The sequence below is a fragment of the Schistocerca gregaria genome, chromosome 7 (assembly GCF_023897955.1).
Source record: "Schistocerca gregaria isolate iqSchGreg1 chromosome 7, iqSchGreg1.2, whole genome shotgun sequence".
Classification (NCBI taxonomy): domain Eukaryota; kingdom Metazoa; phylum Arthropoda; class Insecta; order Orthoptera; family Acrididae; genus Schistocerca; species Schistocerca gregaria.
In genome coordinates, this window is record NC_064926.1 from 148823912 (window position 1) to 149977344 (window position 1153433).

Below are 1153433 nucleotides of genomic sequence, written 5' to 3' on the forward strand. Positions count from 1 at the left end.
GTTGACCAGTACTTACCTACAGGGTGTAAAATTCCAAGTACTGCCAGATGACACATATATCTCTCACAGTACCTGGAATTTCACCTCTTGAAGGTAAGTGCCTGTCTCTTCGAATTTTATGATTGTCTGATGTGAATTTTTTTCTGTTGTTACACGTGGAACATTACAGAAAGCATATATCTCAATATCCTTGAGAACTTTCTTTTCCCACAGTTGGAGACTTATTCAAACACCTTCATTTATGAACAGGATGGGGGCTGCCACACTGGCATCTGGAAAAGTCATGTGTTTTTGACAGAGGAACTAATCACTTTGCATACCAAAACCAGTACCAGCTGAAATTATGATGTGTCTGTTGGTCATTAAATTGTTCTATAATATAGTTGATTTCCTTAAACAGTGTACAGCTTGTGATGAATAAAGTGTACACAATCCTTTGGTTATAGGTACATCGTTATAAATTTAGGTAAAATCTAGTGATAGTGGTACTTTTTTTTATAAATTAACAAATAACTGATTTATAAAACCAAAATTCCATAATATATTTATCCAGCATTTAGATTTTCAGTTTCATAAAAACACATAGAAGTGCTATCACAATATTCATCATTCTTAAACAATATTGCTGTGACCTTTGTGTGTTTAACAGTGAATACCAAGTAAGAAATCTTTTTACAAGAGGAGGAAAAGCAAAGGCAACCATTTAGTGACAACTCAGTAGGTTGTGAGATTGTTGGCAGTATGTCTCTCCATGTTTGAGGTTACAAAGGAGAAGTTATAGCTGAAAAAGGGCTCCTGACACAAGACAAAGTAAAAATAAAGTTGTTAACAAAAATTCATTTTCACGATTTTCCCCTTTTTAGTTTATTTTTTGGTTTTGATTTATTTCTCATACATTTCCCATACATACACTGCAATGGTATCAGAACAAGCATAGAGCAGACTCTGTGACTAGAAGCTTCACTTTAAGCAAACATGACAAAATATGTTGTTTTGATGAGGCAGGGGCCATATATATTTTTTAAATTTCAATTTTCATATAATAAAGATGAAAGCATAAAAGTTTAAAGGTGCAACATTAGAAACACAAATAACTTTTATATGGAAAATAAATAAATAAATAATTGTAAAATGATGTGTCAAATAAGGAAACATTCTTTACAATCACAAGGCCAGCCACAACTGAATCCAATACAAACTTCACTTCTCTGCTTACACTTTCACTCTCAACACACTCTTTTTGTGTGACCTATTAAGTGGTCCAACTGTAATTATTAACAGTAAAGTCACACAAAAAATGTGGAGGTTTGATTTGTATTTTTAACAAGGCATTTGCTAGCACCATTCATAGTTCTACCACAACTTCTCCATCTTACGATAGCAACAGTTCCATTTAACTATTAACAACTGTGTTTCATTTATTCAAGCTCGGTTTCTTGTTGCTGAGATACTGTAGACACTATACATATATAGTTCCATGGCAACAGTCATTTTGAAACGATCTCATAACAAACATACAAACTTTTGTATGTTAAACTACTTCAGAAAATTATTTTCAGTCAGAAAGTAATAAACGAGCACCTCATTCACACTGTCATATTCAAGTTTACCATCCATTAACAAAAGTACAAAACACGTGGACAAAACAAGAGTAATATTTTCAAAAATAATAAATTAGGCCTTATATAGAAACATTTCATAACAGGGAGCAATCTATAATAATGAAAGATACAGTTGAAGTAACTATTTAAAATCCTACAAAACTAGATTATTGACCAGCACACAAAATGAATGAAGTATAATACACATTTCTGGAAAGATACACAATATTGTACAAAAAATTAAATGTCCTAATTTTTTACTGTTATAAAATCACACATTCTCAGGTAAGTACAAAATGAGAGGAGGATAAAACGGATTCCTCCATTTGCTACAAATTCATCTATGCTTCAAGAGTTGTGTGTGTGACATGTATGTTGCTGTAAGTCAGATAAACTTCTATATTTCCACAAAATTGTCCATTTTTGTAGTGCTTCAGACATTATTTCATCATGTTTCATGCCTATGAAATATTTTACACTCAACAGTTTTCAATTTGATAGATACTATCTACAACAGTCCATACTCTTCCTTCATATTTCGGTGTTTTGTTCACTTGTTTTAACAATTCACATACACAAAAACAAACTTATAACAACGCAACATCTAGCTGCTCTCTTTTCTGAGCTGAAGGAAGTTCTATCCATGCCAACACTTTTGGATTTCTTTCTTGTTTCAAAAAAAGTCTGTCTTCTATACTTATACTGTCCCACCTGGGCAGATAAAAAAATTAAGCTAATGTTTAAATTGTGTACCACATCAAATATCATCTGAATCAAAGATAACATAAATGATAAATACTTTTCTGCCTAGCATTCAAGCTTTTACATAAAGTGTATTTTCGTGCACAATGGATGCATAAAATGCTACATAAATACAATGACAGCATTAAAAATAAGACTTATGTTGCTAAGTATAAATATAAAATATTTGCTATGTGTAGGAAGACTTAAATATAGATTAAAACTTTCAAAAACATATATTCTTAAAAACTGCATTGCAGGCAGGAATGAACAGGAGGGTGAGAGGAAGACTTAAATTAATGTGTTTGTAAGTACATGTCACTTTAGGTATGAGGGTGAGCACTTATTGAGTACATACACACAACCACTGCACAATCATGACTGTGAGTAAACACACAGTTTCTAAATTTACAGCTTACAATATTCATAAACAAAAAATGGAACATTTCTGAAGATATGGATAAATTATTAGTTACTGCAGACTCATTTTTCTCATGACACACAAAATATGATCTCAGGATGCACTTTAAACATTCAATGAAGCTTCTGTTACTTTCTAACAACTTTACATTAAGGTAACACTGTTTAGGGAATTAATTTTAATTTCATGATTTTAACATTATTAGTAAAACGTTACATAGATCAAAAACTAGGTCATCTTATTTGGTTTTTCAACACTGTTTAACGGTATCCCTCCAAACGTGAAAATGGATGATACAATGTCCACTTTAGGAACAATAATTAAATCATGTTGATGCTTATAATATAATAAGCAACATAAGACGAATGTGGCATCTTATAATAATGGGATTGTTTTAACTATATGGACATAGGAAATAATTTACTTATGTTCGACTTGTTTTATTATAAAATATTTCTTGTTTTTGTTTATCCTTTCTTGTATAATTTTTCATGTGTTATCACTCGAGGCCTATGGCACAAAAAACATGATTTTTTTTGTTTGTTTTGTTTTCTGTAAAGTACTTAATGGTTTGCTCAACTGGTAGTGATTGTATTTAATGTGTGAGACAGTTTCATTTCTACTATCAACAAATATACACTGAACCCAATGGGAAAGTTGTTCTCTCTTTTCACTTTCAATTTCACTTCTCAGGAAGCTTAGAAAAATAAATTTCTTGAATGTGTAAGAGAGATGGGTGTTTCTTAGACTCAATACTTCGAAAATGATTTTGCTCATTATATATACATATATTTATGGATGTAAGTACCACAGTTTTATGACAATTTGCTTTCAGTAAAAACTGTCTTTTATCCCAGGACTGAAATGTAAACACACACCACATTTGTGTCTTACTTTTTTTGTGTATAAATGAAACTGAAAAACAGCTAACATTTTTTGGACATATATCATAAATTTCATATTTATGTGACCACACATCTATTTGAATCTTGTGAACTGACAGTATAAATAGAACTGCTGACATTCTGAAGGAACAACCTAAAAATAAATGATACAACAAAACTGTTGCATTTTTTTCCGTTTCATCATCACCATTTATGTTGAAAGGTCCTCAACATCAGCACAGACTTCATCATACAAGAAAATTTCCTGAAAGACATTTTTAATTTCTCTGTAAGGACATCATAACTTCCTTTGTCTTAGACCACAAAAAGTATCAAGGATGGTAACAAGAAATACTTCAGCTAATGCTAAAAATGGCATCGTCCAAGCCAGTTCATACTATAGAGCAGTAATGGCTTTTATGGGCAGTGAGTTTATTTCTGTGACTGTTTATCAGTCAGCAACAATTAGAACTCCAACCGATATGCTGAACAGCTTGTTTCATGATCTTGCAGATTTATTGTGCAGCGACTTGCAGACGGAGAGAGGTCAATCTTGTATTTTGTAAGCAGATCTTCATTCTCGGCGACCCAGTAACCAAGAGTGTCGGTATCATATGTGGGAATGATAGTTACTTCTGAAATTTAGGAAGAACAACAAGAACATCAATATTTCATTTATCGTTCATTTGTGTTGTGTAAATTCTGATAAAACTTAAAGCAGTATGACCTCTTAAATGACTAAACTAAAAAACTTTAATTATAATGTCATAATAATATTAATATGTAATAAAGAAAACACTTTTCAGTCAACAACCTGAAATTTTTGTGAGGCACACATATCACTTGAGAGATGTAGTTGGAAACTACTGTACAAGTACCTTTTGACATACTTTATACATATAATGCTTTGGCATCACCAATTTAAGTCAGGAGCACAAATACAATCAAAATGGCGGGAAAAATGAGACATTAGAAATTAGTGAGGATGCTGAACTACTTCGTGATGAGTGAAATTGGACAGGAAGTTAATAACTTGAGGAGGTAAACAGAGGGTGCAGTTCATTTAAGACATATAAGGAGGTATTAAGAGTTGGCATGAGGGGGACATTCAGATGATAATGTAAGTGGTAATATGTTCACAGAACTATAAGTAACAAATTGTGAGTTGGAAGTTCCTGAAGCAGAGCAAATGTTTTAGGAGAAAGAAGGGGCTGTACATTAATGTAGAAAGTAAGAGTTGTTATAAGGAGGACAGGAATAGAATTCCAACAACTTGATAGAGAGGTAAAGCATTACTGATTTCCAAAGCAAGGATGAGTTTTGCACCAAAAATAGATAATTTGGAATATATTTAGCTATAGTATGGTACTACAATAATATCTTACTCTTCCAGGCAGCACAGGAACTTTTTTAGGATTAAACATGAGAGATTAGAGATAATTTTATGTCAGTGAAATTCAAAACATGAAACTGTATCATGTGAGAGTGAACATCAGTGAAATTAAAAACATGAAACTGTATCATGTGAGAGTGAACAGGGGTACATGCTGACTGCAGCAGGGTGGCAAACATGTGGTTGGAGAAAACAACAACCAAGAGGTCAAATTGCAGAACTTCAGAAGCATTCCATTAATTGAAAGCAAAACACAAACAGGAAACAGAAAACTGTGAGGGAACAATGAACTGGTGGAAGAGGGAGGGAAGGAAGGAAAGACAAAGGTCCACATAAGCAATCCGAAATAAATAAAGTTCCATCTCCTTTCCAGGAGATGGATCAGTGTTTCCTTTTCTGTTTCATTTTTACATTTTTGCATATACTTCCCCACTTACCTTCTAGTGGTCAAACTATTTTTGAAGCTACAGAATTTGTAAGTTAAACTAACTTTTTTTGTTTGCCTATCCTGCTCTGTTTCCTCCTGCTTCATCAACTGGTAAGCAGCAGTTGCTTAGCACACACGATACATGATATAGGTATTTTTGGTGTAAATAGGAAGGAAGATTAAGGCTCAACATTACAGCAGCAATGACAGGTCATCAGAGACAGAGCACAAGCTAAGATTGGGGAGAGGCAGGGATGGAAATCAATGGTGTAATTTTCAAAGAAACCATCCATGCATTTGCCTTAGGTAATGTAGAGAAAGCACAGTATACCTAAACTGGATGGTTGGGTGGTGATTTATCATTGCAATCCTGAATGTGTGTCCAGTGTTTTGCAACTGATGGTAAGCTATACTGCTTGATATTTTCAGTGTTAAAACACACACACACACACACACACACACACACACACACACACACACACACACACACACAATGATCAGAATAAACTGTGGTGAATGCACACATTTTGTCACATACACTGATGAGCCAAAAAATTACGACCACTCAACTACTGTCCACCGTCAGAGTGAATGCCTCCTGGGGTTGTGGTGGGCCTTAGTTAGAAGTGGTTAAGGGACTAAACAGAGATGTGAGATGATCAGTCCATCATTCAAGGGCTAGTCCATTTGGAGTCAGTGACATCAGTCAGATTACTGACTGAATTGTGACGTATGAGTGTTGAGTTGTCAAAAGCAATATTGATCCCATAGTTGATAAATAATTTAAAGAGAGATACAAGTATATTGGTCAAGCTTATCTGACACTCAGCAGACAACGGTTCCCATAGGGCTCATCAGTGGTGAGAGGCACATCTTCATGTCTGAATAGTGCCAAACCATTGCAAGAGTATGACAGAAACAGAATATATAAAAACCTTCCAGTCAGATGGAGAGCAGCTCCATAATAGTACAAATGAAAAGGCTAAAAACTGAAATAAGACTGATAATAGTAGAATTAGATGAGAGACTAATCAAATTTGTAGGTAGTTGCTGGGACGTGATGCAGTGTGGAAAGTATGTATGTGGGGCATAGAAACTGGAAATCACTCCAGTAGTGATAAAGGTTGCAAATGGGGAAATCCATTGAGATAAATAACTTTGACAATTGGCAAATTGTTATGCCATGATGCCTGGGAACTAATATCTTGGAAATGGGAAGGCTGGTCAGCTGTTCACTTGCCACTGTCATTAGCATTTATGGAAAGTGGTTTAAGGATGCTGAAACCACGAGTAGATGACGAGGTGTTGGACATCCGAGCCACAGCACAGAACATGGAGATCAGTGGATTGCCTGCTCTGCAAAGCAAGATAGGTATTGGTCTGCAGAAAATCTGTGACAGTACAATGCTGGTGCAGGTACAAGTGTTTCAGAGCACAGTGTACAGTGTACATTGTTGAATATGGGCCTCTTCAGCAAACGCCCCTACATGTTTCCAAGTTGACCCAACGACACAGTCAGTTAAGATTGCAATGGGCACAGGGTCACTGATATTGGACCAGGGATTAAATGGAACATGTCAACTGGTTGGACCACTCACATTTCTTGTTGCACCAGGTTTATGGTTGTGTCTAGATATGCTGCCATTCAGGTGAACAGTGCTCAAAATGTGGTATCATCGCCAGACACCACACTTGCTAGGTGGTAGCCTTTAAATCGGCCACAGTCTGGTAGTATACGTCGGGCCCGCTTGTCGCCACTATCAGTGATTGCAGACCGAGCGCCGCCACACGGCAGGTCTAGAGAAACTTCCTAGCACTCGCCCCAGTTGTACAGCCGACTTTGCTAGCGATGGTTCACTGACTTCTACGCTCTCATTTGCTGAGACGATAGTTAGCATAGCCTTCAGCTACGTTATTTGCTACGACCTAGCAAGGCGCTAGTATCTGTACTATTGATATTGTGAATCATGTACCATAAAGAGCGACATGCATCATCAATGGATTAAAGTTAAGTATTTCACCAGCTACATCCATTTTTCTAAATTCTAATTCCCTTGTCATGTTCCAGACCTCACGCCAGCCTGCGTGAGCTGAGACGCGTGCACTTCGGCCTCCTTTAGAAAAACACGGTTGGCTCTCCTGCCAACCACAACACAAAACATGCTTGGAGCCACAAACACATACCAGTGGGGCCTGCTTTGTGACATGTAGTACTTTCACTTGGGCTTCAGTGGCAACTATAGAAGTAGCTGAAGGCATGATGACAGCTGTGAGCTACACACACATTACTGGGAACCTCTCACACCCCTTAATGCTCTATGTCTTCCCCTTGGCAATGGAATCATTCAGTGTGACAGCTGTACATGTCACAAGGCCAAAAACATGCTGCAGTGGTTTGAGCAGTATCATACTGTACTCAAATTGCTGTCTTGGCCACAAATTGTTTTGATCTGAACATGATGAACCTCTTTGGGATGCCAACAGGTGCCAGTTTCTCACTCACAAACCACCAGTTTATAATTTATCAGAACTGCATGACCTGTGAGTAGACATCTGAAGTTACATACATCCAGAAACTTATCAGGGATTTTCAGAATCCATGCCGTGTAGAATTGCTGCTTTATTGCTTTAAAAATGTGAGACAAAACACTGTTAAGTAGGTGGTCATAATTATTTTGGCAAACAGCATACTGTTGGAAGTGATGTATCAGCAAAAATGAATCACTGCTTTCAACAACGGTTGTTATACAGCTACAGCACTCATTTTTTGATAACTAAGCCTGCTAGTGACTAGACACAAAGCACTACTGATTAGAAATCATCTGAGTTCTGTATTTTTGGTGATTTTTGTTCTGTGGGCATTAGGCCATGGTCCAAGGCATATTTCTGTGCTTAACATTTCATCTTAAAATGCTGGAGACGTCATCATAGGCTACAATGACTCAGAAAGCAGTTACAGCCTAAAGTAAGCTCAGCAAACCCAGCTGTTTATAATTACCCATCCAATGGTTGATTCATGACATCATCAGGCAGCCGCCTAAGATAATTGAATCAGACTGTTGTGTGTTATAGAGCTTGTAGTGGGGAATAATTGGTGATTTTTGGTTTATTTAGCATGAAGAACCACAACTTGGTCAATTCCAACAATCTCCCTTTTCTGATGAAGTTGTTTTTGTGCTTTTGAATTTTTATAACATCTGTACATCCTAGCACAGTAATTATTGGATCTAGATGAAACCACTGTATCAGAGAAATGAATATGGTGGTTCCCTTGTCCTAGTGTTTTATCTGCTACTGCTGATTTATCCATCCTGTCAGATGATAATTGCTCTTTTATTCATTAAATTGGATGTTAATGGTTCTTTTTGTAACTCCTATGTAAACTTGATGTGAGTGCAAGGAAATTTTATATACTACTGCTGTGACAAGCAGTAGTGTTCAAATATTCACACACCTTTCATGTTGATTTAATCAAAAATTACTGTGTCAGTATCTTGTCTTCTTAATGCTTCACAGAAGCAGTCTGTTTCTGTTTTTACAAGCTCAACACAAACTTTTAGTCGTTTTTTTTCACTAGAACCTCTATATCTTTTAGGGTGTAATGTTGTATTTATCTCTTTGTCAGAGTTGCTATTTCTTCTGATTTGGCTCATCCTCCAAGCACTGATTTCACAGATTCTTGTAGTGTGGTTCACCAATGTTTTGATTGCTTCTCTTTTTTGCTTGGGATGGCGATTGGAATTTCTGTGAAGGTATCTGTCTTTGTGAGTGGACTTCTGTAGAGTTCTCTCAGGTATTCTAAGCAACAGCACTAAACTTAATATTGGAATTTAAATACTTCAGAAAATATAGAAATTGCAATTGCTTTCTGAGTCATTATAGCCTCTGATGATATATCCAGCAACAGAAGACTACATGTTAGGCAAAGAAATATGCCTAGTTCTAAAGCCTAATGCTTGTAAAACCAAAATCAGTAAGTTCATAAATACCAGCTGTGAAAGTCTGTATCATGTAATTTCTACATGTTTGGAAATATGAAACCCAGAGGCAAAGATAAAGTGTATTCATAGCAGGAAAACATTTAAATTCATATCATATTTATTTGTTTAGTTTGTACACTCTATATGCTGTCTCTCTAGGGTGTGTCTCACAATGGTACCAACACATTTACTAATTAAAGTAAACAATTTACTCTGTTTTTAATAAGGTAAGTGTCTTCAACAGTTCCCTTAAGAGATAATGCATACATTGGAAATTCAAAAAGAAATGAAGGAAATTACTGAAACCAGACCTAAAAAAAAATTATAATGATCTACTTTCAAGCATTGATAATTGCTGATTGTTCATCACAAGTAGCAATAGTGACTGCAACAAGGCATTTGTTGTTAGAACTCTGTATAACTCATTTTCCATGATACATTACTTTATAGGCATTTAGTTAGCAGTTCAAGAGACTAAATCAGGTTGCAGCTCACTCCTGTGTCTGTGTTTGCTTACAAATAGAATTCTTTTTGGACAGCAGTGTTTTCTGGGTGTAACTTATCCAAAAGCAAATTTAGTTATTATTTAATACAGCCTAAGAAGTAGTAGCTTTCCTGATAACTGTACTGAATTAAATGTAGCCTGAGTTTGCAAAAATAGTATACTACAGCTCAGTGCTACCTAATTAATGTTTACAGTAACTGTCTCTCTTTTTAATGTATAATTTGACTCATTCCACATCCGTGAAAGTTCTCCATCATGGGATTTAAAGAACACATGGATGGATGGATGGATGAGGAATAATTGATCTAGGCCTTGGAATGTTCATCACCAGATATAGAAAAGTACTATATATAAAGGATAGTATGAGTAGTTTATCTGTCTTAATATAACTTGTAAAATAATCAAACAAGAATTTGTACTGCTTTTGTTACATACTAAAACTTGTAAGAACTTACCTAAATCCTTATCTTCCCATGTTTGTTTAGCTTCAAGTAGAGCATTGTAGACATCTCGACTTGGTTCTGTGCCACTGAATACATAGTACCTTGCTCTGACTTTCTTGAAAAATTCTACATTGGTGTAGTATGAATTTCCATGATGTGGGACATAGGTTAGGTCAATATATATATGGCCTCCAGGAACTTTCGTGTTTTTCCCAACATCTTTATTTGACACATTCTTCTGTTTTACTGGTGATTCTGAACGCCTAGATTTTGATTCTTTTGCTGACTGTGCATTTGCTGCTTTGTTGTTTTCATTCATTACTAAGTTCTTCTTCATTTGCATAGCTTTCTTTTCCTTTTTTGGGGTCCCGGGCTTAGTAGCTGTGTTGACTTCGCCATTAGTTGTGATTGTGTTAGCAGGTGGTGGTGCAGGTGCTGGGAGCCCAAGTGGTTTCCCCCAACTGCCAATTGGATCCTTCTGTTTGTCGTCCTTTGTATCTTTTTGTGCTGAGTGACCATGCTCAACAGGAAGGTGTGCACTGGTTACTACTGGAGGTATTTTTTGGCTTGTGGCACCCACTCCACTACTGGAAGGAATAATTTTTGTGGTAGCTCCTTTGCTGTCAATATCTTCATGCTTTTGGCCATTTATTCCTGATGACAGCTGTTCACCATGTAGCAGTCCCTCTTTGTAACCCATTGTTACAGTTTTATGCACAGGTGGGCTGTGGAAAGATGACTGGAGATCTTCACCTCTTGCTTCTCTGTGTTCATGAAGTGCCCTTTGGAAGTCCAGTTTCTCATCTGTAGATGTCAACTGCTCTTCTCCAGATGGCAAACTACCATAAAGTGAACTAGTCATCTGTGTGGAACTTACTTTTTGTGAAGGAATGACTTTGGGTGAGTAAAGCTCTACTGATGCTGTAGGACTAGCAGATGTTTCAAATCCAAAATGTGATGGTGGAGAATGTGCAAGTTGTGATGTAATGCTTAGTGGCGATGTAGGGTCATCTTCTTCATCACTGTCACACTGCTGTGAGTCGTGTTTTCTACCAGTCTTCCAGGCATCTGTGGTCATCTGAGAAGTCGTAACAGTAGTACTAACAGTGGAGTGTGCCGAATGCTCTCCTTTATCACTGCCAATGAAGCTAACTGGTCCTGCAATACTGTAACCATCAATTTCTTTATCTCTGGGGGTTATTGATGTGTGAACTACCATATCACCATGTTCATCTCTCTTTGTGGTAACTGTGACAGTACTTTGTTCTTTTCCATCTTCAGAAGTTACTTCCTCTGTAGTGGCTTCAGTTATTTCTTCTTCTCCATCCTTTGAAGAAATTCTTTTAGTAATTGTAGTCACTGTAGTGGTGGTTTTAGAAGTTGCCCCACTGGGTTCATGAGCTTTTCCTAAATCTTCCGAGAAGTCGTCACCATAGTCATCACCTTGTTTTGTTACAGTCGTGTAGGTTTTTGTCATTGTGGTGGTGGTCAGTGGTAAACTTGAGTCAGCTGACCCTGTTGAAATTTTTGTTGTAAAATGATGATCATCAGATCCAGTCTCCTGTTTTAAAATGGTTTTGTATTGTCTTGTTATCTTCCTGGTTACAACACTTCCGTCTTCACCTGTGAAAGTTTCTTCTATAATGGAATCTTTTCCATCCTCACCTTCAGTAAAATCAAGGGGAATGTCACTTTTGCCTTCCGCAGTAGTAAATGAACTGAAAGCAATGCTTTTCTCTTTTGCATCTGGATCAAATTTTAACTCTGTTGTAGATAATGTTTTATCCGTGATGTCACCAGCTTTTAACACTGTTGTTTTGTAATGCTTCACAATTTTCCTTCTTACAGTTCTTCCTTCTTCATCTGTAAATGTTTCTTCTGTGACTGAATCTTTACCGTCATCATCATCTGTCTCTTTCTTGCCATCACTACTAATGTCTCCAATAACATCTTCACCTTCTGTTGTCACTACTGTCTTATATCTTTTCACAATTTTTCTTGTGACAGTTCTTCCATGCTCATCTGTAAATGTCTCTTCAGTGACAGATTCTTTTCCATCTTGGTCATCCAGCTCATCAAGCTGCTCTGTTTCTAAACCATCTTCAGTACCTTCACCATCTTTAGTGACTGTAGTGTAAATTTTCCTCAAGATAGTAGTGGTTGGCAGTTCTGAACCAGTTCCCAGCACTTTTGTTAATTGACTGGTATCTTTTCCGTCAGGTAACTCACTTTCTTTTGTGACCACTGTCTTGTACCGCCTCACAATTTTTCTAGTCACTGTTCTGCCATCGTCATCAGTGAATGTCTCTTCAGAGACAGATTCCCTTTCATCTTGATCATCAAAGCCTGTAAGTTCATCTCTTTCTATGACACCTAGTGCTGTAGTATGTGTATCTGTAGTAAAAGCAGTTGACATCTGTTCCATATCTCTTACATCTTTCTTCTCTATTTCACTAGTGCCTTTATCCTCCAAAGACCCACTTTCTTTCATTACCACAGTCTTGTATCGCCTTACTATCTTCCTTGTTACAATTCTGCCATTTTCATCTGTGAAAGTTTCTTCAGTCACAGATTCTTTGCCATCTTGATCACTTATTTCAATACCATCATCTACACCAACACCTTCTTTTATATCTGTCGTGCAACTTTCGCTGGTAGTTGCAGTTGAGGTTAGGTCTGGGGCACTTATCTTTTCCATTTTTATTGTCATAGAACCTTTTGAATCTGTGGGTTCACCTTCTTGTCTAATGACTGTCTTGTAATGCCTTATAATTTTCCTTCTTACTGTTCTGCCACCCTCATCTGTGAAGGTTTCTTCACTCATAGATTCATTTTCATCCTGATCATCAAACTCCTCTAATTTATCTGTTTCTACACCATCATCTCTATCATCATCTGATTTAATTACTGTGGTGTATGTTTTCCGGGTGAGAACAGTTGGAGACAATTCCGAAGCAATTGTGTCTGTAGCTCTCATCTGGCTAGAGTCTTCTGCATCCACAGAAGAACTTTCTTTTGTTATCACTGTCTTGTACCGCCTGACAATTTTCCTTGTTACAATTCTGCCATTTTCATCAGTGAATGTTTCCTCAGTCACAGATTCTTTTTCATCTTGATCATCTAAGTCAGTCCGTTCTGTTTCTGTTTCATCCCCAATACTCTTTGCTACCTTAGGAGCTAATATAGTGGTATCTTTTGTACCAATGGAGTCACTTCCCTTTGTGACAACTGTCTTATACCGTCTTACAATTTTTCTGGTCACAGTTTTGCCACTTTCATCTGTGAATGTTTCTTCAGACACAGATTCTTTTTCATCCTGATCATCAAACTCATCTAATTTATCTGTTTCTACCCCATCATCTCTATCATCATCTGATTTAATTACTGTAGTGTATGTTTTCTGGGTGAGAATATCTGGAGACAATTCTGAAGCAGTTATATCTGTAGCTCTTATTTGCCTAGAGTCTTCTGCACCTACAGAGGAACTTTCTGTTGTCACCACTGTCTTATAACGTCTGACAATTTTCCTTGTTACAGTTCTGCCAGTTTCATCAGTGAATGTTTCCTCAGTCACAGATTCTTTTTCATCTTGATCATCTAAGTCAGTCCGTTCTGTTTCTGTTTCATCCCCAATACTCTTTGCTACCTTAGGAGCTAATATAGTGGTATCTTTTGTACCAATGGAGTCACTTCCCTTTGTGACAACTGTCTTATACCGTCTTACAATTTTTCTGGTCACAGTTTTGCCACTTTCATCTGTGAATGTTTCTTCGGACACAGATTCTTTTTCATCCTGATCATCTAACTCATCTAATTTATCTGTTTCTACCCCATCGTCCCTATCATCTGATTTAATTACTGTAGTGTACATTTTCTGGGTGAGAGCAGTTGGAGACAATTCTGAACGTTTTATGTCTGTAGCTCTTACTTGACTAGATTCTTCCGTGCCCACAGAGGAACTTTCTTTTGTCACTACTGTCTTATATCGTCTGACAACTTTTCTTGTTACAGTTCTGCCAGTTTCATCAGTGAATGTTTCCTCAGTCACAGATTCTTTTTCATCTTGATCATCTAAGTCAGCCTGTTCTGTTTGTATTTCATCTACAATACCCTTTGCTTCCTTAGGTGGTAATTTAATGGAATCTTTTGTATCGACAGATTCACTTCCCCTTGTGACAACTGTCTTGTACCGTCTTACAATTTTTCTGGTCACAGTTTTGCCACTTTCATCTGTGAATGTTTCTTCAGACACAGATTCTTTTTCATCCTGATCACTGAGCTCTGTGCATTCTTCCATTTCTACACCATCATCAATATCGTCACCTTCTTTTGTTTCAGTCTTCTTTGTTGCTGTAGTAGTTACCAGTTTTGTAGTAGGTTTCTCATCCACAACTTCCCTTTCTTTCGTTATCACTGTCTTATACCTCCTTATTACTCTTCTTGTTACTGTCCTACCTTCTTCGTCTGTAAATGTTTCTTCGGTTACTGATTCTTTTTCATCGTCGTCATCGAACTCCACGATTTCTTCTGTGCCTGCTTTATCTGTGGACACTGTAACACGTGTTTCGCTTTCATAAACATCTTGAGCTGGTTCAAGGGGAGTTCTGTCATCTGTCTTTATATGAGTAGGTTCCATTTCCCCTGTGGACTGAGTTATGTAAGTTCTGTAGTGTTGCACAATTCTTCTTGTCACAGTTTTGCCATCCTTGTCTGTGAATGTTTCTTCTGAAACAGCTGCTTTGTCATCTTGCTTGTCAGTGTCTAGTGGATATTCATGACCTTCAATTATTTTTGTTGTTGTTGTTTTTGAGGATGACGGTAGTACCATTGGTCCTGCTTCAGATGAAAATGGGGGCTGAAATTCTTTTATTTCACCCTTCTCATCAGATGACTCAGTTCTGCTAGTGACTACTGTCTTGTAACGCCTTACTACCTTTCTTGTTACAATTTTACCGTCTTCGTCTGTGAATGTTTCCTCTGAGACGGATTCTTTTGAGTCATCATCAATTTCTTCCAGATGTTCTTCATCTGATAGTCTGTCACCTTTAACTACAGTTGTATATGTTGTGATCTCACCTGATGAAACAGGTATAAATGAACCAGGTCCTGCTTCAGATGAAAATGAGGGCTGAATTTCTTTCATTATACCTTTCTCTTCAGCTGATTCAGTTCTGCTGGTAACTACAGTCTTGTAACGCCTTACTATCTTCCTTGTTACAGTTTTACCATCTTCATCTGTGAATGTTTCCTCTGAGACTGATTCTTTGGAATCATCATCAATTTCTTCCAGATGTTCTTCATCTGATAGTTTTTCATCTTTAACTCCAGTTGTATATGTTGTGATCTCACCCGTTGAAATAGGTATAACTGAACCAGCCATTAGACTTGAAACTGTCTTTTCATCAGGCTTACCTTCCCTGGTCACAATTGTTTTGTATTCAGTTTTTGTTCTTGTTGTTACAATACGACCATCTTTGTCTGTGATAACTTCTCCTGGTTGACCAGTTTTGTCACCAGTCTCATCCACATACATTCTACACTCCACCTCTTTTTCCTGGGGAAGGGCTGTAGTTGTTACCTTGGCAGGCTCTTTCTTGTCAGTTTCAGTATGTTCAGACTTAAGTTTTTCTTTTCCTTCCTTCTCTTCAGATCCAGGAAGATGCATTTTTGCAGAGTCATCCTGTGGCCTTAAGGGTAATGCTTTTGGTGATGCAGGTGTGGAGTCAGGAGTAACAGTTACATATTCTGGAAGTTCTGGTGCATCAAGTTTGGTATAGACTGGTTCTTCCTCCATTCCTGAATCAATGTAGTCTTCTCCTGGAGATGGAGGTGGTTCACCATCTTCATCATCCGATCTATGGTCAGCAGCTGAAGTTGGTAATTTGCTTGTAATCCCATCATCTTTTACTTCTTTTGAAACTTCTTTCACTTTTGAAACAGTAGTTTCTTCAGAAATTCCCAGCTGCTTCTCTTTTCCTATTTCTTGACCTGCGGAAATTTTTTCTGTGTCTTTGAGTTCATGAGAAATTAGTGTATCTGCAGCTCTTTTATCAGTGTCTTCCACTTTTGGTGATAGTCCAGTCTCTTTAATCTCCACTCTCTCTTGCAAAGGTGTTATTTCTGGTTCCACAGATGGTTGTACAGGCATTTTTCCAGGGGCTGGTACATCTAATGTAACAGAATCTGATGTTATGTGTGTAGTTTTCAGGATGTATTCTTTCATTACATTAGTGGTGATAGTTTCCGCTAAATCTTTCGAAATAATGCTGCCCTCCGTCTCTAAAAGTAACTTTTCTGTCTTTAGTTTCTTTTCCTCTTCATCTGTTAGTTGCTTCCCCTTTTCTGAAGACACTGATTTTGAAATATCATCTTTCTTGTCTTCTTGATATACCTCACTGAATGTTTCTGCTGGTCTGTCTGCCTCATATTTTGGTTGACTTTTCACCACTTCAATTGATTCTTCTATTATTTCTCTTTCTCCAGTTGGGTGCTTCTTTTGGTCAATACTTGTAGGAATTTCCTTGCTAGTTTCACTGTCAGGTAATGTCTTCTGTCTTTCTGTTATGACTGACATGACATCAGTGTCCTTGACAGTCTTTTCTATTTCTTGTTGTTTCTCCTTCACTTTTTTCTCATCAATTTGATCTTCTGTCTCAGTAACTTTCTTCTCTTTTGTGCTAACAACTTTCTTAAAGATCTCTTCCTGCTCTTCTCCCAATGATGGCTTTGTGTCCTTAACTACACAAGTTAACCATTCTATAGTTGCTGATGTTTTCTCAGTTTCTAATGAGTCAGCTTCTACTTTAGCCTTTTTATCTTCCTTTTCTACTCCTATCTCTGCCTTGTCTTTTTTACTTATGAGTTCTTGTTCTTGTAGGGATGGTTTTTCTTCTGACATTTGCTCCTCTTCTTTTCTGTGTGAGTCTTTTGTAATTTCTGGCTTTACACCTTCCTGTGGCAAATGTTTAATATCTGACATTTGACTAGATGTAACAGATATTTCTTCCAATTCTTCTGTCGTTTTTGATACTTCTTTGCGAAGAGATTTGTCAGCTTCACTAACTTTGAGCTCTTCTCTCTTTGGTGTCTCTTCATCTTCCTGTTTATCAACTTCTGAAGGTTCTTCTTTTTGCAGCTTGTCTATAATTTCAAGATACGTGGCAGATAAAGCACTTGGTGCTGTAATTGTTTCTTTTCCAGGTCCCATCTTCTGATCAACCTTATCTTCTGGCTCTCCCTTGATAGCTGTCTCTCCATGCATTTTCACTTGTGGTACTTTCTCTTCACTCTTTTCAAGTTCACCGTTAGTTTTGATCACTTCTCCAGGCTTAACTTCCTTTGCTATTGTAGCTGTAAGTTGTGAAGTTTCCTGGAGTGACAAATCAGTTTTAATGTCAAAAATAGTTTCAGTCTTGTCTGAAATTTTTTCGTATGTAGTGACAATCTTTCTTTTTTCAAGGTCATCTATTTTTTCTTCAGACACATCCTTTGAAATAACTAGGTCTTTTTCCTTTTCTTCAACTACATACTTTGGAGCAATTTTTGTTGCAGTTTCCTCCATTCCGACTTTTTCAATGAATTGTTTTGAAGTAATCTTCTCTGTCTCAAGTTGGCCTTCCTTTTCTTTACTAATATCTGTAATGGCTGTCTCTTTTTCTTTCTCTTCTGTCTTTTCTTCAAGCAGTTCCTGTGAAGCAGCTTTGTCTTTCTTAGGTTCCTCTTTCCCTATTACACTGGTAATATCCTCTACAGCTACTGGTTCTCCTTTTTTATCAAGTTCCACAGAGTCCTTCACAATAATACTTTCTTCACCTACTTCTTTCTTCTTTTCTTCAATAATTTTCTCTGTAATTGTCTTCTCTCTCTCATCTTTTTCCTTTTCTTTTTCTGTATGATCTATATGAATCGTGTCTACTTTTTCTCCTTCTTTAATAAGATCCTTTGGGACAACCTCTTTCTTCTCTTCACCTTTCTTTTTTTCTTCAAGCAGGTCTTCTGAAATATACCTCTCTTTTTCAACCATTGTCTCTGAAAGGGGCACATCTTTTACATCATCCATCTTTTCTGTGATTTCCGGTGTGGAACTTTTCTCTTCTACTTTTCTCCTTTCTTCGACAAACTCTTTGGAAGAGGGCATATCGCTCAGGGAAGGTTTTTTTTCTTCTTCAGCCTTTTTAGGTGAAACAATATATTGCTCATCTATATCCTTTGAAATGAGTTTTTCTTTTTCCAAATCTTTGCTTGTGTCTTCTTTAACTTTCTCTGTTGTGTCCTTCAAAACTGCTTTCCCCACTTCCTTAGATTTTTCTTCAACTATTTCATATGGAACAGGTTTCTCTTTTTCTTCTGGCTTTTTCGCTTCCGTAATATCTTCTGGTATAACCTTCTCTTCTTCCTTTTTCAATACTGTGTCCTCTGAAACTGGTTTCTCAGCTTCCTTTGCCTTTTCTTTGGGTATGTCACGTGGAACAGCTTCCTCTTTATCTTCTGGTTTCTTCACTTCTTCACTGATATTGTCTGTAATAATCTTCTCTTCTTCCTTTGTCACTGTTGTGTCCTTCAAAATTGGTTTCTCCACTTCCTTTGCCTTCTCTTTAAGTATTTCATGTGGAACAGTTTCCTCTTTTTCTTCTGGTTTCTTCACTTTTTCAGTGATATCTTCTGTAATAAACTCCTCCTTTTCCTTCATCAGTACTGTGTCCTTTGAAAGTGGTTTCTCAGCTCCCTTTGCCTTTTCTTCAGGTATTTCATGTAGAACAGTTTCTTCTGGTTTCTTCATTTCTTCAGTGACATTTTCTGTAATAACCTTCCCTTCTTCCTTTTTAACTACTGTGTCCTTTGACACTGGTTTTACATCTTCCTTTGTCTTTTCTTCAGGTATTTCAGATGGAACTGTTTTCTCTTTTTCTTCTGGTTTCTTCACTTTTTCAGTGATATCTTCTGTAATAACCTCCTCTTTTTCCTTCATCAGTACTGTGTCCTTTGAAACTGGTTTATCAGCTTCCTTTGTCTTTTCTTCAGGTATTTCATGTAGAACAGTTTCTTCTTTTTCTTCTGGTTTCTTCATTTCTTCAGTGACATCTACTGTAATAACCTTCCCTTCTTCCTTTTTGACTACTGTGTCCATTGACACCAGTTTTACATCTTCCTTTGTCTTTTCTTCAGGTATTTCAGAGGGAACTGTTTTCTCTTTTTCTTCTGGTTTTTTCGCTTCTTCAGTGATATCTTCTGTAACAACCTTATCATCTTCCTTTTTCAATACTGTGTCCTTTGAAACTGGTTTTGCAGCTTCCTTTGTCTTTTCTTCTGGTTTTTCATGTGGTACTGCTCCCTCTTGTGCTTCTGCTTTTTTCAGTTCTTCAGTTACATCTTCTGTAACAACTTTCTCATCTTCCTTTTTCACTACTGTGTCCTTTGATGCTGGTTTCTCAGCTTCCTTTGCGGTTTCATCATGTATTCCAGATGGAACTGTTTTCTCTTTTTCATCCGGTTTTTTCACTTCTTCAGTGACATCTTCTGTAACAACTTTCTCATCTTCCTTTTTCACTACTGTGTCCTTTGATGCTGGTTTCTCAGCTTCCTTTGCGGTTTCATCAAGTATTCCAGATGGAACTGTTTTCTCTTTTTCGTCCGGTTTTTTCACTTCTTCAGTGACATCTTCTGTAACAACTTTCTCATCTTCCTTTTTCACTACTGTGTCCTTTGACACTGGTTTCTCAGACTCTTTTGCCTTTTCATCAAGTATCTCAGATGGAAGTGTTTTCTCTTTTTCTTCTGGTTTTTTTACTTCTTCAGTGATATCTTCTCTAACAACTTTCTCTTCTTCCTTTTTCACTACCGTGTCCTTAGAATCTGGTTTCTCAGCTTCCTTTCCCTTTTCTTCAAGTATTTCTTGTGGAATTGTTTTCTCTTTTTCTCCTGGTTTTTTCACTTCTTCAGTGATATCTTCTGTAACAACTTTCTTTTCTTCCTTTTTCACTACCATGTCCTTTGAAACTAATTTCTCAGCTTCCTTTGTCTTTTCATCAAGTATCTCAGATGGAACTGCTTTCTCTTTTTCTTCTGGTTTTTTCACTTCTTCAGTGATGTCTTCTGTAATAACCTCCTCCTCTTCCTTTTTCACAACTGTCTCTTTCGAAACTGGTATCTCCACTTCCTTTGCCTTTTCTTCAGGTATTTCATGTGGAACAGTTTCCTCTTTTTCTTCGGGTTTCTTCACTTCTTCAGTGATATCTTCTGTAACAACTTTCTCTTCTTCCTTTTTCACTATCGTGTCCTTAGAATCTGGTTTCTCAGCTTCCTTTCCCTTTTCTTCAAGTATTTCTTGTGGACCTGTTTTCTCTTTTTCTCCTGTTTTTTTCACTTCTTCAGCGATATCTTCTGTAACAATTTTCTCTTCTTCCTTTATCTCTACTGTGTCCTTTGAATCTGGTTTCTCAGCTTCCTTTCCCTTTTCTTCAAGTATTTCAGATGGAACTGTTTTCTCTTTTTCTTCTGGCTTTTTCACTTCTTCAGTGATATCTTCTGTAATAACCTTCTCTTCTTCCTTCTTCACTACTGTGTCCTTTGAGACTGGTTTCTCAGCTTCCTTTATCTTTCCTTCGGGTATTTCATGTGGAATGATTTCCTCTTTTTCTTCTGGTTTCTTCACTTCTTTGGTGACATCTTCTGTAATAACCTTCCCTTCTTCCTTTTTGACTACTGTGTCCTTTGACACTGCTTTTACATCTTCCTTTGTCTTTTCTTCAGGTATTTTAGATGGAACTCTTTCCTCTTTTTCTTCTGGTTTTTTCACTTCTTCACTGATATCTTCTGTAATAACCTTCTCTTCTTCTTTTTTCAATACTGTGTCCTTTGAAACTGGTTTTGCAGCTTCCTTTGTCTTTTCTTCTGGTTTTTCGTGTGGTACTGCTCCCTCGTGTTCTTCTGGTTTTTTCATTTCTTCAGTTACATCTTCTGTAATAACTTTCTCTTCACCCTTTTTAACTATTGTGTCTTTTGAAACTGGCTTTGCATCTTCCTTTGTCTTGTCTCCAGGTATTTCAGATACAACTGTTTTCTCTTTTTCTTCTGATTTTTTCAATTCTTCAGTGATATCTTCTGTAATAATCTTCTCTTCTTCCTTTTTAACTACTGTGTCTTTCGTAACTGGTTTTGCATCTTCCTTTATCTTTTCTTCGGGTATTTCAGATGGAACTGTTTTCTCTTTTTCTTCTGGTTTTTTCATTTCTTCAACAATATCTTCTCTAATAACCTTCTCTTCTTCCTTTTTCACTACTGTGTCCTTTGAAACTGGTTTCTCAGCTTCCTTTGCCTTTTCTTCAAGTATTTCTTGTGGAATAATTTCCTCTTTTTCTTCTGGTTTCTTCACTTCTGCAGTGATATCTTCTGTAATAATCTTCTGTTCTTCCTTTTTCACTACTGCGTCCTTTGAAACTGGTTCCTCAGCTTCCTTTATCTTTCCTTCGGGCATTTCGTGTGGAGCAGTTTTATCTTTTTCTTCTGGTTTTTTCACTTCTTCAATGATATCTTCTGTAACAACTTTATCTTCTTCCTCTTTCACTACTGTGTCCTTTGAAACTGGTTTCTCAGCTTCCTTTGCCTTTTCTTCAAGTATTTCTTGTGGAATAATTTCCTCTTTTTCTTCTGGTTTCTTCACTTCTGCAGTGATATCTTCTGTAATAATCTTCTGTTCTTCCTTTTTCACTACTGTGTCCTTTGAAACTGGTTCCTCAGCTTCCTTTATCTTTCCTTCGGGCATTTCGTGTGGAGCAGTTTTATCTTTTTCTTCTGGTTTTTTCACTTCTTCAATGATATCTTCTGTAACAACTTTATCTTCTTCCTCTTTCACTACTGTGTCTTTTGAAACTGGTTTCTCAGCTTCCATTGCCTTTTCTTCAAGTATTTCTTCTGAAACTGTTTTCTCTTTTTCTTCTGGTTTTATCATTTCTTCAGTGATACCTTCTATAACAACTTTCTCTTCTTCCTCTTTCACTACTGTGTCCTTTGAAACTGGTTTATCAGCTTCCTTTCCCTTTTCTTCGGGTATTTCTTGTGGAATAATTTCCTCTTTTTCTTCTGGTTTCTTCACTTCTTCAGTGATATCTTCTGTAATAATCTTCTCTTCTTCCTTTTTCACTACTGTGTCCTTTGGAACTGGTTCCTCAGCTTCCTTTATCTTTCCTTCGGGCATTTCGTGTGGAGCAGTTTTATCTTTTTCTTCTGGTTTTTTCACTTCTTCAATGATATCTTCTGTAACAACTTTCTCTTCTTCCTTTTTCACTACTGTGTCCTTTGAAACTGGTTTCTCAGCTCCCTTAGCCTTTTCTTCAAGTATTTCTTGTGGAATAATTTCCTCTTTCTCCTCTTGTTTCTTCACTTCTTCAGTGATATCTTCTGTAATAATCTTCTCTTCTTCCTTTTTCACCACTGTGTCCTCTGAAACTGGTTCCTCAGCTTCCTTTATCTTTCCTTCGGGCATTTCGTGTGGAGCAGTTTTATCTTTTTCTTCTGGTTTTTTCACTTCTTCAGTGATATCTTCTGTAACAACTTTCTCTTCTTCCTTTTTCACTATTGTTTCTTTTGGAAGTAGTTTCTCAGGTTCCTTTATCTTGTCTTCAGGTATTTCACGTGGGACAATTTTATCTTTTTCTTCTGGTTTTTTCACTTGTTCAATGATATCTTCTGTAATAACTTTCTCTTCTTCCTGTTTCACTACTGTGTCAGCTTCCTTTGGCTTTTCTTCAGATATTTCCTGTGGCACAGTTTCCTCTTTCTCTTCTGGTTTTACCTCTGCTTCAGTGATATGTTCTGTAATAACCTTATCTTCTTCCTTTCTCACTATTGTTTCCTTCAAAAGTGGTTTCTCACCTTCTTTTGCCTTTTCTTCTGGTAAAGCGCGTGGAACAGTTTCCTCTTTCTTTTCTGTCTTTTTCAGTTCTTCTGTAATATCTTCTGTAATAACCTTGTGTTCTTCCATTTTCACTATTGCATCCATTTTCTCTGGTTCTTTTACCTTTTCTTTATCCATTTCCTTAGGGATAGTTATTTCTTTTTCCTCTGCTTCCTTCATTTCTAAAACAGTTGCTTCTGTTACAGCTTCACTTGTAACTTTCTTCTCTTCCTCTATCATCTCCTTTGAAACTATTTCCCATTCCTCCTGAATCATCTCTTCTATTTCTTCCTTTGGTAAACCTGTGTCTTTTGCTTCCTGTTTTTTAACATGTTCAGTGATTTCAGGAACAATTTTCTTTTTGTCTTCTATAATCATTTTTTGATCAATTTCCTTTGAAATTCTTTTCACTTCATCATCAGATTTTATTTTGCTTGTTTCTTTTGATAGTAGTTTCTCAGTCACATCCAGCTGTTTTATTTCTTTGGTGATTTCTTCTGGAACAACTTTCTCCGTCTCTTCTATCTTTTCTTCAGCCATCTTCAGTGAAATATCTTTTTCTTCCTTTGCTCCCTCTTCAACAATTCGTTTTCCAGTAACTTCAACTTTTGCTTTTTCTTCTTCCTTCTTTTCCTCATCCACTTTCTTTATAGTTATCTCTTCTGCCTTTATTTCAACCCTGTCATCAGAGGGAGTTTTTTCTTTTACTTCCAACTTAGTTATATCCTCTGTAATGACTCTGTCATCAGCCTTCTTCTCCACAACCTGCTCCTTTAGTACTACTGTCTCTTCTTTTGTCTTGAGTTCAGAAATTTCTGTAGGAGCAGGTTTCTCTTTTTCTTCTAGTGGCTTTATTTCTTCAGGTATATCTTCAGTAATAACTGCCTCTTTGTCTTCTCCCTTATCTTCCTCTGCTGCCTCCTTGGAAACTAGTTTCTCTTCTTTCATCTTCTCTTCAGCCTTTTCCTTTGGAGCAGGCTTCTCCTTTTCTTCTGCTTTTAACATTACCAATGCCACATCCTCTGTAATAGCTTTTATCTTTTCTTCAGACTCTTTTTCCTTCTCTTCAACTAATTCCTTTGATACAATTTTCTCCATTTCCTGTGGTTTCTTAATTTCTGTGGTGAGGTCAGCTTTGATAGTTTCCTCTCTCTGAATAGCCTCTGCTGAAACACTTACATCCTCTTTGACAGTAATCTCTTCAACTATCTCCCTTGGGGAAAGTTTCTCTTTATCTTCTTGTTTTTCAGTGATATCTTTAGTAATTACTTCTCTCTCATCTTTCTTCTTTTTGTGAATAATTTCCTCTGACTCTATTTTCCTATCTTCTTTTGCTTTATCTTCCACCATTTCCATTGCCTGAATTTTCTCTTTTTCTTTGAGTTTATCTGTTTCTTCAGTGGTGTCTTTAGCAACTATCAATTGCTCTTCCGTCTCCTTTTCTGGAATCTTCTCCTTTGAAATTTGGTTTTCTTTCACTTCTTTTGGTGAAAGTTTCTCTGTATCTTCTAGTTCTCTTAAAGATTTATCAATCTCTTCTTTCTGTTTGTCCTCCGGCTTTTCTTTAGCTACATCTTTGGACAAAAGCTCCTCCTGTTCTTTTAGATCTACAATGTCTTTCTTTATCTCTTCTGCAATTCTTTTTTCCTTTTCTTCTTCTTTCTTGTCCTTTGTCTTAATTTCATCAAGTTCCTCCAATGAAACTTTCTGTTTGTCTTCCAGTTTTGGTATAGCTGCTATGATATCTTCTGTAACAATTTCTCTTTTTTTTGTTATGTCTACCAACTCCTTCAAACCCATTTCCTCTCCTCCTTTTGTTTCATCTTTAGCTACATCCTTTTGAGTAGATTTCTCTTTGTCATCAACTTCCTTCAGAACATCTTTGTCTCTCTCTCCCACCTTTGGAATTTTAGCCATGATATCTTCTGTATCAACTTTCTCTTCCTTTTCCTCTACCTCAATCATCTCCTTTGAGATGGTTTCATCTTCTTCTTTAATTTTCTTTTCAAGAACTTCCTTTGGAGTAGACTTCTCTTTACCTTCTAATTGTTTGATTTCTTCAATAATGTCTTCTTTAACAACTCTTTCTTCTTTCATTTGCTCCTCACCCATTACTTTTGATACTTCCTTGTCTTTTATTGTCTCCTCAATATCTTCTTTTGGAACAACTTCCTCTTGTTTCAGTTTTTTAATTTCTTCACCTTCTGTGATGAGTTCATCTTTCTCTGCTACCTTCTTTGCCTTGACTAACTCATCTGAAATAATTTTCTCATCCTGCATAATTACCTCTTGAGTAATTTCCCTTGGAACAGGCTTTTCTTTGTCTTCCACTTCCTTAACTTCTGTTGTAACATCTTCCTTTACATCCTTTTCAATCTTTTTTTCTTGAATAACTTTATCCCCTTCCAGTTTTTCAATTCTTTCGGTGACATCTTCTGTAATAACTTTCTGTTTCTCTTCTCGCATCTTTTCCTGGGCAACATCCATTGGAAGTGGTTTCATTTCATCCTTTCGTTTCTCTTCATGCACCTCCTTTACATATGTTTGTTGCAGTGTTGAAATTTCTTCACTAGTAACTTTCTCCTTTAATTTTAGTTGATCTGAAATAGTTTCCAGTTGTTCTTCTATGTATTTCTTTTCAGAAGATATGTATTCTGCACCAATTTCTTCTCCTTCTGTTTTCTTTTCTTCTCTCATTTCCTGTAAGGCAACTCTGTCATGAGCAATGTCTTTTTCTAAAATTGCAGCATAATCTATTTCTTTCTCTACAGCTTTCTTGGATTCTTCAGAGAATTTTTCTTTTAATTCGTCTACTTTCTCTTTTGTAGCTTTTAGATCTGCATATGTCTGAAAGGTAGCTTCCAGAAGTTTTTCTTCTGATATCACCATAACAGGTTTTGACTCATCAGTAGCCTTTGCTATGTCTTCCTTTGGCACAGGTTCTTCAAGTTGTGCCACAGAGACTGGTTTCACTGATGGTTTTGCTACATCAGATATTTCTCTTTTTACATGTATAATGTCTTCAATTTCATCAACAAATCTTTCCTCAGGTGCTATTTTGACTTCTTCAACTTCTTTCTCATCTTCAAACTGTTTTAAAGATTCTTTCAGTGTGTCAGCCTTTCCTGTATCTATTTTCAGTCTTTCTTCTGGAGCACCTACCTCAGGTATGTAGTCCTTGATCTCTTCAGTATCTTGTTGTTTTTTCGAAAGTTGTACTTCATATTTTGTTCTATGAAAGTCTCTTACAAAATCATCAGCATCATACATACCAGGGTCAACTTCCTCATGGACTGGCAAGTCAGCAACTTCATCAGGTGTTTTAACGATGTCTCTTTGATGAATAATCCCATGAGCAATGTGAGTTTCAAAAATTGGCATTACAACTTGTGGCAGAGTAGTTGGCTGCTCTAGACGTGTTACTGCTTCTGCCACTGGTTTTTCTTTCTCCTTTGTCTCTTCTTTCACATATTTTTCTTCAACGATTTCCTTTATTTCATCTAGAGGTATGCGTTCATCTTCAGGAAGTGTTGGTGCTGTTGTAGCAGCAGATTCTATAGTTGTAGACACCTTTTCATCTGGCTGGCTTTCCTCTGCAATAAATTTCTGCTCTAGTATTTCTTTTGAGGGAATCTCTTTCATTTCATGACCTCCATCATCAAGCTTATGGTCAGTGTCTGTAGTTTCTCGGACTTTCTCTGAAGAAACATCTATTTTCTCTTCAGGACTAATTGATGATATTTCTTTGAGATCTTCACTTGTTTCAGGTTCTTTCTTGCTCTCAGACAGTTCCTCTTTCTGTATATCTTTATCTGATTCTTGAGACACTCCAGGCTTTCTTTCATCTTCAAATTTTCCTTTAGTTACTATTTCTTTTGCTGATGAAATAATTTCCTCCACTTTCTCCTCAATGTGATCTTTTGTAATTTCTTCCTTCAATGGCTTAGCAGCTTCTTCAGTAACACCTTCTGTTTCTTGCTCTTTTATTTCCTCAACATGTTCCTCCCTCATTTTTTCAGTTTCAGTTATTTCTTTTTCGGCTTTACTTTTAAGAATTATATCTACCTCTTTTTCCTTTATTACGTGTTCCTTTTGAGATTCTACTTCTCTGTGCATTTTTGTATCCATCTCTTCTTTTTCTATATCTTTCTTGGTCTTTTCTGTTTCAACTTCATCTAATAAGTGCTTCTGAAGCTCCCCTTCATCTTCTTCCTCAACATCAATATCTTTGTTGTCAAAATCATCTGGTAAATGTGATTCAATACTTTCTTGTTCTTGGTAGGATTCCACATCTTCTTTTTCAACAATTAAGTATTCATCCTCCTCATCTTCCTCTCCTTCTTGCTCCTCTTCTTGTTCTTCTTCTTCTTCTTCTTCTTCTTCTGTTCCTCTCCCTTCTTCTTCTTCTTCTTCTTCTCCTCCTCCTTCTATCTTTTCTCTCATCAGTTTCTTTACTTCTGTTTCAAGTTCAGCATGTAATGATTCCTTTATGTCAACAGGTCCTTCCTCATCCTCAATTTCTTCAGTTTGTTCCTCTTCTGTAGCCTCTATATCTTCCTTTTCATGCATAAGTTGCCTGGAATCATCTCCTTCTTCAACTTCAGATTCTTTTTCTTCAATTTCAGACTCCTTCTCTTCAAGTTCGGTTTCCTTCTCTTCTATCTCAGACTCTTTATCTTCAACTACCATCTCTTTTTCTTCAACTTCTACTTCTTTTTCTACTGTTTCTTCATCCATTTGTTTTTCCTTTCCTTCTATAGTAGGAATGTCCTTAATTTCTTTCTCTCTAACTGAAGTTTTGTCTTCTCTTTCTGTAACTTCTTGTTGGTCATCAGTTGGTGACTTTCTTATAGTTTCACTGTCAATTTTTTCAGTCTTTTTCTCAACATAAGTCTCTTCAAGGGGTTTGTCTAAAAGCTCCTTGGAGATATCTTCCTTTGTTATGATCATTTCTGATATGTGGCCATTTACAAGGGGAGTTTCCTGGACTTTTCCTGTTTCCTTTGCTTTCACAACAGTTTCTACTTCAGTAGTTGATGGGGTTGATACTGCAGATGAGTCAGCAGTAATTTTTCCAGTTTCAACCTTTCTTTTTCTGATTACAGCTTCTTTTTCTGATTTGACAGATGGAGTTGGTGTGCTTTTGGCAGAAGAAGACTTGGCTGGTGAACCCGGTGATTTTGCTGCTATCTTAGCAGGTGAGCTGGGAGTTGCCTTTGGTCGCCTGCTCACAGGCTTCCTCTCAGCTTTTGCTGCTGGTTCTTGCACTTCCTTCTTAGCAGCCTTTGATGTAGTCAATTTAGAGGCTTTTGAAATGTGATATTTTGATTCTACGACCTTCCGATTATTGGCTTCTTTTGCACTTTTTGCTGGAGTGGAGGTTGGGGACGGTCTAGTTCTACTCGATGGTCGAGCATGTTTTATTGGCTCTGGCTTTGGTGCAACTCCGTTAACTTTATGTTCAACAGATTTTTTAGGTGTAGTAGGAGAAGATTTTATGTCAGTCTTTTTCTCTGTTACACTAGAGGTTGTAATTGTTGTCCTCTGTGCTTTCCTTTCTATGGAACGGGTGGATTTGGTTTCAGTTCGTGTTTTCACTGTGGACGTTTTCATTTCTGTCTTTGATTTGTGTTCCCCCTTCATTCTCACTACTTCTGTCTTGGATGTCTTATCTACTTTTGCACTAACTTTTTCTGTGTCAGCAGTCTTAACTATATCAGTCTTAGTTTTGGGTGGTTCGGTTTTTGCGGGTAAGCGTTCGGGCTTGGCCCTTGACGGTGGCGGGACAGGCTTTGCTGCTGGAACCTGAGGAGGTGCAGCTGTGGGGGCAGCTGGGGGTGGTGTGGCACTTGGGGGAACAGTCTTGCTAGGCTGCACGGGTTTCTCCACACCCGTGACGGGGATTGTCGCACTTTTGGGAGCGGCTTTATCCACGGGCTTTGATGGCGGTGAGGCCTGCTGCTTGGCAACTTCTCCTGGCAGCAGCTTATCAATGACCGCAGGAGCAGCTGACCGTAACTGTGGACCAGAAAACTCTGTCTTAAAATATGCCATATATATATATATGTGCGGATGGATATATGTGTGTGTGTGCGAGTGTACACCTGTCCTTTTTTTCCCCTAAGGGAAGTCTTTCCGCTCCCGGGATTGGAATGACTCCTTACCCTCTCCCTTAAAACCCACATCCTTTCATTTTTCCCTCTCCTTCCCTCTTTCCTGACGAAGCAACTGCCAGTTGCGAAAGCTCGTAATTCTGTGTGTGTGTTTGTGTGTTTTGTTCATGTGCCTGTCTGCCGGCGCTTTCCCGCTTGGTAAGTCTTGGAATCTTTGTTTTTAATATATATATATATATATATATATATATATATATATATATATATATATATATATATAGAGAGAGAGAGAGAGAGAGAGAGAGAGAGAGAGAGAGAGAGAGGGAGGGAAACATTCCACATGGGAAAAATATATCTAAAAACAGAGATGATGTGACTTACCAAACAAGAGCGCTGGCAGGTCGATAGACACACAAACAAACTCAAACATACACGCAAACTTCAAGCTTTCGCAACCAACGGTTGCTTCTTCAGGAAAGAGGGAAGGAGAGGGAAAGACGAAAGGATGTGGGTTTTAAGGGAGAGGGTAAGGAGTCATTCCAATCCTGGGAGCAGAAAGACTTACCTTAGGGGGGGGGAAAAGGACAGGTATACACTCGCGCACACACACACACACATATCCATCCGCACATACAAAGACACAAGCAGACAAGTGTCCTACACTTCATTCAGTCAGTATCTCTCTCCTACTTTTTGATCTCTACAGAGGATCAATTTCTGTACTCCATCAAATATGCATCTCTGGTATAAAGTAAATTAGTATAGTCTATTTCCAAGCAGAATTAAAGTTTGTTGTACTTCTCCAGTTTAAGCAGTAAATTTTGTAAATTTTGTTGTTTTTTTGTGTCAGAAAGCTTCTGGAAATATTTCAATTGTCTACATTCTGAAATAAGATCGCTATTCTGCATCAGAGACATCATTTCAAGATTTATTACAATGGTATTCGACCACACTGAAGCAGTGGAACATGGCAGAAAACCATCTATCAATGCTACCAAGTGCTATAATATTAAGGTCCAAAAAATTTATTACAGATTTACACTACAATGATCAGTCTTTCATATTCTTCTGTATCACTCATTATCCACAACTAGTAAGTAATTTTGAGGCCAAATGAAAGCTTCTACCCAGATAAAGCAGAGAAGAGAGATATCTTCAATGGGGTTGAAAGACTGAAAGATTATTAGAGGAATGAATATTTTATGCATAATGCATGTCAAACACTGTCATCATAGCATTAAAATGAATGAAGCAAACTACCTCAAGTTCATTTTTTTATCATTTTACTCCCTCTGTCAGAAAAGTTCCATGACAGTTTAAAAAATTTTTATTTCTTAGTTTGCAACACTAGAAAGGATCAAAGTTGTTTTTATACTATCAGGTATGTATGTTGCTTTGAAACGATATTGGTCATGTGGCTGTGCTGTGCTTAGAAACACACTGTTTTGATTCTTGGTGCATAGTTATGTTGACACAATGGATGCTATGAGCAAATAGTGAACATTGAGTTCTGAGGTAAGCTCAGGAAAACCCCAATGAGACATGGACAATGATTAAGCAAGTACTTGCAGGCAAGACACTTTCAAGAAGTTGTGTTTTAAAGTGGCACAAAAGGTTTCCTGTAGGCAGAGATTCGGTGCAATATGATCCCAGACCTAGTTGCCTTTCTATAGCATGTACCAAGACAAACATGGAGCATGTAAGGCAGTTATTTCAGAGAAGACCATCATGTAACTGTGCATGTGATATCAGTAGAACTTAATTTGAATCGTGGTGTGTTCAATAAGATTTTGCACAAAGATTTAGGGGAATGGAAGCTTAATGCAAAACTCATCCCTCACACACTAGAATATGAACAGTAGGAGGAAACATGAAGAATTTCTGCTGAACTACAGGATACAGCCAGAGGTGATCCCCTCACACAAAGCATTGAAAGAGCTGAATGCCAGAGTCCTGGATCACCAGCCTCAAAAAAAGTCAAACAACATTTGGAAACAAAGACAATGTTGATCACATTCTTTGATAGTAAAAGATTAGTTCACCATGAGTATGTTTCTCCAGGTCAAACAGTGAACCAAACTCTTTACATCGAAGGCTTGAAACAATTGCAACAAGCTATTTGACATCACCACTTTGATTTGTGACACTCTCAAGACTGGTTCTTACTGCCTGGCAATGCAAGACCCTCTACTAATTTATTTGCTACCAAGTATCTGGCAAGACATTCTGTTATTGCCATCTCACATTTGCCATATCTGTCAGACCTCCCACCTTGCAATTTATTGCTTTTTGTTTCTGTGAATGAAAAGGCAACTGAAAGGAAAGCTTCATCAGGATATCGCAGGCATCCAATGGGCTGTGGCAAATGAGCTTACAAGCATCAATGTTGAAAATTGTCTTGCTTGCTTCCAAGACCTCCAGAAACTAAAATTTTATTCATGGCTGACAATCAATAATAAGTAATAATTTAATAAAAATTTGTGCAGCTGATGACTTATTATTTCTATTCTTAAAACATCCAAAAATGTTGGCAATTGTGTGTAGATAGCCAAAGGGACTACTTAGACAGCAGCTAGGATCATTATTTCATAAGTTCATTTTCTATTTTTAAAAGAGACCTACCATGGAACTTTTCTGACAAAGAGAGTATTTTGATGTTCAGTAACATGTATCTGTTTTGAGCTCTCTTGGCTCATTTTCAGTAGTGATGTATAAAGTATTTTCATGTTTACGGGTACTAAGGACAAGTTGTTGATAATCTAAAGGAGAGGTAGCTTGAATGAATTAAAAGGGTACAAAAGCAAACAACAGATAAGGAAGTGTAGAAAGGAATGTTGGAGAAATATGAATGGAAAGAGAAGAGCAGGGATGATATGACACACAAAGAGAAAGGTAATACCAGAAAGGGAAGTAGAGAGAGAACATGGAGGGGAAGGGGGAGAAACTAGCATGGATTAAGACTAAATGCAGCAAGAGCCATATGATGTAACTGGAGTACCAAGTTCATGATGTATTGTTCATGAATATGTGTCAATTGATCACTGTTGTAGATGCTTGTCCATTGGCATTCACTGTGACAGGTCTAGGTAGTTTTCCTTTTAATTTAATTTATTTTTCAATTCATTTTCCATTTTGGCGCTTAGTGAGTGTTCTCTTCATACCTCACATATTTTAATATTCTCTCTTTCCCCTCTCTCTTTCCATTATATGAAGTTGTGTTAATGGAAATGGTTTATGCCAACAATGCAAATTCCACAAGTTCTGGGTTTGTATGTTGACAGCAAATGAATAAGACACCATTAACTGTTGCTATAAATTAAAGAGCATGTTTAAGTTGCATCTTAGCTGGTAAGTGAAATTAAAATCAGTATTTTATGGATATTATGTACAAGCACCTCTTTGTTTTTCTTTTATCATCATCAGATGTGCTTTGCTGTTTTATAGCATATAATTGTCAGTTTTGTTGTATTGCAACATTTATATTAAAATTCGTTTCATTATTGTGTGATCTAGAGTAGACTGAAAGCTGATTTTGGAAAAATACTTTGCTTTTCATGTGCTAATCCAACAGAATAACATTATAGTGGTATTCCTGACACATACCCATGTCTGTCTTTGTTCTATATGGCCAGTGAATAGAGTGGTTGATTCTTTTATTCAACTTACTATTCCTATGGCACACATTCACCTTATCTGTTCATTTGTGCAGAGTGATGTAAAATGCTGTAAACTTAGTTGTTGAGCAATTTATTTTCTGGTGAATGTTTGTTTCTGTTCTGAGTAAAATCTTACCATGTCTGTATGTAAACATATAAAACAAAAGGCACACACTTGTATTAGGCATATTTTGATGTGTGTTTATGTGGGACTGGTTTTTTGAGCGGCAAGGAACTTCAGTCAACACTGATGATATGTTGGTAACAAAAAAGCAAAATATGTGTGGAGATGTTAAAACAAAAAGCACGGGCTTAGCTATAAACTGTTTTCTTAATACATGCAAAATGGCTTTGTGCAAACCAAGAAATGTTAACTGTTTAATAATAAAAGAAGTTAGGTAACAAAAGCAATTTCAAAATTCTGCTGTCAAACATCAACATGTAATAAGTTAAAATAACTAAGCAGAGTACCACCAACCATAATTTAAAAAAATGTTTCTTGCTCCTTCCATAATTAAAATGCAGATCTACAAAGTATTACGGAAAGAGGAATAGCACCTGCTGCTTGCGGCTGCTGATAGTAACTGCTGATGTGGACGGTGAGAGAGACTTTGCAGAGCAGACCGGGTAACGAAGGAACTGAAGGTGTCGGAGCTTCTCTATGCCCTCGAAGATCTTGTGCTGCGGTGCAGATCCAGGGAACAGAATACGTGTAATCGTATCGTTCGGGTTCGCCGGCTGCCACACGAGCAGCGCGCATATAGAAACTAGATTTTGCAGTGGGAAAGCGAACTCACTGCCAGAGCTTTTCCTGTGGATCATCATCTTCATATTAGTAACAACATAGTGAAAATCATAATACAGGCACATGAAGTACATTAAACAGCACCAAAAAGCAGGGCAAAGTGCAAATTGGAGCGCTTAATTACATCCTGACTATGAAAAAAATACCCATAACAAGTAATTACTGAGGTACTGAAATTGAAGATACACCAAGAATCTCTTTTGTTAAACACAAGGAAACAACTGATTGTGGATGGAATTACATGATCTGGCTGAATCATTCTACTGTTTGTCAATCCTGGTTCTGGATCCTTATGGTGGTGTTCATGCTGTGGATATCTTCATCTGTAAAAAACTCATCTGCCAGAGCAATGCTGTGCAGATGTGTGTTTATTCACATGATTGAGTAATCTGGACCAACTTCACGTTTGAATAGTCACACACATGGTCACAATATCTCATTTCTATACTCCAGGGCATTAATAGTGTTTCAATGATTATTGATATGTTATGCCTCAGGTGCATATTTGAGGTGTCTCCCCACACCAGGACACCACCACCACTACCTCCACCACCACCACCACCACCACAAGCACATTGGTCTTCTTCTAATATATTCTCAAGTCAGGTGTTGCATTGCACATTGACAGGACCAGAGCTGTTTCTCACTTGTGTCAAATACCACGGCCCTGATACTTTCTTTGAAAAGGACACAACTCATTTCATACATGTGGTACATAAAATGAGTCTGTTGAACTGCTAAAAATCCACCTCAATGATATTTATGATTGTTACAACATGACTCAACAGGCACGATTTATTTTGTGATTCAAGACTGTAATAAAGTGATGGCAAACGTCCTATTACTTTTGTTTGCATAAGCGAATGCAACAAATAAAAAAATACGAAATTTGACACTATAATAGGTCCTTGAATCAAAAAGTACTAACGTAGTCTTGGAAACTTAAGTTTTAGTTCGGAAAGGCACTAGAATATTGTGACTAAAGATTGCATATTCCAGCCCCTAGCCTTTTGTGCTATGTTCCACTGCCTATGGTGCCAACATTAATTCTGGCCGCTGCCCAGTTCCCACAGCTGCATGGATTCGTTGCGCTCAGTATACTTCGACAATTTTATACACACACTTTCTGTAAATTCTCTTGGGATGTACAGTCAGCACGGGCTCAAGACATCCATTAAGCCATGGACGTTACAGTAAGTTAGGGGACCAGAAAATAATAAGTGTTGCAGTGATAAAAAAAAATGGAAGTGTAGAACTTCTATAGTTCAATTCTTTTATCTTGCCATGTCTGCCCAGACGCGGGAGATTGCTGCGTTGCCAGTTGCACGCGCCAATGACCGCAGTGCTCGCCTGTGCAGACACACGGTGTTACGACTGCTTTGACACACTTTGTCATTCGATTTCATAAAAACTATTTGGCCCAAAAATTTGATTTTTACACATCATCTTGACTGATAGCTTCCCCCCATAAATGACTCAAGTTTGTTTGAATGTTCAACGCAGTTATTGTGCAGCATTAGATGTAGCAAACCATTGCACGAAATTTTGAAGAATTTGCAGAGGTAAAAGTCCATAGCGTATACTTTCCGTATGGTCGATTTTAATTGCAAGTAGAAATTTCAAAAAATTACATTCCAACGAATAAAATTCATGTAGTAAGACACTTTGATATTGTTTTTAAATAAAGAACATGTTAAGCACCAAACAAGGTCAGAACTCGGAACCTTTCATTTAGCTTTCAAACATTTTAACCATTACGCTAACGCAGCTCAGAGTACAATTTGTATCCCGGCGGACTCACGCAATCACGCAAAATACCGACAGACACTGTTGGTATAACTATGAATTACTTATGTTACTTCTACATCTACATTTATACTCCGCAAGCCACCAAACGGTGTGTGGCGGAGGGCACTTTACGTGCCACTGTCATTACCTCCCTTCCCTGTTCCAGTCGCGTATGGTTCGTGGGAAGAACAACTGTCTGAAAGCCTCCGTGCGCGCTCTAATCTCTCTCATTTTACATTTGTGATCTCCTTGGGAGGTATAAGTAGGGGGAAGCAATATATTCGATACCTCATCCAGAAACGCACCCTCTCGAAACCTGGCGAGCAAGCTACACCGCGATGCAGAGCGCCTCTCTTGCAGAGTTTGCCACTTGAGTTTGTTAAACATCTCCGTAATGCTATTACAGTTACCAAATAACCCTGTGACGCAACGCGCCGCTCTTCTTTGGACCTTCTCTTTCTCCTCCGTCAACCTGATCTGGTACGGATTCCACACTGATGAGCAATACTCAAGTATAGGTCGAACGAGTGTTTTGTAAGCCACCTCCATTGTTGATGGACTACATTTTCTAAGGACTCTCCCAATGAATCTCAACCTGGTACCCGCCTTATCAACAATTAATTTTATATGATCATTCCACTTCAAATCATTCCGTACGCATACTCCCAGATATTTTACAGAAGTTAACTGCTACCAGTCTTTGTTCCGCTATCATATAATCATACAATAAAGGATCCTTCTTTCTATGTATTCGCAATACATTACATTTGTCTATGCTAAGGGTCAGTTGCCACTCCCTGCACCAAGTGACTATCCGCTGCAGATCTTCCTGCATTTCGCTACAATTTTCTAATGCTGCAACTTCTCTGTATACTACAGCATCATCCGCGAAAAGCCGCATAGAACTTCCGACACTATCTACTAGGTCATTTATACATATTGTGAAAAGGAATGGTCCCATAACACTCCCCTGTGGCACGCCAGAGGTTACTTTAACATTCCAACGAATAAAATTCATGTAGTAAGACACTTTGATATTGTTTTTAAATAAAGAACATGTTAAGCACCAAACAAGGTCAGAACTCGGAACCTTTCATTTAGCTTTCAAACATTTTAACCATTACGCTAACGCAGCTCAGAGTACAATTTGTATCCCGGCGGACTCACGCAATCACGCAAAATACCGACAGACACTGTTGGTATAACTATGAATTACTTATGTTACTTCTACATCTACATTTATACTCCGCAAGCCACCAAACGGTGTGTGGCGGAGGGCACTTTACGTGCCACTGTCATTACCTCCCTTCCCTGTTCCAGTCGCGTATGGTTCGTGGGAAGAACAACTGTCTGAAAGCCTCCGTGCGCGCTCTAATCTCTCTCATTTTACATTTGTGATCTCCTTGGGAGGTATAAGTAGGGGGAAGCAATATATTCGATACCTCATCCAGAAACGCACCCTCTCGAAACCTGGCGAGCAAGCTACACCGCGATGCAGAGCGCCTCTCTTGCAGAGTTTGCCACTTGAGTTTGTTAAACATCTCCGTAATGCTATTACAGTTACCAAATAACCCTGTGACGCAACGCGCCGCTCTTCTTTGGACCTTCTCTTTCTCCTCCGTCAACCTGATCTGGTACGGATTCCACACTGATGAGCAATACTCAAGTATAGGTCGAACGAGTGTTTTGTAAGCCACCTCCATTGTTGATGGACTACATTTTCTAAGGACTCTCCCAATGAATCTCAACCTGGTACCCGCCTTATCAACAATTAATTTTATATGATCATTCCACTTCAAATCATTCCGTACGCATACTCCCAGATATTTTACAGAAGTTAACTGCTACCAGTCTTTGTTCCGCTATCATATAATCATACAATAAAGGATCCTTCTTTCTATGTATTCGCAATACATTACATTTGTCTATGCTAAGGGTCAGTTGCCACTCCCTGCACCAAGTGACTATCCGCTGCAGATCTTCCTGCATTTCGCTACAATTTTCTAATGCTGCAACTTCTCTGTATACTACAGCATCATCCGCGAAAAGCCGCATAGAACTTCCGACACTATCTACTAGGTCATTTATACATATTGTGAAAAGGAATGGTCCCATAACACTCCCCTGTGGCACGCCAGAGGTTACTTTAACGTCTGTAGACGTCTCTCCATTGATAACAACATGCTGTGTTCTGTTTGCTAAAAACTCTTCAATCCAACTACACAGCTGGTCTGATATTCCGTAGGCTCTTACTTTGTTTATCAGGCGAAAGTGCGGAACTGTATCGAACGCCTTCCGGATGTCAAGAAAAATAGCATCTACCTGGGAGCCTGTATCTAATATTTTCTGGGTCTCATGAACAAATAAAGCGAGTTGGGTCTCACACGATCCCTGTTTCCGGAATCCATGTTGATTCCTACAGAGTAGATTCTGGGTTTCCAAAAACGACATGATACTCGAGCAAAAGGTGTAGAAATGCAGCAGCATACAGCGATCTGCACCTCAATTGGTGTTGCTCAGGCAACGGAGGGCATTGAGGTGCTGCCAGTACTTACGCTGACGAAGATGAGGGAGCCAAGTCAATCGAGCGTCGAAAACCAGTCCTAGGAATTGATATATCTCCACTAAAGTGAGTGGATCATCATTAAGGTAAAGTGCGTGAACAGTATGATGCCGACAGAAGTGCATGACACACGACCTTGAGGCTGAAAACTGGAAGCCATGGACTAGAGCCCATGACTGCGCCTTGTGGATGACTCCCAGGAGGTGCTGTTCAGCAACAACAGTGCTGGTGCAGCAGTACGAAATGCATAAGTCGCCTGCATACAGAGAAGGTGAAATGGAGGACCCAACAGCTGCTGCTAGACCATTAATGGGCTACGAGAGAGAGAGAGAGAGAGAGAGAGAGAGAGAGAGACCTCTCAGCACTAGAGTAATCCAGTCTTCTGAACCAAGGTGGAAAATGACACCTTCTTTTGATTCTTTCAGTCTATATGCCTGCCCTTACACAACCACCCCGTCGAAGTACAATAGGAAATAAACAATTACTGCTGTTCTTTATTGAGAAAAAGCTGTTAGTGAGAATGATACAAACACCTTTACTTGCTATCGCCTGAATTAGGAGGCTTGTTTGGTTTAATTAATTAATAGAATATGAAGCAATTGGTATAAAGAATGCTTTTTCCAAACTTTCTATGAAAGGAAGTCTGCTATCAAGACATTGCTTTTGTTAAATTACTTTACTTATGACTGAACGTTACTGAAACCGGAGACCCTCGTCTGTGCTCTGCACTGCAGTCGATCTCTGGCAACGTCTGACTGTGTTTTGTGACGTCAGATGCGCAGAACGAGCCTAAACTCGGCCTCTGTCGTAAAAGGCGCGCACTTTAGCATTCCAAACTATAAAAGGAGTATTTATTTGGAAGTGTGCCAATTCGAATAACACGATAGAGGCATAAGGCCGAGTGCATTCAATACTATGACAAATTTGGGGATAATCGAATACTTTGTCGATCACATACCAGTACAACAACTGTGTGAACACGTCTGATTTGGCAGTCTTTTCAACTACCATTGTAATAAAACACAAACAAAGGCCAGTGTTCAGAGGATGGCTTGTCAATATTGTTTATGATGGCCAAGGAAAATTCCTCAGTTTAGTTTTCCAGGGGAACGAAGCCAAATGAAACAACGTTGGGGCAAGTGGGAGAGTAGAGGCGGCGAGTTCAGTGACGAAGGCAGGTATTGGTATTAAAAACTAATCGAAAACACTATTAACTCCTGAACTTAACGATTTTTTTTCAAATTCAAAACTAATAATTTTTATTAATGAAAAACGCCCTACAATGAATGATATTGCATGCACACATAAAGGCGACTTTCAAAGCTCAAATTAATGAGTTACAAAATTTTGAAAATGCTGAATAATAAAGTCCCGTGTATACTCGTACACTGGACTTCGACTAAAATATCCATAAACATTACATCCTTTTGTTTCTGTGTAGCTACGAAGTGTAACCATGTATTTCACAACGATTTCCTATGAACATAAATCTTGGAGGCGTTGACTGGAGCACAGTGGATGTAGTTATTGCGTGCCACTGGCAAGCACTTGTTGCTCAACTGGCGAACTGTTGTCACTTGCAGACTGTAATGAAGTTGTATCACATTCTTCTTCATTTCCTATTCTGCTAAATTCAGCATCAAACTCAGTACGGTTATAGCAATCCTTTTTTTTTAAAGCATTGCCTAAACGACAATAGACGAGACAGTCTGAAAGCGCGCATTTTGTCTCTCTCAGATTTCCTTGCCTTCTTATAACTCAAAATCTTCACCGTCACACAGCAGAGATGATATCAAGTGGCAACCACCTCAAACAAAACACGACAACCAGGCAATAAATGTAGAACCATATGCTCTCTAGTGACCGGACACACAACTATCAATGGTGAAACCGATGTAAGCAGGGTTCAATTTTTCCGAAGGTGACTTCTTAAGTTGCCTGAGTAAACTCAGGATTTTAGGTTTACATCAAAATAATAAAAATGAGATAACTCGGAATTTTGTGTTAAGAACTTAAAAAAGTTTGGTTATTTTTTAATAGACCTGAGGTGGTCTGACAACGTGTCAGCCTGACAGTGAATACGAGAATTTATTTTAGCAACATTATCTTCTTTAACACCCTTCATCCAGCGGTATTCCAATGCAAGTGTCACAAAGTACTCAGCTACAGGCACGACCGCTTGTTAACTGGATGAATAATGGTGACCAACTGTGAAGATTTTGAGTTATAAGAAGGCAAGGAAATCTGAGAAAGACAAAAATGTGGGTAATAGAGCAGATGTTCCAATATCCCATACTGCAGATCCCTCAGTTTTCCCACTGCCAAGAAATTTTTTTGGGTAGGTGCTTTGTCTTGTTGAAAGACGATTTCTATCTTCAACAAAACAAATACTATTCCTCAATTTTTTGCAGCCAGATCGGTCAGGTGATTACCTTAATATTCACCACCTATTGTTTCACCTTTGTGAAACTACCCCATTAACAAAACCACTTTCGTATTACAAAACATCGATGCCATGACCTTTTCCACTAATGACATCATCTTGGCCACATTTGAAGCTAGAGAACCGGCTTCTGCCCACTGTTTCGATCGTTATTTTGATTCTGGTGTGTACCGGTGAATCCGTTTCATCCAGTGCTATATACAGACACAGAATATGACCTTCGTTTCTGATTCTCCATGTGCGATTCTTCATGCAAAATGTAGAAGACACTTTATTTTAAAATTCTGGCAATTTCACGCACCTTTGTATGTCAATCTTCTACGATTATATCATGCATTTTTTCTACAGTTTCTAATGTGCTTGCACTCTTCGGATGTCCTCCACGTTGGTCATCTTTGACAGTCTCACGGCCTGATTTTAATTTGGACGCTCATTTGTTTGAGGCGGAAGTTGTAGAAGAAGAGTCACCACACTCGATTTCGAATCTCACATGAATCTAGGTCGATGTTAAACTTTCTTTAACAAAACACTTTCCACATCACGATTTTCTTCATTATGAAAATCCGTCAAGTGCACCTCATCCAGAAAATGTGTTATCTCCAGCTTTAGCATCGTTCTGTACCCAATTCTAGAATGAATAAAGCTATGCTCAAATGAAAGAAGCAATGTTTTTCCTTACGGATTTGTTCGGTACGTCATATGACCCGCCGTTTCCTTTTGAAAATTATGGATTGTATTCAAGACAGTGGCTTCTAAAATGGTCGTAATGCTAGTAACATAGCTTCCCAGTTCTCTCTGAATAAAGCTATGCTGCCGCGCGGAGTAGCCTCGCGGTCTGTTGCGTCATGCCACGGACTGCACGGCCTTTCCCGCCTGAGGTTCGAGTCCTCAAATGGTTCAAATGGCTCTGAGTACTATGGGACTTAACATCTGAGGTCATCAGTCCCCCTGAACTTAGAACTACTTAAACCTAACTAACCTAAGGACATCACACACATCCATGCCCGAGGCAGGATTCGAATCTGCGACCATAGCGGTCACGCAGTTCCAGACAGAGACGCCTAGAACCGCACGGCCACTCCGGCCGGCTATGGGCAAGAGTCGCTACATTAGTAGTGTGGGGATAAGCTCAAAATTTGGGTCTGACGGGAGGGTAGTCCGTGCAGTTGTGATGACCACTGTGTCTGAATGGCTTAGTCGTCAGAGCACCTGCCTAGTAAACCAGAGGCCCGGGTTCGAGTCCCAGTGCGGCACTAATATTCAACTTTGCCCATTGATTTAAATCGATGCCCAGTAGAAGTCAATGTCTGTAATTGCTTTGTGACTTAAACAGGATATTGGTTTTGGCAGCAGTTGAAAGCTGGCTCTTGCTTCGGCGTGTACTCACCTGCCTCCGCTGGAGAAGATCTTGGACGTGTCGGTGGCGTTCCACCGCGCGAGGAACTCTTTGAGGTCTCGGCTGTCGCGCGCCGGGCTCAGCACGTACATGTCGAGCTTGCCGTGGCCCACCTTGTGGTACAGGTTGATGGGGTCGGACGAGCTGTAGCAGGCGTGCGGCTTGAGCGCCAGGTGGTGGAGGTTGACCACCATCTCGTGCGCCTCCACCGTGAGGTCGATCAGCAGCGGGTCGCGGTCCTTATCGCCGTCCGGAGACGCTGCGTGTTTCCGCTCCTGCGCATCACAACATTTTTCATTTGTTCCGCTCTTCGAACAGTAGAAAAAAGTTAAACTAAAAATTAAAAAACACCTGAAACATAAAACTCTAAAAAGTAAAAGATGCCTTGCTGTTTTAAGTTTAATTTTAATAATAATACACTACTGGCCATTAAAATTGCTACACCAAGAAATGCAGATGATAAACGGGTATTCATTGGACAAATATATTATACTAGAACTGATGTTTGATTACATTTTCACGCAATTTGGGTGCATAGGTCCTGAGAAATCAGTACCCAGAACAACCACCTATGGCCGTAATAACGGCCTTGATACGCCTGGGCACTGACTCAAACAGAGCGTGGATGGCGTGTACAGGTGCAGCTGCCCATGCAGCTTTAACACGATACCACAGTTCATCAAGAGTAGCGACTGGCATATTGTGACGAACCAGTTGCTCGTCCACCATTGACCAGACGTTTTCAGTTGGTGAGAGATCTGGAGAATTTGCTGGCCATGGCAGCAATCTAACATTTTCTGTATCCAGAAAAGCCCGTACAGGACCTGCAACATGCGGTCGTGCATTATCCTGCTGAAATGTAGGGTTTCGCAGGGATCGAATGACGGGTAGAGCCACGGGTCTGAAATGTAACGTCCACTGTTCAAAGTGCCATCAATGCGAACAAGAGGTTGACCGAGACGTGTAACCAATGGTGCTCCGTACCATCACACCGGGTGATATGGCAGTATGGCGATGACGAATACACGCTTCCAATGTGCCTTCACCGCGATGTCGCCAAACACGGATGCGACCATCATGATGCTGTGAACAGAACCTGGATTCATCCGAAAAAATGATGTTTTGCCATTCGTGCACTCAGGTTCTTCGTTGAGTTCACCATCGCAGGCGCTCCTGTCTGTGATGCAGCGTCAAGGGTAACAGCAGCCATGGTATCCGAGCTGATAGTCCATGCTGCTGCAAACCTCATCGAATTGTTCGTGCAGATGGTTGTTGTCATGCAAACGTCCACATCGGTTGACACAGGGATCGAGACGTGGCTGCACGATCCGTTACAGCCGTGCAGATAAAATGCCCGTCATCTCGACTGCTAGCGATACGAGGCCGTTGGGATCCAGCACGGCCTTCCGTATTACCCTCCTGAACACACCGATTCCATGTTCTGCTAACAATCATTGGATCTCGACCAACGCGAGCAGCAATGTCGCGATACGATAAACCGCAATCGCGATAGGCTACAATCCGATCTTTATCATTTTCGGAAACGTGATGGAACGCATTTTTGCTCCTTACACGAGGCATCACAACAACTTTTCACCAGGCAACGCCGTTGAACTGCTGTTTGTGTATGAGAAATCGGTTGGAAACATTGCTTATGTCATCACGTTGTAGGTGTCGCCACCGGTGCCAACCATGTGTGAATGCTCTGAAAAGCTAATCATTTGCATATCACAGCATCTTCTTCCTGTCGGTTAAATTTCGCGTCTCTATCACGGCGCTGCTTCGGCTCTGCAAGGGAACATAAAACTATGAGAGCATCTCCATATAACACGTGGGAAGAATTTTTACGCTACAGCTCACAAATTCAGTTCTAGGACAGACTGGCTTAATTATCCCAAAACACGGGTGGGAAAGCGTGGTATACTCTACGCCCCTTGTGCCGCCATCTACGGACTCAACGGCTAAACTGAGACATTTCTCGAGGTTTAATAGAAGTGGGGGGTGGGGGGTTCGTGTTCGTGCATGAGGGAGTAGGAGGTCTCGACCTGTGAGGTGTTGTGACTGTGGCAGAAACAGGTATCAATGTCTCCAGGAAAGGTGGCGAAGGTGAAAGAGAAGGGCGTTGTGAGGAGAGCGAAAGGTCACAACATGACTTTCCTGCATCGTTACTTTTGGATGGTATCAATTTTTCGCCAGCCGAAAAGTTCAGTTATCATCGAAGTTTACAGCACGCCAGTAACACTACAGATAGATCGATAAACTGAACTTCTCCTCCAGGGGACATTTGGATGTTTTTTGCTTACACGATGTTGCACTTTGTTGATCCTCCTCCTGTTTTCAATTTTTAAAGGAAATAGAGCATTGTGCTCCACTATCGCCGCACTTCGAAACACACTTTTATGCTAGGCATTGAGCTGTTATGAAATCCAACCGATGTCAGAGGATGATAGTGTGGAACTACTGTATGACGTTGGGAGCAAGTCTTGCACGCTGCACGTACATGCTTACGTTCTAACAGGCCACTCCACAAAAAAATGGTTCAAATGGCTCTGAGCACTATGGGACTTACCATCTGTGGTCATCAGTCCCCTAGAACTGAGAACTACTTAAACCTAACTAACCTAAGGAAATCACACACATCCATGCCCGAGGCATGATTCGAACCTGCGATCGTAGCAGTCACGCGGTTGAGACTGAAGCGCCTAGAACCGCACGGCCACACCGGCCGGCCCCCTCCACACAGCAAGTAGTTATTCATTGTCTCTACAGTGTAATACCATTTGTTATGTCATGTCTTTGCTGCTAGTTCCTAACTATCGTCGCCGTTATTAAAATAGCATTCATCACTTTTCCCAATATTTTCAAAGCAACGGTAGTTTTACGAATAAATATTACTTGTTTTTTTTAAGTTTTATTTAAAAACTAAAAATTTTAGCATTGCTATTGGAAGCATATGATATGCTGCATTTGTACCCGGTTATTAAAAAACAAAAAACTTGTAACCGAGAGCAAACATATACTGAAAAATACCAGATTCTCAGAGGTAAAATACCCGTTCTGTTTTAACCTGTCCGTTTTTCCCATGCCTAGGACATACACATGCTGATTTTTAGGCCATCACATTTTGCCTCGCCTCAGTATTCTCCCTGACACAGCACCCAACAACTTCTTACTCTTTCCTCGGGTGAAGAAACCATTGCGGGGCAGGCATTTACAGAATGACAACGAGGTAATCTTTGAGCTTTTCCTGAAGTGCCGAAATGCACACTTCCACAACCTATGTCTCTGCCAAGTCAACTATAGATAGGAAAAATGTGACGCGTCGAAGGGAGGGTACCTAGAAACGGACTAATACCATCACCCACTGTCATGGTCGCAACTTCATTGTTTTATGATAATTAAATCTTTACGACTACCCTTCGCAGTGTTATATGTGGCTCACTTCTGTCATCTCGCAGGTTGGAGAGAGATTGAGATGAGATTAATACCTGTTACATAGATCATGAATACGACACTTCGTAATGATGTGGAACGTGTCAGGTTAATAACAGATGTCTGTACAAGATATTACATTACACAAAAATTACACAAAATTTTGCATGACACTAATGTTTAAGTTTTTATCCCTTAATTTATATCTAAAAATTCAGCCAATGAGTAGAAGGAGTTGTCATCTAGAAATTCTTTTAATTTATTTTTAAATGATAGTTGGTTATCTGTCAGGCTTTTGATGCTGTTTGGTAGGTGACCAAAGACTTTTGTGGCAGCATAATTTACCCCTTTCTGTGCCAAAGTCAGATTTAACCCTGCATAGTGAAGATCATCCTTTCTCCTGGTGTTATAGCTATGCACACTGCTATTACTTTTGAACTGGGTTGGATTATTAACAACAAATTTCATAAGTGAATATATACACTGTGAGGTTACTGTGAGGATCCCTAGATCCTTAAATAGATGTCTGCAAGATGACCGTGGGTGGGCTCCAGCAATTATTCTGATTACGCGTTTTTGAGCAATGAATACTTTTCTACTCAACGATGAATTACCCCAGAATATGATGCCATATGAAAGCGGTGAATGAAAGCAGGCATAGTAAGCTAATTTACTGAGATTCTTTTCACCAAAATTTGCAATAACCCTAATAGCATACGTAGCTCAACTCACACGTTTCAGCAGACCATCAATGTGTTGCTTCCAGTTACACCTCTCATCAAAGGAAACACCTAAAATTTTTGAAAACTGTACCTTCGCTACAGACTTCTGTTCAAGGTCTATATTTATTACTGGAGTTGTGCCATTTACTGTACGGAACTGTATACAGGGTGTTACAAAAAGGTACGGCCAAACTTTCAGTAAACATTCCTCACACACAAAGAAATAAAATATGTTATGTGGACATGTGTCCGGAAACGCTTAATTTCCATGTTAGAGCTCATTTTATTACTTCTCTTCAAATCACATTTATCATTGAATGGAAACACACAGCAACAGAACGTACCAGCGTGACTTCAAACGCTTTGTTACAGGAAATGTTCATAATGTCCTCCGTTAGCGAGGATACATGCATCCACCCTCCGTCGCATGGAATCCCTGATGCGCTGATGCAGCCCTGGAGAATGGCGTATTGTATCACAGCCGTCCACAATACGAGCACGAAGAATCTCTACATTTGGTACCAGGGTTGCGTAGACAAGAGATTTCAAATGCCCCCATAAATGAAAGTCAAGAGGGTTGAGGCCAGGGGAGCACGGGGGCCATGGAATTGGTCCGCCTATACCAGTCCATCGGTCACCGAATCTGTTGTTGAGAAGTGTACGAACACTTCGACTGAAATGTGCAGGAGCTCCATCGCGCATGAACCACATGTTGTGTCGTACTTGTAAAGCCACATGTTGTAGCAGCACAGGTACTGTATCCCGTCCGAAAACATGATAACGTGCTCCATTGAGCGTAGGTGGACGAAACTAAAATGAGCTCTAACGTGGAAATTAAGCGTTTCCGGACACATGTCCACATAACATTTTTTCTTTATTTGTGTGTGATGAATGTTGCCTGAAAGTTTGGCCGTGCCTTTTTGTAACACCCTGTATACTGTATTTTATCAAAAATTAAAGAGAGTCCGTTTGCTGAGAACCACTTAATATTTTTTGAAAAACATCATTTACAATTACATCACTTAGTTCTTGGTTTTTGGATGTTATTACTATACTTGTATCATCAGCAAAAAGAACTAACTTTGCATCTTCATCAATGTGGAATGGTAAGTCACTAATGTATATCAAGAACAGTAAAGGACCTAAGACCAAACCCTGTGGGACCCCGTACTTGATAGCGTGCAGCCCCCCCCCCCCCCACCCACCCCTCCAGTTTGAGGAATCACCTCTTGTTTAAACATTACACGAACCACTTACACTCCTGGAAATGGAAAAAAGAACACATTGACACCGGTTTGTCAGACCCACCACACTTGCTCCGGACACTGCGAGAGGGCTGTACAAGCAATGATCACACGCACGGCACAGCGGACACACCAGGAACCGCGGTGTTGGCCGTCGAATGGCGCTAGCTGCGCAGCATTTGTGCACCGCCGCCGTCAGTGTCAGCCAGTTTGCCGTGGCATACGGAGCTCCATCGCAGTCTTTAACACTGGTAGCATGCCGCGACAGCGTGGACGTGAACCGTATGTGCAGTTGACGGACTTTGAGCGAGGGCGTATAGTGGGCATGCGGGAGGCCGGGTGGACGTACCGCCGAATTGCTCAACACGTGGGGCGTGAGGTCTCCACAGTACATCGATGTTGTCGCCAGTGGTCGGCGGAAAGTGCACGTGCCCGTCGACCTGGGACCGGACCGCAGCGACGCACGGATGCACGCCAAGACCGTAGGATCCTACGCAGTGCCGTAGGGGACCGCACCGCCACTTCCCAGCAAATTAGGGACACGGTTGCTCCTGGGGTATCGGCGAGGACCATTCGCAACCGTCTCCATGAAGCTGGGCTAAGGTCCCGCACACCGTTAGTCCGTCTTCCGCTCACGCCCCAACATCGTGCAGCCCGCCTCCAGTGGTGTCGCGACAGGCGTGAATGGAGGGACGAATGGAGACGTGTCGTCTTCAGCGATGAGAGTCGCTTCTGCCTTGGTGCCAATGATGGTCGTATGCGTGTTTGGCGCCGTGCAGGTGAGCGCCACAATCAGGACTGCATACGACCGAGGCACACAGGGCCAACACCAGGCATCATGGTGTGGGGAGCGATCTCCTACACTGGCCGTACACCTCTGGTGATCGTCGAGGGGACACTGAATAGTGCACGGTACATCCAAACCGTCATCGAACCCATCATTCTACCATTCCTAGACCGGCAAGGGAACTTGCTGTTCCAACAGGACAATGCACGTCCGAATGTATCCCGTGCCACCCAACGTGCTCTAGAAGGTGTAAGTCAACTACCCTGGCCAGCAAGATCTCCGGATCTGTCCCCCATTGAGCATGTTTGGGACTGGATGAAGCGTCGTCTCACGCGGTCTGCACGTCCAGCACGAAAGCTGGTCCAACTGAGGCGCCAGGTGTAAATGGCATGGCAAGCTGTTCCAGCATCTCTACGATCGTCTCCATGGGAGAATAGCAGCCTGCATTGCTGCGAAAGGTGGATATACACTGTACTAGTGCCGACATTGTGCATGCTCTGTTGCCTGTGTCTATGTGCCTGTGGTTCTGTCAGTGTGATCATGTGATGTATCTGACCCCAGGAATGTGTCAATAAAGTTTCCCCTTCCTGGGACAATGAATTCACGGTGTTCTTATTTCAATTTCCAGGAGTGTATTTCAACTTTCTGCATTCTTCCAGTTAAGTTTGAATTAAACCATTTGTGCACTGCCCCACTCAAACCATAACGATTTAGCTTATCTAAAAGAATTCCGTGATTTACTGCGACGGGAGCTTTAACTAACAAGTGTAGGCAACAGATGTGCTGCCGACCAGTCAGTAGGGAGCAGACAGGGCTTCTGTGGCCGAGTGGCCTTAGCCCCTTAGTACCTGCAGGTTGCAGAAGAAGTGTCCGATCTGTGGGTAGACGTGGCCGCCCTGCTTACGCCGCAACACGGCCGACATCCCGTTTACGTTGCCGTTGTTGAGTCGCGTCACCAGCACTGCGTCCAAGCGGTCCAGGTGGCGCACGAAGTCCCAGAAGCACGCCTTGCGTGCGAACCCGCCATCCACCTGCAACAGCACAACAGGGCGTGACTCAGCATTCTCTCTCTCTCTCTCTCTCTCTCTCTCTCTCTCTCTCTCTCTCTCTCTCTCTCTCTCACACACACACACACACACACACACACAAGTCAGCGAACGCTCCAAATCTTTGCCAATTTGGCCAAATTCTCGACTGCCGCATCGTCCGTCCAAAACATTCCGGGGTACACCAGGTGTCTCGGCGTACCGGTCTCGAAGAGGACAATCCATAGCTTTGACCATTTCACATTGTCGAAAGCTTTCTTATAATCCACGAAGCACATATGGTGAGTCTCTCGGTCAATATAAACGTTGTGATTATTGTGCATGTACCGAAGTATGTGCTATGTTTCGCAGAACACCGCTTGTCGATACGTGCAATCGCCCCCGGAATAATGGAGGTATTACGTCTTACGCGACTCACCTCTTATATTTGTCGAATTATTGCTCGTATAGTCATAACCTGTTAACGTAAACATTAGTAGACTCGCTATTTGTAGCTTACAAGTTATCCAAAATATGCATTTGTGCGCATCACGTTCGTGCCGAACTTCTCTTCCGCTATCGCACACTGACCATTCACATCTGCTATCCCCTCCCCTTCCGCGTTTCCTGCGCAGGTGCTGGCCAAGTTACTTTGTGCGCGCGAGTCTAAGGCCGTTATTACACTATCAAATTTCTTTTTCAAAGATTTGATGAAAGATATTTGACAAAGATCTTTGACGTAGCGCTAGAAGGGGTATTACGCCGTCGTCATATTTTTCGTCAAGAGTTCTTGATGGCTGACAACAAGAACTTGTTATTAACCACAGCAGTTGCATGTACCACAATTGCACTGTGTGCAAATGCGGAAGAGAAGCGGGGGAAAGAAAGGAAACATACTTGGTTGAGGCCGTAGGTTTTACGACGACACGATAAAAGCATTCAACAAAACTTGTTACGTGAGTTTACAGTGGAAGACGTCAAATCGTACATCAATTACTCAAGAATGGATAAGCATACATTTATGTATGTGCTCAATGAAGTGTATCTTCATATGAGGAAGAACAATATTCACTTAAGAACTGTTACATCTGCAGAAGACAGGCTCACTGTACCACATTACAGGAGAGGGTTAGGTTAGGTTAGGTTAGGTTAGGTTAGGTTAGGTTAGGTTAGGTTAGGTCAGGTCAGGTCAGGTCTTCAATCTTCGTAATCTATTTTTGTATTTAGTGTGCCCCACGTTGTAAAGCGCCTCATCAGCTTCATACATCTCTATTAATTTTGTTGTTGTCGGCACACACGAGTTGTTTATAAAAACACTACAGACGACAGAACGCAGCGATGCTAGCGCTCCATGTGGTAATATGTCACATTGCAGTGAACAGAAGACAAGCGATTTCTTTGATCAGATCTACAGCGAGGTCCTAGATTTGATCAAATATTGGACGAAATTTGACAAAGTTCCCTATTACACCATCAAATATCTTGGACAAAGATATTTGACAAAGAAATTTGAGAGTGTAATAGCGGCCTAAGCAACAGATGTACTTTCGACCAGTCAGTAGCGAGCAGACAGTGTTCAGTAGAGGACGTGAAACCATAGTTTGTCAACGGCGTTGTGTCAAATGTAACAGTGGAGCAACATCTCTAAATCAAGTCTTCAAGATATTCTCCAGAATAAAGAGTGACCGAAACGTCCGTTAACTTTTGAAATTTCAGTATTTCAGGTAGACAGTTAAAAGTTGATGCACATGCTTGAAATGGCATAGTGTTTTATTGAAACCAAAAAGCGTTCACGAAATGACCAGCAGGTGGCGCTTCACCTGTAATCGACAGACGATGTTCTGAACAGCACTGTAAGTAAGTATGGTGAGAAATTGTCGTCTATGTTGCTATTTACCATTCCTTATTCCTTGGTCGTGTGACTAGGACCTCCAGTTGGGTAGACCATTCGACGGAGCAAGTCTTTCGATTTGACGACACTTCGGCGACTTGCGCGTCGATGGGGATGAAATGATGGTGATTAGGACAACACAACACCCAATCCCTGAGCGGAGAAAATCCCCGACCCAGCCGGAAATCGAGCCCAGGCCCTTAGGATTGACATTTGGTCGTGCTGACCACCCAGCTACCAGGGGCGGACACCATTCCTAGTGAGGGCTGACGATCGCGGTACACTTGCGACTTAGGTAACCTCGCACGCATGAGACCATTTATCCACGTTCAGGACATCATTAGGCCAGATCAGTTTGCGCTACAGCCTTCGCTTCAGCCGAACTTCAACTACTGCGAGTCACAGAGCACATCGCCTGTAATATGAATGTTTTGAATTATACCGCGACCATATTCTTAGACATAGAAAAAGATTACAACTGTGTGTGGACTCGTAAGCTCTTTATCAAACTGAAAACCTTTCCTGACTATTGTCTATGTAAAATTGGCACTTTTCTCCAACACTGGTAGATAATGGTTTATATCGATGGACCTAAAGGAAGGTCTCCCACAGGTCTCTGTCATATCCCCAACTCTTTTCATCGTTTGTGTTAACGACTTACCCATCCTCCACCAGGTCGTCCTGTCTCAGTTTGCATTACTCACTGGTAGCTGGTGGATTACTGCAGCAATGGGGAGACTACAACATCAGCTCACGCTGAGGGAACAGTGGGCATCAAATAATCACATTTCTCTAAACGCCGACAAAACTCTTCACTCGCAAACTCCTCGACTTGCAGAACAGGCTTACTCTTCACCATCAAGAACTTGCACGGATAAGCGAAGTGAAATACTTAGGGGTGACCCTTTTGCAGGCACTAAGGGCATTATGTTCGAGAGAATATACTGCACGTTTGGCAGTGGTGGGAGCGATGGTGACAGAAATGTGCATGTACATAGACAAAAGACTGAATGGGCTGGATGTAGGTGCCGGATGGTGCGTGCGATTGTGGTTGAGTAGAGGTGAGAGTAGAAATATTCGTTGGGTGCAATGGCTAAGGGAAGGATATTGTAGGTTAAACTAAGGGGGATAGTCGGTTTAAAATTAAGTGTGCCTGTTTGAGTGTATTTGAGGCGGTCACATTGAAATAAAAGACACATTCGTCAGCTAGGGAAATTTGTTTAGAGTGTGTGGAATTGTTGGAATGCATAGATGTTTTGCAGGAATCCTGTAATAAAGCAGACGTTATCTTTGGATATGAGAAGGAGGTGGAGAGCGCTGTTGAGGAGGATTGGATTGACCTGTCAGCTGGTCAGATGAGGACCCTGAGCTCGCTTTTTGTTGGGGGACGTTGTGCTTTGCACTTGTGGGGAATGTGTGAGACTGAGTCATTGAAAATGAGAGGAGGTTTCAGGTTGGGTGAGTATTCGAAGAGATCGTATCATTTCAGATGTATTGTTCAGACTGACTCCTACTGTAGGTGACCTTAAGAGGATCAGCTTACCAGCATGTTGAAACCGTTGATGCCGAAGAGTGCCGCGTCCCCCTGTCCGCCGGGGAACACGTAGAGTGTGGGGTGGCTGAACCGGATATTGCCCACCACGTCGCTGGGCTCCAGTAGCGCCTCTAGCGGCGCGGCGCGCACGAACGCCGACAGGTAGTTGATGAAGTTGCCGATGGCGGCGCCGCCGGCCGTCATTCGGTCGTCAGGATTGATTCGCACCTAGATTACATTACATTAGATATACACACAGAGGGAAGTCCTCAAGGATGCAGAACGTCATAAAACAAAAGTAAATATTCATATTTACAATAAAACAGAGCTGTTAATGTTCCTTCCATATAAGCTAAGTGAAATGGTGGTTGTGGATGTGGAATAAGACAAAAAAATCTTAAATATATTTTCATTTCTCACATAACATGTACATGTACAATACACATTGAAACTTATGATTGTTATTGCCTCTGAACATCAAACAGGAAATTAGTTTACAACATTTACAATACCGTACTGACATTGATTACACTGAAGGTGCCAATCCTGCGTCAGGCCATCCTGATTTAGGTTTTCCGTGATTTTCCTAAATCGCTTCAGGCAAATGGAGGGATGGTTCCTTTGAAAGGGCACGGCCGACTTCCTTCCCCGTCCTTCCCTAATCCGATGAGACCGATGACCTCGCTGTTTGGTCTCTTCCTCCAAAAACAACCCCAACCCAACTCTGAAGGTGCACTGAATGTGTGATGAAGTCAAATATAACGAAATGCTTAAGTTTTTTGACATTATTAATGATATATACATCGATTGGATTTCGCTAATAAATTCGGCAGTAGAGTAGAAAGACTAGCTGCCAATAAAGCCTTTAGGCTCGTCTTAAACTGTTATTACATAGTAGTTAAACTTCTTACAGTGGCTGGCAAGTTACTGAGAAAGTGTGTTCCTGAATAATGGACACATTTCTGGACCAAAATACGTGGCTTTAAATCTTTACAAATATTATTCTTATTTCTGCTATTGATTCGAAGAACTGAGGTGTAGACTGGAAAAAAAGGGATTTATTATTTATGACAGAGATGTAGACTGGAAAAAAGAGATTTATTATATATGACAAAGTTCTGTGATGAATGTGTATGTTGCGAAGCAATCTCTAGTATTCCCAGTGTCTTGATCAGGCTTCTGCAGGACATTCTTGAGTTCATACCACATATAATTCGTATTACATGCTGTTGGACTTGGAAAATTCTAGCTGTCCCAAAAAACGACGACAAACAGTTAAAATACTCAGTAGTCTATACTAAAAAACAGGACTTACGCACAATATCTCCAAATCCCGGTCTGATCCATCCTCCCACTTCGCAATGTCATCTCAACTTCCACATTTCCAAAATTCTTGCAAATGTTTGAATGCCTTGCCATGCCCACCCAGTTTCCTTCCCCAACGCGACGCCTATGCCAACTGAACCTCCCTGTCTCTGCATTCTGTATGTCCCCCAACCGCGCATTACCATTCCACTGTTCCTCAGCCATCGTCAAATCCTGGTAACCTGTCACATCTATAGATCACTTCTCTCCAACTGTTCATGTAAACTCTTCCCACATCTTCCAACGAAATGTCAGGCAGTTGCCATGACCTCGTCACTAAGGCCTCTTTAACATGTACGACTCTCTTACTTCAGTCGACTGCTCGTGACCTATGTACTGCGGAACCCTTCGCGTATTATTCCTGACAGACTCAGTTTCACGAGCAGTCGTTTGTCTGTATGCCTTGGCGCCAAAGTTGCGTTTTTTGTCATTGCTGTTTCCGCCGACATCTGTAGAGTTAAGGACAATTCGAATTTGACGTAAATTGAACGTCAAAGAATGGAAGGGAATGCCGGCATCGAATGGTAGTGTCTTCACATTAGATGAACCGTCAACATAACATTCCGTGGCTTAGTTCTGTACTGTAAGGTGAACATCAAGTTGTGAGGGGGCAAACGCGATAAAAAACAGGAGTGTGGTAAACGAAGTAAGGAACTACGAATGATAGTGGAGTTTATTAACGACCAAAGGTTGTATATTAGATTCTCCACACTGCTAAAAACTGAAAGAATGTGAAAAGAGTGCCAAACATTTCGAAACACCAACATTTATTTGCTGAAGATAATATGCACATATCAACACACAATATTTACAAGGCAGTAAAAGTTTTTGCTTTATGCTTTGTCTAATTTTATGTCTCAGTGTCAAATACTGTAACATCACAAACTAATTTCTTCCTAAAAAAGAACTGAATTATTCTCTACTGAAACAACATTAATGAAAAAACGTATTTGTATTCTCAATTATGTGCAAGGTAGGCTTCTTCTTTGTCGTTCTTTTTGTTCCGATTTTTAGTCTCACTTATGAAAGAACAGCAGCAAGAAAAATACCAAGTTTCATAAGTTCTTTACAACGTGTCATTAAAACAAAGCAAATAGTAAAGTATAGATTTATAAGGCACAAGAGCGCAAACTTCATTAATTATATGCATGCATGGTGTCTGTTCTGTGTCGGACATGTCCGAAAGAAGCGGACACCACGCATTCATATAATTGATTCCTCTAGATGGCCAGTGGATCTAATTTCTTCAGTACGGATGCACAAGTACGTCCGACCTCCAGTGGGGTCTCACAGTAGCAAGCATGGATGAGATGCAAGGGACTGCAGATAGGTGGCGCTCGGTGGTGTTGTGTGTCCCGGACGACACAGTCGTTAACGCATCTGCGTAGTAAGCTGGGGATACTAAGTTCGAATCCCAGCCCGGTACACATTTTCACTCGCCGCCGCTGATTCCCGATGCATAGCTGACATCAGTAATCCCTTCCCTTTCTTTTCCCTTCCTTTCCTCACTCCCCCCCTCCCCGTCCCACCTTCAATTTACATATAACTTCCTTTAAGTTACCACAACTGAATACAGTGAGAATTGGTAATGTTTTTTATTCGCAGAATCCAGGCTGGAACGCGGCGTGGTAGCTGATGAAATCGACTGTCAATGGGAAATGCCTTTACGGTCGCTACCATCAGCCACCGTGCTGATTGGCGGCTTGAATTTCGCGAATAGTAACTGCCGATGTTAACAGTCGAGTTACCACTTGCCATTTCTGCGCATGCAATCTAATCGTGCATGCACGAGATTTTGGAACTCTACATTCGGAATACTCAGCTGAGTTTGGCGTCGCTCACTCAGTCACGACGTGCTTGTCTGCTGATTTGCACACCGTCACCTGACACCACAATTACTGAAGCAAGCATGTCGCTCGTCTAAGTCAGGGTTATGTACATCTTCACTGCCACTCATCCCTCCGGATGGAACAGTCCTTTGCCGAGCGGGACTAGCCGAGCGGTCTGGGACGCTGCAGTCATGGACTGTGCGGCTGATCCCGGCGGAGGTTCGAGTCCTCCCTCGGGCATGGATGCGTGTGTTTGTCCTTAGGATAATTTAGGTTAAGTAGTGTGTAAGCTTAGGGACTGATGACCTTAGCAGTTAAGTCCCATAAGATTTCACACACGTTTTTGAACAGTCCTTTCTTTTCCTTTCCCACATCAGAATCACCTCCTAGCCTTTGACTGGGAGTCATACCTAAACTACTCAATTTGCTCTCCATCAGATCCGTCATGGCAGCAATGTATCAGCACCGGACACCCATTCTACGACTTCCCTACATGCTGCTCCCCGGATTATCTACTCTCCACCATACCAAAGTCCCCATACTGCTGTCACATGTCCCCCTTACGAAATTCACAATATTTAACTATCAACATCTTCATCTTTCAGTCTATCAATTTTCAAACTACAAATATATAAACATATAGTTCACTAATATTTTAAAAATTCTTGCATCTGGCTTTGGTCGGGTACAGAGCAGGTGTAATTCAAACACTAACAATCCACCCAACGTCGATGCTGTGCCTCGAGGGAGAAATAACTATAGGGTTCGAACTTAGATAGTGGCAATTATTTATTCACAATCGATACAGAAGAGTTAAAAGTTTGCAACTCTTACTGTCCTTCAAAGTAGTCAGCGTTGTGTAGAACCCTGTTTCCAGCGATGTGGAAGGCGTAGTATACCGTTAGCAGAGCCTGTTCTGTTGATGGTGTGTATGGAGCGGTCTAAAGTTATGGTGATTCCCGTGCGCGACTGTGATGGTGTTATCCTGACGCATTACGTTCCTCCACGGCAGACCGCCAATGCAAAGTATTACTGTTCATTTTTGGAGCATCACCTACGATCAGCTTTGCGAAAGAAGTGTCGACACTTTCTGCGCAACCCACCCATCATTTTGCTCGACAATGCGCGGGCGCATACAACGAAAGCTGCGGCTGCTTTGTTCGGTCAGTGGGACTGGGAAGTACTGCACCGTCCACCATACTCCCCGGAGTTAAGTTCTTGTGACTTTGATTTGGTCCGAAGATGAAGGAACCACTTCGTGGCATTCGCTTCAGAACTATTCCAGAGATTCGACAGGCAGCAGACCGCTCCATTCGCACCATCAACAGGATAGGCTGTAACTTCCTGGCAGATTAAAACTGTGTGCCCGACCGAGACTCGAACTCGGGACCTTTGCCTTTCACGGGCAACTGCTCTACCAACTGAGCTACCGAAGCACGACTCACGCCCGGTACCCACAGCTTTACTTCTGCCAGTACCTCGTCTCCTACCTTCCAAACTTTACAGAAGCTCTCCTGCGAACCATGCAGAACTAGCACTCCTGAAAGAAAGGATATTGCGGAGACATGGCTTAGCCACAGCCTGGGGGATGTTTCCAGAATGAGATTTTCACTCTGCAGCGGAGTGTGCGCTGATATGAAAGTTCCTGGCAGGAAGGCTGTGCTAACGGTATTCTACGCCTTCCACATCGATGGCAACGGGTTCTACACAACGCTGGTGACTACTCTGAAAGACAGTAACAGGTGCAAACATGTAACTCTTTTGTATCGGTTGAGAATAAATAGTTGCCACTGCTTAAGTTCCAACCATTATATATATATATATAGAGAGAGAGAGAGAGAAACAACAAAGGTAGGTTGTAAGACTACAGAAATATGTTCCCATTAAATAACGTAGGGGTTAAATTACATTCAGTTTCCATATGACGATGGCATATTAAGCTGAAAGCCAGTTCATAAGCAAATAAATAATATTTCCTTCTTAAAATGAACTCTAGGTTACTTACATCAAACATAAATTGTTATACGTTTTTCTAACATTATTACTGTAGGCTACTGTTGCATTGGTCTTTGTAATGATTAGCGGTTTCATTAAAATTTTGCACACCTTCAGAGCCATTACAGCTGCAGCGCAACCCACCAGTTTTATGTGCTATGCAAGGCCTCTGTGAGTTACTTTTTGTGCCTTACACTCCTCGACCGCATACAATACGTTATCGCATCATCCTGCCCAACCTCGATTCTCGTCTCCGTTTGCTCCGTTGCGCCACTGAAATGGCAGTCCAGGGGATAGGGGAGGTGGAAGAAGGAGAACTCGTCGAACGAATCGAGTTGCTTGACCTTTGTCGACATTTCCGGTAGCCACCCTCCTCCGTTCGATCAATTTTCCACGGGTCGCCGTTGAGCTTCCCCCGGGAACATCTTGCCTTTCTAGTCCAAGGGGGTGTAATTCGCTAGAATGTCTTTTAGAGCTGAGGGGCTTCTTAAGTTTTTGTCCTCAAGAACGCACCCTTCCTGCTTCATCATGTTAGAGAGAGGCAGAGGGAATCTGCGAGGTGTCGCATGTGGAGGGATCGCAACCTTGTCACTGAACCTTCTTACGGAGAAAGACACTCGTGGTACACTTACAAATCGCATTAAACGGCGGATGGCGACGAGTCAGGCACATTGCTCCACGTCAGGGCAGCTCCAAACACTCGTCTACATCAGCACCGTCTGCGCAGAAACGGGAAACCGTTAGGGGTATCGTAGCATTCTGAGCACGCGCTCAAATCGAGGAGATGTTTCCGATGCAATAACATATGGCTGGCGCTCTGCAGCTGACACGCATTGTGCGAATGGACACGGCCGGTTACCGGCTTTTGTTATTTATGGAGATGAATTATTTACTGACAATGCATTATGCGAGCCATCTCGCGTGACGGGACACGGCCAAATGGCGGCGTCAGTTGTGCGTAATGTGTGTGATCTCGAATTACACACCACTGACAGACTGTTGTGCTGCATGAAGATCGGCTTCGATAGCGAATCCGGCGGACCGTGCACAACGCCTAAATAGGATATAAAGGTCAAAAATCCGTCACTCATTGCACTGGGGCACACATTTTCGAAAGGATAAATGTTGCTGGTTCCAAAAAAAGGCATCAGTTTTTTCCTCATTGTGCTGTAGTTTTCGAGGCATAGAGCATATGGTGAATACCACTGTTCATTCCACATCTGCTGAAATAATCTACAAGCAAATGTAGAGTGTGTGGTGTCGGGTGCTTCGTACGAATGTAAGCGACGCAACTGACCGATGGAGAGGTGACTTCTCTGTATTCCCCTGTATGCATCCCGATCTGTTACCCTATTCTTATAATCGCTACGCAAGGTATATGTGGCGGCAGCACAATTTCGCACAGTCTTCTCCAGATATCTTCTCCAGATACACCTTCTTTACATTTACACTACTGCATCACCTCTTTCCTGTCAAAGATTTTAATTTACGTTTCCCGAGTATCTCTGTTAAACTTCCTGGGGGCTATATCGACCTGTAACGATCCTAACAGCACGGCTGCTGATATGCGCTCCCGATATTAACTCCAAAAGTTGGAGCATTAATCTAGATGTTTTCGAAGAACGTGTTGTATGAGATTTTCTTTACATGTACCATGGCCTTTTTCGGAATCGTGCCAAGAATTTTAAGTGATTCGCCACCTCTACTAATGGTTTTATGTGTACGCACCATTTCGTATCATTTCTTAGTATTATCCATAACAACACTGCCCGACAAAAAGTGAAGCGCCCAGAAGACATGGTCGGATGTCAATGCAACTTGGCACACGTACACATCATCGGCGGATACGTAAACGATTGGAGATGCAATTCTCTGTAACAGGTAGACAGGCCACTGGAGTGCATTAGTGCTATTTTGTGTTTAGTGTTATTACCAAGTCTGGTATACGCTGAAGAGCCAAAGAAACTGGTACACCTGCCTATTATCGTGCACTGCCCTCGCGAGCACGCCAAAGTACCGCAAGACGACATGGATGAACGCGACTAATGTCTGAAGTAGTGACGGAGGGAACTGACACCATGAATCCTGCAGGACTATCCATAAATCCGTAAGAGGGCGAAGCATCCCAGATATGCTCAATAATGTTCATGTCTGGGTAGTTTGGTAGCCGGCGGAAGTGTTTAAACTCACAAGAGTGTTCTTGGAGCCACTCTGTAGCAATTCTGGATGTGAGGCGTGTCGCATTGTTCTGCTGGAATTTCCCAAGTCTGTCGGAACGCGCAACGGACATGAATGGATGCTTACGTACATATCACCTGTCAGTCATATCTAGACGTGTTAGGGGTCCTTTATCACTCCAACTGTATGTGCTCCACACCATTACAGAGCCTCAACCAGCTTGAACAGTCCCCTGCTAACATGCATGGTCCACGGATTCTTGATAATGTCTCCATACCCGTACATCCGATCGAAACAATTTGAAACGAGAGCCGTCCGACCAGGCAACATGTTTACAATCACCAACAGTCCAATTTCGGTGTTGACGCGACCAGGTGAGGCTCAAAGCTTTGTGTCGTGCAGTCATCAAGGGTACACGAGTGGGCTTTTGGCTCCGAAAGGCGATGTCGATGATGTTTCGTTAAATGGTTCCCACGCTGACACTTGTTGACAGTCCAGCATTGAAATCTGCAACAATTTTCAGTAGGGTTGTACTTCAGTCACGCTGAATGATTCTCTTAGTCGTCGTTGGTCCCGTTCTTGCATGATCTTTTTCCGGCCGCAACGATGTCGGAGATTTGGTTTTACCGAATTGCTGAGATTGCCGGTACACTCGTGAAATGGTCGTACTGAAAAATACTCACTTCATCGTTGCCTCGGAGATACTGTGTCCCATCGCTCATGTGCCGACTATAACACCACGTTCAAACTCACTAAAATCTTGATAACCTGCCATTGTGGCAACAGTAACCGTTCTCATAACTGCACCAGACAATTGTTGTCTTACATAGGCCTTGCCGACCGCAGCGCCGTGTTCTGCTTGTTTACGTATCTCTGTATTTGAATACGCATGCCTATATGAGTTTCTTTGGCGCTTCAGTGTATAAGAAGCGTCAGATGTTGACTGATTGGTTCAAATGGCTCTGAGCACTATGCGACTTCTGAGGTCATCAGTCGCCTAGAACTTAGAACTAATTAAACCTAACTAACCTAAGGACATGACACACATCCATGCCCGAGGCAGGATTCGAATCTGAGACCGTCGCGGTCGCGCGGTTCCAGACTGTAGCGCCTAGAACCGCACGGCTACTACGGCAGGCTTGACTGATTGCTGGGGGGTAGACGGAGAAGCCGCATACTCCCGTAATCAACATGTGACAGAATTTGAAAGGGGGATTATTGTGGGTCCTCATTTGACCGGCTGTCGAATCGTGCAATATCCCGATTTATGCGGCATTCGGCCCGATGTTGGACAGCATGGAAACGAGAGTGGGACATACTCGTCGCCGGGGCTCCGGTCAACCACGTGTGACCACAAGAATGGAGGAGTTTCGTATTGAGCACCAAGTATATCTTAAGCCCACCACATTCGCGCCTGCCATCTGCGGACAAGGATTCAACCCTCTGTAACATTAACCCCATAGCATGGGTGGAGAGCAGCAGCAGACGGACTAGGATATCACCGTCCCATGCGTAGCTGCCGCAACCATCACGAGACAAATGGTGCCATTTGGAGAGCTGCTGTGACCGGAAAGCAATGACTGCTGATGAAAGATGTCGCAGTGTTCAGCGAAGATTGGCGTTTCAGCTCTACCCCGCACGACTATCTTCGGCGGGTGTGGTGGCTTCGGTGGACCCTCCCTTCCTGTGTTTTAGAGAGGCAAAGTGGTATTACTCCTGGAGGAGTGGAGTGGGCAGCCATTGGGTATGACTTTAGGTCCGGTTGTAGTGATAGACGGAACTCTGGCAGTACAACTGCACGTCACAGACATATGTGTTCTCATGTGTTACCTCTCATGCGACACTATCATGGTGCCATTTTTCAATAGGACAATGCTCTTCCACACATGGCACATGCCTCTATGAACTGTTTGCACGATGTTGAGGTACTCTCGTGGCCAACAAGATCCCTAGATCTGTTCCTGGTACAATATGTGGGGGATCAGTTCGGACGTCTAACTCCAAATCAGTGCCGGTGAAACTGATGACAAGGAGCAGTTACAACAGCCTAAGGATATAACGGCTTTGTCGGCCGGAGTGGCCGAGCGCTTCTAGGCGTTTCAGTCTGGAACCGCGCGACCATTACGGTCGCAGGCTCGAATCCTGCCTCGGGCATGGATGTGTGTGATGTCCCCTAGTTCTAAGTTCTAGGGGACTTATGACCTCAGATGTTAAGTCCCATAGTACTCAGAGCCATTTGAACCATTTGATACAACGGCTTTACGACACACTTCCTAAACGAAACAGTGCATGCATCCAGAGCAGAGGGGAAGAACCGCCATACTCGTAAGTGGGCTCATTCTGTCAAGTCCTTTGTAAATTTTACCGGGTCTTATAATCACTGAAATAACATCACATACACTCTCAACCCGTGAAGTTTCAAGTAGTGTCCTTCCCTTTTGGGTGCTTCCCTATTTTTGTTAGGCTGCGTGTTCATACGTGGGTTGGAACTTTAATAGTGGCAATTATTTATTTACAGCTCGTGCAAAACAGATACGTGTTTCAAAGTTTAACTAACTTTCAGAGTAGTCACCAGCGTTGTGTACAACCCGTTGCCAGTGACGTGTAAGTCGTAGGATACTCATAGTGCCAGCTGTGTTGACAGTTCGATCCGCGCGGTCTATTGCCCGACGACTTTGTAGCAGCGAATGCTATGAAGTGTTCCTTCAGTTTAGAAATAGAGTTGAACTTACGAGGGCTTAAGTCAGGGGAATGCAATAAGTGGTATAGCAATTAGCAGCGCCGTCACTCAAACAAATCAGTAACAGCTCTGTCTCTAAGCTGCTCGTAGGTTGTGTTCCAAAAAGAACAGCATAGAGACAGAAGTGATGACACTCTCTGCATGACCTTCTCATCATTTAACAGGACAATGCTCAAACACGTACAGTGTAAGCTACTACTGTTGAAGAGAAGTGGGGAGAGTCCATTTCCATGTCTCACTTCAGTTTTTATCTCGAAGCTTTCTGAGGTCTCACCTCTAAATTTGACCTTGGAATGGGTGTTGGTCAATGTTCCTAGAATGAGTCTGCGGGTTTTGTTGTCTAGTCCTACTTCCTGGAGTATTTTGTTAAGCATTTCTCTATCAACGGAATCGTAGGCCTTCCTTATCTTGGAGTATGCCAGTGCAGTTATAAGGTTGAGGATCTGTTCAACACGGGATCGGGTCTTCTTGAAGCCTCTCTGATATTCTCCCAGTTGACTATCCAGTTGATCTTCTGTCTTTGTTAGTAACGCCTTGGAGACAATCTTATATGTTAATGAGACAAGAGAAATTCCACGGCACTTGTTCAGATCATTAAAATTTCCCTTTTTGTGAAGCGAATGGATCAGAGCTGTGTTCCAATCAGGTGCTAATTTCTCTGTTTCCCAGATGTTCTGGATGATCTCGGTGAGCTTACCCACGGCGTTGCTGCCAGCACATTTTCAGAGTTCAGCAACGATAGAGTCCTCTCCAGTTGCCTTTTTATTCTTTAGAAATTGAATGATTTATCCAACTTCTTTCAATGAAGGAAGCTGTGAGACTGGGTTTGGTGTGGTTTGTTTGTAGTTGAAGTCTTCGCTGGGTGGATCACAGTTCAGTAGGTTTTTAAAGTACTGAGCTAAGAGGTGGCAGTTGTCCCTGTAACTAAAAACCAGTTTGCCCTGCGAGTCTCCGAAGTGGAGGCTTGAGGGACTGTATTTTCTGAGTGTCTGCTTGAAGGTTCTGTAGAAATCTCTCGAGTCATTCTTAGCGAAGCTCTCTTCGACCTGGTTAAGTTGATTTTGTGTGGAGGTCCGTTTGGTTCCTCGAATTATCTTAGCTGTAAGCCTTTTCTGTTCCAAAAAATTCTTCCAATTTTTCTAGGTTTCTTACAATTCCATCACCCTCAGAGTGCCTGCCTTTGGGCTATTGCATTGTCACATTCATTCCGCCACGGATGCTTCCTTCTTCTCGTGAGGGGGGCGAGTTCATTGGCAGTCTTCACAAGAGACACTTTCAGTTGGTCTTCCTATGTATGTATGTCATTGTTTATTAGGATTTCAAAGTTCCTGATCCGTGTGCTTAGTTTCATATCACGCAAATGACAAGTACATTTGTTTTGCATGAGTTTAGTCTACAAGATGAAGCTCTGTATTCGCCTGTTCATTAATGCAACAGTACTCCTGGCTTAAACTTTCTATATACATCGCGTTGCGCCTGTGAAAGCAGTACTATTATCACTAAAATTTCCGAGTCAGATATCGTCATCATGGAGTCATGCCTGAAAAGTGACTGAAAATCGGTTTAAAACTAGTTTCAACATTTTAATTGAACATTTGGCGTAATTTTTTTAAGACTGCGGTAGACTTTCAAGATGAAGGAGAACATAACTAATGCTTGCAGCTGGCCTTTTCCGATCATTGGTTACTCATTTAAAAATATCCATTTTGCGACGGTTTAGCGCCTGTATGATGTTCGGGACAGCTTTTGTAGCAAAGGTGGCCGTATGACTTTGGTTGCAGGGCGGCGCGCTGTACCTTGCAGTATCGGCTGAAGGGCTCTCGCGACATTCGTTCGGAAGTCCAGTCTCCTTCTGGAGCGCAGTGTACGTCGATCGTGATGCTGTGTTCGTAGGCGCGCAGAACTCGCTGCACTTCGGTCTCTTGGAAGGCGTCCGTGAAGTCCGCCAGCGAAAAAGTGCCATCCTGCAAGCACAAAGTCCAATTGTTACTCACTTAACAAATATATAACTCGTATTACAACTCACTGTCGAAAAAATGCATTAACTTGTAGGGAGGAAAATAAAACAATACTGGGGTTATTGGCGTTTAAATCACAAGCTAAAAATATATTCTGTAATAATAGCGACTGAGTTTTGATTTGAAGTGATGATAAAAGTAGTTGAAGTGATGATCAAATACGAGTGATAATCTTTGCTAAATTTTAGTCGCAACAACTACGCATGACATTTAAAAGGCCTCAAGGAATTACATTCAATGAAAATTTCACTACTTTCCACCCTATCTGTTAACTCTCATGTGTATTTGGACATTCGAAACTGTTGTATGACGGACACGATTCTTATAAGAACCTTCTACATGGGGAATGTGGTTTAGTACTTCGGACGATGGTTGCTAATTGATCGAAATTAAAAATTAAAAATTTTGTTGAAGATTTAACACAATAGGTTAAGTATTTAAGTTCGAAACCATGTACACTCGTATGTTTTGACGCAGCGTAACTCACGGCGCGGAAATCACCCACGCTATAATCATGTAGTCGTTCAGAATGATAGAACTTCACAACTTCCAACAGACTAAACGTAATATCAAACCGTTTATAAACAATTTTAGTTTTAACTTATTCTTAAGTGTATGGGTGAATAATCCGAAACAAATAAGACCAGCATAATTAGTGTTTGACGTCTATAACTATAAAGGTTTTATATCTTAACCTTTAAAATTTATCATATTAATTTATTTATAAAGTAATCAGGCGTTTGAAGCTGTGTAAGCGCGAGCGCGCGTGTTTGTTTGTTTGTTTGTGTGTGTGTGTGTGTGTGTGTGTGTGTGTGTGTGTGTGTGTAAGGGGTTTACTGGTTTTGTCCATTCCTTTAGTCGCAGATTACCTGCGAAAACTGGCATGTAACATTGGGGGTGCAGTAGTTGTTGCGTTTTGTGACATTTCTGTAGTGCTCTATGTCTGTAAAGCTCTTATACGTTAAGAAGTCTCAGTTGTAAGCTGCTACGGAGAAATTATGGTTCTAAAAATTCTGAGTTTAAGGTGATTTACCTGCAGGACCCAGGATCCTGTTCCGGCGAAAGTGTAGCCGGCATGTATAAGGTGTCGGTGCCTGGTGAAGCTCGATAGTAGGTTGCGAACGCACTGCAGCAGTGTGTTCACTTGTGGGTGGATCAGTACTTCAGTTACCAGGTTCTCCGTCGCGTACTGGATCAGTCTCTCTCCTGCAACAAGCCACAACACAACCGATTACTTCACACAACTCACGAAAAATAAGCAAGGTGCATACGTGATCAATGTTAACATGCAAAGGGGAAGTTAAAAAATTTTCTCCGTGTTCAAAAATGTGTGTGAAATCTTATGGGACTTAACTGCTAAGGTCATCAGTCCCTAAGCTTACACACTGCTTAAACTAAATTATCCTAAGGACGAACACACAAACCCTTGCCCGAGGGAGGCCTCTAACCTCCGTCGGAACCAGCCGCACAGTCCATGACTGCAGCGCCTTAGAACGCTCGGCTAATTATGCGCGGCTTTCTACGTGTTCTCTGCAGACAAAGTAAGATGTTACAAAGGCTTTGTAGCTCAATTTGAAACGGTGCTCATCCATAAAACAGACTTATCTGTTGATGGTTTGTTGCTGAAGTCATCAATCCGAAGACTGGTTTGATGCAGATTCCTTGCAAGACTATCTCGTTCAAGTCTTTTCATATCTGCATAACGAATGCACTCTGTATCCCTTTGAACCTGCTTACGGTATTCACCTCCGAACACTTCGTTCCATTACCAAATTATTCAGGATGTGTGCTGTCAACTTATCCATTCTTTAGTCACGTTGCACGATGATTTCTTTTCTCAAAGACTGAGGTCAGTACTAGTTCATTGGCTACTCGATCTCTGCATCTCCTTTTCAGCATTCTCTCTAAGCAGCGCATGTCACGAACTTCCGCCCTTCTGTACTGTTTATGGTCCTAAGTTTCACTTCCCTATAAGGCTGTACTCCAGAAAACAATTCTTAACACTTAAATTTATATTCGGAGTTAATTTAGTTCTCTGTCAGAAAAAGTATTCTTGCTATTGCCAGCCTACTTGTTACTTCCTCCTTATTTACGCCGTCAGTTCAAAAGTGGTTCAAATGGCTCTGAGCACTATGGGACTTAACATCTATGGTCATCAGTCCCCTAGAACTTAGAACTACTTAAACCTAACTATCCTAAGGACATCACACAACACCCAGCCATCACGAGGCAGAGAAAATCCCTGACCACGCCGGGAATCGAACCCGGGCGTGGGAAGCAAGAACGCTACCGCACGACCACGAGATGCGGGCCACGCCGTCAGTTATTTTGCTGCGTAGATAACAAAATAATTTAATACTGTCAATGATTCCTTCCCTAACCAGATTACCTCGACACAGCCTGATTTAATTCGAGTACACTTTTTTATCCTCGTTTTTTTCTTCTTTTAATCTCTTTTGAAGCCACTATCGATTCCATTCGTCTGATCTTGTAAGTCCTTTGACGTCCATAACAGAATGGCAATGTCACAATGTTTTATCGCTTAACGCTGTTCACAAAACTCACGCCCGCATATCGTGGTCGTGCGGTAGCGTTCTCGCTTCCCACGTCCGGGTTCCCGGGTTCGATTCCCGGCGTGGTCAGGGATTTTCTCTGCCTCGTGATAGCTGGGTGTTGTGTGATGTCCTTAGGTTAGTTAGGTTTAAGTAGTTCTAAGTTCTAGGGGACTGATGACCATAGATGTTAAGTCCCATTGTGCTCAGAGCCATTTGAACCATTTTTGAACAAAACTCACATTCAGACATGTTAAAGTTTTAGAGGCACCAAAAGAAGCACTGCCACTTCCATTTACTGTTGCAACTCAGCTGAGAGAGTGGGAAGATGACAATGGCGGTGTATCTTGAGTCTTGCATGTGGTTTTCTCAGAAGGCAATAGACGGCTTCTGTACTCATCCCCAGCGACTGTCTCGCATAAAGGAAGCTTAGTGTTCCAGAGGCCAATTTCACTTGGAATCTATGCAAGATCGCGTATCTCTTTTTTCTATAAATACGTACCGCGTATTTTTGTTTTATGAGATGCGCTATATCGTTTAGGATCTCCTCACTACATATCTATGGAACAAAAAGTACACCTAACCTAATTTTAACGTTCTATTGTTGAGAATGTCATTAGGGACGGAGCGCAAACTCTAAAAGGACAAGAGTGAGGAACAGTCACAGGATTCTTCTAAGGCGATTTAGTGGATTATATGATAACTCTGAGGAGGATCTGAATTTCGCTCCTCCAAAATGGCAGAACAGTATATAATATCCACGTACAGGTTCATCAACACTGCAACTTAGAGCAAAAAATCTAAATGCACTGTATTTTTAATCTCATCACTTTTCAGTTACTCCTGCACACCTTCTCGTTACCTATGGACTATAACAGATCTCACTGCCATATTTCAAGTAAAGGAAAGTATATTAGTCACAAGCTCCAGAGGACACTACTTCAAATGCAGTAGATTATGACAGTCTTTGGATTGAAAAAGAACTATGGATTTAAGAGCTCAGGAAAAAATCGCTAATATTTCCTTTTGCAGTCAGGTTACATCAAAGCGATCCGTGGCACATACTGTCACCACATCGGCATTTCTCCAACCGATTAATTTTGTTTATAAAATCATTATGTAGTCTTAATTTTGTCTATAGTGAAATAAAAAATCTGTGGCAGAAGATATTTCGTAAATACCGTATTAGACGGTGGGAAAGGACTATGCTGTCGTCTAAATCATTTGACTTTCCAGTAACAAACCCGTAGACGGCCAGGCGCCACAACCTGGAACCGCGCGACCGCTACGGTCGCAGGTTCGAATCCTGCCTCGGGCATGGATGTGTGTCATGTCCCTAGGTTAGTTAGGTTTAAGTAGTTCTAAGTTCTAGGGGACTGATGACCACACCAGTTATGTCCCATAATGCTCATAGCCATTTGAACCATTTTTGAACAAACCCGTAGAATTCGTTACATTCTGAATCTAGGCACAACACACCACCCATATTTTTCCAGCAAACGACACAAACGACTTGGCTGAGAAAATATAAACCGAAGTAATCACTGTGTCATTCGCATGTTAACAACTTCACGCAAGTATAGAAGGAGTGATACTGTCTCCCACACATACGAAATTAAACTACCTGTCAATTCGAAGAAATTCAAAGTGATGCCAAATAACATGTTACACGTTACGAATCTACCTGTGGAATAATGTTCTTATTGATACTTTCGGTATGAGCTAAGAACGTGTTGTGGTGTTTGCTTCTTTTTTCTTTTTCTTCTTGTTTGTGGTCTAGGTAGAAGATATCATGTACTTCCATTCGGCTTAGGAACATTTCTTTTATGTTGTAAAATATTTGGAGAAGTTATATCAGTTAGCACCCTAAAATAATCTTCTTAGACGAGTTTGTGCGATATATAAATGTTAAGACATTAAGTGTAAACGATGTCGAAAATTAACGCTAATGCGACTGTATTTCATTCTTAATGTCCTTGAAATCTGTATCCGTGGGGCGCGTGGCCATTAATTAGCGTTGATAACATCGAGATCAGAATTTTAAAGAGTTGAATTTGCTCACGCAGCTAAGGCCTTATAAAAATTACTTTCACTTCCAGGGTCTCCAGAAAGATGAAATTACACTCACCGAAAAAAACAACAACATCACAAGTCAATTACCCAAATGGCACGGAAATCTGAGGATGTTACGTACACGTACGGACAAACAAATGATTACAAATACAGCAACAGTGGATGATTTATTCAAGAGAAAGAGCTTCACAAATTGAGCAAGTCAATAACGTGTTGAAACTTCCTGGCAGATTAAAACTGTGTGTCGGACCGAGGCTCGAACTCGGGACATTTGCCTTTCGCGGGCAAGTGCTCTACCATCTGAGCTACCCAAGCACGACTCACGCCCCGTCCTCACAGCTTTACTTCTGCCAGTACCTCGTCTCCTACCTTCCAAACTTTACAGAAGCTCAGAACCTACGTTCGCAGGAGAGCTGTTACGCAGCGAAGGCCCATACCTTTGGCAATAGGATGAGGTGTCTGACTGTGAACCGCCGATCACCTCTAATGAGCGGCCATCTTGATTTAGGTTTTCCGTGATTTCCCTAAATCTCTCCAGGCAAATGCTGGGACGGTTCCTTTGAAAGGTCATTGCCGATTTACTTCCCCATTCTTCCCTAACCCGATGAGATCGATGACCTCGCTGTTAGATCTCTTCCCCCAGGCAACCCAACCCAACCTCGAATGAGAGTGTCCTCACGTTCTAACACTGCAGGAGTCACAGCTGTGTGCGGTCGGCAGGCATTCGGGAGATCAGACAGCTTTGCGCGACCTTGTTGCGATAAGACACCGCCTCGCCCAACGACTCACCGTGGTTTTGTTCACTGCCAGATCTCCTCAGACATTCTGGAAACGTCTATGAATATCCGCGATGCTCTCAATGACAGCTACTTGCTTGGAACGTTACAGACGCTATTGTGAAAGCTACCTAGAATGCCTATGCGAACTTCATGAAACTATAGCGGCTGAAGCGAAAATATTCCATGATGACCCACAACAAATTTCACACTTTTCAACAGAAATTTGTCGAGAAAAAAGTTGTGTTGCATTACTTACTGGCTCCACGTCCCATCCACATTGCCGATTGTGTCAGTTTACTTCAATTCAAAGTTTTATGTTAATTCTGTGTAGTTGTAATTATTGCGAGCTGTATGGTCAATGTTGCCTGAAGCGAAAATAAATAAAATAATAACAATAACAACAAAAATATTGCTATCCTAGCAGTGATTGATGTTCAGTGGAGAGTGAAGTGAAGTATATGAGATATTTAATTTCACGAACCTCCCATCAGGACGGGAGTTAAGGAACCCCTCGTTACACGGTACTTCATCGAACTACTTTGTGTGCTGTGCCTTCGAGCAGTAAGTCTCAGTAACGACTGCCGATGTTGGCTCGTAAGTGGATTCGTCGGGACACGACCTCGAGTCATCCGTCCCAGGATTCCGCGATAATGGAACGTCGGTAGGGGGAGGCAAGAAGACTGAAGGCGCATTGGGCCACGCCCATTCAGTGTCGGGCGCTGTAAAAAGAGGAGCCAGGGGGTTGACCTCATTCCGGCAGTTGCCGACAGCGCGGGCGGGGGTTGCAGCCTTTTTGCGCACACATTGAGCCGGCGTTCTTTGTGCGTGTCCCAATTGCCCCGAGCAGCCGCCATTAGCCGTTCGGCAGATGATGGAAGGCCGTTTAATTGGGAGCGCTGACGAGATTGAAACGACGCTGCGCCACGGCTGGGACATAGCGCGGGCTGGGACGGGGTGCTGCCTGCCTCAACAGCGCCGTCCGTGAACTGTGTCCGCCCGCCAGTCGCCTCCGGTTAACGAGGCACTGCACGGGTGAACAACCTTTTACGCACTAGTTATTACACTTTTCCAGGCGGAACTTACTTTATGCGAACTTAAATGAAATATCTTTAAATTTGTTCCGGAATGGGTCTCGCCAGAATTAGTCGTGATAAAATTGTACTGAGGAAAATACACTACTGGCCATTAAAATTGCTACGTCAAGAAGAAATGCAGATGATAAACGGGTATTCATTGGACAAATATATATTATACTAGAACTGACATGTGATTACATTTTCACGCACTTTGTGTGAATAGATCCTGAAAAATCAGTATCCAGAACAACCACCTCTGGCCGTAACAACGGCGTTGATACGCATGGGCAATGAGTCAAACAGAGCTTGGATGGCGTGTTCAGGTACATATGCCTATGCAGCTTCAAGACGATACCACAGTTCATCAAGAGTAGTGACCGGCGTATTGTGACGAGCCAGTTGCTCGGCCACCATTGACCAGACGTTTTCAGTTGGTGAGAGATCAGGAGAATGTGCTTCCCAGGGCAGCACTCAAACACTTTCTGTTTCCAGAAAGGCCCGTACAGGACCTGAAACATGCGGTCGTGCATCATCCTGCTGAAATGTAGGGTTTCGCAGGGATCAAATTAAGGGTAGAGCCACGGGTCGTATCTGATATGTAACGTCCACTGTTCAAAGAGCCGTCAGTGCGAACAAGAGGTGACCGAGAGGTGTAACCAATGGCAGCCCATACCATCACGCCAGGTGATACACCAGTATGGCGATGACGAATACACGCTTCCAATGTGCGTTCACCGCGATGTCGCCAAACACGGACGCGACCGTCATGATGCTGTAAACAGAACCTGGATTCATCCGAAAAAATGACGTTTTGCCATTCGTGCACCCAGGTTCGTCGTTGAGTACACCATCGCAGGCGCTCCTATCTGTGATGCAGCGTCAAAGATAAACGCAGCCATCGTCTCCGAGCTGATAGTCCATGCTGCTGCAAACGTCGTCGAACTGTTCGTGTAGATGGTTGTTGTCATGCAAACGTACCCATCTGTTGACTCAGGGATCGAGACGTGGCTGCACGATCCTTTAAAGCCATGCGAATAAGAAGCCTGTCATCTCGACTGCTAGTTATACGAGGCCGTTGGAATCCAGAACGGCGTTCCGTATTACCCTCCTGAACCCACCGATTCCATATTCTGCTAACAGTCATTGGATCTCGATCAACGCGAGCAGCAATGTCGCGATACGATAAACTGCAATCGCTATAGGCTACAATCCAATCTCTATCAAAGTCGGAAACGTGATGGTACGCATTTCTCCTCCTTACACGAGGCATTACAACAACGTTTTGCCAGGCAACGCCGGTCAGCTGCTGTTTGTGTATGAGAAATCGGTTGGAAACTTTCTTCATATCAGCACGTTGTAGGTGTCGCCACCGGCGCCAACCTTGTGTGAATGCTCTGAAGTGCTAATTATTTGCGTATCACAGCATCTTCTTCCTGTCGGTTTTATTTCGCGTGTGTAGCACGTCATCTTGGTGGTGTAGCAATTTTAATGGCCAGTAGTGTAAATAAGAAACGTTATATTTCTTACGACTGGTGCAGATTTATTTGGAATGTCGTTTTCGGACGAAGTTTAAACTATCATCTACTTGTATTTTACAAGTATTTCTTTCAATTGTTAAACATAAAGACACTGGATGTCAGTGAATACTAATTATTTAGATTTTCACTAAGTCGCCTATGTCTGCTACCACTTTCTGAGCACTACTAATTCGAAGATAAACTTTTAAGTTAAGATCTGTCTTAGAGCTCCTGATGGTAGGTTTCGTTCTCTTCACTGAGGAAAAAGTTCTCGCACAAGTGTGTACGTCCAAAAATGAACATAATCATAGCTACAAACTTGGAAAGTCGTGGAAATTTGTGTTAAGGAAATTTTTGTACAAGTCTAAGAGACTTATTTTGTTATGAAACTTATCACGCAAGTGCCTGTCACACTGTAGGTCTGTATGCTCTAACTGTAGCTAGGCAACGTGCACGGACGTCTTTGTTAATCGATATTGGTGTGACTGGCCTTTGGTTTGTAGTTCTTAGCCCGTCCGTCATGCTGCTTTTCATCGATGAGCTACTCTCCACTTTAAGCATTACGCCGTAAGTATGGGCGCTGGCATCTGAAGACACCCATAAGCGGCCAAACTTTTTCATCACATTCGCTCGAATTAGCCAAACAAGCCCATACATAAAGGGACAAAGTTTGTCGATTTAACCTCACTTTTGAAGCCCAGGCTGTTCGATGATGATGTAGATGGTAGTTGGTATATGGGACGCTCTGCTGCGGGGTCTTCAGCGCCCTTACAAATTCGCCATCCACTCACTGTCCAGTCTCGCTACATTCCTGAATCATAATGAAATGATGAGGACAACACAAACACCCAGTCCCCGGGCGTAGAAAGTCCCGTATCCGGACGAGAATCGAACCCAGCACCCCGTGATCCAGATGCAGCAAAACTAGCGACTAGACCACGAGCTGCGGACCCGAGGCTGTTCATTTTGCTTTATTTTGGCACTATCGGGGATGGCTAAAAGTACAGATGAAACATTTCTGTCGTTCACTCTGGCACTGTGCTTTTAAAAAAAGACGAAGAAAACATGGCTCAGACCCAGAGAACGGTTTTAAAAAGAAAACCCGTTGAAGGAAATGTTACAATTGGAACCTCATAATTACATCAACTTTCATCGAATGGCCAGTAAAACTTTTAGTAATTTGTTTAGTTACCTCACCCTCATACGGAAAAAGAACACACAAATTTATTCTTTTCTACTTGGGTCTCTGATGACAGTCCATTGAAATTCCATAACGTGGGAACACGTAGCCTACATCGTCCGTGGAAAAAGCTATGAATTTCGATTTTTTTGTTTATTCGATTACACTTCTGCTTTTATGTTGTGCGTAGAATACCGTCTTCATAGCCTCGTCCTACATAATATAAGACTGAGAAAGATGTGACACCTCTACCGTTTCTGTAACTGTCAGTGCTAGTTTGTTTTTATCGTTGATTGTAGTTTCCACATCAGTACAAACAACTTTGGCCGGCATTTGTGGCCGAGCGGTTCCAGGCGCTTCAGTCGCAGGTTCGAATCCTGTCTCAGGCATGGATGATGTCCTTAGATTATTTAGGTTTAAGTAGTTCTAAGTTCTAGGGGACTGATGACCTCAGATGTTAAGTCCCATAGTACTCAGCCATTTGAACTTCTTGAACAATCAACTTTCTCAATATTGTCAACTTTTCCGTCGGTCAAAATACCATAAAACACATTCTGTTTGTGTCAAACACATTCTGTTTGACACAAACGTCAAACAGCGACGTACACGGTCAAATATTTGGCTAACGCAATAAAATTTGACAAGTTGTTTGATCGTTTACGGGGGCTTTACGCTATGGTGGAGTTAGGGCACGGTCATTCCTCTGAAGTCCGCCCCTGGTAGCTGAGTGGTCATGGCGACGGAATGTCATACCTAACGCCCCTGGTTCGATTCCCGGCTGGGTCGGAGATTTTCTCCGCTCAGGGACTGGGTGTTGTACTGTCCTTATCACCATCATTTCATCCCCATCGACACGCAAGTCGCTGAAGTGGCGTCAGTTCGAAAGACTTGCACCAGACAAACGGTATACCCGACGGAAGGTCCTAGCCACATGGCATTTCCATTCCTCTGAAGACAGCGCACAGTTGGCTTACGCTGCATGATTCCGTGGGACATCCCACCGGCTCATCTTGCCGCGAGCGCTTCTTGTCATGCGGCCTTTCCGTCTCCTGAACAGGCCTGCTCTAGGGGATATAATCCTCAATGAGTGGTTTCATTTGGATTTGACATTCCTGAAGAAACTTGTGGACTCTCGTCCTCGCAGAACTGAGACCATTAACAAGGTTAAAGGCGGTGTTAAAATGGTATTGGCATGGTATCTAACTAGTATTTTGTCCTGCGTGTTTTCTGGGGCCACGTGGCAGTTGTACCACCTACGGACTCTACAGCTCAAACGCCGCCTTTCCATTTTCACTCCCTCTCCTCCTTCCAGCAAGCATCTATCGAAGTCGAGAGCCTCTCCAACCTGCAACTAATGAGGAAATCGGTAGAGTCTAGCACCCTTCAGTGAAACACTTTCACCAGCCAGCTTTCTGCCAGCGGACCGTTGTAGAGATGAGGTGCGTACGTTATAGGAGCGGGAGGAATAGCAGTGATTGTGGCGCGTGTTCAAGTGAGTTCGTTAGCGCGCCGACAGGGGGCAGGCGCTTCGCTTCTGCCTGCCGCAGGGCACAGTTCTGGGACCGCTCTCTTACACGTGCTGCAGCAAGCGAGAATTAGTGCGAGGGGGCGAGCGAGATGTACTGATTTCTCTGGCGAACATGATTCTTCGTTCACCTAACGTCACGCCGCACAGTCCCTGCGAAACACGTCAGAGGGGTCAGGCAGCTGGCGACTGACGTCAACTCACAATCCTGTTCTGTATCTACTGCATTTAAAAGTACTGAACTATGGAAATAGTAACGTGTTTAGAGAAACAAGTTGTAACATAAAGAACGTTCCCATTGGCTAGTTTTGGGCTTGCTGCACATTATAAGATTAGGCTTTATTTGCAAAATGATAATTGCATCACTGCAAGCAGTTTTCATCCACACTGCATTAAGATGTGAAATGACTGATCAACCAAAAAATTGTCATAACATCCGATGATACATTTCTGCTGCCTTTGCTTCAGTTTACTGGTTTTAGTGTGTTTTTCATAATATTTGAAAGAACTGTGTTTACAATTATTAGTGCAGTTTTCCAGCTACACTTGAAAATGACGACTCAGTGTGTCGAAACTACCAATGTAACCTTTTAAAAATTTCAGTGTTTTAGTGACTGTGGTTTGATGACCATTTGTGGTGTCAAATAAACATTTTCAATTTCATTCAGTCACACTTCTTTATGACAGTTCCGTTGAAATGCAAAACTTTTTCACCACTTTTGAATTTTTGAGTTTTGAATAAATCCTTATTTTTTTAAAACCATACTTGGAGTTGTTGGTTAACACGGAATGTATTCAGTGCAATTTCAGTTGCCTGTGACTGCAGTTGTGTGTGTGTGTGGGGGGGGGGGGGGGGGGGTGCATGTGTGCATGTGTGACTGCTGTTGTTGATCAAGGCCTTAATGGCCGAAAGCTATAATATAATTGTGAGAGTCTTTTTGTTGCGCCTATCTGCGGCTCAGCATCTCCGCTATATGGTGATTAGCAACTTTCCTTCTCATAATATTGTTAGGACATATATACACAAGCAATTGCAGATATATGTACAGTTTATGCACAAATAAAGACATATTCATATAAGATTAATGTATCAGTTAAATTTATGCACTTTACATATCTATTTAGTGATACATTGACACAATAAAAAATGGTACTTCTCCGCCAATTTTCAACATTTTTGGCTCAAACTTTTTTTGTGAATACATTACTTGATAACCAACAACTCTGTGTATGGGTTTGAAAAAATAATGTTTTTTCCAAACTCAGAAATTCAAAAGTGGAGAAAAAATTTCGTTTAGCAAATTGGATTGAACCACTAAATTCAGCATGCCAAGATATGTTATGAAACAAATTTTCATCATCCCGTTATTTTTATACAAATTGAAAATACTCCACTATACAAACAAAAGCTCAGTGAAGTTATTTTGTCTACTCTCATACGAGAACTGCACAGGTAATGCTAGTGAGGTATAGCCAGTCTGTAAGTTGAAAAGCGAGCAGTCCTCATGGTGCGGGAAGTTCCCTTCCATGTTACAGCTGTCTTATAGGATGATTAAGAATCTATTTTCCATGTAGAAATGGAAAACAATGTGCCGAAATTTGTAAAGTCCGTACATACATGTTTCTTGCATTAGTGTTTTTGGTAACTCATATCTGTGTCCTATGTAATGTTATTTCCATATTTTGTGGAAAATAAACACTCCCAGACACCTCTGCACGGTGCATTCACTAGTGATTCATAAAGTGAACTGCAGGATGCTTGGTATGTTTTGTGAAATACCATGTTGCTGCTTCTTGTGACACAGTGGTGCAGCGAGAGTGGAGAATGGTCTACTTGCTCTTGAGTTCGCCGACCTATGAAGGAGGGAAGTGCATGACCACAATCTGGTGACCTACCTGCCTTTACACATCTACCCTTAAGCCTCGTCCTCCACTCTAACAACTATCTTATATCCCCAGAACACAATTTATCCCTTAATATGACTCCACTGCACTTAGATGTGGTGCACACATTTAATATTTGCTCATAATCTACTTCATTTAAGATAAACACCAAATTTATACCATTTAAACATTATTTTTAATAATCTTCGAGTCTTCCATCCCCTGCAAAGTGTAAACTATTAGTACTAAAGGAAAAATGAACAGCGCCTTTTTTATATAAAGTTTAAAGCAATTATATTTTTTACTGGGAAATATTTTCGCTAGAAGCCACAGTTTTTGAGTTATTCAGGAAAATCATAAAAGAATTACCTTTAACTGCCTCCCCACCTCTATCTCACATCCCATGTCAGGACTTTTCGTATATTATTCACATAACTTCCTCCTACCATTGCACAAAACTTTGAGAGTACAAGATTTGTTTTACCAGTAACAACAATCGAGTCCAAATCCGAAAGTGAGGCCATGTATGAAGTACAACACTTAGCACTGGAAGCACATTTATTATGAATAGCAACGTACAGCAAAGTGGAACTGAACTTGTGAATGGTGAGCAATGCTATTTATACAAATATTGAATATTGAATTTCAGGTATCTTCCAGAAATGATAAAGTCACGTCGTGTGACATGCACTTCAAAGACCGCACAAGGCCGAAAACAGAGAACGAGTTTAGTAGGAATTAATAAGCAATCAATCGGTACCATGAAATGTATTCTCAAATTGCGAATACGGTACCACCACAGCTACACAGCAGACTGGAAATAATTGAAAATTTGTGCCAGATTGTGACTCGAAACCGGATTTCCCGTTTTATGCGAGTGGTCGCCACAAACGCTTCGGCTAGCGGATCACGTTTTGCGGACGGATCCAAAATTCCATGTCCCAGCGTCTGCTACCCAAATGTTCGCACAATTATGTGATTCCCGCACAGAGAAAAAATTATTTGCCTTTGGCTTGAAATACATTAGTTCAGTGTATACATGCATCGATAGTACTTTTCAGACTCAGCCAAATAGAGACACTGCACTACGTATTTCGTGCTAAAGCCGGTGCAATCCGACGAGAAAATCAAATAATGTGCACTGTCGGAATTTTAAATCTATACAGTCCCACATGCACAGTCCCTCTTTAGTAGCGACTGCCACTGGAGTTTGATGTACATCTCTGTGATACTCTTTCACTTGCTAGACGAACTCCCAATGAGACGCACGGCGTCCTGTCGAACTTCTTAATTTTTGCTTTTACCGCAATCTTATCACGTACAGGTCCATGACTGACAAGCAATACTTGGTAACAGATTCAATCAGGAAATTGCAACATATTTTTTCCATGGCCAGATTACATTCCCTTAGGATTATTGCTACAAATTACAGTCTAGTATTTGCTTTTTGTACAAATAGTTTTATTTGTTTGCCCCAATTTAAGTCGTTCTGAACACATATTCCTATATACGAGGGGGAGTTGGAAAATAGAAAATAAGTTTCCCCTGCCGATTGTGGGCAGAGTTGTGCGATATGGGCGAAAGACGATACGGCAGGTGAACGCGCACGCGCAAGAAACCGATACACCATTGGGTAGAGGTCGTCCGCGATGAAGCTGATGGCGCTGTCGCAGTGCCTGCGCAAAGCGGGGGACAGCCGCTCGGTATTTTCCCGGAGCTATGGAGAGAAGGTGCGATTTGGAGTCGTGGTCAAAGGCGGAAGTGAGAGCTGTTATCCGCTATGAATGGGCACGTGGAGTATCAGGCACAGAAACTCATAACCGCCTTGTTGAGGTGTATGGGTCAGGTGTGATGTAGAGGCAAATGGTGAGTAGATGGTGCCAGCAATTCAGTGATGGACGTCAGCAAGTGCAGGACATACCGAGACCTGGACGGACGCGCACGGCCACTACAGATGCAGGAAGGTGGACGACATGATTAAAGCTAACTGGCGTATCACCATCGATGGAGTAGTGGCACAACTTGGAATCGGGCATGAGCGAGCTCACAAGCTCGTCCACGACATTCTTCGATACAGGAAGGTGTCAGCACGATGGGTGCCCCGCCAACTGACCCCGACACACATGGAACAACGCATGGCGTTCAGCCTGGAACAGCTCGTGCGTTACCATGGATCTGGCAATGACCTTCTGTTTCGGATTGTGACGGGGGATGAAACGTGGGTCCACCATCGCACGCCCGAATCGAAGGCCGCATCCATGGAGTAGAAACATCCGTCGTCACCTATCTGAAAGAAGTTCAAGAGCACTCCGTCTGCAGGTAAAGTGCTACTCACCGTTTTCTGGAATACCAAAGGAGTTTTGCTGCTGGACTTTCTGGAGGATGCAACCGTCAATGGTGCGCGGTACTGTGCCACTCTGTCGAAACTGAAAGGGGCGATTCGGAAAAAGCGCCCTGGCCTTCCCAGATCTGGCGTTCTGCTGTTAGATGACAAAGCGAGACCACACACGGCGACGGCAACGCAAAACCATATTGCAACTCTTGGTTGGGAGCGCCTACACCATCCGCCTTACAGTCCGGATCTCGCACCAAGTGACTTCCATCTGTTTCCTGCTTTGAAGAAGACTCTCGGCGGAAGGCGCTTTGGCAGCGATGCTGACATCAAACAACCCGTTCAACGCTTCTTCCGTATGCAACGCCCTGATTTTTTCCTGGAAGGCCTTTTTGAAACTTATAAAGCGGTAAGACAAATGTCTCAATGTACTTGGAAATAATGTAGAAAAATAAAGATATGTCTCATTCTCTTTTTTTTCCCTTTCACACACAACTCTGACCACAGTCCACAGGGAAAACTTACATTCCAAATCCCCACGTATATTACAGGTGGTACTGTTTTCTGCGATTGATCGTTTGTCGTGTAATTGAACAGTAATTTGTCTCTCTGACAACTTACGCTCAATACGTTACATTTATTTATATTGGCAGTAAACCGACAATCCCAAGCGTTTATACTCTGCAGACCCTTCCCGTCTTTTCGATACAATTCTCTGGTGCCCTACATACACAGGGTAACATCTTTAAAAAAAAAAGTTCAAATGTGTGTGAAATCTTATGGGGCTTAACTGCTAAGGTCATCAGTCCCTAAGCTTACACACTACTTAACCTAAATTATCCTAAGGACAAACACACACGCCCGTGACCGAGGGAGGACCCGAACCAGCCGCACAGTCCATGAGTGCAGCGCGTCAGACCGCTCGGCTAATCCCGCGCGGCGGCATCATCATCCACGAAAAACTTTCCTAAATGCTGTGAGGAGTAAGATCTATGTTATGACACAGCGAAGTAAGGAGTTGGAAATTAGAAATGTTTATTAAAACTCATTAACACTGACAAAGGCAAAATCAGGTCGTGGCAGAGACAGAGGCGGATGACCGAGCGGTTCTAGGAGCTTCAGTCCGGAACCACGCTGCTGCTACGGTCGCATGTTCGAATCCTGCCTCGGGCATGGATGTGTGTGATGTCCTTAGGTTAGTTACGTTTAAGTAGTTCTAAGTCTAGGGCACTGATGACCTCAGATGTTAAGTCTCATAGTGCTCAGAGCCATTGGAACTATTTGTGATAGAGGCGAAAGCAATAAGCGAGCTGGTACGTTGCAAGACACATTACAAAACCATTTGCTGAATCAGAATATACATTGAGCAGGAAGAAGACTGAGACAGAAAACGAAAGGAAGTGAGACAAGCATATTAGTTAGCTCATTAAACACGGTACGAGAAACTCTATCTCTTACACAAGAACATATAGTGAAGAACTGGTAAAGCAAGTGACAGCCTGTTAAGTGAATATAGGAGAACGAGGAGGACACATGCGGCCATTACGAACCGAGCCTCACATCATAGCCTCAAGCTGGTTACCTACTTCAGCATTCCAGCTCTTGTCATGAGGTGACCACTGGGATCGATGCCATTCACAGTAATAGCACTCAAACTCATGATTACTATACTGTAGTGAATCTATATTCTAGGGTCTCCAGTACAGTCTATGGACTAGCCAAAGATTTACTCGAGATGATGGTCTTCACCTGCTTGCCACCTACCATATACTGATGGAAAAGTTGACTGCCTTCTGACAACACCACATCGCAAGGTCCTGCGAGCACTGAACTTAGATGCGGAAGCCAACAACAGGGTGTCTCGGGATTCAACATTCCTACTCAACATCCAGATGCTGAAACCTACCAGCCTGGTGTGGAGGACATCAACCGACCACGTGATTACTGACACTGAAGGGTCACCAAGGGTATTCGCGCTGAGCAATAGCCACCCCTGCTCGTCTGTAGCCCTCTGTGACGCCTACGTGGACAACGCCTCGCCTGGGCATGCAGAGACTGAGCTGACTTGGCAGACGCCAGCTAGGATCCAACACATTGCTGTATGAAGCATCAGCTGAGGCTGGTGCGAGAGAACCATGACTTGTAGACATTGTGAATAAATTATTGAACTCTGATAGCATTTTACTATCGTCAAAGACGCTTCACAAGTTGAAAGATGGCTACACTGAGTCACAGCGCCAGAGATTGCGCCAAAGATTATTATTCCGTCACCTCCACTGGGCAGTAGTAGTTCAGAGGATGGGGAGGGTAGTTGTTCTGTTGGGCGAGAGAGCAGACGCTGTTCGGTTGGTGTAATGTATAGATGGAAAAAGTTGCAATTGTCAGAATATATTTGAGAAAGGAGATGGGCTTTTGATTTATGACGCTGGTGTAATGGAATATTTTCGTCAATATATAATGAGGTAAAAAGGTATTACAGTTTTCTTTAATGACAATCCCTCTTGCTCAGATGTACAGTCAACAAAGCATCTGGCTGGTGTTCATTTATTAGACTTGTAATTCTGGTTTCTATGTGTAATTATAGTATTTTTGGTTTTTCAATTAGTTCATTGTATATGGTGTTTAAAATATTTTGTCGTATTGAGAAAGAACCGAGCCAGATACATGTACGTTGAGTCACACTGCCACACACAGAACAGTTACACATGTGCATTGTTGTTTCGTAGCTTTTATAGTTGCAGGGGACTTAATAAATAAATTGTGTTAATGGAAATTCCTTGTCATTCTTTATTTTTGTTTTATGCAGTCAAATTGCTTGCTAATACTAGTCAGGGCCAACCGGTTACGAGACTTCGTAACCGGTCACACAGCTACTAAAATTATTGCATTTATTCTTTAATATTAGTCCCTTTCCTTATTAATTAAGCCCCCATACAAAATCCAACAGCTATCCTGACTTTATGCAGAGGTGTCGGACTCTCTGTATCCCTTTGAGATGCACCAGAAGCCACATGTAATAATTTCACAACATAGTTGGTCCGATATGTTAAATAAAGCTTGTATCTTGTTCACTGTGCGGCAGTGCAGTACTGTATCGGGTGTCTCAAGGGATTCAAGGAACTCAACATCACGCTAGACACCGTTACTCCCCACCTCCTGAATCTGTTCTGAAGAACAAAATTCGACTCTTGCATTATATAAACATGATGGGTTAGAGGAACTGTCGATCTGGTAATACTTTCGATACGGGAAACTGGTTATAATATTTCCTGGGAATCAAAAACTAGTGAGCTGTATTGGATGTGGTCTTTTCTGTAAGTGGTCGTTGACAACTATAAGGTGTTTAAGGGATTTCATCGTATTAAAGACTTCAATACACAGTATTAATGTTCTAAAAGACTGTACGTACAGCAGCTGTAATTATTTTATTTATTACTCAACAACTGATACCCGACCGTATTGGAACACGTGAAGGCAATCTGTATTGCAATTTAAAAAAAAAAAGAAAAAAAGAAATACAGAAAGTGCATACACAGATGTACACTGACAGCCTGAGAATGGTTCAATGTACACTGAAACTGGTTGCTGAGCAGTATATAAAACACAAGTGCAGCTGTTACACGTACGATCAAATGCCTCCAACCCTTAGGGCTGTTTGGGACTACTGTAGTGCGGCGATAATATGAGCAGATTATAATGGTAAGGGGCACACTGTCAGAGAGCCTACAGCCCAAATCTCCTGATGAAGCGAAGTAAGGGGACGCTGTGAAGACTTAGCGCTCCGGGAAGGTATCCGTGCGTGTAGTGCGTATGTCTGTGACGGAGGGGAGGGGGGTTGCTTTACGGTAATGCCTCACCCGAGCTTTTTTTGCACCAAACACAGTCCCACATGCTGCTTCTTTGGGCTGTCAAATGCTGCTTCACTGCCTGTATTCTCGCGATACAGCATCCAGTGACTTCTTCTTTCCTGGGATGTTACGTTACCTTAACCGGGGACCTAGAAACGACGTAGAGGCCCCGTCCCCGCCGCAGCCGCAGTGGTCCACAATCCCACGACGACTACCGCAGTGCACTTCACTCCTCCGGCGCCCCACACCGAACCCAGGGTTATTGTGCGGTTCGGCCGCCTGTGGACCCCTCCAGGGAACGTCTCACACCAGCCGTGTGTATGTTACCCCTGTGTTTGCGTGGTAGGCTAATGGTAGTGTACGCGTACGTGGAGAACTTGTTTCCGCAGCAATCGTCGACATAGTGTAGCTGAGGCGGTATAAGGGGAACCAGCCCGAATTTGCCAAGGCAGATGGAAAACCGCCTAAAAACCATCCACAGACTGGCCGGCTCACCGGACCTAGACACAAATCCGCCGGGCGTATTCGTGCCGGGGACCGGCGCTCCTTCCCGCCCGGACAGCCGTGCGTTAGACCGCACGGCCAACCGGCCGGGCTTTCCCTGGGATAGTAATAGTAATAGTTGTCACACTAATAATAATAATAACTGCGTGTGTCTCAATTGCCGGGTGCAAGTCTTTCCTTTGGACGCTACTTCGGCGACTTGCTGTCCCTTATCCAATTACGGAATGGAAACGTACAGTTTAATGTGGAATACGAACCACATGTCGTTTCCATCGACAGGAACGATTCCTCGTGTTTTAAGAGGTGAAGATTAAAGGCAGACTAAAAATGTCTGTGGTCCGACGGAGATTCGATCCCGCGATCTCTCGGTTACCGGACACGGACTTTTCCGCTAGACCAACATGGCCGACTTCCCTGGAATAAAGAAACCATTGTGTGGTAGGCATTTCTAGAACGACTACGAAGTAATTTTCCAAGTGGAGCGTTACCTTGACAGCCACAATGCGAATTTCTACAACCAAGACCTCCACTGAGTCATCCAAGGTGCTCCACTGAAAAGTGAACATGTGGAGGAGGTATAACACGACCATCAGGTTTCATGGTTGTAGGTTAGTATTTTCAAGGTGATAATTAAAATTTTCATAGTACCTCAAATGTACAGTGACGCGCTGACGAATATCGCATGGTGCAGTATTTGTATTTAGCGACTGATTATTGTCATAGAAGGCTGTTTTGTAAATCAGGTTGAAAGTCTTGAAAAGTATGACAGCTGCGCAGTAGCTGATGTTAGCGCGCATGCCCGTCGCCTTTGGTGTCGGACTATGATACCGACACACAGACACGATGTTGACACTGAGCAGCGCCCAGTTTATCAGACAGCAATGCTCTGTGTGTATACTGCAGGGCGAGGCAGCAGATAACGCAACTGTTATCGCCTCCGATATGGAGATCAGCCGATGCAGTTCCAAGAAACGCAGGGCTGGGAGTCATGCTGGTCGATACACCGCCGGCTCCCTGGCCCAGCTCGCTAATGCAGTGGCAGAGACGAGCGGCCCACAGGTAAACACTTCCAGTCCCAGTTGCGCAACAAGTTTTCATCAGACTGTAGTCGTTTGCGGGAGAAGAGATCTAGCTATGCATTTTATCATCATCAGTAGATTGTGTTCTAGGGTCCCGGCTTGAATTTGGAACCTCTGCGCAGTACCGCATGAGGTATATGAGTGGAGGGGGCATAACACAATCACAGTCGTGAATATCTGTCACTCGGGAACGTGTAATCCACAGCCGTATAGACGTTTCTCAATAGGAGTAGGCTATGAAAGGACACTGTGTGTAAGCTCTTCCATTCCTTGTATTCTGTACCTATTGTCTCACAATTAATCGTTATCTTTCCCACGATGTATTTACTGATTCATTGCTTCTCTCATCTCTCCAGTTAGTCCTGGCTTGAAGAACTTCATCTACGTGGGACGAATCAACTACTACATTTAACAGTCACAATATTCCACTGCGGGGTGTTTCCGTAATGTTTACTAGAAACACCTAGAGCTTGCTTACTCACATTATTTGCAGCAGGAATGATATCAACATCACTCTTTTCGTTTTTTTGTGTACGGATTAATACGAAGACTGCTACCTTAAAAACCAACAGTCTGTTCTTTTTCTCACATTACACAGCTGGTGTTCTTATCTGCTACTTTATGCGAAGATTTATATGAATTTACTAATTTCAGACCGGCCGCTGTGGCCGAGCGGTTCTAGGCGCTTCAGTCCTGAGCCGCGCTGCTGCTACAGTCGCAGGTTCCAATCCAGCCTCGGACATGGATGTGTATGATGTCCTTAGGTTAGTTAGGTTTAAGTAGTTCTAAGTCTAGAGGACTGATGACCACACGTTAAGTCCCATAGTGCTCAAATCCATTTGAACCATTTGAACTAGTTTCACTAAACGCTGTCAGCTATCTAAGAGAGCATGCTGAAAAGTAATGCTTCCGAATATTTTTATGTGAAAACTCCTACAGATCTTTAAATAAAACAAACTTTGTTGACAACCTGCATCTTTATTCTTCATGTCCAGAGACTTACTCATCAGCACAGTCACCCTGGCGACGAACATACAGGGTGGGGCACGAAATGTGTTACCAGTTGTTTCTTTCACAATTTGCGACGCACATTAGATGTCCCTCTGGGATCTCTACAGCAGTACCAGCAGAGCTTGGAAAAACAAATGAGTTACGAAATGACATGTAATTCACGATACTGCCGCTAGGAAACTAGTAAGCAGCAATGGCTGAGAATGGAAGACTGACTACACAGCAATGATTGGTGTGTTACTTTTTCGTGAAACGAAAAGCCTTGTTGTGACTCAGAGGCGTTTTCGACAACAGTTTAACACACAATGGGTCCCTTGCAAGAAGACCATCCACAGGTTGTACGATAAATTTGAACAGGAAGGAACAGTGTTGGAAGCGAAGCGACATCGGCCTAAGCCTGTTTGTTCGCCGGAAAATATTGAAGCGGTACGAGTTGCTGCACAGAGAAGTCCCAGGAAATTTTCATTTAGACGGTGTGGTTTACAAACAAAATGTACGGTTTTGGGCCACTGAAACCCCACAAGTGCTTCATGAACGACAACATTATGCTCCGAGGATTACGTCGTGGGCAGCAATTTCCAGTCACGGACCTATTGGACCCTTTTTCTTTGAAGAAATTGTGAACAGCGAGCGTTATTTGAGCTTGCTTCGCAAATAGCTTCATTCCACAGTTTCTTGCTACTACAGTGCCCTTCAACACGCAGTGGTTCATGAAAGATGGAGCAAGGCCACATACTGCAAACACTGTGTTGGAGTTTTTACACGAGCATTTCGATATGCGGATCATTTCACTCAGGTTTCCAGGTCGCTTCAATGACGGACAAAATTGTCCCCCCAGTAGTCCAGACCTCAATCCATGTGACGTTTTTCTTTGGGGGTACCTAAAGGAAAAATTATCCCGAAACGTCCACATGATTTAATGGAGCTCAGAAGACTTATTCTTCAAGCTTGCAGTGAAATTACGGAAGACATGTGCCGTAGGGTAATCACTAACTTCAGTGTTCGTTTGAAGGAAGTTAGGAAACGAAATGGTGGACGTATTGAGCATGTGCTGAGTTAGAACAAATCTCCTTGGACGGCTCTTCATTGTAGTATATGTTCCTTTCAGATTGTATTGACAATAAAGTTTATATTCAAAAACAAAATGGTAACACATTTCGTGCGCCACTCTGTATATCATCCAATGAGAGACTAGTTTGTTCATACTGTCACTGTACAATTTTTTACTTTGCTGATGGAGCTGGAGCCCCATTTCTGCTTGCACCGGCTCATCACTATCAAAGTGAGGTCCTTGAAGACGTTCTTTAAGTTTTGGGAAGTGATGAAAATCGGATGGGGCCAAGTCTGGGCAGTGACAGAGAACCTAAGGCATTGTTACAGCGGTTGAAGCGCTCATGTGTGGTCTGGCGTTATCATGCTGAAGGGGAGAGAGCTCCATGTATGAACGAACTCTTCAAAACACGATTACACCACGCTTTTTCTCCCGCAAATAGTAAAGTTACACATCGTCATGTTACACGCTATACTTCGGAGCCCTCTAGCGACAGAGGGCTGCAAATAGGTAGACACGAAGAATACTGACGTAAAATGGTAATAACATTTGTTTCATTTATAAAGCTGTAACAGTTTCCACAAAAAAGTTTCGGAGGCATTACTTTTCAGCACACCCGTATATACTGGGAAAATGAAAAGCTGTGTAACATGAACTTCAGTTTAACTGGAGCTGCTAAGGTCATCAGTCCCTAAGCTTACACACTACTTAACCTAAATTATCCTAAGGACAAACACACACACAGACACACACACACACACACACACACACACACACACACACACACACACACACACACACACACACACATGCCCGAGGGAGGACTCCAACGTCCGCCGGGACCAGCCGCACAGTCCATGACTGCAGCGCCTCAGACCGCTCGGGTAATCCTGCGCGGCTCGATAATCAACTTTACATATTATCTCACTAATTTCTTCTGTTTAATGAAGGCTGTTCTTCTACATTGGCTGCATTATCCCACATGATTATCCCAGCGAAAGAAAGTACTGAATGATAGCATGTAATATTTGCCAGAAACCCTGTCTGCAGGTACATCTACATCTACATGACTACTCTGCAATTCACATTTAAGTGCTTGGCAGAGGGTTCATCGAACCACAATCATACTATCTCTCTACCATTCCACTCCCGAACAGCGAGCGGGAAAAACGAACACCTAAACCTTTCTGTTCGAGCTCTGATTTCTCTTATTTTATTTTGATGATCATTCCTACCTATGTAGGTTGGGCAAAGTTGGTTCACTTATCCATGTGCTAGTGCCACTTCAGTTTCTTAGCCATCTGGCTGCTCTGGAGTTCCACATATTCAGGTTCATGTGGCGTATGGCCACTGACTACTTCTGGTGTCTGTAAAGCAATCTTATTTATATGGAATTGATATTAGTCTTTGTAAGACAGAGATTTAAGCTGTTTGTTGGGAACTAGCTGTACAACCATGTATATTCATCTTTTCACAGATGGTTGCGGGCCATCGGCATTTCAGTACAGAATGACGATCAGACACCTTTCAGTCCTCTAAATTTCAAAATTTTGTTGGTCTACTAGTTTCGGCGATATATACTGCGCCATCTTCAGGGCCTTTGAACGATGTGTAGGAAGATACCCACTTTTGCCCCAGTGGAAATAGAGGCCAGCATTCAAAGACTGGTATCTGTAGGCTTTTCAGACAGCAATCACATCAAACATCACTTGCCGACAGTCGCAAGTCAGGGGGTCTGAAGATAGCGTTATATAGACCCGATACTCATACCCCAATAAAATAACAATTTCGAAATTTAGACTGCTGAAATGTGTTTGATTTGGCATTCAGTTGTACAACTGCTCCGTTACTCTCCTAAGTCATATGCACGTATGTGGGACCTTCATATGTAGGCGCAACTATAATTCACAATTACCACTATTTATTCTTACTTCTCTCAACGAGTCAGTGTAAATCTGCCTTTACCAGCATATCCTTCAAGAAAATCAATACGAAATTTAAACATTGTGCTTTATAGTTATGAAAAATTTACACCCGCGTTGATTTTAGTCACATGACATTTTGTAACTAACAGCTGCAAGTGCGAGTATCAGCGGTATTTTCAGAAGATGTTGCGAACCTTATGGATGTTGAAGTACTCCCTCTGTTGGAGCTTTAGGGAATTGAAGCAGAAAGGCTTTTCTCCAGATTCGAGCGGACACTGTCGTCCTAGTAAGCTTTCAGTACAGAGTGAATTCTTTGCTTGTCTTACAAGGCTACCCTTACCTCCAAACATTTTCCAGAGAGCTTTCCATGACGTCATAGAAACTCTGCTGAAAAGACAAATTTAAGTTACGGATGGCTCTACTAGGGGATCTGCACCGAGTAATGGGGTGTTACAAGTTGTAAAGAGGACAGATTGAACGAGTATGCCCAAGGACGGGAAACAAAACGTTCTGAAGCCACAGTGCTGACTGAGTAAAAGGACTCTAATGCTGAAAACATTTCTAGAGTTGTTCCGAAGATATAGAAAACTGGAAATCTACTGTAGACCCTTATGGTGAGTTGAGGCAGGCCCTGCGGCAATAGAACGAGAAGTGTTACTGTCACCGACGAGGCTTATTAGACGATCCTTGCTTTTCTTAGTATAGGTGAACACAAACGGTTAGTATTATTCGGTGGCAGAGTTAGCGACAACTCTAGCGTCGGTAGAAACCTGGAACAGCGGTTACTTAATGTCCCAGCTATGCGACAACATGAGAAAGTTGATCCTGTGCGGTTGGCCAGTTTCAGTGTATACACGCCTTAAGACCGCAGCAGTCTCAAATTTTTATTTCAGTTTTATTATACGTGTTAGGAAGTCGTTTCTGAAAGTATTTGTATGGAGTGTAGCCATGTATGGAAGTGAAACATGGACGATAAATAGTTTGGACAAGAAGAGAATAGAAGCTTTCGACATGTGGTGCTACATAAGAATGCTGAAGATGGGTAGATCACATAACTAATGAGCAGGTATTGAATAGAATTGGGGAGAAGAGCAGTCTGTGGCACAACTTGACAAGAAGAAGGAACCGGTTGGTAGGACATGTTCTGAGGCATCAAGGGATCACAAATGTAGCACTCGAGGGCAGCGTGGGGGGTAAAAATCATAGAGGGAGACCAAGAGATGAATACACTAAGCAGATTCAGAAGGATGTAGATTGCAGTAAGTTCTGGGAGATGAAGACGCTTGCACAGGATAGAGTAGCATGGAGAGCTGAATCAAACCGGTCTCAGGACTGAAGACCACAACAACAACAGCATAAGTAAAATTGCTAAATTTAGTGAAATAAAATCTTATTAGATGTTAACTTCACAAAACATAGCCTGAAATAATACATTATAAAAATGTAAGTCCTTGTTGCGTTATAGAGGGCCGCAGTTCATTGTTGCTATAGGCCAAGCGTTAAGAAGAGATGGGATTGGATTGTGGTAAGTTTCTATGGGACCAAACTGCTGAGGTCATCGGTCCCTAGGCTTACACACTACTTAATTCAACTTACACTGAGGACAACAAAGACACCCATGCCCGAGGGAGGACCTGAATCTGATGGGGCGGAGCCGCCCGAATCTTGGCAAGGCGCCCAAGACCACGCGGCTACACCGCGCGGCGTTAAGAAGAGAAAGGATTGCAAGAGTTTCTAGAAATGACAATTTAATCAGTAAATGTTCCTGATGTATAGCGCACTGTTATCGACAGCAAACAAGTGAATCAAGCTAATTATTCAATAATGTACAGGAAATGATTAGGCACAAAAAAGAAAAAAATGGCTCTGAACGCTATGGGACTTACTTAACTTCTGTGGTCATCAGTCCCCTAGAACTTAGAACTACTTAAACCTAACTAACCTAAGGACATCACACACATCCATGCCCGAGGCAGGATTCGAACCTGCGACCGTAGCGGTCGGGCGGTTCCAGACTCTATCGCCTAGAACCGCTTGGCCACTCCTGCCGGCCACACAAAGAAGATATCCATTGTAAGTAAACCACGTGATCTTTTGTCTCTCCTCCCGGCAAATGACTTTTTGTGTACATATAAGCAGACGCCACAAACGAGTGAATATTATAAAATCGCACAGTCTTCTGTTTACTATGAAACTGTTCAACTTTCGAGACGACGTGCACATTTTGTATACTGTAATACGTTGTAAAGATCACCATACGGCTGTTTGAGACTTTTTAGGTATTTGATTAACAAACTTCTCAAACGGAAAACAACCGTAGCTAAAAACTAATTCTACCATTACTATACTGAAGCACTTCGTATTTTTGTGGAATTATTGTATCAGGAACAGTTTTTGTCCATGTTTCAGTCTTTGCTGGTGAGAGTAGAACTGGCTGTCGTAGAAGTTTGTTCTTTTCAGTAAGATACCATGGCAGGTTGTATGCAGTTGTGGCACTTCCCTGATAACCAAGGAAAACCTCCCCATCCCAAGCAGTCCTTGCCCAGTTCGCGGACGACACCGCCCAATGACGAGCAGTAGACGAATTACCGCTGCCACAGGACGATTACAAGGTCAACTCACTTAAATGGAAGAATGGGCAGAAAAGAACCACATTAGACTCGGCGCTGAGAAAAACCAGAGCAATCATTCTCACTTGCCGACGTCCCGACCTGCGTGGACAGATTTATTTTCCGCAACCAAGAAATCGCATGGACCAACTTTGGACAGGAAATTACTTCTCGAACTTCGCTTCCAGTCAGAGAGGGTGCAGTATTACTACTCCTGCACCAACTATATCCATTTTTGGCCGGTCCTGAAATCAAGGCAAAGACAAAGCTTAGACTTCACAAGGCGACGGTCCTTCCTCCTTTACCCTATGGCTCCTCAAGGTGGGGAATCACTAGCACAACGAGTCTCAACCCGCTACAGGTGAAGCAGGCCAGGTGTTTAAGAGTCGCCCTTGGTGCCCTGAGAATCAACGACTTGCAGGGAGAACTCCACTTGCCATCGATCTGCGACGAAATTATGATTAAAACCCAAACTCCGCTGGACAAATCAACGCACCACGGCCTACCATCAGACACCTGGAGTACACAGGCTCAGTACCACAGGGCAAATGACACCAGGTAAAAGTGCTCGCGCAATTGTGGAGGTCCTCCAATAAAATTACAAACTAATCGTAAAAACGAACGCTATAGTAGGGCTTACGGGCCACGGGCCCAAACCCCTGCTCATGCTTAAATAAAGCCAAAATTGAATCAAACTTCCCCAGGAGGCCAGACTCAGTGGAAGGTAGCACTTTGGATCCACCACAAACTTTGTTCTCTCTCTCTCTCTCTCTCTCTCTCTCTCTCTCTCTCTCTCTCTCTCTCTCTCTCTCTCTCTGTGTGTGTGTGTGTGTGTGTGTGTGTGTGTGTGTGTGACGCGCACGGGCACGGAAACAGCAGTAATATTTTTTAAGCGTCACCCTACCTACTACCCGAAAAAGAGGAATATCACCTGCACACAATTTCAGTACTAAGTTGTTAGCTTGGCTAATGAGCTAATGAGCTAAATACAAATCCAACCCTCTGTGAAACAAACTGTACCTGTTTGCAACGGTAATATCCTCGCACCACGCGCTTTGCAAGTGTACGTCACCTCCCGCTCCCAGAGCCAACATCCGCCGGTCTAAGGGAGGCTCGACGTAAGTGGGAGGTCCCCCTGGATGCCGGCTTCATTATCGCCGGCAGGAAGGAAAATGCCGGCTGTTACATTTAATAAACATTCCGCGTCTGACGGAGACCTGGCATTACTGCAAATGTTTTCCGCGGCTCATTACCTCGGGAATTTCGTCGCAGCATGGGAAAATTAAAATCTCGGCACAGGAAATGTTTACTCTTGTCTTGATTTTCATTAGTCGTGTCTGGTGGGGTGAAACGGGGAACAGGTGAGTACGTGGTAACGTTGTGAAGTCTACATCCACGTCTCTGCTCCGAAAGTCTCCGAGCGCTGCGGAGGATACATATAACCTGTCAGGCCGCACTTTTCTTCATAACACCCCCATCCCCCCCAACCCCCCTCCCCGCACCCCCTTCACCTGCCTTCACACCGGATCGCCTCGTCTGCAAGGACTCTTTGTTCCCCTTTCCGTTTGGTTTGAATTTTTATAATTACGATGTCCTGGTCGTTAGGCGAGATGGATATTGAAAGAAGTAGTATGGGGTGGCATCCGAAAAGTTACTGACATACACTCCTGGAAATTGAAATAAGAACACCGTGAATTCATTGTCCTAGGAAGGGGAAACTTTACTGACACATTCCTGGGGTCAGATACATCACATGATCACACTGACAGAACCACAGGCACATAGACACAGGCAACAGAGCATGCACAATGTCGGCTCTAGTACAGTGTATATCCACATTTCACAGCAATGCAGGCTGCTATTCTCCCATGCAGACGATCGTAGAGACGCTGGATGTAGTCCTGTGGAACGGCTTGCCATGCCATTTCCACCTGGCGTCTCAGTTGGACCAGCGTTCGTGCTGGACGTGCAGACCGCGTGAGACGACGCTTCATCCAGTCCCAAACATGCTCAATGAGGGACAGATCCAGAGATCTTGCTGGCCAGGGTAGTTGACTTACACCTTCTAGAGCACGTTTGGTGGCACTGGATACATGCGGACGTGCATTGTCCTGTTGGAACAGCAAGTTCCCTTGCCGGTCTAGGAATGGTAGAACGATGGGTTCGATGACGGTTTGGATGTACCGTGCACTATTCATTGTCCCCTCGACGATCACTATAGGTGTACGGCCAGTGTAGGAGATCGCTCCCCACACCATGATGCCGGGTGTTGGCCCTGTGTGCCTCGGTCGTATGCAGTCCTGATTGTGGCGCTCACCTGCACGGCGCCAAACACGCATACGACCATCATTGGCACCAAGGCAGAAGCGACTCTCATCGCTGAAGACGACACGTCTCCATTCGTCCCTCCATTCACGCCTGTCGCGACACCACTGGAGGCGGGCTGCACGATGTTGGGGCGTGAGCGGAAGACGGCCTAACGGTGTGCGGGACCGTAGCCCAGCTTCATGGAGACGGTTGCGAATGGTCCTCGCCGATACCCCAGGAGCAACAGTGTCCCTAATTTGCTGGGAAGTGGCGGTGCGGTCCCCTACGGCACTGCGTAGGATCCTACGGTCTTGGCGTGCATCCGTGCGTCGCTGCGGTCCGGTCCCAGGTCGACGGGCACGTGCACCTTCCGCCGACCACTGGCGACAACATCGATGTACTGTGGAGACCTCACGCCCCACGTGTTGAGCAATTCGGCGGTACGTCCACCCGGCCTCCCGCATGCCCACTATACGCCCTCGCTCAAAGTCCGTCAACTGCACATACGGTTCACGTCCACGCTGTCGCGGCATGCTACCAGTGTTAAAGACTGCGATGGAGCTCCGTATGCCACGGCAAACTGGCTGACACTGACGGTGGCGGTGCACAAATGCTGTGCAGCTAGCGCCATTCGACGGCCAACACCGCGGTTCCTGGTGTGTCCGCTGTGCTGTGCGTGTGATCATTGCTTGTACAGCCCTCTCGCAATGTCCGGAGCAAGTATGGTGGGTCTGACACACCGGTGTCAATGTGTTCTTTTTTCCATTTCCAGGAGTGTATATTAATCAAAATTATTATGTCTTACGTCGATCTTATCCTGTACCACCATCTACAAAAATAGTCCCCTCGGGAATAAAAACACCGATCCCAACGTTTCAGCCACGTTTGAGAACATAAATCCTGGAACTTTCCTTTCTGGGGTTTTCAAATCGCTTTGCGATTCCGCTGGAATCTCCTCTGGTGTATCAATTCGCCGTCCCCGTCAACTTGATTGTCAGTTTGGGGAAGAATAAGACGTCACACCGGAGGTAAGCCTGGTGGGTACGGAGGACTGGGGACTAGTTTTAAACAGAAAATTTCTGTACAGTGTGGGCCATATGCGGTCGTGAAGTGTAATGATTGAGTACCTAGTCGTTCATATGCCACTTCAGTGGGGGTTTCTATCTCATTTGTGCCGGCCGCTGTGGCCGAGCGGTTCTAGGCGCTTCAGTCTGGAACCGCGTTACCGTTACTGTCGCAGGTTCGAATCTTGTCTCGGGCGTGGATGTGTGTGATGTCCTTAGGTTAGTTAGATTTAAATAGTTCTAAATTCTAGGGGACTGATATCATATGTTGAGTCCCATAGTGCTCAGAGCCATTTGATTTTCTACCTCATGTCCTCCACCAAACGTCTTAGAACATCAAGATAGAAACTATCTTGATAAAAAATGGCTCTGAGCACTATTGCTTCTGAGGTCATCAGTCGCCTACAACTTAGAACTAATTAAACCTAACTAACCTAAGGACATCACACACATCCATGCCCGAGGCAGGATTCGAACCTGCGACAGTAACAGTCGCGCGGTTCCGGACTGAAGTGGCTCGAACCGCTCGGCCACCGCGGCCGGCGTTTACATGTAGCCTGCCATAAATAATTCCCATGGTATTTTAGATGCCTTGGATGATCTCGCAGTGACCTTGCAGAATTAAATGCCTCAGTTTCTGAGCATTTTCTGGTACGATAACAGTTGACTGCCATCCAGAACGATCGTCATCATTAGTCGATGTTCGTCCGAGTTTTGAACGCTTAGTCCAGTGGTATGTCTGTTCAGGGACTTTTTCAGGAACTGTTTTAAGGACTTTTACACACCACCTCGTATTTTCCTTAGCCGATTTTGTGATGATGGTACTCAGAATTTAGTGAATACGGCTCTCAACGATGCAGATCGTCTCTCTTCTGTTGTTTGTTGCACATTTCCGTAGGACTCTGGTCCTGACTAATAAAAACTCGTGATGATTACGACAGCTCCTGTTAGAACCTTCTCTGTCCTTTCCGTTAAACGAACTTGGCAATTGCACAGCAACAGTGGCGCACTGTCAGAAGACACTACATATTCTGGATTTCCCGCAGAGACATTTCCGCTGGGATATGGATAAGAGGTGCATCACAGTGTGGGAGAAAAATTGTACGGCAACTGGAAACGCAGTTCAAAGATGAAATATACGGGACAGTATGGTCCTTGTGGGCAAAATGTCTAAATTGCACAGAGATTTGCCGTGAAATTCTGGCGGTATTTGGACCAAATGCAATGTCACTTCCAAGTGCAGTGAAATGGTGCGTTGGTGATGCTGCCCGGGAAGAAAGACCATGGACACCGTCCACAGACGAGAATGTCCAGACGGTTAATGAACTGATTCGCAGACTTTTCGACGACGAGGACGTCCACACAGCGCTTATCGAATGACCCCCTGATAAAAGACCGGGCTTCTGCCGTCGATGAATTACACCTGGTAACAGTGTTGAAGAATAGCGGCGTATATGTGCGTCTCATTGAAGTGTAGTGCAGTATTCAGTAAAGGTACCCTGACTGTCAAATGTGTAACTCGCTTTTTAAAATCCTCTCGATAACTACCTAGTGGATAACATTAGAAGTTCCATGAGAATTTCCGCGGGTGACACGATTGTACAGAGAGAAGCCGCAACGCTAGGAAATTATACCGAAATGCAGGCTTTCGAGCCTCAACATTAACAAATCTAAAGCAAAGGGCGTAAATACGGGGAAAGATCCATTACTCTGCTGTTACACGATTACAGAACAATCACAGGAAGCAGCCGCACCAATTAAATATCGAAACACGCGTGTGGAGCGATTTAAAGTGGAACAACCATACAAAACTAATCGCAGATAAGGCACATGCCAGACAGATTCATGGGAAGATTCTTCAGGAAGTGTAATCCAGCCACGAAAGGGAAGCTTGCTAAACCCTTGTTCCACTATGGGATCCATATCACAGAGAATTAATAGAGGAAACAGAGAAGACACAGAGAATACAAGCACATTTCCTCACAGGTCATTTGGTAAGCGCGGAAGACTCAAAACGCTACAAGAGAGGCTTTGTGCATCACGATTTGGTTTACAGTTAAAATTCCGAGGGCATACGTTCTTAGAAGAGTCACATGGTATATTGCTTTCTCTTGCATATACACTAATGGCCATTAAAGTTGCTACACCAAGAAGAAATGCAGATGATAAACGGGTAGTCATCGAACAAATAAATTATACTAGAACTGACATGTGATTACATTTTCACGCAATTTGGGTGCATAGACCCTGAGAAATCAGTACCCAGAACAACCACCTCTGGCCGTAACAACGGCGTTGATACGCCTGGGAATTGAGTCAAACAGAGCTTGGATGGCGTGTACAGGTACAGCTGTCCATGCAGCTTCAACACGATACCACAGTTCATCAACAGTAGTGACTGGCGTATTGTGACGAGCCAATTGCAAGGCCACAATTGACCAGATGTTCTCAATTGGTGACAGATCGGGAGAATGAGCTGGCCAGGGCAGCAGTCAAACATTTTCTGTATCCAGAAAGGCCCGTACAGGACCGGCAACATGCGGTCGTGCATTATCCTGCTGAAATGTAGGGTTTCGCAAGGATCGAATGAAAGGTAGAGCCACGGGTCGTAACAAATCTGAAATGTAACGTCCACTGTTCAAAAGTGCCGTCAATGCGAACAAGAGGTGACCGAGACGTGTAACCAATGGCACCCCGTACCATCACGCCGGGTGATACGCCAGTATGGCGATGACGAATACACGCTTCCAATGTGCGTTCACCGCCATGTCGCGAAACACGAATGCTACCATCATGATGCTGTAAACAGAATCTGGACTCATCCGAAAAAATGACGTGCACCCAGGTTCGTCGTTGAGTACACCATCGCAGGCGCTCCGGTCTGTGATGCAGCGTCAAGCTGATAGTCCATGCTGCTGCAAACGTCGTCGAACTGTTCGTGCAGATGGTTGTTGTCTCACAAACGTCCCCATCTGTTGACTCAGGGTTCTAGATCCGTTACAGTCATGCGGATAAGATGCCTGTCATCTCGACTGCTAGTGATACGAGGCCGTTGGGATCCAGCACGGCGTTCTGTATTACCCTCCTGAACCCACCGATTCCATATTCTGCTAACAGTCATTGGATCTCGACCAACGCGAGCAGCAATGTCGCGATACGATAAATCGCAATCGCGATAGGCTACAATCCGACCTTTATCAAAGTCGGAAACGTGATGGTAGGCATTTCTCCTCCTTAGACGAGGCATCACAACAACGTTTCACCAGGCAACGCCGGTCAACTGGTGTTTGTGTATGAGAAATCGGTTGGAAACTTTGCTCATGTTAGCACGTTGTAGGTGTCGCCACCGGCGCCAACCTTGTCTGAATGCTCTAGCAAGCTGTTGATTTGCATATCACAGCATCTTCTTCCTGTCGGTTAAATTTCGCGTGTGTTGCACGTCATCTTCGTGGTGTGGCAATTTTAATTGCCAGTAATGTATTTCTCGGCAGTTAAATTGTATAATCAGAGAGATCTATCTCATAAGAACCAGGAGCATTTCTTCGCGCGCGCCATTTGCGACTGGTGGGCTAAAGTTTGGGGGGGGGGGGGGGGGAAGGAGGAGGAGGAGGGGAGGCGTGACAGTGGTGCACAGAGTACCAAGTACCTTTCACTGCAGACCGCAAATTTACATCTACATCCGTACTCCGCAAGCCACCTGACGGTGTGTGGCGGAGGGTACCTTGAGTACCTCTATCGGTTCTCCCTTGGTTTCGGGGATTAGCTGTAGCTTTAGATATTGAGTTCTGTCTGCTACGAAGTGTTGAATACGGTTCGGATTTTCTGCTCGCACGTTTTTCCGATTACCCGTTGCTATGCAACGACGCTGTTACACCATCGGTCTTTCGGTTGCGTGCCATGAGCCCTCCTGCTATATCTGGTTTCGGCTGTAAGAGAAATGAGGATGACCTGGGGGAGAAGACGAGAGTGTCTCGAAGGGAAATATTTCAGCTGAGGGTGTCCCCCCCGCTGCTGGGAGTGGATCGAGAACACGGGCCTGCTGCCACAAAAGACGTGCCTCCCCAAGTCGGCCAGATATTGCAATTGGATTGGATCGACGGCGCCAGCGGCGATCGTCGAGAAGAAGGCGCAGTATTGGTCGGGGTGAAGGGGTGAGCGATAAATATATGGCCCTCCCAGATATCTGTTGGCGGTGCGGGGCCCACAACGGAGTGTAGCGGTGCTGGAAGCTCCCACGCCTGCAGCAGTTATTACTTAACGGTGTGTGTCCTCTGGTTACTGCTGCAGTCTTCTTCATTTTAAATGCATGAGTGTCGTTGTATTCTGTATTGGGCTTCCTGTTGTAACGCTTTCTGTCTCACTTGTTTTTTATTTATTACCTGGTATGATATGTCTTTGCAGAAAATCTTTTGTTTCCTTCTCTGTTTCTTTTTTTTCCTTTTCACTATCGTAACGCATAATCAGATAAGTAGTGTAGTCATTGTTGTGAATTGGAGAAATTTAGCATTTATGTATTTAGCAATGCAATTAGTTCAGCTGGCAATATTAAGACCATGTGTATATCTCTTAGTCTGCATCTGATCAGGTATCTTTAACGTATTGTGCTGATATGCAATACGACACTAGATACTAATTAACAGAAATAATAAAAGCCAGAATAAGACCATAACAGAGTCGCAATTCTAGATGTACTGATATTAAGAACGGGAATAATGATAATAACTGAAGAGTCAATAAAGCACAGTCAAGAGAACTGTTACCTCAAATTGCAGGAAGTAATCAAAACAGCGACATAAGGCACACATCACTATTTTTAACTAAACACACGAGATGCTACACAAAATTTACTAGAAACTGAATATGGCGCCCAAACAATCAGCAGTACAAACTTCCGCCAGTAGGTGCCTCTAGTCGTGTCTTTCAACTGCCGTCATTGTGAGTGTGAATGTTGCTCTCGAGTTGTTTACGCCGTGTTTTTCTACGTCTGCCAATATCGAAGTGGCTGACTTGAAGGAACAGAGTTTCTCCTTTAAGTTTTGTTTTGTGAACAAGCTTTGAGTGAAACAAGAACATTTGAGTGGTTGATTGGGAGTCTGTAGATGACGACAAAACACTCGAGCCGATTTGCGGAAGGAGATGAAAGTGCGTCAAGTGATCCAAACAGAGAGAAACCATGCAATGCATTGCGTCTGTGAAGTCGTTGGAGTTTCATACATGACATGAGACGAGTTACAGCGCCAAGTCTGTTGAGCGCCGACCAAGGAGACCATCGGCTTCAGGTTTGCCTAGAACTATGAACAGCAGTCTGAAATGATCCAGATTTTCTGTCCATGGCGACGAATTTTACGAGTACGGCTACGACCCTGAGTACAGTTATGACAGTGAATCAAAATAGCCACCTCCGCAGTGGAAATTACTACCCTCTCGGCGATCCAAAAAAGCGCGCCAAGTTTGCAGCAACATCGAGTCAGTGGATAGTGATTTTCTTCTTTTTTATGTTCATGAACTTGGCTCTAAGGAAATTCTTCCAAGTGGTCGGACCGTCACTGGGAAGCTCTAGTGCAGTGTTTTGAGGAGATTAAGGCAAGATCTTAGAAGTAGACTGCCGGAGAGATGGGACAACGAAGACTGGTTTCTGTATCATGACAATACACCTACACACCTCGCTCATTGTGAGAGCAATTCCTGGCAAAAAACAACATGAAAACTTTCTCACCTGATCAAGTCTCTTGTTTTTTCGTCCTCTTCCTGAAAATGAAGCTTAAGGTTTACTCCTTAGAAGAAACACAACGGGAATCGCAAGTCATTATAGTAAGACTGAGCCAGCAGGCATGCAACACCGCTTCCAACTGAGAAAATCGCTGGGAGCTAACGCGAGGGGGACTACTTTAAAGGCGACGATTGAAATAAAGATGTTAGGTGAGTTTCACGATTTTTATGGGGAAAGGGAAATGAAGATCTAAATCTGGACTGCCGGACGGCGACTTAAGTCGGTGTTCTCCCGAATAGAAGTGAAATTTCTTAATCAGAAAGAAAAAAAGTTAAGGGATCAGTTTCTTTATTGTACTTAATTTTATTACCTATGCAAGTGTAAGAAAGTAATGAGAGAAAAAAAGGGGAGTCTACGAGAAATAGTCATATTTGTCATTAACGTGACAAAGATATTGTGATTATACCAGCAAGTGATCCAAAACTGTCGTGAAAACATCATGTTGATCATATGCAACCTGAGACGTAGTTGGTTCTAGAGATGAAATCGTAGCAGTGTCAATGGGCTTCGAAAACGTTTCTGCTGGTCTAAAGGAGCACCCGTGAACTATACAGATCGAATCTTGGATTGCAGTTACAATGAGGTAATAGGACCTCGCCTTCTACAGTCGTAGGAAGAGAGGCCTAAGCAGACAGGCAGTTAAAATTACGTCACTGACATCGATCTGCAGAAACCATTATTGAACCATTGCTACAACAATAAAAGACATATTGCCTCTAACAGACGTGACGTGCATAAACAGCGATCCTATTTACGAGGTTGCATAGGGCCTTGCAGAAATCCATGATTTGGAGACTCACTCTCCTTTCGCATCCGAACCACCATTTCTCATTGTCGGAGGCTCTCATCCCCATTTTGTGCATATCAGCTTTTGTTCTCTGCTCTATTCTTTATGCCAGTAGTAAACATTCCATTAGAAACTTATTCACCATTTGCTATTCGGAGCATGACACTACAATGGGTGTGCCTTACGGATTTGAAAACTGAATCTAACATATGATCTTAATAAACCGAAGGGAAGTTCGTTTTACTGAAAATGTGATTAGTGGGTAATGAGAACTTTACATTGGTATGCCGAAGGTCAGTGGGACTACGCATGATGGATTTCTGCAGGGTCGGAAGGAACGACGGAAACAACATCGTATTGCCGTTAAGGATGTGAAACTGTAGCAATTAGCTAGCGACATACCTACAGAAAAATAATTTTTGTTAATTAATGTGACTAAGTGGTTTATGAGTGGCTAAAGATGCAAGGGGACAAAGTGACGTAAGCTGGACATGTAGTTGCGAAGGTTAGCTAGCAAAGTAACAAATAGGACAGCATAACGGAAAAAGGCTTCCAGACTCACGTCAACATTTGTAGAAAAGATACTGAAAAGCACAGATTCATGATAGAAATGATGTGTCTCTATAGAATTTAGTTGAAACTCCAATATTGTATGAATTACTTTTCAAATAATAGCCGGCCGGGGTGACCGAGCGGTTCTAGGCACTTCAGTCTGGAACCGCGGGACCGCTACGGTCGCAGGTTCGAATCCTGCCTCGGGCATGGATGTCCTTAGGTTCGTCATGGTCGTGTTTTTAAGAATACCGTAAAATGAATTTGCTAACACTGATTTTATTCGATCAACGGTACGAGATTATGGTCTACCGCAGGTTTATATCGAAAGGCATCCTATCGATGACTGCTGACTATGGCGCACAGCCTGTAACTTGAACTTACAATCGGTATAGTTCGTATACATCTTATATCTTCGGTTATGCCAAAGCTGTTCGTTTACGTATAATTATCAACGTTCCCTGGCATTGTAAAATCACTGAAAGATAGTATTTATTACCCACTGACTCCTCCTAATGTGTGAGCGGCAAAAGGCAACGCTCGTTACCAAATATTTATTAAAACTATTACTTGATTGCCGGTCGCTGTGGCAGAGCGGTGCTAGGCACTTCAGTCTGGAACCGCACGACCGCTACGGTCGCAGGTTCGAATCCTGCCTCGGCTATGGATGTGTGTGATGTCCTTACGTTAGTTAGGTTTAAGTAGTTCTACGTTCTAGGGATCTGTCGACCTCAGATGTTAAGTCCAATAGTGCGCAGATCCATTTTCGAATAATAGCCAGTAACACTAGAGAAATAAACAGTAGAAGACTCGCGATTGTAAAAACGAAAGAATTCTTTCATGGAAACTCCACTTACCTTGCAGATAGTCTGAGGTAATTAATGCAATGGTGTGGGAAGATACAGCAAAAAAAACTAAGTACTGGAATAAAGCAGCTGATACTAGTTTTAAAACTAGCCGCAGAAGAATAGAGTATTAAGAAATAAATTTTAGTTCTAAGTCTGTGATACTAAAGAAAAGGCGATTTGAAATAGGCTTAACGCTGGCGGATTTAAATATCATCTGGGAAATTGCAAGGCAAATCCAAGCAGAGATTAATTAATTGGGAGAGGAAAATGTAGGAAATTGAGACTCTTTGCTAGAGGGCTCGAAATAATTTAGAGCCACTGAGACTTGAAATAAGAAACAGAAATGTTCAATTAAGCTCGTATTAGGAAGTGTTAAATGTGGCCTCTAAACCGGTCAGTGGGCTCACTGTAAACTGCGTACCCATTGTCCAGTTTATGCGTCAGGTTCACGACCCAGCATCGGCGTAGTCGCTCATTCGCTCATTGCGCAATATCGGCTTTAGAGAGCAATAAATATGTACAGCAAGTGTAATAACTACTTCCGTCTGTTGCTGAGGGTGGTAGTTAATGGAGCAATGCAAGTTTCAATAAGAGAACCAACAGATTGTTATACCTGTAGATTTTTTTAGCAAATTTGGATAAATAACAGGCGACAATGAAGTTTATTCGGTAACTTGTATGTTTCAATGTGTTAGTAGTCCAGCGCCAGGTGTAAATATCTACAATATTGCATTTTATCAAGAAGTTCGTTTCTAACAGTAGCCACTTTGGAAAGTTTTTCAGAAACTGGATTGGAATGAAAGTAAATTTAGCCAAAGGCAGCCAGTTTTGCCTTTTGGGGCACTAAAAACCTAGGTGTCGTGCGACCAGACACAGTCATCATCATCATCATCATATATCAACCATATTCAAAATCAATTGAAGGGATGCGTGCTAGACAAAGCCACAAGCAGTATTTGGCAGTTTCTGCTGTTTTGTTGTTGTGAGATACAACCTTACGTTTTGTGCAGAGTTTGTAAACATTTTCACATCTACGTATTTTTGTGCTGCAGAGTAGGCCACATACATTAAAGCTATTTGAAAGACATTTTTAACTCCTCAGTAACAAAATTTTACGTTGAGCAAAATTCTGTATTTTTTAAAACTAGTTGTACAATATGTGGACGATTAAGCCATATTTCGCTGGTCTTGTACCAACTTCTAGCTTGCAACGAAAGAAGGTTTTCTACATTGGAACAAGTGTATTTGCAGACTGATTGATTTTCTTTAAGGTATTAACAATTTTAACTCTCTTCAAAATGGAAACTGATGTAAATTTACTAAAACTTGTATTTCGGAAGTATTTAATTCGTGTTTTGTTCTTGATAATACTATTCCTTAATTTGATTAAACTTATTGATTATTTGTGTGTAGGAGAGTGATAATGTAACAGAGACTATTAAACACAGTATTGACTGCATTTTTTAAATTACAACACCTTTAAATATGGGCAGAACATTTGTTCCTAGGTACATTACCTTGTTGTACCTTGGTACATTTTTTTCCACACTTGGAATAGTCTTACTTTTCCAGAGTAATTTTTGATCGTCCGGAAACGACTAAAACACACAAAAAGTCCTTGTCACCGTTTAAAAATGGAACAAGAAAATATACTGAACTTCTGTTACACGGTTGGTTAAAGACAAAGGCCTGAAATAGCTTCCAAGGTACAATGCTCTCCCCCGTACAGTTTCATCTATATTATAAATACGTGTATGGTGGTGGTGGTGGTAGTGGTGGTGGTGGGGTGAGGTGGGGGACGACTGCTCTGCAAACGAAAAAAAATTGTAATTTAATATAACATCGCTAACACTCTCTAGCTTAACACTCACGGGTCTTTGGAGATGTATGTGAGTACGGTAATGAAAACAGGAAGAAAGTATAAACCAAAACGGAAGTGGGTATCGGACGTAAGCGATTTCACAGATACTTTACAATACTCACGACACTACATGCTATTTTTTTTGGCTCTGCGCTGGATGACTAGTTCACAAGCTTGAGTTATTCAGCCTGGTGAGCATGTTAGAATTATGAATATACCGATTAAACATGAAGAAAACAAAACAATACAGTTTGCTGAAGGTTTATCGTGTGCTCCCGTTTCCGTTAAAAAAGCGCGCTAACATAACCATGCTGCCACTGGTCCGAATTCATACTGAAATTCAATAGATGAATGGATTGTTAGAACAGTGAGTGAGTTCACGTGGTCCATTATCTGTAACAGGCTTCCAGATCAATGTGCAACACAAATTCCTCTGTTCTCTCGGCGCACATCACGAGCATTGTTAGCGCTGCAGCTTTCGTAAAAAAGCTTTTGAAAATCACTACACCCGTCCTTTTCAGATTAGCGGCTCTGATTGTCCCTAGTGAAGCAGATTATAATGGAAACAACAGCTCTGCTAATGCAGTATTGTCAACTTTCATACATAAATTATGGCGGCAGGAAATGTACATTTGCACAGTGCTGGAAGCATCGATTTCACTTCAGTGAACACTAAATAGTTCGTACCCAAGAGAACAGAGAAATACGGCGTTGATAAATAAAGAAACCCAACTCACACTTCAAATAGGCACCTTGTGTTACACGACGAATAGCAGAGATGTAGCTCATTTCTTTCCACATAAAATTTTTGCTGGTCCCTAGCTAATGATTTCATTTCCAGAACAATTCGATGACGCAGGATTTTCCGGCAATATCGGACACGATTATTAGAACTGAAGTGTGTTGCCTGAGTAGGAAGTAAATCTAATAGTACTGAAAGTAAGAAAGTACCTAGTATCTTGGCAGCTCTATGTACCCCGTTACAGCACAATTTTCGCTGCGTAACAGTAAGAGCCTTCAGAAAAGTCGCAGAAGACATTACATTATGGCGGCTCTCTGTCTATATCGAGTAATCCGCGAGCCCTCTGACGTGTGCTGGAGGATACTTGAGGTACCACTAACTGATACCACCTATACTGTTCCGTTCGCGAATGGGGTCTGTGAAGAATAATAGTCAACACACCTATGGATTCCTGTGTTACCATTTAGGAGTTTCAGATCCTAAATGAAAGAATTACGGCAATTAATTATACTGGGAAGAGCAAACGCTGGTTCATAAGACATTATTTGTCGGAAGTAACGTGCTCTTCGTACGTTTTAGAAGTGCAGTTTTTATCGCGATACTATACTTGCAACTTGAACGGCTTCAAGTGAAGATGGGGCTTAGAACACTCTGTGCTGCCGTATGAAGAATGTAAGGTTCATTACTTGTCTGTGTTGTAAGTTTTCTTGGTTTCTGTTTGAACATGGCCATTGTATTCTCGACCCATTCATTCAGCGTGCATTTATGATTCTAACGCTATCATTTGCTTATGCAAGTACTACATCTGCAAATTTCTCTCTGACATGAAAGCTTTCAGTTGAATTGACGGTAGAATGTACTGACAATCTACTGACGTTTAGCATACTGCAGAAAGGAAAATGCTCGTTTTAGAGGGATCGTCGTCATTTTCCTACATAAAGGCAAGAACGCCACAGCCCATTCCATGGGGAGTAGCTCTTTGTGTGCACTAAAGAAATTCTGTTTCTATAAATTGTTAGAAATAAAAATCAGGAACATGCTCCAACTGAATACGGTGAAACACTAGAAACTGACGTACATCTACTTACTACATAGTTTAAAATCATGAATATGCAAACTGTGATTCTGGATTTGAAGATTTCATTCGATTTATTCTCCTTAAACAAGTTACGCTGTTAGAAAATTGAACACGAAAAATTACATGCATTTCAATACAAAATTGTATCTCGAGGAGATAGGGTAGAAAATGTAGACACTTCTTTTGTACTAGTACTTAAGTTTCTGAGCCACGTTTATTCCTTTTGTTGTTATTTATCGAATGTTCAAAAATGGTTCAAATGGCTCTAAGCACAATCGGACTTGGCATCTGAGGTCATCAGTTCTCTAGACTTAGCACTACTTTAAAGCTAACTAACCTAAGGACATCCATGACCGAGGTAGGATTCGAACCTGAGACCGTAGCGACCGCGCGGTTCCAGATTGAAGCGCCTAGAACCGCTCGGCCACAGCGGCCGGCTATCGAATTTTGAGTGTAGTTTTACACTGACGCAACAGGAAGCCAAACGCGCCAGAGTTATGAAAAATAAAAGAAATCCGAGAGTTGTTCTTCCTGCACGAGTTAGATTATCTGATCAAAAGTATCCAGACGTTATTAGTGGACGTGACATTAATATTCGGCGTCTCCAAACTTGGCCTTTATGGCGGCTTTGGGAACACTTTCAGTGAGGTGTCTGAAAGTTTGTAGGGGAATGGAAAACCATTTTTCCTCAAGAGCCGAAACCAGAGCAGGTAGAGATGTCGAACGCTCAAGTCTGGAGCGAAGTCCACGTTCTAACTCTTCCCAAGGGTGTTCCATTGGGTACAGGTCGCAACTCTGGGCAGGGCAGTCCATTTCAGGTTTTATGACAAGGTGACTGTCATGCTGATTCAAAAAATCATCGTCTCGTAACTGTTTTACAGTATGCGATACACAGTGGTGTAAAACTTGTTCATATGCACCCTAAACCAAGAAAAATACTCCCGTAACGTAAAATTACCCATTCCGTACTTCACTGCTGGCACTACACCTGGCGGCAGGATGCATTGTCCAGGCATTCGCCACAAACACAAACCCTTCCGTGGGACTGCCAAAGGGCATAACCTGGTTCATCACTCCAAATCACTCGTTTACAGTAGTCGACTGTTCAGCAGTGTAGCTCTTTACAACAAAATAGTCACTTAGCACTCGTTGCAGAAATGTGTAGTTGTTGAGGAGCTGCTCGATCGTTGTACCCTATTCTTTTCAGCTCCCTGCGCATGATCATTGTACTAACTGGAATGCGTGCAGCACATTTGGAACTCACCAACGTATCCTTTTGCTGATTTCATGCGATTTTTGGTAGCCACCGTCTAAAGTGCCCAACTGTTCCGGTCCGTCAGTACAGGTCTACATGGTTTTGGTTTAGCTGTTCTTATTTCCTTTGCGTTGAGAGTCACATCACAAACGGTCGACACGCGCAGCTTATGAAGGGCAGAAATGTCCGTGATGGATTTGTTATTCAGCTGACATCCAACGGCTGGACCACCTTCGAAACACAACACTCTACCTCCTGTTACACTGGTGGGTTCGCCACTCGTGAGATCTAGTGGGCAGTTCAGCGTTACGTAGAGCTGCCTGGATACTTTTGATCGGATAGTGTACCTCTGTACATTTTCGATGTCTTTTTTCTTGTTCTTCTGCGCCTCATTTATGCGTTGCTTCTGTGTGGGGTTGGAAGAGGTGTAAGACAAGGTTGTTGTTTATCACCAACACCGTTCAATGTATATCTGGAGGAAATTATTAGTGAAAGTTTTGATGGAAGGAGAGGAGTTTGTATAGGGGGTCGGAGAGTGGAGTGTATAAGATTTGCAGACTACATGGTTGTGATGACAGAGAGTGCAACAGAGATTGCAACAGAGATGGAACAAATGTTAGATGATCTAAACACAAAATTAGAAGAATATGGAATGCAGATTAACAAGAAGGAAACAAAAAGCATGGTAATTGAAGGAAAGGGGAGAAAATGACATATGAAAATAGGGGAGAGGAAATAGAGCAAGTGAATAACTTCAATTACTTGGGAAGTGTAATAATAGATGATATGTATTGCTCAGCAGAAATTAGGAAAAGAATTGCAATGGCAAAAGAAAGATTCAAGAGGAAACAGAAATTACTTTGTGGACCACTAAACAAAGATCTGAGGAAAAGACTTACCAGATGTTACATCTGGAGCGTTGTACTATATATGCTGCGGAGATCTGGACATTGAGGAAGGAAGATGAAAGAAGATTGGAGGCACTAGAAATGTGGATACGGAGAAGAACGGAAAAGGTGAAACGGGAAGACCGAGTAACGAATGAAGAAGTATTAAGAAGAGTTGCAGAAGAAAGAAGCATGCTGAAAGTCATCAGAAAGAGAAAACGGAACTGGATTGGACATTGTTTGAGGAGGGACTGTTTATGGAAGGAAGGAATAGAAGGAATGGTGGAGGGAAAAAGGGGGAAGAGGTAAAACAAGATATCAAATGCTGGACAATATCAAAGGAGGCAAATATTCAGAAATGAAAAGACTGGCTATAGACAGACAAAAGTTGAAGAGGCTGAACCCATGACAAGACCTGCCGTAAGGCAGAATACCATACTACTACTACTACTCCTGTGTGTGGGGAATGGAGAAACCTTAAATTACACTATAGCTGTCTTAAAGGATACTGAAACTGTATAGCACCCTTCACACATGGCAGATACTGTTTAGCTCGCTTTCGTTAGTAACGTTACCGTTTAACGCCCTACTTTTGTTTGTTACATGCCCCAAGAATGATTTACACTACATATCGTACTGATGTAAATATGTAATAATGGTGAAAAGTAGTTGGCACGAATGGTAAAGTTCATGTTTCGTCTAACATCGTGACAATGGACTTTATTATTCCTTTGCATGTTTTAGTATTCAGTGTGAGTCAGGAGGGAAAGTGTGTGTTTTGACAGGTGATAGCATTAGTGATTCTGAACAACTGAACAAAAAACTTGATGTGGACATACGCCCTATTCCGAATGGTTACCGAGATAGAACACTTTAAATGTACTCCGTCTTCAGGCCACGAGTGGCCTGCCGGGACCATCCGACTGCCGTGTCATCCTCAGAGGAGGACGCGGATAGCAGGGGCGTGGGGTCAGCACACCGCTCTCCTGGTCGTTACGATGGTATTCTTGACCGAAGCCGCTACTATTCTGTCGAGTAGCTCCTCAATTGGCATCACGAGGCTGACTGCACCCTGAAAAATGGCAACAGCGCATGGCGGCCTGGATGGTCACCCATACAAGTGCCGACCACGCCCGATCTCACGGGAACCGGTGTATCCACTGCGGCAAGGCCGTTGCCACTTTAAATGTACATTTTTATTTATTTTCTGTATTATTCACTGTCAAATTGTTTACAGCGTACCACAGTAATCTAGAGGAAGATGAGACGAACATTTTGATACGGGACGCATGTGGTCTATCAAGTCGGAAAACTACCTCAAACTGGCCTACAAAAAGTATCTAAGCTACTTCGCACGCGCGTCGGGCGAGATTTTCAATATTCTCGCCGTCTCTCAGCGCAAACTGGTAGTCCAAGAGAAAAAGTAAATAGCACCTTTTTTGTAGCAAATTTAATTTAGTTTAATTGTTTACTGAGACATGTTTTCGTAGGAGTATGCAGTTTTCGAGTTATTACAGAAAAACTTACGAAAGCGATATTAAACGTGTTCTATTTCGGAAACTATTCGCAATAGGACATATGCCTATATGAAGTTTTTTCTTCAGAATCACTAATACTGTCGCGTCCCAAAGCATGCACCTTTCCTCCTGACTGACCCTGTATATATATAAAACAGTCAACTACCACATATGCGTCCACAAAAGATGAACGAGAACAACATCTGTCATTATGAAATTTTAATTACCTCTTAGCACTATTTCGAACAATTTTGGCGAGTGCAATTAGCCACAGTATGTTGATATATGTATTACTTGTCCACAAGATATACAAACTTTGCCAAACCTAAATAGAGTGATGTAGCTTCTTATAAAATTATCATCTAAATGCAGAGTTAAGGACTTAGGAACGGTTTGCACACTCCCTCCCTGCTTCCTTCCCTCCGTCCAAGCCATTTCTTACTTTTCTGACCAGTGTTGCAGTCGCTATATCCTATCTTTTAAGGCAATCGAAAGATCATTTGTAGAATAAGGTACTCAGCAAACCTTTTCCGAACATCATTTACTATTTTCTCTGTTATCATGACCCTATTAGTATCGATTGCTACGGTCGCAGGTTCGAATCCTGCCTCGGGCATGGGTGTGTGTGATGTCCTTAGGTTAGTTAGATTTAAGTAGTTCTAAGTCTAGGGGACTGATGACCGCAGATGTTAAGTCCCATAGCGCTTAGAGCCATTAGAATCATTTTTATGACCGATCGGTTACCAATGAATATTGGTCATGTCTTCAGCCTGAAGTGTGGACTTTAGCATCGAACGTTTCCTGGCATCACTCTTCTGGAGCATATTTGCAGTTGTACGTACTGCATCACTTAATTTTCGTCTACAACCCGCACCGTTTCACGAAACACAGCTTCATAGGAGGTCTCCCGATGCCGAGAGAGTGTCACTTTCGCTCTGTCTGCTTTACAATGCATCAGCGAGATCGTGCAGTCAACATCCGTGCTACGTCGCAGCTTCCCACCCGGGGCTCACAGAAATACGAACCTCGCAACGAACTTGGTACGTCACACTAGTCGGCTTGTCCGCCATATTTCGCGGATCCTCGGCTCCGTGCACGGCCTACGGGAAATCAATATGTAACTGAAATTGTACTCACTAAAGGTCTTAACTCTGTCGTGTGCTATCGAGAGTTTGCATGCTTTTAAACGTGCAGTGAATAATTATTAAATTGTTCCGAAATAATTACTCGCTCCCCGCCGGAGACGGTTGCTAGCACTCAGACCTGCTGGGGATTAGCCGAGAGGTCTGGTGCGCTGCAGTCATGGACTATGCGGCTGGTCCCGGCGGAGGTTCGAGTCCTCCCTCGGGCATGGGTGTGTGTTTGTCCTTAGGATACTTTAGGTTAAGTAGTGTGTAGGCTTAGGGACTGATGACCTTAGCAGTTAAGTCCCATAAAATTTCACACACATTCGAACCTTTTTTTTTTTTTTTTGCAGTGGCACGTGCTGTGACGTACACGGCATCGCCTGTCTTGCCCTTGCGCCTCATTTACACTCTTGCACGCTCGAGCAACTTCGCCGAATACATTGGGAATGAAGGAATGAACGCAGTGTAACACTAACGCAACTGCGGCCCTTTGATTTCTAATCTATGCAACCGTCAACATTTACTACTACTCGCTCCGTTTCTTATCTCTACATCACCCATGACTGGGAGAAAATGTGTTATAGTGAAGAGTGAAAAGACCAACACTATTACCAAGTTTGGTAGTCGCAACTTGACTGTTTCGGCTTGATAAAAGTGACTAAGCCTCGTATGACCCTTCAGATCGCCTGACCCTATTTCTGTGGAGCACACCTCTAACAGTATCGAGCGAGATGGACGCAAGTCGACATCAGCTCCGACCAACTTCCGTTGGTTGGTGGCGTTGCTGCTGTCATGGATCTCGACTGCGCCCCTTCGCTCTCTGTGTCCCATGAGATTCGTGCCTCAACACACCACTGTCCTTGGTTCAAATGGCTCTGAGCACTATGGGACTCAACTGCTGTGGTCATTAGTCCCCTAGAACTTAGAACTACTTAAACCTAACCTAAGGACATCACACACATCCATGCCCGAGGCAGGATTCGAACCTGCGACCGTAGCAGTCGCACGGTTCCGGACTGCGCGCCTAGAACCGCGAGACCACCGCGGACGGCGACCACTGTCATTATCTGCGCGAAATGGGCGCTACGATACACCGTAGTCCGTTCGGGCAGAGATCTGGGGCAGAGAAGGTCTGTGAAGGTCTCTGTACGGCGGCTTAGTATGTCTGTCACGCCAGATCAGCTAACGCGATATTGTTTACGTTTCTATGGTAATGCCTCAGTGTTAGCGCAGTTCTGGTTTTCAGTCAGCATTGAAGACAGCCTTCTGCAGTCGCGAATGAATGCTGACAACAGCGCTGCCGGCTGTCAGGGATCTTTCTATCGCCTCGTGGATAACAGGTAAGTGCGTTTAATTCAGTTCGTTGCGGGGATATCCCGCATTATCCCACATTCATGTCAACAAGAATAATAACGGCATAATGATACAGTGCTAAATGGGATATACAGTCAACAACTACCCGGACGCCTCCGTGATGTAGCGGCTAGAGCTATTGGCCAGTTTCGATTCTCGAAAACCAACCACGACTTTTCTGTGGTGCGAAGGTCTCGGTGCACCCGCCCTCAGGACGCCAAATGCGAAGTTGCTGGATTAAATAAGCTGTGAAACCATTTATGTTCATTACTAGTCAACTAATAATAATAATAATAATAATAATAATAATAATAATCTCCTGGTCGTATTAAAATTTGCCTGTTGTGATCAGATACATAAATTAGTCTAAGTTGTATTGCTTCGTGTTTGTGTAGTATTTTTTGTGGTCTGTAGTCCTGCTAATGTGCTTTTTCCCTTTTCTTCAATATTTTATTTTTATTTTCCATTTAGAGATGTTAATCCTAATTCTGCTTTTATTTCTGTATTTCACCTTTATCTTGGTGCCTGCTACATGTCTGAAAAATCTCATTTGATATTCTGGATTCGTAGTCCGTCCTTTTTCGTTACCCACGTTTCGCTTTCAATTTTAAAATCTCAGAAGTGCCTCAGTTTCTACTTTCCTTTGCAGATTCCTCTCCTACTCTAATAGTGCCATTAATTAAGTTAAATTTTTCTGTGTGACGTTGAAAATAAATTTCGTCTGCCTGTAGGATATTGTATTCAAAGTACTTAAAACTTGTTTCTTGTTCTACTATTTTACCAGTTGTTACAATTTCGATGTCTATCTATAATGTGTAACCACTCTGTATCAAATAAGTTACGCAAAAAACAAAGCTGTCAGCAACCCGAAGGTTGATTTGAATATCACCGTGATACATTAGGCAAGGTCCCATTGGAGGTGGTATGACATCGCCTTCCTCCTAGCTTTTAACTGACTTCACCAGCCAGTTATAGGAGCACATACCGTTTAGCGTGGATTCCGAACGGCAGTACGACTCGGCATGTTCCATATGAATAAACACTGCTACGGCTGAAAGAAGTGATAAGTGACAGCTGAAAATCCTAGGAGTGATGGCGAAACGGACACATGACCTTCGGATATGTAGTCTGGCAATTTTCCACCGAGATAATGAGAAGTTTGATCATTCTACTTCCCTATCACAAACTATATTACATTTAGAGGGCGTTGGACGAATCGTGCTTTGAATGGAAAACCAACGCCTGCGACATACCGGGTGTTCGCAACCATGCGAGGCGAACTGTTCCTCTCTGACAAGTCTGGTGGGTGGAACTGTGATACTGATGCGTAGTGGGAAAGTACACACCAAACGTACAGCTCTCAACTGTCACACTGGACACCCTGTTCCTCTTCGCGACCGATTGGCTACATATCGTTCCAGACTACACTCGATCCCATTGAGTACTTTTCTTTCCTCGGAGGGATCTAGAATCGTCATACATGTGAAGTACAATAACGACACCAATGTCGAATCTTTTGGAAATATATAGGTGGTTAATTGTCAAGTAGCTTTGTAGGTTTTGTCCTCATATTTTCTCTTTTACAGGTCTCATCAGAGTCATAAGAGGTACACTACTGGCCATTAAAATTGCTCCACCAAGAAGAAATGCAGATGATAAACGGGTATTCATTGAACAAATTATACTAGAACTCACATGTGATTACATTTTCACGCAGTTTGGGTGCATAGATCCTGAGAAATCAGTACCCCGAACAACCACCTCTGGCCGTAATAACGGCCTTGAGACGCCTGGGCATTGAGTCAAACAGAGCTTGGATGGCGTGTACAGGTGCAGCTGCCCATGCAGCTTCCACACGATACCTCAGTTCATCAAGAGTAGTGACTGGCGTATTGTGGCGAGCCAGTTGCTCGGCCACCATTGACCAAACGTGTTCAATTGGTGAGAGATCTGGAGAATGTGCTGGCAGGGCAGCAGTCGAACATTTTGTGTATCGAGAAAGGCCCGTACAGGACCTGCAACATGCGGTCGTGGATTATCCTGATGTATGCAGGCCTTCGCAGGGATCAAATGAAGGGTAGAGCAACGGACCGTAACACATCTGAAATGTAACGTCCACTGTTAAAAGTGCCGTCAATGTGAACAAGAGGTGACCGAGACGTGTAACCAGTGGCACCACATACCATACGCCTGGTGATACGCCAGTATGGCGATGACGAATACACGCTTCCAATCTGCGTTCATTGCGATGTCACGAAAGACGGATGCGACCATCATGATGCTTTAAACAGAACCTGGGTTCATCCGAAAAAATGACGTTTTGCCATTCGTGCATCCAGGTACGTCACTGAGTACACCATCGCAGGCGCTCCTGTCTACGATGCAGCGTCAAGGGTAACAGCAGCCATGGTCTCCGAGCTGATAGTCCATGATATTTCAAACGTCGTCGAATTGTTCGTGCAGATGGTTGTTGTCTTGCAAACGTCCCCATATGTTGACTCACGGATCGAGACGTGGCTGCGCGACCCGTTACAGCCATTCGGATAAGAAGCCTGTCATCTCGACTGCTAGTGATACGAGGCCGTTGAGATCCAGCACGGGGTCCCGTATTACCCTCCTGAACCCACCGATTCCATATTCTGCTAACAGTCATTTGATCTCGACCAACGCGAGCAGCAATGTCGCGATACGATAAACCGCAATCGCGATAGGCTACAATCCGACCTTCATCAAAGTCGGAAACGTAATGGTACGCATTTCTCCTCCTTACACGAGGCATCACAACAACATTTCACCAGGCAACGATGGTCAACTGCTGTTTGTGTATGAGAAATCGGTTGGAAAGTTTCCTCATGTCATCACATTGTAGGTGTCGCCACCGGCGCCAACCTTATGTTGAGGATTTCTTTGAAAGGCTAATCATTTGCATATCACAGAATTTTCTTCCTGTCGGTTAAATTTCGCGTCTGTAGCACGTCAGCTTCGTGGTGTTGCAATTTTAATGGCCAGTAGTGTATATGACTGAATTCCAAGACGGAATTTGACCTCTGTCGCATAAACTTTAAACCCTTGCAGACTGAGAAGACAGGGTGTGTTTCACTACAGTTGTTTGATTGGAGACCAAAACCGGAGAACAGTTATTCAGAGATGAACTTCCTGTTTGCTAATCTGTGTGTGGGTAGTCAGCACTTACCGTTGCGTGCCTCTTCTCCTTCCGGAGCTTGGCTCGTCAGGGCTTGTAGTTCCTTTTCGAGGTCGACATGTGACGACTCGACGTCCCATGATAGGAATCCTGGAATGAGAGAGAAACAATGTTAAAACTCAGAAGACTTGTTTACACTCAGTGTTACTAGTCTACAGTTTTAATACAGAAGCAACACGTTGGAATGATTTAAATCGCGGTTTGTTGATGGTACGTAAGTTTTCCTACAGCGGCTCTATTAACCGCACTGACACAGACACATTGTCTCAAACAACTGCATCTGTTGCAGTAAAGGAAAAAAAGGAAGATTCCGGTTTAATGTCACCGATCAGGACATTGAAGATAGCATGGTATTCGCCTCAAGTCGAAACGTACGATTTTGACAATCCCTTTACAAACAGGGCTGCTCTACTTCCACCGATTGTCTGCACCCGCTCTGTAGCTACAAAAGTAATTACCACTGTGTATTTTGCATTCTTCAAAGAAACTGACAAACGTCGCGTTAAGGGCAACAAATATCGGAATTTGAAACTTGTTAAGTAAATTAATGGTTGAGTGTTAAGTAACCTTGCACATTTTCATATCTCCTCTTTCACGGTATTTATGACAGACTTAAGGGGGTCCACAAAGGTTGAAATGTTAAAGTTTTCAATCTTTTTTCGTCGACCTTAATCTACGGAATTTGCCCTGTGCAGTGATATATAATACATATATATCACTGCCTTGTTTCTGGTTTATTCATTCATTTAAACAAAACAACTTGCTGGTTTGACCATGTACATTTCACGGTTCTCAGATCAGAATTTGATTTTCTGAATCACCCGCCTCCGAGGGAAATTATTTAGGAGATGGGTATTCAAAAGCTCTCAAAGCACTTGAGATAGAGAAGCCATAGAGAGAAAATTTAATTGTCACTAAAATGGAGTTTACAGTTCGTGAACAAAAGCAAACGACTGAAAACTGCATACAATAGAAAGACATTGGAAGATTGCAAGAGATTAAATGGTAAGAACAGACTCATGCACTCCTTGATAGATAAAAGTCAAAATTGTTGAGGCATGACCATTAGGAATAATGTTAGCAGAGTAGAAGATATGAGAAAGGCAGCATGGGAGATTTCGTTTCACCTTTTTTTCAACAGACGATAAACCAGTTCATGGCCTATGCCGTCCAGGAAGTGCTTCATGGTGCAAATACAACAGAGCACAGCAAAATGGTCAGAAATTTACTCAGAATCCGGTAGTGGAGTTCTTGATTGAAAATTTCAAAGATTTCTCAGATGTAAGACTATTGAAGAACTGTCTCGATAGCCACACTCAGCATAATCTGGACCTGAATTCCCAACACCGTGTTTGTGTCAATTAGAAGACTGCCTTTTGATACCTTCGATGCAGTGGCAACGTTCAGTGAAGGAAATGTTACAAGGCACGAAGTCATGAAAAGACTGCTACAAACTGTTGGCTGTTTCACAGCGAAAGAAACGTTAAATTTAAAGAAAGATTTAGGCCATCAGAGAAAGCTGGAGAAGACCCTCAAACAAGGGCAAGACAGTGCAGATGAGCAGGAAATGGAAATTGCAAGCTGAGATGGAAGAGGCACAAAATAATCCTTCATACGGAGGAAGAATGCACTGACAACTTCAATGACAGTTTCCCGTAAGTTGTATTTTTTAAGAATAATCTGTACTTTTCTCAGCCCCTACCTTCTAAGATTTTTTATGAATTACAGGGTATACTCACAGGAGTATTGCGCATATTTTAACACGGGGGTTCTCCTATTTTGATATCTCAAAAATGTTAGCCGTATAGAAAGGTGTAGACAGTTCTTTATTTTTACGTCTATTTATTACAAAAATAATTACTGTCTTTAAACTAATCGATACATTTAGTAACTCCTCATTCAAAGCGGTTATCAATGTGTACCGTAGAAGCCATATATTTTTTTAAATTTTTATTCCCAATAGTTTCTGAGAAAAGTTATCTTTTATACGAATATTTTACATTGTTTGAGAGGGGGATTTTCCAGCCTGTCCGAGCCCCTTAAGTAGTTTCTCAGAACTGGAACCAATTTTGAATTTTTAAATGTCTTACGACAACATGAACGGAAATACAAGAGAGACTATCAACGAGGCTAAAGGGAAAATGGATTGTTTTTGGGTCCCTTCTTCACAGCTACTATTTTTCAAAGTCAAGTGAAAATAGAGGCAAACACGTTTTGTGCCGCTGTGGAGCGGCCAAAACAAACAAAGTAAACAGTGAAGCTTTTTCTCCTAAAGAGTTGCAGGGTTTCTTTTGTGATCTAGCGCAAAACAGCCGAGAGCATCCTGCACGGAGGGAGCTACGCCGCTCCGTTCTCGGGTCCGCATTGTCCGGTGCTCCTGCATCTGACACCTGACCGCCCCTGATACACAAAAACGTGCAAAGTGAAAGACAATGGCGCTTCCACAAGAGCCGTTTTGTTTGCCAGCAGCTGCACAAGTTTCGGGGCTGCCGGTCAGCTGCCAACACAGCGCATATTTCATTCCACCCTCCTCGCCCTCTTTCGCTGTTACCCTCAACCTATCTGAGCGCCAGTAAGGAACCAAAACTACGCGACAGGTTACGGAGAAGACCGGTTAAGCGTGAATCTTGTTAAAACCGCAAGTACGTTTTTTTTCTCTAAATCTGTGTATGGTAAACAGGGGTCGGTTTGATCTTCTTAAGGGGAGGTTTACTACTTTTTGGTTCAAAAATCGATTTTTTAAAATTGCATTTTGGGATCCATAAAAGTGTTTAGAATCCACCCCTGAAACGGTTTTTCCGAATATGTAACGGAAATGTTTGTTATTCGGCTGAAAAAAAAATCACCTGCCTGAAATCGGCCTTTTTCACGCACCAGTGTTTTTCTTTCGGAGGACAACTTATTGTACCGGTGCTTGGGAGGAAACGCACAAAATTCAAATGAAAGTTTGAACGCGTGTGTTTGGAAGTTAGCCCCCAAGCATTTGCATTCTGGTGCGAAGATTGCGACTTTCCTGGCAGTGAGAACCTTCAACGAAGGGTATTCAGCAATTCTGAAGACCATGACAACGATGGACGTCAACCTGGGACTCTATTCGATGCAGTTTGCCAAGCATTCGGACGACCACCAGATTCAAGCGGCAGAAAACCGCTTGTCACCGGCCTTACGACCGGCTCTGGAGCAGCGCAGGATGGCCCAGATCGAGCAGAACGCCTTCTATGAGGAAGAGGAAGGACTAGTTTATGGATCCAGAATAGGAGATTGAACGTAAGTTGCATAACATTGTATTTATATGTAGTCAAAACTTGAAACGCGTTTTTCTCGAAATGACTTTTTTTATCACGGGGTATGGTAACTTCAAATCTACTGAACCGACTGGCATGATTCTTTGTTTCCGACAAAGCTAACTGAATTGTCTAGGAGCTGTACCACTTTTATTCTGACCCATTAATTATAAATATTTTTACTTGGCCGACGAAGTCGAAAAATCGATGAAAAAACCATATTTTTTTATAGTGTTCCATTTTGTTTCCTACAGTCCAAATAACTTAAGCAAGGTACAACTCCTAAAGAATCTGACATACATCACTAAAGTCAACTCAATTTTAATTTCAGACGAGCCGGCTGACCTGTGACATACCGCGAAATTTGGCTTCGCTCCGACGGCACGTCCACCTTTGTTCATCGACATTTCCGGTCAAAAAAATTCCATTTTGTAGAGGAAATATCAGTAAACATTTCGACCAAATGTGACATTGATAGCTATAATACATCCCGAGAAAGAACTTCTCAAAGAACATGCTCTTTTCGGGCCAAAGATGGTAAACCTTTCCTTAAAGGTTTCTGAGAAATGTTCTGCAAGTGTGGAGGAAATGTGAGGAGCGTTCAATAAGCAATGCAACACACACACACATTTCTCAGTCAATTTCGGTTTAAAAAGTGCGGAATTTGTTGTGTGACATAGTGGAATATTCCTGCGTCAGCCGCTATAGGTTCACGAATTTCACATGGGCGACGGAGCCATCTTAAGCTTCAAAATGGCGTCTTTTACAGAGGTGCATCCTAAACAGAGAGCTGTCATTGAGTTTCTTTTGGTGGAAGATCAGAGCGGCTCGCAGTTCGTCCACCAAGGACTGGCAGTGAACAAAAGCACGGCGAGTCATTGGGCGCCGCGTCTGTCATCATCGCACACAAGACGCACAAATATGTCTGATCACCCACGTGCCGGCTGTGATCCGAGCGATGTTGGAACTTGCGGGCACTTTCATTCGAGGTGATAGATGGATCGCAATCAAACACCTCGCTGCACAACTGGACGTCTCTGTTGGTAGTGCTGACACACTCATCCACCAGTTGGGTTACTCAAAGGAGTGTGGCCGCCGGTTTCCTCGTTGCCTAACGCAAGACCATAAAGAGCAACGAAGGATCGTCTATGCGGAATTGCCAATGAAGGATGCACTCCGTGGGAAGCATTACGTGGTTGATGTGGAGGGTACTGATGCAACAAGACGTTGTCTCCTACGTCGACCACTACAATGGTACTATGCGGCCTTACAGAAGCTCCTAGTAATGTTTCGTAAGGCAGTTGCATTGAATGGAGATTATGTTGAAAAATAGGGCTTTGAAGCCAAAAGGATAGCGAATAATGTGGTGTATCGGAAACATGAATAAAAACAGCCTGCTTTCAAAATAAAAAGTGTTGTGTTACTTATTGATCGCCCGTCTTATTGAGAATGAATAGCTAATGAGATTCCTGCTACGAGATTCTAGAACCCGTCGAGGGCACTGAGTACACGATATTTTGAATAGGAATCCATCTCTGAAAATGTACAATTTCCGTTCTGCAAGCATTTCACATCACGTGGTTAACTCATGTGCTTCTGCTGAGGGAAAGAGCAACGCTTTAGACTTATCCGTCACGATATGCACCAGGGTAGTCAAGATGAAAGTTACCAAGTCAGACGACCACTAAAAGCCACATAGTGTTTTTACGGACAGGGCTTCGCTGTTGCATAGAAGTAAGGACTGTTATTGTTTATTCTGCATAAACCGAGATGGTCTAGCTGCCGCAGTCGCCGGATTTAAGTCCATTCGACTTTTTCGATGTGGGGTTGGATGAAGATTTTAATTTACGTGATTCCTGTGGAGACAGAGGAAGATATGCTGGCACGAATACTGGTTGCTGTGCAATAGAGGGGAGGAGAGAGCCTCGGAACGTTATTGATAGGTTGAGTGAGTGTATCGACATTGCAATTTTATTATGTCTCTCATCTGCTGACAGAGCCTGTTTCACCTATCAGGTTTTTGTGTTTTATACAATATTTAAAAATGGAAGGTATGTTGCTCCTTAGCTGCTCTCACATAATGAACATAAACGCCTATTGCAGTACTATTATGAACTACTGTAACGGTCTCTGCTAAATTTGCACATTCTTTTTATTTTCTAGACGTACCTGATGATCATTGCATAGATAGAAACCGGTAATAAAATAAACAAACAAATTTTGCCAACAAAGACTGTTTACTGTTCAACATGTACTGTTTTATTAGATTCTGAAAATTGTCCATAAGATTCTGCAGAACCCTATCCGTTCGTCACTAATATCGGTCGTTTTGGATTATTTTGAAATGTTAGCTCATCCCATATTATTTGTTAGAGATATCTTCTCTCAACAATATATTATTCCAAACAGGAATTCAAACGTGCAAATAGTTTGGCTGAAATAATTCCAGCTGTTCCAAATTCATGCTTATTTCTATTCCGCAACATCCACATCAAGGAGTACTAGGTGCGTCTCACAATGACAGCACTTTTTCCACAGACTCGAAGTCATACGTGTCCACATTTGATGGAAACAGCTCGAGGCTTTTCTTGAATTACGTTATTTTCCTGCGTGAGACGATTTCCCATTTCAAACAAGCACTGTTTCAATGATGACTAGCTAATCTAAACATTGTCAAGCAACAATAATTAACACTATGGGCAGTTAAAAGAGAGACGCTTGCTTCTGCCTTTCCATAATTATGCTGGAACTTATGCCCTACATTCAGAATGTCAAGGAAATCAAGTTTCGCTTCTAAGAGACTCAATATTTGTTGATGTGTATGGTGATCTGATTGCAGCAGATCTACACGAGATGTGGACTAGGTTTATCGTGTTAAGCACTGATAGTTAATGTTGAAACTTCGGAGTGGTAGCTCTCCACAGAGGCACGAATCCATAGAGTCTAAGATTTCTTACAGACGCCGACTTGCGACAAAGTAGCGAAGTGCCGTACGCGATCTGCAGCGAAACCTGACAAAATTTCGAAAGTCGTACAACGGGACATCTTCCCCACGTTTTTTGCCACAATAGACGCCAGACTGCCTCGGAGTGGCCGTTACCTCGCCGGGCTGCCGTCTGAAAAACTTTCGAGTGATCTGACGCCCAAGAAAGCAGCGACGGACCAATGCTTTCTGCAGCGTCACAGTTGTCGCTCAAGCTGTCAACATTACCGGGTCGTGTACAAGAAAACAGAGGATAGTGCAGATAGCATGAGCGCATTTTCTTGTGTTGCATTATGTGTAGATCGAAACTGTAAAAGGGGGTTGACATGGAATAAATCAGCTGTTATTAATGAATGTATATATTTGAATAAATGTTTTGCATGTTGCAGCTCTTCTTAGTTTCCGTGCCTGATAAGAGAAATGGAAGAGAAATGCCGCCTTAAATGCAAGACATGGTCAATATATTTGCACAAGCTTCCTGCTGTGTCTTCTGATAAATGAATTGCGCTTGTAACAAAAAACGCGGTGGTCTCGCGGTTCTAGGCGCGCAGTCCGGAACCGTGCGACTGCTACGGTCGCAGGTTCGAATCCTGCCTCGGGCATGGATGTGTGTGATGTCCTTAGGTTAGTTAGGTTTAAGTAGTTCTAAGTTCTAGGGGACTGATGACCACAGCTGTTGAGTCCCATAGTGTTCAGAGCCATTTGTAACACACAAAAAAAAAGTTTCAAATGGCTCTGAGCACTATGGGACTTAACATCTGTGGTCATCAGTCACCTAGAACTTAGAACTACTTAAACCTAGCTAACCTAAGGACATCACATACATCCATGCCCGAGGCAGGATTCGAACCTGCGACTGTAGTAGTCCCGCGGTTCCGGACTGAGCGACTGAACCGCTAGACCACCGCGGCCGGCCAAGCTTGTAACAGATAGAAACAGAAATACCAATCTGTTTAACACATCTACAACATGGGAAGCATGAATATAACATCAAAAATCAGTAACACGTTGAATAGCGTGACCTAATACAGTAATTTCAGTCTGAAATTAACGAAAAATTGAAAGACAGAAAAACATATTGTTTGCAGATGACAATCTGTAGAATACATAGTAGACAAAGATACCTAAATAAACAATTTATAGCCGCATGTGAGGTATGTTAACAACTGTGTAACTACTTATCTCGAAATTTGAATCCTACGCCAAATTTGCAGCGCAGCATATAACGCCTTAACTCTGTGACGTTTCCCTTATCTCTGTAAGTAAGCTGACGTAAAATTTAATACCTAATATTCGTTCCTTTATATATGTAAACATATTAGAACCGAAATTCACTTTAGCTCCACGTCATGTTACATGTCATAATAATTTACAGAAAGAATAATACATAAAATGACAAACATCTGTGATGCTCCTCAAAATACACAAAACAGATTCGTTTAAATACCGAGGAGAGTGGATTACATACAATTCAAAAGAAAAGACAGCTATAGAAACTAAAGTACACAAAATGGAAAGTGTGTTTCATATGACCAATAACGTTTATAACAAAAAATCCTTGTCCTGGAACACGAAATTAAGGCACTATCTAACAACGGCCAGACCTGAAGCTCTGTATGCGGCAGAAACACTTAATGTAACTAGAAATGGAGATCTTGAGAAACTAGAGAAGGTCGAAAGAAGAGTTTTAAGGAAAATACTGGGAGCTAAAAGAAACGATAATGCTGAATACAGGTTAAGACCAAACAGAGAACTATACATGAAAACAGAAAAACTAACTAGTTTAATGAGGATGAGAAGACTATAGTTTTTTGGGCATATATTCAGAATGGATAACAACAGACTAACCAAGCGGATATTCACATTACTCAATAGCTACAAAGCCAAGCCCGCATGGTTCATAGAGACTGAAAAGAACATGGAAAACGCTTGAATTACCATAGACACAATAGAAAACATAACACATTTCAGAAAGGCAGTTCAAAAGGCAGAATTTCAGAAGAGAAAGAAAACAACTAGACGAAAGTGTACTTAAGAAGAAAGGGAACAACACTCTAAAAGAATGAAGGAAATTTGGAAACTAAGGAAATCGAATAGAATGAAGAGTAGCCAAAGTTGATTCATCGTACCCTCCAAATGGGTTATTCGAAAGAGGAAGAAATAAAATCCAATGAAAATAGCACAGAAAGTGCTGAAACATATTTGGATAAAACAAAAATAAACTGTCGATGTTTTGCGAAATTTCTCTCCAAAATGTCCAGATCGAATCTTCGTACCGGGTAGGGGTCAAACCAGGACCTTCATATTCTGCGGTAAATGTCTTTTCCAGATGAGCTATCCGTTCACGTATTGCGACTCACAAGTGCTTTTCAGATTGTCAGTGTCACTGTTACACGAAATCCAGAACTTTAGCAGAATGTGTGCGTCAGCAGTGCTTTGGCACTGACTGTCGGATTTTGTTTCTGAAGTATTGAAAACGAAGAGGAAGTGCAGTGATTAATGATGTTTTTCAATGTAACTACATGGTGGTGTGTTCCACACATTTCCAGTTTCCTCATGTCGTCACTTTGATGTACAAAAAGATACAGGTCCTCTGATTTGCATACAAGAATGCGACCTGAAACATCACTGTTTATTTTGATCTTGAAATTCAACAGAAGTAAGTAAATTTCTTCTCACAATAAGCGTTCATTCTACAGAAGCCAGTCTGAATACATTGTGATCCAGGAGAAAACGTCAGTATACCAGCAGGAGACGGAATTTTTCCATTTGAAGCAGGAAACTTCAACTGGACGTACTGCAACCTACTTTATTTTGGTTACGTTTTGTTATTTATTTTTGTTTCTTCTTATTTTTCTCCTGCTCAGTCTTACGATTGGTGGGCAGCATGACAGTTTAATTGCGACAGTCCCAGGACTAGACATTTTATTTGCTAATATCCACGGCGTCTTCTGACTTCGTCTGTCATTTTATTTGCTAATATCTACGGCGTCTCCTGACTTCGTCTAAGTATTTTCCTGATCTTCTTCGCAGAGCAGTGCACAATGATAGGTAAGGTGATAAATGTCCGATCCATATAGTGGCTCTCCTTCCAATTATTGTTATTAAAGCTTTTCCTCTCCTTTGTATCTCTGTATCTTTTTATTCGCCCAGCTGCTCGTCTATGGCACATACAGCATTATAAGACAGCACCACAACTCGAATCCCTGCAGTCGCTTCCTATTCTCCTTCACCAACGGGTAGGTTTCTGATCCACATGTTTTGAAGCTCCAAATGAGAATATTCATGAACTGTTTCTTCCCACTTCATGATATATTAATAGACGTCAGCATATTACGGAAATACATCTTCCCGAATGACTGAACTCGTTTACTTATGCTTATTCTTTTGCTTTTCAATCAGGTGTCATCATTCTACATATTTTCAGTGGAAATGTCATTCGGTTTTGCCTCATTTACTGTCAAATAGCATTCTTTAGCTGATGGTTAATAATTCGAGACAGTTCACGATATATTTATATATTCTTGATGTAATATTTGATATAGGTTTTTTTTAATTGTGTAGAATAATGGAATAAGATTATTAAGTTAATGTAACCTTAATTTTCAGGTATTGGCTTGAAACATAAAAACAATACATAGTTTTCAGCAATGGAACCGAAAAAGTAGAATGGAAAGAATGTGGCAAAAGTTCATTTGGACTATTAGAATTCTATTAGCGTACACAGTAATAGTTAACGCATAAAACCCCAAAAAATATACTATTTATAAAATGACAATTTGTGACGGGTATAGCAGGCAGTAGGGACCATAAATGCATCTCAGTTCACTGTTACAGCAACAGAGCTAGAAAGACCAGAATTTCTGAATTTACCAATGAAAATGAATGGTGAGGAAGCGCTGTTGTGATAACGCATCTACGTACTGTGAAATTTCACGTTCTGGTGACGCCACCCGGTAGCATTTCAGCACAGTATTATGCGCGCCTGCGTCCTGAATATTTATGAGAAGCTCTTCGTTAATATTAAACTCGTTGTTTCCTCTTTTTACCTTTTAGTATGAGCTTTTTATTTCCCCTGTCCGTCTGCAGTGCCCGCGGTATATTTCTTTATTCATTGTGGAGAGCTATGCTGAATCCTCGATTTCCGAGATTTTATGTTTATTTATTTTCGTGGCTGAAACACTGTGAAAATGCAGTTTGGAAAAGTTTCCTTTCCTAGATTACATTTACAAGAAAAAGAAGCCATTACTATTGAGAATTTTCATGTTTGTCCGTATCTGTGCCGAAGTTTGAGGTGTTTTGTTTTTAGTACCATGTTGAAGACCGGACGAGAGTTACTCTACAAGACAGGAGAGTGAAGTAGAAAGATAATTCAAATCAGAAAAATCTGTGAAGCAAACTGCTCACAGGCTTCATTGGGGCCAGAATGAAATTTTTCGCTCTGCACCGCTGTGTGCGATTCATGGAAGATTAAAACTGTGTGCCGGACCGAGAATCGAACTCGGGACCTTTGTCGTTCGCGGGAAAGTGCTCTACCAAGAGATGCCGTACTGGCAGAAGTAAATCTGTGAGGACGGGTTGCAAGTCGTCCTTGGGTAGCTCAGTCGGTCGCCCGTGAAAGGCAAAGGTCCTGAGTTCGGTCTCGGACCAGCACACGGTTTTATTCTGCGAGGAAGTTTCAGACTTAATTTGTACGATAGTTCACCATAATACAGTCCTGCTGAGTGTTTAAGACAGAAGTCAGGCAAAGATGTACAGGCCAACAGACTGAGAAAGGGATGCTGTCGTCAGTTCCTATTGCAATTATGGTATCGCGTATCATTTTTCTCCAGTTACAAGGATGCCTGCCAGAAACTAGTATGTTCGCCATTAGGACAATTGACTGCGGTGCTCTACGGACACGGCGCGCTTTAAACTTTAAAAAGGACGTCTTGCGTAACATACAAGAGAACCGGACGTCTAATACTCTAAAACACTGCCCACGCTATAGACTCCTTTAAAGTAAACAGGCCAGAAGTCTCAGACGTATGTGTATCGTGAAGTGGGAGATTTCAAAGTGCTCCGCTCTTCAAACTTACTCTACATCCAAACGGTACAGTTTCGGACGTAGGTTGCTCACCAAAACTTTTGTGTTTTAAGTCTCCTCTGTAACCTCTAGAAGCCTGTAACAGGAGTTGTGAAATACCCTACACATTAATATCTGTACTGAGAAAGCAAAGCCGGCCGCGGTGGTCCGGAGCCGTGTGACTGCTACGGTCGCAGGTTCGAATCCTGCCTCGGGCATGGATGTATGTGATGTCCTTAGGTTAGTTAGGTTTAAATAGTTCTAAGTTCTAGGGGACTGATGACCGCAGCTGTTAAGTCCCATAGTGCTCAGAGCCATTTGAACCATTTTTGAGAAAGCCAACGTATCACTCAGGCACGCTAACGCACTTCAAATGACACGCCAAATCAGTCGATCTTAATACTACGAAAAATGATAGGAAATATTTGGAAGAGCGGGAGAAATACAGTCATCAATGTTTCCAGCAGTTTGGTACCTCTTCGAAATATAGTCTATAGGATCTGACCATTAATGTGTGGCTTTAGCTGGATGCAGAGTATCTGAAGAATGTTGTAGACATGCTTCCTGACCGAATCCAGGTCATTATCATGACTACCGTATGGAGTGTGGCGGAGGGTTCAACGTATGCGAGAACTGTACTGATGACGGCTATAGACGATATTGCAGAGAATTAGCATGATGTTTATTGATAGTGACTAATATAACGACGGTTGCTGGTGTTTTATGGTGTATAATAGTCGATAGTGGGAAGTCACAGGCAGCTCGTTGACAGTAGAAACTTTCATTAATCTTTCACATGGCTCTGAGCACTATGGGACTTCACTGCTGTGGTCATCAGTCCCCTAGAACTTAGAACTACTTAAACCTAACTAACCTAAAGATATCACACACCTCCATGCCCGAGGCAGGATTCGAACCTATGACCGTAGTGGTCGCGCGGTTCCAGACTGTGGCGCCTAGAACCGCTCGGCCACCTCGGCCGGCCCTTCATTCCTGTCCCAGCACTATATAGAGGTGGCTCGAGCCTACTTGAGGCAGATGGTGGGGCGCTGGTCGTTTCGCTCTTGGTCATCTGTGCACGAAGTTTAGTGGTGATGCAGCTCAGCTGTTGCTATATCAGCACAGCGGCGCAGGACCTTACGACGTAGGTGTACTCAGGCTGCCCTTGGTGCTCGATCAGCTATGGCAAGAGGTTGCACCACCAGGCTTGGTTGTCGTTGAACCAGGCTGGCTGCCAGCTTGTGGTGTTGTCGGGGACCCAGTCACTGGGAGGGCCTCAGTTCGATCCTAGCCTCATCAGTGCTGTGGCTCGACCCCCTGGCAGATGGTACCGTCAAGATGACGATGGAGCAGTAGCAATCTCATGGCACAAGCGCCAACATTACAGTGGACGTCGACGCGATGACTCGCCAATTCGATCACCAGCCTGGCCGAATAGTCAGTATTTATACACGACAAAGCAGGTTTTTTGTGGTTGCTGCCGCAAACGTCACATACGCTTCATACTGAAGTGTCCCTGGTTTCACAAACTAGATGGTCACTGACCAACAGATGGGCTGCAGTGCCTAAGGGGGTACCGTGGCGTAATCGATCGAAAAACTGCTCCGATGGGTTGCAGCGTTTAGAAGTACTGGATCTGTGATGAAAAAGTGACCACTTGGTCTTCCCCGTTCAGTTCGTACTCCGTAAAACGTAGACCGATGAGAACGGCAGCTGTTACCGGTCCGAAACGATCGGCTAGACGCCAGGCTGTAGCGCTGGGTACGTCCCGTCGTTCGCTTCGCCGCATCTCACATGATGATCTTAAGTTTCACCCGTACAAGATAATGACCGTCCAGCAGCTTACTGAAGGGGATTTTGTGCAGCGCAGAGAGTTTTGTCGTGTAATGGACGAAATTTCTATGGAAGATGCAGATGCTGCAGTCTTCTAGAGTCATGAAGCACATGTTCATGTAGACGGTTACGTCAATGTTCAAAATTGTCGGTATTGAGCGCCGGAGAACCCACATGAATTACACCAAAGACCTCTCCACAGTTTAAAAGTAACAGCGTAGTGCTGAATTTCAAAGATGGGGATTGTTGGACCCTTTTTTTTTTTTTTTTTTTTTTTGAAGAGGAAGGAACTACTAGTGTTACTGTGACATCAGCATGCTACGTTCAAATGTTGAACAACTTTCTTCGCCCAGAACTTGAAATGCGTCACGCGAACACGAGAGAAATATGGTGTCAGCAGGACGGCGCCACAGCTCACACGGCGAGAGCATCCGTGGAAGTGGTTCGACAAATGTTCGCAGGACCTGTTATTTCGAGACATGGTGATGTTTAGTGGCCGCCTCGCTCACTCGATTTGTCTATATGCGACTTCTTTTTCGGTGGATATTTAAAATCAGAAGTCTACGTGAACAAGCCTGGCACAATCGATGACCTGAAGAATTCCATTCGTCAGGAAATTGAAGCCGCGCCGAATGAAATGTTAGAGAGAGCTATGCGTAACTTTCGGGAGAGGATTCAAATTTGTATCCAGCAAGAAGGACGTCATCTCCAACACACTATTTTTCGAACCTAATTAAAGTATGTTTACTTCAAAACAGCATTAAAAATCTATCACCTATTGCTTGTTTTTATTATTTTTATCAAACCGTGCCCAGTCATTCAATAGTGAATAACATGCGTTTTATCTGTTTCACCCTGTATAATGACTCAGCCAGATGCCTTCTCCATTCCGAGCTTGTGCTTAGTCTCTAATGGCCTCATCATCAACTGGACGTTAACCCTTAACCTGCCTTCCTTTCTTGAACATTCTGCGCTCTGTGTTGATGGCGAGTTCCCGGTCTGCCGACATCGCGTGAGGTGCAGAATTAACCCACCCACCTTGGCACCATGAGATCTCTCTCTCTCTCTCTCTCTCTCTCTCTCTCTCTCTCTCTCTCTCTCTCTCTCTCTCTCTCTCTGTGTGTGTGTGTGTGTGTGTGTGTGTGTGAGAGAGAGAGAGAGAGAGAGAGAGAGAGAGAGAGAGAGAGAGAGGGGAAGAGAGGGAGGGAGAGAGAGAGAGAGAGAGAGAGAGAGAGAGAGAGAGAGAGAGAGAGAGAGACGAAGCAGTAACGCTTAAAACAGTTGGTTACTGAGGCTTTTTGCGGATGATGCTGTGGTATATCGAGAGGTTGTAACAATGGAAAATTGTACTGAAACGCAAGAGGATCTGCAGCGAATTGACGCATGGTGCAAGGAATGACAAATCTCAATGTAGACAAGTGTAACGTGCTGCGAATACATAGAAAGAAAGATCCCTTATCATTTAGCTACAATATAGCAGGTCAGCAACTGGAAGCAGTTAATTCCAAAAATTATGTTGGTGTACGCATTAGGAGTGATTTAAAATGGAATGATCATATAAAGTTGATCGGCGGTAAAGCAGATTCATTGGAAGAATCCTAAGGAAATGCAATCCGAAAACAAAGGAAGTAGGTTACAGTACGCTTGTTCACCCACTGCTTGAACACTGCTCAGCAGTGTGGGATCTGTACCAGATAGGGTTGATAGATGAGATAGAGAAGATCCAATGGAGAGCAGCGGGCTTCCTTATAGGATCATTTAGTAATCGAAAGCGTTACGGAGATGATAGATAAACTCCAGTGGAAGATTCTGCAGGAGAGACGCTCAGTAGCTCGGTATTGGCTTTTGTTGAAGTTTCGAGAACATACCTTCACCGAGGAGTCAAGCAGTATATTGCTTCCTCCTTCGTATATCTCGCGAAGAGACCATGAGGATAAAAGCAGAGAGATTAGAGCCCACACAGAGGCATACCGCCAATCCTTCTTTCCATGAACAATACGAGACTGGAATAGAAGGGAGAACCGATAGAGGTACTCAAGGTATCCTCCGTCACACACCGTCAGGTGGCTTGCGGAGTATGGATGTAGATGTAGATGTTGCGAGTGTTTCTGGATCAGTATAGAGGCCTACGCACATTGTTCTAGCATCGTATCTTTCCTAGAAGCTGTTACTTGGCACGGGGCGAGTACAGCGGGGCAGTAACACTCCCGTGCTCTCTCTCTCTCTCTCTCTCTCTCTCTCTCTCTCTCATCTCTCTCTCTCTCTATCTCTCTCTCACACACACACATTTGCAGCTAAGCACGTAACGGGTGGACGCGGCGCCCGCCCGGTGGCCGGTAATTGGCTCTCTTAATTGGCCAGGCGTGGGCGGCTGCCATCGTGTCGCCTTCCGTCCAATCTACTGCCGTGGCGCGCGGTCACGTTTATAACATCGCCACCGCCACACTTTTGCTCCTCGCTGGCCAACGCGTGTCCTATAGCTTCACTGTCCTCCTGTAGTGTCTCCATTTACATGCTACATCTCCGTATTTAACGAGTAGTAAATACTTATTTCTACAAATAAAACTTCGTCTTTAATATATACCAGGCTCGCATCAGAGAGCTACGAGTTCACATTTCCGTCGGATCATCAGAGCCGGCCGGAATGGCCGAGCGGTTCTAGGCGCTACAGTCTGGAACCGCGCGACCGCTACGGTCGCAGGTTCGAATCCTGCCTCGGGCATGGATGTATGTGATGTCCTTAGTTAGGTTTAAGTAGTTCTACGTTCTGGGGGACTGATGATCTCAGATGTTAAGTCCCATAGTGCTCAGAGCCATTTGAACCATTTGATCATCAGAAGATTCAGACATACGGTGTCTCACGAAAGACCTCCAGTGACTGCAGATATGGTTCCTTTAACAACTACTCTTGTATTCTCTAACTTTTCTCTTCGCCACGATTTTGATACTTCGTTAAACTCGTCTCTTATTTTCGTCCTCTGAAGCCAGGAAAACATTTGTCAGTCACAAAGTGTGTCCGATGGTCAGACACACTCTGATAAGCTCATCAGACGAAAACAGCGATATGAGAGGGCGATACTAACGCAAGAGAGCTCGTTGCCGGAGGCGGCCATTTGCTGTACACTGTGACAAAACGTCATTGTATACATGCTAATATCGTGTCGGACTACCTCCTGCCTGGCATAGTGCTGTAGCTCGGTCTGCCATGGACTCCACAAGTCGATGGAATTCCCTAACAGAAATAAAGGGCCATGCTGCTCCCATAGCCGTCCATAATCGCGAAGATCTTCCCGGTGCAGGATTCTGTACACGAACAGACCTCTCTGTTAGGTCCCATAAATGTCGGATGATCTGGGTGGCCATTTAATTCGCTGGAACTGTCCAGAATGTTCTTCAAACATACCACGAGCAATTCTGAACCAGTGAAAATACATCGTTGTTTGGAAACATGAAGTCCTTGAATGGCTGCAAATGGTCTCCAAGCAGCGAAACATAACCATTTCCAGTCAATGATCGGTTCTATTGGACCAGAAGACCCATTCCATTCCATGTAAACACAGGTCATACCATTATGGAGCAAACACCAGTTTCCACGGAACCATGTTGACAGCCTGGGTCCATGGCTTCGTGGGTTCTCCGCCTCACTCGAACACTACCATCAGTCCTTACCAACTGAAAGCGGGACCCGCGTAACCAGGCCACTGTTTTCCACTCGTCTAGGGTCTAACCAATATCGTGGTGATGCCAGGAGAGGCGCTGCGGGCGATGTTGTTCTGTTAGAAGAGGCACTCTTGTCGGTCATATGCTGCCACAGCCCATTAAACCTATATTTCACCACACTGTCCTAACGGATACGTTCGTCGTTAGTCCCACATTGATTTCTGCTTTTACTTCATGCAGTACTGCATGTCTGTTAACACTGACAATTCTACGCAATCGTCGCTGCTCTCGATCGTTAAATGAAAGTCATCGGCCAATACGTTGTCTGTGGTGAGAGGTAATGCCTGAAATTTTGTATTCGTAGCACATTCGTTACACTGGATATCGAAACATTGAATTACCCAATGATTTTTGAAATGGAATGTCACATGCGCCTAGCTCCAACTACCATTCCGCGCACGAAGTATGTTTATTTCCGCCGTGTGGCCATAACCACGTCGGAAACCTTTTCACGCGAATCACCTGATTACAAATGAGTTCCCCGTCGATGCACTGTCCTTTTATAGCTCATGTACGCGATACCACCGCCACCTGTGTCTGTGCGCATCGCTATCCCATGACTTTTGTCGCCTTAGTGTATAGTGTTAAAGTGAGGCTCAAGTTTTTATTTAAGCACTTCTAGCATCCATGTATGGAACCGTTATCCAGTATTTACTTGTTCTCACCATGATTGATTCTTTTCCTGTTTTTATTACTGACCGGACAACCATATGAAGCAGGGAATAACATCAGCGTTTCCTTCAGGTAATTCTCGTTTTGTTAGTGTGTTAGATCATGCGTGTATTATAGTTTGAATTATGCCTGAGGAAGGGGTATGAACGTACATGTAGACATACATGCTCCCGCGCGAGATTTTAAGTATCCCTTGCTAGACAAACATTAAAGTGTCTAGTAAGGTTACTTACGTCTTCACTCTCATCAAGCATCCAGTTCCTGCTCGGAAGTATTACTAATAATACTTGCTACCATTCATGCACTTCATGCTCCCAAACAATGATGATATTTTTAAGTATGACAATGTGCCACGTTACCGGCAACAAGCGAATGATTTGGCCACCCAGATCGCCTTACATGAATCTCATCGAAGATTTTTGTGACATAGACGAGAGGTCGGTTCGTGCACAAAACCCTGCAGTGCCACTACTTTTGCAATTATGGACGGCTGCTTAAGCAGCGTGGCTCAATATTTCTCCCATGATTTTTTTCACTTCAACATATATCAGAAGAAAAACTGGGAAACTGGTTCAGATAATAGCGGCTGTTTTGATACGTAACTGTAAACGCGTGAACCAACCACTGAGATACACTCCTGAAAATGGAAAAAAGAACACATTGACACCGGTGTGTCAGACCCACCATACTTGCTGCGGATACTGCGAGAGGGCTGTACAAGCAATGATCACACGCACGGCACAGCGGACACACCAGGAACCGCGGTGTTGGCCGTCGAATGGCGCTAGCTGCGCAGCATTTGTGCACCGCCGCTGTCAGTGTCAGTCAGTTTGCCGTGGCATACAGAGCTCCATCGCAGTCTTTAACACTGGTAGCATGCCGCGACGGCATGGACGTGAACCGTATGTGCAGTTGACGGACTTTGAGCGAGGGCGTATAGTGGGCGTGCGGGAGGCCGGGTGGACGTACCGCCGAATTGCTCAACACGTGGGGCGTGAGGTCTCCACAGTACATCGATGTTGTCGCCAGTGGTCGGCGGAAGGTGCACGTGCCCGTCGACCTGGGACCGGACCGCAGCGACGCACGGATGCACGCCAAGACCGTAGGATCCTACGCAGTGCCGTAGGGGACCGCACCGCCACTTCCCAGCAAATTAGGGACACTGTTGCTCCTGGGGTATCGGCGAGGACCATTCGCAACCGTCTCCATGAAGCTGGGCTACGGTCCCGCACACCGTTAGGCCGTCTTCCGCTCACGCCCCAACATCGTGCAGCCCGCCTCCAGTGGTGTCGCGACAGGCGTGAATGGAGGGACGAATGGAGACGTGTCGTCTTCAGCGATGAGAGTCGCTTCTGTCTTGGTGCCGATGATGGTCGTATGCGTGTTTGGCGCCGTGCAAGTGAGCGCCACAATCAGGACTGCATACGACCGAGGCACACAGGGCCAACACCCGGCATCATGGTGTGGGGAGCGATCTCCTACACTGGCCGTACACCTCTGGTGATCGTCGAGGGGACACTGAATAGTGCACGGTACATCCAAACCGTCATCGAACCCATCGTTCTACCATTCCTAGACCGGCAAGGGAACTTGCTGTTCCAACAGGACAATGCACGTCCGCATGTATCCCGTGCCACCCAACGTGCTCTAGAAGGTGTAAGTCAACTACCCTGGCCAGCAAGATCTCCGGATCTGTCCCCCATTGAGCATGTTTGGGACTGGATGAAGCGTCGTCTCACGCGGTCTGCACGTCCAGCACGAACGCTGGTCCAACTGAGGCGCCAGGTGTAAATGGCATGGCAAGCCGTTCCAGCATCTCTACGATCGTCTCCATGGGAGAATAGCAGCCTGCATTGCTGCGAAAGGTGGATATACACTGTACTAGTGCCGACATTGTGCATGCTCTGTTGCCTGTGTCTATGTGCCTGTGGTTCTGTCAGTGTGATGATGTGATGTATCTGACCCCAGGAATTTGTCAATAAAGTTTCCCCTTCCTGGGACAATGAATTCACGGTGTTCTTATTTCAATTTCCAGGAGTGTATATTAAAATCCGCGAGCCAATAATTTGGGCAGAAGTTCCGCTACACACAAAACCTTAAATCCTTTTACGCAGACAGTGTACAAATCGTTATCAAGAAAAAATGCCTTTTCTGTTACGGACGGAAGGGCAGCATGCTAAAGCCGTGCCGTACCGACGCTGCTACGGCACAACCGCCTTTGAAGGAAGTTTACTTTGAGCGAAGTCTTTTTGAGAATAACTCGAAATGAATGTTTTGCGTTACCGGCGTTAGGATGAAAGCGACGTAGTCTACTGGTTTATGAAGAGGAAAGGATGTTCCCAGACGCATTGTCGGCGCTTAATGGCAGCTGACAGCGACAAATGCGGCGTGAAGTGGAGCGCGAAAGACTGGCTTCAGGTTGCAGAGAGGTGGCGCTAACAAGGGGGTCCGGCTGAGAAATGGATCCGCTGATGAAGTCGCGAGGAAGACACGCAGGATTACGTTTCTTTGTGCCGCGGCTCACGACATCCCCCGAGGCGCAATTAGACTTGGGAGGTTTCCACAATGCTTAGGACTCCCCTACTGCCTTGACGCGTTCCGCTCCGTGCGGCGCACAGGGAAAAAAAAAATATGACAGCCAACTAACATCCCTAAGCCGTGTGGAGCAATAAACTGTAGCCATCATGCTCTCCAACGTATCAATAGCCAAAACAGCGGGTACCGATTCACACTTGTGTCGCAGCGGGTTAAGATGCTAAAGCGGGGTGCAAGTACTACGAATGGGAAAAACTGACCGGTTGAAAACGAAACCGGTATTTTAGTTCTGAATATCGGTTATTTTTCGATATTTGTTTGGCCTCTATTATAAGAGATATCTTTTACTAATCACGGTGTAAAAAACGAAATGTTGATTAGCCATTGCAGCAATGCAAAAATTTTTGATTGTTAAATAGATCTTTTTTTTCGCGCTATTCGTCCACGAGACTCAGAGGGCCACAGACACAGGTTCCCAGGTAGATGCCGTGTTCCTTGACTTCCGCAAGGCGTTCGATACAGTTCCCCCTCAGTCGTTTAATGAACAAAGTAAGAGCATATGGACTATCAGACAAATTGTGTGATTGGATTGAAGAGTTCCTAGATAACAGAACGCAGCATGCCATTCTCAATGGAGAGAAGTCTTCCGAAGTAAGAGTAATTTCAGGAGTGTCGTTCAAAAATGTTTCAAATGGCTCTGAGCACTATGGGACTTAACATCTTAGGTCATCAGTCCCCTAGAACTTAGAACTACTTAAACCTAACTAACCTAAGGACATCACACACATCCATGCCCGAGGCAGGATTCGAACCTGCGACCGTAGCAGTCGCGCGGTTCCAGACTGCGCGCCTAGAACCGCGAGACCACCGCGGCCAGCGGAGAGTGTCGTAGGACCGTTGCTATTCACAATATACATAAATGACATTGTGGATGACATCGGAAGTTCACTGGGGCTTTTTGCGGATGATGCTGTGGTATATCGAGAGATTGTAACAATGGAAAATTGTACTGAAATGCAGGAGGATCTGCAGCGAATTGACGCATGGTGCAGGGAATGGCAATTGAATCTCAATGTAGACAAGTGTAATGTGCTGCGAATACATAGAAAGAAAGATCCCGTATCACTTAGCTACAATATAGCAGGTCAGCAACTGGAAGCAGTTAATTCCATAAATTATCTGGGAGTACGCATTAGGAGTGATTTAAAATGGAATGATCATATAAACTTGATCGTCGGTAAAGCAGATGCCAGACAGATTCATTGGAAGAATCCTAAGGAAATGCAATACGAAAACAAAGGAAGTAGGTTACAATACGCTTGTTCGTCCACTGCTTGAATACTGCTCAGAGCAGTGTGGGATCCGTACCAGATAGGGTTGGCAGAAGAGAGAGAGAAGATCGAACGGAGAGCAGCGCGCTTCGTTACAGGATCATTTAGTAATTGCGAAAGCGTTACGGAGATGATAGATAAACTGCAGTGGAAGACTCTGTAGGAGAGACGCTCAGTAGCTTGGTACGGGCTTTTGTTGCAGTTTTGAGAACATACCTTCACCGAGGAGTCAAGCAGTATATTGCTCCCTCCTTCGTATATCTCGCGAAGAGACCATGAGGATAAAATCAGAGAGATTAGAGCCCACTCAGAGGCATACCGCCAATCCTTCTTTCCACGAACAATACGAGACTGGAATAGAAGGGAGAACCGATAGATTTGAAATATAATGTAATATAAAATGGGAAAGCGAGCAGTGCTATTGCAACAACAACAACAACAACAACAACAACAACAAATACGTGACATTAGAATTGGTACAGCGTTGCTGAGACAATAATGTACGTGTTACTCTGTGGCTTGGCTTATTAGATGGTACGCGTGCACATGCGTTGAGCAACACTTGCCTCATTTGGTCTCTACTGTAGTTTCTCACTTGTGTCATCGGACACATTCCTAGTATGGAAGTGTTTTACAAAGTGCAGTACCAATGAAGTGAAATGCTCCATTTCCTTTAGAAGAGTAAAAACGGAAGGAGCCACAGCAGATTTGTGACATCGTATGACGAGAAAACTTAATAGTTAACAGTTCAATCATATTCTACTATAAAAATGGGAAGTAGCTGATTTTCTTAATGTGTCTCCATAATATGCCTCTATCTGCTTGTAACCAGCGAAAACGGACAAATTAACACGAAAAATAGTTCTTTAACCTGAGTTTTCATCATTTGGCATGCACAAACAATGATATGATTCTCGGTTACAATATGATTTTTGAGAAGGGTTTTAAAAAAATAGAATGAATAGGAGAATACTGGTGAATTTTTATAGTAGTCAACCACTCGTCACTTTTCGAGATATGCAGCGAACTGTGGACGAGCCCAGTTTTCGTTTATTTGCCTACTTAATTTAATATTTTGATTCCTTATATCTTGAAACTGAGGGAATCAAGAGTTTTCAATTTTTTCTATATCTTCGTTTATTACAGGAAATAATATGATTAAAAAACCGAAAATCGGTTATTTCAGAAACCGGCTATTTTGAGAAGTTTTAAGTCAGTTTAAACTGACATTGAAAAACAATGTAATTGAAAACCGGTTGTTTTAGCGATAGCCACTAGCAGTACACTGCTGGCCATTAAAATTGTAGCACCATTACATCGGCTGCCAACAAGACGTGAAATGTACCGTAAGCGCGGCTATCCAAACGATTAGCACTTCAGGATATCCGCACGGAGTTAGGTAGGAGTAATGACGTCTACATTCTCTTATGAGGAAATCTCATTTGAATGTTGGTCGTTTATGAAAAAAATCTTGTTATGCCTACCCGAGCAGGGAAAACTTCTCCCAGCACGTGTTGGAATTCGAAAGCAGGAGGATCGTGATCTTTCGATTTGGGCTTTACCGTTCCGCTGTTGCAGCTGCTCTGCATCCCGCGAACTATATCATCATCTTCGCTTCCCACGTGTCGTATACGACATTCGGAACTGGTGAGCTTTATGTGCATGCTTAACACATGTAACGCCAAAGGTACGCCAATACTTTCCTCAGTTCCCCAGGGTGTCATTACCTAATGCAAAGGTCTGTGTCCTCAATTACATGTAGGGGAGTAATAGAATTATCAGATGGATAAATGTTTTTTCTACTAGTGGAGCTGCAGAGGATATTTAACGGCTCAAACAGGCACCCGTTTCCAGCTGCAGTTTGCCTATCTAGCGGCTTCCAAGGGCAACAAAAATTTGATTTTCACTGTTTTAAAAAGTTTTTGACCGAATAAAAAAAATTAAAATCCTTTCGCGACCTACTAATTAAGAGGTGCAATTTTACGTAAAACGTTTATTACAACAAGTCAAGTATTAAAGACGAAAACTGTATTTATATCTTGGGACAGCGTAACTCAAGGCGTGCATGTGGCCTAGACTCTATTCAACCAATATACAAGAATGAGAGCACTTTGAGACTTTCGACGAATTTCATACATAATTTCAAATCTCCGAGAAACTTTCCAAACACACACACAAAATATAATGAAGGAAAAGAAGTTTATCGCCTACTACATTTTCGCTGTTGGTACGGCGGTGTACGTTCAGGGTAAGGCATGACATTTTAATTGATTACTTCTTTTCTACTAACGCTATTAGCAATACGTTTTGCAGACTTTATTCAATATACCACTATACGAACCTGCAAAATTAATAACTTCACAGCACGTAGTTCACGAGGTATAATATCATAAACATAGAGTTACGTGAAAAACTAGCTCTTCTTTAGTTTGGTTTCGATTTGTTCATTAATCTGTGAGTGAGTAATCCAAAAGTAATAAAACAAAGCAACGACTAAATTTATAGCATTTAATCAGTCTGAAAACAAAACTCGAACATTTTAACGAAACAAGGAAGAAAATTTTGTTAGTAGTTAAATACCTAAAAATAAGTGAAACATGGAGAACTCAATTGTAATTGCGATAAAGATAAGAAACTATAGAACTGAGATCTATAGTGGATGTAGTACCAGAAGCTGTCGCTAAATATAGGGACGGCCTAAAGTTGCATCCGCTCCCGACATTTTCCGAGCTGTGACTTAAACAGCTCGAACAATGGTCAAAGACACCGAATGCGTGTTCCGTGCCTTACTTCTGATGGTTAAGAGGTGGTGGGGGGGGGGGGGGGGGAGGGGAACAGCTTAAGGGGTAATTGTTAACTTGACGCAGAAACCACGTAAAGCTTTCGTTCTGATGGCTGGACCAAGGTATGATATGGTACTCCTCCCTCGTTTATTAATAATCACACATACGCCGAATGTGATGTGACTTGGAGCTCATTCAATTTGCTGCGATCAAAGCCAGCGGTAAGCCAGTTATGCGCCCTCTATGCCGAACATCTGAGGGGACGCTGCTGTAGTTGGTGGTCCGCGCACGCCTCTTCTTCTCGTTGCCATGGCAACGAGCGTCACTCGTGTGGTATCGATTCACTGCGCCCCGGGAACGCCTTTGCAATTGCAGATTCGGACTGCTGGTTTCCGTGTCGCGTTCTCGGTCTGGAGTACAAATCCTCTCCATTATTTGACAAAATACAGGAGATTTGTCCGATTTCATGAGACTGCATCTTCTGCACGAAATACGATAGAGATTTGGGGTGAATTTTAGCTTACGCATGGAAACTCTGCGTCTGTTGTAAGTTGCTGTTTCATGCTGTTGCCGCCAGGGGCCTCCACTGTGTAGTTAGCTGGCTCGATAGCTAGTCCGCTCATTACTGGATGTCCATTCAGTCGAAACGGCGACAACACATCAACAAAAGGCGTTTTGTTTTCTCCATTTCAACAGACGCAACTGAGTTACTACACTGAGGAGTGATTTTTGTCGAATGTACGCCACTGAACCTCTTACAGCTTAAAGCAATCGACGGTGGCACAAGCTTTTTTAAAACGCTGGTTGTTTATTTAAGATCAAACCACAGTTCACAGCACAGCCAACAGTTTTGAACGTACACCATAACAAGTGCAAGCCGAGATTTAGCCGTGATTCAAGTATGTATCTGGACTGTTTTACGGCATTGTTTGTTTCAAACCATTGCAGATTCAGTTTCTGCAGATCTTTAATGGTGGTGATAAACAATAATTTGGTGGGTTTCGTGCATTCGTTCTGGCTCGCAGATTCAAGATATTAATTTCTTTCCGTGATTAATGTTCATATATGGGGCCACGTCCAGTTTAAGTGGAAAAGTGAACCTCTACAACGTATGAATTTGGGGAACACGACAGTCACAAACCCTAGTTAAGCGGAGATGGAATCTTCAATCTTCAGATGTTTTCGCTGCTGAGAATTCTTCCGGGTTGTATGGCCGTGGTCCATGGAACTCTTCTATCCCTGACGTTTCGTCCAACGCTACGTTGGACATCTTCAGAAGTGCTCCTGGTTGTGCTGAGACTCCGAAGGTGTCCAATATAGGCTTGAACGAAACGTCAGGGATAGAAGAGTTCCATGGCCCACAGCCATACAACCCGGAAGAATTCTCAGCAATTGAAACATCCGGTGGTGAAAGCCTTCATTGTATGCTCAGATGTTTTTCTGCCGTTTCCCGAGTAACGACCTACGGTCCATTCTTCCTTGCGGAACGCACGGTTTTAAGGACTCACGCGCTTGGATTATTTGGAGAACTTCCCGAAAACTTCACTGTTCAACAGGATCGAGCACCACCTGTAAGGACACAAAAAAGGGCAGCTCGTTTTTTGTTATCACGTAACAGGGGAGAGAGTGTGGCAGATATGATACTGGAGTTGGGATGGAAGTGATTAAAGCAAAGACGTTTTTCGTCGCGGCGAGATCTATTTACGAAATTTCAGTCACGAACTTTCTCTCCCGAATGCGAAAATATTTTGTTGAGCCCAACCTACATAGGTAGGAATGATCATCAAAATAAAATAAGAGAAATCAGAGCTCGAACAGAAAGGTTTAGGTGTTCGTTTATCCCGCGCGCTGTGCGGGAGTGGAATGGTAGAGAGGTAGTATGATTGTGGTTCGATGAACCCTCTGCCAAGCACTTAATTGTGAATTGCAGAGTAATCATGTAGATGTAGATGCAAGCGCATTTCCTAACACTGAGCTAACTCAAAGATGGATCGACCGCAAGGTGCGTACGAATCTCGCATTGCACCGTTGTCTTCCAGAGTTGCCTGCTCCCACGCTGTGTTGGGTTTGTGAAAGACCGTAAATGAGCCTCTGCAATGAATGCGGTAACTCCAGACATGCTTTCCAAAAGTGTGATACGAGTTTGACTACCGTATGAATCTTGTTCGACGTGCCTTCCACCCCACGTTCGACAATTTGTCGAACGTAAATTAACACTTTGATCATAAACGTAACTGGAAAGAGTACCCCGGAATGATATACACTCAAATGAAAGATATATACCATGGTTAACCACGAAGACTCTTTTCTGAAAATAAAACTCTTTAGTCCTGCGCGAAAGTTAAAATTTACCCCAAGTTTCTAACTCCATTCATATAGAAGATATAGTCTTATGAAATCGAATGAGGAGTGTTGCAGCCATTCAAGTAGCGGGATAGTATTTTTTTCTGTAATACTGTGAGGAAATTTTAAACGAAATGATCATGTAGGGTTCTCCGCTGCAGACAGTTAACGAATCTATGAGCATATGGGATGAGTTCTCAGATATGTGAGTGGCTCAAAAGCTTTTTAAGTAGTACAACCCAGTACGTTTCCAAGACGGCTAGTTTTTATAAGAGACAAGGGTATAGTCAGGAATGTCCCAGAGTAGTGTGATTCGTGCGCTCTTATTCTCAATGTACATAAATGATCTGACGAACGGGATGAACAGCAGTCTGCGGGTGTTTGCTGATGACTCTGTGTTTAACGGCAAGGCTCAAATGGTTCAAATGGATCTGAGCACTATGGGGCTCAACAGCGGAGGTCAGCAGTCCCCTAGAACTTAGAACTACTTAAACCTAACTAACCTAAGGACATCACACACATCCATGCCCGAGGCAGCATTCGAACCATCGATCATATCGGTCGCGCGGTTCCAGACTGAAGCGCCTAGAACCGCTCGGCCATACCGACCGGCTGTACGGCAAGGTGTTGTGGTTGAGTGACAATAGGAGGATACCAGATGACCTAGACAAATTTTCTAGTTGATGTGATGACTGGCAACTTTCTCTAAACGTAGAAAAATGTAAGTTAATGTAGCAGATTAGTAGGAAAAACAATCCCGTAATGTTCAAATACAGTATTAGTAATGTGCTGCTTGACATTGTCACATCGACCATATTTCTAGGCGTAACGTTGCAAAGTGATTTTAAATGGAACGAGCGCTTCAGGCTGGTAGTAGTGAAGGTGAATGGTCGACTTCGGTTTGCTGGGAGAATTTTAGGAGAGAGTTGTTCACATGTAGACGCGACCTCGTACGGAACAATAGTGCAACCCATTCTTGAATACTGCTCTAGTGAGTGGTGTTTCAACCAGGTCTGATTAAAGGAAGACATAGTAGCAAGTCAGAGGCGGGCTGCTAGATTTGTCACTAGTAGCTTCGATGAACACACGAGTATTACGGATATGCTTCGGGAAGTCAAATGGGAATCCTTGGAGGGAAGACGTTCTTTTCGCGAAACGATATTGAGAAAATTTAGAGAACTAACATTTCTAAGAGCTAATTGTAGAACGATGCTACTGCCGCAAACATATAATCCGCGTAAAGACCACGTAAATAAGAGAAGTCAGGACTATTACGCAGACATATAGACTGTCGTTTTTCCCTCGCAGAATTTGCAAATGGAATAGGAAAGGAAATGACAATTTGTGGTACGATGTACCCTCTGCCATGCACCGTCCGATGCACTACGTAGTATGGATGAAGATGTAGAATAGTTGTAGGCCACAGCAAATGAATGTTTTCCATTTTTTCGCTAGGATTCTGACAGCCTGTGAAATGATTACCAAAGAGCTTGCTTACAAAGTACTTGAACATACTTGAACAGCTTATACTAGGGTCCTGGTTAAGAAGGTGGCAAGCTTACCAGGTCTAAGGGGCGATATGAAAGCGTATCCAAAGGAAGATAACGCGAATGGTCAGAGTATTGTTCGTCAAGCGTACACTTATTACCGTAAAATAAGCTCTTTACAGTTCTCAGTGCGAACTGTGACTTGCATATTGGTGTTTTACTCCGGATCACATCTGGCTAGTGCGTGGATGTTGGTCGTGCCAGAACTGGTGTAGTAGATGACTAAAGTGGACAAGTACAGTTCTTGTGTACATTTTTTAACAGCGATTATTAAAGAGTTCCGATTTTTGTCGGCACTTCGCTATGCCATGTATTGTCACATCATGTAATCTGAGATGATGTCCGGATTATCGTCGACAGTGAGACTATAATACCTCCTAGGCAAGTTCTTGTTACGTTTTAAACAGTCTCTACGTAAGAAGCTGCTCAAGCTTTTACAAAACGCCCAGTCCATTATAACAGTGTACTGCTGAAAGAAATGAACAGAAGTTTTGAGTGCCGAAGTCCTGATTTTGTCTCGAAGTCGTTAAGATGAAAGACTGGGAAACCGATACAGAGATCGCTTCAAACGTCGTCAATGCTTTCAGTCGATAGCAATTTACTGTGGTAAAGTTTCAAGTTCTTAAATAATATGAAACAGTCTGCATCACTATGATGTTCTGAAACGGATAACCGTAGAAAATTTACCCTTGGTGTGGGATTAACTATTCCTGGAAAATAAGAGTAATTGCATTGTCTCTATATTCCACTTCAGCAGTTGTGGCACCGCATGTTTTCTATACATTTAACTGAAAATCTCACATCAAGCTTAGGCATTTTGTTAAAAAGATTAAATACCAAAGGTATAAGGTTCTTTGATTGTCACTATGTGTTACTAAGATCTGTGTTTTAGTCAGACACGGTGATATTTTTGTAGCTGCTCTGAATGGTTTTCTACAATCATACTTGTTTATATAAATCACTAGATCTCAACTGTATACGAATCGCTTATTTGAACCAATGTATTATACTCGAGAAAACGTTACCATCTATTTCAGATGTGTTTAGTCAATTAATATAACGTTAACGATGGTGTAGGCTTCAAACTAGAAACATAGCGAGAAAACTCCACACTTCAAAATGCAGTAGTCTACGACTGGAAGAACTTTTGAAAGCCGTTGTGAAATTAAAATTAAGCAGTAAATGTGTTGCATGCAAAACAAATGACTGCCGATGAAACCAAATAACGGTAATTGAAATCCTCGGCACATGTGTTGACAGAATAACGGATGATGAGATGTCAATTCAGCGTAATGAAAAACGAACTCTGTAATGGAGAGTCGGTCGTTGTAAATAATGAAGCGTAGTTAAGCGGAGGACATGACCTCAGCGAGTTATAAATAGCGGCAGGTGTCAGATTATCGCAGCGTGAAATCTGATCTCGCCGATGGCACAGGGGAGGTATGTTACAGGCGTGCAAACAGTGAAGCAACTCTTACTCCCCTGAAAAGCGACGAGGTCGATCGCTTACCTGCAGAGTAACACAATGGCAACAGAATGGCGCCTACATATAGCATAAGGGGCAGTCAAATGAAAACGAGACAGACAAAAAAAAGCGAGTAAACTTATTATTTCAAAAGTTTCGTTCATACCAGTTGATACATTTATCGCACTGTGAGACAATTCGGTCACTGCCTTCATGCAATCGTTTGCGGTTGCCTACAGAACCATGATCGTACACCGGCGTGCATCTCTTCATCCGAAGCAAATCGAAGACCATGAATGTGTTTCTTCAGGACTCCAAAAACATGAGATTTGCATTGTGAGAGATCGAAACTTAATGGAAGATGCATAAGGCCTTCACAGGGAATTTTCTGCGGCGTACGACTATTGATGCAGAAGTTCCGCTGGGAAGCCCTTACACGTCCTTGCCTCCCCATGCAATTAAGGCGGCCATTCGGAGAAAAAAACACCCTGAGTTAAGGGTAAACAGAGCAGTGGCAGTATCTGCAAAGGTCTGCGCCACCAACTATTTAAATTCATAAAGCCTTTTAATGGAATGGGATTTTTTTAAATTTTTTGTGGGGAATGGAAGGGCTGAAGTGCCTACGGAGTAAGAAGCGAGCGGCAGGTTCCCACGCTGGCTAGCAGAGCCGGTTGACCATCTATCGCTTCCAGAACCAGTAGAATTCGTGCCGATGCAGAAATTGTTCGTGAAGTCAACAAAGAGATACGTAGGGAAACATTTATTCTGGCGTGAATCAAGTAATTGGTTCAAAATGGCTGTGATCACTATGGGACTTAACTTCTAAGGTCATCAGTCCCCTAGAACTTAGAACTACTTAAACCTAACTAACCCAAGGACATCACACACATCCATAGCCGAGGCAGGATTCGAACCTGCGACCGTAGCGGTCGTGCGGTTCCAGACTGAAGTGCCTAGAACCGCTCTACCACAACGGCCGGCAATCAAATAATTGTTTTAATAAATATTTGGTAACGAACGTTGCCTTTTGCCGCTCAGACATTATGAGGAGTCAGTGGGTCATAAATACTATCTTTTAGTGATTTTACAATGCCAGGGAACGTTGATAATTATACGTAAACGAACAGCTTTGGCATAACCGAAGATATAAGATGTGTACGAACTATACCGATTGTAAGCTCAAGTTACAGGCTGTGCGCCATAGTCAGCAGTCATCGATAGGATGCCTTTCGATATAAACATGCGGTAGACCATAATCTCGTACCGTTGATCGAATATAATCAGTGTTCGCAAATTCATTTTACGGCGTTTCTTAAAAACACGCACCATGACGGCACCCCACGCAAAAGTTATTAACACAAATAAACTTCAACTTCATTACGTAAAACATAGAAAGTAGTATTGCTCTTTCAGAATCCGACGGCACTGCTACGGCTCTGCAAGGGAACATAAAACTACGAGAGCGTCTCCACATAACAGGTACGAAGAATTCCTACGTGGTGGCTCACTACGTCAGTTCAAGGACGGACTCGCTGAATTATCGCAGGACTCGGGTGGGAAAGCATGGGCAGTTATACTGTACGCCCGTTATACCACCTTCTACGGACTCACCGGCTAAACTGAGACATTTCTGGAGGTTTAGTACGAGCGAGGTGTTCATACAAATTTCATGACAGGGCACACTTCCTGGCGCGTCACGTGTGCATCAGATATAACTGTGTACGTTTCAATAATTTAAACATTTCATCATTCAGTCTCAAAGAGATTCCAAGACTTTGCACGACACGAGACGGATTTAGATTTGTCAGACTGTTCTCGCTTTTGGCTGCTGACGTATCTCCTCTCTGCCTCCAACTCGAGCTGCGTATGTAGATTGTGGCACACGGCTCAATGACCTGTTTCTCCAACCCAGAAATTTACAAGACCCTTATCAAATGTTATCCCGAGAGCAATATCCTCAACTGCACATACGATCCGCTGAAGTTACTTCCATGTTTTGTTCAGCGTACATATGTGTGCGAACTTTTTTTTCCTTATGAAATTGACGAAGTACCGCTAGCGTTTGGTTTTAACAAGTTCTGATCTGCGTTACTCCATGTATATGACACTACCACTAACCATAGTTCCAGATGTATTACAGATTCTATAATCGCAGTGTCTATAAATTTAGAAATAACACAACTTATTGTTAAATGCCGGTATGTAGAGGTTTTTGTAATTCTCATTTCTGTATTAACCATGTTTAATGTATTTATTGTATTAATAAGTAAAGTTAGTGCTTTGGTAGAAAAATAAAAAGGACAACATAAACACTGGTGATACAATCCTGCTCATAAAAGTATGCTGCAATATTCATCTCATAGAAATAGTCGCACTTTTTTGCAAACGCGTCTTCCTCAGTTTCGCGCTTGTACGGCCGTCGGCTTATAGCCGTCTCACTTGTACACCTATTTGGAACATGTCGTTGTGGAAGCCGGAGCGATGACAAATGAACAATAACAACTTACCATCACTGATTTGATTCATACTGGCCGTCCGTGGTGGCCGAGCGGTTCTAGACGTTACAGTCTGGAACCGCGCGACCGCTACGGTCGCTGGTTCAAATCCGGCCTCGGGCATGGATGTCTGTGATGTCCTTAGGTTAGTTAGGTTCAAGTAGCTCTTAAGTTCTAGGGGACTGATGACCTCAGAAGTTATGTCCCATAGTGCTCAGAGCCATTTGAACCATTTAATCCATACTGACGCACGGCTAGGAGTTCACCATATGTAAACAGGAAGATGCAACTCTCGACCGTTTTCGAGAACATCAAGTGTGAAAATTTTAAGCTCTTTATAGACTTTTTATGTTCGCAAATATTCAAATAGTCCGCAGCCGACCGAGGGTACGTGCGTAGTTTCAGAAGTGTGAGATCTGTGAATCTAATTTCGCTGTTGGTAATATTTTTTCATTCCCACGTAATTATAACAGCAGATATGTTATGACTGTGTAAATTACCAACATTTAACGATTCATTTACTATTTACATAGTATTTATGCTGAAAAATGGAGAAAAATCTTTTTTCGTTAAGGGGAGGAATACACGAGCACTTTCAGTCAAATCAGTGTAGTCATTTCATGTACATTACTGCATCTACACTTGTGACAAATGTTACGGGAACCTATGGAGCACTGCAAGAATCAGGATGATACTGATCACAGAGAGATGGAAAACAAGAATTATTGCGAAATACAGCACGTGTGATGAGCGTCGAATTTTTGCATGTGCATGATTTCTAAGTGTGTCTAAGGCAAAACGAACTTAGTTTACATTCACAAGCAGTTCTCGGTCATCACACACTTTAGCGGCACACCACGCATTTCGAAGCATATCACAGAATATTGGTACAGACGACTGATAGCGTTCGGTTTTTATCCAACTTCTCTAGAAGCTACCTCTCGGTTCTGTTCGATGATGTATGAGCAATTTTATAGTCTTTATGTAAGGTTTCTCCCTAGCATGTAAAAATAAGACTGCACCAGCGGAGTGATTACTTTAATACTGCACATTGCAAGAACATGGGAATGAAAAAGAAGTGCCGGTAGCCACATTCTATCGAAGGACCTCGCGCTTATCAAAACAAACACTTATTCGCTCAGGTGCGGACCATTCAAAGCATGTAATTTACAAACTACAGTTCCTGGAAACGAATACGGTTGAGAGTTGACTCCTACTGTTCACACATGCTTAAGCCCTAGTGGTGCCCTACGCGCCGTGTCAATACGAATCAAATCCGTGTGGGGAATTTGGTATGGTCCACTCGTGCACGGTCACGGCTACGCTAGCAGAACAAGATCGTGCTGTGGGAGTTGGCCAAGCCTGCTCTATGGCCCCTCTGTCTAGCCTTTCACATACTGAAAAGCCAAAGAAACTGATACACCAGCCTGATATTGTGTAGGGTACCCGCGAGCACGCAGAAGTGCAGCAACACGACCTGGCATGGACTCGACTAATGTCTGAAGCAGTGCTCGAGGGAACTGACACCATGAATCCTGCAGGGCTGTCTATAAATCCATAAGAGTACGAGGGGGTTGAGATCTCTTCCGAACAGCACGTTGCAAGGCATCCCAGATATGCTCAATAATATTCATGTCTCGGGAGTTTTGTGGTCAGCGGAAGTGTTTAAACTCAGAAGAGTTTCCTGGAGCCACTCTGTAACGATTCTGAACGTATGGTGTGTCGCATTGTCCTGCTAGAATTGCCCAAGTCCGTCGGAACGCACAATAGACATGAATGGATGCAAGTCATCAGACACGATGCTTACGTACGTGTCACCTGTCACAGTCGTATCTAGACGATCAGGGGTCCCATATCACTCCAGCTGCACACACCCCACACCTTTACAGAGCCTCAACAAGCTTGAACAGTCCCCTGCTGACATGCAGGGTACATGGATTTATGAGATTGTCTCCACACCCGTACACGTCCATCCGCTCGATACAATTTGAAACGAGACTCATCCGACCAAGCAACATATTTCCAGAGTACAAGCTCGTTGTTGACGAGCCCAGGCTAGGCAAAAAGCTTTGTGTTATGCAGTCATCAAGGGCACAAAAGTGTGCCTGCAGCTCCAGAAGCCCGTACCGTTGATGTTTCATTGAATGGTTTGCACGCTGACGCTTGTTGATGGCCCAGCAATGAAATCTGCAGCAATTTGCAGAAGTGTTGCACCTCTGACACACTGAACAATTATCTTCAGTCGTCGTTGGTTCCGTTCTTGCAGGATCTTTTTCTAGCCGCTGCGATGTCGGAGATTTGATGTTTTGGCAGATTCCTGATATTCACGGTATACTCTTTTAATGGTCGCACACGAAAATCCCCACTTCATCGCTACCTCGGAGATGCTGTGTCCCATCGCTCGTGCACCGACTATAGCACTACGTTCAAACTCACTTAAATCTTGATAACCTGCCGCTGTAGCAGCAGTAACCGATCTAACAATTGCCCGAGACACTTGTTGTCTTATGTATCCGTTGCCAACAGCAGCGCCGTATTTTACCAGTTTACATATATCTGTAATTGAATACGCATGTCAATACCGCTCTCTTTAACGCTTCAGTGTAGTACGAACTTGTGACTGCCAATATCTGAGTCTTATCCATTCGAACTTGGCGCTCTTCTGTCTGCAGTGCAGCTGATCTTTCCTTAAGCTTTTCTAGTCGTTTTTCAGCCCTTCGGACGTTAGAAAAAGCTACAACCCATCTCGAATATGTCCTCCGTATTTGTGGATGAAGCGTTGGTCTCCATACAGACCCGAACACGGCATAATATTCCGGAATATTTTAGTAAGTGTGAGGATGCAGTTTATTTCGAATTGTTAGCAGTGCGCAAAAGTCACGTCACTTACCTAGCCTAAGGTTTACGCGGTGCGAGGTATGGCACGCCCTAAGAATCGTAACCTCCGGCAAAAATACTCTTATGTGAAATCTGGTGGATCCGTTCCTGTGAATGAGGAAGTAGCAGCAAAAGCGAAGCGATGTATAGATAGCGTGGTGGTCGGCAAGAGGACTTATTGGGCTCCGTCCTCTCAGCAACCCCCTTGTGGCGCCAGCGAACAGAGCAGCGAGCCGTTAAATAACTGGCACCGAGGGAGAGAAATGACAAACGACTGCAGTTGGGGGGGGGGGGGAGGGGGGTTGGAAGGGAGGCTCGGGGGCGCAGGCAGCGGTGGCGGAGTATTCATTGCTGCTGTCGCGGCCGGCGCTATATCCCGGCGCACTGCCCGTGACGTTAATTGGTTTACGCAAGGAGGGCTTAGGAGCGGCCACGAATAGGGCGCTATAGCGCAACACGTGCGCAAGCGCTCGCATTTTGCCGCCAGGGCCCTAATTCAGCCGGGCGCTAGATTACGGCTACCGTGCGCTGCAATACACGCGTGATGCGCTGCAAATGTTACACCCGCAACTAGGCTAAATGCAAACCAAATTTACCATCTGTTGGACAGAAAGAGAGAGACATTTAGAGCAAACGCAGTTTAATCCTTTAGGGCCATCTAAAGTGTACGTGATAGTGCCACTCATTCCTCATTTTTTCTCTTCTTCCGACATGATTTCATCTTCGCACCAAGTCTTTTTCTTTTCTTTCATCAGACCACTTCACATCAGCGCTTTCACCTTGGTACCGTCCCATTTCTAACACATACATTTTAAAAAACAGCAGCCGACTCTCATTCTTATATGCTGTATATTCGTAGAAGTGTTTCTAGGTTCTCAGATCCAAATTCTTGATACTTTGTCTGCCGGCCTGTGGTGGCCGAGCGGTTCTAGGCGCTACAGTCTGGAACCGCGCGACCGCTACGGTCGAAGGTTCAAATCCGACCTCGGGCATGGATGTCTGTGATGTCCTTAGGTTAGATAGGTTTAAGTAGTTCTAAGTTCTAGGGGACTGATGACCTCAGCAGTTAAGTCCCATAGTGCTCAGAGCCATTTGAACCATTTGAACCATACTTTCTCTTCCTAGCCTCCTCTGATTTGTTCTAAATCAATCAGTGAACGATCCACCCCACCCAACACCGATTCATTAAAAAATGTAGCTTCCATGTCTAGAACACTGTCCCGAACTATGGGTCGTAGAATGACATAATTTTCCAGAGATATTCAGTGGTATATGTTGATACTGTGTGCAAAATGTGTTGAATTTTTTTCATTTCAGTATGTTGCGGGAAGTGCCAGGAAAAGTTTTGTAATTATGTGTAAAGTTTGTTGAAAGTCGCCAAGTTCTCTCGTTCTCAAATACTGGATGAATATAGTGTCAGTAAGATGCGCGCCGTGAGTTGCGATGCCTCAAAACATACAGGGTGATTCTGTGATGATGCTACAAGCTTCCATGAATCATGGAGAACGGTAAATGTATCAATTTGAGGCAAAGGCCGTAGATCCGGAAATGACAGATGCGAAATTTATGAGCGAAAATTTTTGTGATACCTCTGACAGTGCCATATATGCAACGGCACTATAGTTGCTAAGATGGTAGGGCTGTTCGTCAATGGATGTGATTCCGACATGGTGGAGCCACACCTCACTTTGGAGTTAAGTTTCGTGAACACCTGTAACAGGCATTCCCAGAAAAGTGGATGGGCAGAGGAGGTCCTGTTTCTTAGCCAACACGTTCACCTGATCTCACTTCGCCTGAATTCTTCTAGTGGGGTTGTGAGAAAAGTCTTATGCACGAGACCCCTTTCGAGACTGAAGAATATCTCCTGGCAAGAATTGTCGCTGTCTGCAACTCTGTTAAGACGAGATCGGGCACGTTGGAACGGGTATGACAGAACTCTGCGACGGTGCTATGTCTGCACTGACGATGGGGGACGCTATTTTGAACAACGGGTACAAACGTAGACGTTTCTGAAACTTTTCCAGGCAAATGGAAGGAACTGCTACTGTACCGCAGACTTAGGAGTTTAGGTAAGTCTGACATTAGGTTACGTGCGCCATTACCAGTCCATCAACAGGGCAAAATTTCTGAGTGTACTGGGGAATATTAGGCGGGAATTCTGTTCGTCATGATCAGAGTTCTGAAGATGGGGCGCTAAGTTTGAGCTCTGCGCGAAGGTAAGGCAGAACTTGAATAGATTTTTCGCTTATACCTTTCTACTCGGTCGTTTCCGGACTAGGGTCAATTACATCAAATTGATACATTTTTCTCCACCGTCCCTGGACCTTTATAACATCACGGAATCACACTGTATACACAGTTTTTGACTAACACTACACTTACGATCTTAAAAGTTTAACGTAAGATTTTACCTCTTGATGAATGGATAATGACAGCACTTTAAATTATTAAATTATGTCGATTATTATATGAAATCTTTGAAAATCAAATTTTTGTTGCTTCTTTAAGCCGTTAGACAGGCAAGCTGCGACTGACAATGCACCGTGCACCGGTTTAAGTCCCGCCTCTTCCCCTCCCCTTCCCTCCTCACAAATACACACACGAATATCAGACCGGGGCTCGAATCCAGAATCTTTCTTTTTACAGGCAATGCTTTTATGGGCTGGGCTCTCACGGTACGACATATCGCCCGCCCTCACATCTTTGATTCTGCCAGTACCTCTCTCTTACATTCCCAAGCTCTGTTGGATTCCTTGCAGAACTCGTGTGCCTTAAAGAGGGAATATCGCGTAGAAATGTCTTAGACGTAGACTACGGACTGTTTGTATCGCATCTGCTAAGGAAGCTACAGACCAGATGATGCAGCGAGCTAACTTAAAGTATTGTATCAGTACTTAAAGCTTTCCAAGGGTTCTGGATATCGAAGGACGCAAGTGGTTCAGATTTGTTCCATTAACAAATATTATTTTAGATATTTCAGTTTAAAGAGACGGAAAGGTGCTTTAGGAATGATAATAGTTTGCTGGGAAGCAACATATCCATGCTTGTGCTCTTTCACTTCTGAATTTTTCACCACCCTGACAAAGTTAAATGGAAGGTGTAGGACTGACAAACAGTATGGGGAAAATAAAACTGGTCCGGAACGTATTTCATGCACATGAAGACACGCAACCCAACTTACGTACTCTGCCCCAGTTTGGGATGAGCTGGGCTGCCTACGTTAAAGGTGCATGAGACATGTTCCAGGCTTGTTTTAGTTTGCACTCTCTCATATATATATATATATATATATATATATATATATATATATATATATATATATATATATATATTAACTGTACGATAAACAGCGCGTTGAATATATCCATATAACCATAGTTGATTGGAACGTTTCCGCTACTGCGATTGTCTGCGGCATTCATTTTAGAGAACGTCCATGTTCAAGTGATGCTAAACATGAATAAAAACAAGTTTTCCTCAGTGTACAAACCGTGGATTTTCAGGAGCTGAACCAACGGCTTTTCTTTTCTTTTTTAGGCTGTGCCGCCCCAGCGCTCTGCGGCCGGTAAGAGGATTACCCAGCTGTAGGGTCGCACCCCTCAACGGGCGGTGCGCTGGAGACCTCGTTAGAACAGCACTAGCTTCAGCAGCCGCTCTCTTTGTGGGGGTGACCGCCTGGGGAGCGCATTAAAAATTTAGATGTGCGCCCAGGGCGGTGTCCCTTCGGCTAGTCTGATTTAGCTAGCAATACTCTACCGCCCTCCAGTCACAATGGTAGCCGACTGCCCAGAATTAGTCTCCCTCCCTTCCTCCCTCCTCCACCCCCCCTCTCTCTCTCTCGCACCCTTTCTTTGTATGACAGACAGAGTTCAAAAAACTTCCAGCAACAGTTTGAGGACATTCCATCACCATCATAATACTCAACCATTTATCATCGACTCATCCACTTATGGACATGAAGCTCACCTGACACCCGCGTAAGAGAGCACATTTGTCGTTATACAGTACGACGGGGTATTCAAACATTATGAATCACCTCGAAGGGAACGATCTATTGATACGTAATCAGCATGATTTCAGAAAACATCGTTCTTGTGCAACGCAGCTAGCTCTGTATTCGCACGAAGTAATGGCCGCTATCGACAGGGGATCTCAAGTTGATTCCGTATTTCTAGATTTCCGGAAAGCTTTTGACACCGTTCCTCACAAGCGACTTCTAATCAAGCTGCGGGCCTATGGTGTATCGTCTCAGTTGTGCGACTGGATTCGTGATTTCCTGTCAGGAAGGTCGCAGTTCGTAGTAATAGACGGCAAATCATCGAGTAAAACTGAAGTGATATCAGGTGTTCCCCAGGGAAGCGTCCTGTGACCTCTACTGTTCCTGATCTATATAAATGACCTGGGTGACAATCTGAGCAATTCTCTTAGATTCTTCGCAGATGATGCTGTAATTTACCGTCTAGTAAGGTCATCCGAAGACCAGTATCAGTTGCAAAGCGATTTAGAAAAGATTGCTGTATGGTGTGGCCTGTGGCAGTTGACGCTAAATAACGAAAAGTGTGAGGTGATCCACATGAGCTCCAAAAGAAATCCGTTGGAATTCGATTACTCGATAAATAGTATAGTTCTCAAGGCTGTCAATTCAACTAAGTACGTGGGTGTTGAAATTACGAACAACTTCAGTTGGAAAGACCACATGATAATATTGTGGGGAAGGCGAGCCAAAGGTTGCGTCTCATTGGCAGGACACTTAGAAGATGCAACAAGTCCACTAAAGAGACAGCTTACACTACACTCGTTCTTCCTCTGTTAGAATATTGCCGCGCGGTGTGGGATCCTTACCAGGTGGGATTGACGGAGGACATCGAAAGGGAGCAAAAAAGGGCAGCTCGTTTTGTATTATCACGTAATAGGGAAGAGAGTGTGGCAGATATAATACGCGAGTTGGGATGAAAGTCATTAAAGCACAGACGATTTCGTCGCGGCGAGATCTATTTACGAAATTTCAGTCACCAACTTGCTCTTCCGAATGCGAAAATATTTCGTTGAGCCCAACCTACATAGGCAGGAATGATCATCAAAATAAAATAAGAGAAATCAGAGTTCGAACAGAAAGGTTTAGGTGTTCGTTTTTCCCGCGCGCTATTCGGGAGTGGAATGGTAGAGGGATAGTATGATTGTGGTTCGATGAACCTTCTGCCAAGCACTTAAATGTGAGATGCAGAGTAACGATGTAGATGTAAATCCTAAAGTTCTAATTACCGTCCTTAAAAATTTGATATTGTGTTTGTGTTGATCTGTTGTTAATTCTGCTCTACGAAGTCAACATCCAAATTTGTACATTTTTCGCAGCGTTTCTTGACCTTCCAAATGCCATGATTGCAGTCATCTGCAGATTTTGCCTTAAACCACTCTTGCACTTCATTAATGACGTCATCAGTGTTGACAAATCGGCGACCACACAACAGATTCCTCATTCCTGCGAACACTATGTCTCTAGGTGGATGATCGGGAGAAAAATGCGGCTGCTCCAAGATCACAATGCCGCATTCCTCGTTTTATAAATTGCAACATGAGATGAACGAACTGGTGCGGTGTCAGCCGGAAAACGAACACCTCTGGAGAGTGAGGCGTTTATTGATCAAAGCTTCTCTTTACCTGTCCAAAATCCTGTTGTAGTCTCTGCCTGTGATAGTTCGACCCTTGGCAAGGTCACCTGAGAGGATGATTCCGCGACAGTCCCAAAAAAACTGACAGCATGACCTTCCCAGTTGACTTTTGCACTTTTGCCTTTTCGGGAGGAGGGGAGAGGCGAATAGGCATGCTTTCATTCCATGCTCATTTTTTCTGTCTCTGGATCATAGTGGTAGATCTACGATTGATCCATGATTATCAGACTATCAAAATAATCATCATCCTGTTCCAGCAGTATGAACATGTGTCTTGAAACGTCACACTGCCGCATTTTCTTTTGGAAAGGGGTTTGCAAAAGTAGAACCCGCCGTGCGGACATCTTAGTTTGCAGTTCACCGTGAATCGTTTTCCATACACTACCATAATTGAGATAAGTTACTTTGTTGTTCATCTGGATGGTTACTCTCATCTTTTCTAGATTTAAACACAATAATTTCTTCACTGTGACCGCATCGTCTGTCACTGACGGTCTACCAGGTCTTGGCCCGTCTATCAGAGACATGTGACCACTCTGAAAATTTCTTTTCCACCTGATTATAGTGTCAGAAGTTGGCCAACAATTTCTTTAAACAGACGATATCTCACCATAGGTTTTCGTGATTTTTACCCTTCAAATGCGGGAACTTTATTGCGCTACTAGCCTCGATTTTCTCCATTTTATATTCCAGTTACGAGTGCTTCCGACAACGCACTGTAATATATGAAAAGGATACAATATAAACTTTAAACATCATGCGCTGAAGGACCATGACAAGATTGCATCTATGTAGCATAATAATTTAGGGGTGATAATTAGAACTTTACGATACCTCCTTGCAAACGGTGTAGGGGACCGTATGACTCTCCACCGCTGATTTAAGTCACAGCTGTGTAGTAGTGTGTGTGTGCCAGTCGGTAAGATGGGTCGACAAAATGACAGAAAAGAGGTTTCGTGTTTGGGTGTGCTCATAAAGTGGACCGATTCAGTTTTATTAGTGTATCAACGCGAACTGTCCAACGTGTACACAAGAAATAGTGTACCACTAGCACTCACGTGACACGGAGTACGTGAAGTGGTCGTAAAAAGATTCTATTGGACTGGACCTGCAGACGAGTGTCACGTCTTGTCAGTAACAATACGTTCTAAACCAGATAGGAATTAGTATTATCAGTGAATGCAGGTCCATCTAACTACTTTACGAGTTAACATTGCGATACAGTGGACGTCGGATTAAGCCATTTTTCGCTGCGGCCCAGGAAGCTGAACGTCTTCAATGGGCCAACAACACAGAAATTGGACAGACACTGATTGGAGGCATGTAGTGAATAAAAATCTCTCGGTGTACATGCCGCGTCAATTCAGGATAAAACTCCAAGTTTTCGACCATTACCTCCACGGTCGTCGTCAGGGCTCAAACTGACTTTCGTAAAGTACCGAGGCTCCCACTTCTATATGCAAGTCCCTAAGTCACATACGGTGTTTTCACAAATTAAGATCTAGAAAATTCACATGAAACATATACCTTTAAAAACAATTATGAAAGAATCATGATAAAATGAGGCATGCCTAACATGCCCGTAAAATAATCAGTTATTCACGTCTAATACGCAGGCATAAATCATTTTCCCCTCCAATCTTATGTGGACTGGCTGAGGAAACTCCCTGTGCGACATCCAGCAGGCGTCAGCTATCAAGCTGACACCCCATCAAGTCCTGGTACCTCGTTCTAGTTGTTTAATGTTTTAATAGAATCTTCGTCCCTGTTCCCCACACAAACCACCTAGACTATCTGGAAAATAGCTGACACGGGAGTCCACAAAGTGCAGCTAAAAGCTCAATGGGGTATTCAGTACTTTGAAGTTATCCAGCATATTTAAAATTCGCTTAATCAAGTCTTTACACCTGCTGAGAAACTTGTTGATAATTTGTTTGAAAGATACTCAAAATGATAGTCGAATTTAATTCATTTTATCTTCAAATGATTCGTTTTTCATTAGTTTCTGAACGTCAGGTTTGACGGAAACACCCTTCTTCCATATAATGTTCTGACAGCATACTGCATAATTGCAACTGCCTCTGTCTTTTGGGAGGGTTTTAACAAATTGCTTCATGATGCGAAGTCTTAAATGAAACGGAGGCAGAAATTTTTTGGTATACCTTTGGAATGAACAGTAAATTTTTCTCTCAAACTTACGGCGTTCTGATTGGTCAGATTTTTCAGACCAGTTGTTGTCATCTACAAGAGTTCCATCAGCATAGGAAGCAGGGATCCGGTCCCATAACTTGGAAACACTTGGTTTGAGGGCCATAACGTGTCCTGATCCTCAAGCCTGACTCCAAGGTACGCAAAATACGCTTCTTTGACAAAGTCTGTAGTTATCAACTGCCGCTTTTTCACTACAAGTTTTCCACAGATGTATCAGAATTGGTCAAGAGATTTAATATAAGTTCTTGAACCCATGAAATTCGCTAAAGCACACGTCTTTTTGTCACTTGTTGCTGCAGTTTGCGTGAAAAACGATGTACAAAACAAATATATAGGCCTCAACATTACAATATCACCGAAATATATAAATAGCTGTATATACGAGTAGTTTATAAAATGAAACATCGTTCTGTAACAGGTCACAGTGCAAACCTACACAAAATAATACAGGCGCTATTATAATAATTAATAGCTAGATTTTGTATACCTCAAAGAAATTTTGAATTTGTATCATAACGGCAGGTTACTGAACACTCTAAGTACGTTACCTGAAGTCAGTGCCTGTAAAAACGCCAGAAAAGCGCTTTATATTTTTAAAAAAATCTAATTGTCAACCAGTATTATCTAAAGCTATGATTATCAGGCTCTCTCTCATTAACTCTATCTGCCAGCTGATTTCAGTAGGTGCATGGAATTATTTCTAGCGTAAGAAGATCTCTTTCCACTTAGACACGTTTAGATCGACAGAAAATATAATTGCCGTTTTGCTGTATCACAATGTTTCTCGTGATGCTGGTAAGAACTGGCCAAAGAAAGAACACACTTTACGCTTTTGTGACGTAACATTGCTTGCATTTATTCGCCAATTTCCCCCCCTCCCCTTCCCTCGTTGTGACGTACATTCGTTTTAAAGCTGTCTGGAGAGTTAATGACGTAATTGATGAAAAATGATCTCATTAGGAAATACGCACAGCGTTAATTGCGAGTGGAAGCTCACTGCGCCCTCCATATTCCAATTAGTGTTTAAAGAATTTTCATAATGACTCATTTGTGCATTAAACTCAAGCGTCAGCATATACACGCTTCAGTACCGTTACTCATTGGATTACAGGGCAAAGAGAACTGAGCTGCTGTTTGAAATCCCGTATCCGAGTTCATGTTTACGAATATATCATTACACTTTCACAAAAGAGTGTAAGACTGCGTCAATACTGGGTAGTTAACGATGACAGAATGCTGCGGGGAATACGCCGTGCTAATATAGGTGGGAAATGTTGACTGAAACAGCAAACAGGGTTAATTAATCGAAAAGTTTAGTAAAAATCGCAGACATAAGTTTTTTAATTGTCACAAACAAAAAATTAAATTAAACTGAATTTTGTGAAGAGACGACAGCTCTTAAATAACGATTCATGCCTACTTTTATCAGCTTATATTACTTTAGTACTAGTAACCTCCTCCCCCCCCCCCCTCTGATTCTTTAAATAATCCAATTCCCACGTATACAACAGCTTCAAACCTTTTAGCATTTTTAATGCATGTCAACGGTTATGAAGTCATGTCTCCTGAACTGTGTGTCGTAAAATTACATAATTTTACAGGTACACTCTGTGTTATATGTGGAGGCTGTTTGTAAAATGTGTTGGGAATAGCGTTAGTAGTAGAATAGTAATAAATTCAGATGATATGGTGATGATGCAGTTTTACAGCATGAACAACAAAAATTTAGTACAAGAAAAATTTTATTCCTTTCATTATTTTCGGGGAAGGTGGCAGGGGTTCGCCAGCACGAAAAAGTTTCGAAAAGGTTGGGAGTCTTAAAGTGCTCTCATTCTCATACTGTGGGTGAATATAATACGATTATTATATAAATCGAAGGTGGGGGTGGGGGGGGGTGGAGGAAAGGAAAGAAAACTTAAGGAACTGATGATGTTAGCTGCATCAGGACTTTATGCGGAAGCGGCGGCGACGAGTGAAAATTTGTGCTGGACCTGAACTCGAATACTCGATCGCCTGCTTACTAAGGAATTGCGTCAACCACTGCGCCATCCGGACACAGTGTTTATCGCAAATGCATGGCCTATCTCGCCGTGCTCCGCAGCTGATTCGCACACCTACGCCTAGCACCACCTTACCGCAATCTCCGTTCATGTCCTGCATATCGCTAATTTTAGAATCCCACTGGAAGTCTAACTGTGCTGTGCTTCCGCACTGAAGGTTGCGCATCCATTGACCATCGAGGCGAGTCAGTTACACGAATGCGTGGTGTTTGTTCTTTTCGGGCATTTCGGAAAGAACAGACACCACACATTCATATAAATAATATATCAGTAATTTCTTCACCATTGGCTACGCTGCCTATGGTTATACAGTGTGGTCCATTGATCGTGACCGTGCCAAATATCTCACGAAATAAGCGTCAAACGAAAAAACTACAAAGAACGAAACATGTCTAGCTTTAAGGGGGAAACCAGATGGCGCTGCCATAGGTTAAACGGATATGTTCAAATGTGAGTGAAATCTTATGGGACTTTACTGCTAAGATCACACATTACTTAACCTAAATTAGCCTAAGGACATACACACACATACATACACACATACACACCTATGCCCGAGGGAGGACTCGAGCCTCCGCCGGGAACAGCCGCATAGTCCATGACTGCAGCACCTAGACCGCTCGGCTAATCCCGCGCGGCCAAACAGATATCAACTGTTTTTTTTTTTTTTTAATAGGAACCTCCATTTTTTATTACATATTCGTGAAGTACGTAAGGAAATATGAATGTTTTAGCTGGACCACTTTTTTCGCTTTGTGATAAATGGCGTTGTAATAGTCACAAACATATGGCTCACAATTTTAGACGAACAGTTGGTAACAGGTAGGTTTTTTGAGTTAAAATACAGAACGTAGGTACGTGTGAACATTTTATTTCGGTTGTTCCAATGTGATACATGTACCTTTGTGAACTTATCATTTCTGAGAACGCATGCTGTTACAGCGTGATTACCTGTAAATACCACATTAATGCAACAAATGCTCAAAATGATGTCCGCCAACCTCAATGCATTTGGCAATACATGTAACGACATTGCTCTCAACAGCGAGTAATGTTCGCACATGCATTGATAATGCGCTGACGCATGTTGTCAGGCATTGTCGGCGGATCACGATAGCAAATATCCTTCAACTTTCCCCACAGAAAGAAATCCGGGGACGTCAGATCCGGTGAACGTGCGGGCCACGGTATGGTGCTTCGAGGACCAATCCACCTGTCATGAAATATGCTATTCAATACCGCTTCAACCGCACGCGAGCTATGTGCCGGACATCCATTATGTCGGAAGTACATCGCCAATCTGTCATGCAGTGAAACATCTTGTAGTAACATTGGTAGATTATTATGTAGGAAATCAGCATACATTGCACCATTTAGACTGCCATCGATGAAACGGGGGCCAATTATCCTCCCTCCCCTAATCGTTGAAATGGCTCTCAGCACTATGGGACTTAACTGCTAAGGTCATCAGTCCCCTAGAATATAGAACTACTTAAACCTAACTGACCTAAGGCCATCACACACATCCGTGACCGCGGCAGGATTCGAATCTGCGACCGTAGCGGTCTCGCGGTTCCAGACTGTAGCGCCTAGAACCGCTCGGCTACTGCGGCCGGTCCTCCTGTGGTGTCACCGCCAGACACCACACTTGCTAGGTGGTAGCCTTTAAATCGGCCGCGGTCCGGTAGTATACGTCGGACCCGCGTGTCGCCACTATCAGTGATAGCAGACCGAGCGCCGCCACACGGCAGGTCAAGAGAGACTTCCTAGCACTCGCCCCAGTTGTACAGCCGACGTTGCTAGCTATGGTTCACTGCCTACTTACGTTCTCATTTGCTGAGAAGATAGTTTATCATAGCCTTCAGCTACGCCATTTGCTACGATCTAGCAATGCGCCATTATCAATTACTATTGATATTGTGAACTATGTACCGTCAAGAGCGACGTTCATCATTAATGGATTAAAGTTAAGTATTCCACCAGCTACGTCCGTTGTTTCTAAATTCTAATTTCCTTGTCCTGTTCCAGACTTCACGCCAGCCTGCGTGAGCTAAATCGCGTGCCTTTCGGCCTCCTCTAGTAATACGGTGTTGGCTCTCCTGCCAACCACAAAACCTCCCATAATGCCGCACCATACATTAACCCGCCATGGTCGCTGATGTTCCACTTGTCCGTTGCCCAATAGTGCATATTATGCCGATTTAAGTTACCGCTGTTGGTGAATGACGCTTTGTAGAACGCGTGCAAAAAATTTGTCATCGTCCCGTAATTTCTCTTGTGCCCAGTGGCAGAACTGTACAAGACGCTCAAAGTCGTCGCCATGCAATTCCTGGTGCATAGAAATATGGTACGGGTGCAATCGAAGTTGATGTAGCATTCTCAAGAATTTGAGATTCCCGATTCTCGTGCAATTTGTCTGCTACTGGTGTGTGGATTAGCCGCGACAGCAGCTAAAACACCTACTTGGGCATCATCATTTGTTGAAGGTCGTTGTTGACGTTTCCCATGTGGCTGAACACTTCCTGTTTCCTTAAATAACGTAACTATCCGGCGAACGGTCCGGACATTTGGATGATGTCGTGCAGGATACCAAGCAAAATACATAGCACACGCCCATTGGGCATTTTTATCACAATAGCCATACATCAACAAGATATCGACTTTTTCCGCAATTGGTAAACGGTCCATTTTAACACGGGTAATGTATCACGAGGCAAATACCGTCCGCACTGACGGAATGTTACGTGATACCTCGTACTTATACGTTTGTGACTATTACAGCGCCATCTATCACAAAGCGAAAAAAGTGGTCCAACTAAAACATTCATATTTCTTTAGGTACTACACGAACATGTAATAAAAATGAGGGTTCCTAGTTAACAAAACGCAGTTGATATCCGTTTGACCTATAGTAGCGCCATCTAGCGGGCCAACCATAGCACCACCTGGTTTCCCACTTCAAGCTATTTGTTTGTAGTTTTTTCGTTTGGTGCTTATTTCGTGAGATATTTGGCCCGGTCTCTATCAACGGACCACCCTGTATACATAGTTTCTAATTTCAATAATCGTCTTATTGTGTTAGGTCTTCAACGTGAGATCGTATCTCTTAATGAGCAGATCATGGTACATTTTTAAATTTTTAAATTCGTTAAATAATTAAATGAAATACTGACAACCAAATTTTTACTACCCTTGGAAGCCGTTAGTTGTTAATCTGCAATTAGGACCTGTGACCGTTTTAGCCATTTAGTCATATACAGTGGCTTCAGCAGTATGGACTGAAAGAGTTGGGGCTTTATTACCTGTCTAGCAGATAGAGCTGCTTGTGGCGCTTACGACTCCAGAGGTCGCAGCAAACACGTCACATGGAGTTGGTCAGGTACAGCAAACCGATCCGGCAGCTTGATCGGCAACAACTAAAATATCTTGGACTAACCCTCGACTGCAAAATAACGTGGCACACCATTTACTAACCAACTAACAAGCGGACGATAATAGACTAAAATTAATAAAACTATTAACAGTCCACATACTCTCTAGCCTCCTGAAATTCTCTACACCTGCAAAAGACAGAACTTTGCCAGCGGAGCCCCTAAAGCTTTACCACTTCTTACAAGTCCTAGGATGCTACGTACTCGCCCCGCCTTCCGTATACTTCCACACCTATCCTCTGCCGATGGATAAAGTATACCTAACCCTGCCCCCCCCCCCCCCTCTCTCTCTCTCTCTCTCTCTCTCTCTCTCTCTCTCTCTCTCTCTCTCTCTCTCTCACACACACACACACACACACACTTTAGATTCTCCCGGCCGTGGTGACCGAGCGGTTCTAGGCGCTTCAGCTTGGAAACGCGCGACTGCTACGGTCGCAGGTACCAATCCTGCACCGGACATGGATGTGTGTGATGTCCTTACGTTAGTTAGGTTTAAGTATTTCTAAGTGCTACGGGACTGATGACCTCAGATGTTAAGTCCCATAGTGCTCAGAGCCATTTTTTAGATTCCTCAGACATCTTCGCTAAACCTATATGCTGTATGTCTACTGCTTCAATAACACTTGTTTTATTAAAACCAATTACGTAATAATAAATCTAAGAAAATACAATCGACTATCGATAATTTGACACTTGACTAATATTTGATGTGAGCAATTCATACTCTGGTGGCACGTAGGAAGACGATTTCGTAGGTTTAAGAAACCCTCAATAATTTCAATTGGAAAGTACTTGAGAAATTTAAGAAACCAATATGTTTTGGTCCCCTCGTTTATCAGAAATCTTAGTGGACTGAAGAGTCGAAGACCAACTTTTCAGTTTTTGTACGATGGTAATATGTACGTCTCTAGGCTACTCATTGATTTGTATGCCGTCCTGTTCACTGATTGAGGGCACCTGTGAATGCCCTTTATAGAACTTACTATTCTGGAGTGTATTACATAATATAACGCCTGAGGTGTGTCCTTTGCCAAATAATGACATGAGAGACCTATTTACCTGAACTTCTCTAAGACCGAAACTGGCCCATGCTTAAGTTTACCAATAAATCAACTAATGGTCAAATACTGATTTCACGAATTGCTTGACGGCTATTAACAGTAACCTAGCAAAAATGTTTAAAAGGTAATGGGAAAGTTACTTGTGTCCATAAGTTACGCACACCAACGTATTTTTAGGCTGGAAGAGGCAAGGACAGAGGCTGTTTTCTTATTTCTAATTGAAATGGCTCTGAGCACTATGGGACTTAACATCTGTGGTCATCAGTCCCCTAGAACTTAGAACTACTTAAACCTAACTAACCTAAGGACATCACACAACACCCAGCCATCACGAGGCAGAGAAAATCCCTGACCCCGCCGGGAATCGAACCCGGGAACCCGGGCGTGGGAAGCGAGAACGCTACCGCACGACCACGAGATGCGGGCTCGAACACTAATACACAGCTGCAGTACGAGCTAAACTTTTTATTACTATTAGCACCAGCGGCCGATGGCATCGTGTATGTTGTGGCTGTGCAAAAGAATAGTCTCCGACAGCCGTGTGGCTTGCGTGAAAGAAGTGTCTCCAGAAGAGATTTGTCAGCGGCGGAAGTGACGCCCCGCGCACAGCTGTGGACAGAAGAGCGTCGCCCCGCCATCGATTTCTCCATTATCCGAGGCTCCCTTGTCGTCTTTCCCCGTCCCTTTCTTTCCGCTGTACAGGGTTTCCTCGTGGGTTCCGTGGCTGCCTTCTGCGTCATCTGCATATTCCTTCCTTCCTTCCTTCCTTCCTTCCTTCCTCCATAGCCTCTGCGGTTCCATTCCGCAGTGCCTGCGGCTGCGGTTGAAATCCCATCGCTGTTCCTAATAAGTTTTGCGAATACTTGATGGAAAATTGCAGTCTGGTGCAAACCGCGTTCACTTCCGCCAAGAGTCTCGGCCACATTGAGAGCGCCGCAAACAGTCCTCTCCCGTTCACTTACGCATTTCCGTTATAGCCTCTCAAAACGCAGCACGGCTATTCGTGCCGTACTATTTCCGCCACAATCGGTTCACTAGGCAGCTTATAGAAAGCTATTGACGATGTTGGTTGGATTAAAATCTTCGAAATTCTTAAGCGAGCACTGATAAAGTGTGGGGAGCAAAATGTTATTTAGAATGCAGTTCTAAGAGTTGAAGGACACGAAATGGAAGCAATGGTTGAGAAGAGAGTGAGATAGGGTTGTAGCATATCCCAGTGGACACATTGAACAAGAAGCAGAGGAAACAAAGGAGAAACCTGGAAAGCGAATTTAAGTTCAGGGAGAACAAATAGAAGTTTTGAGCTTTGCCAGTGACATTGTATTCTGTCAGAGACAGCAAAGGCTTTGGAGGTGCAACAGAACGGAATGGATAGAGCCTTGAAAAGGGGTTATAAGATGAACATGAACAAACGCAAAACTCGGGACCACGAACGTAGTCTAATTAAATCAGGGGTTGCTGAGAGAATTAGGCTAGAAAATGAGACAATAACAATTTTAGATGAGTTTTGCTACGTGGGCACCAAAATAATGGGCAAAGTAGAAAGGATGAATAGTGTAGATGTGCAACAGCAAAGAAAGCTTTTCTGGTTTAGACGAATACGCTGACAGTGGATGACATATTAGTCTCGTGAGAGTCAGCACCTGTACTGGTATTTAAGATAATTCTCGTTAATTGTTTCGTCTCAGTTGCACATTTTTAATTAGATTACATATTTCTATCGCCCAAGATCATCTTAGAATCTAAATAGTTGCATCAAGAATCCGTCTTGTCTACTCAGAACCACGTCTGAAGGTATTTTTTGGAGTGTATTCACATACGGAAGCGAACGGACAATAAGCAATTCACAGAAGAAGAACGTACACGCTTTTGAAATGAAGTGCAACGGAATAATGCTGAAAATACCGTGGATAGATCGAGTGAGACTTACGTACTATCCATTCCATTCTATTCAAAACATCCTCTAAGCCCTTTGCCTTCTTTGACACTTACTCTCCCATCGGCAAACCACAAAGCTTTTATTTGTCCCTGAAAATTAATTCCCTTTCGAAATTTCTTTACTGTTTGCTCATTGAACAGATTGAACAACACCGGGTATACTCTACAGGGCGCCGGCCGATGTGGACGAGCGGTTCTAGGCGCGTCAGTCTGGAATCGCGCGATCGATACATTCGCATGTTCGAATCCTGCCTCGGGCATGGATGTATGTGATGGCGTTAGGTTAGGTAGGTTTAAATGGTTTTGAGTTCTAGAGTACTGATGAACTCAGATGTGGCCATTTGAACTTTTGAACTCTACAGGGCAGTCTCACTTCCTTCCCAATGACTGCTTCCATGTAATATCATTGGCTCTAATAATTGTCTGTATATGGAGCAGTATCAAACAAACTTGTTGCGCACACCACGCTACTGAAAATACCATGCACTTATTAAAATAAAAAAAAGGGATAATAGAATATTCGGATAAATGAGATACCGGGTAGCGTTAGGTATCGGCTAGTACGGTGTTTAAAAATGGAATCGACAGCCTGACGCAGTGTGCAAAATAAAACAATTGATTTGTGTGTCGTTCATTATATCACTAGAAGTACTATGATTCCTGGTGACGTCGATGGATTGCTGAAATTAATACATTATATTAAGCGAGTATATCAAAAAGTAGCACGTAATACCGCAGTGATTGAACATAGGGAAACATTCCTTGTGTCAGTTAAGACGTGTAAGCTGCAGAAACTGCAACAGTATTTTAAGGCGTGATATGAAGTCGCGCAGGACGCCGGCGACCATGATACACTCCTGAAAATTGAAATAAGAACACCGTGAATTCATTGTCCCAGGAAGGGGAAACTTTATTGACACATTCCTGGGGTCAGATACATCACATGATCACACTGACAGAACCACAGGCACATAGACACAGGCAACAGAGCATGCACAATGTCGGCACTAGTACAGTGTATATCCACCTTTCGCAGAAATGCAGGCTGCTATTCTCCCATGGAGACGATCGTAGAGGTGCTGGATGTAGTCCTGTGGAACGGCTTGCCATGCCATTTCCACCTGGCGCCTCAGTTGGACCAGCGTTCGTGCTGGACGTGCAGACCGCGTGAGACGACGCTTCATCCAGTCCCAAACATGCTCAATGGGGGACAGATCCGGAGATCTTGCTGGCTAGGGTAGTTGACTTACACCTTCTAGAGCACGTTGGGTGGCACGGGATACATGCGGACGTGCATTGTCCTGTTGGAACAGCAAGTTCCCTTGCCGGTCTAGGAATGGTAGAACGATGGGTTAGATGATGGTTTGGATGTAACATGCACTATTCAGTGTCCCCTCGACGATCACCAGAGGTGTACGGCCAGTGTAGGAGATCGCTCCCCACACCATGATGCCGGGTGTTGGCCCTGTGTGCCTCGGTCGTATGCAGTCCTGATTGTGGCGCTCACCTGCACGGTGCCAAACACGCATACGACCATCATTGGCACCAAGGCAGAAGCGACTCTCATCGCTGAAGACGACACGTCTCCATTCGTCCCTCCATTCACGCCTGTCGCGACAGCACTGGAGGCGGGCTGCACGATGTTGGGGCGTGAGCGGAAGACGGCCTAACGGTGTGTGGGACCGTAGCCCAGCTTCATGGAGACGGTTGCGAATGGTCCTCGCCGATACCCCAGGAGCAACAGTGTCCCTAATTTGCTGGGAAGTGGCGGTGCGGTCCCCTACGGCACTGCGTAGAATCCTACGGTCTTGGCGTGAATCCATGCGTCGCTGCGGTCCGGTTCCAGGTCGACGGGCATGTGCACCTTCCGCCGACCACTGGCGACAACATCGATGTACTGTGGAGACCTCACGCCCCACGTGTTGAGCAATTCGGCGGTACGTCCACCCGGCCTCCCGCATGCCCACTATACGCCCTCGCTCAAAGTCCGTCAACTGCACATACGGTTCACGTCCACGCTGTCGCGGCAGGCTACCAGTGTTAAAGACTGCGATGGAGCTCCGTATGCCACGGCAAACTGGCTGACACTGACGGCGGCGGTGCACAAATGCTGCGCAGCTAGCGCCATTCGACGGCCAACACCGCGGTTCCTGGTGTGACCGCTGTGCCGTGCGTGAGATCATTGCTTGTACAGCCCTCTCGCAGTGTCCGGAGCAAGTATGGTGGGTCTGACACACCGGTATCAATGTGTTCTTTTTTCCATTTCCAGGAGTGTACAAACTTAAGGAGAGTTACGCCACAGCGTCAATAAATAAGAATTTTTAACAGCAAGTGGCCAGTTATTCTGGCGATCTGTACAGAAGTGGAATCTTCTAAAATGCAACAGTATTGTCCAGTAAAGTTGGTTGAGGGCAGGGAGTGCAAATCAATGCTCGGCTCGCTAAACCGCCTGGAGGCTTTGAGTGGACTAGAGGTGCTTTGGCGCCTGGAAGTCGCCACAAAGGGAGGGCTTGTGTGGCGAGTTGCCCGCCTGTCAGGGGCCTAAACATCGAGCTGTCGATAGCAGGCGCTACGGCTTGGCCGCCTTTGTGGACGGTCAGCCACACGCGCGAGCTACAAAGCCTGCAGAAAGTTTCCCATCGTCCGTCACACCTTTTAATAGTTCCCTGGCAACGATACACTGTTTCGGAAGTCAGTTGCTGCGTAGCTCATTGTACACTGCGGACAAATTTATCAAATTCCGCATTTAAAAACGTATTCACACGAAAGGACACTACTGTATTGATGTTTGGCTGTCATTCTATATCACAAATGATCTATACGAACATTAGCAACCCAGGTATTGAACAACAGTACTACTTAATGTGAAAAGGCACCAGGCGCTGATATAATTCCAGTTCGATTTTGCGTTGTAAAACACCACAGAAAAAGCTCCTTTCATAGAACATATTTATTGAGAATCTCTTGTGCAGCAAATAGTCCAACATCACTTGATAGGAGCGCATCTCATTCCTGTTTAAAAAAGCGCAAGAAGCTGAACGTTTAGAGTTACAGACCTATAATGTTGACGTCTGTCTATTGCAGGCATATTCTAGTCTGAAACGCTATGATATTCCTGCAGGAAACCATGTTTCAAAGAATTTCCGCCCCGATAGCTGAGTGCGACGGACTGTCATGCCAAGGGGCCCGGGTTCGATTCCCGGCTGGGTCGGATATTTTCTCCACCCAGGGACTGGTGTTGTGTTGCCATCATCATCATCATCATGATCTCATTACCATCGACGCGCAAGTCGCCGAAGTAGCGTTAACACAAAAGACTTGCACCAAGTGACCGGTCTACCCGACGGGGGGCCCTAGCCATAGTGCATTTCATTTCATTTCATTTCAAAGAATTAGAATGCATTCAGGAAAAACCACTCATGTGAAACAAAGAATGCTTCATCCACACACATCTTGCGAACAATAGTTGCAGGTGAACAGATAGATTCAGTCTTCCTTGATATCTGAAAAGCATTCTACAGTTTACCACATCTTTGACTACTTAGCAAGATAAAAACACGGCATCATCACAAATACGTATTTGGTCGATGAATGCCTGAATAACAGAACTGTGTAGTTATACTGGATAGTGAATGTTCCTCAGAAACGAAGCAAACATCGGGATGCATAAGTAAGAACAACAGAACCTGTAATGTTCTCAATATACAAAAACAGGAATAGTAGCAAAAGAAGTTGTGTACAGGAAAGTACCATTGCTTCACGATGGTAAGGAATAGCAGAAATATTGGACAAAATTTTCACCTTGTGTACCGAATGGCAGCTCCCTTTAAAATTATATATATATATATATATATATATATATATACTCCTGGAAATGGAAAAAAGAACACATTGAAACCTGTGTGTCAGACCCACCATACTTGCTCCGGACACTGCGAGAGGGCTGTACAAGCAATGATCACACGCACGGCACAGCGGACACACCAGGAACCGCGGTGTTTGCCGTCGAATGGCGCTAGCTGCGCAGCATTTGTGCACCGCCGCCGTCAGTGTCAGCCAGTTTGCCGTGGCATACGGAGCTCCATCGCAGTCTTTAACACTGGTAGCATGCCGCGACAGCGTTGACGTGAACCGTATGTGCAGATGACGGACTTTGAGCGAGGGCGTATAGTGGGCATGCGGGAGGCCGGGTGGACGTACCGCCGAATTGCTCAACACGTGGAGCGTGAGGTCTCTACAGTACATCGATGTTGTCATCAGTGGTCGGCGGAAGGTGCACGTGCCCGTCGACCTGGAACCGGACCGCAGCGACGCACGGATGCACGCCAAGACCGTAGGATCCTACGCAGTGCCGTAGGGGACCGCACCGCCACTTCCCAGAAAATTAGGGACACTGTTGCTCCTGGGGTATCGGCGAGGACTATTCGCAACCGTCTCCATGAAGCTGGGCTACGGTCCCGCACACCGTTAGGCCGTCTTCCGCTCACGCCCCAACATCGTGCAGCCCGCCTCCAGTGGTGTCGCTACAGGCGTGAATGGAGGGACGAATGGAGACGTGTCGTCTTCAGAGATGAGAGTCGCTTCTGCCTTGGTGCCAATGATGGTCGTATGCGTGTTTGGCGCCGTGCAGGTGAGCGCCACAATCAGGACTGCATACAACCGAGGCACACAGGGCCAACACCCGGCATCATGGTGTGGGGAGTGATCTCCTACACTGGCCGTACACCTCTGGTGATCGTCGAGGGGACACTGAATAGTGCACGGTACATCCAAACCATCATCTAACCCATCGTTCTACCATTCCTAGACCGGCAAGGGAACTTGCTGTTCCAACAGGACAATGCACGTCCGCATGTATCCCGTGCCACCCAACGTACTCTAGAAAGTGTAAGTCAACTACCCTGGCCAGCAAGATCTCCGGATCTGTCCCCCATTGAGCATGTTTGGGACTGGATGAAGCGTCGTCTCACGCAGTCTGCACGTCCAGCACGAACGCTGATCCAACTGCGGCGCCAGGTGGAAATGGCATGGCAAGCCGTCCCACAGGACTACATCCAGCATCTCTACGATCGTCTCCATGGGAGAATAGCAGCCAGCATTGCTGCGAAAGGTGGATATACACTGCACTAGTGCCGACATTGTGCATGCTCTGTTGCCTGTGTCTATGTGCCTGTGGTTCTGTCAGTGTGATCATGTGATGTATCTGACCCCAGGAATGTGTCAATAAAGTTTCCCCTTCCTGGGACAATGAATTCACGGTGTTCTTATTTCAATTTCCAGGAGTGTATATATAATGTAAAATATTGCCTATAACAAAGAGAAAGAACACGATGGTATCTTATAACACCATAAGTGGTGAACATCTTGAGCAGTCCTCTACATCTACATCCATACTCCGCAAGCCACCTGACGGTGTGTGGCGGAGGGTACCCTGAGTACCTCTATGGGTTCTCCCTTCTATTCCAGTCTCGTACTGTACGTGGAAAGAAGGATTGTCGGTATGCTTCTGTGTGGGCTCTAATGTCTCTGATTTTATCCTCATGGTCTCTTCGCGAGATATACGTAGGAGGGAGCAATATACTGCTTGACTCTTCGGTGAAGGTATGTTCTCGAAACTTTAACAAAAGCCCGTACCGAGCTACTGAGCGTCTCTCCTGCAGAGTCTTCCACTGGAGTTTATCTGTCAGCTCCGTAACGCTTTCGCGATTACTAAATGATCCTGTAACGAAGCGCGCTGCTCTCCGTTGGATCTTCTCTATCTCTTCTATCAACCCTATCTGGTGCGGATCCCACACTGCTGAGCAGTATTCAAGCAGTGGGCGAACAAGCGTACTGTAACCTACTTTCTTTGTTGTCGGATTGCATTTCGTTAGGATTCTTCCAATGAATCTCAGTCTGGCATCTGCTTTACCGACGATCAACTTTATATGATCATTCCATTCCTCTGATGCGACAGACTCTGGAACATTGTGCCAGTGTTTGATGATGACGTCCCATACACCTTGACAGAGCGTAGGAGGACGATGCGGGAGACCCGCACCGCCTTACTAGGTAAGGTACCAGTGGAGGTGATTTGCCATTGACTTCCTCCGACCGTAATGCGGACGACACAACGACACCGAGTCATCTCGATGCAGGTGAAAATCCCTGACCAGGCCGAGAATCGAACGTGGGACGCCGTGCTCGGGAAGCGAGAACGCTACCGCGAGACCACGAGCTGCGGACGCTCCAGTGTTTAGATTCCTGATCACACCATTAGTCGTGAACATCTTGAGCAGATCACACTGTACACGTCGCTAATGCGACCGTCTCTCGAGTATTGTCCCAGTGCTTAAATTCCATGTCAATTAAACATGACAATAGCAACAGAGCGAATTCAGAGACGCGCTGCTAGTATCGCAATAGGTCAGACCAACCCATACGAAAGCATCATAGAAATGCTCGAGAAACCTAAATGGGTTTCTTTGAAAGAAAGACGACATATTTCTTATGAAAACCTGCTGAGTAAATTTAGGGAGCCTGCATTCGAAGATGTCAATGCAACCACTATACTGCTAACAATGTACTGGGTGGTTATAGTTAGACTGACGGTGTTGTAAGTTCCGCAGTGCGGGCTGAGTACTTGGCAAGACGCTGATACATCGTAGGTATGCTTAATAATCGGCGCGTTTACAGAGAATTCTGAAAAAGTGGTAGTTCCACTCTCTGCTACCAGTTGCAAATACGGCGCTGTAAGCAGTCAGAAGTGAAATGTTCCTGTTTTGACATCAGTATGCTGTTTGTCTTTTGGCGATGCATGTTGATTTCTTTAGTGAAGTGGCTGTTTGTGTAAAGGGTTAAGAAGTTGAAGTTTTCTGTACGAAACGCAATGGCTGTTGAGAAGAAATACTGTGCATGCTGGAAAAGTTTTTTTGTCAGAACAACAGCAACAGCAGCGCTGCACTACAGGGATCTCGCTGACAGACACAACTGTGAAGATGCCCCATGTTAATAAATGGGGTTTAAGAATTTGATCAAGATATTTAAAGAAACAGATGAATTAGATGGTGCAGCAGGAAGAGGGAGGCGGCCGTTCCAATGCAGCTGGTTTTTGAAGCTGCTAATGTTATAACCGACCACGCAGCACAGCCTCAAATTCTACAGCCGCACGATCTAGGGCGCTTTGCCACAGTCCAGGGTGCCAAAGCAGGGTTGGAACCTCGCAACAAAATGACAAAAGAGTATACTCGCTGTGTGCCGCACCGACGAATGAATAACGTTGGCGTAGCAACGCCTGCTACAACTTCGCTATGCCACCGCAATCGATGGTCTCCTTACGGCTGAGCAGATGAACGTCCGCATTCAACGATAATGACGACAGCTTCGTGTTACATGGGCTACCAGTCTATTAAATGACTTAGGTAGATGTTGATGTGACTATTATGCCACTTATTCTTCAAATGAAGATTCTTGTATATCTGTCTGTATCAAGTGATACCTCAAAACTCAAACTGAGCTGTACTTACTCAGAACATTCCTGTGGATATGGATTAGACAAAGCTAAGTATTTCTACATTTCTATATTGTAATAAAGTGAACGAATATTTTAGTTGTTAAAATTCCGCTCAGTCTCCTCCTGTAGCAAAGCAATGAACCCAACAGTGTGTTGGCGAGTGTATTTTAATACACGCTAAACAATAGACACCCAAATCATCTACAAATTCAATCACGTGTTCTTCCTACTATACTGTATACGCATTTTATCATTTGCTATCCTTCCTAGCGTTGGTGAAACTTTAATCACCCATGGCGTATTATAAAACTTTTACATTCACATAGGTAAATGTTGAATGTAGTGTTCAGGAGGGTGCTTGGTGACTGGAATAGTTTACAGTGCATCACTAGCCATGATGCACTGATCAATTCTCGTTTTGGTGTCATCATTTTTGTTTCGACCAGACGATACTACTGTCATCTGGCCATAACTGTGGCTTCTTTGATTGCTCTGGCAGAGGGCTCATAAAAAAGTGAAATATTAGTTAACTCTATTGTATCAATGATAAAGAGATTTACTTAACTTGGTAATTTACAACTTCACTGACTGTGAAAGCATCACGTAATGCACTAATTAGCTATTGAAAAGCGATGTTCAACATTCACAAAATTGAATTTCCATCCTAGTCTTTAATAACTCTTGTCCTACTCGATAATGTTGACTGCTTCATCTGAGATCACGAACTGGGGGCAAGAAATTACAAGCTCGGCTCTATACTGATCTCTGTGCGGGGATGCTGCTGTGCTGAGAGAGGGGGTGTGACTTCTACAGTCTCTCCCGTTCGTCCCCGCGGAATGCAGCACTGATCTCTACGGTATCGATGTGCGTTGCCGACTTTGGTGAGCCACAACAATCTTTGGACGATACCATAATATTTATCATACAGGGTGTTTCAAAAATGACCGGTATATTTGAAACGGCAATACAAACCAAACGAGCAGCGCTAGAAATACACCTTTTGTTGCAATATGCTTGGGACAACAGTACATTTTCAGGTAGACAAACTTCCGAAATTACAGTAGTTACAATTGTCAACAACAGATGGCGCTGCGGTCTGGGAAACTCTATAGTACGATATTTTCCACATATCCACCATGCGTAGCAATAATATGGCGAAGTCTCTGAATGAAGTTACCCGAAACCTTTGACAACGTGTCTGGCGGAATGGCTTCACATACAGATGAGATGTACTGCTTCAGCTGTTCAATTGTTTCTGGATTCTGGAGGTACATCTGGTCTTTAAAGTGTCCCCACAGAAAGAAGTCACAGGGGTTCATGTCTGGCGAATAGGGAGGCCAATCCACGCCGCCTCCTGTATGTTTCGGATAGCCCAAAGCAATCACACGATCATCGAAATATTAATTCAGGAAATTAAAGACGTCGGCCGTGCGATGTGGCCGGGCACCATCTTGCATAAACCACAAGGTGTTCGCAGTGTCGTCTAAGGCAGTTTGTACCGCCACAAATTCACGAAGAATGTCCAGATAGCGTGATGCAGTAATCGTTTAGGATCTGAAAAATGGGCCAATGATTCCTTTGGAAGAAATGACGGCCCAGACCAGTACTTTTTGAGGATGCAGGGACGATGGGACTGCAACATGGTGCTTTTCGGTTCTCCAAATGCGCCAGTTCTGTTTATTGACGAAGCCGTCCAGGTAAAAATAAGCTTCGTCAGTAAACCAAATGCTGCCCACATGCATATCGCCGTCATCAATCCTGTGCACTATATCGTTAGCGAATGTCTCTCGTGCAGCAATGGTAGCGGCGCTGAGGGGTTGCCGCATTTGAATTTTGTATGGATAGAGGTGTAAACTTTGGCGCATGAGACGGTACGTCGAAGTTGGCGTCATTTGGACCGCAGCTGCAACACGGCGAACGGAAACCCGAGGCCGCTGTTGGATCACCTGCTGCACTAGCTGCGCGTTGCCCTCTGTGGTTGCCGTACGTGGTCGCCCTACCTTTCCAGCACATTCATCCGTCACGTTCCCAGTCCGTTGAAATTTTTCAAACAGATCCTTTTTGTATCGCTTTTCGGTCCTTTGGTTACATTAAACCTCCGTTGAAAACTTCGTCTTGTTGCAACAACACTGTGTTCTAGGCGGTGGAATTCCAACACCAGAAAAATCCGCTGTTCTAAGGAATAAACCATGTTGTCCACAGCACAGTTGCACGTTGTGAACAGCACACGCTTACAGCAGAAAGACGACGTACAGAATGGCGCACCCACAGACTGCGTTGTCTTCTATATTTTTCACATCACTTGCAGCGCCATGTGTTGTTGAAAATTGTAACTACTGTAATTTCGAAAGTTTGTCCGCCTGAAAATGTACTGTTGTCCCAAGCATATTGCAACAAACGGTGTATTTCTATCGGTGCTCGTTTAGTTTTTATTGCCGTTTCAAATATACCGGTCATTTTTGAAACACCCTGTACACTCCCTGTCTTCACACAAGTAGCACTATGCATCTACAGCCAGACGACATTTCTGGCGTAACAATGATTTTGTTACAGATCACTGCATACAGTCGTGATTAAAATCCAGAAAACAGAGTTAGACAACTGAATATTAACTCCAAATTCTTGTATAGCTTAAACGATTTCAGCATCGGACGTCAGGAAATTTCTCAGTAGGCACGACTTTATCGACAATCATCATCAGATTACAGCCAGTTTGACGAAATATTTATAAATTATGTACGAAAACCCTTCTCGTGAAATAAACTATATCAAAATTTCTGCAATAGTTCCTGAGATTATCGGTCTCATACGGACAGAAAAACGGCGAAGGTCAGTGTATTTAAATTACACTATTGGCCACTAAAATTGCTACATCACGAAGCTGACATGCTACAGACGCGAATCCTAACCGACAGGAAGAGGATGATGTGATATGCAAATGATTAGCTTTTCAGAGCATTCACACAAGGTTAGCGCCGGTGGCGACACATACAAAGTGCTGACATAAGGAAAGTTTCCAACCGATTTCTCATACACAAACAGAAGTTGACCGGCGTTGCCTAGTGAGACGTTGTTGTGATGCCTTGTGTAAGGAATACAAATGCGTACCATCACGTTTCCGACTTTCATAAAGGTATATCGTATCGCGACATTGCTGCTCGCGTTGGTCGAGATCCAATGACTGTTAGCAGAATATGGAATCGGTGGGTTCAGTAGGATAATACGGAACGCCGTGCTGGATCCCAACGGCCTTGTATCACTAGCAGTAGAGATGACAGGCATCTTATCCGTATGGCTGTAACGATCGTACAGCCACGTCTCATACACTGAGTCAACAGATGGGGACGTTTGCAAGACTACCACCATCTGCACGAACAGTTCGACGAAGTTTGCAACAGCATGGACTATCAGCTCGGAGACCGTGGCTGCAGTTACCGTTGACACTGCGTCACAGACAGGAGCACCTGCGATGGTGTACTCAACGACGAACCTGGGTGCACGAATGGCAAAACGTCGTTTTTTCGGATGAATCCAGGTTCTGTTTACAGCATCATGATGGTCGCATCCGTGTTTGGCAACATCGTAGTGAATGCACTTTGGAAGCGTGTATTCGTCATCACCATACTGGTGTATCACCCGGCGGGATGGTATGAGGTGCCATTGGTTACACGTCTAGGTCACCTTTGTTCGTATTGACGGCACTTTGAACAGTGGACGTTACATTTCAGACCCGTGGCTCTACCCTTCATTCGATCCCTGTGAAACCCTACATTTCAGCAGGATAATGCACGACCGAATGTCCTGTACGGGCCTTTGGGCCTTTCTGGATACAGCAAATGTTCGACTGCTGCCCTAGCCAGCACATTCTCCAGGTCTCTCACCAATTGAAAACGTCTGCTCACTGGCGGCCGAGCAACTGGCTCGTCAGAATACGTCAGTTACTACTCTTGATGAACTGTGGTATCGTGTTGAAAGTGCATCGCCAGCTGTACCTGTACACGCCACCCAAGCTCTGATTGACTCAATGCCCAGGCGTATCAAGGCTGTTATTACGGCCAGAGGTAGTTGTTCTGGGTAGTGATTTCTCAGGATCAGGATCAAATTGCGTGAAAATGTAATCTCATGTCAGTTCTAGTATAATATATTTGCCCAATGAATGCCCGGTTATCATCTGTATTTCTTCTTGGTGTAGCAATTTTAATGGCCAGTAGTGTAACAACGACACACAAGAATCAGTTTGGCGGAACTTATCATTACTATAGAGCTATAACGATTTGTACAGACTGATATCTACCTTGGTAATGTGCCAGAGAAAAGTGGTGCGGTTGTTACTGATCTACTTTATTGCGTTACAAATTAACTGTTCTCGCGCTGATATGGGGAGATGTCAAGTTACTCTTTGGAAGTGCTGACCTCTTAGTCCTTCTCCGAAGCACAATAAACGAACGCACAAATACACACCCCGACATGAGTGGCCGCCATTCCCCGCAAGGCGCCTAGAGGGGCAGCCCGGCTAGCCCTGTGCCCAGACTGCCGCCTGCCGCCTGCCGCCCCGGACACAATGCGCCGCCCTTATTGGATTCGGCTCCTACAATGGGACTCAGCGAAGCGCGCATTCAGGGCGCTCCGGCTCTCGATTGCGCGGGACCCATTCGGCCTCCTGATCAGGTTCCCCACTACTCCCCAGCCAGAGAGTCGGAATACGTAACCAGGGACAGGTAGGCGAAGTACGGCTCGGGGTGGAAATAGGATCGCCGCCGAGAAAGCCCTAATAGAGGCCCCTAAGTTTCTTAAGCTGTCCTCACACAGGACGAGAAAGGGTACTTGAACGTGGTGCTGGACGAGTTTTGTGACTTCACAGCGTCTAATGTCACGCTCCAGACCATTCCGTGGCGCCAAAGACTGAATAAGACCAGCCAAATTTTTATTTAGTGAAGAGCAATAGAGCAATGTGGCTAGTGAGTTGCTAGTTGGCGTTCTGTATCACAAGCAGACCTTTTCAGACGTCATACTGGATTTAGCCTTTTTCAGTTGAAGCCAGTATTTCGTGCTTTATATATAACAACTTGGAACCTATGAATAAATATTGTTTGAAAGTAACTGCACATTGAGGATTCTCCGAAATACGTCGATACTGGCACGATTTCTTCTCATAAAATGACGGGAGACGTCGTATTGATGGTTAAAAAGTTTTCGTAATAATTGTTTTCTTGATTAAAATCTGGGTGTTACGAAATTATGACGTTTCAAAACAAAGCAAATTGAAGATTTACCAAACACGCATTGTTCTTTGAACGATTTTATATAATTAAAGGTCACTGAATAACATATCGGCAATTAAGACTTTCAGGAGAATGTAATATAAAAGAACTGGTCATGCATTACACAAGTTCAGCATGGTATAATGGACTGACGTGCAGAGTTACTAAATGAAATGAAGCTCGCAAGCATGCCTCAAACCCTGAAACTTCGGGAGACGGAAAGAGCTTGCACTACAAGCAGTTCCAGGTTCTGCGCTGTCTTTTTTAACTCTAGTATTTCGAAATTTTTACAAATTCAGATAGTGAACAGATGTGGTGATCTAAGATTTTACAAATAATAAAATAATTTATAAATTATGTGGAAGACTATAGCTAATTTGTATAGCACTCTTTGTTCTTTCGTTAGCTTTAACCTCACCAAATGCGGGATCTGCCCAACTCAAGATTTGACAGATTTATTTTTACTAAATAAGCAGCAACCAGTCGCAAAATCATGTTTTATTTATTCACTTTTGCAAATCGATTTCGCCGGCACCGGTGGCCGGGCGGTTCTAGGCACTTCAGTCCAGAACCGCAGCGACTGCTACCGTCGCAGGGTCGAATCCTGCCCCGGGCATGGATGTGTGTGATGTCCTTAGGTTAGTTAGGTTTAAGTAATTCTAAGTTCTAGGGGACTAATGACCTCAGCTGTTGAGTCCCATAGCGCTCAAAGCCATTTGAACCATTTTTTGATTCAATGGTTAGAAGATGGGTCAGACTGTTCAACGAAGGACGTGATCAAGTGCACGGTGAAGAACCAAGTGAACGCCCGTCTGTTGTTACTGATGATCTGGTTTACATAGCTGAAGAGAAGATTAAACACAACTGTAAGTTTACACTTAGTGCCATTGCTGCGGAAGTTCCACAATTCTCACGATCACTAATTCATGAAATTGTTACTGAAAAACTGAAATTTCGAAAACTTTGCTCACGTTCTTGACACCTCGAAAAGTCATGTGCACCGTTTTTTTGGGACAGAAAAGGCATTTTGCTGACTGATTTCTTACCACGAGGCCAAGCAATCAATGCACATGGATACTGTGAGAACATTAAGAAATTGCGCCGCTAAATTCAGAACAAGCGCCAAGGATTACTATCAAAAGGTGTTGTTTTTTTCCACCTCGCACGGCAAATGTGACCAAACAACTCTTACGGTAATTTCACTGGGACGCGTTTGATCATCCTCCGTACAGCCCGGACCTCGCTCCTAGAGATTTTTATCTCTTATTACATCTAAAATCTGTCCTTGTTTGTCAACATTCCAACAATTATGACGAGCTGAAAGAACATGTTACCACATAGTTGAATAAACATGCGTTAACCTTCTAAGAAGAAGGCATATAAAAACTTGTGCCACGCTATGACAAGTGGCTATAAAATTTCGGAAGCTATGTAGAAAATTAGTTTTTATATAACCAAACGGAACGACCGAGCGGTTAGCCTCAGTACCGTAGCACGCAGCTATGAGTAACCGAAACAAAATAGCACACTTTTCCTCCACTTTATCAACGGGCTTCACCATTTTATTTTGGCTCATGTAGCGGTGCGCTAGAACTCTGAGGCGTGCGAGTTCACATGCACACATGTACTTCCAAGTAAATACAAAATAAATTACGCGATTTTAATTTTTCTAGCTGATAATTACTTGTAAATCTTTAATACTGCCCCTTGTAGTCTCTATGCAAGCGAGTAGTTTACAGTTGCGAGCTCGCAACGTCATACCTCTCGCTTTCTAGCAGTACGTGTGAAACAAAGGAGCCTCGCACACTTCATCAGTGAAAATGTGAACTGGTCGTGAGGCGCCATCGAGAGAACGGTACCGTCAACCACTGTTGCTTCACAAGGGATCATCCCGATCGATCCGAGGCAACAGTTTTGAGAGAACTGAGCTGTGCAAAAGTTTTCGCAGCCGTAGCAACAGACCAGCCTACCATGGATGTAACCGGTTTCGATGTCCAATTGTCTATTCAAGAGGTGAAAGAATAACCCGAAATATGGGACGTATCTCGCAAGCAGTACCACGGTAAGATTAAGAAGATAGGTGGGTGATAAAATTTTGTGAAGTTTTTTCTGTGAAACCGGATCAGGAGAGAAATTCCGTCGGCAAACAATAGTGTTAAGCTATTTGTGCTTGTGTTTTAGTCCTGGCTATTTTGCGCGAATGTGGCCGTGCAAAATATCAAATAGCCTTAACCAGCAAATTTGATTTAACAGAAATGCCTGTCTTAAAATTGTCTTGTCAGTAACAAATAAAATTTTTTTTATCACAGTTCTGACGTTCAGTTTTCATGGCACTTCTCGTGTTAATAGAAACTGTAAAAGGACGAAGGGTACTTCGGATGCTATGCCACTAGAGCAGAGGGAGTATTTCTAAACTTGCTCCTACCAAATACTTGTTCACTTCGGTACTACTATTGTGTGTGTGAAATTCTATGGGACTCAACTGCTAAGGTCATCAGTCCCTAATCTTACACACTACTTAACCTAAATTATCCTAAGGACGAACACACACACCCATCCCTGAGCGAGGACTCGAACCTCCGCCGGGACCAGCCGCACGGTCTATGACTGCTCCGCCTAGAGCGCTCGGCTAATCCCGCCCCGCGCGGTACTACTATTCCACGTTGCTACGTGTTTTTGATGGAGTATTGTTAGAGATGACAAACTTGCTTGTGATATAACTGTAGTCTGTCTTTCTTCCCTCTCTCTCCTCGGACCCCCCCTCAGTTCTCCCGTAGGCGGGCATTTTTCCGTACTAGAGCGTCGGTATGATTTTCAATATGATGATTAATTTCAACATTTACGATAAAATTTAGGTTTTATTCTGATCAGCGCTCGTGTCACGGAATAGTTATCCCTTTCTGTCCCCTCTAGCAGCGGTCTTCTTGCTCACGGACAAGATTTATCTGCTTCCTGTCTTCCATCGTATAAGGGAGACCACTCTACAGAGAAGTCAGAAACAGTCTGAAAAGCTAAGGGCGTTACAAGGTAGGATGTGCTATTTGCCTTTTGCCGTTACTTCATATTAACACTTGATTCCCTTCTGGCATAATCTAAATTTATTCGAAGCATTAAAGATAGGACACATTTTTCGTTTTTTAAGACTGGTCTAAAGTTATCCTGAATGACATTGTAACGCTGAGAAATAGTTGTCAAGAAAAAAAAGTTCGATTCGCTACGTCATTTCCGAGTTAATCAGCGTTGAAGTTATCCAATCAGAGCCCTTTCCTCTGAAGGTACAAATATTCGGTCAATAATAGTGGTTTAAAATGTATTCTGTTATTTTAGGCAGTTCAGTGTGATCACTGCTTTATTGCAGAACAGCCACGTCGCCTGCCTTCTTCTGCCTTCACCCACTCTCGTTGCCTTTCAAACTAGTACTGCAGCTTGATTACCACTGCGATGTTGTCACATACGTGTGCTGAAACGATTTCTGACGCTGAGAGTTAGCTGCAAGCATGAGTGACTGTTCTGGCTAGTGTGCATCGAGCAGTATAGTAACATATCTGTAACTTCCCCACACTAACTCTTAAATATACAACGTTGATGACGCTGTATCTCCTGAACTGGGTGTCATACACTCATATAGCTTGGCAAGTACGTTTAGTTGTATATGTGTATTCCGTCTATAAAGTGAGTTGGGAATAGAGTTGGTTGTAGAGAAGTAATAAATTAAAACGTCCTGCACATTGAAGCTACTCAACATGTAAGTTAAAAACATTTTTCCTCTCATTATTTTGTGAGGGCACCAGCAAGTAAAAGTTTCGAAAGGGTTTCATTTTATGTGTAAACTTGTCTGGAAGTAGCCAAGTGCTCTCAGTCTCAACTAATGGATGAATATTGTCTGGATAATTTGCGCGCAGTGAGTTACCGTGCCTAAACACATACGCACTGTCTCTAGCTTTACTACTTGTCTCACTGTGTGAAACCTGTAACCTATGATTACGCCTCTTAATGAGTGGATTATGATAGCATTCTAGGTTTTTCAGTTTGGTCAATAATTTTATGAAATACAGGGTGTCCTAAAAGTATTTCCCTGATTACATAAATCGATAACTCAGGGTAGAAGTAAGATACAAACATAAAACTTGTGTCTAATTGTTTACAACTATCAAAGTTTTTTTTCTGTTTTTGGTTCGCAGTACGTAAGTAGTGGATGAGGCATAGTGCCCAAGAAGTCATGTTAATGAATCAGAAGAAGGCACAGTGTGCCCTGTGACACCATGAGACACGATTACCAACCACAGTGCAGAGAGACATCCAGACAACATTTGGAAGGAATCCACCTGATCTCAAGAGCATTAAAGCCTGGTATGAGAAGTTCAAGAACACACGATCGGTTGCTGAACATCCGAGGTCTGGTCGACCAAGAACCTCAGCAGACAGGGTGGAAGCTGTAAGGCAGTCTTTTCTGCGAAGTCCGAAGAAATCGGTGCGCAGGGCCTCACATGAATTACAGAAGCCGAAAAGCTCTCTCCATGACATTTTACACAAACGTGTCTTGTTTCATGCATACAAAGTGCAAATCGTTCAGGCCTTGTTGCCAAGTGACAGTACACGTCGATATGACTTTGGGGTCGAAATGCTATCACGTATTGAGGACGATAATGGTTATCTCAGACGAATTGCCTTTTCCGACGAAACGACCTTTTTTGTCAGTGGAGTAGTGAATCGCCATAATGTGCGCATTTGGGGTTCACAGCCCCCTGGCGAGGTCATGGAGTGTACCAGAGGCAGTCCAAAGGTGAATGTTTGGTGCGCGCTATTGCACGATCGAATTATCGGGCCATTCTTCTTCGCTGAGGCTACTATCACATCTGCAGTGTATATGGACATGTTTTAATTGTATGCTGTTCCTCAGCTGCTTCAGTATCACTCCGATGTCTTGTTTCAGCAAGACGGTGTACCGCCTCATTGAGGTTTGGACGTCCGTGCCTACCTCGATATGACCTTATCTGGGCGATGGATTGGTCGTGATGGGCCAACGGTTTGGCCTCCACGCTCTCCTGATATAACCCCTTTAGACTTCTTTTTATGGGGTTATGTCAAGGACGAGGTCTGCCGAACACGTGTACCAGATATCGAAACCCTGGCAACGGAAAACCACAGTCGTTGAATCGATCTCTCCAGTGATGTAGGCTAATGTGTGGACAGAAATTGAATATCGCCTAGATGTGCTACCAAGGGTGCTCATGTGGAAGTTTACTGATGTTTAAAAAAAAACTTTGATACTTTGTAAGCAATTAGACACCAGTCTGATATTTGTATCTTACTTCTAGCCCGAGTTATCAATTTATGTAATCAGGGAAAGACTTTTCGGACACCCTGTATTCTTAATCAAAATTTTGTTGCCCCGTGGAAACTGTTAGATAGGCCATTTCCAAATGGGGTCAGATAACGGGGTAACCATTTTTGCCGCTTAGTAACATGCTCGCAGAAACTGCGTGAGTAGTGAGATATTCTTATTACAGGACGAGACACGGCACCTATTCACAGTAATTCTAACTCCGTGATGCATGCAGAGCCTACATATGCTGGACTGACACTCGTAAGTATAGGAGCCTGGTATGTAGGCCGCCCGGCGCACACGCTTCGCAGAGCCCGAGGCGAAGTTGCTCGCTGCTACAATGCGGAGGGCAGCCCCACAGATTTAATGGCACTCCGCTTCTGCTGCGAGTATCAGCGGCGCCCGCAGTAAGACAAAAAGAAGAGCGAAAGAAATGCGAGCGCAGAATAAATCTGCGACCAAGAGACTCGCCTCGAGTCCTCCACCCCCTCCCCCCTCCTCTCTTCCGTCTCTCCCCCCTTTTTCAGTCTCTCGACTCCTAGAGATGCACTCGAAAATTCCCAGCTGCAGGAGTTACTCCTCGGAAACCTCGTTCGGAAGGTCGGCATTTCTGCTCGAGAACCACTTTTAATTCCTCTCTCTCCCGTACTCTTTCTGCCCTCCGTCGTACGCAGCAGGATGAAAAAAGGAAAAAAAAACTGCGTTCATTTGTCGCTAATGGATTCTGTCGTCGTAAATGAATGAATAAATTCCGATCTGGGACATGCGCGGCGATGGAAATGTCTGTTTCAGCCGCTCCTCTTTTGTTAACACCTGACTGATTGTCGAATCAGCGCTCCACGACCTAAAAATTACGAGAGGAAGTTGAAGTCTGCTCTCCCCGAAATAACGATTCTGCAAGAGCGAGGCCTTTCACCAGTTCCGTGTTTCCAGGTAAGGTAACCTTTTATTCTTTACATCGTGCCTGCAAAACTGTTCCCCTCGCACATGGATAGTAAAATATTACTTAACTAATTTGCTGTTCCTTTCACTGTGATGCGAGTCAGTTATGACTATTAAACAGTTCTTCTTGTTTCATTTTTATCCCGTGTTTGTCTCATCCTGTTCGGCGATGATGATCAAATCGCCCCTCCAAAATATGGAAATCGCTTTAATTCCGCGTAGTTGTGAAAAGAGTAAACATAGTTCCGTATGTATTTGTGTTTTAACTATGTGCTACCTTAAAAATGAAGAATTCGTGGATACTGGTGTTTTGCATACGACAGAAAAAAACTACCTTTTTAAAATGGAATTTCTGATATAAGTTTATGGGCGATTCGCAATGATGTTACTGTCGAAAAGGATTCCGAAGGGAATCAGCCAACAAAGAGGTAAAGGAAGAGGCGAAAGGCAAAACAGAAGAAGAATGTAAATCAGAAAAATAAGAAGGGGGAGAGAATAGAGTAAAAGAAGAAAGGATTACCCTGAAAGTTGAAGATGGGGTGACTGTTGGAGGAATAAAAGAATAAGACAATAGAAAAACAGGACAAGGGGAGGAAACAACCGGAAAGAGGAAGGCAACAATATAGAGGAGAAAGAAGAAGAAGAAGAAGAAGAAGAAGAAGAGGAGAAACTATATGAAAAGAAGATCTGACAGAAAGAGTTAGAGAAAATGAAAAAAAGGAAATGATATAGAACGGCAAAAGAAGATAATCAAGGAAGAAATGGAGCAGATGCAAAAGGGCATGAATGACGTTGGAATAAGAAATATTTCGTCGATTACCTTTTTGTTTGCGCTGTGCGAGCGCTGAGTATAAGGTCTGAATAAGTTGTAGGCGGCCGACCGGTAGCATTAATGAGATGAAGGCCCTTCAGTAAGTGTGACACGTCAAAGTAACACGGTAATTACTGTTTCAGGTAGAATGTTCGATATTAGATCAATTAATTGTGTCAAGATTTTTGTCTGAGTTCAAGTTTCAGTGTGGAAGAGTTCCTTGAGGATCGGAACAACCAATCTTTTTCAGTCATTATAACAGAGCAAGATGGCGCAATGGTTAGCACACTGGACTCGCATTCGGTAGGACGACGGCTCAAACCTGCGTCCGGCGATCCTGATTTAGATTTCTCGTGATTTTCCTAAATCGCTTCAGGCAAATGCCAGGATGGTTCCTTTGTAAGGACACGGCCGATTTCTTCCTCAATCCTTTCCTGATCCGATTGAACCGATGACCTCGCTGTTTGGTCCCCAACCCAACCAACCAACCAGACATCATGTATTTTCCATGCCCTCCTCCGTAGCTGAGTGGCTAGTGCGCCTGACTGCTGCTCGGAGCACCAGCGTTCGATTCTCTCAACTGCCAAGGACTTTTCCTCTGTCGGAGGACTGGTACGGGGTGGAGACAGCCTCAGGAGCACAACTAGGAAACTACTCTGTCCATTATTAGCGGTTCAAGAAATAAGGCAACGACCGGGAGAGCGGTGTGCTGACCACATGTCTCTACTTCCAGCAATCAATGACGCCATTGGACGCGGCGGTCGGTCGGACCCGATTGGCCCGTCTAGGGCGAGAATTAGGAACTTTACCTTTACTGTCTTATGTTCAGATGGTTCTAAGCACTATGGGACTTAACATTTACGGTCATCAGTCCCCTAGAACTACTTAAACCTAACTAACCTAAGGACAACACACAGCACCCAGCCATCACGAGGCAGAGAAAATCCCTGACCCCGCCGGGAATCGAACTCGGGAACCCGGGCGCGGGAAGCGAGATCGCTACCGCACGACCACGAGATGCGGGCACTGTCTTATATATTAGGTATTATTGGTTTTAAGTGTGAGAAACAAGACAACAAACTGCGAGACTGTCTTTTAACTGACAGCATTCATTGTCCACACAGTTATCCGATCGTGACGAAAATTTTCCTTGTGCTACTGAAATTAATATGATCATACACAAAAAGACAGAGTGTTCTGTTCCACTGTTTGAGAAAGAATGAAATGCTTTTGAAGTAGGAGGATTAATGCCGTGTGGCTATGGTCTTCTGTCGGGCCGGCTGGTGTGGCCGAGCGGTTCTAGGCGCTTCAGTCTGGAACCGCGCGACCGCTACGGTCGTAGGTTCGAATCCTGCCTCGGGCATGGATGTGTGTGATGTCCTTCGGGTTACTTAGGTTTAAGTAGTTCTAAGCTCTAGGGGACATGACCTAGGATGTTCAATCCCATAGTGCTCAGAGCCATTTGAAACATTTGAGCTTCCCGTCTGGTAGACCATTGCCTGGTGCAAGTCTTTCGATTTGACCCCACTACGGCTGCTTGCGCGTCGATGGGGGTGAAATGATGATTGTAAGGACAACACAATATCCAGTCCCAGAGAGGAGAAAATTTCCTACCCAGCCGGGAGTCGAACCCTGGCCGTTAGCTATGACATTCCGTCGCGCTGACCACTCAACTACCAGGGGCGGACAGGAGGATTAATGTGACACTGAAAGAGAGTGTTCCAAAGACCTCCCCTCCTAATAACATTCGGTCGAACGATCATGTTTGCTGATTTTATCATTTTGCGATCTTTCCTATATTTATCCTCATTCTGTACGCTTTATTCTTATGCCCTCTACAACATCAATTTTAGTTCTCCCTCCGATTCAGCCAGCACTGCTTGACTATCTACATAATTAATTGTCTTTATCTTTTCGAGTACAAGCAGCACGGTTTACATGTTTTGCCCGCCGCAGAGGAGCTAACGAAGTAGAAAATGAAATTTTCTACTAGAGAGGGAGGGCGCGAGCGGGAGAGAAAGAGAAAGAGAGAGAGAGGGAGTCGTGGAATGTTTACAACAGCGGACGAGGCAAGCTGTCCCACCCCGCTCGTTAATTTCGTCGTGAAATTAACGCTCCCTGCCTGTTTTCTCTCTCTCTCTCTCTCTCTCTCTCTCTCTCTCTCTCTCTCCCTCCCCCCCTCCCTCTCTCCCTCCCCTTTGGCAGCGTCAGCTGCAGTGGAGGCGGCGGGAGCGCCAACACTGCCCCTTGCACCTGCAGATAAGGCAGAAAGGCAGACAGCTGATCGCAGCTGGGCACGTGCGCGCTGCCGGCACGTGGCCCTATCGACACTCCCGATGCAGCATCACGTGGACACAACACACCAGTAGTCTCTGGGCCGTTGCACATCATCCAGTTCATAGCGTATGCACAAAACAACTTGGTCTCTATCTGCGCAAACGGAGTCATAGGGGTGGGGTAGTGCAGTTCCACAGCTGCAGCCTACGCACAAACGTATATCTCCCATAACTTACCATCTACACCTATGGAATCTGCAAACAATCGTCAGTGTAGCCAAAAAAAAAAAAAAAAAAAAGGGACAAATATAAACGTTCAGTCAGTAGTTTGTCGCAATAGTACCGAAAATGGAATAGTTACGCAAAAAAGCCTCACCCAAAGATAAACAGCTCCGACTACACACCGCATAAATCAGACAACAAAATAGGTATAAAAACGTAATGTAGAATACAAGGTCGTATAAAAACGTAATGTAGAATACAAGGTCGATTATTGTTGTTGTTGTTGTTGTTGTTGTTGTCTTCAGTCCTGAGACTGGTTTGATGCAGCTCTCCATGCTACCCTATCCTGTGCAAGTTTCTTCATCACCCAGTACCTACTGCAACCTACATCCTTCTGAATCTGCTTAGTGTATTCATCTCTTGGTCTCCCTCTACGATTTTTACCCTCCACGCTGCCCTCGAATGCTAAATTTGTGATCCCTTGATGCCTCAGAACATGTCCTACCAACCGGTCCCTTCTTCTCGTCAAGTTGTGCCACAAACTCCTCTTCTCCCCAATTCTGTTCAGTACCTCCTCATTAGTTACGTGATCTGCGCATCTAATCTTCAGCATTCTTCTGTAGCACCTCATTTCGAAAGCTTCTATTCTCTTCCTGTCCAAACTATTTATCGTCCATGTTTCACTTCCATACATTGCTACACTCCACACGAATACTTTCAGAAACGACTTTATGACACTTAAATCTATAATCGATTCCAGGTCGATTATTAGGATACTGAAAAGTTAAAATAAAAAGAAACTGTTTTATGTAGAAGTTATGCGACTGCCGGAGTGGCCTAGCGGTTCTAGGCGCTACAGTCTGGAACCGCGCGACTGCTACGATCGCAGGTTCGAATCCTGCCTCGGGCATGCTTGTGTGTGATGTCCTTAGATTAGTTAGGTTTAAGTAGTTTTAAGGTCTAGGGGACTGATGACCTTAGAAGTTAAGTCCCATAGTGCTCAGGGCCATTCGAGCCATCTTTTTAGAAGTTATGCGTCAGTCCCCTGAGAATAATTTCGTTAATATTACCTGATTGCAAAATTTTTTTCTCCTCCTTTCACATCTTTCCTCATGTATTGTAGCGTTCAGCAGTTCTTGTAGCTATGTGGCGCGGTGGTGGTGCTCGACTCACAGGTAATCCAGTTCGAATCCTGGCGGCGGTCCAAGTTTTCAGTGCCATTATTTGGCCGGCAAGGGGAGGAGATATGGTGGCAAAAATTTCCTACTCACCAGTCTGTAATGGTACTTAAATTACGTAGCCATTACGGCACCTCACCTCAACCGCTCGATACGAGCAATATTCCACTATGTTTCTGTAAAATATTTAACAAATTTCTGTGACCACATTCAGATTTGATTTCATTAATTTAGAGGTACTTTGATACATCGATATGCTTATATTGCAATGATATTATTCTTATGTGTATTATTTCTTTTGACACCATGATCTTTGACATACTTGTAACTCTTGATTTTTGGGCGCGTAAGAGGTTATTAGAGAGTGAAGTCTTGGTCGTGATGTTGAAAAGACGCAAATTGTAGTCAGTTTATGAAATGTGAACTTTAACAGTGAGGAAGATATTTTCAAGTATGTTCTATATTGTGAAGTTATGTTGCATCAAAAGTAATAAAAAAGAAGTGTAACTTAAATTCGGAGTGCTGATTACTTTTTTACATCACCATTGTCCTAACTTGCAAAAGTTCAATCTTCAAGAATGGTTTATGAAACACATCTATAAAACTTTTGAATATCGCAGAATAACACCTAGGCCTCTTTGCATCCGAGCTTGGAATCATCACTACCTCGATTTTCGACGATTGAGCCATGAGTTCACAACGAGACCAGCGTGGGAAACACGAAAAGATGAGTGCCTAGTTTATCCATTATTTCATGAAATGACTTTATTAACTGTGTTATAATGACACCTGCCCCATAATATAACTTTTTTGTTGCCCGAAAATGCAATATTTAGCAGCGTGAGCAACACTACAATCATAATTAATGTTTCACCTTCGTTGTGGTAGGGTTGTTAGAAGTCTTAGCGCCAGTGTTTTGCATTAAATTCCAAATCTCTCCTCAGAGATTCATGAGGTAATCCGCCAGTTCGATGGGTACGTTAAGCTCGACTACCCATTTCGTCCTATACTGTTTCTACCCTCTCCCTTATCTCAACATGATCGCCACCACCACCACAAACGTAACACTACATCATACAGGCATTCTTACACTCACCTACACTCCAAGTACACGTACTACACAGTTCTCACATATCTGCAAGCAAAGGGATCAAAGTACGTCGAAGAAGAACACTCTTTCCGACAGGCAGCTGAACCCGCCTTGTCGGTATCCTAGGCAACAATGCCATACGACATTTTAGTTAGCGATTACTAGAACCTTCTCAAGTACACTATTTAATCAGATTTTTGCTTCCTGATTTTGGGTCTTATGACATAAATTTAATAGCATTGCCTGTAACAACACGTGCCTATGGTGCACAATGACTGCGGTACCACGCCGTGTAGTAATGAGAACGCTTAAAGTGCAATGATCGACAGGCAACAGTCAACCGAGTACGTTCAAAAAACTGAGGAATATACCTATAAAAAAGAGAAGGACAAAAGTATTATTATGATTTCGTTATCGGGCAAACACACAGCAGATTTATAGTGTGGATTCCCTTAAAGCTGCTACTTCGCTATTTAACGTTATTATTCAGTCTTTGAGAGAATACATGTGCCGCTTTTGTTTCAGTAGATAAGCCTACAGCCTACAGAAGCTAACTGGTGACCCTGCTGCCTGAACGTAGCTGGAACGGAACAGCAGTTGGCTGCGACCCTCAGGAAGCCCGTGGACTGTCCAGTAAGTTGCTGCCCATGTTGTGAAACCTTACACTACGCTCAACTCCTGGCCGCAGAATCCGCTACTTCATAAACAGCGCTGCTGCCCATTCTTGGAATGACTCCGTCGTCGGCCAGAATGTTGACGCCTCCGTGGCTTACCAGTAATGGTCTATTATAGACTACACTGGTGGTCAATAAGGTTTCAGCGTTATTAAGGTGGCAAGCTACAAACGTTAACTCACATGAAGTATGCTACATCCATGAATATACACTACTGGCCATTAAAATTGCTACACAACGAATATGGCGTGCTACAGACGCGAAATTTAACCGACAGGAAGAAGGTGCTGTGATATGCAAGTGATTAGCTTTTCAGAGCATTCACACAAGGTTGGCGCCGGTGGCGACACCTACAACGCGCTGACATGAGGAAAGTTTCCAACCGATTTCTCATACACAAACAGCAGTTGACCGGCGTTGCCTGGTGGAACGTTGTTGTCAAACCATCACGTTCCCGACTTTGATAAAGGTCGGATTGTAGCCTATCGCGATTGCTGTTAATCGTATCGCGATATTGCTACTCACGTTGGTCGAGATCCAATGACTATTAGCAGAATATGAAATCGGTGGGTTCAGGAGGGTACTACGGAACGCCGTGCAGGATCCCAACGGCCTCGTATCACTAGCAGTCGAGATGACAGGCATCTTATCCACATGGCTATAACGGATCGTACAATCACGTCTCAATTCCTGAATCAACAGATGGGGACGTTTGCAAGACAACAACCATCTGCACGAACAGTTCTACGACGTTTGCAGCAGCATGGACTATCAGCTCGGAGACCATGGCTGCGGTTACCCTTGACGCTGCATAACAGACAGGAGCGCCTGCGATGGTGTACTCAACGACGAACCTGAGTGCACGAATGGCAAAACGTCATTTTTTCGGATGAATGCATGTTCTGGTTACAGCATCGTGATGGTCGCATCCGTGTTTGGCGATATCACGGTGAACGCACATTGGAAGCGTGTATTCGTAATCGCCATACTGGCGTATCACCCGGCGTGATGGTATGGGGTGCCATTGGTTACACGTCTCGGTTACCTCTTGTTCGTATTGACGGCACTTTGAACAGTGGACGTTACGTTTCAAATGTGTTGGGACCAGTGGCTTTACCTATCATACGATCCCTGCGATACGCTACATTTCCACAGGATAATGCACGACCGCATGTTTCAGGTGCAGTAAGGGCCTTTCTGGATACAGAAAATGTTCGACTGCTGCCCTGGCCAGCACATTCTCCAGATCTCCAACAAATTGAAAACGTCTGGCCAATGGTGGCCGAGCAACTGTCTCGCCAAAATACGCCAGTCACTACTCTTGATGAACTGTGGTATTGTGTTGAACCTGCGTGGGCAGCTGTACCTGTACACGCCATCCAAGCTCTGTTTGACTCAATGCCCAGGCGTATCTAGGCCGTTATTACGGCCAGAGGTGGTTGTTCTGGGTACTGATTTCTCAGGATTTATGCAACCAAATTGCGTGAAAATGTAATCACATGTCAGTTCTAGTATAATATATTTGTCGAATGAATACCCATTTATCATCTGCATTTCTTCTTGGTGTAGCAATTTTAATGGCCAGTAGTGTATAACCGATAGCACGTCAGTGCAACCTCACAAACTACGTAGGAGTAACGCCATCTACATTCTGTATACAAGGAAAGATTACGCAGCGAGGCTCTCATTCAGAAATGTTGCGATTCAACCGCAGCGAGATGGCAGCAAATAAAAGGAGATTTATTCTTCCACGATGTTGCTATTCGCGTTGGTCGATATCTGATGATTCTCATATAAAGAGACATGGTTCAGACATATTAACGCGACCAGCACCTATGTGTTACATCAACGTGCAACAAAACACTCACTAATGCCATGCGGCAACACTAGCAGTGGGTGGTTATAAAGCACGTTTGGGGGGGGGGGGGGGGGCGGGGCGGAAAATGGTGCAGTCTTTGTCGTAATGCAGAAACGAAAAGATATATCTGTCGACCAAAAGGACATGATCATTGGATTTTGAGACAAGGGTGGATGCGTGTCCGAAATGGCTAAATTTGTACACTGTTTGCCGCCATGGTTGAAATATACGGTACACAGCAGAATGGCGCTATCAATCCTGATAACGAGGCAACTGGGGTGCATCACGGGCCGTAGATGACGGATGTGAAGATGTGTACGGGAGAACAGACCTGGGATTGTTGAGCAGCTGACCACCCAGATGAACTTTGGGCCTACCAACAGTGTCTCCTCAACGACCGTTCAGTGCAAGCTGCTGCGTATGGACTTCCGCAGCAGGCGTCTGGTTCATGCACCCATGCTGTCTACTGTTAATTAGTGACGAAGCTAGAACTTGCACGCCAATACCTCAACTGGACATCTACTGAGTGACAAGACATGGCCTTTTGAGATGAATCACGTTCTGTGCTCCATCGGAGAACTAGCCGTTACCGCGTACAGCGTGAAACGTCTGAAAGTAAAAGGAGGAGGAAGCGTTATGGTCTGGGAAATGTTTTCGTGGCATTTCCTGGGCGATCCCGTCGTTCTGGAAGACATAGTGAATCAACACAAGTACGCAACTAGCCTTAGGGATCATTTACACACCTACATGCAGTTTGTTTTCCCTTGGCACGATTACATCCACCATCGTGACAATGCAAATTGTTTCGGAGTTTGCAGTGCGTTGTTCCGAAGAGCACCAGTATGTGCTTACCGTACTCCCCAGGCCACCAAACACCATCAATTTAAACCCAATCGAGAATCCGTCGGACCACTTCGATCGAGAAACCTAGCGCAGCTGCTGGCGGCCCTGGAATCTGTATAGCTCCACATCCGTGACGTTACCTTCCAGAACCACAGTGATACACTTCCTGCATGCACCGCATGGGTCCGCACTGTGGTTATTCAGGTTTTTGAGTGGTGGCCACGTTAACGTTAATGGACAGGGCAGGATCCACGGGTTTGACAGGGCTAAACGTAGCGCCATGCAGGATCCTGTTCACCCCACGCAACTAGCACTGGAGAGGAAAGACATGGTGTTTGTTCAGCAGTATATCATTGTACAGCTACGTCGAGTACTTTCAGTCGGGAATGGAGCTTGGTTGCAGCGAGGTAATCATATACATAGACAATGCCGGACGTCTTGAGACCTTGGACTGTTGCGCATTCCCTTGATTTGGCATCAGATAGAGATGCGCCGACAGTGGTGCTCCCAAAGACAAAACGGGTCACAAGAGTGGCACCATGTTTTTACCTCAGACGAGGCCCCTTCTGAATACAGGCTCATGACTGATGTATCTGTGTGTGGAGACTACGAGGAGAACGAACGTAACCATACCGTATTACTGATAGTCATTCGGGACCATCACCTGGCGTCGTACTATGGGGTTCCACTGAGTACACAGCACGATCATCCTCGGTTCACATAGTTGTTGAGTTGGACAGCAACGTTGAAACTATAACAATGGGAGTACTAATTAATGAGCACCACCAGCTCTCGAGGTAAGCCAATGCTGCCGCTCAGGTAACCGCTAAAATCCCTCTAAAGTCTAAACCATGACTCGTCAATCCCCCGCTCCCCCTCTCTCGCCCGCATTTTTGCTTAACCTTTCTTGTTACTAGTTAGTTACTGTTACTCAGCTGCCCGAACAATGTCCGTGTTTATCCTACTGTTGATGTACGATTATCTTCTTGATCCTTGAGACCTTTTCACTGCTATACCTGCTATTAATTACTTGTTAATTCTTGTTTATTAAATTGCAAAAAACTAACGCCTGGTAAAGTGAAATTACAATGAAATGAATACCCCTAGCTGCATACAGGCATTGATATAAGTCACTGGGGATAGTTGAAAATGTGTGCCCCTACCGGGACTCGTATCCGGGATCTCCTGCTTACATGGCAGACGCTCTATCAATCTGAGCCACCGAGGGCACACAGGATAGTGCGACTGCAGGGACTTACTTCTAGCACGCCTCCTGTGGGACCCACTTTCGCAACTTATTGTCCCGCACTATATTCATAGTGCCCCAGCCCATTACACCCATTACTTGCGGCTTTATTGCGGATTCCCGTAAGAGTTCCCGCACTGTTTTGCATCCGCACAGAAGAAGATGGTCAAATGGCCGGTGAGCCTTAAGTGTATATAGAGTAAAGTGTTTTGGTAAAGTGTTTTGTAGTCTATTCTCGCAAAAGAAATAAAGCAAATACTCAGAAAAGTCTGAACTAGATTTGTTATAAGTAAATAAGAAAGAAGACTTCATGGTCCTACCATTCCTAAAAACACTGTATGTGTTGCCAGAAGAAGACTACTGTTGTAATGAGCTGTCAGCCTGTTCCTGTACTACAGCGCTTAATTGCCGATATTCCATGTCTCCCCTACACCAGGGGGCTGCTGTGACGAGCGCCCAGTTTAATGGGGCAGAGAGTCCGTCTGACGCTGCAGTCATTGCCAGTTATCGCGGGAGCATCGCTCTGCTGCACTACTACCATCGTTCCCCTCCCATACCTCCTCCCTACCATCCCCCACCTAGTGACTAATCCTCTTAAATGAAAATTAAACTTAAGCCGCTTCGATTCTGCTGCCGCCAGCAGCTAAACGCATTACGCCTTCCGTCCCATCGGCGAGTGGAAATGCTCGTCTCGCCTGGAGCGACCGATTCCTCGCAGCGATGAGTGATCGCGACTTTGCTGCTGATGACGCGATAATTAATGCGCCGGCTCAGATCGAGGAGACAGCGGGGAAGCATTACGTTTAATGGGTAAACTTCTGCCAGATTTACCGCTTGGAGCTGAGTCGTCGTCTTTAGGAGGGAATGTCTGAAAGGCGAAGGATGAACTACGGTACATCCTATCTTCCTTAGTCTGCAACAGATTCGCCGAAAAGTTACACACCGTTTAACTCTACATCGTGATTTAATAACATTCAAACACTTTACGTGTAAAGGCCATTTTTTACGATACTAGGAAGTTCACTTTTAAGGGCAGATACTGAATATACGATAAAGCGATGCACCACAAAAAAATTATGAAAACGCTAAGCACTTAATAAATTTTTAAGTCCTAAATTATCCACGTAGGTTGTTAGTTGGCTGCATGTGAAGGAGTACGTGACAAAAAAACCTTTGAAGATTGAAATTCCATCTTCGTTATGACACTTTGTAATAATTTTTTCAAATTAGAATTTTTAGTTATTACTAAATCTCCTACAATAATGTAGTGTCTCAAGCAGCAGATTATAAAGGTACTGAATCGTAGCTAGCGTCTCCAGATATCTAGAGCGGCACGTACGCTACGAAAAATGGTGCGCAAAGCAGGTCGATGGTGTAGGGAGCGGCTCGCTATGTAAGAAGCTGTTTTGCTGGCTGGGATATACCAGGAGAATGGGCGCTAAACGAGAATACATTAAAGAATAGATATTAATGACAACAATTCAGGTTTTATAGAGAAAATGTCAGAGGGTGTCGATCAGTCATTGGCCGTAATGGCGGCATTATTTCTACGCAGTTCATAGGCTCTATAGACATAGAAAAACCTTTCGACGGAGTAAAGTGGTGCAAGATGTTAGAGATTCTGAGAAAAATAGGAGAGGAAAACGGATAATACACAATACGTACAAGATCCAAGAAGGAAGTATAAGAATGGAAGACCAAGAACGAAGCTTAGGATTAAGACGGTTGTAAGACAAGAATGTAGTCTTTCGCCCCAAATGTTCAGTCTATACATCCAAGAAGCAACTGTCAATATAAAAGAAAGGTTCAAGAATATAATTAAAAAGGAATGAACATACGTACGTGCAAAATCTGGATTAAGTGAGTACCGAAGGAAGGCAAAAGTAACAAGTAGCGGCAGAAATGAGAACAATAAATTTAATATTCAGACCGGGGACCACGAAGCAGACGAAGTGAAGGAATTGTGCTGTCTTGAAAGCAGAATAAGACATGACGGGCGAAGCAAGGAGGACATTAAAAACAAATTAGTACAGGCAAAGAGGACACTCCTGGCCAAGAGAAGTCTGGTGTTATCAAACACTAGCCTTACCTACGGAAGAAATTTCTGAGAAAGTACGTTTGGCGCGCAGCATTGTACGGTAATGGATTGTGAACGGTGGGAAGACTGAAACAGAAGGAAATCGAAGCATTTGCGATGTGGCGCTGCAGAAGGATGTTGTAAATTAGGTGCACTGATAATACAAGAAATGAGGCGGCTCTCCGCAGAATGGCCGAGGAGAAAAGTATGTATAAAACACTGACAAGCAGAAGGGACAGGATGATAGGGGATGTGTTAAGTCACCAGAGAATACTTCCATGGTACTAGAGCAGTGATTTCCAATCTTTCTGTGTCCATTACACCCAAGTCCAATCACGTATGGACTGGTATACCCCCCCCCCCCCCCCCCCCCAAACCCCGCCCCCAAACCATCACGAACATTAGCTCCTAACTAAACTTTAGAATGACAAAGAAAGAGTCTATGGGATACTCGGTACCGCATATTACTAACTTTTTTTTTTTTTTTTTTTTTTTTTTACTGGTTGATGCAAGTTTCACTACATCGCGAATGCTATCTACAAACCTCCCGAGAAAAGAAACCTAACTGTCCACATTGAGGGTGGACACTCGTTACAAAACATGTTTCCTCTGACGCTCCTCTCCCTAGTGGTATGTGCTTCCCCCCGCCAAGTGCTCCCGTTTAAGGATATCTAAGTAAAACGTGAACATTAGACTTACTATTTCTAAATCTCTTGACAGCTGAGCACCTGAAGAGGCACAAATTGGAACACTTTAGTCTGGTAATACTTTTTTATGACCACTATCACTACAAATAATAATAATAATAATAATAATAATGACAGTACAGTGTAAGCCCCACAGCAATGGAGTAGCCATTATGTGGTATCTGTTGTGTTGTCAAATATTTCTTTTACCTGTTGCCATGTGAATAACGAAGCAGTTTCTGACACATTGCGGAAGCCACCTATAATTCAGGGAAGTCGTTTCCATGGAATATTTAAGCACATATGTTGTGTGTGTGTCTCAATTTTACTGCCAAAAATGGTTCAAATGACTCTGAGCACTATGCGACTTAACTTCTGAGGTCATCAGTCCCCTAGAACTTAGAACTACTTAAACCTAACTAACCTAAGGACGTCACACACATCCATGCCCGAGGCAGGATTCGAACCTGCGGTCGTAGCGGTCGCGCGGTTCCAGACTGTAGCGCCTAGAACCGCTTGGCCAACCCGACCGGCAATTTTACTGTCGTCGATGTATGGTACAAGGTACAAAGTATGTGAGGAAGGTGATGTTCATACATTTGTTACATAAGCTTGACCGCCACTGCATTGCGTCACGCGTAAACTCCAGTGCTAGAAAAAACTATTGGTAACTTATGTAATCAGTATTACAGTCTTATAAAACGTGATAATAGCAACGATCTTTCAAAAATAATTTAGTTTCGTGACGGAAGTACACTCGAACACTTTCGTTTTTACCTCACAGAAATTAAATTTACTCCTCAGCGCGGAATTACTCCCAGTTTGGGAAACTCTGCTCTAGAGGGAGCTAAAAAAAAACAAAACTCCGCCCGAACAGGCCATGAAGGCACAACGGTACCGACCGGCCGCCGTGTCACCCTCAGGCCACTGGATGCGGATGTGGAGGGGTATGTGGTCAGCACACCGCTCCCCCGACCGTATGACAGCTTACGAGGCCGGAGCCGCTACTTCTCAATCAAGTAGCTCCTCAGCGTGCTTAAAAAAATTGCTGAGTGCACCCTTCTTGCCAACAGCGCTCGGCAAACCGGAAGGTCACCCATCCAAAAGCTAGCCCAACCCGACAGACCTTAACTTCGGTTGTCTGACAAGAACCGATACTAGAGGAAACTGCAGATGGCAAAAAACTGTAGGGAGAAAAACAGACTGGAATACATGTAAAAAATAAGGTGCAAGTGGTACTCTATGACATGAAGAGGTCGACACAAGTGCGATATTTGTGGAGGGCTGCGTCGAATCAGTCAGAAGACTGACGTCTTGAAAGAAAGAACTAAGTAACCCTAATTTGCCTTTCTCAGTGACATGGTGTTTGCTTGGTATATCATGAGGGAAGCGTCTGCTTCTAAGTAACAATGTTAAGGGTAAAGCGTGAGAGGAATGTAGCATTGCTCACATTAAGGGGAGGTCTACTATCTTTCGCCAGAAAATAGCATGTTCCTTGAGAATTTTTTTCTCGGTATGTGTTATAGATATCAATGCCAAATTTGGACAAAATGTGTATTAATAGTCACTCTACAAACTGGAATGTTTTTCAGCTGGAAATGTCGAAGAGCAAAGGCGGAAGTGCCTTCGGAACGAAACAAAATTTCGATTTAGACCTCCACGCGCGGTATGTCACAGGTCAGCCGGCTCGTCTGAAATCAAAATTGAGTTGACGTTAGCGGTATATAAGATTCTTTAGAAGTTGCACCTCACTTAAGTTATTTGGACCATAGGAAACAAAATTGCGGGCATGAAAAAATAGGCTTTTTTCATCGATTTTTCGCCTTCGCCGGCCAAGTAAAAATATTTATAGTTGATGGATCGGAGTAAAAGTGGTATAACTCCTAGACAATTTAGTTAGCTTCGTCGGAAACATAGGATCATGCCAATCGGTTCAGTAGATTTGAAGTTACCATACCGCGCGATAAAAAAGAAATAAAGCGTCATTTCGTGAAAAACTCGTTTGAAGTTTTGACTACATATAAATGCAATATTATGCAACGTACGTTCAATCTGCTATTCCGGGTCCATAAACTAGTCCTACCTCTTCCTTATAGAGGGCGTTCAGCTCGATCTGGGCCATCTTGCGCTGCTCCAGAGCCGCTCGTACGGCCGGTGACAAGCGGTTTTCGGCCGCTTGAATCCGGTGGTCGTCCGAATGCTTGGCGATCTGTGTCGAATGGAGGCCCAGGGTGACGTCCATCGTTGTCATCGTCTTCAGCATTGCTGAATACCCTTCGTTGAAGCTGCTCACTGCTAGGGAAGTCGCAGTCTCCACAGTCTTTGCGCCAGAATGCAAATGCTTGGGAGCTAACTTCCAAACACACGCGTTCAAACTTACATTTGAATTTTATGTATTTCCTCCCACGCACCGGTACAATAACATGTCCTCCGAAAGAAAAAAAAAACTGGTGCGTGAAAAAGGCTGATTTCAAGCAGGTGGATTTTTTTGTTCAACCGCGAATAACAAACATTTCCGTTCCGTATTCGGAAACATCGTTTCAGGGGTGGATTCTAAACACTTATGGATTCAAAAATGCAATTTAAAAAAATTTTTTAGCCAAAAGATAGTAAGCCCCCCTTAAATTAAATTTTAAGCCGAGAAACATATACTAAATGCATCGTGAATACTGCGTACATTCTTAGGACTGCGTTCTCTGCCGATACGCTCATCTCTTCTACGCTCTCAACTTGTGTAGCCACTGAGACTGGTGCTTTTAATGGATTACCGTGTAATTTCATCGCCTTAGTTAACCAGTAATTCTCAATCTAGAGGCTGTGGTGAGCCCAAACTCCCCACTGAATCCGTTCCCTCCGGGGACGCATCGCCGGACAGCCCCTTTGGGTTTTGGAAGGGACTGGGAGACGCCAGAGGCAAGTGGAAGCGTCGAGTCCCCAGGAGGCCTGAGTCGGTGGCTCAGACAAAAGAAAGTCGCTCGCGTTGAGTCTCCTACCTAGGAACCCTTTTTGTAAGTCCTCATTCTGTGGACTGGTTTGAAGGTGCGCTCCATATTTTTCCATCTCGGACTAATCTTCTCTTTCGTACGTCATTACAGTACTCAGCATCCACTACTCAGCGTCCACTCCAATCTGTTTTAGATCTTCTAGGCCTTGTCTGTACAAACAGCTCTTCTCTTCTTATGCCAATTTCACGTTTCATAGTCGAATCAGTGTAAAAGTTGGGGAGTGACAAATCAGTAAGTTACGTATTTTGCGTATTGGTTCAAATGGCTCTGAGCACTATGGGACTTAACATCTGAGGTCATCAGTCCCCTAGAAATTAGAACTACTCAAACCTAACTAACCTAAGGACATCACACACATCCATGCCCGAAGCAGGATTCGAACCTGCGACCGCAGCAGTCGCACGGATCCAGACTGAAGCGCCTACAACCGCTCGGACACCGCGGCCGGCTATTGCGTATTGTAATTTCATAATAGCTGACGGAATAGTACTGTGGTGCTAGTCAGCTATAAGAAAGAACGTTTTCGTTGCTTAAAAAGTGTTTTAAAAATAATATGCGGTGCTCACCGACGATAGTTGTGTAGAAATCTATTCAATTTTTTAAAAATAAGTCATATTCCTAGAGGAGGTCATAAGGGTCAGAGTGAGAAGAAAAGTTCCAAAAATTACATGTCCGGAAACAAATACGCCGTTTTATTTGGAACTAGTAATGCAGAGTAGGCTTGCTCGGTGGCACAGATGAGGCAGGATTTAGAAGAAGTGTCATAGGGAATTATCACAAATGGTTAAAAAATGGTTCAAATGGCTCTGGGCACTATGGGACTTAACATCTGTGGTCATCATCAGTCCCCCAGACTTAGAACTACTTAAACCTAACTAACCTAAGGACACCACACACATCCATGCCCGAGGCAGGATTCGAACCTACGACCGTACCAGTCGCGCGGTTCCGGACTGAGCGCCTAGAACCGCTAGACCACCCCGGCCGGCAATGTAGCTGTGGTCTACATGTTTCGTGCTGCTGCTGCTGGTGGGCAGAAAGAGCATTTTTAATAACACAGCTAAAACTTTAAGATTTTGCGAGTATATTGCAATTAATCCCATGTTTGTAGTAGGTTTTTATCAATAAAGGTGGTCCAAATTAGATCATTCTTTTTGAAACACCCTGTACAATAGGGAAAGTCTACTTACTGTTCCTTGGGATCACGGATGGACAGGTATGCTGAAGTCTCTTTTGAAAGCGTTACTTGTACGATTCTAATAAATTACTTGTTGAAACTCTGTAATAAGAAATCACTCACTTCGGGCGCTGTTCCACAAAGCAGAAAGATAATTCTTCGTTTGAGTAGCGCCGCAGGATGTAAGGCTTCTTGTCGGAAATTCTTACCGAGACCTTTGCGGACCCCATCTTTTTCAGCGACACAGTGGTGGGGAGGGAAAATATTGGCGCTACTGAGGGCTGCTTAGAGAGAGAGGCTGCGCCTCAATTACCGGGAGTGCTCTACAAAGCTGCCGGTTGCCGCTCATTATACGACCGACCCGCGCAGACGTCGACGCTCCGGCGCTCCCAGAAAGGAATCAAAGCAGGCAGCGGCCGCAGCCGAGCTGCTTTCCGGCCGTTCACATCTCCCCGCATCTTCCCTCTGCAAGCCTACCTTAAGGCGGCGTAAAATCGTACTGCAATGCATAAGCTTTTCAAATCGCTATTCGGACGGACATAAGCTCACTGAGCAAAATGCACTATAAAAAAAAAAACAGAGAAAAAAAAGGCTTTGCAATTCTAGGCCATGAGATCAACGTCGAATGGGTGTCCTGTTTCACGAACGCCCTATGGAGAAGGGAACGGAATACTGCAGACCGACACAATCACAAAAACGATGAAGTACACTACTGTCCATTAAAATTGCTACACCACATAGATTACGTGCTACAACGCGAAATTTAACCGACAGAAAGAAGATGCTGTGATACGCAAATGATTAGCTTTTCAGAGCATTCACACAAGGTTGGCGCCGGTGGTGACACCTACAAAGTGCTGATATGAGGAAAGTTTCCAACCGATTTCTCATACACAAACACCAGTTGACCGGCGTTGCCTGGTGAAACGTTGTGATGATGCCTCGTGTAAGGAAGGAGAAATGTGTACCATCACGTTTCCGACTTTGATACAGGTCGGATTGTAGCCTACCGCGACTGCGGTTTATCGTATCGCGACATTGCTGCTCGCGTAGTCGAGATCCGATGACTGGTAGCAGAATATGGAATCGGTGGGTTCAGGAGGGTAATACGGAACGCTGTGCTGGATCCCAACAGCCTCGTATTACTAGCAGTCGAGATGACAGGCATCTTATCCGCATGGCTGTAACGGATCGTCCAGCCATGTCTCGATCCCTGAGTCAACAGATGGAGACGTTTGCAAGACAACATCCATCTGTACCCTTGACGCTGCATCACAGACAGGAGCGCCTGCCATGTTGTACTCAACGACGAACCTGGGTGCACGAATGGCAAAATGTCATTTTTTCGGATGTATCCAGGTTCTGGTTACAGCATCATGATGATCGTATCCGTGTTTGGTGACATCGCGGTGAACGCACATTGGAAGCTTGTATTCGTCATCGTCATACTGGCGTATCACCCGGCGTGATGGTATGGGGTGCCATTGGTTACACGTCTCGGGCACCTCTTGTCCGCATTTGCCGGCACTTTCAACAGTGGATATTACATTTCAGATGTGTTACGACCCGTGGCTGTACCCTTCATTCGATCCCCGTGAAACCCTACATTTCAGCAGAATAATGCACGACCGCATGTTGCAGGTCCTGTACGGGCCTTTCTGGATACAGAAAATGTTCGACTGCTGCCCTGGCCTGCACATTCTTCAGATCTCTCACCAATTGAAAACGTGTGGTCAATGGTGACCGAGCAACTGGCTCGTCACAATACGCCAGTCACTACTCTTGATGAACTGTGCTATCGTATTGAAGCTGCATGGGCAGCTGCACCTGTACACGCCATCCAAGCGTAGTTTGACTCAATGCCCAGGCGTATCAAGGCCGTTATTACGGGCAGAGGTGGTTGTTCTGGGTAATGATTTCTCAAGATCTATGCACCCAAATTGTGTAAAAATGTAATCACATGTCTGTCCTAGTATAATATATTTGTCCAATGACTACCCGTTTATCATCTGCATTTCTTCTCGGTGTAGGAATTTTAATGGCCAGTAGTGTATAATTTACAGTTGTTCTGTATTTCCAAAAAGTAATATTCTTGATACAGTGTGCACAAATGAGAAGTATCAATACTTAACTACTCATTACTGTTATTTGTTTGTAAGTCGAATTGAAATGAATGTTATTGAATATCTTTCACTTTCTGCCATATAGGAAAGTATAATTGTTTTTTTGTTTTTGTTTTTGGAAGATCTTTTAATTTAGTTTGATGTAAGACTATCTTACGAAGAAGATGGCAGTTACGAAGATTAAGCTCTTAGTTGCTATCATAACTGTCAAATGTCCGCCCTTAGGTAGCTGAGTGGTCAGCGCTACGGAATGTCCTACCTAATGGCCCGGGTTCGATTCCCGGCTGGGTCGGAGGTTCTCTGTGCTCAGGGACTGGGTGTTGTGTTGTCCTTATCATCATTTCATCCCTATCGGCACTCAAGTCGCCGAAGTGGCGTCAACTCTAATGAATTGCACCAGGCGAACGGTCTACCCGACGGGAGGCCCTAGCTAAAAATGGCTCTGAACACTATGGGACTTAATATCTGAGGTCATCAGTCCCCTAAAACTTAGAACTACTTAAACCTAACTAACCTAAGGACGTCACACATCAATGACCGTGGCAGGACTCTAACCTGCTACCGTAGCGGTCGCTCGGTTACCTACTGTAGCGCCTAGAACCACTCGGCCACCCCGGCCGGCCCTAATTTCTATACTAATCCACTATTTCAAATCAATGGAAATTTTACGAATAAAGGTCAGTCGTTTTTAAGAAAAGATTTACTAAACATCAAAAATTTTAGCACTGCTACTGTGGCAGATTGACATAACGGTTGTCTACCCGGTTATAGTAAGAAAATTTGAAGACCTTTTCTAACCGAGACCTGTTTTGTTATTAAGATTTGAAATACCGGCTCTAGGGTGTGATGGGTGCCGTTCTGTGCTGTTTTGGGGGTAATTTTGTTCCATGAAATGGGCCAACTCATCAGTTTACTGTGAACATTAACCAAGTACTTAATGACAACATTCTCGGTGGCCAGTTGTTGTCCTTTCTTTTGCATCTTCGTGCTGAGTATGCTGTGGACAGTCTCGTGTGCCAAGGTGACGACAGTCGTGTTCGCAACGTTGCACGTAAACGTTTTCGTATGCCCGGCACACATGAACCGTGTCGGACCTCGTCTGCCCGCTGAATCACCCGATCTTACGAGGGTACCGTGCCTAGTCGCCTTCACCGATTTCGTCTACATTTATGGTATACGCAGGGCTTGGCCAGAAATTAAAGAGGCAGATGGGGGAGCTCTAGATGGCCAAGCGCTTGGAAAAAAATTGCCCAAGTACGAGTAGAGCTCCCATTCTGAGAATTCCGAACAAAATTATGTGTATAAACTGTTCATTCATCCATACATCGAGAATACGGACTATCCCTTCCTGTTATCGATATTCATAATAGCTAGACATTGGTCCTAGGAATTCCCAGACTTTCGAGAATGTTTTAATTTTAAGTGTGAAGGTGGATAAAAAACTACAAAAGAATAATTTTTTTTCGTGTGATATAATTAAAAATTATAAGTTTTCTGATTTTTTTCTTTACTTATATTGTGAAACCTTGCTTTTTCTAAATTTCATGATCCTAGGTCAACGGGAATTACCCTAGGGTTTTAATGTGTGAGTTTATGTGTACAGTCAAAGTACGTGACATAAATGGCCGCAGCCGGCCGGAGTGGGCGAGCGGTTCGAGGCGCTACAGTTTGGAACAGTGCGGCCGCTACGGTCGCATGTTCGAATCCTGCCTCGGGCATGGATGTGGGTGATGTCCTTAGGTTAGTTAGGTTTAAGTAGTTCTAAGTTCTAGGGGACTGATGACCACAGCAGTTATGTCACATAATGCTCAGAGCCATTTGAACCATTTTAAATGGCCGTATCTTATGATTGCGCTGACTCGGAAGCTTAAGGTTTTTACACCGTCATTTATGTGACATAAATTTCAACCCAATATCTGAGTTAAAGGTGTCAGCGGGGAAGACAGACAGTCAGGTAACAAATGTCAAAAAAATTTCTTTCGTGAGAGATAATTACATATTACCAGTTTTCGGATTTTTTTCCCTGTACTTGTACTGTAAAACCTTGCTTCTTGCCAAATTTCACGATTCTTGGTCAACGGAAGGTTCCCTTTAGTGTTTGATTAGTGAGTTTGCAATTATCAAAATATGTGATATAAATGGACGTATCCTTTCATTGCACTGACTTAGAAACTTCACTGTTCTATGTTGCCAAGAGACTGAAAAACCTTAGTAAATTTTAACATGATGCGTTTAACCGTTCCTGGGAAAAAAGGGTTTTCAACAGTCGGACTGACAGACAGACAGACAGAGGGACAATAAGTCATCTCCTATAAGGGTTCCGTTTTTACCGACTGAGGTACGGAATACTAAATATAAGACTTTCGGGTCAGGTGACGCGTAAATCATTCACGTTTCCGTGGTTTCAGGTAGTGGCTGGAGCGGAGGAAAGGGCGCAGGCGGTACAGTTGACTTTATTTACTTTCGCAGCGCAGATGAATGTACTGTGAAAAGCGATGCGCCGCTATCGTGAAGCATAAATCTGAAAACTGTGGCTAGAATATGTGACGAACGTTACGACGTCAACTTACGTTACGACGTCAACTTACGTTACGCGTTAATGGAAAGAAGCGTGTTTTATGTTCGTTGTTGCATGCAGATACGCAGATTGGAATCAATTCTGCAAACATCAAGTCCCTACGCAGAATCATTCTCTTATTTTCAAGTTTTCCTTCAGTTACACTGAAAATAAACCGAACTAATGCTCAATGTAGTATGTTTATTAATATTTTCATAAAAGACGTGAAAAGAAAAGACAAAGGAAAATTTGCGACTGGAAATAGACTTCCGAGAAAGGAGTTGTACTTACAGCGTACAGGCTGCAAATAACTTTCCAAGAAGGGACTGTGATTAAAGCGTACTGGAATTCATATGCCAGAAGTTTCATTGTGACCTTTGAGTCGCTCTCGGCAGCTAATGCAACCCCACGATGTCTATTTTTATGGCGAGGTAAAGAATTTCACCAAAAACGCTTCGAAACTGTTCTTATCTCATAGAGAGAGGAAAAGAAATCATACCCCGAGAAGATTGCGTCAACATAGAATCCACTGTACATCGTCAGCTGTGCTCGCCAATAATTGGCGAATTGATAGGTTAGGCATGGTTTACTGCCAAACTGTGCTACGAGAGTGAACTTTCAACGAATGTAAACCGATATTTTTCTATAGAAACTTTAAAACCACCATGTTGTTGTTGTTGTTGTTGTGGTCTTCAGTCCTGAGACTGGTTTGACGCAGCTCTCCATGCTACTCTATCCTGTGCAAGCTTCTTCATCTCCCAGTACTTACTGCAACCTAAATCCTTCTGAATCTGCTTAATGTACTCATCTCTTGGTCTCCCTCTACGATTTTTACCCTCCACGCTGCCCTCGAATGCTAAATTTGTGATCCCTTGATGCCTCAAAACATGTCCTACCAACCGGTCCCTTCTTTTTGTCAAATTGTGCCACAAACTCCTCTTCTCCCCAATTCTATTCAATACCTCCTCATTAGTTATGTGATCTACCCATCTAATCTTCAGCATTCTTCTGTAGCACCACATTTCGAAAGCTTCTATTCTCTTCTTGTCCAAACTAGTTATCGTCCATGTTTCACTTCCATACAAGGCTACACTCCATACAAATACTTTCAGAAACGACTTCCTCACACTTAAATCTATACTCGATGTTAACAAATTTCTCTTCTTCAGAAACGATTTCCTTGCCATTGCCAGTCTACATTTTATATCCTCTCTACTTCGACCATCATCAGTTATTTTACTCCCTAAATAGCAAAACTCCTTTACTACTTTAAGTGTCTCATTTCCTAATCTAATTCCCTCGGCATCACCTGATTTAATTTAACTGCATTCCATTATCCACATAATCATAAAATTGTGGCTTTTATAATATAAGCAAGGTGCCGAGAAAATTACTGCTTCCCCCATATAATAAAAATATCTAGTTTTACATACGAAGTTCTCGTGTACGCCTTCAAAAACATGTCATATCCAGCTGATCCCAATCATTAATGGTAAGCTGCCACAGAGCTATTAAACTGCTGGGATGATGACAGTGACGGTTCACACGCTGATACAAATAGTCTCAGACATTTTTTATGGGATTAACAACGGTACGTCTAGAGCTTCTTTCTCGCCGAATTGTGACCATTGACAAGGCTGCAGGCGCTGTCATTTCAAGCATCTGTGTCAGTTTGTACCTCTGTACCTGCATTATTCCGTGATTTATTCAGTTTTAAAATTTATACTGACTTTTTGATCATCCGGTATATGTTTATTAGTTAAGGGAATATAGACTTGCCAAATCGCTAGATTCTTTTTGATACACCCTGTATATTATTCCACAATTTTGTAGGACAGTCGGAATCGTAAAAACGTTGGGAAGTTCTCACCAGGGAGGGAAGAAGTAAGCAGTCATCTCTGACTTCTGTAAGGTGCTCGTGGCTTGAATTGTGGCTGGCACTTCCAGAGGGAGAAGAGCAGCCCGGACGTCGCGGAGTATCGGAGGGCAGAGATGGCGCAGATAGCACCAGCCCGCTGACGCCGGGGGTGTGCCTTATCTCACGATCCGGGGTGGCGGCATCCCCTTTGTAGGCCGGCGACCTGGCCGAGTGGGGGAGGGTGGCCGACGACGGCGGTCTTACTCCATTACCACGAGTGGCGCAAAGCCTGTAATGACTGCTCGTTCAGTTGCTCACCTCACCTTTCACCTTCTCATTCGCGTTCCTAAGACAGAGGTGCAGAAGTGTTCATTCTCTCGGAGAACGCGCTGTAAATCTTCTAACACTTTAAGAGCAATATTTATGGGCTATTCTAAGTCACGTTGATATCACATAAAACTTTTTAAAGTTGCAGCAATATTTTCACACAGTGTAGTAAGACACAAGATGTTACTACTGAACAAAGATTGCTTGCGATTATTCTCAGTGTACTGACTAAAGAATTTATTTATCTAATAGAAATCTGCTTCAGATGTGAATAGTTTTCTTAATTTATTCCATGACCGGTATGGAATCTTAAAGCTTCATCTTCAGGTGCTACCAAATAATCATGAGAACACAAGGGTAAGGAAAAAAACTTAGTAAGGAAAAAAACTTAGTAAGGAAAAAAACTTAGTAAGGAAAAAAAACTTAGTAAGGAAAAAAAACTTAGTAAGGAAAAAAACTTAGTAAGGAAAAAAAGTTAGTAAGGAAAAAAAGTTAGTAAGGAAAAAAGTTAGTAAGGAAAAAAAGTTAGTAAGGAAAAAAAGTTAGTAAGGAAAAAAAGTTAGTAAGGAAAAAAAGTTAGTAAGGAAAAAAAGTTAGTAACGAAAAAAAGTTAGTAACGAAAAAAAGTTAGTAACGAAAAAAAGTTAGTAACGAAAAAAAGTTAGTAACGAAAAAAAGTTAGTAACGAAAAAAAGTTAGTAACGAAAAAAAGTTAGTAACGAAAAAAAGTTAGTAACGAAAAAAAAGTTAGTAACGAAAAAAAAGTTAGTAACGAAAAAAAAGTTAGTAACGAAAAAAAAGTTAGTAACGAAAAAAAAGTTAGTAACGAAAAAAAAGTTAGTAACGAAAAAAAAGTTAGTAACGAAAAAAAAGTTAGTAACGAAAAAAAAGTTAGTAAGGAAAAAAGTTAGTAAGGAAAAAAGTTAGTAAGGAAAAAAGTTAGTAAGGAAAAAAGTTAGTAAGGAAAAAAGTTAGTAAGGAAAAAAGTTAGTAAGGAAAAAAGTTAGTAAGGAAAAAAGTTAGTAAGAAACATTATAAAGACAGAACAAATAAACAACAACGAAGCCTTTCGGAAAAATGTATTGAAAATGGAACAATCCAAGGCAGGGCCGCTAAAAACACTTGTTCAAACAGTGTGAGACAATAAAAAGGAACAAAGTGAACAGATGAAAGCATACTGGAAGAAAAGGAACGAAAAAAAATAAAGATCTGAAATTGGAACGTGCTCCTCAGATGGCCTATTGTCAATAAAAAAATAAAAAATAACAATAATAATAATAATGTTTTCTCATGCACTATGATTAAACTTTAAGAAAATTATCATTTCGCAACTTCAGCGCACATACCACATTTGGTCATAAATGCGCGTTGTTTGAAGTGAATTGCAGCAGCGAGAGCTGAATTGCAGCGGAAGTGTTACCAGCTGTGAATCTAGCTGCTCTGACTTTAGGACCCTACTTCATTCAGTCTATAGACGAAATATTTAACGTGCAGGAGGGGCGAATTCTGTGGAGACGTTAATACGGCATGTGAATCAGTACAGAGATAAGCAGTACAAGGAAGAAACAACATTGACCATTGTCATTCCAAATACCGCAGCGCCACCTATTCTCGTATGTACTGTCCTTGTTTACACGTACGAGAAGCGGAACACGAGACAAAGTTCAGACCCAACCACTGCTCAGATTCCGGTGGACTGGATTCCCAGAGCCTAAGAGGCAGCAGAGAGATCTACAAGTAAAGTAAAGCTAGAAAGGAGCTGTCGGAGCTTAGCACAAGTAATACAGAAGAAAACGCAGTGGTAAGAGCATTTGTGAATAAAAGAGTGGACTAGCGCCAACTGGGCCAGCCGCCAGCGAACTTGTCACCCTATTTTGCATAAGGATAATCTATGCTAAGGCAGCCAATGGGAGGAGGTTTTGTTAAAGGAGGGGGCAATGTAGTGCACCGAGCGTATCTGGTCGTAAATGTGCGAAGTTGGAACTGAACTGCAGCAGCACCAGCCGCTGGCAAGCACTGGTGTTATGCTTTACAAAATATAACACAACCTACACAACGTTACGAGGCGACCCGACCTTGCAGCATGTGGAAACAATTGACAATATCCAAGTTGCAGATACCATAAGCCTTTTAACACTGGCGGCCAACGAAATGTTTACTAGACGTTCAATGAGCAAGCAAAGCCCCAACAAATGCAGATCGAAGGGGAATAAATACCTCGCCTTTTCACTAAAGTCACTTCTGTTATTATCACCGTGGGGGCCATGTCGCTTGGTCGCCATCTGGAATGCTGTTTGTGGAACATAGTTCGTCTCTAAACCTGGGCAGTCCGCCCTGAGACCGGGGGACCTGGAGCTACCGCCACAACGGGCCATGACCAGCCCTGGGAAGCAGCCACCGGCCATCTGCTTCGCGGCAGTGGCTCACTGCCATTGCGTTACTGGCCTGCCGCTTCTGGACAGTGTGGGCTGTGCTAGCCCCACCGCCACGATCGTGGTCGCAGCTAGCCGAAGCTGCTCTGAAATGGTTCAAATGGCTGTGAGCACTACGGGACTTAACTTCGGAGGTCATCAGTCCCCTGGAACTTAGAACTACTTGGACCTAACTAACCTAAGGACGTCACACACATCCATGCCCGAGGCAGGAATCGAACCTGCGACCGTAGCGGTCGCGCGGTTCCAGACTGTAGCGCCTAGAACCGCTCGGCCACACCAATCGGCTAGCTGCTCTGAGCTACAGACGCTGCTGATAGGAGCAGTTGCGCAGTGGGCCACTTTCAGGCTGGCGCTGTACTCTGCCAGCATTGCAGGGCGACAACACGCAGGACTGAATGCCACTACCAAACTGCCGCTTCCTTCACTCAGCTGCAGCGGGATGCCGCAATAAGGCACCTGCTGTCACTGGATGTTTAATTTGTGTCCCATGGCGTCCGCCCACCCCATCTCCACCAGCCACAGTGAGAAGTTTCTGGGGAGTCGTTCCATAAGGCTACTGCCTCCTCTGACCTTGTGTCACCTACTTTTGTGCACTGGAGATTTGCAGCTTAGGTCTTCAACTACCCTGGGAGGACTGAACTATAGGGAGTCAAACTCTATTCCTGGATGACATGAACTCTGTGCTGGCGTTAGCTGTCGCCAGCACACCAGTCGGCAAAGATGTTGCGCGAAGACCGATAGCAGGCGCTGCGCCAAGTGTGCCTATCACGAGATAGGCCAAGGACACACCCACAACAACACGCCGCCAACGCCCTCCCAACAACATGTATTCAGGCCGCCGCCACTGACGGGAGGGCCTCACTCACGGACTCACTCACCCTAGGTGGTGTCTGTCATTCACTCGCAGAGCGGGCTCAGTTCACATCACAGATTACAACAGTACATAGCGACTAAATTAGCGGGTGCTAACAATAAGGCAGCAAATGTACAGTTGAACACTATGCTCGCAAAGTCGTTTAATTTCGTCTGTATTATAGCTGCAGACCTTTTAACGTGACAGGCGGCCGTGAGTGTACAGAAATGAGAACTTTGTTCGCCCGATGCGAGAGTAGCAGTGCGGGGGAACAAGCCCAGCTTTCCTCTCACAGGGCTGCCAGCCATCATCTGTGACTTTTGCTTCTGTGTAAGCAGAACGAACATATGGCCTGAAGGATAGATGATCCATTTTCGTCTCGTGGGACCCATATACAAAATGCTTGACGGGCCTGAGTAGTAGTAGCAGTAATAGTACTAGTAGTAATAGTAATAGTAGTAGTAGTAGTAATAGTAATATAGGAATGAGTAACTCACAACAGAAAACAGAGTGAATCACGTTCTTGGTAATGGCTATGACGACACTGCTCTTGCGATTGGCAGTTCCGTGAACAAAACAGTATAGGCTTCACTTCTTAGGTAACTGTAGCTCAAAACGTCCTTACCTAAAACTGTCACACTGGAGGGTCCTCGCTATATTATTGCTTCAACATTTTTACATCGTTATGCCCAACTGAGGATCGCCATTGCACTTTTTAGCTCATGATTTTTCTTTTTCCTTGTTCCAGGAAATCTTCGCCTTTCGCTTGGCGTTTCCCATTCGTTCTCCTGACCGCTTTTTATTGGTTCCAGTTCTCTGCAAATTAATGATTCTCGATAGGTTTCCTGGATGCATCTCTGTCCTGCATCATGTCACATATGATGCCAATTTCCTTTCAGTTTCAAGCAGCTAACTGACCTTAACTCTCATTGACAGAGAACAGAGGATTTGTTTTATCAGCCTCTTTTCATCAGCCTTTCAGCGTTCACTCGATCTGATAACGTGACCGTGAATTATCGATCGTCTCTTCCTCGAAAGTGTGAAAGGTTTTCTTAGTTTGTAGTATAATTTTTGTAGTATAAATCCTGAGACATTCGTTTCATCAACATTCCATCTAAGGAGAAGGGGCCAAAAATCGTCTTCCAGCTTATTATGACACTCACCGCTAGAGGCTAAGACTCCTGTTACACAAGAGGTGCTCCCGACTGGCGTGGTCCTCAATTCCTGTGCAGTTCAGTCACTCCAGCTTAGCTTCCAGTCTAAGCTGTTGGCACAGAGCACTCTAAAAAGCCTCACACGACTAAAAGAGAGTTCTGTTTTTGTAAGCCAGGAAGTAACAGAATCATGAGATAACATGTACTACAAAGCTTCATCTCTAGTTTTAATGAATATTCGATATCCATTATCGCAGATCTGCTGTGTTAGAATACATCTACGCTAAAGGTGAATCAACTCCACCGTTTAGTGTGATGAAAAGTTATCGCAGTCCACTAACTGCCTTTACAAGCTGTTATTAATTTCATGCGTTAGCGAGTGTATCTTTGTGGCTCAAAAATTTTAATCAGTGTGTCCTCCACTACAATCAATCCGATTAAATTAAAATTTTGTGGGCGTTTAAAAAATAGATTATTTTTTCTTCATGTACGTATCAGGTTATTGCCTGCTACGCCTAGGCGTAAAGTCTTTACTCACCAAACATTCCATTTTGTCTTAGGTCTTGCTATTTCTTTATCTTTGTGGTGTATGATCTTACAATATCTTTTGTAATCTGTCAGATTTTATCTTGGTCATATATACCCCTTCCATTTATGTCGAAGCATATCTGTTTCTATATTTATTGCAGATTTTCCTAGATCTGTTCGTATTTCATCACCTTATATTGCTGTTACATATTTCTCGATGTTCCAGGAGACGGATTTCGGCACTTAAGAAACGTGCTAAGATTCATTTTGTAAGTATCTTTGTCCGCTATAGCTGGTGTCTATACTGTTTCTTAAACGGTATACAGGGGTTCTTGATAACTTTCTTTTGCAGAGTTCTTTGCATCGTACTATTCCACATGTTGAACCTTTCTATTTTATGTTGTATGTATAATTTAGAAAATCGACTAAACATTTTAACCCGCTCTACAGTTTTATCGTTTATTAAAAATTTAGATTGAACGGAGTGTCTGCCTTCAAAAGTCCTTACTTTTCTTTCTAGGACTGAAACTTTGAAGTTATGTTTTACTACAATACCCTGGAGTTAGATACTATAAACTGCTCGTCCTCCAAAAAGTACTGTCATGACATATTCTGTATACTTTATTGTTTAAATGAGGTTAATACTTAGGTAAAATATATACCTTTCGATTAGAGTTTCGTGTATTAAATTGCTGGAAAGACAGCAGCCCTTATTAGGAACCTTCTTTTTTACTGCCAGTCCTACTATTGGTATAAAGGAACTATGACACCTACATTTATTTATTCGCTTGTGTTAAATATTGTGTGACTCAGCTTTTTTTCAGCATCGTGAAAAGTTTTCCACTTTTCATACAGTGAAATGCTCCTGCGTAATCCATAGTAACAGTTCAGTCTATCATAGCATATAATCAATAGTACTGTTACGCTTAAGATAAAGCCGTCCTCAAGCAAAGGATGGTTTCAACACCGCAGTGCTTTACAAGGCCTGGTCCTATCCGAGATATTATATCTTTGCCTTCGTTCTACTTCTGAAATGACTTTGCCAATTACACAGGCGGCCTACAGTTTAACTTGGGTTCCGATGCATGATAGAACTCTGTATTTTTGAGACACGCAAAGATCAATGCTAGAGGTGAAATAAGAGACAAGTGACAGAAAAAACTCTACAATCAACTGGGATGTGATGTCCTTAGGTTAGTTAGGTTTAAGTAGGTCTAAGTCTAGAGGACTGATGACCTCAGATATTAAGTCCCACAGTGCTTAGAGCCATTTGAACCATTTTTAACGCGAAGATCACGCAAAACAAGCGCTAACATCCTGCCCCTTGTGGCCAATCCAACGGTCGGGTACAATTTCGTTTAACCAGTCGCGTACTGAGTTTGCTAGTCAGGCGGCGCATAATCTTGCTGCCAAATAAAGATCTGTGGTTCGCCTTCTTCCAATTCAGGAAGGAGCCATAGGTCTAGTGCCATCTCGTGGTGATTTGCTGACCCCCTAGATCCGCACGGTATGTGTGTTCACATTTCCCCTTAGGGGAAATTTCGATTCAGCGCTGAAGACGACACAATCCGGAAAATCTTCATCGTCATGCAGCAACGTTTCACTTGCAAAGTTGGCACGTAAACAGTAGTCTGTAGGCTGTAGCGCTTGTAATAAGTGCAAACGATAAGAACGTAGCTTTAAACGACTGCTTGAAAGTCTCCAGACAGACATCACTAGAACTGCTAATTCACGAATAGCTTCCCGAACTGCTTTCTTGGGCCTACACATCACCTCCTAAAATATTTACTGTTCCTCCCGAAACACACCGTGTAACGAGTGGAATTCGAAAAGAAGGTTACACATTACTATGGTGCGCCAAGTAACTTACTGAATGTTGCATTACACTTCAAAGTGGCACAGATAAATGACAGTGTATTTTGGCGTACTCAACGAGCCTGTGGAAACAACGGCCGGATAATTCTACGAATCATTCATTTCCTCGACGGTAGAAATTCGCTCGTTGATCACGGAGCTATTCGAGAATCGCTATGTGAACGTCCTCATCGCCGGAAAATTACTTTCACCTAGGATGTTCTTTCAGCTGGCCGGAAAGATTTCCTGGAGACTGTCGTCTGCGGTCTATGCCGACGGCCTTCCCTGACGAACTTCATCAGCCACGTCTGTGTGACGTTGGTTAAAATGTCGGGAATATTTCACTACGGCTGGACGTGACGTGATATCTGGTCCATATACCATCAGAATTTCGCAGTGACATCAACACTTAAACTACAGCAAGGAGAGAATTCTTATTAGGGCTGTTAGTGGCCACTGAGTAGGTAACGTTTCCATTGCTAATCGATCACCATAGACGTGATCACTTGCGGGATTCGTTTACGAGATTCGGACAGATAGCTGCTGAACGACGAGCCGCATTCGGATCCCGACATATTTCGTGCTGTTTTATAACTGCTTGTATAGTTTCAGCACTCCCTGGCGATTGCAAACTGACGCGAAGATGCTGCTATCGGCGTTTGGGGAAAACACAGAGTGTGCTAGCTTGGGGAGCAACTAACGATGCGAGAGGCTGTAGAGGCCACAGATTGGCGGATGGAATAATTAGTCCGGCCAAGTGGTGACAAGCGCAATCACGCGCCAACGAGCAGTTTCGTCTTTTACTGGCCGTAGCGCTGTCCCTACCTTCAGACTTCTGTGGCGCGACGGCCTGCAGAGCAGTGCCTCGATCATTAACGCCGCTAACTGGAGACGCACTCCGCACACCCGAATTACTGCTATAGGACCTTGTTAGGCTCCCTTTTCCCGACCTACAGGCTGCACTACGTCATTAAACCGGCGACCATGTCTTACAACTGCGTCAGCAAGGCCTCGCCCCGATTTCCGTACTTTTAGAGTTAAGATAATTTAACTTCTTTTTAGCGCCTTTTTCTCTCTTCTTTCTCTCTTTCCTAACATAAAAGATGGGCTTTTAGAGTTTAAATGGAAATGGGCGCAGGTCTCGCCAATGCACAAGAAAGGAAACAGAATTAATCCGCTGAATTATAGACCCATTATCATTAACAACTATTTGTCCTACGGCTTAGGAACAGATACTGCATTCTAAAATTCCGAAAAATCTCGAAGAAGACCGTCTATTGGCACATAACCACCAGGGATTCAAGAAATATAGCTACTGGGAAACACAATTGTTCTTTATTCACAGAAGAAATGAGTGATATCGACAGGGTTTAAAGGTGATTCTATATTTGTAGGTTTCCAGAAGGCTTTTGACACCTTGCCTCACCGAGCGAGATGGAGCAGTGCACTCGCTTTCGGGAGGACGACTGTTCAAACCCGCGTCGGGCCATCCTGATGCAGGTTTTCCGTGATTTCCCTAAACAGCTTCAGGTAAATGCCGGACTGGTTCCTGTCAAAGGGCATGGCCGACTTCCTTCCTCGTCCTTCCCTACTCCGATGCAATCCTTTCTTTCAGGAGTGCTAGTTCTGCATGGTTCGCAGAAGAGCTTCTGTAAAGTTTGGAAGGTAGGAGACAAGATACTGGCGGAAGTTGTGAGTACCGGGCGTGAGTCGTGCTTCGGTAGCTCAGATGGTAGAGCACTTGCCCGAGAAAGGCAAAGGTCCCGAGTTCGAATCTCGGTCGGGCACACAATTTTAATCTGCCAGGAAGTTTCAATGACCTCTCTGTTTGGTCCCCTTCCCTGAATCGACTAACCAACCAACACAAAAAGCGTCCCCTAATCGCATTGTGTGTTGTCTATTAAGTGGCACTGGGTTAATGGTTTCCTGTCAGAAAGACCACAATTCGTAGTTACTGACGGGAAGTCAGTGGAGTTATATCTCGCGTCGCCCGAGAAAGTGTCATAGACCCTCCGCTATTCTTAATGTATATAAACGATGTAAGTGACAATGTAAGGAGCTATTTCAGATATTCTGCAGAGGCTACAATCGTCTACCGTCTAGTGGAGACATCTGAATATCAAACTGAATTGCAAAACGATTTAGCCAAGGTATCTGCTTGGTGTGAAACATGGAAATTGACCCAAACAATAATACGTATGAGGTTCTCTACATGAATACACGATAAATTACAGAGTCCACCTGCAGTGGGAGGAATGGCTAACGTGATAAAATAAATCAGGGATTGCACGAAATGGTTTAGGTATTCATTCCACATACTATCTAAAGCGGAACGGTCGAGAAGTAGTCAAAGTGGTCCTACGAAAACTTCACTAAACGCTTAAGTACGAATTTTAGAGTAATCACGTAGATGTACGTAGATGCTGGTGGTAAGTGTTCGAAGGTTAAGTAATGAATTGATATGTGATCCAGTAGAGCAACTTTCTGCACTTCTGAAATTTCTTTTACTCTTTTCTTAAAGCTGGAAATACGGCATCTACATGCTGCCTTTCTCAGATGACAGATATCGGCACTGAGACTATATACAGGGTCGTTCATTGATAGTGATCATGACAGATAGATTGGTCGTCGAAACACCATACCATGTCCCGCACGTTCACCGGATCTGACGTCCCCGGATTTCTTTCTGTGGGGAAAGTTGAAGCATATCTGCTATCGTGATCTACCGACAACGCCTGATAACATGCGTCAGCGCATTGGAAATGCATGTGCGAACATTACGGAAGGCGAACTACCCGGTGTGGAGAGGAATGTCATTGCACGTATTGCCAAATGCATTGAGGTTGACGGACGTTATTTTGAGCAGTTATTGCATTAATGTGGTATTCACAGGTAATCACGCTGTAACAGCATGCATTCTCAGAAATTATAAGTTCATAAAGGTACATATACATATTGGAACAACCGAAAAAAAATGTTCAAACGTACCTACGTTCTGTATTTTAATTTAAAGAAACCTACCTGTTACCAACTGTTTGTCTAAAATTGTGAGACATATGATTGTGACTATTAACAGCGCCATGTATCACAAAGCGAAAAAAGTGGTCCAACTAAAACATTCATATTTCTTTTCGTACTACACGAATATGTAATAAAAAATTCGGGTTAAAGAAACGCAGTTGATATCCGTTTGACCTATGGCAGCACCATCTAGCGGGCCAACCATAGCGCCATCTGCTTTTCTCCTTCAAGCTAGACAAGTTTCGTTCTTTGTAGTTTTTTCTTTTTACGCTTATTTCGTGTGATATTTGGCCCGGTCATCGATAAAATGGGGGCCAATTATCCTTCCTCTCATAATGCCGCACCATACATCAATCCGCCAAGGTCGCTGATGTTCCACTTGTCGGAGCCATGGTGGATTTTCTGTTGCCCAATAGTGCAAATTATGCCGGGTTACGTTACCGCTGTTGGTGAAGGACTCTTCGTCGCTAAATAGAACGCGTGCAAAAAATCTGTCATCGTCCCGTAATTTCTCTTGTTCCCAGTGGCAGAACTGTACACGACGTTCAAAGTCGTCGCCATGCAATTCCTGGTGCATAGAAATATGGCACGGGTGCAATCGATGTTTATGTAGCATTCTCAATACCGACGTTTTTGAGATTCCCGATTCTTGTCTGCTACTGATGTGCGGATTAGCCGCGACAGCAGCTAAAATACCTACTTGGGCACCATCATTTGTTGCAGGTCGTGGTTGACAATTCACATGTGGCTGAACACTTCTTGTTTCCTTAAATAACGTAACTATCCTGCGAAAGGTCCGGACACTTGGATGATGTCGTGCAGTATACCGAGCAGCAACATACAACACGCCGGTTGGCCATTTTGATCACAATAGCCATACATCAACACGATATCGACCTTTTCCGCAATTGGTAAACGGTCCATTTTAACACGGGTAATGTATCACGAAGCAAATAGCGTCCGCACTGGCGGAATGTTACGTGATACCACGTACTTATACGTTGTGACTATTACAGCGCCATCTATCCTATTTAAATAAACGCAGTTGATATTTGTTTGATCTAGTGAGACAACCATAGCGCCATCTGGTTTCCCCATTCAGGCTAGTCGAGTTTCGTTCTGTGTAGTTTTTACGTTTGATGCCTATTTCGTGATATATTTGGCCCCGTCGCTATCAATGGACCACCCTTTATATATCGACCTGATTCTTGTTGGCATTCGTCTTTGGATTTTTGCCCGACTGTGATTTAGTAGCTTCCCTGATACTTCCTCCGCACTAATGGCTAGTTTTGACAAGCATTCACCCTCCATTTCTGGTGGCGGACTGGAGTCTAGCCCGCGACTGGAGGTTGCATGTAATCGCCACTCCAAAGAGTGAGGGCCTTTACCTGCTTACTACCACCTGAAACGGTCGTTGGCTGCAGCGGAGAATCGTGGATCGGTTTATATTAACTTTCTTGTTGAAGCTAATGTCATGCTCATGAATTTCTCAGGCATCCTTCAGCAAATGGGCGTGTGTCCCCTGAACCATCATGGTACACACTTTTTTCGTAGACACCACGACGGAAAGGTTATCAAGACTGGAAATTAAACAAAGCTGTAACAGTAAGGATTCTCACCGCACATTTTACGTGAATCGATGGAGGATGGATACCGCTATAATACGCAGCCCGTCCAAAAAGTTTCGAGAATGGTTTTATTCCTGGCATACAAGCGACGTCCGCGCATTAACTACAGGGGCAACTTGAACTAACAATTGCAAACAACAGAACTGCATTCCACCGGTCAATTGTAAGCAGGCAAGTGTTAAGCAGCGGATGTGCGGCCGTAATGTGTCGGTGTTGTTGTGGCATAAATCGTAATGGAGTAAAGAAATCAACATCTCTAAATCATACATTCAAGAAATTCTCCAAACGTTTTGAAGAAGAGAGAAGCGTGTGTAAAGTTTGCCCCGCACACCTTGACTACAGAACAAAATCAACGACTCATGGACACCTGCTGCGACTTGATCCGTTAAACACCGTGCGATGACTAGCGCAATGGAAATGGTGATAAATAATTCTGCGTGTAGCTGTAGGTTGGCGAACGATCATTTGGGTGACTGGTGTGACAGTTTGAATACTCGTCCATACTCTGTGTATTTTGTGACAGCTGATGAAGATGCAAAGCAACTAGAGCATCATAGGAGAAGACGTAAAAGCGATATCGGTGACAGGTTAACCTGATGCTGCAGAGGCCGCAGGGTGTGGACGGGTATAATCAGCTCCGAGAATTGGCGACGGGCCACTCATTCCGTCAACGAGCAATTTCGCCGTTCACGTTGTCGTAACGCTGGCGTCTGACATCTGTCCCTCTGGAAATACCGGGGCAAGGTCTGTGCATCCCCGCCTCACGAGTTCCTTAATAGCCAGAGCCAACGACTGCTCGACATTTACTGACGGAGTTTACGTTCTCCGTAACTACCAGTTACGTCGCAATTGATCATCTATGCCGAGAGCAGCCCCCTTTGTTTCGCAATTACAGTAAAGAAAGGAAATAGACGTACAACCAACCATCACACCTAACTCTTAAACCTTTTTATAAAAGATGCCTTACACTACTGGCCATTAAAATTGCTACACCAAGGAGAAATGCAGATGACAAATGAGTATTCATTGGACAAATATATTATACTAGAACTGACATGTGATTACACTTTCACGCAATTTGGGTGCATAGATCCTGAGAAATCAGTACCCAGAACGAACACCTCTGGCCGTAATAACAGCCTTGATACGCCTGGGCATTGAGTCAAACAGAGCTTGGATGGCGTGTAAAGGTACAGCTGCCCATGCAGCTTCACCGCGATACCACAGTTCATCAAAAGTAAGTGACAGGCGTATTGTGACGAGCCAGTTGCTCCGCCACCATTGACCAGACGTTTTCAATTGGTGATCTGGAGAACGTGCTGGCCAGGGCAGCAGTCGAACATTTTCTGCACCCAGAAACGCCCGTACAGGACCTGAAACATGCGGTAGTGCGTTATCCTGCTGAAATGTAGGGTTTCGCAGTGATCGAAAGAAGGGTTGACCCACGGGTCGTAACACATCTGAAGTGTAACGTCCACTGTTCAAAGTGCCTTCAATGCGAACAAGAGATGACCGAGACGTGTAACCAATGGCACTCCATACCATCACGCCGGGTGATACGCCAGTATGGCGATGACAAATACACGCTTCCAATGTGCGTTCACCGCGATGTCGACAAACACGGATGCGACCATGATGATGCTGTAAACAGAACCTGGATTCATCCGAAAAAAATCACGTTTTGCCATTCGTGCACCCAGGTTTGTCGTTGAGTGCACCATAGCAGGCTCTCCTGTCTGTGATGCAGCGTCAAGGGTAACCGCAGCCATGGTCTCCGAGCTGATAGTCCATGCTGCTGCAAACGTCGGCCAACTCTTCGTGCAGATGGTTGTCGTCTTGCAAACGTCCCCATCTGTTGACTCAGGAATCGAGACGTGGCTGCACGATCCATTACAGCCATGCGGATAAGATGCATGTCATCTCGACTGCGAGTGATATGGGGCCATTGGCGTCCAGCACGGCGTTCCGTATTACCCTCCTGAACCCACCGATTCAATATTCTGCTAACAGTCATTGGATCTCGACCAACGTGAGCAGCAATGTCGCGATACGACAAACCGCAATCGCGACTGGCTATAATCCGACCTTTATCAAAGTCGGAAAGGTGATGGTACGCATTTCTCCTCCTTACACGAGGCATCACAAGAACGTTTCACCAGGCGCCGCCGGTCAACTGCTGTTTATGAGAAATCGGTTGGAAACTTTCCTCATGTGAGCACGTTGTGGGTGTCGCCACGGCGCCAACCTTGGGTGACTGAAAAGCTAATCATTTGCATATCACGGCATCTTCTTCCTGTCGGTTAAATTTCGCGTCTGCAGCACGTCATCTTCGTGGTGTAGCAATTTTAATAGCCCGTAGTGTATTTTTCGTGCCAAGAAGACAATTTATATCTGAAACCGTTGGCAGGTAAATATTACAGTCAGCGCAGTGTCATGCAGTTCTTTATGCTCTATATAAAGATAGAATATTATGGTGGTTAAGCTACAATCATCCATCCCTTCTTTTGTAATACTGCCTCGAATTCGAGAGCTTTAAGTCAAAGAATTGCCGTCCTACCTAACTTCGGCATTTCAGATACTTTCAGAATTTCTTATACTCTTTATAAATTACTGATCCTCTATCTTTGAACAGAGTCAGTGTTCTTCAGCTGCGCTACTGTGGTCGATTCCGGAAGTGTGCATGTGTGTTTCACGGAAAAATCGCATGAGGAGCGTCGAGCTGGTAATGTGGTGGATAATGGCAGCCAGTTGATTTCAGGACATCGATTATCACACGCGGACAGGGCAGGAGCAGATACGCCGCGATGTGGTGTAGCCTGTCAGGGCTGGAGTTATTGTGGACGGGCGTGCACCCGTAGCGGGCGATATCGGAAGAGTGAAGGGGAGGGGGAGGGGAGCGGTAGGGTGAGAGGGAAGGGGCTGATCCCATCTGCCCAGCGGGCTGTGCCTGCGTCGGACGGCGATTGCCTCCAAGGGCTGGCTGGGGAAGAGGCGGGAAGGGAGAAATCCCTGCGGCTACCCGGCCCATTGGAAACCGCGCCCACGCTGCCTGCAGATGCGCCAAATCCCATTTCTGATCCTCCCTTCCCGAAGCGTTGCACGCTCAATTTCTCATCGCTAACGCTGATTTTTCATCAGACTCGACGAGACAGATCCGTGGTTACGAAGCTTTCGATTTGCAGCGCTGTACGAATGTAGCAGCGTGGACTCTTATTGCAACTTCTGTATTCGCCATTGTTTTATTCTAGCAATACTTGTACAAAATCATATTCGAAAGACATTTTTCATCATCATTTTTATACAGCGTCCGTATAGCCGTCGTACTTGCCGCGGGAGAATTCAGCAACTTTAGTGCTGTTTAAAATATAAACATACACAATATACACTCCTGGAAATGGAATGGCGCTAGCTGCGCAGCATTTGTGCACCGCCGCCGTCAGTGTCAGCCAGTTTGCCGTGGCATACGGAGCTCCATCGCAGTCTTTAACACTGGTAGCATGCCGCGACAGCGTGGACGTGAACCGTATGTGCAGTTGACGGACTTTGAGCGAGGGCGTATAGTGGGCATGCGGGAGGCAGGGTGGACGTACCGCCGAATTGCTCAACACGTGGGGTGTGAGGTCTCCACAGTACATCGATGTTGTCGCCAGTGGTCGGCGGAAGGTGCACGTGCCCGTCGACGTGGGACCGGACCGCAGCGACGCACGGATGCACGCCAAGACCGTAGGATCCTACGCAGTGCCGTAGGGGACCGCATCGCCACTTCCCAGCAAATTAGGGACACTGTTGCTCCTGGGGTATCGGCGAGGACCATTCGCAACCGTCTCCATGAAGCTGGGCTACGGTCCCGCACACCGTTAGGCTGTCTTCCGCTCACGCCCCAACATCGTGCAGCCCGCCTCCAGTGGTGTCGCGACAGGCGTGAATGGAGGGACGAATGGAGACGTGTCGTCTTCAGCGATGAGAGTCGCTTCTGCCTTGGTGCCAATGATGGTCGTATGCGTGTTTGGCGCCGTGCAGGAGAGCGCCACAATCAGGACTGCATACGACCGAGGCACACACGGCCAACACCCGGCATCATGGTGTGGGGAGCGATCTACTACACTGGCCGTACACCTCTGGTGATCGTCGAGGGGACACTGAATCGTGCACGGTACATCCAAACCGTCATCGAACCCATCGTTCTACCATTCCTAGACCGGCAAGGGAACTTGCTGTTCCAACAGGACAATGCACGTCCGCATGTATCCCGTGCCACCCAACGTGCTCTAGAAGGTGTAAGTCAACTACCCTGGCCAGCAAGATCTCCGGATCTGTCCCCCATTGAGCATGTTTGGGACTGGATGAAGGGTCGTCTCACGCGGTCTGCACGTCCAGCACGAACGCTGGTCCAACTGAGGCGCCAGGTGGAAATGGCATGGCAAGCCGTTCCACAGGACTACATCCAGCATCTCTACGATCGTCTCCATGGGAGAATAGCAGCCTGCATTGCTGCGAAAGGTGGATATACACTGTACTAGTGCCGACATTGTGCATGCTCTGTTGCCTGTGTCTATATGCCTGTGGTTCTGTCAGCGTGATCGTATGATGTATCTGACCCCAGGAATGTGTCAATAAAGTTTCCCCTTCCTGGGACAATGAATTCACGGTGTTCTTATTTCAATTTCCAGGAGTGTATATATTATTGTGCAGTCTCAGTTGCTTTTTTTTTACAGTATGACTAGTTTCGAACTTCTCGGACCATCTTCAGATCTTTGTGACAGCGCCCCGTTGTGTCTGTTGGAACTACGCATCCCAAATACGTTAAGATATGCGATAGTGTCTGGAAAATAAATTATGTATAAATATATGAAGATAGTAACTGCTCTCGAAAGAACAAATACCATTAATGACCGTGCAGCTTCTCTAGAATAAATGATAATTAATTAAAACCCGCAGCTGCCGACAGGTGGTGTTGATATACCTCGATGGGGACAGCTGAAAATGTGTGCCCTGATCGGGTTTCGAACCCGGGGTCTCGTCCCGGTCGGGGCCCACATTTTCAGCTGTCCTCATCGAGTTATATCAACACCACCTGTCGGCAGCTGAGGGTTTCAATTATTGATAATTTATTACGTATAAATGTCAGTGAACCAACACTTTTGAAGTGTCACACACAGATCATCACGCACTCTTTCTCACTACCAGACGAGATAAAGAGCAGGAACAAAAAAATGGTTCAAATGCCTCTGAGCACTATGGGACTTAACAACTGTGGTCATCAGTCCCCTAGAACTTAGAACTACTTAAACCTAACTAACCGAAGGACATCACATAACACCCAGTCAGATCAACAAAATCAATGGAAGAGTTCAATGTGTAGCTTGTTACATCATCCCCTGAAACTTAACTTTTCTAGCTCCGTTACTAAAACTGACAGATATTTTATTTTAATTGAATTTTACACAGTTGGTTTAAATATACTAGTTATGTGGTAGAAACAAGTAATATTCAGTTTTAAAAATTATGGTTTCTGCTTTAACTCTCTGGATAATAACTAACCAGAACCAATAACTTTTCTTTCAATTAAATAATTTTTTCCCTTACTGTTTGTAAATTACGGAAGAAACATCTTATTTGAAACACCTGATATTGTTACACCTAGTGATTCAGCTGCCTAAAGCAATGGGTTTTATGCAACTCCCAAAACTTCCAAACACGATGTGCGAGATTTTCATATTCTCTCGCTCACTAAGCGAAAACTTTTAGTCCTACATAAAAAATGAACAGGACCTTGTTCTAGCAAATTTAATGTAGTTAATTTTTTTCTGAGATACGTTTCAGTAGAGGCTTTCGAGTTATCGAAAAAAGTACATACGAAAGTAACTTTCAAACTCACTTCCACCCCGTTTTTGTTGAATAACTCAAAAACCGTGGCCTCCAACGAAAAACTGCATTAAATTGCCTACAAAAATTTCGTTTTCATTTTTCCTGTAAGACTAACAGCTTGCACGTAGCGAGCGTGACAATACGAAAATCGCGCGCATGGCTTCTGAAGGCACTGCCGGTTGCATATAACCCATTGGTAGGGGCAACTGATTCACCCTGTATACCGACACCAGGTATTTCAGATAAGAAGCTTTTCTCTGTAACAGACAAATGACAAGCGAAAAGAATATTCATTTAGATTGGTACACATAATAAATGTTGCTCTCTGTATAGTTATTTTCCTGGGAGTTAAATTAGAAAGTATAATTTTTGAAATTGAACATTTGTTTATATCATATTTTCATGTATTTAAAGCAACTACATTCAAATCAATATAAATAAAATTATTATAAATTTCAGTGAGAGGGCTGGAAACGATCGGACTTTCGGAGGACGATGCAACAAGCTTTACACTGAAACGTCTCCATGATTGTTGTTCCACTGGTTCTGTTGAGCTGACTTTAGTTTTCCGATATTTCTTAGCCCCTCTAATTGCGGAAAAAGATGAACGGTAGAACGCTTAATACGACAACCAGCGTGGCATTTCACTGTCCAGACCTCGTGATTTTTCACTTTACGTTTTATGTTTCCAGCACCTATATGTATATTAAGTGTTTATGTAATCCTATAATGATATTTATTGCGTATCCATGATATATTTCTGCGTTCCTTTTCCTAGTCCTTCTCTCGTCTGCTGTGTAATGCTTCAAAAAGCTTTGGTTCACGGATTGTTTGGCTAGCAGTGGCAGCTTAGCCATCTTTTGTGTAGGGTTTAAGCAGATTTATACTGGGTCAAAGAGACGTTAGTGGCCACTGGTCAGCAGGTATTGTGTAGGCTGGTAAGGTAGCTGGTTTTAGTAGGGATGGGCTATGATTGCGCTCGAAAAACGCGCGACGCGAAGGCAATTTCTCGAGAATGTCTCGGGTACGGTCGAGAAGTTGACAGTGCTGCGCTCTCTGAGAAATTGCGCAAACCTTCAGTACACGAAACACTGAGCCACAGCGGTCGTACGCGTTGTACGTACGTGCACGGAAAACTTTTAAATTCTATGATTGATGTCAACTGTATTACCGTTATTAATGTTTACTGAAGCATTAGTATATGTCTCGTAAGACAAAAATCATAAAATTGTTGTTTAAAACAAAGCACAGAATTCGCATGAAACAGAAGCTTCATTCTTACAAAATAAATTACCTTGTACATTCTGCATATATGCATGCATGATTAAACGTAAAAGAGAAGTGCTATAGCCTTTTATATACAGAAACTGCGTGCATGCGTTTACTTACTGAAGAAAGAAAGGAAACAAAAGTTGTTCAGCAGAATGCATTTTTACATCCCATTGCTGCACTGCCGTCGATTTCTGTTTAGCAATATGATTTTATTAACTAACTGGCCTTTTAGTCTGCTTTTTTGTTTGTTTATAAGTAGTTATTGCCACGGCAGCTAGACCTGGGTAACTGTTTTTATTTTTTTCCTGTAGTGTAAAGGATTATCCGTTGTAGGTACGGTTCTTCCAAATATCTTATCTCCAGGTCTATGCTATCACAACCGCTTTTCATCAGATTTTTATTGGAAACCTCTTCATCGAAAGAAGCCCATAGGGAACTACTGGCGTTTTGTACGAAATGGTCCTCGTGGCTAGTGTCGTTAGCAGCTGAATGAGTAGATCGTACGGTCCCTACCACGTTTGTGCACTCTGCTATTAGGCTTGCAAACGGAATGTTTTGAATGAATGGGATTCGTAAATGGTAACATTTTGAATCTTGGGTAGAGAACTGTGGCAACAGCATGTACTTTGTTTCTATTAATCCTAGCCGGGCTATAAGTGAGTTGTGCAGATGTTGCTGTAGCTCTTGCACTGTCGTGGTAGCCCACTTTCCATTATATACGGTTAGGATTAGCTGTCTGATTATTGGAATAGCTTTCGAAAGAGAGGTATAGTTTTCAGTTGAGATTTCACTTGTAACCACTTCAAATGGCTCCAGTACACATAAACATTCGCTCAAAATTTGCCACTATGAGGTTCTCTACACCTGAATACAAAGATGATAAACAGGCTGCAATGCATTCCTTTTGCTCCACTAGACGTTCTAGCATATAAAACGTACTGTTCCATCGGGTTTCGGTTTCCTGAATCAATTTATGAACAGGTTTTTTCATTAGATCCTGGATCTATGGAGTTTTTCAATAGCATTGCAACTTGTTTTAAAATAGCTAACAATTTTTCTGGCCTTTTCCCGCGTTATGCAGAGCTTACTGTTGCTGTTCAAAGAACTTTTCACAACTAAATTGATGGTGTGTGCTAAACACGGCACATGTTGCATATCTATGTTGCCACTGTGGATAAGTTGTACAGCTGCCGTCATGTTACTGGCGTTGTCAATTGTGATGCTTACAAGTTTGTTTTCAATGTTCCATTTTGAAATCACGTTATTTAACGCCTCACTAATATTTAGCGCTGTATGTTTTTCCGGGAAACGGAATGTCTCGAGAGCTAAAGCTTTCAGGCACCAACTAGTGTTAATGAAATGACCAGTTGCAGCAATATATGACTCACTATTGAGTGAGGTCTAAATATCGGTCGTTAAAGAAACACAAGTAGAGTCTTCCACAGCCAAGTTTACAGCCTCTTTCTGTCTATGGTAATCGTCCTCAATCATGAGGCGCAAGGTTTTTCGATTTGGTATCGAGTTTTGTGGGTCAAACAGTGAAACAAAACGTCGAAAACCAGTGTTCTCGACGATTGAAAGCGGTTGAAAATCGTCTGTTATCATGGCCACTAGTGTTGTTGCCGTTGACTTCCCTCTATGAAGAGAAACGTTAGATTTAGATCAGTGCTCCTCAAAGTGGATATGTTATGCTCGACAACTAGTCTAATGAAATTACGTAACGTATCGCGCAAAAGCTAGGATAGTATAGGTTTGATTTTGGGGTATGTTGTATGTTAACAGAGTACGATTAAAAAGTACATGTTTTTTTAAGCGTGGCGGACCGCTTCGGACACTATCCGAACTTTTGCACGGAATTCACCTTTCGTACCATACGTACCTGGATATTTTGTCTTCCTCGCACTATTGGAAGAATGGGCCTCTGTATCCACAGACGTCGCTGTTTTATTTCTCGATAAATTGTGCAGTTTAAGATGTCTAATCATACCCGTTGTATTTTTTGATACGTTACGGAGATTTTTATGAAACCTGAGACATACTACACTCCTGGAAATTGAAATAAGAACACCGTGAATTCATTGTCCCAGGAAGAGGAAACTTTATTCACACATTCCTGGGGTCAGATACATCACATGATCACACTGACAGAACCACAGGCACATAGACACAGGCAACAGAGCATGCACAATGTCGGCACTAGTACAGTGTATATCCACCTTTCGCAGCAATGCAGGCTGCTATTCTCCCATGGAAACGATCGTAGAGATGTTAGACGTAGTCCTGTGGAACGGCTTGCCATGCCATTTCCACCTGGCGCCTCAGTTGGACCAGCGTTCGTGCTGGACGTGCAGACCGCGTGAGACGACGCTTTATCCAATCCCAAACATGCTCAATGGGGGACAGATCCGGAGATCTTGCTGGCCAGGGTAGCTGACTTACACCTTCTAGAGCACATTGGGTGGCACGGGATACATGCGGACGTGCATTGTCCTGTTGGAACAGCAAGTTCCCTTGCCGGTCTAGGAATGGTAGAACGATGGGTTCGATGACGGTTTGGATGTACCGTGCACTATTCAGTGTCCCCTCGACGATCACCAGAGGTGTACGGCCAGTGTAGGAGATCGCTCCCCACACCATGATGCCGGGTGTTGGCCCTGTGTGCCTCGGTCGTATGCAGTCCTGATTGTGGCGCTCACCTGCACGGCGCCAAACACGCATACGACTATCATTGGCACCAAGGCAGAAGCGACTCTCATCGCTGAAGACTACACGTCTCCATTCGTCCCTCCATTCACGCCTGTCGCGACACCACTGGAGGCGGGCTGCACGATGTTGGGGCGTGAGCGGAAGACGGCCTAACGGTGTGCGGGACCGTAGCCCAGCTTCATGGAGATGGTTGCGAATGGTCCTCGCCGATACCCCAGGAGCCACAGTGTCCCTAATTTGCTGGGAAGTGGCGGTGCGGTCCCCTACGGCACTGCGTAGGATCCTACGGTCTTGGCGTGCATCCGTGCGGCGCTGCGGTCCGGTCCCAGGTCGACGGGCACGTGCACCTTCCGCCGACCACTGGCGACAACATCGATGTACTGTGGAGACCTCACGCCCCACGTGTTGAGCAATTCGGCGGTACGTCCACCCAGCCTCCCTCATGCCCACAATACGCCCTCGCTCAAAGTCCGTCAACTGCACATACGGTTCACTTCCACGCTGTCGCGGCATGCTACCAGTATTAAAGACTGCGATGGAGCTCCGTATGCCACGGCAAACTGGCTGACACTGACGGCGGCGGTGCACAAATGCTGCGCAGCTAGCGCCATTCGACGGCCAACACCGCGGTTCCTGGTGTGTCCGCTGTGCCGTGCGTGTGATCATTGTTTGTACAGCCCTCTCGCAGTGTCCGGAGCAAGTATGGTGGGTCTGACACACCGGTGTCAATGTGTTCTTTTTTCCGTTTCCAGGAGTGTAGTTACGAGCGCAGCGAGCGTGTTTGTCTAGCGGTGGCATTCAATTCATAAAACAACAGCGGCGCGGCGTATTTTGTCGCATCCAACTGGCGCGCAGCGGCACACGCCGCCGAGCCGTTTCTCGTGAGCTTCTCGACAATTGCTTGAGAACTAGGGGCTCGAGAAATTCTCGGTTGGCTCGAGTCGCCGCGCCTCGCCACCCCATCACTGGGTGATAGTGGTGTTGGAGGGGTGGATGGAGGGGGGTGTATTGTACTCTGGGGCTTCGGTAAATGAAGATGTCATTTCAGATCACATCTAGTAGCGTAAGTTAGGAAGTTGGAATGTGTGATCTTGTTAGTCTAGTCTGAGGTTCCAATAGTTTTTTTCAGGTGAGGCTATAGCAAATCATACCTTGTAATTCAGTGGAGTTAGCGAGTGATCGCACGTTTATTAACGATTCGTTTCTTTAGCTTGATACCTTGTCCTACTATAACTTAGCGATGGGGTGTGTTCTTACCATGGTATGTCTAAATGCAGTGTATGTCTCTTACGTGAGGTTGCACTGTGTGTTTTCTGTATGTTCCTGCTAGAATTAGTTTTGTATTGTTCGACTTAATTTAATTTCGTGAGTTTCGTGTTTCTTGTACGTGCGAGATAGAGTTATCGCACACACGTGTTTCTCATGTGGTGTACTGAACCTTCAACTTTGGTAATCCATCTTCTTTAGATGCGGCAGTCTTTTGTTTTATACTGATATTTTTCGGAAGTTCTGTCTTCTGTTTTTTTTTGTTTTTCCTTGTCAGAGTTAGACCAAGTGCGTTTTCGACACGTGGCGAGCTCTGAATCCAATATAATCATTTCTAGCTTGCTCTGAATATTAAATTCAGTTTTTTGGGAAATGTTTCTTTCTGGTGGTAAACAGCGAGAGATCAGTTGACTTTTACGCGTTTTCTGGAGTGGGATTTTGTTCATTGCTGAATCGTGTAGTTGCTGATGTATTCAAGTTCGTCGTTTGATCTAAATTCTATATCGTGTGTCAGATTATTTTGGTATCCGTACTTATCGTATTTCCGAAGTAAGGAATTTCTAAGTTAGCCACTGATCTCACCGTTTTCCCTGTTTTATGAGTTTCATGTTATATCGTTTATCTACTGGATAAATTTCAGCAGAAAATAAATGTTCAGTTATTCCTCAACTGCAATGATGAAGTTATTTCATCAAATCCAACCCCCATTGCAAGCCTGGGCCTCTTCAAAGCCATCAGTTACTCAGCCCTCTCAATAGGAAGTATTTAATAGTTCATCTCATTTGTTTAATCCAAAAACCTCTATTATGATTTTTATTGAATGTTACTCATAGAGGTAATTTTGCAACGGTTCATTTAATTTCCATTGAATAAAATAATTAACAACATCTAAACTATTTGACAGAGACTTTCTCAGAGTAAAGAAGCACCAAATTCTCTTTCATCTTGACTACTGACTATGTTGTGATAGATTGAAACTGAGTAGAAATCATTCAATGTAATTGGCTGTGTTGATATAGATGTTCTTGTGACTGAATGTTCATTCACTATAAGTGAGGTGTTTAAACGATTACCCATTTTCCTGAGGGCGCTACACAGATCTGCGGACGAGAAGTAAAGCAGCTGTTTCCACGGACCGACAAGCTTCGTCGATGCGCTGTTTGATGATTTGTTCGGTCAGACTGTACACTGTATCCTTACACTGCGGTATACAAGATGGTGTGAATGCACAAACAAACGATCTCGGCCTGCCACTGATGCTGACGTGGAATAAACATAGGATACACGTCTAGAGAGCATGTTGACGCGGTTAGGATGCAGTGGTCCTCAGGTCCGGCTCTCGCGGTCGCCCGATTTAACACCAGCAGTTTGCGGGGATATCTAAAGCAACGTGTTTATGGCGCTGCACCCACTATCCCAGATGACTTCAAACGGCACATCGAGGAAGCTTGTCGCTCCGTTTCACCAACAATTTTACATCTCCTCCGCGGATCGTTTAAAAGGCGCACTGAGCTATGTATGGAAAACTGACACTAGTTTTGAAGACCACACACAAATGAATATTGGGCCACAAGGCCGTCCATCAGGACACAGCCAATTATGTGCAGCACATTGCATCCATCACTAAAAGTTTGAACGTTTTTAGGTCTTTGAATCTAAATTATTTGAAGTTAAACCAATTTGTACCCAGTTTACATACTATCAGCTACATTCTAAAATGTTGTGCTAAAAAGAAGTTGTATCTCGTTACTGCAACTCGCTGTAAAATAACTAAATAAACTACGTGCGTAACTCTGCAGAAAAGTAACTTCTCTTACGTTTGCCTTTCTAAATAAATATTCCTTTCACTTATTGTTTTGTAAATTATACACTCCTGGAAATTGAAATAAGAACACCGTGAATTCATTGTCGCAGGAAGGGGAAACTTTATTGACACATTCCTGGGGTCAGATACATCACATGATCACACTGACAGAACCACAGGCACATAGACACAGGCAACAGAGCGTGCACAATGTCGGCACTAGTACAGTGTATATCCACCTTTCGCAGCAATGCACGCTGCTATTCTCCCATGGAGACGATCGTAGAGATGCTGGATGTAGTCCTGTGGAACGGCTTGCCATGCCATTTCCACCTGGCGCCTCAGTTGGACCAGCGTTCGTGCTGGACGTGCAGACCGCGTGAGACGACGGTTCATCCAGTCCCAAACATGCTCAATGGGGGACAGATCCGGAGATCTTGCTGGCCAGGGTAGTTGACTTACACCTTCTAGAGCACGTTGGGTGGCACGGGATACATGCGGACGTGCATTGTCCTGTTGGAACAGCAAGTTCCCTTGTCGGTCTAGGAATGGTAGAACGATGGGTTACATGACGGTTTGGATGTACCGTGCACTATTCAGTGTCCCCTCGACGATCACCAGAGGTGTACGGCCAGTGTCGGAGATCGCTCCCCACACCATGATACCGGGTGTTGGCCCTGTGTGCCTCGGTCGTATGCAGTCCTAATTGTGGCGCTCACCTGCACGGCGCCAAACACGCATACGACCATCATTGGCACCAAGGCAGAAGCGACTCTCATCGCTGAAGACGACACGTCTCCATTCGTCCCTCCATTCACGCCTGTCGCGACACCACTGGAGGCGGGCTGCACGATGTTGGGGCGTGAGCGGAAGACGGCCTAACGGTGTGCGGGACCGTAGCCCAGCTTCATGGAGACGGTTGCGAATGGTCCTCGCCGATACCCCAGGAGCAACAGTGTCCCTAATTTGCTGGGAAGTGTTGGTGCGGTCCCCTACGGCACTGCGTAGGATCCTACGGTCTTGGCGTGCATCCGTGCGTCGCTGCGGTCCGGTCCCAGGTCGACGGGCACGTGCACCTTCCGCCGACCACTGGCGACAACATCGATGTACTGTGGAGACCTCACGCCCCACGTGTTGAGCAATTCGGCAGTACGTCCACCCGGCCTCCCGCATGCCCACTATACGCCCTCGCTCAAAGTCCGTCAACTGCACATACGGTTCACGTCCACGCTGTCGCGGCATGCTACCAGTGTTAAAGACTGCGATGGAGCTCCGTATGCAACGGCAAACTGGCTGACACTGACGGCGGCGGTGCACAAATGCTGCGCAGCTAGCGCCATTCGACGGCCAACACCGCGGTTCCTGGTGTGTCCGCTGTGCCGTGCGTGTGATCATTGTTTGTACAGCCCTCTCGCAGTGTCCGGAGCAAGTATGGTGGGTCTGACACACCGGTGTCAATGTGTTCTTTTTTCCATTTCCAGGAGTGTAGATGAAAACACCTTATCTGAGACACTTTGCATGTACTCAACAAGTCATGGTGGTGGGTACTTCGTACCAGTACTATCTTTTTCGATTTCACTCCGGTATCATAATATTGTGTTTCTTCCCCTTTTCCAACATTCAGTCCGCAGTACCGATCTCCGCTACAGGAAAATGGAATCACAGTAGTTGCATACATTCCAGATGACATCGCTTGTGCGTAACGCATTACCACGGTCACATGACAGTAAAAGAGCAGTCGGTTCTACAGACTGTTCCGAAAAACTGGTCTCACTGAGTTCTGCTTCTTGCAATTGGCAAATGGAAATGGTTGATGGCATTTTCAGCTGGGAGACACCATATGGGTTTGGTCTGCCGCCTTTTGCAAGTGTTTCTATTTGACGTCACTCTGCGTCTTGCGCCTCTTTCTGGTCAAAGTGACATGAAATAATTACAGCAACACAAACACCCAGTCCCAGTGTACGGCAATCAGAACAGATTCCGCGATGTAGAGGCAGCTACCTAACCACCAGACAAGGAGCTGCGGTCATCTCTGTTCTCATAGTGTTCTTATGAATAATAAAATAAGTTAAATATTTCCCACAAATGCCTACTTCGAAGTTTAATCTACTGCCTTACCTAAATGTAATGCTGCAGGTGTTCGCAAATGGCATCAAAAGCACACTATGCGATCAAAAGCATCCGGACACGTAGCTGAAAATGACTTACAAGTTCGTGGCGTCCTCCATCGGTAACGCTGGTATTCAATATGGTGTTGGCCCACCCTTAGCCTTGATGACACCTACGTCTCTCGCAGACATACAGTCCATTAGGTTCTGCATGATTTCTTGGCAATGGAAGCACATTCTTCGCGGAGTGCTGCACTGAGGAGAGTGCTGCACTGAGGAGAGGTATCGATGCCGGTCGGTGAGGCCTGGCACGATGTCGGCGTTCCAAAACATTCCAAAGATGTTCTGTAGGATTGAGGTCAGGACTCTGTGCAGGGCAGTCCATTACGGAGATGTTATTCTCGTGTAACCACCCCGCCACAGGCCATGCATTATGGACAGATGCTCGATCGTGTTGAAAGATGCAATCGCCATCCCCGAATTTTTCTTCAACATTGGGAATCAAGAAGGTGCTGAGCTGTGGTAGTGCCACGCAAAACATGAATAGTTGTCAAATTTAGGACAACTAAAATGATATCTTAACAATGTTGCTGTCTTCTTTTTCTCATTATTATTATTATTATTATTATTATTATTATTATTTGCACTGCATGATGTCTCTCCACTGCAGAAGAACCAATATTCGCCCAATTAAATCTGCCCTCACTCATAAATTTCTAATTTTTGGAAATAACTCTGAAGACTTTGTAGGTATCAAATGGTTCAAATGGCTCTGAGTACTATGGGACTTAACAGCTGAGGTCATCAGTCCCCTAGAACTTAGAACTACTGAAACCTAACTAACCAAGGACATAACACACATCCATGCCCGAGGCAGGATTCGAACCTGCGACCGTAGCGGTCGCGGGGTTCCAGACTGAAGCGCCGAGAACCGCTCGGCCACCAACGGCCGGCCACGCAAAACAACAAGGGGTGCAGGCCTCCTTCAGGAAAAACACGACCGCATCATAACACCACCGCCTCTGAATTTTGCTGTTGGCACTAGACACGTTGGCAGATGACGCTTACAGGCCATTCGCCATCCCCACACCCTACCCACGGATCGCCATATAGTGTACCGTGATTCGTCACTCCACGGAACGTTTTTACACTGTTCAGTCGTGCAATGTTTACGCTCCTTACACCAAGCGAGGCGTCGTTTCGCATTTACCGGCGTGATGTGTGGCTTATGAGCAACCGCTCGACCAAGAAATCGAAGTTTCCTGTCATAGTACTTGCAGTGGATCCTGATGTAGTTTAGAATTCCTGTGTGATGGTCTAGATAGATGTCTGCCTATTACACATTACGACCCTCTTCAACTGTTGGCGGTTTCTGTCAGTCAACAGACAAGGTCGGCCTGTACGCTTTTGTGCTGTACGTGTCGCTTCAAGTTTCCACTTCACTATCACATCGGAAACAGTGGAGCTAGGAATGTTTAGGAGTGCGGAAATCTCGCACCCAGACGTATGACAGCTAATCACCTAATCACGTTGGAAGTCCGTGAGTTCCGCGGAGCGCCCCATTCTGCTCTCTCGCGACGTCTAATGACTACTGAGGTCGCTGATATAGAGTACCTATCAGTAGGCGGCAGCACAGTGCACCTAATATGAGAAACGGTTTTCTTTGGTGGTGTCCGGATACTTGTGTATCTCGATAAATTTCTTATAGTTGACTGGGACAGTCTGAAGAAATGTTATAAGAAGAAGATTTAACATGTCAATTGTGGTTTGCGTTTTACCGGAACAGCTGCTCCTAAGTCGCTGTTATAGCGTCAAGTAAACACGCATACTGCTGTAACTCGAGCTTCAAAGAGAACTATGTTTTCTGAGATCTTCAGCGTTCATTTACAGAATTCTAGGTTTTTTTTTGTTTGTAATCTCCATCTTAAATTTTGTGATCTTGCCTCGTCGCCAAGCCATATTTCGAATGCGAACAGATTACATCATTAACGAGAATCGGACTGATTCTTCCACTTGCCCTTTAGAATGTAATACCCTACTGTCCTCTAAAGTTGCTTGCTCGACAGGTGTACTAATTATGGCCCTACACGTGACTTTAGGGATTCAGGTGGAATTTGATCCAGAACACTGGCGAAAACTTTGTTGGTCATGAGACTTGACATCACCACCATTCCTCCCCTTGCTGACCAAATACTACAGCTAAGACGGCGAAAATTGATCGCCGATAATTGCAGTGGGCTGGGAGCGGCAGGTTCGCGGGTCAACCCCTGCCAATAACGTTCGCGATTTTGTAAACGTCTCCATGGTAGCCTTCAGTGTTGTCACAGCGCTGTAGACGGCTACTGTTTTAGTTGAAAATTTGCAACACCGCAGCGAGCTGTCAGGGACCTTCTTCGCCGTCTCGTCTATAGTTACAAAAATGACTTCCACCTCTAAGAATTGAACCGATTACCTACGACCAGTATGCCACTGTAGACGCGTGAGTTAGCGACCTCGGCTACGGATGAACGAAATTACGGCTCAAAGTCTCTTCGAATATATTATATAAGTACGCTGTGAAATGACATATTTACGCCGGCCAGAGTGGCCGAGCGGTTCTAGGCGCTACAGTCCGGAACCGCGCGACCGCTATGGTCGCAGGTTCGAATCGTGCCTTTGGCATGGACGTGTGTGATGTACTTAGGTTGGTTAGGTTTCAGTAGTTCTAAGTTCTAGGGGACTGATGATCTGAGAAGTTAAGTCCCATAGTGCTCAGAGCCATTTGAACCATTTTTGACTTATTTACTTGATTGGCTACTCTATGGACTGCTGCGTGCACAATGACTATATATGTTAAATTAAAAGGAAGGTCAGCGTTGGCCGTAATATTCATGTCTTATTGACAGCAGAATCGATTTTCGATAGCATAGTGATCGTCTTCGGTGCTGTACAGATTAAACTCAGACACTTGTATCAAGTTATCAATAACCAAAACTTAGTCATTGATAACTTGATACCAGTGTCTGAGTTTAATCTGTACAGCACCGAAGACGATCACTATGCGATCGAAAATCGATTCTGCTATCAATAAAACGTCAATATTACGGCCAATGTTGACCTTCCTTTTAATTTGACTTATTTCTTGTCATTACGGCTCATTTCGTACTAATAACCATCCAAAACATGGATTAACTCACGTACAATAAATCGGGGCTTTGACACACGTTATGTCTGTCTTTTTACATGTGGAAAGAAACAAAGGACAGTCACAAAGAGAAAATATTAAACACGTTTTCCAAACATTGTCAAAAAGTAATCAAAAAGCAATCAAAAATGGTTCAAATGGCACTGAGCACTATGGGGCTTAACATTGGAGGTAATCAGTCCCCTAGAACGTAGAACTATTTAAACCTAACCAACCTAAGCACATCACACACATCCATGCCCGAGACAGGATTCGAACCTGCGACCGTAGCAATTGCGCGGTTCCAGACAGAAGAGCCTAGAACCGCTCAGCCACACCGGCCGGCCAAAAAGTAATCCCATCATTTTATAAAGAAACAAAATACATCGTATCTGTTTCCGCGGTACTTTGAGACAGTCATTTCTTCATGGAAAAATGGTAATACGATATAGGGACAAAGTGAACTCAATGAATATCCCTAGAGTAGACATTCAGGAGCACAAGGAACAAATATAATATTAAATTTGGAACTCAACGGCAACAAATATTTAACATTATTCAGAAAGTGACATAGTGGATTTTAACAATTGACCAATTAATTTTCAAGTTACATATTACAGTATGGCAACTATATCTAAAGATAGCATGTGATATGTTAAGAATACTGTAAAGTATGGATATGATCCTTATTACACAATTACTAAAGCTCTAGTTCTTGAAAATTGCCACGTTTTGTTAGTTGTGTTGGACCGAATTCTTGCCAAATCCTTCCTATCTTTTTGTTGTGGCCATTTGGAGTAGGACTTCGTCTTTTGCGTTGTGTTCACAGTAGCGACGTCATCACACAAGTGAGTCCTATTTCCAGAATATTCTTCTTTGTCGTATAGAAATGTAGCATACTGCCCAACAACTGTGTTTCAACATTTTATTGTGCTGGACATCGCCTTGCCCACCAGAGAAAATTTCAGAATCATCATCAGATTTTAACACCACTTCATCTTCATGCAGTGGTTACTTTAGCCTAGAGTAAAGTAAGCTCATATTTTGCAAAACTATCCACCATCTTACAGAAGTGTAACGTGTACTGTCTAAATTGAATTGCACACAAATAAGAGTTTTTCCATCTTGTTACCTAATACTGACAGAATGCAAAATTACACTGACTGTATTTGTAGCTCGGCTGACGTGAATCGTACAGGCGGACGTTATGGGGGTGTAATAGCTGTTAATATATTTATGATGAACAATGAGTCCAACGCAGCCAACACAAAATTACTTCACGGAACTCAAAACCCTCTAGATAGTTAGTTATTCACGTATTGTACATGCATACTGCCTAATTTACTCCATGGTTATGATGTAATTTTATCGAGAAAAAAGATTAAAACTTTTTCCTACCAAGATTAAAATTTACCCGCAAAGGGCAAAAATGAACCCAACTTACGGTTTTAATAATAAAGGCTGTCATCTCAAACACTTTGAGGCAATAGAAAGCACTGATGAGAAGCGGTCGAGTTTCCAGCCGGGTGGCAGTATCATAAAACCGCGACATTTCGACTAGTGACAAGTGGGAAACTCAACGTCTTTTCATCAACTGTAAACGCCGAGAAAATCTACATTCAGATATTAGAAACCATGTTTTCCTTAACGGTTTGTTGTACACTCAATTTGTGTCACGGCACCATTGCTTCATGGTCGTTCCCAAAAATCCATAATGAGGTGTTATCTCGTCTTCACCGGAACGAGCCGGTCTCTTTCCCTCCGGCTCGTGGGCCGCGCAGTGGCGCCTCTGACGGCAGACAGCGGCAGCTGCACCGCACGCCCGCTCGTGGCGCTGACGTCACGCGACGCGTGCGTGCCACGTGCCACACGCACTTCCTGGCGGCCGCTCTCACGCACCAGTTCCACCCCGTTCCTTCCAGCTCCCCTACCCACAGCGCGACCCCAATCGCCTTTTAATTGGGGCGGAACGACTCAAGCACGCCGTATAAGGGATTAAAAACGAATAATTAAGTTGGCAAATCAAACAGCAGCTGTAGCGAACTGGATCGAAATCACTTCTGTCACGCACTAAAAGCGAGTAGACTGTCAGAATTGAGTTTAAAGCAAGTAGATACTTCTTTTGAAACAAAATGGCTGATGGTTCAACCTTTGTATCTTACGGACAGTTGCTGTGTCTCCGATTCAATCGGTTATTTTTCTTAGCTAACGAGACATTATAGGGAGTTGTTGATTTACAATTAGTTCAAATGGCTCTGAGCACTATGTGACTTAACTTCGGAGGTCATCAGTCGCCTAGAACTTAGAACTAATTAAACCTAACTAACCTAAGGACATCACACACATCCATGCCCGAGGCAGGATTCGAACCTGCGACCGTAGCAGTCGCACGGTTCCAGTCTGTAGCGCCTAGAACCGCTCGGCCACTCCGGCCGGCAACTGGCGAACAAATTAATCCCCAGTGTCGTAGTGCAGGGTTTTGTTGAAAGACCACCCATCAGTGAAGCTCTTCTAACTGAGGTGCACAGAACTGTCAAAGTAGAAGTGGAAGTGTATCCATAAAAACTTCTAGCCGAGCTACCATTTGCAAGAAAATTTCCTCGGAAATAAATATGTAATCAGAGACAGACTTTATGCTGACCTTTTGTTACATTCTCAGTCAATCCATCCTCTAAGTTCCAGTCTTATTTCTGATGTATTTTCTTTGACTAAACATCTGCAATCTGCTTTTTGGTACCATAACCGAAGAAATGTTCTAAATTTCTTCTCTGGGATCTTGTTCACATCTAACATGTTTTTGGTAAGCCATGTTAATTTTAATTTTGCAAGTTTCCAATATTCACAATATCTGTGCCACTGTATAAAAACATTTAAGTGCATTTTTCATTACTAAAACTTCATCTCTTGCTTTGGGTTCTGCCTTTGTGTTATTGCTTCTCTGTTTCTTCCGTTTTATCCCCTACTTACCCTCCCATGTAGTTGACAAAGCAAACGACGCTTCCTCCTACACAGTCCAAGACTGTGATGAAAAAGAGAACCGATCCACAATGATATTTGCTAACATAAAAACATCAGTGAACGGGAAATTGCACTGTATGAAGTAATATGAATATATGCTGTTTCTGAAGCTACTGTTAATTTTTCATTAATATCTTCAAACTGTTCAATAATATAACACATTATTTCGATCCTAACCTTAAACGTACGCAAAAAATGAAGCGTGTTTGTTATTGCAATGAGAGGCTGAAAGGCCAGAGCAGCTTCTAAAAGCACGCCTTGGAGCCGTTGTTTTCTTCTGAAAAGAAATGCAAAGTGGGCGGAATGAGATTTCGTCGGACGGATGGAAGTTGGGGCGCTGTTTGCCGCCGGCTCTGAAGTTGTCGCCTATTCAGCAACACCTGCCCACGGCCGTCCCTGAAGTTTAATTACTTGCACGGCGCCGACTTCTAGCCCGCTAACTTCTCCCCTAACCGCCTCACCTGTGAGAGACGCCCGAAGTCAAGTCTCGCTGGCGGGCCCACGCTTTGTTCCTAGAGTTCACTGCAGCTGGCTGAAACTCCTGGACCACAACACGAGAAAAAGCTAAGGAGTGCGCTGTGCAGCTTACGGGATTAGAGTGTCATCGGTTCTATCCGTTCAAATTACGTTGCGTAGGTATTGAAGACTACAAGCAGAAATAAATGAGCTTCCACATTATGGATGTCAGTATTTTATAGTTACGTTAATAGACGAACACGTTTCGGAACTTTATGTCTTGTCTACACTGAGTTTTTTTTTGGTTTATTTTTATGTGAAAAATTATCACATGTCAATATCTTGTGTAGTTTACGTTAATTTTTGACTAAAAGATATATACGACCGAACGATAATTAGCTGTCACTTATTTTATATTAGTTTATATACTATACAGTTAAAGACATGTCACCGAGTTGACCTTTTGTTTACTTACGCTATGGCGAAAGACTTAGGCCTAGGATACTAAATTTAAGTATAATATGGTTATATATTATTTCACTTCCCTTGCATGGTTCTATTAGTTCTGTACGCTGGTAGCTTTATATCTACCACACACTAAGCAACTTGTCATCTTCACACAACGAAACATTTCCTAATTTTCTGTTTTCCATCAATTTCAGGCGGACTGAGAATCGCTCCATATCGTGTTATTTATGGTGTTACTAACTTTTTCATGTTGTTACCTTGCTTCCACTTTTTTGTGATGTATTATAAAATTTGTTTTGCTGTTGTTGTTTCTTTCTGTTATCCATAACAAAAGAGATATGTGAGCATAGGATATATATACTGTATCCTTATTTGCTATCCTAGAACAATGTAATTCAACCTACCGCAAGTGTACAACAGATAATAACTCAGTGACATGGGTGTTTAACAGTATTTAGTGTGTAAACTAATGTAAAATATCTCACACCTGCCGTTCGTGGCGGCCGAGCGGTTCTAGGCGCTTCAGTCCAGAACCGCGTGACTGTTATGGTCACAGGTTCGAATCCTGCCTCGGGTATGGATGTGTGTGATGTCCTTAGGTTAGTTAGGTTTAAGTAGTTCTAAGTTCTAGGGGACTGATGACCTCAGATGTTAAGTCATATAGTGCTCAGAGCCATTTGAACCATCTCACACCTAATTAACGTTTCATGGTACATGTAAATACCTTTCAGCCAGAGGTTAACACGCAATAATAGTTTTCCAGAAAAAATAAACTTACAGAGATTAAACACCTTTCGGATGATTTCTCTCCAGTTTATCTGAGCAAGTACGGAAAATAAGAAGAGCTACAACATGCAAAAGACGAAGGCTATCAGAATTACTCATAACAGTATCGTGTGATGAAAAGAACCGCGAATATGGAAAGAACGCTAGATTTCTCTCACTTAACCCTTTATAAAATTATCACAGATTCATGAAATAAACTGCCCGGGGAAATAACTCAACCACACTCTTGACTTTTATTCGTGTCTTGATTATCGGAAACCCCTTTCTCAGTACTCTTTCAACCACAGGAAATAGCTATGTATAGTCACCTGTGTGACGGAGGCAACAGTAAACCTGCAATCTCCGTGGAGTTCAGCACTGTGTTCTATGTTGAAATGCTCAGTCAGCTGTGGACTGCTACATTTCATATTCCATTGCTATTATACCATTCAATCAAAAATGTGAATGACTGTTGCACCATTTGATAGATATCGGTGCTGATATCGTGGAGAATGTCATGATTGCAAGGATAGAGCTGCAACACGCATCTCAATTCCTTTTTTTTTTAATTATGTATATCAGCATGAGTACCAGCGACACCAAGGTATGTTCTTAGTCCATTTCCTTTTAGTGCATCTCCTCCTTCCCCCTCTCTCTGTCCATCTCCACTACGCCCTCTGTCTATCCTTCTCCAATCCCTCTCTTTCTCCATATCCTCCTCCTCCCTTTCCCTGTGTTTGTTAGAAGTCGCTAAGTGCTCTATCATCAAACACTGAGTGAATGTAGCAAGCAGGACCACCACACCAGTGTTATCAAACACTGGATGAGTTTAGTGAGAGTAATTTTCTCTCCCTCTTAAGAAAAGCTAGTTTTTCAAGCATCTTAATGTTTATACCGTCATATCTCCTGAAGTATGTGTCACACAGTGATATTACTTTGCTCTACATTCAGTATTATTCATGACGGAAAAATATCCCAACACCATAAAGGAGTTGTGCGACGCAAGTGAAAGTTGGTAGGCGTGTTTCAACATCTATTCAAATTTTGCGCCAGTCGTGTAAGACCAGCGCCACTATGAGGATGCTACCTCTGAGGCTGCACGTAGTGAGATGATGTAGTAGTCAAGAATGCATTTAAGGCGACAAAGAAGCCATTCAAGAACGAGATTTTCACTCTGCAGAGGAGTGTGCGCTGATATGAAACTTACTAGCAGATTTAAACTGTGTCCCGGACAGAGACTCTAACTCGGGACCTTTGCCTTTCGCGGGCAAGTGCTCTACCAACTGAGCTACCCAAGCACGACTCACGTGCCGTACTCACAGCTTTACTTTTGCCAGTACCGTCAGTTTTAATCTGCCAGCAAGTTTCATATAAGATACAATCCGCTGCAGAGTGAGAATCTCATTCTCGAAACATCCCCTAGGCTGTGGCTAAGCCGTGTCTCCGCAATACCCTTTCTGCAAGTTTCACATGAGAGCTTCTGTAACGTTTGGAAGGTAGGAGACGAGGTACTGGCAGAAGTAAAGCTGTGAGGACGGAGTGTGAGTCGTGCTTGGGTAGCTCAGTTGATAGAGCACTTGCCCTCGATAGGCAAAGGTCCCGACTTCGAGTCTCGGTCCGGCAGACAGTTATAATCTGCCAGGAAGTTTCAAAAAAGCCATTATCAACACCTCTCCGAGTTAAACGCTGTCGTGGAATGGGATTACGAAAAGGTGGATGTTCTTCGCCATTACTGCAGAAGGACTTGGGAGGAATGTAGACACTGTACATGATTGCTGGCCATCGGTGGTCAGGAGAATGCACGGTGACAAGAAGACCGGGCTCCAAATGGCCACGTGGTAGCCCCGAGAGGAAAGACTATCGTGTTCGACGTATGGCTCTGGCGCATCTTACTGCATCTGCATCCGCAACAGCAACCTGGGCAGCAGTTGCACCACTGAGGCACAATGAACTGTTAACAAATAGGTTGATTCAAGGACAGCTCCGCGCCAGACGCCCTGTAGCGTGTTACTTACTTCCTATGATTCCGCCGAGCCGTTTCCACTGACCGCAAACCACTGTCATTTGCGACTTCAGTGGTGTCAAGCGAGAGCTCGTTGGAGGCCACTGTGGAGGTCTGTTGTGTTTTCTGATGAAAGCTGGTTCCGCCTCGGTGCCAGTAATGGCCGTGTGTTGGAATAAGGAGGCTAGGTGAGGTCCTGCAACCAACCTGTCTGATGGGCCAGACAGACGCTAGGGCGCAATTTCGTATGCAGCAGGACCACTTACGTGGTTATCCCAAGCACCATGACCCTAAATTTGTACGTCAATCTGGTGATTCGACGTGTTATGCTGCCACTCGTGAACAGCAATACAGAGGGTGTTTTCCAACAGGGTAACGCTCCCCACACACCCTTGTCCTAACCCAACATGCTCCACAAAATGTCGATATGTTGCCTCGGCCTGCTCGATCACCAGATCTGTATCCAATCGAGCACACACGGGACATCATCTGACGACAACTCCAGCGTCATCCAAAAACTGCATTAAGCGTCCTTGTATTGACAGAACAAGTGCAACAGGCATGGAAGACTCTGCAGGAGAGACGCTCAGTAGCTCGGTACGGGCTTTTGTTGAAGTTTCGAGAACATACCTTCACCGAAGAGTCAAGCAGTATATTGCTCCCTCCTACGTATATCTCGCGAAGAGACCATGAGGATAAAATCAGAGAGATTAGAGCCCACACAGAAGCATACCGACAATCCTTCTTTCCACGTACAATACGAGACTGGAATAGAAGGGAGAACCGATAGAGGTACTCAGGGTACCCTCCGCCACACACCGTCAGGTGGCTTGCGGAGTACGGATGTAGATGTAGATGTAGATGTAGAACTCCATGCAACAAACTGACATCCGGCACCTGTACAGCACAATACATGCACGTTTGCATGCTAGAACTTAAAATTCTGTTAGTTTCATTTCACATTTCCAATGGCTTATCTCGCACTTATATTAATGGCTCTGAGCACTATGCGACTTAACTTCTGAGGTCAACAGTCGCCTAGAACTTAGAACTAATTAAACCTAACTAACCTAAGGACACCACACACATCCATGCCCGAGGCAGGATTCGAACCTGCGACCATAGCGGTCGCTTCGTTCCAGAGTGTAGCGCCTAGAACCGCTCGGCCACTCCGGCCGGCCTTATAGTAATCAGTGATCTTACAACGCTAATAAGTTAAATATCTTACGTACACAAATGTGCTCCCGAAATTTCATTATCCTACAATCATTATTTTTTGGTGTTGCATTTTTTCCGTCAACGTATATGGACGCTATCTGTAAAAAGTGTTATAAATAGAGTGTGTAGTAAATAAGTGTGTGTGTGTGTGTGTGGGTGGGGGGTGGGGAGCTGTCAGAGAGAAAAAGATTGAAATTACGTGTACTGTTAGTTGGAAATTACCAATTCCTATTATTGTCAAGTAATGGATGACTGCAATCTGTGTAATTTGCACGCCTCGTGCTATTCTGCCTCAAGACTTAATTATACATATTTACAGCTACAAACATACTCCACAAGCTACCGGACGTTGCGCGGCGGAGGGTATCCTATACAACTGCTTGTAATTTCCTTCCTTGTTCCACTCGCAAATTACTAACTTAAACACATGACGTATTGTACCCAAAATTTACATTTCTTCATGTTGGTATCCGTACACTGAGCTTTCAGGCGAATGATTCCTTGAATGAAGATACTATTGTTCCGCGTTTAGTTCTTCCCCTTGGAACGGGCTTTCATCACAAGAAGGTTTCATGATGACTGACTTCTCTGCATTATGAACTCTTTAGAAATATTTTCTGCAGCATTGAGTACAAACAAATCCACTGTTATGAAGGCTGCCAAAGAAGGACATCACACACATCCAGGCCCGAGGCAGGATTCGAACTTGCGACCGTAGCGGTCGCTCGGCTCCAGACTGTAGCGCCTAGAACCGCACAGCAACTCCTGCCCGCAAGAATAGATTCACCAGTTTTTTTATTGGGAACTCTGAATTTTCATCTCAGCGCCATACCCACAGATCTAATTTTATCTCCACTTACAATTTTTGACATTAAGTCCCGATCTGAATCAAAACGATCGTTCAACTCCGTGCAAACTGAAAAACGATTATCCTTCCGCTCTGTTCTGTCTGGGAAGAAATTTTGCACTCACTCATCTGAACTGTAAATTGTCGGTAAAAACACTTTGCACGGACCTGTACGAGACCCTATGTTCTTCGGTAAGCTCTCAAATAGTTATCGATAGTTTGAACGAAGAATTTTTGCAACTTATTGCACGTTCTCTTCTATTTTTGAGGTTAATGAACGTCCCGAACATTTCTCGTCTTCTATCGTCTCATTTCTGCTTTTAAATAGCTCATCTGAATGTAAACAGTCTTCATCGTTACAGCATTATTACTGTACACCAGTTTCATCACTTCATGTGTTTCTTTGGTACTTTTTTTGCAATTTAAAACGAACTTAATGTTCATGTGTTGTTCAAAATCAATGACGCGCGACATGCTCGGTAAATACACCCATACTTTATCGTCTCTGGATGCTGACTGACAAATCAGATTGTGTTCCAAATTGACGCATTTTTTAATCACATCTTGTATGGAGCACAGTTTATTAGCACAGAACACGGGCACGAAAAGAACGTTCCGATTTTACATGTAGTTTTTGTTCCCACGCTTTCGAGGTGAATTTGTCTGACACACGTGATTTTACTTAGACAAAAAAGAAATACCCGAAGTTGGCTTATTCACGTAAATATAAATAAAGAAACGTTAGAATTGCACGGTTGTTGCTCTTCGAAGTTTTTTTTATATTTTCTACACTATTACGCCTCAGATGAACGCTGTAGCGTCAGTACATTGCTCAAAAACGAAGAAAAGTGTGGAGCACAGGAAAGCTAGTCTTGCACTTGGGGCGGTTAACAGTGCTTATTGCCCTTGTCGACATTAAATACAGAAAAATGTTTGCTGTCCCTAGAAGCCGTTAGACAGGCAACCAGCAACTACAATTGGCTAACCTTTTTAGCCGGTTGAGTAATATAGATCGGGCATCACGAAGTTCCATTCTGATGAAGTGGTATGCCAGCGATGCAGAAATAGGTCGGAGACTTCCAAGTGAATTCCTTTGTACAAGAATATGGACACGTCATAAATGTTCGCGTATGTACATTGACGATAAGGCAGACAACGTCAAAACTGCATACAACTTTGTGCTGCGTGTGCACAGGAAATTATGCACATGTATACTTTCTCTAATAGTAGTAGTGACATTAATATCACCATATTATGAGAATTATCGTTGTTCCTCCTAACTACAACATAACTAACAAACAACAAGTTAGATACTGAATGAACAGCGCTGATGTACTGGTGCTTTCAAACCAGTGCTTCCTAGGTCGTAGCTTCTGATTTCCCTCCCACGTGACTGCGATGTCGCAGCAAACCATTGTGTTGTGTTGCACAAGTTGGAAGTTGAAGTGGAAGTAGCTCGTTCTGGCATGACTAATGAGGCCCTGGGAACGGACACGAAACATTCTCCAGAACAACTCCGAGCGTTCGTAACGTTAAGAGGGTCGCCGTTTCCCGTTGTGCACCGGCAGTGTCGGAAGTAGGCGTAATGTTTGGCTCGCTTGTACAGCAATCGACAGTAACGTGAAGTACGAATGTAATTCTGATACGTGATGTGTGACTTAAAAACAAGTAACCCTGCTCTCTTCTCCCACATTCCTTACAGAATCTAACTGCCGTGCATAAAACTGGATGAGTAAGAGTCTGGGTATTTGTCGTCCTTTGAAGGAAAAATCTGGTTTTTACGCATCTCAGTATCTACTACGTATCTCCAGAGCTATGCGTCGCAAAGTGATATAACCTTGAGGTAGCCTACATTCAGCGGTAAATGCGGATACTGTCTGCAAAATGTGTTGCAATGGAGTTCGTAGTGAAGTTGCTTGAGCTGAAACTTTACCGCGTGGACAAAAAATCATTTAGCAACCGACATAACTGATCGCGCGCTCGTGTGTGTGTGTGAGTGTGAGTGTGTGAGTGAGGGGGAGGGTGTCAGTGAAAAGGAGCTTCGAAGAAGTTTGAAATAATGTGTAAAGTTTATTGGAAATCGCTAACTGCTTTCATGCTGAAATTCTGGATGAGTACAATCTGGGTAATTATCGAGTCGCGAGTTATGGTGCCTTAAGACTTAAAAATAGCTTCTAATCTTAACACGCAACTTCTTATGTTAAACATTTTATGGAAGGTTGCACCTCCTATCGAGTAATTATGACAGTATTTCAAATTTTTAAATTCGACCAGTTATTATATGAAATACTGAAAATAAAATGTTTGTTGCCCCTAGCACATATTCTACAGGAAACCTACAACTTTATCTGTGACTGCTTCAGCTGGGTACCAGCACGGATTTAGGCAGTTACTATGGAAATGGAAATGAGCGTTTGGCGTCATTGGCCGGGAGGCCCCTTACATTCGACTCCATATTGGGCGACCTGCTCGTCGGATGGGGATGAAATGATGATGAGGACAACACAACACCCAGTCTCTGAGCGGAGAAAATCCCCGACCCAGCCGGGAATCGAACCCGGACCCGGAGGACGGCGATCCGTCACACTAACCACTCAGCTATCGAGACAGACAGGCCATTACCATGCGACCTGTGGAGTAGCAACCATTCAGTTTCCAAACCATCTCCATCACTACACCGCCCACTTGCTTCAGGTTCATTTTCAGACAGATTTCCGTCAGTGGGATCACATGCTGCGGCCTCTAATTTTGTTTGTTTTCATTCCTTACTGTTGCGGAAGTTTTTATTTTGTATGTTTTATAATGCCGAACAACGTCAGAATCTGTCTACAGTTATGAGTGAGAACGTTCGAAGTCGCTCTATTGGTCAGAGGGTTGTTGTACAAGCTCGGTAGAGAGAAATGCTTTGTGTATCACTTGTCTACTTTGAGAAGGTTTCATGATGACTGACTTCTCTCCATTTTGAAATTGTTAGAAATATTTTCTGCAGCACTGAGTACAAACAAAAACACTGTCATGAAGGCTGCCAAAGAAGACTTCGAGTGAGAAAAAACGTGGAAATTGATTGGAACTGAAAAATGACTCTGAGCACTATGGGACTTAACATCTGCGGTCATCAGTCCCCTAGAGCTTAGAACTACTTAAACCTAACTAACCTAAGGACATCACACACATCCATGCTCGAGGCAGGATACGAACCTGCCACCGTAGAGGTTTCGCGGTTCCAGCCTGAAGCGCCTAGAACCGCTCGGCTACACCGGCCGGCTGGTTGGAACTAAAGACTCTGGGAAAAAACACTGTGTGGATAAACGAATTTCCGGAACAGATACATTTACTGAGGATGGGATGCATAGTCACGTTTATGATATCATCATAGAATACACAGTCCGATAATGAGCAACTTATTGGTCACTATTAAGGAAACAGCTCTCTTTCAACGCAGTCACGCTTTATTATTCGCAATTCTGGACAGCCTTCGTTTTCACCATGGACGTTCCTGTGTCCATGAGAGTGTAGATGTAGGTAAATGGCTGATCAGAAAATGTAATAACAGGTTAATTATAAAACTAGTGATTTCTTTCCCATAATAAACCACATAAGCGAGTGCTTAGCTCTTGGCACGTGAGCGAAGCATTATGAGTCACGTATAACTCAACTTACCTCATGTTAGAGATCTCCTCCAGAGTTCTCGTTTGAAGGAGATGGAGCTGTGATTTGTACTTAAGATTTCGTTTGCATACTATGTGCACGTAACTTCAATAACAAAGACGTTTCCCGATTGTCGAAAATTCATTAACGTTCCCAGAAAATGAATTTCGTAAACTTCCCGAATATCATCTTATAAATTGTTGTCATGGTTAAAACAAAAATGAGCACATATAGCAGATTTTCCAGAACAGTGATGCAAGTTCCATTTTTGAACGTGGAATTGTTCGCCAGACCGAGTAAGTTGTATGAAATTGAAGGCTACGCGTGTGTTCCCTAGCGATATGAATCCCTGAATCAAATTTGTTACGATCTCTCCCTCTGCCCTCTGAAACATAACTTACCGTCATATCCATCTTTAACGTGCCACAGAAGCCCACAATTTTAATAATAATAATAGTAGTAGTAGTAGTAGTAGTAGTAGTAATTCGTTTACGTCATTGCTCAGTACATCAGTTTAGCATAACTTCCAGTAAACTGTAATCCAGAGAAATAAACATTCGAAAAGCATTGGCTGAAAAATTTGAGACTTACGTGTGTTACGCAGATGATTTAAGAAAAGTGATAGGAACAAACTCTTAGAACTTTATCACGAAACAAAATCAAACTCTGCATTCACCATTACGAATATTCTACTTTACACTGCGATTGTGAACACAGATCTGGCTATGCCAGCGTGTGAATGACGAAACACTGATTCACTCAATCGTTTCCGCCTACGTTCGGGGAAGTCGGACTTCTTATAATGTTTTTCTTAGTGGACGGTCTTTCCCTTTCTGTCTAGCTCTTTTTCAGACTCCCGTACTTTTGCCGGTCTTACCTGTGGGTCCCCGAACCGTGTCGGATTTGGTGTTGACGGTAGCTACGGTCACAGCCCGTGAACGTGCGCTTCTAGCTAGCTGCAATGTTCCCATCTACTCGGCTTAAGAAACCGGAATGTATTCCGTGCTGAACAAATAGAATATATACTTAGAATTCGTGGCAGTTTTAGAAATGGTTCTGAGCACTAAGGAACTTAACAGCTGAGGTCATCAGTCCCCTAGAACTTAGAACTACTTAAACCTAACTAACCTAAGGACATCACACATATCCATGCCCGAAGCAGGATTCGAACCTGCGACCGTAACGGTCGCGCTGTTCCAGACTGAAGCGCCTCGAACCTCTCGGTCACAGCGGCCGGCAATGTGTTGCTATTGCTGAAGTTGTGCTACAGGACATTATCAGATCCTGTACCCTACTTATATATCTGCACCTATTTAAAAACTATGTTGTAAATAAAAGTTAAAGACATTTAACGAATTTATTTTTAGGAGTTTTTGTGATAGGTGAAAATTCCTCCTCCCCCCCCCCCCCCCCCACCCCGCTTTCTGGTATTACGCGTTTTGGAAAATGCGCCTGTTGTGGTAGGGTTAATATCTAATTGATCTGCCAGGAAGTGACGGAAGAATCCATAAATATATAAGTGCTTTTAATAAAACGTCTTATTTCGAGAACGCTGCAAGGTGATGGACGTCACTACCCCACCACCGCTCCATCTTACCCCCTCCCCCTCTAGATTCGCTTCCGCTGCCAAGGTGTGAACCCCAGAGTAATTCTGGACTGAGTGTAAGCTGTCCCCACACCCCTGCTTTCCCTCCAGGTCGCCATCGGACAGCTGTGTCCGACTGCCGACTGCACCGGACAGGTCCCGCCTGCAACAGCCAGCACTTGGCTCCCGCTAATTGCCAGCGAGCAGTAATTGCGGCGGCCGCCAGGTTCAGGTTCAGGTTGGCGCAGCTAATCCCGGCAACAAAGCCCGCCCTCCGAGATAATTCCGCCCAATTCCACCTTCGGGCCCGCGAAACGATCCATTTAGTGCGCACCTCCCGGGTGAAAGGGGCCACTGCCCTCGGGGCGGTGGACAATTCCTCATCGACCTCTTCATTTCCTTAATGCACTGCGGCAACTTCTGCGAAATACGGCGCGCCGAATCCTGTCGAAGTCATTTTACAACTGTTACGAGGGCACATTACTGCTCACCAGAAAAGTAGACACACGAACGAATGACTTTTATATCTATACTTACAGAATGTACCGTAATCAATAGTAACAACTGACACAAGTGAAAGTAAAAAATAGAAATAAATTAAAGCGTTCCTGTACATATGGGTCTGCGAACGAACTATTTGCGAGATAACTGCGCGTGTATGAGGGCGTTCATTAATCAATACAACACTTGCTTTTCTCAACCAGTTTCGGTTAAAAATGCACGATTTGTTGTGGTACACTGTGGAATATTTCAGCCCTTATGCTATACGTAGTCTACAAACTGGCGTCTGCAACGAAGTGTGTTCCACACAAAAAATGTTCAGATGTGTGTGAAATCTTATGGGACTTAACTGCTAAGGTCATCAGCCCCTGAGCTTACACACTACTTAATGTAAACTATCCTAAGGACAAACGCACACACCCATGCCCGAGGGAGGACTCGAACCTCCGCCGGGACCAGCCGTACAGTCCATGACTGCAGCACCCTAGACCGCTCGGCTAATCCCGCGCGGCTGTGTTCCAAGCATTCCAAGCAGAGTGCTGTCAATGAAATTATTTTTGCGGAAAACCAGACCATCGCAGATATTAATAGGCGCTTAAGGAAGTCTACTGATACCTGGCAATGAGCAAAAGCACGGCGAGTCGTTGGGGAAGGATTCTGTGATCATGTCGCTCAATCGTGTCCAACCTCAATGCGCCGACCGGTCGCACACAGATCTGGCACCTGCGGTGCTGGAACGTGCAGATGCACAACTGAACGTTTCCGTTCGCAGTATTGACACTTGCCCACGAGCTGGGGTACTCAAAGGTGTGTGCCCGCTGGGTTCAAAATGGCTCAAATGGCTCTGAGCACTATGAGACTCAACATCTGAGGTCATCAGTCCCCTAGAACTTAGAACTACTTAAACCTAACTAACCTAAGGACATCACACACATCCATGCCCGAGGCAGGATTCGAACCTGCAATCGTAGCGGTCGCGAGGTTCCAGACTGTAGCACCTAGAACCGCTCGGCCACTCTGGCCGGCCCTAGAACATGTCCAATAACATCAAGAAAAGAGGGAGCTAATGGCTAAATCTTGTAAAGCAGACGCCCGATTACACCTGATAAATGATAAAGAAAAGAAAAATACGAAGATGACGAAGAAGAAGACGAAGAAGAAGAGACTGTAAACACATAATGGGAGGCAGCTCCACGGACGAAGTGGTCCGCTTGACCCTGTTGCAATAGGCATCGTCACCAGTCCCGTGCACGACATTGAATGTTATTTCGTACAGCTGCAAATGTTCAAACAACATCGGTCCCTCTCTGCAGGCGCTTACCGACTTTTATAGTTTCCAACCATTACTGTCTGCGCACTGCCGCACTACCCGCCTTTTTAAGCGTCCACCCGTAAGTCACGCCTCACCACGCGCAGATGTCGGCCTCCGCATCTGTAGTGGAGACGTGGCTCTTCCACTAACAGGGACGGCGCACTTGCGGGCAGACCCGCATCTCGGGGGAATGCTGGTGTCACTGCAGCTCAGGTATTTCCTGCCGATGAATATTTTAAGTACGAAACACCGGAGCACTCTGCCGTCGCCGCCGGGTTGGAATTCTGCGCAGCACTGGATATTGCTGCCGCAGCGCAGGCTCCCTGGAGAGGACAAGTTCACTTGTCTCTGCGGTCGCGCCTGCACTCTGCGCCCCAGGAGGCTTCAGTTCTCGGAACACTCCCCTTCCTGGGCACGGTGTCAGCAGGAAAAAAAGAGTACCTATTACTCATAAAAGCAATAGACGTGTTGCCTAGTCAGAGGGATCACTTCGTTTGATACACCATCTCGATGTCCGTGACTCCACAATGGCGAACGACAACTCGATACACGCACCGCGCCACATGCGCAGACCGATCAGCGCAGTATTACCCTACTGGCCATTAAAAATGCTAGACCTTGAAGACATTCAGATGATAAACTGGTATTCATTGGACAAATATATTATACTAGAACTGACATGTGATTGCATTTTCACGCAATTTGGGTGCATAGATCCTGAGAAATAAGTACCCAGAACAACGACCTCTGGCCGTAATAACGGCCTTGTTACGCCTGGGCATTGAGTCAAACAAGCTTGGATGGCGTGTACAGGTACAGCTGCCCATCAGCTTCAACACGATACCACAGTTCATCAAGAGTAGTGACTGGCATATTGCGGCGAGCCAGTTGCTCGGTCACCATTGACCAGACGTTTTCAGTTGGTGAGAGATCTGGAGAATGTGCTGACCAGGGCAGCAGTCGAACATTCTCTGTATCCACAAAGGCCCGTACAGGACCTGCAACATGTGATCGTGCATTATCCTGCTGAAATGTAGGGTTTCGCAGGAATCGAATGAAGGGTAGAGCCACGGGTCGTAACACATGTGAAATGTAACGTCCACAATTCAGAGTGCCGTCAATGCGACCTAGAGGTGACCGAGACGTGTAACCATAGCGCCCCATACCATCACGCCGGGTGATACGCCAGTATGGCGATGACGAATAGACGCTTCCAATGTCCGTTCACCGCGATATCGCCAAACACGAATGCGACCATCAAGATGATGTAAACAGAACCTGGATTCATCCGGAAAAATGACATTTTTGCCATTCGTGCACCCAGGTTCGTCGTTGAGTACACCATCGCAGGCGCTCCTGTCTGTGATGCAGCGTCAAGGGTAAAGGCAGCCTTGATCTCCGAGCTGATAGTCCATGCTGCTGCAAACATCGTCGAACTATTCGTGGAGATGGTTGTTGTTTTGCTAGTGATACGAGGCCGTTGGGATCCCGCACGGCGTTCCGTATTACGATGCTGAACCCACCGATTGCATATTCTGCTAACAGTCATTGTATCTCGACCAACGCGAGCAGCAATGTCGCGATACCATAAACTGCAATCGCGATAGGCTACAATCCGACCTTTATCGAAGTCGGAAACATGATGGTACGCATTTCTCCTCCTCACACGAGGCATCACAACGACGTTTCACCAGGCAACGCCGGCCAACTGCTGTTTCTGTATGAGAAATCTGTTGGAAACTTTCCTCGTGTTAGCACGTTGTAGGTGTCGCCACTAGCGTGAACCTTGTGTGAATGCTCTGAAAAGCTAATCATTTGCATATCACAGCATCTTCTTCCTGTCGGTTAAATTTCGCGTCTGTAGCACGTCATCATCGTGGTCTAGCAATGTTAATAGCCAGTAGTGTATATTAGGGACACTCATTCCGACTTGGTGGGAACTGTGACAGCAATCGAACTCACCATAAAAGTTGTGGGCTACGTGAAAATTATTGCGGACGATCTGCGTCTCTTGATGCTTGAGGTCTTTCCCGACAGCAATGGTATCTTTCAGGAGGATAAGTATCCGTGGCTCAAGGCCAGAAGCGCTACAATGAATTCACGTTGATTTCTTGCCACACCAAATTCCTCTGATACAGGGTGTTTCAAAAATGACCGGTATATTTGAAACGGCAATAAAAACTAAACGAGCAGCGATAGAAATACACCGTTTGTTGCAATATGCTTGGGACGACAGTACATTTTCAGGCGGACAAACTTTCGAAATTACAGTAGTTACAATTTTCAACAACAGATGACGCTGCAAGTGATGTGAAAGATATAGAGGACAACGCAGTCTGTGGGTGCGCCATTCTGTACGTCGTCTTTCTGCTATAAGCGTGTGCTGTTCACAACGTGCAAGTGTGCTGTGGACAACATGGTTTATTCCTTAGAACAGAGGATTTTTCTGGTGTTGGAATTCCACCGTCTAGAACACAGTGTTGTTGCAACAAGACGAAGTTTTCAACGGAGGTTTAATGTAACCAAAGGGCCGAAAAAGGGATACAATAAAGGATCTGTTTGAAAAATTTCAACGGATTGGGAATGTGACGGATGAACGTGCTGGAAAGGTAGGGCGACTGCGTACGACAACCACAGAGGGCAACGCACTGCTAGTGCAGCAGGTGATCCAACAGCGGCCTCGGGTTTCAGTTCGCCGTGTTGCAGCTGCGGTCCAAATGACGCCAACGTCCACGTATCGTCTCATGCGCCAGTTTACCCCTCTATCCATACAAAATTCAAACGCGGCAACCCCTCAGTGTCGCTACCATTGCTGAGCAAGAGACATTCGCTAACGATATAGTGCACAGGATTGATGACGGCGATATGCATGTGGGCAGCATTTGGTTTACTGACGAAGCTTATTTTTACCTGAACAGCTTCGTCAATAAACAGAACTGGCGCATATGGGGAACCGAAAAGCCCCATGTTGCAGTCCTATCGTCCCTGCATCCTCAAAAAGTACTGGTCTGGGCCGCCATTTCTTCCAAAGGAATCATTGGCCCATTTTTCAGATCCGAAACGATTACTGCATCACGCTATCTGGACATTCTTCGTGAATTTGTGGCGGTACAAACTGCCTTAGACGACACTGCGAACACCTTGTGGTTTATGCAAGATGGTGCCCGGCCACATCGCACGGCCGACGTCTTTCATTTCCTGAATGAATATTTCGATGATCGTGTGATTGCTTTGGGCTATGCGAAACATACAGGAGGCGGCGTGGATTAGCCTCCCTATTCGCCAGACATGAACCCCTGTGACTTCTTTCTGTGTGGACACTTGAAAGACTAGGTGTTCTGCAAAAATCCAGAAACAATTGAACAGCTGAAGCAGTACATCTCATCTGCATGTGAAGCCATTCCGCCAGACACGTTGTCAAAGGTTTCGGGTAATTTCATTCAGAGACTACGCCATATTATTGCAACGCATGGTGGATATGTGGAAAATATCGTACTATAGAGTTTCCCAGACTGCAGTGCCACCTGTTGTTGACAATTGTAACTACTGTAATTTCGGAAGTTTGTCTGCCTGAAAATGTACTGTTGACCCAAGCATATTGCAACAAACGGTGTAATTCTATCGCTGCTCGTTTGGTTTGTATTGCCGTTTCAAATATACCGGTCATTTTTGAAACACCCTGTATGAACTCGATGGAACACATCTGGAGACAGTCGGGTGGCAGATCTGCACTACAAACTATCATCCCACAATTGACGTGTATTGCTTGACTTGGCTGTAGTCGTGTAATGCCACACACATCCGGAAACCTACCAAGCTTGTCGGTATTACACCGGTGCTCATAATTTTTTGGGCCAATGGTGTATTACACAAGTAGCGGGTAAGGCGAACTCTAGATTGCGGTTTATTGGTAGAATCCTGAAGCAATGCAGTCCTTCAACAGGGAAATAGCTTACAATACGTTAGTTCGTCCAGTCTTGGAGTGTTGTTCGTCTGTATTGGACCCTTACCAGTTGGGTCTGATTCAAGAGATTGAGAAGGCCCAAAGAAGAGTGGCAAGATTCGTGACTGGTACATTTAGCCATCGCGAGAGCGCTACAAATCCAGAATGTTTGAAATGCGACACACTTGCAGATAGACGGCGCGCTAAACAGAAGGGTCTGTTCACTTAATTCCGAAATCCGATGTGCACCGAGGATGTAGAGCATCCGTTATTACCACCAACTTTCAAATCGCGCTATGAGTACGATTCAAAGATAAGGGAAATAAGAGCTCGTACTGTTGCGTTCAGACAGTCGTCCGCGAGTGGAACAGAGAGGGTAAAATATGACTTTGGCGCGAATTCTACCCTCCGCCACACACCGTTTGGTGGCTAGCGGAGTATATATGTAGATGTATATATACATGTAGATGTATATATACATGTAGATGTATTTAGTTCTCCCAATTGATCTTTCCGGATATTACAATTTTAAACGCATCTGATAGTAGTTCTGTTGCTTCACTAACTGTATGTACATGGGCCGGCCGCTGTGGCCGAGCGGTTCTAGGCGCTTCAGTCCGGAACCGCGCGCTTGCTACGGTCGCAGGTTCGAATCCTGCCTCGGGGCTGGATGTGTGTGATGTCCTTAGGATGGTTGGGTTTCAGTAGTTCTATGTCTAGAGGAATGATGACCTCAGATGTTAAGTCGCATAGTGCTTAGAGCCATTTGTGTGTACATGGGCTCGATTTTCCTGTTTCGTGATGCAATGGTGGAAGAGTGGTTGGGCGAAGGAGAGAGAGAGAGGCGGAGAGCGCGGAACTTAACCTGCATTGTGGTGGTCCTGCTGTGACGGAATTTCGGTCGCGATAACAGACACGCGGAGCCACCGTGCCGGTAACGGTGCTATGGCGCGGCACACACCTTACTGCAGCCGTGAGGCTCTTCGTGTCTACAGCGAATATAGGGCTACATTCTCGCTCCAAATTCGTCTCGTGAGAACCTAATTCATGGTAATCACGCAGAAGAGTCAGCTAACTTTACAAATTAGGGTCTGATTTCTTTGTCCACTTGTGTTTAGACAAAAAAAAAAGTTAGGCAGTCCCAGGAGTCTTCATACTGACACTGGCTTTGACAATGACCTCAATACCGTGAGTAATCGAGTCCACAAGTTCCTGTATGTATACCATATGAGACGTGTTGAGAAAGTACAGCGAATTTTGTAACTTTGAAGGTTGTATTAAACCGATTCGGGCAATTTTTCGTTGTTGTGTTGGTAAACATGTCTCAAACGTGTATTAGCTCCGGTGTCTATATTGAGTATTTAGTCTGTCGTCAGTTTTCAAGAAGTTTACATGTGTCGGCTTACGAGTGGCGATTACTGATTTGTTTTAATAATTTGAATTTAATTGTGGTATAAAATGGAATAAATCGTAACAAAGTTTTAGATATGTTGAATATTGCTTTTAATGAGTCTACCATGAGTAAAATATGGGTTTGCAAGTGGTATAAGCGTTTACAAAACGGCCGTGAAGAAGCTGAAGATGACGAACGTTCTGGGCTTCCCAACTTGTCAACAACCGATGAAAACGTGGAACAAAGTGGAAGAAATGATTATGAACGATCGATTAATCACAATCAGTGAAGCTGCTGATGATGATGGCATATCAATTGGCTCAGGACGTGAAATATTTTCGGATGTTATGAGTAAGAAACGTTTGACAATAAAATTTGTGCCAAAGGTGTTGAATTTTAAGCCAAAACAGCGGTGAATGGAAGGTGCTCAGAAGTCGCTAAATGAAGTCAACAAAGAAGCGTAACTACTGAATCGTGTCATAACAGGGGACGAAACGTGGGTGTACGGGTATGACATCGAAACTTAGGCTCAATCGCCTTAGTGGAGGAATTCTTGGTCGCCAGGACCGAAAAAAAGCTCGGCAAATGAGATGAAATGTGAAGGTTCTGCTCACTGTTTTCTTACATATTAACGGCATAAAGCATCAAGAGTTCTTTCGAAAAGGTCGTACGATCAATAGAGTACTAACTAAAAATTTAACGCCGCCTGCGGGAAGAAACCCAATAAAAAGAAAAACGCCTCGATTTGTGGCAAAACAGTCCATGGTTTTGCGCTACGATAATGCACCTGTTGACACTTCAGTGCTTGTTGGTGAATTTTTGGCGAAAGAGAACACTTTAATGATACACCAGCCTCCATATTCGCCAGATATAGCCCCGTGTGCTTCTTTTCAGTTCTAAAAAATAAAGAGAACTTAACTGCCCGTCGCTTTACAAGCTTAGATGAGATTAAAAGCACATCACTGAAAGAGCTAAGTGTTATCCCAAAGATCGAGTTCCAGCAATGTTTCTGGTGTTGCCAGAATCGCTGGCATAAGCGTATAATATCTAATGGGAACTACATTGAAGGGGATAACTTTAATATATACGAATAAATAAAATTATTCTCAAAAAATGAAAATTCCATATACTTTCTGAGCACACCTCGGACAGTGAATACACTCATTGATGGAGAGATTCTGTATAGTTCTAAATTGCAGGTTTGCTGATTGCTACGATTCATCTACCACTCTAAACAGCACAAGATATTATTTATGGGACTACGATCTGGTGATTTAGCGGGCCAGTTGAGGTGAGATAGGGTGCCTTTGTGTTCGTCAAACCTGGAACGTATGAGTGCAGTTCTGTGAACACGGTTGTTGTCGCCCTGCAAAACGGGAGTGTCATCAGCATGAAGATGGAGAAGGTCAACGAGATCGCCGAAGTACGTATCCTGGTTCATAGTCATGGTACGCATAACTTGTATGAGTGGGCGTTACAAAGGTGTGAAACACCCCCTCTTCCCCCAAAACAAACAAAAGCCGTCGCAGTAACACATGCGGCCTAAAGTACTGTACAAAAGTTCATATGGCTCCGAGCACTATGGGACCTAACTGCTGAGGTCATCAGTCCCCTAGAACTTAGAACTACTTAAACCTAACTAACCTATAGTCTTCACACACCGCCATGCCCGAGGCAGGCTTCGAACCTGCGACAGTAGTGGTCGCTCGGTTCCAGTCTGTAGCGCCTAGAACCACTCGGCCACTCCGGTCAGCGAAGTACTGTACACCCTCTACACACTGCGGGCAGTCGGTGCACTCGCCTCCTTGCATCATTCCAACACAAGCAAAATTGTGACTCGCCGAACCACACTACACGCCCCCTGTCACCTACTGGACAGCTTCTCTGTAGTGTGGTCAGTTCAAAACGTGCAGTTTCATGTGTAGCTGTGTGAAGTGGCTGTCTACCAGGTACCCTACGCGACGTGTGGATAGCGTACAGTTCGCTGCTTAATTTTCGCTTGCAACTCAGAGACGCACCTGTATTCGCTGATGGCCGCAGTTCTTGTCGGATTGAAACAAATTTTCATCGACGAGACGTGACACACTCTTCCGGCTGCTGTCCGATAGGATCTTTTTACGACCGGCATTCTTATGCCATTTTACACCCGCCACGTTAGCCGAGAGCGCTAATGCACTGCTTCGTGGACTCGGGTAGGGCGGCGGATCAACGACGGCGGTCGGTGTGCCGACCAGCCTGGATGTGGTTTTTAGGCGGTTTTCCACATCCCCTAGGTGAATACCGGGCTGGTCCCCACGTCCCACCTCAGTTACATGGATCGCAGACCTCTCAACACTTTCACATTATTCCATGGATTACACTAGTCGCAGACAGTTGGGGTACACTAATTCCGTTCTGGGGGTGTGCGGGGGGGCGGCAGGAAGGGAATCCAGCCACCCCTCAAACTAACATTGCCAAATCCGATTAACCATGCTGACTCTGCGTACCTGCAGGACAAAGCCACAAGCGAAAGAAAGAAAAAAGAAAGATCCTTATGCATTTTACACGGTTGCAAGAGGTACAACATCCCTGTAGACACGTTGGATGGTTTGCGTTGACAGACCAATGAATCGGGAAACATTATGATCACTGCTCGCCGCGACGTTGGATGCCGCCTGGTGGCGGTGGGGGCATGTGACGCGGTAGGAAAAGTATGTAAGCGGATCAGACAGTGACGGGGAATCACCCTATGGGAGATGTAGGCTGCAAATGGGGAAATCAATTTAGATAAGCGAATTTGACAAAGGGCACATTATTATTACACAAAGCCTGTGAACGAGTATCTCTAAAACGGCGAAGCTGGTCAAATGTTCACGGGCTATTGGCATGAGCATCTACGGAAAGAGGTAGGACAGTGGAACTACCAACAGGCACTAAATAGTTGGAAGTCCACGACTCTTCACAAATGGTTCAACTGGCTCTGAGAACTATGGGACTAAACATCTGAGGTCATCAGTTCCCTATAACTTAGAACTACTTAAACCTAACTTAAGACATCACACACATCCATGTCCGAGGCAGGGTTCGAATCTGCGACCATAGCGGTCGCGCGGTTCCAGACTGAAGCGCCTAGAACCGCTCGGCCACACCGACCGGCCTACTCTTCACAGAACGCGGGTTTGGGAAGCTTCTCTTCTGTAATGTAGGATAGTTGGCGACATGTGGCTTCTCTGCCGAAAAAGCAAACCTTTGGTGCAGGCAAAAGTGTTTCTGAGCACACCGTTCATCTTACATTGTTGAACATGGATCTCCGCAGCAGACCACACCTATGTGTTCAAGTGTTGACATTGAGCCGGGCGTAATGGCCGAGTGGTTCTAGTCGTCACAGACCGGAACCGCGGGACCACTACGGTCGCAGGTTCGAATCCTGCCTCGGGCATGAATGTGTGTGATGTCCTTAGGTTAGTTAGGTTTAAGTAGTTCTAAGTTCTAGGGGACTGATGACATCAGCAGTTTAATTCCCATAGTGCTCAGAGCTATTTGAACCATTTTGAACCAACGACATTGTCAATTAAAATTGCAGTGTGCACGGAATCATCGAAATTCAACGGCGATCAATGGAAACATCTCTTCGGATGAATCATATTTTTTCTAAGCTAGGTTGATGGCCGTCTCCAGAAACGGCATCATCGACGTGAACAGGGGCTCGAAACACACGCGGTGGGAGCAGTATTATTCTATGGCAGACATGGTCCTACGCTTGCATGGGATGCGTGGTTGTTCAAATGGCCATAAGCACTATGGGACTTAACATCTGAGGTCATCAGTCGCCGAGACTTAGAACTACTCAAACCTAAGGACATCACACACATCCATGCCCTAGCCAGGATTCGAACCTGCGGACCGTAGCAGCAGCGCGGTTCCAGACTGAAGCGCCTAGAACCGCTCGGTCACAACGGCTGGCTCGTGGTAGTAATAGAAGACATGCTGGCAGCTGCAAACTACATGGATCCCTTCCTGCTTGATGTCTTCTCTGACGGCCATGTCATCTTTCAGCAAAATAATTGTCGGTGTCTCTGAGGCAGAACCGTGCAGCAGTGGTTTGAGGAGCATTATATTGAACTCAAGTTGATGTCCCGGCGACCAAATTCGCCTGATTTACGTCCTAAGGAACCCATCTGGTTCGCTATCGACCCCATCACTGCGTAGGCAGACCAGTGCCGATTATTTGCGCGAATTGCATGACCTGTGCATAGGCATCTAATGCTACATACCTGCACAAACCTACCAACAACCCTCGGGCAATGCTATATACCTGCACAAACCTACCAACAACCCTCGGGCAATGCTACATACCTGCTCAAACCTACCAACAACCCTCGGGCAATGCTATATACCTGCACAAACCTACCAACAACCCTCGGGCAATGCTACATACCTGCTCAAACCTACCAACAACCCTCGGGCAATGCTACATACCTGCTCAAACCTACCAACAACCCTCGGGCAATGCTACATACCTGCACAAACCTACCAACAACCCTCGGGCAATGCTACATACCTGCACAAACCTACCAACAACCCTCGGGCAATGCTACATACCTGCTCAAACCTACCAACAACCCTCGGGCAATGCTACATACCTGCTCAAACCTACCAACAACCCTCGGGCAATGCTACATACCTGCACAAACCTACCAACAACCCTCGGGCAATGCTACATACCTGCTCAAACCTACCAACAACCCTCGGGCAATGCTATATACCTGCACAAACCTACCAACAACCCTCGGGCAATGCTACATACCTGCACAAACCTACCAACAACCCTCGGGCAATGCTACATATCTGCACAAACCTACCAACAACCCTCGGGCAATGCTACATACCTGCACAAACCTACCAACAACCCTCGGGCATGGTTGTGTGTGTTTGTCCTGGGGTTCAAATGGCTCTGAGCACTATGCGACTTTACTTCTGAGGTCATCAGTCGCCTAGAACTTAGATCTAATTAAACCTAACTAAGCTAAGGACATCATGCCCGAGGCAGGATTCGAAACTGGGACCGTAGCGGTCGCTCGGCTCCAGACTATCGCCTAGAACCGCACGGCCACTCCGGCCAGCTTGTCATTAGGATAATTTAGGTTAAGTAGTGTGTAAGCTTAGGGACTGATGACCTTAGCAGTTAAGTCCCATAAGATTTCACGCACATTTGAACTTCTGAACATTTTTGAAACCTACCAACAAACTGTCGGATCCCTGATGCGCAGAATCACTGATATACTTCGTTCCAAAGATGGACAAGCGAGCTATTAAGTCGATGGTCATAAAGTTTTGGCTCAACAGTGTCATGAGCACATCCAAACAGTACAGCTCTATTCTGACTTTTATGTGACGTCCCTAGGGCATTGTTCACGTCAGAGTTTCAGAGTCAAATCACTGCTTGATACCAGTTTTATACTATCTCCGGTTTCCAAAATGACCAGTGTCCTCTTTTATGGCGGCTAGTACTTTGAGGGGTGAGCTTCATAAGCAGATTACTTCCTTTCTCAGTTTCATGTTTCGCAAATCCTGAAATATCTTTATTTCTGTTTTGGTGTCGTTGATCTGATAGCTGGATCTAAAGCCAAAACCGGTGACGTGTTTAAATCGAAACGTGCTAGAGACAGTGAGATTCCTTAGTGGTGGACGGGTGTCGACAGCCCTTATTTTCGCCGCTGTTTATCTGCCCCCGGTCTGGCTGACAGGACTCGAGGCAGTTTAGCTGGTAATCCCGGCAGCGCGGGCCTGGTCGCCGCTCGGCGCCGGATTGGGGCTGTCAACGGCCGCAGACGCAGGGCGCTATCTAGCGTTGCACGCCCGCGCCTGTCAGACGGGGATATAGCCGCCCCGGGAAGCCGTTCTACGTCTGACAACCCCTGGCCATTCAGATACCAACTGCTCGCTGCGCATCTAAATTTTCTACTAATTCTTACATGGTTTTAATAACTTCACTTTCATTGTATGTGTGTGTGTGTGTGTGTGTGTGTGTGTGTGTGTGTGAGAGAGAGAGAGAGAGAGAGAGAGAGAGAGGGTGAGTGTAACGGCAACCGGCCGGGAGAAATACGAAAAAAAGAACTAAGGCTTATGTCTTTAACAAGTGATGCTATGCATATTGCAAATGCAGTATTGGAAATACGAGGGTAATCTCAAAAGTAAGGTCTCCTATTTTTTTATAAGTACATAGACCTATTTATTTCTACAATGGTTTACATCAGCTTACAGCTTGAACATTTAGCTATTTTTCGACATAATCACCATTTCTGTCGATGCATTTTTGTAGGCGCCGTGGCAGTTTTTGTATGCCTATGTCATACCACCTCGCCGCCATGCTGTTTAGAAAGTTAAGAACCTCTTCTTTCACCTCGTCGTCGGAGCTGAATCGCTGGGGCCACAATTAACGCTGACAGGTACTGTGAGACACTGAAAAAACTCGAACGGGCAATTCAGAACCTGAGAAGAGGAATGTTGAGCAAGGGCGTACACATTCTCTATGATAACGTTCGGTCACATATCGCTCGGCAAACCGTTGCTCTACTGCAACAGTTTCAGTGGAACATTATTACCCTTTCACCCTATAGTCCTGACTTGGCGCCCAGTGACTATCACCTGTTCCCTCGGTTAAAATAACATTTGGCCGAAAAATAGCAAAATGTTCAAGGTGTAAACTGATGTAAACCATTGGAGAAATAAACAGTTCTATGTACTTATAAAAAAAAGGAGAACTCACTGTTGGGATTACCCTAGTATATCAGAAACACACTATATCTGATGTATAAAAAGTGAAAGCAGTAGATAGAGGTGCCTGGGAAGTGATAGAAGGCATACACATACTTGTGGAAAGAAAAACGCTTGTGTTCTGCTACGCGTGTAGGCCACCGTTAATGAATCCGAAAGCGACCTAGCTGCCTGAGTTGATATTAACACTGGTATCGTCCAGCACATGCCTGACATCTTCGAACATACACAACAGCCAATGCTTCAATGCTGCATATTTTTTAGGAGGACGTTTGCAATTGCGAGAAACTCCAACATGTGCTATCATTTTAGATGATGTTCTGCCACGTACTTCAGTCTTTACCTCTGGAACTGGCTGTGACGTACCTCTCCTGATTGCTGAGGCGAGGAGAATTTATTTTAACTCGCTACCAGACAGAATACTGTCGTCTGAGTCATCACTTCCTCGTGCAGCAAGGGGAACTCTGGTGTGCAGTCCTCGTGACGTACATATTTCTTATTTCACGTTTTAGCAACATATATTTTATATCGTTACAAGAGAGTAACAACTGTTTTCCTGGCCGTTTTGCGTTCTGTTTTAGGTAAGGCTGAAATTAACTTTCTGAATTTGCTGAATTTTAACTTGCGCAGAATGACTGGCATACAATTATTTTGGTCGATTAATTATAACGCTAACGAGCGCGCTGCAATTATTTCACCACCGGAAATGTAGATAGAGTCCATAGGATACATCGTGTACCACTCTCATTTCCTCCCCCTCCCTCTCTTCCTTTTGCACTGTTAGACCACAAATTTTGCACGACCCAGCGCAACTGGTGCTATTGGCGTGGGAAGTGATCATCCAGTAGTTTGCTTTACTTTTACTTCTGGTATGTCAACGATAATATCAAGAACACTCCCCTATCTCCTCCCCAGTGTTACCAAACACACGATGAGTATAGTGTTGTAATTGGCGCTCCGTTTAAGGAAAAACGGATTTTGCACGCAGCACCATGTATAAGATGTCACATCTCTTGAAATATGTGCCGTAAAATGTTATAATTTTGAAGATACATTTAGTGATATAATTCAATGAGGAAGAATATTTCAGTGACCGTATGCTGCTATGCCAAAGAAATCAGTAACAAAAAAGTCGGTATTTTCGACTTGGCTAACAGTTCACCAGCTCGTGTGCGAATACTGTCTGCACAAGGATTTGCGAAAAGAGTTAGTAGTAGAGAAGTAATAAATTAACACGTCATGCCTGAGCTGAAGTTTTATTGAGTAAAGAGCTTAAACGTAGTAAGCGATAAACTTTTCTACTTTCATTGTTTTGTGGAGGATCTCAGCGAGACAACGTCTTAAATTACGCGCAATGTATGTTGTGAAGCCGTTATGTGCTCTCATTCTCAAATACAAGATGAACTTAGTGTGGGTAGTTTGGCGTCTTGAGTTATGCTGCTTCCAGACATATACACAGTTTATGCCTTTGATACTGTGTAAAAGATTTAACGTAAGACTATACCTCTTAATAAGTAGATTATGATAGCATTTTAAATTCGGTAGGTAATTGTATTAAATAAGGTAAACAAAATTTTTCTCTCTGACAGCCGTTAGATAGACAATCAGCAACTGGGGCTGGCGACTGGGCGACCGTTAATAATACAGAATTCGCCACGTACTCCCTTCTTTACCTCTAGAACAGGCTGTTACGTCATTTTTCTGAGAGCTGACTGAGTCGGCGAGAATTTATTTTAACTCGTCTCAAAGTAGATTTTCTTTGTCGACATAATTTCCTTCTGCACTGGAATTCCGTATTTCCATACCCCATATTTTAACAAAACATCTTTCTTGGTCGTTTGGGATATATTGTAGCTGTAACTGAAATCAATGAGGTATTTCCGTAGTGAATTTATCACCCCACGCCCGCATCTCGTGGTCGTGAGGTAGCGTTCTCGCTTCCCACGCCCGGGTTCCCGGGTTCGATTCCCGGTGGGGTCAGGGATTTTCTCTGCCTCGTGATGGCTGGGTGTTGTGTGATGTCCTTAGGTTAGTTAGGTTTAAGTAGTTCTAAGTTTTAGGGGACTGATGACCATAGATGTTAAGTCCCATAGTGCTCAGAGCCATTTTTAAACCCTTTATCACCCCACATCGGTGTGTGCGCTGTTATGACACTTCCCGGCATTTTAGAACTATGTGCCGGACTGGGACATCTTCCCGGGATCTTTGCCGTCCGTGTTCTACCGGCTCAGCTGCCCAAGTGCCACTCACGTTCGTGGTTCGGGTCGCGGTCCGGCACGCAGTTTTAATCTGCCAGGTAGTTTCAATATGGTATTTGCTTTGATTTTCTGAAGACTGGTTCATTCATTGGTGTTGTAAGCGACCAACGAACCTTCTTATCAGACTAATTATTTAATTGCAATTATTTAGAGGGCCCTTCTTTTTTTCGACCTGCAATTGTCGATAGTCAAAATACAAGCCTGCATCAAATTGTTTTATTACTAAAACTTACGTGCATTTCCTGATACATTTTGACATAATCACCGTAAAGATTGAGGCATTTGTTCTACGTGTAGACAAATTTTCCAGTACTGCTTCATGAAATGTTATCGCCAATAACTACATCTACATCTATATGCAAATCACATTCAAGTGATTAACAGAGAGTTCATCGAACCACCTTCACAATTCTCTATTATTCCAATCTCGTATAGCGCGCAGAAAGCATGAACACATATACATTTCCGTACGAGCTCTTATTTCCATTATGTTATCGTGGTGATCGTTCCTATGCACGTTGGTGTCAACACAATATTTTCGTATTCGGAGGAGAAAGTTGGTGATTGGAATTTAGTGACAGAAACGCCTTTCTTTCAATGATTTCCAGCCCAAATCCTGTATCATTTCTGCGACACACTCTCCCATACCTGGTTCGATTCCCGGCGGGGTCAGGGTTTTTCTCTGCCTTATGATGACTGGGTGTTGTGTGCTGTCCTTAGGTTAGTTAGGTTTAAGTAGTTCTAAGTTCTAGGGGACTGATGACCATAGATATTAAGTGCCATAGCGCTCAGAGCCATTTGAATCTCTCCCATATTTCGCGATAATACAAAACGTGCTGCCTTTCTTTGAACTTTTTCGATGTACTCCGTCAGTCCTATCTGGTAAGGATCCCACACCAAACGGCCGGAGTTGCCGAGCGGTTCTAGGCATTTGAACCATTTTGATCCCACACCGCGCAGCAGTATTCTAAAATAGGACGGAGAAGCGTAGTATAGGCAGTCTCCTTATTAGGTCTGTTACATTTTCTAAGCGTCCTGCCAATAAAACGCAGCCTTTTCTTAGCCTTCCCCACAATGCTAGAAATGTGTCTTGACGTTGAAACTCACTTTTAGTTTGGAATCGCTTCCCTCCTTGCCATGACCACACTGTTTGGAACCCCCTCTTCCCCCAAACCAAAAAAATCCTAGCCACTTATTCAGTTAATGGAGAACCTACGGTTTTATCTAACCACTTCAGGGAAACTCGTTGAACAATGTCCTCTTGTGTCCTTGATCCTTTTCATCATGAAAATCGGTTCCACCTTCTTAAAATTTTCGAAACCATTCACGCACAACACAGTAAATCATGAACTCTTCTCCAAACATTCTGCACATTCTTCGATAAATATCTGTTGCACCATTCCTTTCCACTTGCAAGAAACTAATAATGCTACGCAGTTTACACTTGGCGGCGAATCAGTTGAGGCGACCTTTATGTAACTGGAGCTCACCACAAGCTGACGTTTTGAACTCAGCAGTGGCAGAGCGCGTGGTGGGGCAGATTCACAGTTGCTCACTGGGCACGCCGTCCAGCTGCCGCTTGTTCCACACTGTGCCACTCTCGTATTTTAATCAGAGATTATGTTAATCCTCTGTCCTATACAGAGGGGTACTGATAGTTTTTCTTCCCGCTAGCATCCGCAAATATACTAGGAAGAGGACAGTAGTATGCTATGCACCCTGTGTACGTTTCCGAAGGTGAAATAATTTCAGCGCGCTCGTTGCACACACAATTTCTAAAATGAAACAGCAGAAGAGCATTAGCGGCCGCATTTTATAATTAGTCGTCCTAAATAATTGTGTGCCAATCAGACTGCGCAAATTGCGCTGTAGCGTTCGGCAGTAACCACCCGCCGACCGCTGCAGCTGATGGTATGCAAAGCGGGGGAGATTAATTTGCATGGAGCGATAATTGCCCGGCCAAATCCCGTCAGCTGCGGCTCCGTCCCGTGTCTCTGGCCCTCTGATAGGTCGGCCAATGTAAACCTGTCGCCGATACACAAGCTTTTCACTGCTGTTGACAGTGTTGCGCTGTAGCCTTTGCAGTCTGTTGCAAAACATAATTCGTTCGAGTACGCGAACTAGACGCCACCAACGTAAACAAATTTGGAATAGCGACACAAGGTCGCTGTAGTCAACATTTAATGCTCTTCGTTCTTGACATAAATTTTAAGAAATGTTTTCGTGTTAAGCGGATCAAAGATATCTACATCTATGTGTATCTACTCTGCAAGGCTCCGTGCGTTTTATGAAAAAAAGGGGGGGGGGGCGGCAAGAATTCATACCGTTCTAGTTTCATTAGTCCCCGTTCCTATTCCGTTCGCAAATGTTATGCCAGAAAAAATGACTGTAGGCACTCTTAGTATGGTCCCAATATTGTCCGAAGTTAGCGTCGTGATCATTTCGGAACTATGATAATGCTCGAAGTTGAAAACTTGTAACATATGCGGTACTTGTTAGAAGTCTGTTCTGTGACTAATATGAAATGCTCAGTGATACCAATTTACGTGTGAAACGGAAGGAATATGGTGGAAAGGTATTCAGCAACAAATCTGAAGCGCTCAATTATACAACTTTATGTGCGCAATGATGGGAATGTGACGAAAGCTACGAACGCCGTCTGCTGGATGAAAACTATGAAACCAAGTACTCCTAACCGGCATTTAACGACAACTAATCAGTAAAAGTGCACCACATGTTCTAATGAAAGCATAAAAGCCGTCTGACGATGAATTGTAATGACATGGAACCGGTAACGGTACCTTTTGAATAAAGGAACTTAAATTTGTGGCTGATTGCTGTCTCAGCGCCATCAGCATTTGTCTTAAAATAACAGCCATGGTCTCCAACCATGTCACCATATGACAAAATTGCAACAAGGCTGTTCGTGATGCCCCGCATCTTTCTAGTAGGGTGTATCACCGCGTCTTCTTGAACATTTCAGTAACACTTGTGATTACATCACCCCAATGTCTTCCACAGGACTCGCTCAAAGTCCGTCAACTGCACATACGGTTCAAGTCCACACTGTCGCGGCATGCTACCAGTGATAAAGACTGCGATGGAGCTCCGTATGCCACGGCAAACTGGCTGACACTGACGGCGGCGGTGCACAAATGCTGCGCAGCTAGCGCCATTCGACGGCCAACACCGCGGTTCCTGGTGTGTCCGCTGTGCCGTGCGTGTGATCATTGCTCGTACAGCCCTCTCGCAGTGTCCGGAGCAAGTATGGTGGGTCTGACACACCGGTGTCAATGTGTTCTTTTTTCCATTTCCAGGAGTGTATTAATAGGCAATTTCTTCGTTGTAGGTCTCTATGATTTGTTGTATATTAGGAATGGTAGAAGGATATCTTAACACTCATAAGAAAGAAATAAGGAGCAAGCAAAATAATGATATATTCTGAAATTAGAATTAAGCAAAATATTTATTTAGTGGAGGGCAGCCGGCCTGTGTGGCCGAGCGGTTCTAGGCGCTTCAGTCTGGAACCGCGTGACCGCCATGCTCACAGGTTCGAATCCGGTCTCTGGCATGGATGTGTGTGATGTCCTTAGGTTAGTTACGTTCAAGTAGTTGTAAGTCTAGGGGACTGATGACCTCAGATGTTAAGTCCCATAGTGCTCAGAGCCCTTTAGCGGAGGGCAGCCTTCAATGACTTCGTGCAATGATAAACGACGTGTACTGAAACAATAGCTAGGTACACAGAACTACGATCAAGCTAGAGACGGAGTGCTGAACCCGAGATAGTAGATATGGGTGGCAAAGGGGGGAGATTAAGGCAAATCTTACCACAACCCCACCGCTCTTGGATTTCGGTCACAGTTCGAGATTTTTTGCTCAACGAGCGGACGAAACGGCGTGCGTGCGTAAACACCATTGCTGTGTGCTGTTCAAGGTGATCAACAGCTAAGCTGCCACTGACGCCAGGACGGTAAATGCCTGTTGCAAGACGCGTCTGTGACGGTAACGAAACTGCCCCTGCTGGTCCGCCTTCAAACACAAAATGACGTGGTAGACGGCCACACCTTTTATAGCTTAGCTGGCGCCACATTCCTGTATTCTTCCGGCTTCAAAAAACAGAGCCAAAACCTGCCTGCTGCTTCGCAGGAACTGACATCTTTTTGCCGACAAAGGTTTCCTATTCTGGCTCAGTTCCAAACGTTGGAGAGGTGGATCTCACTGTATCCCTACGCTTCCTGAAGACAGAGAAACGATCGCTTTACACTTGAATAGTTTTTAACGGTTGCTTTCGTAGGAAGTACATTACCATTCCTTTCAGAATGACGGCTGCTGAAATCTTTTTCCAGGATATTGGCTACTTGGCAGCTTAGGAATAATTACCATCGCGTTTCTTTTCTCTTGCAAATTTCGTTAATGTTTTAAATCACGACTGAATTTTGAGGAAACACTAAATACGAGGGCGAGTCAAACGAAAAATTTAAATACTTTTTTAAATATTATTTATTGTGCACAAGTGGTACAAAGCTGTATCACTTTTCATCATGATCTCCATCACGCTCAATGCAAGTCCACCAGCGCTAACAAAGTGCATAAATTCCTTTAGAAAAAAATTCTTTTGGTAGTCCGCGCAACCACTCATGCACCACGTGACGTACCTGAACTTCTTTCCCCCCATTGCGTTTTCGAGTGGTTCAACCATATGGAAATCACTTGGGGCAAGATCTGGTGAGTATGGTAGATGAGGAAGACACTCAAAATGCAGGTCTGTTATGGTTGCAACATTTGTACGGGCAGAGTGGAGTCTTGCACAGTCATGTTGTAAAAGGACACCTGCTGACAGCAATCCACGCCGCTTTGATTTGATTGCACGCCGCAGATGATTTTTTTAGGAGATCTGTGTATGATGCACTGGTGACGGTGGTCCCCCAAGGCATCTAATGCTCCAAAATGACGCCTTTTTCGTCCCAAATGAAAGTAGCATAACCTTCCCTGTTGATGGTTCTGTTCGAAACTTCTTTGGTTTTGGTGATGAGGAAAGGCGCCATTCCTTGCTCGCTCTCTTTGTTCCCGGTTGGTGGAAGTGAAACTAGGTTTCGTCCCCAGTAGCGATTATTGCAAGGAAGTCATCACCTTCTCGTTAAAAGCGCCGCTGAATAAGTTCTTCACAAGCATCAACACGTCGTTCTCTCATCTCAGGAGTCAGCTGCCATGGCACCCACCTTGCAGACACTTTGTGAAACTGGAGCACATCATGCACAGTGTGGTGTGCTGACCCATGACTAATCTGTAAACATGCTGCAATGTCATTCAGTGCCACTCGGCGGTTTTCGTTCACTGTGGCTTCAACTGCTGCAATGTTCAGTGGAGTCACAACTCGTTGTGCTTGACCTGGACGAGGAGCATCTTCCACTGAAGTCACACCATTTGCGAACATCCTACTCCATTCGTAGACTTGGTGCTGTGACAAACATGCGTCACGGTACTGAACTTTCATTCTTTGATGAATTTCTTAGGTTTCACACCTTCACTACGCCGAAAGCGAATAACAGAAGGCTGTTCTTCCCTGGTGCAAGTCGCAAGTGGGCCGGCCGTCTTCATACTGATACTTCGACGGTCCGTGTGCATCTGCACTATGCTGTCACCTACATGTCATTCTGCACGCTGTTTGGGACACGCTTACCAACTTAAAGGATAACGGCATGAATTTTAGATTTGTTATTACAAATTTAAGGTTTTCATTTGACTCATCCTCGTACAATTTTTAATGAAATTACGGCTATACTGATGGGTTGCTTGTTATCAAGTCACCCTGAATCTGTCATCTTATGAACTGATCATTAATTCTTTCTCGACTATTTGTTTGTGACCTCGTGCAGCCGTCCTCGCACCCGTCTCGTCATTGGCAGTATTGGCGATATTCGTTGTGTAGCTCACACACACACACACACACACACACACACACACACACACACACACACACACATACTAAACACGTAAACAAGACACAGCTTGAATCGAACTTGGTAGAAACCCAAGAGTATTGAACAACACTGTAGGATTTTTTTTCGAAAATTTGTGGTAAGCTGCTATGGGATCCAACTGCTGCGGTCATCGGTCCCTAGGCTTACATACTACTTAATATAACTTAAACTAACTTACGCTAAGGACAACACACACACACACACACACACACACACACACACACACACGCACATACACACACATGCCCGAGGGAGGACTCTAACTTCCAACGGAGGGAGCCGCGCGAACCGTGACAAGGCGCCCGAGACAGCTGGGCTACCGCGTGCGGCACTGTAGGGAACATGCAAGTCCAAAGGAACTTTGTATCGTAGTCGGAATAACACATTCACTGCAACATCGTATTTATCCACAGACGCCGGGCAAGCGACTTTCAAGTAAAATGTCTCACCTGCACGGAAATATCCATAATAGATGTACGAGTACAGATTGTCGACACATGGTTGACGACATATGAAATTTTGTGTCTAACCGTGAGTCGGGCACGGATAGCCAAATGGTAAGGCCACCGCTCGCGATAAGCGGGAAATCCGGGTTCGAATCCCGGTCCAGAAGAAATTTTCACTGTTGTCATTCCATTACATAGCTGATGACTGTCCACATTCGCAATTGAAACTACATTTAATGTTAATACTTTAGGAAGCGACCAAGCGAGAGTCTTGTAAAAGACCCCTTTAGTGCCTGAATTACATTTCCTCTGCAAATATGTCTCACATCTGCCTTCCACATGGAAACATTTATGTGGACATTACATATTAAATTGTTCCGGACAGAAACTCATAGATACTTCACAGTTGTCATTGTCCTTACCAATGTAATCAAGGAACAATATTTTCCAAAAACCTACAGTTCCAACGTGGACGTAAACATGGCTCCGTAACTTCAGTTGCTTTAAAAGCTACGACGTGGTCGCGAATAAGACTGATCCAGAAAATAAAGAGTTTGTTTGCGAAAGACCAGTCGACAAAAAATATCGTCAGTGTTGTTCTTGCTCACTCGAATTCACGCTATCCTACAAGTTCAAATAAAGGGAATTAAGAATATTAACTTTATTTGCCATGTACTGTTAGGATTGCACAGGAACAAGAAAAAATACACTAGAATAATTAATCTTATAGCGCGGCTGGCTGATAACTGACCAATTAACTCAACGAATCACCGTAGGAAGGTATTAAAATTATTAGATAATTTCGACAGGAGGGCTGACCATTTAAAGAAAATTAAAACTTACCTACAATACAGGGGAAACTAGCCCATAATCTCTCTAAACAATATAAAATACAATGGTTAAAAAGCTGTTGTACAGTAATATCTAAACACCAAGCACTGTACACTGGAGTTTCTCTCTCTAAAGGAGGGATTAATGCATCAAAGGACAATTTCCTCTCTGGAGGTGGGTCAAACAAATTCCCCCATTTCGTTGTCTAGGAGGAGAAACATCTCACCAGATTGTTCCTTTGATGTCGCAGCTTCTTGGGGAGCCCAAGCAACCCGTCTTCCCATCCACAGACGATTCTGAAAGTGCGGGACGACACACAGTGTAGGCTTACTTAGAGGCGAAGGCTTCAGCTGCAACCTTATTTCCTCTGGATTTCTGCCCGCTTTGGCATTAAACAGTGAGTCGCCTCCTTCCCCTACTTTACGGGAGTATGTTAGCAAAGATCAGCACACATAGCTATAGTTGGGAGATTTACAGGAGTTGCTCGAATCTAGAAATTGAGTGTTATGCAATGAAACTCCATGAAAGCCTACTTTGCGTCAAGGCATCCAGTCTGTTATCTTGTGAGTGTTCTTTGGTGGTGATACAGTTCATTTCTGGAGGACATTTTAAAGAACATAGTTCTTACATAGGAAAACAGTGATCTGTAATTATTATAAATAAACTGGAAGCAGTCTTGATCGCATAAGTTTTTCAATGTGGTGACTGGTTTCTTTTTTCTTTTTTTATTAAATCGCCTTCAGACCATGAATGTGTGCCGGAAGCGATGGCGCATGGCAACCCTCTTGCTTGCGGCTGGTGGTGTACTGCAGACAATGGGGATATCAGTGCTGAGAGACATCTACGTTTTTACATTAACTCTTCACACGTCACCGTACGAAGCAGGCTAGAGCAGAAGCGACGTAGGCTGACATGTGAAGGTGACTTCCAAATTACATGCGTCAGGTAGATGGGCGTTCTCTTTCTTTTTGGATATGAGCTCCAGAATGTCTTGGGGGAAGGATACCACTGAACAAACCGTACAAAATTTCTAACAGAAACAGAGAAAACAAATCCATATTATTTTCACGGAAACCTCTTTTTGGCTGGACATCTATATAGGCTTTTTTAAGATGCTGTTTAGTTTATGTCGGTCACCGCGTCAGTTTCTCTACACAGTGCATCAAAGAATGTACTTGACGTTCATTTGATGCACAATCGTTTATAGCACCCTATGGTCTCATCGTCTGGTAGCAAACGTGCCTCAGGTACAGGGAGTCCTGAGTTCACGTTCGTTTGTCGAGAAGAACGTGATGCCATAAAGGCATGAACGAGAGTAGAATTTGCCGTGTCACACGCACCACACAACAGCATCTGCGCACATCTGTAAGAACTCGCTCATAGCACATATGATGAAATTTGATGATTGGACTATAAACTCACAAAACTCAAAAATGAACTGAACATCACAATAAATTTTGTGATCGAGTTCTCTAAAGAAATTAATATTATCACTGGGGTCAAGTTTCGTATTAAGAAGAGAGTTAGGCAGGTTTGCAGTTTACCACATCATCTTGTAATTACTCTGTGGCTCGAGGTCGCGACTGAAGGTAGTGAATGACTACTGCGAAGATCAAATAAAAGTGCAAAGCGAACAGATATCATTGTTAACATCTGCCGAGAAAATAGCTCTTCTAATTGCTAACATTAAAGAAATTGCTGAATAAAAAGAATAACTGATCAGCACAGAACTTGTGTAAAAGATTTGAAAAGCAAAGTTGAAAGTGGTAGAAGAACAGAAGAAAGAAAAGTAACGACGTGCAAAACGACAAATTTTACAATTAGGGTGAAAGACAAGGAATGTAGCAAAGACAGGGAAGCTGGGAGAAAGACCAAAGGATCAAACCAGGTTCAAGGACAAAACGTTTGATATAGTAACCAATTAAACTAGCAACATTTTCAAATGTGGTAGTATGGGGAAAGCAGACGGCACTAACAACCTCTTTAGTTTGTTATAACGGCTACATTCCGAGTAAACGTGTTTCTGAAATACGTTTGTGCATTGCTCTTGATGAAGTTGCGATCAAATACCGTTAGCTTCTACTAAAAGATCTGTAGATGGCCGTACAGAATCACACCGCTCGTCTTGCAACGGATGTTCACTGCTGTCACTACAAATAAATTGTGATTAATAGACGAAGGGTTGCTAATATCCCAGGGAATATGAGGGTTCCCATAAGGTAATGCATCGCATTTTTTGTTCAACAGTTCTTTATTGAACATAATGAGAATTACACACACGAAAGAATGGTGTATTGTTTACACACCCTATTTTTCCACGTAATCTCCATCCAGCTCTGCGGACTTCCTCCAGCGCGAAACAAGGACGTGCATGCCCTTTCGGCACCAATTCTTGTCCTGGTTCAAAAATGGTTCAAATGGCTCTGAGCACTATGGGACTTAACTTCTAAGGTCATCAGTCGCCTAGAACTTAGAACTAATTAAACGTAACTAACCTAAGGACATCACACACATGCATGCCCGAGGCAGGATTCGGACCTGCGCCCGTAGCGGTCGCGCGGTTCCAGACTGTGGTGCCTAGAACCGCTCGGCCACTTCGGCCGGCTTTTGTCCTGGTGGCGGAGCTAGTGCTTCACTATGTTAATCACCTCCACATCGTCCTGAAAATGTCTTTCATGAATGGCATCCTTTAATGGCCCAAACAAGTGAAAGTCCGAGGGGCTAGGTCAGGGATGTCAGGTGTGACAGCAATGGATGGTCTCCCCGACCGCTGCAAATGGTGGAGGTCCGCCGAACCGCCTTGTGATGACCTCACCATCCGTGCCCAGCGACTAACTGTACTTCTGTCCACAGCATATGCTCCACAGACTTTGCACAAGCGTTTGTGAATATTCCCCACAATTTCTCTCCAGTGAGAAACTCAATAAGGCACGTTGCTTGTAATCTACAGACGGCAGCTACGCTATCACTCGGACGTGACGGAAACTTTGCGCGCTCACTCAGGAGACTTCAAACAGTATATATGTAACGTTTCGCATTCGTTGCATTGTTTTCGGCTGAGAAAAAAAAATGCGGAGCATTACTTTCTGGACAACCCTCGTATGTGCTCGCTAATTAAATGTCCGTTGGTCGAGTTTCCTCCAGACAGTAGCGCCCCATCATAACACGCCTGTCGTAACATTCGTGCGTTGGTGGTAGAGGTGATGGTGAGGACGGACAGAGGGCGTTGTTGTTGTTGTTGTTGTGGTGGTGGTGGTGGTCTTCGATCCTGAGAATGATTTCATGCAGTTATCCATGCTACTCTATCCTGTACCTACTGCAACCTACATCCTTTTCAATCTGCTTAGTGTATTCATCTCTTGGTCTTGTTCTACGGTTTTTACCCTCCACGCTGCCCTCCAAAACTAAACTGGTGATCCATTGATGCCTCAGAATATGTCCTACCAACCGATCCCTTCTTTCAGTCAAGTTGTGCCACAAACTTATCTTCTCCCCAATCCTCTTCAATAGCTCCTCATTAGTTATGTGACCTACCCATCTAATCTTCAGCATTCTTCTGTAGCACCACATTTTGAAAGCTTCTATTCTCTTCTTGTCCAAACTATTTATCGTCCATTTTTGACTTCCATACATGTCTACACCCCATACAAATACTTTCAGAAATGACTTCCTGACTCTTATATCTGTACTCGATGTTAACAAATTTCTCTTCTTCAGAAACGCTTTCCTTGCCACTGCCATTCTACATTTTATATCCTCTCTGCTTCGATCATCAGCTATTTTGCTCCCGAAATAGCAAAACTCCTTTACTACTTTAAGTGTCTCATTTTCTAATCTAATTCGCTCAGTATCACCCGACTTAATTCGACTAAATTTCATCATCCTCGTTTTGCTTTTGTTCATGTTAATCTTATATCCTCCTTTCAAGACACTGTCCACTCCGTTCAACTTCTCTTCCAAGTCCTTTGTTGTCTCTGACAGAATTACTATGTCATCGGCGAACCTCAAAGTTTTTATTTCTTCTCCATGGATTTTAATACCTACTCCGAATTTTTCTTTTGTTTCCTTTACTGCTTGCTCAATATACAGATTGAATAACATCGGGGAGAGGCTACAACCCTGTCTTACTCCCTTCCCAACCGCTGCTTCCCTTTCATGCCCCTCGACTCTTATTACTGCCATCTGGTTCCTGTACAAATTGTAAACAGCCTTTCACTCCCTGTATTTTACCCCTGCCACCTTCAGAATTTGAAAAAGAGTATTCCAGTCAACGTTGTCAAAAGCTTTCTCTTAGTCTACAAATGCTAGAAACGTAGATTTGCCTTTCCTTAATCTAGCTTCTAAGATTAGGCGTAGGGTCAGTACTGCCTCACGTGTCCCATTTCTACGGAATCCAAACTGATCTTCCCCGAGGTCAGCTTCTACTAGTTTCTCCATTCGTCTGTAAAGAATTCGCGTTAGTATTTTGCAACTGTGGCTTATTAAACTGATAGTTCGGTGATTTTCACATCTGTCAACACGTGCGTATTAGTCAACAAAAGCTCGTTGCCTAAACAGGCTTAGTCACCACGAGTTGCGGCCTCGCTAGCCGCTTTCCTGCCGCCGAAAACAAAAGCTGGAAGCTGCCAGGGGCACGGCCGCTTGCAGAAGCCTGCCCAACGCGGCTCCTTTTTGCCTTGCTGTCGCGCGCTGCCATTGCGGCAGTGTTATCTCGCGGCTTACCGCAGCTTTCCCAACACGATGCGGTCACTGCCAGCGCCCGCAGTTTGGGTCTAGCGATCCTTTTAACCCTCGGGCGAGCGCGCCTGTTTTCGTAACATGAGCGAACGCTTGGCGGACCGTGCACACACGTAAGGAATGGCTGTCTTTATATTATGAAGGTAAAAATGTGTGAGCCAAATCACAGTTTAATCTTAGTTTGATTAAACAACGATAAAAATAAACTTGTATTATATGAGCTAAATCAACGTTTTATACAACAATAATAAAATAATCTTTCGTTGTACGTCTCTTTTTGCCGCGTACATGTGTTACCCTATAGTAGTAACGCCCTCGCAGGTCAGGGTGGCCGAGCGGTTCTAGGCGCTACAGTCTGGAACCGCGCGACCGCTACGGCCGTAGGTTCGTATCCTGCCTCGGGCATGGATGTGTGTGATGTCCTTAGGTTTAAGTAGTTCTAAGTTCTAGGGGCCTGATGACCTTAGAAGTTAAGTCCCATAGTGCTCAGAGCCATTTGAAGCCAATAACGCCGTCGAAGCATTAAACAGCGTAGTTGCATCAGGCCCCTGCTAAACGCTTATTCGATTACTCGTAGGCAGCTGCCTCATTCTGGGATTGTGCGCCTAGCTCGGAATTTGAGTCATTTTATTAGACAGATCGTAATTTTTTTCCTCGCCGAGGTCGCCGCTTATTTCATATTACTGCTGCGCAGTTGAAAGTATGACAACAGAACTTATCACTGTGTCAGTTGAAGTAATGCTGAAGGAGTAGGTATGGGCTCCCAACTGTAAAACAACACGGGACCCGTACAAGACAATTTTATTTGTGGTTGGCGCATAGTATGCCTAGTCTCTCTCGAGTGTTTTTACGAAAGTTACTGAGGCGAATGTGTGTGTGTGTGTGTGTGTGTGTGTGTGTGTGTGTGTGTGTGTGTGTGTGTGTGTGTGTGCGTGGGATTGGGGGGGGGATGGAGGGAGGGGAAGAGAAACAAAGAAAGAAAGAAAGAAAGAAAGAGAGAGAGATAGAGAGAGAGAGATATGAAGTTGTAGTGAGGAAGGTGCAAAAAAGGAAACAGAAAAAAGAAACTTAGCCAATTTGTTAGGGAGACCATTACATTGCAGTGGCGACCGCGTCCCATGTGGCACAGCCTTCATCAAGAGCGTCAGGAGAGAACTGAGTTTCCCAGAATTGGTAAACATTCGCTAATCTCTTACTTCCTGCTTCAACTACGTTTTAATATCTATATTTAGTTTTCACAACCTGTGACGTTAGAATTAGGCCATGATTAGTTACCCATCTATTTATTATACACTATTGTATTTATTATACATTATTGTACTTCGCAGATTGGTTTTTGGCAAGCCAGCGAAGTTGCGTCGTGACGTTTCGTTCGTTCTGTCCAGAAATTTTCTGTAAGAAAAACGTTTACTCTGTATTAAAACTCCTCCCGAACAGGCCATGAAGGCCCAAAGGTACCGAATGGCCGCCGTGCCATCCTCAGCCCACAGGCGTCACTGGATGTGGATGTGGAGGGGCATGTGGTCAGCAGACAGCTCTCCCAGCAGTATGTCAGTTTCCGAGACCGGAGCCGCTACTTCTCAAGCAAGTAGATCCTCAGTTTGCCTCACAAGGACTGAGTGCAACCCGCTTGCCAACAGCGCTCGGCAGTCCGGATGGTCACCCATCCGAGTGCTAGCCCAGCCCGACAGCGCTTAACTTCGGTGATCTGACGGGAACCGGTGTTACCACTGCGACAAGGCCGTTCGGCACTCTGTATTAAGATGTGGTACATTTTCTTGTTGTTTTTGTAAGAAAAATATTTACTGTCTATTAAACATTTATAGTGTTAGTTGCGTTAAAAGTATGTAAACAGTAACAACCAGCCCAATATAAACAATGTTATTTTTGTTAAGAATAAGCAATGTTTCTAATTTAACGTAGGGCTTTATGTACCAGAAATTTGGAAAGGTTTGTTCTCACCTGACACAACGTAAGTTTATTTCACTTAATACAATGCATATAGAAGCAGAATACGTTGGATTGTACAAATACATAGTAGTTACATGGTAAATGTCTGAGCAGAACCCACGAAACCGCGGCATCTACCATCACTTTCACACCAAACAACAACGAATAAATCGCACATATGACAAAAGTAATTAGAAAAACAATTAGCAGATGGGCATCCTATGATCGCAACATGCAGCGGACAAGTGTCGCGCCGAACTAAACAGTGCTATTAAACGTTAACTGAGCATCAAGTATTGTATGTTTTTTTGCAATTCCCAAGATTGTTGGAGACCTCAGCAACGTCTATGTAACACGAGTATATTTCGGTCATTTATACGCGTCTTCTTGGGCGAATTATCATGGCGTCATACAGCAGCCGCATGTATAATTCAGAAACTGATTGTGGGCATTTCGAATTGAGTCGGTCAATCAAGATGTGCCCACAACAGAAGGGCTAGCCGAAGGCCACTGAGTAGCTGCACGTCCGTCAGAGAAGCAGACACATTAATTCCATTTTGGGTGCTAGGAAGGTCTGTTTCCGGCCCATCATGGGCAGGTCGGACTTAACCTTCTGCAGTTAACTTACCTCGCCAATAAACTTTTTAAATATTCTTTTTATAACCTATCCCTGAAGGCAGAGAGGGTGTTCGAGTAATGACCTACTGAAGAGCGAGGGACTTCGCAGCCAAATACCAGCGGAGCCGGTACTGTGGAAAAGGGTGTCCGAATTAAGAATATATGGGAGGAGATTTCCAGTGCCGACATTTGCCTTGTGTCTACATAGATACTCCGTAAACTATCGTATGATCTTCCCTGTTCCACTCTCAAACAGAGGGAAGGAAAAGTGTTCGTCCATATGTTTCCGTGTCTCATCCTCGAGGTCCTTACGCGAAATGTGCGTTAGCGGGACTAGAATCGCTCTACAGGCAGCTTCAAATGCCCGTTCTCTAAACTTTCTCAATAGTGTTCCTCGAAAAGAATGTCGCCTTCCCTTCAGTGATTCTCATATGAGTTCCCGAAGCACATCCGTAGTACTTGTGTTTTGCTCGTATCTACCGGCAACAAATGTAGCTCCCCACCTCTGAACTGCTTCGGTGTCTTCTTTTAATCCGACCTGGTTCTCGAGCAGTACTCAACAAAGGGTTGCTTTAGTGTCCTACATGTGGTCTCCTTTACAGATGAACCATTCTCTCCTAAAATTCTCCCGACAAACCTAAGACGACCATTCGCCCACCATGCTACAGTCTTTCCATGATCATTCTATTTCCCATTGCTTTGTAGCGTTACACCAACATATTTAATCGATGTGACTGTGTCGAGCAGCATACTACCAATTCTGTATTCGAACATTATAGGTTTGTTTTTCCTACTCATCTGCATTAACTTACATTTTTCCGCAATTAGTGTAGCTGCCACTCACCATAGCAACTGGAAATTTGGTCTAAGTCATCTTGTCTCGTCTTAAGTCACTCATATTCAACACGTTTTCCTACACCACAGCTTCGTCATCAAACAGCCATATACCGCTGCTTATCCTGTCTGTCGTATCATTATGTACAGAGAAAATAACAGCGGTCCTAATATACGTCCCTGTGGCACTCCTGACGATGTCCTCGTCTCTGATGAACGCGCGCCGTCGAGGACAACACTCAGGGTTCTATTACTTAAGAAGTCTTCGAGCTACTCACATACCTGGGAACCAAGAGAAACCTTAGGAATTTTGATCTGAACAGATCAGGAGATTTTTTTATTTATTTCTGGAACAGTATGATCTATGTTTTAGGTCTTGGTTGTGGAGTGCCCTGTAAACGCGTCCAGGCTGCTCTGCTCCACCCGCCCCCCTCTCTCCCCCCTCTCTCTCCCCTTCTTCTTCTTCTTCTTCTTCTTCTTCTTCTTCTTCTTCTCTCTCTCTCTCTCTCTCTCTATCTTTCCCTCTCTTTCTCTTTCTTTCTCTCTCTTTCTCTCTCTCTCTCTGTCTCTGTCTGTCTGTCTGTCTCGGTCTGCTGGATCTCTGTCAGTACAGAGCGGCTATAAACTTGCGCATAAAACGAAAAGGTCCCCAAGCTGCGACGGAGCACTCCCGGAAGTGAGAGAACCACTGCCGCACTGCGTCCTGAAACTTCATCATCGCGCTATCTTCGGAGCTTTCTTCCGGAAAAAAGTTGCGCTGGGATCTTACGGACTATTTCCCGTGGCGCCAGTTGAGGTGGCGCCGAGTTCTGAGGTCACGCTTGACGCCCACGTCCCGCGGGAAGCGAGGGTGGACGGGTGGAGGCAGGCTGTGAGCACCACTCGACTCAATTTCCTGCCTGTAGCTTGTATCGCACTTTTCCTACACTCGCGCCGGAAATTACACCAGATAAAAAAAGCCAGCTGCTATAACAGCCCGTAATTATGAGTTCTCAACTTTCTCACTACTTCTGTTAAGGTATCCAAAAGTCATTTATGCCACAGCACAGGGAAATTGTTACGCAGCTATCTTATGATACACCTTGCAGTTTAGGGGCGCTCAACGAGAAGATTACAAGCTCATGATACTCCTACTCAGCATATATCCAACTGGTTCCGCTCTACTGTACTTGGTTCTAATAGACTAGCAGTCAAAGTTGAAGTCTTATTCTCAGAGACATTTCCAGTTAGGTTCCTCACTGCTTTCTTAGCGCGCATTCCGGTCACGTTTCTTTTGTTCGCTTGCAAAGTCGTACGGCTCCTAGTTATATGTGTTGCGCAGATGTAATATCCACAATGAAGTATGGCAATTATACACTCCTGTAAATTGAAATAAGAACACCGTGAATTCATTGTCCCAGGAAGGGGAAACTTTATTGACACATTCCTGGGGTCCGATACATCACATGATCACACTGACAGAACCACAAGCAACTAGACACAGGCAACAGAGCATGCACAATGTCGGCACTAGTACAGTGTATATCCACCTTTCGCAGCAATGCAGGCTGCTATTCTCCCATGGAGACGATCGTAGACATTCTGGATGTAGTCCTGTGGAACGGCTTGCCATGCCATTTCCACCTGGCGCCTCAGTTGGACCAGCGTTCGTGCTGGACGTGCAGACCGCGTGAGACGACGCTTCATCCAGTCCCAAACATGCTCAATGGGGGACAGATCCGGAGATCTTGCTGGCCAGGGTAGTTGACTTACACCTTCTAGAGCACGTTGGGTGGCACGGGATACATGCGGACGTGCATTGTCCTGTTGGAACAGCAAGTTCCCTTGCCGGTCTAGGAATGGTAGAACGATGGGTTCGATGACGGTTTGGATGTGCCGTGCACTATTCAGTGTCCCCTCAACGATCACCAGAGGTGTACGGCCAGTGTAGGAGATCGCTCCCCACACCATGATGCCGGGTGTTGGCCCTGTGTGCCTCGGTCGTATGCAGTCCTGATTGTGGCGCTCACCTGCACGGCGCCAAACACGCATACGACCATCATTGGCACCAAGGCAGAAGCGACTCTCATCACTGAAGACGACACGTCTCCATTCGTCCCTCCATTCACGCCTGTCGCGACACCACTGGAGGCGGGCTGCACGATGTTGGGGCGTGAGCGGAAGACGGCCTAACGGTGTGCGGGACCGTAGCCCAGCTTCATGGAGGCGGTTGCGAATGGTCCTCGCCGATACCCCAGGAGCAACAGTGTCCCTAATTTGCTGGGAAGTGGCGGTGCGGTCCCCTACAGCACTGCGTAGGATCCTACGGCCTTCGCGTGCATCCGTGCGTCGCTGCGGTTCGGTCCCAGGTCGACGGGCACGTGCACCTTCCGCCGACCACTGCCGACAACATCGATGTACTGTGGAGACCTCACGCCCCACGTGTTGAGCAATTCGGCGGTACGTCCACCCGGCCTCCCGCATGCCCACTATACGCCCTCGCTCAAAGTCCGTCAACTGCACATACGGTTCACGTCCACGCTGTCGCGGCATGCTACCAGTGTTAAAGACTGCGATGGAGCTCCGTATGCCACGGCAAACTGGCTGACACTGACGGCGGCGATGCACAAACGCTGCGCAGCTAGCGCCATTAGACGGCCAACACCGCGGTTCCTGGTGTGTTCTCTGTGCCGTGCGTGTGATCATTGCTTGTACAGCCCTCTCGCAGTGTCCGGAGCAAGTATGGTGGGTCTGACACACCGGTGTCAATGTGTTCTTTTTTCCATTTCCAGGAGTGTATGACTATAGAATTAATGGATTGTTAACATCGGCTGGAGATGGTTCAAATGGCTCTGAGCACTATGGGACTTAACTTCTGAGGTCATCAGTCCCCTAGACTTAGAACTACGTAAACCTAACTAACCTAAGGACATCGCACACATCGTTGCCCGAGGCAGGATTCGAACCTGCGACCGTAGCAGTAGCGCGGTTCCGGACTGAAGCGCCTAGAGCCACTCGGCCACAGCGGCCGGCTTCTTGCAGAGACTAAATCAGGAAAATTCCATTTTATACGGTTGTTTACAGTGATACTAGTAATACGTAATAGGCAGAAATAAGTCATCGAAATAGTTTTTTTTTTGGGTGCTGTCCGAAACAGGGCCGAATGTCAGAAATTTTCTATTCTCAGTAGTCAGTTTCATAAATAGTTTGTATAATTTTTACAGATCTGATGCGATCCCCACGTTTAATCACGACCACCAAGGCCAAACACCAAAGTGTCAAAAATAAGCTCAAAGTAACTAACACTTTTTGTGTTATCTTTCAACGTGTATTCTCCGCATTCGTAGCAAAACCGATCAGAATAATTTACCACAAGGTCTTCTACCTGAACTTCTTTTATTTCTATTCAACAACGGAAAACAATGAACAATACAGTACGTATTAGACTAACTTTAAAACAATTCTTTCTTGAACGTAAATGTCATGCAGCCAACTTCTCTCACCCTTTTACAGCGAGTACTCACAAACTAGCCTGATCTCTAGAATTGAGGGTCACTCAAGTTAACAAATGTTTACTCCATCTGGAGTTTCCTGGAAGCAACTGGACGGCAGACAGATAGTAGGGCAGGTAAACAAGAACCAATCCTTACGGCGAGTGTTCTTCAGAGACAAGGACATCGTCAGGAGTGCCCCCAGAGATGTGTATTGGGACCGCTGTTATTTTCTGTGTACATAGATGATATGACAGATAGGATAAGCAGCGGTCTGTGGCTGTTTCAAATGGCTCTGAGCACTATGGGACTTAACATCTGATGTCATCAGTCCCATAGACTTAGAACTACTTAAACCTAACTAACGTAAGGACATCACACACATCCATGATCGAGGCATGATTCGAACGTTCGACCGTAGCAGCAGCGCGGTTCCGAACTGAAGCGCCTAGAACCACTCGGTCACACCGGCCGGCGCACTACAGGTGTTGGCAGCAATGTCCTCCAGGCATTTACCAAACACAAACCTGTCTATCGGATTGCCGCAGAGTATAGCGTTACCCATTTCGAGTTATCGACTGCCCAGTGGAGCCTCCCTTTACAGTACTTCCAGCGTCACCTAGCCTTGACTACAGAATTGCGTGACCTATGAGGAGCTAGCTGCTCGATCATTGTATTCCGTTTTTCTTAACTCCCCCCACACTCCATTGTGTATCTGGACTGCTGACAGCAGATTGGAACTCACGAGCGATCTACTCCTACACTGGCAGGCCCCCTTTCGTGAGAACTAGTGGTCAATTTCGAGTTACACAGGGGTGTCCGAATACCTCTGGTGAGCTAGTGTGCCCTGTGCGCTGGGACATGGCTTGCTGTCCGCATCAGCTGTAGCAATGAATACGCGTTAGCTGGGCGGTGCACCTGACGCCACTAGGAAAGGAGGAGAGGAAGGCTGAAGCTTCACTCTGTGACCTACGCCCGGGGTCATGGCGCCTGACCTTTGGAGGAAGGGGAGACGGGCGGGCGGGAGGGGGGAATGCGAAGAGGGAGGGGGTCTGGTGACGCCAGAGTTGGCGGTATGGGCGGAGAAGGGGGAGGAAGCGCAGGGCCGTCACCATAGCAACAGCACGCCACGCCCACTGCCCGGCCACTCTGGTCTGTTTGTGCCAGTCGACGCGTCAGATTTGGATTACAATACCGGCTGCACGCGTACCTGGAATTATTATCAACAGCAGAAGCAACAAAAACAAGCGGACGTTCAATAGTCTCGGATACGGTTCTCTCCTAATTACCAGGATTTCTAACTTCGTGAAGATGGCCTGTCTGTATTTCACGTCGGCCGATGTGGCCGTGCGGTTCTAGGCGTTTCAGTCCGGAACAGCGTAACCGCTAGGTCGCAGGTTCGCATCCTGCCTCGGGCATCGATGTGTATGATGTCCTTAGGTTTAAGTAGTTGTAAGTTCTAGGGGACTGATGGCCACAGATGTTAAGTCCCATAGTGCTCAGAGCCATTTGAACCATTTTTTTGTATTTCGCGTCAGATGCTCGAACGACGAATGTTGCGTAATCTTTGGCCAGTCGGAACTGCAGAGGAGAAATCTTCGGGTTCCCACTTAAACTGCCGCGAACGCTTCTATGTTTCGTCACTATGGCAGTACTTAAAGTGTAAAATGTTAATAATTGTAACTTGTGAACGTACGCCCCTTTCTTCCATAAGTATGCATCTCTACTCAAGAGCTAATTTTTTTTTTTTTTTTACTTTTTGAAAACAATGAATCGTTGCTCGACAACTTATTTTTCGTCAGCATCGGCCTACGTCGTTGAGCACTTAGCCAGTCAAGAATTCAGAGGACTCGGGTTCGACACCCACCGTCGTCAAGTATTGTTCTTCGGTAAGTGGACTGTAATGTGATCCACTGAGAACCTCGAATGACTGAAGCGACTACTGTAAACTACGTTACGACGCCTAAAACTATTACGTAAATCATAGCATACTTCTCAATTGAAAGAAGGTAGTGTGCGCTCTTAGATGTTCTGCATATGAGAACATGCCCTGTGGGAGTGAACAGTATACCAATACGTAGACTAATGGAAAATGTGCCCATCAGTAGCTTACTAGTGTTCTCATACCACTGCACCACTGAAGCCACTTATATGCACTCACCAACATTTACAAGATATATTAAATGTATTCGCAGTTGCTAATACCAACAACCGACAGCTGTATAGACAGTGAAAATTTGTCCCGATTTACGCAAGGGGTCGCCTTAACCTCTTAGTCTGTCCGTGCGAAGTTTACAAGAGGTTTAACAACAGCTACTGTACTGTGAATGTTAGGGAGTTATCGTGACACTGTTCTGGTTGGTATTAAGGTGCCTGCATTAGTACTAAGACGAAGAAACACATTCATGGCAAGATTCTTCGTATTTTGTGTCCAATGCTCATTAATGGCATCTTGTCTCTGTCATAACCAATTTGCTAAAAGCAGCAGCCGCGCCGGGTAGACGAGTGGTCTAGGGCGCCTTGTCACGGCCCGCGCGGCTGTCTCACGCTCGTACATTATTCTACTAGGTTTTTGTCCTCCCTTGGGCATGGGTGTGGGTGTTGTCCTTAGCGTAAGTTAAAGTTAGATTAAGTAGTGCGTAAGCTTAGGGACCGATGACCTCAGAAGCTTGGTCCCATAAGACCTTACCACAAATTTCCAAATTTTTCGAGAAAAGCAAGAGCGAAAGAAAAACAGTATTCCCACAAATGTTCTGTATCTAATACTGACAATTGAAGACTAAGTTTCGGTATGAAAACGGAATGATGGAGCAGCAATACTAGCACAGACAATTCGACGGGTGACAGCGCTCACAAGTGAAGTTTATATAGTGAGCACACAAAAGAGAAATTGTAGATAAGAAAGAAAAGAATGAAGAAAATAAAGTGTTTCTACAGCAGTATTCCTGATATACCTACGACCTTGGCATTTTGACAAGGATGCACTGAAGTAATTGAACTGAAGCATCTGCTAGTCCTGCCTTTTGAATTTTGAATTAATTCATTTGATTGTGTTCTCAGGCGGTCACTGGTACGCAGTACTATCACTTCGTAGTTCACGTGGCAGAGCAATGACAGACACCTTTATCAGAAGAGGTGCTGTCGACGCTTTTTACCTGTTAGTGCCCTGTACGTCAGCAACACATCTTCCCACTCACCGTTACTGCCCCATCGTCTCCACGGACAGCTTACCTGTAACAAGAGAAAATGACGTCAAACACCAACCAAGCAGCACTAAACTATTACATAAAGTATACACTACTGGCTCTTAAAATTGATACACCAGGAAGATGACGTGCTACAGAAGCGAAATGTAACCGACAGGAAGAAGATGCTGTGATATGCAAATGATTAGCTTTTCAGAGCATTCACACAAGGTTGGCGCCGATGGAGACACCTACAACGAGCTGACATGAGGAAAGTTTCCAGTCGATTTCTCATACACAAACAGCAGTTGACCGGCTTTGGCTGGTGAAACGTTGTGATGCCTCGTGTGAGGAGGAGAAATGCGTATCATCAAGTTTCCGACTTTGATTAAGGTCGGATTGTAGCCCATCGCCATTGCGGTTCATCGTATAGCAACATTGCTCCTCGCGTTGGTCGAGATCCAATGACTGTTAGCAGAATATGGAATCGGAGGGTTCAGGAGGGTAATACGGAACGCCGTGCTGGATCCCAACGGCCTCGTATCACTAGCAGTCGAAATGACAGCCATCTTCGGCTATAACGGATCCTGCTGCCACGTCTCGATCTCTCAATCAACAGATGAGGACGTTTGCAATACAATGACCATCTGCACGAACAGTTCGACGACGTTTGCAGCAGCATGGACTATCAGTCCGGAGACCACGGCTGCAGTTACCCTTGACGCTGCACCACAGACATGAGCGCCTGCGATGGTGTACTCAACGACGAACCTGGGTGCACGAATGGCAAAACGTCATTTTTTTCGGATGAATCGAGGTTCTGTTTAAAGCATCATGATGGTCGCATCCGTGTTTGGCGACATCGCGGTGAACGCACATTGGAAGCGTGTATTTGTCATCGCCATACTGGCGTATCACCCGGCATGATGGTATGGGGTACCATTGCTTACACGTCTCTGTCACATCTTGTTCGCATTGGCGGCACTTTGAACAGTGGACGTTACATTTCAGATGTGTTTCGACCCGTGGCTCTACCCTTCATTCGATCACTGCGAAACCCTACATTTCAGCAGGATAATGCACGACCGCATGTTTCAGGTCGTGTACGGGCCTTTCTGGTTACAGAAAATGTTCGACTGCTGCCCTGGCCAGATCTATCACCAATTGAAAATGTCTGCTCAATGGTGGCCGAGCAACTGGCTCGTCACAATACGCTAAGAACGACTCCTGATGAACTGTGGCATCTTGTTGAAGCTGCATGGGCAGCTGTACCTGTACACGCCATCCAAGCTGTGTTTGACTCAATGCCCAGGCGTATAAAGGCCGTTATTACTGTCAGGGTGGTTGTTCTGGGTACTGATTTCCCAGGATGTGTGCATCCAAATTTTGTGAAACTGTAATCACATGTCAGTTCTAGTACAATATATTAGTCCAATGAATACCCGTTTGTCATTTGCATTTCTCCTTGGTGTAGCAATTTGAATGGCCAGTAGTGTATATTTCACAGGAAAACGCCTGATTTACTGCGATCGGTGATCAGTTTGTGTTTGACGCTATCCAGCTGAATGGAAACTTAAGCACCAAAATTTCTGACTTGCTGTTATCCTCTAGCAAATGAAGATCATCGGATCTCCCATAAGATCAACGACTTTTCATTAACGGAAGCAGTATTTGAAAGATGTCTGTAAATACTTCTAAACGGCCTCTAGCTCCACTGGAAGGGAACAGAGTGTAGTATGGTAGCTTATCGATACTGCCGGAGCCGGCGCCTCGATGGTTTTTGTGGGCGCCGTGCGCGGCGCTTTGAATACTGTCACCAGGATGACTTGACCAGTGAAGAACCTCCAGGCCGCCGACGAATGAAGTCCGCCAGAACGGTGTTAGAAGCGGCGGACACCTGGGCACCAGTCTTCTAGTCGAGATTACTTCCTTGTCGCTAGTTGGTTCAGAAAATTACACAGACTTGTTGATAGTTGGCTCTACTGGCAAACATTCAGTGTACGTAGGGCGCACGCCCGTATCGGGTCTCTGTTTAACTAGCCACGGCTGCCGTAAGTTGTCAACACTGCAGCAGTTCACTGCACTAGTTGAGTAAATTACATTTATTTTAAGTGCACTTAGATCAGTCAACTTCACTGTAGCGCCGACGGAACTGGTATGAGAATGCGTATTCAAATACACAGATATCTAAACAGGCAGAATACGGCGGTGCTGTCGGTAATGCCTGTATAAGACTACAAGTGTCTGGCGCAGTTGTAAGGCTTCTACAATGGCTGGTCATCATGATCTCAGTAAGTTTGAACGTAGTGTTACAGTCAGCGCACGAGTGATGGGACACAGCATTTCCAACGTGGCGATGAAGTGGGGATTTTGCCGTAGGACCATTTCACGAGTATACCGTCAATATCAGGAGTCCAGTAAAACAGCTAATCTCTGACATCGGTGCGGCCGGCAAAAGATCCTGCGAGAACGGGACCAACGACGACTGAAGAGAATCGTTCAACGTGGCAAAAGTGCAGCCCTTCCGCAAACTGCTGCAGATTTCAATGCTGAGCCATCAAGAAGCGAACCATTCAACGAAACATCATCGATGTCGACTTTCGGAGCAGAAGGCCTACTCGTGCTCCCTTGATGACAAAGCTTTACGCCTCGCCTTGCCCCGTGAACACCGGCATAGGACTGTTGACTGGTACCGTGCTGCCTGATCGGGAGAGTCAAATTGTATCGAGCGGATGGACGTGTACGTGTCTGGAGACAGCCTCGTGAATCTATGGACCCTGCATGTCAGCAGGTGACTGTTCAAGCCGGTGGAGGCTCTGTAATGGTGTGGGGCGTGTGCAGCTGGAGTGATATGGAACTCCTGATACGTGTAGATTCGACTCAGGCAGGTGACACATACGAAAGCATCCATTTATGTCCATTGTGCATTTCTGCTGACTTTGGCAATTCCAGCAGGACAATGCGACACCCCATACGTATAAAATTGCTGCAGTGTGGCTCCAGGAACACTTCCGAGTTTGAACACTTCCGCTGACCGCCAAACTCCCCATACATGGCCATTATTGAGCATATCTGGGATGCCTTGCAACGTGCTGCTCAGAAGACATCTTCACCTCCTCGTACTCTTACGGATTTATGCACAGCTCTGCAGTATTCATGGCGTCAGTTCTGTCCAGCATTACTTGTTGTATTAGTCAAGATCATTCCCCGTCGTGTTTCAGCACTTCTGCGTGATCGCGGAGACCCTACACGACATTAAGCAGATATACCAGTATCTTTGGCCCTTCAGTATACATACACTCCTGGAAATTGAAATAAGAACACCGTGAATTCATTGTCCCAGGAAGGGGAAACTTTATTGACACATTCCTGGGGTCAGATACATCACATGATCACACTGACAGAACCACAGGCACATAGACACAGGCAACAGAGCATGCACAATGTCGGCACTAGTACAGTGTGTATCCACCTTTCGCAGCAATGCAGCCTGCTTTTCTCCCATGGAGACGATCGTACAGATGCTGGATGTAGTCCTGTGGAACGGCTTGCCATGCCATTTCCACCTGGCGCCTCAGTTGGACCAGCGTTCGTGCTGGACGTGCAGACCGCGTGAGATGACGCTTCATCCAGTCCCAAACATGCTCAATGGGGGACAGATCCAGAGATCTTGCTGGCCAGGGTAGTTGACTTACACCTTCTAGAGCACGTTGGGTGGCACGGGATACATGCGGACGTGCATTGTCCTGTTGGAACAGCAAGTTCCATTGCCGATCTAGGAATGGTAGAATGATGGGTTCGATGACGGTTTGGATGTACCGTGCACTATTCAGTGTCCCCTCGACGATCACCAGAGGTGTACGGCCAGTGTAGGAGATCGCTCCCCACACCATGATACCGGGTGTTGGCCCTGTGTGCGAATGGTCCTCGCCGATACCCCAGGAGCAACAGTGTCCCTAATTTGCTGGGAAGTGGCGGTGCGGTCCCCTACGGCACTGCGTAGGATCCTACGGTCTTGGCGTGCATATGTGCGGCGCTGCGGTCCGGTCCCAGGTCGACGGGCACGTGCACCTTCCGCCGACCACTGGCGACAACATCGATGTACTGTGTAGACCTCACGCCCCACGTGTTGAGCAATTCGCCGGTACGTCCACCCGGCCTCCCGCATGCCCACTACACGCCCTCGCTCAAAGTCCGTCAACTGCACATACGGTTCACGTTCACGCTGTCGCGGCATGCTACCAGTGTTAAAGACTGCGATGGAGCTCCGTATGGCTGACACTGACGGCGGCGGTGCACAAATGCTGCGCAGCTAGCGCCATTCGACGGCCAACACCGCGGTTCCTGATGTGTCCGCTGTGCCGTGCGTGTGATCATTGCTTGTACAGCCCTCTCGCAGTGTCCGGAGCAAGTATGGTGGGTCTGACACACCTGTGTCAATGTGTTCTTTTTCCATTTCCAGGAGTGTAGAACGCACGCCCGTATCCGGACCTCGCTTAACTAGTGACGGCTGCCTCAAGTTATCAACAGTGTAGCAGTTCCTCGCACAAGTTAAGCAAATTACATTTATTTAAAGTGCACCTGAGCCAACTAATCTTTTGCTTGCCTGTTCAAATTCCTTGGGAAACATATGCTTTGCCCACCTTCCACCCATTTATCACTAGTAACCAGGTTGTAACATTTGGCTCCTCGGAACGTAAAGGTTTTCGACTCGCATCACACAGAGCAACAGTTATTTCCAAAGCCGACATTAATGGCTGGGAAGTAGTGTGGTGGCACCTAAGACACTGGATGAAGCGTCGTTCGGTATGGAGACCTATGCTGTCAAGGCATCACGGAGGCTATCGGATTGATATTTTACCGTAGTAACTGTCGCTGTATGAAATAAAACATCCCCTTATATTGTTTCAATTATTATACAGTTTCAAATGTCAGCATGGTCATGCTTTTATCATAGTTCGAGAACTTATAAAATTATACTTTTGGCATTGTAATTGTAATAGACTGCCTACACTATCAGACATCACAATCAAAGGCACACCAACTAGAAATATGTGGCATAATGGACCGCCATATTGTTTTTCATTCTTACTGCCACATTTGGGTTGGGGTTTTTGGGGAAAAAGACCAAACTGAGAGGACAGCGGTCTCATCGAATTAGGAAAGGACGGGAAAGGAAGTCGGCCGTGCCCTTTCAAGGGAACAATCCCGGCATTTGCCTGGAGAGATGTAGGGAAATCACGGAAAACCTAGATCAGGATGGCCGGACGCGGGATTGAACCGTCGTCCTCCCGAATGCGAGTCCAATGTGCTAGCCACTGCGCCACCTCGCTCGGTCTGCCACAATTGGTTTTATATCTACTTGAATCTCAATGAGTATATTATATTACGTACATGTCTTTCATTTATCAGACAATTTTTGAGATATTATGCGTGACGCTAAATTGAAATCTGTTTTACGGAACCTTGCACAATCTGCGAAAAAAAGGTTATGTTGGTAATATGAGCCCCCAGAAAAATCAAACAAAAACTGCAAGAAAGATACTTTTCTTAAATCGGATATAGTTATAAGTTTGTAGAATGTACAATTCTCCTTGAAGATCGTCCTAATGTTTCAATTTATTGTAGAAATCAAAATTTTTTGTTTTGGTATTCTGGAAAACTACCTGTTTGCAAAAATCACACATGTACGTGTCGGTCTTATAACTAGCACATCCATTGTGGGCCCACATTTCACACAGCATATGCTACAGCCACAGTTGGCCGCTACGGTTCTCTGCACACATCTCTTCCAAAAAAAAGGCAAGGAGTGTTGTCATTAACGAGCATGCTGACACCAAATGTAGTTTCAGGAAAGGATTCATCGGAATCTATGTTTGAATGAGGTGACACATCATGAGATTCTTTGGAACAGATAAGTAATTTTCTCTTGTGGGACATCTTGGGAACATCTAATTTCTTTTTTACTTCTTTTTCCACCCTTACGATGACTTGAGTAAAGCCATGGGATTCCTCCTAATATCGTGTCAGACCTCATATTGCTCGGTGTAGTGCAGTAACTCTACGTGGAATGGTCTCAGGGAATCGTTGAAAATCTCTGCAGAAGTACTGAGTCATATGGCCACTATAATTGCGAAAGTGGTGCCGGTACAGGATTTGGGCACGAACTTACCTCTCAATTACGCCCCATATACGTACAATGGGATTCATGTTATGTCATCTGGATGGCCAAAAAATTCTCTCGAATGGCCCAGAATGTTCTTCAAACGACGCGCGGGATTAGCCGAGCGGTCTCAGGCACTGCAGTCATGGAGTGTGGGTTGGTCCCGGCGGACGTTCGAGTCCTACCTCGGGCATGGGTGCGTGTGTGTGTCCTTAGGATAATTTAGGTTAAGTAGTGTGTAAGCTTAGGGACTGATGACCTAAGCAGTTAAGTCCCATACGATTTCACACACATTTCAGCATTTTTGAAATTTGTTCTTCAGACGGCTCGGCTCTGAGCACTATGGGACTTAATATCTGTGGTCATCAGTCCCCTAGACATAGAACTACTTAAACCTAACTAACCTAAGGACATCACACACATCCATGCCCGAGGCAGGATTCGAACCTGCGACCGTAGCAGTCGCGCGGTTCCGGACTGAGCGCCTAGAACCGCGAGACCACCGCGACCGACGTTCTTCAGACGATCACGAACAATTGTGGTCCGGTGTCACAGCGCTTTGCGGTGCTCAAGCCCGACGAGAAAGATAGGTCACCTCGCGTATGCCACAGCACCTGACACTGCAGGTCTTAAGAGTGGCAGGAGCCTTCTCCGTCGGTGGGGAGGGAGTAACTATTTCACAGCACACGACGAAGTTGAGATCTTTAGTGCATATCTTTTCATTGACACATTTATTTCCTGTGGTTCCTGCAAGAAGCGGAGCGTTCGGCTTATTCAGGGGTCAAGGCGGCTAGTGTAACGTCGCAAGTTTGTTGCAAGACCCGCATTTCTCGTCTGCGACGGAGCATGCGAATGCAGACTTTTACTTCAGTCAGTAGAGAGCCGGAGTATAATTACGAGCTTCGAAAAAGTTACAACCTCCTCTCCGTCCCTCCTTCGCCACGACCCCCCCCCCCCCCCCACCACCCTTGATCCCTCACCCCTAACCTACCCATCGAAGATGTCCTACGCACACGGGGACGAAACGTTGGATTTTAACAACAAATTCATGCGACACGACATAATAGTCCGTAATATTGTAATGAGTATGTATAGTTATAACAACACTTGCGACAGAACAGAAAAAAAGGGCAGGAATGACAGCAGTGCACAAAATATCAAGTACCCTCCACCACAGAAAGCAGTGGCTTGCAGAATACATGTGTAGTATTCAACTTGACCTATCAAATGGTTCAAATGGCACTGAGAACTATGGGACTAAACATCTGAGATCATCAGTCCCCTAGAACTTAGAACTACTTAAAAAGGACATCACACACATCCATGCCCTAGGCAGGATTCGAACCTGCGACTGTAGCAGTCGCGCGGTTCCGAACTGAAGCGCCTAGAACCGCTCGGTCACAGCGGTCGGCTTTGACCTATCAACTTAGCATTTGGGACCGTAGAGCAGTTTGGCATACCATTTTTCGCGTTTATATTTTAGGATCTTCAGTCACAGCCAGAGAGCTCAACAACCTAAAAATGGAGAAATCATTAAGGCAGCCTTCATTAACCACCGGGACTTATGAAGCAAGCATCCTTTTATTTTGTTCTTCGGTTTATTTTGTTCTTCGTTGTCTCTCATACCCTCCAAAACGCTTGGCCAGTAGTCATACCCGTCCTTGCAAATGGAGGCTTAAAATCGGGAATATTTGCCTCACATCTCCACTACGGCGTGGTCGGGGTTTATTTATAGAGGTAGGTGTTCCACATTCTGTGTGTACTGAGTCTGTGAGTCCGCTATGCGTATTCCTGCCGAGCATTTCGACTACAATCTTTTTTTGGGCGGCTTTCGTTCCGCACAGGGGAGTGAAACGGGGACGGCCACACAGCACAGCACAGAACAGTGGAGGCAGGCAGTTATCAGCTGTTAGGCGGCTAACGACGCACATCCTCCGTGGGTCGGCGACGGTGAGGCCCTTCCACATTTACTGTGCCCACCACCAAACTGCGCTGCTGTCCAGTACTTGATTAAGCATTCCGGACCAAAACTTACGTACTCCCTATGACGTGTAACAGCGCCTTGTTGAAGGCCTCATATTAGCGAGGAAGAGCGCCCACGAGTTTCTTCAGGTATTCCGTACCCAGCTAAAGCCACGCATTGAAGATTGTATCCCGTGAAGCTAACAAGTTGCGTATATATTGTGCTCTACGTTCCCTCCGTGTTCCGAGCAGTACCAGACTTTTTTTTTTGGGGGGGGGGGGGGGGATTATAACTGGGTGATTTAGAGGGCTGATAGAAGTACGATAATGTGTCTGTCCGTGAATCCAGTGAAGTAAGCGTGCAGCCCTGTGGACATGGCTACCGTCATATGGAAGACTGGAGTCTCACAGCGTTACTCATCATGAAGTAGGAGGGAAACACACGATCACCGAGAATACAGAAACAATCATTCTGGCCACAGTCATCTGAATGAGTGGGCCCAAGTGATACAGGAAAACACTTATAATCGTCATAGAACCATTTCCGGTCTGAAATTCATCCTCCTCACACTGAGGGTTGAACGTCGCATTGGGTCACCCATGCAGTCGACGCCTTGTGTCATTTTAAAAGAGGCACAATCGCGATTCGTCGGACCATATTAGCAGCCTCGACACAAATGCTTTCCAGTTTCTGAGTTATTTTATTCGTCTGAAGACACACAGCTTTCTGTGCTGCAGTGAGCGAAGACATTGCATGATTCGCTTTACAATGTTCCTTTAAAAACCATTTGAGATGGACAGGTATTGACTACCAGCAGTGATTATTGTCGGGTTTGAAATACTGTCAATGAAAACATGTGACACTCGTCTCAAGACTCTGTCGTTTAGGATCTTTCGTACTATCACTGTTCTTACACCGTGTGACTTGACTGCATGCAGTACACAATTCCTTGCAGGCACGTTGGACAGCCTCCACTAATACAAAAACAGACCGGACAACTTCATTCAAATTGTACTTATGGGCACGTACAAGTCTATCATCCAAAAATGGTTCATGTGGCTCTGAGAACTATGGGACTTAACATCTAAGGTCATTAGTCCCCTAGACCTTAGAACTACTTAAACCTAACTAACCTAAGGACATCACACACATCCATGCCCGAGGCAGGATTCGAACCTGCGACCGTAGCGGTCGCGCTGTTCCAGATTGAAGCACATAGAACCTCTCGGCCACACCTGCCGGTCAATCTATCATCCCATCACTTTGACACTTTCATTGCGCTAACTTCATACAACCAACTAGCATGTACACACTCCTTCACTGCCAAGACTTAAGTCAGTCGGCAACACTTTTATACCGTCTACAGCGCTCCAAAGCCGCCATGTGTTCATTTACGAGGGTTGTCTAAAATTATGTCCAGTGATACTATAAAAGGTGACCGAAGAAAGAGAAGAGCATGTAAGCAATTACTGTGAAGTGAACCATCGAAATTTTCCTCACAAACCGCGATTGTTTTATGAATACCACTTACTTCGAAGATAACAAAAAGCAGAATCTTAGAAGCGGTTCAGTCCTGTAAGGTATTTAAACCCTAACGATTGAGCAGACTTGGCTGTTGTTGCTAATGATTTGTTTATCTGGTTTGAATCGACGTCGCTAGTTAAACGTGCGTACGTGTGAATAGACAGTCTATTTTCCACAGACATTTCTCCATGCGGTCTCTAGAGCTACCAAGAGTGTCCCCATTTGTGTTGACTACCACCGTTAACTTTTTGTCCACAAGTCAAATAAAAAAAATATTGTACCACACAAATGTTCAGCTACCAGTGGATATTAACAACCATGGCCGCGTTTCTTACAGCTTCCTTCGTTACGGCTTTTGTAAATAGTACTCTATGACTTTTATTCGATAATACATTTCCTGTCATCAAAATCTGTTGAAAAACATATTATTGTGTATTATTCACGTAACCGTGAAGTTATTACATACGTAACACAACAGTGTATTTGAATCTTCTGTACTTCCATACAATGCAGTTTACCTGGGGAATTTAACTCGTCCACTTGCTGGAGCGAAAGGAAACGAATGAAAACATAAGGAAAATGCACACCGGACATTCAGTCAACCGTCTTCAGGTTTATGTGAGTACATCGTTAGGCAACGAAAACAACGTACAAATGCTACTCATATGTGATGAACGTAAGTTGGCCGAATGGTTATTGCGAAAGGTGTTTCTTATTTACAAGCACTAGTATCTCACTAATGTACTGTAGAACTTATGAACTATATGTTTGAAACAGTAGGGCCAGTACTCAATTACTCATACAAACCTTCAACTGAAGGCAACTGAAAGAATTGACGGTGTGCATTTTTCTTGTATCTCCATTTGTTTTCCAGTGGATAAGTTAAGTTACCCCGGGTAGCTGCAATTTGTGCCAGTACAAGAAAGTAAAATTCAGTTTTATGTTACTCATGTTTACAGGAATTGTCCACCATGGTACGCTTTTGGAAAGGTCTTGAGGAAGAGAGTTAAAGAAAAAAATGAAGGGTGCTGTTTAAGAAAGACATACCGTTATTCATATCTTTATAACGAACTAAGATGCAAGAAAGGCACTCGTGATCGTTATGTCTGCCTGCTAATTAATCATTTGGGTGAAAAACCTTTTATTTTACCTCAGGACAACATCTGCATCTTCATCACACCCCGCAAGCCACGTCATTGTGTGTGATATCCCCTACTCTGTTCCACTCGCGAATGGGAGTGGGAAGAATGTTTGTTGATAAGTCTCTGTTTCTCGAAACTTCGCTTCGTGGTCATTACGCGAGATGTATCTGAGTGGAAGTAATTTGTTGTCCGACTGTTCTCGGAACGTGTTTTCTAAAAATTTCAATAATAAACCTCTTCGCGACGCAGAACGCCTCACTTGTAACGTCTGCAAGTGAAGTTTGTGAGCCGGCCGGGGTGTCCGAGCGGTTCTAGACGCTACAGACATCACACACATCCATGCCCGAGGCAGGATTCGAACCTGCGACTGCAGCAGTAGCGCGGCTCCGGACTGAAGCGCCTAGAACCGCCGGCCGGCAATTAGTAGACATTAATATGGGGTTTATCCACACTTTGCCTGTATGACGACTTGAACTCTGCTGTGGACTCCCTTAATGAGGTGTCTGAATGTCTGCGGAGAAAGGCATAGCCCATTATTCCTAAAGAACGAGAGCCAGAAAAGGTAGTGATGAAGGACGCTCGGGTCTAGAGCGAAGTTGACGTTCTAACTCATCCCAAAAGTATTTCGCTGGGTTGAGGTCGAGGTCTGAGTAATCCAGTGTATTTCAGTGATGTCATTTCCCAAAAAAAAAAAGAAAAAAAAATGCCTCACAGATGCTGCTTTATGACAGGATGCATTCTGATGTTGCTATAAACAATCATCTTCTTCGAACTGTTTCTTTACTGTAGGCACTACACAAAGCTGTAAAACATGTATGCTTCCACATTTAGCGTATTCCTAAGCACAATAAGGTGACTACACCCTAACCACGAAAAACAGCCTCCTACCGTAACACCATCTCTTTTGTATTTCACTGCTGCCACTGTTTATGGCGGCAGATTACGTTCTCTAGGTATTCGCTACACCCAAACCCTTATGTAGGGTTTCCACAACGTATAGCATCATTCATCAATACACATCACTCGTTTCTAGCTATCCACTGTTCAGTATCATCGATCTTCACACCACCTCAAGCGTTGCTTGGTACTAACTACAGAAATGAGAGGCTTGGGAGGCGTTTTCCGACCACTGTACCCCATTATTTTTAACTCTCGACGCCCAGTCATTGTGGTAGCTGGACTGCTGGTACCGCTTTGGAACTTATGAGTGACTGTTATCCATTAATGCATGAGATTTTGCACAACCACCCTCCACAATAGTGGTCTCGCGGTTCTAGGCGCGCAGTCCGGAACCGTGCGACTGCTACGGTCGCAGGTTCGAATCCTGCCTCGGGCATGGATGTGTGTGATGTCCTTAGGTTAGTTAGGTTTAGGTAGTTCTAAGTTCTAGGGGACTAATGACCACAGCAGTTGAGTCTCATAGTGCTCAGAGCCATTTGAACCATTTGAACCTCCACAATACTCGATAGTTCCAGTCCGTCAGTCCGTCAGTACACGAGTTCTGTCTGGTCTTAGTTTATTGTGATTCTTACTTCTCCTTTCCACTTTACGGTCACATCACTAACAGTTTACTTGGACAACTTTAGCCCGATTGAAATGTTCATTATGTACTTGTTACCCACATGACATCCAGTGCTTATTCTCCTTCGATGTCACCGAACTCTCCCGACCAACCCATTTTGCTGTTACTGCTTCTGTACTGACAGAAAAGTTCAGTCTGACTCCTTTTATACTGGCGGATACGCCTCTCGTGAAATCTACTCGTCAACCCCGCATTACACCGGGATGTCCGGCTACTTTTGGTCAGATAGTGTATAAGATGACATCACAATAATGATCCTTCTTCCTCTTCGAAAACATATTCTATATATTTATTCTAAAGGATTTCGCAAGAAATACGTCGTATTTCTCCAACGATTCTCATTTACGTTTCCCTAGCACTTCTCATATTTAGACTCTGATCTAGTTTACACCAACCTTTTACGACCATCACAACAGGTTTCTAAAATAATTCCATGTCTATTGTCGTACCTAGTAGGTAAAGGCTCCAAACACTGGAACAAGAGTCCAGAATCGGTCGTGCTAGCGATAGATATACTGCTCGATATGATGATAAAGTGACCTCCTGATACGATGTAACGTTGAGCCCCGAGGAGTGAGGCCTCGTTTCGACGCGAGCGCTCTATTTCAGACATCCAATCTCCGTAGAGTACGGCTTCGTGTTGCGCAGATGTGCCACGGAAGCCCTGTGCCGCCCGCGCCGTTTATCAGATTACACCGGAAGCCCGTCGAACCCAGGACCATCGACCGGCCGCGCTGCAGCGCCGTCGCCGTCCATCTATAACACGGCCCCGCCTTGCACCAAGTCCCCTGGCGGTCATCATTCCTCGTTTTTGTCCGCAGCCAACCGACGGTCTTCTGGGAAAAACGATTTTCCTTGCGGAAGGCGGTACGTGATTTTCAATCCCACACGGCCTTGGCCGATTCCCAAAGGACGTCCTGGCGGACAAATGTTTTCCGCGTCAAGCTGGGCACTTTTTCTTGAGGATGCCGAACAGAAAAGCTTTGTGCCCTGGCCGTATCTGAGTTGCGGGGCTCAGTGGAAAAAGAGCCCTACACGCCAGAGATGCAATTTCGCAGAAGGAATATTTATCAAATGTTGTTACCAATGAGATGTCGTTGTTGTGGTTCTCAGCTCGAATACCGGTATGATGTAGTTCCCCACACTAGCGTAGTGTGGAAGTCTACTCTGAACGCTTCTATCCCCCCCTTCCCACCCCCACATACAAACACCCACGGACACACTCTCTCCAACTTTACTGAATCGTCGAAATTTTCTTGCTTCAGGATGCACGTTATCAATAGATCACCGTTTTTATTTAACTGGTGCTAAAAATTTTCTTTAGCTCCCATTCCGATTCAGCACCACCGCATCAGTTGTCCATCCCACCTACCTAATTTCAACATTTTACTGTAGCCCCGGATTTCAGAAGTTTTAATTCTTTTCTCGCCTGAACTGCTTTCATTTACATTTCACTTCCTTTCAAAACTACACTCCAAGCAAATACCTTCACAAACGACTTTCTCACACAAATTTGTATACAACAATTAAAAAATTTCTCTTCTTAAAAAAATACTACGTTGCTATTGCCATTTTGCACTTTATTTACTATCTGCTTTGCCGCCCGCATCTCGTGGTCGTGCGGTAGCGTTCTCGCTTCCCACGCCCGGGTTCGATTCCCGGCGGGGTCAGGGATTTTCTCTGCCTCGTGATGGCTGGGTGTTGTGTGATGTCCTTAGGTTAGTTAGGTTTAAGTAGTTCTAGGGGACTGATGACCATACCTGTTAAGTACCATAGTGCTCAGAACCATTTGAACCATCTGCTTTGCCCAACGTCACTTATTTTGGTCCCAAAGCAACAAAAATTAAACACTTTTCTTTCCATTTGTTTTCGTTGCCACACTGTTTCTCGTGTGGCACATGGTTGGAATATGCTTCTCAGGTTTGCTTCTCAGCGTTAATCTGAATGTTTATCGTCGCGACGCTCAACTTTGCTGCCATTATGATACATTTAAGAACAAAGGTTTTGAAATGTGATGCTACGGTACAATTCTTTAGACCAGACGGAAAGACGGGATAACGGATAAGGAGGAAATGAATTAAATTGGGGAGAAAAAAAGCTTATGGTATAATTTGATAAAAAGAAGAGGTCAGTTGATTAAACGCATTCTGAAGCATTAATGAATATTCACTTAGGCAATGGAGTGAAGTGTGTGTGTGTGTGTGTGTGTGTGTGTGTGTGTGCGCGCGCGCGCGCGCAGAGAGGAGGTGGGGGCTGGGGCAAAACTGTAGATTACTTATGCAGAGGAGAAAAGGTCTGCAGAGGATACATTGATGTGAAGACCTACACCATACAGCCATCGGACTGAAGATCTCGACGACGACGACGACGACGACGACGACGACGACCACCACCACCACCACCACCACCACCACCACCAACAACAACAACAAGAACAATAAAAGATATACACTGCGCAAAAATGTATCAAGTTTTCGAAACCCCTGATTGTGTCCCATTGCGACGCATAATTTTGAAATTTGGCTCAGGGGCGCCTACAACCGTGTAATGTTGCAAAAGCATGGTGCCGTGCGAAGGCACACACGGGCTTGACAGCGTTTCACACAACAAAGTGTCGACACACGAGAGAAAAAGGCCACAGCTCGGAAGTTCACGTGACGCGTAATGTAGATTAATGATGTCACACTGGCACCAAATTTCACCTCAGTTCTACCCAACGCCATGGAGGACGCTTCGCGCGGTGGGCAGATCGTCGCACCTACTCTTACTTACGTTTCACCCCTGCTTTTGACGCCTCTGTGATGGAAGACAAAACGCGACACCCGGAGTTAAAATAAACGAAAATCCCTCAGGAGGTGGCATAATGGACATAAATGAAACCACCCCTTCCCTTGATTCCCAAACAGTTCGCGGTCGAAAACGACAGTTTGAAATGCGTGCTATGAGCAACGGGACGACGTTCTTGATTGAAAGCGATAGACATTGCTGCCCACCCCCCCCCCCCCTTTACCCCTCCCCACGGCAGAATCATCCTACCCGAAGGATATTGTGGGACTGCAAACCATTAAACGCTATTTGACGTTTTACGAGTGTAGTCTGACCGCACTTTTTGCTCTGGTATAGAAGGTGGCACCACTAGCGACTGTTCGAAAGCTGATACGAAGCAGCTTAGGGGTTCATGCTTTTTCAGCCCTACTGTTTCACGTCCTCCTCCTATGGCGTTTTCATGTTCATGGATGGGTGCAACACTGACATGCGCGCGAATAAAAAGACGAGCCACTCTCCAAGATCTCCCAGTTCGACAACGTCCTGGCACCTTTGTGGAGTACGATGAAAATGTACATGTCAAAGACTTCGACCCCCATTCACCTAAATGGTACTTCACAGCTGCTTAGCGCCTGAGCGCAGGTAACCCCTTAGACACCCTTCATCTGTTTCAAAACAGAGTTCAGATAATTTTTCATGTTGAAACATAAAGCTTAGTGTGAATGAAGGCAGTAAGTATTACGAAAGAAACTGAATAACACAGCTCAAATATATAACCAACGTATGAATTGGTTCAACATAAGATTTAGAGATTGAAATGACCTCTGTGAATTAATATCCGACTATCCCCTTTATTTATACGATGGTGAGTCAAATGAAAACCTTAAATTTTTTTAAATATTATTTATTCTCCACAAGTGGTACAAAGCTGCATCACTTTTCAACATAATCTCCCCCACGCTCAATGCAAGTTCTCCAGCGCTTAGTAAGTGCATAAATTCCTTTAGAAAAAATTCTTTTGGTAGTCCTCACAACCACTCATGCAACGCTTGCCGTACCTCTTCATCAGAACGGAACTTCTTTCCTCCCATTGCGTCTTTGAGTGGTCCAAATATATGGAAATCACTTGGGGCAAGGTCGGGTGAGTATGATAGATGAGGAAGACACTCAAAATGCAGGTCTGTAATTCTTGCAACATTTGTACGGGCAGTGTGGGGTCTTGCACAGTCATGTTGCAAAAGGACACTTGCTGACAGCAATCCACGCCGCTTGGATTTGATTGCACGCCGCAGATGATTTTTTTTAGGAGATCTGTGTATAATGCACTGGTGACAGTGGTCCCTCTAGGCACATAATGCTCCAAAATGACGCCTTTTTCGTCCCAAAAGAGAGTAGCATAACCTTCCCTGTTGATGGTTCTGTTCGAAACTTGTTTGGTTTTGGTGATGAGGAATGGCGCCAATCCTTGCTCGCTCTCTTTGTTCCCGGTTGGTGGAAGTGAAACTAGGTTTCGTCCCCAGTAGCGATTCTTGCAAGGAATCCATCACCTTCTCGTTAAAAGCGCCGCTGAATAAGTTCTTCACAAGCATCAACACGTCGTTCTCTCATCTCAGGAGTCAGCTGCCATGGCACCCACCTTGCAGACACTTTGTGAAACTGGAGCACATCATGCACAGTGTGGTGTGCTGACCCATGACTAATCTGTAAACATGCTACAATGTCATCCATTGTCACTCTGCGGTTTTCCTTCACTATGGCTTCAACTGCTGCATTGTTATGTGGAGTCACAACTCGTTGGCCTGACGTGGACAAGGAGTATCTTACACTGAAGTCACACCATTTGCCAACTTCCTACTCCATTCGTAGACTTTCTGCGGTGACAAACATGGTTCAAATGGTTCAAATGGCTCTGAGCACTATGGGACTTAACAGCTAAGGTCATCAGTCCCCTAGGACTACTTAAACCTAACTAACCTAAGGACATCACACACATCCATGCCCGAGGGACAAACATGCATCACCATACTGAACCTTCATTCGTCGTTGCATTTCCATAGATTGTACACCTTCACTACACATAAACCGAATAACAGAACGCTGTTATCCCCTGGTGCAAGTCGCAAGTTTTTATACTGATACTGCGACGGTGAGAGTTTGACAGAGCATTGAAAGACCTCAGTCGAAACAAGGCCCCCGGAGTAGACAACATTCCATTGGAACTACTGACGGCCTTGGGAGAGCCAGTCCTGACAAAACTCAACCGTCTGGTGAGCAACGTGTATGAAACAGGCGAAATACCCTCAGACTTCAAGAAGAACATAATAATTCCAATCCCAAAGAAAGCAGGTGTTGACAGATGTGAAAATTACCGAACAATCAGTCTAATAAGCCACAGCTGCAAAATAGTAACACGAATTCTTTACAGACGAATGGATAAACTAGTAGAAGCCGACCTCGGGGATGATCAGTTTGGATTCCGTCGAAATGTTGGAACACGTGAGGCAGTACCGATCTTACGACTTATCTTAGAAGAAAGATTAAGGAAAGGCAAACCTACATTTCTAGCATTTGTAGACTTAGAGAAAGCTTTTGACAATGTTGACTGGAATACTCTCTTTCAAATTCTAAAGGTGGCAGGGATAAAATACAGGGAGCGAAAGGCTATTAACAATTTGTACAGAAACCAGATGGCAGTTATAAGAGTCGAGGGACATCAAAGGGAAGCAGTTGTTGGGAAGGGAATAAGACAGGGATGTAGCCTCTCCCCGATGTTATTCAATCTGTATATTGAGCAAGCAGTAAAGGAAACAAAAGAAAAATTCGGAGTAGGTATTAAAATCCAGGGGGAAGAAATAAAAACTTTGAGGTTGGCCGATGACATTGTAATTCTGTCAGAGACAGCAAAGGACTTGGAAGAGCAGTTGAACGGAATGGACAGTGTCTTGAAAGGACGGTATAAGATGAACATCAACAAAAGCAAAACGAGAATAATGGTATGTAGTCGAATTAAGTCAGGGAATTAGATTAGGAAATGAGACACTTAAAGTAGTAAAGGAGTTTTGCTATTTGGGGAGCAAAATAACTGATGATGGTCGAAGTAGAGAGGGTATAAAATGTAGACTGGCAATGGCAAGGAAAGCGTTTCTGAAGAAGAGAAATTTGTTAACATCGAGTATAAATTTAAGTGTCAGAAAGTCATTTCTGAAAGTATTTGTATGGAATGTAGCCATGTATGGAAGTGAAACATGGACAACCAGTAGTTTGGACAAGAAGAGAATAGAAGCTTTCGAAATGTGGCGCTACAGAAGAATGCTGAAGATTAGATGGGTAGATCACATAACTAATGAGGAGGTATTGAATAGGATTGGGGAGAAGAGAAGTTTGTGGCACAACTTGACGAGAAGAAGGGATCGGTTGGTAGGACATGTTCTGAGGTATCAAGCGATCACCAATTTAGTATTGGAGGGCAGTGTGAAGGGTAAAAATCGTTGTGGGAGACCAAGAGATGAATACACTAAGCAGATTCAGAAGGATGTAGGTTGCAGTAGGTACTGGGAGATGAAGAAGCTTGCACATGATAGAGTAGCATGGAGAGCTCCATCAAACCAGTCTCAGGACTGAAGACCACAACAACAACTGCGACGGTATGTGTGCATCTGCACTATGCTGCCACCTACAGACCATTCTACACGCTGTTTGTAGCTCGCTTAGCAACTTACTGGATAACGGCGCGAAATTTCGAACTGTTATTACAAATTTAAGGTTTTCATTTGACTCACCTTCGTATATCTGATGAATGCTATGACACGCTTTTCCGAGATCATGGCTCGTCCGTTTCTTCGTCCACTTACAGTTACAGTTGCCCTATATCTGATGATTCGTTGTTGAGAACTGGCAAATGGAGAGATATTCATCACCGGGAAGAGTCCTGCCTGGTGAGCGCAAAATAATGTTGGTCTCATGTCAACAACGACGTCGAAAGCATAAGGATACAGATGAATTTAATGGATACTACGCGTCACTTTGTGATGCCTGTGAAACGTAATTTCTCACGGCTGTTGGGAAAGGTCAGATATCGACCAGTAGGTAAGTGACTTGGTGCGCAGAAACTGGCGGCAGTCGATTAAGTCAACAAGTCTTTCAAGGTGGGGCTCTGCTTAATCCTCCCGCCTGAGATGAAGCCACGTCGGCGTGCCTCCGTAAGAGCGCTGGGACCGTGCGCAGTGAAAGGCGAGCCTGCCTCTTTTGGTCCGCAGACAAGTATCTTAACAGCGTGTTCTTTGGGCCACAGCAGGAGGCTGGACTGTATAAGAGTAAAAAAGAAATCTGACACCAAACTGATGAAGATTGACAGAAAAAATTATATCACGGAACTAGTCATCAAAGTGATGGAAGATATAACAGCGAGGAAGATAGTAGTCAGTAGAAAGTTTGGAAAAAGGTAGAAGCTACCCATCCTAGAAATCGTTCTCCAAGGAAACAAGTCTGTGGTTGCCATATACTGCCCAACATATTGAGCTGTTTTGTAGCTATAGTATAGGAGCAGAGTGCTGCGTGAAAAGCATATCTCCTTTCGTATCTTGGTCTGACACAAAAGTTAATTCGTCACGACCTACGAGTCGTCAGTGGGAGGTTAAACCTGAATCGTCCTTCCTCCCTTCCCTACGAAAATTGGGACGAGAAGACGAACTGCTGCGTAACGGGCAACTGGAGACTAAGCGCTGCTTGCATCGAACACTTCCCAAATATCACCGAGCAACTCCTCAGGCATTAGTCCTGTAAAAGGCAGTTTGCCCAAGAGGGAGAGTGAAACGTTTCGAGTTCTCACCGTGTCAATCTTTCCCGTCCGTATATCTCTGCAACTGAAAACCAAAAACCTTAGTTGTGGTTATGCAGTGGAATAAGGAATAGTATGCGCGTTGATTGAGAACACAGGATTACTGTTCATAGGCAATCACTTACGATGACTTCCACTTGGTTTCTCGCCTACACCGATAAATACCGGCTGATAGTACATCCTTGCTGTTTATCTTCGTTACACACTGATACCTGTAGTCCGGGTTTTAGTTTCTTTGCAGAACTAGAGATTTCTAAGGTTTAAACAGCACGCTTTTTCACAGAGCACTGATTTCCGTTTATTTTTACACTGCTAAGTATTAATTGTGTTTTGTGTTTTGTAGTGTTGCCAACATAACATTGCCACTAGTTTGCCTTTGACCTGTACCATTTTTTTCTCTTTTAAATTGTATGTGTGTAATTCTATTTAATTATGTTGTTGTGTAATTACATATTATGCAAGAGTAGCGAAGGAGTACAGTTTTTTGTGGGGGAGCAGAAGCCATGATCAGTGGAAATAAATGTATAGTAGTGTGACGGAGTGTGAATTGGAGAAAGAAGTGAAATGACATTGTGAGGGGGAGGGTTGGGTGGGAGTCGGTGATGGATGGAAAAGGCTGTTTTCTTTTTAGTGAAAAGAAATGCAGATTTTTTTAAATCTAGTTTATTTTTCATTCCTTTCATATTTTTATATTATGTTGATACATTGTTCAGAGACAAAATGTCATTTTTCCATATAATCTCCATCCCTTTCAACTGGCTTAAGACACCGTCGAACTAAAGCCTGTATACCTGCAAGTTCGAGCCACCGATTAGCAGCCTTCACAAACTAATCTTCAGATCTCATTCTGCGAAGGCATTCCTTCCTTCCTTCCGTTAACCAAAGAGGTGGTAACCAAACAGTGCGAGACCAGGACTGTAGGGCGGGTGTTTCGATATTGTCGACCCACTCTCGGAAAGTGTCTGGCACAAACGCTTTTCAGCTTTAAATGTCTCAGTATACCGCACACATAGTATCTCCTACTCCCATTCTGATTGACAGTTCGATCACTGTTATGCGTTTATCAGCCAAAGTCGGATCGTAAACAGGCTGAATATTGTCAGGGGTGTGTGCACTGCTCGGTCCACCGCCTCATGGGAGGTCCCTAGTATTGTCAGGCCAGCTTCCACCAGATAATCTGCTTGCTTCAGACGAACATTAATAATCGCAATACCAACCGGGTTGCAATCTAGTCAAGTAATTTACATTTTAAAATTTTGAAAAATGTTTTTTTTTTTTTGTCTTTCATGATTGCTTATACCAGATTCATTAATTATTTTCAAACCTAAAAATTTAAGTCTTAGTAGTGACTGCTACCTCTCGCAATACTCATCATATACATATTTTCAGGTTCAGGACCCTCCTTATAAATCTATATACCTGCAAGAAGTATGTTGCGAATAAAGGACTAAGACAATTAATGAAATTTTAAATTTTTTTAAATTTTTTGTGGTTGTTATAGCGCGCCCCTCCTGTCTGTGTGCACATTCTGGAAAATTTATTGATGTTGCTAAGATTGCACTAAAATACATTTTCAGTTTTTGCACCCTACTTATACATTAGTAGCTATTTAAAAAGCATGTTTTTAGTACAATTTAACAACAATTGACGGAATTTTAAAGAATTTTTTGAGGTGGGCATAGAAAACGACCTCCCCTCTTGGTATCAATGGTCATAAAAATGTATTTCTATTGCTAGGATTGAGTGCAGCAGCCACTTTGACGGGCTATTACAACAGCAGGAGTTGCGGAGGCAGAGTGAATTAAATTTGAATACAAGAGAGAAGACTGTTGCTATGTTCTCCCTGAACAGCAAAGACGCGAGAAGAAAAGTTAGTGTGTGGAAACAAATGTTGTGCATTTTTTTAGCGATACTTGCATAAAACAGTGCAAAGTACAGAAGTTGTACTATATGGACCACCCGGGCCCAACACAGAAGTGTGCTGGTGCCTTGCCATATACTACTGAGGAAAGCTACGATTGCTGCTGCGGATTTGGGCCTCGTCGGAGAAGTACACGGGGGATGCGGTGTATTTGTGAGAAGGCTATTTGTGGCCGGGGTGGGGGTGATTGTTCTCCGGAGGGTCGGGTAACTTGGGGCACCGACCTCCTGCTATGTGCAGCGGCGGAACAGAATTAGTCCGACCCTGCGACAACCCGGGACAGGGCGTGGCCTCCACGCCGTGGTTCGCTCCCATATAAATACCCTCGACATCTCTCTCCAGGGGATCTTCTCGAATATCTCACATGAAACTAAGCTAAGTTTCCAGTTTATCGGAGTAAACCATCGCTCCTGCGGCTGGTTTAATGCCCAATCAAATTCTTGTGACCTTGTAATTATCTCAGTATAACCAACATCTTCTGCAATCTTCTCTGAATATTCTAATCGTAGTCTGCTCTAATTTTTATCCTTTGTGGCAGTTTCCATCATCAGATTAACTATTCCTGTATTACGTATTACCGACATACTGTCTACCACAAGAGCGAACTACACAATACGAATTACACGAAAGATTTTTTTGTCTAGGATCGTGCCTTATTTTGTCAAACGGTTATCGGTTACGGTAACAAGTACCATAACCAGGCCAAAAATAGTGCAATCCGCAACTGAAATGGTCTTCAGGAAACACACAAAAACATTTTTCTGTACGGTAGCTAAAGAAGCCTTCAAATAAAGGGTAATGGGTTGCAGTATTCGCTGCTTTAAGCTTCAAGAAATATTAAAACTGTTAATTCTAGGAATACCTGTACTCAACCTCCACAAACGCATGTATGTTCTCTTACATACGGACCTGTGATTTATGTAAACTCACCGGAAAAATATTGCTTACTCCCTTAAATGAGCCCACTGGTAGCGGCAGTGAGGTGATATGTATTTTCCGGTCGACTGTACGAAATGACCGCATTAAGATGGTTCCACGTGACAGAATAAAGGATCTATCGTGTCTGTCCACACCGAGAATTAAGCTGCCCGATTTATTGGTGTTCACTACTGGCCATTAAAATTGCTACACCAAGAAGAAATGCAGATGATAAACGGGTATTCATTGGACAAATGCATTATACTAGAACTGACATGTGATTACATTTTCACGCAATTTGGGTGCATAGATCCTGAGAAATCAGTAACCAGGACAACCAGCTCTGGCCGTAATAAGGGCCTTGATATGCCTGGGCATTGAGTCAAACAGAGCTCGGATTGCGTGTACAGGTATCCAGAAAGGCCCGTACAGGACCTGCATCATGCGGTCGTGCATTATACTGCTGAAATGTAGGGTTTCGCAGGAATCGAATGAAGGGTAGAGCCACGGGTCGTAACACATCTGAAATGTAACGTCCACTGTTCAAAGTGCCATCATTGCGAACAAGAGGTGACCGAGACGTGTAACCAATGGCATCCCATACCATCACACCGGGTGATACGCCAGTATGGCGATGACGAATACACGATTCCAATGTGCGTTCACTGCGATGTCGCCAAACACAGTTGCGGCCATCATGATGCTGTAAACAAAACTAGGATTCATCCGAAAAAATGACGTTTTGCCATTCGTACACCCAAGTTCGTCGTTCAGTACACCATCGCAGGCATTCCTTTCTCTGATGCAGTGTCAAGGGTAACCGCAGCCATGGTCTCCGAGCTGATAGTCCATGCTGGTGCAAACGTTGTCGAACTGTTCGTGCAGATGGTTCTTGTCTTGCAAACGTCCCATAGGGATCGAGGGATCGACACGTGGCTGCACGACCCGTTACAGCCATGCGGATAAGATGCCTGTCATCTCGACTGCTAGTGATACGAGGCCGTTGGGATCCAGCACAGCATTGCTTATTACCCTCCGGAACCTACCGATTCCATATTCTGCTAACAGTCATTATATGTCGACCAACGCGAGCAGCAATGTCGCGATACGATAAACCGCAATCGCGATAGGCTACAATCCGACCTTTAGCAAAGTCGGAAACGTGATGGTACGTACTTCTCCTCCTTACACGAGGCATCACAACAACGTTTCACCAGGCAACGCCGGTCAACTGCTGTTTGTGTATGACAAACCGGTTGGAAACTTTCCTCATGTCAGCACGTTGTAGGTGTTGCCACCGCCGCAAACCTTGTGTCAATGCTCTGAAAAGCTAATCATTTGCACATCACAGCATCTTCTTCCTGTCGGTTAAATTTCGCGTCTGTAGCACGTGCTCTTCATGGTGTAGGAATTTTAATGGCCAATAGTGTACCTTTCATTACGAAGGTGGGTACACTGAACGACTGTAATATGACTTTCAAATGACAGAGCATAGCAATCACTCGTCTTTTTCTTTCAGGTTTTATTAGGTAAATCTAAATTTCGGCTACTGTCTAGCCATTCCAATGCAATAGTTGAGTCTTGAACGAAATGTAACAGAAGCCCGAACAACAGGGGATTGACGTACTGAGATGTGCATAGATACCATGCGATAGTGCATTGATAATGGCTAGGCACTAGCCGAAATCTAGATTTGCCTGATAAAACATGAAAGAAAAGGACCACTGATTGCTGTGCTCTTATCATTTGAATGAACCTCTATGTTTATTTGAACACAGTCGGTGAGTAAGTGTTGACCATTTTTCTACATGTCCATGATGCGGCACACTCGTCTTCCAAGACAACAACATCGGCCGCCCGCGGTGGCCGAACGGTTCTTGGCGCTTCAGTCCGGAACCGCGCGACTGCTACTGTTGTAGGTTCGAATCCTGCCTCGGGCGTGGATGCGTGTGATGTCCTTAGGTTAGTTAGGTTTCAGTAGTTCTGAGTTCTACGATTCTGAAGACCTCAGATGTCAAGTCCCATAGCGCTCAGAGCCATTTGAACCATTTTTTGGGAAACAACATCCGCGTTCACAGCGCTGCCCGTATATCTGATTTGACGAACACGCAGAAAACCTATGGCACTTTGACCGGCCCGCTAAATCGCCCGATTCTAATCCCATTGGAAATACATAGGGCCATTTGAAACAACGGGTGAAACGTTGTAATCATCATCCCTGCAGTTTGCTAGATCTACTGTATCATTTCACCAGTGAGTGGCTTTGGCTGGATATGACATACCTGAAGAAATTTAAAGGTCCTCACCGAACTGAGTTCTTTATAAATGTCAGAACTGGTATAATGCAGCTTTAGCATGATGTCTCCTGTGAGTGACGAATTTTTTGTCCGGAGTGCTTAGCACATGGAAATCTTCAACATATTTGTTAGCAAATGGTGTTACAATGTGAATCAGCATTAATTCTCCATTTTTCCTCGTCTGTATCTTACAGATTTCATTGAAAAATACACAATCCTGCGTCTTGTGTAATGGAGTCTAAATCTCTTAAGCATTACAAAAGACGACAGACTCAGCGTTCAGTTTACAGTGTTTTTTACTTTACTTTACACGTGGCAAGGGCCTTCTCGACCATACGCCTGTTCTCTGAGCCTCTTCCACTTCTGCCTGTCCAATGCGCTGTTTGTCCAGTTGCTGTTGCTGTTCATCCTAGTTGTGTCGTCCCGAATGTTATCCCACCATCAGATTCTGGGTCTCCCTCTTCCTCTCGTTCCATCTATTGTTCTGCTGAATGCCATTCTAAGTAGTATATTCTCTGTCATTCTTGCTGTATGGCCTGCCCAATTCAACCTTCTCCTCTTGAGCATTTCGACGATGTTACGGTGTTTGTACAGCCCTATTAATTCTTCATTTCTTCTTATTCTCCATTCCATGTTATTTTCGTCGTATACAGGTCCAAAAATTCTCCTTACTACTTTTCTTTCGAATATTAACAGTTTTTCCTCATCTTTCTATCTAAATATTAATTTTTCACGTCCATATAATATTACAGGTATAATGATCGATTGATATAAGCGGATTTTGAAGTTACTGCTAAGTGATATTTTTCTCAGAATTTCGATGAAAATGAAAAAGTTGACAGTGTTAGCATTTTAAAACAATACTGCCCTTCCGTAAACAGGGAAGTTCTCTTTATTTTCATGTCTTACAGAGACTCCAAAATGGTGTCTCATACCTCATCATCGAAAAGTACGGGGTGGATGCAGCGAATCGAATAAATGGACAATTAGTGCAAAATCGCAGACCGGTCTTATCCGTTTATTATTTAACCACTTCCGTTGTTTCCTTAACTCGTATATTTAGTGCTTTTGTAATTACACTCTTGGAAATGAAAAAAAAAACACATTGACACCGGTGTGTCAGACCCACCATACTTGCTCCGGACACTGCGAGAGGGCTGTACAAGCAATGATCACACGCACGGCACAGCGGACCCACCAGGAACCGCGGTGTTGGCCGTCGAATGGCGCTAGCTGCGCAGTATTTGTGCACCGCCGCCGTCAGTGTCAGCCAGTTTGCCGTGGCATACGGAGCTCCATCGCAGTCTTTAACACTGGTAGCATGCCGCCACAGCGTGGACATGAACCGTATGTGCAGTTGACGGACTTTGAGCGAAGGCGTATAGTGGGCATGCGGGAGGCCGGGCGGACCTACCGCCGAATTGCTCAACACGTGGGGCGTGAGGTCTCCACAGTACATCGATGTTGTCGCCAGTGGTCGGCGGAAGGTGCACGTGCCCGTCGATCTGGGACCGGACCGCAGCGACGCACGGATGCACGCCAAGACCGTAGGATCCTACGCAGTGCCGTAGGGGACCGCACCGCCACTTCCCAGCAAATTAGGGACACTGTTGCTCCTGGGGTATCGGCGAGGACCATTCGCAACCGTCTCCATGAAGCTGGGCTACGGTCCCGCACACCGTTAGACCGTCTTCCGCTGACGCCCCAACATCGTGCAGCCCGCCTCCAGTGGTGTCGCGACAGGCGTGAATGGAGGGACGAATGGAGACGTGTCGTCTTCAGCGATGAGAGTCGCTTCTGCCTTGGTGCCAATGATGGTCGTATGCGTGTTTGGCGCCGTGCAGGTGAGCGCCACAATCAGGACTGCATACGACCGAGGCACACAGGGCCAACACCCGGCATCATGGTGTGGGGAGCGATCTCCTACACTCGCCGTACACCTCTGGTGATCGTCGAGGGGACACTGAACAGTGCACGGTACATCCAAACCGTCATCGAACCCATCGTTCTACCATTCCTAGACCGGCAAGGGAACTTGCTGTTCCAACAGGACAATGCACGTCCGCATGTATCCCGTACCACCCAACGTGCTCTAGAAGGTGTAAGTCAGCTACCCTAGCCAGCAAGATCTCCGGATCTGTCCCCCATTGAGCATGTTTGGGACTGGATGAAGCGTCGTCTCACGCGGTCTGCACGTCCAGCACGAACGCTGGTCCAACTGAGGCGCCAGGTGGAAATGGCATGGCAAGCCGTTCCACAGGACTACATCCAGCATGTCTACGATCGTCTCCATGGGAGAATAGCAGCCTGCATTGCTGCGAAAGGTGGATATACACTGTACTAGTGCCGACATTGTGCATGCTCTGTTGCCTGTGTCTATGTGCCTGTGGTTCTGTCAGTTTGATCATGTGATGTATCTGATCCCAGGAATGTGTCAATAAAGTTTCCCCTTCCTGGGACAATGAATTGACGGTGTTCTTATTTCAATTTCCAGGAGTTTATGTCAGATCGTTGTCCTGACGACCGAACGTTTTTGGCTGAAGACTGTCGACGACGGAAGGACCGAAGAAACTAGCGCGCCAATTAAGCTGTAGTCTCCGCCCGCCTGCTGCTCAGAGGCCATTAGGACCCGTGAGCGCGCGGAGCGACGTCTCTGTCCCACCCTGACGACGGAAGAGTCGTCTGCGTTTTTGGGCCGTCCCTCCTATTTTCGGACACCGGAACAAAGCTTGGAGACTCTCGGCTGGAAGCGGATACCAACACGTTTCTACTTGCCGTTGCGACGTATTTTGGGAGATGGCTGCGGCTACATATTCAGCCGCGCAGCCACGGCGTTGGCATTACTTCCCACAAACTTTCAGACCTTCCTACGTCCAAGAGGTCCTATCGGCCCTGAGAAGAACGCTTTCTCCACGATAAAGGACGACAGCCCAAACAGTTGCAAGATAAAAATTTGTTAAAATTCTTGACCAAGGTTTCGGTACATATAAATATACCTTCATTAAAAGTAAAAAAATCCTGAACAAACACTTTCATTAGAAAAGCCTTAGCATCGGAAATGAGAAACACAAAAGCTTAAGTAACAGTGAAATTACCAGAGTAATACAGGCATAAAATCTTTTAGTTACTTACTAAAATTACATCATGCAATGGAGATTAATAAAACAATTGTGCCAAAGGCGTCGTCAATAATTAAGACATCTTCTCCATTTGTACAACGTGACTATGAGCGCAGGGTCAATGCGAACAGTTTAGCACCAGTACTTCGCCTATGAACTATCGAGACAAGAGTGTGAAAGCACTAGGGCAGATGGTTTCGCCGAGAGAGGGCACTTGTGGTATGTGCCAGACACTCGCACGTTTTAAAATCCATGAATACCTGCATAAGCGCATCAAAAATTATTAAAAGTTGTGTTAATTCAAACTTTATGTCTTAATAAATAAAACGTATCAGACCATTTAAAAACATTTATGTAAAATAGAAAATGTGGAACCAATTTACCTGTGTCCTAGTGTCAAACAGATGAAGCTTGCGCTATGGAACACATCCAACGAGACAGGGCACTAGTGTAATGTGCGAGAATCTCGCGTAACGTAGCGGTGAAATACATACCAGCGAAAACAACCAAAATGTTATAATAAAACGAAACCATCTGTCGTTGTGAATAAAAACATACTAGTCAATTAACCCCACATACACATCGAAAATCACAAACAGCAAACATCAAAAATATGTCATCCTTTGTCGTGAAGAATTTGAACAGTTGCTGTTCCAGCCATGTTTAAAATCTTGAAAGAACGCTTTCTTCTTTTAAGGAGATTTGCATATGTCCAGACTCTGCAGTTTTCCTGTAACTCTCGCATAGTGAATAGGTCCGTGAAAAGAGGATGCTGAGACTTGCAGTTTACTTTTAGACTAACAATTCACCTGCGTTGTTTCCTCGATTGAGCACATATCTGCATTTGAGGAATATGCTGGGCTGATAGAAAGGGCTACGACTCACGATATCCGATACTACTTTGTATACAGGGTGCTCCATTGATAGTGACCGTGCCAAATATCCCACGAAATAAGCATCAATCGAAAAAACTACAAAGAACGAAACTCGTCTAGCTTGAAGGGGGAAACCAGATTGCGCTATGGTTGGCCGGCTAGATGGCGCTGCCATAGATCAAACGGATATCAACTGCGTTTTTTTTAAAATAGGAACCCCTATTTTTTATTACATACTCGTGTAGTACGTAAAGAAATATGTTTTAGTTGGAACACTTTTCTCGCTTTGTGATAGATGGCGCTGTTATAGGCACAAACATATCGCTCACAGTTTTAGACGAACAGTTGGTAACAGGTAGGCTTTTTAAATTAAAATACAGATTTCGGTTGTTCCAATGTGATCCATGTACCTTTGTGAACTTATCATTTCAGAGAACGCACGTAGCAGGTGCACACATGTACTACTTCTGTATCGGTTGTGAATAAGTAGTTGCCACTATTAAGGTCCCAAGCCTCGTATCTGGCATTTGCCTAGCATTGTGTGTGTTAATGATCATAAATATCTTTGCAATTTATTTAAAAAATGAAGTCAACTTTCTTTCGATGCATTGAGTCAAACTGCATAAACAGTGTCCTTTTTTACTCTTCCGTAGAAACGTCTGTTCAACACGTAGACATCTCACTATTTCCTGAAGTGCAGTGCATTAGTGAGCAAAGTACCCACCACGTTCTCTTGCTTCCACATCATTTGAGTCCGGCCATTCGGATTTAAATTTGCCTTGTTTTCCCTAATTCGGCTTACCGAAATGGCAGGATGGTTCCTTTGAAAGTGCACACGTGGTATGGTTCCCCATAGTTGGCACAGCCCGAATTTGTTATCACTCTCTAGTGACCTCGATGTCGACGGAAAAGCTAAAGGCTAATCTTTCACTCCTCCTTCCTTTCTCCCTCACACATAAATATCGTTTGGGTCATTGTGAAGCCCCATCTTGTGGTACAATGAGAACAGCATTCAGCATCGGAAGTGCAGTGGATTAAAATAAAAGTAGGAATGGAATCTAAATAAAGCAAGGAAGAATGAAGGAAAACATCCGGTCGGTGCTGATATCATTAGAGATGGAATACAAGCAACAACTGGAAAAAGTACTATTTAAGAAAACATTCCGGCATTCGTCTGAAACTGGACAGGGAAACCACAAGAAAAATTAATCACACTTACTGGATTGCTGAGGAGTCACGCCAAATCTATCACGAAAAAGAGTATATGCAGCTACGGAACTTTGTGACAAATTTAACCTGTGCCCTTGGATAAATAACTGCGCTACTCATGAACAGAGTTGAGGTTGGTTTCGGAATAACTGGTGCACTGATAGATAGTTGGTAAAGGCGTTGCGGGCAAAATAGAAAGGTCGATATTTAATCTCCAAGCCAGCAGATAGTTTAATTTAGTAGGGCTTCACTGTTATCGCGTTACTCCACTACGCTACTATATGAAAAGTGGTATGCAAAGTATCGACTGACATTTGTGCCTGAACGCAGATAAATGTTACTTATTGCGCATAAATGGGCTCAAAAAACGTGGCTCAGAAAACATATCACGTCTCTAAGATGCGTAAACACAACTTACATTATCCACACCCTGGGAGGATAGTGTGAGTTGGGTTGCCTGTCATAAGGAGTATGAAATATTTTTCGGCCCGTTTTATTCTGAAATTAAACAATTCAGAGGAAAAGAGCAGAGAGCGTTTTTCTGGCGGGTTCGCCACTGCCAAGCGGCTAGGGAGGCGGTGGCGTTACATCAGGGCAGTGCCAGTCTGGCCCCAGTAACCACGGAATGCAGATGGCGGCGCAGGGCACAGCTTCTCTCCTGCGGCGTTAATTAGCGCTGTGGATGCCGCCGTGCGCCTGCGGCCCCCGGACCTGCAACCCGCAGTACAGTGGCGGTTCTCTGCGGCTACCACTGCCTGCGCCCCAGCACTCTAGAGCTCTGCTTTGGCGCTGGTAATTCCGAAATATTCATCGTGAGCAATTCGTAAACTGATGGTGTACAATTTCAAATTATTACTTTTTTGTATATTTAACACAAAAGACGTCGGTCAAATATCGGTTTAAACTTGCCTGAGTGTCCACGAGAATAAGAAGTGCCCACTTACGACTTAAAACCAGTCTACATTCGATATAACAATTCTTAATGCTTGAAACATATTTTTATACGTTTTTCACAGTGCGTCGTCGATTCCCAAACAAGTTTTGTAACATAGTTGTTTAACATTTCTAGCCTGCAAAGGACGTTGTGAATCTCTGATCTCGAAGATGATCACGTCTGCCACTGTTATAATATTGACGTAATTGCATCGAGGTAAATCCCTGTGGAATAGTAGACCTTTAAGGATAGCCGAGAGCGCTAACGCGCTGCTTCCTGGACTCGGGTATGCGCGCCAGCCCCAGATCGATTCCTCCCGGCGGATTAACGACGACGGCCGGAGTGCCGGCCAGCCTGGGTGTGGTTTTTAGGCGGTTTTCCACATCCTTCTAGGTGAATACCGAGCTGGCCCCTGCGTCCCGCCTCAGTTACACGGCCCGCAGACATCTGAAACACGTTTACTCTAGACGCAAACAGCTGAGGTACACTAATTCCGTACAGGGGGGGGGGGGGGGGGGGGGGAGAGGAGGAGTATGGGGCGGCTGCACGAAGGGCATCTGGCCACCCTTAAAGTTAACCATGCCAACTCCGTACTTAACCCTGCCGACCCTGCGGGATAAAGGCAGTAGCAAAAGAAAGAAAGAAATCTTTGTTGAATGGTACGTCAAAATATACACTGAGCTCGCTGCCGCATTCCCGTCGCACGCAATGTTTTCAACAGCAGACAGTAGTGGCGATGTTAAAAATCCCCACGTGGACTTCACTTTTCCAAATGACCCCTTATTCTTGGCTTGTCCGCACGTTCATTATTAACAGTAATGTGAACAAACGTGTCAGATTTAATCAAGAGGCTATAAGTAAACACGCCCTTAATGCCAAAGTCAGATTGAAAATCACAGAAATTCGCTATGTGTTTTGGTAATGGGAATGGTATTCCAATCACTTCCCCTACCCGTGAAATGACTTTTAGTGTCTGTTATAGAAGTTCCTGCAGTTTAACATTGTGGGCCATTATCTCGAAATAAATCGATTTTGGGTGCTGTAGCTGTAAGAACTTCACTTATTTGTGCCAGGAACACTGTCATACTATTACTTACTTAATTCGATATAGACCGGTAGGAACATTGGGATTTAACGTCCCAACGAAGTCAATGGAGACGGAATATAGGCTGTGATAGGGAAGAAAATCGGTCGTGACGTTTTCACAGAAGCCAGCTCAGCATTTAGACAAAGCATGAAAAGTCTAAATCAGGGCTGTCACATACAGTTTTCAATGTCCATTGTCCCAAACACGAGTAGATTGCCATACCACATCACCTCGGTCGTTTCATGTAAACTGCGGGTGTTTACGGCACGAAACGTTCTTGTAATCGCCTCGAAACATGCATAAAAATATCGCTATTTGAGTCCACACTTAATTGATGTATTACAGATTTACATCTACGTCTACATTTATACTCCGCAAGCCACCCAACGCTGTGCGGCGGAGGGCACTTTACGTGCCACTGTCATTACCTCCCTTTCCTGTTCCAGTCGCGTATGATTCGTGGGAAGAACGACTGCCGGAAAGCCTCCGTGCGCGCTCTAATCTCTCTAATTTTACATTCGTGATCTCCTCGGGAGGTATAAGTAGGGGGAAGCAATATATTTGATACCTCGTCCAGAAACGCAAACTCACGAAACCTGGACAGCAAGCTACACCGCGATGCAGAGCGCATGTCTTGCAGAGTATACCACTTGAGTTTGCTAAACATCTCCGTAACGCTATCATGCTTACCAAATAGCCCTGTGACGAAACGCTCCGCTCTTCTTTGGATCTTCTCTATTTCCTCCATGAACCCGACCTGGTACGGATCCCACACTGATGAGCAATACTCAAATATAGGTCGAACGAGTGTTTTGTAAGCCACCTCCTTTGTTGATGGACTACATTTTCTAAGGACTCTCCCAATGAATCTCAACCTGGCACCCGCCTTACCAACAATTAATTTTATATGATCATTCCGCTTTAAATCGTTCCGCACGCATACTCCCAGATATTTTACAGAAGTAACTGTTACCAGTCTTTGTTCCGCTATCATATAATCATACAATAAAGGATCCTCCTTTCTATGTATTCGTAATACATTACATTTGTCTATTTTAAGGGCCAGTTGCCACTCCCTACACCAAGTGCCTATCCGCTGCAGATCTTCCTGCATTTCGCTACAATTTTCTAATGCTGCAACTTCTCTGTATACTACGGCATCATCCGCGAAAAGCCGCATGGAGCTTCCGACACTATTTACTAGGTCATTTATATATATTATGAAAAGCAATGGTCCCATAACACTCCCCTGTGGCACGCCCGAGGTTACTTTAACGTCTGTAGACGTCTCTCCATTGAGAACAACATGTTGTGTTCTGTTTGCTAAAAACTCTTCAATCCAGCCACACAGCTGGTCTGATATTCCGTAGGGTCTTACTTTGTTTATCAGGCGACAGTGCGGAACTGTATCGAACGCCTTCCGGAAGGCAAGGAAAATGGTATCTACCTGGGAGCCTGTATATATTTTCTGGGTCTCATGAACAATAAAGTTGGGTCTCACACGATCGCTGTTTCCGGAATCCATGTTGATTTCTACAGAGTAGATTCTGGTTTTCCAGAAACGACATCAGATATGTTCGTATATCTCCGAAAAACAGGGATCCATGGTTTAACCTAGGGAGACGGCAGAGACCTCAGCTGCAATGGATACTTTAATATTCATGCCAGTGGTTAGGTAAATAGCAGTTAGTTCTGCGCTTACGAAAGGTCGAAACTAACATATTTCGTTTCAGTTAAACATTATTTTACATAATTTTTATTACCTAACGGTAATGTCGTGTACATATCGACGCTCCTCCGGACAAATGTTCCTTATACGAAAGGAATATTATCCGTAACAAAGGAGACTGGAATAAATACAGACAAGATATATAATGAAAAAGAAACTTATGACAACAGGAATTTGGCTACTGCAGGACACATTAGTAATTTAGAATAATGCTTCTTTGCTTGCTTGCATTGTTGTAAACAAGGGTTATCTTTCGAAGGTAGAAGAAATATTCTTGTAAGAAATATGTGCTCTGCAGTAATGTTTCTATTTCCGATGTGCTCCTCGAAACGACTGAAAACTGTGGGAAAACTTATAACAGAGGTGCAGCGATAGAGCTACAAGAACTGCGTTTTCAGTTTGCGTGCAGTCGAATCACGTATGTCGAGGGCTCACCGAATGAAATTAATTAACACCACTGCTATACGTGAGGACGTGCAGAGGAATGAAGTGACTGACATTTTCTGTCAGGCAACAGAACAGCAAGTCAAAAGCGGGATACAATTACGCTCCACTACAGGGAATTCCTGGGTATAGATGTGTGTGGGATGTGTGGCGACGTGTAGGCGCGCTAACGGAAGCTGAGGTATGCGGGGCTGGAATGCGACGCACGCGCCGAGACCCTACGGCCCGGTGGACCACACCACACGTCCCCTCTCCCTCGACCACTGTGTTCTACCACACTGAACTGACACGTGCCGTTTGTCTGCCGAGGCAGAGCTGGCACTGACACGGCAAATGCGCAACTGTTCGGCCGTTAAAGTTTGACAGGAAATTTCTTCTTCGACTTTGCAGGTGTTTGCACAATAAATTTCTAAATTCATACCAAGAACTGTTGGTCACAATGAATCCAGACTCGGAGAATGTGTACATCATTCAACAAGTTATGACCTATTAAGAGTTCTGAGAAATACAGAATGATTGTCCTACGCGATATTTTGGCTCTTACAGCGCACTCTGCAAGCTCTGTGATCGACAGAATAGGATCGTTCGCAGCAATACGAGCACAGTACAGGATGGCCGCTACATTATACAGGGTGAAAAGTATTTAAACCAACAAACTCTGGGAGGTTGTAGGGGACATCAAAACAAATATTTTCCCCTAATGTCATTTTTTCCTATGAGGAATATTTAAACCAGTAGAGGAAGATATCTCTGGCGGCAAATCAAATAAACCAACAAACTCCTACCCATTTTTTTTGCGACCAAGAGACAACAGATTAACACAACGCAGTTTCAATTACAGTAGATTTTCAAAAATGCCTCCTTTGACACGTAAACAAAGGTTACATCGTCGAATCATGTTCTGTCTGACACGGGCAAAAACCCCAGGATCATCCTGAATTGTTCCTGCTACTATCCGGGCAACCACATCCTCTTATGATACAACATGAGTTGCAGAAACAAGGCTGCGCATCTCTCCCCACACAAAAAAAGTCCAGAGGGGACATATCTGAGGATCGGGTAGGCCATGGTACAGAACCACCTCTGCCAATCCACGTCTCTGGAAACCGTCGGTCCAGGAATCAACGCACACGACGGCTGAAATGTGCCGGTACCCCGTCATGCTGGAACCACATGCGTTGTCTTGTAGGGAGCAGGACGTCTTCCAGAAATTCTGGCAATGCTCTGTAATAATTCCTGCCATTCAATGGCCTAGGTAGCAGATACGGCCAAATTAAACAGTCCCCAGCGACACCGACCCACACGTTAACGAAGAACCGCACTTTATGAGCGCGAGTAACTGTGGCATGTGGGTTATCCCCACTCCAAACATGCGAATTGTGAATGTTGAAGACTCCATCACGCCCGAACGTTGCTTCATCGGTAAACAACACAGAGGATGGAAACGTAGGATGCATTTCACACTGTTCCAGGTACCAATGCGAAACCTGTGCTCTGGGTGGATAGCCAACTGGTACCAGGTTGTGGGCACGCTGTAAGTGACACTGCTCTCGAAGCACTGTTATTACATTCGTCTGATTCGTCCCCATGTTACGTGCAATTGCACGAGTGCTGATTGAAGGATCCCGCTCCACATGCTGCAAGACCGCTTCCTCAAATTGCAACGTTCTTACCGTGCGACGTCGTCCCTGTCCAGGTAATCTGCTAAATGATCCGGTCTCATGCACACGTTGGTACACAGCAGCAAAGATCGTATGATGCGGGATACGGTGATTAGGATATTAAAGTTGATAAACTCCCTGTGCAGCTCGTCCGTTGTGGTGCTCTACGTAGTAAATGGTTCAAATGGCTCTGAGCACTATGCGACGTAACTTCTGAGGTCATCAGTCGCCTTGAACTTAGAACTAATTAAACCTAACTAACCTAAGGACATCACACACATCCATGCCCGAGGCAGGATTCGAACCTGCGACCGTAGCAGTCTCGCAGTTCCGGACTGAAGCGCCTAGAACGGCTCGGCCAACGCTGCCGGCGCTGTTAGGATTCGCTCATAGCACATATGGTGGAATTTGATGATTGGACTATAAACTCACAAAATGAACTGAACATCAAAATAAATTTTGGAATCGAGTTCTCTGAAGAAATTAATGTTGTTACTGGAGTCGAATTTCGTATTAAAGAAAAGAGTTAGGCAGGTTTGCAGTTTACCACATCATCTTGTAATTACTCTGCGGGTCGAGGTCGCGACGGAAGGAAGTGAAAGACTACTGTGAAGATAAAATAAAAGTACAAAGCGGACAGATATCATCGTTAACATTTGCTAAGAAAATGGCTCTTCTAGTTGCTAAAATTAAAGAAATTGCTGAATAAAAAGAATAACCCATCAGCACAGAACCTGTGCAACATCTGTGATAAGAAAAGTTGAAAGTGGTGGAAGAATAGAAGGAAGAAAAGTAACGACGTGCAAAACGACAAATTTTGCAATTACGGTGAAAGACAAGGAATGTAGAAAAGCCAGAAAACTGGGAGAAAGACCAAAGGATCAAACCAGGTTCAACGGTAAAACATTTGATATAGTAATCCAATATTTAACCAGTTAAACTAGCAACATTTTCAAATGTGGTAGTATGGGGAAAGCAGACGGCACTAACAACCGCTTTAGTTTGTTATAATGGCTACATTCCGAGGGAAACGTGTTTCTGAAATACGTTTGTGCATTGCTCTTGATGAAGTTTGCGATCGAATACCGTTAGCTTCCACTAAAAGATCTGAAGATGGCCTTACAGAATAACACCGCTCATCTTGCAACAGAATTTCACTGTTGTGACTACAAACGAATTGCTATTAATAAACGAAGGGAAATATGAGGGTTCGCAGAAAGTAATGCACCATATTTTTTCTTCAACAATTCTTTATTGAACATACAGAGAACTACACACATGAAGGACTAGTGTATTGTCTGCACACCTATTTTTCCACGTAATCTCCATCTCCGCACGGCCACCGCGGTCGGCTTACAGTTTCCACCTGTAGGTTGTACTCTCTTCAAGTTTAATTGTTAAACCTCTGTTCCTCTCCACTAGCAACGTCACCTCGAATTATTTCGCACCTGCATATAGGCAAACATGGGCAGATTTGCGAAGCGGGTTTTCTGTCGCGCCTTCCTGAACGAGTCGTGCAAATGAACTGCACGAACGTGTTGACGTTTGCCGCGTCACAAACGGTGCCCGTACTGGGCACCTGTAATGTGGGTTAAAACATGGAGAGATGCTCCATCCACTGGAATGTATCTGTTTTCTGCATGTCTTATAGGTTTTGTGCAGTTTTTTGAAACTCTGAAGGTACTTACGAATAACCCTCTATGTCCTACACCTCCCCACGTTCGAAAACAAAAAAACAAAAAAAAAACAGGAGACGTTTTTTCGGTTGTTATTACTGACTACGCTATTTAGTAAAGTAACTCATCACTGTCTTTCACCAGCCCCCCCCCCCCCCCCCCTCCCACAAAAAGTAGCTAAAGAAGTAAGGTAAATGCTGGGATGGTTCCTTCACAAGGCCGATTTCGTTCCCAGTCTTCCCCCAATCCGAGCTCGTACTTCGTCGCTAATGACCTCGTTGTCGACGGAACGTTAACTCATGATATCCCTTATTTCCTCCGTTTTTCTATTCCTTTGCCGAACGTTTTAACCACTGAATAGGCTAGTCAACGTGTGGGCTCCAGTCAGACGCAGATATTAATGTCGTGTTAGCACGACGCCAAAAGAAGAAGTATAATGTCCGATCGACGACGTGATGACTAGAGACGCAATACAAACTCTCATATCAATGACAGAGAAAGAGATCGACCATTTCCTTGCACACGGTACAATCCTGTCACTCACCGTAATAGATTTAAGGAATCCACGGAAATCCTAAAATTTGGGTGGTTGGAGAGGGGGTGCTAAACCCACCGTGACTGCACTGCACTGCGTTATCACTGAAGTCCATCAATCCGTTAGATCAGTAACAGTCCTACTACATAATGTTATTATTATTACGCTATAGAATAATGAGTTTCGTATCCCATACGACTAATCAATATTTAGGTGTGCTGCAGTACAACAGAAATTCATCAGTGCGTGCAGGTGAAAGTTAATTCTTGTACTGGCGCCTCATCCATATTGATAAATGCAAAGTGGTGGGCTATTGTGTTTCATGCACTCACGCTACTCAGATAATTCGGACTAATTCATTTTTACAGCCCATTCGTGCGCAAATGCACGCCAGGAAAACGACAGGCCTGGGCTTCTGAAGGACGTGCTGGAAAGGTAGTGAGTATCATTAGCAGAGAGTGAGGGCCCGCAGACATTTAGTTAGCCTTTCAGATTCCATGTTCATCTAAACTTGAACCATGATTTAGCAGCTGCAAAACCTCCTCATAGAAGAACAACAGTGTAAGTCGTGTCCACCCTAAAGTGAAAATAGAGCGAGATTTTTTTACCCACGTCTCTGTCATTAAAACTAGTAACGAAGGGAGATTTGTGTTCAATTTTCCGTCAACAGTAGCGTTACTAGAGACGGGTAAGGACAGGGAGGAATGTCAGCCGTGACCTTATCGAGAATTTGAGAATAATATTCCTGTATCAAGTGATTTAAGAAAAGAAGGTACAGCTAAATTGAGAAGTTCGAAAGAGAAAACAGGTCTAGTTACTGGCGATTACAGACTATGAAAAAAAGGAAAAAAAACGACAGGCTCATTGTGCACCACAAACATACAATTTTTGCACCTACATCGAACATCGTGTTACACATATTGAACTGCTTTTGAAGTTAACTACATAAAATGCAATGATTGCAGCACGACTGTTTTTTATTTGATTGATTTATTTAACTTGATGTAATTAGGGTTATCACGCCCTCTCTTACATCGGGGCAGGGTTTCACAAATGCTGTACCTTTTCTCACCACAGTTACCTAAGAAATAACAGTTGTGATAGATACTATTAAAATTATTTGAGTGTATATAGTTACAATGTGAGCAAGTAACACTGCGAACTAATAGAGTTAACACTGGCAGTATTTCTACTACTGCTCTGCTGCCACTAACAGCTATGGAAATAATAATAATAACGATGGCAGAGATCTGAAGAATAGATGTTTTCTGTTATAGCGAGTTCTGGGGAAATCAGATTTGAGGAGACTGTACCAGCCAAGAACACTGGGAAATGAGGAAGATCTGGTTGGAACGAAGGATGTACAAGGGTAGCGAGTGCGTACAGGGACAGTGGTAAAATCATTATTGTTGCTTTATTTGATATCTCATTAACTGTCTTCTGACGCTGGAGATGTCATTCCTTTCTCTAATTCAATGCGGAACCTTATTCCAGAGCTAGGTTCCTGCTACTGAGGAGCACCTCGAGAATGAGTCTGAATGATGGAGTGATAAAGGATTTTGCTATGACAGGAACGGGTGTTTCTGCCATGTTGTTCAGATAAGAGCGTTAAGATCGAGGAAAGATACGAGGGACTGTGTTCATTGATAAGGCAGTAGAGAGGACACAGCGTTTGTTAATCTCTTCGCTCGTCAGCACGCAGCCATGATAGCTGCGTATATGATTGCGAAATAGGATCAAAGAGTCTAAATCACATTTTCTCGTTCTTGTTAGGTCGAAAGAGACTGTTTTCGGAAACATATTCATAAGTACAGCTGTATATGCTGAGTTCTTTCTACAACATCGAAAAATGCTTGTGGGCGTGGTGAAACGAAATGCATGAGCGTGAACTTCAACGGCTATTGTCATCACCGACCAAAATGTTCGGGGTTACATAACCTTGTCGTTATTTTCTTACACACCCCAACGTTTCAGACAATGTTGTAGGTAGCCTAAACCAGGGAAGCGCAATTTTATTCTTTTAGTCCTGCGAGAAATACAGCGGAGGTAGGGTCGTTCCCCAGGCTGTCTGTAATATTGGTACTTTAGTTTTGACCACTAATATTTCGCAGTAAAGCCCTAACGACCTAAAACCTGTTGAGAAACTACATCAGAAAGATAGTAAGAGAAGCGGAAAACGTACAGTGCAATAGTGTTTGCTCATGAACTTGAATCTAATTTTTAATGAGAAACTAAGTACATTTTCAATCTCCAAATGATAAAGGCAACGGAACAAAATTCGACTACAATTTCAGTTTAATAACTAAGGGTATTGTGCTACAATACATCCTGCAAATGTTCGCAGGCTCTATCCCATAAACAGACATTTCAAATAAACAAACTGCCGAAATTATTAAAATAAAGATTACATTATCTAATATTTGAAATATTAATTTGGTCAAAATTATGACATTCGACATGAATACAATTCTTTTTTGTTTTATAAACATTTGTATTTAGATTAATAACATAATTAATACTAGAGGGGTTCTAGTACCGTATATTGTGTTTTTAACACACTAAAAACATATTAGTTTTGCTGTTTGCAGGAGTTGCTTCAAACCAAACACTGCATCCAAAATCAGTTATTACATTTCTCAATGTAGATACTGTTTGAAAACAATTTTATTTCTTTGTTTATTTGGCCGTTCCTAGTTTCAAGTTTGAAACCCCATTTTCATTGTATGAAGAAGATCATGATTATTTTTTGTCCATTGCACTAGACGCCTCCTGTGAGCAACTGTGAAGGTTATTCGTTCTTTGTCACACTGAAGACGTGCTGTCTTATTGGCCAGTGTGAAGAATGGCCGTCCATCGCAAGACTACTCGCAGCCGTCGCTCGGATACTGGTTGAGATGGAACTGCATTCACTGGCAGCACCAAATCTTACGTGGCTGTGATTGGCACACAACTCCTTGTATACGGTTCGCACAGTAATCACTAACGCAGCAACAATTGGGTATCTTCATTCACGCTATGGTCATTGGCACTTCCAAACACGGTGGATCCTTGCTGACATTCTGTCACGTCTTCATGGGCTCACCATACTGCACAGACTGCATACGACTGACTGCCATAAACACAACCCTTCACTGTCAATACTCGTCACGTGACTGCCTGCTACAAGTGCTACACAATCTACAGCTCAGCCAAGAGACAACTTTGTTTTAAATACACTGACAGAAAAAGTAACAACACCAAGAAGGACTGTGAGATACACTACTGGGCATTAAAACTGCTACACCACGAAGATGACGTGCTACAGACGCGAAATTTAACCGACAGGAAGAAGATGCTGTGATATGCAAATGATTAGCTTTTCATAGCATTGACACAAGGCTGGCGCCGGTGGTGACACCTACAACGTGCTGCAATGAGGAAAGTTTCCAACCGATTTCTCGTAATCAAACAGCGGTTGACCGGCGTTGCCGGGTGAAACGTTGTTGTGATGTCTCCTGTAAGGAGGAGAAATACGTACCATCACGTTTCCGACTTTGATAAAGGTCGGATTGTAGCCTATCGCGTTTGCGCTTTATCGTATCGCGACATTGCTGCTCGCGTTGGTCGAGATCCAATGACTGTTAGCAGAATATGGAATCGGTGGGTTCATGAGGGTAATGCGAAACGCCGTGCTGGATCCCAACGGCCTCGTATCACTAGCAGTCGAGATGACAGGCATCTTATCCGCATGGCTGTAACGGATCGTGCAGCCACGTCTCGATCCCCGAGTCAACAGATGGGGACAACCACCATCTGCATGAACAGTTCGACGACGTTTGCAGCAGCATGGACTATCAGTCCGGAGACCATGGCTGCGGTTACACTTGACGCTGCATCACAGACAGGAGCGCCTGCGATGGTGTACTCAACGACGAACCTGGGTGCACGAATGGAAAAACGACATTTTTTCGGATGAATCCAGGTTCTGTTTACAGCATCTTAGTGGTCGCATCCGTGTTTGGCGACATCGCGGTGAACGCACATTGGAAGCGTGTATTCGTCATCGGCATACAAGCGTATCATCTGGCGTGAGGGTATGGGGTGTCATCGGTTACACGTCTCTGTCACATCTTGTTCGCAATGATGGCACTTCGAACAGTGGACGTTACATTTCATATGTGTTACGACCTGTGGCTCTACCCTTCATTCGATCCACGCAAAACCCTACATTTCAGGAGGACAATGCACGACCGCATGTTGCAGGTCCTGTACTGGCCTTTTTGGATACAGAAAATGTTCGACTGCTGCCCTGGCCAGCACATTCTCCAGATCTCTCACCAATTGAAATCGTCTGGTCACTGGTGGCCGAGCAACTGGCTCGTCACAATACGCCAGTCACTACTCTTGGTGAACTGTGATATCGTGTTGAAGCTACATGGTCAGCTGTACGTGTACACGCCATCCAAGCTCTGTTTGACTCAATACCCAAGCGTATCAAGGCCGTTATTACGGCCAGAGGTCGTTGTTCTGGGTACTGATTTCTCAGGATCTGTGCACCCATATTGCGTGAAAATGTAATCATATGTCAGTTCTAGTATAACATATTTGTCCAATGAAACCAGTTTATCATCCGCATTTCTTCTTGGTGTAGCAATTTTAATGGCCAGTAGTGTAGTTACCGAGGCAAATGTATTACTTATGTATTGCTTATTATGAATTTTTTTCGATAATGCGATTTTTTCTGTCTGTTTATAACTTCTGGTGTCTTTCATTTCGTTACAGGGTCGGGCGATTGAACAAAAGACGGGGACCCGAAAGGCTGGGAGCGGGGAAGACGTGTTGCGAGAGCGTAATGCGGCGCGACGGGCTGTAATAGGGGGAAGTGGCTGCAGCAGAGTAGGGGCGGCAGGCTAGCGGCGGCTTCCTTCTGACAGCCGATAGACCGAAGCCTTGCAATACTTCGCGTAGCATTGTGCACACCGCGATTCCATAAAAAGACCTTCCAAGGGATTCTTGCAGTCGATTCGTTGTTTTCTTTTGTGTTGTGTATTGCAAAGAACCATAGAAGACTTGAAATAAAAAAGCTCTAAGTGCCTGAAACGGTATTTCGAGTTTTTTTTTTTTTTTTTTTTTTTTTTTTTTTTTTTTTTTTTTTTTTTTTGCGAAGTGGAATCTATATGCCAAGTCCAATAACGTTTCAAACTGCCACGAATGAAAAATTTGTACTACATGTTATCAACAGATGGCGTGCGATGTAACAGCCACTGCTGTTAACATACGAATGGCTCTATGTCTGCGTGATTACTGCTCAGTGTCAGATAAAATGGCGGAGGTAGCAGATGTTTGTAACAATTTAAATAGAAAGAACCGACGAATCGAAAGTGACCGAGCGGTTCTAGGCGCTTCAGTCCGAAACCGCGCGACTGCTACGGTAGGTTCGAATCCTGCCGCGGGCATGGATGTGTGTGATGTCGTTAGGTTAGTCAGGTTTAAGTAGTTCTAAGTTCTAGTTGACTGATGACCTCGGATGTTAAGACCCCTAGTGCTCAGAGCCATTAGAACTATTTTTGATTTGAAAGAGAAGCTACTGTGGCAGCAATGAGGAAAAAGCTGAAAAATGGAGAGACTGAATACACAATTTCAAGTAGTAAATGTATTCGTGCAAAAGCTAATCCAGCAGAGGACTTAAGTGTCATTACTGATCGGTACCTTAGAACACAACTGGACAGATAAAGAATAAAGTTAGCAAATGCATTATTCCAGAGGATGTAAAAAACATGATGCAGCAATTGCCACAAGTAAAGATATTTGTCTTTAATATCATGAATGTATCTGGCTACTTAGATTTCAAAAAAGCAGCACACTGTAATATAAACGCAGGAAATCTACAGGTCTCCAAAGAACAGTGGCTACGGTTGGACCAACAAAAGCCTCACGTTATTAAAATCAGGAGGGCTAGGAAGGTATCCCTATTTTGAAAAGAGGTATACGAGTATAGGATGTCAAGGAATTTAACTACCTGCCCTGTAATTGCGAGCCACATATGTGAAGAAGAAAGAAATATTTGGTAGAAATAATAGAACACCTCACAAATAATGAGGACATACAGTTTTACAAAAACACAATAAAGTTTACCATCTATTTGCTGAGAACTGAACTATGGCACTTACGGATTTTCATTGCATTTCCACTTTCAGCGAGTTTTTCGCACTATTACAATACAATGCTTGTAATTTGCTTTGAAAACTAGATCCAATGCATCTTTAACTTTCAAATAAAACATATTAATAGTGTAATTATGAAAATTAATTATGTAATACACTTAAAACTCGTTTCCCCAATTTCCACTGAGGGTAGAACCTCACAATAACTCGACGTGGGGCGCCGGTGGGGTGGGCTGACTGGTATGGCCTGTTGTGGGGTTGTGAACCACAAAGAGGTACGGCGGAACGAAACCTTTCCGTAGCTTCTGGGTCTCCGGTTTAGTACACACACACACACACACATCATTTCATTTCAGCAACAACTAAAGGAAAAACATTATGATATCTCTGTAAGATACACACATTTAAATACTGCAGCTGCAATGAAGTGGAAGTACACTTTGTGATATGCAGTGTCCAAGAACAACAACAAAATCTGTTAACTATATATTTTTTTATTTCTTGCACTGTCATGGTGTCAGTTGAGATGATTTTTCCTCCTCCTCCTCCTCGGCCCTCCTCCCCCTCCCTCTATGTCTTTCTCTCTCTCGTCTGTCACTCCCATACCACATCCTCATCTCACCCCATTCCTCTCCATCTCCCACTGCAAAACGATCGTCGGAATGGGGAGATTTGGATAGATAGTGTGGAGTGACAGGGGAATGAGAGGGAGAGACAACCATATGCAGAATGGAAGAAAGAGAAAGAAAGAAAGAAAGAAAGAAAGAAAGAAAGAAAGAAAGAAAGAAAGAAAGAAAGAAGGAAGGAAGGAAAAAGAGGGCCATGTGTAAAAAGAACGCAAGAAACACAAAAAGAGGATGAGTGCTAAATACAAGAAAAACCAACAAAAGAAACGAATATAAACAAGGCCAGATACAGAAAGAAACAACCAAAGTAAAAATAAAGAAGGAGAGTAGCAAAGAAAGAAAGCAAAGACAGAAGTTTATCGTCCCATTTACATCGATATCGTGAGAGACGGAGTACACATTCGAAATATTTCGTGGATGAGGAAGGAAATCGGCTGTGCCTTTTCAAAGAAACCATACTGGCACTTGCGCGGAGCGATTTAGGGAAATCACAGAAAACCTAAATATGGACGGCCGGGTGAAGAACCGAGCCGCCGTTATCCCGTATGCGAGTCCAGTGTGCTAAACTGCGCCATCTCGCTCTTGTGGAAACCAAGAAAGGGAGAAAGAAAGGCAGAGATGACAATGTGAAGAAAGAAATAGTTAAATGTGAAGAAAGGGAAAGAATGGTGAAGAGGAGGAGAGAGGAGAATATGGAGATAGAGTGAGAGATAAAGAGAGGAGGTGGGGGGGGGGGGGGGTAAGTGGAACGACAAGAAAAAGGGAGGATGATAGAGAAGTATTAAGAAAGTATGGGTGGAGGGAAGACAAGATGAACAGTCCTTTAAGAGCAGCGTAGCACAGAGAAGGGTACAGTAAAGGGGGGAAAGAGAACAAATTCCTGGTATAAAATAAAGGAAAACACGAGAGAAGTAAGTTTAATTTGCGCTGCATACGGACGTAATGTGGGCTGCACGTTTTATGGGTCCCGCATTATAATACCTGGAGCGGGGCTTATCTCGGTGGAGGGACGGCAGGAGGAGCGGGCCTAAGCCAGCGCGTAGCCTAATGAAGCGGCGCGGAGCAGCTGGCTGGCTGGCTGCCTTGGTGTGCGGGCGCTCCACAAGAGGCAATATCGCCGGCCCCGCCTCCACGGCTGCCGATGGTAATCGCCTATCTGTACTTTTATTGCGGGGCGCAGGCCGCCGTCCCCTGTTTACGCAGCAAACTTCGCCACTTTGGCGAGCACCACACCAGATTAGCCGCCAAGTGCGCCGTCGATCCGGTCCTATACCCGCAACATTAGCTGCAGTGAGAGAACGACGTCAATGTGTCCCCAGGCTATAAAGCAGAGTTGCGTCACGCAAACGGAGCAACTAATCATACGCACGTACATTGTCCTGGAGTGAGTGTAGAAAAATTACACTAATGGCCATGAACCCAGCAACGAACCTCCAATTAGCATGAAGTGTGCCACACGCTTGGCCGGCCGGGGTGGCAGAGCGATTCTAGGCGCTACAGTCTGGAACCGAGCAACCGCTACGGTCGCAGGTTCGAATCCTGCCTCGGGCATGTATGTGTGTGATGTCCTTAGGTTAGTTAGGTTTAAGTAGGTCTAAGTTCTAGGGGACTGATGACCTCAGAAGTTAAGTCCCATAGTGCTCAGAGTCATTTTAACCATTTGCTACACGCTTGAATATGCAAGTGGCTGACATTTCTTCAGGTAAGAGTAACGACATGTACACTCTCTGGTCAAAGTACCAGGACATCTGTTAGTGGACATTAACATGGTGTGCGCACTTCTTGCCTTTATGATGATTTGAACTCCGATGAGGACACCTTCAGTGAGATGGTCGTGTGTCTGAGGGAATAGCAGTCCATTCTTCGTCAACAGCCGAAATCAGAGAAGATGGTGTTGGACGCTTGGGTCTGCAGCGAAGTCTACGTTATGACACATGTCAAAGATAGATTAAAAATACCCGCAGTTGCGAATATGAACATCAGCTGTATAATGGAATGACGACAGTGAAACTTTGTGCCGAACTGCGAGAGGTCCTTACTATTAGGCTACCTCAACACCGTTCACAGCCAGATCCAGTCTTCTACATGTCGTCAACCATGTGTCTACAGCCGCAGTTGTACATCCATTTTGTATATTCCCATGTTGTTGTTGTTGTTTTTGTTGTGGTCTTCAGTCTCACACTGGTCTGATGCAGCTCTCCATGTTACTCTATCCTGTGCAAGCTTCTTCATCTCCCAGTACCTACTACAACCTACATCCTTCTGAATTTGCTTGGTGTATTCATCTCTTGGTCTCCCTCTACGATTTTTACCCTCCACGCTGCCCTCCAATACTAAATTTGTGATCCCTTGATGCCTCAGAATATGCCCCACCAGCCGATCCCTTCTTCTAGTCAAGTAGTGCCACAAATTTCTCTTCTCTCCAATTTTATTCAATACCTCCTAATTAGTTATGTGATCTACCCATCTCACCTTCAGCATTCTTCTGTAGCACCACATTTCGAATGCTTCTATTCTCTTCTTGTCTAAACTATTTATCGTCCACGTTTCACTTCCATACAAGGCTACACTCCATACATATACTTTCAGAAACGACTTCCTAACACTTAAATCTATACTCGATGCTCACAAATTTCTCTTCTTCAGAAACGCTTTCCTTGTCATTGCTAGTCTACATTTTATATCCCCTCTACTTCGACCATCATCAGTTATTTAGCTCCACAAATAGCAAAATTCTTTTACCCCATTAAGCGTCTCATTTCATAATCTAATTCCCGCAGCATCACCCGATTTAATTCGACTACATTCCATTATCCTCGTTTTGCTTTTGTTGATGTTCATCTTATATCCTCCTTTCAAGACACTGTCCATTCCGTTCAGCTGCTTTTGCAGGTCCTTTGCTGTCTCTGACAGAATTACAATGTCATCAGCGAACCTCAAAGTTTTTATTTCTTCTCCATGCATTTTAATTCCTACTCTGTATTTTTCTTTTGTTTCCTGTACTGCTTGCTCTATATACAGATTGAATAACATCGGGGGTAGGCTACAACCCTGTCTCACTCCCTTCCCAACCACTGCTTCCCTTTCATGCTCCTCGACTCAAGTTGGCATTTAAATTACATACATGTCGTAAGGGACATTGCACAATGCTTCTGAATAACACACACGCTGCACTAGCCTAAGGAACATTGCATCATACTTCTGAATAACATAGGCTCTGCATTACTGTGTTCATTCCAAAGATGTTCCATTCGGTTCTGGTCGGGACTCTGGATCGGCCAGTCCATTTGAGGAATGTCACTGTCCACAAACCACTGTCTCAAAGATGCTGCTTTGTGTCGGGGTGCATTGCCACGATGGAGCAAACAATCATAGTCTACACCGTACAGTACTTCACTGTTGGGACTACACATGAGGGCAAGTAATCTTCTACAGACACTCGGCAAACCCAAACCCGTCCATCGGATTGCATATAGCTGTTAGCGTGATTCATTACCCCAAATCATTCGTTTCCAGTCATCCACTGTTCATTGGCGTCGCTCTTCACATGACCAGAAGCCTCGCTTAGCATTAACTACGGGAACTTGTTGCATATGAGCAGATGCTCGACCACTGTGCTCTCTACAGACGTTGTGCTAGCTGGACTGTTGGTAGCACTTTGGAAATCGTGACTCCGGCTGACTTCTTACAATGCTTGACAGTCCCTGGCCGCCAGAACATGTCTGCCTCATCTTTGTTCGGCTGTGGTTATTTCTTCGCGTTTTCACTTTACTCATATCAATAACAGTCGGCTTCGGGTGCTCTACAAGAGTTGAAATGCTCCTTGATGTATTTCTTACTTAGATGACATCCAGTGACTAGTTCACGACCGAAGTCACTGAGCAGTCCTGACTGACCCATTCTGCTGTTACTTCTTCGCTTTTGATAACACAACACTTCCCCGCTTGCTTTTATACTGGCGTGTCTGGCCCTCGTATGGGGTGTCTGGATACTTTTGGTCGGGTATGAGTATATTCTGGGCATTAGAAATATACCGCATCTGAATCTTGATTGTTTGTGAGAAGATCGTGTTATCCCTGGAGCAAGAAGAAGCATGTATCAGTGCGCGTACGAATTCAACAGCTGCAGGACTGACCTATTGGGACTGAGATTCATCGTTCATCGATAAGGCTACTTACATTGTTCGGCAACTTACGACTGTCATGCTAATATGACATCAGTGGGCTCAGAAAGTCCATACTCTAAACGTGTGTTGCTCTTAAATCTATGTAAACGATTTAGGAGACGATTTGAGCAGCCATACGGAGGGATTACAATCATGTACAACTTATACTGGAAACCTCGCAAGTGCATGTAGCGAAGAAGGAGAACAAACTATTGCAATTTATTCGTAGAATACTTAGAAAGTGCATTAAACCCACTAATAAGATTGCTTAGATGACGCTTGTACGTCCACCTCTGTAGCTGTGCTGCGCGTTATAGGGTCTTAACAGACTGGACTGACGGAACACATCGAAAATTTCAAAAAAGTAAAGACTTATGTATTGTCAGTATTGTACAGTATACGCAGAACAGGCAAATTTCCATTATTTTCTATCATTCCCGGTGTTGTCATTTTAAAAGCCAGCAGAGTGCTAGCAAGTAGTAGACGAGTTCTGGTATTGGACAGGAATGTAACTGAAAATGGCAGAGTGAAGAGCACATCAAATATAGATTGGCACTAGCAGGAAAAACTTCCTGAAAAAGAGACATATAAATCCAAGCATTATAAATATTTAAATCGATTATTTGTATAGAGAGCAACCAACAACCGCCACCTTCTACGCATGATTCTGTACAGAAATGAACTCGCGTGTATGAAACATTCCTTCCGTACATCTCAGTGTTCTTGCCGTCATATCCGCGGAAGTATGTGTCGTACAATGACGTAATTCGCAGGTGAATGCAGTGGCATATGTGGAACCTGTCTGCAAAATGAGTTGTAAATAGAGTTTGTAGTAGGCACGCTGTATTCAGGCCACAAGTGGCCCATCGGGACCATCCGACCGCCGTGTCATCCTCAGATGAGGATGAGGGGCGTGGTGTCAGCACGCCGCTCTCCCGGTCGTTACGATGGTTTTCTTTGACCAGAGCCGCTACTGTTCGGTCGATTAGCTGCTCTATTGGCATCACGAGCCTGAATGCACACCGATAAATGGCAACAGCGCATGGCGGCTGGGATGGTCACCCATACAGGTGCCGGCCACGCCCGACAGCGCTTAACTCCGGTGATCTCACGGGAAGGCCGTTGCGGAGTTTGTAGTGAGGTACAACGTCATGTCTGCTATTGAAGATTTATTCCAGGAAAAGCGAAAATGTAGTAAGCTATGCACTGTTTTCCCTTCGTAATTTTGTGTGTGTTGGGGGGGGGGGGGGGGGGGAGGGAGGCTGTTAGCGAGATGTAGTTACGCGTAAAGTTCGCTGCAAACCCGCTAAGCGCTCTCATTCTCAAATATTGGAAAAATATAGTCTGCGTAATTTGTGCGCCGTGAGTTACGCTCTCTCTGTATGCAGTTCTAGACACGGTTACTAACTTCAATACTTGTCTTATTGTGTTAAAGTTTTAACAAAAGATTATAAACCTTTAACACAACAGTTAACAATTAGATAATGAAAATATTTTAAATTTTTAAATTCGGTCCATAATTACCTGAAATACTGAAAACAAAATTTTGTTGCCCGTGGAAGCCTTTAGATAGGTATAATCATCTTGGTATTGAAGCTCTTTTTTTCCGTGTTTGCTTTAACAATATATATGTTTTTGGATAGGGTCCGCCTTTAGCAAAACACAGTTTTGTTTTATAACCCAAACATGTTTCACTGCAGTTGCAGCATCCTCAGTGGGCTTTTATTTTCCATCTGTTAAAGATAAAGAACGTTCTTTGTTGTTTTGTATACATGTAGCTATTAGTTTTAAAAAATGTAATTATAGATATTTGAAGAAACACATAAATTATGAAAATCCATACCTTTTTACCACATGGTGTGGTTTTTCTGACGTCTTGTGTTTCTACAGTGACCGACAGTTTGTCATCTGCAACCACTTATACCTTAAAGTAGATAAATTGTTTAAGCCAAAATTACGATTTGAAGAACTATGTTATTATTATGCCTTAAATTGTTTAATTCTGTGTGTGTGTGTGTGTGTGTAAAAGGGGGAGACAGAGAGAGAAAGAGAGGGAGAGAGAAAGGGAGGGAGAGAGACATTTTAGGTTTCAGGATTTTTATTTTTTTTGTGGGGGAGGTTCCAGACTGTAGTGCTTAGAACCGCTCAGCCACCCCGGACGGCAAAGTGTTTTGTACATCTGCATATATTCCGCAAATCGCTGTACAGTGGCTGACATTGTGGGGCCATATCTAATCAGTCTTTGCAGAGACAAAACAGCAGCAGCAGCAGCATCGACAACAACAACAGTAGCAGCAGTAGCTGCTGCAGCACAATTTAGTAGGTGTTATTCCACACTGGCCCACAAACTTACAAATTAACAGCTCGAGCGTGCTCCGGGACAACGTTGATGAACATGCCTTTTCTCAGGGTTTTTTGACCTCCTGCACCTAGTTCCTCCTCAGTGGCACTTAGAGCACCCCCGTCGTGGCTGAAGCCTGGTTTGCGGCACGACCTTGCGGCCGCGGCAGGCGCACTGCGTCCCACCGCCCTGCGCATTGCAGGCAAGCCGGAGGAGGTGGTGGAGCTGCAGGTGGAGCAGCTCTAGCTAGCTGGGCCCGGCCCCGGGCCGCCGCGCCACGGCTTTGGCGCTGCCCCAAGTCCCTGTCCCGAGCTGCTAGCTTAATCCATACAGCTCCCGCTCGTAGCAGCGACATAGTAAACGTAATACACTACTCGCCACTACTGCTACACCAAAAAGAAATGAAGATGATAAACGGGTATTCATTGGGCAAATACACTCCTGGAAATGGAAAAAAGAACACATTGACACCGGTGTGTCAGATCCACCATACTTGCTCCGGACACTGCGAGAGGGCTGTACAAGCAATGATCACACGCACGGCACAGCGAACACACCAGGAACGGCGGTGTTGGCCGTCGAATGGAGCTAGCTGCGCAGCATTTGTGCACCGCCGCCGTCAGTGTCAGCCAGTTTGCCGTGGCATACGGAGCTTCATCGCAGTCTTTAACACTGGTAGCATGCCGCGACAGCGTGGACGTGAACCGTATGTGCAGTTGACGGACTTTGAGCGAGGGCGTATAGTGGGCATGCGATAGGCCGGGTGGACGTACCGCCGAATTGCTCAACACGTGGGGCGTGAGGTCTCCACAGTGCATCGATGTTGTCGCCAGTGGTCGGCGGAAGGTGCGCGTGCCCGTCGACCTGGGACCGGACCGCAGCGACGCACGGATGCACGCCAAGACCGCAGGATCCTACGCAGTGCCGTAGGGGACCGCACCGCCACTTCCCAGCAAATTAGGGACACTGTTGCTCCTGGGGTATCGGCGAGGACCATTCGCAACCGTCTCCATGAAGCTGGGCTACGGTCCCGCACACCGTTAGGCCGTCTTCCGCTCACGCCCCAACATCGTGCAGCCCGCCTCCAGTGGTGTCGCGATAGGCATGAATGGAGGGACGAATGGAGACGTGTCGTCTTCAGCGATGAGAGTCGCTTCTGTCTTGGTACCAATGACGCTCGTATGCGTATTTGGCGCCGTGCAGGTGACCGCCACACTCAGGACTGCATACGACCGAGGCACACAGGGCCAACACGCGGCATCATGGTGTGGGGAGCGATCTCCTACACTCGCCGTACACCTCTGTTAATCGTCGAGGGGACACTGAATAGTGCACGGTACATCCAAACCGTCATCGAACCCATCGTTCTACCATTCCTAGACCGGCAAGGGAACTTGCTGTTCCAACAGGACAATGCACGTCCGCATGTATCCCGTGCCACCCAACGTGCTCTAGAAGGTGTAAGTCAACTACCCTGGCCAGCAAGATATCCGGATCTGTCCCCCATTGAGCATGTTTGGGACTGGATGAAGCGTCGTCTCACGCCGTCTGCACGTCCAGCACGAACGCTGGTCCAACTGAGGCGCCAGGTGGAAATGGCATGGCAAGCCGTTCCACAGGACTACATCCAGCATCTCTACGATCGTCTCCATGGGAGAATAGCAGCCTGCATTGCTGCGAAAGGTGGATATACACTGTACTAGTGCAGACATTATGCATGCTCTGTTGCCTGTGTCTATGTGCCTGTGGTTCTGTCAGTGTGATCATGTGATGTATCTGACCCCAGGAATGTGTCAAAGTTTCCCCTTCCTGGGACAATGAATTCACGGCGTTCTTATTTCAATTTCCAGGAGTGTATATTATACTAGAACTGACATATGATTACATTTTCACGCAATTTCGGAGCATAGATCCTGACAAATCAGTACCCAGAACAAACAACCCTGGCAATAATAACGGCCTTGATACGCCTGGGCATTGAGTCAAACAGAGCTTGGGTGGCGTGTACAGGTACAGCTGCCCACGCAGCTTCAGCACGATACCACAGTTCATCAAGAGCAGCGACTGGCGTATTGTGACAAGCCAGTTGCTTGGCCACCATTGAAAAGACGTTTTCAATTGGTGAGAGATCTGGAGAATTCGCTCGCCAGGGCAGCATTTGAACATTTTCTGTATCCAAAAAGGCCCATACAGGACCTGCAACATGCGGTCGTGCATTATCCTGCTGAAATGTAGGGTTTTGCGTGGATCGAATGAAGGGTAGAGCCACGGGTCGTAACACATCTGAAATGTAACGTCCGCTGTTCAAAGTGCCATCATTGCGAACAAGAGGTGACAGAGACGTGTAACCAATGACATCCCATACCATCACGCCAGATGATACGCTTGTATGCCGATGACGAATACACGCTTCCAATGTGCGTTCACCGCGATGTCGCCATACACGGATGCGACCACTAAGATGCTGTAAACAGAACCTGGATTCATCCGAAAAAATGACGTTTTTCCATTCGTGCACCCAGGTTCGTCGTTGAGTACACCATCGCAGGCGCTCTTGTCTGTGATGCAGCGTCAAGGGTAACCGCAGCCATGGTCTCCGGACTGATAGTCCATGCTGCTGCAAACGTCGTGGAACTGTTCATGCAGATGGTGGTTGTCCCCATCTGTTGACTCATGGATCGAGACGTGGCTGCACGATCCGTTACAGCCATGCGGATAAGATGGTTGTCATCTCGACTGCTAGTAATACGAGGCCGTTGGGATCCAGCACGGCGTTCCGTATTACCCTCCTGAACCCACGGATTCCATATTCTGCTAACAGTCATTGGACCAACGCGAGCAGCAATGTCGCGATACGATAAACTGCAATCGCGATAGGCTACATTCCGACCTTTATCAAAGTCGGAAACGTGATGGTACGCATTTCTCCTCCTTACACGAGGCATCATAACGTTTCGCCAGGCAACGCCGGTCAGCTGCTGTTTGTGTATGAGAAGTAGGTTGGAAACTTTCGTCATGTCAGCACGTTGTAGGTGTCACCACAGGCGCCAACCTTGTGTGAATGCTCTCAAAAGCTAATCATTTGCATCACAGCATCTTCTTCCTGTCGGTTAAATTTCGCGTGTGTAGCACGTAATCTTCGTGGTGTAGCAATTTTAATGGCCAGTAGTGTTTAATAATTGTCATCGCCAACGGTTGCTAATGCCGCAGGAATGCCGCGAATCCTCTGTCATACTTGCGAATTCGTGTACTCGCTGTGCTTTATAAGCTGGTGGAGTCCACTTGTACCGAAAAGACATAATCGGCTTTACGGTTGAATTGCCAGAGGTGGTGACTACAAGTAAAGTCTCCGAGCGTACGAAGACAGAAGACAGCCAGTTCGAAAATACGTCATGAGACCCGTTGGTGAGTGTAAAACGAATGTTTATGGGGTCCACTTCTGATGTCTGCCTGTCACACGGAACTATTCCCTGCGCAGGAGTATCAGTTCGTTTCTTTTGTGAGTTTGTGAGCTGATGAAACATTGGTATAATCTTACCCTCATACGTGAATGTTCTTTAAATGGAGAATGTAATATTTCTGATTTTTGTCTGCTGCCTTCAGCTTGACGATCAGATTGGACGACAAGAAACAGAAATGTCACGACAGCATACGGAAGTCGTGGGATTTTTCATCCGCTACAAACAATAGTCGAAGAAACAGTCAACGGAATATTGTCATTAATGGAAATATCAATATCCTCAACATAAGTGCTACTCGTAGCAGATGTCTAGAAAATATCCACGGAACAGTTTTCTACGATGGAAGCACTAGCTGCATCACGGAATGATTACAAGCAGTTGGATTGTACCATTCTTAAACAAAAGTGTCTCTTTGTGACCAGCAAATTATTCCGTTACGGTGTAGTAAAATTCGAAGACGTTCAACGGAACTTTGAGACGATCCACAGTGAAACAAAGGCAAATAATTGCCCTTGTACTCATAGCACAATAATGGTGTTGATGAATGGCTGTTTATGGAAAGTCATAGAAGAAAATGGGCATAAACTGCTTTAGCACTTATTTCCGTGAGCTCTCCTAAAGAAATCATGTCAGCTCTGCACTTCCATAGCACATAAAATCGCCGTATTCAGGAACTGTAAACAGAATAACTAAGACCAACGACCAGCTACGTCATTTTTGTAGCATCTTCTTTCTAATAACAATAAGACAAAACAACATTGGGCAAGGGATTCATACTTAAATTCTGTTGTAGAATAACACAGCTTCGCTGCCATAAAAGACATTCATACTTCCCGCATCTGCAAAGAAACGACTGCACTGATGTTCGAGAACTGTCAAGGTCTTCAACAGCGCTTCTTCCCCACAGAACGAGCAACAGAAACGAGCGTCGTAAAACTCGCTCCAAACTTTGTGCAGCTGTTAAACCGAAGAATCCGTGGCTATAACCCGGAAACGTGAAATATCTGCATGATGGTGGCGTCCACATCAAAAAATAAGCACATTGGCTGTGAGAAGAGTGTGAGGGAATTCTTTAACCATGTTTCTTCCCACAGTTTAGACAGGACGTCAGCAGCCATTTATCTGGCCCAGGGAAGCGTTCCAGCCCCCTCCCTTTTTAACATGTACTAACGAACAGCTAGTTCTTGATCACACTAAGTCGCACTAAGCATTTCCTATATGCAATCACAGCATAGGCGAGGACTTTCGAGGATGTGGAACAGAAGCAGTGTCCTGTCAGAATATTATCCAAACAACTTTCTCAAACCGAATCTTTTGAAGACTCCAGTAAGCACTTTCCACCTTAGAGCCCGGCAAACCAGGTGAATACTGACATATAGATACCACTGCGAAAAGATCCGTCAGAAGGTGGCCTCCAGAAATAATGTTTTGCGGAAATTCCTAAACAGCAAATGGGGGGCAAAACCTACTATGTTGAGAACCACCGATCGAGCACTATGCTTCTCTACAGCTGAATACGCCTGCCCGGTAGGTACCAGATCAACCCATGCGAAGAGAGTCGATGTAAGTCTTAATGAAACGTGTTGAACAATAACTAGTTGCACGAAACTCACGGCTCTACCGAAGCTTAACAAAGGTGCTGTTCTCGCGAATCTCAGCTCCTGAAGAAAAGCTCACGAATTCATAGAGAGCCTCACACAAACTATCGACGATCGTCATCCTTTCTTTGGCTCCGAGTGCGAGCCTGAACGACTGAGACCCCATAAAAGTTTCTTGAACATGACCCTTGAAGATCCATCAGCTGACTATCCACGAGCACAGGTAGTGGCTAGTGACTCCACAACAGACTGGAAGACATGGAGGATTCTGAACCGCACAACAGCAGGGATGGAAACCAACATGATCAGGTGGGGCTATTGTATCGTGGATGGCGAAAGGTGAGACTATGGTTCTGTGAAAGTGTTCACCTCCTGGCCTGTCCAGACTGTCCCTACAGATAGCTCGACAATTTGTGGCTGGACAAGAAGAACTCTGGCCTGGCCCAATGCTGGGCTGAAAGACTGATTAGTTGCGACATGCGGAACAGAAAAGTAATTATCTACTAATTTTTACTGTATTAGTTGTTGTTGTTTTGTTCTTTACGTTGCTATAGACTCCATTTGATACTATCGTTGAGGTCTTCAGTCCAAACACTGAGCTGAGGGAACTATTCTTGCTACCCTATCCTCTGTAAGTATCTTCATCTGTGTCGAACTACTGCAGCCTACATACAGCCTTGGAGACCTTGGCCACCCTCTACATTTTGTTGCTCGCACTTCCCTCCAACTGCAAATTAAATTTTGCTTGATGCCTCAGATGCGTCCTATCAACCTGCCTGTTCTTTTAGTCTATTTTGGCCACAAATTTATTGTTTCCCAATTACGTTCAGTACAAGTACCACCTCATTAGTTATGACGTCCACACACCTCATCTTCAGCGTTTTCTTGCAGCACTACATTTCAAAAACTTCTATTGTCTTCTTATATAAACTGTGTATCGTCACTGATCCACTCCTATACTTTCTCTTCCAATTTCGCTTGAAAAAATGTGGTATTTGTTATGGGACACCGTGGAATATTCCTTCTTCAGCCTCTATAGTTACATCAAGTTGCGATATGTGGCCTTTGAAGTTGCCCGCATCTCGTGGTCGTGCGGTAGCGTTCTCGCTTCCCACGCCCGGGTTCCCGGGTTCGATTCCCGGCGGGGTCAGCGATTTTCTCTGCCTCGTGATGGCTGGGTGTTGTGTGTTGTCCTTAGGTTAGTTAGGTTTAAGTAGTTCTAAGTTCTTGGGGACTGATGACCATAGATGTTAAATCCCACAGTGCTCAGAGCCATTTGAACCATTTGAACCTTCGAAGTTGCGTCTGAAACGGAGGTGAGTTCCAAGCAGAGTTTCTCTTGGCGCAAAACTAGAGCTTGTCAGATATCCATAGGTGCTTGCAGAATGTTTATGGACTATTGGCAGTGAGTAAAAGCACGGTGAGTCGTTGAGCGAGGAATCCGTCATCATCGCAAGAGGGTGGAACAAACCAGTCCGATCATCCGCGTTCCGCCCGGCCGCATGCAGCTGTGATTCCTGCAATGTTGGAACTTTCATTCTAGGTGATCGACAGATCACAGACACCTCGCTGCACAGCTGGATGGCTCTGTTGGTAATAGTGACATCCGTTCACCAGCTGGGGTACTCGAAGGTGTGCCCCCATTGCGATCCTCGCCACATGCTTGCTAGAAGCCCATCTAAAGGGCCGTCTGTGCGGAATTGCTCGCGTGTTACGAGGCTGATCTTGCCAATTTTTCCTCGAACATCGTCACAGGCGATGGAACATGACCTCATCACTTCGAACCGGAAAGGATATTGCAATTCATGGAGTGGCGCTACGTCACCTCTCTTTCGAAGTAGTAGCTCAAAGCCGCACCTTCAACCGATAAAGTCACTGCGACAGTCTTATGGGACTCTGGAGGGGTTATTTTGTTTGATATTCTCCTTCACGGTGCAACGATCAACTCCCAAATGTCTTGTGCTTCCCTCAGGAAATTGAAGAAACGATTCAGCGTTTCCGTCGCAAAAAAAATGCAAATTGGTCCTCCATGACAACGCAACGCTTCACAGAAGTCTTCCCCCCCCCCCCCCCCCCCCCCCTTCAGCCCGAATCTCTCACCTTCCGACTTCTATGTGTTTGGCCCAATGAAGGACACAATCCGCGAGAAGCAGTTGGGCCTACGTGGATGATGGGGCGGGTAACTGATGCAGCAAGATGTTGGCTCCGGCGTCGACTACTAGAATGGTATCATTCAGGCATACACGTCCTCCCAGTAAACTGGATAACGGCGTTGCATTGAACGAAGATTATGTTGAAACAATATGGTTTTGTAGCCCAAAGAGTGGGGAATAGCATGATGTTTTAGAATCCTGAATAAAACCAACTTGCTTTCAGGGAAATAAATTGTGTTGGATGAATTATTAAACGCCCCTCGGCGGCCGCTGTGGCCGAGCGGTTCTAGGCGCTTCAGTCCGGAACCACGCGGCAGCTACGGTCGCAGGTTCGAACTTGCCTCGGGCATGCATGTGTGTGATGTTCTTAGGTTAGTTAGGTTTACGTTGTTCTAAGTCTAAGGGACTGATGATCTCAAATGTTGAGTCCCACAGTGCTTAGAGCCATTTGAACCATCTTTGAAACGCCCCTCGTACATACAATTTAAACATTACTGTAGCCAAGCTTTGGTCTCCCTCTATACTTTACTTCCCACCGCCACTCTTCCCTGTATTACTAAATAGAAGATTCCTTGATGCTTCAGGCTCCGTCCTATCAACCTGTCCCTTCTTTTACTTAATTTGGGCCATACTTTTTTCCTCAATTCCACTCAGTAGCTCCTCCTTGGTTACGAGATCTACACATCCCATTTTCAGTATTATCCTGCACCTCTATATTTCCAAAGCTTCTATTCTCTTCTTGTGTGAACTGAATCATTATTTATTTTGATGTCGAAATAGCAATACTCATTTAGTACTAATTATCTAATTTATTAATCTATTTCCCTTAGCGCCGCCTGATTTAGCTAGACTACGGGGAGCGTTTAATGAGTAATATATCACTTTTTTTCTGAAAGCAGGTTGGTTTTATTCAGGATTCCAGTACTACATATTACTCCCCACTCTTTGCGCTACAAAACCCTATTTTTATTTTTATTTTTTTTACACAATCTCCATTCAATGCGACGGCCTTACGCCACCTTATTTGGAGGGTCTGTATGACCTCATGGTACCACCCTACTGGTAGACGACGGAGAAAACATCCTGCTTTATCAATAACCTGACCATCATCCACTCACAGCTTCCCTTGTAGTGGTTCAAATGGTTCAAATGCCTCTGAGCACTACGGGACTTAACTTCTGAGGTCATCAGTCCCCTTAGACTTAGAACTACTTACACCTAACTAACATAAGGACATCACACACATCCCTGCCCGAGGCAGGATTCGAACCTGCGACCGCAGCGGTAGCGCGGTTCCAGACTGTAGCGCCTAGAACCGCTCGGTCACCCTGGCCGCCCCTTTGTAGTGCATCATTCATTGGGTCAAACATACGGAAGTGGAAGGTGCGAGGTCTGGGCTGCAATATGGTCCAACGAAGTTTTGTGAGTTGTTCTTGGATGGCAGTCGTGAGGTATGTGACTGACCCATGCATCATCCGGAATGAGAGTGTCCGCACGTTCCAAAATACTATACAGGCTAAACTGAGAATATTCTACCATGCCTCACAACGAATTACTATAGAGGCTGAACTGAGAATATTCCACTATGCACCACAAAATTTTTTCTATGGAAATTGGCCCAGAAAAATAATGTGTTACTTATTGAACCCCTCGTACATACCATTACACCTGTTTCACTTTTGTTGGCGTCCATCTTATAACCGCTTTTCAATGCACTACCAATGACGTTCAAATGATCTGGCGATACTTTAGCCGTCTCTCACATAATTAAAAGATCCTTTGGTGGAATACATCTTGGAATGTGTTATACAAAAAGTCTGAATTGCCAAACATCGAAATGAGGATGTGGGATGTACTAGATAAGTAGAGATGAATAATGAAGGAGGGAGACCTGAAATGATTCTGCTTCCAGCAGCTGGGACAATGACCGATCCGGAAGATAATGGTTTGAACCTGGGATGAAATCCCGCGCCTGGTGCAGCGGTGGCTGGGCTGACCCCGCGACTGTCTGCCGTTTAGCGGTCGCTTCGGCTGGCCCTGAATTTCCCATGAGGCGCGGGAGACGGCTGCTGGGCGAACAATGGCGGCGGGGTTAATGTCTGCTGCCGTCGCCGAGTCTCGCCTCATGAAAGGGAAATTCTGAGCCAGCGCTCGAAGCGCCACCGTTCGCTATGCAAACTGCACCGATGCGACTAGGCGGCGCGATATTACGTGGAAAATCAGCTCTCGTGGTGAGTGGCATCGGGACTGCCGTCTGGAGAACCCAGGTCTCCCCTGCTGCTGGGTCGTGTTTACATGGTCAGGGTCACGCTCATCAAGGGTCAGATCCACAGCACAGGCCAAGTAGTAAGCTGCCTTATTTTGAGTGGCACCAATTGTTCGGACCAAACCAAGAAAATGTCCAGGGTTTGGGTATCTCAGCTATATTGTTACCTGTTTAGCAACTTGACCAATACTTCTGTGCGGATTCCACCTTTAGCCTATTAGAACTGTGCTCTATTTTTGCTGCAAAGCTGTTTGTCCTTCATCAGGCCACCTTGTATACCTGGCGACATAGAAGTTCCAATTCTGTTGCATTCCTTCTAGAACGTCCAGAACTTCTGGACACGGGCTACACGGACCCAGGAATGCCTTCAATCGCTCGCTGTTTGTTCAAATTGTTCAAATGGCTCTGAGCACTATGGGACTTAACTTCTGAGGTCATCAGTCCCCTAGAACTTAGAACTACTTAAACCTAACTAACCTAAGGACGTCACACACATCCATGACCAAGGTAGGATTCGGACCTGCGAGCGTAGCGGTTGCGCAGTTCCAGACTGTAGCGCCTAGAACCGCTAGTCCACACCAGAGGAAAATGAACAGTGCTTAGCCGTTCTATTGTGTTCCCGACAACACTAAAAATCAACAATTTATTACCAATTTAGGCGGTAAGCGTTAGAGGTCCAGTTATTTCTGTGTCCTGAGAATCAGGCTAACATTTGCCTAGATATGTGTGACCCCAGCCTTAAAATCAAACCGTGCTAAACGTACCGAATACCATGTCTTACTTACCTCCTGATCTTGATACACATTTATCTACTTATTCTTATCATTTTGCAGCCATTACGAATATACTCACTGTCATAGACCTTGCCATTGCGATAGAAAGAAGGAGACTAGATAATTTTTTCTTCGAATTAAACGATCATCTATGTATCATGGGATAACCAGTCCTGAAATGTAGCAAGCGTTTTAAAACGACACTGTCCTACGACCCAGAATTAGTTTAATTTCAACGTTGGTAGTTTGCAGCATATGTATTCCAAAGAAACATAAGCGTATTGGTTCTTGGTTCGGCTCTCGCGTTCCTTTGAACGTTGTTGACGTCGGCGTTTATGCAGCGTATGTGGGCGTAATCCACTCCCCGATAACTATCTTTCCATTAAGAAGATCAAAGAGACCACTTTACTCAAAGCTATTACTAGCTGTGAGACGCAGTGCGGTTCACAGAGGGCGGTAATACTGTACAGGTCTGCCCTTGGGTATTGAGTACACAACTCGAATTAGGTAAGAAACGTATTAGGCTCAGTCACAGCGCGCTAAACAAAGCTGCGTATCCTCTATGGTCAACAGAAACTCTCTCTTTCCTTTCGACCAATACAGATACGATACATTGCTCTGAAATCACAATTTATGCGACTCTTTGCACACATTTAACTGGCTTTTATTGTGAACAAAGTTGAAGCTTCATGAGCAGAGATTGTTACTAGTTTGGGTTAGAAGCAAGTGGTGCTGTTGTCATAATGTAAACGAATTATGTCTTTATGTAAAATATGAGGAGTGTAATTTGGCGAGGGGTGCATAATTTAACAATGAAGAATGCATAATACATTATTTTGTGTTAAACTGAAACATTGTGGGATGCTAATTAGTAGTAAAGTCATATATGTAAGAAGCAGCAATATCCTCCTTATTCAACGAACACTAGTTTCTTTATTATTACAGGCCTGTTTATATTTTTAGAAAAAATTAAAAGATAATATGTAAGTGATATGAGGTAATGAATGAGAACTTTTAGGAAAAGATGAGACCATCGAGCATAAGTAAGGAGAGAGGGCCTTATTACGTGTAAGACCCTGGTAAATGCTTCATATTGTACCATTTTAGAAAACAAAAGAAGGGCAGATAGAAGAGAATAGTTTTATGTAATGAAACTGTAGGATTAATTTTAGTTCGTAAAATATATTTAAATACACTGTAACACTCAAAAGAACTTCAGTAAGGAGCAAACGTTAATTTCTGCCAACCTTTATGTATGGGTTTAACTTCGAAAACCTGCTGTTACGTAAAAAAAACTCTTAGCTCTTTCGCTGGCTGTAAGCTTCAACAGTACTGCAAACGTAATTATCACAGTATCTAACTAAACATCACTTGTCCCTTAGTCGTCATCTACAGACGATGTGTTAGATCGATAGTGGTCAAAATTACTTGACTCACTAAGCTACTGATTGTTAGATTTGTAACTAACAGGGTTGACATTGCGTGGATTTCTCCAACAAATATTGACTTAACTTTTTGTTTTTTTCAATTATTCTCTGAATGATAAATGTCTTCATATATAGCTGCAGTTAACACATATAAAATAAACACTTAAGCAGAAATTAAAAAAACTAAGTGATTCATTTCATGAAATAAGATCTATATGACTATTCTGGGGCTCTGAAACAAACTCTGATAATGATTTTCAGTGAAATTGAACATGGAAATTAGAGTTCGTCAAAAATTATACTGTCATTAGTTTCGTACGTGCCACCAAAATTTAAATTTGGGCGAATACCCAAAAGAGGAAAAAAATTGTGATAACAACTTTTGAATCACGGTGATGCAGCTACAAGCATATGGCGTTGAAAGAGACTTATATAGAAATAGGAAGGAGGCATGGCAATTTTTCATCAAGTCAAAAAGGGATCGTGGCAGAAACTCTAATTTACACATACGAAAAAAATAATGAAGCAGAAAATTGGGCTTCAATGGGAGTACTGTGGGCTTGGAGCAGACTGATTAACGGAGTAAGCGTGAAGCAGAAACGGGGCACTAGAATTACCAGGAAAAGAGGTCGATATACATGACAGAGAAACAAGAAATGTCTTCTTACAGCTTCCGCAGTTAATATTACCACATAGTGGTAGAATTACTCTAGTATCTCTTTGTGTTACTTGCCAGTATAACGATTATAAAACAGTGAAAATAGAAGAGATGAAAACTGGATAACAAAATATTTTTAAGAGGCGATGTCTGAATGAATCTTCGAATTTAGATGAACTTGACGATTGAGTTATGACACTGTGCAGCAGACACAGGGTTGTGTTTAGAAGGTGAATAACAGTTGCACATTTTTAATAAGCCGTCATTATGTTATCATCAGCTTTTTAACAGTGATACACGAACTACAATGCGTCCAAACCCCGTGTACATCACAATTTTAACTCACGGTATAAAATTTTAAGGACCGAATATTGCCGATATACGTAATGAATACTCGACCCTTAAATGACTAGTAAAGAGCTTACATTTCTTTTCAATTTTTGTACATGGCGCCTTCCTTCAGTTACATTGCCCTGTAAAACTACACGTTTTTGGACACAGCTGTTAACCTTGTTATCCGAACTGGTGTTCCATAATTTCTATAAGTTTAGAAATGATAATGAGCATCGGGAAGTTCTAGTCACAACAGATGTGTTGCTGACGACTTTTGTATTTTCGCAATCGAATGACTGAATCATACTTTCGTAATACTCGAGCAACAGCGGAAAAATGAATTTCGCCTTTCTTAACACTGAAAAGTAAATCCATTGCATTCAGTGGCCATCTAAACGGATACCACGAGTGCAGAGTGATATACTACCACGTTGAGGTTTTAAGAAACTGTTAATCTACGCTCCTGGAAATTGAAATAAGAACACCGTGAATTCATTGTCCCAGGAAGGGGAAACTTTATTGACACATTCCTGGGGTCAGATACATCACATGATCACACTGACAGAACCACAGGCACATAGACACAGGCAACAGAGCATGCAAAATGTCGGCACTAGTACAGTGTATATCCACTTTTCGCAGCAATGCAGGCTGCTAGTCTCCCATGGAGACGATCGTAGAGATGCTGGATGTAGTCCTGTGGAACGGCTTGCCATGCCATTTCCACCTGGCGCCTCAGTTGGACCAGCGTTCGTGCTGGACGCGCAGACCGCGTGAGACGACGCTTCATCCAGTCCCAAACATGCTCAATGGGGGACAGATCCGGAGATCTTGCTGGCCAGGGTAGTTGACTTACACCTTGGGTGGCACGGGATACATGCGGACATGCATTGTCCTGTTGGAACAGCAAGTTCCCTTGCCGGTCTAGGAATGGTAGAACGATGGGTTCGATAACGGTTTGGATGTACCGTGCACTATTCAGTGTCCCCTCGACGATCACCAGAGGTGTACGGCCAGTGTAGGAGATCGCTCCCCACACCATGATGCCGCGTGTTGGCCCTGTGTGTCTCGGTCGTATGCAGTCCTGATTGTGGCGCTCACCTGCACGGCGCCAAACACGCATACGACCATCATTGGCACCAAGGCAGAAGCGACTCCCATCGCTGAAGACGACACGTCTCCATTCGTCCCTCCATTCACGCCTGTCGCGACACCACTGGAGGCGGGCTGCACGATGTTGGGGCGTGAGCGGAAGACGGCCTAACGGTGTGCGGGACCGTGGCCCAGCTTCATGGAGACGGTTGCGAATGGTCCTCGCCGATACCCCAGGAGCAACAGTGTCCCAAATTTGCTGGGAAGTGGCGGTGCGGTCCCCTACGGCACTGCGTAGGATCCTACGGTCTTGGCGTGCATCCGTGCGTCGCTGCGGTCCGGTCCCAGGTCGACGGGCACGTGCACCTTCCGCCGACCACTGGCGACAACATCGCTGTACTGTGGAGACCTCACGCCCCACGTGTTGAGCAATTCGGCGGTACGTCCACCCGGCCTCCCGCATGCCCACTATACGCCCTCGCTCAAAGTCCGTCAACTGCACATACGGTTCACGTCCACGCTGTCGCGGCATGCTACCAGTGTTAAAGACTGCGATGGAGCTCCGTATGCCACGGCAAACTGGCTGACACTGACGGCGGCGGTGCACAAATGCTGCGCAGGTAGCGCCATTCGACGGCCAACACCGCGGTTCCTGGTGTGTCTGCTGTGCCGTGCGTGTGATCATTGCTTGTACAGCCCTCTCGCAGTGTCCGGAGCAAGTATGGTGGTTCTGACACACCGGTGTCAATGTGTTCTTTTTTCCATTTCCAGGAGTGTATAATAAACAGATAGAAAGTTAAGTTTTTCAATTCACAATCTACAAATAAAAATAAAATTACGCTTTACTGGAGAACATTTTGCGTCCACAAAGGAAACTTCACCTCAGTACTTGTGAAATATTTCTCACCAGATACTCGATTACTTTCTCGCCTTCTTGCGTAGCGTTTATGCTACCTGCGGGGTCCGCTGTTTCCCGTGATTTGGGAAATTAAATTTGTTTAAATTTGTGTCCAGATGCCCTTACTATCGCGAAGATTGTCAGCTGACCCAAGGAAGCGAAGTGATGTGCACCACTTGCCTGTGAATCGCGTAAACTGTATAGTGCGTGTCAATGTATTTGAACTACTTTCTGTGTTGTATTTTCCGAGGTGATCCGGGTCTTATTAATTGATGACTAATTTATGGAGAGAGCAGTGTAATTCTCAAAGGCTCCACATCGTACATTCCTTAGCTCGTCTCCATACTACTTATGAAACAAAGTTGAAAAGACAACTAACGCTCCGTCTTCTAGCTGTCTCTTCCACAGGCCTACAGGGTGTTACAAAAAGGTACGGCCAAACTTTTAGGAAACATTCCTCACACACAAAGAAAGAAAATATGTTATATGGACATGTGTCTGGAAACGTTTACTTTCCATGTTAGAGCTCATTTTATTACTTCTCGGCCGGTCGCGGTGGTCTCGCGGTTCTAGGCGCTCAGTCCGGAACCGCACGACTGCTACGGTCGCAGGTTCGAATCCTGCCTCGGTCATGGATGTGTGTGATGTCCTTAGGTTAGTTAGGTTTAATTAGTTCTAAGTTCTGGGCGACTGATGACCACAGATGTTAAGTCGCATAGTGCTCAGAGCCATTTTCTATTACTTCTCTTCAATCACATTAATCATAGAATGGAAACACATAGCAACAGAACGTACCAGCGTGACTTCAAACACTTTGTTACAGGAAAAGTTCAAAATGTCCTCCGTTAGCGATGATACATGCATCCATCCTTCGTCGCATAGGATCCCTGATGCGCTGATGAAGCCCTGGAGAATGGCGTATTGTATCACAGCCGTCCACAATACGAGCACGAAGAGTCTCTACATTTGGTACCGGGGTTTCGTAGACAAGAGCTTTCAAATGCCACCATAAATGAAAGTCAAGAGGGTTGAGGTCAGGAGAGCGTGGAGGCCATGGAATTGGTCCGCCTCGACCAATCCATCGGTCAGCGAATCTGTTGTTGAGAAGCGTACGAACACTTCGATCGAAATGTGCAGGAGCTCCATCGTGCATGAACCACATGTTGTGTCGTACTTGTAAAGGCACATGTTCTAGCAGCACAGGTAGAGTATCCCGTATGAAATCATGGTAACGTGCTCCTTTGAGCGTACGTGGACGAAACTAAAATGAGCTCTAACATGCAAATTAAGCGTTTCCGGACACATGTCCACATAACCTCTTTTCTTTATTTGTATGTGAGGAATGTTTCCTGAAAGTATGGCCGTACCTTTTTGTGACACCGTGTATATTTTTCAGCAGCTCACTCTAGTCACTCTCCCCATCTCCTTGTCTCCTCTTTCGAAAGTCCATTCTTTCTCAATAACTACAAGCAACGTCATTTCAATCTTCTCTTCTTTCAGTATCGCTGCCGTCCGTTTCTGATGATGCTAACGCGGTTTCAAACGTACTGAATTAGTCAATATTATTGTTATTCCTATTGCCCTTTATTATTATTATTGATACTATTTTTGTTAACGCCAATTATTATTTACTGTTTTTATTTGTGTTGGTAACCACTACTGTTTCCTTAATTATGTAGAAGAAATGTATTAACTAACTGTGAATGTGGTTATCCATCAGCTTTAAAATTTAGTAGGGACATGAAAATTTGTGCCGTAAAGATACGCGAACCCGTATTTCTTACTTAACGCGAGTGATCGCCGTAACCACTTCGGCTATCCGAGCTGCCTTCCCGGACCGGTCCAGATCTCCATATGTCATCGTGTCCACATCACTTAGTGCTCACGCATTTTGATTTCAGCACAGGGAGAGAGAGTATTGTTATCATTGTCGTTTTAGCCTATGTCTCTCCATATACGGGAACCACAGAATGTGTGCGAAAACTAAGGGACGTATTGAGGTTGGATGGGTCTTGGAAGCGTGCACAGACGGATAAAGGGGTTAAGCGGGAAATCCGGGTTCGAGTCTCGGAGCGGCAAAAATTTTGTTGCGTCAGTACTAAATTGTACCGCTGATGTCAATTCGTATTCGAAATTTACGAAGAGATTTCTTGTATTTCATGCGGCTGTAGATCGTCAGCAGTGTCTGCTCCTTCAGACATGCATTCATGTCTGAAGAGCCTTCTGTAGTACTATACAGACACTATGAAATACAGATACTGCTAAACTGCGTTAATAATATCTCAGATATACATAACTAAACCAGAAGTACCTATACGAACTGAGAAGTTTTTGGTATGCGTTGATCCTGGTGCGATGTAAGAGAGGGTGGTAAGGCGTCAATCTCGTCAGGTTAAATAAATAAATACATACAGTGTCAGTTGTAAAGCGCTGAGGGATAATTACGTCCTACACATCTTTGGGCAGTGAGGATCCTGTAGAACATTATAATTAAGAAAATCTCACCAATTCAGCATACCTATGTCGTTGATATTCGAGCGACAACAGCAACATAAACTTTCTAAATGTCCGTGTTTGGATTTGAGATAATGAATGAAGATGATGTGAAAGCTCAGGACTAGAGAGAGTAATTATACAGCAGGCACACATTTCGTAGCGTCCGTTATCAACTGTGAATAGTACAGTTTACAGAAAGCTACAAAAACATAAGTTCACTCAGACTTAAGAGTACACAGACGGAACGAAATTTTTATTAGAGCAACCCTGTGTTTGAGACAGAGTGTCTCCGATAAATAAGGTTCTTTATATAACTCCTACCAAAACTGGAGACTTTCCTCTAGTGGGGGCCGGAGGGGGAAAGCAGAGAGCAAATACTGGCCACTGGGAGCAGATCCCCGAGCGCCGTACAAATACAGTCAAGCCCGCCTCTCTATCCCTGCTTGTGGACGCAGGGGCGATAGCCTTCAGCTTTGCACAGGCGTCTCCTCATTGTCCGCAAGCAGAGGCAGACTCTGAACACGGAGAGCCATTTACTAAATGAAATAGACCGATGCGAGATTTTTTGCAGCCGATTTCGGCGAATAAAAGGCATTGCGGCACTTTAATTCAGGTTGTTGTATGATCACTATAACTTACAACACACGATCAGGTGATTTCGACGGATAGTTACTTGCAATTTTACACCGTCAACATCTAAACATATAACCACAGTCATAGTACACTCCAACGAGAACAACGTTTCGACCTCATCTGTGATTTAAAGTAACATCCTCGCTCGACGGAATGGAGGATTTCTCGGCGAATTTCAATGATGCAATCCCAGCTTATCAACCAAATCGTGCTCACTATTCGGGTACAGTCACAGTACACTCCAACGAGAACAACGTTTCGATCTCATCTGTGATTTAAAGTAACATCCTAGCTCGACGGAATGGAGGATTACTCGGCGAATTTCAATGATGCAATCCCAGCTTATCAACCAAATCGTGCTCACCATTCGGGTACAGTCATAGTACACTCCAACGAGAACAACGTTTCGATCTCATCTGTGATTTAAAGTAACATCCTAGCTCGACGGAATGGAGGATTTCTCGGCGAATTTCAATGATGAAATCCCAGCTTATCAACCAAATCGTGCTCACCATTCGGGTACGCAGAGCGCGAACAATATGCCACAGGGAAATAATCACGGCCCTCGCGGCTCCCCCCGCCGGAGGTAAGAGCCCTTCCCCCGGCATGAGTGTGTGTGCTGTCCTTAGCGTTAGCGTGTAAGTTAGATCAAGCAGTGCGTAAGCTTAGGGACCGATGACTGCAGCAGTTTGGTTCCATAAGACCTTACCGAAAATTTCCAATACAGGGAAATTAATTTCTCTATGGAGTTGCAGTAACTGCGCGAAAACTTTAGCAAGAAAGGCTACAAGTACAAGAATAAGAAGAAGAAGTAAATTAAAAAGAGGAAGAAGAAGTAAATTAAAAATAGGAAGAAGAAGTAAATTAAAAATAGGAAGAAGAAGTAAATTAAAAAGTGGAAGAAGAAGAAAGAAAAGAAGAAACCATGCACCCGACGGTCCGTAAGCAGGACCGGCCACGACCAAAACTACCAAGTTAATGGAGAAACAAAGAAATTAAAACAATTTTCCGCACAACGGTTAAAATGAAGAATATGTTTGACTCAAAGACCAACTACGGCTATGGGCGCCTGACGTCTACGGCATCAGTTACGAGGCAGGCACTACACCGTCCAGACGCAGTGATACATGTTGCAGCGATGTTTGGCGCATGTGATGAGTATCCGCTTAGGCCATCCCGACAAATCTGCAGTGGCAGAGCGCAGCATAAGAATATGGCACGTGTTTTGTTTTAGAACAAACAAAGGTGCAGTACCGCACCAGAGGGTACTGAGATTTGCTCAGCGAAGAACCAATGTGATAACAAGTAGATGGCGATCTAGTCGACCCAGACAGCGATTTCCAACTGAGCTCCGCATGGGATGTGGCATTAGAAAACATACGTCAGGAACGCTGCGATGTGAAATCGGCGGAGGCAGCGGGAACAGTAGATAGGCAGCATCAGGACTCGTCGCCCGGACCTCTCTCCCCACTGGCGAGGCGGGAGAGGGGGTGGGGGTTTGGGGTGGTGGGAAGAGTGTCACCAACAGCCGCAACATCTCTTTCGAAGGCACGCGACTGCTCGCCGTTGGAGTGCGATCCAGCGGCTTTCAAAGAACGAACTTCGCCTGGAGATGACAAGTAGGAAACTCGCCGAAACATTGCAGCAACGCGACGCTGCGGCTCGGCTGGTAACACAAAAAGGTTTCATCAGTTCGAGAGGGATTTTGTTTGGATGACAGACGCACATTTGTATACAACACAAAGGGGTGACAGTGTAAAATTACAGCACTAAGTGTGAACACTTGAAAATGGCACACCACATATATCGGGAGATAGATTTATTAAAGGACTTCTGTTTTCTATGACTGTGATATCCGACATGAAAAACAAAACCAGGATCTTTCACGTAAGACGGAAGGGCTGTGTGTGGCGCTGCGCGTGAACGATCGCCCCTGTAAGGAGATTTCGACAGCCGTATGACGCCGCGGACCGTTGCTCTGACTATGGAGGAGGCGTATCAGTTTTAGGAGAAATAGAGGAGCAGGAGTGGGCTTGGAGAGGAATGGAGCGCCATTTAGCACTTCAATCTACTGTCAGTAGCACCTGCATGCGGAGCCTGCATTAACTCAAATTGAAACGACGTATATATGCAGACTGAAGTGACAGTGAACACTCGTACCAAGGCCGGGATTCAAACCCAGGTCTCCTGCTCATGCGCTAACCACTGCGCCACCCTGGCATAGTGGCTTTGCACAACTGCACCAACTACCCTAGCACGCCTCCGCCTTCAGTCCATATTCCTCCTCAGGCCTCAGCCCACTTGATATTCCCCCTAAATTCGAACAGCATTGCAGAGGCTCTCCAACTGTATTGGTTTAACCAAATGAAACGATATTGTTCCAGAGACCTTTTCAAGTCTCACACATCTACAATATATATATACGCAAACTAAAGCGAGGAATGAAAATTTATACTAAGTCTAAGATTCTAACCCGTGGATCCTGTTCGCTAGGCAGATACACTAATCACTATGCTACCCTGGCACAGTGACTTTTCCAACCTGCCTTGGTACAAATTTTTACTACTTGCTTCTGTCTGCATACCTACACCATACATGTTTGAGACTTCAAAAGGTCTCTGGAGCCATACACACTATATGATCAAAAGTATCTGGACACCCTTAAAAACATACGTTTTTCATAATAGGTGCGTTGTGCTGCCACATACTGACAGGTACTCCGTATCAGAGACCTGAGTAGTCATTAGAGATCGTGAGAGAGCAGAATGGGGCCCTCCGCGGAACTTACGGACTTGGAACGTGGTCAGATGATGGGGTCTCACTTGTGCCATTCGTCAGTACGCGAGATTTCCACTCTCCTAAACATCTCTAGGTCCGCTGTTTCAAATGTGATAGTGAATTGGAAACGTGAATTGACACGTACAGCACAAAAGCGTACAGGCCGACCTCGTCTGCTGACTGACAGAGACCAAAAATTTTCAAATGTGTGTGAAATCTTATGGGACTTAACTGCTAAGGTCATCAGTCTCTAAGCTTACACGCTACTTAACCTAAATTATCCTAACGACAAACACAACACCCATGCACAAGGGAGAACTCGAACCTCCGGCGGGACCAGCCGCACAGTCAATGACTGCAGCGCCTAAGACCGCTCAGCTAATCCCACGCGGCACTGACAGAGACATGCAACAGTTGGAGAGGGTCGTAATAGGCAGACATCTATCCAGACCATCACACAGGAATTCCAAAGTGAATCAGGATCCACTGCAAGTACTATGATATTTAGGCGGGAGGTGAGAACACTCGGATATCATGGCGGAGCGGCTCTCATAAGCCACACATCACGCCGAAAAATGCCAAACGAAGCCTTGCTTGGTGTAAGGAGCGTAAACATTGGACGATTGAACAGTGGAAAAACGGTGCGCGGGGTGACGAATCACTGTACACAATGTGGCGATCCGATGGCAGGGTGTGGGTATGGCGAATGCCCGGTGAACGTCATCTGCCAGCGTGTGTAATGCCAACAGTAAAATTCTGAGGCGGTGGTGTTATGGTGTGGTCGTGTTTCTCATGGAGAGGGCTTGCACCCCTTGTTGTTTCGCATGGCACTGTCACAGCACAGGCCTACATTGACTTTATAAGCACATTCTTGCCTCCCACTGTTGAAGAGCAATTCGAGGCTGGCGATTGCATCTTTCAACAGGATCGAGCACCTGTTCATAATGCACGGCCTTTGGCGGAGTGGTTATACGAGAATAACATCCCTGTCCTGCACAGAGTCCTGAACTGAATCCTATACAACACCTTTGGGATGTTTCGGAACGCTTACTTCGTGCCAAGCCTCACCGACCGATATTGATGCCTCTCCTCAGTGCAGCACTCCGTGAAGAATGGGGTGCCATTCCCCAATAAACCTTCCAGCACCGGATTGAACGTATGCCTGCGAGAGTGGAAGCTATCATCAAGACCAAGGGTGGGCCAACACCATATTGAATTCCAGCATTACCGATGTAGGGCGCCTCGAACTTTCAAGCCATTTTCAGCCAGGTGTCCGGATACTTTTGATCACATAGTGTATTTTCATTAGATCAAACTAAAACCTTATAATGTAACGTTAGCGCATCAACTGACCAAATCAGGGAATGATGGATTGACTGATCCTGAAATGCTCTTTTTTCTGATGAAGAATGATTACATTTATCGCAGAATGGAAGCTTTCAGAACAATCGATATTTAAAGTCTGGAAATCATCTGTTACACCACAAGCTGCTAAATAACGTAAAATCTTGACTGCAGCATGTAGTTAGTGCAACACGAATTACTGGCCCGCTCTTTCCCACCAAACCATAACCTCATATGTTTTTTTTTTTTTTTTTTTTTTTTTTTTTTTTTTTTTTTTTTGTTTATTGTTCTTTCTTGCCTGTCGCCCTCGTATGGCTGGGGTGCGTGTTGACAGCGATACGAACATCATGTTCTTCAGGCAGAAGGTTTAGAAACACGAAGATGAAACCGTATGATTAAAGGGAGAAAGATTTACGTACCTTGTTAAAGTTGATAAAAGATCAATTTCATTTGTGATATTTTATATAAATTAAACTTTAGAATTTCTTCATTTATTTTTAGATTAAAAAACTAAAAGTTGTTAGAAAAATAATAAGATATCGAAACGATGTTTCAGAAAGATTACTCTCCTAAAAAATGTACTGAATTTTCACTAATAATACAATGATGCGCTCAGAGGTAAAATATTTAGGAGACAGAACCGTTACAGTACGTGTTCTGTCGGAATGTGGAGTGTGAGCCCATTAGATTGTAACTATGGGGATGAGGTTGATGTTAAGGTGTATGGTGGCAGACTGTGATGGGGGTAGAGCTTTATGAAGTGGAGAGGAAAAGTATAACGTAGTCAGGGCAGGGCGAAGGGAGAACTCTGAGTGACGTGGGACAGGTGCATTCAAATGCGTGACAAAAGAAGCGAAGCACCTACAAGACATAGTAGGATGGCAGTGCAACTTTGTACACCTACGTAACTTCGGCGGATAGGTAAATGATTATAGTGCAGGTCTCTGTGATATTTGCCTATACACGTGGTAATTCAGATCCCACTATTAACGCCACCCCGTTTGAGATGTGCTAGCTACCTTAAGGAACACTTCGGGTAATGAACGTTTTCTGGCTGTGGCACGTCTAATGGAGAAATCTGAACATTGTAGAATACGTTTGGCAGCTACGTCGCCATTTATTTCCTGGGGTGGTGCAGAATTATCCTACTAAATTTACTTTCTAATAACAGCTTTTTGTTATTTCGATAAACATCCCGAATGATTGTCAGATAAGCGGTGACATAAAGGTAGACAATACATGTTTTTGAGTCCAGAAAGCCCTGTACAACAGAAACTGCATATCATTTTGCCATTTTCATTGCGAAATTGCCGGCTTATTCATGTCTGGGGTAATAATAGCGGGCTGTTTGCCTGGGTTGTCTGCTAGCGTAGTGAAAGGTGTTTGCTACTGCAAGGGAGGTCTGGTTTGTTTTCGGTGGAGGCAGATAGACTATCAAAAAGGAATTTTAAGAACTTCTCGCGTCCCCAATACGTTTTATCGCTACCTTTATTCTGTACTGGCGCCTTGTGGATGTCGATATGAAACTCTTGTAGAATTTCATACTTGTTACTGCCTACGTTTTTCCGCTTCTGTCAGAAATTGAATTGACTGAAGTGTGGCTCTGAATGATTTTTAACTGAATTTCGTTATGAATCTTCACGCATTGCTAAATTTGCGCCCTTTTATGGAAGGTCAGCAAGGGTAATCCAGTATGACTGGTCTGAACGTTGACACAGACCATTTCGCGGCCGAATGCGCATAATATTTTGCTAATTCGTAACGATCTGGGGTTCTTTGTCTTACTAAAACAGTTATCTCGATAAGCTGAAATTAATTTTTATTAGTACAGTTCGTACTAATTAGCGTTTCTTCTTTCAGTTCTGTCTTATGTTTACGTGTTGTGTTTAATACACTAATCAGCATTAATATAGTGTTACACGTGATTAGAAACAGTCTGACAAATTTCGGATAGTTTTTCAATTTGACGCCTTGGCATAGTATGTTGGCAGCACTTCGTCTCCTTGCCTGTTATGCTGTGTAGCAGTCTTTAAAGCTGTGCGGATCAGCATAACGAAAAGGCGAGGGGTCTCGCTCGTTTTGTCCACGACTGTACAGTTTACAACTTCACTTAATAATGACGAGGCCAATGGCGTGCCATTATTATGGGCACAGCATGTTTTCAAATTGCTAGAGCATTCGGTCACATGAAATACACTGAATGTGCGGTGTATCTTGGCGCCGGGTGTTAAACTGACTGCAATAATGACAGGTATTACGTTTCTTGATTACTAGCCCGTATCGAAACTGGTAGCGTGTGAACCAGAAATTAAGTAATTTCCTGAGTGTTTTAATGAAGTGCTTTCAGGTGGTGAAATGCCGCTAGTATTAACAGCCACGGTTGATAAGCCAGTCTGCTGGGGGCTTCTGCTATTGTCGCATTGGCACTGCTGCGGCAGGGATAGGACGCGCCGTCCTTGCTGGGTCTCGATCTAATTGCAGCAGCGAGGGAGCCTCAATCCAATTAGTCGTAATTTGTTTGGTTCCGGCCGACGGACGGCACTTCATTACGGCGTCTGCTCCGTTCTGCTCCAGCCAGGTGCAGTCTGCAGCTCTCCGACCTTCCCCAAGGCGCTCGGACTGCAGCCTACGATCAATCCGCTCCTCAACAAGCAATAGTGTAGACTTGGCGCTAGATAATTCCGAACCTGCTGTTGGTATGCAGTGTTGCACGAGTCAGTCAGCGAACACCAAATCACACTATTTGGTCAAGGTGTGAAATCTACATCTACATCTACATCTACATCCATACTCCTCAAGCCACCTGACGGTATGTGGCGGAGGGTACTTTGAGTTCTCCCTTCTATTCCAGTCTCGTATTGTTCGTGGAAAGAAAGATTGTCGGTATGCCTCTGTGTGGGCTCTAATCTCTCTGATTTTATCCTCATGGTCTCTTCGAGAGATATACGTAGGAGGGAGCAATATACTGCTTGACTCCTCGGTGAAGATATGTTCTCGAAACTTCAACAAAAGCCGTACCGAGCTACTGAGCGTCTCTCCTGCAAAGTCTTCCACTGGAGTGTATCTGTCATTCCGTAACGATTTCGCGATTACCAAATGATCCTGTAACGAAGCGCGCTGCTCTCCGTTGGATCTTCTCTCTCTCTCTTCTATCAACCCTATCTAGTACGGATCCCACACTGGTGAGCAATATTCAAACAGTGGACGAACAAGTGTACTGTAATCTACTTCCTTTTGTTTTCGGATTGCACTTCATTAGGACTCTTCCAATGAATCTCAGTCTGGCATCTGCTTTACCGACGATCAACTTTATATGATCATTCCATTTTAAATCACTCCTAATGCCTACTTCCAGATAATTTATAGAATTAACTGCTTCCAGTTGCTGACGTGCTATATTGTAGCTAAATGATAAACGATCTTTCTTTACACTTTTCTACATTGAGATTCAATTGCCATTCCCTGCACTATGCGTCAATTCATTGCAGATCCTCTTACATTTCAGTACAATTTTCCATTGTTACAACCTCTCGATATACCACAGCATCATCCGCAAAAAGTCTCAGTGAACTTCCGATGTCATCCACAAGGTCATTTATGTATACTGTGAATAGCAACGGTCCTACGACACTCCCCTGCGACACACATGAAGTCACTCTTACTTCGGAAGACTTCTCTCCATTGAGAATGACACGCTGCGTTCTGTTATCTAGGAACTCTTCAATCCAATCACAAAATTGGTCTGATAGTCCATATGCTCTTACATTGTTCATTATACGACTGTGGGGAACTGTATCGAACGCCTTGCGGAAGTCAAGAAACACGGCATCTACTTGGGAACCCTTGTCTATGGCCCTCTGAGTCTCGTGGACGAACAGCGCGAGCTGGGTTTCACACGATCGTCTTTTTCGAAACCCATGCTGATTCCTACAGAGAAGATTTCTAGTCTCCAGAAAAGTCATTGTACCCGAACATAATACGCGTTCCAAAATTCTACAACTGATCGACCTTCAGAGATATAGGTCTATAGTTCTGCACATCTGTTCGACGTCCTTTCTTAAAAACGGGTTGCTCATTTTTTTGATACGTACACTCTGAAAGTTAATATAAGCGACGACGGATTTATAATTTTTATAATGAAAATTACTAACTATGAAATGGGAGTTGTGTGCAGTATTTTCAACCAGTATTAAAGAAAAAGGATTACGTGCATAAGCTGTTGGAAAGTAATTAAATGCAATAATTCGATTATCATTCTTTTACGAATGAACAGCTATGGGCTACGATTATTTCAACTGTCTCTCCTTTTTCTTCCACACCTCTCTCATCGTCTATCGAATGGCCTGAATGGCCATATATATATCATTATCAGCCAATTCAATCATTAAATGATGTGGCGTCTTCGAGCCGTGGATTCAGGTAGGCTTTCAGCAGTCTTCTCCCAGTGAGACGGTCTTGGGCAGTTCTCTGCCAGGTGTTACCAGCGATCTTCTTGATGTCTTTGTCCCATCTGTCTGGTGGTCTTCCTCTAGGCCTCCGGTGCTCTCTCGGACTCCACCCCAGTACTAGCTTCGTCCATCTGTTGTCTTTTCTTCTTGCGACGTGGCCAGCCCACTGTCATTCCAAGGAACCTACTATCTCTAAGTTGTCATTAACCATCGTCACAGACCGGATGTCATCTGCCCATTTCCTGTCCTTTCTTGTGTAGCCCAGCATTGATCTCTCCATGGCTCTCTGTGCTGTCCTAAGTTTCCCTTTTGTAAATGAGTTCAATGTCCATGTCTCGCAGCCACACGTCATCACAGGAAGAATGCATTGATCAAATACTGCTTTCTTCAAATTTACTGGCATTTTTGATATGAATACTTTTGAATTATATATATACTACGCAAACGCCACACACACTTACTGTAAACACAATTCGCTGCTAGCCTGCAATATGTTTGATGAATAACATTCACGATGACAAATGTTTTTTTCTGTAATTGTCATTGTCCTTATGCAAAATTTTTCTACGAATAAAAAATCTGAAGTGTATTATAGCAGGAAGCAGCATTATACCAGCACAATGACAGCGTATCGTCTGTATAAAAGTCAGCGGCGTCGCTGTTATTTGTATACCTGCATCCCACCGTTCTGCAACTAACCAAGAAATTAAAACGAATGAGGCAACATGGGGCAAGGGTGTTATTCAGACCAATGCGGTGTAATGTTTCGCTAGCCTGCAATATGTTTCACGATGACAAATGTTTTTTTCTGTAATTGTCATTGTCCTTATGCAAAATTTTTCTACGAATAAAAAATCTGAAGTGTATTATAGCAGGAAGCAGCATTATACCAGCACAATGACAGCGTATCGTCTGTATAAAAGTCAGCGGCGTCGCTGTTATTTGTATACCTGCATCCCACCGTTCTGCAACTAACCAAGAAATTAAAACGAATGAGGCAACATGGGGCAAGAGTGTTATTCAGACCAATGCGGTGTAATGTTTCGCGTTTCTTGTAACTACACGAAACTGTAATTCGAAGCCGAGGCAACGATGTTAGGTTACGCGGCTGGTTCTTTCAGGCAGGCAGCAAGGTCGGCAACTTTACCCAAAGATTTAATATACAAACTGAGTCTTATCATCTTGGTGGCATTGGAGGCAGAGGCACCAAAGCGAATTATGTCGTGCGATCATAATACGTTCGATATAGATCCATTAACGTCCCTAGATTAAGGCTTATAAGAGCTAAGGTTCGCAAGTACATTATTGTTGAAACACGATAAGTCTATTACTAATGACTCTAACCACTATGGGACTTAACATCTGAGGTCATCAGTCCCTTGTACTTAGAACTACTTAAACCTAACTAACCTATGGACATCACACACATCTATGCCCGAGTGCGGATTCGAACCTGCGACCGTAGCGGTCGCGCGGTTCCAGACTGAAGCGCCTAGAACCGCCCAGCCACACCGGCCGACTTGATGACACCAAAGTATGAAAAAGCTCGCCATTGTAGACAATTAGTCAAATTTTGTATGAACATTTATACTAAGTCAGTATTTCTATTGATATGAGCTCATCAACAGTTCACAATGGTCTGTAAGATGAAAATTGACAAACTTACCATAGGGTGAGGCAGCTAAGTCATAACACCCCTTGTATCTCCCCAACCGTAATAGATACAAAGATGCCGTAATAGATACAAAGACTGGACAGTGAATTTCTGGGACAGGGACTACTTGAATGCATCACATTTCACGTTTGTGCTATTTTTTATTACAGAAATATGAGGTCATATTTGGTCTTTTTAAATGGAACCTTATGTTAAATTTTAGCGTAACATGATGGGCTTAAAAAGACTATTTCAAATATGTGCATATCATAATATTTAGGCGAATAGTTTTTGAGACACAGATATGTTCTCGTATGGTGTTCGCCCTTCGAAGCGGCGTTGCCCAATGCGACCTTTCCTGTTGATCCCTGAGGAACTTAACAGCGAAGGCGTTATTTTTCTGCTTCTCGATAACGCCGCAAGGTGACTCACGAGGTAGCTGGAGAGAAGGGTACAAATGTGCTGCTGGGGTAATGAGACATTGCATTTCCGTCACAGTTTCTTGGGGCAGACATGTACACCAACGAAGAACAGTTAGATATACCTCTAGTGTATGGTGAAAGTAGAAGAAATGCTGCTATAGCAATAAAGCGATATGGAGAGCTGTAACCTGTTCGTGAGCATCCTACGCTCCAGCTTTTTGCACGTACTTGCTAGAATCTACTTGAATCTGGATCACGGAGCGCCATACAGCGGACAAGGGAGAAAACTACAGTGGGCGGGGTACATGAAAACGGCGTTCTATCGTTGGCGCATGACGACTCTATTGTTTCGTCGCGTCGTATCGCCTCGGAACGTGGTGTAAGTCAGAGAAGTGTTCTACGCATATTGCGCTGTCGTAAATTTCACACGTTTCACCTCTCATTACATCAAGCACTCTTCGGTGTGGATTTCGAACGGCGTCAGAAATTTTGCCGGTTTGCTCTGTAGCGCGTGCAAGATGATCTAACGTTTTTTCAATGGGTGCTTTTTAGTGATGAAGCGACTTTCACCTTCCACGGTAACGTGAATTTGCATAATATGCATCACTGGTTAATAGAGAACCCTCATTGGCTTCGACAGGTACAGTATCAGCAACCGTGTAGTGTTAACGTGTGTGCGGCATCGTCGGAAATGTCATTGTGGTGCAAATACGTCATTACGGGTATACTAAATGGCAATAACTACGCACAGTTCCTACGAAACGTTCTGCCCATTTTGCTGGAAGAGGTACCACCAACTACGCTTCAGTGCATGTGGTTCCAACGTGACGGCTGTCCTGCTCACTCTTCCCGTGTGGCTACAGAGCTGTTAAATGAAAAGTTCTCGGATTGATGTATAGGACGACGTGCTAAAGTGATGTGCCCAGCCCGGTCTCCTGATTTGACCCTCTTGATTTTTTTTCTGTGGGGAGCAATCAAACATAAAGTGTATGCTCAAATACCAACCACGCCAGACGATATGAGGCAACGTATCATCTAATCGTGAGCTGATATCTCACGTGGCACCATCGCAGCCGTTCACAAATCATTCGAACGGTGACTACAAATGTGCATTGCAGCAGAGGGGAAGCATTCTGAGCACATACTTCAGTGAAGTTTTGTATCATGTACAGTATGTATTTTGCATCTTTGTGTGTATTTGCTTCGTATTGTGATCAATAGTAAATATTTTCAAATAAAAAACAAATACGTACGAAATAATTGTGACCACTAAGGGCCTCCTCATTTACATTTGTATTTACTTTACTTAAAATGTATTAACATCATACAGTATTTTAATACTGTATGTTGTCTACTATTTTGGTATCACAGTTGTCAAATAACTGAATAATATTTTCGCGAAATCATCAGTTAATTTTTGCGCAAAATATCGCAGTATATATTACTATTCTCGGGTAAATGGGCGTGTTTGTGCAAGGACGGACTCGCGAGATTTGCCATGTACTCTACGCAACAGGAAAGGTCGCATTGGACAACGCCGCTTCGAAGGACGAACACGATACGAGAACATATCTATGTCTCAAAAACTATTCGCCTAAACATTATGATATACACATATTTGAAACCGCATTTTTAAGCCAATCATGTTACGCTAAAATTTAACATAGGGTTCCATTTAATAAAAACCAAAGATGGCCTCATATCTCTTTAGTAAAAAATAGCACAAACATGAAAAGTGATGTGACTTCTGAAATTTTCCCGGCGTATTTGTTCTTCTAATAATTTCCGGGTATACAGCCGGATCCCGTCGACGGGATTATTAGATGAAATTTGATGTATTCAAGTAGCCCCTGTCCCTACAATTAACTGTGCAAACGGCATCTTTGTATCTATTACGGTTGGGGAGATACAAGGGGTGTTACGACTTAGCTGCCTCATCCTGTATATATGGTGTAAAAAGGTACGTTCACAAATTTGTGGAGTGTTTAAAGGAGACAAACTTTTTTTATGTGACAGGTTTACCGCTTTCCCGCTAGGGGTCATTGGAGGTTTTGACGTCATTGATGTTCACAGATTGTGTTCAGGCTGCTGCTCTCGGATGAACATTGTTCCGGAGATATTTCCGAGCTCCTATGGGATTGTTTTGAGAGGGGAAACGAATCGTTTGGTATACGAGATCCCAATAAGCATTCCTTAAGAGGTGGTTGTCCGTCTGGCGAAAGCTGCAGCCTAGCGGAAAAATGGTGCACTTACATTTCTGTCACATAAAAGACAGATCTCCTTTAAAAGTCTGTATACGTCACTTTTCACACTTAGTAGATTAAATGTACCAAACGCCAGTCAATAAAACGTAAATCACTATCAAATGATAGAGCCCAGCAATCAGTCGTCCTTTTCTCTCACGATTTATTAGACAAATCTGGATGTCAGCTGGTGCCTAGTCATTATCAATGCGCAATTTCATAGTATCAGTCTATTTCCTAGTACGTCAGTCTCCTGTTGTTCGGGCTTCTGTCAAAATTGATTCCCAAACAGAATCGCTAGAAAAAGATTTCCGGCTTTTTAGCGAAACTCTAATGGCTTTCTGTAATTGGAAATAAACGGGCCTTGGCAGCGTCATGTTTCATTCTAAATGATGTATATATCAGTGCAATCAGGAAAGACTAGAGTTTAATAAAGTATTAAAAAAAATCTATTTTCCCATCATTCATAAGTATACAGTGCCTTCAAATGTGAGACTACTCTGAAATACTAGCTGTAGAGTTTCGCTCCAGACGTTGCGAATATTACGAGGTAATGAGCACTTTATATACGCGACCTGAAGAGGAGTCGCCTTGCTCGTCTCCAGACGGATGTAATAATAACATTACGGGCAATCAGCTCACCTCGCCACGGGCAGAAGAGCCCTCATTACGGAAGGTGAAGTGCACAGGCTACAAACCTTGGCGGCGGCGGCGGCCTCGACTCTGCGTTCTGATTTCCCGTTACGGGCCTCACCTGGAACGACACAGAAAGTGAAGTCAGACGCCAGAAATAGTAGTACAGGCTGTGGAATGCAGCTGCTGATTGCTTGCCGGGTTATTCGTTTTACTTTTATTTCTTTGTTTGTGTGTGTGTGTGTGTGTGTGTGTGTGTGTGTGTATGTCATCCTCCGAGGCTTAATCCTGGCCGTGTACATGTTGTGTCAGGGTTATAATCTTAAGTGAAAGCTTGGATAGTTCTGACCATATCTCTGTGCGTTATGTAACGGCTCATGTTTCTGCCGAGGCTGCCATTTGGATTAAATGTTTTATTCATCACTACTGCCCAATTACGACCACATGATCTCTATCAGGTGCCATGCACATTACATAATTACAAGCATGTGCTAACAACTGGTCATAAACGCAGTTGTATAAAAACATCCCGAGGTATGTCCAAATTCATCGTTCAACTCAACCGACTATAGATGTCATTGGAAATAAACAAGTCGTTCCAGTCACACTTATTCTTAGTAGAATATGGCGCAAATAAAAATTAATGCAGCGATTACAAAGCGCTATAACTATTAAATGAATAGCGATAGATCGATAAGAACGACTGACAATGTAAAAGAAAATTCAAAATTTTGATCACACTGCCCAGCTTCAGACATCGGATGTTTCATTACATTTAAACGATTGTCATCCCTACAAATGGAGTGTTTAACTGGAACTTACATAACTGTATTCTGATGTTTTCCACCTAGATCTGCGTACCTGACTTGAAAAAGAACAGTCTGCGTAATGAATGTTTACAGCAACAATTAGAATGAAAACAAAGCATGTAATTTTTAAATAATTTGTACTTCCTAATCCTCATTCGAACTGCAGTTAAGAGCACAAACATTCGTTTTCATTAGAATATTGCTGACGTCAAGCTCTTGTGGAGCTATCTTTGATGGTCCCTCATTGAGTTGTTTCTTCTGTATAAAATATCGATTCGGATTCCACGAGCAGAGTTGTTTGCAAAAGTCACTCCGCTCTGATCGTTCATGAAATCGAGAGCGGTGTAGACCTAAGCAACCAGATCATGTTCTCTGACTTCCTCGTTGGATTTGAGGGAGGGTGAAGAGCTGCGTATTGCTTAACAGGATCGTTCAGTCGGCGAGAGAGGTTTACGGAGACTCTCATCAGCGCAAGATGCTACAAGAAAGGCGTTATGGATTACGGAGGGATTTACATTTTCTTTATTATTATTTCTTCTCAAAATGTCTTGCGAAATGATCACCACGAGAATTTCAGATAAATCAGAGCTCTTGCGGAGACTCCCTCTCGTTCTTTGCAAATACTATTCGCTCGAAAAGAACAGGGGAAAAAAAGATATTGTGGCAGATAGTGGTAACAGAGCTATCCCCCTTCTCACAGGTTGTAACGACCCTACCTCGCTGTCTTTCACAGCTCTTGCAGTCCCAGGCGGCGAAAATGGAAGGAGCTTTCCCGCGGTTTGCCGGTGTCGTAAATGTTAACTGGCTGCCGGGATTTTAAATTGAGTTACCTATCCAGTATCGAACAGTCTCAGGCATCGGCAACGTTACCACTAGCAGAGGGTCGCTCATTTGTTGGATACTGGGAAAAGTGGGAGGTATCAAGACTCTAATGTGAAAGAAATAGTGACAAAAATAAGGATAGACTAGCAAACCCGTCAATGCTTCTCAAGTGTGTAGGGGAATCGGATGTAGGTCCTAATCGCCGGCCGCGATGGTCTCGCGGTTCTAGGCGCGCAGTCCGGAACCGTGCGACTGCTACGGTCGCAGGTTCGAATCCTGCCTCGGGCATGGATGTGTGTGATGTCCTTAGGTTAGTTAGGTTTAAGTAGTTCTAAGTTCTAGGGGACTGATGACCACAGAAGTTGAGTCCCATAGTGCTCAGAGCCATTCGAACCATTCCTAATCCCCTCCTTCACCTCTCTCTGTCCATCTCCTCCCCTCTCTGTTACCTCCCCCCCCCACGGTCTCTCCTCCTTCCTCCTCTCTATGTCAATTTCCTCTCCCCCTTTTTCTGTCCCTCTGCTCCTCCGTGTCTCTAATCTAAAGCCTTGTTTGTTTATTGTTATTACAAATTCAGATTTAGCATTCTGATCATAAGCGGATAAGCCATAAACACAACTTTTCTGTTCTCTGAGAAAACAAACCTCGAATCAGAACTTTAAAGGTAACATGTAAAAATTTGTACTAAATCGATCAAGAATTTTTTTAGACATTCGGTATCAACGTTCCCCCTATATAGTTAATAAAAACACGTTCGTGTTCGATTGCAATAACGTGTCAAATGTTGAAAGAAATAGGTGAAGAGCTTTCGGAGATTTGAGATTTTGAACAAACGAACATTTACATTTTTAGTTTTATAAATTGTGAAATTAGACTGAAGCAAAATAGCCTGCTCTGAGGTTACGTATGAGAAACAGAGCCTACGTATTTAAGTAGATCAAGGTGACAAAGGGGAAGGTTCCAGTGAATCTTATCATAAAGCTGGTGCTGGTATTTTGCAATCGTAGCGCGAGGTACTTCGATTCATCGAGCAAACGAAATGGCGCGTGCACGCGAGTGGCATTGCTGTCTTCTTTTCGAGGTGAACACTTAAACTGCTACTAAAACTGCAAGGCGGTAAACACCTGTATTAAGACGCATTAGCGACGGTGACAAAGCTGCAGCTACTGGTCTGAGTCGAAGCTTAAACAGAAGGGCAGGACTTGGCATTGGCCAGATCTTCTGACGCACCGCTCCTATAAACTCCCGACTTCAAGAAATAGAGGTGGTTTGTAGTATGTGGGAGGGCAGCGGCCAAAGCCTACATTCTGAGAAGTATCTGCTAACCACGTCTCTTCCCGAAAGAAGTTTCCTATTCTGGCTCAGCCCGCAGCTCGTGGTCGTGCGGTAGCGTTTCTCACTTCCCACGCCCGGGTTCCCGGGTTCGATTCCCGGCGGGGTCAAGGATTTTCTCTGCCTCGTGATGGCTGGGTGTTGTGTGCTGTCCTTAGGATAGTTAGGTTTAAGTAGTACTAAGTTCTAGGGGACTGATGACCATTGATGTTAAGTCCCATACAGCTCAGAGCCTATTCTGGCTCAGTTTCAACTCTCAGAATTGCAGTTCTCACCGTATCAACACGCCTCCATTAGGAATAAGAACGATCTTTTAAAAGTTGTGCAGTTTTTAACGTTTGCCCCCATTCTGAGTAAATTATCGACTTATCTCAAAATGATGGCAGCCAGATTTTGGTTCCTCATCCTCTTGTGTTCAAATGGTTCAAATTGCTCTGAGCACTACCGGACTTAACATCTGAGGTCATCAGTCCCATAGAACTTGGAACTACTCAAACCTAAGTAACCTAAGGACATCACACACATCCATGCTGCAGGCAGGATTCGAACCTGCGACCGTAGCGGTCGCGCGCTTCCAGACTAAAGCGCCTAGAACCACTTGCCCACAACAGCCAGCCATCCTGTTGGGAAAAATTAACATGAACTTTCTGTTCTCTCCCCAGTTTCGTTGTGGTTTAATTGGCGACTGCATTTTTAAGGAACTCGAAATAACATAGATAGAGAAGTTATGGAAACACCTAAAGGGTCCTGAATCTGTCTGCAACTCAATGCTTATCATTTCCAACTAGACGCTTTCCTGTTTGTGGCCTTTTACGGCTACCCATTTGTGCGTCCAACTATATGGCGGTTCTGGAAAGGTTCGCTGTCTTACAACGCAGTATAAATGTGTAGTACGAGGGGCGCTGAATAAGTTAATCAGCAGATTTGCTGTGGGACATCTCTGAATATTCCTGCTTCAGCTCCTACCGTTTCACATGCAGCCATCTGAATGACATCTGTAACGGAGGTGCATTCTAAGCAGAGAGTTGTCAGTGAGTACCTTTCGACGGAAACCCACAGTAGCAGATATTTATAGGAACACGCAGAATGTCTACGGAGACCTGGTAGTGGAAAAAATCACGGCGAGTCGTTGGGCGAGGTATCTTCCATCACTGCAACAAGGCAACAATGTTGTGCAAATCTATTCGATCTCCTGTGTGCCGAACCGCGCAACTGCTACGGTCGCAGGTTCGAATCCTGCCTCGGGCATGGATGTGTGTGATGTCCTTAGGTTATTTAGGTTCATATTGCTCTGAGCACTATGGGACTTAACTTCTGAGGTCATCAATCCCCTAAAACTTACAACTAGTTAAACCTAACTAAGGACATCACATACATTCACACTCGAGGCAGGATTCGAACGTGCGACCGTAGCAGACTCGAGCGCCTAGAACCGCTCGGCCACCCCGGCGATTAGTTAGATTTAAGTGGTTCTAAGTCCTAGGGAACTGATGACCTCAGATGTTAAGTCCCATAGTGCTCAGAACCATTTTTCCTGTGTGCTGGGCGGCCGCTCACAGCTGTGACTCCTGCAATAGTGGGACGTGCGGACACTGTCATTCGAAGTGATCGGCGAATCACAATCAAATACCCCGGCTGTTCAACTGGACTTCTCTGTCTGTAGTGCTGACACACTCGTCCACCAGTTGAGGTTCTCAAAGGTGTGTGTAAGCTTGGTTCCTCGCCGCCGAACCGAAGGGAATCAAGACCAACCTGTGCGGAATTGCACTCTTCGGGAAGCAGTATATGGATGATGGGGAGGCTACTGGTGCAGCAGGACGTCTGCTCTGACGTCGACCAGTACAGTGGTATCATGTGAGCATACAGGCCCTTCCAGTAATGTGGCGTAAGGCCGTCGCACTGAACGGAGGTTATATTGAAAAATAGGGTTTTCTGGCCAAAAGAGTGGGGAATAAACGTAACCCGCTTTCAGAAGAAAATGTATTCCATTACATATTGGACAGATCTCCCTGATACAGAATATGATGAACTTAAGACATTTTTATAGTCTTACAAGGGGAGGCCGCCAATTGTGAAATTCAGATTCAATTCATACTGCGCATCATAAAAGCTCATGGTCAGAGGTGTAATTTGGCAAAGCACCAAGGTGCACTTCTCAGCCATTGTCGAGAAAATCGACAGTTAAAAGAAACCGTTGCGGTGAAATACTCTCTACGATTAATAATTTTTCTGCAGCGTCGTGGCGCAGTGGTAAGCGCTCAGGTTCGTAATGCGAAGATCGCCGGGTCGAATCTCGCGCGATGCAACTTTTTTTATTATTTGTTTATTTGTAATTATATAATTCCCGGCAATCAGTTGCAACAATTATGCATATAAGAAGTTGTTGAAAGTCGTTTGTCGTAGAAAAATAAAACATGAAATAAAACCCATCATCACAAATAGTATTCAAGTGGATACAGTTTATAAAAAAATTCGGTATAGAATTGCACATAAGTAACACTTAGTGACCAGAAGTAGCTTGAGTATCGCGCAAACCAGAGTGATAGTTATAGAAACATGGAAAGCAGAAAACAGCACGACATCGAGCACATCTGACAAACGATGCGTTTTTACAAGAACAATTGCTTCTTAGATTATCTGTTGGGAAACACACCTGATTGACATTCTGAAAAATTGTTCTATCGTTCGTCCGATATGATGCATACCACGTGTATCGTGTCATATCGGCAAAAATCGGAGAAGACAATCTGTGGTGGACGATATATATATATATATATATATATATATATATATATATATATATATATATATATATATATTACGAAAAAAAATAAAAAATAAAAAAAAGTTGCATAGCGCGAGATTCGATCCGGTGACCTTAGGATTACGAACCCGAGCGCTTACCGCTGCGCAACGACGCTGCAGAAAATTATTAATCGTAGAGTATTTCACCGGAACGGTTTCTTTTAACTGTCGATTTTCTCGACAGCGGCTGAGAAGTGCATCTTAGTCCTTTGCCACATTACACATCTGGCCCTGAGCTTTTATTATGCACAGTATGAATCGAATCTGAATTTCCCAATTGGCGGCCTCCCCTAGTTAGTACACTACTGGCCATTAAAATTGCTACACCACGAAGATGATGTGCTACACGCGAAATTTAACCGAAAGGAAGAAGATGTTGTGATATACAAAAGATTAGCTTTTCAGAGCATTCACACAAGGGGTTGGTGCCGGTAGCGACACCTACAACGTGCTGACATGAGGAAAGTTACCAACCGATTTCTCATACACAAACAGCAGTTGACCGGCGTTGCCTGGTGAAATGTTGTTGTGAAGCCTCGTGTAAGGAGGAGAAATGCATACCATCATGTTTCCGACTTCGATAACGTTCGGATTGTAGCCCATCGCAATTGCGGTTTACCGTATCGCGACATTGCTGCTCGTGTTGCTCGAAATCCAATGACTGTCAGCAGAATATGGAATCGGTGGGTTCAGGAGGGTAATAAGAAAAGGCATCGTATCACTAGCAGTCGAGATGACAGACATCTTATCCACATGGCTATAACGGATCGTGCAGCCACGTCTCGATCACTGAGTCAACAGATGGTGACGTTTGCAAGACAAAAACCATCTGCACGAACATTTCGACGACCTTTGCAGCAGCATGGACTATCAGCTCGGAGAGCATGGCTGCGGTTACCCTTGACGCTGCATCACAGACAGGAGCACCTGCGATGGTGTACTCAACGACGAACCTGGGTGCACGAATGGCAAAACGTCATTTTTTCGGATGAATCCAAGTTCTGTTTACAGCATCATGGTGGTCACATCCGTGTTTGGCGACATCGCGGTGAACGCACATTGGATTCGTCATCGCTATACAGGCGTATCAGCCTGAGTGATGGTATGGGGTGCCATTGGTTACACGTCTCGGTTACCTCTTGTTCGCATTGACGGCACTTTGAACAGTGGACGTTAAATTTCAAATGTATTACGACTATGGCTCTACCCTTCATTCGATCCTTGCAAAACCCTACATTTCAGAAGGACAATGCACTACCGCATGTTGCAGGTCCTGTACGGGCCTTTCTGGATACAGAAAATGTTCGACTGTTGCCCTGGCCAGCACATTCTCCAGATCTCTCACCCACTGAAAACGTCTGGTCAATAGTGGCGGAGCAACTGGCTCGTCACAATATGCCAGTCACTACTGTTGATGAACTGTGGTATCGTGTTGAAGCTGCATGGGCAGTTGTACCTGTACATACCATCCAAGGTCTGTTTGACTCAATGCCCAGGCGTATCAACGCCGTTATTACGGCCAGAGGTGGTTGTTCTGGATACTGATTTCTCGGGATCTATGCACCCAAATTGCGTGAAAATTTAATCACAAGTCAGTTGTAGTATAATATATTTGTCCAATGAATTCTGGTTTATCATCTTCATTTCTTCTTGGTGTAGTAATTTTAATGGCCAGTAGTGTAAATAGACAGTACAGAACTTAAAATTCGCTCGAGAAGACGTGATACTAATGGAATCGAATGATTTAAGAGCGACCGTGATAAGTAAAACCACGTCACTTTGCGGTAGTTAGGTGAGATCGTGTCTATTTTGCAGACAAGCTGCCCAGCCTGGTAACATCTGCAACGGATCTGGAAGGGGGCAGCAGTCACGATATCTGGGATGCGGTATGTGAGCTCCAGGTGGGCTGGAGGCTGGGCTGTCGGAAGGGGGGGGGGGGGGTGGGGGGCGGTGCTGCTGGCCGGGCAGCGCCGGAGGCGGGGGCGTGTTCCGTCACGCCACGCTGCGCGGGGCCGTGCCGTGCTGGCGATACACTGTGCGGCACGAGCGGCCACCGCTCCAGGTCACGGAAGGAGCAGGGCTGCAAACCGGACACTCGCAGCTGACGCCAGCTGCTCCGACACCACCGTGCTGCTCGTCTTCCATGCTAGTCAGCAGCTTTGAAAAAAGTACTAAATTACAATGTCATGGGAAGGCACTGGATGTCTACATACGTACTCCTCAAACCACTGAGGTGAATATCAGAGGGTACTTGTCATTGTGGCAAATAATACTGTTTGGCGGCCAGGGTGGCCGAGGGGTTGTAGGCGTTAGAGTCTGGAACCGCGCGACCGCTACGATCGCAGGTTCGAATCCTGCTTCGGGCATGGGAGTGTGTGTGACGTCCTTAGGATAGTTAGGTTTAAGTAGTTCTAAGTTCTAGGGGAGTGATGACCTCAGAGAAGTTGTCCCATAGTGCTCAGAGCCATTTGAACCATTTGTTAATATTGTTTCTTCCCGTCCCAGTTGCGAAAGAAGGGAGAGAATAATGACTGTTTCAGTGCATCTGTATGTTCTGTAATTAATCTGATCTTGTATATTAGCGGTCCCTACAGGAACATCACGTACGGAGATGAAGCACACTGAGGTAACAAAAGACATGGGATGGCGATATGCACATATATACACTCCTGGAAATGGAAAAAAAGAACACATTGACACCGGTGTGTCAGACCCACCATACTTGCTCCGGACACTGCGAGAGGGCTGCACAAGCAATGATCACACCCACAGCACAGCGGACACACTAGGAACCGCGGTGTTGGCCGTCGAATGGCGCTAGCTGCGCAGCATTTGTGCACCGCCGCCGTCAGTGTCAGCCAGTTTGCCCTGGCATACGGAGCTCCATCGCAGTCTTTAACACTGGTAGCACGCCGCGACAGCGTGGACGTGAACCGTATGTGCAGTTGACGGACTTTGAACGAGGGCGTATAGTGGGCATGCGGGAGGCCGGGTGGACGTACCGCCGAATTGCTCAACACGTGGGGCGTGAGGTCTCCACAGTACATCGATGTTGTCGCCAGTGGTCGGCGGAAGGTGCACGTGCCCGTCGACCTGGGACCGGACCGCAGCGACGCACGGATGCACGCCAAGACCGTAGGATACTACGCAGTGCCGTAGGGGACCGCACCGCCACTTCCCAGCAAATTAGAAACACTGTTGCGCCTGGGGTATCGGCGAGGACCATTCGCAACCGTCTCCATGAAGCTGGGCTACGGTCCCGCACACCGTTAGGCCGTCTTCCGCTCACGCCCCAACATCGTGCAGCCCGCCACCAGTGGTGTCGCGACAGGCGTGAATGGAGGGACGAATGGAGACGTGTCGTCTTCAGCGATGAGAGTCGCTTCTGCCTTGGTGCCAATGATGGTCGTATGCGTGTTTGGCGCCGTGCAGGTGAGCGCCACAATCAGGACTGCATACGACCGAGGCACACAGGGCCAACACCCTGCATCATGGTGTGGGGAGCGATCTCCTACACTGCCCGTACACCTATGGTGATCGTCGAGGGAACAATGAATAGTGCACGGTACATCCAAACCGTCATCGAACCCATCGTTCTACCATTCCTAGACCGGCAAGGGAACTTGCTGTTCCAACAGGACAATGCACGTCCGCATGTATCCCGTGCCACCCAATGTGCTCTAGAAGGTGTAAGTCAACTACCCTGGCCAGCAAGATCTCCTGATCTGTCCCCCATTGAGCATGTTTGGGACTGGATGAAGCGTCGTCTCACGCGGTCTGCACGTCCAGCACGAACGCTGGTCCAACTGAGGCGCCAGGTGGAAATGGCATGGCAAGCCGTTCCACAGGACTACATCCAGCATGTCTACGATCGTCTCCATGGGAGAATAGCAGCCTGCATTGCTGCGAAAGGTGGATATACACTGTACTAGTTCCGACATTGTGCATGCTCTGTTGCCTGTGTCTATGTGCCTGTGCTTCTGTCAGTGTGATCATGTGATATATCTGACCCCAGGAATGTGTCAATAAAGCTTCCCCTTCCTGGGAAAATAAATTCACGGTGTTCTTATTTCAATTTCCAGGAGTGTAGATAGCGGCAGCATCGCTCACACAAAGTATAAAAGAACAGTGCATTGGCGGAACTGTCATTTGTACTCATTTGATTCATGTCAAAATGTTTCCGATATGGTTATGGCCGCACCACGGGAAGTAACAGACTTTGAACGAGGAATGGAAGTTGGAGCTAAACGCACTGAACGTTCCATTTCGGAAATTGTTTGGGATTTCAAAATTCCAAGATCCACAATATCAAAAGTGTGCCGATATTACATTTCAGTAGGTGGTTTTTAATGTCATTTGTATGGATATTTAAAACAGAATGATGTCATTACTATGTTACTGTTGCCGGCCGATGTGGCCGAGCGATTCTAGGCGCTACAGTCTGGAACCGCGCGACCGCTACGGTCGCAGGTTCGAATCCTGCCTCGGGCATGGACGTATGTGATGTCCTTAGGTTAGTTAGGTTTAAGTAGCACTAAGTTCTAGGGACTGATGAATTCAGCAGCTAAGTCTCATCGTGTTTAGAGCCATTTGAACCATTTTCTATGTTACTGTTTCAACAAATACGTAAGTGTAAAAAGTTGGCTAAAGGTTGTATGCGCATGCATGCAAAAGATATGACACTGAAAACATCGGATAGTCTTTCGAAAATTAAAAGTTTTTAGTCGTATGCAGGTTAGTTCAGAGTTTTATTCGTGCAGGGGGCTTTTGTCGCTCGATCCGAGGGTTTGTCTCTTTATTTTGTGTTAAGTCTGGCCTTTGGCATACGGTTTTAGATTGGGCTTTTTAGTGCGTCTCTTGGTGGTTGGCTTTGTCTTTTTTTGTTTCCATGGTCACCCTCTTTTTCTGGTCTTTGTCTATGTCTTTCTTGTTCTGTGGCATCCCTTGCCATATCCGTTGCCTGTTTTTGTTCCTTGTGGGTGTTTCATGATCGTGAAAAAATGTAAAGATGGCCTTTTTAGTCTGGTCCATTCAACCCCCACAAACCAACCAACCAATCAACCAACCAACCAACCAACCAACCAAACAAACAAACAAACAAACAAACGAACGAACAAACAAACAAACAAACAAACAAACAAACAAACCAAACAAACAAACAAACAAACCAACCTGTATCTTCTTTATGTAATAAAACAGTTCCGTGATTCATGCATGTACCGATTGTTGTTTTAAACCAGGAAAGGCTTATTTCTGTGGAAAATTGTCTACGATTATAACTGTTTCATGGAAGGACATATTGCGTAGCACAAAATGCAAATGGAATAAAAAGTTGAAATAAAGATTAAAGTGACGAAAATTAACATAAAGCTAACTAAGGAGTAATGAGACATCGAAAGAGGAGCTGAAAGAGTAAACGAACTGTAAGAAATCAGCTTTGTAAGAAGTAAGATTATCGTGGAAACGGTAGAATCCTGAAAAAAGGTTAACGCTGTCTGAAGTCTCTCTTCGGTAAAAGTGAAGAGAAAGTTACTGACACGGTGCATTCGGAGCATAGATAGCTACGAAAATGAAACGTCTGTGAAGACAGACAATGAAGAAGATTACGAACTTCAAGTCTTGATCAACAGACTGATTTAAAGAATTAAAGGCCAGTTTAGTTGGTACAATTGCTTTTGAATTTTTTTATTAGTACAGTTTTTTCGACTGTAGCGTCAAGATATTTATGGTTTGTTTAATTATTATTACTTTACTATTTGAAATTCTCAATTTATTTAGCAGTGCATCATCGAAGACGTCATTTGCTCTGTGTTCGTACCTCATTCTCGATGTCTAACGTTTCTGTCAATGCTGTTTTTGAGTAATGTACCCTCTTGGATGACGACAGTCGGTTTAAGTCTTATGACGGATATGTAAGCAAAAACCGGTCAATAAAACAAATTACTATTGTAGAGCGTCTACATATACAATTTCTCCTCGGTGTGGGGCGGAGGATCCTATGGCTACCACTCTCACTTCATCCTTTCCTGTTCAACTTGGATGGTACGCCGGAAGAACGACTGGTGGTACGACTCCGTATGGACTGTAATCCCTTTAACGTTATCTTCATAACATTTGAGATATACGTAGGAGAATGTAATAGATTTATTGACTCTTCTAGGGACGTAGGATCTCGGAACTTCAACAGTAAACTACGCTGTGGTGCTGAATGCCCCTCTTCCAAGGTCTGCCACTCGAATTAGATGATCATCTCTATGGAGCTTTCATGCTTACTAAATGGCCCTGTAATGAAACGCGCTGCTTCCTTCTCTGTGCCGGCCGGAGCGGCCTAGCGGTTCTAGGCGCTACAGTCTGGAACCGCGAAACCGCTACAGTGGCAGAATCCTGCCTCGGGCATGGATGTGTGTGATGTAATTAGGTTATTTAGGTTTAAGTAGTTCTAAGTTCTAGGGGATGGATGACCTCAGAAGTTAAGTCAGATAGTGCTCAGAGCCATTTCAACCATTTTCCATCTCTGTTTCTTCTATCAATCCTACAGATACAGAACATTGTGCTTTTATCAAATGAAACAACAGGTATACTGTGAACAGTTATTGTTTGTTCATATCTACAAAGCATTACATAGGTTTAAATCTCTATTATCGAGGCGATTTTTGTGTATTAATGCAATATGTCTGTGGTACGTTACGACTTTGTGGTAGCCTATGGCACTGTTTCCAGTGCTGCTCACAGGTTCCTTTTTCTGTTGTAATACGTCATGTATAAACTGTCGCATTTTGTAAAACGTTTTTAAAGTGTGACAGTTCATACGTGATGTATGAAGGAGCCTGCGATTACTGAAGACACACACACACACACACACACACACACACACACACACACAGGTCGTGCGGTAGCGTTCTCGCTTCCCACGCCCGGGTTCCCGGGTTCGATTCCCGGCGGGGTCAGGGATTTTCTCTGCCTCGTGATGGCTGGGTGTTGTGTGATGTCTAGGCGCTTCAGCCTGGAACCGCCCGACTGCTACGGTCGCAAGTTCGAATCCTGCCTCGGGCATGGGTGTGTGTCATGTCCTTAGGCTAGTTAGGTTTAGGTAGTTCTAAGTTCTAGGGGACTGATGAACATAGATGTTAAGTCCTATAGTGCTCAGAGCCATTTGAACCATTTTTTTAAAAAAAGAAAGAAAAAAAGTAAAAAAAAAGTAAAAAAAAGGCAATAAGACACACACACACACACACACACACACACACACACACACAGGTCGTGCGGTAGCGTTCTCGCTTCCCACGCCCGGGTTCCCGGGTTCGATTCCCGGCGGGGTCAGGGTTTTTCTCTGCCTCGTGATGGCTGGGTGTTGTGTGATGTCTAGGCGCTTCAGCCTGGAACCGCCCGACTGCTACGGTCGCAAGTTCGAATCCTGCCTCGGGCATGGGTGTGTGTCATGTCCTTAGGTTAGTTAGGTTTAGGTAGTTCTAAGTTCTAGGGGACTGATGAACATAGATGTTAAGTCCTATAGTGCTCAGAGCCATTTGAACCATTTTTTTAAAAAAAGAAAGAAAAAAAGTAAAAAAAAAGTAAAAAAAAGGCAATAAGACACACACACACACACACACACACACACACACACACACACACACACACACATTTTGTGGATATAAATACACAGAGATCAGTGACAGTAAACTTCTTGATTCATTCGATATCAGTAATAGTCACGGTAAATCGTCACCTGACATACAAACAAATCTCTGAGGATGGCAACCACAGCTCAGAGACACTGTGAATAATAATAACAGCACTCAAAAGTCAATTACAATTCAAATTATTATAAAAATTATAAGAATTAGAAAGCCAAGAACGATGTGGTGTTCTCAGAATCCGCAAACCTGTATGAAGGTACTTTATTCGCAGTTACCGGCCGTCGTCGAACTGGTAGTTGCAAATAAACCACCTTCGTGCAGCTATGCGGCTTTTGTGAACACATAATCATTCCTGACTTTTTAATTGTTATCATTTTTATAATTATTTGGAGTGTTATTGAGTGTTGTAATTCACTAAGTTAAAATGTTCGCATTGTGCTTTTATTTTATAAGGCCTTCGGTCGCAGGTTCAAATCGTGCCTCGGGCATGGATGTGTGTGATGTCCTTAGATTAGTTAGGTTTAATTAGTTCTAAGTTCTAGGTGACTTATGACCTCAGAACTTACGTCGCATAGTGCTCAGAGCCATTTGAAACATTTTTATAAGGCCTTGTACGGGGGTCACTCCAAAAGAAACACTTTTTTTAATCCATCTTTTATTCTACAACTTTGGAAGTTTTATAGTGTGTAGATATGTCCTTCAGGAACAATATTTTCATTTCTTCACATAATTTTCATCCCTCTCAACTGCCTTACGCCATCTTGGAACCAGCGCCTATATACCCGCACGGTAATATTCTGGACCGACCTGTTGGAGCCATTGTTGGTTAGCGTGCACAAGGGAGGCATCATCTTCAAACCTTGTTCCACGAAGAGAGTCTTTCAGTTTCCCAGAGAGATGATAGTCACATGGAGCCAGGTCAGGACTGTAAGGCTGGTGTTTCAGTGATGTCCATCCGACTTTTGTGATCGCTTCCATGGTTTTTTGACCGACATGTGACCGTGGATTCTCGTGCAACAGCAAAACATCCCGCTTTGGGCGATGTGGTCGAACACGACTCAGTCGAGGTGGGAGTTTCTTCAGTGTCGTCTCATATGCATCAGAATTTATGGTGGTTCAACTTGGCATGATGTCCGCAAGCAAGAGTCCTTCGGAATCGAAAAACACCGTAGCCATAACTTTTTCAGGAGAAGGTGCGGTTTTTAATTTTTGTGCTTGGGTGAATTTGCATGATGCCACTCCATTGATTGCCTCTTCGTATCTGGTGAAAAATGAAGGAGCCATGTTTCATCACCTGTCACAATTCTTCCAAGAAATTCATCTCCACCATTCTCGTGCTCTTCCAAAAGTTCGCTGCATACCGTTTTTCTTGTTTCCTTGTGAGCCACTGTCAACATCCGGGGAACCCACCTGGCACAAACATTTTTTAACGCCAACACTTTCAGTATTATGCAAACACTTTCTTCCCCTATCCTAACGTAGCGTGACAATTCGTTCACTGTAATGCGTCTGTCATCAGTCAACAATTCCTTAACTCTCTTTTCATTGTCTGGAGTGTGTGCAGTACGAGGCCTACCGCTGCGAGGACAATCCTCAATATTGCCGTGCCCGCTTTCGTCACGTAACCTGCTTGCCCACCGACTAACTGTACTGCGACGGACAGCAGCATCTCCATACACCTTTTTCAACCCCTTGTGTTTGTTTCCAACTGTCTCGTTTTCACAGCACAGGAATTCTATGACAGCACGTTGCTTCTGACGAACGTCAAGTGTAGCAGCCATGTTGAAGACATGCTGTGACGGCGCCACTCACGGGAACAGGTTGAACTAAGTTTGAAAACAACCGGGAAGGATGTATCTACGCACTGTAAAACTTTCACAAATGCAGAATGAAAACTGTATTTTTACAAAAATAGTGTGTATTTGTTTGGAGTGACCTTCGCAATATTTCCCTGGTGTATTTACCAAATTATTTTACATTTGACAACTACATGTAGCTAATAACGTCTTAGTCGACAGTGCCGGAACTGTGCGTCATTAAAGCAATGTCAGCAGTGAAATTTGCTCCGTTACGTGACGCGTTCGGAGTCGACGGCGGTGCAGCACGGAGAACGCTCTCCAGCGACGCTTAGGCCATCAGTAACGCAAAGTTGCCCGGCAGAAGTTAGCGCCGCCGGCAGAGCACCTATGCGTGGCGGCAGACACGGGGTTAAGCCCAGCGACCCGCGCTGCATGCGACCGCACCAGCGCCGCCATCCGCAGCCGCGCGCCCTAACCGAGTTTGGCAAGTCCGTCCGCTCGCTTCCCCTGGAGAAATTTAACACTCCGCTCCACCGCAGGGGACGCATCATCTCCCTACGGATAGGCAATATGTCCCAAGCCAGCCGGCAGCCGAACGCACAACTCTGGCGGCGTGCTGCGTCAACCCACGGCTGCCGGCGCCAATTCCCTGAGGAAACTTCCCGTGTCAGCTTGTGATGCCACACTCTCATGGAGCGGCAGGAATTAGCATTATTGCAACCTGACAAGCCTCTGAGGCTGTCAAAGATATTTCTAACAAACTGCAACACTTTTGCTATAAGGTTCCACAGCGATCCAGGAAACTTTTTTTAATACACTACTGGCCAATAAAATTGCTACACCAAGAATAAATGCAAATGATACGGGTATTCATTGGACACATATATTATACTACAGCTGACATGCGATTACATTTTCACGCAATTTGGTTGCATAGATCCTGAGAAATCAGTACCCAGAACAACCACCTCTGGCCGTAATAACGGCCTTGATACGCCTGGGCATTGAGTCAAACAGAGCTTGGATAGCGTGTACAGGTACAGCTACCCTTGCAGCTTCAACACGATAACACCGTTCATCAAGAGTAGTGACTGGCGTATTGTGACGAGCCAGTAGTTCGGCCACCATTGACCAGACGTTTTCAATTGGTGAGAGATCTGGAGAATGAGCTGGCCAGGGCAGCAGTCGAACATTTTTTGTATCGAGAAAGGTCCGTACAGGACCTGCAACATGCGGTCGTGCAAAATCCTGCTGAAATGTAGGGTTTCGCAGGGATCGAATGAAGGGTAGAGCCACGGGTCGTAACACACATGGAATGTAACGTCCACTGTTCAAAGTGCCGCCAATGCGAACAAGATGTGACCGAGGCGTGTAACCAGTGGCACCCCATACAATCCAGCCAGGTGATGCGCCAGTATGGTGATGACGAATACACGCTTCCAATGTGCGTTCACCGCGATGTCGCCAAACACGGATGCGACCATCATGATGCTGTAAACAGAACCTGGATTCATCCGAAAAAATGACGTTTTTCCATTCGTGAACCCAGGTTCGTCGTTGAGTACACCATCGCAGGCGCTCCTGTCTGTGATGCAGCGTCAAGGGTAACCGCAGCCATGGTCTCCGGACTGATAGTCCATGCTGCTGCAAACGTCGTCGAATTGTTCGTACAGATGGTTGTTGTGTTGCAAACGTCCCCATCTGATGACTCTGCACGATCCGTTAGAACCATGCGGATAAGTTGCCTGTCATCTAGACTGCTTGTAATACGAGGCCGTTGGGATTCAGCACGGCGTTCCGAATTACTCTCCTGAACCCACCGATTCCATATTCTGCTAACACAATCATTGGATCTGGACCAACGCGGGCAGCAATGTTACGATACGATAAACCGCAATCATGACAGGCTACAATCCGACCTTTATCAAAGTTGGAAACGTGATGGTGCGCATTTCTCCTCCTTACACGAAACATCACAACAACGTTTCCCCAGGCAACGCCTGTCAACTGCTGTTTGTGTATGAGAAGTCGGTTGGAAATGTTCCTCGTGTCAGCACGTTGTAGGTGTCGCCACCGGCTCCAACCTTATGTGAATGCTCTGAAAATCTAATCATTTTCATATCATAGCATCTTCTTCCTGTCGGTTAAATTTCGCGTGTGTAGCACGTCATCTTCGTGGTGTAGCAATTTTAATGGACAGTAGTGTATATAAATCCAGTCAAAGACCAGAAAAGTTTGTTAAGCAGGTCATTACTTTCGATCATCTCCAGACGTGAGTAAACCCAGTGTACTACATAATTCATATTATTTCGCGTCCACAGAGATGCGGCTGCCCCTGCCTATGGATATTACGCAACCCGCAACACCTTCAGAAACCATGCGCGATCTGCATATTCTCTGATCCGCTACGTACAAACTATTAGCCCTACAGAAAAAAATAAAGAGGATCTTCTTTGTGGGAGATTTAATGTAGTTCAATTTTGTACTGGGATACCTTCTCTCTCTGGATGCCACAGTTATTCGAGGAAAACGCGTTTGGAGACACTTTGTATGTTTTTCATTGGTAATTGGAAAACTACAGCGCATAATTTAACTACATTCAATTTACTGCAATAAGGTCCTGTTCATTTTTTTCTGCAGGATAACAGCTTGCACGTAGCAAGGGACAGAATATGATAATCTTACACATGGTGTTTATGGCGTTGGGGGTGGCATAAAGCCCATAGGTACGGGCACCTGAACTATCCTGTGTAGATGGCACAGTCACGAAAGTTTTCTTAAGTTCCATAGACATCACGAGGCTCTACTTGTTCATTCTGCGGAGAGACAAAGTATACTTCGAGATTATAAAGTGTAATATGTAGGGCATCATGACATCCCTCGAAGTTGGTATGGCTGATCAATGTGACCATACCGTCGATATACATAATGATATGATTTATGTCGCGTGCTGGATTTGTTCAGGTGTGCAGATGGTTATTGTTGACCGAAATTAATTACCGGTTAATAAACTTTTATTGTCCCTGACAACATTTGTAATAAAATAAAAAACAAAGATATTGCTATGTAAATTTACTAATACTAACTATAATGTGTTCATGACTTTGTGTGTGTTGCGAGGGCTGACGAGAGATTCCTAATAGTTGTGGTGCCACGATGTGGGATCATTGTTCGTAAATTTGCTTGCCATGGTTATCAATAAAGCATAAGTTGGCATTTCGCACCAGGATAGCGTTTTCAGTTGCAAGGGAGTCCTTTAAGTCTAGTCTGAACGGTTCTCCAAGCAGTGATCCAAGGAAACAGCGCCAGAGAAATGGTCCTGACCACTATAGAAAGGAAGTGCCAGTCAGCATAACTTTGTAGCCTGTCCAAAGCTGTGCATCTGAATACTGTTAAATTGCCTGTGAACAACATCCACTGTCCACATTAAATACCTTAGAAACATGTATTTCAGGCCACTGATGATGCTTCCCAAATAAATGAAGCGAAACGCGTATGGCAACAAACTGCCTTCATTTAGTTGCATAGACGGCACATACCTCCACGAACCTTTGATACAGTTTTCAATGAAGTCACTTCCCACTATGTTCAAGTGCTGACGAAATTTACAATTATTTGTATAAAGTGACTGAATCCTTTATTAAGGCTGCTAACTTAGGAGACACTGACAGTGGGACCCTGTATGCCACTATACATACAGAAATTCCCAAAAAATTATCAGGAATAACCTGCCGCCCCTAATTTAGTCACTGACTGGATATAATATACGAGGGGGAGTTGGAAAATAAGTTTCCCCTGTGGACTGTGGGCAGAGTTGTGTGATATAGGTGAAAGACGACACGGCAGGTGAACGCGCACTTGCAAGACACCTATACACCATTGGGTAGAGTTCGACCGCGATCAAACTGATGGTGCTGTTGCAGTGCCTGCGCAAAGCGGAGGCCAGTCACTCGGTCTTTTCCTAGAGCTATGGAGAGAAGGTGCGTATTGGATTCGTGATCAAAGGCGGAAGTGAGAGCTATTATCCGCTATGAATGGGCATGTGGAGTATCAGGTACAGAAATTCATAACCGCCTTTTTGAGGTGTATGGGTCAGGTGTGATGTCGAGGCAAATGGTGAGGAGATGGTGCCAGCAATCCAGTGGTGGACGTCAGCAAGTGCAGGACATACCGAGACCTGGACGGACGCGCATGGCCACGACAGATGCAAATGTCAGGAAGGTGGATGACACGATTAAAGCGAACCGGCGTATCACCGATTAAAGCGAACCGGCGTATCACCATCGATTGACTAGTGGCAGAACTTGAAAACGGACACGAGCGAGATTACAAGATCATCCACGACATTCTTCGATACAGGAAGGTGTCAGCACGATGGGTGCCCCAATAACTGACCCCGACACACATGGAACAACGCATGGCGTTCAGCCTGGAACAGCTCGTGCGTTACCATGAATCTGGCAATGACATTCTGTTTCGGATTGTGACGCCCGAAACGAAGGCCGCATCCATGGAGTAAAAACATCCGTCGTCACCTATCTGAAAGAAGTTTAAGAGCACTCCGTCTGCAGGTAAAGTGCTACTCACCATTTTCTGGAACACCAAAGGAGTTTTGCTGCTGGACTTTCTGAAAGATGCAACCGTCAATGGTGCGCGGTACTGTGCCACTCTGTCGAAAATGAAAGAGGCGATTCGGAAAAAGCGGCCTGGCCTTCTCAGATCTGGCGTTCTGCTGTTAGATGACAATGCGAGACCACACACGGTGACGGCAACGCGAAACCATATTGCAACTCTTGGTTGGGAGCGCCTGCACCATCCGCCTTACGACTCGGATCTCGCACCTAGTGACTTCCGTCTGTTTCCTGTTTGAAGAAAAACTCTCGACGGAAGGTGCAACGCCCTGATTTTTTCCAGGGAGGCTTTTTGAAGCGTATAAAGCGGTATGACAAATGTCTCAAATGGTTCAAATGGCTCTGAGCACTATGGGACTAGCCTGCTGTGGTCATTAGTCCCATAGAATTTAGAACTACTTAAACCTAACTAACCTAAGGACATAACACACATCCTGCCCAAGGCAGGATTCGAACCTGCGACCGTAGCAGTCACACGGTTCCGGACTGCGCGCCTAGAACCGCGAGACCACCGCGGCCGGCGACAAATGTCGCAATGTACTTGGAAATTATGTAGAAAAATAAAGATATGCTTATATTTAATGTATCATTATCTTTTTTTCCTTTCACATACAACTCTGTCCACAGTCGCCAGGGGAAACTTATTTTCCAACTCCCCCACGTAGGTGCACATCTATACGTTGGTTTGTTAGTACAGAATTAACACAGTGATAAATTGCTTTCAATTCAAGGACTAAAAAGTTCCAGCAAACACAGAAGATGAAAAAATGAAGTTCAGTTTATGAATAGGACATTGCCCCTTCATAATACCGGGGGAAAGCCGTAAATGTTTTCCTTTTGAGAATTGGCGCTGGGAACAGAAGAGAAGCAATTTATCACTGTATCGGAAATATCGAACACATCCGGCCGGGCGCTCAGACTTTTGTGAGCTTCTGCTGGCGAACTTCGTTCCCGGAAGCAATATGGCTGTCAGAGTTCGAAGAAGAAAACTTGTTAGCAGCCTTTATTAGCGCAACTCGTGTTATTGCTGTCTGTTACCCGCGGTGGACTTCATAAAAGTCAAGAGCGATCCGGCTACGTTAAGCGTAGACTCGGTTTACAAGGGCTCTGGAAGGATCCTTCCATTAATTAGCTTCTGAGAAGGTCTTTTACGGCCAGCCCTGTTATATTCGTAACTAATAATAAATTACAACCAAACAAACGGTTTGTGACAGTTCGGTTACCTCCGTTTCCTTTAATGAAATAGGTGATACGACTGTCACACAGCGATTTGCCATTTTGTTTCAGATCTGTCACGATTACGCAAGAGTTAACTGTGTAAACTTGGTGCCTTTTCTGGGAGTTTCAAGCACTAGATTTCTCGCCAGAAGGGAGTGGATCCATAGAGCTCTGCAGTCTCATAAGGTCAGCAGAAGACTTTCAATGGTGTCTCAACAGGAGGGAACAAGCGCCCCCGGGAAGGAGCAGTTCATGCGGAAATGTTCATCTTTCCCGAAATGCTTATTGGGAACAGTTCTTAGCGCTAATCATCTTGCCAAAGTCATGGATGCCGCCAGTCGCTACAGCTTAGCCCTGAGAGTGAAATTTGCCTTTCTATCTGCTCATCAAAGAGGAGGCTGCCTACTGGCGCTTCCTTGGTGTGAGAAAATTCTTTGCTTCCCTCCAAAATTGCTGATTGTCCACTCCAAAGTAACACCCTCATCACCAGACATGGTACTGACAAATGGAGAGGGTCTGCTCAAATCCAATACCAACATCATGAATTAAAAATGACGACCTATGCATGATTCAAGCGGCACGTTTCAATTGCTTTCCTTTGTTTTTACTTAGGAAATGGAACATTCGTTCGTCAGGTTGGCAGCATCGTCTAATCTCCCCTCCAAGTGGTGCCTAGGAATTGTGGGGGCTCTGAAGTTAATTTTGATTTCAAGATTTATTCGCTTCCTGGCTCTCGTCTGTCGCTGACTAGTGCCCTCTGGATGTGTCTGAACGGTACAAGTTTCGCTCAGCCAATAGCTTATTTCATCTTTTGAGCGGCTCGCATTTACTCGTTTTGTTATACATCTGGTACGCTCCGTTAGCTACATTAAATATTTGCCTCATTTATCTTGATTTTGCGAGCTGTCCATACGCGGAAGTCTCATTGATTTTGCTTCCTGCAGTCTCCCACTTTAACGCGAGTCCCACGGAGTTTCAAAAATGGCTCTAAGCACTATGTGACTTAACATCAGTCCTCTAGACTTAGAACTAATTAAACCTAACTAACCTAAGGACATCACACACATCCATGTCCGAGACAGGATTCGAACCTGCGTCCGTAGCAGCAGCATGGTTCAGGACTGAAGGGCCTAGAACCACTCGGTCACAGCGCCTGGCTCCACGGAGTTTAAAGTAATTTAATTTTAGTTTTCAACAATTTTCAGAACATTCCTCTGTACTATTGGTTATGAGTTGATCACTTGAGGAGATTAAATAAAAGTTTTTTATTGTCCATCTGACTCAAATTTTAAGATCTATAATGACCTACAGCTTCCCTATGGTTGGGTGACAAATTATAATTACAACCAGCTTCATTTAGAAAGTTTCCCACGCTCGTTCGGACAATTGCTGAATTGATCCCCAATTTTCACCTAAAAAAAAAAGATACAGAAATAGTTACAATACGATAGCACACAGAACAAAGTCTACATAATCCCAAGACTGGGGACGCACACAACATCCCTTCCTCTCCCCCATCTCCTCGCCCCCCCCCCCCCACCTTTTTAGATAACTGAAGACTGTGCCAACAGGAAGAGAATCCGACCGCAGTGTTTAATATAACAAATTTGCAGATCTTGAGCACAGCGGTCTACGTACTACACGTGCTTAAACCAAAGAAGAACTGAGGTGATGTGTGTGAATGTGTGCTCTCTTATTTTCAACTAATTACAGGATGTGATGTTTCATTTTATTGGTAATCGCTGCGTGAAGCTAGGACATGCTTTTATTCATACATTTGTGCCCGAGTACTCTTTGGAACAGTCACGCCTGGAGCAACAGAACTCGATTGTCGTAGTGAGTTGAACTATTCCTACGCAGTCAGATCCTAAATTCAGGATCTCAGTCATGAATATTGTGCTGGAACATTGACAGTATCAGGGGATTGTTAAAAAGAATATTAAAAAAAAACATAATATTTTTACGATAAGTTCGGAAACTCTTTCAGTTAGATCCAATCAGCCAATACCAGGCTCTCTACTCTCAATAAATATGTCCTTCCTGGATGGGCACATGTGTAACGTATGAGTGCAGGTCGTGACACAAGGAAGACAACATATGGGAGTTTGGGCCTGGCCTGATACGTGCTCGGATGGCCGAAGCGGTTAAGGCGACCATTCGCGAAGGCCGGTAATCCGGGTTCGATTCCCAGTCGGGCACAAGTTTTCATTGGCCTCATTCCAATATACAGCTGAATGTGGTTCATATTCGCAACTGCAAATAAATTTCGTGTATTTGAACACATAGGTTTAGGGGGAACTATAGTTTGACGTTTACTGAAAACCGCAGTGGAACACAGTATTTTTCAACCTAGCGGACCTTACCGTAGGTAAAAGACGTGGGAAGTGGCAGATTTACATTTTAGAATTAACTTGGGATTGTTAACGTATCATTAGAATTTGTATTTTAACACTTTATCTTTTTTCTTTTATTACTGCAGCAATGAGACAAACGATGGTCTAGCAAGAGTAGCAGCCAAAAAACTAACATTTCGTTTCCATTAATGAAGCTGTGTGCCCTCTTGATGACGGTTGTGGAATACTTTTAGAGGCTTCTCTAGGTCATTCGAAACGAGATGGTTACTGCAATATTTATTCAGCGAAAGGAGTGAAATAAGGGCTGATTTGTAATACTACAATGATGTGATCACTTCTTCAGTTTATTCGTAAGCATACCGAGGATCCAGTAAGATGGCTGTTCAGTCCATTGGAAGCAACAACTTTTTTTTGCTTTTAACAGTAGGATACCAGTAAGTGCGTCCATCCGTGAAGTTTCCATGCCTCGCTGCTTTTTTTCATTGGGATACACTATCTGATCAAAATATCAGGACGCCTATTAAGGGCCACTGGTATATGGTGCGTCCACCCTTCTTTATAACGGCCTGAACTCTCCTGGGACAGTTCCAATGACGTGTTTGTATGTCTAAAGACGAATGGCAACCAATTCTCCTTAAGACCCGAAACCAGAGAAGATAACGATATTGTACGCTGGGGTGTGCAACGAAGTCAATCAATGGTTAAACTCATCGCCCAAGGTTCCATTTGGTTCAGATCAGAACTCTGGGCAGACCACTCCGTTTCAAGAGTCTTACTATCCACAAACCATTGCCTCGCAGATGCTACTTTCACTTTATGACAGGGTTCACTGTGATTCTGATACTATCATCTTGGAATTGTTCTTCTGCTGTACACTGTACATAGTGCTGTGAAATGCGTTCAAATTCTCCCGCACTCAGCGTTTTCTGAAGCGCAAAATGGGGACCACAATCTAGCCAGGGAAAGCATCCCCATAATTTACAAACACATTCTCTGTATTTTGCAAAAACAGACATAATATCTGCAGGGATACTGCAATCACTTTTTACACACTGTTACTAATAATCCGTCTTGACTGCAAAAATGTTTATTCACATGACAGGTTTCGTTTCCTCCTGAACCATCTTCAGATTTGAAATGACAATGATACTAATTTACTACTCCACAAATGCAAGCCTATTTCGTCCTACCCGATCAACATCAAATGTACCAGAACGTACTTGCAATTTCAGTTACTGGAGTAACCCGTCCACACTCAGCAACCTTCACATGTTGCGTCACATTAAATTGGTTGGCAGAATGCACGTCATTTATATTAATTATAAAACTCTTGCCGACAGGTGGGGTCTCGTAAATTTGTTACATTACATATGCACATACTGCATTTGTGAAATAGTAAATTAGTATCATTGTCATTTCAGATTTGAAGATGGGTCTAGAGGAACCGAAACCGGTCATGTGAATAAACATTTTTGCAGTCAAGACGGATTACAAGCAACACATCCTCAGTACTTCACTGTTAGCGTTGCACTTCATGGCATGTAACGTTGTATAAGCATTCGCCAAACCCTTTACTCGGATTGCCACAGGGTATAGCGTTGTGATTCATCAGTCTAAATTAGGTTCCTGTCATTCACTGTTAGGTGCCGTAACTCTTTACATCACTTAAAACGTCGATTAGCAGTGACTACAGGAATGTGACGCGGATGTTGAGTTGCTTGTCATTGTACACTATCCATTTTAACTTCTTACCCACATACATTGTGCTAGGTAGACCGCTGTACCACTTTAAAACTCAGGAGTGATACCTTCCTCTGGCTTCACGTGAGTTTTTACTAAAACCCTAAACCCTTCACAATGCTCGACGGTATCTGTTCGTCAGTACGTGTGGTGTACCTGCACTTGGTTTAGCTACGGTTATTCCATCACGTTTACATTTCACAATCACGTACCACCAACAGTCGGATAGGACAACTTTAGAAAAGTTGGAATGTCCCCGACGGATCTGTTAGTCAGGTGATATCTATAACGCCTCTTCTTCTTGATGATTTGATTTGGTTTGATTTGTTCTTGGCCTCGACGACAGTCTGTAGAGTGCTGATATCGTTATCAAGTTACGAAGACGACGTGACACAAAATAACAGTGTTGACCCGAAATGTCGACGTGCGTGAGATATTTACTTCATCAAGAATCGTAATTAATCGTTCATAATCGATGTTTAACTGATCAATCATGAAATATTAATGATAAAACCAATACAGTAACATCTTTAAGAAATTCCCTACAAGCTGGTCGTAATTTCAAGTATCTAAGAAATCGTAACAGTGGGCTTGTGGCTTGAGTCAAAGATTCTGCGCAAGCGTCGAGCGCTGCAGTCAAATATTGTTGCTGTGCGTAATTATTACTCGGCAGTTTCATGTCAATAACTTGATAGAATTTTAAATCACAAATGCACGACTTGGCACGAGAGGGTGTTTTACTGCACAGTATCAGTCACTTCCTAACCCAGCCTTGAGAAGAAAACTTTTCCAGGTGTTGGGAGGATTTAAATTATATGCTTCAGACCTATCACTGAAGTTCCATAAACCACTGGCTATTATGAATGAAAATTGTCTATCAGTGTTCGTTGCCTAATCACTGCCTAAGTAATGTTTAGTTCAACTATCTAGTTAAAAGTTCACTTTATTCTAGTAGGTAAAAGTCCTCCGTTCGAATTCTAATGCGGTGATATTTGAAGTCAGAAGATCGTATTACTGCGTCATAATAGATCGTAATTATTCAATCTCCAAAACAATCTAAGCGCCCCTACCTGTACGAGCATTCAAATATATGACCTGCTTCGGCTAACTCTCGTAACGTAGTGACAATGCATCGAATTATACTTAGTCATTACTCACGATTCCCAAAGAGTACTCACACGCAGTATTCTTTGGGACAGTTGGTCCTACTTTGCGAATGTTAATTTATGCAAATTTTGCGATTTATTATGATTTTGATTTTAATTTTGGTGAAATTCAATTTTTCTTTCGTAGATTGCTAAATTGTCAAGTCTTAGATTCCTGATTTAATTACTTGTTATTGTCCTAATAGTAGTGATAAATGGAACTTAGTTCGCTTATTCACTTTTCTGGGAATTTGGGACTTGGGGGGGGGGGGGGGGAGTCTTCGGGGTATTGGGAGCTAATTTATTTCTCGTCCGAAGAAGTGGCATTACATATCTACGTTCGAAATCACTGAGCTCTCCTGATAGACTCCTTCTGCTGTCACTGCTTCTTCATCGACAATATTCCCCGCCTTCTTTCGATTCTCGTGACATCTACTGGTCAATTCTGCAGTACACATGATTTTCGGGATACTTTTGACAGGATAGTTTAATTTGCTAGGATACTTTGAGCCTACCCGTCTTTAAGAAAGCGATACAAAGGAACTGGTGGCTATAAGACGTTGCAGCCAAGGTCGAAGTAATAGTGTCCCTGGGCACACGAGCTTATTTGGTGTGTTTCCAGAGAGTAGCTTGAGGTGTTTATTCAGCCCAAGAATTCGAGGTAAAACAGACGTGATTATCCACTGGATTATCTGCTAAGAGCTCTTTCGTACAATGCGCTGCTGTATTAGGTACGGGTCTGTTCAGTAACTAAACAACAGCTCCAGTTAACTCTAGAGCAGACGAGGAACGAGGATTCGCAACGTCTGCTACATATTCAAGCATCTCCCACTGGCATTTTTGCATCTCATTATGGACTTCAGAAACAACTATTCTAGAAGAACAATAACTCTGCAGTTATTAAACATATTGGAGACTGATCACTAGTTGGAAGCAGTCGTGACAGTAAATCATTCTGTAGCTGGAACTGATGATTGCTAACAATGCATTTCTACAGTTACTGAAGGCGCTGGCGTATTACAGTAATTACGCAGAAAACAATTTAGATGTCTTTGTTTCACATAATTATTTTATTATTTTATGTGTTATTTACATATGTGTTTGCCCCCTACTTGTTTCAGTTCAGAGAGTGTCACTTACCGGTTCCGATGACATCGTGAGGAAACACAATCTTTGTACCCCACAGTCTCGTTGATCTTGAGGCTGAAGACAGTAAACGGAAGTGACGTAGCTTACCTTCCTCTACTCATAGTATTTATTCTGTGCGATACTTCGACTGATTTTGAGAACCACGCAGCACCACTGCGAAACCGTGCATTTATCACGCCCTTACCATTCAGTTACCAACAAGTACAATGTGTACTTCATTCATCCTCTGCTGTCATCTGAAGATGTTATAGGGAAAACAAAGAAGTAATTATCAGTGGTCAGTTGGCACCTAGTAGCCCTTCGTCCCAACTATAGATATAGTAACCAGCAATAGTTGAAATGCACTGACAAAGTGCCCTGTTAAAAATGATACTTTATGTCGCGATATTTCATTCAAAGGAACTGTTTCCTTTTGTTCCGAAGACGCCACAGGGAAACGTTATCACGACTGAAAATATAGTGACTCATTGTCTCAATAGTTATTATGATCGCCATCGTTTTAGTAATACTTCTTATATAGTTAAATATTACAATGAAACACAAGTACCATAGTACTACACTTTTAATCAATACTTTAGAGTATCGAGAGCGTTCTAGAATGTCAAGCAGTTCTTCAGAACGAGGACAGCTCCATTACTGAAGCACTATTTCGTGGTTTCGTCTCGAAGTTTACGTTTTTGGGAATGACGTAGTCTCCCCCTCTTGCCTGGTATACTTTCGATCTATCAATTTCTGTCCTCAGTCTGTTAAAAGGTTTCCATGTACTCTGATGTTTATCGGAGCTATGTGGTTGGTATTCCATTACCGTCACCTGTCCTGGCATTTTTTGGCTGTCTGTGACTGTACTCTTACTGCTTCAGCAGGGACAATTTACTCCTGTGATGATCACAGGAGACTATTCCTACATTTCAGCTGTTCAGCTGCAGGTGTATGTCGTGCATTTGACGGTCCTTTTCAGTCTGTAATATTGTGGTCTCCCTCCTAACAGCTGTTCCTCTGGGAGTACTACGTAGAGTTGTCTATATCTACATCATTGCATAATCTGAAAAGCACTGAACTGCATGGCAGATTTTATTTTGCACTGTACGATATATTAGAGCTTTTTCCCATTTCAGTAGCATTTCGAGAGCCTGAAGAACAGTACTTTTAACGTTTCTGCGTCCTTCCCATCTTTCTAGATGTTCAATAAACCAAGTGATACCAGGATCCTACCAACAAACCAGCCACCCGATTTTCCAGCGATTTAGCTTTGTGATCCATCTCACATCTCTACAAGTTATATTGTATACTGTACTGTACTGTACTGAAGGGCGTTATGCACCCCCATTCTACCTTCAAATAGCATGTGCAAGATTTTCATACTGTCTCAGTCAATATGCTCAAACTATTAGGCCTACAGCAAAGGTTAACAGGACCTCTGCGTAGGAAATTTACTTTAATTAAATTCCTCATAGTTTTCGAATTATTCAAGAAAAAAATACAAAAGTTACCTTCAAACGCGTTTTTCTTGAATAATTCGAAAACTCTAGTCTCCAGTGAGAACATATACCAGTACAAAATTTAGCTACAATAAATTTCCTACGAGAAGGTCCCATCCATTTTTCTATAGCATTAGTAATTTGCACGTAGCACAAGAGACAATAAGAAATTCTCGTGCATGATTTTTGAAGACATTGCGGGTTGCAAAAATCCATCGGTAGGGTAGTTGAATCATTATGTATATAAAGGTGTCTCAAAAGGGGTGGTGAATAGTCAGTGATATGACAGGAGCAAATAATCAGAACAAAAGAATCTAGTAAAGAGCTATGAGCATTTGTTCAGCGAAATGTGAAGATGAGTAAGTGCTCGTAACTCCTGAAGTATGCACTTCAGAGACCACGTTTACTGGGCATCTGATTTTGTTTTGATCGGTACTGTCACGTCTCAAAACATTCAAAGCAAAGAGCTTGGAGTAGAATAGAGTGGTTACGCATTGGAGATTTTAGAGGGTTCCGAGAGAGAGAGAGAGAGAGAGAGAGAGAGAGAGAGAGAGAGAGAGAGAGAAAAGAAAAAAACCGCAGCTGGAAAACCGTTCCCGGTACTATTACCCACCGAGGGAACAGAGCATCGCATTCTTAAGAGGCAAGGGCTGTCAACGCAGCAGGTAACTTCATCCTCCCCACTGGCTATCGAGACAGTCACTCGCGATTACTGAATAATAAACAACAACATCATATCATGAATGCAGTAGCGCTGAAGATAGCTGCACACTAATTGAAATCGATCTGTAATAGACTTATTAAAATTTTACGACCGATGCTGCCCTTCGTTCTACATTGGAGCACGCTGTTCCTGAAGGAAGCAAACCTGAATTATATAGGATGTGGTATAAATGACAACTTTTATATTTACCTTTTTTATTAGTAATTGTCCTTCATTGTGCAGTGGTTACAATACACAGGCCCCAAGTCACTAATCCAACAATAATACCGAAGAATGTGTTCAATTATGAAAACATCCTAAATAATTTACTGCTCGCCAGCACGTCCGGGCAAGAAGAATAAAACAAGCTCTGGTAAACAGATTCGCAACATCTATTTAACATCTCGTTGACAAGTACTGTAATCATTATAACAGAGATGAAGCTATCATGCAAATATTACAAAAATTGATGTCGAAATAGATACTACATTCGGAGGTATTTATTTGAGATCACTGATTCCAATTACTGCCAGCTGATGCGGAAGTGTTTGATCTAAAGACATAGATCGAATGAGGAAATACGTGAACGAGAGTGCGTTTGTGTGCAGACACACAGAAGGCAGAGAGCTATAGGTTAATGAGACACGAAGAGAGAGAGAGAGAGAGAGAGAGAGAGAGAGAGAGAGAGAGAGAGAGCAAATAAACGATTAAAAGAGAGCAAAGGAAAAGAGAAACAGAGCGCAAACAAAACGCGAAAGAGCGAAAAGAGAGAATCAAAGAGAGGAAGAAAGAGAGAGAGAGAGAGAGAGAGAGACAGAGAGAGAGAGAGAGAGAGAGAGAGAGAGAGAGATGGGCGGGGGGGGGGGGGGAGGGGTGGCAGGTTACAGTGTTGCAGGTGTTGGCGCGGCGAGTGTATTTATAGCCAGCCGTTGCTGCAGCCGGGCCGGGCGCCTGGCGTGGCGTCCCGCTATGCGGCAGCGTGGCGTCACGTGACCGGCGGCGGCGCGCATCGATCGCCGCCAGTCGCCGCCGCCGCCGCCCACCCCACACTACCCCACCCCACACCGCTAGCTCCACTGTCTGGGGGCGAGCGTGCGGTCTCCTCTTCGAATCCCATCTGCTGTCTGTCACGCGCAAATGTAACGCTTGCAACCTGTCTGTCACGCGCAAATGTAACGCTTGCAGCCTGTCTGTCACGCGCAAATGTAACGCTTGCAACGTAACCTAAAGGACTAGTCCGAAAGTATGGCAGAAGCTACAGACGGGGCGGCTCAGTAAGTAGCAGAGTTTGACAAGAGATGTCGTTGCTAGCGCAAGTTGGTGCTACCAATACGTGCCGGTATCTGTTAGACGACGATGAAACGAAAGTGACACTATTTCGTATGTTACTTGACAGCCATTTCAGTAAGTTGACCTACGTAGATTCTGCTGAAAAATTTGAGAATCGTTCAGTGACTCGCTGATTGTGCGATTGGATGGGAAGAAGTGTGACGAAATGAAAGTGCAAATGGATTGTGTTTATGGTGACCCATTAGTAGTTCAAAAATTTTTAAACACTGTGGAACTTCTGTTAATGTCGAGGATCGCCGAGGAAGTTCGGCTTGTGGATATCGAATACATCAATTATGAAACGGTCAAAATATGGCTCTCGCTGATTGTTGAACGAAAATTCACGAAGTAGCAGAGGCCGTAAATGGGAACGGCAATTACTGTTTTGAATGAGAAGGTGCGAACACTATGTGTCGACTATTCATCGGCCACACGAGGCTCACCCACGAGTTCCTTCTCCGTCAGGAGGATCCTCCCCAATGCGGCAGCGGCTTGCCTGCATCACTATCTCATTTGCTTACGGGTGATGAGACTGCCACTACCAAAATGTTGCATTTTCTGAGTGAGATCGGATATTAAACTAAACTTTAATTCTCCTCCACTTTCACTGTAAGGAGTGCTTGCGAGGAAGGCGGCAGCGTTGGGGGAGAGGGGGGGGGGGGGGAGCGAACTTCCTCCTGCGGCAGGTCCCCCCTTGCGACCGCAAGTTACTTTTCCCCCTCTCTCTCCACCCTTCACCTTGTTGTGCCTTTAGACCCTCTTGTGCAAGATGCTTCCTGGTTTTCTTTTACCTATCGTGTTGCAACTACTAGTTGTTTGGTCCTTTCAAACACATAATCAAGCATTGGTGCCGCAAATGCAGACAGTGGATATCTAGCGGGCGTGGTTATGAACACCGAAGCAATTTAAGCGAGAACAGGAGAGGTTTTGCGACGAGTAGCCACTGTAGATAAGAGTTCATCATTATATTCCAGAAACGAAGCCACAATCAAACGGTTTGCTGAAGGCGACACTATTACAAGGAACGCGAAGGCGATCCCATTGCCCGTAAAAAGGCGACTTTTTTTCGTTTTGCGAACGGTGTTGTACTGGATCAAGCTACAGTGAGAAACTGAACCGCTTTGATGAGATAAACACGGACTCGTTCGACGAAGTGCTGTTTCACCTCGACATTGAGCCAGTAAAATAGTGTCGAGTTGTCACCACAGTGCTGTATAAATTGCTATCACTCTGCTCTTCACCAATAGAAATTGCTCTCAGAAGAAATATTCTCTTCAAATGAGAAAGCGCTCTATGAGACGATACCCGTATTTGAGACAACTTGACTGTTCCTATTCTTAAGCGCCACAAAGTCGTGCAGTTGGTCTGCGACCATGATATAAACGTGAGCGGTCGTATGTCAATGGTGAATACATTGTTTAAGTAAATCACAGAATCACACGCCAAATGATAGCGAGTCTACAACCAACAAACTTGTAAGACTAAGACAAACAAGTAATTCAAATAAAAATTTGTTTTTTTTTTTAGTTACTTAGTAATATGATTTGAACTTTAATTTTATGTATTTTCCCGAAGTGATCATAGGTAACAACCACCTAATGCTGTTTTAATGTACAGGGCTAATATTACCCGATTTTCGCGGTTACATGAAGAATAACAACAGTACGTAAAGAAATTAACAAAATATTGATTTCTATTAAAATGGAGAGCCATTGTATCTAAGACCCTGCCTCCGTGACTTCCCAGTTGCTAATTAAATTGTCAGGAAGAAGGCGCCAGTGCTTAGCAACCTAACGTCTTAGAGTGGTTCCTACAGTACTTGCTGCAAAAAGACAGGCTGGTCACGAAAAATATTGTTAGACTGGCCGTCGACTGTTTTTTCTGTGTGGAAGTTGATAGGAGCCAGGGCAAACATCTGCACTTATTAGTTGGACTTGAAAAGGATGAAATTCGCTTCGGTGATGATACAGTCAACGACCAGGTTACTTGAACCAGCTCTTTAGGCGCCATGTTGGTACAAGTTTTCCTGCGTGCTAAGACCCCAGAAATTCAGTGAAGGCTACCCCATCGACGAGGGATCACTTGGACCATATCATTATCTGCAAATCGGCGTAACTCATTGGCCAATTGAAAAATTGTTGGACGATTGTACGATCATCACCCAGTCTCACAACCATCCATTGGCTAATTTAACGAATGTTGGACGAATGTACGATCGTCACCCAGCCTCATAATCATCCATTCTGCCGGCCAGGTAACGCCAAATGTTCTACTATTGTTCTGTCATTACTTGAAAAATACTGTATATTCTCGTTCACTTCACTATCTAATGCTATAACCTGTCATTTCCATTATACAACGGCCGGCAGGAGGGGCCGAGCGGTTCTAGGCCTTACAGTCTGGAACCGCGCGACCGCTACGGTCCCAGTAGCGAATTCTGCCTCGGGCATGGATGTGTGTGATGCCCTTAGATTAGTTAGGTTTAGCAGTTGAAAATCTAGGGGACTGATGACCGCAGATGACAAGTCCCTTAGTGCTTAGGGCCATTTAAACCATTTGACATAAAAAGTTCAGAAGCATTACTTTTCAACCCGTCCTCTAGTTTCCTTCGAATCACCTGATTTAACTGGAATAAATTCCATTACCATTGCTTTAATTTTGCCGAGGTTAATCTTATAAGCTCTTTTCAAGACGGTATCTATTCCACTCAATTGCTCTTCGAAGTTCCTTGCTGTCTCAGAATTAAAATATAATCGGCACACCAACTTTTTTATTTCTTTTCCCTGAACTTTGTCTTTCTAAATTTCTCCTTGATTTATTTTATATCTTGCTCGACGTACAGTTCGTAAAACATCGAGAATAGGAAACATAATTTCCCATAAATTCAAATAAAACTTGATAACAAATCACATTAGGATTCGTCGTTATATGCAATATGGACAGGTTAGTTTTATTTAATTTCTGATTTATCGAAACTGACGTTAAATTCTGAACTAACTTCGTTACCGCAACTGGCGGGCGATACGTGATAAAAGGGTCCCCGAATGGCTGTCGTCTTTTCCAAAACTGCATTCGACACATGCGGACCGCGCGGCCGGCAGATGTAATTTGGCCCTTTACGACCCATCCGTCACTGTCAGCCAGGTGCCGCGGGTTTATTGAATTCTCAGCTCGGCGGCGATAATTCGCCTCTGCAGCTTTTCCCGCTCTCGCGACACCCATCCGTCAGAGGGCTGCGAAACGTGCCCGCGCCATGCAATGTCTCTCAATTTTTGGCTCTGACAATAGCGTGGCGGAGGATTATTCAAATCATATAACGAAATTTGAAAATAGCGAGGGCGGAGTGTGTTCTGTTCTCCTAATGCTGGCGAAGCGTGGAAACGCTACTGAAATACTTTATCATCGGTGGAAACTGTATGTATTGATGCGTCTGCGTGGCCTCTTGTGTGCATGCGCTATTGAATTTGTTTCCAGCTATGAAGTTCGTCAAAAAATAAGCGAACCTTTTTTCACGCGACAGAGAAACGTTCTAGTTCTGTTCCGTTGACAGCACTGCATAAGCTACAGCATCTCTCTTCACCATCCTGATTCACGAAGTTGGTATCTCGGTACGGCACAGTGCATGTAGCAGTTTTTAGCAGTGTAGGGAAAAATAATTAGGGAAACATTAGAACTCTTGAATCTACCACCGTAGTACAACAACCGAGTTAGAAAACTGCTGCGGAAGCAAAGGGAACTTCACAGCAAACATAAACATAGCCAAAGCCTTGCAGACAAACAAAAATTACGCGAAGCGAGAGGCTTTCAATGAATTCGAAAGTAAAGTTCTATGTACTGACTTGGCAGAAAATCCTAAGAAATTTTGGTCCTATGTCAAAGCGGTAGGTGGATCAAAACAAAATGTCCAGACACTCTGTGACCAAAATGGTACTGAAACAGAGGATGACAGACTAAAGGCCGAATTACTAAATGTCTTCTTCCAAAGCTGTTTCACAGAGGAAGACTGCACTGTGCTTCCTTCTCTAGATTGTCGCACAGTTGACAAAATGGTAGATATCGAAGTACACGACAGAGGGATGGAGAAACAATTAAAATCGCTCAAAAGAGGAAAGGCCGCTGGTCCTGATGGGATACCAGTTCGATTTTACACAGAGTACGCGAAGGAACTTGCCCCCCTTCTTGCAGCGGTGTACCGTAGGTCTCTAGAAGAGCGAAGCGTTCCAAAGGATTGGAAAAGGGCACAGGTCATCCCTGTTTTCAAGAAGGGACGTCGAACAGATGTGCAGAACTATAGACCTATATCTTTAACGTCGATCAGTTGTAGAATTTTGGAACACGTATTATGTTCGAGTATAATGTCTTTTCTGGAGACTAGAAATCTACTCTGTAGGAATCAGCATGGGTTTCGAAAAAGACGGTCGTGTGAAACCCAGCTCGCGCTATTCGTCCACGAGACTCAGAGGGCCTTAGACACGGGTTCACAGGTGGATGCCGTGTTTCTTGACTTCCGCAAGGCGTTTGACACAGTTCCCCACAGTCGTTTAATGAACAAAGTAAGAGCATACGGACTATCAGATCAATTGTGTGATTGGATTGAGGAGTTCCTAGATAACAGAACGCAGCATGTCATTCTCAATGGAGAGAAGTCTTCCGACGTAAGAGTGATTTCAGGTTGCCGCAGGGGAGTGTCATAGGACCGTTGCTGTTCACAATATACATAAATGACCTGGTGGATGACATCGGAAGTTCACTGAGGCTTTTTGCAGATGATGCTGTGGTGTATCGAGAGGTTGCAACAATGTAAAATTGTACTGAATTGCAGGAGGATCTGCAGCGAATTGACGCATGGTGCAGGGAATGGCAATTGAATCTCAATGTAGACAAGTGTAATGTGATGCAAATACATAGAAAGATAGGTCCCTTATCATTTAGCTACAAAATAGCAGGTCAGCAACTGGAAGCAGTTAATTCCATAAATTATCTGGGAGTACGCATTAGGAGTGATTTAAAATGGAATGATCATATAAAGTTGATCTTCGGTAAAGCAGATGCCAGACTGAGATTCATTGGAAGAATCCTAAGGAAATGCAATCCGACAACAAAGGAAGTAGGTTACAGTACGCTTGTTCGCCCAATGCTTGAATACTGCTCAGCAGTGTGGGGTCCGCACCAGGTAGGGTTGATAGAAGAGATAGAGAAGATCCAACGGAGAGCAGCGCGCTTCGTTACAGGATCATTTAGTAATTGCGAAAGCGTTACGGAGATGATAGATAAACTCCAGTGGAAGACTCTGCAGGAGAGACGCTCAGTAGCTCGGTACGGGCTTTTGTTAAAGTTTCGAGAACATACCTTCACCGAAGAGTCAAGCAGTATATTGCTCCCTCCTACGTATATCTCGCGAACAGACCATGAGGATAAAATCAGAGAGATTAGAGCCCACACAGAAGCATACCGACAATCCTTCTTTCCGCGTACAGTACGAGACTGGAATAGAAGGGAGAACCGATAGAGGTACTCAGGGTGCCCTCCGCCACACACCGTCAGGTGGCTTGCGGAGTATGGATGTAGATGTAGATGTAGATGTAGCTTATGAAGCAAGAGCAGCAGTAGGGGAGGTGAATAGATGACATATAATGTCACGTAATGTTCCCCAGGCATTCATAAAACTCAGTTTCGGGCTGGAGCCTACCCAAAGTCAAAATGATGCTTACAGTACTTTTTCTTCTGTGCCTATGGAACTGTACTTTCCAGTCAACTGTAATTACTATGCAAGCAAAAATCTGTAAAAATAGGTCATAATTGTGGCAACGCAATTAGTGGTCCCTTCACTACAACAATACCATGTTCTTCCACCTTCCGTCATTTCACAAGTTTTGTATCAAACGTAAGATATCTGTCCCCTCCTGGTTCCTCCTTTTCCTAGATCCCGTTCCATGGGCCGCTTTCTTGTCTTTAAAAAACCTTTCTATATCATTAACGAATCTCAATGTAGACAAGTGTAATGTGCTACAATATAGCAGGTCAGCAACTGGAAGCAGCCTATTCCAGATAATTTATGGAATTAAATTATCTGGGAGTAGGCATTAGGAGTGATTTAAAATGGGATGACCATATAAAATTAATTGTCGGTAAAACAGATGCCAGACTGAGATTCATTGGAAGAATCCTAAGGAAATGCAGTCCGAAAAGAAAGGAAGCAGGTTACAGCACACTTTTTCACCCACTGCTTGAATACTGCTCACCAGTGTGGGAACCGTACCAGCCAGTGTGTATAGAAGAGATAGAGAAGATCCTACGGAGAGCAGCGCGCTTCGTTACAGGATCATTTAGTAATCGCGAAAGCGTCACTGAGATGATAAACTCCAGTGGAAGACTCTGCAAGAGAGACGCTCAGTAGATCAGTAAGGGTTTTTGTTGAAGTTTCGAGAACATAACCTTCACCGAGGAGACAAGCCGTATATTGCTCCCTCTGGCGAAGAGACCATGACGATAAAATCAGAGAGATTAGAGCCCACACAGAGGCACACCGATAATCTTTCTTTCCAGAAACAATATGAGACTGGAATAGAAGGGAGACCCGATAGAGGTACTCAAGGTACCCTCAACCACACACCATCAGGTGGCTTGCGGAGTATGCATGTAGATGTAGATTACCGATAAGTGTTTGTAGGTACTGCAGAACATCACAAAAGAAGCTTTTCAGGACAACATGGCAAAATCGAATCGCTGGTGGGAAAGCTGTAAATACAGATGAATTTGACTGTCTGTAAGATAAATAAAAAATTTTGCTTGCGTATGTCCTTAACATTTCGTTACAAAATTACATCACACTCACGATACACTTAACAATTCTAAACAGTGAAGTTATCTACTGAGACAATACGATTCTTTGCATCTGTGTTACATCCTTGTAACCACCATCTGCTGACGGCACGTAACTGTGTCTAAGCTTCATTCCGAATTAAAAGTCTTCTGCCATTTCAAATACGAATGATGACCTTTCTTCAGAATGGCTGGGCATAAGGCCTGGGAAAGTTGTGCTTTTACAGAGGGTGGGGGCACCGAAAGTTGATCAGCGAACGTTTTGGTGAAACAGTTCCTCCCATATTCATCGAAGGTATCCACTTTCCCTATATAAAAAAAAAGTAAAATATGAACTTGGATGAGCAACTGAACTGGGCAGGACAGTCACAGCCTGTAGGAAGTCTCTCTCATGTCTACATATAATTCAAAAATTATGAAAATTACATTCACTTAAGATAAAACAAAAACTAATTCAGTCATTAGTACTGCCATATATTTCCTATAGTGGAGTAGTTCAGCAGAGTATGAATAGTGAAGACTCCCGACAACTAGCATGCTCGGGCAATACTTCTATGTAAGAATGGGATATTTTATCACGTCAGTCCTCCTTGCCCTTAGCTAGGTGACACCAGACAGGTGACGTGATTTTCACACACACTGCTTTCTTCAGCTGTTTCTTACCAACTGCTGCCGCAGTACCTCACCGTGTGTATCAAACACATATCATCATTCCATCACAACAAGGTCTGATAAGGATAACATCTTGGCTGTACCTAGGCATAAACGCTATAAATATTTCTCAATGTGCTTCTCAGTTTCAGCCACAAGACTTTGGAATAACATAAGCAGTATCCTAAGTTTGACCCAAAACCACGATGAGTTCATGAAAGATTATAAGCTGATCTGTTAACATCGGCGTAGCTTCCCTTTCTGCATGTCGGAGCAGTCTTACTTCTGTGTAACAGCGTGCCCGTGTTTCTGTCATATTGACAACGCTATACCAGGTTTCCTCGTCAGTATATCTTTCTGTTTTCACTGTCTTTGTTCTTCCACCTCGTCTGTAAACATTACCCTTCTATTTTCCGTTCTTTTTCGAACCAGTTATGTTCTGCAGGCTTGATTACATCTCACTGTTCCCAAGGATATTTGTTAGTATGTTATTGCTCCATTTTTAAAAGAGCGTTACGTTGTGAAAAATTGCAATGTTAATAACATCGACGTTACTGAAATACTATATATTCATAGCTACGAGTCGTGTTTTTTTAAGCAAGCACCGATTTGAAATAAAAATAAAGCAACTGCACTTTTCTTAGCAATTTTATTTTTACATGAAAGCCTGTGAATTAATTTTATACCTAATTTATACCAATATTAAGGCACTCACCTTTTAGACAACCAGCTTTGAATACCATCCTCGTAGAAATCTGCCACCTGAGCATAACTTTCGGTAATTTAAACGTTTTGTAACCATTGCATAAAGCAGCCTCCTTGGCACTTGAAGAAATTCGTCAAATAACGCCTAAATCGTGAAGCGTCTGTCCTGTCTCACTTTCTTCTTACTTACTTTAAAAAACTGCCCTAGTGTGAGCAGGACTCGCTTACTGTGGGTTCCGTAAACACTTAATTACGTATATATACAGCTCATCCATCGCGGAAGTCGACAATGTCTACGATTTTTGTCGGATATCGATATCGAGTCTGGCAAGATAACGGCCCCAGGAATTCCAAAACGGTTTCAAAATCCCTACAGTAGTTCCTGAGGCAATCCCGGACATACAAAAGAAAAAAAAGCAGGGTGCTAGAGAGAAGACTTAATAAGACATTTTTATTTACTTAATAAAACATAAGTACAACTAACATTTTACGTTTGCATGCAATAATATTTTTCTATTATGTCTTTGCCGATTATGAATGCAGTGTAAGGTATTATGTCAAAAAGGTATATTTTTAGGTGATAAAAATTAACTGTTTTCGCATGTTTCCCTATGCTTTCACTGTGAAACCTTCCTTGCCAAATTACCTGATTCTAGGTCAACGGGAAGTACTCTCTGAGTGGTTCTGCAAGCGTCAAAATACGCGTGATTAGACTGCACCGCTTAGAAGCTTAAATTTTTTACATCACCCAGGGACGGTAGACCTTAGCATTTCAATAAGTTTCCTTTAATTTACGTCTATGGTCACAAACTTTTTGTTAACAGATTACCGATTTCGGTCTATAATGACCATCATCAGATCTGTTTTATAAAAACAAAGTCCTAATGTACTGCAGCCATAGTGGCATTGTCGCATCCTGTCTGATGACCTGAATCCATTCATCCCCATTGTGCATTCCGACTGACTTGTGCAGGCAAATGCGACACCCCACACGTCCAAAATTGCTACAGAGTGGCTCTAGGAACTCTCTTCTGAGTTTAAACACTTCGGCTGGCCGCTAAACTCCCCAGACAAGAACGTTATGGAGCATATCTGCGATGCCTTGCAACGTGCTACATCTCCACTCTCTGGTACTATTTACGGGTTTATGGACAGCCTTGCAGGATTCATGGTGTCATTTCCGTCCAGCACTATTTCAGACAGTAGTCGAGTCCATACTACGTTGTGTTGTGGCACGTCTGTGTGCTCGCGGTGACCCTACTCGGTATCAGGCAGATGTACCAGTTTCTTTGGCTCTTTAGCGTAGCCGGCTGGGGTGGCCGAGCGGTTCTAGGCGCTGGAACCGCGCGACCGCTACAGTCGCAGGTTCGAATCCTTCCTCGGGCATGGATGTGTGTGATGTCCTTGGGTTAATTAGGTTTAACTAGTTCTAAGTTATAGGGGACTGATGACCTCAGCTGTTACGTCCCATAGTGCTCAGAGCCATTTGAACCGTTTTTCTTCAGTGTACGTGTTTTTCCTGGCGAACCAGTCAGTGCATTAGTGAAAACTGTATCAAAATCCCTATAGTAGTGTCTGAGATTAGCATTGACATGACAGAAAAACGCGGTCGGTGAATAATTTGTACTCGTATATACGTACGCATAGATGTAAGTACAAATTTGTCTTTTCTACGGAAGCCAGGAGTTCTCGAGCGTTATTGGCTGAAACACAGAGGTCCCAATGTGTCGGAATTTAATTTTAACTGTCACAAGTGGAGGAGACTGGAAGTTAAATGTGCTAAAATACCGTCCTTGCGAAAGCTCTCGGTCCACAGTCTTCAGCATAAAAAAAGAAAAATGGAGGAGAGGAACTGGAGTGTGGCGTAAAGGCGAGTGTCGCCGAATTCGCGACCCGCTCTCAGCCCCTGCCGCTGGCGTCTGCACCTCTCGCCTCATTGCCCACCCCCGCAAGGAAATTTTAGTGCTTTCGGAATAGCTGCGTTTATGGCGGGCCCAAGTAAAGAAAGCAATTTGGGCGCGGCTACCGCTGTTTACGCTCCGTCTGGAAAGGGAGAGGGAGAGGGCTCGGGGTGGCGTGAAATATTGCTGTGCTGTGCTGTGCGGGGGTGGAGCGGAGACCAGTCCCCACTGTCCGTCAGCGGACACACTTGTTTTTCAAACAGACCTCCTCTGTTCCGTGTGTGGGCAGAGGCGTTCCTCGTCGCCTTGCTCGTCTCCGTCAACACTGGCCTACATACATCGAGATGTGGCATGTAATGCGAGGACAAGACATAAACAGCAGCGCCCATAACTATGGACGGCTAGCACACCCCTCCGTTACGTAATGGTATGGCGCTCTTCATCAGATCTGTAAAATAAACATGATCAGCCAGAAGAAGACATAAAATGTCTCAGGAGATATAACAGACAAGATATTTATCTTTCAGTTGCACAGAAAATGAAAATCATTTGTCGAATCTGGTTATTTTAAAGCTAAATCCCTTTCATTAGTAGCACTGAATGAATTAACTTGCATCGTACCGAAACTGCAGAAAATTAGAGATCAAATATTTCTCTAGTACATCCGGTGACTGGCAGAAAGGGCCAGATCGCACAACGCCGCTTAGTTAGTTTCAGAGAAACTAAGAAAATTTGTGAAAGAACTACTATTTTACGATTAAAAATGTAGTAACGAAACAGAGGAACTTCCTGACATGTGACCGAGATCGAACATCTGACAACGAAAAATGTAATAAAATGCTAGAAGAATGGGGACAACGTGTTTTAGTCTCCGTTATGTCGAATGATCATTTCAGGGAATTTAATGTTATTAGTTATTAAGGTTTGACCGGCCTATGTGGCCGAGCGGCTCTAGGCGCTTGAGTCTGGAACCGCGCGACCGCTACGGTCGCAGGTTCGAACCCTGCCTCGGGCATGGATGTGTGTGATGTCCTTAGGGTAGTTAGATTTAAGTAGTTCTAGGTTCTAGGGGACCGATGACCTCAGTTGTTAAGTCCCATAGTGCTCGGAGCCATTTCAGCCATTTAAGGTTTGAAATGTATGTCTTCCGAGATGTGAACTTATTCCTTCACGTGTAAAATGCCGTTTTAATCAGATTTCCATTGTTATTCAATGCTCCAATTAAAATTAATTGAAAGACTTTAATTATACTCTTGTGGACACATTTCTATACTATGGGTGAAGGAACCATATTTTTAAGCTGACCTGTATTTTAAAAGATATTGTTAGGAAAACTATTCGTCTTTTCCTTTCTCTTGCGGGCACACAAAAAATAAAAATCATTGACATCAAATTGCTTTAAAGCTGAGTTTCTTCAGCAGTACCGAGAAGATTATTATTGCACCACACGAGTGTGCAGCAAGTTAATGAACAACGGTCTTTCTGGACAAAGGATGAAAGAAAGAGCCAGTTTACTTCTGCGCTACCGTTTTTATTTGTGAGAAATTGAGCACTTGTGAGGCTCTGAGCACAATGGGACTTAACATCTATGGTCATCAGTCCCCTAGAACTTAGAACTACTTAAACCTAACTAACCTAAGGACATCACACAACACCCAGTCATCACGAGGCAGAGAAAATCCCTGACCCCGCCGGGAATCGAACCCGGGAACCCGGGCGTGGGAAGCGAGAACGCTACCGCACGACCACGAGCTGCGGACGATTGTGTGGCAACTGGTATTTTACTATTAGCAACAGAAGTCCCAGTTGTTCAGAAAATTTCGTATGCAAGTTGGTAACAGCTGGACTAAGTAGGTTGCCCATGGGTCCTAAAATTCATTATTATTCTGTAAGTAGATTGTACAAAGACAATGTCTAAACACAGTTACTATGCCCATCACAAAAATTTTGTAAATATATATTAGCTTCGTCAGTACTCTTGAGTGGGGAGATATCAATGAAGCAAATAGGAATACCACTTGGTTCCACATTCATGTATTTCTCTTTGTCATTAAAATAGACCATTTTAATCTACCTGTCATTTTTACCGACGTAACGTTTTAGTTAAGAGGTTACATATCTGTCAACGAGCTGCTCTGTTCATGATATGCTATGGTGTCTTGATCATGCTTAAGTTCTGAAGGCATTTCCATATTGTCGTCCAATGAACAAACACGAGCTTGCGGGTTATCCGACTAAATTTGTTACTAGATTTTTAAATTTACTAGTGAATAGAAGATACACGCCATTCTTCGCTGGTTAAAATGGTCAAATGTAAAAATAACTTCATGTTGTAGCACAGTTATTGGTCATGGTATGTATATGAATGCTACGGCGGATTGCGTCGGCAGCTCCATGTGGGAGTTTACGAATCATGTTAATGTACGCAGTCTGGAAAAGAAAGTGAAGCCCCTCCAGAAAATCCTGACGGAGTCATAACTTTGGACACGTACACACCATCGGCGAATGTGTAAATGATTTGGGGTGCAATTGTCAGCGACAGGCAGAACGACCAATTGCGAGCATTAGTGTTGTTCGTGTTGTTAGAAGGCCTCGTACGGCATGTAAGGAATGTGAACAGTTAAAGAGTGATCACTGAATAACACGGAGATGCTTCGTACACGTGCGGGACAGCATTATCAGCACCGGCCAGAGTTTGAAACCTGCAGTATCTACATTTCTGGGCCATTCGGATAATGTAAGGAGTGCACGTGTTCTACGAGGTTCGGACAGTGGCAGTTATAATGAACATTACTGCTATCTCGACTGTGGAGCTAAAACACTGGTAAAGCCAGAATAATCTCACTCGCATGGCGTTTTCTCACGTGTGCTTTCAATTATTGAAACCTTCATTGTCAATGATTTTCTATCTCCAACTTCACTTAGGTGTCGGTAGCTCCCTTGGAATGCATTTCCGGCTATACCCGTATCACCTTCCTTGTTCCTTATTTTGTCAGGGACCGTTCCCTGCAATTTGTCATCATTTAGAAAAATTGTATTGGGCATCATTCTGGGTTATACACTATGTGATCAAAAGTATCCAGACACCTGGCTGAAAATGACTTACAAGTTCGTTGCGCTCTCCATCGGTAATGGTGGAATTCAGTATGGTGTTGGCCCACCCTTAACCTTGATGATAGCTTCCACTGTCGCAGGCATACGTTAAACCAGATGCTGGAAGGTTTCTTGGGAAATAGCAGCCCATTATTCACTGAGAGTTGCACTGAGGAGAGGTATTGATGTCAGTCAGTGATGCCTGGCATGAAGTCGAAGTGCAAAATCATCACAAAGGTGTTCTGTGCAGGCCAGTCCATTATAGGGATGTTATTGTCGTGTAACCACTCCGCTACAGGCCGTGCATTATGATCAGGTACTTGATCGTGTTGAAAGATGCAACCTCATCCCCGAATCAATGTAGGTCTGTGCTGTGATATTGAAACGCAAAACAACAAGGGGTGGAAGCCCCCTCCATGAAAAATACGACCACACCATAACACCACCCTGTCCGAATTTTACTGATGGCACTATATACGCTGGCACGTGACGTTCACCGGTCATTCGCCATACCCACAGCCTGCCATCGGATCGCCACATTGTGTACTGTGATTTGTCACTCCACACGACGTTGTTACTCTGTTCAAAGGTCCGATGTTAACGCTCCTTGCACCAAGCGAGGCGTCGTTTGGCATTTACTGGCGTTATGTGTGGCTTACGAGCAGCCCTTCGACCATGAAATCCACGTTTTCTCACCTCCCGCCTCACTGTCACAGTACTTGCAGTGAATCCTAATGCAGTTTGGAATTCCTGTGTGATGCTCTGGATAGATGTCTACGTATTACACATCACGACCCTTTTCAACTGTCGGCTGCCTCTGTCAGACAACAGTCAAGATCGGCCCGTGCGTTTTTGTGTTTACGTGTCCCTTCACTTTTCCACTTCACTATCACATCGGAAACAGTGAACGTAGGGATGTTTAGGAGTACAGCGTACAGATGTATGACAAGTGTCACCCAATCACCTGACCACGTTCGAAGTCCTCGAGTTTCGCAGAGCGCCCCATTCTGCTGTCTCACGATGTCTAATGACTGAGATCCCTGATATGGAATACGTAGTAGTAGGGAGCAGCAAAATGCACCTAATACGAAAAACGTATGTTTTTGGGGGTGTCCGGGTACTTTGGATCACATAGTGTATGTTCCAAAAAAAGTTAGGTAACATTTTACTTAATGCCACAAATATCTCTCGGAACAACTATGACTGAAAAAGCAGTATAATTCGAGTTCATGAGGAAGCTTATCAAGAGTTTCTTCTCTGACACCGTAGGAAAGGAAAGGAATGGTCGTAAAACAAACACCCTCCGCGCTACACTACAAGAGGCATTCTGAATATAGCTATCGGCTAACGTTAGTATAGTTTCTTGCGTAGCTAGCTATTGTTTGATCAAGTGCCTTACTATTGTTGACTGTTACGAATGAACGAGAACGTCTATCAAGAGTGTGTAATGAGGCACGTCATCACACACTCCCCTACCAGTCTCTTTACTGCTGTTCGATTCCGTGGACGCGGGAAATCAATTTGCTTTACCGCGGAAGATTTCCCAATCACGATATACAGTGTAAGAGCGATCGTTCTGGGAGTCTCGCTAAGGTCGTCTGCAGTTCAGGGACTAACTCGGGCGACAATTTCATTCTCAACCGCGAATTGGTGCCTGTGTCTGTCTGGCTGGCGCCGTATTTATGGTGAGAGCGACCTAAGAGGGCGAGACGGAGATAAAGCGAGGCGCTTCCTAATTGGAAAGCGCGTCCCGGCGGTGGCGTCCCCTGATGGAGTGGTACTTCTTTACTTCTCTCCAGTGAAACGGCGCCGGCCGTCGCGACGTACCTCTGAATGAGTGTCGGAGTAGGGGGCAGCGGGGGAGGGGGGGGGGGGAGGAGTAAACGCGAGGGGAGGGTAGTGCCAAGGCAACACTGTTAGTTCCTCTCGCTGATTCTAGGTTCCCCTCGAGATTATTCGAGTTTCTCGTTTGTGAACACTCATTTGTATGTGAGTAAACTTCCTTTATATGTTAAAAAAAAAACAGGGTCTGAAAATTAGTCTTCCACAAGGATCAGTTCTAGCCCCGCTTGTCTTCAGCTATGTAGCTCCAGGGTTAAGTAGATAACTTAGCTGCAGCGATTCACCACGCATCTTAGCAATACAAAGGGTATGTATGTATGTATGTATGTATGTATGTATGTGGTCCACAACCCCACGACGACTACCGCAGTCCACTTCACCCCTCCGACGCCTTACAACGAACCCAGGTTTATTGTGCGGTTCGGCCCCTGGTGGACCCCCCAGGGAACGTCTCACACCAGACGAGTGTAACCCCTATATTTGGGTGGTAGAGTAATGGTGGTGTCCGCGTACGTGGAGAACTTGTTTGCGCAGCAAACGCCGACATAGTGTAACTGAGGCGGAATAAGGGGAACAAACCTGCATTCGCCGAGGCAAATGGAAAACCGCCTAAAAACCATCCACAGACTGGCCGGTTCACTGGACCTCGACACAGATCCGCCTGGCGGATTCGTGCCGGGGACCAGGCGCTCCTTCCCGCCCGGAAAGCCGTGCGTTAGACATTTGCTAGGGAATGTTTACGTATCTATTTTCGGACTATTTATTTACTCATGACAGCTACGTACCTTCTAATGAAAAAAATGGTTCAAATGGCTCTGAGCAGTATGGGACTTAACATCTATGGTCATCAGTCCCCTAGAACTTAGAACTACTTAAACCTAATTAACCTAAGGACAGCACACAACACCCAGCCATCACGAGGCAGAGAAAATCCCTGACCCCGCCGGGAATCGAAGCCGGGAACCCGGGCGTGGGAAGCGAGAACGCTACCGCACGGCCACCTTCTAATGATCATGCAACCAAAGGCTATCGATTTTGGAGTGGCTAAACGCCATCATTTACGATTCCTTAGCAGATCACGAAATCGATATGGCAAGTACTTGATCAGAAGCATTATTACACTTGCCATCCAATAAGTTAGTTATGCCAATATCCAGCACAGCGAGACCAGTACATAAAAATCTCTAAACTCTTAGACGTTAACCAGGTAAAAGTTGATTTTCCGAACACTAAAATAATCATAGCAAAATAACTACAATATTGCTGAACGTGAGAGAATAAGATAATCTTACTATCGCAGCTGAAAGTACACTGATCATTATGCGAGAAAACGTAGGAGCACTATTTACCTCACTACTTCAGACACTACAAGAAAACTAACACACCCTAATTTGCACCTGGTGAGCTAAACTGACGAAAGGTCTACGTATTTGAAATTTGTATGACAAGTGTTATTCTATCTGAATAACTGGCTCGGCTTCGTATTTTAGTAACCGTGAAAATTTGCAACGTATCAAGTGCCCGAATTTGATTCGAAATACTGCGCGGGATTAGCCGAGCGGTCTGTGCCGCTACAGTCATGGACTGTGCTGCTGGTCCCGGCGGAGGTTCGAGTCCTCCCTCGGGCATGGGTGTGTGTGTTTGTGTTTGTTCTTAGGATAATTTAGGTTAAGTAGTGTGTAAGCTTAGGGACTGATGACCTTAGCAGTTAAGTCCCATACGATTTCGCACACATTTGATTCGCAATGGTCAATCGCGCCTTTTTCAAATCATATGCAGCTTCTAAACAATTACTACATTTCGTAGTTATTTTGCTGAGATAGCCGCAATGGCGGCTAAACAAATGTCGCCCAAGCCGGTTGTTCGCACCAATGCTACAGATGGCTCTGAGCACTATGGGATTTAACGTCTGAGGTCATCAGTCCCCTAGAACTTAAAACTACTTAAACCTAACTAACCTAAGGACGTCACACACATCCATGCCCGAGGCAGGATTCGAACCTGCCACCATAGCAGTCGTGCGGTTCCAGACTGAAGCGCCTAGAACCGCTCGCTCACAACGGCCGGCCCAATGCTACAACTACCACCCACATTTCCACTTGGGAACCTGTCAGTAACAAATTAAAGAGATTAATGTTAAGAAATAATAAAACTAGGGTCATTATTTGAACGAAATAAGTAATCATATGCACTACAACAGCATTACGGAATCAAAGCCAGGAGGAGGAAAGGTAACGAAGGAAATGACAGAAGAAGAAAGAAAGACAAATGACAGAGCTCATCACAAAGATATTGTAATTTATAGGACTTTGAAACACAGTGGATTCATATATTATAAATAAGATTCCTTTCTTTGTCATTAATGGCTCTGTGCATAAATAATTCATTATGCAAAGACCGACAAAAATCGCAATGCCGTGGAGGTGTTGTACAATATAAACGAAAGTTGGTAGGCGTGTTTTTACGTCTGAAAGATGATTTCCATTCAGATTTCGCGTCTATCGCAATAGAGTCTCGCGAGTAGCGATACTATTAGGATTCAAATTATATTTGCTTTAAATATCCTCTTTAACGGTCGTGGGCGTTAGTTACCTTTGAGATTAGACGTGGAACATTGATGTTCGTCAAGAATGTCTTTAAGGCAAGAATCACGCCTTTATAAACACCTCAATAAGTATGCCCGAGGTCGTGTAACAGGGCTACGAGAAGCTTAAGTCCCTTCTGCATTATTGCAGGAACGTAGCCACTGTACATGACTGCTAGCAGCGATGGTCAGGAAAATGTACGGTCGCAAGAAGACCGGACTCCGTACGGACACGTGGCATTACCGAGAGGGAAGATCATCGTGTTCGGCGTATGGCTCTGGCTCATTGTACTGCATCTGTAACAGCGATCTGAGCCTCAGTTGGCACCAAAGTGACGCAACGGACTGTTACAAATCGGTTACTTGCAGGACAGCTCCGACCAGACGTCCTATAGCGTGCATTCCACTGGCCCAAACGACCGCCATTTGCTGGTTCAGTGGTGACAAGCGAGAGCTCATTGGAGGGCAGGATAAAGGTCTGTGGTATTTTCTGATGAAAGCTGGTTCTGCCTCTGTGCCAGTGAAGGCCGCGTGTTGGTTAGGAGGCGGCCCGCTGAGGGCATGTACCCAAGTTGTCACTGTGCTAGACACTCAAGACCCACACCAGGGGTTATGATATTGGGTGCTATTTTGTATCACACCAGGGACACTCTTGTGGTTATTCGGTGCATCCTGACTGTAAATTTGTACGTCAGTCTGGTGATTCGACTTGTTATGCTGCCATTCATGAATGGCGCTCTAGGGGCTATATTCGAACAGAAAACGCTCACCTACATACCGCTGTTGTAACCCAACATACTCTACAGCACGTCGACATATTGCCTTGTTCTGCTCGATCACCAGATCTATCACTAGTCGAGAACGTATGAAACATCATCGGATGACAATTTAGGTTTTATCAAAATGGGTGATACGGCTCTGAGCACTATGGGACTTAACATTTGAGGTCATCAGTCCCCTAGAACTTAGAACTAATTAAACCTAACTAACCTAAGGACATCACACACAACGATGCCCGAGGCAGGATTCGAACCTGAGACCGTAGCGGTCACCCAGTTCCAGACCGTACCGACTAGAACCGCTCGGTCACAGCTGACGGCTAGGCTTTATCCACAAACCGCATTAACCGTTGTCGTATTGTCTGACCAAGTGCACAGGCATGGAACTCCATCCCACAATTTGACATCCAGCAGCTGTACAACAACGTATGCATGTTTGCGTGGTCTCATTCAACACTCTGTAGATTACACCCGTTATTAAAGTACCAGCAGCTCACGTTTTCAATGGTTTGCCTCACGCGTTCGCTTACCTGTGGTTTTGTAATATTATTCACTTAAATGTGTTACGTAGACAAATGTGTTCCAGAAATTTCATTAATCTACATTAATTACTTTTTGGTGCTGTGATTTCTTTCCGTCAGTGCATTTGGTAAAACTGATTTTACTAGCACAAGAAAAACAAAGAAAATGTACTGATACGTCGTAATAAAACGGAGATTAGTTTTCTAATAGCCTTCTTGTCTCAATTTCTACACAAACGAAAATCACAGATTTAAAGGTGGACGACATATGCGACAAAGACATTCTCAATTCAGATTATTTCGCAACTGTGAATAAAACTCTCAAAAGAGAGAGTGGCGTTAAAAGGGATATATTTTTCCAGTCTAATTTTGCGTGGGTTAATTTTCAATTGATTGAATAGTGCTGTGCTAAAAGCCGAAAATGAGAAAAACACATGGCATCTTGGATACCATTACGATGTGTAGAGTAACGGACAGAAATGCATTTCAAATGAAGTAAACGGAAACGTGTGCCAGTGAATATAACTTGAAACAGACACAGCGTTCTTAGCAAGTAGCTCGTCAGACCGTAATTGGAGACCCGGGATGTAGACAGGGGGCAGCCTGGAACAGCAAATAACGGCCTCGTTAATACTGCAATCAGCGAGGCACGCTGTGCATTAATCAGTCTGAACAGCTTTAATCGAGTTTTTATACCATCATTAGTCATACGTGTTGCACGTTTCCGTTTGTCCGGTGGCTTCCTTATTGTATTTTCATTTGGTCCAGCAATGTACTGTGTCAACAATGGCAGGTCAATGTTAATAAAGAATACTCGCTTCCGGCATCACGATACGTGTTGTAATCGGAGCAAGTAATTTTGCTGCCATGTACAGTACTTTCCTGTGTGTACGCTGCTTCTAATAACAAATGGACCGGGATAAGTTACTCAGGCAAAACAGGTGGCAAATTTAAACTATACATAGACAAACACATACCAGCGGGGCTGCTGGCTGCTACGTTTCAACCTGTGTTCGAAATAATCTCAGACTTTTTTCTTTGGAATTAAAACAGAGTGATTTAGCGGACCAGCTATTGTGGAACAGTCTGCCTCGATGTTCATCAAACAAGGAAGGTATGCGTGTAGCCTTGTAAACACGACTGTTCACACCTTGGAAAAATTTTCAAAGCACATATATAACGAATACGTAAATAAAAGAGAAACACTCTTACCGAGAATGCTGAAATAAATATGGTGGTTCAAGTTTACAGTAACCTGAATGAGTTGACCAACTCATGGTGTAACGCAGTGACTTTACCAAGCACATACAGCACGTGACGAGACCACACTATCTGTCCCAGCCAGTCCCCACTACAAAGGAGGAAGGAGCAATAGAATTAATTCTTTAATTCTGAACACAGATTCGCTCACAATAAAATTCCGAGTAAATTGATACGAAACAGAGGCCTGTTGGTCAATTAATTAAAAGGTCACCAATCTTAATTATTCAATTAATAATACTAAACTAATTTTACCTGGTCCACAGACACTATCGAGGTATTGTCTGCATAGATAATTAATTTGGCATTTCCTGTTTACTTAATATAGAGAAAAACATGCTCAAAAAGCGAAATTTAGCTCGGTTTCCTGTGCGTTTTTCGAATCGTAGTTGAGAACACGCAGTGGCGGAGACATACAATCTATCGCGTTCTAGGAATCCGTGCCGGTTCGGGCCACTCAACTTGAAGGCAAGAACTCGGCTGCTCCAATGGGCCAGAACAGCAGAAACGGTTACTGCTTCACTTCCTCCTCTTAAGTTGGCTGCAAGGACTTTTCGTGTAGCCCGCAGGTACCTTTGTAGTTCGTCGACTGAGTCTCTGAATAGTCCAGAGAGCCGCTATCCACCACATTCCGCTGCAAATACTGAAGGTGTCGACGTAGCAAGATTCATAGTGCAGCAGGTACCGCCATTTCGTGGCAAGTGTTGTTTTCCATTGCCATGGGGCAGCCTTGTATTAATCATCCGTGAGTTCAAAAATGGCTCTGAGCACTATGGGACTTAACTTCTGAGGGGTCATTAGTCCCCTAGAACTTAGAACTGCTTAAACCTAACTAACCTAAGCACATAACACACATCCACGTCCGAGGCAGGATTCTAACCTGCGACCGTAGCGGTCGCGCGGTTCCAGACTGTAGTGCCTAGGACCATTCGGCCACGCCGTCCGGCCATCCATGCGTTGCTAGTGCTGTTTACAGTTACGAAGCACGATGGAAGCGTTTCAAGTCGACATGTAGTGTGGTAAGCCCTATTTTTCCGACCCCTCTTACTGTGACCGCATTCTCGACCCACGGCTAGCTTCTTTGTCGTTGTTGTTGTGGTCTTCAGTCCTGAGACTGGTTTGATGCAGCTCTCCACGCTACACTATTCCGTGCAAGCTTCTTCATCTCCCAATACCTACTGCAACCTACATCCTTCTGAATATGCTTATCTCTTGGTCTCCCTCTACGATTTTTGCCCTCCAAGTTGCCCTAAAGTACTAAATTGGTGATCCCTTGATGCCTCAGAACATGTCCTAGAAACCGACCCAGTCTTCTAGTCAAGTTGTGCCACAAACTCCTCTTCTCCCCAATTATATTAAACACCTCCTCATTAGTTATGTGATCTACCCATCTAATCTTCAGCATTCTTCTGTAGCACCACATTTCGAAAGCTTCTATTCTCTTCTTGTCTAAACTATTTATCGTCCATGTTTGAATTCCATACATGGCTACACTCCATACAAATACTTTCAGAAACGACGTCCTAACATTTAAATCAATACTCGATGTTAACAAATTTCTCTTCTTCAGAAACGCTTTCCTTGCCATTGCCAGTCTACATTTTATATCCTCTCTACTTCGACCATCATCAATTATTTTGCTCCCCAAATAGCAAATCTCCTTACCACTGAAGCGTCTCATTTCCTAATCTACTTCCCGCAGCATCACCTGGTTTAATTCGACAACATTCCATGATCCATGTTTTGCTTCCGTTGATGTTGATCTTATATTCTCCTTCAAGAGACTGTCCATTCCGTTCAACTGCTCTTCCAAGTCCTTTGCTGCTTCTGACAGAATTACGATGTCGTCGGCGAACCTCGAAGTTTTTATTTCTTCTCCATGGATTTTAATACCTACTCCGAACTTTTCTTTGGTTTCCTTTATTGTTTGCTCAATATACAGATTCAATAGCAACGGGGAGAGGCAACAACCCTGTCTCACTCCTTCCCAACCACTGCTTCCCTTTCATGTCCCTCGACTCTTATAACTGTCATCTGGTTTCTGTACAAATTTGTCGTAGTGATTCATATTACTTCATTTTGGGATCTGGTCTTTACACTAAAGACAATATTGTTTGTGTGAACTTTTGTTCTTTTGATGTGTCCTACAGAAACTCCACTGCTCGTCTAGCGGCTGCTTTATTGTGAGTAATACGTTGGTAAAATTGTGACACGGCTACATCTCAGTTATGTGCCCTTTTCCGAATAGATACTTAGCCGGACGAAACTGAACGTCATGGCTCAGTAGCTTCCCTGCTATTCCTTTAATCATTTATTTATTTATTTATTAAGCGACGGAAGAGCTGCTGCAAGAATCGAAGTCTGCTGCGTGGGATAGAAGATCAGCAGGTGAGTCATCTGCTAGGGAACAATGATAGTTGATACAGTTAATACAGATTCTTAACAGCAGAGATGACAGACTTCAGCCGGATGGAGTGGCCGAGCGGTTCTAGGCGCTACAGTCTGGAACCGCGCGACCGCTACGGTCGCAGGTTCGCCTCGGGAATGGATGTGTATGATGTCCTTAGGTTACTTAGGTTTAAGTAGTTCTAAGTTCTAGGGGACTAATGACCACAGCAGTTAAGTCCCATAGTGCTCAGAGCCATTTGAACCATTTTTGAAAGACCTCAGCCATGGCTACAGCTATTCACCCAATCAACCGAAACAGATGGTCACATTCGCGGGTTAAAAACATTGGGCCGTTTGACTATTCCACACCTGTATCGTTAATAGTAGCTGGCGAACTCACAAGTCGTCGGACACACAAATTCATGCATTGCGTGCTGATCAATTTCTGTGTTGTTTGCTCCTTTAAATATTGTAAGTTTTGTTTGCCGCAGTGAGGAGAGGAGAAAGACGATAAAATTAATGTTTAACGTCCCGTCGACAACAATGTCATTAGAGACGGAGCACAAGCTCGGATTAATGAAGGGTGGGGAAGGAAATCGGCCGTGTCCTTTCGAAGGAATCGTCCTGCCATTTGCCTGAAGCGAGTTAGGGAAATTACGGGAAATCTAAATCAGGATGGCAGACGTGGGTTTGAACCACCGTCCACCTCAGTGCGAGTCCGGTGTGCTAATCACTGCGCCACTTCGATTGGTGCCGCTGTGAACGATGAGTTTCTGCGAGGTATGCGGCTCGAAATGACCACTCCATACAGTTCCATCCGCAATGTTCGCATGGAATACGAGTGACACAGAACTGCATTCACAGATAGCGTCAGCCCATGTCGGGTTTAGAACCGATTGTGAGTGACAACGCATGACATTCGACTCCTGTGTCGAATGGGATCTTTACGCGAACACTTAGCTTGTGTTACACGGGTGCCAGTGATTCGCATTCATTGTAGACAGATTCGACAGTCCGTGTTGATGAACCAATAAATCGAGAGACTCCATCACGGTGTGGTCATGGACACGTCCAAATGCGATATCACGTTTCTGTCACTTTGTCAGTTTTCCACGTCGACTAATCTTACTGCGCCGATTCCACACATGCTACTGACATGTACCCACCGCTTCATTACCGTGACTTGCCTGAGCGGTGCAGGAGTCGCGTGTTCTACACAACCTATGACGTCCCAAAGCGATCAGGGTGCCCCTTTTAGTTTCAAAATGGTTCAAATGGCTCTGAGCACTATGGGACTTAACATATGTGGTCATCAGTCCCCTAGAACTTAGAACTGCTTAAACCTAACTAACCTAAGGACATCACACACATCCATGCCCGAGGTAGGATTCGAACCTGCGACCGTAGAGGTCGCGCGGTTCCAAACTGTAGCACCTAGAACCGCTCGGCCACACCGGGCGGCTCCTTTTAGGAGATGGGTAATGTTTTTCCCGGTGAACTCGTAATAAGTTAGACTTATTCCCTAAAAACACACACACACACACACACACACACACACACACACACACACACACACACACAGAGAGAGAGAGAGAGAGAGAGAGAGAGAGAGAGAGAGAGAGAGAGAGAGATTTGTCTAGGATAGAAGTCACGGATACAATATAAAAATAGATCCAATCCTTTGTATCCGATCGAGATTTAGAGAATATGATTCCCAAGCGTAGACGCAGACGCATCCACAGTGCCTCTAGAAAGACATCGCCAAGGGAATGCCGCGAAAACATACCCCAGGCCATAAAGCTTCCTCTATCGCCCTGACCCTACAGACAGTTTTTGCAAGGTGTTTACTGTCAGGCGTGTCGCGCTGCACACGCCAACAGCCAACTGACCAATAGAGCATAAAACGTGATTCATCTGAAAAGGTAACGCGTTGCCACTCACTGGTCATCCAGTTGAAGTGTTGGCGTCCAATTCCCCGCCTTAGTCGCTGATGAAGAGAAGTCAACATGGTTGCATAAATCAGGTGCCTCTTGGCAGCCCTTCGGTTCATCTCCACAGCCATCGTCCACCTCTGTCATCTATGAATCTGGTGCACTACAGTGCCTCGCGACGGTTTTGGATAGCGTCATTTTGCCATGCACGATATACATTAACAATGCCGGCAACCGAATAGTTCACAAACTTGAAACTTCCTGGCAGATTAAAACTGTGTGCCGGACCGAGACTCGAACTCGGGACCTTCGCATTTCGCGGGCAAGTGCTCTACCAACTGAGCTACCCAAGCACGACTCACGCCCCGTCCTCACAGCTTTACTTCTGCCAGTACCTCGTCTCCTACCTTCCAAACTTTACAGAAGCTCTCCTGCGAACCTTGCAGAACTAGCGCTCCTGAAAGAGTGGATATTGCGGAGACATGGCTTAAGTTTGGAAGGTAGGAGACGAGGTACTGGTAGAAGTAAAGTTGTGAGGACGGGGCGTGAGTCGAGCTTGGGTAGCTCAGTTGGTAGAGCACTTGCCCGCGAAAGGCAAATACCCCGAGTTCGAGTCTCGGTCCGGCACACAGTTTTAATCTGCCAAGAAGATTCATATCAGCGCACATTCCGCTGCAGAGTGAAAATCTCATTCCAGTTCACAAACTTACCCACCCTTGGCCCGAAAGCCAATGATCATGCGGTTCTGCGGTTCTGGGCGTCAGATTAAATCGCTCCGTTTCCGCATTACGATAACTACTGCATTATTTTCCGCATACTTCCCTTCTCCGCCCCCCCCCCTTCCCCCTCCCGCCCCCGCTACATGCTTTGATAACCTCCACTCCTAGTGGTGCCACGATGCTCAACACAAACGGTGGTCACGTTAATTTGGTTGGACCATGTGTGATGTATTCTTATGTTGGTGTTCTAGCATTCAGTGAATCACTTGTTAATAAAGAGAAGCTTTTTACGCACGAAGGTAAGGAAGTTGGTAACACAATGTAATTCTAGTAAAATGCTTGTGATAGTTCAAGTTACACTAACGCAATGTAAACTCCCAGCTTCCTGTTCTCCTGGTGTTTACAGTCCTCTTGCTTTCCTGTCGCCAAGATGATGTGCCACTCCACTGTACGCGACGTCATCAACAGTAATAGAATTTGTGTGACATGGAAATCCTCTTGCACACAGAGTGTAACGTCTACACCGTAAAACACTCTAATCAGTACAGATGGGTGTGTAAAGCCGGCGCGGCGGATTTAATTTATATGTGCCCTGTACAATCCCTTCACTGCGGTAAGTTTCAAAACGTGTTGGTGGTTTGGGACCACGAACATCCCTTCTGTCACAAACTATACGCGTGTGTGCACCGTTTTTAGTTTGCGTATTTTCTACCGTATATGAATATCCAAAACCGTAAAGCTTGTTTGAAATAATTTTCAAACATCTTCTTAAAACACTAGAATATTACTGCGTCAGGCACGTCGATCGTAAACTCTGAAGTTCGTGACTAATTGTATTGCTCTTCTTTGTATCAAATAGAGAACCTCAGTCTTTTCTGATGATTAATACCATGCTGATCGGCCGTTGTGGCCGAGCAGTTCTAGGCACTACAGTCTGGAACCGTGCGACCGCTACGGTCGCAGGTTCGAATCCTGCCTCGGGCATGATTGTGTGTTATCTCCTTAGGTTAGTTAGTTTAACCCCTTACCACATAATGTGCCAGATATGGCACCTACCACTTTTCTCTTTGTCAATCTCATATCTGAGAATATATTTCCAAACTGCATGTTGGCACACATATGGCACACAGTCAAGAGCAGCTGTGCAAGTAGTGTATGCCATCTGTTGTGAGAATAGGGAATTACGTGTTATGAATCTTTGGTTCGTTTTGCTAGCTGTTTACATCCAAGTTTGGTCACACAAACAGTTGTAATCAGGTGCAGTAAACGATTGATTTCAGTGTTTATATTATTTGCCGAGGGAAAAGGACATCTGTAGAGAGTTATAAAGAGATAAGTTTATATATTTGTTCATTAGAATACATATAATACTGAAAAATACACTCCTGGAAATTGAAATAAGAACACCGTGAATTCATTGTCCCAGGAAGGGGAAACTTTATTGACACATTCCTGGGGTCAGATACATCACATGATCACACTGACAGAACCACAGGCACATAGACACAGGCAACAGAGCGTGCACATTGTCGGCACTAGTACAGTGTATATCCACCTTTCGCAGCAATGCAGGCTGCTATTCTCCCATGGAGACGATCGTAGAGATGCTGGATGTAGTCCTGTGGAACGGTTTGCCATGCCATTTCCACCTGGCGCCTCAGTTGGACCAGCGTTCGTGCTGGACGTGCAGACCGCGTGAGACGACACTTCATCCAGTCCCAAACATGCGCAATGGGGAACAGATCCGGAGATCTTGCTGGCCAGGGTATTTGACTTACACCTTCTAGAGCACGTTGGGTGGCACGGGATACATGCGGACGTGCATTGTCCTGTTGGAACAGCAAGTTCCCTTGCCGGTCTAGGAATGGTAGAACGATGGGTTCGATGACGGTTTGGATGTACCGTGCACTATTCAGTGTCCCCTCGACGATCACCAGAGGTGTACGGCCAGTGTAGGAGATCGTTCCCCACACCATGATGCCGGGTTTTGGCCCTGAGTGCCTCGATCGTATGCAGTCCTGATTGTGGCGCTCACCTGCACGGCGCCAAACACGCATACGACCATCATTGGCACCAAGGCAGAAGCGACTCTCATCGCTGAAGACGACACGTCTCCATTCGTCCCTCCATTCACGCCTGTCACGACACCACTGGAGGCGGGCTGCACGATGTTGGGGCGTGAGCTGAAGACGGCCTAACGGTGTGCGGGACCGTAGCCCAGCTTCATGGAGACGGTTGCGAATGGTCCTCGCCGATACCCCAGGAGCAACAGTGTCCCTAATTTGCTGGGAAGTGGCGGTGCGGTCCCCTACGGCACTGCGTAGGATCCTACGGTCTTGGCGTGCATCCGTGCGTCGCTGCGGTCCGGTCCCAGGTCGACGGGCACGTGCACCTTCCGCCGACCACTGGCGACAACATCGATGTACTGTGGAGACGTCACGCCCCACGTGTTGAGCAATTCGGCGGTACGTCCACCCGGCCTCCCGCATGCCCACTATACGCCCTCGCTCAAAGTCCGTCAACTGCACATACGGTTCACGTCCACGCTGTCGCGGCATGCTACCAGTGTTAAAGACTGCGATGGAGCTCCGTATGCCACGGCAAACTGGCTGACACTGACGGCGGCGGTGCACAAATGCTGCGCAGCTAGCGCCATTCGACGGCCAACACCGCGGTTCCTGGTGTGTCCGCTGTGCCGTGCGTGTGATCATTGCTTGTACAGCCCTCTCGCAGTGTCCGGAGCAAGTATGGTGGGTCTGACACACCGGTGTCCATGTGTTCTTTTTTCCATTTCCAGGAGTGTAGGTCTGTGACCGATATGGCACAACATGCAGTCCGGTCTAATCGAGTACGTGGTTGCATTTTACCTAAGGAGGCAGCAATAAAGAAGAATGGTCGAGGCAGCATGGAGGAAAGGATAGCAACAGTAGACGGTGTGCAACTGTCAGTAGACTCCTGGTTTGATAATAAAGTAGTCAACACTTTGTCAACTTACGTTGGATGCAAACCAAAAGGCGAGATCAAGAGGCTTTTCAGGGAGGGAAAAGAATACGAAATGGTACCTTGTTCACACTCTGTGATGATCTACAATGACTACATGGGGGGGGGGGGGGGTGTCGATCTGCTACATTCTATGCTAGAATATTATAGAATTCAAATCAGATCAAAGAAATGGTACTTGAAGGTATTCTTTCATCTAGTTAACGTGGCTTGTGTGAACAGCTAGCTGTTATGGAGAAGAAGAAATGCGGACTGCGTGCCCCTTGTTGATTTGAAGGTCGCAGTTGCAGAGGCCCTCTGTACAACTGGGAAATCCTTATCCAAGAAACGTGGTAGGCCAAGCAATGAAATACAAAAACAGCTTGACTGCAAGAAGAAGAGAGGCCCTACAGCAGATCTTCCACAGCGTCAGGTGGGACTGGATGGGATACATCACATGCCTATCTGGCTGGAAAACCGTGGTCGTTGCAAGTATCCAGAATGCAAGGGAAAATCCTATATAGAGTGTTTGAAGCGCAGTACAACATTGTGCTTGAATAAGGAGAGAAATTCTTTCATCAAGTTTCTAAAATAACCGCCCCTACATAAGATTTGGAATTTTTTATGAAATCAGAACATCGAACATAACATGTAACATTTTTTTTATCAAAAATAAAAAAAAATCATGCAGTAAGGGGGGTTAAGTAGTTCTAAGTTCTAGGAGACTGATGACCACAGATGTTAAGTCCCATAGTGCTCAGAGCCATTTGAACCATTTTTTTGCTCAGAGGCATTTGAACCATTTTGAATACGATGCTGACTACAGATTAATGTGAAATCTTAAGGAATTCTTTTGTCGAAGTCTACAAACTGAAACCACCAGACTGTGAACAAGTTGTTAAAATTGCGTTTGAATAACTGAGAAATCAGTTCAGTGATGTTCTCAGACTAGGCCACCAGAAACTAAGATAATACTTTCTTCCTGAACGACATGGATTTCAGTTTCGAGAAATACATAGACCTGCACATTAAGGCACAGTGCTATTCAAACCAACCGTCAGGTGTGTTCACAAGGTTTGGTACGAATAATGTTACTGCCTTGGTGTGAAGACCTAATATCCAAACTACCTTTCAGATCCCTTCCCCTCACCAGAATAACAAAAGGTAGAGCAAAATATTTCTGCGATACGTCTTACCGTTAAAGATATCGGCTATAACAAAGTCATAGACGTTCTCCATTAGTATGGTTTCAGCAAACAGTTCTAGACTAAGTACGTCACACTGTAATCAGTATCGTGACAGTCAGCCAAATCAGGCCTTAATGCGCGAAAAACTAATTTTCTACTGAAACTCAAATCAGAACACTTCTTGGAGTTTTCCGTCGATTTTACTATAGTCTTCATAGACCCTCCGCTCTTTTACTTATTCGGGAACAATAGTACAAAGCAGTACATTCCATCAGACGACTGGAAATGTCATTAGTTACAAAGGAATTCGAAGAAGTCTTACTGTGTCGCATGAAATATGCAGTCGACTTCAGCAACGAAATCCTATCCATCTCAGTTCAAAGCTTGGACGCAGATACGAATAAAATTTATTTCGTAGCGCAATAAGTCTACAAATACACGGACTGAAACACTATGGGGTATGCAAAACTTAAACCTATCATTTGTAAAGACAGAACTGATTTATACATCTTTTTCATCATAATAACAAATAAAAACTAATTGGCCTCGTTGATACATTAAACGTGCAAGGTTTTGTTACAAGCTGCTACGAAAATTTAATTTCCTTTGAAACGAATTTGTGACGAAGTGGAGGTCTCACGATATCTGATGGCGGGGACAGATGTGAAATCTCCAGCAAAAATAAAAAGAGTAGAGTTCGACGATAGTGGAGTCTTCCACCGAGTATTGAGATGATAATCAGGGAATGAATGCCTTTTTCAATCAACGCGAGCTAATCAATAGGCAATCAAGAGAAAATTCCAATCGCGCCCTCGATAGCGGTTCACTGCGTTTCGATTCTGCAGTTTTCAGAATTACGACGACCGACCATCAAAGTAGGCCATCGGCTTCTAAATGCTTGATTGAAATGGCGCTGCAAACGATTTGAAGGCACGGTTGTGAGCGACTCTTTTGATGTCTGACTTCTCCCTCCTTTTTATACTAGAGACAAGTATCCGATGAAAAGGATAAATTAAAGGAAAAGTTATACATAAATATTATGCGGTTGCCTTCTATGTGTCCAAAAACCGATAGTCTTCACTTCTGTACATTGAATGTTATAAAATTTGTTGTCCCAGCTCCACCGATTTTGATGTAGAAACTGCACCGAAATGCAATTAGTTCCTCGGGAATTAAAATATTCTGCTGCTTTGAAAAAGTAATTCAGATAAACATGAGTTAACTGAAGGTTATCCATACATATTACAAAAATATATGTGTGTGCGTGTGTACGTTCCACATCTACTCCTATACCACTGGACCGATTTCTACCACACTTGGTACACATATCTCCTACTGTAAGGGATCAATCGCTGTGGAGTAAGAAGCACCTACTTATCATACTTTTAAGTCAGTAGATACTGAGTCCTAAACAATACGATGCGTGAAAAAATGCGACCTCCTGCATGACATTTAAATTCATGACTTCTTTCCTACTAGCTCTATTCGCAACATACTTCGCTGACAGTGTCCACATATACCGCTGAATGTTTCTACACAAATGCATCATTGTACGACACATAGTTCAAGAAATGATATGCAGTGATCGTGTGGTACTGAAGGGCGGGAGGTACCATCCGGTGAAGTTTGGCCGCCGAGTTGCAAGTCTTATTTCAGGTGACGCCACATTGGCCGACTTGCGTGTTAGTGATAATGATATTACGTTGCGGACAACACAATATTCAGTCGAAGCGCGGAGATAATCCCCGACTCGGCCGGGAATCTAACCACCCGGCCCGCTGCACGGTAGTCAAACACGTTACCACCCAGGTAAGCAGGAGGACATTGTTCAAGAGTATGACGTCATTAACACTGAGATGCTGAAAAAATGCACCATGTTGAAGTTTTAATAAATTTACTCTCTAAAACTAAGACACTGTTACAATCTAGTAAACTTAGTGAAATTCCCGACACCTGGCATCGCTTCTGAGGGCTTTCAACCGCAAAGCGCAAACTGCTGTAGGCGAAAACTACAGTCGTCTACAGAGGTACAAAGAGGCTCTGCCTCAGAGATGTTTAGAAAATCGCGTTGTAAACGAATGATGTTTCTTCATTTGGATACTGTACTTATACATTTGTACGTTATGAATATTTCTTTGTCAGGCTGCTTCACAATTTCGAAGGTGTTTTCACAAATACATGTAAATGAAATTTTTTCGATTCTTCGCTGCAAATACAGCCCACGTTTTGTTTTCGATCCCAACAGAAAACTGACGAAATCCACAAACTGGCAATGCCGGGTTTGTCGGATAGTACAAAAATAACTCCGAGAGACAGCGTAAGAATAATATGATTTACGAAAGCTTTGCGAACTATCGTAACTTAATTTAAGAAATCGTAATTTATGAATATCTCTCTATTAATACTACATTTCGGCAATTTAGTAACTGCCGTCGAGTTGCCAAACAGGAGAAAGATTAGGAATTGGCATCTACTAGTCCAACTTCTAGAATGCTGCAAATTGGTAAGGCTCGTAAATGACAACACTCAGTGAGTTTAGCGTACAGAATCAGCGGAAATGATGCTACTGATTACACTTTTTTGCTTCAATCATTACTTAGAGCGGTTCTCTGTCCCTGTGTCCGAAAGAGTTCTTAACGATGGAATTCCCTGTAGACAGTATGTATCTCCCTTGCCCAACCATTCTTACCATTAACTGCTCTTTCGATTACTACCTTCGCCAAGCTCGTATGCAATAACTCTACTCTTCAGTTTTTCCCATATTTCTGATCTGTTTGAGAACATATCAATTTTTATTCTGTCTACCCATAGTATTTTTTAAAATTCTCTGTCTAGCAGCAAACTGGGCTGAGTTAAATCCCATATCCAGGTCGTCAATATCTTCAGTGAAACATGTGATGCACTTCGAAGTGTCACGTCTACCAACTTTCTGTGTGTAACAAGAGGATATTTGTTCTGAAAGAAAGCGTTCTTCGTAGGGTGTACCACTGTGGGGGAGGGGCGCCTCTATCTGCTACTGCATCAACGCAGACCGCAATAATAGTCACGGTGTTAACAGACCGTCGTCTCCACTTGTCGCCGCAATGAAAACAAATTTGTGCAGACAGACCCATTTCCTGACTCTAGGGACGCGGCCTATCTATATGATCTTACACGGCCGAGCGCACGACGTCTGTCCTCTCGGGCGCTAGTCAGTAGTCACTAGTCACTAGTCGCGCAGGCGTGCCGAGATCCCGCGTATCGTCAAATTTTGCCCTCGTAAACCTATGTTTGATACTAGCGTGACAGCAACTCGGCCATCAATTACTCGGAATCTTCAACTGAAATCCCGATCCTGCCGCTGTCGAATTTTGACCATCAAAATGCGACTTCCAAATGAGAAACGCGCTGCGCAATCTTCCCTTATGTTCTGAAATGCTTATCACAGTAGTATACAAAATGCTAATATGACGTTTCTTGCACTCCGGTTTCATGGTGTTGCAATTTGTTTGGCGATCAGTGGACTTGCTTCCGTACAGTGCTAATTAATTAAGCTTGCCTACATATCATTTTCTGGTAGCCCGAGTGTGATAGCTCTGACCGCTTCTGTAGTCCTGTCAGCCAGTTTCCAGCTGCAGAGGGAAGGCGGTTTTTGTTCGACCTGAGGAAGATGGACCGGACTTTTCCTAATCCTGCTGAATGGGTTGTTGCTGGATAAAGGGAGAGCAAATTTCTCCGAGACGGTTAATATTCACAATATTCGTTATAGACACCCTGCCAGGAAGCAGTAATTTACCGATGCTGTTCTAGCGGGGGCAGGAAATGGCCAGTGAGAATACCCACATTCTGCTCCTGATTTTGGTTGGCTGAAAGGCACAAATGCTAATAATTTCGTGGAGTATTTTGGAAGCTCGCGACATTCACGAGTCAGCTGGCAGCCCTCGTGTAATGTAGAAGTTATTGTGCTCTGTGGCGGAGATAATGTTTCCGATGAGTACGTCTGATGTCGGGAGCATGTGAGCCATCGTGATCAAGTTACTTAGTGCAGTACGGAAGACAGAGAACCCGAACTGCGTTCACGGGCACGAGAGGTGAATATGGAATTGTTCGGTGAAAAGAGTCACCTCAGAGCAGAGCGCGGAAGCAGTAGGAAGCTGGTCGGAGTTTGTGATGAATAGAAGTAACGGACTTGGGGAAGGTAAAATCATGACAATATGTATCTGTTGAAAATTGAGAATGATGTTTTTGTGTACTCACTTATTCACTTTGAATTGTATTCCTATTTTGTTGTTATGGTTACTAGTGGCCGAATGGAGGCGTATGTGACCTCTGGACGATATATACAGGGTGTTACAAAAAGGTACGGCCAAACGTTCAGGAAACATTCCTCACACACACAAATAAAGAAAATGTGTTATGTGGACATGTGTCCAGAAACGCTTAATTTTCATGTTAGAGCTCATTTTAGTTTCGTCAGTACGTACTGTACTTCCTCGATTCACCGCCAGTTGGCCCAATTGAAGGAAGGTAATGTTGACTTCGGTGCTTGTGTTGACATGCGACTCATTGCTCTACAGTACTAGCATCAAGCACATCACTACGTAGTATCAACAGGTTTGTGTTCATCACGAACGTAGTTTTGCAGTCAGTGCAATGTTTACAAAAGCGGAGTTGGCAGATGCCCATTTGATGTATGGATTAGCACGGGGCAATAGCCGTGGCACGGTACGTTTGTATCGAGACAGATTTCCAGAACGAAGGTGTCCCGACAGGAAGACGTTCGAAGCAATTAATCGGCGTCTTAGGGAGCACGGAACATTCCAGCCTATGACTCGCGACTGGGGAAGACCTAGAACGACGAGGACACCTGCAATGGGCGAGGCAATTCTTCGTGCAGTTGACGATAACCCTAATGTCAGCGTCAGAGAAGTTGCTGCTGTACAAGGTAACGTTGACCACGTCACTGTATGGAGAGTGCTACGGGAGAACCAGTTGTTTCCGTACCATGTACAGCGTGTGCAGGCACTATCAGCAGCTGATTGGCCTCCACGGGTACACTTCTGCGAATGGTTCATCCAACAATGTGTCAATCCTCATTTCAGTGCAAATGTTCTCTTTACGGATGAGGCTTCATTCCAGCGTGATCAAATTGTAAATTTTCACAATCAACATGTGTGGGCTGACGAGAATCCGCACGCAATTGTGCAATCACGTCAGCAACACAGATTTTCTGTGAACGTTTGGGCAGGCATTGTTGGTCACGTCTTGCTCAATGGAGCACGTTATGATGATTTCCTGCGGGATGCTCTACCTGTGCTGCTAGAACATGTGCCTTTACAAGTACGACACAACATGTGGTTCATGCACGATGCCGCTCCTGCACATTTCAGTCGAAGTGTTCGTACGCTTCTCAACAACAGATTCGGTGACCGATGGATTGGTAGAGGCGGACCAATTCCATGGCCTCCACGCTCTGCTGACCTGAACCCTCTTGACTTTCATTTATGGGGGCATTTGAAAGCTCTTGTCTACACAACGCAGTACCAAATGTAGAGACTCTTCGTGCTCGTATTGTGGACGGCTGTGATACAATACGCCATTCTCCAGGGCTGCATCAGCGCATCAGGGATTCCATGCGATGGAGGATGGATGCATGTATCCTCGCTAACGGATGACATTTTGAACTTTTCCTGCAACAAAGTGTTTGAAGTCACGCTGGTACGTTCTGTTGCTGTGTATTTCCACTCCATGATTAATGTGATTCGAAGAGAAGTAATAAAATGAGCTCTAACATGGAAAGTAAGCGTTTCCGGACACATGTCCACATAACACATTTTCTTTCTCTGTGGTGTGATGAATGTTTCCTGAAAGTTTGGCCGTACCTTTTTGTAACACCCTGTATACTCCAGTCCAGTTTTCGTGTCACGTAATAGATTGCTACAGGATTGATGAGACGTATAACCCTATTCGCAGGCCAGAGTGAGGCTGGTAACCGTTATTCGGACTGATTTTACACCTATAGCAGTTCTGCAAATTGATCTGGATCCACCAATAGCCATTTCTGGTTAAATCTGTGGACCAGTGGTTTTTCTCCACGTCCAACGTTGCTGAAAGTGCGCAAGTTCGACTTGGTGCGAGGCCACGGAATGTTAAAAGAACAGGCAAAGAGGAACTTTTCACCTTCTATTAAGAAATTAGAAGGTGACTTGAGTAGTCTACATTTTTGACACTGTCGAATGCTTTTTATTTGTCAAATAGCCTATGGGTTGTATTATGTCTTATTGCTCCATGCACTGCCGTCTGTCTGATCACGCGAGAGTTCGAATAGAGACATTTCTTATGGTAAGCAGTGTGGACCAATGTCCGACGTGACCCTGCTAAACGAAGGTCGGATGGAAACAAAATTAGCGTTTGAAGAAGTCTTGTCGATGATAGTATTAATAACGTATGAACTAGTGTACAGCAGCACAGGAATAGGCAAGGTTATCAGCCGTTTCCTTTTCAAACGTGGCATCGCACTACTCTCCTTAACTTAGGGAACGCACGTCGTTGAGACTTCATAAATTTGCTAGGCGGGCCCCTCTGCCACAGCATGTTTTAGGAACCGTAGGAAAAATACAACAGAATCTAAAGAAATGGATGAAAACTGTATAGCAAAGTTAACTGTAGACTCAAGGATATAAAGTGGATAGCCGGCCGTGGTGGCCTCGCGGTTCTAGGCGCGCAGTCCGGAACCGCGCGACTGCTACGGTCGCAGGTTCGGATCCTGCCTCGGGCATGGATGTGTGTGATGTCTTTAGGTTAGTTAGATGTAAGTAGTTCTAGGGGACTGATGACCACAGCTGTTAAGTCCCATAGTGCTCAGAGCCATATAAAGTGGATAAGACGACGACGAAGAAGGTGGTGCGATCAATTTTAAATTGCTTGGTTTCGAACAGACAATGTCTAACACGAAAATGTACTTGAAATGAGTCGTGATTATGGGCACGACACGTCTATCGCATAAGGAAGTTGCGTCGGCTGTAATTCCGGGTAGCGAGAACGAAAGCAAAAGCCGCGATGGCTGCGAAGCGAGCGAGGCGTAGCTCGGGCTGTGTTTGCATGTGGAGGGCCGAGGGTGGAGAGCAAGCGGCGGCCCTCCGGCCTTTGAGGCCGGCCGGCTTACGCCGCAGCTTGCACCCCCTCATGCTCACTGCAGCGGCCAGTCGGCGGGTGCGCCGGACCTTCGCTTTCTGGGTAGAGCGGCTAACGGCAGCACTGCAACATCTGGGTCACCCCACTGCACGCCGCATTCCTACACCCCGCTACGATTCGTGTTCCGTCTAGTGGCCGGCGGCTTCTGCAGCCACTCGCTGCTAGTTTCTGCCCAGTGTGCCGCGGGGGAAACCTCCTATTCATGACGTGCTTCTCCCTTGACCTTTTCTGTTCCATTAGCGACTGCAGTGAGGTAAAACATATTCGTGCTTTCCATATAAATGATTAACCCGTACTCCGCCGACAAAATATCAGAGTTCGCCCGTAGGATATTTTCTAAGTATTTCGGTACACAGTTTTACGATCCAGCTAAGTACGTTTTTATTTGCCCAATAAAATACTATTTCCAAATTTTTATTAGTAAAGTCTTAATTTGGATGTGTGTGATGTCCTTAGGTTAGTTAGGTTTAAGTAGTTCTAAGTTCTAGGGGACTAATGACCTCAGAAGTTGATCCCCATAGAGCTCAGAGCCATTTGAACCATATGAAAGTCTTAATTTCACATTGTTGCTGAGTGATGCGAGAAGGGCGGAAAGTGGAGAAAAATCCCGTTTTATAAATGATTTGTGGAAACATTTGTTACATGTTGTAGTCATAGAATTTCCTAGCCGCCATCCAGCATTGAGCTACGGGAGTGCAGTACCAGGGTGACTGACATGGAAGCGGCGGTGGTGGTTTAGAACAACGATCTAATAGGTTGCATCCACAACCCGCCACTGTCACGACACAAAGAACATTACCTGAACTATGTCTGCGTCAGTCTTAGGACGCCACAGGACGATCGAATATTTTGTAATTTTTTTTTTTTTTTGTATTTATACGGTAAGTGCAGCACAGCAATCAAATATGAGTACACCAAAGCAGTTCGATCCAAATGTCAAATATTCTAGAGGATATCCGTTTGGAAGTTTTCTGAGAGTGTTTAATAATCTACGTAAAGTTTTTTTTTTTTTTTTTTTTTTTTTTTTTTTTTTTTTTTTTTTTTACAGGCCGTGTGGTAGGGTGTTCGCTTGCCACGTGGGAGGCTCCGAGTTCACTTTCTGGCCTACGCAGAATTTTTAAAATTTTCTACAACTATCTCCATGAAGCATACATAAAGTTGGCATAAAAAATCGGTAGTAGTCGAGACTGGCAATCGCTGCATCGAGTCTCGTTCCAGTCATTTTTTTCGTTCATTTCGAATACCTACATCATTTCAATAAAAAATTCATCCAATAAATGCTAATGAACACATATGTAGTTATTATCCTCACGAAAAAGTGCATGTGCTCATTTATGATGACATACTGCGCGCAAAAATCCAGTTTTTATTGCAAACTTAAATTCTGAATTACTGTTTTTTAAGGCTTAACAAAGTAAGTTTAAATTAAAAAATCACAAATGTTTTGCATCTTCATATATTTTACGCTTCAGGTAAAATGATCGTAGGACACTCACCTTTGTTAAAAATTTACCACAGGCGGGAAACGAACCCGGGCCAGCCATATGACAGATGTGAATTCTACCAGAGGACACAAAACCAGAAGAAAAAGTCATTATTACTAACCTCAAAGTCGATTTTCTCGAGAATTTTTGAAAGTTGCATTGAACTCCTTCTGGGATTCGTATTTAAGTTTTCAGCTTCACACACCGTAAGTTAAAAAAAAAAAATCCGTTTACCTTGCGGTCTCCGTGTTAGTACTGTTACCATTTTTGACTCACGTACAGTATTTACATTTGAGCCACGATAGGGCATCTACAGCTGTCATTAATACTGATTTTAAAATTGTTAGGAAGAATAATTCTAAGTGGCTCTTTGCTCTAATATTTTCCAAGGACATAAGTTGTTAATTCCGTCATCAGCCGTTTTCCTTATAAAACTGGCTTCAGTTAAAGAGATGTTATTTTATTTTTAATCAATCTGTAGAGTGTACAATATTTATAAACTGCTATGTGGCAACAGAGATGGTTGGCTATTTTTAGGTATATCATTCTGATTGTATTCTTTAGATCTTACGGCGTCCAGAAAGGCGGATGATTATTAACAGAAGTCATATGCATATTCCATGGTCCCTGGAACGATTATGCGACCGATGACTTCGCTGTTTGGTCTCTTTCACCAAAGAACCCAACCCTGCAACGATTATTAAACTGCTAAATAAATATTTCAAGAAGGTTTCTATTTTAAATCACTTATGGTAGAGTTTCTCCTGAGATAGACTATCAAAACTTGAAGTTTAGAGTTCGGAAAGTAGACGTTTCCAATTATCAACTAATTTTTACAACAGGTAGACGCCACAAAAGGCCGTTTGGCCTCCGATGGCTCGTTGAAAAGTAATTGCATTTCGTTTGAAATTTGTGGTAAGATCTTATGGGCCCAAACTGCTGAGGTCATCGGTCCCCAAGCTTAACCACTACGTAATCTAACTTTAACTTACGCTAAGGACGACAGACACACCCACGCCCGAGGGAGGACTCGAACCTGCGACGGGGAGAGGCGCGCTTACAGTGACAAGTCGCCCTAGAACGCGCAACTACCCCCCAGCGGTATTTCGTTTGATTTATTAACACTATTTATCTCAGTATGTGCATTGCACTCAACGTATCTGCAAGGTAAATGTCGACGGTATGCCCTTTTTGCATTATGTGGAAACACACTTGTTTCGTTCACTTGCGTTGCTTTCTTTTGACAACAGTAATGTCCACATTGGTTTTCTCCCACAGGGTTTGCATTCAGTGCTGCTCAGATATGACTCGCATATGTTTTTCGGGCAGTGTTGGTAGTACGTTATGAGTGATATAGCAATATGCATAGTTTTACTGATGAGTTGGTCGTTATGTACCTGAGGTATAGTTTCACTGAATGCAATAGAAGAGCGGCACAACGGCACTTTGCCGACCTGAGATCATCCCACAGCACACACATATATATCTCCCTCCCCCCCATTTTCTGTTTAATCTCTCCCTCCTCAGATACGTGTAATTTTAAGTCCGGAACAAAAACTAAAACCTTAATCAAAAGGAAAACTTAGAAGTTTTGTTATTACGAAATTTGAAATCAATAAGAAATATCTGTCTTCCTTTTTTATAGTTCAAAATCTCTTCACCTCAGAATTATATTAAAAAATGATACGAAGACTACGCTCTTGCCATGGGGACTAATTTAATAACATTCATTTTAAGAAAAAACGGTATAAAATATTAAAACTTACCACATATGCAGATTGCTCAACCACTCCGTCAGATTTACATTTTTTGGCTCCTCCCTTTCAACACTGAGTACGGAAACTTCATTGAGCCAAGTAGACTCTGAATAAAAACACTTCCAGTCGTACATTTGAAACAAACGTTCTATGCAGTGTAGGAACACAGCAAACCTGTTATACCATATTTGATGAAAGTCTTCTCTTGCATGATATTACAATATTGTCATGTTACAATTTTCTGACGTCAATTTTTATCGAAAATATGGACAGGACGAAATTTTATTAGCCTTTCTGCAGTGCTCATTTAAAAGTATTCGTGGGTTTAAGTCCGAAGACATGAATTCCTCTGCACGCCTCCGTTTTCGGTAGCTGTGTTGTATATAATCCAACATTAACTCAAGTCCTTACACTGCACTTTCTTTTAAAATTTGTCGCTGTTGCAGGTAATCAAATAATCGTAAACAGTTTAATACTGATCCTGAAATAAACCAGTTTCACCCATATTTACATTGTAAGACTATTTGATACTTCTTAATGACACCTTTATTAATTGTGTTATGTTTAATGAATAGTACTTATAATAGGTTCAGATGATCTTGTCAAGGGAAATCCTTTTTCAATACCTGTTCAGTTTTCTCTTCATTTGTTTACCCAGTCTTATCGTCTACTCCAAATAAATTCGGTGAATTTATTGTCTACTATTTATCACTTAGAATTATGCGCCCGCTTTTGATACGCCTGTGTCCTTACATCAACAATACGTCCATTCTGATAACTGAAGCTAATAGGAGTATTCTATGTCATTTTTATGTACCTCTTTCTTGACGTAAACAGGGAATTTTCTGCATTTCCGCAACTTGCATTTGGTATTGATCAGATCCAACTAAAGACTCACGTATAAATCATTTCTAGAAGCAGTTCTAGAAAGTTGCTGCTTGGCAACCTTTTTGCGGTACAAGGGCCTCTGACGCTGTCTGTGCCGCCGGAAATTCTACGGATAAGAAACCAAATCTGAAGGCGCAGTTACTCGGGTTGTGTCTGCAGAGCAAAAAGACGTGGAATGCCCGGGTAACTGGAGGACCAACGGCCCGTAACAGCCCAGGATTCCAGGAACTTGCTACGCTGTTCGCTCCTCGGACCAGAGTCTCACGTTTCAATTCTTCGGTCGTGTCATTTGGTGTGCATCGTAGTACTCAGTACACCGTCAGGGCTCATTAATTCCAGTGGTGATTTATCAGAAACAATGCAAGTTCTTACCACTCTAAAAGCTAGGCACGAGTGCACGGCACGTCCATCATGAGAGTCAGGAAAGAACTAAAGCCCTTTTTCCAGTGTGAACACTTTTGTTGCAGTCTAAATTTTTATTGTAGTTTACAGTGTCAGTTCGTAGCTGAATATCTATTCGACTCAGATAGATTATACTTCGTTTATCTGTATGCGGACTAATTACAGTGGCGTACAGAATTAAAGCAATAAACGGAAATTTTGCAAGGTTGCGTTTCTTTTGCCACAGAACAATATAATCAAGTGATAGTAAAATAGAAACAATGTAAAGAATATATAACGTAAAACAACTGCTACATGCATAGCGATAGACAAAAATGTGCTTAGTTTTTTCCATCTTAACCGATTTGCACACACATTCTGACAACTGGTTAATGTGCTCACTATGGGGTGCTGCCACCTCTGGCAGCAATACAGGTCTGACAACGACGGGAGATGCGATATGCTGTGAATGATGTCATCAGTCTCATGTTGCGGCAGTAACGCCCATTCTTCCTGCGGAGCTGCTCGCAAGTCTTGGAGAATGGTTTGTGTATGTTGACATGACGCTACCCGTGTCCTTAGTGTGTGTGTGTGTGTGTGTGTGTGTGTGTGTGTGTGTGTGTGTGTGTGTGTGTTAAACCGGGGACTTAAAACGACGGAGAGGCTTCGTCCCGCCATAGCCCTCAGTGGTCCACAATCTCACAAGAGGCCACAGCAGTCCACCCACTCCACCGCCGCCCCACACCAAACCCAGGGTTAATGTGCGGTTCGGCCCTCAGTGGGCGGATTCGTGTCGGGGACCGTCACCCATCCCGCTCGGGAAGCAGCGCGTTAGATAGCGTGGCTAGCAGGGTGAGCTGTACGTTTAAAAAAATATATATATATTCTGGTAATACGTTTTATGATAATATTTTTTTCATTTTGTTCGTTGTTGATCGTTTTGTTTGGTCGTTGCGGACGTCACATGACATCCGTTCAAGTTCGTTTGCTGATCCTGCCACTCAGTTTTTTATTACAGAGGCCAACCGACTCTCTGACCGAACACGCTGAGGTACCCTGCCGGCATACTAAGAAATACTCTATGTGATTCAGATCGGGAGAGCGAGCAGACCTTGCCACGCGTGCAATATCTTCCTTTTCCAAGAAAACATCAACTGTCCGCGCTCTACGAAGTCGAGCATTATCGTCCAACAGTACGACGTCTGGGCACACAGCACCTTGCAACTACCACACATGAGGTCCCTAGATCTCGTCACGATATCTAACAGCAGTTAAAAGATGCCAATCGCACCCGAACTATTTCACGAAGAGGTGTTTGAGTAGTCAAAACAATCCCTGGCAACACCATTATGGGTCCTACTCGATATCGGCCTCTTTCCACAATGTTTGGGTCCAGAAATCGTGTTCCACATTCCCACCAGATGCGAATCTGTCGAGAATCACTCTCCAGACCGTCCTGGGACTCTGTGAAAAGAACATTGGCCCTCTGATCGTTCAGGTGCCATGATGATGACTCCACTCTAGACTTTCCCTTGTGTGAAGACGCGTCAGAGGTACACATACAGCAAGTCTCTGACAGTAAAGGTCACTCTGCCGAATCCTTCTGTGCGCAGTTTGCCTCGATACAGGCAAGTGGATACTGTGAGGTCAGATGCCAGTTGCCGTGCAGTCCTAAGACGGTAAAGTTGTGCCTTTACAGCCAAACAACGGTCATCCCTTTCTGATATCATACGTGGTCGGCCTTGCTCTGGTGCTCGGGATACAGTCTCGGTCTCTATGTCGCCACATCCGAGAAACGACAGAACGATTCACATAAAGTCATAGGGCCATACCAGTTTGCGACTGTACTGCTTCCATTCTTGCGATGTCCCTCCACTGCAGTGAGTCTGATAGGTGTAATCTCTGTGCCATACTTCACCGTCTGTGACTGAGTACACGGCGATTATGGACGTGGGACTACTCGGCAAACTCTACTCCCCGTTTGATAGGTTCCCTGGCGTCATCGCTGGCGTGGTTGTCCTGGAACGCCACCTTCCCTGCACAAGATCGTGCCGACATCTGTTGTCAGCTCTGCTGAATATATTGTAAATTACACACAGGACGGGGAATAGCTGTTTGTTTCTTTAATTTTGGACACCGGTGTATTTTAACTTTTTATCGGTAATGTATATCGATGCATTTTCGGTCGCATATACACTTTATAATACTTTTCTTGTATTAAATAAACTTCATTCGTTGTAACTATATTTCGGGTGCAGTTTGATTGATTACAAGAATAAGAGCATGGTTTTGGGGCTGCGACCGAAAAACTAGTCGCAAAGGATGACATAAGTAAATGAAGGCAGCAGTAAGACAGGGAGATCGTCTCTCATCTGTCATCTTTAATTGTGCACTGGCAAAGTAATAAGAGAGTGACGAAAGGAATTAACTAGACAAGGACTTCAAAATGGCATCTCTCTTGGACACAAATACAATGGGCTCAATGTTAATTGCCTGAGTTTTGCGTTCGACCTGTTACTTTTATACAGTTCAATAGAAACTTCAGTGAATCAGCTCAGTGTTTTCCGACAACAAGCAGCAAAGATAGTGCTAAATGTGTCACTTGGAGGAGGAACACAAAATATCATGAACATCAGTACTTCTCGTTGCACTCTTTACCTGGGGCAGGGAGAAACGAAGAAAATCAACAGGTTTACATACGTGGGAGAATGGCAGGAACTCAATCTTTCCGAAAAAATAGCGTTATCAGTTCGACTACACAAGGTGACACTGGCATACCAAACGACCAGGGGCGCTTATAACAAAGTGTCTCCTATACCACAATAATTAAGCACTACTGGGCAGTCATCCGACCTGAAGCTCTATATGCTTCACCGCGTCTAGTGCTCAACAGAAATTGCCTAACAGACAAACTTGAAATCCAGGAGTAAAGGAAAGGGAAGGAAAGGAAATGACAGGTAGCGGTACAGGGTACCCTCCACCACGCACCGTACGGTGGCTTGCGGATTATCTACGTAGATGTAGACGTAAATGATACTGGTATCAGTTAAGGAACGTACCGAATATAAAAGATGACCAAACCTGGAGCTCTGCAAATATTTTGAAAAAATCACGGCTGTGGCTAGAAAAATACGACCGGCCTTCCATGGACATGTCTACAGGATGCATCCCTGAAGGTTGAACAGTCAGTTTCTCACATACTCTGACATACAAGAGAAAGAGTGAAACCAAGTCACCATGGTGCATGGCAATGATAAAAGATTTGCAGGAACTGGGAGGTACAGAAAGAGACTTGAAAGACCGGACATCTGTCAAGAGAATGCATAAGTAAGTGAGGCTCCACAACAAACCATCAAGAAAGAAGAAGATCCCTTATGGACAAAGGATATGAAGGAACAACACAACCAGAGAACGTGTAGCTACAGGCTCAACAACAAACCCCAATCCAGACACAATAATTGAAGTTCGTGGACCTTAACGGACCTGCACGAAACAAAGAGAAGAAAATAAAAACAGTGGAGTTTGGCCGCGGAAATGTTGTTTCCACAAAAATATCTACGCATCCACGTAATGAAATATATATAAAACTAAATTCCTCTCGCATAGGCCATGATGGCCCAAAGGTACCGACTGGCCACCGTGTCATCCTCTGCCCACGGGCGTCACTGGATGCGGATATGGTGGGTCATGTGGTCAGCACATCGCTCTCCCGGCCGTGGGTCAGTTTACGAGACCGGAGTCGCTAGTTTTCAACAAGTAGCTCCTCAGTTTGCCTCACAAGGGCTGAGTGAACCCCGCTTGCCAACAGCGCTCGGCAGACCGGATGGTAATTATATATATATACCGTAAACAATCTGACGATTGTGGCAGAGTGGCTTCCGGTATCGTTACCTTTTTCCTCTTTCCTTATCCATTCACTAACGGGATATGGAGAGAGTGGTCATTCTTTCTTCACCGCAGAGCACTCACCAACTTAATAAATAAAAAAGATATATAAAACAGCAGAAAAATAGAAAAGTCTAAAATGAGATTAAAACTTGATATAAATAATTTCAGAATTGGTTAATATACACAGAGTGAACCACTTGGAGAACCACTATATTTTGAAATATATTTAGGTATCGAAAAAAGTTTTTAGCAAACAGTTACACAAAAGAGTAAGTAATTTGGTGTATTGGTAATGTGTTGTAATGGCATATATCTTCTACATAGTGACTTTTTCAGAAATTCTGGGGTTCTTTTGCTGCTTCTGGGGGAAATTTGCATCTATTTAATGCACATCATTGATCTTTACTTACAGAATAATGGCGCACGTACTTGGGTAATCTATTTTGACGACTGTGCGCCACGGATAGAGAGATGCTTGTAATATTAAGATGAAGTTTGTACTGTATTTTAGCTATCATACGGAAAAATATTATATATATTAGCATGCATTGTGATATATTTGGTCGTAAGATGGCCAATGATGATGAAAAGTTCAATTGAGGGCGACCTGATAATGATACTCTCAAATGTCACCAGCAGTCATTTTATAAAATGAAAATGCAATTGTACACCAAAGCAAAAAAAGATAAAAAATCCTCTATTGTTAACTATTTTTTTTGTATCGATAATTTAAAGGAAATTAGTTTTTTTAACGGAAATATATAAGCGTTTTCAATGTGACTCAAAACCTCTCGTAAAATGAAACTTAATGAGATGACGTTCGTTAAAATTTGTGACGAAATTTGCACAAAACTAGGGCGATTTTCTAAATACAAAAGCTAAGGTATGGCAACATGATGCTGTCTTGGTCCTGCATCGCACCTTTTCCAGTATCAGGCCAAGCCCTTGTTCAGCGATGAAGGATAGGTATTTGCCAGAGCTCTAGGTCGATAGATTAAAAAGATAAGGTGTGACCAATGTTGAAAATTACTTGCCTCTTTACATCTTAATAGTGTTAGGAAACTTCCGGTCGATCTTATAACGACGTACTAATAGCCAGTGTGTTCATCTTAGGTTATCCTATTCACTCTGAACTTATCAACCATTTCGCAGACAGGATCTTGAATTATGTCCTTTTCGTTAAGTCCCACAACCACTATGAACTTTTTAAACGTTGACGATTTTGTTCTTATGGGATTGCAGCTTGTGACAGGAATTTAAATTTAAGTTACACTGAGGTAGGAACGGAAGTTCAGAGTAAATGTAAACAACTTGTTAGTAAAGGTTTGCAAATGACAGTGTTTGAATTTTGTCTTCACGCTACGATATTTCCGCAGTTTTTGACGTTCCAAATTAAATTTTTGTTTTTGCTAGTTTTTATTCGTTGTACATTTTTCGCTTTCCTTGTACTTTGAAAAATTCTTCTGAGGCCGAAGCTATCAGTCACGGTCTGCCAATAAATTTTTAATGTAACATGGGCCACTTCTGGATACATGTTCCTGAGTGTAGGTTATTCTAACAGATTAAATACGTAACAGGAATACTGGAACACCTCGAACAGAGATTAGATACGGGAGAAGTTTGGAGACAAGGTACGACACTACACACCCTGTGTACGGCACAGACGCTCATAATAATAACAGTAATAATAATAATAATAATAATAATAATAATAATAATAATAATAATCCAGAATGAGATTTTTTTGAGCTACCCAAGGACGACTGACGACCTGTCCTCAAAGCACCTGTCCGCGAAAGGCAAAGGTCCAGAGTTCGAGTCTCGGTCCGGCACAAAGTTTTAATCTGTCAGGAAGTTTCAATAATAATAATAATAATAATAATAATAATAATAACGGAAAACTGCAGGTACTATACATTTAAGCAGAAGAGTCATAGCATATATGAAGAACGCAGTTGTGAGATACGGGATCTATTTAGAAATTGTGATATTGCTGGTAAGAAATTGCGACCTCTGCGTCGTGTGTAATTTATTCTTCAGTGAAAGAGATCGTTTCGCCTCTCACCTTTGAGTTGCTGTACTCCGATAAGTAATCTGTAGCTATCTTAATCCCGATTATCAGTCATAAAAGTGTAATGAAGGAACTCAAACTCCATTCCCTCCAGCTAAAATTTGCTTTTAATTGCTTCGACTGGAGATCCCAGTTAGGGAGATTTTATCTTCGAGTTCTTAGAGGTGTAATTGGCTGTTCAAACATGAGAGAAGAATCTACCTTTATTGCTGATGTTATCAGAAGATATTTGTGAATGAGGTCGCCGTTGTGGACATCTTTACTTTCCTCATGTTCCCTTAGAGAGTATTCTTTGATATTATAAATCCTGTTTGCAGCTGCACTTACGACAACCATCGTGCAGGCGTTATTTATCTTGCTTATTACTTCCAATGCTGTCCGTGACAAATGGGTACGATTTCCACACAAAGGAACCGCGGTGGATCTCGGTACTTCTAAGAATGTGTCCTTGGTGGGACAAATGGAACCGGATCTCCTCTCGTCTTGAGAACAAATGGGTAGATACAGGAAGGAGAAAGAGTGGATCCTGTGGCGAAAGTGGATTCTATGGACTGGGGAGAAATACACTGATCACAGAGGTGTTAAATCACGTCTTCAGTAATCTTCACACAGGACGTGGACTTACGCGTGAAAAGCACTGACGTGGTTCCCCAGCGTGACAGCTACACGTACAGACTCGATGTATCACATCATACGCGAGCGTCAATGTGATCTGCGACCGCAGCGCTCTCTAGTGGCAGTAATTGGCAGTATGTGACGCAGCAACTACACAAATGTTTCTCTAAAATGAACAGGGATGCTTCGTTAGCGACTGTCGCCGATAGATGGACGAGTCGGTAAGAAGATTCGGAGTTTAAGAACTCAAGAGGGATTAAATTGTTGGAAAGAGAATGTTAAAAATATTCTACCGTCTCTTTAAAATGCCAGTGTCTATAAACCGCACTTGCTCATCTTCGCTTGCGTGAAACCCATCTCCACTGATGAACAAGTGCTTATAGCTCCTGAAGCATGCAATTTAGAGTCCATGTTTACTGCACATTTTTTTTTCTTCTTTTGGTCTATACTGCCGTCTCTGAAAGTTGCCTACCCTACAATCCTAACAACAACAGTACCAGTACTTGTATTCCACTGTCAGAGGTAGGATAACGATTTTCACTTACAACTTTCGGTACAGGGGCTCTTACCTCAAATCGATACATTTGTTTATTTCCATCATCCTAGAAAGTTTGTAACACAATCACGAATCATCCTGTATATACATACAATTATCGGAGCTGGCACCTGTAACTTTAATGCTCCACGGCATCGTTGGGTGACGTTTGCAGACGTGAGTTTCTAAATGAAACTGCAAGCTCAAAAAATGTGTAACATGAGTTGTGAAACACCATGTATAAACACAGCAACATACAAAATGGATGAAGAATTTGGGAAATTAATCAAAGGTGAAGAAGAAGAAATAAAAGTTGTTCCCTATTGAACTCTCACTTTGCACTGGAGTGTGCACTGATTTGAAATTTCCTGGCATTTATTCGCCCTGAAGAGGATCGCTGAAAAGATGGTCGAAATGTCGGTATTTTCAGTGTTTTTTAATGACATGGCCTAGTACCCAAAATGATTTTCTTCAAGTTCTTTGTAGGAACTATATCGCTTCTCTCCGATATTTTGAGAATGGTTCAATTATTTTTTTCTAAAACGTAGCAACTGAAATAGTGCTTGAAATGATATAAATGGTACTTATGCTTTATGGTATGGAGATAGAAACTTTACTTGGCTTTAATGCAAATCACAAGTTACCCATTTAACACAAGTGTTTCCGTTGATAAATGTTGCAACAGCTAGGAATGTTGTTACTCTTGTCTCTCACTGTGTGAAGTGGCAAAACGGTTGTCAGACTGATTTCTTATTCTTATTCGAGTTCGAATCTGAGACTGGCTTTCTGTACTCGTGTTATGCGAGGTATCCTAAAATGATTTCAGGAATATTCCAATATGATAAAAACACCACGACCTGTTCTTTAGCATTATTTTTAAAACCAAGCTAACTTTCTGAGGGGTGCTATTATGGTAGATAAGAAACTGTAACTTTTTTTCTTCCTTCGTAATTTCTTAAAACCAGCAGTGTGTATGAAAATCAATTTCTGACATCATGAACAATATGAGATACACCATTTTACGTGTTATAAATATTCTAGTTATAAATTCCAGTAATAACCTGATTTCGACTCTTACATTCCCTGCATTGACCAAATAAATAAATAAATAAATAACGCCTCTCTGAAGACAATTAAGTGCATCGAATCGTTGGAGGGTCAACAGTTACACTGAATAGTCGAGCCAGATTACTATGATTACCCTCTAAATGTGACGTCTGTGTTCTTCAAGACGTACGCATTTCACTCACTTGCGAAATGGGTAAGGCCTACAGCGAACAATTTACACCCAGATTAAATTTAAGCCGCGCGGGATTAGCCGAGCGGTCTCAGGGCGCTGCTGTCATGGACTGTGCGGCTGGTCCCGGCGGCGGTTCGAGTCCTCCCTCGGGCATGAGTATGTGTGTGTTTGTGCTTAGGTTAAGTAGAGTGTAAGCATGGAGAGCTGCATCAAACCAGTCTCAGGACTGAAGACCATAACAACAACAGTGTGTAAGCTTTGTGACTGATGACCTTGGCAGATAAGTCCCATCAGATTTCACACACATTTGAACATTTTGAACTAAATTTAAAGTATCGTTGAGGCCGAAGGGATGCGGTGAAGTATGTGACCTTATGAAATGTGTATGTCAAGACTGCATTGTGAATGTCGTGCAAGTCTTCCAACTGGACGTCACTTTGGGGACTTGTGTCCACCTAAGCTACCCAGTGCCAAAGCTGACAAATAGTTTATCGTGAAATGCGACCCACTTTTCACTCCAAACGAATCTTGACATCACTAAGAGGCGAAAGCTAGGTTAAAAAAAAGACGCGATTTTACGTAGGTGAAATTTGTGCTCTTGAGTGAAAGGATTAGGCAAGCAGTTAGCCGCACCCTGTCCGATAACCAAAGTAAACAACTATTAACAGGGATGTCATTGTTGTGCAAATTAATTATCAGACTATACGTTGAGCAGACTGGGATTCGTGTGTGTACACCAAACAAGAACAAGCAAAGTATTCATAATAAATATCCCGTTCGTCATATGCGTCAACGTGTTAGCAGACTGTAATTTTTGCGATATGAGGAACAAGAAAAACATATTTGTTTTACGAAAAAATCAGAGCTGCTCGTCAAGGCTAGCAAGAATATTGTAAGAAAATCTTTTCAGTTTGTAGTACTTGGTTTAAAAAATGTTGCCGGGGTTAAAAAGTCACCACATGTAGAAGAAAAACGACTTTTACGAAAAAATGAAACCAGATGTCACTGTGATAGTGGGGGGGGAGGGGGGTGTAGTCTCAGACAGAAGCGCCGACCAGTGTTTACTCGTATGCTATTGCAGAGCATAGGGGTGCAGACATATGGCAACGGTCGACTTGCAAGGATACGCTGCGACAAACTCCTCTCCCTGTGTGGGCGTGAAGACGACGGCGCTGTCACTTGGACCAAATCTTCAACGTGCTTTGTCGACTGATGCAAGCCGTACCAGGTAAATGAAGTACAGTCATATTTAAATCAGTTGGTGTTTGGCAGGGAGCTGGATGGACTGTCTCCGCCATCGCCGGCAGGAGTGGCCGTGCGGTTCTAGGCGCTACAGTCTGTAGCCGAGCGACCGCTGCCGTTGCAGGTTCGAATCCTGCCTCGGACATGGATGCGTGTGATGTCCTTAGGTTAGTTAGGTTTAAGTAGTTCTAAGTTCTAGGCTACTGATGACCTCAGAAGTTAAGTCCCATAGTGCTTAGAGCCATTTTTTTTTTTTTTTGTCTCGGCCATCGGTATACCAATAAACGCCTGTCATTGTCGACTCTCACTATGTTCCTGTAGGTCAAACATAACTGCTCGAACACTTAACATAGCAGCTGGAAAAACTCGGGTTCTGCTTGAGCTTTACATCGCCCCCCATCTAACGACTTCGATTGACACTATGTCTTAGCGTTAATAACAGCAAGGACTGCAGTATCTCCACGGCTACAGATCTTGTGCAAATACGGTAGCTAGTAAATAAAAATAAGATGTCAATAAACGTGCAGTCCAATCTTCCAGTTTTCGCTGATACGGCGGTAAAGTAGTATCTTTTGGAACCACTTCAATGACGGATCTTCCGTAATTTATTCTCTCGAGCTTAATTACAATTAGAGTAACATGATTAGTTTAGTGAATTGGGGATTTAAATCTTGATTAATTTTCTCCCTTGTTTCATCTCAGTGTTAACACATTGTTTCAAGTTGATTAAAAGCTGGCAAATTTTTACACACCACTGTGTTAGGTGAACAAGGACTGTAATGTTTTTTGGCTGCACTCTTGATAAACCGTTGTAGTCTAATAACGAAATAAAATATTGAACTTGGTTCAGGGTCCAGTTATATTTTCAAAAAGGCAACAGTCTCACCTTTGACTGTTAGCGTTACTTGAAGAAAATAATCATAAATGTTTATATATCCACATATACTTCATGACAACGCTTACTGGAATTTTGTTCAAATGCAACTCGTGTTTGTACGTTGGTAAGATTTAATGTTATTTCCTCCAGCAGGCTTAAGCTGCTTTTGTGGTTAGTTCGTATTTTCTCGCGTATCATTTGCATTCCCGCCAAGCGAGTCAATTGTCATGTGATTGTTCGAGTACACTCGATACCGTGTCGATCTCTGCGGCAATCGAGAATTCTCCAGTACCTTCTAACCCGAGTATCGTTTGCGCACCCCTATCCTACTGTGTTGCCACTTCCGCTGTACAATGTATTTTCCCAGAAGAAAACCTAACTCCGACCTTATGTGACATTAAGAAAAGATTTTTAGCGTGGTTAGAGACATCAGACTCTATTCCACGCCCGTACTTCAGAATTTGTTGCTGAGTTTTTTGTAGGAGATATAGAGACTATCTATTGCGAGTTAAATAATGAATCAATCACAAAAAGTTTTCGAAATTTATGTAATTATAATAACACAATAAGAGATACTTCTTTCGAAATTCCCTTGTCGAGCGAAGTAGTCTCGCAATCAACGAAGAAAGAAAAAATGAGTGAGTTCGTTTTCGAGATAAAATGTTGCATGGAATGGTTAGATGGGGGACCCCGAAAACTAGGTTCAGTCGCATAATTGGAAAGGTTTTTTTCCTTGACGTCGCGAAGTGTGATAGTTCTTTATTTTAAAGTATCTGGTACATGTAGATCGTTGTAACATGTGTACAATATAAATATATAACTCCGTTGTCTCATGCCGGCCGGTGTGGTCGATCGGTTCTAAGCGCTTCAGTGTGGAAACCGCGCGACTGCTACGGTCGCAGGTTCGAATGCTGTCTCGGTCATGGATGTGTGTGATGACCTTAGGTTAGTTAGGTTTAAGTAGTTCTAGGGGACTGATGACCTCAGATGTGCTCCGAGCCATTTGAACCATTTTGTTCTCTCATGTTTGTGTGCGATTGTGATTAGAAAAAAAATGTTCAAATGTGTGAAATCTTATTGGACTTAACTACTAAGGTCATCAGTCCCTAAGCTTACACACTACTTAATCTAAATCACCCTAAGGACTCTAACGGCCGCCGGGACCAACCGCACAGTCCATTACTGCAGCGCTTAGACCGCTTGGCTAATCCCACGCGGCGATCATGTTTAGAGAAGGGTACCGTAAAGTACGGTACTCGAATAGCACCAAGTGGTCACTATCTGACGGCTAATCATAGTCAACAGTGTCACGTTCCCACATTCCATGAGAAGCTGCGGAGAGCTATGGAATGTAATATATAGTGCAAAGACTGGAGATCAGGAACTTTACGCTCCCATTTCTCCTCGCCTTTGTCGTAGCGCCAAAGGGACAGCAGTCTGCAGCACGTGCCGTATCCAGGCGGTTACCCGTCGAACTATTGGCCACGACAAGCAGTGCTGCCGTTTTCGAGGTACGACATGATGAAACTAAAACTTTTCCTGGGACGGCAAAATTTTACCTTATTTTTTTTTTTTTTTTTTTTTAAGAAAAGAACTTAACTTTGGCGCTAGTTAAAATGAAGACTACGTTTCACAATGTAGTACAATACGATTCTAAACCCTTCGTGGATTTCAGATTTCTACGTGCTTTTTGTTCGAGATGGAGACTTACAAGCGATTTTCCGTCGCCGCGGAGTGTGGCTATCTGCAGACGCAACTTCTGACCTGAAACGCTAGGTGCCATCTAATTTGAATCAGTTCCGAACCTCGTACACTCGGTCAGTCCGAATTCGCCTGGCTTTGTGTGTGTGTGTGTGTGTGTGTGTGTGTGTGTGTGTGTGTGCTTGCGATGCAAACGGTGATTACTGTTCTGGGTACGATGAAGTAGTTAATGCTAATTTAATTAAACAGTGTACATATATTGTTGACTCTTTTTTGCAACAACAGCGGAGACCATTACTGCAGGGAAGAGGACAAGGGCAGCAAGATGAGACTGGAGAGGAGCCAGGACGCGCGCAGTAAACCAGACACAAGCGTCACGCGCATTCAAAGCGCTGCCGCTGTGCTGCCCTATTAGACTGCGGCACTGACTCTGCGAGCACGGCAAAAAACGCGGCCCCCAGCAGCAGCTGCAGCGACGCGCCTCGCCGCTAGACGCCTCTGCCACCTCAGGCGCCGCAGTGCGGCATTGCAGGCCGCCGCGACGCCTCAGCTGTCTGCCGCGACAAACGGCGCCGCCACACAATGCGACCTGTTCCCCGCTCCCTCACCCACCTTCTCCCCACCTCTCCCACCCTTTCTTTCTCCCCTCCCTCCCCCCTCATCACTCTCTCTCTCTCTCTCTCTCTCTCTCTCTCTCTCTGCCCGCTTCTCCGTCTCTTCTGCTCTCCGCTCCCCGAAGAGACGGAAATCTGCTTGTTCGCAGGGAGGTTGTGGAGGGGGTCGACGGTGGGTGAAGGACTGCTTGCTACCCTGGCCGCGAAGGAAGAGCGGCTCCAGTTTATAAATAAATATTTCTTATTCTTGTCGCGTCCTGCAGTATTACGCTGTATACCTTTTTCTCCCTTTTCTTTCTCTCTCGTCTTTTTTCAGGCCCTCGAAAATGGAATAAAGTAAAGCAAAAATCCTTTGAGACGCCCGAGTTGGTATTCTGAACACCGAAAAGAAATACGGCGAAGTGCTAATTCCCATGTTCCGCTGTGAGACCTGCCACTACCTCAAAGAAATGAGAAATAACGCCTTGGTGTCAGAGTCTGAATATCTGACGGAATGTCACCTTACTGTTCTAGTTAGTGTCAATGCAGTCTTGCTTCAAAAGACGGCTACAAAAAGAGAACTGATTGCAGTACTCTGACAGTCTCTCTCCAGCGGCAGTCTAAAGGCCACGAAAAGGAGCAGCGTTCTGAGACTTGATGCAGCTACTTATTAGTATACTAGCGGTACAAGATAAATGTACGCATTGATCCTACATGAATGGCGAGTCATTCATAGTTCTACTGTACAGGCACTTTTTCTCCGATATTGTGTGTCCGATATTTATAGGGTAAACTACATTCTAAGCAAACCGATGAGGGCAAATATAATAGTAAACTTACACAATCTATAAGCTGCTGTAAAATGAAGAAAGTTAACTCAAATATCGCAAATCGGGATACAAATAGTTCCGATAAAATCAACTCTCAGAACTAAATATTTTTAAAATCTAAACAGCATTTCATATTTTGCACCGTTTCGGTGATATCATCACACGAATCTGTTCATAGCTAACGACTTGACCATAAAAATAAATTAATTTTATGGTGAGATAAAATTCTTTCTTACGCATTTTTACGTGAAATGCCAAACGTTGGTAAGAACTATTATGCTGCATTTACTTTCAACATTTTACGTCTCCATCTGGCAGACGTTATTTCAATTAAAAATGGTGCATACCATGTGTATGTGGTATATATCATTTTAAAAATTATAAGATCTGTCAGATGACGATAAACTCTTGAGCGTAGTTCCAGCACAAGAAGAATTTTAGCATCTTTTGGTGGTGTACACGGAAACGTCCTTTATCAAACATGTAGGGGCACAATCTAAAAATTTCTTCCTATTCTTTTAATTTTCAGTAACCGTTAGCAGTTTTAATAGTTATAGCGAATTGTTTGAATTATGACGTTTTTGCAACTTTGGTTTACGGTAGAAGGTGCTCAATATGATCTCCGCCTTGGTCGAAGGACAGTCGTGAAAGTCTATCCGTCAATCGTGTATGTATCTCTTTTATAGTATCTCGCGTTGTAGGACATTACTGACACACACATTGTCTATGATGTCCATCAAAATAAATGATAAGAGGCTATAAATCTAAGGATCGAGATGGCCAAGTTGCTAGCCTTCCTCTGCTAATTCATCGATCGCGAAAAATCTTATATAAGACTTCTTAGTTATGTCTGAGCATCAAGAAAAAATAACTGGAACATTTAGCAAATGATTCAGTGTACACTGTAAAAATTCAAAATTACTTTTCACTGCTAAGGTATGGTAACTTCATCACTGATGGGCCCGCACCAGGTGTTTGAGCTCCAGAATGTATCTATCGTCAACAGTTCCAATCCGCTTCAGTTGAGAGAAGCGACGTGTAACATTTTCAGGGATATTTCTTTTTTGAGTTATCATGGCAACGGCGTCAAATACAAAAATAACAAAATAGATGAGAAGTGTTCAGTTTCCAGCAGCCTCCAGGGAATTTAAAGTTTCACTATTCTATTCTTATCGATTCGCCTACAATGCATTTTTTGAAAAAATGCATTTTCCATGAAAAAGTGTCTGAAGCACTCTGTGCATGTCAACAATAAAACACACACACACACACATATATATATTCTATATTCTGTGTGTGTGTGTGTGTGTGTGTGTGTGTGTGTGTGTGTGTGTGTGTGTGTGTGTGTGTCCATTAGATAGAACTGCTTTTAGGACACATGTAGAAACTGCACTGTGATATGGTTTCGTCAGTGGACATTAAATATTTGTGTTCGCTTCCTATCTCGTCACGCTATGCTGTGGCCTGACCCGCTCTAATAGACGCGTGTCTACTCAACTTCCGTCCAGAGAGAGATTTGTTCGTGCGGAGGCATCTGAGCTACTGCAGTTAACTGCCATTTATTCTAACGAACTCAAGTGAACCAAATTATCCGTTTAGCTTTGAAAGAGGAGACACTGTGTCTGTTGCTCAGTAATAGGGCTACTAATAGGTAGCTTCTTAGCGCTGGAAGATTTATTTACCGTCATCTACTAGCAACATGACGAATATTCAAATTATTTATGTAATCTCACAGTTGCCATTTTGAAAGGAAGAGACACTTACTGAATGTGGGGACTCTTCTACTGACGAACTGGATTCTCTGCTTCAGAAAAATTGTAAGTTTGAGAAGAGTTGGTCAGTTCCGAAAGACACTCTGAAGTGACTTTATAACAACTGTTGCTTAATTTATTTGTTTCGTTATTTGAACAGTTTGTAACCTCTTAACATAACAATATTTCTACGTTGCCATTTACACAAGGGACTTTGGCTGATCAGTTTGCTGCACGGCTTCACTTTTGACGAATGGGAGACATGAAAACATAGAATTACTTCCATAGAACGGTATCTGTACATCTCATCTGTCTGCGTGTAGTGTTATCACCTGTCAAAGTGTGAGAAGTTTTACGAATCGTGTAACTTAGGCGGGACGTGGCTACCAGGCCGGTATTTACGTATTCGGATGTGTGAAAGCGCCTGAAAACCACATCCAGGCTAGCTGGCACACCGACCTTTCCCGTTAGTTCCCAGTACGAGTCTGAATTATCTTGTATCAGCGTGAAAAATCTCTTAAGAAAGACTGCGTCTCCATGCACAGAGACAAGAAAGATTTTTGTAAAGGCATTTCTCCCTCTGCCAAAATTAGAGAGATTTTAGCTCACACCTTCTGCTAATACACAATCGGAAATGTATTTTGAGCAGAGCATTTAGTCCAAGTTCAAGGAAAGCAGCTGTGTAGATGAGGGATATTTAAAATATTTAAAAACCAAATAGCAGTAAGAACTTAAAACTGTCCTTAAATTGATGGTAAATTTCAAGACCGCTCTCCCTTAGTAGGTAGGGTTCTACTGAATGTGATATGCCGTCGTCTTTCTGCGATCTTTGAACCGACATAATCATTTAGTTACAGAGACGTTTAGTGTTTAACGCTGACGCACAATCGGGAGCTATTTCGTATTTTTCACATTCATAAATCATTGTAAAATCTGAAAGAAGCTGCAAGTGACAAAAAAAAAAAAATCCCTCAGGATCAACTGAGATTCAAACCACGAAAATAATAGGGGGAGGGGGAAAGGGGTATGGAGGGAGAAGAAGATGAAGAGGCAGAGGGGAGAGAAAGGGGAGAGAGAGAGAGAGAGAGAGAGAGAGAGAGAGAGAGAGAGAGAGAGAGAGAGAGCACCAATTAATGCAACCTGAGTTCTTCATTATGTGAAGGGGTTCGTAGGGATTTCGTAACAATTATTAAAAATTTATGTGTCATTATTATCGTCGACCGGTGCAAGAAAAGTGTACGGTAATCCAAAACAGCATTAAATTAGATCCAAGTCCTTGGCTTCGTCATTATTTTTTTATATCAGCCAGCCGCGGTGGTCTCGCGAATCTAGGCGCGCAGTCCGGAACCGTGAGACTGCTACGGTCGCAGGTTCGAATCCTGCCTCAGGCATTGATGTGTGTGATGTCCTTAGGTTAGTTAGGTTTAAGTAGTTCTAAGTTCTAGGGGAATGATGACCACAGCATTTGAGTCCCATAGTGCTCAGAGCCATTTGAACTATTTTTTTTTATATCATCTGGAGACCCAAAATTTCTACCAGATTTACGTTTACATTCTTTTTCTGACGTGTCAGTGTACTCTCTTGAAAATAGCCGTATCCCTGGGTATTTGATCTTGTTTTCAAATACGCGGTGTAGAACTCTTGTAATCATGGCTCTTTTAGTTTGATTACCGCACTGCTTTACTAGACATTGTCTTACTGAATCTACAAGAATTTCTTAATTTTCTTAGACGTCATTGTGATCCTTCCAGACATGTATTATTAATTATTTAGAATTCTGTACTCAGCAGTTTTTCTAACAAAAAGTGAACTTTTCGACATTTTCTATTCCTACTTAACCGTAAGCCTGAGTGTTAAATTATTTTATTATGTTCATATTTCAAATGAGATAAAAATTAAGAATTTTTGTCACATATACTGACCTTCTCAGAATAAAGAATTATACACTGTAACCTTTCGTCTTCGTAGCATGCACGGCAATATCTCGTATTCATCTCGCCTCATGTGTTATCACGTGCAATTCGTTTCTTACCTGTAACAAGAGAAAATTACATGAGATACGTGTTCCAGAGTTTGAAAATCTTACATGTAAGAAATGCATTCCTGTCAGGATTACTTGTTTTGTAACATAATAATAATAACAATAATTATGATTATTATTCTTTTTTCATTCTCTAAGCAGAGCCCGCTTCTCAAGTAGTGATCAAATGGGAATATTAGAGAGGGAATTCGTAGTTCCAGCATCTGCCCTACAACTTCGGTACACTGACCGAAAATCTTGGTCACAGTCGGCCTTTGGATACAAACTTTAATTCTGGAACAGTATGTCCCACACAGAAAACATAAATGCCTTGGGTATGTATACATGTCTTTGTTTATGTGCATATAAAGTCGGATAACACTTTGTGAGATCAGTTACATAAAAGTTAAAATCACAAGGACGGACAATTTATTCAACGAATCTGCAGAGCATATTCATTACCCCGGAAGATACACTGAAACGCTAAAGATACTGGTAGAAGCATGCGTATTCAAACACAGAGATATGTAAACAGGCAGAATACTGCGCTGCTGTCGGCAACGGCTATACAAAACAACAAGTGTCTGGCGCATTTGTTAGATCTGTTATTGCTGGTACAATGGCAGATTGTCAAGATTTAAGTGAGTTTGAACGTTGTGTTAGAGTCGGTGCTCAAGCGATAGGATACAGCATCTCCGAGGTAGCGAAGAAATGGGTATTTTCCCGTACGATCATTTCACCAGTGTACCGTGAATATTAGGAATACGGTAAAACTTCAAGTCTCTGACACCGCTGCGGTCGGAAAAAGATCCTGCAAAAACGGGACCAAAAACGACTGAAGAGAATCGTTCAACGTGACAGAAGTGCAATCCTTGCTACAGATTTCAATACTGGGCCATACTGCGAACCATTCAACGAAACATCATCGATTTGGGCTGTCGGAGCCGTAAGTCACACTCGTGTCCCCTTGATGACTGTACGTCACAAAGCTTTACGCCTCGCCTGGTCCCGTCAACACCAACATTGGGCTGTTTATAACTGGAAATGTGTTGCCTGGTCGGACGCGTCTCTTTTCAAATTGTACCGAGCGGATGGACGTGTACGGGTATGGAGACAACCGCATGAATCCATGGCATGTCAGCAGGGAACTGTTCAAGTTGGTGGAGGCTCTGTAATGGTGTGGGGCGTGTGCAGCTGGAATGATATGGGACGCCTGATACGTCTAGATACGACTCTGACACGTGACGCGTACGTAAGCATCCTGTCTGATCACCTGCATCCATTCATGTCTACTGTGCATTCCAACGGACTTGGGCAATTCCTGCTGGACAATGCTACACCCCACACGTCCAGAATTGCGGCAAAGTGGCTCCAGGAACACTCAAAAATGGCTCTGGGCACTATGGGACTTGACATCTGAGGTCATCAGTCCCCTGGAACTTAGAACTACTTAAAACTAACTAGCCTAAGGACGTCAATGACATCCAAGCCCAAGGCAGGATTCGAACCTGCGACCGTAAAAGTCGCGCGGTTCCGGACTTAAGCGCCTAAACCCGCTCGGTCACGTCGGCAGGCTCCAGGAACACTCTTCTGAGTTTAAACACTTCGGCTGACCACCCAACTCCCCAGAGATGAACATTATAGAGCATATCTGCGATGCCTTGCAACGTGCTGTTCAGAATGTATCTCCACCCCCTCGTATTCTTACGGATTTATGTACAGATATACAGGATGCATGGTGTCAATTCCCTCCAGCGGTACTTCAGACATTAGTCGAGTGCATGCCACGTCGTGTTGCTGCATATCTGCATGATCTCGTGGGCCCTACACGATATTACGCAGGTGTTCCAGTTTATTTGTCTGTTCAGTGTAGTTTAGTGTGTATTTTTGTTGTCCAAAACCAGCAAGAAGATGTGTGACTCAAGAGCCTCACGAAACAAGCAGTTTGCCACAAAATAAGAAACCAAACAAATCAAAAGACTTGTTGTTGTTGTTGTCTTCAGTCCTGAGACTGGTTTGATGCAGCTCTCCATGCTACTCTATCCTCTGCAAGCTGCTTCATCTCCCAGTACCTACTGCAACCTACATCCTTCTGAATCTGCTTAGTGTACTCATCTCTCGGTCTCCCTCTACGATTTTTACCCTCCACGCTGCCCTCCAATGCTAAATTTGTGATCCCTTGATGCCTCAAAACATGTCCTACCAACCGATCCCTTCTTCTAGTCAAGTTGTGCCACAAACTTCTCTTCTCCCCAATCCTATTCAATACCTCCTCATTAGTTACGTGATGTATCCACCTTATCTTCAGTATTCTTCTGTAGCACCACATTTCGAAAGCTCCTATTCTCTTCTTGTCCAAACTAGTTATCGTCCATGTTTCACTTCCATACATGGCTACACTCCAAACAAATACTTTCAGAAACGACTTCCTGATACATAAATCTATATTCGATGTTAACAAATTTCTCTTCTTCAGAAACGCTTTCCTTGCCATTGCCAGTCTACATTTTATATCCTCTCTACTTCGACCATCATCAGTTATTTTACTTCCTAAATAGCAAAACTCCTTTACTACTTTAAGTGTCTCATTTCCTAATCTAATTCCCTCAGCATCACCCGATTTAATTTGACTACATTCCATTATCCTCGTTTTGCTTTTGTTAATGTTCATCTTATATCCTCCTTTCAAGACACTGTCCATTCCGTTCAACTGCTCTTCCAAGTCCTTTGCCGTCTCTGACAGAATTACAATGTCATCGGCGAACCTCAAAGTTTTTACTTCGGCTCCATGAATTTTAATACCTACTCCAAATTTTTCTTTTGTTTCCTTTACTGCTTGCTCAATATACAGATTGAATAACATCGGGGAGAGGCTACAACCCTGTCTCACTCCTTTCCCAACCACTGTTTCCCTTTCATGCCCCTCGACTCTTATTACTGCCATCTGGTTTCTGTACAAATTATAAATAGCCTTTCGCTCCCTGTATTTTACCCCTGCCACCTTTAGAATTTGAAAAAGAGTATTCCAGTCTACATTGTCAAAAGCTTTCTCTAAGTCTACAAATGCTAGAAACGTAGGTTTGCCTTTTCTTAATCTTTCTTCTAAGATAAGTCGTAAGGTCAGTATTGCCTCACGTGTTCCAACAGTTCGACGGAATCCAAACTGATCCTCCCCGAGGTCTGCATCTACCAGTTTTTCCATTCGTCTGTAAAGAATTCGCGTTAGTATTTGCAGCCGTGGCTTATTAAACTGATAATTCGGTAATTTTCACATCTGTCAGCACCTGCTTTCTTTGGGATTGGAATTATTATATTCTTCTTGAAGTCTGAGGGTATTTCGCCTGTCTCATACATCTTGCTCACCAGCTGGTAGAGTTTTGTCATGACTGGCTCTCCCAAGGCCGTCAGTAGTTCTAATGGAATGTTGTCTACTCCGGGGGCCTTGTTTCGACTCAGGTCTTTCAGTGCTCTGTCAAACTCTTCACGCAGTATCGTATCTCCCATTTCGTCTTCATCTACATCCTCTTCTATTTCCATAATATTGTCCTCAAGTACATCGCCCTTGTATAAACCTTCTATATACTCCTTCCACCTTTCTGCCTTCCCTTCTTTGCTTAGAACTGGGCTGCCATCTGAGCTCTTGATATTCATACACGTGGTTCTCTTCTCTCCAAAGGTCTCTTTAATTTTCCTGTAGGCAGTATCTATCTTACCCCTAGTGAGATAAGCTTCTACATCCTTACATTTGTCCTCTACCCATCCCTGTTTAGCCATTTTGCACTTCCTGTCGATCTCATTTTTGAGACGTTTGTATTCCTTTTTGCCTGCTTCATTTACTGCATTTTTATATTTTCTCCTTTCATCAATTAAATTCAATATTTCTTCTGTTACCCAAGGATTTCTAGCAGCCCTCGTCTTTGTACCTACTTTATCCTCTGCTGCCTTCACTACTACATCCCTCAGAGCTACCCATTCTTCTTCTACTGTATTTCTTTCCCCTATTCCTGTCAATTGTTCCCTTATGCTCTCTCTGAAACTCTGTACAACCTCTGGTTCTTTCAGTTTATCCAGGTCCCATCTCCTTAATTTCTCACATTTTTGCAGTTTCTTCAGTTTTAATCTACAGGTCATAACCAATAGATTGTGGTCAGAGTCCACATCTGCCCCTGGAAATGTCTTACAACTTAAAACCTGGTTCCTAAATCTCTGTCTTACGATTATATAATCTATCTGATACCTTTTAGTATCTCCAGGGTTCTTCCATGTATACATCCTTCTTTCATGATTCTTAAACCAAGTGTTAGCTATGATTAAGTTGTGCTCTGTGCAAAATTCTACTAGGCGGCTTCCTCTTTCATTTCTTAGCCCCAATCCATATTCACCTACTATGTTTCCTTCTCTCCCTTTTCCTACACTCGAATTCCAGTCACCCATTACTATTAAATTTTCGTCTCCCTTCACTATCTGAATAATTTCTTTTATTTCATCGTACATTTCTTCAATTTCTTCATCATCTGCAGAGCTAGTTGGCATATAAACTTGTACTACTGTAGTAGGTGTGGGCTTCGTATCTATCTTGGCCACAATAATGCGTTCACTATGCTGTTTGTAGTAGGTTACCCGCATTCCTATTTTCCTATTCATTATTAAACCTACTCCTGCATTACCCCTATTTGATTTTGTGTTTATAACCCTGTAGTCACCTGACCAGAAGTCTTGTTCCTCCTGCCACCGAACTTCACTAATTCCCACTATATCTAACTTTAACCTATCCATTTCCCTTTTTAAATTTTCTAACCTACCTGCCCGATTAAGGGATCTGACATTCCACGCTCCGATCCGTAGAACGCCAGTTTTCTTTCTCCTGATAATGACATCCTCCTGAGTAGTCCCCGCCCGGAGATCCGAATGGGGGACTATTTTACCTCCGGAATATTTTACCCAAGAGGATGCCATCATCATTTAATCATACAGTAAAGCTGCATGTCCTCGGGAAAAATTACGGCTGTAGTTTCCCGTTGCTTTCAGCCGTTCGCAGTACCAGCACAGCAAGGCCGTTTTGGTTAATGTTGCAAGGCCAGATCAGTCAATCATCCAGACTGTTGCCCCTGCAACTACTGAAAAGGCTGCTGCCCCTCTTCAGGAACCACACGTTTGTCTGGCCTCTCAACAGATACCCCTCCGTTGTGGTTGCACCTACGGTACGGCCATCTGTATCGCTGAGGCACGCAAGCCTCCCCACCAACGGCAAGGTCCATGGTTCATGGGGGGGTCAAAAGACTTAGAAACAATAAAGTATCTGGAGAAGATGGGATTGGAGCAGAAATGTTTACATCAGTCGGATCACACACTATAAACAAATTCACGGGAATTATAACAGAGCAAATGGCTAACAGAGCAGATTGTAAAAGTGCATCTATTCACCCTTTACACGAAAAGTCAAAACGGATGTGAACAACTATAGAGTAACATCATTACTATTTCTCACATAATATTTTATTTCAATATCATCTAACATGGCTAAAAAAATTAAAAAATTAAAAAAAAACCTTGAGCTCAGATTAAGAGAAAATCAAGCGGGATTCAGATGTGCATTTTTTTTCTACCAATTAGCTGCAGACGACAATTGTGGTCTGTAATACAATCGTTGTGCTTTGTTCTTGTGTTTTGTTTCTCAGTGTGGAATGTTTTTTTTACGGTATGGGTAAGCTATCTGTGAAATTATTTAGGAAAGTGGAAAGATTATTATGGTAAGTTCGTGGAATAAAAATATGTGTATCATCCGATCTGTAGAATGGAAAATTATTGCTTAAAAGAGAATTGTATACGGCCTCCTGTGACACTGCCTTGCCAACAATAGTACGAACTGTGAAACAGTTTCTTAATATCATAAGAGAGAAGAAAATGTTTTCAGCCATGGAGGAACTGAATTAGAGACAGTAAGATTTCGGTACTCACGAATTGAACTCGGGTTAACTATGACGGTACATTCAGGACTTGTAATTCCAAAGATAGTCTGCTCTGGCCACTAGTAAATCACTGTATGTGTAACTGGGTAAAGAGTAAATGAGTAATTTGTTCGAAAAGCTTCCAGATCATACGAGTTCCCACCTGTTCAGAGTAACACGATTCTATGATCTGCACGGAAGCGTGAACGAACGTGAAGTGAGTGACGCCGATTAACTGTGAGCCGAGTGACATTCTCATTGCCACAGAACTGTGCAGACACACGAACTTCATTTGTAATGCGACATGCTTGGGTCACACGCATCGGCCTTCTATCACAGAACGGTTTACTGTTTTACCAGCAAATCACAAACAAGGCGCGGTTATAGCTAATGGTGCTTACACTCCAGACACACAAAACTGAAATACACAATTCCTTCATTAAACCAGCATGCCTATACGCCTCAAAAACACCGATTTTTTGAAGTAAAGCGGTTCTCGAAAGTGCTAGAAGAGGATAATGAAAAACTATACGAAAAAATATGGTTTCAAAATCCATAAGCTGTCCGTCGAGGTGAGGAAACGGCTAAGACATGGAACATTCATAGTGGCACAGGAATTGGGGACTATATTTTACGACCATATCAAGAGAATAAAAGCCCACAGACTTATTAAATAAGTAGTTGAAATTTCTGAAAAGTGCAGTACAGCAAAAATAGAGACTATGAAGAGAACTGCAGTGCCGGAATATGTGAGAGAAAACTGTGTACCAGCCTGGTACCCAAACCAGAATGTTTGTCTTTAGCCACGGGGTATGGGAAAAATGAAAAAAAGAAAGAATCGTTTCCCTGTATTATCGGTGAACCCTAGCTGTGAGGCAGCAGACTACCCGATATAATGGAACGCCAAGGTAAATTCTACGAGAGGCGGCGGCCTTTGTTTATAGCGGTAGGTACACGGCTGGTAGCAGAGGCGAACAGGCGGCCGCTGGCCGCTGATGATTTAATAAACGGCCAGTAGTGCCGTGCCGGGCCACCACAATGAGCCCTTTGTGCTCCTCCAGCCTTTGTCCGCGCGGTGCTGGGTTCGATGTCGTCCCTTAAATTCACTGCACAGCATCCAGGAAAAATACGAGGTCCTTGCCGGCACCAGATAATATTTGGTGACCCAGCTTTAGCAGAACACCGAAAGGGCTCTATTCGTTATCATAATACACTGTTGTAATTCCACCAGAGCTGCTTTTTTATGTTTTGCGAGGATCCGTTTAATACTTCTGGCTTATTCAGACATCATATTAGGCTCCAGGAAGCTATTCCCAGGGCAGTTGGAGATGCAAGAAGCATCGAGATGACGCAGTGTGGGATGAGGTGCCATTCCCGTGAGAAAGACCGCCTGCATGATGCTGCTGCTCTGTGATTGGTTGCTGTGTTCGGCGGTAGGGCGCCAAAACGTTAAACTTTAGTTGCTATTATTAATTCAACCTGTCAACCAACTTACTTCATTTTTTTAAATAAACAACTCTCAACAGCCAGCTATCAATCAGTCATTTCAAAATTATTAAACTCAAAGTATTACTAAAACAAAAGACTGACGATATTACTGCCGAAGCACTTCGATGGCGCGCGAAATGTGTCTGGCAGTCCGGCTATCCAGTTCTGACCGTTACAGTAGACAGACATGTTGTCTGTTATAGCAGTGTTTGTTTCATGCAATTTTATTTACTACAGTTCCGACCGTCGCTAGGTACAGACATGTTGTCTGTGATAGTAGTATTTGATTCATGTAATTTTTTTCTCCAGTTCTGACGGTTCCGGTAGACGGACATGTTGTCTGTGACAGGATGTATTTCATGTTATTTTAGCCAGATATAATGACTGTGGAAAGATATGTTCAATACGTTGTGATCAAGAATAGTTTCTCGTGTCTATATCAATAAAAACGCGAGTGGCATCCTAAATGAGTTATAGTTTATTCGTAGCAGCAGTTAATTTCAGTCTCAAGAAAAAGACCTGCGTGCTGTTTTCTGCGCTGGGGACATCATCATCATGAAGACAGCAGGTTAGTGAAGTGTACAAGAACTTACGTATTCCACACAGGGCAGTGGAAACAACTAGGCACCTCACGTGTACTGCAGGCACAGACCAAACGTGCTCAGTGACACGTCATCTGCATTAATGCAGAGGAAGCAAGGAAGGATGAAAATATTAACAATATCTCACTTTTATTCCTTTTTTCTTGCCGTAATGTCCCTTCAGCCTACCCCATCGTTAGACAAGCTGTACCATGAAACTCTTTTCTCCCCGGTTCGACACAGTACGTCGTAATCTGTTAACCCTATTTGACGGCACCGACTTCTAGCGATGGTTCCTTCTCAAGCGGTACCTGGAAACAATCGAGCTATTATGAGAACATACATCTATCTTAACACATACACGCAAAGGTTCAATTTTCGGTTTTGTTACAATCTTTACGTATCTTATAAAGTCCTAAATGTTATTTTTGATATACGATCTACTTTTGTCATATTTGTGCATATTAGTCAGAATGTCAATTTGTGCGTCAAGAAATGAGAGTTGTTAATAAATTAATATTTTTGACGGAAATCGAGTTTTGTTCTATGTGAAATTTAGTATTGTCTTTTCTGAATTATCTATGGCCGATAATAATTCTGTCGGAGTTCTCAATTAATTTCGTATATCCAACTTCTGTTTGTTCGTTTCAAATTTTATTCGGAGCATTTGACAAGTGGGTGGTGATTTCTACTTCCTGTAAGGTGTCCCTGTAACTTATTTTTTCGACTCTATCGAGAATGGAAATATTAGTGCTTATGTCTACTATGGAGTGTCAGCTTTCTGAAAGACGCATGTAAAATGTGGGAAGATAACGTCAGCTTTTATTTACACGTTCTTTATAACTTTTACTAAATTTTCGTCCTATTTACTTGCTGTAGAACGTGTCTACAGCAGACATAAGCAGCAATATACCTATTATCCATACCTCTCTCTTCACTGTTTCTGTTTTGGTCTTTAATAGGATGACTGGTTTGAGTAGCTTTTCGCGCTAATCTATAGTGTGCAAATCTCTTACCTCTGCATAACTTTTGCACCTCGCATTCATTTGAACCTGTTTATTACAGTCAAGCCGTGGTCTCTCTCAGATTATCGTTTATCTCCTAATTAACTAGTCCTTGTTACGTCAAGATATGTCCAATCAACATACCCCATCGTTTGTCAAGTCGACACAGTTTGTCGTAATCAGTTAACCGATCCATCAGACTTAATCACCAGCTTTCAGCTAAAACACCTCATTTCAAAAGCTTCTGTTCCGTCTTTAAACGTCCAAGTTTCACTGCCGTATAAGACTAGACTTCAGACAAATAGCTTCAGAAATTACTTCCGAATACATTTGTATTATATGTTAAAACATTCTTCTCTTTTAGAAATACCTTTCTTACTGCAGCCAGACTGTATTATATGTTCTCCTTACTTAGACCATCGTCAGTTATTTTACTACCCAATAGCAAAATTCAACTACCACGTTGTGGAAATCGTAGGATACCCTTGGCAGCGTCAGTTGTGTTAATAGTTCGAGTGAAGGTGGAGTGGTTTATTATCCGACGAATCTCTGTGACAATTCTGAAGTGAATTTCATGGGAATCACCTTTACGTCACAAGGGCTTAAGTCTTGAGTGTGGCGGGTCGTACAGCACTTACTAACCCCATCGACCGAATAAATCAGTCACAACAAGCGTCATATGCGTCCATGCGTCTTCCTACAAAATAATGGGTGGGTTCTGCAGAACGTGTTCATTTTTGGCGCACAGCCAGCGACTAGCTCAGAGAAAGAAGCGATGACACTTTCTAGTGGACCAGCCCTTCATTTTGCAAGACAATGCACGGGCGCATATGACGCTTGTTGTGAGTCCTATGCTCGATCGATGGGGATGGTAAGTGCTGCAGCAACCATCTCCCTCCCTGGACTTAAGCCCTTGTAACTCCAACTGGATTCCTAAGATGAAGGAAGCACTTCATGGGATTCGCTTCAGAACTGTCACTGAGATTCGTAAACAGACCGCTCCACTCGAAGTGACTACATATCTGGTGCTATTAAGAGTATCCTACAACTTCCACGTCGCTGGTAGCAGGTTGTACACAATGCTGGTGATTAGTCTGAAGGACTGTAGGAAGAGACCAAATTCCTTTGACTGGTCAGAGATGTCACTAAACCCCCCGAAGATGTAAACAAAAAAATGTTCAAATGTGTGTGAAATCTTATGGGACTTAACTGCTAAGGTCATCAGTCCCCAAACTTACACACTACTTAAAAAATGATCCTAAAGACAAACACACACACACACCCATGCCCGAGGGAAGACTCTAACCTTTGCCGGGACTAGTCGCACAGTCCATGACTTCAACGCCCAAGACCGCTCGGCTAATCCCGCGCGGCAAAGATGTAAACAACCATGCATGAGCAGCTCTCATTGGACGGAGGGGGTTCAAAAATGGCTTTGAGCACTTTGTGACTTAACCTCTGAGGTCATCAGTGGTGGTGGTGGTGATTAGTCGACAACGAGGTCATTAGAGACGGAGGCGGTCGCAGGTTCGAATCCTGCCTCTGGCATGGATGTGTGTGATGTCCTTAGGTTAGTTAGGTTTAAGTAGTTCTAAGTTCTAGGGGACTGATGGCCACAGATGTTAAGTCCCATAGTGCTCAGAGCCATTAGAACCATTTGAAGAGACGGAGCGCAAGAGCGGGTTAGGGAAGGATTGGGAAGGAACTCGGCCGTGCCCTTTCAAAGGAACCATCCCGGCATTTGCCTGAAACGATTTAGGGAAATCACGGAAAACCTAAATCAGGATGGTTGGAGACGGGATTGAACCGTCGTTCTCCCGAATGCGAGTCCAGTGGAGGTCATCAGTCGCCTAGAACTTGAAACTAATTAAACCTAGCTAACCTAAGGACATCACACACATCCATGCCCGAGGCAGGATACGAACCTGCGACTATAGCGGTCGCTCGGCTCCAGGCTGTAGCGCCTAGAACCGCACGGCCACTCCTACCGGCACGGAGGGGGTCCGACAGCGTTAGTTCGAGTCATTCAACCAGGAAGAGGTCGACGGCTCGTGTTGTCTGTAGTTTAACCATGCCTAGACGGTCAATAACGCGGTTCGATCGCTTCCGAATTGTTACTTTGTGCCAGGAGGGGCTCTTAACAAGGAAAGTGTCCACTCGTCTCGGACTGAACCAAAGCGATGTTGTTCGGACATGGAGGAGATACAGAGAGACAGGAAATGTCGATGAGACGCGACGCTCAGGCCGTCCAAGGGTGGATGACCGCTACCTACGGATTATGGCTCAGAGGAACCCTGACAGCAACGCCACCATGGTGAACTACGCTTTACGTGCAGCCACAGGACGTCGTGTTACGATTAAAACTGTGCGCAATAGGCTGAATGGTGCGCAACTTCACTCCCGATGTCGATGGCGAGGTCCAACTTTGAAACCACGACACCATGCAGCGCGGTACAGATGGGCACAACAACATGCCGAATGGACCGCTCAGGATTGGCATTACGTTCTCTTCACCGATGAGTGTCGCATATGCCTTCAATCAGACAATCGTCAGAGACGTGTTTGGAGGCAACCGGTTAGGCTGAACGTCTTAGACACACGGTCCAGCGAGTGCAGCAAGGTGGAGGTTCCCTGATGTTTTGGTGTGGCATTATGTGGGACCGACGTACGTCACTGGTGGTCAAGGAAGGCGCCGTAACGGTTGTACGATACCTGAATGCCACCATCCGACCGATAGTGCAACCATATCGGCAAGCATATTGGCGAGGCATTCTTCTTCATGGACAACAATTCACGTCCCCATCGTGCACATATTATGGATGACTTCCTTCAGGATAACATCGCTCGAATAGTGTCCAGCATGTTCTCCAGACATGAACCCTATCAAACATGCCTGGGACAGATTGAATGGCCGACCGGAGTGGCCGAGCGGTTCTAGGTGCTTCAGTCCGGAACCGCGCTCCTGCTACGGTAGCAGTTTCGAGTCCTGTCTGAGGCATGTATGCGTGTGATGTCCTTAGGTTAGTTAGGTTTAAGCAGTTCTAAATCTAGGGGCCTGATGACCTGAGATGTTAAGTCTGATAGTGCTTAGAGCCATTTGAACCAAGGTGATGCAAAACTTTTTTGATGTTTGTAATTGTACCCTAGTGCAACCTCTTTTCAAGATATTATACAAAATTTTGAAAAACACAGCCCTCAGTCGCGAACCTTCTTCGGCGAAATTAAAACTAAATGTTACAGCGTAGCGGACCAAAAAATACGAAAGCTGCGGTCAGACAGTCAGAATTAAAATTGTGACACCGAAACCTAGGTCAAAAATTGTGTGAGGGCTGTGTTTTTTGAAAATTTTGTATTATACAACAGTCGCTGATTGACAACCATGTTAAAAACATTATTATCTATACTGTTCAAATTACCTTGCAGGTTCTTTGCCGTCTCTGACAGGACAATATCATTAACAAACTTCAGTGTCATAATTTCTTCCTTCTGAACTTTTACTGTTTTCAGAATTGTCCCTGGTTTCCTTTACTGCCTGCTGAATGTACAGACTGAATGATGTTGGAGATTGGTTCCACGTCTTTCTCACTCATTTCTCAATTATTGCCTCCATTTCGTGTCCATTAACTCTTAGAACTGCAGATTGGGTACTGCACAAGCTGCCGATCTGAGTCAACCGGAACCCTGGTTAAAGTCGAGGACGTTGCAGCTGCTTGTAATCGTTCAGATCTTCACAGGCGGAAACCAGCGTGGCGTGAAAGCTGCGAGAGCAGTGTTTCACAGGCAGGCTGCAGCAGAGTGCAACGGCTGGGAATGCAGCTGCCCCAGCTAACTGTTCCGGGCTGGATCCCGGCGTGCCGATCTCGGGCCCTCTCGGCGACAGGCCGGAAGCAGGAAGGAGAGCTGAAGAGGCGAGTGTTGTGTTGAGCTATGCTGAGGTGAGGGTGACTTGTTTAGCCGCCGCACCGTACCAAAGGAAGCGTGCGCAAGCGCCGCCTTTTGTTCCTTTGGATTGAGCCGCCGCCGCAGAGAATAGCACGGCCCTGAGGTGCTCGCTTTGCGCTGTATCTGCGCCCCTTGTGTTTTGCGGTTCCGCCTTCGTAAACATCGCCACCACCCGCAGTTATCAACGTCTGGTTCCGGTCCCGACAGTTACGCCATACACGGTCGGATTAGCTGAACTGAGACTAATTGACGAGGCGAGTTGGCAGCTCGTCGTTTGCGAATATTTCCTGTGTAGTTGAGCAGGACACCGCTGATGGCCTGCGGCTCAACTGTCAAATGACTAATTATTAAATCATCCGTAATGTGGCCAAGAGAGATCTGTTAGTACACTACTGGCCATTAAAATTGCTACACCAAGAACATGACGTGCTACAGACGCGAAATTTACGCGACAGGAAGAAGATGCTGTGATATGCAAATGATTAGCTTTTCAGAGCATCCACACAGTGCTGGCGCCGGTGACAACACCTACAACGTGCTGACATGAGGAAAGTATCTAACAGATTTCTCATACACAAAAAGAAGTTGAGCGGCGTTGCTTGGTGAAACGTTGTTGTAATGCCTCGTGTACGGGGAGAAATGGGTGCCATCACGTTTCCGACTTTGATAAAGGTCGGGTTGTAGCCTATCGCGATTGCGGTTTATCGTATCGCGACATTGCTGCTCAAGTTGGTCGATATACAATGACTGTTAGCAGAACATGGAATCGGTGGATTCAGAAGGGTAGTACGGAACGCCGTGCTGGATCCCACCGGCCTCTTATCACTAGCAGTCGAGATGACAGGCATCTTATCTGCATGGCTCTTACGGATGGTGCAGCCACGTCTCAATCCCTGAGTCAACAGATGGGGACGTTTGCGAGACGACAACCATCTACACGAACAGTTCGACGACGTTTGCAGCAGCATGGACTATCAGCTCGGAGACCATGGCTGCGGTTACCCTTGACGCTGCATCACAGACAGGAGCGCCTACGATGGTGCTCTCAATGACGAACCTGGCTGCACGAGTGGCAAAACGTCATTTTTTCGGGTGAATCCAGGTTCTGTTTACAGCATCATGATGCTCGCATTCGTGTTTGGTGACCTCTCGGTGAACGCACATTTGAAGCGTGTATTCGTCATCGCCATACTGGCGTATTACCCGGTGTGATGGTATGGGGTGCCATTGGTTACACGTCTCGGTCGCCTCTTGTTCTCATTGACGGCACTTTGAACACTGGACGTTACATTTCAGATGTGTTACGACCCGTGGCTCTACCCTTCATTCGATCGCTGCGGAACACTACATTTCAGCAGGATAATGCACGACCACATGTTGCAGGTCCTGTACGTGTCTTTCTGGATACAGAAAATGTTCGACTGCTGCCCTGGCCAGCACATTCTGCAGATCTCTCACCAACTGAAAACGTCTGGTCAATCGTGGCTGAGCAACTTGCTCGTCATAGTACGCCAGTCACTACTCTTGTGGTATCGTGTTGAAGCAGCATGGGCAGCTGTACCTGCACACGCCATCCAAGCTCTGTTTGACTCAATGCCCAGGTGTATCAAGGCCGTTATTACGGCCAGAGATGGTTGTTCTGGGTACTGATTTCTCAGGATCTATGCACCCAAATTGCGTGAAAATGTAATCACATGTCAGTTCTAGTATAATATATTTGTCCAATGAATACCCATTTATCATCTGCATTTCTTCTTGGTGTAGCAATTTTAATGGCCAGTAGTGTATTAAAGATTGTCATTTAAGTGGGGAGGACATTTTTGAGCGTTAACCAAAGGAGCACATCTTTGCATGGTAGTAAAAATTGGACTGTGGAGTAACCCGGAAAAAAAGAATGAAAGCTTTTGTGAGGTGGTGCTATAGAAGGATGTTGAAAATTAGGTGAACTGGCACTGATAAGGAACAAGATGGTTCTTCGTAGAATCGGAGAAAGTATTGCAATATATACAACAAATTAATGAGGACTTTGAGTGCAATTGCTACTCTCAAATGACGAGGTTGGCACAGGAGAGGAATTAGTTGGGGGTTGCATCGTACCATTCAGAAGACCGATGACCCATGCTAGCGGCAATGAGTCCGCCTCTCAAGCGATCTGAGTTTCGACGTCTCCTGTAACATACGTCTGTGTTGTTTTATTTTTATAAGGAACGAGCAGGTTTCCAACATTAGATTTGCACAACAAGTTGAAAAACGTCCTGTTTTATTTTTTCTGGATGTAAATTCTTTCGTTTTCGCGCTATTCCTCATTGTAATCCAAATGGAAAAAAACCTGTATGTGCTTGATAATATTTGATTGTTTTTCTGTTCACTTCTTGGATGTTTTGAGAAGAGTACAAGGACAGCTAACTTTGGAGTAAGGCGTCAAATTATCTTATTACGAAGCGAGAGGACCAGGTGCCAGTCACGTGGTCTGGCTTGACCACAGGTGGTCAGTCACAGAGTCTCGGAGAAGGAAAGAGGGTCTCCAGGGCACTGCAGTAAGTGCAAACGATTGCGGTAAACCCCTGCCCCTCCTCTTGCTGGATACTGAGGCTTTCTCCTTTGAAGGCTGCTGCCACTAAACAACTGCTAGTCCCCAGAGTATAACCATGTATGATAAATTCACTATCCCCCTAACCAGATCAAAGAACGGTTCGACACGGCGCCACAGGGCCGATGTGGGAAAATTCCTTGCCTCGTCCCTCCAGACCCTTCCATCCAGTTAACTGAGTCTTGCCAACAGCCGTGTTTCGGTGCGAAGAGCTCGACCAGCGAGTAGAACATGGTTAGCAGCCGCTACTAACCTCTTGCATCTTAAGATATAATCAGTAATCCAAGAATGAGGATTTCTGAATTCAAGTAAATTAATCGAAATTGTCTCCGGTCACTGTGGCAATGGCTGGGTGTCCTCTTCTCCCACGTGTGGGTTTTCAAAAAGTCGGGATTTAGGTATGTTGAGAGAGAATTTTGGGCACTTGTCACAGGGAAGCCGCCTGGGGCCCTGTTGCCCAGAGGACGTCTGTGGCAGCCTTTTTCTGTTGCCATATCGGCAGTCTCTATCCGGTGCTGACTTGCGCTGCCTGGCGCACGTTTGCTGAGTTTCAGTAAGTGTCGCATACCGCGTTAGCCCTGTCCACTTTCTGAGCAACTGACAATTTGCTGGATTTACTACTCAACTTTAATTGCCTGATTGAATGCATGATTTCGTGGGTCTTAGACTCTCTTTCTTTGCATTTTCGAGGTACACAGATTAGGAAAGCTTGTAGCGTTGCGTAAACAGTCTTCTCCGTAGATGGGATTCCTACCACAATGTTAGCGGGACATGGTGTACTGTGTGTATCAGTATTTGACATGACTTTGTGGTCGTTTGGCCGGAGCAATTCCTCAGTCAGCATTAAGAGACTTGGGGATGTTCATCTTGTTGATAAATTACCTATCATTATCATTTTAATATGGCATAGTTGGACACTTTAAATAAGTAAATGACTTACTAAATTCAGACTTTATTTGACTCTCCGTATCGAACTACTGTTTTACTACTGATCCTATTTGGACGACCCTATAAAATTAAATATTACCCTAATATTCCTCATCGTTTTCCTCACAGTGACGGTGTTCAATTGTAAATACGGTGCCGCCCCTTTGGTTTAAATATTAAATGTGAGAATAATTTGATCTGGGGTTATGGTTTACACTGAGCTGACAGAAGTCATGGGGTGCAAATACATAGATGACGGCAGTATCGCGTACACGTAATGTATAAAAGCATAGTACATTGGCGGAGCTGTTATTTGTACTCAGGTGATCCGTATTAAAATGTTTCCGACGTGATTATGGCTGTACGACGGGAATTAATAGACTTTGGACGCAAAATGGTAGTTGGAGCTAGACGCATGGGACTTTCCATTTCGGCTATCGTAACTGAATCCAGTACTCCGAGATGCACAGTGTCAAGACTGTGCCGAGAGTACCAAATTTCAGGCATTACCTCTCGGGCAATGCAGTGGCTGACGGCCTTCATTTAACGACCAAGAGCAGAGGTGGTTGCATGGAGTTGTCAGTGCTAACAGACATCCGCAGAAATCAATATGTGACCCGCGACGAACGTATCCGTTAGGACAGTGCAGCGAAATCTGGTCCTCTCCGATTCTGCGCAGAACCACCACATTCCCTATCTTATCAGTCTACCTAATTTTCAACATTCGTCTGTAGTATCACATGTCAAATACTTCGTTTCTCTTCTTTTCCGGTTTTCCCACATCCATGTTTCACTAGCATACAATGCTGCACTCCAGGAGTAAATTCTCAGAAATTTCTTCCTCAAATTAAGGCCGACGTTCGGTACTAATAGAATTTTCTTGGCCAGGAATGCCCTTTTTTCCAGTGCTAGTCTGCTTCTGATATCCCTCTTGTTCCGTCCGTCATTGGTTATTTTGTTGCCTAGGTAGCAGAATTTCTTAACTTCATCTACTTCGCCACCATCAATTCTGATGTTAAGTTTCTTGTTGTTCTCATTTGTGCTACTTCTCATTACTTTCGTATTTCTTCGAGTTACTCTCTAGCCATATTCTGTACTCATTATCCTGTCCATTCCATTCAGTAGATCATGTAATTCCTCTTCACTTTCACTCAGGACAGCAATGCCATCGGCCACTCTTATCGCTGATATCGTTCCACCTTGAATTTTCATTCCACTCTTGAAACTTTCTGTTATTGGATCTTAGACGGATGGAAAACCGTCGCTTGGTCAGATGAGTCCCCATTTCATTTGGTAAGAGCTGATAGTAGGGTTAGAGTGTGGCACAGACCCCACGAAGTCCTAGACCCAAATTTTCAATAAGATGCTGTACAAATTTGCTCCATAATGGAGCGGATTTACATGGGATGGACTGTGCCCTCTGGTCCAGCTGAACCGATTATTGACAGGAAATGGTTATGTTCGGCTACTTGGAGACGAATTGCAGCCATTCAACGGTGGAATCCTAGACGACTGGAAAACCGTCGCTTGGTCAGATGAGTCCCCATTTTATTTGGTAAGAGCTGATGGCAGAGTTTGAGTGTGGCACAGAACCCACGAAGTTATAGACCCAAATTTTCAATAAGATGCTGTACAAATTTGCTCCATAATGAAGCGGATTTACATGGGATGGACTGTGTCCTCTGGTACAGCTGAACCTATTATTGACTGTAAATGGTTATCTTTGGCTACTTGGAAACGATCTGCAGCCATTCAACGGTGGAATTTATATGGATGACAATTCTCCATGTTTCTGGGCCACAACTGTTCACTTTTAGTTTGAAGAACATTCTGGACCATTCGAGCGAATGATTTAGCCATCCGACATGAATCCAATCGAACATTTATCAGATCAGTTCGTTCACAAAATCCTGCACTGGGAACACTTTCGCAGTTACGGACAGCTATAGACGCAGCATGTCTCACTGTTTCTGCAAGGGACTACCAGCGACTTGTTGAGTCCATGCTACGCCTTTTTACTGCACAACGGCGGGTAAAAGAGGTCAGACATGACATTAGAAGGTATCCCATGACCTCTGTCACTTCAGTGTACGATTTACGAGCATTGCACTGAGCTCGTCTTAGATGTAGAGATGGGTAGTTCGCGAACGAACGAGTGCAAAGGAACGGTTCATCAAGATGAACGAAAGAACCGAGGAACGAATTCCAAGGAACGATCGGTTCATAGTTCACTTCAGTTGCGGCGCTCTACTTATAGTTCCCGGGAACGAGGAACGATCAGTTCACAGGTTCATAGTTCACTTCGATCGCGGCCGTCTACCTATAGTTCCCGGGAACGAGGAACGATTGGTTCTTAGTTCACTAGTTCACTTCGGTCGCGGCGGTCATTTCGGCAGTTCTCGTTCCAGCGTCGGTCACGTGCTCGTCTCAGTCTCGGTCTCCCTCGGCCGCACTCGTCGTTCTTCGCATGACCACCTGTCTCAGTTCCACTGCCGACTGCTCCTAGTTAGTTCAGTATCCAGTTGTTCGTTTCGTTCACTGCGCCTACCTATTTTACATGTGTTCCAAACTGTTCTTGCACTTGGTTCTGTCTATTCAGTGTACACGACCGGTAATCAGAAAGTATTTTATAGTTACATAAATTACATAAAAATTACGTTGTATGCAACAGGTACGTCTTTTCAGGTAACGAAAGGGCATATCAGCTTACTTCTTTATACCGATGAACAGCAGAAGACTTATAACAAGGCAAAATTTTTGTTATTCATATATTTTTTGGTTTCATCGACTTGATTTAGCAGGTAACTTTCAATAATTTGCTTAATTTTTAGTGTAAGAAAATTCATATAAAACGATTTTCGTGTATCTTTCATATACAAAACATTACATTTAGGAAGGCTCTAATTATTTTAAAGTTTGGTTGTTCGCAATTGCATTACCTACTAGTTTGATTTCTTAAAAAAAAAAGTGGGTTGTGGGTCATTTTGGCTCAGTAGGAAAAGCGGTGCCTCTCCATTTGAAAAGACAGATTGCCATAAAATCGTATTTACTTATTATTTCAAAAACGTTTGTTCAGAAGGAGCTTTCAAACCAAAAACTTTATTACTGCGAATTATTATTATTGCTGTATTAACTTTAATAATGCAACATAAAAACGTAATTTTCACTAAGCATGTGACGCAAGTATGAGAAAACCACATTTTATTTTATGCTCCCATGAAGTCTCTACTTCGCCTACGAACTCGGAGACAACGTGATGTACATATAGGGTGTAAACGATTATTGTTTACAACACACCATAGCTATGTAGTGGAAGTCGAAACGAGGAATTTTATACAAGGTACTTGTGGTCTATCAAGTTGGGAAACAGCCACTAACAGGTTTGCAAGACTACATGAGGTATAGTCCATGCGCGTCGCGTGAGATTTTCATGTTCTCTTCTGCAGCTCTCTACACATCGTCATCGATTGTTTCGCAATTGTTGCTTGCATTAGCTTCTTATTTCTTCACTGCCTAATTATTACATGTTTGTCTGTTTGTTGTATTGCTCGTAACGGGCGACACATCGTCCGTAATTGGAGAGCAGTCTGTACTCGGGGCCGGTTTTCCGTGCGCCACCCTGTATTATTTCCCTGCGATCAGCTACATAAGGCTACGGTTGACTAAACGAGAGGTTCTGCAGAGTCACAGAAATTACTTCTAAAAGTTTGTAAGAATTCTGTAATGAATAAGAACTCTATATTCCAGGGGGAGGCAAGTGCCCCCTCTTGGTGCCCTCCAACCTTCAGTCACCTACACTACTAGTTTTCAGGTTTTCATAAGAACGGTATACCAAGCACAAAAGAACGGTGAACGAGTAAAAATGAACGATTCCATAAAAAGAACGATTAGCAGTGAACAAGTTCCCAAGGATGAACGAGTTTGCCCATTTCTACTTAGATGTGCCAGGGTCAGGTGCCAGAGAAACCAATAAAGAGATAACAAAACGCTAATATTTCACATCAGCAAGGCCAGATGCGGTGTTACGCGTTATAAGCATATTGCCTTCTGCGGGTAAGTGATGTTCTGTCCGCGATGTGTATGCCCATCGCGCCAAAGACTATTAAAGTCGTGAGAGTAGGACGGCTCTGTTGGTATGTCGGATCGTGACGACCGCAGCTGAGAGCTGCGATGCCATTGAGGCGCGGCTGTTGACCGCGCCACCGCGCACGACTTGTTCTATATATAGCGGTCGCAGGCAGCGTGCGGCAGTCTCTCCTGAAGTGGGACGGGAAGGGCCGAGCTTTCTCCGCGAATCGGCGCTCATTAGGAGCGCTGCCAGCTACGGGCTGACATTCCGTTCCCTCTGTGTCTATCTCACGCTGCTCCTGGATAACCTAACCCACCTCACTCAGGCCTGCCACCACGTCCCCAACGTACTACACCTCGCAGGCCACTCCACCGGGCAGCGTGCGGTCCGCTCGTTCTCGGCAGTAATGAATTACTACCATTTCCTACAGGTTCAAATGGCTCTGAGAACAACGGGACAACATCTGAGGTCATCAGTCCCCTAGAACTTACAATTACTTAAACCTAACTAAACTAATGACGTCACACACATCCATGGCCGAGATTCGAACCTGCGACTGTAGCAGTCGCGCGGGTCCGGACTGAAGGATCATTTAGTAATCGCGAAAGCGTTGCGGAGATAATAGATAAACTGCAGTGGAAGACTCTGCAGGAGAGACGCTCAGTAGCTCGGTACAGGCTTTTGTTGAAGTTTCGAGAACATACCTTCACCGAAGAGTCAAGCAGTATATTGCTCCCTCCTACGTTTATCTCGCGAAGAGACCACGAGGATAAAATCAGAGAGATTAGAGCCCACACAGAAGCATACCGACAATCCTTCTTTCCACGAACAATACGAGACTGGACTAGAAGGGAGAACCGATAGATGTACCCAAGGTACCCTCCGCCATACACCGTCAGGTGGCTTGCGGAGTATGGATGTAGATGTAAAACCGCTCGGCCACCGCAGCCGGCATTTGCTACAGGCGTACAGCCGAAATGACGAAGTGCCATTCTGCACGAACTATTTAAGAGAGGACTTCAAAAAGTAAATTACACATTACCGTGGCAGGCTAAGTAATTTTTATTTGAACACTGCACTGCACTTCAAGATGACAAAGTGAAGTACTTCAGATTGGCTTGGGCTGCGTGGACGTTTGTTATGAATCATCTCATGTACGAACACTTAAATAAGTTGCTGCCCGAACACTCCTTTCATATAAAATAAATGTTGCTTACTGAACATTCAGTCGCCATTGAGTATTATAAATCAGGGTCCAGCTGGTCTGTGTCCTAAATCCGTGTGACTTCTTCCTCCAACTTGGCTCAGACTTCGTCTCCTTACAGGCTACAGACAAAGCTGCTGAAAATTAACTTCGAGTTATCATTCACTCCATCACATGAATAAGAAGTGAGACTCGATTCCCCTTGTGTATTATCTTCAAAATTACAACTCGGTACATGATAAATGACCACAGATACCAGCTCGTATGCTGCCTTTCTCTACTACGTACACAACAGATCTGATATTCAACTTGATAATGAACACAGTATATCTTTGATTTTTCACGTTCTTTGATTTCATGGGGCGTTTTCTTCCGCACCGGTCGCTTCATGGAATTCCTATCTCCACCTCAGCAGGTAGGATCGTCTGACTGCTACTACTTCCTCACCGTCATTGGATCGTTAGCTCTGGTATCAGCACCTCCCAATAGTGCTGTGCTCAAGTCACGAACATCTTTTCTTTGACGTATATGTTTACGGACGTGACACCTCTCATCCAAGGAATGGAATGAATGACTACAAAAGATACATGACACTATTTTTCAGCAGTCAAGTCTGTGTAACCTATCTTTAGGATTAGAATTCAATGTATAAGTCTGTCTTTGATAAGATTTGCTGATGACATTCCTGTCTTCTGTGAAAGTGAAGAAGTAGGACAGGACCTTTTGAATGGAACGAACAATCTAATGCTTACAGAATATCGATTGAGAACACATTGAAGAAAGACGACGGTATGAGAAGTGGCAGCAATGAGAGCAGTGAGAAAGTTAACAGCAAAACTGGTGATCACGAGGCAGCAAAATAACGCACGATGAGCGGAGCAAGGAGGACATAAAAAGACTAGTACAGCCAAAAAGGGAAATCCTACCCAAGAGACGTCTGTTAGTATCAGACGTACGCCGGCCGATTTGGCCGAGCGGTTCTAGGCACTACAGTCTGGAACGGCCCGACCGATACGGTTGCAGGTTCGAATCCTGCCTCGGGCATAGATGTGTGTGATGTCCTTAGGTTAGTTAGGTTTAGGTAGTTCTACGTTCTAGGGTACTGAAGACTTCAGCAGTTAAGTCCCATAGTGCTCAGAGCCATTTGAAACAGTATCAGACGTTGGCCTTAATTTGAGGAAGAAATTTCTGAGAATGTACGTTTGGAGCACAGCACATGGACTGTGGGAATACCGGAACAGAAGGGAATCGCATTTGAGGTGTGGTGCTACAGAAAAATGTTGAAAGTTAGGTGGACTGACTAGGGTAACGAATGAGGGGGTTCTGCGCACAATCGGAGAGGACAGAAACATTTGGAACACACTGACAAGACTGTAGGGCCTGTGTTAAAACATCAGGGAATAACTTCCATAGTACTTGAGAGAGCTGTAGAGGGTAAAAGCTTTAGAGGAAAACAGACTGGAATAAATCTAGCAAATAATTGAGGACTTTGGTTGCAAGTGACACCCCGAGATAACAAGATTGGCACGGGAGTAATTCGTGGCGGGCCGCATCAAACCAGTTGGAAGGTATATGACTTCTGTAAAAATGCGTCTCTTTGTCATATAGCCGTTCGAGAATCTCTCTCTGAACGTCTTATCGTCGGATTGTTGGCGATTTCTGCTAATCAGTTTCTGGACTGCCTGGGCATTGTCATCAGTGGTCTATGTCAACGGCCTTCTTTCCCGACCAGCATCGGCTACGTCTGTGAAGCCCTCGTCAAATTTTTGGCGCTCTTTCTCTACGGTTGTATGCGACATTGCATTTGGTCCACACACTGTCCTAATATCACAGTGAATCGAGTACAGTTTAGACGTTTTTCCCCACAACAATTTTACTGTCCCTTGTACTTCAGCTTTGGAGTCCGTTTCCAACTGCCGCGCCATTTCGCTCGTACCCTATCCGAACCGCAGAAGAACTGCGTCTGCGGGAAACCCGGAACATATACTCACTTCTGACGATGTGACACTTTTGTAGCACAATGGTCCTGGCATGGTACGACAAGTATCTTACTTTCCGAAGTCCTTATGCAGAAAAGAATGGAAAAACTGATAGAAACTAACCTAGAAGTCGATCATATCAGGTTCCGGAAGCATAATGAGCCTACGACTTATTACGCGCATCTTATCTGAACATTACCTCGTGCATTTTATGTGAAAGGTTACGCAGTAGTTCCAATGATTTTGATTTTCAGCTGTGCGCAAGAAAAAGTCTGCACTAAGTGCTCGTCCAAGGACACTGAGCTAATACATTTTAATAAAACTATAGTCGCAGCTTTTTTACACTCCTGGAAATGGAAAAAAGAACACATTGACACCGGTGTGTCAGACCCACCATACTTGCTCCGGACACTGCGAGAGGGCTGTACAAGCAATGATCACACGCACGGCACAGCGGACACACCAGGAACCGCGGTGTTGGCCGTCGAATGGCGCTAGCTGCGCAGCATTTGTGCACCGCCGCCGTCAGTGTCAGCCAGTTTGCCGTGGCATACGGAGCTCCATCGCAGTCTTTAACACTGGTAGCATGCCGCGACAGCGTGGACGTGAACCGTATGTGCAGTTGACGGACTTTGAACAAGGGCGTATAGTGGGCATGCGGGAGGCCGGGTGGACGTACCGCCGAATTGCTCTACACGTGGGGCGTGAGGTCTCCACAGTACATCGATGTTGTCGCCAGTGGTCGGCGGAAGGTGCACGTGCCCGTCGACCTGGGACCGGACCGCAGCGACGCACGGATGCACGCCAAGACCGTAGGATCCTACGCAGTGCCGTAGGGGACCGCACCGCCACTTCCCAGCAAATTAGGGACACTGTTGCTCCTGGGGTATCGGCGAGGACCATTCGCAACCGTCTCCATGAAGCTGGGCTACGGTCCCGCACACCGTTAGGCCGTCTTCCGCTCACGCCCCAACATCGTGCAGCCCGCCTCCAGTGGCGTCGCGACAGGAGTGAATGGAGGGACGAATGGAGACGTGTCGTCTTCAGCGATGAGAGTCGCTTCTGCCTTGGTGCCAATGATGGTCGTATGCGTGTTTGGCGCCGTGCAGGTGAGCGCCACAATCAGGACTGCATACGACCGAGGCACACAGGGCCAACACCCGGTATCATGGTGTGGAGAGCTATCTCCTACACTGGCCGTACACCTCTGGTGATCGTCGAGGGGACACTGAACAGTGCACGGTACATCCAAACCGTCATCGAACCCATCGTTCTACCATTCCTAGACCGGCAAGAGAAGTTGCTGTTCCAACAGGACAATGCACGTCCGCATGTATCCCGTGCTACCCAACGTGCTCTAGAAGGTGTAAGTCAACTACCCTGGCCAGCAAGATCTCCGGATCTGTCCCCCATTGAGCATGTTTGGGACCGGATGAAGCGTCGTCTCACGCGGTCTGCACGTTCAGCACGAACGCAGGTCCAACTGAGGCGCCAGGTGGAAATGGCATGGCAAGCCGTTCCACAGGACTACATCCAGCATCTCTACGATCGTCTCCATGGGAGAATAGCAGCCTGCATTGCTGCGAAAGGTGGATATAGACTGTACTAGTGCCGACATTGTGCATGCTCTGTTGCCTGTGTCTATGTGCCTGTGGTTCTGTCAGTGTGATCATGTGATGTACCTGACCCCAGGAATGTGTCAATAAAGTTTCCCCTTCCTGGGACAATGAATTCACGGTGTTCTTATTTCAATTTCCAGGAGTGTAGATATGACAACGTTCTCCGCTTGAACAGATAGAAATGTATTTATTGACAATCGCGATTTCGGCTTTTGTGCCATTGAAGCTACAGCTGCAAAACTTAACTTTCCCTATGGCCAATTCTACTTAAAGAATACATTGTTCCAGAAAATTATATAATAAAAATTATTTAAAAATTTATACCACTTCCTACCTCATACAGCATCAAAGCGTGATTGCTCGTTTTAAGAATACATTGTCCTTGTGTAAACTATGGTTACGTACTGTATAAATCTAAAAAAAGTTTGCGGCTGCGGTGGCCGAGCGGTTCTAGGTGCTTCAGTCCGGAACCGCACGACTGCTACGGTCGCAGGTTCGAACCCTGCCTCGGGCATGGATGTGTGTGACGTCCTTAGGTTAGTCAGGTTTAAGTAGTTTTAAGTTCTAGGGGACTGATGACCTCAGATGTTAAGTCCCATAGTGCTAAGAGTCATTTGAACCATTTCTAAAAAGTTTGATTAACTTCTCATGGTTGGGATTCACAGTCATATAATATTTCTTAAAACACATCATAGTCGCCGTTGAATGTATAAAATACTTATCGTTACTATTGCAATTTCGGCCTTATGGCCATTTTCAAGTAACACTGCAAATTTGCACTCTGTCAGAATATAAAACTATCTGACATGTGTACAAGATCCGGATCTTGTGGGACTCTCACAGTCAATAGGCTGCATTTTGACGACGACATGTACTCATGTCAGATAGTTTTATATTCTGACAGAGTGTATCTTTGGAGTGTGACTTGAAGCCATAAGGCTCAAATTGCAACAGTAACAATAAATATTTTATATAGTCAACGGCGACTATGATGTCTTTTAAGAAAAAAACTAAAAGTTTGCTTTTCTACATTTTTCAGAACACAACATATTTTTAAAGCTAAATTGTTCTTCAAGCACTTTACGTTACTAGAACTGTCACTTGAAAATGGCTCGAGCCCGCGATTGCGAATAAACACATTTATAGTAGCACAATTCGAAAAAGTTTTCATTCCGGAAACACTGCAGGACTATGGACGTAAGTGACCAGAAAATTTCTAGTCGTGGCCTCAGGACATAGTTCACGATTAAAAACAGCCATGCTTCAATACACTACGAGTGATGTTATGTGCAGTGTGTTCCTTTTTCTCAGAGCACATATATAAGCAAAAACATTTGACTAAATAGACGACTGTGTCTTATTTTCTTATAAAGGAAACAAAAAAAATCGTCTTTTGCTTAAGGTCCGAAGCTTGACCGGTCGAATCAATGGAGTGCCTTAAAATGATGCGTGTTTCTAAAACGTATTCAGTGTAATTTTTTTTCCTGTGGCTGACTGAGGAATGATTGTGTATGTAACGACTTGTACAGAACATTAATGCCTAAACTTAGTCTTGTCCCTTTTTGGGAGTGCATACTGCGATTCGATATTAACAGCGACGACAAAGAACTCTGTTCTTAGTTAAGACGCGGAAGCAATTCTCAATTCAGCAACCGAAGCTTCTCGCCATTGCTGGCAGGCGCTCGGACTTGGAAAAAGCAGTGATTTAGCGTTAGTTAAGGTTTCAGCTGCTTACTCGCAGCTCAGAGAGTACATTAGCGTGAAAGCCTGCGGCAGTGGGAGGAAGCTTGAGAGATGAGAAACTCGTGAGGCACTCTGGCCCGCGCGTGCTCCCACAACCAGAGCCGAAGGCTCCAGGGCGCATCCCGCCCAGCCAAAGCCTTCTGGGTACGTTCAGCCTACAGGCCTCTGTGCTGCTGGTAGTCTAAAGGCATTGGCGTAGGCTGGTCGCTGGTTGCCTAAGATCATGTTCTGCGGCTCTGGGTTGCGCCACATCCCTCCCGGTATATATTTCTAATTCATAATTACAATTTTTTGTGGCGCCGGATATCGGGAGAAACCTGTCCGTGTTGCCTAAAAAAATAAAACAAGTTTATCTTTTCTTTACAAATACTAACATTCCTCACTTTTAAGTTAAAGAAGTTGCTTTGAAAGGGTAACTGCTCATATCATTAACTTCGGTTATTGAGTTTGTGAGTAATACTTTCTAAGAATACCTAGACCCAATCGTGCTCGCATCAGCATTTACATGTACTTCCATTTTCACAATGAACTTCACCATTGTCGCACTATTTTTCGAAATTAAATAGTTACGCCATAGCAGTTCACGGCAGCCTTCACAATTGTTCAAACAATAACAGAACCTGCTAACTGGTGCTACAGGCTAAGACTGATAATACTGTTCTGTGTAGTAATTTCGGGAGTACTAAAGCGCATCCAGCGCTAATAAACTGATCATACCTGCCCTACTATGCAATGGAAAACTTACAAACTCGGATTTTATCATCTGCATACTGCTCACGTGTTGTTGGTGAGACTCCAGTGCATACGGCCTACCCACGTGAAACTTGTGAATGAATGCTGCTAAAGCAGGCTACAGGAAAATTTTTGCACAAGCTGTATGGTAACTGGAGGCTTATTTAGTGGATGTTGGAACGCTCACATTCTTCAATTCTCTCTCTTTCCGAATCTTTTTGTTAATGCTTTATTATTACATTTAATTGACGTCTTGAAAGCAACAAATAGTTCACTCCTCACTAACATAAAGGTTCTAAAACTTTCCCATTTTTCCTCACAGGTGGGTTAAGAATGCTCGTTGTCTTGACAAATATGGTCTAGAGTAGCTGTGATACAGGTTGTGATAGCTCATATAATTAATGTAATCAATTCAGATGTAACCAATCCACAAGCAGCGAAGGAATCTTTCTGTGATCGATATTGATTTATCGAAAATGCTTCAAATGCCTCTATGCACTATGGGAGTTAACATCTGAGGTCATCAGTCCCCTAGACATAGAACTACTGAAACGTAAATAACCTAAGGATATCACAGCCATGCCCGAGGCAGGATTCGAACCTGTGACCGTAGCAGCAGCGCGGTTCCGGGCTGAAGCGCCTAGAAACGCTCCTCCATATTGGCCGGCTGACGTTGATTTATCACTTTTACTATTAAGCTCATGAATCATTATAAGGATCGTCAAATCCTATTTGACCGTCGAGATAGACTTAACGAGTGTCAATTCGGTAGTGTTGAATTCAGCCTTGTAGACTATCAAATCGACTGAGAAACCCCCAGGTACGTCATTTCCATCCAAAGAAACGTGACCACATAATTCTACACAGGCTTCTACATCCTGGTAATTACGAAGAAGGGACAAGACCTAAAACGGCGAATTTCTAGGTCACACAAAAGTAAAAATAGTTTCGTCGTCATATAATCTAACCTGTTTAAGTCCGTTCATTAGTACAAGGCGTTCTTCAGATAGCCATCAGTCCCATAATACAGGCCTTCCGCTGGTAAATACTGCTCACCTAAGTAAGACAGAAATCAGAACTTTATCATCTTCCAGGTAGCATTGTCCAAATTCTAAAGGTTTAGTGTTGCAAGTTACGAGATACTGGATGTGTTTCAGCTCTGTGCAGTGAGTGAACAATTAGTCTTTCAGCCGGCCGTGGTGGCCGAGAAGTTCTAGGCACTGCAATTCGGAACCACGCGGCTGCTACGGTCGCAGGTTCGAATCCTGCCTCGGGCATGGATGTGTGTGATGTCCTTAGGTTAGTTAGGTTTAAGTTTCTCTAAGTCTAGGTGACTGATGACCTCAGATGTTAAGTCTCATAGTGGTCAGAGCCATTTGAACCATTTGAAGTAGTCTTTCAGATCGGGAGAAAGTAGTTGAGGTGGAAATTCTCAGTTGAGACAGGTTTGGACGCTGTAGAGTGTAGAGGGAGAATAGCAACGTTTCGCAGAACTGGAAAACTGCAGCCCTCGCATTGCCCGCGTGTAGCCGGGACACGTAACGGTAGGTTTTCGGGCGGCACAGTAGTAGGGCGGGAGGTATCGGTTCGGCTGTGCAGCAGGTGCGCTGCGGGCTGTGCGGCGGCGTGAGTTCCCGCAGGAACGCCGTGACTTCCTGCCGGGATCAACGACCAGCTGGCAGCTCACCGCTCCACGGGGCTGGCCGCTAATGGTCGCTAAGCGCCAGCCAGGCACCTCCCTATTTGCCCATCGACTGAACACCTATCTGTGCTCCAATACCACATTCACTGCAGAGTGGTAGGATAGCTAATTGCAGAAAAACAATACACTGTTGCGAGTTGGCCATCTTTTCACTAGATATCCTTTCTGGCAGTATAAGGAGAGGCATCCTATAGGTAATGCAACACATTTTTCTGAAAGCAGAGTGGCTTAATTCAGGATTCCAATACACCGTATTATTCCCCTCTATTTTGGCTACAAAACAATTTTTTTTTCAACATAATCTCCTTACGTCACCTTACTGGGAGGACCTCTACGCCCACATATTACCTCTCTACTGGTCGACGTAGAGCATTAGTAACATCCCCATTATCCATTTACTGCTTCCCCCCCGAAGTCCATCCTTCAATGGGCCAAACAGATTGAAGTCCAAACGTGAGAGATTCGGGCTGTGGGGTGGATGGTGGAAAACAGTCCAATGAGGTTTTGTCAGCTCCTCTCTGGTGCGCAGGTTTATGTGAGACCTTGCTTTGTCATGGACAACGAGAAGGTCACTTGCATTTTTGTGGAAAAAGAAGACCCATGAGTCGTTTCTTCAATTTCCCGAGGGCAGCGCATTACAGTTCAGAGGGAGAGCATTAAATAGAATAACTCCTACGGAGTCCCAGAAGATTGTCCCCATGACGTTACCAGCTGAGAGTGCAGCTTTGAACTCTGGAGAGTCACAATAACACAGGCACTATAATATCGTCGAATGAGAGTGTTTGCACGTTCCGACACTGCAGGAGTCAAAGCGGTGTGCGCCCAACAGGCACGTGGGACATCGTTTGGGTAATGTTGTTGTGATAATGACAGACGTTTCGCCCAACGACTCACCAACCTTTTGTTCAACACCCTGTCTCCGTAGACATACTGCCAGCGTCTACGCTCTGGTTTTCCGCCGAAAAAACTCAATGACAGCTCTCTGCTTGGAACGCACCTCTGTCACAGAACGCCATTTTGAAAAATACGTATAGCGTCGCCACGTATCGGAACTTCATGAAACTGTAGGGGCTGAAGCGGGAATATTCCACAATAACCCACAACTAATTGTGCATTTTTTCAGCCAAAACCGGCCGAGAAAAAGGATGTGTTGCATTACTCGATGAACGCCAGTCGTATATTGCACGTATTTGTAGTACTACTTGTTTATCGCTTCTTACCGCTCACTTTCCACTTATTTCACGAGCTGCAATGGCTTATGTCTGTGCCTGGCCGGATGGAGTTATTTTTTGGGGAAATTAAGCCCTAAAGATATAAGCAGGAACTTCTTTCCATTCTTCCTGCAACACGTCTGTATTTCTGCGCCATTCGACGGGAAATGCGAATGACGATCCATTGGATCCTAAGCTTTTTCGTTGGTTTCAGATTCGGGCCTTCTTCAGTCTTGCAACCCTCCTCCCCCCGTCCCTCTCCCCCCGATTTTCCTCTAACCGCTGTATTTTATGGACAATGTCACTATCATGCCTATAAAAAAAGTCAGGTAATTTTCCATTTATTTATTGCTGTTATACCTGACTCCGTCGTCATTTCCAAAAAAATTTAGTTGACGTGCAATTTAAGAATTATGTACTCTGACTGAAAATTTTACATCAGTAATTAGCCTTCTCATCAATGAGTCTTCCCTTCGTATTGTCTCTGTTGAACCCTTTTTCGGGGTGGTTCTGCTGCTGCTGCTTTTTTCCCTTTGTGTGTGTACATCACGAAACTGATTACATTCCATTTGATTACCAGCCATATTGCTCCAGCATCAATATCCCTACTTATGTTCTATTGGCAGCAGGGTTGACTAACTTCCATGTTACAGTATCATGATCTGTTCTGTCCAGATCACGTCATCCAGTCCGTTTCTCTCTTTCTGCTGGGTGTAAATTACAATGAAGCACCAGATACTCAGGCGTCGCTGTTTCTCCTCAGTTGAGGTTTGCCGGTCTCCCTGTTCTGTACATGCGGACGAGGTAAGGATCACTTCCAGTAAGAAGTGCACCATTCCCGTAGACGGGTTATTCAAGCGCGGTCGTATTGTCTGACACACACGCCTTTCGGTTTTCGTGCCGTTCGAGTCGCGATGCCGTTCGTATGATCATCTAATTTTGTTACTGATCCAAGTCCGGGCTTGGAGAGCAGAGGAATGGCTGGCTCTGAGCACTATGGGACTTAAGATCTATGGTCATCAGTCCCCTAGAACTTAGAACTACTTAAACCTAACTAACCTAAGGACATCACGCAACAACCAGTCATCACGAGGCAGAGAAAATCCCTGACCCCACCGAGAATCGAACCCAGGAATCGGGCGCGGGAAGCGAGAACGCTGCCGCACGACCACGAGCTGCTGACAGTTGAATGGCAGCGCGACTTGAAAGATAGGCGTTTGTGTAATTTTCTCCGAAGTGTCAAAGACACGCTGTTGCCGAAAGTGTTTCCACGAACAGCTGCGTTTATTTTGCCATCAATCAACACTAATGGTCGAATCCCAAGTAATACAGACAGCTGTCCAAGGCAGTCACAAAATCAACGCTGCCTCGCACTCTTGTCGCTGAAGAACTCTCTCTCTCTCTCTCTCTCTCTCTCTCTCTCTCTCTCTCACACACACACACACACACACACACACACACACACACACACACACACACACGTAAATAAGTACCGTTCGCCAGGAATCCGTAAGATCAACAAACGGCAATCTGGATGTCACGTCATGTAAGCGTGACTCATCAGTCCATACAAGCACGATTGCGCCACCCTGAGCGACGTCGTGCATTCGTTCCTGTGTTCAGTGGCTTCTTGGAAGCAGACGGCTCTTCCAGAAACATAGTACACAACAGTGCCGTTTGCGACGCAGCACACAGGCGGTAGAGATTTGCACAGACAGGTGCTCGGTGTATGCAAAGCAGCTTCCCGCGGCGACTTGCAAATCGGTTGCAAATTTATTCGCCGTGTGGAAGCTGACGAGGACTTTCTCCTCGTGCAGCGTATTGGCAGTAGCGCACACGCTTTAGGCGAGGCAAGATCTGCAGGGGGAGTCGCTGCTAGACAAGCACCGTCTGGAACCTGCTTCCATGTAGGATTCAAATGTACTGCCAAGTGCGAGGAGTTCGGCTTGAAATATACCTTACCGGGCGTTTACGCTATTGCATAATTGGAAGCTACTGTTCACGACTCCGTTAACTACGACGAGATGCTAATAATTCCTTGGCTTTGTTAAGAAAAAATGCTGTTATGGATTTAAAAAAAAAAAGATTTACTCAACGTATTCGCCTTGAGCTCAACATATTTGTGGCATCTGTGTTCCAGGTTCTTTAACCCATCTACAGAAAGGGATTTCGATTGCGCAGCAAGTCACTCATCCGCAATGTACAGAAATTGTCTTCCCTTGAGCTGCTCCTTGATGTTCCGGAACAGATAATAGTCTGAGAGGGCCAGGGGCGGATCCAGGATCTCGGTCAGGGGTGCGCAAATTTTTTTGTAACTGCCTTCCAAAAAATTAATTCCAAATAAAAGCATTAATACTCTATATACGCATTAATTCCAAATAAAAGCATTAATACTATATATACGCACACGCGCACACACACACACACACACACACACACACACACACACACACACAAACACACACACACACACACACACACAATATTCTGCTTTTAGTTTAATTATGTTCCGCTGTGTGTTAAGTGTGTTTAATGACATAACTTACTGCATTACCTAAAAAATATTCTTCAAATACGACACGTGCAGTTTAAAAACTCCGTGTTTGTCTGCTAATGTAAAATAATCTATAAAAATGCTAATGTTCGTTTCCATTCTTAAATCTTCGAAATTAGTTCACCAATTGCTTTCATATGACAGAATGTTTCCATCGAGTTCGCGCATATGTTTATTCGCAGCAATGGCGATACGACTGCGAAAAGTTATAATAGGGTATTTGACTCTGTTAAGGAAATCATCTTATATTATTTATTACGTCAGTATCTGTTTGAATCTGCTGACCGTAACATTTATATTCTTACTGTATGAGAGAATGGATTGTGAATGAATCCGCAGACATTTTCGTGTACGTTGTTACATTTTGCTAATTAATGTTTGTTCACATTCCGCATCAAAGTGAGAAGAAAGCCAAAATAGGGGAGAAGTGTTCATCCAGATCGAAAACGTGCAATTGCAGAATAAAAGGGACTGTCGTAAGTTTCTCACTATTTGCAACTAATGAGAATATTTTCAAGTATTCCTTCGGTGTTCGTCGCTTAATTAACAACACCATCACTTTGCAAATTGCCACTAGAAACGAAATCTTACGCACTGCAGGGAAAGCGCTAAAAAAGGCACACTGATCGCTCATGCCTCAGCGAATATTATCATTTTATTCGTAAGTATAGTTTTTTCTTCTGAAGTTTATTCACTAAATGGAATAGGCTTCAAGGTCTCTTTTTGAGTTGTTACATCCAACTGCGTGCCATTGTTTACATCTGCGACTTCAAGTAAAACATACTAGATAGGCCGACGTAATCAGCCCCTAAAGAAGTCGGAAAAAAAAGATCGGCCACGCACCAGGGGGGGGGGGGGACATTTCCCCCATTGCCCCACGCTCTGGATCCGCCCCTGGAGAGGGCCAAGTCAGGTGGATATGGTGAAGATCTTCCAGCTTATGGTACGTGGTGCTCGCCATTTGATGAGGGGTACTGTCTTGCAGAAACAAGATTCATTTTCTCAGCTTTCCTTGGTGTTTGGTTACCTGTTGTTGCTTCAGTTTGTCGAGAGGTTCAAAATAGTATCTTGCCTTAATTGAAAGTAGTCATTAAGTAGGATTATATCTTCGTCCTAAAAGACAGATGCGAGCAACATGTCTGCTGATCTTTGTGTTTTATGTTTCTCTGGACGTCGGTGTCTGCCGGAGTGGCCGAGCGGTTCTAGGCGCTTCAATCTCGAACCGCACAACCGTTACGATCGCAGGTTCGAATCCTGCCTCGGATATGGGTATGTGTGATGTCCTCAGGGTAGTTAAGTTTAAGTAGTTCTAAGTTCTGGGGGACTGATGACCTCGGATGTTAAGTTCCATAGTGCTCAGAGCCATTTGAACCATTTTTTCCGTCACACTGAACACTCAAAATCTTCCGTTGTTCACACTCCATTATATACCAGTAAAAGCCCCATAAATAACAATAAACACATTCAACACTATACACTCTGCTGGTCGTTCACGTCCTCAGAGTGCTTCACTTCTTTTGTTAAGGCTTGTACATAGGTGACCTACTGGATAGTGGCGGAAGTTGCAAGGGGCTTTTCGTGGATCATATTTTTATACGTTTATACAGAGAAGACGCACCGCTAGAAAATTGTACCGAAATTCAGGAAGACCCGTAGAAGGTCGTCGCTTGGTAGAGGAATTGAAAGTTGACCGACAACATAAACAAATAAAAGAGGCAGAAAGTCCTCCTGTTGCAAGATGGTGCGATTGAAAGACTATCGTTGGAAGTAATCACATCCATAAAACGTGTAATTACTTCACCACTGAGTATGTTGGCAGCTGGCGATAGTCATCTACGGCAATAACATTTTCTGCGAAACCGATAGGTTAATGTACTTTCTCAAAAATTTTAAACATCGATTTTAGACATATCTAACATGTTGAGAATATTTTTTGTGTGTAAAAGTGTGGTGTGGTTAACCTAGACTTAATGTGCAACTCTTCTGACAGCCCGATCAAGAATAGTTACTTATCAAATTTAGGACAACCAAAACGATATCTTAACAATGTTGCTGTCTTTTTCTTCTTCTTCTTCTTCTTCTTCTTCTCCTCATTATTATGGTTACTATTAAATTATATTATTATTTTTATTTGCAGTGTATGATGTCTCTCAACTGCAGAAGAACCAATATTCGCCCATTTTACTCTGTCCTCACTGATAATTTTCCAATTTTTGCAAATAACTCTGAAGATTGTGAAGGTATCATTTACAGTGGCATCCAAGAGGTCACTTCCACTGTGAAGCTCCCTTATCACTCTTGACGGTCAAAACCGATGATGCTCCACATACATTCCCTAAGAATTGATAGTTTTGGGTTTAATTTTTGGTACTATGTCCGGTTCTGTGTACAAAGTAAGAATATAATTATGGAATATTCCCCATTACTTATTCTTGCTCTCACTTACGTGTCAAAATATTCTCCATGATATTTTGTATTCAAATGTTTTTAATTTGCTCCTTGCCTTTTTTTTCTTAACGTTCGGGTTTAACATCCATTGGCTGAGACTGGTACAATTAACGTTTTTGTTTCTGGAGTTTGGGTTTCCTTTAAAGTACTGTTACCTAGCTTTTGAAAACTGCCAAACCAACTTTGCAACATCTGATAACCTTATTAATTCGTGATTCGATTTTGGTTTTCGTGGAGTTGTGAAAGGTTAACTGAGTGACAACGACACTAATTCCATTCAGTGTTTTTTTTTTTTTTTTTTTCTTCAGAGGCTGTGTTACTATGCATTACTCTTTCCTGGTTAGCGAGCTAAGTTAATTGTTGTATCTGTATTCACCTGAATTTTGTGCATATTGATTTTATTATCTTTTCTGTATAAGATCAACTTCTGGGTTTGAGGACAAGAAACTTTGAACACAACGCAACTTCGCAATGACCCAGTCATTCGACTGAAGATGATTTTCGGGAAACAGAGAATGGAGACAATGGGGATACCAGGGAAGAGCAGACAGGTGTTGTTACTGTCTCTTTCCCCGCCCTTTCTCACTCCTTGCAACGCCTGTGCAGGTGGGGTGGGGGACCAGCTAGCAACGGTGGCTCCGTCCAATCAGAACGCGTCCTTCCGGCGGTAAACAACAATGCGACGGCGGCGCCGCCATTGTCCTCGAGCTCCGTCCAAGGAGGCGACGTACAATGGGCCTGCTATCTGCGCACGACGCCGCGCCAGGCTGGCCGTCTAATGCCCCAATATGTCACCGCCAGGTCTTGTTAAGGTGGCCACACTGCCTCCACGCGCTGGCCCATCGACTGCCTCCATTTCCTCCCGCGTACTCGTATACAGTAGAGATGGACAAATTGAAACACGTAACTGTTTAGAAACAAATGAAACAGTACAGTGTAATGTTTCGATACGATGTTTCGAAACAGTGAAACAGCGAAACAGTTTGTGTTTTTCAATCTAATAAACCTACACATTTTATCAACTTGGATGTCTACTGTATAAGTATGAGATGTGAGAGAGCTAATCATATCGCAGAAAGTATGAAACTATCACTTAGGCGTCTTGGCAGTTTCGTATTTCCTGCAGAAAATGAACTGCTTTCGCGTCGTGTGACTTTTATACTTTTCAATTGGCTGAGGACAGCCATAACTGAAGACAGAAGAACCACCACGAATGGAACTGGAGATGGGAGCAAACTGCAGAAACAACGGATATGCTACTGGGATTCCCACATTCCGTTAGTATGGGTAATATACCCATCTTTCTAATTTCCATGCACACAAAGGGAATCATTGTGGATAATAGACAGTGACTATAGACTCACAAATAACGCCAAATAATTCGAATAAATAACAAAATATAACAGAAAATTTTTTTGCGTTGCAAGGTGTTTCGAACCGTTACTATTAATTGACCATGCTTCCCAGCCCTTCCCGTTCACCATATATCAGTGATATGTCAAACAGATTGCTTGCAATTGTACCGACATCAAATTTATGTATATGTCTAATAACTGTCACTCTACGCCTTTTTTTATTCAAAATGTTGTAGGCTTACTTGCATTTCTTAATATGATTACTGTACACCAACAGAGAAGCGTACGTTATAAAAAAGTGTAATTTACCTGAATGATTTTTCACATATTTATTATTTTGAATGTGAATAATATGCGTTGTTTTATTGTTTGGTTAATGTTTATAAAGCAGATGTTACGCCATTTCGGAATAGGACAGTAAGCTAGATACAAAGCTTTATTTTCGAATATCTTAACCTTCACGCTAATGTTTGGCAAATAGATTTCGACACTCTTGAAAGTGTTTTATGAAGTGGTATGTTGCGTTTCAGTACCTGTGCCGAGCGGAATGAAACGTCACTGTTTCGATACAATTAGTCCGTTCTAAGCACAGGTGGACTGAAACAGCCTTATTTTGAAACAACGATACAGTTTCTGTGTCTGGCTCAAGATCGAATCTGGTCCGGTTATCCGAGACAGGGGCGGAATGAAACACCTCCGTTTCGAAACAGTGAACCACAGCCGTTCCGAAACACTGAAACAGTTCCACGGATCGATACACTGTATCGAAAAACAGGAACAGTGGCCAAATCTAATACGGAGTCTCTTTTCTACATTTTCCCTTACACTAGACTTTGCAACGTCCTCAAGTACATATCATAAATTTTGTCTAGACATACAATAGTGATATTGAAGCTGACTATTCCAGTACAAGGCTGCGCAAGAATGAAACCAATTTTCACAAACATTTGGGACAGTTGTCGTCACTAGTCATTTTTGATAAAGTTCTGGATACCTTACGTACGGACACATTCGAAACCTTTGCGCATAGCTGTCACTGGCACAGATAACTTCTGTGCCGGAATGGCCACGATTTTTTGGCGCACATCCTATATAAATTCGTCTACAACAGTGGATCCCAAGCATTCTGAGACAATTTCCCTCAGTGTTGCAAGAAATTAGCTAGTACCACCTCTCCTCTAACCGCCTTCAACAATAGCACCTACATAAACTTTAGAATGAAAAACAGTTTTCTTTCAACATTTATTTTCAAAATTACGGAAGATAAATGACACAGTTGTTGTAGGTGTTTTACAGAACTACGGACTAGTGAGTCAGTGAGGCATTAACTATCCACATTGAGGGTAGACACCTATTGATAAACACGCCTCCTATGAACCGCTTTTTTTCTTAAAAACACTTCTTTACGAAGTTAAGAGGTATGTACTACATTTATCTTTTCTAAATCACTTATTGCTGGACTGCTTACCTCTGAACTGACAGAATTTGGGAGGCTTCAGACTGTCATTGTTTTGTGTCTCACAATTGCCACTAATAATAATAATAATAATAATAATGTGTAGCCCCTACATAAATGTAGTAGCCATTACATAGTTAATGTTGTATTGTGCTGAAACTTCCTGGCAGCTTAAAACTGTGTGCTGGACCAGACTCGAACTCGGAACCTTTCCCTTTCGCGGGCAAGGGCTCTACCAAATGAGCTACCGAAGGACGACTCACGCCCCATCCTCACAGCTTTACTTCTGCCAGTACCTCGTCTCCTACCTTCCAAACTGTACAGAAGCTCTTCTGCGAACCGTGCAAAACTGGCACTCCTGAAAGAAGGGATATTGCGGAGACATGGGTTAGCCACATCCTGGGGGATGTTTCCAGAATTTTGAATTGTGCTGTCAGCTGCTTCATTTATCTGTTGCGAAATGAATGACGAAGCAATTTCTGGGCCATTGCGTGAACTAAGTACAACTCGTAGAAGTCATTTTCTTAAGATATTTAAGCATGTATGACTTGTACGTCTGAATTTTACTCGTAGGTACATGTATATGTAATAGGTAGACTATTTGAAGAACATGTTGTTCACATATTATTTTCACAAGCTGTAACGACCACATATTTCATAACAAATATAATGATTGGCAACTTACTTAATCAGTCTTATGAAACGATCTTTTGAAATGATCTTTTGACAACAATTTAGCTTCGTGACAGAAACAAAATCGGACACTCCCCTTACCATGCCTTTCTAAGGCTAAAATGACAATAAATAAGGAAGAAAGAGGAAATGGAAAGCCTTTGAGGATAGCAATGATATTAATTTTGGCTAAATTTTGATTCGTGATTTTTATATGTATTGTATGGCCGAAGGAGCGATATCAAGTAGATAGTTGCAGTTTCAATTAGCTCAGAAGTTATAAAGTTTCACCAAGATTACATTTTCCATCCTTGATTATCACCCCTGATCTACTGTGATTTTGAATACAAGATTATTTTAACGCCTGTAATAGGAGAAAAATTGGAGGCTGTGTGCTCAGTTTTAAGAGCACTTCGCCTGAGCACACCAGTGAGGCACCAGAGAAGTTGTTCTTGGCGTTAGAAGAACTTAATCTAACACACAAAATCTGCCCAAAACTATGCAAAATGGCGGAGTTCCGCTGGTTATCAAAATCAGAGCTCTCTGCGCAGTCTGCAGTTATTTTCGCAATGCTCATGTTTTAAGTAGCCCACACAGTAAGAGCTATGTCTCACTGCGACCTGATTTGCCCTGTTGTCAGTGCACATTTCCTTGTCTGGTACAGTAGTCCCCACACCATGTGGTCTCATCTCTGAGACAGTTTCACTGAGTGCTACAGGTACGAGAAAGACGATAAGGGATTGCCAGTTAGGAGGAGAAACAGTTATTGAGACAAACAGACCATCAGACCGGAATTACGATGCCAGCTCGTCATTACGATTGTTTCTGGATCACCAGACGTCTACATGCCGCCGCTAAGGAAATCTGCCATGTTCTACCCACATGTGCCATCTCCTCGCTCCTGTTAAGTCTTCTCAGTACGTAAGTGACCCAGGCCTGTCTACCTATCCAGTAATAATGTCCTTGTTTCCAGGCACATTTCATTGTATTTTTACATTGTTCAACTGTGGGAGCTTCATTGTCAATGTACACTGCTAGAAATGGAAAAAAGAACACATTGACACCCGTGTGTCAGACCCACCATACTTGCTCCGGATACTGCGAGAGGGCTGTACAAGCAATGATCACACGCATGGCACAGCGGACACACCAGGAACCGTGGTGTTGGCCGTCGAATGGCGCTAGCTGCGCAGCATTTGTGCACCGCCGCCGTCAGTGTCAGCCAGTTTGCCGTGGCATACGGAGCTCCATCGCAGTCTTTAACACTGGTAGCATGCCGCGACAGCGTGGACGTGAACCGTATGTGCAGCTGACGGACTTTGAGCGAGGGCGTATAGTGGGCATGCGGGAGGCCGGGTGGACGTACCGCCGAATTGCTCAACACGTGGGGGCGTGAGGTCTCCACAGTACATCGATGTTGTCGCCAGTGGTCGGCGGAAGGTGCACGTGCCCGTCGACCTGGGACCGGACCGCAGCGACGCACGGATGCACGCCAAGACCGTAGGATCCTACGCAGTGCCGTAGGGGACCGCACCGCCACTTCCCAGCAAATTAGGGACACTGTTACTCCTGGGGTATCGGCGAGGACCATTCGCAACCGTCTCCATGAAGCTGGGCTTCGGTCCCGCACACCGTTAGGCCGTCTCCCGCTCACGCCCCAACATCGTGCAGCCCGCCTCCAGTGGCGTCGCGACAGGCGTGAATGGAGGGACGAATGGAGACGTGTCATCTTCAGCGATGAGAGTCGCTTCTGCCTTGGTGCCAATGATGGTCGTATGCGTGTTTGGCGCCGTGCAGGTAAGCGCCACAATCAGGACTGCATACGACCGAGGCACACAGGGCCAACACCCTGCATCATGGTGTGGGGAGCGATCTCCTACACTGGCCGTACACCTCTGGTGATCGTCGAGGTGACACTGAATAGTGCACGGTACATCCAAACCGTCATCGAACCCATCGTTCTACCATTCCTAGACCGGCAAGGGAACTTGCTGTTCCAACAGGACAATGCACGTCCGCATGTATCCTGTGCCACCCAACGTGCTCTAGAAGGTGTAAGTCAACTACCCTGGCCAGCAAGATCTCCGGATCTGTCCCGCATTGAGCATGTTTGGGACTGGATGAAGCGTCGTCTCACGCGGTCTGCACGTCCAGCACGAACGCTGGTCCAACTGAGGCGCCAGGTGGAAATGGCATGGCAAGCCGTTCCACAGGACTACATCCAGCATCTCTACGATCGTCTCCATGGGAGAATAGCAGCCTGCATTGCTGCGAAAGGTGGATATACACTGTACTAGTGCCGACATTGTGCATGCTCTGTTGCCTGTGTCTATGTGCCTGTGGTTCTGTCAGTGTGATCATGTGATGTATCTGACCCCAGGAATGTGTCAATAAAGTTTCCCCTTTCCTGGGACAATGAATTCACGGTGTTCTTATTTCAACTTCCAGGAGTGTATTTGTGGGTCTTTATCAAACAGGTGTATTTACGTTGAGTCTGTACTCTTATTTAAGAAGAGTTGTGCTACCACCTTCGTCTTTAATCTATCATCACACCTGAGCTCCTGTGACTGAAAACTAGGTCGAATCACGCCTGCAGTAGGAGATTAATTCGAGCTTTATGAGCAGTCTTGGCGGGAAGTAGGGTAATAGCCGCACGTTTGCAAGCCACACAGCTGGAAACGCGGTTCCAACTTTTCACATGTACTTCTCCCTCGTCACGAACCTTGTTTGCTCTGACTGCAGTTGGCAGACTTGAGTCGTGTGCCCCTGAGCTACTGGCTGGTGGTGCCCTGTTAGACTGCCTGCTGGTGGCCCTATTAGACCGCCTTAATTGGGGGGCGGGACGAGACGCTAGACTTCTCGGCTCTGCTAGGCGCGCCTTTCATTACGGCGGCCTCCCTAACGGAACAATCGGCTCACTGCGCCATCCGGTAATTAATGGGTAGCATTCATAATTGCGCTGCCTGGAATTAAGGCCTCAGTTGTACAGCCGTGCTAAAAGTATTCCATTAACATATCTAACTATGTAGATGAGTACGTTTTGTTGTTGAAACACAACAGGATAGCTCAACGCGAAGGCACTGCGTTAGTGCTCCGTTCAAAAGGTGTTAAATTAGTGGAGCTGCCCAACTTAGATGTTTTGTCTCATATATTTAAAAAAAATGCCTTTTTTTATCGTTCTACGATTACGCTGAAAATACTGCGATTTAATGTGATTGCATGGTTTGTGTCTTCGGAGTCTTTTGCGTTTGCAAGCTTCAGTAAAATCTTCTCAGTTTCCAAACCGCGTCGCTTCGTATAAGACGATTGAGCTTTTCGTGACTCGACTGCTTGATTCGAAGTGACGCGGCTTGTAAAACGGGAAGATTTTATTGATTACGTCTCGACTGATTAAAAATGTTTTTATGAGCTGGAGTTGAAAGCGGACACACGCCTTTAGCGGGCAATGTTCGTCCTGGCATTTAAAAAGAATTATACCAAAATATGCATCAGACTACCATAAAGAAAATATTTTTAGAAACACCAACTACAAATATCGTGACACGTCGAGACGCCGATGAAATATAAAATTTAAAACGTGATCAAGACTTACAGTCTCGAAAAACTTGAAGTATTACACAAGGTTTGTTGCAAATCTCATATGCTGAGAAAGGGAAGTTACATTATACGTATGAAATGACATATATCGTGGTAGATAATGCAAGCACATTATTTAACGTTCCAAGGTCACGACAATCTTTTACACATTTCCTGTCTTTTCACTGGAGTCAGCTGTATATCATCTGCGTGTATTTCGCATATCTGAAGAACGAAGATTTTTACTCTCAGATTACGTCAAACTCAAACATTGGCTTCTTGGATAAAAGATTTTTGTCATGAATCCTATCTTTTTTTATGTATGACGTTCTTTAATTCTTAGAATCCTCCCTGGACTTATTAAAAATTTGAAACCCTATTGCTCACAAAAATTTTCCAGGCATCTAATATCTTCTGATGAAACTGAGGTCTTCTCAAAAACATTTTTTTATTTGTAGTAGAAAATCTTCTGGAATCCTGCTCGTCTTCTTTAAAGCTACATTATTGTAAAATGAAATATCTGATTAATTAAATACTTCTGTTAAGGCAACATGCAACTGCTTCTCTTTTCGGTTCGGTTCGTGGTGTTTTGTCCAACTACTAATTAGTTGTGTTACTTACGTAATGTTCAAATGTGTGTTTATATTTGTTATACAATGTTGCTGTTGTCATTGCTGATGCCAATGGTTTAAGATTCCCTGAAAGCCTCTTATATCGTGTTCTCTTTACTAAACAGTGTACTGTTAATCAAGTTAGACAGTTTTCAGGCCTATTGCAATGTAGAGCTGTTCTCTGTTGTAGTACGGTTCTGGTTGTCACATCTAATTTGCGGCTTAGTTCAAAATAGTCGCCGTTCACATATTCCAGCTTTATTCCTTTACTGTGTAAAAACACGCAGGGGCTGTCCTCGATTTAAAATCACGCATAAGAACTTCGTTGTCGTGACATATTCATTTACGATCTTGATGATGAAATTCGTGTAGTGCAGTGTGCAGTGTTTTTGCGGGTTTGACATTCCTGTGCCACCGTGACGTACCCGTATTTGTCGTTAAAGCTCACAGGAAGAGATCCCCAGCAGTGGGATCGACTTTAGAAACCATGTATGCAGAGATGTAGATTAAGGTCCCAGGTGTAACACGCTGCAGCCATTCGTCTTTTGGGCCTTTGTTTGTGACTAATAAATTAAACTCAACCACGTCCGAACAGGCCTTTAAGCCCAAAGGTACCGACCGTCCGCCGTGTCATCCTCAACCACAGGCATCACTGGATGCGGATATGGAGGGGCATGTGGACAGCACACCGCTCCCCGGCTGTTGTCAGTTTTCGTGACCGGAGCCGCTACTTCCCCATCAAGTACCTCCTCAATTGGCCTAACAAGGGCTGAATGCACCCCGTTTGCCAACAGCTCTCGGCAGACCGGTTTGGGGCTAACGGACGAAAAAATATTCGAAAATCAATAACAAATGAATGTTACACACACTGGTCGTGTAGCGCAGAGGTTAAGGTACAGTAGTCACACTCAGACAATTGTTGGTTCGGATCTTGTCTGGTGTTCTGAAATTTTTTATATTTTCAAATCGTTATCAAAATGACTTTGATCATTATTTTTATTCAATAAATTAGTTTAAATTTAATTTTTATTTATATTCCATCGACACGTCTTTTTACCATCGAATTAACTCTTTCATTTGCTGTTATTTCTCTTTCTATCATTCTTTTTCAACTTCGAATATTTGTTCAAGTAATTTTAATTGCTTTTAAGTATTAACTTCAATTTAATTTCCTCCATTTTATCATCCTATATTTTTGACCTGTTACTGCAGTCATTATTTTTATAATTCATTTTGGTTGAATTTCATTTTACTTATAATCCCTTCTTCCGTTTCAATCTCCATTTGCGTTATTTTGTCCACAGTGCAATAAGAATTTACTTGTGTTTTAAATGTTTGTATGACGATTACGGCTCAAGAAACTGTCATCTTGCAAGGAACACCACATTTTTGACGCCACTCCAGAGTCAACATAAACAGAATATTTCTTCTTTTATTTATAAGCGCGCCAGCCGCGTTAGCCGAGCGGTTCTAGGCGCTACAGGATGGAACCGCGCGACCGCTACGGTCGCAGGTTCCAATCTTGCCTCGGGCATTTTTGTGGGATGTAAACCTCTCTCACACCGGCCTGATTTAGCTTCACTAATCAGGATAGTAAAAACATGCTTATATTAAGGGAATTTTCATTCACAAAGCAGGCTTATCACATTCACACAGTTCAGTACTGTTCTATCCTGATTAAATTGAGCTTAACTTAAATTCTATAAGGCAGTGAATTAATTTCGAAGTCTCGGTGCGGCGAAAATTGTCAGTCGATCTCCTGAAAACATTTGTAATAGTTATTAATTTTCGGTGATCACATGGGGAAGACCGGAGATCTGCTGGTAAGACCGTGTTAGCTTATTTTGAAGTAATAAATTGGATATCTTGAGCATACAAAACGGCAGGTTCGTCCAGTGTAAACCAGACGTTCCCTACTGGTCCCGTGCAACACAGAGTAGTCAGCAGACACTGTCAATAATAATCAGTTAAATAATAGGCGAACACAATTACTTTAGTTTAGTTCATGTATTAAATTCCTTCTCATACAGAAACTCATAAAGATGGCGACTAGCTCAACAATACGTACATATACATCCTCCTCCTTTCACGGCTAATCGGCAAGCTCCCTCATTCTTTTCATAAGAGAAAACATAGATAGCAGAGAAGCTATTCCATGGAGTAAATAAACGCTCCAAGGAATAATAGGGCTTGAAACTACTTTGCATTGATAATCATCGTATATTAAAGTTTAGGAATCGATAAGAAGAGATATTTCGAGATATGTACTGAGTTATATAATTTATAAAATTTCTGAAAATATCTCGGAGAGACCGCTGCAAGAGACATTACACATGGATGTGTGTTATGTCCTTAGGTTAGTTAGATTTAAGGAGTTTTAAGTTCTAGGGGACTGATGGCCTCCGAAGTTAAGTCCCATAGTGCTCAGAGCCATTATTTATAAGCGACTGATCTACATATTCAAAAAAAAAAAAAAAAAAAAAAATGGTTCAAATCGCTCTGAGCACTATGGAACTTAACATCGATGCTCATCAGTCCCCTAGAACTTAGAACTACTTAAACCTAACTAACCTAAGGACAACACACAACACCCAGCCATCACGAGGCAGAGAAAGTCCCTGACCCCGCCGGGAATCGAACCCGGGAATCCGGACGCGGGAAGCAATAACGCTACCCCACGACCACGAGATGCGGGCGATCTACATTTTCAAATACTTAAATATTATGATCGATAAATGAAAATAATTAAATTCACAAGCCCCAAGATTTTAAATGGAAAAAGAATGGAAGGAAGAAAACTGAAAGCAAAAGTTGATACGGTTATTAAAATGATGTGACAAAGGAATAGAAATAAAAAACTACACGTAAGCAAATTAAATGAAAACAATGATCAAAGTAATTTTGATAAGGAAAACATAAAATGTTACACAGTAGGCCTACCTGACGATATCAAAATCCACTTTTCCCATATGAGGACTGTACTTTAAGCATTAAGCTACGCTAACAGCGCGTAGAACATTCCTTGCTTATTACTGTAGTGCATCATGCGAAATTCCGAACTTATTTTGTCGATTACTCGCAAAAGAGTGCCCACAAAGGTGAACGGTTAGATAATGTGATACCTGTACATAACCGTACAGTTGTTTCAAAACATTCATCCCACTATTCGGGATTTCGGGAGTTCGGCTCCATGTCCTGCCGTGTTAGGGCCCCGTTGTTGCCATCAGAGACGGCAGCTACGTGTAATAAATTTTATCTTTTCTACAATTCAAAATCACCTACAGATTTAATTATCTGTTCTTCCTAATGTACTGTATACTCACAATATGTGATATTACGTTATTTACTATACCTTATGTGTCGCAATGTTGATGGACATCTAAATACACTCCTGGAAATTGAAATAAGAACACCGTGAATTCATTTTCCCAGGAAGGGGAAACTTTATTGACATATTCCTGGGGTCAGATACATCACATGATCACAATGACAGAACCACAGGAACATAGACACAGGCAACAGAGCATGCACAATGTCGGCACTAGTACAGTGTATATCCACCTTTCGCAGCAATGCAGGCTGCTATTCTCCCATGGAGACGATCGTAGAGATGCTGGATGTAGTCCTGTGGAACGGCTTGCCATGCCATTTCCACCTGGCGCCTCAGTTGGACCAGCTTTCGTGCTGGACGTGCAGACCGCGTGAGACGACGCTTCATCCAGTCCCAAACATGCTCAATGGGGGACAGATCCGGAGATCTTGCTGGCCAGGGTAGTTGACTTACACCTTCTAGAGCACGTTGGGTGGCACGGGATACATGCGGACGTGCATTGTCCTGTTGGAACAGCAAGTTCCCTTGCCGGTCTAGGAATGGTAGAACGATGGGTTCGATGACGGTTTGGATGTACCGTGCACTATTCAGTGTCCCCTCGACGATCACCAGAGGTGTACGGCCAGTGTAGGAGATCGCTCCCCACACCATGATGCCGGGTGTTGGCCCTGTGTGCCTCGGTCGTATGCAGTCCTGATTGTGGCGCTCACCTGCACGACGCCAAACACGCATACGACCATCATTGGCACCAAGGCAGAAGCGACTCTCATCGCTGAAGACGACACGGCTCCATTCGTCCCTCCATTCACGCCTGTCGCGACACCACTGGAGGCGGGCTGCACGATGTTGGGGCGTGAGCGGAAGACGTCTTACGGTGTGCGGGACCGTAGCCCAGCTTCATGGAGACGGTTGCGAATGGTCCTCGCCGATACCCCAGGAGCAACAGTGTCCCTAATTTGCTGGGAAGTGGCGGTGCGGTCCCCTACGGCACTGCGTACGATCCTACGGTCTTGGCGTGCATCCGTGCGTCGCTGCGGTCCGGTCCCAGGTCGACGGGCACGTGCACCTTCCGCCGACCACTGGCGACAACATCGATGTACTGTGGAGACCTCACGCCCCACGTGTTGAGCAATTCGGCGGTACGTCCACCCGGCCTCCCGCATGCCCACTATACGCCCTCGCTCAAAGTCCGTCAACTGCACATACGGTTCACGTCCACGCTGTCGCGGCATGCTACCAGTGTTAAAGACTGCGATGGAGCTCCGTATGCCACGGCAAACTGGCTGACACTGACGGCGGCGGTGCACAAATGCTGCGCAGCTAGCGCCATTCGACGGCCAACAACGCGGTTCCTGGTGTGTCCGCTGTGCCGTGCGAGTGATTATTGCTTGTACATCCCTCTAGCAGTGTCCGGAGCAAGTATGGTGGGTCTGACACACCGGTGTCAATGTGTTCTTTTTTCCATTTCCAGGAGTGTGGAATGCTGCTGCGTAACTTCTACACATGATTTTCTTCGCAGGACTAAGGACACAAAGATAGTTCAGCTGACTGGCAGTCCAGTTGGAAATCTGCCCAGCAGAGAGCGTTCCAGCTGATTCACGGCGTCCGTAAGAGCAGTGGGTAACGGCAGCTGCAGGTTATGAACCCAGGACCGTTACGCGCCGGCCGCCGCTGGCGTAGTCGCCCACGCTGCAGGAAGTGAAAGTTGCCTGTGTGTGTGTGTGTGTGTGTGTGTGTGTGTGTGTGAGGGAGAGACGGAGTTTAACGTGTGCCTTTCTTTACTTCTCTTTATGAGCTTACTCTAAATTTGTTTTAGATGATGATGGTATGGTTCGAACAGAAACTACAATGCAGATTCCTTCTACCATTCTATTCCAGGTGAGGTGGCATTTCGCCGCTAACAGTCTCCATTCCGTCGCTGATTATTTCGAGATCGACAAAACATCAAACGTTTCCAATGTGATCTTCACACCTATCAAAAAACGTAAAGCACCCAGAAGACAGGGATATTAGTGAAACTTGATTCACATGTACCCCACTGATGAGTAAGTAAATGATTGAACGTTGGAGGTCTCTGTGGCAGGTAGAACGGCAACTAGCAAGCATTAGTCTTGTTTGTGCTAAGCGTTGTTAACAGGACTGGCGAGCGAAATTCTGTGGTGCCCAGCGGTGAGTCTTTTTGCGATCCGATCGACGCCAATGAGAGACTACCTGGTGACAGGTCACGGAAAGCAGTGATGTTGGATGTGGTGTCATTGCAAGACACCACTCGTGCGGTGGCCGCCAAAAGCCCTCCAGCACGAACGTCAGTATCTGTGGAGCGCGAGTGGTCGCCCCATATGGCAAATACGCAATACAAGCGCCGCATCTCTCCTCTCCGAGAAGACTACGATATACGACACCAGCGCCCTCTCCGGCGAACAGCACTTGGGGGCCAGTCGTCAGCCTGGATCGTCTCCTCAGTTCTACAGCTCTGCTCCGTGGGAAAGCGTCTGCCGGCGTCATAGTCAGTTGGGTCTGCGAGAACTTGCGCTGCTACAAAGAGAGCTTATGTTGAGTTGACGAAAGGTTTCGTTCAGAGACTGGAAATGCTTGCTATGATTCTATATGACTCCTTCTCAAAAGGCAAGTCAATGTGTTTGAATATTCAGTTATAGTACTGTCAACTGATTTTCTGAAGTGTGCCCAGCTGTCTTGGTCTATCTCCTGCTTCCAAGGTTACGGATTACTGTTATGACCACTCAACATAAAACAATGGACATCCATACTCTCCAACTCTTACAAAATGGTTCAAATGGCTCTGAGCATTATGGGACTCAACTGCTGTGGTCATCAGTCCCCTAGAACTTAGAACTACTTTAACCTAACTAACCTAAGGACATCACACACATCCATGTCCGAGGCAGGATTCGAATCTGCGACCGTAGCGGTCACGCGGTTCCAGACAGAAGCGCCTAGAACCGCACGGTCACACCGGCCGGCGTACACGCTTCGTGATCAGGACACCAAATGGCACATTCCAGTAGAGTAAAGCAAGAACTCACACTGTAGTTTACACCACAGTCACCTTGAGGAATTTATTTGGTCCTTGACTGGCCTGCTCATTCCTATGCTTTATCACTAAGATGCGATGGGATTACGTATATTCTTATACAAGCCTCCAGCCTTCAGTTTCCTTAAACTGACGTAGCCTGAGTGGGAAGAAACTTCTCAAGATGACTTTTGGAGGCTGTTTGCTTCCATGCCACAACCAATACAAGAACGTATTGTACTCATAGGCTCATACTGTACGATGGACATCACGGATGGAATTACTGCGTGATGAACATAAATATCAGGTTTGATAAATATCAGACTGGTCCTCACTGACATAAAACTTTTCAGTCCCGTCTTTGTGTTGCATAAAAATTCAGCTTTCACTCAATACATTCCAGCTGTTGAGATCCGTTCTTTTAAAGTCCTTCCTTCATGTGCTGTTTGATCACGAAGACAACAGTTCATCGCAGAGTTCGAGCTTCATGTTTACTCAAAAACAGAAAAAATACGCTTACATTACTAAGTGACTATTCCAAAATCTGGTACCCAATTTCAGTTACAGGTTGCCTATCTAACTGCTTCCAGGGACAACAAAAAATTTGTTTTTCAATATTTCACGTAATTATTGACCGAATGTATAAATTTAAAGTGCTGTCAAAAGCTTCTCAATAAGAGGTATAATCTTATGTTGAAAGTTTAACACAATAAGACAAATAAAACGGTTAGAAACTATGTGTGTGTCTTCAGGCAGCGTAACTGACGACGCTCAAATACCCGGACTTTGTTCATTTCGTATTTGAAGAGCACTTAGCGACTTACAAAAAACAATGCACACAATTTCAACACTTTACGAAATCTTTTGTCGCTGACGTGACCCCCAAAAAGATGAGAGGGAAATCATACACCGCTTACTACATTTTCGCTGTTCATGCGGTAAAACTTCAAAGTCAGGCATCAGCTTTTCATTTCTTACTTCTATACGAAATCTATTCGCAATACCCTTTGAAGACAGTACCTTTGTATCTAAATATATCACTGAATGTACATGCCAAATTATATCATTGTACGACACATAGTTAAGGAGATGACGTCATAAACATTGAGATAGAGGAAGAAGTTGCCCATAGTTAAAATGGAGCAGAAATTACCCTGACGGTATTCATCCAGTGTTTTATGATGAGAGCACTTAGCTACTTCCAACAAACTTTAAGCATAATTTAAAACCTTTTATAATTTTTCTCAAAAAATTGTTCAAATGGCTCTCAGCACAATGGGACTTACCATCTGACGTCATCAGTTCCCTAGACGTAGAACTACTTAAATCTAACTAACCTAAGGACATCACACACATCCATGCCCTAGGCAGGATTCGAACCTGAGACCGTGGCAGCAACGCGCTTCCAGACTGAAGCGCCTAGAACCGCTGTGTCACAGAGGTCAGCTAATTTTTCTCAAGCTTGCATATTTTTAGTCAAATATTTAACACAAACTCATTCTTGTAAAGTATTCGGAGGTTTCAAGCTGTTTTATACACGGGAGTCCGGTTAAGAATCAGGGGATTACTGATTGTTTCCGTTACGAAAGTGTGCCATCTGACTAAAAAGATGTTTGTCAGCCAGGAGGTAAGATGTGTAAGCTGGTGTTCGATGCACAGAAGCCTGCAGTACGGAAGCCAGGCCTGCGCAGCTGTAGCAAGGCTAGGCGCACCACGTGTACGTCGCAGCCGGCTCCCAGCCTGGTGGCCCGTGTTCGAACCTCGCGGCCAGGGTTCGGCGACCGGTGCTGCAGCCTCCGCCCAGTGGGGCACGCGGCAAGCTTTCTCCTCGCAGCCACGCCCCGCCTGGCAACCCGAGGGCCACCACTGAACTCTAATCTGTTGAAAGACACTTCAGCTCTAACACTTCGCCACCATCACGTTAAGGTGCGGGGCAGTGTTGCCACATCGCGCACGGAGCGAATGATTAAAATGAGGACGGTATAACGACGTTCGGCTAGCGTTCGGTTAAATTGTCAGTCAGTCAGTATTGGATTTATGTATTTCATCGTTTTCGTATTAAAAGTTGCGTGGTATGTATGGCGTTTCAAGGGAACAGTGCACTGAAGATTTATCACAAACACACTCTTGATATGATACAAATAATGTCAGTTAATGGCACATCAACGGTAAAAATCTGCAGGAGGTCCTAAGATGAACGATAATAATGCTAGGAGGTAAATGTGTTCACCTTGCTCTTGTGGTTGTAGACGTGCATTAATGGGATCAAAGACAGTAGGTTCGTACCCTGCCACGCGCTATGCTTTTTCTTCGTGTTTGTAACAGATTCTGGGCGTGCCCTCTCAAAAATAAGTTTCATCGCTTTTGTGACTTCAGTGTGATTAAAAACAAATACTTGTCACAAATATTTGGCTGCTTTTTTCTAGCATGCGAAATTTCCACGAATGTGGATAGGGAGGAATCTAAAATCACAGCTTAAATTCCTGTCGGTGAAACGAGCAGCAATGGCAATCATATTTTTGCTTATGACAGATACTTACCTGCAATCGAATCTTTCACGACGCTTTCGTAAATTCGGCTGTCAAGACAAATATCGCACTACAGAGGTCACATGGCCCGCCGCGGTGGCCGAGCGGTACTAGGCGCGTCACTCCGGTACCGCGCGACTGCTACGGTCGCAGGTTCGAATCCTGCCTCGGGCATGGATGTGTGCGATGTCCTTAGGTTAGTTAGGTTTAACTTGTTCTAAGTTCTAGGGGACTGATGACCACAGATGTTAAGTCCCATAGTGCTCAGAGCCATTTGAACCATTTGAGATCACATGAACGATTTCCAGTTCCAGCCGAATACGCGTAATCTTACGATTCGTTCAGTTCGCTTAGCTTCTCGTAAACCATTCAGTGTGTAAAGATGGATGGCTCTGAGCACTATGGGAATCACCTGCTGTGGTCATTAGTCCCCTAGAACTTAGAACTACTTAAACCTAACTAACCTAAGGACAACACACACATCCATGCCCGAGGCAGGATTCGAACCTGCGACCGTAGAAGTCGCACGGTTCCGGACTGCGGGCCTAGAACCGCGAGACCACCGCGGCCGGCTGTAAAGATGGAACTGGAGCTTTGTACGAGTGGCACTATGTTTTCATTTTAGTTTTCTTTATTTTAAAGATGTTTTACAAAATGTTTATGAAAATATAAGTTACGATAACGTTATAAAATTTTCAGTAAGTTGTGAATTTCTTTTACTGAAATTAGGTGTACAAATTGTGCTAACCAATCTTTAAAATAAATTATTTTTCTTCCTATTCCAAACCTTATCTCTGTCAGAGGCCTTTAACGCGTGCTACTTTTCAATGAAATATTACATGCTCGTCCCTTTGTTTTCAATAAGGCAAATAGCAATAGGTTTATAATTAACCTGCTGTTGGGTTCTCTGAGCAGCCGTGCATGTGCGGTGCGTTTTGGATAAAATGTTTCTTTCTCTAACTGGAAAATCGTAAATAAACGTGATATTTATAGAGAAAATAAATTAAGAAACTTTACTGCATCGAAGAATCGTTCGATCTGCAAAACAGCTTCAAACGTTGGATTATTTTATACATATCTTAAATTGAAAAATATTTGATGTTACACATGCAAGGGAGAGGAAGTTTAGAAAAAGATTTGAAATTACGCTTAGAGTTTGTTGGTATTCGGTAACTGCTCTAATTGTGAAACACTGGATGAATATAGTATGGGTGATTTGAGATCCAATGCAAGCAAAAATTAGTTTTGATATATCTAAATGTTTATGACGTCATATCTCCTAAACTATATCTCATATGACATAATTTTGCTAGTGATATATTAAGAGACTCTCTGCGAAGTGTGTTGCGAAAAGATATATAGTAGTAAAGAAGTAATAAATTAAAACGTCACGCCAGATGCCAAAGTTTTACCGCACGAAAAGCGAAAGTGTAGTGAGGGATAAACTTTCTTCATTTCATCACTTTGTGGGTGATGTCAGCAAAAAAAAAGTTTGGTCAAATTTTGAAATTATGTGTAAAGTTTGTTGGAAGACGCTTAGTCCTCCATTCTCAAATACTGTATGAAGAAGTTCCATTTATTTGTGATCCGTCGGTTACGCTGCCTCAAGACGAACACAGTTTCGAACTGTAATTCTTGTCTTACTTTATTAAATTTCTAATATAATATTATACCTGGTAACGAGAACTATATGACAGCATTTAAAATTAGGTCAATAATTACGAGAAACGTTGAAAATCAAAAGTTTATTGCCTCTGGCAGCCGGTAGATGCTCAACTGTTATCGGGATAATCGCTTAATAATATAGATTTTCCAGACAGTTACAACAACATTTTAAAAATACATTTTTCTAGCTTGTAGCGGAAGTATTCATTCTGTTACAAACCAGTTTAAATTATACTTCTATGCGACGTGATGTACGTAACTGGATGCGTTCGGATGTGTGTTCTGGTGCCGAAATGTTCAATGAAACGAGTGCCCATTTTCCTGAATGAACAACACAAAGCAGACGAAATGTAAAGTTGCTGGTGTCACGCAGCTATATGCGTCCTCAACGAGCTGTTTAAAGTACTGTTTGGTTAGATTGTAGAATGTATCCTTATACTGCTATGTACAAGGCAAGTCTAAATATACTAGCACGTCCAAACGAGGTGCGGTCTTTCGCGAATATTGACGCTGAATAAACAACCACCAGATGTCTTCGAACACTGTACTTGGGAAGCTTGTCTCTCCGTGACACCCGATACTTTAAATATCGTACACAGGTCGTTCAGAAGACGCACTGATTTGTATGTTCAGGAAAATTGCTACTCATTTGACAACCTCACTGAAATTAACATTCTGACATCCATCTGAACATGGACCGTTATGTACAGCAAACTGCATTCATCCATAAAACTTTGCACGTTTCTAGCCCTCAAACTAATATTGATTGAAATTTTATTTAAACTGATTGTTACGCAGTTCGTTGAAATACATCAGCTACATGATAAAATCTTCTCGGGTTGACAGTCGAGTCAATGTGTTGTTCTCCAGCAACGTTTCAGCAAGTTTTTTTACTTGCTATCTTCAGGCAAAGTCATGGCAATACATTGACTCGGCTGTCAACCCGAGAAGATTTTATCATCGAGATTCGCCGAGAAAGCCTACATTCTCAAACATCAGATACATGTTACAAAAAAAATGTAATAATAATGTCGTGTGACTAGGGCCTCCCGTCGAGTAGACTGTTCGCCTGGTTCAAGTCTTTCGATTTGACGCCACTTCGGCGACTTGCGCGTCGATGGGGATGAAATGATAATGATTAGGACAACGCAACACCCACTCCCAAAGACGAGAAAATCTCCGACCCAGCCGGGAATCGAACCCGGGCCCTTAGGATTGACATCCTGTCACGCTGACCACTCAGCCACCGGGGGCGGACATAAAAAAGTTATGTTTAAATAATAGTAACTCGTTGAAATTACAGAGAAAACCGCGCTATCGGGAACAACATGCCCACAAACAGCTGCCTACCTCAAACGCCCGTGGAGAAACGTCAGACTGACCAAAAATGTGAAAAGCGAAGTGCGACTGCGTTTGAAAAGAACTGCTTCCTGTCGACCGAGTTATAATTTGCGTAATGTTAGGTCGTCATTTACGCGATAATAAGCGTAAACATAACGACGTATCGTATCCAGAGCAAATGGTACTATGTTGTAATCTGCTTATCCAAACAAAGTTTCTTTTTCAGAATTCAAACCTTCTATTATTTTCCCAACTTTCTCTTCATTTCCTTGCCGATATTTGCAAGTTTCCTTTTGTTTGCATTCAAAGTTGCAGCAGTTCTTTGGATCGGCTGGTTGAGAGTAGTGGACTTTTGTAGAAGTTTTCAACTTGGACTCAGGCATGCAGCGCCCAAACTATTGTTCTCGACTGCCCTCGTACGGAAATCGCCCGGCTGGAGAACGACGACTGACTTTTCCACTCATAGCTTTGAAGTGAACTTGCTTCTGGCAGACTGCCGCAACCGTAAGAAATAAAAACTAACTATATCACAGGGTGAAACTAACGATCGCAGAGCAGCAAACTGCCGGGAACTGAAGCATAGTCAGGCGGTAGGAGTTGCAGTTATAAGGGTGAAGTTTTTGCAACCTGAGGGTGTTTACTGCGACTACAGCTCTCGTGATATTGGCTAAATGCCTGCCAATCCTTCTGCGTGAACTACATCCCATTATACGCCTCGTTGCTGTCAGTCCTGAAGTATTTTTGAAAAGGATGTAGTCTGCGGCTGTCAATCAGCCAGTACACAGATGAGTAGACATAGCTCGCTACCGCTCTGAAGCCGCAAGACAAATGTCTTACGGAATGCGCCGAGAAGCAGTACTTTTCATTGACAACTGAAACAATTGCATGTTACATGCAGGACTACAAATGCCAAGGTAAAGGGATCTATCACCCGTCTGCCCTAGTATTGTTTCTTGACACACACGCTATTTGCCTCAGTGAAAGCTGTGTACGGTTAGGACTAGACTTTACACTACAGATCCTCTATGATTGCCTGGAAACGTCAGCACATAGCTTGTCGGAAGGTAAGGACATACTACAGGCAACTGGATCTTGCCCAGTAAAGAACTGCGGTGTTGAACTCTACCTTCGGGTTGAAGACAGGTTTAAAATGTTTCATAGATTTTTGATTGGTAGACTGTCATTCCCGTTTAAGTGGAGATAGGGGAGTGTATACACCTTGTGCCCTCTCCGGAGAAAATTAATTATGATTACCGCTCTCAGTCTTGCCACCGTAAGCCGTGAGGTAACTGGAGTGGCCGTGCGGTTCTAGGCACTACAGTCTGGAACCGAGCGACCGCTACTGTCGCAGGTTCGAATCCTGCCTCGGCCATGAATGTGTGTGATGTCCTTAGGTTAGCTAGGTGTAATTAGTTCTAATTTATAGGTGACTGATGACCTCAGAAGTTAAGTCGCATAGTGCTCAGAGCCATTTGAACCGTAAGGTAACTGAATTTTTCCCCAATTGCAGTGGGCTCTAAATTAATCAAATGACTGGGGAAGTGGACAGGGATTACAGAGCACAAAGAAACAGTTTATCATTAAAATACCACAATCATAAACTTCCACATTGTTGAGAGCAGACTTCGGAAATGTACAGTTGCAGACAATTCGATGCAGTCAACCTAAGCAAAACACTGAAAAATAAAAACGCATTGTTAATCCATACATACTGTAAAATTGGTTGTACGTATGTATGTCTGGAGTACTTAGAGATTTCCAACGAACTTTTCACTTAAGTTCAAACCTTTACGAAAGTTGACAACCCCACAAAACCATGAAGGGAAAAAAGTTTATAGCTTTCTACATTTTCACTGTTCACGCAGTAAAACAGTTACATGAAGCATGACGTTTTGATTTGTTACTTCTTTATTACAGACTATATTGGCAGCACATTACGCATAGAGTACCCACATACGAGGTGTGATCAAAAGGTATTGGGAATTTAATTTCTCGGGCTTTATTCGTCCGCCTTTCAAACCTTTTTTAAAAATCTTGTTGGTACACATGTTCTTGATATATGTTAGTCTCTTATACTGTTTTGAATGTTTAGTTTATCTTGAACATTCGAAAAGGTTATACGTGTTTTCGAGTGTTCGGTGATTTTTTAATTTCGAAGTAGATAGATTAAAGAAAATGCATTATATCTTGTTTGAAAAATGGAACAAAGTGCAACACCTCATTCTAAATGTTGACTGTGGCTTTTGGCGAACCTACTTTGAGCTGAGAGTGAGAGTTTCAAAGAGTGTGGAGAAGACGTTGAAGGTGACGACCGCATTGGACGCCCTAACACACCAATTACTGAGGACAACGTGGAAGAAGTAAAGAAAATGAGATGCTGCATATTTAACATGTATGTACGCGGGAAAAGTCAAGGGGACTGACAGCGAGGGGCAAGGAGGAGATTGACACAGACTGGAGGGGGGTGGGGGAAGCTGGACAGAGAGGGGAGAGGAGGAAGTGGACAGACGAAGGAGGAGGAGATAGACTAAGGACACCGGCGGTTACTCGGCTAATAAAATATAAAACTCATAGTGGTTACAGAGAGGCAGCCAATGTGCCTTGAGTCAACACTGCAGATACTTCTGAGGGAAAGCGGATAATGTTCGCATTAAATGTACACTACTGGCCATTAAAATTGCTACACCAAGAATAAATGCAGAGGATAAACGGCTATTCATTGGACAAATATATTATACTACAACTGACATGTGATTACATTTTCACGCAATTTGGGTGCATAGATCCTGAAAAATCAGTACCCAGAACAACCACCTTCGGCCGTAATAACGGCCCTGATACGCCTGGGCATTGAGTCGAACAGAGCTTGGCTGGCGTGTACAGGTACAGCTACCCATGCAGCTTGAACACGATACCACAGTCCATCAGGAGTAGTGACTGGTGTATTGTGACGAGCCAGTTGCTCAGCCACCATTGACCAGACGGTTTCAATTGGCGAGATATCTGGAGAATGTGCTGGGCAGGGCAGCAGTCGCACATTTTCTGTATCCAGAAAGGCCCGTACAAGACCTGCAACATGCGGTCTTGCATTATCCTGCTGAAATGTAGGGTTTCGCAGGGATCGAATGAAGGATACAGCCACGGGTCGTAACACATCTGAAATGTAACGTGCACTGTACAAAGTGCCGTCAATGCGAACAAGAGGTGACCGAGACGTGTAACCAATGGCACCCCATACTATGACGCCGGGTTATACGCCAGTATGGCGATGACGAATGCAGGCTTCCAATGTGCGTTCACTGCGATGACGCCAAATACGGATACGACCATCATGATGCTGTGGACAGAACCTGGATTCATCCGAAAAAATGACGTTTTGCCATTCGTGCGCCCAAGTTCGTCGTTGAAAACACCATCGCAGGCACTCCTATCTGTGATGCAGCGTCAAAGGTAACCGCAGCCATGGTCTCCGAGCTGATAACCCATGCTGCTGCAAACGTCATCGAACTGTTCGTGCAGATGGTTGTTGTCTTGCAAACATCCCCATCTGTTGACTCAGGGATCGAGATGTGGCTGCACGATCCGTTACAGCCAGGCGGATAAGAAGCCTGTCATCTCGACTGCTAGTGATACGAGGCCGTAGGGATCCAGCACGGTGTTTTGTATTACCCCCCTGAACCCACCGATTCCATATTCTGCTAACAGTCATTGGATCTTGACCAACGCGAGCAGCGATGTCGCGATACGATAAACGGCAATCGCGATAGGCTACAATCCGACCTTTATCAAAGTCGGAAACGTGATGGTACGCATTTCTCCTCCTTACACGAGGTATCACAACAACGTTTCACCAGGCAACGCTGGTCAAGTGCAGTTTGTGTATGAGAAATCGGTTGGAATCTATCCTCGTGTCAGCAACTTCTTCCTGTCGGTTAAATTTCGCGTCTGTAGCACGTCATCTTCGTGGTGTAGCAATTTCAATGGCCAGTAGTGTATAAAATTTTTGAGCGGCATAATTCAAAACACGTGACAGTTATACAGGATTGCAGGGATCTGGGATGAAGTGTTAGTAATGACTATTCATAGGTCAAAGGGGACCCAAGAAAGTTTGGCAGCCCTAAAGGCTACAGACCGACGAAGACCTTTGAACGTGAGCGTGCAGCAGTTTGGAATGGTGACGTGCCGCCGCTGCCTCTCCCAGATCCGTTTGAGGGCAGCGCGCTGCAAGCTGTAGACTGCAGACTTGGGCCGTTAGTTTCCGAGTGCTGACAACTGAAGGGAAGCCGTAGCGGCGCAGGGCTGGCGCTGGCTTAGACCGGTCACGCGCCCAGCGGGCCTCTGCCTCCTCGGATGCCGGCTGCCGCGACCTCTTTCACACAGGAACGCTCACTCTTTATTCACCGCATCTGCACTTATGCGCCCAAACATTGTGGCCGCTTCCCACCGCGAGGCTGAATCCCGTCTATTGCCGAAGCAGCAAGGGAGCGGTAGTAGCGGAGTAGAGACGAATGAGAATTCATTCCAGGGACCATACGGGCCGAAAATGAGCGAACCCACTCACATAAATGACTTTTGTAACAGGAAGACTGTTATGATCCACCGCCTGAGAACGAGAACGAAGATGGACGGCTGCTACCATGCTACTGTCGTGAGCACCTGGTTGAAAGACAGTGAAACCAATGCTGGACGTCAAGGCTTTATCCCAGTACGTTTATGTTGGAGTCTGTAATGGTACTTGAATTACGTAACCATTACGGCACCGCAACTCAACCTCTCGATACCACCAATATTGTACTGTATTTCTGTAATGTAGTTAACATATTTCTGAGACAACATTCATATTTTATTTCATTAATGTAGAGGTACTTTGACACATCGATATGTTCGTATTGCAATGTTATTATTCTTATGTGTATTCTTTCTTTGTCAATATGATCTTCGTCGTACTTGTAAATCTGATTTTTGGGCGCGTAAGCGATTATTAGTTAGAGAGTCGAACCTTGAGAAAGTCAAGTCGTGGACGTCATGTTGGAAAGACGCATATTGTAGTCAGCTTATAAAATGTGAACTTTAACAGTGAGGAAGATGTTTTCAAAAATGGTTCAAATGGCTCTGAGCACTATGGGACTCAACTGCTGTGGTAATCAGTCCCCTAGAACTTAGAACTACTTAAACCTGACTAACCTAAGGACATCACGCACATCCATGCCCGAGGCAGGATTCGAACCTGCGACCGTAGGAGACGCATGGTTCCGGACTTCGCGCCTAGAACCGCGAGACCACCGTGGCCGGCAAAGATGTTTTCAATTATGTTTTGTATTGTGAAGTGATGTTTTGTGTGTAACGTTATATTGCAACAAAAGCAATAAAAAGAAAGTGTAACTTAAATTCGGAGTGCTGATTATTTTTTTACATCACCATTGTGCTAACTTTCGAAAGTTTAATCTTCAAGAATGGTTTGTGGAACACATGTATAAAACTTTCGAATATAGCAGAATATAACCTAGGCCTCTTTGAATCCGAGCTTGGAATCATCACCTCCTAGATTTTCGACAATTGAGCCATGATTTTACAACGAGACCAGCGTGGGAAACGCGAATAGATGAGTGCTTAGTTTATTCATTAATACATTAAATGATGCTCTAATGACACCTGCCACATAATAACTTTGTTGTTGTCCGAAAATTCAGTGTTCAGCAGCGTGAGAAACACCACAATCATTATTAATTTTTGATATTTGTTGTGGTAGGGTTGTTAGAGGCCTTATCGGCTCTGTAGAACAGTACAGGCAGTGACCTGTGGTAGACCTGACGATAGAGAGCAATGCTGGTGCGCACACGTCTTTCAGGGCAACCATTCAAAGCACATTGTTGAACATCGGGCTTCACAGCACACTATGCCTACATATTCCCATGCTGAGCCAACGACAGCTGCAACTACTACTGCATTTGGTATGGATTTATCGAAACTGACAGTGGATCAACAGAATCGCGTCGCCTAGTCGGATGAACCACATTTCTTGTTAGACAATGAGGCCGTTGGAGGCATTCTACATCTACATCTACAAACATACTCCGCAATCTACCATACGGTGAGTGGCGGAGGGTACCTCGTACCACAACTAGCATCTTCTCTCCCTGTTCCACTCCCAAACAGAACGAGGGAAAAATGACTGCCTATATGCCTCTGTACGAGCCCTAATCTCTCTTATCTTATTTATCTTAGGTCGTATTAATGTTTTATAAGCGGTCTCATTTACAGATGACGCACATCTTCCCAAAATTCTACCAATGAACCGAAGACGACTATACGCCTTCCCAACTGCCATTACATGCTTGTCGCACTTCATATCGCTCTGCAATGTTACGCCCAAATATTTAATCGACGTGACTGTGTCAATCGCTATACTACTAATGGAGTATTCAAACATTACGGTGTAAACAGGCTGTTTACGTTTTCTTATTGGCAACGCCACGTAGCGCTCTGTATGAAAAATCACTGGCTGTGCCGTGTGCAGTCTGTGGCTGGTTTGCATTGTTGTCTGCCATTGTAGTGTTGGGCAGCGGCAGCTGGATGCTAACAGCGCGTAGTGTTGCGCAGTTGGAGGTGAGCCGCCAGCAGTGGTGGACATGGGGAGAGAGATGGCGAAGTTTTGAAATTTGTAAGAATTGGTGTCATGAACTGATATATATATTATGACTATTAAGGTAAATACATTGTTTGTTCTCTATTAAAATCTTTCATTTGCTAACTGTGCCTGTCAGTAGTTAGTGACTTCCGTAATTTGAATCTTTTAGTTAGCTGGCAGTAGTGGCGCTCGCTGTATTGCAGTAGTTCGAGTAACGAAGATTTTTGTGAGGTAAGTGATTTGTGAAACATATAGGTTAATGTTAGTCAGGGCCATTCTCTTGTAGGGATTATTGAAAGTCAGATTGCGTTGGGCTATAAGCTATTGTGTGTCAGTTTAAGCACAGTCGTGTATAATTTTTCTAAGGGGACGTTTCAACGGGGTTTTTTCTCCTATTGATCTGCATTAATTTACATTTATCTATATTTAGAGTTAGCTGCCATTCTTTACACCAATCACAAATCCTGTCCAAGTCATCTTGTATCCTCCTACAGTCACTCAACGACGACACTTTCCCTTACACCACCGCATCATCAGCAAACAGCCGCACATTCCTATCCACCCTATCGAAAAGATCATTTATGTAGATAGAAAACAACAGCGGACCTACCACACTTCCCTGAGGCACTCCAGATGATACCCTCACCTCCGATGAACACTCACCATCGAGGATAATGTACTGGGTTCTCACAGTCACCTGAACTTCCAAGAGACCTTTGGTAATAATAGCATATACCATCACAGCTATGGACTACGTCGGTTTCATTGCCAACCACTTACATCCCTACATCGGCCCGACAGCGAGGGCATCTTCCAGTAGCATAACAGTCCCTGTCACAAGACCAGAAACTTGCTAGAGTAATTTGAGGAGCATGGCAATGGTCACAAGTTGTTGTCTTTGCCAGCAACTTCGCCTGATCTGGACCCGGCGGAATACATAATGGGACGCTATCTGGCGCCAGTTCGGCGTCCTCAAACCACCTTAATTTAAGGGAGTTGCGTGACCTGTGTCTAGACATCTTGCACCACATAGTTCTGGGATCCTACGTGGGAATAAACAACACTCAAAATCGATGCCGTATTGCATTCCAAAGGTGGACCAACACGCAATAACCATTTGGTCAGCACGTTTGGTCATCAATGTATTATTCTTCACTGTAGCTTTAAATACGAAGATGGTCAAACTATGCCGAAAACCAACTTTACATTTACATGAAGCGTGATATAGACGTTTGACACTGTACCATACAAGCGGCGCGTAATGAAAGTGCGTGCTTATGGAATATTGTCTCAGTTATGTGACTGGATTTGTGATTTCCTGTCAGAGGTCACAGTTCGTAGTAACTGACGGAAAGTTATCGAGTAAAACAGAAGTGATTTCTGGCGTTCCCCAAGGTAGTGTTATAGGCCTTTTGCTGTTCCATTTGGGAAACAAATCTGAGCAACCGTCTTCGGTTTTTTCAGATGACGCACTCGTTTATCGACTAATAAAGTCATCAGAAGATAAAAAAACTGCAGAGCGACTTATAAAAAATATCTGAATGATGCGAAAAGTGGCAGTTGACCCTAAATAACGAAAAGTGTGAGGTCATCCGCATAAGTGCCAAAAGGAACTCAAACTTCGGTTACAGTCTAATCTAAAAGCCGTAAATTCAACTAAATACCTAGGTATTACAATTACGAACAACGTAAATTGGAAAGAACACACAGAAAATGTTGTGGGGAAGGCTAACCAAAGGCTGTGTTTTATTGCCAGGACACTTAGAAACTGTAACAGACCTACTAAGGAGACTGCCTACACTACGCTTGTCGGTCCTCTTTTAGAATACTGCTGCTCTGTGTGGGATCCTTACCAGATAGGACTGACGGAGTACATCGAAAAAGTTCAATGAAAGGCAGCACGTTCTGTATTATCACGAAATATGGGAGAGAGTGTCGCAGAAATGATACAGGATTTGGGCTGGACAACATTAAAAGAAAAGTGTTTTTCGTTGCGACGGAATCTTCTCATGAAATTCCAATCACCAACTTCCTCCTCAGAATGAGAAAATATTTTGAAAATACAGACCTACATAGGGAGGAACGATTACCACGATAAAATAATGGAAATCAGAGCTCGTACGGAAAGATATAGGTGTTCATTCTTTCTGTGTGCTATACCAGATTGGAATAATAGAGAATTGTGAAGGTGTTGCGATGAACACTCTTCGAGGCACTTTAATGTGATTTTCAGATTACCCATGTAGATGTAGATGTAATGTAGACTTATGTTTATAAAATAATACAAAAATACCACTGAATTCTCCTGTGATAATTAAAATGGCTCTGAGCACTATGGGACTTAACATCTGAGGTCATCAGTCCCCTAGAACTAATTAAACCTAACTAACGTAAGGACATAACACACATTCATGCCTGAGTCAAGGATTCGAACTTGCGACCGTAGCGGTCGCGGACTGAAGCACCTAGAACTTCTCGGCCACCGCCGATGAGATGAAAAAATATATAGTTTAGTGCAAACATACGCTAATGTAGTAGTGGAAATGAAACCAACAGTGATACTGTTTTTTTTTTTTTTTTTTTTTGTTATCCCGCAATGTCACGAAAATAAAACGGGAGAAAGGAATCCGTGTATGAGTGGTTGAAATAGACGACATTGGAAATAAATTAGTTTCCTAACTTTGAGAATAGAATGCTCATGCAGTATTTCGGACATTATGGGAGACAGACGATATCAGGAGGTAAGTACAGTCTTTTTACGGAGTCAGCAGTCCCGTTTAGAACCGTTGTTACGGAATGAGAGATCGCGGCACTGAGAAGGGAGCCTGCACAATGAGCGTATCCCGTACTCTCGGCGAACCTCTCATTTCTCGTGTCATTTTACTAAAGCGGACGGGTTGGTGGCGGTGGGGGGAAAGGCGTAGGGGATTAACGAAGTTTGCCCATCGGCGCACATCGGGATTAAAAGATGCAGACCCAGGCAGAAATCTGATGCACTCTTTCATTGTCTTCTCGACAATCGCAGTGGAGGACGAAAATAACTCATATTGCAGCGGATGCGCTCGATAGATGAATCTTTCATGGCGTGATCGTAGAAAAATGAGGGAAGATCCAGAAAGATGACGACTTGCGAATCCGTTAAGAGAAAACAAAAGCCGCTTTCGTTTAGGGGGTTTGATTAACAGCTTAGACGACTGTGATTTAGTGTCATCAGATTATGACGCTGCTCACAACTGACCAACTAATTTTCCCCTTCGTTTCAAACGGGCACTAAGAAAACTTCACAACTTTGTAAAATTGTATAACAAAAGTGCGCCCCGAGAAATATAATCAGGACCATTGGACGTAAGTTATCCAGTTACGAATTGTGACCCACTACACTGCTAATATCTGCCTTCAACTTTTCCCTACCTTCCTTCGAAACTTCTCATAAGTTCTCTACGTTCGCTGTACCCTTGGAAACAACCGCCCTGTGGAGTATGTCTAAACCACAATCTAGTGTTTGTTTCGGAAAGTATCTCTACTTTTTCAGTGGATTATGCGGTTTTATGATGCTTGAATGCTGCCACTCTATTAAGAAGGGGCTCGAACCCTGGCCAGGAGAGCTTTTTTTTTTTTTTTTGTTTTTTTGTCGTCAGTCGTCTGACTGGTTTGATGCGGCAAGCCACGAAATCCTCTCATGTGCCAACCCCTTCATCTCAGAGTAGCACTTGCAACCTACGTCCTCAATTATTTTCTGGATGTATTCCAATGTATTCCAATCTCTGTATTCCTCTACTGTTGGAGACCGTGTAATTGTATTTAACTAGTCCATAGGCTATAAATTATGACCACCTTTGAATGAAATATGTGCTAGTAGAATTTTCTATGTTTAGTAACAATACAACGTTTTCTCCCCTTTAGTGATCTATGGTTAAATGTCTACCGCTACTATAATCTGTCTGTGGCTATCCACCCAAGATAACTTTTGTGTCTTCCATACCAGAGAAACCTCACTCGTACCTGAAGTCAGAAAATAGGGCGGTGCGGGAGTCAAAAAATAGGGAGTCCACCTGATTATATCTGAAAGCCATGAAGTAATTTGATGTGAAGGAAAGCACAAGATGGGTTTCGCATGAGTTTTGGAATGCTGGTTGGCGTAGGAGACGTCGGTCTCGTCAAAATTCCCCACTATGTTTAAGCTCAGATTATGTTACATGATCCTGGCACAGATGGACGGCAGTTTTGTGAGCCGCTTCAGTTACTCTAGTTCTGAACGGATGCGACCTTTGGTTACCTTCAGACATTGTGAATATTCTTGTCGTATGCAGTATATTGTGCTTAACTCTGTGGCGCATAGGGTCCACTGCAGTGGACAGCTGTTAATAGTCGCTTCTTTGGAGTTTTCAATCAGTCTTGAGGCTGAAATTGGACACAGTTCACTGCAGTGACCACTGCCCACTGGTGTTCTGTCCCGCATGCATTTGCAGCCACGTAACTCATTGAAACCGTCAGAGAACTGACCATTAAAAGTTGTCCGCTGCAGTGAAATTCCTGCACCACAGGGTTAAAATGGGCTCTAACTCAGCAGCACGTCCTATCTGCGGACGACGTCAATATTCCAATAAGAATGCGAGCCAGGATTTACCGCGAAGATACATCACGAGAGCAGTACTAGAACGGCTTCGCGAAATGCGATAGGAGTAAAGCTGAGGCGAGGCTGCAGATAATCAAACGGCATTCAGACAGCGGCGACATATGCAGATTAAGGGCTATAGAAGTGGGAGCCTGCAGCCTGCGCAGAATGGGCCCAGTAGACGCCGTACGGTCGGCGGCTGAGTGCTGGGAGGGGGAAGAGGCAGGGTTGAGCGTCCCGACGTCAGACTCGCCGGCGTCGCGACGCCCCCCTCCTGCTGCCCTCTGGCGCCGGCGGATTTCCTGCGGCGCCTGCACTGCGGAATACGGACCCTTCTCTCTGCCCAATTCCTCTCCTCTCTCTCTCCCCCCGCCCTACCCCCTCCACAGAGAATCCGTCGCCAAGTTGGCCGGCGGCCGTCTTTGGAAACTGGCCGCTAGAGAGGCTGCCGCTCCACTGCGCGCACTGAAAGGAGCGCGGAAGTGTAATGACCCGGGACAACGAGTCTTCCACCGAATCAAATTCAGGACGTAATTACTGCAACAAATGCGACTGAAATAATGTTTTGTTTGTTTGTACTGTTAAAACTGCAACACTAGGAAGGACAGCAAATACAGAAATTTTACTCATTGTAAGGAAAAGCAGGGTGCGATATTTAGTATACACAGCTCGCAGCAAAAACGGCAGTAGCGCGGCTGGGAATTGAGTCGAAGTAGGCTTGCATGACAGGTATAAGTACACTCCTGGAAATGGAAAAAAGAACACATTGACACCGGTGTGTCAGACCCACCATACTTACTCCGGACACTGCCAGAGGGCTGTACAAGCAATAATCACACGCACGGCACAGCGGACACACCAGGAACCGCGGTGTTGGCCGTCGAATGGCGCTACCTGCGCAGCATTTGTGTCAGCCAGTTTGCCGTGGCATACGGAGCTCCATCGCAGTCTTTAACACTGGTAGCATGCCGCGACAGCGTGGACGTGAACCGTATGTGCAGTTGACGGACTTTGAGCGAGGGCGTATAGTGGGCATGCGGGAGGCCGGGTGGACGTACCGCCGAAATGCTAAACACGTGGGGCGTGAGGTCTCCACAGTACATCGATGTTGTCGCCAGTGGTCGGCGGAAGGTGCACGTGCCCGTCGACCTGGGACCGGACCGCAGCGACGCACGGATGCACGCCAAGACCGTAGGATCCTATGCAGTGCCGTAGGGGACCGCACCGCCACTTCCCAGCAAATTAGGGACACTGTTGCTCCTGGGGTATCGGCGAGGACCATTCGCAACCGTCTCCATGAAGCTGGGCTACGGTCCCGCACACCGTTAGGCCGTCTTCCGCTCACGCCCCAACGTCGTGCAGCCCGCCTCCAGTGGTGTCGCGACAGGCGTGAATGGAGGGACGAATGGAGACGTGTCGTCTTCAGCGATGAGAGTCGCTTCTGCGTTGGTGCCAATGATGGTCTTATGCGTGTTTGGCGCCGTGCAGGTGAGCGCCACAATCAGGACTGCATACGACCGAGGCACACAGGGCCAACACCCGGCATCATGGTGTGGGGAGCGATCTCCTACACTGGCCGTACACCTCTGGTGATCGTCGAGGTGACACTGAATAGTGCACGGTACATCCAAACCGTCATCGAACCCATCGTTCTACCATTCCTAGACCGGCAAGGGAACTTGCTGTTCCAACAGGACAATGCACGTCCGCATGTATCCCGTGCCACCCAACGTGCTCTAGAAGGTGTAAGTCAACTACCCTGGCCAGCAAGATCTCCGGATCTGTCCCCCATTGAGCATGTTTGGGACTGGATGAAGCGTCGTCTCACGCGGTCTGCACGTCCAGCACGAACGCTGGTCCAACTGAGGCGCCAGGTGGAAATGGCATGGCAAGCCGTTCCACAGTACTACATCCAGCATCTCTACGATCGTCTCCATGGGAGAATAGCAGCCTGCATTGCTGCGAAAGGTGGATATACACTGTACTAGTGCCGACATTGTGCATGCTCTGTTGCTTGTGTCTATGTGCCTGTGGTTCTGTCAGTCTGATCATGTGATGTATCTGAACCCAGGAATGTGTCAATAAAGTTTCCCCTTCCTGGGACAATGAATTCACGGTGTTCTTATTTCAATTTCCAGGAGTGTACGTCATTTCGTGCTGACTCACTTCTACGCCAAAATTTATCAGTCCTAGTGGCTGGTAAGTGGTGGCGGGGCAGTTACTCCGCCAATCATGACTAAATGTTTTTAGTTGATGACAGCTGCGCAAGGAGATAACTGACAACACATACTGTGTGGAAGTAGGTCAAGACATCTCGGGCAACATGTAGTCTTTCGTTCTCTTGTTGTAAGTTAATATCACTAATACTTTGAAGTTGGGGGCAAGGCCTCCGGCCTTAGCACATCCGTAGTTTAACACTAGTTGTCTACAATCAATGCTATCAGGATGATACTGTGTGTATCCGACGCACTGTGATGAAACCCCTATGGCGATGGCGAATGCAAATCTGGCAATGTTCTGCCTTCTCGGAGCCTGCACACACGAGTAAGTACATTACAATGCTGCCAGCAAAACCGGAATTCTTCTGAGGGGACGCCGTGAGGTCACTCGCGAGTTGTCTTTTAGCGCACAATACGATCGTACGAAGCAACCAATATTCAAATGTGTTCTCTGAATGAGAAGTCTGTCGCGTATTCTCACTTTGTATGCAGAACTAGCGAACCCAGAAATGCTTCGCAATTGCTAAATATGTATGGGAATTGGCTATGGTTTGTAACCTCCTCCTTTCCCTTCTGTCTCTTTCACCACCTGCCCCCCTCTCTGTCCATCACCTCCTCCTCCTCCTCCTCCTCCTCCTCCTCCTCCTCCTTCTCCCCCCTCCCTCCCTCCCTGTCTGTCTGTCCATCTCCTCCTTCCCTATGCCCATCCCCCTCTCCCGCCCTCTTTGTCCATCTCCTTCTCCCCCCTCTCTCTGACGTTAAGTCATTTTTTTTTTATAACCACACAACCTTGATTGGGGACTGAAGACACTTAAAATAAATGGGTAAATCGATTGGGATCATTGGCCTTGAGAGATCTCTCCTGCAGCTGGGTCTATGAAGACAGTAGCTTCAGTGACAGTATTTTTCAAACCGGTTAGATTACGGAGTTTCAGAAAATCAGTATTCCTTTATAATATTCTAACCATAAATAGAGAAGACATAAATACAATTCCGTTATTTTCTGTTAAAACCGACTGCGAGAAAGAAAACAAAAATGCACGTTTTCATAGCACAGCACAGTGCTGTTTTTAACAGAAAAGCTGTACATTGTTGTTTAATAAACATTCAGGCAGACATAAAAAATAATGTTTTTAGAGTATCGTGTAAAGATCAGAATTAAGTCGATCAAGATTTCTACAGATTTTTGCTAACAACTCTTCCCTATATACCTATCACAAAAATTTGTGGCCTATGTCCGTCCGAACGTTTAATGGAGTATCGTGTAAAAATCTGAAGCAGATCGGAGAAGAACTGTTAGAGATTTTTGGTAACTAAGTCATACGACAGCTTGCCTTTATATAACTTACATGGTGTGCTTCTGTCTGCTGTGTGTGGTTGCGCTGAAACTGCAATCGTCTGCAGGACGGGCAAAATAAAATTACCTCATAAAATATTTATGAAATATTTTAAGATAGGCAACCCAGCTTACATCTTCCGCAAGCGAGATGGATGAAGTAAGTTAGGTTGCCTACCTTGAGACGCATGTAAGGTAGCCGAAAATTCCATTAACATTTGAAAATGCACTAAATCATGGAATAATGTAGGTAGAGAGGTCAAACTTGACATACATGTCTGAAATGTCATGGAGTCTTACTGAAACTGACAACGAGTGTAAAAACCGACCAACAGATGCAGCTCGACATCGGGGTGCTGCTTTTCAAACTGTTAGATTGACGTGCGAGGTACGTCGATATGTTACAGAATCACATCATCCCTAGCGTGGCTGATAAACCACTGTGGGAAGGTGCGACTTTTATGCAGGATGGCGCTCCAGCTCATTCGTACAAGTACTCAAAACCTCTTGCGCACATCGTTCGGTTAGGATGGCGATCTGAGCCGCTACTGCCGTCATGGTTGACTTCCCATGTCTCCAGGCCTCAATCCGTGTGAGGGTGCCTGAAGTCACAAGCGTACTGCGATCGTCCCATCTCATTGGGGGACGCCAAAACCCAACTGCAATTTCTCATTCTACCTCTTAATACGCTGTACAGTGCTGTTCGTAACACTTTCTCGACTATAGGTATCGTTGATGGATGTCGAGCATTTGTTATGAAGAACATCATCTTTGATAGAAATCAGTTTCCACGCTAAATACTTCATTTGTTTCATATGAAGCACCATATGCACCGTATGTTGGTCATTTTGTGTACTTTTTTGGTTTAAGTTAAAACCCATGCTATGTCATGGACGTGTGCCAGTTTGGACTTCTCTACCTACGTTATTCCATGGAGTATTGAATTTTCAAATGTTAACGGCGGTTTTGGGTCACCCCGTGTTTTCTGTGCCAGTTTTTTTTTGCACACGCTGTTGTCTACCTCATGCCAAAGGGAAGTTTGTTGCACGCCGCCCTCGTGGTGTTCGAGCCTTAACGACCAGCAGTGCACCTGCTCTCGCAGAGTAGCAATTAATTAATCTTTCCTTTCGCTTCCCTTTAATGATACATTATGAAGTGACTTTAATGTCCTCGATCATTTGCAGGTAAAATTGTTTAAAATGTGCTAACAGTCTTGGCACATGTATGTGTTTCTGTTATCGTATGTGGTACCATTCCGTTCACAATTGTCCGTCTGATCAGGCGAGGGTTTCACGCAGCCGCTCCACCGTGCAGACGCAGCCTGGCACTTTGATGCAGCTCTGTCGGTAATTTCGCGAGGCCCACAAAGATGTGCGCCTCCTCTTTTATCGCAGTGGCAGAACTGCACCGCCGGCCAGCCATATTGATTTTCGATGCGTCCAAGTTGCGGCTGCGCCACAGGGCCAAGTTTCCGCGGCTCTCTCTCTCTCTCTCTCTCTCTCTCTCTCTCTCTCTCTCTCTCTCTCTCTCTCTCGCCATTCGTCCCACCTGGCAGACAAGTGACGATGGCTGTGACGGCTCTGCTACAGGTCCACACCTACGCAGGTTCAAGGTTTCCCCGGATGCCGAAGGAAAACAATGGAAACAGCAGTTCTAAATGAGGAAGTTTGCTTCACACACGCAATTACTAATGTATAAAACTTATCGTAGGAAAAGCAGATGCCATACAGATTCACTGAAAGAATGATCGAGAAATGTAGTCCGTCAACTAAGGACCCTCGTTCTGGCAATACTTGAATATTTTCCATCATTATGGGATCCGTACAGTATAGGACTGGTAGATGACAGAGAACATCCAAAGAAGAGCAGCGCGTACCGTTCCATGTCCATTTAGTAAGCAAGAAAGGGTCACAGGAATGGGAAACTAAGTCCAACGACACGGGCTGCAAGAGAGGCATTCTGCCCCACAGTTTACTAAGTTCCGAGAGCGTATATTCCTGAAAGATTCACAAAGTATATTGCTTCCTCATATGTGTATTTCGTGAAAAGACTATCGAGATAAAATTAGAGACCCGAGGCTTGTAGTGTATGGAACTGGGGACCTAGAGACGACGAAGATGCTTCGTCTCCGCCATAGCCTTCAGTGGTTCACAACCCCACAAGAGGCTACAGCAGTCCACTCACCCCACCGCCGCCCCACACCGAACCCAGGATTATTGTGTGGTTCGGCCCCCAGTGGACCATCCCCGGGAACGTCTCACACCAGACAAGTGTAACCCCAATGTTTGCGTGGTCGAGCAATTACAGTGTACGCTTACGTGGAGACAGTGCTTGCGCAGCAATCGCCGACATAGTGTAACTGAGGCGGATTAAGGGGAAACAGCCCGAATTAGCCGAGGCAGATGGAAAACCGCCTTAAAAACCATCCACAGACTGGCCGGCACACCGGACCTCGACAGTAATCCGTCGGGCGTATTCGTGTCGGGATCCGGCACGCCTTCCCGCCCGGAAAGCACTGCGTTAGACCGCATGGCTAACCGGGCGGGCATCCTGGCAATCTTTCTCCCCGCGAAGTATTCTCGAATGGAACTGCGGGGGTAGCGACAGTGGTACACACAGGAAGTGGTTTGAGGAGTATGATATAGATAGAAGAACGCCAACTTTTCAGCTTCTTGGTAATAATTTTTTACAGGTTATATTTGTGGCCTGGTTGAGGAGAGACTTTTTAAAAATATGCGTGATTTTGTAGTATCCCATGCAGATATTTTCATCAGAAAGAAGAATCTAGTCTCTTTTTTCCTAGCCTTTATCCCACATCTCGCGACGTCGCCATTTTAACCAGAATTTGGCAGTGTTAGTGGTATACAGTGACAAGATAACTTTTCCTCCATTCCCCCCACCCCGTCTTTTCCTCCCACCGGCAAAGAAATCTTGTACTCCAACTGAAACTTCCTGGCAGATTAAAACTGTGTGCCGGATCGAGACTCGAACTCGGGACCTTTGCCTTTTGCGGGCAAGTGTTCTACCAACTGAGCTACCCAAGCACGACTCACGCCCCGTCCTCACAGCTTCACTTCTGCCAGTACCTCGTCTCCTACCTTCCAAACTTTACAGAAGCTCTCCTGCGAACCTTGCAGAACTAGCACTCCTGAAAGAAAGGATATTGCGGAGACATGGCTTAGCCACAGCCTGGGGGATGTTTCCAGAATGAGGCAAAGGTCCCGAGTTCGAGTCTCGGTCCGGCACACAGTTTTAATCTGCCAGGAAGTTTCATTATCAGCGCACACTCCGCTGCAGAGTGAAAATCTCATTCTTGTACTCCATCTGTTTGCCTCTAGTGTAACAGTTGAAAACTGTAATCTTCCATAATGTGCATAACGTAACGACAATTTCCGACGATTCACGTAGCCCCATTTACGATTCAAATAGCCCCACAAATTTTAATTTTGTCGTTATTTCAACATTTTAAATTTTGCTATTTATAACGATGAACAGGTCTTGAAGCAATGTACATGTATTATACGAAACTAATAACTATGATATATTCACCATTACAATTTAATATGCGTGATAGCCTGCCGAGGTGGCCAAGAGGTTCTAGGCCCTACAGTCTGGAACAACGCGACCGCTGCGGTCGCAGGTTCGAATCCTGCCTCGGGCATGGATGTGTGTGATGCCCTTAGGTTAGTTAGGTTTAAGTAGTTCTAGGAGACTGATGACCTCCAAAGTTAAGTCCCATAGTGCTCAGAGCCATTTGAACCACTTGAAATATGCGTAATAAAATATTCACGAACACTTTGAGGCCCAAAAAATTTGAAATGATTCATTTAGCTCCACCTCATCCTAAGCAAAATCCACATAGCCGAATGGGAATTGGACACCGCTAGTCCTGTGCTGCAACTACTGCTGTACGTTATGGTGTTCTATCAGTCTATCTAGTTGACTCATACAAGTAAACCGGAAGACGAATACGGATAAAGTGAAGGAAGAAGACAAAGGAGAGCATTTAACAAAAAGTTTCTATAAGAACGTCCATTAAGTAATATTTAACAAAAAGTAAACACTAAAAAGGTCCATAAACTGTATCACGCTTACGCTGCACATTGAAAACCACTACTGTATTTAAATACGATCCAATATATTTTGGCACTCGCTTCTAAAACATATTCGTTGTGTTGTTATTTGTCCGTCCTCTTTCACGCTCGATCAAATTTAACGGAGTTGTGGCTGTAGCGAGCTTTTTTCTGAAATACCCTACTAAATTGCTGTGAACTCTCAGCAATACCTATTCAGCTCCAGTGAAATCAATTTCCGGCCGTTGTGAATAGAACATCGTTCATTACTGGTTCCATTAATTAAAGGCGTGGAATTAGTTTACTTCAAAAACAGGAAATGACCCGTTCGTCTATTGGAGTGAAAGTTTTTTGTGAATGCGTTTGGGAGCGGCAGGGTGAGGATTGATGTTGCCGCACATGTTTTAAATATTACTGATGAGTACACCTGGCGCTGGGAGACGCCTGGAACAACCGTTCGTTAAGTGGACAACGAAGCAAGTCAATCCGTTGAAACTTTGTAAGGAGGTATGCGCTTATTCAGATCAATAATTACATAGTGTCAGACGATCTGGTTCCAATACTGCGGTCATTAGTACGCCCCTACGACGGAACAACTGAAGTCTGTTTTTATGAAATGTTGCATTTATGACGGTTTCAGCCAACGTGCAAGTTGTCCGTGGGTACAAATGGCATTCGACAGGGCGACATACATTTTCTTGGGAGATTTAATATCGGTGCAATATCCAGTCTGTATACGAACCACTTTATTCGTGGCAAAATGCCAGGCCGCCATTGGCTGAATATTTTCAAAAGTTTGAATATTTTCCTGATCCAAACCGGACATACACTATAGTGCAATATAATACTATCCGGATTTCAGTCAAGGAAGTAACTTTGTATTAATTTATTCAGGTTAATTGTAGCTGATGTTTGTGACTGTGGATTAAATTACTTTAATAAATACTTAAAGTAGTAAAGGAGTTTTGCCATTTGGGGAGCAAAATAACTGATGATGGTCTAAGTAGAGAGGATGTAAAATGTAGACTGGCAATGGCAAGGTAAGCATTTCTGAAGAAGAGAAAATTGTTAACATCGAATATTGATTCAAGTGTCAGGAAGACGTTTCTCAAAGTATTTGTATGGAGTGTAGCAATGTATGGAAGTGAAACATGGACGATAAATAGTTTAGACAAGAAGAAAATAGAAGCTTTCGATATGTGGTGCTACAGAAGAATGGTGAAGATTAGATGGGTAGATCACATAACTAATGAGGAGGTATTGAATAGAAATGGGGAGAAGAGGAGTTTATGGCACAACTTGACTAGAAGAATGGATCGGTTGGTAGGACATGTTCTGAGGCGTCGAGGGATCACCAGTTTATTACTGGAGGGCAGAATCGGGGGTAAAATCGTAGAGGGAGACCAAGAGATGAATACACTATGCAGATTCAGAAGGATGTAGGCTGCAGTAGGTACTGGGAGATGAAGAGGCTTGCACAGAAGAGCACAACAACAACAATAAATACAGCAACCAGCACTTTTTATAAAATTTTATATACGCAACGACGCGTTTCGTGCCTCAACCTTCAGTTGCCACGTGATATATTTGTACGTATTTTCATCCGAATTCCTTATCGACTGCATTTTCAACGCTGCAATTTCTCTGCGCCACATAACAATTCGTTAGCGACCACGTTTTCAGAGTTGTATATTTACGTTTAAATAATAGTCAGCTGTACTTTTATTCTATAGCTAGTAGCTCATTTCTCGCATTTACAGGCACAGCACACACAATTTTAGCTTCACAGCGCAGTGCAGCATTCTCCGTGTCTTTGTTTATATCGGAAATTACCAGCTAAAGCCGAGTTACTTCTTATTCATTCATTCAGAAACTACTAATAATACAATTATATTTACAGAGTTAATATTGCCGATATTAAAACTTCATACATCCACTGTATGAATTTAAAAAAAATTTGAAAGAAAATAAAAATGTTTTGTAAAAGAAATGTTTTGTAAAAAATTGTTTTGTAAAATGATTTGTCTAGAAGCCAGAAATAAAATAGATTACAGAAACTTTTGACATACGTCTGAATGATGCTCGAAATTATGTAGAGTAGCTGAGACACTTATACGTTAGTGATTTAAGGATACCACTGAATAGAATTTCACCAGACAAATATTTTCTAGTATCTACACTTTACGATTCTAAGTTAGAAATTGAACTTTATATTCTCAGTCGTCTCCTCATACGCTGTGCATGAATTCGAACGTAACACAAAGGCTTGTCAAATGTTTCTCTAATCTGTTTTCTCTCTTATTTTTAGATATCATTTCACATAAAAATATGTCCGCAGCTCGTGGTCGTGCGGTAGCGTTCTCGCTTCCCACGCCCGGGTTCCCGGGTTCGATTCCCGGCGGGGGTCAGGGATTTTCTCTGCCTCGTGATGACTGGGTGTTGTGTGATGTCCTTAGGTTAGTTAGGTTTAAGTAGTTCTAAGTTCTAGGGGACTGATGACCATAGATGTTAAGTCCCATAGTGCTCAGAGCCATTTTGAGCCACATAAAAATATACCGTTTTTTTCAATTTCTTAAATTTCAATTTTTGTTTAGGACGGATGAAATATAACTTAAATATCGATCGGTATCCTATTATTAATAAGACTGTACAGATCAAGGGAATGCAGGGAAATGTGAGTTTATGCTGTGATTTTATATTGCTTCATACTTCATTTACACAACTAGGGCTGGCTGTTCGTGAAATATTTTAATTTTTCTCTCAAGTAACTAAGTCTTTCTGATATATCTGGATTACTTTCAAATAAGTTTTTTTTAATGTAGACCTCAGGGTGATCAATTTGATTCGCGATATGTTTATGTCCCACTTGTAGTTTGCCTATGAAAATTTGCTGATTTCGATATTCGATATATTTACTCTTCGTTTGCACCTGAAAATTCGCTACATTCCGTGTCTCATTCTTACAGGTAACATATCATGTGCATATCGTAACGACTTGTGCTAATTTATCTTACAGATAGCTTTTTTCAGATTAATGATATCAGATAACTATATTAGCAGTTAACACATATGGTTATCTACCTAGTGGAGTAATGACTGGATAGCATTAACAGAATGATGACTAAATTAAAATGACTGTGACAAAAATAAATCTGGCATATTTCCCGCAATAGAAATAATATCATATAAGTTAAGTTACGTGAAAAAGGAGCTACAAATTACAGAATATAACTCTCTTTCTATAGCCTCTTGTGGTTTGTATTTTTGTAGCTGCATCATTATCTCTGAAGGCTTGTAACCACTCATTCGTATGTTTTTTGAGTTTGTTTCTATTGCGCGGCTCGCTGGAATGCACAGCTCAGTAAATGACGTGATTTTAAACAGAGGGAAGAAGCACCTAAAGCCTCTCAGCACTGCGGCTGATAGATTGTTCCGTCGATAATTTAATCGGTGTGCGTGCTCTACGAAAAAGTTTCTACCACACGCTATCTCGTCAGCTATTGCTTGACGCACTTCCTAATGCGATCAGATGGCAGCAGTATGAAAAATTCAGCGAAAATACTTCCGAAGTTATTCAAGAGAAAGCTAACAGAGTCGACGAACAATTGCTGGCTGCAAGAGTAACTTCTGGCGCGTCGCCCGCGAAATGGTGGAGTTGGTGGCGCCAGTGAAACGTGCCTGGAAAAACGAATGAGCTCGCGGATGGAAATCCCCGTAAGTCCCTACCTGCATTTCTGCACAAGTCCGGCGAAAATTTACGGCGGGTTTTCATATCCTGCACAGCCCTACTCCCTTTTTAACCGATTATGGCACGTAACTCAAGTTGCTGTTTTAATAACACGCGGTTTTTTGGCCCTCGGCGCGCTTTAGGATTTGAAATGCCGCTCTCTGCCTTACTCCAATTTACGCAGAATTCTTTTTTCAAAAGGCAAGTTGCATGGTTGAAATTGCGCTGAATGCGACATCGCAACCCTATAAAAGCAGCCCGGCATTACGTCCGATTAAAGAGCTCTATATTCCTCCGTGAAAATTTTCAGTCTCGTGAATAGGAAAGAACATAACTCTGCAGTGCGGTGAAAATAATGTATTCTTTTTACAAACAGTACTGTCGCAGTGAGTAACTGTCTGGCTCAACTGCCAGCATTACGTACCAATTCAAAAACATCTGTATTAAGAGAACGTCTAGCCGCTAGACTCTAGCGAATATCTCGCTGTAGTTTGTCTCTACTGAACAATGGGTAACAGATCATCACACGCGGGCTAGACTGGTAGACCTCCTGGATGTAATGAAACTGAATGCTTTATGCTGTTTTTAGTTCACGTACACGATTTAGAGAACAGTCTGTGAGCGGTCTCTTATGTTGTTATCAGGTGGTGCTGTCGTTTACGACCCAGTAGGATCATCATAAGAACAACGAATTACAACGTGATATATGAAAAATGGCAATTCACTCTGAACAATAAAAAGTGCAAAGTCGTCAAAATGAGTACAAAAAAATTCCTTGTAACTCTGTTACGCGATAAATGACATAAAGGTTATCGATTCACCTACTAGCTAGGCATCAAAACTATGAACCACTGAAATTGGAACCATCTCATAGAAAATACTGTGGGATAAGTAAACGAAAGAATGTGTTTTATTTGCAGAACACAAAAAATTCAACTAATCTGTAGCCTATTACAATGATGGCCAAATCCAAGTTTTTTTGTAATTTGAGATAATGACATATTTCTAGAGCAAACACCATAGGGAACCCAATCGTGGTATTCTATAGTAACAAATACGGCCAGAAGTTTTTTTAAAATCATTTTTAAACATTTGCCTTGGTTACAAAATCGGCCAGCCCCAACATATGTTGGTGACAAAAACAACCACCTCCACCAAACACCAAGCACCAATCACAAGGCTTAATTCTTTCACATGACCTTATAGGCTCATGACTTTTTAGAGGCGTACTGACGAGCAGTGTGTTCTGCATCTATCTGAAGCATATTGAAAATATAATTATCTGCACAAAAAACTCTTGCATCAGCGTAGTTTCGTCTAATGAAGAAAGCTGATGATAATGTAACTGTAATGTCACGTGACACGCAAAAATAAGCCTTACCAGTGCTTCCAGATCTAAGCACATACTATTGAAGGCAGCTACAACGCTATAACTTGACAGTGGTTTCTGGATATTATAGTGAATGACCAGCTGTGCATAAAGAGAATGTATCAATTTATTCTTGGGCAGAGCGTGAAACGAAGTAGTCATCAAACGAAAAAACCTCTTCAGTATTTGAAGAACTTAGTACATCTAAAACCGACTGTTTTGAATCCAAATAGGCTCCATTGTTCACATTGCTCTGAGCACTATGGGACTTAACATCTGTGGTTATCAGTCCCCTAGAACTTAGAACTACTTAAACTTAACTAACCTAAGGACATCACACACATCCATGCCCGAGGCAGGATTCGAACCTGCGACCGTAGCAGTTGCGCGGTTCCGGACTGAGCGCCTAGAACCGCTAGACCACCGCGGCTGGCCCAAATAGGCTCCATGGCTTGTGGCAGATGAGTGTTCAGGTCAAAATAAAAATAAAATCTCATTGACAATGTGCGTTGCTTCGTACAAAGAGCAAAAACTTCGATCAAAAAAACTGAACTTACGTTTCCTGTCATAGGAGGCTCTGATGATTATGCTCTGGTGAATTCAGTAAGCATGGAACAGTAAAAATTTAGGAAAAGATTGGACCAATCAAGACTGGAAGGCGGAAGCTAAAGCCTGTGTTGAAGATCCATCCAAACTTCATTTTAATATTTCCCAAATTGAAAAGTTAGCTTTGAGCCAGTTAGTACGTGTCAGAGGTGAAAAAACTATAGCTCTGAAATCAACCAATCTTCGTCTGTCACGAAACCAGGGAAGAAATAAACAGTAGAAATAAATGCCAATGAACATTGGAGAAAAAGTAAATATGTCTAAGATACCAGACGTGTAAGCATTACTAGGAAAACACTATGATGAAAAATGGAATGAAATTGGAAATGTTAATCGGTATGAAGAAGTAATAGACAACAAGTAACTAATGCCTGACAATCAGCTACCTGAATGTAATTATTTGAATGAATCGTGTTAGGAAGGACATGAAATAAAATTCAGTTAACTTGTTTTTCTGCACAGTTAAAACGTTATTCTTCAGATCTGGTTTGTTTGTAATAACTTACACTATGTGACCAGTTAAGTATTATTAAAATTGTGTTTCTATACAGTGTCTCTTTCCGTTATTTAACCTGAGGAATTTCAGTATAGACCTTGTATGTCAATCACGCCTGATGAACTGTGGACGAAGCCCGACAAACAGGCATTACATGCATTGATCAAAAATTATAGTACATTGAGAATGGCTAGTTTGTAGCTAAAGTCTAGATCTGCCAATAAAATTTAAAAAGGACGACTGATAGCTGAAATCTATTATTTACAAGACACTGCAGTGTGTTTCCCTGTCAATTCGCGAATGGTACGCGGAAACATTCACTGTCGTTAAATTTACGTATGAGCTTAAGTTTCTCTCACTGTCTTGTTATGCCATTCTGCGACATGTCAGATGAAGTGATATATTGCCCAACACTTTTTCCGTACGTAATCTCTTCCAGTTGTAACAGTAAATCTGACCATGGGGCATTACGCCAGAGTCCGTACCTGGAATTTGAAGAGCATCTCTGTAATTGTGTCGTACTCACTAAACGAAACAGCGAGGAAATGCTCATCTCCTCCTTAGGTCTTCCCTGTCTCCTCTACTGATAATCGATGGTGTCTGGTAGAGGTCCTAGATTGGTGAGCAATAGGTCTACTGAAACATCGGTCCATCTAATGATTTGTAAGCAACCTCTATCTTGGATGAATTACCTGTCTTTACAACTATTCCAACAGATAATAGTATCATCTACTCCTACTAAAACAAGTTGTGTGCGTTCGTTCTACTTTGTAAGTCGTTTAGGGGCATAGACCTTGATATTCTGCGTGTAATAAAATAGTAATTCGTATTTCATCAAACAAGACGCAATATGTTACATTCGTTTGTCTTGTGCGTCACCAGCCAGTTCCTGCACCAAGACGCAGCTTGTCCTTAAAATCGCTACAGTTTTTTTCGAATTGCAGCTTTGACTCCCTATAAGCTAAATCCAAGCTATGAACATTAGTGCAGCCTTTGTCTGTACTCATTTCGGTAGAAATGGAGCGGTAGCGCTCCATTAGTATTCTCAAGTACACTACACATCTATTGCGTACGAAATTGTAAAGAAACTGCAGTTTTAGGATCAATCAGAGTTTACCGTAATGTTTACGCACAATTGAGACTATGTCAGCGTTTCATGTCATTTCCCCCTATCATCATGATAGCACTTTAGTAGCATGCCTTCGTTACCGGCAGCAGAGTTCAATTGAAAAACAAATCGAGCACTTTATTAACTTTTTGAACAAGAGTCATTTGGGTAAAAATCGAGTGGATGTATGTATTTGCATTTTACAGGAGTTCAGCACCCTTTTACTTACCTACTTACTTTTGGCTTTGCTTTTGTATCGTTTCCGAACTAACTTACTATCTACTTGTCGTAGGTGCAGTGCGAACTCCGAGGACACAGCACGAACACGTATTGATTTTCTCCAGGTCGTCTGTATGTAGGTTGCTATTATTGCAACGAACGACGATATCAATAACTCGCGCACCGCTGCCAACTTTATATTCGACCGTCAAACTGTATTCGTAAATTACCTACAATATGCCTGTTTCAGTGAGGACGCACTGACTTCGGCGCATTTAATATTTCTGCAGCTCCTACCAGTATTTATTTTGGGTTCGGTAATTTTTGTTTTGTACTTGGGTGGTTGTACTTGAGGGCTCTGCAATGTCATGAAATATTTAAATGTTGTGGGACAATGGAAAATATAAGTAGGTATCAAAGTAATAGATGTTTTAGGTGGTTTTTACCTTTTCGTGGCCATTACATTACTACCGTATCTTCCGTGCAACCATGCTGTTCGATTGACTTCTTACCTGTAACAAGAGAAAAATGACGTCAGACACTTTAAATAAACAACACCTAACTTACATATATTTGACAGATCAATAGCTCAATTCTCTAAGTTCGGTACCGAAGTACCGCAATCTTTTCATTTCAAAATTAGAGATCTGTAACAAGGGAAAGTGAAACAATCAAGATATATACGCTCGCCGGACATAAGAAAGCCACATATTAAAGTGTTTAGCTACAGTGTGCGGAAGGTGTATTTCTTGCTATAGGTGATTCTGCGGTGTTTTGCGGCTGGTTTTCGTACCGTAATTTTGGCCTTGTTGCAATGAACGTGAACCAGGATGTTTATGTCATTTTCCATAAGCAAGTGTTGCCCTTTCTTATACATCTTCATGGTGAGTGATCTATGGACACCAGTTTCCAATATTACACCAGCGCTCACGGATCTGCACCCATACATTCCTGGACTGACGATCATTCAGGCATCCTATCGTACGACCGGTCCTCTTAAATCAACCGATCCTAATCCAACAGAAAATGTCTGGGGTTATCTGGAAGTGAGAGAAGTTCAGCATCCCCACAATTCCATAGTCCTATTGGTTATAATCACCATTGTGTGACTTCACCCTGAATTGAGGCGATTATCAAGGCTAGGGGATGTGTAATCGCGATGTCTGCTGTGGTGACCATTTCTTTTTTTCGTCAGTGGTGCTTAGTTTTTCTGCGTACATTACACTGCTCCATAACGCATGGCATTGTTGGCCATCAAGATGGACTACCATGCATAGCGTCTCCATAACAGCGCCATATATCTACAGACTGCTGATTACTATCACTATAGGCAAACTGCCTATACAGAATACTAGTGCGCCATTTCAGACAACAAAAGTGCCAACTGGATGGGCCAGTTTTCTATAAGAGAGTCAGGCTTATGGGTGAACTTTGTGTCCGTCAAGCTAATTTTAAGGACTTCAGTACTGTTAGCCAACTTTTATCTCAGTTGGGCGTAGTTTCATGTTACCGACATCATTTTTGTTGACCTATTTTTCCCTTTCTATTTTCAAACCGAGCGAAGGGGTGCAGCGGTTAGAAATCTGGACTGGCGTTCAGGACGACAACGGTTCATATCCCCGTCCGGCCATCCAGATTTTGGTTTTCCTTGATTTCTCTAAATCGCTAAAGAAAAATATCGGGATGTTTCCTTTGAAAGGGCACGATCGAGTTCCTTCTCCATCCTTCCCTAATCCGAGCCTGTGCTCAATCTGTAGCGATCTCACTATCGATGGGGCGTTAAAATCTAATTTTGCTTCTTTTCTTTCCTCTGTCAACTGTTTCACCAATAAGTAATAGTGAGCTTACGGGTGTTCTGCCAAGCTATTGTTTCCATTTTCTGACCAATATTTTGGCGACCGACCCATCTGTCTTCTTCAGGTGTTGCGAGTTTTGCTCTTATCTGTACCCTCTGCAAATTCTCTTAGTTGCTGAGAGAATCTGCGTTTCACGGAATATCAACTCGAGCATTAAGAAATAAAAGAACATCAAAGTACGTAGTGGGGGTCAGGAATCGACTCTGCTATGAGTAGCTGCGTGAGACCAACATTAGTTCACAATCTGGTTGGCGGCCAGGCATCGAGTACACGTAGCTCGCAACACCTGAAGAAGTCAGCTGGGTCGGTCGTCGAAATATTGGAAACAACAGCTCAGCAGAACACCCGGAAGCACCGAATTAGTTAATTGCGCCGAGGAGACCTGAGATATCATATTTTTTAATAGTGGTTTCAAGTCCTTCGGGAAATGAACTATTGATGACGCTATCAAGTTCTAACCAACCAGATATCTCCACAATAGCGAAGCACAAAGTAGTCTCCTGTGGCACAAACAATAAAAAATCACTGTCGAGATTTTAAAAAGAAGAGGAAAACAACAACCATGCCATCTTAAAATAAGAGCATTAATGCTTATCTATTCATGTTTCGGTTTCTTCTAAATATCTTGTTGTCTTCTACAAGTGAAATTTGATGATTTCGTTAAAATATTTTCTTATAACTAGAAGATTCATTTCTGACAGTTCTGGAGTTTTCACAAAATACTGAATGCATGACATGAACAGAACAAGCAGGTTTAGTTTAGGAAACCAAGTAAGAGTTGTAAAAGAGACCTAGCTTTTCGCAAAACCGACCACATCAAAGATATATGAGAATTTATGTCGCAATTGTGGTAAGACAGAACCATTTCACTTAACTGCGGACATTAGTATCAGAATACAGTAATAAAATGCGCGTTTCATTCAAAAACAAAGTGCGTTACTTTTTAACACTATAAATTCCTCCATACATTTTGTTTGTTCCCATTGCCTTTTCATAAAGCTTTCAAAAATATCGCAGTTGTAATAGCAGTTAACTGTCTCGCCCTGTCAAAAATCTTGATGCTGTAACGAAAGCGCTACCAGACCATGAGTCTTATCGACCTGACCGCTGGGTCCAATAAGAGAATACGACGGTTAAATCGCTCCATCACCGAAGGTAATCTTTCCTCGGGGAGCTGTTAAATTAAGAGCTAATGGAACGCTGAATTATTGCTTCGGCAGTAACGTCAGAAGGACGTCTCCCTGGGCTCACGAAACCATTTCTCTGCAGCTATCCGATACAGTCCTGCCAAGTGCTTGTACCGTATATCTCTCCAGCATTGATTGGTCTGCATTTCACGATGGGACCTCACCGGTAGTAGGTGCCAAGGTGCGAATGGCTTTCCCTAAGTATCCATAAAACTGAACATACCTCACAATTAGGACATCGAAATGCCGTCGTGCCCGTTACCAGTTAATTAACGTCGTCAAGTGGCTGTATCGCCCTGTTCACAACAGAGCGTGATTTTCCCAATTTCATGAACTCTAAGCCGTTTCAACTCGGAAACGGAATTGTTTTGAAGATAATCAGCCAATTACTTGAAGTGATTCAACTCCAGTTAATTTCTGATGTTCCGGAGTGTGAAATATGATTCAGACTGTCACAAACAAGTTTTAAGGGACGATGCAGCACATACAAGGATCATTTTGTTAAATAAATGCTTTTTTATCATTTAAATCACTAAGCACCCGAATTAATGGATCTTGCTGGTCAAGTAACGAACTGTACCAATTCTTATCAACCTATTATAATTTTTCCACGTTACATAATGCTAGTCTTATTTCATGGAACCCGCGGAAATGTGTATCTAGAGTGTGGATGGAAATCATGAAAATTTTATTTGAGTGCAATAAATTGAGGTTACGTGACACTATAAGATATTAATGTATTGCACTGATAATACAAGAGCAACAGTTTTAAGAGTTCCTGTTAAAAATTTCTGAAAAGGAATGGAGTGCACTGTCCAAAGTCTATTCCTTTCACTCTGTCTGAAAATCCAGTATTTTACCTATAAGGAAATTGATGTTCTCTGACAGATTCTTGATACATATGTACTGATATGGCAAGTTTTTGCTGTTTTTGACAATTACGAATTTATGGGTAAACCTGTAAGTATTTGAACCTACTCCCTAAAATTTTATTCATTTTACACATTTTTAGGCTTTGTGACTTTTGCTCACTGTATAAAATTAATGACATGGAGGAGATGCTGAAAACTTGTCTCACTTCGTTATCTACTGCCTCCCTCTGATGTCCTTCGGCTCGTAGCACTGAAGTCTGGTTTCTGTACGAGTTTCAGATAACCTTGTTTAACCCATTGTTTATAGTACTTAACAGATTCAGAATAAAACGTTTGGCAATAGTGACAGAAATATATTCCCTGAATTTCCGAGTCTGTCAGGGATAAGACAGGGAGCGAAACGTTGTATTCCTCAACACAATAATGTCATCTTCATGTTAGGTACAGTTTCTCAACATCTGTCAGATCGAAAGTGAAAAGGAGGCTTGGATATCGAGATATTGTAATTTTTACGTTTAGCATTAAATTCTGAACATTTTTTTAAAAAAGATGAGTCTCTAAAGTTGAGTGAGTTATGACAAGTTGAACATTGGTGATGGAAAATACGTGTTTTGAGATAATGCGTTTTGAAGTTTCACTATTTTACTACTGTTTAATTTGACATATTCAAGGGACAAATTCTGCATATATATTACCCTTAAAACGTATTTTTCCAAATGGTACAGACTGAGTTAATATTACACATTAAGTAGTTAACTCCTACTGCTTTAGAGCACATTACAGTGTATAAAATTTTTAATTTTGTTTTATTGGTTCCAAATTGAGGAAAATTAGCGTACCCTGCAAAGATATTTTTATTCCGTATAATAGAATCTTTTAGACCAAATTTTTATTTTGTAGCCATTAATTAGCCCAAAATCACCTAAAATTATGAATTCACACAGCAAAGAAAAAAAGAACAGGATAGTGAGTTCCATATTTTATATTGACCAAATGATTTGATTTTATACTTCTAAAATACTTGCGTCTGAAGGAGTTCAATATCATTCACGAACAGCGTTTTCGTCTTATCTTCTTTGGCTCCAGAATGTCTGGCTGATCAGGTTTGGGAAAGATGCGGTATGTAAATTCATGTCCATCAGGACTCATTTGTAATGTCTATTACGATTGCAGGTATCGTTGAACTCCAAGCGAATATACTTGGTTATGTGAGGTACTTTGTTAGCATTACTATTCTTCAAGACATTTAGTCGGTCATATCAATTCGCTGCACTTCCAAATTTTCGTTTCTACCAACAATAAAGTTAACATGTGTTGTAGTTTTTTGTTGCAACATTAACGTTAGCTGTCGCCTGACATTTTAGGGCAGTTAATTGCAAATTTGTTAACATCTGTAGGCATTAACAACTATCGTAAAAAGGGAACACTTGCCCCTCTTGGCATTTTTGTATTCACAAAACGTGAGCTGCACAAAATGCCTATAAAATTTGGAAGATACTGTTTTGTGAAGCACTGCATCTGCGAGATACAGAAAAGGTCCTCTTCTCGGGCCAATGTTATATCGCCACAATGACAAGAGCTCCTTTCCCGGAGGGCTAGTGTCTCTTCCCTTCAATGATATTAATGACTCCTGTTGGATTCAAACAGATATGAGCGTGTACAGAATGATGTGCATTACTACAATATGCAAAACAAAAGATATGTTTTAGACATTACCAAATGTTATTGCTTGTACTGAAAATTTTATTCTCCGACAAGAGGTTCCTTATCGCTTTCTGCCTCACTCGGTAGATGCGAATGTAGACAAAGGAAATTCTACTGTAGTTACGCGTATAGCAAGGGAAGGTTTCCGGTGCTGCCAAGCAAATTACCACCGTCCTCATTAGATGTCGCTGCAACTTGATATCTGCAAGAGGTAGAGAGCGCGTACTAGATACCACCGGCTGAGCAGAGATTAGTGGCGTTTAGAACGGCTGCACGTAACGTAACCGAACCCTGCGGCCAAGAGAAACAGGAGCCTCCCAACAGCTGGTCACTGCGGTTACCTCGGGCGCAGCGCTTGAACGTCGAACGTCTCCGTAACACAAGCTTAGCCTGCTAATCCACCTCCCCCCCCCCCCTCCCCCTCCCTCCCCTCCCTCCCCCCCCCCCCCCCCCCCCGCGCACACCACCATCACCCAAGTCACGGTTGGACAAGTCGCGCTACCGAACCAGGGGAACACAAAATGTGAGCGCTGGCAATCTTCTGATCTTGAACGTAGCAATGGAAGGAAGAGTAAACAAAAATAATATTATGTAGCATTCATCTCCAATGTAAGGATTAACAATGAAGGTAATGATACAGAAAGAACTCCGGACTCCCTTGTAAATGCTGTCAATCTATATTACTAAACGGTTGATGCTGTACAATCTAAGCCTCAGGTTTCCAACCTAAAGGCTTCCAGGGGAAATAAGAATGGATTTAATGTGTTTCATTCAACTGTTGACCGCATTAGAAAATTTAAAATATTGTCACGATCTACTCATTAAGAGATGTAATCTCACGTCAAAGGTTTAACACAGTAAGTTGAATGTTATATTCTTCTTCATGCAGTGTAACTAGGCAGGAAAATTACGTAGAGTATATTCATCGAGTATTTGAGAAAATGAGCACTCAACGACATTCAAAAAACTGTACACAAAATTTCAAACCCTATCGAAACTCTTCTCGCTACCACCCTTACAAAATAATTAAAGGAGAAAAGTTTATCGCTTGCTATATTTCCGTTATTCACGCAGTAAACCTTCAAAATTACGTATTATACTTTAATTTATTATTTCCTTACTGCTAACCCTATTCGCAACATGTTGTACAGACAGTGTCCACTTACACACTGAGCGTACCTGCAAAACGATATCGTTCAAAACACGGTTTAGGAGATATGACATCATTAAAAACTGAGATGTGTTTTATACATATGACTTAGATTCTTGAAAGAATCAGAATAGTGGGTTTCTTGGTTAGTTAGTCTTACCTACATGGACTGGGCATTAGGAGCTCAGCAATGCATGGCAGTGAAACATGGACTGTAGGAAAATCGGAGCAGAAAAGAATAGAACCATTTGAGACGTGCTTCTATAGAAAAACGTTGCAGATTAGGTGGACAGGTAAGGTAAGTAATCAGGGAATAGCTTCTGTGATACTAGAGTGAGGTTTAGAGGATAAAAGCTGTTGGGGTAGGCAGACTGGAATACATCTAGCAGATAGCTGTGGACGTACAATCTGTTAAGTATGAGTATAGTCGGCATTACACGTAGATGGTATAAGATGTCGCCTTACTTGGTTCACAGCCCAACAAAGTGAACCTTTGTCCTTCATGCAATGTCCATTAAGGGTTAGTTTCCTTTGAAATCTTGCCCGAGATACCCAAGAAGAGACGAGTGCAGCTCATGCGTCGCGTTTTGAGGCTGTGACACTCTGTAGCCACCCCAAAGGTCTGAAAATAAGTCATGCTAGGGCGTCTAAATATGTGGGAAATCGAAGAAGTTTGTACAAAGTGGAAAACACGTTACAAATTAGTTAAAAACATCAACGACTTTGCAAAAAATTGGCTCAGTCGGTAAAGTGACTCCAAAAGTCACCTTTCTTTTGGGAAAACCATTCTTAACATTGCGCCAAGCGAAAGCAGAATTCACTTTGAAATATCTGTCAATGCAAATTCGACACATTTGAAGGTCTCTTCCACGTGAATACGCGGAAAACTTTGTTCCAAGCATGTCCCCGAGATGTCAAGTAATTACATACGTTGTGGGTGACTGGACGTATTATTAAGTGTAATTTCATTCTTCTTTTGTTTATGTATGATGTTTGTATGTTGTGATTTGTGGTCAAATTCATTTTTCTACTCATTAACGCGACCACGAACTTACTTAACAGAGTGTAGGTTACGAGTGCTACTCTGAGATGAAAAGTTTCACACAGGATAGGAATTCGAGGCGGGCTGCACCAAATCTGTCAAAAAGACAGATGATTCAAAAACGGGCTGAAAGTGAACATTTGCAAAAAATCATGCGGCACTGCCCAGCAGTACACATTCAAAATGGTAGGGCGTCAGGTTAAATCGCAACAGTCATCTTACGCAAGACGTTGATCAATTTATCGGATCAAATATGGAAATCAATCTGAGATGGAATATACATGTTAAATTCTTACGAAGTTCTTTGTCGTCCTGTTCATCGGTACGACTTTACACACTTGTCTAAGAAGTAAATGCTTCTGGTATCCATACACGAAAAATATTATGTAATTTTTATTTTGAGCCTAGAAGTAAGTATGGTACAGCCCTTTGGGGAACTTCAAATAGCGTATCTTGGGTAACAGTGCAAATTCAAATGAAAATTGTTAGAAACATTTATGATGGTCAGGAAAAGATCTTGTCGCATATTGTTTAGAAACTACAGCTAAGTAACTTCTACATTATAATCTTCCTTCAAAGCAAATCAAATATGCTCCTATAAAACTCATTTTTTAACATATTTAAAAACAGAGATATTTTATCGTTACAAAACTACATCAATTGAAAGTATGTGCTTATATTTGACAGTATAAGATAATATGTAATAAATTAATACGAGGAACTACAGTCAACATCAAGATAGATCCTATAAAATGAAGGCTACAGGAAATTACGTGCAAGAAATGGCACTTTTCAGTAGTAGAATTCACGTAGCATTCACAGACAATTTGAGCCGCTTGGGGTAGCCGCCCGGTCATGGGCGCCTTGCCACGGTTCGCGCGTCTCCACCCGTCGGAGGTTCGAGTCCTCCCTCGGTCATGGCTGTATGTGTTGTCCTTAGTGTAAGTTAGTTTCGGTCAGATTAAGTAGTGTGTAAGCCTAGGGACGGATGACCTCAGCAGTTTGGTCCCATAGGAACTGACCACAAATTTCCAATTTTTTCACAGACAATTTGAGCGAGATGTAAAAAAGTATTGAATTTTTTGAGTAACTTTTCACTAGAACAGAAATGTTTAGGTTTTAGATTCATTTTGTTGTTTGTTGCATTTTGGTGTGATCAAGTTTACCATTAACGTTTGACGAATAAAACGAATTGAAAACACACGTTACGACATTAAGAAACTACAAAGAAACATCAAAACATTGTCTCAGACAGGCGACATATCAAAAATACGATCTTACGCAGTACCTTCTCAAAGATGAGATTCGTTCCAAGAATACGTCGTCCACTCAACTCTTAGCTACAGTTCACGTGGACGAGAATAGAATTTCAACATTTGAGAGCATAGCGATGTGCAAGTCATCGTTAATTCTATTAAAACTGCACATGTGTTGTGTATAGCTATTACCAGTTACGACTTATTCTAGAAAGTTCCTCGCGCTTAGTCCGCTTGGTGAGTCATCGAACAAAGACGTCTTCACTAGTTTCAAAGACGTGCAAGTTGAGTTTCACGGTAACTGTGACAACATGTGATGAGTAGGACTACCTATAATTAACAGAAACCAGAAATGGGATTAAATACGTGCAATGGGGTGTTAATGTAATAGAAATGGTACTATGAGTCTAGCAGTATGTGAAGATCGATGATTTTAATGCCGGCGCGACAAGTGTTGAGAGGTTCCCATTCTCCCGGCAGCAGATGTACGCCACGTGGCGCCGTATTCCTGTCGCGCACGCCTCCTTTTTCGGACGCGGCATCCTGTGTGTGTGTCTTCTACAGCAGGCATGACGCACAGAGGCTGGACTCACGTCCTGTGTATTCAGCATTAATAGCCTCTCTGCCGTCATGCGGTTTCATCTACCAACGAAGGAAGGATACGCGGCAGTAGGGTCAACGAACTCTCGGAACTCTCGAAAAAAATGACTCACGTCACATAAAATTATGGGAAGCGGGATCCGATTCGATGATCAATAGGAAAAACATGTAACGTATGATCTGAAATTCACATCGCTTTTTCGCCGAAAAAATTGCGTTTCATTACGCTAAATGGCGTTCCCTGAAATGACTATTAGGCTGTCGGTAACATGACGAATATATCTTAAGGCTGGAGCTCAGCAGAAGCCCGGGCGGAAGCAATTCGACGACGTTCGATAAACATTGATTCTTTTAGCAGCAGCGCCTCTTCCGGATAACCTACGAACTAATTCTAATCGTAGCAGATGAAACGCCACTTGCGGCATATATTTATATATGAACTAAATGGGTTTGTTAACTTATTGGGAGTGTAGCGTCTAAACAAACGGGGTAGACGTTATAACGTCTGTGAGTAATATAGCTGGCTCTCGTCACAGTCGACAAGATAAATTCGTTCACAGCAATACTTGACGAACATTTATTTGTTTTCGGGTTCTAAGCGACAGGAATGTAGGAAATACATTTAGTTTCGTCCTAAGTTCATGTGCCATTAATGCCAATGAAACATTGGCGTAAGTTTCCTCCACAGCTAAATCAATAAAAAAGTTTAGTAAATTCCGTAAAAACTGAATGTCGCCTTTTGTTCTAAAAACACGTTATCGTTGTTACACAAAGCGTTTGTCACTCTGTGGTTACCGCTTACGCTCACCTTGACTGCTTCTTTGTAGCACGAAATACGTTCCTAAACAACCTACTGACACAATTTAAAGGTACTGTTTACAAATGCGAAGATACTTACTGCGAATAGTTACATGCCTCTCCTTAGCGACAGATCACTTAACATTTTTTGTCCTTGTTCGCGGTTGCTACGGAGGGTAAACATATCAAAGATACTGGCCAAAGCAAGCTGCAACGCAGATTTTCTTCCGGTGTATATTCCACAGATGACATATTATGATTCCAGTTCATTAATAGAGTCAAGTTTCCCACTTTTTTTTTAAATCTGCGAAGATTATGATGAGGAATGTGTCTACAACATTCATATCATTCTTAAAAATTCTTAAGTGTGCTGGTTATCGATGATGATTGTCAAATGTGGTAATTAGGCTACATTCCGAGTTTATGAAAACACTGGCATGTAAAGTAATTTATTCAGTTAAGAACGCCACCTGATTGTTTTAGTAACAGTAAATAGCGTCAAAATTCTCTAAAAGTTCTAGGAGTTTTTATCCTTGCTTCTTACTGAGTTCAGCGTTGATACTATAAACAGAGTTTACACTTTGTGGTCCATGTTACCGTGATAATTATGGTATTCTGACTTATTTTATTAACACTTATGTATAAAAGGGATCGTGATTGTCATCAATACAAGAATCTGAGCTTACAGAATTTGAAACGCATTGCATTCTAAAAAAAATGGACGGGTAGTATTTTGGGGAGCAAGGACACAGATATTTGTAAGTTGGTGTCTTTGTTGGCGGTCGGATGGTCTGCTTAACAGTGGAACAGCGTAATATGTAGTGCGTTTGCTCTTACCGGGACGCTACTCCTACTGTATTCACCACAGATGTAGTCATCACGCATTTACTCGCTTCAAGACTTCGACCACATCACTACTGATTTGTTTGCGATTGCTTCAGTAACCACAACAGCAAATTCTGAACTGATTTTTGCTTGTATAAGCATTTGCAGATTTGGCTCAAACACTGAAGTACAATTGTACTTTCAGAATTTAAAGTCATTCAAACCTCAAGGCGCTTGAACGAGTCAAATGCTTACGCAAAATTGCCCTACAGACACTTAATCATGCAGGTTTTTAATACTTGCCTGCGCATTCTTATCAAGCCTGCAGTAAAGTGTGTTCCCATCTCTTTTTAACCTCGTAAATGGGATTCAGGTGCAGATACGATGAGGAGTAACAGTAGGAGGGGGGGGGGGGGGGGGGGGAACCAAGGTTCTCGTTGGGTTCATGGGCCGCATCCCTACAAATGGTAACTAACCTTGGGTGTAAGCAAATTATTACGCTTCTATAGGAACATTTCTACGACAAATTGTGTTGCACATCTAAGAAATGGATAAGGAGCCACAGAAAAGAAAGAACCAGAAAGAAGAGTACATGAAATCCAGGAGTCATTCCGTATTACAAATAACATACAACGAAAAGTCTTTGTCCTGGAACACAAAACTAACGCTATATTAAACAATGGTAAGGCGTGAGACACTGTATGCAGCAGATACGCCTGAGCAAGATTAGGGGATCTTAAATAACTGAAAAAAAGTTGAAAACAGAATTCTAGCAAAAATACTGGGACCTACAAGGATTTGTAACTCTGAATACAAATTCAGATCAAACAGGGAAGTCTATTTGGAAATGGATAGGCTTACTAATGTAATTAGTAAAACAAGGCTACAGTTTTATGAACACACATATCGAGAGCATAGTAACAGACAAACGAACACAACCTTCAACTTACTTAACAGCTACAAATTCAAATGGTTTACTAAAAATGACAGGGATACAAAAAATAGTGGAATTAGAACTGGCTTATTGGTGAGGAATATAACATTTTTTAGAGAAGGAAAACAAAAGGCAGGGTCTCAGGAAATAATGAGATCAGCAAATGGAAGAAAGTGGACCCACGAATGAAAGGATGAACGAAGTCTGAGAGAAGGTAAAACCAAAGTTGAACCATAGTATCTACATTACTAATCCAGTGCATTGTGCGAAGTCTCAGTTGCAGGCTGTTTAGTTTCAGCGTTTCATTTAAGTATTAGCCGAAATTAAAAATTTAATATGCTGACATGAGTAATCATAGAGAAGTTCAATCTTATTTTAAAAGCTTAACATAGTAAGTCAAGAATTACAGTCAGAAACTAGGCACACAGGGCGAATCTGAAGGAAAAGTATGTGCTTTGAGGGATTGCAGTATTAGTGATTCTGAATTAAAAAAAAACGTCAGATGAACTAATGTCCTGTTCTTAACAGTTTTCGAGGAAAGTATTGAAAACAATGGGGAAAAAGGAGAAATGCTAGTAGTAGTCATGAAACGTTGTAATGTAATGTTTTGTTTAACTGTGTATATTTTCGCACAAAAGATGTTCAAAAGTCCACTGTCAACGGCAATGCATTTTGCAGCTGTTGCTGATCTGAGCTCAGTCGTACGGAACGCTGTATTCCACGTACTCTGTTCACTGATGAATCATCATTTAACCACAGCGCCATCAATGAAACGCGCAACACTCGCGCAGATGAAAATGTGCGCGGTGCTGTGGAAACAAATTTTCAACGTTTCTCAGTGAACGTGTGGTGCGGTGTTATTGATGACCAACTCATCGGTCTATTTTTTTTCCGAGAAGCGTCTTAATGGAGTACGGTATGTTGATTTCCCTCAAAATGCGTTACTATTTTGAGGCTATTTCTCTGGCAACACGACGTCGTGTGTACTTTGAGTACGACTGACACCAGATATTTTCAAATGGTTGTATGTTGTATACGGTTAAGAGAAGGGCATAGTCTTTTATCCAGAATTAACAATACCATCACCCATCAGAATGTGTTCCTTTCTTCCTGTCTCATCCTGTATGTATGTATGTATGTTTTGTCTTGAGGCAACGTAACTTAACAACGCACACATTGCCGAGACTGTATTTATCCAGTATTTGAGAATTAGACCACTTAGCAACTTATAACAGACTTCACGCACAACTTCAGACTTTTACGGTGGTTTTTCTCGCTGACAGCTTCCACAAAACGATGAACTGAAAAACGTTTATTGATTACTACATTCTCGCTGTTCATGCAGTAAAATTCCAGCATCAGGCAAGACGTTTTAATTTATTACTTCTTTACTACTATCTCTAATTCCAAAACATTTTTGAAGCTGTACCTATATATTACAGTGATGTACCTGTAGGATTACATCAGTGTACGACTCATAGTATTGCAGATACGACGTCATAAACGCTGTGAAAACTAGCTTTTTCTTGAAGCAGAGCGCAAATTACCTTCGCTATATTCATCCAGTGTTTGATAACGAGAGCACTTTGCGATTTCTGACAAATTTTAACGAAATGTCAAAGCTCTTCAATCTATTTTCCACTTGCACGCTTTATGTAATGTGTTTAACACATTAACTCATTTGTAATCAGATGTTCTGAGCTGTTTAATACATGAGAGTGAGCTTCCTTAAGAAATCGGTGTTAATGGATTTGCTAGTAAATAAATGAAACACTACACCATCCATTTCTGTCATTATTAATGCTAGCCCTTTCGCTGCTGTGGACATGTATCCACATCCTGCTTCGCCGTTCCTAGATATTGTAGACTTGTATACGCTTGTCGCTTGGGTTTTTCCTACAGTGCTATGTAAGCGTCCTGACCCACCAGTATCTCACTGCTTTGGACAAGTTACTTTCATATGTTGATTAATGAAAAAGTTTCTATTATTTAGCGTACAACATAAATGCCACATTACGTGCCATCATTTGCAAAAAAAGTCATTTAGATATTTTGAATTGTTTATAAGATATGACGACTGATATAACTACATGATTCGTAAAGCGCCAAGACGTGAAGGGGTGCGTTGCGCGCGCGAATATAAAACCGAATCATGGGTTCTGTTCTCAATTTTAAACAATATTTCGATATCGCATCTGCATTTCATTCACTGCAAGGTATGAGCTAAAATCAAACACACGCAGAGTTTTCGTAACGCTTTTTTACCTCTGCAAACTCTTTAAAATTTCGTGCAATATTTTACTTAATTTGTTGCAGTGTGGTAAGTGTGACGGGTAACGAAAATAAATTCAGATCTTTATCAAGTGAAAATACCAGAAAGTAAGACGTGCAAAAATCATTTTTTTTCCACCTAATAGTTTTCGACAAATTGGATGATAAGTATTTCGTATCGGCCAGAACGCCTTCTCTCACAAGAGAAACTCCCCATCGCAACTCCTTCAGATCTGGTGGTAAGATAGCCCATTGGACAGACCGTCAAACACTGAACGCAGATTAAGAGTGAAAAGAGGAAGACGGTGTAGTGAACTGTGAAAAAAGAAGTTAACTAGAAACAGTTAACCGTCCAAGCTCAAGATGTGCAACACCGAGCGAATTTGAATAGCCATGGCGTTGCGGTTATGTGGTCACCGTGTTGGACTGCGAAGGGGGAAATCGGTGGTCAAATCTCCCTCGTGACCCATTATTTTTCACAATGGTTATGAAATGACAGCCAGGTCACTGACGTGTCGGTTCGCTATATTCAAAATTGAGTCTGTCTCGTGCTGTAACGTTCGTTTGCAACAGATAAGGGACCTCTTGACGTCCGTACACCCTATTTTTTGTACACAAGTACCATGTGCTGTTGTAACATAGTTCACACCTGTTTATTTGTTGTTTTTATTTCAGTAAGAGGTCTCTCGTCTGCTCTCACTATTCGAAACATCCTCTTAGAAAAATTTATAAATGACAGTGCTGGGAAACCTCTACGTTATTTGAGTTTCAAACAGCTGAGCAAAACTGAACGTACTCATACATTTATCTCTTTACTTATTCTGATCAACACTAAACTGACACACAATATTTTTTTTAGCGCAACGCAATATGGCTTTCAATAATCCCTCAAAAGTATGGCCCTGACTTGTAATAACCCATACCTGTCATGAATCACTTACCTCACAAAAATCTTTGTTACTCGAAATACTGCAATACAGGGAGAGTCAAAACTGGCAGCTAAATAAAAGATTCTAACTAGTGAAGGCACTAATTACTGATAGGCATAGTTAGCAAATGAAAGATTTTGATGGAGAACAAACAATGTGTTTACGTTAATAGTGTTCAAAAGTCAGTTCATGACATCCAGTCTTACAAGTTTCCTTATTCTGACGGAGACACGTCCAGATCGTCCGGTCTCAAAACTCCCCCATCCCTCTCCCCACATCCACCACTGCTGGTGGCTCACCTCCAACTGCGGCGCGCTGCGCGCTGTTCACATCCAACTGCCCAACACTACAATGGCGAATATTCCATCAATGCAGATCAGCCACAGACTGCACACAGCACACTCAGTGATTTTCATACAGAGCGCTACGTGGCGTTACCAATGTAAAAACCTAAACAGCCTACTTATATATTCAGCCAATTTACTTGCGACGGTAATGTTCCTACCACACGACTCTTATTATACAGGGTGTTACAAAAAGGTACGGCCAAACTTTCAGGAAACATTTCTCACACACAAAGGAAGAAAATATGTTATGTGGACATGTGTCCGGAAACGCTTACTTTCCATGTTAGAGCTCATTTTATTACTTCTCTTCAAATCACATTAATCATTGAATGGAAACACACATCAACAGAACGTACCAGCGTGACTTCAAACACTTTGTTACAAGCAATGTTCAAAATGCCCTCCGTTAGCGAAGATATATGCATCCACCCTCCGTCGCATGGAGTCCCTGATGCGCTGATGCAGCCCTGGAGAATGGCGTATCGTATCACAGCCGTCCACAATACGAGCACGAAGAGTCTCTACATTTGGTACCGGGGTTGCGTAGACAAGAGCTTTCAAATGCCCCCATAAATGAAAGTCAAGAGGGTTTAGGTCAGGAGAGCGTGGAGGCCATGGAATTGGTCCGCCTCTACCAATCCATCGGTCAGCGAATCGGTTGTTGAGAAGCGTACTTCGACTGAAATGTACAAGAGCTCCATCGTGCATGAATCACATGTTCTAGCAGTACAGGTAGAGTATTCCGTATGAAATCATGATAACGTGCTCCATTGAGCGGTGAATCGAGGAAGTACAGTACATACTGACGAAACTAAAATGAGCTCTAACTTGGAAATTAAGCGTTTCCGTACACATGTCCACATGATATCTTTTCTTTATTTGTGTGAGAGGAACGTTTCTTGAAAGTTTGGCCGTACCTTTTTGTAACACCCTGTATAACAAGTGTTTATTATGACAACTGCCACGCCTACAGAAGGAGAATAGATACTTTAATGAAACTTCCTGGCAGATTAAAACTGTGTGCCCGACCGAGACTCGAACTCGGGACCTTTGCCTTTCGCGGGCAAGTGCTCTTTTCGAGTCTCGGTCGGGCACACAGTTTTAATCTGCCAGGAAGTTTCATATCAGCGCACACTCGGCTGCAGAGTGAAAATCTCATTCTAGATACTTTAATGATCGGTCGGGAAGTTCATAATTTCGCGAAAAAGAAGGGGCACGAGAGAGGTCTGTATATGGAACTGCCGCCTTACAGTCTAACACCGTAACCACACTACCACGACGCCGTGGTTCCCTGCGATTCGAGCTTGGACCGTTCACTGTTTCTATTTTGCTTCTTTTTTCACAATTCCTCCTGTTTTCGTGCTTGATCCGTGTTCAGCTTTTGACGGGCTCTCGGATCAGCCTTTTTCACCGCTAAACCTGGGAGTTTCCCATGTCAGCACAGGCACCAGCGTTTGGCGAGCAGTACAGTCACAACAAAAACCGCCCTCGGCTCGAATTGCAGAGACCACGTGTTTAGCAGCGAAAGGGTTAGGCGTTTCTGGCACGTTAGATTTTGGCGCGACGCCGGCCGGTGTGGCCGAGCGGTTCTAGGCGCTTCAGTCTGGAACCGGGCGACCGCTACGGTCGCAGGTTCGAATCCTGCCTCGGGCATGGATGTGTGTGATGTCCTTAGGTTAGTTAGGTTTCAGTAGTTCTAGGGGATTGATAAATGTTAAGTCCCATAGTGCTCAGAGCCATTTGAACCATTTTTTTTTTGGTGCGACAAAAGTTGTATCTTTTTTTTGGGAAGGCGGTGGGAGGGGCGGCAAAGTAATACGAATGCACGCCCTCCGCCACAGAACAGAGCCGTTGGGACTGTGCTGAACTGATGGTGGCAGGCCACTGCCGCCTGCAGGCCGGCGCAGAGCCGCACACAGCCCGTGCAGTCGTGAGGCACGGCACGCACTGGCGGGGCCGCGAGTTCCCCCGTGGTGACTCAGCAGGGGTTTCGTCAGCTGCGGCCGCGCGCTCGCAGCAGTCCAGCCGCTAATGAAGGCTGCGGTCCCACTCGTCACATCCTCCTCCCACGCCCGGCTAGCCGCACCGCGCTCACAGACCGCCGGCGCTTGTGCTACAATCGCCGTCGCGTATACGCTCAAACTGTCACGTCTGCTTATTTTGTTCTGTCTACATTTCTACGGACAAACAATAGACGTAAGCACTCTGTACAAAAAACTGGTCGTCCCAGGAGACAACTGACTATCATCGTTTAATACCAAACCGATCTGTGACTCGGCGGCCAAGAGCTCACAGGTTTGTTCAGCAAATGAGATATCCGTGTGTAGTGACACGTTGCAGATTAGCTCCCGCAAAGCGACCAAGCAGCGAAAATGTTAATCGCTACATTTCACTTCCTCTCGTCATACTCCCCGACAATCTGCAAAAAAAGATACACCTACCTTATGATGGTAGGTCTCCAAAAAAAGATACACATACCTTATGTCGTGTAGGGCGCCCGCGAGTACGCAGGAGTGCCACAACACGAGGTGGTGTGAAATCGACTAATGTCTGAAGTAGTGCCTGGAATCCTGCAGATCTGCCCATAAATCCGTAAGAGTGCAAATGGTTCAAATGGCTCCTAGCACTATGGGACAATATCTCAGGTCATCAGTCCCCTAGATTTAGAACTGCATAAACCTAACTAACCTAAGGACATCACACACATCCATGCCGGAGGCAGGATTCCAAGCTGCGACCGTAGCAGCAGCGCGTTTCCGGACTGAAGCGCCTGGAACCGCTCGGCCACAGGTGGCGGCTCCGTAAGAAAACGAGGGGGTGGGGATCTCTTCTGAAGAACACGTTGCAAGGCATCTCAGATATGCTCAATAGTGTTCAGGTTTGCGGTGTTTGGTTGCCAGCGGAAGTGTTTAAACTCAGAAGAGTGTACCTGTGCCACTCTGTAGCATTTCTGGTCGTGTGGGATGTCCCACTGTGCTGTTGGAATTGCCCAAGTCCGTCGGAATGCGCAATGGACATGAATGGATGCAGGTGATTACACAGTGTGCTTACGTACGCGTCACCCGTCAAGTCTGAAGTGTCGTATCTAGACGTATCAGGGGTCCCATATCACTCCAACTGCACACGCCCCACACCATTATAGAGCCTCCACCAGTTCGAACAGTCCCCTGCTGACATGCAGGGTCCATGGATTCATGAGGTTGTCGCCATACCCGTACACGTCCATCCACTCGATACAATTTGAAACGAAACTCGTCCGAACAGGCAAGATGGTTCCAGTCTTCAACAGTACAATGTCGGTGTTGACGGGCCCAGGGGAGGCGTAAAGTTTTCTGTAGCGCAGTTATCAAGGATAGACGAGTGGGCCTTGGGCTCTGAAAGCCCATATTGATGATGTTTCGGTGAATAGTTTGCACACTAACGCTTGATGGTCGAGCACTGAAATCTGCAGCAATTTTCGGAAGTGTTGCACTTCTGTCACGTTGAACCACTGTCTTCAGTTGTCGTTGGTCCTGTTCTTGCAGGGCCTTTCTCCGGTCGCAGCGATGTCTGAGATTTTATGTTTTAAGAGATTCCTGATATTCACGGTACACTCGTGAAATGATCGCACAGGAAAATCCCCACTTCAACGCTACCTCGGAGATGCTGTGTCGCCGGCCGCTGTGGCCGAGCGGTTCTAGGCGCTTCAGTCCGGAACAGCGCTGCTGCTACAGTCGCAGGTTCGAATCCTGCCTCGGGCCTGGATGTGTGAGATGTATTGGGTTAGTTAGGTTTGTTGTTGTTGTTGTTGTGGTCTTCAGTCCTGAGACGGGTTTGATGCAGCTCTCCATGCTACTCTATCCTGTGCAAGCTTCTTCATCTCCCAGTACCTACTGCAGCCTACATCCTTCTGAATCTGCTTAGTGTATTCATCTCTTGGTCTCCCTCTGCGATTTTTACCTTCCACGCTGCCCTCCAATGCTAAATTTGTGATCCCTTGATGCCTCAGGACATGTCCTACCAACCGATCCCTTCTTCTAGTCAAGTTGTGCCACAAACTTCTCTTCTCCCCGATCCTATTCAATACTTCCTCATTAGTTATGTGATCTACACATCTAATCTTCAGCATTCCTCTGTAGCACCACAGTTCGAAAGCTTTTATTCTCTTCTTGTCCAAACTATTTATCGTCCATGTTTCACTTCCATACATGGCTACACTCCATACAAATACTTTCAGAAACGACTTCTTGACACTTAAATCAATATTCGATGTTAACAATTTTCTCTTCTTCAGAAATACTTTCCTTGCCATTGCCAGTCTACATTTTACACCCTCTCTACTTAGACCATCATCAGTTATTTTGCTCCCCAAGTAGCAAACTCGTTTTCTACTTTAAGTCCCTCATTTCCTAATCTAATTCCCTCAGCATCACCCGACTTAATTCGAGTACATTCCATTATCCTCGTTTTGCTTTTGTTGATGTTCATCTTATATCCTCCTTTCAAGACACTATCCATTCCGTTCAACTGCTCGTCCAACTGCTCGTCGAAGTCCTTTGCTGTCTCTGACAGAATTACGATGTCATCGGCGAACCTAAAAGTTTTTAGTTGTTCTCCGTGGATTTTAATACCTACTCCGAATTTTTCTTTTGTTTCCTTCACTGCTTGCTCAGTATACAGATTGAATAACATCGGGGAAAGATTACAACCCTTCCCAATCACTGCTTCCCTTTCATGTCCCTCGACTCTTAAAACTGCCATCTGGTTCCTGTACAAATTGTAAATAGCCTTCCACTCCCTGTATTTTACCCCTGCTACCTTCAGAATTTGAAAGAGACTATTCCAGTCAACATTGTCAAAATCTTTCTGTAAGTCTACAAATGCTAGAAACGTAGGTTTGCCCTTCCTTAATCTAACTTCTAAGATAAGATGTAGGGTCAGTATAGTTAGGTTTAAGTAGTTCGAAATCTATGGAACTGATGACCTCAGATGTTACGTCCCATAGTACTCAGAGATTTGAACAATTTTTTTCATGCTGTGTCCCATCGCTCCTGCACCGACTATAATACCACGTTGAAACTCACTTAAATCTTGATAACCCGCCATTGCAGCAGCAGTAACCGATGGAATATCTGCTCCAGACACTTGTTGTCGTTTATAGGCGTTGTCGATCGCAGCGCCATATGCGCCTGTTTACGCATCTCTCTATTTGAGTAAGCATGCCTATACTAGTTTCTTTGTGTACTTCATTGTTTGATCGGGTGATTTATCGGGATGGTCCAAGTGTGATACGGTGGTGAGTTTTCTTAAGACCAATAACACCAATAACGTATAGTTGCAGTACTATGAGCACGGCCGCTGACATCTTCAAGACGGGAGTGTCTACAGTATACTGATAATGTGTCAAAGAAAGGGCAGCACTTGGTCACCGAAAGTATTGAACTCAGGATCGTGGTCATCGCCCACAGTAAACTCAGTGAGTGAGCCTACATACTCGAACGGCAAACAACCACGAAACCAGAGCTGCGTCTCCGGTGCGAACTACACACTTCACATACTGCGGATTAAACGGCTCATTGTGTCCTCGGTGCTCTGGGCGCCTTGAATCAACTGAGAAACAGGCAAAAGTACGGAAGTAGAGAAGGAAGATTATGATTTAATGATCGATCGACATGGAGGTGGAGAGCATATTCGAGGATGGGGTATAGGAAATCTGCTGCACCGTTTCAAAGGAGCCATCCCAGCACGTATGTGGACCGATTTAGGGAAATCGCGGAGATCTAAATCTGGATGGCCGGACTCGGATTTGAACCGTCATAATCGAAGTACGAGTCCACATAGCTTTGTAGAAAAAACCCGACAAGTTGGACCACAATACAGGCCTCCAGATAATTACTGTGCGTATCTGTGACGTTTTGTCCACTGAAGACTTTGAGCTTCATGATAAGTTGTGAACAATGGTCTGTTGTGATGTACCAGTCCACAGATGTCCATAGCATTCAGTCATCTTCGCAATGTTAGCTTATAAACAGGCTGAGTTGCGCCTGCATTCACAGACAGCAGCAGTTCTTCTCGTATCTGAAGCTGCCATGGCGTGACCGTCACCTCCGGTCCCTGTCGGATAGGATCTTTTTACGACACCTTTTCTTACTCGGTGTCGCGAATGGCACACCATTCCTCCTTGTACACACTTTGTACAGCTCGTGTTGGTACACTAACCAAGGCAACTCCATTCACTGTGTGTTAATGGGTACTCCCGATCACGGTAGTTTCTTTTTGTCGCCACTCTTCGTTAACACGTCGCATGTGGTTCAAATGGCTCTGAGCACTATGAGACTTAACTTCTCAGGTCTTCAGTCCCCTAGAACTTAGAACTTCTTAAACCTAACTAACCTAAGGACATCACACACATCCATACCCGAAGCAGGATTCGAACGTGCGACCGTAGCGTTCGCGCGGTTCCAGACTGTAGCGCCTAGAACCGCTTGGTCACACCAGCCGGCCGCCGCATGTGCTTTCCATGCAATCGAGTTTGTCAAACACAGCACTACAGTCACAGGACTCATGTCTGCGGTGGAAAGTCGTATGAACGCCTGATACCAGTAATACTCCGTGTGCAGCGCTATAATGCTACCTGTTTACAAGAGTAAACGAGTGATTATTGCTTTGTCGGGTGAAATGACCTGGACGATGGTAAGTACCGTAACTGTACGAACACTTGTTTGCGAGAACTACGCCGCTTGGTTTAACGGCTTGTCGCTAGCGGAACACAGCTGCGTATCATTCGCCGTTAGGCCGCTGGCAATTGCCCGGGGGCCACCAGTGGAGGGAGAACGTGAAATCTGCAGCCCGCTACGCCAATTAGATGGCTCTCTACCTGCTCACCGCGTTCGTTAGGAAAACAAATTACTGAGTAACGTCGCCTTTTGGCACAATGTTTGATGTAAAAAAGAATGTATCTATGACTGTTCTCAACAACAGGTGCTTCAATACACACAGTTCTACTACCTTTGCCTTCTTCCGAGCGCTGAAAGAAAGAAGACTAGGTTTCAGGGTCTTATCGATGACAAGGTCAAATTTTCGTTTGAGGAAGATGGGGAAGGAAAGCTGTCTTATTTTTGTAATGAATCATTGCGGCCGGCCGCGGTGGTCTCGCGGTTCTAGGCGCGCAGTCCGGAACCGTGCGACTGCTACGGTCGCAGGTTCGAATCCTGCCTCGCACATGGATGTGTGTGATGTCCTTAGGTTAGTTACGTTTAAGTAGTTCTAAGTTCTAGGGGACTAATGACCACAGCAGTTGAGTCCCATAGTGTTCAGAGCCATTTGAACCATTTTTTGAATCATTGCGGAATTTTCCATCTGCAATTTAGGGAAACCACAGAAAGTTCAACTTACGGATGGCCGTATGGGGATTTTAAACGCCGTCTTACCTCTGCCCTACCGCTCTCGATCCATACCTTTCATTCGACTTATACAGCCAGCTAGAGAGTGACCTACATAGTATTACGAGCTACTATCCTGCATGACATTTTTGATAACAACATCTCACTGCCAAAGAGGAAAAGAGATTATTGGCAGAACAAATCCAAAGACTCACTCGACAGAGAGCCCTATACCTTTGGACATACTGTGTGGGACTTATCCACTGAGCTATTTTTCTTCTTCTATGGAATCTGTGCCACCCGCTCCCCTCTTTTGTTTCTTCAGAGAATCAAACTCCCAAGTACAAACCAGCTTCAAACGTTTTAGCAGTTTTCTTGCGTCTCAGTGTTCATCGCGTCATATTTCCTGAACTACGTATCATACAATAATGTAATTTTGCAGCACATTGAGTATTACATGTGGATACTGTCTGCAAAATGTGTTGCGAATAGTTAGTAACAAAGATGTCGCAATTAAAAGCGTAAAGCCTCATGATGAAATACCCCTGCATGAACAGCGAAAATTTAACAATAAACGTTTTTTCTTCCATTATTTCGTAGCTGTTTCAGAGAGAAAAAGTTGCAGAAAGGTCTGAAATTATGTGTAAAGCTTGTTGGCAGTGGCCAAGCAGTCTCATTCTCAAACACAGGAGGAATGTAGTCTGGGTAATTTGAACGCTGCGAGTTGCGCTGGCTTAAGACATATACATAATTTCTATCTTTAATTCTTGACTCATTATGTGAAAACTTTAACATAAGATTATACCTCGTAGTGAGTAGATTATGATAGCATTTAAAAATTTTATATTTGGTCAGTATTTGAATGAAATAGTGAAAATCAAATTTTTATTGCCCTTGGAAGCCGTTAGACAAGCTGGGATCACGTCACCGTTTTTTTGAGAAGTTTAATAATACAGATCTGTCTTACAAAAGGCATCGATAGGAGATGCTCCACCACTCCTTGTCCTGTGCCTCTTACTTAATCCGCTGCTAACTTCGCCTGAGTCATCCAGCACTCCAAGGCGTTTTGTTCTTCTCCGTCATTTCCTTGCTAAAATATCTTTCTATGCTTCTTCGTTCAGGCAGTTTTTTGCAGCATGCTGTCGCAACCGAGATGTTCTCCTCATTCACGTTATTTCCATTAGTTTCCTTTACTTTCCTATTCTTGGAAGTTCTTCGTGTGCCAAGATAATTCATTTCGCAGAGCTATTGTTATCTCTCTCAAAAAAATGGCTCTGAGCACTATGGGACTCAACTGCTGTGGTCATCAGTCCCCTAGAACTTAGAACTACTTAAACCTAACTAACCTAAGGACATCACACACATCCATGCCCGAGGCAGGATTCGAACCTGCGACCGTAGCAGTCGCACGGTTCCGGATTGCGCGCCTAGAACCGAGAGACCACCGCGGCCGGCACTCAATTCACACCAGAATCAAAGCAACAGTCCATAGAAGCTGAGCAAGGGCATCATTATGCTGCGCCGGCCGGTGTGGCCGAGAGGTTCTAGGCGCTCCAGTCTGGAACCGCGCGATCGCTACGGTCGCAGGTTCGAATCCTGCCTCGGGCTTGGATGTGTGTGATGTCCTTAGGTTAATTAGGTTTAAGTATTTCTAAGTCTAGGGGACTGATGACCTCAGATGTGAAGTCCCATTGTGCTGAGAGCCATTTGAATCATCGTTTCGCTGCAAGACAATGCCCGTCCGCATGTGGCGAATCAGACCAAAGATCTCATCACATATTTTCGATGGGAAACTCTAGATCATCCTCCGTACAGCCCCGATCTGGGCGGTCAGCGTCTTCAAGACGATGACGACGTCAAAACAGTGGTGACGCAGTGGTTAAGAAGTCAGGCGGCAGACTTCTATCAAGAGGGTATTCAAAAACTGGTACAACATTATAATGGAAATTATGTAGAAAAGTAGATTAAGGTACAGGCTTTCAGGGGAAAATAAAATGATTGAGATAGCACGTCTTTTTTTTAAATTTCAAAACGGTACTTACTTTAAAAAAAACACGCGTCGTATTAGCTTTGTGGCTGACAATTTTAGGCAGTGGAGTACTGAGGGCCAGCCATCAGGCAACCTTAGTTCTATCTCGAGCGTCACATGTTCCCAATGTTGCCTGTTTAGTAGGTACCCGTAAAGCTTATGAAGCACGACTGCCTGCAAAGCCTGAGAACGTTCGTGTTGTACAGAACCACTATAATCAAGTGCAAGTTCTCATATGCTACCTGCCATTTTGGCTGGATGACAAGAGAAAAGCAACGATCGTAATGAAGTGAGACACCGAGAATGAGTCAATGAGTACAGGTGCAGGTGTGTTACGAGAGTAGCGCCGCGTAGCGTGCAGTTTCCACTTCCGCAGGTGGCACGCCGCCAGCCTGGCGCTCGTTGCAGGTAGGCCGCTGAAAGCCGAGACGCCGAGCGGCGTCTAGAGCGCATTTCTCCAGCGAGCAGAACTAATAGACTGGACTTGACCTTGGAGCGGCGCTGAAGAGAAGTAACCGGTTGCAGGCGCGGGGCTGAGCTGGTGAAAGTAGGTCTCGGATCTTTACGCCTGGCGGTCGCGCCGGCTGCGCTGCACGACCAGCTGCTATAAAAAGAATTGCAACGCTCTGGCGGACGCCGGCCTGCCCTGTACAGCTAAGGTTTTACCGGTCAAGTTAAGGCAGACGAACGGAAGTTCAGACCAATGAAAGATGTATCATTCCGGAAGCGCAAGTATTTGCTGACGACCGGTGACTGGGATGTACAGGGGTGGTCTAAAATATGAAAATAACGAAGACACAACACGTTAACATGCTTAATACGTTGTAGGAAAATCTCTGATATTCAGAATAGCTTCTAGTCGTCTCGGAACTGATAAAAGCAGGTCCTACAAGGTTTTCAAGGGAACCTTATACCACTCTCACTACAAGATAGTTTGGCAACTTCGGGGAGCGATCGTGGAGGTGGATAGCGATTACACACTATTCTCTTCAAAGTAGACCACAAACGCTCAATAATACACTACTGGCCATTAAAATTGCTACAGACGCGAGATTTAACCGACAGGAAGAAGATGCTGTGGTATGCAAATTATTAGTTTTTCAGAGCATTCACACAAGGTTGGCGCCGGTGGCGACTCCTACAACGTGCTGACATGAGGAAAGTTTCCAACAGATTTCTCATGCACAAACAGCAGTTAGCCGGCGTTGCCTGCTAAAACGTTGTTGTGATGCCTCGTGTAAGGAGGAGAAATGCGTACCATCACGTTTCCGACTTTGATAGAGTTCGGATTGTAGCCTACCGCGATTGCGGTTTATCGTACACCACAGTGCTGCTCGTGTTGGTCGAGATCCAATGACTGTTAGCAGAATATGATAGGTGGGTTCGGGAGGGTAATACGGAATGCCGTGCTGGATCCCAACGTGTAGCCGCGTCTCGATACCTGAGTCAACAGATGGGGACATTTGCAAGAGAACAAGAATCTGCACGAACAGTCCGACGACGCTTGCAGCAGCATGGATTATCAGCTCGGAGACCACGGCTGCGGTTACCCTTCACGCTGCATCACAGCCTGGGATGATGTACTCAACGACGAACCTGCGTGCACGAATAGCAAAGCGTCATTTTTTCGAATGAATTCAGGTTCTGTTTACAACATTATGATGGTCGCATCCGTGTTTGGCGACATCGCGGCGAACTCACATTAGAAGCGTGTATTCGTCATCGCCATACTGGCGTATCACCCGGCGTGATGGTATGGGGTGCCATTGGTTACACGTCTAGGTCACCTCTTTTTCGCACTGACGGCACTGTGAACAGTGAACGTTACATTTCAAATGTGTTACGAGCCTTGACTCTACCCTTCATTAGATCCCTACGAAACCCTATATTTCAGCAGGATAATGCACGACCGCATGTTGCAGGCCCTGTACGGGTCTTTCTGGATACAGAAAATGTTCGACTGCTGCCATGGCCAGCACATTTTCCGAATCTCTCACCAATTGCAAACGTCTGGTCTATGGTGGCCGAGCAACTGGCTCGTCACAATACGCAAGTCACTATTGATGAATGTGGTATCGTGTTGAAGCTGCGTGGGCAGCTGTACCTGTACACGCCATCCAAGCTCTGTTTGACTCAATGCCCAGGCATATCAAGGCCGTTACTACGGCGAGAGGTGGCTGTTCTGGGTACTGATTTCTCAGGAGCTATGCACCCAAATTGTGTGAAAATGTAATTACATGTCAGTTCTAGTATAATATATTTGTCCAATGAATACCTGTTTATCATTTGCATTTCTTCTTGGTGTAGCAATTTTAATCGCCAGTAGTGTGTTGAGATCTGGTGACTCTAGCGGCCATAGGTGATGCGACAGTTCATCCTGGTGCTCATAAAACCAGTCTTTGACGATGCGAGCTATCGGTCATGTTGTCTTGGGACACAGCATCACCACTGGGGAACCAACAGTGAACCATGGAATGTATTTGATAGACCAAAATCGTCACATATACTTTGGCAGTAATACGACGTTGCAAGAATGAGCACTGATCCTATGGAATACCACAATACGGCCGCCCAAATCATCACCGAACATCCGCCACGTTTAAATATTGGCATGTAAACGCGATCGGAAGCTAGAAACTGTGTGAAGAAGACTTACTAAATTACTCTCTTCCTTTGCTCCATAGTCCAGGTTTTATAGCTTCGGCACCAATTTTTCCTGTTGCTGGTATTTGCATAACTGGCACATGGTTTTGGGGGTTCCAGCTCCCCTGACAATTCCCAGATTATTGAGGTCCCTCCTTGTTTTGCTGACAGGGTTCACGAGAGCGGTATTCAATTCTCCAGTGACGTATGCAGCTGTCGCCCCCTAATTTTTCGTCACAGTCCTCTTCAATGACAGTCCGCCACTATCACTCAACACACTATTCGTCCACTTTGTGGTTACCGGATGCACTTCTCTCGCTTTCCCTGTATGCCGTGTAAGTCTTTGATATGGCGTTCGCTGCCACACGGAACACTTCGGCTACCTTGGTTACGGAATTACCCACCATACGAACGCCAACAGTTTGCTCACGTTCATACTCACTTAGCTCCAACATAATGCTCTCAAAACTAGGTAGAACACTGTTCTGTCCATGACAGGACAGTTGCAAAGTATTGAGAACAGTGCCGTTCCTTGTCAAATACATCAGCGCAACCTGGGGGCTTCAGTATCATCTGCATTTATGTTCAAGTATCCATGTCTCTCGGTGTTTTCATATTTTGTCGAACCCTCTGTACATATCAGACTATTAAAACAGAAATGCAATGAAGCGACACTTAACAAACGTCAAATGTCCAGTAAGTGTACTACATGCTTCGATATGCAAATGATTAGCATTGCAGCGGAACCACACAGAGTAAGCAGCAATTTTTCCATTTGTTTCCTGTGTTTAAGAAAACATTACACTGTGACTTCTGATTCAGAAATCGCATTTGAATGTCTGTTGTCTCTTCCACTGCCTGTCGAAATCGATAGCAACTGGACCGTGACCTGTCGAAAAGGAATTTTATAGTTCTACAACAGTTCTGCTCGCCTTGGTTGAAAGCCTTCGACTACCACATGAAAATGTGGTGTCAATGTGTTCTGCAGAGCCATACTCGACGCCTCGTAGGACATCTGCGGCCTGCTTGCTTAGAACTCGACAGACATATTGTTCATTCGAGCATACACGATCTAGAGCCCCATAAGCAGGCACCAAAGCAGCAGTGTACCGCCACTCAGCTGACAGGTGTCGAGGGGTTGCCTGCACGCAGGCGCCTAGGAACCGGTCAGCACCCCACTGTGAAAAGGAGTAGGCGGTTTCATTTACACCGTCTATACCTCCTCCTGAGACCTTTTCGCATCGATTCTGAGAGGTGGTGTGTCTGAATGTTGTCCTCACCACCCATAACAGAACCATGATTTCAACAGTAGAGGAGCCGGCTTTGATCTCCATCGCAGAGGCGTCAGGGAAAGGAGGAAAGATGTGGATAAAAAAAAAAAGTTCAAATGTGTGTGAAATCTTATGGGATTTAACTGCTAAGGTCATCAGTCCCTAAACTTACACACTACTTAACCCAAATTATCCTAAGGACAAACACACACACCCATGCCCGAGGGAGGACTCGAACCTCTGCCGGGACCAGCCGCACAGTCCATGACTGCAGCGCCCCAAACCGCTCGGCTAATCCCGCGCGGCGATGTGGATAAGGGTGCTGGTGACGACCTTAGAATCGTGGCACATATCCATGGTGACGATGGGCGGAACTCGGATAAAATTTGGTGGCAATGTGACATTGACCCCTCTTATGCCCCTCTTCAATTTTCGGGCTCTGAGCTTCATTTCGAGTCGGTTGACAGCTTGCTGTGAAGCGTCGCCAATCCTGAGGGTGACGTTCAGGGCTAAATTTTGCGTCACAAAAGAGGAATACTGTAGGCACCTTAGAGCCAAATTTGAACATTTTGCGTCGCGCTGGGAGAAAACGATGGGATTAAACAAAAGTGACCCTTTAATTCCTTTAGGAAGCGAATGTACTTTCATTTTATTAGGCCTTAGGTAAATTGAATGTAAATGGTAATAGTTGTTATAATGGTCCATCCGTCCTACGTTTCCTTTCAACGGTTTTTTGGTCGTTGTACATTTAAATTTTAAAATAAATCACTTTGAGGCTGCCCAAAGCCCATTAATAAGTAGAATGATATGCATATAAGAATGAAAGAACTTAAATATGAATGAACGTATTTGAATTTTTAATCATCTATCTCTCGTCGGTGAGCGGTGCGGCGTAGCCGTCATTTTTGGTGCTACGGAACGGGTTGTAGGTTGTAGAATCTGGAGAGAGGAACTAGAGAGAGAGAGAGAGAGAGAGAGAGAGAGAGAGCGAGCGAGAGAGAGAGAGAGAGAGAGAGAGAGAATGGATGGAAGGAGATACGAAGCGTTGCCTTCAAGCAGCAAGAGGAGCGGCATCTGCTGTACCACGTGGTGTGCCGGTGACATTTCGCGCATACTTGCGCGAACAAAGCCCGAGTTGCGAGCGCGGAGTCCCGCATCCGTCGCCTGTAGCCAGCAGGGGTGGCGGATGCCCAAATAGAATACCGGGAAGGGACGGGAAACGAAAGGGCGTCGCGACGCACCATTTCCGGCGCCAGCGCCGGCGGCGCCTTATCTCGCCGTGACGCCGCTGCGACCATCAGTCTTCAGCCGGCGCCACACAAGTCCAACACGTCACCTCACATCACCTCACCCCAGACCACGTCAACGCCACCGGCGACGAGCAGCGTCAAACAGGCCCGGGGGACTGCGCAGTGCTGTGTGTACAGTTAAGGCTTACCACCACACGACCGCCTTTTCATGCATATTTCAGCGTGGAATCCTGGCAAAAATAAGGACTCCGCGTCCTTTGACGCTTGTACGCTGTCTGCTCTCTATTGACGAAAGTGGCGCGTCTTTACTGAACCCCTTAGGGGCAGAGCCGTACCGATGTGATGCTACGCCCCACACAGAAATGCCAAAGCCGCGTTCCATTCCTCCCCTGCACTCCGCCCCTCCCCATTAAAACCACATTTCTACTTTTTTTCCAGGAAAGTTTAGCAGATTTTATAATCTGTTAAGTGGTCGTTGTTGCGATCTTCACTCCTGAGACGGGTTTAATGCAGCTCTCCATGCTACCCTATACTGTGCAAGCTTCTTCATCTCCCAGTACATACTGCAACCTACATCCTTCTGAATCTGCATAGTGTATTCATCTCTTGGTCTCCCTCTACGATTTTACCCTCCAAGCTGCGCTCCAATACAAAATTGGTGATCCCTTGATACCTCAGAACATTTCCTGCCAACCGATTCCTTCTTCTAGTTAATTTGTGCCACAAATTCCTCTTATCCCCAATTCTATTCAATACCTCCTCATTAGTTATGTGATCTACCCATCTAATCTTCACCATTCTTCTGTAGCACATTTCAAAAGCTTCTATTCTCTTCTTGTCTAAATTATTTATCGTCCATGTTTCACTTCCATACACGGCTTCACCCCATACAAATACTTTCAGAAATGACTTCCTGACAAATCTATACTCGATGATAACAAATTTATCTTCTTCAGAAGCGCTTTCCTTGCCATTGCCAGTCTACATTTTATATCCTCTCTACTGCGACCATTATCAGTAGTGAAACACCCGGTACAAAGATGAGTAATATTCTATCCAGCTAATTAAAAGTATCGTTGTAGTAAATGAATTATAACCTTTATAAACTTTCTAGAAAAATACAAAGTAAAATAAGATCTATAGCCTACTCTCTAATGCAGCTACTACAGACTGGTGTCGTGCAGTAGTGAAGACAGTATTTGTTAAAGTTCTGTTCGCAATAAATAATAATAATAATAATAATAATAATAATAATAATAATAACAATAATAATAATAAAACAAAATCTGATGCATAAGTAAGGACTCTTGCTAGTGGTCTTGCGACACCATACACTTAAGGGATGCAGCGTATCATCAGAGCATAGGTGTTCTTACGCGAGAGTCCAATTTATATTTACAGAGTATAGTTGTTTTAGGACAAAGGCTAACGACTACCGTAGTATACATTGGGAAAAATAAAACTAACCTGGAAAATATTTGTAACACTGACGCTAAATTGACCCTTGTCAATAAACAGAACTTAACACATTGGATACGGTGATTTCGAGGCACCAGTTGGTGAAAGTGAGAGCGCCTTCTCATACAAAAGAACCCTCTAGGTCGCATGTAATCACTGGTTTCTCTGTCGTCAGACATGCACAAAACCCTTTACGACTGGGAATTGTAACGATAACAGTGGGATGCAAATAACTAAGCTGATCGAACAATATGTACCAAAATCGCACGCGAAGGCTAAAGCGGTGACGCACACTACTGAGGCCAATTTGCTCACTGCTTTCCTTACCCATTCGACCCTAAAGCGAGTAACGGCGATTCACCTGGCAAGCTACACGATAACTACAAAGAAGCAAAGAGGAAACTCAAGGCATATCAGTTCCGTGAATCGATTGAGTTTTCTGCGTCTGTATTCAAGGTCTCCCTTGCGAAGAGCCGTAACTCCTCTTCCTGCCCCACCACGAGAGGCTGAAATGTCTGCAGACCCCAAACCACACGAGAAGCAACAGCTCGGTAAAGCCGGGGATTGCCCCTTTGTACGGCTCTCTCTATTTCAGTGACTCCGTACACGAAGAAGCATTTGAGCCTTTGAGGAAGATTTCCTAATTTCCAATGAAATTGATGATTCCATTTTCCCCATATTTCAACAGCCTTTATAAATGTGTGAGATGTGTCACGTTCAGGTCTCGGCTCTTCACTGAGTGGAGAGAGATCAAACCTGAAGATGTACAAGCGGCGCGCCGTCCGTTTATAACAGAGGTTGTTTCCCGATCCCAGCATTTTCAAGTCCGTTCCCGAGCAGCTGTCCGAATCGGATTCATACAGTTTCAAAGTTCTAACCGAATTCTGTGTCATATTTCCTACTTCGCTCGTTGCGGGCCTTCGTTCCTATTGAATAAATCAGCCTACTATAATGCTGATCGTTAATTTCACTGGGCAAGCTAGAAAGAGAAAGTAATTCTTACAAGGAACAAAATGAATGAGCACCAAAATCACTTTTGTACGGCCTTCATAACACTAGTATCATTTGAATGACGAGGGTGCGTTTGCATGAACTGATGATGCATATGAAACTCACATTGCAATTGTTTTCAAAGTAAATTAGCTCAAACTACACTGACGGGAAAAAAAATCGCAACACCCAAGAGGGCGCTATACGAGATAAACCAAAGTTGGTAGGCGTGTTTCTACATTCGAAAGATAACATCTCTTCTGATTTCACGTCAGTAGTACTACTATGAGTATGCAAATCAGGTTTTGCTTTAAGTACTTGCTGCAGCGGTCTTGAGCGTTAGTTTCCTTCGAGATTAAACGTAGTGAGTCTATGTTAGTCAAAAAGGCCTTTAAGACAACGAAGACACCATTATCAAAGCTCACTGTAGTTGAACGAGGTTGAAACGCCTCGTTAAACTCGCAAGGCAGAACAGGTAGTTGGAATTGTGGAAAGGGGCCAAAAATGAGTGGCTCTCAGTTACACTCTAACACGTATAACTTTATTTAGTTTGCCAAACATTACAGCGCAAATTTCAGAGCTTAACTATCGAGTGAATATGTCACACAATCTTATGGCTTAAGGGCACAACCTATTTAATTTTTAAAACACCTGAAGGCCCATGATTTAAAACACAGCTACAATAAATTTTCAAAAGTCAGAAGGCCCAAAGCTTTATCCGTAAATAATTTTAAAAATGGATGCTGAAGGCCCAAACAATCTACGACGTATCAAGTTTTAAAACGGCTGAAGGCCCGTGATTGAAAAACACAACTACAATAAATTTTCAAAAGGGAGAAGGCCCAAAGCTTTATTCAAAATATTTTCAATGAGGCTGAAGGCCCAAACAATCTAAGACATAACAGGTAAGTAATTTTAATTTTAAGACGGCTGAAAACCCTTGATTGAATAACACAACTACAAGGAATTTTCAAAAGGCAAAAGGCCCAAAACTTTAGCCAAATAAAAAAAAAACTTTAAATGAGGCTGAAAGCCCAAACAATGCAAGGCTTGACAAGTAAGGAACTTTCAGTTTTAAAGCGGCTGAAGGCCCATTATTTAAAACCCAAGTAAAAGCATCCAAATTCAAACCATCGGCTATAAACACCAAAAAGAAAAGGCAGTACAGCCAGGGGCGCTCAGAAGTTTCTGGGGCTCGGTCTGCACTTGAAATACTAACGTTCGCTTAGGGGAGACAGGTAGTCGGCCCAACTACATCCGATCCGCCGGCAACCCAATCAAGAGACAGTCAACGGACCCATCGACAAGTTCCCCAGACCAGTACACAAGGAACTCCAAAGCCAAAACGTAAAAGGCGTAGCCGTTCACAACCAAGAATGCATAAGTTGTCAAAACTATACACACGTGTTGGACAGCGACAACACTGTGAGGAAAGGACACTGCCTAAATTTTACGTCAGCGGCCAGGGCAGGTAACCGGAACGCTAACGGCCACAAGGCAGAAAATTCCACTGGTCCACTTGGACTTCAAATAACCAAAATAAACTCCACTGGATGGTGGCCAAGCTTTCGCCAACTCGAACACTCGTTGTCGCTCACTGGAATACGCCCAACAGCCCACCATGCAAACCAACGGCACAATGTGAACAGAGTGGCTTCGGTAATTAAATCACCACTCAACTTTGACGTCCTGGGTCGGTGAGGTCACACTCCGACACTGCGTAGAGACCGCCAGTGGGCCGGGCCCATTGTGCCGCGCGGAGATTTCCTGGCTGATCCACACCAACCGACCGACTCCTCAGAGCCAGCACGCCGAAAACATTTAAAATAACTTGACAGTCAGAATCACGCCAACTACACACAGTTTCACGAAAACTTGCACGAAGAACTAGACAATGCTAACGGCACTGACTGTACAATAACAGGGACGAATCACGAGTCGGCACACACAGCCAACAGCATAAGCGATCGCCGGCCAAATACACAAACACTGCCAGGTCGGAACTAACTGCTGGCACGTTCCAACTCACTGGCATATACGAACTAACTCCGAACGACAACCGAGAAGTAATAGCAGTCAGCAAAGATAATACGCCAGGCCTTATATCGATAAGCGTCGCTGCTGCCACTCACGGGCAAGCAAGGCGGCAACTCAGTGACACCAGTAATTGAAATTAGCATACCGAGGTGGTAGATATGTCACGAACACGAGCCGCGCACGGCTCAGAGGTCATGTAATGGGGTGCAAGAAGCTGGATGTTCCTTCAGTCATATTGAAGAAAGACTTGTCAGAAATGAAACGACTGTACATGATCTCTAGGTGCTATGGTCACGGGAGTGTATGGTCGCAAGAAGACCAACGTGGCACTACCGAGGGGAAAGACCGTCGTTTGTGGAGTGCGGCTGTGATGCATCGCAGCAGCAATTAAAGCAGTGGCTGACATCTCGGCGACACAAATAACTGTTACAAATCGGTTGCTCCAAGGTCACCCCGGTCCTGTAGTGTGCGCTGCACTGGACTTGCAGCACAGCCATTTGAGACTTCAGTTGCGTCACGCGACAGTTCATTGGGAGGCGAATTGGAGGACTTCGTGTTTTGCGATGACAGCCAGTTCTGTCTCGGTGCCAGTGATGGCCTTGTGTTGGTTAGAAAGAGGCCAGGTAATCTCGTGCAACCTACCTGTCTGCGACCTAGGCACAATAGAACTACACCTGCAGTTATGGTCTGGGTTGCGATTTCGCATGACAGCAGGATCACTCTTGAGGTTATCCCACGCACTGCGAATCTGGACGTCGTTCAGATGATTCGACCTACTGTGCTGAAATTCACGAACGACATTCTAGGGGATGTTTCCCAGCAGGACAACGTTCACCCACATATAGCTGTTGTACTCCAATATTTTCTACAGTGTCGACTTGTTGCCTTGCTCTGCTCAATCCCCAGATCTGTCTCCAATCGAACATGTACGAGACATCATCGGACGACAACAACTATCTACAACCGTCATTAACTGTCGCTGTATTGCCCGACTAAGTGCAACGGGCGTGGAACTCCTTCCCACCAACTGTCATGCAACACCTGCACCACACAATGCATGCACGTTTGCATGCTTGTATCCAGCGTTCTGGCGGATATAACTGTGATTAATGTACCAGAACTTCACATTTGCAATGACTTTTCTCGCGCTTGCATTAACCTGTCTTCTTGTAACATTAATCATTTAAATATGTTACCTAGATAAATGTATTTCGTTACTCTACATTGATTATTTCTTGGTGTCACAACCTTTTTTTTCGACAGTGTATACGTAACAAAATTCACCAGTGATGGGACATGTCACTGTCAGGCTGTTTTCAGAAAGGGCCTAGTAAACACGCAGGAAGTAATGTAACGCATAGAAACAACTGCCATACGTATTTCTATCCGCAAACCAATCTAGGCATTGTCCAACACTGTCACAGTTATATTTTTGAAAATGGTAGTATATTGTGTGCTAAAATTAAAATAGAAATCACACTTTGGGCGGCGTTACCATTCTGAGCACAAGTGTCACATGAAACTGCGTTCATTTCCTCCTCCTCAGCAATACGTATATTGTCCATATTTCCGGTAGTACGATGCACTGTTTCTTTTGTCTGGACCCAGTGTTTTAGGTTCAAATGACTCTGAGCATTATGGGACTTAACATCTGAGGTCATCAGTCCACTAGAACCAATATAACTAACTTAAGGACATCACACACATCCATACCCGAGGCAGGATTCGAATCTGCGACCGTAGCGGTCGCTCGGTTCGTGACTGAAGCGCCTAGAACCGCTCGGTCCTAACGGCCGGCAGTGTTTTAGGTTTCATCTTGTTTTGAATTTTGTGCGATCCTTTTGAGTTTTATAGTTCCAGCTCTACTTTTCTCTCGTGTAACGCAACCTTTTAGGAAAATCTAGGGCTTTTGTTTCTTTGAAAATCGTTCTACTACTTGATGTTTTAATTCTTGATTTACACACTTGACCTCAAGATTAATTTCACCATACTCACACGAATCTTGAAAACTACACTTAATTCACTCCGATAAGATAATTTCTCTGACATCGGGTCCCGAATTGTGGACTCTCGTGGAAGACGTAAGCACTGGATTCATTTTTCGCATTAACGGAGTTCGCGACGTTTCGTAGCCACGAAACTCAGAGAACCACTGGTAAAGAAAGTGCTATCTTTCTTTCCAAAACGTGAGTAATATGGCGACTATTGGTTCATTTTCGGACGAGTAACCGCAGTTTGAAGTATCGGCGAAAAGTATCGCTCTTTTAGCTGCCATCGTCTTCCCACATATGTCGTCGACATTGAATAGGTTTTAACGTAAAAACTAGGAAAGGAAGCTCAAGCGTAAACGCTTCTCTATTAAAACCCTGATTCAGCTTTATATATCGTGAGCGTCAGAAGGTTCACTCCCTCATAGGTCAACAGAACTGCTTCTGTTCTCCCACAGACTAGCTAAACTCTGAAGTGTTTGTTCTTTGAAGAAAGAATGAAAACAAGGGAGGCAGGAAGATTAGCGTTTAACGTCTCGTCAACAATATCATTATAGATGGAGCAATAACTGTGATTGTGAGAAGGATAAGCAGAACAATCGGCCATGCCCTTCTCTGAGAGACCACTTCAGCATCCGCCTTAACCGATTTAGAAAACCCACGGGAAATGTAAATCTGCATGACTGTACGAAGATTTGAACCGGTATTCTTACGAATGACAATTCTGTGTGTTAACCACTGAGTCCACTTGTTCAGGATTTGTTTTCTTTGTCAATTGCAAAGATGATTTATTTTTTATTGTGAATGATTACTCCACCTGCTGAAGAATAAATATCTCGATACCGTTACTTTGTTCATGTACAGTATACTCATACTTGGTATCACACCAGAGCTTATTACTGACAGTATGATCACATGCGGTATTACGGGAATCGAGTGGATTGTGGATTTGATGGGAGGAGATCACAACGTGTTATCTTCAACGGAGAGTCATTGACAGAGGTCGAAATGCCTTCGAGAGTCTTGTGGTTGGCAGGAGAGCCAAGCCAACCCTTGGTACTAAAGGAAGCCGAAATGCACGCGTTTTAGCTCACGCAGGCTGGCGTGAGGTCTGGAACATGACAAGGGAATTAGAATTGAGAAAAACGGACGTAGCTGGTGGAATACTTAACTTTAATCCATTAATGACGAACGTCGCTCTTGATGGTACATGATTTATAATATCCATAGAAACTGATCATGGCGCCTTGCTAGGTCGTAGCAAATAACGTAGCTGAAGGCTATGCTATCGTCTCGGCAAATCAGAGCGTAGAAGTCAGTGAACCATCGCTAGCAAAGTCGGCTCTACAACTGGGCGAGTGCTAGGGAGTCTCTCGAGACCTGTTGTGTGGCGGCGCTCGGTCTGCAATCACTGGTAGTGGCGACACGCGGGTCCAGCGTATATTAACGGACCGCGGCCGATTTAAAGGCTACCACCTAGCAAGTGTGGTGTCTGGCGGTGACACCACAGAGAGTGCACCAGATATGTGTATTGGAACATTTGTTGTAAATTTTGTATATTAACGACTTGGAAAACCAGACTAATAGCGACCTCAATGTTCTTGGAGGTGCTGCAGTTGTCTATACTGAAACACTGTTTCGAGAAAGCTGAACAATTATCTGGTCAGTTCTAGATAAGTTTTCAAAGTGGTGCACAGACTGGCGCCTTGATTGAAATGATCAGAAATGCAAAACTGTGGTCTTCTCAAGACGCGAAAGGTAATGTCCTACGAATACAATATGAGCGAGTCGGCACTGAAATCAATCAACTCGTTCAAATACCTCTACGTAACAATTTCGAATATGAAACAGAATGATATATTGGCTCAGTCGTAGGTAAATCAGGTGGGAGACTTCGGTTCACTAGCAAATACTGCAGACAGTCTACAAAGGAGACCGCTTACAAAACACTGGTGTGGTCTATCCTAAAAATATTGCTTAAGTATGTGTGACTCGTGCCAAATAGAACGTATAAAGAACGTAATCGAAAAAGGGTAGCACGACTCATAAAAAGTATGTTTCATTCAGGGAAGAGCTGAAAAAACCTGAATTAGTAGACGATTGGAGATAAAAGCCAATTACTACGCGAAAGCCTACTTACAAGGTTCCATGCAACAATATTAAGAAATGAACGGAGTCTACTAGAGCCTCCTGCATATCGCTCCAACCAAGACATTAAAGCAGTTTCCAGAATGCGATTTTCACTCTGCAGCGGAGTGTGCGCTGATATGAAACTTCCTGGCAGATTAAAACTGTGTGCCGGACCGAGACTCGAACTCGGGACCTTTGCCTTTCGCGGGCAAGTGCTCGGTTTTAATTTGCCAGGAGGTTTCATTACGCAGTTGTTCTTCCCGCGCTCTGTCCGTGACTGGAAAGGGAAAAAACCCTAACATGACGAATGCTAAATATTCTCTGCCATGCACTTCGCAGCGGATCCAGATGGGTGTATGTATATGCAGATAGTAGGTGGTTCAGTCATAGTACGGCCCAAAATAGGTCGGCCACTCCGCACGTGCCGATCACGGAAGTGCGGACCCCTTTCAGCATCCGGACCGCCCGTCATTGTAGTGGAGAGGGCCGACGAGGCTGCTGTAACGGACCATCGCCGGCGCAACTAACGAGATGCAGGAGTCGGCCCGTTACGCCGTTTGCACGAGCGACCGGTATCGAGAACCGGACGCTTGGAATTGCCTGCAAGGCGCTGCGCTCCGGCTGCTACAGCTAGAGCAGTGCAACCTCTCACTGTGCTCCGCAGCATTCCTCAGAGGCGCTCTGCAAAAGGTCGATACTCAGAGAATGTCAATGCCTCGGGTTGGATCACGGTCCTACTCTCTCTCAACACGAATGTAGTGTTGTTATTGATCTCATGAGCTGGACGCCACTGGCGGTCCAATTTTCGACTTCTGTTTGGAAGTTTAAAGACTACAGAGGGGGCCCAAAAAATGTATCCACTGTTTAAAAGTCCAGAACATGCAAACTAATTGACGCAGTTGTCTCATATTAGGTGAAAGTGTAGCTTAAAGTCCAACTTAAAGAGATCACTGTAGTTGTTCGAAATGGTCACCATAAACATCCACACACAAACGATGCCGCCGAACTGCAGCACGAACTAGTGACTGCAACGTGTTCAGTTGGATATTTGCACATGAATGTACGATGGATTCTCGAAGTTCATCCAACGTGCGTGGCTTTTGTCGATAAACGGCGTCCTTTAGTGTTCAGAAATGGTTCAAATGGCTCTGAGCACTATGGGATTTAACTTCTGAGGTCATCAGTCCCCTAGAACTTAGAGCTCCTTAAACCTAACTAACCTAAGGACATCACACACACACCCATGCCCGAGCCAGGTTTTTGAACCTGCGACCGTAGCGGTCGCGCGGTTCCAGACTGAAGCGCCTAGAACCGCTCGGCCACTCTGACGGTTCCTTTAGTGTTCCCCACAGGTAAACGTCCAGAAGGTCTGGGGAACGTGGTGGATACTCCTCAGCACCTCTACGGAGTATCCATCTTCCTGGTAGATTTTCATCGAGATAGGCCCTAACACGATTTTGGTAGTGGGCTGGGGCACCATCTTGTTGAAAGTAAACTCTTCCGTAGCCATACAAATCTCGGATGGCAGGTAAAATGGACGTCTGAAGCTTCTGAAGGTACACCTCACCGGTAACTGTGCCGTCAAAGAAGATTGGCCCAATCAAGCCCCGGTAAGACAATCCACACCACACATTTACTCCTCGCAAATTCACGGCTTTGTCTACACGGACGTTCGGATTTTGGGCGGCCCAGTAGATGCAGCTGTGGCGATTTACTGTACTATTGAGTCTGAACTGTGCCTCATTAGACCCGACGATCATCTCTGCAAACTCTTCATTGTTGCGCATCATGTTAGGAAACCACTGGCAGTACTCTATTTTACGATCTGGGTCGTCCTCATTCATTACGTGTAGCAATCGTGGGATGTAGCACTTCCACTTTGTTGTCTTAAAAATTCGCCGAACACTTGGGTGACTCACTCCAGTTTCACGGGCACGCTGTCTCACAGACTTCTGTGGTGAGCGAGTGAATTGTTGTAACACACGACGGGAGTTAGCTGGACTTGTTACTGTTACAGGTCGTCCATAGCGTTGTTTGTGAACATATTTAACACAGCTTCTTCCTCTTGTGGTTCTTAATTACCAGTCTTTCCCTACAAATTTTATATCATGACTTTTCCAGATCGCGTTGACGAGGTCGTCCACCATTAATCCAGCCCATACACAGAAAGAGTATCTTATAAATAGATTCACCTGAATTCAGGTAACAGATTCCAACGGCTGATTAAATTATGAATCCAATGGTTGCAATGGATCGATTACTTGTATATTAAACGAAGGTATACTGATCAGCCGAAACATTATGACTACCTTGACATCTTTGGAACAGAATGCATCACTGGTTTTTTGGGTAGGGTTGTGGAGGTATGTGGTATTAGACGACTACGCACAAGTCACGAAATTTTCATAAATAACGCGAAGTTCCAGGCGCTACAGTCTGGAACCGTGGAACCGCTACGCTCGCAGGTTCGAATCCTGCCTCGGGTATGGATGTGTGTGATGTCCTTAGGTTAGTTAGGTTTAAGTTCTAGGGGACTGATGACCTCAGAAGCCCCATAGTACTCAGAGCCATTCGAACAGAGAAGCCACAGCTTGGGCTGTATGCACCCGCGCATTGTTGTGCAAAATGATGGGTGGGTTGCACAGAAAGAGCCGCCGCTTCTTGCGCAAAGCGGGTCGCAGGTGATGCTCCAAAAACGAACAGTAATACTGTACATTGACGGTCTGCCTTGGAGGAACGTAATGCGTTAGGATAACACCATCACAGTCGTACACAAGAATCACCATAACTTTAGACCGCTCCATTCGCATCATCAACAGAACAGGCTCTGCTGAAGGTATACTACGCCTTCCACATCGCTGGCAACGGGCTCTTCTCAACGCTGGTGATTACTTAGAAGAAGAGTAACAGGTACAGACACTTATCTCTCTCTCGCATCGGTTCTGAATAAATAGTTGCCACTATTTAAGTTCCAACCGTCGTATAATACTGCTCCCATCAGCCTGCATCTGTGGCGTGCTGCACGTTTCGAGCCGCCTGCCCATCGATTACGGCGTTTGCGGCGACGACCATCGAAATAGTATCGCAAAAATGTGCTTCACCCGAAGAGTCGACACTTACCCATTGATCGACGTCGAATTCCGATGGTCCCGTGCCTACCGAAATCTTAATTGATGATATCGTCGGGTCAACATGTAGGCGTTGTCTGCTGCGCAGTTCCATGTTCAGCAATGTCCAAAGAACAGTCTGCTCCGAAACACTTGTGCGTGCACTAGCATTGTGCTCGTTCGGCAGAGATGCCACACATCACCACCTATCCTACTTTGCAGAGCAGACAACCTTCCGAAGCCCGTGTTCTGCGAAGATTTGTTAGCTTGGTTCAAATGGCTCTGGGCACTATGGGACTTAACGTCTGAGGTCATCAGTCCCCTAGAACTTAGAACTACTTAAATGTAACTAACCTAAGGACATCACACACATCCATGCCCGAGGCAGGATTCGAACCTGCGACCGTAACGGTCTCTTGGTTCCAGACTATAGCGCCTAGAATCGCTCGGCCACTTCGGCCAGCCAGTTGTTAGCATCTAATCATTTGGCACCTAGTGGTAGTTTCACTGTCCTCCTAAATCTTTCCGTAGATGTTCACGACAGTAGCAAGTGAACATTCTACCACCTTTGCCGTTTTCTGGATACTCATTGATAGGCTCTACGTAATAATAATCTGCCCTTTGTCAAAGTCGCTTATGTAAATGGATTTCTCCATTTGCAGCTCATAGCTTCGCTAGGATGATCCCACGTCAGTAGCTGCTCCGCTTACATACTTTTGATACGGGTCACGTGACTTCCACGCCCCCAGTCGGCATCCATCGTCGCGTCGGGGAGTGACCATAATGTTTTGCCTGATCAGTGTATTAACTTAATGTCTGAATTTCTCCCAGCAAAATTATCATGAACAGGTCCTAAGCTATGAATGTATGGTAGAAGGATAGCACTATTAGGCAGTGATATCAGAGTAACTGTGATTACTGTAAGTAACTTCTATTAAAAATCCCAATACAGCCTTGGCTATTGGGAAAGGCCATTCACGTTCACATTTTATTCGTAGCCCACGCATTCACAGAGGGAGATGTTTATCGCCAATCCTCGCGCTGGCGCCTTCTGGAGAGGAACAAACCTAGAGCTAAAAGGACTGTCGCCCCCACCATAAAAAAGTAACAGGGGTAAGTGAGTGCAGCCTCCCTGCAGGGTTTGCATCGCTGACTATGTTTTAGCCGTGGGTTCTTACTACCCACGTTATAAAACTGCCGGACACACTACACTCCTTCTCATCCGCTGCTCAGCTGTGACTCATTTGCTTCTCGTTCGATCGCCGTGGCTTATTCGTGCTTTGTCAGCGTAAATGACGACGCAGCAGTCTGCCGCGGTACTAGATAACGGCACGCTCTGACCTCCATTACCTCAGACTTGCAGAGTGCAGCCTTGCTATTAATTCAGTCATATCGCCAGAATATGGTAACGACGGAAGCCTCAGCTGAAGCCACGCAAACCTGCGGTCGACCTAGAAGCACCCGACCAACTAACGACTTGCTGCCGCTACCCTTGAAAGCTTTACGGTCTGTGCCGCCCCAGGCAACGAACCTCTAACTCTCACGGCTAATCAACACCTCTCATGCTCACCCTAAGTAGTTTCCTCCGACTGCATGTGAAATTCTAACTCCCTTTTTTCTCTACTGAAGCATAGTAGTTACTTTGTCTGCTTCGATCTTGTCCTTACCTTTTAAGACGCTGTGGGCTGAAGAAAGGAAATTTCTCTATTCATTTAATTATTTTTCAGTTGACAAGAAGACTATATGGCCATCTGATTTTCGGAAAGTTTTATATTTGTAGTACGTGAAATTCAGGACTCAAATCTGGATTCCCGAAACTCTCGAAAGCTTTTGAGAAAATCAACTTCGAAGTTTTCCGAACGTCTTTAATGCCCTAGAGAGATCTCGATTTTTCGAGAGTAAAATGCATAAAGGTTAAAAAATAATTTCTAATATTTTTAAAGTTAAACAATATTTCGTGAAAGATCGGTGATTTGGAATTTACGAGGGCGTGCTGAAAAGTAAAGCACCCCGTCCTCAGGCCACGAGTGGTCCACCGGGACCATTCGACATGCGTATCATCATCCGAGGAAGAAGCGCATAGGAGGGGCGTGGGGTCAGCACATTGCTCTCCCAGTCGTTATGATGGTATTTTTGACCGAAGCCGCTACTATTCGGTCGAGTAGCTCCTCAATTGGCATCACGAGGCTGAGTGCACCCCGAAAAATGTCAACAGCGCATGGCGGCTGGATGGTCACCGATCCAAGTGCCGGTCACCCCCAACAGCGCATAACATCGGTGATCTCACGGAAACCGGCGTATCCACTGTGGCAAGGCCGTTGCTTGCTGAAAAGTAAAGTCTCCAAATTTCTTGGGTGAAACTCTTAAAGCTTTTTAAATAAAAGAAACTTTATTAACATGCGACATCTTTTTCCTTGATGTCTACATGACGATGAACACACTTCTCCTAACGAGAGACGTTTCTGCCGATACCGTCACTACAGAATGGTTGACTGTTGACGGAGGTACAACCTCTCCTCTGCTTGCACCGCTTCATCAGTATCGAAGTGAACTCCTCGAAGGTGTTCAAAAATGGCTCTGAGCACTAAGGGACTTAACTGCCGTGGTCATCAGTCTCCTAGAACTTAGAACTACTTAAACCTTACTAACCTAAGGACATCACACACATCCATGCCCGAGGCAGGACGCGAACCTGCGACCGTAGCGGTCGCGCGGTTCCAAACTGTAACGCCTAGAACCGCTCGGCCACTTCGGCCGGCCCTCGAAGGTGTGTTTTAAGTTTTGCAAGCAAATGAGAATCGGATAAGGTCAAGTCGGGACTGTATGGAGGATGATCGATGACAGTGAACCAAAGTCGTCGGATTGTTGCAGAAGTCGTAGCGCTCGAGTGTGATCTGACATTGTCGTGCTGAAGGAGGTGGTACTCCATGTGTTGATATTTTCTACAGTTAGAAACTAGAGTATAGCACGCTGTTTGTCACGCACAGACGTAATTACGTTACACAGCGGCCATTTACACTCTACAATTCGGAGCCCTCTATTGGCAGGCGGTTACAACTTCCGTCAGCGAAGGGGGAAACTCGACGGAGTAGTACGGTTCAAATGGCTCTAAGCACTATGGTACTTAACATCTGAGGTCATCAGTCCCCTAGAACTTAGAACTACTTAAACCTAACTAACCTAAGGACATCACACACATCCATGCCCGAGGCAGGATTCGAACCTCCGACCGTAGCGGTCGCACGGTTCCAGACTGAAGCGCCTAGTACCGCTCGGCCACACCGGAAGGCCATTCGGACCACACAGAGTGTTTGCTTTCATTAGGTTCTCAACTATCTATTTGATAATTACCTGTGCACTTTGTTATGAGCTACTGCCACTGTGTCAAGTTTTCGCTGTGATGCTCAACAAATATTGTGTCACCTAATCAGAAGTAGATGATCATATTATAAATGTATGGATGAAGGACTAAGGTGCGATTCTGTTTACCTGTAAAACTGTGGACTTTACATACGGAACTGACAATCAAAATCTTGAAAGCACGAATGAAGTGGGAGAGAACCATTTCTTTTTACCTTCAGTTGGCAATATTCTTTCTTTAACCTTTGTATGCACATCCTTGTGACAGAGCAACAGGAAATGAAAACGCCTGCAGAAGTCTCTTTTGAATTTAAGCTATTCACGCAGCCAGTTTCGGGTTCTGTTACACCATCTTCAAGCTCCTTGACCAACGTAAATTGCGAGGAATCCAATGTCGTGCGAAGACACAACAAGAGCCAAAATTAAGTAACCAGTGTCCATAGATCTCTGGATCGCATGTCACTGTCACTGTCACTTGGGGTCGTGTAAACCAGAACCAGACATCTACGGACCCGATTGTTTAATATTGGTTACTGTTATGACTCCTGTCTCGGAAACTGACACACGGTCGGGAGAGCGGTGTGCTGACCACATGCCCCTCCATATCCGCATCCAGTGACGCCTGTAGGCTGCCTCGGGCATGGATGTGTGTGATGTCCTTAGGTTAGTTAGGTTTAATTAGTTCTAAGTTCTAGGCGACTGATGACCACAGACGTTTAGTAGCATAGTGCTCAGAGCCATTTGAACCATTTTTTGACGCCTGTAGGATAGGATGACACGGCGGTCGATCAATACAGTCGGGCCTCCCGAGGCCAGTTCTGAAACTAGTTTTCCTATTTCTTACTGTTATGACTGCACACGAGATTGATCTCCTCCCAGTTTATGTTGATCAAAAGGGCTGAAGATTGTGTAATGCAGCGGTAGATAACCGTTTTTACCTACCGACCACTTTTGTATCTCTGTTTGTAGTAAAATTTTCAGACTGCTCACCCATTCCTGCCAGCCGCTGTGGTCGAGCGGTTCTAGGCGCTTCAGTCCGAATCCACGAGGCTGCTACGATCGCAGTTTCGAATCCTGCCTCGGGCATGTGATGTTCTTAGGTTAGTTAGGTTTAAGTAGTTCTATGCCTAGGGGGCTCATGACCTCAGATGTTAGAGGCATTTGAATTTTTCACCCATACCACAGTAATGGTGATTTATACAGTTGGAAAGTAACTTTATTAAATCTGTAAAGCAGATTTACAGCAAGTTAAAGCTGATGGCAGCAATTACTTACTAAAGATTGTATGTCAAAATTTTATGAAAAACTAATCCTTCTTTTTAAATTCCCTACCTCCTGCCGCCCACCATGAAAACTGGAACGCTCCCTAGGGTGCAACAAGGACCAGGTTGATTGCCACTGGTGTAACGGAACGCCGCAATTGGTTGCATAAATAAATTAAATGCGAAAGAGGCGACTGCAGGCGTTTTAATTTTCATATGTTTTTTTTTCCAAACATGTCTGAAAGAACAGACACCAAAAAATATAATCACGGCGAGGCTGCCCGGCGATCCCTTCAGTGCAAATGCACATCACGGTCGAACTCTTACAGGAACCGGTGTAACCGAGAACTACGTCAATAGTGTGTGGATAGGTTGATAATTCGGGTCTGACGAGAAGTGTGCTAGGGTAGACAGTGAAATTGCGATGGCTACACTGTCCGGATGGCTCAGTGTTCGGAACATCTGCCTAGTAAGTATGAGACTCGGTTTCCAATCCCGGTGGGCACAAATTTTCAGCTTTCCTCATTGATGAAACTTAGTGCGACTAGCAGCTGTCATTAATTCTTTAATTTTAATTTCATCTCATATCCATTTTTAAGTCTATATATATATATATATATATATTATATATATATATATATATATATATATATATATATACTCCTGGAAATGGAAAAAAGAACACATTGACAATTGACACCGGTGTGTCAGACCCACCATACTTGCTCCGGACACTGCGAGAGGGCTGTACAAGCAATGATCACACTCACGGCACAGCGGACACACCAGGAACCGCGGTGTTGGCCGTCGAATGGCGCTAGCTGCGCAGCCTTTGCGCACCGCCGCCGTCAGTGTCAGCCAGTTTGCCGTGGCATACGGAGCTCCATCGCAGTCTTTAACACTGGTAGCATGCCGCGACAGCGTGGACGTGAACCGTATGTGCAGTTGACGGACTTTGAGCGAGGGCGTATAGTGGGCATGCGGGAGGCCGGGTGGACGTACCGCCGAATTGCTCAACACGTAGGGCGTGAGGTCTCCACAGTACATCGATGTTGTCGCCAGTGGTCGGCGGAAGGTGCACGTGCCCGTCGACCTGGGACCGGACCGCAGCGACGCACGGATGCACGCCAAGACTGTAGGACCCTACGCAGTGCCGTAGGGGACCGCACCGCCACTTCACAGCAAATTAGGGACACTGTTGCTCCTGGGGTATCGGCGAGGACCATTCGCAACCGTCTCCATGAAGCTGGGCTACGGTCCCGCACACCGTTAGGCCGTCTTCCGCTCACGCCCCAACACCGTGCAGCCCGCCTCCAGTGGTATCGCGACAGGCGTGAATGGAGGGACGAATGGAGACGTGTCGTCGTCAGCGATGAGAGTCGCTTCTGCCTTGGTGCCAATGATGATCGTATGCGTGTTTGGCGCCGTGCAGGTGAGCGCCACAATCAGGACTGCATACGACCGAGGCACACAGGGCCAACACCCGGCATCATGGTGTGGGGAGCGATCTCCTACTCTGGCCGTACACGTCTGGTGATCGTCGAGGGGACACTGAATAGTGCACGGTACATCGAAACCATCATCGAACCCATCGTTCTACCATTCCTAGACCGGCAAGGGAACTTGCTGTTCCAACAGGACAATGCACGTCCGCATGTATCCCGTGCCACCCAACGTGCTCTAGAAGGTGTAAGTCAACTACCCTGGCCAGCAAGATCTCCGGATCTGTCCCCCATTGAGCATGTTTGGGACTGGATGAAGCGTCGTCTCACGCGGTCTGCACGTCCAGCACGAACGCTGGTCCAACTGAGGCGCCAGGTGGAAATGGCATGGCAAGCCGTTCCACAGGACTACATCCAGCATCTCTACGATCGTCTCCGTGGGAGAATAGCAGCCTGCATTGCTGCGACAGGTGGATATACACTGTATTAGTGCCGACATTGTGCATGCTGTGTTGCCTGTGTCTATGTGCCTGTGGTTCTGTCAGTGTGATCATGTGATGTATCTGACCCCAGGAATGTGTCAATAAAGTTTCCCCTTCCTGGGACAAAGAATTCACGGTGTTCTTATTTCAATTTCCAGGAGTGTATTTCGCGCACACTACCACTATTCTGGTTCCCTAATACAGAGTGATCACATTAATACCATCATCATCTGCTTAGTTACTATATATATATATATATATATATATATATATATATATATATATATATATATATATATATATATAAGAAAAAAATACGAAGCTTCAAGACTTGTGGAACTGAAGGCTGCACAGTTAAGGAGAATGTCGTAAACCATATTTCGAGGTCGACAAATTCACTGGAAGGCGTTCTGATTTTATTGAAGTCTTGCTTTCAGTATCGAGCGTGACGTCAGAAGTGCCCCAAATTACGTTGCTAATTCTTTCGAGTGAGCGGTCGTGAGCGCGTCACCGCTGTCGTGCCGAGTTGGCAGTAGTGGAGCGGTGACGCGCCCGCAGCCTCCACGCCGACGTCCCACGCCAATGGAGCACTTTCCGCCAATTAGCGCGAAGCGCCGGCGCCGCCCCGTATCCGCGTTCCGCTGTTTTCTGCCTGGAAGCCTGCCGGTCCGACCGAGCCTCCCAGCCTGGCGGCTGCGGGCAGACAGGGGCGGCCGCGTGGACGCCTGTGACTCAGCCCGCCGCTGGGCGGCTGTGGGTCAAGGCTGGTATTCCTGGCATCGCAGCAGCTGGCGGGCCGCCGCGTCTTCTGGCACTGCGCTCGCGATTCAGGCTGCTTCACGGCTCAGCACGCCTCCACTGGGGCTTCCGTGTTGAGGAAGGGCGGACCTTCAACACTCAGATGCCCAGGACTTCAAACGAACTCCCAGACTAACGGCCTCGCCAGTGTGTTCAAAGAGCTTGATACGTTTGGAAGTTATCATGTCCGAACCGCCTCAGTCATTGGCTCGTCTTCTGGTTACTGAGGACGCCAGAGAAAATATCCGGAGGAGATGGTTGGTTGGTTGGTTGGTGGGGGTTGAAGGGACCAAACAGTCCCTTGTTTCAAATGTGGTCCATTCCGATAGTGTGACATCTCAGGAAAGTCAGAACGATAAAAGAGAAAAGTCTAAAAAATGTAAAAGGCCAGTCATGTTGTCAATGGTAAAAACAAAATGAGGCAAGTCAGTAAGAGAGCGAACCCAACGCTAATGCTACAGGCAGGAAATATCCCACCTAAGAAGCAGCAGAGGCAAGACCACCTGCGACTTAAAAGGTGCTGGCCGAGCGGTTCTAGGCGCTACAGTCTGGAACTGCGCGACCACTAGGGTCGCAGGTTCGAATCCTGCCTCGGGCATGGATGTGTGTGATGTCCTTAGGTTAGTTAGGTTTAAGTAGTTCTAAGTTCTAGGGGACTGATGACCTCAGAAGTTAAGTCCCATAGTGCTCAGAGCCATTTGAACCATTTTTAAAAGGTGCAACCGCTAGAATGTAGAAGTGCGCATGGGAAAAGGAGACTAACCAATCCTAAAAAATGATAAAAACAGTGTAAAAGGGGAAGAAAAGAGGATCTCGGCCAGCGAGGGGAGTCTGGAATCTCCAAACACGGCTTACAATGGGAGATACCCCAACACTCACCGTCCTGTCCCAACACCAGAGAGATTAAAAATCTTAAAACTGTGAATAAAAATCACTTTCCCGGAGGAAACCGAGAACCATGTCGACCATCTGGGAATCGTCAGCCAACATCAAACTTAAGTGCGGGTGAGTCTATGCTTAGCATGCAGAGCCAAAGGAAGGGGGCATTCAACCAAAATGTGGGCTACTGACTGGAAGGCTCCACAACCACAAAGTGGGGGTGGTTCATCACGCAGAAGAAAACCATGGGTCAGACTCGTATGGCCAATGTGGAGACGACACAGTGTGGTCGAGTACTTTCGGGAGGGGTGAAAGGAAGAACGCCGCGGGCCTGGTGTCACCTTAATCGCACGAAGTTTATTAGACAGGGAAGTAGCCTCCCAAGGGTTGGCCCATGATTGTGCGAAGTGGGATTTGATGTGAAGCCGTAAATCCGCTGCAGGAGGGGTTACACAAAACGGGGGGTAAGTGACTGCTCCCCCATCCAGACGATCAGCGAGCTCATTATCCGGGATACCCACAAGGCCAGGGACCCAAAGGAAGTCAACGGAACAAGCAGTACGGTGAATATCAGCGAGATGGTCATGGATGGCAGAGACCAAGGGATGACGCGAAAAACACCGGTCAATACCCAGAAGGCCACTCATTGAGTCCGTATATAACAAAACGCGGTTGTGTTGGGACTGTTTAATAAAGGTAAGGGCCTGGGAAATTGCCATCAATTCCGCAGTAAACACCCCACATGTAGGTGACAGCAGATAATTTTCCGTTTCAACAGAGGACGTGAAGGCATATCCCACATGATCAGCAGATTTAGAGCCATCAGTGTAAGAAACAACAGCATCCCGAAGCTCCCATAAAATTCGGCGGAAAAAGGAACGGAACACCATCGGGGGGATGGAATCTTTCGGACCTCGGCGGAGATCCATCCGAAGTTGAGGCCAAGAAACTAACCAAGGGGGGGGGGGGTGAAGGGGAGGGAGCGAGGAAGACAGGACAAAGAAGGAAGCTGAAAACCACGGCAAAGAGACGCAAGGCGGAGCCCAACCGGTAAACCCGCCCGAGGGCGGGAATCAGGTGGGCGATGTCCATGGTCTTGGAACAGGAGAGAATAGGAAGGATGAGTGGGAGAGGAACGGACAGCGAGTGCATAAGACACCAGAAGCTGGGACCCCGACAGAAAAGGGGGGGGGGGATCCCAGCTTCAACCAGGAGACTATCAACAGGGCTAGTAGGGAAGGCACTGGTGGCCAATATATCCGGAGGAAGAGGTTATTGTCCATCCTGTAGATCTGGGGTGTTGATCCCGTCGATATTGGTAGATTTGTCTTTCGCATGGCTTTATAGGTCAATCTTTCAAAACTTTGTGATGGAGGCATTGGCTGGTTTCAGGTGCGAGTAACTTCCCGGTGGCGGAGGTTTTGAAGGATGTTTTGGAAATGAACCTGGGAGGGTGCAGCTGGTTGAGGAAGAGTGCTTCAGCCTTAATTCTGTTTCTGAGAGTGGCTGAAAGGTCTCAATGTGAGAAAATAATTTCCTGGAGCTCCTGGGAACTCACGAAATCTGGAGAGTTCTGTCGGTGCGCCTCGGGGTTGTAGGAAGTGAGCCGTGAGCCCTGTGGGGCGAAGGTGGCATATTTAGTGTAGAGAAGTCAGGAGTGAGTGGTTCTCAGTGATCAACAAAATTGTTTAGCCAGTGCGGAAAGTTCCAAAGTCGCTCGCTAGTCTGCGTCTGAGGGCGGCATGGAATTCTATTTAATCATTTTCCGATTACTTAGGCCGTCATTGCAGTCTGGGGAGCGTGTCTGTGCACGGTAGGCAGGGCCTCCTATCACATCAGAGAGCAGTAGCTAGTTGCCGATGGTGGAAGTTGGCGAGGTCAAATTCAAGCAAGTAAATTCCACTCGTTTTTGTGGAATCATGAAGCACGGTGTTTTTGTGCGACTTTTCTTCCCTATTGACTTGGAACTTTCACCCTGTTTTGTTTTCGTGGAGATAATCAGCGATAGCTGCTAAGAGTCAGCTGGAGGCACCGTGTGGACTGTTCAAAAATGTCTCTGAGTACTATGGGACTTAACATCGGAGGTCATCAGTCCCCTAGAACTCAGAACAACTTAAACCTAACTAACCTAACGACATCACGCACAGCCATGCCCGAGGCAGGATTCGACCCTGCGGCCGTGTGCACTGTCAGCAGTGTAAATTAGTATTTCTGTGGTCGGATCGCGAAATATTTCTTCAGGTGCGAGGTTGATTACTTTCCAGGTCCGATCGGTCCCGAAATTGAGCCACATAGTTATGCCACACGCTACCATGTTACACGCTACAATTCGGAGCTCTCTAGCGACAGAGAATTGAAACTTGCGTCAGTCAAGCGGGAAAGTAAACAGAATAATATGCATGATATGTAATAACTCAACCGATATTGAGAGCAAAATAAAATATTCGGAGGGATTACTTTTCACACAGCCTCGTAAAAAGTTATCAGGTTGTTGCCTTTTATGTTCGTGTGTCTGGAGTGTATCAAAGGTGTCCAGTCTTATGCTGGTTTGTTGGTGGGTTAAGAGACTAAATACCAAGATCATCAGTCCCTTGTTCGTGAGATAGTATCACAGTTATATCAGGTTTCCGGCTGACGTCACTAATTAGAGATGGACTAAGAATGAACGGAAAACTCGCACCTTCGGAATCATAAAAGTGTATGGGTCGGTCGGTCTGTAGACCAGAAAGCTGACGAGCCCAACCCTCTCACCCAGCGTTCAACTGCAGTAAGTGGCACTTCCCCATCTCTGACACGCTGCTGCCCGATGCATGGGTAAGACCGTAAAAGAAAAAAAATAGTTCCTTCTATCCGAGAGGAGAGAAGACCCGTAACAGCAAAAGAGAAAAGACTAAAGGCACAGTGTATACAAGCGTGACCGACAATAGCAGAAGAGATTAGAGATGTAATCAGGTCGGTGGGCAGATCCGGCCTTTTGCTGATAATTGTGCAACCAATATAGTGTTTTGTTCCATGCAGGTGTTTGCCGTATGCTGATATATTTTTTGTTTCTTAGTGTTCTCCTTTGTTCCTTAAGGCTGGTATCACTTAATCTACCGCCCAACAATTGTTTGTATATTTCAATTGCTGCATTCATTTCAGCAGCCTACAAAGATAACTGTGCTACTGTAACTGGAAGGGTCTATTCGTTAGCAATAACATCTATGAATCTGTATTTGCTACTTTTTTTGTTTCCCGTCAGGACACTCCTTTTGGCTTCGGATTTGGGGTATAGAAACAGACGGGTAACTAAAGAATTACTTTACATTGCCCGAGGGCAATAATTTTATTAGTACGAGAAAGCTTCATTGAAGTGTAAAGACTGGTTTGCTCAGTGCAATGTTCGCTGAAGCTCACAATACTTTATCATGTACGCATTTAATACCGAGAAACGACCTTTTAAAAGCGGGTCGTTTTTCTGCGTAACTCCGTTCCACGCCCAAATGGCCAAAATTCTTATTTATTCCACAGATAATTCAGAAAGAATGTTCTCTCGATAATTTCTGGTTGGCTACCTCCTGTACAGGTAACCTTCCGAATTTTCGACGGAGCTACGAAATTAAAATTTTATTACCTGTGCTAATTAGCTGAGGACGTATCTGTGGTAGTAATCTCAAAATAAGTTGAGACCGACCACTAGTACAGTTTAGCGTGCTGTGTTTCTCATAAATGTTTATTGCCCCTGTTATCACACACATGTGCTAAATAGACTGCTGTGCCCAGTGCCAGAAATTTGTAATATCTACCAGAACAGAAGAACAACAAACTAATTAATGACTACAAATTATTCACAGTAGACTTTACACAGAAATCTTATTAAGCAAGTGCAGCACTAATAGTTTTCGTGTATTTTAGTTTCAATGTCATTTTGTCCGGCTGATGATTCTACAGAAACTAAGATTATCCAAGGAAAAAGTAGAGCAAATGATCATCAGACTATACATCTTTCTAATATTAACTGAAATCTCCGTCGGTGTATGTGAGTGGTATAAAAGAAGAAACTCTCCCCTAATCTTCAACCAGAGAATTAGAAAAATATTTTCTTCTCGATGTGATGTATCTGTTATATACAGACATTCAGTTTTTTAGTTTTTTTCTGCCCTAACTTTTCAAGGAAAAAAATATCACCAGACTTTGCATATCCAATAGATATTAGCATTTGTTGCCGTATGAGCTGAATATGGTACTACCAACAGCATGAGAATCCTGTGGAAGAAGCGTGAATAAAACCTGCCCGAGTCCAAGCAGAGCAAGACTCAATTATTCAGGGCGCAATCTGACAGGGCCAGTTCTCCATCTGAAATATTGCTTCCTTTATCTGCTTTAACCGAGGGACTCACATTTTTATGAATGAAGTTAGTTGGTCTTCCTGAAATATTTTACTCTGAGCTTTGAAAAGTTATTAATAATTTTTCTACAACATATAATCTGTAACCGTGATATGCCAAAAGCATAGGGTGAGTTAAGAGCTTGAACAACCGATCTTCATGAGAATTCAAAGAGTAGTAATCATATTGTGAATCTCTCTAAACAATTCGGTCCATCTATTTACATAACAAGAGTGTTTACGAGTTTTAAGATAGTAGTAACAATAAGGTAATGCAGGGTTATTTCAAGTGACTCAGGCGCTTCAGAAGAGCATTTTGTGAAAACTGCAAGGCATACCGAAAATAAACGCATATCAGTGGCCAGAGCATCTTTTTACATTTTTAGTTTCAAAATACTTATTATTGTAATTAGGAGCAGGATGAAAGGAAAGGTAGATCTCTATACTGGGGAACACAAATTTCTATTTAGATAAGGCAGAAGAACAAGAAGGCTTTGCACCTACTAGTGGAGAGAAGGGTGGATATGAACAGAAGAGCGTATCTTACCTTCATTGACCTAGCAAAAGCTTTTGACAATGTGAACTGGGAGCTCCTCTTTAGAACTATGAAAAGAATAGGACTTGACTGGAAGGAGGAAGACTGATTAATTGACAGTATCAGAACCAAAGCACAAAAGTAAACATCAGTAGAGGAAAAGGCCAGGATTAGGAGAGAAGTTAGGCAAGAATGTCCCATATCTCCATATTATTGAACGTGTTCATGAGGAAGGTATTCAATTCATGAAGGAGGCTAAGAGAATTGAAGGCAGTGTGAAAGGACACATCACACAAAATTTGGCGATAATGTCGTGATAGCTGCAGACTCCAAAAAATAGATGAACAGTATGGTGCAAGTCCTACCAGACACTCTTAAGCTATCGAAACTAAAAGTGAAAAAAACGGAAAACAGAGGTGATGGTAGTACGGAAAACTATGGGAGAAATGAAACCAATATAAAATTTGATGACTCCAGAATTGATCAGGAGAAATAATTTCTTTATGCCACTAGTATAATCACAGAGGGCAGTACATGCTTAGTGGAGATGAACAGGAGGACTGCATTGGTAGAATAGGCACTTATGAGTAAGAAAACCATTTGAATCAGCAAATATACGAATATAGATGTCAGGAAACCCTCTGAAAAATCATTTGTATGGAGTATACTGCTCTGTGAAAGTGGAAACTGGACTCTGGGTAAATTGGAGAGGAATAGGATTTAAGCTGCTGCAATATAGACGTGACGTAAAATGACAGGAGGAGCTGGATGGAAAGAAAAACCAACGTGGAATTCATAAGAGAAGTAAACGAAAAGAAGATTATTACAGGAGACGGAAATGACAAAATAAAATTATCTAGACATGTCTTCAGACTACACTTTCATGATTAATGTTTTTGAAGAGGAAGTGCTGGAAAGCCTTAAGTATTTGAAGAAGATAGAGAAGAGGATAGGATGTGATAACTACAAGCAACTGAAGCGAACAATCAATGAGAGAAGATCATTTTCTTCATGAGGAGTACTTCAAATATATATTTGTCCCCAGAATGAAGACATTTTAAAGGTTTTGACTTAGGCTGTTGTTAACGTGTATTAACTTTCTTAAAGCTGACGAAGTTGACCGATTTCGGCCTTACAGGCGATTTGCAAATCCAATTAGTGTCAGTATGTTGTAAACTAATGAGACCATTAAACGGCGAACATAACAGATGCACTCTTGGACTGGTGTTTGAATTTTCTCCCACACAATCCATTAAAATGAGCTAGTCAATGCGGTTGTGCAGTGCACTCTTCTATTAATACTGCGTGAAGAGCACAGCCGGAGCAGTAGCAGCACCATTAACAAAATACAGCCGGCCAGAGTGGCCGAGCGGTTCTAGGCGCTGCAGTCTGGAACCGCGACACCGCTACGATCGCAGGTTCGAATCCTGCCTCGGGCATGGATGTGTGTGATATCCTTAGGTTAGTTAGGTTTAAGTAGTTCTAAGTTCTAGGGGACTGATGACCTCAGCAGTTAAGTCCCATAGTGCTCAAAGCCATTTGAACCATTTTGGAACAAAATACATAGCCGTCCACAAGGGGATAGGACAAAATGGGCGCTTACCCTCCCACACACATCTTGGAATTTAGAGAACACAGACTTTTCATATACTTATTGAAGTGAGTGGATAACCATCAGTTATCTGGAATATGTTAAGTTTAGCCTATAAACAGACAATTTTTCTGGCATTCACGTCTCGAACTGATCGTGTTATTTATATAAAACTTAGCAATTTTATAGTCCTGCCGCCTCCCTCGCACAGCATGTTCCATGATTCTACAATAGACTGATGTCAGCAATTTACAAGGTGTAACTAGATTCCCTTTACAGACTTCGAGGACAGGTTTCTTACACCAGAACAAGAAAAAGAGAGTCTGATAAATATGGGCTCTAAAACGCATGTCTTAAGAGCTGTGAGCATTTTCTCATCTTCGCCACTGTGAGACATCTCTTCTATTGAAGAAGTGCTCATAGCTCTTAAAATATGCACTTTAGAGTCCATTTTTACTGGTCGTTTTTCTGATTTTGGTCCATATTAGTTCCTCCCAAAATGTGGAGCTTGCAGAGGAAGAGATGTGATTTACGGTATCGACGTTGAACAAGTGCTTATACCACTTAAGGTATACATTTTAGAACACGCGTCTCCTAAACTTTTTCTTCGTCTTTAGTTGTCCTCAAAGTCTGTAAAGGGAATTAGTTACACCCAGTATCCGTTCGATTATGCTTCTTTAAAACTGGAATGATTTTGGTTTTTTGACAATCACTTGGTACCCTCCGTTCTTGTAGCTACCCACGATATACTACTGTTTCAGGAGTCGCACGCTCTTTCGCACAGTCTCTGTAGGAGCTCATCCGCGCTAGATGCCTTCCCAATACTTAGCGGGTTTTGTTGCTTTTCTTTATCTTTCTTATCTCAGTACCTGCCATTTCGGCGTTCGTGCTGTGGTAGTACAGAGGAATAAAAAATGTTGAAATGTGTGTGAAATCTGATGGGACTTAACTGCTAAGGTCATCAGTCCCTAAGCTTACACACTACTTAACCTAAAGTATCCCAAGCACAAACACACACACCCATGCCCGAGGGAGGACTCGAACCTCCACCGGGACCAGCCGCACAGTCCATGACTATTGCGCCCCAGACCGCTCGGCTAATCCCGCACGGCTACAGAGGAATTGTATCACGATCTTGCCATTTTCTATGCTTACGGAATCCATGTTAATTTTTTAAAGAGAAGGGCATTTCCATTCCGTGAAAAGGGCCATGTTGTGCCATTTCAGGGAGGAAGTTAGATGGACGTTTGTTGACGAACACTCGCGCATAGGAATGGGTAGACTCGCAACAGCGCGGCCCGTCGTTGGACAGGTTACGCGACGTGACAGTGCAGCGGCTAGCGGGATCCAGTGTTGTTTGCGCCGGTGGGAGCGATCGGAGAGGCGCCTCCCGTTCGTTTGCTGTTTGCCGTGTGCTCGGCGGCGCGAGACGGCGTCGGCGGCTGAGCGGCAAACACGGCCGGGATAACGTCTTGCTCAAACACTGCTGGCGCAAACACGATGCAATGGCCGCCGCCTCGCTCAGCGTTACCTGCTCCGACCAGGTAGCCGGGCCCCTCCCTGCGCTGCCGCCTCTTCACTCACCGTCTGGCGCAAGCCAACGGGCATTAGCGAGTCTTCTGTGCACCCTAACACTAATTTTCTGCTACAGCGAGTAAGGATATACGTCACGCATCGGTAAAGAACAATTGTAGCTTTCAATTCTGTTTGCATAGTTAAGGTGTACCGAATGATGGTTACGTGGGGAAAAATATTTCGGTACACACCGGGACACATCTGATTTTCTACTTCTTCAGCAGAGACGGAATAAAATGCACACTTCCGATAGCAAGGAAGGTGTTTCTGAAAAAAGAGAAATTTGTTCACATCGAAAACAAATACAGGTATTTTTATTTTGTTCTAATATCCGTCACAGACAGCAAAAGACTTGGAAAAGCAGCAGAATGGAACAGACAGTGCCTCGAAAGGAGATATAAGAAGAACATCAATAAAAACCAAACCAAGGATAATGGAATGTAGTCGAATTAAGAAGGGGAATTAGATTATGAAATGAGACACTTAAAGTAGTAGATGAGTTTTGCTATTTGGGGAGCAAAATAACTGATGGCCGAGTAGAGAGGATATAAAAAATGTAGACTGACAAAGGCGAGGAAAGCGTTTCTGAAGAAGAGAAATTTGTTAACATCCAGTATCGATTTAAGTGTTAGGAAGTCGTTTCTGAAAGTATATTTATGGAGTGTAGCCATGTATGGAAGTGAAACATGGATGATAAATAGTTTGGACAAGAAGAGAATAGAAGATTTCGAAATGTGGTGCTGCAGAAGAATGACCGGTTGGTAGGACATGTTCTGAGGCATCAAAGACATGAACAGGTTAGTACTGGAGGGCAGCGTGGAGAGTAAGAATCGTAGAGGGAGACCAAGAGATGAATACAGTAAGCATATTCAGGAGGACGTAAGTCGCAGTAGGTACTGGGAGATGAAGAAGCTTGCACAGAATATATTAGCATGCAGAACTGCATCAAACCAGTCTCTGGAATGAAGACTACAACAACAACATCCGTCAAGGTTGCAATAATAGTCATTTCTCTGTATTGATTAGTTTCGAACCACAAGTATAATCACAGAGTCCACCAAGGAACGTGAGGGTAACCAAATGTTCATTATTACACGTCGCTAGAAATCGTTACATGAACACAAAATGTTAAGCTTCATATTTAGTATATAATGTGATTTCTTTCCAATTACACGCAAGTTTCGTTTGAAAATAGACGTAGTGGTCCGAAACGAGTCAGCACAACGACATAAGTTCATTGCAACTGTGGCAGATATTGACAGAAAATAAAAAATTATATTCTAGAGACGTTTCTGGTCCTATGCTCTATTAGTATGTTGGAACTTCAGAACTGGAAGTGTTAGGAAGTCTTTTCTAAATGTATTTGTATGGAGTGCAGCCTTGTAGCTGAAACGTGCGCGACGAACAGATGTGGCAAGGAAAGAGTAGAAGCTTCTGAAATGTGGTGCTGAATAATAAATGGGTGGATAGGGTAACTGACGGGCAGGAACTGAATCGGATTGTGGGGCGAAAAGAAATTTGTGACGCAACTTGATTAAAAGAAGGGAACGGGTGAAAGGAGACACTTTGAATCATCAACGAATCATTAGTTTGGTTATGGAAGGAAATGAATTGTGTGTGTGTGTGTGTGTGTGTGTGTGTGTGTGTGTGTGTGTGTATGTGTGTGTGTGTGTATGTGTGTGTGTGTGTATGTATGTGTGTTGTGTGGGAGTGTGTGTGTTGTGTGGGAGTGTGTGTGTTGTGTGGGAGTGTGTGTGTTGTGTGGGAGTGTGTGTGTGTTGTGTGGGAGTGTGTGTGTGTTGTGTGGGAGTGTGTGTGTGTGTTGTGTGGGAGTGTGTGTGTGTTGTGTGGGAGTGTGTGTGTGTTGTGTGGGAGTGTGTGTGTGTTGTGTGGGAGTGTGTGTGTGTTGTGTGGGAGTGTGTGTGTGTTGTGTGGGAGTGTGTGTGTGTTGTGTGGGAGTGTGTGTGTGTTGTGTGGGAGTGGGGAGGAAGAGCAAGGATGAGTTCAATAGTCTCAAGACGATGGAGGATGCAGTAGTTACGAAGAAATGAAGAGGCTTTCACAGCGCACACTGAAATGAGGAACTGCATCAGATCAGTCTTCGGAATGAACACGACAACAATTTTTTTTTAGGCTGGATACAGTAAGGAGGGGAAGAGCGCGGTTCTGGTATCCCGACAGAAGGTTTTCGACACGATGTATAAAAAGTGTTGTCGAATAGGCTCTGGGATGCTACGCAGAGGGCAAATATCTAGACAGATGGTTATTCTAGTCCACTTGTTATCCTGTGAGTGAACCTGGAATACATCAGTCCAGCATTGTTTTCCTTTTCCGCACGAAGGGATTCTTCCACCCGTATCACGTGCGTTTTAATCAGCAGATTGGTCAGCGGGAGATGAATAGAATGAGGTCGCTCCGTTCCGATGAGATATCAAGACCGTAGTTTTCTTCTTCAAAGAATTCCTTTCACCAAAAAATAAAACACGACAAATCTTCGAAACTTTAATTTAAGAAATTTTCATTATTGCGCCACTGATAATTCGTACTGGCCTGTAGTAGTTTCGACGTCACGGATAGTAAAGTGCATGAATGTTTGATGTGGGAGTACAGGAGACTGTAATACATCCTTAGTTCACTGAAGAAATCTTAATCGTTATCGGAAAATTTCTAACCTAATTGTCCTAGAGGAAGTGCCACTTGAAATATGCAGACTTAGGTGGAAACAGCACTATACGTAACCAACATACTAGTCGCTCGGGGCTAGGCATGCGTTGTTTCCCGTTCGCTGGATATGACGTGCGGGAGTTATCAGTTGGTCTTCACGTTCTCCTGAATCGACCACAGCGCTAAGTACCGACGATTCTAGGCAGTTATTATCTGATGAAACGCTTGTCCAAGCGTGATCTCAGAGCGGGTGTCTACTGCAACAGCCGAGCGCCGTGTATCCGGCGCAGTGCAGACGTATGCAGTTTCCGCTTTGGTGCCGGCCGCGGTGGTCTCGCGGTTCTAGGCGCGCAGTCAGGAACCGTGCGACTGCTACGGTCGCAGGTTCGAATCCTGCCTCGGGCATGGGTGTGTGTGATGTCCTTAGGTTAGTTAGGTTTAAGTAGTTCTAAGTTCTAGGGGACTGATGACCACAGCATTTGAGTCCCATAGTGCTCAGAGCCATTTGAACCATTTTTTTTCCGCTTTGGTGCCCCGTTCGTGCACAGTTCTGACGATAATATTCTCATCGCACGTTTACCACGGAATTAAACATTGTGCTACATATTTCTCCGCTTTTGTAGTCGTCTCACAGGAGCCTCTTTTCCACGGAACATAAACACCCTGTCTAATGCAGTCGCGTACATACTAACATTACGGAATGTTTAGCACGATTAGAACCTATCAGCTCACACGTCGCTTTACCGGCTGATGCATTTAGCTTGCAACTGCGCTGTCCTCCCCGCTGCTGGGATCCACGCAAGCCCCATGTATTCGGCTACAACTGCAGCAGTAAAGTAGACAAATGTCCTACTGTGGATGTTTAATTTCCGAATTCTGTTACTGTAATTTGGAATTTGTTAAATAAATTAATACCCATCGGCCCTCGCCATCTCTGCAGAAAGTGTCGCGTGAGGGAACATTTTCAGTTTCGGTTTGTAAATTTTCGTAACTTGCATTGTTTGGCTATTTGGATACTGTTCATTATCTGGAAAATACACGAAATCAGGAAAGCAATACATCAACCTTTTCATCTTTAGATACTGACAATAAATTTTGTTTAAAGTGTTAATTGAATGGGTGTTTGAAGTTTTTGCCTGAAGTATTTTTTTGAAAACATTTGATTCGGTGTTTACATTATAGTAACAATGATCAGTAATGGAGCCTTGTTCACATATTTTTAATTTCGCAGATTAAAACAAACCTGATGTTCAATTAGTTTCTTTTTTTCTTCAAATTATTCGGCATTAAGTATCCATATCCCGTTTTATATTGAAAGTTTAAAATATTTCGGACTTATATTGCAGTTAGCGGGGTACAACTGGTTAATTGTACATTAAGCTGGCGTAGTACCTTGCATTGCACATAGCAGGATTATTTAAATGACGACAAAGCAGTGTGATTTACTTCAGGCAAGCAGTTGCGTTATACAGCTTAATTATCCGCTGTCGCACAGATACGCCAAAGTGATTATTAGGGTCATAACTGAACATTGCGGTGTGAATTTAGACGACAGTGATTGTCCACTCACGCTACATTCACATTCTGATGTTGTTTTTGCTCAGTGGCTGCGTCATTGTTTTCCATTGGAAATTTAAGCATTGCGAATATGCATAAAGTTTAGACAGGATTATAGTTATCATGTGTGGTAGGTCATATGCATATCGTTCATACGGACTGCGTACAGAGTACGTAATAATGCACGTAGGTACTTTAAACACAGAAGCCTCATATGCAGTATAAGTAATGGCTACATACAGTCGCTTCTGAACATGAAGTTACATTATATATACCGACAGACTTAAGTCTGAGACATAAAAGTAATAAAATTGTCTTAAAAATCATTCTTGAGACACTTACACTGAATATTAGTCTTCTTAGAAAGCTTACAACAGCAATCAGCTAAGAAACGTTAATGCTCCATGATATACTTCACAAGGGATCAAGTGAAAAGCGAATGTCACGAGATCGAGCAGCAGAAAAACTTGTCGCAAACATACGATATTTTATCTGCGTGATATATGTTTAATCAGAAACCGTATTGCCAAGATTTCACTGTACAACCAAATTCTGAAGTCTCTAACAACCCTACCACAACGAAGGTCAGCATTTAATAACGATTGTGGTGTTGCTCACGCTGCTAAATACTGCATTTTCAGGCAACAACAATGTGGCAGGTGTCATTAGAGCACAGTTAATAGTCATTTCATGAAATAATGAAAAAACTAGGCACTCATCTTTTTGTGTTTCCCACGTTGGTCTCGTATTATCATGGCTCAATCGTTGAAAATCTAGGTGATTATGATTCCAAGCCCGGATGCAAAGAGGCCTAGGTTTTATTCTGCCATATTCAAAAGTTCTGTAGATGCGCTTCTCAAACCATTCTTGGAGATTAAACCTTTCAAAGTTAGCACAATAGTGGTCATCACCATCATCATCATCATCATCATCATCATCATTTAAGTCTGATTATGCCTTTCAGCGTTCAGTCTGGAGCATAGCCCCCCCTTATAAAATTCCTCCATGATCCCCTATTCAGTGCTAACATTGGTGCCTCTTCTGATGTTAAACCTATTATTTCAAAATCATTCTTAACCGAATCCAGGTACCTTCTCCTTGGTCTGCCCCGACTCCTCCTACCCTCTACTGCTGAACCCATGAGTCTCTTGGGTAACCTTGCGTCTGCCATGTGTGTAACATGACCCCACCATCTAAGCCTGTTCGCCCTGACTGCTACATCTATAGAGTTCATTCCCAGTTTTTCTTTGATTTCCTCATTGTGGACACCCTCCTGCCATTGTTCCCATCTACTAGTACCTGTAATCATCCTAGCTACTTTCATATCCGTAACCTCAACCTTGTTCATAAGGTAACCTGAATCCACCCAGCTTTCGCTCCCATACAACAAAGTTGGTCGAAAGACTGAATGGTGCACAGATAACTTAGTCTTGGTACTGACTTACTTCCTTCTTGCAGAAGAGAGTAGATCGTAGCTGAACGCTCACTGCATTAGCTTTGCTACACCTCGCTTCCACTTCTTTCACTATGTTGCCATCCTCTGAGAATATGCATCCTAAGTACTTGAAACCGTCCACCTGTTCTAACTTTGTTCCTCCTATTTGGCACTCAATCCGTTTATATCTCTTTCCCACTGACATTACTTTCGTTTTGGAGATGCTAATCTTCATACCATAGTCCTTACATTTCTGATCTAGCTCTGAAATATTATTTGCAAACTTTCAATCGAATCTGCCATCGTGCCGGCCGTGGTGGCCGTGTGGTTCTAGGCGCTCCAGTACGGAGCCGCGCTGCTGCTACGGTCGCAGGTTCGAATCCTGCCTCGGGCATGGGTGTGTGTGACGTCCTTAGGTTAGGTAGGTTTAAGTAGTTCTAAGTCCTAGGGGACTGATGACCACAGCAGTTGAGTCCCATAGTGCTGAGAGCCATTTGAACCATTTCAATCTGCCATCACAACTGAGTCATCCGCATATGTAAGACTGCTTATCTTGTGTTCACATATCTTATTCTCACCCAGCCAGTCTATTGTTTTCAACATATGATCCATAAATAATATGAACAACAGTGGAGACAGGTTGCAGCCTTGTCTTACTCCTGAAACTGCTCTGAACCAAGAACTCAATTTACCGTCAACTCTAACTGCTGCCTGACTATCCATGTAAAGACCTTTAATTGCTTGCAGAAGTTGGCCTCCTATTCCATAATCTCGTAGAACAGACAATAAGATCCTCCTAGGAACCTGGTCATATGCCTTTCCTAGATCTATAAAGCATAGATACAATTCCCTGTTCCACTCATAACACTTCTCCATTATTTGCCGTAAGCTAAAGATCTGGTCCTGACAACCTCTTAGAGGTTGTCAGGACAATCACAATAGTGACGTAAAAAAAAAAAAAAAATCAGCACTCCGAATTTAGGTTACACTTCCTTTCAATTACTTTTATTGCAATATCAAGTAACACACAAAACATCACTTCACAATCTAAAACATACTTGAAAACATCTTTCTCACAGTCACTATCTAATTTCACATTTTATAAGCGGACTACAATACGCGTCTTTCCAACATGACGTCCAAGACTTGACCTTCTCAAGGTCCGACTCTCTAACAAGTTAACAACCAACTAACTATCGCTTACGCGCCGCAAAATCAGAGTTACAAGTACGTCAAAGATCATAGTGACAAAAGAAAGAATACACATAAGAATAATATCATTGTAATATAAACATATCGATGTATCACAAATGAAATCAAATCTGAATGTTGTCTCAGAAATATGTCAAGTAGTTAACAGAAACACAATAGAATATTGCTGGTATCGAGAGGTTGAGGTGAGGTGCCGTAATGGTTACGTCATTCAAGTACCATTACAAGTGGCAGGGGCAGTAATTAAGCCACTGCGAGAAAGCTATCTAGTGTCATAAACCCGTTAAGTGATTCAGGAAAAAGGAAGTTAAGGATGTTTCGAACTGTCGATGTAGAGGTTATTATAGGGGGAGTAGAAGTTCGGACTGAACAAGGATGGAAATGCATGAAAAATACTTCCTTCCGAAGTGTAAATCCAGATAGTTAACCATTGTGAAACCGCGATAGTTTACTGGCTCACTGGAAGTTATGCACGCGCTCTTGACCTCTAATTATGCGAATGTTCACTGTCCACTATGGTACCTGAGAGCTATGTTGTATTTACGTTTCTAGCTTACAATTATCTTACACTCAAAAAAGTACGCAGTAAGACTTCTGTTTTTCTTCGCTTTACATGTATAACCTTTAGAAAAACACAGATAAATCACTTTTCAGTTCCTCTAGATACCAGGATATTTCTGTTGAACAACATTTAGCAGAGGCATGGGAAGAAGTTGAGCCGGAATTGTTTGGTCGTTAAAACTTTTCGAGTGTTGCCAACAAACAGCAGAACCCCTGCCGCGTCCGCTACCGCTGTTTCTGCAGGCGTTTCTTGTGGTGCATCAAACTTGGCTCTAATTAGGTGCCCGTAAGTTTGCTCGGCATGGAGGCTGACCGCAGAGTCCGTTCGTGAGGCCGCTCACCTGGGGATGCTAATTACCGTGCTAGCATTTCATAAAAGTCAGCATTTCCTCTTTAAGTCACGCAAAATTGCAAGCCTGAGGGAGATATTTATGTTTAAAGCGCACTCCAGTGCAGTGTACGAAACCTCTGCTTTCTCCTCGTAGCACACATCCAGTACGAAACTGGATAACTTGAAAAATTAACATAAATGAATTATAGTTCATGAATATTGTCTTTAAATTTATAGACTTGAACACTTGCTAAAACTGGTGAAAGGGGTCTATCAACACCGGCAAAGGTCCATTAAAAATGTGTAACAAGAAAAGCATCTGAGAAAATGACGTGATATTGTTACCAGTAACGATTCGAAAAATGACCGTAGGGGAAGAAATCCAACTGAGTGGTACTGACACGGCTGTCGCCTTCGACAGTGTTCATCACATTTTTCTCCAAGTACGGTGTCCGAACATTTCGGTTACGTCCTTCATGATATCCTGCTTCCTGGAATGACCCTGTCTCAGACAAATGGCAAAACAGTGTTGCAAACACTGAATGCTGTGGTTGTTGTCAGAGGGGATAGGTCTCCTGATACAGCCTTTCTGCCCATCGCATGTTGCCATTTGCCTTTCCGTAAGTAAGCACCATGTCGGCAATACAGAACCATTGTGTACAACGCTGTATCACTACAAGGTGAGACAGCAAGAGAAGTGAATCAGACACAACGTTACCAATTACTACTGCAGGAAAGGGCTCTAGGGCATGACTTATGAGGAACAGTACCAGTCTCTAGGAGGAAACCATGCATACTGTAACTGCGGCTGCATGGTACAGCGCGTATTAGACAGTCTTTGCAACGAAGTTACGTTTGAATCAATAGTCTCAAGCATGGGGAACATCAATTTCCGGACACGAGTTCATTAGAACTCGTTTGTTCCCTATCCTCTCATCGATCAATCCCTAGAGCTTGTCAGTAGTGTGAAAAACCGCCCCGTATACTTTCCTTGCCTCACCGCCATCCAAAGGCAGCTTTCAGTATTGCGCTGTGCGGTGGTAATCATATTTCGACTCATCGGTTCTCTCTCTGGTAACAATGACGAAGTCTGTTTTCTTCAATACAAACACAAGGCTCGTATTTTGTATGTGGAACAGTGTGCTAGCATATTCTTCTCTAGTGTCAAAACAATTAAGACAACTCAGTTAACATTCCGCTACATATACTGTTTATAATGAAAGTAACATTTCTCAGTTTTTCGGAAAACCGCTGGAATGCTACTGATTTTTCGGAATGTATCTCCCTTCCTTCCAAATGAATGAACGGGCTCGACCTGGTGAAGAGAGGCATTGTCTCCTTTTTTTTAAACAAAATTTAACTGACACTTGCCGTCGACAGCCGCAGCGCCTCTGGCGCCGGCTTTGTGTACGCTACACGTCACACCGCCCTCGAGGCAAAACATCCAATAAAATTCGCCCACAAAGCCGCTTCCTATAGAGACCCCACCCGTTAGCTGAGCGGCACCAGGTATTGGAAATGGATAATCTTTCCAGCCCTTTAAAAGGGCCTCGTCGTCATTGTTCACCGCAGAAAATCGGATTGTACCATTTAAAACGAGGATGAGGGTGCAAACGGAAGATTTCATATTTATGACGTTAACTGAACGGAGTAAGGCAGCCAGAGAGTTCGAAACTAATTCTTTCATTTGTGATACTCTTCCCGTCAAATTTTAATAGAAAGAAGTTGATTTTGTCGCGTTTTGTCGTCTTTCAGAAGCTTGTAAGAGCCTTCCTGCAAGCCTACAGTCTGTACCCGCGAAACCGCTACGGTCGCAGGTTCGAATCCTGCCTCGGGCATGGACGAGTGTGTTGTCCTCAGGTTAGTTAGGTTTAAGTAGTTATAAGTTCTAGGGGAGTGATGACCTCAGCGGTTAAGTCCCATAGTGCTCAGAGCCATTTTTTCCTCTGTCACTTTGATCAAGTGATGTCTTCCAAAATTCCAATGAAGCATTCTGACTCACTAGCTGTTGAGGACAATCGTCTGTATAGGAATATGATTACGATGTTTGACACAGATAATTCTGCATTTAGAATCTGTAAAAAACCTCATCTGATATTGCAGGGTCCTTTCTGACGTTCAGCCTAAACGTGCAATAAAACCATTTAATACGGTATTTCTAAAACACTCAAGTCTGATATCTTGGGGGGTATCGCAACACCCCTAGATGGAGAAACATTGTTCAGTGGAAGTGCTAGAGCTAGAATGTGCTGGAGGTAGAACAGTGAATCCAGTGACGCGCTTTTTACACATTCACATGTGTACCGGGTCAGGGAAGAATTGTCAGTATTCAGAGTTTGGCAGGAACCATCATTCCAAGCATACAAGGCTAGTAGCATCGGCTCTAAAATTCACGCCTTAAGAGCTTTGAGCACTTTTTCCATCTTCATCACTGTAAAATACATCTCTTCTACTGAACAACTGCTCACTGCTCTTACAGTATGTCTTTTAGAGCCCATGTTTACTAGATGGTTTTACTTCGAATGATCGTTCCTGTAAATACTTCCGAATATTCTGCACCTCTCGTGGGGCACCATGTAAAAATCTGCGGAAGCGTCTGTGGCTATTGTAGATACCAAGTCTGCTGCAGCTTTGCGGACTTAGGACAGTGCATGACATCAGTATGAAACACGAAGGAAAAACAGACGCCAGATGTAAACACTGTGAAAAGTTTCATCATTATGGTATCGCGACTGCGCCAACTTCTCAGTAAATGTCACTTACGTCCATAATCTGTCAACAGCACAACCGACATAAAGGCACATAGGAAGTCGTAAATAGAAGTTGAAAGTAGTAGTGTCGAGTCTACGTCAAATCGTGGTCTGTAGAAGCATCTAAGCTGACTGATGTACCGTTGCACATACCATCGTCTCCTGTTCCATCTGATACACGAAGAATGAGTTGTCGTAGGCATTGCTAGAGCACTCCATGTAACAGCTGTATCATTTCTACTTTTATAATCTAAATATTGGCAAGCAACCTTCCAGAAGACACGAACTAATTGTGACTCACCTGCGCACCCTGTACTCGGAGGAGTCCTTTCAGCCACTAAATACCAACGTTTACTGGCAGCTTTTAAGAAGAAGGTCCAGCAATCACACTCGCTCGCAGTCATCGTGTATGGCTGGACGATGTTGCGAAACACAGGGTGGTCCATTTCATAACGACGACTACGGATCGAATATTTTACAGAAGCATTCTTGATACGGAGCAAAAGGAAATTGCTCAGTTTTGGATACCATCAAGGAAGATATCTGTCGGATAGGAAATGGAAAGTTCGTTACTATGTTCGAAGCATCCTGGCTGCAGGAAACATTTAATACCAACGATATCCGCATGCTGCCAGCATAGACAGTGCAGCTCACAGCATCAACCTACTAACAAAACACGTTATTGCTCTCGATATAGTTTATTAACTTAACCGTGCAGACAAATAGATAATTAAATCTCTCATGTACAGTCATTATCCCAACGGAGTGTTGGAGGCTAAGAGCAAAGAGGAGATTTGTTCACAGTGTGTCACACTGAGACTTCCATCTCTAACGCTATGGGCTTCTGCGGTAACATGTTTCGATAGCTTGTTGAAACCATGGAAGCAACTCTGGAAAAAATTTTTCGTCCTCTGTACAGTTCAACATGGCCGTGAAGACTGTTGTTCTAGAGGATAAGGCTATGTTGCTACTGAAAGCTATGCGTTACGCTATAACGCGAGTAAAAGCAGACAATACCGTTTTGTCCGAAGTACATGAGTTTTTTTGCTGTGGTTTCAGCTAGTTCAGAGACAGTGCTGTAGAAGAGTAAAATATTTTATGCCGAAGACTTCTGGACACCCTTTATAAGAAAGGAGCTCTTACTCCAGTCGTGGAAAGTTCTGAAACTACTACTTGTAGGTACTACTTCCTCCATATACGTTACGTAATTCATAATCTTGTCTGTAGTTGGAGAGAGGGTGGGGTAGGGTGTTTTATAACGTGAACAAACCCTCATGTCTACGTTTCATGTACTCTTGATACCCGAAGAGCTCAGAGCACGTATGACCCATTGAGAAAGTTCCACGGTGGACTACTCATGAATCGTATCGTTCAAAGAATTTTTTCTATATAATATTTGTGCCCCTTACCCCCCCCCCCCCCTACTGTTATGTAAATGGTTTCTCCAATTTTGTTTTTACATGATTTGTGCACTTCAAAGGGTGTTCGATGTTCAACCACTCATTTTGGGCATTTAATTTAGCTATCAAGCGTCCTTACATTACCAGTGGAAGATGATCTTAAGTGTAATTATGTTGTCCGTCTCATATGATTTAAATTGGTGTCCACTGGTACTTCGAAATAACATGTTATACGCTTTTTGTATTTTAAGTCTGATACTCGTGCGTCCCTCTTACAGTGAATTTTACTGATATTTGCATTTAAGTTTATTTGCTCTACATTTGCAACTCTATAGTACGTAATTTACCATTGATATGGAAGTGAAAGTTTGCTATAAAGTTTTAGGCAACAAAATTAGTAAGATCACTCAACATAACAGTCCCTGACTAAGGTAAGACGAAAGCGTTTTGCACTTAGTGAGACCCTTAGCTTGCAAAACTGTTTTCTCGCACTGTAGCATCCTTGTGGACGTCCGTCAGTTTTCACCTGAGTATGGCCTAATACACAGGAAACGCTTGTAAAATGTAAATAAAAGGAAAACAGAATTTTAATCACTTGCTTCTTACGTAAATTAATTTCGAAACGTACAAGATATTTGAGAGTGGTACTCTTCGGCTGTGGTTATACAACATGTTTGAACATCTAAAAATATTCAGATGTTTATACGAGAACACTCAGTTTGGCTGTGAAACATAACAAACCGTGTGTGGTTTGAGGTACGTCGGCACTGAAAGACGTTAACTATCTCGAACCTTCTGAACACGAATGAGACAACGATCATACTGGTTATTGCCTTTGTGACGTGACAGACGAGTGATGGGCTTTTATAGATTGGATAGTCACTGCCGCTAAATTGAATAAATCATTCAATATTAATTTCGCCGTTTTCGGTTTATTCTCTGAGATACTCTGCGTAGCTCCCTTCCAACAAATCTGTACTAATAATAAATTTGTAAAACTGTCGCGTCTCTGTCTTTCAAGACACTAATCTCCGAAGCTGCTAGATAAATTTTCAAGGTGCATTCTCAGGTAATTTGATCATAATTTGTAGTAGGGTGTAGGCTTTAGTTAATGAAAGCCGGATCACCACAAAAAGAAAAAAAGAGACATCCATACACATTATAAAAACATATGTATGTATGTACCACATCTCCTTCGAAGCCACAGGACTGGTTTCAACGAAACTTGGTACAAATATCACTTACTGTGTGGAAAGAATCGCTGTTCGGGTAAGAATCACCTAACTATGAAGCGGATGCGGAGGGTGAAAACAAGTGCACGCCGTGACGCGTTGCTACCCACATTTTATTCACCCAGTATTTGACAATGACATGCAACGAACTTAACACATAATTTCGCACTTTTACGAAACTTTTCTCGCTGACTCTTCAGCCCCCCCCTTCAATGGATGATGAGAGAAAGAAAAAGTATCACTTATTGTATTTTCACTGTTGAATTTCACATCACGTATGGAATTTAAATTTATTAGTTCTTCACTGCTAACTGTATTCACAACACATTTTCCAAACAGTGTTTCCATACACCAGTGACTGTATCTGCAAAGCTATACTATTGTACGATACATAGTTCATTATATGTGACGTCAAACTCTGATAAACTGTCGCAACATACATGGCGCTCGAATTTATTACTCATAATCCACTGAACCGATTTCTACGAAATTTGATGAGGAGGTAACATGGTGCCAGAGGAACAACAATGGCTACTTTATGAAGTTTGCAGTACGCGATAGTTACTGAGTGGAAGAATATTACACGAATTAGGGAAAAATATTTACTCATTGACTTTTGAACTATTTCATATTTGTGAAAATGTTTTAATGTGTTGCTACGTGCTATGTGATACGATTCAAAGTAATTAACACAGGGCTTATTAATCTTCAACGTCTGTTACTATTGGTTATCCGTCTTCAGCTGACTGCAATAACCAAGATATATAATTTATAAATAAAAGCAAAACGAGTGTACTGTAATACTTTTTAATTAAATTGCAGTCAGTTCATGACGGATAACCAACAGTAACAGATTTTTAAAGCTGCTGCAGAAGATGGCCACGCAAACGAACGTATACTTTTCAACGTGTTTAATCCATACTTCCAAACGACCTCAGTAGCACGATGCATATATGCTTACTGCAAATGTTTCAAATGGCTCTGAGTACTATGGGACTTAACATCTGAGGTCATCAGTCTCCTAGAACTTAGAACAACTTAAACCTAACTAACCCAAGGACATCACACACATCCATGCCGAGGCAGAATTCTATCCTGCGATCGTAGCGGTCGCGTAGTTCCAGGCTGAAGCGCCTAGAACCGCTCGGCCACTTCGGCTGGCTGCTCGCTGCATCCCATTCTCTCTGTACGCAGGGGGGAGATCAGGGATAACATCACGAGCTATGCTGATCCAAACAGGCAGACACTTGAGTGCAGCTCCTGTTATTGCACGTACTACAGCTTTCTTGCTCACCACCACTCATCAGAACAAAACTACTGATATGCACGCTCAGCGGCAGCTAACAGCTGGTCAAACATACAACCGGTACGGCGTAACTTAAATTCAGTAGTACGAATACAGAAGTACCAATCAGTCCCATACCCAGAGTGTCGGGTACAGGTGCGTGAATCCAGCATTGCCGCCCTGGACATAAGACCCGTTGGGGGTAGTTTGCCGCTGCCTTCCGGCGATCGATCTATCACCAAGTGTCAAGTGTAGTTCTGCGTCGTGTGGAAGACTGATCGGTGTTTGCACTGTGTACTGTTGTGTTTGTTTTGTTACGGATGAAGATCAGGGAGTGGATGAAACCCGGTACCCGCACACTGCCTACTCCGCTCGAATAGCACCGACGGGCCTGCCTAGTTCAACGTCCCCATCCGACAGACGACTGACCATTAACTGTGTCACATGCCCTCGCTCCTTGCGACACTGCCGAGTATTCTGAAATTTATTGCGGGGAACTGACGCGAAGTCTTCTGATCAAGAACTTTATCTCTGAGACTGAACTTTTCTGTCATGTTTGTTTATATATTATTTATCTTTCTGGTGACTTATCTGTGTTATCTGATATATGTGGTTTCGTTTGTATTGTCTTTTATTACGGTTTCGATGCCCAGAAGGATTAATATCTAGCAGGCCGGAGTGGCCGTGCGGTTCTGGGCGCTACAGTCTGGAACCGAGCGGCCACTACGGTCGCAGGTTCGAATCCTGCCTCGGGCATGGATGTGTGTCATGTCCTCAGGTTAGTTAGGTTTAATTAGTTCTAAGTTCTAGGCGACTGATGACCTCAGAAGTAAAGTCGCATAGTGCTCAGAGCCATCTGAACCATTTGATCAATATGTGAGGAACATCGAAGGATTGGACAGCTGAAGGAAAGTGAAAGGAGGGAAAGAAAATTACGGTACCGAGTGTATGAAAATGAAGATTTGGACGACTCAAGACCTATCAATAGAAAAGGAGTGTCAAAGTGGGGTGATGAATGTGTGATTTTAAGTGATTAAAGTTTCTGAGATTCTACGAACGATTCACGAAAATAAAGGATTTGATATGTGAGCTATAAATGACGGAAGAGTGAATTTTTACAGGATTACAATGAGGCATGCACTAACTACTGACAGATTTCTAAACAGGCAAAAGAGTCTGCAGTGACAATTGTATGCGCCACCTCATAAAACTCAAACTAATCTCGTTACATTCAGGGTACAAACACGTGCAATACATTACTTTAAAGAGGCAGTCCTACGCAATATTTAAGACAGTAAAAGAAACTGTTGTTATCGAAAATCCGAATCCACGATCTTTTAAAACACCTTGGAGCAGAGTAGTAGATCTGTATATTGTGATCGCTGTGGCTTTTGATAGTGGGCTACTGCCGTAAATGAAACATGTCCGCATGTCGACCTGGCTAAGTGTGCATACTATTCCGAGGGGAGATACAAAGTTTCAATAACCAGTATCTACATCTACATCGATACCCCGCATGCCACCGTACGGTGCGTGGCGGAGGGTGCCTTGTACTACTACTTGTCATTTCATTTCCTGTTCCACTCGCAAACAGAGCGAGGGAAAAACGACAACAATATGCCTCTTTATCAGCCCTAATCTCTTGTAAATTATCTTCGGTGTCTTTACACGCTATGTATGTCGGTGGCAGTAGAATAGTTTGGCAGTGAGCTTCAAAAGCCAGTTCTATAAATTTTCTCAACAGCGTTTCTCGAAATGAACGTCGCTTTTCCTCTAGGAATTCCCATTTGAGTACCCAAAGCATCACCCCAACACTTACATGTTGTTCAAACCTACCGATAACAAATCTAGCAGTCTGCCTCTGAATTGCTTCGATCTCTTGCTTCAGTCCGATCTGGTACGGATCCCAAATACGCGAGCGGTAGACAAGAATAAGTTGAAGCACCGTCCTATATGCGCTCTCCTTTACACGTGAACCACTCTTTCCTAAAATTCTCCCAATAAACCGAAGTCGACCATTCATCTTCCCTACCACAACCCTCACATGCTCGTTCCATCTCATTTCGTTTTGCAACTTTACGCCCAGACTTGACTGTCAAGAAGGACGCTAGTAATACTATATCCGAACATTACAAGTTTTATCTTCCTACTCATCCGCATTAACTTAAATTTTTCCACATTTAGGGCTAGCTGCCATTCATCACACCAACTGGAAATGTTGCCTGTCTTGTGTCTTTCTACACTGACTCACCTTCGACACCTTAGCATACACCACGGCATCATCAGCAAACAAACGCAGTTCGCTGCCCACCCAGTCCGCCATATCATTTACGTACATAGAGAAGAACAGTGGTCGTATCACATTTCCCTGGGGCGCTCCTGGCAATATCCATATCTCTGAGGAACGCTTGTCGTCGAGGACAACATACTGGGTTTAATTTCTTAAAAAGTCTTTGAGCCACTCACATATCTGTGAATGTATTACATACGCTCATACCTTCTTTAACTGCCTGCAATGGGGCACCGTGTCAAATGCTTTCCGGATATCTAGAAGTATGGAGTCCGCATGTTGCCCTTCATCCTTAGTTCTCTGTATGTCTTGTGAGAAAAGGACAAGCTGAGTTTCGCACGAGCGATGTTTTCTAAAACAACGCCGATTCGTGGAAATAAGTTTATCAGTCTCAAGAAAGTTTATTATATTCCAACTGAGAATGGGTTCAAGGATTCTGCAGCAAACCGATGTTTGGGATGTTGGTCTGTAATTTTGCGGGTCCGTTCTTTTACCCTTCTTATATACTGGAGTCACGTGAGCTTTTTTCCAGTCGCTTGGGTCTTTGTAGTGGGCGAGAGATTCATGATAAATGCAAGCTAGGTAGGGGCCAGTTCCGTAGAGTAATCTTTGGAAGATCGAACTGGGATTCTGTCGGGACCTGGTGATTTATTTGCTTTAAAATCTTTCAGTTGTTCCTCTACGCCAGGTATGGTTGCTACTATGTCGTCCATACGGGAGTCTGTCCGATGATGTTAACTGAGGGTCAGGATTATAGGAGTATACTTCGTCTCCTTAGGTCTCTCTTCCGAAGGGATCATTTATAGACCACACTGAAGCATTCTATCAGTCATCCTTAATGTGCTCCATAGAACAGGATGCAGCGTTAATACGTATTAAACTGGAAATTATAGCGTGTGTGTTAAGGGCTTCTTGGTGCTCAACGGTAAAGTTATCAGCGTCGGGAATTACCCTCTACCAAGCCCTTGACAGTGATTATCTTATTATTAGTGTTGATGAAGACGCATGACTTAATTATGGTGTGAAATTTGAAGTCATATATGCTTGAATATAGAATACTGAAAATATTTATTTTATTGTCATTTAAATTTTTTGGATTGTAAGGCTCTGAGCACTATGGGACTCAACTGCTGTGGTCATTAGTCCCCTAGAACTTAGAACTACTTAAACCTAACTAACCTAGGGACATCACACACATCCATGTCCGAGGCAGGATTCGAACCTACGACCGTAGCAGTCGCACGGTTCCAGACTGCGCGCCTAGAACCGCGAGACCACCGCGGCCGGCTTTTGGATTGTAGGTTGTGGTAACAGATCTGTGCCGGAGCCTGAGGTATAGGTTAGGCTAAAAGGTACGGACAGTAGTAGCTAACGATTATGATATGACAATAGCTATGATCTGTGTTAGGCGCACACACACTCATGCTCATAATTTAAGGATAATTGCATTATGTGATGCCACACAACGTGGCACTACACAAAACTGGCACTAATAGCATAGGCACGTAGGGAAAACACGCGACACAAAATCTGTATGTCCACGGTGTAGCCGGCCGGAGTGGCCGTTCGGTTCTAGGCGCTACAGTCTGGAGCCGAGCGACCGCTCCGGTCGCAGGTTCGAATCCTGCCTTGGGCATGGATGTGTGTGATGTCCATAGGTTAGTTACGTTTAATTAGTTCTAAGTTCTAGGCGACTGATGACCTCAGAAGTTAAGTCGCATAGTGCTCAGAGCCATTTGAACCATTTTTAAATCCACGGTGTTGGTGATAAGTTGAGACAACCGTGTGTTACAAACGCCACTGTTTCCTGATCATGTACACCGACGTCAGTATGGGAAGTGATCACCATGAACACGTACAAAGGCCGCAACAACTGGTTGGCATACTCTGGATGAGATGGTCGAGCAGCTGCTGGGGTATAGCCTCCCATTCTGACACCAGTGCCTGACGGAGTTCCTGAAGTGTCCTAGGGGTTTGAAGACGTGCAGCGACACGTCGACCGAGAGCATCCCAGACGTGCTCGATGGGGATTAGGTCTGGAGAACAGGCAAGGCACTTCATTCGCCTGATATCTTCTGTTTCAAGGTACTCCTCCACGATGGCAGCTCGGTGGGGCCGTGCGTTATCATCCATAAGGTGGCAGGTGGGACCCACTGCACACCTGAAAAGATAGACTTACTGGTGCACAATGACGTTCCAATACACCTGACCTGTTACAGTTCCTCTGTCAAAGACATGCATGGGTGTACGTGCACCAATCATAATCCCATTCCACCCTATCAAACCACGACGTCCACACAGGTCCCTTTCAAGGACATTAAGGGGCTGGTATCAGGTTCCTGGTTCACGCTAGATGAAAACCCGGCGAGAATCACTTTTCAAACTATACTTGGACTCGTCCGTGAACATAACCTGGGACCACTGTTCCAATGACCATGTACTGTGTTCTTGACATAATCCTTGTCTGTTTAGTCGTCTGTAGACTATGCGTCTGGAGACAACTGTTCGAATGGCTGCGCTAAGGTCCCAAGCAAGGCTACCTGAAATACCCCGTGGCCGTCTGTGAGCACTGATGGTGAGATATAGGTCTTCTTATGGTGTTGTACACTGTGGACGTCCCGCACTGTAGCGCCTGGACACGTTTCCTTTCTGCTGGAATCATTGCCATAATCTTGAGATCTCACTTTATGGCACACGGAGGGCCCGTGCTACGACCTGCTGTGATTGACCAGCGTCCAATCGCCCTAGTATTCTACCCCTCATAACGTCATCAATATGTGTTCTTTGAGCCATTTTCAACACACAGTCACCATTAGCACGTCTGAAAACGCCTGCACACTTACTCGCTGCACCAACACACCTCTGCGTCAGTGGACTGCTGCCAGCGCCACCGAGCGACGACCACAGGTCAAGTGCACCGCATGGTCATACCACGAGGTGATTTAAACCCGAAAACCGCCCACCACAGCGTTGTTTCACCATGTATAAGCATTATCCTTAATTCATGAGCATGAGTGTATTTCCCGCACATTAAATTATAATGGACAGTTTATATTCGCCATTTTGATGGCGTCGTGGGTCAAAGCAGACGAATGGTATTGGCGAGTTCAGTATTTCTGAAGTCCATTTAACAAAGGAAAAAGGGAGTATTGCATTAAGATGGTGAACAAGATTTAGACAATGGGAAAATAAAGTACCTGAGGTCTCTAGAACTAGAACAACGTTCGCAGTCCTGCCTTGTATTCGGTGAGAGCGATATTTTCAGATATTGCACAGTAGGCGCGGAGAGACACGTTGGGCGAGGTCGTAGCTTGCGTCCCCTAACGAGAGCTGCTGTCGCCGTCGCCGAAGCGGTCGGCTGCGCACCTGAAATGTCAGACCGGCGGCGGGCCCGTGCTGGTATTTGCGTCACGGCCCGGCTCACAAAACGTGTCGATAGCGGCCGGTGACGTCTGCATTAAAAATACAGGCCCGATGGCGCGGTCATCTCTCGCTGCTCGTTGACACCTTACAAGTGAAACACGGCTCCATTCAGTTCTGTGAAAGAGGAAAAATATCTTGAACCGTGCTTTGTGCCAAACCGGAATACTGAACTACTATGTAACCTTGAGTGGTTGGAAAAGGAGACTTTGAAGGTCACGTTGCATGAATCAGTTGTGTGTTTCGTGCGTTTGTGTGTAAGCAGCAAGCGGCGGAATTGGACGTTGTTACTGTATCTCCCACCACTTGCGAGGTACGTTCTGTCATTAACTTCCTGCAAGCAGGATTCAATGCTGTTGAGATTCATCGTCGATTGCGTCTTGTGTATGGGGATGGGGTTTGAGAGAGTGGAACAGAAAAATCTAGAATTGCCGCATAGGCATTTCTGATGCAAGTGGTCAAGGAAGAGGTGACTGTTGAGCTAGGGTATAACATGTTTGTCATGCCAGACAGTGGTATACATTTTGCGAACTTTCTGGAAATGTGCTTCAGATTTCAAGGCCAAACTTCCTTAACATTTTCACAGAAACGTCTGGTTACCACAAGTGTTTTCACGGTACGTGCCAAAATGTCTAATTGGTATTCACAAAACTGAAGTCATGGGTTCAGCTTTGGCATTCCGTCAACGTCAACACTATGAGACGGAGCTATTTCTGAGCTGAAGCGTGACTGGGGACTAGACATAAGCACAGTTTGTGAACTCGAGCTAATGAACGGTCTGAACTGTGAATGCACACTCATTCTGCCATTAAGCCGAAAAAATTAGAGCATACGTTGTCAAATTGCAAAATAACTGTCACATTTTTTTCTGACATCACAGCCGCGTGGGATTAGCCGAGCGGTCTGAGGCGCTGCAGTCATATACTGTGCGGCTGGTCCCGGCGGAGGATCGAGTCCTCCCTCGGGCATGGGTGTGTGTTTGTCCTTAGGATTATTTACGTTAAGTAGTGTGTAAGCTTAGAGACTGATGACCTTAGCAGTTAAGTCCCATAAGATTTCACACACATTTGAACATTTTTTCTGACATCACAAAATAATTTTTACAACAGATTTCATGACAGCAACGCGTGAGAATACTGCGACATCACAAGTTTATTCAGAGACTGTTACGAAACTCCAACGACGTTGGATGATTACCGAGGGAATCACACTCATTACTGCCAATAGAACAAAGGAAAAACTCAAGCTTTTGACGTAGATTTTCATCTTTCTCCCTATGTTAGTGATTTGGTATCAAGTGGAATTTATCTTTTCCCCAAGAAGAAACTCTTCATACCTGCCTTAATTCTTCAAAGGAAAACGCATGAACACGACACTCAGGCTGGCAACGGATTGAAAACGACTAATGGGGAACCATAGCTTGCTTCGCTGTATCTTGAAAATACACTGTCCAGTAACAGTAATGTGACCACCTGTCAAAAGCCCGAATAACCATCTTTCGTAGTGCGGATCGCTGCGTAGCATGCAGCAGAAGAGTGAGTGAAGCTTCGGAACGCACCAATACGTGTAAGAAGCCATGCTGGCTCTAGTGTCATGGCCAGATCGCTATGTTTCTCAGTTCGGGAACCATGACGCTAACATCCCGATCTAGGTGATGCCACTGATTCTCGACTGGGTTTCAAGCTGGCATGTTTGGCGGTTAGGGCGGTGTGTGTGTGTGTGTGAGGGGGGGGGGGGGGGGGGAAGGAGGCTGGCAAACTCTCCCAGGCGTTCTAACCATGCACATACACTGCGAGGAGGAGGAGGAGGATATTTGTGTTTAACGTCCCGTCGACAACGAGGTTATTAGAGACGGAGCACAAGCTCGGATTAGGGAAGGATGGAGAAGGAAGTCGGCCGTGCCCTTTCAAAGGAACCATCCCGGCATTTGCCTGGAGTGATCCAGGGAAATCACGGAAAACCTAAATCAGGATGGCCGGACGCGGGATTGAACCGTCGTCCTCCCGAATGCGAGTCCAGTGTGCCAACCACTGCGCCACCTCGCTTGGTGCACGTACACTGCGAGATGTGTGACATGTTGCATTGTTCTGCTGGAAGATGCCATCATGATGAGGAGAAACAAACAACATGTAGGGGTAGACATGGTCCCCAAGTGAGATGCATACGCATGTTGGTCTGCTGTGCGTTCCAGAATAACGAGATCACCCAGAGTATTCCGAGAAAACATTCCCCAGACAATAACACTCCTTTCTCTGTCCAGAATCCTTCCGACGATCCAACAGCCATGTGTCCGAAACGGGGAGTACAACGTGATTCATCTGAAGGAGGCCACCTGTCGCCGCTCAATGGACGTCCAATTGCGGTAATGGCGTGCAAATTCCAGCATTCGTCGTGGATGAACAGCAGGCAGAAAAGGTGCATGAACCAGGCGTCAGCTGTGGAGATCCATACGCAGTAACGTTCGCTGAACGGACGTTGAGGAGATATTGTTGGTAGCACCTTGGTTGATCTGGGTCGTCAGTGGTTTACCAGTTGCACCTCTATTCGCCTGTACACATCTCCGCAGCCGTCTTTCAACCCCCTGTCATCTGTAGACACTGGTCCTCCTCAGTAGCCTTTATGTCATTTTACCATGCGCGGCGTACCTCAGCCATGGCGGCACGCGAACAGTTTACAAAGTTAGCTATTTCAGAAACGCTTCTGTCCTTGGCGGGAAAGCCAATAATCATGCTCTTGGACGCCAGATAAATCGCTCCCTTTCCGCACGTCGACGACAGCGCTGTTTTTCGCTTTATACAGCTTGCTTGTGCTGCCACCTGCATTCTGTGAGTCATTATTGCACGTTGCCGTCTAACATATATTGCGTTCAAATTAATGTGACTGGACCGTGTAGCAAATATGCAGGTAAACCAGTAGACTGTGATTCTAGATTTCCGAATAGCCCAAAGAAGTTCATATGGAGTAAGCACAGACATCTAATTGGCTTGATGCTTCTTTTTTACTATTTTAAGCCATCGTGTTGGCAACGGCCTTGCCGCAGTGGATACACCGGTTCTCGTGAGATCACCGAAGTTAAGCTCTGTCGGGCGTGGTCGGCACTTGGATGGGTGACCATCCAGGCCGCCATGCGCTGTTGCTATTTTTTGGGGTGCACTCAGCCTCGTGATGCCAATTGAGGAGATACTCGACCGATTAGTAGCGGCTTCGGTCGAGAATACCATCATAACGACCGGGAGAGCGGTGTGCTGATCCCACGCCCCTCCTATCCGCATACTCCACAGAGGATGACACGGCGGTCGGATGGTCCCTGTAGGCCATTCGTGGCCTGAAAATTAAGTGCTTAAGCCATCATGTTATATTAAGCGGTGAATGTCCAACAGAAATCTAAGTGCATACGATATACACACTAACTTAGAGAAACAGAGTGATCATCTTGCACATTTTTCGGCCTCAGGATCATAAATGGTGTCGTAACCGGTTTCAACTAATTAAGGCTAAAAGTTACGTTTGGATTACAGAGAGGACAGACCCATATCACTCCCGCGTCTTCTGCTGGAGCAGAAAGAAGAGTTCATTTCATTATCAGCCATCCACTCCTCCAAATCGGAAGAAAAAAACCATCCATAAATGTATATTACTGTTTGTAAAAAGTGAAAGATTCACAAGCAATGCTCTGCCACAGGCCACCGTAAGAGGAAACTGTAATAAGTGATTTAAATGGCATAGATGTGGCTTGCATGTAGGCCCAACAAAGCCGTCTTTTGCGTGGCAGGACAGGTCAGTGTTACGCAAAAGCTTCGCCAGTGCGGAGCCGTCATACGAAGTGGAAACGTGTGACCAACTGCCACAAGGCTTCGCTTACAACACAGGATGAAGTGCGTTTGAAGGTGGTAGGATGATTGGTCCCCAAGAGTCTTATGTCGTTTCGTGACCTTGCGACTTTTCAGGGTGTGCTTCTATAACAGAGGGGCGTATATGGAAAAGTGGAGAGAAGGAGGCCAGACATAGCGCCGACAGCATACTGGACGAGACAATGTGCGTCAGATGACAGCCATCTTACGGACATAACAGCTTCGTCCAATGTGTTGACATGACATTGGAGCACTGCGACGGGTGGGGCATGTCTGTGTCGCTATCTTCTGCGGGTTAGACTCGTGACACACGTGCCATTGTGTCGGCTTCAACTGACTATAACCCACCAACGCCGCAGAATGTAATAGGCACATGAACGCCGACACTGGCGTGTTTTCGGACGAGTCCTACTTCAACTTGTCCTACAGTGATGGCCATATACACCTTCGACGCTGCCGCGGTGAACACAATGGGGCAGACTGTATTGTTGAGTGGCATAGCGAACAAACGGCAAGTGTGATGGTTTGGGTCACAATTGTCTATAAAACACCGTCTCGACTGCTGTCTCTTGAGGGCAATCTCAACAGCTACCACTGTATCAAGGAGACCTGAGGCTCTATCCTGTTCCAAGTGCCATATTTCACCAGGACAACGCCCGGCCGGATGTGCAAGGAACGTGCAAGCCTTCTTTGAAGAACATCGGGGTAGCACTGCTTCCCTGGCTTTCCCCCTCACCTGGCACGTCGTCCATCGAACATGTCTTAGATGTGTTTTGTCGGTAAGTGTTCGTTCAGCTCCTCCTGCTGCCACAGTTGATGCTTTTGTGGACACGTCCAGATCGTCTGCTCTCAAAACTCCGCCATCTCTCTCCCCACATCCACCACTGTTGGCGGCTCACCTCCAACTGCGCAACGCTACGCGCTGTTAACATCCAGCTGCCCAACGCTACAATGGCGAGTATTACAACAATGCCAACCAGCCACAGTCTGCACACACCACAGCCAGTGGTTTTCATACAAAGCGCTACGTGGCGTTACCAATATAAAAACCTAAACAGCCTACTTACAAGCCCCATAAGATTTCACACACATTTGAAAATTTGATTGGGCTCTGGTTACAGCAAGTGATGGCACTACTCCGTACTGAATTCCACAGTTACAGTGCATGTACAGGTGTGTAAAGCTAATCACTTGGTGTAGCGCCGCGCCCCTAATCAGTAGAATAAATATCATTGTGATTACATCTCTCGGCGTTGGTGTTTCACTTCCTCGAAACACTAGTCTTTTTATCCAGGGCTGCTCCACACGGCCGCGGTGCCGTCTGCGGGCAGGTAACGGGGCGGGAGTGGAACCGCGGACCTCGCGCAGCTGGGCTGAGGAGGCGGGGCAGAGGCTGCGCAGCAGGTGCGCGCCTATCGATCACGCCGCAGGTCCCGCCGGCGGGGTGCGAAATGTCACGAGCGCCGCGCCAAGCCTCGAGCACTCTCGCCTGTCCAGCCCTCGTTACCGGCGCACCACCATCCACAGTTCACCTCGCCTCTCCTGTGACCCGCGTGTGCACTGGTGCGGGCACTAACGGGTTCTCTCCTTTACAACAAAATACACTTATGGTCATCCTCCAGCTCCATGGCCGTCATTTCTCACCCTCCCAACAGGTGGTGTATCACTACAAATGAGTCTCTTGAAGTATGGGGCAGAAATGAAAAAAAAATCTGATCGAGGGATTAAAAAGAAAGCCGACTGTATTTCCCATACGGCAAATCTAAGCCCTGTACAAAGTACAAAAACGAAGTCCCTGTACAAAGAAAGAACGAAAAACCGGTGACCAAGAAAAATACGAAAGCCCCTGCAGTCAAGAACGATGGCCGTTATAGTCAGAAGAAACAAGAAAATTAACTCAAAGATACAAATAGAATCTCTTTCACCTGTGCTCAAATGTAAAAGGAAAACGATTAATTGTTGTTGCCGATGAATCTTCCGTGCAGTATGCCGTCGTCCAAGAAACTTTTCGGTTCCTGACGTTTTATCTAGAGCTGCGCTGGACATCTTCGGAGGTGCTCCTCCCGAGCTGTCTTGTCGACTGGCGAGTTGGACAACGCATAGATCAAATGGTTCAAATGGCTCTGAGCACTATGGGACTTAACATATGAGATCATCAGTCCCCTAGACTTAGGACTACTTAAACCTAACTAACCTAAGGACATCACACACATCCATGCCCGAGGCGGGATTCGAACCTGCGACCGTAGCAGCAGTGCGGTTCCAGACTGAAGCGCCTAGAACCGCTCGACCACTCCGGCCGGCTCTCAGCAGGTCTAACCGAATTTGCCATCAGGTGCAGGAGAGGCGACTCAGCGAGACACTAACACTGCCAACACGTGGGGTTTGGTCATTACCCTCCACGAAGCTATTTCTTTCTTTTTGTTCTTGTTATTATCTGAATTAATTTTAAGCACAAAGGGAAACTACTATAATTTGTTGTTATTAAGATGGAGAAAATAGAAGGATGATAACAAAGGCCTGGAGGGGCATAGCAGAGTAAATTACAGACAACGAGGAAAGGAAGTAATGGTTCAAAGGGCTCTGAGCCGCGAGGGATTAGCCGTGCGGTCTTGGGCGCTGCAGTCATGGACTGTGCGGCTGGTCCCGACGGATTTTCGAGTCCTTCCTTGGGCATGGGTATGTGTGGCTGTCCTCAGGGTAATTTAGGTTAACCAGTGCGTAAGCTTAGGGACTCATGACCTTAGCAGTTAAGTCCGATAAGATTTCACCACACATTTGAACATTTTTTGAATGGCTCTGAGCACTATGGGACTTAACATCTGAGGTCATCAGTCCCCTAGAACTTAGAACTAAAACCAAACTAACGTAAGGACATCACACACGTCCATGCTCGAGGCAGGATTCGAACCTGCGACCGTAGGAGTCGCGCCGTTCCGGACTGAAGCGCCTAGAAAGGAAGTAAAACCATGTCTGTACATTGTTCTCTATGCGCTGTCGATTATCAAGGCTTTCCGTGATTGTAATGTCTTTCGCCTTCGTCATTAAAACCATTTATTCCTTAGCTAGGTATCACATAGTAATAGAGACGTGGCGGAGGCTGCATAAAATGAGATGACAGAAGCGGTTGTCAAATCGTAAATTGGCAACGGTGTGCCAGTCAGAAAGCAGCTCATGTAGGTTATAGAATCTCACGGAGAAATTAATTAAAAACAGCGTTAACGAGAAAGTTATGAGAGAAATCAAGGAGAAATGCACACGCTTTACAAAATACTGTTTAACTTATATAAATTCATAACATCAAATTGGGGTCGGCTTTTGAATGTTCATGTCTACTAACATCCTCTAATGCCAGTAAGGATTTTCGCATTTCGGTACACTAACTTAAATGAGATCTCTCCCATTTTAATAGGTAAACACAACAGCGAACTCAAACGAAGCATTTGAGTAATTGAGAAGGATACTGAAAATGCTGCTAACAGACGGCACAATATTCCACAGAAAATTTTTGATCTGCTCAAAATTATTACAAAACTTCCGCACCTATTCCATATTATTTGCACTTCTTGCAATACTGAGCAATTACATTCACCGTCTGTGGGCCACTGAAAGATGAACCCTTAGATCTACCAAATCTATTTGAAATAGACAGGAAACTAGTACAGTTGAATGGATACAAAATAGTAGGAGAAGAAATCACTTTATTTCCTCCTGATAAAATGTTTAACAGCTGACCTCCCCAATTTGCAGCATTACGAACGCAACAGACTTCTTCAAGATGTTCAGTTATCCCAGATTAGAGTCCTCAAGGCTTCGCTAGGGACTAAAAATACTTGTCAAGACAGTAGAGCCATGTGCGTGTAAAGAAGTGAAAAATATGGGATCAGATTTAACGGCACATCATGATAGCTTTAAAGTCGTTGACTTTGAAGAGAAAGACGTACGGCTGTTCGCCAACGGATTTCTTTCAGGCCTAACCACAACTGCTGTCCATGAATATCTAGAGCTGATTACTTGCGCTTCTCCATCGCTTCTCAAATGGTCCGCATTACGGTGACAGCCGAATGCTAGGAACCTCTCGACACACAGTCGTCCCACTATATTACTTCCGCGATCGTGTCTTATGACCAGCAACTCAATATGTAAGCAGCTGATAAAGACGTGCTCCAGCAGATCAGCTGGAGATATGGACTTCCAAGAAGTTAACAAGCTGCTGCTGAATAAAGGAGCGGCGTTATACAGCTTACAGGGTACGTTGCTGTTATATGAGTCGGCATATCATAGTCTCTCATTTTTGTTCGCGAGTCCTGTGATTTGTTTATAGTACACCTGCCCTACAGTAAAATGTATTATGGAGCGGAGCCGCATTCTAATGATTACTAATTGCCTAAGGTGACATTACGGTAATTGACCACGTTATTGTGGAGTGAAATTAGTATGAGCTCATGATATTTAGCTCTACTAATATGCAAGCGCTTAACAAGACAGCTTAAGACGGTATGTGATGGTAGAAAGAATGAGCCTGGAACGTTCACTCGTAAGAAAATAAGTTTCAAATCTTTCAAGAGAATGTACCGAGTAGCTTGATTCCGTGCGACGGTCTTACTGTGACGCGCTAGTCGCTTCAGTCTGTTTACTACACTGGGTCAGACTCCAGCTTTTGTCATTTCCTCCAGCAAATATCTCGACTGCGGATCATTAGCGTGGAGACCTCATTTGTCACCTTCAACGGGCTATAGGAAAATGTTTGTCATACACAATTCCGATAATGTCGCTGTAAATCTTCCCACATCACTTATCACTGCATAAACGCTCGTCTAACTTGGCGGTTTGCTTATCGCTTTATCAGAAAAAACAAGACGAGTTACGAGCAGTCTTGGGCTAGTCTACAAGTAGGCAGAATAGTTAAGACTCAGTAAGTTCTCGCCCCCGATTCTTTAAAGTATCGGAAGTCCCATGAATAAAATGCCGTTCTTCTTAACTATTTGTGGTACAATGATAGAAGTTTGCAGGTACATTCAGTGGTATGTGTTGATACCGTCTGTAAAATATATTTCGAAAAGAATTAGCAGTAAGGAAGTAATAAATTAAAGTAATTAAGTAAATTAAAGTAATAAATTAAAAATCATGCGTAGTGCTAGGTTTACTTGTACAACGACAACGTTTTAAGCGATAAACACTTTTCCTTTCATTTCCATGCGCGGAAGGGGGGGGGGGGGGAGAGAGATGGTGTTTGTTTCCGACTTTCAACAAACTTCACACATCATTTCAAACATTTTAGAAACTTTTTCTAGCTAAGTGCTCTCTTTCTCAAATACTGGACGTATACTCAGGGAAATTTGCGCTACGTGATTTATACTACGTGGAGAGTTATATAACTTTAACACTTGACTTTATGTGATTTTAGTGTTAAACGTAAGATTGTACATCTTAATAAATACATCCTGATAGAATTTTAAATTCGTCCAATAATTATATGCCACTCGAATGGCAACGTGCAACTTAAAAACCGTGCTCTTTCCAGCCGATATATATTTTTAAGTCATTCATCCGCCTTTCAACTGATTTGACTGTGTCCATTTTTCCCTGTCTCGTCAGAGGCTTTTCATTTCTGCATAACTACTACACAAACTATCCCTTCCTTCTTCCTTCCTTCCTTCACTGTCCAACTTAACGTGATTGTGTTAAACCATTTTTGCTGAGTATGGACTAACAGACATTAGGAGAAAGCCATCAAAGAAATTTAAGCAAACAATTCCGGGAATGTTTAGATGCCCGCATCTCGTGATCGTGCGGTAGCGTTCTCGCTTCCCACGACCGGGTTCCCGGGTTCGATTCCCGGCGGGGTCAGGGATTTTCTCTGCCTCGTGATGGCTGGGTGTTGTGTTATGTCCTTAGGTTAGTTAGGTTGAAGTAGTTCTAAGTTCTAGGGGACTGATGACCATAGACCTTAAGTCCCATAGTACTCAGAGCCATTTCAACCAATGTTTAAATGTATTCCTTCGAAAAGTTGTATAGACTATTGTTTGTTAGATAACGCTTTTCACTAGAATGCGCTTATCGACTTACCTTTTTCAAAGTTCCAGTGTTTACGTTAGGTGACTTGTGTGCGCAGATGTGGTGCCAACTCCCTCGAACGATCTACCACTGCTTCCATACCACGACTCATCACCACCATTGTCCGTGCCAAAGGGTGACATTCCGACCATTAGATACACTTATCAGTGTATATCGAAATTAAGTTTTATTTGATCAGTAATGGATACGAAGTCGTGTTGCCTACAATATATGCTCAACCATCTTTCACAATGCAAAAGCACATGTTTAGGAGGAGTAAGTCTTCAATAATTTTAACATTAAACTAAGCTTGTTTTTCCACTATATGACTAGCAGTCAACTCCTGTTAATCAGCTTCTAATGATCTCAAACTCCTTGATGATACCCACGGACGACCAACAGCGTATTTCTGACGGTAAAATGGGCCACCTTAATCCAAGAAGAAGGTACCTACAAGCATAGATTTTGACGTTGATGTAGACATCAGAATATTTTGCGATCTATTGATGGCAGCAGCCGAATCTGGTAATACAAGATTGTTAAAAGTTTGTGAGACCAAGACGGACTTTTACAAATAAAATGTCACAATATGATCCTGGACTCAAAAGGGGTTCAAAGGGCTCTGAGCACTATGGGACTTAACATCTGAGGTCATCAGTCCCCTAGACTTAGAACTACTTAAACCTAACTAACCTAAGGACAGCACGCAGATCCATGCCCGAGGCAGGATTCGAACCTGCGACCGTAGCAGCAGCGCGGTTCCGGACTGAAGCACCTAGAAGCGCTCGGCCACAACGGACGGTCCCCGGACTCATTTACAGACTTTTTTCCTCCAACTGACAAAAATGAATGATTCTTTTTCCATCATTATTTAGGATGGTGTGCTACTGTTCAGTACCGTGAAGGAAGCTGTAACGACTCTTATCACAGGGTACAGTAAAGACAACATGCTTATCTTACGCTGTGCTTGGCTAAGGCGTGAAGCACTGTCTTCAGTGGCTAACACGACATATTGAACGGTTTCATATTACAACCGGTAGAATTCTACGATTGCGGCTTCTCTCTCATAGTGGAGCATTTCTGAATATTAGGGTCAGTGTAACGGAACGGAGGAAGCTGCGTGGTTTGTACGGTAGTGGCTTGGTCGCCGGTTTCCATCGGCTGCGTGTTGCAGACAGAGAGAGATGGCCGGACCTGTGTCCCGGACAATAAATTGCTCCGTAAGCGACCAGCAAAGTGCAGAGCGTCTGGGAATTAAAGCGGGTCTCTCGGCTGACAGATGGCGAGATTAACGCCGAGAGAAGTCGGCGCCGGCGCAGATTAACGCGGCGGCTAGCGTGCCGCTGGCGTGAGTTAGGGTAGAGCTCGCTGGCCCCATCACTCTTCTGGAGTAGACTAAACCTCAAAAATGAAACCTTCCTCACTTCTCTGGACTATAAAACTCTCTTGGCTCACTCTGTTTTCTATCTAGATTTACCGAACAATGTGGAGCAGTGGTAAGCTCACGGAGGTCACATTCCAGGGGAGCGGGTATTGGAATCACTTCAAGGCCAACCAAATGCAGATATTTTCGTTGTTTCCCTAAGTCGCTTATGATGAAGGTAGGGCTGGTTTCATCGAAATGGACAAGACCAACTTTCCTCCCCATCCTTCCCAAATCACAGTTTCATCTACAGCATACTTACACGATTAGTCTGCGTTTCATAGCCGGCCGGGCTGGCCGAGCGGTTCTAGGCGCTACAGTCTGGAACCGCGCGACCGCTACGGTCGCAGGTTCGAATCCTGCCTCGGGCATGGATGTGTGTCATCTCCTTAGGTTAGTTAGGTTTAATTAGTTCTAAGTTCTAGGGGACTGATGATCTCAGAAGTTAAGTCCCATAGTACTCAGAGCCATTTTTGCGTTTCATACTTAATTGCTTAACGGAGGGTTCAAGAGCTATGATTTCTCCCCTTTTATTGCGATAGCCATTTCTCACTAAATAGGAGAGAGAAAACAAAACATTTTGCGTTCAGAGAAGAAAGTTCTCGACCGAAATTTTGCCAAGAGATCTCGTCATTGTTTTAATGATTGCCATCACAAGTCTCTTATTATATTCGTGACATTCTCGTATCTATTTCCGTTGTAGTTTTCGATGCCCTCTGTCAATCCTATCTGGCAAAGATCACAATCGCGCAGCGTTACTTCCGAACACGACGACAAAGAGCCCCGCAGGCAGTCTATTTAGCAAATTTGTCGTGTCTTCTGACAGTTCTGCCAATAAAACCTACCTTTGCTTCTTCCCCACAACATTTATTTGAGAGTTTCAAGTTAACAACTTGACATTGTATTACCAAGGGCTTTAGTTGAATCGACAATTTTCAAATCTGAATTTATTGTATAAACCAATCTTAACGGAAACATTTTGGTAATCATTCGAAACTTCTCATATTTTTATTGTTCATGATCAATTGACATTTCTGGGAGCATTCAGATATCATTTAGTAATTCGTTTTCATCTTTTGACGACTTCACTAGACGGCAAGTAACAGCATCTTCTGCACACAGAGAATGGTCCCCATACTCCTTCCTAAATCATTTTACACATTAAGAATAGCAGGTGGTCTATAACACTTAATTGACGACCTGCAGATAATACTTCGCTTTCGGTAGACGATTTCTCGTCAGTTACTGCCAACTGTGACTTTCTCATCATGAAATTGCAACTCTAGTCACCCAATTCAGAAGATATTCCATTATATGCCACTTGTTAAGTCCCCACTTGTTAGCAATTGTGTCAAAAGCCTTTTGGAAATTTATAAAATAGGCCATTAACTTACTACCCCCTGTCGACACCACTTATTTCTTAGTGTGAATCAAGAGCCAGCCAACGGCCTTGCCGCAGTGGTAACACCGGTTCCAGTCGGGCTTTGCTGGCACTTGGATTGGTGACCGTCAGAGTCTGACGAGCGCTGTTGGCAAGAGGGGTGCACTCAACCCTTGTGAGGCAAACTGAGGAGCTACTTGACTGAGAAGTAGCGACTGCCGTTACGAAAACTGACAACGGCCGAGACAGCGGTGTGCTGACAACATGAGCCTTCATATCGGCACCCAGTGACGCCTCTCGGTTGAGGATTATACGGCGGTCGATCAGTTCCGTTGGCGCTTCAGATGCTTCTTCGTATGGAGTTTGGTTTACAATGAAGAACCAGATGCGTTTCAAAGCAACAATATTTTGTGAAACCGTGTTTGTTGTGTTCCTCTCGAATGACTTCGACCTCAGCGGAATTTTGGAAATTTGTTGGTAAGTTCCTATGGGACCAAACTGCTGAGGCCATCGGTCCCTAGGCTTACACACTACTTAATCTAACTTAAACTAACTTACGCTAAGGACAACACACACAACCATGTCCGAAGGAGGACTCGAACCTCCGACAGGGGAGCCATGCGAGCCGTGACAAGACGCCCTAGACCTCACGGCTACCCCTCAGCGGAATTGTCAAACTTACATTATCTTCCTTACTTTCTTTTTCTAGGCGAATTCCAACAATATACGAGACAGGCCGCTACAAATAGAGAACCACTTTACGAGATGTACCCTGAACCTGTGAGAGTGAAAGTACCATACAGAAGAGTTCTGTAGTCCTGTTTCAGGAGCTGTTCAAATGAACCAAAGGTGTTTCGATTTCAATAAAATTCTTCGGTCTGTGTATCCTCGTCATGGTGTAGAATTCTGCTACATTTGGGCTACTGCTTCAACCCCAAACCTGTCCACTCTGTCTTATGGTATGGGGCCATGTGACGATGTCGACAATTCATCTTCGCACGGGGACATTAAACTCGGCGGTCTCCCGGTGCTATTCGAGAGGTGTGAGCTATTGCCGCCAATCAATCTCATCCTTCTTCTTTCATTCACCCATAACACATCAGTCAACCACACGACACAGACCCACACTTGACACTTGACGACAGATCGAAGATAATCAACGACAAATCACCTCCACTGAGTGGTTGGCTAGGTCGGCAACGTGGTGTTGCCTCACCTGCGCCAAACGCTCATTTGCTGTGTTTGGGACTGACAGACTTTTCACTACGTATATTACAATTGCTCCTAGCAATTGTAAGTGTATAATTTTCATAGTTTCCCTATTAAAACCCTTTATTTGGTTTTCTGTGACTCCTGGGAACTGTCAACGTTTGGAGCTTGCCCCTGTCCCTTGCGCTCTGTACGAATATTTGACTCTGACTCGTTCAGAAGGTCCATGTGTTCTGGATGCCAAACACTAACAATAATAACCGCATAGCAGTGGTAGGGATGGCGATTATCACTGAAACAGGAGGTTTTCGATTATACCAGTGTTTTTACCATCTCTAAATTAACCTGACTGTTAAAACTACTCAGAAAACCGGTTTTGAAATAACCGTTTTCGGTTTTTTATTGCTATTATTTCCAGCAATAAGCAAAGGTAGAAACATTCTAAGACTCCATCAGACTTTTGCATCATATGTTTCAAGATGGAATGGAAATTTCAAATAAAGCACCGTTCGCTTCTTCTAACAAAAAGAATTAAGGGGTTGAACACTAGAAAAAGTTCACAAGAATTCACTTACTGATTCTTCTCTTCCTCACGCGACGGTCCTACAGCTGTCGCCGCATCTCGCACGTCTGTCGCCAAACGCCCCTACATCGACAGTCTTCCTTACCCACTTCTGTTCCTCTCCTGTCCGTTGCATCTTTGAACCTTTGATACCGCTCAGCCACCCCTTCTGCAGTCTTCCTCTTCTCTGTCTTCCAGGAAATTGCCATGAAAGTACTTTCTTGGGCCATCTCTCTTTTTTCATTGTTTCTGTATGCCCCAAGCCCCCTAACTATCTTTCTTCTATCCTATCGGCAAGCCTCTAATGGTTCTGAATTAAATTCCACATGTTGTCCTCAGATGGTCCATTTATGTCCTTTTTTCACGTCTTTCTGCGAGTTTCTAGCATCTACTCCCACAGCTTGTTATTGGTTCCATGATGGATTTGTATAAAGGCTTTTAACCATTAAACTCTTATCGACGACCAAAGTATAGGATTTAATTTTTGTAAAGCCACCGTCCCCTGCCTGATCTGCTGTGGTTTATATGCGTTCGATAACTCAGTCTTACTGATTCTAACCTGTTACATCTGTGCTAAAAAATCATGCTGTAATCGAGAATCTTACCACTATCTAGGCAATACGAATAGTCAGTGGCAAAGGGTGAAAAATGAGATTGCCAAACTCTATCTTTCGTGCGAAGTTTTCTGATTTCAGAGGATACAAGCAGACAAAGGCATATTATGTAGACACAGGCAGATCATCTAGTTTCTATTTTTATGGCAAACTATGAATGAATTATAAGTTTTTCCATTTATTACTGTTACCGTAACTTCCTTTCTTTTATTATTTCATAGAAATAGCAGGCAAACAACTTTTTGTGTATAATTTGTAGCGTTCCTTCCTCTTTAATTATTTCGAATGAAAAAAGCATTTTAGTCAAAAACATATCTACATTTAAACGGGAATTTGAATAAAACTGATTTCTTACTGAAAAAACCAAAAACCGTCTTTCAGACATTCAGATGAACAGTTTAGATAATAGGCATAACGTAATATAACTAGGAACAATAATTACACGACAATACCTAAAAATTTCAGTAATGAATTAATTCACTGAAAGTGTTTACTGTCCAGTCCGTTCATAAACAAAAAAAAAAGGTTCAAATGGCTCTGAGCACTATGGGACTTAACTTCTGAGGTCATAAGTCCCCTAGAACTTAGAACTACTTAAACGTAACTAACCGAAGGACATCACACACATCCATGCCCGAGGCATGATTCGAACCTGCGAAGGAAGCGGTTACGAGGCTCCAGACTTCAGCACCTAGAACAGCTCGGCCACCTAGGCCGGCCGTTCATAAACACTCGCTCTGTAATGTGTTCATCCGTAAGTTGACCATTTTCATCAGAATCAATATCATTCCAAGACGATATCAGTCTTTCAGAACCCACAAACTTCCTACTTTATTTTTTTAATAAAATTTTTATTTAAAGGCCAAAAATTTTAGCGCCTCTGCTATGGCAAATTGATATATCAGTGGTATAAACTGTCAGTGAAAAGTAAAAATACCTGTTATAAGAGAGACTAAACAAATATCGAAGAATACCAGTTATTGAGAACTAAAGTATCGGTATCTGCTTTAGCCTGGCAGTTTTCCCCACAAGTAAGCAGTGGACACGGTTCGGGCGCGGCACAACTTGCATAATTCGCCACCGCAGCTCGTTAAGAGTATCGAGCTGCCGGAGTTTACGTAAGTCGCGGCTGTAACAGTCGCGAGCCGAGACCTCGCGTGTGGCGCAGTCGTTACTGCGGCGTCGATGCCGCGCGGCGGGTCTGGAATGCGGTGCGCGACGAGCACTCGACACGAATATCGCGGGGGCGTCGACGTACAACACGACGCGCGCGCGCTGGACTCCACTCTATGCCGGAAAAGCCACGACCCTCTGCTGTACTTCCCGCAGAATAGAAACGTAGGGTGACACAGCGATATTTTGAGGACCCTTAAGATAGGCAAGCAGTAAAGGAAACAGAAGAAAAATCCGGAGTAGGTATTAAAATCCATGGAGAAGAAATAAAAAGTTTGAGGTTCGCCGATGACATTGTAATTCTGTCAGAGACAGCAGAGGACTTGCAAGAACAGTTGAACGGAACGGACAGTGTCTTGAAAGGAGGATATAGGATCAACATCAACCAAAGAAAAACGAGGATAATGGAATGTAGACGAATTTACTCGGGCGATGCTCAGGGAATTAGATTAGGAAATAAGACACTTCAAGCAGTAAAGGATTTTTGCTATTTGGGGAGCAATATAACTGATGATGATCAAAGGAGAGAGGATGTAAAATGTAGACTGGCAATGGCAAGGTAAGTGTTTCTGAAGACGAGAAATTTGTTAACATCGAGTATAGATTTAAGTGTCAGGAAGTCGTTTCTGAAAGTATTTGTATGGAGTGTAGCCATGTATGGAAGCGAAACATGGACGATAAATAGCTTAGACAAGAAGAGAATAGAAGCTTTCGAAATGTGGTGCTACAGAAGAATGCTGAAGATTAGATGGGTAGGTATTGAATAGAATTGGGGAGGAGTTTGTGGCACAACTTGACAAGAAGAAGGGATCGGTTGGTAGGACATGTTCTGAGGCATCAAGGGGTCACCAATTTAGTATTGGAGGGCAGCGTAGAGGGTAAAAATCGTAGAGGGAGACCAAGAGATGAATACACTAAACAGATTCAGAAGGATGTAGGCTGCAGTAAGTACTGGGAGAGGAAGAAGCTTGCACAGGATAGAGTAGCATGGAGAGCTGCATCAAACCAGTCTCAGGACTGAAGACAACAACAACAACATATGATAGGCAACCCAAATTACATAACCCGCCCTGGGTGCGAAAGGTGTAAGTTGGGCTGCCTGTCTTAAGGCGCACGAAACATTTTCCAGGCCAGTTTTATTTTTCCTGCCCTATAGTTATATAGTGAGAATGGTGTACTGCGCACGTCGCAATCATCATACTGGCAGTCTTACGTGATTTTCGTACAACGCTGTTTGTTTGATTTTTGTGATGAGACCAAATCTTTAATATTACAAGTACTAGCAATATTTTTGACTCAATATATTAGTAACAGCAATGCTAAATTATTGGTGCTACCGTGGGTGCGAACAGAAATACGAGGGTGAGTCAGATAAAAACCTTAAATTTGTAATAAAAAATCGAATTTTCGTGCCGTTATCCTGAAAGTTGGTGAGCGTGCTACAAACAGCGTGCAGGATGGTCTGTAGGTGGCAGCATAGTGTAGATGCGCCCATAGCGTCGCAGCATCGGTATAAAGATGGCCGTCCCACTAGCGACTTGCACCAGCGAAGAACAGCATTCTGTTATTCGGTTTTTGCGTAGTGAAGGTGTGAAACCTATTTAAATACATCGACGAATGAAGGTTCAGTACCGTGATGCATGTTTGTCACAGCAGCAAGTCTACCAATGGAGTAGGAAGTTCGCAAATGGCGTGACTTCAGTGGAAGATGCTGCTCGACCTAGTGAGGCACAACGAGTTGTGACTCCACAGAACACTGCAGCAGTTGAAGCCATAGTGAAGGAAAACCGCCGAATGACAATGACATTGCAGCATATTTACAGATTAGTCATGGGTCAGCATACCACACTGTGCATGATGTGCTCCAGTTTCACAAAGTGTCTGCAAGATGACTGCCACGCCAACTGACTCCTGAAATGAGAGAACGACGTGTTGCACTTGGAACGAGAAGGTGATGGCTTCCTTGCAAGAATCGTTACTGGGGACGAAATCTGGTTTCACTTCTATCAACGGAAAACGAAGAGGGTGAACAACCCAGACCTTGCCCCAAGTGATTTCTATATGTTGGACCACTCAAAGACGCAATGGAAGAGAAGAAGTTCCATTCTGATGAAGAGGTACGCCACGCGGATTACCAAAAGAATTTTTTTCTAAAGGAATTTATGCACTTGGTAAGCGCTGGAGGACTTGCATTGAGCGTGGGGGAGATTATGTTGAAAAGTTATACAGCTTTGTACCACTTCTGCTCAATAAATAATATTTAAAAAAATATTTGAGGTTTTCATTTGACTCACCCTCGTACGTCAACAGAGGAAAATTTATTCTCCACAGCTATGTACTGCAAAGGCTTAATTATTGTTACCACTCGGAGTAAAAACACCATATACCTTCCCGATCTCAGCAATGTACCACCTCCAGTTCTAAGTAGGTGCTGAACGTCTGGAACAACACACAGAAGAATCCTCAGCTACCCACTCATCGAGATATTGGGCAAGCAAAACACAAGTGCTTGAAATCAAGAAAACCGTCTTGTTGCAGACAACCTTGTTGGGTCCTCTTTCAGTATCAACCATTCATGGAAAATACAGTGAGATCAATCTTCAGTAGCCACCAACCCTTCCATTCGGTCTCCCGAGTCACTATGGAGGATCATGAACCGGATTTGAACCGGCCAAAGCAGATGTCGTTACCCAATGCGCAAGTGCGGATGGGCTAGTTCTGCAAATTGTGCCTGTGGTACCTCCTTCCAGCCAATCCGCGATATCTCTACTGACTGCCCTCTTGGAGTGTACCGTACAAAGGAACGATAATGGACATTCAGCACGCATCAGATGAAGCGATAAAATGAATCAAGCAACTAAATCTGGAGATTTAAGGTTGTTAGAGCTTATGATTGTGCATATTTGTCCACAGATGTTGCATACATGTACTGTCTTTGTTTTCATGGAACTATTAATAAACAAGTAGTTGTTATACTACGAAGAAGCTCCTGGTCTGTTGAAAAACACCGAGAGAGACAGTATAATAAATGTTAATACCAGTAGGCTAAATTATATGACTGCATGGCCATACAGTTTCGAGACAACTGCTAAATACATTCGGCAGTGTGATGCGAGACTCATTTCGAGCAATGTTCAGCTGTAGAGTAGATGTCAATGTGACAGTGAGTAATTTGTTCCAGATTATACAGATAATGATGATTTGGAAGTTGACTCACGAAGCACAATGTACTTATAGTACCTGTGATGAAGGGTACGATCAGGAGAAATTAATATTTTTTAGTTTCCCTTAAAATGAACAAATATTTAACCTATGTCAGCAAAGAGTAAAAACAAAAGGGAAGACTGACGTCCCTAAAAATATTTCTAAGTATGATAAATTGCTGTCAGTAACTGGAAAGTGGCTATTGCGGTAGGTATGAATACAGAAATGCATAACCGGGATTAATTGCTGTTATATGCCAACCACGTCACAACACAATAAACCGGTGTCTAAATAGCCGCGTATCAAAAATTCTAGGATGTCAGTAAGACAATGCTGCCTGTTCCCTGCAGAGTATGAAGAGAAATGAAACGTGTGGGGATCAACAAAGTCATCCAAATGAACTAACTCGTAAAACATGCAATGAAAAAGAATTTCCTCTGGCTGCATGCTGATAGGATCTTAATAGTTAGGCATTGGCCGTACGAAGATTTAAGAAAAAGTACTAGGAGAGCCTAAATAGGATACCTTGGAAGCACGACGATTTGGTTCTCACAAAAATTTTGGATAAATTTAAGAGCGTTTTCAAAAAAGATTTAGGACAATTTCGCTGCAACCATTGTACATCTCGCGTAGAATCATAAGGTGAGAGATTAGGTTACTCACCGAGGGATACTGACAGTCGTTTCATGTGGATTTTACACCACGGTGAAACACGGCATTCTTAAAATCATCCACTCAACAGCGTGATCAGTCATCTGTTTCTCTCATCATGGCAAAGCCTCAAAGCAGCGACGGAAAAAGTGGTAATATTAGGCGTTGGAGTCCTTTATCACATTCCCTATGCCCTAGATATCGTTAGTTGCAACAGTTGTTTTCCTACGAGAGTACAGCAGATACAGAACACTGAAAGGGAAAAAGTGAAGAAGACAAGAGACATTGTGTGGCAAAACGACTCTACTACTGGAGGTTTAAGGTGGTCTTTCTTGTTGCCAGTACCACGCTTTTCAGAACGGTATTTATGCTGAAGTGAAACACACTGACCCCTGTTTGTCATATTAACTTTGAGTAACGAGGAAAAGTAGAGGCTACTTTATAACAAAAAGTTCAGAAGTTCGCTTGTAGCAGTTACTCTATGCCAGCGTTAATAAAACTGGTAAATGTAGTTGTTGAAACGTAGACCTTCACAAATGAAGGAATTTTTTGAAACCAAGTAAGCTGCTGTCTATATCCCAAGGAGACACAGGGCTCTAAATCGCACTATTCACAGAAGTGCTGCGTCCTTTTAGCTGTGCTCTAGTCCTGTCAGGAAATTTGTCCCAAAGACATTTTTATACATAGAAAGTGAACAATGCTGAAATGTATATAGTGAAAGTAGACACTGAAAGAATACCGCAGGTAGTAGTTACGTAAGACTGACCACGGGTGCATGATGCTAGTTGTTCACAGTTTGCTATCTAATAAAAATAGCGCGGGGATAAGTTTAGAAAGGAGAGTATTGAGTTAAACGTTGCGATGGTTATGAATTAACATATTTAGCTGACGGATCACCATAGCATCGCGACACAGGACGAGGAGTTATCATGAAATTGACCGAAACGAAAGTAATGAACAGCTTGATTATTGCATTAACCGGATGTTCACCACGCTTGTAGTTTTTGGTGTTACTGAAATAATTAGCCTTAATCGGCTACTATAACAACTTCCTTTCAAGAAAAAGGTACGGCTGACGAGTGTGTGTCAGTACAGACAAATGTGACAAAAGAAGAACTAACGTTGTGAAGAATCAGAAACTTGAGGAATACTTTTATCACAGTGGCCTCTAAGAAGTGACATGAAGCAGCAGAAGTGAAGTTCTGGTGCCTAGCCAAGATTAATTCTCTCAGCGGATTACTGTGATTCAGGGAAAAACCTGCTCATAGGGACCTGCCGACTGCTGAAAAGCGGAGACCGCCTCCTGCCGATGGATGTGAATGCGAGTGTTTGCGTTTGGGATTATCCGTCCACCGCTCCCGGCATTGAGAGGCGGACCTCGACAAAGGAGCTCGTTCTGGACTGTTACCAGACTCTTCTTACCAGAGGTCGTAAGTTCCGTCTTCTGCGACAGCAAAGAGAGTTTCCGAATGTCTGTCGCGCGAGTGACGCCGCAGTACTGCTCGGAGCGCCCGCCAGACGGTCGCGGTAAGTGACTTCCCGGCATTGTGAATTCGCACACAAGGGATTTACGCGTTTAGCAAAAAAGAAAAAAATTGCAAAAGAGCTACAGGTTCCCTCTATCTGTTTATCAGCGCTCAAAAGACTTACGAACATAACATAGAAGACATACAAGCAAACTACGTATTGTCTTCTGTTGGCGGGGGCAAGCAGTCCTAATGTATTTCAAACAAGCCAACATGTTCGGGCGGGGCTGCTACTGGATTTATTTATCTCATAATCGCGATTTCTGAGCGTGTGGCGTTTTCGAATGATAACTCAATATGAAGTGCGTCAGTACGCTATTATTGCTGCTGCTAGTTGCGGATCTAGGGCACAACCCTTAAAAACTACAGCACAAGCGCTTGTGTACCATGTCGCCGAATGCTGTTCTCCTGTTTGGAGTAAAAGTAGTCGTGTCAACAAAACAGATATCCACCTAACTGATGCGATGAGGAGCGTGACAGGAACTCTTAAATGCGCACCAACACAATGGCATAACCTCCGACGACAAGCTACAACATATGAATGAATGAAACTCAAAATATCCAGAGACTTTCCTCTTTATCAAACACTGAACAGCTCACCACGCACTAGATTAGAAGTCTATACAACCAGTCTGTGTAAACACTGCACGACTCGCCCCAGAACTACAGGGTGTTTCAAAAATGACCGGTATGTTTGAAACGGCAATAAAAACTAAACTAGCAGCTATAGAAATACACCGTTTATTGCAATATGCTTGGGACAACAGTACATTTTCAGGCGGACAAACTTTCGAAATTACAATAGTTACAATTTTCAACAACAGATGGCGCTGCAAGTCATGTGAAAGATATAGAAGACAACGCAGTCTGTGGGTGCGCCATTCTGTACGTCGTCTTTCTGCTGTAAGCGTGTGCTGTTCACAACGTGCAACTGTGCTGTGGACAACATGGATTATTCCTTAGAACAGAGGATTTTTCTGGTGTTGGAATTCCACCGCCTAGAACACAGTGTTGTTGCAACAAGACGAAGTTTTCAACGGAGGTTTAATGTAACCAAAGGACCGAAAAGCGATACAATAAAGGATCTGTTTGAAAAATTTCAACGGACTGGGAACGTGACGGATGAACGTGCTGGAAAGGTAGGGCGACTGCGTACGGCAACCACAGAGGGCAACGCGCAGCTAGTGCAGCAGGTGATCCAACAGCGGCCTCGGGTTTCCGTTCGCCGTGTTGCAGCTGCGGTCCAAATGAAGCCAACGTCCACGTATCGTCTCATGCGCCAGAGTTTACACCTCTATCCATACAAAATTCAAACGCGGCAACCCCTCAGCGCCGCTACCATTGCTGCACGAGAGACATTCGCTAACGATATAGTAGACAGGATTGATGATGGCGATATGCATGTGGGCAGCATTGGGTTTACTGGCGAAGCTTATTTTTACCTGGACGACTTCGTCAATAAACAGAACTGGCGCATATGGAGAACCGAAAAGCCCCGTGTTGCAGTCCCATCGTCCCTGCATCCTCAGAAAGTACTGGACTGGGCCGCCATTTCTTCCAAAGGAATCACTGGCCCATTTTTCAGATCCGAAACGATTACTGCATCACGCTATCTGGACATTCTTCGTGAATTTGTGGCGGTACAAACTGCCTTAGACGACACTGCGAACACCTCGTGGTTTATGCAAGATGGTGCCCGGCCACATCGCACGGCCGACGTCTTTAATTTCCTGAATGAATATTTCGATGATCGTGTGATTGCTTTGGGCTATCCGAAACATACAGGAGGTGGCGTGGATTGGCCTCCCTATTCGCCAGACATGAACCCCAGTGACTTCTTTCTGTGGTGATACTTGAAAGACCAGGTGTACCGCCAGAATCCAGAAACAATTGAACAGCTGAAGCAGTACATCTCATCTGCATGTGAAGCCATTCCGTCAGACACGTTGTCAAAGGTTTCGGGTAATTTCATTCAGAGACTACGCCATATTATTGCTACGCATGGTGGATATGTGGAAAATTTCGTACTATACAGTTTCCAAGACCGCAGCGCCATCTGTTGTTGACAATTGTAACTACTGTAAATTCGAAAGTTTGTCTGCCTGAAAATGTACTGTTGTCCCAAGCATACTGCAACAAACGGTGTATTTCTATCGCTGCTCGTTTAGTTTGTATTGCCGTTTCAAATATACCGGTCATATTTGAAACACCCTGTATATATACTAAAAGATGACTGGAGAAATCAGTGGACGGCCTCCACGATCATAAAAAGTTAGGCAACACTGATCCGGCAATCCAAGACTCGGTTGCAAAAGAAAAATATGGAGCTCCCTCAACCGTCTGAGAACTGGCCAAAGCAACGCTACACAACTGGCGAATTACCGATGATAACCAATGCGACTACGGAACATCGGAACACAATCTGGACCACATTATGCACGGCTGCCCAAAAAGAAAACCCATGTGTACCTGGAAAGACTTTGTAGACGAACACCTGCAGCAATTAACTGGTTGGAATTTTTGGATATCCAGCTGTGATGAAAAAAAAGTTCCCTCAACTTCTTTTGTCTACTGCTGGTTCTCCACATTTCTTTACTACCTATACATACGTATACACAGAGTTAACATTAATTAATAGAAGCGACAAACCGCAGGGACGGATTATTGACTGGAAGTGGAGGAGAAAAATCGCGAATGCATTGTTACCACGGTAGATGGCTCTGTCGAATGACTGTTCCTCTGAACAACGCGAGCCGCAGCACGGCTCAACAGGCAGTGCGCTTTGACGTTTATTCGCCTGCATTGTTACCACGGTAGATGGCTCTGTCGAATGACTGTTCCTCTGAACAACGCGAGCCGCAGCACGGCTCAACAGGCAGTGCGCTTTGACGTTTATTCGCCTGCATTGTTACCACGGTAGATGGCTCTGTCGAATGACTGTTCCTCTGAACAACGCGAGCCGCAGCACGGCTCAACAGGCAGTGCGCTTTGACGTTTATTCGCCTGCATTGTTACCACGGTAGATGGCACTGTTCCTCTGAACAACGCGAGCCGCAGCACGGCTCAACAGGCAGTGCGCTTTGACGTTTATTCGCCTGCATTGTTACCACGGTAGATGGCTCTGTCGAATGACTGTTCCTCTGAACAACGCGAGCCGCAGCACGGCTCAACAGGCAGTGCGCTTTGACGTTTATTCGCCTGCATTGTTACCACGGTAGATGGCTCTGTCGAATGACTGTTCCTCTGAACAACGCGAGCCGCAGCACGGCTCAACAGGCAGTGCGCTTTGACGTTTATTCGCCTGCATTGTTACCACGGTAGATGGCTCTGTCGAATGACTGTTCCTCTGAACAACGCGAGCCGCAGCACGGCTCAACAGGCAGTGCGCTTTGACGTTTATTCGCCTGCATTGTTACCACGGTAGATGGCTCTGTCGAATGACTGTTCCTCTGAACAACGCGAGCCGCAGCACGGCTCAACAGGCAGTGCGCTTTGACGTTTATTCGCCTGCATTGTTACCACGGTAGATGGCTCTGTCGAATGACTGTTCCTCTGAACAACGCGAGCCGCAGCACGGCTCAACAGGCAGTGCGCTTTGACGTTTATTCGCCTGCATTGTTACCACGGTAGATGGCACTGTTCCTCTGAACAACGCGAGCCGCAGCACGGCTCAACAGGCAGTGCGCTTTGACGTTTATTCGCCTGCATTGTTACCACGGTAGATGGCTCTGTCGAATGACTGTTCCTCTGAACAACGCGAGCCGCAGCACGGCTCAACAGGCAGTGCGCTTTGACGTTTATTCGCCAATACCAGGACCGCGACTCCTAATACTTCCTTCCTGAGCGGGAATATACGTAACCTACGATTGCAGATTGTGACACAAGGACAACGACATGTGTGAGCTTGGTTCTGGCCGTGGTCCGTGCACCGGTAGCCGAAGCAGTTAAGGCGGGAAATCTGTGTTCGAGTACCGGTCCGGCACAAATTTTCATTTTCATTGTAATACACAGCAGAAGGTGGTTCATATTCTCAACTGCGAATATATTTCGTTTGTGATAAAACGGAGCATAATTTGGCTGATGAATATCGTCTTGTGAAGTAGCAAACAGTGTGATAAAAGTGGGGCACTGTAAATTTCACAATTCGTATTACAGCCTTTGAAGGTTTCTAGAAGGGACTTAGCACACAAAAATTTGAGCAGAAACCCATGCCCGGAAATTTACAGTTTGGATGTAATATAACTTCGAAGATCGGTTCACTATATGCACACAGCGGAGACAATGAGGTCTGCTCTAGAGTTTACAGGGGCCCTTGGCATGGACAATGTTCAGAGTACTCGTCTTTGGGTTGCCATTTACATGACGAAAGACCTCCTCTTCATTAATTCCCTATGAGATTCCATGAAGTTACTGGAGTAGTTGTTAAATGAAATAACAAAATGTATTTGACTACACTTTCTGACATTCAGTTACTCACATTAAATATTTGTTACTGTTTCTTTCTTTTTTTACGTTGCGACCGCCTTCTCCACCAGTGCCAAGATCTGTTAAAAAAGAAAAAGAAAGAAAGAAAGAAAGAAAAAGCTTCAAATAGCTCTGAGCACTATGGGACTTAACTGCTGAGGTTATAAGTCCCCTAGAACTTAGAACTACTTAAACCTAACTAACCTAAAGACATCACGCACATCCATGCCCGAGGCAGGATTCGAACCCGCGACCGTAGCTGTCACGCGGTTCCAGACTGTAGCGCCTAGAACCGCTCGGCCACTTCGGCCGGCCCCCAGTTACCTGCTCTAGGTTCCTTTCTGCTTCCAGATGCTCTGAACACCGGAGTCTGAAGACGCAGTGCTGACCGTCGGTTCCGGCTTGTGTGTGCTATTCCATCGTTGCATTAGTCATCGCACGTTAGGTAGATTCGGCAAATGATTATTGGCCATGCAATTAAGCTGCCACTAGTCTCGGTTACGATCTCGTGAAGCGAATGCAACTCTCGGCTGCCTGTCTCATTGTTTGCGAAGTTTTGGGGGACTTTCCCAGGTCGATCCTTGGAGCAACGTCTATGCCCCCCCTCCTCTTGGACTGGTCAGATTTGATGACATTTATTTAAAATATTTTAATGACTGTAATTTCAAGTTTGAAGATGTTTAACTGGTTCTTAAAAGGATTGCTAGTCAGGCCTTCAGCCGTGAAACAGTTTAAATTATTACTATTGGAGCCTTCAGCTGAGAAGTAGTTTGAATTTGTTGTCATGAAAGCCTTCAGCCCTGGAAAACTTATTAATTTATTGTCACCTTTTGTTTGTTGTTGTTTCCAAATAAAAGTACGTGATCGAAAAATAAACTAACCAACAGCAATTGATTACGGCCCCGTCCACAATCGGAACCCAATCCTCCCTCCCTAGGTAATACACTCCTGGAAATTGAAATAAGAACACCGTGAATTCATTGTCCCAGGAAGGGGAAACTTTATTGACACATTCCTGGGGTCAGATACATCACATGATCACACTGACAGAACCACAGGCACATAGACACAGGCAACAGAGCATGCACCTTGTCGGCACTAGTACAGTGTATATCCACCTTTCGCAGCAATGCAGACTGCTATTCTCCCATGGAGACCATCGTAGAGATGCTGGATGTAGTCCTGTGGAACGGCTTGCCATGCCATTTCCACCTGGCGCCTCAGTTGGACCAGCGTTCGTGCTGGACGTGCAGACCGCGTGAGACGACGCTTCATCCAGTCCCAAACATGCTCAATGGGGGACAGATCCGGAGATCTTGCTGGCCAGGGTAGTTGACTTACACCTTCTAGAGCACGTTGGGTGGCACGGGATACATGCGGACGTGCATTGTCCTGTTGGAACAGCAAGTTCCCTTGCCGGTCTAGGAATGGTAGAACGATGGGTTCGATGACGGTTTGGATGTACCGTGCACTATTCAGTGTCCCCTCGACGATCACCAGAGGTGTACGGCCAGTGTAGGAGATCGCTCCCCACACCATGATGCAGGGTGTTGGCCCTGTGTGCCTCGGTCGTATGCAGTCCTGATTATGGCGCTCACCTGCACGGCGGCAAACACGCATACGACCATCATTGGCACCAAGGCAGAAGCGACTCTCATCGCTGAAGACGACACGTCTCCATTCGTCCCTCCATTCACGCCTGTCGCGACACCACTGGAGGCGGGCTGCACGATGTTGGGGCGTGAGCGGAAGACGGCCTAACGGTGTGCGGGACCGTAGCCCAGCTTCATGGAGACGGTTGCGAATGGTCCTCGCCGATACCCCAGGAGCAACAGTGTGCCTAATTTGCTGGGAAGTGGCGGTGCGGTCCCCTACGGCACTGCGTAGGATCCTACGGTCTTGGCGTGCATCCGTGCGTCGCTTGCGGTCCGGTCCCAGGTCGACGGGCACGTGCACCTTCCGCCGACCACTGGCGACAACATCGATGTACTGTGGAGACCTCACGCCCCACGTGTTGAGCAATTCGGCGGTACGTCCACCCGGCCTCCTTCATGCCCACTATACGCCCTCGCTCAAAGTCCGTCCACTGCACATACGATTCACGTCCACGCTGTCGCGGCATGCTACCAGTGTTAAAGACTGCGATGGAGCTCCGTATGCCACGGCAAACTGGCTGACACTGACGGCGGCGGTGCACAAATGCTGCGCAGCTAGCGCCATTCGACGGCCAACACCGCGGTTCCTGGTGTGTCCGCTGTGCCGTGCGTGTGATCATTGCTTGTACAGCCCTCTCGCAGTGTCCGGAGCAAGTATGGTGGGTCTGACACACTGGTGTCAATGTGTTTTTTTTCTATTTCCAGGAGTGTAGGTCTCACCTGTGTTATTAAGAAGTGCGATGCAATGTACTTAAGAACACAGGCACTTCTGCTACGGTCGCAGGTTCGAATCCTGCCTCGGGCATGGACATTTGTGATGTCCTTAGGGTAGTTAGGGTTAACTAGTTCTAAGCTCTAGTGGACTGATGGCTTCAGATCTTAAGTCCCATAGTGCTCAGAGCCATTTTTGAACAGGCGCTGCTGTTTTCTCAGACTAAGAGGCGGATGTCCGATTTTCTACACTAAATCATTAGGCAGGGACGTGCCGGTTTGTTCATTCAATTCTTTGGTAGCTGGTCACTGAACTACACTTGCCTGAGTTCACTTTTTCAGCATTATGCTGTAGCTAGATAGTGTCTCTAACAACTTTAACAAGGCCTTTGATGGCAACACCGTTGCACACTTGTTTGTCTACATGTGATCGGCTCGTAGAGCCGGACGCCGCAGTTAAATCCGGCTGTATCTGGGTGGCGGAGGCATTTAGCATCGTGTTTTACGAGAGCTGACATCCGGAAGATGGCTGCCGCGACGCGACTACAGGCCGTCTCCAGCGCGCAGAGGGTCCCCGCCGGCTAAATTTGGCCCGCGCCTCCAGACGAGAAAGAATGCCGTCGCCGTCGGCGCGTCGGCTCGGGTCGCCTCCCCCCCAACGCATTTATTCTTGCGACGCCTTTTGAGAAGAAGGCGGGCGGCCATGGGGATAGCGCGCTCGTATTTTGTTTTGTGGCGTCGGACAGACGGACGGCCGAACGGGCGGCCGGATATGTATAGTCGCGGTAAATATAGAGCCGTTTCCTGCGGGAACTCCTCGCCTTGAACCTGGGCGTGGCCCCGGCGCTCTGGAGCCGCTGGAGCCGTTATCTCCGGGGCACTTAGTGCTCACTCTAAGCTACGTGGGTAGCGGACGCATTAATTTAACAGGCACTCTAATGACCTAATTATCAATATAAGCAGTAGTCTTTGGACAAAGTATTTCATCTTATATGCAGAACATTCAGCAGAGTGTATCAGTACCGTGTGCATTCCATTGCAGTATGCACTCAGAATTCGAAATAATGACAGAGTACCACAAGGTTTTGTTTTTGTTCCTCGATTTGTAATATACATAACTCAGTTTCCATTGTCAGAAACAGCAAAGTTGGTTGCTTTTGGAAATAATAGAAGTACATTAGGGGATGATACTTTCATTTTTCGAGTAGACAACTTTTACAGCTTCTTTGTCCTTTGTTTGTACAGAGCCTCGATAAAATGTAACACAACATGTAGGACGTTTTCAGGTTTTGGGAATACAGATAGACGAAAACTGTAATTGGAAGACGAGCTACTAAAATTAAACGACTCAGTTCAGCTACGTTAGGAGTACTCGAGACTACTCTGTCATAAATAAATAAAAATAAAAAAGAACGAATTCCTCAATCAGGCCGTGAAGTCCGAAGGTAGCTGTGTCATCATCTGCCTTGCGGCGTCATGCGGGTACGTTGTGGAGGGTGATGTGGTAGGATCACCGCGCTCCCGTCCGTTTTGCAGGCCGTGGAGCACCTACTACTCTGTCAAGTAGCTCCGTAACTGGTATCTCAAGGCTGAGTGTACCATATACCAGTCCTACCACCAAGGAGAAATCCGTGGCAATTCCGGCTATTGAAATCCGGTCCCCCGGATGACAGCCATCTGCGCTCACCACTCAGCAGCGAAGGTGGGCTCATTACTGCTGCAGGTGATTTATAAATCAAGAAACTATTTTCTTCTGAATTTTCTGACAGGCTGAATAGGCAAAATATTATTTTCTGCTGAACATTAACTAACTGGAGTCATATTTTAACAATGCATAATTGTGTTATGAGAATTATATCTGGTATTTATTCCAGAACATCTAACAGAGACCACTTTTAAAAAATCTGGTATCTTGAAAATCGTTTCAAAATTAACACAAACTATATATATTTGTACACTGAAGTGGCAAAGAAACTGGTATAGGCATGAGCATTCAAATACAGAGATATGCGAACAGGCTGAATACGGTGCTGCAGTCGGCAACGCCTATATAAGACAAGAAGTGCCTGGCGCAGTTGTTATATCGGTTACTGGTGCTACAATAGCAGGTTATCAAGATTTAAGTGAGTCTGAACGTTGTGTTATTGTCGGCGCAGGAGCGATGGGACGCAGTATCTCCGAGGTAGCGATGAAGTTCGGACTTTTACGTACGACCATTTCACGAGTGTACCGTGAATGTCAGGAATGCGGTAAAAAAATCAAATCTCCGAGATCGTTGGGGCCGGAAAAAGATCCTGCAAGAACGGGACCAAAGACGACTGAAGAGAATCGTTCAAAGAGACAAAAGTGCAATCCTTCGGCAAATTGTTGCTGATTTCAGTGCTGGACCATCAACAATTATCAGCGTGCGAATCATTCAACGAAACAGCATCGATGTGGGTTTTCGGAACTGAAGGCCCGATCCTGTAGCCTCGACGATTGCACGAAACCAACCTTTACGCCTGACCTGCCTCCGTCAACACCGACATTGTACAGCTGATGACAGGGAACATGATACCTGGTCGGACGAATCTCGTTTCAAATTGTATCGAGCGGATGGACGTCTATCGGTATGGAGACAGTCTCATGAATCCATGGACCCCATGGGGGGTGTTCAAGCTTGTGGAGGATCTGTAATGGTGTGGGGCGTGTGCAAATGGTTCAAATGGCTCTGAGCACTATGCGACTTAACTTTTGAGGTCATCAGTTCCCTAGAACTTAGAGCTACTCAAACCTATCTAACCTAAGGACATCACACACACCCATGCCCGAAGCAGGATTCGAACCGTAGTGTAGTAGTGTCTTATTTCATACATATAACGGCGTATACTTTCTTGTGGAACTGACTATATTTTGTTCTACTATTTTAATGTCCAATGTAAGGGCTCCGTGTTGCAAAGACAGAAGCTTGCAGCGGTTCTTCACGAACGTTAATCACTAGCCCACTCTAGCCATTAAATACCCGTGTTGTTTCTGGATTATTAGTGCTTCCGTGCTGGAAACTAACAGTTTTATACAGGACGCGCCGTTACAGAGTTTACAGCACGTCGTAAGTATCAAACAAGCTCCATCATTTATGAGATATTTTTAACTTTCCAGCAGAAGAAAGTACTGAGTCTGAAGATTTACTTTTATGATCATGTTATTCCACGAGAGTTTCGAAATTAAAGGCAGGCAACGCATGAGTGCTCTATCTTATAGCAAATACCTGTAAAATAACGAAGGGTCCCACTGAACGCAACATCCATCAGATGCAGTAATCGGAACCGTTCTCATCTAAAGCGATTTTTCACATGAAAGTGAACCGACGGTCTAACCGTCGAACTGATTAACAACGGGAAATCAAGAAATTGCCTCCCACCTACGAGAAGTGATGATAATACTCGTCGAACAGAACATGAGTTGTCCACCTCAGACTGAGCCTCAAATCTGAAGTTAGCTCCACTCAGGACATATATGTTCAAGCTGTTAGGGCACTGATAATGTTCTTGACAGTCACGCCTTTCTGTGTAAGTAAATGATTCAAGCTTTCTTATTTTGCATGGAAAGTTACGCATTAGCTTCGAAACTCGTTACTATGCAATTGACAGGTCCGAGTTTCCTTTGCACAATTTCAGAAGTCTTTCAGTCTCTTCTTGACTACGAAGCGCTTTATAGATGTGCGTGTCTTGCATTATTTATTAACTGGGAAATTTTTTATTATTCCTTCACTAATGTTTAAGGTATGAAATAATGGTAATTATTAGTACACATTTCGAAACTTCTTGTTGACTATCACTGAATGACGGAGCGATATGGAGAAATGGGCTCCAAGTTTGGAGAGCAGTCCTACTGTCCAACTGCAGGTCTTTCGTGGCTTCTACACTCAGGTTACGGTAAATGTCACGATGTTTCCCATGGAAAGCAGTCGACCGCTTTCCGCCTTCGCTATCCTTTATTCCGCCTCTCATGGCGTCGTCACCGACGGTACGTTAAACCGTAATATTCTTTGCTTTCTTTCTGTACACTTGTGAACAATATTCTCCTTCGAACAACATCGGCCGGAAGTCATATGGTGCAGGACACATCAAAATGGTATTCCTATGTTATCTCCACATATAGGTTCTATAATTTCTACACGAGGAATCCGATTCCCAAGTACTGTTCGCTATTTTCGATATTCTCTATTGTACGAAAACGTTGTTTATAGAAGCTACAGAGAAAAAAATGTGTCATAGCGTCACAAACATTTTAATCAAGTGTGTAACGGACAAAACTAGCATTCAAATGCAATACTTTGTAATTAGATTTAACGCACCGTCATCAGACATGAAACACAATCTCGGATGAGGGCAGGAAATTGACTGTGTCCCTTTCGAAGGAATCATCCAGCCATTTGTCTTAAGCGATTTAGGAAGTCAGGGAAAAAATATAAATCTGGATAGCCGGAAGGATACCTGAAAGCTGATTCTTCAGCAAGCGAGTCTAGTGTCTTACTACTGCGCCCTATCACCCGGTATAAAACTTAGACGAAACATAAAATCGAGAATCTTGTGTAGAAGTACACAACACTGACGCAACGTAAAGCTATGATGAATTGAGAATTTCGAAATAAAAATTAATTCTCGAACTGAATACTCGTGTAATTGAGCACGTTTAAAAAGGTGTCAAAAGGATAGTTAGTGGCGGGAATGTTTGGGAAGAACGAGATATTAACTGCAGCGTACGGACCATATATTATAAACTAAAAGAAATTTGTAAGATCTGATTTAGTCTGTCAAGGAGACACGCAATTCGCAATAGCTCTCGTGGTAGCACATATTAAATTTCTCTTGGTCCAAATACATGTAATTAGTTAGATAAGTGGTTTCAGTTGTTCGACAACCATTTATCACAGCTCCTAATACGATAGGTACCATGAAGTACACAGTGAGCCCTAACCAGAAGAGTATATTACGGCCGCGTGGAGTGGTCACGCGGTTTGAGGCGTCATGTCACGGACTGCGCGGCCCGGCCCGCCGGAGGTTCGAGTCCTCCCTCGGGCATGGGTGTGTGTGTTGTTCTTAGCGTAAGTTAGTTTGAGTAGATGTAAGTCTAGGGACCGATGTTCTAAGCAGTTTGGTCCCTTTGGAACTCACACATTTTTAGTGTTTTACAAAGAACAAAGAATAAAGGGCTCAAAATGTGTCCAGGGCATTACCAGCACAAGAATTACGTGGTAGTTGAAACGATACACTCCTCTCATGAAACTATTAAAAATAAACTGAAAGTGCTAGGGCTAAATGGCTCTGAGCGCTATAGGACTTAACATCTATGGCCATCAGTCCCCTAGAACTTAGAACTACTTAAATGTAACTAACCTACGTACATCACACAACACCTAGTCATCACGAGGCAGAGTCCCGAAAGTGCTAGGGACTTGGGTTCTGTGCATTGGATTTTTTAATGCTGATCACGGCTGTGGCAGCGAAGGAGCACTGCCACTAGCAGAGCAAAGACACACGGAGGTAGTCTAGAAATGTGACATCACAAAAGTTCAGAACTTTGTTCCAGGTGGACATCTGCGTGGACGAAACGCTCCTGACAGTGCTATCGGAGATGGTTAGCTCATACCAAGAGAGATACAAGAGAGAGATAAAGTATTTAAGATCAAGAGAGTACGAACTGACATTAGAAAATGGAATCTAATATAATTAAATACTCGAAAGCAATGCCAAAAGCAGGCAGCCCTCTTACAGTCTGGCTTGCCTAGTAAAACGTACAAACTGCAGATGATTGCACGTCACTTTCAGTGCGGATGACGAAAAAGCCCGCTTCTATCGGAGATTTGCTGATACTCATTACTCACATATACTTGGTCGACTGCAGATAAAATGAACTGGTACGCTGTCTTTGTATTTCGCAGGCGTGTTTGAACTCATTTTTGCCCCAGTCCTTAAACCGAATTTGCATTTCCGCTACCGCTGCGAGTAATTCGCTCACGTGGTTATCAGAAACGTATTAAACTCGCCGACATTTGCAATATTGTGCTAATGCTCTGCTAAAAGTATTAGTAATGTGAAGATAATGGACAGAATTGTACCTAATTACACGCTTTAACTGGAGTATTCACACTCATGATGACCCAATAATTAATGCACGAATATGAACGTAATTGTCATTTTTAGTCAACATCCACTCATTGCGCTTCGGCAAACCAGATATAAGTATATGCCTGCGTACGCACCAGACATAGCCCCAAATGCCACGACTGTTTAAACAGTACACTGGACATATTGTGGGCACCTTGGTAGTTTGCCGTTTGCAGAGATTCCTTATTAGCTACTCTCATGACGTCCTTTGTGATACGAGTTGCATTAGGAGCTATAATCTGAAGATGAATGTTTGACTACTGAAATAATCTAAGTAGTACAGTTACAACGAGAGGGCTGAGCAGTGGTCGTGGTATATATATGGTGTTTCACGATTCATGTTATACACTTCTAGAGGTTTTAGAGGGCACTTAGTGCACCAAGTTTTACATAGGAACTCATGTCCAGAAACGTCTTACAAGGACTCTACAGAGGATCGAAGCTATGAGCATCGGCTTCTGTATATTTATGTATGTACAGGCTGATTCCGTGATGTTAAAATTTTCTAGGATGTTGGAGGAGGATAAATGTATCGATTTGAGGTAAAGGTCCCTGCACCAAAAATGGACGAGTCTCTTTCTGTAGCGTCGTTGGATGACTTTTCCGGACACGGGTTCCTATGTAAAACTTTATCTACTAAGGCAGCTCTATAACCTCTAGAAGTGTGTAAGATTAATTGTGAAACACTCTGTAAAACTATCCCCTGACGTTTTTTCTCCGACTGCGTGAGACGTATTCGGGAGTAAAACAGGAACTGCACCAAGCGCTCGAAGGATTCTGTACTCACAGCGATGTACAGAGGGCATCACCATTTGTCGGGTGATACTGATGATTATGACTCGAATAAAAGCAATACATGATAATTCTGTTTGCACCACGTCTGCATCATCATTTTATTTGCGTCAACTCTCTCTTATATTAAACGTATTATGGTGTTTGTAAATCTATATTGCCTCCCTCTACGTGTGCCAATATAACACATTGTCTTCGATAAGAACGGCAACCGCCTTGCCGCACTGGATACAAAGGTTCCTGTCAGATCACCGAAGTTAAGCACTGTCGGGGCGTGGCCGGCACTTGGATGGGTGACCATCCGGGCCGCCAAGAGCTGCTGCCATTTTTCGGGGTGGATTCAGCCTCGTGATGCATAGTAGCGGCTCTGGTCAAAGAAAACCATCATAACGACCGGGAGAGCGGTGTGCTGACCACACGCCCCTCTTAGACGCATCCTCACCTGAGGATGACACGGCGGTCGGATGGTCCCGATTGGCCACTCGTGGCCTGATGACGGAGTACTTTGATAAAAACGCTAGTTTCAGTCAATTACATTTCGTAGATTTTATTTCGGAAAGTCCTGTTGCGACCGATTTGTCACAAAGCCACGGGCGGCATTTCATCTTGTGTTCAGCTAAATGAGTGCTATCACTTCCTTCTGTGGTCCCAATGTATATTCGACCACAACGCCACGGAATATTAAAAACCCCAGTTTTTCTTGGTGCATGTGTGGCATCACTTACGGTGCTGCCCTCTACAGCCCGTCGAGCACTTGTTACTGTTGCCGGTTTAGTTACGAAGATGTCGCCCACAACCAGTGACGAACCGTCAGGGCACGGTTTTATATCTGGAACACAGCCAAGAAACTCCAAATGATGTAAATATAGGCATATTTACCTTATCATTTTCGCATCGATCTAGTCAAATTTATTGTTACTGTTGTGGCCTTCAGACAGAAGACTCGTTTTGTGCAGCTCTCCATGCTACTCTGTCCTATTAAGCTTCTTTACTCCTCCCCCCCCCCCCCCCCAACACACACTTTCCTCCAATACTAAATTGGTGATCCCTTGATGTCTCAGAGCGTGTACTGTCTACCGTTCCCTTTTTCTAGTCAGCTTGCGCCACAAAGCTCTAAAGTTCTGTTTAATACCTCCTCATTAGTCACACGATCTACCCAACTGATCTACACCATTCTTTTGTAGCACCATATTTCGAAAGCTTCTATTCCCTTGTCTAAACTGTTTATCGTTCATGTTTCACTTCCATACATGGCTACTTTCAACAAAGACTTTCCAACACTTAAGTCAATATTCGATATTATCAATTTTTTTTTCAGGCACGCTTTCCTTCCCATCCCAGTCTACACTTTATTCCCTCTCTGCTTCGGCCATCATCACTTACTTTGCTGTTCAAATAGCAAAGCTTATGTGATACTTTCGGAGTCTTGTTCTCAATTTAATTCTCTCAGAATTGTCTGATTTAACTGGACTTCATTCCATCATCCTTTTGTTGATGTTCATGGTACATCCTCCTTTCAAGCCACTGTCCGATCCTCAGTACTCATCAAAGTTCTTTGCTGTCTCCGACACAATTACAATGCCATCGGCAAACCTCAAAGTTTTTATTTCTTGTCCCTGAACTTGAGTTCCTACTCCATACATTTCTTTGGTTTCCTTTACTACTTGCTTAATGTACAGATTGAATAACAACACTGTCTCATCCACTGCTTCCGTTTCACGACCAAAGATTCTTTTGACTGCCACCTAGTTTCTGTATAAGTTGTAAATAACCTTTCGCTCCCTGTGTTCTTTATTCCTGCTACTTTCAGAATTTCAAGAAGTGTTCCAGTCAACATGGCCAATAACTTTCTCCAAGTCTCCAAATGCTATAAGCGTCGTATCTTAGATGATAGGTTCAAATGGTTCAAATGGCCCTGAGCACTGAGGTCATCAGTCACTAGAACTTAGAACTACTTAAACCTACATAACCTAAGGACATCACACACATACATACCCGAGGCAGGATTCGAACCTGCGACCGTAGCGGTCGCGTGGTTCCAGAGTGTAGCGCCTAGAACTGCTCCTATCTTCTGGCCGGCCAGAGTGGCCGAGCGGTTCTAGGCGCTACACTCTGGAATCGCGCGACCGCTACGGTCGCAGGTTCGAATCCTGTCTCGGTCATGGATGTTTGTGATGTCCTTAGGTTAGTTAGGTTTAAGTATATCTAAGTTCTAGAGGACTGATGACAACAGCAGTTAAGTCCCATAGTGCTCAGAGCCATTTGAGCCATTTGAACCTATCTTCTAAGAAACGATGTAGGGCCAGTATTGCCAGATAGGTCTGTAGTAGAAGAAATGTAGTTTATCGATAACGACGTGCTGTATGCACAGCGAAATAACGCGGTAAAAATTTTTGTGGGGATAACTCGAAAATTGAAAACTGTGTCACATGTATGCACGCAGGTGACGCAGAAAGGCTGCGGCCGGGATTTAATCTGCCTTGCGTTGCCGCCGGTGGCCGGATGGCGAGACTGCCAAACACGGGCGCGTGCGCGCGGCTTGGAGAACGGAACCACCGTGCAAAGCAAACAGCCGTAATTAAACTGGCTGCGCGCTGCCGGCCGCAATGGGTTTACAATGCAGATGAGCGCGGGGTGGGCCACCGGCAGAGAGAGACCTGCGCGTGGTTATTGGGTGCGGCCGTGGCGCCCGCCAAGCTGCGGAGATGTGTGGGAAGCCAGCTGGACCAGTGTTAGCCTGTTCTCCGGCGACTGTAGGATCACTACACCGTCACGAAAGATAGCAACTGGCACAGTAAATGGGCAAGTAAGCCATTGTATTAATATCCAAATGTGTACTGACTGTACTGGGGAAACTCTTGGAAGAGCAGCAGATGGCATTGGGAAAAATTTGGAAACACGGCGAGAAATGCATGCTTGAACATGAATGAAGATGCTACCCAGGCATGCAGGTTATGTTGTTGTATTTAACCACGAACGGTGCCAGCACACCGTCCTTAGTACGCTGCAAGTGTCAGTCTAAAATGTTCAAATGTGTGTGAATTCCTAAGGCACCAAGCTGCTGAGGTCATAGGTCCCTAGACTTACACTGCTTAGACTAATCTACGCTAAGAACAACACACACGCTCATGCCCGAGGGAGGACTCTAAACTCCGGCGGGAGGGACTGCGCAATCCGTGACATGGCGCATCAAACCGCGCGGCTACTCCGTGAGGCAAGGCAAGTATGAGGCGGGGTCAGAACAGGGTTCTATGTAGGTGTGCTTTATGATGTAAATAACGGGGAGAACACGGCAAATGATATAATCTGATTTCCCAGAAACATCGCTCAGTGAAAGAGGAGCCAAAATTAGCGAAGACGTGTCTCGGCTTATCCGTAGATACTCGATCATTTCTGAGAAAACGATCGCCAAAGTTTTCGACGTAATTTAGACTCCTTTTAGTGTACCAACAGCTCAGCCCAACTTTTCAGTGTCCTTCGTCGCGGCCTTATGCTTTTGCGTCCCGTGTTGTAAACCCGACTGTTTTTCTTTATCCTTTTCATTTATCTTCACATGTCCGCAGAAGGCTACTTCATGAATGTTCCTTATCAACTTAGCAGATACAAAGAAGTTATATTAACTGAAAAATTACCAACTGGGTTTCACAATAACTATCACACATTTATCGCAAAATTCGGGTGGGAAAGCATGGCCAAATATGAAGGGCTTATTTCAGTAGTGGTTCAAATGGCTCTGAGCACTATGGGACTTAACATCTGTGGTCATCAGTCGCCTGGAACTGAGAACTAATTAAACCTAACTAACCTAAGGACATCACACACATCCACGCCCGAGGCAGGATTCGAACCTGCGACCGTACCAGTCGCGCGGTTCCGGACTGAGCGCCTACAACCGCAATAGTGCTAAAAGAAAATTTTTTGTTAATTCTGAGATATAGAATCCTAAAGTTAAATGAGCGCTGAAAAATCTGCAGTTGATATACGATAAATATTCCAGCATATGGTTTCTTGCTAGAGGTGAACCTTTCTTTGTGTTTGTTTGGAATATTAATGTGAGAAGCATTGTAGACAGAAAAGTGGAAGTAATGGATCTGTACCACTATTGAAATAAGCCCTTCATATACTGTATGCACTTTATATCACCATCTACGGATTCACAGGCTAAACTGACACATTTCTGGAGGTTTAATACGAGTGTGGGGTTATTGCAAACTGAAGCGGAAACCTTGCCGCTTGGAATTGCTGCAAGCCCTGACTCCCGATGACAAAGTCAAATGCTTTGAGTTTTTGCCAGTTGAACCAGCTTATGGAAGAGGATGGGATCTGTGAGAAACTCTTGACTTACGAAGCAAAGATTTTTTTTTTCAACGGCACTGAGCACAAGCACAATGTGCGAATCTGTAGGACACAATCCTCACGCTGTCCTGTAGAACATCTGAGATTCGCCGAAAGTTAATGTGATGTGTGTAGGCCCACAGTTTACAGTTTACAACCCCTTTTTCTTCTACAGAAGACCGTTACAGGACACGTGTACTTGGACATGCTGGAAAATTAACTCGTTCCACAGATGGAGACCGACAGTATGGACTTACATCTACCAATACGTTAGTGCTGCACCCCACTTCCATCACGACGTTCTTGAATTCTTAAACAGACCGATCGAACCGTCATGATCGGGTTAATGATCAGCAGATTAAGTTGTAGCCCAGATATACTCCCGACTCAACTTTTTTGTGGGTTTATATGAAAGATTCAGTGTCTACGCCTCCACCATCGACAAACCTAATAGAACTGCGAGCTCGAATCCACACTGCTTTTGAGCAGACTGATAGACGCTGCGTCGAAAGTGGGAAGAACTTTATTATCGACTTGATGTCTAGATACTCACTAGGGCCACATATGAATCACATGTAATAGATCAAAAAATTTTTTGGAGTTATTCAGTGTGTGCACAAAGCCCTGTGACATGATGTCAAATAATATACTGAGATGACAAAAGTCACGGATGGCGATATGCACATATAGAGATGACGGTAGTATCGGAAACACTAGGTACATAAGGGCAGTGGATTCACGGGTTGCCATTTGTACTCAGGCCATTCGTGTGGCAAGGTTTCCGACTTGTTGATGGCCGCACGACGAAAATTAACAGACTTCGAACGCGGAATGGTAGTTAGAGCAGGACGGATGGTCCATTCCATTTCGGAAATCGTTAGGGAATTCAGTGTATCGCTATCCTCAGTGTCAAGAGTGTGCCGAGAATATCACATTTCAGGCATCAGCTCTGACAACGCAGTGGCCGACGGCCTTCACGTAACGACCGAAAGCAGAGACTTTTGCGTAGAGTTGTCAGTACTAAGAGACCAGCAACACTGCGTGAAATAGCAGCAGAAATCAATGTGTTACGTACTACGAACGTATCGGTTGCGACGGTGCGGCGAAATTTGGCATTAATGGGCTATGGCAGCGGACGACCGACGCGAGTGCTTTGTTAACAGCACGACTTCGCCTGCAGCGCCTCTTCTAGGGCCGTCACCATGTGTGTTGGACCCCACACGATTGGAAAACTGTGGCCTGGTCAAAAGAGTCCCGATTTCAGTTGATAAGAGCTGATGACAGGATTCAAGTGTTGCACAAACTCTACGGAGCCGTGGGCCCAAGTCAATACGGCACTGTTCAAACTGGCGGTGTCTCAGTGATGGTGTGAGCTATGTCTACGTGGAGGGGACTGGTCTCTCTGGTCCAACTGATCCGACCATTTACTGGAAATAGTTATGTTCCGCTACCTGGACACAATTTGCAGCCATGGACTTCATGTGCCCAAACAACGATAGAATTTTTATGGATGACAGTGCACAATGTCTTCGGGCCATTACTGTTCGCGACTGGCTTGAAGAACATTCTGGACAATTCAAACGAATGATTGGACCGACAAATATCAAACGTCATCAAGAGGCCAGGTCGTGCACAAAATCCTGCAGCGGAAATACTTTCGCAGTTATGAACGACTATAGAGGCAGCACGGCTCAATATTTCTGCTGGCGACTTCCAGCGACTTGTCGAGTCCATGCCACGTCGGCTTGCTGCACTACGCAGGGCAAAATGAAGTCAAACAAGATGTTAGGATGTATCCCATGATGCTTTCCACCTCAGTGTATAGTTACAGCAAATCTGCGAAACGCCGGCAGGAGTGGCTGAGTGGGTCTAGGCGCTATAGTCTGGAGCCACGCGATCACTACGGTCGCAGGTTCGAATCCTGCCTCGAGCATGGATGTGTGTGATGTTCTTAGGTTAGTTAGGTTTAAGTAATTCTGTTCTGGGGGACTGATGACCACAGCAGTTAAGTCCCATAGTGCTCAGTGCGAAATCTGCGAAACTGCCCCATTTACTTTTAATAATCGTGTGTAAAAAGCTCCCTGTATAAACGGCGAGGCGGTCGAGGAGGGCGTGACTTGGGAACAGCTGGGCAGCCTGCGCCCTGCGGCAGGTGATGTTCTCGTAGTTTCGACTGGCGCGCCTCGTGCCGGGCTGTTCCATTAGGGCGGCTATAACTCGCCCTATTTTTATCGCTGCGCTGCGCCACGCCCTCTGCCGCTGCAGCGCCGCTTCCAGGCTGCATCCCCCGCGCACGCCGACGTCGAGCTCTCTTTCTGACGAAAGCCGTTTCTTTTATCGCACTTAAAACTCCACAGCGCTGGAATCACCGTTTTACTTAAAGAACTGCAACCAGACCCGTCTCTTACATTTTCAAACAACCATGTGTAAGGTAATAACTGAGTACGCTGCGTTGGCCGGTGACTTATTTATTCCAATTCTGTTATTCCATATCATGCTCGCCCTCTCTCTGTTCATCTCCTCCTCCATCATATGTCTCCATGTCCTCCTTCCCGTCCCCGCCATTCTCTCTTCTAGTTTTCGAGCCCCACCCCAATATGACGTAATCTATTTTTACCACATCACTAGTTCCTTCGAGATACTAAATGATTCAAATGGCTCTGAGCACTATGGAACTTAGCATCTGAGGTCTACTTAAACCTAACTAACCTAAGGCCATCTCACACATCCGTGATCGAGGCAGGATTCGAACCTGCGGCCGTAGCGTCTAGAACCGCTCGGCCACAGAGGCCGAGCCCAGACACTAATTCACATGTTTAGCAAGTTCCGATCCAGATGTTCAGGAGTTGTTTTTACCCGTTGCTTTGCCCGGGTACACAAACGTCACATATATTTACAATATATTTAACATATTCCACACACATTTGAACACATATTTCAACCAAAATCTCTACCAAATTTCGCCCTACAGTTAAGTTTCTACGCTGCTTATGACGTCATATCTTCTAAACTATGTATTGTACACCGATATATTTTGTAGGTACATTCAGCGGCACATGTGGATAATGCCTGCTAAATCTGTTGTAAACAGAATAAGTAGCGAAAAAGTAATAAATTTAAGCGTTATGCTTGATACGGGAGTTACACTGTGTGAACAGCGAAAACTTGGTAAGCGATAAACTTTTTGCCTTTCATCACTTTGTAGGGGTTCGTCAGCAATAAAATGTTTCTTTGAGGTTTGAAATGTACGTAAAGTTTGTTGTAATTCATTAAGTTCTCTGATTCTCAAATACGGGATGAATAAAATCTGAGTATTCCTCCGTCGTGGGCTACATTACCTTTTCACCGCCACCTCCACCGCTTTGATAGGTAGATGATTACCAAGCGATTCTTTCCATACAGAAAGTGATGTGTTTTCAGATTTTGGTTGACATCGGTCCAGGGGTTTGGAGGAGCTGTGAAATATACACAGGGTGATTCTTAGTAACGTTTAAAGAAACTCCGTAGAGACGTAATGATGCTGAGACAAGTAGTTCACTGTAAGATACATGTGGCCGCAAACACTCAGAAGTGGTTGACAAATAATGAACGCGTTACGTCAAATCCAAGATACGGAGGATACTTTCGAGCGCGTGCGTGAAGGGGCATTGAGATATGCAACACTTGCATTCAAGCAAACGGTGCAAACTTCGAACACCATCGCAGATTTGATCTGTTGCAAATGTAGAAGGTACAGAATTATCATCCTCGCTGTAATGAAGCAAAAGCTGTTCTTATTTACTGGTAATAATCTAATTCGGGAGCTTATACTGCTTTACTTGTGACGCAAAACAGTAAGTTTTTGTTGCAGTGTACTTTACAATCAACTAGGAAAGGCCACGGGACCGGTAATTAGATCAGCAACGCAATACCTCAATGTAAACACATAATTGTCTCACGCAATAGAGAAAGATAATGTACAGTACGGTAAAACTATGGAACTACCCCTTATCATTTACAAATTAGGCCTCGTAGAGCTGGCAGTGGGGCCATTAATCCTTTATACCTCAGTTCTTTTGAAACGATGGACGGTATCTCATGCACAGATAACTAACCGATTTCCACGTATGAAAGTCTGCCTTATTGCAACCCACTGATGCTTGCTTGTTTGCCCAATTACATTTCACCACACTTTTGACACGTGAGTCACTGATCGTGTGTCGCCAGTACGATTCTTGAATCGATTTGTATCTGAGACGTAACTGACCCTTGTGCTGCATTGGTATGTCATCTAAAGCGACATATTACCTCTTTTCCAGCAGCTACTCAACGGCCGACCTCGCGCCTCGTCGGGGGCCATCCGCGCTCTCTGACGCGTTGACTTAACGCGGGCAGTCTCGACCAGCCCGTTGTGCGAGATGGACGATGCGAACAATTACTGGGATTCAATATTATTTCGAGCGAATGGGTAGTATTCTGTTAACTTACACGCCCTAGAAGCACCTCACTCGGATTTGGTGAAGTTATGTAAATATAAGTGCTCCTTTTTGAAGAGTGAGTTCGTTCGATTGACTTAATCTACTAGACACATTGCAATACTCTCTGTGTCCGCCCCAACAGCTGAGTGGCGAGCTTGACGGATTGCCGTCCTACGGGCCCGGGTTCGATTCCTGGCTGGGTCGCGGATTTTCTCCGCTCAGGGACTGGGTATTGTGCTGTCTTCATCATTTCATCCCCATCCGGCGCGCAGGTCGCCCAGTGTGGCGTCGAATGTTATAAGACCTGCACCAAGGCGGTCGCACCTGCCCTGCAAGGGGCCTCCTGGCCAATGACGCCAAACGCTCGTTTCCAATACTTTCCTGTAAGATATTTTGTACTTTTTTCCTTTAAATTTTGGAATTCATGTGTTGTAGAGATTCTGCCACTGAGTAGGAACAGTGATCAAGTAAGATTGTCTTCAGCGTTTTACTAAAAAGTGAGAACGATGAAACAGTTTTTATCTTACGTAGCGAACTATTGTGAATTTATATCGCTCTATTTGTAATGGAACTTTTCTAAACAAATGTTCTTATTGACTGGACATGCACTTTTCTTTTTGCCTTATAATATTTTCATGGATATTGAAGGTTTTATTTAGGTGTACTGCAGAAAGACAATTGAGTATCATACGGAACAAGGCAGGAAAGCACTTTTTAATTGAGGTTATATAGGAATTTTACGCCAGTCCATTTCGTAAATAGTGTGATTTACGAGCCAGATACAGCCGACAACTGTCACGGGAGCGCATTGTGATCACGTATACCTCGCTGGGACCTACGTATCGTACGCACAACTCGCATTGTTTTTGAGCGGTCATCATCACCTTGAACTCGGCACCCTCAATGCTGACGTTTGACAGGACGGCCCGAGTGCCGCCGGCTTAACCCCATCGCATCTGCGCCTCCAGTCCAAGAACAAGTAGTGGACCCCCTTCAGAAATTTGTCACCGCCTTCTCCAGCTCCCCCCCCCCCCCCCCCCACACACACACTACTGGACGAAGACTAGTAGCAGCCGGAAGAGGGCGTTATTTTAAATGAATTCGAATTTGCGAATAAGGACAACCACCAGCATTGAATGGAATGACAACAATGAAAATTTGTGCCGGACCGGGACTCGAACCCGGATTTCCCGCTTATCGCGAGCGGCCGCTTTGTCAGTTGGCTATCTGTGCACGACTCACGGCCGGACCCAACTTCATGTGTCGCCAACCATGTGTCTACGACCTGTACTGTACACCCATTATGTGTATTCCCGTACAGGTCTGACGTTTTACTTTAAATTAGCTTGCCCGGTATCGGCATCATAATCAGAATAAAACGGGCACTGCAATATCGTATCTTAGGGAATTATCATCCCTTGCGTACGCTTCTGTTAGTACGCCAACAAAGATTGCTGCGTTTGGAGCGGCGTCCTGACGGAAAGCATCGACTGCTGATGAATGGTATCGCATTGTGTTCAGTACTGAATCGTGGCTGTCCAGTATCCCAGACGGCCATCACTGGCGCGTACGGCAGCGGCCTGAGCAGAATTACGATTCTTGTAATGTTTTGCAGAGGCACAGCGCCGTTATTCCTGGCGCCACCGTGTGGTAAATACAGAGGGGCCGATAAACATTTATCCACTCTTTAAAAGTCCATTTTTGGTGAAAGTGTAGCTTAAAGTCCAACTTAAAGATATCACTGCAGGTGTTCGAAATGGTCGGCATTAACATCCACCCACAATCGATGCCACCGAACTGCAGCACGAACTACTGACTGCAACGTGTTCAGTTGGATATTTGCATATGAATGTACGATGGATTCTCAAAGTTCATCCAATGGGTGTGGCTTTTGTCGATAAACGACGTCCTTAAGTGTTCCCCACAGGTAAACGTCCAGATGAGTTAGGTCTGGGGAACGTGGTGGATACTCCACAGCTCCTCTACGGGCTCTCCATCTTCCTAGTAGATTTTCGTCGAGATACGCCCTAACACGATTTTGGTAGTGGGCTGAGGCACCATCTTCTTGAAAGTAAACTCTTTCGTCTCCATACAAGTCTCGGATGGCAGGTAAAATGGATGTCTGAAGCTTCTGAAGGTACACCTCACCGGTAATTGTGCCGTCAAAGAAGAATGGCCCAAACAAGCCCCGGCAAGACAACCCACATCACACGTTTACTCCTGGCAAATTCACGGCTTTGCCTACATGGACGTTCGGATTTTCGGCGGGCCAGTAGATGCAATTGTGGCGATTTCTGTACCACTGAGTTTGAACTGTGCCTCATCAGACCCCACAATCATCTGTGCAAACTCTTCATCGTTGCGCACCATGTTAGTAAACCACTCGCAGTACTCCATTCTACGATCTCGGTCGTCCTCGTTCATTACGTGTAGCAATTGTGGGATGTAGCACTTCCACTTCGCTGCCTTCAAAATTCGTTGAACACTCGAGCGACTCACTCCAGTTTCACGGGCACACTGTCTCACAGATTTCTGTGATGAGCGAGCGAATTGTTGTAACACACAAAGGGAGTTAGCTGGACTTCTTACTATTACAGGTCGTCCAGATCGTCCTTTGTGCACATCTTTAACACAGCCTTCGGCTTCAAATTTGTCTCGAATGCGACGAATCGTTAAATGTGTCGGTGGCTCTGTGTGAGATTCATTTCGCCATTGCCGTTGAACCTAATTAATATTTTCGTACTTAAAATACCACTTCAAAACTGGCTTCCTTTCATCGAATGTAAGCCTTTCGCCAGCCATGTTTACTCGAGTAAGTATGTGCAACTAAGAACAAAACACTATCTGGCGACTGTCAACTGACAAAACAAAACAACGCAATACAACGCTCGTGTGGCGATTGCCGGAACTACAAACTATTACACTACCAAAGGTGAGACAACTCCGTCAGTGAGTTTGTCACTTATGGACTTTTAAACAGTGGATACATTTTTTTGAATCCCTCTCTGTACAGATTATAATCTGCTGTAGTCGGTAATTATCAATCACAGCTACAACAGTTTTCGGTCAACTTGCCTGCGGAGGGTTTTAGACAGCCTTCGCAATCGAATCGAAGCGTACATGCAGGGCATAGGAGGGTTGCAGCGTCATATTGATGTGGGGACTCTTACTGCGAAATTCTTACTAAATCTGATTTCTTGAAATCATTGCAATAACGTAACATACTCTCTCAGACCGTGAAATTTCATTTCGTTTCCTCATCCCCTTCGGAGTCCTTTTGTGGGACAGTGTAGTTACGAGTTCATTTATAGCTACGGTATAACACTGTTTCTAAGAACGTATCCACTTACGCCCGTCTTTAGGAGCAAATGCTGATTGTATCAGTACTGTGCTCTGATTTACGTATGTGAGCCACACACAGAGATCGCGAAAGGAGATTATTTCCCTAGAAAGCATTCCAGTTGTCTGGTGTACTCACATTTATTGCGAAACATCTGGGAAGACTTTTCGGCGCACAAGATATTGTTTCCGCCATGGCTGGGCGGATATTGAACCAGTGCCACGAAAACCCAATAAACCGCCTGCTTCGGCGGGACCGGCGCCTAGGTAGAGGGAGAGCTGCAGGGGGTGGGGGGAGGACAGTGCTGTGCGACCTCTAATGAGAAAATTTTATTGCTCCGCCTCGGGGGATGACTGGAATAGAGGCCTGCTCCCTCAACAGCTTTAGTGTCGGGGATGCGGCGTACTGCGACACCAGAGTCGCACTCCTACAACTACCATTACAGCAAATTTTACTGTCGCTCTATTTAAGGTACATTTCTGATGTGTATAACCAGTAAGCATGCTACGTCGTGGAACAAAACAAATTTGTGTTACAAGAGCTGGGTGTGGATATTTTTGAAAAAAGATAATATTTTAAGCGGCTGCATCTCTCTCTCTCTCTCTCTCTCTCTCTCTCTCTCTCACACACACACACACACACACACACACACACACACACAAGAACACGTACACGTACACGTACTAGATGTGGAGATCAGTCACTTATTTGGTACGGTCCATGTTTGAAGCTCTAAGGAATAAAGACGAAAAGTAATCTGAAATGGCACCAGCGTGTCGTCAAGGTAATCTAAATGCTCGTACAATCTTTGCACTCACAGATCTCTCCGACTGTGATGACCTGAAGACGGAATTGCTAGACTGCCTTCACTCAATAGTGTCGTATAGCATAACAGTCTGTGGTAATCCATCGAGGACAATGAGACGGAAGCTGGACGTGAAGTACTTGGGTGTTGAAAACTGAAACCAACAACTGCATTGTTTTAAATAAACACGCTACCTGGTAAGATGAGATGAAGTTTCATCTTCAAGCCCCAAGCGTTATCTGCCATCAACAGAGATAGGGGATGCAGTGTTAGGATCAGAATTTAAGCACTTTGGAATACCTATGATCGAATAAGGCAGAAGGGATAGAGATAACGTACCATCAGAATTTCTGAAATAATTGGAGAAAAAGACGACGAAACGACTGTTCACGTTGGTGTGTAGTTTGTATGAGTTTGGCGATACACTATCTGACTTTCGGAAATACATCATTCAAACAATACGCTGACAAGTGCGAGAATTAGCGCACAATCAGCTTAACAAGCTCTTGCATCCAAAAAATGGTTCAGATAGCTCTGAACACCATGTGACTTAACATTTCAGAACTTAGAACTACTTAAACCTAACTAACCTAAGGACATCACACACATCCATGCCCGAGGCAGGATTCGAACCTGCAACCGTAGCGGTCTCACGGTTCCAGACTGAAGCGGTTAGAATCTCTCGGCCACCAGCGGCCGGCTCTTGCATCCAAGTTGACGACAAGAGTAATATACGGAAGAATGAAAAAAAAAACTGATGATGGGTTAGATGACGATTCGTATAGCTTTAGGAAATATAAAGGCATCAGAGAGGCAAATCTGACGTTGCGGTTGATAATGGAAACAAGACTAAAGAAAAATCGAGATACGTTCATAGGATTTGTTGACCTGGAAAAAGCGTTTGACAATGTCAAATGGTGCAAGAAGTTCTCAATTCTGAGCAATATGTAGGGGAAACTATAGCAATACACAGTTTGTACAGGAACCAAGAGGGAACAGTAGGAGATCAAGAACAAGAACAAAGTGCTCGGATTAAGAAGGATGTAAGACAGGGATGTAGTTTTTCACTATTGTTCAATCTGTACATCGAATAAGCAATGATGGAAATAAAGAGAAGGTTGATGAGTTAAACTAAAATTCGAGGTGAAAGCATATCAATGACAACATTCGCTGATGACGTTGCTGTCCTCTGTGAAACTGAAGAAGAATTGCAAGATCTGTTGAATGGAATGAACACTCCAATAAGTACAGAATATGGATTGAGATTAAATCTAAGGAAGAAGAAAGTAATGAGAAGTAGCAGAAATGAGAAAAGCGAGCATCTGGACATCAGAATTGGGGATCACTAAGTAGGTGAGGTCACGGAGTTCTACTACATAGGTACCAAATAATCCATTAGGGACGGTACAAGGTGTGCATAAAAAGCAGATTGGCACTGACAAAAAGGCCATTCCTTTTTAAGAGAAGTCTACTAGTATCAACAAACATAGGCCATAATTTGACGAAGAAATTTCTGAGAATATACGTTTGGAGTGCAGCACTGTATGATAGTGAAACGTGGACTGCGGGAAAACGAGAAAAGAAGAAAATCTAAACATTTGAAATGTGGTGCTACAGAAGAACGTTGAAAATTAAGTTGATCACCATAATCGAAGAGGAAAGGAATATATGGCAAAAGCGAAGAAGAAGAAGAAGAAGAAGAAGAGGAAGAAGAAGGGATGGTGGGACATCTGTTAAGGTATCACGGAATAATTTCCATGGTACTAGAGGGAGCTGTAGAGGGTAAAAGCTGTAGAGAAAGACGGAGATCGGAATACATCCAGCAAATAATTCAGGAGGTAGGTTGCAGATGCTACTCTGAGATGAAGAGGGTGGCACGGGAGAGGAACAATGAACAATCCGTATAGTTATCGTAATGAACTTTTACCGCTTGTTAGCCCTGCCGTTAGTCAAAACTGTAATACCCCATTTCTAATTACTGTGTTAGCGAAATTCGACTACGCGCCAAGACCTCTGCACGGGTTGCATGTAAGCGTTCAGACAGCTGCAGAAGTAACCGTGCGAGCAGAGTCCGCCAACGCCCACTCTGGTACTTGCCCCCAGGTGGTCCATTGTCCGGCTCCACCTTCTGAAGCCGATGCTGTGTGGATGCGCTGACCCGTGCATGCGGTGGTGCGCGACGGGCCGGAAAACTGCGAAACGCCCGGGCAGCAGGGGACGATTGCGGGACAGCAGCACACCTTACCTGTTGACACAGAAAAGAACAACATTGCAGTCTACAGCTTTCAGCCACATTCTTACTAGCATACGCTAACGTTCCGATTTGCTGACTTTGTAACCGGTCGGCAAAGTTTAAAAATAAGTTTATGTTATCTGGAGGTTTGATACGCGAACCTTCAGATATCAAGCAGTCAGCTCGGTACCAAACATTTTATACCGATTAAGTATGAACCACAACGGCGATACAGTTCGTGCTATGTCCTGTCATCCAGGAGAACGTTCGTAAACGATAAGTAGCAGTACGGAGCACAGCAAAAGCATATCGGTGAGCGTCTGTCGTGTAGAACTCCCATGGGGAAATTAGTAGAGCGTTAGTTTGTCGTACAAACAGCCCTGCTTGTAGTGTAGTACGTGTGAAACTGCTATACGGATAACATGTTTCAGACACGCAAAAGGACTTTTCTGAGTTCATAGCAATGTTCTATTGGCAATCCGCTTTCGCTTCGTCTGTTTGAAAGTGGCAACCTATAGAGTACATTTGTGGTTTCGCAGAAATAATACAAACCATCGGAGCAGAAGAATAAAGAAACTTTTGCATCACACTTGTGGAAGTAATGATAATAATAATAACATAACAATAAAAGTATTAAGAATAATAATAATAATAATAACTAAGTGTTAGATGGCAGCGCCGTCGCACATCTATGAACTCTGAACTTTTTTTTTTTTTTTTTTTTTTTTTTTTTTTTTTTTTTTTGCATATCAGGATCGTGTTATGACATATAACAGCTTCACATGTACTACAGTACAAAAACTAACATCAGTTTTTGTATGTCCGTACTTTCCATTGGAGGTGTTGGGGACAACGGCCGTTCGCTTTGTTAGTAGGCTGTTTAGGTTTTAATGTTGATAACGTCACGTAGCGCTCTGTATGAAAATCACTGGCTGTGCTGTGTGCAGTCAGTGGCTGGCTGGCATTGTTGGAATATTTGCTATTGTATTGTTGGGCAGTTGGATGTGAACAGCGCCTAGCGTTGCGCAGTTGGAGGTGAGCCGCCAGCAGTGGTGGATGTGGGGAGAGAAATGGCGTCGTTTTGAGAGCGGTTGATGTGGACGTGTGTCCATCAGAGACAGTAAACTTTTAAGACTGGATGCCATGAACTGCTATATATATTGTGACTTTTGAACACTATTAAGATAAATACATTGTTTGTTCTCTGTCAAAATCTTTCATTTGCCAACTATGCCTATCAGTAGTTATGCCTTCAGTAGCTAGAATCTTTAATTTAGCTGGCAGTATTGCCGCTTGCTGTATTGCAGTAGTTAAAGTAACCAAGATTTTTGTGAGGTAAGTGATTCATGAAAGGTATAGGTTATTGTTAGTCAGGGCCATTCTTTTGTAGGGATTATTGAAAGTCAGACTGCGTTGCGATAAAAAATATTATGTCAGTTTAGCGATCATCAGAATAAGCAAAGAGAGAAATGTCTGAGTACGTTCAGTTCTGCTCAGCTGTTTGAAAAACAAATAACGTAAGGTGTTTACCAGCACAGTAATTCATAAATTTTTCAAAAGGGACGTTTCAACTTTTGTAAGGGAACGAAACGCCTACAGTCACCCTTACGATCTTATTTATTGTGTAGCCACCAGTTTCGGTGCTTCAAATGCATGATCAGGCTTCGAATTAACGCTCCTCCGACTTCTCCAAGGGAGCTCCACACGACAAACGCTCACACTTAACGCTTTTCCAGCGCTCCGTAGGTCATGTGTTGCTTATTACTTATTGTTATGAACATTCTCCTGATCGACAGCATGGTGCAAACTACTTCGGTGTTCTGAATGATACTCGAACGACATACAACGTTTGGTACTGATCTGACTGACTGAAATCTGTAGGTTTGGGTGCGAGCCATGTTTTGCTATTAAGGTATCTGTGGATAACTTATTAATTATGTATTTATTTAGCCTTCGGTAAATATCAGCCATTTAACCAGTTAACAGGTAAGTGCATTGACATAATATGAAACACAAAAATTGACATGCATAATACGGAATTAATAGAAATCACCAGTTTAAAAAAGCCGCTTGTGGGCAGCTAAAGTCTTTATGACATTGCTTTCAGGGTGTTTAACGGCATGTTTATCAGCGTCCTTGCAGAATATGAGTGTTTGAATTTAGCGAGATAAACTAAATCTGTTCTCCTAAGCAACCTTCTTGGGGCATTTGGCCCATGGACACATCTGAAAGATTTTAAAGATTGTCTGACAATAACAACATAGATAATGGTTGCTTATCACTATCTTACAGTGGATGATAAAAAAATCACGCATGACTGCATGAATTTCTACATGCAACTTCCTCGTGCTTTAGTAGGACATAAAATACTAAATAAAACGAGAATTAGTTGATAAACGTGCTGGTACATGTTATTCGATGATCAGTAACGAAAGATGGTGTAGACTTTGATATGTGGAAGTTAAAATTGCTTATACAATATAGGCTGGTTGGTCGATTTGGAGAAAGGGAGCACACACCGACGTCAAACGTCCAGTTGGATTAGGGAAGGATGTGAAAGGAAGAAGAACGTCCCCTTTCAAAGGAACCATCCCGGGATTTGCCTGAAGCGATTTAGGGAAATCACGGGAAACCTAAATCAGGAAGGCCGAATGAGAGTCCAGTGTTCTAACCACTGCGCCACCTCGCTCGGCCTTGCATAAGAGCATGCGTCGTTGTAATGAATATAAAGAGATATGTAAATGGAGTGGAAATTATATAAAAAAAGACTGATTCTGTTAATCGTGGCTAGGTTGATTCGATATTCTGTTGAAGTACCTGCGCCTCGTGTGCCGATGACTGTACAACGAGACGGTCTACAAGATACCGGCAATAGGCCCGGTACCAGTTAATAGCCTACTCTTGTAGGCGAATGGTACTAAGGGGCCGCAGAGCTTAATGTCCTCATACGACAGACGGATCACCATGGGGAGTGTCACATGTCATAGCCCCATGAGATGCTGTCGAGAGGTTTAGGCTTCAATGCAGGAAACTGAGGCAAAGACTGGAGGTCACGAACTTTATGCTAACACTTTCTTCCCCTTGCCGATCAAACATGGCAGCGAACATTTCATCCAAAACCAGCTTTCGAACAGTCTTACTTCCAAGTCTAACGCCACCCTACAGGTGTGCGTTAGCCATCTCAGCTGCGAGGCGTTTACTCATTCAGAACAACGTCATAAAACACACACACACATATATATATATATATATATATATATATATATATATATATATATATATATATATATATATATATTTTGCCCGGCTTCGCACGGGTTCTACGGCCATACCACTCCTTTGGCCTACGTATTTTGTTTGCGGACCACTGTGTACATCTATGAATATATTTTTAAGTACACGTTAAATAACTGAATATCATCGCTTTCATATAATTTTTACGTTGCAAGCAGTGCCCGCCACGAATGTTGTCTGGAAGCGTGAATATTGTATGTTCCATGCTGAATCGGCGTTCGGAGTGGAATCTTGTGCCAATGATGGGAGCACATCTTGATGAAAGCAATTTCTTTACAAGCAATGTACAGGGTGTTTCGAAAATTACCGGTATATTTGAAACGGCAATAAAAACTAAACGAGCAGCGATAGAAATACACCGTTTGTTGCAATATGCTTGGGACAACAGTACATTTTCAGGCAGACAAACTTTCGAAATTACAGTAGTTACAATTTTCAACAACAGATGGCGCTGCAAGTCATGTGAAAGATATAGAAGACAACGCAGTCTGTGGGTGCGCCATTCTGTACGTCGTCTTTCTGCTGTAAGCGTGTGCTGTTCACAACGTGCAAGTGTGCTGTGGACAACATGGTTTATTCCTTAGAACAGAGGATTTTTCTGGTGTTGGAATTCCACCGCCTAGAACACAGTGTTGTTGCAACAAGACGAAGTTTTCAACGGAGGTTTAATGTAACCAAAGGACCGAAAAGCGATGCAATAAAGGATCTGTTTGAAAAATTTCAACGGACTGGGAACGTGACGGATGAACGTGCTGGAAAGGTAGGGCGACCGCGTACAGCAACCACAGAGGGCAACGCGCAGCTAGTGCAGCAGGTGATCCAACAGCGGCCTCGGGTTTCCGTTCGCCGTGTTGCAGCTGCGGTCCAAATGACGTCAACGTCCACGTATCGTCTCATGCGCCAGAGTTTACACCTCTATCCATACAAAATTCAAACGCGGCAACCCCTCAGCGCCGCTACTGTTTCTGCACGAGAGATATTCGCTAACGATATAGTGCACAGGATTGATGACAGCGATATGCATGTGGGCAGCATTTGGTTTACTGACGAAGCTTATTTTTACCTGGACGGCTTCCTCAATAAACAGAACTGGCGCATATGGGGAACCGAAAAGCCCCATGTTGCAGTCCCATCGTCCCTGCATCCTCAAAAAGTACTGGTCTGGGCCGCCATTTCTTCCAAAGGAATCATTGGCCCATTTTTCAGATCCGAAACGATTACTGCATCACGCTATCTGGACATTCTTCGTGAATTTGTGGCGGTACAAACTGCCTTACACGACACTGCGAACACCTCGTGGTTTATGCAAGATGGTGCCCGGCCACATCGCACGGCCGACGTCTTTAATTTCCTGAATGAATATTTCGATGATCGTGTGATTGCTTTGGGCTATCCGAAGCATACAGGAGGCGGCGTGGATAGGCCTCCCTATTCGCCAGACATGAACCCCTGTGACTTCTTTCTGTGGGGACACTTGAAAGACCAGGTGTACCACCATAATCCAGAAACAATTGAACAGCTGAAGCAGTACATCTCATCTGCATGTGAAGCCATTCCGTCAGACACGTTGTCAAAGGTTTCGGGTAATTTCATTTAGAGACTACGCCATATTATTGCTATGCATGGTGGATATGTGGAAAATATCGTACTATAGAGTTTCCCAGACCGCAGCGCCATCTGTTGTTGACAATTGTAACTACTGTAATTTCGAAAGTTTGTCTGCCTGAAAATGTACTGTTGCCCCAAGCATATTGCAACAAAGGGTGTATTTCTATCGCTGCTCGTTTAGTTTGTATTGCCGGTCATTTTTGAAACACCCTGTAAGTATTGCTTGCGAATTATGCATACATGTGTGTTTTTTGCAGTATGTATCGGAAGCTATCTGAAGGGACATGACTGAAAAATAATAAGAAAAAGCACTCTTGATGTACGTGTTTACTCGTGTTACAGCACCTCCCTCGTGGAACGTAGTACACTCTATGATGGACTGTTGAGAGTCACTGTCGCAATTCATTGTCGTGGGCTGCTTATGGCAGATTTCTTCGCTGTGCCATGCGAAGAGTCATGTCAACACCTACGTTTCATAAAGCTGAAAATTGACTCAACTATTTCGCTGTAACTACACGAAGCATAGTTGTTGAAGAAGTTTTTCAGAAAACGCTTTACTTCTGGCATGAAAAATGAAATGCTCCAGATTTCGGATCCACATGTTTTCTCGCTATGTAACTTCTCTCAAACGACTGCAGCGAAACCATTGGTTACAAATGTTTCCTCCTGAACAGGTCATTAAGGCCCAACGGTACCGACCGGCCGTCATGTCATCCTCAGCCCACACGCGTCACTGGATGCGGATATGAAGGGGCATGTGGACAGCACACCACTCTCCCGGCCGTATGTCAATTTCCGCGACCGAAGCCACTACTTCTCAGTCAAGTAGCTCCTCACAAGGGCTGAGTGCACCCAGTTTGCCAACAGCGCTCGGCAGTCCGGATGGTCACCCATCCAAGTGCTAGCCCAGCTCGACAGCGCTTAACTTCGGTGATCTGATGGGAACCGGAGTTACCACTGCAGCAAGGCCGCTGGCGGTTAAAAATATTTGATTATTTCAAATTCTAAATCTCGCATCACGGCCAGACGATGAGGTAGTTATCTTTTCGTTCCTGGTCTTGTTTATTACGGTACTTCAAAGCTCAGTAGCTCACTGCCTGTTGGTCGAATGATTTGCAGTAATTCAAGAGTGCGAACTGAAATTGCTAATCTGACGGAAGCAGAAATTTTCAGTCTGTAGTTAATGCTAAGGTAAAAGGCAGACTGAAAAAATGACTCGGCCTGGTTTCGATTCCACAATCTTTCAATTTCCAGCCCCATCCTTCAATCAGTCCAGGAAACAAAATACGAATTAGATCCCACTTGCTGAAGTCTAGGGGCACTGTTGCTTTCTCGTGTTGTGGGGACTGTTCGCTAGGTGGCAGTGGCATCGTTGTCTCAACTGTGTTTCAATTCATCACAATTCATCGAGCGAGATGGCGCTGTGGTTAGCACACTGGACTCCCATTCGGGGGACGACGGTTCAAACCCGCGTCCGGCCATCCTGATTTAGGTTTTCCCTGATTTTCCTAAATCGCTTTAGGCAAATACCGGGATGGTTCCTTTGAAAGGGTACGGTCCACTTCCTTCCTTAATCCCATGGGACCCAGCCCCCCCTTTTCTATGTCCCCTCCGTCCATCGGCCCCTCATTTTTTCTTTTCCTCTCCTCTCCTTCCCCCCCCTCCCCCCCCTCATAGGTTCGGGTTCTCCCTCCCCCCCGCCCCATCTGCCACCGTGTTCCCTGTATAGTGCTGTTTTAAGTGAGTGTTTAGTGTTGTGTGTCCCCTGTCAGTGTTGCGAACAGCCGTCATACTGTCGGTGGTTGTGTTTTTTTTTTTATCTCGTGCGAATAGAAACCAGACTGTGATTTTTAATTGTGCCTGTCTACTTCTTGTGTGTTTTCATCCGCATCGTCACCGCAGTGTTTTTATATTTTCAATTCCACAACTTACGGCATTTTACAGTTTTTTACAATGTCACTGTTTTATCGCCTGTTTTTCTTGTTTGTTTCTATTCTCATTATGTTTCTTTTAACTTTTCTGTAGAGCAGCACATTACGCTGATGCCACCCCCCCCCCCTCCCCGCCGCTCGGGGAGGAGGGGGGAGGGGAAATTGAAATCCAATAAAGAAAAAAAAAGGGGAACTATGACCTAGCTGTTTGGTCCCCTCACCCAAATCAACCAACCAACCACCATAAAATTCAACGTGTACGACATACAATTTATAGATATACAACAAAGTCGTACTCGGGAATTAGTGTTTTTCTTAGTGAACACTCGATCAAAATCACTACAGCTGTTCCTAGGATTAACCTACACATATGCGAGTACAGACAGTCGTGAGCATGCGATGGGATTTCGAAGTCACTGGGAGAGGGAGAGTGTGAGAGAGAATATCTTATGGGATTTCTGAATATACAATCGCACATGAATGTTGATAGTAATTTCGATCGACTGTCCCTTTCAGCGTTTCACTACACCCACCGAGACAGAATACAGGCTAAATCGACTGCTGTGTAACATGGGGCTAAACTGACGGCCTTAAACCGATTACCTCCGATTCGTAAACACGTCATGCAGAATGTTAGTAGGATAATCGAGTTTCGTACGCCGATTTACGGGACACTGCAGCTTCGATCGGTGCGCGCCACGTCAGATTCGACCATTAGGGGGGCCAGCGGCGCGTGGTGTGTTGCCCGCCGCGAAAATACGGGCTTCTGCCCCGACGAGAGTTCCGTCTAATGCTGGCGGTTACCGAACGATGATAAACGGGGCGGAGAGGACAATCAGATAGCGGCAAGCGTGCCAAACAAAAGCGCGCCCATTGTGCTGCGCTAGCTGTTGCGCGCATTCAAACGCTGTCGCGCCCTGCTACAATAGCGCGTATGTGGTCTCCCAAACACGTAGCTGTGAACTACGTGACTCTGTAATCCGGGACTGCCGACTCGCCCTTGTCGAAGCGCCCTTATTTCAGCCACTGCATTGTTAACCGCACTGCGTCGAACTCTTAGGCACCAATAAATCCCGCTACTGAGTCTTTAAAAAATCGATCTGCCATTTAGAAAACAGCTTCGAACATCTGATACCTTTGCAAATCAGCTAATGGTTTAATTATTTGACGTTAAGAATCTAAAACCTTTATCACTGAAGACACAAGACACTGATTATGTTGGTTTTATTAGTTCCTGATTATTCACCCACAGGGCAGTGAATAAGTTTAGAAAATATTTGAAACTGTGTGTTAAGTTGTTGCAAATCGCCAAGTGTTCTCAGTCTCAAATGCTGCCCAATATAGTCCGGATAATTTGCGCGCTGTGAGTTACGCTGCCCCAAGTCTCGTTCATAGTCTCTAACACAATAAGGCAAGTTAAACAATTAACGTAAGTAGATTATGAGAACAATCTAAATATTTAAATTCTGTCTCTAACTATACAAAATGCTCAAAATCAAATTTTTTGCCTCCTGGAAGCATAACGAGACTGGGTGTGGGCGACCATTTTAGCCACTTAATATACAGGTGATTCAAAAAGAAAGAACAGATTCGTGTGGTTTATTACAAAGTACGAAAGATAGAAACCAATTGTGTATGTCACCGGATAGAGGAAGATTCAAAGTTTTGAAGTGTACGCCTCGGTAGTTGCGCTGTCAGCGCCCTAGTTCCTAAGCGATGGGGCCCGTGTTCGATTCCCGGCCAGTTCGAAGATTTTCTCCGCTCTGGGACAGGGTGTTCTGTTTTCCTTACTTTCGTGTCATCATAATTGACATTAATACTAAGATAGTTGAATGTTCACGGCTCGAAAACCCAATAAATTAAAAAAAATTGACAAAGTCGCACTGTTGTTTGCACTAACACTACACCCGAAGGTAAATCATGTAGTCTGTTGTAATCTGCGCGAAGTCAGTCCATTGTTCATTGCTTTAATTTTTCAAGATATTTTTTTCTTTAAAGGAAAATCCTCCGTCATTCTTAGTGAGGTTTAAAATACTTGGTCGTGTTTGCATTGCACCTTACGCCACTCGCAGCCGCAGATTGTTTTTGCCAAGCAAACAGAAATTTAGAGTCGATTCCTTTTCTTTAGCTGCTCTATTTTGCTGATTTCAATTTAATTCGAGAACAGACACAAACTAGCATGCTGAACAGGGGGTAAGTTACTTTTCTTTCAAGGGAAACTTCACTTTGATTTCCTGTGAGCACACAAGATATAGTCAGAATGTTCGGGTGTTGTGCTAAGTTAGTATATTAATTTACGGTATACAGTGTTGGTTTTCTTAAACATTTATTTTCTACCGTGTTGAGTAGTATTTTATTTTCTGGATGTTTCAAGTCAGACATTGCACTTCATTTCACGTAACTTTCGTAACGTACTTCAGTACTGAATTTCAGTTAAATAGTTTTCACTAAGTAAACAACTGGTTTCTTTTGGGGCGTAATCAGATACATTTTCATTATTTCAGATTCAGAATTTCATTACGATTTAAGCTTTGTTTCACGACACTGTCCACATGTGCAATAAAGGCCAGACAGTCAGTTTTGCTCAGCTGTTGAACACGATATCTGCTCGAAAAAAGAATATTCAGAATTTCACTTATAGATAAATTACATAGAAAGCTTAAAATATGATCAGCACAGACCATTTCAAGCAACAGCCAGAGCTGTTTACAAGCGCTCTGTGATATCTGTGCACTGGATCAATGGACGTCCACCCAGACAGCACCGTACAGATGTCGACAGCTGGGGTACGCGCGGCGCCTGCTATTTTCCAGCCTACCCCTGCCACACGCATCACATGATTTATGTCTGCGCCGCGTCGCCTGCCACTGAATGAATGCAGATGCGTGGAGGCGGGTGACGCCGCTGTACCCACCCCCACCCTGTTAGAGAGGCTCGTCAAGCGACGTGCATCAGGGGCAACGTGCCTCCCATACGGCTTCCCAGATCTGTCGCCATTCGGATTTCACGGGCCCGCTGCCGCGTCATATAACTCCTGGAACGCCACTGCCTGAATTACCAGAATGGCTTCTCCACAAAAGTAACATAGCGATAGTAGTTATACGAAGTGTTCAAATTTTAAATTTCTCGCTGTAAACCTATGTGAAAGCTGGTGCTGTGGTGAAAATAGAGGCTCATCAATAATGTACACCTATAGCTCAACGCACTTAGCATATAGTGACGTTTACAGTAGACCATAGTGTGAACAGTACGCAAATCATCCGAAGCACACTACGAGAAGGAAAGAAAATTAAGGTTTAAAGGTCGCGTCAAGCTGGTGTTAATGACGCAGCACAAGTCTGCAGCAGAGAAGGAAATCGGCTTCTTTCTTTAAAGGAACCATCCCGGTACTCGTAAATTAGGGAAACAACGGACAACCAGTCACCATTACACCTTCTCGGATTATTTTTAATCGTTCTGCGCTGCTATGGTGTGGATGTGGGTGGAATCAATGGAGATGAAATCAAAGGTTGTCGTGTTGGGAAATAATATGAGAGAAACAACAGTGATATTTTCAAGTTATGAGATAATCAAGCTCAGATTACCTACATGATTTGGGTCACTGCTGGAGATAATTTAAAGATCGAGGTTCGGTTTGCGGTCTGTCGGCTGTCGCCACATATTCGTCTTACATGACGACGACTCGCTGCTCAACCACTGCTTCCTTTCATGTCCTTTGACCCTCACAACTGCTATCTGGGTTCTGCTAAGAGTAAAATCTCTAAATCTACAAATAACGGGGTTGTCTCTCGTCAGTCCTCCCTCTAGGATAAGTCGCTGTGTCAGTTTTGCCTCACGTGATTCTACATTTCTCTAAAATCACTCACTCCGAGGTTGGCTTGTACTAGTCTTTCTATTCCTATAAAAAAGGCGGCTTAGTATTTTGCCACCAAAACTTACCAAGTCGATGATCCGGTAATATCTACAAGTGTCAGCAATTCTGATTATTACAGTCTTCTCCAAGTCTGAGGGTACGTGCTCTGTCTGTTGTTACTTGCCTGTCACACGAAATACTTTGGTTATGGTACGTACTCCTAACGATCTCAAAAATTCTGAGATCATATTGTCTATTACAGGAGTTTTGTTTCAATGCTCCTCAAATTCCTCTAGCAGCATCGTGTTTTCCACCTCAGAAAGTTCATTTCCTCTTACCTTCACATAGTACTGTCTTCAGATTTGTTTCTCTCTATACATTCCCTCCGTGTTTCAGCTTCTGTTATATGTTTAGTACCAGCTTGTCACCTAAGCACTTTTTCATACGGCTGTTTTTCTGACGTCCAAAGTTCTCTGCAATTTTAACGCAGATAGCGTCTAACAGTCAAATAGTCGTGTGTGTTTTTATAGCTTTGCATTTCTGTCTAGCCTCTCCTGGTTTGCTCTTTTATACTTCTCGTCAATCAATTTTTTTTTAGATTTATGTATTCCTTCCTATCTGCTTCACTTCCTTTATTATTATTATTTTCGATTATTCCCATTTAAAGAGAGCATTTTAACTTGAATTCCTTAACGATGATTGTTTATGTTTTTTCTGAGCCCAAATTTTCTTCATGTGTTCACTATGTTGTTTCTTTCGATCTGCTGTCCATTTGCATCCTAGTCTCTTCTGTGTTGTGGTGTCAAATTTATGTTTCTTGATGATGTTCCTGAAATCAGTTCTATTTTCTGCATCGTTTACTGTTATGTTTGCTTGTCTGAGTGCTCTTCAACTTCTTTTATCCATTTTGTTTTTCCCCTGCCTGTAATGATGACTTTAAGAATTCGCTTTGAAATTCTGTTTTCATTCATCCTGTAGACATGTCCGTAGAACTGCATCCTTCTTTTCTTTATTGTATCCGTAATCTTGGCTGTGTATTTATATAATTCTGAAGTTGGTCTCTTCTTCCAGATTCCTTGCTCTTGTATCACTTCACTTCCTTTATTTTTATGTTTTTTTTCCTCCATTACATGTGTCTATTGTGTTATGCAATGTTTTCTACTGTGTCCTTTCTTGTTGCCTAGTTATTTCTAAACTGCCTTCGCTGCTTTAGCTACATTGTTTTTCCGCTGTCTTTTTCCCAAATCTACACAGGGTTGGTATGGTTATGAACGTATATGGGATGGTTAATTTAAGGAGTGGCTGGATGACCTATCTCTTGCCACCGCGATACCCTCGTTACACAGCTATCCAGGCGAGTATTATTTCATCTCTCTCAACTACCCATTGGCCTTCTACTGTATTCCTTCCCCATGCTTCAGTTTGTCGTTGCCTAATGCTCCCTTTGAAAGTTTCAGTAACCTCTGGTTCTTTCAATTTATCCAGGTCCCATGTCGTTAATTTCATATATTCTCCCAATTTATTCACTTTTAATCTGCAGTGTGTAAGGAATAATTTATTTAAAGTCTGGTTTCCAAATTTCTGTCTTAGGGATAGTACAATTTGTCTGAATTCTTCTTTTCTCTCTAGCTTCCTTCCATGTACTCAATCGTCTTTCATGATTCTTAAAGTTTAGCGATGAACAAATTATACTCTGTGCCAACTTCTTTTCCCCAGTGCATACGCTATTCTTTCTTGATTTCTTAGAATCCAATTAAATTTTAGTCGCCCATAATAAACTGAACAATTTATTTTATCTCATCCTGCATTCTTGCAATATCTTTATAACTGCGGAGATCGTAAGCATATAACCTTTTACTACGGTGATGAGTGTTGGCTCTGCGAGTAACGCGGCTGTGATAACTCGTTCATTATTCTGTTCGTGGTCGCACAACCGCGTTTGTGCTATGCATCTTTTAGAATTATGTCTCCACGTTTACACCCGCAGATGCACTAATGCTATATGCGACACTGCTATCCCCACCTTTTTGCACTCCCGGCCTCATCTCACTTACGAGACCGTAAGTGCTTCAGATTTTAACCAGCGATCGCGACGGCACAGGAGGTGAGCGTTCACGATATCCGCCTGTGCCCGAAGCTTGGCCACGCATCGGTTTAATGTCTGAGTCACACCACATACCACACGCCTCGGCGCCGGATGTTTACCGCCGCATGCAGCACAGGCTGCAGTTGCGGCTTCGTCGTCGCACGATTCTGCCGTTGCAGTCGGCGTGTGGTGCACTGTTGCCATGGTGACCATGAAAACAGTCTACTAAATACAGCTTCATATGCCAGTCGTAGCAAAATAGCCTCGTAGTTAGCCTGGACCCGACCCACCTTGTTTCTTAAATTAAGTTGACAGCCAATATTTTAAAATTTCTTCCTCTTCGTTTACTCTTTTCTTTTTTCTCTCTGTGTTGATCTGGCCTTAAAATAGTGGAACAGTGATGGAACTTTGGCGTTGAGCAGTCTGAACGTAATCTTAAAATATAGTGAGCGACAACAGAATAACAGCAATAGCCAAAGAATTTCTTCAAGTTGCTCAAAGTGGATTTAGATAAGGATTTTCATGTAGTGACACTATGTACTTTTAAAATAGAACTACTCACAGAAAAACAGAATCTGTATTACTTTTAGCACGTTTAAAAAAGTAAATTAGGAGGAGGGGAGGAGATTTAGTGTTTAACGTCCCGTCGACAACGAGGTAATTAGAGACGGAGCGCAAGCTCAGGTTAGGTAAGGATGGGGAAGGAAATCGGCCGTGCCCTTTCAAAGGATCCATCCCGGCATTTGCTTGAAGCGATTTAGGGAAATCACGGAAAACCTAAATCAGGATTGCCGGAGACGGGATTGCACCTTCGTCCTCCCGAAGGCGAGTCCAGTGTGCTAACCACTGCGCCACCTCGCTGGGTCTAGTAAATTAGGAGCAATAATGATAGGTTGCACACCATACCTCATAAGGATGGCCATGAAACAAAAGTAGTAATGAATACGGGGTAGAAAAAGGAATAAGTGATAAAAATCAATGAAGGAGTAAGACAGGGGTGTTCTCTGACACACTCTTTTTGACATTCATGTAGACAACATTGTTACAGGTAATCACATTATTATCCGGGAATTAGATAAACACGCTGCAGTCCAAGTGCATTGCTACTCTCAGACGATGAACTAATGATATACGAAAGTGAAGATGGCCTCCAAATATCAATACATCGGGTAACGCAAATATGGATATTGAGATCTTTCAAAATAAATGGTTCAAATGGCTCTGAGCACTATGCGACTTAACATCTGTCGTCATCAGTCGCCTAGAACTTAGGTTAGTTAGATTTAATTAGTTCTAAGGACATCACACACATCCATGCCCGAGGCAGGATTCGAACCTGCGACCGTAGCAGTCGCGCGGTTCCGGACGGAGCGCCTAGAACCGCGAGACCACCGCGGCCGGCTTTCAATATAAATACCCAATACAGTCGTAAGTAGTGATAGCGAGATTATGATGATGTGGATTAATAACTGCACAAAAGTTAAATTTTATGCAACTACGGATAGGACATTACTGCTGAATGAAAGCGAGAGTTCAATAAATATGTCTGTGTGCAAGACGAAGACGACGATGCATTACAGTATGGAGGAGATTAACCACTACTTTGAGATTAACCGAGGATTTATGTAACTTGATCTGCCTGAGAATCTACTCTAAAATTATCTGCTCTGTAATCTAATGTAACTAGCACAAATATTCTGCACGACGCAGCCTCATGTGTACATTGTTTGAGCATTGCATGTATCACATTTCCACTGTCCTTTGCGTGCCTGTTAGATCTGGAACTTTCTAACTTTATTATCAGCTGCTGTTCACTAGTTCAGGAACAATTATTTTGCAGAAAATCGAGCCAAGTTTCAAAAAAATTACTTAAACACTGAATATGACAGAAAAACATGACTAACATTACAGGGAAAATTTTCATTACTTGGCAGTCAGCGTAATGGTGTAATGCCATTGTTCTCTGATTAGTTCATAATGTATAATGCACATTAGTTTCTATAAAAGAATAATGTTTCTAGATGATATTTCGCAATTAAGTAAGAGTGTTATAAGTCAGAAGTAGAGGGACTATGATCTGGAAATATATCGTGGAATGAAGATATGGTTTTATGGGAGTGTCTTGCGCTATAATTTCCACTAATTTTTACCTAGCCGCATCTGTTGCTAGTAATTCGTTTGATGGTGTGCTGAGATGCATCTATGCCTGTGACTGAACTAAGCCGTGACGACTCTGAACATGGATCCACTCTTGAAATTTCGGTTCTAATCCCCAACGGACAATCCACGTGTAGGTTCCCCATCGTTTCTCGGCACCGATTACGCCGGATGATGGAACGGTTCCTTTGGAAAGGGCTCAGAATTTTAGCTCTATCTATTGAACGCTCAGTCGGCAGGACATAACTTTTGGAGAACGGAGCAAAGAGTAGTCATTTGTCATGGTTACAATGAGAAATAGCCACAAAAATCAAAATTATTTTACCTAATCCGATTCCATTTCGTGGGAGATAATATTACGCCACTTATTGTGATATATTTGGTGTAAAATAAACTTTCGAATATAAAAGAAAGAAGGAAGATGCAGGTGAAGGTGCAACGCCCAGGTGTAGATTCGATTTCCGTATCATTCTTTTGGGAGATTCAACTTAGATAAAGTGATAAGTGAAAAAATAAGCGGGCGAGGCATAGAACTACAAAACTGCTGGCGCGTGTTAGATTCTTCGTCGTAATTCTTTTTCATTTGTATTTTTTAGTATACCTGACAATATTCTGATAATGGGAAAACCTTTGTTTTCTTTTCTTTTTTTTAAGTGGACCGATAGTTCTGTACTGACAAGTTACTCTGTAACTGCAATATATGATCTGAAGATGGGCAGCTAGCCTGAAACCGGTCATTGAAAATAAAAAATAGCGATAGAAGACTGAAATGCCATATACATATATTTTTAAAATAAAGGTCCCGTCGACATAATCAGAAATGGAGCACAATCTCGGAACATTTCACGGACAGGGAAGAAGATCGGTCGTGCCCTCTCGAAGGCACCGTGCCATTATGTATCTGGAGAGATTTAGGGAAGTCACGGAAAACGTATATCTGCACGACCGGACGCGGATTTGAACCGTTGTCGTCCCGTGCGCTGACCACTGCATCGGGTTTTAAACCGTAGGCGCGAAGGCAGATGCTACTTTCCCTTCTTTATTAAGAGTGCCTTCAGAATGATATCTTCCCTGTTATATTTATTAGAACGCCGTACATCACATTTTTCTTTATATGGCAGTCTGGTATAAAAGTACGTCTCATCAAGAATTACCTCCGGTTAGATAAACACTAGGACAGTATATATTTATTCTTGTGTCTTTTACCTATGAATAGCAATCCTTAAATTTTATCCTGACACATTTACATTCTTATCAGCTGTTTCCGAAACCGAGTATGGATAAAAGAGGAGCAGTCAGTGTAAGTCTTCCTTTCTTTGTTCTTTTATTATACCGCTCGATTTTTTGTTACAATGACCTATTTCATCCATGATGTATAACACTCTTTAGACCGTATTGGAGCCTAGAAAGTCTCCCAGCAGTGATCTGGGCTACAGATCACAATTAAAGGAGATCACCTGAAAAATAGAACCTATAACTCGAATAATAACAGAAAAAAGAATGATTTCTCAGTTATGACCTCTACGAATCGACAACTAAGTCACATTTCACAAAAGTCTGTTTTCATCTTGCCTCCTACTATACCCCATCAGATGGTACACATTTACCACATTTTGATCCCTAATTCTTTTTACTGTTTGAAAAAGAAGATTTGCTGTAGAGGTGAGGGACTGTGCGTCATTAAATACATGAAATATACTCAGTTTCTGATTATCCCCAACGAAAGCAACGAAAGTTGTTAAGAGATTATGAATAATCAGAACGATCCCTGTTAAGTCAACCTAATATATCCTCCTCTACTTTCACAAAACAGCTGTATGTCATCGTCGAATTGTGGTACGTAATTTCATTTCTAGAACGATATATTGTTGCCTATTACATTTTGCAAAATTATTAACAGGGGAGTTAGACATCTGTAAGTGCAGAACAGGGAATCGGTGATCATAATGCCGTTGCAGCATCCCTGAATATGGAAGTAAATAGGAATATAAAAAAAGGAAGGAAGGTTTATCTGGTTAGCAAGAGTAATAGGAGGCAGATTACAGACTACATAACAGATCAAAACGAAAAGTTCTGTTCCGACACTGACAATGTTGAGCGCTTGTGGGAAAAGTTCAAGGCAATCGTAAAATGCGTTTTAGACAGGTACGTGCCGAGTAAAACTGAGGGACGGGAAAAAACCAACGTCGTTCAACAACAAAGTTAGGACACTACTGCGAAAGCAAAGGGAGCTTCACTGCAAATTTAAAAGCAGCCAAAACATCTCAGACAAAAAGAAGCTAAACGATCTCAAAGTTAGCATAAGGAAGGCTATGCGTGAAGCGTTCAGTGAATTCGAAAGTAAAATTCTATATACCGATTTGAAAGAAAATCCTAGGAAGTTCTGGTCTTTTGTTAAATCAGTAAGTGGACCGAAACAGCATATCCAGACAGTCTTTGATGATAATGGCATTGAAACAGAAGATGATATGCGTAAAGCTGAAATACTAAATACCTTTTTCCAAAGCTGTTTCACAGAGGAAGACCGCACTGCAGTTCCTTCTCTAAATCCTCTCACGAACGAAAAAATGACTGATATCAAAATAAGTGTCCAAGGAATAGAAAAGCAACTGAAATCACTCAACAGAGGAAAGTCCACTGGACCTGACAGGATACCAATTTGTTTCTACACAGAGTACGCGAAAGAATTTGCCACCCTTCTAATGGCTGTGTACCGCAAGTCTCTAGAGGAACGGCAGGTTCCAAATAATTGGAAAAGAGCACAGGTAGCTCCAGTTTTCAAGAAGGGTCGTCGAGCAGAAGAACCTATATCTCATCAATCTGTTACAGAATTTTAGAACATGTTTTTTGCTCGCGTATCATGTCATTTCTGGAAACCCAGAATCTACTCTGTAGGAATCAACATGGATTCCGGAAACAGCGATCATGTGAGAGCCAACTCGCTTTGTTTGCTCATGAGACCCAGAAAATATTAGATACAGGCTCCCAGGTAGATGCCATTTTCCTTGACTTCCGGAAGGCGTTCGATACAGTTCCGCACTGTCGCTTGATAAAGTAAGAGCCCACGGAATATCAGACCAGATGTGTGGCTGGATTGAAGAGTTTTTAGCAAACAAAACACAGCATGTTGTTCTCAATGGAGAGATCCCTACAGACGTTAAAGTGACCTCTGGCGTGCCACAGGGGAGTGTTATGGGGCCATTGCTTTTCACAAGATACATAAATGACCTAGTAGATAGTGTAGGAATTTCCATGCGGCTTTTCGCGGGTGATGCTGCAGTATACAGAGATGTTGTAGCATTAGAAAATTGTAGCGAAATGCAGGAAGATCTGCAGCGGAGAGGCACTTGGTGCAGGGAGTGGCAACTGACCCTTAGCATAGACAAATGTAATGTATTGCGAATAAGTAGAAAGAAGGATCCTTTATTGAACGATTATATGATAGCGGAACAAACACTGGTAGCAGTTACTTCGATAAAATATCTGGGAGTATGCGTACGGAACGATTTGAAGTGGAATGATCATATAAAATTAATGGTTGGTAAGGTGGGTGCCAGGTTGAGATTCATTGCGAGAGTTCTTAGAAAATGTAGTCCATCAAGAAAGGAGATGGCTTACAAAACAGTCGTTCGACCTATACTCGAGTATTGCTCATCAGTGTGTGATCCGTACCAGGTCGGGTTGACAGAGGAGATAGAGAAGATCCAAAGAATAGCGGCGCGTTTCGTCACAGTGTTATCTGGTAAGCGTGATAGCGTTACGGAGATATTTAGCAAACTCAAGTGGCAGACTCTGCAAGAGAGGCGCTCTGCAACGCGGTGTAGCTTGCTGTCCAGGTTTCGAGAGGGTGCGTTTCTGGATGAGGTATCGAGTATATTGCTTCCCCCTACTTATACCTCCTGAGAAGATCACGAATGTAAAATTAGAGGGATTCGAGCGCGCACGGAGGCTTTCCGGCAGTCTTTCTTCCCGCGAATCATACGCGACTGGAACAGGAAAGGGAGGTAATGACAGTGACCTCGGCCACACACAGTTGGGTGGCTTGCGGAGTATAAATGTAGATGTAGATGTTAGATGCAGACATTGGAGGTTTTCCCATTCCGTACCCATGCCGGGGTTAAGAGGCAATACGGCGCAGGCTTTGTGTTAACAGACGTGGACGTCGTGGCACCGCGCCTCGGAGAGCCCGGGCGAGGCACGTGGGCCGCGGAAGACGCAGCCCCGGAAGATCAAAGGCTCCAGTTGGCCCCGCGATAAGCTGCCACGCAGACTGAACTAGCGGAGCGCGTAGCCGACGCGAAAGAGTTCTCATCGGCGCAGCAGCCAAGTGCCGGGATTAAATCCTTCTCGCTGGGGGTCCTTTTGAGCTCAAAGAGACTGCCAGTCGATAGCTTCGCCCTGACCCGACCCGCTCTCTGCAGCAATAAAATTCTTTGTCTCGCTGTAGAGGCTCCAGATGTTCGTCTTCACCTGTCAGCAATAGACTGTGCGTATCCCCCCCCCCCCCCCCCTCCCCTCTGCCGGCACATTTAGTCGTACACAAATAGCTTCGCGTCGAAGCACAGAGAACGGTGGCGCACTAACTCATCACATTCTTATCAAGACCTCAACTCTACGTTTCTCTTTACCAACCTAAACGATTCTATTTAGTATGCATAGGAGAACTCTAGTCTTGAAACGTACCTCAATTAGGTAATCATGCCACGAAAGAGATTCAGCGAAACGTTTTTTAAGTCTAGTTTTTCCTAGATCCTTCCCGTTTTTGTAATAACTGCAATGTATATCACTATACCCTTAGTAACAACTCGTTAGCCATATAATACAAAATATACTGCAACTGCTAGCACATACTCATCTGAATGTTCACTGTGAAAATGTGCTGTCAATGTGGACGAAGTATAGGGTGGACATAAAGGCTTTTCCTTACTACAAAACTTTGTTATTGAGGAATTATGATAGATACAATTATGTGGCTTGTTTCAAATGATAACACACTGAGTTTTTATGTATGCAGTTCTAAATGTGCTCTGGCGGTATCACTTACAGGAATTTCAACAGTGGGTAGTGTTCCAACAGGATATAGCGACGCCCAAATGGATACTATTTCCAGAGTGAGATTTTCACTCTGCAGCGGAGTGTGCGCTGATATGAAACTTCCTGGCACATTAAAACTGTATACCGGACCGAGACTCGAACTCGGGACCTTTTCCTTTCGCGGGCAAGTGCTCCACCAACTGAGCTACCCAAGCATGACTCACGCCCTGTCCTCAAAGTTTTACTTCTGCCAGTTCTTGGACGAAACCTTTTCAGACAGATGGATCGGTGGAGATGGTCCAACATCATAGTCAATAGTTTCACGAGACGTACAATTCATGCCTTTCTTGTGGCATTACGTTAAGTCCAATGTGTTCAGCTCATCAATTTGTAATGTGCAAAGCCCTTACGGCACGAATACTAGATGCGGTAGAGGCGGTGACGGGGGAGATTTTGGCTAAGACATAGAGAGACATTAAAGTCGCCTCTACGTTCTATGGGCAACAAATGGAGCACATAGATTTTTTTGATTTAAGCTACCATTTGCAACAAACTGCTACGCTGTATGTAGCACATTTCCTTAGAATCAAATTTTTGTAATCACGGAAAAGACTTAATGTCACCCTGTATAGTGCGATTCATGATTCACACATACCTTAAAATGAACGAAAAAATCGTTTTTTTAATGTAGGCCATCATATCATTGTTATCTAGAACCACGTTTTGAAGTGTAGCCTCTGTACGTAATCCTTTTGAATCAAGGACAGAAGATTAGAATTTGTTGCGCCGCTAAATAGGTCGTTTCAGGTGGGGCATAAGGTCAAAGTGGGGCACAATTTGGGAATGAAATCTGCCACGCAGTTTCGAAGTAATCGTGTAGGCATTCGCCTAATCGGCTTAGGGAAATCATGGAAAAACTAAGTCAGGATAGCTGGATGGTGATCGGAACTGCTGAACTGTCATCATCTCTGAGATGAGTCTAGGTACTACGCCACCTCGCTCTGTGTAATTAGTTTAGTCGTATGGCATTCTGAGTCAGTCTCTTTCTGTTTTAGTTATCGGTGTATAAAATTCTGCGAAAATTTTCCGCTCGCTAATATCCAAAAGGCATCTGCTGGGCCATTACGCCAGGAAATTAACTATATGGCACATTTCTTTGTGAACTGAATTTTATTGTTGTTTTATTGAAGCAGGTCTGATACGACAGTATGTGTGAGCTATTTGTGTTGAAGATTGACCACACGACATAGTACACCTGGGAACCTTTTAGTTTGGTTAGCCCGCCTGTATTAAAGACTTTGGTGTGGGGTACTGAAATGGATGATGCGGTGACTCATGGGCAGTGTGTGAGTTTACCTCAAATTTCACTTCAATTGGATGGTGATTTAAACGAAAGGTTCACATTTCAAAACAGGTTTACTAATTTGTTTTCACTTTGGGAAATGTCTCGCAAACGGATCCCATGTTTACAGAAAACTTTTTGCTTCTCTTATCGTGTGTGTCCACCAACGTCAGTTTTCGTTATTATTTATGATATGATACATTCCGTATGTGTAGCAGACTATATGTCAGAATTTTCGTAAGAACAGAGTTGTTACAACCCATCCTTACACTATTCCCTGTCCCTGAGCTAAGTGAGACAGATCAGTTCGATCCAATTGTTTATCAATCCATTTATTTTTCAAGCCACCTGCCACGAAGCGTGTGAGGTTGAGAAAGTTTTTTAAAAAAGTTGCAGTTATTATTGGGCACTTTTAGTAGCGCCTGCGGACTAGCAACCCGTCAAATACACTTACTGAATATGTCAATTACTGAAATCACAGTGGTTAGCACACTGGACTCGCATTCGGGAGGACGACGGTTCAATCCCGTCTCCAGCCATCCTGATTTAGGTTTTCCGTGATTTCCCTAAATCGTTTCAGGCAAATGCCGGGATGGTTCCTTTGAAAGGGCACGGCCGATTTCCTTCCCAAACCTTCCCTAACTCGAGCTTACGCTTCGTCTCTAATGACCTCGTTGTCGACGGGACGTTAAACACTAACCACCACCACCACATACTGAAATCAATTTATTAACTTCTATGTGGCTGGTTTTTTCATCTCTTACCGAATTACAACGTCTATCTCATATCGTGGAATGTGTTTACTGGGAGGTATCTAACTTTAAGACCGCGCGTTCCTTAATTCGTAGATTTTGACATCAGGGCCCAGAAGAAGTGCCCCTCTTCTTTCTTCCCTGGTGTCTATAGATCTGGGTACGTCAGTTGTTAAATATCTCGTTAGAGAGAGTAAAAACTGTTTGCTATATTATTAATTTATCTCTAGTCGTCAAAAAACAATGAATACAGTTAATTAGAAATGAAATAACAAGGGGCGAATTGGTTTTTATGCTTCATAAGAAAAGCGTTCAGTTTCGTAGGTCATTCATGCCCACGTCCACGCACACACGCGCGTTCAGGAGTGGATGTCGTGACAATTTTTCGTGCTACGTTTTGCGTGTTTGCTCACCAAACATTTTCTGACGTAAATCGCCATGCGCGGCAATCACAACAAGTGATAAGGGGCAGGAGATCGCGTGCTATACGCAAGAATTTTTCTAGGTGTTTGAATTTTAAGGAGGAGGTTGACTTCTCGAAGGTGTTTGCGAGGAGATATTGACCAGAACCCCACGCGAAGATTTCTCTTGCAGTATTAATCGTGTTTCCTGCTTCCACATGGTGCTACGCTGAGTGTAACCACTATATCGGCAAATTTTTATCGTACACTTTCTGATTGTGACGGCGTTATGCATTATAGACCCCAACAAGTAAACTGGGTCAAATGTTTTGGGTAACCACTATGTAATACTGATTTGTACGTCGTTAAGCCAACAGCCTTGCCGCAGTGGTAACAACGGTTCCCGTCAGGTCACCGAAGTTCAGCGCTGTCGGGCTGGGCTAGCACTTGGATGGGTGACCATCCTGTGTGCCGAGCGCTGTTGGCAAGCGGGGTGCACTCAGCCCTTGTGAGGCAAACTGAGGAGCTAATTGATTGAGAAGTAGCGGCTCCGGTCTCGTAAACTGACATAGAGCCAGGAGAGCGGTGTGCTGACCACATGCCCCTCCACATCCGCATCCAGTGGCGCCTGTGGGCTGAGGATTACACGGCGGCCGGTCGGTATCGTTGAGCCTTCCAAGGCCTGTTCGCACGGAGTACGCCGTCGCTAATTCGATGAAATTTATGCAACAGATGTATCATTGGTGCTTTGCACATCACTAATAATGTTGCACTATGCCTTTCATAACTGCTGCCTTACGTATACTGGTAAAGGGCGTGACAGTTTTTGTACGTTTTGTAGAGCGTTTGGTGCTGTTACGTTAGAGAAAAATTAGCGGTTATATTTGAATTTCTGCGGAAGCCACGACTATATCAGCGTCCCTCCCTCCTAGATATCGTATTCCGTAACCTCTACCCCACGGTGAGTTGTGTCGGCCAATGGCAATCTCTATTTGACTGTTTAAGAGGACCGTAACAACAATCACGATAAATTCAGCGCACTCATTGCGACCACCTTCCAAGAAAGACATCAAGATTGCAGCACCAGCATACCCATTTAACCTTTCCTCCAATTCAACCTTTCACCACTCACGAACTTCTGTTACCCATAGTTGATGAATCATCAACTTTAAGTGGTTCTGTTTCACTCTATGAGCCATCAACATCGTCGTCGTACCTAGTCTTGAGATAAGTGAAATCAGTTTTGAGCGAGAAAAACACGTTTCTGAGTCACAAACTAAAATTTCTTTGCAGACGTATGTGACCATACTTTCTTCAACACTCAGTGATACAGATAGCCTTGAGCGAAATTGTTTATATTACATAGATGTGAAGCGTTTCAGTAATCGTGATCTTCAGAATCTATGGTGTAAATAACGGATACGGAACAGCGATGTATTTAACATAACACTGAATCAACCTACAGATGATTACATAAAATAGTTACCACTCAGTAATGGAACAATGAAAGAAAATATCTTCTCAAAAGAGCCATTTCAAGAAAATACGTGACCTGAATGAAGACCGAATGACAGCCGGCACGCAGTATCGTGCGAACGAAAACTATGTACATCTGTATTTATGTCAACGTTTTCTCTTCCCTAAATTGGCCTACCACCCATATTTCCTCTTGGTATCATCCAACATTATTTTGGATATGCTTTTGAGTATACGTTTGTATGATTCCTTGAACTTTATGTTTTTGTGTGTATAATTACGACTTTATAAGGCTTTAGTCTGCAACCGCATTACATAGCTATTAACCATTAAGACGATACCTCCGGGTGCTATTATTCCGTCCTCTAGCGACGGGTAACATTTTTCTTGTGCTTCCCAATATACTCCATACAGCTGGCATTGGCTCCACACAGGTCACATGTCAAGAATTCACAGTGTTTGATTTTATTGTTACAAGTACTTTGTTCACTCATCTATTGCTTGACTTCATATTCTATGAAATACGGGGGCTGGCTAAAAATATGGAAACACCTCGAGAGATACATCCTTGAACATAAATGCTAATCAAACCTGGAGGTTGCGCTGTTGTATTTAATTACGAACGTTATCGGTGCAATGTCCACAATATGTTGCAAGTGTCAATCGTGGGAAAAACTGCGTTCTGTGTAATTGATGATAATGAGGTCCCATACTCCGAGGAGCGTAGGGGACGATGTGGGAGACCCACACCGCCGACTAGGCAAGGGCCTAGCGGAGGTGGTTTGCCATTGCCTTCCTCGACCATAATGGGGATGAATGATTATGACGACGACGGCACTACAACGCCCAGTCATCTCGAGGTAGGAAAAATCTCCGACCCCGCCGGGAATCGAACCCGGGACCCCGTGCGCGGGAAGCGAGAACACCACCGCAAGGCCACGAGCTGCGGACTCTGGTGCATTATATCGGAGATAAGTGCGTTAGAACTTGGGCTAACTGTTGATGCTTGCATGGTGCTTGCTTCCACAGCAAAGGTAGCCGAAGTGTTTTGTGTTTCAGTAGGCACCAAATCGAAGATTTATACCGCATACACGAAAAGCGGAGAAACTTCATCCGCTAAGTAACAACGCTGACGAAAGTGTGTGTTGGGTGAAAGTAACAGACTGTCACTGAGGAGAAATGTGATAAAAAATAGGGGAACGTCATCCGCAAAAGTCATTGCAGAAATGAACATCGCTCTCGCGAATCCTGTCAGCACAAAAACAACACAGAGGGAGCTAAATAAACAGGGAATTGCAGGGCGACTAGGATTTCAAAACCACTCATCAGCGATGCAAAAGCCCGTACCAAGAAAACCTAAACCTGGACTGGGCGATGGAACAAAGACATTTGGTTGGATGAGTTGCACATCGCTTCCAACTTACGGCGGTGTTTGTATCCCAAAAGTGAAAGATGGCGAAGGCTCGGTGATGCTTTGAGCGGCCATAACGTGATATTCTATGGGCCCCAGGGGTACTCTGCAAGATGTCATTACTGTCATTAAATGTGTGACCCTTTCAGCTGATCAGGTCCATCCAGTGGTACAATGTTTGTTGCCCAATGGTGATGCGGTGCTCCAAGACGACATGGACTCTGTCCACACAGGTCGCATCGTTCAGGACTGGTTTTGTGAGCACTAAGAGGAACTTCATATCTTCCTTGGCCACTATAATCGCCGGGTCTCAATATTATTGAGCCTTCGTGCTCTACTTTAGAGAGAAGGGTGCGTGATCACTATCAATATCCATCATCCCTATCTGAACCTGTAACTATTTTGCAGGAAGACTGGTACAAGATTTCCCTAGAAACCACGAGAAGACAGGAAATTGTTTTGAATGCCAGCTATTTTCCCACAGAGTGTCAGGCATGGTAATGTGTTGTGTTTTTGGTATGTCCGTATTTTTCTCCATCTCCTGTATAATGTTGTTTTGTGTCCTGTCTTTATATCATAGAATCTGAAAATGATAATTGCTGACATACGTCAAGTGTAAGGAATAAAGAGTGATTACGATCAAGATGAACCTTCAGTATCATTAATAGCGTTAAGTCTCAGAAGAAAGTCATTTTGAAAACACAACTGCATGAAACACATTTTATTACGACCTGTTTTGATCCACATTGATCACATACATGGTATTTAAAAGATCGCACCTTTAAATGCGTATTCCGTAATCTTTTGATGGCATACACGTTGGCTGAGGACGGAGTGTACCGTACCTATATCCGATGTTATAAAGTTTGCACATTGAGCAAACTGCGAAGGAAAGCAAGCAGAAATTTGGAAACGAAACTAAAATTCAGGGAGAGTAGGAAAAAAGCTTTGCAGTTTGTAAACGGCTTGATATAGCAGCCGAACAAAATGGAAAGTGTGTAAAGAAGGATGTAAGGTGAATATGAACAAAAGTAAAACTAGAGTAATGGAATGTTGTCGAATCATATCAGATGATACAGCGGGTTTAGGTGAGACGCCAAAAGTAGCAGATGAGCAGCAGAATAACTGACTTTGGCCGAAGTAGAGAGGATATTAAACGCAGACTGGCAAACAAGAAAATTATTGCTGAAAAAAATGCTAATTTCGAATTTAAATTTAAACATTAGGAAGTTTTTCTGAAGGGAGTGAATGAGTTAGTGGAAGTTAAATTGCACAGAGAGACAGTAGGCTAGTTCAAATGGATGAAATGAATATTGACTGCAGTAGCCGGCCGCGGTGGTCTAGCGGTTCTAGGCGCTCAGTCCGGAGCCTCGCGACTGCTACGGTCGCAGGTTCGAATCCTGCCTCGGGCATGGATGTGTGTGATGCTCTTAGGTTAGTTAGGTTTAAGTAGTTCTAATTTCTAGGGGACTGATGACCATAGATGTTAAGTCCCATAGTGCTCAGAGCCATTTGATCCATTTTTTGACTGCAGTAGTTATTTTCGGAGGAAGAGACTTGCACAGGCTAGAGCTGTATCGAACTAGTTTTCGGAATGAAGACGGCGACGAGGACGTTCTTCCCCGTATTACCGTAGATCAAATCATGATCATCAGTTGTTCATAAGCCACCACTGTTAAACATCTCTGTTTACCTTCAAATACCATACATTTCATATCACTATTTGACTAGCTAGTCTAGTCGTTAGCTTCGTTGGCTACTGACTTCAGCTCTCCTTCTGTTCCCAGCGACGACGATTTATGTTGGGGAAGTGTCGAACGAGATTTACTCATTCTCGTGAGGACTGGAACATTAATATTTTCATCGTACTAGGGACAGTAACGGAGACGGGCAAAGTGTTTTGAAACTAATATTTAGTGGTACAGTCAGATAGTAATTCGCAGAAATAATCAGTCCTAGCCGAGATCGGCCTCCTTCAAATCACGAAATGAAGTCAAAATATACTTCAATTGTGTAGGCAAGTAACTACATTTTACCGAGCGAGGTGGCGCAGTGGTTAGCACACTGGACTTGCATTCGGGAGGACGACGGTTCAATCCCGCGTCCGGCCATCCTGATTAAGGTTTTCCGTGATTTCCCTAAATCGCTCCACGCAAATGCTGGGATGGTTCCTTCGAAAGGGCACGGCTGACTTCCTTCCCCGTCCTTCCGTAATCCGCTGAGACCGATGACCTCGCAGTTTGGTCTCTTCCCCCAAAACAACCAACCAACCAACTACATTTTCTACGCAGCTGAGCTGAAACTTTCGAGTTCTGTGACGTACTTGGTCACAGTGCCAGCAAACATACGTTCCAAAAATGTGTTGGGTGTATAATCACAAACAGCCGATGTGTCATCAAATTATCGCGCAGCTTGAAGCCACACACGTTTTGTCACTACCATCTTCATAAGTACACTTCTGCTTTTAGTAATTCGCGTACCCTAAGACCGCAACACACTGAGGTGACAGAACTCATGGGGTAGCCATACGATAATATACCGATGGCGGTAGGATCGCGTACACAAGGCATAAAAGAGAAGTGGTTGGACGGAGCTGTCATTTATTCTCAACTGCTTCGAGTGAAAAGGTTTCCTACGTGATTATAGCCGCACGTCGTGAGTAAACAGACTTTGAACGCGGAATGGTGGTTGGAGCTAGAAACACGGGACATTCCGTTGTTAGAATCATCAGGGAATTCAGTATTCAGAGAATCACAGTGTCAAGAGCGTGCCAAGAATAACAAATTTCAGGCATTACCTGTCACCACGGAAGAAGTAGTGGCCGAAGGCCTTCACTTAATGACCAAGAACATTTCGCATAGTGGTCAGTGCTGACAGACAAGCAATAACCTCAGAAATCAATTCGAGACGTACGACGAACGTATCCGTTAGGACAGTGCGGCGAAATTTGGCGTTAATACGCTACGATAGCAAACGACATCGCCGGCAGTACCTCTCTTGAACTCGTGACCATATCAGTTGGACCCCAGACGATTGGAAAACGGTAGCGACGTCATACGAGTCCCAATTTTAGTTGGTAAGAGCCGATGGTAGGGTTCGAGTGTGGTGCAGACCCCACGACGGTATCAAGAAGGCGCTGTTCAAGACGGCGGTGGCTCCATAATGGTGTGGGCTGTGTTTACAGCGAATAGACTGGATGATCTGGTTGTGTTAGGCTACTTTGAGCCCATTTGCAGTCGTTCTTGGACTTCATGTTCCCTAACAACGGAGGAATTTTTGTGGATGGCAAAGTGCCATGTCAATGGACTACGATTGTTCGCTATAGATTTGAAGAACGTTCTAGACAGTTCGAGCTTCTGATTTGCCTCCGATATAACCCCCACACGAGTCCCATAGGATCGAAAGGCCAGTTCGTGTACTAAATCCTTCACTGGTAACACCTCCACAACTATGGACGGATAAAATGGCTCTGAGCACTATGGGACTTAACATCTGTGGCCATCAATCCCCTAGAACTTAGAACTACTTAAACCTAACTAAGGACATCACACACAGCCATGCCCGAGGCAGGATTCGAACCTGCGACCGTAGCGGTCACGCGGTGCCAGACTGAAGCGCCTGGAACCGCACGGCCACACCGGCCGGCCTATGGACGGATATAGAATCAGCACGGCTCAATGTTCCTGCAGGGGACTTCTAAAGATTAGTTGAGTTCTTGCCACGTCGAGATGTTGCACTATGCCGATCAAAAGGCGCTCCAACACGACAGTAAGAGACACGCCGTGACTTTTGTCACCCCAGTGTGTACCACCGCCAGGCATCAGGCCGTGGATGAAGGGCCAGTCCACAGTGGAGCTGCGGTGGTCCCAGTTGCCGTACTAGATGCGTCCGCCAACTGGCGCCGTAGCTGAGTCGCGTCGATGCATCGCGCAGCTAGCGGCGACCGCCTAATTAGGCTAACACGCCTAATTAACGGACAGCCCGTGGGCGCCCGCGCAGCACCACCTAACAGCTGGCTCTGTCCTGCTCTCCTCTGGCCAGACACACTCAGATTGTGCACGGTTTAGCAGCACCTAACCCGCTAACGATACGAACTCTTAAACTTGTTCCCTTACAAGTAAACCTATCCATGCGATATACTTTGATTTTAATCGTCTTTGAATATGTTTTAGTGTAGAGCGAAATAAAAGACAATCTTTTTTAAACGTACCCATATGGCCGTTAAGAGCGTGAGACACGCTCTAGGAAAAATTGAGTTTAATACTTCTGAATGAATATCGTTTGTTCTGGCGTGACCGGAACGAAGGCGAAGAATGCAAGACCAGAGAAAGCGGTGAAAAGACGTTGGCCAAATGTGTGCGGAATAGGACCGCACCATGACAGGAACACCCTCAAGCCAGCCTCGGCCGCTCAGGTCAGCTCAGTATACGGACATTAGTGGAACGTATTCGTGGAGCGTGCTACAAAAACAACTAGTTGTGGTCCTTAACACTTACTTGTCTCGACTTGTCTATAGCGACGAACATAATTGTTTGCATGTCGTGCATCGTTTGCGACTACTACTTTTAAATCTCCAAATTAAGCATTGTCAATAATCTTCTTTATAGAAATTAAACCGCTAATGTTATTTACTTCGTTGTACAGCATTCGGAGAACGCTGCGTCACTTAGGCACCCTATACGAGACGAATGGCCGATACCCAACACCGCTGAAACGGCAACACGTGAAAAAAATTCAAATAAACGTTTTATGGTTGTTAACGTGCGTTACAATTGTGCACTCTGATTTGTCCAATCAGTCATTTTTTCGAAATCCCGCTTTCTTATTAATTTGTTTTTCATTTCGGCAAATGATCAATAGCAAAGCTATACTATCGTTAATACCAAATTCAATCTTATGTGATGAAATGTTATTTCAGAGATGTAATTCTCCGTAACAAAGTGCATTCGGTATTTTTTGACTGTAACAGTTCTTCGCCTTTCTCATTATTGTACAGGTTTACAAAAATGTTACAACAGTAAGGTAGAAGCAATTTAAAATATAGCATAAGTAAATTTGAAATGGTTGCAACTTGAAAACAAAGAATGCACCAAACGTAAAAAGAAAATGAATAACACACAAAATATTTTATATTTCATAAAATTGCAAGGAAAAAATATGTATAACAGTACACGTGGTATACTCGTTTAGAATATATTTATTTGGGAGGGACTCATGAAACAACTAAACATGACAACTTACAGATATACATATATGTTTGTAGCTTATCTATGACGAATGTGTCTTTGGAATGCCACTTTATCATGTGCGCTTGAATTAGGCATTAACGATGCTATACGTTTTGCTATTAGTCCAATTTCGCAATGAAAAAAAAAATAGTGGCGGTAGAGGGTGGGGAGGGGGAAGGGAGAGAGAAAAGATTTAGAAAAAAGTGACATTTTCGACAAATCCGCGTGCACTGGGGTAGCGTATAGTAGCATACATTAAAAATCGTAAAACTTGTATTTAAAGTTTCTTTATATCTTTTACCGTGTAGAGGATATTTATTCAGAAATATTAAACTCAATTTTTGAAGTAAGGGGTTTCACCCCTTAACGGCTGTATGGACACTCATAAAAAAAAGTTGGGTTTCTTATTTTGCTCTGTACTACAACATATTCATAGCTGGTCGAAATGGAAGAGTATTCCTTGGATAAGTTTACTTGCTAGTCTCTGCGCTAGAAGATGATTCCCCAGAACTGGAATAACGGGAAATTATTCTCCCTCCTTATAAAGGAGACAAGAAATAAAATGATGATTGTGTTTGGCTCCAGTGTCTAACATACAGGGTGATTTTGCTAAATGGAGGCAAACTGCACGGAATGATTTCTAACAGGAAAAGGAACAAAATGGGGTCATATGGACTTACGGCGAGAAATGCCTTCCATGGGAGGTACACCAACTTGAATGTGGAGATAAAAGATCTTTGACAGCGCATGTTTGAGTGACTGAAAGGGCACATGAGAACACACAGGAAAAAGGGAATGTTGTGTCTCGACTAGTGTGTTAGTTGTAGGATACTAACCGATCAGCATGGTTCAGCCTCAATGCATGGATGAGCATTATTGGAGACCGGACTGCCAGACCAGTCGTCCTTCTTCAACGCCTCACTGGCGCAGATTATCTGCACTTCCTGTGGGTGACATTCCCTGCTACTACGTGGCGGTGCTCCATCTCATTTCCGCGATTCTGTGCTAAGACATCTTAACGTACATCCTGAACTGGCGGTAGTGGTACGCTGTCATGATACCACAAATACCTGCACAGACAGAACGATCCCACATGCTTGCTGTGTCTCTTGTCTGCGTTCATTGAACCTACACTATCAAATATTTTTAACTTCCACCTTGAAACAGTTGTACCTTCCTTGGAACGCATTTTCGGTCGTATGTCCATATGACATTTTCTTTGCTATATCCTCTTATGGACCATTTCATGCAGTTTGTCCCAGTTTAGCAAAACCATCCTGTGGAACATATCCCCTGAAAGTGTCACCAACAACCTAGAGAAGAAACAATGTATTTCAGTCAGGAAAACTATGTCGCTGATTTTAGAAGTGACTGTAGGAGAAGTGATCATTTGTAGACCACAGACATCACAATTTTTTGAGATCACCACTTCAACTGAGATTTATAGGTTTTTAAGAATGATTTTGACTAATTTTCAACCCAATTTATACAAACGATCTTTGAGAAATAAGGCATTAAGTCAGATTGGATGGAGAAAATTCCGCATCACAAAGCTATCCTAAGCATTCCTACAGAAAGATTTCATATTCTTGAAATGGGGATGCTGAGAGTGAATATGTATCAATGAAACGTATCTGAAGAAACTCCGATTTGCTGGTGACACTGTACTGCTAGACTCTGGTGATGAAGAAGAAGGCGACAAAGAAAGGAAGAAAGTAACAGTGAGCTCAAGAAGTAAGGTTGGGAATCAGATTAAAATAGTGTATCCTAAACACATGGAAAAGAAAATCGTTTAATGGAACTCGCAGAACAAGTGGGCAAATATTTGTACTTTTAGAAGGTCAAGACAACGATTGGAGTGACATGCGTTTACTTCAATACAGGACAAAAAACGGCCTGGGAAGCTTTTGATAAAATAAGTAGTTAAAGAAACGGTTCTAGTAGCTACTTATAGATAGTTTGTAGTCAGTGAGTATTAACAGTGTCGATTTTTAACAGAAAAATTGGACATATTTAAGCAATAACTGTTTAGATACTGATGGTAGTTCAGAAAACAATGGAAAATAGTGTGTTGGAAGTTGCTTGGGAGGATAGGGAAACAGGCAAATGGATCAGGGGACACACTGCAAGGGAATACGTCATCGTGAGTGCAATGAAAATTAAATGGATGAAGGCAGTAGCGATCAGAAACGGAGCAATTACAAATCTAATGCTGACGGTTGCATACATCAAGGCGTCGCTGTTACGTCAGAGCTACATCTTGTCCTTCCTTCCCTGCCAGTGTACTTTGCAACTCCGACGGTCCTGAGAACGGTAGCGCTACAGTCTTTTCCTGCTAGTCTATTCGAACCCTCTTACTGAATCGTGCAGGAGTGTAAGGCCACTCGTGACCTAGTGCGGAAATTGAGTGCACGATCTTGCTGTGGTAAAGCAGCACTGGCGCAATGAAATGACGGATGTGGCTGATCAAGTGGCCTCTAACGAAGCCGTGTTTCGTGGTATTATGTATACGAGGGTAATCCCAAAAGTAAGGTCTCCTATTTTTCTGTTTATTTCTACAATGTTTCACATCAGCTTACAGACTGGATATTTAGCTATTTTTTACATAATCACCATTTCTGTCGATGCATTTTTGTAGACGCTGTGGCAGTTTCTGTGTGCCCATGTCATACCAGTTCGCCACTATGCTGTTCAAAAAGTTATGAACTACTTCTTTCACCTCGTCGTCGGAGCTGAATCGCCGGGACCACAGTTAACGCTGACGGGTACTGTGAGACTCTGAAAAAACTCAAATGGCAATTCAGAACCGGAGAAGAGGAATGTTGAGCAAGGGCGTGCGCATTCTCCATGACAACGCTCGCCCACACATCTCTCGGCAAACCGTTGCCCTCCTGCAACAGTTTCAGTGGAACATAACCACCCATCCACCCTATAGTCCTGACTTGGCGTCCAGTTCCCTAGGTTAAAAGAACATTTGGCCGGAAAGCGTTTCAGCTCCAACGACGAGGTGAATGAGAAGGTCTATAACTTTCTGAACAGCATGGCGGCGAGCTGGTATGACATGGGCATACAAAAACTGCCACAGCGTCTACAAAAATGCATCGACAGAAATGGTAATTATGTCGAAATATAGCTAAATGTTCAAGCTGTAAACATTGTAGAAATAAACAAGTCTATGTACGTATAAAAAATAGGAGACCTTACTTTTGGGAGTACCCTCGTACAATTTTTTATGTTCTCTGTCAGAGAAAGATTGATGTTTGTAATTTGTTCGGTCCTACAGTCCTCACTTCAGACGACAAACACACGAATTTCCTCCAAAGCAAACTAAGTGATTGTATTGTAGTTAATTCCACGTCCACTGTGAGGGAACAAATGTGCTCAGTCAAACGGAAACAGTCCCTGCGACCAAAAAGTGCTCAATTTGTGCATCCTTTTGGTTGTGACAACTTTTGTATGTCTAATAGTGGCTCATTACTGATTTACGTAAAGTTTTCGAAGACTGTCGTGCTATTATTTTAATTATTGATCACGACTCAGCGAATACACTTCATCCTTGTAGCCTGTTTTCTTGTGCTGTTATCCACAGACTCCGTGATGGTAGAAAGTGTGTGTGTGTGTGTGTGTGTGTGTGTGTGTGTGTGTGTGTGTGTGTGTTTCAACCTGTTAGACTTTGAAATTACGAGGGTCGTTCCGAAAGTAATGCCTCCTATTTTTATTCACGAAAACTACAGGAGATACATAAATTACAACAGCACAGCTAAATAGAACAATATTTCAGCTACAGACTCTTTTTCCACATAGTCCCCACCACTAGTTATGCAGTTTAGGCTACGATGAACCAGAGCCTACAAGCTGCGCTTGCAAAAGTCGGAACCTGCTGAGGCTAACCACAGCACCCGAATATTGAAAATGTTCGCCACGTACTCCATCTTTCAGAAGTCAAAAGAGATGGAAGTCTGTAGCAGCTAAATCGGGACTGTACGATGGATGTGGTAAGACAGTCCAGCGGAATTTTATAATGAGTTGTGTGGTGGCAAAACTGGTGTGGAGCCTGACGTTATCATGTTGCAGGTGAAAGTTGGTCTTCTTCTATGGAACTGTCATGGAAATTCCGGCTTTCATCTTGGTCGGTGCTGTTATTTAGGGTGCTGAATTGACAGTTTCTCAGGCTCCAGGACATCCAAAACAACCATACCCTGGCTATCCCAGAAGACTGAGCGCATCACTTTGCCTGTGTCTCTAATTCCTTCTCTGACTGACAATTCGCATGTCGCCATTTCACGCACTGTCTTTTGGATTTCAGCTCGTAGTGGTGGCACCACGCCTCATCTACGGTGACGACGCTATTCAGAAACCTGTCAGCTTCATATTGATCCAACAAGTTCCGACCAACTTCCATTTGATGTGTTTTCTGTTCTTTGTAAGCATTCAAGGGACCCATTTCGGCAGACTGTGATAACGAAGATGTTCAAACATTGTTTCCAAGGCATTACAGCTGTACTCACAATTCGCTGGTCGTTATCCGCCGATCAGCATGGGTGAGTTGATCAAGACGCTCTTCATTGAGAGGGATGACAACTGTGCAGAGTCTAGCGAGCCGTGGCTTGTCGTACATACCCCTTTCACTACCTTGAAAATTACGTATCCATCGCTTCTCATTGCTCACGTTTATTGTATTGTCTCTATGCACCTTCAGCAAGCGTCGATGGATTGCAATCGGCACAATTTCTTCAGCAGCAAGGAATTCAATCGCACATCGGTGTTTTATACCGCGTTAGCATTAGACTCCAAATTGGAACACTCGTCTGCTGGTACCAACTACCACAGAACAACGGAACCAACTGCAAATCAAGGAGAAGGTTCAGGCATTAGCACTACATCAACGACATCTGGTGTGGATATCCAGAGTCACCACAAAAAACCAGGAGCCATTACTTTCGGAATGACACTCTTAATTCGCTGAATGCGACTTCTTTGACGTCAGTTGGAGATCCACCAAGTAACAGTGCCATATGAAAATTTCTGAATGACCGTGACTCGAACCCAGGTTTCCCGCTTGTCGCGCGCGCCCACCTTAACCACATCGTGTGATATGATTGTTTTGTATTAATGTGGCAGTGCGAGAGAGAGAGAGAGAGAGAGAGAGAGAGAGAGAAAGACATTCTTTATTACTCTGTGGGGTAGTAAGCTTACGTAATTATTCTTAGATAGTAAAGCTCTTGATCTTGTTAAGATATAAGTTCATGAGAGACAAGTCCATCCTTAATTGAGTAATACAAATTTACGCCACCGCAATACAACGAAAGAAATTTGTATATACAGCTGTATATATGATAAAGAATCGCTATTTCATGTGCGAGAGGAAGTACATTGACACTGAGGTCAATGAAACTTCGTTCATTTCAAAAAGGTACGTGCTATTTCCACAAACGACGTATACTCAAGTGTAACCTATTAATGAATACCAGCTAGAGAGCAATGCCGACGGGAGAGTTCAGTTTTAATTAAACAATTTGATGCTTTCTCCGAAAAAGAAGTGATTTCAGGATTTTTTTTTTTTCTCGCCAATGTTTCTAAGAACTAAAGGCAAATCTCATTGTTATGCGACAGGGCCCCGATGAATATTTCTCCGCAACTTTGATTAACGCTTCCAGCTTCAATATAGCATCTGCAGCAGCTGGAGCAGATCACCATAACAACAGAAGCGTATAGTGTGAAAGCAGTTTCACCCATCGCCCTGTGTCCCACCGACGGTGTATGTATTCACTACAACATAACACACACTTAGACAATCATTCATACATATGAAGCCACAACACAAGGTGGTGTGGGAAACATCTCAGTATAAAAGGCTCAGTATAAGCAAAATACAAATAACAGTAAGTGAAGATAGCTGAGTGATTTTATAATCGGCTATCCCTGCACGGTTCCGCATCGGCCCAAAATTACCCCTGTCACAATGTCTTTAAGTCGTACTTTGCCTTATTTCGAACAGTCAACATTGTCTTTCAGACATGTAAGTTCTCGTAAGTCGTTCTCTAAATAGATATGAAATGTAACCTAGCAGTATATACGTATATAAACCGTTACGAGATCAGTCGTTGTATCGGTATATAATTGGCTTTTTCAACAGTTGCGTATCTGGCCACAATGCAGTCTCTCCCCAGTTATATACTTGCGAAATCACGTACTCGCTCTCCTTTCTGTACTGATTTAGTCCACTTGAAACCGACAACAGATTCAAGTGACCAGTTTAATGGGCAGTGACGAAGACTGGCGTATATTCAGTCTCCGAGTATGCGGAGACGGCGAGGTCGGAGATGACGTTATAAGAGGCGTTGGCGAATTTAAAGCGGGTACATGGAGCTGATATACTGTTTCTAGTGGACAGACATATAATAAGAGGAATGGATGATATATGGTAGAAGAGAATTGTTTCTTGGATTTTAGGAAATAACGGAAGACAGAGACGGCGAGTAAATGGGAGGCGAGTAGCCAACCGTAGAAAAGGAGCGGCGTGAATGATATCAGATTAGTACGTCGGTTGATGTTAAACGCTCTCATAAAACAATGATGACTAACAATACTAAATAACAGTAACATTGCATTAGCAAGACTGCTGGATATACAGAATGGGAACTGATAAAATTTATCGAATGTGCATCTCGAGATGCAACATTTCGATGCTAGAGTGCAATATATTTATATCATGCTGCACCCTCTACAGTACCGTTTAGTGATTGTGCCAAACTCACGTGATCCATGCGTGTCATGACAACCAGTACCAGCCGGCCGGAGTGGCCGAGCGGTTCTAGGCACTACGGTCTGGAGCCGCGCGACCGCTACGGTCGCAGGTTCGAATCCTGCCTCGGGCTTGGATGTGTGTGGTGTCCTTAAGTTAGTTAGGTTTAAGGAGTTCTAAGTTCTAGAGGACTGATTACCTCAGCAGTTAAGTCCCATAATGCTCAGAGCGAATTGAACCATTTGAACAACCAGTAGTAACTGTCTTAATTACAGTTCGTCGAGAAAGAATCTTATTATGGCAATCTCATTTTCAGTGTTTCACTGCTTGGCCAGTGCCTCTCGTTTCTGTGGAACCGACTTTGTAATTGCCGTCCTACAAGCAAATCCGGCTTTAGAGGCGAGGAAGCCCTTCGCGCTTTGCCACGTGCTGAGCAGAAATGTTGACGGCAGAAAAATCTAAAACGTCGATGCGAGGATGAAAGAACACTGTTATGAGGCATACGATACACGCAGTAGAAAATTTACAATCTCTCCGTAATTTCCGATGCCTTACCGGAAGGAAATAGAGGGGTTATCTCGACGGTCACTTTACCATTTACTATGTTCTAGTACTGTTCCCGTTTTTTTCCTTAATGACGGTTACAGAATTGGGCCGTTTTCGCCACTTTAAAAGAATTTGAAACACAACAGACGATATTTGCAATCAAAAAAATAATACGCGTCTCTCCTGTATTATTATACTCAGTTATAGCTGTGCGATGAATCTCAGTAAATCAAAAATTAGAAAGAATTATGTAATACCATCTTTGATAGTAGAAGTTCCAATTATCTGATTCGTGTACAGTTTTAAATGCGTCAGTACGGCAACTACCTGCCTAGCTATATTTATTATATACTAATCGGTTGAAAATAGCGGTTAAACTTACTTTCATTTCACGATTGTTCCATCTTGTGGTAATTTTAGCATCAGCGAACTGAGTAAAGGCCGCTGTGTCTTAACCTAAGGATCGAGACTCCCCTTTATTCTCGTTATTGGAAAGTCTTTAGTACATGCTGAAATTGTCTTGAAGACTGCTGAAGTTTTCAGAATATTTACATTGGCTATGGAAGTATTTAATACCAAACTCTCATTTAGGATGTTACACGATAAGAACTAGCTCAATGGCATTACGAACGTATGACCACTTGCCAAAAGCAATACGGGGGGAAAGTGAAAAGCCTAAATAAACGCGATGGCATTGTACTGGATTTTCACTTCTCAGGAATACGTATGCTTTACACGTTCCTAAATAACTGCACGGATTTCGAAGACATTCAGAGCACGTATTCTTTGTTGTGGGATAGAACGTACTGTAATAATGACAAAACAATGTCCAGTTAATGTAAGTTGGGGTGGAATCATTCAAGATAGTGCATTTACTTTTTTAGCAAAATAATAAATAAAACTTTCAAATTAGGAAGCATTTTAAATCAGGCAGGTTGGTGGAAGTGTTAACTCTAGCCGAAGTGGCCGAGCGGCTCTAGGCACTACAGTCTGGAACCGCGAGACCGCTATGGTCGCAGGTTCGAATCCTGCCTCGGGCATGGATGTGTGAGATGTCATTAGGTTAGTTAGGTTTAAGTAGTACTAAGTTCTAGGGGACTGACGACCTCAGAAGTTTCCCATAGTGCTCAGAGCCATTTGAACCAATCTAGACACACATCTATCACAAGAATGTTTGTACGACTCCGAAACACCCACACACATGAATTTTGTACATTTTGCGCACCGTATTTATCTCAACGATTTTCTTAAGCTATGGGTTGGAAGCTTCAACCAGGAATGTATTACGACTTGACTGATGAGCCTTCCATAGGATAAACAAGAAGTCATAAGAACACTAAAAAGCACTGTTGGCAAAAGAATAGCCCGAAAAAAGGCAGCATAATATGGGAACCATGTTGGAGATGATTTCTGCATTGTACAAGCTTATGACGATATTGGATTTAATAAAAGTGTGTTTCTTGTTGTCTGAGTTTTTTTAATTGGTCGCACTGGGCTTGTTTTATACGAAACAATTTACTTTTTGTGTCCTGCATAATGCCTCAAAAATCTTATATATTTTTCACTGATTTGTCATATAGTTTTTGAGACATTTTCCTTGACACAATAAGTAATTTTATCTGTATAGAAAATAAACTGAGGCAGGAAAAGCAATGTGGCAACCTCTTCCTATCCAATAACCGCAGTACTGGTCATTTTTAATGTTAAGGTGGACGATAAAGGTCCCAGGAAAGTTAAAAAACAAGCCCGGTTGCAGAGTTACGTTTATGTTCGCAATAATAGCGGTGCTAGAGGAAAACTTGCTGCGGATTGCAAAGCGGCAGGCGCTTCTGTGCGCAAAAGTGCGACCAGGACGCCGGTGGACAATGGCGGCAGGCAGCCGCAGAGGTACAAAGCGACACTGCGACCTGTGTGGAGCATGCTGGCTCTGCGGCGGCCGGAAGGCACAGATAGCGCAGCACGGCACTGCACCGCGACGCCTCGCCAACCACCACAACAGCAAAGGGCGCCGGAGTCGTCTTCAGCCGTTAGCCAATAGTAGGGGAGGCGACTGTGAAAGAGCGGGTTGGGCGGCTCCGTGGACATTAATGGTCGCATTAGAAGTTCTAGATGGAAATCACTTGACACATTTTTGGTAAAAGTAAATAAAATAGCAACAACTGTGTCACCTGGGGGACCTCTGTTGTATCAGAGTTGCCCAGGGAAGGGGAACTGTTTACCTGGACATTCGTACCCTGGACATTTGTTTTTAATAATAAGAGTAAATAAAACAGGAACTAAATGAATTGGATGTGACGTTAGAAATTTCTGCAACCAGATAAGTAACGGGACTTAAAAGAACATTTCCCCTGATAGAGTTCTTGGAAAATCACGAGAGTGATTAACTGATGCAAAAGTATTAGAATGTACTCGTCTTTACTTTCAGAAATACAGCAGTGCTTCGAAGAACTGCCACCCCATCATCTACAAAACTTTGAAACATATTGCTGGAAAAATAAAACCAGTTTGAGAAACTGTGGACTCTCCTGGTTGGAACAGATGAATTTCACCTAGTGAGCACACTTTCGCATATGAACAACGCGAGCATACTACAAGGGGCTTTTAGTAAGTAATAGAACACTTTTTCTCTTGGCCAGTTTCGGCTGAAAAAAATGCAGAATTTGTTTACATCGTGGAACATTTTCTCTCCAGCCCCTGTAGTTTTTTAAAGTTCGGACAGGTGGCGGCGCTGAACGTAGCCTTCAAAATGGTTGTGTGTGACAGAAGTGCGTTTCAAGCAGAGAGCTACCATTGTATTTCTTTTGGTGGAAAACCATAGCGTACCAGATTTCATAGGCGCTACAGGAATGTCTACGGAGACCTGGCAGTGAATAAAAGCACTGAGTCATTAGCAGAGGTGTTCGTCATCACCTCAACCTGCCAGATCTCCCGCATGGCGGCCCGCCACGCACAGCTGTGACTCGTGCAATGTTGGAACGTGCGGACATACACATTAGACGTGACCGACAGATCACAAACACCCGCTGCACACCTCAACGTGTCTGTTGGTAGTGCTGTCACACTTGTCCACCTGAAAGATGTGTGAGCACTAGGTTCCTCTTCTGTCTTAAAGCCCGGATCTCGAACCCTTCGGGTTCCATCTTCTTTGTCCCATGAAGGATGCATTCCGCCTCAAGCACACACGGATAATGAAGACTGTATTGATGCATCAAGATGTTGGAACCTACGTCTTCCAGTAGAGTGGTACCATGCGGTCGTATAGTTGGCGTAAGGTTGTCGCATTGAACGGAGATGACGTTGAGAAATAGGATTTTGCACCCAAGTCAATGGGGAATAGTACGGTGTATCAGAATCCCGAATAAAACGAACCTGCTTCCAGAAAAAAAATGCTGCTTTATTTACTGAACACTCACTTCTTCTGCTGAGTATGTTTAAGTTGTAATGCCTTACTATCAGGGATACTGCTGAGTCTCAAAACGAATGGGGAATTATTATAGAGGCAAAAATATGAGGTTGATATTTTGAGCCGGCCAGGGTGACCGAGCGGTTCTAGGCGCTACAGTCTGGAACCGCGGAACCGCTACGGTCTCAGGTTCGAATCCTGCCTCCGGCATGGATGTGTGTGATGTCCTTAGGTTAGTTAGGTTTAAGTTCTAGGGGACTGATGACCTCAGAAGTAAAGTCACATATTGCTCAGAGCCATTTGAACCATTTTTTGTTGATATTTTGATATTACATTTACATGTCCTTCCTGAGAACGTTAATGGTTGGTATACTTGAATAAAGTTCGAAAAATGTGTTCGTGTGTGTGTGGGCGTGTGTGTTGAAGGGGGGGGAGAGGTGTTTACGTTAATAAACCTGCAGCTACCTCCAACCACTGCTTTGAGAGATCACTAACAAACTCATTCAGCCATTCTCTATCACACTAAATCTTAGCAAAATCAAAAATCACTACTAAATACAGACTACTTCAATAAAAAACTAGATTTGAAACCATCAGGTACGCGTATATCATTACTAATCGGCGAAGATGGCTCTTAAATGGAACAAGTTGAATAAATTTGAAAAGTCTATTTGAAAATCGGAGATACGGAGTTATGAGAAAAAATAGGAGGCAGACTCAAAAATAATTTCACCTTCAGTTCTACAATGCATTTACGAAAAACCGGGCTCCCACATGTACATTATTTTCCAACGTAATCTCCTTCCCTTCCAATGCACTTAGTCCAGCAGTCACCAAACTTGCAAATTCCTGCTAGGACGAAGTTTTTTAGTTGGTCTGTAAGCTAATTTTGACCGCTGACTGCGCCTCTAAGGGATATCGACGACCTCGCAAAACATACTTGAGGGCCCTTCCAAACGAATGACGTTGGGAGCAACATATGGACTATACAGAGAGTGTGCCTGCAGTTCAAAATACAATTTACTGTTGGTTTCAACAATTTGGTAAGCTGTGTGCTGGCAGGTTTTGTTTGCTGCGAATTGTGGGCTTTAGTTGGTTTTCCAATACTCACTGTAAGATTCACAGTGTATGATTGTTCCCTTTGTCGTGTACCGTTCCAGTGGAAGCCCATTTGTGCCCCAAAAATCGTACTATAACCTTTCCTGTCCATGACAGGCTTGAATTCTTTCGTATTTGATGATCCAATTTGTTTCCACTCCATACTCTGTGGGGTACTGTGATCCTTTCTGATAGAGGTGAGCCTACGTTTCGTCGCCGGCGCCTATCCTGGTCAAAAATGAGTCGCCTGATCTGTTGGAATAGTAGGATGGACGTTGTTTTAGTTGTTCAGTACGTAGTCTTGGTACTCATCGAGGTAAAAAAAAATGGAAAATGAGAACATCATGGATGATTTGATAGGCAGAACCACGACTGATGCCCAACTACGACGCTACCATATCGACGGTAATTCTTCTATCCGCTAAAACAGTATCTTGAGATTACTGAATCTTTTTGACTGTGTGGGCGTCGAAGCAGGTACTATTTCCTCCTCAAGTGTCATACTTGTCCAACCACTTTCAAACATCTCGGTCCACAAATAAACACTTATAAGTGATATGCATGGTACTGGAAATCTACCATTAATTGCAATCGCTTTTCCCCCATGTGAACGAAGGAGTCGAATCACTGCACGTTGCTCCTCCTTGGTCAAACAACTAGCGGAGCTGACATTTTTACGCTCTCACTGACAGAACGCAGCTAAAGTGGTTGAGGCTCAATGACCCGTACGTAACTGTAGTACTAATACTAAGCATCCATTTGCAGAAGGCAGCGTAAGGATTTTAAAGGGATTTTATAACAAAAATGTTGATAATTTTTAACTCTCCATAATATGGTAATGGGCAGGCGAAGAAAAATACATTACGTTGGATGGAGTGAGTGGGTGAGGAAGACAAGGCACAACAGGGTCAAAGGCCTACTGCTCCCTTTACTCTAAATTTCGTCATCACGCGATGGTGAAGACAGTTTTTGGCCCGTTTTATTTCGGCTGTCCTACAGTGTGAAATACATCTGAACAATTGTTAGTTAGCAATTGAAGACATCTATAAAAAGCGGTCATTGCGTTCATGACTGATGACCACAGGAGAAAAGGGTGGGAAATACCTTTTTTGGCAACGTCACTATACTTTATTCGTGTAACTTACATTCTGCATTTTACACAGCACTAATGCTTCGTAAATGACTGTGCAGCTCGAGGCAAAATAAATACAATAAAAATAATTCGTTTGAAGGGTAGCCACATGGTGACGCTTTTAATGTACATATACAGGTGGAAAAGGCGATAAGCTCTGTGCCTACTGGGACAGAAAGACGCACTTCTGTATATGTCTCACTGTACTATACTAACAGTGGATTTTTTAAAGTATTGAGTTCACGAACGTGCCCTTAATTGAACAGCCAGCTGTTTATTATGCACTTCTAACTTAACCTTAAATCATATCCTCAGTTTCATTGTGTCTGTTTTTTGCCATACATCTTGAGTCATACAATGTACCATGGATAATGAACATTAAGAGCTCAGGAAAAGGGAGATAGGGGAGCACTCCAAGAATTTATATAGCCTCAAAATTCATACTAAGGTAAGAACTGGCTGCAAAATTTTATAACCGACACTGCCATGTTACTAGAATCCCATAGTGTGCTACGGTAAGACAGATGCAGACTCTGCACTGGCATATCAGTCATGAAGTACCACTTTTGAAATATTAAATGTTTTTAAGCGGTTAATTATAAACAATTTTTCATTTATTGTAAATATTTAAAACCTATGAATCAAGAAAATGTTTTATACGTATAATTTGGTACTACCTGCCCTGCCCTTGACCAAAATCATGTCGCACTAGTTTCAGTTGCCTCCTATACTTCTGGTAAAAATGCTCTTACATCATCTGAAGTGGTAATTCTTACTCACATAAATATGTACTATCAAAAGTAAACGAAGGTTTCATGAACAGAATATTAGTGTACGAACTCTGGTGTTACATTTTTTGAAACTGGTATCCGTTTTGCTCCGTGGTCTTCATACTGTGAATATGTATACAATTACAGAAACTAGCCGCAGTCTTTCTGCACCAGACCTACTAGTTTCGTTTCCCGTAGTCTCCAAGTTTTCCTTTTTCTGGTTAATCTGTAGTTCTGTTGTGGCAATTCAGTAGTTCAGGTGGAATCGACAGTTTAGAAGCCCTGCATGCAGCATATCGTTTACAGGGTAGAAGTAATGCGGTAAGAGGTTGCACTACTGAACGCCCGTATTTACGTCTAGTAACATTTGTCTCGGAATACGACAAGAGAGGATCTAACGAACTGCAACAGTTAATTAATAAGCCCATTAAAACGAGGAAAGACGAACGGCGCTGCAAAAGGCGCACCTAGCCGTGTGACGTCCTTTAGAGTAAGCTCATAAGCCGTTTAAATGTTAATTAAATGTCTCAACTTTGACGCGCATCCTCAGCTCGCTTTAAGCCATTCCTTAGCTCTCAAAGACATTCGAGCAAGAAGCGTAAAATCGCATACACGGATACCGAGCGAAGTATCAGCTCTTGGAGTTTATTCTGTACTGAAAAGTTGATCATTCCGAAAGTGATACCAGTTTATAAGCGTTGATTTGTAGAACAGGTGGCCGCTAATCACTGGAATACAAATATATGACGGCGTGCTTAAAAGTACAGGGTTATTACAAATTATTGAAGCGATTTCACAGCTCTACAATAACTATTATTTGAGATATTTTCATAATGCTTTGCACACACACACAAAAACTCAAAAGGTATTTTTAGGCATTCACAAATGTTCGATATGTGCCCCTTTAGTGATTCGGCCGACATCAAGCCGATAATACAGTTCCTCCCACACTCGGCGCAGCATGTCCCCATCAATGAGTTCGAAAGCATCGTTTATGTGAGCTCGCAGTTCTGGCACGTTTCTTGGTAGATGAGGTTTAAACACTGAATCTTTCACATAACGCCACAGAAAGAAATCGCATTGGGCTAAGTCGGGAGAGCGTGGAGGCCATGATATGAATTGCTGATCATGATCTTGAAGCAAAGCAAGCGCTGTATCATGTATAAGATACAGAGGCGAGCGAGTGCACGGGACTTACCCTAGTTCACTGCTAGTAGCGTCACGTCATCGTAACGCGCCTGCATATAGTATTGCACCACATTTAACATAAAAGTAAAAATTAAGATTTGTGTGTAAAACTTTGTTAAAGTATAGTTCTATGTAATAATGTTTCAGGTAACAAATCTTAATGTTATAAAATTAGTAGTTTACGTAAAATTCACGTTTTGAAAGAAAAATAGGAGGCGCTAAATAATGACGCTAGGAAGCCAAAATTTGGTGAGAAGGTGCAGTAAGAAGTCATTAATGAGTGGTGCTGGTTTCCAAAACCATAAAACTAAAATTGACTCCAGAATCCGCGTTTTTCGGAAAAATCAGAGGCGCGAAATAATAGAGCTACAATATTGAAAATTGGTAGGATGCTTCAGTTCACCCTAATAATAATAATGGAAATACCACAATCAGTTACCTCTTCTAGTTTTTTAGTAATTTAGTAAAAACTACTTTTGTGAGTAAAATGTACATAAGCATTATAGATTAAGTACTTTAAATTTTAATGATAAAACAAATTCTTTAAGACCAATGATCAGATAGGACAATTAACAAAGCTACACCAAGTTTTAGTCTTGTAGAATAATTAACAGCTGATACAAGTCTTGATAAAGCTATGGTTCAGAGGTAACAATCTACCGTTGGTTCCATTGTAAAAATTCTAGCGAGTAAAGTTTTAATTTTAGCGGGCTGAGATTTTCTACGTGCTTCTGTACTGCTCAGATGTATGTATACAAAAATTGAGAAGTTTGTAAAGCTGTTATTAAATGTGATATTTAAGATTATGTGCCTGAGATAGCGATCATTTGGAGGCTGCAGGCATCTGCATAGGAACGGAAAGAACAGATGCTCTCTTGGCGGTACGCGCCGGAGCTATATAAAAAGAGCGGCAGAGGCAGTAGGAAGCTCACTCCGCATTAGACCAACGCCTAGTCCACGCGAGCTTAACGTCCGATCGCGCCTCGCCTCGGGTGACGTCATAGCGGGCTGTGACATGCGCGTACTTAGCAATGTAAACGGACATTGAAAATCGCGAGGACTGTACACCGTCCTGGATCGTTTAGACTTCGGTAACAAACTGTTATTGTGCCGTCCGTGTGAAGTATAATTCCGCGTGGCAAGTGGTGACTAACTCCACTTTTAAGGCGAGCATTAATTTTTTTTTAACATTATTGCGAACTATTAATAGAGCACCGTTAGTTAGAGTAATGAACTATTCGGGAGGAACTTGCTGTAGAAGTCGCCTCTGAACTATTAAACGATTGGCTGAATTAACAATATTTAATGTCTTTAGCATTTTCAGAAGTTTCGAGTAATTTGTGTGAGCCTTTAAAATAATAAAATCTTGTTTGGAACTTTAAATTTTATTGAAGCAGCCCTAATCCCGTGAAGAACTATGGATATTTTTCGTTTAGCTGGGCTGTACAGGAATGTGGCCGTGCAGACTGGGAACTAAGGTCAGTAAGTTTCCCTTCGCTTTCTGACTGGCCACCAAATTAGTTGCCAGGCTCGCGTGATTTAAGGTGGCAATGTTCAACTTTCATTCAACATTAAACAACGACTTCTTCGCCGTCCCACATATGTTGCATCGGCAATAGTCTGTTACGTGAAATGAACATTCAAACAACTCATTCGACAACTTCTTCGCCGCCCCACAATCTCCATCACGACCGATACATCGGTTTTCCGATCTCCTGTTTAAGAAATGCCGAACATCATGATGGAAGTGCGGTGGAGCACCATCCTGTTGAAAGATGAAGTCGGCGCTGTTGGTCTCCAGTTGTGGCACGAGCCAATTTTCCAGCATGTCCAGATACAAGTGTCCTGTAACGTCTTTTTTTTTTTTTTTTTGCAGAAGAAAAAGGGGCCGTAAACTTTAAACCGTGAAATTGCACAAAACACGTTAAGTTTTGGTGAACTGCGAATTTGATGCACAAATGCGTGAGGATTCTCTACCGCCCAGATTCGTACATTCTGTCTGTTCACTTCACCATTAAGGAAAAATGTTGCTTCCTCACTGAAAACAAGGTTCGCACTGAACGCATCCTCTTCCATGAGCTTTTGCAACCGTGTCGAAAATTCAAAGCGTTTGACTTTGTCATCGGGTGTCAGGGCTTGTAGCAACTGTAAACGGTAAGGCTTCTGCTTTAGGCTTTTCCGTAAGATTTCCCAAACCGTCGGCTGTGGTACGTTTAGCCCCCTGCTTGCTTTATTCGTCGACTTCCGCGGGCTTCGCGTGAAACTTGCCCGCACCCGTTCAACCGTTTCTTCGCTCACTGCAGGCCGACCCGTTGATTTCTCAGTACAGAGGCATCCAGAAGCTTTAAAATGCGCATACCATCGCCGAATGGAGTTAGCGGTTGGTGGATCTTTGCTGAACTTCGTCCTGAAGTGTATTTGTACTGTTATGACTGACTGGTGTGAGTGCATTTCAAGCACGACACACGCTTTCTCGGCTCCTGTCGCCATTTTGTCTTACTGCGCTCTCGAACGCTCTGGCAGCAGCAACCTGCAGTGCGGCTTCAGCCGAACAAAACTTTATGAGTTTTTCTACGTATCTGTAGTGTGTCGTGACCACATGTCAATGAATGGAGCTACAGTGAATTTATGAAATCGCTTCAATAATTTTTAATAGCCCTGTAATTCCTCCGAATTGTTTTTTGTGACAACTCGTAAATCTTTCAAATAATAAGAGAGTTATTAACAGTCTACATTTTTGTTCTTCGTGTCTTCATGTGTGGACGAACTCTTCGAATTCGAAACGCATTGCAGCACGCTGTTTCTCACACACCGACATAGTTTCGTTAAACACCGCAATGTAACACGCTACGATTCGGAGCCCTATTACTGCAGAAGACTACAAACATGTAGAAATGAACGATAAAAATGTAGAATGTTAACAACATCTGCTTCATTAAAAGTGCTTTAAGAGTTTTCACGTAAAAAATTCGGAGGTATTACTTTTCAGCACGCCCTCGTACATCGATGGAATGTAAATATATTTCGCGGGTTGGTTCTATACCATGCGCCGGCCGCGGTGGTCTCGCTGTTCTAGGCGCGCAGTCCGGAACCGTGCGACTGCTACGGTCGCAGGTTCGAATCATGCCTCGTGCATGGATGTGTGTGATGTCCTTAGGTTAGTTAGGTTTAAGTAGTTCTAAGTTCTAGGGGACTGATGACCACAGCAGTTGAGTCCCATAGTGCTCACAGCCATTTGAACCATCTATACCTGGCCATGAACATTAAAACATCGATTGGAAGCACAAGCAGAGTTTTACGAAGCGACCTTGATGGGTGGTAGGAAAGAAACAGCCACATATTGTAAAATCATTTTTATTAGGTTTTAGCTCTTCGAAACGATGGTAGGCGCGGCATTTGATAAATATTCGATAAAAAATTTGTCATGTTCAATAACATGTACGTCATTATAGTACTGTCGCTGAAGAAACTGAGAAGCAGTCACCGTGGTGTAGTGGTTATGATACTAGACTGTTACATGGAGGGTCGTGAGTTCAAACCTCACCTGAACTGTGAAATTTTAATTTATATATGCGGTCCGAGTATATATACTATAAGTATCACAAATGTCAATAATCATTGTACTGGAATGTTCTGTAACCGTATATATACTGTATGCGTTTTAGCCGGAGGCAGTTCGCTCCTCGCTCTTATATGTGCAAGTACTGAATAAAGCTTCGTTAATTGAATTTAGTGTTAGTCATTCATCTAATTGCACCTTTTTCTAGGTAATAATATTACACGTATTGAAGCAATTTCCTTGCCATACCTGGGTTTTACATATGGTACTGTATCTACATATTACTCTATATGAGCCATACAAGTGAAATTTTTTCGTGTATCACTGAGGAACAATTTAGTGTATTTCCACTCCCTTTTTACCACCGAGCGAGGTAGCGCAGTGATAAGAGTGAGGACTCCTTTTCAGTAGGACTATGTTTCAAACTGCCATCCGGTTATTCATGTTTTGGTTTTTCTTGATTTTCCTAGCGTAAGGTAAATGGTGGGATGATTCATTTCAAAAAGTGAGACATATTTTCTTCCCCATCCTTCACCAATAGTAGCTAGCTTCCCTTCAGCTTACCTCGTTGTCTTCGAATTTGTAAGAACTGTATTAGGTGCAAGTTTAAAAGTGAAGTTTTATAGTATCTCACGAAAGACGACGTGCTCATTGTGTCTTAACATATTTTGTTTCTACATATTCCGTTGCTAAATAAGAATATGGCCGTAAGGTAAACTGAATAAAGCAAAAATGTTGCTTATTTGGTTCCAGCATTCTTATATCCGTTCGATTTACGTTACTACCCAGTTAATTAATATACTGGGAGAAAATGGCACAAACTAGTTTCTGAAAGCAATAACTTAAAACTTGATTTGCTTATCTTTAATGCAAAGTAGCTATCCACCGTCAATCAAATTCGCTAATCAAATGCAATGTGACTACCACGAAATTCTTCCACAGGTCTGTTTTAGTGATCCATGTAGAAAGTATCGACATACAGAATTAGAATTTTCAACCTGTAATAATTAAGCCTGTGATTTTTAAGAATTAGACAAATTATGAAGTTTTAAGACGTAATAATGTCTTATTTTATGACAAAAGGACTAAGTATACTGCCAAACAATGTTTCGTAGATAGAGCATCGACTGTTGTATGCCGCATGCAGTGAAACATAAGTATCGATCCCTTCGTTGCCGATGCGCTATTGCATCACAAATTCTGTGCAACGGTTTCATTCTGCCGTGAAACGCTGTGGCACTCTGTCATACAATCCGCACTGAAATGCTATGACGTGGCAGCGGGGAAGCTGTCGATCGCCATATGACAATAGATGACCAGACCACAACTCGACAGCAAGTAATTGCAGCTTCACCACCGGCTAGCCTTAGTGGCCACACTGACCTTTCCCTCGTGGCTTTTATGAGCCACAACCGGGCGATGACTCGACAGTGCGAACAGCCCCGTCACGATTTGCACTGCGTTACGAAACGACTGGTCGGCAATGAACTACATGCGATTCATTTTCGACCGAGGTCGCCGTTCTAAACTGAATAGCCATTTATAGGTTATAGTGCAAGGGATACAAAACTTGACAGGTACGTTAGGCGTCTGAATTCACAGTGGTGAGGTTCTATAATGATCGACGCGAATTCATAAGAAGTGTTGCTTGTGTACACATGTTAAGCTGAAATCCGATATTCAAGTTACCGTTTAATAAAAGTTGCGAAGAGACCATACCCTACTCATTTTCAGTAGACGACCTTTCAGTCCTATTCCCAGCTCAGAAAAGAGTCTGACCACTTCTCACTTTTGGTAAATAGTATGGTCACACTTTTTCTTTATTTTGTCTACTGGCTATCGTTTCGGTACACAATACCGTTCTCAGGCCATTCCATCGAACGCAGTTGTCACGCTTGCTTCCGAAGTACGAGTGTCAAAACATTTGAGGATGGCATTGTGCTCTCAAACCGGTAGCCAATAGGGAAAATGAAGAAGTGCTACTATAGACCGAACTTAAATTTTTTTTTGACATGTTGATCGCTGTACAAAGCGGCAGTACGTCAGGAAAATATTCCACGTTTCGGATACAACTGGGACCGATGCTGTTGATGTTTCTGTCAGAAATATTTTAAACAAGTAATTTGATTTTTGAATTGGATCATGACAGGCGTAGCAATTTCTTATCGAGATAGCAGGAACGTAATCTGCTTTCGGCAATCCAACATAGTTCAGAAGGAATCAATAAGGGAAACAATTGTTTATAGAAGTTTGTGACCATAATTCACTTACACAAATATTGTTTGCCTACACTGCACTTCATTTTTCCAAATGGATAACCCATTTCCGCAGACAGCCATCATTAGATCAAAACAAAGGATCAGTGCATCGTATTACATCACATAATAGTATTTGATACTATATGATCGTACCCATTATACACTGATCAGCCAGAACATTATGACCACTGATCTATTATCAATAGAAACCCGTCCAGACGACAGTAGCGTCACCTGACTAGGAATGACTGCTAGTCAGACACAAGCACGGGCAGTGAACGTCTTGTCTGTGTCCCACGATCTATCCGAGTTTGACGGAGGGCAGATTGCGATGGCCTGGAAGCTTGGCACGAGCACATCGGAAACTGCAAGGCTTGTCGGGGGTTTGAGGAGTATTGTGGTGAGTGTCTTCAACACGTGAAACCACGTCCAGACAACGTGAGACTGGGCGGTTACTTCTCATTACCGATGCCAGATGTCGTAGGCTGGCCGGCCGGGGTGGCCGAGCGGTTCTAGGCGCTACAGTCTGAAATCGCGGGACCGATACTGTCGCAGGTTCGAATCCTGTCTCGGGCATGGGTGTGTGTGATGTCCTTAGGTTTAAGTAGTTCTAAGGGACTGATGACCTCAGAAGTTAAGTCCCATAGTGCACAGAGCCATTTGAACCATTTTGTCGTAGGCTGGGCAGACTGGTAAAACAGGACAGGCAGCGAAACGTGGCTGAACTCACATCAGAATTTAACGTTGGAGAGAGTTCTAGTGCTTCTGAACATAACAGTGCACGTAACACGACTAAAGATGGCCCTTCGCAGCCGACGAGCCAGGCATGTCCGAATGTTAACACCACGACATTGGTAAATACTACTGAAATGGCTACGTGGGCACCGGCACTTCACCTCGGCACAGTGTCAGAGCGTTGCATGATCTGCTGAATCCCGATACCTTCTTCATCATGCCGATGGGAGAACGCGATTGTCGTCTTCCAGGGGAACAGCTCCTTTGCACCTGTACTGCGCGGTGGAGACAAGCTGGTGGCGGCTCCATTATGTTCTGGGGAACATTCACGTGGGCATCCATGGATCCAATGGAGATCGTGCAAGGCTCAATGACAGCCTAAGAGTATCGTTAACTGGTTGCGCACGACACACACCTTAGCATGATGATCACGTTTCCCGACGGCATGGCATTTTTCAACAAGATAATGCGCTACGTCACATGGCCAGGAGTATGATGAAATGGATCGAGGAACACAGTGACGAGTTATGATTGATGTGCTGGCTCCCCAACTCGCCAGATTTGAGACCGATCGCACACATCGGGGATGTGATTGAACATGGCGCCGGAGCTCTTCGTTCCCGTCCCCGGAATTTACGGGTATCAGATGACTTGTGTGTGCAGATGTCGTGCCAGCTCTCTCCATTGACCTAACGAGGCCCCATTGATTCCATGCTACGACCTATCGTCGCTGTTACCCGTGACAAAGGTGAACACACCACTATTACGTAGGTGGTCATGTTGTTCTGGCTGATTAGTGTAAGTACGAGGAGTACTCAGTGAACCTACCTGTAAATCGTTAATATGCAATTATATTTAGAATCAATGAAGCAGCACGTACCGTAAGGTACTAATTACTTTTTTACAGAGTCATCCGTATTTTGCTCCGTTTCTCAGTATCAAATGCCAAATTTTTCATATTTGCGTATTTCCTAAGATCATCGTCCGTTGTTAGCTATTTAACGTGTTTTGAGTTGCTACCAATCAAAAATTGTTCCTAACACTGCTCCTCCCAGTATAAAAGCGATTATGCGTGGGTGCTTTGGCACGCGTCTCGCCAAGGAGTTCATGATCTTGGTAAAATTTCTTCTCAGACTTACTTATTTTCATCATGTCTTAAAAAGTTAAGTGGATAAATAACATTATAACATCACTCTGTAGGACCATATTTCAAACGTTTGCAGTTGCTCCGTCAGTTCCACAAATGCAAAGAATTCTCTGAGAATGGCAATCACAGAGACATCACGAAAACAATAAGAAGCTCTCAGCGCTCATTCAAATTATCGTAATAATTATAACAATCAGAAAAGTCAATAACGATGAGGTGACTTTGAAAGCCGCGGTTTCACGTTAGTATAGACCGAGGTTTATGGTATTTATATTTTGGTAATGTAGATGGACAATTACCGCGTTTCTGCATTCGGGAAATTATCTGCATTAAAAGTCAACCGACATTGGTGAGCTGTCATAAATTGAATACATCCCAGAGATTCTTGTCAAAAATGTGCTAAGCATGATTTTTAAATGAGCCAGGCCAGATAACATCTCGCAGGATATATTCGAGATTTTTTGTAGACATCAGCTGTATAAAACCGATGTAGGTGAAACTTAAAATCCCTGTGAGCCTACTTCCGCCATATTGCTAACAGACATATCTTGTAGGCAGGCCTTGGAGGCTAACAATACACTCAAGTAGATAGAGTATCTCGCCATGTTTTCATCTTTTATCCGTGCAGCACCGGAGTTACACTCAAGCAGCAAGACATAGCCCTACATATGGCACGTTCCTTCCAACATTGTCATGGATAACTAACTACGTCATGTATATTTACACGAAGATGGAAAGGGGTATGGCTGTCCTACCAGCTTTAGAAACAATTTCGATACTGTAGCTACGTTCGATATACAGCAGTGTATTACCTAAAATGCACCAAACATAAAATTGACAGTAACTACATTTTGTACTGCAAATCTTTCAAAATATAAGCTGTGTTTTAGTTGATTTTGAACTATAAGAATAACTGCCAGTTAAGCTGCTTGAACTGCAATCTAGGCACTCCACCAACCCGGTTGCTGCTTATGCATCATATCGCGGGTCGCATTCATGTATCGCGTATCATATCTCCTCAATAAGAAGCACATCTTACAGGTGCTCCAATGGATACGATTTATCACACGGCAAACCCCAATACGCTCATGCAATTCATATAAACAGCTGCTGCTGCCACCTGTGAAGGCGCAACTCCGCCAGCCCGCTTTGGAAATGTGTATATTGGGCTGCCTATCTGCACGTGTGATCTAATCGATGCGACATGCGGGGCAGACGTTTTTTCTACATGTTTTGACACGCCTGCCTCCTCATGGTGCGCTCAACAACTACAGAACAGCGAGTATTAAGAATCGTAAGTTCACGAGGGGTGGTTTTATGCGTATCTGTAGTTTTTGTGCCATCGCCTCCTGAAATCGCAGAGATAATTATGAAGAACCCTGTATTTAAGGTGCAATACAATGAGGTGACAGAAGTCGTGGGATACCTCCCAGTATCGTGTCCAACACCCCTTTGCAGAAACTTCACGTGGTGTGAACCGAAAACGTCGTTGAAAGTCTCCTGCAGAAATATTGGGCCATGCTGCCTATATAGCCGTCCATAATTACGAAAGTCAGGCCGATGCAGGATTTTGTGCACGAACTGAGCTTTCGCTTATGGCCCATGAATGTTCGACTGGATTCATGTCTTGCGGTCTGGGTGGACAGAACATTCGGGCGAATTGTATAGAATTTTCTTTAAACGAATCGCGAACAAATGTTTTGTGGCGACATGATGGTGGTGGGTAGTGTTTAACGTCCCGTCGACAACGAGGTCATTAGAAACGGAGCGCAAGCTCGGGTGAGGGAAGGATTGGGAAGGAAATCGGCCGTGCCCTTTCAAAGGAACCATCCCGGCATTTGCCTGAAACGATTTAGGGAAATCACGGAAAACCTAAATCTGGATGACCGGAGACGGGATTGAACCGTCGTCCTCCCGAATGCGAGTCCAGTGTGCTGACCACTCCGCCACCTCGCTCGGTGTGTGGCGACATGGCATCGTTGTATGGGAACATGAAGTTGATAAATGGCTGGAAATGGACTCCATGTATCCGAACAGAAATATTTCCTTATAATTAAATGTTTCCCTGAGGCAATTACGTCTCTTTTTATTATCTACGATAATGATCGAAGCAGACAAAGTGAATTAAAATTTTTGCTGCGGCCGGGATTCGAACCCGGGTCGTCTTGCTTTGTGGGCAGAAACGCTAACCATTGCACACCGCAGTACGATGGTCAACACTGCTGCATGAACTACCTACGCTTAGTGGCCTCCCCAACACAAATTTTAATTCATTTCGCCCGCTTTGATCATTACAGTGACAATATGTACGGGAAAAATGAATTGAAGTTTGTGTTGGGGAGGGCACTCAGCGTAGGTAGTTCGTGCAGCAATGTTGACCACCGTACTGCGGTGGTGTAATGGTTAGCATTTCTGCCTAACAAGCAAGAAGACCCGGGTTCGAGTACCGGCCGCAGCACTAATTTCAATTCATTTCGTCATCTTCGATCATAACCATTTCCATTCAATGATGGGTTGCACCGAGTCCAGTCAGTGTAAACGGCACCAATACCATTATGGAGCCACCAGCACCTTGCATAGCGCGTTGTTGACAACTTTGGTTCATGGTTTCACGGGGTCTGTGGCACACACTAACCATACCAACCGCTCTTTTCATATGAAATTGAGACTCACCTCACCAGGCTACGGTTTTCTGATCCCGTAGGTTCTAATTGCTGTGGTTACGAGCCTAGGAGAGGCGCTGCATGTGATGTGCTGTCGGCAGAGGCACTCGCATCGGCCGTCTGCTGTCACAGCCATTCACTCCGAATTTCTCCACACGCTCGTTGTACGTCACATACTGTTATTTCAACTAATGTTGCTTGTGTGTTAGCCCTAAAACGTCTGCGCAGACGCCGCTGCTCTCGGACGTTAAGTGAAGGCCGCCGGCAGTGCGTTGTGGTGAGAGGCAATGACTGAAAGTGGGTATTTTCGGCTCACTCTTGGCACTACGAGTCTCTGAATACTGTATTTAGTAACGATTTCCGAAATGGAATGCCCCATGCTTATAGCTCTAACTATTGTTGTCGTTGTGGTCTTCAGTTCTGAGACTGGTTTGATGCGGCCATCCAAGTTACTCTATCCTGTGCCTGCTGCTTCATCGCCCAGTACTTACCGCAATCTACATCCCTCTGAATCTGTTTAGTGTATTCATCTCTTGGTCTCCCTCTACGATTTTTACCCTCCACGCTGCCCTCCAATACTAAATTGGTGATCCCTTGATGCCTCAGAACATGTCCTACCAACCGATCCCTTCTTCTAGTCAAGTTGTGCCACAAACTTCTCTTCTCCCCAATCCTATTCAATACCCTCTCATTCGTTATGTGATCTACCCATCTAATCTTCAGCATTCTTCTGTAGCACCACATTTCGAATGCTTCTATTTTCTCCATACATTGCTACACTCCATACAAATACTTTGAGAAACGTCTTCCTGACACTTGAGTCAATATTCGATGTTAACAATTTTCTCTTCTTCAGAAATGCTCTCCTTGCCATTGCCAGTCTACATTTTACATCCTCTCTACTTAGACCATCATCAGTTATTTTGCTCCCCAAATAGCAAAACTCCTTTATTACTTTAAGTGTCTCATTTCCTAATCTAATACCCTCAGCATCTCCCGACTTAGTTCGACTACATACTATTATCCTCGTTTTGCTTTTCTTTATTTTCCTCTTATTACCCTACTTTAAAGACACTGTCCATTCCTTTCAACTGCTCTTCCACGTCCTTTACTGTCTCTGGTAGAATTACATTGTCATCGGCGAACCTCAAAGTTTTTATTTCTTCTCCAGGGATTTTAATACCTATTCCGAATTTTTCTTTAGTTTCCTTCACTGCTTGCTCAATATACAGATTGAATAACATCGGGGAGAGACTACAACCCTGTCTCCCTTCCTAACCGCTGTTTCTCTTTCGTGTCCCTCGACTCTTAAACTGCCATTTGGTTTCTGTACAAATTGTAAATATCCTTTCGCTCCCTGTATCTTACCCCGGCCACCTTCAGAATTTGATAGAGAGTATTCCAGTCAACATGGTCAAAAGCTTTCTCTAAATCTAGAAACGCTGGAAACGTAGATTTGCCTTTACTTAATCTTTCTTCTAAGATAAGTCGTAGGGTCAATATTGCCTCACGTGTTCCAAAATTTCTACGGAATCGAAACTTATCTTCCCCGATGTCGGCTTATACCAGTTTTTCCATTCGTCTGTAAAGAATTCGTCTTAGTGTTTTGCAGCTGTGACTTATTAAACTGATAGTTCGGTAATTTTCACATCTGTCAACACCTGTTTTCTTTGGGATTGGAATTATTATATTCTTCCTGAAGTCGGAGGGTACTTCGCCTGTCTTATACATCTTCCTCACCAGATGGTAGAGTTTTGTCAGGACTGGCTCTCCCAAGGCCGTCAGTAGTTCCAATGGATTGTTGTCTACTTCCGGAGCCTTGTTTCGGCTTAGGTCTTTCAGTGCTCTGTCAAGCTCTTCACGCAGTATCCATCTCCCATTTCATCTTCATCTACATGGTCTTCCATTTCCATAATATTGTCCTCAAGTACATCGCCCTTGTATAGACCCTCTACTCCTTCCACCTTTCTGCTTTCGCTCCTTTGCTTTGCTTAGAACTGGGTTTCCATCTGAGCTCTTGATATTCATACAAGTGGTTCTCTTTTCTCCAAAGGTCTTTTTAATTTTCCTGTAGGCGGTATCTACATCTTAATTCCTGTCTTGCGGCCATAATAGAGTTTGAAATATTTTCGTATGAATCGCGTGAGTACAAATGACAGCTTAGCTCTTATATCCTGTGTATGCGTTACCACCACCATCTGCACGTTTGTATATCGTTATTCCAGGACTTCTCTGACACCTCACTCTTGATTTTCAGCACAAGATAGGCAAATCTGACTTAACAGACGGTACTGTTAGACAATTTTTACAGAGGAAATTAAGGGAAAAGGCAAGGGTGCATTAATGAAACCTTTTCAACTATTAGTAACACAACAGTAGCAGTAGCGGATTGTTATGACGTGTAGGCTGGGGAGACGAACTGCGAGCAGGGCCCTGTGGCAGAGGCGGCAGCTGAGTCAGCCGTGGCGTGGCAGAGCCGGCGCCTCTTCGCCCCGAGAGCGGCGGCCGGCGCGAACAATCGCCCTTTGTGCCACGAGTGCCCTCGCCGGCGCTGCCCCCGGACGCCCGCCTCCACCCCCACCGCCACCACCACCCACGCTGCCGATCGAAACGGCGCGACGCTCGTCTCCGCCCCCCGACCGGCCGACAGCGGTGCTTTATAGGCCTCGGAAAGCCACCAGCCGCCGTATTGTTCCGGACGTAGCTCGCCCGTGTTCGATGCCGTACTGTTCGCTGTACAGTTTCTTTTAAACTACAGGCCATTAAAATTGCTACACCAAGAAGAAATGTAGACGATAAACGGGTATTTATAGGACAAATATATTATAGTAGAACTGACATGTGATTACATTTTCACGCAGTTTGAGTGCATAGATCTTGAGAAATCAGTACCCAGAAGAACCACCTATGGCCGTAATAACGGCCTTGATACGCCTGGGAATTGAGTCAAACAGAGCTTGCATAGCGTGTACAGGTACAGCTGCCAAAACAGCTTCAACAAGGTACCACAGTTCATCAAGAGTAGTGACTGTCGTATTGTGACGAGCCAGTTGCTCGGCCACCATTGACCAGGCGTTTTCACTTGGTGGGAGATCTGGAGAATGTGCTAGCCAGGGCAGCAGTCGAACATTTTCTGTATCCAGAAAGGCCCGTACAGGACCTGCAACATGCAGTCGTGCATTATCCTGCTAAAATGTAGTTTTTCGCAATGATCGAATGGAGGGTAGAGCCACGGGTCGTAACACACCTGAAATGTGACGCCCACTGTTCAAAGTGCAGTTAATGCGAACAAGAGGTGACCGAGACGTGTAACCAATGGCACCCCATACCATCACGCCAGGTGATGCGCCAGTATGACGATGACGAATACACGCTTCCAATTTGCGTTCACCGCGTTGCCGCCAAACACGGATGCGACCATCATGATGCTGTAAACACAACCTGGATTCATCCGAAAAAATTATGTTTTGCCATTTGTGTACCCAGGTTCGTCGTTGAGTACACCATCTCAGGCGCTCCTGTCTGTGATGCAGCGTCAAGGGTAACCGCAGCCATGGCCTCTGTGCTGGTAGTCCATGCTGCTACAAACGTCGAACTGTTCGTGCAGATGGTTGTGTTTTGCAAACGTCCCCATCTGTTGACTCAGGGATCGAGACGTAGCTGCACGATCCGTTACAGTCATGCGGATAAGATGCCTGTCATCTCGACTGCTAGTCATACGAGGCCGTTGGGATCGAACACGGCGTTCCGTATTACCCTCCTGAACCCACCGATTCCATATTCTGCTAACAGTCTTTGGATCTCGACCAACGCGAGCAGCAATGTCACGATACGATAAATCGCAATCGCGGTAGGCTACAATCCGACCTTTATCAAAGTCGGGAACGTGATGGTACGCATTTCTCCTCGTTACACGAGGCATCACAACAACGTTTCACCAGGCAACGCCGGTCAATGCTGTTTGTTTATGAGAAATCGGTTGGAAACTTTCCACACGTTGCAGGTGTGGCCACCGGCGCCAACCTTGTGTAAATGCCCTGAAAAGCTAATCATTTGCATATCACAGCATCTTCTTCCTGTCTGTTAAATTTCGCGTGTGTAGTAATTTTAATGGCCAGTAGTGTATATTTACGAGGGGGGCTTTCAGTAAGTAGAGCTACACATTTTTTTCTGAAAGCAGGTTTGCTTTATTCACGATTCTAATATGCCGTGCATCGATATACTGCTGCCCGTGTTGTGCCTTCTTCACTGGGCCAAATAGTTGGCAGGTGCGAGATCCGACCTGTAGGGTGGATGAGGAACCCAGCGTGTACACACTTTTGAGTACCCCAACTGTTGTACGAGTGTGTCAGCAGTACCCGCAGGCAATAGTTGTGCAGCGAGGTGTCTGATTGTGATCTGACCATCACCTCGAATGAGAGGGTCCACACGTTCCAACGATGTGGATGTCACAGCCGCGTGCCGCCGGTCCGCCTCGTGATGCCAATTGAGGAGCTATTCGACCGAATAGTGGCGGCTTCGGTCAAGCATACCATCACAACGACCGGGAGAGCGGTGTGCTGACCCCTCTCCCCTCCTATCCCCATCCTCCACTGAGGATGACACGGCGGTCGGATGGTCCCGGTAGGCCACTTGTGGCCTGATGACGGAGTGCTTTTTTTTATTACAATGATTACAGACGCCGCGCCCAACAACTCACCATACTTTTGTTCACTGGGAGGTCTCCGCAGTAACTCTGCAAGTGCCTATCAATATCTACGATGCTCTGGTTTTCCGCCAGAACGAACTCCGTGACAGCTCTCTGTTTTGAACACACCTCCGTTACAGATGCCATTTTGCAGGCTGCGTAAGCGCCGTCACCTATCGCAACTTTGTGAAACTATAAGCTCTGAAGCAGAAATATTCCATGATGTCTAACAACAAATCACTCATTTTTTAACCGAAACTGGCCGAGAAAAAAATGTGTTGTATTATTTATCGAGCGTGCCTCCTATTTATCTTAACTGATGGTCGATCACACAGTAGCCACATGACCGTTTTCTGAACCTTATATTTTAAAAGAAAGTTCTGCATGAACTACGTAATTCTAGGACTTTATTAGTTACACAGGGATATTACGTAGTGGCTCCCTATGATTCTTGTTCATAACTGAGAGCTTTGGGGATCAGTTATTGGTCATGAAATTCTTCCTGTAGTTCTCTATCAAAGCTCGAAAAAACGGCCTTTAAAAATTAGAAGACATCTGAGCGCTCTTAACTGAAATTTTTGTTGGTGTTTACAAATTTGTCCGTAGCTTGGACAAATTCATGGATTCGCAAGAGAGAATCTGCTCCGAAATATAAACCAAATTCAGAAAATAAAATTAACACCTGCATTCTCTTGGAAGGCAACGGCCTTGCCGCAGTGGCTAAACCGGCTCCTGTCAGATCACCGAAGTTAAGCGCTGTTGGGCGTGGCCGGCACTTGGATGGGTGCCGCCATGCGCTATTGCCATTTTTCGGGGTGCACTCAGCCTCGTGATGCCAACTGAGGAGCTACTCGACCGAATAGTAGCGGCTCCGGTTAAAGAAAACCACCGTAACGACCAGGAGAGCGGCGTGCGGACCACACGGCCCTCCTATCCGCATGCTCAGTGAGGATGGTCCCGATGGGCCACATGTGGCCTGAAGACGGAGTGCTTTATTCTCTCGAAAGCTTATTAGAAGCTCAACTTTTTCCATTACCTAAAATGATAGACATTAATATTATGTATGTTAACTGTCATTTGACAGTCTTCAGATTGGACAAAGAACAGACACTTTGGATTTTTAAAAAAAAGGAAGTTTATTATTAGGTGACATGACAAGCAAGTGCTCTGCACTTGTTACAAAAAGGACCGCTGTTATTCTAAAACCTATCTGACGTAGTAACAGTACGGTATGAAACTGTGGACAATATAACAGAAATTAAAACCTGAACGCAATCGATATTAGTGAAACAAACTTTTGAAATGTAATCTCGTCGATACACTAGCACTTCGATTTGTAAGGGCTGGCAACATACAAAACGGAAAGGCTCAGAAATCAGTTAGCTTCCACTTCACGATCTGCGACAGATCGTTTTCTACCAACAGTACTTTGCTTGTAGAAGACTCGATACTATGTGATAAGAAAACAAACAGTGATATCCATTGGTTACTGGGAAAGTACGTGAGCTACGTGATTAACGATCATGCAGCTAGCAACACAAATGGACCCCTCATATATATGAAGTGTGAATTATGTAGAATTATTAAGTAATGAGACGGCAAAAAGAAGTACGGAAAGATGGTAAAATTCTTTTCGAAAGAATGGATTTCAATCAGGAAATAAAAAAGAAAAAAACAAATATGTGGCAATCATTACAAATTTGGCCTTTGATTAAAACTAAAAACAGCTGAACCAACAACACAACAGAACACAGAGAAAGTGTCCTGCAAGAAATACTGCTAATAAATTTTTGAACAAACAAATATTGACTATTATCGCACCTTTTGTCTATTTCTTTAAATTCTTATTATCTTCTAACATTATTCGTTGTGTCGGAACTGCCTTGTATGTCCCTACATTGCTCCGGAATTTTAAGTGATTTTCCCCGAGGTCATCCTCTACCAATTTTTTTTTTCATTTTTCAGTAAATAACACACACTGATATAATCTGAATACTCACTTTGATTTTGCGACTACAATTTTGTAAAGACGCAGAAGACACACTTTTTTGTGTCCCGTATCAAATTCGTGTTTTGCTGGCAACACGATATTGATTTTAAATCGACGACGCTCTGGCCTTTATAAATGAATGTTGTGAGGACCAGGAGAGTGCGTGGTCTAAGTAAGTGGATGGGCAAAGCCAGTTAGTAAACAATATGGAGAAATGGAGCCGAAAAGGTGCAATACTGCGCTTTCGCTTTGATTACCTAATATCGAATTTTAATCGCCTTGAAACCCGCAAATTTGCACGGAATGACATTTGAGCACAGAAATGCGATTTTGCGAGTGCGTTTGGACCCGACTGTCTTATGATGCCGGAGTCGTCCTGACGTGTGGGTACTGCAGCATTACCACAGTTGAGTTTACGGTAGAGTCGTTGTCGGCCCACAGAGAGTATTTGGCAGCTGCGGCCAGGCTGCGGTTGGAACACGGCGGACGAAAGCGGCTTTGGCGTGGCGAGCTGGGCTCTCAGAATGCACGCAACGTCTTTGTGCGTGCCGCGCGGTGCGTGGGCGAACCCCGCATAGGGTCTTTGCCCGGTAGAGCATAAGCACACGCGACTGCTGCCCGTCAACTAGCTCGACGAACATTCACCCCCCCCCCCCCCCTTGCCATTTTCAGCCTCCTTCACCGCTCACCACACTGACGATTGCAATCGGCAACCGCTGCTAGCCGTGCCACAGACACCACACCACAGCAGAACACGCCTCTTGAGATGGAGAGGTTATTAACGCGTCAGCCGCGGGAAGATTAGATCTAACCAGATTAGATTACGCGCAATCGCTTTACGGCGAAAGACGAAAAATTTGTTTGCATTAATGAAACATCGAAATTCGTTACGCGATCACAAGTTGCACGATCCGTTTTAACAGCAGGGTCTGCTCTTCAGGTAAAATCTATGTCTATACCACGCAAACCACCTTACAGTGTTTGGCGGAGAGTACCTTGTGCATCAGTCATCTTCCTCTTTCACGTTCAGTCGAAAATTGTTCACGGCAAGAATGGTTGTTGGTAAGCTTCCGTGAGAGCGCTAAACTCTCATTTTATCTTGATAGTCTTTTCGCAAGATATATGTAGGAGGGAGAAATACATTTTTTGACTCTTCTACGAACGCACGCTCGCAGAACTTTTAACAATAAACCGCGCACCGTGATGCAGGGCTCCTTTTCTTGCTGCATCTGCCTCTGCTGCTGGCTGAGAATTTCTGTAACTCTTTCGCGCGGACTATAGTTTAAACTGTGACCAAACTTGCTGCTCTTCTTCGGACCTTCTCTATTTCATCTATCAGTCCTATATAGTACGGATCTCAGACTGACGAGCAATATTCAAGTACTGATGGAACGAGTATTTTGCAAGCCACATCCTAATGATGGGCAACACTTCTTGAGGATTCTTCCAGTGAATGTAAGTCTGGCAACTGCCTTACCTGAGTTTAATTTTATGTGGCCGTTCCACTTGAAATCGCCCCGTACTCAGAGGTGTTATGGATGTGACGACTTCAAAAAATGTTCAAGTCTGTGTGAAATCTTATGGGACTTAACTGCTAAGGTCATCAGTCCCTAAGCTTACACACTACTTAACCTAAATTATCCTAAGCATAAACACACACACACACACACACACACACACACACACACACACACACACACACACACGTCCGAGGGAGGACTCGAACCTCCGCCGGGATCAGCCGCACAGTCCATGACTGCAGCGCCCAAGACCGCTCGGCTAATCGCGCGCTGCGTGATTACCTCCACTTATTGTTCTGCAATAGTGCAATCGCACAATAAGGGGTCTGTCTGCCTATTTATGTTCAGTGCGTTACATTTGTTCATGCTGGGGGTCATCTGCCAATCGCTGCACCATGTATCGATCGTCTTCAGCTCATCCTGCATTTAGCTACAATTTTACAGCTCTGCGACTTCTTTCTGTACAACAGCATCATTTACGAGAAGCCTTACGGGATCTCTGACGTTATCGACGAGGTCATTTACATACATTGTGAAAAGTTATGGCCCTATACCATCCCCTTGGAGCACGCCCGAAGTTACTTAGTTACTTTTACGCCTGAAGATTTCACCCCGTTCAGAATGACATGTCCTGTTCTGTTTGTCAGGAGCTCTTGAATCCAGTCACACACGCATTCAGTACGGTGGTATTTTGTTCATCATGAACTAAACTGAACGCCTTCCGAAAGTAAAAAAAATGGCACCAACCTGGGCGCCGGTATTTAGCGCTGTTTTTGGTCTCGTGGGCGAACAGAGCGAACTGGGTTTTCCACGATCGTTGATTTTCGGAACCCGCGTTGATTTCCACGGAGATTTTCAGTCTCCAAAAATGTCATAACACGCGAAACTAAAATATGTTCCAAAGATCTAAAACAGGCCGGCGTCAGAAATAAAGGTGCCACCTTTTCTGCGTCTATTCGACAACAATTATTGAAAGCGAGAATTACCTGAGCTTTTTTCCACTCACTAGGACGGCTCCGCTCCTCCAGCGAATTGGGGTACACTGCCCTTAGAAGAGGAGCTACATCTATAGCATAAAATATGTAGAAGCGTACTGATATCCGGTTAGCTCTAGCGGCCTTTCCTATCGAGCGATTCCAGTTGTTTTTGCATCCCACAGTCTCTTGTATCGATATCTGTCATTTTGACATGCGCACGACTACTGAATTGAGGAACTACATCCACTTGATGCTTCGAATGAAACAGAAATACATACAAGAATGTTTTTAAAAAGGATTACACTTTGAAAACGTTAAAAGCAGCAAAACAGTCTCATCAGTCTCCGTATTACTTAAACACGTAGTGCTCTTCATTTTCTGCTCTATTCGTTTTTCCCATCGGCTGGCATGAGCACCTTGTATCTCTATTTGTGCAGCGTGTTTACTGGGAAACGTTAACGCGCGTTCCGACGCATCTGTCATCAGAATCTGCACTAGGCTGTTTGCTGTTATTGTGCCAGCAGTAGAAACAGGTCACCAGTATTCACAAGAATTGGTCACGATAGGTGCGTTGCGGTATACTGGTTCCTTTTGAAGGTGGCGATTTCGCTACAATTCTAAGTAATTCATCTGTTCTTGTACTGTCCTTAAACCTATACCGTTTGAGTGTTCATACTGGTCATGACCGCTAGGGTGGCCGCGCGGTTAGAGTCGCCATGAAACGGATTGCCACTCCCGCTGAAGGTTCGAGTCCTCTCTCAGGCATGGGTGTGTGTGTTGTTCTTAGCATAAGTTAGTTTAATTTAGTTTATGTAGTGTGTAAGTCTAGGGACCGATGACCTCAGCAATTCGGTCCCTTAGGAATTCACCACATTTGAACATTTAATAAGTTTCAATTTTCACGCATGTGTTTTTATCTGTTTCAGTTCCATTAATCCTCAATCCGAGGACTGGTTTGATTCATCTCTCCACGTTCGTTTAACCTATGCCTGTATTTCACATCTTCGTAACTATTGCACTCCACATCCATTTTAACTTGGTAACTGTATTCGAATCTTGGTTTTCCTGTGTTATTCAAGTCGTATCATAAAGCTCTTTTTTCTCTTTACTAGTTACTCGATCTACCCATCTATTATTCAGCATTGCTCTGCAGCACTACATTTCAAAAGCTTCTAATTTGTCTTATTCTTCACACTTCCAGTTTTTAGACATAATTTTACGTTGCCGTGCATTAGTTTTAGATCCGAACAAGCATAAAAATATGGAAGTAATACGGTTTTAAATGGTAATATATCCGAGGTCAAACAAAAAGAGCTCACAACTATATTACTTCAAAGCAACTGCCGTACTCTAAATTCATCAGAAACTAACCACAGGTACTGAAGTGAAACATCAACGTTATACGCTGAAATTAAAATTAAAATTAAAACCGTAAAACTGGAAATATAATTGAACTTTCATAAAATAAAATAAAAAAATCATCTCCGTTCTTGGCAATAATTCATTATTCTATTTCGCTCTCTCACAATTGCGTATTGTTGACTCAAGCGACCTGAATATGAAAAGAGAAACAGGTTGGAAACAGAATATTTCTGTTACAAAAAGAAACATACTATATTCTTCCACTGAAACGATAACGCCACGGTAGAGTGAAAAAGGCTGCAAATGTTGTCTCCCTTGTGAAATTATTCTATTTCTCTCTGCAGAGAAGCATTAAAAATGCTTGTAGTATCATGTTCCGCAGCAATGTGTGGTACCTACTGAACCTACGTAGCCTGTTTCGTAACTTTATATGCCCTGTTATTTTTATATCTACTTGCACTGAAAAGAAAAGAAAGGAAAGGAGTGAGAAACTAAAATTTTAAGACTTGGTGGTTCGTTGCAGGAAAAAAAACCTTATTGTTGTAGAGTTTTAATGTAAGAAACGAGGCAGCTGGATTATTCATTTTGAGGCATGAAGTGTAAGAAAGGTGTCTCGGTCGGCCGGGTGAGATTAATTAGATACCGTTTGGTAAGCAAGTAAGCAAGAACTAGCTGTTGTGCCTAGTATGAAAAAAAAAGCGGTAAACCGAGCAGAACTTTAGAGAGAAACTTAATATTTTAAGCCATTTTTTATGAAGTGAATGCACTCTTCGAAATTATAAAACGTATTTTTGTCGTACTGGAATCAAAGTATTCTTAAAAACAAACTAATGTTGTCCAAGGAGTGCACATAACAGAATTACTTATTCAAAGAGATTCTTCAGTGATTTTTTTCTGTTAGTTAAAAAAGTTATTGAATTAAGATGGTGAATTGAAGTCAAAGTAGGCTTGGGTGATATAAAGTCAGTCAAGTAATTTATGTAAACACAAATTTCGTAGGAAACAATAGCTTCGGCAGAGAAAACTTGAAATCTCTATGTATCAAGTAATGAAAAATGACACCTGTATTACTAAATGGCAAAAAAGGACTCCCAGCCATCCAGTTTCAGTCGCATGTTGCACATCTAACAGCTTCCAGAGCCAGCAAAAGTTTGACTTTTAGTATTTTGCGTAATTATTGACCGAATTTAAAAATCTTAAATGCTCTCATAATCTACTCAGAATGAGGTATCATGTCACGTTAAAATTTTAACAAGATAAAACCATGTATTAAAAATAGAAACTGTGTATACATGTCTCGAGGCAGCGTAGCGAAAATTAGCTAGAGCACATTCATCCAGAATAAGAGCACTTAGCAACTTCGAACAAACTTACACACACAATTTCAAACTTTCTGAAACTTTTTCTCGTTAACACCCTTCACAAAAAAATAAAAGCTAAAAAGTTTCTCCCTTTCACATTTTCGCAGTTCATGCCGTAGAACTTCAGCGGTCTGTCATGACGTTTTACTTCATTACTTCTTTGCTGCTAAGTCTATTCGAAATACTTTTTGCAAACAGCATCCACATATGCCACCGAATGTTCCTGCAAAATTATACTATTCTACGACGCACAGCTCAGGAGAGATCACGCCATAAACATTGAGAAGATTCGTCACTTTTGGCTCTCTCGGACCATTATCTGGTAGGACACACACACACACAGAGAGAGAGAGAGAGAGAGAGAGAGAGAGAGAGAGAGAGAGAGAGAGAATATTCAACGCGCGTTTCGTCATGGTAACGTTTGGTCGCCGCGAGGCGCTCAAAAAACTCCAGTGGCAGATGCTATAAGAGGCGCTGTGCATGACATAGAAGTCTATTATTGGTGGAATTTCGAGAGAGCACTTTTCGGGAAGAGTAAAACATTACTTCGTCCCACATAAAACTCGCTAAATGCCCATGAGGAGAAAATTCTAGAGCTAATAGAGAGGCTTGGGGACAATCTTTCTTCCCTCGCGCCATTAGCTAGCGGAACAGTGAATGGCGATAGGTTAGAAGGACTCTCCTAAACGCGCCGTCAGGTGACTTGACGAGTACTGATGGAGATGTATGAGAAAAACTTTAAAACGGAAGGCAAATTACGCAGACTATACTCATCCAGAGTTTTTGAATAATGAGAGCACTTGTGACATCCAACAAATTTTGGACGTAATTTGAAGGCTTTCCTATACTTCTTCTTAGTTACATGCTTTACGTCAAATATTTAGCTATTTAGTACATGCGAGTTCGATTCTTTAAAGAACCAGGGGTGGTGGTATGATAGTACATTTGTTTTGTTGGCAAATTAAAATATAACTTAGAAGAACTGAAAGTAATAAGACTCCTTCACACAGTGCAAAAATTACGTTCGGCTACAATTTAAAAAGAACAACTTCAAATACTTAAAAAATGTGAAAAATATATAAAATAAAAAAATCAGCACTCGATATCAATATATCGTGGGAAAAATGTTACCGATGCCTGTAGATATACACTGAAGCGCCAAAGAAACTGGTATTGGCATGCTATTCAAACACACAGATATGTAAAGAGGTGGAAAACGGCGCGGTTGTTAGATCGGTTACTGCCGCTACAATGGCAGATTATGTAAGTTTGAACGTGGTGCTATAGTCAGCGAACGAGCGATGGGACACATCATCTCCGAGGCAGCGATGAAGTGGGGATATTTCCGTACGACCATTCCACGAGTGTACCGTGAATATCAGGAATCCGACAAAATCCGGAAAAAGATCCTACAAGAACGGGACCAATGACGACCGAAGAGAATCGTTCAACGTGACGCTAGTCCCACCCTTCAGCAAATGACTGCAGATTTCAATGCTGTGCCATCTACAAGTGCCAGCGTGCGGACCATTCAACGAAATATCATCGATGTGGGTTTTCGGAGCCGAAGGTATAATCGTGTACCCTTAATGACTGCTCGACACAAAGCTTTACGCCTCACCTGGGCCCGTCAACATCGATATCGGACTGTTGATGACTGGAAACATGTTGCCTGCTCGGACGAGTCTCGTTTCAAATTGTATCGAGCGGATGGACGTATACGAGTATGGAGACAATCTCTTGAATGCATGTCAGCAGGGGGCTGTTCAAGCATGTGAAGGCTCTGTAATGGTGTGGGGCGTGTCCAGTTGGAGTGATATGGGACCCCTGACACGTTTCGATACGACTCTGCAAGAGAGAAGGTCAGTAGCTCGGTACGGGCTTTTGTTGAAGTTCCGAGAACATACCTTCACCGAGGTGTCAAGCAGTATATTGCCCCTCCTACGTATACTTCACGAAGAGACCACGAGGATAAAATCAGAGAGATTAGAGCCCACACAGAGGCATATCGACAATCTTTCTTTCCACGAACAATTCGAGACTGGAATAGAAGGCAAAACAGGTAGAGGTACTCAAGCTACCTTCCGCCACACACAGTCTGGTGGCTTGCGGAGTATGGATGTAGATGTAGATGTAAACTCTGCCAGTCGATACGCAGTCGATACGCACGTAAGCATCCTGTCTGATCACATGACTCCATTCATGTACATCGTGCGTTTCGACGGACATGGGCAATTCCAGCAGGACAATGCGACACCGCACAAATCCAGAACTGCTGCAGAGAGGTTCCACGAATACTATTCTGAGTTTAAGCACTTCCGCTGGCCATCAAACTCCCCAGACATGAACATTATTGAGCGTATCTGGCATGCCCTGCAACGTGCTGTTCAGAAGAGATTACCACCCCGTCGTACTCTTCCGGCTTATGGACAGCCCTGCGAGATTCATGTTATCACTTCCCTCCAGGACTACTTCAGACATTAGTCGAGTACATGCCACGTCGTGTTGCGGCACTTCGGCATCTTGCGGGGCCCTACACGATATTAGGAAGGTGTAACAATTTATTTGCTTCTCCAGTGTATTTTACAAAACATGTAGAGATATCGACATTTAATCAACAGCCCTAATTCGTAGTGCAAATCACGACCGGCAAGGGGGCGTTTCAATATTACTGTAAAGGTAGCAATATTCTTATCAAGAGTAAATACGGTGCGAACTGCGCGGCAGGGCTAAGTTAGCCGCCCCTGGTGACAGGTCGGGCGCACCTGCGAAGGTTTGTGCTCTGAGTGGACCTGCGCGACACTTGGGTCCGAAGAGCGGCCCAGTGTCGAGGGACCCGCCTGTGCAAACAGCGCCCGCGCGCGCGGCCGCTGTTTGCTCTGCTGATAGCCCGCTGTCTGTCAGCCCATTACCTCGAGTGGGGGCGTCGAAGAACACGGGCCCGTATGGACATGAGGGCCAACCTCATATTCTGCTACGTGTCTGCGCCGAGGACCGAAAGTACCCTTACTCTCTGACAACGAAAGTACCTGACCTCGAAAGCTCAGAACCACTCGGAAATGTGCTTTGAATAGAAATAGTACAATCCAAAAGAAGTGCTATGAACCTTTCACATGCCGAACGCAACTGATTTCTGCTAGCATCATTCGAGCCTATTGCTGTGCATTTCATGGGCAGGCCATGAAGATCGTACGTTGTTTCTGAGTAAGGACACTACGGTCAAGATACTGTCACTAAAAACAACATAGTATTGCAAAACTGTTTTTCAGGCAATATAAGTTCTGTATAAGGACCGTCGCTTTTGAAAGAATAAAATATACACTACTGGCCATTAAAATTACTACACCAAGAAGAAATGCAGGTGATAAACGGGTATTCATTGGACATATATATTATACTAGAGTTGACATGTGATTACATTTTCACGCAATTCGGCTGCATAGATCCTGAGAAATATGTACCCAAAACAACCACCTGTGGCCGTAATAACGGCCTTGATACGCCTGTGCGTTGAGTCAAACAGAGCTTGGATGGTGTGTACAGGTAGAGCTGCCCATGCAGCTTCAACACGATACCACAGTTCATCAAGAGTAGTGACTGGCGTATTGTGACGAGCCAGTAGTTCGGCCACCATTGACCAGACGTTTTCAATTGGTGAGAGATCTGGAGAATGAGCTGGCCAGGGCAGCAGTCGAACATTTTTTGTATCGAGAAAGGTCCGTACAGGACCTGCAACATGCGGTCGTGCAAAATCCTGCTGAAATGTAGGGTTTCGCAGGGATCGAATGAAGGGTAGAGCCACGGGTCGTAACACACCTGGAATGTAACGTCCACTGTTAAAAATGGCGTCAATGCGAACAAGAGGTGACCGAGACGTGTAACCAATGGCACTCCATACCATCACGCCAGCTGATACGCCAGTATGGCGATGACGAATACACGCTTACAATGTGCGCTCACCGCGATGTCGCCAAACACGGATGCGACCATCATGATGCTGTGAACACCAAAAGTCCCCATCTGTTGACCGAGACGTGGATGCACTATCCGTTACAGACATGCAGATAAGATGCCTGTCATCTCGACTGCTAGTGATACGAGGCCGTTGGGATCCAGCACGGCGGTGTTCCGTATTACCCTCCGGAACCCACCGATTCCATATTCTGCTAACAGTCATTGGATCTCGACGAACACGAGCAGCAATGTCGGGATACGATAAACCGCAATCGCTGTAGGCTACAATCCGACCTTTACCAGAGTCGGAAACGTGATGGTACGCATTTCTCCTCCTCACACGAGGCATCACAACAATGTTTCACCAGGCAACGCCGGTCAACTGCTGTATGTGTATGAGAAATCGGTTGGAAACTTTCCTCATGTCAGCACGTTGTAGGTGTCGCCACCGGCGCCAGCCTTGTGTGAATGCTCTTGAAAGCTAATCATTTGCATAGCACAGCATCTTCCTCCTGTCGGTTAAATTTCACATCTGTGGCACGTCATCTTCGTGGTGTAGCAATTTTAATGGCCAGTAGTGTAAGAAACACCAAGTAAAATCATTTCATTACCAGACTTCACTCTATGCTGTTCAGTTAACTTTCTGCAGCGAAGTACAGATCCGTTACGACATGCTTAGCAATAGGCCGACTACGACATTGACATGAAGGGTGTTTATAAATTAGTTATACAAAAGCGACCTTTAATTGCGAAAAGGGTGAATAATTTATAGAAGTGTTTGATACGGCACTGAATGCAGTATATCTTGAAGTTTTATTCCCGCCTAACACTGTTAGTTCCCGTAGTGTAGGCGAATGAGTTATTCTAAGAGTCATCAAGGAGTCGTAACGGTGCAGAGCATGGGCAATATTGTTTCATGAATCCAAATCCGCTACTTCAGAGGCAATTCAGGGCTAAATATCGCAAGTCACCACGTCAAAGGAACTTTAATTAATTGCTACACTCGTTTCACCGAAACTTGCTGCGTATCTCTACAGGAATGTGCTGACTTGGATTGGACGCCGAGGAGCAATATCCCGGCTACCATGATCACTGATTAACCCCAATGGGATTCTGTGTTTTGGGGTTACATTAAAGAGTGTGTTTCTTACTCCGCTTCCGGGAAATGTCGATGAGGTCCGACAACGGATCCCACAGGTAGTTAACACCGTATGATGAATGACTTGTTTCATAGGATTTTTCAAGAAACTTATTACGCTTGGGACTTTTGTCGCGTTGCAAGTGGTAGTCACATTGAACATTTGTAAATAAAACTTGAAGATATACTGCATTCAGTGATGCATCAAACTTTTTTGTAAACTACATACCTAAATAAAGGGTATCATGCATAAGTAACTCAAACGCTCTTCAAATATGATCTTTTGAATACGTAATTAGTGTAGCGTTTGGTATTTAATTCAAAAGTGAATTCAGAAGTGATGTTCAATGTGAAAAACTGGCGGTAGTGACAAGTGGAAACTGCTCTTTCCACTTCATTGTCATCAGTTGATCGAAATCGCTCTCCTACTCTTTGAAGACTGAACAGTGATGCAGCATTGTCAGATCAGAAGAAAAACTTTGTTCTTCGGGTAGTGCAATTACTTCAAGCAGAGGGTAATAGTAATAAGTCACGCCACTGAAATAAGTGCTTCTGGGCCTGTTATATTGATATTTTGTTTCATCGCGTTACCGTGGTTCCTCTCTTAGATCTTGGATAAGTAATCACTAAAAAGTAAATGTCGTGTCACTAGGGCCTCTAGTCGGGTAGACCGTTCGCCGAGTGCAAGTCTTTCGATTTGAAGCCACTTCGGCGACTTGCGCTTCGATGGTGATGAAATGATGATGATTAGGACAACACAGTACCAGTCCCTGAGCGGAGAAAATCTCCGACCAAGCCGGGAATCGAACCTGGGCCCATGTGATTGACATTCTTTCGCGCTTTTTTTTTTTTAAATCTCATTTTGTCCGTTTTCGTCCGTTGAATCTGCTCGGGGCGGACGTCTTAAGTCGTCCGTTCATGTTCGTTGTTGATCGGTTAGCTCAGTTTTTTTTTTTTTTTTTATCACAGATGGCGAGCGGACACGTGGTCACTGAAATGGCTCTAGCGATAAGACTCGCAGTATTTCACGTGACAGGCTCATACCATTGTTTCTGCGATCAGAGTTTTACCAGGATGAGTGTTTTATATTATACGCACTTTTCGAGCAGTTATGAGCGTTCGAGATCACGCACTTCCCTTGTGAGACCAGTATCACGGGACTTGTCCTCCTTTGATTTCAAGCAATGGAGCCTGAGACTTCCAGTGGATCCTGGAGTACAAGAGTTGTGACTGACGATAAACGTGCAAGCGTGAAGTAGAGATAGTAGAGCAGAGTGACGATGTTGTTGTATGTAAGGCAGTCACAGCTCCATAAAATTGTAGAGAAGTGTATGAAAGCCTGCAGAAGATCCTCTACTGGTGTAGGAACTAGCAACCAATCCTGAATATAAATAAATGTAACTTATTGCACATAAATTGGCAAAGAGATACACTACTGTTCAATCTCACTATTGGCGCTAGTTTATTGGAACTAATATGACGGATTGCCGTCCTACGGGCCCGGGTTCGATTCCCGACTGGGTCGGAGATTTTCTCAGCTCAGGGACTGGGTTGTGTGTTGTCTTCATCATCCCCATCCGGCGCGCAGGTCGCTCAATGTAGCGTCAAATATAATAAGACCTGCACCAAGGCGGTCGGACCTGCCACGAAAGGGGCCTCCCGGCCAATGACGCCACTGGAAATAATAACTACCACAAAGTACTTAGATGTAACCAAGCGGAGCGATCAGAAATGAAATGACCACCTAAAACAAACAGTAGGAAAACTAGATGCCAGGCTGACAGTCATTGGGAGATACTTAAGGGAATGTAATTCACCCATGAAAGAAGTGACTGACGAAACACATGTTGGACCAGTTCTTGAGCATTCATCAGTCTGGAACCCTATTCGAGCTGGTTCCAGATAAGTAAGTGAGAGGGTAGAGAGAGGGGAAGGGTGAAGAGTGGGACAGATTCATAAGTTTGCGTGAGAGCGTTATGCAGATACTCAAAGTTTCAATGGTGAAATGTTAGAAGAAAAATGGTTCAAATGGCTCTAAGCACTATGAGACTTAACATCTGGGGTCATCAGTCCCCTAGACTTAGAACAACTTAAACCTAACTAACCTAAGGGCATCACACACATCCATGCCCGAGGCAGGAACCGTAGTAGCAGCTTGGTTCTGGACCGAAGCATCTAGAACCGCTCGGCCACAGCGGCCGGCGGACTCTAGAAGAGAGGCGTTGCTTAACACCGAGAGGTCTACTGTTGAAATGATGAGAGAATACGTTCCGAAGAAAAGTTGTGGTACATATTTCTCCTTCCCAAATATGTCTCACGAGATGAATACGATGAGAAAAACCATAGAAATTACAGCTCATACTACCATCACTAGTGAATGGCACAGTAAAAGGGGGGAGGGGAGTAGTTGTACCGCAGATATCCTCACCACGCACAGTATCGTAGTAAGTGGAGTATGAACACTCGTGTAGCTTCTCTCATGAGACTGCAGAAAGATGTGTGACTGGAACAAACACATAAGCTCAAAGTCGGGTAATAAGGAAATCAAACATCCCATCCGTCACATCCCCTTCCCTACAAACACTGATGAATCTTCCGTCCACATGAAGGTTTTGATCAAGCTACATTCCGCTCGAGCACCATTCGACTAGTGTGTAGTAGGGGCTGCGTGTACAGGGTCGCATTACTGATATGAATTTGTCAAAAAAAGCGTGACAAATCAAATATTAGCAGAACGAAATTGGACCACCCCAGACGCAAGGGCGGCGTGAAATTTGATCCGTGTACGCCATATGAAGCAACAGCGTGACTGCAGAGTGTGGGGTGGACCGCGAGGGACGGGGCGCGGACAGGCCATAAATTAGAGGCTGTGTTCCGGCAGAGGGGCGGCGGTGCGCCCTTGTCTCATGTCGACGGGCTCTCATTCCGTGGAACAAAAGCGGCCGCCCGCTAGAGCTCCACTGGAGCTCGTAACCATACAGTTTGGTGAAATTAATTCCAGGGTAAATTTTCAATGCAGCGGATTTGAAACTTCCTGGAAATCTGAAACTATGTGCAAGACCGGGTCTCGAACCGGGAGTCACTGCCTTTCGCGGATGAATGCTATTCCTACTGAACTGTCCAACTCCTCCCGCCCTCACAGGTCAAAGCAGCTCACACTTCGCCGCAGAGTGGAAATTTATATAGGAAACAATCCACTAGGCTATCGGTAACCTTGTCCCTGAGTGCTAGTCCCGTAATGTACGCAGGAGGACTTTTCTAAAATTTGGAAAGTACGTGAGAGACCGTCTTCTGCACTTCAACGTTTGGGCACTTGTGCCTGTTCCGTCTTCAGTTTTCACTGCCACGTCGCTCTGGATCTTCCTACTTCCTCTTGGCTGGAATGGCATGGCCTGACGTGGTTCTCTCTACCATCATTCTTTATAGATGATGTTCCCATAACATCTTATTTCAACCAATTTGTCCATTAAGTTACAAACATTTACCTGATACCCTCCTCTTTACAGACGAATGGAAAAAACTGATAGAAGCCGACCTCTGGGAAGATCAGTTTGGATTCGGTAGAAATGTTGTAACACGTGAGGCAATACTGTCTCTACGACTTATCTTAGAAAAAGATTAAGGAAAGGCAAACCTACATTTCTAGCATTTGTAGACTTAGAGAAAGCTTTTGACAGTGTTGACTGGAATACACTCTTTCAAATTCTAAAGGTGGCAGGATGAAATACAGGGAGCGAAAGGCTATTTACAATTTGTACAGAAAGCAGATGGCAGTTATAAGAGTCGAGGGACATGAAAGGGAAACAGCGGTTAGGAAGGGAGTGAGACAGGGTTGTAGTCTCTCCCCGATGTTATTCAATCTGTGTATTGAGCAAGCAGTGAAGGAAACAAAAGAAAAATTCGGAATAGGTATTAAAATCCCTGGAGAAGAAATAAAAAGTTTGAGGTTCGCCGATGACATTGTAATTCTGTCAGAGACAGCAAAGGACTTGGAAGAGCAGTTGAACGGAATGGACAGTGTCTTGAAAGGAGGATATAAGATGAACATCAACAAAAGCAAAACGAGGATAATGGAATGTAGTCGAATTAAGTCGGGTGATGCTGAGGGAATTAGATTAGGAAATGAGGGTCTTAAAGTAGAAAAAGAGTTTGCTACTTGGGGAGCAAAAAAACTGATGATGGTCTAAGTAGAGAGGATGTAAAACGTAGACTGGCAATGGCAAGGAAAGCATTTCTGAAGAAGAGAAAATTGTTAACATCGAATATTGATTCAAGTGTCAGGAAGACGTTTCTCAAAGTATTTGTATGGAGTGTAGCAATGTATGGAGAAAATAGAAGCATTCGAAATGTGGTGCTACAGAAGAATGCTGAAGATTAGATGGGTAGATCACATAACGAATGAGGAGGTATTGAATAGGATTGGGGAGAAGAGAAGTTTGTGGCACAACTTGACTATAAGAAGGGATCGGTTGGTAGGACATGTTCTGAGACATCGAGGGATCACCATTTTAGTATTGGAGGGCAGCGTGGAGGGTAAAAATCGTAGAGGGAGACCAAGAGATGAATACACTAAGCAGATTCAGAAGCATGTAGGGTGCAGTAGGTACTGGGAGATGATGAAGCTTGCACATGATAGAGTAGCATGGAGAGCTGCATCAAACCAGTCTCAGGACTGAAGACCACAACAACAACAACAACAACAACAACAACCTCCTCTTTTCTTACATTGTATTCCCTGGTAACAACTAACTTTCCTGAGAATTCTGCTACTGATGCTTGCAGTTTACTTTCGTTTCGTTCAAGAGATTCACAATTCACTTCTACATACTAATACAGGCCTTATGAAACTGTAATTTGTTTCCTTCTATAGTTTGTTCCGGAATGGTTTGCTTGACATTCCGCATACTGACTGGTATTTCTTAATATTACCTTCTGTCTCACTGTCCTTATTATACCTTATATCGCTGTCTAAAAAACTTAAGGCTTGAGACCTACTCAAGTGCAGTGTTTTCTATTGCTTTTGTTCCGGTGGGGTGTTACCCATTATGAGTCACAATTTTAATTTTCTTTATTGCTATACCGATATTAAATTCCTATTTTACCATTTGATGTAATATATACACTGTTGTTTGTAGCTCATATTCACTTTCGTCCAAAACTGTTACAACATTTGTATGCATAAGCATATTAATAAACTTATTTCTATTAATCTGTGTACCTGGCTTTACTTCCTGTCACTATCTACCAAATAAACCATGAAAATGCACACTAAATACGGTTGGTAACAAGCTACAGCCTTGTTTAAGCCCCTTATTAGTGATTTCTTCAGTTTTATTGCTGACAACTTTTATTATTATTGTTGCGTCCTTGGACGGCTTTTTATAGCTTCAATAGGATGCTTAAGACATCCAGCTTTAGTCTTAATGTTCCATAGCTTCTTATTGTTCACATTGTCAAAAGATTTTTCGAAGTGAGAGCGTTTCCTGGGAAGCTAGGTCGGTAAAGCATTTGCCCGCGAGTTACGGACACCTTGTATGTTAACATTTATTTTTATCGGTTTCGTATGTAGTACTGTACATCTGTTAGAAATACAATCCGTTGATTTAGAAAAAGTTCTCATACGAAAATACATAGCGTTGCTGAAGTTAAGTCCATTCCTTGCAGCGTGTGGGTATTTTAATCGCGCTCTACTAGTCATTGATGATTGTTCAAAGATTAGTGATTTAAGATTTCGCCAAGTTTCTGTTTATTTTATTTACACATCAAGTTCCGTAGGACCAAACTGAGGAGCAAATCTCCAAGGTCATGGAACGTGTCAGTACATGAACTTACAACTTAAAAGTAATAAACAGATAAAAATAAATATTCATGAACCTGAAAAATGTTCAATCCATAAGTTTAAGCAAACGTTACTAGCAATACAATAAGAATCAGCTTGATTTTTCAATGAGCTCCTCGATAGAATAGAAGGAGTGACCCATGAGGAAACTCTTCAGTTTCGATTTGAAAGCGGGTGGATTATTGCTAAGATTTTTGAATTGGCGTGGCAGCTTATTGAACATGGATGCAGCAGTATACTGTACACCTTTTTGCACAAGAGTTAAGGAAGTCCGAGCCAAATGGAGGTTTGATTTCTGCCGAGTATTAACTTAGTGAAAGTTGCTTATTCTTGGGAATAAATTAATATTGGTAACAAGAAGCGACAATAAGGAATATACATATTGAGAGGCCAATGTCAAAATACCCAGACTCGTGAACAGAGGTCGACAAGAGGTTCGTGAAGTCACACCACTTATTGCCCGAACCGCCATTTTCTGAGCCAAAAATATCCTCCTAAAATTGGGTCACCCCAAAACATAATACCATACAACATAAGTGAATGAAAATAAGCAAAGTAGACTAACTTACGTGTCGAAGTATCACCCACTTTTGATACCGTTCGAATAGTAAAAATAGCGGTATTAAATCTTTGAAAATGATCCTGAACGTGGGCTTTCCACGACAGCTTACAATCTATCTGAATACCTAGAAATTTGAACTGTTCAGTTTCACTAATCATATGCCCGTTCTGTGATATTAAAACGTCAGGTTTTGTTGAATTGTGTGTTAGAAACTGTAAAAACTGAGTCTTACTGTGATTTAACGTTAGTTTATTTTCTACAAGCCATGAACTGAGATAATTTACTGCACTATTTGAAACCGAGTCAATGTTGCACACAACATCCTTTACTACCAAGCTAGTGTCATCAGCAAACATAAATATTTTAGAGTTACCCAAAATACTAGAGGGCATATCATTTATATAAATAAGGAACAGGAGCAGCCCCAACACTGATCCCAGGGGCACCCCCACTCTGTGGTTGTTTCAGCTCATCTCAATGCACACAACTTCAAATTTTAATAGGACACTACTTCCGTTTTATTAGATCGTTGCTCGAACATAAAAAGTGAAATACAAGCAGGCTGAACTTACCAGCAATGTCTTTCGCAACTGATGGCATAGACAGAATGGGCAGAACACAGACGTCTTCAGAGAACGCTCAATAATTGTCAAACTAAGTGGTTGAAAAACAGTGATGTTGATATGTATACTTTTATGAACTTTCATCCCGTCTCGTCCAGATCACACTGGAAGGACAGGTACACAAACGCTGCTGTCTTATGCCAATTTCTTTCTGGAAGATAGAAGAAGCCGATATAGTGCTGCTCCTTAACCAGTGATAGGGCAGAGCTTTCGAGGTTGGTGTTCTGTTCGAGTCCTATCTGGTCCTCCACCGTTTCACCTACAGCGTTAACCTTCGTCCGTGGTGGCTTATCTGCAGCGTTCCAGGCGGCTGGCGCTGCTCCGCAGTATCGGCTGGACTATCTCCTGGCTCGCGACGCTCAGATGATTCACTGAACACACTACCCAGCAGGATCACTCAGATGGTAATCTGCTCTTTAACAGTGATGTTTAAAACTGAATATGCAAACTGCATTTTTTTATCGTGTTTCATTCAGCTGTGAATGAGTGGCGCATTTTCTTCGATCAAGAATACTTCAGACATTGACCATCTCTTTGATTGTACTCTGGCATAGCTCGCTAATAACGTTGGAACCTTGTTGCATCTCTGTTAGTGCTGAAGATAACCGAGACATTATTTCTGTTAATAAGAAAAAATAATACTAAGCACTATATTTTGCCATTGGACTCGCTGCAGTGGTAACACCGCTTCAGATCAAATCACAGAATTTAAGGCTGTTGGATTATGCTAGCACTTGGATGGGTGACCGTACGGGTCTGCCATGTGCTCTTGGAAAGTGGAGTGCAGTCAGTCTGTGTGAGGCCACTTAAGGCGCTACTTCATTGAGAAGTAGCGGCCTGATCACGAAAGCTAACAACGGCCGTAGAGCGGTGTCTGACCACATGCCCCGCCATATTCGCATCCTAATGATGACACGGCGGTCGGTCGGTACCGTTGGGCCTTCCGAGGCCTGTTCGGGCGGAGTTTAGTTTTAAGTGTACGCTATAATGTACATGTATTTACGTATTTTTAAGAAATATGATCTCTTAAGGTACAGTTTCTAAAAACATGATTCCAATTTCCTTTACTGTCTCACAGTATTTGTTGACAAGCGAATAAACGAGTGGAACCTTATTTGCCTGTTTCAGTTCCTTCAATTTTTCCTAGAAAAGATTCTAAGATGTTCTACAGATGTAGAATAAAACATTCACAAACAGATGAAATGAAGAAAAAAAGCCGGCTGGTGTGGCCGAGCGGTTCTAGGCGCTTCAGTCTGGAACTGCGCGACCGCTACGGTTGCAGGTTCGAATCCTGCCTCTGGCATGGATGTGTGTGCTGTCCTTAGTTTAGTTAGGTTTAAGTAGTTCTAAGTTATAGGGGACTGATGACCTCAGATGTTAAGTTCCATAGTCCAGAATGAGATTTTCACTCTGCAGCGGAGTGTGCGCTGATATGAAACTTCCTGGCAGATTAAAACTGTGTGCCAGACCGAGATTCGATCTCGGGACCTTTACCTTTCGCGGGCAAGTGCTCTACCAAGTGAGCTACCCAAGCACGATTCACGCCCCGTCCTCACAGCTCTAAGTTCCATAGTGCTCAGTGCCATTTGAACCATTTGAAGAAAAAAGTATTTTTAACATAAATATTCGATGTAGTTCCACATTCGAAACTGTCAATCTTATTAAGTTATCTTAAAATTTCCTACACAACATAAAATGCAAATTTTGGAAAACAATAATTCTAAAAATTTTAAACATGGATTTCATGCTGACTAGTAGTATTGTCTTTCTTTCTTTCTTTCTTTCTTTGTTTGTTTACTGCTTCTTGAACACCTATCATCGTAATCCTTTTCGTATAATTATTGACCAAACTGAAAAAATTCAAAATGCTGACATAATGTACTCATTAAGGGGTATACGTTCACGTCAAAGGTTCAACACGACAAGTATAATATTAAAGACGTGTACGTCTCAAGGCAGCATAACTCGTGCTGCGCGGACTATCCAGACAATATTTATCCAACATTTGAGAATGGGAGAACTTTGCGATTTGCAACAAGCTTTACACAATTTCAAACGTTTTCGAAACTTTTTCTCACTGGTAGCACCCACAAATTGATGAAAAGTTTTAATTTATTCCATCTTTACTATCATCTCTGTCCGCAATAAATTTTGCAACCAACATCCAAATACGCCTTTGAATGAACCTGCAAAATTATATCACTTTAAGACACACTTCGTGAAATATGACGTCATAAACATTGAGAAGTGTCTTCATCCACGTTCTTACATGCTTAACGTCAAATGTTTAACACATTAACTCATCTGTAAAATATTCAGACGTCTGAAGCCCATCCGTACATAGGAGATCGATTCTTTAATGAGTCGGGCGTAGTGAAGGAGGGGGTTTATTGGTAATGTGAATTCATGACGTAGCAGTCGTCTATTTTCAGTACAGAGAATGTTTATTCCCCTTTCTACTAACATGGAGAACGTGTATGCACTAGTGGACAGTCATTGCTGTCGTAATTAGTTATAATATAAGTGTGATTTTAATATCAGCAGATATAAAAGAAAATTCTGCGATCTTTTGAGATTAACTTTATGTGACACACTTTCAGGGAATGCGTCAGATCCATTTATGAAATGGAAATACATGAACGGGCTTCTTGTTACACACTTATAAACTTTCTCGGTAGACTGTAGACTCCGCATTCACGGAATTTCGAAACGGCTTGAGATTTACGATGACCTGACCACACAACAAAGAATCTGTGTATACTTTTGAATTAAAAATCGGTCAAGGTATTTTCTAAATGAGTACCAGAAGTTCCCTCCACCACGCAGTGTAAGATGGCTTGCTTTTTCCAAAGACATAACTATATTATGATTTCACTTTTAACCAATCTATGTTCTTTCGCTTTTGTAAGCGCTTATTCTCTAGGCAGATCTATTATTTTGGGTGAGTAACGTTGGAAGACTCTTCGCACAGTTCCAATTTAGACTTAATACGGTTTCTCTACATCACCGAGGCTGGGGCTTTCCATGAGGCCACGACCTCTTTCCTGCCAACGGACGAAGTTATCCGCTCGTAATGACTTCCTAAGAAAGGGGAAGAAGGGACTTTGGCGTTTACAGTTCCGCTGGTAACAAGGCCATTAGAGGAGGAGTACAAACTCTGATGATACGAGGATGGAGTAGGAATTCGGCCGTCTCCTGCTCAAAGAGCCATACTTGTACCTATTTTAAATCATTTAGGCAAAGCGCGGTAAATCAAAAAGTCCAAAGAACTATAATGCGTGTGTGTGAGAGAGATACAAGTATTATAATATTAGGTTTAAGAAAACAGCTTAAAATTCCTTACGATAATCGACGGACAATTTACAATAGAAATGATACAAACACATTACATACTTCTGGTGGCAAAGTACTGTATGTAACTCGAAACTTCGCGACTCCAAATTTTTCGTAAACGATTTAAGGTATCGAAATGAAGTGCCCGACAAATGATGCTGTGGACAGAGGTAAGCAATTTGTTGTGTTTGTAACATTTGTTCCTTTTTTATACACCCTGGTATTAATGCAAACCTGCTTCGTTTAAATAAAGCGATATAATTTTTAGCGACATTTGAAACCTCTTGGAACGAAGTGTTTAGCGATATCAGATTTGTAAAGTTCTGCGTTCAAGTTTTCGCAGAAACAGATGCGTAATTTTCTTACTGCAGTTGACAAGGCAGACTGTCAAATTGTCGAATGCGTAAACATCGTTGAACTGTGTTCAGCCGACTGAAGGAAACTGTGCGTTGCTTAAGAGAGGCAGCTTCTTATCTCGTCTACCTCAGTACTTGTGTTAAGATAATTAACTTGTTACTTCACTGCATACCTAAGCAAACGTGATACAGTACCGCTGAACTCTTCTTTTCAAGGTGTGCCGAAAGTTGTTGAAGTACACCGCTTCATTTAAAGAAATACGGAAGAAGGGCTTTTTGGCACTACTTTCAATAGTTAGTTTGTGAGCTGGCTTTTGGGTTACCGTATTTTGTTTTTGAAACATTTCCCCCAGAAATTAGGTGCGTCTTACACTCTCAATTAATATATAAATGCCCAGCGTTTGATTTAAAATTACCACCAGTCTTAAAAATGGCCTTATATTCGATGCCGGGGGATACCTATCTCCGTCTGGTAACATTGTATTCAATTGGAAGCAGCAGTGCCCTGATGTGAAGAACATGAGTTGCGGGGATTTGCAAGCTTGCTAACGCTGTCTCCATCCTGCTCCGACATGGCAAACCCTGAACACTGTCTAGCCTATGATACGTCATTGCAGTCTACAGTGCCAATGAACTTCAGCTGAAAGTGATCTACTTTATCGGTAAAGTACAATTTTGGGAAAAAATGAAAGGTATTCATACGATGCGGGCTATAAATTTAAAGTAATAGGATATGCAGAAGTATATGGAAAAAGAGCAGCAGAGTGCCATTTCGGACCTCGACCAACAGAAAAAACCATTCGCGATTGGCGTGCTAGCAAAAAATAACTGAAAAAATGAGGAAGTCTAAATATGCAAACAGTGGATTGAATGGTTCAAATGGTTCTGAGCACTTTGGGGTTTAACATTTGAGGTCATCAGTCCCCTTGAACTTAGAACTACTTAAACCTAGCTAACCTAAGGACATCACACACATCCATGCCCGAGGCAGCATTCGAACCTGCGACCGAGGCAGTCGCGCGGTTCCGGACTGAAGCGCCTAGAACTGAATGCAAAATGCCCAAAATAGCACTCGAATTAATTAAAAAATGATTCAAATATTTGCTAATAAGCCAGCGCTAAAGTGAAACTCAACGGATTGGAGTCGGTTGGTGCTACAGATTTATGAAGTGTCACGGACTTACCATGTGAAGCAGAACCAAAGTATCTCATAAAATACCACAATAGAATGAAGAGAAAATGTTATCTTTCTATCGCTTTATTACTCAACATCGAAAGAAAACCAGTTGGGAAGTAACCCGAACAGCTAAACTCCTCTGACATTTGATGTGCCGATTAACAGAACTGTTGCCATCAAAAGTGCTAAAAGTGTAACAAAAAAGCCAGTGAACATGAAAAAATGCACTACACTGTTCTTTCATGTTGTGCTGATTGTATTAAACTTAATGCAATGATATCTTTCAAGCGCAAAACAAGATAAATGTTTTCATGTGATGTAATTACAGATTAACAGTTTTTCGTTTACTTCTACAGTGAAATATTGCTTCTTGCCTAATGTCATGATTGTTGGTCAACCGGAAGTACCCTAAAGGTTTTGGTGTTTGAGTTTGCGAGTGTCGAAATATGTGACAAACAGCCGCCTCTTCTGACTGCATTTATTTAGAACCTTCAATTTTTTTAGAGCGCCGAGGGACCGCAGACCTTGATATGATTTTAAACTTGATGCATCTACTCGCTCCTAAAAGTATAGGGTGGTATTTAAGAAAGATTTACTTTTTTCCAGTTTCAGTAACGAACGAAGTTACAAGGATATCATGCCAGTCAATGTCCATTGCTTCTTACAGTTGTTATTTTCCTCCTGAACGAAATGTTGCTTTGTGTGGTCAAGATATAGTGTGAGCCACACAAGTGTGAAAAATCAGCGGCTCTTACTACTTACGGAAAGTTGGTAGATGTGTGGGAGTCAGAGCTGCAGAACATCACAGGCACTGGAAGATTTTTTTCATATAATAATGTTCCACAAGTATATATAGAGAAGTCAACAGGAAGATATACCGGATGATCAAAAAGTCAGTATAAATTTGAAAACTGAATAAATCACAGAATAATGTAGATACAGAGGTACAAATTGACACACATGCTTGGAAAGACACGTGGTTTTATTAGAACCATCAAAATACAAAAGTTCAAAAAATGTCCGATAGATGGAGCTTCATCTGATCAGAATAGCAATAATTAGCATAACAAAGTAAGACAAAGCAAAGATGATATCCTTTACAGGAAATGCTCAATATGTCCAGCATCATTCCTCAACAATAGCTGTAGTCGAGTAATAATGTTGTGAACAGCACTGTAAAGCATGTCCGGAGTTATGGTGAGGTATTAGCGTCGGATGTTGTCTTTCAACGTCCTTAGAGATGTCGGTCGATCACGATACACTTGAGACTTCAGGTAACCCCAAAGTCAATAATCGCACGGACTGAGGTCTGGGGATCTGGGAGGCCAAGCATGACGGAAGTGGCAGCAGAGCACACGATCATCTCCAAATGACGCGCGCAAGAGATCTTCCATGCGTCTAGCAATATGGCGTGGAGCGCCATCCTGCATAAACCCCATGTCATTCCAAGCATGTGTGTCAATTTGTACCTCTCTATGTAAATTATTCCGTGATTTATTCAGTTTTTAAATTTATATTGACTTTTTGATCACCCGGTAAATATCATCAGCACAGAAAATTTACTTGCTCCTTTCCTTACTGTCATTTGCCTTGGAACGTTACGTTATACGATTTTGCGAATTATCGTCTTAACATGCACGTCAGCTGCAGCTGCTTCATGCACAAATACATTCTATCTACATAATCCGTAGAAGAAACGTGCGAGCTAAGTGAGAAAGCGATGAGATAATGAATCCTAATTTGTAAAGGTGCTACTTTGTTTCCAGGTTTTATCTGCTTTTCTTAAATGACGTCAGTGAAATTGTTTGAATAAAGCCAGAAATACTGTTTCCTCGTAACAAGTCTATCGACTGCTGTCAGCGGGGCGTTAGAGATTAAAGGAAAATCCCGCTTAACAAAATAAACGAAAGTAGTCGGACTGTTGTTCCCTTGAGAATGGTAATCTCAGTAGCGATATCGCAGCGGAGATAACACATTACGATACCATATCTTGCATCTCTCATTGGCACCACAGTTAATGTTGTGATCAGCCGCTTGCGTTCAGACGAGTGTGGTGAGATCAGACAGTGTTACACAAGAGATTACATTCTTTACTGAAAACAGAGTTTATACAACACTGGTTTCACTTCCGATCTTAGCTCTGTTTATAAAACCCCAATCGTAAAACACCAAGATACACAAAAAAGGATATATTACAAAGGAGTTATCGGAATGGAACGGAATGGATAGATATGATGTACATGTACAGAAAAAAAATGATTGCAATTTCAGAAAAATTGAATGATTTATTCAAGAGAAAGGGCTTCACAAACTGAGTAAGTCAGTAATGCGCCGACCCACTTCCTGCCCTTGTGCAAGTAGTTATTAGGCTTGGTAATGACTGATACACTTCCTGGATGTGCACCTGAGGGATATCGTGCCAAATTCTGTCCAACTGGCGCGCTAGATCGACATAATCCGGATATTGCTGGAGGACCCCGCTCATAACGCTCCAAACGCTTTCATCTGGGGAGAGATTTGGCGATCTTTATGGTCAAATTAGGGTTCGACAAGCACAAAAGCAAGCATGAGAAACTCTCGCCGGGTGTGGGCGAGCGTTATCTTGCTGAAATGTAATCCCACGATCGTCTGCTATGAAGGGTACCAGGGCTTAGAATATGATGGACATGCCCTGTACTGTAAGGGTTATGTGGATGACAACCAAGGGGTCCTGGTGTGAAAAGAAATGGCGGCTCAGACCACCACTTTTGGTTGCCCGGCTATATGTCAGGTGACAAGTGACAGATTGGTGTCCCACCGCCATCTCGGGCGTCTTCACACATGTCTTCGTTGGTCATCGGTTCCCAGTTGGAAGACAGTTCTACTCCAGTCTATAATATTCCAGGCCTCGTTGACCAGGGAAGACGTGTCTGGAGACGCCCCGGACAGCGATGAGGTATGAACCTGACCGTCGCCCACCATACGACCCGACAACCATGAGCGTTGTCCCGGGGCCTCTGTGGTTGTCACTCGCGGAACCCGTACAGCACAGCGGTAAGTCGACGATATTCTACGTCCCATTTTGTTGCACTTGACGGCAACCAATTCTAGTCTTATATTTAAAGAAGGTGTGATGTCGTCAGTCATACGACCACACCACCGCCTGAGATCCGCCGGATGCGATTCTCTCCATAAACGGAACAGAAGAACGGTTGTGTTAGCCAAAGATTACACAACCAGTGGCAGTACTTACGCTCGCCGCGAGGCGCCGCTAGGCCACTTCATGTGCAGCAGAAGAGTAGTGCTGCTGTGGCAGTCTATAGTTCTTAGCCGCGCCCAGTGGTCAACCAGCGCAGATGTTAGTTATCGTCTGCAGCTCAGTCATTGCTGCCATCAAGTCTTTGTAGCTCCGTTCCAAGTTAGTCTTCAAATTCACCGGATACGATATTCGAAATTACGATAGATTAATTTGTCACTGCAAGATTTATGACTTGTAAATTATGTCATTCTACAGACGCTTAGTCTAATCGCGTCTTCTATAATTGTCAACCAACTGATTATGGACTACAGCAAAGTTAAGTAATAAATACTTTCTTATTTTGTACGCCTGCTAACTATGTTTTCTTGTTGTAGCTACCAAGTAGTCTTGGCATAGTAGAACCCACGTTTCCACCTCCTCGCCTACCTCATATTTGCCACCTCGTGTTGATGGACTCGATTATGGTGGAAGAAGGTAACGCCCACGCACATGGCGAAAGTTTCTACAGATTGTCTTCCTGCTTGCCAAACCTTAACTTGGCCAGCAAGGTCGCCGGGTCTCTCTTCACATGAGAACGTTTGGAGTTTATGTGTAGGGCCCTCTAGCCTGCTAAGAATTTTGACGATCTAACGCCCTAAAGGAACAGAATTTGGCACTCTACTCAGGACGACATCCAACAACTCTATTACTCAGTGCAAAGCCGAATAATTGCTTGCATAAGGGCCACAGGTGCGCCAACGCGTTGTTGATTTGTTTAATTTGTGAGTTTCTTTCTCTTTGAATTGTAAACACCTGTTTGTTTTTACACGTACATCACATCTACCGATTTCCGGCCCAATCGGATAACTTTACAAAGAAATACATATTCGGTAATCATTATAGTAGTTTTATACAAACGGTGAAAGGGGCATACTAGGAGAGTGGCAATACTATTGACGATAGTAACAGGTAATGTGGTCTGAGACGCTGTGACAGTTGAAGACGGTCAATGTTGCAGTGATATGCGACGTTGATGTTCCTTAAGTTTTTAAAGTTTGTATTTGGAATAATCATTCTCCTAGCAAACAAAAAATTTCCATCTTTAGATATTCATCTAGTCTTTTTCTTATTTCAGCAAACATTTTTTTACAATAATATTGTGTTTTATGTGCTAGACCCAGGATTTCGTAGCTGTATATAAGTAAAACATCGTCCAAAAGTTCCAGCGACATAGATAATTTGTAACAATCATTCAGAAAATAGTCGTAGTGTGTCTGCTACTTTAAATGGACAGAAAACACAAAAATGTAACGTGGGAGAAAATAAATACACTGCCGGAAGTATCTAGAAAGGTAGGAGAAAAAGAACTAAAACATCATGCTTTGAGAGATTATCTGATATCATTTCAGTGATTGCAAAATCGAGTCAGTTTTTCAAAGAGTCGAGTAGTTTGATTCCTCCTATCAGTACGAAGTTATAGCCCCCTCTGGTCTGCATGCGTGTTCTGATTGGATTGGGACGGCTTTGTAATCTCTGGGTCAAAGAAGCTGTCTAAATGAAAACGCCGTAAGTATAAATTACTGCCTTCACTTAAAAATACATTTGGGCTGTTGCTATAAGGCGGACGCACGTAGTCTTAGTGCAAGTACGTGTAATGATTTGGGATCGAACTGACGAAATAGTCGATATCGTTCGCATGGTCTCTATACGACAACTTGAAATCACGATATGTACTCTATGACCGTAGAAGTACGAAGAGAATCAAGACAAAACCTTCGGAGAAGATAACTTGGACAGAAAATCGGAGTAAACTAATTTACAACTGATCGTATTGTAACAAAGCAGATGACGTTGGTATTAATGTGATCACTCTGTCCTAGGGAACCAGAATAGTGGTAGTGTGCGCGAAATATTTTATATCCTTTGTGACGGGACAGGAAACGGTGACTCCGCGTGGAATACATTTTTCAGTGGATACTGACGAGTGTTCGCTATATAGACCACAGTTCTGAGTATTGTCGTAATCAGATCGTTTCGTAGATAGGCCGAATAGTGAGAAATATTTGGTCAGTATTCATACCTGGACTGACTTTAAACGGCACTGTAGTTCTCTCTCGTCGAAGCGAATGTGGTAAGATAAGGATACGTTATGTGGGCGTCACGCTTTCAACAGTAATTCATGTAGTTTGGCATTCTGTTACTTTATTCTACATTTTTCCTTTATGGTCACTGGGTTATTATATGTTTGCGAACAGTTGTGGTCCTGTGACATGACACCGTTGTTTGGGAACATGAAGTCAATGAGCGGCTGCAAACGGTCTCCATGTAGTCTAATATAACTGTTTCCAGTCAATGACCGGTTCCACTGCACCAGAGGATCCAGTCCACTGCAAGTAGCCGGCCGAGGTGGCCGAGCGGTTCTAGGCGCTTCAGTCTGGAACCGCGTGACCGCTACGGCGCAGGTTCGAAGCCTGCCTCGGGCATGGATGTGTGTGATGTCCTTAGGTTAGTTAGGTTTAACTTGTTCTAAGTTCTAGGGGACTGATGACCACAGATGGTAAGTCCCATAGTAAAGAGAGCCATTTGAACCATTTGAACCACTCCTAGTAAACACAGCCCACGCCAGCCACCAACAGCTTGCACAGTCCCTTGTTGACAACCTGGATGCATGGCTTAGTGGCGCCTGTGCCACACTCGATCCCTACCACCAGTTGTTACCGATTGAAATCGGGATTCATCTGGCCAGGTCATAGTTTTTCAGTTCTGCGGGCGATGTGTTAGCAAAGGCATTTGCTTTGGTCGTCTGCTGCCATAGCCCACTAACGCCAAATTTCGCATCACTGTCCTAACACATGCGTTCGTGGTACGTCCCTCACTGATTTCTGTGGTTGTTTCAAGCAGTGCTGCTTGTCTTTTAGCACTGGTGCTCTTGGTGGTTGAGCTAAGACCACCGACACAGTGTTGTCTGTGGTGAGAGGTAATTCCTGAAATTTGTTATTTTAGGTAAACCGTCGACAATCTGGATCTCTGAACACTGAATTCCCTAACGTTGCTCGAAATTGAATGTCCCATGACTATCTCGAACTACCGTTTCGGGTATAAAGTCTGTTGATCCCCGTCGTGCGGCCATAAACACATGGAAACCGTTTCGTATGAATCACCTGAGTACAAATGACATGTATGGCATGGCATGTAGCCGCGCTGTCTAAGGCGCCTTTTCACGATCCGTGCGGCTCATCCCATCGGAGGTTCGAGTCCTCCCTCGGGCATGTGTGTGTGTGTGTGTGTGTGTGTGTGTGTGTGTGTGTGTGTGTGTGTAGTCCATAGTGTAAGTTAGATTAAGTAGTGTGTAGATTAAGTAGTGTGCAGGCTTAGGGGCCGATGACCTCTGCAGTTTGGTCCCAAGACTTTACCACAATTTTCCATTTTACCACCATATGTATATGTGCAAATCGCTATCCTGTGACTACGTCACTTCAGTGTTCGTCAGATTCTGAAGAATTGATTTTTACCATACATCTGTGATTGTTGTTCATTTCATGTAGGCATATAATTCAGGTATATAACTCATATGCTAAAATATTTTGAGGACTGACCACCACAAGTCTGAAAGCCGCCCTATATATTGCTGGCATCTGAGGCGGTAAGGACAATATGTAAGCAGAACAGATAGTAAGGAGACATTCAAGCCTGCCCGGTTAGCCGTGCGGTCTAAAGCACGGCTTTCCGGTTTGGGAAGTAGCGCCTGGTACCCGGCACGAATCTGCCCGGCGGACTTGTGTCGAGGTCCGGTGAGCCGGCCAGACTGTGGATGGTTTTTAGGCGGTTTTCCATCTGCGTCGGCGAATGCGGGCTGGTTCCCCTTATTCCGCCTCAGCTACACTATGTCGGCGATTGCTGTGCAAACAAGTTCTCCACGTACTCGTACACCACCATTACCACGGAAACATAGGGGTTGCACTCGTCTGCTGTGAGACGTTTCCTGGAAGGGGGGGGGGGGGGCGGCGGGGGTGTCCACCGGGGGCCGAACAGCACAATAAACCGGAAAGAGTGGTTCGGTGTGGGGGCGGCGGAGGGGTGAAGTGGACTGCGGCAGTCGTTTGAGGTTGTGGACCAATGCGGCTACGGCGGCGACGGAGCCTCCCCGTCGTGTCTAGGCCCCCAGTTAACATAAAATACAATACAAGGGTACATTCTATATAATTGTGTGACGCTTGGATGAATAAAGATAAACAAATAAATATTTTATAGCGAGGATACGGGCCACAAGTGGGAAGATACAGTGATATAAGGAACATCGACAAAAGGCACCCGCGCTGGATTAGCCGAGCGGTCTTAGGCGCTGCAGTCATGGACTGCGCGGCTGGTCCCGGCGGAGGTTCGAGTCCTCCCTCGGACATGGTTGTGTGTGTGTTTGTTTGTCCTCCTTAGGGACTGATGACCTTAGCAGTTAAGTCCGATAAGATTTCACACACATTTGAACAACTTTTTTTTTAAGGCTGACTTATGTCTCGACGTCTCGAAGCGAGCATCTCTGAAAGGGCCGAAGTGGTCGGCTGTTTGCATCCAACTTTCGTGGGCATATATGGAGAATGTTTTAATTAAGATGAAACCACGTGTAGGAGAAAATGTGTCGAATAGCCACACTTTATAACAGAAAGCTTAGGTCGGATACAGCCTGTTCTGTAAGGCCGGATAGACGGTGGTATGCGCCATATCTGACGTCAGAATACAACGGAGGTCCAGGTAGAAATGTTTCAGAGCCCACTGTTCAACTCTTTGTTGAACACAAGACTCGACAGAGTACGACCTCTATGTTTTCTCATGTTGTCCGAATGGCATAGCCAGCTTCGGTTCTAGTGGGCACGGTATCAGAGAGACTGGACCGTGGATCACTGGAAACTTGTCGCCTGGTCGGGTGAAAGACGCTTATTATTAGACTAGATCGATGGTGGCGTCGGAATTCGTCGTCATTCAAACGAATGGCTGTTCGAACGATGCGCCGCGACACGGACGCAGCCGTGGGGGCAGTCTCTTGATGTGCGGGACATTCACGTGGGCTTCCATGGAAACTGCGCTAGTAGTCCAAGGCAGTATGACAGCTTCGGACTCCCTGACCATTATTACGGATCAGTTGCTCGATTATCTTCCAGCAGGATAACTGTTCACGCCACTAGACCAGTACTGGAGTTGTTTCAGAAGCGTGACAGTAAACTCACGTCGACACCTTGGCCGCCAAATTACCTGATGTGTACGCGACGGAGTAAGCTAGCGCCGGTTTCACGCTCATGCTCACAAACCAACGGCCCGTAATTTCAGGCGATTCCATGAACTGTGCATGTAGATCGGGTGCCACATACCTCACGATATCTATCAAGGATTTTCCGAATCGATACCTCGAGTCGCTGTTTTATTGAGTTCAAAATGGGGACGAACACATTAAGCAAATGTGACCACCAAGTTTTTGTCTCAATGCATCCGCTAGGATATGTTTCCCTTACTCACTATTACTTTCATGTCTGGTAATGATTTGTTAACGTGAGAGTGCCCCGTTGTACCGTCGTGCGGAGTTACAGTTAAACTGTAGGACTCCGTGTAAATAGCTGGGTAAATCTTTTAGGTTGCAGGAAGACGAGGTCACACCATCTCCAACGAGGGCGTGCTTTGTGAAGCACTACGGTGTTCAATCCAAGCTTCAGGTTTACGACACCTTTAAGATATATCATACAGAGACAGAGGACGGGTGTGGGGTGGCATGGGGAGGGAAGTGTGTGTGTGTGTGTGTGTGTGTGTGTGTGTGTGTGTGTGTGTGTGTGTGTGTGTGTGTGAGTGTGAGAGAGAGAGAGAGAGAGAGAGAGAGAGAGAGAGAGAGAGAGAGAGCACTATTGGAGACGACATTCTCTTTACAAAAGCGTACGTGTGCGATTCGAAGTCGGAACATAAATTCCATCTCCAGCGCCTCCCCTATCAAAGCAGCACTTGTAGGAAATGCAAATACAACTTTATGACAAAGGACGCTGATTGCGATGCGGTGCTGAGCTCCTTGTTCCGGTACAAAACGAAGAGGACCTCTTTCAGCGGCGCTACTAAAACCAAATGTTATTCGCGGCAGCCACATCAAAGGAACCCATCTGTTTATCGTCGGGGACCGCTTCGCTTCGTTTGGCGCTGCACAGCAGCTCAGCGTTTTCCACTATAACAAACGGATGTAACGGATGTAAACGACAAACAGATTCTGCAGAACGTGAACTTGATCCCTTCGCTGTGCACCTTCCAGCCTCCGCGTTCTACCATTATGCGCAGATGTCCTTTGACCGTTTTCCACAGATGGTCACTACAAAAACAAGCGAACATTCGACCAGCTTAACCGTTTCCGAGAGGCTACTTCCCAGTTGTTTCATAAAAACTTAATTACGTACGTGGACAGTTCAAATGTGGGTTTTGTTGAATAAATTTGCGAGTATCAGAATATATTTTGATAGCATTGACTAAGAAGCTTAAATACCGCCAAGGGACCGTAGACCTAGGTATTTGGGAAATGACAACTTTACACTCTACACGTTGCTGAGAAACAGGAGAGACAATAAAATCATACTACTAGGGTTCCGTTTTTGTCGCTTTGGGTACGGAACCATAATAATGGGTTAAAACTTTATCAAGAAATATCATTCGCTATCCTAAGCAACGTGAGCTCCCTTCATATTTTTCAAAATATTATAGACAACCGACTTAATAGTGGATTCTTCATGAAACAAAATACACTCTTTTCGCTGTACTTCATTTTTCTTACACAGCCTTTCTTTGGGATTGCAAACCCGTTGTTTCAGTGTTTCTCATCTTTTCTAATTTAAGTGAGCTCTACCCAAACGTGATGTCTTGCAACTGTCAGAGCGTGACAGTAAAAGATACCATTATTACGTTTCTTTTATAACTATAACACGCCTGCAACAAAAGTGTCACTAGAACGTAAAATAAAATACGATTCTCCTCCACATGAACCTACTACATCAGGTATCCCAGATTTCTGGTAAACGCACAAAATAATGTGATTGAAAGCCAATGCAAAAGTGGCGACATTTCTGCTGTATTATTTCCAAATTTTGGTGTGATGCGGACATTGATTGATTAGAAAATTGATACTGCTATATCTCACATGTGTTTTACTTACACATTCAGTTTACGTGCAAAACAATAAACGAGATGAAACAGAGACAGATGAGAGACAGATGAGTTAGGCACTGTATTAGCACTATCTTCAAATACGTGTAACTCGTTCACTGCACTACAGAATGATTAAGTGCAGTGAACAGAAAGATTATGACATGCAATTGATTGAGCACTTATTAAAGAAGAGTGATTCCGGAGTTAACACACGATGAAACTGACACACACAAAAACGACGAAAGACATAAAAAGCACTGCAGATGGCTAACTCAATTAGACGAAACATGCTTGTTTCAAAACAATGATAAAAATTCATTTGATAGACTTTAATAATAGTTTATCTTATCTGCAAGGCAATCAGCGTATACCTATTTCTGCTTTATCAATGAGGTCATTTACGCTTACAAGGAACAACAGAGGACCCAACAATAAAGCCTATGGAACATCATTTGTAATTTGTTGTAGGCAGTAGTATATACACGGAAAATTATCACACGTTATCAGAGTAGAATGTACATGCCTAGTGGTCAGGGACATGTGGGTTGTGGTTTACTCAATCGCCCACTCTTTCGGCCGTCACATAATTCTGGCTGGTGAGAAACGAACTACGTCGTTATGATTAAACATGTGAAAAATAAGTGATCATTCCTTTGAAGAAAACCAGTCAACAAGTTTGTTGGAAGTTCCATTTATCGCTTCTAATGTTGGCACAACTATCGGATCTAATGATGCAATAACCAAGAAAACCAGTTTTCGCTGTATCATTTAATGTATCAATAAATTACGTATATCTAGAACAGGAGCAGACGCAATATCGAACACTTTGAAACAACAGAAATGATTTCTTCCCAGTCAGTTGTTTAAACACGCCACATAACCAGTATCTGTAAGAACCTGCGTTTGTATTGGTCAATTTACAACCCAAGAGTATTAAGATATCGCAGTCTAAATTATTTTATAGTATTCGCAAGTTGTGTAATTCGGGATGGTGATGTGAGAACGGGACCAACTCAATTACATACGAAGAGTTGAAAAATTTCTAGGTGCAGTTGTTCGTAACAAAAGAAAAAATACTCTTTCAGTGCTATTACGTCCTCAGTACTCTGTTGCATGTCCCTAGAGTTGTGTCTAGAGTCAAATCATGGAGAAAATGTTCCACACATTCACTACTAGAAGGTGCATGGTCTTTATGGCAATCGGTGCAATTCCAGTGCATGCAAGTGACGTCTTCGCTTTTAAAGATGCTTCTGAAACATTGTTGTCAATGCAGAGATGTAAGAACTCCAAATTCAATATGATCAGAGCATCTCATACTCCTAAAAAAGCACTAAAAATTCAGTGCAACAGAAGAATTGAAAAAAAAATGTAAGTTTATTGAAAAGAGGTAAGGCCATGCCTGCCATGCCTGAAGTACGCGATGGCATACTTCAAAACAAGTCACGGTTATCAGTTGCAAAACAGAAAAAACCTTTTAACGACGCTATCATATCCTCCTAAAAACAAATCCGGAGTTGCACAGTAAACTTTGCAATATCTGATCCCAAGAATGAAGTCGTGTGAGAAACTGAAGCTGACAAAAGAGTAAATAACCGACACTGCTAACACTATAGTGATACTGTTAAAGCATGTTTACGAACATAACGCAAAAATAGCTTGGACTGGGCTAATAAAACACGCGAAAGAAAACAAAATTTGTCTTACTCTTTGAACAAAACTTCAAAGATTTGCGGTTAATTTCGTATACCAATAACTGGAGTGGACCCAGTATCGAACCTTGTGGAACACCAGCACTGATTTATGCCCCTCAATCGTACAAACAAAGCATTGGCTCATGCAGTCTTAAGAGGACCAGTGTGCATACTAGTCAATTTAGGCGCCTCTTCTATTACCTTACTGCATTCTAATTAACCACCCAGATGTTCAATTGCCATGTAATATGAGTTGTGTATGTGAGAACTGTATCGTTTAGAGTACCCACATCAAAGTGGTGTAAGATGTGTGTGTGTTGGTTGGGGGAGGGGGGGCAGAGCAGGACCAGTTACTTCTTGAACAAATCTCTGAACACATGAGGTCGGTTACTTGTATCAATAACTGGCATGGACCCAATGGCGAACCTTGTGGAACACTAGTATTGCTTTATACCCAGTCAGTCATACAGACCAACCCATAACCACGCAGAATCTTAAGACTACCAGCAGGAATACTGATAAATTTAGGAGCCTGTTTTATTGGCTGGCTGCTTTGCTTAATCTACATCTACATAATTACTCTGGCTTGTTGAGTATATATGTAGATGTAGAAGCATGTTTGCAAGGAAATAAAATCTACAGGAAGTCTAGACATCTACAGGACTACTCTGCAATTCACATTTAAGTGCTTGGCAGAGGGTTCATCGAACCACAATCATACTATCTCTATACCATTCCACTCCCGAACAGCGCACGGAAAAAACGGACACCTCAACGTTTCTGTTCGAGCTCTGAATTCTCTTATTTTATTTTGATGATCGTTCCTACCTATGTAGGTTGGACTCAACAAAATATTTTGGCATTCGGAAGAGAACGTTGGTGACTGAAATTTCGTAAATAGATCTCGCCGCGACGAAAAACATCTTTGCTTTAATGACTTCCATCCCAACTCGCGTATCATGTCTGAAACACTCTCTTCCCTATTACGTGATAATACAAAACGAGCAGCCCTTTTCTGCAACATTTTGATGTCCTCCGTCAATCCCACCTGAATCCAATCATTTGTTTGCCATGTGTTATGGATTGTTGATGTGACAACAGGGTCGTCTCGACGAAACACAGATGAAATAGTGGGGTAGAAGCATGCGAGCTGAAAAATTTGGGAGCCTCTTCTATTGGCTGACTGCTTTCTGTTAAATGGTAGTGACACTGTTCAGACATGTTTACCAACATAACGAAAAAATATCGTAAACAGTGCTAATAAAACACGCGAAAGAAAAAATTTGGTTTGCTCTTTGAACAACACTCAGAAGATGCGAAGTTAATTGCGTATACCAATAACTGTATATTGAGCAAGCAGTAAAAGAAACAAAAGAAAAATTCGGAGTAGATATTAAAATCCATGGTGAAGAAATAAAAACTTTGAGGTTCGCCGATGACATCGTAATTCTGTCAGACAGCAAAGGACTTGGAAGAGCAGTTGAGCGGAATGGATAGTGTCTTGAAAGGAGGATATACGAGGAACATCAACAAAATCAAAACGAGGATAATGGAATGTAGTCAAATTAAATCGGGTGATGCTGAGGGAATTAGATTAGGAAATGAGACATTTAAAGCAGTAAAGGAGTTTTGCTATTTGGGGAGCAAAATAACTGATGATGGTCGAAGTAGAGAGGATATGAAATGTAGACTGGCAATGGCAAGGAAAGCGTTTCTGAAGAAGAGAAATTTGTTAACAACGAGTATAAATTTAAGTGTCAGGAAGTCATTTCTGAAAGTATTCGTATGGAGTGTACCCATGTATGGAAGTGAAACGTGGACGATAACTAGTTTGGACAATAAGAGAAAAGAAGCTTTCGAAATGTGGTGCTACAGAAGAATGCTGAAGATTAGATGGGTAGATCACATAACTAATGAGACGGCATTGAACAGAATTGGGGAGGCACAAATTGACTTGAAGGAGGGCTCGGTTAGTAGGACGTTCTGAGGCATCAAGGGATCACCAGTTTAGTATTGGAGGGCAGGGTTGAGGGTAAAAATCGTAGAGGGAGACCAAGAGATGAATACACTAAGCAGATTCAGAAGGATGTAGGTTGCAGTAGGTACTGGGAGATGAAGAATCTTGCACAGGATAGGGTAGCAGAAGAGCTGCATCAAACCACTCTCAGGACTGAAGACCACAACAACAACAACCAATAACTGGAGTGGACCCAGTATTGAACCTTGTGGAACACCAGTACTGATATATGCCCATCAGTCGTATAAACAAAGCATTAGCCCGTGAAGTCTTAAGGGGACCAGTTTGTCGTGCGTTGTGGATTGCTAACGTGAGAACTGGACTGTCCCGATCAGACACGGGCCGAATAGAGGGGTAGGAGGTGTGCGTGCGTGTGGCAGAGCAGCGCCGGCGCTGCGGGCAGGTGCGGCCATATGGTGAGTCAGTACAGTACGGCAGTGGGGGCTCGGCGCCTGGCGCCGGCGGTGCGCCGTTCTGCGCTGCTTTGCGGCGCGGCGGGTCGCGCTCCCGCGATCAATAGCGCTGGCGGCGCCGCAGGCAGCGGCCGAGCGCAGCGCCCCCGGCTAGCTAGCTGTTAGCTGCCGGCTCTAGCCCGCGCTCTGCGGGCCACCCGGCCCCTACAAGGAGGACGCTCCCATACAGTTCGCCTCTCGGTCTAAACTCTATCCTACGTTCACAGTGACTTCAAAAACACCAGGACACCACTATGTAATGCGGTGATCACAAGACGTCGTGAGAGGCGAACTCACCAATATAATAAGATGCGAGGAATAATGTGTTGTCAACAGAGAAGTGTAGTTGCAGAATGGCTCAGTCAGGAGAGCTCAGTATCTTCGAAAATGGACTGGTCATTGGCTATCACGTGAGTAACAAATCCATCAGGGATATTTCATAATGGTTCAAATGCTTAAACCTAACTAACCTAAGGACATCACAGTCGAATTAAGTCTGGTGATGCTGAGGGAATTAGATTAGGAAATGAGACATTTAAAGTAGTAAAGGAGTTTTGCTACTTGGGGAGCAAAATAACTGATGGTGGCCGAGTAGAGAGGATATAAAATGTAGACTGGCAATGGCAAGGAAATCGTTTCTGCAGAAGAGAAATTTGTTAACATCGAGTATTCATTTAAGTGTCAGGAAGTCGTTTCTGAAAGTATTTGTATGGGGTGTAGCCATGTATGGAAATGAAACATGGACGATAAATAGTTTGGACAAGAAGAGACTAGAAGCTTTCGAAATGTGGTGCTACAGAAGAATGTGGAAGATTAGATGAGTAGATTACATAACCAATGAGGAGGTATTGAATAGAATTGGGGAGAAGAGGAGCTTGAGGCACAACTTGACTAGAAGAAGGCATCTGTTGGTAGGACATGTTTTGAGACATCGAGGGATCACCAATTTAGTATTGGAGGGCAGCGTGGAGGGTAAAAATCGAAGAGGGAGACCAAGAGATGAATACACTAAGCAGATTCAGAAGGATGTAGGTTGCAGTAGGTACTGGGAGATGAAGAAGCTTGCACAGAATAGAGTAGCATGGAGAGCTGCATCAAACCAGTCTCCGGACAGATGACCACAACAACAACAACGACATCACACATACCTATGCCCGAGGCAGGATTCGATCCTGCGACCGTAGCAGTAACTTGGTTCCAGACTGAAGGGCCTAGAACCGCTCGGCCACCGCGACCATCGTCAGGAACATTTCAACACATCTAAAGGAGTGGTATCACCTATCGATACTAGCCTACGGACGTCCTGAAGTTGGCAGTGGAGTAGTAAGTTTCCGTCCGACGCCGATATGATTCGCGCGCGACGTGGCGGAGCCAGTGGCGCGCGCATGCTGAGTCACGCCTACATCGGCTTTGGACTACGGGCTCTCTCCGCCGCCGCGAAATGGGGCAGTCGGTGGCGGCCATTCAACCCAGTTGCACTTTGAGCCTCTTTGCTGCGACACTAACGTCCGTGCCTAGTACTGCGAACCTCTTCCTTGTTGACTTTGAGAGTTGGATTTTATTTCTTGCTGCAATATGTATAATGAATTAAGCTTGGGGACATACAAGTTAAGTTAATCTTCTGTTTTCTGTGTTATCGTATTCGCTGATCAATTCTGCTGCTGTCCAGATATCCTACGACGTCCTTGTGGTTTCAATGTGCCGCGAAAGATCGCTGCATCACGGAAGCGTTCGGAAATGGCTTCATAGATCGATGTGCCTATAAAACAGATGTATCGCTGAGTTATTCATTGCTGAACAAATTTCTCGAACTGAAATCCATCGACACTAGTTAAAGGTGTGTGGAGACGGTACAATAGACGTGAGTAACGCTCACAGTGAACAGCGTTTCTGAAACTCATGATCGGCGGCTTACGTTCAAGAATTTCTGTGCATAGCAAAATATCGGCTGGAGTGCCTTAGTAGACCTTGATTATAACGAAGTATGTGCGAGATGGGTACTGCAAATACTTAACTAAAAATAGATATCTATTGTCAATCTGTCGGGAACATCTTGACATATATTAAGCTGAAGGTGACAATTTTCTGAAGATCATCGTCACCGAAGGTAAAATGCAGTGCCATCACTGCTAGCCGAAATCTAAAAGGAGTAAACAAAGAAGTTGTGCAACAGATATCAATCTTCAGGAATAACATTGTGAACAGTTTTTTTAGGATGAGCAATGTATGTTCCTTTTGGATGACTTGGAATCTAAAGCAAGTGTCAATACGGAACGTTTCAAGCCGGTACTGATTAGCCTCAAACCCCAAATTTCTAGGGTCAGGGCAGAGAAGTCAAATTTTCGCTTGCAACACGATTCTGCCAGGACCTGCAACAGTTTTGCGACCTTGAAATATATTCCTGTCGTACAGTCTTGATGAGAAATGTACTACGTAGTCAACATTTTACACACTCAGCTGCCGTCAAAGCTACAGAACAGTGGCCAGTCACACGGTTGACGTTTTTACCACTGCGCATGGAGGCCCTTGTTCATAAATTACAGAGGCGTGCAACGAATGACTATGTGGAAAAGAGCATGTAGCTAAAATCTTACTCTATTTAACTGTATTATTATGTTTTCTGTATTTCTTTTAATTTCCATGGAAACAAAAGTTACCAATTAGTTTCGGAATTAACCTCGTACAAACCATACATGGAAAAGCCGAACAGATCGAGCGTGGAGGCTGCACTTCTACACTATTTGCGATCCTTACGAGGCCTTAATGCGACCTATCCCCTCGCATGGCAATTTCGCCAGGATTTTCGCGCCATAAAACTTTTATCACTCCCTCCATATCCTCCAAAGCCATGCAGTCCCCCTCACGTTATGATCCATCAACCCTTTTCCACGTGATTTTTGTATCAACCGATTGATCTCTCCCATCTCCCCCCTCTCTTAATTAGACACATTCCACTTTCCTCTTACTGTTGTGGTCCTCAGTACAAAGACCAGTTTGCTGCATCTCTCAACTCTATGTGTAGTGTACAAACCTCTCCCCTTCGTAACTACTGCACTCTATACCCATTTGAACCTGCTTACTACAGTCACACATACGTTTCCGTCCATTTCGAAACTGATTCCTTGATTTTTCACGATACTGCAAGAAGTTTTCCCATACATTTTTTTCCCCTGAATTCGATTTAGTACCTCCTCATTAATTATCCAATCTGCCGATCCCGTTTCTATGTTTCTAGAAAACTTGACGCAAGCAACCCTATCGTTCCGTCCCTATTAACCCTCGCATTGAGCTGTGCTTCATCCGACATATCCCGCCTCTCGTCGCAACCTCAATGCAACATTGTTCCATCCCAACCAAGCTTTACGATTTTTAACGTAATATTACTCTCCTCTCCTTGCAGATCTTCCCTTTCCCATCTCTTCGCCCTTCGTTTCTAGTCCTCTTGATCACCCGTTTCTCTCCCACGTACGTTAAAAATACTGTTCCACAAAAACATCACCTACTGTTCACTTCTTTCGAAAGTAAAAAGATCCCTTTATCATTATTACATCCTAACACACTCATACCGTTCGCCACCACCACCACGAACAAAGGATGCTAACGCAAACAAAAATATAAGCACAACAGTATTACTAGATCTTCCAATGTATGTATAAAATATCAGAGGTAATTTCAAAGTGAAGATTTCGCTTTCTTCATACTTACCAAACGATTTAGGACAATAGCAAAATAAATAACCTGCAACTCTAAAAAAAAACATGCGAACGATAGCCTCGATACCAGAAGTAAGCAGATTTAAGTGTTTCCGAACCGAGCCTCAATGCGGAAGGTTACGAAGACAGGCGAAAAAAAGAGAAACGCGTCAAGAGAAGAAAGAGAAAGGCAACATACTAGGAAGATGATGTATTGGAAAGACACAGAAACAAAGTTATTACACCATACCAGCTGGTCAATAGGAAGAGGAAAAATAAACAGCCATATTCATAATGGTGGCTAATTAAATCCCAGATGCGCCGTTGAGCATCCAGTAAATTCACTTTTCACATGCATCGTAATTAGTCAGGTACATTTAAAACGTGACAGACTTTGATCACGATGGGAGGACAACAGTTTTTCACACAATCGGACGGCTGAACACTCCTCAGCAAACGAGGAAAAACAGCATTATTTTCTGTGAAGACACAGAGACAACCTTCGCTGGAGGATAGAGTGGTTGCGCCAATATGCTGACAGTCGGAAAGACAGCCACACTTTCCCTAAATCGATTACAGTGAAAGCTGGGATGGTTTCTTTTAGAAGGGCACGGAACAGACTTTCTTCCTTATCTTTCTTGTGTTGATCTAGAACACCGCCTGGACCCTATCTTCCTTCAGTGTCATCAGCGAGGAGCAATAAAGGGCTCCAAGCCGAATGGATCTGTAAATGATTCCTACTTTCACTACAATTCTGTTTGCCTGTCCTCATCGTAAACAAATTTTACAGATTAATATAGATAGACACGATAGATAGAGATTGAGAGATGCATGAAACAAGTCTTTAGAGTGAGGGTCACTGAAGTAGTACGAAACTGAAATGTGTTCAACGTGGGAGAAGAAAGACGAGGGGGAAGACGGATCAGTCTGTTGATACAAATTTGCCGTGGAGGACGGTAGCTAGATATTGGCGTGAGGACTAGTGCATGGGTTTGGAGGCAGTTTTATGGCGTCTTGTACGGTCATTTCCAAAAGTATTCTGTGTACTACGAAGTATTTAGGAAGAGTAGTTGTACCGATGGCTATCACTCACTATTAATACGATTAACAGGAAAAAGAGAAAAACTACGAAACGAAGACGAACGGATGAGATAGAGAAGGCGAGCGGCCCGATTCATAGCGGTTTCTTTAAGTAAGCGCGAGAGAGTTACAGAGATGTTCAACGAACTCCAGCAGTAGTACTAGGAGAGAGGCGTACCGTACCATGGGGGAAGATTACTGTTGAAATTCTGAGGGCGTGAGTTGGGAGAAGAGTTGGCCAACATAATAGTTCCTCACTTATTTGTCTCGCGAAACGACCACGAGAAAAAAACACTCTGAGAAATAATTGCTCATACGGATGTTTATGGACAATTGGTCACCTCATCGTTCGCGAACGGGACAGAAAATGAGCAAAGCGGTAGTGGTACCAGATGTACCCTCTGCCACATATTGCAACGTGGCTTAATGTGTACAGATATACATTACTGGAAATTAAAATTGGTACACCACGAAGATGATGTGCCAAAAACGCGAAATTTAACCGACAGAACGAGGATGCTGCGATATGCAAATCATTAGCTTTTCAGAGCATTCGCACAAGGTTGGCGCCGGTTGTGACATCTACAACGTGCTGACATGAGGAAAGCTTCCGACCGATTTCCCATACACAAACAGCAGTTGACCGGCGTTCCCTGGTGAAACGTTGTTGTGATGCATCGCGTTAGGAGGAGAGATGCGTACCACCACGTTTCCGACTTGGTTAAAGGTCGGTTTGTAGCCTATCGCGATTGCAGTTTATCGTATCGCGACATTGCTGCTCGCTTTGATCGAAATCCAGTGACTGTTAGCAGAATATGGATTCGGTGGGTCCAGGAGGGTAATATGGAACGTCATGCTGTATCCCAACGACCTCGTATCACTAGCAGTCGAGATGACAGGCATCTTATCCGCATGGCTGTAACGGATCGTGCAGCGACGTCTCGATCCCTGAGTCAACAGATGGGGACGTTTGCAAGACAACAACCATCTGCACGAACAGCTCGACGACGTTTGCAGCAGCATGGACTATCAGCTCGGAGACCATGGCTGCGGTTACCCTTGACACTGTATCACAGACAGAAGCGCGTGCAAAGGTGTACTCGACGACGAACCTGGGTGCACGAATGGCAAAACGTCATTTTTTCGGATGAATCTAGGTTCTGGTTACAGCATCATCCGTGTTTGGCGTCATCGGGGTGAACGCACATTGGAAGCGTGTATTCGTCATGGCCACATTGGCGTATCACCCGGCGTGATGGTATGGGGTGCCACTGGTTACACGTCTCGGTCACTTCTTGTTCGCATTGACGGCACTTTGAACAGTGGACGTTACATTTTAGATATGTTACGACCCGTGGCTCTACCCTTCATTCGATCCTTGCGAAATCCTAAATTTCAGCAGGATAATGCACGACCGCATGTTGCAGGTCCTGTACGGGCCTTTCTGGATACAGAAAATTTTCGACTGCTGCCCTGGCCAGCACATTCTCCAGATCTCACACCAATTGAAAACGACTGGCCAATGGTGGCCGAGCAACTGGCTCATCACAATACGCCGGTCACTACTGTGAATGAACTGTGGTATCGTGTTGAAGCTGCATGGGCAGCTGTACCTGTACACGCCCTCCTAGCTCTGTTGGCTCAATGCCCAGGCGTATCAAGGCCGTTGTTACGGCCAGAGGTGGTTGTTCTGGGTACTGATTTCTCAGGATCTATGCACGCAAATTCCGTGAAAATGTAATCACATGCCAGTTGTGGTATAGTATATTTGCCCAGTGAGTATCCGTTTATCATCTGCTTTTCTTCTTGGTGTAGCAATTTTAATGGCGAGTAGTGTAGATGCAAAGAGGACATCGTGCTCTGAGGCTGACTGAGAAAACGTAGCGTTGGTGGTCGGGATGACAGGAGAGACCGCTCACTGCCGCCACAAAGGCGCGGCTGCCGTGATGAGGGAACAGTTACCGGAGACACGCAGGCAGAAGCCCCTGCGCGCCACTGTAAGAGGAAGCACGCCATCCGGCCGAAAGTGAAACCCCAGCCGTCGGTCGGCGGCGGTGCGGTGTGGTCCGGTGTCCCGACCTGCCCCACGGCGGATCTTGCGTCACGGCCGCTTCCCGCGGCTGCGGGCACGCACCTCGCCACTGCCCGCCCGCGTCTCCCAGACAGCCCCGGGTCCGGAGGTCAACGGTCCCTGCGCCCGCGCAGACGTCCGCTGGCGCGGAGCACTTCTCTCGTCGCTTCTGATTGATTTTAAAGGAAGCGCAGAGTGTCTTCTAGATTTCTTTTATGTTCACCCCATTGCATTTTACTCTCAGGCAAGAACCTACCGTCACGAGCGATATTATCTAGGACGAATAACTAGTGTATTAAACAAACTTCTTGGCAGATTACAGCTGTGTGCCGGACCGTCTCTCGAACAAGGGACCTCAGCCTTTCACGGGAACGTGCTGTGCCAGCTGAGCTACCGGAACACTTCCCACGATTCGCTTTCACAGTACTTCCGTCAGTATCTCATTTCTTATCTTTAAACTTCACAGAAGTTATTCTGAGAACCTTGCGGGACTAGCACTCATGGAAGGTAGGATAATGCGGAGAGATGGCTTGGCGAGTTGTTTCCACAATGAATTTTCACTCTGCAGTGGAGTGTGCGCTGATATTAAACTTCCTGGCCGATTAAAACTTTGCCGGACCGGGCCTCGAACACGGTACCTATGCCCATCCCGCGAAAGGCGAAGGTATCAGGGTGGAGTCCTGAAGCCAACACAGTTTCAATATGCCAGCAAGATTCATATCAGCGCACACTCCGCTGCAGGGTGAAAATTCATTCTGGAAACTAGTGTACTGCACAGCAAGCCCACATTCTACACACGAGGTATACTAAAAATACGGGAATTTTGTTTTATGGAAAGAATTTTATTTATTCGTCTACACCAGTGTTATCCCATTCGAAGTAGTCCACGTTACATATTACACATTTTTCGTAATTCCCGAAACACTTCTGAAACCCTACATCTACACTCAGAAAGCATGGTTAGTCGTTACTGTTCCCGTTCCACTCGTAAATGAAGCTGCCTTACAATCCCTAATTTCTCGTAACTTGCCTTTACGGCACGCTGGCGGGAGTGGAAACGTTCTGCAGGCCGTCGAAAATGCCGGTTCTCTATTTTTAACAGTTTTTCGCGAAAAGAATGTATTCCCTCCAGGAATTCCCATTTGAGTCTACGGAGCATTTCCGTAACTCTCGCATGTTGACCTAAACTAATGGTAATAAATTTTGTATCACGCCTCTGAATTACTTCGATATCCTTCTTTATTCCGACCTGTGGGGATCCCAAACACTCGAGCAGTACTCAAAAATGGGTCGCAGAAGTGTTATGTACGCGGCCTCCTGTTTAGATGAGCTACACTTGCCCAGAATTCTACCAATGAACAGTTATTCTCCTTCCCTACAAGCAACATTTCACGTCGCTTTGCAATGTTAAGGCTAGGTATTTAATCGAAGTGATTGTGTCAAGCAGCATCCCAATAATTCTGTATTCGAACAATACAGGATTCTTTTTGCTGTTCATATGGAGTAATTAACATGTATCCATATTTACAGGAAGCTGGAACTTGTCACACCAAACAGAAATTCTATCGAAGTTGTGTTTTATCCTAGTCACCCCACGATGACACTTTTGCCTTCACTATAGAGTAATCTACTTTATTGCTGGTCACCCTATCACTATCATTGGGATAGCTTGTAGCTCTCTCAATAGTGTGTTTTAATCTCACCACTGCTTGTAAAACGACGGTTCTTCATCGTTTTCTAATTTTTTTGGAAACAGAAAAATTCACAGGGGGCCATATCTGGCGTATAGGGTGCCTGGGATATCAATACAATATTCTTTATGATCAAAAATTCACTAAAAACCAATGAAGAGTGAGCGGGTGCATTATTTTGGTGCAAGCGCCTTGAATTGTTTCGCCACAAATCCGGTTTTTTTTCGGAATTGTTTCAAGCTCAACGGCGTTGTACTTTGAGATAGTAATCCCTATTGATCGTTCGATTTTGTGGGAGGAACTCATAAAATATGTGAACACACTCAGCAAAACCTTCACAGCTGACCTCACTTGTCCTGTTTTTTCTGTCTTGGCGATCCATAACGTTTCCACTGCGACAATTAGGGCATAGTTACGACGCCATAACTGCAAACCATTTATAGCATGTTGCAGTGGTACTGCATTGTTGTTTGCATTATGTAAAAACTACTGAGAAACTTTCATTACCCATTGTTTCCATTCTAAATTCATCACTTTTGTCGCATGTCTTATAGCCAAAACATTCGAGAAAATTTAATGATTTGAGCTAATTGAAATACCAACATCATCGGGGGGGGGGGGGGGGGGTCTCTCATGGAGATAAACAACAGTTCATAATCATTCCTTTTCACTTTTCCAGGTGCTCGTCTTCGATGGCCTCGAGGTCTACTTCAAAACGTTTACGCCACTCGTAAACACTTTGAGCACATTGGACGCAGCAGAAGCAATAGCAAATATTTCCAAAAAAGATGTTTTTATTCCGTCCTACATCTATTGACTGCTCTGCAATAAACACTTAAGTGCTTGGCGGAAATTTCATAAATTAGTATAAATTCTCTGATCCATTTTTATACAAAATAAATAATCGCCTGCTCTAGCAAAACACGTCTCACCTCTTTGACATCTTAAAACAGACTAAATATCAGACACGCCTAACTTACAAAGCCGTCCAGAGCTGATGTTGCAGACCATTCCTTGTTATTCTGACGATTCCCGAATGTTCTGTTTAGAATTGGTGGGACATTAGGATGTGCGTTGTCGTACGTCCATTGTGGTATCTGCAGAATATCTGTTAGCAACAGTGGATCCTTGGGGCTATTAAGCGTCCCATGTATAAAACAGCGACCCTTGATGAGATTCTGAACAGCCAGTACAAAACATACAGAGGCAAATGTTTTTGTGTATACACTTCTCTCAGCTAGCTTGTATTTTCACCTGAGCAGTTGTCAATATTATGAAACACTATTTGCCCGTGGTTTGTAAACGAAGCCTTATCCGTTAGCAGAGTCTTGTGTAGAAACACCACATCACTTTGCAGTTACCATAAGCACCATGTAGCGAAATGTAACCGATGCTGAGAGTAAGTTTAAATTTTTTTTAAGAATATTACCAAAAGCAGATAGAACTAGGCACAATCAGTATACCAGCACATAAACATGCCACACTTCTGTCTTGTTAGTATTTTGTTAATTTACACAGGTGTTATGTCGTGGAAGTCATCTTCCTGGGCTCTCTACAACGCCACAGAAAATAAATACTTAGTCCAGTGTTACAATTCGGCAGCTATGAACGTTAAATATACATTTGTGCATCAGAAAATCATCCACACTGACCTACGCACATTAGCGAAAAATGCGTCTCTGTACATTTACCTGTTGTAGATATTGCCTCTCTTCGCTGCCACACCCAATACACAGCCCTTAATCCACTTTACTGCGCATGGTAGAAGTTACTTAGTACCACTGTTAGATCCACTCAATTTATTCCATCTGCGTTTTGGGCAAAGTCAAAGATGATCGTCAGCCTGCGTTCCCGCAAACCGACAGAATTAATTGGGACAATGGGAAGACACTAAGTTCGCATTTCGGTGGGGTGTGGTTCATATCACTGTCCGGCAATTCATGGTTTCCCTAAACCGATTAATGCAAATACTGGGATGTTTCCGTTGAAACATAGGCGTCCAGTTTCCTGCTCCTATGCGAACTTCGGTTTTGTCGTCAGTAGCCACGTCGTCGACGGCACGTTAAACCGTAATATTCCTTCTGTAGATACCCCAATCTCTTACATTACTGCAGGATTGTTTCACAGTCCACCACTCATACCTTTCTCTACATTTTCGAAACAACGTCGCTTCCTTTCCAATAATGTTAAACAGAAAGTAAAGTGACTGGAAAAAGTGTTACAAAAATGACTCCTACCTCAGTTACCCGAGCTTGTCTGTTGCCTTTTCCTATGGGCTACACCGTACTGTTATGATCTAAGCGCACGGTCACTTCCGTCGGGCCGGGACAGCTTAAAACACTGGAGAATCATAGAACGTATCTCAACAGCGTCTTGTACACGGTTTCACCAACAAAAGCACTGTAGTTTACCAAACTCGTTCCATTATCTTCCATTTGACGTCACACATTCCTTACAGATCACAAAATTTCAATGTATTGCAAGTAGACATCCGAATGCATTGAGGGGTTCTTTCCATTGCATACCGCAAATTACGTTGTTGATAATTGGTATTAAATACACTAAGTGGAAATGTGAAGTCGTTCTACATTTGCTAGCCACTTTGGAGTGATGGGGAATCAGACATTGATTTCCTATAACAGTGTCAAAAACTGTCTTCAAACTCCATACCGGCCAATGCTCCTTACACGGGCGCGAGTAGGCGATTCAGAGCTAGCTCACTTCCCAGTCTCGTAATATAGTGTTATGCGAGTTACGCAATATTAAAAACAACCACACTTGTTCAAATGTTTCAAGTGGCTCTGAGCACTATGGGACTCAACTGCTGTGGTTATCAGTCCCCTAGAACTTAGAACTACTTAAACCTAACTAACCTAAGGACATCACACACATCCATGCCCGAGGCAGGATTCGAACCTGCGACCGTAGCAGTCGCACGGTTCCGGACTGCGCACCTAGAACCGCGAGACCACCGCGGCCGGCAACCACACTTGTGATGGTTGTCTCTTTTATAGTGTGCAACACTTCCTAAAGATCTTCCGTTGCGCCCGAGACAGGATAATCTCTCTGCACGAGGTAAAGAGGTAATAAATTCAAAGTATTGCGAAGCGGCCGCACTCAGTAACTGTAGATGAACTAGCGCATATAGATTATGGTATTTGCAACAATATTTCGGCAAATTTTTATCGTATATATCCACCGTTGCGGCGCACTATTTAGGAAACTCAACTCGCAGCGGAGCTCAACCCGTCCTTCCAGTTTCACCAGTGAAACTTAAGAAATACTGCTGACCCTACCTGTCAAATCTTTTTTGTATATTCAGAACTGTAACGGCCCTAGCACGCCTCCTTGACATACATAAGTTATTACATCTACATCTGTCGTTCCATATAACGTACTGGTTTCTTTGGTAGAACATTCTTGGATCCCTTCACTTGCGTGTGAAGGTCTTCCGTTGACTGTATCTTGGTGGCCAGGCAGCATGCGGTATAGTTTCGAGCACCATTTACAAATCTAGGATGCCTGATTATATCTTGTCACCTGTGTCCACTTTTTGCAAAGTATATCAGGGTTGGTTCAAATGGTTCTGAGCACTTTGGGACTTAACATCTGAGGTCATCAGTCCCCTAGAACTTAGAACTACTTAACTCTAACTAACCTAAGGACATCGCACACATCCATGCCCGTGACAGAATTCGAACATGCGAGCGTAGCGGCCGCTCGGTTCCAGACTGAAACGCCTAGAGCCGCTCGGCCACACCGACCGGCGTATTTCAGGGAAGACAATCTTTAACCTTATGAAATACTCCAGTATCCAAAGGCAGTTGTTTGTATTTCCTTTTGTAGCGTGCCCAACATGCCCGCATCTCGTTGTAGCGTTCTCGCTTCCCACGCCCGGGTTCCCGGTTTCGATTCCCGGCGGGGTCAGGGATTTTCTCTGCCTCGTGATGGCTGGGTGTTGTGTGCTGTCCTTAGGTTAGTTAGGTTTAAGTAGTTCTAAGTTCTAGGGGACTGATGACCACAGATGTTAAGTCCCATAGTGCTCAGAGCCATTTGAACCATTTGAACACCAACATGGATACGCAGGTTAGAACTTTAATCCACTATTGGTACTGGCGCCATTAGGAACGGCACAGCACCTCAGTTACGGTGGAGGAAACTGAATTCTGTGTCACTGTAGACACCAGTCTTACATACACATGAAGTTTTTAAGGGAAAAGACGCGAAATCAAATTTAGTAAGAGAGGGCAAACTTAAGAATTTTGCTCGTAGTAACAATCAACTTTATAATCTCTGTACCAGAATTGGTGTAGGAGCTTAAAGCAGGAAACGCTGATTTTTTGTCTCCCGTCGACATCAAAGTCACTAACGACTGAGCAGAAGCTAGGTTTGGGAAACAGTAGGTAAGAAGCCGAATGTGAGCTCCTATATGGATGCATCAGCTCTTTCTCTTTCATGGACTTATAGGTAGTGCGAAAATTGACAGGCGGAAGTTGAGTTGAACGCAGTGGGTTGAACGTCCCGAGCAGTACGCCACTGTGGTGGAGTATGCGATTAAAAATCTGTCACTGCATGTTGCGATTGCCATAATATGTATTAAACCACAATTATTGAGTGCAGTGACTTGGCAGAAGGTTTACTTCATGTCAAAAATGGTTCAAATGGCTCTGAGCACTATGTAACTTAACATCTGTGGTCATCAGTCCCCTAGAAGTTGGAACTACATAAAGCTAACTAACCTAAGGGCATCACACACATCCATGCCCGAGGCAGGATTCGAAGCTGCGACCGTAGCAGTCGCGCGGTTCCGGACTGCGCGCCTAGAACCGCTAGACCACCGCGGTCGGCTTACTTCATGTCCCTATTGACCTATGCAGACCCGTTATCTTGTTTCTCGGGCCCAACTGTGTGGAGGAGATCTTTGGACTTACTGCATATTATAAAACAGACAGCTGTTACAACCTTGAATTTTTTAAATTGTTGCATAATGCTCAAAGCAATATTTTTCGAGACTGGAGCGTGAGCCAGGTTCGGATCGCCTCCTCGCCCTGTACTAAGGTCTGGTAGAGTTTAAAGATAGTTTCTCAGCGTTATAGGAGAATAAAGGGCTGGTTCCCATCTCCGTTACTCAAATAGAAACAGAAAAATGTACACACACCAAAAATAAAGTTCGCGATTGTCACTCTTGAAGTATAGCCATGCTTCAAAATGACATACGGGCACAGAAACAAGTAACACGGTCATGGCTAGCAAATACCTGTCAGGTACGGATGCTACGATCTGCAGCGTGGCAAACAGAAGGATATAACAGTCTGAAGCCTTATCATTCATTACTGCTAGCTTACCCTTCCGTCCGAATACAGTTCTACGTAACAAGTTAAATTAAGTCATGTTTCTTAACTACTGGGGTCTATGTCTTATAGAAGAGTACTTTTTACTGTCTCTTGCATTAGGGTTACTTCCCGGTCCTTTGAGGGACAGAGCTTTGGAAAAACGTTTTTTGTACACCTTTGTACGAAACGTTATTTGCAAAATTTTACCTAAGCGTCGTCTATGGGACAGATAAGTAAAGGGGTTGAATATTCAGTTTCTGCCCTGAACGCCCTGAATTTGGAATTTTGATATCCAGTTTCTAGTGGCATTATATTCCACTATTCCCCTCTTTGTTGCAGATGCTCCGTTTTTGCAGATTATTATGCTAATGAAACTATGCTCCTTAACACATTTACATACCGTACTTTGGCCACATAATTAGAGGCTGTGGTACTTTTTTAAGGGATACGTGAATTCTCTGTACAAGATAAATTTTTTTGACTGCAATTAGGAGGAGGGTAGTTAATCCCAGCCAATTGACGCAGTGGTCTAGGCTCAGGACTCGCTTGTGGGTATCGGCTCGAGCACCTATCCAGTCGACCTAAACTAGGTCCTCGACGGCCTGCCTAAACAACCTAAAGCGAATGATGGGATTGTTCTGATAAGAAAATAGCGGGAGATTTATCCCACCTCCTCCAGCGACCTCACGGATGTAGAGACTGGTAACTTTGAGAGAGAATCGAACTGGAGGACTATAACATCCAAATCACAACTTACTACGGCTGGCAGAAAACAAACGCAGATGTAGGAACCACGCATCGGGCGGTCTGCAGTGTCGATCAGTCATGAAATCACGTGATCCTCCTCACTTTCATCTCAGAATATGGCGGACACACAATATGATTGTGATGCCGACCTATTGGCGCAATTCTGCTACGATAACACACAGGTAACTGTAGTCTGTGGAGGGAAGGCCCAACGATATCGGATCCCTTGTTTTTTTTTTTTTTTTTTAACTGCACGTTATTTACACAATTCGAGGAGCTTCTCGGTTGGTAGGTGTCACACGTTGTCTGGAGTCCAGTTTTGAGAATGAAATTTCGTGGAATTCCGCTTGTGTCAACAGTGCAAGCCGAATGCAGCTTGATTCTCTTCTGATCGATGGTGTAGTCTGAGAACAAAATGGCAGTACTAAACGGTTATTTGAACAATGAATCAAAGCACATGTATGGGATACGTACTGTATTGATTAACTAAAACAATTACTTTTTCTAATGTCGCTACTTCAGCTAAGCTAAAACTCTCTAATGTATTGCCTAAAACAGTTTGTTCGTTTAAGCAAGAGATGTAAGTTACAATAACTAATTGGTACTTTACAATGAGAAGAAAAGAGGTAATAAAATAAACAAAGTGGGAGGTCATACGAAACTGAGCTACAAACCATTCATTAACACCTTTCTAATCTGAAATCTCCCATGGTTTGAAGGAGGCGCATCAGCTAGCGAGAATTACTGAAATTGTGACGAAATGCGCGAGGCATGTCTCAAAAGCTTGGGAGACGCCCCTTTACGTAAGCAACGATGGCTCGTGGAGCGCGCTTAGGTGACTTGTTTACTAAGTAGGATCTCCGTTTTGTTCGTGATACTGAAAAGACAGAAATTCTCCTCCGAAGTACTATCGAATTAGTCTTTCAGTATGCGATGACTCTTAGGGTAATCAGTGAGTTTTATAGATAATCAGAGAAATGGCTTTCTAAGCCTTGCGGTTTGCTGTCGAATAGGGGTCATCAGAGTTTATTTTCAGTTACGCCTCAGATAGTATGGATCTACAGACAGTCGCAACGCTGTAACCTACTCGACACTGGAAGTTAAGTAATGCGCAGAGTGTAAGATACACAAATAATCAATACGTAATGAAATAACTGGTTATTTGTTATATTTATGGGTAGGGTGACCAGCGTGAGTGCTCTTTACTTGAGTGAGGAATGATGTTTAGCGCAAAGCTGTTCAGGACATGTATTTGAACTAAATTTTTGCAACAATACGACAAATTAGGACGGGAAGTCCAAGTAACGTTTTGATATGATATAGAAACTAGCTGACAAGACTTACTAGTGCCAACTACATTAGATTCACACACCTCCTTTCAAAAATTTAAAAGGAGCGGAAAGTATTTTACTTCCTATTGCTCATATTTCGTCTAGTAATTGTTGCCTTTTCATCACTACGGATCTTTGTTCCACTCCACAGTTCTGTCTCAATTACTACGCGGTCTGTCTATGGCTTCGGCACGTCGAACTGACACACGTCAGGGCATTGCGTCACACCGCGCCAAACGGTAAGACACGAATTAATTCTAACTCGCTAGCAAGCAGTCGATAGCCCGCTAGTTCGACGTAGCTAAGAATATTTTACACCGGGATTGGTTTTCCGTTCAGTACACGTTAATATAAAATGTTGCAACTGGCGCTAGGTGCACGTACACATAGAAGAGTTATTAACTGACAAACAAATAGATGAATGTTTGCCATTGGAAAATTATACTGTTGAGTAGTTTCCATCCGCTTTTAGCGCAATGCAGATGGTAGATGACAAATGTGATAGTCTGACAGATGACGACCACGCCGGTAGTCAACGATTCTCCATAGGTAGCAGAGCTAGAGGCGATTTATTGTGCTGGGTCATTTTCTAGGTAGATATTCAGCAAATTACTCGAACCTTATGAGACACCTGTGCTGAGATTCTGCCTTTCCTGATTGTCATTTTTTTTCGCGAGGTCGTTTCTTCACGGGATCACAGAGTTATTGGCGAGCGCGCTACTGACTGAATATTGCGTACCTTTAGCGACGCGTCCTAGGATGGCGTCGCGGTGCTCGGCGGAGCGCGGCTCGCCGACGACGATGAGCAGGTAGCAGCCGGCTAGCGGCGACGGCGGCGGGGGCGGGGCCTCCTCCATCTCGTCCGAGTCGGTCTCGTGTGGTAGCCACGAGCGCCGCGGGACGAGTGACGGGACCTGCGGGCGCGCCGGCGCTCCAGCGCGCGGACTCGCCGCTGCGCATGCGCGGCCGACCGTGCTGCCCCCGCGCAGCCACGCCGCCAACTGCCGAGGGGGCGCGCCCGATTCGACGTCGGGGGTGACTGCCAACCCTTCCTACCGCAAGCGTCCTGTTCCGTCGCCGGCCTATCCGTATGTACTGTTGTGTAACAAGTGATCTCGATGCACTCGTTCTGCATCTGCTGCGTATACACCAACCCACCATATGGTAGCACACCCCAATACCACACAACAAAAGACTTATCTAAGAAGAAAATTTCACAAGCAAAGATCGCTAAATTTGTATTTTATTGGATGACCGGTTTCCACAGTGCTGTGCTGTCGTCATCGGCAGGAGGATGAACAGCAGTTGATAACAAAAATGTTACAATCATCATATTGCCACTTGATAAACTGTCTTGTTACGTAACCTATGGAATTATACCATATCTAATGCTTTTGAATTTTTGCTATATATTATCCACCAGTGTCACAAATCACTTTAAATTGCATATGCAGTTCCCACTACCGTGAAGATCACCATATAGCGACGTGTCAAATGTTAAAGTATGATGTACAAACATAAACACAGCTATTTTGCGCAGATGGCAAGTGGTCATGTGCACTGCCAGCTGGTAACTGATGGAAGTGATATAAACACAACGACCTCCATATACGTCCACGAGGTGGCACTGTGGCAGTTCGCTAGATTATCTTCTGGCCTATAGCGTAAGACGTAGATACATAATTCCATATAACTAGTAATGCATTATTAATCATTTTTATTTCCATTATCATGCAATCCAAATCAGAGAAGTATAATTAATGTGTGTACCTTTAATTATTTCGTAGAGTAAACTATATACTACTTACTTTAGGAAACAAGAATTAGGCGCGCAATATGCTAAACGTAGACCTTTTTTTATATGAAATAGATTCTTTAGGCTGCATATCTCTTCTGGTGTACTCTGTATGATCTTTATAATTTATATCTGAACGTCCATAGTTATGTTTCGAAGTGGTCATCACAATATATTTATTTTATATAAAAAAGAGTGTTACGCATACAGTATTGTTCGTGTGTATGTGAAACTTACGTTGGGTCTGATTCAAGAGATTGAGAAGGTCCAAAGAAGAGCGACAAGATTCGTGACTGGTACATTTAGCCATGGCGGGAGCGTTACAAATCGCATAGACAGTTTGAAGTGGGACACACTTGCAGATAGATGACGCGCTAAAGAGAAATTTCGAAATCCAATCTTCACCGAGGATGTAGAGCATTCATATATTATTACCACAAATTTTCAAATGGCGTAATGATCGTCATTCAAAGATAAGGGAAATAAGAGCTCATACTGAGGCGTTCAGACAGTCATTTTTCCCTCGTGCAATCCGTGAGGGGAACAGAGGGGGGGGGGGGGGGGATATGACTTTGGCGTGAATTGTACCCTCCGCCACACACCGATTGGTGGCTAGCGGAGTATATATGTAGCTGTAGACATTATAAACAGATCACCATTGAAAGTATAATGATAATCTTATATAATTGCCCATGATCTCTGTAGTAGTGGGAAGTGTGTATGCAATGTGGAGCGATTTCTATCACTGATGGACAATATGTTGTTTAATTTCAAAAGAGTAAGATATGTTACAGCTCCATAGGTTGTGAAACAAGACAGTTTATCAAATGGCAATATCTTGATTGTAAGATTTTTTTCCTTTCAACTTCTGTTCATTCTCTTGTAGACCCGATGACAGCAGCATAGCTCTGTCGAAATCCATCATCCAATAAAATGAGTATTTAGCGATCTCGGCTAGTGAAGGTGTCTCTGATGACACCTCCGGAGCGGGCTACGCTACACTCTACGCAGAATTTACCGCATCGTTGCACTTAAGAAAAAGCTGAAGCACGTACTTTCATAAGCCTCATAACTTCTCCTTGAAAAATAAACAATACTCTTTCTGTCAAACATTAAATCACGCATCTTTCTAGCCCCTCTCATTATTACTTGCCGGCCACGTTGACCAAGAAGTTCTAGGGTCATCAGTCCGGACCTCGCTGCTGCTACGGTCGCAGGTTCGAATCCTGCCCAGGGCATGGATGTGTGTGATGTCCTTAGGTTAGTTAGGTTTAAGTAGTTCTAAGTTCTAGGGGCCTGATGACCTCAGGTGTTAAGCCCCACAGCGCTCAGAACCATTTGAACCATTATTACTTGTGCCACTATTGACGCTCCTATCCCTCTTCCTCTCACGTTCATTGATGCCAGAGTGCTCCGTTTCAAGTCTGCCTGACTGTGCCGTCGTCGTCTTCTGCTAATGACAGGTGTTTGCCTCGTTTGTCACCCTCACTCCGTCGACGCACTGGACCAGTTCTCGCTGAAGCTCTTGGGTCGTGATCCAGGCAATCATTCGCCTTGCGGTTGTTCGTGTTTTCAAACTTGTGGGGTACCCACTTTCCTCATTGTCCTTCCAATTTCTTTTCCTTGCTTACTGTTCCACAATGTTCTCTTTTAGACGCATTTGTTCTCTTGGCCCACACATTTATTCCTTGGGTCTGTCTTAGTACCTACATTTCCACTGCCGGTAATTTTTGTTTCATCTTTTTAGTTTCTGCTGTATGTGTCATAAAAGGACGCACAATCGTTTTATGTATTTTTGTTTCCCCCTCAGTTGTCATGAGATTGTTTCACCATACAGGTATCCGGCTACCCTTATTGTCTTTGTGACTTGTTTTTTCTTACTTCCACGGTTTTAACATGCATGTTTTGTTCTATTTTACATGACTTAATACGAATTCTTCTTTTTTAGCTATAGTTGCTACAGTCGTCCACTTCTGATGTTATTTCACAGCTTAATACTTTTTGTTTTTTGTATCTAATTATCTATTGCTTGTCAAGTCAAAGATACTTATTGAATTGTGTGTACTGATGCTCCTCAAAATTTATTGATGCTCCATTTGCGTGATCAGTTCCTTGAGGTTTTAAATATTTCCTGAGATCTTCTGTCAACAAGAATAATGATACGACTTTTTATCCCTATTTTTGTATCATTTAAGAAAAGGCAAAATTTGTGTCTTCTGGCAATGCAACGCATATCAGAAACAATAGAAGACCAAAAAGTATGAATCCTTCACATTGTAAGTACATATTGCCTGATGGACACGCAAATAAGATAATAAATGAAACTTCCTGGCAGATCGAAACTGTGTGCCGAAACGGGACTCGAACTCGGGACCTTTGCTCTACCAGGAGAGCTTCTGTAAAGTTTGGAAGGTAGGAGACGAGGTACTGGCAGAAGTAAAGCTTTGAGGACGGGGCGTGGGTCGGGGTACCTAGTTGGTAGAGCACTTGCCCGCGAAAGGCAAAGGTTCCGAGTTCGAGTATCGGTCCGGCACACGGTTTTGATCTGCCAGGAAGTTTCATATCAGCGCACACTCCACTGCACAAATAAACTCTTCACTTGCTGTGTTTACAATTCTGTACCATTCTATCTGTTACATGAGGATATTATGGCTCACATACTCAGAAGTCTTAGCCGAATCACGAAGCATTGCCAACTGAAATAATTTTGATCTTGTGATTTTAGTATATTTATCTGTCAAAGTAAACTTAGCTTGTTAAGTTGACAGCACTTTTTGAAATTCCCGATCTTTATTACTGGCAAAGGAAGTACCTTAGCATAAGTGGTAAAACCGAATAAAAGTGTTTTTATATTTTTAATTTTTTTGTTTAACACGGAGAGTGTATGTTCTACCACTCTTCAGGTTTTGCATCTGTTAAACTGTGCATTTGTATGTAATCGATGTATGAAGGTTGCCGAACTTCTAAAGACTGCAAAAGCATAAGTGGCTAAGCGAACAGTAAAATTTCTACGCTTGCGTACACACGTACCGCAGGTTACGTTATGTGGTCTATGTTTCATCATTGGTCGTCTCTCTGTTATCAGCACCAAGATACAGAGCTATGTTGACAGGCGCGTAACAGGGATCTGACAAGGAAGCTGATATCCCCGTTGCAACGTTTGATAAAGTGATGCCTGTGGCCCCTGATATCGGACTACTGCAGTAGGGCTACTGCCTTATAATAATGTAACATAACCCACGAGTTCTCTTGTACAGTGTGCATATTGTTCCGTTCCTTGTGTATTAATCACTTGATTAAAATCCCTCATTTTCGTTTCGATTTTGAATGAAGGAAAAAAGTACGACAACACTGCAAGTTATATTTTAGAAAATATGACAACTCCAGGTCCAGATTGTATACCGATTAGGTTCCTTTCAGATTACGCTGATACAATAGCTTCCTTCTTAGCAATCAAATACAACCGCTCGCTCACCGATAGATTTGTACCTACACATTGGAAAATTGCGCACGTCACACCAGTGTTTAACAAGGATAGTAGGAATAATCCATCGAACTACAGACCTATATCATTGACGTCGGTTTGCAGTAGGGTTTTGGAGCATATACTGTATTCAAACATTATGAATCATCTAGAAGGGAACGATCTATTAATACGCAATCAGCATGGTTTCAGAAAACATAGTTCTTGTGCAACACAGCTAGCTCTTTATTCGCACGAAGTAATGGCCGCTATCGACAGGGGATCTCAAGTTGATTCCGTATTTCTAGATTTCCGGAAAACTTTTGACACGGTTCCTCACAAGCGACTTCTAATCAAGCTGCGGGCCTAAGGCGTGTCGTCTCAGTTGTGCGACTGGATTCGTGATTTCCTGTCAGGAAGGTCGCAGTTCGTAGCAATAGACGGCAAATCATCGAGTAAAACTGAAGTGATATCAGGTGTTCCCCAGGGAAGCGTTCTGGGACCTCTGCTGTTCCAGACCTACATAAATGACCTGGGTGACAATCTGAGCAGTTCTCTTAGACTGTTCGCAGATGATGCTGTAATTTACCGTCTAGTAAGGTCATCCGAAGGCCAGTATCAGTTGCAAAGCGATTTAGAAAAGATTGCTATATGGTGTGGCAGGTGGGAGTTGACGAAAAATAACGAAAAGTGTGAGGTGATCCACATGAGTTCCAAAAGAAATCCGTTGGAATTCGATTACTCGACGTTGTTGTTGTCTTCAGTCCTGAGACTGGTTTGATGCAGCTCTCCATGCTACTCTATCCTGTGCAAGCTTCTTCATCTCCCAGTACCTACTGCTACCTACATCTTTCTGAATCTGCTTAGTGTATTCATCTCTTGGTCTCCCTCTACGATTTTTACCCTCCACGCTGCCCTCCAATACTAAATTTGTGATCCCTTGATGCCTCAAAACATGTCCTGCCAATCGTTCCCTTCTTCTGGTCAAGTTGTGCCACAAACTTCTCTTCTCTCCAATCCTATTCAATACTTCCTCATTAGTTATGTGATCTACCCAACTGATCTTCAGCATTCTTAAGTAGCACCAAATTTCGAAAGCTTCTATTCTCTTCTTGTCCAAACTAGTTATTGTCCATGTTTCACTTCCATACATGGCTACACTCCATACAAATACTTTCAGAAATGACTTCCTGACACTTAAATTTATACTCGATGTTATCAAATTTCTCTTCTTCAGAAACGCTTTCCTTGCCATTGCCAGTCTACATTTTATATCCTCTCTACTTCGACCATCATCAGTTATTTTGCTCCCCAAATAGCAAAACTCCTTTACTACTTTAATTGTGTCATTTCCTAATCTAATTCCCTCAGCATCACCCGACTTTATTCGACTACATTCCATTATCCTCGTTTTGCTTTTGTTGATGTTCATATTATATCCACCTTTCAAGACACTATCCATTCCGTTCAACTGCTCTTCCAAGTCCTTTGCTGTCTCTGACAGAATTACGATGTCATCGGCGAACCTCAACATTTTTCTTTCTTCTCCATGGATTCTAATACCTACTCCGAACTTTTCTTTTGTTTCCTTCACTGCTTGCTCAATATACAGATTGAATAACGTAGGGGAGAGACTGCAACCCTGTCTCACTCCCTTCCCAACCACTGCTTCCCTTTCATGTCCCTCGGCTCTTTTAACTACGATCTGGTTTCTGTACAAATTGTAAATAGCCTTTCGCTCCCTGTATTTTACCCCTGCCACCTTTAGAATTTGAAAGAGAGTATTCCAGTCAACATTGTCAAAAGCTTTCTCTAAGTCTACAAATGCTAGAAACGTAGGTTTGCCTTTCCTTAATTTTTCTTCTAAAATAAGTCGTAAGGTCAGTATTGCCTCACGTGTTCCAAAATTTCTACGGAATCCAAACTGATCTTCCCCGAGGTCGGCTTCTACTAGTTTTTCCTTTCGTCTGTAAAGAATTCGTGTTAGTATTTTGCAGCTGTGGCTTATTAAACTGATAGTTCGGTAATTTTCACATCTGTCAACACCTAGTTTCTTTGGGATTGGAATTATTATATTCTTCTTGAAGTCTGAGGGTATTTCGCCTGTTTCATACATCTTGCTCACCAGATGGTACAGTGTTGTCAGGGCTGGCTCTCCCAAGGCCATCAGTAGTTCCAATGGCATGTTGTCTACTCCGGGAGCCTTGTTTCGACTCAGGACTTTCAGTGCTCTGTCAAACTCTTCACCCAGTATCGTATCTCCCATTTCATGCCCATCTACATCCTCTTCCATTTCCATAATATTGTACTCAAGTACATCGCCCTTGTATAGACCCTCTATATAATACTCCTTCCACCTTTCTGCTTTCCCTTCTTTGCTTAGAACTGGGTTTCCACCTGAGCTCTTGATATTCATGCAAGTGGTTCTCTTTTCTCCAAAGGTCTCTTTAATTTTCCTGTAGACAGTATCTATCTTACCCCTAGTGAGATAAGCCTCTGCATCCTTACATTTGTCCTCTAGCCATCCCTGCTTAAACCATTTTGCACTTCCTGTCGATCTCATTTTTGAGTCGTTTGTATTCCTTTTTGCCTGCTTCATTTACTGCATTTTTATATTTTCTCCTTTCATCAATTAAATTCAATATTTCTTCTGTTACCCAAGGATTTCTACTAGCCCTCGTCTTTTTACCTACTTGATCCTCTGCTGCCTTCACTACTTCATCCCTCAAAGCTACCCATTCTTCTTCTACTGTATTTCTTTCCCCCATTTCTGTCAATTGTTCCCTTATGCTCCCCCTGAAACTCTGTACAACCTCTGGTTCTTTCAGTTTATCCAGGTCTCATCTCCTTAATTTCCCACATTTTTGCAGTTTCTTCAGATTTAATCTACAGGTCATAACCAATAGATTGTGGTCAGAGTCCACATCTGCCCCTGGAAATGTCTTACAATTTAAAAACTGGTTCCTAAATCTCTGTCTTACCATTATATAATCCATCCGATACCTTTTAGTACCTCCAGGGTTCTTCCATGTATACAACCTCCTTTCATGATTCTGAAAGCAAGTTTTAGCTACGATTAAGTTGTGCTCTGTGCAAAATTCTACCAGGCGAGTTCCTCTTTCATTTCTTAGCCCCAATACATATTCACCTACTACGTTTCCTTCTCTCCCTTTTCCTACACTCGAATTCCAGTCACCCATGACTATTAAATTTTCGTCTCCCTTCACTATTTGAATAATTTCTTTTATTTCATCATACATTTCTTCAATTTCTTCGTCATATGCAGAGTTAGTTGGCATATAAACTTGTACTACTGTAGAAGGTGTGGGCTTCGTATCTATCTTGGCCACAATAATGTGTTCACTATGCTGTTTGTAGTAGCTTACCCGCATTTCTATTTTCTGATTCATTATTAAACCTACTCCTGCATTACCCCTATTTGATTTTGTGTTTATAACACTGTAGTCACCTGACCAGAAGTCTTGTTCCTCCTGCCACCGAACTTCACTAATTCCCACTATATCTGACTTTAACCTATCCATTTCCCTTTTTAAATTTTCTAACCTACCTGCCCGATTTAGGGATCTGACATTCCACGCTCCGATCCGTAGAACGCCAGTTTTCTTTCTCCTGATAACGGCATCCTCTTGAGTAGTCCCCACCCGGAGATCCGAATGGAGGACTATTTTAACTCCGGAAAATTTTACCCAAGAGAACGCCATCATCATTTAATCATACAGTAAAGCTGCATGCCCTCGGGAAAAATTACGGCCGTAGTTTCCCCTTGCTTTCAGCCGTTCGCAATACCAGCACAGCAAGGCCGTTTTGGTTATTGTTACAAGGCCAGATCAGTCAATCATCGAGACTGTTGCCCTTGCAACTACTGAAAAGGCTGCTGCCCCTCTTCAGGAACCACACGTTTGTCTGGCCTCTCAACAGATACCCCTCCGTTGTGGTTGTACCTACGGTACGGCTATCTGTATTGCTGAGGCAACCACAAGGTCCATGGTTCTTGGGGGGGGGGGGGGGGGGGAGGGTTGGATTACTCGATAAATAGTACAATTCTCGAGGTTGTCCATTCAACTAAGTACTTGGGTGTTAAAATTACGAACAACCTCAGTTGGAAAGACCACGTAGATAATATGGTGGGGAAGGCTAGCCAAAGGTTGCGCTTCATTGGCAGGGCACTTAGAAGAAGATGCAACAAGTTCACTAAAGAGACAGCTCACGCTACACTCGTTCGTCCTCTGTTAGAATATTTCTGCGCAGTGTGGGATCCTTACCAGGTGGGATTGACGGAGGACCTCGAAAGGGTGCAAAAAAGGGCATCTCGTTTTGTATTATCACGTAATAGGGGAGAGAGTGTGGCATATGTGATACGCGAGTTGGGATGGAAGCCATTAAAGGAAAGATGTTTTTCGTCGCGGCGAGATCTATTTACGAAATTTCAGTCACCAACTTTTTCTTCCGAATGCGAAAATATTTTGTTGAGCTCAGCCTACATAGGTAGGAATGATCATCAAAATAAAATAAGAGAAATCAGAGCTCAAACAGAAAGGTTTAGGTGTTCGTTTTCCCCGCGTGCTGTTCGGGAGTGGAACGGTAGAGAGATAGTATGATTGTGGTTCGATGAACCCTCTGCCAAGCACTTAAATGTGAATTGCAGAGTAATCATGTAGATGTAGATGACTCTGTAAGTACTGCATATACAGGCTGGTCAGCTAGGACATTATGACCACCGTCCTTCTAGAGGCGACAACAGCGACGTCTGGCAAGGAATGACTGTTAGTCAGACGTACGCATGATACATGTAGTATTAGTGTGTGTGCTGTCTGTGTGCAGGATCTGAGTTTGACCGAGGGCAAATTGTGATGGCGCGGAGGCATTCCGCAAACTAAACGACTTGTCAGGTTTTCGAAGAGTGCTGTGGTGAGTGTCTTCAACGTGTGGTGAAACCATGGTGAAACCACGAGCAGATGGCGTGGGGTTTTCTGAAATGCACATGTGGGAACTCTGCCTGCAATATATCTAACGTTCCTGGAACCCTCCTGGCCTCAACCTATGTTAGTCATTGTCCTTACCCACCTAGCCCCTTCCCTGTTCCCATTCCAGGATTAGACAGCTAGGCAGCCTTCAATTTCACCAACATACACGAGTCTGTTTACCTCTCTCCTTTTCCACCCCCCCCTTCCACCCTGTGTCTAGCCTCCTCACTGCTCCTAGCTACCCAACATCCTCCACACCTCATCCCCCACCCCTACCTTGCCAAACCTCCCTGTTCTTGTCACAGCCTCCTCCTTATCCCCTCTATCTGTCTGGCCTGAGCAGCTAGAGACTGTTGTCGTGTATGTGTGTTTGTTTTTATGTATTTCTCATCAACAAAGGAGGTGGCTTACAAAACACTCGTTCGACCTATACTCGAGTATTGCTCATCAGTGTGGGATACGTAACAGATCGGGTTGACGGAGGAGATAGAGAAGATCCAAAGAAGAGCGGCGCGTTTCGTCACAGGGTTATTTGGTAACCGTGATAGCGTTACGGAGATGTTTAGCAAACTCAAGTGGCAGACTCTGCAAGAGAGGCGCTCTGCATCGTGATGTAGCTTGCTCGCCAGGTATCGAGAGGGTGCGTTTCTGGATGAGGTATCTAATATATTGTTTGCCCCTACTTATACCTCCCGAGATCACGAATGTAAAATTAGAGAGATTCGAGCGCGCAAGGAGGCGTTCAGACAGTCGTTCTTTCCGCGAACCATACGCGACTGGAACAGAAAAGGCACGTAAAGTGCCCACCGCCACACACCGTTGGGTGGCTTACGGAGTATAAATGTAGATGTAGATGTAGAAGTTGGGTGGCCACCCATCATCGCAGATGTTGAACGGCATAGACTGGTCTGAATGGTAAAACAGGACAGGCGGTGAACTGTGGAGGAACTAACATCAAACTCTAATGCTGAGCAGAGTACAAGTGTGTCTGAACACATAGTGACTACACCCAAAATATTTTTTGGAGGTTCCTTGCACTGCTGCTAATATATATATCCGTGTGTGTGTTTATAATACAAAAATTCATAATATATTAACTCAGTCGTTTGAGAAATCTTGAAGGGTAACTGAGTCGAAACACGTAGCAAGACAACCCTCACATTAGGATATGACACCTGATGTGAAATCAGTGTTGTGTAATGTGACTTAGAGTCTCAACATCAGTAACAGCAAATGTTTGGCTGTGGGAATCATGTCAGATCATGAGTTCTATCTGGTGATGGTTTTCGAAAATCCGTGATATAGTTGATACCAAAGTCATATTATCTGCAGATGAGTGGATATGCCTATGTAACACATCAATGCAAATTGTAGCCTTATTCCATGGAAATGGACACTCTCCATCAGTGACAGTGGGTAATCATATGATCTTTGCAGGGAACTTTCCATAAACAATGAAACTCAACAATGGGGAAGAGAACACATATCTGTAAGAGCACCCTTCTAATGTATACCATTTATGTGAACCAGCGTAGTCTAGATTGTCGACCAAGCTGGCATCCTACAAAAGAAAATAAACCAATCTGTTAGAGTCAGTGCGGAAAACTCATCAGCCAAGGATACGATTTTTTTTGTGCATCAGTACAAGTCAAATGTACGAAACAACCATGCCAGATGTACACACAGAACTACGCTCATATTTACATATTTTCATGCACCCTGCTATATTGAAGTGTTTATAAATAGAGAAAGGTGTGAGAGCTGAATGCGTGTTCACTAGAAAATCCACTGTATGCTGGTTGGTTGGGGGTGGGGGGGCGTCTCAAACAGCGAGTAAGGATGGATGGGGAGGAAATCAACTGGGCGCTTTCAACGGAACTATCCCAGAATTTGCCTGAAGCAATTTAGTGGAACCGTTGTCCTCCCGTGCTAAGGACTTCGCCACCTTGCTCGGTTTCTGGATGCTATTGTACGCACATAGTCCTCAGTATGACAAACTAGACAGAAGATGCCTGTTACAATGCCCCACTACCAACTGGCCGGTCATGCAATGGCATGAAAACTGCAATAAGAAGACTGGAACACTATTTCCTGATAATATTTGTACTTTGTCAGACCATCCAACTGTGCGAAAACCTATTTTGTTACCCCATTATTAACACATCGTAAGGGATTCCTCTTTGAGAATGTTTATATATGTGCTCAGAAATATATTTGAGCTTACACAGCAGCTATTACAGGAATTTTCTATGGTATCGATGGAGCGACTGAAACGTCCCCTTTGGACAATTATACATGACTGTGCTTAAACTGACACACAAAATTTTTTGCGCAACCCAATCTGACTTTCAAAAATCACTACAAAAGAATGGCCCTGACTAACATTAACCTATACCTTTCACAAATCACTTACCTCACCAAAAATCTTCGTTACTCGAACTACTGCAATACAGCGAGAGCCACTACTGCCAGCTAAATAAAAGATTCAAACTACTGAAGGCACTAACTACTGATAGGCATAGTTAACAAATGAAACATTTTGATAGAGAACAAACAAAGTATTTACCTTACTAGTGTTCAAAAGTCATAATATACACTCCTGGAAATTGAAATAAGAACACCGTGAATTCATTGTCCCAGGAAGGGGAAACTTTATTGACACATTTCTGGGGTCAGATACATCACATGATCACACTGACAGAACCACAGGCACATAGACACAGGCAACAGAGCATGCACAATGTCGGCACTAGTACACTGTATATCCACCTTTCACAGAAATGCAGGCTGCTATTCTCCCATGGAGACGATCGTAGAGATGCTGGATGTAGTCCTGTGGAACGGCTTGCCATGCCATTTCCACCTGGCGCCTCAGCTGGACCAGCGTTCGTGCTGGACGTGCAGACCGCGTGAGACGACGCTTCATCCAGTCCCAAACATGCTCAATGGGGGACAGATCCGGAGATCTTGCTGGCCAAGGTAGTTGACTTACACCTTCTAGAGCACGTTGGGTGGCACGGGATACATGCGGACGTGCATTGTCCTGTTGGAACAGCAAGTTCCCTTGCCGGTCTAGGAATGGTAGAACGATGGGTTCGATGACGGTTTGGATGTACCGTGCACTATTCAGTGTCCCCTCGACGATCACTAGAGGTGTACAGCCAGTGTAGGAGATCGCTCCCCACACCATGATGCCGGGTGTTGGCCCTGTGTGCCTTGGTCGTATGCAGTCCTGATTGTGGCGCTCACCCGCACGGCGCCAAACACGCATACGACCATCATTGGCACCAAGGCAAAAGCGACTCTCATCTCCATTCGTCCTTCCATTCACACCTGTCGCGACACCACTGGAGGCGGGCTGCACGATGTTGGGGCGTGAGCGGAAGACGGCCTAACGGTGTGCGGGACCGTAGCCCAGCTTCATGGAGACGGTTGCGAATGGTCCTCGCCGATACCCCAGGAGCAACAGTGTCCCTAATTTGCTGGGAAGTGGCGGTGCGGTCCCCTACGGCACTGCGTAGGATCATACGGTCTTGGCGTGCATCCGTGAGTCGCTGAGGTCCGGTTTGTCGAGACCTCACGCCCCACGTGTTGAGCAATTCGGCGGTACGTCCACCCAGCCTCCCGCATACCCACTATACGCCCTCGCTCAAAGTCCGTCAACTGCACATACTGTTCACGTCCACGCTGTCGCGGCATGCTACCAGTGTTAAAGACTGCGATGGAGCTCCGTATGCCACGGCAAACTGGCTGACACTGACGGTGACGGTGCACAAATGCTGCGCAGCTAGCGCCATTCGACGGCCAACACCGTGGTTCCTGGTGTGTCCGCTGTGCCGTGCGTGTGATCATTGCTTGTACAGCCCTCTCGCAGTGTCCGGAGCAAGTATGGTGGGTCTGACACACCGGTGTCAATGTGTTCTTTTTTCCATTTCGAGGAGTGTATATAGCACTTCATGACATCCAGTCTTACAAATTTCAGAACTCCGCCATCTCTCTCCCCACATCCACCACTGCTGGCGGCTCACCTCCAACTGTGCAACGCTACGCGCTGTTAACAGCCAACTGCCCAACACTACAATGGCAGACAACAATGCAAACTAGCCACATACTGCACACAGCACAGCCAGTGATTTTTATACAGAGCGCTACGTGGCGTTACCAATATAAAAACCTAAACAGTCTACTTACATAGCCCCCATGATCCCCACAAAAAATTTTGCGAATTGTTTTGGGCAGTGGCCAATACAGATTTGAAAAGAAATTCATAATTACAATGACAAATAAATCAAATGCACACACTTATTGATACAATGTTGGTCAAAAGCTAAAATTTTCTCATAGTCCATAAAGACAGTCCCGATCGTTCATCACAGTAAAATAGCACTGTTTTTCTCAAAGTCTGAGCAGTACAAGAAAATGCACACGGAAGTAGTGGATTTCCATGCAGTCTTGAAGAAGTAGTGTTGCCCTTCCAATGGAAAGATAGTGCTGACTCTTGACATGCAGACAGCTAATGGGCCACGACAGAGCAAACCCACAGCAGAGCCAGTTGAAGAATATTGGTAGTTAGGTCATCACAGAGCAGACCCACTGTAGTCCTGGTAGAGAGTATGGTATTGGTGGGCCACCAGAGGTGCAGACCCACTGCAGTCCTTGTAGAGACAGCCAGCAGCCATCTGTTGCGACTGTGCAGGTGCACAACCACCATCGAAGAGTCTTGCGAAGAATATAGCAAGTCCTGAAACCACCACTTGTCCACTCACAAAAAATTTGTTTGAAATGTCCTTAGAACCAGCAATGCTGTTATCCAGTCCCTTGCTGAATTATTAACACACGTGTAAACAATATCAGTTCCTACGTCTCACATATTGTCCATATACTATGACCAAGTGAAACGTGTGCAGTGAAATGTAACTTACAAGTTGCTTAATTTGATGAACTGGTGTCAATTACAATTTTATAACATAAGAATACAATTACAACGGTACAAAATATATCATTAACGAACATAATAATACAGATAACATTTGTAGTAATACGGGCTTTACAAAAGAATTGAACTAACATATACTTCAGTGTTACAGGAATATGGCATAAGTAAATACATAGAAGATCAGAATAACTGTTGAAACATCAACTTCACAAATGAGCATTAAAAGAAGACAGAATAAATAATGTCTAAGCATCTTTACAAGGTAAATAACATATTATCAGAGAATTCTACAACATAAATCTTATTAGCTAAACACATACAGACAGGAAAAACACAAATTCACATAGTGTAATAACACAAAAATACAGGACAGGGTTTGTTTTCAGTGTCACATTTGGTACTGCAGTCGAACCCAAAACTTCCTTCCATAGATCATCCCTCTTATTTCAACATTTGTCTCCACCAAAAAAATCCTATCCAAGCATGCTTTCTGTGTTCTGTTCACATCCTGTTTCAAAAATAGTTTTTCTTTACTTTACAATACTTTTTTTGGCCAAACCATTTTCTTATAGCTTCTAAACGCATTTCTTCCAATTCATCATAGTTAGTTTCTTATATAGTCTACCCCCTCTGAAGCTAACTTAAATCTACTGAGCTCAGATGCTAAACTAAGGGACGACGTGATGCAGCAGCACAAAAAATTAACACATACAGCAATGACAAAAATGGAAATTGTCAAAGCAAGCAGCAGCAAAAGCAATAACTTATATTTAAACATGACAAAGCTCAAGCAGAAAAAATGTTACAGTAAAAATGGCCATGTTTAATACCTATGTCATATCTTAACACTAGGGTGATGCATCACGAGAACCTACACTAGCAGATAAGTTACCAAATCGTAAAAAATTATTTATGCAATTCCTGTGAAGGGAAATGTCTATTTATGCGCCCTCGTTTTCTTGGAAGTGGATCATAAATTTATTATTGACTGGATCTGTAGGCATAAAGTAAATAATTAGTACATCTATTACATTTTGTATTAACCAATGCTGCAGTGTAGCTAGAAGCTAGATATTAAACAAAATGAGTAAATAAATACATAAAGCAAGCCATATGGCATTTCTCTCAACTCGCAAGACAATAGCCATGAAATGTTTCTCATCGTTTCATTAGGCATTTTAGTAAATATCATAAATTAAGAGCTCCACAGTGTAATCATATGTTTTCAAGTTTGAGCGTGTCGTATTTGAGATGCTTTCGACAAAGAAATGTCAATAGCGAGGATAATGGCCTCTTTTTTTTTCTCCACCTGTGCCTCTGAAAGGCACACACTAATGGCTTTTTTCCAGGCCACTGTCGCACAGCTGGGTGTCCACGACGCATTACGTGCAGGTGGTCACTTAACTTTCTTACCAAAATATTTACGACACCAGTTTGCACTACAGTGACAGTCTCATATAAAAATTTCACAGGTCGAGAATTTGCGTTTCAAATCTGTAGAAACAAAATCCTGTAAATATAACAGTGTCCATACACACATTTCATAACTCTTAAAGTAGGATTCTCGGTTTCCAACATCCTTTTTCACAAACCAGAGTTCCTAACTTCTATTCATTATTCATATACATTTAAACACGTAATCACATTCCTCATATAGCATCAGCTTATTGATCATAAACATACCTCAACAGCATAATACACTTTGTCATCCTAATAATATCATAAAAACTCAGTCAAATCTTAAAATCGTCGTAGCTTTCTGCAATAATTTCCAACCATAAAAATAATTCTCTCCTTATTTCAATAGTGTCATCTACCTCAAACGTACTTTAAAAATCATGATCTCATACCAAATACATCATTCAAAGCTCTCATAGTATCACAATGGTTTCGAAAAAATATGGACAGTTCACACAGTACAGACAAAATACAGTTTCATAAGTGTGAAGTTATCCAACTATGTAGTTGTGTAAACATGTGTCACTCATGTAGTAAAAAAATTTTTTATTTCTCTGTTAAATAATCAGATAGCTGTGTAGTTTATGTGTTAGAGAAATATGGTACCGATGTGTAAAGTTGTATAAGCAAATACCATATTAGCTAGGGCTCCTTGTGCTTGCCAAACACATGGTACACAAAGTAAGCGTGTACCCCCCTGAGGAGTAATGTAATTATACCCTCAGTTGTTACAGATTACAGCGATGGATTGAAATGTATCACGGAAAACTTTCTTTGTAATTGAAAAATCTTGAAAAATAAGTGGTTTAAGTAGAAAATTAATCACTCAAATGCGTGTCCTGTAGTGCTAAACTGTGCATCTTGCTGTAAGATAATTCTGTGGAAGTGTCGTAGTCATCGTCATCTGTAAGCTAAGTTCTGCTGAACTCAACATACTTACCTCATCATAAACGAAAGTGAAATGCTTTGCAAATAGATATCGTAGTTATTATGTATCTTACCGTGATCAAGAAAGTACTATAATGTAACGTATTGTTGTGCTGCGGAAAAGGCTGTCTCACTGTAGCTATACAACAAAAGTTACTACTAAAACTTGTTTTACTTTCCAGAATAATACATAAAACTGTGCAGACATAAAACAGAAACACCGCAAAAGCAACACTGTAAATTGTCACTCATTAGTAGAGTCATGATAAAAATCGTGTATCTGTCACATAAACTAACCACTGTGTCATATGGTATCTCTCAGAAAGTACTTTAAATCCAGAATGTATTTGCAAGTAAACCAAAATGTTGCATTAAAATCTCATTAGCTGTACTGGTAAATGTTCTAAGTATGTGAGCCTTATGGTCGTTACGTAATCGTGCCACTAACAAGCAAGAATGTACACACACACACAATGACACTGTGTCGTCTGTTCACTATAACAATGCATTCGTAATTTATGTGTAAATAAGTTCTCTTGCTTCTTGACTGGATATTTAACTTCAAACATTGTTGCATGTTAATAATTTCTTAAGTCTGACAAAGCATGCTAGAAATGTGAAGTGAAAAGTTTTATGGTAAAGACTAAGTTAAAAAGCAGATTATCTTTTAATAAACGGTTTTACATGTGAAATATGGTGTAATCCTTTACTCTTCCTAGTACGCATATTTTCAACTTTTAAGTAATTATCATGCGGCATACGTCGGTAAAGAATGCTAAAATTTTTCTCAAGGTTAGCGTTTATGTTATTTTTCGCTGAGCCAGCCGGCGCACGTGGCTGCCCTCGGTGCGAGGAGCTTCCAAGGTCTCATGATTTTCATGAACAATAGTTTGCAGTTCTTTTATGGCTGCTTCGTGATTCTGTAATGCATTTTTATGCCGCGAAAAAATAGGTTGGAAATGCTCACAAATTTGTGTTTTTACGTCATTACAGACTTTTTGACATTTCGATTCGATTTTATGTAACTCAGTAGTTAAATCTTCACGTGTTTGTTTAAGCGCGGTGTCTAACTTTCGAAGCTGTTGCTGTGACTGTTTTTGATTTTGTTCCAATGCGTCCAACTGTTGCTGTGTTTGTCTCTAGTGATGTTCCATTGTGTCTGACTTTCGAAGATTTTGTTCCATTGTGTCTAACTTTTGAAGATTTTGTTCCATTGTGTCTAACTTTTGGAGATTTTGTCCCATTTGTTGCATAAATTGTAATAACAATGCACTGATGTCTGAAACATGTTCCTCAATGCTTTTCGGCAGTGAATTTGCACCGGCAACATTCACATTTTGACAAGCAGAAAATGTTTCTTGACTCATTTGAGAAAACGGTGAGAACCCAAAACTCGAATCTGCATTATTTGCAAAATTGTGTCCTGTCATTCCCGATTCCTGAGGCAAGCTGTTGCCGACCAATCTATCGATAATGCTTCCCTGTTCACTAATTGTTTCACTGCCTACAACATTATTTGCAGCGCACTCCATTTCCATATGCACAAGTACCAAGTTACTACTTTGAACATTAGTTAATTCATTACACAATGGCGCTAACACACTGCTTTCGTCTTCAGTGTCATTTCTCAGCTTACTTTGGAGCCTAGTATTACGTTTTTCGCTCGCCAGTCTTGTCACAATATTTCACACGACAACACAGAAAAGCACAATTTGAAGAGCAAAATAATAAAACACATTAACGTAGCATTGAAAACAATATCTAGTTAATTGCAAGCGCAGCTGTGAAATACTTGGTGCAAATCTACTTGCGTGCCACAACTGTTTTACTGTACGAGAATGAAAAACTACAACTACAAAGGAAATTCTCTCTACAATTATGCACTAGCAATAAACAAAGACTGCACTAATTACACAAACTTCAAGAAAAAATCAGAAGCTTCCAGTGAGGTATCCTGGCAGCGTCGCCATATGAAACGTCCCCTTTAGACAATTATACACGACTGTGCTTAAACTGACACACAATATTTTTAGCGCAATGCAATCTGACTTTCAAAAATCACTACAAAAGAATGGCCCTGACTAACATTAACCTATATCTTTCACAAATCACTTACCTCACCAAAAATCTTCATTACTCGAACTACTGTAATACAGTGAGCGCCACTACTGCCAGCTAAATAAAAGATTCAAACTACTGAAGGCACTAACTACTGATAGGCATAGTTAGCAAATGAAACATTTTGATAGAGAACAAACAATGTATTTACCTTACTAGTGTTCAAAAGTCATAATATATATAGCACTTCATGACATCCAGTCTTACAAATTTCAAAACTCTGCCATCTCTCTCCCCACATCCACCACTGCTGGCTCACCTTCAAATGTGCAACGCTATGCGCTGTTAACAGCCAACTGCCCAACACTACAATGGCAGACAACAATGCAAACTAGCCACAGACTGCACACAGCACAGCCAGTGATTTTTATACAGAGCGCTACGCGGCGTTACCAATATACCTAAACAGCCTACTTACACAACCTATCAGACATTCAGCAAAGGCAATGACATTCTACCTCCTCAGTGGTAGAACATTGAAGGTGAAGAAACCGCTGGCAGTTTTTACGTACAATAAATGCAGCAAAGCTCTGAATCAGGCGCGTTTATCATAGAGCACGTCATAAGGCATGGCTTGGCTTTCCATCGCTGTGCGACAGTTGAGTGCAAACCTCAGACAGCGCACTAGCACAACGTGAGTACTAGGAAGTGCATGAGACGCAATGGGAGTATTCCCGATAAGTTATCTGGTGAAATAAGTACCCTTGAGTATGATTACTGTGCAGCTAGAACGAAGCTGAAAAAGCGTTTAGTTCAAGGCGATAAGGGGATTAACCTACTAGACAACGTATGTAGGGAACATGACTTAGCGTATGCTGCAAACCAAGGCCCGTTAATTAAATTTTAGCTGAAAAGGCCAGGGAAATACGTTGAAGAAGAGACATGGGCACAGGACAACGTATTGTGCCAATCACAGTTATAAAGAAATGCATGTCAAACTTAAGTTGGGTGCTGTGATAAATTTATGACAAGTTTTTAATGCAGCTCGTTGTACACTAAAGAAGCAGAAGAAGAAAGGTGTAGGATCTATAAATAATTGTATCCAATTAGCCTTAGCAGAGGCGAAATGTGCCATGAAGCAGAAAGGAGTAATAAGAAAAATTCTTAAAATGGCTAGGATTCTATCACTGTCTTAGGCAACTGGTGCAGCAGGAAGGGCAGCGGCCATTGCCAACATAGTGAAGAATTTCGCAACCACGGGAGGCTAATAGGCATAATAGCATGATGGAGGATTATATTAATCATTATATATAAAACCACACAAGAAAATATTTGGCATGTTGATAAGAAAAAGTCTCCTAACTGTACTACCAGAAAGATAGCTTACAATTACGGATCTGCTTGGATTTATCAAAATATTTTATTAAGCGATTATGTGAAATACGTCGCCAGAGACGACGTGAAAATCTAAATAATGTGGGATTGTAAATTTAGATGTTGCAAGGGGATTTGGATCCCATTGGGTTGCGTATGTTGAAAAACACTGGAGAAACGTGTACTACTTTGACTCATATGGGGATTTATGACTGCCTGAAGTATTGTACCATTTCTTCACCAAAGATAGTATATTCTACAAATTTCAAGGCTACCAAGTCTTTGATTCATATGGCTGTGGAAATTTCTGTTTAATGTTTCTCCTCAAAGGTGCACAAAAGGAAGCACCATACACATCACTGCATCACTTGTGCTGTAGATGTGTTGCTGTTGTACGCTCTAACGGTAAACGACCGGTCATCAGTATGAAGCGCAAATTACTTTCTGGCAACAGGTCTAAGGAAGGGAGAGTGCATTACTGCATTGATCGATCTGGAAACATACTCGGGAGGGCCAAAGAAACTGGTACACGTGCCTAATATCGTGTAGCGAGCGCGCAGAAGTGTCGCAGCACGTAGCATGGACTCAAATAATGTCTGAAGTAGTGCTCGAGGGAACTGACACCATGAATCCTGCTGGGCTGTCCATAAATCACTAAGAGTACGAGGGGGGTGAAGATCTCTCCTGAACTGCACGTTGCAAGGCATCCAATATATGCTCAATAATGTTCATGTCTGGGGAGCTTGGTGGGCAGCGAAAGTGTTTAAACTCAGAAGAATGTTGCTGGAGTCACTATGTAGCAATTCTGGACGTTTGGGGTGTCGCATTGTCCTGCTGGAATTGCCCTAGTCCGTCGGAAAGCACAATGGACATGAGTGGATGCAGATGGTCAGACAGGATGCTTACGTACGAATCACTTGTCAGAGTCATACCGAGACATTTCAGGGGTTCCATGCCCCACGCCCCCCCACACCATTACAGAGCATCCACCAGCTTTAACAGTCCCCTGAAGACATGGTATGGCCCATGGATTCACGACGTTTCCTCCATACCCGGACACGTCCATCGGATCACACAATTTAAAACGAGACTCGTCCGACCAGGCAACATGTTTCCAGTTATTAACAGTCCAATGTCGATGCTAACGGGCCCAGGCGAGGCGTAAAACTTTGTGCCGTGCAGTCATCAAGGATACACGGGTGGACCTCAGGCACCGAAAGTCCAGATCTATGTTGCTTCGTTGAACGGTTCGCACGCTGGCACTTGTTGATGGCCCAGAATTGAAATCTGAATTTGCGGGAAGGTTGCACGTATGTCACGTTGAACGATTCTCTTCAGTCGTCGTTGGTGCTGTTCTTGCAAGATCTTTTTCCGGCCGCAGTTACGTCGGAGAGTTGATGTTTTATCGGATTCGTGATATTTGCGGTACACTCATGAAATGGATGCACGGGAAAATCCCCACCTCATCGCTACCTCGGGGATGCTATGTTCCATCGCTCGTGCTCCGACTATAACGTCACGTTCAAACTCACTCAAATCTTGAGAACCTGCCATTGTAGCAGCAGTAACCGATCTAACAACTGGGCCGGACACATGTCTTATATAAGTGTTGCCGACCGCAATGCCGTCTTCTGCCTGTTTACATGTCTGTAATTGAAACACATGCCTATACCAGTTTCTCTGGCGCGTCAGTATATAACAGCATTCCTAACATCACCAAGGCAAACCGCAAACTACATCTAGCAGCCTGGCTAATACGATACTGACGATTTAAATGCAATTATAAAACGATCTGTAAAAGGGTTTGAGTTATGTAAAACACAGATAAAAACGATAATGCAGAGAATATACTTCACCCATAAACGTTCAGTATGACCGCTCCGGAGTTTCTCGAGCAGCCAAGTTTTTTGAGACAATTACTGAGGAATTTTTCATGTCAGATTAATCTGTGGATATACTGCCACGTAGCAAAATCTGCGTCGAGTGTAATTTCACATAGAGTTTTTACCTCAACCAGCGATAATTCATACAATCTATGCATCTTCCCCGCAGTGAGACCAGGAATTAACTCCTTACACATTATACAGTCTCGTGTTGAACGTTGTGGACAAGGATAGTACTATAACTGATTTTCGTGCAGGGGAAATGGTAGTAAAATTCTTAAGCAACAGCAGCAGCATGATAATAAAGCATAAAACCGATGCACACAGCCATCAATACACTACTTTGCCGCAGAAGGACAACATGGTAATATGTGAGATTTACAAGTCCCCTAAACCGATACGACTGAAGCTGCGCAAAGACATAACTCAGCATAACTGCCTCAGTTCAGTTGATGAGCAGATGACTCGCCAGCAACATTAATCCCACAAACTTTTCGCTTCGGCAATGTTTAATTATAATGAGGAGATAACGATTCTCATTCAACACCAAGATTATTTAACTACCAGCTGACAAACAAGGCACTTCCCATTCGTTTTGCCAACTTTCTGTTAGAAACGAAAACAAGAAATAAATTGTGTTTGTACTGTAACATAGAGAAAATTTCATTTAAATGCATTCATGAAAAACCTTTGAAATTAGGAAACAGTCGGGGAAAGAAGTGTACATAATGTACAAATGTATAAGTGCAGTATCCAAATTAAGAGACATAGTTTCTGTACGCTGGGCGCAACTGCTTCGTGCATCTACAATGCGATTTTGTAAACTTCTCTACGCTGGTCCCTCTTCATAGCTCTAAAGGCGGCTAATGTTTTCCCGTACAGCCGTTGTCACTTTTCAGTTGGAAGCTGTCAAAAGCTTTGCCAGGTGTCAGGGACTTCCTTAAGTAGAACCGACCGTATGAGTGTCTTGGCAGTAAAGAGTAAATGTATTAGAACATCACGAATAATGCCCAGTTTTCACGTATCCCAGTGTTCGCGACATCATATCTCTTGAACTGTGTATCGTACAATGATATATCTGTGGAGGTACATTCAATGGCATATGTGGACACTTCCTCCACAATATGTTTCGAAGAGTCATATCTCATGAACTGTGCTGCATAGGTGCTTAATACCCCGTCTTGCCTTACAGTAAGGGGTATGAATGCGACGTTTGTTCAAATCTGTCCAGTGGTTTAGGAGAGGATGTGGAACATATTCACATACACACATTCATTTTTATAATACATGTGGATTTCGGGTAGTAGTTTCCGACGTCTGGAAAGAGCTTTGTGAAGAATAGCTCTCCAGCACCCACACTGCATCTTACACAAGATGGATTCACCTCCCTGTTTCAAGAAATAAGATAGGAACTTTTTTATTTCAGTCTCTGATCACAATATGAATTCTTAGGCGATGACCGGACGTAGTGTAAAAAAGATCTGAGGATGGTCATTACAGACTGATACCGGTCATCGTCTAAGGAATTCATATTGTGATCAGAGACTGAAATAAAGAAGCATTTTACAGTATTGGATCACTGTTTGTATATGCGATTATTTCGCAGTTGGTGAGATAGGAACTTAATGGTGTCAAAACAGACTACACAAGAAATATTTCAATCACATTACCGTCAAAACATACGTTTTTCAACGACTTTCAGACTTGAACGGCTTATAAAATGCAGTATGGTTCACATATGGATAGATAAGTAATCAAATTAGAGTGTGTATTCCGTTAAAAATGGGGCTCTTTGAGGGCAATTCATTCTCAGATACAGGCGGTGTATCCCGTTAAAAATGTGGCTCTTTGAGGGCAATAGGCGCATCTTTATGAAAGCTAAACTAGAACTAGTTCTTGTTTTAAGTGCTACAGATAATAATTCATACATTCAAGAGCAAGAAACGAATAAAATTGCATTGGATACATTTGTGTGGAAAATGCCGCTTATAGCTGTAATAGATGAGGAGTATTTGAAATTTTAGGTGTATTGAACGGAGGTTTTCAACTGCCAAGAAGTTTACGTTCATTAGATTTGTACGAGTATCTAATTCTACTGACAAAATTAAGACAGGCATGGGTGATTAAAACAGTAGTTCAGATAGAAGCGCTTCGATTTATTATTCTGGCGCTGCCAACAGAGAGGGGAGGGGGGGGGGGGGGACAATATGAAAAAGGATACGAGCATATTCGACAGTTGCAAGTTAATCAGTGTAAGAGTGCAGCTGAATTCTTTATTTTACCACATGATAAGCTTCAACAATAACGGTCTAATGTACACTCCTGGAAATTGAAATAAGAACACCGTGAATTCATTGTCCCAGGAAGGGGAAACTTTATTGAAACATTCCTGGGGTCAGATACATCACATGATCACACTGACAGAACCACAGGCATATAGACACAGGCAACAGAGCATGCACAACGTCGGCACTAGTACAGTGTATATCTACCTTTCGCAGCAATGCAGGCTGCTATTCTCCCATGGAGACGATCGTAGAGATGCTGGATGTAGTCCTGTGGAACGGCTTGCCATGCCATTTCCACCTGGCGCCTCAGTTGGACCAGCGTTCGTGCTGGACGTGCAGACCGCGTGAGACGACGCTTCATCCAGTCCCAAACATGCTCAATGGGAGACACATCCGGAGATCTTGCTGGCCAGGGTAGTTGACTTACACCTTCTAGAGCACATTGGGTGGCACGGGATACATGCGGTCGTGCATTGTCCTGTTGGAACAGCAAGTTCCCTTGCCGGTCTAGGAATGGTAGAACGATGGGTTCGATGACGGTTTGGATGTACCGTGCACTATTCAGTGTCCCCTCGACGATCACCAGAGGTGTACGGCGAGTGTAGGAGATCGCTCCACACACCATGATGCCGGGTGTTGGCCCTGTGTGCCTCGGTCGTATGCAGTCCTGATTGTGGCGCTCACCTGCACGGCGCCAAACACGCATACGACCATCATTGGCACCAAGGCAGAAGCGACTTTCATCGCTGAAGACGACACGTCTCCATTCGTCCCTCCATTCACGCCTGTCACGACACCACTGGAGGCGGGCTGCACGATGTTGGGGCGTGAGCGGAAGACGGCCTAACGGTGTGCGGGACCGTAGCCCAGCTTCATGGAGATGGTTGCGAATGGTTCTCGCCGATACACCAGGAGCAACAGTGTCCCTAATTTGCTGGGAAGTGGCGGTGCGTTCCCCTACGGCACTGCATAGGATCCTACGGTCTTGGCGTGCATCCGTGCGTCGCTGCGGTCCGGTCCCAGGTCGACGGGCACGTGCACCTTCCGCCGACCACTGGCGACAACATCGATGTACTGTGGAGACCTCACGCCCCACATGTTGAGCAATTCGGGGGTACGTCCACCATGCCTCCCGCATGCCCACTATACGCCCTCGCTCAAAGTCCGTCAATTGCACATACTGTTCACGTCCACGCTGTCGCGGCATGCTACCAGTGTTAAAGACTGCGATGGAGCTCCGTATGCCACGGCAAACTGGCTGACACTGACGGTGGCGGTGCACAAATACTGCGCAGCTAGCGCCATTCGACGGCCAACACCGCGGTTCCTGGTGTGTCCGCTGTGCCGTGCGTGTGATCATTGCTTGTACAGCCCTCTCGCAGTGTCCGGAGCAAGTATGGTGGGTCTGACACACCGGTGTCAATGTGTTCTTTTTTCCATTTCCAGGAGTGTATGACATGTATGCAAGGTTCTACTCTTCTCATTATGAGGGGGATTAGGTAGGATGCATGCTCAGCGCACAGCAATTTAAAGTATTAGCGCCCATCGTTATCACTTACTGCTTGAAGCAAAATAAAAGCATGAAAAGGCAACCGATAGACAACAGTATTGAATGTGAATCATCAGACAATTTCCCCTCACATGCAGCAGTGTGCACATTACTACTGCACTGTTATGTGATAAATTATTCCTCCGTAATAGGAATTTTACAGTGATTGCTATAAATGTAGAGCTGCTACTTCATGTCCGAAGACATTTAAGATGACAGTTCTAAATGCATACATTATTACAACAAGTGTGTATAGTTCGTGTTTAAGGTTTTGAGTTTTCATTGTATTCACTAACTTTGAACATGTATTAACGGCGTTTTCCTCAATCATAGCTTTGCCCAACAGTTTAGAACAGCAGTGTGCAGGAATTCTCGAAAAACCACAGAATGGTTAACGCACTTGCGCCATAGAAAATAGTGGGATGGTAAGGGAATCGCATACGGAAATAGGGAGACTTCATTTCAAAACTTTGATCACACAGACAGCAATGTTTACGTCAACTACTGTGAGAATATGTCTTGGATTCAGAAAATTTCCAGAACCGCATCAGCTGAGAGTCCCAAAACGTATGTGTGCCCATCTATTCGATTATTTCAGCAGTGGTGTAGTGAAGAAGACAAAAAATTGGTTTTGTGTTTTCTTCAGATAATGTATAAATATTTATCGGCTATGTTGCCAATAAATCATATTTTAATTTAAAAAAGAACTTTATATCTATTCATTTCCTCCACCACCTACAGTTGTTTAGAGGTAAGTATTCAGCACAAGCTGCCCACGCTTTTCATCAACCATGGGAGATATAAAATCACATATGTCATCTATATGATGCTGGAACCAGGCATGGTCGTTTGCATCCTACTGCCAAAGCATCATCGAAGTCACTCAGTAGGTAGAAAAATCACAGTCATTTATATGTGAACCGAGGTACACACCTCACACGGGAAGTATACTTCATTCATTCCTCCGCAGGTCTATGACTAAAGCGTGATGGTCACTCTTTGCTGTGATGCAGGGAATGTGTACACACCACACTGGCAGTCGATTCTGGGGTGTGGGTTGTGAGCTCCCCACCCCCACACGATACGATAAGACAATGAAATTTGATATGATAGTCTTCGAACAGTGCTACCACCAGCTAAACACCGTGTATCAGTGACTGAAATTTTAGGACTGTGGATGGCAATCATTGCTCGCATGTGGGGAAGTAATATATCTTAATTGGGTAGTCGTTTGAACAGTGGTGCACTGCATATCATTTAGTGTGCATCATGATCATAAAGTCCATTAACAATTGGATACAAACTAATTGTTTCAGCATGAAAATGATGTCTATGAAAATGATGTCAGTCAGGGTCCTGCTATCTTGCTGCACGTGAGCTGTAAAATTAACAAGTAAAATCAGATTGTAGCAGCCAAATAGTGATGCTCATTTATTTGTTGTGCCAGAATCTTTTAAGAAATCTACATTCAAATTTCCCCAAATTACTAAATGCTTCGACTTGTCTGACAGGTAGCTTAATAATGAGTCTACATATCTCATAAACATCTGTAAGCGTCCTAAAGTCTATGTGCAGGCTGCCACAATTACAAGAGAAGTATTCCTTTGTAACAACTCACAGGCAAATACCTCTAGATTCTGATCGACACAAAACCTACTTGTTTCAATTTTTTTTTTTACTTTGTGTCTAACTTTTCACATATGTTGCAACTCCTTATTACCCAGGTTGCTCTGCAGAAACGTCTCTATCCTTGTAAATGTATGGTATTCAGAGAGGCACAGATCATCTACAATCTCAGAATTCTCCGTGTCTGCTAGACACACACATCTGCTAGACACATCTGCCTCCTTTTTCAGTTCCCTGATGTTCTATGTTGTTGTTGTCTTCAGTCCTGAGACTGGTTTGATGCAGCTCTCCATGCTACTCTATCCTGTGCAAGCTGCTTCATCTCCCAGTACCTACTGCAACCTACATCCTTCTGAATCTGCTTAGTGTACTCATCTCTCGGTCTCCCTCTACGATTTTTACCCTCCACGCTGCCCTCCAATGCTAAATTTGTGATCCCTTGATGCCTCAAAACATGTCCTACCAACCGATCCCTTCTTCTAGTCAAGTTGTGCCACAAACTTCTCTTCTCCCCAATCCTATTCAATACCTCCTCATTAGGTATGTGATCTATCCACCTTATCTTCAGTATTCTTCTGTAGCACCACATTTCGAAAGCTTCTATTCTCTTCTTGTCCAAACTAGTTATCGTCCATGTTTCACTTCCATACATGGCTACACTCCAAACAAATACTTTCAGAAACGACTTCCTGATACATAAATCTATATTCGATGTTAACAAATTTCTCTTCTTCAGAAACGCTTTCCTTGCCATTGCCGGTCTACATTTTATATCCTCTCTACTTCGACCATCATCAGTTATTTTACTTCCTAAATAGCATAACTCCTTTACTACTTTAAGTGTCTCATTTCCTAATCTAATTCCCTCAGCATCACCTGATTTAATTTGACTACATTCCATTATCCTCGTTTTACTTTTGTTAATGTTCATCTTATATCCTCCCTTCAAGACACTGTCCATTCCGTTCAACTGCTCTTCCAAGTCCTTTGCCGTCTCTGACAGAATTACAATGTCATCGGCGAACCTCAAAGTTTTTACTTCGTCTCCATGAATTTTAATACCTACTCCAAATTTTTCTTTTGTTTCCTTTACTGCTTGCTCAATATACAGATTGAATAACATCGGGGAGAGGCTACAACCCTGTCTCACTCCTTTCCCAACCACTGCTTCCCTTTCATGCCCCTCGACTCTTATTACTGCCATCTGGTTTCTGTACAAATTATAAATAGCCTTTCGCTCCCTGTATTTTACCCCTGCCACCTTTAGAATTTGAAAAAGAGTATTCCAGTCAACATTGTCAAAAGCTTTCTCTAAGTCTACAAATGCTAGAAACGTAGGTTTGCCTTTTCTTAATCTTTCTTCTAAGATAAGTCGTAAGGTCAGTATTGCCTCACGTGTTCCAACATTTCGACGGAATCCAAACTGATCCTCCCCGAGGTCTGCATCTACCAGTTTTTCCATTCGTCTGTAAAGAATTCGCGTTAGTATTTTGCAGCCGTGGCTTATTAAATTGATAGTTCGGTAATTTTCACATCTGTCAGCACCTGCTTTCTTTGGGATTGGAATTATTATATTCTTCTTGAAGTCTGAGGGTATTTCGCCTGTCTGATACATCTTGCTCACCAGCTGGTAGAGTTTTGTCATGACTGGCTCTCCCAAGGCCGTCAGTAGTTCTAATGGAATGTTGTCTACTCCGGGGGCCTTGTTTCGACTCAGGTCTTTCAGTGCTCTGTCAAACTCTTCACGCAGTATCGTATCTCCCATTTCGTCTTCATCTACATCCTCTTCTATTTCCATAATATTGTCCTCAAGTACATCGCCCTTGTATAAACCTTCTATATACTCCTTCCACCTTTCTGCCTTCCCTTCTTTGCTTAGAACTGGGCTGCCATCTGAGCTCTTGATATTCATACACGTGGTTCTCTTCTCTCCAAAGGTCTCTTTAATTTTCCTGTAGGCAGCATCTATCTTACCCCTAGTGAGATAAGCTTCTACATCCTTACATTTGTCCTCTAGCCATCCCTGTTTAGCCATTTTGCACTTCCTGTCGATCTCATTTTTGAGACGTTTGTATTCCTTTTTGCCTGCTTCATTTACTGCATTTTTATATTTTCTCCTTTCATCAATTAAATTAATTATTTCTTCTGTTACCCAAGGATTTCTAGCAGCCCTCGTCTTTGTACCTACTTTATCCTCTGCTGCCTTCACTACTACATCCCTCAGAGCTACCCATTCTTCTTCTACTGTATTTCTTTCCCCTATTCCTGTCAATTGTTCCCTTACGCTCTCTCTGAAACTCTGTACAACCTCTGGTTCTTTCAGTTTATCCAGGTCCCATCTCCTTAATTTCCCACATTTTTGCAGTTTCTTCAGTTTTAATCTACAGGTCATAACCAATAGATTGTGGTCAGAGTCCACATCTGCCCCTGGAAATGTCTTAGAACTTAAAACCTGGTTCCTAAATCTCTGTCTTACCATTATATAATCTATCTGATACCTTTTAGTATCTCCAGGGTTCTTCCACGTATACAACCTTCTTTCATGATTCTTAAACCAAGTGTTAGCTATGATTAAGTTGTGCTCTGTGCAAAATTCTACTAGGCGGCTTCCTCTTTCATTTCTTAGCCCCAATCCATATTCACCTACTATGTTTCCTTCTCTCCCTTTTCCTACACTCGAATTCCAGTCACCCATTACTATTAAATTTTCGTCTCCCTTCACTATCTGAATAATTTCTTTTATTTCATCGTACATTTCTTCAATTTCTTCATCATCTGCAGAGCTAGTTGGCATATAAACTTGTACTACTGTAGTAGGTGTGGGCTTCGTATCTATCTTGGCCACAATAATGCGTTCACTATGCTGTTTGTAGTAGCTTACCCGCATTCCTATTTTCCTATTCATTATTAAACCTACTCCTGCATTACCCCTATTTGATTTTGTGTTTATAACCCTGTAGTCACCTGACCAGAAGTCTTGTTCCTCCTGCCACCGAACTTCACTAATTCCTACTATATCTAATTTTAACCTATCCATTTCCCTTTTTAAATTTTCTAACCTACCTGCCCGATTAAGGGATCTGACATTCCACGCTCCGATCCGTAGAACGCCAGTTTTCTTTCTCCTGATAACGACATCCTCCTGAGTAGTCCCCGCCCGGAGATCCGAATGGGGGACTATTTTACCTCCGGAATATTTTACCCAAGAGGATGCCATCATCATTTAATCATACAGTAAAGCTGCTTGTCCTCGGGAAAAATTACGGCTGTGGTTTCCCCTTGCTTTCAGCCGTTCGCAGTACCAGCACAGCAAGGCCGTTTTGGTTAATGTTGCAAGGCCAGATCAGTCAATCATCCAGACTGTTGCCCCTGCAACTACTGAAAAGGCTGCTGTCCCTCTTCAGGAACCACACGTTTGTCTGGCCTCTCAACAGATACCCCTCCGTTGTGGTTGCACCTACGGTACGGCCATCTGTATCGCTGAGGCACGCAAGCCTCCCCACCAACGGCAAGGTCCATGGTTCATGGGGGGCTGATGTTCTATCTAGTCAAACAAAATTAATTTATTTTTTCTGGAAACTGTTACATATAAGTATTATGATCTTGTTCTATTCCAGTTACTTTCAAGATTGTGTTTAACTCGAATATATAAAAAAAAGAGTAACTCCACTAATCACCTGGGACTGTGCCTTGAGTGCTTATGGTCCACCTACGTGCTGAGCTCATCTATCTCACCTTTTCTCCCTCCCCCAATTCTCCTCCATGAGGCAGGCTACGATTTGTGTATCCACGTCTCAAAATTGTAGCAATAGGTAAAACACCAATATATGATTTTGTTTCACTCAAAAAGGAATCCACTCACCTTGTTGTTTACACAACCGCCAGCCACGCTAGCCTGGAGCTGGTCGTGGCACTGCAAAATCTCCACACACGCTCTTTGAGAATGTAATCACCCATTACATATTCACTGAACGTGTTTTAGATGGCAGAAGGCAGGAAATTAATGAAAACTAAAAAGCACGATACTTTTTAACAACAGTCTTCCATGTCCTAGAGAACAAGTGGCAGAGTTCAACGCGAAGGCTGTGTTAAACGCAACAGTGCTTCCACTAGAATGGTCCTTATCTTTCCTTGATCTACATCTCGCAAAACAAAATACGGGTCAGGTAGAATTGGAAAGGAAGGTTGTATGTATAATAAGTCGATATCGAAAGCGATGGGGGACTGATAATTTACACAGAGTACGAAAAAATATGTGAGATGTAAAATCACTCTGTTACTACCTGTACAAGAAAAATTTTTGAATTTTATGTAACATGGAATTAGTTTAGAACATTCCTCATGCAGCTTTAAATGAGTTCTAGTGAAAACAGAGTTTATTAGAATGAGCACGGATTCCCTTTCATGAAATTAAAATAATTAACAACATTTCATTTTAATTACGCTTTATTTCTCGGTAGAGCGAGCACGTTCCCACTCGCCTATTCATATAGCACTGTTGTGGAAGAGAAGCACGCAATCAACTGAAAATCAACTCTGGAAGATGCAGACGAATTATTACAATAAATTGTGTGTTAAATGTTAAATAAAATGAGTGAAAATTGAAGCAAATAATTCTACATACAAGACGCACTAAATAAGAGGGTAACAATCATTCAGTAAGACGCCAGCCAAACCAGCAAACAATGCTCTTGTTAGGACGTGTCATGCTATAGACCATACATACCAGTGAAATCAACTCAGGTTAACTGCTTAATCTGAACATTCAAAACAACTCCAACTGTTGGTCGTTTACGAGGCTGGTTATTTATAATCTGATTGTTTTGTAGTGCTTACAATAATTAACACATAAACGAAGCGAGACACTGCACAATAACGCTATTTTATTACGGTAATGAAAGAAACAGTTCTGCAATGTAGGAGTCGATGTGAGGTAACGTAAGACACCTGTAAAGGTCATATGTTTTACATTTTATTCATTAACCGATAAATTTTATTCAAACAAGTGAACGTAAGGAGATCATTCCGAGAAGCATTCAATGAAGAAGAATCTTTTCCATCCGATCTGACCAAAAATCTAAAGACGTTTCCGTCCAACGTATGGTCATTGAACAGATCCAGAACCACCTATTCAGTCACACAGTGTCTATGAAAGTTTAACAGACTGCAGTTGTTCTGGTTAATATTGATACGTATGCACATCTGCCAATGATTGATTATAGAAGCATATTTAGCTGATATTGACTACAAGAGTGCGTCTAAATAAACTGGACAGTTTAACTACATGAAACTACTGTCAAAAATGCAACGTGTTGACAATGAACGTACAAATACAACGGATTGATAATAGATATGAATATTGAAACAGGTCTTTGGGAGTCTTTTATTTGCTTTTCTGGAATTGGTATGTACTTTGAATGCCTCAAACTCTAAGCGATAATTTTGAATTGCTGATTAATCGCTCGCAGTCTTTGCTTTGGTCAGAGTAGCTGCGTCGCAGTAAGATGTGCTTGTTTTGTTCTATCACGAGAGAGGTGCTGAGGCAGACGCCAAACAGAAGACTCGTGGCAATGTAGACGTCAAGTTACGTGCATTGGGATTTTGAGTAAAACGATTTGTGTTTGAATATCGTGAAACAGAGGATAAAGATTCGATTAGTGACAGATTTTCACTGTATTATATTTTTCATGTTTATTAGTTATTTGTCAAACATTTGTGAGATTAAGACTTTGATATCAATGTTGCCCTTTGCCAATGTTAATGCGTGTTGTAACATGAATTTCATGCAAGTAATAATATATCAAATAATCTAAAAACAGGTTGTTAAGGAAGTATTTCACCTAACAGCATTGTCCACATCCTCACTCCGAGTCATTTTTACCCGAAGATTGTCTCACTCAGTGACGCGTATAAAATACTTTACTAGTTGTCTGGAGCATTGGGCTAAGCTTCAGCAGTTGTAGTTAGAAATTTACATCTGGCGCACAGAGAACAGCACGCAACACGTTTCCAAGCAATTACATCACGAGGTAAGGTATTTTTGTTTCAGGATTAGCTTGCTACGAAACTTATCAAAGCACAGGGACCATTTCATGAACAGAAGTATGAGGCAGATAATTAATGTACAGGAACCGCTTTGTTTATAACAGTTACGTTCAGTTAGTAAACTAGCTTGGCACGGACCTTGTGGTTATCAAAGCTAGAGCATCGTTTAGTGCAACTCATCTTGAACTAACTCTCTGTACACAGTAATTTAATATTCAGACAGACACCAAGCTTTAAGAAAAAAAGAATCGTGTCTGCGAACATAGGTGAAACGTGATGAGCAAGTGTGAAACACATCTACTATATGTATTAATAAAATACAAGAAGAAGAAGTTACAAGTCCATTATTTGCACATAGCAAAATTTCTACGAGTAAAACAATACTTTAAACAAAAGGCACACATGTTCATCAGATCTCGTTCGTTGTTTACTCTAGAACAATGCACTCTGGAACGAGAAACTAAAACCAAAATTCACATCCATTTTTCCCTTAGATCGGGTATTCAGGAAACATTAATTACCAACAAAAATTACACGATACAAAACGCACAGATAATACTATAAAGCAGCCCTTCAGACTGTATCGTATTCTACACATATTCGCAACTAAGGCCTTGGGGTCCCACAATTAACAAAATAAAAACACCTTGAGAAAGACTACAATAACCATAACTTACAATAATGTATGACAACCCAGACTCATAAAACCTTTAAAAAATTTCGAAAATTTATTACACAAGAAATACACAGTATGAATGGACCATATCGTCGGTATAACTGGTACATACGCATATAAGAAATAACTTCAATAAAATGCTGGCTATACCAACTTGGTAAACGACCGATTTTAAACCGTGGTTAATAAAATTTCAGTCAAGTATAAAATATATACATCTCGGCGTTACAAAACGTAACTTGCTATTTATTAAGAATCTGTAAGATCACTTTTCTCGATTACTTAAAATGTCAGGTATTGCTAATCTTATAAAAGCCACACGGATTCTCGCCTCGTTAAGGTAGGACAATGGACTTATTGCTTATTAGTAAGCAAAACGTACATACCACGAATTTCCTCGCCGGGAAGTTACGTGTACATCATATATTTCGACGTAACATGTTCCCAAATAAGTCTGAATTACACGGCTGAGACGGGACCGCAATAACTGGGGGTGAACTGACACAGAGGAACATGGTAATAAAGTCCAACCTGTAACTAGGCGCTCTGATTTAGGAAATATTATATCTCTGGTATTAATAAAACACTGCAAGGCAAAGCATTTAGAGTAAGGTATAACTGAAATAGTCTAGCGGCTGAGGGGTTTGAATACGCCTCACTCAAGAGATTTTAACAATCAATTTGATTAATTAAATTATAGAACTGACGGCAATAATTAAACTGAGATGATATATGTAATGACAAAAGTGAATATAATGTTAATTTTTTTTTTGTTCCGTTTACAACCTGCATCACGCAAGTAACGAACGGCCCTTAGCGGCTCGCCATCACAGATTTTTATCTTAAATATCTTCGTGACTAATGCCCTTTTGGCATATTTATTATTTTATAAATGACATACAAGTACTGCCAGTCTTTCACGATAATTTCGTACTGATAGTTTGTATCATGCGTTTTTAGTCATAATTCTGTGACCATGTTATAGACCATTATTTAGTTTAAATGCTGAAGAAGACACACCTAGCAGTGTTGAAACCCGGTTAATTCGTTAAAAATTAGTGACCGAGGGCTGTTTTCTTTTAATTGGATATAGCCGACCGCGGTGGTCTCGCGGTTCTAGGAGCGCAGTCCGGAACCGTGCGACTGCTACGGTCGCAGGTTCGAATCCTGCCTCGGGCATGGATGTGTGTGATGTCCTTAGGTTAGTTAGGTTTAAGTAGTTCTAAGTTATAGGGGACTGATGACCACAGCAGTTGAGTCCCATAGTGCTCAGAGCCATTTGAACCTTTTTTTTTAGTTGGATATAAAGTTCATTCTTGCTCTTTCGCGCTAGCATCACATCATTCAAAGTACGCCTGCGACGGTGGCGGCGAGATCTATCACAGACAACATCCCAGGTACAAGTGTTCCCACATATGTCTGCACGAGACTGTGTCGGCGTCGCGTCCGTTTGTCCCTCCGTTTCCGTTAAGTCCTTTAACTGAGCCTAAGATATCCCATTTAACCAGTGGTCACAGACTGAGCGCCAGTTGTCTTACAGAATTCAAATAGCGTCGTATCTTTAACCAACACAAAAGCCAGAGTACGCGCGAGAAATGAATTATTGCTTACGGTTCAGGGAGAGCTCCCTCTCTGCCACTGCTGTTGCTATTCAACACGTCTGATTTGACCAGTGACGTAACTGTGTTGTGCCGTGTGATGTAATTGTGGTGCGGCTTATTTGAAATGGATTTTGTTTGTAGATGACGTGATGGTGTAGACAGTGGCGCACTCTAGTGTGAAGTGTTTGTGTTTCTAAGCTTTTTGTGAGTGATGTTATTGCGGCACTGGAATTAGCGCACTGTGTTACTCGGTGTTTTGTGATGTTTATTTGTTGCCTTCTCCGTGAGTTATTTTGATGTCGTTAGTTATTAGCTATTGATCTGTTTTAGGTTTTGAAATTATTAGTCCGTCTCGTTGTTAATGTTTCGAATGCTAGTTTTTTTGGTTTTTGGTTTATTGCTATCTATGGATCTTACGACTAAATTTACTAGTCATTCGAGGGTTGTAACACTTAGGCGGTGTTTTGTTCTACTGATTTTTATTTGTATGAACTAGTTTTCGGGTTATTAGGCCATATTCAGCTAACTACTGCTATTGTTTACAAGGATCTTTGTTCTTACGAACCAAACATTCTGGACTAAGATACAACGCACTTACATACAATTTTTAGTTGTGATATTGTCTTTGGAATTGTCAAACGAGTCTTTTGACTTTTGGTTCTGTAAAACTGTTCTTTAACATGAAAAATCTAATTTTATGGTTTGTCAGTACCATGTATGACAACAATTAGAATTATTTAGAACACACATTATTAAAAATTTACAATTTTTTGGTATTTGTTGTGAACATTTGCACTGCGCATTAATTGCTACTTGTACAACAACGATGTTTTCTTTGGTGCTTACATTTTGTTCTTGGAAAATTGTGCATTAATATACACCAAATATAACATTGTTACACATGAGTTACAGTTAGGAATGTAAACACATAAGGGATATTACATTATATCACTAGTCATTCGTTGGTTACACCTATGGATTACAACATGACAACTAAATTACATTCCTGTAATTGTATGGACTCGTGGCAAAATGTGTGAAGTGTCAGCAGTGCGCCTCCCGAATGTTTGACATTGTGCAAAGTCTCTGATTCTCAAACCAGGGTGCATATACACTGGCGGAAAAAAGTCCCAGTACCAAGGAATAATTAATGTAGATTAATGAAATTTCGGGAATAAATTTGGCTAGGGTGACATATTTAACTGACTGATGTTGCAAGATCACAGGTTAATATAAGCGGGAGATAAGCCTTTGAAAATGTGAAATGTTGGTACATTAATCACCGATGTAACCAGCAGAATGTTGAATGCAAGCATTCAAAGGTGCATACATTGTGTCTTAAAGGTGCCGGATGTCAGTTTGTTGGATGGACTTCTTTGCCTGTTGCATTTGGCCGGTCAATACAGGGACTGTTTATAATGGTTGTAGATGACACTACATCTACATCTACATTTATACTCCGCAAGCCACCCAACGGTGTGTGGCGGAGGGCAGTATATCCCTTTCCTGGTCCAGTCGCATATGGTACGCGGGAAGAACGACTGCCGGAAAGCCTCCGTGCGCGCTCTAATCTCTCTAATTTTACATTCGTGATCTCGGGAGGTATAAGTAGGGGCAAGCAATATATTCGATACCTCATCCAGAACCGCACCCTCTCCAAACCTAACGAGCAAGCTACACCGCGATGCAGAGCTCCTCTCTTGCAGAGTCTGACACTTGAGTTTGCTAAACATCTCCGTAACGCTATCACGGTTACCAAATAACCCTGTGACGAAACGAGCCGCTCTTCTTTGGATCTTCTCTATCTTCTCCGTCAACCCTATCTGGTACTGATCCCACACTGATGAGCAATACTCGAGTATATTTCGAACGAGTGGTTTGTAAGCCACCTCCTTTGTTGATGGACTATATTTTCTAAGGACACTCCCAATGAATCTCAACCTGGCACCCGCCTTACCGTCAACTAATTTTATAGCATCATTCCACTTCAAATCGTTCCGTACGCATACTCCCGGATATTTTACAGAAGCAACTGCTACCAATGTTTGTTCCGCTATCATATAATCATACAATAGAGGATCCGTCTTTCTATGTATTCGCAATACATTACATTTGTCTATGTTAAGGGTCAGTTGCCACTCCCTGCACTAAGTTCCTATCCGCTGCAGATCTTCCTGCACTTCGCTGCAATTTTCTAATGCTGCAACTTCTCTGTATACTACAGCATCATCCGCGGAAAGCCGCATGGAACTTCCGACACTATCTACAAGGTCATTTATATATATTGTGAAAAGCAATGGTCCCATAACACTCCCCTGTGGCACGCCAGAAGTTACTTCAACGTCTGTAGACATAGAGTTGTCGTCCGATTATGTCCCATAAGTTCTCTATTCGAGACAGATCGGGTGATCGAGCAGGCCAGTGCAACATGTACACACTCTGTAGAGCATGTTGGATCACAACAATGGTCTCCTAATAAACGTTAACGTTATCCTAGGGAAAACTTCCCCTGAAATGTTGTTCATGAATGGCAGCACAACAGGTCGAATCTCCAGACTGATGCTCGGATTTGTAGGCAGGTTGCGTGGGATAACCAAAAGAGCGCTCCTGTTCTCTCATGCGTATTCAAAACAAATTTGATTTGCATCCTCATTAGTGGCACTATTAGTGCCTGTGTTATGCAACTCTCGCGAAATCTGAATAGACGCCATCTTTTAGATGTAGAAACAGGCCTACCAACTTTCGTTTATCTCTCATAACTCCTTCTTTGTGTTGGGATTTTTTTTCCATTGTGCACATGATTGCGTTTTCAGTAACGGTTAGTTTGGCTTGTGTGTGTGTGTGTGTGTGTGATTGATCTGTCACCTACATTTATTCCTCAGGTGGCTTTAGGTTGTTAGTGAGTTTTTATGTTTCTTTTGTCTTTTCGGAAGAATTGTAGTGTGTTTGTTTATGTACGTAAATATCTTTGGGATGTAGATACCGATACTTATGTTCAAATAGTTTTTTTTTAATGATTATGTGGTTTGTGTTGGTAGTTGATCCTCACATTTAGTAGTTAGCAGTGGTGGAAATCGTGGAATGTATTGTTATGTTTGCCTGGTTAGGTTTTGCAAATAATACGTTCTGCTAGTTCCAGGTTGTTGGTACCGTGCGCTTCGTTTGGGCTATATAGGTCAAGTGATATTTGCGGTACCGAGTTTTCGAGCTGTTCTTGAGTTGGTGGTATCGAGAGGTTCCTTTGAGCTGTATATGTAAAGCGTAATTTGCAATACCGATACTTTTTGCATGTTTTTGGTTCTGTTGAACGATGAGAGTTTCGTATGCTTGATTTTTGGTTGGGCTAATATTTGTATTGGAAGTGTGTCGTTAATTATATTGTCTTATGTTTAGTTTGTCCCCGTCCAAAATCTCCAGTTTCGCAAGGGCGTTGCATTAGCTTCATCTTATTTCAGGTAGCAACCCTATAACGAGCAACACTGATAGACCCCAAAGTTATTATTTCACCAAAACCTCTTATTATTGTCTCTTTTCACTATTTCAGGTGCAGTTCTAACTCTTTTAAGATTTTCCACCCGAAAATTTTAATGTGACGTATTTGTCGCTACGGACAATAGTCTATATGAAGTACAGGATGGCAAGACATGTTGTTAACATTTGAATTTAATTCAGTCTGATTTTTATTGAAAATTCTGTGTTGAAGAATGAATATATTAATACTAGCTTGCTTTTAAAGGCATACAGTAGCAAGCCACCATACATATCCCAGTTCTGCACTGTCAGGTTGTTGTTTGGTATAAAACAGCACCTGATTCACTAAAGAGTACAGTATGCAAAACTGTTAATTTATTTCCACAGTAAAACAGAAGAAAGCAACAGACACTATTAGCCACCGCAATTTGTCATTTTTTGTGTCAAGTCTTCAGCAAATTTTTTTTATCTTTATTTAAGGACAAAAATATGTCACATTTCTCACACCACACGTATAATAGCATCTTACACAGTCCTTTGCTTCCTTCCATACAGGCCAATGATCAAACTTGTGTTTTTGCAATCCAAAACTGGCAGAAAAGTTCTGGCAGCCTCCTTTTTCTTTTCTGACATGTCGTCTTTAGTTGGGCGTCCTCGCTTTGATTTGTCTTTTGCTCCCAATACTAGTCCACCCACAATTTCTGCTTTTGGTTCAGGCAGTGGAATGCGTCGTTCTTGAAGAGATTTGCAGTCCTTATGTTATTTGAGCGAGCTGTTGGCTATCGCAACTGTAGTTCCTTCTCTAGATTGTCGCACAGATGAAAAAATGGTAGATATCGAAATAGACGACAGAGGGATAGAGAAACAATTAAAATCGCTCAAAAGAGGAAAGGCCGCTGGACCTGATGGGATACCAGTTCGATTCTACACAGAGTACGCGAAGGAACTTGCCCCCCTTCTTGCAGCGGTGTACCGTAGGTCTCTAGAAGAGCGTAGAGTTCCAAAGGATTGGAAAAGGGCACAGGTTGTCACCGTTTTCAAGAAGGGACGTCGACAGATGTGCAGAACTGTAGACCTATATCTTTAACGTGGATCAGTTGTAGAATTTTGGAACACGTATTATGTTCGAGTATAATGACTTTTCTGGAGTCTAGAAATCTACTCTGTAGGAATTAGCATGGGTTTTGAAAAAGGCGGTCGTGTGAAACCCAGCTCGCGCTATTCGTCCACGAGACTCAGAGGGCCATAGACACAGGTTCACAGGTAGATGCCGTGTTTCTGGACTTCCGCAAGGCGTTCGATACAGTTCCCCACAGTCGTTTAATGAACAAAGTAAGAGCATATGGACTACCAGACCAGTTGTGTGATTGGATTGAAGAGTTTCTAGATAACAGAACGCAGCATGTCATTCTCAAGGGAGAGAAGTCTTCCGAAGTAAGAGTGATTTCAGGTGTGCTGCAGGTGAGTGTCATAGGACCGTTGCTATTCACAATATACATAAATGACCTGGTGGATGACATCGGAAATTGACTGAGGCTTTTTGCGGATGATGCTGTGGTATATCGAGAGGTTGTAACATTGGAAAATTGTACTGAATTGCAGGAGGATCTGCAGCGAATTGACGCATGGTGCAGGGAATGGCAATTGAATCTCAATGTAGACACGTGTAATGTGTTGCGAACACATAGAAAGAAAGATCCCTTATCATTTAGCTACAATATAGCAGGTCAGCAACTGGAAGCAGTTAATTCCATAAATTATCTGGGAGTACGCATTAGGAGTGATTTAAAATTGAGTGATCATATAAAGTTGATCGTTGGTAAAGCAGATGCCAGACTGAGATTCATTGGAAGAATCCTAAGGAAATGCAATCCGAAAACAAAGGAAGTAGGCTACAGTACGTTTGTTCGCCCACTGCTTGAATATTGCTCATCAGTGTGGGATCCGTACCAGGTAGGGTTGATAGAAGAGACAGAGAAGATCCAACGGAGAGCAGCGCGCTTCGTTACAGGATCATTTAGTAATCGCGAAAGCGTTACGGAGATGACAGATAAACTACTGTGGAGGACTCTGTAGGAAAGACGCTCAGTAGTTCGGTACGGGCTTTTGTTGAAGTTTCGAGAACGTACCTCCACCGAAGAGTCAACCAGTATATTGCTCACTCCTACGTATATCTCGCGAAGAGACCATGAAAATGAAATCAGAGAGATTAGAGCCCACACAGAAGCATACCGACAATCCTTCTTTCCACGAACAATACGAGACTGGAAAAGAGGGGAGAACCGATAGAGGTACTCAGGGTACCCTCCACCACACACCGTTAGTTGGCTTGCGGAGTATGGCTGTAGATGTAGATGTAATAGCGAGCCAGAAGATTTATAAACACCACCTCCTTGATTTTATGTGGAATCTGTATAGCGAAGAACAATACCACCCGTCTACAGAGGCAATTAGTTATTTTTTTCTCGCCAGACGCGAATGAAATAGGAAAGAAAATTGTTAATGTTTGTGCTAACTACTGTGCCCCGTCTTGCAAGTACCTACGAGACAGCTTCAAAAAAGAAGTTACACATTATTAATGCAGGAAGTTACACGTTATTGTTCAAGACCAAGTAACTGTTACTGAATACTGCACCATACGTCAAGGCGACACAGGTAGATGACGCTCGTTTTGAACATAGTTACCAAGTAACTGTAAGCAGCCGTCGGGACGGTCTAACATTCGTTCCTCAACGACAGAAATCCGCTCCTTGGGCCTGCGGGTGTGGCCGAGCAGTTCTAGGCGCTTCAGTCTGGAACCGCGCGACCGCTACGGTCGCAGGTTCGAATCCTCCCTTGAGCATGGATGTGTGTGATGTCCTTAGGTTAGTTAGGTTTAAGTAGTTCTAAGTTCTAGGGGACTGATGACCTCAGATGTTAAGTCACATAGTGCTCAGAGCCATTGAACCGCTCCTTGACACGGAGCTATTCGAGAAGCGACGTGTCAACGTCGTAAACATCCGAAAAATCTGCGTTCGCTGTGAATCAGTTCCTCGATTGCCGGGACATTGTCGTGGTCCCAGATCAACATCACCCACGTCCCTGCCGCCTTGGTAATATTTTCTGCACAATTTCACCGCGGCTGGAAACTCTACTGCATTATGCCACCACAATTTCATTGTGAATCTCTCTGCAATTTCAAGGTTTTGCCCACAAGAATCGTGGTGTCCTGGGTACTTCAGCCTTGGAGTACACTATCTGATAGAAAGTATCCGGACACCTATTAGCCAACATTAATATGGTGTAGGTGTGGCTTGAACTCTGCTGGTGACACTTTCAATCAGGTGTCTGAATGTTTATGTGGAATGGCAGTCCATTTTTCCTCAAGAGCCGAAACCAGAGAAGGCAGTGATGTTGGACACTGGGCTCCAAAGTGAAGTTGCCGTTTTAACTCATCCAAAAGGTGTTCCGTTGGGTTCAGGTTAGGAATTTGCGAATTCAAGTCCACTCAGCATGTTACTGCCCACAAACTACTGTCTCAAAGATGCTGCTTTATCAAATAGTGCATTGTAATACTAATACAATCCTCATCTCCGAACTTTTCGTCCATTGTGCGCTCTATGGAGACCTGTAAAATGTGTTCATTTCCTTGTGTATTCAGAGTTTTCTTAAGCGCAATAAAGGCACCTCCATATTCTAAAAACCTCCCACATAATTCATTTTCGGACTGCAGATGATGGCAGGTAATGTTCTCCAGGCATTCGCTAAACCCCAACCGTCTTACAGGGTTTCCAGAGGGTATAGCGTGATCCATCTCTCCAAGTCGTTCGCTTGCTTTAATTCACTGTCCAGAGGTGTCGCTGTTTACACCACGTCAAGGGCTGCTTGACAATTACATGTGAAATGTGTGGTTTATGACGAGCTGTTCCTCCTCTGGACTCCATTATTTGTAACGATCAACGTACAGTCACTGTTGTAGATGGACTGCTGGTAGCACATTGGGACTCAAGAAAGATTCCTTCCACTGATTTCACGGGATCTTTTTCAATCACTTTCCGCAACGCCTGCAGCCCAATTTGTCAGCACTTAAGATCTACCTGGTCTTTATTTAGCAGTGGCTGTTACCTCGCGTTTTCACTTAACAGTCAAATCACCAACAGTCGACTTCAGCAGCCTTCAAATGGTTAAAATGACCTGATGGATTTGTTACTCAGGCGATGTTCAATGACTGATCCATGTGACAGCTCACTGAGCTCTCCTGAACTACCCATTCTGCTGACACTATTTCTCTACTGAGTACACAATACTCCTTGTCCCCTTTTATATTGTCGAGTCTACCTCTCTCGACATATAATGACCAATTCTGCATTTCGGTGTTTCCTGTTGTCACATATTTCACTTCTGCATTGTGATGTACCTGTGTCCATACCGCAGTAAAGCTACATCAGCAAAAAATAAAGAAAACATATACTCTCTTCTGACAATGAGTCACACATGTTACAAGATGGTCTTAGCACGAGACGAAATCGGCTTGTATGAAATGTAGATGTAGACCTCTCTACGGGATCAGTCAAATATGATTCGAATAAAGAGAAAAACGTTGGTTAAACACCCTTACCATCCTCTACACCTACAAATCCTTAATCCGTCCTGTCCTTTGTTATGTCAGTTACGGCTGGATATCCACCCCCCCCCCCCCCTGCTCCCCTAATTCTATAAGTCTGTCCAGATCCTCAAGCGCCATGCACTCTGCCTCGCCTTCTGTATATGCCTCGCGTCCCCCCCACGGATCCTCTACAACCTGATTCCTTTCCCCCATCTGCTCCTATTTTTCAGACATATCCACATACACTACACCTCCCACTACCTTTATCCCCCTCATCCGCTGGTTGCTCCTCTCCACTCCAAACACCGCCTTCTGCCCCATCTTCACTGTTGAGTATCCTCTATCCTCCGTCTCCACACCCTTCATCTCGTTCCCCAAGGTGGCTTCCATCAACTCTCCCTCCTGAATGATGCCCTCTCTCCCTCCTCTCCTCCATCCTTTCCTTCATCCTTTCCCTGTGCTCCCTCTCCCCCCCCCCCTTCATTCCGTTTTCTCACCACGTAACCTCTCTCTGCCTCCCTCCTCCCCCCCACCCCCCGAGTCCTTTTGCATTCCTCTCCTCTGCCTTTCCCCACTCCCTGTCGTGTCTGCCCAGCCCCCCCCCCCCCCTTATGGGTCCTCGTCCTCCATCGGCTCATTCCCCCTCCCCCTTCCTTTTATCCTCTCCTTCCCCCCTTTTCTTTCCCGTCATCTGTCCAGGTTCCTCCCATGTGCCCTCGGCTGTGGTATGTCATATTTGTGCCAACTTTTTAGTGCAGTGTTCAGTGTTGTGCAGCCTTCTAAAGTGTTGCGAACAGAAATAATGTTGTCGCAGGGTGTGAATTTTATATCTCTTGCGAACAGAAACCAGACTGTCACCACGTTTTTTAATTGTCTATTATTTTTCATCTTCCTGTGTATTTTATTAGCATCATCAACCCTTTGTTTTATGTTTTAAGTTCCACAATTTTCCGCCATTCACCATTTAAGTCACCGATTTTATCACCAGCTCTTATTATTTATTATCTTCATTTTTTAGAAACAAATTCTGTAGGCTGAAGAGTGGCGTACTAAGCTGCTGCCAGCCCGCCCCCTTCGGGGGGAATCAAAACTCAATAAAGAAAAAGAAAAAAGAGGGAAACGTCTAACCAATAAGCGATCAAATCTGTTCAAGAGTGTCATTATACCTGCTGTGATGGTTTACTTATTAGACGACACTAATTTGAGCATTTCTGAGTCACTCTACAGCTTGGAGCTAAGGGCACAGCCGAGGGGCAGATGACACCAATATCAGTCGCGCATTCTTTTGTTTTAAGAATCTTTTCTATACTTAACTGTTTCAGGTATGTCTCCAAAACCCAGAGGAGGGTTCTGTCTGCGTAACTGCTCCACGGGATATCACAGGAGGCGAACGCGCGGTCCCAGTACGGCGGATTATTCAGGAGGTATTCCATGAATAACGGATACCGCGGCTCCTGCTTCCCTGCTTCCAGAGACACGTTCGCGATCGAACGTCTGCAGCAGTCTGCAGCCAAACTGAACTGCAGGGTCACCAGAAAGTGCTTCTGGTAGTCTGGTCCCCAGGTAACCGACTGGGACTTGCTCTCTAGAATATCACATTGGTTAGACATTGTTGTCGCCTTATCGCATCTACAGGATGTGGTTCATAAGCTAGAATACACAATGTTGCAATATTATTTCCATTTCCCTGTTCTGTGTTTGAAAGCGACTGTCAACGCTCTTCCATATAGAGAGAAGTAACATAGATTAAATATGGTCAGCAGTGGGTAACTGGGCATACAGGTATACAATGTGCTGAGATAACCATCGTCGCCTTCTTATCTGCTGTTTCATATTACAGGTGATCCAACACATTCCATAAACAAGACACACATCAAGGTTAGGGATGGGAGACCCAGCATCCTTGTGGCTCAGGCAGTATTATTCTTGTTGCAGTTCACTGACATTAGCAATTCTGTCAACACATGCCAAGGCCATGGAGGGAGAAGGGGAGAGTCCGCTCTACACTGCCCCTCACGCATCCACCCCTTGCCACAAACACCTCTGCACCATCACTCAGCCAGATGCACACCATTTCAGTTGAACGATTTCCCACTGCTTTCGAACAATACACTCTCCATTCTAGCTCTGCCCAAAAGTACCCAAATCAGCTGACAACTTCACACATATTGTAGACACATGCACCACGTCAGCACCTCACATGCAACACACACAGACCATCGTAACATACTGACAATGTCTTAATTCCTCAGTGCTCGGGTATTTGTTGTAGCTAAAACATTAACTGTTTTGCCCAAAAAATATCCAAATCAACTGACTATTCTAACATGTGACACATACACACACCATTTTAATGTCATGTCCATGTCAATAATTAGTCTAATGCTTCATAGTGACCGTATTATTTATCAACCATTTGCTATTGCTCTCGATTCAAGGCCTCTGTTGTGTAGTGAGAGTATCAGATGATTTAGTAAAAAGCAGAGTTGACATTATGAAATAATAACATCATAATATAGACTGCAAAATTTTAGTCGAATGGCATCATATCTGGAAACTGGTAATATCAGAAATTTAGTAGGTTGTCAATTTCACAGATCGGTTAATTGGTTGTATAATTAGTAAACTGCGACCGTCATGCTGCAGATACACCACAATTACGCTACGGTTGCGTTATTCGCTGTATCTAGCTCGAGAATGAAGAAGCTCCCGCTACTTTTGAGTAACGTGCTCTCCATTCTAGTTATACAGACAGGACTAAGTTAACAATTATCTTATTTGGCGAGGTGGTTTACCTGTACACCAGGTGAAAAATTGCAGAGCGTTGTTAAACACCACAGAGTAGCAGTTCTATAAGTTACTCGTTAGCCGACACCACATGGAAGCACGCTGTAAAAATCATTTGTATTTAAAACACTTATGTGTTTTAGCACACAGGCAAACAAGAGGATACTGATAATTTCGCTCCCTCCTGAGCCTATGTTTTGACATGCAAATATATTAAATATTTTCTCGGTCGAGAATTGGAGGTCGATCATGTTGAGCAGTTAACTCCCACTGACCTGTCATAATGAACAACATCTTTTTTATATGTGTCATCTCGAAGTGAACATAACGTTCCATCTAGGACGCTTTATAGAACTATTGAAATTGTTTGCGCTGGAAGTTATCTTAAATATATTTACTACAATGTTTGTGGTCACGTAGCTAAATTGTAGCAAGAAGATTATGTACGGAGCAAACGATAACACAGACTCCATCCAAAGTATCACTGTCCTTCCAGTTTCCTAAATACCGTGAGATTAACATTGCTTGTGGCTACCAGACCTAATTGAACATTTTTCTCCTGCTTGAATATAGCACTTCTGTGCACATTTTTGGGAGGCAGTGTAGGTTATTAAAGCTGTATGCAGAAAAACCTATGTAGGCGTGAAATGCAGTCGCATGATTTACCTCTGGTGCTAATGTGATCCTGTTTCTAGCCTAAGGTAAGTGCCACCAGAACACGGCTTTAGGTTTCTGGTATATTTTAACAAATTAAAAAAAATCCTATACTTTCAGCTACCTAATTCCGACCACACAGCATGTGTTTCACTCGGTGCTAGAATGTATAAGTGTTTCAAACGCTGGTAAACAGTGTTGAAAATCTGCTTCCATGAGATGTTAGCTGACGAATAGCTCATAGGGCAGGCCGTTGTGACCGAGCGGTTCTAGGCGCTTCAGTCCGGAACCGCGCTATTGCTGCGGTCGCAGGTTGGAGTCCTGCCTCGCGCATGGATGTGTGTGCTGTCCTTAGGTTAGTTAGGTTTAAGTAGTTGTAAGTCTAGGGGACTGATGACCTCAGATGTTAAGTCCTTAGATGCTTAGAGCCATGTGAACCATTTTAGCTCACAGGACAGCGGCTTATGGCGTTTAACAATGCTCTTCAGTTTGTCTGCTGGGGTAGAGGTAAATCATTAACTACGTTCTGTCATCAGACACCTTTAATAAATAACGCTGACTCCAGAAAATAGGATGCAGCAATGCTATATTAAAGCAGGAGCAACATTCTTACTAGTGCCAGCGCTAAAATATGTCGTCCAGAGCAACTTCTGTAAAAGGCTGCTGTTAAAAATACTCCATACCTGTCTGACTGTGAGCTACAAGCACCCCTTCTTCACATTCTCGCACAATTTTGTGTAGAACATTATGTTAACAATTCTTTGCAAAGGACTTACCACTGAAATCTATCACTCCATCAGTTTTAAACTTTGCAAAAATTGTTGTTACTATTACATATGTTGGGCGCTTCATGACGTGATACAACAGTGTCTTGATTTCCTAGTTAAATAGTTAAAATTATCAAACTGTATAATGCACTTACATTAGGTCTTCTGTCGCATGTCATGTGTAAACCAACACATATACTACTATGCAAGTGTTCCATTAAAGCAACAGGAGGAACATGTTTTTCGGCACAGGAGCATCAAGCAATGTTATTTCGTAGGTATTAAGAAGAAAAGAACCAGAGTATAAAACGCAAACTATTATTTTTCTGTTTATAAAGTATAGTATAGTTTGAATTTGATATCCTACCAGACTACCGGTACTATCAATTTCCAGATTTGGTGCTATTCGACTAACATTCTGCAGACTGTGCTATGATATTATGTGCTTCTCAGTCTGCATCTCGTGGTCGTGCGGTAGAGTTCTCGCTTCCCGAGCCCGTGTTCCCGGGTTCGATTAAGTAGTTCTAAGTTCTAGGGGACTGTTGACCATAGATCTGCTTCTCACTAAAGCATCCGATCCCCTCACTATAGAGCAGAGGCCTCGAATGGAGAGAAACAGTGAATGACTGCTAAGTATTACAGATACTTTTGACCATTGAATTAATTGTAGACATTGGACATTGCTCACCTATACACCTATACTTGCATGCAGCTGGCTGTGCTGGGGTGGGAGTGTGTGTGTGAGTGGTGGGGAGGGGGGGGGTCTCCCCCTCTACGAACTTGGCATGGGTTGACAAAATTGTTGACTTCAGCAAGATATGAGAAGTATAAATTCCTCAGCACTGCAGATGCTGGGCCTTCCCTCCCTAACCTTGAGACGTGTCTTATTTATGACACGTTCAATGGTGTCAGCTGCAATATGAAGCCGCAGATAAGAAAGCACTGATCCTGACGTCAACCAGGATACCCAATGTTCGGTGTGTAAGATCCACATCATTATGAAGGTGCAGTATGCCACTGTCCTTTTCTCCAAAATGTTCTTATCTCCTTTCTTTCTGTAAATAGAATGTTTATCATCTTCCAAGATCACAGGTGAAGATATTTATCGTTTCTATTTTCCATGTATTTAACAAACCATCTCCAGATTTTTCACAACGATTGTACTAGATAGTACTATTGAATAAACGTACCATATGGCCTGTTGTAACAAACTACACAGTTTGAGTAGATTACATTTTTCCTTCTTTAGAGGAATGTCTGAACGTCCCACACAAACATATGACTTCGGGTCTGAATGGCCATTTTCGAGTGATCAATACGTACTGAAAAGTAAAAGGCGAACTGAGTCCAAATTAGATGTGCCAGTTCATGAGACATCGTTCAGTTATAGTGTTTCTTATGTCAGATTGTTAAAAAACTAAAATAGGTAATTGTCCAAATCTGTGCTTGTGATCTTGACAGATATTATGTGGTCTGTTGAAATAAAAACTGATCGGGTTGTTCACGTAGATGCTATGCATTCTTTTGCATAAAACCATAATTGTTGCAGAAAAACTTTTTTATACCACTCTCGTTATCCTTGGTTCCCTGTTTAGTCGCATAGTAATTGTTACTTCATAGCAGTTCAGCTGCATAGTATGAAAATCCCTCTGCCCATTACACTGCTAACGGCGTACATAACCAAGGTATCTATTCGTTAGGACTATTGTAGTCTGCCTCTTGAACTACTTTCGGAGTAGCGCGTTGTCGCGAGAGGTGGATATCACTATGGACATAAAAAGAAATTATCCATCCTCTATAACTGATGTACAATTTCCTTTCAGTATTCATATATTAACTGTCATTAATTAGTCTCAAACATAGTTGTTTAGTCTCCACTATGAGTTTAACTATTTTACGATATAACACTGTCTACGTTATGAACACGATGTCACCTTGTAACCAGGGTGCACAGGAAATTGCTTCGCTGCGCCCAAGACGGAAAACTGGAGAAGGAAAACTTTCATAAACGTTGCCGAAGTTAACCAATATTACGCCACTTGAAGGTCAGAAAAGTTAGATTGCATCATAGTTTCTGCCGAGACGATTATTACCTGCGCAAACTGCTTATCCACGTTCAGCCCCACAGGCAGGATCGGCGTATAGGAGTTTGACGAGATATCAGAGTATTTTTTAGTATCAGTTTCTGTTTTATTCCATCTTGATGATGATTTTTCTTCTTGCTTTATCCAAAATATTGTTTATGTGGTCATTTAGTGTACTTAATCGACTAATATGAACTAAATAACCTGTTGTATAGGAGAAATCTTTAATTATTATATCTGTTGACATGGATTTTGCCGGCCGGTGTGACCGAGCGGTTCTAGGCGCTTCATTCTGGAACAGCCCGACCGCTACGGTCGCAGGTTCGAACCCTGCCTCGAGCATGGATGTGTGTATTGTCCTTAGGTTAGTTAGGTGTAAGTAGTTCTAAGTTCTAGGGGACTGATGATCTCAGAAGTTAAGTCCCATAGTGCTCAGAGCCATTTGAACCATTTTGACATGGATTTTCTTTACCTTGCTAATTGCTGATCCTCCCACAATTGATAATTTCTTTGTATGTTTATAGTGCCACCCACGTCTGACAACAACATCTACATCTACGTGGATACTCTGCAAATCAAGTGCCTAGCAGAGGGTTCATCGAACAGCCTTCACAATTCTCTATTATTTCAATCTCGTATAGCGCGCGGAAAGAATGAAAACCTATATCTTTCCGTACGAGCTCTGATTGGAATTTCGTGAGAAGATTCCGTTGCAACGAAAAACGCGTTTCTTTTAATGATTTCCAGCCCAAATCCTCTATCATTTCTGTGCGACTCTCTCCCATATTTCGCGATAATATAAATCGTGCTGTCTTTCTTTGAAATTTTTCGATGTACTCCGTCAGTCCTACCTGGCAAGGATCCCACACCGTGCAGCAGTATTCTAAAAGAGAACGGGCAAGTGTAGTCTAGGCAGTCTTCTTAGCAGGTCTGTTACATTTTCTAAGTGTCCTGCCAATAAAACGCAGCCTTTGGTTAGCCTTCCCCACAACATTTTCTATTCCTTCCAATTTAAGTTGTTCGTAATTGTAATGCCTAGGTATTTAGTTGAATTTACGGCTTTTAGATTAGACTGATTTATCATGTAACCGAAGTTTAACGAGTTACTTTTAGTACTCATATGGATCACCTCACACTTTTCGTTATTTAGGCTCAACTGCCACTTTTCACACCATTCAGATATTTTTTCTAAATCGTTTTGCAGTTTGTTTTGATCTTCTGATGACTTTATTAGTCCTTGAACGACAGAGTCATCTGCGAACAACCGAAGACGGCTGCTCAGATTGTCTCCCAAATGCTACTTCGAAAGTAGTTCAAGAGACAGGATACAATAGTTCTAACGAAAAGATACCTTGGTTATCAGTTCAGCCTCGTTTGTAATCCTACTAATGTACAGGTGTCAAGAGAAATATATATTACTCATTTACATTTCAGCATTTTCTAATAGTCATCCCTAAGCAGTCCAGTTACTCGATATCATACAGCAATCCATTTTACTTAGCCTATGTGTGCGTTGATAAATTCAGGTCCAAGGTTTACAGTGTCAAGAACACAGACAAACAGTAAGCAACGTTTATTAACTTCTTTCTTATTTTGTTCTTTCAGATAGTTATTCGAAAGCTGCAGAAATATTGTTCCTACGACCAAAAACCAAAAACCGAGGCTGATTGCTTTACCACGAACATATTTGTCCTGGCGTATTAACTTGCGACTATTTTTCTATATTGAACTGTGAGTTTACTCTGTGTCATGTCTCAGGAAAATGTATGAATGTATGCTCAGAGGCTGTCGACAGGCAGATTGCCACAAGTACGCTTCTATCTTCCGTCAGAAACTGTGGTTTGCTGTGTCCAACACTGAACGAGCCAGTCTGATGCTACAAACTGTTGTACATACCAAATACGTTCAATTACCAACCCAAGAAAACGTCGAGGTGTCATTATGATAGTCCTTCTCTACGTATTCACCCTTAAATGCGACACACTTCTCCAAACGATGGATGGCTTGTTGGCGACCTTTGTTGCCGAAGTGTGCATTTTGATTGTTCAGGAAATTTTCCACTCCTAAAATCACGTCGTCGTCGAAAATGACCGTAACACAGTTTTTTTTTTTTTCTTCATCTGTGGAAGGAAGGAGATGTCACTGGGTGCGAACTCAAGAGATATGGCGTTCGAGACAAAGTTTGACAGACCAAACATGGAGCTCTTTTGACTGTTCTTTGTGTAGAATGTTTTGTAGAATCGTGGAGCAAAAATGCACACTTCGACAGATTCAGGCGACGCTTCGCCTTGACATCCTCCTGTAACATCGCGAAGAATTTCTGTAGTTTGATATTGTGACGGTTTGTCCAGTAGGAAGATAAATTTTTAACACGACATCACAGCAGCCACAAAACATACTTAGGGTCAGCTTGTCAGATGATGGTTTGGTATTCGTCCTTTTCGGCGATGGTGTATCAACTTGATTCCAATGCGAGTAATAACAATAATATGTTGTGTCCACTATACATCCTTTTGTAAATATGTTCTTAAATGAAAGGGCAAACTGACGACAGTCTCACAGTAATTTAGCACCCTTATTAACAACAATAGATCAGTTATACATGCCGACGTCACATGCAGAAGATGAAGAGATCGAGAAAGTGTTTGAGTATACTAAAAGATAATTCACAACGTAAAGGCAGATCATAGCCTAATAAACATATGGAATTTGAACGCTTTTGTGGAGGAAGGAATAGAAAACTTATAGGGAAATGTAGGTTTGGCATTAGGAATGAGAGAGAGAAAAGACTAACTGAGTTCTGCAATAAATAAGATCAAGGAAATAGGAGGAAGTGCATGTGGAAAAGGCTTGGAGACATGGAAAGATTCCAACTGGATTATATCATGGTCAGACAGAGATTCCTTAACTAGATATTGGATTGAAAGGCGTATCCAGGAGCAGATATGTGCTCCTATCATAAACTACAGTGATGAGGAGTACATTGAAGTTTAAGAGAATTGTATGAAAGAGCTGCTCGTGGAGGGAAGTGAGATACTAAAATACTGAGGATTGATGAGTTGTATTTATTTTCTAAGGCTGTATATATTGCCATAATAGACATGAAAGTAGGCGTTCAATTGAAAAGGTATCGACATATCTAAAAAAACAAGTCCCGGAAGTTAGACAAGCATAGGTACAAGGAAAGTAGATACGAAGAAACCGTGGGTAACAGAAGAAATACTGCAACTGATCGAGAAAAAAAGTAAGTACAAAAATGTTCTGTAATTGACAGAAATACTAAAATAAGTCATTTATGAATGAAATAAATAGCAAGCACTAGAACACCAGTATGAAATAGCTGCTAGAAAAGATGGAGAAAAAGAAAACGCTTGTCAGATGGATATATTCAGCTTATAGAAAAGTCCAAACAACTTTTGGAGGAATCAAAAAGAAGGGCATCGAGGTTAAGTGTGTAATAGGAATTCCACTGATAAACACAGAGAAAAGAACAGATAGGTGGAAAGAGTACATTAAGGATATTAAACAGGGGAGAACTTATATTAGAAAAAAGAAGTGAGAGTCTATATGAAGAAAAGAGGGATCCATTATCACACAAAGAATTGAAAAGGGTTTTGAAGATGCAATCAAATAAGACAGAACAGATAAATGACGATTATATTCGAACCATGAATTAAGAAAAATTAAGACTGGATCATTGGATTTGTCAAAAAAGGAAAGGCATTCGACAGTGTGAAATGGTGAAAGGTGAAACTTCCTGGCAGATTAAAACTGTGTGACGGACTGAGACTTGAACTCGGGACCTTGCCTTTCGTGGGCAAGTGCTCTACCCAAGTTCAAGTCTCGATCCGGCACACAGTTTTAAAATGCCAGGAAGTTTCAAATACAGCGTACACTCGGCTGCAGAGCGAAAATACATTATAGTGAAACGTGTTCGAAATGCTAAGAAAAATAACAATCAGTTATAGGAGAAGGAGGGTAATAACTTATGCATCTGATCAACACTATCCGAACACACATATTTAAAGCAAAATGAACCACTATGTGTCACGAGAAGGAGGCTCGACAGTATAAAAAGAGGCGGTAGTACTCAGTTGTCACCAGAGAAGCTAAATGGGTCGGACACGAGGGCACGCTGAGGGCGAACTTGGACTACTCATTAAATGTCACGTGAGTAACAAATCCTTCAGGGACATTTCAGCTCTTCTAAAGCTGTCCATGTCGACTGTTCAGAATGAGTCGGTCAGAAGGTCACAGTGACGGCGAACTTGGACCACTCATGAATGTCACATGAGTAACAAATCCATTGCGACATTTCAGGTATTCTAAAGCTGTCCATGTCGACTGTTCACAATGGGTCGGTCAGAAGGCCACAGTGACAGGGAACTTGGACTGCTCATGAATGTCACATGAGTAACAAATCCATCAGGGACATTTCAGGTCTTCTAAAGTTGTCCACGTCGACTGTTCAGAATGGGTCGGTCAGAAGGCCACAGTGACGGCGAAATTGGACTACTCATTGAATGTCGCATGAGTAACAAATCCTTCAGGGACATTTCAGCTCTTCTAAAGCTGTCCATGTCGACTGTTCAGAATGGGTCGGTCAGAAAGCCACAGTGATGGCGAACTTGAACTACTCATGAATGTCACATGAGTAACAAATGCATCAAGGACATTTCAACTCTTCTAAAGTTGTCTATGACGACTGTTCAGAATGGGTCGGTCAGAAGGCCACAGTGACAGGGAACTTGGACTGCTCATGAATGTCACATGAGTAACAAATCCATCAGGGACATTTCAGGTCTTCTAAAGTTGTCCACGTCGACTGTTCAGAATGGGTCGGTCAGAAGGCCACAGTGACGGCGAAATTGGACTACTCATTGAATGTCACATGAGTAACAAATCCTTCAGGGACATTTCAGCTCTTCTAAAGCTGTCCATGTCGACTGTTCAGAATGGGTCGGTCAGAAGGCCACAATGCCGGCGCACTTGGACTACTCATTGAATGTCACATGAGTAACAAATCCATTGCGACATTTCAGGTATTCTAAAGCTGTCCATGTCGACTGTTCAAAATGGGTCGGTCAGAAGGCCACAGTGACGGCGAAATTGGACTACTCATTGAATGTCACATGAGTAACAAACCATTAGCGACATTTCAGGTCTTCTAAAGCTGTCCATGTCGACTGTTCAGAATGGGTCGGTCAGAAGGCCACAGTGACAGCGAACTTGGACTACTCATTGAATGTCACATGAGTAACAAATCCTTCAGGGACATTTCAGCTCTTCTAAAGCTGTCCATGTCGACTGTTCAGAATGGGTCGGTCAGAAAGCCACAGTGATGGCGAACTTGAACTACTCATGAATGTCACATGAGTAACAAATGCATCAAGGACATTTCAACTCTTCTAAAGTTGTCCATGACGACTGTTCAGAATGGGTCGGTCAGAAGGCCACAGTGACAGGGAACTTGGACTGCTCATGAATGTCACATGAGTAACAAATCCATCAGGGACATTTCAGGTCTTCTAAAGTTGTCCACGTCGACTGTTCAGAATGGGTCGGTCAGAAGGCCACAATGACGGCGCACTTGGACTACTCATTGAATGTCACATGAGTAACAAATCCATTGCGACATTTCAGGTATTCTAAAGCTGTCCATGTCGACTGTTCAAAATGGGTCGGTCAGAAGGCCACAATGATGGCGCACTTGGACTACTCATTGAATGTCACATGAGTAACAAATCCATTGCGACATTTCAGGTATTCTAAAGCTGTCCATGTCGACTGTTCAAAATGGGTCGGTCAGAAGGCCACAGTGACGGCGAAATTGGACTACTCATTGAATGTCACATGAGTAACAAACCATTAGCGACATTTCAGGTCTTCTAAAGCTGTCCATGTCGACTGATCAGAATGGGTCGGTCAGAAGGCCACAGTGACGGCGAACTTGGACTACTCATTGAATGTCACATGAGTAACAAATCCATCAGAGACATTTCAGGTCTTCTAAAGCTGTCCTTGTCGACTGTTCAGAATGGGTCGGTCAGAAGGCCACAGTGACGGCGAACTTGGACTTGAATGTCACATGAGTAAGAAATCCATTAGGGACATTTTAGGTCTTTTAAAGTTGTCCGCCGGCCGCGGTGGTCTCGCGGTTCTAGGCGCTCAGTCCGGAACCGCGCGACTGCTACGGTCGCAGGTTCGAATCCTGCCTCGGGCATGGATGTGTGTAATGTCCTTAGGTTAGTTAGGTTTAATTAGTTCTAAGTTCTAGGCGACTGATGACCACAGATGTTAAGTCGCATAGTGCTCAGAGCCATTTGAACCATTTTTTAAAGTTGTCCATGTCGACTGTTCAGAATGGGTCGGTCAGAAGGCCACGGTGATGGCGAACTTGGACTACTCATTGAATGCCACATGAGTAACAAATCCATCAGAGATATTTCAGCTCTTCTAAAGCTGTCCATGTCGACTGTTCAGAATGGGTCGGTCAGAAGGCCATAGTGACAGCGAACTTGGACTACTCATTGAATGTCACATGAGTAACAAATCCTTCAGGGACATTTCAGCTCTTCTAAAGCTGTCCATGTCGACTGTTCAGAATGGGTCAGTCAGAAGGCCGCAGTGACAGGGAACTTGGACTACTCATTGAATGTCACATGAGTAACAAATCCTTCAGGGACATTTCAGCTCTTCTAAAGCTGTCCATGTCGGCTGTTGGGCTGTGATTGTTATGTGTGAACGCAAAGGAACAACCACAGCCAAAACAAGACGATGCAGATCTCGTGTAATGGCGGACTGGAACCGTCAAGCATTGTGGAGGACGGTTGTAAGAAAATCACATGAATGTGTCACTCGTGAGTTCTAAAGTACAGCCAGCAGTTCTCCTGGCACATTGACTGTGTTTTGACAGTTAAAAGGAATGCAGTGCAATGGTCGTGCTGCTCCTCAAAAGCCACACACTTCGGCCTTCAGAGCTGCGTGACGCTTGAGCAACGCTAATGGACAGTGGATGTCCTAAAACGAGTAATTTGGAGTGATGAATCACGCTATACGCTGTAAGAAGCCGATGGAAGGATGTGGATTTGCGACTGCCTGGAGAATGTTACTTGCTGTCAAGTGTAGTGCCATCAGTGAAGTACGCCGTAGGTAGGATCGTTGTATGGAGGTGCCGATGCGAAAGGATGTGAACATATTTTACAGCATTGAGTACTGCGCATAATAGAGGAACAGATCTAAGACGATAACCATCATCTTTGTGGGCAATAACACTCCGAAAATTAACTGGTCTGAACCCAATGGAACACCTTTGGGATGAGTTAGAACGTCGACTTCACTGCAGACCCCTGCGTCCAATATCACTACCGTCTCTGGTTTAGGCTCTTTAGCAAGAAAGGGTTGCTATTACTCTACAGACATTGAGACACCTCGCTGAAAGTGCCATCAGCAGAACTTAAGCAGTCATAAAGGCAAACATCACATATTAACGTCCACTAGCAGGTGGATGGACGCTTGTGATGAGATAGTGTATAGTATGTACAAGAATCAGGAGGGAATAATACCAATGGAAGACCAAGAACGAACGCTCGGATAACAAAGGATGTATGAGAGTATTTCCCTCTTACTCTTCAATCTATACGTCGAAGAAATAATGGAGGAAGTAAAAAGAAAAATGTCCGAGTGTGGAATTAAAGTTCAGGTTGAAAAGATAACAGTGATAAGAATCGCTGATTATATTGCTATTGTCAGAGAACGTGAAGCAGAATTATGGGACCCATTGAATCGAATTAACAATCTAATGAATAGAGAATATGGATTGCCTTGTAGCATGCCCCATAAGACGGTATACGTGGACGTGCAGTATACAAGGCTTACTCACATCTGATTAAAAGGTAAATAGATATATTTGACTAAAATTGGTTCTTGATTCTAAATAATTAAAGAAAAAGAACGCAACAAATTTCATAAAAAGGCTTACTATTTCTGCGCCATTTGTACGAACTCATGAAAAAGAAAGAAAATTATGGCAATTGGAATAAATTAAAAACTTAACAATTCATTCATAGTTGTAAAGCAAATAGAAAGTAGCCACTAAGCTACCTGTGTCTCTATAATATGCAGTTAGATGCTTGTAGCCCTTGGAAACAGAAAGCTTAACAGGAAAAGGAGTTGTTCAACCTCAGTTTTCAACCTTTACCACTGACTGTTCCTAATGCCAGAATAGTTTTATATTCCTCGATTAACACACGATTTTTGAGCAGAGTTTCAAATATTAGAATCAGTAGGAGAGCGCTGCTGACTTTTGTGGTACTGAACCCCTTATTACTTTTCGAGGAAAAGAGCGAGTGGCCGACCGACCACGTTTACTTTTATTTACCTGTTTTATTCGATATTGAGATTTATGTATCTCGAAAAGTTTACTGAAAAAAAAATGAGGCAGTCTTAGAATTTATCAACCTTTGCACAGTGTCTCCGTTTGTTACTGGAAATAGTGGTAATAAAAAAATTGAAAATCTGTTACTTCGTTATTTTGATCTGTTTGAAAATTCTGGTTAAATTGGAGATTAAAAAAACTGCTATAACCCAAAACCGTTTGTTACACCGATAATCACCACACCTGTTCCATCACGCGTCCGTAGTCATTAGGTGACGAAAGAAGTCATCGAGATTGTGATCAGTTAACTTCACGCTCTGGCTTCACATGACTATAAACGTAAAACTGTTTAACTGTGATTTCCTGAAGTCTTATACAGTCTAACAGCAAACTGCATCACAATTAAAACCGCCGGTTACAGTTAGGTATATCATATCACAGCCTTTTCTGGCTACGCATTTCATACTACAATATTGGACTTACAGCGCAGTGCGTGCCATAATTAATTTGGAGTCATTTCTTACGAGTGGTTTTTGTGATCATGTGTGCAAATGGCTGATGTCTAATGTACTACGAAAAATGTTTGGAGTGTGTAACTTGTCTTATCTTGGTTTTCTATTTGAGTGGTCACTATCGAATACTGTCACGTCTAGACTACCTGCAGAATTTTTCTTACAACTATGCATCTAAATCTACATCTTCATAGATACTCCAGAACCCATCGCACTGTGTGAGGTGGGGGGTACACTGTACCAATACTTGTCATTTCCTTTCCTGTTCCACTCTTAAACAGTGCGAGGGAAAAACGACTGTCTATATGCCCTAGTTTCTCTTATCTTCGTGGTCCTTACGCGCAATATACACTACTGGCCATTAAAATTGCTACACAACGAAGATGACGTGCTACAGACGCGAAATTTAACCGACAAGAAGAAGATACTGTGATAAGCAAATGATTAATTTTTCAGAACATTCACACAAGGTTGGCGCCGGTGGCGACACCTATAATGTGCTGAGGAGGAATGAGGAAAGTTTGAAAGCGATTTCTCATACGCAAACAGCAGTTGACCGGTGTTGCCTGCTGAAACGTTGTTGTGATGCCTCGTGTAAGGAGGAGAGATGCGTACCACCACGTTTCTGACTTGGTTAAAAGTCGGATTGTAGCCTATAGCGATTATGGTTTATCGTATCGCGACATTGCTGCTCGAGTTGGCCGAGATCCAATGATTGCTTGCAGAATATGGAATCGGTGGGTTCAGGAGGATAATACGGAACGCCTTGCTGGATCCCAAAGGCCTCGTATCGCTGGCAGTCGAGATGACAGGCATCTTATTCGCATGGCTGTAACGAATCGTGCAGCCACGTCTCGATCCCTGAGTCAACAAATGGGGACGTTTGCAAGACAACAACCATCTGCATGAACAGTTTGACGACGTTTGCAGCAGAATGGACTATCAGCCCGGAGACCATAGCTGCGGTTACCCTTGACTCTGCATCACAGACTGGAGCGCCTGCGATGGTGTACTCAACGACGAACCTGGGTGCACGAATGGCAAAACGTTGTTTTTTCTGATGAATCCAGGTGCTGTTTACAGCATCATGATGGTCGCATCCGTTTTTGGCGACATCGCGGTGAACACAAATTGGAAGGGTGTATTCGTCATCGCCCAGGGTGATGTTATGGGGTGCCATTGATTACACGTCTCGGTCACCTCTTGTTCGCATTGACGGCACTTTGAACAGTGGACGCTACATTTCAGATGTGTTACGACCCGTGGCTCTACACTTCATTTGATCCCTGCGAAACCCTACATTTCAGCAGGATAGTGCACGACCACATGTTGCAGTTTCTGTACCGGCCTTTCTGGATACAGAAAATGTTCGACTGCTGCCCTAGCCAGCACATTCTCCAGATCTCTCACCAATTGTAAACGTCTGGTCAATGGTGGCCGAGCTACAATACGCCAGTCACAAGTCTTTATGAACTGTGGTATCGTGTTGAAGCTGCCTGGGCAGCCGTACCTGTACACGCCATCCAAGCTCTTTTTGACTCAATGCCCAGGCGTATCGAGGCCGTTATTACGGACAGAGGTGGTTGTTCCGGGTACTGATTTCTCAGGATCTATGCTCCCAAATTGCGTGAAAATGTAATCACATGTCAGTTGTAGTATAATATATTTGTCCAATGAATACCCGTTTATCATCTGCATTTCTTCTTGGTGTAGCAATTTTAATGGCCATTAGTGTATGTTGGAGGCAGTAGAATCGTGCGGTAGTCAGATCCAAATGCCGCTTACCAAATTTTTTTCAATTGTATTTCTTGAAAAGAATGGCGCTTTCCATCAAGTGATTACCATTTGAGTTCGCGACGCAGTTCCGTAACACTTACTTGTTGTTCGAACCTACCTGTAACAAATCTAGCAACTCGCCTCTGAACTGCTTCAGTGTCTCCCTTCAATCCGACCTGCCAGACATCCCAAACACTCAAGCAGTACTCAAGCATATGTCACAACGGCGTACCATAACCGGTCTTCTTTACAGGTGAGCCACACTTTCCTTAAATTCCCCCAATAAACCGAAGTTGACTATTCGCCTTCCCTGTCACAGTTATCACACGCTAGTTCCATTCCATCTCGCTCTGCAGCGTTACTCCCAGATATTTGAAGGACTTGACTGTGTCAAGCAATACGGTACTAATACTATTACCGAACATTGTAGCATTGTTCTTCCTACTCATCCGCATTAACTTATATTTTTCATCATTTAGAGCTAGCTGCCATTCATCGCACCAACTAGAAATTTTGTCTAAATCGTCATGTATCTTCCTATAGTCATTCAACTTCGACACCCTAACGACTACTATAGCATTATGAGCAAACAACCGCAGATTGATGCCCACCCTGGTTCAAATGGCTGTGAGCACTATGGGAGGTGATCTGAGGTGATCAGTCCCCTAGAACTTAGAACTACTTAAACCTAACTAACCTAAGGACATCACACACATCCATGCCCGAGGCAAGATTCGAACCTGCGACCGTAGCGGTCACAAGGTTTCAGACTGATGCGCCTGGAACCGCACGGCTACACCGGCCGGCGCTGCCCACCCTGTCCAACAAATCATTTATGGATCCAGAAACAACAGCGTTGCTATCACACTTACCTGAGGCACTTCTGGCGGGAACCTTGTCTTTGAAGAACATTCGCCGTCGAGGACAACATACTGGGCTCCTTTACTTAAGAAGTCTTCGAGCCACTCCCATATGTGTGAATTTACTCCATTTGGTCATACCTTAGTTAACAGCCTGCAATGGGGCACCGTGTCAAATGCTTTCCGGAAATCTCTAAATATAGCATTTTCCTGTTGCCTTTCATTCATAGTTCGCAGTATATCATGTGAGAAAAGGACAGAAAACGGGAAGCTGAATTTCGCGCGAGTAGTGCTTTCTAAAACCACGTTGATTCTTGAACACAAGATTCTCAGTTTCTGTCTCGCAGAAACACTCTCTTAGGCTTCTTGACTAATTTATTAACATTCGTAACCATAGTTGCTGTAACGACGTCATGATCGCGTATCCCCGTTTCTATACTGACATTCTCTACGAGGTCCGACCCATTTCTAGATACAAGATCTCAGATATTTCCATTGGGTGTGGGCTCCTGAGCTAGCTGCTCAAGACAGTTTTCAGTAAAAGTGTTGAAAAGTATTTCGACTGACCGTTTGACTGAGAATATGTTGAAGCATTCTGCAGCAAACCAAAGTTAGGAATATTGCTCTCTAATTTTGTCGATCCATTCTTTTACCATTTACTGGAGTCGCCTGCGCTCTTTTCCAATCGCTTCGCACTTCGTGCTGCGCGAGAGATTCGCGATAAATGAGAGCTAGGCCAATGCCATTAAGTACTCTTCGTAAAACCCAATTTGGATTACACCTGGTGATTTATTTGCTTTTAAATCTTTCAAAATGTTCAAATGTGTGTGAAATTTTATGGGACTTAACTGCTAAGGTCATCAGTCTCTAAGCTTACACACTACTTAACCTAAATTATCCTAAGGACACACACACACACCCATGCCCGAGGGCGGACTCGAACCTCCGCCGGTATCAGCCGCTCAGTCCATGACTGCAGCGCCCAAGACCGCTAGGCTAATCGCGAGCGGCTTAAATCTTTCAATTGTTTCTCTCCACTAGGGATGCTTATTACTATGTAGTCTATAGGGGAGTCTGTCCGATGGTCAAATGACGATATGTTTGTTTGATTGTCCTGTGTAATGATTTCTTGAACGTGAAATTTAAAGGTTCGACTCTCGTTTTTCTATCTTCAAGTGCCACACCAGACTGGTTCAAATGGTTCAAATGGTTCAAATGGCTCTAAGCACTATGGGACAACATCTGAGGTCATCAGTCCCCTGGACGTAGAACTACTTAAACGTAGCTAACGTAAGGACATCACACACATCCATTCCCGAGGCAGGATTCAAACCTGTGATTGTAGCAGCAGCGTGGTTCCGGACCGCCAGTCTGCTCAACAAGGGAATGAATGCAAGTCTTTGACCAGCTTAGCGCTTTTACACAGTACCATAACTTTGTCTGGTTCTCTGACAGATGTTTTGCTAAGGAGTAACGATGTTCCTTGTTGTATGCTTTGCGCGTGTATCTTTTCACAGACGCTCGAATCTCTACTAACCTCTGCTTGTTGTCATTTGTGATTTCCATTTTGAACTAGGAGTGCAACAGCCTCTGGTTTCTCAGATTATTAATTATTTCGTTACTAAAACATGGTGGATCTTTTCCATCCTTCATCCACTTACTAGGCCCAAAACTCTCCAGACCACAATTTACAGTCTGCTTAAACTTTGCCCATGATTCCTCTACGTATGTCTTACAGGAACTAAGTGATGTCAATTCACTGTCTGAGTTAGACGCTAGTCACTGTTTATCTGGTCCATCTGGAAGATACTCTCTTTGAGCCATCTTAACTGACTTATTAACTTTCGTAATCATAGTTGCTATAAAGAAATCATGATCGCGAATCCTCGTTTCTACACTGACATTTCCGATAAGGTCCGGCCTATTTGAAGCTACAAGCTTTAAGATATTTCCATTCCGTGTGGGCTAGCGAGCTAGCAACTCAAGACAGTTTTCAGAAAATACGATCAAAAGTATTTCGTATGACTGTCTGTCTGTACCCCCCGCAATGAATCCACAGACTTCCCAATCATCACTCCTCCAACTAGTATTGCATCATATGCGTACTTCCACGCTACTGATCGTACACTTTCTTTGAATGACTGTAGAACTGTCACAGCGCAGTCCCGTGGTCGTTTAAAACATCCAGCAATTAACTTCGTTTCAACTACACCTGCTATACGCGACTAGATAACTTGAGTGTCGCACTCAACTTTGACCACAATAGAGACAATTTTTTGTCAACTTCGACTCCTCCTCCTATGGCCCCTAATCTGTCTTTCTAATATACGTTCCACGATTCTTTGAATATCTCAGAGCTTTCCTCTTCGGATTTCATACAGCTCACAGTATCAAGAATAATTTGAACGCGAGGGCAATAAATTAGGGAACTTCATTTCGAATACTTCTATAGCTTACTGATAAAATTTTGATAGTCGAAGTGTCTTTACACTGAACGCTGCCTGACTACCCTTGCTGCGTGCTCTGCTGAGCTATCATAGGGAGTTCTCGTTAGAGGCGGATGTGTTTTCTCTGCTGCTTTTTAAGTCATTTAATGTCGTTGTTGTGGTGAACTGGTAAAACAGAACCAAAATGAAGAGGAAGTCAGTTCATAACTTTACGTGACTATTTCGTGTATATATTTATTTAATAAAGCAAAAGTTAATATCGACGTGATCCACTTTAAACTGGATCATGGGCATTGAGGTATCGATAAAGAATTCCGATACACTATCACCTTAGGATCAACACTCCTTGCGTGCTGTTCAGCCCTGACTGCATCATTCATCACTGTGATTCTTTACTTACAGTTAAATCAACAACTTAATGAAAATCTCACCTACGATTAACTTCCAAATTTTCTCCTCTCTATCAACTATTAATTTTATACGGATATAAAGCTTTTAAGTATAGGAAGGAAAATATTTAGAAAAATTATTGGGCCTTTAATCGATGAAAATCACATGGAGGATCACAAAAGGGAGAACTTTGAGAACTGTACAAATACACAGTGAACGTGCTAAACAAGAGGATGTTGATCTGAGCTTGTGACATAGCCAAAATATCAGAAAATAGAGCGCCAACACATTAAAATTTTTTTTGACCTGCTGCATTGTTACGGGTCGTGCTATTTTTATTGTTACAGAATTTTAACTGATTACGCATGTACAAGTCTTCTGCGTCACAAAATGCGTTTCCTATTTGTAACGTTAATGCGACAGTAAATCACAACTACATTTCTTATGGTAATATGTTAGTCTGTTAGTATATTATAAGTAGATTAGAAATAAGGTAAATGTTAAATCTACGTCAATATAACTACATTGTTTGTATTATATACATTTATTACATTAGAAAAGCTCCTTAGCATTTATTGTCTAATAATGTAATATCGCATACCTATGTTTCTTCGTCAATGTCTTGTTCAAATGAGACGTGTGTAAAGATACGCAGTTGTTACTATATTTCTCACTCTCATTTAGCTCCCAGCCTGGAGATATGATCTCAGTCTCTAACACCTGGAGCCAATGCATGTTGTTCCGTTGCACAGAAGCGTGAGGCAAACAGATGAGAATGTGCATAGTTGCTTTAGAACCCAAAATCTCCATCCAAGAATACGTACAGTATCTTTATCTACGATATTAGGTGGGACGACAGAAAGGAGAAATGGCGAGACGAAATTAACGGAAGAGACTCGAGAGCAGGAGTAAGGCACTTGATTGTTTCTTGCCGCTATTATACTTCACATACGACCGAATCTCTTTGGATTTTGTGCCAGGTTTCGAGACAAAGTTTCGTTGTGGAAACTGTTATAGGCATCTCGCATTGAAGTCCGTGCTAAATTTCAAGCTTCTTTAAAAGGTCGCCAATCTTCGGGATTTTGCGCCTGTTTAAATTTGGCAAGTTTGTTTCGTTGTTTCTGCAACAGTGTTCCAACCCGTTTTGTGTACCAAGGAGGATCAGCTCCGTCGTTTGTTAATTTATTTGGTATAAATCTCTCAATTGCTGCCGATACTATTTCTTTGAATTTGTGCCTCATCTGGTCTACTCTTATATTATTGATTTGAAATGAGTGGAGATTGTCTTTCAGGAAGGCGTCAAGTGAGTTTTTATCTGCTCTTTTGAATAGGTATATTTTTCGAGGATTTGGGGATTGCAATGTTCAATCTCGCTACGACAACTCTGTGTTCACTAATCCCTTAATCAGTTTTGATGCTCGTTATTAACTCAGGGTTATTTGTTGCTAAGAGGTCAAGTGTATTTACACAACCGTTTACTATTCGCGTGGGCTCATGAACTAACTGCTAGAAATAATTTTCACAGAATGCGTTTAGCACAATTTCGGATGATATTTTATGCGAACCTCCGGAATTAAACTAGTGTTTTCGCCAACATATTCAGGGTAAATTAAAGTCACTACCAAATATTATTCGAGCGGTCTAAGGCGCTGCAGTCATGGACTGTGCGGCTGGTCCCGGCGGAGGTTAATGTCCTCCTTCGGACATGGATGTGTGTGTTTGTCCTTAAGATAGTTTAGGTTAAGTAGTGTGTAAGCTTAGGGACTGGTGACCTTAGCAGTTAAGTCCCATAACATTTCACACACTTTTGAACAGTTTTGAACCAAATATTATAGTATGAGTCGGGTATGTTTTAGAAATCAAACTCAAGTTTTCTTTGAACCTTTCATCAATTGCATCATCTGAATTGAGAGGTCAGTAAAAGGATGCAATTATTATTTTATTCCGGTTGCCAACAATGACATCTGCCCATACTAACTCACAGGAAGTTTCTGCTTCAATTTAGCGACAATGTAAACTACTTCTCACAGCAACAAACACGCCACCTAACCGTGTTTTGCCTATCCTTTCGGAACACCGTTAGATTATTCGCAAAAATTTCGGCTGAGCGTATATCCGGCTTTAACCAGCTATCAGTGCCTATATCGAGTGCATCAGTGCTTTCTATTAGCTCTTGGAGCTCTGGTACTTTGTCTGGTACTTTGTCACATGTCAAGTACATGTATAAGGCAGTTCTTCTACTGGAGCAACGTAGCTGTAATGGAAATGCAGCACGATGGGAACACGTCTTTTTGTTACAGTTGGATGACAGTCCTCCACTTCGTACACTGATAGACCACTTTTGCGACTGGTGATTGATTCAAAAGTGCTGGTTTTTGTCAGTCTGCTACACGATGGCAAGTCACAAAATTTTTATGTCCTCTTTGGGGTGTCGGTATTCAAGAAAGATTAAAATGAAGCAAAAATTTTGCATTTACCGTCTTATTTGTGTTAAAAACGTTCAGCTTTCGTATTAGCGCAGGAACCTGAAAAAGAAGAAGTAAAATTCCAGAGAATTTATAGATCGTCGAAGTACTATTCGAGAAGATGGCTGAAAGTTTTCGTCTAGTCGCTACAAAAAAGGACGCAAACTGGAGTGTCTCTCAGTTGCAATGTATAAAGGAAATAGTGGATAAAACATGAAACACAATAGTTTATTACGAATTCCATATACTTATAAATTTAAGCACATTACATACAGTACAATTTCACTCCATTTCAATAATTTTTTTAATATGAAGAAATGAAAAATGACGATGTGAGTTCTCAGAATAAATCATTTGGCCCACAAGCATCACATTGCCAGCAATTAACTACTGCACATCGGCAATCCTCAGAGGTATATGCTTTGTGGGATTTAGTATCTGTAATTGAGGTTACACGTTCATGACTGAGGTGATGCATGTGAAGTCAACTGTGGGAATGGTGATGATTATGATGAGTTAAAAGAGTCTAGAATACCTTCAGACGGCGGTGTCATTTCGCTTCTGAAGCGGTGAAATTGTTTATGAGCAGATTTAATAAATAATATTTTCTGCGACTTTGTTTTGTGACAAGACGCTACTACCTACTAAAATCTATAATAGCTTTGTGGGGTGCTGATCTCTGCCACTGGCCTTTTATCTTTTTCACAGTATGTCTGGTCTTCAGTTCGAGAAATAGAGATGTAGGACAGGATTTAGGTAACACTGGCTGGGACGGAATCGTGTTATAAAGGATACCATGTTCTCTTGTTAATTCTTGAACAAAGAGTATACACAGATACCTCTCCACTGCTTCGGCCAGCGTGGCGCAAACCATTTGGTCTCAGTCAGGCATTGCTAACTATGAAATACCACATAATACGGGGAGAGTCGCGCCTAAGTCTCTTCAAAGTCGCGACGGAATTTCCAAAACAGTTGCATGGGAACTGGTTACTTGGGAGCTAGCAATTGCGTTGCAGTTGTGGTAATGCACTATTATGGATCAGATTCTCAAGCGATTAGTGCCTGACGCTCGTGTGCCATTGGCCTGCAGTTGTGTTGGAGCAGTGGACGAACGGCCGAAGTGTGGTCGAAATGCGCAGCAAGTGCAGCCCTGATTTTCTTTCACTTGTGACTTTGACATATTGTAAACACGCTCTTCGTTTTTGCCAGTTTGGTAACGGTGCTAATGTCTGACTCGTTCAGCGTCACCCCCTGCCCCCTCCCTCCCTTCCCCATCAAGCCATTAATGTCGCGCTGTTAGCGGGTGCCCCTGTTGCGCAGTGACCTTCCACGCTGGCGTGTGTTGCGGGCCAGCGCAACCTAGTGAGTAGAGAGCGCAGTAGGGTCCGCTGCCTAGTTGTTTGGCTGGCGGCGCCGCGTGGTTTCGATTTCTTAGGGCAGTCCAGTACTTAGGCACCGTGTTCTGCCGCAGTGCGGCGGACACCCTGTCGACAGCAGCAGCAAGGCCCGGTGTCCCTTCTTCACGTCTCAGCACCTAAGCCCACCGGACAATAACTTACTCGGTTCTGGAGACACCACGCTAATACTGTGCTATCTCGCCTCTAACCTTGATAACGTCCTCAGTTCGTCTGGGTAGAGAGCCCCCAAGTTTCTTTACCTCTACCATATCCACCTGATGCCACTCACTGGTAACTAGATTTCTTAGAGCTACCAAATTGCAAGGATCTTGAGTACTACTTTTCATTTGATGTTCTAAATAGTGCCAGACATCTTATATAGCATTTCGCGGGCCATATACGATAGGATGCCTCAATGTCGACAAGGAGCGTGTGCATACAGCCCTATGAATACTGCTTGTGTCGCCTTGGAAGGTGGAAGGTGGAAGGTGGGTATGTCCACATCACTTTCAAAAAAATGGTTCCAATGGCTCTGAGCACTATGGGACTTAACATCTATGGTCATCAGTCCCCTAGAACGTAGAACTACTTAAACCTAACTAACCTAAGGACAGCACACAACACCCAGTCATCACGAGGCAGAGAAAATCCCTGACCCCGCCGGGAATCGAACCCGGGAACATCGTTTTCATCATGAAGGTGTAGCAGAAAGGTTAGCAGTTGGTCATCGACAGTTTTGACTAGAAGTCCGTGTTTATGTCGAGATTAGTAAGAAATTTGCCCGTGACTGATCTTCAGTTTCTTTTTGTTGTGTCATGATCAGTTTCCTGAGATGCACATACACCTAATCAATACGAAGTATATTTTTTTCCTGGGATCACAACTTGCTGTCATCTCTGTCCAGCAGTAAGTAGCATCATCCTCATCTTCTTCTTCTTCACTTCTAGATTTAGGCCTTTGTTTTCTTTTGCCTGTTATGTACTAATCGCATCTTTGGCCTCCATTCACTTCTTCTCCCAATTTGCTTAAATTTTCTTATCTGCAGAGGTAATCCTTCTCCACTCAATCTTTCGAGTTGTTCATTCGAGTTTCTCCTATTTTTTTTGCATTTAATTGAGGATATTAAATATATTCAGTCTTCCTTAATTTACGAATTTCTAAATCTGTCAGCTCTTCTGCATCCGTTATCTGATCTTAGGAACTTCATTTGTGTTGTCTGTATGCGACTTTCTTGACGTTTAGTTGTAACCCACGATTCACTTCCGTAAGCAAGCACTGGAACTGCAACTGTCCTGGAAAATTTCAGTTTTGTTTCTTTCCTCCTTTTATTTCTTAGACACTTTATTGTTGCACATACATTCCCAAACATTCCTAATTTCTTCTCAATGTCCTCGGCATACTTATATGTGTATAAGTAGTTACAATGTTTGAATGTTGTATTGATAGCTACAGTCTTTGTCCGTTAAGGATTCTTTCCTTTAAAAGCCATTGATTTTGTCTTATTTTCTGAAATATTCCAATGATTCTCTTCAAAAATCCTACATAATAAATGTATTTCCTTTTATAGATTATTGTTTGGCATCAATATGGTATCGTCTACATACAAAAGAAAATTCACTGGGAATTTCCGTTAGTCTTAGCTCTCCTGTTAAAGATCTTTCATTTCCTAAACGTGTGATTTAAATAAATGTTAAAAATTGTAGGTGAAACCTCGATACCCTTGCCTAATCGTTTGTTTGAGGCTACATGCCGTGTTAGAGTATGAGCCATATCTAAAATTACTATCGTGTGCTTGCACAGAGCATTTAAAAAGTTATTAGCACTTGTAGATACCCTAATTTCCTCATAATTATTCGCAGTTTCTTTCTAACGTTATCCAATGTCTCAATAAAATCAGTGAATGAACGGGTTTCCCTAATATACTCTCTCTGTCTATTGATTATTTATTAATTACAAACTCAGCATTTGATTTCGACCTCCCCTTCGAAATCTCATTTGTCGGTCGCCTAATAAACTCTTAGCTATAACCTGTAACTTCTTGTTCACTATTGTTGCATAAACTTTGTGTGAGATGTACAGTAAGATTGCTATACTCTCACACTTATTACAGTCTCCCTTTTTTAGATAGCGATATTAATTTTGCTTATGACCATGCTTCGGGAACAGATCCATTTCTTAGACACGTACTAAATCAGTGTAATAGTCGGTTTTGCGGTTGGCTGCCTCCACATTTTAGCGGTGTAGCGTCTATGCCGCGCATACCGTAGCTTTTCTGTTCTTTGCGCAGTTGAGGGCTCCTCTTAATTCATCCATACATAAATCGTCTACACATCCTACTTAAATTTCATATTGTTTATTTGATATGGAGCTTGTTTCTCCATACCACAAGATCTTGTAGTGTTATAAACATTTTGCTTGTTATTTATTTGAGCAAATTCTTCATTTGTTTGATTGATCATTTTTGTTGTTTCGTGAAGATCGTCTTCTATTATGCTTATAAAGCTATCCAACAACTCTTGACGAGCTCCTTTCGCTGCTATATTTGCTGCATTTTCTCTTGTTCCTTAATTTTTTGATTCTCCTTCGTTGGTTCACTGAGATACTCGAGAAAACTTTATCGAAGTCTGGTGTCCTAATTTTTAACCTGTTCTTCCTTTTATCTTTTGTTTTCCCTAAAATTTCTTTAACTGCTTTCTTAGCGACATTTTCTACATTTTTCTATTCCTTCTCTATTTCTTCCGATTCTTCTTTCTGCTCTAGTTCTTGATTAAGTCTCCTCTGGTACAGATTTCGTATGCAGTGTTCATTTGCTAGACACGTCTTATAGATTTCTTCCTTCGTCTTTCCTTCTGCAAACATTTTGTTCTTTTCCCACTTGGAGTTTATATCTATTTCAGATATTACCAAGAAACTGTCGGAAACTGTGCCATGTACCCTATTCACTTGTGTCTCTTGGCCTTCTATTTTTTTATTAATGATAAAGTAATCAATAAAAAACTTAGATCCTCAAGCCGATCATATACATTTATGGATACCTTTTTTGCGGAAAAAGATATTGGTTATCTTTAGCTTGTTTAAAGAATAAAGTCTCAGAGCAATCGTCCATTGCAATTTATGACGTTTTCTGCCATCATGCTCACAATCTCCGGGATACCTTTAACCATTACCGTTGTGTGAAAATCACCTGTCGATCTTGTGCAATGTCCAAAAAAGATTGCAGTTCCTCATAGAAAACTATAGAACCCTCTTTTTATCCTTCATCAGGGCGGAAATTGTAGTGAAAAAATGGCTCTAAGCACTATGGGACTTAACATCTGAGGTCACCAGTCCCCTAGACTTAGAACTAATTAAACCTAACTAACCTAAGGACATCAGACACATCCATTCCCGAGGCAGGAATCGAATATGCGACCGTAGCAACAGCGCTGTTCCGGACTGAAGCGCCTAGAAGTGCTCGGCCAATAGTAGTGATATTCAACTTTCGTCTCTTCTATGTGACAGTTAAAACTGCAGCTACTTCATTTACGTAAATATACTCTGCAATTCTTTGTAAACCACCGAGGTGGTTATAATATATAGTATTTGTAACTAAAGTGCCCATATCACCTACTCAAATATGGACAGCAGTTTCACTGCACCGATGATCTGCTCGATTTAGCGCAAACCTATGAGCAGCTGATGTACGTGGCCTGCCTGCAATTCTCTGCCTGCATAGAGAAACAGTGAATAAACAAGCAAGAATAAAACTTTTAGGAACAAAAAATAAGAATAAAGGGCTGATATTATCTCAGGAGAAGACAGGACACGAACCAAGATTACTGTTTGGTCACTAGCTGGGAATAAAATTATACTCTATTATTCTTCAGTAATGAAGCACTTCAACGTACGTCAGACTGCAGAGGAAGGTAAAGAACATTACTCGAGTAAACAGATTAACAACTCTATTCACAGACAAACGACGTCATGCGCTCCTTGTGCTGAAATCAATACTTGTCAAAATCTAACCTCCAGATTCCCCACTGCGCGTCTCGCCAGCGAAGGCTCTAGGTTGAGCCCTAGAGGGATCCCTGCAGCGAAGTGTGTCTCCACGCCATAGGTCTGCCCTCTCCTGGACATGTGGTCTACATCGACATCTACATCTACATGTATACTCTGGAAATCTGCCTGGCAGAGGGTTCATCGAACCACCTTCACAATTCTCTATTACTCCAATCTCGTATAGCGCGCGGAAAGAACGAACACCTATATCTTTCCCTTATTTTATCGTGATGATCGTACCTCCCTATGTACGTCGTTGCCTACAAAATATTTTCGCATTCGGAGGAGAAAGTTGGTGATTGGGATGTCGTGAGAAGATTCCGTCGCAACGAAAAACGCCTTTCTTTTAATGATATCCAGCCCAAATCCTCTATCATTTCTGTGACACTTTCTCCCATATTTCGCGATAATACAAAGCGTGCTGCCTTTCTTTGAATTTTTTCAATGTACTCCATCAGTCCTATCTGGTAAGGATCCCACACTGCGAAGTAGTATTCTAGAAGAGGACCGACAAGCGTAGTGTAGGTCTGTTACATTTTCTAAGTGTCTTGCCAATAAAACGCAGTCTTTGGTTAGCCTTCCCCACAACATTTTCTATGTGTTACTTCCAATTTAAGTTGTTCGTAATTGTAATACCTAGGTATTTAGTTGAATTTACGGCTCTTAGATTAGACTGATTTATAGTGTAACCGCAGTTTAACGAATTACTTTCAGCACTCATGTGGATGACCTCACACTTTTCGTTATATAGGGTCAACTGCCACTTTTCGGACCATTCAGATATTTTTTCTAAATTGTTTTGCAGTTTGTTTTGATCTTCTGATGACTTTATTAGTCGATGAACGACAGCGTCATCTGCAAGCAAGCGTTTAGGCTCAGGCGGCGAATCCGAGTGGTTGTTACTAAAAAATTATTTACCAATACATGGGACATGGCTCTGACAGCTAATCATTTGAAACTCATGCTCCTTTCAGAAGATTTTCTGGTAGTTTACATTTGCCCTCCTACACCTTTACATGTCACTGGTCAAATACACATCTCTGTTGTTTGGTGCGAAGTGTGCCCCAGCGTTCCATGCGAGGATATTCCTCAGATGTCAGCTCACTACCGTCGGTTGTGACCTTGTACATTCCTTTGCACTAAAAAGGATGTCTTTTCGCATTCTTCAGTCCCTGATGCACCTCCACTAGGTACGCTATTCTGAAATTTTTTTTCAGTCAACAGAGTGCAACCTCCCACCAGCACTGTCAATGCTCCAGCACTGTAAACAGGCCCTCAACGTTCTATTCTCTCCCAGGGCATTAAATATCCGCTCCCGCTGAACACAACAACTCTCCTCCTAGCTCCTCTTTAGCCGACAGTGTCTTCTGAGGAACGAGTTGCTATCACCCTTTCTATCAGCACTCATCTCAAATTAATTCCCAGAATTGCGATACTACAGAAATTGTTAGTACATGGTGCTAGTCGATTTGAGACAATTAAATGATTAATAATGCGACTGTGCATCATAAACCGTGATCTAATATAAATATAAATCGAAAATGGCTCACAGAATATTAATTGTATGGCGGTAAAATCTTTACCACCTTACATCTCATTTCCCAATTCTTACGTAGTTCTTTAGTTACGTGTTCCATTGATCAATCTTTCGCTAACACTTATGATGAGAAATGGGTCAGGGGCATAAGAAATACATACATAAGTCTTTTTTCTTTTATTTTTTACTTTTTTTAGGCTACAAATTTTTATTACCTACCCCATTCCCTTAAATGGCACAAAACGCATATATTATACCTACAGATTTATTTATTCCTATTCAAGAATTCATCTATGGTACAGAAGGAGTTGTCAAGAAGATATGATTTCAATTTATTTTTAGAAGTATTACTGCTGTCTGTCCACCCCCGGTAGCTGAGTGGTTAGCGCGACACGATGTCAGTCCTAAGGGCCTGAGTTCGATTCCCGGTTGGGTCGGAGATTTTCTCCGCTCAGTCACTGGGTGTTGTGTTGTCCTAATCATCATCATTTCATCCCCATTGACGCGCAAGTCGCCGAAGTGGCGTCAAATCGAAAGACTTGCACCAGGCGAACGCGACGGGAGGCCCTAGTCGCACGACCTACTACTGCTGTCTGACAGACATTTAATTTCATCCGGTAATTTATCGAAAAGTTTTACAGTAGCATATTTTACCCCTTTCTGTGCAGAAGATAGGTTAAGTAGAGGATAGTCTTTCTTTCTTCTGGTATTATAATCACGGAAGTAACTGTTGTTTTTAAACTGATCCATGTTGTTGAGAAAAAATTTCAGTACTGAGTAAATGTACTGTGAGGCTGTTGTAAGGATTCCTACGTTTTAAAGAGATGCCTACAAGATGTGCAACTATGAGCCTAACACATTATTGTCACCATTTTCTTTTCCGCAGTGAATATTTTATGCCTAAGCGTTGAGTTACCCCAAAATATTATTTCGTATGACATCAGAGAGAGAAAGTATGCAAAGTATGTTAGCTTACTAATTTCTATATTCTCAAAATCAGCAATTAATCTGAACGCAAAAGTTGCCAAACCTAGTCACTTTAGGATATCCAAAATATGAATTTTCCAATTAAGATTCTCATCTGCATGTATACCCAAAAACTTAGTATGCTCTAGCCTGGCTACTGACTTCTGTACTGTGTTATATTTGTTGAACGATCTGTTCTCCTTGCAGTGGGAAATTTGATGAAGTTTCGAAGCAAGCCCATTCGCAGAAAAGCATTAAATAACTTTTCCAGAGATATTATTTGTATTATTTTCTATTGAAGTTTTTTTTATTGGATTAATAATTATGCTTCTATCATCACCAAGCAGTGTCACTTTAGCTTTTTGTTTCAGGTAAGAAAGGAGGTCATTCACGAATATCAAGAACGTAATTTCCCCCTAATTGGATGAAGTGGGATACTTCCTTAAATCACTTAAACCATATAAGGAAACTTTTTTGCTTCCTGTTTTGTGGATATGACTTAAACCACTCTTGTGCTGCTCCATTTATACCATAGAATTGTAATTTCTGTAACATAATGTCGTCGTTCACACAATGAAACGCTTTGAATAGGTCACAGAAAGTTCCTATTGGTGACATTTTGCTATATAAAGTCTCTATTATGTTGGCAGTGAAATTGCTTAGCGCCGTCTCAGTGGAACAGCAATTTTGAAATCCAAACTGTGACTTACTAAGTATCTCATTACTGTTGAGAGGGCTAACCAATCTTGAGTACATTATTTTCTCAACTATTTTTGAGAATGCTGTAAGCAAGGATACTGGCCGGTAATTATTGACATCGGTGGAGTGTAAATGGCAACCTCTTGCCTGCTCGCTTCTATTTTCGTGTTCTGCTATATAACATCAAATATTCTTCTTGATAGTAGTTACCCTCTAGCTTTTCTTTGTTTCTATTAGGGAAGCTATGCCTACCTTGGCCTTCTGATATTCCATATTACTATTTTAATAGCACCAGCAGCCCATTTATTCTCAACTTTTCTTATCACCAGGAGTTAGCAGCTCGTGGTGTTGAGGTTACGGTTTCTGATCTCTACCATGGGGCTCTGGGTTCAAGTCCCAGCCAGATCGGGTATTTTCTTTTCTCGATGTGAGTGTTGTTCTCATCATCATTTCATCATCAACATAGATGCACAAGTCGTTGAAGTGTCATCAACTGAAAGGACTTTTACGAGTTGGCCAAATTCTCCCAGAAGGGCAATCCTGACCACAAATACCATAGGCTCATTTTTTTTTTTTCGTCGCCAGGTTCGTCGTCCATATATCTCACCTTGGCCCAAGATTGTTTTGAGTATCAGTAATAATTGGAGAAATTCACCTGGCTTCCTTATGAAGGTTGCGCAATTATAGTTGGATAGTGGGGCTGCCACTTTGGGGCCTTCCAACCTACCCAATTTTCTTTTATGGGTTTTCTCCACTAGGGAGTCTGATTTGCCTACGTCATAGTGTTCCCCCTGCCATTTACACATAAGTGGAGGTGACAGGAAAAGTAGCGTGCACTGCAAAATCTATACCCAGCACCACTAGGGAAGTGACTCTTCGGTGACTGGCAGCCCGATTTATGTCCACGGTAACCCAAATGATTGAGACCAGATCTTGGCACGACAAACACCCCCAAATTATCTATCACGTCCGGCCTGAACTACACCCTCGACACACCGCGGGTTAAACGCGTCATTGAGCCACCTGTGCAGCAGACGTGTTGCACCATTTGAGAAGAGGTAAAGTCGTGACTCGTCGGACGGCACTACACTTCTCCAGTCAGCTATTGTCCAGCTGTCTGTGTTGTTTGTCCCATTCTAGACGTGCTGCTTTATGTACCTCTGTAACCTTGGGCTTTTGCAAGTTTTAGACAGAAAAAGTGCATTTCATACAGTTCGTTTCATAAAGTTAACTCGGAAACCAATGGAGGCAGTTATGTAATCACTGGAAGCAGAAGATCCTATCGGGTTTAAAACAGACTGCTATTGATAAATGATTCCGGATGGTCCCGGGGGAGTTTCGAGTCCTCCCTCGGGCATGGGTGTGTGTGTTTATCGTTACGATAATTTAGGTTAAGTAGTGTATAAGCTTAGGGACTGATAACCTTAGCGGTTAAGTCCCATAAGATTTCACACACATTTGAACATAATTTTTTAAACAATCTTGATTCTCACTTCCTATTCCAGTCTGCTATGATATTTTTTCGATCACTGTTTTGACGCCGTGGTACATGACGTTGAATGGTACACACAGACACGTTGGTGGTCCGCGGTGATACAACAACAAACCGGGCAGCTTCATTCACGGTGTGGTCATATGCACGTCGTAACACAATAGCTCCTTACTGCCATTTTGTCACGTCTCCAAGTACCCACATCTCTCTACGGTGACTCCAAATCACCGATCGGCACATATCATTTCGCAGCCATGACTTACGTCTGTGTTGAAGGGAGGGCCACATGACGGCCTGGTACCAACTCTACGCCGCCTACGGCGGTACAAAGTGAACATTCCGGTGTTGGAAGGGGCAGGTTAATATTTCGTCTGGTGAGCCTACTGCTACACTAACGTACGGGGTGTCGCGCCAAGAACAGTGGCCTAATCATGGAAGTCTTCGATGAACTATTTGTTGTAATGACAGAAGCCGTCAGTGATGACTAGCGTTTTGCCTTGGACGATGGAGAAAAAGTACTTTTGCATAATTTTCGTGTAGCTAACCAGTGATTTTCGCAAATTAGTTTGGAAAATCCGGACTGCTTTCTAGAGTGTTTGACAGACTGAGGACCACTTCCGTTAAGAACGAAATGCCAAAATGCAATGACAGTTCCACAAACACGTAGCCCTCAATGAAATACAAGAAACTTGTTGTGTTAAGACGTCCAGTAGAAAACGGTGTGTGGTGAAATACCTCCCGTCATTGCAATGATCACGGTACGGTATGTATGGCGGAAAATTACGCAATTGCTGGTCGTTTTTGAAATGCCTTTACCAACTTTGAGTGTGATTCTTCACACCATCCTCCCTCCACTGCGTTCCCTCCATAAAAAGAAAAGAAAATAATCCACATAAATATACCATCAGCTACAAGAATAACATCAAGGATTAATATTGGAGAGACGTATTTATCTTGAAGAAATCCAATGATTACGGTAATTACGACGGGAAATAACGCATTTGCAGGGTTGCGCTCCCTCCCTAAAAAGGAAAGAAAATAGTCCATATAAATATATCATCAGCAACAAGAATAACATCAAGGTTTAATATTGGAGAATTTTTAGCATATTGCAGACCCATCAGCAACTGTGATAGACTAATGTTTTGAACAATATTTTGAAGAATCAGCCTCAGTTGCACAACTTTTCTAGTCTTTACCAGGTTTCGGCTAAATTAATCTAGCTTTCTTCAGGAGCATGAAATTATTATAACATGCCTGATTAACGCACAGTCAACATTAAAATTAGGCAATCGTACTTGGCGCTGCCAGCCGATGGCGTGGTGAAGAGATGCCGGGGCTGGACTTCAGTTAAGTAGTTTTCATTCGACATGGTACCACGGTACTATTGGTTATAATTTTAATGTTGACTGTGCCTTAGTCAGCATATTATAGCAATTTTATGCTTCTGAAGAAGGCCAGATTAATTTATTCGAAACCTGGTAAAAACCAGAAACTTTTTGCAGCTGAGGCTGTTACTTTGGGTGTATATTGTGCCCTGTTCTTTCAGAAGGAGTTAGCTATTTTATCTAATGTGTTTCGGTTTCTTCCGGTATACCCTTGGCAAGTAATCTGAGCATTGTGTCTTCATTCCGGATATGGTCAGTGAAAGTGAGCCTTAAAATGAGATACTGAAACTTCATTTCCGCTGCCTTCATCCTTAGTACTTATTTCCCACACTGCTACATAACGGACCGTAGTAACTGCTATGCTTTTACAAAATTTGTCATGAACAAAAAATTGGCTTTAACATACACAGTTAATTGTGCAAAGAATGATTTAATTTTGTAGTTAGTAACTGAATTACGTAAAACTGTAAGCAAGGTATTCAAAACCAAAAAATGTTCAACAGATTTATCCCCTTACTAAATTTTATTCTGGCCAAGCAACCGTGGTGAATAATTGAATCTTCGCTTTACACACGGATGTTTCAAAACCAAATTCTTTGTTATTATGTACCGCTCGTGGACATGTAAACTTTTTGGTATGAGGAAATATTAAATTTTCCAAACTTTATTGGACTTATTTAGCAAAAGTCCTTAAGACATACGAAGATGGACCTATCCGAATGTCTTAACGCAACGGACATAGAGGAACGAACTTCACTCAACCCAAGAATAAAGTCGAAATTAGCGGAGTAGGTAGGAGCTAATTTGAAATGCCGAACTTTCACATAATTTTAAACGTTTTGCTATTGTTTGATGCAAATATGTGAGTTTGTTATGTTTGGTCGCGTCAGGTCGCCACACAGAGAGCTTTGAAGACATCGCAACGTAACTGATGTCACCAGCAAGGCGAGTAAGAGAACTGAACTACTGAATCATTTTGTACTAATTCTTCTAATTAGTTAACTCTGTCACACTGGTTTGCAAAGTCGTTACAGCGTCACATACATTCAGTTGTAAACTCCATTCGCAGATAGTGAGTTTTACAATCTTTTGAGCCTAGCTTCTGCTAAGAAGTTCACAGTCAGCTTTCAGTCCTGTTGTCTAGTGTGGCTCACACACTGTTCCAGATATTCTGAAGAAAGGATGTTCGAAGATCATCAATTGCCAGAAAATTTCTATATTGCCAGTTTAAACACAGATGTTTCAGCACCGATACTGAAGTCTTCAAGATATAGAAGTTGAAAACGAAGTATAGACGTTCGATGTTGGAAAAAAAACTATTTATTGCCACTGTCAGTAATTTATTTGTCAGTAAATGAATCTTTTTCTTAACACATTTCATAACGACGACAGTGCATTGGCTAAAGTAGTAGAATCAGCGTTTGGAAGGAAAAATCGTGTATGTTCTTTTGCCCATATTCTCAGTTTATTAGCAAAAAGATTTACTGAAAACGCTGACACTCTGCTAGAGTTGATTTCTGCTGTGAAAAGGATTGTAATGTGATTCAAACGAATTTTGCTAGCAACTAATGAAATAAGAAAAGAATCAGACCTCAGACTAATTCAAGAAATATCTACTAGATGGAATTCAATGTTCTAAGTGACTTGAAGATGTATTTTTCAGTTACGCCCATTGGCTGGTAACACCACTAACACCCATGATGCTCCACCACTCATACAAACAGCTGCAAAATTTGATAGTCTCATATGTGTTTGTGACATTCTGCGGCCTATAGAAGAGGCTACTCGTGAAACTGGCGTAGGAAAGTACATTACAAGCACTGAAACAATCTCAGTGACTAGAATGTTGAATATAAAAATACACCCTGAGTAACACGGCACTGCCTAGGTATTCATTTTGCCAATTTTCTATTAGAAACGAAAACAAAAAATGAACTGCGTTTTTGTGAAGTATAGAAAAAAAAAAATTCATTTACATGGAATCTTGAAAACACCTTTGAAATCATGAAACAGTCGTACAAGTAAATATTTATAATGTACAAATGAACAAATATAGTTTTCAAATGAAGAAACATGTTCCTGGACAGTTTCAGTAGGCTGGAAGCAGCTACTTCGCGCGTCTACAACGCGATGCTGTAAACGTCTCTATGGCAACGTCTCTTCATAGTTCTACAGACGGTTATCGTCAAGCACTACAGCCGGGTGCTCAGCGCAGTTGAAAGATGTCGAAAGTGGTGCCAGGAGTCAGCGATTTCCTTGATTCGTCTATGGGACAGTAGTGAGGAATAAATATATTATTAAAGCTGCATGCATGATACGGCATTTTTCACGTATCTCATTGTTTATGATGTCATATCTCACGAAATGAGAGTTGCACAGTGATATATTTGTGTATGTACAGGGGATAGGCAAAATAACGTGGTGGCGGTAATGGATGGTTGCGTTTGACGATCAATAACGCAGGTAAGGCACGTGTCGCGCTTGACGGTGCGTGTTCACAATGGACTAGGCATCTGTGCAGGTCCTTTACGAGTAGTGCACACTTTGTACTTGTATTGAGAGGCCGAGGTCGACGTGCAGTGGAAGACTTAACGGAGTTCCAAAGAGAGCGGACTGTGGGGGCCTAAGTAGCTGGAGCATCAGTGACCATCACAGCCAACATATTGATTGTTTCAAGAGCAGCTGTTTCAACATCCATGACAGCCTACACAAATCACGGAAAGACATTGTTGTGGTTGGCCGGAGAGCCAACCGTGTTTTTCTAAAGGAGGCCGAAATGCACGCGTTTTAGCTCACGCAGGCTGGTTTGAGGTCTGGAACATGGCAAGGGAATTAGAATTGAGAAAAACGGACGTAGCTGGTGGAATACTTAACTTTAATCCATTAATGACGAACGTCGCTCTTTATGGTACATGATTCACAATATCACTAGTGCGGATACTGGCGCCTTGCTAGGTCGTAGCAAATAACGTAGCTGAAGGCTATGCTAACTATCGTCTCGGCAAATGAGAGCGTAGAAGTCAGTGAACCATCGCTAGCAAAGTCGGCTGTACAACTGGAGCGAGTGCTAGGAAGTCTCTCTAGACCTGCCGTGTGGCGGCGCTCGGTCTGCAATCACTGATAGTGGCGACAAGCGGGTCCGACTTATACAAACGGACCGCGGCCGATTTAAAGGCTACCACCTAGCAAGTGTGGTGTCTGGCGGTGACACCACAGACATCATCGTCTAAACTTAATAGTGGGCGCAAACTGAAACTAAGCGACAGGGATCGTGGTACGCTAACACGAACTGTGTCAAAACAATACAAAACGATAGGGGCTGAAGTGACTGCAGAGCTCAGTAGCCATCTTTGAGACTCCGTATCTATCGACACTGTCCGCCAAGAACTACATAAAGCGAATATTCATGAACGAGCTGCTATACCGAAACCATTAGTGATGATAACCAACGCAAATAAGCGTAAAACATTGTGTAGAAGCATAAATCCTAAACGGCTGACCAGTGGAAACGCGTCATATGATCCGACGAGTCAACATTTTCTGTATTTCCAGCATCGGACAGCGGATACGTCTGGAGAACAACAATCCTGATCACTTCTTTCTAATGGTTAAGCATGGAGGTGGAAGTGTGATGGTGTGGGCAGTCATTTCATGGTATTCTACTGGCCCAATCATTACTCTCAAAGCTCAAAGACCAAGCTATAGTCAACGATAATGTGAACATTTTACGTGATCAGGTGTTGTTGCTCATCAATGATGCTATATTTCAAAATGATAATGCACCCACTCACACAGCCAGGAAAGTACAATCGTGGTATGAGGAGTATCCAACTCAACTGTAGCGTCTTCGCTCGTCAGCACAGTCCCAAGACGAACATTATTGAACGCTTGTGGGTAGTATTTGATCGCAGACCTCGTAGCAGATTTCCGCCTCCCTCGTCACTACAGGAGTTATAAGAGGTTCTGATCGAAGAGTGGCATAACATTCTACTGGAGACTATACAATCATTATAAGCTAGTATTCCAAGAAGAATCGCAGCTGTATTACGAGGTCCAATCCCTCATTAATAAACTATTCCCAAGTAAGTACAGCTGCTTACATTATTTTGTTATACCCTGTACATGCAGCGGCATATATGGATCCTGTCAGTGAAATATGTTGCGAATAAAATTAGTAGCACAGAAGTAATAAATTTAAACGTGATGCACAATGCGGTAGTTTTCTAAGCAGCTGAGTGTTTATGACGTACATCGCCTAACCTTCGTGTGATACAATGACAGACTTTTGTAGGCGCATTTAACAGCATATGCGAATAGTGCATGCAAAATTAATTGCGAATACAGTTAGTAGCGCACAACTAATACATTTAAAAGTCATATATGATGCAGCAATCCTTTACGCATCTCACCGTTTATGACATGATATTACGTGAACTATGATTGTTAGATTGTTCCTACCTCGAAAGAGATTCCTGTCTGACAGTAAGGGATAAATTATGTGATAAAAAGTATCCGAACACTCACAAAAACATGCGTTTTTCGTATTAGATGTATTGTACTGCCACTTACTGCCAGGTGCTCCATATCAGCGACGTCAGTACTCATTATATATCGTGAGAGGGCAGAATGGGGCGCTCCGCGGAACTCATGGACTTCGAATGTGGTCAGGTGATTGGGTGTCACTTGTGTCATACTTCTATACCTGAGATTTTTACAATCCTAAACATCTCTAGGTCCACTGATTCCGATATGATACTGCAGTGGAAACGTGAGGGGACACGTACAGCACAAAAGCGTACAGGCTGAACTCGTCTGTTGACAGACAGTTGAAGAGGCTTGTAACGTTTAATAGGCAGACCTCTATCCAGACCATCACACAGAATATCCTAACGGCATCAGTGTTGTGTACATGGTTCCGCGTAGTCAGCTCGTACACAACTTTCCCAAAAGAGCGCGCCCCGCTAAGCACAACAGCGCAGGCGCAGCGCTCGTCCGTCTCCGCACTACGAGGTGGCGCTGTCTTAGAGACGGACCAAATTCTGCTTCCGCCGATCCGCGTATTAATATGTAACGCAGCCAACGAGATTGCTGCTAACGTAGAATATTTTCTCCTTGCGGATCACACACGCGTAGTGATACACGAACGCTCGAGGTGTTATAACGAGTGTACAGACCTCCGATTAGTCAGTCTGCATTTGTCTGCATTTGTCTGTACCAGTATACATTAGTCAAGTTTCAGTCTGCGCCTAATAAGATTACCATATTCCTACACACAGCCATGAAGAGAAATGTATAGACACTTTGTCAAGTATCAGAGATCTGTGAGAATAAGATTAACGTACCAAGACCAAGGGAACTTCAGATTGTCAATTGTAAATAGCATCCAGAACCAAGTTAAGTTTTATGCTTGTTATTATTTTAATAAATGTATGTGAAAATTAATCAAGTTCTGTTTAAAGTTGGTCACCATCAATCTGCTACTCTAAGCACGCAAGTGGCATTTCTTTCGTCTGACCTAACGCGGCAGAAGATAAACACGCCACGATAAGACCACGAGTCATATTGCTGGCACTCGCCTACTTCGTTAGAGCGACAAGTCAAATAATCTGATGGTGTGTGTACCGAAGGTCTTACAGTACGCACACTACAGTCAGGATCCACTGCAAGTACTATGACAGTTAGGCGGGAGGTGAGAAAACGTGGATTTCATGGTCGAGTGGTTGCTCATAAACCACACATCACGACAGTAAATGCCAAACGATTCCTCGCTTGGGTTAAGGAGCGTAGACATTGGACGATTGACCAGTGGAAAAACGTTGTGTGGAGTGACGTATCACGGTACATAATGTGGTGATCCGATGGTAGGGTGTAGGTATGGCGAATGCCCGGTGAACGTCACCTGCCAGCGTGTGTAGTGGTAACAGTAAAATTCTGAAGAGGTGGTGTTATGGTGTTTTTCATGGAGGGGGCTTGCACCCCTTGTTGCTTTCCGTGGCACTATCACAGCACAGACCTACACTGATGGTTCCCATTGTTGAAGAGCGATTCGGGGATGGCGATTGCATGTTTCAACACGGTCGAGCACCTGAACGTCCCTGTAATGGACTGGTCTCCACAGAGTCCTCACCTGAATCATATAGAACACCTTTGGGATGTTTTGGAACGCTGATTTCTTGCCAGGCATCACCGACCGACATAGATACCTCTCCTCAGTGCAGCACTCCACGAAGAATGGGCTTCCATTCCGCAAGAAACCTTCCAGCACCTGACTGAACGTAGGCCTGCGAGAGTAGAAGCGGTCATCACCATACTGAATTCCAGCATTACCGATGGAGGGCGCCACGAACTTATAAGTCATTTTCAGCTAGGTGTCCGAATACTTTTGATCACATGGTATATGTCTACCAAGTTTCGTCGATATCGGACCAATGATTTAGGAGGAGTTGCGGAACATACATACATACAAAATACATACAAACATAATCACACACACACACACACACACACACACACACATAACATGGATTTGACATGCAACCAGTACAAACTAGTGGAGCGAATCTTAAGAGGAACGTGATAATAGAAACCAAAACTACAAACTGAACTTGTTACCGTATTAGTCATATCAACGAGAACTGATGCTATATTTATGAACGTACTCTTGCAAAATGCTTTAGTATGTTCTAAAGCAACCAGAACTCTTTCTAACTGTTGAAACGACTGTCAATGAGAATGGGCAATTCGGTGATATGTTACATGAAAACAGAGAAGTCACATTTGATTTCTCCAGTAAACATTCTAAAACAACACAAGAAAAAAACAATTTGCAAACTGGAGGAGAAATGGATCTTCCATCACAGTCCAGTTATTCTATGAAAGATCGTATTGCACTGAAGTATTTGAGCAGTATAGTCTCATCGTCAGCTTCTAAGAGACCGTTCTCAAGAGCAGGACATGCTCTCTGTCAACAAAGCAATAAACTAAAGTGGAAACTTATTTTTTTTAAATAATATTGTTACAATCTGCAGACAAAAAGCTGTGGGATGTTAATTAATGGTGCATTTTCTGATTAATATTTATGATAGTGGATGCGTTTATGTTGCTTTTTACGCCATTCTATAATTATCATTTAAGATGATGTTAAAAACATCGATGTTTTGGAGCCTATAATTATTGGCTGTCGATGTTTACACGTCGATGATGAAATCTAAATCAGCGTCGATAAACTGTTAACATCACACATCACTAATCCGAAGTGATAGAAACAGCGTTCAGATATTGCTGTCATAACTTAAAAAGGCCATTCGCGGACAGTGGTTGCACACCCGCCGCTGGCGGTAGAGGGCAATGCCTTTTCCCAGTCTTCAAAATCAAGTAACGCTTGCCTCCAGGAATTGATCTGTGCCCTGAAGCTACGGAAGAACAACTTCTTTGTTACGAGGGTTGGAGTGTTATGTTGGTTTGATGTGATTAGATTTAACCAGGCAAACAAAACTGTAGTCGTCTTAGTCCCTCGTTGCCCGCACTGAAACTAAGTTTGTTACGCGGTACCTTTCCCTTTCATTCTAGTTAAGCCAACTAGCGCCCGTAAAGAGTAATGGGACTCTATTAGGTCTCTGGCAGCCACAGTTTATTGAGGAATTAGAGATCCAAGTATTTTATGTCTTTCGGCCTCCACTGCTTCGCACTGGAACATTAAATGCTGTGCGGTTTCTTCCTCCTTACCATAAAATCCTCAGTGATTTCTTTCCCTACATCCAATGGCCAGTCATGTGTTTAATATACCTCCAAATGAAGCCCAGGATTCCATAAATTCTCTTTAAAATGGTTTCGGCATTATTAGCATGACATATTTTTATTTTTGGTCTATATTTCGATGTTCTAAGCCCTACCTTCTGATCCAGGCACATAGTCTAGATTTTACCATCGTATTAGTGAAAGGACAAGGTCTGGCACAATAAATCAAGTCATTGCCTCAGTTCTGGCTATCCTACTAGTTTTTTACCACTGATATCTGAGTGACCAGGGACCCTCAGCCGGTTTATACTCTTGGTTTCTCCCAGCCTTACAAGCGTTTCTTGTGAAACGCTGCAAGAATTTTTTATCTCTTTCCAAGGGCTGATAGAGATTTCAGTTCTGTTTGCTTGTCTGAATGAATGTAAATGCTCTGGCCCTTGAAACGCCTACCTACACACTCCTCCGCGCATACTCTGGTAGTGACTATCTCTGCCTGGAATACCATACCCAGCTTTTCTTGAGAGACTGCTCTGTCTAGTCTAGGTTCTACCCACACGATGTACCCCTCCCTGGCGCCTTCATCTGTTTTCAACGCTTCAGTACATCTACATCTACATGACTACTCTGCAATTCACATTTAAGTGCTTGGCAGAGGGTTCATCGAACCACAATCATACTATCTCTCTACTATTCCACTCCCGAACAGCGAGCGGGAAAAACGAACACCTAAACCTTTCTGTTCGATTTCTGATTTCTCTTATTTTATTTTGATGATCATTCCTACCTATGTAGGTTGGGCTCAACAAAATATTTTCGCATTCGGAAGAGAAAGTTGGTGACTGAAATTTCGTAAAAAGGTCTCGCCGCGACGAAAAACGTCTATGCTTTAATGACTTCCATCCCAATTCGTGTATCATATCTGCCACACTCTCTCCCCTATAACGTGATAATACAAAACGAGCTGCCCTTTTTTTGCACCCTTTCGATGTCCTCCGTCAATCCCACCTGGTAAGGATACCACACCGCGTTGCAATATTCTAACAGAAAACGAACGAGTGTAGTGTAAGCTGTCTCTTTAGTGGACTTGTTGCATCTTCTAAGTGTCGTGCCAATGAAACGCAACCTTTGGCTCGCCTTCCCGACAATATTATCTATGTGGTCCTTCCAACTGAAGTTGTTCGTAATTTTAACACCCAGGTACTTAGTTGAATTGACAGCCTTGAGAATTGTACTATTTATCGAGTAATCGAATTCCAACGGATTTCTTTTGGAACTCATGTGGATCATCTCACACTTTTCGTTATTTAGCGTCAACTGCCACCTGACACACCATACAGCAATCTTTTCTAAATCGCTTTGCAACTGATATTGGTCTTCGGATGACCTTACTAGACGGTAAATTACAGCATCATCTGCGAACAGTCTAAGAGAACTGCTCAGATTGTCACCCAGGTCACTTATATAGATCAGGAACAGTAGAGGTCCCAGGACGCTTCCCTGGGGAACACCTGATATCACTTCAGTTTTACTCGATGATTTGCCGTCTATTACTACGAACTGCGACCTTCCTGATAGGAAATCACGAATCCAGTCGTACAACTGAGACGATACCCCATAGCCCCGCAGCTTGATTAGAAGTCGCTTATGAGGAACGGTGTCAAAAGCTTTCCGGAAATCTAGAAATACGGAATCAACTTGAGATCCCCTGTCGATAGCGGCCATTACTTCGTGCGAATAAAGAGCTAGCTGCGTTGCACAAGCCATGCTGATTACGTGTCAATAGATCGTTCCCTTCGAGGTGATTCATAATGTTTGAATACAGTATGTGCTCCAAAACCCTACTGCAAACCGACGTCAATGATATAGGTCTGTAGTTAAGTGGATTGCTCCAACTACCCTTCTTGAACACTGGTGCGACCTGCGCAATTTTCGAATCTGTAGGTACAGATCTATCGGTGAGCGAGCGGTTGTATATGAGTGCTAAGTAGGGAGCTATAGTATCAGCGTAATCTGAAAGGAACCTAATCGGTATACAATCTGGACCTGAAGACTTAGTATATCATCTGAACCTATCGTGGTTATTTCTTCCACTGCTCCCTACTTCCTATTGTTGTAGTGAAGGGCTTGCTAAAGCAGCTAGAAGGTATTACATTGTCAGCCGGCATTTACCCAACATTCCTATGTTTACCGTATTTATTAAATTGGTGAGGTGTTCTAGGTATGCTAAAGATTTCCAGTTTTTTTCCAATTTTTAGCGTGTATATCTGTGCCACAGCCTCCAACTGTAACTTAAAGACGTTACGGGGGGTTTGTCCAACATGGTCTTCATCCCGGTAGTTGGTGTGATTATAATTCCGCCCGTTTTATGGCTAGGCAGGCCAATCTCTGCATTTTTCCGAGCTCCTTAACAGCTTATCTTTTCTACTTTATTCCACCATTCTGTAGCCCCATACATTATCGTAGGCCGTATTATATAGGTGTGTTAACAGAGAATGCTCATGGGAGTACGCCCCAGACTCTCCCACAGGCCCTCCTAGGGCATTTAAGAACTTCTTTTTGCTTTGGAATATGTATTCTATTTTTGATGGGTTCATTTTAGTTTTGCATTTTCGTGTTATGTTGTTGTACCTGGTGCAATATCATGGGTAAGCCTGATTACCACATTGTTCTCACTACACAAGGTAAAAGACAATTTCTTAACATTTTATCGCTTAGCGGAAAGACAAAAATGTATTAGTGAATGGAGTCTTGACATCAGGCTTTTGTTGAATAGAATCATGATACAGTCACAGTCTACATCTACATCTACATCTACATCTGCGTGATTACTCTGCTATTCAAAATAAAGTGCCTCGCAGAGGGTTCAATGAACCACCTTCATACTGTCTCTCTACCGTTACACTCTTGAACGGCACGCGGGAAAAACGAGCACTAAAATTTTTCCGTGCCAGCTCTGATTTCTCTTATTTTGTCGTGATGATCGTTTCTCCCTATGTAGGTGGGTGCCAACAGAATGTTTTAGCAATCGGAGGAGAAAACTGGTGATTGAAATTTCATGAGAAGATCCCGTCGCAACGAAAAATGATTTGATAGTTGAATTTAAAGCCTTCAGTTTTGTCTGACTTACCGCGTAATCAAAATGTAGCTGATTTCTTTTAGTACTCATGTGAACAACTTCACACTTTTTTTATTCAGAGTCAATTGCCACTTTTCGCACCATACAGATATCCTGAAGAGGGGCAGCAGCCTTTTCAGTAGTTGCAGGGGCAACAGTCTGGATGATTGACTGATCTGACCTTGTAACAATAACCAAAACGGCCTTACTGTGCTGGTACTGCGAACGGCTGAAAGCAAAGGGAAACTATAGTCCCCCATTCGTATCTCCGGGCTGGGACTACTCAAGAGGATGTCGTTATCAGGAGAAAGAAAACTGGCGTTGTACGGATCGGAGCGTGGAATGTCAGATCCCTTAATCAGGCAGGTAGGTTAGAAAATTTAAAAAGGGAAATGGATAGGTTAAAGTTAGATATATTGGGAATCAGTAAAGTTCGGTGGCAGGAGGAACAAGACTTCTGGTCAGGTGACTGCAGGGTTATAAACACAAAATCAAATAGGGGTAATGCAGGAATAGGTTTAATAATGAATAGGAAAACAGGAATGCGGGTAAGCTACTACAAACAGCATAGTGAACGCATTATTGTGGCCAAGATAGATACGAAGACCACACCTATTACAGTAGTACAAGTTTATATGCCAACTAGCTCTGCAAATGACGAAGAAGTTGAAGAAATGTATGATGAAATAAAAGAAATTATTCAGATAGTGAACGGTGACGAAAATTTAATAGTCATGGGTGACTGGAATTCGGTAGTAGGAAAAGGCAGAGAAGGAAAGATGGATTGGGGGACAGAAACGAAAGAGGAAGCCGCCTGGTAGAATTTTGCACAGAGCACTACTTAATATAGGTAACACTTGGTTCAAGAATCATAAAAGAAGGCTGTATACATGGAAGAAACCTGGAGATATTGACAGGTTTCAGATAGATTATATAATGGTAAGACAGAGATTTAGGAACCAGGTTTTAAATTGTAAGACATTTCCAGGGGCAGATGTGGACTCTGACCACAATCTATTGGTTATGACCTGTAGATTAAAACTGAAGAAACTGAAAAACGCTGGGAATTTAAGGAGTTGGGACCTGGATAAACTGAAAGAACCAGAGGTTGTACAGTTTTTCAGGGAGAGCGTAAGGGAACAATTGATAGGAATGGGGGAAAGAAATACAGTAGAAGAAGAATGCGTTGCTTTGAGGGATGAAGTAGTGAAGGCAGCACAGGATCAAGTAGGTAAAAAGACGAGGGCTAGTAGAAATCCTTGGGTACCAGAAGAAATATTGAATTTAATTGATGGGAGGAGAAAATATAAAAATGCAGTAAATGAAGCAGGAAAAAGGAATACAAACGTCTGAAAAATGAGATCGACAGGAAGTGCAAAATGGCTAAGCAGGGATGGCTAGAGGACAAATGTAAGGATATAGAGGCTTGTCTCACTAAAGGGTAAGATAGATACTGCCGACAGGAAACTTAAAGAGACCTTTGGAGATAAGAGAACCACTTGTATGAACATCAAGAGCTCAGATGGAAACCCAGTTCTAAGCAAAGAAGGTAAAGCAGAAATGTGGAAGGAGTATATAGAGGGTCTATACAAGGGCAATATTATGGAAATGGAAGAGGATGTAGATAAAGATGAAATGGGAGATACGATACTGCGTGAAGAGTTTGACAGAGCACTGAAAGACCTGAGTCGAAACAAGGCTCACGGAGTACACAACATTCCATTGGAACTACTGACAGCCTTGGGAGAGCCAGTCTTGACAAAACTCTACCATCAGGTGAGCAAGATGTATGAGAAAGGCGAAATTTTCTCAGACTTCAAGAATAATATAATAATTCCAATAATAAGGAAAGCAGGTGTTGACAGATGTGAAAATTACCGAACTATCAGTTTAATAAGTCACGGAGGCAAAATAGTAACGCGAATTCTTTACAGGCAAATGAAAAAACTGGTAGAAGCCGACCTCGGGGAAGATCAGTTTAGATTCAGTAGAAATGTTGGAACACGTGAAGCAATACTGACACTATGACGTATCTTAGAAGAAAGATTAAGTAAAGGCAAACCTACGTTTCTAGCGTTTGTAGATTTAGAGAAAGCTTTTGACCATGGTGACTGGAATTCTCTCTTTCAAATTCTGAAGGTGGCAGGGGTAAAATAAAGGGAGCGAAAGGCTATTTACAATTTGTACAGAAACCAGATGGCAGTTATAAGAGTCGAGGGACATGAAAGAGAAGCAGTGGTTGGGAAGGGAGTGAGACAGGGTTGTAGTCTCTCCCCGATGTTATTCAATCTGTATATAGAGCAAGCAGTGAAGGAAACAAAAGAAAAATTCGGAGACGGTATTAAAATCCATGGAGAAGATATAAAAACTTAGAGGTTCGCCGATGACATTGTAATTCTGTCAGAGACAGCAAGGGGCTTGGAAGAGCAGTTGAACAGAATGGACAGTGTCTTGAAAGGAGGATATAAGATGAACATCACCAAAATCAAAACGAGGATAATGGAATGTAGTCGAATTAAGTCGAGTGATGCTGAGGGAATTAGATTAGGAAATGAGACACTTAAAGTAGTAAAGGAATTTTGCTATTTGGGGAGCAAAATAACTGATGATGGTCGAAGTAGAGAGGATATAAAATGTAGACTGGCAATGTTAAGGAAAGTGTTTCTGAAGAAGAGAAATTTGTTAACATCGAGTATAGATTTAAGTGTCAGGAAGTTATCTCTGAAAATATTTGTATGAAGTGTAGCCATGTATGGAAGTGAAGCATGAACGATAAATAGTTTCGACAAGAAGGAAATAGAAGCTTTCGAAATGTGCTACAGAAAAATGCTGACGATTAGATGGGTGGATCACATAACTAATGAGGAAGTATTGAATAGGATTGGGGAGAAGAGAAGTTTGTGGCACAACTTGACCAGAAGAAGGGATCGGTTGGTAGGACATGTTCTGAGGCATCAAAGGATCACCAATTTAGCATTGGGGGGCAGCGTGGAGGGAGACCAAGAGATGAATACACTAAGCAGTTTCAGAAGGATGTAGGTTGCAGTAGGTACTGGGAGATGAAGAAGATTGCACAGGATGGAGTAGCATGGAGAGCTGCATCAAACCAGTCTCAGGACTGAAGAGCACAACAACAACAGATATCTTATCTAAACCGTTTTGGAAGTCGTTTCGATCATATGATGACTTTACAAGACAGTAAATGACTGCATCATATGCTAACAATCTAAGATGGCTACTCAGATTGTCTCCTATGTCGTTAATATAGATCAGGAAAAATAGAGGACCTATAACACTTCCTTGGGGAACGCAGTTTTAGTCTGACTTTTATAAATAATATTTGATTTTTTTATGAGTACTTGGTGATAAAGGAAAGCAGACGTCCATCTTCGGCAGCTCTTCATCTACAGGTATAGCTGAAAACTCTTTTGCTTAGATATTTTAAGAAATTACGAACATTTCACTTCGAAGTAAAGTCCGACGATGATGTATGGAACCAATAATTAATATTAATTTTGTTAAAGATAGACAAGTCAGTACCTTTTTTGCCATATATTTTCTTCGCTTGAAAGAAGGTGATTCTTAAAGACCCTGCAGTTTTAATGCATAAAGCACGTTTTTCTTCAACAGAAAATCACTTGGAAATGGTCCAAAAGGCAGAAACTGGTCCTTTATAGGTAAAATAACAACAACAGAAGTGAAAATATGCCATCCTCTTTCAAGCTCTGTTGTTGGTAATTATCTCCTTGTTGAGGCACTGTACTTTTTTAGTGGATGCTATTGGGCGTAGATACATCCCAATAGTAAAAACGTAGTACGTGAACTTTCATGCCGATGACTGAAATTAGGATGTCAACATATTGTAATAGTGTGCTTATTGACAGTTGTTAATAACAGAATTAGGGATATGTGGACCAAGTGTGACTATGATATGAGAAATGATTTCAACCTGGGATTTTAAATCTGCGAACAGTTACAGCTAATGTTCAGTTCTTGCGAAAACTTTCTAGCACGTTTTTTCTGTGCAGCCTCATACTCTTTCTAATCGATACAGCGTTTCCTTGAGACTACTCACATACATAATTACACTAGAAAATGATCCTACGGGTCTCTGGCCATCTTGATACCTCATTGGTTGAATAGAAGGATAGCCAGCCTCATTTTACCTTCAGAACATCTTGAGATAAGAGTTACCAGTCTACTAACGTTAAAAACACTCCTTGATTGTCTGCCTCATAACTGTTGATAAAATCTTTTAGTGCTGATCTGCATGCACGCCTCCTCTGCAAAACTTCAATCTTGTATCCTTAGGTCACATTCTGATCATTGCCTTCTTTAGGTGCTCTAGGTCGGGATTTTTTTAGTGGCTATAAAATTCACACGCTGCGGTAAGTGTGTTGCCTCAGCTACCTGTTATCGCTTGGGAGCTCCCAAGAGTCTTTAAGCCGCTGCACTAAACCGGCTGTAAAACCCCCAAACTCTCTCTGTCCAGCGAGTTCCTGTGTCTACCAGGCAACGTGATTTTCCCTTGAAAACTATTTAGCTTAAATTAAAAAATAATGAATAAGTGAGATTATAATGTTTACTTGCCAGAAGCGAAAAATTGCCTTATTACTGAAATCTGTTGTGGTATTAGTAATGTCATGCTTGTCTTTGTTTTATGCGTGAACTATCATGTATCTGAGTTATGCAAAAATAAATAAAATAAAAATTGACTCATTTCAAATTCAGTGAGAACATTGTTGTGACAGGGGATGATCATTTCCTTTACTACAAGTTTGGATCCTAAACAGTCAAGTCTGTTAGTAAATAAATGTTAACATAGTTTTCGTTGTTTCACTTTATATTTATTCTCAGCGTTACATTACTCCATGTTTATAGAAAAATACACAGCTGTCAGCTTCGACATTATCACAAAAGTAACAAAATATATGTGTACGACAATACACATATTCTCCACATGTAGTCTAGAAATAATGACCACTGCGAATATGCCCAAGGCATAAGCATATTAACTGACAATCTTGAACATTTCAATGTCTGTTAAACCACTACTTGCAAATTTAATTTTTTTTACAGTAACACATATCTCCATAAAATGATGCGAATAGTTACATATCTAAAAATGAAATTTCCGATAAATTTTGAACTTCTGACTTCAGTTGAACTCATGACATTATTTTTTATTGGAAATAATAAAATTGGTTAAATTTAAATGTTATGTCTGAAGCACAGAGAAAAGTTTCAGCAGAGTGTACAAATAGTATAATGGAATGTTACTTTACATCAGATCACCAAAATATGAGGTTTATAAAAATGTCTGAAAACTACAATGGCGAACAAACTTTCAAATAATACGAAATTTCATAAAGAAATATTAAACGTACTCTTACAGCAAGGTATTAATTAACACTACATTGTGGTTATAATGGTTCCCAAATGAGCTGCAAAATATGTTCCCGAAATTCTAAATATATGTAAAACAATCTAAACAGTGTAGTTTGAAAACATTCTGTACAGTATAATTATTATTGTAATATTTGAAGTAAAATGTTAAATTAGCATAATATTAGTCCTAGATAAACAATCTGCGTCGAAATAAGTGAAAGTAAACTAAGTGGGAAATGTAAACGAAGAGTGCTGCAGCACTTGGAGCGTGCAAGCGAACGGCTTCAATGTAGATGCTGAATAGTGTCAGGTATCAGTAATTTACCTTGAATATATTTTTACATCGAAGTAGAGATGGTAATGTTGGATGTATTTTTATTTTATGTGGACGCTCTTACAACAGCAGCCACCTGCAGAAAATAGACACTTCAGCTCGTTTCCACTCTCCGTCGATAGTTTTGTCTGAACTACTGAAACACCCGATACTTCATTTCCCATATAGTCAAAGCGAGGTGTCACCGATGTTTGAACGCGTATGTTGCAGGGTTACACAAGATTTTTACGGTGACGGACAATGACACAGATACTGGTAAGTTCTCCGTTTAACACCCACTGAACAGATCTTGCCGTTTCTTCCAGAGTCCAGCAAATATAGATGTATCGCGAAATCAGTCTAAGGACAATGGCTTTCGTATGGGTCTTGATTTAATGCCGAGCAGATGACGTGTGGCAAACGTTTCGACCAATAATATCCATTTTGGCGAAATCGAATTGCTCAAAATGTGACGGAATAAAAGTGTACAACATAATGCATCCCAGGTGTAAGGGCGATGTGTACAGTGCTTTATTAAGATAAAAAGTTGCTTCTGGAGGTGGTCAAGAACATTTACCTTCAATGAAAACTTCCCATTTTTTTCCATCGTCAATAATTTTAAGCCAATAGGCGCTTTTTAGGGTTTTATTTGTCATTAATTCCAAATGCCACAGTCACGTACAATTATTTAGCAATTAACAACATTGATTAATATTAAATAACATCAAATCAGAATCCTATCAAATAAATCGTTACATAATCATCGATATCCATTTGTGTCTCGATTTGTTGCTTTATTTATTTTTTGTTTCTGTTTTTAATTAGCAGAAATGAAATCTGGTTTCGCAGGACAGAGAGGATCAGGTTGTGGAAAGGGGCCAAGGTCCATTACTGTTAGTTATACAAGAACACACACAGCTTTATTGCTCAAACCAATGCACAGTTTTCTCTTTAAAACAACAAAGATCAGTTCGCAGCTGAGGACCCAAGTAACTTCTCTAGAATAAGTTTGTATGATTGCTTTTAAAACACCAGGATTTAAAATAACAGCTGAAGGCCTTACTTAAGCAAAATTACAATATCTTCTCGGTTAAAGGCTGAAATAATATTTCAGATCAGCTAAGGAATTCTTTAAAAGCGAAGCAATTACAAATTCTGGCTAAAGGCCATATTAAGGAAAATTCAGGTTAATTCTTTGGCTGAAAGCCCAATAAAAATTTTTCTTTACATAATAAAACAAAGGTTTTAAAAATAAGCTTATACGCAGTACAACAGAAAAACATCTTAAGAAAACTTGAAGTATATAGTCAGCTGAACGCCCAAACAATTACTCAAGAATAATTAGAGAGCACCTTAAGATAAACATTTACAGAACACGGCTGAAGGCCGTTTCAAGAATTCAAGATAATTAAAGAGAAACTTTACAGACAAGGATTTAATATTAAAACCACAGATTCTGAAACAAATGCGGCAGAATGCCTAAATACAGAGCAACAAAAATTTTAAATAAAACAAGGCTGAAGGCCTAATGTTAAAATAGGTGTCATGAAGTTCAGCTGAAGGCCACATAGTAAACATAAAACAGACAATATTACTACACGGTTGAAGGCCTGGCACAGTACCTGCGACCAAATAAAATGACAATCACAAACAACAAACAGTGGTACTCAGAAGTGTTCCAAGGGTCGGCCTGGGGAGGAAACTCTAACAGCAGCCAAGAGTAACACTGAACAATAGGGTGGCAACACGACCTAGGGACGGCTGAAGTACCAAGCAACAACGTAATCAATTCCCTCTGTTGCAACCGGCCAACTGCCTATTCCAGTACGCAGACAGCATTTATCTGCGCAGTGGAAATCAGAGAAGCTACACACGGTTCCACGTAAATACACTTGCACAAGAACTAGAACGATGATAAAAACAATCACTGTGGAAGAACAAGGACGACTCAGTCCGACACACACAGAGGATTTCCATAAGTGGTCGGCGACCTGATACATGTCGTTCGATGAGACGACCGACCGAACGACCAACCAAGGTTGTTCCCACTCAAGGTACGTGTGTCGGAAACGGTCGGGCGAGTCTTGGCTGTCCGAAGCTGGCTGCAGCTTCAACCCGGCTTCGAACTCGGAGACACGGCGACCCGGGCACACTAGCTCGGACCCAACCATGCAGAGGTAACTCTTGCCCATTGGCCACGACATCTCTGCACAGCGAAGGAACAGACTGACGTTCGGCAAGATGACCAACTGACGAGGCGTAGAAACGGTCAAAAGACCAAATACACGTCGCCCGATGAGACGACCAACCAAAGGTCGTCCCGCTCCAATCTCCTTCCGTCGGGCAGTTCATGTGTGTTGCCAGCGGTCGGCAAGTACTGGCTGTCCGCATCTCACTGGCGCTCCATCCGCGACAGCACTGCTGCTGCGTCCGGACTGCTGCTCCGTCCCTGACTGCATTCCCAACTGCCCTGTAGACAGAAAACGACCCGGAAACACTAGCGGTCGCTCCTGAGATAGTACGACTGTGCATTTTTCCATAAGCGCTGCTGCTGCCACTCACGGGCAAGCAAACCAGCAACGAAATGACGCCAGCAAATCGAATTAAAAGAAAAACGAGGCGACAGAACCGTAACAGCAAGACGACGAGCAATAAACGGCATGAGAGCGAGCCGCGCATGGCTCGAGAAATTAATGGAACAACTCATTGACACAGCAAGTCGTTCGCAACGAAATTGCGGACGGAAGAAATAAACATGTGTGGCATGGAGAGGATCACACCCTAACCACGAAAAACATGTCTGTTCCATAAAATCTGATCGAAATCATCTGAAAACGAATCAAACAAAGGATGCGTCCACCCTAACTCTGCCGGGGAGACTTTCAATGAGGTTTCAGAATGTCTCTGGAGGAATGGCAGACCATTCTTTCTCAGGAGCCAAAACCAGAGAAGGTAGTGATGTTGGACGCTGGGGCTGGAACAAAGTTGACTTCTAACCCATCACAAAGGCGTTTCATTTGGTTCTGTCAGGATTATGGTCAGGCAAGACCAGTCCTTTTTCTCGAGCGCAATGAGAGTACCACACTCCAACCACGAAAAACACGTCTATACCATAATACTGCCTCTTCCGTACTTCATTGTTGCCATTACACGTGACAGGTAAAATTTTCCAGACATTCGGAAAACCCAAATCCTTGCGTCGGTTTGCCAAAAGGTGCAACTTGACTCATCCCTCCAAATTACTATTCTAGAATCATGCGCTGTCAGTGGAGTCGCACTTCACATCACATCACGGGTCGCCCAGCACTGGCTGTGGAAGCTTGTGACTTATGAAGAGCTGCTCGGCCATTGTAACCCCTTCGTGTCAATTCCCTGTGCGCAGTCATTGTGCTACGTGGATTACTGGTTGCACTCCGGACTCACGACTGATTCCTTCCGCTGATGTAATGCAATGTTTTATAACCTCACTCCCCAATAGTCGTTGGTCCCTGGCTGTCAGTCTATCTGGTCTTAGCTTAGTTCATTCCTTCACGTTTCTACTTCACGAACATATCATCAGGAGTCTAGTTAGAAAGTTTTATAAGGGCTAAAATGTTACTGATATATTTCTTACTCCGACACAGTCCAATGACTAGTGGTCAATGAAAGTCGTGATCTCTCCTGAACGACGCACTCTGCTGTTAGTGTTCCTCTACTGACAACAAAATGCTCCTCGCCCCCTTTTATTCTGACGAATCCGCGTCTCGTGGCTTCGACTGATTATCCCGCATTACATAAATGTGTCCGGATACGTCTGGTCATATGGCGTATGTTGTGCAGTAGTGCATGCTGGTTCAAATGTGGTTTCATTTGTTAGTTTTCTGTGTTTGGGAGTTCGTGTTACTTTTAGTTCGTCGTTACATGTCACCGTTGTGATGGTGTTTTTGTTTATTTCAGGCGAAATTAGGGAATGTTTCTGATAGTGACTTGTTTGGAAAGAATGGCAGAATAAATATTGAGCGTAATTCGTAATGTTACCTTCCGATCTATGATATTATTAAGAAATAACCACATACGCTGTGTTTCTTCTGCAGGGCCCCATGAGTTAATAATTAATTGATAGGTCCACGATACCCGTTTCCATATTTAAAAGCAGGAAGTTGAGGTAGAAGTGTTGTCGAAGACGTAGTTGTTATAAAGAGAAATTCTTGCTCCAATAGGGCAAGCGTGGGAAAGAAAATCGGCCGTGTACATTTCAAAGGCGCTATCCTGGCACTGGCCTGAATCTGAATGATTGGACTGTTCTCTGAATTTTGCTCCTGCATGTCAACCTACGGAATTCTGTGACCTTTCGTTACAATGGAGAAATCAATGATATATTGGTATTCCTGCTTTCAAATAGACGAAAAGCATTGTTGTTCGTACTGTGCTGTTTTGTTGGAGTGGGGATTTTGCCTATGGGAAATTGACGCGCTGGTAGGAACATGGACATACCGCAAATCAAATTTATTATTGAAAACAATCATAAAATTACTCTTGACTGCAAGAAATAAGTTGCAATCGGCCAAAGTACCACAGCTTATTACCCAGATGTACCTGGGAAAACTAGTGACAAGACGACACAATTTTCATCTTCAAAAACAATAAATTTTTGTCAGCTATGCTTCAAAACCAACTCCTCAAGCACATAAATTACAAACATATATGATGGATTATACATATATGTGTATATTTAACCAGTTTTTGTAGTCTTGCAGCCGATAAGGCAATATATATGAGCCGTGTGTGGCTCGTGTTGGTGCCATTGGTACGTTGGCATCATGTAAGAGGGATTTACTGGCGCCACTACGTTTGCTAGCATTGTCTGTCTGCGAGTGGCAGCAGTAACATTTGTCGATATCTAGTACCCATAATATCTTTGGAAGGACGTGAAGTGTTTTCCGGGATGTGTCGGTAGCTCAGTTGGGACGGAGAAGCAGAGAGCACCAGCCACGCGCAGACATGCCGGGACCTCTGTCCGACCGAGAGGCTGTAGTATCGAGGGCCACAACCTCGTTGTCCACCAGACCCAGGACGTTCAATTGAGTGTTAATCCAATAGTGAAAGCTCGACTATTTGTGATCACTCCGTTTGTTCGTGCCTTGTTGCCCACAGGGTCGCTGTGAGGCAAGAGCAGCATGTGGAGCGTGTCGAGTTGGCATAATCTATTAGCCATCTTCTACTGCCTGTTATTAGTTTTTTAATTTTGTTTTATTATTGGTGAAGTACAACCAGCAGTATTTTACTACCTAGTGGCCACTAACGCCCCAGTTACCTGCTCTGGAGTTTGGCGTATTTATGTGGCAGTGTACTTTTCCTCTTCTCGCCGATGCCGTCCGGCATGACATGTAGTTCGACAGCCTCTTTGATTGCGGTGTCGATTGTGGTTTCTTTGTCTACCTTGGTTGTAGTGGTTCTTTCTGTCTTTCGATGTTCTAAACACCGGATTCTGAAGACGCAATGCTGTCTGTCACTTCGTCCTCTCTTGAATTATTCCGTTGTTGTACTGGTTTCACACGTTAGGTGGATTTGGTAAGAGCATAGATCCGCGTTCGAACTGTCTCTAGAGTTGCCATCCTGTTAGGTGAGGGACCCCGTGGTCTAGAGGTAGCGTCTTTGATTCATAATCAAAACGTCTTCGGGTTCGATCCCCGCCACTCCCTAAATTTTGATAAATAATCAGCATTGGCGGCAAAAGACTTCCGGCATAAGAAGTCAGCCTGATTCTGCCAAAGGCCTTGTCAAAGAGGACGGAGGAGCGGATAGAGGTTCAGGGCACTCTCTTGTCCTAGGGGTGGGACATTGCCCCTAAAGGCGGAAGAATCAGCAATGATCAACGACATGAGGATGCAGAAGGCAATGGAAACCACTGCATTAAAGACTCGTAACGTGTATCCACAGGACATGTGGTCTGTAGTTGAAGAAGTGTCATGATGATCTCTCCATTAGCAAAATATTCCGGAATAGTCCCCCATTCGGATCTCCGGGAGGGGACTGCCAAAGGGGAGGTTACCATGAGAAAAAGATTGAATAATCAACCAAAGGATAACGTTCTACGAGTCGGGGCGCGGAATGTCAGAAGCTTGAACATGGTAGGGAAACTAGAAAATCTGAAAAGGGAAATGCAAAGGCTCAATCTAGCTATAGTAGGGGTCAGTGAAGTGAAGTGGAAGGAAGACAAGGATTTCTTGTCAGATGAGTATCGGGTAATATCAACAGCAGCCGAAAATGGTATAACAGGTGTAGGATTCGTTATGAATAGGAAGGTAGGGCAGAGGGTGTGTTACTGTGAAAAGTTCAGTGACCGGGTTGTTCTAATCAGAATCGACAGCAGACCAACACCGACATGCCGACGTCGCAAGCTGAAGATGAACAGATAGAGAAAGTGTATGAGGATATTGAAGGGGTAATCCAGTATGTAAAGGGGGACGAAAATCTAATAGTCATGGGCGACTGGAATGCAGTTGTAGGGGAAGGAGTAGAAGAAAAGTTTACAGGAGAATATGAGCTTGGGACAAGGAATGAAAGAGGAGAAAGACTAATTGAGTTCTGTAACAAGTTTCAGCTAGTAATAGCGAATACCCTATTCAAGAATCACAAGAGGAATAGGTATACTTGGAAAAGGCCGGGATATACGGGAAGATGTCAAGTAGATTACTTCATGGTCAGACAGAGATTCCGAAATCAGATACTGGATTGTAAGGCGTACTCAGGAGCAGATATAGACTCAGATCACAATATAGTAGTGATGAAGAGTAGGCTGAAGTTCAAGACATTAGTCAGGAAGAATCAATACGCTAAGAAGTGGGATACTGAAGTTCTAAGGAATGACGAGATACGTTTGAAGTTCTCTAATATAGATACAGCAATAAGGAATAGTGCAGTAGGTAACACAGTTGAAGAGGAATGGACGTCTATAAAAAGGGCCATCACAGAAGTTGGGAAGGAAAATATAGGTACAAAGAAGGTAGCTGCGAAGAAACCATGGGTACCAGAAGAAATACTTCAGTTGATTGATGAAAGGAGGAAGTACAAACATGTTCCGGGAAAATCAGGAATACAGAAATACAAGTTGCTGAGGAATGAAATAAATAGGAAGTGCAGGGAAGGTAAGACGAAATGGCTGCAGGAAAAATGTGAAGACATCGAAAAAGATATGATTGTCGGAAGGGTAGACTCAACATACAGGAAAGTCAAAACAACCTTTGGTGACATAAAAAGCAACGGTGGTAACATTAAGAGTACAACGGGAATTCCACTGTTAAATGCAGAGGAGAGAGCAGATAGGTGGAAAGAATACATTGAAGGCCTCTATGAGGGTGAAGATTTGTCTGATGTGATAGAACAAGAAACAGGAGCCGATTTAGAAGAGATAGGGGATCCAGTATTAGAATCGGAATTTAAAAGAGCTTTGGAGGACTTACGGTCAAATAAGGCAGAAGGGATAGATAACATTCCATCAGAATTTCTAAAATCATTAGGGAAAGTGGCAACAGAACGACTATTCACGTTGGTGTGTAGAAAATATGAGTCTGGCGACATACCATCTGACTTTCGGAAAAGCATCATTTACACAATTCCGAAGACGGCAAGAGCTGACAAGTGCGAGAATTATCGCACAATCAGCTTAACAGCTCATGCATCGAAGCTGCTTACAAGAATAATATACAGAAGAATGAAAAAGAAAATTGAGAATGCGCTAGGTGACGATCAGTTTGGCTTTAGGAAAAGTAAAGGCTCGAGAGAGGCAATTCTGACGTTACGGCTAATAATGGAAGCAAGGCTAAAGAAAAATCAAGACACGTTCATAGGATTTGTCGACCTGGAAAAAGCGTTCGACAATATAAAATGGTGCAAGCTGTTCGAGATACTTAAAAAAGTAGGGGTAAGCTACAGGGAGAGACGGGGCATATACAATATGTACAACAACCAAGAGGGAATAATAAGAGTGGACGATCAAGAACGAAGTGCTCGTATTAAGAAGGGAGTAAGACAAGGCTGTAGCCTTTCACCCCTACTCTTCAATCCGTACATCGAGAAAGCAATGATGGAAACAAAAGAAAGGTTCAGGAGTGGAATTAAAATACAAGGTGAAAGGAAATCAATGAAACGATTCGCTGATGACATTGCTATCCTGAGTGAAAGTGAAGAAGAATTAAATGATCTGCTGAACGGAATGAACAGTCTAATGAGTACACAGTATGGTTTGAGAGTAAATCGGAGAAAGACGAAGTTAATGAGAAGTAGTAGAAATGAGAACAGCGAGAAACTTAACATCAGGATTGATGGTCACGAAGTCAATGAAGTTAAGGAATTCTGCTACCTAGGCAGTAAAATAACCAATGACGGACGGAGCAAGGAGGACATCAAAAGCAGACTCGCTATGGCAAAAAAGGCTTTTCTGGCCAAGAGAAGTCTACTAATATCAAATACCGGCCTTAATTTGAGGAAGAAATTTCTGAGGATGTACGTCTGGAGTATAGCATTGTATGGTAGTGAAACATGGACTGTGGGAAAACCGGAACAGAAGAGAATCGAATCAAATTAAGGAGTGAGGAGGCTCTACGCAGAATCGGAGAGGAAAGGAATATGTGGAAAACACTGATAAGGAGAAGGGACAAGATGATAGGACATCTGCTAAGACATGAGGGAATGACTTCCATGGTACTAGAGGGAACTGTAGAGGGCAAAAACTGTAGAGGAAAACAGAGATTGGAATACGTCAAGCAAATAATTGAGGACGTAGGTTGCAAGTGCTACTCTGAGATGAAGAGGTTAGCACAGGAAAAGAATTCGTGGCGGGCCGCATCAAACCAGTCAGTAGACTGGTGACCAAAAAAAAAAAAAAAAAAAACCTCAACAGAGACAACCCTTGGCCGATTCGTAGACTCCTGTGAGCAGGTAAAACTTCACCACTTTTCAGCTGAGTGGAACCACACTGCTGCGGAGTCTGAGATGTTACCTGTGCCTAGGAATCGGTCAAGGAAGGTCGATCCTTGCGGCCCTGTCTGTGGATCACTTCCTTCTTTATTTGGTCAGATTGCGTCAATTGTTCAGGAATAATATTTTGTTTAAATTTTTCCTATTGCTTGTGGCCTATTGCAGGTGCTCGACTGCTGCATTTTGTTAATGTCATGTTTGAGAACATTCTTTTTTCGCATATTTATTCGGTTGTCTGCTGACAATTTTGTATATGTTGCTTGACATATGCAACATCAGTAATTTTGTAACTGTTATGGCAAAGATAAGGAAGTCAATTGAAAAAGTCCATAATTGTACAAGATATAGAACATACAGATGAGATCGAAAATACTCATATGACTGCTCATGATACAGATGCTTCAGATTGCGAAAGTGAATCAAGACTTGAGAATAAAACAACAAATGCTCGCACTGTTACTTGAATCACCACTACCCAAGTACAAGACCGAAATACTATGCTGCATAGCAGCTTAACGGAGATTGTTAAGAAAATGGCCGATGAGATGTGTGCTAAAGAAGAAACGTGTACCTTACATAATGAGATGTGTCCTAAAAATTAAATCACAGCCTTGCATAATGAGATTTCTTCTCAGACTTCCAGTTTGACTATCATAGTGTTAAATCTAACTTTACAATATGGTATGTTAGCCACTTATGTCTGCTTTCAAGGAAGCATATTAGGGCTTCCTAACGTGCAATCAAAAATCAATGAATCATTTCGTAAGCTAGACCTGAAAGTAGATAATTTTATTGAAGGACATGAGCATGGACTTTAAAGTATACATCATTATGACACGTGGAGGTAGAGCTTTGAAAAAACTGTAATGAGTAGATTACAGATACGGTAACGTACATTAAACGAAACTTAAATTCAGAGTTACCATGTGTTGTACAGCAAACAGTCAGTGAAATGTTGTTGCAACAAGGTCCAAAAAAATAAAAATAAAAAATAAGAAACAGAGGTAGAACACATTAAAGAAGCAATAATCAAAGACCTGCTGAAGTAGCAACTGGAAATCACTTTACAAACAGTTCTTTTACAGCAAGTGTTAATGACGGTCAAACAGAAGGTCGCAGACCTGTCGTCTTCTGCTAATCGTGTAGAAGGTAATCAACTTAGTCCTTCTGTATACAGGAACGGTCCACTGATCGTGACCGGGCCAAATATCTCACGAAATAAGCGTCAAACGAAAAAACTACAAAGAACGAAACTTGTATAGCTTGAAGGGGGAAACCAGACGGCGCTATGGGTGGCCCAGTAGATGGCGCTGCCATAGGTCAAACGGATATCAACTGCGTCTTTTTAAGTGGGAACCCCTATTTTTATTACATATTCGTGTAGAACGTGAAGAAATATGAATGTTTTAGTTGGACCACTTTTATCGCTTTGTGATAGATGGCGCTTTAATAGTCACAAACATATGGCTCACAATTTTAGACGAACAGTTGGTAACACATAGGTTTTTTTAAATTAAAATACACAACCTAGGTACGTTTGAACTTTATTTCGGTTGTTCCAATGTGATTGATGTACCTTTGCGAACTTATCATTTCTGGGAACGCTTGCGGTTACAGCGTGATTACCTGTAAATACCACATTAATGCAATAAATGCTCAAAATGATGTCCGTCAACCTCAATGCATTTGGCAACACGTGTAACGACATTCCTCTTAACAGCGAGCAGTTCGCCTTCCGTAATGTTCGCACATGCATTGACAAGGCGCTGACGCATGTTGTAAGGCGTTGTCGGTGAATCACGATAGCAAATGTCCTTCAACTTTCCCAACAGAAAGAAAACCGGGAACGTCAGATCCGGTGAACGTGTGGTCCATGGTATAGTGCTTCGACGACCAATACACCTGTCATGAAATATGTTATTCAATACCGCTTCAACCGCACGCGAGCTATGTGCCGTACATCCATCATGTTGGAACTACATCACCATTCTGTGATGCAGTGAAACATCTTATATTAACATCAGTAGAACATTACGTAGGAAATCAGCATACTTTGCACCATTTAGATTGTCATCGATAAAATGCGTGCCAATTATCCGTCCTCCCATAATGCCGCGCCATACATTAATCCTCCAAGGTCGCTTATGTTCCACTTGTCGCAGCCATCGTGAATTTTCCGCTGCCCGATAGTGCGTATTACACCGGTTTACGTTAGCGCTGTTGGTGAATGACGCTTCGTTGCTAAATAGAAAGGGTACAAAAAATCTGTCATCGTCCCGTAATTTCTCTTGTGCCCAGTGGCAGAACTGTACACGACGTTCAAAGTCGTCGCCATGCGATTCCTGGTGCATAGAAACATGGTACGGATGCAATCGATGTTGAATTAGCATTCTAAATACCGACGTTTTTGAGATTCACGATTCTCACGCATTTTGTCTGATTTGTTACAGGTTGTGGTTGACGTTTCACATGTGGCTGAACACTTCCTGTTTCCTTAAATAACGTAACTATCCGGCGACCGGTCCGGACACTTGGATGATGTCGTCTAGGATACCGAGCAGCATACATAGCACACATCAGTTGGGCATATTGATCACAACAACCATACATCAACACGATATCAACATTTTCCGCAATTGGTAAACAGTACATTTTAACACGAGTAATGCATCACGAGCAAATACTGTCTGCACTGGCGGAATGTTACGTGATACCATGTAATTAGACGTTTGTGACTATTACAGCGCCACCTATCAGAAAGCGAAAAAGTGTCCCAACTAAAACATTCTTATTTCTTTTCGTACTATACGAATATGCAATAAGAATGGGGGTACCAATTTTTAAAAAACGCAGTTGATATCCGTTTGACCTATGGCAGCGGCATCTAGCGGGCCAGTCATAGCGCCATCTGGTTTCCCCTTTCAAGCTAGACAAGTTTGTTTCTTTGTAGTTTTTTCGATTAACGCTTATTTCGTGAGATATTTGGCGCGGTAACGATCAACGAATCACCCTGTATAACGACGCAGAATATTACAGGCAAGACTGTCACTCGACTTAGGGATAAATTAGTACATGCTTCTGAGGTCGTTCTTTGACATTTTGTGTTCGTGCTCGACTCTTTGGGTCACATGCTACAGGACGCTAAATGTCAGTTATGGCAGAACAAGAGAACATCAAGTGGGTTTCATTACTCACGCAGCCAGGTTTTCCACCTGGGCACATTTTAAAACACATTTCTTGTGGTCCAGAAAATATTAATAAGGAAAAAATTGAACGCTAACCCGTATCAACCGGGATAGAACGTGAATAATAATTACTGTTGGCCTAACCATAATACACACCACAACAATAATCCTTGGAATTCTCATATGGAAAATCAAAAGCAACTACCCATGAACAGCAAAAACAACAGCTAAAACAATAACAACATCATCGAAGGAGTTTCCGTTCAGAGGCCCAAGATTGAAGGTGAATGGTGGATGTGACACCCTACTGAAACCTAACAACAGAGGGCGAAAAACTAATGATACTAAACAAGTGAACTTGTTATATTGCAATGATGATGTGGACATCATAGAGGAATTAACATCAAATCGTTTCAAATGCTTCAGTCTTAATAAATAAATTTTACAGGCCACATTTCATGCAGAAGTGGGTGCAGTACCGGCCACAGTCATATTAGACACTGGACTAAGGTGAGTGCTTCATCGTCGAAATTGTTTAGTAAACTATATGACATTATTAAAGTATCAACCTGTCCAGAACAAGGCGTAGAATTACTGGTGATATTGCTGAGAAATCACAAAATGCCATGATGCAGGTACAATTGGATGCAAAGTTGGGAAATGGAGTAATAAAATTCCCATTCCTAATCACAATCAAAGTTGGTGGTCAAAATGCATTATAGGCATAGATTTCTTACATGAGCTGGATGCAGTTATCGAATTATCTACGAGAATATGAACTTTGAGTATCGATGGTCAGAAAAGCGTAGTAAAAATCAAGTTAGACTATGGTAAAAGCTGCCAGACTTTTAGAGTAGGATCGCTTAAGACAAAAACGAAATGCACCAGGGACATATCTACATACTGTGGTCAAGCTGAAGATACAGAAAGTTTAGTGAGAGGAAAGATTGCTGAATCCACTGTTATCGATATTAACAAACAGAACTGAGAGGTTTATTATTAAACCCTCTTAATGTATTTTCAAGTAAACAGTTTTATTAAAACATACCATTATAATATGGAAGTCAGTCCGCATGAAGTCTACTGTTACAAGATGTATTTTAACAATTGGGTCAGGAGGGCAGCTGTGACTACAAAAATTAAACAACTGCTAGAATGGAGAATAGCTGAACGCTCTTTACCGCCCTGTTGTACCCCTAATCAGTGGTTGCAAAATTTGAGTGTTCAGTTGCTTTCGGACGCAAGTAAAATTTACTAGCAGTGATTTAAGAAGTTCCTACTGTCAAGTGAATCTTACAAATGAATCTAGGAAATATAAAGTCTTTATCTTTCGTGAAAGCAGCTACCAGTTTTGTGTGTTACCAATGGATTTCAATGTACGTTCAAGTGTATTCATAACAGCACTAAATACAGTACTTTGGCCTAAACTACTTGACATATTATACGGTGATGACATCCTGACAACTATCCACACTGTGGAAGAACACGTAGATTTATTAACAAAAACACTTCTGAAATTCGCTGAAGCAGAAGTAACTGCTAGCTTAGGGAAACAGAAATTATCGGGAGATAAAATATAGTTACTTTGTCACATAGAATCTTCTGAAGGACTCAGACCTCACCCTGATAATATCAGTCCCATACGACACTTTCCTTAGCCCAACACTAAAAAGCAGCTTATGGCAGTTCTTGGTTTATGTTCGTTTTTTCTAAGATTTGTACCAAATCACTTTTTAATACTACTGCTCTTTTGAGACTGCTGAAGAAAAATGTACCATGGGTGTGGACCAATGAGTGTAAAAGATGACTTGATTAACTTAAACATCCTGATATGAACAAGGATTTTTGTCTGCCGACTGATACGTCGTTTCCTGATCTAAGAGATTGTCTGTTTCAAGTGAGTAATGAAGTTCAGATTTGTGTTGTTAGTTTTGCAAGCCGAACACTTTTAGACTGTGACTGTGCATACTCAGTCACGTAACTGGAAACGCAATAGTGTGGAAATTTAAACAGTTTAATCATTACAGAGCTGGGAAGAAAATTAAAGTTTATTGTGACTATCAAGCATTAAGTTTTTTTCTTGTCGATCAAGTTACTTCATCTGCACTTAGCGAACTCGTCTTTTTGTTTCTACAAAAATACCATCATGAGGTAATTCACATTTCTGGTAAAATCAGCATCGTGGATCATGATTACCTCAAAGACTACCAGAATACACAGAACTTACTGAGCCATCTAATCACTGTCATGTTAGTCGTGAAAGATAACAATTACAGACAATGCTACCCAGCTATGTGCGGTAATGTATGAGAACTACATAATAATAACCCATGTTCTTAGAAGGTTGAAACATTACTTCGGCTAATCCCACAGCTAAGATAAAATAACGCTATATATTGCGAAATGATATTCTATTTTATAGACATGATCCAAGATATGATGAATGGTACGTTTATGTTCCAGCTGTATGTGAGAAGACATTTATTTGGTGTACCCATAATGCATGGAGTTACTATGGTGTATCCAAGTGTATTATTAAGATAAGCTTATTCTGCTATTTCCCACCAATGAGCAGATGTATGCACCATCTATTAAAAACGTACCTCATAAGATAAAACGTTAAAACCACAACAACAACAACAAAAAATGCTGTCATACAGAACTACATCCCACAATACCAATAAAACAATTGGAAGCCATTGAAATTGATGTCGAAGGCCTCCTTCCGCATAGCAAAGGTGCAGATAAATATGCGGTCACACTGTATGCCCTTTCTATCAAGTACTTTAAGTTATATGGTACACAATCCACTGCATTGGGACCTGCCATCAAAAGAATAATGAACACTAGCGTGTTTATGTCAGTCTTCCCTAACAATCGAACCATTAGTCCTGCCACAGGAAAATCCACATATAACACTAACTTACCGTGAAACAAGCGAATGTTACCCTGTGGGAGGATTTTGAAGATTGACCACGTGTGTCTAATTGACAAAGTTATCGGGCTATAATTTTGAATTTGGTGAAATTAACAGGGAAACACCAAAAGGACTTTAACCTTGGGAGTTAATGAAAGTGATAAAATCATAAGTGCATGAAGGAAAATGAACGGTCGCCAGCCCAATTAGGAACACTAATTTGGACATACACGTTTAAGAAAATTGAATATTGGTTATTGAAGTTACTTTCATTGAGTTTTCCGTTTGAATAGCAAACGGGACACAAACTCTGAACAGTGTGTAGCAACAGTTACCAATAACACAAACATAAGTAAATTATAAGAAGTAATTTTGCACCAAGCTCAAACCAGTGACAACTACAGTCAAGAACATTAGTTAACCAAATACTGAAATGTTACTGCAAGAAGTGCAGAACTAAATTTGGACATGAGGGGCTTTTATCTGAACTGACATAAGAAAAATCAAGAAAGATGAATAATCTCATGAATACACTGTTTAAGCTTCTCTATAAACATCATTTTTCCTTTGCAACAGTAATAGTTCCATTTTTTCCTAATAAATGGAGAATATGATGGAGACCCATAAACTAGTATAGTTTGTCTAGTCAACTCTCTCTGATTATTGCAGTAAAAAACTAATTCAAGAAGATAATCATTCAATTCACTTGGAGTAGTTCATAATTTACTTTGTAAGACAATGAAACACAACACTGGGCTTAATTAAATTTAAAAAAGGAACTATTCATGATAAAAATCAAAACCACACTATTTTTGAAAATGAGCTTAACTTATTTGCCTTTTTATCACCTGTGAAGCAGGTATTTTAAACAATAATATTTACACAATCTTGTAGTGTATTCCCAAAAAATTATACTTTTTAATAAACTAAGGATACTTTAGCAAACTCTTATATAACTTCACTTTTGCGGTTTTAACTTAAACCTTTACTACTCCTTTCACATTAGGCAAAAACCACTTTAAAACACTTTAATGCAAGAACTGTTCATTTAAATCAGGATACTCGGTTTTATGAGAGGACGCTGTATAGGTTCGTGATCAGGATAGAAAATAAGGTTCTGAACACAAATTTCTTTTTGTGATTATTATTCAAACCACACACAAATTAACTGCTCCATGCCCATATACATTACTGAATGTATGAAGTTAGTGGAGCAATGGCGAAGGTTTGTGGCAAGCGACAGGCAGCTAATTGTACTCATGGATGTTAATGTTCGAATGCTCTACAAAATTTGTTCTTGGCGTCTGATTTTTACCGTATTAGAGCCATTACTTTTTGCCGAGAATAACCATATGATAGCCAGATTCACATCTGAGGCAAAACCATTGTAAACAAGCTTCCAGTTGCCTGTCTTAGCACTGTCAAAGTGTACTGTGCTAGGGCTAGCCACATGCTGCTTACCATTCACACCAAGGGGCCGCTGAGTTTGACGACCGCTAAAATCACCTTTTACATCGCGCCATGCCACTTTCGTTGCGGAGGGACTTCCCTACATCTTTTACATATTACAAATACAAGTGCCCTAAGCATGAACGAGCTTTCAATGAACATTTTCTTTTTAAGCACATACACGTATTATAATAATTTATCATTTTAACAAATCATTTTGCTTTTTTCATATATACATTACAAAACTCTTATTTTACTGTCACAGATCTAGGATTTTAAATAAGAAAGAATACACGCTACATAATTGTAGACACACAGTTACATAATATAAACCTACATCTAATCGATATAAGTGTTACAAGTTGTAATCCAGCAGTTAGAAAACCTTCCGCTCTGCTATCAGATAATACTACAAATTTTCCACGTCACAAATGGAAAACATTTTTACACTAAAATAATATTAAAGAAATTCAAGGGAATCTCACCAAACTTATTTTTCGAGACCATTTCATTAGGAAATACGCACACAGTAATCAAGGCAGCTGAATAAATGTTTAGTTCTTTTTGAGCAGGTGTTGAACACTTTTCTACTATACAATAAACAAATTACACCAGCGCATTCATAAATAGCGTGAAGGAGAGCAATTAATGTATCGATTGTCTTCCTTGAATATGTAGACGTAAGTATTCCCGGGAAGGGAAGGGAAGGTAAGGAGAGTTTTAGTCAGAAGATTGCGATGAACACAGAAGTACCAGGTAGGAGAATAGATTTTACTGGAAACTCATCCAAAGTCGTCACTTCTTCGAAAAAAAAAAGAGCAAACAGCAACTGTTATACATAGGTCAACATAAGACTGCGAGTGTTCAACCTGAATGAAGTTATCTGATGGGACACCCTGGAACCAATTAAAGAAAGAGTTTGGTTGCACTTCACGATCTGAAGAAATACTTTCAAAATAAATTTTATCTTTGTTGAATTAATGTTGATACTTAGTGTAGCTATGAGACAGAAGTTGAATCTAGGATAGCAAGTGCTGATGGCAAAAGAATTGATGATATATGACGTGAGGCCTATATCGACGTAAAAAGCCTTAAGATGTCGGTACTAGAAGTAGTTAAATGGTAACAGAGATCCTTTGGGGTAGTGAAGATTGTGCGAGCACTGCTCCTAGTCATGGCCTACACATATAGAGCGCATTATTTGCTAGGCATTGCTCTGACTGTAATTTAAATGTATTGGCAGATGTATATCATTCTGTAAACAGCAGTTGTAGGATTGTCTGAACACAAACACTGTAGCAGTAAGCATACTACATGGTCAGTACACAGTGGGATGCAGTATAAGTGATATAATTATGATGTCTGACCTCACTATGTTGCTCGAAGAACACAATGAGAAGATGTATTTCTTGGGGTCATTTAGACATAATACTTAGGGAAAATGGAAAGGAACTTTTCTGTATGATGGCAGAAGGATTTTACTTTACTTAATTTCCTTAAATCCCAACTTGTTTCAAAAACTATAGTTCTCCAACCGCTACTTGTTTAAACGATCAGTACTACTACAGTGGTACTAACCTGAAGATGGCCAGAAGACTCTGCACCGAGATATCGTGGCAGGATGTTACTGACATCCTGCAGTTTTCCCGTGTTTTTATGGAACTATCTAGAGCATACTGAATTATCGTCGTTAAAGTAAATACTGTACACATGACGTGTCGCTGACAGAAACACTTACCCATACAGAATGACTGTCTTGAAAGCAATTATTCAAACAAAATTATTGTAGTATCTGTAAGTGTTGTTTTGCTCTTTTCACATTAATACATGAATCATAAAATATAACTTCACACTGAATAAAAGGTAACAGTGTAACTACTGATATGACTCATATGGACCATATTATGGTAAAGTAAAACTCCAAAAAGACTGTAACTGAATGGCTGCACAAATATTGTTACCAACGATGTCACCACCAATTAAGGGGGCAATGCAAGTAAATATTTCGATATCATGAAATAGATCTATTCATCTAAGTGAACACTGTTTTGCAAAGTTCATTGTATTTAATAATCAGTATGGATGGATAATCACTGAAAATGTATTTCCAGTATTTCTTTAGTTAGTAAATAGGAGTCATGACACAATGAAAATGTGCTAAAATCGCCTACCTAGTGCATACTCATATATTTCATGTTATTACAAGTATTTGTTGTAAATGATTTAGATATAGTACTCTGAAATATCTTGTAAATATTATTCTTAAGTAAAGCAAGAAACTTTTATGTGAATGCAGTTTCCTAGCTTCCCGCGATTTTGAACGCTGCTCAGCTTTGAGCCTTGATTTTCCTTTGTGCCTCGTTACCCTATCCGTGTCCCACACACTGACTTAACCTGGCACACTACGTGACGACTACACTACTCTACAAACAGACAATGTCAGCCTAATACTGGTCAGGACCGAATCACAACTGACAAGAGAAAATGATAGTCAGCGCTCTCAATCCAATATATAGATATGATAGCTGAGAGACGGGCTAACTGACTAGCAAATACACTCCTGGAAATGGAAAAAAGAACAAATTGACACCGGTGTGTCAGACACACCATACTTGCTCCGGACACTGCGAGAGGGCTGTACAAGCAATGATCACACGCACGGCACAGCGGACACACCAGGAACCGCGGTGTTGGCCGTCGAATGGCGCTAGCTGCGCAGCATTTGTGCACCGCCGCCGTCAGTGTCAGCCAGTTTGCCGTGGCATACGGAGCTCCATCGCAGTCTTTAACACTGGTAGCATGCCGCGACAGCGTGGACGTGAACCGTATGTGCAGTTGACGGACTTTGAGCGAGGGCGTTTAGTGGGCATGCGGGAGGCCGGGTGGACGTACCGCCGAATTGCTCAACACATGGGGCGTGAGGTCTCCACAGTACATCGATGTTGTCGCCAGTGGTCGGCGGAAGGTGCACGTGCCCGTCGACCTGGGACCGGACCGCAGCGACGCACAGATGCACGCCAAGACCGTAGGATCCTACGCAGTGCCGTAGGGGACCGCACCGCCACTTCCCAGCAAATTAGGGACACTCTTGCTCCTGGGGTATCGGCGAGGACCATTCGCAACCGTCTCCATGAAGCTGGGCTACGGTCCCGCACACCGTTAGGCCGTCTTCCGCTCACGCCCCAACATCGTGCAGCCCGCCTCCAGTGGTGTCGCGACAGGCGTGAATGGAGGGACGAATGGAGACGTGTCGTCTTCAGCGATGAGAGTCGCTTCTGCCTTGGTTCCAATGATGGTCGTATGCGTGTTTGGCGCCGTGCAGGTGAGCGCCACAATCAGGACTGCATACGAGCGAGGCACACAGGGCCAACACCCGGCATCATGGTGTGGGGAGCGATCTCCTACACTGGCCGTACACCTCTGGTGATCGTCGAGGGGACACTGAATAGTGCACGGTACATCCAAACCGTCATCGAACCCATCGTTCTACCATTCCTAGACCGGCAAGGGAACTTGCTGTTCCAACAGGACAATGCACGTCCGCATGTATCCCGTGCCACCCAACGTGCTCTAGAAGGTGTAAGTCAACTACCCTGGCCAGCAAGATCTCCGGATCTGTCCCCCATTGAGCATGTTTGGGACTGGATGAAGCGTCGTCTCACGTGGTCTGCACGTCCAGCACGCACGCTGGTCCAACTGAGGCGCAAGGTGGAAATGGCATGGCAAGCCGTTCCACAGGACTACATCCAGCATCTCTACGATCGTCTCCATGGGAGAATAGCAGCCTGCATTGCTGCGAAAGGTGGATATACACTGTACTAGTTCCGACATTGTGCATGCTCTGTTGCCTGTGTGTATGTGCCTGTGGTTCTGTCAGTGTGATCATGTGATGTATCTGACCCCAGTAATGTGTCAATAAAGTTTCCCCTTCCTGTGACGATGAATTCACGGTGTTCTTATTTCAGTTTCCAGGAGTGTATGTTCATAGGAGCACTATTTTCAAGGCACTGCTGTTGGGAAGAGAATGGTATAGATTACATAATGTTAAATCACTGGACTAGGGAACAAGATTCTTACGACTGTGAATAAGTGAGATGATACAGACACTGAAGAAAACCGCAAATGTAGTGACAGTACAGTCTAAGCAAATACTGTCTTAAAGGGTGTTGTTGTTGCAAAACAAACTAAAACACTGGCAGTTCATTTTAATATAAAGCAAAAACTTTTACTCATAATTTAATGAAACTTTTTTTCAATGTAACCTGTGTAAGTCTTTCTCTACGAGGTAGAAATACAACAGTATAATTGTTTCATGTGATCGAATGATGTGATGCTGTATAATGCAAACATTAGTGACAAGTAACTCTTACGCTTACTGTTCAAAGATGAACTTTTCTTCTCCAAATCTAATTATTTGCCAGGGTCAGATTTCATCTGAAAACGCCACCTCAGCTAACCCTCGCTCTGTAACATCAGATCATCCTACTGCGATCTTCAACCTACAACTACAGAAAAACCAATATGATCTGCTCCACCTCAATTTTGCAAAGCAAGAATGATATCCATATCTTTTAACCTTTGTAATCGCTGACATAGTGATACAACTTTTACAAGAATTGTTAAATTTAGTGACCTATACTTAAATCTTAACTTGTTTCAAAAATTATTGTCCCCCAATCACTACTTGCTTAAACTACAAGCGGCATATTGAATTATAGTTGTCAAAACAAATAATAGACGCTGTTGCATACATAACGACTGTCTTCAAAGCACTTATTAAAACAAAACTACTGTGTTATCTATAGCAAATGTTTTGGAATTTTTCACATAAATTCACGAAACATAAAAGATAATGTAAGTTAACATTTAATAAAATGTAACACTGTAACTACTGTTACTGGATGTATGTCTCATGATACTGAAAAGTGAAACCCCAAAGAAATTACAGTTGAATGGCTTCTCCAATACAGTTATCAACTATGTCGCTAACGTAAGTAAATATTTCGATATCAAACTGAACCTACGACGTTGCTACCAAATTAATACGGCAATAACGTCATGTACGACATCCCTTCGTAAATACGAGAGGCACGATTCGCTTCCTATCTTTTGTCACTTCTTTTCTGGTTCTCTCCCGTGCAACAGTTTAGTATCCAAGTACCTTTCTAATTGAACCTAAGAAGTTTGATAATAATCATGGTAATTACTAGCTGTGTCCATGTTTCATTTGTAGATTACTGTTGATACTTTTTGTCACTAATAGTATGGAAAAGCTGCCCTGTTTCATTGTAACTGAAGCTGGAAGGAGAATAGTTTGGTGATGTGTCGATATTCCCGCCAACCATGGGCCACTGCGTGCAAATTTTCACACTACAGAAAAATCGAACCTTTGCAATCTAAATTTATCATACGAAGTACGATTCATGTCATTCACAGTAAAGCAAATTATTTGTTGCATTATATTTAATACAAACACAGTCCGCCGTCACCAACTTATCTGCTCGCCAACAACGATTCGGAACCTACAACAAGCGTAGCAAGTAATTCAGTTAATCATATCAGGCCATTCGTAGTAAAAGTTATGTTACATCAATATTACTCCATTCAGTTATGATCTTCACATTTAATTCTTGTGGTGGTCACTTTGACTCATCCCGACTTTCATTCAGTTAGGTTCGATAGAATGCTACATCAGCAATTTTCTCAGCTTTTAAAAATTAAAAAAAAACATTTTAGCGTCTCTTTTTGTGGAATGAGTTACAGTATGGAGCAGCGAATTGCAGCATGCGTCGTTTTGTTGGCACAATTTTAAGTCCCGTGTCTCTCTCAAGACGGTGAATGTGCGGAAATACCTGTTTTGAAAACTGAAAGGTCTTGCCGACAGCGATATAAATGATGTGCGATATTCTGTAGTTCATACAGCAGAAACATGTTCCTCCGATCTAAGAAGAATCCGTATTATGTGCGAGAGCAGCTTATTTTGTGATACGAGCCACGATGACATCACGATACCTGCTCGAACCACAATTTCTGAATGGTACATGGATGGTAATTCTTATTTGGAGATGTTGCAAACATGGCTAATACCTCAGCTCGAAGACGAGGGAAGCATGGATCATGAATGGTTACGACCGGATGGACTGGGCCACATTTTGATGTTCAGGCGGATAAGTTCCTATATGAACTATTTCGAAGCCACTGGACTAGCCGTGGCTCAATAACACATACAACCGCAACAAAATGGCCAACACAGAGCCCTAACGTTACCACGCCAGGGAGCTGATTATGGGAATAATCAAGTCACATGAAGCTCAAGGTCGGTACAAGTGTTGAAGCGTTGAAGAAAAGACTCATCAGGTGATTCATAAGATGTGAAGGAGGACACGAATGCGCAGAGAGGTCTATGTGAGACACAAAGGTGCACATAAAAATCTGCTGGATAGAAGGTGTTTATATGTAACTTCTTCAATATATACTCGTGGGCAAAACTTTAGGACGAAAATAAATTTCACGTCATATGTCACTGGCAACTAACATAGCTCAATGAAACTTGAAACATACGTAGAAAGAACTGCTACAGTATGGAACAGAAGTTAACTAAAAGAAATACGCAATGAGACGAATAGAAATGACACTTTTTATCAAAAACAATAACTACAACAAATACGTAGGCTTATGTAAAAGAACCACACACTTGGTTGTATATGGTAATGACGTTGCAGTTATTAATAGACAAAGGATGTCTTTGGAGAGAGTACTGGTGAGAAAGAAGGAAGCTGCATAGCATAGGGGACTGGAAATGAACGAATCCGAAACTAAATATATAAAATTTCATAGAACAGGGACAATAACCTGCATAACTTGTCATCAGTAGGTTTTCGTTTTGAATATCTTGGGGCTATTATTAATAAAGTAAATTCCATGATTACTGAAATGAAAGTCCATATTTTAAGTGTTAACAGGTATTATTATTCAATAAAGAAGCTAATGGCATTAAGTACGGTAAATCGACTATTTTAAGTGACTACGTATAAGGTTATGATTCGGCCTGCGATTATACGTGGATGTGAAGCATCGTCGGGAATCAGCAATGGTGAGGAACAACCCAAAGTATCTGAAGGAACAATACTATGGAAAATTTTGTGGAGGAATTCGAAATAATAATGGTGTCTGGAGAGCAAGTACCAATTATGAGTTTGATCATGTCACACAGGGAGCTGATATTCTAAGCTTAATTAAAAGTAAAACAATAGCATGGGTGAGACAAGTACTAAGGATGGAGGACACAAGAACTACAAAGAAGGTGTTCCAGTGGAAAACGGCAGGAAGAAGTTTAAAAGAGAGACTACGTAGGCGATAGCTGTACGATATGAAAGAAAATATGACAGCTCTAGCAATCAGAGGATGGAGAAGGAAAGTAGAGAGGGCAGAATGGCAGAAAAATGTTAAAAAGGCAAAGACCCAAGCAGGGCTGTGAAGCCGCAAGATGAAGAATAATTATATCGAAGTCACCATAGTTTATGATGTACGAGAAATGTATACGCAGGTACGAATATGGACAACTATCAGCTGTATAATGGAACGACGAAAATGAAAGTTTGTGGGGGATCGAGACTCGAACCTGGATTTCCCGCTTATCGCGAGGTATCACCTTCTCAATTTCATTGGCGACTTTTTTTCCATCTGCCACAGTCTTGCGCGTTCTCACATTTTAGAAACAAAGAAACAAAAAAATTAAACAGTAGAAGACATTATACAGAGTACACGATCTTCGTTTATTTTTTTACTTGGTTATCAAATAGTTACAATATAAAGGCACATGAAAAAGAAAATAAGATATGGCTGCAGGTGCCGACTTATCCATGAATAAACATGTGTAAGGAAATATAATTAGAAGACGAAAATGAAGTTAAAGGATTCAGGGAGATCTGCTGAGCCATGCTCCACTCGCCGTCAGAACAACGGCCGTTCTATCGTTAGACGTGTGGTCGTCTCGTCGACATTCCAGCTCCCAGGTGAAAATACTCAGTAAACAATTCGCGAAAAGTTGCCAGATAGTGTCGATGTAGGCGCAGAGTGTGGTGGTGGACTTGGAGACGTGTCTAGAAGTCCGCTGAATCGACGATATCGTCCCGGAAGAGGTAGCTGATAGCCATACCACCGACCCACGTAATGGCGTGCCAGTTAGAGGACGGAAAAAAGGTTGCGTCAGGGTAAATCAGCATGATAGAAGAGACGTGGTGTGGGGGTACTCGGAGGTAGAAAGCCATGGTATTCTGTATGAGGGTCGAGACAGCTGCTGCTGCCGCATGCTCGAAACGGTTTAAATTCGTATCTTCGACAATGCATTTGAGGCACAGGAGTGAACCCACAAGCGCGATGCAATGCAGTTTCTGTCTTGTAGTTTATTTGAGGTTTACGTAAAGGTACCACGACACGTTGTGTCAGTAGTGTGGTATGGTTGATGGATAGTTTTCCAAACAGTAGGTCATGAAACTTTGGGGTGACTTGCTTATCGACATTTCAGGGTTGTTACGGTCGAAGAAAGGGATAGATGTCGCGGGTGGTCGTTCTCCTGGTCCAGGGGAGCTCGACACATACGTAGCTGTATTCCAATAAGAACCGGACGATGTGTGACGCACAGGTGGGCTACGTGACAATGACGTCGGTGGTCATCTCGAAACAGGTATGAACTCGGTGGTCAACATCCTAGTGAAACTAACTTCCTGGCTTTTCCATAACTGGAGCATGGTATTGATGTAAAGTGCCGTGGCCACAGCTCTCAAGTTGATCAAGGGCTTCGGTAAGGTATAGGACTTTGAAGATGTGTCTGGACCATACAAAATACCCGAAAGCCGACTGCAGTCTAGTTGCCAATATCACAACGATGGGCAGAATCTACCCGATGTGGAGTATATGGGATTACAGATGGTTATTGACGAAGGTGACTCACTCGCAGGTATTTAGCGGGCATAGTACGTGATTCTGAATATTTGCTGGCATGCGTTGCTGTAGTACCCGGAAACTGATTACCAAGGTACGAAATGTGTGTGAATTCCTAAGGGACCATACTGCTGAGGTCATAGGTCTCTAGACTTACACACTACCTAAACTAACTTATGCTAAGAACAACACACACACCCATGTCTGAGAGAGGACTCGAACTTCCTGAGGGAGGGGCCGTCCAAGGTACGACGAATGTCTGCTGTGTACACCACTTCGAGACTCTTGATGGTGTATGATTTTTCGATGTTCATAGTGCTCCCTAACCCTGCACTGTAGCGGGTAATGCATTCCATCGTAGCTTGTACCTTAGCCGCTGAACGTACGACAAGGGAGTCGTCCGCGTAGGCTCAGCAGCGGAACACGTGGTCCCGGAGTGGAATAACCTCTCAAGGGTCCATCGCAATGGCATAAAGCACTGCTGACAGTGGGCAACCATGCCTTACTAAGTGTTCGATCCGTATAGGTTCTGTAAGTGTTCCGTTGATGCGAAGCCTGGGCGTTGCCCCTCAAAGAAGCTGCATTATCACCTGGGGGAACGTCGGGTCCATCAGTGCGTTCAGGAATGCACGACTGGCTCAAACGCTTGGGTGAAGTCTTGAGTGTGGTGCCACAGCGGTCACATCTCGATATTCACTTAGAGCAACCTACGGACGTTTGTTCATGCGAAACAATTTTTCGTAATACTTGTTTGAGTCGCATAGCTAGAAGGCTCATGAAAATCTTGAAATCAGAATTTAATAACGCGATCTGTCTGTAACTACCAAGTCGTGTTCCTCCTGCGGGTTTCGGGACTGGTGTGAGTAAGTCTTCCACGAAAGTTGGTGACGGTAGGGCAGCGCTGGACAAAAGTTCCCGGTATATATCTCTCCATTGTCGCAACATCGAATTTTGGAAGGTTCTGTTAAAACCCGAGCGGTAAACCATCCGGGCCGGAAGACTAATTCAGTGATCCTTTGGTCACAGCTCCAAGGACATCGTCGGTGATCACTTTCGCTGTAAGGAGGTTTACTGCCGCGGCTTCTAGTGTATGATGAATTTCCCAGGGAATCTAGACAACAGCACTAGCCGGTATTTCTTGACAGAGACGTCTGTTGTGCGTTGTGAAGCCATCGTCGATGGGAGCTTGCAATTTCAGCCGTCGTCTAACACGTTGAGATTAACGCCTGTCAACGTCGTCGGTCGTTTTGAACGATACGGTGCATAGAAGGTTCCTCACAGCTAATCTTGTATTGGTCGCGTGCTCGTGTAATGGCTTCTTCCAGACGGCACCTAGTCAAGATTAAACTTTTTGTCTTGATGTGTTGAACTTCTTTCCGATGGTCCGGCGACGGGGGATTCTCCATGGGGTTGTGCAAAGCGCTGTAGCAGGAATCTTTTGTATGTTGGTTCCCCTTCCTTTGGCTCTACCATGTTGAGTCAAGGTATCCTCCGTTGAAGTATGGGTCTCGTAACATATGATGCGTGCCACGTGCCTGTGACCTGTTGTCGACATTTGGTGTCTCGCGAAAACATGGCTTTGAGTTTCCAAGGTCCTGCACTGCGCCATATAGGTTGTCTACATAGGTTGATGGTATAGATGTAGATCTCACGATCCTAAAAGGCAGACGCCCTACATTCCACGTTGAAAAAATCTGGTGTTAGTGCTTTAGCGATATATATTCTACCGAGTCGGCTGGTGGAATGGGTCGTGATATTTGTATGGCCCAGGCGGTCACCGTGTACCCTCTCTCCAAGTGTTGACAAGACGAAGGCGACTGCGGAGAAAGCGAAGTTCCGGAGATGTGATGAATTGTGCGGATTGGTCTGTACATCTGAGAATGCAGTTGAAATCTCGGTGCACGATGAGTTGACCGTACCTGCCGAGAAATAAAAACATGATATCCCTGCGTAGAACTGGGAGAGATCCCCCCGTTTATCTGTGGAAGATGGGGCGTAGAGATTTATGATTCCGATTGCCTCAACTGTCGGGACCACCTCTGGCGCCGTTGGGAGATAAGCGACATCGGAAACTGCAATCCCTTCTCGGAGGAGAATGGCCGAGCCTGTGTGTTCCATATCCGCCAGAGCGGCGTGCGTCTCGTACCCATAAAACTCGTACCTATTTTGTGCCCTCAGTTCACAATCACGAAGTTATTTTGTAATATTGGTAAAGATTAGTGTAAAATAATGTTTACTGCTTATGAAGCCTGACTGAATAACTAAAAGGACTTACTAAATACTTACACTTCTAAAATCAGTAAATAAGTAGCGGCCCGTCTCGAGTTAGCACGGGTAGCATTAAGTACCTAAGGCCAGGCGAGGTGTCTGGCGAAGTGCTGATAAATTACACATATAAGGCTTCCTCCTGAACCAGGCTGTTAGTGAAAACCGTATAATAATCCCTACAGTACTTTTTGAAGGTAGCCTTCAAATGCACACAAAAAACGCCGCAGGGCGGCTTCAATTTATGATAAGTATAGATCAACCCATTAACGTAGTCCGATGACATTTTCGTGGTAGTAATTGCTCTGGCACAACCTTTTCAGTCTTGTTAAACGGTTTGTATGTGCGTGTGGTCTTACTGGACAGATCTCTTTCTAGCTGGTGTGCAAGTAATTTTGAGAGACTGGATATTTTCGAAATTTATTCAATTATTGAGAGATCTTTGACATCAGCTCTATTAGGTATAGATACACAAGCAAATTTGTGCAAGAACGGGACTCGAACCCGTATTTCTCGCTTATCGGAAGCAGTCGCCAGCCGGTGTGGCCGTGCGGTTCTAGGCGCTACAGTCTGTAACCCCGTGACAGCTACGGTCGCAGGTTCGAATCCTGATTCGGGCATGGATATGTGTGATGTCCTTAGGTTTAATTAGTTCTAAGTTCTAGGGGACTGATGCCCTCAGATGTTAAGTCCCATAGTGCTGAGAGCCATTTGAACCATTTGAAGCAGTCGCCTTAACCATTTCGGTTAACCGAGTATGTTCCCTGGACCGATCCAAACCGCCATATGCCACTCTGTCTATATCCCCCAATGCTGGCAGCATTACTTGGATTCCCGCTACAGGGACAATGAGGTTACGTATTTAACACCATTATCGTCGTTTTGCCCTCTTAGCTTCTAATACTTATTTTGCAATATCAGTTCCTGCAGACATACAATGTTGTCTGAAGCAGCAGCAATTGTAAAATAAGTATGGGTACTTTTCCCTTGTTTATCTGACGCATCGTGTAATAGTAGCTCACGTGTATAGCTAATTACATGAATCGCTGTCGGCGAAACGAGTGATTTATAGTCGATTTTTTCGTAAACGGCTGGTGACTATAATGTTTTATAGGAGTTTTTAATGTTGTCTCCAGTCTCAGTCAATTTAGAGCACTTGCATAGTTTCGTGGTTACGAAGTTTTAATTTTCGGAACGAAAAAAAATTTTACGTATTTGATTTTAAGGTTACTTACAGGTACATGTCTCCACGCCACAGTACCGCAGCAAGCCGCTAGATGGGCCTAAACAAAATTACGCCACGCATTAATGCAATGCGGTGACAAAAGTCATAGGATACCTCCTAATACCGTGTCGGACCTCCTCCTTCGCTGCGTAGTGCAGGAACTCAGAAAGTAGGTGCACGTCCCCTGCAGAAATACTCATGCTTAGATAATTGCGGCCGCACGGTCCGGGAGTCTTGTCGTAGCCCGTGCAGCTCTCCCCGTCGGAGGTTCGAGTCCTCCCTCGGGCATAGATGTGTGCGTTGTCCTTAGCTTAAATCAATTCAAGTTAGATTAAGTAGCGCGTAAGCTTGTAAACACGGCCCATACTATTACGGAGCCATCACCAGCTTCGTGGTGTCTGCACCACACTCGAACCCTACCATTAGTTCTCACCAATTAAAATCGTGACCACGCCACGATTTTCCAGTCGTCTTCGGTCCAACAGATATGGCCACGAGCCTGTTAGCGAAGGCACTCGCGTCGGCCGTCTGCTGCCATAGCCCATTAACGAAAAATTTCGCCATCCTGTCCTAACGGATACGTTCTTGTAAGTTCCACATTCATTTCTGCGGCTATTTCACGAAGTGTTGTTCGTCCCTTAGCCCTGACAACCATACACAAACGCCGCTACTCTCGGTCGTTAAGTGAAGGCCGTCAGCCACTGCGTTTCTAGAATGAGATTTTCACTCTGCAGCGGTGTGTGCGCTGATGTGAAACTACCTGGCAGATAAAAAGTGAGTGCTCTACCATCTGAGGTACCCACGCCCCGCCCTCACAGCTTCAATTCTGCCAGTACCTCGTCTCCTACTTTCCAAAGTTCACAGTAGCTCTTCTGCAAACCCCGCAGAACTAGCATTCCTGGACTAAAGGATATTGCGGCAAAGGTCCCGAGTTCGAATCTAGGTCCGGCACACAGTTTTAATCTGCCAGGAAGTTTCATATCAGCGCACACTCCGCTGCAGAGTGAAAATCTCATTCTGGAAACAACCCCTAGGTTGCGGCTAAGCCATGTCTCCGCAGTATCCTTTCTTCCAGGAGTGCTAGTTCTGCAGGGTTCGCAAAAGGGCTTCTGTGAAGTTCAGAAGGTAGGAGGCGAGGTACTGGCAGAACTGAAGCTGCGAGCGTGCTTGGGTAGCTTAGTTGGTAGAGCACTTTCCTACGAAAGGCAAAGGTCCCGAGTTCGAGTCTCTGTCTGGCACACAGTTTTAATCAGCCAGGAAGTTTCAGCCACTGCCTTGCCCGTGGTGAGAGGTGATGCCTAAAATGTGATATTTTCGGCACGCTGTTGACACTGTGGATCACGGAGTACTGAATTCCCTAACGATTTCCGAAATGGAATGTCCTACGCGTCTAACTCTAACTAATATTCCGCATTCAGAACCTGTTAATTCGCGTCATGCGGCAATAGCCACGTCGGAAGCTTTTTCACACGAATCACGTAAGTACAAATGTCAGCTCCGCCAATGCACTACCATTTTATACGTTGTGTTCATGATATTATCCCCATCTGCATATGTGCATATGTGCATATATCAGTGTAGACAGTGTACAATTGTTTCCGGCTCATCCAGCACTTGCTGCGGAACTATGGCGTGGAGATTTTAATGGTGCCAGGGCGGTAGACAAGTGAGTGCAAGTAAACAGAAAATCTGTTACGTACCTTTGTTTTGTCGATCTGCTAATTAAAACTTCATGACTACTCTGAGTAGAGATTTTCACTAACTTCAACAAAATTATCACCTATTATTTCAGTCAAAGTCGAGTAGGAGAGTGAACTTGGCAGTTGATATAAATTTCCTTTCTCGTTGGGCGGTATAATTCGAAATCGATAGCCTTACTTTTTCTTTTAAGCTTACTATCACAGGGTCATTGTGACTTAACTATACAGGTATTACCGTAAGAGCGTGCAAAGTTGAACAGGACACAGAGGATGGACCACTGACCCATTTCAGGTAGGGAACGTGGGATGGGAGAAGCCAGCTTAAGAATATAATACAGTGTACTTTTTTATTTTCATTAGTTACAGTTAACTGTAAATACCATTATTGACACAATGAACGTACCACTTGTACTGTGCTGAAACTAACGGCCATCAATTTCAGTTCAAGCATGACATCGGCCAACGAGATTCTTAAGCACCCTGACAAATATCCTCGGTGTGGTCCTCATGTTGCCAGGTTCCTCGTGTCTTCTTTCCAATGAACAAGTCTCTTGCATTCGTCCGTCGACAGAAATAAACACTCCTCGTGACGGATGATGCGCTTTAGGAAATTGTTCCCTGTACATCATCTCAGCAGTGAGGTCATTGCACCCTACTTCCCCATACACAAGATGCATGTCAGTGAGTTCCACGAAACTGTATCGGTACTGCTCCATCGTACTGTACTGTACGTCTCTGAATAGTACCGAGTAATGAATGGGTCTGTTGTTGATTCATAACACCATCTGTCATGGGAAAATGTAAATACGATACAACAGAGCCACGTTATGGACAAGCAAAGTAAACAAAACCTTGACACACTAGTTATCAGGTTCGTCCTCCTTGTTTCCTTGGAGGAAATAAAAAATTCGCAGTACGCGTAAATTTGTACGGATGTTAGTTGTAAATAAGCTGGAAAACAGTAATGCTAGGCTAAGCGGTAAACAAATTTACTTCCATATCTCCTTAAGCTGGCTTCTCCGATTTCTGGCTCCCTACCTCAAATTGTTCAGTGGAACATTCTCTACGCCCTGCTACAGTTTTGCACGTTCTTACGGAAACACCATGTTAGTGTTCAAAATGGCTCTGAGCACTAGGGGACTTAACTTCTGAGGTCATCAGTCCCCAAGAACTTAGAACTACTTAAACCTAACTAACCTAAGGACATCACAGACGTCCATGCCCGAGGCAGGATTCGAACCTGCGACCGTAGCGCCCTGTTAGGGTGTGAGTGTATTAAACAGCTTGTGAGTCTACAACGTGAAGAATTAGCACTAGATACACTGTCGTGAGTTGATTTGCTGCCAGAACTTCCGTTGTCCCTATGGTAAAAGTATTTCTTAAAATACTAGGCCCTCCTTGTTTCCTAGGAGGAACTAAAGTATTCACAGTACTTGTAAACTTGTACGAATGTTAATTGTAAATAAACCGGAAATACAATAATGCTAGACAAAGTGGCAGACAAATTTACTTCCATATCTCCTTAAGCTGGCTTCTCCGACCCTGGTTCACTACCTCAAATTGTTCAGTTCAAAAATGGTTCAAATGGCTCTGAGCACTATGGGACTTCACTTCTGAGTTCATCAGTCCCCTAGAACTTAGAGCTACTTAAACCTGACTAACTTAAGAACATCACACACACACATGCCCGAGACAGGATTCGAAGCTGCGACCGTAGCGGTCGCGCGGTTTCAGACTGTAGCGCTTACAACCACTCGGGCACCCCGGCGGCAATTGTTCAGTGGAGCGTTCCCTACATCCTGTTACATTTTTGCACGCCCTTACGGAAACACCCTGTATAGGGTGTGGGTGTATTAAAATGCCTGTTCTTCTACAACGTGAAGAAGTCGCACTGGGTACACTGCTCTTGTTCATACGGTAAATATATTTCTTAAAATGCTAGGTCAACGAGGATTCGAAGCTGCGACCGTAGCGGTCGCGCGGTTTCAGACTGTAGCGCTTACAACCACTCGGGCACCCCGGCGGCAATTGTTCAGTGGAGCGTTCCCTACATCCTGTTACATTTTTGCACGCCCTTACGGAAACACCCTGTATAGGGTGTGGGTGTATTAAAATGCCTGTTCTTCTACAACGTGAAGAAGTCGCACTAGGTACACTGCTCTTGTTCATACGGTAAATATATTTCTTAAAATGCTAGGTCAACGAGGACGTATCCCCTAGTAAAACTCCACTATTCCTAGCGATGAAAAGGGAACCCAAACGAATAAACGTAAAGTTGTAATTTTAGAGTAATGTGCGCAGCGCTCTAATATTTAACACTCGGAGGAAACAAGAGCGCACACCGGTCTAATTACGTCTGGAAAGGCTCGTATAGCTCTGTCCACGGTCTGCTGAGCGCAGAGTACGTAATTAACAGGCTCGCGGGTTGCCGACATGAATGTTTTGCATGTGGGCCGCGCGACTAACAATGCATGCAGGCGGCCCGCCGCAGGCCAGATGCAAATGGCCTGCATGCAGCCGTCTGGCCCTGAGTTATGGCCGGCCGGGGCCTAACTGCCACCCGCCACCCTAACCAGATTGCTGTGCGGTCGCGTTCGGTTGGCCAGGCTGCTCCTGTGACAATAGCTCGCCTATCAAGAGCTCTGCTGCTGAAATGGTTTGTCGTTGTCCGGCACTGATTCTCCCTCGCAAGAAATCCTTATATCAAACTTCCTGGCAGATTAAAACTGTGTGCCCGACCGAGACTCGAACTCGGGACCTTTGCCTTTCGCGGGCAAGTGCTCTACCAACTGAGCTACCGAAGCACGACTCACTGTCGGTACTCACAGCTTCACTTCTGCCAGTATCCGTCTCCTACCTTCCAAACTTTACAGAAGCTCTCCTGCGAACCTTGCAGAACTAGCACTCCTGAAAGAAAGGATACTGCGGAGACATGGCTTAGCCACAGCCTGGGGGATGTTTCCAGAATGAGATTTTGACTCTGCGGGCACACAGTTTTAATCTGCCAGGAAGTTTCATATCAGCGCACACTCCGCTGCAGAGTGAAAATCTCATTCTGAATCCTTATATCGGCTCACAAGCTGAATTACTGATAGTCACAGTGGCGTGTGATAGTGGCAGGACAGCATTCAGGCTAAATGTGGAAGTGTTTTTGTGTTCAGGATGGTTCAAATGGTTCACATGGCTCTGAGCGCTGTGGGACTCAACTGCTGTGGTCATTAGTCCCCTAGAACTTAGAACTACTTAAACCTAACTAACCTAAGGACATCACACACATCCATGCCCGAGGCAGGATTCGAACCTGCGACCGTAGCAGTCGCACGGTTCCGGACTGCGCACCTTGAACCGCGAGACCACCGCGGCCGGCTGTGATCAGGATATCTACACGGAATAAGATGGGGCCACTGAAACGTCTGTCATCTTCTGCTAGCGGAGAACGACAGGGGAAACTTTTGTGTAAGACCTCGTACATAACGGTAAGGAGAGTTGGACTATAGCGAGGTGCATCAACTGCTGTCGTAGGAGAGCTGGACAGGAGCAGAAATCATTAGCGAAGAAAATAACATGGTAAACAAAAGATTTTCTGAACTTGTGCTTTTCCAAGAGTATGAAGACCTTTTGCAGCATAGGATTAAACAGCCAATCGGTTGATCTATACTTACTGAAGTCCCCTGCGGCTTCCTTTATCTGTAGTTGAAGGCTACCTTCAGAAAGTGCTGTAGGAAAATTGATCCGGTTTCCACTAATAGACTGGTTCAGGAGGAAGCCTTATATGTGTAATTTATTAGCGGTACGCCAGATACGTCGCCTGGTCTTAAGTATATTGACCTAGATTTCGACACCTGCTATGGGGTTCTTCACCAGAATTAAATGTAGGTAACTCGTAAAATTTATTTGCAAAAAAGCAAAAATACTGATTTGGAGCAGCTTGCTCAACTCAAAAGACTGTACGAAGGCTCATTACAATTAACGCAGCAAAAAAACAGAGTCCATCTATCACAGTGTCAATATGAATGAGGCTCCCTAACGAAGCACGAACAATGGTGACATAGCATTCAGATTTCTAGTACAAGTGGTATGAGTGGCTGCTGCTGACCAACCAACACTGTGGCAGCAGAGGTCATTCTTGGTACTGGAGGCGTGGCTCAACGGGTGTGCACCATTGGGTTTGGCAGATCCCACATGACTGATATTAGCGTCCGAAGGACACTTGCTATTCCAATACCAACTTGATGCGGCAGTGCTGCTGGCGGTGTGAATCAGCGGGTGCACACCATTGGACCCACAAGATCCTGCATGAAAGCTACCAGTGTAGATGGTTTCCAACTTGATAAGCCAGTGGAATGCTGTCAATGTATGATATCACATAAATATCTGTTCGATTATGTGCCTCCAGTTGTACACCTACTTGGTACCACAGATGATATGTATTTCAGCCAAGGGTAGCTGACTGGACAAAATATTAGTCGTTTCTTCTGTATGGCGTGCAGATTTAACGGACCTTACATGGATTTTATCCACAACGACAGTACGATACAGTATGAGATCCTCAGAAAATAATAATTACATTATATCAACAAAAGGTTTTGCAGTTAAGCTCATGTACCCATAAACTAACAAAACAATCTCTACAAATCTATGGACAGTGGCATGAAAAAAAAAAACATGTTAAAGCAAAACGCGTTTTGGAGAAAACCGAGCAGGTGGCTAATAATATCGTAAAACTCACATTAGCAAGAGAACGACGAAATTCAGCGCAGAAAGGAATAAGACCACAATAATACATTATTGGTTTTAGTGTAAATAAGGCCGCGACCCAGAAAGAAAAATAAAAATGTTTGTTCACCTCTAGTGAGTCGGTGATTGGCTGAACCATGCTTGGCGATGCAGATGCGACATGATGGAAAGAGTCCCATTATATAAAAGCATTTTGAGAGGCTCTCTCTCTCTCTCTCTTTCTCTCTCTCTCTCTCTCTCTCTCTCTCGTCTCGCGGTAGACTACACTAGGGTGTGGAAATAAGCAAAAGTGTTGAGAGTTTGCTTTCTGCGAAGTGAGGACGATATGCTCCACGTATTATGGCGAAGATACAAAGCGGTATTTAAATATTCGTGCTGGAAGTTTTGCAGGAAAAGAAATTGTGCACGTCGGTCCAACCCACAGCGAGTGTGCAATAGCCATTATTTCCACTAGGGAAAGATTAACATTCTACAGAACGCAGGAAAGTTGCGACAGTGAATTCAGTCAAGGCCAGAGTAGGGAATTAGCGTTTCAGGCGCAGCCCGGAGACAACGGTGTTGTAGATGCCGCTTGGAAAGTACCATTGTACATTAGGCCACGGTAAATGTTGAGTTTAGATTTTGCTCACTTCAACTTGTGTACACTTTGATTACTGAATATCAAAATCTACGATACTAACCTACCCTCGCATTGAGTACATTAGAGTTTCTTCATTGGTTCAAAAAGTAAATTTATTCTCCACGAACTCAGTGCATTACCCAGCTACGACAATGTACATTTAAATGATCTGATGAGGATTTGTAATAATCATTCTTTCCTGTGATAAAAATTTTTATCTATAGAGATAACGATTTTAATAATCGTCATTTCAATATGTCCAAGAATTAAATATTTTGTTATTGAGTATAAAAAGTAGATGAACATGATTGTTGTTTATCACTTGATCCCTGAAAGCAACAGTTGATAAATTGCATGTAGAATAAAAAAGGGAATAGCTGTTTTGTCTTCTGTGAATAGACCCAAAGCTTTCACTTTTATTACATCATGCACTTTAGGTACCTGACAACAGCATTTCTATTGATTTTTGTTACGATCCACATCTGATATTAGCTGCCTTAAAGGGCCAGGGTCATATTTATTTAGAATGTCTGTTTGACACCCTAAGATTGAGAAGACAGTTCAGAGGTTTTGTCCATTTGCGCACTAAGTGGTACACTAAGTTTGCACACATTAGTACACTCACTGTGTAGATACAATAGTCAGATGTACGACATCTCAAAAGGACAAACTGGTGGCTATGGAGCGGTGAAGAAGGTGTAGGACTGGTAGCAGGCATTCGTGTGAGCTTCCAACACTGACAAACCAGGGGCGGACAAAACTGTGGGAACATCAAAAACACACGACGAAAAATGCGGTACAGGAAAACTGACATACAAAACAGCTTCAAGTCGTTTAGGAATGGATAAATTCAGTTCCTGTACCGGTTTCAATGAAATCTTATACCGTTATTGCTTCAAAATAGTGGCAAGTCTAGGTAACCGATGATCGAGGTGGGTAGTGATCTATTCTCCAAAGTAGACCACAAAGGCTCAATGATATTATTGGTTAGGGGAGCTGTAAAACATCATCCTCGTGCCCAGGAAACCAGTCCTAGACGATATGAGATGTGTTAACAGGGACTCTGTCGTCTTGGAAGGCAATACCACCATCAGGGAACCCATATTTTAACATTGTATGGATATTATCAGGCACAATGGTCACATAATACTCCCAGAGTAACAACGGGGCTCACGGAATACATCGTTAAGGCTGTTCGTATCATCACGAACCCCCTCCCACCGAGCGAGTTGGCGCAGTGGTTAGCACACTGCACTCGCATTCGGAAGGACGACGGCTCTATCCCTCGACCGGCCATTCTGATTTAGGTTTTCTTTGAATTCCCTAAATCGTTCCGGGCAAATGCCAGGATGGTTTCTTTGAAAGGGCACGGCCGACTTCCTTCTCCGTCCTTCCCTAGTACGATGAGACGGATGACCTCGCTGTCTGGTCTGCCCCCCCTCCCCCCCCCCCCCCCCCACACACACACCCTCCCCACCATGTTTCACTCTCAGCAACAAGCAGTCTTCATCAGGGGACTGGGAAGGCTTGAGCCAGACGTAAATTCGACCAGAAGTTGGAACTGTGAAAAGACCCTCATCCGACAAAATGACTTTCTTCCATTGCTCTGTTGTCAAGCTTTTATGGTTTTGGCACCATGGTTTCCTGCTACGGACGTTTGCATTACTGTGGTTTCGGAATTCCAACTCGCCCCGCAACTCGACATTATGGAACTCCCTTCGTGTTGTTTTGGTGTTGACAGGTTTCGCGTGTGCGACATTCAGTTCTGAAGCGATTTTTGCAATTGTCGTCCCCTTATTTTTAGACAGAGTCTTCTTCAATGACCGTATATCATGGTACCTCAACACACATTTCCTGCAGCGCTGTGATCTAAGGGATGATGGTTTTTCTCTTCCGCTGCATGCGGTATAAATTTTCACTGCTGTGCTTCTTGAAAGACCAAATACTATGGCTGCTTGCCGACAGACGGAACGGCCATACTATCACCAACAATTTGCCCACGTTAGAATCCACTTAGCTACCGCATAATGCACGCACAACTACAGAGAACACTGTTCCAGTCACGACAAACATTTGTAACGTATTAAGGGCGTAGCACAGGTGCCGTTCATAGCAAAACACAATGGGACCACCTGCCGGTTTGGCTAGCGTCTGTATTTATATTCAAGCAGGCATTTTTTCGCCGTGTTTCCGTACTTTTGCACCTCCCTCCCCCTCCACCCCTCACCACGCCTGTAAGTCATGGCAATGAAGTGATGTGTATGTACCAACTGCCTGTAAAGAATCAGCGCAAAGAGGTGGATCGAAAAGGAAAGGTGACAGAATGATAGGAAGAAGCTACTATTGCGTTTCGAGTTTTCATGACAACACTGTGAAAGCAGTGTCCCAGTTTGATGGTGTGTCAATGTGAAGCGTCCAACTTAAAAGCAGCTCACTCGCAGCGATATAACACGTCGCAAAAAGATTCTGTTCGACAGCGCCCAGAGACGAGTGTTACGGATTGTCAATGGCAATCGGTTTTAAACCCGACAGATATTGATGCTGGCAGTGAATGCAGAGCCATCTCAGTTAGTTTCGGAGCAAACACTGCAGAGGGAAGTGCATGCATTCAGTTGACATTTGGAGTCGAGTACCTCGCGAAAGGTTAAAGCTCACAGCAGCAAGTACATGTGGGCTACACAAGAAAGAGATATTGGAAGCCCCTGAAGAGTTTTTCCCCTTTCCAAATCACGCAAGGCATCGAATGTACAGAAGGCCAAATGGGTCATACGTGCCGAGGGTGTCACTTGCGATGGAGATGGTTCTTTGGTTTTTTGACAATGTTTTCCTTAACATGAACATGAACCAGAATGCTTGTTTCATCATATATGGTAACCATTTGGTGCCTTTACATCTTCATGACGAGCATGCTGTAGACAATCCTGTCATCCAAGACGACAACAGCTGTGTTCATAGGGTTACACTCATCCGTTCCTGGATCTACTAACATTCAGGCATCTTACCGTAACCCACAGAAAATCGTAAAACTATTTAGTCAGTGGCTGATACATAACAGCAATATCTCCACAATTTGGTAGCGCCACGGGAGTGGAGTGGCTTCAGCTGGCTGTGGCACATCTTATCTACCTTGTCGTGTGTCTTCCTTGCCGATTTCAGACAACAGACGACGTTCCCCCCTATTAGCATTACGTCTACCGGAGGTTGTTAATACTTTTTCCAGTGCTGTTATTGGACATAATATGTCAGTTATTAATAAATTGAAGCCACTAATCTGTAAACACCCAGCGTATAGCCATATGCACAAACAAATTACACACGCAAAGCTTGTAAACTTGTTCGTAATACATCATTTACATCAAACATGTGCAAATGATCTACGGAAAATGTAACAGACCAACGAAGAACTAAAAGGCACAACAACCAAATGGCTTAACTACTGATTTATTAAAATATGGTGGCCTTCTTTTAAAGCTGACGTTCTTCCACGTAGGGAAGAAATTTTCATAGGCAGCTCTTGTACAAAACAGCTAGCACGCACGAAACAAATCAATTCTAAAACAAATCGCAGGTATATAATTGTGAAATTTCCGTAGTACTAGTTAACTTGATTCAGCTTCCAAGACCTAGAGAAGAATTGTCAACAACCGATTCCAAGAGATACGGAGACGGTCCTCGCTGGAGATATAAGAGGTTTAAGAAAATGCTGCTTCTGTACTGGGGTCTACTCTTGAGAAAGTAATACAGAAATAGGAAACTGAATCAATTTTTGCAGTTTTAGGTATGGTTTACAGGAAATTTCGAATTAATAATTTGAAGGCGGCGAAATACCACCGGCATCTCAATAGAGTTTCTCGAACTCTCTACAACAACAGTATTGGCAATAAATAGTGCCCATGGTTTTACGGAATCTGTCCAGAGGAACAGAAAAGTTAGGAAGGGTTGCAATTTACCAGTAATATTAATTTAAAACCTATCTGGAACACATGACATTCTTTCAGTGATTACTCTCAGTCGAGAACCCACCTAAATTGCTCGCAGTTCGCTGAGAACATAACGATCACATAGAAAACACAAACTTAAGATATCGACAGAAGGGTCAAAATTCTCGACGTTTAGAGAGAAGCAATCCACCTTCGTTTGAAAAAGTAGCACTCAAAGAGATCACGTATTTCACAAGGGAATGGCAGTTTCTGTCATATTCTCTGAATATGAGAACTGAACTCTCTCGTGAAGGATCAATCAAGGATCTAGTCATTCGATATGAGACTCCCATAAATACTTTTAATGTGTCCACCTTGTTTTGTGTCTGCAACGAAGTCACTGGACGCGAATCGAATGTATTTTTCTTAAATGAGGAGATCTGGGATTACGTAGAAAACTGGCAACTCCACAGTGATAGAATGGAACATTTGAGATACCCCAAATAAATGTTGCTATACAAGCCTGCCATGACGAGAGATCAGAGAGGCTCATGGAAATTATGGAGTTCTCAATAAGTGGAAAGTCACATGAAGCCAGAACAGACAGTTTGCCTTAGCTGTGCAAGTTTAACACTGCTACTCGCTCCAAAATACATTCAAAATTAACAATCTGACGCAGTTAATGAGCTGGTGATTATAATGGCGTAAGAACCATAGCTTAACACCACAAGCCAGTGACGGAGGCAGCAATATCAAAGATAAAACTGCAAATCGATAACTTAGTTTGCAGGGGGTGTTGGTCCAGAGCGTTTCCTGAAGCAAGTAGACACTAAAAGCTTTAGTTTTTTATTTGTTGCGCTAGACGATAGTCATACAACCCAGTCGGTCTCCAGCAACTCGCTGCAATAGAATGAGGGAATCAAGTCGGTCTCTGTTGTGGCTGGTACGAGAGCCAACCAGGGTTAGTTAAGGAGGCCGAAATGCACGCGTTTTATCTCACGCAGTCTGGCGTGAGGTCTGGAACATGACAAGGGAATAAGAATTGAGAAAAACGGACGTAGCAGGTGGAATACTTAACTTTAATCCATTAACGGAGAACGTCGCTCTTTACGGTACATGATTCACAATATCAATAGTATGGATACTGGCGCCTTGCTAGGTCGTAGCAAATAACGTAGCTGAAGGCTATGCTAACTATCGTCTCGGCAAATGAGAGCGTAATTTGTCAGTGAACCGTCGCTAGCAAAGTCGGCTGTACAACTGGGGCTGAGTGCTAGGAAGTCTCTCTCTAGACCTGCCGTGTAGCGACGCTCAGTCTGCAATCATTGATAGCGGCGACACGCAGGTGCGACGTATACTACCGGACCGCGGCCGATTTAAAGGCTACCGCCTAGCAAGTGTGGTGCCTGGCGGTGACACCACAGTCTGCACTCCCTTCATGTGAGACTTTGAAGTTCATATTATATAACCAATGAAGCGCACCACTGTTGCGTTTTTGTGCCTAATGATATTAGCATTACCTTTTACGAAATAATTAAAAAGATAATTGAAAACTTTGGAGAGGCACTCATAAATGGCAAACTTTCTCTAAACTATACGAAAATGACAAATATCCAAAAAGCTATACGTCCAAACAGCTATCAATTGAGAAACAGGTAAATATCGGATGCTGCCCTAAAATATGGTATCAGATATTTCAGTGCGTACTATTTGTGGGAATTACACTTCACAAGGAAGAGGAAAAGAGATGTGTAGCTCTTTTGTTACTTCGTGTTCCAAGCGGTATGCATCGATTCCGCCCTGGACATCGACTACGGCCACAGGCGCGGTTTCTCCAACTGCAAGAGACCCGACAGAAATAGAGCCGCAGCGTCTCAGTGAGGGTGGGCACAGAGCGCTGGAATCCACGCCACTGCTGCAGAGGCCGGGTGTGTCATCAACGTGGCGTGCAGCGCAGTGCGCCCCTAGACTGTTTCTCTGCAGAAGTTCTAGCTGTGTGCGTGACCACACGAGCAGTTTTCCACGCGGCTTTCAGTCCATCGCGCCCTCACGACAATAACGTCTCAGTGTCGCTGCGCAACGTGCGTAATATGGATTGGTAGTACTGTATACACACATCAGAAAAGTTTTGCATCACCCCGGTTTCTAGAATTCCTGAAGGTGGACGTTGACTGTGGACGTTGTATCACAACACAGTCCCTTTGACTGTTCAGAGATACCACTAAACACGCCCAAAGATATACACAACCAGGCATGACCAGGGTCTATTAGATGGACGGATTCCGACAGCCGATGAGTTCCAGTCATTCCACCAGCAAGAATGTACACGGCTCCTGTTGTCTGTAGTCCAACCATGCCTAGACGGTCAATACCGCAGTTTTGTCGCGTATGCGTTGTTACTTTGTGCCAGCAAGGACTTTCACCAAGGGAAGTGTCCAAGCGTCTCGGAGTGAATCAAACCGGTGTTGTTCGGACATGGAGGAGATGCAGAGAGACAGGATGTGTCAATGACATGCCTCGCTCAGGCCGCCCAAGGGCTACTACGGCAGTGGATGACCGCTACCTACGGATTCTGGCTCGGAGGACCCCTGGTAGCAACGACACCATGTTGAATATTGCTTTTCGTGGAGCCACAGGACCTAGTGTTACGACTCAAATTGTGAGCAGTAGGCTACATGATGCGCAACTTCACTCTCTACGTTCGTGGTAAATCCATCTTTGAATCAATGACATTACGTTTCCCAGAACAGATGGGCCCAACAACGTGCCGAATGGACCGCTGAGGACTGGCATCACGTTCTCTTCACCGTTGAGTGTCGCATATGCCTTCAACCAGACAATCGTCGGAGACATGTCTGGAGGTATCCCGGTCAGGCTAAATGCCTTTGACTTACTGCCCAGGGAGTGTAGCAAGGTGGAGGATCCCTGTTGTTTTGGGGTAGCATTATGTGGGGCCTGGTGGTCATACAAGGCGCCATAACGGCTGTACGAAACATGAATGCCGCCCTCTGACCGATAGTGCAACCATATCGGCAGCAGACTGGTGAGGCATTCGTCTTCATGGACGACAATTCGCGCCCCCGCGTGCACATCTTGTGAATGACTCTTTTCATCGCTCGACTAGAGGGGAAGCATGTTCTCCAGACATGAACCCTATCGAACATGCCTGGCATAGACTGGAAAGGGCTGTTTATGGACGATGTAATCTACCAACCGCTCTGAGGGGTCTACGCCCAATAGCCGTTGAGGAGGGGGACAATCTGGACGAACAGTGCATTGATGAAGTCCTGGATAGTATGCCACGACGAATACAGGCATGCATCAACGCAAGGGGATGTGCTACTGGATATTAGAGGTACTGGTGTGTACAGCAATTTCGACCACCAGCTCTGAAGGTCTCGCTGTATGGTGGTACAACATGCAATGTGTGGTTTTCATGAGCAATGAAAAGGGTGGTTCAAAAATGGCTCTGAGCACTATGGGACTCAACTGCTGTCATCAGTCCCCTAGAACTTAGAACTACTTAAACCTAATTAACCTAAGGACATCACACACAGCCATGCCCGAGGCAGGATTCGAACCTGCGACCGTAGCGGTCGCGCGGTTCCAGACTGTAGCGCCTAGAACCGCTCGGCTACTTCGGCCGGCTGAAAAGGGTGAAAATGATGTTAATATTGATATCTATTCCAATTTTCTGTAAAGGTTCCAGAAATCTCGGAACCGATGTGATGCAAAACTTTTTTTGATGTGTGTACATGATATCGAGTGCCCGGACTACGAAAACAGGAGCGTGAAAGCGGAGTCTTGGTTAGAACTCACGATAGCGTTTGTTGGGGGAGAATAGGAGAAAATGGAATAGGTATGAAAACTGTGAGAAAAGTCTTATCTATCACTTCAAAAACACGGAAGTTTTTTTGAACAATATATTTCTGGAATGGAATACAATGCACATTTATTTTTCAACGTAATCTCTCTTAAGTTCTATGCCCTAATGTGAGCTCTGGACAATCTTCTCAATTCCAAGTGCAAAAATTTCTTGTGTGCGTATGTGTAACAAGTTACTGTATGTACTACTGCCTTTACTACCTGATCATCAGAGAACCTTGAGCCACTAAGAGCTTCCTTCATTGCGTTAAAAATGTGGTAGTCTGAAGGCGCTAGATCCTGGGAATACGGGGGTGGTCCAAGCAGATGTATCTCAGGTCTCCCTGCACACATCCATGCGCCTTTCTTCCGTTTCTGATGTCAAATGAAATGGGTACCATTTCGCACATACCTTCTTCATCACAGTACGTGATGAACAGTATGGTGGGCTCATCCGACACTGAAATAAAATGATCAGCTCAGATGGTAGAGCACGTGTTCGCGAAAGGCAAAGGTCCCGATTTCGAGTCTCGGTCCGGCACACAGTTTTAACCTGCCAGGAAGATTCATATCGGCGCACACTCCGCTGCAGAGCGAAAATCTCATTCTGCGACCATATGGAATTGTTGGTCGGGATGACCCAGTTGGGTTCGGCCGCCAAGTGCAAGTGTTATTTCAGTCGACGCTACATTGGGTGACTTGTGGCCGACGACGAGGATGGAACGATGAGGACAAACAACATCCAGTCTCCGGGCGGAGAAAATCTCCAACCCGGGCAAGCTACCACCCAGCTAAGCAGGCGGACATCCGACACATGTTATTCGTTGGTGCAATGCCACCGACAGTAACGTGAGTGTCCACCCATATCAACTCATCAACGCTCGCGATGTCGTTCTCCATCACTGCACGGACAGAGCGTCCTGGTATGGCGAATCTTCAACTCTTGTTACAGTCTGTTTGAACGTACCCTCCCTTCGTACACTTGAGTTCGACGCAGACAACTTTACCATAGTGCGCTGCCATTCGACGGTGAATTCCAATTGGTTTCAGCCCTCCAGGTAACAGAAATCTAATGACACTTCTCTGCCTCACGGTGTTGGCAACCTACAAGGCTTCCGCCATCTTGTTTCACTGATTCCCAGCATCCCATTCGCGAAACAAGCGTGCCAGCCGTAGCTAATAATAGTTCTAGGGCACCACCAAAATAAAAGCACAACATTTGTTGAATTTTTGTATTTTTACAACTGATTTATTGAATGGATAGAGTATGTTCACCAGCAATTTCTTCTTTATATTCCGGTTAGGTTCAAAATTCAAATGGCTCTGAGCACTATGTGACTTAACTTCCGAGGTCATCAGTCGCCCAGAACTTAGAACTACTTAAACCTAACTAACCTAAGGACATCACACACATCCATGTCCTAGGCAGGATTCGAACCTGCGTCCATAGCGGTCGCTCGGCCCCAGACTGCAGCGCCTAGAATCGCACGGCCACTCCGGTCGGCTATTCTGGTTAGGACAACCATTTACGTAGGCTGAAAAGTGGTCTGTGACAAACTTTCTCCTTGTGTTCTCTCTAGTTCCACATTCAGATATAACGGACACGACCGCTCCAGTTTCCTCAAAGTTGTAACCGTCAACAATCCTCACATGATTGTCAAGTACAGAAGATGCTTTTTTTCCCTTTATTGTTCCCTTGTACAAAGGTAAGCCGGCAGTGGCCCATCTACGCCGCTCTGTGGCCATAGAAAACTAGAGAACAGATAACATGTAGACAGATACACAGAAAAATATGAATATGAAGCAACAGGTGACACACATAATGATAATAACGAACACGTTCGAACTGAAGACAGTGAATTACATAAGCAGGAGCAACCGTACATGAAGGCACAGTGAGTACACTGTCGAACGATGGAGAAACACTGCATAGAAAATATTGACGATGATCTTCGACGCGCTGCACATACTGTGACATAAAAAAGGGGGGCAGCCACAGGGAATAGGGGAGGGTAGGAGGGAGGTGGGAAGGACACCAGTGGGAGAGAAGAAGTGAGGGGGAGGGGAGAGGATAGGGTTGGGTGTGGAAGCCTGGAGGGGGGAGGGACGGGAGAGAGAAGAGGACGGAAGTTAGGAGAGAGAGAAGGGAAAGAGGTAGCCATGGAGGAAAAACTCATGAGGAGGAAGAGGAGGATGAAATCTGGTAGGAGGGGTAGATGGAGGGGACGAGGTCATCATCTGGGAGGGGAGTTGGCGGAAGCTACCTTCGGCAAGGGTATGGAGGGTGGTAAGATGGCGAGCAGGTGGGATGCAGTAGAAGATGCCGTATCTTTAATGTAAATAAATTCAACAGTTACATCTATCGACCGGTGCAAAATCATTTACTTGCCAAAATGCCAAATGCTCTTAAGAAGTTTCTGCAAAGGGAAAATGTCTCATCAGTCACAAATGCAGGGTGTCCATAATTAATGTTCCAGTTACAAAACGCAGTAGAAAGAGAACCACTACCCAGATCATCATCATCATCATCATCATCATCATCATCATTTAAGACTGACTATGCCTTTCAGCGTTCAGTCTGGAGCATAGCCTCCTTATAAAATTCCTCCATGATCCACTATTCAGTGCTATTGGTGCCTCTTCTGATGTTAAACCTGTTACTTCAAAATCATTCTTAACCGAATCTAGGTACCTTCTCCTTGGTCTGCCCGACTCCTCCTACCCTCTACTGCTGAACCCATGAGTCTCTTGGGTACTTGCTTCTCCCATGGGTGTAACATGACCCCACCATCTAAGCCTGTTCATCCTGACTGCTACATCTATAGAGTTCATTCCCAGTTTTTCTTTGATTTCCTCATTGTGGACACCCTCCTGCCGTTGTTCCCATCTACTAGTACCTGCAATCATCCTAGCTACTTTCATATCCGTAACCTCAACCTTGTTGATAAGGTAACCTGAATCCACCCAGCTTTCGCTCCCATACAACATTGTTGGTCGAATGATTGAACGGTGCACAGATAACTTAGTCTTGGTACTGAGTTCCTTCTTGCAGAAGGGAGTAGATCGTAGCTGAGCGCTAACTGCATTAGCTTTGCTACACCTCGCTTCCAGTTCTTTCACTATGTTGCCATCCTGTGAGAATATGCATCCTAAGTACTTGGAACTGTCCACCTGTTCTAACTTTGTTCCTCACTCAATCCGTTTACATTTCTTTCAAACTGGCATTACTTTCGTTTTGGAGATGCTAATCTTCATACCATAGTCCTTACATTTCTGATCTAGCTTTGAAATATTACTTTGCAAACTTTCACTCGAATCTGCTATCACAACTAAGTCATCCGCATATTCAAGACTGCTTATATTATGTTCACATATCTTGATCTCACCCAGCCAGTCTATTGTTTTCAACATATGATCCATAAATAATATGAACAACAGTGGAGACAGGTTGCAGCCTTGTCTTACCCCTGAAACTACTCTGAACCATGAACTCAATTTACCGTCAACTCTAACTGCTGCCTGACTATCCATGTAAAGACCTTTAATTGCTTGCAAAAGTTTGCCTCCTATTCCATAATCTCGTAGAATAGACAATAACTTCATCCTAGTAACCCGGTCATATGCCTTTTCTAGATCTATAAAGCATAGATACAGTTCCCTGTTCCACTCATAACACTTCTCCATTATTTGCCGTAAGCTAAAGATCTGGTCCTGACAACCTCTAAGAGGCCTAAACCCACACTGATTTTCATCCAATTGGTCCTCAATTAATACTCGCACTTTCCTTTCAACAATACCTGAGAAAAGTTTTCCCACAACGCTGATTAAAGAGATACCTCTGTAGCTGTTACACTCTTTTCTGTTTCCATGTTTAAAGATTGGTGTGATTACTGCTTTTGTCGAGTCTGATGGAACTTGTCCCGACTCCCAGGCCATTTCAATTATCCTGTGTAGCCATTTAAGACCCGACGTTCCACTGTATTTGATGAGTTCCGACTTAATTTCATCCAACCCAGCTGCTTTATTGCACTGCAATCTATTGACCATTTTCTCCACTTCCTCAAATGTGATTTTATTTACATCCTCATTCCTATCCCATTCTACCTCGAAATCTGAAACATTGCTGATCGTATTTTCACCTACATTGAGCAACTCTTCAAAATATTCCCTTCATCTGCCCAAGGCATCCACAGGATTCACCAGCAGTTTTCCTGACCTGTCCAAAATACTTGTCATTTCCTTCTTACCTCCCTTTCGAAGACTGCTAATTACACTCCAGAATGGTTTTCCAGCAGCTTGACCCATAGTCTCCAACTTGTTTCCAAAGTATTCGCAAGAATTCTTCTTGGATGCTGCAATTATCTGTTTGGCTTTGTTTCATTTTTCAACATAACTTTCTCTGTCTACCTGAGTTCTAGTATTTAGCCATTTTTGATGCGCCTTCTTTTTCCTTTTACAGGCTGCCTTGACTGTGTCATTCCACCAAGCTGTTTGCTTCATCCTACTTTTACACACTACTGTTCCAAGACATTTAGCCACTTCTAGTACTGTGTCCCTGTACCTTGTCCATTCCTTTTCCAATGACTGTAACTGACTACATTCAACTAACTGGTACCTTCCTGAGATTGCTGTTATGTACATGTGCCTGATTTCCTTATCCTGAAGTTCCTCCACTCTTATCCTTCTACATATGGACCTGACCTCCTGCACTTTCGGCCTCACAATCCCAGTTTCACTGCAGATTAAATAATGACCAGTGTCATCAAAGAATCCCCTGAATACACGTGTTTCCCGCAAAGCCTTCTTGAATTCATGATCTGTTATTATATAGTCAATGACAGATCTCGTTCCCCTGCCTCCCAAGTATACCGGTGAATGTTCTTATGTTTAAAAAAGGAGTTTGTGATTACTAAGCCCATACTGGCACAGAAATCCAAGAGTTGTTTCCCGTTCCTGTTGGCCTCTATATTCTTTCCAAATTTACCCATAACCTTTTCATACCCTTCTGTTCGATTTCCAATCCTGGCATTAAAATCACCCATGAGCAGAACACTGTCCTTGTCCTTTACTCTAACAACTACATCACTGAGTGCCTCATAAAAACTATCCATCTTATCTTGATCTGTTCCTCCACAATGCGAATATACTGACACAATCCTAATTTTCTTGCTAGACACTGTCAAATCTATCCACATCAGTCGTTCGTTTACATACCTTACTGAATTACGCTGGGTTCCATTTCTTTCCTGATGTAAAGCCCTACACCCCATTGTGCTATTCTTGCTTTGACTCCTGACAGGTAGACCTTGTATTCTCCCACTTCCTCTTCTTTCTGACCCCTTACCCGAATGTCACTAAGAGCTAAAATGTCCAGCCTCATCTTACTTGCAGCCTCTGCCAGCTCTACCTTCTTCCCAGGGTAGCCCCCATTGATATTAATAGCTCCCCATCTCATTACCATTTGTTTGCCAAGTCGTATCTTAGGAGTCCCTGGTTTGTCAGTTAGAGGTGGGACTCCGTCACCTCCAAAGGTCCGAGGCATTTTGCTCTGATTGTTGGCAGCATCATATTTAAAGTATCCGGGAATCGGGTTACTAGCCTTACTTGCCCCGAGTCCTATTGAGTTTTACCTCTAACGGTTGAGGGACTAACCGGTGGATTTGGTAGTCTTTGCCGTATGAGCACAAAGGTGACCACGACTCAGAATATGTCCGAGATGCCCAGCCTTATTCCAAAGTAACTGGTATCCCGACTGTCGGGACCACTTACTTGGCCACTCATACGTTGCCCGTGGTTCATGAACTAGGACATGACTACAGGAACCCACACCATGAACCACTACCCAGAACGATGTAAAATTTGAACGGTATATTCCTGACGCTAGGAGAAACGTCATAGGAAAAAACTGACCAGTAGATGGTGCTGCACACTCATGGAGGACACTGTGGACAGATGAAGCCTATGTCAATACGCAGAACTGCTGGATAGGGACAATGGGAAGTGCGCACTCACATCAGCTGGAGCCATTTCATATTCTGCAAAAGTGTCTGTGTGGTGCGCATTGATGGCATCGTTTATCGTAGGGCCATATTGTTTTGAAGAGTGCTGCGGGATTCGTTACCTTTGCCGTCATTGGTAAACTCTATGAGGGTCTGTTGCGCACCAACGTCATTCTAAAGCCTAGTTTACACGACGACATTGGGTTGCGCCTCTAGTTGCGTGGAATGAGTTGCACACAAATAGTTTCATATTTGACTGTAGACACAGCGAAACCAGTATACACTTCAGTTTCGTCCTTTTGTGGGTTCATGAGTCGTGTATGAAATGAAAGTTTTGGCAGCTACACGTCGCACGACTTGTTATGGAGTTAAAGCTTGTTGCGTGGAATCGCTGCACAAGAAAAAAAATAAGAAACGTGTTTTGATTCGTGACTGGATGAGAGAAGGCCTCAGCTCGGTTGCTTAGCAACCTTGATGAAATAATTTATAATGGAAGATCCAAGAAGTTCTTTTAACTATCTTAGAATGTCACAAGAACTGTTCACGTTTATTCTAAATAGAGTTAACTATGTTAACTATGCAATAAGGAATAAAGATACTGTAATGCATGAACCACTACCGCCAGAACTGAAATTACGTATCACATTGCGTGCATTACATTCGAGACTCAGCATGCTGTAACATGCGGTTTAGTTGCTGATGACGCTTTTTCATTAAGACAAATAATTACTAACATCAACACTAACAGTTTTTAACATTGACAGCAGTAACTATTCGAAGCAAGCCGCATTAAGAAGAGAATGGTTTGCAAACTACTGTCTTGAAGATAGACCTGTTCAGTGGCAATATTCCATAATTCAAACATATGTCAATAAGGATAAGGAGCACTGCTGCGACGTTTTAAATAGATAAATATTGAATAAAGAATGCAGCTTCTTGATTTCTGTACCCTTCCCTCCTTTCAAAAATATCGCCTAAAAAAATTTAAAAAAATAAAGAGAGACAGAGGTTGACGCATCGAACGATGGGATTTTAGTCAAGTAGACGAGAGAATTTCCACATCTAGAATTATATTTGCTTGTATTTTTCTTAATTCAGTTGTATATGTGCTCCAAATACAATAAATTTTGCCCTGCAGCTCAGATATCGTCAAACTATCTGTGTTCTGATCGCAAATGATGGTCTCAGGAGCAGCAATATGTTGCTTATTTTTGCAATCAGTATCACTGAAATCCCACAAACACATATGAAAAGCACAGACCTCCGAAAAGCGAACATTCTTCTCCGTTTCCCACTTCATATTTCAGTTTGTCTACAATCTGCGAACACACATAACTTCAAAACTCATGCAACTAGTGTCGCAAATGCTGGAACACGCCGAATGTGTTTAGTTTCACCACAGAGTTGCGCAAACACGCGGCGCGCATGTGGCCGGTAGCTCAGTTGCCTGCAGCTTAGTGTCGTCGTGTAAACTAGCCGTAACGCTTCAGGCGCTTGGATGTGTAGGTGAGATCATTTTTATGCAGGATGGCGCTCCTCCGCACTTTGCATAGCTGGAGGCATTTCGGAAATGCTTGAATTATCCGCCGTCATTTCCCTACAGCCTGACCGTCCATATCACCTGATATTAATCCGTGTGACATCTGGTTATGAGATTCACTGCTCCAATCACGAACCTAGCTCATCTGAAGGCACGCATCGCGCAGTACATTCTGAACTTGACCCCCGGGGCACTCGGATGTGTTATGGCACATGTTGCTTCTCGATTTCAGTTTGTGACAGAAAACGGTGGACAGTGTACTGCACATGTCTTACACCAGTCTTTCGATAGGTAAAATCGAGTGTCATTTTGATTGTTATGCGATTTTTGGCTCAAGGACAATTAAAAGACAGTCATTTTGGTTTTTATACGGTTTTTGGCCTAAAGACAATAAAAAATCTATTTTTCTTATCCGATGTCATACAACATTGCAGTGGAGGATGGGCTTACCTAACAGTGCCACAACTGTTGAGTGCCGACTTTTGCAGTCATGCACATTAAGCAGTATGGATGGTGTAATGTGCAACTCAAACGGTAGCCATTGTATTGTGATTCATCTGTCATTTGTAGCCGACCCCATTTACCTTAAGACGCTTACAGTGCCATCTATTTGTAAAATTGTCGCTGACATTTTTCTCAAAGCTCTAAGGAAGGCCACCTGCAATAGTGGACGAAACGTCAGACAATTTTATATACTCACCTTTCGATCAACAGCCCAAAACATTTTTATTCACAATTTTTTATTCCATTACGTTTCTCAGTGCCTGAATAATATGCTGTTCAAATTTGATGTCATTCTGAGTAATGGTTCTCTTTCTATGGCGTTTTGAAACTAGAACATTAATTATGGAGATACCGTAGTGTGGAAATGGAAGAGGTGCACATGAAGGGCAGTTTGCAAAAGATTTCGATTGAGGCAAATTTAATGTCTGTGTATAAGTCTTTTCCTCTAGATCAATTGCTCTGAAACAAATTTGAATGTATTTCATGGCTATAGCCTTCCATATCGATGTATCTGAGACAATAATTGTAATTTGCCGCAACTACTAAAACGCTGGGGAAAAACAACACCTAATCACCATATTTACTTTTTAACTGGCAGTTGGATAACAGTTTATCGACTGAATTTACGGACATTCGACAACACTCAAAAAATATATCGGGATATTACTCTAGTCCCTAACGTAGGGGAACGAACTTTCCCTTTATAGACGGAATGGATTCCGCATTTGAACAACAGAAAAAATATCGTATCATAATATTTGTTTTTTAAATATCAGTTTTCAGTATAGATCAGTTTTTACGTTGAATTAACGGACATTCGATAACACTATATAAATATGTAGGAATATTCCTTCAGTGTGTGACGGTACGCCACATAAATATTGACATTTGTATCGGTTGTAAACCGTAATTAAGTATTTTATGAGTATAATTAGTGTAAAAGGTATAGTAAATGTTCTTGAAAGAGTAGCATCTTTATTTAATGTCTATGAAAATAAAAAAGGATCAAAAGAGACGCGATTGTACGGCCGAGGAGGAAGGACGTATTTTGTGGTACACACACTATTTTGTTTCAGTATACGGAAGGCAGCCACTGAGCGGCTACACATATTTTATGTAAGTTATTCGTATTTATTGCTAAAATAAACCTGTTATTATTATTACAAAATGCATTTCTTTTAATAGTTATCACCTCAAATGCTCGCAGTGGCTAATTATTTTTAATAAGAATTTTTTCAGTAATTTGCGCAGAGAGAAGCTCATCTTCCGATGCAGCCTCTGGTCGGCCATTTTTCAGTGTTAACAGTAACTGTAAATGCGAGAGATTTCGTGATAAGAACCTTTTTAAATTGCAACAGATAATTAATTTGTGTTAAAGTTCTTGTTTTTTAAACTATACAGATTCCGTGAGTTCGGTATGTTTTATCTTGGTCGCCCCATGGCAACAATCGAAATTCTCTCGAGCCTTGCTTTGCAATCAATAAATATAAATTAACAAAATGATATTCAGTTCAGTTAACGGCAACTATATTTTAGTCATCACGTTAAAAATCTAGAAAGAACTGGAAGCGAGGTGTAGCAAAGCTAATGCAGTGAGCTCTCAGCTACGATCTATTCTCTTCTGCAAGAAGGAAGTCAGTACCAAGACTAAGTTATCTGTGCACCGTTCAATCTTTCGACTAACTTAGTTGTATGGGAGCGAAAGTTGGGTGGATTCAGGTTAACTTATCAACAAGGTTGAGGTTACGGATATGAAAGTAGCTAGGATGATTGCAGGTACTAGTAGATGGGAACAATGGCAGGAGGGTGTCCACAATGAGGAAATCAAAGAAAAAGTGGGAATGAACTCTATACATGTAGCAGTCAGAGCGAACAGGCTTAGATGGTGGGGTCATGTTACACGCATGGGAGAAGCAAGGTTACTCAAGAGACTCATGGGTTCAGCAGTAGAGGGTAGGAGGAGTCGGGGCAGACCAAGGAGAAGGTACCTGGATTCGGTTAAGAATGATTTTGAAGTAATAGGTTTAACATCAGAAGAGCCACCAATGTTATCACTGAATAGGCGATCATGGAGGAATTTTATAAGAGGGCTATGCTCCAGACTGAACGCTGAAAGACATAATCAGTCTTAAATGATGATGATGATGATGTTCAAAATCTAAAGTTGGTACATGAATAACTGAGGCTCTTCAAGAATCCGTTTCATATGTACTTATGCACGTAAGTAAAAGTGATAAGAAAAGACAATATCCCTAAGAGAAAGATGCATGCTGTGTGTGTGTGTGTGTGTGTAATTTTTTGTATATGACGTAACAAATGCGACCGACGTCACAAGTCCCTAACGCAGGAAAACGAACTTTTCCATAGTAGAATTCCCACGCAGTACAGGTCGGATTCTCCGTTTCATCCCCTGTCTTTGGCGTCGACGAAGGTGATGACCGAGGGATAAACACAGTGCGAAAACTGAGCTGCTCTCCAATGGACACTGTTCAGTATTGCTCTCGAGAAGTTGCTTCTCCAGCGCGTGCACTGGTGGTCTGAATGCCTGCACCCAGCACGTTTTCCTGCTAAGTGTGGCCGCCACACTTGCTGAAATTCGTGCCGCGTGTCCTGCAGCTCGAATTCTGCTCGGAAAGTCTCACGTGTGTCCGCGGCACAGGTTTAAATACGGGTCACAAAGGTCACCGCCGGCTGACGTAAGACCGGCCCTCGTGCCGCAACCGGCGCCCGGCGCTGCACCGCCATATCCCTCCACCCACTGTGCGCCTCTGTCGTTTTACTCGTGCTGCACTCCTACACACGGTGTGTGGTATTCACACTCACGGCTGCGCCAAGTGCTTTGATCTCGCGGCGCTGTGGTAGCAAAGGTTTCGGCGGTAGCTTGGCAAAGCAACTCTGTACGTGGGCGCGATCCGACACCAGTGAACGGAGAAATTAATAACGGTAGCAGCTTTGTTTGTAATTTTAATTCCGTACGTACAGGATCGCGCAAGTGTATATGCGAGTGGAAACTGACTGTTGTGCTTTGACTCATATCTTTACAACTTTGCAAACGTCTGATTACTTTACAAAAGAGTTAATGTATCAAAAATTTTGACGTTAAGCACAAAAGCGAGAAAAAGTTTATATAAGGTGTGAAATGATGCTCTAAGTTTATTGTAATTCGTTAAGGACTCTCATTGTGAAACACTGGCTGAATACACGAGAGTTTCCCAGAAAGTAATGCACCGCATTTTTTTTCTCAGCCGAAAACAATGCTACGGATGCGAAACGTTACGTATGAAGTATTTGAAGTCTCCTGAGTGAGCGCGCCTAAATTTCCGTCGTTTCTGACAGATAGCGTAGCTGCAGGACAGTTTCAAAATGGGGTCTGTAGACTGTGTACATTACAAGCAACGTGCCGTCGTTAATTTCTCACTGCAGAGAAACGAACAATGAGGAATCTTCACAAACACTTGAACATCTGGTGTCAGAGAAGTACAGTTAGTCGCTGGGCACGGAGAGTGAGGTCATCAGAAGGCAGTACAAGCAACGTGCCGTCATTGAATTTCTCATTGCAGAGAAAGAAACTGCAAGGAATCTTCTCAAACGCTTGAACATCTGCTGTCAACAGAAGTATAGTTAGTCGCTGGACATGGAGGGTGAGGTCATCAGAAGGCGGTTCGGCAGAGCTCTACGATTTACAGCGGTCGGGAAGACCATCCACGGCTGTCACACCTGGCATGTTGCAGGAAGCTGATGTTGTCATTGTTTTCGCAAGGAGAGACCCATTACGACTCGGTATTTGGTGCTCCATCTGTCAATCAGCAAAGGAAGTGCGGATACAATTATCAGCACTCTTGGATATTCAAAAGCGTGTGCAAAATGGGTCCCGCGGTATCTAACTGTGGATCACAAATAGCAATGAAAAAATATTTGTCTTGATTTGTTATAACGTTTTGAAGCTGAGTGGGAGGCCTTCTTGTCCCGCATTGTGACAAGTGACGAACCTGTTTTCACCATTTTGATCCGTAACAAAACGACAATCAATAGAATGGCGCGTTTCCAGTCCTCACAGAAAAAAAATTCAAAGCAACTGTTTCTGCCGGCAAGGTCATGATCACCGTGTTCTGGGACTGTGAAGGTGTGATTCTCATTGATGTGACGCCAAGAGGCAGCATCATTAATTCAGAAGCATATGTCAACACTTTAACAAAATTCAAAATGCGCTTCCGGCGACTTCGGCGTCAGAGCAACCCAGGACATGTTTCCCTGCAACACGATAATGCCCGACCCCGCACAAATCTGATGACTGTTGAACACACCGCAAAACAGGGTTGGACAGTGTCACCCCATCAACTCTATACCCCTTACCTAGCCCCCTTGGACTTTCGCTTGTTTGGGCCATTAAGGAATGCCATTCGTGGGACACATTTTGAGAAAAATAGGGCGTAAAATAAAACATCATTTATCGTGTGTGTAATTCTCATTATGTTCAACAAAAATTGTTGAAGAGAAACAATGTGTCGCGATATTTTGTTGGCAACCCACGTAGTCTGCGTAATTTGCGCCCCATTTTAAGCAAAAGCACGTTTTTCCATGATTGTCAATGTTTATCACGTCGTATCTACTGAATGTCGTGTCCTATAACGATATAATACGCAGGTACGTTCAATGATGCACCTAAATACTGTCTGCAAAGTATGTTGCGAAGGGAGATAATAGTAAAGAAGTAATAAATTAAAACGTCATGCCTGATGTCGATCTTTCACTGTGTGCTATTTTAAACGGAAGATAGTTTTTCACGCATCTAAATGTGTATGACTTCAAATATCCTGAACCAAGTGTCGAACAATGATAAAATTCAGGTACTGTATATTTAGAGATTGTGGATACTGTCTTCAAACTGTCTTGCGGATAGAATCTGTAGTAAAGAAGTAATAAATTAAAAAGTCATTGATGGTGCTGAAGTTTTCCTGCATAAGCAGCGAAAATGTAGTAAGCGGTAACTTTTTTCCTTTCATCACTTTAAGGAGGTGTCGAGGTGAATGCGTTCCGTGAAGGTTTCAAATTATGCGTAAAGTTTGTTGGAGATCGCAAAGAGCTCTCATTCAAAAATACTGGATAAATAACGTCTGGCTATTTGCGGGCCCTGAATACAAACAAACATTTACTACTTGTAATTCATTTTGTACTGTGCAAAACTTTTAACACGCTAAGATTGTATCTCTTAAATAGTTGATTATGACAGAATTGTAAATTTCTAAATTCGGTCAATAATTACGCGAAATATTGTGAGTCAAATATTTACTGCCATGGAAAGCTGTTAGACAGGCAACATGAAAGTGGTATTAGGTTCCTGTATTAGTCGCCTAGAAAAAGAGACCATAAGCTGTGAGGTTTTCATATATTTTCTTCCGTTGTAAATAACTCACCTTTACCGTACTGGGACGGAGATGCAACAGCGGGCAGCAGGAGTAAAGATAAGATTATTGACTCTGTGTTTAATGTAATCCGTGGCGCGCTTGCTTGCCAGTTAGTTGCGCAGCGATATAACATTCTTATTAGAGGCATAGTAGCCAGCGGTTGCTTTTTCACAGAAGGAGATCAGATATTTGTGAATCTTGGAGAAATAATCTGGAATGGATTATTACGGAGACAACTTTGTTTTAAAGCTATTGTATTGACGGAGATGATTTTTGGAGGAATATTTCAAGGTAGCACATGCACGCGCAAGAATGAAATGTTTATTTGTCAGAACTATTAATTGAATATCTGTATTATTTGGACTTTCTGTGTTTTCATTATGTCACAAATTACGCAACTGGATGGACGGTCTGTAATTTTTGTAATGAGACAATTTCGTAATTGTTAGAGTCCTCTTATGTTGTACAGTCTTTTTTGACAATAATCACAGCTTAATTGTTCAAGGACGATTTTCTTTAAAGTCGAGTCTTCCTTCATGATTCGTAATAAAGTTTTGAATATTTTGTCGTATGCGTATTGAACCTTAAGCCACACGCAGACACAGGTTATTTCTGACAAGAAAAGAACGTTTAGAGTAGATTATTTTTGTTTTGCTACTGCATTTGCCGATTTCAGTTTGCTTTCCAGAACATCAGTACACCAGATACAAAACAGTATGCTGAACATGAAGTAAGTTACAGTCGTTTCAGGATGTATATCACTTTGCATTCTTGTTAGTAAACCGTACATAGTTAGAACTTCCAGGTGTTGCGCTATTTAAAGCCGATTAATTTACAGTCAACTGTGTAGTTTATCTTAGACAGCTAATTTATGCAGTGATATTTGTTGATATTTCAAGTCAGACACTGCACTTCATGTTACGTAACTAACATACCGTTCTACAGTGTTGAGTTTAAATTAAATAGTTTTTCCTGAGTACCCAAATAATTTCTTTTGGAACTTAATTAGATTTATTTTCATTATTTCAGATTCAGCATTTCATTAAGATTAAAGTTTTGTTTCGCGACACTGTTCACATGCGGAACACACGGCCAGTTGAGTAGGATATCTAAACACACGTTACATGAAGAGAAAGCTTCTTTTCTTAACTTTTTTTTAAAAAAAGGAAAAGAATATTCAGTACCTCATATAAAGATAAGTTACGCAGAAAGCTTACACATGTCGACCCTATTGGCCTAGGATAGTCTTCTGGTTTTCTGTGCTTAAATAGTTAGTTTTCAACACAGGATCTAGAAAGCAAATCGGTGTTACAGGTATGTATTAAGATTTTTACTTTCTCTTTCAGCTATTGTAATTTCGTTATAATTTTCGCTGTGACCTACAGTGAAAACATTTCCTTTTTTTTTGCAAAAATATATTCTTTGTTTTGTAGGCAGACATTAGTATAAATCGTGTGAAATATTTCAGCGTTACTTAGATTTTTCGCAGATATTTCAGTTATACACTCCTGGAAATGGAAAAAAGAACACATTGAAACCGGTGTGTCAGACCCACCATACTTGCTCCGGACACTGCGAGAGGGCTGTACAAGCAATGATCACACGCACGGCACAGCGGACACACCAGGAACCGCGGTGTTGGCCGTCGAATGGCGCTAGCTGCGCAGCATTTGTGCACCGCCGCCGTCAGTGTCAGCCAGTTTGCCGTGGCATACGGAGCTCCATCGCAGTCTTTAACACTGGTAGCATGCCGCGACAGCGTGGACGTGAACCGTATGTGCAGTTGACGGACTTTGAGCGAGGGCGTATAGTGGGCATACGGGAAGCCGGGTGGACGTACCGCCGAATTGCTCAACACGTGGGGCGTGAGGTCTCCAAAGTACATCGACGTTGTCGCCAGTGGTCGGCGGAAGGTGCACGTGCCCGTCGACCTGGGACCGGACCGCAACGACGCACGGATGCACGCCAAGACCGTAGGATCCTACGCAGTGACATAGGGGACCGCACCGCCACTTCCCAGCAAATTAGGGACCTTGTTGCTCCTGGGGTATCGGCGAGGACCATTCGCAACCGTCTCCATGAAGCTGGGCTACGGTCCCGCACACCGTTAGGCCGTCTTCCGCTCACGCCCCAACATCGTGCAGCCCGCCTCCAGTGGTGTCGCGACAGGCGTGAATGGAGGGACGAATGGAGACGTGTCGTCTTCAACGATGAGAGTCGCTTCTGCCTTGGTGCCAATGATGGTCGTATGCGTATTGGCGCCGTGCAGGTGAGCGCCACAATCAGGACTGCATACGACCGAGGCACACAGGGCCAACACCCGGCATCATGGTGTGGGGAGCTATCTCCTACACTGGCCGTACACCTCTGGTGATCGTCGAGGGGACACTGAATAGTGCACGGTACATCCAAACCGTCATCGAACCCATCGTTCTACCATTCCTAGACCGGCAAGGGAACTTGCTGTTCCAACAGGACAATGCACGTCCGCATGTATCCCGTGCCACCCAACGTGCTCTAGAAGGTGTAAGTCAACTACCCTGGCCAGCAAGATCTCCGGATCTGTCCCCCATTGAGCATGTTTGGGACTGGATGAAGCGTCGTCTCACGCGGTCTGCACGTCCAGCACGAACGCTGGTCCAACTGAGGCGCCAGGTAGAAATGGCATGGCAAGCCGTTCCACAGGACTACATCCAGCATCTCTACGATCATCTCCATGGGAGAATATCAGCCTGCATTGCTGCGAAAGGTGGATATACACTGTACTAGTGCCGACATTGTGCATGCTCTGTTGCCTGTGTCTATGTGTCTGTGGTTCTGTCAGTGTGATCATGTGATGTATCTGACCCCAGGAATGTGCCAATAAAGTTTCCCCTTCCTGGGACAATGAATTCACGGTGTTCTTATTTCAATTTCCAGGAGTGTATAAAAAGATTTAATTAATTTCGGTTATCTAACCAAAAATTCACTTCGTGTAGCTACAATAGAAATTTTGTTTGGTAATTCAGTTGTTATATTCCAACACTACGGCTATCAACAACGTATTTAATCGACTTACCAAGTCGCAATCTACGTCATAAAGTAATGACTCGCTAATTAACAAGAACAAGCATAACAGTCGTTAAACACAAATAATTTACTTAAGATTTCAGAGAATGCAGATAACTTTCCAAAATTAATGAATCCTTTATCAGTAATGGCTACAGAACAGATATTCAACAGTGAACAAGAAATTTCAGCAGACGAATAGGCTGACGAGAAGTCGCCCCAGACAGTAAAAAATTCGCAGCAACCACTTAATAAGACAGTCGATTCGAGTTTTACTTCCGTTTCTTTCAGTCAAACAGCACACGAACCACATCAGTTAACGTCAATGCGCATTCATTCATTGCAAAGATAATAAATGTGAATGCGGAATGCAATAATCCAACTTTGTTAGAGCTGCTAATAAACACAGAACAATTTCAGAAAATAGACAAAACAGTAGAACAAAACCCAAAATTACAAGAGGGAGTAAGTAAATATATCATGTAACATCAGGAAAGACCGCAACACATATTTGTAGGAATCCCACAACAGTTAAGAAATATCTTACAACCTATTATTACAAGGCTACAGGTCGGCTACCCAACCTTGAAACTGAATTAAACTATTTAAAAATCACACAACAGAATAATAAAGAAGTGCTACTACAAAAAATAAATACGGCAGAGAGCAGCAGTCTCACAACTAACATAACATCACGATCATATTAATGTCTGCCTGAACACTGATGAACAAAAAGAACAACTTTGTATGTTAACAAAGGATGTCAAAGACATTACAATAAAGATTTCAAGTTTGTCCACAAACATAGACAATGTTTCTGATGTCAAACATCCTGTACTATTTTCAGATACAACAGAACTACACGAAGTCGCCCGTAAAGAAAATTACCGCAACTCCAGACAAGTCGCCTGGCTGTAGATACGTATTGCTACCAGTACAAAGTCGGGACGGGCTACCACTTTTTATATATAGTGAGGATTAGTGGTCCTGTACCAGTCCAATGGGGAGTCTGAAGAATTTTCTCCACTAAGAATGACAAGCTATGTTTTGTTTTCCTCTTCAGACTATTACAAAATATTCTCGATTTACTTGTCACATCAAATCTAGGAAAAATCTCCAGTTTTCCGTCGCATTCGTGAGGAAGGATTTCGTCGAAATCTCGAAGTTTTACCCAATATGAGACAACAAGTAAACCAATAAAATTTTGTACAGGAATCTCGTTGTGAGAAACTAACATCTCATAGCTCTTGTGTATCGCGAAGGTGGTCTATATTTCTGTACACTTGCATGTTGTTCATTTGGTAAAAGTGCGGAATTATATTGATCGCCTTCCAGAAGCCAAGAAATACAACATTAACCTCTGTGTCGGCATCTGCTGCCTTCTGGGTTTCGTGGACGAACAGAGCGAACTGGATTTCACATGACAACACGATTGTTGTTCGCGAAATCTTCGCGTTCTCCATCATAGGTTATTTGGATTTTTACATGAATTCTTTATTTTCTTCTATTTACTTGATACATTAGTGTTTACAATTGGCAGTTATAACATTTTTTGTTATGTACATTACAATAACACGATGTTGAGATGTTATAAATGCTTTTTTTGATCCCTAGCGCCTACAGCAAGTATGGACCTAAATGACGCTATCCTTAATTGGTCACCATCCAGTTTACATGTCTATGAGCTCCTTCTCTCAACATGCAGTGCTGTCTAACTGTTTATGCCTGTATACACTACACACTGGTTTCAGACTGCGTTAGGTTTTTATGTACAGTTACTTTTATCAAAATAACTACGTGAGAACGACGACCTTACACCTAGACGAAGTGCCGTAGTATACTGTTCGATATGGCTCCATAATTCGTTCCTTACAAATATACATTCTATCTACTCACTTGACGCCTCGCTACGTTCAGAGACATTTAGGCAACTATTACTAACAAAAAGCGTAAACGAATTGTCATTTGACCGCACAAATGACCTGTGCAGTGAATTACTTCCGACACAAATCATGATACTAAAAATCGTTGCATGAACCATAAAACTCGTCTGCCACGTCTATTAAGGTAAAATGACACATATTCGGCTTTTGTAAGGGCGTTCTCGAGTGTCCGTATTATAGAAGATAGATGTAACAGTAGATATTACCTGTTGTAGTTGCGACCATCAGTAGCTCGGTTCGATAAATCGGCTAAATTCTTATTTGCAGGATCAATGTGGCGGGTTTAATCTCTAATACAGTCATCATTTGAAGTTGAAACAATGCAACGTTAACGGCTACAAGAAGGTATACTGAAAGTGGCATTTAGTTTGAGGGTCTAGGACAGCCCAACAGTAGTGGAGTGGATGCGCTACGATAATTACTTCTTAATTTTACAATGAAATACAAACTTACTAACAAAATAAAAAAGAACACAGAGCCATTCCGAAAATACTTGAATTTCCTTCCTTCTAACAGTTTATAACAGTTTGAACTAAATAATAAGACGGCATATTACAGGGTAGTGTTCACTCTCCCATCTCTGTCCATCTCCTGCCTCCTCCTCTATCTGTACATGTCTTCCTGCACACTTCCTCTGTCTATCTCATCCTCTCCCTTTCACTATCTATCTTCTCCATGACCCCCTCTCTGTTCATCTATGCCCAGCAGCACATATTTGAAAATATTATAAAAGTAGCCATTTACCAAAAATTACGCTGTATACCCACATGGCATGTATATTGCCCACATCTCCTCTTCTCCTCACTATTTGACCATAACCTTCTCTCTCTCTCTCTATGCCCATAACACCACTCTCTCAATATCCATATCCTTCTCTCCACTCTTTCTGCCCATCTGCTCCTTCCCCTTTCGCTGTCTACCTCCTCCTGCCCCTCTCTATCTCCTACTCTATCCTCCTTTTCTGTCCATCTCATCCTCTTACCTCTATCTGACCATCTCCTCCTCATCCCCCCCCTCTGTCTATCTTCTCCTCCCTCATATCTGTCCATCTCCTTCTCTATCACTCCATCTCTTACTGCACACTTTCTCTGTCCATCGGATCCTCTCCATCTCACTATTCATCTCCCTCTGCCCCCTCTCTCTGTCCAGCCATGCCCATCAGCTCAGGCAGCCCCTGGAAAATATTGAAATACTACCTTGACAACAAGTCAATCATGCAAGGGAATGTAGGTGTCAGGGGTTAACAACACAACTACCCCATACCCATCCCCACCCCTATAGGAGAACTCAATCCAGTTTTTTTCAAGAAGTGGAATATATATATATATATATATATATATATATATATATATATATATATATATATATGCTTACGTTCATGTCACATATAATACAGACATCTATGGTCCATCTCCTTCTGTCCTCCCTCTCTGCCTTCTCACCTCCCTGTCTATCCATGTCATCCACCTCTCTGTGTCTGACCCCTCCTATGTTTCTGCCCATCTTGCCATCTTGCTCTCTGCTGTCTCTCTCTGTCCATCTCCTTCTCCTTTCACTCTCTGTCTTTACATCTCCTACTGCCCCTTCTCTCCTTACACATCCCATTCTGCCCCTAACCATACCGCCCTAACTCTATCTCTCTCTCTCTCTCTCTCTCTATCTCTCTCTCTCTCTCTCCATCTCTTCTTCTATCCTTCTCATCCTTTCCCCATACATACCACCCAGATGTGGACCCAGAAAAAGAGGTCGATAAAGCAGGCTGGTACTCCAAACACAACATGCCTCTTGTGCAGCCCAGCCAGTATTCCAGTGGCTTGAAAACCCTTTTTCCTGTTACATGTAGGCTGCCATGCAAAACAGATCGATAAAGCATGCCAATACCACTCAAGTTCCACACACCTGTTGTGCTAGCCAGCCTATATGTCTGGGGCAAGAAAACCGTTTCCCACACATAAAGAGTCGTCAATCACTTCAGTTATAACTGCTGGCTGTGATACACAATTAGTGTGGCTTGACGATCCATTTTCTAACATGTCCTGTGTTGCTGTTTTGTTATGGTTATTAGTTGTTACCGATTTCAGATCCTTTTTGTTTTGAATTATTACCAACAAACTAACAGTTGTTATTCCTATGTGGTAATTGTCTATTGCAGTTGAAATGTTGAGTTGATGTATTATGAATTCGATTATTGGTTGGGTCAGCACTAGGTTCACACCAATTACTTCACCCTAATAATTAACAAGTGTCTTCCTGTACGAGAGCAATTGAGTCAAGTAATGATATAAAATCCTTGAGCCTTTCTTCCGATATGTGAATCAGTTTATCTCGGATATCGATGGGCAACTTTGCTTTCAACATTCTCAAGCAGTCCAAGTGGGTAATTGGTCATCACAGGACGTTGCTCTATATAAGTATTTTTCGAATTACAGACTTTATTTGACGTTTTTGTACGAAAAAGGCTGAGGATTGGAAACTTCTTTTCTCAAGCATTCTTTGACCCCACAAGACCAATATTTCGTAAAGAACGCTTGTTCAAACTCTTCATGGTTCTTGCAAAATTCACTTACGTCTGTGTTCCATAACGCACATTCTCCCTGGATATATTCCGAGTCATAACTAATTTTTTGTGACTCAGTCCAAGTCTTGGGCACAATTCGTCTTAAACGTCGAATGAGCACAACGAGAGTCATCGTTCTTTTATCAGGAGAAAAAGTTTGAAACTGCCTATATTTTAAAAGTTTCTCTTCTGCCAAAATGACAGTATAAAGGTTTGTCGAGTTGGCATTGGCATTATAATAGCAATTTCGACAGACATTCGTATTGCCACATTGTGATTTGGTGTCGGAGGTCTGTAACGTTTCCTGTCTGCAGGCTTTGGGGTGCCGAAACTTCGCTGTCCCCCGATACTCTTCTACTCTCTTTTTAGTCTCCCGTATGGTCTCCTGAGTCTCAGCGCGCCACTGCACGACGTATGGTCCGAGGTGACTTTTATCTCCTTCCAGCTCTTTGCTAAGCTGACTTCCTTCAGGTAAACCGTCTGACAAAATGTTGGCTACGACTGACTTAATGATATCAGCTACATAGTGCTCACTTGCCGCTCCTTTGTTCTCGCCAACTCATCAATCTTTTGTGAATAATGCTTTTTATGGGCCCTGAACTTTTCCTCTATTTTCCCTTCACTTCCTGTCGACAGTTGCTTAACAGATTCTGTTAATTCAGCTACGGTTTCCTCCAAAACACCTTGTCTAGAATTTAGTTCCTTCAATTCAGTATATATCTTTTTAATTCGATCGTAAATGTCTCTTTACCCTTGTGTAATTCAGGTAATTCACTTGATACGTCTTAGTTCTTTTTAACCTCATCAGAAACCTGTGTCTTCAAGTCGACTGGGCTTTAGCCATTTGCTTTTGCTTTTGTGCTATACTGGAAACTTGCATTTTGGTATCAGAGACCTTCGTGCTCTGGTTGGCCTTGAGCCAAAATCCTTAACTGTTGGATAATTGCATTTAAGGGATCCATTTATCTCTGATCTGAAACTGCTGGCTTGCCTACTTCTTCTGCTCCTTCTAAAGGCTGAACTTTATCCACTTGCTCTTAAACTGTAATCCAGTTTTAAAAGTAAAGAATACACTCCACTTTTCCTAAAATATTGTTCCTAACAAGGACCACGATTAATCCGAAGCACTTCTTGTACTAAGCATATATATGGAAACTACACACTAAATACATGTTAATTAGAAGATATAAGAAAAGTATAGCTACCACACCCATAATAATTAGTCACAGCTTGACACGGAAGGAAAACTCTAATACAGTAATATCTTGCTCATTTTTTGCTAGAAGACAGTGTTGATGTTCACCCATTTAGCTACCTGTTAGCAGCTGATCAAAGTTACCTGGCAGTGGACCATAAAAATTCTTACGTAATACACACAATTTTCGAGCTCTGTATATTAGAAAGTTCAACGAGTTTGGGTGATGATTCATGCAAGGGAGTAGTCTTTGTACATATTGCAATAATCTTCAACAACTTTTCTGGAATCTCCCAATCGTCGACGTATAGGTCTGCTGCTTCTCCCATGCAAAACTGGTCGCCAATCTCCCCTCAATAGAGGAACTGATCACCCTCGGACATTAACTAAAAAAAGGACACAGACTTACAAATGTGAAAAAAACTTAAATATCTGTTCATACCACCAAGGCACTAGACAAAACATGGTGCAGAGAACGATGTCCTGAATTAGAATCTTGTGCCTACCACTCTCTTTGTCATCACGAAATGGCACCCACATCTTGCACTGTGCCACTATGGTGAAACCCAGAAACAGAACACACAGGACCTGAGTAGAAACCACCTAATGACAGCTGTAAAAGTTCGCTCCCCACAGTAATCTGATAAATGAGGTACTGACTGTTCACAGTGGAGCAGTTCCAGGCATGTAAGAAACCATCATGAAAGTTTTTCCACGTACCATCTTGCGGATACGGCTCCTCTACCTCCCCCTGGTCGATGGACTTTCTGCCCTGGTACAATGTTAAATTCCATCCTGCTACTCTTCAAGGATGATACAGACAAAAATTCTGTAATAGCTATGTGTACCACCACTTCCTATCCTGCAATACACTTAATGCTACACACCTTCTCCCTCCTTGCCTAAAAACAACAAATCACCCTATTTATTTATTGCTTATCTCTCCTCACCAGATTAGAGCCTAGAACTAGTCCGTAATATATTCACCTGCTCACTTCAAGGTGTCTCACTTTCAAAAAACTTACGATAATACACTATGTGATCAAAAGTACCCGGACACCCCCAAAAACATTACGTTTTTCATATTCAGTACGTTGTGCTGCTACCTACCTACTCCATATCAGTGACCTCAATAGTCATTAAACATCGTAAGAGAGAAGAATGGGGCGCTCCGCGGAACTCACGGACTTGAAATGTGATCAGGTGATTGGGTGTCACTTGTGTCATACGTCTGTGCGCAAGATTTCCACGCTCCTAAACATCCCTAGGTCCACTGTTCCCGATGTGATAGTGAAATGAAACGTGAAGGGATACGTACAGCACAAAACCGTACAGGCCGACCTCGTCTGGTGACTGACAGATACCGCTGACAGTTGAAGAGGGTCGTAGTGTGTAATAGGCAGACATCTACCCAGACTATCACACAAGAACTACAAACTGCCTTAGGGTCCACTGCAAGTACTGTGACGGTTAGGCTGGATATGAGAAAACTTGGGTTTCATAGTCGAGCGGCTGTTCATAAGCCACACATCACGCCGGTAAATGCCAAACGACGCCTCTATTGGTGTAAGAAGCGTAAACACTGGGCGGTTGAACTGTGGAAAAACGTTGTGTGTTGTGACGAATCACGGTGCACAATGTGGCGATCCGAAGGTAGGGTATGGGTATGGCGAATGCCCGATGAACGTCATTTGCCAGCGTGTGTAGTGCCAGCAGTAAAATTCGGTGGTGTTATGGTGTGCTCGTGTTCTTCATGGAGGGGGCTTCCACCCCGTGTTGGTTTCCGTAATGCTATCACGGCACAGGTCTACATTGATGTTTTAAGCGACTTCTTGCTTCCCAATGTTGAAGAGCAATTCGGGAATGGCGATTGCATCTTTCAACACGATCAACCATCTCTTCATAATGCACGTCCTGTGGCGGAGTGTTTACACGACAATAACGTCCCTGTAATGGAGTGGTCTGCACAGAGTCCTGACGTGAATCCTATAGAACACCTTTAGGATGTTTTGGAACGCCGACTTCGTGCCAGGCCTCACCAACCGACATCACTACCTCTCCTCATTGCATCACTCCGTGAAAAATGGGTTGCCATTATCCAAGAAACCTTCCAGCACCTGATTGAACGTATGCCTACGAGAGTGGAAGCTGTCATCAAGGCTAAGGGTGGACTAACGCCATACTGAATTCCAGCATTACCGATCGACGACGCCACTAACTTATAAGTCATTTTCAGCCAGTTGTCCGGATACTTTTGATCACATACTGTAATTCTATGTCCATGAGAGCCAAGCGAATGTCTTTCTTCACGTCCCTTCACTCACCATCTATCAACTAGAATAGCTCGGCCATCACCTGTCGAACTTGTTGGGGCAACTCAGGCACAGTACACAAGACGACCTGCCCTCGAGTAGACATCTCATAAACCAACTCTTCCTTCTGCAGCCACGGATCGCCTGACACATCACCATCAACCATATCTGCAACACACTACATCTACATCTACATGACTACTCTGCAATTCACATTTAAGTGCTTGGCAGAGGGTTCATCGAACCACAATCATACTACCTCTCTACTATTCCACTCCCGAACAGCGAGCGGGAAAAACGAACACCTAAACCTTTCTGTTCGAGCTCTGATTTCTCTTATTTTATTTTGATGATCATTCCTACCTATGTAGGTTGGGCTCAACAAAATATTTTCGCATTCGGAAGAGAAAGTTGGTGACTGAAATTTCGTAAAAAGGTCTCGCCGCGACGAAAAACGTCTATGCTGTAATGACTTCCATCCCAACTCGTGTATCATATCTGCCACACTCTCTCCCCTATAACGTTATAATACAAAACGAGCTGCCCTTTTTTGCACCCTTTCGATGTCCTCCGTCAATCCCACCTGGTAAGGATCCCACACCGCGCAGCAATATTCTATCAGAGGACGAACGAGTATAGTGTAAGCTGTCTCTTTAGTGGACTTGTTGCATCTTCTAAGTGTCCTGCCAATGAAACGCAACCTTTGGTTCGCCTTCCCGACAATATTATCTATGTGGTCCTTCCAACTGAAGTTGTTCGTAATTTTAACACCCAGGTACTTAGTTGAATTGACAGCCTTGAGAATTGTACTATTTATCGAGTAATCGAATTCCAACGGATTTCTTTTGGAACTCATGTGGATCATCTCACACTTTTCGTTATTTAGCGTCAACTGCCACCTGACACACCATACAGCATTCTTTTCTAAATCGCTTTGCAACTGATACTAAAGAAATGCAAGACGCAATTTCCCAACGTGCTACTGCTATGGATATGGGTACCACTCTGGCACAATACACAAACAAGCACTTCTACTAATCGTAGCACAGTGAGTGCACTGGAGCTTGCGCTGGGGATCATACGAGAATGAGCTTCATTTGAAATAACCTTTACTGAAAATCATATATTACCCAAAAAAGCATTGAACGACATCAAAAAAATTCTTGACAATTACTAAACAATATTCTGCTTGAGAATAATGCTTGGCAATGGCCACAGCAGAAAATAATAATAACAATAAAACTTACTCTAAGTACGCGCATTACCTTTCAACAATAATCTTATTTGGCTCTGGTGACATACAATCGGGACACCAGTTAAGAACAGACACCGCAATATCAATCCAAGCTGCTTTATAAGTCGGTACACAGAATGACGCTTTACGCTGAAAATGAACAAATACCATATCAAGTGACCCATTCTACTAACATCAACTTCCACCAGCTACGGATTTAATGGTATGTACATGAGAAGTTCACAGAGCTAACCTAATATGCCCGCCCGATTGGTCGTGCGGTGTAACGCACGGCTTTCCGGGCGAGAAGAGACGCCTGGTCCCCGGCACGAATCCTACTTGTGTCGAGGTCCGGTGAGCCGGCCAGTCTGTCGATGGTTTTTAGGCGGTTTTCCATCTGCCACGGCGAATGCGGGCTGGTTCCCCTTATTCCGCCTCAGCTACACTACGTCGGCGATTGCTGCGCAAACAAGTTCTCCACATACGCGTACACCACCACTACGCAAACGTAGGGGTTACATCGTCTGGTGTGAGACGTTCCCTGGGGAGTTCCACCGGTGGCCGAACAGCACAATAACTCTGGGTTCGGTGTGGGGCGACGGAGGGCTGAAGTGGACTGCGGTAGTCCTCGTGGGATTGGGACCACTGCGGCTGCGGCGGGGACGGAGCCTCCCCGGTTGACATACAATACAATACATACAATAACCTAATATACTCAGAAGGGAAAGTAACATAGCACACAAACATTATGGCTATAAACAATTACCGGTTCACGCCTTTTGCGTACATTTCAAAAATCACAAAGCAGGAAAACCTCTTTTTGCACAACGGCCTGTAACAGCCACACTGTGTCCAAACAAATTTCTGGCTTGCATTCGGTCGTCGCTCCGTTCATCCGACGATATTTGGACTGACACCTGCAAGTCATCTTCCTGTGAGCCACCGACAACTGACGAAGACTTGCTCCGCTCCGCAATGTGTAGGTCGCATGCATCGAAATGAAATTGACAGACGGCCCACACATTGCGGTAGCTGCGCTCTTGCTGGTGGAACCGAGGAACTCAGCCAGCCGTCCTCTGCATTATCACCCGCCGAGGTTGTCGGCACACTCTATCGTCTTCGATCAGAACAAGTCGTGGAGATGACGGGGTTCCACGTACTGCACAACTGGTAGCCACTATCATTGTTCATCAGTTTTCTCACCAGGCGTATTCCCATGGATTCTTTAATAACAGAGTCCCAAAAAGATGTAGTTGACGTCAGAATCGTACACTGAAGAGCCAAAGAAACTTGTACAACTGCCTAATATCGTATAGAGAACGCACTAGAACTCAGAAGGGCCGCAAAACGACGTGACATGGACTCGAGTAAGGTCTGAAGTAGTGCTGGAGGGAACTGGCACCATGAATCCTGTAGAGGTGTCCATAAATCCGTAAGAGTACAAGGAGGTGGCGATCTCTTCTGAACAGCAAAATGCAAAGCATCCCAGATGTGGTCGATAATATTCATGTCTCGGGAGTTTGGTGGCCAGTGGAAGTCTTCAATTTAGAACAGTGTTCCTGGAGTCACTCTCTAGCAATTCTGGGCATATGGGGTTTCGCACTGTTATGCTGGAAGTGCCCAAATACGTCGGAGTGCACAATAGACATGAATGGATGCAGGTGATCAGACAGGATGCGTACATACGTATCACCTGTCAGAATCGTATGTCGACGTATCAAGGTTCCTATATCATTCCAACTGCACGCGCCCCACATCACTCCAATTGCACACGACCCACACCATTACAGAGCCTTCACCAGCTTGAACCGTCCCCTTCTGACATGCAGGGTAGATGGATTCATGAAGTTGTCTCCATACACGTACACGTCCGTCCGATCGATATAATTTGAAACGAGACTCGTCCGACCAGGCAACATGTTTCCAGTCATGAACAGACCAATGTCAGTGTTGATGGCGAGGCTTAAAGCTTTGTGTCGTGCAGTCATCAAGGGTACACGAGTGGGTCTTTGGGTGTAGCAATTGGTGGAAGGGTTGCACTTCTGTCACGTTGAATGACTCTCATCAGTCGTCCTTGGTCTCGTTCTTGCAGGATATTTTTCCGGGTGCAGTGATGTCAGAGAGTTGATGTTTTATCGGATTCTTGATATTCACGGTACACTCGTGAGAAGGTCGTACGGGAAAGTCCCCGCTTCATCGCTCCCTCGAAAATGCTATGTCCCATCGCTCCAGCGCCGACTATAGCACAATGTTTCAAATTCACTTAAATCTGGTTAACCTGTTATTCTAGCAGCAGTAAGCGATCTGACACCTGATCCAGTCACTTGTTTTCTTATACAGGTTGTTTGAAATGTGATGATCAATATAACAGGTACAATCATTCGAAACAAAAAAGTCAAGTAAACATGGGTCCTAAAACGCATACCTTAAGAACTTTGAGGAATTCTTGATCTACAATATTGTGAAACAGATCTCTTCTACTGCAGGCTCTTTGCTTTCCAAATTTTGGGACATGGTAGTATGGACCAAAAGAAGAAAAAAAAGTCCAGTAATCATGTGCTCTAAAACGCATACCTTAAAAGTTATGAGCACTTGTTCATTAGGAGAGTTGCGTTCCGAAGTACCGAAGATGAAAGGGTGTCCACAGCCGTTAAGGTGAGCATTTTAAATGGCATGTTAACTGGTCATTTTTTTCTTGTTTTGGTCCATACTACCACTTCCCAAAATATACACTCCTGGAAATTGAAATAAGAACACCGTGAATTCATTGTCACAGGAAGGGGAAACTTTATTGACACATTCCTGGGGTCAGATACATCACATGATCACACTGACAGAACCACAGGCACATAGACACAGGCAACAGAGCATGCACAATGTCGGCACTAGTACAGTGTATACCCACCTATCGCAGCAATGCAGGCTGCTATTCTCCCATGGAGACGATCGTAGAGATGCTGGATGTAGCCCTGTGGAACGGCTTGCCATGCCATTTCCACCTGGCGCCTCAGTTGGACCAGCGTTCGAGCTGGACGTGCAGACCGCGTGAGACGACGCTTCATCCAGTCCCAAACATGCTCAATGGGGGACAGATCCGGAGATCTTGCTGGCCAGGGTAGTGGACTTACACCTTCTAGAGCACGTTGGGTGGCACGGGATACATGCGGACGTGCATTGTCCTGTTGGAACAGCAAGTTCCCTTGCCGGTCTAGGAATGGTAGAACGATGGCTTCGATGACGGTTTGGATGTACCGTGCACTATTCAGTGTCCCCTCGACGATCACCAGAGGTGTACGGCCAGTGTAGGAGATCGCTCCCCACACCATGATGCCGGGTGTTGGCCCTGTGTGCCTCGGTCGTATGCAGTCCTGATTGTGGCGCTCACCTGCACGGCGCCAAACACGCATACGACCATCATTGGCACCAAGGCAGAAGCGACTCTCATCGCTGAAGACGACACGTCTCCATTCGTCCCTCCATTCACGCCTGTCGCGACACCACTGGAGGCGGGCTGCACGATGTTGGGGCGTGAGCGGAAGACGGCCTAACGGTGTGCGGGACCGTAGCCCAGCTTCATGGAGACGGTTGCGAATGGTCCTCGCCGATACCCCAGGAGCAACAGTGTCCCTAATTTGCTGGGAAGTGGCGGTGCGGTCCCCTACGGCACTGCGTAGGATCCTACGGTCTTGGCGTGCATCCGTGCGTCGCTGCGGTCCGGTCCCAGGTCGACGGGCACGTGCACCTTCCGCCGACCACTGGCGACAACATCGATGTACTGTGGAGACCTCACGCCCCACGCGTTGAGCAATTCGGCGGTTCGTCCACCCGGCTTCCCGCATGCCCACTATACGCCCTCGCTCAAAGTCCGTCAACTGCACATACGGTTCACGTCCACGCTGTCGCGGCATGCTACCAGTGTTAAAGACTGCGATGGAGCTCCGTATGCCACGGCAAACTGGCTGACACTGACAGCAGCGGTGCACAAATGCTGCGCAGCTAGCGCCATTCGACGGCCAACACCGCGGTTCCTGGTGTGTCCGCTGTGCCGTGCGTGTGATCATTGATTGTACAGCCCTCTCGCAGTGTCCGGAGTAAGTATAGTGGGTTTGACACACCGGTGTCAATGTGTTCTTTTTTCCATTTCCAGGAGTGTAGAAAGCAAAGAGCTTGCAGAAGAGATTGACTTCACGGTATCGAAGATCAGGAACTGCTCATAGATATACGTTTTAGTTCCCATGTTTACTTGATTTAATTGTTTAGAATGAGCGCTCCTATCATATCCCTGAATATTGACCATCACTTCTGAAACACCCTGTATAGACTTGCCGCGTGCACCACCGTATTCTTTCTTTTTAAATATCTCTTTATATCATACCTATACCAGTTTCTTTGCCGCTTCAGTGGTATTGCGGAACGGAAGTCTTCGTCAGTCTTCGATAGCTCACCTGAATATGGCTGGTAGGTGCCCAGTCAAAATATCGCGGCATGAATTAAAGGACGACCGGCTGCAAGCCAGGAACTTGTTTTAACATTCAGTTTAGTAATATTAAAATTCACAACAGCCGCACTTTGTTTGAAAACACCGTAACTGGCACCAGCTGGATTTACTACGTTTGGTGCCCACTTCACACTAACTTCACTTTCACAAAACCTGTAAACCGTCTATCAATACACGTGGTTCATAAAAAAATTGTACTGGGTGCTCTGTACATTTCTGTAATAAGTAAACTGTTCACTGTCCTTTATCTCTGCCTAAGTACTGCTGACTTCTTAGGACACTGGGAAAAAACACCGTCTGCGGACCAGTACAGCTTGGCCACACCCTGGATTGATCCACATTCCGCCCAACTCCACAGCACATTGTGTTCCAGCGTCTTCCTCTTACTGTCTCGTTTGCTGGGCTTAAACGAACTCCTCCTTTGAACTGAAATGCAGCCTGTGGGAGTACCTCGTCGCGCAACACCGAACCCAAAAGAAATGTGTCCACTGGTCTAACACTCCCCCACGAATTTTTTGATCGTTACTGCACAGTCTATTTTGGTCTCGTACATTTAAAGTTTCCTAGGTTTGTCTTCTGACATTTTAATGAAGTTTTCAGGAATGTGATTTTTAACTTTTTTTTGGGTCCTAACGACTGACCCCATTTTTATGTAGGTTACCCTAAGTGTCAATGGCCTCGTGAAATGTCTGGTGTAGTGGTAATATTATTTGAGGGGCATTGTGTAGGGTTATGATTAAAATTTGGAGAGCAGGGTTAAGTAACTGAGTATCACTGCTTTCGTATAACTTAAATGAATTAAGCTCTATGCACCAGAATATTCTCAGGGGATAAAAATGGTGTCTGTTCAATATTTCATTCGCGTTTAGACGACATCTTGTACCAAGTAACGGAACTGCAAATTACGATGCTTCCCGGTCCGCCCTACTTGCAGCGCGAGTTTGGCGGAAGTTAACGGCCACTTACCAGCCGTCTGAGGGAAGCGCCAGCACCGCGCTGTCTGCCCGACAGCAAAGGACTTCACTGCCAACAACGGCCACTTACTGGCTGTCCGATTAGAGCGCCAGTTCGAAACGTGTTAAATTTTCTGTGTTGCCTTTTACTGTATTTCCCTCCACATCATTTAAACATAACGCTGTACCTTTAAGTCCTTTTCAGCTCAATATCTGTCCTGCATCGCAATTCATTTAGGAAGTTGGCGGTCTGACAGCTATCTCTTGTGCCCACAAACCTTCCTCTGTAATAGTAAAAACCGCATAAAAATCTCTACGGTAGTTCCTGAGATTAGCCTTCACACACAGAAGGTTGGGAACTTTAATTGTTGTATGTATAGATAGACACAATGCGAGGCGGCTGCTGTGGCCGAGTGGTTCTAGATGCTTCTTCCGGAACCGTGCTGCTGCTACGGTCACAGGTTCGAATCTTGCCTCGGGCATGGATGTGTGTGTTGTCCTTAGGTTAGTTAGGTTTAAGTATTTCTAAGTCTAGGGGACTGATGACCTCAGATGTTAAGTCTCATTGTGCTTAGAGCCATTTGAACCATTTGAACAGAATGTGATCAGCTCTCTATCGCGTAAACATCGTAAACTAAATATAAGAAATGAATTTGTTGTAAGTGAAGTACACTTATAAAAAATAAATAAATAAAATAAAAAAAACGACGCATCACGAAGGAGTTATGCAAATAGGCCACAGAATGATGTTGATACAGGTATCTACGAGGAATGAAAAGGTGTAAATTTTGCTGTTCAATGGATGAATGTGTGACGCTGCAGCGAAATTTTGCCCCGCAGCTGGCGAGGATAGTAAACAGGGAACAAGTCGATACTTGAGCACAGAGTCTTTGCGAATTTCATTTCGCGTACTCCGTTCGACAGTAGCTATGCCTCACAGACAGGTCCGTGTACAATATACGCAGATGCCAGCAACTGAGAAAGGACGTGTAGTTGGGCTCGAACGAGTCGGTTGGAATAATCGGCAAATTACTCGACATTTGAATGGGAACGATGACTCTATTCGATGATGGGTGCAGTAATTGATGGTCCATGCGCGAACACATAGTCAAGAAGGAAGCGGTCGAACAAGAGAGATGACAAAACGAGAGAACCGAGCAATCGACAGAAAGGCACTCAGAGTCCAAAATTTATCACTATCACCGATCTGCCGCTCGACTGGGGCTTGAGTGACCACATGGACCATTCATTGGAGGCTCAGTCAAAGGGGGGTGAGTTCACAGCATTACTATTGACCTCTGTCCACCAACAATCCCGTTTGGTGTGGTGTCGCGCTCATTCGGCCTCGAATCTCATTGGCTGGAGTAGAATTGTTTTGAGTAATGTCCTGCTTCAAACTCAGCCCCGATGAGCAGCGAAGACATGTCTGGAGACAGCCAGGACAGCGTTGGGATGCCAACCTAACAGTTTCCCGTCATACGGCCCGACAACAAAGAGTGATGATCTAGGGTGCCATTCCATTTCATACCAAGACTCCTTTGGTTGTCTTCCGCGGTAATCTTACAGCACAGCGGCACGTAGACGATATTCTGCGGCCCGTTTTGTTGCCCTTCATGGCAAGCTCATCTGAGTTTACAGTTCAACACGATAATGCTAGCCCGCACTGAGCGAGAGATTCTACTGTTGTCTTCGTTCTTGCCAAACACCACCTCGGCCAGCATGTTTGCAAGATCCCTCCCAAACTTAGAACGCTGAGATCAGTAAGGGTAGGACCCTCCAATCAGATCGGTATTTTCATGATCTAATAGGGTATTGGGACAGTATATGACACGATAACCTTCAGGAGAACATCTAAGAACTCTGTCACTCAATGCCAAGCCCAAAATAAGTGCTTACTAAATGGATAGAGTTGTACCAGTGCGTTTCGACCTGCATAATTTATGAAGCTCTTTCTCTTCAATAATTTTTCTGATATTGTAATTATTTTATGTCTGTATGTGTGCCGGCCGCTCTGACCGAGCGGTTCTAGGCCCTTCAGTCAGGAGCCGCGCTGCTGCTAACGTCGCAGGTTCGAATCCTGCCTTGGACATGGATGTGTGTGATGTCCTTAGGTTAGTTTATGAAACGTCCCCTTTGAAAAATTATGAATGACTGTGCTGGTAAACTACTACGTTATTTGATTTTCAGACAGCTGAGCAAAACTCAACGTACTGAAACAGTTTTCTCTTTATTTATTCTAATTATCACTAAACTGACACATAATATTTTTAGCGCAACGCATTCGGACTTTCAAAAACCCCTACAAAAGAATGGCCCTGACCAACAGTGACCTATACCTTTCATGAATAACTTACCTCACAAAAATCTTGGTTACTCGAACTACTGCAATACAGCGAGCGCCAATACTGCCAGCTAAATAAAAGATTCTAACTACTGAAGGCACTGACTACTGATAGGTATAGTTACTAAATGAAAGATTCTGATAGAGAACAAACAATGTATTTACTTTAATAGTGTTCAAAAGTCATCATCTAAATATCTATCAATTCATTACATCCATCTTTACTAATTTCCTTTTTCTGGCGGACACACGTCCAGCTGGTCCGCGTATAGTAACCAATCAAAACACTGGCATCTCTCTATCCATATCCACTACTGATGGCGGATCACCTCCAACTGCACAACGCTACGCGCTGTTCACATCCAACTGCCCAACACTACACAAGCGCATATTACAACAAGGAGTCCAACCAGCCACAGACTACACACAGTGCAGTCAGCGATTTTTATACACAGCTCTACATGGCATTACCATCATAAAAACCTAAAAAGCCTACTTACAACTTCTACGTCTAGGGAACTGATGACCTCAGATGTTAAGTCCCATAATGCTTAGAGCCATTTGAACCATTTTGTCTGTACGTGTACATCATATCTACCGATTTCCGTGATTTCCATCCCATTCGAATAATGCGTATTTCGTTTATTTTATTTATTTATTTATTTCTGATTGAATGTATTATCAGAAATGGTTTGATAAGAGTTTACAAAATCTATGTACTATGCACACTGGCTGTCATAGACTTCATTATCTGTCGAGTCAATGAAACTGTCTGAATGGTTTAAATGTGACCTTTGGACTATAGACCCTCTTTATCTACAACAAGCCATATGTCAGTGGTGAAGGGGGAGTGAGTAAAGTTACATGTGCCTAGCTGTGACACAGCCAATATGTTTAAAACGAATAAAAGAGGAGGATAGTATTGGCGAGGTATTACGCCTTATGTAAGACACTCTGTCTGTTTTACTTCCCCTAAACAGTTTTCAGCACAGTTTGTGCTATCATCAGTGGTATATATTTATTTTCAAGTCCGAAAATTATTACAACACAGTAACATCTGAATTTCAAACCAAATATATTAATATACTCACGAAGGAGTGATAAGTGCGCATCACTTTTGCATTGGTTCACGTATCCAGTTAATTGTACATGTTACCTAACTTATGACTGAAATATTGCACATTTGTGTTGCGCCGAACTTTAGGTATAAAATACAGGTTTGGATAATAACAATTTATACATTTTTGTACGTACCACACATGATGTCAATAAAATGAATTTATGTTGGTGGATTTGTAATTACCATACATGTTCACACAGTCTGTCATCTGCAAGACAAAATAGACGGTTCCCGTTTTCTATTTGTCTTCCATTTGAGATCTGAACGAACGTTATTTATCCCATTATCTTCTAGCCTTTGTTACAGTTATTTATGATGTGTTCATTATAAAGGGGGTTCTGACGAAATCACGCACATTTTTATTGATGTTTTTACAACGCATTGGCTTTCTGTTGCCACAGAGCGTTATTACTGTTGTTTGCTGTTCATTTGTTCCGGTGCGCATTTATTTGTTGGGTGATGGTCGAATTTGAAAGTATTTACTAATATTTACGAACCTTACGGTGAGTGTGGTGGGACTGACGTTTGTTGACGGAGAAAGCAGTTGTTCTTCTTTGTCATTTAAAAGATTAGTAATATTCTGACGAAATATCTTAAGCAGTAGAGGTTATCTACCATATTTCTGACACGGTCATTAGTATTACATTTGTCATAAGCTGAATTATGACAAAGCATATTTACTATGTTACTTTCTTAGTTCTCCAACCTAAAAACCGACTGCTGTCATTTTTTTTAATTGCTGGAACACGTTCCTGTGGTAAAAAGTAAATATTTCAGCTTTTTGTCACTTCTCTTAGATTTGACATGAAAGAGCTGCCTGTGACTAGTTCTTACGTTATGAACATTTTTCCTATGTCATTCTATTGAAGCTCATATGTGGTATGAAATCTTCGAATAGCACCAGTGACATCTAGAAAATTTACGTTTGAAAACTCTTAACACGTTTTCATGATCTGTTCATTTGCAGCACTGATCTTTTTAATAGTTGCTTTTTTTTGCCTAAAGCTATAATAACTGAAAATATTTTGATGATTTTTCTCCCATTTAACAATAACATTTGTTTTATTGTTATACAATCCAGATTTCGGCCTTAGGCAATTTTCAAGTACAAAAACTTTTTTATACGGCAAAAGACATCAGACCAGTATGAAATATAAGTCCTTGTCGAAAAAGCATATCTAGTCATATGGGCCAAATCTGTCATTATTAAAAATGAGAACATCTCTAAATGGCTAATTGCAGACTTTCATTTCTGGAAACTATAGGTACTATAGAAGCTACATGGTCCAGAAATGAATGTCTGCAATATAGTTAGGCGTTTTAGAGATCTTGTCATTTTTAATAATGACAGGATTGACCCATATGAGCAGATGTGCTTTTTCGACAACGACGTGTATTTCATACGTCTGATGACTTTTGACAGAGAAATAAGTTTTTCGACTCGAAAATCTGTATCGTATAACGATAAAATAAAAATAATTACAATCAACTAGCGGCAGCATCATTAAAAAATGATCTTTTTGTTCGCACATGATCAAGGTGGTAAGTCATACCGTTGCGGAATGTCTACGTCAACACCATTTGTGTGTCTCAGATAACCCAAACGCTCCTTTAGTTCTGGGCAGTCTACTGTTGTTTCACATTGGTACACATCGATTGAGCCGCCAAACAATAAAATCCTTCGACGACGACCTACGAAATACCTTCGAATGAACATGCTTACTTTTTTGAGAAAGGGATGCCCCTGGCTTGATGAAACATGTCGTCCCAAAGTTTCTGACTCTTCAATTACCCAAGAAACGATCTCCCGCCCGTGGCCATCGACAAGAATCACAAGCTTCCTCAGACGATTTCAATCCGAATCATGTTGGTTCATGTTCTGAGCAACAGGAACAGCTCCACGCGGAATATGAAGATCTTCGCGCAGAGGTTTAGAGATAGTAGTGTTTCCGAGGAAGGTTACTGCAGCACTTGCTATCTGAATACAGTTAAGGTCTACAAAAACACCATCGTTCTGTTGTAACCAAGCACTTAAAACCTGTTTGCTAATAAATTATTTGTAGTCTTATGTAATATACACTGAGTGGCAAAAGTTATCGGATAGCGATATGCACATATACAGATGGTAGAAGTACTGCATACAGCCGGTGTGGCCGAGTGGATCTGGGCGCATCAGTCTAGAACCGCACGACCGTTACGGTCGCAGGTTCGAATCCTGCCTCGGGCATGGATGTGTGTGATGTCCTTAGGTTAGTTAGGTTTAAGTAGTTCTAAGTTCTAGGGGACTGATGACCTCAGATGTTAAGTCCCATAGTTCTCAGAGCCATTTGAAGCATTTGATCTGCATACAGATGGTATAAAAGGAGAGCCCGTTGGCGCATCTGTCATTGGTACTCAGGTGGTTCACGCTATGTGATTATGGCCGCACGACGGGAATTAACAGACTTTGAACGTAGAACGGCAATTGGTGCTACACGCATGGGACATCGCTTTTCGGAAATCGTTAGGGAGTTAAATATTTCGAGATCCACAGTGTCAAGAGTGTGACGAGAATACCAAATGTCAAGCATTACCCCTCGTCATGGACAAAGCAGTGACCGATGGCCTTCACTTAACGACCGAGAGCAGCGGTGTTTGCGTAGAGTTTCAGGGCTAAAAAACACAAATAGCCGCAGAAATCAATGTGGGAGTTCTACGAACGTATCTGTTTAGGACAGTGTGGGGAAATATGCCGTTAATGGGCTGTGGCAGCAGGCGACCGATGCGAGTGCCTTTGCTAACAGCACGAATCGCTTGCAATGCCTCTCCTTGGCTGGTTACAATGAGTCTCGGTTTCAGTTGGTAAGATCTCAAATGTTCAAATGTGTGTGAAATCTTATGGGACTTAACTGCTAAGTTCATCTGTCCCTAAACAAACACAGTAGTTAACCTAAATTATCCTAAAGACAAACACACACAGCCATGCCCGAATGAAGACTCGAACCTCCGCCGGGACCAGCCGCACAGTGCATGACTGCAGCGCCCCTGACCGCTCGGCTAATCCCGCGCGACGTTGGTAAGAGCTGATGAAAGGATTTGAGTGTGGCGCAGACCCCAAGAAACCATGGACCCAGGTTGTCAACAAGGCACTGTACAAGCTGATGGTGGCTCCATAATGGTATGGGCTGTGTTTATGTGGAATGGGCTGGGTCCTATATCCAGCTGAACCGAACATTGACTGGAAACGGTTATGTTCGGCTACTTCAAGACCACTTTCAGTCATTCAAGGTCTTCATGTTGCCACAACGGTTCCAGATGTGTTTGAAGAACATTCTGGATAATTCGAGTGAATATCAAGGCCACCGACATCATCCAAGACGAATCTCATCGATTATTTATGTCAAGAGGTCTCTTCCTGCACAAAACCCTTCACTGGCAATACTTTCACTATTATGAGGCACTATTATGGCTCAGTATTACTTCAGGAGACTTCCAACGACTAGTTGAGTCCATGCTACCTCGAGATGCTGCACTACGATCGGCAAGAGAAGGTCCGAACGATATTAGGTGTCCCATGACTTTTTATCGCATGATTTTTCTCAGCTCATTGTACAATACCACTTTTAGCATCTATCAAATTTTTTACCTGAACTCCTAGCGCCGGCATCTAATAACACTTTACTATCTCTTTTATTACCACATGCACTGTTTTATTGCTTGAGATGGTCCTGCTTATATTTTAAAACGTGTACTTCTTCTAACAGCATGGCAATAATTTCGACATTGTACACCTCCTACTGTCGTGGTTTGTTTAGACAACATTCTGTACATTTTTTGCAGCACCATAGTTTTCGTCTTGGCTTTACCTTTACGCATGTGAAATGATACACGATTTTATAATTTATGCAAATATGCTCTCGTCCTGCAGTAGCGAAGTTCTGAAGTTGGCTCTTGGAATTCGTACAATGATGTGCTTGCGAGTTTATTGCCAGAATTCTGTGCTGCTTCATTTGTTCTCCCACAAACGTTTGTGACAGTGAAATACGCCATTCACATATCAGCACGATATACACCAAGCTTTTTACATAGTAACCACTTTTTATTATTTTTGTAGTATTTATTCTTGGAGCTAAAATATTCGCAAAATATTGGGGCGCCATCTTGCCATTTTGAAATTTAGTCTTCTTAAAACGTTACTTAAACACTTTTATAAGCCACTCAAAAATAGGAGTATAACGTATCAAGTAGGCATAATTTTACATCGCTACAAACGCATCAAAATTTCTGCCATACAGCATCTAAAAATCTGCGGAGCATACCGTCACGAATGAATGTCACCGTGTGTGTGTGTGTGTGTGTGTGTGTGTGTGTGTGTGTGTGTGTGTGTGTGAGGGAGAGAGTGGTGGGAGGGGATGGTGAAGGAGTGGGGGTGGGAGAAGGTGGGGGGCGGTACTGTTCGTCCGCGTCAAGTACAGGGAATGTTTGCATTTGGAGACGAGATAATTATAATTTTTGGAACAATCTGCTACTATGCCATTCCTTCGTACCTGGAACATCAAGAAGTGTAAGACACAACTGCTTCACTCTTTTAGTTCGCGCATGTTAGTTGAAAAACACATTCTACCGGACGGTCATATCTGATTGGCCATCGTTTTACTGCCGTAGCTCCACAATGTAGCAATTCTGAACTCTACGTACTTTGAAATTTTTTCTCGTTTCGACACCCATGTCCTGCTCTGACGCTATCAGGTTACTTGGCCCTGTCTGAAAACTGGCTTGGAATGTGCATCTGAAAAACTAAACGCAGAAAAAAATAGAAAGGCAATCAATATTGTACACTGAATAGCAAAGATGGAAATGGAGTGGGCGTCGAGACAAGAGTAAATATTTCTCTGTACCGCACGCCAAGTCGATCGCACATTGACTAGGTTTGTCTCTCTTATCGTTCGGCCGTAGAATCTGTGCTACAAACTTCAGCAGCACCACAGTACGCAAAAGCAGAGCCGGGCAGATACGATAAATAAGAAGGTAAAAGCGAAAGATTTTCTTTCGCTTCTTGGCTGAGATTTCGCTCCAGAACCGACTGTTACATAGGAATGACATCCACCCGCTGCGCTAATCTCGACCTCTGCCACATACAGCACGGAACTCCTGCCAGGTCGCTGCGTCACTGACCTCACGTCCGCCCACACGAGGTCCTGATTGGCTGCTACTGCAGCCTCCACACAGTATTGTCCAAGTTTTAGAGCTGATTTTCCCAAGTTTTTAATGCTGCCTAGGATTGAATAAACGCAAGAAGTCAGGCACATCCTTTTAATTTTATAATACTTTCTGAAGGGCAATTGATTCCTCTCCAGCTGTCGGCAATATTGTAGTCAAAACGATTAAGACGTCGATCAGAGTGTCGTTTTCAAGTGGAAGATTTCGTGTGACGTCCACATTTTTGAGCCTCCTGTTTTGTACATAAACATTTTTAAATACCACTGGCCATTTCCTTTTCACGGTATGTTTATTAATTTCATTTCTATATGACCTTGGTATTACTTTGCGAATTCTCATTTTAATTATAAACTGAGATGCTATGTTTGTTTTACCTTGTTTGGAAGTGGGTACTAGTTTTGGTTTACATCTATTTACATGACTGCCGTATATATAGATGAAGATAGTTTGCAATAAAGTTGTTACGTTATTGCGTAGAATTACACTGTTGCACTACATCGAATAACAAGAGTTACATACCTTTTTTTTTTTTTTTTTTGCAGGTTTACAGTATGGCGATACAGTCTCTGCATTTTGTTTTCACAGTACGTTCAGGAGCGTGATCACTGTCATTTTTCTGTTATTGTGAGACTGGGTTCAGTGCCATCTGGGATCAAATGTATTACTTCTCGTCCCTACTTACGCATGGGCTCGGCAAATACAGGAAAACCGGGACGGTGCCTTCAGTCTCTAACAGTATTTGTTAATCGTACAAGCTTAAGATTCATGACAATTAACACTTTTTATGAAGTATCTTTTATAAAGTAGAATTCACTCTTGTTATAGTTCGTTGATCATTAATTTCGTCTGAAAGACACAGTACTATTGTCTTTAAAAGTTTTTTGTTTGCAGTTATTGTCGAAGATCGGCGATACGAAGGTTTACGGTAAGAAATATCTTGTTAACAAATATGATGAGCAGCTGTGCGGATGACAGATTGTTCGGCGCTGGAGCCGTTCTTGCTGTAGCCAGCGATGCAACTCGGACTTTCAGTACGATCGGATGTGCAGCTTGCAGATGGGGCGGCTGACGCACACGAAACAAAAATTTCAAATATACGTAAACTGCTAATACGTTCCTGAGGAAAAAAACGCTCAAATGATCAATTAATGATGAACCGAAAATCTTAATAACAATCGTGGGGTTAGGAAGGAGCTATCTGGATTAAAGTTTATTTAATAGCACACACTATAACTATTCTTCTAGAAGGATCTGCCGTTTAGCCGTTTTTAATTGCTCCAACACACATTTATCGTAGCAGTTTCTCACTGTCTACTATCCTCTCTACTCCTGTCCATTTTCGATAAAGTTAGTCGATGATAACCTATTTATAATTTGAAACATTGTCCCAGAATGCTTCTTGCATACAGTTTGTCACTAGCAACACATACGTGTTAGTTTAATTATTTCTTACTTTACGGTTACCCATTTCTACATGTAAACGCTTCAATTTGCCTGTGGAATGCAGAGGCTCCGCTAACATCAACATCATATCAGGATACGTGCTCACGAAAATCAACGCCATCGTCGCACACACACACACACACACACACACACACACACAGACACAGACACACAAGTTCCTAACTTTGAGATCTGGATGTGTTTTACACAGTTTATCACTTTCCTACACCTAAGATGGCTTACTTACCCTTGACCACACTCCATTGTCAGTTCACACAGTCATTATTTACCTATTTTATTTTTTAAATATTTGTATTGTCAATCTGCGAATGCAAATCTGTCTGACTTGCATCACATCCTCCAAATATAAGATGTTTGACTGACATACCAAACCATTCGCGATTGAAATATCTACGCAAATTAAAGTTATTTCAAAGCAAATAACCCATATAAATTTGAAGTACGAAATATCTGAAGCATTTATGACATCTCTGTCCCATAACTGCTTCTCCTGTTACTTCTTTGACTGTTATTTCAAGCTCAAGTGGTTAGGCTAAAAAGCAGTGCCTGGGCAGAGTACTAGACGTTTTGTAGATTGCCTGTTCCATATAAAACTAACTTACACCATGTTTATAAAATGTGCAAGTCACAGGAAATCTTAGTACGATAGAAAACTCTGGAAAACTGCGCAATAGTGCACATAATTTTGAACTTAGCCTGAAACTACCTCTGCTTAGGATTACTCAAACTAAGGTTATTTAAGCTTGAAATTCAGTTATCTATGAAGTAGATTCTGTGCTACTTAAGGCATATTAAGCGCTGGAATAATTCCATAGGCCTTTTTCTCTTTCATTACTAATTGTAGCATTGTACTTTGAGGATAAAGATTACATAATAACTTATTTTTAAAGCACTTGCGCTACCATATTGTGACTACCTTACAGGTAATGATGACCAGAAATTGCCAAAATTATTTCAGTTAATACTGTCTTGGATCCTTAAAATTTTCACTTTGCTTGTGGTTACTATTGCTTTGATGCCTACAAAAGGTTACTCTCTTCATTTTCAGTCTTTATGTGTAGGAGACACAAGATGTGTACCGTGTAAGAGGCAGTTTCCTTGGTAGTAGAAATACACACCTAGCTTACTGTGTACACGTATATAAAAATATTGAACTTCTTTCCCACTGTACGTATGGTACTTTTGTTTTATACGCTTACATTTTGTGCATGATCCTTGTCAATATATGATTTAATGTCTGTCGTAGAGCTTGCTTCTTCAATATACACGTACAACAATAAATGGGTCAAATGGCTCTGAGAACTATGGGACTTAACATCTGAGGTCATCAATCCCCTAGAACGTAGAGCTACTTAAACCTAACTAACCTAAGGACATCACACACATCCAGGATTCGAATCTGCGACCGTAGCGGCATCGCGGTTCCGGACTGAAGAGCCTAGAACCGCTCGGCCACTCCGGCCGGCTACATGTACAACAAAGTGAGTTCCTGTTGCATTATCATCACTGATAACAGTTCACTTCAAATATGTTTACTCCATCCACAAAGTATACATATAAAAATGAACTTCAGTATACTTTTAATTATAGATACCTAACCCCCGCCCACGTAATGGGAAATGGGAATAAGTGTAGGTGTTTTGTACGTGATGCCTTAAAAGGGCCACACATCAGTGTGTTGGTAGCTTTTCCTCTGTGTGGAACACTCTTCCCACGAACTTCGCAACATCAAGTTTTCTGCACAGTCGAAATTGCAGTACTACATGCACTAAGTGGATTATGCCTGCCAGTACAGACTAACCCTTTTGGGTCCAAGCTTCCCCACTCCAGCCCCTGACCTGTTACCAGGGGAAAATACGCATTAATGGCTTGTTCTTGCAATTTTTACCTGGATGTACTAACCCACCTAAAACATGCTACTTCTAATAACTATAGTTATTAGTCTGAAAACAAAGTAAATACTGCTGTAATGTTGTTCAGTACACTGTCCTCAGTCGCCAATAAAACATCTGGTCTTATAAGAATTACACCTTGTATGTACAGAGATCAGTCAAACCATTATGACCACCACCTACCACCCATATAAACCCGTAAAGCAGATAGCAGCGTCTCGTGGTGAGGAATAACTGCTAGTCAGACACACACACACGGCGCGTGTAATATCAGTGAGTATGCTATTCATATGTTGAATGGACAAGGGGCGCGATCAGTGTGAGTTTGACCGAGAGCAGATAGTGATGACCTAGAAGCTCAGCATGAGCGTTTCGGAAACTGCACGACTTGTTGCACGTTCGAGGAGTGCTGTGGTCAGCGTCTTCAACACATGGCGATACCAAGTGAACACCATGTCCAGATGTCGTGGGATTGGGCGGTCACACCTCATTACAGATGTCAGATGTCGTAGGCTAGGCAGACTGGTAAAATAGGACAGATGGCGAACTGCAGCGGAAGTAACAACATCGAACGTAATGCATCTGAACACATTTCATTTCTAAATTTCAATATTAGGACATCCGTGGCCAAATCATGTCCACTAGTACCAAAAACATCTAATTTTGAGAAATAATGTTCTCTGAATGGACGTTTGGACCACAGTGTTGTATGAAGTAAATCAGGGACTGTGGACGAACCGGGAAAGCAGAGAATCAAAGTGTTTGAGATGTGCTACAGAAGGATGTTGAAGATTTGGTGAACTAGTGAGATGAGAAACGGAAAGGTTCTCTCCAGAATCGGCAAGGAGGGTAACACGAGAAAAACGTTGACAAGAAGGAATGACCAGTATGATAGGATATCAAGAAATGACTTCTATGGTACTGGAGAGAGCGCTAGAGGGTAAAAAAGCAACAGCGGAAAACAAATGGTATACATCTGAAAAACGAGGGCACTGGGTGCATGTGCTACTCTGATACGAAGAGGTTGGCACAGGAGATAAATTCGTAGCATGCAACATCAAACCGGTTACAAGGCCTGATGCGAAAGAAAAAGGATCTAATCAGTAATGAATGGCTGCAGGTGGGAGTGTCGTACTTAAAGAAACTTGTGGGATCTCTTGTTCTGCTAATTGAAGCCATTAGCGAAGTTAGAGTTATTAACGTGATTTCACTAAGGATGATAAATTTTTTCTTCACTGCATTATACACTCCTGAAAATTGAAATAAGAACACCGTGAATTAATTGTCCCAGGAAGGGGAAACTTTATTGACACATTCCTGGGGTCAGATACATCACATGATCACACTGACAGAACCACAGGCACATAGACACAGGCAACAGAGCATGCACAATGTCGGCACTAGTACAGTGTATATCCACCTTTCGCAGCAATGCAGGCTGCTATTCTCCCATGGAGATGATCGTAGAGATGCTGGATGTAGTCCTGTGGAACGGCTTGCCATGCCATTTCCACCTGGCGGCTCAGTTGGACCAGCGTTCGTGCTGGACGTGCAGACCGCGTGAGACGACGCTTCATCCAGTCCCAAACATGCTCAATGGGGGACAGATCCGGAGATCTTGCTGGCCAGCGTAGTTGACTTACACCTTCTAGAGCACGTTGGGTGGCACGGGATACATGCGGACGTGCATTGTCCTGTTGGAACAGCAAGTTCCCTTGCCGGTCTAGGAATGGTAGAACGATGGGTTCGATGACGGTTTGGATGTACCGTGCACTATTCAGTGTCCCCTCGACGATCGCCAGAGGTGTACGGCCAGTGTAGGAGATCGCTCCCCACACCATGATGCCGGGTGTTGGCCCTGTGTGCCTTGGTCGTATGCAGTCCTGATTGTGGCGCTCACCTGCACGGCGCCAAACACGCATACGACCATTATTGGCACCAAGGCAGAAGCGACTCTCATCGCTGAAGACGAAACGTCTCCATTCGTCCCTCCATTCACGCCTGTCGCGACACCACTGGAGGCGGGCTGCACGATGTTGGGGCGTGAGCGGAAGACGGCCTAACGGTGTGCGGGACCGTAGCCCAGCTTCATGGAGACGGTTGCGAATGGTCCTCGCCGATACCCCAGGAGCAACAGTGTCCCTAATTTGCTGGGAAGTGGCGGTGCGGTCCCCTACGGCACTGCGTAGGATCCTACGGTCCTGGCGTGCATCCGTGCGTCGCTGCGGTCCGGTCCCAGGTCGACGGGCACGTGCACCTTCCGCCGACCACTGGCGACAACATCGATGTACTGTGGAGACCTCACGTCCCACGTGTAGAGCAATTCGGCGGTACGTCCACCCTGCCTCCCGCATGCCCACTATTCGCCGTCGCTCAAAGTCCGTCAGGTGCGCATACGGTTCACGTCCACGCTGTCGCGGGATGCTAACAGTATTAAAGACTGCGATGGAGCTCCGTATGCCACGGCAAACTGGCTGACACTGACGGCGGTGGTGCACAAATGCTGCGCAGCTAGCGCCATTCGACGGCCAACACCGCGGTTCCTGGTGTGTCCGCTGTGCCGTGTGTGTGATCATTGCTTGTACAGCCCTCTCGCAGTGTCCGGAGCAAGTATGGTGGGTCTGACACACCGGTGTCAATGTGTTCTTTTTTCCATTTCCAGGAGTGTATTTCATAACTAGTTGAGTACCTCGCATTGTCCAGGAATGTATTTATTGCAGTAGCCCATTTCCTTCTTCCCCCTCTCTTTGTCCATCTGCTCCACCCCTCTTTCTGTCCACGTTTCTGTCCACTGTCCATCTCTGACACCCCCTCCCCCACTTTCTATGAATTTTTTTCCGTCTTTTGCGCATCTGCTACAGCCCAATCTCACTGTCCATCTGCTCCTACTGACTGTCTCTGTCCAACTGCTCATCCCTGATATGTCCATCTGCTCCTTCCTCCTATGTCTACATCCTCCTTCCGCCTTTGAGTCCATATCCTCCTGTCCCTCTGTATCTTCCACCGCTTCGCTCTGTCCATCTCCTTCTACCCCTCTCTCGGTTGCAGTTAGGTGCGCTACCTCCTTCAAGCAGTCACCCTGATTGAAGGAATATATTGATTTAAATGCCGGAGTGAAGCCATCCACTAAAGATGATTCCAAAAAAGACTTTTATAAATTTGAAGTCTAAGGCAATTTTCAGCAAGACGGTGGAAAATTTGAAAAGAAAAAAGCACTAGTGAAATTCTTATTAGGTCTCGTTAAGATGGACGTCATGCCGTAAGGAAGTGTATCGCCAGACCAAAGTTCAAATGGGTCACTTCTTCAACAAAGAACCTAGTCGCTATGGAGACGTCGAAGAGTGCAATAGGATTCACGAACCTGTCTATGTGGGTATGTGTCTAAGAGATCTGTCCAAATTCCACATGTACCGATTCCATTATAAGTGTGCGAAACCTCATTTGACTGATCCTAGCCGGCCGCGATGGTCTCGCGGTTAAGGCGCTCAGTCCGGAACCGCGCGACTGCTACGGTCGCAGGTTCGAATCCTGCCTCGGGCATGGATGTGTGTGATGTCCTTAGGTTAGTTAGGTTTAAGTAGTTCTAAGTTCTAGGGAACTGATGACCAAAGATGTTAAGTCCCATAGTGCTCAGAGCCATTTGAACCATTTTTTTGACTGATCCTAAGTTACTTTTTACGGATACAGATAGATTCATTTATTGGGCGAAGAAATGAAGTCCATATGAAGAACGTGGTGCCACATTGAAGAATTCGACATGTCTTTATACATGGCCGATAATCCTTACGGTGTTGTTCCACAGAACAAGAAGGTTTCGGCCTAACGAAAGGCGAGGCAAAAGGGTCACCGATTGTGTAGTTTGTGAATCTAAGATCCAAGATGTATGCATATCGCACATTGGAAAGTGCCACCCAGAGGTGAACAAAGGGTGTGTGTCGTGCAGCATCAAGAACTCTCGAGACTGAAGACTATTTTTAAGTGTCCGTATGGTGTGAACTTGTCCATGGTGTGATGTAAAGTAATGTAGTAATCACTTTTTTCATAGATATGTGTAGAGAGACCCCTGGAAGTTCCATCTACAACTACCATGATTCAGCTTTCTTCATTTATGAATAGCAAGACACACGGATTGTGTGTGATTCCAGCAGTCTGCACATATCTTTACAAAACCATTGAATGAGATGTCGGTTCCTGCATGTGCCTTGTTAATCTGTTTTAGATTCAAATTGTTTTGCCCGAAAGCTATAAAGAGATTTACTTTATCTTGCATCAACTGTATCGGAATTCTGGAATATGGCTCGAATAAAATACGTCAGTTCTCATATGACGACCACAACAGAAAAATCATGCTGGTTTTCCACAAGAGTATCATCAGATATGAACACAGTGTTTGGATTTACTTTCTCTGGTCGAGGGATTTATTGCTTTGATTGAATGTCGTGTATGCCACACCATCAACACCTTGTAGTATGTTTTGCAGCAGCTGGTACTTGGGCTGAAACAGCGTTTTCGAACGTGCACATACATGCCCAAAGTGGACTCTATATGGATGTGTTAGTGACGTGAACGGGTCCTCTGGGTAGAATGGCTCACACATGTCATATTAGCTTAGGATGCTCCAAGGTGGGATAGAGGGACCTTGACAGTGCAAAAAAATTCGTGAAAAACAAATACACACTTTATTGCGCTGTGATACTTAACTGAAGTTGTACTGCAACTTGTTGGATGTGCTTACGTAAAGAGACAACCAAGCAGTGGCCTGTCAAGCAGCGATTTACTGAATAGAAGGTCAACCAGTCTATGTCCGTCCTCAGCACTGCACTGTCGGTCACTGATGTAAAAACTTGTCCCTAAGCGAAGGCTATAGGCGACTCCCCTTGCAGGAAAACTCTTGGAGGTTTGTCTCCACCACGAACAGTAGCTACAAAATGGTTCAAATGGCTCTTAACATGTGAGGTCATCAGTCCCGTAGAACTTAGAACTACTTAAACATAACTAAGGACATCACACATATCCATGCCCGAGGCAGGATTCGAACCTGCGACCATAGTCCTTGCGCGGTTCCAGACTGAAGCACCTAGAACCGCTCGGCCACAGCGGCCGGAACATTAGCTACAAACTGCAACCCTTTAACTGGTACTAGAATTTATAACACTATATTGCATGGCATATTATATCAACGTACAATGTGTATTACCAAATATGGTATTACGATGCAATAAATATTACCCTCTGGGAGGATTTAAGTAAAATTGACCGTGAGTTACCTAATGGGTTTGGCTTATCGAACCTGAATTCAGTGCTACAGGAGAAACCAGAAAGCTAAAGATTGAAATTTGCAAAATGTTTTAAGTAGCCAATACGGTCGCCAGCCTAATTAGGCATAGTAATATGGAACAGTACTTTTATATAATCTGTATAGAGCTGTGATAGAGGAAAGCTACTATTACTTCTTACCCAAATAAGTGCAATGGAACTCTACTATTATCAGGTAAGTGATACAGTGAATACCAGAAGTTGTAAATAGTATTTGCACGCTCTCACAGGAACAATTGACACTTGTTCATATATCAGTTATCTCTTCATCAAATGTTGTGAAAGACACTACTAAATCAAAACTGTTTCAATAGTTACTTTTCATATAGTGCAAAGATAATTAAAAGTCACTTGCAATAGAATTTTTACATTCATTAGGAAGTAATATTGTTTCTATTTTTATGGATAAGGGCAATTACAATAACTTTATCTTCAATAATCAAAATTGTATGTGGGGACGCTTAAACTGGCTTTCCAATTTTCATCACACAAAGTACATCAAATTCAAAATAAACTACAACTCCAATTAACATATTCATTATTCAAACAGGTTTATTCATTTTAAGCAACTCAAAATTGGGAACCCTTACACTGTCCAGTACCATAAAGGAAACTAAACACACCTTTTTGAGACAATTTGTAAGATGCAAATTTAGGTATTACTCTTTCACTAATTTCACTCACCTTGGAGGACTTTTAAAACATTTAAATGACTTTAAATGCATTTTTCTCTAACTAATCTAAAAAAACTGCTTCCTTTTGTCATTAACACAACTAGTTTTCACTTACAGAATTAAATGCAGTTAATCTTTGAAGGACAAATACTTTGAATTAAAGCAATTCAGACATTATGGAGGTTTTCATCAATGCAATACTAACTACCTTAAAACATTTCAAACATTATGGAGGTTTTCATAAATGCAATACTAACTACCTTCACCGATTTCAATGAAACCTACAGTATTTCTATACATCTTGTTGCATTCAGAATTAAGCAACTCCAACAATCATTCATTTTCAATCGTTTTTCACATACAGGATACTCTCATGTAATTATGTGGGCGGATCCTAAGAGGTGTGATCAGAGGAATCAGATCAAGGGTCGTACACACAATTTAAAATAATTTGCCTTATTATTGGAAATTAAACAAATCTTAAATGTACTGGCTCATACTTTGACAAAAATCTTACCTCTTAGAATTGGCTGAAGTGATGGCGCAATATTGGTGGCGAGTACATGGTGGCTACCTGGTCTCTCCTCTGGATGTAATTTGCTCTGTTACTTTCTTCGTAGCTACGAAATTACCAACTTTAGAGCCTTTTCCAATAATGGAGCACCATTATAGAGCCGTACACACATACGAGGCCTTTCCATATTAATCCCGGTGCTGGATGCTTCCCGCGGCACTTGCGCTGTTCACTCACGTGCTGCTCAGACCAGACTCGTCCACTAGCTAGCTACCGACTGACTGTATTCTCTCACTTGGCGCCCAGACTGAGCGCCACATCCACCTTTTAGCCCACGCCAACCACTTTTTGGAACGGCACCAACTCACTTCCGTTACAAATGGGAATTACTATTGCTTTTCGTTTCATACAATAAAGGTATGAATCAGCTTGTACACATTTGTACAGTTTGTATTTAAATACATTAACATGTCAACACAAAAGCCACGTATTTATATAACATTTTCCTCCAATTAATACGAAGAATTTAAATAGAAAAGAGAAAACATCTTACACCATTTTCCACTTCATTACAATAGGTCAAAGACGTTAAATAGTGAAAAATACATACTTGACATTAAACAGAATTAATCGGTACAAAATATTTACGGTATTAATTATGGTGCTACAAACTGTCGTATGCCAACGCCAGTCACGAAGCCCCGTTGCTGCCTGTGACTGCCATTTATCAGTATGTGGAAGTCCATCTCATTGGCAGTAGCATGGAGGTTGCTGATTTGACCACACATGTGGTTGGTGGGAAACTTCAAAGCACCTACCGTCGTGGCAGTCGGAAACTGTCTCAGTGTGCTGGCTCTGGTTTGACGACACAATACTCTCCTCCCTCTCCACCTGAACCACCTCACCATCATCACATAGTGCCGGTTGCTGCTACTATAGCGGTGAGGCGGTGAGATGCAGCAAGAGATGTGGGAATAACTCCCTGACATTCGCCTTGAAACTGCTCCAGAACGACAGCCGAAAAACGAGGTGGAGGGCACACTCTTGCATCCATCAATGGAGCGGAATTTTCATGGTGTTGACCCACAACAGCAATGTGATGTCAGACGGCGGCCACTTGGTAGGCTGCAGGACGGAATTGACCATCCCCGGAAGACGTCTTCTCAGGAACATCTGAGGCATTGGACAAGGTCCGTGGGTTCCGTGCCTGGTAGATTGCACAACTCCAGGTCGCCAGATGGAGTGCAGGATGCGTCATCTGGACAGGCAACGAAACTGTGAACAAAGACTCGGCGGCAGGGTCAAGCAACGACAAAGCAGGTTCCCAAGCCTTCGCTGCAAGCCTCCTTGACCCTGTACAAGAAACATGGATTCACCTGATGATTTTACAGTATTGCCGCGCTCACAGGTCTTTCGTATGCACAGAATCTGAAAAAGGTGTTGATTAGCTTTGGACCTTGCCTGAAGGGTGGACTAATCGCTGGCCACCGTTGTGGTTGCAGCAGCTCAAAAAGTGTGCGACGGCGCTGCCTATGTAGCAACTCCGCTGGTGAATGGCCTTGCAGGGCTGGGAGCGGTAAGACGAGGGAAAGAGCAGCAAACCTTGTTCCCACGAGTGGTGGGTGCGTAAGTTGTCCGTCTAGTTCTTGAAAGTGAGCTTGAAGCTCTCCGCTTTTCCGTTTGATTGAGGGTGGAAAAGGCACTGGTGATGTGACAAATTTTGCCGACACAAACTAAGGTCCACTCTTAGTAACTAGCAACTCTGGAAGACCTTCAATAAAAAATACGGAATGTTAAGACTGGAGTGTGCAACGTTCGATGTTGAATTCATTGGCACGACAAAAGGAAACTTTCTATATGCATCGACGACAATCATCCAATGAATGTTCCAGTGGGGTCCATAAAAGTCCAAATGAACGCGCTGCCAAGGCCCTTCTGGTTAGTGATAAAAGAACCGTTCAGAAGTAATCGCCTGGTGTTCTGCACAAGCGTGGCACTGTGTCGTCACCTGTTCTGCAGCTGTTGTCTGGGGAACCTTCCGGTGATATAAGGGGTGTTGGTCTAGAGCATCTTACCCGTGCGAATCGGTGTGACAGTATGATGCTTCTAATGTGTCAGAGTCTGCTTCAGGTCCCACAGAAAGATGCGAGAGCGTATCCGCATTGGCATGCTTGTGATGTGGGCCTATAAATTATCTCATACTGATAATGCGAGATAATAAGGGGCCATCATTGCAACTTCTGTGCAGTGCGGTTTGGATAGGACTGGCCGGGTCGAAAAGTGACTGCAGGGGTTTGTGGTCAGTGAGTAACTAGAATTTCCTTTCGTACAGTTATTGGTGAAATTTAGTCACTATATAAAAGTTTGCTACAGCCTCCTTCTCCACCTGCCACTATACTACGGTTTTTGAGGTCATGTACATGGTTTCGAGGTTACTTTGATCCCTGGCATTGTTACTCCCGGACTTCAGATACACAATTTATACACAATTTCGACGACGAAGACATTGTGGAATTAAGGAATACAAACATTAAGCATTGATACATGGAAGAAGACATCATTTGTAATAGTTAATGCGTCTACAGCTAAGGAAACCAAATGTCAGTCATATATTACTCTCATTGCAAGCTTTTGTAGTTCAGGCAGTGACTCAGGTGCAACGTATAATCCCAAATATTTCGGGAAACAAGGAATGAAGTTTGTCTGGCCGTTTAAGTGCCAGATATTTTCTCAATAAATGGCCGGATAACATTAATTCTAACAACAGTGGATGTTGTGAAAAGAGGATTTAGGTATAAGCTGGTTGAGATTAAAAGTATTATATTCAGCTAAATACGGAGCTATGAGTGTGGTATTCCATCTTAGTACCTTTCAATCTATTCATAATTTTGATGATGGATCACACTGATTTATGCACCGTACTTGGTTCCTTCTTCCATGAGGCTTAATAAAGCACTTAAGAACACTTTAGATCAATGCATTTATTTCTAGGTGTTGAATGTTTCACTGTGGTTTTGAAATATTGACCACAAGTGAAATGATAACAGACAGCTGTGGTGGATGCATCGGCCGATCAATGTATCCGCAAACCCATGCTAAATTCGACTACCTACATTTTTCCATTACTTTCCCTGTGTTTCATAAAATGTATTTTACTAAGCAGTATGTAATTCTTTCATACAATCTTCTATGTTGACTAATATTCATAACGCATAAGTTAAAAAACAGTCATGATAATCACATTTGAATCTGAATATCGGTCAAATTACAGCCGGTTTACGGTAATACACTTCGTAAATTTTCGAATGACTGCGGCCTCGAAACATACAGCGGTTTAAATCTGCCCTCTGGACTTATCCCTTCGACAGTACTGTTTATAACCTCTGCTTCACTGTGCAGTAAACATCACGCCTTTACTGTGCACCTGATATTCCATACATACTCTGCTAATGGCTCTTCGATTTGTTGTACCGGCCAGTAGTGCTTTTGGACTAATTCCTGCAGTGCCCTTGGGGGTATCAGTCAATTACACAAATATACCGGGAATTCATTGAGATTACGCTGCACCCTACTTGCTGAATTAACATAATGCATTAACTGCACTGTAAACTTTCGATGTAGCAGGTTATGAAACTGTTGTTTCTACAAACCATAATGTTCAAATTATTCCTGTAATTCGACTAGGAATCACAGCACGTACTGTATTTGCACTAAGGCATCAATTGACAACTTTCTACTCACTTGTGACAAGTCAAGTAAAAGGTTTGTAACGTAGCAAACACATCGCTATCGGTCCGTTGTGCCTCGTTTCTGTCAACTATTCTCCTACCCAACTCATTACCATATTCAATTTCACCTAAAGCAGGTTTTGAGCACTTCACTTCCACTTTCCCCCTAAATTGGAAGCAGAAATTTCCTCATTTGAAATATTTCGGTTTGCATTATACCCCACTGCTGTTACTAATGAACGAAAGTGTGAAACAAGGGAACATTACATGTAACACTAAAGCTTCTGTAATACCTCATAACGTCAACAAAATGTATGATGCAAGAATCGCGTAGTGTTAGGGTCATGCGCATTAGTATTTCTACTCTATGTTTTATAACAGCTAAGGAGTGATGAAACAGAAGACGGTGTTTGGTAGTACCGAGTGGCATGGAAGGGAGGTCTAAACAACACAGTATTCTTTCTCTTCTCTCCGAATACTATATAACCATAAGAGCACCGCATTATATAGCACTCACTAACCTTCATGCAGCCAACAAGCTGTGTAAGTGTCAGTTTGTTCCCATTGAATGAGAGTGAACAGTGAAAAGGCGACAGATTTGAAAATGAGAATAATGTGGACGTGTGTAACCGAATTCCTCGTTAGAAGTAAATAGTCCCAAGTGAAGATCTCCGACCATTACCAAATGCTTATAGTAACCACAAATTGAATGTTATCCAAACTGAATAGACATCTGGAGTGCTTAATTCGTGGAAAAATCAGTGTCAAACACAGTTATAGTCAACGGATAAATAAAGTTCCAGTAGTTCATAAACATTAGTGACTGATAATGCCTACAGAGCCCTGATGGTTTAAAGAAACTGCCTCAAAATAAAGACTGGATCAAAGTAAACGTTGCCTGAATATAATAGTGTTTCACTAAATATTAGTGTATTGGAAATGATGGCCTTTGAGGCATCGCAACTCGAAGAACAGTTACTTGAAGTCATACATTTTTCGAGGTTCCCTTACTAGATTATTCAGTGATTGAAAACTGGTGAAAAAAAAAGGACAGTACTTTAAGTTATTAGCTTATAACACGGTGTTAGACAAGGCTGCGGTCTATCGGGCGCATCTAACTCTGCCACCTCACATATCTCTGGAATAACAGTAGATATTCAAAAACTGTTTTCACCAGTAAGAACGTACGGCAGGGGCTTAGGAAACCAAATACTATGCGAAATTTTAAAACGTAAACAAAATAATATTTTTACACAAAGTTGTGTATTTATAAATAGACACCCCCTATTATTTCGTATGCAATCAATAGCATGAAAAATCACAAAAATACTGGCGTTAGTTGCATCGAAATACGTCAATTACATCCCGAGAAATTGCGAAGCGAAGTTGACGCTTGAAATAAATGAAGTGCACAGCTAGCGCACGTCCTGCGATAGCGTTCTCGCTTCCCGCGGCCGGGTTCCCGGGTTCGATTCCCGGCAGGGTCAGGGATTTTCTCTGCCTCGTGATGGCTGGTTGTTGTGTGTTGTCCTTGGGTTAGTTAGGTTTAAGTAGTTCTAAGTTCTAGGGGACTGATGACCATAGATGTTAAGTCCCATAGTGCTCAGAGCCATTTGAACCATTTGAACGCACGTTCTGAGACTCAAGCGTCCACCTCACGCTGTCTGTGTCAGGGGCTCACACAATGGGAAAGTATGCACAATTCACAAAAATAAACAAGTAACACGTCCAACGCAAAGTTACGTTTTTCAAACTGTGAATGTATGATTATTGTAGCGAAATGACAACTAGAGCTACAAATAGAGATGACCCACCTGAATTCACTTTTCTGAACACATTTACTAGTGCCCTGTCGACCACAGAAACTGTATTGTTATGCATTACATCTAGCATAGAAAATACACCCACATATTGACCAATGAAACTGTGTCACGTCAACATATGTTCGAAGTGCCCTCATTTTGCATCAATACACGTTTGCAGAAGGGTGACGAGAGAGTTTTACAAAGATGTAGAGTTTCTACAGATATTGTCACACACACCGATGTTGCATATCCTCTACTGTTGTTTGGGGTTCTTGATATACTCTGTCTCTCACTGCGCCCCGGAGAAAGTAGTCTAATGGCGTCAAGTCGTGGGACGGTGCTGGCCATCGCATCGTACCTCCCCGCCCACTTATTTGGAAATTTCGCATCTAGAACGTCTCTGGCAACTTTTGCACTGTGTGCGGGTCATCCATCATGCTGGAACCACACTGATGGGCGAGTTTCCAATCCCAGATCCTCCATGAGGAGCGCTAGAGAGTGTTGTGTTGAAGAAATGATGCATATCGCTGTCCATCTAATGTTCCACGGTAAAAATAGGGACCTACAATACAGTTAGCAATGATACAGCACCAAACATTGACACTCCACTGTCGTTGATGAGCAACTTGGCGAATCCATTGGGGATTTTGCACGGACCAATAGCGCGTGTTCCGCAGATTCACATTACCATGATTTGTAAATGAAGCCTCGTCCTTAAACAACGTATTGCTTAGGAATACTGGATTACCATGCAACTGCTAAAGTGCAAAACGACAGAATGCAATGCGGGATTCTAAGTCATTCCCGTACAGTTCTTGGCACAGTGAAATATGGAACGGATGAAACCGACGACGATACACAATTCTGCACACACTGCTGTGGCTTATTCCTACACCTCGTCCAATTTCTCGTACACCCACCTGACGATTATGCCCAACAGCGGCTAGAGCAGCTGCTACGTTTCCATTGCCAGTCGCTGTCGTTATATGTCGACGTTTTGTGGAAGCCCAGACTCCTGTTTATGTGAGTGTCTTGCAGACGTTGCCAATGGTTCGACATGACGGACACCGCCGATGTAGTTAGCGTTCAGCATACAGTGTCAATGGTTGCATTTCTGTGACATTCACGCTTAATTAAAATATATCTAGTTTTTCTTCATTACTGAAGGCCGGCATATCGACTAGGTGACGACAGATGTAAGAAGACACAAGCAACGTGTTTTAATGTGGCAATGTATGTGAATTACGTTACATTATGAGAGCAGTTCAGCAGACCGGATTAGGAGACACTTGTACACTGAAGGCAGTACGTGTCGTGGTGATATTGGTATGTTTGCAATAGGATACAGGCGCCAGTGCAGCCAACCCCTGCCCTGAGAACAATACTACATGCGATGCATTACGTCAGAAACTGTGACGCCGTTCCTATCCTTTACAAGCCACATATTTCAGGACTTATGAGGTTTAGAAACGTGAAACCAAGTGTGTTACCACTAATTGTACCTCTAGTTGCCATTTCGCAACAACAAACATTATGCGCAGGACATCCAGCATTCTGATACCGCATTATTTGACACATTATGGGAGGTGGACGGGTTCAAGTTAGGTTCAGCTGAAGAAGGGACTAAACTATCCGCTTTTAGGAGTGCTATCAATGAAATATGGGCCACTGATGTGTCGTCATATAGTACCAAACCATACATTAACACTCCACTGACGTAATGCGCCAATCCCATCACTATTACCGGCAGCGTCACGTGCACGCTTGAGTTTTAGGACGTGCGCTTCATTTACTTCAAGCGTCAAATTCGCTTCGCAATTTCTCCGGATGTAATTGACGTATTGCGATCTAACTGACGCCATTATTTTTGTGATTTTTCATGCTATTGATTTGCATACAGGGTGTCTATTTAAAAATACATAAGCTTGTGTTGCTGATGTTGTTGTTGTGGTCTTCAGTCCAGAGACAGATTTGTTAAAGCTCTCCATTCTACTCCATCCTGTGCAAGCTTCTTCATCTCCCAGTACTTACTGCAACATACATTCTTCTGAATCTGTTTAGTGTATTCATCTCTTGGTCTCCCTCTACGATTGTTACCCTCCACGCTACCCTCCAATACTATGCCCTACAAACCGATCCCTTCTTCTAGTCAAGTTGCGCCACAAATTTTTCTTCTCTCCAATTCTAATCAATACCTCCTCATTAGTTATGTGATCTACCCATCTAATCTTCAGCATTCTTCTGTAGCAGCAATTCGAAAGCTTCTTGTCTAAACTATTCATTGTCCATGTTTCACATCCATACATGGCTACACTCCATACAAATACTTTCAGAAACGACTTTCTGACACTTAAACCTATCCCCGATGTTAACAAATTTCTTTTCTTCAGAAACGCTTTCCTTGCCATTGCCAGTCTACATTTTATATCCTCTCTAATTCGACCATTATCAGTTATTTTGCTCTCAAATAGCAAAACTCATTTACTACTTTAAGGGTCTCATTTCCTAATCTAATTTTCGCAGCATCACCCGATTTAATTTGACTACATTCCATTACCCTCGTTTTGCTTTTGTTGATGTTCATCTTATATCCTCCTTTCAAGACAGTCTCCATTCCGTTCAGATGCTCTTCCAGGTCCTTTGCTTTCTCTTGACAGAATTACAATGGCATCGGCGAATCTCAATTTTTTTTTCTTCGCTGTCGATTTTAATTCCTTCTCCAAATTTTTCTTTTGTTTCCTTTACTGCTTGCTCAGTATATAGATTGACAACATCGGGGATAGGCTACAACCCTGTCTCACTCCCTTCCCAACCATTGCTTCCATTTCATGCTCCTCGACTCTTATAACTGCCATCTGGTTTCTGTACAAATTGTAAATAGCTTTTCGCTCCCTGTATTTTACACCTGACACCTTTAGAATTTGAAAGAGAGTATTCCAGTCAACATTGTCAAAAGTTTTCTCTAAGTCTACAAATGCGAGAAACGTAGGTTTACCTTTCCTTAAACTATTTTCTAGGATACGTCGTAGGGTCAGTATTGCCTCACGTATTCCAACATTTCTACGGAATCCAAACTGATCTTCCCCGAGGTCGGCTTCTACTACTTTTTCCATTCGTATGTAAAGAATTCGTGTTGGTATTTTGCATGTGGCTTATTAAACTGGTAGTTCGGTAATTTTCACATCTGTCAGCACCTGCTTTCTTTGGGATTGGAATTATTATATTCTTATTGGAGTCTGAGGGTACTTCACCTGTCTCATACATCTTGCTCACCAGATGGTAGAGTTTTGTCAGGACTGGCTCTCTTAAGGCCGTCAGTAGTTCTATTGGAATGTTGTCTACTCCCGGGGCCTTGTTTCGACTTAGGTCTTTCAGTGCTCTGTCCAACTCTTCACTCATTGTCATATCTCCTATTTCATCTTCATCTACATTCTCCTCCATTTCTATAATATTATCCTCAAGAACATCGCCCTTGTATAGACCCTCTATATACTCCTTCCACCTTTGCGCTTTCCCTTCTTTGCTTAGAACTGGGTTTCCATCTGAGCTCTTGATGTTCATACAAGTGGTTCTCTTTTCCCCAAAGGTCTCTTTAACTTTCCTGTAGGCAGTATCTATCTTACGCTTAGTGATATGAGCCTCTACACCCTTACATTTATCCTCTAGCCATCCCTGCATTTATCCTCTAGCCTTTTGCACTTCCTGTCGATCTCATTTTTGAGACGTTTGTATTCCTTCTTGCCCGCTTCATTTACTGCATTTTTATATTTCTCCTTTCATCAATTAAATTCAATATTTCTTCTGTTACCCAAGGATTTCTACTAGCCCTCGTCTTTTTACCTACTTGATACTCTGCTGCCTTCACTACTTAATCCCTCAAAGCTACCTTCTTCTATTGTATTTCTTTCCCCCATTCCTGTCAATTGCTCCCTTATGCTCTCCTTGAAACTCTGTACAACCTCTGGTTCTTTCAGTTTATCCAGGTCCCACCTCCTTAAATTCCCACCTTTTTGCAGTTTCTTCAGTTTTAATCTACCAATAGATTGTGGTCAGTGTCCACATCTGCAACTGGAAATGTCTTACAATTTAAAACCTGGTTCCTAAATCCCTGTCTTACCATTATATAATCTATCTGATACCTTTTAGTATCTCCAGGGTTCTTCCATGTATACAACCTTCTTTCATGATTCTTCAACCAAGTGTTAGCTATGATTAAGTTATGCTCTGCGCAAAATTCTACCAGGCGACTTCCTCTTTCATTTCTTAGCCCCAATCCATAATCACTTACTATGTTTCCTTCTCTCTCTTTTCCTACTCTCGAATTCCAGTCACCCATGACTATAAAATTTTGGTTTCCCTTCACTATCTGAATAATTTCTTTTATTTCTTCATACATTTCATCAATCTCTTCGTCTTCTGTTGAGCTAGTTTGCATATAAACTTGTACCACTGTGATAGACGTGGTCTTCGTATCTATCTTGCCCACAATAATGCGTTGACTATGCTGTTTGTAGTAGCTTACCCGCATTTCTATTTTTTATTCATTATTAAACCTACTCCTGCATTACCCCTATTTGATTTTGTATTTGTAACCCTGTATTCACCTAACCAAAAGTCTTCTTCCTCCTGCCACCGAACTTCACTAATTCCCACTATATCTAACTTTAACCTATCCATTTCCCTTTTTAAATTTTCTAACCTACCTGCCCGATTAAGGGATCTGACACTCCACTCTCAGATCCATAGAACGCCAGTTTTCTTTCTACTGATAACGACGTCCTCCAGAGTAATCCCCGCCCACAGATCCGAATGGGGCACTATTTTACCTCCGGAATATTTTACCCAAGAGCACGCCATCATCTGTTAGCCATACAGTAAAGCTGCATGCCCTAGGGAAAAATTACGGCTGTAGTGTCCCCTTGCTTTCAGCCGTTCGCAGTACCAGCACAACCAGGTCGTTTTGGTTATTGTTACAAGGCCAGATCAGTCAATCATCCAGACTGTTGCCCCTGCAACTACTGAAAAGGCTGCTGCCCCTCTTCAGGAACCACACGTTTCTCTAGCCTCTCAACATATACCCCTTCGTTTGGTTGCACCTACTGTACGGCTATCTGTATCACTGAGGCACGCAAGCCTCCCCACCAACGTCAAGGTCCATGGGGGGAAGTTTGTGTTAAAATAGTATTTGTTTACGTTTTAAAATTTATCATAGTATTTGGCTCCCTAAGCCCCTGACGTACGTTCATGCAGGTGAAAACATTTTTTCAATATCTATTGCTATTCCATAGATATTTGAGGTGGAAGAGTTTTGTCAATAAACACTTATTTATTTGCTGACGACTAGCTAATTATATATGAGGTTGAAGGTAAATTGAAATTCCCCGTCCACGAGCCAAATTTAGTTTTCCAGCAAAGTAATAAGAAGATCTTTACTGATGTGACAAAAGTTGTGAATTTAGAGGTCGGGCATTTAAAATCAAATTACGTCATTTCCAACAAGATGGCAGAAGAAATAAATAGCTGTAACTAAATAGGAAACCAAGTAAATTATCCATAAATCATCACTTATGTAAAAATCTTGCAAAATTTCACGACACGTGGAACTTTAAAGGAACTTGAAAAGCAAGTGAGGGAAGACATTTTTAAATTTTATTAAAGTATGTCTTTTACAGTAGTGTTGCGGGTCGTCGTTCTCTTATTAAACACGAAAAAAATTTGATTCAGGCGTCTGAAATGAGTTTCTTAACACCTGTGAGAGGACGTTCAGTTTAGATAAAATAAAGAAAAACGTAAGATTCCATGAATTTGGCTGACCCCCAAAAACGGAAAAAGCTCCCGTTCTAACAGCTTAAACTGAAGAATGTGATGAATAGAATAGTGCAGATTTGTGGAACGTACCATATTCTCGACGTCTGACATGAATTATTAATGGAGAAAACGCTATATGAAAGAAGGGTACAAAGCTAAAATTTTAGAATACAATAGTAGCACTTGGAAGCGAACCTTGGACATTAACTGAGGAAGAAAAAAAATAATATAATCAGCTGAAATGAAATTTAAGAATCACAAACAGCTTTTTCCTATTATAACGAAAGGACATGACAAATGTTACTTAAATGAAAAGACTGAGCAAGGATATATAAAATGAAAACAATATACCATTGTAATGGAGGAGTACAGGTAAGCAAACATTTTATCAGTTATAAACCAATACGAAAGAGACATGTAGGACGATATATAGCCCGCTGGCTTTAATGCAGACGGAGTAGGCTGTAAGTACACTCCACGAAGTGAAGAAGAAGAAGGTGAAAATGTTTAAAAGAAAGGAAATGATTAGTGCCTGATTAAGTGGAATTATAAAAATTCAGAATATATTTCTGGTCAAAAGAAGGAGAGCCTTAAAACGTAGTTTCTTCGAGTAATGTCTTAATTTGGCTTGATTCTGAGAAACACAACGGGTTACGCTAAAAGGCTTAATCTGCTTGCGGGAGACGAGCGTGGCATCAGCTACGGGCACACGCTGCAGCAGGAGGATATTGATTCGATGTCGGAAACCTGACTGCGGAATATGGCAGCAGGTGTTTCAGAGAAGGCACCAGGCGAAACCGCGATTTACGAGCTGCGTGGCACGAAAAGTCTATTATTCCATAGTATGGTGTAAGCAAAATCAATAATACTTGAGCTTTTATTTGTTAATTTTGCTTTACAGGATCGTGGGAGTTTCTGCTAAAGTGCTTCGTGAGGCATGGAAATGAGCCTGTATTCTAGTATACGCAATGTCATAAGAAAGAGATTTATATGGTTATGCTTCAGGAGTCGATTTATTCTGTTACAAAATCTTCATTCATAAAGGAAAGAACCAGAACTTTGAACGAAATTAGGCAATGTGATTCCTGTGTGTCTCATTCTGGTTTAATACGCCAATAGTCGTGCTTTGACCAGCCTTTTAATATTGACAAGTTACACTTAGTAACGATGATTATTATGTGCTGTGCTAAGCTACCAATCACAGTGTTGTTAGTCAACATAAACCGGTTGTAATCTGGTTGTAATTACGTTTAATTGCGGTCAAGACCGTTAAATGTGTAATAAATAACTACTGACGGTTTCAGGTCTTACAAATTCTTAGTAACACCTGAAGACAATCACTGCACGCTACTTAAAGCCTATTAAATTTTTTTATAGTAAAACACACACAATGTACTTTATAATCCGGATGATGAGTTTCCGCAATAGTGTTCCCGATGTATGACAAAGAAGCGCCATATTTTGTGAAGATATAGGGTGATTATATGATGATGTAACAAGCGTTCAGGGATGATGGAGAAGATGAAACGTATCACTTTGAAGTAAGGGTAGCTTGTCCGGATACTACCCAGTCGAAAGTGGTAAGCTCCAGTGGACATATCTTCTGTCTACAGGATAGGATAAAGGTAGTGTTTACCAAAACGCACATACTACTAGTTCAATGGTTATGGTCTTTGTTGACTTCATTTATTTATATGTGTCATCTTGTGTTGTGGTCATGGAGATGTGCTTTTAATTTATTGTTAGGGTTGTATGTGGAGACTGCTGGGTTTACATGTTTAGCAGTGCAATTGGTCTTTGGTGAAAGTGGAAAGCGAAACTCGTTGTGATACCTCTTACAGTGGGACACATGTATCGGTACTGTTGTTGCTCAGATTGTAAGGCAGGCAACTTTCAAGAAGTGATAGTACGGAACAAAACAAGAAAAAAGTTTCTAGCAAAAATCAGTTCTAAAATCCATACCTTAAGAGGCACAGGTACGCGTTCAGAGGAAGAGATGTGTTTCACAGTAGTGAAAATGAAGAATTGTAAAAGGTTTAATGGCGACATCTACAAAGCAAGACGGCACATCAGAGTGACAGTGGACTAAACAGTAGTTTCCTAAATTATTTTGCTCATTTACAAGATGGCTCACCGTCACTTACTGTCTTCGTGCAGACCGCAAAACATTTGAAGTACTGCAGCTCCTGCCGCAGAAGATGTATCTGAGATGAGTAAGCAAATGTTTTTCTCTGGTAACAGCCGTTATTTCGACTTATCAGTGACTAATCACCTCGAAACAAAACGTTATGTGGGTAACTTCACGGAAATATTTAGGATAGTGAAGAACATTTAAACTGAATAATTTAATTGGTAACATAAACAATAAATAAGAATGTATAAGATCTTACATTCAAATGGAGAAATCTCTCACAGTCTATCTTTGGCTCCTTATCTGAGTAATGCAGTAACATGATGTGCACTGTACCGTACTGTTAAAGAGCACACATCGTCTTGTTAACTGCTGTTGGGTATTTCGCAGTTTTGTCACATAAATGTACAATTGAATAGCAAACGTCCTCTTCTTAACTGCTGCTGGGTACTTTAAAATTTGTCACGTAAATATGCATTTGTATAATTACTCGTCAACGTGCATTGAAGAGCCAGAGAAACTGGTACACCTGCCTTTATAGTGTAGGGGCCACCGCAAGCACGCAGAAATGCTGCTACGCGACGTTGCACAGACTCAATTAATTGAAGTAGTGCCGGAGGGAACTGGTACCATGAATTCTGCAGGGCTGTCCATAACTCCCTAAGAGTACGAGGGAATGGAGATCTCTTCTAAACAGCACGTTGCAGTGCAACCCAGATATGTTCAGTAATGTTCATGTCTGTGGACCTTGGCGGCCAACGGAAGTGTTTAAACTGAGAAGACTCTTCCTAGAGCCACACTATAGCAATTCTGGACAAATGGGGTGTCGCATTGTCCTGCTGGAATTGCCCAAGTCCGTCAGAAAGCACAATGGACGTCAATGGACGCAGGTGACCAGTCGTGATGTTTACGTACATGTCGCCTGTCAGAGTCGTATGTCGGCATATCAGGCGTCCCATATCGCTCCAACTCCACACGCCCCACACCATTACAGAGCCTCCATCAGCTTGAACAGTCCCCTGCTAACACGCTCGATCCATGGGTTAATGACGTTGTCTTCGTACCCGTACGCGCCCATTAGTTCGATAAAATTTCGAACGAGACTTGTCCGAGCAGGCAACAAGTTTCCAGCCATCAAAAGTCCAATGTCGGTGTTGACGAGCCCAGCCGAGGCGTAAGCTTTGTGTCGTGCAGTCATCAAGGGTACACGGATGGGCCTTCTTCTCCGAAAGCCCATATCGATTATGTTCCTTGAATGGATCGCACACTGATACTCATTGATGGCCCAGCATTGAAATCTGCAGTAATTTGCGGAAGGGCTGCAGTTCTGTAACGTTGAACGATTCTCTTCAGTCGTCGTTAGTGCCGTTCTTGCAGGATCTTTTTCCGGCCGCAGCGATGTCGACGATTTGATATTATACAGCATTACAGCATTCATGACATTCACGGTACACTAGTGATATGGTCGTACGGTAAAATCCCCACTACCTCTAAGATGCTGTGTCCCATCTGTCGTACGCTGACTATAACAACATGTTCAGACTCACTTAAATCTTGATAACCTGCCTTTGTAGGAGTAGTAACCGACCTAACAACTGCGTCATTTGCTGTCCTATACAGGTATTGTACCGAGCGAGGTGGCGCAGTGGTTAGCACACTGGACTCGCATTCGGGAGGACGACGGTTCAATCCCGTCTCCGGCCATCCTGATTTAGGTTTTCCGTGATTTCCCTAAATCGTTTCAGGCAAGTGCCGGGATGGTTCCTTTGAAAGGGCACGGCCGATTTCCTTCCCAATCCTTCCCTAACCCGAGCTTGCGCTCCGTCTCTAATGACTTCGTTGTCGACGGGACGTTAAACACTAACCACCACCACCACAGGTATTGCCGACCGCAGCACGGTATTCTGCCTTTTTACATATTTCTGTATTTGAATTCGAATGCCTATACCAGTTTCTTTGGAGCTTCAGTGTATATTGATAAAACTGTATGTGATATTCAGTATAGCACATACTGTGGTACAGTCAAAAAAAGGCTCTGAGCATTATGGGACTCAACATCTGATGTCATCAGTCCCCTATAACTTAGAACTACTTAAACCTAACTTAACCTAAGGACATCGCGCACATCCAAGCCCGATGCAGGTTTCGAACCTGTGACTGTAGTGGTCGCGCGGTTCGAGACTGAAGTACCTAGAACCGCTCGGCCACTCCGTCCGGGACAGTCTAGACACCTCATGTTACCATTTGCACACTGAGTTCATATTTGTGTTCAGAGTACTCAATAATTCGTAAGAGTTTATACACCTGTAATTATACACAAGGAAATTCGCTCAATTGATGTACAACCATTCAGAAAAAATCGAGGAGAAATGTATCGATCTAGATACGCTGCGCAGAAGAACTGATAGTCCAATTAATTTAAACCCCGTCATTTTCCATCAGTAAGACACAGAAGTTTGAATTTTGGTTCAAAGGTGCGTATAAACTCTCTATATAATGGCTGAAAAGCATGGCGTTCAACGACGTCACCCTCGGGCTGGCGACACTGCAAACAGTAAGGTGTCCAAACATAGGTAGGAAATACAAGTTCTTGTGATGTGTAAGGTGCTTTACTGATGTCTCACTGGCTTCATATTTCACCACAATTATGCCCGACGTCAACTTGGACGTGTCGCAAGATGGGAAGGTCGTCACACGTTCCTCAACCTCATTAAACTCTTTCTCTTGATGCCTTTGCGGTGGTCAGAACCGCGACGTACAAATTTGAAATCATACGGGCTTATTATGGGTGGTGACGGACGAATACACTTCACTCCCCGGCCTTGGTGGCCGAGCGGTTCTAGGCGCTACAGTATGTAACCGCGCGACCGCTACGGTCACAGGTTCGAATCCTGCCTCGGGCATGGGTGTGCGTGTTCTCCTTAGGATAGTCAGGTTTAAGTAGTTCTAAGTTCTACGGGACTGATGACCTCAGGAGTTAAGTCCCATAGTGCTCAGAGCCATTTGAAAACTTCACTCACATCGCCACTCAGAATCTACACGAAAACACCTCAGCAGGTGGTAAGATGGGCGCCAGTGAAACAATTTCTTCCTTTGGGACGTTCATTTACACACATTTCGCGGTCGTCAGTATGCAGTGCTGTGTGCAACAGAACGACGATCTTCACAACGTTTGACACTGTCGATATCCCCCTGACGATGCACTCCTTCTCTAAGAACAATGAATGCGGTCTTTGGTCTGTAGCACAATTTTTGCTCTTGTATACAGGGTGGAGCACAGAGGGATCTTTCAAGACCATTTGTCGATCTTTGAAAGTGTTCTGAAGCAACAAAGGATGTTTATGCTTTCTTTCAGGACAATTTTACGATCTTCGAACGTGCTCTGTAGCAACTTTCTCAACCTTCCTGTTTCGGGCCCTATTCTGGCATGATCAATAGGTGGAGTGGAGTAGGAGTACAATATTGACGAATAAAATGGCAAAGGGTAATTGTGAGCCCCCCTCCGCCTCCCATCCAGCTACGCGATACCCATGCTCCAAATAGAAAGTATAAAGTACCAATGTTCTTACGGTTTGTTGAGAATAATCATTTTTGCGGTAATATGGCTTCGTTGAGCATTTTAAAGGTGCACCTCAACAGAGACAACCCTTGGCCGATTCGTAGACTCCTGTGAGCAGGTAACCCTTCAGCACTTTTCAGCTGAGTGGAACCACACTGCTGCGGAGTCTGAGATGTTACCTGTGTCTAGCAATCGGTCAAGGATTGTTGCAGTACATGTACCTTTTTTAAAGTGCCCAAAAAGTGCGCGGCTGGTACTGAGGCTCTCGCCCTCTTACAGGAGTCCTTTGCTGCTTTATTCACGAATGTGTCAATGTCCCACCTCCCGTCGCAGGTGCTCACGTCACAGGCGTGGGCTGCAAAAGCGTAAACATCCTTTGCTGCTTCAGAACACGTTCACATTTCGTGGAATGATTTTTAACAGTCCTTAGGGTCTCTGTATACCGGACCAACGGGGTAAGATCACGTCCAATGGGGTTGCAGCTCCACAAAGTCCTTAGAGAAGAGGTGAATTGTCTGGGGGTTGTAGGCAGTGTCAAAGGTTGCACGTAGCACTACAAACTGTCGACCGCGAAATGAACGCCTCAGCGGAAGAAATTGTTTCATTCGCCCTTTTATACCACCTACTGAGGAGTTTTTTTATCAGTTCTGAGCGGCGATGTGTCTCAAATGTTTTCCTTGGTAATTCAAAAGAAAAACGCTGGGCGTTGCGGGTCATAACCACGAACGATTTGGCGTCAAGAAAAGGGATAAGATGCTACGTCCTTCCCATCGTGTGACACGTCCGCGCGGCGTTGAACAAACTTGTGGTGAGATATAGTGCCTGTGTGACATCATTAACTCGCCACACTTGAACTTCTGGGATGTGGTCATTTTTTCGCATATGCCGACACCTTGCAGTTTGAAGCATCGCCGAGCATGAAGCCACGCTCTCGTATCATTATGGAGGAAGGTTGTAAGCACCTTTGAACCAAATTTCATATAAATGTGAATGTGCGTACGTGAAACGAGGTCATCTGCTATAGCCAAGAGCAGACCTGAGTCTAGTCGCATGTAAGTTTGGTGAAAGCATTTGTTTAGCACTGAATTATTTTGCTAAACTGTAACTGGTCTGGGGTCTGGTAGTACCTCTACGTATGTTTGTAGTAGTACCATTACATGTGTTTGTTATTGGCAGTGACAGCATGTAGTCATTTGAGCATACTTGAGGGGTATTAAAGCGTACGAAAGCAGTACTGCAGGATTATTTAGGCTGTAGATTAATTTATTAACCATTTCAGTTCTACCATCCATGTGCTCGGCTGTGTGACTTACCAATTACCATTTGATTTTTGTTGAAGTATGAAAGCCTACCTCGACTTGTAAATTCAACCCTAGATGTACATGAAATTTTCTGAACACGATTTGCCTTGAAATTTACCACAAAAAATTGAACTGAGCTCTATGGGACTTAACATCTGAGGTTCAAAAACAGTTCAAATGGCTCTGAGCACTATGGGACTTAACGTCTGAGGTCATAAGTCCCCTAGAACTTAGAACTACTTACACCTAACTAACCTAAGGACATCACACACATCCATGCCCGAGGCAGGATTCGTACCTGCGACCGTAGCGGTCGCGCGGGTCCAGACTGTATCGCCTAGAAACGCTCGTCCACTGCGGCCGGCTTTACCACAAAGTTATTAAACCTTAAACCTTGAGAAAGTGTTCTGACTGGAGCAATATTATATCGGATGTGGCAGGCATTTCACAAACGGAACTGATTATTCTAAATTAATTCAGAAGGATTTTGAATTAACGCTGACTATGAAACCTGTACGTCAATCTTTCATTGTGTTTTAAGTTGTGTCTTGTAGATTCGAATTGTGCAAGACAAACATGCTTACCATTTGTAAGCGGTAATACATCAAAAAGCTTACTAATCCATGTTCTGTGTGATTACGCCTTTTCTATTGCTGCGTCGCTTGTAGAACTATACCATATAGTATCACATACCCATACCTGTAATGTAGTATAAATCTTGAGGATTTCAGTATAATGTTAGAAAATTGAATATAGTGTTATTATCACCCCCTTCAGCTAAGGATGTCGGAAGTGAAACAGTATACATGTTTCCAAATGTTCTCGTGAAATCGAATGGACCACAAATAAATCTGAAGTTCCCCCAGCAATACGAATGAAACCGTGACACGAGCTGTTTTACGTAGTCTTGAAGCAATCGTGTTTCACGTCATATCGTCATATTCACGTCTATCACTCCGGTTGGTTCCCTTACCAATTTGTTCGTTGTCCCGACTCTCCTATTAACACTTAGCGTGCGTGTGACGTAATATTACGGCGCTTGCGGGAAATGAGAATCTCCGGCGGACATAATATTGCGTCACGCCAGTTGCGATGAGTTTCTGTGGTTTCGAACATATTTTTACGGCTCCCAGAATCGTCTGTGAGAACTGCAGACTTCGTAGACAACGGTAGCAATATCACTTAACAATTCATCGTTTTTGAAACGTTTCTTATTAGCTCGTGCATCATAGGCACTAGGTGACGTTCGAATTGAGTAGGTAGCACTAATATCAGATAGTACAAAATATTCAGCAAAACGGATATGGTTCGGATACGTTCCGTTAACATTCATCCTCTTCTTTGTCTAATTTTAGGAGACTGGAGATCTTTACGGTGGATGTTATTTTAGTGATATGGAACCTAAATTCCTGATTCTTCTCTTACTTCTAAATTTCCCTATATCTTAAGGAAGTGTAACGGAAGCTGTACCATTGACATATACATGTTTAGGTTTACTAATATAGGTTCAATCTAAGCCTTGATTTTCAGGCATTGATAATGCCTGAGGAGAGGCACTGCAGTAGAAGTCATGCTGTTGGCAAAGACACTCGCGTCGGTTGTGTGCTGTCATAGCACATTAGAGCCAGACTTCGCCGCACTGTCCTAACGTATGTGTTCGACGAACGCCCTTCATTGATTTGTACGGTTATCTCACGCAGCGCTGCTTGTCTCTTAGCACTGACAACTTCACGCAAACGCCGGTGCTCTCGGTCGCAAAGTGAAGGTCTTCAGCCACTGCGTAGTCCATAGTGAGAGGTAATGCCTGAAATCTGGTGCTCTCAGCACACTCTTAGCACTGTGGATCGCGGAATATTGAATTTCGTAACGATGTGCAAAACGGAATCTCCCATGCGTCTAGCTCCAACTACTATTCCGCGTTCGGGGTCTGTTGATTCCTGTTACGCGGTAATAATCAAGTCGCATGAGTACAAACGACAGTTCCGCCAATGCACTACCCTCTTATACCTTATACACAGTACGTGATACTACCACCATCTGCATATGCACATTTGACTATCCCAAGATTTTCGTCACCTCACTGTGAAGAGCTGTAGAGATTATGTAGGGAGAAGTATAAAAATGGGAAATTGTTGGAATATCGTTTCAATATGGTATTTTCATTTCTCCTCTGGTTTCCTGGCATGATCAAAGTGTTTGCTTATTTTAATATAGACGAAGTGCACCTGTTTCCTTAGGGCTTTGTTTTGTTCCATGCTAGGAACGTAAAGTACGGTATCCTGTACCTGTCTCAATCGTGTGAAACATATTATCCTACATGTCACATTTTTCACGTGTTAAGTGAATGAAATCAATGGAACTAACATTTTCTTGATCCTCTCTGTTTCCAAATCCAATCAATGAAACTAACATCTCCTTGATCCTTCTGTGTCGACTCTCATGCATATCAAGGTTCTTATCCTAAACGTCACACTTTACACGTGCTAAGTGAATGAAATCAATATAAAACGTAGCACTTAAAGCACGTGTATTTCGAACATCAACGTAGAGCCAGATCAGCAGAAAATTTCTTACTAAAGAGTACAGCTATTTATACAAATATTGAATGTTCCCGAATATACGACCATAAGATATTTAAGAACATTCCTGAAACGATAATATTACACAAGAAATATTTTCTCGTGGTCGGGATCGAACTGCCGACGCCAGCAACTGAACCTTATCACTACGCCCCCTACATACAACATAAACCACAACGATATGGCATAATCTATTTTGATTATCTGGTCAAAAGAATTAAATGCCATGTAGCATAATTATGTTTTAATGTTAAAGCTAGGCACCCTTGTTGTAATTATTTAACATGTCGTTTCAGAAGCAGTGTTATAATTCATGTACATTGCAACATCAAACATATTGAAATGTGTCTCACCAGCTAGGCAGGGCTATGTAGCGAACCAACTTGGTGTAAAACATGTAAGCAGATGTTATCGTGCACTTTAGTAAAATTGTGATGTTTTCCTACACTTTCATATTGCTGTGTGTCCTTATTTTTTCTTATGGTTCGTTACATTATAACCTCACTATCCTTTTTCTTGTTTTTTATCGATCGATGGTGAATACATTTGAATGTATACGTAACAGCATCTCTGTCGCATTCCTTCACAATATCGCAACCTTTTACGATGTGTATAATAGCTGATAAGACTGTAGTAAGACATTTTTTCTGTTATTCTTGGTATTATGATCTTTTTCTTTACTAAAAATTAACATTATCTTCTGTTGGCTATGTAATTGACAGAGACCTTAATGGCCATCAGGCTGAATCATCAGTCCGGGATTTACACTGGACAGAGTTATTATGTCACGTGCGCAATGCAATTTTCCTGATAATAAAAATATGTGAAAGAGTAATTTATACGTAAATGAAGAGTCTTCATTTCCTCACCTTTTCCATGGTATGTTTCAAACAAGGCAATGTGGACAGCTCTTCTGTTTACAGCCATTTTCATTAATCGTGAAACGAATGAATTTAGAGGAAAAAAATTGTTTAGAGACAAGAATTAATTCTAATATCTTTTATCGGAAAGAGCGTTTTCACCACTAATTTTGTGCAGTCTGCTTTGATTGTCCGTAAATATAAATGCGCTTTGTTAAACTAAGTTTTGGTTACCTGAACTAGACGCAGAAACCCAGGGAAACATTATCCTATCTGTTAAAGAAATTAATAAATATTCAGAATAACAGCATTTCGAATGGCAATATAACTTTAAAACACGAACTCGAATAAAATGAAATGGTCGTATGGCGTTGCTGTCCGGGAAGCCCCATCCGGCTAAGTTCGGTTGTCGTGTGCGAGTCTTACTGCAGTCTGCACGACATTGAGGGACTCGCGTCCCGGTGATGAAGACAGCACAACACCCTGTCCGTGAGCAGACAAAATCTCCAACCCGGCCAGGAACCGAACTCGGCCCTCCTGCATGGGAGGCAAGCACGTGGCCATTCGGCTAAGCAGGTGGACATGAACTACAATTACTTCTTTTTGTTCCATTTTCATTATTACTCATCGATTTCCATTCATTTTTGTCGAAAAATAGCCGCTATTTTTAGAATTAATCATGCTCATGTATTCTGGGCTCAGAAAATTTGAATGACTCTGTGAAGACCGGTTTCAGAAATTAAACTTTTCAAAACATTTCATTGACGGGAAAGTTAATATAATAATATGATTTTACTGTTTCCACTTGGAAGATTTGTCGTAGAAGATGAGTTTGTACCTGATATCACTTTCCAGCTTTTTCTAATGTTAAGATGTTCTTCGCATTTCATCGACAGTTCACACACCTCAGTACACCTTTCACTAGACCTTCCGATATTATACGTAAGAATATCATTCTAAGACGAATTTACCTCAGCGGCGTGTTCTCCCTGATATAATAAATAAAAGGTCTCCTAAACGGAACACAAAGGTGTTTTTCAGATTCAAGGTTTTCTAATGCTTCTATTGTTAGTAACAATTGAATACTTACGGAGAAGGGTTAAGTGAGTAAATGCATCGTATTATTTCCAAGAGGACGACGCCCATTTTAAATTAATACATTGGCTGAGAGTTCGTTTGAGAAACATGGCTACACATTTACTTACCCTCCAGTCACGCGAAGTGGACATTATCGAGCTTCTTCGGTCAGTTTTAGACCAGACAATGCGGCACAACTTTTTCCTCAGGTCATCAGTGACTCAACTAATGTCTGCACTGTGTTTCAAATGGCATAAAATTCATCAGAAACAGGTCACTGTACAATATTTATCGGGAAACAATAACTTTTTATCTTACGTAGCTGTGCATACGTTAAATATATTATTTGTGCTACAACCGACTACAGATGATCGGTAATTTACGTTTCACGTAATGTCTGGGTGTTCTCATAATGGTCGTATCACACATTCTTAGTTGTACATATTGGGGTTTTGTGCTTATCGTATTTGTGTGGGTGTTTCTGTTATTTTGGTACCAAGTGAATTATACATCAACGACCCCATAAACGCTCTCTTAATACTTAGGCGCTACAATCTGGAACCGCGCGACCGCTCCGGTCGCAGGTTCCAATCCTGCCCCAGGCATGAGTGTGTGTGATGTACTTAGGTTAGTTAAGTTTAAGTAGTTCTAAGTTCTAGGGGACTGATTACCTCAGAAGTTAAGTCCTATAGTGCTCAGAGCCATTTTTTCTTAACACCTAACATAAGGTTTGATACACAAATATAACTGCCGTCCAGGTGACTGTTTGAAATTCGTAACAAACAACCTACTCTCAATCATATCTTAGTAACTTTATTAATACTGCATTACCAGTTTCTGTATTCAATTCATAGTCAGTTGGAGCTATCTACGTAAAATCAGCTCAAGAATAATAGAAAATGTATATTAAACAGCTGTTACAGTAAAAATAGATCATCATACTGTTGAATTGTCACGTTTCCTGTGGTAGAACTATTTCGCAATCATTTAACCTTTATTTTCAATCAGCAACTCATGAATGTGATATGACTTCTGGGATCTCCTATCCATACTTTGATTTACAAGTCATAATGTCATCAGTGGACTAACACATTTTTATTAAAAAAATTTATTTTACAGTGACTTCCACAACTCATTACATAGAATTCTCAGAACACCGAAAATCAGACGTCTTCCATTAACTCATATAATAGTAATAGTAAACTACGGTTTCATAAACTGCACGGTTAGAATATCATAAGATAACAATTTTTCTTACTGTAATTTTCTATAACTTAACAGTGCAACAGTTTATTCAAAGTTTTAGCTAATGCCCAAGTTGTACTGTAATTTTAATCATCTGCACAACTGACAAACTCTAGCGTCACATGAATAAATTCTTGCGACCCATCTCTGTGTGCAGAACACGAAAACTGCATTCTTGGAATCGTAAACTGATGCAGTCAGCACGTAAAAACATATTTAGCTAAAGTAAGGGGTGATTTAGTTTTTGGCTTCTCCTGCTGAAAATAAAACTCAAGGTGGTGAATTGCGAGCAAATGAACATTTGTTATCCATAACTGTCGTAAGTAGTTCTAAAACTTCATGTTAAAACAACTTTTGTCGATTCTCTAACAGAAATTACCACAATGTACCAGTAACAAGGAGCAAAAACCTTTGCAGTAGTGGTGATTTACCTGAAATTTCAACGTGTTTCCCTCGCCTTGTAACTGCTGTATATAGCCATACCTGATAATTGACGCAAGTACTTTCTAACATTCAACAACTAAACTGGTGCACATCCTGTGTTGTATACTTAATTTGCTCTACACACATCAATGGAATCATGGTGACATGAAGCATTTTTTCATGTCAAAACGTTTCATTCTCTCGCTCCATCTCTCTCTCTCTAACTCTCCCTCTCTCTCCCTCTTTCCCCGTCTCTGTCAAACGACGCACGCACACACACACACACACACACACACACACACACACACACACACACACAGAAAGAGAGAGAGGGAGAGACAGAGAGATACAAAGTACAGTGTACATCACAATTAACAACGAAAACCAACAGGGGTGAAAGTATACGATAACAAAAGCAAACACATGCCGCAAACGTCCCGTTAACGAGAGAATTGCAAATGTATGGTTACAACATGCCACTAAGCTCAGTATGAAATATTGTCCTATTTACTTCCAGTGTTAACGTTTCAACTTATACGAGGGCATTTTGAAAAGTCAGTTACACATTAACATGGCAGGTCAAGAAACTGTTATTGAAAGCTGCATCATACATGAAAGTGACACAAACGCACGTTAGTTTTCAACCTAGTCACCAAGTCTCCGTAAAAAATCACAATGTCGTTCTACCAATTCCTCTACGAAAGAAATCCACTTCTTGATCACGGAGTTATTTGAAAACTGCTAAGTGAACGTCGTCATCGTTGGAAAATCTGCTCCCCTCCAGGCGTTCGTTCAGCTTGCGAAGAAGATTACACGTATTTTGTCGTCTGTGACTGGTGTCGGTGGCCTTTCTTCCCGAAGAGAACCTTGAACAAATGGTTGGCAACATTTCATTGCGGCTGCATACGACGTAGCATTTGGTCCGTGCACCGCCAGAATTACGCGGTGAAGCTGTGAGTAATTTAGATGTTCTGCCCACAACAATCGTACTTTCCCGTGTGCTCCGACTTTGGTGTACGTTTGTAGTTGTAACGTCATTTAACTTGCACTTGACGGGGACGCTGTTATTAGTACCGCAGCAGGATTGTTGTAAGGGGAACGTTATCTTCATACCTCTTCATATTTTATCTCTCCCATACTTAATAATCATTTATTCCAAGGACGGCCACTGCGTGCCAAACTGCACACGTGTACAGATGTACTGCACGCGTGCCGTCCAGGGCTCGGTCTGCTTCGCCACTACTCGGCTTTCCTCGGTCTTTCGCGGCACTGCTCGGCACGGCGCGACATTAGACTAGCTGTGCGATGCGACATACCTGTATTTTCATCCGGCACAGGGTGCGTTAGTGGATTCGTAGTGGCAGCCATGTTTATTACTCGCTATTTGTTAGCGATTAGTAGGAAGTTTATAAGTACTGTACAATGGTTGTTGCAATGGAACACACACACACACACACACACAAAGAGGCGGGGTAGTAACACAACGCCACGAGCCTTCAGAGCTGAATGGGAATTGCAATATTTTTTCGAAGAGAAGATGAAAATACTCAATGTCTATTATGCAGTCGCATAGTCGCCGGGCACCGCAAATTTGCAATAGAACGGCATTATAACACCACACACAAAGAACTTAATGATTTAGTTGGGGCTAATAGATCAAACAAGTTAGCGTAATTAAGAAGACGTAGTGTTATGCAGCGAGACGGACCGAACGTGAGTACTCCTTACAAATCTTTGTGTTTCTGATGTTTGTATTCGCACATATTTGTCGTCAGAATTCGAATTTAGAGTTTACTCAATTTTTGTTTCCTTTTTTTTTTAGCCTGAAACCGAACCTGTTTTTAAGAGCAAGCTACAAAATAGCTCTCAATATTGCAATAGCGAAAAAGCCTTTCAGAGGTGGTGATTTCATCAAGGAGTGTATTGTTGAGGTGGCGGAACTCTTGACGCCACTGGAAGTAAAGAAGTTAAGTGAAATTAGTGTTTCCAGCCAGACAAAAGAGGATGTCTACAGGCAGTTAATTGATAGTGCCTGCAAGTTTATTGCATTCTCGATTGCTTTGGACGAGTCGACCGACATTTCGGACACAGCACAACTAGCGATTTATGTTCGTGGAATCGACACAAACTTGCACGTGACGGAAGAACTGTTAGATTTAGTACCAATGAAAGACACAACGAGGGGTACCGACTTACTAAAAGCAGTTGTACAGGCAGTTGAAGCCGTTGACCTGAACTGGAAAATGTTAGTTTCAGTCCACGGATGGAGCGCCAGCAATTCGAGGGCTCAAAATAGGCTTGTTGCATTGTTGCGTAAAAACTAGGACGATTGACGTAAGACACCAAGAACCTCTTTGTGCTAAATATGCAAATTTGGAGCACATGATGAAGTTGGTGGTCACCATAGTACATTTTTTGAAGTCGCATGGCTTAGTACACCGTCAGTTTCAACAGTTTCTCATGAAATTGAACGAAGAGTACGGAGATGTTATTTACCACGGTGAAATACGTTGGTTAAATCGAGGGTCATGCCTCGAGAGATTTTTCAATTTAAGACTCGCTATTGTTGAGCTCCTGAAGGAAAAAGGAAAGGCAGAGTCCAAATTAGAAGATCCAAAATTGATTGCAGATCTCACCTTTTCAGTTGATCTGACTGCACACTTGAACGCTCTCAATAAAACTTTGCAAGGTGAGAAGGAGCTTATTTCTGATCTGATGAAAAAAGTGGATGCATTTAATAAGAAACTCGCTTTGTGGAAGGAACAACTCATGACAAAGAATACCGCCCATTGCCCTTCGCTCTCTAAAGTCAGAGAAAACGCAACTTCTGACGAATTCGTTTCTGTGTTGGAGGAACTACAGTCTTCACTGCGAGTCTGACATCTGTTCTTGAACTATTTTCTACACCCTTTGCCGTTTCAGTTGAAAGTGCCCCAGTGCATTTGCAAATGGAATTGATCGATCTGCAGTGTAATTCCCTTTTAAAGAACAATTTCTTTTACGAATGTTTTCCTCGGTAAGAGTTTCCCTGTCTCTACAATGAGGCTGCAAAATTTATGTCAATGTTTGCATCGACATACGTGTGCGAAAAGTTTTTCGATTATGAAACTAAATAAGTCATGATTACGTGGCAATCTGAGTGACAAAAATACGAGAAACTGTCTATATTTATCCGTCTGCCGTCAGTTTGTGCCGGATATGAACTTTATTATGTCCACAGCGAACCAAAAACAAATTCATGGTGATAATTTTGTTGTATTTGTCATATGATTTGTTGACAATTGTAGTTATTGCGAATTCTGTACAGTAGTTCCAGATAATAAAATTTACTTGTTTCACATGTAGTTGGAATCAATTATTCCACATCATACTGCATGCTGTAGACTACTTTTACGTCCGTTTCTATATCTCAGCTTAAATGTTGTAAGAATTTTACGAGTGACAATGTGAGAAGCACGATGTTGTTGGTGTAATGCAGTTTCAAACCGAGCGTTATTGTTATTTTGCTGTAGGTGTTCCAACAGCCAACAAAGATTCAGTATTGCTCAACACGATTTGCTGTACAGAGCTTAATATTATCAAATGTCGTAATATGAAACTAAGCCACATTCTAGCAGGGCGGTATTCTTTACGCGAATGCACTGTCGCATGCGGCGTGTTCGTAGTTCCGCGCATGCGCGCAGTCAGCTGGTGAGGTAGTGGGGGAGCAATCCGCACGCGTTTGAAAGCTTTGGCACGCATGCATGCACACGTGTCGCTTTCTTGGCCATCCCTGATTTATTCGATGTTACTGTCAGGATCATAGTTAACTGCCATAGGCTGATGATCGGAGAAGAATTTCTTGCTGGAAATTTGATTTTATTTCATTTACCATTTAGTTACTGTGACGAGCAGCCACATTCATTTTAAGTCCTAGAGCAGTCATCAACATTACAGGAGAACGTGGCCCAACCGGACTGGGTGACCGAGCGGTTCTAGGCGCTTCAGTCTGGAACCGTGCGACCGCTACGGTCGCAGGTTCGAATCCTGCCTCGGGCATGGATGTGTGTGATGTCCTTAGGTTAGTTAGGTTCAAGCAGTTCTAAGTTCTAGGGGACTGATGACCTAAGAAGTTAAGTCCCATAGTGCTCATAACAATTTGAACCATTTTTTTGAACGTGGCCCCTTATCAATTTGGAGGCGCCATTTAATTTTCTTTCTCTGGGAGCCGTGGGAGAATTCGTTGGCTTTCCTTGTGCCTGGCCGGCGGGAACAACTCCCAAGAGCAGAAGCAAACCTACTCACTATTTATAAAATCGAGCCCTTTGATTCGCCCAGTAGAATTTTACGCAGATCTTTCTAGCACTTCGCGAATCTTGTCGCTGTTCAGAAAGAACCTGGAGGCAACGACAGCCCATGCTTTCCCAAACCACTGGTTGGCTTAGCAGCACAAGTATTTTAGCGGGCGCCAGGGACTGGTCATTTACCGTGCCTCCAAAACGAGCTGACTCTGGAAATAGTCACCGGAAGATTGTAAACTATGTGTGTCCTTTGGAAGTCAGATCTGGAAGCTGGACAGATCTGTAGAGATTGAATAAGAGTGCCTAACTGTTCTTTCCAGCAACCTTTCGTCTTCTAAAGTTGTGTGCTCAGCGGAGAAGACAGCTCGTCGGTCGTGGGATCTTCTTCGGTGGAGGCAGCTATGCCGTCATCTGGAACCTGTGGTTGTGCTTTTCATGGGCTGCCACTTGCCAACGTTAGTTCAAAATGGTTCAAATGGCTCTGAACACTATGGGACTTAACTGCAGAGGTCATCAGTCCCCTAGACCTTAGAACTACTTAAATCTAACTAACCTAAGGACATCACATACATCCATGCCCGAGGCAGGATTCGAACCTGCGACCGTAGCGATCACTCGGTTCCAGACTGTAGCGCCTAGAACCGCTCGGCCACTCTGGCCGGCGCTCAGGTTAGTCTCGGTAGTCTCGGTATTTACAGAAGGCAAGATCTGTAGTACGGACTATGTTGGTAGGTGACAATTTTCGTTACTGTATCCTGGTTCATTACATTTAAATAATCATAGTTTTTACACTGTCTTTTAGAACACTCGGCATAGCTTTCTTAATTGTACGGTAACTTTTCTGATAATTTCCTATACAGAGTACGACATGTGCGTCCCGGAACAGAGATGCATTTCCGGCTCTGAAGAACGCCCGAAACAGTCTTCACGTCTGCCCCTCCGAACGACCGAAACATAGTTGCGTGACCTGACTTTCGGAATGCCGAAAATAGTCTGACTAGCGCAGCCGAAGTACTTCGTCTTCCACGGGCGCCAAAATGACCCGAAGGTGTCCGAAGCACTTCGGTTGCAATACCGTTACTCTTATGTCTCTCAAAACTAGTGAAATTTAATCAACAAAAACGGTAGACTCGTAGAATTACCATGCGAGTTTGTCATGCTGAAAACTGGGTTAAATAAATGAAAAGTATATAAATGATTAATATGAGAAGTTAGATGTTTTGGCGCCCAACATCCGAATGTGTCGACCAATCAGAAACAAGTTCAGTACAATTGGCGGACTGTCCCACCGGACTTGTACATACTGTACTATCTGTCACTTGCACCTCACTCCACTTTAGTACAATATGCTACTTCACATGTATCAAGCTGCATCAAAACGGGCTTGCAGCAAGATAAAATACTCGTGGCCACGGCCAGGAACATCACAAGATGTTTATGACTTTTCGTGAGAGACGGCTCGGACCCGAGCAATCGGTGAGGACACATATTCCGATGAAGCGTAAAGTTCGATGTTAAGTTGGGTTGAGATCTGAAATTTCTCTATTTTAGACCTGTTAATATTAGAGCCATGAGGAATAGGAATTGACTCACTTTACTGCTGCTTTCCTTTATGTGCGATGATGAATTATTTCGCGTGGAACTTAAAATCAGGTATTCAAGTTGTTGCATTGGCCTGCACTACTTCGCGTGGTCACGCTATGAGATTAGTGATTCATTGTGCACTAATTCCTCTTGACGGCATCTTCAGATGTAGTTAGGTGGCCAAATCATTAATTCCTTATGTTATGAATTCGTTGTTGAACGAGTCTTTTGATTTTTCTTACCATGGTGTCAGATGCCGTGGGACACCAGTCACTTCAATTTTAGCTGTAACTTCCCTAGCTGGAGGGAAGTCTAATGAACACGCATAGTCATTTTATGAAACGAATAATTTGAAGCCCTCTTGAATTTACGGTAGTTTGGGATGACAGGTTTTCTTCTGTCACTAATTTCTATTTATTGAGATTCACTGTTATAAGTGTTTTTGCGTAGATCGCTTCCAAAGTACATCACTATCCGAAGGTATAGAAAGGCATTTTCAGATGAATTTCCATGCAAGATTAACGAAGTTCATCCCTCCTTTGTGTACACGTAAGGGACTAAAACAGTATAAGAATGTCTATGTTTTGCTTATGACCAGTCGGGTATCAACCTGTGTAATTAATGATCACATTTCTGAATGAAGGTTGATTACCATTTAAGATTATTCGACCTGCCTCCTCCTTTAGAGATTACTGAAATGGTATTATCAATTAGAAAATGCGTGTTGAATGAAAGTAGACAGCATCGTCGTAGCACGGTTGTAGCGGGTCTTAGCGTTTCTATTACGTTTGTTTATTGCTTTTTTCTTATTTTTTGCGTCAGTTTGAAAGTGTGGAGATAAATGTTTTACTCTAACGAGTGAGAATCCCAGACGACCCTTGCAAGTGAAGTACACAATTTATCCAGCCACGAGGCGACATATGGCAAATGAAAACCTGCTCTGTGTGACAGTTTAGACAGAATTCTCCATAGTTGTTTGTGATAACGTCGCTTATGATTGACCAATTAATGAGAGAATATGGTATAATTAGAGTCACTTTATCGTCAATGGACGATAAGGACAAACTAAGATATCATCCTTTCATGTGGTGACACCGAGTGATTGATTGGTTGATCCGGGGGAGTGGAGCACACAGCGAGGTCATGTGTCCCATCGGATTAGGGGAGGATGGGGAAGGATGTCGGCCATGCCCCTTCAAAGGAACCATCCCGGCATTTGCCTGAAACGATTTAGGGAAATCATTGAAAATCTAAGTCACGATGGACAGACGTGGGTTTGAGCCGTCGTCCCCCCGAATGCAGGTCCAGTACGCCAACCATTGCGCCACCTACTCCGAGTGGGTCTTGATTAAGATACCACTCCACCCATATCTTGACTAGGATACCACCCTTTTATGTGTTGTCTTGATGTAGTGGTTTTCTTTTGGTTTAAGCAGTCACGTTGAAAAAATAGATTGCAAGACATACACTCCTGGAAATTGAAATAAGAACACCGTGAATTCATTGTCCCAGGAAGGGGAAACTTTAGTGACACATTCCTGGGGTCAGATGCATCACATGATCACACTGACAGAACCACAGGCACATAGACACAGGCAACAGAGCATGCACAATATCGGCACTAGTACAGTGTATATCCACCTTTCGCAGCAATGCAGGCTGCTATTCTCCCATGGAGACGATCGTAGAGATGCTGGATGTAGTCCTGTGGAACGGCTTGCCATGCCATTTCCACCTGGCGCCTCAGTTGGACCAGCGATCGTGCTGGACGTGCAGACCGCGTGAGACGACGCTTCATCCAGTCCCAAACATGCTCAATGGGGGACAGATCCGGAGATGTTGCTGGCCAGGGTAGTTGACTTACACCTTCTAGAGCACGTTGGGTGGCACGGGATACATGCGGACGTGCATTGTCCTGTTGGAACAGCAAGTTCCCTTGCCGGTCTAGGAATGGTAGAACGATGGGTTCGATGACGGTTTGGATGTACCGTGCACTATTCAGTGTCCCCTCGACGATCACCAGAGGTGTACGGCCAGTGTAGGAGATCGCTCCCCACACCATGATGCCGGGTGTTGGCCCTGTGTGCCTCGGTCGTATTCAGTCCTGATTGTGGCGCTCACCTGCACGGCGCCAAACACGCATACGACCATCATTGGCACCAAGGGAGAAGCGACTCTCATCGCTGAAGACGACACGTCTCCATTCGTCCCTCCATTCACGCCTGTCGCGACACCACTGGAGGCGGGATGCACGATGTTGGGGCGTGAGCGGAAGACGGCCTAACGGTGTGCGGGACCGTAGCCCAGCTTCATGGAGACGGTTACGAATGGTCCTCGCCGATACCCCAGGAGCAACAGTGTCCCTAATTTGCTGGGAAGTGGCGGTGAGGTCCCCTACGGCACTGCGTAGGATCCTACGGTCTTGGCGTGCATCCGTGCGTCGCTGCGGTCCGGTCCCAGGTCGACGGGCACGTGCACCTTCCACCGACCACTGGCGACAACATCGATGTACTGTGGAGACCTCACGCCCCACGTGTTGAGCAATTCGGCGGTACGTCCACCCGGCCTCCCGTATGCCCACATACGGTTCACGTCCACGCTGTCGCGGCATGCTACCAGTGTTACAGTGTTAAAGACTACGATGTAGCTCCGTATGCCACGGCAAACTGGCTGACACTGACGGCGGCGGTGCACAAATGCTGCGCAGCTAGCGCCATTCGACGGCCAACACCGCGGTTCCTGGTGTGTCCGCTGTGCCGTGCGTGTGATCATTGCTTGTACAGCCCTCTCGCAGTGTCCGGAGCAAGTATGGTGGGTCTGACACACCGGTGTCAATGTGTTCTTTTTTCCATTTCCAGGAGTGTATGTGGACTAGACAGTTACTTTTGTTCCAGCAAGACCCATGCAATTCTGGTTACATATTGGCTGGTCAATGTTCTCTTACAGAATTGTCTGTGTTTGCCGTTGCCTTGCTTACTGTTCAACTAGTTGAGAAACCCAGCGTTGCCTGGGTATTTATTTACATCTGTGCTCTAAAATTCGCACATGCGGAATTTAATTTTGACTTACAAAGCTTCTTTGTATACAACGTCTGAAGTAGCGTAATTGGGGACATGAGCGAAGAGGTTCTTTGCTTCCAGTTGGTGTGATGAGTGGCAACTATCCCTAAATGTGGAAAAATGTAAGTTAATGCGGATGAGTAGAAAGATCAGACCTGTAATATTCGGATACAGTATTACTAGTACCCTGTTTGTCACAGTTAAGTCGGTTAAAAATCTGGGCGTAACGTTGCAAAGCGATATGAGGCGGAACGAGCATGTGAACACTGTGATAGGGATGGCGAAAGGTCGACTTCGGTTTATTGCGAGAATTTTAGAAAAGAGTGGTTACTTGTGAAGGAGACCGCATGTAGGACGCTGGTACGACCTGTTTTTGAGTACTGCTCGTGTGTTTGGGATGCGTGCCAGGTCGGATTCAAAAAAGACATCGAAGCAATTCAGAGGCGGGCTGCTAGATTTGTTACCGGTAGCTTCGAACAACACGTGTTACGGAGACTCTTCGGGAACTCAAATCGGAATCGCTGGGGGGAAGGTGACGTCATTTTCAAGAATCACTATTGAGAAAATTTAGAGAACGGGCGTTTGAAGTTGGCTGCAGAACGATTCTACTGCCGCGAACATATATCGTACGTAAGGACCATGAAATACTTGAAATTAGAGCTCATATGGAAGCATATAGACAGTCCTTTTATTTGAGAGCGGAACAGGAAAGGAAATGACAGGTGGTGGTACAGGGCACACTCCGCCACACACCGTACAGTGGCTTGCGGAGTATCTATGTAGATTTGTATGTAGATGTAGATATAGACGTAAAGATCCACGTAGAGCTGGCTCTGTTAAAAGCAACTGACACTAAGGTCCAAGCCTGCAGCATACGGTATTTGGACTTGTGCTGTGTTTATGGCCATGGTGCAAAATAAGTTCACCGGGAATTGTACACGTATAAAACTAAATGGTAAATTATTACGAATAAGCGGTATTCATAGTCTAAAACCTCACTCGCCTATGATTTTATGTTGGGGAGAAGTAACTTTAAGCCTATGTGAGTGAAGGGTACTAAGAATCGAAATAACGCATGACGCTCTGATCAGAGTTATGTTGCATCTCGCTTTCAGAATGAGACTCTAGAGAGAGGATTAAAGCCTGATGTTCGCTTCACTATCTACACCGTATCTTTGAGACCATGTAGTCCTGAGTCTTTTAGCCGTCTTTGTGTATTCAGTAGGACGCAACCGTTTTCTAGGTATTTTTATTCGCAAACAAAACGAAATCAAAATTTAATGAGTAGGCACCAAAATCGCAAAGCAAACAAATTCGCTTTTCGTAGGAAAGGATATATTCTTAATACAACCACAGACGTCGTCCTTTGAAAATACACTCCTGGAAATTGAAATAAGAACACCGTGAATTCATTGTCCCAGGAAGGGGAAACTTTATTGACACATTCCTGGGGTCAGATACATCACATGATCACACTGACAGAACCACAGGCACATAGACACAGGCAACAGAGCATGCACAATGTCGGCACTAGTACAGTGTATATCCACCTTTCGCAGCAATGCAGGCTGCTATTCTCCCATGGAGACGATCGTAGAGATGCTGGATGTAGTCCTGTGGAACGGCTTGCCATGCCATTTCCACCTGGCGCCTCAGTTGGACCAGCGTTCGGGCTGGACGTGCAGACCGCGTGAGACGACGCTTCATCCAGTCCCAAACATGCTCAATGGGGGACAGATCCGGAGATCTTGCTGGCCAGGGTAGTTGACTTACACCTTCTAGAGCACGTTGGATGGCACGGGATACATGCGGACGTGCATTGTCCTGTTGGCACAGCAAGTTCCCTTGCCGGTCTAGGAATGGTAGAACGATGGGTTCGATGACGGTTTGGATGTACCGGCACTATTCAGTGTCCCTCGACGATCACCAGAGGTGTGCGGCCAGTGTAGGAGATCGCTCCCCACACCATGATGCCGGGTGTTGGCCCTGTGTGCCTCGGTCGTATGCAGTCCTGATTGTGGCGCTCACCTGCACGGCGCCAAACACGCATACGACCATCATTGGCACCAAGGCAGAAGCGATTCTCATCGCTGAAGACGACACGTCTCCATTCGTCCCTCCATTCACGCCTGTCGCGACACCACTGGAGGCGGACTGCACGATGTTGGGGCGTGAGCGGAAGACGGCCTAACGGTGTGCGGGACCGTAGCCCAGCTTCATGGAGACGGTTGCGAATGGTCCTCGCCGATACCCCAGGAGCAACAGTGTCCCTAATTTGCTGGGAAGTGGCGGTGCGGTCCCCTACGGCACTGCGTAGGATCCTACGGTCTTGGCGTGCATCCGTGCGTCGCTGCGGTCCGGTCCCAGGTCGACGGGCACGTGCACCTTCCGCCGACCACTGGCGACAACATCGATGTACTGTGGAGACCTCACGCCCCACGTGTTGAGCAATTCGGCGAACGTCCACCCGGCCTTCCGCATGCCCACTATACGCCCTCGCTCAAAGTCCGTCAACTGCACATACGGTTCACGTCCACGCTGTCGCGGCATGCTACCAGTGTTAAAGACTGCGATGGAGCTCCGTATGCCACGGCAAACTGGCTGACACTGACGGCGGTGCACAAATGCTGCGCAGCTAGCGCCATTCGACGGCCAACACCGCGGTTCCTGGTGTGTCCGCTGTGCCGTGCGTGTGATCATTGCTTGTACAGCCCTGTCGCAGTGTCCGGAGCAAGTATGGTGGGTCTGACACACCGCTGTCAATGTGTTCTTTTTTCCATTTCCTGGAGTGTATATCTGTCCTTAAGTTTAAAAAAAAAGCTAGTAACTTTATCTACTACTCCTTTTGTGTACTACATAGCTAACAAAGTGACAATTAAGCATCCGAACTACTAAGCTGAGCAGACGGTTTTGGATAAATCTTTAAATTGCGGCATGTCTTTTTGTCCACGTTCTGATATTGGTGAAATAAAGCCTATCTACGTTGCTCAAAGCTGCGCTCAAGTAACCAATGAAAGCCCCGAGAATATTTGTGTAGTAGTGCTGTAGATTAGCGTGTTCAAACAGACAAACAGATAGACTTGACGGTTTTATCATTTTCTTATTAGTACGGTCATGCACGTGTATGAACATGAGTGCAAATTGAAGTAGCTTTCCACACTGACAGACTTAATTTTCGCTATATTTTCCTTTGTAGTGATGTAATCTATCACACTGTGTAATTCATGATTACTGGACCACGCTTGTAATCAAAACGTTTAGCTAGGACATGTACTGCAGAAAATGATACAATCAACGAACACTTGTTGGTCAGCGCTCTGGAATTGTTAAGCGAGGGACAAGCCGGACCGTCTACAAAGCTAACAGTCTCACGGGAGACGGAGAGTGAGAGACAAAGCGAAGGAACTGGAGCGCAGCACGATTACCCCGACGGCTGGGGGAGAAACGTACTGCACTCGGCCGGATAGCACGCAAACCGAAGAACAACGGAAGACGTCATTCACCCAGACCTGGTCGACAGAGTGCTGATGAAACTACAGTGACTGCGCAAACATTTGACCTTCATGCATTTAAATTATGGATGTCACGGTAGTTAGAAGCACAGATGGACGCATGTAAGGCGAACACTGCTTGAAAGGAAAATACAGAAGCAGAGAGTCACTGTCGAAGAACAAAGCTCTAAGACAGATTTATTCGCAGCTGACAGTGGAGGTGAAACACAAGGCCTTAGGGGATTTGCGATGGAAGTGAAGACAAATTTAGAGTCGATGAAATTGAGGATAGAATAGGTCATCGGAAAAATTACTGATGTATCAGAAGGTGAGTCAGTGGTCACTGAATGCCTGAAATGCCACATGATGGCTCTGTAAAATAACACAGAAACTCGCTCGGCAGTGGCTATGGTACATCAAATAGCTGTGTAAGCGATTCTCGTAGAAATAAATAAGAATCTATTATAGAATGTCCATGAGCAAGAACCCAGGCACGAAGAAATTCTAAGAGAGCGGGATGAGGAATGATTATATTAACAGAGAAAACAGAGGTCCTCACAACAGTTACAGAATAGTTGTAATTAATAAATAAAATAGATGGCGATGGGATCAGTCCAATGTGAGTGGCCGAGGCTGATGAAGTATAATCTCTGCTATGGTTTATGCAAAATCAAGCTGAAATAAATAGGAGAAACTGCTGCATTATAAGAGCTGCGCCCATTAATAATAGGCGATGGGACAACGCCGGTGACAGGTAAAGACATGAACTGGGTAACCAAGGACAATCAAAAATGAAGACATGATGAGACAGAAGAGATGCGCGAACTTGAAGCAAGATGTCCGAAGACATAGCGATAACGACTCAATTTGACGGACGAAAGACGCAAGCATTTTGTCATAGTTCATAAACACCGGTTATTCTGAGAAACTACGCCTGAGGTCTCGATCGAGCAATTTGAGAATATTTTACCATTTCCTGCAGACCGTCGCTAAAGATCTATTTTGTGTTCGGATAGCTTCGGGAGAAGTGGCGGCCTGGATGTCAATTCTCATGAGAAATTGCAAGATTTACGTGTTCAGGAAGGCCTTTTTCGGTGAATACTGGTAGAAAAGCAAGCAGGATCAAGTCAATCTCAGCATCCTGATGACAGAGGAATATAATGACTTGTGATATCAGAAACCTAATTGAATGGTACGGAAAAACCAGTACCTTGATCCGCCTTATGATCCCCCTGAATTGGTCAGGATCTGTTTAAGCAAACTTTCAAACTGACTTCAACGAGAAATAACACTTGCAGGAACAAGCATGAGTGACATTAGATCATTTAAATCACTACTACAAGATTCGGAATAGGAAAGAAATGGTGAAGTGGTGAGGCACATGAACCCACACAATCAGAAATACCTTTGAAAATCACAAATATTTCTAGAAGTAGAGAAATTGGGAATCATGGCACTATCCTCAACGAAATAACGTACTAAAATGGAGCAGAAATTGGAGCAGAGATTTAAGAACAGCAGGAAACAGGTTCTATAATGGAAGATTTGATAGAGAAAGCTCAGCATGAATTCACGAACCATCAGAGATAATTCAAATGTTCAGATGTGTGTGAATTACTAAGGGACCAAACTGCTGCGGTCATCGGTCTCTAGACTTACACACTACTTAAAGTAACTTATGCTAAGAAAAAGACTCGAACCTCCGACGGGAGGGGCCGCTCAATCCGTGACACGACGCCTAACACCTAGCTGCCACTCCGCGCGGCTCGGAGAGAATTACTGAAGTGAGAAGTGTGTACTCCAGGCAAAATGTACTGCATGAAGAAATAATCTCATAATGTCAGAAACTGAGTGACGGGGTCGAGGCAGGGTAGTGGCACTCATGAAAAGGCAGAGATGATGTCAATGTATATAAGTTATGAGGAAAGAAGGCGAAATTTCTCGAAAAAATTGAGACAGAGACTCATAGTGGTTACCTAGTCTTATTTATAAATGTAGGTGATAGGATTTTCCACTATATACTTGACAGTAGTAGTCAGGTCTCGATGATCAATGAGAAAGTTGTGGAGACATGTATAATAAGTAATGCCTGGCGAGTCCTTCCCCTACAGAAGACAAAGGTTAGAGGTGCTGTGAGTATAAAGTGCATGGAATTGAAGAAGCCGGTGGACATTCAGTTTATGTGCCACTTGCAGGAATGGAAGAAAACTTCCTTATGGTACCTTTAAGTTTTTAGATACTACCATAATTGTAGGGTAGAATTTCTCAAATCATTACATGATGATAATAAAGTTGCAAGGAAAATTTGCTGAAGGAAACACTGGTGACAGGATGGAATGACTGGTGTTTGATAACTGTTTAGACAGAGAATAGATGGAACAGGTGCCGTAGATGTTGAGTGGAACTCTGTGAAGGAGTCAATTGGAGGGGAAAGTACTAGGACATGTGCCACAGTGATAGAAGACAAACTCAGACGTATGAATTCGGCTGAGGTATGAGAGCACTTAAGAGAAGTGTTGTACTCTTGATAGGAATGTGTTCTCTAAAGATACAGGCACTATAACCAATTTTGTTTATCATTTCAAAGATAAGGAGTACTGGAAATTTTCAGTGCACCCCTGCCCTATTCCACTAATTTATAAGAAAGAAGGAAACAGCAACCAGCCACTATTAATACTGCTATTTATTTAGGTTACCAGTTTCGAACTGGAAAGTTCATCATTAGACGGCTATTCACATGATTTTCAAGATACACTTTACACTATCGCACATTTTAGATTTTTATTATTCCACTGTGGCGAAGTATTTTTGGTGTGTTGTTGCCGTCGAAAATTCCTCGCGACTTTGTTGTGAAGTTGCAGGATTGTATTTTTCGCAAGTTCTTAAATATATCCAGCACTTACATAACTTGTACATCACCATATTGTACAAAGCACCACACACACACACACACACACACACACACACACACACACACACACACCACGTTTCTTTGTAAGAATGAACCTAAATTAATTGTACACAGCCACGGTCTCACCATGTCAGTTTTAGACAAAATAGCAATTTATATGAAGTTGAGGAAGAGATCTAGTCAATGATCACGCAGTGTGTACCTGAGCTGGTAGCTTAATCATATAACAGCTTGCTACTTTGTGCACCCAAGAAAACTGGATCAGTTCTTTTGATCCTTGACTTCTTTCAGATCAACATTATAATCGAACCCGCAATACATCAGTCCGTGATGACTGAGGAGTTATTTCAGTGGTTTCATTTGGTAAAAGTTCTCAATTCAGTGGACCTCAACGCAAGCTACTGGCACACTCAGCAACACACAGCATTTCTATGCTATGGACGCTGTTACCTGTTCTGGCATAGTTACCTTTCAGTCTGGACATTTTGTCTGGCAATTTCATATGCGTTTTAAACACCGTAAATACTGACACATTAATAAGAGGGGTCTCGCTAGTTTTGCATTTGGATAAAACTTAAAACCTTCAGTTCTAAAATAGTTCTAAAAGCCACACTGTGGATGATGTGCAGGAAAGTGAAAAGTCATGGAAATCAAATAACGAAACCTGGAACAAACGTCTACAAATTTTCATGAAACATGTTGTAACTGTAAATCTAAGAAAACCTGAATTCTCATGTAGCGAAGTTAAGTTCCTCAGACACATAATCAGTTCCGAAGGGATGGAACCTGACTCAGAAAAGTTGAGCACTAACCTTGCAACGTCAGGTTTGTGCGTTTCTTTGAGTAATAAACTTCTGTAAGAGATTCATTGATAACAACGTGATTACCCAACACTTGCGCTGATTAAACAAAAATACTGGAGTAGCAAGGTACAGCAGAAATCTGAAGGACTAAACAAGGCATTATGATATGCCCCTATTCTGGTCCATTCAGACCTAGATAAGAAATTTTGCCTCGTCTCACGAGTAAGATTAGGTGCACGTTTATTTCAAGAACAGAAACGAGATGGCAAGATAGTGCATTGCTTTTGTATTCAGAATGTTGAATAAGGCAGAGACGAATTATTCAGTTACCGAATTGGAATCTCTCGTCATTGTGTAGGGGTTCGCCAAGTTCCATTATTGACTATTTGAGAGGGTGACCCTACCATACATTGATAAATAAGGCCTCACAGTTCTCAATGATGACCAAACTGACGCATTGGCGGCTATCCCAATGGTAGTTCTATCTGCAGAAATTTAGATTCATGATGCAATATTTGTCTGGAAAGGATAACGTTATAGCAGATACGTTTTTGCAAACATTGACAAAGCTGGCGTGAGGTAGTTACAATGATCTACGTGAGAACTATTTCAATGTACTGAATGTGAGGGGACAGGATAAAGATCGGTCAATTATAAACCATCAGAAAGGGAACACTTTTTGTAGAAGAAGTCAAGGATATGATAACTGTGTAGTATGTATCCCAGCGGATTTTGTAAGTTGGTATGTACATCTGCACCACAAATATTTTGGTGTTACAATAAGTTAAGCAAATCTGCATACTTCAGCAACATGAAAAAGAGAGTCTCAAGTGTGCTTGCGACATGTAAAGCATACCAATTAGCAAACCAACGATTACCTCACTTGAGCCTGGAATGTATACAATAGCACAACCAAAATTGAGGAAAACCACTGCCACATACTTGTTTCGCCCCTTTCCTTGAACTCGATGTGAATTTAAAGGCGTATAATAGAGAATATGGAACTGACACACACACCCTTGCATAGCGCAATAGTTAGGTCCTCCACAAAAGCGTTCGTGTAGACTTTCTCGAAATGGGCTGGAAGAGTAGACAGAGTCTCTCCGACGATAGTGTGCAATTTGAATCCAGGAGGTAGAAGAATAGGTTATGTCGCAGCTGAATGACATCTGTCTGTATGTCCAAATCCTGCACCAGGACATGAAGGAGAATTGAATCACATATACTATAATAGACAGCACAGCACATAGGAAGGTTTTCTCGAAGATCTTCAGAAAACACTAAATGATTTCCACATGAGATTTCACGTATGACCCCTTGTCTTGTCTTTAAGAATCAGCGTCTAGCAGACAAGTCGAGAGAACTATTATCTTTTCCCGCAGACGAGGGAGTAGACATTTGGGCTTTGTAAGCCTGCCCATTAATGGGGACATAACAAAAAATGTAAACATTTGTTTAAAAAATCATATTTATTAATGTACAAATCCAAAATTTTGCATGTGTAAAGCAAAACAGTTTTAACGGAAAAATATAATAAAATATGCAGGAGTAATATTTTGGCAGAAATTTTAATTTTTAATTTTTTATTGTCTTTTTTATAAAAAGCAATTAATCTGAAAATTTTATTTTAGTGTCCGTAGAAGGTTATAACACCGCAGCACAGTTATTAATTTATGGTACAAATTATATCATTAACAGAGTTTTTAATTTTGCACACCCAAACTTAACTTTTTTTCTACATACACTCACCTAACAATCAGAATGTAATTTCAGGATCTCGTATTTTTTTGTTCCAGGGAGACAGCAACACGCTACGAACAGTTCCTGGCAGCATTGGCGCGTATACTTTTTGAGAGAAGGCTTCGAATTACGTAAAAAATGTAAAATAGCGAAACTGAAGTTCAAAGATTTTCTTCTCATACTTATACATGTAACAAGCTTACCTCAATTTTAAAATCTTCCATACAGATATTCCTCACACTCCAGGTTTCTCTTCTCTCCTTTTTGAACCTGTGTGGCCTGTATTTGCAGGTAAAGACACTGATCTGTTAGCTTTCTTGACCCTAGTCTCGTCGAAGGTGTAAATGCTTTTATTGTAAACACACCAGCATCTATACCAACTCACTTCAGCACTCAATTCTGCCATTATTTCGGTTATTGTAACATAAAACTGCGCCATAGACACCTATTTTGAGTACTTCAAGACCTCAGAATGTCCGTTTGGACTATCTAATCCAAATTAAACTATTGAGGCTTTCATTTGCATTTTGTGGCTTAATGTGAAGACACTTCCTCAGTAGCCGGCCGCGGTTGACGAGCGGTCCTAGGCGCTTCAGTCACGATCTGCGCAACTGATACGGTCGCAGGTTGGAATCCTGCCTCGGGCATGGATGTGTGTGACGACCTTAGTTAGGATTAAGTAGTTCTAAGTTCTAGGGGAATGATGACCTCAGATGTTAAGTCCCATAGTGCTCAGAGCCATGTAAATCATTTGAACACTTCCTCAGTAAATCAGGGTTTGCAAGAAACCTGAATGTGCGTTTAATTGCATTCATAACAGGTTCTGGTAATGAGTATTTATGTTAATAGTTCTCACTTCTGTTGTTGAACTTACACCAATCGTCATTCGGTCACAGATTGTGTATTGGTCTTTCCTCAGTGGATAAGCTGAGAGCTTATGTTCTTCATTTCGTGTTCCTTTTTCTTTTTTCTTGGTAAACCAATTTCCATGAGACCTTCGTTTCCTAAACAGTTTTTCACCACCAATTATGCATAAATCTTGACTTCCACGTAAAGGTTTGCAAATTCAACCTTCCACCTACTAATATGTGCTAGTATTGTCAAAACATAAATAAAACTACATGCAAAGAAGTTTTCAGGTAAAGATATAGATATCAGTCAAAGATATCAGCGGTGGTCTCGCGGTTCTAGGCGCGCAGTCCGGAACCATGAGACTGCTGCGGTCGCAGGTTCGAATCCTGCCTCGGGCATGGATGTGTGTGATGTCCTTAGGTTAGTTAGGTTTAATTATTTCTAAGTTCTAGGGGACTAATGACCACAGCAGTTGAGTCCCATAGTGCTCAGAGCCATTTGAACCATTTTGAACCAAAGATATCAAAATAAAATAGCCTGCACAATGATCAAAATTCCGCTGAAGCAAGCAGTTTCCCAAATGTCGGAAAAGATGGGAGCGGGCGCCACTGCGGAATTAATCAGTTTAACAATTTAAAGGTATTTCTAATGCCGATATTACGATAAAATTCACAGAGAACATAGATTAAACGGTATAAATAAAGAAAATAATATTTTTGAAAAATCGACTTTTTGGACCAAAATCCATTATATCTCCCTTTAAGTGGATCCAAAGTCAGCCCTAGAACTGGCAAGAGAAGTAAAATGGAGTGTTCTTTAAAGAAACGCAAGCTCCTGTATAACAAGTTTTCAGTCTATGCTCTCCACCATTCAGCTTGCAACAGGTAACACACCTCAGAGCTGTTTAAGCGGATGCATTGTGTAGAAGAATGGCGTGATGAGCGCAACATGTGAGGAAGCTCACGATTTTCTGTGAATAAACCAATGGCAGTGGCAAGAGAAATAATAACTGAGATAATGTTGACTTAAATATGACTGTTCTGATCTCAACATAGTGTGGAAGTGAGAGAGGATCTCCGTTGAAGAGTGGGGATTCTATGTGTGACTTGCATACATTGTAGCCTATCATCTGTATACATGACACTTTTTTTTCATATCACGTGTAAGCGGAGCGGAGACGAATGGGGAACAATTCTGACGATGGGTAAATCCGCCGCAATAAGTGACTTCAACAAAAGGTAGATTGTTACACCGGATGTCTGGGAAAGAATACCTCATAAGCTGCTATCTGCTTTTGGCTATGGTACTGTCGCGAGCATTTACGAAAAGTGATTGAATGACGGTGGAGTCACGGGTAGGCCAAAAGTTGTTCGACATCCACACCTCATCACAGAACAAGAAGATCGGAGTCTTGCCACTTTCTAAAGCAGAATAGGTGCAAAATCTGACGACAGTGTACAATGATGGTGCAGGCACAGATGTTTCAGAATACAGAGTTTAACTTGGAGATCCATAGCTGACGGTACTTACATGTTCCCACGACTCAACTCAATCATTATTGCAGTGTGCACGGGACCACCGAGACTGGACTGTGCGAAATGTATCCCATAGAAAACGTTTTTTGTTATTTTTTTGAAGAAATCATCAATCTGTAAGAAACTCTTATGCCACAGAATGTATATGTAATATCAAGGACTGAAGAACCCATGTTAATTACAACTCGCAGACAGTATCCGTAAGGCGTAGTAAGCAACCTCTGTGTTACATTCATTGTTTATGAGAAACAAACGATGCTGTAGGAAACGAGGAATTCCTGTTTTGGCTACTCATTTATGTTTCAGATCTGGTTGCATTAAGAGGTATGTGTTGTTATCTCCGTGTCATACCTGATTTATGTGATAATTTTCATTTTATCCATAAGAACAGGTGTCTGTAGTTATCGTAGAAACCTTTATTATTACGATATTAATGTTCTCTTATAACTGAGACAGGTGTATCAGAAAATTGGGTAAACATTGTCTAAAGACAAAAGGGCCTTTTCTCACAGTGTCACATCGTTAATCATTGCATTCTACAAAATTTGAACCTGAAGATCTATTTTTATGAAGTATGAATTAATATATAATTATCTTTTTTACGTGGAAATCAGCATAGTATTTTTACGGTCAACGAGCCTTCAAATGCATTGTTATCGCTGTTATCATACCTGATTTATGTAATAATTATCAGTTCAGTAGCCACAAGGGCGGGATGCATCAAAAGATAATGATGTGCGCTAGCATAGGAATTTGAATGACGGTGATTCAGTACAAGAGAATGTTTAGTTGTATCCCGAACCATTTCATATCAGTAACCACAACGTGCCATCCCATCAGTGGCGTGTTTTTCCCGAGGTAAACCTTTATTCACGAATTGCAAATTTTTATCAAAATATAAATGCTCCTTTCACTTTTATTAGATGGAAAGGAAAGATACGTTACACGTAGATGAGTGTCAACGTGTTACCTGGGCCAGTTACAGCGAATCGATGCCCAAGAAACATACGACGTAACACAGGTGTATCTAATAAGGATTGCATTATACTGTGAGGACAATTCACCTGGTGTTTCATGGAACCTGTGGGAACAATCGAAGCCGCTATGACAACTCTTGACTGAGTCAATGTTATTGCGCACCACCTCTACTCCTTAATACACTCCTCGCCATTAAAATTGCTACACCACGAAGATGACGTGCTACAGACGCGAAATTTAACCGACAGGAAGATGATGCTGTGATATGCAAATGATTAGCTACTTAGAGCATTCACATAAGGATGGCGCCAGTGGCGACACCTACAACGTGTTGACATGATGAAAGTTTCCAACCGATTTCTCATACACAAACAACAGTTGACCGGCGTTGCCTGGTAAATCGTTGTTCTGATGCCTCGTGTTTCCGACTTTTATAAACGTCGGTTTATCGTATCGCGACATTGCTGCTCGTGTTGGTCGAGATCCAATGACTGTTAGCAGAATATGGAATCGGTGGGTTCACGAGGGTAATACGGAACGCCGTGCTGGATCCCAACGGCCTCGTATCACTAGAAGTCGAGAAGATAGGCATCTTACCCGCATGGCTGTAACGGATCGTGCAGCCACGTCTCGATCCCTGAGTCAACAGATGGGGACGTTTGCAAGACAACAACCATCTGCAAGAACAGTTCGACGCCGTTTGCAGCAGCATGGACTATCAGCTCGGAGACCATGGCTGAGGTTATCCCTGACACTGCACCAGAGGCAGGAGCGCCTGCGATGGTGTACTCAACGACGAACCTGGGTGCACGAATGGCAAAACGTCATTTTTTCGGATGAATCCAGGTTCTGGTTACAGCATCATGATGGTCGCATCCGTGTTTGGCGACATCGCGGTGAACGCACATTGGAAGCGTGTATTCATCATCGCCATACTGGCGTATCACCGGGCGTGATGGTATGAGGTCCCATTGGTTACAAGTCTCGGTCACCTCTTGTTCACATTGATGGCACTTTGAACAGTGGACGTTACATTTCAGATGTGTTACTACCCGTCGCTCTACCCTTCATTCGATCCCTGCGAAACCCTACATTTCAGCAGTATAATGCACGACCGCATGTTGCAAGTCCTGCACGGGCCTTTCTGGATACAGAAAATGTTCGACTACCCAGAAGCATAACTTTCCGTGACAAAACGGTTTGAGGATCGTGATGATGAACACAAGTTGATGCCCTGCCCAACAAATTTGCCTGATGTGAAACCAGTGGAATACTTCTGGTTAGCTATCTGACGACAGCTCCTCGTCGACAATCCACTGTCCCGTAATTTACAGGAACCGTGTGACGTGTATCTAGATATATGGTGCACCTACCTCCAGAAACATACCACGTTGGCACAGATTGTAGGGTAAGGGACGGAACTGATCATGAGTGACACAGGAAAGTCGAAAAATACTCGGCTGCGAACAGTACTGGTTTGCTCGTTGCCATACTTTTTCCTATGCCTAGTATCAGACCATTCTCAGTATCTGGTTTCTGTTGCGAGACGTATCAGTATTTGTACTCAGTGGTGCTAAGGATATAGTTTCTGAAAAATGTTGGGAAAATATTTCTGATGACCTCTATGAGATACAAGATCCAACAAATAAGTGTAGAGAACGTGCCTTGCACTACCAAAAATCATATGTAATTATCCATGGCTGTACAGGTATTACAATAGGCTGGTAATAATGATAATTTCGGGTTTCGGATAAGGGAATTTAATCACAAAGAATATTAACAACTTAGAGATTATTCAACAAGTACTCATATGTCCGAAAATAGTAGTGCTATGTAATTATATTTCCTTTGTGTTATGATACATAGATAATTAAAACAATGAAAAGCTGCAATTTACAATCGTATCCATGGTATACAGGAATAAAATGTTCCAAATTTTCAGAAAAATGGAATGAAACGCTGTCGAATAGACAGGCAACTTATTACAGTATTTGGATAAGAGACAAAATGAAGATGAACGATCTGAAGACGACACTCATAACGAACCCGAGAAAGTGAAGTAGTTAGATGGCACGTGAAACAATGGAAGAATGACGGTAGAGTAAATAAAAGAATTTCGTTATCTAGGAAACAAGATTCTACGGTGCAGCATAAGTCAAGAATGCATTACAAGCTAAAGGTCACAGAAAAATCTTCATTCGGAAGAAAGAATTTTCAGGTAACGGCCAAGTGAAGTGCAACGCCTCTAAAATCAAAATCGTCTAAAAGTCGACGGTATGAGGAATTTTAGAGAATTGTCTCAATGTTTAACGTCCGTATCAAGTAGGCTTGACAAAGGATCAGGTCGGTATAGCACATACGGAAGTGCAACAAAAATGCTAGGAGAACTGAAATCGCAAGTCTTTGGTAGAAAGATGTAGTCCTCGCAAAAACCTTGTTGCCTAAATTTACACAATTTGTATTCCAAGAAGCCTGCGTGACAGTCCTGCTCCCACCATCACGTATCTCGTGTAGGAAACCATGAGAATAAGGTAAGAGACATTAGGCCATGTACAGGGGCATATACTCGTATTTCTCTCGAGACATGAATGGAATAGAACGTAACATCAAAAATACTGCTACGAAATATGCTCTGCTGTGCATCTCACAGTGGCTCCTGCAGTAAATACGTAGACAGGAAGATGTATAACAATGTCATACGTACGAGCGTAACAAATGTTTGTTTGCTGAGTTCAAATGGTTCAAATGGCTCTGAGCACTATGCGACTTCTGAGGTCATCAGTCGCCTAGAACTTAGAACTAATTAAACCTAACTAACCTAAGGACATCACACACATCCGTGCCCGAGGCAGGATTCGAACCTGCGACCGTAGCGGTCCCTCGGTTCCAGACTGCAGCGCCTAGAACCGCACGGCCACATCGGCCGGCGTTGGCTGGGCAATGTGTAGCATTGAGAACGGGAAGATTGCTGAAGAAGAAACCAAAACCTCATCATCAAATATGCTACTACAGATTGACATTACAGTTTGGAGAATACGTGAAGAACGAAGTGTGACCTCTAAAATAGAAAAAGAAGAACAGGAAGAAGAGAAGTAGGAGGAGGTAGAAAATGGCTAGAGATGTGTGGTAAGGCTAGTACGAGAGGGCAGTAAAAGAGTCACTAGAGGAGAAAATTACAGGCTCAGATAAAAACGTATGTATGAATATGATATTACTGCGAAGAATAGGCACAATATATTGTAAAAATGAGATTTCTTAGTTTTGTCTCCGATGGAAGCTTTCACGTTTCACTGTGGCGAACAGCACGGTTATCACGTGTAGTTGTCTCATTTAAAGACGTCACTTTTTTCCTGGTTCCGAGAGTAAGGAACGAGAGATTTTTAAGAGTTCCCTAACAACTCTGGGAGAGCTGCTGAGCTGTTAACACAAAAAAGCAAACAGAACGTCTGCTAAATGCAAAGTGCAACCAAAGTTTTATCAGACAAGACTCGCTGGAACCCCCGCTGGTCTTATCCCAAGCAATTAAGGAAAGACAAATTGTTTTTCCTCTGTCCTTTCCTCTCATCTGATATCTTCACTAAGACTGGAGCAGGAGGTTTTTACTGAGAGTTAGATGGGTACACATGCCTTGAAAAACATGAAAGACAATCTTTCTGTTATTTAGTGAGCATTTGTGAATACATCAATAAACTACAATGATTTCGATTTATCCCGCAAGTATTTCTTTGCGGAATAATGACGGAAAAGTTGATTTTTATAATTTGCTTACACGTTGTAGAATTCGCCCTTGCAGCTTCGGTTTCTTGTGTTGGCATATAAATGGTTGTTTTTAATTTTGTGCTGCAGTTTATTCGTTTATTGATGTTGCTGAGTTATTTCTGCCAACTGTTACTGATTTGGAATTCGCTGAGGGCGATGCGAGCACCGTGTGTGTCTCTTCATTTCGTAAATAGTGTTTATTTGATACGATCCCAACTGGGATAAAGCTTTGCTGAAATTAATACAACTCAGTTTTAGTAAGTTAGGAAGATGTTAGTCTACGTTAAATGTAGGCTAAGTCCCTGAATTGTCATTTGCAGGACCATCAACACGTTCGTGTCATGAAGAGAAAGTTACAAACGTGAAAGCTTTCTAAATATCTGATTGTTTGATATTTACTTAAGCAAATACAAGTTTCCTAGCCATTGTTTTAAAGTAACACAGATCGTCAGGTGAAACCATTTCTGTTACGAATCCTATGGCAAGTAATTTCAGTATTCAAGTTATACATAACCCTTCTCATTGAAATTTTCGGGAATGGCTTCCACATTTGGTCTCTTTTGTAATGGAAATAGATGATGATTAGTACCTTTCTTTCTACTTTTTTAATATTGTTGATTATTTCAGACTTTAAAAAAAATATGTGCTTGCTTCGTCATTTTTAAGTTGTTAAATTATTATTCTTGAAGCAGAACAGGGACACATGATTTTAGTATACTTGGCACGTTATTGTTATTGTTGTTGTACTCTTCAACTGTATATAATTATCGCAACCTACATCCATCTGAACGTGCTAGTTGTATTCAAGCCATGATCTCGCTGTACAATTTTTACCTTCTTCACCCCCCCCCCCCCCCCCAACCCAAATTTCCCCTGTACTTCCTTCCATTCCCATGGTGACAATTTCTTTATGCCTCTGGATGTGTTGTACTAACCGCGCCCTTATTTTAGTCAAGTTGTATCACAAATTTCCTTTCTCCCCAGTTCGATTCTGTACCTCCTCGCTTGTTATTCCCTCTACCCATCTAGGGTTCAAAATGTTTCCGTAGCACCGTGTTTTAAAGCAACTAGTCTCCTTTTGTGGGCACTGATAATCGTTCACGTTTCAGACAAATACAGAAAGGGCTTTCCAGTAGTTAAATTGGCGTTAGTTGTTTTTTTTTTAAAGAAAAGTTTTCTGCTATTGAGGGTTTGCATTTTAATTTTCAACTTCTTTTCAATATAACATCCATTCCATTCAACTGTTCCTTCAAGTCCTTTGCCATTCCTTATTGAATTACAATGTCTTCCACAAACCTTGAAGATTTTATTTCTCCTCCTTCTGCTTTAATTCCCTTTCCAAATTTCTCCTAAGTTTACTTCACAGCATGCTCAGCGTATAAATTGAATAGTTTAGGGATTAGTCCAAAAACTTGTCTAACTCCCTTCTCAACTACGGCTGCCCTTTTAAGCCTTCAATTCTTCTAACTACACTTCTGGAAATTGAAATAAGAACACCGTGAATTCATTGTCCCAGGAAGGGGAAACTTTATTGACACATTCCTGAGGTCAGATACATCACATGATCACACTGACAGAACCACAGGCACATAGACACAGGCAACAGAGCATGCACAATGTCGGCACTAGTACAGTGTATATCCACCTTTCGCAGCAATGCAGGCTGCTATTCTCCCATGGAGACGATCGTAGAGATGCTGGATGTAGTCCTGTGGAACGGCTTGCCATGCCATTTCCACCTGGCGCCTCAGTTGGACCAGCGTTCGTGCTGGACGTGTAGACCGCGTGAGACGACGCTTCATCCAGTCCCAAACATGCTCAATGGGGGACAGATCCGGAGATCTTGCTGGCCAGGGTAGTTGACTTACACCTTCTAGAGCACGTTGGGTGGCACGGGATACATGCGGACGTGCATTGTCCTGTTGGAACAGCAAGTTCCCTTGCCGGTCTAGGAATGGTAGAACGATGGGTTCGATGACGGTTTGGATGTACCGTGCACTATTCAGTGTCCCCTCGACGATCACCAGAGGTGTACGGCCAGTGTAGGAGATCGCTCCCCACACCGTGATGCCGGGTGTTGGCCCTGTGTGCCTCGGTCGTATGCAGTCCTGATTGTGGCGCTCACCTGCACGGCGCCAAACACGCATACGACCATCATTGGCACCAAGGCAGAAGCGACTCTCATCGCTGAAGACGACACGTCTCCATTCGTCCCTCCATTCACGCCTGTCGCGACACCACTGGAGGTGGGCTGCACGATGTTGGGGCGTGAGCGGAAGACGGCCTAACGGTGTGCGGGACCGTAGCCCAGCTTCATGGAGACGGTTGCGAATGGTCCTCGCCGATACCCCAGGAGCAACAGTGTCCCTAATTTGCTGGGAAGTGGCGGTGCGGTCCCCTACGGCACTGCGTAGGATCCTGTCTTGGCGTGCATCCGTGCGTCGCTGCGGTCCGGTCCCAGGTCGACGGGCACGTGCACCTTCCGCCGACCACTGGCGACAACATCGATGTACTGTGGAGACCTCACGCCCCACGTGTTGAGCAATTCGGCGCTACGTCCACCCGGCCTCCCGCATGCCCACTATACGCCCTCGCTCAAAGTCCGTCAACTGCATATACGGTTCACGTCCACGCTGTCGCGGCATGCTACCAGTGTTGAAGACTGCGATGGAGCTCCGTATGCCACGGCAAACTGGCTGACACTGACGGCGGCGGTGCACAAATGCTGCGCAGCTAGCGCCATTCGACGGCCAACACCGCGGTTCCTGGTGTGTCCGCTGTGCCGTGCGTGTGATCATTGCTTGTACAGCCCTCTCGCAGTGTCCGGAGCAAGTATGGTGGGTCTGACACACCGGTGTCAATGTGTTCTTTTTTCCATTTCCAGGAGTGTATAATCTGATTTCTGTTCAATCTGCATGCAACCTTTCATTCTCTGTGTTGTATCCCTGTTGCATTCGGAATTTCAAAGAATATTTTCACCTCGACATTGTTAAAAGCTTTATCTAAGTGTACAAACACCATAACCATATCTTTGCCTTATTTCAGTCTATCTTCTAGGATAAGCTGTAGGGTCGTTTTGTTTTGCGTGTTACCACATTTCTCACGAGCCGAAGTGATGCATTCCGAGGTCGGGTTTTACCACTTTTTTAATTTTTCTGGAAATAATCAATATCAATATTTTGCAGCTATGATTTATTAAACTGATGCTTTGGTAGTATTCACAGTTGTTAGTATCTACTGTTTTTAGTGTTGAAATTATTTCGTTCTTCCTGAAGTCTGATGGTATCTCGTCTGTCTCATACATCTTGCACATCAGGTGGTATAGTTTAGTCGGGTTGCCTCTCCTGATGATATAACTAATTCTGAGAAAATGTTGTCTACTCCACAGGCTGTGTTTCGAGTGAGGTCTTACAGTGCTCTGCCAATTTCTTCTTGCAGGACCATTTCACCCATCTTATCTTCATCTTCTTCCTCTTCCCTTTGCATAATACTGTGTAATGTTATGGTTAGGTGGTTTCTTATTCAATGACTGAACACAACTGTGTAAGCTGTAATAATACTGTTTAATATTGCAATTTTGTCTCGAAATACGCACTTTTACACAGTTTACAATGTGACAATGTTAACAAAGTTGTCAAAATGAAGCGTCTCAGCCTCTGAAAGTGAAAAATCCTAAACACAATAGTTTTAAATTTTAACTCTCAGAAAGTTAAATAATCCTAAACACAACAATATTAAAGTTTAACTAGAAGTTGCTTTACAAAATTATTATTACGATTACATTGTGATGTTGGCCAGTACTACGATAAATCATCTGATTCCGGTTCAAAGATCGGTACTATTTTTAGGATGAAAATCAAGTCTACAGAGGGTGGTAAGTTTTGTGAAAAGTTAATCAAAATATTACCCAAGGTCGCTCGAGTTTACAGTGGACGAAAGCTGGTGAACCAACAAGTTTATGCCTCTGCACGTCATATTTACTTCAGTTGTGATGAGTTGTCGTCTTCCTGGCTGCTTTCGCCCTCTGAAATTCCAATAAAACTAGTTAAACCTTTGCTGAGTTATCCAGCAGAAACTCTGCCTATGTTTCTCAATATTCGAGAAAACATGAACTCATCCCTAGTCTCAGACTATGGCGATCCATGGCTAGAGTGGCGTGCATATTATAATGCCCTCTCAGTTCTTGCAAGAACAATTAACTAATTGGCCGATGTGTTTCTCCACAGTTGGAGCTCAACGACGCTACAGCTAATTTCTAACTGGAGGTCAGCCGCTGTGAATGCAGTGTTCACACAAATTTCTCATCTGAGACATACAGAGCGTTATGCTCTCCATTCTGCAGTTGACTCCAGTTCAGAGAAAAGTCCCCCAAAATTTTCGTTTTGTTTTCCTCATAGCCAAACTATCTCCCCACCTGGGTTCTTTCGTTCTCCACGTCACGGCTTTTTCGACCAATAGGAGCATTCCTCTTATTTTGCGGAAACTCTCTCTACCAATCTCAAGGGTCCTACTATTAAACTGTGTTGAAATCCCAGCACTTTACTTTTTCCTAGTTCGTTTCCGCCAATTGGACGTCTTGCTCCTGCTCCAGATGCCTAAAAAGTTACATGTGTCTATCACATGTGTGTACCACTTGCAGTTCACACGATCGAATGCGCCACTGGTTTTGTTCGTATCCATTTGGAATTCCGAAATGCAGTTTTCTAAAGATTCTTTCTGACCTACTTCTGGCGGCCCGTTACTCGCTGTACAGTTGTGTCACCTGGCCGGTCGCTGACTCTCTCCACGGGTCGCCCCCATTAAGAGCTTTCCATAGTGCCTCCCGGGGTGCAGCCTCTGTGTCTGCCCACACTGTCTTCCACACAAAACGTTTCCTCTCGCTGCTTGTTTCACCTTCTGGTCATTGACATGCATTATATAGGAGTGGTGTGTTAGTAATGTCGATTGAGTGTCATCCCTTTTTCATTACATACTTACAGGCAAATGTGGTCTTTACTGCCAAAGAAAGTTAGGTGTCACATTCACCTTCCCATTATGATGTATAAAACTCTTATGTCAGCTGAGAAATTGGTCTTCATTTATTCTGCCACCTTACAACTGTGTTCTTTTCTTGTTATTAATATTTTGCAGCTATGATTTATCAAACGGGTACTTTGGTAGTATTCACAGCTGTCAGCGCCTACAGTTTTTAGTATTGAAATTATTACATTCTTCCCAATGTCTTCCACCTTTCAACCTTTTCTTTCATTGTTTAGAACCGGTCTTTGCTCTGAGCTCTTCATATTCATACAGCTGCTTCTCTTCTTTCCAGAGGTCTCTTTAATCATCCGATAGGTGGCATCTATCTTTTCCCTAGTTAAGCATGCTTCAACAGACTTGTATTTGTGATTAGTCATTTTGCAATTTTCTGTCGATCTGCTGTTTTAAAGTCTGTATCTCCTTCACTTACTTCATGTAACAGAACTTTTTATTTTCTTTTTTCTATAATGAAATGCACTAAATCGTGTATTATCCAAGAATTATCTATTCGACCTTGTTTTCTACTTATTTGATCCTCTGCTGTCTTCACTGCTTCACCTCTCAAAGTTACATTCATCTTACATTATATTCCTTCCCCTGTTTCAATCAACTGTTACCTCGTAAGCCTTCTGAAACTCTCAACGACTCCTGGTTCGTTTGATTTAACCAAGTCCTATTTCCTAATTTCCTAACGTTTTCTAATTTCTTCAGTTTTAACAACAACTCGCTACTGATAAAGTGTGATCAGAGACCACATCTGCACCTGAATATGTCTCACAGTTTAAAATCTTGTATAGGAATTTCTGCTTACCATCATATAATCTGCTTGAAAACTTGCTGTGTCTCTAGCTCCCTTCCACAAATACCACCTTTCTTTATGACTTTTAGGCTGAGTATTATTGACGATTAAATTATACTCTGTGCAGTGTTCTACCAGGCGGCTTCGTCTTTCGTTCCTTTCCCACTGTCCACGTTCTCCTCTTATTTTTTCTTCTCTTCCTTTCTCCACTATCGATTTACAGTCACCTTTGTGTATTATCTGTATAGTTTTCTTTATCTCCTAATACATTCTTTCCATCTCTTCAGCATTTGTGGACTTCGTTGGCATATAACCTTCCACTACTGTAATTGGTGTTGTCTTTGTGTCTATATTAGTTACGATAATGGGTTCACTTTTCTTTTTACTTATGCATTAATAGGCCGACTCTTGCATTACTCCTGTTTGTCCGTAGCTCGTGGTCGTGCGGTAGCGTTCTCGCATCCCGCGCCCGGGTTCCCGGGTTCGATTCCCGGCGGGGTCATGGGTTTTCTCTGCCTCGTGATGATTGGGTGTTGTGTGATGTCCTTAGGTTAGTTCGGTTTAAGTAGTTCTAAGTTCTAGGGGACTGATGACGATAGATGTTAAGTCCCATAGTGCTCAGAGCCATCTGAACCATTTTTTTATTACTCCTGTTTGATTCTGCGTTGATAACTCTGGAGTGACCTGACCAGAAGCTTCCGCTCTTAAGAAATTTCTGCTATATCTAACTTCACATCAAGTGAGGTGGCGCATTGTCTGGCACCATGGACTCGCATTCGGGAAGACGACAGTTCATATCCCTGTCCGGACATTCAGATTTAGCTATCTTGTGATTTAATTACATCCCTCCACGGGTTAATGTATTCGCGAGATAAGCTATTGAAAATGTGAAGTAATGATATATTAAAAACCGGTGTAACCACCGGAATGTTGAATGCAAGCATTCAAACGTGAATGGATTGTGTTGTCGGTTTGTTGGCTGGAGTTCCATGCCTATTGCTCTCGGTCGGCCAGTGCAGGAATGGTTCACGCTGGTTGTGTATGACGACGGAGCTGCCCTCCGATGATGCCTCATATGTGCTCGATTGGAAAAAGATCTTGTGATCGAGCAGACCAAGGTAACATGTCGACACTCTGTAGTGTATGTTCGGTTACAAGAGCTATTTGTGGGCGAGCGTTATCCTGTTGGAAAACACCCCTTGAAATGCCGTTCATGAATGACAGTACAACAGGTCGAATCACCAGACTGACGTACAGTTTTGCAGTCAGGGTGCTTGGGATAACCACTAGTGGTCCTGCTGTCATACAAAACCGTGCCCCAGGACATACCTTCAGGTGTAGGTTCTGTGTGTCTAGCATGGAGACAAGTTTTCTGTAGGCTCTCAAATGGCCTTCTTGTAACCAACGCACGATTTGTGAGCGAGAGTTATCTTGTTGGAAAACACCCAACGAAATGCCGTTCATGAATGGCAGCACAAGAGGTCGAATCACCAGACTGACGTACAGTTTTGCAGTCAGGCTGCTTGGGATAACCACGAGTGGTCCTGCTGTCATCTAAAATCGCGCCCCAGGCCATACCTTCAGGTGTAGGTTCAGTTTGTCTAGCAGGCAGGCAAGTTCACTGTAGGCTCTCAAATGGCCTTTTCGTAACCAACGCACCAATGCAATTGCTGACGGCGAGGTAGAACCGGCTTTCATCAGAATATACAACAAATTTCACTCCTGTCCTCCAGTGAGCTCTCGCTTGACACAACTGCAGACGCAAATGATGGTGATTTGGCGCCAGAGGAATGCATGCTAGAGGGCTTCTGGCTCGGAGCTGTCTTTGAAGTAACCGATTTGTAACAGTTCGTTGTGTCACTGTGGTGATAACTGCTTGTTAGATTGATGCAGTACGATGCGCTAGCCTTCCTTCTCAGTAGTGTCATGTGGCCGTCTGGAGACCAGACCTGCCAGCCTGAGTGGCCGAGCGGCTCTAGGCGCTTCAGTCTGGAACCGCGCTGCTGCTACGGTCGCAGGTTCGAATGCTGACTAGGGCATGGATGTGCGTGATGTCCTTAGGTTAGTTAGGTTTAAGTAGTTCTAAGTTCTAGGGGACTGATGACCTCAGATGTTCAGTCCCATAGAGCTCAGAGCCATTTTTGAGACCGTACATTCCCGTGAACACCGCTACCAACAGTCATGTACAGTGGCTACATTTCTGTCAGGTTTTCTACAGCATTACAGAAGGAACATCCAGCTTCTCGTAGACATATTACACTACCTCTTTCAGACTCAGTTGGGCATTGTTACTGGCGTCTTTGCAGCCTTAAAGGTATTGTTGACTAACATCAACTCACGACGTCCTATCTAAAAGTTACGTTACGCTCCCGATCGTTACGTACCCGATTTTCCCACTCATAGCGGCGCTACTAGCTCCACTACTATGCGACTGGCACGATTTTTAGTGGGGTTGATCTTTCAGATGCAGAAACACGGCTACCGCCTTTCGTGTACGTCGCACTACTTCTTGTTGTTGCGATTTCCTTTCTGTCATTGTATTACAACTGATTCCTACATCTCACACTAATTTTACTTACGAAGTTCAGAAATTAATGCCTACCAGTTATTTTCACTGAAACTACAACAGCTACAGACATCACAGTAAAACAGTTTTATACAGTGAGATTTCCGCTACATACTGCAGTCGTGCAAAATAGTCCCCATAGCTCGTTATGTACTTTTCTCAGTGATGAACAAGTGTCTGCCATCGAGGAATACATGCTTCTACGGAGTATACCCAATAAGTGCGAGCTCGAGGAGATCATAAACGAAATTTGATGGAAGCCATCGTAGAAGAATGGATGTTCAACTGATCGACTTTTATTTTCAACAGTGAATGATTTTTTAATTAGTTTCTCTATGTTTGGAAAATGTTGCTCCACAACTGTACAGGGTAATTCAAAATTCCGATCACAGGATTCTAGGGCTTCTAGACGGGACTTGATGAAGTTTTCATAAGGAACCCATGTTGGGAAATGTACCGTTCGGATGTAAAATTAGTTTGAAGATCGGACCACTTTCAAATCTGCCGCTTTACGGTAAGCTCACAAGCTGAGAAGAGGAGACCGTCGTCATTCCCTGTTGTAATTATGCCATCACATATAATCTTATTCCGATTACAACAATGGCTGTGGTGCTCCAAGGATCTGCAGCACTCTCGACTTTGAAGAGGACGTCGTCCGTCACGGAGAGGAGAAGCCGAGGACAAGTACTCGAAACACTGTCCATTTCATGTGCTGCTATAGCTCACAGGTCACAGTTCATTGTCTATCTGTGTGCGTTCCCTGAAGTTGGGGATGTAAAGTGATGCCATCCCCAAACTAATTTTGCATGCAAATGGTACATTTCCGGACATGGGTTCCTTATCAAATCTTCATCTACTAAGCCCACCCTACAATTTTTAGAAGCCTGTAATAGCAATTGTGAATCATCCAGTGTTTTCAGTTAATGAACAGTCGCTCAAGTTGCTAATATGCTCGCTGTTTAAGTCAACGACCGGTTTTGGCCTCCACAACGACGCCATTTCAATTAACTCTGAAACCGTCATTGAAATGGCATACATATATGTTTTACATAATGGGTCACGAAAAACAAAGTTAACACATGTAAAACGTAAGTACAGAAACAATCTTACACTGTGAGTGGTGAGAAAGCATCAAGTGACTTGAGAAAAATTAAGTTCAGGGAGATTTAAAGCAATGTGCTCAATAATATCGTAGCAAAAACCTAATGATAACTACATTCGACAAATGGGAAGGTATTTCAAAACGCTATTCAAGGAACACATGGAACTGAAAAGGAATAACGTAGGAAGTAAATCCACATTCGCAACACACCATATACAGGGTGGTCCATTGATCGTGACCGGGCCAAATATCTCGCGAAATAAGCGTAAAAAAAAAAGAAAACTACAAAGAACGAAACTAGTCAAGCTTGAAGGGGGAAACCAGATGGCGCTATGGTTGGCCCGCTAGATGCCGCTGCCATAGGTCAAACGGATATCAACTGCATTTTATTCAATAGGAACCCCCATTTTTTATTACATATTCGTGTAGTACGTAAAGAAATATGAATGTTGTAGTTGGACCACTTTTTTCGCTTTGTGATAGATGGTGCTGTAATAGTCACAAACATATGGCTCACAGTTTTAGACGAACAGTTGCTGACAGGTAGGTTTTTTAAATTAAAATACAGAACGTAGTTACGTTTGAACATTTTGTTTTGGTTGTTCCAATGTGATACATGCACCTTTGTGAACTTATCATTTCTGAGAACGCATAATGTTACAGCGTGATTACCTGTAATACAACATTAATGGAATAAATGCTCAAAATGATGTCCGGCAACCTCAATGCATTTGGCAATACGTGTAACGACATACCTCTCAACAGCGAGTAGTTCGCCTTCCGTAATGTTCACACATGCATTGACAATGCACTGACGCATGTTGTCAGGCGTTATCGGTGGATCACAATAGCTAATATCCTTCAACTTTCACTACAGAAAGAAATCCCGGGACGTCAGATCCGGTGAACGTGCGGGGCATGGTATGGTGCTTCGACGGCCAATCCACCAGTCATGAAATATGCTATTCACTACCGCTTCAACCGCACGCGAGCTATGTGGCTCACATCCATCATGTTGGAAGTACATCGCCATTCTGTCATGCACTGAAACATCTTGTAGTAACATCGGTAGGACATTACGTAGGAATCAGCGTACATTGAACCATTTAGATTGACATCGTTAAAATAGGGGCCAATTATCCTTCCTGCCTTAATGCCGCACCATACATTAACCCGCCAAGGTCACTGATGTTCCATTTGTCGCAGCCATTGTGGATGTTCCCTTGCCAAATAGTGCATATTATGCTGGTTTACCACTGTTGGTGAATAACGCTTCGTCGATAAATAGAACGCTGCAAAAAATCTGTCATCGTCCCGTAATGTCTCTTGTGAGCAGTGGCAGAATTTTACACGACGGTTAAAAGTGGTCGCCATGCAATTCCTGGTGGATAGAAATTCGGTACGGGTGCAATCGATGTTGATGTAGCAGTCTCAACACCGACGTTTCTGAGAGTCCCGATTCTCGCGCAATTAGTCTGCTACTGATGTGCGGATTAGCCGCGACAGCAGCTAAAACACCTACTTGGGCATCATCATTTGTTGCAGGTCGTGGTTGACGGTTCACATGTGGCTGAACACCTCCTGTTTCGTTAAATATCGTAACTCTCCGTCGAACGGTCCGGACACTTGGATGATGTCGTACAGGATACCGAGCAGCATACATAGCACTCGCCCGTTGGGCATTTTGATCACAATAGCCATACATCAACACGATATCGACCTTTTTCGCAGTTGGTAAACGGTCCATTTTAACACGGGTAATGTATCATGAAGAAAATATCGTCCGCACTGGAGAAATGTTACGTGATACCACGTACTTATACGTTTGTGACTATTACCGCGCCATCTGTCTTAAAGCGAAAAAAGTTGTCCAACTAAAACGTTCATATTTCTTTACCTACTACAGGAATATGTAATAAAAAATGGGGGTTCCTATTTTAAAAAACGCAGTTGATATCCGTTTGACCTACGGCAGCGACATCTATCGGGCAACCCATAGCGCCATCTGGTTTCCCCCTTCAAACTAGACGAGTTTCGCTCTTTGCAGTTTTTTTCGTTTGATGCTTATTTCATGAGGTATTTGGCCCGGTCACTATTAATGGACCTCCCTGTACAGTATGAAAAACAGCTTTGTATGTCTGCATACAACGCACAAGGGGTCCTTTTCGGACACACGAGATACGCTTAAAAAGTGGAAATCTTCTTCTTTCAAGCGTAATAGTATGAAGCGTGGATGACTCATCTGTGGAGGTATTGTGGCGGCATGTATGCGCGATCTTTAATCTTTTCCGACCAACAGAAATCGTCAGTAGCCGGCAGGTGCCTAGGTGTGAGGACGTGTAGTGAGTGCTCATCAGTTTCCAGTGAGTTGTCAAATGATAGAAAAAGTATGAACGGCAACGTTGCATCAAATTTTGCCAAAAGTTTGATGATACACAAACGGAAAAATGCGAGCTTCAACAAGGCTTTCGACGACAGTTACGTGAGCAGTTCACAGGTAAAGGAGCAGTACCACCGCGTCAGAGATGACCGCACATCGATGGACAGCGAACTGTATTCAGACACCTTCGGAATAAGGCAAAATGACAGTGTCATTGAGCAAGTGAGGTCTTTGGTCAAAGATGGCCATCGTATCAGGTTAAAAGAACTTGCGAAATAGATACATGTAAGAATTCGATCAGTACACTCGTATCAAAAGTAATTAGAAAGGAGCAGAAGCAACGCCATTTGGAAATCACCAAGGACATGATGAACAGTGCAAAGAGTAGCCCCAGATTTCAGGTAATTGTATCTGCAGATCAAGAGACGTGAGTTTATAGGTACGGCCAAGAAACCAAGATGTGGTCGTCGCAATGGAAACATCGGTCACCCCGAGGCCAAGGAAAGGATGGCAGGCCTGCAACAATGGCAAGGCCACGTTGATAGATTTGTTTTACTCTCGTGGATTAGTGGTTCCTGAATATGAACTGTAAGGCCAAATCATCACAAAGATACACTGCCAGAAGTCCCACCATCGCCTTCGTGATTCAGCTGTGTATCAGCTCATACGGACAGCTTCCCCCCCCCCCCCCCCCCCCCTCCATAGTACGTTTGACTCCGTAAACTAGCAGTGAGGGAGACAGTGTCCCTCTAGAGCGCGCATCGTGTAACTTCGGCCCGATTTAAGACCGCTGCCTGCGCAGTCTCGCTCTCAGTGTGTGTTTTCCGCTTAGTGGCGCTGAGTCTTCATGACGCGTCTCACGCAGAGACGCTGCGGTGCGCTGCACTGCCCAGCATAGCGCCGTTGAAGGAGACTTCGGCCTGTAAATATCGAAGTCTGAAGAGACTGACCTCCCCATCGCAGCCCCCTCAAATTTAGTTATAAGTTGGCACAGTGGATAGGCGTTAAAAAACTGAACACAGATCAATCGAGAAAACAGGAATAAGTTGTGTGGAACTATGAAAAAAATAAGCAAAATATACAAACTGAGTAGTCCGTCGAAAGATAAGCAACATCAAGGATAATTTGAGGCCAGGAGCGCCGTGGTCCCGCGGTTAGAGTGAGCAGCTGCGGAACGAGAAATCCTTGGTTCAAGTCTTCCCTCGAGTGAGAAGTTTAATTTTTTATTTTCAGACAATTATTATCTGTCTGTCCGTCGGTCAGATGCGAGATAACTGCGCCGTAGTATGGGGAGGCTACACCTAAACAAACATCGAAACGCACGACGTCAGTCGACTACAGCGCACGGAGGAGAGAGTATTCCTGCTAACGAAGCTCCCTGGCTGGCAGTTGACTGTTCGCTGCTTTGGACGAGAGTGCATTAAATACGTGAGATGTATTCCGTGAGCAATATGAATACAGCAAATATAGCTCGCGACTTCAACATCACGGCCAATGAATATTGGAGAGGCACGTCCTTTCGTCTACTAATCGCACGGTTTTGAGGTGCGGTCGCAAAACACAGACACTAAACTTATTACAGTGAACAGAGACGTCAATGAACGAACGGGCAGATCATAACTTTGAGAAAGTAAACTTTTCACTCGAGGGAAGATTTGAACCAAGGACCTCACGTATCGCAGGTGCTCGCACTAACCACGAGACCACGGCGCTCCTGATTTCACACTATCCTTGACGTTGCCTGTCTTCCACATGGACTACTCAGTTTGTATATTTTTCTTTTTTTTTCATAGTTCCATACAACTTCTTTCTGTTTTCTCGATTGATCTGTGTTCAGTTTTTCAAGGTCTATCCACTGTGCCAACTTATAACTAAATCTCACGGGGGTGCGATGGGGAGGTTTCCTTGTAAGAAACTAGCTGTTTCAGCTGTCCTGTGTTCCACAGCCGAGTGACGTGCGTGTTTGTATACGACGAACCTCAGCTAACTTTACTGAACTTGTCAAGCTGCATTAGCTTCTTCAGCGAAACACTGCGCCGCTCTGGTGGCAGCATAATCGGCTGCTAAGTGAGAGGACCGGACCCCAAGGTGTAAGGAGAGAAATTTTCTCTACTTCGTTCACTGTTCATCATTTTAATACCACTATTAGATAAACAATGAATGATTACACGCAAAAATTACATAAGATGGTCACAGCAAGCATTAAAGAGGCATTCATTAACTCACAATAAGTGAAAAATGTTTTTCGTACAAGTTAATTTAAAAATATACCAAGGCAGCAATAAATGTCAGTGAAGGAAAATTTAAAATTAAACAATTACTCAAAGCCAGCACTATTAACATAAAGGAAGACAGCCACTGTGGGCACCTGTACAAAGTTCTTTGATTTCCAAAGAAATGTAATAAGGCAGCATCAGGGGCACTTAAAAAAAGAAAACACAGTAGAACTTGAAATTCATGTGGACACACGCATCTGATCTAATGCCTCAGACAGCTATACAGCGTGTAATTTAATAAATTCTACATCTACATCTACATCTACACCTACATGGATACTCTGCAAATCACATTTAAGTGCCTGGCACAGGGTTCATGGAACCACCTTCACAATTCTCTAATATTCCAGTCTCGTATAGAGCGCGGAAAGCATGAACACCTATATCTTTACGTACGAGCTCTGATTTCCCTTATTTTATCATCGTGATTGTTCCTCCCTATGTAGGCCGGTGTCAACAAAATGTTTTCGCACTCGGAGGAGGAAGTTTGTGATTGGAAATTCGTGAGAAGATTCCGCCGCAACGAAAAACGTCTTTCTTTTAATGATGTCCAGTCCAAATCCTGTATCCTTTCTGTGACGCTCTCTCCTATATTTCGCCATAATACAAAACGCCCTGTCTTTCTTTGAACTTTTCGATGTACTCCGTAAGTCCTATCTGGTAAGGATCCCACACCGCGCAGCAGTATTCTAAAAGAGGACGGACAAGCGTAGTGTAGGCAGTCTCCTTAGTAGGTCTGTTACATTTTCTAAGTGTCCTGCCAATAAAACGCAGTCTTTGGTTTGCCTTCCCCAGAACATTTTCTATGTGTTCCTTCCAGTTTAAGTTGCTCGTAATTGTAATATCTAGGTCTTTAGTTGAATTTACGGCTTTTAGATTAGACTGATTTATCGTGTAACCGAGTTCCTTTTAGCACTCATGTGGATGACCTCACACTTTTCGTTATTTAGGGTCAACTGACACTTTTCGAATCATTCAGATATTTTTTATAAACCGTTTTTTAGTTTGTTTTGATCTTCTTATGACTTTATTAGTCGATAAACGACAGCGTCATCTGCAAACAACCGAAGACAGTTGCTCAGATTGTCTCCCAAATCGTTTATATAGATATGGAACAGCAAAGTTCCCATCACATTACCTTGGGGAACGCCAGAAATCACTTCCGTTTTACTTGATTTCTTTCAGTTACTACGAACTGTGACCTCTTTGACAAGAAATCACAAATCCAGTCACATGACTGAGACGATATTCCATAAGCACCCAATTTCAATACGAGCCTCTTTTGTGTTATAATGTCAAAAGCCTTCCGGAATTCCAGAAATACGGAATCGATCTGAAATCCGTTGTCAATAGCACTCAACACTTCATGTGAATAAAGAAATAGTTGTGTTTCAGAGGAACGATGTTTTCTAAACCCTTGTTGACTGTGTTTTCTTCGAGGTGATTCATAATGTTCGACCGTAATATATGTTCTGAAATCCTGCTACAAATCGACGTTAACGATATGGGCCTGTAATTTAGTGGATTATTCATACTACCTTTCTTCAATATTAGTGTGACCTGTGCAACTTTCCAGTCTTTGGGTACGGATATTTCGTCGAGCGGACGGTTGTATATGATTGTTAAGTATGGAGCTAATGCATAAATCTGTTGTGTCACCTACTGTGGGAGTCAGCACCGACAAAACAAGGGAGGATAGAAGTTGCAATGGCTGGTGGCAGGAGTACAAAATAATCTGTGTGTGGTGTCACCGCCAGACACCACACTTGCTAGGTGGTAGCCTTTAAATCGGCCGCGGTCCGGTAGTATACGTCGGACCCGCGTGTCGACACTATCAATGATTGCAGACCGAGTGCCGCCACACGGCAGGTCTAGAGAGACTTCCTAGCACTCGCCCCAGTTGTACAGTCGATTTTGCTAGCGATGGTTCACTGACAAAATACGCTCTCATTTGCCGAGACGATAGTTCGGACAGCCTTCAGCTACGTTATTTGCTACGACCTAACAAGGCGCCATATTCAGTTACCATTGATATTGTGAATCATGTGCTGTCACGAGCGACGTTCACCTTTAATGGATTAAAGTTAAGTATTCCACCAGCTACGTCCGTTTTTCTCAATTCTAATTCCCTTGTCATGTTCCAGACCTCACGCCAGCGTGCGTGAGCTGAGACGCGTGCATTTCGGCCTCCTTTAGTAATACGGTGTTGGCTCTCCTGCCAACCACAACACTGTACATAACACATTCAAATTAATAGAACACTTTATTTCTAAAAAGGAAAGAAATATAACATAACTTCTCGATATGAGATGGCTTGTTGTGTTTCCTGTGCCTCCTACAAGCAATTACATTTACTCTCTACTACCACTCGCAGAACGCAAGCTAAGTATCGTCTTCCTATTACTCAGCGCTGATGCTCTTCAAGTCTGCGAGCGAACTGAGGCCGACCGGCGGTGGGTTAAGTAAGCGTTGACAGCGGGCGCTGCCCGCTCTTTCATTGGCGAGCGCGTGAGTGCCTTCTTGAAACCGTTTCGCGGCGTTGTGCTGGTCGGTGTGCAGTCGATGTCTTAGGACTGCACAAAATGCATCAGGGTGGTCTTGTAGTCCCATATTAGCAGTTCAGTATCTACTGAATAACAAAAGCAATTAATTAGAAAATTAGGTGAGCTCAACAGCCCAGAACTGTCAGGTAATCCAGCGATGGTAAATAAACGGAGACTACAAAGATAACGTACTCTCAGACAATCTACTAACTCACTAAAGCTTCCCTCAAAAATTTATTTAATACAACTGTTATATATATACAACTGTTATATAGTTGTGGACTAATAAATTACGGGCTACAAATTTATTACAGAAGAAAAATGCTCTAGAATGACACCACAATTAGTGGTAATTTCAATGGATTAGATACAACAATGTCACTATTCACCAAATTACAGCTCATACCACTCGGTCTCAGACTCCTCACAGGCATCAGTACAATCAGTGACCGCTGAACCATACAGAATATCCGGAATCCTGTTCAAGAACGAACTAAGACCAAGGATGGGAACACATTTGGCACTGGTGCAACACACGGACACAAGTAAGCACAATGAAATTTTGCAATCAGAATACTACTGTTATATAAATAACAGAGCGTCACATACCAAAGAAAGAGAAATACACAGGGGCTTTGAGATAAAAGTGGGAGCCCATACTCGAGGGTTTTGGTTACAACGGTAAATTCTATTGCACATATGTGAATAGAATACCCGCCAAATGCCACTCCAGTCGAGCGGTTATACACTTAGCGAGAGCAAGATAAGTACCTACAGGAAATGACTGAGCTCAAATAATCGGCCGTTAGAAAACAGATGCCAGCGAACCAAAACAAATTTCAAGTGCACTTAGCACATGCCAACCAGTCTTCGAATAGTAGTCCACTCCACACAATCCAAACATATGGTTACAATGGAATAAAATATTAGCTTAGGTCGAAATCACTTGAGAATTTACCACCCAATTTTAAAACAGCAGTATTTATGACCGCTAAATTTTAACCTGAATATGGCGGTCCCTCCAAATAAGACAGTACTTCATTTATAATACCATTGGATACTTCATCAAATAGTCTAATAATTATTGCAGCATAACCCTGAATAAGGCAAAACTTTTTAGAAATATTATCGTTTAACCACGTTCACTAACACCGAGGTATTAATACCAATGCACACAGCTTGCCAAATCCTAAGCGAGTCATCAAGATCGGCGAAGCGGTATCCACGGCGGCACAAGCGGCGTGTGGCTGTTGAGGCCGCAGAGCAAGCTATGCGCTCGTTACCAGACTCGCTTTGTTGCGGGAGTACGTGCTGTTTGTGGTGGGTTCAGTACGTACCAGAAGAGGGCGCTGTGCTGCCTCTCAAACTAGCCGGGCGGGTATCTGACACGCACTGCAGTCGGATGCGGTGAGCGGCCGTGTCGCTTTCAAAACATCTGGCTGCTTTACAGGAGAGGGGGCGTGGTTGCAACTTCAGCGTAGCGAGACGGTTAGCTGTGGCTCTACACAGCGACAGCGCTACGACGTCATACTGTTACATTTTTCAATATTTATTTTACAGTGTGTAAAATAGACAAAATGGACTAGTAGCGTTGGAGAACGGCACGGTGTTTGAAATTTAAGGAAAGAAGTGAGAATCTGATATCTCAGACATAAAGCTAGAAACAGAAGTTAGCGGTAGTGAAATAAACGACAAGAGAGCTAAATATAAGGCAAAAAAATAGTCAGAATGGCTCTGAGCGCTATGGGACTTAACATCTGAGGTCAACATTCCCCTAGACTTACAACTACTTAAACCTAACTAACCGAAGGACATGACACACATTGATGCCCGAGGCAGGATTCGAACCTGCGACCGTAGTACCAGCACGTTTCCGGACTGAAGCGCCTGGAACCGCTCGGCCACAATGACCGGCAAATATAAAGCACAAATGGAAGGTAGTTACTCTGAGTTATGAGGGTGAGAGAGAAGCTAGACATAGAGAGTGGTGGAATGGAAGGCTAAACGTAAAAACTTATAACTTGGTCAATAGTATGAACATTCTGAGAAAAGATAAACGTTGAAATCTTACTACAGTAAAATGAGAGGGGTTTTAAAAACTAAAAATCATCAATAGGTAAATAAATATCACGTTAATTACAAGAAGGTAACTGGGGTTGAAGAGTTGGAAGTAGATAATTTAAGTAACAAGAGTGAGAAATACGTTTTAACGATAGTAGAATGGTTGAAATGGTTCTGAGCACTATGGGACTTAACTTCTGAGGTAATCAGTCCCTTAGAACTTAGACCTACTTAAACCTAAATAGCCTAAAGACATCACACACATCCATGCCCGAGGCAGGATTCGAACCTGCGACCGAAGCGGTCACGCGGCTCCAGACTGTAGCGCCTAGAACCGCACGGACACTCCGGCCGGCGTACCACTACTAATCTACAGGAAACTACTCCTCAACAAGGTACCATTTAAAGCCCGCCGCAGAAGATGGTAGCCGGCAGCGGTGGCCGAGCGGTTCTAGGCTCTCAGTCCGGAACCGCGCGAGTGCTACGGTCCCAGGTTCGAATCCTGCCTCGGGCATGGTTGTGTGTCATGTCCTTAGGTTAGTTAGGTTTAAGTAGTTCTAAGTTCTAGGGGACTGATGACCTCTGATGTTAAGTCACATAGTGCTCAGAACCATTAGATCTATTTAGAAGATGGTACTGCTGTGTTGTGTCTGCACAATCACTCAATTAAACTAACGCCACACAGTGACAACCAAAATGTCCATTTTGCAAACCGCGTTTCCACTCCTGGATACCCCAGAACATCCAACAATCTGATTCAGACGCACAACGATCATTCCAGACTACGATGTCCGCTGGCCAATCATTAACCCGAAACCACAGGAAATACGCTCTGCAGAACGTACCCACATAACCAATAGAGAAAAGACCAGAAACAAGAAATCAAAAAGATAAAGCCCTTTCAGCTTGAAGATGTTGGCAACGCTGTAAATCTCGCTGCCGGCGCCCAACCACGTGAATCACACGTTCGAAGACACTCGTTAGGAAGTAAACAACCAGGCACTAACAAATCCGAGTCCTTACTGGAAACACAAAGCAGTGTCCGTGTGCCATGCGGTGTTCATCTTCTTATACTAGGAGTGTACAGTTGTTAAGTAGAACTTGCCAATAAACACGCCCCCAACCACTTCGCCGACAATGATGTCACGGTCTTCAACATCCCAGCAAACGTTCTCAACCGAGAACATCACTCAGCGACGATTTACGCCTTTTCTATAGTCGACAATGTAGGTATCGCAGATAGTGGCAGCTAAATCACACAACACGTGATATCTTGGGCCACCGGATTATGACCACCCGCAAAAGAATCACAGTTGAACGTCACGCAAGAAGTCGAGACCGCCACCGCAGAGCCGCTAGACAACGGTGTCACTGCACCAGCCGCCGTCAGACACTGAGAGCTCTCCAGGCAGTACCTCTCGCCCCGTAACCACTCTCTCTGTCGACAGCGCAACCGTCATCAGAGCGCAAACCTTGGCCGACAAACGAACAGCGAAGCAGGGAGAGGAACTGTTGTCATGTATGGCTAAGGAGGTAGTTAAAAAGTGCCGGAGCGCAGACTAACTGGCAGCTAATGAATACAGTACTAAATGCATTTAACATTTACACAGAACTGTGTTTTTGACGGACCGCTGTTAATGACACGTGTAAAGAAGTTATATCCTAAGGTATCTGAAAAATATAGACCTTGGGTTCAGAAGGAGCCAGGGTTAGATGAAGAATTAGCGTAGTTGGTTAGGTATGATCCGACAGGTAAAATACACTCAGTTGCGTTTTTAAAGTCATTGTGCGGCGTCGTGGTTCTTTCCGTCGCATTACGACGAACCTGCACCTACCTGTGAACATTGTCTCAGTATATCATCAGTAGGGAAGCCGAGCGAAACCGACGTGAACCAGGCTGCAATTAAAGCCCACTAATCTACGTTTCGGGAGAAAGTTTTCACGCGAAATGAACGATTGGAAATTTTGTCTTTGATTAATATATTCTGAAACTTAGGTGAACAAGTATCACTGCCAAGCCCGTGCTAGTCTTAACACAGTCAGTCACAATCCCTTTCACTCACGTTAGCAAGTTTATGGTGTTGCATTTCCCGAAAACATGATAGCTACAAAAATACTGATTGTATTTGATTGATAATGCTCGCCAAATATTAAGTCTCTCGGTACCAAATGCAGTCACAGTTTTTAGCCACCGACCTGCTCAATACACCACGCGAAATGTATGTCTTTTCTCGTCACACAATTCACTTAAAAATTCCGAAATTTCTACACGCCCGTCGGAATAATTATGCCGTCACTTTACCACACTTTTGATGTATGAAACACTACTAGATCCAGTGTAAGTAGGCTGTATACATTTTCTTATTGGCAACGCCACGTAGTGCTCTGTATGAAAATCACTGGCTGTGCTGTGTGCAGTCTGTGGCTGGTTTGCATTGTTGTCTGCCATTGTAGTGTTAGGCAGCGGCAGCTGGATGCTAACAGCGCGTAGCGTTGCGCAGTTGGAGGTGAGCCGCCAGCAGTGGTGGACGTGGGGAGAGAGATGGCGGAGTTTTGAAATTTGTAAGAATTGGTGTCATGAACTGATATATATATTATGACTACTAAGGTAAATACATTGTTTGTTCTCTATTAAAATCTTTCATTTGCTAACTGTGCCTATCAGTAGTTTGTGACTTCTGTAGTTTGAATCTTTTAGTTAGCTGGCAGTAGTGGCGCTCGCTGTATTGCAGTAGTTCGAGTAACGAAGATTTTTGTGAGGTAAGTGATTTGTGAAACATATAGGTTAATGTTAATCAGGGCCATTCTCTTGTAGGGATTATTGAAAGTCAGATTGCGTTGCGCTAAAAACTATTGTGTGTCAGTTTAAGCACAGTCTGGTACAATTTTTCTAAGGGGACGTTTCATAAGGCGACCCTGCCCGTAATAGCTACGATATCTATACGGAAAGCATTTCACCTTCATTTATGATGAGGTACGTACATTGACTTCATCAGAACTTTGCTTACAGAGGACGATAACTACGACAGTTCCACAGAATTATCTTACAGCAAAACGCACATTTAGCACTACAGGGCACGCATTTGAGTGATTAATTTGGTACTTAAACCATTTATTTATCAATATTGTTGAATTAAAAAGAAAGTTTTTTGTGATACATTTCATTCAATTGCTGTAATCTGTAACACCTGAGGGTGTAATTACATTAATCCTCTGGGGGTACACGCTTACTTTGTGTACCATGTGTCTGGCAAGCACAAGGAGCCCTAGCTAATATGGTATTTACTTATACAACTTTACACATCGGTACCATATTTCTCTAACACATAAATTACACAGCTATCTGATAATTTAACTGAGAGAGACAAACATTTTACTTACTACGTCAGTGACACATGTTTACGCAATTACACAGTTGGATAATTTCACACTTATGAAATTGTATTTGGTCTGTACTTTGTGAAATGTTCATATTTTTTCGGAACCATTGTGACACTATGAGAGCTTTGAATGATATATTTGGTATGGGATCATAATTTTTAAAGTACGTTTGAGGTAGATGACACTTTTGACATTAGCACAGATTTTTTTTAGGTTTTAAAATAGGAAGCCACGACGATTTTGAGATTTGGCTGAGGTTTTATGATGTTATGATGACGATGCGTATTACGCTGTTGTGGTATGTTTATGATCAATAGGCTGATGCTATGTGAGGAATTTGATTATGCTATGTATTTCTTATGATAAAATATTGATGAAGTGTCGACAAATATGTATATGTGTAATAAAGCATGGAATAATGAGTAGTGGTTAGGGACTCTGGTTTGTGCAAAAGGTTGTTGGAAACCAAGAATCGTACTTTAAAAGTTATGAAATGTATGTAAATGTGTGAATGTATTACAATGCCGATGAAAATTTTTTGGACACTATTATATTTAAAGGATTTTGTTTCTACAGATTTGTAACGCAAATTCTCAACCTGTGAAAATATTTTTGTATGTGACTGTCACTGTAGCGGAAAGTGATGTCGTAAATTTTTCAGTAAGAAAGGTAAGTGACCACAGCACATAATGCGTCATGAGCACCCAGCTGCGCGACAGGCGCCTGGAAAAAAAGCCATTAGTGTGTGCCTGTCAGAGGCACAGGTGGAGAAAAAAAAGAGGCCATTATCCTCGCTATTGACATTCCTTTGTAGAAAGCATCGTAAATACGACACCCTCAAACTTGAAAACATGATTACACTGTAGAGTTCTTAATTTATGATATTTACTGAAATGAAATGATGAGCAACGTTTCATGTCTATTGTTTTCCTAGTTGGAAGATTGTTTACTGCATTATGAAATGCCTTATGGCTAGCGAATGACGTTTCACACCTTGCTTTGCCTATTTTGTTTAATATCTAGTTTCTTGTTGCAACGCAGCATTGTTTAAATTAAAATTTAATACATGTACTAATATAACTACTTTCTGTCTACAGACTCAGTAAAGAATCATTTTATGATGTACTTCCTTAGAAAAGAGAGCACAAATAGACATTTCCCTTCACAGGACTTACAAAAATAATTTTTTTACGATTGGGTAACTTATCTGCTAGCGTATGTTCTAGTGATGTATCACTCTAGTGTTAAGGTGTGACATAGATATTACACATTTTTACTGTAATATTTTTTCTGCTTCAGCTTTGTCATGTTTAGATATAAGTTATTACATTTACTGCTGCTTGCTTTGCCAATTTCTATTTTTTTTTGTTATTGCTGTTTGTATTAATTGTTTTGTGCTGCTGCATTGCCTCCTCCCTTAGTTTAGCATCTGAGCTCAGTAGCTTTAAGTTAGCTTAAGAGGGGGCAGACTATATAAGAAACTAACTATGATGAATTTGAAGAAAAGCATTGAGAAGCTATAAGAAAATGATTTGGCCAAAAAAGTAGTGTACAGTGGAGAAAAACTATTTTTGAAAGAGGATGTGTACAGAAGACAGAAAGCAGGTCTAGATAGGACTTTTTGGGAATAATGATGAACTAGGGGAGATCTCTATGCAAAATACTGCAGTAAAACAAACCCTGTCCTTTCCTTTCGAATTATCCCTCTATGTGTTTATGTACCCTTGTGTATTTGTCTTTTTCCTGTCTTTATGTGTTTAGCTAATAAGATTTATGTTGTAGAATTTTTCAAATACTATGTTATTTTCTTTGTAAATATGTTCAGACATTATTTATTGTGTTTTGTTTTAATGCTCATGTGTGAAGTTGATGTTTCAAAAGTTATTCTGATCTTTTATGTATGTACTTATGTCGTAATTTTTGTAACACTGATGTATTTGCTATTTCGATTCTTTTGTAAAGCCTATACTACTGCAAATGTTATCTGTGTTGTTATGTTCTTTAAAGATGTATTTTATACCTTTGTTATTGCATTCTTATGTTATAAAATTATAATTGACACCAGTTCATCAAATTAAGTAACTTGTAAATTACATTTCACTGCACACATTTCTGTTGGTCATAGTATATGGACAATATGTGAGAAGTAGGGACTGATAGTGTTTGCACTTGTGTTAATAATTCAGCAAGGGACTGGATAACAGCATTGCTGGTTCTAAGGACATTTCAAAGAAATTCTTTGTGATTGGACAATTGGTGGTTTATGGACTTGCTATATTCTCCGCAAGACTCTTCGAAGGTGATTGTGCACCTGGACAGTCGCAACACATGGCTGTTGGCCATTTCTACAAGGACTGCAGTGGGTCTGCATCTCTGGTGGCCCACCAATACCCTAATCTCTACCAGGACTACAATGGGTCTGCTCTGTGATGACCTAAGTACCAATAGTCTTCAACTTCGACTGACTCTGCTGTGGGTTTGCTCTGTTGTGGCCCATTACCTGTCTGCATGTCAAGAGTCAGCACTGTCTTTCCGATGGAAGGACAACACTACTTCTTCAAGACTGCATGGAAATCCACTACTTCCGTGTGCATTTTCTTTTACTACTCAGACTTTGAGAAAAACACTGCAATTTTACTATGATGAAAGATCAGGACTGTCTTTATGGACTGTGAGAGAATTTTAGCTTTTGACAAACATTGTATCGATAAGTGTGTGCATTTCATTTCTTTATTATTGTAATTATGAAAAAAAAATTCAAATCTATATTGGCCACGGCCCAAAACAATTTGTAAATTTTTTTGTGGGGAGCATGGGGGCTATGTAAGTAGGCTGTTTACATTTTCTTATTGGCAACGCCACTTAGTGCTCTGTATAAAAATCACTGGCTGAGCCATGTGCAGTCTGTGACTGGTTTGCATTGTTGTCTGCCATTGTAGTGTTGGGCAGCGGCAGCTGGATGCTAACAGCGCGTAGCGTTGCGCAGTTGGAGGTGAGCCGCCAGCAGTGGTGGACGTGGGGAGAGAGATGGCGGAGTTTTGAAATTTGTAAGAATTGGTGTCATGAACTGATATATGTATTATGACTATTAAGGTAAATACATTGTTTGTTCTCTATTAAAATCTTTCATTTGCTAACTGTGCCTATCAGTAGTTTGTGACTTCTGTAGTTTGAATCTTTTAGTTAGCTGGCAGTAGTGGCGCTCGCTGTATTGCAGTAGTTCGAGTAACGAAGATTTTTGTGAGGTAAGTGATTTGTGAAACATATAGGTTAATGTTAATCAGGGCCATTCTCTTGTAGGGATTATTGAAAGTCAGATTGCGTTGCGCTAAAAACTATTGTGTGTCAGTTTAAGCACAGTCTGGTACAATTTTTCTAAGGGGACGTTTCATAAGGCGACCCTGCCCGTAATAGCTATGATATCTATACGGAAAGCATTTCACCTTCATTTATGATGAGGTAAGTACATTGACTTCATCAGAACTTCGCTTACAGAGGACGATAACTACGACAGTTCCACAGAATTATCTTACAGCAAAACGCACATTTAGCACTACAGGGCACGCATTTGAGTGATTAATTTGGTACTTAAACCATTTATTTATCAATATTGTTGAATTAAAAAGAAAGTTTTTTGTGATACATTTCATTCAATTGCTGTAATCTGTAACACCTGAGGGTGTAATTACATTAATCCTCTGGGGGTACACGCTTACTTTGTGTACCATGTGTCTGGCAAGCACAAGGAGCCCTAGCTAATATGGTATTTACTTATACAACTTTACACATCGGTACCATATTTCTCTAACACATAAATTACACAGCTATCTGATAATTTAACTGAGAGAGACAAACATTTTACTTACTACGTCAGTGACACATGTTTACGCAATTACACAGTTGGATAATTTCACACTTATGAAATTGTATTTGGTCTGTACTTTGTGAAATGTTCATATTTTTTCGGAACCATTGTGACACTATGAGAGCTTTGAATGATATATTTGGTATGGGATCATAATTTTTAAAGTACGTTTGAGGTAGATGACACTTTTGACATTAGCACAGTTTTGTTTTAGGTTTTAAAATAGGAAGCCACGACGATTTTGAGATTTGGCTGAGGTTTTATGATGTTATGATGACGATGCGTATTACGCTGTTGTGGTATGTTTATGATCAATAGGCTGATGCTATGTGAGGAATTTGATTATGCTATGTATTTCTTATGATAAAATATTGATGAAGTGTCGACAAATATGTATATGTGTAATAAAGCATGGAATAATGAGTAGTGGTTAGAGACTCTGGTTTGTGCAAAAGGTTGTTGGAAACCAAGAATCGTACTTTAAGAGTTATGAAATGTATGTAAATGTGTGAATGTATTACAATGCCGATGAAAATTTTTTGGACACTATTATATTTAAAGGATTTTGTTTCTACAGATTTGTAACGCAAATTCTCAACCTGTGAAAATATTTTTGTATGTGACTGTCACTGTAGCGGAAAGTGATGTCGTAAATTTTTCAGTAAGAAAGGTAAGTGACCACAGCACATAATGCGTCATGAGCACCCAGCTGCGCGACAGGCGCCTGGAAAAAAAGCCATTAGTGTGTGCCTGTCAGAGGCACAGGTGGAGAAAAAAAAGAGGCCATTATCCTCGCTATTGACATTCCTTTGTAGAAAGCATCGTAAATACGACACCCTCAAACTTGAAAACATGATTACACTGTAGAGTTCTTAATTTATGATATTTACTGAAATGAAATGATGAGCAACGTTTCATGTCTATTGTTTTCCTAGTTGGAAGATTGTTTACTGCATTATGAAATGCCTTATGGCTAGCGAATGACGTTTCACACCTTGCTTTGCCTATTTTGTTTAATATCTAGTTTCTTGTTGCAACGCAGCATTGTTTAAATTAAAATTTAATACATGTACTAATATAACTACTTTCTGTCTACAGACTCAGTAAAGAATCATTTTATGATGTACTTCCTTAGAAAAGAGAGCACAAATAGACATTTCCCTTCACAGGACTTACAAAAATAATTTTTTTACGATTGGGTAACATATCTGCTAGCGTATGTTCTAGTGATGTATCACTCTAGTGTTAAGGTGTGACATAGATATTACACATTTTTACTGTAATATTTTTTCTGCTTCAGCTTTGTCATGTTTAGATATAAGTTATTACATTTACTGCTGCTTGCTTTGCCAATTTCTATTTTTTTTTGTTATTGCTGTTTGTATTAATTGTTTTGTGCTGCTGCATTGCCTCCTCCCTTAGTTTAGCATCTGAGCTCAGTAGCTTTAAGTTAGCTTAAGAGGGGGCAGACTATATAAGAAACTAACTATGATGAATTTGAAGAAAAGCATTGAGAAGCTATAAGAAAATGATTTGGCCAAAAAAGTAGTGTACAGTGGAGAAAAACTATTTTTGAAAGAGGATGTGTACAGAAGACAGAAAGCAGGTCTAGATAGGACTTTTTGGGAATAATGATGAACTAGGGGAGATCTCTATGCAAAATACTGCAGTAAAACAAACCCTGTCCTTTCCTTTCGAATTATCCCTCTATGTGTTTATGTACCCTTGTGTATTTGTCTTTTTCCTGTCTTTATGTGTTTAACTAATAAGATTTATGTTGTAGAATTTTTCAAATACTATGTTATTTTCTTTGTAAATATGTTCAGACATTATTTATTGTGTTTTGTTTTAATGCTCATGTGTGAAGTTGATGTTTCAAAAGTTATTCTGATCTTTTATGTATGTACTTATGTCGTAATTTTTGTAACACTGATGTATTTGCTATTTCGATTCTTTTGTAAAGCCTATACTACTGCAAATGTTATCTGTGTTGTTATGTTCTTTAAAGATGTATTTTATACCTTTGTTATTGCATTCTTATGTTATAAAATTATAATTGACACCAGTTCATCAAATTAAGTAACTTGTAAATTACATTTCACTGCACACATTTCTGTTGGTCATAGTATATGGACAATATGTGAGAAGTAGGGACTGATAGTGTTTGCACTTGTGTTAATAATTCAGCAAGGGACTGGATAACAGCATTGCTGGTTCTAAGGACATTTCAAAGAAATTCTTTGTGATTGGACAATTGGTGGTTTATGGACTTGCTATATTCTCCGCAAGACTCTTCGAAGGTGATTGTGCACCTGGACAGTCGCAACACATGGCTGTTGGCCATTTCTACAAGGACTGCAGTGGGTCTGCATCTCTGGTGGCCCACCAATACCCTAATCTCTACCAGGACTACAATGGGTCTGCTCTGTGATGACCTAAGTACCAATAGTCTTCAACTTCGACTGACTCTGCTGTGGGTTTGCTCTGTTGTGGCCCATTACCTGTCTGCATGTCAAGAGTCAGCACTGTCTTTCCGATGGAAGGACAACACTACTTCTTCAAGACTGCATGGAAATCCACTACTTCCGTGTGCATTTTCTTTTACTACTCAGACTTTGAGAAAAACACTGCAATTTTACTATGATGAAAGATCAGGACTGTCTTTATGGACTGTGAGAGAATTTTAGCTTTTGACAAACATTGTATCGATAAGTGTGTGCATTTCATTTCTTTATTATTGTAATTATGAAAAAAAATTTCAAATCTGTATTGGCCACGGCCCAAAACAATTTGTAAATATTTTTGTGGGGAGCATGGGGGCTATGTAAGTAGGCTGTTTACATTTTCTTATTGGCAACGCCACTTAGTGCTCTGTATAAAAATCACTGGCTGAGCCATGTGCAGTCTGTGGCTGGTTTGCATTGTTGTCTGCCATTGTAGTGTTGGGCAGCGGCAGCTGGATGCTAACTGTGCGTAGCGTTGCGCAGTTGGAGGTGAGCCGCCAGCAGTGGTGGACGTGGGGAGAGAGATGGCGGAGTTTTGAAATTTGTAAGAATTGGTGTCATGAACTGATATATGTATTATGACTATTAAGGTAAATACATTGTTTGTTCTCTATTAAAATCTTTCATTTGCTAACTGTGCCTATCAGTAGTTTGTGACTTCTGTAGTTTGAATCTTTTAGTTAGCTGGCAGTAGTGGCGCTCGCTGTATTGCAGTAGTTCGAGTAACGAAGATTTTTGTGAGGTAAGTGATTTGTGAAACATATAGGTTAATGTTAATCAGGGCCATTCTCTTGTAGGGATTATTGAAAGTCAGATTGCGTTGCGCTAAAAACTATTGTGTGTCAGTTTAAGCACAGTCTGGTACAATTTTTCTAAGGGGACGTTTCACCAACAACTTATCGTTTCCATCGGAACTACTACTACACACGTCCGAACTGTTTCATGGCTACGCTCCCACTCTTCTCTAGAATACCCTGTCTTCTCTCCCAGCAGAGAAGGGGCGCGCGAAGAATACTGCTTTACCATTGGTCAATTTACTCAACAGCCAATAGCAAAACACCATTCTGCCGACTCAGTCCGCGCTTTTCATCAATAACCAATCGCAAAATAGTAAACCTAACGACTGCACTCTTTACCGACGTAATTTCCTAATATGCTGAAGTTTTGCTTAGGCATAAATTTATTTACTATTGTTATTTATATCTGAATTAACTTTCCCTTTACCATAAACTTACTTTACAAATCTGTTCTACGAAAATCCCCTTTGTCCATATCCATACTTTTCGAAATGTTCCCACACTAAATCCTACTACACAACCCGTTAAAGAATTATCTTCATATTAACCTTAAACCACACTCATGCATCATTTATACTGCTAAAACACATTTATAACATTTTACGTACACAAAAAGACATAATAACACTTTATGAAAATACTACAACAGTTTATGAAAAACATTCTATTACTTTAGTGCACTCTAGTTGGCAGAATCGAAACTTAAATCACAGTCCCTCTATCCAATATTGTCCTCTATCGGCTGATACATAAACTACGCGCGTCCACTCTCGCGTCACCATCTGTCACTATCCAGCTCTGAGACACATCTCCCACTTAACCGCCTCCAAGGCAGGATCGTTACACGGCGCTACGCCTCAATTGCAGGGAAGGTTTCCTAAATTTTCAACTTAAAATAATTAAAATTATTGTTGGGCGTCCAAGGGGTCAAGCTGATGAACGAGATTTTAAATAGCAAGATAATTTTACAATATTGGCAATGTTTCAAGTGGAATTTTTTTCACCTAGTGGGTATGCTAGGGTATGTGACGTTCGTAAGCTGTGCTATGAAAAATATTTGATCTATCATGCGTACACAGAAGAAGATTTAAGCTTTGACTGCAGTGTGTGTCGAGGAAGTTGCTTATTAGTGGAGATGCTAAAGTACGTAGTGGCTTTGAGCATTATTTAATAAGCACATGAACATGAACAGATATCTGAAAAGACAGCTACGCTATGAATACGTTTTGCATAATTTATTATGGCAATTACTGTTTGTTAAAAGATCCTGTGCTGTATCAGGCATGTTACGTTACGTAGATGCACTGTATTTATTAGTAAGAAGCGTATTTTGTAAAGGAAAGACGGAAAGTATACAGTTAAGGTGCATTTATTGTCCAGACGTGGGTGGAAGATGCGTTATTTTGTGGTGGGGTCATCATGGGTTATTGAAAATGTGATACTCCACACATCAACCAGTTCTCGAGCACGATTTTTCGTTTGTGGTAGTAAGCTGCCGTTGCTGGACTGGCTCGGCTGCCCACATTCACATATCTTTAGGAATGAGTTGTGGTTACTCATGACACTTTGTAATCCAAAGTTGACCTTGAGCCACCTACAGTGCATATAGCTGGCATGTACACCTATTTTGAGAGTCCGAGTACCTTTTAGCAGCTGATAAAAGCTTTGCAGTTGAAATGGCCATCTCAGTTGACGACTGCAATTTGTGTGATTGATGATGGCAGTTAACGACGTCTTCCACTACAAACAAACGGCACGAGTAATCTTTGTTACGTGTGTTTGTTGGAATAGCTACGACAGTCTGGAACTCTCATCTTTAACAATCTATGAATGATTTGAATTCCTGCAATAATTCCCATCCAATTGGTTCAAGTGGCTCTGAGCACTATGTGACTTAAATTCTGAGGTCATTAGTCGCCTAGAACTTAGAACTAATTAAACCTAACTAACCTAATGACATCACACACATCCATGCCCGGGGCAGGATTCGAACCTGCGACCGTAACGGTCGCTCGGTTCCAGACTGTAGCGCCTAGAACCTCGCGGCCACTATGGCCGGCAAGTCCCATCGAAAAATAACATTATGACTACATTCTGTTAAAACGACAAATTCGAAAGGCTGTGTTCTATGGTATTTATTCTTGCAATACGTCTTCCTGTCAGCTGAATGTAGTTCCTATTTTGCAACCTTCAGCACAGTTCGTATCTCAGAACGTAGTCATCTTTAGCTAACGACAAAAAGCATTCGACAACACAGAAAGTGCATTTCCTGAACCGACTAGTGGCCAGAAAGGCTGGCCACCGATGATGACGTCAATGAGATTTCCTGCCATCGAGGTGACTGTGGTCCAAGGAGGATTTTCATCTGTGAAGGTCTGAGCTTCATATACGGACGCCTCGCTTGGTTTTCCTGAATTCGGCAGTTGGATGAGTTGCTTGTAGCTCTGCATAGTGACAGGGAAAGACTACGGCGTGTTGAGGAGTGACCTCGTCCAGGGTACGGCGGATGCCTTCACCTCACAAGTAGGCTATAGTCGCCCGCAGATGATTGACGTGCACTGTTCTGATGGTGGACGTCGCGTGGCATAATAGTGGTCGAACATTCGTGTTCTCACTGTGCGCTAGCATACTGTACATGGATGGGTACAGGACAGCCTCAGTGAAAATACACCGGCGTGTTTTTCTCCTTCCTCCAAACAGCGGTTCTTCTGTGGGGCGTTGTACTTTGCACAGAAGTTGGTTGTATCTGCGTCTGTCGGATGCTGTGTTTTTGTTCGACAGTTGCGGCATAATTTCGATTTGTCCATTCTTCATGGCGTATCTGGCTAGTGGCGGATATCAGTGTCAGAGATTTATACACATTCTCTGTCACTTCCTCGAGTATGAGGTCCACTTTCATGGCTACACTGTGTACTCGGTCCAACATTTATGGCTAATACACACAGCTGCATGTCTCATAGCTGATAGTGCTCTCCCACATCTGCCATAGGGACAACAACAATAATGGTTCAAATGGCTCTGAGCACTATGGGACTCAACTTCTGAGGTCATCAGTCCCCTAGAACTCGGAACTAGTTAAACCTAACTAACCTAAGGACATCACACACATCCATGCCCGAGGCAGGATTCGAACGTGCGACCGTAGCGGTTCCAGACAGTAGCGCCTAGAACCGCACGGCCACTCTGGCGGGCATAGGGACGACATTCGGCAGTCGGTCATATCTTTTTTGTCCGACTCGAGTGTTAAATTTTGTCGGTTTCTGTCATATTGGGATTCATGATGTTGTAAGTAGGCTGTTTAGGTTGTTATGTTGGTAACGCCACGTAACGCTCTGCATGAAAATCACTGACTGTGCTGTGTGCAATCTATAGCTGGTTGGCATTGTTGGAATATTCGCTATTGTCGTTTTGAGCAGTTGGTTGTGAACAGCGCGTAGCGTTGCGCAGTTGGAGGTGAGCCGCCAGCAGTGGTAGATGTGGGAGAGGGATAGCAGAGTTTTGAGAGCGGACGATCTGGATGTGTGTCCGTCAGAAAAAGGAAATTTGTAAGACTGGATGTCATGAACTGATATATATTATGACTTTTGAACACTATTAAGATAGATACATTGTTTCTTCTGCATCAAAATCTTTCATTTGCTAACTATGCCTATCAGTAGTTAGTGCCTTCAGTAGTTAGAATCTTTTATTCAGTTGGCAGTATTGGCGCTTGCTGTATTGCAGTAGTTTGAGTAACGAAGATTTTTATGAGTTGTAATTCATGTAAGGCATAGGTTATTGCTAGTCAGGGCCATTCTTTTGTAGGGATTATTAAAAATCAGATAGTGTTGCGCTAAAAATATTGTGTGTCATAATATTATTGTTGTTAGTTTTTAGCAATGACGCGGCATATACCCAAAAGAATTTTAATCACTATGACATCCACCGCGGAAGCCTAGGTTCTTACATTGGTTGTCGGTTTAGTGTTGATCAGAATAAGTAAAGAGAGAAATGTCTGAGTACATTCACTTTTGCTCAGCTGCTTGAAAATCAAATAACGTAGACGTTTTTCAGCACTGTCGTTGATAAATTTTTCTAAGGGGTTGTTTCATAATGTCTGATAGGGTCAAAACATTCTACTTGTACGACTGTGTCATTTCCCAATGACACTTGGCACTGTTGTTAAATTATTCTTCCGCTAAGTGGATTTAAAATTTTGAACTTCTGGGGATCCACAGCTTCCAGATGTTTAATAAACGTAAAAATGGTCCATTGTGGGATGTAATGTTATTTTTATTTGATCGTGCGAGATTAGCTAGTTTCGACTACTTGTCATTGTCAAGTACCTACAGAGCCTGTATAGATCGACATACAGAATAATACTTTACACACGTCACATTGACGTAAAGCATTAAGATTTGAAGCTGATCGTCACCAATTTTCTATTTTATTTATTTTTTTCAGTTTGACGTGGAATTTATCTCTTCGTTTTTCTCGAGCCATTTTTGGGCTGTGCAATTCACGTAAAGGTACACGTTTGCGAAACACTTAATGCCAATACACCTGTTGTATTTGACGACTTGGTCAAATCATTTCAGACATTGCGTCTGGTTCTGACCAGCGTCTGCGGTAGATACTGATGAATCGCTGATGTGAAGCCGACTTTCTGCTGTTTTGGATTCACCTGTCTCCATAAATATACGAATCGTAGGAACGATATGCTACTTGTATTCCGATTCCATTGGGTGTAGGCGACGGCTTCTACGTTGCGTAACCGGAGGCACAGTGATGTAAATGTTTTAGTGTACACAATGCCGCCACGAAACAATGTCACGCCGCAACCACAATCCAGTTCAAATCCGACGGCAGGGTAGCCAGTGAAGCACAGTATTTATAGCTGAAAGTGCGTTTATTCCTTACACAAACATACAGACAGAACAGAACTGAACTCCTGCACGGAAAGTGCAGCTATTTATACAGCCATAGAATATTCTGCAATGCTGGTATTGAAACTAACATCGATTATTCCAGAATATACAAACATATGATATTTCACGAACACTGCAGAAGCGACAAATATGAAATAGCAAATAGTTCTGCATTAGCAGCTGGAACGTGTATTAATTAACTCAACTGACCTTTGCTGGGAAAATAAACTAGGGTCCAGTGTCATTACGTTTATTACTTTAAATGGTGGCTATAATGAAGCTTTCACTACCGTAGATGGGAAACTATTTACCGTACGGTTACCCAATTTTATAGGTATGATGCTGCAGGATTTGCGCTATTGGTAACGTTAGTGTCATGACTGGCCGTTAGGTGCCGGTACTGTACGGCAGCATAGGGTTGAAACACAAGCATCCATTTGCACTACAGTTGTAGACAGTCAACATGGGTCTAGACCAGATGAGCTGCACTGTACTCATAAAACTCTTCTAATACAACGAAAATGGTGCTGTTGTTCTCTGCCAGTATCGGCGCATTAAAGGAACAGGAAGAGGACCTCTTTCCGCACAGCGGTTGAAAAACATGGTTCGGAAATACAAATGGAATCGTGGTTTGTCCACAAAGATCACTAGATGTGAATCTGTGTTCTGTTTCTGGCTGTGGCGTTACGTGAAGGATAGTGTTTATCAACGGGACACTAACACACGATGGAGGTTGGAGGTAAGCATAATAAAGGAGGCAGCCAACACCCCATCTGAGATGTTTCGGGCAACAACAGCGCAATCTCTTGTGTGATTAATGGCTGTCGTGGATAAAGACTGTAGTTACATTTGACAACGTTTGTAACCTGAAGCGTAGACATGATACGTAATTAAGAATATTACCATCTCATGTGGAAATTAGAATTTCTTTCAACATTTCATTCATTACTTCTCTTCTACATGTCCTTAAATTCTTTCCACAAGGTTCCATTGTCCTACGCTCACTCGCGTTTCATGAGGGCTCTCTCATGTAGCGAAAGTTTAATGATAACCACCCTGTATATGCAATCGATAAAGATGTATGACTGTTTGTGAGTTGTCGCTGTGTATAGCGTGCTTATTTTAAAATTCGTGTTTTACTAAGTATTTTGTACATTGTATAACGTCCATATTGACCACGAACTCCAAAGAAGAATGAATTAATTTCTAATAACACGACAATATTCAGAGAGCGTCGTATTTCTAATATGTGATCTAAAGTAGAATGGGTATGCAGGGCGAGTGGTGAAGTTTGAAAGTAATTATATGATGTTGCGGCGTAAAATGCTCCAGCCCTTCGGCATCTGTTGTAGATGGCTTTCGTCAAATACAAACATATCAATCACGCCGATGATTAAGACTGAGGCTATCAAGTGGTAAGAGGGAGCGGCCAACACCGTCGAGACCAATTGCAAGTCTGATGGGCTCCAAAGTCTAATAAGTGATAAAACTAGAATAAACAGAAGAGAAGAAGATGTACAAGAAAGCATTGCGGTGCATTTTTTGAAATAAGATCAGAAACGTCTCCCACCGTGGCTTTGTAGGAACCATGCTATCCTTTAACTGAAAAAAATTAGGGGAAATGTCGAAATCGCAAATATAGTCGATCAAAAAATTATGTGTCTTGGATATGTGCTCTTGAGAGATAGAGCAAGAAAGGGACAGGGAGAGAGAAAGGGAGAGAGAGAGAGAGAACGAGGGAGGGAGATCGCTACTCGGCTGCTTTTAACCAACGAAAAATGGAGGAATGACATGCTGTTTTCATCGTAATACTCTTCTCTAATCTATTTACTAAAAGCAACAAAAATGCACTGTTCGAAAAATTTAGTACGCCCTTTTAGAGGTGTCCAATTCACTCAAGATTAATTGTTGGAGCAGTAGAGTACAGGAAATGATTACATTTACAGATCAATAGCACTTGTGGTTCTGAGGTACCAGGCATGTACCCATGCTGAAACACCCATATTTGTACAAGGAGTAGTCTCAATGGGCGGCAATCCAGAGGCTGGCTGTGGCATCTAGTCGATCGTACAGATAACGAATATTGTCCTCGGATACGTTATGCCACGTTTGCTCGACCTGTTCACACAGTTATGTAAAAGATGTTGGCTGACGAGTCGCACGAGTCAGTTCTGGCTCTGGCATATCCTACACGTTCTCGATTGGAGACAAGTCCAGAGATCGTGCTGGCCACGGAAGTTCCTGCACGTCTTGCAGAGCACGTTGAGCTTCACAGGCAGTGTGTGGGCGAGCATTATGTGTTTACAGCAACACATTGTATTCCTGTTGCAAGAATGCCAAAAGAACGGGTCTGCACATGGTGAGCTCTGGTTAGAGTCCCCTCCAGAAACAGCAAAGGTGAACGACTTTTGTAGCTTTGTAGGCGCCCCAGTGGTCCTGGTCGCCTACGGTGGACTGGAGGCCGAGCGGTAGCCTCTCCCGTTGTCAGGATGCTAGGGAATGACTGTGGACGCGTCAGAAAAGCCAGAGAAACATTATTAATTCATAACACCTTTATTCTTGCCGAGTACAATGTGGCCTGCGTAACACAGGCTGGCTGAGCTTGGTGATATCAACGACCTTCCCCGAGTCCTCGCTGACTCGTAGCGATGCCACCAGCTCCGGGCCGCACGTCTTGCTAGCGCAGCGCCGCGTGCTGTGACGTAGCAGAGGAATGTCCTTACATCGTACTTCGGCCGTGCGTGGCTGGCGGCGCCTGGCTGGCCAGCCAGCTCGGCTGCGGACAGCAGCAGGCTCTGGGTTGGAGTCGCGGCGCTGTCGGCATGCGAGGCGTTCTCGTAGTGCGGTGTGTACTGTATCCCACCCCGTCTTCTTCCCTGCTCCTCCTGGTGGCTCGTCCGCGGTGGACGGGCGGAGCGGGCTGCAGTCCCCCAGCGTTGTTGGCTCACCCGGTTGTGACGTCAGATGCACAGGGCCTAGGCCCCGCACGATCTCGACGACGGCTCACTGATGTGGTCAGCATTGGCGGCGGGCGAGTCTGCCGCGATGTCTGCTAGTCCTGGGTTGATGATTATCCTGGGTTGATGATTGACAGCGGCAGCATAGAGGACCAGAGCTGATACTGTCCCCTCACGTCTGCTGCTGGATGGGCCGCCCTTACTGCAACATCTCCTTAATAAAGATTAACATGTCGATCACCGAGCTGAGCGCTACGCAGCGACCCAGTACAAATCTAACTGCAAGTCTAACTGCGAGTGCCTTGTTGCTATCAAAGCTGGCGTATTTAAAGGAGCACGAGCGACGTCCTGACGTCATGCTCGTTTGTAATTAACGCATTCGTTCCACTTATACTGCTGAATCATCTGTCGTACTCGCCCCTTAGGTGTCCTTGCGACAGAGTTACGTGTTGTTACGGCAGACTTACGCGAAGTTGTGAAATGCAGTACAGCTGACGCTATACCTCTGTCTTGCACTCTACGAAAGTCTCCGTCTAACACAAACACGTGTGCAAAGCAATTCCTTCTGGCCTGTTGTGTGTAACCAGGCCATTGCCCCTGCGTGACGACACATTCCATACATGTGCAGTCCCCTTACCTCTTGGCTAACCTACTGCCTCTGGTTCTCGGCATACGCAACGAAAGTTTGACAATATTCCACGTTTCCAACTCTTTACTATTCCGCGGCACTAAAGCTTATCACACTCCAGACCAAAAGGCCTGGATTAGGCCAGTGAGTTTTGGACAAATGGACTCTGCGAGACATCACTTGCGAGGTCTGTATCGTACACGCAAACAACTATCACTTGCGTGCAGGCAGGATCGGCTTTCATCGCTGACCACGTCACACCATTCTATCTCCCAAGTAACCCTCTGACGGAACCAGTCGAGTCGTGCACGTCGATGCCGTGGTGTGAGTGGAAGACGGGCTAGAGGTGTGCCTGCCCGCAGTCCCACTGTTAATAACCGGTTCGCAACTGTTCGTGTTGACAAGTCTGGGCTCTCAAGCCCCGTTACCTGTACTGTGGTAGCCGTACAATCTGCCACTGATGCCTTTACAATACGACGATCCTGGCGGGCGTCTGTGCTGCGTGGACGTCCAGAACCTCGTCTAGGGGTGTGAGAATGTTCACGTGATCACTGAGAGCAGCATCGTTGCACAATAGACGCAGTACGCCCAACCTATGTGGCAGTTCTCCGAAAGGACCATTCCGACTCTCGGAAGACCACAATGTTATCACTTCCAACTCGCTCATTTGGCTGTAGGAAGCACATGATATGGGTGCCTGCTTGGTTGACGCATTTGCACCACACTGCCTTCTGGCTGTGAGCATTCCCTGTTAAAAGGTAGACACAGACGGCACACTGGTAGCTATGCCTCTACGATAACTATTGGCGGCAGTTGTTGAAACCATTCTCAATATATTTACTATCCCCGAGGTGGCATATGCCGTCATCAGATCGAATACGACACCATCTTACTGGGTGTACTATTTTTTTTTCTGGCAGTATAAAGGGTGTTACAAAAAGGTGCGGCCAAACTTTCAGGAAACATTCCTCACACACAAATAAAGAAAAGATGTTATGTGGACATGTGTCCGGAAACGCTTAATTTCCATGTTAGAGCTCATTTTAGTTTCGTCCACCTACGCTCAATCGACCATGTTATCGTGATTTCATATGGGATACTCTACCTGTTCTGCTAGAACATGTGCCTTTACAAGTACGACACAACATGTGGTTCATGCGCGATGGAGCTCCTGCACATTTCAGTCGAAGTGTTCGTACGCTTCTCAACAACGGATTCGGTGACCGATGGATTGGTAGAGGCGGACCAATTCCATGGCCTCCACGCTCTCCTGACCTCAACCTTCTTGACTTTCATTTATGGGAGCATTTGAAAGCTCTTGTCTACGCAACCCCGGTACCAAATGTAGGGACTCTTCGTGCTCGTATTGTGGACGGCTGTGATACAATACGCCATTCTCCAGGGCTGCATCAGCGCATCAGGGATTCCATGCGACGGAGAGTGGATCCATGTATCCTCCATAACGGAGGACATTTTGAACATTTCCTGTAACAAAGTGTCACGCTGGCACGCTGGTACGTTCTGTTGCTGTGTGTTTCCATTCCATAACTAATGTGATTTGAAGAGAAGTAATAAAATGAGTTCTAACATGGAAAGTAAGCGTTTCCGGACACATGTCCACATAACATACCTTCTTTATTTCTGTGTGAGGAATGTTTCCTGAAGGTTGGCCGTACCTTTTTGTAACACCCTGTATATATGTGGATCCACTGCAGGTTTCGGAATGTTAGTCAACTGCATGCAACCCATGTTGCACTGAACCTGGCATGACGCTCGAGTACAAAGTTTGAGTATGTTATTATTTGTTATTTTCAATGTTTTATCTCACCTCTGTTATAAAGTCAGCGGACGAAAACCTTTTCCTAATATGCTGGTCATCTCCTGTGTTATTCCTGATGCCGCAGCATTGTGAATGATCGTGTCAGCAAGGATTGCCTTCGGTTGTAAAGTGACTATACTAATTTCAAGAATTACGATTAATTGCCTTATATCAATTATTATTGTCCTTTAAAGCCTCAAACAAATTTAAAATTCTTTTGAATATGCGCACTACAGGTGTTCTACCTACTCTGTAAAGTTGACTTAGACATTAGCGCGAAACAATGCTTTGATCTCGCTCGAACGTCATTTCACGATATCAGCAGAAGTGGATCTTTTATTGAGCAGTAAATGATTGATATACGAGTAATAATTACCTGGCAATTGACAGTCCATTGACTGACATGCCGCTTTGCTGCTCTAATAACAACTATTTTAGACTTAAAACGTTGATCGAATAAGATTCAGAGAATTACATCTGTTTGTGTAACATAATTATTCATTTCCATAAGAAAAAAATGAAAATGGTAGCTGCGAGCATAATGTACACCACACTCTTTATGACGTCTAAGTTATTTGTTAGTGACAGTTCCCGATATCCCATTCACCACTGATAAATACGTAAGATATTTCGTATTGTTTCTGATTGTTACTAATTGCTTAAAACAATATGCCCGTATAGTGATGACACACAAAACATTAACATCTCAAGCATTTCATGTATGTTTGTCCACTTCCTACGTCGGATTCTTTTCTTTCTCTTCTTCATCTTGTGCCATTGCGGTTTTCACGTAGCATCTTATTGTGCAGAGAATTGTGGTTCATATTTTTATCTAAATTTTACGTTTCATTTTGTAAGCTGCGCACAAACAATTTGCATCCACTGGTAGAGCAGGTGCAAGTTTCTGCAACTTGAAGTTTTGTTACGCTCTTCAGTTCGTCTTGCGCTCACTGGGAGCCAGTGAGGCAGGTCTGTGACCGACGTAACCGATGTCCTTTTTCTCAGTATGGTTTATACTGTGTCCCAGAACAATCTATTGCTGTAGAACAGTATTAGACACAAATTTGAATGCAGTAACTTGCTCTAATAGTACGGGGATTAATTTTCAATTTTCAAGGCGTTCTGGTAAGACATACGGTATAAAACATACATAAAACTATTTATATTAGCCTCACATCGACATACACTTATTTAAAATAACTGTGAAGCCTCTACAGATGAAATGGGAGCGATTTTAACGTAACTGCGTGATCAAAGTACAGAAGCACTGAACTGAAGTGTGATAATTTATTTAGCCTGTGACTCGTTAATAGATGAATAATAAAATTTTTATGTATCATCTCCTACGTTTTCTTCCAAGGCGCGATAGAGAAAGAGAGACGGTAGATAGATAAAGCATTTGGTTCGGCACAGCACTACCTCTAGAAGATTTTAGTTCCGATGTACTGTAACTCCTCTCACTTCGTCGCCCACCGTAACTGAGTGGTCAGCGTGAAGCAGTGCCATCGAGGGGGGGGGGGATCTGAGTTCGATTCTGTGTGCTGCTAACGATTTTTCATTGACGGAAGGACAGGAAAGGGGTCCACGCAGTCGCGTGATCCCAACTGAGGAGGCACTTGAATGAGACGTAGCGGCAGCATCTCTGCTAACCCGACAACGGTGGGGAGACTGGTCTTCTGACACTACGCCCCTCCCTAAAGCATCCAGATGAAAGGTATTGCTCAAGAATGACACGGCGGTCGGTCGAACCCTGTTTGTCCCTCTGTCACCAGAACGACGTTGCTTTCGTTTCTCCTCCTATTTCGTTAATTTTTAACAACATGGTGGTGATCGTGATGTAGGTTAGTTTGTATGAAGGAGGACGATTGCTACAACAGCTCTCCTGACAGAAAGTTGGCTGTTAGGACCACTCAGGTAACGAGAACGTAACAGATCTGTACAGCTCGCTCTGAATATACTTGTAAAGCTATTGGTTCTTCCGTTAGGGGAAGGGGTCAATGGGGTGGGAGGTAAAAAGATTTTTTTTTTTTGCTGGGAAAAAGTCTTTGAAAAGGACCCAACAATTTGAACAGGACCTAACATTATCGTTCAGTTTCACTTCTCACTTTTGTCAGTTTTCTGGCTCAGCGAAGTCACCGGCTTGTCAGTGTTACGATTGTGGACCTCGGTATAAGTGCTACGTTGGCTTGTAATGAGAGCATCTTGTACTAAGAGCATCTAATGTAGAACCTGTCGCTGCCGTTCGTGCAGAGTGGATTACCTTCGCAGTGTCGGTGATCGTTAGATGAACCTTGGGTCTCAATCACTCTGCAGTCACATGTCGACATGCGCCGCCTACACGCTGGCTCTGGCGTCTACATGATCTGCTGTCGCTTCTCACAGTCCGAAAATTTTCTTTGTCTTTCTTCACAGCTCTTCAGTTTTTTTCCTAAATGATAGATCTTTTTGGAACATTTTCTAGATCCTGTGAAGTCTTGTGATTTATAATGGCACATTCGTTTCTTCAGATTTCTGAAGAAGATATTTGTTTACTTACGTATATGTAAATCTTTTGCGCAAAAATTTTACCCTTGTTAACAGAGCCACAAACGCATCTCTGCTTACCTCACTTCATCATTATCAAGCTGAAGTCCTCGAAGGTGTTCTTTAAGTTTTGTAAACAGATGCAAATCGGATGGAGGCATTCGGGACTGTACGGAAGATGATCGATGAGGGTGAATCCAAGTCGTCGGATTGGTGCAAATGTCGCAGAGCTCACGTGTGGCGTTTATCATTCTGTAGGAGAGAGTGCTTCATGTCTGAACGAACTCTTCAAATTCGAACTTTCAGTCTTCTGTGGTTAGAAACTCCATTACAGCACACTGTTTCTCACGCAGCGACTTAGTTACGTTGCACACCAACGATTCGGACCCCTCCAGCACCAGAGCTCAGGGCTGGCCAGAAATTCTGCACGCGTGCGGTGCTCCTGCACGTGCTTTTTCCACAGCTTGCAAGCCGACTATGGGAAGGTATTTCGCGTATTAAACATTTAAAATACTGTCACAGTCTACTCATTGAGACGTCTTCTTTTATGTTAACAGTTTAACCCAGTAAGACAAGTAATACAGTTAACAACCGTTGGTTTTCACTAAGGCAGCTTGACTGACGGCACGTAAATACGCCTAACGTTTTTGATCTAGTACTTAAGAAAGAGAGAACTTAGCGACTTCCAACGAACCTTATTCATGATTTCAAATAACATTAAACTAACGTAAGGTTTCCTATAACTAATTCTCGGTGCCCTCAGTTACACCCACATAATTTCTGTCTCATTGACCTCTGAACAGAATGATAACCGCAGACTTCTCGATGATCTCCTGTTATTTCAATACCATTATTGCTATATCTTTCACCAGTTACGTCTGAAATCTGTATAATAACCGACACTTAGATGAATGTTATGTTTTATCAACGCCGGCCGCGGTGGTCTAGCGGTTCTAGGCGCGCAGTCCGGAACCATGTGACTGCTACGATCGCAGGTTCGAATCCTGCCTCTGGCATGGATGTGTGTGATGTCCTTAGGTTAGTTAGTTTTAAGTAGTTCTAAGTTCTAGGGGACTGATGACCAGAGTAGTTAAGTCCCATAGTGCTCAGAGCCATTTGAACCATGTTTTATCAACTTCAGCTGACCGTAGCCCTTCACACATTAAAAAAAACCGTAAATGTAAGTATACATTGGAACAATCAGTTTAATGACCAACTTTCCTGATAATAATGTAACATGGAGCAGAATGAGGCAATAATGCACAGTTAGTAAACAGTTTTTGATTATGAAAGGAATAAGTCCAAACACGTTTATCACTGGTCATGAGAAATGATAATCGAGTTGATGTGTATCATCCATTTTCTTAAGGACATTTAATTTCGCTTGCCGTTCTTCACTGTTGAGTTCACTACACTCGTCTTTGTGATGTGCATTGTAGTGTCTTTCAATTGAAAACTTACGCTGGCCTCCTATTATTCACTACACTCGTCTTTGTGATGTGTATTGTAGTGTCTTTCAATTGAAAACTTACGCTGGCCTCCTATTATCGACGGCACAGCAAACACTGAGTTTCCACCAACGGCTACAAAAAAGAATTGCAGTTCCCAGTCATTTTTAAACGACTGAGAACATAGATCTCCCGTCCTTTGATTTTTCACAGTACCTGCCATTTCTCAGTACTTCTCTGTTAAGGTTACGGTTACCAGGGGTAAACGAGACTGGGTATGTTGCGCTCTCGCTTGTACCATATAAACAGCCGCCGCCGTTCATTTAGGACACATGTCTAATAACAGAAGTCGCTGTCGCACACGTGCAGCACTTCCACACGTCTGCACACTGTGCAGCGTTTGGCCGGCCCTGGCTTAGCTGGAAAGTCGACCAAGTAACATGTATGACATCTCAACCCGATATGTCTGCGTAAGCAGAAGAAACTAATGAACAAAGTCCGAAAACAATTTATTGGACTGTTCAATTAACCAAATCAACTTCTCCAAGTATAACACAAACACAAAACAGTGATCCTTCTTCGAATCATAACTACACATAAGAACAATATTGAAAACAACTGAAATAATTTCCTACTAGTCTCCGACAGAGACTTCTCCGATATACCAAGCCTAATCTGCAGCTATCCATGTCTGCTGGCGGTCGATGAACTGCCAATGTGCGGTTTTTTTTGTTTTCTTTATTGTGATTTCATTCCCCTGCACCATATGGGCAGGGGAGGGCTGTCAGCGGCGCAATCCGCCGCTCTTCAGCCGAGTGACATGACAACTAAAACAAGAATAAAACGATACATACATAAGGAGATAAAAAGGGGAACATCAAACAGTAAGGGGAGAAAATGGAGGTAAAATATACACTGACATGGAGACGTTCATGGGGGACAGTTAAACAAAAAGTCACCAGAAAGTTAAAAAAAACACAACTGGCGAATCGTAAAACACAGAGAAAACAGTGAATGCGCAGGCACAGGTTAAAAGTCGGCTACAGTAGTAAAAACACTCCGGAACAACACACTTAAAACCCACTTGGAGCACGCACGACGAACAATAAAACTGCCAGGTGGGACCTGCCGAGGGAAAAGGTCAGAGAGTATGGAAAAGGAGGGGAGAGCAAGGGGCAGCTGGGGAAGTGGCGACATGAAAAGAGGAGGGGTATCAGTGGGTTCACGAAGAGGCAGGAGACACGTGGGGCGGCAGAGGAAGAGGGAAGACAGGGCAGGAGGGAGTGCAGGGACACTGGAAGGAGGCACAAGAGACAGAGGGGGAGTAGGATGGGGAAGCCGCTCAGGAGGAGGGAGGGGGAAGAAAAGGAGCCCAGAGGAGGAGGCCGGAAGATGGGGCTAGAGGTGGTAGGAAGGGTAGATGTCAGGGCGAAGCTCATCATCCGGGAGGGGACCCCATGTGCGGCCGAGCGCCGGCCTTTATAGCGCTTTGGCGGATGAGTACCTCAGAACTATTTTCCATCACGTGGTTTGACGTGTGAAAATAGTTCCGGGATGTGCAGCGACCTCTTCCTTATGTGTATGTGGGCCGGTAGTAGCCCCTTGTGGCCGCTGGTGTCTTTGCTGTGGTGTTGTTGTTGTTGTGTTGTGGCCGTTCATCAATATTGCCTGTCGGTTGTGTACTGCTTCGGTGTGCCTGCGAGGCGGGCAACCGCGGCTGCAGGCTGTCAGTTTGGTTGCTGATATTCTAGGCGCCGTGATGTCTGGTGGAGAAGGCCACAGCACAACCGATATTGAAAACTGAATAAAAAAATCCGGAGGCAATGCTTTTCAGCACACCCTCGTAGCTTGTAATTTGGGCTCATGCTGATGTCATAATTGTAGCACGTCGCTCACTGTTCACCTACATCACCGTGATTAGCTTTGACGAATCACTGTAACAGTTTAGTACCTCCTGCACTCTTGAAACAAAGGCTCGAGCACTGCGCTTTCCAAGCCACTCGGAGCCGCATCTTTCTCCTTGAGTTCCATTTTTTAGGTCGTACTGTAGGTCAGATAAAGTAAATCCATAAACATACGTTTGAAAGAGTAGTGACTTTATTACTTCACAATATCTGAACTTATCGTTCTGTAGTATGTACATGTTAATTATAATTATCTTTTTCTTTAAGTCAGTAGTGATATAAATTCTGTTCCTACTGTGTTATTGTAATAATAATGCGCAATGAGCAGCTTGCTTCTGGGACATAAATTGGGAATCACATATACACTATGAGATCAAAAGTATCCGGCCACCTGGCTGAAAATGACTTAAAAGTTCGTGCCGCCCTCCATCGGTAATGCTGGAATTCAACATGGTGTTGGCACACCCTTAGCCTTGATGACAGCTTCCATTCTCTCAGGCATACGTTCAATTAGGTGCTGTAAGATTTCTTGGGGAATGGCAGCATGTTCTTCACGGAGTGCTGCACTGAGGAGATGTATCGATGTCGGACGGTGAGGTCCGTCACGAAGTCGGAGTTCCAAAACATCCCAAAGGTGTTCTATAGGATTAATGTCTGGACTGTGTACATTGCAGGGATGTTATTGTCGAGTAAACACTCAGCCACAGGCCGTGCATTATGAACAGGTGCTCGATCGTGTTGAAAGATGCAATCGCCTTCCCCCAATAGCTCTTCAACAGTGGGTAGCAAGAAGGTGCTTAAAACATCAGTGTAGGCCTGTGCTGTGATAGTGGCATGCAAAACAACAAGGCGTGCAAGCCCCTTCCATGAAAAACACGACCACACCATAACACCATCGCTCCCGAATTTTACTGTTGGCACTACACACGCTGACAGATGACGTTGACCGGGCATTCGCCATACCCACACCCGGCCATTGGATATCCACATTGTGTACCGTGTTTCATCACTCCACACAACGTTTTTCCACCGTTCAATTGTCCAATATTTACGCTCCTTACACCAAGCTTGGCGTCGTTTGGCATTTACTGGCGTAATGTGTGGCTTATGAGCAGCCACTCGACCATAAAATCCAACTTTTCTCACCTCTCGCCTAAGTGTCATATTACTTGCAGTGGATCCTGATGCAGTTTAGAATTCCTGTGTAATCGTCTGGACAGATGTCTGCCTATTATACATTACGACCTTCTTGATCTGTCGGCGGTCTGTCTCAGTCAACACACGAGGTCGGCCTGTAAGCTTTTGTGCTGTACGTGTGCCTTCACGTTTCCACTTCACTATCACATCGTAAACAGTGGAGCCAGGGATGTTTAGGAGTGTGGAAATCTCTCGTAAAGACGTATGACACAAGTGACACCCAATAGCCTGACCTCGTTCGAAGCCCGTGAGTTTCGCGGAGCGCCCCATTCTGCTCTCTCACGATGTCTAATGACTACCGAGGTCGCTGATACGGAGTATCTGGCAGTAGGTGGCAGCACAATGCACCTAATATGAAAAACGTATGTTTTTGTGGGTGCCCGGATGCTTTCGATTACATAGTGTACAAAATATATTATCTTAAGCGACTTTTCAAACACCCGGGTGCTTAATAAATTTATATTATGGTTTAAAGACGACGGTTCATAGAACAGACTACATCAAACTCTGAGTAATCATTTCTAAAGTAGGGGTGCTAGTGTCAGTGACCTTACAGGACATGTAAGAAGATCCCGACTTGCCTATGGGGGAACACGGAAAAAAGTCCATGAAACGCTTGTAGGCACTCCTTTCTTAACTTGCTCATCATGTACCAAAAAGTTATTGATATGGCTGCTAAAAAGCGGGTCTGATTTTTTTGCAGTAAATGTCGTCGTCAACAAGAGATCTTTACCCGGAGGACATTATAGCGTGGATGCACTTTGACATGCGCTAAGCTCTAACGGTCGTAACATCGAAGCAATTAACAACGACTAACGAAAAGTTGCAGGGAGAAGATATATTGGATTCGTACAACAAAAAGCAACATAATTACAGCTGGATTAAAGGACATGCCGGAAATTAAGTTCACCATGCCGGATAAAATTCCTATAATTCTGACACATCCCAAACTACAAAAATGACCCCTGACTTGCAAGTATTCATAATGATGAAGTATTTACGTAAATTACTACCATACTATTGTAGTTGGTTTGTCACTTTAAGTCTGATCAGCCAAAAACACAGCACATTAAGCACACGTGAATTTCATCACCGATCCAGTTATGCGTTCTACTTGGCTTCCGTTACTGTTAGGGTGAAGTTTTTATTGTTCAAATTACACATACTCCGCAAAGAGAAAAGCAGCACATCGTAGAAAAATCATGACTCCAGACGTCACCAAAGATCATTTATGCTCTTGGTGGTTGAATTTAAATAATGTAATGATTACGTACGTCGAACTACGAATTAATTAACTGATCAAACCCTAAAAGAACCTGATGTCGAATGATCTTGTAAGAGCACGTCTTACATATGACGGTGAACAGCAAGAGTGATCTCTTCCCAAAATTTTAGAAATCTACCTTAGCCGCCGTGTGACCAGCGCATCCTGACAGGGAACCGGCACTAACCATCCAATTGGCAAGACGCTGTTGGGTGGGAGCTAGCAAACCACATGAAAGCGCCTTGTCTTGTTCTCACTGACGTTCACCACATGCAGTCTGGGATGAGAAAGCAATGTTAATTTCGAAAGCTTCCCACTTTGGGTTTTACTTGACCAGTCACAGCCGTACTTTTAAAAAGAACGAGAACCCACCTTGTACGTGGCCACCGCAGGCTACAAACTAGGTTTGAAAACAAAATTCAACAGAAAGTTGTCCAGCCTCTACAAAGAAAGAATAAGACAAAAGTACCCTGACTCTCCAATTACAGTTGCACAGCCCATTAATCATTCATTCACACGGTTAGAGCTTTTTCGTGGTGGAAACATGCAGAATCGGTAACACAGGTTGCTGATGCGAAACACAGAAAAATAAGTTCAATAAACAATGATTCCATGCTCATTACTTCTCTCAGCTGTGATTCATACAAAATAAACAGCAGAAGAGTTATCTGCTAAACTTACTGTATATGAATAAATTATTCGAGATAATAATCAGGTGAAAGATACTGAGGCAGTACTCTTTCAACCGCCGGCCGGAGTGGCCGAGAGGTTCTAGGCGCTTCAGTCTGGAACCGTGCGACTGCTACGGTCGCAGGTTCGAATCCTGCCTCGGGCATGGATGTGTGTGATGTCCTTAGGTTAGTTAGATTTAAGTAGTTCTAAGTCCTAGGGGACTGATGACCTCCGATGTTAAGTCCCATAGTGCTCAGAGCCATTGGAACCATTAGAACCCTTTCAAACCCTACTCCACACTAAGGCCGCTAGGAATATCTTACACCAACTGTTTTTCTCGTAGTAAGTGTAAAATATCAAGTTTTAGGAAATTACAATAGCATTACGGCATCATGCTTGCATGTCGCCCCTTTCCATTCTGACGCCGACAAACAGTGTTGCTAGGGAGGTCTTATGCAGGCGATTATAATTGTCACCTGCTATTTATTCATGTATGTACAAAATTTAATTGAAATTCCTCTTCCCAGAACTACTCTGGAACACACACACACACACACACACACACACACACACACACACACACACATACACAGAACACATGAAAAATTTCAGTCAAGCTTCGTACACACGTTTTGGTTTCTGAGAAACATAGCGTGAGGCTGCTTATAAGTCGAGGGGCATGCAAGGGAAGCAATGGTAGAGACGAGAGTGAGACAGGGTTGTGGCTTGTCTCCAATGTTATTCAATCTATACATTGAACAACCAGTAAAGGAAACAAAACAAAAATTTGGAACAGTAATTGAAGTTAAGGAAGAAGAAATAAGAACTTTGAGGTTTGCCGATGATATTGTAATTATATCAAAGACAGTAAAAGACTTGGAAGAGCAGTTGACCGGAACGGATTATGTCTTGAAAGGACGATGTAGACTGGCAATGCAAATAAAAACATTTCTGAAGAGAAGACATTTGTTAACGTTGGTTATAGATTTAAGTGTCAGGAAATTTCGGAATGTGGTGCTACATGGGAATGTTGAAGGTTAGATGTGCGATCACGTAACTAATGAGGAGGAACTGAATAGAACTGGGGAGGGAGGGGGGAGGGGCAATAAATTTGTAACACAACTTAACCAAAAGAAGTGATCGGCAGATAGGACACATCCTGAGACACCGTGGTATCACCAGTTTTGTACTGTAAGTGTGGGAGGTAAAAATCGTAGAGGTAGACCAAGAGCAAAATTTGAGAATGATGTAGGTTGCAGTGGTTATTCGGAGATGAAGGGTTTCGCCCTGGACAAACTAGCATGGTCAGCTGCATCAAACTAGTCTTCAGACTGAAGATCACAACAACAAGTGATATGAGTACGAAGTTTGGTTGAAATCGGTCCAGTGGTTTAGGGGGAGATGTGGAACATAAATACATACCTACCTAAATACATACTTACTTGCATACAATTTTATGATGTGTACGGGCTCTGCAACTGCATGTTGCGAAGTACTCGACTTCACATGTGCATTGCGTGTAGTTGCTTTCGCAATACTCGATCGGAAGCTGGACGAAATGGACCAGAATGGAATGTTATCAGCAGTTCCTTTAGAGTTTGAAACGTACTGTCATTGACAAGGCGTGGTACTCATCTCCGGTTCTTGTCCATAAGTGTTGTTTTTATGACCACTGTAAGTATGCCGTTATACGGTTGTGAGTGATGCACCAGTCATTGTAGAGTCAGATAGTTTACTTTGATGCACCAATAAATGGGCATTTTGTGTTGCCACAGACACTTTCAGTCTGTCACGTCTGCATAGCTTTCTGCGCTGATTCCTTGCTACCTATTGCCATACACACACCATTTAACTGAGATGACTTACGTCAGTAATGGAGGACCAACAAGTCCCTGCTATCACTTCCAAACGATGTACCATGTACCCAGCGCCATCAGTGTGCTCTTTTATGGAGGTGACTTACATTTTGTCCCGTGAGCTTACACTTATCAGCAAGAACATACCTAATAGCCGGTATGTCTACCTTTCGCACGGCTAACAGGGACGACGCGTCGTGGCATGGAAGCAATGGGTTCTTTATAGGTCGCTGGAGGGAGTTGGCCCCACATCTGCACACCCGTCACGTAATTTTCGTAAATTTCGGGGAGGGGAGAGAGGAGCTCTGACGTCGCTTTCAATCGCGTCCCTGATGTGTTCGTTCCGTACAGATCTGACGAGTTGGAGGAGGGGGGGGTGGGGGAGGTGTGAGCAGCACGCGCACGGCAATTGGAATTCACTGTGTCCCTCGAACCACTCCAACACAATTCTGGCCTTGTGACATGACGCATTATCTTGATGAGAAATGCCACTGCCGTCGGGAAATACGATAGTCATGAAGGGCTGTACGTGGTATGCAAACGGTGTACGATAATCCGTGGCAGTCATGGTGCCTTGCACGAACTCCACTTGACCCATGAACGACCACGTAAATGTTCCCCAACTTGTTTCCGCCCAGCAGTATAGGTATCAAGGAGCTGTTCTCCTGCAAGAAGAAGTATTCTCGCTCTCTCATCGGCATGATGAGCAAGGTATCGCAGTTTATCAGACCGTGCAATGCTCTGCCACTGCGCAAATGTCCAGTGCCGGTGACCACATACTTATTTTAGTCGTAGTCGCCGATGTCGTGGTGTTAATATTGGCATACGCATGCGTCGTCAACTGCGGAGGCCCATCGTTAGGAGTGTTTGTTGCAGTGTGTGTTGAGCATACTTCTACTCTGCCCAGCATTAAAGTCTGATGTCACTTCCACCACAGTCCTGTTTTACCAGTCTGTCCAGCCTACGACGTCTGACATCTGTAATGAGGGGTTTCCGCCCATTCCCACGACGTCTGGGCGTGGTTTCACCTTGGTTTCTGCATATGCTGAAGACAATCACCACAGCATCCTCGAAAACCTAACAAGTCGTGCAGTTTCAGAAATGCTCGTGTCGAGTCTCCAGGCCGTCACAATCCGCCCTCGGTCAAGCTCAGATATATCGCGGCCCTCCTTATTCTATAGACAGACAGTACACTCACTGAAACTACATGCATTATGCGTGTGTCTGCCTGATAGCTCAATATTTGAATAGGCGCGATGCCACTATTTTTTGACCATATTCGCAGGAATGCGTGAACGGTAGCCAAACGCAAAGTGAAGAAAGAGGTGGTCAGCTTAGAGAGACGGCAGTACGTCAGGATTTAGCAATCTTCAGATAGGTGCTAAGACCCTCAGGTCATCATTAATCATCGCATCTGGTGCCTCAGTGACCACAACGTCCATTAATAAGCGGCCCACAGTAAGGGGACTGAGATCACAGCTCCCACTGCGCTGACAACCGTTGACTTCGGTACACTAATAACGCCATTTAAGTGGTATCGGACACCTTCGGCCTGGAGTCTCATTCACTGGATGAGTCCCCCTTCGAACTGAACCCCTATGACCAACGACGACGTTTCTGGAGGCGGCTTGGACACTGTCCCCAGACATAGCCCCAAGACCCAGGAGGAGTTATGGTCAGGGGTGCCATTTCATTTTATATCAGGACCACTTTGGTTGTTATCTGCGGCACCCTTACAGCAGAGCAGTACGTCAACGGTATTCTGCACCCCTCCTTGTTGCCTTTTATGACAAGCCATCTTGGGCTTACATTTCAAAAGATAGTACCCTTCCGCACTGGGTGAGAGACTCTACTGCATGTCTTCGTGCTTTCCAAACCTCACTTTGGCCAGCAGAATCGCCAGATCTCTATACAGTTAAGAAAGTTTGGAGCATTGTGTGTGGGGCCCTTCACCCAGCTCGGGATTTTGACGATCGAACGTGCTAGGTGGACTGAATTTGGTATGACATCCCTCAGGAGGAACTCAAACGATTCTGTCAATCGTAGCCAAGCTAACTACTTTCGTAAGGGTCGGAGGTGTACCAGTGAGTTATTGACTTGCTTAATTCGTGAAGCTCTTCCTCGTGAATTAACCATCCAGTTTTTCTGAAATTGTAATAATTTGTTTGTCTCCACATGTGTATCTTATGTGCCGATTTCCGTCCCATTCGAGTAATTCCTTTATAGTGCGTTGTTTTCGTTTTTTTTTTTTTTTTTTTTTTTTTTTGTCTCAGGGTGTATACTTACAGTCAAGAGCATCAAGTCAATTAGTAAGATTTCATGCTTCCTCATACTACAGGCACAGTTCCAAATGTGAATTTCAAACCAACCATACCTGCTACGAACAGCTGGAGTATACAAAATTAAATGCAAATGTAATGGAGTATACAAAGAGGACGCAAGCCGTCCAGTTAAAACGTCCAAAGGAGCACAAAATGACACATAAACCTTAAGCAATTCTGCAGCTCTGCTGGAGCTGAATGTATTGAAACATGCGGTAAAGTTATTAACTTTTCATCAAAAGCCTGTGTCCGTGCAGAGGAAAAGTGAGAGAGGCATTCGAGAGAGCTAAGTACCTGAACAAATTTAATAATGGCGACGTCCTTAGGCTTCCTCCAGATTGCGTGGATGGCCTCAGCGGCACAGCACAAAACCCGAGTGTGCAAACATGGCGCCTATCACGCACCGCCCTCCAGCCAATAGTACACAGATTAATCCTGCCTCTAGTCATTGAAACGTCACTGAACCGAGACATGAACATTTACAGTGATAAACGCTGGAAATACTCTTCTCAAATCGACCGAGCGAGGTGGCGCAGTGGTTAGCACACTGGTCTCACATTCGGGAGGACGACGGTTCAATCCCACGTCCGGCCATCCTGATTTATGTTTTCCGTGATTTCCCTAAATCGCTTCAAGCAAATGCCGGTACGGTTCCTTAGAAAGGGCACTGCTGATTTCCTTCCCCATCCTTCCATAATCCGAGCTTGTGCTCTGTCTCTAATGACCTCGTTGTCGACGGGACGTTAAACACTAATCTCCTCCTCCTCCTCCTCCTCCTCCTCCTCAAATCCATCCGACAGTGCGCCACACATTCTGGTCTCCTATTCAGACTCCTTGGTACACACTTCCAATAAACTGCACCCGCCTAATCTGAATGTTTTCTGGCTAAACGTCCATCTTACGCAACTGCAGGCGTACATCAAGGATCCGCCCTGTCACCAACTTTCTATCTCCTATACACAGCCTCCTTCGCAGATACTCCAAAATGATGACAACACCGTCTTCCTTGATGTCCATAATAACCCTCCCCTACTATCCCTTCAACTCCATCAAGGCATCTTCTACCGGTGTAGTCAGTGCCCCTCAAATTTAAATTCGAAAAAAGTCTAGCAATAACTACAGGAAAATCCGCCAGTGCATTCCCTCGCAGAGTTCTTTAGCTGACCGTCAAATTCCACTCACTGAAACACTAAAATATTTTCTACTATCACTGGAACAAAAACTAACCTTGGACCCTCACCTACCAACCATCCAAAAGTCAGCCCACAATAAAGTACTAACTAGTCGAACATGAGGATTACATTCTACGTCCATCTCCCTAACATAGAGAACCATCACAGATACTGACTTTAGCTATGCCAGTTGTGAAGATACGCTTATAGCGCCCTTCCTATTTTGTTGACATTCCCTAGTGCTGGGTAAATAACCGCGGTGGCTACGATAACTGCTGAGACATGGGCAAGCTGCCAGCGTGGGAAATTTCGTGAAGGCTAATGTATTGGTAAACGTCCCTTATAAAAACTACGCTGCCCTGACTATGCAACTGGTCGAGAAACTGGCTCCTAAAGGCGTGATAAGCGACGGCAGTTTTGAAATGGGTCGACCACCGTGGAATCCCAAACAGAGCGCCGCTGAAGAAGTTATTACGAAAAACTTATTTGATTGTCATTTTGTCTTTTCTTTCCATGCAAAGTAATATTAATGTTGTAGGCTGAAGGCCTGATCTTATTATTGACACAGAGTGAACTTAATAATCATTCAAAGCTAGCTAAAGAAGAGCTGCGCTTAGATGTGTTATATACGAAATAAGTCGAAGTTCTGGTACAATTATTCTGTTTATCATTGGTAGTTCGAAGTAATTGATTTGTGTATCTTTATGATTGCAACTTACATTAAAAAGTTTACCAAGTAATATTAAAAAAAAATTGAGTACTAACTGCATGTTTTACTTCTTGGAATTTATATACACTCCTTGAGTTTGTTATTATTATTATTATTATTTTGAGCTTTTCCTCACTACAGAGCCTTATCTCCAACACAATAATTTACTTGGAAATTACAATACAACCAATAACCGTTCTTAAACTATATTCTCAAAATATTTCTCCAGGTGTTTCGACTTTTGTATCTTCTTCCTCTGCGCCCATTCTCCTCATTGTGTGCTGTACATTTTGGATCCAGGTGGTCATAGGGCGTCCTCTTCTTCTTCTCCCCTCCGGTTCCCACTCCAGTATCAATTTTGGTATCCTGGTTTTCTCCATTCGTAGTACATGCCCGTACCACTGTAATTTCTTCCTATCCATTACGTCATATATTCTTTCTTTTATTTCCATTCTTCTTATTACTTCGGTGTTCCTTATCTTTTCTATCCTGGAGATTCTTTGCCGATCTTCTCCAAAAGTCCATCTCTAGAGCTTGTAATTTTTTAATGTGCTTCATGTTAATTGTCCAGGTCTCCGTTCCATACAGAACCACACTCTCTAATATGGATTTGTATATTAATTTTTTAGTTCTGCTCATTACGTTCCTGCCCCATAAGACTGAGTTAAGCATCCCAATGACCCTCCGTCCGCTAGTAATTCTTTTATTGATTTCTGACTCTGATTTTCCCTCGATTTCTAAAATGGATCCCAAAGAACAGAAAGTGTTTATCTTTTTGATTTGCTTTCCGTCAATGTATAGCTCATCTCAATCATTAGTCAAGTATTCTGTTTTTTGGTAATTAATCTTCAAACCCCAAGTTTTGTATGCTACTGCTAGTTGATTGCACATATAGTTACCATCCTCCCCATCTTGTGCTACGACTACTTGATGATCAGCAAATAATAAATGATGTAGGTAAACTCCATCTCTTATTTCTAATCCCATACTATTACATTTACGAGACCATGTTCTAAGGCTAATATCTATATAGATTTTAAATAATGATGGTGACATGGGACAGCCCTGTAAAAGGCCTTTGCTTATTCTAAATTTCTGTGAAAGTTTATTACCAACTTTCACTTGGCAACTGTTATCTTTATACATCTGTTGTATTATTTTAATCAAGGAAGGGTTTATGTTTGCCTTATGTAGTGCTCTCCAAAGTAATTTTCTTGGAACAGTATCATACGCTTTTTCCAGATCTATGAAAATTAATCCTATATTTTTTTTTATTTTTCCCTATGTTTCTCCAAAATCTGTCGTAATTTGAAAATATGGTCTACACATGATCTCCCAGCCGTGAATCCACATTGTTCTTCTTGAGTTCTAAAATTTTTTTCCAGTTTGTTTTTAATTACTTTCACAAAAATTCTCATTAATGTGTTTGTAACACATTTGAGTTTGTTAATTTTGGAAATATCAACGAGATCAGGACCTTTCTCTAGCTTCACAAGGTCAGATTTTGAGGATAATTTACAGGCTAATTTAGTAGTAAATTTTGATCTCCTTCAGTGGTTTAATACAGCTCCCTTATGTGTGGGATCTCCCTGAGTGACACTTAGATCCTGCAACTTCTTGAAGGCAAGGAAGGCCGTGGATAGACTGAAGAACGTTCCACTAGTATATGTGAGAGTCCCTTGATAGATGATCTGCCACACAGTGGAGCATGGATTTTTACTTCTCCCAAATAGTATGACTCATTCCAGAACCTAGAATTACATATAGCCCGTCTCATTTCCACATGTGACTACCTTCTCCCGTTTCTCCAGCTCATAAAGGTCTCACACCTCTTCAGATGCCTAAAGCAGCTTCGTCTCTCCTACAATATGGTAAACTTGAGTTCCAGGGCCTATAATCTAAGGTATTCTTGAGAACACTTGTAATCTGCTGCACCCCAGTCAACGCATTCCACCTTCCTTTCATCTACAAACTCACTCTCATCCTAATTCTCATCATCTACCTCTCTCAGACTCCTGCTATGTACCCCTCACCGAAACGTAATCTATCATACTCTTCCTACTACATCTCAAATGAAGACTTCAATCCATTCTTTCAATACCATCTGACATCCTACCCATTTCCTAACATCCACATCTTTCTTTCTTTCTTTTGCTTGTGCCGCTTTTCTCGCGGATGCGCAGGATCGGCACGGTTAATCGGATGTGGCAATGTTAGTTGAATGGGTGGCCGGATGCTCTTCCTGCCGCCACCCCGTACCACCCGGGAAAGAATCAGTGTAACCCAACTGTCTGCGACCAGTGGAACCCATGGAATAGTGCGAAAGTGTTCAGATGTCTGCGAGCCGTGTAGCTGAGGCGAGACCAGCCCGGTATTCACGTAGGGGGATGCGGAAAACCACCTAAAAACCACATCCAGGCTGGCCAGCACACCGGACCTCTTCGTTAATCCGCCGAGTCCAGGAGGCAGCGCGTTAGCGCGCTCAACTAACCTGGGCGGTTTTCCTACCACAGACATCCCACCAATCAATTCCTTCCCACATTCTTTTCCATAGAACTTCGTCTCCAATACTTCCAAGGCACCTCCGTCTTTCCCCTTTTATTAGAAGCTTGCATTATTTCTTAGTCATAATAAAGATACTTACACGAATAATGATCTCACGAACATCGTTACCTTGCATGTATTTTAACCTTTTTAATGCCAATGTTATAAAAGTTACGCCGAAGGCTGAAGAGTGGCAATTTGGTCACTCTAGCCTATCCCACGTAGAGGGAGTGTAAATAACGGCAAATTAAAATAGAAAAAGGAACAGTGTACTATATGGGGCAGCTCCTGGAAGAAGTCGCGAAAAGTCGGATCGAAATGCGGAAGACAGTGACTCGGCACGGAAACCCAAGGCCTTTTAACATTATCGGCAATGAGTGAGGTAGCGAATGTTCTTGTATGGTACGTTTCTTGTGGCAGTGCTCTTCTTTGGGTATTTAATGTTTCTCCTCGTAGTTCGTCTTGCGGAAAAGCGTCTGCTCCATAGGGAGACGGTCGCCAATGCGTCTGCGAGCGCTCTACCGGCTGACGTTGCGTCACGGTCGGCACAGTGAGTGATACGTTGGAGAGCGGCAGAACTCATAAGGAAGGGCGAGGAGAGGTAGCAGACACCGGCGGCGATGCGGCTGCTGACCCAGCGACGGCAGCGGACTGGAGGGCGCCTGGAGGCGCCTGGAAGATGGCCAGATCAGGGGGCGGCCGGCCACTGCGGACGCCCCGCCCACCGCCTATTAATCTGGAGGCCCTCTCCAGTTCCCCGCCGTTATGGCACTTTTCCCTCCCCACATTTGTTACCACGCACTTCGAAAGCAAACAAACAAGGCGGAACTTTGTAGCACACGCACCCTCGCACACGCCTCCTAACGCTTGGGAACGTCACACGAAGAAACACACTGCCGTAAATGGAAAATGTTACACCGTGAACACCGTGATCGAACCTACCAAACTAAAGCATTTATATGCCTGCGGTATGCTATGATTAACGTTTCTTTATTCTCCTTCCTTCTTATTTTCTCTACAGAAAAACCCATTCCCACAGATGAAGAACATTTTGGGTACTATAACTATACCTCTCCGACAGTGAAGAAGGAAATTATTTGTGAATGACGGTATGTAGATTCATACTGCATTGCCGGGATAACACGCTCGCTATTTCTAATTCGCGGTCGCACGAATACTAATTATTACAGGTGCACCAATTTTATTCATGGTTGACTTTGTAGAGACCGTCCGTAGGCTCTGAGAAAGTTTGCTAACGTTACTAGCGGCTGCATGAGACGCGGAAAGTAGTTGATAATTGTTCGTCGGAAAGCCATTATTCTGGAAAGAGTTGTAAGTAGGCTGTTTAGGTTTTCTTATTGGTAACGCTATGTAACGCTCTGTATGAAAATCACTGGCTGGGCTGTGTGCAGTCTGTGGGTAGTTTGCATTGTTGTCTGCCATTGTAGTGTTGGGCAGTTGGCTGTTAACAGCGCGTAGCGTTGCGCAGTTGGAGGTGAGCCGCCAGCAGTGGTGGATGTGGGGAAGTGAGATGGCGGATTTTTGAGAGTGGATAATCTGGAGGTGTGTTCATCAGAACCAGTACATTTATAAGAATGGATGTCATGAACTGCTATATATATTATGACTATTAAGGTAAATACATTGTTTGTTCGCTATTAAAATCTTTCATTTGCTAACTATACCTATCAGTAGTTAGTGCCTTCCGTAGTTTGAATCTTTTATTTAGCAGGCAGTAGTGGCGCTCCCTGTATTGCAGTAGTTCGAGTAACGAAGATTTTTGTGAGGTAAGTGATTTGTGAGAGGTATAGTTTAATGTTAGTCAGGGCCATTCTTTTGTAGGGATTATTGAAAGTCAGATTGCGTTGCGCTAAAAAAATATTGTGTGTCAGTTTAAGCACAGTCATGTATAATTTTTCTAAGGGGACGTTTCAGAGTTAGAAGTACTTCCTGAAACTGGAACCTCTGGTTCGTCAGCTGTGAGAATGGTGATTATTACCCTTAAAATACACATACATACACTATTTCCAATTAATGCAATTATTATTAACAAAGAATCAAAATTTTTACGCCGGCCGCTGTGGCGGAGCGGTTCTAGGCGCTTCAGTTCGGAAGCTTGGTGATGTGCAGCTTATAGTATTTTAGGAACTTTGTACTTACCTCCATGGAGTTGGTACGCGCGATCTTTGATAGACAGGGTAACTTTCGGCTCATAGTGCAGAATCAACTTTATATTAATTCATCCGAATACTGGGGATTTGGATTCAGCATACCTCAACTCAGTGAGCTTCTTTCAGTGGTTTCTGCTCATTATGACTTTCTTTTTGTTTAAGCGTTTCTGCTGCAGAGATTCATTGTACGACGTGTTTTACGCGCGGATGTTGTGCGCTTCACAGTGTTCTTTGTGATGCTTGAAGCAACAATGTTTTCGTATTCAAAGACTAAAGCTTATTCCTGATCGGTTGCCATTTCGTTAAAATTAGGATATCCTTTCTACCGGAGTGAACTTTGCAGTCGGCGCTGATCTATCTCGTGTAATGTTATTTCAGAGATACAATCCCTTCTTGAGTATTATTAAAAGCCATGTTTATATTTCATCACCACAGTAAGTGGAAGTGTGAGCATATTTTTCTTTGAATTCTTTTACAGAACGGAAGGTAATTCAATCGTTTCAGTTGTGTATCACATTGGCGGTTCATCGCTTCATGTAAAATCTATTGTTTTACGCCCTTAAATTTCCAGACTTCTGAATGGAGAGTTTAGTCTAACAGACTAGACCAAGAATGCGCAATTCTTATCACCAGTCTCGTTTAATCACAAGTTACTAGAGTAAATTATTATGTCTAATGCAGCTTAGCACTTTTATGCAATTTAATCAACTGTCTACTTATGCCCATTATTAGTAACTCGCACAAAGGAATCTAGTTCTGTTCATCTTTTGTCACATATCTTTTAAGGTTCATTTGGATCGCATTACTTGATTTTATGTGTCTAAATTTTGTGTGAGAAACGGCATTTTAGCCACGGCACATTTCAAGGTACACAGCTGCATGCAACCAGAAACTGAAAAAGAAGAGGGTGCTTACGAGTCAATGTAGCCTCATACACAGTCTGGCTGTTGTGCACTGACTGCAGAACGAGTGGTGACTAGACGGATAGGACAGCGGTGTGACACGAGGATACGTGAGTTACCGTCAAAAACTGCTGCATCGTGAGAAGATTGAACGATTGCTTGACTGTCTCTGACGGGCATACAGTTGAAGAAAACTTGGTTCTGGGTAGAGCTTACAGGCAGAATGTCACTACAAACCATCTGAAATACACTGACAGAAAAAATAGCAACACCAAGAAGGAGTTATGCGACATAAATGAAAGTTGGTAGGCGTGGTTCTACGTTTTAAATATAATGCCTCCTTTAGTTTTGAGCCAATCCCGTAAGAGTGGCTCTTATAGCGTCACTACGAGGCTGTCAATCAGGTTAGCTTTAAAAACATTCTGTAACGGTCGTGACCTTTACTCATCTTTGATACTGGACTTGGTGAATTCATGTGAGTAAAGAATATCTTTCAGACGACAAAGACGCCATTATCAGCATCTCACAGAGTCTGAAAGACATCGTTTAGCAGGGTCACGAGCAGCTGGATGTTCCCGATTCGATATTGCAGAAAGATTGTAGCCACTGTGCATGACTGATGGCAACAGTGGTCATGCGGACGTCGGACGCAGGACACTGGGCTCCAGACGGCCATATGGCACCACCGAGAGGGAAGATCATGGTTTCCGGCGTATGGCTCTGGCGTCTCGAACTCTATCCGAAGCATCAAATTGAGCAACAGTTGTCACCACAGTGACACAACGAACTGTTACAAATCTGTTACCTTAAGGACAGCGTCGAGCTCGACACCCTGTAGCAAGCATTCCACTGACCCTAAAGTGATGTCAAGAGGGAGCTCACTGGAGGGCAAGGGGACGTCTGATGTGTTGTCCAATGAAGGTTGCTTCTGCCTCGATGCCAGGTATGGCCGTATGTTGGTTACAAGGAGGACAGTTGAGGGCATGCAACCACCCTGTCTGCGTGCTAGACACACTAGATCTACAGTTGGAGTTATGGTATGGGGCTCAATATCACATGACAGCAGAAGCACTCTAGTTGTTACCCCACGCACCCTGAGTGCAAAATTGGACATCAGTCTGCTGATTCGACCTGTTGTGCTGCCATTCTTGAACAAAACACTAGGGAGTCATTTCCAACAGGATAACGCTCACCCATACGGCTCTGTTGTAATCCAAAAGCCTTTACATGCTTCGTTGGCCTGCTCAGTCAACAGATCTGTCGCCCATCTAGAAGATTTGGGATATAATTGGACGACAACTCTAGCGTCATCCTCAAACAGCTTTAACGGTCACCGTATTGACCAACGGAGTGCAACAGGTATGAAACTCTATCCCGCAAACAGACAAAACGCATACATGTCTGCAAGCTTACATTCGATATTTTTGGTGGTTACTCCGGTTATTAATGTACCACCATTTTTCATTTGCAATGGCTCATCTCGCGCTTACACTCTGTGAGGCTGCAATGTTAATCACTTCAATACTTTATCTAGACAAACATATTCCTGAAAGTTCATTACTCTACATTAATTATTTTTCGGTATTGTGGTTTTTTTCTGTCAGTGTAGATTAATGAAAGATGTTTTAAGATCTCATGCTGCGACGCGTCTGGTGCCCAAGTTACTACTCACTTAACGATACGCAAACATTTAAAAAACTTTCGCACACTTTCTAATGACTCACATTATATGCGGACAGGTGAGGTACACACATTTCGTCCATAAAAGAAAGCGACAAGAAAGCCATCCGGCCACCCCATACACACTGCTGCAATAAGAATTCAGTACTTCTGGAAAGACAACGTCGATTTTGACCTGATGACGGCAAATGTCACCTGATAGATAGTAGATGTAGTGATAATGGTTTCATTGTCGGCCGTCAACAGATTGCGTAGTGCCGTAGCTACCTGAACTCCATCTGTGTCTACCATTTAATAGAGAATGCTCACAGCGAGAAAGCTAAGTATGTTGCTAAAGTGTGATGCAAAGAGGCATAATGCCACAGAGATGCACTTGTGCTTCCTACAGCCAACTGAGCAAGTTTGAAAGGGGTCAGATGGATTCTAAAATGTTTGAGACTGGCTCTGATCTATCTTCTAACCACACTTGCACAAGAACGCTCTGTGAGTGTTTTAGGAATTTAGTGTTGAACCTGTGGCCTGCAATGTAGGAAGATACCATCGCACAGATTCAGAGTTCATAAGAGTGCAGCAGTATGGACAGTGATGTAATCAGACAATGAGCTCAATGTCGGTTCCATTACATTCCATGTAAAGGAAACCCTATTGAGCTGGAGCTTTCCTGGCAACAGTTTCCATCGATCGTCATTTTGATCTTTGAGTCGACTTCGATGCTTATTTGTCTTCTGCTCCTCTATGGCGGCGCGGATTTAACGACAGTTCGTGCGCTCTGCTGGAAGTTTGTCGGGATCGGCGGTGAGCGAGAGTCACGTGGGACTGTATACGTAGGCAGGACAGCAAGAGGACGAGTCGGACAACAAAGGAGCGGGGACAGCGGCTACGGCGTGTTGAGTCGTGAGGGAAGATCCACCGCCCATGGTGATTTGGTCTTCCTGGAGGTCGGAAGGAAAAGTTCTTCCAGTCTGGTATAAGCTACGCTGGCCGATTAAATTGGTTTCGCCGAGTTGCTTCGGTTGGATGCGTGCGGTTTAATTGAATATGCCAGTGTACTAAAAATCCTTTGGAATTGTTTTAGCTTTACTTCAATTACCTCGGTGTCTCGTGACTAGCTATCTTGACGGCAGTTGACGAAGTGTGGCTACAACCAACAAACCGACATGAAGCGTGGTTATAGACGTAGCTAGAAGTTCAACGAGTAGTGAGTAAGTCCGGCTCTGGCTTTTCAAGACACGCCGAGATACGTCCTCTATTCTACCTTGTAGTTCATTTGGTAGTTTGGCGTGTAAATGTGCGCCGAGATAATTCTTGTCATCTTAACTTTAGGGCATAATTTTTAGCGAACTTATTAATCAAAGTTTAAGGGCTGGCACTGGCCAAGTAACACATGGAGGCTAATTTGTTTCTATTCACCTGTATTGACCACCTGTTCTATAGATAAGATTGTGTGTCTCCCGTTGATGTGTGTTGTGTTACAGATAATTGGCAGCGGTCGACGCGAGCATACTGGGAGCAAAGCACCATGGGGACAGAGAGATATTTAAGGCCCTGTCCTTTCATTTACATTTTGGGTTATTTTATTACTGTTGCGTGATTCCATCTTTCCGGTGGAGAACTATAGCATCTGAATTTCAATTGCAGTGCAAAGCTGAATGCATTTCTATGTCATTTCCTGTCTCGTGGATCTCTCGTATTGATTTAAATCCTTGGTCTGGTCGCGTCTATCACAGGCAATATTGAGGCAACCTCATTTTAGGGGTATTGTCATATGGCCATGTTCTAGTTGCAATCATTCTAAGAATATTGTTGATTAATCAACTGAGTAAGTAAATTTGAAGATTGGTTTGGTCAAAATTAAAGCACCTCCTTAATTGTTTTAGTCATTTTTAGATAGTTTTGTTTAAGAAGGTTGGCTAGCCAAACCTTAAAAGATCTGTGTTCTTACCCTTAATCTGTTCCTCAGCTGATGGGCAGCAATGAGAGTTCTGATGGCAATTGTATGGACAATTGCACTATTTAAGTAAAGCTTTACCTGAGTATATTTACCTAGTCATATTCAAATTTCAAGTTTTATGGGTCTTGTAAGGCAGTCTCCTGTATTATTGTGGTTGTGATTTTTAATACTTTTGATTGTAATAAAATATGTAGCAACTACAACAGGTTACTATTGTGATTTTGGTGTGTCACTACCATTATACATTTCAGGTATCGCTAACAGAAATTAGAGTGCACCGTTTCAGGGGTAACTATATGTTAGCCAAAATTAAAATATTAGATTTTAGTTATTAATGTTTATTTTTACTCCAAGTGTGACTTCACGACATATCAGTGTTAGTAAAATTATGTACAGAATGGTAAAACATTGATATTGGGTGTTCACAACTGTGAATCGAAATTCCTAACTATTATAAGGTTCTTTAATGATAAGATGGTTGATGACCATGTCTTGGGGTCGATAAAAATGCAAACGAATTAAGTACAATTGGGGGTAGAGATACCAATTACGCTAAAATGCTCACTGAAAATACCCAACATTGAATGGGGATAGGTAAAGAGCAATCCAAAAGAAGTGCACAGTTAAAACAATTCCATAGTATTAAGCACTCTACAGTGGCTGATCAATTCTTTTCGTTAAATCGGATATCTCGCATTTCTGCTTTAATAAAGACCAACAATTGTGAATATGTTTAACCTCAGGTCATGGTTGTATGTACGGAAAAATTGGAGATATGGAGACGATCGCACTTCTGAGTGTCAGCTGAATGTCAGTTGCTGCCGCACCGTGCGTGTATCTGTTTACCTTTACTCAGTGGCGGTCGTAGCTGCTGTCGGTGTGAACCTGAGAACCTATTCTAAATATCTCTCGACTGTTAAATACCAGTTGGATACATTTGCTACCTCTTTTGTAAAGCCGAGAGTCCTAGTTATTCCCTGGCTAAGTTAATTGCCGTGGTACACGCTTTTTGGCTGAAATAGTGCGTACGTTGTTGCCCTGAAATCGCTCGCAAGAGTTAACTGTCAGTGCTCGGTGCGATTCTTCATACTAGGAGACTTCGCAGTTTAACTCCTAATGAGTTAAGACGAGCCTATAAGTAAGTGTTCATATAATGACTCCTGCAACTGTCTCAGCATGGCACGAGTCGCCTTGCTGAAACACTCAACAATTTTCTGCAAGAGAAGAGGCGAATTACTCTGTCTGCAATCTGCCTATATCAAAGCTCGTTCATAAGGTTCAAATGGGTCTGAGCACTAAGGGACTTAACATCTGAGGTCATCAGTCCCCTAAAACGTAGAACTATTAAACCTAACTAACGTAAGGACATCGCGCACATCCATACCCGAGGCAGGATTAGAAACTGCGACCGTATCAGTCACGCAGTTCCGGACTGAAGCGCCTAGAACCGCTCGGCCACAGTGGCCGACTCAAAGCTGGAGGCCATGCGTTTTTCTTTCTGTCCAATCAGAGCCTTTATAATTGTTATAACTCCCTTCACAAGAGTTTTTGTAGCCTATAATTTCTTTCGTATGTCAGAGTTTAACGTCTGCTATGTAATAGTGAGATAAACAGCTTTTTCTTTCATGTGAATTTTAAAACAGGTGGCTACAGTGAGTCACCAACGTTTTGAATTGGGTTTCTCCAGACGTTTATCTTGCACCTTCCACCGTGTTCCTGTAGAAAGCCTTTCCAAACGGTCATCGTTAAAAGCAGGGACAAGAGCTGCTATCGCCGTCAGCCTACACAGTGGCTCCAGCATATCATTGTGTCTGGTAGATGCTCCAATGTGAGGTTTTAGCTGCGCGGGATGGCTGTGCCATCATAAAATTCTCCTTCCCTCGTAGCGCGTGTCAGGGAAACTACTTGCACGCAGAATGAAATTTTCACTCTACAGCGGAGTGTGCGCTGATATGAAACTTCCTGGCAGATTAAAACTGTGTGCCGGACCGAGACACGGACTCGGGACCTTTGCCTTTCGCGGGCAAGTGCTCTACCAACTGAGCTACTCAAGCACGACGCACGCCCCATCGTCACAGCTTTACTTCTGCCAGTACCTCGTCTCCTACCTTCCAAACTTTACAGAAGCTATCCTGAGAACCTTGCAGAACTATCACTCCTGAAAGAAAGGATATTGCGGAGACATGGCTTAGCCACAGCCTGGGGGATGTTTCTAGAATGAAATATTCACTCTACAGCGGAGTGTGCGCTGATATGAAACTGCACAGCCACCCGTGGAGGGTGCACCATGTACAAATGTGGGTGCTTTGGCATATGCTGATACCTTAGAACAGCTCATGCTGTTGATCTGTAATAATTTCATATACTCCATAAGCACTGTTTCAAGAATAAATCTTGCACCGACTGGAAACCTCTAAAATCATGTTCTAATTTTTTTCCCAGCAGTGTGTTAACAATACCACATATGTTATAAACCATGTCCACCCTGAGTGGATACGTAACGAAGGAACAAGGAAAAAATCACTATACTGTACTTTAATTATTTGTGAACTGATGATTATTTTGTGAACGGTTAAGCAGAGCAGGATTTGATATTTGCAAACCACAGGTGTTGAGTTAATTTTTCTAGGGAACCTGCTACCACATGTATACACACATTTGGGACCTTTAGTGCAGTATTTTATTATGGTTACTTTATTTGATGCTTGTATGTACAGGGTGATTTTTTCCACTGTGTACAAACTCTAGGGACTGATCAAAAAATCGATGAGAGGATATAGAACAAAAAAGGTAGGATGAACTTATGGCCGGAAATGCATCGTTTCCGTGCTAAGACCATTTATTCAATCATACTTTGTTACAGAGATTGCGGTCTAATATGTGCTGTATCATTCAGCAGCAGTTACAGTATGCATGTTTCCTTCTAGAGGGTAGTACTGTTCCTCATACGCTATGCCCTAAAACCCTCTCCTGCCATAATAATTGGTAATGTTGTTTCCAATACAGTTCTCTTTCTGACTCACCTGTCAATGGATGTGATACAGTGAATTACAAAATGGTTTCATATTCGAATCGAGAGCTTGTCGACATGGCGTTTACTTACTGAAAGACAAATGGCAACAGGTGGCTAGTACCAAGGTTGTATCAAGAGACGTCTTCCCACCGACAACAACCACAACACTCAATGTTTGCAACGGTTTGTCTGAGACTGAGGTGTTCCAGAAAGCAGCAAATCATGAAGGACGTACACGAATTTTTGCGACACCAGACTTGGAGAGTAACACTGTGGAAGGCGACCGACATGTCAATACCAGGCGGTTGGATCTCTGACACAGGGTAAGGCAAACGACTGTGTGGAACGTTCTCTGTGACAGTTAGTATACCTTTATCACTTATAACCTCCGCAGGACTAACTAGCGACAGATTTTCCACATCAGGAGCAGTTTTGTCACTGGTTTCTTCATTGGGAAACTGTGATACTGGGATTTCTGTCATCCACCCTATTCACTGATGGGGCCACCTTTACACAACTTTCATAACAGTCCTCTGTGGGATAGTATGAAAAATACCCATTGTATGGCAATATCGATTCATCAGCATCAGTGCAGCTGGAATGTGTGGGCTGGGATAATTGACGACCATTTCTCCTTCGACATCACCTATTGGGCCTGAACTATTGGCGTTTCTTGCAGGTGACTTTTCCTCCGCTGCTGGAAGAAGTGCCATTGATGATTCAAAGGATTATGTGGCTGCTATATGATGGTGCCACCGCCAATTTCACCAGTAATGTCGAGTCACATCTCGATTATGTCTTCCCTCGTCGACGGATCGGACGAGAGGGTCCTTTTGCATGGCCTGGTCGTTAACCAGATCTCTTCCCGTGCGATTTCTGGTTATGGTGCTCACTTAAAAGTATCGTGTATGCACAGCTCATTACAGATGTGGAGACACTGGAGCAGCGTATTCAAGCTGTCTTCGACACAGTTCAGATGCAGTCTGGCCAACGTGTACGTGTGAGATAGAACATGCGCTGAGCGACATGGAAACATTTTCAACACATACTGTAAATGTGGCTGCAAGGTACAGTGCATATTATACCGCATTCTCTGTAACAATTTTTATTGGACAAATGTTCTCTGGCATAGAAACCATGCATTTCCGGACGCAATTTTATTATATCGTATTTGTTACATATCCTATAATCAATCAAGCCTTAGAATTAGTACACGGTGGATAAAATCACGAAGTATATTTGCAGAACCAACGTTTTTATTAGCTGTGTGTTTTATCTAGATGTATATATCATCAGTTATTTAAATCTAAATCTTTGGTTCAACCATACATCATTTGTCTAAAAGAATACAACTTCTATCATTTTTATTATTATTCTAATTATTCATTTTGTACTTCAAGAAAACTTCGTATAATTTACCAAACTCTTACGTTTTATGCTGGAGGATCACAAGTTCATCAAATTGCAGCGAGTTTTGCTGCTTTGGTGTTAGGCAACCCATGCTTGCCTCAGCGCTAAGACAATATCGAGCTACTATATAAAACACAGTCGTGCATTTGGTCAACAGTGCACGGTGTTATTATCCCACACAGTCACAACCGTGGTCAGCAACTGCGAGTAGAGCAATTGCCGCTGAACTCCAGTGCCTGAGAAGATCGATAATAATGATGTGAGTTAGAGTCTATAAAACAGAACCGTAACCAAGTTTATGAAACTTGTCAGACGCAATCAAGAGAGGTTAGTGGCCTAGGACATTTACATTCACATTCATTGAGGTTATAAAATTGCATGACCTTTTCCGTTGTTGCCTACAGTAAGCTCGTTTTCTTATACTTGAAGCAAATTGCCCAGGCAGAAAATTGAACTTTTATTAGGCAGTAGTCTGGTATAGACGCTCTTGGGTAATCCCAACGGCGGTTATTGTACTGGTGAAATGTCCAGCAAGCCAAAGTTCTGTAATTTTTTCGCATCTGCTACATCTGAAAGTTATTGACCATTTTAGGTTTCAGTTCCGTTACCAAAATGTTATTTTTGAGTCTTACATATTCAGTGTGTTCCACTTACGTTCACGGCAAAAACTTTTGAAATGATATACATGTAGTTTAATTTTATCCATTTCTGTCTTTGTTTCTTCAGTAGCTGTATTAATTTTGTAAAGCAAGCAACAACCTTTTGAAGTCACAATCGTGATTTTATTTCAATGTACGAATCATTTAGAGTCCTGGGGGTTCAACTTCGGGTGCTTTGAGAGTCTAAATCGATTATTTTTCCGGAATTAGGTTGTTTTTGGTCCTGGTAACTTTACAATGGTGTATTAAAAAGAGGACGCATTGTGAATATACACTCCTGGAAATTGAAATAAGAACACCGTGAATTCATTGTCCCAGAAAGGGGAAACTTTATTGACACATTCTTGGGGTCAGATACATCACATGATCACAATGACAGAACCACAGGCACATGGACACAGACAACAGAGCATGCACAATGTCGGCACTAGTACAGTGTATATCCACCTTACGCAGCAATGTAGGCTGCTATTCTCCCATGGAGACGATCGTAGAGATGCTGGATGTAGTCCTGTGGAACGGCTTGCCATGCCATTTCCACCTGGCGCCTCAGTTGGACCAGCGTTCGTGCTGGACGTGCAGACCGCGTGAGACGACGCTTCATCCAGTCCCAAACATGCTCAATGGGGGACAGATCCGGAGATCTTGCTGGCCAGGGTAGTTGACTTACACCTTCTAGAGCACGTTGAGTGGCACGGGATACATGCGGACGTGCATTGTCCTGTTGGAACAGCAAGTTCCCTTGCCGGTCTAGGAATGGTAGAACGATGGGTTCGATGACGGTTTGGATGTACCGTGCACTATTCAGTGTCCCCTCGACGATCACCAGAGGTGTACGGCCAGTGTAGGAGATCGCTCCCCACACCATGATGCCGGGTGTTGGCCCTGTGTGCCTCGGTCGTATGCAGTCCTGATTGTGGCCCTCACCTGCACGGCGCCAAACACGCATACGACCATCACTGGCACCAAGGCAGAAGCGACTCTCATCGCTGAAGACGACACGTCTCCATTCGTCCCTGCATTTCACGCCTCTCGCGACACCACTGGAGGCGGGCTGCACGATGTTGGGGCGTGAGCGGAAGACGGCCTAACGGTGTGCGGGACCGTAGCCCAGCTTCATGGAGACGGTTGCGAATGGTCCTCGCCGATACCCCAGGAGTAACAGTGTCCCTAATTTGCTGGGAATTGGCGGTGCGGTCCCCTACGGCACTGCGTAGGATCCTACGGTCTTGGCGTGCATCCGTGCGTCGCTGCGGTCCGGTCCCAGGTCGACGGGCACGTGCACCTTCCGCCGACCACTGGAGACAACATCGATGTACTGTGGAGACCTCACGCCCCAGGTGTTGAGCAATTCGGCGGTACGTCCACCCGGCCTCCCGCATGCCCACTATACGCCCTCGCTCAAAGTCCGTCAACTGCACATACGGTTCACGTCCACGCTGTCGCGGCATGCTACCAGTGTTAAAGACTGCGATGGAGCTCCGTATGCCACGGCAAACTGGCTGACACTGACGGCGGCGGTGCACAAATGCTCCGTAGCTAGCGCCATTCGACGGCCAACACCGTGGTTCCTGGTGTGTCCGCTGCGCCGTGCGTGTGATCATTGCTTCTACAGCCCTCTCGCAGTGTCAGAAGCAAGTATGGTGGGTCTGACACACCGGTGTCAATGTGTTCTTTTTTCCATTTCCAGGAGTGTAATTTTACAAAACTAATAGAAATCGAAAAATAACATACTATTTACAGTGGAGGATACATGGTTTTTGTAGCACCTTATGAGTAAACATGTTTATGTACTTACACAAACTTTTTGTTTAGCAGCACAAGTCAAAACCAGTCAAAGAATTTCAAATGTAAATATGTTGGATTTTTACAGATACACAGCTATTATTATTTCAAGATAATTATTTATACAGCGTATCATTTGCAAAACAAATATTTAGGAATATGCCGAATGTGGATTATGTTATCAACTGGTTGCACTGTCAAATATTTCTTTCTTTAGGAAAAAATTAACTTTTAAAATTACTGAAAAAGCTGTGGCTGCTAAACTTTGCTCATTCGACATGTCTTCAGAACACTTTACTTTACGTAACATTATTTCAAATTGTTCTAGTAGAGCAAGGTTTTTAGCATGGTTTTTCTGTATGGAGAACAATTAGACTGTTGTGGATGTCACATAGCCTGGGTCTGTTAAAGTATGTATGGTTGGCTATTCTGAATTCGTCAAAATGGTTAAATCTAAAAGCATCAATCCTTTGTATTGTAAGTAGAAAGTTTTTCTTGTTTTGCCTACGTAAAATATAGGGCAGCTGTCACATTGTAATTTATATATTCCACTATGTTCTGCTATGGTGTATTTGTGTTTACTGTATGAGGTAAGGGATGTCTAAGTTCGTGGTTCGTGGTGGATGATATTTTAATGTGGGTGTTTCTAAATAAGTTAGCAATTTTTTGTGATGCTGTGCCTAAATAGGGAATGCTTGTGAGGAACTATTTTGTGTCCGTTACTCTTGTAATAGTCCTGTTACTGATGTTGGACTGTTTTTTTGGATAGTTTGTCAATTGATGTTTCTGAATACCCATTATTTACTGCAAATGCTTCGATCATATCAGTTTCTTGTTTTACTGCTTTGGGTTTCAAAGGTTATGTGTATGCCCCGTTCATATAGTTGATGTGTTTGAAAATAGGATCTTAAGTCTCTGTCCTGCAGAATTAGATATTTTGGCCAGTGGGTTAGCGTTAATTCCACAAAATCCAACTATCAGAGTTTTTATGGAAACTGTAGGAGCTACAGCTGCTATCTGTGTTATTCATAGCTTACACATTATTTTACCACAAGATTATTTGTACTTCATATGACTGATGTCTGTATGGCTGATGGATCAGTTGGGTAACTGAATATCGACAGACTCTGTACCCTGCCCAACTACAGCTGTGACATGTTCCGCACGCTGACCGCTCGATAATCAGTTTACGCACGCCCCCTTCGCTGCTGGCGTAATTTCGTTACCTTTGTTGCCATAACAATTTCTGCGCTCCGTGGAGCTTTAAACGTGATTTTACTTCGATAAATGCTGACGCGAATTCATCATCCTTAATGGAGCTGCACGCAAAAGCAACCTTGAAAGGCCGCTGGATTAATTTTCTTTTTTAGCTCAGTTATTAACTTAAATGACAGGAGAAATGTTTGACATCACAATGCATTAAGTTTATTATTATGCGCTTATTCCATTTGCGCATGTGTTTCGAATGCTCTAATACAAACTGTTCTAAGCATCATTTAGTTACTACTGTTGTTCACTATTGCTGTCATTAACTGATAGAAGACACGGTGCACTGCTTAGCTCATGTTATGAACTGCAATGGGCTCATGTATATCTCAAAGACTACTATTCTATCTGTTTGGATTACACGCCTTGAAGGGCATAGCTTTCACGCTGAAGTCATACAATCATGATCTATTTCATAAACACATTCTTCTTGTTCTATATTATCCATTCATCTCTTAATAGCACGTTCTTTTTACTGTTTCCATGTGCGAAATTCTTTATGTGCGACCTGTCAGTTACTATGCTAAGTGAAAATTAAACACAAGTTCCCTGTTTTAAGGCGTTAAAACGTGCATGCGATGTAAATTTATAATATTTTTGAACTTCCTCATGAATGTAGTGTCTAAATATCGCACAAACAATCACTTTTTTGACTGCTTGTTACAGTCACTTTTTTCTACGCTAAAGTCGTAGAACTGGTATCATGTGGCTTATACTCTCCTTCACAGGAATTGTCCGCCCACAGAAGAGTATAAGACTAATTTCCACTGTTTAACAGTAGACCCTTACTTCCATCTCATTGAACATTATGTTTATTTGTGTATGGTAACACAAAAAAACACACATATACTGTCTCAGTTTTTCTAGTATTTTCGTAATACGTTTTTAATTTAACTGACTCTGGATCTGATGATACACTGCAATTATTAAGCAAGAAATAACACTTTTTTATCTGTTTCATAACGTTTGATTTCAAATGAGCAATACAGGCTTTGGATTCTAGCAAAGTATTATATATATATATATATATATATATATATATATATATATATATATATATATATAGTATTACTGTCTAAAAGATATTATTCATCCCCCTGGTATACCATATAACAAAGAATCCATAACCAGCAACTTAAGTAGTATTCTAGGAAGATCGAGCTGTTACAATATGTAGCAACAGAATGATGATATGAAGCATTTTTGGTTTTTTTTTGTTTATCTACTTCATGGACTTTATTGAACCGCTCTAGTCAGTTATACAAACATTTAAACAAGTTGTTGCTATTGAGTGACACGACTCAATTCAATAATAATTCATTAAAACAGTTTAATATTACAGTGGTTATGAAATGATTATTATAATTTATTGTTATATGAAGGGGTTTGCTCTCCTGTATGCCCAATACTTTCTCACTCTTTCAGATATTTTCTTTCATACTTAGTCTGAGGTCACTCTTCCTGTAGTTCTTTTATTGACCTTCGTTTGTAGCCTCCTTCGAATGTCATGCAGTATTCTGTTTTTCTCTGTTTTGTTTTTTAGGTCACCTACTGTAATTAGGAGTTCTCTTATATTCCTTAATTTCTGTGATCCATTTAATGTTGATCTTACTAGTTCACAATTTATTATTATTAACTTACTAACTCTGTTTTCTGAAGCTTCATCACATGTCCAAAGGATCAGATGCATTTCTTCCCGATCGTGCTCGTTACTGGTTCTATGTTCTTGTATATCGTTTGATTTAAAGCTATTCTGTAATACTCATTTACTTGATATTATTTATTTACGCATGTCCTAACTATTCCTCTTTCTGTCTTCAATATTTTGCCAATTTCTGCTGTATTATTATTTTTTAAATTGGTTTCAGCTGCATAGGCCTATGTTATTTATGGTTGTGTAACTGTTTTATAATGATTTAATTTTTAAGCGCTAGATGGGCTTTTTTACTGTGTGAGCTTTTGGTAATGCAATTTACTTTTTTCAGTTTTTTTTCTATTTTGATATGTTGTTCCTCATTTAGATTGTATGTTTGATATCATCTTTTCTTTGAGCCATCAGTCTCCTGACTGATTTCATGCAGCCCATATTCCTCTCCTGAACCAACTTTATCTTCTAAGAGTAGCAGTTGCAGGCTACATCCCCAATTGTTTGATGTATGTGTACAGATCTCTGTCTTCCTCTACAGTTTCTACGCTCTACAGTTCCCTCTGGCACCTTGCAAGTTATTGCGTGATGTCTTAATAGATATTCTATCATCTTGTTCCGTCTTCTTGTCAGTGTTTTCCATATCTTACTCTCCTCGCCGATTCTGCAGACAACCTCTTCATTCTTTACCCTATCAGTCCAACTAATTTTCAACACTTTTCTATAGCACCTCTTCTCAGATGCTGCATTTCTCTTCTGGTCCGGTTCACCCACAGTCCATGTTTCACTAACATACAAAGCTGTGCTCTAAATATATATTCTCAGAAATTTCTTCCTAAACTTAAGGCCAATGTCTGATACCAGTAGTCTTATATAATTGTTACCTTTCACTTTTCAGGTTGATGGAATTTTCTTCCTTTTCGTGCGCGTGGAGCTTTAAACATGCTTAATATATTTCTTTATGGAATTTGTCACATTCTGGCGTCCATCATGCATGTTTACTGCGTAGGTTCAATGGAGCTACAATTCCGGCTTGTTTTTTGAGAATTGGTACCAGTTATTCTAGGACATCTCTTAATTTAATGGTTTGTATTATTTGTTGGTATTTACGTTTTTAATTAGATGATGTTGGTCACGCCTCCTTTTTGTTTTATTATTTTGACCATTCTTTTTCTTTAACAGAATGATTTTTTTTTAAATTTGAACTGTGTAATCGTCCGTGCCTGTTTGTATTTCTTTCAACTGTAGATTTCCTTGTCTATATGGACATGGTCTAGCTGTCACTCTCCCTTCCTCTAGTCTGAATGTATCCATGTTTTAAGTTTATTTGGCTTCCTCTTGAAGTATGTTGATTTAGATATAACGTTGTGTACTCTGCAGTTTCTACAAGTCACTGACCGCTCTTGTTTGCAATGTTTTGTGGACTTCTTTTTCCAATTATGTCTTTATGTCTCCCAGTTATACACTCCTGGAAATGGAAAAAAGAACACATTGACACCGGTGTGTCAGACCCACCATACTTGCTCCGGACACTGCGAGAGGGCTGTACAAGCAATGATCACACGCACGGCACAGCGGACACACCAGGAACCGCGGTGTTGGCCGTCGAATGGCGCTGGCTGCGCAGCATTTGTGCACCGCCGCCGTCAGTGTCAGCCAGTTTGCCGTGGCATACGGAGCTCCATCGCAGTCTTTAACACTGGTAGCATGCCGCGACAGCGAGGGCGTATAGTGGGCATGCGGGAGGCCGGGTGGACGTACCGCCGAATTGCTCAACATGAGGTCTCCACAGTACATCGATGTTGTCGCCAGTGGTCGGCGGAAGGTGCACGTGCCCGTCGACCTGGGACCGGACCGCAGCGACGCACGGATGCACGCCAAGACCGTGGGATCCTACGCAGTGCCATAGGGGACCGCACCGCCACTTCCCAGCAAATTAGGGACACTGTTGCTCCTGGGGTATCGGCGAGGACCATTCGCAACCGTCTCCATGAAGCTGGGCTACGGTCCCGCACACCGTTAGGCCGTCTTCCGCTCACGCCCCAACATCGTGCAGCCCCCCTCCAGTGGTGTCGCGACAGGCGTGAATGGAGGGACGAATGGAGACGTGTCGTCTTCAGCGATGAGAGTCGCTTCTGCCTTGGTGCCAATGATGGTCGTATGCGTGTTTGGCGCCGTGCAGGTGAGGGCCACAATCAGGACTGCATACGACTGAGGCACACAGGGCCAACACCCGGCATTATGGTGTGGGGAGCGATCTCCTACACTGGCCGTACACCTCTGGTGATCGTCGAGGGGACACTGAATAGTGCATGGTACATCCAAACCGTCATCGAACCCATCGTTCTACCATTCCTAGACCGGCAAGGGAACTTGCTGTTCCAACAGGACAATGCACGTCCGCATGTATCCTGTGCCACCCAACGTGCTCTAGAAGGTGTAAGTCAACTACCCTGGCCAGCAAGATCTCCGGATCTGTCCCCCATTGAGCATGTTTGGGACTGGATGAAGCGTCGTCTCACGCGGTCTGCACGTCCAGCACGAACGCTGGTCCAACTGAGGTGCCAGGTGGATATGGCATGGCAAGCCGTTCCACAGGACTACATCCAGCATCTCTACGATCGTCTCCATGGGAGAATAGCAGCCTGCATTGGTGCGAAAGGTGGATATACACTGTACTAGTGCCGACATTGTGCATGCTCTGTTGCCTGTGTCTATGTGCCTGTGGTTCTGTCAGTGTGATCATGTGATGTATCTGACCCCAGGAATGTGTCAATAAAGTTTCACCTTCCTGGGACAATGAATTCACGGTGTTCTTATTTCAATTTCCAGGAGTGTATATTACGTCTCCCAATAAGAATTTACATTCCTTTTCTTTATTCTGTTCACAGTTTGTTTGAGAAGGACCCAAAATTTATCTACATCTTCCTTTGTTTCTGTCAATTTTTTTCATTTCTAGGAGGACGAGCATTATTTATTGCGTAAATTTCATGCACTGTTCGTAAATTAGAGTTGCAATTCTTGGTGATATTTCTCGAAATCAGTTATAAAGCGATGTCCCCAAACTGAATCCGAATTAATAGAGAATATAAAGGTAATAACTCTCTGCCCCATTATGAATTCTATATCCTTGTGGTTCGAACGGGTCTACATCTACATCCATACTCTGCAAGCCACCCGACGGTGTATGGCGGAGGGTACCCTGAGTACCTCTATCGGTTCTCCCTTCTATTCCAGTATCGTATTGTTCGTGGAAAGAAGGATTGTCGGTATGCTTCTGTGTGGGCTCTAATCTCTCTAATTTTATCGTCATGGTCTCTTCGCGAGATATAAGTAGGAGGGAAGGTATGTTCTCGAAACTTTAACAAAAGCCCGTACCGAGCTACTGAGCGTCTCTCCTGCTGAGTCTTCCACTGGAGTATATCTATCATCTCCGTAGCGCTTTCGCGATTACTAAATGATCCTGTAACGAAGCGCGTTGCTCTCCTTTGGATCTTCTCTATCTCCTCTACCCAACCTGGTACGGATCGCACACCGCTGAGCAGTACTCAAGCAGTGGGCGAACAAGCGTACTGTAACCTACTTCCTTTGTTTTCGGATTGCATTTCCTTAGGATTCTTCCAATGAATCTCAGTCTGGCATCCGCTTTACCGACGGTCAACTTTATGTGATCATTCCATTTTAAATCAATCCTAATGCGTACTCCCAGATAATTTATTGAATTAACTGCTTCCAGTTGCTGACCTGCTATTTTGTAGCTAAATGATAAGGGATCTATGTTTCTATGTATTCGCAGCACATTACACTTGTCTACATTGAGATTCAATTGCCATTCCCTGCACCATGCGTCAATTCGCTGCAGATCCTCCTGCATTTCAGAACAATTTTCCATTGTTACAACCTCTCGATACACCACAGCATCATGTGCAAAAAGCCTCAGTGAACTTCCGATGTCATCCACCAGGTCATTTATGTATGTTGTGAATAACAACGGTCCTATAACACTCCCCTGCGGCACACCTGAAATCACTGTTCCTTCGGAAGACTTCCCTCCATTGAGAATAACATGCTGAGTTCTGTTATCTAGGAACTCTTCAATCCAATCACACAATTGGTCTGATAGTCCATATGCCCTTACTTTGTTCATTAAACGACTGTGGGGAACTGCATCGAACGCCTTGCGGAAGTCAAGAAACACGGCATCTACCTGTGAACCTGAGTCTATGGCCCTCTGAGTCTCGTGGACGAATAGCGCGAGCTGGGTTTCACACGACCGTCTTTTTCGAAACCCATGCTGATTCCTACAGAGTAGATTTCCAGTCTCCATAAAAGTCATTATACTCCAACATAATACGTGTTCCAAAACTCTACAACTGATCGACGTTAGAGATATAGGTCTATAGTTCTGCACATCTGTTCGATGTCCCTTCTTGAAAACCGGGATGGCCTGTGCCCTTTTCCAATCCTTTGGAACGCTACGCTCTTCTAGAGACCTACGGTACACCGCTGCAAGAAGGGGGGCAAGTTCCTTCGCGTACTCTGTGTAAAATCGAACTGGTATCCCATCAGGTCCAGCGGCCTTTCCTCTTTTGAGCGATTTTAATTGTTTCTCTATTCTTCTGTCATCTATTTCTATATCTACCATTTTGTAATCTGTACGACAATCTAGAGAAGGAACTACAGTGCAGTCTTCCTCTGTGAAACAGCTTTCGAAAAAAGACATTTAGTATTTCGGCTTTTAGTCTATCATCCTCTGTTTCAGTAACATTTTGGTCACAGAGTGTCTGGACATTTTGTTTTGATCCACCTACCGCTTTTACATAAGACCAAAATTTCTTAGGATTTTCTGCAAATGCAGTACATAGAACTTTGCTTTCGAATTCATTAACGGCCTTCCGCACAGCCCTTGTCACACAACATTTCGCTTCGCGTAATTTTTGTGTGTCTCCAAGGCTTTGGCTATGTTTATGTTTGCTGTGAAGTTCCCTTTGCTTCCGCAGCAGTTTTCTAACTCGATTGTTGTACCACGGTGGCTCTTTTCCATCTCTTACTATCTTGCTTGGCACAAGTTGAGCCGTCAGGTACTCTGTAATCTGCTTTTTGTCACTTTTGCTAAACAGAAAAATCTTCGTACCATTTTTAACATTTCTATTTACGGCTGAAATCATCGATGCAGTAACCGCTTTATGATCGCTGACTCCCTGTTCTGCGTTAACTGTTTCAAATAGTTCGGGTCTTTTTGTCATCAGAAGGTCTAATATGTTATCGCCACGAGTCAGTTCTCTGTTTAACTGCTCAAGGTAGTTTTCAGATAAAGCACTTAAAAAAATTCACTGGATTCTTTGTCCGTGCCACTCGTTATGAACGTTTGAGTCTCCCAGTCGATATCCGGCAAATTAAAATCTCTACTCGGAACTATAACATGGTGGGGAAATCTACTCGAAATATTTTTCAAATTATCCTTCAAGTGCTCAGCCACAACAGCTGCTGAGCCAGGAGGCCCATAGAGACATCCAATTACCATGTCTGAGCCTTCTGTAACCGTGACCTTCACCCAGATTATTTCACATTTCGGGTCTCCGTCAATTTCCTTCGAAACTATTGCGCTTCTTATCGCTATAAACACGCCTCCCCCTTCACTGTCCAGCCTGTCTCTGCGGTATACGTTCCAATCTGAGTTTAGGATTTCATTACTGTTTACATCTGGTTTCAGCCAACTTTCTGTCCCCAGTACTATATGGGCGTTGTGACCGTTTATTAATGAGAACAGTTCTGAGACCTTTCTATAGACGCTCCTGCAGTTTACTATTAGCACATTAATATTGTTATTCCCTGTTGCATTTTGACTACTCCTACCTTGCCGCTTCTCAGGAGGCGTCTTGTTGGACCTAGGGAGGGAATTCTCTAACCGAAAAAACCCTCATGTGCACTCAACTCGTAATTCTGCTATCCTTGTAGCCGCTTCCGGCGTGTAGTGCACGCCTGACCTATTCAGGGGGACCCTACATTTCTCCACCCGGTAGCGGAGGTCGAGAAATTTGCACCCCAGATCTCCGCAGAATCGTCTGAGCCTTTGGTTTAAGCCTTCCACTCGGCTCCAAACTAGAGGACCGCGATCGGTTATGGGAACTATACTACAAATAGTTAGCTCTGATTCCACCCCGCGAGCGAGGCTTTCCACCTTCACCAACTCCGCCAACCGCCTGTACGAACTGAGGATGACCTCTGAACCCAGACGGCAAGAGTCATTGGTGCCGACATGAGCAACAATTTGCAGTCGGGTGCACCCAGTGCTCTCTATCGCCGCCGGTAGGGCCTCCTCCACATCTCGGATGAGACCCCCCGGCAAGCAGACATGGTGAACACTGGCTTCTTCCCCGACCTTTCCGCTATTTCCCTAAGGGGCTCCATCACCCGCCTAACGTTGGAGCTCCCAATAACTAATAAACCCTTCCCCCCGTGTGCCTGCTCGGACCTTGCTGAAGGACCAGCCACATGTCCACTCACAGGCAGAGCGGGCGATGCCACACGGCCAGCCTCCACATTTACCCTCCGCCTCGTGCGCCGCGAACGCCGCTGAACCCGCCACTCCCCTTGGGGAGAGGGTGGCCCAACCGCGCCCGGTACCCGCGAAGATGTCTCGACAACAGGGACAGTGGGTGAAGCATGTGACACCTGGGGTGTACCATGCGACGCACCAGACTCCCCACTGCCGCTACACTCCGAGGCAGCAGCCTGAAGACGGCTGACCGTGGCCATCAACACGCTCAGCTGTTCGCGAAGAGTGGCCAGCTCCTCCTGCGTCGGTACGCAGCAGTCACACATCCTATCCATCCTAAGGAATCAATTTACTGTAGAGAGTTAATCAACTTTTAACTAGACTTCTAATTCACTAAAGGCGGCTGTCATTGACTATTGACTGTATTGAAAACAAACACTACCACTACTGGCACTATGGCTGACTAAAGGGACTCTCTGTGACTGTATTCAAAACAAACATGAAATCTATGGAACACTATTACTAACACTCGACAATTAAAGCTTCCTAAAAGCAAAAACACACGGAAGAAGAAGTGACAAGTAAGAAAAATACAGTTAATACTTAACTTAAGGTAGCTCGCTGCGTAGCAGACGTGAAGCAGACGGCATTTATCGTGTTTCTCATTTCTTGGAGCCCTGCTACTAAAATTTTTTGTTATATGAGTCATGCTTGAAATTATTCAGTTTCCTAGTCTTAAGTAGTGAGTTTATGCTGCGTATCTTATTTTTGTGTATTAGTGTGTAATGGGATGATTGCAAACTCTCCGATTCATTACTGTCTTCTAGTTGGCTACCCATGATTTCACGTTTAACGTAGATAAGAGAAATCTCTCTCTGTACGTTACCGATCATCTTGACCTCCGGTGATGCAATAAATAGTTGCTGATGCCATAATCAGAAGTATTACAGCATGCGGAGAGCTCATGTGGGATTTTGGCAGAGAAATAGATATAACCTAGTCTTGGGAAGCCTGCTGCAGGATATCCAACAGATACACGTTATGTAGTGCTGTAGCGTTTCACCTTCTACCGATAGCATTAAAACTTCCCGTCTTTGCGTCTTATGATACAAGGGCATGACCAATATCAGGGCCATTACCCATAGTGTAACGTATTGATAATCTCTTAAAAGAAATTTCATGCTTTCTTGCTCTGCTGTTTCTGTAAATTAATTGAAACCTCCATTTAATATAACGTAGTTGAAATGTACTACGCGAAGTTTTCTTTTAACGTGTTTGATTAGTGTTTTAGATACTACAAACTGCTCGTTTAATATTAACATTCTTCAACAGTCTTGATGAATGTACCCAAGCGTAAAATCTTTCGTAACATTTTGTTAGTGGTTTAATGTATTGGGTAACGTGAACTTTAGTTCAGGACACAGATCGCCATTTCAGCACATTTTGTTTCCATCAAAGTTCGTCTAAGTTCCAAGTGCAATTACTGTCTTCCACGAGAAACTGATCGTACTGAATGGGCATATTTTTTCTCGTTTTGTTTCTTGTTGCAAGTAAGTATCCTTGAAGATGTGTCAGTACTGTTGCAAATGTTCTATTATGCCCAACTAACAAATTAATTTCTATTTTCGAAGAGGACAAGAAACGTAAAACTTTACCGATTGATGGGGACAACAAGTCGGGAACAATCATTTAATTAACATTTTTTAAACCGTTGTGTGTATACAGTAACGGACCACCGAGCCGCTACTAAGCTTCACGTTGCAGAAAATGCAGTAGCTGAATATTTTATATGAATGTGGTACAGCCTTGGACATCAAGAAAAATGCGACGTTGTAATATAATCAGTCTTAGTGAGGAATTCATTCTGGATCGACTGGTTTATGGTAACCGCGATAGGGTACTGCTGTTATCATTAATAATTTTTAAAAGCCGTTAGGGAGTTACATTTACGATACGCACTGACTTTAACGTTATTGCAAAAGACGTAACGTATTAAACCAGTGATCGATGATTTACTTTTCGAACTAACCAAAGTGCACTCGATTTATTTTCCAATAACAGTGCTTGGATTGCAGCTTTTGAATGATGAGATGAGCTATATTTATTTCCTCTATTAATGTTTTGTGCTCAATTGTTTCGTCAGCAGCGCCCGTAGATGCGGAATATTTTTAAATGCAGACCGTGAATCCAGGATCCCCTTATGATTTTTATACTAGTAATTTAAATTTTTCAGAGGATTTGGAACTCATTAACAGCATTTCTATGTTTTCTTCGTTTCGCCACACAGACGAATAAAGCAATACCCAGCTCACACGAACTAATCAAGCAGCCCTAAAAATTCCGAATGAATTGAAGCATTCCATTTCAAGTACAGAAAAATAACTTTTTTGTTCCTGTAAATATAAATAGTATGCATGCTGGACCAGTATGAACAGAGAATGCAAATATGGGTTTGAGAGACCTTTCCAGGAAATCCTATATCCATATCAAGGCCTGAGCAATGTCCAATGTCGCGTTTCTCGTATTTGTATAATACGCAGACTGTACTCATTTGTCAACGTTGTTTTGAAAATTAATTCTGCCGGATGCATTATTATGGAGCTAAATTTTGCGAAGCGACGTGTCAGCGACTATTATGAAACCGTTTTTGCGTTTAAAATCCACGAGTTTTATTGCTCTGCCGTGCTGTGCTGGCGGTTGTGTTCGTTTTGACGGGGGTTATCGTAACGAATTAAATAATTCAAATTTATCGCTCGTTCAGGTCTTCAATATATATTAAACGAGTTTATCGTAACGAATTAAATAATTGTGCATTCTAATTTCTCGCTCTTTCATGCCAATAATACAGAGCTTAGAAACTAAGACTATGGCACAATCATTTTTCTTCTTATCTTCCCAGAACTTCTTCAGCCGTTGGCTGATGGCCTACCTCCGTTCATTTGACATCACCCTCCCGCGCTGTGGCTTTTGTTGTTGGACACGAAATTTAGCACTACTGATCATCAGCTGAAGTGTTCCCTACCCTGTACAGTGTTTATGTCACACTACATTTTCTGATATATCTTCTTAACTGTTCCAGCCATCCTGCGATGTTTTTAATCTGGAAATGAAATTAGAATTTTCTTCGTTAGTCTATTGTCATTCATTCTGTTCATGTGACCGCACAACTTTGATCTCCTCTCCCTTATTGTGTCAGTGAATGTTTCGATGTTTCTGTACAATTGTCCTTTTCTCCTCTTTTTCCAGTTGTTATTTTAGTTCTTTTGTGGTTCTAAATATTTCCTGAGTATTTTGCTCTCTTACTTTTCCAGTTCTTCTTGTTCACCTCCTTTATTCAGTATCAGGCATTCAGATAAGTATAGTGTTTCAGTGCTTACTGTTGGGTAGTGTTTAATTTTTGTCTGAAACAAAGCTAATCTTTTATGATATCGGTTTTTGGTGAGGTAATGTGCAAATTCAATTTTCTTTGCTCTTTCTTTACTTCTGATGCTGTCTAATCCATTTTATTTTGTCCATGCTCCGCAGAATCCAAACCTATAAATTCCTTTAATCTTTTCGTGTTGTGTTTATATATAGTTTTCTCTGTCGCGGTTATGTTAAACGTATTCCGTTTTCTCATTCTGTATCTGTAATCCAGTTGTTGCTACAATTTTTTGAACTGTTTCTATCATTGTCTTTGCATGCGTTTTTTGCTTAGAAATTGTTGTAATATCTACTGCATTAACAAGGCATTTCACCTCGAATCTTTTGCTCCGTTGTCGCAGATGGATTCATTTGATGTTTTCCTCTTGTAGTTCTTTGTACAAAAATCATGACCTTGTCTGAGACCAGATTGAAGACAATCGGTGAGAGCCCTTCGCCCTGCCGAACTCCTATGTTAATTCTGAAGAGTTCAAAAACTTCTCTCAGGAATTTTGTTTTTAAATTTGTGTCTGAGGGTGTCTGTTCGAATAAGTGCCTCATGTCCATTAAAATAAGTGTTAAGCTTCGTGTTTACTGTGGAACACTGAAGAGTTGTCTGTTAATCAGATTTATTATAACACTGAGTGATATGGCAAGCAATTTGCGAGCGAAAGCCTATCCTACGCAGAACAACTGGAAGAAGGAAATTACTTATTCGGTAATACAACATCGAAAGATATGATCACAAGGGAACATTGTAGTGGAGTACGCTTCATGCCATCAATTCGAGAATGAAAGGAAACTCGGCACTTTACATCACTTCACATACCCGTATGTTGCATTGGACACATAGTCTTACAGAGCCGTCCCTGTATCTCAGTGATAAGCAAATAAAGTAAAAAAATAAAACTGAAATTGTAGGAGTGAATTTCATTAAAATCAGATAAATTTATAGACTTTAATTCGTGTTACTTCCACAGTTTTTTTCCTTGATTTTGTTTATTTATTTATCCCGTCAAGATGTGGACCCCTATCATTTGCGGTTCTTTTTGCATAGATAAACTTGATAGATATGTTACCATTTTACGGAAATATTATGATTCTGACAGAAAAAGCGTTTCCGATTTTTTTTAAATGTGACAAGGCACTGAATTCTGCTGTGAGTGCAAGGTTGATTGTTTCAGAAACGGACAGCAGCAATAGAGAAGGAGTCTCCAAATGTTTACGGATGCGCACACTGGCATACTCTCACCCCGTCACTTATATGGACGCCTACGTCAGGCTGTGTCTAGTGTGCAGCATACAGTGATGAGCCGAAACTCTATGACCACAATACCGCTAGACCGAGTACCACCTGACATTCCGACTTCCACTTGTTTCGCCCAACGAATAATGTACTCCACGAGAAGCAGTACGTGGATAATGTGGAGGTTATTGATGCACCAAGACGTTGATTCCGATGTCGACCAGTAGAGCAGTACCGTGCCGGCATACAGGTCCTCCCATTAAGGTGGGGTAAGACCGTCGTATTGAACGGAGATTATCTTGAAAAACTGAGTCTTGTAGCCAAACGAATGGGCAATAAAACGGTGAATTGGAATCCTGAATAAAAACAACGTGCTATAAAAAAAATCTGTTGCATTACTTATTTAACACCCCTCGTCCAGTCCTCCTTCTTTTCTGCTGAAATTGTTGCTCTGCTTTTGAATTTCTGTAGTCTCTCTGTACATTCTAACTTGGTAATTATTAGCTCTTGCTAAAACCAAAATATCAGAGGAAGTAGTTCTGTTGCTTCTCGGTCCTAGTGCGTGGTCGGCTGCTGCTGATTTGTCCGTCTTGCCCAGCGACATTTGCTCGTGTGTGCTTTGAGGCGGGTTTTAATGCTCCTTTTTGTAGTTCCTACGTACATCTGACCGCACGTGCGAGGGATTTTATATACTCCTGCTGTGGCAAGTGGCGGCCATAGCTCCTTTGCAGTATTCAAATATTTGCACATTTTTCTTTTTGGTTTAAACACCGTATCAGTACCGTGTTTTCTGAATACTTTGCTGATGGGATATGTGTTTTTACAAATGATAGGAAAACTTTCCTTTTATTTATTTCTTTTTTGTTAGAAACTCAAGATCTTTTACTACTTAGCGTCATATTTCTCTCTCTGTCAGAGTAGCCATTGCTAGTGAAGCACGTTCTTAAATGATCGACTTCTTTCTCCTTGCAATTTGGTTCACAGATTCTTTTCTTCCGGTCTGCTAATGTTTTGATCACCCCTCTTTTCTGCTAGAGGTTCTGATTGGAATTTTTGTGAAGGTATATATCGGAGTCAGTGGACTTTCAATAGACTTTACACTCTAAAGTTCGATCAGAATTTCTAATTACCTGTACATTCAAAAATTAAATTTGGCCGTTTTGCTCCGTTTCCATTCCGGTAGTGAAATTTGTGTTAGAATTAACGTGATTCAAAAATTTAAAAACTCAGAGAGTTATTCTTCTGCATAAGACCATATAATGGCAGTATCATCAACATACCGAGGCCAACATGAGGGTTTCTTTCTCATCGTCTGAAGAACTCTTTCTTCAAATTTCTACATATAAAATTTCGCTACAGCTGCGCTGAGTATGTTCCTCATAGCCATAACATCAGTTTGCTTGTTGTCCCACTATAAGTTAATTGACGTGAGATAATATTTAGATCCACCATATTCTTTGCGAAAATATTTTCTAACTGTGAAATAACCTCATTAAGAAGAAGCATGGTAAACGCGATACAACATCAAAACTGTCCGCAATATCCCTCGGTCTGAGCCAAAAGGATATTAATTTTGCTGTACAATGTCCAGAATCTTTAATGTAAGTTTCAGTTTTTTTCATAAAAGGCTGTAGGTGAGTGCCTGAGCGTAAGGAAAGCCCATACATTACACTAAGAATGGTTCTAATAATCCATCGTAGTGGAATGTTCTACTTGTAAACCACACAATACTTGTGATAATGCTTCTGATTCGATGACGACTCTCTTGTCAGTGGGAGAAATGGAAGAGGCCTTTATTAGCTTATTCGTTATCCTCAGCACAAAAACTATGGGATCTCCCTTAAGTTCTCTGTGTGTTTCTGATTCTAATAAATACCGAATTTCAGTGCAGTAGTCTTATTTCTTCAGCACCACTATAGCATTGCCTTTGTGCGCTGTAACACTTAGAATGTATTTCTCAGAATTTAGATCTCGAAGAACTTCCATTTCACCATTCGTTACGTTGCTGCCAGATGGTTTGCTTCTAAGCAATATCCTGGCTGACTCTACGCATATTTCTAACTCAGGTAACGAAAGAATTCCAGCTTCGATATTAGCAACAGTGTTTTCAGTTGGTATTGTAGAAGGTCCGACGGCATAGTTTCCATCTTTGTCAAATACGTCTATTTCATTCGTAGGTAAAACCCCGTCAGACTTACTAGTAACAGTTAGACTCAAATATGAAGATATGAAGGGGACTCTCTTCGTTAGCAATATAAGAAATTTCTCATTCTCTCTGTAAATGATACAATAGAATATACTTCCATTGTTGGGTAAGTTAAACTATCGATACTGTCCCGAACATCGCGACACAACTTTCTATTGATTAAAATGCGTAGCTCCATTAATTTACAGTTGACAACCGCCATGTCCCATCGCGTGTGATGGATGTAGCGCTGGAACCGCAATGACTGTGCGATCGGGGTTCCGATATGCAGCTTCCGAAATGAAGTTTCTCTTCACCTTCAGAATATTTGGTGTCGTAGAGGTGTACGCATCGCGGCAAAAAGGTGACGAAACTGAGAAACCGAGATCTCTTTTTCCGTGTGTCTCTCAAAAGTTTAACTTTCCTTGACACGTTCTCCCCATTAAGGCGTTTAATCACACGACGTAGGCTTTCACGGCAGTTATTTGCGATATTGTTGATACTTGAACGCTATAAGACCCCGGTTCAAGGCATAATTGTCTACCTAACGGTTCGTATTCCACTGCCAGAGACGTCATCAGAGGTTTTAACGACCCTGAAAACTGATGAAGGCTCAAAACAAGCTAAGAAAGGCGAACTGTTTACAAGTATCCACACAACGGTGGTTTGGACGTCTTCAGGCCGCTGCCTAAAGCCCAGTTCACACAGAAATGATGTAGCACGAACACCTGGTAGCGGCGAGTTAGGGACGTGGCTAGGAACGGACGTTAACAATCACATTTCAGAGGCGGTGTGAGAGAGAAGCAGGACAGTCTTGCTACGACTGGATCACAGTATGCCGTGTTAATCATACGAAGATATTGATGCATGGGAACCTTAGTAATTCGTAAACGCAGAACAGTGACCCCATTCCAAGACATTTGATTGGAAGAGGAGGAGCAGTAGATGAACTTCATCGCCGGCGGTCTACCAAATTTCCAGATCCCACACACCTTGTGACTTTTATCTGTGGTGTTAGTCAGCCACGTTCTTATCCCCCCCCCCCCCCCCCCCCCCCCTATGCCTGACACTCTTGAAAATCTGCGACATCACGTTGTTGAAGCTGTGTATTGGACAACGGGAGACCAGCTGCTTTGTCTGTGGCAAGAAATGAGCCACCCTTTTGATATTTGCCGTGTAACACGCGGTGGTCACAATGAATGCATAAAAGTTTGAACTTTTCCCTTTCCAGGAACATTGGAATTACGTTTCTATCCATTTTTAGTTTGTAAGCAATAAATGTCTGAAATCTGTTCCTGCTTTTTGAATAGCCCTGTATGATAGTATAGAATAGGTAAGCAAATTTGCAAGTATAAAACATCCAGGACACAGAATACTTTAGTTATGTTGTTGTTGTTGTCGTTGTTGTGGTCTTCAGTCCTGAGACTGGTTTGATGCAGCTCTCCATGCTACCCTGTCCTGTGCAAGCTTCTTCATCTCCCAGTACTTACTGCAACCCACATCCTTCTGAATCTGCTTAGTGTATTCATCTCTTGGTCTCCCTCTACGATTTTTACCATCCACGCTGCCCTCCAATGCAAAATGTGTGATCCCTTGATGCCTCAGAACATGTCCTACTAACCGGTCCTTTCTTTTTGTCAAGTTGTGCCACATACTCCTCTTCTCCCGAATTCTATTCAATACTTCATCATTAGTTATGTGGTCTACCCATCTAATCTTAAGCGTTCTGCTGTAGCACCACATTTCGAAAGCTTCTATTCTCTTCTCGTCCAAACTGTTTATAGTCCACGTTTCGCTTCCATACATGGCTATACTCCATATAAATACTTTCAGAAACGATTTCCTGACACTTAAATCAATACTCGATGTTAACAAATTTCTCTCCTTCAGAAACGCTTTTCTTGCCACTGCCAGTCTACATTTTATATCCTCTCTATTTCGACCATCATCAGTTATTTTGCTTCCCCAATAGCAAAACTCCTTTACTACTTTAAGTGCCTCATTTCCTAATCTAATTCCCTCAGCATCACCCGACTTAATTCGACTACATTCCATTATCACCGTTTTGCTTTTGTTGATGTTCATCTTATATCCTCAAGACACTGTCCATTCCGTTCAACTGCTCTTCCAAGTCCTCTGCTGTCTCTGATAGAAGTACAATGTCATCGACGAACTTCAAAGTTTTTATTTCTTCTCCATGGATTTTAATGGCTCAAATGGCTCTGAGCACTATGGGACTCAACTGCTGTGGTTATTAGTCTCCTAGAACTTAGAACTAGTTAAACCTAACTAACCTAAGGACATCACACACATCCATACCCGAGGCAGGATTCGAACCTGCGACCGTAGCGGTCTCGCGGTTCCAGACTGCAGTGCCTAGAACCGCATGGCCACTTCGGCCGGCTCTACTTTATTTGCGACAATCAAGAATGGAGCAAAAACCATTAATGCTCCTGCATCAGGTTCCAGAAACCAAAATAAACGAAAATCTCTAGTTTGCTTTCTTTCTACAGTACAAAAAATCACAACTAGCGCTTTTCATTTTTTATAATGTTGTTCTACCAAGAACCGTTCAGTTAACATAAATCCAAACGACTTGGTAGCGCTCAGTGTGAAAATATAGAGACGTTACTGCTAGATTATTTCAATCATAGGCATGCGTGTAACATATCTCTAAGTGAACCTATGATTCAGTCAAAAGCAAGTGAGGTAGCCAAAAATATAGGCATCGAAGATATCAGTTGCTGTGCTAGTTGAAAGTAATATCTCCAAAAGGGAATTCAGTTTCATCTGACAAATCTGTGGTGAAGCAAATAGAGTTGATGAAGAAAGTGCGAACAGTTGGTTACATGAAAGCGACTGAGCCTGGATTCATAGCAGCACTGAAGATGTCCACGAGTTAAACGACGCCACTTTACCTTGCGAATGGACAGTTTTGCAAGACGTTCTGAACACGGGGATTAGTTTTGAAAAATTCGTTAGTGTACTCGACGGTGTTGCCTTGCTTCTGTGGAATCTGAGGTATTGAAAACTGTGCAAGAAGAGTTATCAGAAGAAAGTGAAGAGGACGAGAATACAGATATCATTCCACCTACCTACCAGGAGATGTTTACAGCCTTGTACACTTTAGAACGATTTGCTTCAATATCCGACATCACTGCTGGGTTTGCTGACGCTACAGTGACAATTGGTTATGAAATTAAACCCCGTGACCGTCAGCGAACCATGCAATTTTTTTTTCAGTAAAATAGAGTAACTTTTTAGTGCTCGTATTTTTACGGTCGCTTTATAGTTTTATAAGACTACAATAATGTGAAATGATTGATACTGTGTACCACCTCCCAGCCCCCGACTACACGTTTAGGTAATTAACCTGTGTCGCTATTTAGACGCCAAATGATATTGGCTTATCAAAGGCTAAAGGAAGAAAACCTTGAGTAAAAATTACCTTGTCCTCCGGGTTGGGGGTTGTGCAGTGGGCCAGATCCTCACTCACATAAAAACATAAAAATGCTAAAAAACCTAATAATATGCCTCGGAAAAATTGGAACTTTGGACGACGAACTGGCGATGAGAAACGGAAAATTATGTTTGGATGCTGGAATGTGCAAGGTATTTCCACTAAAATAAATTTACTACCTGCAGAACTTGACATGTTCAACATTGATGTGGTCGTACTCTCTGAAACAAAGAAGAAAGGCCAAGGAGAAGAAGAACTGGATAATTATGTACATATCTGGAGTGGGGTATCAAAAGCAATAAGAGCCAAAGCAGGAATCTCCATTATGATAAAGAAATCATGGAAAGAAAGAATAACAAATTAGACATTCATCAATCAACGTATTATAACTGTTGAAATGATATTATTTGCTAGGGAAGTTGTGATTATTGGCGTATATGCCCCCACGAACGACACAAAATACAAGGAGAAGGATACATTTTGGGACACCCTCAGGGAGTCTATTGAAAAAATCCCAAGAAGAAAGGAACTGATTATCATGGGAGATCTGAATGGAAGGGTAGGAATTAGAGAATCTTGTAGAATAGTAGGAAAACATGGAGAGGACGAATATAATGACAATGGGGAATGATTGATTGCAATTTGTGAACAATTTGATCTGAAAATTACCGTCACATTTTTCAAACATAAGGACATTCATAAATATACTTGGAAAAGAACTTCGTTCTATAATAGATTATATTATCATTAGGCAAACAAGTAGTTTCAAAGCAGTAGACGTCAGATCTTATAGAGGAGTCCAGTGTGGATCAGACCACTATCTAGTGAAAATGAAGTCTTTCTGGCCATGGAAGAATGCAAGGAGTGGTACAAGTAACATAAATAAAACGAACCAGACTGAGAAAGATGAAAATTTGCCTTTTAATATTGACAGCCTACAAGACGAAAGTATCAGAACACTCTTTGCGGCCAGGATGGAAAGGAAACTGGTTGAATCATTTGAAGGAAGTACAGAGGAAATATATGACTATATAAAAGCTAATGTGAAAATCATAGCAACAGAGGTGTTGGGTAAAAAAAAAAAATAGCAACCACGACCGTGCAGCAGAGTGGTGGTCAGAGGAACTAGAGGTCCTCGTCAGAGAAAAACGTGGTTGAATGATAAATCAGAAGAAACAAGATCAATATACAAGGAAAAGAAGAACGAAGTGATGAAAAAATAAGGATGGCAAAAAATGAAGCATGGGAAAGAACATGTGCCAAGGTGAATAGCAAATTAGGATTTGGGAGAGCAAAAGAAGCATGGTCAGTATTGAAAGGGCTTCCACAGGATACAAAAGGCAAAACTGATCTCCAACTGATAACACAAAAGGAATGGGAAGAGTACTTCCGAAAATTATTAAATGAGGACAGAGAAGAATACCTAGAAGAAGGAACAGGGGAAGATAAAGGACATGAAGAGAATGAAATCCAGATTTTAGAAAGTGAAGTACTTCAGGCGTTGAGAACAGGAAAGAATGTTAAATCACCGGGACCAGGCAATATCAATCTGCAGTGTCTGAAACATGGTGGTGACAAAATTGTGAAACTGATAACACAGCTCTTCAACAAAATGATACATGGAGAGTCAATACCCAACAAGATGAAGCTAGGTTACATTAATACAACATTTAAGAAAGGGGATCGCAAAATTTGTGCAAACTATCGAGGAATTTGTGTTACAAACACATTAATGAGAATTTTTGTGAAAGTACTTAAAAACAAACTGGAAAAAAATTTTAGAACCCAAGAAGAACAATGTGGATTCACGGCTGGGAGACCATGTATAGACCATATTTTCACATTACGACAGATTTTGGAGAAACATAGGGAAAAATCAAAAAATATAGGATTAATTTTCATAGATCTAGAAAAAGCGTATGATACTGTTCCAAGAAAATTACTTTGGAGAGCACTACATATGGTAAACATAAACCCTTCCATGATTAAAATAATACAACAGATGTATAAAGATAACATTTGCCAAGTGAAATTTGGTAATAAACTTTCATAGAAATTTAGAACAAGTAAAGGCCTTTTACAGGGCTGTCCCATGTCACAATCATTATTTAAAATCTATATAGATATTAGCCTTAGAACATGGTCTCGTAAATGTAATAGTATGGGATTAGAAATAAGAGATGGAGTTTACCTGCATCACTTGACTAATGATTCAGATGAGCTATACATTGAAGGAAAGAAAATCAAAAAGATAAACACTTTCTGTTATTTTGGATCCATTTTACTAATCGAGAGAAAATCAGTCAGAAATCAATAAAAGAATTAGTAGCGGACGGAGGGTCATTCGGATGCTTAACTCAGTCTTATGGAGCAGGAATGTAATGAGCAGAACTAAAAAATTAATATACAAATCCATATTAGAGAGTGTGGTTCTGTATGGAACGGAGACCTGGACAATTAACATGAAGCACATTAAAAAATTACAAGCTCTAGAGATGGACTTTTGGAGAAGATCGGCAAGAATCTCCAGGATAGAAAAGATAAGGAACACCGAAGTAATAAGGAGAATGGAAATAAAAGAAAGAATATATGACGTAATGGATAGGAAGAAATTACAGTGGTACGGGCATGTGCGACGAATGGAGAAAACCAGAATACCAAAACTGATACTGGAATGGGAACCGGAGGGGAGAAGAAGAAGAAGAGGACGCCCTATCACCACCTGGATCCAAAATGTACAGCACACAATGAGGAGAATGGGCGCAGAAGAAGAAGACACACAAGATCGAAACACCTGGAGAAATATTTTGAGAATATGGTTTAAGAACGGTTATTGTTTGTATTCTGATTTCCAAGTAAATTATTATGTTGGAGATAAGCCTCTGTAATGAGGTAAAGCTCAAAAAAATAAAAAAAAACGAAGACTGCAGACTGTCATTTGTTATACAAGGATTTTTTATTAACACAAAATTATGGCCTTACAAACATCTAAGTGGTGGTGGAATAGTGAACTGTAATTCCGTGACCAGGTGGGATACGCATGTAATAAAAATTAAAGTTACTATATGTCACATTGCTTATTATAAATCCTCACACAAAACGAGTGCAGCAAATGCACTGAAGTATAACAAGGACGTGTTCACAACATCGCATTCATTGACAAATTTTTACAAGAACATGAAATATTTACAAGTAACTACGGTTGGCCGCGATTTAAGTCGAAGGACCGATAGGTTTGTTACTTCATTATTAGCAAACTCAACCGTTTCCGCTGGCGACAGTGATTGCCAAAATTTGAGTTCTTAAAATTATTCATGCCAGAAGGGCGTCTTTCTCATCACCGACACTCTAACGTTTACTGTGTGCATCGCGACTTGTACACACTTAAGCCGATGGCAAATCTGACCATTTGTTTTATGACAGCGTCGTTGTGTTGTCCGCCAATGCTACAGTCGGCGACCGCCGTGTCTCAGGATTCCTGTGAATCCCGAAAAGCTACCTAAAGTAATCATTACCTCAAGCTCCAGTTGTAACTACAAGGTGAAATGATTACTTCTCACGCCGAGCACAATTCACAGTGATTCTCTCACTACCCACAGACAAAGTCCCTTTAGTTTCTCGTGACTTCCATTGTAACATTCACCCATTCTTTGAGATCCAATCCTAGGCTCTCACGAACAGTCATCCAATGAAAAATGTCAATTCTTCTGGAGCTTCTCCCACTTCCCAACAATTTTCCAAAACTATTACGTCAGACCAGGCTGACCAATTTCCCACATTTTCGCGCCCAGAGATATACTACTAAGGAAATGAATGTGTTTTGGCTCTCTCCTGTCAATGTCTCAGAGAGGCACGTTAGCACATCGTTTCCTATGGACCTCCGCAGATTCCTATCGCCTTTATTGACTGAAGAGCCAAAGAAACTGGTACACCTGCCTAATATCGTGTAGGGTCCCAGAGAGCACGCACTGCCGCAACATGACGTGGCATAGACTCGACTAATGGCTGAAGTAGTGCTGGAAGGAATTGACACCATGAATCCCACAGGGCTGCCCATAAATCCGTAAGAGTACTAGGGTGTGAAGATCTCTTCTGAACAGCACGTTGTAAGGCATCCCAAATATGCTCAATAATTTTCATGTTTGGGGAGTCTGGTGACCAGCGGAAGTGTTTAAACTCAGAAGAGTGTTCCTGGAGTCACTCTATAGCAATTATGGACGTGTGTCGCGTTGTTCTGCTGGAAATACCCAAGTCTGTCCGAATGCACAATGGCCATGAATGGATGCAGGTGATCAGACAGGTTGCTTACGTGCCTGTCACCTGTCAGAGCCGTAGCTAGACGTATCGGGTGTCCCATATCACTCCAGCTGCACACGACCCACACCATTACAGCATCCACCAGCTTGAACAGTCGCCTGCTGACATGCAGGCTCCAAGAGTTCATGACGTTGCATCCATACCCGTACAAGTCCATCCTCTCGATACAATTTGAAACGGGACTCGTCCGACGAGGCAACATGTTTCCAGTCATCAACAGACCAATGTCGGTGATGACGGGCCCAGGTGAGGCGTAAGCCTTTGTGTCTGGCTGTCATCAAGGGTATACGAGTTGACCTTCGGCCCAGAATGCCCATATCGATGATATTTCGTTGAATGGTTCGCACGCTGCAACTTCTTGATGGCCCAGAACTGAAATCTGCAGCAGTTTCCAGAAGGGTTGCACTTCTGTCACGGTGAACAATTCTCTTCAGTCGTCATTGGTCCCATTCTTGCAGAATCTTTATCCGGCCGCAGCGATGTCGCAATCCGATGTTCCACCGGACTCCTGATATTCACGGTACACTGGTGAAATTGTCATACGGGAAAATCCCCACTTCTTCGCTACCTCGGAAATGCTGTGTCCCATCGCTCGTGCGCCGGCTATGACACCACGTTCAAACTCACATAAATCTTGTTAATCTACCATTGAAGCAGCAGTAAACGATCTAACAACTGCGCCAGACACTTGTCTTACACTCCTGGAAATGGAAAAAAGAACACATTGACACCGGTGTGTCAGACCCACCATACTTGCTCCGGACACTGCGAGAGGGCTGTACAAGCAATGATCACACGCACGGCGCAGCGGACACACCAGGAACCGCGGTGTTGACTGTCGAATGGCGCTAGCTGCGCAGCATTTGTGCACCGCCGCCATCAGTGTCAGCCAGTTTGCCGTGGCATACGCAGCTCCGTCGCAGTCTTTAACACTGGTAGCATGCCGCGACAGCGTGGACGTGAACCGTATGCGCAGTTGACGGACTTTGAGCGAGGGCGTATAGTAGGCATGCGGGAGGCCGGGTGGACGTACCGCCGAATTGCTCAACACGTGGGGCGTGAGGTCTCCACAGTACATCGATGTTGTCGCCAGTGGTCGGCGGAAGGTCCACGTGCCCGTCGACCTGGGACCGAACCGCAGCGACGCACGGATGCACGCCAAGACCGTAGGATCCTACGCAGTGCCGTAGGGGAACGCACCGCCACTTCCCAGCAAATTAGGGACACTGTTGCTCCTGGGGTATCGGCGAGGACCATTCGCAACCGTCTCCATGAAGCTGGGCTATGGTCCCGCACACCGTTAGGCCGTCTTCCACTCACGCCCCAACATCGTGCAGCCCGCCTCCAGTGGTGTCGCGACAGGCGTGAATGGAGGGACGAATGGAGACGTGTCGTCTTCAGCGATGAGAGTCGCTTCTGCCTTGGTGCCAATGATGGTCGTATGCGTGTTTGGCGCCGTGCAGGTAGCGCCACAATCAGGACTGCATACGACCGAGGCACACAGGGCCAACACCCGGCATCATGGTGTGGGGAGCGATCTCCTACACTGGCCGTACACCTCTGGTGATCGTCGAGGGGACACTGAATAATGCACGGTACATCCAAACCGTCATCGAACCCATTGTTCTACCATTCCTAGACCGGCAAGGGAATTTGCTGTTCCAACAGAACAATGCACGTCCGCATGTATCCCGTGCCACCCAACGTGCTCTAGAAGGTGTAAGTCAACTACCCTGGCCAGCAAGATCTCCGGATCTGTCCCCCATTGAGCATGTTTGGGACTGAATGAAGCTGTCTTCTCTGCACTTTCCGCCCAAGGATCATTGTTGTCACTTTCTGGCACCTTTAGTGTACTTTACAATACCCTCACCTTAGAAAAACGCTTGAGAAACGTAGGAGCTGCGATAATCTCATGCAGGATTCCAACGACTCTTCTGCGGCTGCCGGGACGGTAGCGGCGTTGCCAGCTTTCCACACTGTGTCGACTCGTGATGGGCATCCCTTCATCCTCTGCCTTTGGCAGACACTATCCTACCTGGCGTCGGCGTCACCTGTGTTGAGTTAATGGATCCCTTCGGCCCGCTTTGATCTGCTGTCTGTCTGTGAAACTTCCAGACCAGCTAAACGTAACGGAAATAAAACCCCTACAAGTACTTCTTGTATTGGACATCAGTATCAGATAATCTTCAAGAAAAATAAAGGAATACACAACGTATCGATAATGTGAAATTCGACGAAAACGTCAGTTCAGTTGGCTTTCAACTTTAGTGTGCCACTGTATATGTATACATGTTAACATGAGTTTTCATTCTGTTCAGATTGATATTGATGAGGTTGCACTGTAGTTATTAATATTTCATGAATGAAACTGTTAGTGTAGGGAAGAAAAATTTACATATACGAGTATTGTATATGCCAAACCCTGCCACTGGGTCTGCAGTTATCTATCTTTAATTTTAAAATGAAAATAACTTTTCACTCAATATTATTTTAAAATGTGATTGTAGCCGAGTGGTGCATCTCATAGCTTGTCATGGCCAGATGTCAAAACACATCATCTATTCACTCGGAAATGGAAGAGGTGATATGTTAGCTCTTAGCTCTAGTTTGCTCGCAGCAAACTATGTTCCAAAACCCACCAGACGCAAACTAGCCAACGACTACAATGTTCACTGGCAACTTTCTAAAACATGCTTGGTGGTTTACTTATTAGCGAAGTATAATAATAACTATGGTCAGTAACGAAAATAAAACTAGTTCACTATCAAGCTGTGATGTCAGACTGTAATATGACAAAAATTCTTTTTTTCTTTTTGCCGAATAGTTTCCTCAAAGTCGAATGAGGGAGGCTGCGGAAAACACATGCGAATCCCAAAATAATGGTTTGCAATTTTTTACATGCAAGGTAATTTTTAAAATGTTTATGCACAAAACATTTTTTTGAAAATGTATCTGCAGGGAGGGAAGGAAAGAACGAAGGAAATCGATGACCACGAATGTCTTTATTCAGGGCTCCAAAAATATGGAAGTAAAATGGGCAGAGATCGAGACTGTATGAATGTGTAAGGGCTTCCCAGCGGAACTGTGTCTAGACGTTGCCAAGTTTGTTTCGAGTACGCTGCAAAAGTTTCGCTGGGAGGCCCTTCCACATCCTCCATAAAGTCCCGACATTTTCCCATGCGATTTCCATATTTTTAAAGCTCCGAAGATATAAATTCGTTGCTCTCAGTTTACATAGGACGAGTAGGTGCACGACTGGGTACAATCATAGTTCATTAGGCAACAGCAAACGTGCTTCCATGAAGGCAATGGCCGTCCTATCACAGTAGGATAAATGCATTAAACAAGAAGCAATGACCTCAACATTAATCATGTCGCTGCGTATGAGAAGTGTTTCTCACTTCCAGTACATGGTAGTAATGTTGGTGATGATTTCAAACATGAAATCTTGAATCATATGTAGAAAGCTGATAAGGTAAACACAAGTAAAAAGTACGATATGGAAAGTAACGGATAATTTCAAGCAGCGTATGTACTAGCCAAAAGTGTCGGTTGCGTTCCATCAGAGTCTACTTTTGTAATATGTAAATTTAGTTTATGATGAACAAAAGGCCTTCTTTCTGAAACACTTGATTAGGAGCAAATCGATTGGTCGCAGCCAGCGTCTGATTTATGAAAAGAGCGGAGAGCTGAATAGAGTTATATTCCAGGTACTTCTTCGACGTAATCCCTCTGAAAGGCAATATGGTAGGTATGAGAAGAACTTCAAGAGGGGCCTGGTTTCTTTCAGACAGTGATGACTGGCTGCCTTCATACCAAACTGATCCTTAAAGTACAAAATGAAGAAGCAAATAATGCAGCTGATCCTCTTGTTCGCTGGATACTATGTTTGCTAATAGTAGTCGCCTGGCGCACAGACCAGTCAATAACACCCCAGTCTGATTACCTCCATCCCACGCCCCACGTCTCATCTCCTAATTGGATTATCTGCTAATCTGAGCACAGCGGTTGTTATTCGTGGAGACAAGGAATGAAACCACAAGGCGACTCAATTACAGGATTGCATCTGGCTGTTCGGTGGAAACAGTAGAAACGTACTTTATTATGAAAATTTAAGGGGGAAAACAATTACTCTTACGGTCATATGACATTGCACAGAACTGGAGGAGGTAGACAGAGATTTCGGCTGATCTGCAGCAAACGACTGAAATTAAGGTTATACAAATTCTCTTGAATAAGAAACGTACTTAACACCTAACTAAACTTCATAATTTTTTGTTTTTGCAGAAAATTTTAATTATATTCAGAAGGTTAATCAAGTCACTAAGGCAGTAATATCAGAAATTGAGTCCGCCTTGATGCAAAACACCTTGTTATTCGTTTATTTCTTTACTATCCCAAACTAGTTTCGTCGACAAATATCACCATCATCAGTGTTTTTTTTATCTAAAAAAAAGGAAAATAGCATGGTTATACAAACACAATAAAACATTATTACCTTTTTACTATCCGTCTTTTGAAGAAAACTATATTTCAAAAGACGAATAGTAAACACGTAATAACGTTTGACTGTGTTTGTATAACCATGCTATTTTGTGCAAGTTTTAGATAAAAAAACCACTGATGATGGTGATATTTGTCGACGAAACTAGTTTGGGATAATAAAGAAATAAACGAATAACAAGGTGTTTTGCATCAAGGCGGACTCAACTTCTGATATTACTGTTTTTCTATGCAAACATGGACCAAATGGAAGAGTTTCAAGATAAAATTAAAGTCATTAAGGATTAGTGGAGAATAAGGAGTTGGTGAAAGGAAACATTACCCCTTAATTTAGTGGGACTGGTCTGGTCACTTTATCTTTTGTGCTTTCGAATGTAGTGCATGCTGGTAACAAATGGCTCAATACGTATTACTACAAAAACCTGTCTACTGTTGCACCATGGAGGGACGTGGAGTGAGGTCTGGGTGAATAATTTGCAGAATGCCAGTTTCAGATATTTATTAATTAAAAACATACATTTGATGAAAGAAAATAAATGTTTATAATGAATTTTATCCCACCACAGAACAGCCTAAAATTTATACAATTATAAATTAATACAACTAACTAATAACGATTTTGGAATGAGACTGGTTTTAAAAGCTATGAAGTGATTTTAAGAACCAGTCTCACTTTGTTCATTAAAAAAAATACAGTAATTACTAAAATAATCTTGAAGGACAGGATTCAGTGGCCCAATAATTATACAATATGATTCGGTATCGCACCAATATGGACCTATGGTTATTATTCATGTGTTGCCCACATGGTACTGGTTATAATAACGAATGGCACCTCAATATTATCATTATGTAGCAGGAGGCGTGTGCCACCTCACACTAGGCAGATTAATTTTTTTTTTCAAACCGGAGGAAACCATACACCACGAAGTTAGCGCCGAATGGAATTCTATTTATCTTCTAAAAGTACTCGGCACCTGATAAAAGGAAATCGAAATATTCCAACAGTAAAAAACAGAAAATGCCGTTTAGATTACGATCCTCACTGGGTGCAGTAAAAATCAAAGTTAAACTATGAGACTAATTACTTACTAGGCTTGACAACTTTTACATTAATGCCAACTAAACACGTGACAAGATGTTCACATATACAAGCCTCATAATCCAAGTGATTACGTGAATAGCCACCAATGTCAAAACAGACACCGCCTGTGAGCTTTGCATCGATGCATCGGTAATTCGTTTAACCGAAAAGTGAAATTCGTCAAGAAAGTTCAAATGCAGTTATTGAAGTCACGAAGTGGGAAGAGATAGCTCAGGTATAAATTGCTTAAGACAAGCATTTTAAGTTTCACGGGAAACGTACCGAAAAAAAGGATGACGCACTATGAAGGAATTCTGGGCATGAGTAGAATGAGTAGGTTTGATGTACAAATACAGCCAAACAAATGATTGCAATTTCGGAGAAATTGGATGAGTTATTCAACGGAAAGAGCTTCAGAAATTGAGCAACTCAATAACGCGTTGATCAACTTCTGGTCCTTACGCAAGCAGCTATTGGGCGTGCCATTGACTGGTAGAGTTGTATGTGTCCTCCAGAGGAATATCGTGCCAATTTCTGTTCAATTGGCTTGTTAGCTCGTGAAAACGCCGAGGCGGTTTGAGGGCCCTTCCCATGTACTCCACAAGTTCTCTATTAGGTAGAGCTCCGGCGGCCAAGGTTGTGTTTGGCAAGCTCGACGCAAGCAGTAGAAACACTCGCCGTGTGTAGGCGTTCATTATCTTGCTGAAATGTAACCCCCTGATTAGCCATGAAAGGCAACAAACGGCGCGTAGAATATCGCCGAGATACCGCTGTGCTGTAAGGGTCAAATGGTTCAAATGGCTCTGAGCACTATGGGACTCAACATCTGAGGTCATCAGTCCCCTAGAACTTAGAACTACTTAAACCTAACTAACCTAAGGACATCACACACACCCATGCCCGAGGCAGGATTCGAACCTGCGACCGTAGCAGTCCCGCGGTTCCGGACTGCAGCGCCAGAACCGCACAGCCACCGCGGCCGGCTGTAAGGGTCCGCTGATGACATCCGAAGGGGTCCTGCCATGAATGAAATGGCACCCCAAATTATCTCTCCTGGTGTCGGGCCGTATTGTGGATGACAGTCAGGTTGGTATTACTCTACTGTCTGGGGTATCTCCAACACGTCTTCGTTGATCATCGAGGCTCATTTGGAAGCTGGGCTCATCATTGACAATTCTGCTCCAATCAGTGAGATTCCACGCCTAAGACGATATCCCTCATCACTAAATCCAATAACTCTATCGATCAATTCCAAGCCGAATAATTGTTTGCATAACTCCCACAGGTGGACCAACGCGTTATTGACTTGTTCAATTTGTGAGGTTCTTTCTCTTCAATAAATCATTAATTTCTCTAAAATTTTCACAGTAGGGAATAGAAAGGTCAGTTTCCAGAATGTAGTTCCTGTCCATGCTGGTCTTCATGTGGCAGGAATTCGGAGTGCCCGTCTTCTTCTTAGCGCTAGTCCCGTCTAATATAGAGTCTACTCCGCTTAAGATTTGGCAATTTTGTTTCACTTAACTTTGAGTCTGGATGTTCTTCCTGCACCGCAGTTGTCAGTTACCTGAGCCAAAGATGACGTATGTTCCACCTGAGCTGGCCGCTGTGGCCGAACGGTTCTAGGCGCTTTAGTCCGGAACCGCGCTGCTGCTACGGTTGCAGGTTCGAATCCTGGCTCAAGCATGGATGTGTGTGATGTCCTTAGGTTAGGTTTAACTAGTTTTAAGTCTAGGGGACTGATGACCTCAGATGGTAAATCCCATAGTGCTTAGAGCTATTTGAACCATTTTCGTGCACCTGTCTGTGAATTGCATAGTACTTGGTTTTTATACAATCGTATATTAACTGAATGTGTATCGTATTTTACAAATCGGTAACTGGGGCCAGCCCAGCATCTGACTAAATCAATGTGAGAAGCCGCATAAAAACGTAGCACAGTCTGGCCGGTGCACAAACCACAGTCATTAATCTGCAGCGTGGATTCGATAAGGATTGGGCTTGCCTACCTGTCTCAAAACTTATTTGGAACGGTGTTCTGATCATTTAATATTAAAAGACTACGACCAAGGTGTGGACGGGGCCAAGGAACTGACATATCAGATGTGATTTAACACAAACAATTTATTCATATCATACAATACATAACACCAACTACGTAAATCCTGCTTCGATGCTTACCATTGCCCAAAATGGGAGGGCCACCACTTTCAAATTGGAAGGGCTTTAATTTAAGAAACTAAAACGCCTATTATAAATTTTAAAAATAATAACAGAGCACATAAGTGAGCGCTAAGTGAACACACTCTTAAATCTTTAATTAGTAATCACAAAGCGTGGGTTTACCCCATTTAAATTCTCATAAGAATATAAAACATAAATACATGAATTCACAACACAGCATTGCTTCAAAATTTCTACCTGGACAACCTATGGTCCTAAAACTTTCGTATTACATTCCAGCCAATCACATTAATATCTTATAAACACGGTTGGTAAAATACAAATGTTTGCACTATAATCAATTATAATAATCCACAATCACTCAAAAAACATCAGAAGTTCGATACGGAGTATGTAAGCCTGTTTATACAATCTTTCGGACCAAAATAAGCACGAGGGCCACCATAACAGAAGTGCGCTAGTTTTCAGGATAGGTTCTCCCATTAGCTTAATCACTGAGCAGATATCTACTTAAGCGACAGATAAGTCAGTTAATGCAAATATAAGGTATTTCTAAAGTTTTTTTTTCTTCCTCCGTTTTAACAAGGAGGTGGAAATTACACTTTGAGGAGACGCAATGGCAATCTAGCGGGCACGTCTTCGTGAGGACGCCATGCCACTACACACGTACTAAACCAGCCACGTGTCCGCTGTTCAAGCCAAACATTAATAACACAGTTCCATATTCCTGACACCCCAATAGTCGGGATCAAAACAAAACAAAAAGTATCAAGAGCGCAAGATCCAGCATAGCTTCAGAACAAATCTTACTTCATGCAGTTGCCTTCTTAAATACAGGTATCGAAATGAAAACAAGAACGTGCAACAAAATTCCCTAATCAGCACAATGTTCTTCTTTAGGTCCCGGTAGCGCTAGACAACGCTGACATGCCAATGTTAACAAGCCTCTAAGGCAACACCCTCCAACTGACAAGCCGAAACCAATGTGACCCCTTATGAGATCCGTGATAGGACTCGAACACCCCAACTACTGTCAGTGCAACTCACTTAGAATAAATACAGCGCAAATAGTATGGCGGACACATATACCCAGGGATTAACAGAACACTAGACTGAACTAGAATTAAGCTTAATAATACAGCACTAGATCTTGGGAGACAAGGAACTAACTAACCCACCCGAAATTCTGCAACCACAGGGCGGGAGGATGAACTACCAAAACATAGAAGTGCAAACGTACACAAATGTCTACCGAAATACACCACTACACCGGTTAGTAACGATGCGTGGAGGAATCTGCACTGTCAAAATTGCACCAGTGAACAGAAAGGATTGCCACAGCGGTGGCCACAAGGCGGGAAAGACGAGTGGATGAACTCAATCCCAAGGGACGATCAACTTGAAACATTCAGACTTAACTTCTTTTCTCCTTTCCCTCGGCGCACTTCGTCGTTTGTCCGGGACTGCTGTGCACAATTCTGAGCCGTCCCCAGTCGTCCCGGCAGACACCGACCCAGCCGAACTGCTCCCGGACTCAAATCCTCGCCGAACGACGGCTCCACCGCCCCATGATGGTTACTGTTTGTTTGCCTTCGTCGAAGCAGGCGATGATTAGAATTACCATCCGTCTCCCGCGGACAACCAGTGAAGAGCGGACAGAGGGGCCTCAACCAGGCCGGCGTTCCTCCACGTGTAGAAGTGCGTGTTCGAAAACAACCGTACGCGGAAGGCAGGATGTCGACGTCACCAGAGCAGAGACGAAGGCCACTGCGCGACAACTTCCTCCAGCGTGACCGCGCTCGCCTATAAATAGTACAGGCCAAAGGGTCTGCTGCAGTAAAGACGTGAGTCGGTCGTGTTACCAACCTACGGTTTCTAAGTACACCGAAGACAGAACTCGCAATCGATAGTGGGTACACTACGAGCGGGAGTTCAAACGAAAGGGCTTCATAAAAGACTAACCCTGAACAACCGCGGATAAACGAAATAGAAGCGAAGCAATGAAAGACAGCAACGAGATGCTAGAGCCCGATCGCGCCCAAACACTGTCGATTACCAAAAGTATTGGCTCCACACGACGCTCAGGAAACGAGCTGGAAGTACACACAGCTCATTATTGGGCTGTGCTCAGGCTATTTGAGCAGGTCCGACTGTTGGTCAGCGGACAGTGATATACGAGGCAATTTCAGCAAGTAACGTAACGCTTTTTTTTCTGAAAGCAGGTTTTTTTTTATTTACGACACCAATACACCCTACTGATCCCTGATTTTCTGCCAACAAACTCATATTTACAACATAATCTCCCTTCAACGCGACAGCCTTACGCCACTTTTCTTGGAGGCATGTAAGCCCACATGGTACCACTCTACCGGTCGACATCAGAGTCAACGTCTTGCTCCATTAATAGCCTACCCATTACCCATGTACTGCTTCCCACGGAGTGCAGCCTTCATTGGGCCAAAGAGATGAAAGTCGGAAGGTGTGAGATCCGGGCTGTAGGGTGGACAAGGTAGAGAAATCCAATGAAGTTTTGTGAGCTCCTCTAGAGTACTCCGACGTGTATGAGACCTAGTGTTGTCATGGAGAAAGAGAATTTCGTCTGCATTTTTGAGGCGACAAACACGCTAAGGTCATGTCTTTAGTTTCCTGAGCTCAGCATAATATGGGACTTCCGAGTTGATCGTTGCAATATGGGGAAGGACCAAACGGAATAGCCCCTTCTGGTTCCCAGAAGACCGGCTCAGAATGCTTCTTGGAACTTTTTCTTCGCAATAGAGGTGGTGTGGCGCCGCTCCATGGACTGCCGTTTTATTTCCGGTTCGAAGTGATGAACCCATGTTTCATCGCCTGTGACGCTGTTCGCCAAAAAATTGTCACAGTCAGCCTCGTAACGCGCAAGCAAAGCCGCACAGATGGTCCTTTGTTGCTCTTTATGGTCTGACACAGGCGGGCTGACACATTTGAGTACGCCAACTGCTGGATGAGTGTGTCAGAACTATCGACAGAGACGTCCAGTTATTGAACGGAGCGTTTGATTGTAATCCGTCCATCATCTTGAATGACAGTGTACACACGTTCTAACATTGCGGGCCGGTGGGCACGAGGGAGATCGGACAGGTTTGCGCGACTTTGTCACGACGATGACAGAAGTCACGCCCAACGACTCACCGTCGTTCAGCAAGCGCCTACGAACATCCTCGATGCTCTGTTTATCCGTGAAAAGAACCCCAATGACAACTCTCTGCTTGGAAAGCTCCTCCGTTACAGACGCTATTTTGATTATGTATAGCGCCGCCACCAGTCGGAGCTTCATGAAAGTATAGGGGCTGAAACGGAAAGGTTGCACGATGTACTACAACTGAAACTGAGCGAGAAAAAAAATATTGAACGCACCTGTAACAGTTCATAGACGTGATAATAGACTTTTCAGCTCAATATGTCTCGTTAATCAACGAATTTATATACGAAACTTACATACAATGGATACAGCACACATCAAACCTGCTTGGCAGCGGCATCTTCCTTAGAGTGAGCAAAATATTCCATTCCGAGGTTTTTGGGAATGTACTAAAAGTCTCACACTGTCTCTCGTTCGTTGTTTTCGCTTCTGCTGGAATGCAGAACATTTGTTTTGGTTGGAATGCCTTTGTAACCTATCTCTAATGACTTCCATGTCAATGGTGTGTTTAACACTAGTGTTCTCTCCTTCGTTTCAAACCTATAGGTTTCATACCGTTGACAAAGTCCACAGCAGTTTTCGCAGTGCATTCCCTTCGACACTTTAAATGTATTGAGTGTCTTTGATACCGGTCTGGGTTGTCCAAAAGTCTATAAGGTTCGAATTAATGTAAGGTACAAGTTAACGTAAGTTCCACCACGCTTGCCTTTCACCTGTCGCTCGCCAGTCGCAACAAATTCTGACGCTGCTCTCCTGCCCCACACCTGTCGCTCTCTGTGACAACCTCAAACATGAACTCGATCGTCTTCAGTGGCAACGAATTCTGAGGCTGCTATTCTCTTGCTGTAATAATGATACCTAACGGCAAGCTTCGCCTCTGTGGCGATTTCAAATCCAATATCAACACCGAATCTGTGAAGGATTCGCGTCCAGTCCTGCTCCCTCAATATCTTCTGACTAAAATCACAAATGGCTGCTTCTTTCCCAAAATCGATCTCGCCACACCTAAAAATGTTTTGCATCACCTCGGTTCCGATAATTCTGGAACCTGTATAGAAAATTGGAGATCAAAGTAGACATCATTTGCGCCCTTTTTATTCCTCATGAAAACCACACACTGCGTATTGTACCACCATACAGCGAGACCTTCGGAGGTGGTGGTAAAGATTGCTGTATACACCGGCACCTCTAATACCCAGTACCACGCCCTCTTGCTTTGATGCATGCCTGTATTCTTCGTGGCATGCTATCCACAAGTTCATCAAGGCACTGTAGCTCCAGATTGTCCCAAACCTCAACGACGATTCGGCGTAGATCTCTCAGAGTGGTTGGTGGGTCACGTCTTCCATAAACGGCCCTTTTCATTCTATCCCAGGCATGTTGGATAGGTTTCAAGTCTGGAGAACATGCTGGTCACTCTTGTCGAGCCATGTCGTTATGCTGAAGGAAGTCATTCACAAGATATGCACGATGGGGGAGCGAATTTTCGTCCATAAAGACGACTAACTCGCCAATATGTTGCCGATATGGTTGCACTATCGGTCGGAGGATGGCATTCACGTATCGTACAGCCGTTACAGCGCCTTCCATAACCACCAGCGGCGTACGTCGGCCTCACATAAGGACACCAGAAAACAGCAGGGAACCTCAACCTTGCTACACTCGCTGGACAGTATGTCTAAGACGTTCAGGCTGATCGGATTGCCTCCAAACACCTCTCCAACGATTGACTGGTTGAAGGCATATTCGATACTCATCGGTGTAGAGAACGTGATGCCAATCCTGAGCGGTCCATTCGCCATATTGTTGGGCCCATCTGTACCGCGCTGCATGGTGTCATGGTTGCAAAAATGGACCTCACTATGGACGAGGAGAGTGAAGTTGCGCATCATTGCAACGTATTGCGCACAGTTTGAATCATAGCACGACGTCCTGTGGCTGCACGAAAAGCATTATGCAACATGGTGGCGTTGCTGTCATAGTTCCTCCGAGCCATATTACGAAGGTAGCGGTCATCCACTGCAGTAGTAGCCCTTTGGCGGCATGAGCGAGGCATGTCATCGACAGTTCTTACCTCTCTGTATCTCTTCCATGTCCGAAAATCATTGCTTTGGTTCACACCTAGACGCCTGGACATTTCCTTGTTGAGAGCCTTTTCTGGCACAAAGTAACAATGCGGATGCGATCGAAACGCGGGTATTCACCGTCCAGGCATGTTTGAACTACAGACAACACGAGCCATGTACCCCTTCCTGGTGGAATGACTGGAACTGATCGGCTGTCAGACCTCCTCTGTCCAACAGGCGCTGCTCATGGGTAGTTGTTTACATCTTTGGGCGGGTTTAGTGACATCTCTGAACAGTCAAAGGGACTTTGTCTGTGATACAATATCCACATTCAATGTCTATCTTCAGGAGTTCTGGGAACTGGAGTGATGCAACACTTTTTTTGATATGTGTATATCTCCAACTTCCACTGAACAAACAGACCTACTCCTTTATAATGGTTAACTTGGGGAAAGCCCGGATCTCTCGTAAGAGTAACTGCTGCTGGCTGTATTGGTGGCACTACAGAGGTCGTAGTCCTCCTGTGACGTAGCAGCCTGCTACGTGAGCGATCTTCGCCGCGCCGAGAGTGAGGCTTGCATGCGTCAGCACTCGCTGGCATCCAGCGGAAGGTAACTCTGTACTTGTGATTAATAAATATGTAATTGACAGCAATGATTTTAACGCTTTTGAGCAATTGACATATCATAACCATCACACCACGAATGCCATAATCGTGACGACTGCGGGCCATGGACAGGTTATCTACAATAACTTGTTTTTCTGCTTTGCTAGCGGTTCGGCGATTTTCCAGTGCCACCTTGAATTAACAGTGGCATCCCCAGTTGTTACTATTTACCAGACTGCAGCAGAATGTCGTGAAATGCAGTTTAGATAAATGCAAATTCTTCCAACTTCAAGTTAATTACGTAGACCATATCCTCAGCAGTAGAGGTTGACACAAAAACAGGTGGAAGCTATTACTCACTTGCTCGGACCATCAAACCTAAATAAACTTCAAGCATTCTTAGGAAAAGTATATTATTACTCGAAATTCATACTACATGCATCAGAGAAGGCAAAAATCTTCAAAAAATATGCGCAAAAAGACGTACGATTCGTGTGGAGCCCTAGAAACAGGTCTTCACCCTTTATTCAATACACACACATTCACACACACAAATATTGGGAAGAAGAAATATTAAGTTAACTGAATTAGATGTACACTCCTGGAAATGGAAAAAAGAACACATTGACACCGGTGTGTCAGACCCACCATACTTGCTCCGGACACTGCGAGAGGGCTGTACAAGCAATGATCACACGCACGGCACAGCGGACACACCAGGAACCGCGGTCTTGGCCGTCGAATGGCGCTAGCTGCGCAGCATTTGTGCACCGCCGCCGTCAGTGTCAGCCAGTTTGCCGTGGCATACGGAGCTCCATCGCAGTCTTTAACACTGGTAGCATGCCGCGACAGCGTGGACGTGAACCGTATGTGCAGTTGACGGACTTTGAGCGAGGGCGTATAGTGGGCATGCGGGAGGCCGGGTGGACGTACCGCCGAAATGCTCAACACGGGGGGCGTGAGGTCTCCACAGTACATCGATGTTGTCGCCAGTGGTCGGCGGAAGGTGCACGTGCCCGTCGACCTGGGACCGGACCGCAGAGAAGCACGGATGCACGCCAAGACCGTAGGATCCTACGCAGTGCCGTAGGGGAACGCACCGCCACTTTCCAGCAAATTAGGGACACTGTTGCTCCTGGGGTATCGGCGAGGACCATTCTCAACCGTCTCCATGAAGCTGGGCTACGGTTCCGCACACCGTTAGGCCGTCTTCAGCTCACGCCCCAACATCGTGCAGCCCGCCTCCAGTGGTGTCGCGACAGGCGTGAATGGAGGGACGAATGGAGACGTGTCGTCTTCAGCGATGAGAGTCGCTTCTGCCTTGGTGCCAATGATGGTCGTATGCGTGTTTGGCGCCGTGCAGGTGAGCGCCATAATCAGGACTGCATACGACCGAGGCACACTGGGCCAACACCTGGCATCATCGTGTGGGGAGCGATCTCCTACACTGGCCGTACACCTCTGGTGATCGTCGAGGGGACACTGAATAGTGCACGGTACATCCAAACCGTCATCGAACCCATCGTTCTACCATTCCTAGACCGGCAAGGGAACTTGCTGCTCCAACAGGACAATGCACGTCCGCATGTATCCCGGGCCACCCAAAGTGCTCTAGAAGGTGCAAGTCAACTACCCTGGCCAGCAAGATCTCCGGATCTGTCCCCCATTGAGCATGTTTGGGACTGAATGAAGCGTCGTCTCACGCGGTCTGCACGTCCAGCACGAACGCTGGTCCAACTGAGGCGCCAGGTGGAAATGCCATGGCAAGCCGTTCCACAGGACTACATCCAGCATCTCTACGATCGTCTCCATGGGAGAATAGCAGCCTGCATTGCTGCAAAAGGTGGATATACACTGTACTAGAGCCGACATTGTGCATGCTCTGTTGCCTGTGTCTATGTGCCTGTGGTTCTGTCAGTGTGATCATGTGATGTATCTGACCCCAGGAATGTGTCAATAAAGTTTCCTCTTCCTGGGACAATGAATTCACGGTGTTCTTATTTCAATTTCCAGGAGTGTATATTAGAGTGTGGTTGAAAAAATAATTACCTTTTTCGCCATTTCATGTTAAATGTCTTAAAACACGTCAATTTTAGCACAAAGCACAGGAGAATTCCACCAATATCTTCCCCTTGGCCCATTCTCTCGCCAGTGACCAACACTGTCACAACACACTTCATCTACCAGGTGCTGTTTTGTTCTTCTTCTGGAATGGTATCATCAAACAGTAGTTTCCCGTGAGACATCGAGTTCACTAACACATTGGTATAATGACTGAAAAAATGTTTCAAATGGCTCTGATCACTATGGGACTTAACATGTGAGATCATCAGTCCCCTAGAACTTAGAACTACTTAAACCTAACTAACCTAAGGACATCACACACATCCATGCCAAAGGCGGGATTCGAACCTGCGACCGTACTAGTCTTGCGGTTCCGGACTGAAGTGCCTAGAACCGCTCGTCCACAGCGACCGGCTATAACGACTCATGTTCAAGATATCCTCTTTCCGTTTATAAGTAGTTTCCGTTGCCAGATATAACAACGCTACGCAAACGAAAGGAAGTCTGTTGCTCTGTGCACGATGTTTGGCACCAGAGAGGTTAGAATATCTCTCGATCAAAGAGTTTGAACGTTGCTTGCAAGCATCAATGCTCATCCAGCGACAAAACTTCAAGTCCTACAGAAAACAGTGTGGAATTTTAACGATGCTTCAGAACAACATATCCAAATAAAGAGTTAAAAAGATTACCAGTCTATATATTTTTTATGCTTTCAAACGACTTATCTTTTCCCCTGATGCCTCATAAAATGGCGTGACACCGGTTTAGTTCCACAGCAGCCCTGACGGGTATTTATAACCCACTGGTTATGCCGCTAAATCTTCGACCACGGCTCAGGTTAACAACAATCTGTTGTTTTTGGGATTCAAAAATTATATACCTTCTTCATATTGTTATATAGAACGAAATTTCACTTAACCACTGAACAGAAACCACCACCTGCTCTTTTCAGACCTGAAACCAAGCTGTCTGATAAAACAGCCAAATATCTTCAACGTTGCACACGCTTTTTAAGGAAATGCTGTATGACATTCATTATCATCCAACGTCTCGACATGCAGTGCACACTACCTGACTCCTTATTTGATTCTGTGTAGCCCGTTTGCTTTCAGATCGACGACACACTTACGGAAACTATTCTCAGTTCCCCGAATACAGTGGACGTCGCTGTGGCAACTAATATTGAGCCACTATGTTGCCAATTGCGGTTTGGATTACACATCTAAATTCAAAACCATCTTCCAGATCTTTGTATGTATTACTCCTCCTCATCAGAGAGGTCAATGTCTGCATCCCGGGATATGAAGACTGAAGATGGTCACATTTTGATCACTCCACCCTAGTATACAGCAGGCGCTTCAAGTGGGAATTTGGTGCACGACTTTCACGAAGGTGATGGCATTCTACCACGTTGTTGGCCACGAATTGACAGGTACTAGGGTCTCTCGGCCACCAGTGCGGCGTGCACCATCTTACATGCGTCTCCGCTACTCAGCCTTGACCATGCCAAAATTTCTGTGAGACTGCATTCACGATGACACACCGGATCTCTCCTTGACAACGTGTGGATGAGTGTTGTTGATGCTCCTTCAGAATTCCCGTATGTGGAGAATTTGCAGCCTACCATTGTTTGCGGTACAGTTTTCAAACTCGAAGTTATTTTCTCTGTTTAAGAGGTTCATTCCACCCTCATACCAGATAATGTCGTACAGTTTGGTGAATTTTCTTTTTCTCCCATTTTAATAGTATTGATCACATACTCTCGTTCTACCTGGCCTCAAATGAAAAAGCGGAATCATTTGAACACACATTTCAAACAAAATCTTAAAAATCCAAAGTTTGCAGCCTGCAACGAAGAGGACGCCTGGTTGGAGGTTTATCTATGTTGTCTATGTGCCAGTCCAATTCAGTTCATGGGTGCTCCTTGAACGAGATACTCCACGACCATGACCAACGCACTATGTAAGTTCTCTTGTGACCCACAACGCATCCATCAACTCAGTCAGCTTACCTGTGATACTCTGTGGTCCTTACGGCTGGGCGCTAATAGCTCAAATCTCCAAATACACGGCAGTAAACTTTTTCACAGCTATCTTTCCAATCCCTCAGATTTAGGCCATCCACCCTCCTGACCTCCATAGTATAACCTTAAACCATGGCCTGAACATCCTTATCTGCAATCAGTCAATTCTCCCACTTTTCTTTCTGCAGGCACTGGGCAACCTGGATGCTGAACTTCTGCCACTGCCTTCTGTCGCCACTCCTGTACCTTCGCATACCGTGCCTGGGCAGCAAACCTTTACCACTGCATTCAGTCATGACGTGTTCGACAACGCGGATACTGACACCACAGAGGACAAGTCTCCAGACGGTGAGATTGGTCCACTCTTGCAGTGGGAGCCTCTGGCAGGTTTACCTGTCACCAACTCCACCTTCACCATTGTTCTGTCGCCGCCACTGGCCAGGAAATTCTCAGGCGAAGTGGTCGAATACTGCGGGGTGCGAGGGATTGGAGGGATCTTGTAACACACGTAACAGCAACTCTGGCTCCTATTCAGGCATCTTTATCGACACAGCATAATCACTGACGGACACCGCAGATCGTGCTTACAACATGTGGAACGGTGTCCCCAACTTTGGCGCATGATTTGTTTTTGAGGACCAACATCGGCCACTGAGGGGGATTTTGGCCTGTAGTGCATGGGTATTTAGCTTTGGACCTCTGGACGTCCCGTTTTGGAATCAAACGACTCTGACCCGACATGTTGCTACGAACTAGTTCTCCTGTTATACTGTGACTATTATTTCAGTATGTTGAATAAATGAGAATATTCGTCAAATTCAGTGTCGAACACTTCAGGTACTCTAACGTTCATTTCATATGGCTCTTTCTTCTTCCAGTTGTTTCATGCGAGTAGCATCTGAGTCAAGAAATTCTCCCTTAAAAGAACTGAAGATGAAGAGATTGTACATGGTACGACCAACACTTTCCCTCAAAAGTGAAAGACAGCTGGAACAGTGTAGAATAGGTTGTAAAACGAAACGCGGCTGCTCTATTTAGTTCTCTCCTTCTCTTTTCCTCTACTTGACTTGGGGTCATTACCCCGCCATGTCACCTACAAATGTGATCTGTGAAATTAGAACGCATTCGGTTAAGGCAATCTACATAAAATATCTACCTAATTTAGATAATGATTGAATTTATTATTCGGAATTAACAATGTGGGAAACTGGTTGGCTCCTATTTTCACTACTGGCCATTAAAATTGCTACACCAAGAAGAAATGCAGATGATAAACGGGTATTCATTGGACAAATATATTTTACTAGAACTGACATGTGATTACATTTTCATGTAATTTGGGTGGATAGATCCTGAGCACTCCGTACCCAGAACAACCACCTCTGGCTGTAATAACGGCCTTGACACGCCTGGGCATTGAGTCAAACAGAGCTTGGATGGCGTGTTCAGGTACAGCGGCCCATGCAGCTTAAACATGATACCACAGTTCATCAAGAGTAGTGACTGGCGTATTGCGATGACCCAGTTGCTCTGCCACCCACAGTGACCAGACATTTTCAATTGGTGAGAGATCTGGAGAATGTGCTGGCCAGGGCTGCAGTCGAACATTTTCTGTATCCTGGAAGGCCCGTACAGGACCTGCAATATGTGGTCGTGCATTATCCTGCAGAAGTGTAGGGTTTCGCAGGGATCGAATGAAGGGTAGAGCCACGGGTCGTAACACATCTGAAATGTAGGGTCCACTGTTAAAAGTGCCGTCAATGTGAACAAGAGGTGACCAAGACGTGTAACCAACGACACCCCATACCATCACGCCTGGTGATACGCCAGTATAGCTATGACGAAGGCACGCTTACAATGTGCGTTCACCGCGATGTCGCCAAACACGGTTGCGATCATCATCATGCTGTAACCAGAACTTGGATTCATCCAAAAAAATGACGTTTTGCCATTCGTGCCCCCAGCTTCGTCGTTGAGTACACCATCGCAGGCGCTCCTGTCTGTGATGCAGCGTCAAGGGTAACCTCAGCCATGGTCTCCGAGCTGATAGTCCATTTTGCTGCAAACGTCGTCGAACTGTTTGTGCAGTGGTTGTTGTCTTGCAAACGTTCCCATCTGTTGACTCAGGGAGCGAGACGTGGCTGCACGATCCGTTACAGCCATGCGGATAAGATGCCTGTAATTTCGACTGCTAGTGATACGAGGCCGTTGGGATCCAGCACGGCGTTCCGTATTACCCTCCTGAACCCACCGATTCCATATTCTGCTAACAGTCATTGGATCTCGACCAACGCGAGCAGCAATGTCGCGATACGATAAACCGCAATCGCCATAGGCTACAATCCGACCTTTATGAAAGTCGGAAACGTGATGGTACGCATTTCTCCTCCTTACAGGAGGCATCACAACAACGTTTCATCCGGCAATGCCGGTCAACTGCTGTTTGTGTATGAGAAATCGGTTGGAAACTTTCCTCATGTCAGCACACTGTAGGTGTCGCCACCGGCGCCAAGCTGGTGTGAATGCTCTGAAAAGCTAATCATTTTCATATCACAGCATCTTCTTCCTGTCGGTTAAATTTCGCGTCTGTAGCAAGTGATCTTCGTGGTGTAGCAATTTTAATGGCCAGTAGTGTAGTATATTTTACGAGTTTGAAGGATCTTAGGCACTCCATCCCTTTTTTCTACTGGGACCAAATATCACTCAGGTCATTTTTATATGGAATGCAACCAAATTGGGAGGCAGATTAAGAAAAAGTGTAATTATGTTTAAATGGTGCAGGATAAAAGTCACTTTAATCTACAGTGACCCACGATCGATTGTCTTACATGCTGAACAGTCCCACAACTTCCGTAGCTGTGACAATCCTAGTCACCAGGTCCAGACTGTTAAATTAGGCTCTGCTCGTGGCATCAGACGAAGAAGTCTGTTGGCATCATGTCTGGTGGCCGAGTTGCCTGTGGAACAGACCACCGCGACCAATCCATTGTTGCCGAAGCTGTTCGTCAGTATTGTTCCTAACAAGTGAGTGAATGGAACAAGTTAGTTTCTTAACAAGGCGGAGAGCACGTACTGGCGACAACTGGCCTATTGTGCAGATATTTTAAGTGCAGTACGGATAGGAAAATAAATTAGAATAAAGCCTTCACAAAATGAGACGAAGTAATTATTCCAGAATTCGAATCGAGAACAGCTGCCAACTTGAGTAATGTAGAAGTAAGTATCCTCGGAGTAGTGAAGCAACTTAAATCACTTAATAAAAGTAAGTCTTCTGGTCCAGACTATATACCAATTAGATTCTTTTCGGAGTATGATGATGCATTAGCTCCATACTTAACAAACATATACAACTGTTCGCTAGACAAAAGATCCGTACCCAAAGACTGGAAAGTTTCACAGGTCACAAAAATATTCAAGAAAGGTAGTAGGAGTAATCCACTAAATTACAGGCCCATATCGTTAACGTTGATACGTAGCAGGATTTTAGAACATATATTATGTTCGAACATTATGAATTACCTCGAAGAAAACTGACTATTGACACTCAGTCAACATGGGTTTAGAAAATATCGTTCCTGTGAAACACAACTAGCTCTTTATTCACATGGAGTTTTGAGTGCTGTTGAGAAGCGATTTCACATCGATTCTGTATTTTTGGATTTCCGGAAGGCTTTTGACACTGTACCACACAAGCGGCTCGTAGTGAAATCGCGTGCTTATGGAATATCGTCTCTGTTATGTGACTGGATCTGTGATTACCTGTCAGAGAGGTCACAGTTAGTAGTAATTGACGGAAAGTCATCTAGTAAAACAGAAGTGATTTCTGGCGTTCCCCAAAGAAGTACTATAGGCCCTTAGCTGTTCCTTATCTATATAAACGATTTGGGAGACAATCTGAGCAGCCGTCTTCGATTGTTTGCAGATGACGCTGTAGTTTATCGACTAATACAGTCATCAGAAGATCAAAACAAACTGCAAAACGATTTTTAAAAAATATCTGAATGGTGCGAGAAGTGGCAGTTGACCCTAAATAACGAAAACTGTGAGGTCATCCACACGAGTGCTGAAAGGAACTCGTTAAACTTCGGTCACACTATAATCTAAAATCCGTAAATTCAACTATATACCTAGGTATTACAATTACGAACAACTTAAAATGGAAGGACACACAGAAAATGTAGTTGGGAAGCCTAACCAAAGACTGCGTTTCATTGGTATGACACTTAGAAAATGTAACAGATCTACTAAGGAGACTGCCTACACTACGCCTGTCCGTCCTCTTTTAGAATACTGCTGCGCGGTGTGGGATCCTTACCAGATAGGACTAACGGAGTACATGAAAAAAGTTCAGAGAAAGGCAGCACGTTTTGTATTATATGGGAGAGAGTCAGAAATGATACAGGACTTGCGCTGGAAATCGTTAAAAGAAAGAAGGTTTTCGTTGCGACGGAATCTTCTCACGAAATTCCAATCACCAACTTTCACCTCCGAACGCAAAAATATTTTGTTGACACCGACCTGCATAGGGAGAAACGATCACCACGATAAAATAAGGGAAATCAGAGCTCATACGGTAAGATATAGGTGTTCATTCTTATCGCGCTCTATGAGATTGGAGTAATACAGAAATGTGCCTCTGCCAGGCACTTAAATGTGATTTGCAGAGTATCCATGTTAGTGTAGATATCAAATTAATTACAATTACTCCGTAATGAACCATCACAGACCACTGGTCCCTTATACCGAAATAGTGAGAAAATATCTCGGAACGACCTCCGAAATTTTGTCGGTGGAGTTCGGGTACAACCTGCATTAACGTAATCGCTTGTCAACCAAATATTAATTCATTTTTCCTGGAGGTGCACACGACTATCTCGTTCTCATGGCGTACTCTAATGAAGTAACATTTCTCTGTGGAAATGTTCCAACCAGGTCTACGCGGAAGTTACAGGCACTCGTGTGGTGCTCGCCTCGAATCGATCCACGGACCTCGGAATGCGTGTCCGACTGGTACGGCAGTAGCGGTATCCCCGCATCCTGGCGTTGCAGTAACTCGTGTTTCACTGCACGGAATAGTCTCCGCTTACAGATTGCCTGCCATTACTAGTAAGACGATGAATTCGTGGCTAGCACGGAGGTTACATAAGGTGAAATTATTTTGTACACAGTGCGTTTCGAAGGCATATAAAATTTTATCTTAAAAGTATTGTTGTTACATAAAGTTCTTGTTTTATGAAATGTGTTTATGCCTTTATTTCACGTCGTCTCCTGTTCCGTTCTGTTTACTCCTTCTTTTTTTACAATATTTTTTCTTGGAGTTACGGATATATGTAATGCAGTTCAAGGAAAAACGCCAACGGATGATGTGTCACACTTTATATTCTGGATTTACCTATCAGCTTACATTTCCCATGCGATACGTAAATTGAGATAAACGTTCATGTATTGTTCGAAGCACTACTTCTGCCAGGTCTTTTTAAATTATACAATATTTCGTAATAGTGAATAAAAGCGTGTATTGTTAGTCCTCAAACACAAACACTTTCTTCATACACCTAACATATTTTTTCTATTGAATAATCAGCTTTCGTTTCATGGACTGAAAGCACGGATATAATAGTAATGTGTGAGACAGAGATATAAAGAAACTACTGCATTTATGAAAGTGTTGCAGATTCCATACGAAAAGCCAATTCACTTTGCTAACAGTGAAATATTTCATCGTCTATAACCCCGTTTGAATGGCTCATTCAGCTTATAGGAAACATGTGAAACATCTAAATAAAGTAGCTTCCGAGTATGGAACATAAAACAAATCTTCCGAAAAATTCTCGTTGTGAAAAGCTTCATGTTTGTTACTTAGTGATGCCTGTTAGTGAATATACATCCAAGTTATTTCTCTGCAATTGATAATTTCGTGAGGATTCATAAAAACAAATTCGGACTATTTCTCGACCGTTTCACACTCTACGTGGAGAAACTGATTTCACTGTGCGATCTCTGATTTCTCTTAATTCGTCACTATGCTCATCCTTCCTACGTAGGTGGGAGTTAAAAAAATATTTTAACATTTGTAGGCCCAAGCTGATGATTGAAATTTCTTGAAATTATCTCGCCACAAGGACAAATGCCTTTGTTTTAACGAGACCCATTCACACTCGCTTATGATATTCCTTACATTCCCTCCCTTATTTCGTGATAAAACAATCTGTCATTCTTTCAGTTTTTTCGATGTCCTCCGTTCCCTTGTCTAATAACGATCCTATATTGCATAGCATTACCAGAAGAGGACGGGCAAGCAGTCTCCTTACGAGATTTACTGCGCCTTCTAAGCGTTGTGCCAATAAGTCACAGTTTTTGCTTCGCCTCTCCCACAAAATTTTCTGTAATGTTTCCAATTTTAGTTGTTCGCAGTTGTAATGTATTGGTATTGAGTTGAACCAGCAGCCTATTAGTTTATATGATTTGTCTTTGAGGAACATATAGAAATAGCTATCATATACTGCGAAGCACTTCAGACAGTTAAACTGAAGGTATGTCCGACTAACAATGAGATCAGAACAATGCAATTCTGGTTTCATACAGGGTATATCAAAACGAGTCCAATAAACTTTGTTACACTGAGAGGTTTTCCTTGAGCAACAAACTGGGGATAGGAACCGTATTGATAAGAGAAAGAGTCAGAAAAGATCAGTTGCTTGAAATACTAGATAGAATAAAATGTGCACAACATAACATATCGTCCTTACCGAAGTAACTCTTCAGGTCACTTAAACGCAAGTTATCATACTGAACGCTGTATTGACTCGTTCTATTAATATAGTTTGGTGGCGCGAATGTTTGAGGAGCTTGCGACCATAATTGCAGATGTATTCGAAAAATTCAGAGAAAGAAAGACAAAAACAGTAGTTAAGGTATGAGTCAGATGGATATGTAAAGAACGGCTCGTTATCTTCAATAACAAGAAATTATAAACAGCTTCCTGAAGTCAGCACGATGATATGATCATTACTGATTTTGCGTGCTCCACAAATCAACAGTGTTAAATTTCACGAAATGTCTTCTCATCTCTAATTTATTAATGTTGATAATAGGCTAACAAATACAATAGTACAATGTTTACACATCTTCTCTTGCACTGTTTGTGATCAATAAATTAAGCTGTGAATTTGGAGTTAAAACTAAGCAAGAAAACCTCATTCGAATAAAATATATGGTTGAGATGTCAAAACCTTTAAAAATAAATGTAGGTGTCAAGCGAGACGATGGTTTACTTCTTTTCAACTGTGTAATGGATAAAATTGTAAAAATCTGGAATGAAAAATTGAAAGAATATAAAATATCGCCACTCATACTAGCGAGTAAGAACAAAGGTCTTGCAATAAACTGCTTCCCATCGGTGGATGATTTTGCCACCCCCTTTGAAATGCTGTCAGTTTCAGCAGTGCAAGTCAATCTTTTGGAAGAGATAGTCAACATGACGGAATCTCAGCAGAGAACAAAAATTTATGGCAAATATAAAAAGTACTCCAACATATTTAATAACAGATATTATGGACATAGCAAAGATGTTGTTGCTATCGTTCAACTGCTCTTCCAAGTCTTTGCTGTCACTGAGAGAATTAAATCGGCAAACCTCAAAATTTCTATTTCTTCTGCCTGGACTTCAATTCCTATTAAAATTTTTGCTCTTACTTTCTTCACTGATAAAGAATACGTATATTTCGTGGGCTGTGCAAGAAAAACCTATTTTAGAAGAAAGGATATAAAAGAAGGAAAACTCTATGCTATAAATAAGGATTTCTACAACAAAAAACTTAGACCAAGGCAGTTCAACACAAACGAGTAAGCCTGTATTCTAAAGAATGTCTGATATTAAATTATAACCTTGATAAATTGGAAATATTAGAAAGAGGAGTTATATGAAAACATTAGATGCTTAAAGAAAGGATCACTTTGAAAATTACGTACTGACGACGATATTTTTCAAAACGTATTAGAAACAATAAGGAAGACATATTTGCAGAATAATAATAGCTTCACCAAGCAGATCGTCAAATATCTCGGGGAAAATAAAGTAACAACCACTTTGATGCATGAGATTAAGAAGCATTTTGAAAGGAATAAAATAAGAGAAGTTTTCAGGGAAAAAAGTTTTAAAACTACATGTACGAAGTGTTCGAAGAGGAGGAACAAAAGAAAACTGGAGCAAAGTGGTAGCAAGCTAGTAAAAGAAAACACAGTCAAACAATGAAGGCACACTGGAAAAAAGGGAAGAACGACAGATGATTAAGAACCGAAATTGGAACGCGGTCCCCAAAGGGCTTAAAGAAAGAAGAGGAACGTAAAGTACATAAGAGCGTGTTTCTAAAAGGTCTGGATACAGAAATGTCCCATTACTTTTAACCCAGTCATTTAATTGTGAAGCAGTGCAGTTGGAGACCGCGAAAGGAGATGATGCACACGGAAAAAGCGGTAGCTGCGCTCGTGTAGCTCGCCAGAGGAATGGCGCGCCGCGCCTGCGGGGCGTCGCGGCTAGTGTAAACCGCTGTCGCCAGTGCCGGACGCCAGTGAAAACAAACAGCGCCTTAAATCCCGCGCAGCCGCTTTAATTAAAATGCCGCGGCCCGTCAGTCAGCTAGGAGCTTTAACGCTGGCCAGACACAGGACCACAGCCTGCTCTTTAATTTCAGGTTTCGCCTCGTGCCTCTCATTTCAGAATCGCAGGAGTTGCGCTCCCAGTGATGAAATCACTTCACAGACCACGTAAAAGTACGTTCATGTGTCACTATATCAGAGAGAAGTCAGAGTATCTAGTATCTATGGAGCGATAAAGATGCGCAAAATATAATTTTTGTCGTCGGTGTAGTATTCTTCCAAAGTTGCGTTACTGTGAGTATTGGGGCAAGGACTTTATGGCCGCAAAGTACCGGAATCCAAGATGGCATCCATGACGTCATCCAAGGTGGCAGCTATGACGTCATTCAAGATGGCGGCTTTTGTCGAGAAGTTTGAATATTGGCGGGAAGTTTAAATTTAGGAGGGGAAATTTGAATTTTAGTGGGAAGATAGGTCAATTGGGCTACCTCCAATAACCTAATCCTGCCCTCCCCCCTACCCTCCTCCAGGAAGATTGTGGGAAGTTCAAATAACAACAGGATAATGCATCACACCACGGTTATCTCTACTAGCCTATGAAAATCGCTGGAAGATAGGTCACTTGGGCTACCTCCACTAACCTACATAATCCGATCGCTACCTCTCCCTACGAACTGGTACCAAGTTTGAAATTTGGTGATAAAGGAAGGTCAATTCGCATATCTCTACTAAGGTAAGAAAATGGCATGAAAGCAAGGACCCTTGGACTACCTCCACTAACCTAAGTCACCTGACCACCACCTCTTCCTAGGGATTGGCGGAAAAAGGACTCAACCTGCACTGGGCTGCTGGAGAGAGGAAGGAGTGTATTTTATTTATTTTCGAACAATTTATTTATGGATGGTGTTTATTTACCACAGTGATACAGAACACACCATACAGACCTTAAAACTACTCCTAAATAACTCACGTATAACGCTCTACACACATATATCTACTAATTGTAAACTGCCAAAATAAGGCACTTCACAGCCTACAGACATGCAAATTACTCGTAAATAATGCAATACATTTATGTCCAGAGAGCCAAACACCTCATAATTGTCAAAATAATAATACATCTAAAAGACTCTGCAAACGTGCTTGCTAATAGTCAACTGTCAAAATCATGCACCAATCTTTATTTAAACAAATTGAGACAGGATAACCATCTGGTGTGTTAGCCAGGAGGTCCACACTCCAACTGACCTAGTACACAGTACCACCGCCAGAGAGTGCTGTCATCCGTTTACTGATATAATCCAAGCTGGTGGAGGGAAAATGCTGGGAAAACGACTCTGCCTCTTCCTCTGCTGGACATAACGCATACCACAGCCTACAGAACCACTCAGAAAATAATGCAACAGACATGCAATCAATACACTCAAGCACCGCCCCCCCCCCCCCCCACATCATGTCCACTGGAGAACACAGCAGGTTAGTGAATGCCCCTGTAAAGTGACATGGCCCTCAACTGTCAAACAACTCACAGACGTTCATTAGGGTCGCGCATGCATGAGGCGGCAGCATCCATTTCATACTTGACACCTGAGAAATTCCTCTTGCATTCCTTGTTCACCTATACACCACTGCTGACATGACCAGACGGGAGTGCAGATGCTCCACGGGTGTGTTCACAAATGCTGCCATTGCCCTCGGCCACGATTCCACCCCAGCCGTAGCTGCCACAGCATCGCTCTAGTACCCATGGGTCACCCTCCCTCAGTTAGCGGGTTACGGCTCCAACAAGCAGCCAGCTCACAGTCGCCCGATTCCACAGGGTCACCTCCTCCGCCGTCACATCCTCGACGATCATGTGAGGTATAGCAACACCCCCTGTCCTCCTCACCACAGAACTCCAGGATGTGCTCACACTGATCCCATCACACCTGCTAATTGTAAACTGTCCAAATAAGGCAATCCACAGCCTATACCCTTGCAAACTACAACTCCGAAAGAATTTCAGTACAGATCTGCAAACTGCAACTAAGTGATGCAGCGCCGTGATGTGTAGACACGCTCAGTACTCGTAAATTCTCCAAATAGTGCATAGCACAGCCTACAGCCCTACTCACAAAATTACATAACAGACACAACCAAATTAGTGATGCAGCCTGTGTGTCAGCACCATCTGCCTTTCCTTTTTATTTCTGCAGACAGGACTTTCAATGGCAAAAAGCTATTTTACACTAATTCGATATTGCACCGATAATTAAACCATACAAACTATCCTACATATCGTGAAATACGGTAAGACTCCCACACTATTACACTGCTCTCCCACCAAGGAAATGAGCTTGAATTCCAAATCATGGATGTCTTTTCCAGAGGATAGCGTAGGACTAGGGATCTCAGAGGCTAGTGTACCTTTTCTTATGACCTCAATCAGCACACCATTTACTGCTGTTTGTGATCCTTCTCAGTCAACCATCGCTATCGCTCAGCGCATATATCAGCGAAACTCTGAGAAGGGATCGAGACAGAATGCGCTACAAATACTGAAGAAGTATCTAGCTGCAGTGATATGGGGGATTCGCAGATACCGGTTTCATACCATATTCCTTCGATGGATTGTATTGTATGTTAACTGGGGTCCTAGAAACCATGGACAGGAACAAAACCTGCCACAGCTGCAGTGGTCCACAACCCCATGACGACTACCACAGTCTGCCTCACCCCTCCGCTGCCGCACACTGAACCCAGGGTTATTGTGCAGTTTGGCCCCAGATGGAACCCCCCAGGGAACGTCTCAAAACAGACGAGTGTAACCCCTATGTTTGGATGGTAGAGTAATGG

At 43.4% G+C, this 1153433-nt stretch overlaps 1 protein-coding gene, 2 non-coding genes and 4 pseudogenes across 3 annotated transcripts; 3 read left to right on the plus strand and 4 right to left on the minus strand.

The window, feature by feature from the left end:
- Window positions 1-835: 835 nt before the first annotated feature.
- LOC126281761 (microtubule-associated protein futsch) lies at window positions 836-792158 on the minus strand. Its single transcript, XM_049980959.1, has 10 exons — window positions 791322-792158; window positions 116098-116196; window positions 65845-66017; window positions 64590-64757; window positions 52696-52914; window positions 49085-49267; window positions 42043-42326; window positions 33615-33867; window positions 10408-29305; window positions 836-4282 (listed from the first exon to the last, which is right to left on the minus strand). The coding sequence occupies exons 1-10, from the start codon at window positions 791437-791439 to the stop codon at window positions 4113-4115; spliced, it is 20565 nt and encodes a 6854-aa protein (XP_049836916.1). The 5' UTR covers window positions 791440-792158; the 3' UTR covers window positions 836-4112.
- Trnas-uga (transfer RNA serine (anticodon UGA)) lies at window positions 57243-57317 on the minus strand. The gene has a single exon. It is a non-coding gene; the product is annotated as a tRNA-Ser (tRNA).
- Window positions 283895-284012, minus strand: LOC126282557 (5S ribosomal RNA; annotated as a pseudogene).
- LOC126282590 (5S ribosomal RNA) lies at window positions 627833-627950 on the plus strand (annotated as a pseudogene).
- LOC126282708 (5S ribosomal RNA) lies at window positions 681164-681281 on the minus strand (annotated as a pseudogene).
- Window positions 698231-698348, plus strand: LOC126282582 (5S ribosomal RNA; annotated as a pseudogene).
- On the plus strand, window positions 730943-731015 carry Trnav-aac (transfer RNA valine (anticodon AAC)). Its single transcript has one exon. It is a non-coding gene; the product is annotated as a tRNA-Val (tRNA).
- Window positions 792159-1153433: the final 361275 nt, after the last annotated feature.

Bases quoted from the DNA above. Each gene is read 5' to 3' on its own strand.
- LOC126281761 (XM_049980959.1), bottom strand. From the start codon at position 791,439: ATGGAGGAGGCCCCGCCCCCGCCGCCGTCGCCGCTAGCCGGCTGCTAC. The intron at 116,197-791,321 runs GTACGCAATATT...CTCTCATTCCAG, and splicing joins CCTAGGACGCGTCGCTAAAG to GATTCCTATCATGGGACGTC. The intron at 29,306-33,614 runs GTGCTATTCCTC...TCTGGTCCACAG, and splicing joins TCAGCAGCCGCAAGCAGCAG to TTACGGTCAGCTGCTCCTGC.